The 1,153,433-nt window shown below is 40.1% G+C and overlaps 13 protein-coding genes, 2 long non-coding RNA genes, 1 other non-coding gene and 4 pseudogenes across 27 annotated transcripts; 14 read left to right on the top strand and 6 right to left on the bottom strand.

Moving 5' to 3' along the window:
• The first annotated feature begins 59,606 nt into the window (after window positions 1–59,606).
• Window positions 59,607–60,613, top strand: LOC102953013 (annotated as a pseudogene).
• Window positions 60,614–65,719: 5,106 nt separating this feature from the next.
• LOC107179789 lies at window positions 65,720–66,359 on the bottom strand (annotated as a pseudogene).
• Window positions 66,360–110,790: 44,431 nt separating this feature from the next.
• PIK3CG (phosphatidylinositol-4,5-bisphosphate 3-kinase catalytic subunit gamma) lies at window positions 110,791–143,424 on the top strand. Of its 3 annotated transcripts, none has more exons than XM_042964457.1 (11): window positions 110,791–110,938; window positions 113,077–115,083; window positions 118,718–118,783; window positions 118,889–119,114; window positions 120,887–120,990; window positions 124,955–125,101; window positions 126,654–126,744; window positions 128,002–128,132; window positions 129,122–129,233; window positions 130,945–131,102; window positions 142,869–143,424. In XM_042964457.1, the coding sequence occupies exons 2-11, from the start codon at window positions 113,089–113,091 to the stop codon at window positions 143,145–143,147; spliced, it is 3,309 nt and encodes a 1,102-aa protein (XP_042820391.1). In that variant the 5' UTR covers window positions 110,791–110,938; window positions 113,077–113,088; the 3' UTR covers window positions 143,148–143,424. The 3 variants fall into 3 exon arrangements, with proteins under 3 accessions (XP_042820391.1, XP_015393749.2, XP_042820401.1); XM_015538263.2 differs by lacking the exon at window positions 110,791–110,938 and adding an exon at window positions 110,998–111,132; XM_042964467.1 differs by lacking the exon at window positions 110,791–110,938 and adding an exon at window positions 111,147–111,315.
• A 14,177-nt stretch (window positions 143,425–157,601) lies between these two features.
• Window positions 157,602–181,623, top strand: LOC122233113. 2 transcript variants are annotated; one of them, XR_006210574.1, is made up of 3 exons: window positions 157,602–157,688; window positions 163,158–163,295; window positions 181,264–181,623. It is a non-coding gene; the product is annotated as an uncharacterized LOC122233113 (long non-coding RNA). The 2 variants fall into 2 exon arrangements; XR_006210573.1 differs by lacking the exon at window positions 181,264–181,623 and adding an exon at window positions 168,192–168,393.
• An 80,761-nt stretch (window positions 181,624–262,384) lies between these two features.
• Window positions 262,385–364,086, top strand: PRKAR2B (protein kinase cAMP-dependent type II regulatory subunit beta). Its single transcript, XM_007083971.2, has 11 exons — window positions 262,385–262,828; window positions 289,087–289,122; window positions 327,919–327,971; window positions 335,241–335,324; window positions 345,751–345,857; window positions 348,877–349,030; window positions 353,841–353,942; window positions 355,715–355,789; window positions 358,894–358,959; window positions 359,093–359,231; window positions 362,356–364,086. The coding sequence occupies exons 1-11, from the start codon at window positions 262,522–262,524 to the stop codon at window positions 362,487–362,489; spliced, it is 1,257 nt and encodes a 418-aa protein (XP_007084033.2). The 5' UTR covers window positions 262,385–262,521; the 3' UTR covers window positions 362,490–364,086.
• On the bottom strand, window positions 289,677–291,070 carry LOC102957042 (annotated as a pseudogene).
• Window positions 360,512–374,430, bottom strand: LOC122233088 (basic proline-rich protein-like). 3 transcript variants are annotated; one of them, XR_006210545.1, is made up of 4 exons: window positions 372,865–373,488; window positions 365,853–365,941; window positions 364,638–364,793; window positions 360,512–361,253 (listed from the first exon to the last, which is right to left on the bottom strand). XR_006210545.1 is itself a non-coding variant. In XM_042964428.1 (3 exons), the coding sequence occupies exons 1-3, from the start codon at window positions 373,200–373,202 to the stop codon at window positions 361,111–361,113; spliced, it is 570 nt and encodes a 189-aa protein (XP_042820362.1). In that variant the 5' UTR covers window positions 373,203–373,488; the 3' UTR covers window positions 360,512–361,110. The 3 variants fall into 3 exon arrangements, 1 of the variants encoding a protein (XP_042820362.1); XM_042964428.1 differs by lacking the exon at window positions 364,638–364,793; XR_006210546.1 differs by lacking the exons at window positions 364,638–364,793; window positions 365,853–365,941; window positions 372,865–373,488 and adding an exon at window positions 374,258–374,430.
• On the top strand, window positions 372,128–402,291 carry HBP1 (HMG-box transcription factor 1). Of its 3 annotated transcripts, none has more exons than XM_042964385.1 (11): window positions 372,128–372,513; window positions 380,968–381,151; window positions 383,133–383,361; window positions 386,843–386,981; window positions 387,348–387,459; window positions 387,546–387,658; window positions 389,746–389,902; window positions 390,579–390,723; window positions 397,407–397,724; window positions 399,841–399,982; window positions 401,200–402,291. In XM_042964385.1, the coding sequence occupies exons 1-11, from the start codon at window positions 372,499–372,501 to the stop codon at window positions 401,215–401,217; spliced, it is 1,572 nt and encodes a 523-aa protein (XP_042820319.1). In that variant the 5' UTR covers window positions 372,128–372,498; the 3' UTR covers window positions 401,218–402,291. The 3 variants fall into 3 exon arrangements, with proteins under 3 accessions (XP_042820319.1, XP_042820310.1, XP_042820328.1); XM_042964376.1 differs by lacking the exon at window positions 372,128–372,513 and adding an exon at window positions 372,611–372,671; XM_042964394.1 differs by lacking the exon at window positions 372,128–372,513 and adding an exon at window positions 372,754–372,815.
• An 818-nt stretch (window positions 402,292–403,109) lies between these two features.
• Window positions 403,110–715,611, bottom strand: COG5 (component of oligomeric golgi complex 5). Its single transcript, XM_007083949.3, has 22 exons — window positions 715,499–715,611; window positions 710,610–710,749; window positions 706,687–706,744; window positions 701,337–701,391; window positions 701,166–701,235; window positions 677,902–678,022; window positions 568,285–568,415; window positions 535,458–535,623; window positions 527,312–527,424; window positions 526,979–527,056; window positions 489,427–489,508; window positions 475,492–475,696; window positions 467,095–467,256; window positions 464,806–464,905; window positions 441,828–441,938; window positions 440,020–440,082; window positions 430,749–430,852; window positions 426,289–426,526; window positions 420,250–420,326; window positions 410,643–410,769; window positions 410,111–410,190; window positions 403,110–403,347 (listed from the first exon to the last, which is right to left on the bottom strand). The coding sequence occupies exons 1-22, from the start codon at window positions 715,590–715,592 to the stop codon at window positions 403,230–403,232; spliced, it is 2,493 nt and encodes an 830-aa protein (XP_007084011.2). The 5' UTR covers window positions 715,593–715,611; the 3' UTR covers window positions 403,110–403,229.
• On the top strand, window positions 468,382–470,679 carry LOC122233093. Its single transcript, XR_006210553.1, has 3 exons — window positions 468,382–468,626; window positions 469,320–469,685; window positions 470,619–470,679. It is a non-coding gene; the product is annotated as an uncharacterized LOC122233093 (long non-coding RNA).
• GPR22 (G protein-coupled receptor 22) lies at window positions 628,683–634,802 on the top strand. Its single transcript, XM_042964406.1, has one exon. It carries the CDS (start codon window positions 631,730–631,732, stop codon window positions 633,029–633,031), a length of 1,302 nt encoding a protein of 433 aa, XP_042820340.1. The 5' UTR covers window positions 628,683–631,729; the 3' UTR covers window positions 633,032–634,802.
• On the top strand, window positions 682,154–682,824 carry LOC107179783 (annotated as a pseudogene).
• A 74-nt stretch (window positions 715,612–715,685) lies between the features above and the next one.
• DUS4L (dihydrouridine synthase 4 like) lies at window positions 715,686–731,864 on the top strand. Its single transcript, XM_007083950.3, has 7 exons — window positions 715,686–715,880; window positions 720,694–720,830; window positions 725,051–725,172; window positions 728,307–728,424; window positions 729,477–729,599; window positions 730,376–730,602; window positions 731,387–731,864. The coding sequence occupies exons 2-7, from the start codon at window positions 720,715–720,717 to the stop codon at window positions 731,632–731,634; spliced, it is 954 nt and encodes a 317-aa protein (XP_007084012.1). The 5' UTR covers window positions 715,686–715,880; window positions 720,694–720,714; the 3' UTR covers window positions 731,635–731,864.
• A 2,804-nt stretch (window positions 731,865–734,668) lies between these two features.
• On the top strand, window positions 734,669–789,515 carry LOC102954659 (B cell receptor associated protein 29). Of its 4 annotated transcripts, none has more exons than XM_042964343.1 (8): window positions 734,669–734,754; window positions 735,201–735,309; window positions 738,762–738,862; window positions 743,307–743,457; window positions 744,856–744,991; window positions 750,907–751,015; window positions 782,545–782,645; window positions 788,836–789,515. In XM_042964343.1, exons 2-8 carry the CDS (start codon window positions 735,218–735,220, stop codon window positions 788,869–788,871), a joined length of 726 nt encoding a protein of 241 aa, XP_042820277.1. In that variant the 5' UTR covers window positions 734,669–734,754; window positions 735,201–735,217; the 3' UTR covers window positions 788,872–789,515. The 4 variants fall into 4 exon arrangements, with proteins under 4 accessions (XP_042820277.1, XP_042820267.1, XP_042820260.1 ...); XM_042964333.1 differs by lacking the exon at window positions 734,669–734,754 and adding an exon at window positions 734,838–735,003; XM_042964326.1 differs by lacking the exon at window positions 734,669–734,754 and adding an exon at window positions 734,838–735,076.
• LOC122236835 lies at window positions 754,672–754,803 on the top strand. The gene has a single exon (XR_006215082.1). It is a non-coding gene; the product is annotated as a small nucleolar RNA U109 (small nucleolar RNA).
• A 25,833-nt stretch (window positions 789,516–815,348) lies between the features above and the next one.
• Window positions 815,349–865,954, top strand: SLC26A4 (solute carrier family 26 member 4). Its single transcript, XM_042977389.1, has 20 exons — window positions 815,349–815,512; window positions 817,487–817,626; window positions 825,711–825,821; window positions 827,430–827,614; window positions 828,641–828,805; window positions 836,788–836,940; window positions 837,615–837,697; window positions 842,159–842,306; window positions 843,249–843,362; window positions 847,189–847,266; window positions 847,408–847,503; window positions 848,888–848,994; window positions 851,525–851,594; window positions 853,353–853,445; window positions 854,333–854,428; window positions 855,039–855,269; window positions 859,168–859,222; window positions 860,321–860,466; window positions 862,907–862,990; window positions 865,197–865,954. The coding sequence occupies exons 1-20, from the start codon at window positions 815,349–815,351 to the stop codon at window positions 865,218–865,220; spliced, it is 2,343 nt and encodes a 780-aa protein (XP_042833323.1). The 3' UTR covers window positions 865,221–865,954.
• Window positions 865,955–891,545: 25,591 nt separating this feature from the next.
• CBLL1 (Cbl proto-oncogene like 1) lies at window positions 891,546–911,130 on the top strand. Of its 2 annotated transcripts, none has more exons than XM_007083953.3 (6): window positions 891,546–891,718; window positions 898,025–898,192; window positions 901,446–901,546; window positions 902,197–902,280; window positions 904,955–905,028; window positions 907,569–911,130. In XM_007083953.3, the coding sequence occupies exons 1-6, from the start codon at window positions 891,670–891,672 to the stop codon at window positions 908,602–908,604; spliced, it is 1,512 nt and encodes a 503-aa protein (XP_007084015.1). In that variant the 5' UTR covers window positions 891,546–891,669; the 3' UTR covers window positions 908,605–911,130. The 2 variants fall into 2 exon arrangements, with proteins under 2 accessions (XP_007084015.1, XP_007084017.1); XM_007083955.3 differs by lacking the exon at window positions 891,546–891,718 and adding an exon at window positions 892,105–892,734.
• A 5,187-nt stretch (window positions 911,131–916,317) lies between these two features.
• Window positions 916,318–943,073, bottom strand: SLC26A3 (solute carrier family 26 member 3). The gene is made up of 20 exons (XM_007083958.3): window positions 942,943–943,073; window positions 942,189–942,328; window positions 940,360–940,470; window positions 939,932–940,104; window positions 938,462–938,626; window positions 935,988–936,140; window positions 935,495–935,577; window positions 931,292–931,439; window positions 931,080–931,193; window positions 930,897–930,974; window positions 927,675–927,770; window positions 926,667–926,773; window positions 925,497–925,566; window positions 925,313–925,405; window positions 923,913–924,008; window positions 923,110–923,343; window positions 921,226–921,280; window positions 919,126–919,268; window positions 918,937–919,002; window positions 916,318–916,479 (listed from the first exon to the last, which is right to left on the bottom strand). The coding sequence occupies exons 1-20, from the start codon at window positions 943,071–943,073 to the stop codon at window positions 916,456–916,458; spliced, it is 2,280 nt and encodes a 759-aa protein (XP_007084020.2). The 3' UTR covers window positions 916,318–916,455.
• An 81,326-nt stretch (window positions 943,074–1,024,399) lies between these two features.
• Window positions 1,024,400–1,059,236, top strand: DLD (dihydrolipoamide dehydrogenase). The gene is made up of 14 exons (XM_007083959.3): window positions 1,024,400–1,024,737; window positions 1,026,234–1,026,312; window positions 1,033,674–1,033,753; window positions 1,034,231–1,034,299; window positions 1,034,867–1,034,936; window positions 1,036,576–1,036,676; window positions 1,037,472–1,037,615; window positions 1,038,145–1,038,246; window positions 1,055,294–1,055,484; window positions 1,055,934–1,056,104; window positions 1,056,426–1,056,615; window positions 1,057,271–1,057,408; window positions 1,058,298–1,058,387; window positions 1,058,482–1,059,236. Exons 1-14 carry the CDS (start codon window positions 1,024,699–1,024,701, stop codon window positions 1,058,545–1,058,547), a joined length of 1,530 nt encoding a protein of 509 aa, XP_007084021.1. The 5' UTR covers window positions 1,024,400–1,024,698; the 3' UTR covers window positions 1,058,548–1,059,236.
• A 2,580-nt stretch (window positions 1,059,237–1,061,816) lies between these two features.
• Window positions 1,061,817–1,135,959, bottom strand: LAMB1 (laminin subunit beta 1). Its single transcript, XM_042964278.1, has 33 exons — window positions 1,135,670–1,135,959; window positions 1,134,414–1,134,589; window positions 1,131,962–1,132,097; window positions 1,128,740–1,128,813; window positions 1,121,235–1,121,423; window positions 1,121,083–1,121,146; window positions 1,117,165–1,117,367; window positions 1,114,964–1,115,084; window positions 1,113,312–1,113,500; window positions 1,112,663–1,112,842; window positions 1,112,416–1,112,528; window positions 1,110,850–1,110,929; window positions 1,101,744–1,101,879; window positions 1,100,078–1,100,236; window positions 1,099,110–1,099,237; window positions 1,098,753–1,098,876; window positions 1,097,861–1,098,065; window positions 1,096,539–1,096,682; window positions 1,096,096–1,096,327; window positions 1,091,176–1,091,339; window positions 1,089,919–1,090,143; window positions 1,088,665–1,088,879; window positions 1,087,869–1,087,965; window positions 1,077,213–1,077,582; window positions 1,074,233–1,074,417; window positions 1,072,882–1,073,123; window positions 1,069,577–1,069,780; window positions 1,068,801–1,068,945; window positions 1,066,592–1,066,799; window positions 1,066,240–1,066,381; window positions 1,063,760–1,063,936; window positions 1,062,265–1,062,424; window positions 1,061,817–1,062,111 (listed from the first exon to the last, which is right to left on the bottom strand). The coding sequence occupies exons 1-33, from the start codon at window positions 1,135,704–1,135,706 to the stop codon at window positions 1,061,975–1,061,977; spliced, it is 5,361 nt and encodes a 1,786-aa protein (XP_042820212.1). The 5' UTR covers window positions 1,135,707–1,135,959; the 3' UTR covers window positions 1,061,817–1,061,974.
• Between the last annotated feature and the right edge of the window lie 17,474 nt (window positions 1,135,960–1,153,433).

The raw sequence follows: 1,153,433 nt of genomic DNA, 5'->3' as shown, positions 1-1,153,433 counted from the left end.
GCCTTTAGCAAGCATGCTGCTTCCCCTGCCTAGAGTGCTCTTTCCCCACATATCTTCATGGTTTGGGCCCCTTTATTGACATCTCTGTTCAAATTCATTCCATTATCAGAAAGACTTTCCCTTGACCATTCTACCTAGAAGAATGATCCCCTTTATCCTGATGGATTGTCCTCCATCATCTTATCAACATCTGACAAATTTCATTCTCTCTCTTTCCTCCCATTTCTACCCAAGTAGAAGGTAAACTATATGGCACCTCGTCAGCCATTTTGTCCACTGATGCACATAGTAGGCCCTCAATAAATAGGTCTTAAATTAATACATGCATACTTATTTATACTTATTTTCATGCACATCAACTCTTATAAGCAGAATTAATAAATATTTCTTCATTTTAGGATAAAATTAAGTTCTAATATTCCCCTTTCTCTTCACCCCATCTTATTCTATTAAGCTTCCTTAGCAGGACCACTATGCCCATCCCCACACCACTCCCTGAGAGTCCTTTGTCATGGTCACCCATTATTCTGCAGTGACTGGTGTCATACTTTCCAGCATGCTTGGGAGAAAAGTAGGATGAGAACTACTGGTTCAGAGTTTACTCTCTTATTTTTACCATAACATTTCAGAAATGGTCTACTGCTTCTATCAAGGAAATACAGCTGTTCTCTAGAATTCCATTTTTAAACCACAAAAACATCTTGACTTCCCCCAGCCCAATCACTCAGTGATGATGAATTTATTCAAATCTAAATTAAAAATTAGGAAAAAAAAGTCACATTTATATATAAATGTATTCATATTGGTATATAATGCATGTGTAGACAAAAATTTTCTACTTCTGTAAATGCAGATACATGTTTACCAAACTATCAACTATGCATATATGCTTCCCTTAAAAAAATAAAGCTGTTATTAAAAATTTACTGTAAAAAGCTATAAAAATTAACACCAACTGTTATTGACCCAAATAAAGTGTTTTTAACTTTTTTTTTTAATTGAGAGACAGAGCATGAGCATGAGCATGGGAGGGGCAGAGAGAGGGAGAGACAGAATCTGAGGCAGGCTCCAGGTTCTGAGTTGTCAGCACAGAGCCTGACATGGAGCTCGAACTCACGGAGCACAGGATCATGAGCTGAAGACAGACGCTTAACCGACTGAGCCACCCAGGCGCCCCACCCCCCAAATGAAGTGTTTGGAAATGTAATCTGGGTGTTCCAAAATGCAAAGCTTCAAGGGTGGTGTTCATCTTAGTCTAGAGCCATAACTCCCCTGAAGTTGACCAAAGAAACTTTTTTCTCTTGTGGTTTCCTTAAGTGGAAATAATCAGAGTCCTGGCTACCCTTTCCCCACCTCTGCTTTGTGACTGGGGACCTTTTTATCTCCCCGTTTTTGGCTACATGGACAATGCAAGGAACAGTGAGGACAGTGACCAGGAGGAGCAAATGCACTGGGTTCCACTCAGGGAGGGAATCCAGGTAGATGGAGGGGGGTGAGGGCAGCGTAGGGCTTGATTTGCTCAGAAAAAAAGAGATGATGCTTATGCTTCTCCATGGAGAGGTTGTCCCGAGAGGGGCAAAGTCAGTGCAAATGGAGATTTCCACCGGGGGAGTGGGTGGCAATAAATAGGCATGCAGGGAGAGGAAAATTGCCTCTAATTTTTCTCCTGCTTTAAATTGCGTCCAAGGGCACAGACGACCTGATTTTAGCCTGTTTTCCTTTGCTTTCTGAAGGTAGCACCAAAGGTTAAGCACAGCCAGAGCACAGTCATGTGCACTGGAACACTTACATAATAATAAAAGAGGAGCTATTGAGACATCGATTCTGAGCAGACAGACTTTACTGGAATTGAGTACAGGTGGTCCTGGTGTTGACTTTAATTCATTTCATCAGTCTGCACCTCAAATACACATCTCTGCTTCCTAACTTCCTGTACCCAACTGTGCAGGCAACAGGCCCTCAAGGTGCTAAAGCTTAGGGGCAAGGGAAGGAGGTGGAAATCACTCTAACTGTTCCATTTTTAAAAAACCAAAATGGAGGCTCCTATCTGCAATAAGCCCGTGGATAACACTCCCCACCCTACCCCTCTGGCGGGCAGCGAGGCAGTGCAGCCGCCTTCTCGGTGCTTCCACACTTACCTGGCCAGTGCCCCCTCCAACTTCGCCTCTTCAGGCCTGCTTGCCAAGTGACCGAGGAGAAGGGACAAGAGCGGAAAGTCAAGCCAGACGATCTGAGTCAAAAATCCCAGCTCACCAGTCTCTCACCCTCAGTAGTGCGTTGGAGGTGGCTAGTAGTCCCAGGTGAGAGCCCCTCATGCCTACCTGTCCCTGCTCAGCAGGGAAATCACTAGCATCTGGTGCGGTGGGAGTGTTTATACCAAGATCCACAAACGTGACAAATCAGGGTGCTTGTTCTGGTGTGGGGGTGAGGGTGGGGTGGGGCATTGTTAAACACTTAATCAGCACTTAATTGTCCTCAACCCTAACATTTGATCTAGTGGTCAAATTTAAATGCCCTAATATCTAATTCTGAAGGCACAATCCCGCATTCAAGGTTAGGGCTTTCAGACACATAATGACTCTTTAGTATTTCTGTCTAATATTGAAAAAGTAGCAAAAGACACTCAACTTTTTTTTTTTTTTAACGTTCATTTATTTTTGAGACAGAGCATGAACGGGGGAGGGGCAGAGAGAGAGGGAGACACAGAATTGGAAGCAGGCTCCAGGCTCTGAGCCATCAGCCCAGAGCCCGACACGGGGCTCGAACTCACGGAGCGTGAGATCGTGACCCGAGCTGAAGTCGGAGGCTTAACTGACTGAGCCACCCAGGCGCCCCAAAGACGCTCAACTTTTAACAAGTTTTGTATTTTTGCGCGGCGGGGCACCTGGGTGGCTCAGTCCACTGAGCATCTGACTCTTGGTTTCACCTCAGGTCATGATCTCCTGGTTAGAGAGTCTGAGCCCTGGTTGGGCTCTGCGCTGACCATGCTGAGCCTTCTTGGGATTCTCTCTCTCCATCTCTCTCTGTGTCCCTCCCATGCTCATATCTCTTTCTTTCTCTCTCTTGAAATAAATGAATGAACTTTAAAAAAAAATTTTAAGCTTTTTTTAAAAATGTTTATTTATTTTTGAGAGAGAGACAGAGTGTGAGCGGGGGAGGGGCAGAGAGAGAGGGAGACACAGAATCTGAACTAGGCTCCAGGCTCTGAGCTGTCAGCACAGAGCCCAGCTTGGGGCTGGAACTCACGAATTGCAAGATGGTGACCTAAGCTGAAGTCAGACACTTAACCGACTGAGCCATCCAGGTGCCCCAAAGTTTTGTTTTTTAATTGAAATAGTTTTTATTGATCTGATTATGATCAGATCGATAATCACTGGGAAGATATTAGATAACACAGAACAGGATAAAGAATGTACAAATCTTTAAGCTTACTGCCTTAGAAATAAACACTGCTGATATTTTTTTATGTGGACTTTTCCAGGCAAGTGTGTGTGTGTGTGTGTGTGTGTGTGTGTGTGTAGGTGTATATGTGTGTGTTGTAACTACCTTTTCCTACTGTAATTATTTTTACAGAATGATACTTGTAAAATAATACTTTTTTACTTATTTGTGAATACTTATTTACAAAACAGTATTTGCTCTTCAATACAGATTTCAAACACTATCAGTAAGGTCAAAAGACCCACCCTCAACTCCTCCCTCTTCCCCTTCAAACTCCTATTCCCTAGTATAATCACTGTCCACAGTTTATCGAATATTTTTCTAGAACCTTCCCAGAGAGGGGGTTAGACTTCTTAACTAAAGACAGCATCACATATACTCTTTCACAAACTGGTCTTCACTCAATAAAATAGTACAGATAGATTTCCATGTCAGTTTCATAATAAGAGCATACAGTAGCTTATCCAAGCATTCCCCTATTGGTGCAAATCGTCTATCTCCCAACCTTCCTTCATCTGTTTATTCATTTTCCCTGTTACAAACAACACTGCAGTGACCATCACTGCATCCATACTTCCAGCACCTGCGTGAGAGCTCCCCTTTGTTGCTGTTGATGAGTGAAGAGACAGGGGGATTCATACTAACCAGTGGTCTGGGTTTCCCCTGAGTCAGGCAGTCCCGGTTCCCCTACAGGAGGACAGATGGCAGGCTCCCAGTTAGTGGACAGGTACTTCATCAGGCTGATTCCTCTAAGTTTCATGGTGACAACAGCCAAGGTTGGCAGAACGTTGACCAAAGTTCTCCTGCATTTGATTGTTTTTTCCTTAGCCTCTGCTGTGGACACCTGGTAGCCGCTCAGCTCAGGTCTGTTTATTCATCAGGCCCAACAACTATCCAGGGAGCCCTCTCCTCTCCAAACAAGTCCCTCTTTTCTTTTTCTTTTCTTTTATTTTCTTTCTTTTTTTTTTTTTTTTTCAGCTGTGAGTACCTGCAGTTTGGCCACAGTGCTAGCCATTCCGGACGCACTGTTTGAGGAAGGTCTGGAATCTGTTTGATCCTGTGTTCCTAATGTGGAAAGAGTACCAGTTAATTGCCCTGTTCATTAACTTTACAAGCCATCCCTGCCTTTCATAATTCACTGATTCTGACATTGGAGCTTCCTGGCGTTCCTCGGAAAGAACGTATCTTTGATGTTTTGGTTCTAAGGTTGTTGTTCTAGTTTCTCTGTTGATTTATATATTGGCTCTATCTAATTTTTATCTTCTAGGAGTTTCCCAATTTTTCTGTTCTGCCAATGGCACGTTCTCTTCTTTTGCAATGCTATTATGATCTCATACCTTTTAAAATAATGAGTTTTTCGGGGCGCCTGAGTGGCTCAGTAGGTTGAGCGTCCAACTTCGGCTCAGGTCACAATCTCACAATCCGTGAGTTAGAGCCTCGCGTCAGGCTCTGTGCTGACAGCTCAGAGCCTGGAGCCTGCTTCAGATTCTGTGTGTCCCTCTCTCTCTGCCCCTCCTCTGCTTGTGCTCTGTCTCAAAAATAAATAAAAACATTAAAAAAATTTAAAAAAAATTTTAAAAATGAGTTTTCTATAGTTTGAATAGGGCCTAGAGAGAAAACTGTAGTTGATGAATATTCTCAGTCTGCCATCTTGAATTTGATGCCCTAAAACCTATTCATTTTTTTAAAAAAATTATCTTACAAATACATAAATTGTATATGAATGCTCTCATTGTGAAAGTTTTAAAATATGTAGTTATGTAGACTAAAAGATGTACTTATCCCTTTTGCCACCCATCCTCACTCCCAAATCTTTCTTAGGAAAGTACTACTTTTCTTTCTTTATTTGTTTGTTTGTTTGATGTTTGTTTATTTATAAGAGAGAGAGAGCATATGTGAGGCAGAGGAGGGGCAGAGAGAGGGAGACAGAGGATCTGAATCAGGCTCTGAACTGACAGCAGAGAACCTGATGCAGGGCTCAAGCTCATGAATCCTAAGATCATGGCCTGAGCTGAAGTCAGACACTTAACCCGCTGAACCCAGGTGCCCCAGAAGAGTAGTACTTTCAAAGTTCTGGGCCACCTGGGGAGCTCAGTGGGTTAAGCGTCTGACTTGAGCTCAGGTCATGATCTCATGGTTTGTGAGTTTGAGTCCCCAATCTGGCTCTATACTGACGGCTCAGAGCCTGGAGCCTGCTTCAGACTCTGTGTCTCCCCCTCTCTCTGCCCTCCCATCCTCATGCTCTATGTCTCTCTGTCTCTCAATAATAAATAAATGTTAAAATATTTTTTTAAAGTTCAGTGGGCAGCCTTTTAGTTTTTCTCTGCACAGAGATATAATGCATTTATATGTAGTAAAGGGGAACATACCAGAAGTACTATTCTGTGACAAATTTTTTTCACTGACAGTACTTCCTGCAGGTATTTTCATTCAATGCATTAAGTTTAGCTCATTCTTTTCAACAGTTTTCAACAACAGGCATGGTATTCCATGGGATAAATTTCCCACAATTTGTTAAGCCATGCCTGTATTAATTGGTTATTTTCATTTTGTTACTGAATTAAAACAATGTTACAATGTGCATCCTTACACGTACATCTTTGTGCACATGTAAGTATTCCCACAGGATAAATTTCTAGACAGGTGATGCTGCCTTGGAATTATTCACATTTAAAAAAAAGTTTTTAATGTTTATTTTTGAGAGAGAGAGAAAGAGAATAAGCAGGGGAGGGGCAGAGAGAGAGGGAGACACAGAATCTGAAGCAGGCTCCAGGTTCTGAGCTGTCAGCACAGAGTCCAACGTGGGGCTCGAACTCGCGAACCATGAGATTGTGACCTGTGCTGAAGTCAGATGCTTAACCAACTGAGCCACCCAGGCACACCTAACGTTTAAAATTTTAATGGATCTTACTAAACTGCCTTCCAAAAAGGTCTCACTAACATATACCCCTCCAATAACATGAACATTCACTTCCCTATATCTTGATCATACCCATATTTAAAATTTTTGCCATTCTGAGAGGTAAAATGATCTTTTACAGTTGCATTGCCTGGTTGCTAATGAAATTTATGTCTTATGTTCATTTGCCATTTATAGCTCTTCTCCCTTGAATTATTTTGTTTACGTTCTTTGCTGGTTTTACTACTAATCTTGTCCTTATTCCTTATTGATTATGGGAGCTATTTATATAACCTGGGTAAAATATGTTTTTGTATAAAATGCATGTTAACTGCTTTTTCACAGCTTTACTCTTTAAATTTGTCTTAACAGATTATTATTTGTTTTGTGGGGTTTTGTTTGTTTTTACTACAGTGAACCCATATATGTCAATATGTTGCTTTAAAGCTTTAGTACCTTGCTTGGAAAGTAAGCTGATTAAAAATATCCTCCTATATTTATTTCAAATAAATGTGTATGTATTTTTTAAGCTCCTTTTCTGAAATTTACTTAGGGGTATGGTATGCAGTATGAGTCTAATGTGATCCTTTTTAAAACTGGATAGTGAATTTCATATCACAGTGTATTGAATTGTCAGTTCTCCTCGCGGATTTAAATTTACCCTTTTAAGATAAGCTGAATTCCCATATATGCCCAGGTCAGTTTCTGAATCTCTGTGCTTTTCTTTTGGTCTATTTGTCTCTTCCAGTACCAATACCACACTTGTGTATAACTATCATGTGGTGGGCAGCTGCCAAGGTGCTCCCAATGATTCCTGCCTCCTGGTATTCAGTCTTGTATAGTCCCCTCTTCTCTTATACCAAGGCTGGTCTGTGCAATCAATAGCATATGACAGAGGAGATTGTATGTCACTTCCGTTTTGGATTTCCCTCTCTCCCATCACTTGCACTGGGAAAAACCAGATGCCCTGTCCTATAAGCAGCCTGTAGAGAGGCTGTTATGGCAAAGAACAGAAGCCTCCCACCAACAGGCACATGTGTGAGCTTGGAAATAGATTTTCCAGCCCCTTCAGATAACTGCAGCGCTGACTGACATCTTGATTGCAACTTCAAGAGAGACCCTCAGCCAGCTAAGTCATTCCAGATTACTGATCCTCAGAAACTGCGTGACACAATAAATACCTGTTATTTCATTTTATTTTTTAATGTTTTATTTATTTTTGAGAGAGAGAGAGAGAGAGAGGGAGACATAGTGTAAGAGGGGGAGGGTCAGAGAGAGAGAGAGAGAGAGAGAGAGAATCCAAAACAGGCTCCAGGCTCTGAACTATCAGCACAGAGCCCAACATGGGGCTCAAACTCGGGAACGGTGAGATCATGATCTAAGCCAAAGTCTGATACCCAACAGAGCTACCCAGGCACCCCTCTGTTGTTTTAAAATGCCAGATTTGGAGGCACTTTGTTACACAGCAATAGATAACTAGTACATATTGCTTTATAACACATCTTGGTATTCAATAGAGCAAGTCTTCCACTAAAGCTCATTTTCTCCCAACAGTTTCTTAGCATTATCTTCTCATTTTATGAACTTCAAAATTCACTTTTCAAGTTCCATAAAGAATCCTCTTGGGATTGGGACTGAGACTACATTGATTTTAAGAGATTAAATTTAAGACATCAGACAACTGTAAACATTGAGTCTTCCCATCTAGGAAAATGCATATGTCTCTCCATTTATTCAGGTTTTTTTCATATCTTCCAGAAAAGTTTTATATTTCTCTTCATAAAAGTATTTAATATTTACTTAATTTATTTCTAGGTCTTTTATCTTAATTCCATTGAGATATATTCTTGTCCCATCACTTTTTTAAATTGTTTTTATTGTTGCTGTTTTTTTAAATGATTACAGGAATAGAATTTAGTGATTCATCATTTACATATAACACCCAGTGCTCATCCCAACAAGCGCCTTTCTCAATACCTATCAACCATTTAGCCCTTCCCCCCCACCCAACTCCCCTCCAGCAACCCTCAGTTTGTTCTCTGTATTTAAGAATCTCTTGTGGCTTTTCTCCCTCTCTGTTTTTACATTATTTTTGCTTCCCTTTCCTTATGTTCCTCTGTTTTGTATCTTAAATTCCACATATGAGTGAAATCATATATTTGTCTTTCTCTGACTTATTTTGCTTAGCATAATACATTCTAGTTCCATCCATGTTGTTATAAATGGCAAGATTTCATTCATTTTGATTCCCAGGTAATATTCCATTATGTATATATACCACATCTTCTTTATCCATTCATCAGTTGATGGACATTTGGGCTCTTTCCATATTTCGGCTATTGTCAATAGTGCTGCTATAAACATAGGGGTGCATGTATCCTTTGATTTAGTGTTTTTTGTATTCTTTGAGTAAGTACCCAGTAGTGCAATTGCTAGATAGTAGGGTAGTTCTATTTTTAATTTTTTGAGGAACCTCCATACTGTTTTCCAGAGTGGCTGCACCAGTTTGCATTCCCACCAACAATACATCCTTGCCATCATCTGTTGTTGCCTGAGTTGTTAATGTTAGCCATTCTGACAGGTGTGAGGTGATATCTCATTGTGGTTTTGATTTGTATTTCCCTGACAATGGGTGATGTTGAGCATTTTTTCATGTGTCTGTTAGCCATCTGGATGTCTTCTTTGGAAAAGTGTCTATTCATGTTTTTGCCCATTTATTCACTGGATTATTTGTTTTGGGGTTATTTATTATGATAAGTTCTTTATGTTTGATACTAACCCTTTATCTGATATGTCACTTGCAAATATCTTCCCCCATTCTGTCGGTTGCCTTTTGGTTTTGCTGATTGTGCCCTTGGCTGTGCAGAAGCTTCTTATCTTGATGAGGTCCTAATAGTTCATTTTTGCTTTTGTTTCCCTTGTCTCCAGAGACATGTCAAGTAAGAAGGTGCTGCAGCCAAGGTCAGAGAGGTTGTTGCCTGTTTTCTCCTCTAGGATTTTGATGGCCTCCTGTCTTATGTTTAGGTCTTTCATCCATTTTGAGTTTATTTTTGTTTATGGTGTAAGAAAGTGGCCCAGATTCATTCTTCTGCATGTCCCTGTCCAGTTTTCCCAACACCATTTGTTTTTATTCCATTGGATATTCTTTCCTGCTTAGTCAAAAATTAGTTGGCCATACGTTTGTGGGTCCATTCTAGGTTCTCCATTCTGTTCCATTGATCTATGTGTCTGTTTTTCTGCCAGTACCATACTGTCTTAATGATTACAGCTTTGTAATACAGCTTGAAGTCTGGAATTGTGATGCCTCCAGCTCTGCTTTTCTTTTTCAAATTGCTTTGGTTATTTGGGGTCTTTTCTGGTTCCATGCAAATTTAATGATTGTTCTATCTCTGTGAATAATTCTGGTGTTATTTTGATAGGGATTGCATTGAATATGTAGATTGATTTGGGTAGTATTGACATTTTACCAATATTGTTCTTCTAATCCATGAGCATGGAAAGTTTTTCCATTTTTTTGCATCTTCTTCAATTCCTTTCATAAGCTTTCTATACTTGTCAGTGTACAGATTTTTCATCTCTTTGGTTAGGTTTATTCCTAGGTGTTTTATGATTTTTGGTACAATTGTAAATGGAATCAATTTCTTGATTTCTCTTCCTGGTGTTTCATTATTGGCATATAGAAATGCAACTGATTTCTGTATATTGATTCACATCCTGCAACTTTGCTGAATTCGTGGGTCAATTCTAACAGTTTTTTGGTGGAGTCTTTTGGGTTTTCCAGATAGAGTATCATGTTGTCTGTGAAGAGTGAGAGTTTGACTTCCTCCTTGCCCATTTGGATGCCTTTTATTTCTTTGTGTTGTCTGATTGCAGAGGCTAAGACTTCCAATACTATGTTGAATAACAGTGGTGAGAGTGGACATCCTTGTCATGTTCCTGACTTTAGGGGGAAAGCTCTCAGTTTCCCCATTGAGGATGATATTGACATTGGGTTGTTCATATATGGCTTTTATGATCTCGAGGTATGATCCTTCTATCCCTACTTTCTTGAGGGTTTTTATCAAGAAGGGATGCTGTATTTTGTCAAATGTTTCTCTGCATCTATTGAGAGGATCATGTGGTTCTTATCCTTTCTTTTTTTGATGTGATGAATCACACTGTTTTGCGGATATTGAACCAGCCCTGCATCCCAAGAATAAATCCCACTTGGTCGTGGTGAATGATTCTTTTAATGTATTGTTGGATTCGGTTTGCTAGTATCTTGTTGAGAATTTTTGCACCCATATTCATCAGGGAAATTGGTTTCTGTTCAGTGGGTTCTTTGTCTGATTTTGTAATCAAGGTAATGCTGGCTTCATAGAATGAGTTTGGAAATTTTCCTTCCATTTCTATTTTTTGGAACAGCTTCAAGAGAATAGGTGTTAACTCTTCTTTAAATGTTTGGTAGAACTCCCCTGCAAAGCCATCAAACCCTGGACTCTTGTTTGTTGGGAGATTTTTGACTACTGATTCAATTTCTTTACTGGTTATGGGTCTGTTCAAATTTTCTGTTTCTTCCTGTTTCAGTCTTGGTAGTTTATATGTTTCTAGGAATTTGTCCATTTTTTCCAGATTGCCCATTTGTGGGCATATGATTGCTCATAATATTCCTTTATTATTGTTTGTATTTCTGTGGTATTGGTTGTGATCTCTCCTCTTTCATTAGTGATTTTATTTATTTGGGTCCTCTCCTTTTTCTTTTTGATCAGTCTGGCTAGAGGTTTATCAATTTTATTAACTCTTTCAAAGAACAAGCTCCTGGTTTCATTGATCTGTTCTACTATTTTTTTTTATTTTGATATCATTGGCTTCTGCTCTAATATTTATTATTTCCCTTCTTCTGCTGGTTTGGGGCTTTATTTGCTGTTCTTTTTACAGCTCTTTTAGGTATAAGGTTAGGTTGCATATTTGAGACTTTTCTTCCTTCTTTAGGAAGGCCTGGATTGCTATGTAATTCCTTCTTATGATCACCTTTGCTGCCTCCCAGAGATTTTGGGCTCTCATGTTTCATTTTCATTGGCTTCCACGTACTTTTTAATTTTCTCTTTCATTTCTTGGCTAACCCATTCATTCTTTAGTAGAATGTTATTTAATCTCCAAGTATTCATTATCTTTCCAAATTTTTTCTTGTGGTTGATTTAGAGTTTTATAGCATTATGGTCTGAAAATATGCAAGGTATGATCTCAATCTTTTTGTCCTTGTTGAGAGCTGATTTGTGACCCGTATGTGATCTATTCTGGAGAATGTTCCATGTGCACTCAAGAAGAATGTGTATTCTGCTGCTTTAGGATGATGTGTTCTGAATATATCTGTTAAATCCATCCAGTCCAGTGTGTCATTTAAAGCCATCGTTTCCTTGTTGGTTTTCTATTTAGATGACCTGTCCATTGCTGTAAGTGGGGTTTTGAAGTCTCCTACTATTACGATATTATTATCAATTAGTTTCTTTATGTTTGTGATTAATTGATTCATATATCTGGGTGATTCCACGTAGGGGGAATAAATATTTACAATTGTTAGATCTTCCTGGTGGATGGACCCCTTGATTATTATATAATGCCCCTTTTCATCTCTTATTGCAGGCCTTTCTTTAAAATCTAGTTTGTCTGATATAAGTATGGCTACTGCAGCTTTCTTTTGATGACCATTAGAATGCTAGATGGTTCTCCATCCACTTACTTTCAATCTGCAGGTGTCTTTAGGTATAAAATGAGTCTCTTGTAAACAGCATACATATGGGTCTTATTTTATTATCCATTTTGACACCCTATGTCTTTTGATTGGAGCGTTTAGTCCATTGACATTTAGAGTGAGTACTGAAAGATATGAATTTATTGCCATTATGATGCTTGTAGACTTGGAGTTTCTGGTGGTGTTCTCTGGTCCTTTCTAGTCTTTATTGTTTTTGGTCTTTTTTGTTTTGTTTTGTCTTTTCTCTACTCAAAGGGCCCCACTTAAAATTTCTTGCAGGGTGGGTTTAGTGGTCACAAACTCTTTTAGTTTTTGTTTTTCTGGGAAACCCTTTATCTTTCCTATTTTGAATGACAGGCTTGCTGGAAAAAGAATTCTTGGCTGCATATTTTTCTGATTCAGCATATTGAAATATATCCTGCCACTCCTTTCTGGCCTGCCAAGTTTCTTTGGATAGGTCTGCAGCAAACCTGATTTGTTTTCACTTAAAGGTTAAGGACTTTTTTTTTCCCTTGCTGTTTTCATAATTCTATCCTTATCTGTGTATTTGTGAATTTGACTATAATATGCATTGGTGATGGTTGGTTTTTATTGAATATAATGGGAGTTTGTGCTTCTTAGATTTTGATGTCTGTGTCCTTCCTCAGATTAGGAAAGTTTTCCACTATAATTTGCTCACACAAATCTTCTGTCCTTTTTTCTCTCTCTTCATCTTCCAGGACTCCTATAATTGGATGTTAATCCATTTTAATAAGTCACTGAGTTCTCTAAGTCTTTTATTGTGATCTATTTCCTTTGTTTCCCTTCTTTTTTTCTGCTTCATTATTCTCCATAATTGTATATTTTATATCGCTGATTTGCTGCTCTGCTTCATCCATCCTTGCTGTCATGGCATCCATTCAAGATTGCATCTTAGTTATAGCATTTTTAATTTTGCCCTGACTAGGTTTTACTTCTTTTATCTCCACAAAAAGGGATTCTATGCTTTTTCCAACCCTAGCTAGTATTCTTATTATCGTGATTCTAAATTCTAATTCTGATATCTTGCTTATATTTGTGTTGATTAAGCCCCTGGATGTCATTTCTTTCTGTTCTTTCTTTTGGGGTGAATCCCTTCATTTTGTCATTTTGGAGGAAGAAAAAATTAATAAAATTACAAATTAAAATTAAAACTTTCAAAACAAAACAAAAAAGCCAAATAGAGGAAGCTAGATCCTACTGTGTGTTTTGATCTGATTTTTGAAAGAAGCTTGATTAGAATAGAGGAAAAAAAGGTGGGGGGGGGAAGGAAAAAAGGTAAGAAAAAATTTTAAATTAAAAGATTATATCATAAAACAGAATAAAGTGAAATAGAATAAAAATTTTTAAAAATAAAATAAAAATATTTTTTTCTTTCTGAATCCAAGAAAGGGAAAAAAAGAAAGAAAAAAGAAAACAATTTAAGCAAAAACAGAAGCAAATAAAATGAACAAATAAATGAACCAGCAAACAGAATGAAACCTGAATGAAATTACGTCCAGCCTCCCCTAGAACTGAAACTATGAAGCCCTTTATAGTCCATACAATAAGCAGGTGGAGTGAGTTGTGCTGGTCTTCTAGGGGATGTGCTTGGAGGGCACAGCTGGGTGAGGCTTGGTGTAAGCCCACTAGTTGCCACTGCGTAGCTTACTATGGTGGATCTGAGTGGCGTGCATGCATATCCTTGCACATGTGCGTGTGCAGGAGAGGTGGAAATGGCTTCACCCAGCTCCCTCATCTCTGTCACGGGAACTTTAAGCTCTCACTTACCTGTGATCAAGGACCCCCCCCTTTGTCTCAGGCTTCTGTCTACTCCGCGCCTGTGCCCTGTCCATGTCCAAGCTCTCTGCCTGCCAGGTGGCACCCCCCCTCCAGAGTTTTATCTCAGATGGAGTTATGTTTCAAAATTCCACACTTCAGAGACCCCTGTGGCTTGGACCCATTCTGACTCTCTAGGGGAGGGTCTCACTGAGCAATGGCTGGGTGCTGGCTTGCCCCAGAAAATGTCTGTGTGATTGTGCGGTGACAGAGGTTCACAGATTATGGCGAACCACAACACATAGCCAGCACCAGGTTTCACTGCCCTCTGGTATCTTTGTCCCAATTCCAGCAAATGTGGCTGCTTTCTGGGGTACACTGGGACCTTTGCCTAAGGGAAGGCCATATGACCTCTACCAAATGCACTCCAAACAGGGGGAACTGCTATTCTCCATGTGACACACAGACCCCTCAGACCTCACTGCCTACTCCTGGGGATTTGTCCTACTTCCTCACCAGAGCACCACCAGGCACTGAGCTATGAAACTTCAGACTGTGTTCCACTGTTTATAGAATCCTGATGGTATTAAAACCCTCTCCTTTCTTCCCATCAATGGTTTTAAGGAACAGATTTCTTGTTCAGTCCTTTGCGAGTGTTACTCTCCAGCTACTTTTGGGGGAGTGCTTTTCTTCCGTGATCCCAATGCACTCTCCCCCTTTCTCTTTCTCTGTCCTCTCTCCACAAAAACAGCTCCCTATCCTCTGCAGCTTTTCTTTACCCCAGTTCACCTCTCCACACCACGTACCAGCCGAGTTCTGTGGCTCAAGTTATGCAGATTATTGTGTTAATCCTCAGATCAATTTCCTAGGTATACAAAATGGTTTGGTGCTCATCTACCTGTATTTCTGGGATAAGAGAAGCTCAGATCTCCATGCTGCTCTGCCATCTTAACTCCTCTCCCCATTTTCAAATTGCTTATTGATAATACATAGGAAAATTATTGAGTTTTGTACCTTGATTTTGAATCTTCCTCTTTTACTTTGAACTCTCAGTTCAAGTAGTTCTACTATTGATTCTCTTGAATTTTCTAGGGAGGAAAATATGACCTACAAGTACTGACCATTTGATATGACTCTTCCTTTCCAAGATTTATTCCTCTTCTATTTGTGTCTTATGACACTAAGAGCCCCAAAATAATGTTAATTTGAAGCAGAGACAGTAAACTTGTTGGGCTCTAGCGGAAATGGGTAAGGACATTGTGATTAAGATTGATTCACTGGGGCATTCACTTTCACATGTCCCCCTTTCTGCAAAGAAAGCTTTCATACTCCTCTTATTTTCTAATCTTATAATCTAATAAACTTTTGCCTGCTGCTTATTAAAAAAAAAAAAGATTGATTCACTGCACTTTCCTAGTAGATATCGTTGATCAGGTTGGGGAATTTCCTTTTATTCCTGGCTTACAAATGGTTATTTTTGTTGCTGTTTTTATTACAATTTCATGATTTTTTTTCCAAATTTTTTTTGGCATCTATTCAGATAGTTCTATTATTTTTCCTTTATTATAGTCATAAACTGATAGTGAATCTTCCATGTATAATGGGTTAATCCTATTACATCATGATTTATTGTTCTTTTAATATTCTGCTAGATTCTCTTTTCTGAAATTTTATTTAGGATTTTTTATTTCATAAGTGACAATAGGCTATAGTCTTCTGTGCTATTTATTGCATGGTTTTGCTATTGAGACTACTGTAGTGTGGAATGAGTTAGAAAACTTCTCTACATTTTGTATAATCTGGAAGAGTTTCCACAGTATAAAAATTTTCTTCTTATAGGTATGGGGAATTAAACTATCTGTAAGTATATTTTCAATTTTTTTATTTTTATTTTTTAGTTTAGAGAGAGAGCGAGAGCATGTGAGTGGGGGAAAGGAGGAGAAGGGGAAAGAGAATCTTAAGCAGGCTCCACACTCAGTGCAAAACCCTACACAAGACTCATTCCCATGACCCTGGGATGATGACTGAGCTGAAATCAAGAGTTGGTTGCTCAACCTACTAAGCCACCAGGAGCCCCTCAATTTCTTTTATACTTCTTGTGCTATTTGACTTTTTGGTTCTTCTTCAGTTGATTTCGATTATCCATATTTCTGCTACAAAAGCATTTCATTTTATTTAAATATTCATATAGGTTGCCATACAATGTATTAGATGATCTCTTATAATTTTAGAAATTCCTCTACCCTATAGTTATCTTTTGTCATTCCTAATAATTTATCAGTTATTCCTCTCTTCCTTTTCTTCATCAGACTTGTTGCTGGTTTGTCTATTTTACTGGTCTTTTACAGAACCATACTTGGGTACTGATCAGGATTGCAATCATGGAAGGGTTTTGCTTGTTACTTATTCTTTAAATTATTATTTTCTGCTTTTCTTTTTATTGCTTCCTTCCTGATATATACTTTGGATTTATTTTTTTTTCCCTTAGCCCTAGAGCTGTGTCCTTAATCATTTACTTTCTATCTCTCTTGTTTTTCTAATAATGTATTTCAACTATAAATTTTCCTCTGGGTTGTACTTTGGCTGTATTCCACAGGAAATATTCCACATTCTTGTTTTTTTCACTTCTAAATAGTTTATAATTTCAGTTTTTATTTTCTTTCTTCCAAACATGATTTAATTTTTAATTTCCAGGTCTGTAGTTTGCTTTTACTTCTGTTTTGTTGTTGTTGTTTGCCTATCCTTTGTTGTTGTTGTTGTTAATTTCTAATTGTATTACAATGTCATATGTGATTGTGGCCTATGTGACTTCCTATGTGCTGTTGGACACAGTTCTTCATGTATCTATTAGATTAAGTTTATAAATTATGTTATTCAAAATTTACCTGTTGTCACTTACTTTTGTCTACTTAGCCTGCTAATGTCTAAGGAACATGTTCCATATGAACTTTCATGATTTATTTAAGAAATAAATAAGTTTGCTGGTTTGAACTTTTTTTTAAAAAATTTTTTTAATGTTTATTTTTGAGAGAGATAGAGACAGTGTGTGAGCAGGGGAGGGACAGAGAGGAAGACACAGAATCCAAAGCAGGCTCCAGGCTCTGAGCTGTCAGCATAGAGCCCAACACGGGGCTCAAACTCATGAACCGTGAGATCATGACCTGAGCTGAAGTTGGTCGCCCAACCAGCTGAGCCACCCAGGCGCCCCCAGTTGTTTGAACTTTCTATCAGTATGAAATAACCATTTTATTCTGTAATGCTTTTGCCTTTATTTCTATTTGGTCTTGAATTAGTATTGCCATATATCCTTTTTCAAATTTTTATTTGCCTCATACTTTTTTCTTCTTTATTTTCAAACTGTTCATTTATTTTTAAGTCAAGTCTTAGATTGACAACATGAAAGTATTTAACAAGAGAACCTTTGTTTTTTATAGGTGTATTTAGGCTTTATTTATATGTGAAACTATTAATATTTTTAGGCTTATTGCCACGATATTATTTTATTTTATATTTCATATTCACCATGGTTTCTTGTTTGTTTTGTTTTGTTTTATTCTTCCCTGACATTTTTTTACTTGCTTGCATCTTCTTTCCAACACATTTTTTCCTCTTAATGATTTGAAAGTTGTATATTCTATTTCTGTTCTCCTAAAATCTAAAGCTATGGTTCTAAACTTTACTGTGCACCAGAATCATTGGAAGAGACTTTTAAAACACAGATTGCTAAACCTCACAGCCAGATTCACTAATTCAGGAATTCTAAGGTTAGATCCAAGAATTTACATTTCTAACACCTTCTCAGATGATGTGGTGCTCCTGGTCTGGGGAACTGCACTTTGGTTCTGGAAGTTTCTCTAACTTTGTTAAATTTAACATTGAATTTTTCTTTTTTTTTTCAATGTTTTTATTTATTTTTGAGACCAAGAGAGACAGAGCATGAGCAGGGGAGGGGCAAAGAGTGAGGGAGACACAAAATCTGAAGCAGGCTCCAGGCTCTGAGCTGTCAGCACAGGGCCTGACGTGGGGCTCAAACTCACAAACCGTGAGATCATGACCTGAGCCGAAGTCCAAGTCAGACGCTCAACCGACTGAGCCACCCAGGCGCCCCAACATTGAATTTTTCTATAAATATTTATATTTTGTCTATTTAATTTTTTGTTTTATTTAACAATACATTATTTAATTTTTTAATGTTTATTTATTTTTGAAAGAGATAGAGCACAAGCAGGGGAGAGAAAGGAGACACAGAATCTGAGGCAGGCCTCAAGCTCTGAGCCATCAGCACATTGCCCAATGCAGGGCTCAAACTCAAGAACTGTGAGATCATGACCTGAGCTGAAGTTAGATGCTTAACCCACTGAGCCACCCAGGCACCCCAACAATAAATTATTTAAATTGCTACAATGTATTCCCTTACATTGTTTGAACCTATCACAAGTAGTGAACCTATCATAGATTCACTAATCTTTTACTGGTAAATATTTAGGTTATTTCTAAATTCTTACCATGATAAACAATACTTTAACCAACATTCTAAAACATTCATCTTTGCATATTTGTCCAATTATTTCCTCAGAAAAAATACTTATAAGTAGAGCAAATGGGTCAAAGGTATGCACATTTCATATGAATTAATATGTATTGTGAGATTTCCCACCAAATATATTTGATAAAAGTTGTCAAATTTCCCTCCAAAAAGATTATACCAAATACTTGAGAAAAGAGTGGAGGACATCAGTGAGACCCTTAACAAAGAGATAAAAAACAAATAATCAGAGATTAAAAACACAACAAATGAAATTAAAAATATGCTAGATGGAATAAATAGCAGACTAAAGGAGCAGAAGAATAAATCAGTGACTTGGAGAACAGAGTAATGGAAAGCAATCAAGCTGGGCAGGTGATAGAAAAAAATTATGCAAAAGAAAATAGACTTAGAAAACTTACTGACACCATCAAGCTTAATAACATTTGCATTGGGAGGAGCCAAGATAGTGGAACAGCACAGAAGCTTTTTGTGTGTCTTGCATCCATGAAATACAGTCAGACCAACACTAAATCATCCTATACACCTAGAAAACTGATTGGAGGATTAACACAACAATCTGCACAACCTGAACCACAGAATTCAGCAGGTACGTGGCACAGAGAGCTGAACTTGGGGAGTGAGAAGCCATGAAAGGTAGGGAACCACTTTTGCAGGCTAAGAGAGGATGGAGACTGGGGAGGGAGGAGCATACAGGAACAGCACCCCTCCCCAAAAGCAGCTGGAGAGAAAGAGGAAAATTGGAAACAGCCACAGGGACTAAACTAAAAGGGAGAAAGGAGAAAGGAGAGGGTTTAAATTCCGTTAAGACTGTAAACAAGGGGAGCGCAAAGTCTGCAACTCCAAAGCTCAATACCTGGCGGTGCTCTGGTGGGAAGGGCAAATACCCAGGAACAGAGTGGGGTCCAGGAGGCTCCCGGGCCACACGGGGAAAAGCGGTTCCACTGCTGGAAGGACATTTGGTAGAGACCGTTGAAGCCACCTGGTCCCAGCAGACCCCGGAAGGCAGCCACATTCACTGGTGCTAGGGCAAGGTCATTGAGGGTGAGGCCTGGTGCCAGATGTGTGTTGGGATTTTCCATAATCCCTGAAATGCTGCTGCTACACTGTCTCATGAACTTTTTGGGGGGGCGGGCTGGCACCTGCCCACAGTCTCGGGGCGCCGGCAACAGCAGGGTGTTCCTGGGTGCAGCTGACATTCAGCCATTGCTCATTTGGCCATTGCTCGGTGAGACCCTCCTGCAGAGGGGTGGAACGGGTCAAAGCCGCAGTCCTTCAGAAGTAAGGGGCCGGGGAAAACAGCTGCATCTGAGACAAAACTTGGGAGAGAGGTACTGCCTGGGGCCTCGTCAAGGAGAGTGAAAAAGCAGGAGTGGACAAGAGCTGAAGACAGAGGACCAGTGCGTGATTGCTGATCCGGGAGAACAACCTGGGTAGCTAGCTGGTGCCATTTTCACTGCTCCCGTGCATGTGCATACACACCTATGAGCACCACAACAATCCACCCCAGTAGGCTAGCAGCAAAATCTAGTGGAGAGTGGAGCTGTTACACTGAGCCCTGCCCAACTGGGCCAACTTCGCTCTTCAAGAACACAAGTCTCGGCTTAATTTATAGACTATAAAGAGCTACATAGACTGACTTCTAGGGGAAAATGAAGCAATTTCAGTCCTACTTCAATATGTTAGCAGGTTCATCCATTCAATTTTTTTTCTTTTTTTTCCTTTTTCCTTTTTCTCTTTTACAATTCTTTCCTTTTTCTTGAATACAGAAAGAGAAAAACTTCATTTTTATTTTCAATTTTTATTAAAAATATCTGTCTTTAATTTTATTACTATATTTTTTACTTTTGTGTAAATTTTTTCAAATTCTACTTTACTTCCATCATTTCATTTTAGTCTACTTCAGTGTACTCACGTTTTCAAATTTTCAAACAATTTCCTTTTTTTCTTTCTTTTTCTTTTTTTCTTTCCATCCTTTTCTTTTTCTTGAATGCAGAAAGAGAAAAACTTCATTTTTACTTTTCAATTTCTTTTAAAAATATTTGTATTTAATTTTTATTACTATAGTTTTTGGTTTTATGTAAATTTTTTCAAATTCTATCTTACTCCCATCATTTTATTTTAGTCTACTACAGTGTATTCACCTTTTCAAATTTTCAAACGATTTCTTTTTCTTTTTTCTTTTCTTTTTTCTTTTTTCTCTTTTTTGTTTCTTTTCTTTTTTCTTAAATACAGAAAATGAAAAAAATCATATTTATTTTTAATTTTTATTAAAAATATTTTTCTTTAATTTGTTTTTCTACTATATTCTTTACTTTTCTGTTTATTTTTTAAATTCTATTTTACCCCCATCGTCTCATTTTAGTCTACTTCAGTGTATTCATTTTTTCAAATTCTCAAACAATTTCCTTTTTTCTCCCCCCCTTTTTTCTCTAATGTCACATCATCTATTTGATTTGTGTGTGTGTTTTTAATTTTTAATTTTAATTTTTTTAATTTTAATTTTCTTAATTTCAATTTTTCTACATTATTAATTTCTTTTCTCCCTTCAAAATGACAAAACGAAGGAATTCACCCCAAAATAAAGATCACGAAGAAATGACAGCCAGGGATTTAACCAACACAGACACAAGCAAGATGTCTGAACCAGAATTTAGAATCACGATAATAAGAATACTAGCTGGAGTCAAAAATAGATTAGAATCCCTTTCTGCAGAGATAAAAGAAGTAAAAAATAGCCAGAATGAAATTAAAAATGCTATAACTGAGCTGCAATCACGGATGGATGCAGCAGCGGCAAGGATGGATGAGGCAGAACAGAGAATCAGTGATATAGAGGACAAACTTATAGGGAATAACGAAGCAGAAAAAAAGAGGGAGATTAAGGCAAAAGAGCACGATTTAAGAATTAGAGAAATCAGTGACTCATTAAAAAGGAACAACATCAGAATCATAGGGGTCCCAGAGGAGGAAGAGAGAGAAATAGGGGTAGAAGTGTTATGTGAGCAAATCATAGCAGAAAACTTTCCTAACCTGGGGAAAGACACAGACATCAAAATCCAGGAAGCACAGAGGACCCCCATTAGATTCAACAAAAACCGACAATCAACAAGGCATATCATAGTCAAATTCACAAAATACTCAGGCAAGGAGAGAATCATGAAAGCAGCAAGGGAAAAGAAGTCCCTAACCTACAAGGGAAGACAGATCAGGTTTGCAGCAGACCTATCCACAGAAACTTGGCAGGCCAGAAAGGAGTGGCGGGATATATTCAGTGTGCTGAAACAGAAAAATATGCAGCCAAGAATTCTTTATCCAGCAAGGCTATCATTCAAAATAGAAGGAGAGATAAAAAGTTTCCCAGACAAACAAACATTAAAGGAGTTTGTGACCACTAAACCAGCCCTGCAAGAAATTTTAAGGGGGACTCTCTGAGGGGAGAAAAGATGAAAAAAAAAAAAATATATATATATATATATATAGAAATAATACAATAATACAATATATATACGTATATATATATAATTTATATATATAAGTAAATACCAAAAGCAACAAAATATTAGAAAGGACCAGAGAACATCACCAGAAACTCCAACTCTATAAGCATCATAATGGCAATAAATTCATATCTTTCAGTATTCACTCTAAATGTCAATGGACTCAATGCTCCAATCAAAAGACATAGGATAACAGAATGGATAAGAAAATAAGATCCATCCATATGCTGTTTACAAGAGACCCACTTTAGACCTAAAGACACCTTCAGGTTGAAAATAAGGGGATGGAGAACAATCTATCATGCTAATGGTCAACAAAAGACAGCTGGAATAGCCATACTTATATCAGACAATTTAGACTTTAAAATAAAGACTGTATCAAGAGATGCAGAAGGGCATTATATCATAATCAAGGGGTCTATAGACCAAGAAGACCTAACAATTGTAAACGTTTATGAGCCAAAAGTGGGAATACCCAAATATATACATCAATTAATCACAAACATAAAGAAACTCATCGATAGTAATACCATAATATAAGGAGACTTCAACACCCCACTCACAGCAATGGATAGATCATCTAATCAAAAAATCAACAAGGAAATAATGGCTTTGAATGCCACACTGGACCAGATGGACTTAACAGATATATTCAGAACATTTCATCCTAAAGCAGCAGAACATATATTCTTCTCCAGTGCACATGGAATGTTCTCCAGAATAGACCATATACTGGGACACAAATCAGCCCTAAGTAAGTACAAAAAGATCGAGATCATACCATGCATATTTTCAGACCACAATGCTATGAAACTTGAAATCAACCACAAGAAAAAATTTGGAAAGGTAACAAATACTTGGAGACTAAAGAACATCCTACTAAAGAATGAATGGGGGGCGCCTGGGTGGCTCGGTCGGTTAAGCGTCAGACTTCGGCTCAGGTCATGATCTCATGGCCCGTGAGTTCAAGCCCTGCGTCAGGCTCTGTGCTGACAGCTCAGAGCCTGGATCCTGTTTCAGATTCTGTGTCTCCCTCTCTCTCTGCCCCTCCCCTGTTCATGCTCTGTCTCTCTGTCTCAAAAATAAATAAACGTAAAAAAAAAAATGAATGGGCTAACCAAGCAGTTAGAGAGGAATTAAAAAATATATGGAAGTCAATGAAAATGATAGCACCACAACCCAAAACCTCTGGGATGCAGCAAAGATGGTCATAAGAGGAAAGTATATAGCAATCCAGGTCTTCCTAAAGAAGGAAGAAAGATCTCAGATACACAACCTAACCTTATGCCTTAAGGAGCTGGAAAAGGAACAGCAAATAAAACCCAAAACCAGCAGAAGACAGGAAATAATAAAGATTAGAGCAGAAATTAATGCTATCGAAACCAAAAAAACGGTAGAACAGATCAATGAAATCAGGAGCTGGTTCTTTGAATGAATTAACAAAATTGATAAACCAGTAGCCAGTTTGATCAAGAAGAAAAAGGAAAGGACCCAAATAAGTAAAATCAAGAATGAAAGAGGAGAGATCACAACCAACACAACAGAAATAAAAACAATAATAAGAGAATATTATGAGCAATTATATGCCAATAAAATGGGCAATCTGGAAGAAATGGACAAATTCCTAGAAACATATACACTACCAAAACTGAAACAGGAAAAAATAGAAAATTTGAACAGACCCATAACCAGTAAGGAAATCGAATTAGTAATCAAAAATCTGCCAAAAAACAAGAGTCCAGGACCAGATGGCTTTCCAGGGGAATTCTACCAAACATTTAAGGAAGAGTTAACACCTATTATCTTGAAACTGTTCCAAGAAATAGAAATGGAAGGAAAACTTTCAAACTCTTTCTTTGAAGCCAACATTATTCTGATTCCAAAACCAGAGAGAAACCCCAGTAAAAAGGAGAACTATAGATCAATTTCCCTGATGAACATGGATGCAAAAATCCTCAACAAGATATTAGCCAACCAGATCCAACAATACATAAAAAGAATTATTCACCACAACCAAGTGGGATTTATACCTGGGATGCAGGGTTGGTTCAATATCCTCAAAACAATTAATGTGATTCATCACATCAAAAAAAGAAAGGACAAGAACTATATGATCCTCTCAATAGATGCAGAGAAAGCATTTGACAAAATACAGCATCCCTTCTTGATAAAAACCCTCAAGAAAGTAGGGATGGAAGGATCATACCTCAAGATCATAAAAGCCATATATGAACAACCCAATGCCAATATCATCCTCCATGGGGAAACTGAGAGCTTTCCCCCTAAAGTCAGGAACATGACAAGGATGTCCACTCTCGCCACTGTTATTCAACACAGTATTGGAAGTCTTAGCCTCTGCAATCAGACTACACAAAGAAATAAAAGGCATCCAAATCATCCAGGAGGAGATCAAACTTTCAGTCTTCGCAGATGACATGATACTCTATATGGAAAACCCAAAAGATTCCACCAAAAACTGCTAGAACTGATTCATGAATTCAGCAAAGTTGCAGGATATAAAAAATCAATGCACAGAAATCAGTTGCATTCCTATACACCAACAATGAAGTGACAGTAAGAGAAATCAAGGAATCGATCCCATTGACAGTTGTACAAAAAAACATAAAATACCTAGGAATAAATCTAACCAAAGAGGTGAAAATCTATACAGTTAAAACTATAGAAAGCTTATGAAAGAAATTGAAGAAGACACAAAAAAAAGGAAAAAGATTCCATGCTCCTGGATAGGAAGAACAAATATTGCTAAAATGTCAATACTACCCAAAGCAATCTACATATTCAATGCAATCCCTATCAAAGTAACACCAGCATTCTTCACAGTTAGAACAAATAATCCGAAAATTTGTACAGAACCAGAAAAGACCCTGAACAGCCAAAGCAATCTTGAAAAAGAAAACGAAAGCAGAAGGCATCACAATCCCAGACTTGAAGGTATACTACAAAGCTGTAATCATCAAGACAGTATGGTACTGGCACAAGAACAGACACTCAGATCAATGGAACAGAATAGAGAACCTAGAAATGGACCCACAAACGTATGGCCAACTAATCTTTGACAAAGCAGGAAAGAATATCCAATGGAATAAAGACAGTCTCTTCAGCAAGTGGTGCTGGGAAAACTGGACAGAGACATGCAGAAGAATGAACCTGGGCCACTTTCTTACACCACACACAAAAATAAACTCAAAATGGATAAAAGACCTCAAAGTAAGACAGGAAGCCATCAAAATCCTCAAGGAGAAAGCAGGCAAAAACCTCTTTGATCTTGCCGGCAGCAACTTCTTACTCAATGTGTCTCCGGAGGCAAGGGAGACAAACGCAAAAATGAACTACTGGGACCTCATCAAAATAAAAAGCTTCTGCACAGTGAAGGAAACAATCAACAAAACTAAAAGGCAACTGACAGAATGGGAGAAGATATTTGCAAATGACATATCAGATAAAGGGTTAGTATCCAAAATCTATAAAGAACTTATTAAACTCAACACCCAAAAAACAAATAATCCAGTGAAGAAATGGGTGAAAGACATGAATAGACACTTCTCCAAAGAAGACATCCAGATGGCCAACCAACAGATGAAAAAATGCTCAACATGACTCATCATCAGGGAAATACAAATCAAAACCAAAATGAGATACCACCTTACACCTGTCAGAATGGCTAACATTAACAACTCAGGCAACAACAGATGTTGGCAAGGATGTAGAAAAAGAGGATCTCTTTTGCACTGTTGGTGGCAATGCAAGCTGGTGCAGCCACTCTGGAAAACAGTATGGAGGTTCCTCAAAAAACTAAAAATAGAACTACCCTACGACCCAGCAATTGCACTACTAGGCATTTATCCAAGGGATACAGATGTGCTGTTGTGAAGGGACACATGCACCCCCATATTTATAGCAGCACTACCAACAGTAGCCAAAGTATGGAAAGAGCTCAAAGGTCCTTCGATGGATGAATGGATAAAGAAAATGTGGTACATATATAAAATGGAGTATTACTTGGCAATCAAAAAGAATGAAATCTTGCCATTTGCAACTACGTGGATGGAACTGGAGGGTATTATGCTAAGTGAAATTAGTCAGAGAAAGACAAAAATCATATGACTTCACTCATAGGATTTTAAGAGACAAAATAGATGAACATAAGGGAAGGGAAACAAAAATAATATAAAAACGGGGACAAAACAGAAGAGACTCATAAATATGGAGAACAAACTGAGGGTGGCTGGAGGGGTTGTGGGAGGGGGGATGGGCTAAATGCGTAAAGGGCATTAAGGAATCTACTCCTGAAATCATTGTTTCACTATATGCTAACTAATTTGGATGTAAATTGTAAAAAATAAAAAATAAAATTAAAAAAAATAACATTTGCATTATAGGATCCTAGAAGAAGAGAGACAAAGGGGGCACAAAATTTATTTGAAAAAATAATGGCTGAAATCTTCCTGAATTTGGAGAAGAAAACAGAAATTCAGGAGGCACAGAGATCCCCCCCAAAAATCAACCCAAGTTGTCCATTCCATGATGCATATTAATTAAATGGCAAAAGGTACTGATAAAGAGAGAAATATAAAAGCATCAAGAGAAAAGAAAACTCCATAAGACTATTAGCATGTTTTTTAGCAGAAACTTCATAAGCCAGCAGGGAGTGGCATGGTATATTCAAAGTGCTGAAGTGAAAAAATCCGCAGCTAATAATATTCTATCTAGTAAGGCTTTCGTTCAGAATCGAAGGAGAGATACAGAATTTCTTGGACAAACAAAAGTTAAAGGAATTCATCACTACTAAATCAGACCTACAAGAAATGTTAAAGGGGACTTTTTGAGTAAAAAGGGAAGAAAATAAGTAATACTAAGAAAAGTAGGAAGAACAAAATCAGCAAACATAAATATATCTATAAAAATCAGTCAAGGGATTCACAAAATAAAAGGATGTAACATATGACACCATATACCTAAAACATGGGAGTGGGGGAGAGGAGTAAAGAATAGGTTCAAACTTAAGCACCCATCAACATGATACAGACTACAATATGCAGAAGATCTTATATACAAACCTAATGGTAACCATAAATCAAAACCAGTAATAGATATGCAAAAAATAAGAAATAAACTCAAGTGTACCACTAAACAAAGTCAACTTATTGTGAGAGAAGAGATCAAGGGAAGAAAGGAACAGAGAAGAACTACAAAAACAGCCATAAAACAAGTAATAAAATGGCAATAAATACATATCTTTCAAAAATTACTTTGAATGTAAATGGACTAAATGCTCTCATGAAAAGACAGTATTGGAATAGTTTAAAAACAAGACCCATTTATATGCTGGCTACAAGAGACCCATTTTAGTCCTAAAAACACATGCAGATTGAAAATAAAGGGATGAAGAAGTGTTTATCATGCAAATGGGTGTGAAAAGTAAGCTGGGGTAGTAATATTTATGTCAGACAAAATAAACTTTAAAACAAAGACTGTAACAAGAGACAAAGAAGAACACTGTATAATCATAAAGAGGGCTATCCAACAAGAAGATATAACCATTATAAATATTTATGCACCTAATATGTGAGCACCCAAATACATAAAACAGTTAATAACAAACATAAAGGAACTAACTGATGTAATACAATAACAGTAAGGGACTTTAACCTCCCACTTACACCAATGGACGGATTACCAAACAGAAAATCAACAAGGAAATAGTGGCTTTTTTTAATTTTTTTTATTTTTGAGACAGAGAGAGACAGAGCATGAATGGGGGAGGGGCAGAGAGAGAGGGAGACACAGAATTGGAAGCAGGCTCCAGGCTCTGAGCCATCAGCCCAGAGCCCGACGCGGGGCTCGAACTCACAGACTGTGAGATCGTGACCTGAGCCGAAGTCGGACGCTTAACCGACTGAGCCACCCAGGCGCCCCGGAAATAGTGGCTTTGAATGACACATTGGACCAGATGGATTTAACAAATATATTCAGAATATTTCATCCTAAAACAGCAGAATAGACCTTCTTTTCAAGTGCATATGGGACATTCTCCAGAGTATAGATCACATATTAGGCCACAAAACAAGTCTCAACAAATTCAAAAAGATCAAAGTCATACCATGCATTTTTTTCTGACAACAACACTATGAAACTAGACCTCAACCACAAGAAAAAATCTGGAAAGTGCACAAATAACATGGAGGTTGAAAAAATGCTATTAAACAATGAATGGGTCAACCATGAAATCAAAGAGGAAATAAAAAAGTAAAAACAAAGGAAAATGAAAACACAATGGTCCAACATCTTTGGGATGCAGCAAAAGCTATTCTAAGAGGGAAATTTATAGCAACACAGTCCTATCTCAAGAAGCAAGAAAAATCTAAAAAAAAAAAAAAAACAAAAAACAAAAAACAAAACCAGACTAACCTTACACCTAAAGGAGCTAGAACAAGAAGAATAAACAAAACCCTACAACAGTAGAAGGAAGGAAATAATAAAGATTAGAGTTGAAATAAACAAAATAGAAACTAAAAAAAAGAACAGACCAAGAAAAAGGAATAAAAGGCATTTCAAGTTGGTAAAGAAGTAATACTTTCACTTTTTGCAGATGACATGAAAATATACGTAGAAAACCCAAAAGACTCCAACAAAAAACTACTAGAACTGATAAATGAATTCAATAATGTCACAGGATACAAAATTAATGTACAGAAATCTATTGCATTTATATACTCTAACAGTGAAGCAGCAGAAAAAGAAATTAAGAAAACAATCCCATTTACAATTGCACTAAAAATAATAAAATATCTAGGAATAAACTTAACCAAGCAGGTGAAAGACGTGTACTCTAAAACTATAAAATATTGATGAAAGAAATTGAAGAAATTGACACAAATGGAAAGTATTCCATGCTCATGGATTGAAAGAAAAAATATTGTTAAAATGTCCATAATACCCAAAGCAATCTACAGATTTAATACAATTCCTATCAAAAAATACCAACAGTGTTTTTTCACAGAAACTAGAACAAATAATCCTAAAATTTGTATGCAACCCAAAAGACCCCAAAAAAGCAATCTTGCAGAAGAAAAACAAAAATTGAGGCATCACATTCCAGATTTCAAGTTGTACTGCAAAGGTGTAGTAATGAAAACAGTATGATATTGTCATAAAAATAGACACATAGATCAATAGAACAGAATAGAGACCAGAAATAAACCTGCAATTATATAGTTAATTAATTTTCAACAAAGGAGGCAAGAATATACAATGGGAAAAGGTCTCTTTAACAAATGGTACTGGGAAAACTAGACAGCTACATAGAAAAGGATGAAACTGGACCACTTTCTCACAACATACACAAAAATAAACTGAAAATGGATTAAGGACCTAACCATGAGACCTGAAACCATAAAAATCCTAGAAGAGAGCACAGGCAGTAATTTCTCTGACATTGGCCATAACATCTTTCTAGATATATCTCCTGAGCCAAGGAAAACAAAAGCAAAAGTAAACTACTCAGACTACATCTAAATAAAAGACTTCTGCACAGCAAAGGAAATGATCAACAAAACTAAAAGGCAGCCTACTGAATGGGAGAAGATACTTGCAAATGACATATCCAATAAAGAGTTAGTATCCCTGATAAAACTCAACACCCCAAAACCAAACAATCCAATTAAATTGGCAGAAAACATGAACAGCTATTTCTCCAAAGAATACATACATATGGCCAACAGACAGGTGAAAAGTTGCTCAACATCACTCATCATCAAGGAAATGCAAATCAAAACTATAATGCGAATCATCTCATACCTGTCAAATGGCTATTATCAAAAACACAAGAAACAAGTGTTGGCGAGGATGTGAGGGGAAAAAAACCCTTTGTGCAAAGGATGTGGGAATACAAACTGGTGCAGCCAATGTGGAAAACAGTATGGAAGTTCCTCAAAAAATAAAAAATAGAACTACCTACTATCCAGTAATTGCACTACTGGGTATTTACCCAAAGAATACAAAAACACTAATTTGAAAGGACTTATGCAGCCCTCTGTTTATTTCAGCATTTTTTACAAGTTTTTACAATTATGGAAGCAACCCAGGTGTCCATCAGTAGACGATTGGGTAAAGAAGAGGTTGTATATATACACAAGGGAATATTATTCAGTCATAAAAAAGAATGATATCTTGCCATTTGCAAGGACATAGATAGAGTTAGATGCTAAGCAAAATAAGTCAGAGAAAGACAAATACCATACGATTTCACTCATATGTGAAACAATGCTCATATGATTTCACTCATATGTGAAAACACATGAACAAAGGTTAAGAGAGAGAGAGAGATCAAGGAACAGACTCTTAAATATAGAGAATAAACTTATAGTTACCAGAGGAGAGGTGAGTGGGGCGATGGGTGAAATAGGTGATGGAGATTAAGGAGTGCACTTGTCATGATGAGCACCAGGTGATGTATGGAATTGTTTAATCATGATAGTGTACAGATGAAACTAATATAACACTGTATGTTAACTGAATTAAAATAAATTTAAAAAGTATAATAAAATGAAATTTAATTTAATTTAAAGAGTAAACCAATTTATTCAACTAACAGTGTATGAAAGTGCCAGAGTATCCATTTTTATAAACATTAAAGACTTTAATGAATGTATGTTTTCTCTTAGATTTTTTTATTGCTTTGTTTTTTGCATTTCAACCCTTAAATTTATTTGAAATTTACTTTGGTATCATATGTGAGGAAGATGCTTAACTTTGTTTTTATTGAAATAGCTATCCAGTTATCCCAGCATCAATTACTAAATAATCTACATTGAGCAGTCTTACCCCAGACATGGTATTTATAACACAATATTTATATTCCTGTCAGTTACCATGGTTGACCAAATCACAGTTATCAAGAGCAGGGTCTCATAGAAAACAGGGAATTTCTTGGGAAAACATGGCATAAAAATAAAAATTACAATAAATATATATTCTAGGAAACAGAATCCAATTTTAAACCAAATCAGTTTGGGCTGGTAAAGTATCACTGTTTAACAATATAGGAAGTTGTTCCATAACACATACTGAGTGCCAGGCATTATTCTAATAATTTTTCATTTATTAAATGCCTCATAATAGGCCTATGAGGTAGGCATGGTAGTTATCCCTGTTTTATAGCTGACGAAAATTAAGATGCACAGAGGTTATGTAATGGAAATACACTGATCCATTTTGGGACTATCTGTTTAATTTTATTAATCTTTCAGGCTCTATAGCTCAGTTGTCATTTCCAAAGCTCTAAAATAAACTTGATACCTGGTAGGGTTAGTTTCCTCTCATAACTCTTCTTCAAAAATTCCTAACTAATCTTATATGAATGTTCTTCTAGGTAGATTTTTAAAATAATTTTTAAATGTTTATTTATTTATTTATTTTGAGAGAGAGAGAGCACACCCACTCAGGTGCAGAATCAGGGGAGGGGCAGAGAGAGAGGGAGAGAGAATCTCAAGCAGGCGCCACACTGTCAGGGCAGAGCCCTACATGGGGCTGGATCTCACCAACCATGAGATTATGACCTGAGCCAAAACCAAAAGTTGGACACTTAACCAACTGAGCCACCCAGGCACCCTTAAATAATTTTTTTCAAGTCACAAAAAATCCATTAGAATTATTATGAGATTGGATTAAATTATTATTCCAATTTCCAGTAAATTAATCCATTGACACAATGGAAACTTCCTGTCCCGGTATTATTTTTTCCCTTTGATTAGGTCTTTATTTCCCTCAGTAGAATTTATAGTTTTGTCACATAAGCCCTGCACAATCCTTATTAAGATTGTTCCTAAGTATTTATATACATTCTTTATTCTCTGGCTTATTTCTCATTATACTGTTTAATTAGTTAATGTTAATAGAGAAAAATTATTTTTTTAGTATTTATAGTTTATCTGACCTCTTTTGATGCTTTTATTAGTTTGTGTGTTCTTCTCATTTCCTAGACAATCATATACTCTGTAGATAATTTTATCTTTCCAATAATTATATGTTGTTATTTCTATTTTGCGTTATATTGGATAGAGCTTCAAGAACAATTAAAGTGCTTTTATAAATGGTATGTGGTTCAACCATATTATCCCCAAAAGCCTTCATATACTCAAGAAGGCAAATTCAACTGTTAGTTAAATATTTAAAAAAAAATTAAAATAAATAAATATTTAACGCATGACTACTTTTGCTGGTTTACGTTATCTCCAAGGTATAACACCTGTATTATTATACATTGATCATTACGTTTCTGCACCTTCATTAGGTGTGATCATTTTATGTACATGGTATAAAACTTGTAATGTAAATTTCATATTCCAAATAATCACAGCACTTCTAATGTTTGCATCCTTGTTTTCATGGTAAAGTATTAACTGAACTTAAATGTATCTGATGTCAAATGCTGGCTCATAAACATAATTTTCATATATAATGTTTCTATGGAAAATAGCAGTCTGCTTTTTGACCATCCACTTTATTTTGGTTTCCAAGATCATATTCCAAGCAAAAAGCAGGAGCTATGCATATAAAGTTAGCTCTAGATATTAAAAGGCTTCTATAAACTGTTGGATTTGCAGAGTATGTTGGTATTGGAATAGTGAACTAGGAGCCAAGTTGAAGGATCTTACAAGTAGGAGAGTCACAAATATTTCAAACCATGAAGGCCAAACACAATAATATAGCTAACAAAGAAACTCTCCCAGGACCTATAATGACCATTGTATACATTAAATGTGAACTCAAAAGAGAGTTTACCAAACTGTTCAGACCGTGGTTAGGCAGTTTCTGCAGGTTGCTTAATCAAGGCCATGCAGAGTAAATGGTGCACAAATTGACACTTCCTGATCCCTGGTTTTGTGAGGGTGATTCCTCACCCCCAAATCCTGGAACATATTTTAATTTAATAATCAAATTCTATTAAGGTGGCTTCAACTTAACTCCTTTGTTCTTTACCTTGAGCAATTAGTGTCCCATGTGGCACCCCAAATCCATCCCAAAACCCTCACCTCTCCTTTTGTGCTTTTTTGTGACAGAAACACAAGCAGCTCCTGGTGTAGGAGGTGGAGCTGGAAGCTGGTTTGGAGGGCAGTGCTCCAGGTCAGCTGGAGTTGGCAATCCCCTGCCCAGGCAAAGTGAGTTCTGCCATGGATCCCGATGGACCTCTGAGCTGTGGGCTGTATCATCTCTCTGAAGCACTGATGGACATACACTCTTTGGTTGCCCTCAGCTCTCCCAGACACAAAATAGCAAATAGTATTTATCTCCTAAGAAGGTAGAGAGGATGGCTGCCTATAGCTATGAAGTAAGAGATGCAAGAAAAGCCCCTCTAAATGCCTAAGACTGGCCAATCTCCATGCTGACCTGTTTTCAGTTGTTACTTATACTCTCCACATACAAGGGGTTTACAGAAACTTTAGCAGTGAATTTTGGCCAAAGGGACTATGGTCAAGGGGATCAAAGTTCCTTATTTTATTTCTCTGGTAACCAAGAACGTGTTTCATTCTATGAGCACAGCCATTTACCCTTGGAAAGTGATTCGTTAATGGCAAATGGTCGATGTGCCAAGATCTGTGAAAAGTCTGAAATTATTTCATGGATGCTGGAAGAAGGCACCCGACTTCTAGGCCAGAGACAAAGGACTTTACCACTCAGAGCACAGAAGGCAGCATGAACTTCAGGCGCATGTCAGTTTCCCTGCTCCCCAGCCCTGCAGAGCATCCTGGAGGGATGCTGAACATGCAGATTTGCATTACAGCTGAGAATTCCAAGTTTAACGAACGCTATCTTTTATAATAGGCTGCAAGCAAACCTGTCCAAGTTTTGTCTCCAAGGAGAAATTTTCTTTATTATATCGGGCAGTAAACAAATCTGCCCCCCACTCTGTAGGGAGACAATATCTTATTCTTCTAATACCGTTCACTACACAAAAATCCTTGAAAAGATAATCCATAATAATCATTATGTTATATACCTAAAACTAATACCACGTGATAGGTCAGCTATACTACAATTTGAAAGAAAGAAAGAAAGAAGAAAAAAAGAAAGAAAGAAAGAAAGGAAGGAAGGAAGGAAGGAAGGAAGGAAGGAAGGAAGGAAGAAATGAAAGAAGAGACATAAATACAAATCCTTTGGGGGAAAAAAAAGATAATCCAGAACAAAGACAATCAGTGCCTCTACATGCAAAATGTGAAGAAATGTTAGAGACCTGTCTTAGTCTATTCAAGCTACTATAACAAAAATACCATACTGGTTGGCTTAAACAACAAACATTTATTTCTCATAGTTCTGGAGGCTGGGAAGTTTAAGATCAAGGTGCCAGCAGATTCAGTGTCTGGTAAAGGCCCACTTCCTGGTTCACTGATGGCCATCTTTTCACTGCATTCTTATATGGTGGAAGGGGTGAGGGAGGTCTCTGGGGTCTCATGTATAATTTACTAATTCCATTCATAATGGCTCCATCCTCCTGAATAATCACCTCCTAAAAGCCCACCTCCGAATATCATTGCATTAGGAATTAAGGTTTAAACATGAATTTGGGCGAGGGTGGCACAAGGCTTCAGGCTATAGCAAAACCTAGGAAGAATTGTCTCTGCATGCAACTCTATTTATCAAGCCTTCAGAGAAAATACAAGGAACCTTGATCTTTTATAATGGGCTGAGTCTATCTATATACTCACCGCTGATATCTTATCTCACATTGAATGGTATAAGGAAAAGGAGTATTTTCTCTCTCTTCATAAGAGAGTTTTCAAAAGAGAACCATAGTTTGATTTGGGAGGGAATAAGGTACATGATGCCAGCAATGTACTGTTCTCCTTTTTGCCATTCTCCATCTCAGGGCCTTGCAGCATTATAAGCCCAGCTGTTAACCACATGCAATCACTTGAGCCACAAAGAGTGTGAGAATAAAAATATTAGCATTATTTCCATGGCACTGGAGTCACATGGTTATTATAGAAATAACCAACTTCAGCATATTACAATATTTATTTTGTTCTTGAATGCTGTAACACCCTAGGGGGAAAATTATCTTTATTTGAAAAGGGTTTAAAATGAAAGTAACCATTATATATATATATATATATATATATATATATATATATACACATATATGTTGGGAAATGGTGAAAAATGAATTTGTTGAAATCATGTGGAAGGGAAGAAGGAATCAATTAAAAACAGAAATCTAAAAACAAAGAGAGAGAGAACCACAGTATGGTGATCATACTATGAAAATGGGTATCAGGGATCCACATAAAAAATGTTTCTAGGGGAGCTTGGGTGGCTCAGGTCATGACCTCATGGTCCGTGAGTTGGAGCCCCGCGTCGCCTCTGTGCTGACAGCTCAGAGCCTGGAACCTGCTTCAGATTCTGTGTCTCCCTCTCTCTCTGTCCCTCCCCTGCTTGCACTCTGTCTCTCTCTGTGTGTCTCTCTCAAAAGTAAATAAACATTAAAAAAAATGTTTCTAAAGTTCAAGATATAGTATGTCATCAGCTAATTCCACTTTTGACTGAGGAAATATGGTTCTGAACAATTGTCTTCAATTTTTAACAATTTTGAATTATTATTTGCCTTTGTGATGAAATGGAAATAATAATCAGACTGGGAAGTCAGGGCACATTATTGGATGTCTTCCCAGAATGACTTGGGGCCTTAGTTTCCTCATCAATAAAATGAAAGACCACACAATCTGTGTCAAGTTTTCCTGCTCTCAAATGCTAGTGTACTTGTCAGAGAAGGGAATTTATTTTAAGTTTATTTATTTATTTTGAGAGACAGGAGGTGGGGCAGAGAGAGAGAGGGAGAGAGAAAATCCCAAGCAGGCTCTGTGCTGACAAACCATGAATTCATGACCTGAGCCAAAATCAAGTGTCGGATGCTCAACTGACTGAGCCACCCAGGCACCCCTCAGAGAAAGGAATTTAATTCATTTTAATATATTCCCATTATTAATTGCTGCGTACTCATATGCCTAAATGAACTATGCATACCTGAAAAAATATCATGAAGAAAATCACAACCTAAGTTGGTAAAATCCAGATAAGGTGAATGAATTCACACGAATTCTTAGAGCTTATGTACTTCCTATTTAATGCTGCATGTGCATGTCTTTTTTTGTCAGTATACCTTTAGAGGACTCTCCACCCTGTCCCCAGTACAAAAATCATCCCTTGAGAATCCAATGATTAAGAAAACACAGAACACAAAAGAACGAGTATGAATTCCATAATGCTTTTAAAATTAAAACCTATTTCATTTATTGCATATATTTTAAAAATAGTAAATAATTCACATTATTAATGTGAACACAGTATGTGAGGTGTATATGATCTCAAAGAATCACTGCAGTAACCATTGCCTTTTTCTTCTCACCAACCCCACCACTAAGGGTCTTCAGTCTATATGCCAGGACCTACTCCTCCACAACATGCCATCAGAGACTAATTTTAGAGATAAAGAGACTTCAAGAAATACTTTTATTTTACAGACTGTTAGAAATAGAGTATCAGAAAATTATCAGTAGCAAAACCAAAGGTAGAAGGCTGGTGTCTTGATTTCTTATCTCATTCCTATTCTGGAACATTACCAGTCGTCTCTGGGTAGTAAGTGCTGTTGGTGCCGTACCCGGATCCCATTTACCTGGACAATTCTTTCATCTTTCAACTGCTGTTGAGTATTAGCTGCAAACAGACCGCAGATATATCCCTGGCCTGAGAATTGCCTCCAATTGACCACAGATGTACCCCTGGCCTGAGAATTGCCTCCAATTGCCTTGCATGGAAATGTCTATCAGAGCTATGCTTCACCACCTCACACACACACACACACACACACACACACACACACCTATGGACACCCCACAGGCAATAATGGAATGATATAGGGGCACAAAAGACCCATCTCCCTTGTCTCCAGGCAGGACAACTCTGTGATACCAGTCATGCTCCAGAATTCAGTGGGGTCAGGTTGAGGTTAAACGTTAGCTGAACCTTCATCTTTGCCTAGCTTCTTCCCCTCCCCTATCCTGCTTCCCTTACTTCTCTACAAGCTTCTTCTGAGAGTACTCTGTCAGGTGATTCATTAATCACCTACACAAAATACCCATTTCAGGCTCTGCTTCTAGAGAACATGACCTAAGACACTCTTCTTCAACTTTTCCAGAAATAGAGCTGACAACCCTGCAAAGCATGCCATTCTGTTTTGGGACAGTTTGATCATTAGAAAGTTTTTTGATTATGATTATGATTCTGGCGATTATCTTATCACATCTGCCTCCATAATTTCCACCAATGAATCTATAGAGGATGAGTCTCATTCCTGTTCCACATGACAAGTCCTCATATTTGAAAGGGGAAAAAACATTATGTTCTGCTCAAATCTTGTTTTCTAGGCTGTGAGAAAAAAAGAGTCATTTATTTTTTTTTTAAATCACCAAATGATATTTTAACTCAGGGTAATGTCTCTCTGACAACAAAATCACATGAATCAGAATAATGGAAAATCTACCAGAAGAAAATTTGAAGAAGGCTATGTTCATATCCACTGGTTGGTGGGGTTGGAAGGATTTTGGAGAGACCAACCCAGTACAAGAATGAGGAGAATATCAAATCTCAGGAAACAAACCAAATCAGATATAAACCACTTCAAATCAGACACTGCGTGAGACTGCAGAGATCCCATGGAAGAGAAACCTTCTCAAGAGGACATCTCATAGAAGTAGGTCAGGAAGAAAGTCTAGGACTCAAATGTGTATATGTCAATGCACACAGCACATATATATTTAAGATTTTTAGATAAGGAAAGGTAAATTCTGTCTCAGAGTAAATCTCAAGATTTATTGATGAGATGCCTGCCTGAAATACAACAATAGAAGACCATAGTATGTCTTGTTCAAAGGGAAAATGTTTCATTGAAAGGATAGTATAGGAAAACTGTATCGAGAATGTATATTGGGATACCTGGGTAGCTCAGTCAGTTGAGCATCTGACTCCTGACTTTGGTCATGGTCCCAGGGTCGTGAGATTGAGCACCGCATCAGGCTCCATACTGAGCATGGAGCCTGCTTAAGACTCTGTCCCCTCTCCTGCTCATTCTCTCTCACACACAAAAAAGAGAATGTGTACAGTTTTCCTATCCTATCCTTTCAATGAAACATTTCTTTTTGAACAAGACATACTATATTATTGCTATACTCTAGACATGCATCTCATAAAAGAAAAGAATGCATACATTCCTATGAAAAAGTATACTTGAAGCTTTTGCTTGAACTGGGAAGAGAAATCACTAGGTGGCTTCTCAGAGTCTTCTGAACCCAAGATTCAATAAAGGTTAAATGGTGTGAAAGGGATTCCTGAGAATCATTGAGTCTTAAAGCTACAGGAAAACTTGAAGCCATCAACATTTGAGTTTAAAAAGTTGTAGTCTAAAGCCTAATTCACCTATTTTAATTCTATTAGAAACGTATGAAACCTTTGGAGCACTTCCCTTCTTTTTCTTTGATTTATTCTTAGAGTGTTTTCTTGGAGGTAGAGCAGGCATCAACATCCCTGTTTTATTGACCAGAAAATGGAAGTGATTCCAAAGCGAACGCAAGGCCAGGCAGGATGGAAAGTCCATTCCTGCAGGCATCTGATAATCTTTCTATAACATCACTGTTTATCTCAATGGATCTTGCCAAGATTTTCTAAAATCAAATAAACAAAACAAAAATTAATTTTGATTCTCTTTAAAGCACATATATATATAAGATATATATGATATAAAACAGATATATATATATATATATGATATATCATATATATATGATCTGTATAAGAAACACATTCAAGAAAAAAACTGATAGGGAGTTACAACTCCAAAAAAGACTAGAAGTCAATATTTATTTAAGGCTTTCAGTTATTCAATACCATCTTGTCAGACATTTAATCATGTGACTTGGATCTCCATCCACATGGTTCTGTGCAAATTCATTAGCAGCAAGTAAATAAGAGCTGTGTTTAAATGTGATTTTGAAAAGGCAGTCCTGGCAAGCCAGACCAGCACCAAAATTCCAGGACTGCCTTTGCAAAAGAGCTCTGTACTGGAAATCCAGGATCATATTCTAGCCTGGCTCTGCCACTGAGATATGGGACCTTGGGCAAATCAAGTAAACACCTTGAACCTCAACTTCTTGGTTTCTAAAATTAAAAAGGTTTTCAACTAACTGATCTCTAATGGTTCTTCCAACTTGCAACACCTCTAAGTCATTGCCTGTCAGGAACCTTGACTTACTTGTGATGGCCCTTCCCTCTTCCACAGCCCATGGCCTGGTTTAGTTTATAATCCTCTTGATTTGTGGTGTTTTATAGCCAGGTCACATCAGCAGGAACTTCACATGTATGTTTAGCCTGATTTCAGCAACATTTTTAATCTAATAAGCTTAACCAAGCAATTATTTTTTGATTAGCACAATTTGGGATAAAATTTTTAAAAAGAATATAACTTTATAACTTTTTGACTATACTACTATTTTAGTTTAGCATTATGCTCCTTCTTCCCTCCTCCCCCCTTCACCCATATTCAGCAATGTTAAAATATGCTGTCACACTCATGGGGATTTAATGCCAGGTTTCATATTCTGGCACCCATAAATAGCCACGGTTCCAATCTGAGAAATACATAGATGTATCTCAAGTCTATCTACTGGTTCTTGGCTGGTAGCTTCTCAAATATCTCTATTTCCTCCAACCCTTGACACTCACTACCAAGCAATGGGTAGGTTTCTAGTGAGATTAACTGCTGGTTAATGATATGTTGTGTGCTTGGTTGAAATAAAATAACCTAGATGAAAATAAAGCCCCTTACGATTCTCCACCCCATCCCCTGGTTGCTCCACCACCTGGCTCAGTGGGCCTGAGCTGACAGCCCTCACTGGCCTCTTACAGAGGACCCAGCTGAGTCTCAGCTCCTCACTCTCCTGGGGGCTCCCATGCACCCCAGTAGTTTCCTGATGATGTCTCTGACACCCAGGCCACCATAGTGGCTGGAGCTGTTCTCACTGCACTGACCTAACTCCCCCAAAGACCCCACACACCCATTGTCCACAGTCCCTTTGGGAGCAGAGTGGGTCCCTGATCCACTGGGATCTGTTGACAAAAAACAAAAACAAACAAACAAAAAAAACCAGTATTGGTTTACAAAAAAAAATCTCTGTAATTAAATACATGTTACTAACCTTGAACTTTTAGTTTCTTAAAAGAAAAACAAACCAAAAATAGAGAAAGTATATTCATTTCATGCATTACATCCAGTTCTCCACCAACAAGAATATTCAAGTTTTACTACCCAATTGGATGCTCAAATTAGGACATCTTTCTATGGAAAATTTTCATAATGTCATGACCTAGTATAGTTATTTTTTTCCACATTTTGATTTGCTACCATAAACACAAATAAAAATTAAGTAGTCAGAAATTTTATCACCTCATAATAATTTAAGTAGCCAATGACTGTATAACTTACTCATTTTTATATTTGATATAAGGCTTTCTAAGTATGTAGTAATCTATCATTGTGATTTTTTGGGGGTGGATTTAACAAGTCTCAGTGACAAATTTTTGGCAGGGAGGGACTTCAGATGGGAGGGAAACCCAAGAATGCTTACTTTGCTGCCTTTCTTTATTCACTGTAAATATTTCAGTTAAAAGAAAGTCATATAAGAGCAGGTGGTTGGATCTTTCAGTTTCAAAGAAGAAAGCAGTTTTGCTTTTATCACCCATCCTATCAGTGGCTACCTAACCTTGCTTTCTGATGTTGTGCAGGGAAGGGATAGTTTTAGATACCAAGTTCTTACACATGCTCACTGTTTTCATCCTTTGATCCCTCACCTCTCTGCTGCTTTGTGATGTCAATACACCTCAAAGCCTTGACTCAAATGGTGTCAAAACATAAAGACACACACAGTGTTGAATCAGTTCATGAATCCTCAAAATGAAAGTTATTCTATCCTAGCCATGTGTCCACCAGCCATTTGTGACAGAGTAGTGAATAACAGGGCAGGGAGGTGAATCATGGCCACACTGAGAGTTCCCTTGTCTATTCTATTAGCTATTTCTCTTTTTTTCTTTTAAGTTTATTTATTAACAGAAAGAGAGAGAGAGAGAGAGAGAGAGAGAGAGAGAGAGTGTGAGCAGGGGAGGAGCAGAGAAAGAGGGAGGGAGAGAATCCCAAGCAAGCCCTGTGCTGCCAGCACAGAGTCCCAAGACTGTGAGATCATGACCTGAGCCAAAATCAAGAGTCAGACACTTAACTGACTGAGCCACCCAGGTACCCCTTACCTGTTTCTGAAGAATTGTAGCGATCTGAGTTGAAAGTGTGACCAGAAAGTATTCAGATGGACTTTTTCTCACCTACAACACAACAGGCTATACAGTCAACCACCTTCAAAGTAGTCTGTTTATTTAACAGAGTAAGTACATTTCTAAAATTTATTTCCACCAGTTACAGAAAATAATTAACTTTATTATAGTCACTGCCCATGTTGCCTGTGTCTGATCCTTTTTTCCTTATTTCCTCTTCTCTCATCCCTTTGTTGCACTAAATTGACCTTTCACTCCCTTTGTCCTGCCTTGTCCTCCCTCCCCTACTGCGCATCCCTAAGGGTTTGTCCCAGGGCTGAGTAATAATCCAAGCAAGTTCCTGGGACTCCAAATTTAGGGAGGGGTCAGGAAAGCCTTACACAAAGAACCCAGAAAGATTAAGTGGTTCCTTTAAATTCATCCATATAGTCCAGGTGGATGAAGTAATTGACTGACAAGCATAAACATAAAATGTTAAAGTTCAAATCTCTATGAAACTGTCACTTCTGTAAAAGAAGTACCTTCTTTTCAACAATTTGTTCACTATGCATTTGTTCTGCCAATCTTTCCATTTTTCATGATTTCACCTTTCCATTGTTTTCACGAGCTTGGCTAAACCTCATCACTTAACATATCCAATAAATTGAAGTAAGTTCAATTGTCCATCTTTGTATTTGCTGAGGAAATCCAAGATAAAAGAAGAAATTCAGTAACACCAGAAACCAAACTAAGGAAGTATACTACTAATTAGACTGAAAACCAAAGCGACTTTCTACAAGTTAGATGCAACAATTATAAAGCCAGACACAGGGATACAAACCGCACAGTTTGAGGGCTACACTCCTCTTTCGTGCTAATTCTCTGTCCATGTTTTAGATGCTGACTGGGACCAATGTGGGCTTTTACGAAACTTCAAATATTATTCATGTATGTAAATAACGTTCTGTAAATATAAAAATCAGCAATACTTTTTTGCTAATACCTCACTCTTCCCAAGAAGTGTTCCTATAACAAATAAATGATCCGAGAAGTTTTTATTTTCCTCTCACCCTAAATTGTGGCCTATTATTCTGTGGGACAGTGATCAGTTACTAAGCCAGCAGGGACACTAGACTGTCATAGATGAAACCTGTCACCGCTGCAACTTCAGACTATAGCAACTCTATCAAGGGATAAGGACACATGTGTTTGTTAAGGTATTTTTAAAATATTTTTATTTTTTACATTTATTGATTTATTTTGAGAGAGACAGTGCAGAGCCTGATGCAGGGCTGGAACTCATGAAACCCTTAGATCATGACCTGAGCTGAAACCAAGTGTCAGAAGCTTAACTACCTGAGTTACCCAGGTGCACCTTAAAGGTATTTTTTAAAAGCATCTTTTGACATGGACAGACCTCAACTTGCACAGAATCTGATGGGGCCTGTCGAATGAAAACCAGGTCTCCCTGCCCTGCAGCCTCTTCACATTAATGCCCCCCAATTCCTTTCCATAATGGGCTTTCATGGAGGAGGAGGTAGCATCTATCAGTCAGTACTTTCTAAAAGCAACAAAGGAGTACTCACTGAATTGTGTTTAGGAATAAACCATGCTTAGCTCACTTAACAAACAAATCACACACCAATCTTCATACCATTGCTTTCAAGTGGCATCCAAGTAAAATTGCAGAGTGATTCTGGTGTTAATTAGCTAAGTCCTAGCCAAGTCCACCATCCCCTTTTGCCAGTCCATTCTCTTTTGTTGCCTAGTTCTGAGTAGCCTACCATTCATCCATTCACCAAATATTTGCTGAGCACATATTAGGTGTTGACAGTGTTCTAGACTCCGGGAAGAAAAGAAGCACCAATAAACATCACGGAGCATGCATTCTACTGGGTGACACACAGAATGACCAAAAAACATAATACAAAAGTACATCACATAGTATATGAGAATGTAAAACATGCCATAGAAAGAAACGCAGCAGGGTGAAGGAGAGCTGGGATGCTGGGCAGGGTCTCCAACTTTAAACAAGGAGGCCAGGGGGGCCTCACCAAGAAGTTGACATCTGAGCAAAGATTGAAGGCATGACGTTACTTAAAGGAAGGGCAGTTCAGGCAGAGGGAACACCCAGGGCTGAGGCTAAGAGGCAGGGTGCGTTCTTGGTGTGTTCAAGGAAGAGGAGAGAGAAAAGCCTGGGAGAAGAAGGAACACCAGGGAAGAGGAGGAGGGATGGTCAGGAAAGTCATGGTGGTGGTTCCCAGATCTGGTAGGGCCTCGTAAGGACTTGGACTTTTGCTCCAAATGGAGCGGAGAGCCATTGTAGTGTTTCAGGAGAGGGGGCACTAACCTGGCTGAAGTGTCACACAAATCCTTCTGGCCACTGCCTTGGAAATAGACTGCAGGGATGGAGGCTAGGCAGAGACTGAGGCCATCATCAGGGTGATGGTGGTGGGTGCCAGGTGGTCATGGTGGGTACAGTGAGAAGGCAACAAACTCCAGACACACTCTGAAGGGAGGCTCAGCACAAGTCCCTGTTAGCTGTGAGGGGAAGGAGACTGAGTCTGGGGTGGCCTGACCCAATGAAGGATGGAGCAGTAGGAGAGAGGGTGAGATTGGGGCTGCAGTTTTGGATATGGTGAGTTGGGACATATTAGATATCCAAGTGGGGAAGCTGAGAAAGTCAATGCATATCAGCCTATAGTCCAAAGGAAAGATTCAGGCTGGAGACATAAACTTGATTTGGGTCATACCTAAATCCATGACACTGGCTGAGATCAGCCAAAGTGTAGATGGAGAAGACAAGAGGCTCAAAGTCAAAGCCCTGGGCATTGCAGAAGCTGAGAGAAGAAGAGGTGCCAGCAAAGGACACTGAGAAAAGTGGGCCAGTGAGACAAGCAGAAAACAGCAGAGCATCCTGGAAGCCAAGGGAAGAAAGTTGTTTCCAAAAGGAGAGAGTGATCAACTGTGTCAATTGTCACTAATAAATCATATAAAATGAAGACTAAAATGGGCCATTAGACATCACAACTTGAAGGTCTTTGGTAATCTTGACATGAGAACTTTGGGGAGGGGTACATAAACTCAATGGGATAGAACTTAAGAGAATGGAAAGAGAGGAACTGGAGAAAGTAGGAATAGACAATTCTAGAACCATGCTATGAAAAGCAGCAGAGATAGTAGAGCTTGGGAGAGAGCTCCTGGCAGATGTGGGGTCAAGAAAGTTTTTTAAAATACAATTAATATGAGAGAAATGCGAATATGTTTGTGTGGTGAGAGCAACGACCCAATAGAGAGGAGGAAGTTGATGATATAGGAGAGAGTATGCTTGCCAAACAGCAATTAAGAACCAACTTAGGGTTTATGTTCATGAATTTAAAATGAGAAGAGTCAGCATGGTTATTTTTCTCCAGCCACATTCGGCTTCATGGGATCAAACACCAAGTAGGTGGAGAGCTCGATTTTACCAGGGTTGTGGTTTAACCAAGAAAGTCAACAAAGTGAGAGCTACAAGGAAGCAAGCAAAGGAGCAGTCTTAATGAGATATTAGGGTATTGGCACTAGATATGGAGAGAGGGGAAGGCATTAGGGAAGCATACAAGATAAGATTACAGGTCCTAGTGGTGTTGAAAGATTGCTGGAGATGGAGTATGTTATGGGTTTAATTTGTGTCCTTTCAAAATCTATATATATTTTTTTAATGTTTATTTATTTTTGAGAGAGAGAGCATAAGTGAGGGAGGGGCAAAGAGAGACGGAGACACAGAATCCGAAGAAGGCTCTGGCTCAGAGCCAGATGCAAGGGCTCGAATCCATGTACCATGAGATCATGAGCTGAGCCAAAGTCGGCGCTTAACTGACTGAGCCACCCAGGAGCCCCTCAAAGTCTATATGTTGAAGTCCTAGTACCTCCACACACGACTTTACTTGTAAATACAGCTACTACAGATATAATTAGTTACATTAAGATGAGGTCATATTGGAGTATGGTGGGTCCCTAAATCCAGTATGACCGATGTCTTTATAGAAATGGGAGATTTGGACACAGATACACACATAGGGAGAAGGCCATGTAAAGATGAAGGCAGAGATTGGAGTGATGTGTCTATAAGCCAAGGAACACCAAAGATGGCCAACGAACCACAAGAAGAAGACAGGGAAGAGGCATGGAACAGATTCTCCCTTGCAGCCCTCAGAAGAACTTACCAACCCAACACCTTGATCTTGGACTTCTAGCCTCCAGCACCATATGAGAATACATGCCTCTTGCTTAAGTCCCCCAGTCTATGGTACCCTGTTACATAGTCCTAGCAAACAGGATGCTACAGGGAATGCACTGGGTGGGAGGGAGAGTCAGAGAATGGGACCAGCGCTTTGCAATCACAGATGGAATACAGGATAGGCAATGACAGGGTCTGGTATGACCTTGGGAGTGACAATTCAGCCCACCCAGCCCCCAGACCCACCCCATCTCTAGAGGAGAGGATTGCAGATGGGCTTCCAAATCCTGCCCCAGAGCATCCCCCTGATTTGTTCCCTCACTGGGCTACACAATGAGGCCAATCCAGAGGTCACATTTCTTTTTCCTTCTCATTGATTTTTCCTTCCCCCAGGCTTGGCTTGAAGGACTGTTTCTTGATCAGAAGAAATCAATTCTAAGACATTAATAATTTGAATGCATAGATCAGGTCTAACCCCAAACATTTGTGGAAACTGAGGCAAGAATACCACAGAGGCCCAGAAACCATATGTCTACATATTTAGAAGTTATAAATCAAAGCTAAAGAGTTGCTGAATAAGACATGTTCTGTTCTCCTACCTCATAAATATGCCTTCAGAAGCACCTGGAACACCAGATGCCAAGAATGCTGGGGTACATGGCCCAAAGACTACACTCCGGGTCTGCCCACAGCCTGGCCTCTGCTTGAGGCTTCTTCTGACTACTAGTAGACACTTCAGTTCACACAGCGGTGCTCCATTCACATCCCCTCAAACAGCTGCCCCCTAGCTCCACTGAGGCCTAAGGCTGTCCACAGCTGGGTACCCATTCTAGAGGTCAAACCTGGGGAAAAACCCATACAAAACTTAGGCATCAGCTCAGTGCCATTTGAGTGGAACATTCCAGGGGCCCATGGTCTAGAAGGCTGGTCCTAGGCTGCAGGCTGGCATATTTCCTTGAGCCCACAGACTCCCCATCCCCCCTAAACCACAGACCTCATACTAGACCCTCTGGCCTGGATAGAAAAATGGTACTGCCACTAATTACTTAATTTTTATCTCAGCCACTTCAATGAGTATAATCTCAAAACATGGTCCAGAAGAAGCCTGTGAAAATATAAATTCCTGAATCCCAACCCAGACGTATAATCCAGATTGAGTTTTCAAACAGCTCAGGGTTGGAGCAAAGGATCCTGCTTTTCATACTGAGCCCATCAACTCCATCCTACAAAAGCTGGGCTCCTGAATGAACTGATAAACTGCTCTCTGTTCTAGAGACATTACTATCTCAATAACCCTGTTGGCCCTCCAGAAGCTGAGGCCAGACGTTTCAGGACAGTGTTAGATAAATACTGCATGCATCGTACTCTCCAATTCCAGGAAACCATTACTTAATTTCTGGCAAGTTGCAATGTAATTTGAGTGGGTTGCAGCTTCTTTATACCAGTTTCAATTAGCCAACATCCTGGGAACACCATGGTCTCTTGATGAAGATCCTTGAAATATGCATGGTTTCCCAATGGTAGTGGGGCAACTCTGCTTTTAAATTCCTGTTACCCTTTCCTTTCACCTACTATTCAGCAGCCAGTGGGTACCTTCAGTACTTACCACCCTCAGGATAGGATCATCCAGGCAGAACATAAACCGTGGATTATGAGCTAACTCTATAGCAGAGACCCTGTTCTGCAGGCCATGGCTTTCTATTGTGAGTGGCAGGTGTTTGAAAGAAAAGATTTCTCGTGTTTTTTTTCTTCTAAATACCAAAGGCTTAACTTTAAATCTCAAGGTCCAAACCCCAAGGATTCAGAGACCCTTATACCATAAACCATTTTTGGAAGAAAAATGTAAACGTAGATTAAAATTAGTTAAAAATTTAATAAATGGGGGGAAATCACAGAGGATATGACTAGAATTCATGTGTAAGACACTGAGACGGTCCCCAGCTCTCCATTCCCAATACCCTAAATGGGATGTGGGGGATAGCAAGTTTGATATTCAAATAGAAACCCCAGATCTGTTCATGGAGGGGTCTAAAAGAAAAGGGCCAGAGCTTAGCATCCTAGTGAGATGCAAGCTTCCTAGGGAAACCCTAAGCCCAACATGGCACATGAGTGATAGATGAGCAATGGCAGAAGCAAACAGCCAAGCAGATGGGCCTCAGAGAGCCCACATACCCCAGCAGGGCACAAGAAATGGAACGAAAAGGAACTACATGCTGGGAGAGGGTACTTGGACCAGAAGGGGTCCCTGACAGAGGAGAACACAGAGTATATGAATGTCACAACTGAAGGCCACAAAGGGGCCAGCAGTACCACTGTCCATGGGGCAAGAGGAGACAAGATGCCCAAGACTGAAGGGGACGAATCACACCTCAGCAGAGGCCAGCAGAGACAGAAGGTACCTTAGCCTGAATTTACCTTATTACACTCCACCACCATGAAGAACAAGGAGGAAGGGAGTCTGAGTTCAACCTTGGAGCAACTGTCTCCTTTCTAAGTTTCCATGATCTACCACTGGGAGATTAGAACCAGAAAGCAAAGTTAAATTTCATGACAGAGCAATGATATTACATTTTTGCACATTGGGGTTACACAGTCTGACACCATAACATATGTAAAATACCAAGCCTGCCACAGTACCAACAAATCTCTTGGACCTAGTCTGTTCTGTGTATGCCTGTTTCTAGATAAGTGTGTGACAATTTTTGCCAGCTTCCTTTTGACAGGTCTCTTTCTTGACTCTCGGATTCTTGAATTCAGACTCTGGGCCCCCATGCACCTTGCCTACCCACCCCAGCTAATACGCCAGATCCCCAGCACCACAAGCCTGGCAGCGTGCAAGTAGCCCAGACGGGCCACGCCACCCCACAGTGAATCCCGCCCCTAGGAGAGGGGAAGAGAAGGCACACACCAGTCTGACTGTGGCCCCAGCGGTGGGCTGGGGGCAGACATCAGGTCTGACTGCGGCCCCACCCACCAACTCCAGTTATACACCACAGCACAGGGGAAGTGCCCTGCAAGTCCTCACCACTCCAGGGACTATCCAAAATGACCAAACGGAAGAATTCCCCTCAGAAGAATCTCCAGGAAATAACAACAGCCAATGAACTGATCAAAAAGGATTTAAATAATATAACAGAAAGTGAATTTAGAATAATAGTCATAAAATTAATCGCTGGGCTTGAAAACAGTATAGAGGACAGCAGAGAATCTCTTGCTACAGAGATCAAGGGACTAAGGAACAGTCACGAGGAGCTGAAAAGCACTTTAAACGAAATGCAAAACAAAATGGAAACCACGACGGCTCGGATTGAAGAGGCAGAGGAGAGAATAGGTGAACTAGAAGATAAAGTTATGGAAAAAGAGGAAGCTGAGAGAAAGAGAGATGAAAAAAATCCAGGAGTATGAGGGGAAAATTAGAGAACTAAATGATAAACTAAAAAGAAATAATATATGCATAATTGGTATCCCAGAGGAGGAAGAGAGAGGGAAAGGTGCTGAAGGGGTACTTGAAGAAATTATAGCTGAGAACTTCCCTGAACTGGGGAAGGAAAAAGACATTGAAATCCAAGAGGCACAGAGAACTCCCTTCAGACGTAACTTGAATCGATCTTCTGCATGACATATCATAGTGAAACTGGCAAAATACAAGGTTAAAGAGAAAATTCTGAAAGCAGCAAGGGATAAACGTACCCTCACATATAAAGGGAGACCTATAAGACTCGTGACTGATTTCTCTTTTGAAACTTGGCAGGCCAGAAAGGATTGGCACGAGATCTTCAGTGTGCTAACCAGAAAAAATATGTAGCCGAGAATCCTTTATCCAGCAAGTCTGTCATTTAGAATAGAAGGAGAGATAAAGGTCTTCCCAAACAAACAAAAACTGAAGGAATTTGTCACCACTAAACCAGCCCTACAAGAGATCCTAAGGGGGATCCTGTGAGACAAAGTACCAGAGACATCACTACAAGCATAAAACATACAGACTCTGGGGATACACCCCATTTGAAGCCCCATAGGAGGCGCATCATACCTTACACATCCTCACACATGGTCCTCAAACATTCTCCAGCAAGTTGTGTCATTGTCTTGTCAGGTCTAAGATTAGATTTTAAACTGGATTTTAATTAGTACAAACTGATCAGTTACTCAGATACTATTTCGTGGATGCTGGCAGAAGACACAAAGCTCGTAGGTCAAAAACAAAGGACTTGATCACTTACAGCACAGTAAGAAGCTTGAGTTTATATTTGTGAGTATATATTTGAGTTTCTTTGTCGGTACACTTGCCTAGGTTACAATTGGCCTCAAAACCCATAGGGCAACATGATGGGCTCAGATGGATAATAGTATGCAGTGGGCTTCTATCGTAACTGAGTTTGAGAAAAATATACTTTTATAGCAAACAGTAAGCTCAGCTTATACCTCGGGGTGCTTGTTACCTGATCTCTGCAGGTTACCAGCTACATAAACAACCCTGAGAAACAGCCCAGGTAAAAGAGCATTCAGGGCCTTGTAGACTTGGTACAATAGCATGATGTGTCAGAACAGATGAGGCCCAAAGGGGACTGTCTTTTCCAATGTGCAGAAGAAGAAACTCAGTGACTCAGGCTACAAAGTGCCAAAAACTTCTACGAGCCTAAAGTGCCTGAGTTCCATCCTATTCTGTCATTTAACATTTTTTTAATGTTTATTTATATTTGAGAGAGAGAGAGAGGGATGGTGCATGAGCAGGGGAGGGGCAGAGAGAGAGAGAGAGAGAGAGACAGAATCTGAAGCAGGCTGCAGGCTCTGAGCGGTCAGCACAGAGCCCAATGCAGGGCTCAAACTCACAGAACTGTGAAATCATGACCTGAGCTGAAGTCAGACTCAACTGATTGAGCCACGCAGGCACCCCCTATTTTGCCATTTAGTAGCCACACAGTGTGATGTGGTCAAAACTTAATCCTTCTAAGCCATAGTGTTCTGATCTCTAAAGTGAGAATAAGAGGCACCTGGGTGGCTCAATCGGTTAAGTGTCTCTGCCCCTCCCCAACTCGTGCTTTTTTTCTCTCTCTCTCTTTCTCAATATTAAACATTAAAAATAAATAAATAAAGTGAGAGTAATAACACAGGTCTTGTCTGCCACAAAGGGCTGTTGTTAACATCAAGTAAGCTATCTTATGTGAAATCACCTTATAAACTATAAAACACTACACACATATAAGGAGTTGTTATAATTATCACAAATCCATCACCATCTTCTTTAAACAACTCATATGACACCCACTTCAAATATTTTGTATGGAGAAACATGGGATATAAATGAAAAGCACTCAAAGCACATATTCAGTGACTTCCAACTTCAATTAATTTCCCGTTTTCTTCTATGCTGAACACACCTTGAGAGACCTTCTTTTTATGTTCATCTTTGTGTCTCTGGCACTTAACACAGTCCCAGGCACATAGTAATCATGGGTATGATAATGGAGAACTGGTCTCCAACCTAATTAAATCCCTCAGAAAAGAGAACCAGTTTCAACATAAATCCCCTTTGCAAAATCTCATCAATAATAGATGAGATCATGTCTCAGAAATTCAGAACTTTGGGAACTGGGTGCATTTTTTTTGGTAATTATTTCTCCAGCTCTACTTTTCTGTCACTACAGCTCATGTCAACAGCACACCTAGGTCTGCTTTTCTCTATGCTCTAAATATTTCTGTCCACTTCTTCCCCATGAAGTCCATCATCATCGATTGTTAAAATTGTAAAGACTTGACACATTAAATCAGTGGTCCTCCAATTTTTTTCTCTCGTACCTCCTAAAAGAATTTTGAAAAGTTATGAATCCCCTTGCACATTTTCAGATAGACATCTAAATTTTTTCATCACAAATTTGAATAGCTTCAAAATAGTATTTTCTAGCATGCTACAGATATTGATTTTTTTCATTTTTTTAATGTTTATTTATTTTTGAGAGAGAAAGAAGACAGATCATGAGTGGGGGAGGAGCAGAGAGAGAGGGAGACACAGAATCCAAAGCAGGCTCCAGGCTCTGAGCGCTCAGTACAGAGCCTGATGTTGGGCTCGAACTCGTGAACCATGAGATCATGACGTGAGCCGAAGCCAGATGCTTAACCAACTGAGCCAACGCAGGCACCCCTGATTTTTAAATGAAACTTACATCATAGTTTGCATCCAATAAACTCTAAATGCCAAAGTAATTTGATACCCATCCTTACTCATTTAAAAATCCACAGACAAGCTCTTTTTTGACTATTAGAGAATATATGTCATTCCTTTTTCTCCTTGATCTCATATTTCCCAAAAAAAGAAATGTAATGTAATGCAATAGATTTTTGTATTTGAAAGATTTTAACTGATCACTCTATTAAATTCACTACAATAAAAAAATAATTGTCTTTGGGCTGAAATTTAAACACTGCAATTTTGCATGACCACAAAGTTCTAAGTTTTTTAAAGGTTTCTGGGTTGACTTATCTCAACAATGATTTTGAGTACACAATGGACCAAAGCAACATAAATATGTAATGTATTTTGAGAAATAATTATCAAACATAGCAAGTAAAGTTTTATTTGAAAATCAATAAAAATTAATAAATGAATCTTTTTAAATAAGTTCATGTATCTTTGGCTGTTAGTTATTGTTGAAATGAGACAGAATTCAGCAGCCATTCTTTTCCTATTTTTCACTTTTATAGACATAAGCCCCAAGAAAACTTGTTCTATTAAATCAGTAATGAGGATGTTAGGCATTTTCTCATGGAAATGTCACTCTTTTACTTGGACGCCTTCTTAGTTATAAGTCAAAAAGTGCAGAGTGATCTATTATCAAAAAAATATTTTCATTATCTGATGACAACTTGGTTAGGTCCTCTATTTTCTTGAAAAGGGAGAATTGGAAACTGCCTACCCAAAAAAACAAGCCAGACCAAACTACTATTACCGAGTCTCTAGAGTTCTGCATTTTCTCAGTTTCTAGGAAGTATGAAAAAAAAATTTTACTCAAGACTTATTACGTGACTATTGATTATACTGTTCATCTTTTACTTAGAGGCATCTTGCTCATGGAGCTAAAATATATAAAAGTAGAGTTAAAAACAAAATTGCAAATTGTGCATTTTAGGACTTTTCTCCTTGACTGTGAACAAACACTTACATGCTAATGTCACATTTCATTTTTTTAGGTCATCTCAAAGTGTGTAGTAAAGATATGACAAAAAGTCAGACACAAATGAACATGGGGAAGGAAGGAAAAATAAGATAAAAACAGAGAAGGAGACAAACCATAGTAGACTCTTAAATACAGGGAACAAACTGAGGGTCACTGGTGGGGAGGTAGGTGGGGGGACAGGCTAAATAGGTGAGGGGCATTAAGTAGGGCACTTGTTGGGATGAGCACTGGGTGTCATATGTAAGTGATGAATCACTAAATTCTACTCCTGAACCCAATACTACACTGTATGTTAACGAACTTGAATTTAAATAAATTTTTTAAAAAGAGAGAAAGTCAAATAAGCTAGTTGATTGGGGAGATCATTCATTCACATATTTGTTAATTAGTCATTCATCAATCATCAAAGATGTATTTGCACTTCTAGGCATCAAGCATGAAAAAATGAATTAGATACTTCTGTATATTTGAAAATTTTGATCTAACTGTTGCAATTAATGGGAAGAAATGACACAGACACTGGAGGGTATTTTATATTTGTACATTAATGATTTCTTCCCAACGTTGGTGGAAGTCAATGATGTTTATATAATTAAAGGCAGAATTTCACAGTATATCAACATCTGAAAGGGAGACATTAATACTAATTAAATCAAACTGTTTTTCTAAATCTTGGGTCATTTTATACTAGATTTGCATCTGGGGAAAATTTTGACTTGTCTTTGAACCTAAATAGGTGGTCTACTTTTAAGAGTACAGTTTAAATATTTTATGTAAATTGACAGGAAGGGAAAAGACCCAGTCACTAATAAATACAAGCTTACAAAAGTACACTAAGGATTGTTGAGAACATTATTTAGACTATAATCTGCAACATATTATATTATATTATATTATATTATATTATATTATATTATATTATATTATATTATATTATATTATATTCCTGTTACGTTACCCTCTCTCTGCTCCTCCCCGGCTCGCACTCTGTGTCTCTCAAAAATAAACATTTTAAAACAATTTTTTTTTAAAGGAGGCACCTGGCCGACCCCTGATCTAAAATATTTTTGGTTGGGGACACCTGGGTGGCTCAGCCGGTTAAGCCTCCGACTCTTGGTTTCACCTCAGGTCATGTTGTCACAGTTTGTGACTTAAAGCCCTACGTTGGGCTCTGCACTGATGGTGCACAGCCCGCTTGGGCATCTTTCTCCCTCTCTCTCTCTCTGCCCTGCCCCCTCTCGTGCTGTTTCTGTCTCTCTCAAAATAAATAAATAAACTTAAATTAAAAAAATATATTTCTGGGGGCGCCTGGGTAGCTCAGTCTGTTAAGCGTCCGACATTGGCTCAGGTCGTGATCTCACGGTTCGTGAGTTCGAGCCCGACATCAGGCTCCATGCTGACAGCTCGGAGCCTGGAGCCTGGAGCCTGCTTCTGATTCTGTGTCTCCCTCTCTCTCTGCCCCTCCCCTGCTTGCATTCTGTCTCTCTCAATCTCTCTCTCTCAAAAATAAAATAAAACATTTAAAAAATATTTTTAATATTTCTGGTTATCACACCAGCAAGAAGAGAGCCTTGGTGAGTCTTGCATAGGGAAATAAATAAATAAATAAATAAATAAATAAATAAATAAATAAATGGAGGCACCTGGGTGGTTCAGTCCGTTGAGCATCCAACTTCAGTTCAGGTCATGATCTCACAGTTCGTGGGTTCGAGCCCTGCATCAGGATCTGTGCTGACAGCTCAGAGCCTGGAGCCTGCTTTGGATTCTGTCTCCCTTTCTCTGCCCCTCTCCTGTTCTCACTCCGTCTCCCTCTTTCAAAAATAAATAAACATTAAAAAAATTATATTCCTGTTAAGTTAAACCTAATGTTATGGATTGAATTGGGTACATACCCCTCCCCATCACCCCCACCCCTGTATTCCTGTATCTAAGCCCTAACCTCCAATGTATCTGAAGACAGGGCCTGTGAGGAGGTGATAAAGGCTAAATGAGGTCATAAGGGTGGTGCACTAATCCAATGTGTGTCTTTATAAGAAAAGGAAAAGACACCAGAGTTTTCTGTCTTCACCATGTGAGGACACTCTGAAAAAACAAACTTCTGTTGGTTAAGCCATCCTGTCTGTGGCATTTTGTTATGGCAGTCAGAGCTAACTAATATTCCTAATAAGTACATGGTAGGATTTAATAAATAAGCAGAAAAGTTGTTGATGAGTGACAGCGAGCAGGAGACTGGTAACTGCATAAAAATGATTATGGAGTTCATATTTTGCTAACTTTTGGCAAAAATCAATGAAAATGTTTTTCCTATTAATTTGAATAAATATTCAAGAAAATACAAAACACTAACTTGCCTCTAATACATGTTTCTCAATATAAAAGACAACATTGGTATGTTGGAAGAAATTGTGGGTCTTTTCATTTTGTAATCATGCAAATCATACTATTGAGATGAGACTAATATGCAGATAAATCAGAGTATTCACTGAACCCATCCTCATTACTGAGATGCTAAAATTGCAGAGAGTACAGCTCATAGCAGATTGGCATTTCTCAGGATGCTTTTTACAAATCTTGAACACTTCAAGATAGATAGATAGCTGAAGTACAGAAACCTATCATGAGTTTGTCACCTGAGTGAATAACATGCTGCCATCGTCAATATTTCCAAGAGATGTTCTTTTTGCTCCATTCTCAAGGGAGTCTTTCCTCAAGAACAATATCTTCTTTGCCAGTAGTGAAGACCAAAAAAAAAAGCCATTATCCACCCAGCCCTCACCTAATCCATAATATACTTGAAAGCAACACATCTAAATATATGTCAGCAGCCAGCACACCTGTTTATGGTATCGTTTTAGCCAGTTGAGGATGCTCTGCCAAATTATCATAGACTGTGTGGCTTATACAAGAAGCATTAATTTCTCACAGTCCTGAAGGCCAGGAAGGCCAGATCACAGAAGATCTGGTGTCTGAGGAGGGCCCATCCTTTGCAGATGCCCTGTTTGCAGATGCCCATCCTTTCCTTGTCAGAGAGCAAAGAGGGAACCTGCATATCTCTTCTTACAAGGGCACTTATCCCATTCACGAAGGCTCCATCCTCATGACCTAATTATCTCCCAAATTCCTTGCCTCCTAATACCATCATATTGGGGGTTAAAATGTTAACATATGAATTTTGGGGGGGAGGGGGACACAAACATTCACTCCATAACAGTTATGCTTGGCCTTTAACAGAGATAAGCATAAGCATAGGACAGGGAAAGACATGGTGCCCTATTATGTTTGGATTATTGTTCCATTTTGATTAATGGAAGCTCTCAAATACCTATAGACTAAGTTTCCTTTGCTTGGCATCCCAGAGCTTTCTTCACCAGTGGCAATGTACCATTGTATGATATGAAAAATATGCCTCTTTCTTAAAAGGCAGAATAAGGGAAATTGTAAAAGGAAAGATGGAAAAGGAGAAGCAACGTGAGGCAAGTGTATTTGCAAGCAGATGAGTACAGAAAAAGTGTTTATGTACAGAAACGTAGAATCTGGAAATTGACTCCCTTAAAATTATCTAAATCTGTATACCTCTTTAATGTCTTCATGTACCCCCAAAGCTAAGCAAGCCCCAGTCTGAACTAAATATTCTAAATTGCTGCTATTACTGATAATTATCATTGCCATGCACTAAGAGCCTACTTTAAACTAAGTATTGTATTGGAATCTTCAAATATATCAGCTCGTTAAAATTGGGTCTTTCATTTTTATTAATCCCACTTTATAGGTGAAGAAATTGGGACTCAGAGAAGGTAAGTATAGTTTTCCCAGAATCTCACAGCTAGTAAGTGCCAAAGCCAAATTAAATCCTAGCTCCATCTGAATTTAGACCCTATGTTTCATGATGATCCTATGTGGCTTGTACATGTGTTCTTGATTGACAGCAGCTTTTTATTTTTTTTAATGTTTATTTATTTTTGAGAGGGACAGAGACAGAATGTGAGTGGGTTAGGGGCAGAGAGAGAGAGGGAGACACAGAATCCGAAGCAGGCTCCAGGCTCGGAGCTGTCAGAACAGTGCCTGACGCGGGGCTCGAACTCACGAGCTGTGAGATCATGACCTGAACCGAAGTTGGATGCTCAACCAACTGAGCCACCCAGGCGTCCCTTGATTGACAGCAGCTTAATATGTCTCCCTCCTGGAGAGCTGGTACTCCCCAAAGAATAGTTCTCTAATGGTAGATTTCTAATGATAGAAGACAGTCTTCCTAGTGCTTCCTCAAATCATGAAAAAAATAACATATATATATATTTCTCTTCTCCTGATACACATATGACTCTATTTCTTAAACTTGATGAGGTTGCAATGGGGAATAAAATATGAATAACAAGTAAGTATTTAAATTAAGAAAACTTGAGATTATTCCAAGGTCTTTATATGGCCCACTATTAGAAATTTTCTCCCATGTTTTCATACTTAATTTAGGGACTTTGTGGTCACTAGATTTTTCCCTACAAAATATCTCCCAAAGGACTAATTCTTTACCTTTCCATTTTTAGTGTAAAACTGTGAATGTATCTAAAAATACTTCCATTGATTACACACATAGTTAAAAATTGAAGGCAATGATGATCATAACCCTCATAATAGCAAACCCTAAAAAATATTCTCCTGTTTTCTGCAAAAATAGACAAATTTACAGTACTTAAAAAAAACTGTCTTCTCTTCAAACTACTCCACATGTGCACATGCACAGTTTTCACTAGAACTGTGAGTAATGTGAATCTACATTTGTATTTCATAATGTTGATTAAACTAATATTCATATATCTATTCTTTAAGACAAATTCAAGCTTGTTTCCTTGGGTAGACTTAGGGCCTGTGTTTTTTTAGGCACAAAGACATCTGAGAAGTAGCAAGGCATAGGGTGAATAATCTGGGTCGGTTTCCTACATTACAGAGTTAGCAGAGGAGAGTGAGCTTAATGATCTAACTAGAAACATGGTGTAGCAGTTACTAACACAAAAGAGCATCTCTGGTAAAGCCAGCCACAGCGCACTGCTGAGACACTGCTAATACGGTGGAGAGGGGAACCAAAAAAATCTAAGACCGAGAGAGCAGGAGAGGGAGACTGTGCTAATTCTTAAGGTGTACTCCAGAACAAGAATGAACAAAAATATATGTCTATTTGGTCCACAATGAAATAAAACAATGTCATATATTTATGTTTTGCTTAAAGAACTTTCATGTAAATGGATAACAGCCCATGAAGTGTGTGGGGTAGACACTCTTTTCATGATGAGGCAGAAAAGGAAACCCAGGTACAGAGAGAGTGGGTGAATTGCCCAGTGCCCCTCAGCTGCTTCCTGGCAAAGTAATGACCAGTCCAAGGGAAGACCACCTCTTTCTAGTAATCTCAGGAGCTCTTCACTTCCTCTGTCCTCTCTCTTTTAATGCCTAATATTTGTAATAGCTTCTTCCTCTCACTTCCAGGAACCTCTTTCTCCACCTAGTCAACCCTCCTATATCAACATCTCTCTCATTTCCTCATTTTCAGTGAAGATAGAGACCATAAGAAAGATCCATGCCCCAACAGCATTCTGTTAGTGGTACCAAGGGCTGGGGCCCAGAAGTCCCCACTATGAGAGGCTGAGAATCTACATGACCCCCCATATCAGGCTACAACTATGAACTCTGGTGATGCCCTTTTACCCTACTGCTGGGCTATTTTACTTGCATGGAAATCGTGACCATTTTCTCATAGTTGATAATCTAAAACAGTGACTTTGCTTTGTAAAATGTCAACAAGAATATGAAAAAAATGCATTTGAGAATCTATACAGTTGTAAACAAGGGACTCTTGTTTTCACTGAATGGATTTAAATTCCTTGTTATTTTGATCCTGTGCAAACTTTGCTATTTCAGGATGAAGACATATGTTTATAAGCATATATCAATGAACAAAAATTGTACAAATATTTAAGTTAAAAATTGCAAGTAAGTTAAGTTAACCTCTCCACTTTTTTGTCTATACAAACATTTTTTTTCACATGAGCTCCCTACTTGGACCTGTCTTCCCTGTAACTACCCAAATTTTGCATAATAGGCAGCATTTCTTTGAGTATAGTTCTAAGTGTTCTGCGTGTATTATCCCAGTAAGTTCTCAAAACAACCATCTAAGGCAAATACTTTCATTAATTCCATTCTGCAGATACAGAAACTAAGACAGAGTTTACCATAGTTCCTTAGGGCTCCCAGGTAGGGCAGGCATTTAAAACCAAGCAGCTTGGCTCTAGAACCCACATTCTCAACCATCACACTAAACTCTGATATGGCATGCTTATAAATTTTATCTTGGGGGCTTGTATCACCTGCATACCTACCATATTTTCAACCTCTTTGACTTTAAAGTTGAATGTATTGGGGCACCTGGGTGGCTTAGTCAGCTGAGCATCCGACTTTGGCTCAGGTCATGATCTCACTGCTTGTGTGTTTGAGCCCCACATCAGGCTCTGTGCTGACAGCTCAGAGCCTGGAGCCTGCTTTGAATTCTGTGTCTTCCTCTCTCTCTGCCCCCCCCCCCACTACTCTCTCTCTCTCTCAAAAATAAATAAATATTACCAAAAAATTTTAAGTTGAACATATTAACCTGTAGTGGATTATGGACATAGATGTAAAACATAAAATGATAAAACTTTTACAAATTAAATGGAAGAACATCTTCATGATTAGGTGAAGAAATTTTAGATTTGACACCAAAAGCATGATCCACTAAAGGAAAACTTGATAAATTGCACCTCATCAAAATGTAAAACTTCTGCTCTGTAAAAGACACTGTTAAGAGGATTACAAAGATCAATTATACACTGGGAGAAAATATTTGCAAATCAGGTGTCTGATAAAGGACTTGTTTCTAGAATATATAAAGAAGTCTCAAGATTACTCCTTTCCACCCGTGGATGTCGCTGAGTAAGCATCGTGAAAGTCTCCCCTCCCACTGCCGTCATGTCTAAGTCAGAGTCTCCCAAAGAGCCTGAACAGCTGCGGAAGCTTTTCATCGGAGGTTTGAGCTTTGAAACAACCGATGAGAGTCTGAGGAGCCATTTTGAGCTTCCCCGTAAGTGGGGAACGCTTACGGACTGTGTGGTAATGAGAGATCCAAACACCAAGTGCTCCAGAGGCTGTGGGTTTGTCACCTATGCCACTGTGGAAAGAGGTGGATGCAGCCATGAATGCAAGGCCACACAAGGTGGATGAAGAGTTGAAGAACCAAAGAGGGCTGTCTCGAGAGAAGATTCTTAAAGACCTGGTGCCCACTTAACTGTGAAAAAGATTTTTGTTGGTGGCATTAAAGAAGACACTGAAGAACATCATCTAAGAGATTATTTTGAACAGTATGGGAAAATTGAAGTGATTGAAATCATGACAGACCGAGGCAATGGCAAAAAGAGAGGCTTTGCCTTTGTAACATTTGATGACCATGACTCTGTAGACAAGATTGTCATTCAAAAATACCATACTGTGAATGGCCACAACTGTGAAGTAAGGAAAGCTTTATCTAAGCAAGAGATGGCTAGTGCTTCTTCCAGCCAAAGAGGTGGAAGTGGTTCTGGGAACTTCGGTGGTGGTCGTGGAGGTGGTTTTGGTGGGAATGACAACTTTGGCCGTGGAGGAAACTTCAGTGGGCGAGGTGGCTTTGGTGGCAGTCGAGGTGGTGGTGGATATGGTGGCAGTGGGGATGGCTATAACGGATTTGCTAACGATAGAAGCAACTTTGGAGGTGGTGGAAGCTATAATGATTTTGGCAATTACAACAATCAATCTTCAAATTTTGGACCCATGAAAGGAGGAAATTTTGGAGGCAGAAGCTCTGGCCCCTATGGTGGTGGAGGCCAATACTTTGCCAAACCACGAAACCAAGGTGGCTAAGGCGGTTCCAGCAGCAGCAGTAGCTATGGCAGTGGCAGAAGGTTTTAATTACTGCCAGGACACAAAGCTTAGCAGGAGAGGAGAGCCAGAGAAGTGACAGAAAAGCTACAGGTTACAACAGATTTGTGAACTCAGCCAAGCACAGTGGTGGCAGGGCCTAGCTGCTACAAAGAAGACATGTGTTAGACAATACTCATGTGTATGGGCAAAAAACTCGAGGACTGTATTTGTGACTAATTGTATAACAGGTTATTTTAGTTTCTGTTCTGTGCAAAGTGTAAAGCATTCCAACAAAGGGTTTTAATGTAGATTTTTTTTTGCACCCATGCTGTTGATTGCTAAATGTAATAGTCTGATCATGACGCTGAATAAATGTGTCTTTTTTAAAATGTGCTGTGTAAAGTTAGTCTACTCTGAAGCCATCTTGGTAAACTACCCCAACAGTGTGAAGTTAGAATTCCATCAGGGTGATGCCAGGTTCCATTTGAAATTTATTTGCAACCTGCTTGGGCACAGAAGCCATTGTCTCCACAAACATTGGTGTGGTTGAACTGACAGTTAAAGTGTTGTGACCTGGAGTTCACCGTTAAAAGGGTCACCCAAGCAAAGTCCTGGAGTTTATTTGGTTATTAATATGATTGTTGGCACATCCTATGCAATATATCTAAATTGAATTATGGTATCAGATAAAATTATAGATGGGATTAAAGCTTGTGTATTGTCCATTATCATGTGCAATCAATAAATGATTTAATAGTCTCTTGAAAAAAAAAGAAGTCCCAAAATTCAACAATAAGAAACAAATAATCCAATTCGATCCAATTAGGAAATGCACAAAGACATGAACAAAAATCTAACTGAAAAGTATATACAGAGAGTAAGTAAATACACATGTGAAAAGATGTTCAACATCTTAGCCATTAGGAAAATGCAAATTAAAACCTCAGCAAAAAAAAAAAAAAAAAAAAAAAAAAAAACCTCAGCGAGGTATTATTATACACATATCAGAATGGCTAAAATTAAAAATAGTAATAATACTAAATCCTAGAAGCCAGGCCACTCATGCATTGCTGATGGGAATGTAAAATGGTACAGCTACTTTGGATAGTAATTTGTTAAATTGCTTTTTTTATTATAGTTATTTTAGAGAGAGAGCTCATGTGAGCAGGGGAGAGGGGCTAAGGGATAAAGAGAGAGAAACCCAAGCAGGCTCCCTACTCAGCATGGATCCCAACATGAGGCTTGATCCCACAACCATGAGATCATGACCCAAACCAAAATCAAGACTTGGACACTCAACTGACTGAACCACTCAGGTTCCCCATAATTTGCTAAATTGTTAAAACTAAACATATAATTATCCTATAGCCTACCAGGTGCATCCTTGGGCATATATCCCACAGAAATTAAAACTTATGCTCAAAAACCTGTATGAAAATGTTATACATTTAACTTATACATGTAATTATACATGTAATAAAGTTGCACAGTCTACACATACACACAGAAACACACACACAAAGACACTCACATGTAACACTGGGTAAAATATGAATAAATTCTGTGGATTGTACCAACACCAATTTTCTGGTTGTGATACCATATTATAGTTATACAAAATGTTATCAATGAAAGAAACAGAATGAAACATACATGCTTCTATACATTTTTTATAACTTCTTGTGAATTTATAATTATTTCAAAATAAATCATTAAAAAAAAAGTTGAATAGTCGGGCCCAACTTGATACCTCATTCCAGGAAGAAAAATGGCATAATCAACACTATTTGAATGAAGTTATTTCTACCAGCTGAAATTAACCTAACAGTATGATCGAGTCTGCATTTCACCATCTCAAGCAATACAAACAAACAAACAAACAAGGGGGACTTTAATTGATTTTTTCTGAAATTGACATAGATTCTGTCCACAGCCATCCTCCAACCAACAAGTCTGAAGACCCTACCCGAGAGATTACTGGCAAGACCAGTCCTTGGTGAAGCTATGTTGGGTTCTGGGGATAACTCCTTTTCTAAATTCTCATAAACCACATTTAGTCAAGTTTTCTGATTTCCCCATTTTCTCTTACCTATTGGTTGGTCTTAACTTGCTTTCATTCTTTCATTTATTTGTTCATTAATCACACACGTCCTAAATGTTCATCTTATATGCACTGCCACTCTTCTGTGGGGTCATTTGCCTTTCTGCTATCCCTTGGCTCCAACTTGTTCCTTACTTTTCTGTGAAAACAGAGGAGGGAGCATCTAATTCAATGTAGAGGGACTAGGCATCTTCCCAATGGGGGCATTTAAGTTGGTTTCCCAGGATTTTTCTCTCCCTCCTCCAGAAAACTGAGTGGAAAAGCTTTCTTCATCAAGGCAGCAATTCTGCCAAATTTTTCTCACTCTTTGAAAGATCCACTCTGTTACGTTTGGCTAAGATCCAAGAAATGTAATCTACCTCTAAACCAAAAACAAAAGCCAACTCTTCCTTTCCTGAGGCCCTTTCTTCCAAAATCAACTGAAAAGAAAAAATAAATGAAAACTCTTATCTATGCTCTAAAGCCCTCTATTTTCTACTGAAAACTCCAACAACAGAGATAAAATTCCAACTTCTTCTTACAGTCATGGAATTCTGTATCGGGAATGGATGTTAGAGGCCAGCCTCCTCATTATAGAGAAGAAAAAAAAGAAACAGATTTGGAGGGGTAGTGCAGCAGCCCAAGAGTCAGGCAGCCTAGAGAACACAGATTCTCTCTCAGCCAATGCCCCCTCCACTCTGCCATGTTTGCTAAATATTTTCTTACCAATATTTCTTGGTATGATACCTTAGGATAGTTGCTCTAGGAAGAGGACTAGGAAGTCATCCTCTGAAGAACTATATCAGATTCTCTACTAATGTCTTGTGTTCCAAAGGAACAAGATAGGCTCCTTGAAGGTAACATCTGAGGTTCCTTCTGCTTCTCTTCTCTCTCTCTCCCTCTCCCTCTCTCTTCAAATGCTTGTCAGTGACTGAGTCCCAAGAAGTCAACATTTACAAAATCCCCACTGCCTGACAGAGGGAATCAAAAGGGAAGCCCACCAACTGGTTCCAAGCTCCAGATAAGATCAAGAAAGTTCTCCTCACATTCTCTTCCACATTGCCTTTGGCAGGAACCAAGAGGGGACTGTTAATATTTCTGACAAGATCCCAACCCACCAACTCCCCAACCCTCCCATTTCACACCATTATCTTCCTCGAAACAATCAAGACCAACCCCAGAATACTTATAACTCTTTTTTTTCTGTCAGCACAAGAAGCCCAGAGCTCCTTGTCCCCCATATAGCTCTATGAGCAATGAAAACCCATCTCCCCCCAACACACACACACACACACACACACACACACACACACACACACACACAAACACACATGAGTCCCTATCTCTTTTCTTGCCCTTCTTTTTTTTACTTAGCAATTTTTGATCACCTGACAACTCATATGCTCTACTTGCCTTTCCATCCTCCTCTCCTGGAGTAAAAGCTCTATAAGGACAAGAATTTTCATGTTTTACTCACTGCTCTACCCCTAGTGCTGGCACATTGTACGAGCCCCAAAAATATTTGTTAAACAAATAAATCCGAGACCATTTTTTCTGGTCTGAAGCAAACAATGTGAGGGCCAAAGGTGTCTGAGAAGTTTGAGAGAAAGACAGAGATTATTTGTGACAACCAGAAAACATGAACAGAGGAAGGTTTGAGCCCTAAGGATTTCCAGAAATGGCATCTATCACATGAAAGAAGTGTTACTAAGAGGATATTCAGACTGTATACAGGGCCAGACATGAGCAAATGGTGTGCTTTTTGAAACAAAATAGAAATAATTTGGCACCTACTGTGTGCCAAGCACTGTGTTATTAATTTATCACAAGAACTATACAAAGTGGTAGTGCTATCCCCATGTACAGATGAAGAAACTGAAGCAAAGAGAAGCAACGTAACTGCCTGAGATCCACAGTTAGGAAGGGGGGGAGCCTCCAAATCTGTCTCTCAGGGTCACAAATCCATTCCCTCTCCTCTCTCTGAACTTGTATGTCCCCTCTGCTCCAGGCACCTTCCAAGTATACCTGGTGTCAATCTCTCAAGGGCTCCTCTAAACCCCAGATGATACCAGGATCTATTTGTTCCCAGACATGTGTTAATGAATGCTATCAGGCTTAGAACCTGGATGCTGTCTTCCTCTCTTCACCTTTTTCAGCTCTACTGAAGTATAATTAATAAATATATATTATATATTATATATTATTATTAATTAATTATATAATTAATATATATAAATATATATATAGTGTACAACATGATCTGATATATGTACACATTGTGAAATGTTTGCCACAGTCAAGCTAATTAACACAACCATCCCTCACATAGTTATACTTTGTATGTGTGTGTGTTTAGAGCACTTAAGATCTACTCTCTTAGCAAATCTTAGCAAATTTCAAGTATACAATACAGCATTATTAACTATAGTCACTATGCTATACAGTAGATCCTCAGAAGTCATTCATCTTATAACTGAAAGTTGGTAACCTTTGACCAATATCTCATTTCCCCAGTCTCCAAGCTCCTGGAAACCATTATTCTATTCTTTGCTTCCATGAGTCTAACTTCTTTGTCTTTTTTTTGAAATCCCATATATAAGTGATACCATGCAGTATTTGTCTTTTTCTCACTGGCTTATTTCATTTGGCATCATACCCTCCAAGTTTATCCATGTTGTCATCAAAAATGGCAGAAGTTCCTTATTTTTTAAGGCTGAATAATAGTCTATTACATGTATAAATGCACATATATACACACACATACATACATATACATACACACACGTATACATACGAGAAAAACTACAGAACTCACTAGAAAGTATTTTAATGATTATATTCTTTTCCCCCAAACTAATACAGCTTTTATTGTATATTTTTTTAAGTTTATCTATTTTGAGAGGGGGGGAGGGGCAGAGAGACAGGGAAAGAGAGAATCCCAAGCAAGCTCCATGCTGTCAATGTAGAACCCAATGGGCTCAGACTTACCAAACGTGAGACCAAGACCTGAGCCAAAACTAAGAGTCGGTCACTTCACCGACTGAGCCACCCAGGCACTCCTTATCGCATCTTCAAAATATCACAAGTAAGTCTGAAAAATCATCTGCCTTCTTGCTGTTTCTGTAGCTGGACAACTTAGATCTTCTTCATCAGTCTGCTGAACTGTTCCTTTTTCAGAAACACAGATACCATCCCCAAATTTTCTGATATCCTTCTTTTTAACTGTTGTGGCATGCCTGAATCAAGCAACTGGGTTTCATTCAAGTTCAATGCCATTCCCTTCAAGCATTAACTCATCTTTCTGGGCTCAAGATACTGAACAAGCAATACCTGGCCTCATCTGAACCCTATGGATATATTTTTCACCGAAGGAATTTCAGATTTCAACAAGAGAACCATTCCTGAAGAACAACACTGATGGGGAAGTGAGCAAACACAGACCCCATCTTGTACTGGAAGCCCAGGGTAACACCCTTCATCATGCTCTGTACATGACTATGGATGGTGCACACAGTAGCCAGTTCTTTTCTATTTCTCCATCATTTGTCAATGCAGAGCCTCTTCTTTTTCTCTCCTAGCAGACTGAGTTCTACATTGAGGTGACTGAGGTTCCTTTGCAGGGCTCCTCTGGGGCCCTTCACAGTAACAGTGCATGCCTTTAGAGTGATGTCAACATTTTCTGCAATGTCGACAGTCTGATTGCCGAGAGTAGTCTTCATTCTCGCAGTAGATGCGGCAAAGTGATTACATTATCAACAAAAGAAAAAGTACAGTGAAAAAGGTTTCGGGATGGCTCAGTCAGGACAGCACGTGACTCTTGATCTTAGGGTCATGAGTTCAAGTCCCACACTGGGCATAGAACCTACTTAAAAATATGTAAATATTTTTGGGGTGCCTGGGTGGCTCAGTCGGTTAAGCGTCCAACTTCAGCTCAGGTCATGATATCATGGTTTGTTGGGCTCTGCGCTGACAGCTTGAAACCTGGAGCCTGCTTCAGATTCTGTGTCTCCCTCTCTCTCTGCCCCTCCCCTGCTCATGCTTTGTCTCTGTCTCAAAAATAAACATTAAAAAAATTAATATATATTTTTAAAGATTTTATATCCTATATTTATGTGTGTGTGTGTGTGTGTGTGTGTGTGTGTGTGTAACACCACAGCCTGATTCTAAAGCTCTTTACTACTTTGTCATACCACATTTGATACCAGTTAAGTGCTCACTCTGTACCAACAAAGGGGTTGGTAAGGAGATAATTATGAGAATATAACCTACTGGTACATTTTGTAAAGCGTTTATGAGTAGAATCTGATTAATCATTTGCAAACCTTAGGAGAACAAACAAAAGAAACTTTTAGATAAAAGCAGGAGAGAGATGGTTTTGTAACATGAGGATGATGAAACACTTGGATGAATTTTTACTGGGGTCCTGATCCCTGGAGAAACCTTCAAGGAGAGAATTTACCACATTCATCGTGGATGGTTCTTACCGCCATCGTGGAGTGCTTTTGTTTTTGTTTGTTTATTTTTTTTAATTTTATTTAAATCTAAATTAGTTAACATATAGTGTAATAATGGTTTCAAGAGTAGAATTTAGTGATTCGTCACTTACATATAACACCCAGTGCTCATCTCAACAAGTGCGCTGCTTAATGCCCATCACCCATTTAGCCCATCCCCCCCCAACACCCCGCCAGCAACCCTGAGTTTGTTCTCTGTATTTAAGAGTCTTATCATTTGTCTCCCACTGTTTTTGTTTTATTTTTCCTTCCCTTCCCCTATATTCATCTGTTGTGTATCTTAAATGTGGAGTGTTTTGATCCAGATTAGAGGGTGCCTCACTGCTGCCACCAATGGGGAATCTAGGAGGAAGAATGTCCATACTCTGCATTGGTCCCACTTGACATCAGCTTTTCACAGCTGCAATGCTTGCAACATTAAGGTCACATCTAATGAGTGTGATTATTGTTCATCATGAAATGGTAAATATATCTATAGAATGACATTGATTAAAGGTATTTTTGGGCTTTTAACATTTTAACTGGATGAAATCGTCATAACCTAAGAAACTTAAAATCTAATATGGACCTTTACATTTAGTAGGAGAAGTGGGAAATGGAAGCTCAAAACTAGGATAGTTGTAAGAAAGATGCTTCTTAAAGATCGATGCAATGAGGAAAACAAAATTTCGGTTTCTAGACACCAGTGCTGCAGTTACCCGTTATTTCCCACCTGCCCAGTAGGCGTCAGTGTAAGACAATGTTCCTACAACTGAACAAGCTTTAAAGCAGAAACAAAACAAAAGAGTATGAAGTTATAAAACAGAGAAGATGCAATAAAGATGGGGCTACCCAAATTTCACATGAGCCTTAAAATGTCATCATTTAAAGAGAGATGATCTAAACAAAGTTCCGTCATGACTAAGAGGAGGGACCACAGCACCTCAGAAGACCCCATCTGGCTCTCATATTCCTTGTCAACTCAGCAGGAACTCCTCGAGCATCTCACAAGGCTTCTAGGAGGACTCAGCATTGCTGTAAGAGTCAATCACTATGAACTAGTGTAGTAACCAGAACACTCCCAGGGAACAAAGCAGCATTCGGCCCAGTGCACTCCCTTTGAAAAACAGATATTATCCCCACTTCTCAGAGACAATATTAACATAATATATCACAATAAGGAATATATCATAATAAGGATTACAAAAGTGGAAAGAAGAAGGGAGTTAAAGTTTGTATGTGGGCTTTGCAGAATGTGTTGAGTCAGTCAGGGTTAGCTTCCTGGAAGAGTTGGCCTTTGAACTGTGATGGAAGAGAAGAGAGGCACAAAACCAGGGCTATCCTAGCCTCACCTTTCTGCTTTGCATTCAGTTTTCCTCCTCCAAATACAACCACCCTATACTCTGATAAAGGGTAACCAATAAAGGGAAAGAAAATAAACATGAATTATTTTTAAAATTCACTATATAAAGGTACTTTTGATATTTTAAAGGGAAAATGATAGGAGGTTGGGGGGAGGGTGGCATCTGTTGAGTACCTAATACACACACACACGTTGTGACATACATTCCTTACCAAAATCCTGAATGTAAGTGGTATTACTCTCACTTTTAGATAGAGGATCTAAGACTCATAGACATTATATATCTCACCCAAGATTATGACATCTAATATTTATGAGTAATTACTCTGCACCATATTAAACTAAGTGAATTCACAATGATCCAATGAAGAAATGATTTATTATTCCCATTTTGCAGAGATGGAAGTCTAACAGAAAATAAGTTATTGCTTCCTCAAGATTACAGCGCTCCTAATTAGTTGAAATTCAAATTCATGCATTGGAAGTAGGGTTCTCTGGGAAGCGGACTGCGAAATGGATTAAGGTTGTGGTTGTTTATTAGGGAATACCTTTAGGATTAGCATCTGTGGAAGGAAGGGACCAGAAGTAGGACTGGGAAACACATCTGTGTTGTCCAACACTGGGCCAAATGGCCAAGCTTGTATACACCTGCCTCGGTCAGTCAGTAGATGTGGACATGGCCCTGGGGGAGACCCCAAAGGGCTGATGACTGACAACTGTCTGCGGACACTACTCCCAGGGCTGGGACCACAAGTCCTTCCTGGGAGGGACATCTTGGCAGCACATCCCTCTGCCTGTTGCACTGTGTCCATATGGTACTCCCAGCTCGTCATGTTTTTCTGCTATACCACAATGGTGGGGGGCCAGAAAGGAGGCAGGGCTGTAGTGGTGAGGTTGTAGAATGGTGAGCCTGGGCCCCAGGCTTCATGGGGAGATGGGCACCAAGGTCTCATCCCTTGTAACCCTCAAATAGCATCAGCTAGGAATCAAGAAAGGGGTGGAGACACGGAATGCTGAGTCAACAGCAGGATCAGTCATTAAATGCTTGTTGTTCAGTTGATTGACAACTTCCAGAGGGTCAAGTTAGGGAGGTACCAACCCACGTGCAGACTCAACAGTTGGTCATGCAGACTCAACAGTTGGTCGTGCAGACTCAACAGTTGGTCGAGGCATTTATGCTATTTAGTAACATCTCATCTCCTGCTGCTTGCCACATTCATCCACCCCAGAGGCTGCCCAAGATGGCAAACCCATCTGGGCATGCCAAAGTGCTGGCCTGGTTTCAGTGCACTGTCCTAACCTACCCTAGGTGACAGTAGCATTGAGTGCACTGTCTTCTATGTGGAAATATAGCCAGCTCACAGTATCTCAAGTGGTAAGGACGGCAAAATTCCAGCCTGAGTGGCAACAAATTCTCATACTTCTGCTTGAATTCAGAGAACAGCTGACTTGACAGAAGGCAGAAAGCCGGTGAGCTTACTTCACTCAGTGACAAATAGGCACAAAGCAAAACCAGCTTTCCATGGTGAAATTCTTCTCAAACGTCATCCTGGTTGTGCATGGAAGAGAAAGCCTGAGAGAAGGCAGGACAGCCGTGTACAAGGAAAACACATCACCTGGTTGGTCTGCAAGTGAATCTGCCTGAAGCCTCAGAACTGCCAGTTCTTCCCTGGGCTACAGTCACTGCCCCTCCCCCCCATTGCGTGCCTTGGACCAAGCCAGTCATTGCCCTTGGAACACTGCCTCCCCTTTGCCACAGGTAGCAAAATCCAGCCAAAGCCCTGGTTCAAAATTTCCTCCATGAAACTATCTATCCCCACCCTCCAGCCAAAAGCAATTTCTTTTATAATTCATTTGGTACCTACTACAAAGCGGTGGGAGTTCTAACATTTTAAATTGTGCATAAGAATCACTCAAAGTGCTTGATTAAAAGCCAGGGCCTTTGGCCCTGGGCCCCAGACACTCTGATTCATCAGGAATAGAGAGGTCTGGGAATCTGCCATTTTCCTAGTCAGCTCTGATATTCCTGATTTGCTTGGTCAGCAGAGGATACTTTGAAGAGTACTGGCATTGTGCTTGTAAGATTCTGTCCCTGGGGTGACACAATTGCTACAGAGTTGGTGTCCTCTGAAGGGCATGTTTTAATGCAATTGGAGGACAGAGACCCTGTCTTGTTCATAGCTCTCTCTCCTACAATATCCAGCATAGTGATTCACATATAGTAGGTGCTCAAACATTGTTTAGTGATCAGCTAAGAGTTTTTCTGGTCTCCTGATCGTCTTTTTACTCTTCCAAATGGCTTCAGGTTTGGAGGGAAGCCTGCCTCTCACTCCCATTTCTCATGTATTCCTTCTCGTGCTCCCTCGTGCTTCAAGATCTATCCTGCACCCCTTTGATCTACCCTGCTGTGTCCTCCTTTAGTTGATCTTTTAGCTATTTAACAAAATTTTAACATGATTTTTTATTCTCTCTTTTATCAAAGACCATATTTACTCAAAATTTTAAAACATCCATGTTTACTGGGCATGTTTTAGAAAATACAGTTCACCATTGAACAACGTGGGCTAGAACTGTGTGGGTCCACTTACACAGGAATTTTTTCAATAAATACAGTACAATACTGTAAATGTATTATGGCTCCCTTATAATTTTCTTCACATTTTCTTTTCTCTTGCTTATTTTATTGTAAGAGTACAGAAATAATACATAGAATATACAAAATATGTATTAATAGACTTTCTATTATAAGTAAGGCTTCTGGCCAATAGTAGCCTATTAACAGTTAGGTTCTTGGGGAGTCAAAAGTTATATGCACATTTTCAACTGCATGGGGGTTGGCACCCCTAACCTCTGCACTGTTCAAGGATCAACTGTAAAAGTATTAAGAAGAAAACTTACCTGTAATCTCCATTTCCTATTGAATGCACATTTTCACACATCCTGAAAAGGTTCATTTTTCTGGGGTCTAGGTCAACAGTCTTCTTTATCTTTGGACGTCTCCCTCATTTCTGAGAAAGCTGGGATATTATTACAGATTAAGAAGGGGAGGGGTGACTGGATGGTTCAGTCGGTAGAGCATGCAACTCTTGATCTTGGGGTTGTAGGATCAAGCCCCATGTGAATGTAGAGATTACTTAAAAATAAAATTTTAAAAAAAGGAAGAAGGGGATTTAGGAGAAGAGAGAACCTAAAGTCTATTTTAAGAGAACAAAAGTTGTTCTATGATTAACCCCCACCTATCAAAAGTTAAACAAACATGAAGCTAATAGGCCAACTTTGACCAAGCACACTGCATAGAGGACTGATATTTGGGCAATAGTATTTTAAGGAACACAGTCTTTTCCTGGCTTTCAGAATGTACAACAGGTAGATAATTAACTCAGCACAATGGGTAGAAAGGGTAGATAGAATATACACAATAATGACAACAAAATAGCAAACATATGTTACTCTCTATGTGTTGGGCATTGATATAAGTGCTTCTATGCATTAACTTATCTAACTTCACAATAACCCTTTGAGGTAGGAATTATTATTGCCAACTTTTTACAAATGAGGAAATGAAAGAGTTAGTAACTTGCCCAAGTTCACACAGCTAGTAAGTGGCAGAGTTAGAATTCAAACCTAATCAGGCTCCAGGGTCCATGTTCTTAACTACTAACTGCAAGTCAACTAGTGTTGCCCAACAGTTACAACACATTAGTCATTGAGAGACCTTACGTAACACTGGACTTGAACTTTTGTCCAAGACCCCAAATATTTCAGAGTGTTTACTTGGGAAATAAGTCCACAGTTAAGCCTCAGTTAGACAATTATTCCACTCATAATTACCGTCATCCAGTCTTATCTGACAGATCTTGCATATAGTCTGGTTGAACAGCCACACTTTAAAAAGATGCTTCTTTTATTCCTGGACTTGGTTGCTATTCTGAATTCCTTTATTCTACAAATTTACCAAGCAACTGCTATGTGCCAGGCATTATTCTAGGTTCCTGGCCCAGAAGATAAATGAGCTGTGCTGTTTACCCCCCAGTAGAGGACTCAGCCTCTAGTGGATCCATGGTCATGGATAGACAAAGAGTTAGGGATGGGTGGCATATTTGTACATAAGAAAAACTGCTTAGTAACAGGTGAGCATGGCTCTAAAACTCACACCTTCTGCAACCATGGCATGTCTGAAGTATAAGAAATGCAAATAATCTGAGAGCAGAGCAAGCATTTGGGTTTATGAGAAGAGCCATAGGCATAACCATGGCCAGAGCCAATTATTCACTCAGTGCCACTGTCTCCTGGCCTTCTGAACTGGGTGTTGATGGGGCACTGGTTCCCTGTGTTGATTTGCAAAGCCATCTTCTCTTCCTAGCATCACCTTCTTCTAGCTTCCCTGTCTTCTACAGTGAATAAATATTTTCTCTAATTCACCCAAGTACTAAAGACTTCATGTGCTATCACTGAAATAGCCAAGCAGTATAGCCACTAAACAAAATAAAGATCTCTGCCCATGTGGAACTCACATTCAAATGGGGGAGGCAGGCTGCAAGCAAGAAACACTAAATATGAGGTAAAAAGTAAATGATAGAGTATGTTGAAAGGTGACAGGTGCTATGTGGAAAACAGGTAGAGCAGGGTAAGGGGGATCAAAGGTGCTGAGGTGGGAGGGGAAAGGGTACAACTGTCAAGAGAGGGGTCAGGGTAGGCCTCCCTGAGAGGGTGGTATTTGAGCAAAAATTTGGAGGCAAGGAGGTTTGATACGAGGCCCTCTGGAGAAGAGCCTGACCAACAGAGAGAAGAGCTCCAAGAGAAGCCCCAAGCTGAGAAGGGGGCTATTGAGTTGAGGAACAGTGAGGAGGTGAGTGGGGTTAGAACACACTGAACAAGGGGGAGAATGGTGACAGGTGAGGAGAGAGGTAATGGCACCAGTCACGTGGGCCTCTTCATCCTTGCAAGGACTGGCTCGTGAAACTAAGAGCTATTATAGAATTTTTTGAACAGAGACTTGAAACAGGTTTTAAAGGATCTCTCTGGCTGCTTTAGTGAGAACTGACCATGGGAGGCAGAAGAAAGAAGCAGGGAGACCAGTTAAGAAGCTACTATAGGAACCCAGGCATGAGAAGACAATGGCTCGAACCAGGGTAGTAGTAGAAGTGAGCAGATTCTGTACACTTTTTAAAGGGAGCATGTACTGGTCCAAAGAGATAGTTATGTTGCAGTAACAAGAGACCCCCCAAACCAACAGCTTACAACACTTCATGTCCAGTGTGAGGTGTGAGTCAGCTGTGGCTCTGCTCCTTTTGACTTGGCTTTGGGTCCGGGTCCAGGCTGGCAGAGCAGCCTCTGTCTGGAACATTGTGGATCATTGTGGTAGTGGGAGAAAGTAGATGTGCATACCATACATGGTGGCTCTTAGAGCAACCACCGGAAGTGGTATCCATCAATTCTGCCCACATTTATCTAGTTAAAGCAAGTCATATGATCACTCCTAAACTCAACAAAGTGGGGATATTTAATCCTGCAAGAAGGTGCACAACAGGAAAGGAAACTGGATTATTTGATGACAAGTAATACCATCAGCAACACAGAGCCAACACCTTCCCAACAGATTGGAGGTGGAGCATGAGTGAAAGAAAAGTGTCAAGAGTGACTTGAAGATCTTGGTCTGATCAGCCAGCCACAAGGATGGATTGCCATCAACCCAAATGGCAAAGCTACAGGTGAAGTCGTTTATAGAATATCAGGACTGCAGTTTGGGGCATGTTCAGGTCAAGCTGTCTATCAGATATCCAAGTAGAGATGCCCAGTGAGAAGCTGGATAATATAAGTGTGGATTTAAGGTCAGACATCTGGGCTGGAGAAACAAATTTGGAAAACAGTGCCATGAGGTTGGTATTTAAAGCCATGAGCCCAATGCAACGATAAAGGACATGTAGACAGAGAAAGGTAGGAGACCAAGGGGCACAGCAACATGGAAGGTTCTGGAAGAAGACCAGGAGCCAGGAGGGGAAATTCTGAGAAGAATGGAGCAGTGAGGAAACCCATGAGAGTGTTGTAAGCATTGTCTCCTTTTATCAAAGGAGACAAGAGGGGCTGATTCTATCAAATCCTGTCAAAGATTACAAATTTTACTATTGGATTTAGTGACATGGAGATCATTTGGTGACCTGGAGAAGAGCAGTTTCTGTGGGATGGCAGGAATAAAGCCTGAATAGAAAGGATTTGAGAGAGAATAGGGAAGAAGAATTTAAGTCAGAGAATATGAACTGCACCTTGAGTTTTGCTACGATGAGGAGCAAAGAAATGGGGACTAATGGAAATGGTGGGGTTGAGGGGAATTGTTTTGTTTCTCTTTTCAGATGGAATCTGTAATAGCACAGAAATAAATGCTGATGAGAATGGGTCCAGTAGTGTGTGGAAAATTATACAAAAGAAAGAGGAAAGAATTGCTGGAGTGCTCTTCTTGCCCACAGGAGAGGGGATGATTGGGCTTATCTTCAGACAGGAGCCCAGATACTCCCTCTGGAAGACAGCAGGTTGCAAGTGCTGGTAGATGGGAAGGGGCAGGGGGAGCATATGAAAGTTCTCTTCTTGTGGCTTTTATTTTCTCCACGAAGTCAGAAACAAGCTCATCAGCTGAGAGCGAGGATGGGGAAGAGGAGTTGGAGATTTGAGGAGAAAGGAAAAGGGGTGAGATTATCCCTCCAGATAGAAATCAGAACAGTGGTTACCGCTGGGGGTGCTGATGCGGGAATCAGCTGGGAGGGACTTAGGAAACTTTCTGTGGGGGGTGGGGATCTATAGTATTCTGTATTCGATAGGGGTGTCAGTTACACAATGCGTGCATTTGTCAATGTCATCACACATCATCTGTGCATTTCAGTGAGCATAAATTATACCTCAATTTAACAAGAAGGAGGAAGAGGAGGAGGAGGAGAAGAGGAAGCCAGGAGAGGAGAAAAGTCACCCAGAAGGTGAAAGAGTAAATGGAGGAGAAAAGTATGGCATTAAAGGCTCATTTGAGGTTTATGGTCATTAATTCAATGAACACCACGGTGGTGGTGGTGTATATTCACCTGCCACAATCCACTGCACAGGTGCTGGGCAGGTTTGGATTGACCCAGGGCTGTGGTTTTGCCAAGCAGGTGGTGTAATGTGAGAGAGATATGAAAAGGGTTGTTTGTAGCAATTGACCACAGTGATTATAGTTTTCAAAATAGGATTTTATAGAAAATCCATTATCAGACTGAAATAGACACCGTGGCTATCAAGGTAGAAACGTCCAGGTATTTTAGTGAAAATACTTTCTTGTTGATCTGTCTTGTAATCAGCATCACCTATGCTTTAATCATCTCTGATTGCATCTCATTCTGTTAAATGTATTCATGTGCTCTTTGAAGAGATACTATTCCAGGGAAGAGGGCCTCCTTTGGGAGGACAGGCAGAAATACATTATTCACCATGTGCACATTTTATGGCTCTCCATCATGTGGGCCAATGACTCAGCAATCTTTGCTTTTCTGGGTTATGAGTAGAACACTCCACCATTGCCATCCACCAGGGCTGGCCATGTGGTGGATCAATGAGTAATGGCCCAGAAGCAATGATTACAGAAGTACAACCAAGTTTTTTACTCTTGAAAACATTTCTTGCCTCATGTCTTGGGCAATGTCTAAATGTCACCAGAATTATAGTCTTCCAGTTTAAGGCTTTGATCATAAATTACAATTCCAGTGATCTTGTTATGAGTAAGTTATACTTTACATTTGAAATTTCCCCATCCACTCTTCTGCACTTCCACAATGTTTTGACAGAAGGGTGAAGGGTTGAGAAGCTCCCAACACAAAGAGTTCTGTCTTAGGGCTGACAGCCAGTGTGTGCCCCTCTCTCTGCTGAGGACCCCATTCATGGTCCTGCTGCTCCCATTCAGGGTCTGCAGACATAGCAAGGGCCCTCTCTTGTGCTGCCTTGACCTTGCAATCCAGCACCCTCAATTCCCCTATACCAGCCTATTTGAGACAACTTTACTGAAGGGTCAAGGTAATTTTAAAGGGATTGAGGGAACGAAAAGTTAAGCTGAATGCTAGGTTTGGTTTTCTTCAGAATCCAAAGGCAACAGGAGCCTAAGATGTTAACTCTTCACAACAAGGTTCTTGCTCAGGCTCAGAACCAACCTGTTCACATCCTGAATCCGGAGCCCTCATATCTAAATGTCTCCCTCAAAGAGATTCTTGCCTCTAGTTTTTGGAAGGAAAATCTCCACACCTTCTGGAAAATTGTGCCCCTCACCCAGAGGGATCAATTCTCATCCTAGAATCCATAACCTCTCCCTATTAGAGCACACCCCACATCTGGGCCTTTCAGCAGGGGCTCCAGTAAGACCAGCCACGATGTCTATTGATGCCCCACGTGCCTCGACAACCAGTAATTGGGAGGGAAGGGGCTGTCCAGGGTGGGTTCCTCACATGGGTGAGCTGAGGGTACTCACCTGTTTACTTAACACCTATTGATTCAAAGGTGGACCCATTACACCAGCTCCATCCACACATTCCCCCAGGGACAAACATTAGTGTTCCTGGACGGTCTAAAGCCATACTTACTGCAATCAGTAGTATTCCATAGAATCAGGAAGTCACATTATTATACAGAAGAGAATCCAGTTTTTTTCTTGCTCCCACATTCTTGCTTGGTAGACACATCCTTGGTTAAAAACAGAAGCCCTGATGTAAGTATCTGTGGAGGAGGGTGTGCCCTTATCCTACTCAGCTCCCATCTTGTGTAAAGCCAGGCAGTGGTCTGTTTGACTTATCTCCACACTGATGATTGCCCAGGTCTTCCCCCACTCCCTCCTCACACTGGCTCCCCTCCCCCACCACACTTAAAAGATCCGTGGGGGGGCTGGAAAGGGTTCACAGCACAGCCACACAGAGGAGGCATGAACTTTGGCTGCAGAATCGAGATGGGGACATGAAGCTGGGGAAAAGCATGTAGTGAGGTGACAGGCACAAGCTTTAATGGCACACAGAGTTAGGCCACAAACAGACTTACAGGCCATGCTGTTCCTAGTCCTTTGACAATCTAAGGAAGGAATTCTGAGGCCTGACTTCATCAGACTGCTAGCTCATCAGTGATCCAGAGGCTTTCACAGAAATAAAACTTTGAGGTCTTCGGATTTCCCAATGTTTTTGGGTTTTCTTTGTTTCTGAGTAAGAAAAAAAACAAAACAAAGGAAAATTTTAACAACTATTTGTCCAACATACATAGAGAATAACAATGGCAATTTTCCAGAAATGTTGAGAAGATGGCTGAATAAAATTGAGAAGCAATTGGCAGGAAGTAATTTGGTGGCTAAGCATTAGTACACCATATAGTAAACTACAGATGAAATAACACACCCAGTAATAAAAATATGAAGAGCTACTATAAAGCACCGGGACTTTGACACCAAAATCCTGATTCTATTAAAGTTTATTCACAACTATTTTTTCTAAATCCTAGTTATTAATAATACTCCCTAACATTCGACCAGAAAAATGCTCTCACCTACCTTACTTCACAAAAAGCCTGTAAGCAGAGTGTTATCACCATTTCTATCTGTGAGAAAAGAGCTCAAAGAATTCAGTGGCTTGCCCAAAGTTACACAGTGAAAATGAGATGACTGCCCACATCAAGGGGACCCAGCCTGTTCCTGCCACAGGACTTTTTACCTAGCCATTTCCTTTGCCTGGAATGCTCTTCCCCATGCTTCACGTGGCTGGCCACCCATCGTTCTACTTGTGCTCCAAATGTTGCCTCCTCAGAGGAGTCTTCTCTAACAGCAGGGTCTAAGGTCACCATCCCCCATGCCAGTGGCACTGTATGCCAGGAGGCATCAAACTATATTTGCAGGCCAAATCCGACCCACCTGTTGTTGGTTTGGGGTTGTTTGTTTATTTATCTTTGTAAATCAAGTTTTATTGGAACACAGCCATGCCCACTCATTCAAATATTGGCTATGACTGCTTTCCCACTGCAGCTGCAGACTGGAGTCGTTGAGACCAATCATACAACCTGCTAGCCTGAAACATTTGCCATCTGGCCCTTCACAGAAAAAGTTTGCCAACCTTTGTTCTGTCCTGTCGTTCCACTTATTTTCTTCACAACATTAATCATAACCTGTGTGTCTATATCCTGCATCTAGAATGTAAGTTCCATGCCTGTGGTCTTCACCATTATGTCTCTAGCACCTACATCAGTAGATGATCAATATATCATCCTTTGTTGAGGGACAAGTGGGTTTTGGTGTGTTCTAATTTCACAGTCTCGAGGTGTTTTCTCTTTTAAGTTAGGCTGACCAAAGGAGAAAAATATCTGCTCCCCTTTGTTGTTATATATTTCATTGTCAATCAATAGTGCTCGTTTTGCTTTTAAAATAGGTGTCTGGGGTGCCTGGGTGGCTCAGTTGGCTGGGTGTCCAAATTCGGCTCAGGTCATGATCTCATGGTTCATGTGTTCGAGCCCCGAATTGGGCTCTGTGCTGACAGTGTGGAACCTGCTTGGGATTCTCTCTCTCTCCCTCTCTCTCTGCCCCTCCCCCACTTGTGCACACACACTTTCACTCCTTCATTCAAAAATAAATAATAAAATAAAACTTAAAAAAATAAAATAGGTGTCTGAAAGGCATTGCCACATAATTCATTTCAACATTATATTAACTTATTTAAATTAATTGGTTACTGCTTAATTTTTTTAACTTTTTTTTTTGATGTTTATTTTATTTTTGAGAGACAGAGAGAGAGAGAGAGAACGAGCAGGGGAGGAGCAGAGAGACAGAGGGAGATGCAGCATCTGAAACAGGCTCCAGGCTCTGAGCTGTGAGCACAGAGCCTGACACAGGGCTTGAACTCATAAACCATGAGATTGTGACCTGAGCCGAAGTCAGCGCTTAACCAACTGAGCCACCCAGGCACCCCAGTTACTGCTTAATTTTTAAATTATAATGAATACTGGCATTTTGATCATGATATTAATGCTCATTAATGAAGTTTCAAAATCCACAATCCATTTAATTTATTAACATAATACATCTTTTTCTAATAAAACAAAAGTAGGAAGCATTAACTACTAAAAATTGCACACTGTAACCATTAGAATCTATGTCCTATCTTCTCTCCTTACTAGAAAAGCCCTGAAAGATTTATCATGGAGAATATGAAAGAAAACTATTTTAGTCCTCTAACAAATTCTTATCTGGCTCCTTCCACCATCACCTTTTGACCTCTCTGGCCCAAAAAAACAAAGGGCAATTAGCGGTGGTGAGACAGTAGGTAAATGAGATTTACCAGAAATTTCTTCAGATGAAATACTCAGGAGAAAGATTTTTTTTCTTAAGGTGGGGGTGGGGTGGGGAGAGACTAAGAATTTCTAACCCAGCATTCTCCAGTAAGATCCCCCACCAACATGATCCCAGACATTAATAGATTGGCAACCATGTGTTTTAGCTTGAATCCATGACAGGAGTCCAGTTGCCTCTGAAAACAAAAGAAGATCCAGTACTTGACCTTTAATATCCACTCTGCAACACTGACCTCATCACATACTTTTCTTCCAAATGTCTACTGTGTCATTAAAAAAAATTTTTTTACTGTTTATTTATTTTTTGAGAGAGCACAAGCAGGAAAGGGGCAGAGGGAGAGGGAGACACAGAATCCGAAGCAGGCTCCAGGCTGTCAGCACAGAGCCCGACTCGAGGTTCGAACCCACGAACCATGAAATCATGACCTGAGCTGAAGTCAGACACTTAACCGACTGAGCCACCCAGATGCACCCCCCTCCCCGCACTGTGTAATTTAGATTCTCCAGGATCTTTACTTTTAAACATCAAAGATATCTTCACATTCTAAGCCAGGTGACTGTGTTTTCCTCCTTTTCTACTCATTATCCCCCAAATAACTTAGATTTTTTTGTTCTAAATTCTCCATCAGAATTGTGATGCTTCCCAACGTACATGATCAAAATTCTTAACTTCCAAAACCAATTTTCTCTTTCCTTTGCTGCCCCAAATGTTTCCCTTAAGAACATTTAAAAATAAATGCAGAGGGGAAACATTTTTTGAGGCATTTTATTTTATGTTTGTTGTTCCTATGTCAAGAATACCCATTGTGATAGGTTTATTCAAATAGAAGACTGACTTCCCTTCTAGGAGCTCCTTGTGAAAGAAGTTCCCAGGGTTAGGGAGAAACAATACACAATGCCAGTACTTCTCAAAAGATAGCCCCTGGAAATGCAAATACATCTCTTACATAATTTGCTAATTTAACCTACCCTGACTACCCTATCTCATCTAGTACCCACAATCATTGTCTATTCCTTTGACCTGCTTTATATTCTTCTAGACACGTATCACCAAGTTCTTACCTAACTCACGGATTGCCTCACTTACATTATTTGTCTCCCTCACCAGCCTAGAAGCCCCAGTCTTCTATTCCACTCACTTTTCAAGCTTTGAACGGTATCTACCAAAAAATAGGTGCTCAATAAATATTTGTTGCGTGCAGCAGACGCTTTGGGTTCTCCATCCTAATCACATCCTTTTTATTCTTGTAGTGTTTCTTTGCACCCCTTTAAGTGCTTTTGATTCCAATGATCCCCCTCCCACCAATTCATCTTCACAGCAGTGCTCCCCAGCTACCAGAGCTGTTTTGCCACCGCAGGTAGAGGACCTGAGTCCCTGGCAATTACTCCTCCCCTGGGCAGCCCACAACCAAGGGCTGACTGATAAGCAAAGAGAGCACAGCTCCCCTGCCCAAGGGGCTAGGAGGTGGGGTAGGGGTGGTGGGGGAGAGGGGGAGCGTTGGGGAAGGGAGCCAGTGGTCCTTAGCTCAGTATCTGTTTCTTTTTTTTTTTTTTTTTTAATGTTTATTTTTGAGAGAGACCAAGAGACAGAGCATGAGCAGGGGAGGGGCAGAGAGAGAGGGAGACACAGAATCCCAAGCAGGCTCCAGGCTCTGAGCTGTCAGCACAGAGCCTGACGTGGGCTCAAATCCACCAGCCGTGAGATCATGACCCAAGCCAAAGTTGGACACCTAACCTAATGAGCCACCCAGGTGCCCCACTCAAGTATCTGTTTCTAATGAGCCTAACCTAAGACACTGAATGAATGAGTGTGCTAACATTTTACACAAACTCAAATCATTCCTTGAAAATTTCACAGTAAAAACAAAAATATCAACACATTTCTCTTAATTCTACTCAAAACAGTAATGGATTGATATTTACCACCTGAATCTATGGTAAAAGTAATTACCTGGGGCCTTTAGGAAGGGCTCAACTTTAAAAGTAATTTCCCCGAACAGTAACTCTAAACCATTGGCAAAAAAGAAATGACTGAGTCAGCCCCCATTAACCACACAGAATTACACTTGTTTGTTAATGCTATCATTTGAAAAGCATTGCTCTTAAAAAAAAAACAGAGCTGTAACAAAGAAAAATTTCAAATGCATTTGCTTTGAATGCTGCCTGGTTCTCCTAACTCCCCACCAGTATCTCCATTTCTCAGTCCAAACGTAGGTAGGTTAAGTTTATTTTGCATCTTCAAAATGTCATTCACAAAAATGAGAGCCTCTCTGCCTGATTAATTTTGATCAAACTGCTTCATCTAAATATCTAAAATGCCAGGTTTGCTTTTCAAACGTCCTCTACTGGGCTTCAACTGCCTCCCACAATTCATTTTCCTCTCCTCTCAGGTGGTAAAAGGACACCATGTCAAAGGCCAAATCTGAGCCATTACTGGCAGATCTGGAAGTAGAGAATAGCAGCATTTTTGAGTGCAGGTAAAGATAATTTCCTGAAATCAATCCTAACAAGAAAGACAACCACCTACATTTCCATTTCCCTGCCCTGTGGATCTTGCAGTGAGCAGGTCTTTTCCAGTAATGCTTTTAGGATCATGACTAACATTTAAAGAAATAAAGGATGTCAGTTTTTATAAGCAGTAGCTAGAATTACATGAATACCTCCATTTTTACACATTCTGTTCTCATATGTTTTGTTTCTGTCACCTTGTTACTTTAGCAAATCTTTCTCTGTATCCTTCCTGACACCAAAAGTATACTAAGTCAGAGTTATTCTCAACAAAAATCCACAGTGTCTCATTTGATTGTGTACACATTTCTCCTTACGTCCTGGCTGTAACAATAACACCGCGCACTTTCACAGGATCGCTCTCTGGGGTCAGCTCTGATGAACAGATATTAGACTGTAAGTCTCAAGAGACTTTGTTCACTTAATGGTATTTGCTTACATGGACTTAGTGTGTATGCACGTTCACAATAGGCACTTTTGGTGCCAACACCCAAGACAATAGGGTGTTTCCACAAAAGCCTTGGGCCCACCCATGCTCTCACAAGGGCTCTTCCTCCGCACTTGAGGGGCCCCAACTGGACCTCCAGGGCATTACAGCTGAGCATCTAATCCCAACCACCCCATGAAAATTTCTATGGAGAAAAATATCTATGGAGATAAATAAACGCTAGGAATTTAATGTAGTTACAGAAAGTGCATCTTCTATTTCATGCCAACAACCATGTGCCATGTGCAGTAAACTACGATAACTGTGTATATGTGAACTCAGTTTAGTGTTATCAAAACTGTGCCGAAAAGCTCATTCAGCACCTTCACGGATGCGCCTAACATTTTGCTGCATAGTAATTACGCATAAATGGCAAGCAGTTCTACTAAGTTGCTGAGATTACTTTGGCCAAACCAAGTTTTATAGTTTATGTTTTGGTAAGTTTGTCTGTTGCTATGCATGTGTGGTTTAATAATGTTTCTAGGGGCGCCTGGGTGGCTCAGTCGGTTAAGCGTCTGACTTCAGCTCAGGTCATGATTTCACCGTCCATGAGTTTGAGCCCCGTGTCAGGCTCTGTGCTGACAGCTCAGAGCCTGGAGCCTGCTTTGGGTTCTGTGTCTCCCTCTCTCTCTCTGCCCCTCCCCTGCTCGTGCCCTGTCTCTCTCTCTCAAAAATATATAAACATTTAAAAAAATTAAAAAAAATAATGTTTCTAAATGTCAATTATCAGCAAATTTCCCTAACATCATATAAATCCAAACAATACAAGACATCAGTCCAAAGACTGAACCTCCAGTGGCTGGCGCTCCACGGGCAATAGAGCTCACCCGCTGGTCCTAAAACCAGACATTGTGTTCTTATCTTCAATGTGCCTCTTATCCTCCAGTTTGGTCACCTCCCAGCCATCTTCCTTCCAAAAAGCTGGGCCCCCTACTCTAAAGTCTCCACATGTTGCAAAAGCTCAAAAACAATGTAGCAGAGAACCTAAGGTCACCTCTGTCCCTCAGAGTCTAGTGTTCAGAACTGACACATTATAAACCATACTCCTAAACATCCATGCCCACAGCTAACACCATTCATATTCCAAGGCAATACTTCTTTACATGTCTTGTCCTATGCCCTATGATCTCAGAATGAAAGCTGATTGCAGCTGAGTGACATGACAGTTTATGGGAGGTGTCTTTGCTGACTTTGGAGACACGGTTTTGACTTTGAAACATTTAAGAGAAAACACAAGTTAATTTCTCATATCGTTTCTCTCAAAGTGAATTCAATAGATCCTTGTGTTCACCAAGTAGCATTTCCCAGTGGTGTCAAAGCTTCTCTTTGTGTTCCAACCCCAGAAGGTTTGGTTCCGGGGGACACACAGATTACCACTGTATTTTCAACAGTTGTATACTGGCCCTTAGGAATATATATATAGTAATATTAACAAGTTCATGTTACTCTTAAATTATATACATGTAAGTTTGGATGTGACCTTCACGAAACATGACACCATTTTTAAATATTGCTGCATGACTCTAGACATTGCTTTGAGACGAATAAATCACAATTATATGTGATAGTAATTTATATGACACAGAATGTGACATCGTGTGAACTTTTGGCCCACAAGTCAAAAAGCGTTTCTAAAGCGTAGACTCTGACTGTAAAGAACTTTTAACAATTCTTTTTACAATTTACTTCATTCTTATTTTTCTTGTATGTGTACCATCGAATGGCGCTCTCATTGTGTGCCTGTGACCTCTTCAGAGTTCCAAAACCCTTTGTGGAGACCCACAACATCAAATTTATTTTCATAATATGTTAAAATATTGTCCTAATTACTATACTAATATTTGCACAGATGATGCAAGAGCAGTGATGGATATAACTGCTGGTGCTTTAGCACAAATCAACCAATGGCATGAAATCTAGGAGTGATCACTGTTCTTCACTACTGTCCACTCACATTAAAAAAAAAAGAGAGAGAGAGAGAGGTGCCTGGCTGACTCAGTCGATGCAGCGTGTGATTCTTGATCTCAGGGTTATGAGTTCGAGTCCTACATTGGGTGTAAAGATTCCTTAAAAATAAAATCTTTAAAGAAAGGGCATACCTCAGACCACCACAATAAAGAAAATATCATAATAAAGTGAGTCAAATGAATTTTTTGGTTTGCTAGTGCATATAAAAGTTATGTTTATGCTATACGATAGCCTATTAAGTGTGCAATAGTATTACGTCTAAAAAAACAATGTATACACTATAATATAAAAATTCTTTATCACTAAGAAATGCTATACATCATCTGAGCTTTCAGCAAGTCATAATGTTTTTGCTGGTGGAGGGTCTTGCCTCAATGTCTTTGGCTGCTGACCGAGCAAGGTGGCTGGCAGTTGCTGAGGTGGGGTGGCTGTGGCAATTTCTTAAAATAAGACAACAATGAAGTTTGCCACATGGATCAACTCTTCCTTTCATGAACAATTTCTCTGTAGCACGCAATGCTGTTTGATAGGATTTTACCCACAATAGAACTGCTTTCAAAATTAGAGTCAGTCCTCTCAAACCCTGGTGCTGCCTTTTCCACTAAGTTTATGTAATATTCTAACTCCTTTGTGGTCATTTCAACAATCTTCACAGCATCTTCCTCAGGAGTAGATTCCATTTCAAGAAACCACTTTTCCCTGCTCATGCATCAGAAGCAACTCCTCATCCGCTAAAGTTCCATCATGAGATTGTGGCCATGCAGCCCCATCCTCAGGCTCCATCTTCTCATCCTAGTTCTCCTGCTGTTTCCACCCCATCTTCAGGTCCTTCCTCCACTAAAGTCTCCAACCCCTCAAAGTCATCCATGAGGTTTGGAATCAGCTTCTTCCAAACACCCGTGAATGTTGTGGATGGAGCTACAGTGTATTATGCTAAGAGAAACAAGTCAGTCAGAGAAAGACAAATACCACATGATTTCACTCATATGTGGAATAAGAAACAAAACAGATGAATATATGGGAGGGGGTGTAAAAAGAGAAGAGAGGGAAACAAAAGTCTCATTACGAAAGTCCTAGATGATATCTTCCAATAGAAGCCTGTTTCATCTACACTGAAAATCTGTTGTTTAGCCACCTTCATTAATGATCTCAGCTAGATCTTCCGGAGAGTTACTCCAGCTTCTACATCAGCACCTTCTGTTTCACCCTGCACTTTTATGTTATGGAGGTTCCTTAAACCTCATGAACCAACCTCTGCTAGCTTCAAACGTTTCTTCTGTAGCTTCCTCACCTCTCTCAGCCTTCACAGAATTGAAGAGAATTAAGGTCTTGCCTTGGATTAGGCTTTAGCGCAAGGAAATGCTGTGGCTGGTGTGCTCTTCTACCCAGACCACTCAAACTTTCCCCAGGTCAGCAATAAGGCTCTTTCTCTTTTTTATTATCCATGTACTCACAGGAGTAGTACTGTTAATGCCCTTCAAGAACTTTTCCTTTGCGTTCACAACTTGACTAACTCTTTGGAGCGAGACACCTAGCTTTTGGCCTATCTTGGCTTTCTAGCTTCCCAACTGGGCTTAATCATTTCTAGCTTTTGATTTAAAGCAAGAGATGTGCAACCCTTTCTTTCACTTGAGCACTTAGAGTCCATTGCAGGGTTATTAACTGACCTAAATTCAGTATTGTTGTGTCTCAGGGAATAGGGAGACCCAAGGAGAGGGAAAGAGATGAAGAACAGTCAGTGGAGAAGTCAGAACACATACATTTATCAGTTAAGATCTCCATCTCATGTGGGCGCAATCCGTGGCACCCCAAAACAATTCCAATGGGCGCAATTCGTGGCACCCCCAAACAATTACAGTAGTAACATCAAATATCACGGATCATGGATCACCACAGCAAATATAATATTAATGAAGACGTTTGAAATATTATGAGAATTACCAAAATGTAATACAGAGACACAAAGTAAGCAAATGCTGTTGGAAAAATGGCGCCAATAGACTTGCTCCATGCAGGGTTGCCACACTTATCAGAACGAATTTTACCTCAGCTCTATTAAAGAATATCAAGAACTGTGTCTGTTCTGAAATGGTAGTGAAAATATTAAGCCCTGGCGCCATTAAAAATTTTTTTAATATCATATTATTCCTCAATTCTCTATTAGTAGTAAAGAAACAAACAGTAACAATTCCTAATTCTTTTTTCTAACACACTGCAGAGAAAAGAAGTCCCATGCTGTGGGACTGCACCAAACCTTACCTGCCCATGCTGACAGCAAAGATGGCCTAGCTTATAAACAGATAGAGTGGTCTTCGAAGACCCAGGAGGGCCATTTTAACCGTGTTTCCCTTGCCACACTGTCAGGCCCAAAATTCCAAGACTAGAGACTCATTGGCTTAACATTAAAATAAAAATCTCCCTGAGAGGGGTGAAACATTTGAGGTCTTCTGCCATTTATAACTAGTGGAATTGAGTTTATCAGCTGCTCCCCAAAGATGTGGACTCAGGAACCTTCAAGAGAGTGCTTTTGCTCCCTCTGTCTGGATATCCTGAGAAATTTCACTTGGGGGTCCTCTTGCCTCCCTGGGCACTTCCAGGAAGCTGAGTCTAGGCCCCGTACTCTGTGCACCCACCTCTCTCTTCCCATCAAGCACTGAGGCTGGGGAAGAAATGGGAGGCTGTATGTTTAGTATAGGGTAAAATATTTTCTGCAATTATTTCTGACCTGGACAAGTTGTCTTTTTCACGATGCACTTCATAATCTATTCATTAAGTTATAGGAACAAAATGAATTTTTGTTCTCTTGTCATCTATATCCCTTCCCTGAAGCAATGAGCACAAAACAAAAATTCATGATAACATTCTCTCCAATATCATAATTCACCCATAACATGACTACCATGAACTCCAGTCCTCCATCCAGCCTGCATTCTCAAATAAGGATAGGTTAATTATGGTAACTTCCTAGGAGGAGTGGAGGAATGACATGGAAGGAGGAGCAAGGCTGAACGGGAAGATGGCAGGCAACCCCAGATGAGAAAGCAGGAAGGAAGGTAGACTTCCACCAACAAATCTGGAAATTTCTGCAATCACCATTATAGTCCTGGAAGTCCTAGCCAGGCACAGGACTCATGATGGCCCCCACTGATATGTCAGCTGTAGTGAACCAATATTATCAGGATGGTACTCACAGACCCATGGAATTCTTGGTCAGCTAACCAGGCACTCTCACCCCAGGCATTTCACTGCTCATGAAATAACCCAACCCCATGGTTTGTTACTAATGTTTTTTAGATCATGCTCTTCCTATTCTTTGTGGTAGATATCCACTGTAGATATTACTCATCATGCTTAACTGGAGAAAAGAGAAAGGAAAGATATAGGAATAAAATACATATATGTCTTTAATCTCAAATAATTTCCTACTACAGAGGACATAGGAGGTCAGGTAGCATTAGGTCACCGAGATTTCACACTGGACACCTTGGACTATGGTTGTGGCAGTGTCCAGGAGACAGAACCTGAGGTTGGTTGGATACAGTTTATGAGAAGCAGGAAGGGTCAAAGAGAACCCCCAGGTTGCTGATTTGTGCATCTGGGCAGATGGTGGTGTCATTTAGTAAAACAGGGAGCACAGGAAAAGAGGGGGTTTCCTCTGGGAGAATGATGTATTCAGCTTTGGACCATTGGTTTTGAGATGCCTGTGGGACATCTTAGCAGATTTTGAGGACACAGCTGCGAATCAGAAGCAGCAGCAGCCACCAGCTGTGCCAGGAGTGGCAAAAAACGGCCATTCTTTGTTCTCCGCAGCCAGGGGGAGGCCTGTTCAAGATGGGCCGGCTGATTGGTAATTAAGTACAGCAAAGTGGAGGCATACATCTCCATTTGAGCGGCTGCAGGCCATTAACACACTGTGCAATTCTCTTTACTTAACACTGCACTCAAACAAATAGTACATCTGGAAAGTTAATGCCCATTCCAGAGCCATTAGGGTCTGCAAATCAAAACTTGTCTTTCAGTAACATGCAGGGTGAAACAAAATGGTGTTCAAAGGGGCTAAGTGATTATTCCATGCTACGTGATGCTATTCATGAAACTCATAAGGTGTCTGCTTGTCATTGTTCATTAACCAACCCTCTTTGCTCAATCCATAATCCTAAACCCAGGGTGAGGTTGTGCCAGCATCACCTTTCAGGGGAAATCACAGAGGCAATTTAGCATGATGCTGATTAATAAACTCATAGCAATATAGTGTCTATCACATCATCAACAGCAATTGCCCCCATGTGACACATTGCCTGACAAAAAGGATCTCCTTTTTCCAGAAACTGAAACCCAATGTCAGCTGGAAAATACTTTTGTCCCCTTGATAAGACAGGGATACCCGTATTTCTGTGTTGCAAACCAAACCTAAGCTAATTTGCTCAATCAACAAATTGTCAGATTAGAAGTAAGTCAGGCTATCACTCTACAAACTTGTATCATCATGCATGATGCAGTAGAAATCTCAAACTAAATGTTGCCATATATACGAATTTATTAGTAATCAGGAATAAAACCTGGTTACTCTAAGAGTAGTCCCTGCTCTCTGTCCTAGGCAATATAGTCCAACAGAAACCTTGCAAAAAGAGTTCCCTCTGAGGCAGATGCATTGATGTTCTGACAGCAGAATCAGCAAGCCTTCTAGGTGGCATGGTTCTTCACTAAGCAGGGAATGCAGGACCACATGGATTTCTAGACCTTGGGTCCTAACACCAAATATGTATTGTTGTTGGGCCTGCTATTCGTGATGGTTTATTTATCCAAGGGCCCATCAAATCTAGCTCACCACATATTTTTTAAACTATTAATTTTACCAAGGAAATTATTCCTAACATCTCTTATGCTAATTAACAAGCCCTGTGGTGTAGACTTAGATGTATATATGTATGTATGTATGTATGTATGTATGTATTTTTTTTAATATGAAATTTATTGTCAAATTGGTTTCCATACAACACCCAGTGCTCATCCCAGCAGGTGCTCTCCTCAATGCCCATCACCCACTTTCCCCCCCTCCCCACCCCCCATCAACCCTCAGTTTATTTTCAGTATTTAAGAGTCTCTTATGGTTTGCCTCCTTCCCTCTCTGTAACTAGATGCCTATATTTAAAACTCTAGTGCTAACCTCCTTAGAATGTGGATTCCCAGGTAGAGGGCTCCAAGTACTAATTAAGCAATCTTGCCTAAAAGGTATACTCTTGATTAAAGCCTCTCCAAATGTTAGCTTAAGGCCCTAGGATTTAATGTTAACTTATACCCATATATATCACACACTGAGATATTTTAGAGTAAAAATCACACAGAGACAGTATGACATTCGGGTTTTTATTTTTGTCCTTGCTCTGATGTTAAAAAAAAAACCAAAATTCATAGCATGGGCTATGTTCCAATATCTTTTACCATGTAACAAACTATCTCAAAATGTAGTAGCATCTAATGTACAGTGTGGTGATTATGGTTAATAATACCATATTACATACTTGAAAGTTGCCAAGGGAGTAGATCTTAAGTGTTCTCACCACAAGAAAAGGAATGGTAATTATGCGGTGTGATAGATGTGTTAGCTAACAGCTCTGGTGGTAATCATTTAGCAGCACATAAGTGTACCAAATCAACAGGCTGTACACCTTAGACCTACACCATGTTATATGTCAATTATATCTCAGGAAATTATATCTCAAGGGGAAAAAAAAACCTTAATGGAGTAAAACAACACTAATTACCATTTATTTTGTTCACAAATCTACAGTTTTGTCATGGCTAATTGGGAGTAACTTCACTCTGTTCCACAGTATCTGGGGCCTCAGCTGAAGGACTTGGGAGAACAGCATGAGGAGTCAGGGCTGGAATCATAGGAAGGCTTTCTGGCTCACCTATCTGGTACCTGGACTGGGAAGATTTGGATACAGGCTCAGCTGGCACTGTCGATGTGAGCATCTGTAAGTGGCCTCTCCACTTACAGATGTTTTGGGCTTCTCACAAAAAGGTGGCTGGGTTCCCAGAGGGTGCTCCCCAGAGCGAGTGTCACAAGAGAACCAGAGCATGGCCTTCGCAGGCCTCAGTGCAGAAATCACACAGCCTCACTTCCACGATGTTCTATGGTGACAAACCACCCCAGATTCAAGGGAGTGGAATTAGACCCTGCCTCTAGAAGGGCAGTGGTTGATTGCTGCACAAGATTGTGGGGGATGGGAGGTGTTGGTGTGGTCAACCATTCGAAAAAACAATCTGCTAAAGGCTAGGACTAAAAATGAATAATACATAGTCACTGGTCCTTTATCCTAAAAAAACCCTCATAACTTAATTGTGGAAACAGAAAAATAAACTAATAATTCTAATATAAGATGGTGATAGATCAGAAATCAGCAAACTGTGACTTGCCTCCTGTTTTGTAAATAAATGTATTGGAACATAACCATGCTTATTCATTTACATATGGTCTCTGGCTGCTTTCATGCTACAATGGCGGAGCTGAGTAGTTACAACAGAGGACATATGGCCCACAAAGCCTAAAATATATAATTTCTGGTCCATTAGAGAAAAATCTTGCTAACCCCTGCAGTAGATTCTAGTAAAAAAAAGCTTTGGCAGTGTTGAGGAAGGAAAAATTAAATTTTTATAGGAACTTCAAAGATGTAAAAAAGGTAAAATTTGGGCTAAATTTTATTCAATGATTTATCCCTATTTGCCTTGTCTGAGAACAGATTTAGGGAAGTTTAGAAGGATGTGGAAAGAATAACTAAGGGTTCATCCACTAGTGGTGCTGGGGAAGGGACATTCCAGGCAAAAGGAGCGACATGTATATAACATGTCTAAGGAAATGAAAGGGTGGTATATGTTCAGAGAACTATAAAGAATTCAGTGCACTGGGCCACGTAGTGGACACTCCAGGGCCAGCAAGGAACGAGAAGTCATATGAGACCAAGAAGTATGAAATCTGAAGCATGGAGCCTGAAAACTCTCAGGAGAACAGTGATGAAGACTGGATCCAGGCAGAGCCAGTAAGAATGCAGAAACAGGGTTGTGTCATCATTCCCTCACTTACTCAGCCGTCTCTTCATTTGTGACCTCATCAGAGATGTCTTCTCTAATCAGTGCATCTAAAATGGCAAATCCCTTCTATTACTCTGTGTTCCCTTACCTTGCTTTATTTTTTTCCCTAGCAATTAATACCAGCTACCATTATGTATTTATTTCTCTATGGCCTATTTCCCCCATTAGATATAAGTTCCAGGAGGATGGACTTTATCTGTTTTGTTTGTTGCCATTACCCCAGTGCCCAGCACTTGTACGATAGACTCATCTGTTGAATGAATGAGTGAATGAATGAACAGGGAAATGTCAAGGAGCAGAGTGTCCATAATTCAGGAACACCCTGGATGTGGGAGGTAGGAAGGGGAAAGCATGAGGGTCATTCCAAGATTCCTAGTTCAGGGGCTCCTGGGTGGCTCAGTCGGCTGAGCATCTGCCTCTTGATTTTGGCTCAGGTCATGATCTCGGTGTCATGGGATTGAGCCACATTTGGGGCTCTGTGCTAAGAGTGGAGCATGCTTAAGATTCTCTCTCTCTCCCTCTGCCCCTCTCCCCTTCCTTCTCTCTCTCTCTCTCTCACACACACACACACACACACACACTCACACACACACACACGCGCGCGCGCACACACACACACACACAATTTTAAACAAGCTTTCTGGTTTAGTTAGATGGGTAGATGTTGATGTCATCAGGTAAGGAAGTAGAGCAGGTGTGGTGGAGACTGAGGCATTGGGTAAGGAGACTGCAAGTTTGGTGTTTAGACTGTTGAGTTCAAGGTGCCTCATAAAACCTTTCAGAGTAGCTATTCAGTAGGGATCTAGGAATATGGATATTAAAGGAACTGAGTTTGAAGATTTGAGATCACCTCAGTTTAAATGACAGGTGATACCATGGCAGGATATGAGATTTTGAATAGAAAAACAAAAGGCATAAAGGAAGAAGAGAGCTGGTGACTGTACCTAGGAAGAGAAAACATCCTTTAAGAGGCTGGCAGAGAAAAGGGAACTAAGGAGACTTAGGGGACAGTCAGAGAAGAAGAAAACCAGAGAAGAGCTAGTGCTAGGTGAGCCAAGAGAGCACATTTTCAAGAGAGACAATGGCCAACCAATTCAGATGCAGCAGAAGGTTTGTGATAGAAGGACTGGTGAGGCATTCCCAAGGAGATCTAGAATGTTCCCATGTGACTCTCACTGTTGAGCATTGTTTATCTCTTAGAGAATTTGCTGTAACTCTTATGACTTGCTTCTTTTTAAAAGATTTTTTCTGGGATCCCTGGGTGGCTCAGTTGGTTGAGCATCTGACTTCAACTCAGAGTCATGAGTTCGAGCACCGCATCAGGCTCTGTGCTGATAGCTCAGAGCCTGGATCCTGCTTCAGATTCTGTGTGTGTCTCTCTCTCTGCCCCTCCCCTGTTCACTCTCTGTCCCTCTCTCTCAAAAATAAATAAACATTTAAAATTTTTTTTAAAAAAAGATTTTTTTCTGCCAGCCTCAGAGAAATAAGATTCATAAATCTAAAGACCAAAATGCTACTTCTGCAGCTGACAGCCTATGTTGTCTCTGTGACTAGGCAAATCCATGGTAAAGAGAATGTTAATCCAAATGATGTTAATAATACGACAACTGCAAGTACGTGGGCTAATCATTAGGGTGTCCACTCAATGACTAATGAACTCCCTGTCTTGGGTAATTAATGAAAACAATATGGAGTCATCGTTTTGAGTATGAATCACAGCCACGAATAGATTTGCTTCAGTCGTTAATTGAAGTAAACACAGCATTTCAAGGGAGCCAGCACTGAACTCTTGGCTAAAGGTGGTAAATTTTTCTCTGAATCTCAGCCTATGTTTTTATTCCCTCTCTTTTGTTCTCTCAATATCCACTCTCACCTCGATATGACATCTATTCTCTTCACCCACTGAAACTATTCTCTCCACGTCATGACCAAACACTACCTGATGGAATCCAATGATCTGTCCAGCATCTTTGTCTGCTGTTTCTTACCTGGTTGGTCATTAGTCACCTTCACCCTCTCTGGGAAGGCTCTTTTCCTTTGGTTTCTCTGATATCAGGTTCTCCTATTTCTCTGTGTATTTCCTCTTCTTTGAATGGCTGGATTTCCTTCTTCTGCCCCTAAACCATAGTTGTCTCCTAAAATCCAGTTGTCATTCTTCCAGCTTTCTACTACACTCATCCTTGTCTCTTCCACTTCTCTGCCCTCCTACTGTGTTCTAGCTGGTCTTATAGTTTATATTTCCTGTGAATGTCATCGTTATATGTTGATATATATATCAACAGGTGTAGTTATATACAGAATATTACCTACAATGTATTGGTAAGGATGCTGCCTATTTAAGTCAGTGGCCAGTTTAGATCATCTTTTTATATTAAAGTGAAAGTTGATATTCTGACTTATTATATACACAAAGCATTTTGAGATAGAATATCTGATAATATCCTCTCATCTAAGGATGAGATTGGGCAGAATTTAATTCAGACTGGGGACTAGACTAGTTCAATTAAGAAAACACTAAGTCAGAGGGAAAATTCTATTAAAATCAAATAACTTTAGGGCACAATCTAGGTGCTAATTTACATATATTAGAAAGGCAATTGTATGAAGCCAGTTAAAGCTGCTTCTACAATAGAATTCACTACAGAGGTTAAAAGTTCATTACTGCACACATTTTCTTTAAGAAGAATTTAATTCATTAAATACTACATAAGTTTATTTTGTTACATATTTAAAGTTTATCTTTTGTCTGTACCCTTTAAGACTCTAAACTTTTTAAAATAAGTCTTTTCAAATCTCATGTGTAAATTATACATTTATAGCATCACCAAACCCTCAGTCATTCCTATCAGACACTAGGTTTATCCTGGCAAATCCTCGAGCCAAAGTAAAACATATAATTGTTTAAAGAAATAGAAGGAAGGGTGAAATCAGTCAGTCCCAGTTTAAAATACAATAAGCCCCAAATACAATAAGTGATGTTCAAGATGTTAACCCTTCAAATGAGATCTTTTTCTAGCTTTCCCATTTCTGTCAAAAGTAACATTATTCCCCTCGTGCACAGGCTCCACATCTTAGGGATTCCTTTGCCTCTGCCCACTCCTTTCTTACTTATCTCCAGCTTGTCTGCAACTATTACTCATTCTTCTTATCTCAGGGCTACTATGTGGTCTAGGCCATGAGTCTTTCAACAAAGGGAGTGAAATGCCTTCTCAATGGTTCTCCTGATCCCAACCCCTCACTAGTTTGGTTATTTCTTGTCAGGTAACTCTTTCATATGATTCCACGACAGCCCAAGTTTAAGAGAGCTCAAGGAATTGTTTTAAATAATTTTGAGATAGACTTTTTAAATCATCTGAGACACAACTTTTATGCCTTTATATATGTGCAAGTAAATATACATCAACGTTGTGTTCTTTTGATCAGTTATATATAATTGGAGATAAAATTTGTTTCCATTTTTGCCTGCATCTTTGTGACATCTGGATTTTTAATTTCTGAACACTTCTATTATTGTATTGAAAATTCAATCTTAAGTTGAAGATGGAAAGCAGGTGATATCAGCCACAGAATGGACTATTCGATATACTTCTAGTAATAGAGGCATGAAGATAACTGTCTGGAGAGGTGGAAAAGTAAAAAATATAAGTAGACTCAAGAAGGAGTTAGATACATTTGAGAATTAGGGATCAGTAATGAGTTATCAACACATATTCGGAATTTTATCCACTCTCACCTCATATTATTATGAGGATATTATAGGATATTATCATATGCAGCATAACAAAAGATGCCATAAAAGTTTGCTCTCATGAACTACTGATTGTTTCCTGGACAGTGTGTTTCAAAGTCTCTCTACTGCCTGTCATATAAAAACCAAACTAAGAATCTGGGCTTCAGTTTCTTCAATTATGAAATGGCCATGCTGGTCTTGAAGAGTGGTCTTCAAAATTTTAAGCAGCCCAAATCATAAACCAGATTAAAGTAGAGCCATCAGATGAAAGCATCCACAGGAACCAGATTCTACCACTTCTTCCATGCTCAGAACCCCTGCCCAGTAGCCTCCACAGATAAATAATTGACCTGGAAGATCTCTAAGTTTCTTCCTTGTTGCTAGGATTCACTCCTGAACTTAGATTTCAACATCTTCCATCAAATTGTCTTGCCTTCCTTTACCAGACTCAGATTTCCCCATTCCCCCTCAGGGTTCAGGATACAAGTCCAAATGGCTATGGACAAGATAGAAATTGAGGCAATCCAGAAACCCATCCCTCATCTAAAGGGCTTACATCCAGACTTGCCAGATCTTTCCATTTGTCCAAAGAATCTAGAAATCTGGCTCTTCCTTTTAAAATCTAGAGATTTTGGGGGTGCCTGGATAGCTCAGTCAGTTAGGCATCCGACTTTGGCTCAGGTCATGACCTCACAGTTTGTGATTTTAAGCCCCACATCGGGCTCTGTGCTGGCAGCTCAGAGCCTGGAGCCTGCTTCAAATTATGTGTCTCTGTCTCTCTCTGCCCCCCCCCTTCTCAAGAATAAATAGACATTAAGAAAATAAAAAAGTAAAATCTAGAGTTTCTTTTTAATGTTGGTAACTATGATGGTTAGTTTATGTGTCAATTTGCTAGGCTGTGGTGCCCTGTTGTTTAGTCAAACACTAGTCTAGGTATTGCTGTGAAGGTATTTTGTAGTCAACAATCTATTGACTTTAAGCAAAAGAGAATACCCTTGATAATATGAAAGGGACTCATTCAATCAGTTGAAGACCTTACGAGCAAAAAACTGAAGTTTCCTGGAGAAGAAAGAGTAAGGAATTCTGTCTCAAAAATGTAACATGGCAATTTTACCTGAATTTCCAGTCAGCCAGCCTGCCACACAGATTTTGGGCTTGTCACACACACACACACACACACACACACACACACACACGCGCGCGCGCATGCACGCACATACACGCACACACACGCACACACACACACACACACACACATTCTTGGTTCTGGTTTTGTGAAGAACCCTGACAGCCAACTCAAACTTTTGTGAAACTGAGGCAAAACAAAAGACATGCATGAACCCAGACTATATTTGCAATTTACCAGTATGTGACCCAGTGCCCTACAATCCAGCCCATCTTCTTGGGAGCCCTTGTTTTACCCACTCCTGGTCATGGTTACCACCATGTCCTTTCCCCACCAAGAAAGCCTTTCCCATTTTATATTCCCAGCCAAATCCAATGTTCCCCAAAGGCACTAGGCTCAAGGCTCTTCTCTTTCAGGAAGCTTCCATGATGATCTCTGTGAATTAGTTTTAATTCCATCTACATTTAATGTTCATAGATAGAATGTGCTATGCAATGCCATATTTATGATTTTTTAAATTGTTCTCAAAACATTATTCACCTTGTCTCTCAAATGCTAATAAAGATCTCATCTTTAAAGATTGTCTGCCATTATTCACCAACTTGTACCAAAACCAAGTTGCTCTAGAAATTGGGAGACATGATGAGTTCCAGTCTCAGATCTGTCCCAAGTTAAGGGCATTACCTTGGAAATGTCTCCAAGCATCTCTGTAAAACAGAATAAAGCTAATTAATGGCTAACATTTACCTACTGCTCACCATGATCCAAGTACTATGATCTTCACATACTTTCATTCATTTAATCTTTAAAATTTTATGAGGTAGGTACTATTGTGTAGGATAAACTAAGACATAGAAATATAAAGTAAGTTGCCCAGGGCCAGCTTACAGGCAATGGAACCAGGATTTGGATCCAAGCAGCCTGATTTCTCAGCCCACATTCCCAACCACTACACTAAGGAGACTCAAAATACGTATTGCATAATTCCCAGCAGCTCTAAAATTCTATGATTTTACTTCTTTTTTTAAGTGTTTATTTATTTTTGAGAGAGAGAGAGTGTGTGTGTGAGCAGGGGAGGTACAGAGAGGAGGCAGGGGACAGAGGATCCAAAGCAGGCTCCGCATTGACAGAAGAGAGCCTGATGTGGGCCTCAAACCGATTAACTGTAAGATCATGACCCGAGCTGAAGTTGGATGCTCAACCGACTGAGCTATCCAGGCGCCCCTCTATGATTTTACTTCTAAAATCACCTTCACTCAGTATGTCTTTATTATAAGACACAGTTAGGACTCACTAAATGTTTGTTAAAATGAGTCAACTACTTTTCAGTTAATTTCAGTTTCATTACCCTGATGATGGGTCAGTTGATGTGAGTGTGGTGGACTAGGTTTGACTGAGCTCACAAGTCACTAGTGATAGGTTCTGTTCACAAGGACTGACTTAGCCATCAAATGCCCTGTTTCTACTTCATCCTATTCTTAGACTTACAAGTCCCATTAGGTTCAATTATACTGACTATTATTTATTTCCTGCAAAGTAAGATGAACAAATATCTCCAGAATTAGTTTGTAAAGCTAGACTTTAACTGAAGAAAATGAAAACACTAATTCAAAAAGATACATGCACTTCTATGTTCATTGCAGCATTATTTACAATAGACAAGATATGGAAGCAACCTAAGTGTCCACCAATAGATAAATGGACAAAGAAGATGTGGTATATTAGCACATTACTCAGCCATAAAAAAGGATGAGATCTTGCCATTTGCAATAATATGGATGGACCTATAGGGTATAATGCTAAGGGAAATAAGTCAGGCAAAGACAAATACAATATGATTTCACTCATATGTGCAATTTAGGAAACAAAGCAAACAAACAAAAAAGAGACCAAAAAACAGACTTTTAAATACAGAGAACAAACTGGTGGTTGCCAGAGGGGATGTGGGTGAGCAGTTGGGTGAAACAGATAAGGGAGATTAAGAGTATACTTACACTGAGCATTGAGTAATATATATAATTACTGAATCATTATATTGTACACCCGAAACTAATATAACATTGCTTGTTAGTTATACTTCAATTTTTACAAATAAATAAAAAATTTTAAATCCTTAATCAGCAAAAACAAACAAACAAACAATATATCACATACTACGAATGACTGATCATATGGTTAAGGTCAAAATAGGCAGTTCCAGCTGGTGGTAAAACCACAGAACAAGAGGTGACTGTTTGCCAACAGGAGCAGAAACAATGACCTTGTAAGGTAGAAGTCAACCTAGTTATAGCAGATGCTGTCAATAACCCACTGGTATCCACTTGGCCCGCCCCCAAAGTCTTCAGGAAATGCTTCTCACAATACCAACATCTTTCAGCCTCAGGTACCTGTGTCTCTCTGCCAAAGGGCATGCTCAGCCCAAGCATAACACAGTCCAGAAGTGCCAAAGGATTTATGTGGCCAGGAGCAACCCCCAACCAATGAAGGATAATCAATTTCTTCCCCTATCAGTAGGATGTTTCCAGGGCATGTTTCCTATTTTTTGGTAGGGGGAGCATCCCAAGTGACTGAGCCCTTGTGCCCAGAGGGGTCATGAAAACATCCATTTTTTTCAAGTTTATTTATTTATTTTTGAGAGGGAGAAAGAGAGAGGGAGAGAGAGAGAGAGAGAGAGAGAGAGAGAGAGAGAGAGCGCGCAGAGGGAGGGGCAGAGAGAGAGGAGAGAGGGAATCCCAAGCAGGCTCTGCACCACCAGTGTGAGCCTGACACAGGGCTCAGTCTCACAAACCATGAGATCCATGAGATCATGACCTGAGCCAAAATCAAGAGTCAGCCACTTAACCGACTGTGCCACCAAGGTGCCCCGAAATAGCCTTTACTGACATTTCCCCATTCTCTGTCTCTCCATCTAATTCTATCACTATGCTTATGGGGATCATTTCCCAAACAAACTTCTGGCACCCAAATCCTGGTCTCAGTCTGGAGGCTTTTGTTCAAATCAACATGGTATCACACCCCTGATAGCAGCCATATAATAGTGCTTTGAGTTTGCCATTTGGGAAATCCACCAAAATGTGCAAGGCAATGCTTTGTAAGATTGTGTAAGTACACATGTATACACATGCACACAGAGAAGAAGCAAAATAATGTGGGTCAACATTTCCCAAAATATATTCCAGGGGATAGTATTTTAATAAATTTTGCTTAAAAAATCATGTAATGTCGAATAAATTTTGCACTGGGTTTCTCAAAGGGTAGAGGAGCATATTGTCCATACCATGATTCTGTTGTGCAAAGACAAAAGTGTATCTATTTGCTATAACTGACTTCTCTTGTTCTTGAGCCTCTGCTGTCAGTAACAGGGAAGAATTAAACTTGCCAGTTAAAAGTCCTCCAGTCATGTCAATTTCAAAAAAAAAGTCTCTTGGGTAAATATTTAGTTAACTCAAAGTTCAAACTTTCTATCAGAAGTTTCTTCCCTTCAAAGGATCTCACCAGCTCATGTCCCAAGGTGGTTCAGGGGCATGGAGGCAAGTGCACATTTCCTCATGGCCAAGAAAGTATGGGGAGGGCATGCTGCCCTGTGTTCTACCCTCTGGAGGGTCCCCTATGGCCATGGCTGAGGTGGACACAGCTGTCCAGCAGACCCAACTGGAGAGATTGTGAAAATGAAGATTCCCAGGTCCTTTCTCTGGATGTTTTGATTCAGGGAGAATGGAATAAAACCAGGAGCCTATACATTTAACAAGTTTTCCAGAGGGTTCTGATGTAGCCAGAACAATGTCTGGCATTTGGGAAACACTAGGGTAGCCTGTTCTGTTGCTTACCAAGTTTTGAGCTTCCCGCCATACTGTAAGATAGGGGACTCACAACTTATTGTCTCATACTGAGGCATATGATTTAGCACTCTCATCATCTTTACTCATCACGAGGCATACTGGGGCAGAGGATATAAGGTTTCCAAGTAAATGTTGGCACTGGTGGTAAATATACTGATACTGTAGTTTACGTACGGTAATCAGAATTTTTAAAGCAGAACTGAGGAAATAAAAGGAGGAAAAGATCCTCTGATATTAATTCCTGTTATTTCAATACCAATAAGGAGAGAGTTCTAAGAAAAGCCACACAAAATCCCTGAGAGGAAAGAGGAACAGCTGTATAAAGAAAGACCAAAAAATTACATTATCATTTACTTAATAAAATCTACATCTAAAACTCTGAAAATTATATCTCATTTAAAGACTGCCAGGAAAAGAGATTAGATGTTATTTTTTCTTTAATTTTGTACTTTAAAAAGAGATAAAATGTTATTTCTGTGGTATTTTTATAAGAAGGACATTTATAGCATCACTTTTGAAGTATAGTTAAGTTGAATGTTGTAACTTAATGAATACATAGGATTGGTTTATACCACTTAAAGTTGATAACAACAAAATCTTCCACCCAAAGCAGCTTTACATTTCAAACTCCCTAGAATGAAATTTAATCTTTTAAAATATGTTCCAGAATATTATGTCAGCTTGTTTTCTCAGGGGGGAACCTTCACCTGGTGTAGCAGTCAGAACATGTTTGGTTGGATTTTAGTTACAAGCAACTATGAGATTTCAGTAGCTTGACACACCCATGGTACATTTCTTCCTTCCTTCCTTCCTTCCTTCCTTCCTTCCTTCCTTCCTTCCTTCCTTCCTTCCTTCCTTCCTTCCTTAAGTTTATTTATTTATTTTGAGAGAGAAAGAGCACATAAGTGTATGCAGGAGGGGCAGAGAGAGAGGGACAGAGAGGGGATCTCAAGCAGGCTCCACACTGTCAGCACGGAGCCTGATGTGGGGTTTGAAACAAACCCTGAGATCATGACCTGAGCCAAGATCAATTGGCGGACGCATAGCCAACTGAGCCACCCAGGCACCACTCCCCAACAGTACGTTTCTTGCCCATATAAACGCTCAACATGAGTGAATTGGGGAGCATTGCTGACCCCAGCCTTTCAGGGGCCAGGTTGCCAACGTTGCATCTCAACATGTGTACATGTGCTTCCAAACTCTCCACAGCAGAGAGAAGGAAACACCACAATTTGTGACGTACTTGTGCCCACATTTCATTGGTCAAGCAAACCAGTGATCATCGTAACTTCAAAGGGGATGGGAGAAAATTGTCTTACCACTTGTCTCCTAGGAGAACTAGAAAATTTGTCACCAGCTCTACTGACTATCATTTCTGCTTTGCTTCTTACCTCCCCTGGATGTTGGCATCAGATAACAACCCACACTGTCTATCCCTCTGTTTGCGACTCATACTATCAATCCAACAAACTTATATTATCAATCCAACAGCAACAGAATATTTCACTCTTTTACATCCCTAGTGTATCACATTAGGGTAAAGCCAGAGTATGTATGTAAGTTTTTTTTTTAAAAATAGTTGGTAGCCCCACTGTGGCAGACATGACTAGCGATTCACCAAAGACAGATGACCTTCCCCATCATTACCCCTGGGTAGAGCCATTGCTGAGTTGCAACTAGGCAACAGAGGCTATAGTTCTCAGACCCTTGCAATAGGTGACTGTGTTCTGGCTGATGAAATGCAGATGGAAATGTCATTTTCCACTTTCAGGCCCAGCCCATAAGTCTCCTGTGCCTCTTACCTTTTGGCTGGATGTTGATCCCTGCGGCAATCTAGAAAACGACACGTTGAAGATGCCAGAGCCTCTGTCAACCTGGTCTCCAAATGACTACATGACCCAGACCTTCCATCAATCCCCTACCTTGCTGATGATACATATAAACGTTTTACTAAAAATCGTTTTATTTTTAAAGTTTATAAAAATAAATGTGGATTATGATAGAGAAACTTTAATTCTGATGGGGCGGGATAATACTTGACAGAATACTCTAGAAGTGTGAATTTCAAAAAATGTTTTGGTTGGCCTTGATGACAAGATCAACTAATGTAATTCCTTGGCTATTTACCAATCTCTCCATTCTCTGACGCGTATTCTCTGGATCACTGCACCACCTGATTAGAAGTGAATTCCCCAGTAAGTGCAGAAAGAACTGCATTATTCTAGAGGGTCTGGAGAAGGCAACAGGGAAGACTGCCAGGTTCTGGTTTTGTAAAGGCCTTTACTTATCACTGACCACTCAACATAGGCGATATAATCACATCATCAATGGCTGCCTAACGCTTATGGGCCACATTCTAGGTGTCTCACTACAGAAATAATTCATAACACGTGAACTTAGATATTTGATATTACTTAAATTTATCATGCTCATCAAAGCCGTCACCTCCACTATGTTGCAGCAAACCTAACCGCTATGTTTTGTTTTCACTGGCGCACTAAGATAGACTGCAGTCTCCCGCCAGCCACCCTTGGTGGCGACGTGGGTCACGTAACAGAGTTCTGACCAATGAAATGATGGCACAAGAAATGGGAGCAGTTCTCAGATCCAGTGGAGGCCTCATAGCCCAAAGGGAGGGCAGAACCACTAGCTGCAGGGGGCTGGTCCCTGAGTGAATGCTTAGACAGCGCCCTACCCACCCAACCAGTTTGGGACTCTGAGGAGAGAAAGCAATAAACCCGCCGAGATTTTGTTATGCGATTAGCACGGTTAGGTACCCTAATGAATACATTAAGACTGTTGCATTTGCCTCAGAGAACCACGTGAAAGGTTAAAACTAAAGGGAATGGTATGTAAAGTATACATCAGTAAAGCTGTTAATTTAAAAAAGCAAGTCCAGGGGTCCCTAGAGATGCATTCCAATCTCGCTCCCTACTCCCAACCCCAAACTGTTCTGTTACGTCCGTCCTGCTTGTTTCACAGCTTCTACAGAATGCTGCTTGCTGGGGTGGGGGCTGGGGGGTGCTGTCGGGAATGCCATGACTTGGCCCCGCAGACCACCCTCTCTTGGCCTCTTCGTGCATTCCAGGCTACTTAAGGAAATGTCAGCCTTCTGAACTTTGACCGCCTATACCATGCCCTCTGCCAGAATGCTCTTCCCCCTCACCTCTACCTGCCCAGTGCTACCTGTACTCCCTGCCACTCTTACTGAGACCTTCCTTCTGGAAGGCTCAGGTGGGACAGACAGCATCCCGCTCTGGAACTCCTACAACCCTTCCTCTGGACAGCTCTGAGGGTTCATCTATGTCCCCCACTGTGTGATGACAATAGGTGGACATCTCTGCCTTGCTAGAAGTTGCAAGCTGGCTGCAGACAGGGACTCCCGTCTGCCAGCACACAGATGATATTCAATAATAAATGTTGGATGAATGCATGCCCTGTGAGAGGCAGACATGATGGGCCAGCACTGGCCTCCACCTGGAACACCAAAATTCACATGGAGGCAAGGAGTCTGCCAAGAAAGTGGAGAAAAAAGAAGAGAAATCCAGTTAATTAAGAAAGCATGAGAAGTAGCTCGAATTTTAGACACTTTTTAAGTAAAAATAACTTTAGGTAAATACTACTTTTGAACTATATTGATATATAACACACAGAAAAGTGACCGTCGAGAACATGATTTGATGAATATTCAACAAACTAGTCAGCACGTCATCAAGAAACAGAATGTTATCGGCCATCCAAAAGCCCTTCCCGTCAAGTCAGTAAATACTATTTTAAAAGAAAAGGAAGGAAGAGAGAGGGAGGCGTGCCCAGGCATCCACTTAAAAAGAAAAAGAGAAACCCTGAGACAGTCAGCAGATGGGGGGAGGGGCAGGGTAACTCACGCCCTCATTGAGCCACACCCATCGAGGCTTTTCCAGACCCCTAGAAAATTCTCCTGGGATTAAACGGACGCACAAAATGGGTAACTGCAGAGCAAGAGGGCCGAGCTTTGGAGGCGAAGAACATTCCTCCTAGGCACCCACACGGCGCGATGCCGTCCGGTTCGCCCACCCTGGGCGCCCGGCAGAGATCGCAGCGCTGGGCCCCGGGTAGCCGGGCAGGTGGCGCCGCGCGGACAGGTCCCGTCCGCCTCCTGGGCGACGCAGGGCGGTGACCTCGCTGCGTCCCCAGCCAGAAAAGGGCCCGGCATGGGGGTCAGCGCCCTCGCCCCACTTCCCATTCGCAGTCCGCATTCCTGCGCCCTTTTTCTGAACCTGGAGAGGCAGGGAATTCGCCGGGCTGCCTTCCAACGGGATGTGCCTCCGCCAGACCCCAAGCCGAGAACTCAGAGCTTTAGAAGGAACAAAGTCCCATATCAAGGCCAGAGAAGCAGCTTCCAGTAAAATGTCACTCCAGGCCACAGGACCATTGCTCTGAGAGCTGGCTCCACTCAAGCCGGTCTACTAAGTCTCTGCTAGGCCCTTGAAAAGGAAAAATCTTATGAAGGAAGGAACCATCTTTAGTTTGGAAGCTTCACTCCTTATTGCAGTTTTGTCTCTGTCAGGATCGGTTTGTGTGTAAAGAGGTAGAAAGACAGAGGCATGTGATTAGGTAACAGGTGTGTAGGTAGTTAGATAAAAATTCTAGACAGTCTGCAAGTAATTCTGAAGGTAGGGTCCCAGGGATGGGTCTGGGCATCCATTATATGGGAGGATTTCTTGCTCACAAGGATGTGTGGTACAGGCAGTTTGGGGGGGGGGGGGGGCTCCTTATATTTCAAGTTCTTTTTATTAAGAGAACAACAAAGAGAACTAATAAGCCGGATCAGGCAGAGGGACTATAAAGGGGATGTTTCTAAAGCATTATGGTTCCTTATAATGTTAAACTGGGCTTCATCTCCACTCCACATGCTGCACACCATCTTCCTCCCAAATTTCCTGTTCCGGGGTTTCCAGAAGAGGCCATTGTAGGGTGTTGGGTTAGGTGGTTAGAAGGGAGGGAGGGGATGCCTGGGTCTTGGTTGATCTGGGAGGCTTCAGGAGTATCACCCAATATTCCTGTTGCTAACTGTAAATGCAAGGGAATCCACTGATTTTGAAAAAAGAACTATTCCATACAAACCATCCATTCTATAAATATTTATCAAGGCCCTTGCTTATATGTGCCAAGCACTGTGTTGGGCCCTGGGGAATCTGGTGAAGAGCAGAGCAGTCACTGTCCCCAAGAACTCTCAGTCTGGTGGAGGAGGCAGCCTAGTAAAACAACTATCCTCTCTTGGGAGAAGCAGTATGACAGCTGCCACTGCCCAGCTGTGGGACCTGGGGCAAGGCACTTAACTTCTCTGTGCATTATTTTCATGATCTGTGAATGAGGATAATAGTAGTGCCCCTCCTTGGGATGTTGTGAGGATTAAGTGAATTATACACTATTCACTAATTAAAGTGCTTGCGGCGGGGGGGGGGGGGGGGGGGGGCGGGCGGAGCACCTGGGTGGCTCAGTCTGTTGAGCATCCGACTTAGGCTCAGGTCATGATCTCACTGTTTGTGTGTTTGAGCCCCACATCAGGCTCTGTGCTGACAGCTCAGAGCCTGGAGCCTGCTTCAGATTCTGTGTCTCCCTCTCTCTCTGTCCCTGCCCTGCTCATGCTCTCTCTCTCTCTCTCTCTTTCGCTCTCTCTCTCTCTCGCTCTCTCTCAAAAATGAAGAAACATTAAAAAAAATTAAAGTGCTTGGGATAGTTTAAGTCACATAGAAAGTGCTATGGAAAGGTTTGTTCTTGTTGGTGGTGACAGTATTGTTATTCTTGGGGTGGTTACTGATAGAGAGAAAAGCTTCCCTCACCATGTGCTCTCCTAAAACCAGAAAGCCTTCCCTAAGGAGGTTAGGCAAATGGAGTATTAAAAAAGAGGAATTGGTCAAATGGCTCAGGGGACGAGGGAATGGGGGAAGGAGACGGGAGGAAAGCCTAAGCAGAGGAGACTGAGCAGAGGGAGCAGCATGGGGAGGCACAGAGGCGGGGAGACAGCACCACAAATGCGAGAGCAGAAAGCAGTTTAATTCAAATGGAGAGGTGATTGGGAAGATAAGGCATCCTGTTAAAGTTAGACCACAAGGGGTAGATCACAAAGGATCATGCTTAGCATTATGCTAAGGAGTTGGGATTGTTAAAAATTAATTTACAAAAAAAATCTTCTCTAGAAATTTGTGTAGTCCTTCCTAAGCTGTATCAGCAAAAAAGTGCCCTCGATGGCCAATTTCTGATAATAAGAATGGAAAATGTGTGGAATGTCCCACAGGCACATGGCTCTGCCTGTCGGGTAGATGTTGACTGTGATGATTTCCCATAGCTTCTTTTCTCTAAACCTGGAGTGGCTCCCCTCTACCCACATGGCATGATAATACCCTACCTCCCTAATGGCAGTCAGGGTTCTGACAAACTCTCCTGGTGTCCTCCCCAGCGCCCCTTTGTCTTTACTGTCAGAGCCCTGACATTCTGTTTGGGTAGCCACAGTTCTCTGCCATCCAGGAACTCAGCGGAGAAAATCCTGATTAGTTTAATCCACTCGTGTAATTCTATCCCCTTTCTTAGTGATTGGCTGAGGGACAGGTAAGCATTTGCCATAATTCCGACCAGAGATAAGAGAGAACCCGGGAGTCTTCTGGGAACGTTCTCTCTCTGAAATAGAAACACACAAGCGGCATGCCTCTTCTTCCTCTGTGTGTCGTGTTGGTTGAGTGATACCAAGAATTGTATGTCCTCTAGAACATCCAACACAATGTCTTGCATAGTATAGTTAGATAACTTTACATTCCGTTGAAACATGAAGGTTTACAACAACTTCCTCTGAGATAATTAGGGTGGTTGCTTTCCCTTTGGTAGATTAGAGAGCTGAGAGAGATGAATTAGCATATATTAGGCCCAGAGAATAAGCAGAAATAAACCTAGGTCTCACGATTGCTAGTGTTTCTACAATACCGGGATATTTCTCTTTCAACTTACCAGATACGGAACAAAAGCTTCACGAAGGTTGGTATTTGTGCCCAGACAACAAATCAAGGTATGAAAGTAAATTGTTAGACTAAAATGATTTTTTGCATTTTTGTTCACATTGTATAAGCCCTCTGAGGCTGAACTAAAACATATGAAAAGATGGATTCTAGTGCTTTTTGAAGCCAAGAGATACCCACAGGTCTGCATCAGATAGCTGCCCCACCTAGGAGCAATAACCCAAACCGAGCTTCTCAAACAGTGTGCCCCAGAAGCGTTGGGGGAGGCAGACATTATCTCATCCTTTGAGGAGCCTTTTTGCTTGACCTCAGTGTCAGTCTGTTGGAGCTGCTGTAACAAAGAACTATAGACTGGGTGGCTTATAAACAACCAAAAAGTATTTCCCACTATTCTGAAGGCTAGAAGTCCAAGATCAGTGTACCCTCATGGTCAGGTTCTAGTGAAGGCCCCCTTCCAGGTTGCCATATTCTCACTGTATCCTCACATGGCAGAAAGAGGGCAAGAGAGCTCTCTGGGATTCCTTTTACAAAGGCACGAATCCCCAAAGGCCCCACCTAATACCACTACATTGGGGGGTAGGATTTCAGTATTTGAATTTGCAGGGGGACACAAACATTCAGCCCATTGCACCCAGTGTGCCATACAAATGTTGTTACTATTGACATGTGCCAAGACATGAAATGAATTTGGAAGGCACATGCCAGTCTTCCCATGTCTTTACCGTATCTCCGTATTTCCCACGACTGTTTTCAATAACCCTCTATTTCAGCAAAATGATCTGTTCACTGTCCCCCAAATACTTTCAGGCTTGGGAAATTTCCCTTATGATTCCTCTTACCTTAAATCCTAGGCATCCCTCTGCATGTTGAACTGTTTTTTTTTTAAGTCCCACCCAAAGTGACCTCCTCCATCAAAATATTATATTTTATAATGAACATTACATAATCTGTTTATTGACTATTGACAGATATTACTGTCTTCTTCTTTTTTCATCTGTTCTATCTTATTCCTGTGATGGTCAGAGTGATATAGAAGGTCAACCTGTTTGATTTTTTTTTTTCCCAGTCAAAATGCAATGTATGTCTACCATATGTAAAACACGTGCTAGATGCATGGAGATTCACAGAAGGGGAGAAAAAAGAAGAAAAGAGAAACATATCAATAAAGCAGGTGAATGATGAAGCCTACAAGTCTTCTAACCTAAAAAAATCTGGGGACGAAAGAGGCCCCAACAAGAGGACTCCTCTGCAAGGAGGAAGTATCCACTGAAAGGGTGATATTGGCCATGACTTCTGTCTTGGAACGCTTATGACATATAGTCAAATTTTAGTGGCTATATTAGGATTTGGGGAAGGGCAGGGTATTTTTAATCTCAAACCACCAATAAAGCCTGAACCATTTACAAGTTTAGTCATAGAACAGAAAATATTTGCATAATTGGACTTAGCTGAGTAGTTCCTTCAGCAGCAAGGAGACCCAAGAGTCAGCTGGAATAACTAGTGTGTGTATATGGGAAGTGGTTGGGGAGGTGGGTAATCGGGCTGGGATTTGGCCCCCTGGGTGTGACTGAGTCAGGGTGAGGAAGGTATCTGTTGCATGGTCTGGGGAACAAGGCTGGCCAAGCTTGTGGTCAATCTGTGGTCAGCCCACCTACCCCCATAACAGCTTGGCAAACTCCTTTAGCATGACTCCTTGGTCCCTCATTCAGAATCAACAAAGAGGGCCAGCTCTTAGGCTTCTAAATCTGCCAGCCTCCCAAGGGAGTATTCCTAAGTAGGAATATACTTTGGAAAGCTGATAAGCTCCCTCCAAATATTTGGGAGGCAGTCTTTGAATTAAATGGTTTTCCTGCTTGATGTCAACTATTATAGGTACTCTTTGACTATGTGTAGAAACTGTTTGTAGAAAGCTAAGACCCCAAGGGGTCTGTGTGAAAGGAGACAGATTGGATCAACAATAATTTATTCTGATGTCAAAGGAACTCGGAGAACCTCTCAATTATATACCTCCAAGAAAGCACCATCCTACTGGCTGTTCCTGGGACTCAGCTGGAGTCCATGAGAACACAGACTAGAGGATGAACTCAAGTATAGAAAACCCTGGGAGAGAGGAGACGGAACACTGGTTCGGGATCTGAGTGGGCTTGGGGGTTCTAGAGGAAATTGAGGTCACCTGAAAATACAGAGCTGCTCTAAAAATGATTTAAGATGATTTTTTCTTTTCTTTTTCTTTTTTGAGTTTTTTTTTGTTTGTTTGTTTGTTTTTTGTTTTTTTTTTAATGTTCGTTTATTTTGAGAGGCAGGGAGAGGGGACAGAGGATCTGATGCAGACTATGTGCTGACTGCAGGGAGCCCAACATGGGCTGAAACTCACGAACCATGAAATAATGATCTGAGCTGAAGTCAAACACTTAACCTACTAGACCACACAGGTGCCCCTAGTATGGCTTTTCTATGTATTCTGTACTCCCATGGGACTCAGGAGCCATCTCTTAGTGACTGTCTATCTGATGGGATGACAGTGCTCAACTCCCCAATTTTCCCATGACACCAAAAAACCTTTTATTTTGTCTGCAGCCAATCATGGCTCATAGTAAGTCTCCCTCTACAACACACATGGACACATGCATGCACACGTGCACACACACAACAGTGATATTTTGGACCCTGAATGCTCTGAAAATATACAGAAATGTCTCACCAAGGTAAGGAGGCAAGCTCCCAGAACTTGTCTTTGAAAATATTCAGCTTGCGTAACTCAGGCCCCTGGATCACTAGGTTTCTCTCCCCCATTCCTCAGTTACAGCATATGAACAAGAGTTCATTTGAGTTCCTGCAAAGAAAATTTAATTAAGTGAGCTTTGCAGGACTAATGAGTTTAATTTAACTCTTAAAAATCTGCCTACCAGGCTGTTTCTCTAATATTGTAGCTGTTAGGCCTTTTCTTCTAAGAACTATCTAGAAAGAGTATTTATGTCTCATGTGTTTATGTCTTGTGAATGTGTATTTTAATTTGTTTCAGTCTCTCCTATTTAAAAAAAATTAGTTCAAAGAATAGAATGTGTGTGTGTGTGTGTGTGTGTGTGTGTGTGTGTGTGTGTGTGTGTATGGTAAACATTTTTCACTCCTGTGTTTCACTCTGTGCTATAACAGGAAATGCATTTCTGACACTTTTAAAATGAGCAATCACACGTATAATCAACTTGGTTAAAACTTCCTTCCTGGTAACTGCAACACTTCCTCTGCATCTGGATACGAAGGGAGACCCAGAAAAGCGGAAGAGTTTAGAGGCACACTGGGTAGATTCGAATTTGCTTTGTTTTCAAAAATTAAACAAATGATCCTTCAGCATCATCACCTCCGCTGCTTTATCAGGTATTACTTCCTTCTATTTTTTGCCCTTTGTTGGGTCTGACTCGGAATAGTGACACTTCCGTCTGGGGTAGAATATTTTTATCTGGAACGGTTGTCGGTTCTTGAGATGATACTACCACTGAATGCCTCCGTTTCATTGTCTGGCCAGACCTATACGTGTGGATATCCATAAGGTTCCGGCCATAGCTTTGCAGGTGCATATGTCCTTTTTGTTTGTTTGTTTTTGTTTGGGAGGAAGAGGGAGGGCACAGGAGCTTGTGCCAGCCGGGTTTTACGTTCTCACAAGTGCATGCTTAGCGATTATTGTGCTTAACAGTGTTTCTGATGTCTTCTCATAAGAGGAGAAAGCTTCATAGCCTCAGCCATGAAGGAAAGCAGTGAGTATTTAGCCAGCCTTTTTTTCCTCTGTGTCTTGTATCTTGTAAGACTGTTTGGTAGCACTGAGGCAGAAGTTATTGCTGTGTATTTGTATTTTGCCTCAATATGGAACTATTTTGTTTCAGTTTGTTGTCAATATAAATATATCTTGTGGTTCTCTTCTTTGGTAGTTATTCTACAATGTAGCAACAGACCAAACAGTGAATTAAAAGCTACAAGAGATAGTCCTCTGGAACAGTTGCTTTCTGTATTTGCTGAAGATAACTTCATAATATTTTAAGAGAGGGACTATTGACTTTATAAGTCAGCTTAAAAGTCAAGATTTGAAACTTGTCTTTCTTATCTTTGAATCAAACTCTCCTTTTTGGTATATATCAAATGGTCCACTATGAAGGAAATAAGTAGTTATGAGTCTCACTAACATTAGTCATTTAAGAGAGTAAATGACAATTTTGGAAACAATTTTTGTTTCAGTATTTGATTCTTATGTGGAACATATCTTACAACCTGGGGATACTAGATATTAAAATCAAAACACCTTGTTTGTATTTCAATTTTAATATTTTTAATATTTCAATCATTATTTGAAGTGTTTCCTATTGCATTCTGTCACACTTATACTGAAATGCTTTGTGCGGAGTAGGTACTCACTAAAGACTTGAGGAAAGTGAATTGATGAGAATCAGTTTGTGAATTCTCATTATAGAGATGAAAATATGAGAGCAAAAAGGAAGTTAAGTGATCGATTGGGGTCCAAATAGCAGGTCACTGGAGTCCAGAAATCCACCCTCCCATCTGGTGGCTTCTCCACTATCTAATGCAGGGGCAGATGGAATGAATTGGTACAAAGTTAAAAATATCTGATTGTTCATGCTAGAAGAGTACAGCCTTGGGTGACTCCCCTAAGATACTGCTTTAATGTAGCAATGACAGCCAGAATGTCTACACATTTCGTGATTCAAAAATTCAAGTATCTGCAAAAGTTCTTGCTTGCGACTTCACCAATTCTGATGTTTTTGAATATTATCAATGAAATTACTAACTTTCCTAACTAGAAAGAAAAGAAAGAAAGAAAGAAAGAAAAGAAAAAGACAGACAGGAAGTTGACTAGGGAGGAGATACCTGATCCAGACAGTTTGAAAGTCAAGAATGTGAAGCGTGGTTGGGCGAGGTATCTTGGTCCCAGAGAGAAGTGTAAGAATGAACAAAGATGAAACAAGTTGAGGGTGTGTTGTCACAGTGTGGGGTTTCAGCATCTCACGCTGCACCTTGAAAATTAGAAGTTGATCATTTAACTGGATGATTTTATTCATCTATCCATTTCAGTATGCTTAAGAACAACGCTTACCACCTTGAGCCATTATAAAGTGTCAGGGACTGTGATGGATGAGTGCTTCACATCTCTCTCTCTCTCTCTCTCCTTAAAGTTTCAAACATAAGGTACCTGATTGATGAACCCCCATGTACCTATCGCCCATACCGAACAAGCATATTACCTTTTTTAATCCTCACCTCCACCTTCTGAGGTATCATTAAACCCATCTTACAGGTGGGAAACAGGCGCAGAGATTCTCTAACTAGCTCAAGTCACCCTGATACTAAGTGGTGGGACCAGCATTCCTGGGCCCCACTTCCAAAACCCTTGTATCTTCGGGCGCACATCACTGCCTTCCTCTACCTTCTCCTTCTGCCACCTCGTCGAAGAGTGTTAACAGAAAGTGCCTGTCCCGTGACCAAGCCCTCTGTGTCTCCACTCCCAGGTCGCGCAGGGCATGGAGCTGGACAACTATGAACAGCCCGTGGTTCTGAGAGAGGACAACCGCCGCCGGCGCCGGAGGATGAAGCCGCGCAGCACCACGGCCAGCCTGTCCTCCATGGAGCTCATCCCCATCGAGTTCGTGCTGCCCACCAGCCAGCGCAACAGCAAGACCCCCGAGACGGCGCTGCTGCACGTGGCCGGCCACGGCAACGTGGAGCAGATGAAGGCCCAGGTGTGGCTGCGCGCGCTGGAGACTAGCGTGGCGACTGACTTCTACCGCCGGCTTGGCCCGGACCACTTCCTCCTGCTCTACCAGAAGAAGGGCCAGTGGTACGAGATCTACGACAAGTACCAGGTGGTGCAGACCCTGGACTGCCTGCGATACTGGCAGGTGCTGCACAGGAGCCCGGGCCAGATCCACGTGGTGCAGCGGCACGCGCCCTCGGACGAGACGCTGGCCTTCCAGCGCCAGCTCACCGCCCTGATCGGCTACGACGTCACCGACGTCAGCAACGTGCACGATAACGAGCTCGAGTTCACGCGCCGCCGCCTGGTCACCCCGCGCATGGTCGAGGTGGCCGGCCGCGACCCTAAGCTCTACGCCATGCACCCGTGGGTGACATCGAAGCCCCTCCCGGAGTATCTGTTGAAGAAGATCACCAACAACTGCATCTTCATCGTCATTCACCGCAGCACCACCAGCCAGACCATCAAGGTCTCGGCCGATGACACCCCAGGCGCCATCCTCCAGAGCTTCTTCACCAAGATGGCCAAGAAGAAGTCTCTGATGGATATCCCCGAAAGCCAGAGCGAACAGGATTTTGTGCTGCGCGTCTGCGGCCGGGATGAGTACCTAGTGGGTGAAACGCCCATCAAAAACTTTCAGTGGGTGAGGCAATGCCTCAAGAATGGAGAAGAGATTCACCTGGTGCTTGACACGCCTCCAGACCCAGCCCTGGACGAGGTGAGGAAAGAAGAGTGGCCACTGGTGGATGACTGCACGGGAGTCACTGGCTACCATGAGCAGCTGACCATCCACGGGAAGGACCACGAGAGTGTGTTCACCGTGTCCCTATGGGACTGTGACCGGAAGTTCAGGGTCAAAATCAGAGGCATTGATATCCCTGTCCTGCCCCGGAATGCTGACCTCACAGTTTTTGTGGAGGCAAACATCCAGCATGGACAGCAAGTCCTTTGCCAAAGGAGAACCAGCCCCAAACCCTTCACAGAGGAGGTGCTCTGGAATGTGTGGCTCGAGTTCAGTATCAAAATAAAAGACTTACCCAGAGGGGCTCTACTCAACCTCCAGATCTACTGCAGCAAAGCTCCGGTGCTGGCTGGCAAGACCTCTGCAGAGACTCCCAGTTCCGAGTCTAAAGGCAAAACTCAGCTCCTCTATTACGTGAACCTGCTGCTGATAGACCACCGATTCCTCCTGCGCCACGGGGAGTATGTGCTCCACATGTGGCAGATATCTGGAAAGGGAGAAGACCAAGGGAGCTTCAATGCTGACAAGCTCACGTCTGCGACAAACCCAGACAAGGAGAACTCAATGTCCATCTCCATTCTTCTGGACAATTACTGTCACCCAATAGCCTTGCCTAAGCATCGCCCCACCCCTGACCCCGAAGGGGACCGGGTTCGAGCAGAAATGCCCAACCAGCTTCGGAAGCAACTGGAAGCAATCATAGCCACTGATCCACTTAACCCTCTCACAGCAGAGGACAAAGAATTGCTCTGGCATTTTAGATATGAAAGCCTTAAGCATCCAAAGGCATATCCTAAGCTCTTTAGCTCCGTAAAATGGGGACAGCAAGAAATTGTAGCCAAAACGTACCAATTGTTAGCCAGACGGGAGGTCTGGGATCAAAGTGCTTTGGATGTGGGGTTAACAATGCAACTCCTGGACTGCAATTTTTCGGATGAAAATGTAAGAGCCATTGCAGTGCAGAAACTGGAGAGCTTGGAGGACGATGATGTTCTGCATTACCTCCTACAGCTGGTCCAGGTAGGGATTCTGGTGTTCTCGAGGGAGCACTCTTCTCAAAGAGTTTATTTGCATGTGCACAGGCACCCCATTCAGTTGTCACCAAATGCCCTTTGCCCATATAGTGTCATAGTCAGTCAATGGAGATCTGATGAAGCCACTTCAAACAGTAGTAAACTGTTCCATTTACTTTTTTTACTGTCTTTGAGGGGTTGCCAACAATCATTTTGAGGACATAGTATTTTGCTTTTTAGGAAAACTGGCTCTATAGGAGTAGCTTGTTCTCATTTACTATATTAGTGACAGATGCGATTAGTGGAATGCTCCCTTGTACCAAGGCTCTGAGGCTGCAAGTGATTTGCATGCGTTTCGTGTATTATCACACTGAACTCTCCAAACAGCTATGATGGAGGTCAAATTAACATTTGCATTATATATATATGGAAACCGAGGCTTAGAGAGTCTAAGTAATGTGCTCAAGGTCACATACTTTTAAAAAATCAGACCAGAAATCAAACCCAGGCAGATTGCCTCCAGGCCCTGCTGTTTTCTCTGCCTCCAATTTCCTGCATCAATCCAGGGTGAGGGGGGTACCTGGGTGTATCAGTTGGTTAAGCGTCCGAATTTGGCTCAGGTCATGATCTCGGGGTTCGTGAGTTTAAGCCCTGTGTCCGGCTCTCTGCTGACAGCTCGGAGCCAGGAGCCTGCTTCGGATTCTGTGTCTCCCTCTCTCTCTGTTCCTCCTCTGCTCTCTCACACACACTCTCTGTCTCTCTCTCAAAAATAAATAAACATTAAAAATTAAAAAAAAAAATCCGGGGTCAGGATAGTGTGTCCCAGAGAGAAAAGCTCACCCTCTTTGATCACGCTTATCATAATTCATAGAATAACATCTCCTATCTGGGTGGGACCTCAAAAGCCCCTCTCTTCAGACAGGTCTGGTATAGGATTTCCACTCCTGTTCTCACACCTTTCCAAGTAGTCCAGAAGGACTAAGTGATTTGCCTAAGGTTTACCTAGGAAGTTGAAGAAAAAAGGAGGCACAGTTCTGCACACCAGAGCACTTCTGAGACCGTATTGTGCTGTTTAACAAGGAAGAGGAAGTAAAGGAATTGGAACAGAATGCTATTTTAGAGTGCAGACATGTCCCTCCATTAATTCAACAACATGTACTGTGCACTTCTGGATGCTAGAGAGATCAGTGATCACAACAGAGCCTGTCTCTGTCCCCCTATAGCTTGTGATGCTGTGGGGAAGACTGACATTAAATGCATTAAATGCATACACATACAAACAGATATTTCATAACAAATTGTGCAAGTGCTCTGGGGGAGATCTGCAGGGTATTATGAGAAAATAGGCAGGGGTCCTGGAGATACTTAATTTAGATTGAGGAAACCAGGGACAGTTCTAAGTAAGTGATGTTTGACCTTCTCTTTATTTATTTTTTAATTTTTTTAAATGCTTATTTATTTTTGAGCGGGAGAGAGACAGAGCATGAGCATGGGAGGGACAGAGACACACACACAGAATCAGAAGCAGGCTCCAGGCTCCGAGCTGTCAGCACAGAGCCTGATGCGGGGCTCAAACTCACGAACCATGAAGTCATGACCTGAGCCAAAGTCGGATGCTTAACTCACTGGGCCACCTAGGCACCCCTGACCTGAGCTCTTGAGGATTAGCCACTTTTAGTGTTAGACACTAAACTCTGTAATCATTATTTGTAGTTAGAGGAAGGCCCTGGAGTTTTCTGAGCATTTTGAATATTCTCAACTTTAACTCTGAATCTTTGCCTTCTCATTAAGCAGATACTTGAAACATTACACTTGACCTTTGCCTTCATCTGTTAAATGTATCTAATAGTTTTCTCTGCCCACTAGTTCAGATAGTGACATAAGACAAATGAAAATGAATGAAAATTAATTCACTAATGAATTATTTTTCATTGTCATTTTCACAAGTAAATTTTGCAGAATTGGAAAATGAATCGTGTTCTTCTTGGAAATGTTTTAAATGAAAGAGGTCAATAAGTAATATTAACATTGAATTTGTGGTCATAAATTTGAAAAAGGGTAGTCATTTGTAAAACTATTTGAGACATTTTCAGATATGGCTGAATGACTCATTCCTGATTAAAATGGTCTCCTAGTTGAGATCTGCATTGTGTTTACAGAAGTGAAACACGAATAAGGTTGAAACGACTCACGTTTGAGCTGGAAACTTAGAAAAACAATTCTGAAGTCTGTACCAGTGGCCAAATAAACCACATTCTCAGAATTCAGACCTTAACGGCAGCTACAGGCACCTACCAGCCCACAGCCATGAAAAGCATCTTTGAGGAGCGCCTGGGTGGCTCAGTCAGTTGAGCGTCCAACTTTGGCTCAGGTCATGATCTCATAATCATGGGTTCAAGCCCCACATCGGGCTCTGTGCTGACAGCTCAGAACCTGGAGCCTGCTTCAGATTCTGTGTCTTCCTCTCTCTCTCTCTGCCCCTCTCCTGCTCACACTCTGTCTCTCTCTCTCTCTCTCCCCCAAGAATGAATAAACATTAAAAAAAATGTTTTTTTAAAAGAAAAGAAAAGCATCTTTGGAAGCATGTCAATATTGATCATTTCCAAACTGGAAAACCAGAGTAAGAACTGGAAATTGTCCCAAGAACCACACAGGCCCTAAAAGATAAAGTGGAATGGGAATTTCTCTTGTTCCTTGGGGGAAAAAAAAAGGTAGACCATTTCTATCTGTAAAGAAAATACTGAGATATTTCATTTTAAGCCTCTCTTTATGCACACACACGGTATCAGCCTATAAATCTATCTACACATCTGTTAACAATTTAAACTATATTTGTTAGTCTTGCCATAAAATTGTGAACTATTGCAGACTTACTGTAAATACTAAGAATGTTATAACAAATGTTCCTATACCACCATTCTAAATTATTTTTTTATATTTTATTGGTGCTTTTTCTTCAGTCATAGAGCTGTCTGCCACGCAGGTCAATACCTCTATAACAGCCAAGTGATACAAAAACTACAAACCCTAGGAAGCACATAAAATCAGAGACTTTTCAGAAAAAACTCTCTGTATACACTGCCGCATGGCAGAGGGTAGTGATCACTCTGTGTGGGTGGATCCAGGCCTGCTGTTTACTTGGAGTAAGAGCCCATGAGGTAGCGTGGTGACCTGCCAGCGAGATGTGAAACACACATCTTGAGCTGAAGGGAAGCTATAGAATTTTTACGATCTTCACCTCTAACATATTTTTCTTGTTATATGTTGTGTCTCCACTGTGCGTTTTCTTTCCAACAACCTCTTTTACAGATGTGTTACAGTCATCCCCATATTTCCCCTCTATCGTTCCAATAAGTCAAGTAAGCCCTTAATGGGAGCCAAAGCCTAACCTTTGAAGGTAGCAAAAGAACATAACTGGAGTCAAGAGTTCTGGTTTCTAATCCCAGTCCCTAAGCAAGTGGCTCACTCTGACCCAAAGTGTCCTCAAAAAGAAAGGGTTGAGTGAAGTGACTGGTAAGATTGTCATCAGCCTAGCCAGAAAAGACCCAGTAAGGCAGAGCACTTTTCCTCCATTTCCTTTCTCCCCTGATTAACCAACACAGAAATGCAGTCCTACAAATGCCCCTGTGTTCTTCCTTTAGGCTGTGAAATTTGAACCCTATCATGACAGCGCCCTCGCCAGATTTCTGCTGAAGCGTGGCTTACGAGTAAGTACTTCCACTTTGAGAATAGTGTGACCTTTTAAAAGTTAGCGAGAACTGACTGATAGAGCATTAGTCACAACTGTTCACCCTTCTTGTTCCCACCTTCAGAACAAAAGAATTGGTCACTTCTTGTTTTGGTTCTTGAGAAGCGAGATAGCGCAGTCCAGACACTACCAGCAGAGGTTTGCAGTGATCCTAGAAGCCTACCTGAGGGGCTGTGGCACAGCCATGCTGCATGACTTCACCGACCAAGTGCAAGTGATCGAGATGCTACAGAAGGTCACCCTTGATATTAAATCGCTCTCTGCTGAAAAGTATGATGTCAGTTCCCAAGGTATGGTGCCTCTATTTTCAATGCCATTATCCCTGCGATTCTCCTTCCTTTGGGGAGGCGGGCTGTACCTTCCTAAAGGAAGCCAAGAACACATTTTTCAATCTTCCATCTTTGTGGAGTAAGCAAATTTAAAGTCCTCCTTTTACAAGTTCGTATTTTTTAAAACTATGGATATATGCTAATGATGAATTTATAATAGATGTTGAACTCTTTGAAAAATTTAAAAAGCATGCAGATGTAAGGTGTATAGTTAAGAATGATTGAAGGCCTGAAACTAATATTACACTGTATGCTAACTCACTGGAATCTCAATTAAAAACTTGAAATTAAAAAAACAAAAACAAAAACAAAAACAAACAGAAAAAACAGAACAGTTGCACACACAGGAAGATTAGTTATTTGCAAATATTTACTTTTTTCCTTCCTTTCAATATATGTGTATAATTTTCAAATTTTCAGTCTTTTAAAGAAATGAATTGGGGTGCCAGGGTGGCTCAGTTGGTTAAGTGTCCAACTTCAGCTCAGGTCATGATCTCACATCACAGTTCGTGAGTTTGAGGCCCATGTCGGGCTCTGTGCTGACAGCTCAGAGCCTGGAGCCTGCTTCAGATTCTGTGTCCCCCTCTCTCTCTGCCCCTCCCCCACTCACACTCTGTCTCACTCTCTCTCAGAAAATAAGTAAACATTAAAAAAATTAAAAAAAAAATGAATTATTGAGAAGCTATTTAAATTTGTGTATATATATTTATATATGTCAGTATACTTCTATTTTTTATATATATTTATATAGAGATCAGCATAATTATACACAGACATATATACCTCCTCTCTGATGTCATTTCCAATATGATCTTATCCCTAATAAATCCTGTCCCTGCCCCTAGGAAAATTAATCACTCTTTCTCTGTATTCCCCTAGGCTTTGGTTGATACTATATTAAAATATAGTCATTGACACATCTTTCTGGTCTGGTAAACTGCAAGAGCCTTGAAACTAGGGGATATTTTTTATTCATTTTTATATACATAGACCCAGCACTATGGCTCATAATGGACACATATACTAACATAGTCAGCTAGTATTTTGAATATTCTGAATTTCCACTTTTCCCCTTGAATTCTTTTCCAATACACCAATAATGTTCTCTCCAAAAAAACAATCGTGGTCATAATCATCTTACTTTTATTTTCATTGTAAGTAAGAAAGGGAAACACTTGTACCGGCCTCTAGTATGTTATCCAGGAAGAAATTTTTAACCTATATATTTTGTCTTAGAATTTAGAATTCTAAAGACCTCTTGAGTTTGAGGCTATCACACTGTCTCCACATAACCTGACTTCTTCTTTTGAAAATAATTTATAGAACCCTAACTAAATTGCATTTAATATGGTCTTTGAATGTCTGTTCCCCAAACCAAATGGCAGTTCAAAGTTTCACATCTTGGGAAGAGAACAACAGTATATATTCCTTAGCATTACCTTCAAAATATCCTTCCCTACCTGATTGTCTTGGCCTCCCATATCTTTACTCGCATGCTTCTATCCACTGCTGTAGTATTGTGTACATGGTTGTACTGCTCACAGTAAACCTGACTTATCTCGCCACGTCTTATGGTTAGTTTCTCAAAGACAGAAACCTACACCCTTTGCTCCCACTCCACACCAGACCAAATGTATAGAATGTTATGAATAGACGTGGCCTCAGGAAATGCTATAGATAATGTTGGTGATTATTTGAACTCATGTAACTTTGTGCACTTCTGACAATTACAGTTATTTCACAACTTAAGCAAAAACTTGAAAACCTGCAGAATTCGAATCTCCCAAAAAGCTTTAGAGTCCCATATGATCCTGGACTGAAGGCCGGAGCACTAGTGGTAGGTATCACCTCGATGTCCCCAAGTGGTCTTTATGTCTTGTAACTGTCTGTGCACGCTTCACAGGGCCTTGTGGGTAAAAGCTAATGTTTCTGTAGAGACAGAGAAGCTGGAAAGTCCCTGGACGGGCTTCTGTCAAGCCTTTCTCTAACCACTAGCTCCTCAAAGCCTCAAAACCAGGCAGTCTCCCATCCATTTTGTTTTAAATCAGCTTTCTTAAGGAATCATTTACATACAATAAATTTTGTTCGTTTTAAGTGTGCAGTGCAATGAGTTTTGACAAACGTATGCAATCACATAACCACCGCCATTGTAACCAGGATACAGAACACTTCCATAGAGACGTTATAGGGAAGGTTCTTTCATGTTCCCTTGCAGAGTTAGTCCTTTCCTCTTCCATCCCCTATCCTGAACAACTGATCTGCTTCTGTCATGTCATTTTCTAGAATTTCATCAAGTGGAATCATACAGTATGTAGTTTTTGTTTCTGGATCCTTTTACTTAGCATGGTGCTTTTAAGATCCATCCACATTGCTGTGTGTGCCATCTGTTCCTTTTTATGACTGAGTAGTAGTCCCCTGTGTGGATATACTATGATTTATTTTCCATTCACCTTTTGAGTAAATATTTAACAGTGAGATAGTTGAGTCATGGTACATGTGTGTTTAATTTTATAAGATACTGCTGAACTATTTTTCCAAAGTGTGTAACATTGTATATTCCCACCATCAATGTACATGAGTTCCCACTGTTCCACATCCTTGCCAATACTAATTATCACCAATCTTTTTAATTTTAGCCATTCCAATGGTGAAGTGGCATCTCAATGTTGCATTTCTGTAACGATGTTGAGTATCTTCTCATGTGCTTATTTTCCATCTTCTCTTGAGAAGTTTCTGTTCACGTCTTTCATTCATGTTTAATATGGGTTGCCTTCTTATTTTTGAGTTGTTTACATATTCTAGATACAAACCCTTTATCAGGTATACATTTTACAAATTCCAGTCTGTGGCTTACCTTTTCATTTTCTTAGTAGTATATTTCAGAGAGCAGAAGGGTTTTTAAATTTTTATTAAGTCCAATTCATCACCTTTTGTATAGTTTGCTTTCGTGTATCCTAAGAAACATTTGTGGGGCGCCTAGCCTAGGTGGCTCAGTCGGTTGGGCGTCCAACTTTGCTCAGATGATCTCACAGCTCATGGGTTCAAGCCCCATGTCGGGCTCTGTGCTGACAGCTCAGAGCCTGGAGCCTGCCTCAGATTCTGTGTCTCCCTCTCTCTCTGCCTTTCCCCCACTCACACTCTGTCTCTCTCTTTCTCTGTCTCAAAAATAAATAAACATTAAAAAAAATTTTTTTAAAGAAACATTTACCTAATCCAATAATACTCAACCTGGAGAGACACCCCCAACACACACACACACACACACACACACACACACACACACACACACACACACACCAGGGAACATTTGGTAATGTCTAGAGGTATTTTTTACTGTTACAACTGGGAAAATTCTGCTGGCATCTAGTGAGTAGAGACCAGGGATGCTGCTAAACATCCTACATTGCACAGGACAGCCCCCCAACAACAATGAATAATCTAGCCCAAAATGTCAACAGTGCCAATGTTGAGAAAGACTGCCTAATTCAATGTGACAAATATTTTTTCCTGGAAGTTTCATAGTTTTCACTCTTACATTTCAGTCTTTGATCCAGCTTGGAGTTAATTTTTGGGTATGATGGAAAGTAAAGATCAGGTGTGGTTTTTTTGGTATTGAATATCCAACTTTCCTGGCACCATCTGTTGAAATACCTCGGTGCTTTTGTCAAATATCAACTGCCCGTATATGTGTGGGTCCATATCTAGATTCTCTAGTTCACTTCATTGATCTAAATATCTGTTACCTCATGCTCTTGGTTACACTCAGATAATACACCATTTCACGTGTGCATAAGAATCTTACAACAGTATACTTCTATTAACTTCTTCCTGACCTTTATGCTATTTTTGTCATGCTTTTACCTCCTACATATGTCATAAACCCAATAGTAATTATTATTATTGCCTTAAATAGTTAAAAATATTTAGCAGACTTAATAGATTAAACTTACATATATAAATGTATATATATAATATATATAAATATAAATATATATTTATATAAATATGTCATATATATATATATTTACCCACACATTTGCCACATTTGGGGACTCTTTATTTCTTTGTAAAGGTTTGTGTTTCCATCTGGCATCATTTTCCTTCAGCCTTAAAAATTTCTTATAGTGCAAGTCTTCTGGCAAGAAATTCTTCCAGCTTTTGTTTGTCTGAAAACCTCTTTATTCCACCTTCGTTTTTGAAAGATGTTTTCCCTGAATATAGAATTCTAGGTTGGCTTTTTTTCCTCCCTTTCAGCAGCTTTTTCTTCAGGCTTGCATATTTTCTGTAAGTTTCCTGTCATTCTTACCTCTGATTTCTGTATGTGTCTTTCTTCCCCAGGCTACTTTTAAGATTTTCTTTTTGGTACCATGGTCCTCAGCAATTTGATTAGGATCAGCCTTGGTATAGTTTTCTTTATGTTTCATCTCCTAGGGTATGTTGAGCTTAGATAAACAGCATAGTTGCTCTGTAGTAATGGGCACATGGGAGTACCAGAGCCCTGTAGGAGTGAGGCATGCAGAGGACAGGACCTGTCATTGCCTCTTGAACACCTCCACAGACTCATAGGGTTCCTCGGAACACAGTTTGAGAATCCTTGCTTTTAGGTGTTATAACTTGCTCTCCCATAACATTTGCAGATTTGGTAAGAACGCTTGCTGTACTTTTGCCCAAATCATTGAACATCATCTTCCAACTAGGACTTTGTTTTTTGTTTTTTCAATTTAAATCCAAGTTAATTAACATATGTGTAATAATGGTTTCAGGAATAGAATTTAGTGATTCATCACTTACATATAACACCCCGTGCTCATCCCAACAAGTGCCCTCCTTAATGCCCATCATGCATTTAGCCCATCCCCCCACCCACCTCCCCTCCAGCAACCCTGTTTATTCTCCGTATTTAAGAGTCTCTTGCGGTTTCCCTCCCTCTCTGTTTTTATCTTATTTTTCCTTCCCTTCTCCTATGTTCATCCGCTGTGTTTCTTAAATTCCACATATGAGTGAAATCATATGATATTTGTCTTTCTCTGACTTCTTTCCCTTAGCATAATGCATTCTAGTTCCATCCACATTGTGGCAAATGGCAAGATTTCATTCTTTTTGATTACCAAGTAATATTCCATTATATATAAATCCCACATCTTCTTTATCCATTCAAAAGTCAATGGCTCTTTCTATACTGTGGCTATTGTCAACAGTGCTGCTACAAACATTGGGGTGCATGTGCCCCTACAAATCAGCAATTTTTTATCCCTTGGATAAATACCTAATAGTGTAATTGCTGGGTCGTAGGGTAGCTCTATTTTTATTTTTTTGAGGAAACTTCATCCTATTTTCCAGAGTGGCTATACCAGTTTCCATTCCTATCAACAATGCAAAGTGTTTCCCTTTCTCCACATCCTTGCCAACATCTGTTGTTTCTTGAGTTGTTCATTTTAGTCATTCTGACAGGGGTGTGAGGTGGTATCTCATTGTGGTTTTGATTTGCATTTCCCTAATGATGAGTGATGTTGAGCATCTTTTCATGTGTCTGTTAGCCATCTGGATGTCTTCTTTGGTAAAGTGTCTGTTCATGTCTTCTGCCCATTTCTTCACTGGATTCCTTGTTTTTGGGATGTTGAGTTTGATAAATTCTTTATAGATTTTAGATACTAATCCTTTATCTGATAGGTATTTGCAAATATCTTCTCTTCCAACTAGGACTTTGTACTGGTTGTTTATAATAATATTTTGCAAGAGGATTTACGTGTCCACGATATGTGTTCATTATATGTAGGAAACATGTGACTATTTCCTTACAGATTGAAAAATGTAAAGTGATGGCCTCCAAGAAAAAGCCCCTATGGCTTGAGTTTAAATGTGCCGACCCTACAGCCCTATCAAATGAAACGATTGGCATTATCTTTAAACATGGTGATGATCTGCGCCAAGACATGCTGATTTTACAGGTATGCTACCATTAAGGAATTTTTTTGTTCAATTACCTGAAAAAAGAATTCTGTATTTGATCTAAAAAATGCCTGCTACTGATTTTATTCCCATTCTCCTATTTTGTCCATGTACAGTGATCGAAGATTTTGTAACAGAGAGTTGGCACTGGGGGAACATGGCTGTGGGCCATTAGATATGTGATCTAGTGAGCATCCCAATGCTGTCTATTCCTGAGAAGAAGCATATCCAACTTTCCCATATAGCCAGATATGTCTCCCTCACCTAACCTCTCTTTTATACATCCCATTCCTAGTGTAGTAACATAAAATATAGACGTATGTACCCCCCTGGCATCCACTTTATTCATATTTATAGACATATCTGTGCACCCACAAGTGCTCTCCTTATACACTTCACTTTGATCTACATCCACATCCACAAACTCAAGTGAATGATTTGATAGGAAGGAGACAGAAGAATGACACATAAGTGACTGAAGAAATCGTGCAGTTAAGTAACAAGCATGAATAAGTTACTAGACCAGAAGGTGGACAGTAATCAATGTTAATCATTTTGCATATTTTCTAACATTTCTGGATCAACTTTAGCTTTGCAAACCTGGAAAGTAATCTTCTCCATAGTCCACCGTTGTAGAAGTAACACAATTCCTAATATTTAATGTGGTTTATTTAAAATAGGCAAACCCCATTGATTTAAATGTAGCCTATTAAAAAATTGGTCATGTTTTCAATTCTCTCTGTGTGTTTCTGCTTGTACTTGTTTCTAATACGGAAACAATAATACCTCTTGCTCTCTTTTCAAGAATACTATGTGTATTGTCCCAGAAGTATTAAAAGAAAGAAAGAAAAAGAAATCCTTCAAACCTTTTGAAAGTTTGCTGCCTTTCAAATAAATCCATAGAATCTTCTGATTCTTGGCAGACAAACTCTTCAGAAACACAAAGCATCACTGTGTTCCTCTCCTTTTGAGGGGAACTTTGCACTTGCCCTTTATGTACTTGTTTCCCTGCTGAGGCACACTGCTTGGCAGGTGAGGGCAAGTTAGGTGAGGTCTTGAAGCCTTAGTCTCTTCATGTGCAGAATGGGAATATTAATCATATTCATGTTATAGGGTAAATGCAAAAGATTAACACAAAACAGCACTTGGTAAATTAGCAAGCATTCTCATCAGTGCTAGTGTTGCCTTGGTTTAGCCCCAGAGTGCCTTATGGATAAAAATTTCTAAGAATGTAGGGGAGAACACTTTGTTGTGATGGTAAAATATACATAAGTGGAGTGGAACATTTGAATGCTGAAACACCACTGCAACCTCTCCCCACACGAACTCCGCGTATCCTCTTCCCCAGGGTCCATCTCAGGGACCAAAATTAACAGGCTCCCAGGGAAGGGGAACTTTAGAGCACCAGGTTGATAAATATAGTTGCGACTTACAGACTTTATGCTGACATATATTTTGTGTTACCAGACACAAAATACATGTTGTTTTTTTAAGGGAGAAGAAAAATTATTAAACCAATGTGATGGAAACGTTTTTGTGTTTGATGTCTAGATTCTACGAATCATGGAATCCATTTGGGAGACTGAATCTCTGGATCTGTGCCTCCTGCCATATGGTTGCATTTCAACTGGTGACAAAATAGGTATGTGATTACCTCAGGAGATGAATATACCACTCAGCTCGTTCTAAAAGATCGTAAGTCCTTTTTTTAAAATGTCTAGTTATTTTTGAGAGAGACAGAGACAGAGAGAGACAGAGAATAAGCGGCGGGGTTGGGGGGGGTAGAGAGAATGGGAGACACAGAATCCAAAGCAGACTCCAGGCTCTGAGCTGTCAGCACAGAGCCCAACGCAGGGCTCAAACCCACAAACCGCAAGATCATGACCTGAGCTGAAGTTGGATGCTCAACTGACTGAGCCACCCAGGCACCCCCCTAAGTTGAGCATCTATCTTTTGATTTCAGCCAGGTCATGATCCCAGGGTCATGGGATCGAGCCCCACATGGGGGCTCTGAGCTGAGTGTGGAGCCTGCTTAAGATTCTCTCCCTCTCTCTCTCTCTTTCTCTCTCTTCCCCCCCCCGTCCCTACCCCACTTGTGCACACACACTCTCCCTCTCTCTCAAATAAAAAAATATTGAAAAATAAAATAAGGGATCATAAGTCCTTTAGCGTAGGCATTTAATAAGTGAAAAATTACAATCATAATCCAAATAGAAAAGGAAGAAAATGTTCCAAGGTTGGTGAATGTGACTCTTGATTTAATATGGATCTGTTGAAAATACATGAATGTGTGATTTAAATCCCTGTGACTATACATGGAAATGATTTTCATAAGAACTTGTTCCCTCCTCTTTACTTCTCCACCTCTAAACTGTAACTCGTTTCACTGCACATTAAACCTCTCTCTCACAAATAACGTTTAAAAATAGACGCAAAGATCTGTCACTTATTTTAATATCTTAGAATTCACATTATTGAAACTATTACATACTCTACTCTTAGGTGCTTTTACAGACATTTAACATTTTTGTTTCAATCAGACATATTTTTATTCAAGTTTCCAATCCGAGAACTGTACAAAATCACTTCCATTTGACCCTGTGATTAAAAAAGGAAAAGGCACCGTTTGCCAAGCACATATGCTCAGCACATAAGTGCTTTTACTTATTGCCTTTGAAAGCCAACCTTTCCTCTTTTCATTCAGGGATTGAAAGCATGTCCCACAAAACTTCTGCATCCTCCTCCTTTTCTTTCTCTCTCTCCTAAGAAAACCAAACCAGGGAAAGAGCCGCCTGGTTGAAAAGCCCTCTGCCCTCCTGTCAACAGAGACCCAGCCATTCCTCCTCTGGGTCAGGCCCCAAGCCCCAGTGTCCATCAGCCTTTGTGCATCTTCTCATAGGAATGATCGAGATCGTGAAAGAGGCCACGACAATTGCCAAAATTCAGCAAAGCACCGTGGGCAACACGGGCGCATTTAAAGATGAAGTCCTGAATCACTGGCTCAAAGAGAAATGCCCTATTGAAGAAAAGGTGAGCTCCAGCTTTTCCCGCACTCTGAAGGCTCCTTATGAGCCGTCATTCATGTAGCAATAATGGGTTTGCATTTTCAAAGGATCTACCGATGTCGTGCCTCCTGAGGTTTGGCAAAATACTTTACCTGTGAGGCCGTGGGGGTTTTAAGTGCCTTCCCGTGTGACACAGCATATCTGTGTAAGACGGAAGCTCTCAGTTCAGAATGCCAGTGAGCATTTGTTTGTCCTTTGACTATCAGGCATGCTTTGCATAAAATTTGGTTCTATGAAGTAACTTGGTGGGCACTTTTTACGACCGCCTCCTTTTGATGTTCGGCAGAAAAATCTAGTTACCGTGGATAGGTCCTTTCCTACCTGGGAGATGCCACATATCCTCCAAAGTAATTTCTGATGTACCTCTGCACTCTAAATGGTAAATTAGAGATCCTGAAAACATCAGTTTCACCATCTTTGCGAAGCACACATGCTGAATCCTTCACAAGCTGCGTGGTTAGGCTGGCTGTTTGGCTGCTGTTTCAAGTTCTGCGGTACAGGATTACCACTTCTCATTTGCATGGTTAGCAGCCCTTGGGTAGGAAATATAATTAGCAGCATTTATTAGTCTGTTATATGTGTGGATTTGTGAACCCATGCATACGTGAAGTGGTCACAAGCAAAACATATGTTCTCCACTGAAGGAGAAATTATTATAGGTTCTGTAGCATTGGCAAACGATGACATGGAGAGGAAATGAACCCTTTGATTAAATTACCATTGCTCTTTGACTCTCGTTTCCTCCATGTGCTATTGTGAGTCACTGAATCTTCACCTAGAATGTAAGGAGAGCAAGGAGAAAGTTGGCATGTAGCAGATAGGTTGTTAATGAAATCAGGTGCCATGAACTTGAAACTGGTTCCCAGAATAGTACCTTTTTGGAAGTCGTTTATAACAGATCCACACTGCTCTTTGTAGCTAGAACACAACTAATGTTCAGATGTGTCTAATTAGTTTCAGGCAGCAGTGGAGAGATTTGTTTATTCCTGTGCTGGCTACTGTGTGGCTACCTTTGTTCTTGGAATAGGCGACAGGCACAACGACAATATTATGATCACAGAGACAGGTGAGTTTATTTATTATAATTTGTTTTTACAGTGGTAAAACATACAGGACATAAAATTTACCAACCATATCAACCAGTTTTAAGTGTGTAGTTAAGTGGCATTAAACACATTCACCCTGTGGGGCCCCTGGGTGGCTCAGTCTGTTAAGTGACAGGTGTCGGCTCATGATCTCACAGTTGTGTGGATTCAAGCCCCACATTGGGCTCTCAGCCTGGAGCCTGCTTTGAATCCTCAGTCTCCCTCTCTCTGCCCTTTCCCCACTCATGCATGTGTGTGTGTGTGTGTGTGTGTGTGTGTGTGTGTTCTCTCTCTCTTTCAAAAATAAACATTAAAAAATTTTTTTTAATTTTTTTTTCAATGTTTATTTATTTTTGAGACAGAGAGGGACAGAGCATGAATGGGGGAGGGTCAGAGAGAGGGAGACACAGAATCCGAAACAGGCTCCAGGCTCTGAGCTGTAAGCACAGAGCCCGATGCAGGGCTCGAACTCACGGACCATGAGATCATGACCTGAGCCGAAGTCGGCCGCTTAACCGACTGAGCCACCCAGGCGCCCCCCAAAAAAATTTTTTAATACATTCACATTACTGTGCACCCATCACCACCATCCCCCAGAACTTTCTCATCTTCCCCAACTTAAACACTGGCCCCACTGAACTGGTACTAACTCCCCATTTCCCCTATCCTTCAGCAGAGAGTAATATTTAAAGAGTTTAAGATTGGAGTACACATCTAGAAGTCATTACCATGTAGGAACATAGATGTTGCGATCACCCCAGAGAGGAAGAAGATACCAGAAATGAGACCTAAGAAGGAAAAGCAATTAGCTAGAAAGATAAGTAGGGGCATATCCCAGAAGCTGGTGAAGGAGGGTGTGATCGATAGTGTCAGATGTTACAGGGAAGCAACAAAAAGAACTCCCAGACATCCTTAAATCTGAGATGCTCTGCCTTCCTAACCTACCTCGTGTCACGAGTTCACCGACCACTCTGACCATGGTCAGTATTGGCTGCCGTGCCATGAAAAGTATCTCTAAGAAATTTGGACCAGTTTAAAAGTGGGATCCAGAAAAAGCACCATATTGAGGTAAACTGCTTACTCTCCGTGAGAATCAAAAGACATCACGTATTTATGGACCATACGTATGATACAGGCTATCTAAACAAGAAGAGATGATGGTAATCATGGTAACAACAGTGACAGTGGTAGAAACTGACTCAAAGGAGATTCACAGTGATGTATTTCTATGGTGCTACTCAAAAGGAAAAGGTGAATGCCTTCCCCCACCCCCCCATCCTCCACCCTCACCAAGCAGAGCAAACCATCAGTCTATCCTGAGTCATATAAAGGGCATAAGAGAGTCTCGGGCAAAATGATGACAGATTAGCCAGAGAGTTCTGACTTCTATTTCTAAGAATAATTCTCAGACGAGACGAGAATTTTTTTTAATGGCATTTGGCTGTCATCTGAAGAACACCAGAAGGATATCAAAAACACACTTGGTTCAAAGAGTGCTTTGTGGTTACTACCATACACACCTGCTAAGCTGAAAAATATCACAAGCTGATAAAACAGTATAAAAATAGCTCTCTCGCCCAAGATAGCTCATTTTCAGGCAACTTAAAAAATATCTCAGGAAATAAACAAACCAGAGTGTTGTTACAAGTGCTTATGCCCTCATAATGATGTCAGACATTTTCTTCTCTTAAGGAAATCTATTTCATATTGACTTTGGACACATTCTCGGGAATTACAAAAGTTTTCTGGGCATCAATAAAGAGAGAGTGCCATTTGTGCTAACCCCAGACTTCCTGTTTGTGATGGGAACTTCTGGAAAGAAGACAAGCCTGCACTTCCAGAAATTTCAGGTAACTGGCCTCCTTCTTCATTGCCTCTGCCTCCTCCCAGAGTACCAATCAGATAGTGCCTTCAGGGCACAGCAGCCTTCCCCCTCACTCCACGTTAAGGCTTCTCTGCTTCTGACTACCCTCCCTCCCCTCTGTTCCCTCCATTCCATCCCTGAGTACAAAACGTGGTTTCCCATCTAAAACCAACCAGGAAGCGAGAGAGAGCATTCCGTAATCAAATAGAGAGCAAATAGAGAATGCCAGGATGGCACTGTGCCCAAAAGGGGCTTTCAGGAGGAGCGTCTGGTAAGCAGGTTTAGCCTTTGAATATTTATCAATTCAAGACTGTCTGGAAGATCCAAATTCCACATGTATTTTTTCAGGACTCTCAAACAATTGTGAGCTTCTGATTTTTGCTGCAGGTATGCGTTTATCAGGTTACTACAGAGGGAATTCTGGCCGCACCACTGTATGTAGTCCCCTTTCGGTGAAGGACAGTCTCTTCCATCACTTGATCCTGTCAACTCCACTGCGGGTTGTACAGAAAAGCTCAGGCCTGTCCTGCTCACCTGTAAACAAGCTCCTGCATGGGTCACCCCATCTCCCTGGAAGTGTTCACATCCTACTTTCTTTGTCACTCCTTCCTGGTCTCCATCCACTTTTGACTATCAAATATTTGAAAAACGCAAGGAGTAAAATTTTCACGCTTGCAAATTTAATAACTGTGAAGGAACAGACCTCGAAATTACTACGTAATGACTACATAAAATACTTATTTATAGCCCACACAGACACAAAACAGATCAGTAGAGGCAAAGAGGGATTCCATTATATGCACAAGCGCCTTGGGTCCCCTTTAAAGAGTGCCACCGCCCCCCCCCCCCGCCCTCCCCACTTTAGGCCTGTCTTAAACCCGGTGTGGCTTGCAATTAGGTCAGGAACAAGCCTTTTTTCAGAGTCTCTTCTTGAGTTCCCTGTTATCCTTGGGACATGGCCTGGGCCTTGAAATTGTGTGGAACAGGAACTAGGATGTATGTATTGTTTTGAAACCTGCCTGTTCTTGTTTGTTCTCCCGGCTGATTTCGATTTGATTACAGGACTTACCCGTCCCCCAGCCCCCACAGTTCTAGGAGCCTTGTCAGAGAAACTGAGATCTTTGGGGCCAGATGGTCTTAGGATTTTTTAGTGTGTGTTTCTGGGTAAACTCAACTGGGTTTCAGACTATTTCCAGGGATTTGACACATTTCAGTCCTGTTTTTCTTTAAAGTTAAAAATCACATATGTTGACAACTTCCTGGAACAGAAAAATGGTTCCAAAAATAATAATAATAACCTGGAAGAATTTTACCATTTAAAGAAGTGGGGGTCACTCAATTCTCCTGCAGAGGAGGGGGTTCATCTACCTAGCTTCAAGCACAGCAGCAATCCTGCCACCAGGAGAGGCAGGTGCAAAGGCATCCACCCTCGCTGGCAGGCTCTCCTGCTTTCTGTGCCTTCTCTTCCTTTTTGTCAGCATCGCTCCCCAGAATGACCACCCAGAGTGCCCGTGCCACCCCTAAAATCCCAGCAGCACTTCTTCCTGTAATCTTCTTTGTTGTTAAGTTTCAAAATATTCTTTAATGAAAAGATTTGGGATGTGGGAGGCCAAGGAGACGTTGCTCCCGGCCCCAGGCAGCTTCCACTCCAAGCATGAAACCTTTGCAAGGCGCCTTTGTGCCAACCTGTTGGTCTGGGACCAGTTCTCCGTCCCTGTGACCAAAGCTGCTTTCTTAAAATCACTAGAACCTCTTTTTTTTTTTAAGGGATTTTTTAAAGGGATTATTTGAATGAAATGTGTAGAATGCTTCCCCCAGTGCCTAGAACACAGCAAAAATTTAATACACAGTAGCTTCCGATGTCACATACATCACAAAGGGTCTTCCAACTTTGAAAACTTTTAAGTTGAGAAGCCCTCTTAGAAATGAGATCTCAAGTCCAACGGCAACATATGAAACACAAGAAAGTAGTAGCATTGTTCTGGTTAAAGAGCACGCGGGGGTCCAAGCTCTGCCTGCTTGCCCCCACCCCCCAACCTGCGCCCTTGTCTGCCCCCACCCCCCCACTGGACAACAGGAAAAACAGTGGACATATATACATCTATGTGTACAATTATACAGACACAGGCTTTCTAAAGTTTCCAGCTTGATAAAGATGAGCAGCAGGTTTTTCGTCATTTGACTCAGACCTTGTGACAATTTTTTTTTTTAAACACACTACTAAGCCTTCCGGATGTTTTTCTGTTTTTTAGTTTTATGTTCCCTTTTTGAGATGACATCCTTCAGGCTCTGGGAGTACATCTCTAAACCCTCTAAATAGCAACGTAGGATCTTGTATACTAAAACTGCCACTTTTAGGCAGGCTGTGAAATGTTGTATATATTTACATTTTAAATCAAAGGTGTCCTCATTTCCAGTGAACCGCTAATTTTGAATGGGAAGGTTATTTAATGCATGCATCACATTTAAATAACCTGTTAGGGAGGGTGGATAAAAGCTGACCCACTTTTTGTTAAGGGTGAGGTGAGCCTTCCCCACAAAGATTTAAAAATATATCTAGCTCTTGGCTGGTGGACAGAAGGCCAGAAAATGAAAGAGGAAGGCACTGTTTTATCCCACCCCTTTCTTTTTTCCAAAATACTCAGTTTAGCCCCGGACCATATTAATAAATTATTTCTAGAATAGGGCAGACTTCAGGAGCAAGCTGTAATCAGACAAAAAGACATAAAACCAAGGCATACTCACTACTTGAGTCCAGGAATATCTGTTAGCCTGCGGAGCACGGTCCTATACACCAGGTGCTAAACATGTACATTTCAGTGGTGACGATGTTGATAGATACATTCTCTTTTGAAAACTCTCTCCCTTACTGAAGAGTGAAAAGAGAAAACAATATTTTACCCCAATAATTTATTTTAGAACCACTTTGCTTTAAATGTCACTAAACGGTTTTAGAACATAGATTACATGCAAATACATTTATATCATTAGCAAATGAAATTTGCCTTCCCCTTTATTTTTATATAGGAATGTGGGGGCTTCGTTTCTAATTTTAAAAGTAGTACGTGTTTCTTTTTAAAAAGCCAACAAAATATTAAAAATATCAGAAGGATATTAAGAACCCATTATCCCGCCTTCCAGAAATAACACTGTCAACATTTTAGTGTTTTTCCCTCATTCTATTATTTGGTATTATACAAGGTTATAAATTAACCAGAATTTGGTTAAAAACGGAACTTTACAGATACAGTGTGACTCCCTATAAACTGTTCAGTGGCTTCTCACCTCACTTTGACTAAAATCTAACTAAGCTTTCCCTACAAGGCTCTCCCCACAGTCTCGCATTTGGTCAAGGTCACAGTGGCTTTCCTCCACATCCTCCCCATTCCTGCCTTCTCCCTGGAACACCCTCAGATCTCAGCCTCAATGTCATTCCTCAGAGCAGACCCCCAATGAGGTCCCTCGAGTTATCCTTTGCCTCAGCCCCTGCATGTTGCCTTCACAGCACCTATGACAGCATATCATTATATGTATGAGTCTGTGCAGCAGGACCACACCTGACCTGACTCCCTCATCAGGGGCCTGAGACCTAGTGAGCGCTCAGTGGTTATTTGCTGAGTGGAGGAGAGAAGGTTGGGAGGGGGGGAGGGGGACAGTTCTGGAATTGGTTAGTGGCTGGATGAGGCCAGGCGACCTCCTTGGATTTCCTCCTTCTCCATAATACATTGTATTCTGTGAGTTTATGAAATATCAACTCAGGCATAGATTGACAAGCTCCTGCCACACATATGTTAATAAGCCTTCAAGATACAGGTTAAATATCTACACATCAGAAGAGGAGGTAATCCTAGTTATGAAATCTGATGTGTTTTTTTAAATGTTTATTTGTTTTGAGAGAGAGAATATGTGCAAGCTGGAGAGGGGCAGAGAGAAAGAGAGAGAGAAACTTAAGCAGGCTCCATGCAGTGCAGAGCCTGACATGGGGCTCAATCTCACAATGACGAGATCACTACCTGAGCCAAAATCAAGGAGTCAGACTCTTAACCAACTGAGTCATCCAGGCGCCCATGAAATCTAACATTTTATTAAATTATACAAAAATGTGGGGTGCCTGGGTGGGTGGCTCAGTTGGCTGGGCATCCAACTTTGGCTCAGGTCATGATCTCACAGCTTGTGGGTTTGAACCCTGCGTCAGGCTCTGTGCTGATGGCTCAGAGCCTGGAGCCTGCTTCAGATTCTGTGTCTCCCTCTCTCTCTGCCCTTCCCCCACTCACACTCTGTCTCTCTCTGTCTCAAAAATAAATAAGTGTTAAAAAAATTTTTTTTAATTATACAAAAATGTAAGTGTCACATCACATGGTGCCTGTTTACATTTTTGTGGAGAGTTCCTTAACAATATAAATATACATATTTTTCCCCGATTGGATCAGTAGCTCATGCCAAGAGAACAGGACACACAGTATATACCTATAGTGTACTTTCAATATGGAACAGTTTCCAAGGAGTGTGAACAACTTGGCCTAGTATATAAACAAGTATTTTGAAGATGTTCTTTGGACACAGTAGGCACTAAGCAAATGTATGTTCAATACAGCTGAAGAAACCAGGGGAGCCCAATAACACCTTCACAGGTGCATCGACATAAAGCAGGCAGCTTGATGAGCATACTTAAAAGGAAGGCATTTGCCCCTAGATGTCACTCTTAAGAAACATTTTATAGGAGAGTAGTCTGGGACCTATTCGTTGTGTTATTTTAGTCTTGGGTGCAGCTTTATCAGGCCCTGCCTGGTGCCCACCGCTGGCGGAGCTGTCCTCACCCCAGGGCGTACCCCGGAGCCTTCACCTGCAGGCTCAGCCCTGTGCCCAGTCTCCATGCAGTGTCCTGACCTGGGCTGTTAGGAAACCTTTATTCAAAGTCTATCTCTGCTGCCATCTTGCTCTCATCTTGGATCCCAGGGTCTTTTAACTACTTTTGCCTCAGTTAATCCACCTCTAGGACTGGGGTCCTGCTCCCTCCTGACACTTGCCTTGTTGGAAATGCAAGTAGTCTCCTTCACCCCAGCCACAGGGACCTCCCAGGCCACAGGGACCTGACCATCTGACCACTTCTGAGGACTGTGGCCCCCTCCCCATTATTTCCCATCCCTATTCTCTGACTGCCCTTGTGTGGTAACCCTGCACTGGTCTACACCAGTAGCTATCTATACTTGTAACCTTCCAGGCTGGGCTTTCTCAGCCTCCTGCTCCATCCTGTTATAGTCCCCAGGCCCTGCTCTTCCATATCCAAGATAGCATACCATTTCAACACACACTTCTTAACTACCTGCTACATTTCAGGCCTGTGCCAGGCCCAGAGAAGGCCCAAGTCCTGCTGGAGCAAGGCAAGATGTCTTTACAGTTGAATAGCCTTCCAATATGACTTGTTCACAGATTGATCCTGATTTTAAAGCATTGAATCTTAGCATTCCTTCATCGTGTGTTTGCAGATGCCCAACAGTGTTCCAGACTCTGTTCTGGGCACAGGTGGCCAGGAGCACAGCCCTGACACACTGCAGAAGACACACACACACACACACACACACACACAGAGCTTTGTTCTAAGGATTGCAAAAGTGGTTTGCAGGGGGAGCAATCCTGCCCTGGGGGATGGAAAAGGACTGCCAGTGAAGGGTTCTCATCAGCCCTTGATAAGATCAGTTCCATTTGTTAGGCAGATACAGGGAGGGGAGGAACACCCAAGCAGAAAGAATAACATTAGCAAGGGCATGAAGTGCGTATTTAGTATCAGTATTTAAGAACAAAAAAGTACAGTTGTTTGATATGGTTGGAACACAGGTATTGATGTGAATGTGTCCTGGAGTTTGGGTCAAGAAAGGAGATCTGCATTCCATTTGAAGCAGTGCAAGGGCTGGATTAGGGGGGTTAGAGAGCAAAGCAAAGAAGTCATTTAGAGCTCAATTGGTTAACCACAAATGACTGTAATAGAGGCCTACTATAGGTCAACAGGGAGATGACAAGTTTATCTGTCAAACTGCCCACAATACACTGAATTGATAAAGGATTCACTCTCAGGACCTGCACCCAGGACCACTAACAAGGTCAAGCTCAGCCTTCTAGCCAGGCATGAAGATGCTCAGTACTGTACTATCTGTTGGAAGATACTGTCAGAGAAGGGTCCAGCATCAGCCATTTGTAGGCGTTTGAATCCCCTGGTGAGGTACCTGCCCCAGACGCAGACTTGAAAGATGGCCTTGAATTGGACTGATGTGTTAATCTACCAGCATGCAGGGTCACTCAGTGTCTAAGATATTAGACCCCTGTGACTTTTAAACATTTATGGAGAATAAGCTTCCAACTGTATCTTCTTTCAGTGTTTAGTTTCTTTTAGAGAAGTGTTTTGTCTACCTGAAGAATATTACCGAGGGTGTTACCATGTTACCAAAAGTGTACTCTTTATAGAGATCCTCTTGTGAAATCTCTATCAGGTCATAATATCTAGAAAAGCTGTGTTTCTCCTAACATTTTAAAAAAACTCTTCTGAGCATTGGTTAAATAATGGATTTGATTTTCCTTTTGGCTACAGATATATTTGAAGACCACCCATAGCAAGTAAATAGCATTTGTGATGTATAGCGTTAAACTGGTCTCTGTTCGAAATCCACTGTGATCTTTTCCTTTGTCATTCCTTTCCTTTTTCTACCCAATTCTAATTAATGTTATTTAGACTTTTGTGTATCCAGGTAATCCACCCTCAATCTTTTTCAGAACAGGCTAGTGCGTGCACGCGCATACACACACACACACACACACACACACACACACACACACACACCCCTACATACAATCCATTTAGAATATGTGACTAAAGCAGAACGACCTAATTGTTACCTTTAGGTTTCTAATGAGCTTCCAAGTATCTGAGAAGGGGGCAATACCGCCCTTTCCCTGCTAGACAGAACTAGTCTGAGAATCATTCTTAAGAGGTCCTTAGGGATAAGAATCCTAATTCAAACTCAGCAAACACACAGCCAAGCGTCAGACATACTCTTCTTTCAGATTTCTCGGAAAGTGCTTCCTCCTGCCTTATGAGCTCAGCTAATCGGTGACTCTCTGTTTTGCCAAAATAACTTCTAAAGGCATTGCTTGGCCAATTCATTAATTTTTATACAAAACACAAATAAAATCCTCTTTGACAGAAATACCATTTCTCTCCACCATCTCCTTCCTCCAGCAGACAGCAGCAGCATTAATATTTAGGAAAAGTCAGTGGGTGAGGACGTTGCTTTTCATTGACGGCTATTTGTGAGTTTTCTTCTCTCTCTTCTCTGGGCCCCGGAGTTCCTGTTTTGTAGTCCTGGGGCTACTTCCTCATTTGTGTCAAGATGGACAGTAATATTTCACTTCCACTTTGTTCTCTAGAAGAAAATAGAGGAGTTTGTTTTAAGAAAAAGTAGGCCCATTCCGTATGACCCTGCACAGTCTGAGGCAGCCAGAACTCACCGGCAGTTAAGAAGAAATTAGGAGACTGTGTATAGAAAGTTTTCAGTTTAGTGAACTACGTTGGGCCGGTTAACAAATCAACTCCAAGTTTGGACCCCGAAATGATCATGAAGTCCTTTGTTCCCAAGACTTATGGGAGTGGTAGCTTTGTAAAAACAATCCTCTCTTTTGGTACTAGATGCTCTAATCAAGGCATTTGAATCAACTATGAAATTAAGAGCTGATATACTATCTAGGCTCAATCACTTGATCAGCTACTCACGTATACCATTCCAGCTAACAACATTTCAGTGTTCCCCACATTCACATCCATTAACAAGTACATTACACCAAATCCCTGAAATCAGGTTCTACCTTTGCCCCTTCTTCTCCACTCAATATTATAAAGCCTTCCCCAGGCAGCTGAGAAGGACAGAATGAGGATGTCTGAGGTCAGTGCCAGGCAGGCCTGGCAGAAGGAAAAAACTCTGCTTCCCCAGCCAGTCACTTCTGTGTTCTGTGCTTCCACACCCCCCCAGGTCCCCAGGCCACATCCTCAGTCCCCCCAAACCACAGGCCTCCGGCCCCAAGGCAGCATGGCCAGGGTTCTTTCAGACACCCTGTGGCTGAGCACAAAGGGCAGAAATGAAACTTCTGGGGCTTGAGGGGGTGGAGCAAGCACCCAGCTGTGCCCCTGGGGCAAGAGAACCATCTGCACACACAGCCAGGGTGCTGGCTTCCTACTTCCCACCCACCTCCGCATTGAGAAGTGCGCGTTCAATAATGCAACTTCTCATACTATTAATAATAATTGCCGACCACATACATAGCACTGAAATCTCACCACAACCATATGAAACGGGTATTGTTATTATTCTTCTTATTCTACAGATGAGGAAACTGGGGTCCAGAGAGGTTAAGTGATTTTTCCAATGACAAACAGCTTGTCGGTAATAAAGCCAACATTTGAACCCAGGCAGCAAGGTGTGAACCTGCACTTCTTACCATGGCTCTGTACTATCTCTAAGAAAAAGAGAATAAATCTCTAATTAAATCTCTAAGCCTGCACTGCCAGTCAGAATTTACACATTGTGTCTGACCAGCATAGGGCATGAAAATCTGGGGGGAGGAAAGTTCTTTCTCACAGAAGTGACCCTTGTGTGTAAATATCAGAACTGAATAAATTCGAAGCAGCAGAAATGCTTTATATAGAGGAGATGGCCTTCGAGACTGACACAAGACATTTGTCTTCCTTTACCATGTCCCTGTGTGCTACAGTGACGAGTGAATCCGTGGGTTGCTGCTGAACAAATATGCACCGGAGCACCTACGGATTGGTGTTAGAATAGCTTGGCCGCAGGTCAATTTCCCTTCTCAAAAATTTTCTGTTAAGGAGTTTGACCACACAGTGAGCTCAGAAAGCAAGGGTTGTGCCTGAAGCCCCCAGTGTACAGAAGGATAGAAAATAATTAAAAATCAGAATGTACTCTAATTCAAAATCAAAAGGCATCCCCATCTCTGCCCTTGTGAAAATTGTGTGAGCTAACAAATTAACAAGCCAGTTGCCCGGGGTGAAGTCTGCCCTTTGCCTGTGTAATCACCAAGAAATGAGAGTGACTTTGGTCATTCCAATGGAGGAGCAAAAGATAATGATTTCCGGACATAAGTAAAGTCATTAAGGATGCAAGAACACTAATGCACTGGATCCACAGTAGGAAGAGCCCAGTCTTTTGAGTCTGGGAGTGTCCAGCTCCCTGACAAGTAAGCAGAAAGCAGGTAAAAGTGATCTACCCTCCAGGCAGGGAAAGGAGAGGACTAACACTTATTGAACACTTGCTATGTGCCAGTCTCTGTGCCAGGCATTTTTTATATATATGGTCTCATTTAATGCCAGATCAGTCCATGGGTTTTTCTACTTAGACAGGGTGATGCGTTCATGGTCCAGCCTTGACACACAGAATGATATAGGCATGACTACCATGACCATTGCCGTTATCCTGCCACGTGCAAATGACACACACAAGGTAATGTAAAAGCAAAAAGGAAGAGCGCCTGGGTGGCTCAGTCGGTTAAGCATCTCACTTTTGGTTTCTGCTCAAGCCATGATCTCACATTTCATGAGTTCGAGCCCTGCATTGGGCTCTGCACTGACAGTGAGGAGCCTGCTTGGGACTCTCTCTCTCTCTGCCCCTCCCTTACTCTCTCTCTCTTTCTCTCTCAACACGTAAATTTAAAAACTTAAAAAAAAAAAGAAAACTCACTATCTTAACATTTTGGCCTGTAGACTTCCAATCTTTTTTCCATGTAAATATTTTGTGTTCATTTGCCAACATGGGCTGATGCCACCTATGCTGTTGTTTTATGCCTGCTTTTTAACTCAGACACTTTCACATGCTTGTTCAATATTCTTTCACGGTATCATTCTAGCAGTTACAGAGCAGGCAGTTGTAGGTACTTTCATCAGTACCCAACTGTAGGATATTTAGGTTACCTTCAAGTTCTTGCATTTTTAAACATTCTAACAAATATTCTTATGTATTGGTCACTGCAAAATTATCCAAGTTTTTAAAGGTAAATTTCTAGCATGAAAATTGCTGGGTACAAGGACATAGGCATTTTTTTAAAGTCCAGTTTATTGAGGCATTATTCACCTACAGCAGAACTGGGCCTTTTTGTGGGTACAGTTCTTTGAATTTTGACAAATGCATCAGTCACGTAACCATCACCGCAATGAACTTCTCTAACATTTATTAGCATTCTAAAGCTTTTGATGCATGTTATCAAATTGTCTGCTAGTAAAATTATACCTATTCCCACCTACCATCGGCCTATGAAATGTGAACATTGGGTATTATTCTTCAAAAAAAAATTTTTTTAAGATTTTCCAGCTGGATAGGTGAATGTTTCCATCTCATTCCCTTACATTTCTTTGATTACAAATGAGGTTGCATATTTTTTCATATTTATGCTCTGTTTTTATGCCTTATGGTGTGAAATCACATTTATATCCTTATATCCAGATTTTTTTGAAGTATTCATATCTGTAATCATTAACTTCAGTTTTCTTCAACACACCATCTTTGCCAAGTTACAACATTAAGGTTGGGCTGTCCTCGTGTTGTAAAATTGAGAACCTTGCACTTTCTTCTTTACTTTGGCACAATATGATTGAAATAAGCATGCCTTGCTTAATAAGTGGACTTAACTCACCTGTGGCACCTTGCTCAAAGGCTTTTGGAGAATGCGCCAGGCAAAGCATTCTTTTTTCAATTTTTTTAACTTTTATTTATTTTTGAGATACAGAGCATGAATGGGGGAGGAGCAGAGAGAGATGGAGACACAGAATCCAAAGCAGGGTCCAGGTTCTGCGTGGTCAGCACAGAGCCCAACGCAGGACTCGAACCCATGAACCACGAGATCATGACCTGAGACGAAGTAGGATGCTTAACCGACTGTGCCACCCAGGCGCCCCACGCCAAAGCATTTTTAAAGCCCTCTCGCTCAGTATTCAGAATGTGTGTAGGGGCTCCTGGGTGGCGTAGTCGGTTAAGCATCTGACTCTTGATCTCGGCTCAGGTCAAGATCTCACAGTTTGTAAGTTCAAGCCCTGCATCAGGCTGTGTGCTGATGGCACAGAGCCTGCTTAGAATTGTGTCTCTCCATCCCTCTGCCCCTACCCTGCTTTTATTTAAGTTTTTAAATAAACTTAAAAAAAAGAATTTGTATTACAATTCCCAAGTTTTTTCAACAGTTTGGAGCATCAGTGAAACGCTAATACGTTGGTTTTCTTAGAATAGGGCAAATTGTAAAATAAAGATGAAAACAAAACCTCAAATGCCACATTTCCATCATTTCTCTGGATTCCATTAGCCCTTGGCAAACACGTATGCTTACATGAAGCTCAGTGATCCCAGTATGGTGTTCAAAAACTGACTCATTTCTTTAAAGAGAGTACAGAAATTTCTACTTTCAGTTTCCTAGGAGAGAAACTGATGTAAAAGGTAGAGTAAGAAAAAAGATGAAATGTACCGTATCAACCAGTTTTCCCCGAGCACACCCTGGACATGGGCGATTACACTAATGTGCTTCCTAGGGTATGGAAATAGCATATGTTCTCATCAAACCCTCCATCTGAGAAAGAGGATCTGCCCTGTTGGTGATAGCTTCCTCTCATGGACAGGATAATGCTATGTAAATTCCAGGATCCCTGGGCAGTCATCACCCTACTTAGTTACCTCATCAACATAACTGTACTTTCTTTCCCTTCATCCAGGACGTCTGCGTTAAGGCTTACCTCGCCCTTCGTCATCACACAAACCTGCTGATCATCCTGTTCTCCATGATGCTGATGACAGGAATGCCCCAGTTAACAAGCAAAGAAGATATTGAATATATTCGGGATGCCCTAACAGTGGGGAAAAGTGAGGAGGATGCTAAGAAGTATTTTCTTGATCAGATCGAAGTGTGTAGAGACAAAGGATGGACCGTGCAGTTTAACTGGTTCCTGCATCTTGTTCTGGGCATCAAACAAGGGGAGAAACATTCAGCCTAATTCTTTGGGCTAGAATTAAAAACAAGTTAGTGTTCTAAAGCTTTAAGTCAGCATGTCCATCATTGAACTTGGACTGATGGACAGGACATTATGAAAGCTGGCACTTCAGAAATGCAGCTCTGTTGCTGGAGGAACCCTTTACTGGAGAAAAATACTGGCATGTCGGTTTGTTTAAATAATGTTCAGTTTTAGGCTTGTATGCAGGTTTGTTTTTTGTCATTTGCTTCAGTGATGTTGGAGAACATTCTAAGTTTAAACAAACTATTTCTTCATTGTGCCTGCTGGTTTGACTGTCTTATTACCGAGTGTCTCTGGAAATTGGGAATAATTGGTGACATCTCTTTTCATCTGCGTATACTCTCAATTTGGGTCATTCTTGTGCTCCTCAACCTCTTTAGAGAAAAAGACGTAATCGTTGTAACCTCTGTCTCATTCCCTAAAGGACACTTCCAAACATCCCCCTCCATGTCTGTAGATGCTAGCGATTTGCTAAAAGCAAAGGAAGGCGAGTTGGTCTTTTCAGTGTCTTTTGTAATTAGGTTCTTGTACAGTGTACAGCTGAGATGCACAAACATACAATGGAAAATCTGAACCTTTGTGCCCTGGCACTTCTCTGCTGGTCTGCTTCAGGGTTACGAAGAGGAAGAACAGAGAGGAGACCATTCATCTCAACTCTGCCCAAGAGCAGATTGCCAATTCCAGCTACTACAGCCTTCTCCAGCATGGAAACAGGAAGAAACTAAAGGGACTCATTTTTCACCTTTACATCCTCCTCCCTGCCTCCCTTCTTCCTTAACTGTTACCCTCCCACAACTCTTTACCCAAGTTGTGAAGTCCTCAAGAATGCATCTACCCTAGAATTCAAAACTTAGTTGAAAAGCAATTTCTCCCCTAGGGTTACTGGAATTTTATGTACTTATTTGTAAAAATGTTTGGTGGAGTTTTTTTTTTAAGTATATTATTAAAGAGGACATTCTAGGAAATATGGATTTGTTTTCACACGCCTTAATTTTACATTTTGGTCTAAGAATTTTTATTCTTTTTTTTTAATGGAAGAAGGTATTTGGTATCTGAACAGTATTTCATATTAGCAAGAACACTACTTGCCCTGTTCATCTCTCAGTTTAAAGGACTTTTAAACTCTGACACATTCTTCAGATTTCCTAAAAATTGAAATGGTTTCTTTAAAAATCATGTTCTCTCCTAAATAGCTTGCTATTTATTGGAAGTGTTGTTTAACCTTAGAGAAAGATCATTAAATTATTTATAAAATATTTCTAAATTACCTAGAGTTAATACTTTACCTAGAAATAACTGTTAACCATGTCTATGTTTAAACACAATCAGATATAAATAGGTATTTAAGTTAAAATTTTTCTAAATAGATACCTTTGGTGTAGTCTGAACTTTTTTTTTTTTTTTTGTATATGCAAAAGGCCTTTGAAGGTATGGGTAACACTGCTTCCTTGCCGGCTCAGCCTTTCCCCTGCTTCATAAGGTGTCTAGAAAGAACTCTTCCTTGACAGCTTGTTCTTTCAAAACTACTCCATCCCCTGGTACAGAAGACCATGCCCTGCAACGCATTAATGAATGCATTGATGGAAGGTAGATGTTGTATGACATTTTTACAACTATTCCCCACCATTCTTCTGAACAAGAACAGGAAGGATGATGCTTTCTAATTCAGAAGATGTAGTCATCATTCTTATAAAACATAGCTGAGCTGGGCCTTGCACAGATTCTGCTTTTTATTTGAATTGCTGAAATAATCGTCTTGATAGAAGAGTTAGAGGAATGTATTTATATTTAGCTTGCTGGCACATGGGCATACCTATTTTCAGATGGACAAGTTCTTTTGTTATGCTGACACACATCACATTGGGCCTGATTCTTCTGTATTTCAGTGAAGGTAGAACTTTAACTCTTTAGACTTACAGATAAAAATTACTTTTGTGTGCCTCTTCCATTCATTATTTACAGTGAATCACATGACCCACAGCTTTTAGACCTTTGAAAACGTTGTAGAGTTCGGGTCATCTCCTCCTGGGAGGAGATTTGGGGGAACTACCCACAACTCTGTCTTCACTGCCAGATGAAAACAGAGATTACAGGTCAGATGATTCGGGTAAAAGCAGCTTTTATGTATGTCCAGGACTGGATACATGATTTGCAGAGCCCAGTACAAAATGAAAATGTGGGGCCTGCCATTCAAAAATTATTAAGAAGTTCAAGATAGCAACAGCAGAGCATGAAACCAAGCACAGGAAGTTCTGACCATGAGTCACTGCACAGGTCACAAGCCTGTGAAGCTGGCGCTGTACAGATCTGAATAATGGCTTTGATGCTCAATTTTGCATTTGGACTCCATCTGTATGAGTTCAGATAAAGTGCCCAGATCAAAATGCTGTTTATGTTCTAATTAAAATACCTCATTTCTGTGGCTGTACATTTGGATGTAAAACACTGGCCCATTGATTGAGGACTGGAACAATGGCCACTAAAAGGAGAGCAAAGCAGATGTTCGACACCTAGCCCCATATGACCCCATTTAACTACCTTTAGTGAAAGTATGAGGGAGTGGAGACCTCGTAGATAAAATATAGAAATTCCTAGAGAAGACTCTTGACTTTTAAAAAGGTAACTTTATTAACTATATATATGTATAGGAGATGAATCATTTTTTAAAGAAAGACTAGAAGGGCGCCTGGGTGGCTCAGTCGGTTGGGCATCCAACTTCGGCCCAGTTCATGATCTTGCGGTTTGTGAGTTTGAGCCCCGCGTTGGGCTCTGTGCTGACAGCTCAGAGCTTGGAGCCTGCTTCACATTCTGTCTTTCTCTCTCTGCCCCTCCCCCACTTGTGCTCTGTCTCCCTCTGTCCCTCAAAAATAAATAAACATGAAAAAAAATTAAAGAAAGGTTAGATATGGGAATTCTGTGGGATAATTTGGAGGCTGGGAATCCTAGGTAAATGGAAATTATTTTTTTGATATGGGCCAAAAAATAATTTAGAAAGTATATTTCTGGAGCAAGTTCTGGCATTTGGCAAACCAGGCTCTATTTGCCATGGCTATGAAATAAATTTTCAGTTATATTTTACAACATGAAGAAAAAAGTTCTTGGATTTTTAAGGACTCTGCCATCTTATATCTGTTTTACCCAACCTAATAATTCTGATCAATTAATCTGGTTCTTATCTGTGTGCTTGTCTGCATATTTGCAAGGACTCATATTTAGGACAGATGCCAGGGGAGCCTAAAGCACACACCTTGGCAAAGGTGCTCATTCAGAAAGTCAAGAGATATTTCCTCTTCTGGACAGTCCAGCTCTCCCCACTTGTATTTGCATTTCAATTACAATCATTGAATGTAAATTCAAATTAAAGAATCGACGCCTTATATTCTCTGTACGAATCTTTTAATGTCTGAAAGTCCAGATATTCCTGAAAGTCAGATTCCTTAACAAATCTTTATGGAGTATGGTGCCTGGCTGGCTCAGTCAGTCTGACTTCTGACACGGGCTCAGGTCATGGTCTCACAGTTCGAGTTCAAGCCCCGCATTGGGCTCTGTGCTGATAGCATGGAGCCTGCTTGGGATTTTCTCTCTGCCCTTCCCCCCCTTGCTGTCTCTCCCTCTCTCTCTCTCTCTCAGAATAAATAAATAAACATTAAAAAAAGAAGAAAGAAAAAAAAATCTTTATGGAGTGCCCACCGCCCTACTAGACTGTGTGCTGAGGACTGGGGATTAGAATGTATAACAAATTCGACCCAGCCTCAGTCCTTAAAGGGTTTATAGTTTGCTGGCAATAGCAGACACCTCATAATGGTAGTATCTTGTGGGTCAAATTGTGTCCTCCCAAAAAGATGAAGTCCTCACCCTTGGTCCCTGTAAATGTAATTTTATTTGAATTAGGTTCTATAGATGTAATAGAGTTAAGGTGAGGTCATGATGGTGAGCCCTGATTCAATATGTCTGGCATACTCAAAAGGAAAAAGAATGTGATAGAGGTAGAGATTATAGTGTCTACCAGCCAACGGACACCTGGGGTACCAGATGCCGGAAGAAGCAAGGAAGGGTCCCACCCTAGAAACTTGTAAGGGAGCATGGCCCTGCCAACACTTTCAGATGTCTAGCCTCTAGAACTGTGAAAGAATAAATTTCTACTGTTTTGAGTCACCCAGTGTGTGATATTTTCTTATGACATCCCTAGGAAATTAATAGAGTGTCGACAATCATCAGTTTTGTGGGGGTTTCTTTTTGGAGGAGCAGACAGAGTTTATGTCAGTAAACCTGTTTGATGCTTTCTACTGTTACCAAAAAGACTTAATTGAATGCAAAATATGTGACAAAGTGCTAATATACTTAATATATAAAAAGCTGTAATAATTCAATAAGTAAAAAATGAATACCTTATCAGAAAATGTTGAATTCACCAAAAAAATACATGTGGCCAATAACCATATGACAAGAGCCCCAAATCACTGCTGATGAAGCAAATGCAAATTAAGATAATTTAAGTGTCTTTTCACCATCAGATTAGGAAAGATTGGTAATACTGAGAGTTGGTGATAATTTGGAAGAATACTCTAGCACACTGTTGAAAACAGAGCAAGTTGATAAAATTTATGCATGGCATTTTGTCACATTTTATCAAAATTAAGAAGATATTGGGGTGGCTCAGTCTGTTGAGCATCTGACTTTTTTTTTTTTTTTTTTTTTTTGAGAAAGAGAGAGAGCACACAAACGGGATAGGGTCAGAGAGAAGTAGAGACAGAATTCCAAGCAGGCTCTGCAACATCAGTGAGAGCCCGCTGCAGGGCTTGAACTCACAAACTGTGAGATCATGACCTGAGCCCAGATCAAGAGTTGGACGCTTAACCGACTGCACCACCCAGGCGCCCCAAGCATCTGACTCTTGATATCAGCTCAGGTCGTGATCTTTCAATCATGATCTAGATGCTCCATGCCGAGTGTGGAGCCTGCTTGGGATTCTCTCTCTCTCTCTCTCTCTCTCTCTCTCTCTCTCTCTCTTGCTCATCTCCTCCCCGACTCACACACAGGAGAGTGAGCTGGGTATGGGCAAAGACAGCGAGGAGCCCGATGTGGGGCTTGATCTCAGGAGCTATGAGATCACGACCTAAGCTGAAATCAAGAGTAAGAGGGTTAACTGACTGAGCCACCCCGGAGCCCCAATAAATCAAATTAAAAAAACAACAGAAAAAGAGGATATCTATTCTCCTACCCAGCAAGTTCACATCCAAGAATTTATCCTTTAGAAACTATCGGACAAGTGTGCAAAGACTTACAGACAAAACCAGTTACCAATATTCTTTATAATACAACCCAAAATTGGAAATGGCCTAACAGTCCCTCAATAGGAGATTGGTTAATTAAATCACATTCATACAATGAAGTACAATGAAACCCCTGAAAAGATAAGGTAGATTAAAATGTATTAACATCCACGTAGATCTGACATAATTGAGTGAAACAAGGTGGTTACCAGGCCAGTGTTGCGGTACAGTCATATTCAAGTAAAAATGTAGGCTTATAGCAACATTAAAAGTCTGGGAGAATATATTCACACCAAACTGTCAATCGTGATTTTTTTTACCCTACATTTATTTTTTTTTTTTTCTCTCTCGGGTTTTGGGAAACTTGATGCTATATTTTTGAATTTTTTAAAAAGGGAAAAATAGTATTTTAATTTTGGGAAAACAATACAGTCTACACGATAATCATATCCTTTAGCTTACATCAAGCCTCACTAAAAGCTCAGAAAATTTTGTTTCTCTAAGGGAAAAAAATCCCGTGAAGTCAGCAGTTGTCAAGGAGTGACGGCCAAGCTGTTGTCAGAACTTTCTGGCATACAAATGACCGTGTCAAAGTTTCCTGTCTTACTCAACCCTACCTGATTGTGATCTTTGGTACACTAATGCCAGCCTGATCCATCCCCTAAAATGATAATGCTTTTAGAGAAGAGAGGCCTCCAAGGATGCTGTCTGTTTAGTCAGTAAGGGATGCCTTGCCCGGGCCAGCTCTTGTCAGCTCTGCAAATCTTCTACACTGAGCTCTCTAGCTCACACATGACGTCCCCCTTGGAGGTACAAAGCACCTCATTTTCACTTCTCGGGGAGTGCCAGAATTTTTTCTATGCATTCACTCATTAGTACAAATTAAATCTCACTGCCTGTGGCTTTGGTATGACGTTTTCCTTCTGGGAGCTGGGCTCTGAGTCTGGGTTTATAATGCACCAGTCATTCAATTTGGAGGATGTGATGGAGACAGGGACGTAAAAAGGAACATAGAATTTACCTGCAGCCCCTCTGTATCTCGTAGTGGGTGGCCAGCCCTCTGACAAGTTTTATACGCAGAGAATCAAACTCAGAATTCTTCTGATTACACTTAAATGTTAAAATGGGTCCCTATTCTCTTCAGAGATGTGCCCACCATGACCCTCACCATTTCCATCCACATGCAGGGTTGTGGCTGAACAGAACCTCCCATTACTGGATGTATATGGCAGCCAAAGCCATACTGGTCCCTAGCACCCCCACCCCATGCCTTTCTTTGTACCATCGCCAAACACCTGTTCTACAAAATTACCAGGGCCTCCACTGGGAAAATCCTGGGGCCACAAACCACTGCCAAATCCCTGAGTTCTCCCTGGCTCTCTTTCCCCAATCCATGGCTCTAGAAACCACAAGAGACATTTCACAGTATTTTTAAATTTTTTTTATGTTTATTTATTTATTTAGAGAGAGGGGAGGAGAGAGAGGCAGGGAAGGGCGGGGGCGGGGAGGGAGAGGGAGAAGAAGAGGGAGAGGGAGTGGGAGAGAGAATCCAAGCAGGCTCCACACTGTCAGCATGGAGCCTGATGTAGGGCTTAAACTCATGAACTGTGAGATCATGACCTGAGCTGAAATCAAGAGTCAGTCGCTTAACTGACTGAGCCACCCCAGTGCCCCACTAATTTCTCAATTTTGAAGCAACCCCTTGCTTAGGCAGTAATTGTTTATCATGGCAAAGCACATTCTGTAGGTTTTCAACTGGTAGAGGAGTTTGACTCCTTTAATCTATACAGATTTAAAGGAGTCTGAGACTTGAGATACCCTAGTGGAAAGCCAGGGTGAGTGTGTGTGGCTGTGGATGCAGAGTGGACCATAAGCCAGTAACTGGGGGATAATCCACTTTAAAGTCAGCCAGATGCCACAGTAGCAGTTCAGAGTAGGTGAGGCAGGAAAGAGGGTAGATCAGTGGCTCTGGCATTTGATCATTCCAAATTCAGTACAAACTGTCCACCTGAAAGAGTTGTCTAATCTTGCTAAGCTTCAGCTCTCTCCTCCATAAACTGGGTAGAGAGTGGTACCTCTTTCACAGAACTGCTCTGCAGATTAAATGAAATCGTGAAAGTGAGGGGTGTCTGGGCGGCTCAATCAGTTAAGTGACTGACTTTGGCTCAGGTCATGATCTTGCAGTTCATGAGTTAGAGCCCGCATCAGGCTCTGTGCTGACAGCTCAGAGCCTGGAGCCTGCTTCAGATTCTGTGTCTCCCTCTCTCTTTGTCCCTCCCCTGTTCTCGCTCTGTTTGTCTCTCTCTCTCAAAAATAAACAAACATTAAAAAAATGTTTTTAAATAAATAATGAAAGTGAAGCATTAACTGGAATGTCTGGAGTCTTTGCTCAATAAACAAAAGCCATCATTTCCAAGCTCCTTTTCAAGGAAGGCTGAAGAATCTCAAGAAATCAAAAGTTCTAAGGCATCATCCTTGGAATGACTTCTAGAAGTAAATGATGGAAATCTTAATGACTTTATAAATATGACATCCTCCCAGTATGACTTCAAAGGAGAAATAATTTCCACTCTATGTCAACATCAGATACCAAGGAAATCTTTTAAATAACATCCTTCTCTGACCAGTTAATCTAATCAGTGTACATTATTCGTGGGTTCTGTCTGGGCCTAAGGAAAGTTAGAGGGCCTGGAACCAATTGACAAGGCCACTAACTCCTATTCACTTTCCCCCTCCCCGTGAACTTTATGGAAAGTTAATTTATATAAAATACAATTCAGCCATTTAAATGTATTGTGTGATAAGTTTGACACACGTACACACCCATATATCCATCTATCACCACAGCCAAGATCCAGCACGGCCCCATCACCAAAAAGCTCCCTCAGGCCTGCATGTAGTAAATTTCTTCCCATGTCTTCACTGAAATGCTTTCTGTCACTATAGCTTTGCCTTTTCTAGAACTGCATATAAATGGAATCATGCAATATGTGGTCTTTTGTTCACATAGTATGATATTTTGGAGATTCATCTAGATTGCCTAAATAAAATATAATTTAGGGAGGTTCATTTGCTGGACAGGTTTGCTATGGTTCACTCTAGAGTCAAATGCCAACTTTCACTTTTGTCTGCTGTCTGTGACAATGCATGCCCATGGCTCCTATTCTGTCTTAGATTATTGAGAAAGACCCATTATTACTCTTACCTTGTTGTTTATATAAGATAATAGATGACAAGGAGCCTTCATTTCCTCTGGTTTTGAAATAGTGCAGAGGTAGATTGTAATATTCCCCACTGCTGCCGAAGGGCAAGCAACTAGCAGTGCCAACAGACAGACAAACACAGGAACCCCTGAAGTCATCAGAGAATCTAGAAAAGAGACCTTCTAGAGCAGCGTGTCTCCTAACGTGCACATAAATCACTAGGGATACATATTCTGATTCCATAGTGTAGGACAGGGCCTGGGGTTCTGTCTCTCCAACAAGTTTCCAGGGGAAGCCGATGCTTCTGGTCCCCAAACCACACTTTGCATAACAAGGTTCTATAGGACACAGAGGCAGATTCTGTGGGTTGGTAGGGAATGTCAAAGCAATAAGAAGGCTGAAAATATGTACCAATCTGCACCTGAGAAATACTACCCAAAGACATGAATTTTCATCAATCCATATATGTGTATGTATATATCATCTTTGTTTTTTCTAATGGCATCTCAATTTTCTCATCTGTAAAATGGGAATTAAACTATCTGTGGTAGGTAGACCTCCAGTATGGTCCCCTATGATCTCTGACTCCTGATGTTACACCCTTGTGGGATTCTTTCCCCATGAGTATGAACTGGGTCTAGTGAGTTGCTTCTAACAAATAAAATATAGCAAAGATGATGCAACATCACTTTCAAGATTGGGTTCTAAAAGCCTATGAGTTTCATCATACTGGCATTTCTAGCTTGCTCTTTCCCACCTTTTCAGTTTGATGAAGCCACCCACCATGTTGTGAGCCATTCTCTGGAGAGATCTACATGGCAAGGAATCCAGGGAGGCCTCTGGCCCACGGTAAGAAACGAAGTGAATTCTGCCACCAACCACATAAATGAGCTGGGAAAAGTGTCTTTTCAAGTCAAGTCTTATGAGAGATCCAGAGCCAGAGGACTCAGCTAAGCCATGCCTGGATTCCTGATATGGAGGCCATGAGATAATAAATGTTTCGGTTTTAAGCCACAAAGTTTTAGAGTAATTTATTGTGTAGCAATAGATAACTAATAGATTTCAGAGTTGTTTTAAGGATTAAAAAAGACAAAAGAATTAATATATGTGAATGAACTTAGCACAGTGCCTGGCACAGAGTAGCTGCTTGGCAATGCTAGTTGAATCTAAAAACAGCAGAGTCATAAACATCACCAGGATTTGTAAACAGCAGCTGCATCCACTAATCCAAGAACAATCTATGTATATAAAGTCTGTTACTTTCAGCCTTGTTGGGGAACCTGTAGACCAAAAAGTTTGACATATACATATAAATATAAAGACGTAACTAATACCCATGCATGTTTTACATACATGTGTAGATATCTCACTTTTTAAATATAAGCTTGTTTTTTCATGGATCTTAGAGCTGTGCTCAAGTACCCTAGCAAGGAGGAAGAAGAGGAAGAGAAGGAGGAGGAGGAGGAGGAAGAGGGGGAGAGGGAGAAGGAGGAGGAGGGGGGAGGAGGAAGGTGGAGGAGGGAGCAGAGGGGGAGGGGAAGGAGGAGGGGAGAGGAGGAGGGAAGAGGAGGAGGAAAGAAAGGGAGCTCCCACTGAACTATGTTTTATAAAGTGGCATTCCCACATTTTTCTTCTCATTCTCTCCCTCCTACCTTCCAGTTTATTCAAAGATACAAGTTCAACAGCAATCATCAAACCAAATGGAAACTCTAAGAAGGGAAGTCAGTCCAGGCTGGGAGCTGCCACTCTCTTACCAGCCATTATGGCCCTTCACTGAAACTGGACTTTCAAATTGGTTCAGTATCACCAAAATCTACATGAAAATCACTGATAAACATGTAAAAGCATTTCAAAGTGAGACCAAGTCCATCATATCTATCAGACCTTTATTCAGCATCCGCTGTGTGCCTGGCATTCCGCCCTCCTGGGATCACCCAGGAAACAAAAATAAGTCAAGCACCATCTGGTGGACGGAGCAGGCACAGTCACACTTGACTGTCAGGAAAACCCGTGAGGGAGCATCATAACCAATGGCCACCTGCTCTGTTATAGGCTTGGGAGCAAAGACGAGGATGCAAAGATGACCTCTTAACTAGAGAGGCAAGGCAGGCTGTGACGTGTTGTAATAGGGGTATATGTAAAGAGTGGAGAAAATAGAAAGGCGCCAAAAATTAATTCTGACTAAGGGACCAGAAAAGGCTTTCTAATGAAGGGAACATTTGAGTGTGGTTTTGAGGAATAAATAGGATCTCACCATGTGGGTAAAAGCATTCCAGATGGGGTGAGGGTAGGAGCAGCAGAGACAAAAAGTGAGGTGTAAAAATGTAAGGTACGTCAACAAATGCTAGCTACAGCACCACAACGGAAGTGTCAGCTGGATGGCAAGAGAGTGGGAAGCAAAGGCTAAAATGGGGGAAGATCATAAAAAGCCTTGAAACCAAAAAGAGGTTGGATTTATGACATACATTCTGCATGTAATAGGAAAGCATGATTACCTTTTAAGGACAAGAGCAATCCGCCCATTCATTAGCCAGCACGCTTTAGGTTGCTAGTGACTGCAACCCAATTCAAATTGGCTTCAGTGAAACAGAATGTATTGGTTCACTCAACTGGAAAGAAAAGAGGTACATCTGGCTTCAGGCTCAGCTGGTGCCAAAGAATAAATGATATCATCTCTCAGCACTACCTTCCCCTTCTTGACTCCTTTCTCAAGGGGATTCTCTCCACGCTGTAGCAAAGTTAGTCATCAACAGCTTATGATTTACATCCCAGCGGCTTAGGGCCTTCTGTGAGACAAGAGGGTTTCTCTTCAAGAGTCTGGTGGCTGAAACTTACTGGATAATCTAGATCGCCCATTACCATCATAAATGCCAGGGCCAGGGCAATGTAGTGCCCATGCATCAGCCCAACCCAAACTCTATTCACTGAAGGGGGAGTGAGTCCTCAACAGAAAATCCAAGTGCTGTTTTCAAAAGAAACAGAAATGGGTGCAAATCTGGGGAAAAAAACTGTGCAAAATAAAAAAAGGAATTCTAGAGACAGTCTTTGGGGGCCAATGAAGTAGAGGTGTTCCCCCAGAAGCCAGAAAGGCCCTGCAGTAGGCTAGTCAAGAGATCAAATGGTGTGAACCAGGACAGACATCACAGGCATGACATGAACACAGCAGTTGTTCATAACCTCACAAGGAATATTTAAGGGTCAAGGGAGAAAAGTTTTAAGAAGTGTGGAAATCTTAGGTGTCATCAATGGGGTCCTGTGACACAAAGACAAAACTTAGATTTCATCATGTTTCTACCCATGTGAAATAAGTTCAGGTGACCCTGGCATGTTACATGGCTTATGTGCTGTGAGCACAAACACAGGCTAAGACAGCTTGGGTTGAAGTTAGACAAACGGCATACATACAAATCTACTGGGAAAAAAAAACTCATTCTCATTACCTAGGGACTCATATTTTTCTTCAATTTGCCTTAAAAATAAAATAAATATCTAATTTCATTACAAGGGACATAAAAATCCTTAGCCATATATGTCATATTAGTACTTTCTTATGTATATTCCAAATACAATGCATAAGAGAAGAGCCCAGGGAAGGAGTTCAGAACATGCCACCCCAAAGATACCACTTTGGCATATTGTTTATTTAGAACTGAAAGCACTTAAGAAACAGCAGATGCATGAATGCTCTGGCCTCCCCTTTTCTACACAAGCTTCCATGAGAGAGGTGCCCTCTTTATATCAGGAAGAGAAGCACATCCTTATCACCAGAGACTTGGAATCATCACCGAAATGGACCTCTACAAATATACTAAAATAACTCATCTTCCACTAGCTTCCCTCACCGATATATCTCTTAGGAACTGCCCTACAATTTACTGCCCCCAACCCAAACCCCTTTGCCTTGTCATTTGTTCTCAAATGTATCATCATTTCCCTTAAAAAAATTTTTTTTAATGTTTTATTTATTTTAAGAGAGAGAGAGTAGAACATGAGGAAGGGAGGGGCAGAGATAGAGGGGGAGAGAGAGAATTGCGAGCAGGCTCTGCGCCATCAGAGAAGAGCCCAATGTGGGGCTCGAACTCACAAACCATGAGATCACGACCTGAGCTGAAATCAAGAGTCAGATGCTTAACTGACTGAGCCACCCCGGTGCCCCTCATCTCCTTATCTAAAAGGTATAAAAGCTTTCTGTTCTGGTCACTTCTTTGGGTCCTCATTCTCTTGTGAAGCCCTCCATGTACATGAAAAAATTTAATAAAATGTGTATGCATTTCACCTGTTAATCTGCTTATATCATTTTAATTCCAGGCCCAGCTGGAGACACTCAGAGGACAGAGAATTTTTTCCTCCTTTACACAGGAATCTAAATACTCTTTTCATTAAGAAAGTGCTAGTGGCAGAATGGGGATGGGGAAAGAACACTGTGCTGGAGGTGGGGAGTCCAGGCTCCACTCCAGGGCAAATCAATCAGCCTCCCTGGGCAACAAGATTCTCATCTAGACAAAGAGATAGAGCTGGACTCTGCATAGGGTTCCTTCCATATCTACTATTTGGTGTTTTTGTACCAAAAAGTCCCTCTCTGCCCCGAGCTCTCCCTCCCAGGGACAATCCTGAATCTCCTCAATTCTAGTCCCTGTCTGGTCAGTCTGCTCGGTGTCAGTTCTATAAAGAGCCTCCCTGACACTCCCACCAGAACCCATCACATGAGTGTGAAGCAGCATTTCTGTGCAGATCACCCAACCACACCCAGTGTGAAGAGTGTGACTAAAGCCACACACCCACCTCTTAAATGGCCAGTGTGGGAGGTCAGTATCCTTGTGATACTGCCAAAAGGACATCTACCACAGCACCCAGGCAGTCAGAGATGACAAGACCAAAAACCCGCACCCCCAGACCATGGAAAGAAATGTGGTAAATGCTGATTCTAGCAACGCTGGGTGTTCTATGACAGGCCTTTTAATTGGAAGTAACAGAAAACCACTCTAACTTAGGAACGAGGTGGGGTTTATTTTAAGGATATAAATCTGTCTCAAAAAACCTTGGATCAAGAAGTACATCCAAGCTTCCCAAAGAAACAGGAACTGAAAAACATCAAAAGTCTTTCCAATCTCTCTCCTTCCCTCCCTCCCTCTGCCTTACCTTTCTCCTCTGTGTGCTTGACTGTCTCTCTCTCCCTGCGTACCCCCCTCTCCTCGCCGGGGTGGAGCAGGTCGCTAAATGGCCACGTCTCATCCCCCCTCTCGTAGGAACATCTAATTTAAACCTCCAGCATCTTCATATTCCAATTAAACCACACTGAAGGTTATGATTGGCTCAGCTTGTCCACCTCTAGGCCAATCAGTTGTGATCAGGGAGGCGGGGCCACTTGGTGAAAACATGGCTGCCAGGACCCACCCCCCCACCACGCTGGAAACAGGGGCAGGGTAACACACAAATGTCTGAAGGTCTTTGGCCATGAAAGGCAATATGTAGGTGTAGAAACACTTCCGCCAAGTTTTCTGTGATTTTTCTTACTTGAATATTTCTTTACATATTAAACAATATACAGAAAGACATTCTATGGTATTAACATTTTCTACATAGTCTAATGTACATAAGATCTAACTGGTAAGACACAGCTGCTGAATCTGAACATTACTATCATTTATTAGTAACCATCATAATAACAGGGAAGAAAAGCAATTCAAGCAACTGGAGTTAATCTTCCCTATCTTTCACCCCACAGATGAACCCAGGTCACTTAATTCTCCCCAGCTGAGTATGCAGCTGACATTTAGTGAAAGAAGCATAAAAATGATTTCTGGCTATGTAGGTGTGTTTCATGAAAACACTCTTCTTCAGCAGCTCCTGACTTCAAATGAGAACTCCAAGCATTCGCAGGCACGTTTAGTGCTTAATACATTTAAGAAAACAGAATAGAAGTTATATGGTTTCCCTGGAAACCTTTTTCTAAAGAACCTTGCACATGCACCTTCTCAAGAAGCAGGTGCTGCTGCCTGGGGATTCTTTCCTGCCGGCTGCCCCCTGCTATTCATTAAAAGGTCAAGGTGAGGGCTCTTCAGCTCTATGAGCAATGGTTGGGCTTATTTTGCTTACAGTTATTTAGTATCAAGTCTCTCTTTACTACCTGGTTCTATTAGAAAAATATGCCCAGGTGGCTTTTGGCATATTTTAAAAGCATTTGCAAGCATTAGCTTATCAAAGGGAAATGGAGAAAGTCCCATAGTGTGTATCAGAATGGGTGATGTATCAGTTCCAGGGCCTTTATCAATAGCTGTGACCTTTTAGAGTTTTGGGGTAAGGTTACCAAAAAAAGAACAATCAGGCTTGAAGAATTTTAGGAAATTACAATACCTCGATTCCCAAAGAGCCATGGGAGCTAGGTTGAGCATGATTCCTGCCTAGCTTAAAGGGATATATTATAAGCCACCAGCTTATATAAGTAACCCTTTCTTCCACTGCAACATTTCACCATCCTCCTGTTTCCTCCCCCTCCCATCTCCATAACAACCAGGGCTGTTATCAGAAAGAAATCAGCCTGCCTCTTTGACTTTTGTCTCTAATTTAGGGATGCTTATCTTGGGAGGTCTACTTTATTTCTTCCTTGGGAACTCTTAACATTTTAAGGCATCAGTTCAATATCTGGGTTTCAACATCCTCCCCCATGTCCAACATCAATAGAGCAGATGAAAATCAAACAAATCACACCAGGAAAGGGATATCATTCTAAGATATGGAAGAGACTGCATGATTCTATTTAATAGATCAGGACAGGCAGTGCAATTATAACATTGACCAGTCTTGTATAGGCAAGAGGAAAAAATATTAGCTAGAACAGCACCTACTCTGGACTCCCTGGCAAGGCCTCCAAAACAGCGCCCCCATTTCCACTTGAAGTCATCCTCAGCACTTAAGATGCCGTGAGGTCACGGCCAGAAGTACCCAATCTACTTTCAAGATAATGTACTTTCTCTTTCAATATGACTATCATTTATGTGCCAGACACCTTGTGAAATCTTTGGAATTCAGAATTAATAACACACTATTCCTTCAGAGAAAGGGTAATTAAGTCTCCCACCTGTATTTTCTTCTGGCTCACATTTAGGGCAATATCATGTTCCCTAATTAATCTGAATAAAATATTAGATGTGAGAAACTTTCTTGAATCGCCTGGCCTTCTAAATGTTTTATACCACAAGAGCTCAAGTTCTTCAAATGTTGATCACTGATGAATGATTCTTATCCTTCCTGGCCTTTGCTCTTCTTAGAAGGAAAAAGGAGCTAGAAATCCAAACTGACATGGGCTTTGTGTGAACAAGAACTACCATCAGCTCACCTGCAAAACTCAATAAAGGCTTATCATTTTGTTAGTGGGCCTGCCATTTAAATTCAACCCTCTATTTCTGCAAATAACAAGTGAAATACACTGTTGATTGGTAACTAACACAGCATTTCCTTTTCCTCAAGTTTCCTGGAACTCTCTAAAAATGTTATATTTATCTTATATTTATCAAATATGTAGGGCATATTCTGAATGCTTATAATACTTTGTCTTCACCAAGTACATCAATTGACTTGAGAATATTTTGAAGTTACGCAAATCTGGATATAGAAACTGCAGAATAGAATTAAAGATTTCAGGATGCCTAACTAATTGGACTAAATAATCACATGAATTATATTGGGACAACTAGAATTACTAGAATCTAAATGTACTCAGGTTAAAAGAAAATCCTCCCACGAACTTTCCTGAGACAGCCATAAAATATGCCATGGACACTTGCAGATCTAACATCCAAGAGCCCAACTATTGAAGGGCAACTCTGAAGGTCCATGGTAGGTACTAACTGATCATTTTTTGTAGAAAGGCCAACTTTGAACCCAGCTTTGAGGCTCATGTGAGGACTTGAGGCACTTAGCTAATGAGTCTTCTGACCCATCTTATTCAAATCTCTACAGTTCTTCTGGGTGTACATCAAAAGCATACACAAGTGCAATGTCAGTGCCACTTGTTTATTGCTTTGCATGTTTAGTGGTTATCTGTGCTATGCTTTTGTAGTTAGAAATATGTTTATTCCCATGTGCACCAAAAATTAGTGTGTGTTAGTCATTAGAAATTCTTTAGTGATGGGGCACCTGGGTGGCTCAGTTGATTAAGGGTCCGACTTCAGCTCAGGTCATGATCTCACGGTTCATGGGTTTGAGCCCTGCATCAGGCTCTGTGCTGGCAGCTCAGAGCCTGGAGCCTGCTTCAGATTCTGGGTCTCCCTCTCTCTCTGCCCCTCCCTTGCTCTCTCTCTCTCTCTTTCTCCCTCCCTCTCTCTCTCTAAAATAAATAATTAAAAAAATTCTTTCATGAGGAAATACAGGGAAAATCCCTTTTCTCATGGACTTACACTGCATAGTGAGGGCAGACAATAAACAAATGAGATAATTACAGACTGTAATAAGTGTAATTAAGAAAATAAACTAGGTGATGTGTTAACAGTATTTGCAGGAGGACAACCACACATAGATGGGTCAGGAAAGACCTCCTAAGAAACTGACATCTGAGTCAAAACTAGAAGGAAGAGAATTAGGGTGCTGGTACTTAGTTAATTATTAGCTGTTGCCAGAGAAAATTAAGTACATATAGAAATAGACAATGCTATTGGTATAGACAATACCTGTTCCGGGAGGTATACTTAAGCACCAAAAGCCATCTATGGGATAGATAGGATATGCTTAAATGCCTTTGCATTATGCAACTGCTTTTTTTTTTTAATTTTTTTTTAACGTTTATTTATTTTTGAGACAGAGACAGAGCATGAACGGGGGAGGGGCAGAGAGAGAGGGAGACACAGAACCCAAAGCAGGCTCCAGGCTCTGAGCCGTCAGCCCAGAGCCCGACGCGGGGCTCGAACTCGCGGACCGCGAGATCGTGACCTGAGCTGAAGTCGGACGCTTAACCGACTGAGCCACCCAGGCACCCCAATGCAACTGCTTTTTGATGAGATATTTCAGTCCTCAGGATGAAACAGAGACACTTCTTGGGCTATAATGTGTTATTTCATTAGGACAATCTATTTAGAACAAACAGTATTTTTTATAGCTGTTTTCTGTTGCCAGTATAAGTGTTACTTTAGATCAAAAGTGAATCAGGGGCGCCTGGGTGGCTCAGGCGGTTGGGCGGCCGACTTTGGCTCAGGTCACGATCTCGCGGTCCGTGAGTTGGAGCCCCGCGTCGGGGTCTGTGCTGACAGCTCAGAGCCTGGAGCCTGTTTCAGATTCTGTGTCTCCCTCTCTCTGACCCTCTCCCATTCATGCTTTGTCTCTCTCTGTCTCAAAAATAAATAAACGTTAAAAAAAAAAAATTAAAAAAAAAAGTGAATCAAATGTACAAAATCCAGTTGTATTTCTATACACTTGCAAGGAACAGTCTGAAAATGAAATAAAGAAAAAATTCCATTTACAATAACACACAAAAGAATAAAATACTTAGGAATAAATTTAACTAAGAAGGACAAACTTATACTCTGAAAACTACAAAACATTGTTGAAAGAAATTAAAGGAGATCTAGATAAACATAGACGCATCCATATACATGGATCAGAAGACAGTATTGTTAAGATGGTGATACTCCCCAAACTGATCACAGAATCAACACAATCTTCATCAAAATCCCAGCTGGCTTTGTTGTAGAAATTGACAGGCTGATCCTAATATGGACATGCAAAGGACCCAGAATAACTGAAACAATTTCAAAAAGGAAGAACATGGTTGGAGGATTTCCTGATTTCTAAACTTACCACAAATGTACAGTTAATGAAGACCATGTGTTACTGGCCTAAGGACAGACATATAGATCAACGGACTAGCATTGAGAATCCAGTCTGTGAATGGACAAAGGATCTGAATAGACATTTCTCCAGGGAAAATTTTAAACAGTCAATAAGCACACAAAAAGATGCTTAATAACATTAGCCATCAGGAAATGTAAATCAAACCCACAATGAAAGACCACTTCCCACCCAGTAGGATGGCAATAATCAAAAAGAGAATAATGAGGCTGGTGAGGATGTGGAGAAATTGTAACCCTCATACACTGCTGGTGGGAATGGAAAATGGCTCAGCTGCTTTGGAAAAGTCTGGCGGTTCCTCCAAAGACTGAACATCAAGTTACCATTTGACCCAGCAATTCCACTCAGGTATATACCAAGAGAAATGAAAACCTATATCCATATAAAAACTAATGCCAAATGTTCATAGTAGCATTATTCATAATAAGCAAAAATTAGCAACAACCCACGACTCACCAATTGATGAATGAATGAATTAAAATGTACAATGGAATATTATTCAGCAACAAAAAACAACGAAGTACTGATATATGCTACAACATGGATGAACATTGAAAACACTATGCTAAGTTTATGTCAAAGAAGCCAGTTACAAAAGACCATTTATATTAAATATCCAGATTTGGTAAATCTAAAGAGACAGAAAGAAGATTAATGGTTAGAAACCCTGGGGGTTGGGCTGGAGGCTAGTAGTGGGGGGGGGGGGGCAGGGGGGAGGGAACTAGGGGGGAGGTTAACTGTTAATGGTCATGGGGTTTCTTTCTGAGGTGATGAAAATGTCCTAAGATTGCTTGTGATAATGGTTACACAACTCTGTGAATATACTAAATTGTACACTTTAATGGGTGAATTGTATGGTATGTGAATTATATCTCAATAAAATGTTTATATTAAAAAAAAGTCAGAAAAAAAAAAGAAAAGTAAACCAGAGACAATACCAGGAAACCTTGGTCCTCCTATCAGAAGATCAGAAGAGTCAACAAGAATTTATTAAGGCAACTTACCTACCTTGCTTTTAGGTACAACCTCTGTGTAATAACACTTGATGAAAATCTGTTGTTTTTAAGCCCTCACGTAAAGGAGCATCCATCAGGCACTTCAATAAACCTTTCCAGTTGCAACATCAACTCTAGGAATCAACAGTCTTTTCTAAGACCAACCCCATGTTAGATTGTAGGCCAAGATTAATATCCCTTGAGGAAAAAAGGTTAATATAATAATTACTGTGTTTCCTATTTTTCTGGGTGTTTCTTTCTATTCTAGAACCAAAACCCTGGTGCTAATATACTATGCCTCTGCTTTACTGGTCCCATATCAGGCTTGGTTCCTTACTGCAAAGGCTGAATGGAAGTCTCACATCTTAGTTTAGGACAAGAGTGGTGCTGTATAAATGAGTTACTTTCTCTCTGCTTTCATTTCTCCCTGTTGTTATTTCTAAAATGAGATAATCTGATCCTATCAATTTCATAGGATAGTGTGTGATAAATGAGCTTAAATATAAAAGGAAAAGTATAACCCAATAACAATAGCATCATTTAAAAAACAGTGGTAAGATATTGATTACTCTTTTACAGTTTTGCCAAACCAAATGTCCTTTTGTTTTTTCCGAGGGTGCTTTTAAACACCTTGATTTAAAGTTCTTAAATACTCTTTGCCTGATGCCTTATGTACTTCAGTAGCAGCAGATTTTTAAACACACCACAACCTTATGAAAATCTGAAACACAGCGGCTGAAGACTGTGAGAAAAAGAGCTACAAAGACAATTACAAAGAGCTCTCCAAGAAGGCGGAAAGGAGGAAGCAAAGTGGGACAGGTAAGAAGTAATGAGGCTTTTAATTTGGAGCTCTGCCAGTTTTTCTCTCTTCTACCCAACATATTTAGACCAGGCTGGGACAAAGGTGGGGGTTGTGCCTCGGTGGCACAGTCGGTTGATCATCCAACTCTTGATTTCAGCTCAGGTCATAATCTCATGGTCGTGAGATCGAGTCTAGTGTCAGGTTCTGTGTTGAGCGTGGAGTCTGCTTAGAATTCTCTCTCTCCCTCTGCCCTGCTCATGTGCTCATGCTCTTCCTCTCAAAACAACACCACCACCACCACCAACAACAACAACAAAACCCCAACATATTACTATTAGATTGTCTTCAAAGCTGCCCTAGAGAGTTCTGGCTGGGCTATCTTTCATCTTGAAAGTTCAATAATGAGGGGTGCCTGGGTGGCTCAGTTGGTTGAGCATCCGACTTCAGCTCAGGTCATGACCTCACAGTTTGCGAGTTCCAGTTCCATGTAGGGCTCTGTGCTGACAGCTGGGACCCTGGAGCCTGCTTCAGATTCTGTATCTCCCTCTCTCTCTCTGCCCCTCCCCTGCTTGTGCTCTTTCTCTGTCTTTCAAAAATAAATAAATGTTAAAAAAAATTTTTTTAAAGAAAGTTCAATAATGAAATAATTATGTATTACTTTAATATATATTATTTTAATGCAACAAGAGATTGTCACACTAAGATAGCCTTTTTCCCAGATTATGTTGTGCTTACTATGTGCTTATTTCAGAGTTTTTTGTTGATAAGATCCTAATTTTTCCAAGATAGGGAAATTTTTATCTATTGAAAATTTTGTCAAATGAAAGTTTGTTTTGGCACAATGATTATTAAATACTATATGAAGCACCATGGGGGTTAAGAATATAACTTAGACACAACTCTCAAGGACCTTAGAGTCTAATGAGGTGAAAAAGGGCACAAATAACTTTGACACAAGACAGAGCAGGACAAGTGTCATCCATCTGCATTGGTATTTAGCTGGTGATTTCCAAAGCTTTCCTTCTGTCTTTAATTCTCAAGGACTCCTAAGAATATGAATAAAATGCAAATAATAAACAATCATCTAAATATGAGGTCTTCTAGGGGCACCTGGCTGACTCAGTTGGTGAAGCGTGGACTCTTGATCTCAGGGTCATGAGTTCCAGCCCCATCATGTAGAGATGACTTAAAAATAAAATCTTTATAAAAATAAATAAATACATCAATACATAAACAAACAAATATGAGGTCTTCTGCTCACAGTTCTATATCATTTCATCCAGTGTGATTTCCTGTTAAAAACAACACTCAAGTCTTCTAATGCTCTAGCATTTAGATCTCTTTTCAGTGGGAGATTTACATCCTATAACAGAAAGAACAATGATAAGCTGGAAAAGCAAAGGAAGCTTTCAAAAGTAAGCCAGAGAACCTGATGGAAAACTATTTAATTCTTTATGATTTTAAAAGACCCAGGTGTTTCTAGATTCCCCCAACAGTTGAATTTCCCTGCAGACAGCTTTCATAAAAATACAAGTAACACTAACACCTTAAAATTCACTGACGTTATGCATAAATATTTGAGACATTCAGAGACAAATGCAAAACTCCAACTCCCTTTCTACACCACAGAATTAATGGAGTGTTCTCTTAAAACAAACAATGAGAGTTACAGAAAAACATTTCCTTTTAGGAGATGGTTAAGTGGGGGAGGGGAGAAAAGATCATTTTAAGAACTCAGTCCTCTGGGTGTGAATGCCATCTATTTTCAGCATATGTCATATCCATTATATTTTTCTCTTCTTCCTCTAATGCTTCAACTACTTAACCCTAGTATCATACCCACTATTAAACCGGAAAGTTTAGTCTTTGATTAGGCCAACCAGATAAGCTTGCTGGTGAGCCAAGCAAATCTAGTGAACCTCTTAAATATTTTTTAGGTGCCCTGGTATGGCAAAAATCGCTGATCCCATATGAATCCATGTGTCTTTTACGGCGGGTTGATTCTGCCCCCGAGAAGTTTTGTTTAAGTTCATTTGCTCATATTCAGAATACCAAAGAAGACATGGGTTTATGGTCCAGGATCAAACATCAAAGGAAACAGAGAAAGCACTGTACACATGATATCATTTGGAGGATGTACCAAACCTAGCAGCCATGGTGCCTGCCTCACCACAGTCCAACCTAGGGAGCTCTGCTTTGTTCTAAGAGACTGTGACCTCACCGGACTATAGCTGAATATGAGCCAGTCCATAGCTTGGCTGGTGACCCTTGACGGAGCCTGGTATGGAAAGTTGATGAGTCCTTCTCTTGAAAATGTAAACTAAGAAATGTTGAGAACATAAGAGAATAAGCACCTTACTTTCTCAGTTTCTCATATCCATAATGGGAATGGTAATAAAAGCATTTATAATATAGCAGAAATTAATCAGTAATAAAGCATTTAGGATAAGATCCAGCACTTAATAAGCATGCCATAAACACATCATCATCATCATCATCATCATCATCATCAACAGTTGTCTTCTACTCAAAAACCTTCCATGAGAATGTGTGCAATAATATATGTGTAATAAGCTGAAAAATAAAAGTAATGAGGGATGACTAGCATTACCAGATATGAAAATTAAAAATAAAGCCACTTTAAGGGCACCTGCATGGCCCAGTCAGTTAAGTGTCCGACTTCAGCTCAGGTCATGATCATGCGGATCATGGGTTCCAGCCCCCCATCAGGCTCTCTCACAGAGCCCACTTCGGAGCCTCTGTTCCTCTCCCTCTCTGCCCCTCCCCTGCTGATGCACTCTCTCTCAAAAATAAACATTAAAAAAATATATTTAAAAAATAAAGCCACAATAATAAGGGATTCATGCAGAAAGAGGCAGATATAAATTGTTCCTGAAACTGACCCAAATACATATGGGGATTTAGTGTATGATAAATGTGGCATTTCAAGTTAGCAAAGAAAATATATATTACTCAATTATTAATAAGTGTTTTTGGCACAAGAAGGCAGTTATTTGGAAAAATAAAATAAAATCTCTAACTCACATCTTATATCAAAATAAATTCAAGGTAGGTCAAAGATTTAAATCTAAAAATTGAAAGTAACAGTAGAAAAAATATGGGTATTTTTATAACATTAAGGGATGTCTTTCTAGGATAAAAAAAAAGATTCTGCAGGATTGCTAACTGTAATTAAAAGCAAACGTTTAGGGGGGAAGTTGAAAGCAAATGTTTAGGGCAAAAATATTATGAGGGTCAAAAGCCAAATAGCAAATAGAAATATCTACAACACAAATGAAAGTGTAAGGACTAATTTCCAGAAAATACAAAGAGTTCTTCAAAATCAGTAAGAAAAGAGCTACACTTCCAACAGAAAACTAGACAAAGAATCTACAAATGGTTAATAAATATAGGGAAATATTCAATTTATTTATAATTAAATAAATGTACATTTCAAACAATTAAATATCAATTTACAACTATCAGATTAGCTACTTCACTTATAAAAATCAGTGCTGTTGAGGATATGGGAAAAACAATTTAATTTACTGCTAGTTGGAGCGTAGATTGTGCAGTGGTTTTAAAGGCAATTTGATTATATATTTTCAATTAGAAATGTACATTCCTTTTTACTCAGAAATTCTATTTCTAGATACTTGGACAAAAATCCAAGAGTATGTATAAATATGTTATTGCAGTAATGTTCATAAGAACAAAATACTGGAAAAATCTAAACAGCTATTAATAAGGTACTGGTTAAATAAATCCTGTACACTAGAATACTATACAGCCATTAATAAAACCACGGGTAGATGTGTATATTACATGTACTATCATGAAAAATGTCCAAGATGTATTTTTAGTGGTAAAAAAAAATGACAGAAAAGACTGTTTAATATGAATCCATTTATGTGTTTTAATATCAATATAAATATACATCATATGCCCCATTTATGTGTTCACATGTACATAATATACATACATATTAAAATACATAATGGGGCATACTGTACACATATAAATAATAAATTAGTTATATTATGCATATATCTATAAGTAGTAGTGTGTGTGTAAAAGTGGTGGTGGTGGTGATGTTTGTATACTCTTGAAGAGTGTGTGCCATACCCCAAACTGGTAATGTCTGGAGTATGGAATGGGAAGGGAGGCAATCAGGAAGGAATAGAGACTCTTTTCTCTTTTCTAATGTTTATTTATTTATTTTGAGAAAGTGAGAGAGAGTGGGGGGGTGGGCAGAGAGAGGGAGAGAGAATCCCAAGCAGGCTCCATGCTTTCAGCACAGAGCTGGACTTGGGCTTGATCCCATCAACTGTGATGTCATGACCTGAGCCAAAATCAAGCCAACAGAACCACCCAGCTCTGTTGCCCAGCCAACAGAGCCACCCAGATGCCCCAGGAAAGAAATAGAGAATCTTTTCTTTTTATTCCTATATTACATGTTTCTGTGCTGTTAAAGTATTTTTATAATGTGTGCATTACTTTTATAATTTTTAAAACTCATAGAAATTAACTTCTTTTTTAAAAAGCCATGCTATGGCTCTCTGTAGCCAAAAACAAAGCACAAGTCCTTAGCACACCAAAGGCTGCCATGGTTTATTTCTAACATACCTTTCTTTTCAGCCTCATCTCCTATAATCAGAATTGCCTTGCTTCCCTCTTTTGCCCTCCCCCCCCACGCCCCCTTTGTTGGTAATTTGTCTGTCTGCTCTTAGATCCACTCTCTGCCCTTCTCCCTTCCCTCTACATCACAAGAAACTACATTTCCCAAGCAACTTGAGTGGAGTTGATCAGAGGGAGCCCTGGCAGGATGTGGAAGGCAGGAGTTGGGAAGAAGTCAGAGTATTTCTCCTTTCTCTGCTTCAGATCACCATATCTAACACTGACTGTGTCCCCAGGTGCCATGGGACATATTCTTCTTTCATGGACATATTGTGATTCCAGTTCCCACAAGATGGTCCCAGGTCCCAGGCTCTGGTAACAGCACTCTTTGTCCCACCAGCCCTAGGAGAGGGAGCAGTTCCTGCTGGTGCTAAACTCTGAGCTGCCTCATCACCTCTGCTAGAACGTCCTAACTCTACTATCATCTATGAAACCAGTTCTCTGCATTAAATTTCCTTTCGAAATACCTAAAGGGCTTTGCGTTTTTCTGGATATACAGAGAATGGTGCCCTATGCCCTCTTCCCACAGTAATAAAAAACCACACCATCTGCCCTACCTTTCTTGCACTAAACATACTAAGTACTGCTATGCCTCTGGGCTTTCATTCACATAGCTCCCTCAGTCTGGAATGTCATCCTTTCCCCTTTCAGCCAGACCTCGCTCATCCCCTAAGGCTCAGCCCAAAGTCTGTCTTCTCCAGGAGCTTTCCTCTAATTCTCACACATATTCACCCCCAGTCTGTATTCCAATCTCATCTAGACAGCAAATGGGTAGCTCAATGCCCTTTGTGTCAAGTATTGAATAAAACACCCTAGGGAAACGCTCATCTTAAGTCCATCAACCAACACCTTATTGGTCATTGGGTTATCTTTGTTTCCTACTTTGAAAGGCTGAGAGGTAGTCACGTAATCATAGAGCCTTTTCTGACCACCCTGTATCAATACTTTCCCTTCTTTTCCCAATTCCCATCCTACCTCTACCTCTTTCCAACCACTTAGTGAACTTTCACTTTACATTCTTACTAGAATGTAAAAGTCATGTGAGTAGGAATTTTGTCTGTTTTGTTACCTGCCACATTCTGATCACCTGGAATAGTAACTATATATTGAATGAACAAATAGATGAATGACCATGACCTTTGCTTTGGGTGATGGAAGGCAGGGGAAGGGATGAAAATCATTGGGAGGAAGACACCAATTTTGTCTCTAGACTCATATGACTTTTTCTCTCTAGCTTAGAAAGCTCTGGCCTCACTGGCATTTCTCAGATTCTTGGACCCACTACAATTCACTAAACTGAAGCTCCTTTTCATCTTTAGATGTTAGTTTGAATGTTTCCCATTTTCTCTCCCCCTTGTATGTTTCCTTCCTAATGTTTGATTCTTGATTTCAGCTCAGGTCATGATCTCATGGTCATGGGATCTAGCCCTGCATTGGGCTCTGCTCTAGGTGTGGAGCCTGCTTAAGATTCTTTCTCCCTTCTTTTCTCCCTCTGCTCTCCCTGGCTCACACATGCACATGCACACACTCTCTCTCAAAAAAGATTTTTTTTTGTCATATATTGATTCTCTCTTTAGACTATTAGATCCATTTGGGTTAGGGCCATGTATCCCTAAAATCTATGCCTGGCACATAATAGGTACTCAGTGGAAAAAAATGCAAAGAATGTTGTTGAGTGCACCAGGAACAAACCTTGCTTCAGTTTTAATCAAGGTCTACTAAGTTGAGCACCATTTAATTACTGGGGCCAAACCACAAAATAGAAAATTCCCTAGCAGTCATACTAGGAGGTTTCTACTTACCCCAGTTGTATTCACACTAGAAAGCCCCACCCCCACCCCCACTATTCTATTTGCACAAGTGAGACCCTATTCATCAAATGCCCCTATTTAGGAAGAGTTGTATACTACAGCTGGGATCGTTCTGTCAACCATTGGCTGAATATACACAAATAATGGGGAAAGTACTCTGAAGATACTTAGAAGATGCCCTTGGGCATCTCCCATGTGATCTGCATTTGCATTGATTGCCAAAGACAATTTCAAGCTAATTTTATTAATTTCAAATAAAGACTTGTAATTTTATGTGGGGGACATGGCATTAGCAGGAATTCAACTCCCATTCTTTCATGAAGCCAAAGATTTAGCTTCTATCACTTCTTGGCTTTTTGGCTAAGATTGAGTGTAAAGATGTAGCTTCTGAGACCATATGTATATTCCATTATCAGGTTTTAAGAGAAATGAGAAACACACTGAATTTTTTGCAGCTTAGCCCCATATTCTGAATCTGTTTTTCATTCCCACTTAGCTTGCCTTGTTAAAAAAAAATTATAAGTTAAGATTTCTATGTTTACTAATTTCATCTATTACCGGTACAATCTCCAGAGCTAATAGTGCTGTTCTTCTTCCCCATATTACATGAGCTCAGTAACAATTTATTTGAATATACATGGCAGACATTCAATGCTTAATAAATCTTTAACAAAGTACTGTTATTTGCCAGTCATTTTGTTTTTATGAAGAAAATTGACAATGACATTTTCATGATTTTGTAAATAATGCATTCTTTGCTGGGTAATCAGAATGCCAATAAATTCCCTTTGGATTTTTTAAACTTTTTAATGAGTTCACTTTTGCATTCAGGTGCCTTTTAATACCTCCTTTCTCTTCAGTTTGGTAACAAATGGCTGCACATTCTTGCTCCAGTTCAGCAACCATTCTTTTTAAAGGCAGGGCAAGTCAAAGTAGAGTCCTGTGTGTCCTGCCCCAGCGTGCAGGTGCATTTGCAGAAACCAACCCCCAGGGGTCAGAATTCACAAACTAGAAGTGGCCTCAGGCTTCATTATTAGCTCAAGAACCCTCAGCGCTTTTAATCTGGAGAGTAACCTCTTCTCTGTTGTGAGAGAATTGGGATTTTCCCCAAAGGATCTTTGGCTTCTCTTCACCTCCTGATAGAGGAGTCGGTCCAGATGACAAAGACAGAAGACATGTCAAAATCATCACAAGTAGGCTAATGAACCTTTTGTATATCGCACAAAAATGCTCCTGACTTGACAATTTTGGTAGCTACTTTAAGTCTTTCCTAATCCTTTAACAAGGAAGAACATTCTTTGCTGATGTACCAACTTGGAGCAAATAGACCCTATGTTCACACTGACAGAATTCTTCCTCCTTGTTATGAGACTACTGTATGTATCTTCTTAGAAAAAAACATGTTTTTAATATATTTTTTAAAATTATAATTGATAAACACTTCAGAAAACCATCACAGGAGTACTCACAGGAGTACATTTGTATGTGACATCAGTTACAGAGCGCAGCAAAGGCAAACAGTTGAGAAGGGCTTAATGCTTTAAATGTTCATGGTATCAAAATTTCTCATTATCACTTACTACCTCTTGGTGGGTATTCCTGTTAGAAGGTGAGTTTCTTCTTTATTTAATTTTATTTACTTATTTTGAGAGAGAGAGAGAGAACATGCCAGCAAGCAGGGGAGGGGAAGAGAGAGAGGGAGAAAGAGAATCCCAAGCAGGTTCTGCGCTGTCAGACGCAGGGCTGGATCCCACAAACCATGAGACCATGACCCGAGGGGAAATCAAGAGTTGGACGCTCAACCAACTGAGCCACCCAAGGACCCTGAGAGTTGCTTCTTTAGACTGGAGTAGGAAACCACTCCTTTGGGAGGAAACACAAGTCCCAGAGTGTCCCACATCCCAGGTGACTTCACTTTTGTTCATGGAAGGACAAAAAGTAGGCTGCCATGGGTGGATAACCATCGGGCCAAGGCACCAATGTGAACCCAGGTTTCCTTCCACTACCCTCTCTGGACATTACCAACACTGCAGACCCCTCTGATTGTCTATCCCCTTCCCCATTCTGCTCCTCAAGTCCTATTTCCCACCATTCTCCTTCTTACAGTTACCTATCATGCCTCAGTTGATGGTAAAACAAAACAAAAACAAAACAAAACAAAAACCACCTTTATTATTCTCAATCTAATCAAAGAGGTTCCCTGTCTTCTGTATCCTCTACCTTCCTTGCATGAAGGGAAACTCTGCTCTCCCAGAGACTACTACTTGTCTGCAGTCATCTGGAACAGAGGCTGCTGTGTATTTTCAAGCTCTGCGTATGTGCAGAATTCTCCCGTTTGCACTTCCGGGTCATGAATACTTCCCTCAGTCCCTCACTGTCATTCTCACCTCTGACCTCACTACACATTCGCCTCAAACTCAGGCATGTGTGGCATCACTTTCTTCCAGAGGACTTTCATCTCTGTGCAAAAGACCACCCATAAACCACCTTAGTTTCATAGTACCTTTACCTCTCAAGACATCGCCTTAAGTTTAATTGCTCCCTAGAATTGCTCCACCTCTGAAATCTTAGACTCAAATACCCACCCCCTGACCTCATCCTGTTCTTCCAGAGCATCACAATACTGCCACACCATTCAAGCAAACTGGCACCTCTAGTCCTGAATCTCACCCACTCTCTCTATCCTGTCAAAACCCTCTTTTCTCTACCCCAGACCCCATGCTCAATCTCTTCACTCTTTTACCCCTTGACCTTCTACTACTATTTCTAATGCCTCACCGGTGTGGGCTGCTTACCTTCCCCCAGCTCTTCCTTCTTCTATTTTCAGGTTACCTACTCTTTTAACTGCTACTGATAAGCTGATGCTTCCCAAATATCTATCTCCAGCTGGATATTTTTCCTAAATTCAGGAGGAGGCACATAGCTGCCTGTCTCTCGGATGTTTCCATAAATACTTGCAAACTCAGTTTGTCAAAACTGAGCTAACCATCCCTCCCCAATGGTTAGGATGGAAAAAGTGATCCTCCTCTTATATCCCCATCTTCATGAATGATGCATCATGTACCTGGTCTCTCAAATCTAAAGTTTTCTTTTTTTTTTAAATTTTTTTAATGTTTATTTTTGAAAGAGAGAGAGAGCAGGGAAGGGGCAGAGAGAGAGAGGGAGACACAGAATCCAAAACAGGCTCCAGGCTCTGAGCTGTCAGCACAGAGCCCGATGCAGGGCTCGAACTCATGAACTGTGAGATCATGACCTGAGCTGAAGTTGGATGCTTAACCAACTGAAATACGCAGGTGCCCTCCTAGTCTCTCAAATCTAAAAACCAAGTCACTCTAGACTTCTCTCTCTTCCTTAGCCACATGCATCCTTTTAATCACAACATTCAATCAGTTGTACTTATTCCCGAGTGTCTGTGGAATCCTTCTATCCCAGATCATATGAACCCTATTCATTTCCTACTGGAGTCTGGCATCAGGATTCTTTACCACCTAAGGTGTACCATTAGCTGATGCAGCTCTATTCATCTTGTGTCTCCATGAACTTCTCACTAACCTCCTTGCCTTAACCCCTCCCATACTACCTTGACAATCCAGGTTACACACTGCAGTCAGTAAACTTTCTTTATAAAACAGAAATCTAATCAAGTCTCTCATTCTTAAAATCTTTCATTGGCTAATCCGAGCTTTCAGAATAAAATCCCTATATCCTAAGCATTCATGAATTGGATTCTCTTGGCCCCATCCCTACCATTCCTCTCCCTTCTTTCTACCTCACACCCTATTCTTAGGTCCTCCTGGGCTACATTCAGTTCCCTGCATGTGCCAAACACTCTCATGTTCTGGTGCCTGTATCAGTAATGATGATGCTGGCAGAAATAGAACTCACCTGGGATGGTTCAAATGAAGGCTCCTGAATGAAAGAACCAACTTCAAAGGTATGGGAAGGGTTAAGTGAATCAAGAAAGGAAATTGGATTGCCCATAGACTAGCAATGGTGGGAAGCCATTACCACCCTGGGGCTGAAAAGACAAAGGGAAGAAACAGAGACATCAGAGCTCAGGGAGAGCTGAAGCCAGTGGGGAGAGGATTATCCCTCTGGAAGTATAGTTGTTGGGAGATGCAGTGATCCTCTGGTACGACGTATAACACTTAGCACAGTACTGTTCACACACCATTGTGGCAGCTCTTTCCCCTGTCTGGCTTCTACATTTTCAGAGGACATAGACTTTCCTTGCCTCAGCATGTCCCAAACATACAGAGCACAGTATCTGGCATATACAGAGGGTTCAACAAATGTTTGCTGAATTAATGAGCAAATAAACTGATCCAACTAGTTTCACATTTTTCAAAGTGGAATCTGAAATCAGTGGGTTTACAGGCAATAGTAGAATGGAAGGAAAGTGAGAATTCAAGGCAGAGTCTGGGGAATATGTTTCTTAAGATAAGAAAAGCACCACTGTGTTAGGCTCCTTCTGTCTCCAGGATTAGGTTACCCTGGGGTGCACTTTTCTCTTAGTTCCCCAAAAAAGTGATACTAAATTAAAATGAAAATAACAATTTGCTGAGCCAGCTATTTAATGGCAATAATGAGCAAGAACCCTCTGGGGTGCCTGGCTGGCTCAGTCAATGGAGATTTTTACTCTTGATCTCGGGGTTGTTAGTTGAAGCCTCACATAGGGTGTAGAGATTATATAAAAATAAAATATTTTTTAAAACCTATAATGCAGAAAGTGAGATATGGCATTTTTCTTCTCTGATGCAAGAAATGAAGCATCCATGGGTATCAATGAGATTCTCAAATACAGTAAGACAACTGGAGCCAAGAGAGGGGAAATCAAGTTTAACAAAGAGTGAACAAACCTGTCTTTTCCATACAGGTGATGCATGGAAATGACAGTGGGTTGTCCCATAAGAAACAGAAATAAGTTGGCTCTCTGAGAGTAAATATAAACTAACACTCAATGGAAGAGACTGGAGATAAAGCTGCTACCTCTTAGGACTACAATATTTGACTGTAATGCAATTAGTTTATCTTAATAAATGTGTGACTTTGAAGCTTGGGAAAGGTGTGCCAGCAAGCAATGTCTAGAGCACAGACAAGCAGGGCTGAGCTTGGGAACCTTGAGAAACTCCCAGTTCTGAGAACCTGAGGACCCAAGGACTTTGGACCAAAGTGAATTCGCTAAGATGTGACGGCTATTAGAAGTCAGGCTGATCTCTTCTAGACACATCTGCTATGGGCTGAATCGTGTGCTCCCCAAATTCATATGTTGAAGCTCTAAACCACGTGTGTATCTGAAAATGGAATCTTTAGGGGGTAATTAAGGTTAAATGAGGTCATGGCAGGCCCTAATTCCAATAGAACTGTGGCCTTAAAAGAGGAAAAGAGAGAGAGAGAGAAAGAGTGCGATCTCATGTGAGACACCAGGACAGGACACAGAGAGAAGGCAGCTGTCTGCAAGACAGGAAGACAGCTTTGCCAGGAACCAAATCAGCTGGCAAATCTTGATCTTGGACTTCCCAGTCTCTAGAACCATGAGAAATAGATTTCTCTTACTTAAACCACCCAAGCTGTGATATTTTGTTGTGGAAGCCAGAACAAAAAGAGACAGCACCTGGTATCAACTTGAGCTCTATATATTGAGGTTTTTTTACTCTCAAACAAAGGGCTTTCTCATGCAAAATTCGGAGTTTAAGGCCAAAACTTAAAGTCAGGGGACCCTTGATGGACCACCCTCTGTGATCCTCTATTTTGTCCTCTGTAAAATGGGATTGACAATCCCTGCTCTGCCAGCCTCACATCACTACTGTGATAATCAGGGACATCAGAGCACTCTGCAAACCCAGACGTGCCTCGGGACACTCCAGGATCCCACGATCGACCCTGCCCACCTCCCTGCCCAGAAGGGAGCCACACATTATGAGTATTCGCTCCTGGTTTTCTTGTTTAACCAGAACAAAAGGTTGTTATAATTCCTGCTTGGAATAATTAAATGGGGAAGCATTGAGAAGCAGCAGGAAAATTTCAGGCAACTTATGCAGGGAAAGTCTCAGGTCAACCCAGGAGGGAACCTTGGAAAAACTGAGACAGGGAAAGGAAGAGTAAAACAAATGTGCAGCTTAAAGAAGAAAAAGAGCCAAAAAGCTAAGAGAACTCTGGCTTCTTATCCCAAGGCAACCGTCTGTCCCATGAGCAAATGTCTGTTCCAAGGGGAAGAGGGAGACTTTTTCAGAGGATGGCATCTTCTCTGACTGGGGGAGCGGGGGGAGGGGAGGGAACCTGCATTTTGAGGTGTAAGTAGGACAAATCACTTGTACTGAGTGTGAGTAAAAGCGAAAGCAACCATGAGAGGAGGAAGGCTCACAGCCTGAATTTGAGCTAAAGTAAATTCTGTCAAACATGATTAAATGCACATAACACTCAGAGCAAAAGCAGAGGTTCCCACGTGGGCCAAAACTCCAGTCTCTCACCAGAGGAGCCAAGACACAAGAGTGCTCCCATCACGCACCTGCCCAGGGGCCCTGGATGAAGCAAAGCCGGATGGAGGGTCTGGTGACACGGCAGACTGGGTAACGCCAGAGAAGGTGAAACCAGTGGGGGCATAGGTCAGGGCATTGGAGGCCCATGGGAGGCCAGGGACTGGGGAGGAACATGAGCAAACAGGAAAGTAAAAGTCATCACACATGTGTTCCACACCCCCCACCAGTTCCACTGCTTACAAGTCAGGCTCTCCAATAATGCACTTCACCTTTGGGGACCCCAGTTTGCTCCTCTATAAGATGGGGTCGATACAGCTGGCCCAGCTTGCCTTCCAGGGTTGTTGGAAGAATCAAAAGAGTTGTAAGAGAAAATATTTCATAAACAGAAGCAAAGCATCCACCTAAGCAGGGTTCAGTACAGGTACATCCCCAGAGCCCCTGTCCCCTCCAACAGAAGCATGCTTCCACATTAGGTCAGAGCCCCCCCTGGGACCTCAGCACTGTGCTTGATGGAGCACATGGCTTTCTTCCCGGCGAGCTTGAGCTGAGGCACAGCGTGGCACGTGGCAGCCTGTGGTGCACTTTTCTCTCCATCTTCTCTTTTCTCGGAGCCTTGCCCAGCAAGAGCAAAATATAAAACCTCTAGAGTCCTGCTCTCCCCACCCACTTCCTCCTGCTCAACTCTCTCATCTTCCTGCCTCCCCATCAACGGCGGCTCTCATGGAAAGTGGGCCTGCCAGAGGGTGTGCCGCACACCCCGCTGCCTCTACCTTTGAGTGCAACAATACATTGCTTCTGTCTCCTGCCAGTGTGGGGAATGTGCCTGCCTCAGCCAGGATGGGGCAGGGAGAGCACTGGGGATCGTCCTGTCATAGTCCAGTGAGGCACCCCAGACCCACAGGGAACTTTCAGGGGCCCTCTCTGAGCTCCCTTAGGGGCACATAGGCAGCTGGGTTGTTACACAGGGTTGCAGAGGAGGCTGTAGTGCTGCCTGGCATCTCCTCTGCACCCACCTACATTGTGGCCCCTTGGCACCCCACCCTGGGAAGGCTCTCCCCAGTCCCTGATCCCTATGGGTCCCAATGCCCTGACCTGTGCCTCTCTCAGCCTCACCTTCTCGTGGCCTCTTGCTCTCCCACCTTGAAAACCCAAATATGGGATGCCTGGGTGGTTCAGTTGGTTAAGTATCCGACTTTGGCTCAGGTCATGATCTCACAGTTTGTGAGTTCAAGCCCCATGTGGGGCTCTGTGCTAACAGCTCAGAGCCTGGAGCCTGCTTTGGATTCTCTGTCTCCCTCCCTCTGTCTCTGCTCTTCCCCTGCTCATGCTCTCTCTCTCTGTCTGTCTCAAAATAAACATTAAAAAAAAAACTAAAGAAAATAAAGGAAACCCAAATAGGAGCCCAGGCCTTAGATGAATTCAGTCACATAGGGCTCACTTGGTTTTCTTTCTTCCCCCCCCCCCCCACCCCCTTTCTTGGGAATAAAAACTTCCCTCTGTGTTCACCATCCAGTTTGGCAGCACTGTGTTCATAAGAGTTGACTCACCAACAAGTTTGCTCCTGATGTCCTGGTCTTAAGCCCCATCCCCAGGGCAGGAGATGAGTTCCCATCTACTGGTGAGACGGTTGTGTGCTGGAGAGGAAAAGGGGGCCTGAAGGCCACTCCACAGTAATAGAATGAATGTCCTATTTGAGCTTCACAATCAACAATGCCCTTTCATGCCTACATTATTTTATTGGAACCTGACAACAACCGTATTAGGGGGGTTGTTCAGACTGGAATTATGGAACTCACAAAGGTCAGATAACTTGCCCATCAAACATCCAAGCTGGTTAGAGATGGTCCTGGAGCCTAAGCCCACTTCCTCTAACTACGCCGCTCAGCAGAGTGCCTCTCTGTGGTGTCTGCTGCCTTCCGACCTCCCTCCTACACAAGTACTAGAACACAGGTTACTGCGGGGGTGCAGGCCCTGCTTGCTCCAGGAGTGGCTGCCTGCCCGCAGCCACAAAGCCAAGTGGGCAGGAGGAAAGACAAGAGAGCAAGAATGAAGCCTCAGGATGAATGCCCGTGGGGGCAGAGATCTCTCTACTTTAAGAGTTGGCTGTCCCCCAAATGCACCACAGACTGCATCTTGCTGGCTGTCACAGAGCAGCCTACAGGAAATTTCCTCCCAGGTGAGTGAGAGGAGACTCCAGCTAAGCGCTCGACTTTGTGCATATTGGCACCACCTGGAGAGCTTATTAGGAATACTGATTGCCTGGATGCCCCTAGAGCAATTGAATCAGATATGGCTGAGACAGGGGCCTCGGGATCCGTGTACTTTTACATGTCCCCGCGTGGTTCTGCTGCTCAGGATGATTTAGAACTGTTGGTGTAAGTTCTCAAATGAGCGAGACACAGACCTGGGATGATAAGAAAGGTGCATCACGGAATGGGGGTACACCAAAATTGAACCAGTATCCTGTCACCACTCTTCCTTTCTCTCCTCAAAACATTTATCCCCTTTTTAAAAAAATGTCTGGATCCTGCTTGGGTGTCTCTAAACGTCATGAGAGAGTGCTGGTCTGTTCAAGGCTCTAACTTTCGGCAAACCCACTGCCCTGCCTGGAGTCCCAGTGCCCAAGAAGCACAACACCCGTCACTGTAGAGCCTACAGGTTGCCCAAAGCTACTTGCAACGCATTCCTCCTATTCCAAAGGGCCCCTCGGTGATGGAGAGGAGTGGCAAGAAGCGGTGGCTGGCCAGGCCAGAGAACCATGGCGACATGAGGCACTGTCTGTACTGAGGCTCCAGCTATAGCTCAGCACTTGGCTCAGCTCTGAGCCAAGCTTCTCTCAGACCCATACTGCTTACTGTCTCCCTGAGGCTAAAGCAAGTAGCCCCTGTATCCAATGCTATAGTCGGAAACACCCCCAGAACCTGGGATCCAGCTTAATCATGACTCTTACCACCCCAGGGAGCCCCATGCCCAGACCATATCCAGGAGCCAGGACTAGTAATGGTCTTCCTGCGTGGATGGGGAGTAAGGTATTTAATGCAGGAATATGCACAATTTTCTCATAGCATATATGATACAAAGGGAGAGGATAAATGCTCTTATACCTGTTTCAATAGTCTTCACAACATCCTGTGAGATAATAATTATTATCTGTTTTACAGCTCAGGTAGCCCAAGAAGGACACATACCCAGGACCTAGGAGGCAATAAATGCAAAAGCAATTTTTAAAGTTTATTTATTTATTTTGAGAGAGAGAGAGAGAAACTGGGAGAGGGAGGGAGAGAGAGAATCCCACACAGGCTCCATGCTATCCGTGCAGAGCCCGATGTGGGGCTCGATCTCACAAACCATGAGATCATGACCTGGGCTAAAATCAAGAGCTGGGTGATTAGCCAACTGAGTCAGTCAGGAGCCCCTAAATGCAAAAGCATCTGTATCATGGCCTCAAGCTTGGGGGATGAGGTTGTTGACTGCTCATCAATGGCAAATCCTTACAGAGAAGTAGGTGCTACAGAAATTCCCTGAGGCCTGGTGCTAATTAAGTCCAAGGGGGACCACTATTCAGCTGTAAAAAGAATAAAGTACTGATCAGTGCTAGAACACGGATGACCTTTGAGAACATTATGTTAAGTGAAGAAAGCCAGTCACGAAAGGTCACATATTGTATGATTCCATTTATACAAGATGTCTGGGATAGGCAAATCCATAGAGACAGAATGTATGCTTCTGGTTGCTGGGGCTGAGGCCAGGGGTGAATGCTGAGTAAGTGTGAATGGGTATGGGTCTCTTTCTGGGTGAGAAAAACGTTCTGGAATTAGATAGTGGTGATGATTGAACAGCTTTGGGAATATACGAAAAGCCACTGAATTGTACACTTTTTACAGTATGTGAATTGTATCTCAAAAAAAAAAAAAAATCCAAGGGTGAAGATCTTCAAAATCTGGAAGCTTCCCAGGATTCTCTGAAGCTCCTAGAATAAGTTTCACAAGGTGCCTTAACTAGTAAGGGGCGAAGCCAAATGTACATTTGACAAAATGTAAGCCAAAACCTGTCTGGTTCTGCATAGCCTGGTTCTCATCAGTCCAAGGTCAGGTTCAGTCAGCCCCTTAACTCATCAGCATTGTTTGTTAGTGCAGGCCACCAGCTACTTCCCTCCTGACATCTCCCTCAGGTCCCCTGCCCTGAGGAATCGGGGCTGGGGTCTGCACAAGATGGGACCAGAAGTGCGTACAGGCAACGTGGACCCACAAAGCCTTGTGGGTAGCTGTGAGCTGGGCCGGTGCCACCCTGGAGGGCTTAGGGAAACCTAGAGGCCCAGGGAGAGAGGCAGACAAGGCTTCTGCATGACCCCAGTACCCCGCACAGTGTCCCACCCACACTTCCTGAGCTTCAGCTCATAAACGCTATGAGACACCAGGTCTGGCGTCTGCAGTGGCACCTGCAGCTGAACACCAGAACAATCTGCCTTAGGAACGGCAGCTCCACTCTCCCCTCAGAAACCATCCAGCCTCACCTCCCTGCTTAGCTCAGTCACCTCCAGAGACCCCGGTGCCCAGACACCCATCATTACCCAGAGGCTCATGTTCCTACATTTGGGCCTTCATACTGCCTGTTCAGTCTGTGTGGGCCCCTCTTCCCCAATCATCCTTGAATCTGACCTCTGAATGAAGCCTATGGTGATCACTCTATTTTAAATCACACACACACACACACACACACACACACACACACACACACACACACAGAGGCATGTGCTCCTCGACCTCCATACTTCTCACTCCCAGCTCATCCTTCTCTACCTACCTTGGACATCATTTACTTGGGTATGACTTTTGTCAATTATTTTCCATTTCTCCCAGCTAGAACATAAGCTCCACCAAGTGGAAATCTTTGTTTCATGGGCTGATGTAGCCCAACTGCCCAGAACAGTGCCTGACATGTTGTAATGCTCCATAGCACATGCGGAGTGACAGAATTAGTAAATCTGCATTTTGTTCTGTATGTCCCTGATCTATCAGGCACCCAGCGAACCACCACATGCACCTAATTCCCTGAGCACCCTGGGACGCCAGCTCTGAGCTCAGCACCGGTGCCATAATGTCAGACTTTTCCAAAGTCTCTTTTACCTCTTCCTCTCAACCCAAGCCTGCTCTCTACAGAGAACATCAGCATCACCTAAGAACATCGCCTCCCCTGCTGTCCTCTTACAAAGACGTGATTTTTTTCTCAGCTTAAATGCACCACCCCAGCGTCTCCTTCCCTTTCTAAAGGAGCACGCTGACTCTGTTCCACTGTTTTCCTGCAGCTCCTTCTTTCTTTTCTTTGAAGTGCTTGTTATAAAACAATGAAATTATTGTTTTGTCCTTTGCCTGTTTGTGGACTTTCTCCCTCTCAAATATGAGCTCCACCAGGACTGGAGCACGTGTGTCTTCTTCACTGCCTTGTCACTAGCACTTAGCACACACGATAGCAAAGTAGTGAACATCTGAGGAAGGGAGAGAGAGATGAAGAAGTAAGGGGACGGCGGACATCAATATTTCTCGATATTCAAAGGGCAAGGTACAAGATCTGCTAAAGAGGCTCTGATAATGGAACCTTGGTGTGGAGAAAAGGGGGGTCCTGGTCAGCAGGAAACAGGAATGGCTAGAGCCAAATCCAAGCCTGTAGGCATGCTCTCTCTCACTTGCTTGATTAAGGGAGTCACAGTGGCTAACCCCAGGATCCACCCTGTGAACACAAGGTGGCAGCCAGAGAGCCAACTCTTCCAATCCAAACGGTGATCACGTGGTTTCCCTGATCTTCCAAATAAACCCAAGCAAGTCCATGGAGTGATTTTAGATGCAGCAGCCTTTTCTCCACGTTTAGAATCGCGAATTTGTACTGGGCCCTTGCTAAGCACCAGCCCTCCACTAAAGGCTTAACATGCGTTCCTAGTCTCAGGCTCACCATAACACTGTGAGGTAGCTCTCAGTGGTTCCATTTTACAGACAGGGAGCCTGGCGCGTATGTAGGAAGTGTGCCTTAGTGCCCAGGCAGCCTGGTTCCGAAGCTTCCAGGCTTAACCACTACTTTTTACGGATTCCCTCCACTGCCACTTTCTTAGTAAAACTATTCCCTGTAGTTCAATGGACAAGGATAATACCCCAGCATCTCTGTGCTCAGACCTAAACTATGACTTTATAAACATAAAGCTGGCCCTTGCACTTGTTGGTGCAAGGGAGGTTCTAACTCACAACAGTTAAAGTAGAGATTTAAAAAAAATTTTTTTAACGTTTATTTATTTGACAGAGAGAGAGAGAGTGAGAGACAGAAAGAGAGAGAGAACATGAGCGAGGGAGGGGCAGAGAAAGAGGGAAACACAGAATCCAAAGCAGGCTCCAGGCTCTGAGCTGTCAGCCCAGAGCCCGACCTGGGCTCGAGCTCATGAACTGTGAAATCATGACCTGAGCCAAAGTCAGACACTCAACTGACTGAGCCACCCAGGCACCCCAGTAGAGATTTTTAAAAAGGAAAACAAAGGTATTGTCAACAATTGCCTCTACATTATTTCATTTTTAATTTTCATCATTGGAAACCTGTCCTTTTGCTCCCATTTTGAGAAGAAGGGAAAAGCCACAAAGTGTCAGCAACACAGCGGTCACCAGCTCCTCTCGTGTTCTGGGCCTCTCCTCGGCCACCTGCTGAAGGTGATGAGGATGAGGCATCAGGAAGGAGTTTTCACATTGCCCATATCTCCCAGTGCATCACTCACTTCTCCTTTCCAAAAATAGGACTTTTATTCGGATCTACTTTGTTCTCCTTCAAAGAGAAACTGCATTTGAATAAAAGCATAAGTACCACCTGCAGTGCTTTGGCACATGCACACTGAAGTTATTTCTGAACCAGAGGACTGTGGGTTGGGGCAGGGGGAACAGCCTCCTGCAAAGTTTTACCTAGGATGTTCTGAATTTCCACCTGAGCCACTGTGTGTGACTCCTGTCTACCTTCAATGCAGGCCCTGCGGGAAGGTTTCTGGGATGTGCCAAACTCTTTTCCACGGCTGTTGGAGGCAGGTGCTTATGGGGATCCTGCATCCATTTAACAAACAGAATATGGTTAAAAGAAGCATCTAGAGCAACCCAGAAATGGGGAAAAAAAGGAGCAGGGAGAGACTAACTTAGCACATCTAAGACTTAAGAGCCTGGACAAACTGGTTGATGGAAGAGGTTGCTACAAAACTTCTCCAAGGTATGGGAGCCTCGCATCAGCAAGAACAGGAAATTAAAGGGACATCTTCCCCCTTCCTAAAGCTGAAGCTCTCACCCTTAGGACAAAGGCAGAAGGTGATTAGAACCTGATCTCTTTGCCTTGAACTTGGAAGTCACAGCATCCCCTGCCTGCTCTCTGAAACCTGCCAGGTGCTGCAGGAGAGGGAGTGGTTCCTTGTCTTCTCTCTAGATGACACAGCAGGAGCTGGATGCCACTCTGAGCGAGCCCAGCAACAGAATTATAATGAACCAAGAACCCCAAAGCAAGCAGTCTAAAGCCCAGGCCTATCCTCAAACCACTCTGCCACCTGACAAAAGTCATAGGGCCTGGATATATTCAAAGTAGATTCCTTGTGGAGGAAATCCTCTGACACTCAACCCTTCTCTTTAAAATCTTGATCTTCCATGAAGGAGTGAGCATCCTCAAATATCCAAAACAAGGCTTCTCAGTGTGGTCTCAGGACCATCTATATCTGAATCAGCTGGGGTACCTATTAAAAATTCAGAGTCTTGGGCCCAATCTCAGACCCAAAAACTCAGATTCCCTGAGGGTGGGATTTGCATTTTGCATATTTTAGGGAGTCTGAGGCATACTGGGGTTTGGGTATCACTAGATTTGAGAATTTAAGACTCAAACTCTTTCTCAGAAAAATTTGGCCCACGTGAGATCCCATTTTTAGACCAGTATTTTTTTCCAGCTCCCTCCTTTGTGCTAACAGCAAGGCACTTAGGAAGTTGCAGATTCATGACAAACAAAAGATCTGTACAGAGAACGCAGAATGGTGGCTTCCAGTTCACTTCAATGCCTCTGCCTTGCTAATATCGCCATTCGGAGCTTATTGGTAGTTTGCTCTGAACAAAAGGAGCAGAGAGATAGGGTATGCAGGTGAATTTGAGTTGTGCTTGCAATTGCCATGGAAACAGCAGCCATTATCACTAGATAGGATCCCCTCCCAGGCAATCCTGCCAGTCCATTTTAAACGCCCCTACTTCTGCTTGCTTCATATTGGAAATCCTGCCTTCTTGGGACATCGTTCTAAGGGTTTATAAATGTGTATCCAAAACAGAAGCAAATAGGCAATTGTGCTTTCCTACCACTCCGTTTTCTCCTTAACAGTCTTCCAAAAGCATCTCTGCATAATCCAAACAGGATGGAAATTCTTCTCCTTTCTTGGCACAAATCTCATCTTGCCTCTTGCTTGGAGGGGAACAGGAGGGGCTGAGTTTGGGGCTGCAATAATCCATTTGCCTTCCTCCCTTCCCTTCCTGGTTGATGGGCCTAATAATAAATGCATCAACACCAGGATTTTAATTAAGTTGAAATTTTAAGATCTTGTTTATTTTGTACTGAATGGAGGAGAACTTTTAAAAGGATGAATATGAGGGAAACAATGCCACGTTTTTGTTCTAGAAGCTTAAATGTTAATGTTGAACAGACCACGCACAGTAAGCACTGTATCTTACATTATGAATCAAGCATTTTATCTTTGCCTAAAAATGGTAAAATAACAGCAGCTAGAAGCATATGTGCTTATCACATAGGAAACAAGGCTCAGTGGCTGTGTCCTTTAGCAAGGGGAACTTTCCACATTCCAGAGGCAGGCAGGCCTTCTCCTTTCCAGGCTCAGAAACCTAGTGCTCCCTGAGTATGTTAATCTCCTCAGGGACAGACTCACATCCACTAAATCCCCCAAAACTGAGGGCCAGCTTGTTCATTTGCAACGAGAAGTACATCTCACAGGAACAGGAGCACATATATTACATAACCGGGCCTTTCTTCCCCAGTTGCCAAACTACAGGGGAAGCCAAATAATATAATGGTCAAAATACCATTTGTTCATTTATAATCAGAAAAACAAATTTTTTTAAACCATTATATGGAACGAATACTAAAAGCCCTTGTAGCAGATCCATTTCCAAAGGCAGAACTATAGAGGAAGTCAGATAATAATCAGAGATTGCCTGAAGAGCAGGAAGTCAGAACAAAGAGAGTTGTTCAGATAAATCCAATGCTTAATGGCATCAGGCTAGATAGCCTGATGCTTCCACCTACATGACAGGATGGGTCCAGCCAATGGAAGGGATTAGCCTCTTTCCCCTGGACAATGCTTTGAAGAACCCTGCCAGCTGTCCGAGGTGACTCAATTTTCTAAGCTAATAACCATGCTCCTGATTTCCACATGACTTCTTTAGCTCTGATTAACATCAGTCAGGTTGCTGTCTTGCAGGCTGGGGGGGCAATTGTCTTTTAAATGTATATTCAATGTTCCGTATTCTGTGCCATGTTGTACTGCTGTCATTGTTTAACTCCGTGCCACCTACCTTATTTCAATTTCTTGAGGGCAACCTCTCTGAAGCTCCCGATAGGTTGGCAACGTTTCTGGCTACAACGTTGTATTTCTTCTGATTTGCAAGTGACTCCAACTTGCATTTAGAAGACAGTAATAAGTTGACAATCCATCTCTTCCTTAGCATGGATTTGGTTCAGACTGTGAGCTGAGCTGAGCCACCTCCAAATGCTATTGCAGGGGCATCAGTAGTTGCTTTAGAGATGCTCTCTTCCTTATTGTACTTGTTTGGCTTCTCCCCACCCCTCCCCCATCACCATTAGTCCAGCACCAGCTACTCATTAGGTGAATGCCTGTGTCTTAAACCGAAAGGGCAGAGTGGGGGTGCAGGGGGTGGGGGCAGGTGGGAGGGGTGGGTAGGATAAAGCAGAGGGAGTGCAGACAGGGACATAGGTCCCCTGGGGCCCATCTGAAGGCACAGTAAAGAATCTTTTAAATTCAATTTGTTCTTTTAATTTTTGTGTAATTTGTTGGACTGAACATCAATTGCATGAATGTAATTTTGCACAGAATTTATTCATGTTCAGGTAAATTCTACTAAGCAAAAAGAAAGGGGGAAGAAGCAATTTATATAACCCCTCGGGGCCATTTGCTCTTTTTAGCTACTGGAGGAAAGGGGTCAGGGACTCAAGTTCTTCTAAAGCATTAGCCTGGAATGAAGCTACCACTCCAAAATGAAGGATTAGGTCAGGTCACATGGAATGTAAAAAACAAACAAACAAACAAACAACGCTCAGTTCATGGATTCCAAAGAGATGTGTTGAGCGGGGGCATTAAGGAATGGGAACCCATTTGAGGGGTCCAGGCTCTACCTTTCCCTGCCCTTTGACCCTTTACTTTAAGCACGTGGATCTCACATTGTACAGCAGAGACCACTGACCTTGGCTGCAAGGGGGACACCATTAGGGTTTCCGTATGGAAAGTGTGCACACAGTGTTCAGCATTCACTTCATAGAGATGGCGGACTCTTGGAGTGGCCTTTGCCCTCTCTCTGGGGTACGCGTCGGTGCCTGCAGCAATAAAAAAGGCATGCAGAATTCCAGCCTAGGCTGCTGTCACCCCCAGAAAATTGGGGATCCAACCTGAATGAGGAGAAAAAAGTCTCAACATTTTGTCAAAGAGGAGTCTTAAGATTCTACTGAAAAGCTTGGGGATTGTTGGACATGATCCACTCTCTGTATTGTGAGTGGGTGATGAGCAAGGACGTGACCCCAGGGACCTCTACAGAGCAGGCAGGACAGCTTATCCAGCTCCAGAGTAAACTAGAGAAAGAGAAGATGTGATATGCCTCAGGATCCACCAAAGTTAAAGCCTCAGAATTAAGTAGAGGCAGCCCAGATAAGCAAAAGGGTAATTTACCAATTGTAGACACAAAACATAAAGATCCTAGAATCTTCAACTTTGCCATCCAGAAACACAGTGATGCCGGATTGGATTCAGAATTCCTGCAACGGATGTTAAAAAGAACTGAATTAAATAGATATTTTCTGAACCATTACTAAACTTCTATGGAGGGAGGAAGGAGAAAGTGAGTTCAAGTGCAGAGACTAGGAAATTTTTATCATTTGGATGTACCAGAGTTTTATTTCTTTTTAAAGCATACTGTTGGAACTACCCAAGATATATATAAATGAACACACACAGCAGAAGAAAGATACACTAGCTACTCAGTCTTTCCTTCTTACATATGAAAAGACAGTTTAGGATTGCCAGGCATAGGAAGAAAACCAGCAACAAGAAAGAGAGACCAAGATAAATAACTGGAAAAACAGAATTTAGGAAAGAAAGCAATAAAAATCCTCGGAGCGATTAGCTATTCATAAGCCAAGATTAAGGCACTATACACAAGGAGAAATCAGAAAACAGAAAGAAGAATAATTAGAAATTATTAGTTGATGGGGTGCCTGGGTGGCTCAGTCGGTTAGGCGTCCGACTTCGGCTTAGGTCATGATCTCGCTGTTCCTGAGTTTGAGCCCCACGTCGGGCTCTGTGCTGACAGCTCAGAGCCTGGAGCCTGCTTCAGATTCTGTGTCTCCCTCTCTCTCTGTCCCTCCCCCACTCACACTCTGTCTCTCTCTCTTTCTCAAAAATAAATAAATATTAAAAAAATTTTTTTAAGAAATTATTAGTTGCTGATATAAAAAATGCAATGGAAGAATGGAAAAGTTCAGACAATCTCTCTTTAGACCATAGAACAACAACAACAACAACAACAACAACAACACAGAGATACAGAAAAAGTGAAGGTTGAGACAATTTTATGTTTCATGTATTTTACCACAATTAAAAACAAAAACAAAAAAAAAAAGATGAGACAAGACAAGACTAATTCAGCAAGCCAGCATGCAAACAAATCACATTCCAAGAGAAAACAGAGACCATGCAGAAGAGGAAACTTGCAAAAAAAATAATGAAAATTTTTTAAAGCCAAGAGGTCACAAGTCTACAAGTTGAAAGGAGCTATTAAATGCTCAGTTCAAGAATTTAAAAATATCTGTTCCTACACACATTACTATGAAATTTTAGAACACCAAACATAAAGAGAACATCTTAAAACCTTCCAGAAAGGAAAACCAAATCAGCCACAAAGGAACAAGCCAGACTAACTTCTGATTTCTCATTAGTAACAGCGGGTGCTGGAGAGCAATGGCACTATGCTTTCAAAGGCTGAAGGGAAAATAATTTTTGACCTGTTGTAGTAAGATGATATCTTGAGGTATTAATCTGTATGTTTCCTGTGTGTTTCCTTCCCTCTTTACTTACTTGAATCCCTGGGGCCTTTTTTTCTTCCACTCAGTCCTACTCAGATAGCCATGAGTCACCCACTTTGGAATAGGCAACAAAGAGTATAAAATTAAAAGGAAAAAGCCTTTACACAAAGGATCGGACAGAAAGATGTATCAGCATGCTTGCAGAACTAGGTTTTCTACCTCCAAGATGAGGTAGAGTATTAACTGGAGAAGGAAGAAAAAGGCAGAGGGACCACCTTAGAAGGGAACGAAGATAACTCCAAATTTAGGAGGGGAATGGGGAAGGTGGGGAAAGCTTCTCATCACAGGTATCAGTTGGCTGCCTGGAAACTGATCTGGTGCTGAGCTGTCCACACCAGTTGCCGGCTCTGGTGAGGAGCTCCGTGCTTCTGGTTTAATGGCTGGTCATCACCCCCTGAGTGCCCAGTTTGATGGGACAATCATTAGTATGAGTGGACTATGCACTGACAGTGTATACCTAAGACGTTTTGTGGGGATTTGGTGGCATGAACAGAAAGCACTTTCCTCTGACCAAGACTGTGCAAAACCAATTGAAAATTGCCCTCTTCCAGTTATACTTGAACACTATACCCAACCAAACTATCAAATGCACTGACAGAACTGAGATATTTTGAGACATTTCTCTCAGTTTAACACCATTTTTAGGAAATTTCTTGATCTATTTTAGCACAACAGGGAGGGAACCAAGAAAGAAGAAGATATGGTATTCAGGAAACAGTAGATGCCATAGAAAACAGCAATGAAGGAAAGTTCCAGAATTCCAGAATGATAACTGCAGTGCAGGGCTAGAAAATAAGCCATTCTTTTTTATTTTTTTAAATGTTTATTTAGTTGTGTGTGTGTGTGTGTGTGTGTGTGTGTGTGAGAGAGAGAGAGAGAGAGAGAGAGAGAGAGAGAGAGAACAAGTGGGGGAGGGGCAGAGAGAGAGGGAGACACAGAATCAGAAGCAGGCTCCAGGCTCTGAGCTGTCGGCACAGAGCCTGACATGGGACTCAACCTCACAAACTGTGAGATCATGACCTGAGCCGAAGTCGGACACTCAACCAACTGAGCCACCCAGGTACCCCAAAGTAAGCCATTCTTAAAGGAGCAGAAAGATGGAGCTCTCTGGAACGGAGGCAGATCTTTGAGAGGATGGTCTCTGTTAAAAAGGTATTCTTGATGAAAAAGATGGTGGATGAACTAGTGGTTTATATCCCCCCAAAAATTCATATGTTGAAATCCCATCCCCCAATGTGATGGTATTAGGAGTTGGAACCTTTGGGAGGTAATCAGGGTTAGATAAGGTCATGAGGATGAAGCCCTCATGGATAGGGTTGGTGCCCTATGAGAGTCATGAGAGCTTGCTTCCTCTCTCTCTGTCCTCACCATCTGAGGACACAAGAAGTTGCATTCTGCAACCCAGGAGAGGGTCTTCACCAGAATCCATCCATACTGGCACCTTGATCCTGGATTTCTAGCCTCCAGCCCTGTGGGAACTAAATTTGTATTGTTTGAACACCTAGTGTATAGTGTGCTGTTACAGCAGCCTGGATTGCAGACAGATGGTATGATGGGGTAGATGGTATAATAGAAAGGATCAGCCAAAGCAAGTGCTTTAAGAGGAGAGAGTAATAGAGAGTCGGGGGGGGGAGGCATTTAGAAACTTAAAAATAAAACTATAAGAAAAAGGTATCTAAATATATAGCAAACTCAAATGCATAATGGTTTTAAGAAATTTTTAAATTATAAGAAAAGAAATTCCATTTGACTTTGAGGAAAAGAAATCCTCCTACCGATCCTGAGTTTATATCATTTGGCCCAGTAAAAAACTGAAAGTATTTCAGGCACATAAGCTGGGCCAGCGTTTGCACGGGCCGACTAACACAAAAGCTGCTTTTTTGGCTTCTAAGGAAGACTGGACTGTGATGGCAGAACAGAATGCAAATTGGTAATCGTGATCATGGAAAAAGATAGCTGACAGAAGGGAGGCCGTGGCAAGAGGGGAAAGCCAGAGAAAAGAATGGGGCACCGATATATTCTATTAAGCAGGGAGGCAATAGATAAATGGTAAAGTTGATGACACAGGAAACACAGGTAGAGGTAAATTACCTTCAGTTACAAAGGAAACCAATGGGGGAAAAATACAGGTGAGTCATCCAGCACTGGAAGGACTGAAGGAGCATGTCATTGCAATATGAGAACTAAAACAAATATTTTTACAATGTTGACTGTCTTAGTCAGTGTGAATGGCTATAACAGACTATTGTACGTTGGGGTGGCTTCATAGTTCTGGAGGCTGGGAGATACGAGATTAAGGCATTGGGAGGTCCAGTATTTAGTGAGAGTATTATTCCTGGGTTATAGAGGGCCATGTTTGTGTTGTATCCTTCTGGTGTAGAGAGGGAGAGAAAGAGAGAGGAAGGGAAGAGGGAGGGGAGATGAGAGAGAGAAAGAGAGAAAAAGTTCTCTTGTGTCTCTTCTTATAAGAGCACTAATCTCATCACGAGAGCCCCACTCTTATGACCTAGTCATCTCCCTAAAGGCCCCACCTCCTAAAACTATCACACTTGGGATTAGGGTTTCAACATATAGATTTGGAGGGACATAAATACTTATTCCATAGCACTGACTCCTGAGGCTGGAGAGAAGTGGGGAGACCATTGTGTTTTACTCTAAACTACTCTATGCTCTTTGATTTGTTATTTCAAACACATATTTTTTTAATTAAATGTTTTAGATGCATTTCAGGAATCACCTCCTCCATGAAGCCTTCTCTGACCTTCCCCTACCATAGAATCACTTTCAGTTATGCCCTAGTTGTACTTATACCAGGTGTTATGGCCTGAATTGCATCCCCCAAATGCACATGGGTGGCTGTAACCATTCATGTGACTGTATTTGGTGAAAGGGTCTTTAAGGGGGTGATTAAGATTAAATAAAGTCTTAAGGGTACAATACTGATCCAACAGAAATGGTGTCCTTATAAGAAGAGGAAGATATACCAGAGCTCTATCACATGAGCACACAGCAAAAAGAAAGCCAGTGCTCACCAGAACCCAACCACATTGGTACACTGGTCTCAACTTACAGCTTCCAAAACTGTAAGAAAACTAATTTGTGTTCTTTAAGCCACCCAGTTTACAGTCTTTTGTCATGGGTGCCCAAGGTGACTAGTACACCAGGTTCTACTGCAATTGATTCAATACGTGTCTATCTCCTCTTTTAGATTCTAGACTTCCTGAAAGCAAAGACCCATATTCACATAACTGCCATACATTGAGGGCTAAGTGCCAATCACTGTAAGAGATACAATCTCATTTAATCCTTACAATTTCTCAAGGTTGAAACTATTATCCTCATCTTATAGATTAAGAAACTAAGGTTTGGAGACATTATATGGTTTGTCTAACTTCATTAGAACCCATTTCCACCAGGCTCCACATCACCATACTGCTTTCCTTGTCATCTGTGTTTCCTTGCCTCCTAGCGGTTCCCCACACACAGCTGACTTTAAGAGCATGTTAGTTTCCGGAATAAATGCACTCCAATCACATTAAGAGAAAAGGACGCTTTCTCTTTACAACAATGAAATTCCTTTAAAAATTGTTCTTTAATGTTTACTTATTTTTGAGAGAGAGAGAGAAAGAGCAGGGGAGGGGCAGAGAGAAAGGGAGAGAATTCAAAGCAGGCTCCACAATACAAGTGCAAAGCCCAGCGTGGAGCTCGAATTCACAAACCATGAGATCATGACCTGAGCTGAAGTCAGATGTTCAACCAACTGAGCCACCTGAGGGCTCCTACAATAATGAAATTCCTAAACTTGATGTTCTTGAACATTCCCACATCCTGCAAAAATCAAATCAAATCAAATCAACTGAAAAACTCCTCCTCCATACAGATTTATCTACCTAATTTGCAGAGCTTGGTGCAAAATGAAATTGCAGGGCCTCTCGGTCAAAAGTCATTAAGAATATCAAGAGCTTCCAGGTTGGTGAACACATGGGGGTTCAGGGAGAGCAGCTCAGCCAGAGAGCATGGCTGGCAGCTGCGTGCTCCGCCCCTTCCCACATACCTGGCCCTACGCATCTCTTCCATCTGGTTATTCCTCAGTTAAACTCTTTTATAATAAACTGGTAAACATTTGCCTATCCTGGACACCCACTTTGCTTTATTCACAGAACAACCCACCCCAGGGATCTCTTTGCAGTACTGTGTTGAACTATTCTTTGTTCCTTTTGCAGCTTCAGTGTCCTCCATTGTGTGGCTTATTCAACCAGTTGCTGCTGATGGACATTTGCCCTGTTTCCAGTGTTTTTACTACTCTGAAAGAGTTATAATGGATTATATTAAAAAAAAACCTTTCAAGATGGCAAGAGTGGAGCATTAAAAGAAGGGCAGGGCCCTTCTACACACAAGGCCTTTGGTAACTGTGCAGTCGTATGCTCACGAATCCAGCCCCACCCCATGGCATTTCCTTCTACCTTTCTTTTGAGATCAGTCATAGAACCAGTTTCTAGCCACCCCATATGAAATTGTTATTCCCACAATGACATAGGTTCATATGGGGTAAGAGTAATTTGGGTGGGAGTTCATCACACACCCATTTCTCCTTTGTTTTTCTGTTTCCTGAAATGTTTCATTTGCCTCCCAAGAGCCACCACTTGAGAAAACAAGAATTCTTAACAGACAATGCAGAATTGCATCAGTCAACAACAACAAATATTGGTCGAATGTGATAAACTGGTGATGCATCTTGAGTACGTAGGATCCACATTTTAGTCATTTTCTCCTTTTGAAAGGGCAAATACCTGAAATTCCATGTAAATCTATCACAAAATTAGAAGACATTAATCACAGGAGATTAAAACGTTTGGTCCATTGCCTTACAATCCATTTAATCTTTAAATATATTCAAGAGTTGGCATCAAAGTTGCCAACTCTAGCAGAAATATTCCATATGGAATATTCCATTTTTATCTAGTGGTTGTGGAGCATTAAATCAAGAATTGCAAATCCAATGTGTGTAGGAGCCAGACAAGATCTGTGGGTAAGTGAGATCGGCCAACTGCGGACTCAGGCGGCTAGAGAGCACATCTGGGTCTCTGTTGCAGCTGTCCCCCAATACAGCTGGTCCTAACTTCATATTAATAAGGGCTAATGGGGTCAAATCTTCTGAATTTTCAAGCACAGTTAGAAATGAGTATATCCCAAATTGCATGTGCTAGCAACTAATTTTAATAATTAAAAAAAAATCTATCCTAGTGAAATGAAGATGTCTGGGAACTAGAAATGGTCATGGCTCCTTAGTTTGAGCCCTACATGACAAAAGACTTATTTTATCACACAGAATCCTAAGTTTGGGACTAGAAAACTAAGTTTGGGACTAGAGTTCCATAAACAAATCTGTCATTTATAAGAATGGGTAGCTAGGCTGTTTGAATTACGAATAATAAAATTCCAAAGGCAGTGGTTCACAAATTCACAACTCCAGGGGACATTTGGCAATGTCTGGAGACATTTTTGGTTGTCATAACCAAGAAGAGAGTGGGAATGCTACTGTCATCTCATGAGTAGAGGCTAGGGATGCTGCTAAACATCCCACAACACAAAGAACAGCACACAACAAATACTCATCCAGCCAAACAGCAATAGTGCTGAGGTTGAGAGACCTGCTCTAATGCAATGATTTACCCTCAGAGTGTGGGTCTCAGTCCACAGCTTTACAATGCAGATCCTTGAGGGGAAAGACCTATGCTCTGAAAACTAAAAAAACACTGATGAAAGAAATTGAAGGTGATACAAATGGAAAGGTATTCCATGCTCATGGATCAGAAGAACAAATGTTGTCAAAATGCCCATACTACCTAAAGCAATCTTCAGATTCAATACAATCCCTATCAAAATACCAATGCCTTGGGCCTCTGCATGGCTCAGGCAGGTAAGTATCCTCCTCTTGACCTCATCTTGGGTCATGATCTCACAACTGGTAAGATTGAGTCCCACATTGGGCTCTGTACTGGCAGCATGGATCCTGCTTGGGATTCTCTCCATCCCTCTCTCTCTCTCTGCTCCCCCATCTCAAAATACATAAATAAACTTTAAAAAAATGTTAAAACATGGGGCGCCTGGGTGGCTCAGTGGGTTAAGCGGCCGACTTCAGCTCAGGTCATGATCTCGCAGTCCGTGAGTTCGAGCCCCGCGTCAGGCTCTGGGCTGATGGCTCAGAGCCTGGAGCCTACTTCCGATTCATGTCTCCCTCTCTCTCTGCCCCTCCCCCGTTCATGCTCTGTCTCTCTCTGTCTCAAAAATAAATAAAACATTAAAAAAATTTTTTTTAATGTTAAAACAAACCACCAAAACACCAATAGCATTTTTAACAGAATGAGAAAAAACAATCTTAAATTTTATATAAAAACAAAAAAGATCCTGAATAGCCAAAGCAATCTTGAAAAAGAAGAACAAAGTTGGAGGTATCATAATCCCAGATTTCAAGGTATACTACAAAGCTGTAGTAATCAAAACTGTATGGTACTAGTACAAAAATAGACACAAAGAGCAATAGAACAGAATAGAGAGCCCAGAAATAAACCCACAATTCTAGGGTCAATTAATCTTTGACAAAAGAGGTGAGAATGTGCAATGGGAAAAAGACAGTCTCTTCAATAAATGGTTTTGGGAAAACTGAACAGCTACATGCAAAAGAATGAAACTGGACTGCTTACTTACACCATACACAAAAACAAAACAAAATGGATTAAGGACCTAAATGTGAGACATGAAACTGTGAAAATCCTAGAAGAGAGCACAGGCAGTAATTCCTCTGACATTGGCCATAGAAACATTTGTCTAGATATGTCTCCTGAGGTAAGGGAAACAAAAGCAAAGATAAACTATTGCAACTACATCAAAATAAAAAGTTTCTGCACAGCAAAGGAAACAATCAGCAAAATTAAAAGACAACCTACTGAATGGGAGAAGATATTTGCAAATGACATATCCAATAAAGGGTTAGTACCCAAAATACATAAAAATCTTATACAACTCAACACCTAAAAAACAAATAATCCACTTAAAAAATGGGCAGAAGACATGAACAGACATTTCTCCAAAGAAGACATACAGATGGCCAACAGATACATGAAAAGATACTCAACATCACTCATCATCAGGGCAATGGAAATCAAAACCACAATGAGATATCACCTCATCCCTGGCAGAATGGCTAAAAGCAAAAACATAAGAAACAATAAGTGTTAGTGAGGATGTAGAGAAAAAGGAACTGTTGTGTACTGTTGGTGGGGATGCAAACTGGGGCAGCCACAGTGGAAAACAGTATGGAGGTTCTTCAAAAATTTAAAAATAGAATTACCATATGATCCAGTAATTCCACTGCTGGGTATTTACCAAAAAATATGAAAACACTAATTCAAAGGGATACATGTACCCATTTATTGCAGCAGTATTTATAATAGCCAAGATATGGAAACAGCCAAAGTGTCTGTCCATTGATAGATGAATGGATCAAGAGGTGATTTACACACACACACACACACACACACACACACACACACACACACACACACTGGAATATCACTCTGCCTTATGAATGAATGAAATCTTGCCATTTGCAACGACATGGATGGATCTAAAGGGTATAAGCGAAATAAGTCAGTTGGAGAAAGACAAATACCATATGATTCATATGATTTCACTTATATGTGGAATTTAAGAAACAAAACACCAAACAAAGAAAAAAAAGAGACAAGCCAAAAAACAGACTCTTAAATATAGAGAACAAACGTGGGGTGGGGAAAATGGGTGAAATAGGTGGTAGGGATTAAAAAATACATTTATCCTGGTGAGCACTAAGTAATGCATAGAATTTTTTAATCACTATATTGTACACCTGAAACTCATATAACACTGTATGTTAATTATACTGGAATTAAAATTTAAAAAAACATAATATAGATGCAGATCCTTGGACCCAACCCACACTACTCAATTATAAGCTTTGTGAGTAACACCCAAATATGTGCATTTCAGAAATCTTCCCAGGTGATGTTAATACATGCTAAAATTTGAGAGCCACTGAACTGAAATAACAGATTTTAAAGAACTCATTTGTATCTAGAGAGCTACCATTGTATGCTTAGCAAAGATGCATGTTCAATGATAACAGAGAAAACTTTCACTTTTAAGTTGCAAAATACTGCACAGCCAAAGCAATAGTATCAGAATAATCCTCCCACAATCACAACCTGTTCCAAAAAGATAGGAGTTTATAAAGAAGAACAACTGTCATCACATCCTTACCCTCCAAGCATAGAAGGTAATTTCTTAGATTGCCAAAAGTATTTTTAAAAGTTCATCAAGAAAAACAAAAATTATAAAAATTACAATTTTAAAAGCAGTCTATAGTCCTTAAGCGTTGCAAATTCAAGCATTTGAAATCAGAATACATGACATTAAAGAGAATACATTACAGATATCCCAACTACCACCTTCAACATGCATCATAGCAGCTGGAAACTAGTTTAAACTTTATAAAGCAAAATTTATATTGTAAGTTTGTTTGCCATTTTCCATTAACACTAGAATTATATATTTAAAAAATTTTAACATTTGTTTATTTTTGAGAGAGAGACAGAGAGAGACAGACTGCAAGTGGGGGAAGGGCAGAGAGAGGGAGACACAGAATCAAACAGGCTCCAGGGTCTAAGCTGTCAGCATAGAGCCCCAACGTGGGACTCAAACTCAGGAACAACGAGATCATGACCTGAGCTATAGTTGGACACTTAACCAAATGAGCCACCCAGGTGCCCCAAAAGTATATATTTTAAAGGAAACACTGCCTGGAGCGCTCGCTCTCTCTCTCTCTCTCTCTCTCTCTCTCTCTCTCTCTCTCTCTCTCTCTCTCTCGTAGGATATATTAGAAGCTTCCCTGCTCCAGAAAGGCCAATAGCTACTCTTCTCTTCTCTGACCAGCTAAGTTCCCACTGGTATGAGGTACTGTTATTCACAGAAGTGTGTCCCACCCCTGGAATATGGAGCATACGTAGTTGCCATCATCTCTAGTAGATATAAATGGAAAACTCAGCCCAGAAGCATAAGCACAGATAAGGGGAAATTTGTCCCAGGGCTGATGCAACAAGAATTTCAAGGCTGTAAACTCAGACAGAAGGTCTGAGAGATGTAGCTTCCTGTGCAGTAAAATCATCGCCTCATGTGCTAGTGTAAATTTTTTTCTTATTTGGAGCATAAAAAGCATCTTTGCAGGCTGGCAAGATCATCAAACTCTAGAAAAGTCTCTATAAGATAAAGAGAGACAATGGGGAGCCATTCCACACTCCAGCAAACTTAACCTTGTTTATATCCTTTGTGGTGGCTCTTTTTCATTGCTTTTGAAGAAAACCAAAGTAAAATCGGTCATACCTATAACAAATTGTCATTACTGCCTATCTGTAAACCCAGATGAGTTTCTGTGGTCTGGCCTAACTCAGAGTGGGGAAAAAGGCTGAGAGACACTGCTTACCCTGGGGAAGTGGGTCAATGGGGGCTTGTTTCCAGAAGCAGCACTATTACCAGAAGTCTACAGAGGAAGTAGAATCGTCAATTTCTTTTGACCAGTGAAGAACCCTCAGGAGCTTCTATCTCTTCTCCCAGCCTCACCCTTAATGACATCCTGGTAATCACAAAGGGCCACCCAGCCCTTTATTGGTGTTGGGGACTCTCATGTCCCCTTTCAACGCCTGCCTTGCATATCTTTCAAGGCTTTCTGCCTCCCTCTCCAAAAGATATTCAAAGCTCACTCTACCCAGTTCTTTCAAGTAGAGGAGATTGATGTGATAAACTCCCTAATGTATAAAGAAAGTAATAGGTTACCTCTGTAAGGGCTCAGAATATGTTACCCCCAAATATGCCACTTTGGCTACTGATTATTTTGAATTAAAGGTATTTGAGAAATAGCGGGTATAAGGACACTCTGACCCTCTCTGTGTCCCTGAAAGCAGGAGATAAATCTCCCATGTGAAAATATCCTCCCTGTACCAGGAGGCTAATAGGCATCCTTATCACCAGAAATAGGGAATTTAGGGCCAAGAACACTGTGTAAATAACCTTGTTATATCTTTGCCATTTTACCACACGTAGTCCAAACCTCTTTCTCTTATCGATTCTTCACAAATTTGTTTGTCTAAAAGGCATAAAATCTTTCTGCTTTGGTTACTTCTTTAGTGGGCTCTCACCACATATGTACTTGATTAAATTTGTTTTTCACTCAAGAACCTAGAAAAGTAGAGGGACAATTATTTTTCCTCCCCTACTCCTCCTTCCAGAAATTATTTACATTGTAGATGTTAAGAAAGGTAACACTTAATCCAAAATATTTGATCTCTAAAGGTAAAATTTCAAGGAATAAATCTCCCAAATGGAGGTAATCTTATACCCCTCTCATCATCTTGGCAGTCAGAAAATGTGAGCCATGGAGAGAGGGAAGGAGAGGCTTGTAGGGAGATCTTGTAAAGATAGGTCAGCTGGTGAGTAAACAGTTCTCCCTCTTTCAAATCCATCAAGAAATGGAGATGTATTTTCCCAAACTTGTGCTTGAAAACAGAAAAGTTAGATAGTTTTCTATCGTTATAGAGAGCAAGATGGAGTCACTCATGTCAAGCAGAGACTCATGTCAAGCATTGACATGAGCAGCCAGGGGTGTTGCAGCTGAGACTAGATATTGCCAAAACCAGCACAGGCTGATGATACCCAGAAATGATAACCCAAACCAGAGGAGGTCTGCAAAGGCCCGAGACTAACTAAACTTCTTTAAAAAGGCAGGATTTTTGCAGCAAACTCTCAGACTGTCCAGATGTTGACCCTTTCATGCCTCAACATATCAAAAACGTGACTGCCACCAGATTGATCTCTAACCACAGCAAAGATTCTCCATAACAAGCAGCATGTGCTGAGAGCTGGCTTGGACCAGAATGATGCCTCATCTCATCTGTGCGCTCACGGACTGACCTCATGTGCAGTTTGTTAACTTCTTACCCTTTATTGTATCTTGTTTGTGTTGTGAGTTCATATTGTGCTTTGCTTTGTATGACCTGCATGAAGCCAAGTTACATGTGTCATGAAATGTCACTGAATTTGGAATCCTGAATCTGCTTTACAATTATGTTAGCCTTGCTTTAGGATTGAATGAAGCCAACATCGTGGAAAGACACAACTTGCTTGTGTGCCTTCAGAGCGAGCTGGCAACAACAGCACAAATTCCTTTATCTTCAAAAACAACAATGGCAAATTCCCAAAGAGAGTGCGCCCCCAAACTGTAAAAGCACTCAGTCATACTCAGGTATCTGAGGGGAATGAGGGGAAATAAGAAAGTCTGCACATCACGTGGCCTCTTTCTGAATCAGCTTGTGCATCTACAATGCTGAACTGCTCCTGTGCAGACTCCACAGCGATTGGTGGTCCCATTCACTAACCTCAACTAATAATAAGGATGGTTTATTATGTAACAGCTGTTACATAAGGAAGAGTTTCTGTTGCTGCTGTTATAATAAACATTAAGTTACAGATCTGAGAATGGGGCACTCTTTTGCAAAACCACAAAGAGAATGATCAATGGAAAAGAGCTGTAGCTGAGAGTGAAAGTCTGGTGGAGAACCTGGCTTTCCTGCCCTCCAGGTGGTGGGATCCCAGCTAAGACACAGAAAGCGAGGTCCAAAATTCTTGAGTATTTACAACTGAAGACCTCTCAGGTAGCCAAGTGTTCCCTCAACAGAGAAGGAGAGGAGCCCCGGGTGGTGGCGCGGGGGGAGGGACAGTGAGTCAGAGATGGACTTTAATCTTAACCAAGAGACAAATAAGAAAGCTGCCCCATGAGGTGTAAGAATGAATGCTATATGCCCACCGTTCAGGAAACAGGTGGAGTGAAAAGAAGAATACAGTGATAAAAGAACTATTTTAGAAAGAAAGAGAGGTGCAGCATTTAGGTCACACTTCCTTTTTTTAATGTTTATTTAGTTTTGAGAGAGAGTGAGAGAGAGAGAGAGTATGAATGGGGGACAGGCAAAGAGAGAGAGGGACAGAAAGAATCCTAAGCAGGTTCTGCGCTGTGTGCACAGAGCCTGACACAGGGCTCGAACCCACTAACTGAGAGATCACGACCTGAGCTGAAATCAAGAGTCAGATGCTTAACCGACTAAGCTACCAGATGCCCCTTTAGATCACACTTCTATCACTAATTTGCCAGTTACTGGGATGTAAGCTGTATGTAGGCGGGGGCTTTTTTGCTGGTCTTATTCATGGCAATATACCCAACACCTAGAATGAAGTGTCTCGCATATTGGGCACTCAATAACTACCAAATGAATAAATAAGGGATTATAGTCTTCAAGAAGGCAAACAGCCCTTAGGGACTACTTCATCACTGATTCTTCCCCTACTTGCCTCACAGTGTTGTTGTCCAAGTCAAAGGACCCTGATGAGAGTGGGAAAGACCCCAACCAAGTGGCGGTGATGAGGCACAGGAAGAAAGGCAGGTGCCACCAATGTGCAGATGGGGAACTCAGGAGGCAAGTGGACTAGCCAGAAGGTGAAGCAGAACCTGAGTGAACATGCTGGAGGAGGAAAGAAGAGTTGGTTCCAAGGGCAACAGCAGCAGCAGCAGGCTGAGAAGGGGCGGATTTGTTTAAGCAGAGCAGAGCAGTGGTGTAAGTAGCTTAGTTTTCTTCTGGCTTCTGCCAAGGGGCTCGTGAGGGAGAGCTATGAGCCACAAATGGAAACATGAGGAGAGAGGTGGCTGAGGAAAGTTGTAGAGTTAGGAAGGACTAGTCAAAAAAGAAAGAAAGCTGATGCTGGACTAGCTGTCTGGGCTTCCATAAAAAAAAAGAGGAGGAAAGAGGGCCATAGAGCACAGAACAGAAGAGAACCTCATCCCCAGACCAGACCTCCTGGATTTTTCCATGACAGTCTCAACTTTGAATCATTTTATTGTTTTCACCAAAGATTATCTTAGCCTCGGTTCTCTGCAAAATAGAGCCTTTGGAATTTGTAAGTTGTTTATTTGAGAATGTGATTCCTGGAGCACTAGGGCAGGACAGGTGAAGGAAACAGGGAGGGAGGGAGAAACAATGTAAGGAAGTGAGACTGGGCCAGCCATTGCTAAGGGCAAAACTGGTGCTCCATAATGCTAGGACACCCTGAGGAGCTGATGAAAGACACCCCTAAACTGTCTCCTGAGGAGATAACATAAGGAACTGTCATTAACTCACCCACGCTTCTGGGCTGTGCATGGATAAGCACGGGGTGGTTTCCCACAGGTGTCTCTTACCTCGGCATCAGCAACACCCCAGGCCAAAAGTGAGAGGTTCACTGCATAGGCTCAAGTGCATCTGCACAAGGCCCATCAAAGCCCACAGGAAACCAGTCAGCGCAGCAGTGCCTGGAGTAGGACATGGGGCCAGGAGATGTGGATGTGGGGCACAGTCCCCACCTGGATCCTCTCTGATCTGCAGGTGTCCCACCTCTCGGAAGTCCAGTCCTTCAAGAGTCCCAGTCAAGGTCATAGCTGGTTGCAATCTTTGCAAGGACTTACTACACAAAGGAGAGTGGAATAGCTGCAGCTGGTCCCCAAGCCATTACTAATATTTAAGACTTCCCTCCTTTACCATATAGTTAGATGAGTGGTTTTCAAATTTTGCACATTAGAAACACTGGAGCTGCTTTTTTAAAAAAATTTTTTTGAGAGAGAGAGTGCATGTGCAGGAGGGGCAGAGAGAAGAGACAGAGAGAGACAGAGAATCCAAAGTGGGCTCTGAGCTGATAGCAGAGAGCCCAATGTGGGGCTTGAACCCACACAAAATGAGACCATGACTCAAGGTGAAGTCAGACACCTAGCAGAACAAGCCACCCAAGTGCCCCATTGGAGCTGCTTTTTAAAAAAAATTTTTTTTAAATGTTTATTTATTTTTGAGAGAGAGAGACAGAGACAGAGCATGAGTGGGGAGGGGTAGAGGGAGACAAAGGATCTGAGGCAGGCTCCAGGCTCTGAGCTGTCAGCATAGAGCCCAACGTGGGGCTCAAACCCACAAACCATGAGATCATGACCTGAGCCAAAGTTGGATGCTTAACCAACTGAGCCACCCAGGTGCCTCTGGAGCTGCTTTTTAAAAATCCTGATGCCTAGACTATAGCCCAGACAGTGAATCAGTAATTGTCTAAATTAGAAAATTAACATAGTGACTATAGTTAACAATACTGCATTACATATTTGAAAGTTGTTAAGAGAATAGATCTTAAAAGTTATTATCACAAGAAGAAACTTTTACAACTATGTGTTGTGATGGATGTTCACAAGATTTATTGTGGTGATCATTTGGGGACGTACACAGATATCAAATGATTGTGTTATATGCCTGAAACTAATATAATACGTCAATTATATCTCAACTTTTTAAAAACCACAGTTAGAAAAAAGAAAACTAACATCAATAATAACATTACTTAATCTGCAGGTGTTACTCAAATTTCACCAGTTGCCTGCTACTGTCCTTTTTTTGTTCAGGATCCAATCCAGGGTCAAGCGCATTCAGTTGTCCAGTGTCCCTAGTCTCCTCCAATCTGTAACATTTCCTCAGTCTTTCCTTATCATGACCTTGACGCTTTTACCTTGTGAGTAAATCATTTATTTGGGAATGTGATTCCAGGAATACTGGTTAGTTATTCTACAGAATGTTCCTTGATTTGGATTTTTCTGATATCTCATGATTACACTGAGGTTATACATTTTTTGGCGAGAATGCCTTAGAAGGAATATTGCTTACATGTCTCGTGCATCACCTTGGTTAAGGTGATGTCTTCTAGGTTTCTCTAATGTAAATTTATTATTTTCACACAAATATCCTATTTCTCCTTATACTTTGCCCACTGATTTCAGCATCCATCAATTGTTCTTACCAACACTTACTTAACTGTGGTGTATGTCACATTCTTCATTCCTTCAACATTTATCAATTGGACTTATAATCTAAGCAAGTGCTATGTGATTTGCCTTTAAATAACTACAAAGGTTTAACAGCCCTGGAGAAAGGCGCTGGTTTGAGGCTTAATGAAAGGAATAAGTGAGAAACAGGGGTGCCTGGGTGGCTCAGTCGGCTGAACGTCCGACTCACCTCAGGTCATAATCTCACGGTTTGTGGGTTTGAGCCCCACGTCGGGCTCTGTGCTGACAGCTCGGAGCCTGGAGCCTGCTTCAGATTCTGTGTCTCCCTCTCTCTCTGCCCCTCCCTCATTCATGCTCTCTTTCTCTCTCTCTCTCTTTCTGTCAAAAATAAATAAACATAAAAAAAAATTTTTTTAAGGGATACGTAAGAAACAGAACTGCTGGCATGAGAATGAAATACTTGCCAGTGATGTTCATTTAGGACTAATCATTTCACTTGATATGAGGAGCAGCCAGAGATAAGGCATAAATAAACCATCAGAGTGGAGTGCCTGCTGGCTCAGTCAGTTAAGCGTCCAACTCTTGATTTCAGCTCAGGTAATGATCTCACAGTTTGTGAGTTCAAGCCCTGCATCAGGCTCCACACTGACAGCACAGAGCCTGCTTAGCATTTCCTATCTCCCTCTCTCTCTGCCCCTCCCCTGCCCATGCTCTCTCTCTTTCTCTCAAAATAAATAAATAAAACTTAAAAAAAAAAAACAAACATCAGAGTGAAATATGTAGTCTGGAAGCGCTTTAGGTATGAAACATAACAGAGCAGAGTCTAATATAGTAACAAAACAAAAACAGGTTGGCAAGCAGCCGGTGTGTGATATCTGTGTCAAAAAGGAACATATTTATACAAATGTCCCAAGATGAAGATAAGAAGAGAAGAAAGACATAGGGTTACCAGCTGCAAAGACACAGAACGAAAGCAAAAGAGAGAAAACTGAGCCTGATACACCTCCTCAAACGAAAACAGATAAGCCATCTGAGGTGATGAAAGAAAGAAGAAAGAAAGAAAGAAAGAAAGAAAGAAAGAAAGAAAGGAAGGAAGGAAGGAAGGAAGGAAGGTGGGGCTAGGCAGTAAGGAGAGACTCAGGAAGAAATGAAGAAATAAGAATTCCAGCTTGCAGTTGGAGATCCCCGCAAAGAAACTAGGAAAATTAGCGAGAGGTGGAAAACTCCTGAACCAGGAAAAGGAGAAAGGTAGGTCCTGCAATGCCAACTCCCTCAGGGGGTCTAGAAAGAAAGGGGTCAATGTCAGGGAAGGAATCGAAGAAGGACAAACTCCCTGTAAAGAGCATCTTAGCCCAGAGTCTTTTAGCTACAATGACAACTCCATTCAAACTACCTGGAGCAACAACAGAGACTGTTTGGGCTCCCTTGCCTGGGAAGGTCAGGGGTGGCCAGCCCCCATGACTCCTCGTTCCAAGCCTTTATCTCTGTTTCTCCTCCCCAGCCTGGGATCTCTCAGTTCTTTCTTCTGTGGGTTGGCCGTACTGACTCCCGGCTCAGGTGGGCCCCTCAGTGCAGGCAGGAAAGATGGCTGCATGTATCTCAAAGCTTTCATTGAGCTTTTCAAAGCTTTTCAAAGGCAATGCCTATAAAAAGCTTTTGAGGCATTTACAGTAGTGGAGACGGGCCAAGCATTACTGCTCTCCTAGAAAAATCAGTTACTTAAAGACTGCTTCAGAAAGTGTGCTTCAGAAGAGACAGTGGAAGCCTTCCGCCTGGGTGGCAGGGGCCCTGGAAGGGTCAGAGCCAGCTGCCATTCCCTGGACGCTGCCCTTCATCCCTGCCACCAGTGGCTTAGAGCCCTGTTACTCTTGGCCCCGAGCAATGTGTTGCAAGAGAACACAGATGTACATGTGCCCTCTCTCTCTCCACGATATTTCCACAGCTTTGAACTTGCACCCAATTTGCCCTTGTATTTGTCATCTGTAAATTTCTCTTGGTATTTTCTCTGTCTCCTCCAGGGCGGACGCCTCTCTGACCTCCTTAGGGGCCACTGCATTTTCTACAATGGCCCAGAGGAGCGTTTGGACAGGCACGCTGCCTTCCGCCAAGCATCCAACTCTAGCTGTAGCAATCTGCCCTGAGAAAGACCTTTAAACTTTCATTCAGTGCTGTTTTGTACCCTTTGTCATTTCTGAATATAGACATTAGGCTGAGGCTGAGCATGAGCCGTCCCTTTCCTCAACCTATTTCATTACAAATCACAACCGTCCGACATCTGGAAGCATTTCTCACATTCTAAAGTAACTGTGCTCAGCAACCCTCGAAAATTCTTCTGTATTCTCATCTAATCCCATGTGTTAAAGTTTCAACCTGCTAATTCTCTGTCCTAGCAGAGATTGCTTCCACATTGGTTGTTCTCTAGTTATCTTTTCTCCTCTTTCTCTGTAGTGATAGAACCCTTGACTGGTAGAGGTTCAAATGAACGTTCAACATAAAGACTGCATTGTTCATCTTCCCTTACGGTCCAGTGTGGTCACGAGCAGACCAACTGCATGTGAAGGGAAATGATAGATTCAGCTCCGGAATGTGTTGTAATGGAAGGGGCACACCTGTCATTCCTCCTCCTTTTGCTTGCACTGTGGGCATGGACGTGATGGTGTGCCCTATGGACCATGTCGGCAACGGCAATATCCTAAGTATCACGGAACAATAACATGGAAGAAACTCGGATCCCTGAATGACTTCATGGAGCAAAACCTCCACACCATCTACTTCTTGACTGTAACATGAGAAATAAATTTCTACCTTGTTTACGTCACAGTTAGTTTGGGTCTCTGATGAAAGCCGCAGAACCTATATAACAATAAATACATGTGTTCTCTGTCCCTGAACCTTTAAAAATTTTTTTTTCATTTATCTATTTTTGAGAGACAGAGACAGAGCACAAGTGGGGGAGGGGCAGAGAGAGAAGGAGACAGAATCCAAAGCAGGCTCCAGGCTCTGAGCTGTCAGCACAGAGCCCGACGCAGGGCTTGAACTCACAAACCATGGGATCATGACCCGAGCCAAAGCTAGACGCTCAACCAACTGAGCCACCCAGGCGCCCCTATCCCTGAACCTTTTTAAGGCCAAATCACACTCATTGTTTTGACCCTGTCAAAATAAATCTCTATTTTCCCCTGTCCTTGTGACCTCCCTGTATACTTTCTCCAGGTACCCTCTGTTCTTCATTTCGTGTGACCACCTCCCCCCAACCCGACCTCTGAAAGTTATAAACAATAAAAGGATTAGCTTCCAAACTATATACCCTATTCTTTTTTTTCTCCCTCCTTCCCTTCCTTTCCCTTTCTTTCCTTTCCTCCCTCCTTCCATCTTTCTTTCTCTCCTTCCTTTCCTCCTTCTTGTCAACCTACATAACAAATAGTTACAGTTCTTATACTGTATATCAGGCACTAGGTTGGGCACCATAAGAGGATATTAAAGTGCCAATATGTAACAGAGTTCTTAGCTGCCAGCAATGGAAATCTATACTACTTCATTTCAACTTTTTTTAAGTTTATTTAAGTTTTTTAAGTTTATTTATTTTGAGAGAGAGTGTGGGTGGGGGGAGGGACAGAGAGAGAGAAAGAGAGAGAATCCTAAGCAGGCTCCACATACTGTCAGCACAGAGCCTGACATAGGGCTCAGACTCACGAACCATGAGATCATGACCTGCGCCGAAATCAAGAGTCAGAGGCTTAACCTCCTTAACCTCTGAGTCAGAACCACCCAGGGGCTCCTATACTAGTTCATTACAGAGAAAAAGACTACTTACTAAAGAAAATATTGGGTATCACAAAGTCACCAAGATGACTGGACAGCCAGGATCGTGGTTATGAGGCCAGGAATACCACCCCGAATCACCCTGCGGAACTGGTCTGGAGAGGTACTTCTTGACCTGGACCCAACCCTGGACACCTGTAGGGCTAACGCCACTGGCCCTCAGCACCCACAGTGGTCACCAGCACCACTGCCTCTATTGCCTCACTACCAGAGAGACTTCCTCACCATCCCCTCCTCTGTGTCTTCAGTTTCCAGTTCAAGGTCTGGAGCAGGCCACCTGGGGGTGGTTGGTGCCTGCATCACATGCCCAAGACTTGGCAGCAGGGAAAGTAAAAGGGGAATCATCTCAAATTTTCAACTTGTCAAATGCTAGCAGGCTGTACATCACAGTAAAGCACAAAATGAAGAATGTCCCAACATAGGAAAAAGGTTCCAAAGCTTGGCCACCAAAACTAACAGAAATATGCATGATATCTATCATGGAAGAATTAAATCCAGTCTCCCTATACCTATGGACTGTTGATTTTGAATGAATCAAGAATCTTGTGTTTTTCAGTTCTGTACCTTTTTTGGAGGTAAAACACTAAAGAGAGAAATCCGCCTCACTTCTAGAAGAATATAAGGAGTACTAGAAAGAAATTACCCTTTTTTTTCCCTGCCTCTGGACTGACAGAGATGATCCTCAGTATGCTAGATGTAGTGAAAATTTGTAGGGACTCTGAAGGAGTCCTTGCCTGTGTTTGGGGGATTTTCCCCATTACATAGGTCTGAGTGGATGGGTCTGATCTTTAATTTTACCATGGCTGAAAGACAGGGCTCAGATATGTAAACCAGTCTTAGCCAATCAGATGCTCCTGCCTGAGACTTTAAATCTGGAAAGAGTGACGCAAAGAAGCTGGAACGGTCGAGAATTCATCTGTGCCCTAGGGGGACCGTGGGACATCTAGCATTTAGTGAGAACAGCAGACATGTCCTGATCATGTGTCCTCTGGCATGATTCAGGCTCTGAATCTCACCTGGGTTTTAAGCTTGGCCTTCTTGGAGATTCTGTGACTTAGCCCAAGACCCTCTCAATAAATTGCTTTTTGGCTTAAGTCAGTCAGAATTTCTCTTGCTTGTGATCAAGAATGCTAACCCACACACCCACTACATTTTTATTAGTACATTTTTTCCTTTACAACGCTTTACTTTAATAAGATAGTCACATATAAAGCACTAAAAACCCCTAGGTATTTTTCAGCTTTGACTATCATATTCTTAAAGTTTTTCTTCATCTTCATACTACCTAAAGACTAAAACTGGAAAAACCCTGGGGACTGTCTGATCGATTTCCTCCACTGAGGGAATCTGAGACTCCAAGAGGCTCTTTCTCATTTCAGTGGATGAGTCTTATTTCTATGGACAGTCTCTGATAACTTCTCCAACTAAATCAAAACCATTCCAAATTAAGGGCCTCTCTCTTCTCATGCTGAAAATTTATTTTGGAAATATAATGAGCTACTTCTCTATTATACAAACCACCAAAGGAAATAAGAATACTGGGCTCAGAACCAATCCTGAGGAAACATCCCCAGTCTTGTTTGCTAGTCACCCCAGGTTTGCCACCTGTTTATCAATTTACTTGGTCAAAACCACATTTTCTGAATTTGTTAATGAGCATATCGATGGGAAGGCTAAGGAGGCAGCTGGTAGGGGAGCAGGAGGTAGCTCACACTTCCTTAACAAGCTGGTGCTAAAAATGTGAAAAAGGATATTATAAACCAACGTTAAGAATCCCTGATGGAGAATGGCAGCACCACCAGATAAAGGAACCTGAGTCCCCTCTCTCCCCACCTTCAAAGACTTAGCTCGGGCTGTGATAGGAGCCTAACGTGAACTTTTATTGTGTTAAGTCACTGAGATTTTGGAGGTACATTATCTAGCCTGCTCTTCTTAGTATACTGCCTAATTATAGAAGAATACATTTATACCCATCAAAGAAAGCCTAACAGAAGGAAAGACTCTGACAAGGACAGAAAAGTGTAGCCAGGCTAATATAGAAAGACAAGAGAGTCTCAGAAAATGGTAACCTATCTCCTGGGTGATCCCAGCCTGTCGCCTTGCTGCTCTGGAGGCCCTCCCTGCCAGGCTCCACCATCTTCCCTGAGGAAGACTCTTGGGTTCCAGATCTCTTCCTTGAGGGCGACCCTTTACCTCCTCCAGGCTTTTTCCAGGTTCTTTTGAGGGCTGGCTATTGCTCAGTGTTGACCCCCCGCTGCCTTCAAGTACCAGCCCTTACTTCTCTTTGGCTCAGGTTCATCTCCTTGGCTTCACCCCGTGCCTCATTCTTGGCAGTGGCCTTAGGGCTCCTGGCCTGGCTCCCACCCAACACCCAGAATGCTCCATGCCCCACCTGGCCTGATGCTACAGTTACCCCAGTCACCCTTGGTTAAGTGACCTTCGGTTAGTCCAACATATCTGAATTATTTTCTCTTTTCCATAATTTATTTGAACAGATTAAGTTAGAAGAACACCCATATTTATGCTCTTAGCTGTTCATGTTATCTATATTACATGAAAGAAAAAAAAAGCCCTATATCTCAAGCACCTTACTGTCAACGAATGTGCTAAACATTTGTGTGTTTCATTTTAATCGTTGCCAAAATACCCCTTTGAAGGGAGGTATTGTAGCTGCATGTTTCCAGAAGAAAAAGAAAAAGAGGCTCTCTAAAATCAGGGTATTGCTGAAGGTCCCACAGCTAGTATGAAGTGGGGTTGGGAGTCTGAACTAGGTTTATTTCATCTCAAAGACCATTCATGCCCTTTCCACTCCACAGTGTGAACTCTGACCACCCCATGCTGGGCTATGATGACTCAAACAGGCATACAGAGTTCAAGGTGAGCCTGGGAAAACAAAGTACAAATGTACGAAATCTTTCCTGAACATCAGAATATTTCATATTTCTCTGTGCAACGAGAATAATAGAACAGACAAGTGCCCATCAGTTGCCAGTGATATTAAGGTGATAAGCTGAGCAGCAGCCAAAAATAATCATGGTAAGATTTAACAAGGACAAAACTTCTAAAGGTAAAATACAAATGCACACTTTAAAAATAAACTTACTGGGGCACCCGGGTGGCTCAGTCGGTTGAGCATCCGACTTCAGCTCAGGTCATGATCTCACAGTTTGTGAGTTCAAGCCCTGTGTCGGGCTCTGTGCTGACAGCTAACAGCCTGGGGCCCGCTTTGGATTCTATGTCTCCCTCTCTCTCTGCCCCTCCCCTGCTCACACTCTGTGTGTGTCTCTCTCTCTCGAAAATAAACATTAAAAAATAATAATAATAAAATAAAATAAGCTTACTTAAAAGTATTCTCAGGTTCATAGTGATCTAGCAGAACAACCCTAACATTACATCTTGATGTTGATGATAGTGTTGAATATTGTATTATTATTTTTTAAAGTACAACTCCAGGAGTTTTTATCAAACACCTGGCATGGAGAAACCATGATGGAATCTTTCCACTCTGTTCAGTCTTGGTCGGGCCTTTGTTGGATTAATGGCCAATTTTTGGAGCCTCTCATCACAAGTAATATGTGAAGATCTTGGGCATATTCCAGGGGGCAAAGTAATGAAAGTGATTAGCTTGGGGTAAACACCCATACTAACAAAGCCCAGGCAACCAAATTTATCAGGAAGCAGAAGAGATCAGTGATTAGGATGAAAAAATCAGGAATTTAGGCCACTTTAATAGTATTTTTCAAAGTGTACACCAGAGACATAATGCATTAGCATCAGTGAAATGCATGTAAAAAGTACAGATCCTGGGAAAATCCCAAACCTATTAAACCAAATTTCTTTTGGAGGAGGCGGAGGCCTTCCACCAAGGTTATTCACATTAAAATTGAGAATCTTTGTGCCAGTGATTCTCAGCCTTGGCTGAAGGTTGAAATCACCTGTAGACCCACCCCAGAGATTCTGATTAATCGGTCTGGGTTGGGCCCAGGGCAACAGACTTTTAACAGTGCCTGCAGGTGATTCTAAAATGCTGCCAAAGTTGAGAACCTCCCTCCGTGCCAAGATACGAGGTATGAATACCAAGAAGCAACTGCTCAACTTCCATTGGGCAATGGGCTTAGGAAGTTTGCAGAACACTTTAATTAGATAATGCCTTAACATTCATGATGACTCACCTTTCCAAGACAAATGCATTTTATTTTTTTAATCTTTATTTATTTTTTAGAGAGAAAGATAGCATGTGAGCGGGGGAGGAGCAGAGAGAGAGGGAGACACAGAATCTGAAGCAGGCTCCAGGCTCCGAGCGGTCAGCGCAGAGCCCAACACGGGGCTCAAACTCACTACCCATGAGATCATGACCTGAACTGAAGTCGGACGCTCAACTGACTGAGCCACCCAGGCACCCCAATGCATTTTATTTTTGTAGCAGTGATTTCCCTGCTCTGGTAACCAGGATCTGGGACTCAAAGTCAATGTGAACAAAAGGTACGATTTTCTCTGGCTTTTGTGATTTTCACTGTCCCTTTCATTCTAGTTTCTCTCATGAGTGGCTGTCAGCCATGACAAATAAAAATATTACACAGTGCTTTTGAACAATGATGTATGTCAGAGAATGACCAGGGCCCCTTGGTGCTCAGTGAGGTCTTCCTCTTCTCTGTGGTCATGCATCATCTTCGACTGCAGGTATTAAATCTGGTCATCAGAATTGAAGACAATGAGGCATGCCTGGGTGGCACAGTCGGTCAAGCCTCCGACTTCGTCTCAGGTCATGATCTCACAGTCTGTAGTTCAAGCCCCGTATAGGGCTCTGTGCTGACAGCTTAGAGCCTGGAGCCTGCTTCGGATTCTGTGTCACCCTCTCTCTGCCCCTCCCCTGCTCACGCTCGGTCTCTCTCTCAAAAATAAATAAACATTATGGGCATTGAGGAGGGCACCTACTGGGATGAGCACTGGGTGTTGTATGGAAACTAATTTCACAATAAATTGTATTTAATAAAAATAAATAAATAAACATTAAAAAATTTTTTTAAAAATTGAAGACAATGGATGGAAGATTATTTGCAGATACACTTGATTAGGCCCCAGAGAACAGGTGCTTTTCCAGTTGGGGAAATGTCCTGGTAGTCATCAGGTACAGCAGGCAGCCACTTCGTGGCAGAATTGGGGTGATTACAGCTACAGATATTAATGACTTGTGCCTTAGATTAAATTTCAGTCCGTTCCCAGGGATCTTTGCATTCTGGACCTTATCTGATTGTGTAACAACATTAATTGGCCCCTGAAGGCATTCAACTCAATTTCTGGTACAGGCTCTTCACTTACACTCTTGAAGTTATGTTGTCGATAACTGGCCTCTTTCTCTATACAGCAGAACTTTGCACATTATCTTTCTTTTTAATTGCGGTGAAATACACATAATGCAAGAGGTACTATCTCAACCATTTTTAAGTGCACTGTTCAGTGTTGTTAAGTACATTCACATCATGCAATTAATCTCCAGAATTCTTTTCAAAACTGAAAATTCTTGCAAAACTGAAACCTTACCCATTAAACAACTTCCCATTCTCCCCTCTCCCTTTGCTGTATACTGTCTTTTGAAGATGAGAGTCATCAATTTAATTTACTCTTTAAAAAGTTTCCTAAAATTCACTGGCCTATAAAGTGTTACTCGGTGTTAGCCACATTTGCCAATCCAATCTTATTAAACTAAACTATTTCCTTTCTCCTTTCTAAGTCCAGGTATCACTGGGCTAAGACATCATATACTCCAAAACCAAGTGCATTCTGGGTTTTTTTTTCCATTTTTTTTTAAGTAGGCTTCATGCCCAGCATGGAGTCCAATATGGGGCTTGAACTCATGACTCCAAGATCAAGACCTGAACTGAGATCAAAAGTCATCAAAAGTTGGACACCTAACTAACTGAACCACCCAGGTGCCCCCATTCTGGTTTTTCTTTAGGTAAAATGTCCACTTAACAAAGAATAAAAGTAGAATACTATAAACTGAATTTCTCTTGAGGGAAAATTTTAAATTCTGATAATACCCGTGTCAGATAAATAGTTAACTCTCAAATGTTGGGGGGGAAAAACTGATTCAACAAATTAGATAGTATCTATCAAAATAAAAAATGGGGGTGCCTGTCTGGCTCAGTCAGTTGAGCGTCTAACTTCAGCTCAGGTCATGATCTCACAGTTCGTGGGTTCGAGCCCCACATTGATTGGGCTCTGTGCTAACAGCTCAGAGCCTGGAGCCGGCCTAGGATTCTGTGTCTTCCTCTCTGCCCCTCCCCTGCTCGCACTCTGTCTGTCTCTGTCTCTCAAAAAAATAAAATAAAATGTTAAAAATGAATAAAAAATTAAAAAATAAAAAATGTAGACATCTCTTCACCAGCTATTTAACCATCATTACATATATATTCACAAAAATAAAAAATAACTTAAATATTAATAGGGGACGGGTTAAATACTTACAGTACACTATATAAAAAACAATTATACAACTATTAAAAAAGAATGTGATAGTTCCATGTGTGCTGATATGAGAAGATCTTAAAATATATTATTAAATGAAAAATTCAAGATATATGGAAGGGCATAAACTTTTTGTGAAAAAATCTTACACACACACACACACACACACACATATCTGTTGATGTCTGAAGATATATTCCTCTTCTGGAAGGATTAACAAACAATTGTTAACAATTGCAGTTTGGTGGAAAAAGGCTGGTGGTTATGGAGGGATATGGAAGGGGAGGAATACATCTGTGTTTCATTTACACCTCTCAGTACTATTTGAATTTTTAAAAACATGTGCTTGTATTACTTTAAAATTCTTTAGGGGCCTGGATGGCTCAGTCAGTTGAGCATCCAACTCTTGATCTTGGCTCAGGTCATGATCTCATTGTGAGTCCAAGCCCCACATCAGGCTCTATCTGGGTGGCTCAGGCAGTTAGGCTTCTGACTTTGGCTCAGGTCATGATCTCATGGTTCCTGAGTTTGAGCCCAGCATTGGGCTTTATGCTGACAGCTAAGAGCCTGGAGCCTGCTTCGAATTCTGTGTGTGTGTGTGTGTGTGTGTGTGTGTCCCTCCCCCACTCACTCTCTATCTCTCTCAAAAATAAAATAAATATTAAAAAAATTTTTAAATAAAAAAAATTGTCTTTAAATGTCAACAGTGTTATCTAGCCAATGGAATTACAGGCCATTTAAATTTTACTCTTTATCATTTTCTATGTATACGAAGTACATTTTAAAAATTTCTATCCAGATCGAGAGGAAGATGGCGGCATAGGAGGATGCTGGGCTCACCGCATCCTGCTGATCGCTTAGATTCCACCCACATCTGCCTAATTTACCCCGCTAACCACCAGAAGACTAGCAGAACAGACTCTCCGGAGCCAAGCTTAGACGAGAGGCCCACAGAAGAGGGTAGGAAGGGTGGAGAGGCAGTGCGAGTTACACGCACTGGCGGGAGGGAGCCAGGGCGGTGGAGGGGCAGCCAGCCCATCCGGCAAGGCAGAGCCCCCGAGTCTGGCTTGCAAAAGTGGAGGGGCCGGACAGAGTGTGTTCTGACAGCCAGTGGGACTTAACATCTGGAATGTTATAAGTCAACAGCTCTGCTCAGAGAGCGGGAGGAAGAGTTGTTGAGCCCCGGAGGACAGAGCTCAGCTTGGCGGAGAACAAAGAAGCTGGGAAGCACCTTCTCCCTTGCCCATCCCCTAGACAAAATCCCAAAGGGAACCAGTTCCTGTTACAGAACTTGCTTGCACCGCACAAACACCCAACGCTGTGCTTCTGTGGATCCATCCCTCTGACGGGACTGCCTCCCTCTCAGTGCCGCAAAGCCCCTCCCGAAGCAGACCACCAAAGGCAAAGCGAGCTGAGCCTGCCCCTCCAGCCCCTGTGCACCTTGCGGATCCACCCCTGCCAATACGCCAGATCCCATCGAAGCAGCACCACCAGCCTGGCAGTGTGCAAGTAGCCCAGACAGAGGCCACACCAATCCACAGTGAGTCCTGCCCCTGGGAGAGGGGAAGATAAGGTACACACCAGTTGGACTGTGGCCCCAGTGGTGGGCTGGGGGCAGACATCAAGTCTGACTGCAGCCCCGCCCACCAATGCAAGTTACTCCAGACAGCACAGAGGAAGAGCCCTGCAGTTCCCAGCCACTCCAGGGACTATCCAAAATGACAAAATGGAGGAATTCTCCTCAGAAGAAACTCCAGGAAGTAGCAACAGCTAACAAACTGATCAAAAACCATTTAAGCAATATAGCAGAAAATGAAATTAAAATAATAGTCATAAAATTAATCGCTGGGCTTGAAAAAAGCAGAGAATCTATTACTACAGAGATCAAGGGACTAAGAAACAGTCAGGAGGAGCTAAAAAATGCTATAAATGAGCTGCAAAATAAAATGGAGGCAACCACAGCTCCGATCGAAGAGGCAGAGGAGAGAATAGGTGAATTAGAAGATAAAATTATGGAAAAAGAAGCTGAGAAAAAGAAATATAAAAAAATCCAGGAGTATGAGGGGAGACTCAGAGAACTAAGTGACATAATTAAGCGAAATAATGTACGCATAATTGGGAATCCAGAGGAGGAAGAGAGAGGGAAAGGTGCTGAAGGTGTACTTGAAAAAATCATAGCTGAGAACTTCCCTGAACTGGGGAAGGAAAAAGGCATTGAAATCCAAGAGGCACAGAGAACTCCCTTCAGACATAACTTGAATTGATCTTCTGCACAACATATCATAGTGAAACTGGCAAAATACAAGGATAAAGAGAATTCTGAAAGCAGCTAGGGATAAACATGCTCTAACATATAAAGGGAGACTGATAAGACTCGTGACGGATCTGTCTACTGAAACTTGGCAGGCCAGAAAAGAATGGCAGGAAATCTTCAATGTGATGAACAGAAAAATTATGCAGCCAAGAATCCTTTATCCAGCAAGTCTGTCATTTAGAATAGAAGGAGAGATAAAGGTCTTCCCAAACAAACAAAAACTGAAGGAATTCATCACCACTAAACCAGCCCTACAAGAGATCCTAAGGGGGATCCTGTGAGACAAAGTACCAGAGACATCACTGCAAGCATGAAACCTACAGACATCACAATGACTCTAAACCCATATTTTTCAATAGTAACAGTGAATATAAATGGACTAAATGTTCCAACCAAAAGACACAGGGTATCAGAATGGATAAAAAAACAAGACCCATCTATTTGCTGTATACAAGAGACTGATTTTAGACCTGAGGACACCTTCAGATTGAAAGTGAGGAGATGGAGAACTATCTATCATGCTACTGGAAGTTAAAAGAGAGCTGGAGTAGCCATACTTATATCAGACAAACTAGACTTTAAAGTCTGTAACAAGAGATGAAGAAGAGCATTATATAATAATTACAGGGTCTATCCATCAGGAAGAGCTAACAATTATAAATGTCTATGTGCCGAATACAGGAGCCCCCAAATATATAAAACAATCACAAACATAAGCAACCTGATTGATAAGAATGTGGTAATTGCAGGGGACTTTAACACTCCGCTTACAACATTGGATAGATCACCTACACACAGGATCAATAAAGAAACAAGGGCTCTGAATGATACACTGGATCAGATGGACTTGACACATAAATTGAGAACTCTGCATCCCAAAGCAACAGAATATACTTTCTTCTTGAGTGCACATGGAACCTTCTCCAAGATAGATCACATACTGGGTCACAAAACAGCCCTTCATAAGTATACAAGAATTGAAATCATACCATGCATACTTTCGGACCACAATGCGATGAACCTTGAAATCAACCACAAGAAAAAGTCTGGAAAACTTCCAAAAGCATGGAGGTTAAAGAACACCCTACTAAAGAATGAATGGGTCAACCAGGCAATTAGAGAAGAAATTTTAAAAAATATGGAAACAAATGAAAATGAAAATACAACAATCCAAACGCTTTGGGATGCAGAAAAGGCAGTCCTCAGAGGAAAATACATTGCAATCCAGGCCTATCTCAAGAAACAAGAAAAATCCCAAATACAAAATCTAACAGCACACCTAAAGGAAACAGAAGCAGAGCAGCAAAGACACCCCAAACCCAGCAGAAGAAGAGAAATAATAAAGACCAGAGCAGAAATAAACAATACAGAATCTAAAAAAACTGTAGAGCAGATCAATGAAACCAAGAGTTGGTTTCTTGAAAAAATAAACAAAATTGATAAACCTCTAGCCAGGCTTCTCATAAAGAAAAGGGAGATGACCCAAATAGATAAAATCATGAATGAAAATGGAATTATTACAACCGATCCCTCAGAAATACAAGCAATTATCAGGGAATACTATGAAAAATTATATGCCAACAAACTGGACAACCTGGAAGAAATGGACAAATTCCTAAACACCCACACACTTCCAAAACTCAAACAGGAAGAAATAGAAAGCTTGAACAGACCCATAACCAGTGAAGAACTGAATCAGTCATCAAAAATCTCCCAACAAATAAGAGTCCGAGACCAGATGGCTTCCCTGGGGAATTCTACCAGACATTTAAAGCAGAGATAATACCTATCCTTCTCAAGCTATTCCAAAAAATAGAAAGAGAAGGAAAACTTCCAGACTCATTCTATGAAGCCAGCATTACTTTGATTCCTAAACCAGACAGAGACCCAGTAAAAAAAGAGAACTACAGGCCAATATCCCTGATGAGTATGGATGCAAAAATTCTCAATAAGATACTAGCAAATCGAATTCAAAAGCATATAAAAAGAATTATTCACCATGATCAAGTGGGATTCATTCCTGGGCTGCAGGGCTGGTTTAACATTCGCAAATCAATCAATGTGATACATCACATTAATAAAAGAAAAGATAAGAACCATATGATCCTGTCGATCGATGCAGAAAAAGCATTTGACAAAATTCAGCATCCTTTCTTAATAAAAACCTTCGAGAAAGTCGGGATAGAAGGAACATACTTAAAACATCATAAAAGCCATTTATGAAAAGCCCACAGCTAATATCATCCTCAATGGAGAAAAACTGAGAGCTTTCCCCCTGAGATCAGGAACACAACAGGGATGTCCACTCTCACCGCTGTTGTTTAACATAGTGTTGGAGCTTCTAGCATCAGCAATCAGACAACAAAAGGAAATCAAAGGCATCAAAATTGGCATAGATGAAGTTAAGCTTTCACTTTTTGCAGATGACATGATATTATACATGGAAAACCCGACAGACTGCAACAAAAGTCTGCTAGAACTGATACATAAATTCAGCAAAGTCGCAGGATACAAAATCAATGTACAGAAATCAGTTGCATTCTTAAACACTAACAATGAAGCAACAGAAAGACAAATAAAGAAACGGATCCCATTCACAATGGCACCGAGAAGCATAAAATACCTAGGAATAAACCTGACCAAAGATGTAAAAGATCTGTATGCTGAAAACTATAGAAAGCTTATGAAGGAAATTGAAGAAGATATAAAGAAATGGAAAAACACTCCGTGCTCATGGGTTGGAAGAATATATTGTTCAAATGTCAATACTACCCAAAGCTATCTACACATTCAATGCAATCCCAATCAAAATTGCACCAGCATTCTTCTCAAACCTAGAACAAGCAATCCTAAAATTCATATGGAACCACAAAAGGCCCCCAATAGCCAAAGTAATTTTGAAGAAGAAGACCAAAGCAGGAGGCATCACAATCCCAGACTTTAGCCTCTACTACAAAGCTGTAATCATCAAGGCAGCATGGTATTGGCACAAAAACAGACACATAGGCCAATGGAATAGAATAGAAACCCCGGAACTAGACCCACAAAAGTATGGCCAACTCATTGACAAAGCAGGAAAGAACATCCAATGGAAAACAGACAGTCTCTTTAACAAATGGAGCTGGGAGAACTGGATAGCAACATTCAGAAGGTTGAAACTAGACCACTTTCTTACACCATTCACAAAAACAAACTCAAAATGGATAAAGACCTAAATGTGAGACACAAAACCATCAAAACACTAGAGGAGACAGCAGGAAAAGACCTCTCTGACCTCAGCCGTAGCAATTTCTTACTTGACACATCTCCAAAGGCAAGGGAATTAAAAGCAAAAATGAACTATTGGGACCTCATGAAGATAAAAAGCTTCTGCACAGCAAAGGAAACAATCAACAAAACTAAAAGGCAGCCAACGGAATGGGAAAAGATATTTGCAAATGACATATAGGACAAAGTGCTAGTATCCAAAATCTATAAAGAGCTCACTCCACACCCGAAAAAGAAGCTCACTCCACACCCGAAAAACAAATAATCCAGTGAAGAAATGGGCAGAAAACATGAATAGACACTTCTCTAAAGAAGACATCCAGATGGCCAACAGGCACATGAAAAGATGCTCAACATCTCTCCTCATCAGGGAAATACAAATCAAAACCACACTCAGATATCACCTCACGCCAGTCAGAGTGGCCAAAATGAACACATCAGGAGACTATAGATGCTGGAGAGGATGTGGAGAAACAGGAACCCTCTTGCACTGTTGGTGGGAATGCAAACTGATGCAGCCGCTCTGGAAGACAGTGTGGAGGTTCCTCAAAAAATTAAAAATAGACCTACCCTATGACCCAGCAGTAGCACTGCTAGGAATTTACCCAAGGGATACAGGAGTGGTGATGCATAGGGGCACTTGTACCCCAATGTTTATAGCAGCACTCTCAACAATAGCCAAATTGTGGAAAAAGCCTAAATGTCCATCAACCGATGAATGGATAAAGAAATTGTGGTTTATATACACAATGGAGTACTACGTGACAATGAGAAAGAATGAAATATGGCCTTTTGTAGCAACGTGGATGGAACTGGAGAGTGTGATGCTAAGTGAAATAAGTCATACAGAGAAGGACAGACTCCATATGTTTTCACTTCTATGTGGGTCCTGAGAAACTTAACAGAAGACCATGGGGGAGGGGAAGAAAAAAAGTGGTTAGAGAGGGAGGGAGCCACAACATAAGAGACTCCTAAAAACTGAGAACAAACTGAGGGTTTATGGGGGGTGGGAGGGAGGGGTGAGTGGGTGATGGGTATTGAGGGCACCTGTTGGGTTGAGCATTGGGTGTTGTATGGAAACCAATTTGACAATAAATTTCATAATAAAAATATTTAAAAAAATAATAAAATAATAAAAATCTCTATCCATTTGAAAGGCAAAACAAAATATAAAATTTTATTTCATGTCTTTGATATTTGGGCATATAATTACTTGCACAACTACTTTAAGTTATATAATCTTCCATGGTTTATGTTCCTACAAAAAAAAAAAAAAAAAAACACCAAACCAAACCAAACCAATCAAACAAACAAAAGAAATTGCTTTAGTTTCTTTTCTGACATGAGAATAAATGATATTTACTAAAATTCCCCTCAGTTTTCTCCTTGGTGCTCTGAAAGTGGTCTTTGTAGAAGCTTTGTAGTTCTATGATTTCTTTAAGCCTTAGTGCAGGATTCATCATTTTCTAGAGATTTTGCTTACACAGTTTTGTTCACAGATTGTGTTATTGCATTGAATAAAATATAACATCTACACATCCCTCAGGATCTAAGACACTTGAAGGTCCTGTCTTCTAATAAGATTGCCTCTTTTGCTTTTTGCAGTCCTGGGAGTTCAGCTTTGTTACAAGTGAAAATATTCTGCTTTCCTCAGATCAAAGAGATATAGTCTTATTATCCATACCCTGACACTTTAGAGCAATAGAACAAGACTGTCTTCCCACGTCTGAAAACAAGCTCAAGATTTCTGTATATATGACACACCAAGTTAGCTAAGAAAATGTTTCCTTTTTTCTTTTGTGAAAGGACATGTGATATTAATTTTCTGATTATTAGAAATATTATAATATTTATCTCTGTGCATGAATAAACACATTGCGAAATTATACAAATCAATGCTATAAGTCAACAAAAAAGCTACATTGCTATAAAATCAATTCTTAATGACTTTTCTAAAAAGAAGATGTTTTTGTTTAATATGGATCACTTTGAATTAATTTTTTAATGTTTACTTATTTTTGAGGGGGGGAGGCAGAGAGTGAGGGAGATACAGAATCTGAAGCAGGCTCCAGGCTCTGAGATGTCAGCACAGGGCCCCACGCAGGGCTCAAACTCACCAACCACGAGATCATGACCTAAGCGGAAGTCAGATGCTTAACCAACTGAGCCACCCAGGTGCCCCAAAATGGATCACTTTGAAAGACAGTAAACAAACCCCAAACTCACTTTTGGTTACCAGAATATTAGAGTTACCAAAAAAGTCCAGGCTGCATTATACAATTTTAAATGGCATTCCTGATTGAACTCACCCCTACTATGTCTCAGCATAAAAATGTACTTATTTAGAATTGGGTAATACTCATTGGAAAATAAATTTCTGGCAAAAGTACAAACTATGTGTGGTTCCCATAGAATTAAACAAAAATAGATCTTGTTCAAAATAACAATAAAAAACCCATGGGACTGACTAATAAAAGATGGCTGGCACAATCTGAATTCCATTGCAAGAGCTAAAGAGAACTTTAAAAATTGGTGACACAGTAGAATCATTTATCATTCTTTATAACTATGGCAGCCATCTTGGAACAATTCTGTTAACTGTGCCTTCAATAAGAATTCAGGCTACTAACCACACTGGAAAAAGCAAAGTTTGCTTCTTCTGTATTTTGGGGTTTCAACAAACCAACAGTGAGCTATCCAGACACCACATCTGTTAGGCATTGTGCTGATCACAAAAGGATCATACCTCAGATACAACTTCTTGTTTAATTTGAGGTAATATTTCTAAAATTTCATTCCATGGATCTGTCATTTTTCTTGCTATCTGATTCTCAAATAAGAATATAATCAGAATATATTGTTCTTTAAGCTTTTTCACATCAGGATGAACATTTTGTTAAATGCCATGTGATTTCATTCATATGTGGAATTTAAGAAACAAAGCAAATTTACAAAGTAAAAAAGAGACAAACCAAAAAACAGGCTTTTAAATTAGAGAACAAACTAGTGATTGCCAGAGTGAAGGAGGGGGGATGGGTGAAATAAGTGAAGGGGATTATAAGTACATTTATTGTGATGAGCACTAAGTAATGTATAGAATTGTTGAATCACTATATTGCACACCTGAAACTAATATAACACTACACATTAATTACAGCAGAGTTTAAAAAATAAAATAAATAAAAACTAAAAAACAAAGAAATTATCATATCAGATTTTCAGTTCACTTTGCATACTATAAATAAATATAGCATAGTCCCAAACTCCTTCTAGTGTCATGTAATTTTTACTACATTCAATTAAAACAACTAATTTAAAAAAATAGCCAAATGGTTATGTCATCTTTTTTTAAGTAAACTCTACAACCAACATGGAGCTTGAACTCATGACTCTGAGGTGAAGAGTCACATACTCTACCGACTGAACCAGGCATGTGCCCCTCGAATTTTATACCTTTGTAAGAATTTTTATACTTTTGTAAGAATTTTTATATAATAAATTTAGTGATCGGGAAAAATCCTTTATTTAGAATATGTATCTTAGAAAATATAATCATTTAAAATATAGTGAAGATTCCTGTGTGCCTACTTATTTTCTGGGAAGAGTTTCCTAAGAGATGTTAGAAGGAAAAGGTTCCAGTAAGGAAAGCATGAAATGCAAACCATTTGCATGTATAGAAGTGTTAGTTAGCTGGCTTGCCCTTGAAAATGGCTGAATGGGATTATTCCCCACTCTCCAGTCCTTTCAAAAGAAAAGAAAAAAAAAATCCCTGCAGTTTGTTGTTACCAGATCAAGTGACCAGGTGCACACAAGCCCCAGCAGATTAGGGAGGAATTCTCTACATGGACCTCAGACCTGCTGGTGTGCAGGGCTCCCACCTCCTGACCTCGATGGTCTTGAATGGCCATGGACAAATCACAGAGCCATGGCTGCTATCAGGGAAACAGCCTCTCTAAAAGACTCAAAGTTGCTTGGACATCACCGTAATATGTTTGTAGAATGACACTGTTACCAAGGTGCATGGTGGAAGAGTAGAAAGAACATGGGTTTGGAACTCAAAATCTTGGCTCCACCTTTCCAGCCATGCCATCTCGCACAAGTCATTTTATCTGTCTAAGCCTCAGTTTCTGCATCTATAAAATAAGGATAATAATTATTTCATTTTTTGGAGGGGAGTAAGTGCGGTAACATATTTTAGTGGGTCTTGGATGTAAAAGGCTCTTTTGCAATTATTAGTTATTAATATTTGTATTGTTGTGACTGTTGGTATAATTTCCTTCTCTAATTGTCACACTTAAAATTTATACTCCCTCTGTCGATCCAATATTTTTATTCTTAAGTCTCCCATGGTGCTGAAATGTTGGTTAAGCAACTGTCTCCCCTACCAGGTTGGAAGGGCCTTGACGGCAGAGACCTGGTCATCTTTGTTTTTGTATCTCTCCCTCTCGCCTGGCATTCCCAACACTAGCTGGGAACTAGTTGAACATGCTGAACGTGGCTGAATATACCAGAGCCTACTTAATTAGGCTTACTTGAACCCTTCTTATTTGAAATTACTAAAAATATTCCAGTATTTCAAAAAGCCTAAGTTCACCTCCCAAAATGCTTATGAAATGTATTTCCACATACGCGATCAATGCCAAGACATAATGGCAATGTCGAAGCACACAGCAACACCTTACTGCTGCTTGTGGCTGTTTATCAGGAAACTAGCTTGGTGCATCTATGCACTTGTTCTCATTTGAAGTCTTCCTATGAAATATGTCATATACAAGTATTATCAGCCTCATTATGTATAGGTGAAGAAGCTGACACAAATAAGATTAGTAAATACCTTAGTGGAAGTCTGCTATTTAATCAAGAGTGACACTGGCACAGAACTATCATCTCCTATAATTCACCCCCTTTGAAACAGAACATTTACGTCTCAAGATTAAGCCCTGGTATACAGTTGGGGCCTAACTGGAGAGTTGAATAAATACCTGCCATAATTATTGCTATTGTCCATATAATTTCCTTCCCTGGCTGGAATTTATTTTTTCTTCTTTCTATTCCAAAAACGTGTGTTGATATGTTTCTAATGGCACTTATTGTAGACCACATTCCACCAAAACCAATATGACTTCTAATTTTTCAACATAAAGTACCCAAAGTGTCCTTTACAGAGTAGGGTTGGTATTGTTACAAAGATTAGGTGTCCTGATTGGTACATTTTTCAGGGAAACAGAGAAAAAGCTGTGCAGATTATGCCATGGTTTTGGTAGAGCTCCCTCTGACATTAATCCACAAGCTTGACAAGGGCGCACAGTAAGACAAATAAGTCCATGACATAGAAGGAGGGAATGTTACTAAATAAGAGAGTCTTGTGTTTTCTGGATAAAAGGAAGGAGGAGGGCAGTTTCATACTTAATGTTGCTCTGGTATTTCTTACCATAATCTATTGTAACAGTGTAATAAAAATTTCTCCTGGCTTTCTTTATAAAAATCATCTTGAGAAAAGACAGTGACCCTTCTCAGCGACTGACTCCTATTCTGGGTATGATGTCTCCACCCTCACTAAAATGGGCTTCAGCTTGGAAACTTGTATAACTGTTATAAAGCCACATTAGGCCCAACCCTTGAGGCCAGCAGTGCCAGACAGGACAAGAGGAAATGCCTCCTCCACTCAGCCATTTTCCCTGACACACACAGAGACAAGTAAGATTTCTGAAGGGCTGTAAGGGGGACATCTACCATGTTAGTGGAAACCCATCGGGGCTTGCCTTGCTAAAGGCAGAGAGACAACGAGGTAGGGTTGACAACATTCTCCTTGCCACTTCAAATTCCTTCCCACTAGGCTAGCTGAGTTTTGAAATTCTACCAATAGAGTTTCATCCCTTAGATCCCTAATGAGGGTACTCCTGAGAAAGAGAACACATCAAACCTTTGTTTATTTTCTCTTTCTGTCTCTTCGGAGAAAGGAGTTGATCAAATTCTTTCTTAAAAGCAATCTAATAGAGAATAGGGCTACTAGGTAAGGAGAAAACATAAGAGGGAAAAAATCTCTAGCCAGCTTCTCTTGGGCCAAGCAGAAATGCTAGGTCCCTTTGTCCTGGGAACATCCTCACCATTAGTGGGACAGTAAAGAATCCCAGACCTAGACCTTTAAAGGAATTAGTGTATTAGCTAGACTTAGAGATGAAATGTCATTTTCTGCAAGTCCTCCACAACTAAGTTGTCTTTGGCTCAAGATTCTGATATAACGAGTCATATCCTACAGGCTTTGGGAAGATATCCCTATGAGATATTCAAAATTCTGAGGGTGGTCATTATATCTAAAACAGGAGTGCAAGCCTTCTTGCCAGAAACACTGTAAAACAGACACTGGTTCATCTTCCATAGCACTGTTCAACTCTTCTTGAGAAACTGGATGCTGATAAATTCTTCAGCACTATTTTTCGCTTGCTGGTAGATCAAGGGCTTCAAGGTCAAAGATCTTGGGCTGCCTTACTTCCTCCTGTCTTTATCAGGGCGACCACAGCAGCAGCTATGGTGGTGGTAGGTTTGATAGCCCTCCCTATCTCTGCTCCTCTTTCCCAAATTCTAACTTGAATGTGGTCACCCCTGTCCTTTCAGAGACATCCACGGGAACATTATAGCTCAGGCTGCTGCTTTGCTGTAATGCAAAACTGCATTTTAAGCACTGTAGTAATTTCATAGTGTTTGAAATCAGCACTCAGATGTGTGAGAAAGTTCACAAAAATGAAGGTGAAACCTGCTTTAAAAAAATCTCTATTAACTGTATATACAATACATGCATATATATGACATATAAAACAATATATACTGTATAGTATACTTGAAAGTTGCTAAAGAGTAGATCTTGAACATTCTCACCATACATACACACACAAAATGGTCAGCTGGGCAGGGGGAATGGATGAAGGTGGTCGATAGGTACAAAGTTCCAGTTGTAAGATAAGTAAGTAGAGACGAGGTAATTATACTATAGTTGTACAGTGGCTATAGTCAATGCTGCTGTATGGTATATTTGAAAGTTGCTAAGAAAGTAGATCCTAGAAGTTCTCATCACAAGGCAAAAAAAATTTTGTAATGATATGAAGAGATATTAACTAAACTTATTGTGGTGATCATTTCACAATGTATGTATGTTGAGTCCTTATGTGGACCACCTTTAAACGTACACACTGCTTCCTGAGAGGAAAATACATTGCAATCCAGGCCTATCTCAAGAAACAAGAAAAATCCCAAATACAAAATCTAACAGCACACCTAAAGGAAACAGAAGCAGAGCAGCAAAGACACCCCAAACCCAGCAGAAGAAGAGAAATAATAAAGACCAGAGCAGAAATAAACAATACAGAATCTAAAAAAACTGTAGAGCAGATCAATGAAACCAAGAGTTGGTTTCTTGAAAAAATAAACAAAATTGATAAACCTCAGCCAGGCTTCTCATAAAGAAAAGGGAGATGACCCAAATAGATAAAATCATGAATGAAAATGGAATTATTACAACCGATCCCTCAGAAATACAAGCAATTATCAGGGAATACTATGAAAAATTATATGCCAACAAACTGGACAACCTGGAAGAAATGGACAAATTCCTAAACACCCACACACTTCCAAAACTCAAACAGGAAGAAATAGAAAGCATGAACAGACCCATAACCAGTGAAGAAACTGAATCAGTCATCAAAAATCTCCCAACAAATAAGAGTCCGAGACCAGATGGCTTCCCTGGGGAATTCTACCAGACATTTAAAGCAGAGATAATACCTATCCTTCTCAAGCTATTCCAAAAAATAGAAAGAGAAGGAAAACTTCCAGACTCATTCTATGAAGCCAGCATTACTTTGATTCCTAAACCAGACAGAGACCCAGTAAAAAAAGAGAACTACAGGCCAATATCCCTGATGAGTATGGATGCAAAAATTCTCAATAAGATACTAGCAAATCGAATTCAAAAGCATATAAAAAGAATTATTCACCATGATCAAGTGGGATTCATTCCTGGGCTGCAGGGCTGGTTTAACATTCGCAAATCAATCAATGTGATACATCACATTAATAAAAGAAAAGATAAGAACCATATGATCCTGTCGATCGATGCAGAAAAAGCATTTGACAAAATTCAGCATCCTTTCTTAATAAAAACCTTCGAGAAAGTCAGGATAGAAGGAACATACTTAAACATCATAAAAGCCATTTATGAAAAGCCCACAGCTAATATCATCCTCAATGGGGAAAAACTAAAAGCCTTCTCCCTGAGATCAGGAACACAACAGGGATGTCCACTCTCACCGCTGTTGTTTAACATAGTGTTGGAGCTTCTAGCATCAGCAATTAGACAACAAAAGGAAATCAAAGGCATCAAAATTGGCATAGATGAAGTTAAGCTTTCACTTTTTGCAGATGACATGATATTATACATGGAAAACCCGACAGACTGCAACAAAAGTCTGCTAGAACTGATACATGAATTCAGCAAAGTCGCAGGATACAAAATCAATGTACAGAAATCAGTTGCATTCTTAAACACTAATAATGAAGCAACAGAAAGACAATAAAGAAACGGATCCCATTCACAATGGCACCGAGAAGCATAAAATACCTAGGAATAAACCTGACCAAAGATGTAAAAGATCTGTATGCTGAAAACTATAGAAAGCTTATGAAGGAAATTGAAGAAGATATAAAGAAATGGAAAAACACTCCATGCTCATGGGTTGGAAGAATAAATATTGTTCAAATGTCAATACTACCCAAAGCTATCTACACATTCAATGCAATCCCAATCAAAATTGCACCCGCATTCTTCTCAAACCTAGAACAAGCAATCCTAAAATTCATATGGAACCACAAAAGGCCCCCAATAGCCAAAGTAATTTTGAAGAAGAAGACCAAAGCAGGAGGCATCACAATCCCAGACTTTAGCCTCTACTACAAAGCTGTAATCATCAAGGCAGCATGGTATTGGCACAAAAACAGACACATAGGCCAATGGAATAGAATAGAAACCCCGGAACTAGACCCACAAAAGTATGGCCAACTCATTGACAAAGCAGGAAAGAACATCCAATGGAAAACAGACAGTCTCTTTAACAAATGGAGCTGGGAGAACTGGATAGCAACATTCAGAAGGTTGAAACTAGACCACTTTCTTACACCATTCACAAAAACAAACTCAAAATGGATAAAGACCTAAATGTGAGACACAAAACCATCAAAACACTAGAGGAGACAGCAGGAAAAGACCTCTCTGACCTCAGCCGTAGCAATTTCTTACTTGACACATCTCCAAAGGCAAGGGAATTAAAAGCAAAAATGAACTATTGGGACCTCATGAAGATAAAAAGCTTCTGCACAGCAAAGGAAACAATCAACAAAACTAAAAGGCAGCCAACGGAATGGGAAAAGATATTTGCAAATGACATATAGGACAAAGTGCTAGTATCCAAAATCTATAAAGAGCTCACTCCACACCCGAAAAAGAAGCTCACTCCACACCCGAAAAACAAATAATCCAGTGAAGAAATGGGCAGAAAACATGAATAGACACTTCTCTAAAGAAGACATCCAGATGGCCAACAGGCACATGAAAAGATGCTCAACATCTCTCCTCATCAGGGAAATACAAATCAAAACCACACTCAGATATCACCTCACGCCAGTCAGAGTGGCCAAAATGAACACATCAGGAGACTATAGATGCTGGAGAGGATGTGGAGAAACGGGAACCCTCTTGCACTGTTGGTGGGAATGCAAACTGATGCAGCCGCTCTGGAAGACAGTGTGGAGGTTCCTCAAAAAATTAAAAATAGACCTACCCTATGACCCAGCAGTAGCACTGCTAGGAATTTACCCAAGGGATACAGGAGTGGTGATGCATAGGGGCACTTGTACCCCAATGTTTATAGCAGCACTCTCAACAATAACCAAATTGTGGAAAAAGCCTAAATGTCCATCAACCGATGAATGGATAAAGAAATTGTGGTTTATATACACAATGGAGTACTACGTGACAATGAGAAAGAATGAAATATGGCCCTTTGTAGCAACGTGGATGGAACTGGAGAGTGTGATGCTAAGTGAAATAAGCCATACAGAGAAAGACAGATACCATATGTTTTCACTCTTATGTGGATCCTGAGAAACTTAACAGAAACCAATGGGGGAGGGGAAGGAAATTAAAAAAAAAGAGGTTAGAGTGGGAGAGAGCCAAAGCATAAGAGACTCTTTTTTTTTCTTTTTAAGTTTATTTAGTTTAGAGACAGAGAGAGACAGAGCATGAACGGGGGAGGGGCAGAGAGAGACGGAGACACAGAATCGGAAGCAGACTCCAGGCTCTGTGCCATCAGCCCAGAGCCCACCGGGGCTCGAACTCACGGACCACGAGATCGTGACCTGAGCTGAAGTCGGACGCTTAACTGACTGAGCTACCCAGGTGCCCCCAGAAGAGACTCTTGAAAACTGAGAACTGAGGATTGATGGGGGTTGGGGCGGGGGGAGGGTAGGTGATGGGCATTGAAGAGGGGATCTTTTGGGATGAGCACTGGGTGTTGTATGGAAACCAATTTGACAATAAATTTCATATATTAAAAAAAAAATGTACACACTGCTGTGTGTCAGTTATACCTCAATAAAACCAGAGGGAAATAAGGGTAACTATGTAAGATGATGGATATATTAACCAACTTTATTACAGTAATCATTTTGCAATTCATACATACATCAAATCATCATGTCATACACCTTAAACATATAACGGTACATGTTAATTTTATCTTAATAAAGCTGGGGAAAAAAATCCTTGGCTCTTTATATATAGTCAGGAGTTAAAATAATAATAATGATAATCCAACTGATGCTTGGATAGTAGTCTATGTGAGATGTTTTTGGCTAAAATATTTTGGCCAATACTTATATATAAACTAAGTTGACATGGTTCCCAGGAAGCTGGAGCTTTTTGTCCGGTGCTCAGCCATCAGCTTAAGAACATAGCTCCATTTTCCATGGAACCCCAAAACTGGATGATGCTATGTAGCCTAGTAGTTCTTATTGACACAGTAACCATGGCAACTGGAGAAATTTCTGCAATCCCAGGGCAGGTTTTTCAGAGCTCCTTCTTCCAAGGTCCTCTACCTGTATTCCTACTGAACCCTCTCCCTCACTCACTCAGTTTATCTTACCCTGGTTCTCTAGAAGTAAAGTCACTTTAATTTATTTCCAGCTATCTCAGGAAACTCTAAGTGCTTTGCACACACTTTCTTAGGCAACCAGCAACACCTCTAATAGACCCATTTGGTATGGGTCTATTAGACCCAATGGAAACACAGTTCCATTGTTGCAGCAAAGAAAATTTGGTGCATATAGTCTAAAATGTTTGCATACGAGGAGCTGATGAACCTCTGGTCACAAGAATTCAAAGCCTAATCCATTCAAATACGATTGCCTCATTTCCTTAGAAGCCAAGAGCTTTTGGTGTGCCAGTGTGGTGGGAGTATGTAGAAATGTTACTTAGTAAATGGAAAAAAGTGCTTTAACCTTTCTGACAAAATTCAGCAAGTGTGAGATTGTCACAATTAGAATCGGTTGTCTTTTCCAAATTTAGGTGACCTTTTTTAAGTGCAGCAATTGAAGTCTAATTAAACACAAAGAAGTTAAGATTTCACTCAAGAACCAATTTCTAAATTCAAAAATCCATTCCGTGCCAAGGTTCTGCCTACTTTAAACTGAAAATTAATTAATAGAGGATTTTTAAAACACTGGACATGCACACTGAACTATGTGCTATATTCTCACAATGACTATATTCCATGATGTTATCAGCTACTTTCAGATGTCAAAGAAGTAGAAAAGACTTGAAAAATAAAGTCATTGGTAATGAAGGGTGCAATCATTTTTGCAGTAACAGAACAAGTGATTATTTAGGGACATAAAAATATTCAGTACCAGACCATACCTTCTTTTGTGACTTAAGGGAGGATTGGGGGAATCAACAAGTGGCTGGTTAGCCAATATTAAATTAACAACTTCAGGAACTCCATAGACAGGAGGATTAGCATAACAAGATCTGGGAAGGATCTGGCAAGTTCTTTCCCTCACCTGCTAGAAGCAAATGAAAGAACCCCCTCAAGCCTGGTGTCTCTCTTCACCACAGCTCCTCACACTAGGCTGGTTTCTCAGTTTACTGGTTTAAGAGCAATAATAACAATTCTTGCACCTTTTTTTTTCTTTTTTTTTTTTAAGTACACTTCATGCCCCATGTGGGGGCCCAATGCAGGGCTTGAACTCACGACCCTGAGATCAAGACCCTGAGATCAAGCCCTGAGCTGAGATCAAGAGTTGGACACTCAACCAACGGAGCCACACAGGCGCCCCCGACAATGGTTGCACTTAAAAGTATTTTCAAAACACTTTCCTATCCTTTCTCACTTTTGTCCTCACCCAGCCCATTATCTCCATTTGCCAAATGCAGACGCAACTCAAGCTCTCTGAAATCCGGGCTGCAACCACTGTTCAACAACAGGAGATGCTACGTTGAGATACAATCCAGAATTGGGGGCAGATCAGAGGAAAACATCTGGGCCCCACCCCAAACATGGCCATCGAAGCAACCGCCAGATCAGTGAGTGGTTCTCCTGGGGGCTGGACAATCCACTGGACCTCTGGGTGGGGGTAAAGGACAGAGGGTTCTGTGACATCCTGCCCCTCAAATCTCACCTTCCCAGGCTGAGTCACTGTGTCAGTTGAAACAGAATGTCTACTGCTGTAAACCAGCCCTGGGAGTTATCCCCACATTTCAGCTGCACAGGGTACCTGCAAGCAAGCCCACTGCCAAATATGTATATTACAATCAGTCTAGCTCATACTGTATCTGTTGCAGTACACAGAACCCATTATGAGGTCTGCCATGAAAAACTTACATTCTGGCTTTATTATTTTTTTTCATTAATTTTTTTTAATTTACATCCAAATTATTTAGCATATAGTGCAACAATGATTTCAGGAGTAGATTCCTTAATGCCCCTTACCCATTTAGCCCATCCCTCCTCCCACACCCCCTCCAGTAACCCTCTGTTTGTTCTCCATATATTCTGGCTTTAAAATGTCCAATAGGGATTAGTTCTACCCTTGACCTAAGCTAAAACAAAACACATGAGCACATTTTCTAGATCAAAGAATGCCAAGATAACTATGCAATGGGTTTCAGAGAAATAGATCTCCACTTTGAAATTGAGCCAGAATTCATATCTTACCCTCCTGAAAAAAAAATGTTTCTTTACCAAAACTACATAAGACACTTTAAAATTTTCTTTTGAAAATTCCTAGTTTTTGGTTGCGTGGTGGAATGTGAAACCTACATACCTATTGGAAATATCTATTCCTTTAGTAACCATGTTACTTTGGATAGCTACATATCTCCCAAACAAGAGAACAGTTTTCCTATTTTATGAACAGGTATAGATTTCTGCCTGTCACTGTAGCAGTTTTCACATTATAATTTCAGAACACTTTGAAATGCTGTTATTACCACCATATTTTTACAAAAAAGGAAACCGAAGCATAAAAAGGCTGTCCAGCACTTATAGTCAGTGGTTCCTAACATGTAGGCTGAGAGAGGATCACTGTAAGCCCAGAGATCTTGCAGAGGGCCAGCCAGGTCCTTCCTTTTCCAACCACGTATCTGTGTGAGGCAGGGTTTTCTCCATACATGAACTTCAATAAAAACAACACATGGCAATGGTGTCAATGCAGAAGCAGATTGTTGAATCCAACTGCCTTTTGTCAGGCTAGACATTTAAAGAGATTTGCAAGATGTAAAACAATACCATTCTTCTCACTGGATTTCGCTTGGCAAAATACAGTTATCTGTCATAAAATATGTATTTATGTTAATACGTTATAGGCTTCTATCATTACTTTAAAATGAAATATGAAAGTATTTCTTAAATTTCTCAGTTTTAATTTCTAATATGGCAAACAGCAATAGATATAACTTACATAACCAAAAGCTCTTTGGGGTCCTCAATGAATTTGTAAAGGAATCTTGATACTAAAAAGTTTGAGATCTGGGTGAAAGAATAAAACCTTCGTGGGAAAAGCAAGTCAAATAATATTATCAAAAGAGAATAATAAGGACAAATTTGAAATTAAAATGAAGATCACTATTGTAGTTCACCATTGTAGAATTAAGAAAGAAAAAAAGATATTTTCAATAAAATTAAGAAAGAAGATCACGTTTTAGGCAAAAGATCCACATGCAAGGTCCAAAGAATATGGAAAAATAAAAATTTCACAGAATTTCACAGAAATTTGTTTTTGAAGGGGAGTTTGGGTGTATTTGCACTATGGGCTAATAGCAAAACCATTGGGAAGGAAGAGGGTGTTGTTAGCAATGGAAGTATTATGGATGGTTCAAAATATTTGTAGGTCTAAATCTGTCAGCTAAATTAATGCGAGATCTCAGGCTAAATATGAATCAAGTTTAATTAAAAGACAAGTCAGGATACAACCTAAATGTTGACCAATTGTGAATTGTGATACATCCTTATGGTGCATTTCCAGCCAATTATGTTCTGAAAAGAATATTTAATAACTTGGACACATGTTCACAAATATAAGAAGCAGGCTACCAAACAATATTTGTAAAAATATAAATATAAAGAAAGGTAGGAAGGCTACAAACGAAAATGTTAATGGTTATCTCTGAATGAGGATGAGGGATTATTATTACATTTTTGTTTGTGTTTTATTGTACATTTAAAATTTCCCCAATAATAATAACAACGCTAATAATATTATAATACATTTGTTTTTTTTTTTTTTTTTGTAGAGCTATAGCTATCATTCCTGTTTTCTTTATGCAGCCCCAAGCTGGAGCTGTCTCTCCCCGAGAAGCCACACCCACTGACTCCTCCCAGGTTTTAATAAATAGCCCCAGGAAGTCAGTCTCTTCCTTCCCCTCACAGGGGCCACGGGAGGACTCTGTTCTGCTTTTGAATTCAGCAGCTCCAGCCTGTGCTAATTGATTTGATTCTGGGAGTTTAGAATTTGGTAGTTGGGAGCAGAGTGAACTCTTCCTGAAATAATGAATGCAAATTAATGTGAAAGTATATCCCCAGGATTTCCTGTAAGAATCTTTTATTACAGTGACAGTTAGGAGTTTTTACAAGTACTTATCATAAATAATTTATTGCCTCTGGTGGCAGGCTAGATACCTTACGTGACTGTTACTATGGGAACATCAATGTCCATATACAGTTTAATTCTATTCCCAGAAGCTGAGATGAGAGTCGGCATTATCTTAATGTTACAGATGTGAGAATTTAAGCATTCAAAAGCTAAGTAACTGGCCCAGATTCAACAAGATGAAGCAGAGGAAGAAGAGCTGAAACTGGACTGTTAACACCCAACCCAGGACACTTGTGCCTAGAGCTGGAAGCTTCCACATCATGTGCCCTGTGAGCTTGGTTTGTCATGGGCTCTTCTATATGAGGATTGACACCAGGGGGGCCTACACAAGCTTTGGGTGGGCACCGACAGTCTTGTTACCTGGAAGCACTTTACAGGAGGAAGAAGAGGGTGCCACTCCCAGGCTCTGAATTACCCTTCGAGGTAAAAGTCAACAGAAAGTCAATGCTAAGAGTGCACTAGCCAGTGACTCTCACTTTGCCCATGTAGGAGAAGCCAGGGAAAGCAGCAAGGGAAGGGAAATATGTGAGCATGAAAGAAAAAGTGTTAAGAAACATCTAGACAAGTACAAGGAAGGCTGTTCCATTTTAAATAAATGTGGCACAGGCAAGAAATGCAGGGCATACTTAAATGGAAAGGTGAAGATTTTTCAATTGTCAAAGGGCTGGAGTGACAATGAAGTAACTTTTCTCCTTCCTTCCCCATTGTCACAGGGGAATGATGACCCTTCCCCACGTCATCTTCTCAACTTCTGTTTTTGGTACAGGGAAAAAACATTGGAAAACCCCAGGAAAGCTGTGTAGGGAAGGTCCCCCTTTTATGTGGAGGTTATAGTCTAGGAAAACAAAGTGATAGTCAAATGACCTAACAAAAGAGAATTACAGGAAAACCTTTGGTTGCAAGTAACTTGTTCTGTGAGTGTTCCACAAGATGAGCAAACATTTCTAATAAATTTTAATTCGATAAATGAGCGATGTCTTGCAATACGAGTAGTACGTGATGCTGAATGTTACATGATCACAACTGAGCCAATGGTTCCTGAAACTTGCTTTGCTATACAAGTGCTTTGCATTACAAGCATGTTTCTGAAATGGATTATGCTTACAAACCAAGATTTTACTGTACTTTCTTGCAAAATTGATATAAAAATCTACCTTCTCACTACCCATCGCTTTCTATCCTTTAATACTGTTTAACCATCAGGGGCGCCTGAGTGGCTCAATTGGTTAAGCATCTGACTTCAGCTCAGGTCATGATCTTATGGCTGTGCTGACAGCTTGGAGCCTACAGCCTGCTTTCAATGCTGTGTCTCCCTCTGCCCCTCTCCCAATCACACTCCTCTCTCTCTCAAAAATAAACAATATTTTAAAAATACTGTTTAACAATCATAATAAATAATTCTTTTAATTTTTTTTTAACATTTATTTATTTTTGAGACAGGGAGAGACAGAGCATGAACGGGGGAGGGTCAGAGAGAGGGAGACACAGAATCTGAAACAGGCTCCAGGCTCTGAGCCATTAGCACAGAGCCCGATGCAGGGCTCGAACTCACGGACCGCGAGATCATGACCTGAGCCGAAGTCGGATGCTTAACTGACTGAACCACCCAGGAGCCCCCATAATAAATAATTCTTAATAATGCTTTATATAATAACAAATTATTAATAAAAAATACTCTACTAATTATACCATGAAACTCTTTATTCTGATCTTGATGGAAGAATTATAAGGTGACTCTAAACCAGGAGTCAGCAAATATTTTCTTTGAAGGGCCAGATGGCAAACATTTTAGGCTTTGCAGGCTATACAGGATCTCTTTAAAAATGTAAAAATTATTCTTAGCTCAGCTGTACAAAAATACAATTTGCTGCTCCCATCCTAAGCTATTGCAGCAAATATAAGGGCCTTGAAGGGCAGGAGGGCAGAGCAGACAGGTCATCCATATCCACTTCCGTCATTTTCACAGACTAGTCTGTCTTGTTTCCATTACAATGGGCTCCAGCCCCTCAAACAGTGCCTAGTGGTCATTAGGCCTAAATATGTGATCGCTGATTCAGTAAATGATAGCTGGGCTCTGACAGCTGGAGAGAAGTTGCAATTTGTTGAAAGTCTGCCATTTGGTGTTGATTCTTTCCTCCCAGAATCTTGGTGTTGCAAATTCATAGTAACAGGCCTTTGCTCTCTCCTGGCCAACAAGGGTATTATCAACAATGAAATGACTAAATATTATGACTTATAGTACAATATGTCCTACATGCATGAGCATCTCAATGGAAAACGGTACAAAAAGGGAGTTACACAACACAGGCCTCTTTTACGTGAAAATCATCCTGGATGGAGGAACACCCGTATTTCCTGGTGGGGTGGAAGGAAACTAACAGTTCCTGAGCCAATTTCATGCTAATATGTTTCACACATTATTTAATACAATCCACATATGTCATTAGAAGGTAGAGGATATTACATCTCATGGGTAGAGAACGGAGGCTCAGGGAGCTTGAATAATTTGCTCAAGTTCCAAAAATAAGTATGTCACAAACCAGGATTCAACTCCAAGTCTGTCTGTTCCCCAACTTCAGGCTCCTTCTATTATACCTGCCTACAGTTAGTGGTTGTACTATTTCTAGCTCTACCAACAATTTGCCCTGTGTCCTTTTGAGATGATCAGTTCACCTCATTCATTAAACACAAATGTAAATAGCTACCCATCCCTCAGGGCGTTGAAAGAATTCATGAATGTTACAAAACACCGCACACAGCACTACTTTGCCCTCACTAAATATTTGCTGACTTGGAATTTTGTTGAACATCTGAATTTGCTGTTACCCAGGAGAAAGGAGAGAAGAGTATGTGGAGGAAATGCCTGATTGATCACTACTGAGATGGGGAGGGACAAAAAGCATGACACACAACTCAGTGATTGTGTAGACGGGGGGGGGGGGGGGGGGGGGGCGTATAAGTTCAGCCAAAGCAGGGTGCAAAGCAGGATCCAGAGAATAGGAGAACTTGGGTTTCTAGGAGAACTAACATAAACAGTGCATCAATTTTCAAAGGATTTTTGCTTTTGCTTTTGTTAGCAACAGAGCCTTTCTTCAGAAACCTTATTTTGAAGCCCAATATATAAAACAAATACAGAGCTATTCTTAGCCCTGCTTTCTGGTTTCCATGGTGTCCCCTAAGGAACTTTTACAGAACCCCTAAGGCCCACTCAGGGCAAGGTTTCAAACTTCCTGCTCTTATAGCTGCCTCCTCCCTCAACACCCAGTCAAACATAGTATTTACAATTAATGAAGGGTAGGTGTTCCCTTTATCCTAATAATAGTATAGAGATACTCTGTAGAAGGTTTTCCTGCTGATGGTTATCATGTTCAGAGGTGGAGGTGACTTTAGGCCTGGTTTGATTCAGGCTTTCAACTATGGGGTCAGGAATATGTACCTCTTCGTTTTCTGATACTGTATTCTCCACGAAGACACCATTCCTTTTTTTTTTTCCTGAGAGAGAGACAGAGACAGCATGAATGGGGTAGGGCAGAGTGATATGGAGAGAGAATTCCAAGCAGCTCTGCACTGCCAGCACAGAGCCCAGGGCAGGGCTCAAAACCATGAAGCCGTGAGATCATGACTTGAGCCGAAACCAAGAGTAGGACGCTTACCAACTGAGCCACCCAGGCACCCCCGAAGATGCCACTCTTAAGCATGCTCTTTCTACACATGACAGAGATGGCCACCAGCGGTTTCAGGCTTCTATCATCCCTAGTATCTACAATCTCGGGAGAGAATGACTTTTGATCAATAGTCCAAGACCTCTTGAAGGATTCAACACCATCAGTCATGTGCTCATCCTGGTGCAATTACTATGGTTGGAGTAATTTAGAATTGATTGGCCAGGCCTGGTTCATGCACTCAGCCCTAGAGCCAGGAGGAAGGCCAGTACCACCAGAACATACAGATCAAGAGGGATGGGTGTGAAGGGTGATGCCCCAAAGCGATACTGAGCACAGAAAAATATATGCCCCCTCCAGTGATCACAGACATGACTATGATGGTAAGCAAGCCAAGGAAGGGGAGATTTGAAGCCCATGTTGACTGAAGTGATGATATAAGAAAAAGGCTAAAGTAAAATTCAGGAACAAGCAAAGAGAAAAGACAAGAGAAGTGTCCTGTTAGTGTGGGCCTGCACTTCCGCAGGAGAAGAAAGACTTCTTAGGTTCCTGAAGGAAAGGCAAGTCGATGGTTGAAGCCATCCAGAGGATGATTTGTCATCAGCGTCAGATGAAAAGTGGTCAACAAGTGTCTGCATGAGGATGTTGTGTGGGAATTCAGATTAGGAAGTCACTGGGGAAGACTTCAAGAGGCATTTCTGCAGTGATTCAGTTGCCAAGGGTGAGAGGGCAGAAAAGAGCAAGAATCAAGCTTTAGGAGCAGAGCGATTTCTTATTTATTTTGGACACAGTATCCACAGAGAAAGATTTAGTGTTGACTGGACACAAATAGCACTAAGCCAACCAAAGATAAAGACGCAGCCATGGTAGTGTGGCACAGCAGTTAGATGCTCAAGTTCTGGAATCCAGGTTTAAGTACAGACTCCTCCCCTCATTGGTGGTATGACCTTGACATATTCCATATTCTCTCTGGACCAAGGCTTCCTCATCTGGTAATTAAGCATGATAACAGTTTCTAGTTCAGGGGCTCTTGTGATTCAGGATTGACAAAGATAACATTTGCAGAGAACTTTGTACAGTGCCCAGCACATAAGTGTACATAAATGTTGGCATTCATATTATTTAGAAGGAGAACGGCTGATAGATACAATGCACATATTGTAGAAATGTAGAAAGTGGCATCAAAACACGTAGCCTGAATCAACTGAATGAAAAACTGCATTGTCTCAGAGAAAAAAAGCTGGAAACAGAAGAAGGGAGAGCAGACCACTGCCCAGAAGTGACCAGGATACCTGAATATTTTATTTGAAATAGGTGAGTCATTGCAATATATTTTTTCATTCATTCTTTCCAGAACTCTTTTTAATTAAAAAAAATTAATGTTTATTTTTGAGAGAGACAGTGTGCGAGCAGGGAAGGGCAGAGAGAGAGGGAGACACAGAATCTGAAGCAGGCTCTGAGCTGTCAGCACAGAGCCTGATGAGCTGTTTGAACACATGAATCGTGAGATTGTAACCTGAGCCAAGTCGACACTCAAGCTACTGAGCCACCCAGGTGCCCCCAGAACTTTAAGTTAAGAGCCACTAAGTGTCAGGCATTATGTGCCAGGTGCCGGGAGATAAGGAAGAGGATGAAACTCCCAGCCTTAAAGAGCTCACAGTGTAGGAGAGGGGAGAGAGAAGGCCACAAATGGTATCAACAGCACACTGAGAACTACCTAGGTTTGTTCAGAGCATGTGAGGGCAAGCAGGGCAGTGAGCAGTGAGCTCCACTGGACATTCTGTGGCTCCAGAGGGCATCCAAACATATCTGTATCGTGCGTGCCTGCTGGAGGTATAGCTCGGTCATATATAATCCTAGAAAGTCACATCTAGAAACAAAACTGGCAAATGTCAGTAATTGTTGAAGCTAGGTGATAGGGATTCTATTATTCTCCCTACTTTTAGGTGTCCTTGAAAATTTGCAGCATAGAACGTTTTTCTCTTTTTTTATTGAAATGTAGTAGACACAGTGCTACATAGTTTCAGGTGTACAACAGAATGCCTCCACAAGTCTACACCTTATGTTATGCTATGCTTTGCTCTTATGCTATGCTCACAAGCCTACCTACCATCTGTCACCATACAACCCTATCACCGTATCACTGACTATATTCCCTGTGCTGTACCTTTCATCCTCGTGACTTACTCATTTCATAATTGGAAGCCTGTACCTCCTGCTTCCTTTCACCCATTTTGCCCATCCCCCCACTTCCCTAGAACTTTTTAAAAATGGCATATGAGATTGGAACCGCCACGTGGACCTAAAAAAAAAACCCACCCCTCCCACCAAAAAAAAAAACCAACTGGCATATGAGATATAATGTATCAGAGCCAGAAAAGAGCAGTTAGGCAAAGGAGCACTTGGCAACAGCCATAACCAGGAACTTACAGACTGTGAGACACAAGAGGAAAATTGTGCCTCACTTGATGCGGATGCAGGAGTAAACAGAACAAGGCAAGGGGTGGGAGTATGGGAAAGACAACTTAAGTCAGTGATATTAAGGGGGAACGAACAGAAATGGAAAGACAAATGGGAGCAAAGAGGAAAAACTAATAAAAAACAGGAATTTTGAACTCCCACTTACCAAGAAAAAAAAAAAACGGAAAGTGGGGCACCTGGGTGGCTCAGTTGGTTAAGCCCTAGACTTTGGCTCAGGTCATGATCTCAAGGTTCATGAATTTGAGCCTCGTGTCAGCCTCTGTGCTGACAGCTCAGTGCCTAGAGCCTGCTTCAGATTCTCCCTCTTCCTCTACCCCTCCCTCACTTGCACTCTGTCTCTGTCTCTCTCTCAAAAATAAACACTAAAAAATTTTTTTCTTTTATCCATTGATGGATGAATGGATAAAGAAGATATGGTATAGATATACAATGGAGTATTACTCGGCAATCAAAAAGAATGAAATCTTGCCATTTGCAACTACATGGATGGAACTAGAGGGTATTATGCTAAGTGAAATTTGTCAGTCAGTGAAAGACAAATATCATATGATTTCACTCATATGAAGACTTTAAGATACAAAACAGATGAACATAAAGGAAGGGAAGCAAAAATAATATAAAAACAGGGAGGGGGACAAAACAGAAGAGACTCTTAAATATGGAGAACAAACTGAGGGTTACTGGAGGGGGTATGGGGGGGATGGGCTAAATGGATAGGGGGCATTAAGGAATCTACTCCTAAAATCATTGTTGCACTACATGCTAACTAATTTGGATGTAAAAAAACAAAAAACAAAAAACAAAACAACTCTTAAAAATTTTTTTTCTTTTAAAAAAGGAAAGAAAAAAGAAAATATGATGAAGGCAGGTTGGTGTGAAAGCATTATGATGAAGCTGAATAGCAAAGGTTAATGCACAAGTTGAAAAAAACATATATATATATAGAGAGAGAGAGAGGGAGAGAGAGAGGGAAAGAGAGACACACACAGAGAGAGAGAGAGAGAGAGAGAGAGAGAGAGAGAGAGAGAGAGAGTCAGAGATTAAAAGGGATTAGGATTCTGCTCCAAATGAGGAATCATGAAAGATGAAAGAAGGATGCTCAATGAGGAAACCAAGAATCGAGGGAGAGTCCAGATAAGCTACACAATTTAAGGTGCTGAAGTTTAAAGAAAATTTTCAGTTAGGTGACTTTGGGAAAGATCCATACACTTAAGTTCATTCTTGACAAGTTCATTCATTCATTCATTCATTCATTTCCATAAATAGCTATTAATCTTGTTTTCTGGCAATAAATCAGAAAACAAGATCAACCTTGCTTAGAGCCCAGCAACAAACAATGAAACAAGCAATTATAAATTACAATAAGCTGAGACAGATGCCAACATGGGTAAGTGCACATGGCAGGCCCTCCCAGGTTACCTTCATTTTCATGCAGGGTGTTTCCCCAATCTCTGGGCTTTGTAGGTACAGAAACATGATCTGCTCCAATGCCTAATTCCATCTCTTGGGGATGGACACTCTCTAGCCAGGCTAACTGAAGTGATGACATAGGAAAAAATATAAGCACAAGAAGGTCAATTTACTGACTTACAGTAATAAAAATAAATAGAAAGGATTTGAATATTTGTACTCTCTGAAGTGTATATTCTTTCATAATAGACAGATTACCATCACAAGATTACTCGAAGAGAATGGATCACAGCAAAGGGCCGGGGGGGGGGGGGGGGCGGTGGTAAGCTGGATGATCTTAATGCCCAGTGTCACCAGGCAGTGGTAACCCCATGTGGTCACCTACACTCTTCAGTCAAGACCTGCCTCACAGTAGATATTGGTGTTCATGGGTCAGGGCAACATCCCTCTGGCCACTGCTAGAGGATCTGCCCTATTCTATCTTTCTCAGTATCCCTTTTATAGACTCCCTTACTTTTATGTACACGTTCATTCTCCAGACATGGGATAATATAATTAACTAACTGTAATCTTTCTTACATATAATCAACAATCAAGTCTTGCCCCCACTCCCATGGTGATATGCAGATTATCCAGATTAATATCTGGGCATTAAAATCTGTTGGGATTTTCGTATGTAGGTCTGATTTTACCAACAATGTTTTAATTATTCCTATTTTCATGTTCAAAGTGTAATTTTAACTTTCTTTTGGGGATGTTCTGCCTATTTTCCATTTGTTAGATCTACTCTTAGCCAGTTAAGGTTGGGTTTGGCCAATGAATGGGACATCAGAGATCAGAGGGGAGGAGAAAAATGAGGGTCAGGTATTTGATCCCTCAGCTCTCTCCTTATGGGGTCACTGCAAATAGGCTACTTCTCTAGACCAATGATCACAGGTCTTGTTAGGAAGGTCCTCTCCATTCCTGCGTTTTGGTAATAGCTCTCATCCTTTTCCCCTTTTGGGCCTTGGGGTGGAAACAGTTCCCCAGCATTGCTAGTCCCAAGATAATTCACTGTGCCTTGCTGGTCTCCCTAAATCCTGCCCACACCATTGTAACAATCTCTTTATTAAACTTCCCTAATTTTCTCCTTTGGACATGCCATCTCTTTCCTATTGGGACCCTGATATAGATTGGGGTTGACTGGAAACCCATATATTACCAGTGGGAGTTAAAGGCTGGAGCACAAATATGTAGCCAACTAATTACGTAGTGATAGAGACACAAAGAACTACGAATTTAATCTTTGGGGTTGTGAAAGAACAAATGTTAGGTATTACTTTCCTGAAAAATAAATGAATGAAGTAAATGAGCTTAAAAGAATGAACTTAAATGAGCTTAAAAAGAACCTTAAAGAGTGTCAAGCTTCTAAACAATGCATAAAATTGAGGCAAGTAAGGTTCAGTGGCTCACCCATAATCAAAGTCCCTTACCTACAGAATTGAGAGTAAATTTGGCTTTCTGGTTCCCAGTCCTCCGCTACTCGGTTTCCCTTGGGGATATTATTTCGATTCCTTGAAGAAGAAAGCAACATGGATGTCCTACAGTTTTATTTAATCAAACAAAAATTCCAAGGAAGAGAGAAAGAAGGAGGTAGGTGTGATGATTTCAAAATATGTCCACAATCTCTTTGATAATTCTCCATTCAAGAGGTAAAACTAGATTCCTCTCCTCTTGAGTACACATTGGATTTACTGACTCGCTTCTAATCAACAAACTACGATGGAAGAGATGGTGTATCATTTCCAAGACTAGGTCATAAAAGGAAATGTGACTTCCTCCTTGCTCTCTCCCTTGGACACTTGCTCTGGGGGAAGCCAGCTGCCATGTTGTGTGGCAACTCAAGCAATCCTATGGAGAGGAACTAAGACCAACTGTCAATAGCCCTTCAAGTACACCACCTTGGAAGCAGATTGGCCAGCCCCGGCCCAGCCTTAACATGATTATAGCCCCTAGATAACAGCTTGACTTCAATCCAGATGCAGAACCACCCCTCTAAGCTTCTCCTGAATTCCTAACCTAGAGAAACTATGAAATAATAAATGTTCGTTGTTTTAAACTGCTAAGCTTGAAGGTAATTTGTTATACAGCAATAGTTTACTAATAAAAAAGGAAGAGGAAAGAAGGCAGAAAAAGAGAAAGAAGGGAGAAAGAATAGGCAGAAAAAAACGCTGCTTGTAAAATATTCTCACGTACCACAGCCAAAAATTGTTCAGAGAACAACTACATAAAACATAGAAGGCTGATGATTTGGGGAGTTGCCAAATCAACATATTTGAAGCATAGCATATCATGATTTCTAAATGAATACAAAAAAATTTCATAGTTTAAAATCTTATAACGTGCCAGTCAGGTCAGATCATGGTCTGCATAAGCCCAATATTCTATTTATGATGGTGGAACAAGATTTTGTGGGAGAATATGAGTACTTTTTATGGCATTGATCTCTGAAACCAAGAGAGTGTATCCAACTAATATCAAATAAACATATATGTATGTATATAGAAAGACCTTTTCTTCATTATTGTTTTCTATCATCTTCTTTTTCCTCTAAAACTGCCTCCAAGCACTGAGAGTTGATCCTTCTATCTAAAATTCTTGTGACAGTCTTTGTAGGAAGATCTGGGAGCCTGGAGGCCAACAGAAATTCTGCTAGTTCAATTTTAATATTTGGGGAGGGAATGGCTATCAGAGACTAGTAAGGCCCCATAAAATAACCAAAGTTACAGTCATAACCCATCTCAACAAGCTTTAATCTCATTGAAGATCAGTTGTCTATCTTGTCAATTCTACGGTTTGGGCCTTCACAAAAGACACAAGTTAGGTAGTTATTTAAGTAACCTCTACACCCAACCTGGGCCTTGTACTCCTGACCCGTGAGATCAAGAATCTCATGCTCTTCCGACAGAGCCAGCCAGGTGCCCCCTACACAAGCTCTCCTTGCTACGCGTAAATGCTTCCCTGTGAACCTCTGTTTCGGTGGCTTTATGTTACATCTAATATAGAATGAGCAGTTTTCTAACCCTTCTGCTGAAAGGCCCCTAACTGCTGCTTCTGATACATGGTGGATGTCATTCATCCTAAATGTGGATTATTTCTTTTGTAATCCTTGATTCCTTTTCCATTCAGCTTTCATCTTCTCAGGTTCAACAACAGACAAACATTACAGGAGGAAAGCAAAACTAAAGACGCATGGATATCATGAAAAGTAAAACTGAACACTGCAGTGAGCATAGCACAAGGCCGAGGTGTCCATCACCATCAATGAATGTAACATTGTGTGCCATCTCTACTTTGATAAAAGAAAAAAAAAGAAGTTGAATTTTTTTGAATGGTGTAGTATAAAAGGGAATAATTTGCTTCCAAAAAACAAGGATGTATGGTAAGAGAGTAGCTGTGCTTCATGCTTGGAATCGGAAGAGCAGGGGAGTGAAATGCCTGAACCAGCATATGTAAGATTGAGGAACGACATCAGATCTTGATACAGAATGGCAAGGAGGAGGCCGGCAGACTGGGGCCGGGCAGGGTTGTGGGGGGGAATCTGTCTGTGAGACAAAGGAGGCAGCCAATAGAGTGGGAATCAATCGAGGAGGAGAAGAAATCACTGAAATTAAAGACATGTTGGGGCACCTGGTGGCTCAGTCGGTTAAGCAACCGAGTCTGATTTCGGCTCAGGTGATCTTGAGGTTTGTGAGCTCAAGCCCCTCCTTGGAATCTGCACTGACGGTGTGGAGCCTGCTTGGGATTCTGTGTCTCTCCTTCTCTCTGCCCCTCCCCCCCCCAAATAAATAAACATTAAAAAATCTTTAATAAAAAAAAAAAGACACGAGCAAGCAAGTGGATGAAAGGTGAAGGAGGCACTGACTCAGGCAAGTTTCATGGTGAGACATTCTAACCCACATAAGTCAGATAAGGAGAAAAGGGTCCATGGTTGGATAGACAGCTGCATAGCTAGCTAGCAAAGTGAGAAAGTAAATAAGCAAGTAAGCAAATAAACAAGTGTCTGTAAAAAGAAAAGAGGAAATGAGTAGCAGAGTTTACCTCATGCTGTTTGTTTTCCCCAGAGAAGGAAGTCTGCAATATCTTGTGAGTGACACTGAGACTCCTAGGGGTGACCATCCACACAGTCCAGCTCTGAAAAGAGAGCCTCTTATGATTATGCAAGTCTTAGGGGGTGAAACAGGACTCTGTCTAATGCTCTGGGATTGCACGGTTTATTTTCCTAATGGGAGACTGGATTTTACGTGGCACAGGCAACCGTCTGAGAGCTGGAAAGCATAATAAAGTTCAGGAGGGAAAAGAGAGTTCCTGGAACAGATTGGCTTACCATTACATTTGCAAATAATTCCCCTACTGTCAAAATCAGCCTTTGGCAGATATATTTGGTTTGATTCTGGAGAAAAGGGAAATAATAAAATCCATGACACCAGTGCTTTTGACTATCTCATTTAAGGAAGCTAGCAAAAGAATAGCAGTAATTGGAGGTCCTCAACACTTTTGGATTCAGATTAAAATTTTTCATAATTTCATTGCAAAGGCTATAGTGGTAGCAAGTGACAGAATCATAACTCTGGTCTAAAAATTATGCTACAAATAAGAAGATGATAGAGTTGACTTTCCAGTATGTTCAAACCAGTAACAGGGTGACCAAAAAGGGCCTGAAGAGCTGCCTTTGTCTCAGGAGACAGTCGTCAATACAATGAGGCATAAATCGCTTAAAAATAGAGCCAGCATATGGGTTGCCTTCTAACCGTGTGAAATATATAAAAACGCTAGGAAAATGTGATCAGAATTCCAATACATTATGGATAAAGCTTGAAATAAGGCAAGAATATTCATGCAACCGTCTGCAATATGCATAACAATAGAAACTGAAAATACACCGCATGGGAAAATGCCAATGAAACATTAATAAGCAAAAATTTCTGTGCATAATCAGTGAAAGTAGAGGGTTACTAAAGATTAGAAATCTACTGTTTAGGGAAAAGTAAAGCTGTATAAATAAAGAGGGCAGAATTAGAAATGGTGGAGGCAATCTGTTTTGTGCATCGAAGGATCAAGAGAAAATAATATAAAATGTGATGCCAAATTTCTTCAAAAAAATAACAGCTGCTATCTCTAAATATTGGGAGTGTGGGGCAATTCTAATTTTTTCTTTATGCGTTCTTGTTTTTCAAATAATCTCGTGTATTATTATTTAAAATATTATTTTTAAAAACTGTGCAGCAGATTTAAGTCCACATATTATTATAATGATGACAAGACCAGATGGATTCTGTTTTCATTTTGTAACAAACATGCAGGTCTAGATTCAGTGTAAACAACTACAGAGCAATGGAGACAAAAAAGAAGAAAAACTACAAAAAGAATGACAAAGGAAGAAGTATCTTCATTAGAATTTTAAGAGTTATGTGTTTAAAAGGAGAAAGGATGAAAGACAATACCTGGAAGAGATATTAAATAAAAAGAATATTAGACAGAGTTGCTTTCGTATAGAGTTTAAAACTTTAACAAGTATGTACATCGTATAGCATGTGAAGTGTTTCTATGGAGAAATCTATAGAATCACAGAACTCTAGACTTAAAGAGAACCTTAGACATTATCTAGTATCAATTCCATCATTTTATAGAAAAAGCTGGGATCCACAAAGGCAAAGTGACTCAAACCTAGTTAGAGAGAGTTTGGGATTTGAACACAGGATTAAGCATTTGGGGCTCCTTTTGTCTGGTTTTATTGTAGTTCATGCTGCATGTGAACACTGTAATCTTCCTCCTACAACTTCCAAAAAAGAGAAGGAACATTCATTAGGGGTAGGACATGAAATGATAAATGCATATTTTAAAGGGATATGTTCAACTTTTCTGCAACTGAAAAGGATTGGGTAACTAACCAGTTACTGGAAGAAAGAGAAATTGCTTCTAGACGGAATGGAGAAAATGGGGGTGGGGGCAAAAAGGGATGTCCGTGAACTCAAACTTAGAAAGTATGAGGAAAAGATGGGGCACCTGGCTGGCTTGGTCAGTAGAGCATGCAACTCTTGATCTCAGGGTTGTGAGTTCAAGTCCCATGCTGGGCGTGGAGACTACTTTAAAAAAAAAAAAAAAAAAAAAAAAAAAGACAAGACAAGACAGTATGAGTGAAAGAGACTAACCAATCAAGTGAGACTGGCCTTGAATCAAAGGAATATGGGGTAGCTCTCTATAGAAATTTGATGGCTTATGAAAATAATGATGAAATCCTAGGTGCTTGGGGTCTATGACTGTAGACAGATGGATAATCAGAAATAATTTTTTATGAAGAGCCGAAGAACAAAGTTTTCTGAAAGTCATAAGTGGAGAACAGAAGGTTAACAGAATTCTTTTGTTCGGAGAAATATTGCTTAAATACAAAGTAGGAAGTAGAAAGCAGGTAGAGCAATCAGGAGGTTATGACCAAGGATACTGAACACAAGACACATAAATAAGTTCGATTTTCAAGGAATGATTTGACATAAAATAGTGAGTCCAAGGGGCGACTGGGTGGCTCAGTCAGTTGAGCATCCGACTTCGGCTTAGGTCATGATCTCACGGTTCGTGGGTTCGAGCCCTGCATCTGGCTCTGTGCTGACAGCTCAGAGCCTGGAGCCTGCTTTGGATTCTGTGTCTCCCTCTCTATCTCTGCCCCTCCCTGCTCACGCTTTGTCTCTCTCTCTCTCTCTCTCTCTTTCTCTCCTTCAAAAATAAATAAACATTAAAAAAAGAAATAGTGCATCCAAGCCTTGGGGAAAAAAGTCCTCTCTAAATGAGTAGAAATAAAAATGCACAACAACAACAAAAATGCATGAAGAGTTGAGGATATTTAAATTCAGGTTTCTGTTATATTAACAATAAATCTGAACCATACAAATGAATAGAAATTCATTAACATATAAATATAAAATGTAAATCATGAAAGGAGAAAAGATTGTCTTTCGATAAATGTTATTATGATTGTGAATGTTTCAAGTTTTCTCTCTTTTTATATCAGCTGGAAAAATTGTTTTCAGTTAAAAATATTTATGAAGTTTTATGACTAAATCATTGGCAGCTTCAAAGTTAAAAAAAAAAAAGAAAAAATAGATTGTCAAGTGTTTTTATTATGACTAGCGCTAACCTGTCTGTCCCACTTTCCATGAGAATCAGAGGCTCTGGCAGTTAGATAGTAAAGCTGGCTGGGGAGGACCCCCGCACTGCACACTGTGGAGAGACTGTGTTTTAAAGGAGGTAGTCCTATGGAAAATGGCTACATTTTGCCAACTGCTGTCTCTGGAGCTTTGGCTCTGAGCCAGGGATCTGCATAATGGTATCAGCTGCTCTTGCTCTGGCAGCCCAGCAGCTAACATTCTCTAGCTCTATTTAGTAGCAAAAGATGGGGTGTCTATACCCAATATAAGTAACCGACAGTAAACAAAGAGGATGCATTTCCATTCACCTTCAATTTAATCAGGTCTCCTAGTTTATACTTTCTCTGACCATCCTATATTTCTTCATAATTGCGTAATTTCTTTTCTATTTATTTGTTTAACGTCGGTCTCCCCAACCAGAATATAAAGACGGGAACATTTTACTTCTATCCTAATTGTCCCTTTGTGTAACTGTGACTCTAAGCACGGTGCCTTTGCCCAGAATAGGTGCTATAAATAATGTCGACTCCATGGGAGAATTTACTCTCAGATAGCCACCCCCAGTAACTAAAGGAAATATGTTCCTTAATCTACGGCAAACAGGTAACTTTCCATATTTTTTAGTCCTGGAAGATGGTTGCATTTCAAATATCTTTAAGGCTTATTCTTATTCATTTTGCTTAGTGCAACTCTCAGCATTAATATTTTTGATTCATTGGGCTGTGCTCCAAAAATAGGAAATCAAATCTAAACACATAAATTGGCTCAGGAAGTAGCATCCGGAACATATTATTATTCTTATTGATGATGAACTCTCTTGCCAATAGTTTTCCATCCTCTCTGGATTATCGCATGCCAAAAAAGGCATGCTTCACAGAGCCCTTAGTTCTTTAAGTGGCAGGTTCTATTTAAATACATAGATAAGCCTTGTCAGTCTGTGCTGCTATTAAGCTGTAAAGTCACATTGCAGTAAAAACAATACTTTTGGTAGCTTTCCATGTTCCTTTTAATCCTTTCCCATTTTTTGGAAAGCTTGTGAATTTAGGGCCTGGTTTAAAAGAAATGTCAATGAAAAAAAAATCAAGAACTAAGGAATAGCTAGAAATGACATTACAACATTTACATTATCATACATGCAAGCCTAGAGAAGCAGTGCATTTGATATTCTAATGATGGCATGATCTACTTATACATAGTCCCTGAGAAATCATGGGGAATACCATATGCCCAAATCTTTGCTTAATACTTACATTTTGTAGAGTTTATGTGATTTGTAGCTTGTGTCCAACTTTTTAAGACAACTGGTTTATTCTACTAGCTCCATGGTGAACAACACATTTCCTGAGAAGACAAAATCTTTCATAGTCTTGAAGTACCAAACAGTGCCTGGAAGAAATGATTTTACAAGATTTAACCTTAAGTGCCCTCACTGAGTTACTGTGATTCATTTCAGATGTTATCTTGCTTTTCCCATCAGCAGGGCAATGTCTTAAAAGACTAGGTCGCTAAGCTGCTCTACAAATACATCTTTCCAACTGATACAGTTTATATATATCTTGCTGACTCTGTTTCTGCTACTAAATAGTTGGGAAACCTTGGGAATGTCATTTTTTTAAATCTCCATCTGGCCTCATTTTTCTCATTTACAAAATGAAGGAGTTGAATAAGATCAATGGTTTAAAGTATTTGGCAACAAAACCCTTTCTTCAAATAAAAATATTTTGTCAAAGCCTGAGGTATGGAATAGAATATGGCTCCATTTAGCATAGCTTGAAAATCACTCATCTAACTACTATCTCATGTCAATTTGACTACGAAATATTAGAATTCCCAATAATAGATTCATGGTTCATATTAAAAAATATTCACTGAATGTCTGCAGGTGTTAGTTTCTGCCAGCATTCTGCTGTACTCTATGCAAGCCAGGCCCTTACCCATTTTTTCCAGCAGGTTATTTTCCAGAGGGGGAACCACAAAATTCCACAAATAAAATAAAAAAGTTATAAGTACAAAATGACGCACAAAATAGGGAGTGATTACTTCTGGCCAAGGGATCAAAGAAGTGTTCATTAGAAGGTGGCAGCATTTGACCAAGAGGTAGGATTTTTGACTGGGGAAAATGTTTCCAAGTGGGGCAAACATAGTAAGCGAAGGTTTGGGGGCAGGGAATTGAAATACATGTTAAGAGAAAGGCAAAGTGTGGGGCACCTGGGTGGCTCAGTCGGTTAAGTGTCCAACTTTGGCTCAGGTCATGGTATCACATTTGTGAGTTCGAGCCCCACATCAGGCTCTCTGTCAGCACAGAGCCTGCTTCAGATCCTCTAACCACCCCCTCTGCCCCTGACCCACTCATACTCTGTCTCTTAAAAATAAATAAGTAAATAAACAAACAAATAAACAGAAAGGCAAAGGGTTTCAGCTTGGTTGTGGTATTAATGGTAAGATGGGGACTTTGAATTAGAGCTGGGAAATTCGGCTGGAATTAGATTATCAACATCCTTCAATTTCATGATAATGAGGTTTGTCTTTATTCTTTAGGAAACAAAAGCTATTGGAAGTTTTTTTTGTTTTGTTTTATTCGGGGTTTTCATTTGTTTGTTCATTTTTAGCAGAAACTGACATACAGTTAAGCATCTGACTTGCACTCAGGTCATAATCTCACAGTGCTCAGGTTCGAGCCCTGCTTCAGGCTCTGCGCTGACAGCTTGGACCCTGGAGCCTGCTTTGAATTCTGTGCCTCCCTCTCTCTCTGCCCCTCCCCTGCTCACTTTCTCTCTTTCTCTCCCTTAAAAAAACTGAATAAACATTTTTAAAAATTTTTAAAAAGAAAGTGACATAAACAGCAATGTACCTAGAAAAGATTTCTCAAAATAATGTGTTAACTACAAGTGGGAAAGATTGGAGACAAGGGGGTTAATTAGAAGAGAAAAGTCCAGCAAGAAGTGATGAAAACCCAGCCTCATACAGTGTTATGGACTGAAATGTCTCACCCCAAAATTTGTATGTTGAAGCCCAAATACCTGGTGTGACTGTACTTGGAAATAGAGTTTTGGGTAGGATACTAAGGTTAGATGAGGTCATAAGGGTGGGGTCCTAATCCAATAGGACTGGTGGTCTTATAAGAAAAAGGAGAGGGGCACCTGGGTGGCTCAGTTGGTTAAGCATCCGACTTCAGGTCCTGATCTCACAGTTCATGAATTTGAGCCCCATATTGGGCTCTCTGCTATCAGCACAGAGCTCACTTCAGATCCTCTTTCCCTCTCTCTGCCCCTCCCTCATTGGTTCTCTCTCTCTGAATAAATAAACTTGAAAGAAAGAAAGAAAGAAAGAAAGAAAGAAAGAAAGAAAGAAAGAGGAGAGGCATCAGTCTTTCCAAGTGTACAGGTTGAGGAAAGGCCAGCCACATGAGACTTGGTGAGAAGGGAGCCATCTACAAGCCAGGAAGAGAGCCCTCGGCAGAACTGGAACATGCTGGTATCCTGATCTGACTTCCAGCCTTCAGAACTATGAGGAGCTAGACTTCTATTGTTCAAGCCACGCAGTCCATGCTATTTTGTTATGGTGGCCTGAGCAGACTAAGACAGACAGTGACATTAGGAATGGCAGGGAGAGGACAAATGTCAGCAAGTCACCATGGAAATAGAATCAACAGGATTTGACAAGAATCCACTTGGGAATGTGAGAGGCAGAGGTCAGCAGTGGCTCTGCGTCTAAGTCAGTGACTAGAAGGTGTTATGATGCCATTTGCAGAACCCGAGAACAGAGTGGGAAGAACAACACTGAGGGGAAAGAGCTTAATTTCTGTTTCTGAGAAGTTTGGTGATTGAATTTGAGGTGTTGGCAACATCACCAGGCAGAATCTTTGAGCAGCAGGCAAATGGAGCTATGGGTTTGGCGGTGAAGAGAGATGACTGAACTGAAAATATAAATCATTTTGGAGTCATCTGCAGGGGGACAACACCAAGGGCTGGTAATGAACAAAAACATTTGTGCACAACAAGATCTACATGACCCTGAGTCTACTAAGAATGATGCCTATCTCTATGTTTGCTACCTGGGCCTGACTTACATGTGATTTTTACAAATTCTAGAACCTGTGCTGTAAAAGAGAGTTGGAAATGTAGACGCTCTACCTTTAAAATGGTAAATAAAATGTAGTTTAAACACCCCAATACCCCCTTCTGCTTTGATACATGTGCAATTTGTTTCTGTTGGCAAGAAGTCCAAACAGAATTTACTCAGCCATACAGTTCAACAAACATGATACAATGACCCTGACGCAGGGTAAAGGGTAAACTGTTCTTCAAAGAAAGCATCCATTAGCTCTATTAGCTCTAAAAGGATTGAAGGCAAAAATGGGACATTCTATTCCATTGGGATGAAGATTAGCAAGAGAATTCTACACCTGGGAACCTTGGTTCTTGAATTTCACAAGTGACAATGGAGTAACTACATTGGACAGAGACAACAAGGAGAAGTGGAAAATAACTGAAGGAGAACAAGATTATTATAAAAGAAAGTTTCATAAACATCCCACTAAGTGGGACAACAAATAGGATATTTAGCAAACGAATACTGTGAGGGTCCTTCCTGTAGAAAGTGGCCAACTGTCATAAGCACAACTGATTTCTAAAATTCATAGAACTTGAAGATGCAGGCTTGGGACTCCCCACTAGACAGCCATTAAAAAAGGACTAGAAAATCTTAGCCATGGGTTTATTTCTGAAGCCAGAAATAAAGGAAGAGTTGCATGAAACATGGGGACTCTGATAACTTAATACCTGTTGTAGAAATTCAGAGTCTTTAACAAATATGTGTATATATCATTTCCATTAACTGGAAGCAATGACTTTCGATTATTTAAGCGATTTCTTTCGCTATTTAGTAACATATTTCTAAGTTTTATATATACGTTACTATTTCTGGATTCTCTGATTTCGACATTTCTGTTGACTTCCTGTTATGGAATGTCAGGATTTAGTCCGTGCTCCCACAACACAGATGCAGACACAGACACACATTGTTCCCTTGCTCTTTTTCTGCCTAATTTGTTCAGGCCACACTTTATGGTTGTATCAGTTCTCATTGTTTTCATTGTTATGACTACATAAATCCTGCTCATGGCTGAGCCACTTGGTGTTCTTTGATTTTATTTCCTTTCTTGTTCAACCTTCTGTTATCCCTGGAGTGATTTGTGCTGTTTTCTTTGTCTGGTTTTCTCTGAAACTATCGTGTATTCATTTCCCAAACTCTCTGCCAGAGGTGGTGTTTTCCTCAATATAATCAAACACATGAGATAATTGATCAGTGCCTTTCTCTTACCTTGGGGACTTCCTTCTGTATGTCTTTGATTTCCTGCTTCATTTGGACCCAGCTCATCTCCAGACCTGCTGGATAGCTGCTCCCCCAGGTCCTTGTTCACGACAATCCTAAGAATTCCCTTAGTCTTTCCTCCGCATGCATTGCTCTCCCGCCACAACTTCTTTCTTTTCCCCCTCCTTCCTTCTTTTGACTCCATAAATACTGACTGCCCACTATGTTCTAGGCATTGTTCTCGGTGCTGTTGACAGAGCAGAACTAGTAATAAGGATGTCAGCATTGGATATGCTGAGCTGGGGTACCTTTCCTTTATTTTTATTTTTTCAAGTTTATTTATTTTGAGAGAGAGAGAAAGAGAGAGAGAGAGAGAGAGAGCGAGTGCAGGGGAGAGGCAGAAAGAAAGAGAGAGAATCCCAAGCAACCTCCACACTGTCAGCGCAGAGCCCAACACAGGGCTCAAGCTCACAAACCCATGAATTCATGACCTGAGCTGGAATCCAAACCCAGAGTTGGATGCTTACCCAGCTGAGCCACTCAGACACCCCAGGTATCTTTTAAACCCCTCAAGGCAGTTGGACATAGAAGTATTGAGTTCAGAGACAGGTTAGGCTAGAAGCATACATTTGAGAATCATGCACATATAAATGGTATTTAAAGCTAATGGGCTTGATGAGGTCACCTGCGGAGTCAGGGTGGAGAAGGGAAATATTGGGAGGTTTCAACATTTAGAAACAGGAGGGATGAGGCATATCCAGTAAAGAAGAATGAGTAGATGTGGCCAGGGAGGTAAGAGAAGCAGCAGGAAACAATGGTAAACTGAAGAAAACATCTCCCATGGGCTTCCTCAGCATGGCTGTTTACTTCCTGAACTTCCTCAAGCCAGCAAGGAAACTCTCTGCCCTCAGGGAGGCCCCACTCTCTCTCTCTCTCTACAGGGTCTTTGGCTGATTACATCAAGCCCTGGATAAACTTCTTGACTAACTCAAAATCAACTGCTTTGGGACCTTAATTCATATGCAAAATCCCTTCACTCTTGCCATATTTTATTGGCTAGAAGGAACAAGGAACAAGGACCACTCACACTCAAGGGAGGGGATTCTACAGGGCTTGACTAACAGGGGTGGGGAGAGTCAGGGGTCTCCTAGAGTCTGTTTGCCACTAAGAGGCTCAGTTGAAAGGGAAACATTGATGACTCAGGAGAGTGGTGGCAATTGTAGAAGCAATTTCCTTGCGTTGGTCACAGGGAACAGGATGGAGCACAGGTAAACAGAGTGTGGACGTCTGAGTCAATAGGCAGAAGGTAGAGTATGTGAGTATAGGTGCAAGCAGGCTGGCTGATGTGGAGTTGGGGGCTTATGTTGGTTCCCTTCCCCTTACTGGATCCTCTATATCCCTATTCATCAGGCTATTGCCTTGTTTTCATAAAACTTATTTGAATTCTTGATCAAGGGTAATGGTAGTCTGTATTACATAAAACTTGACATGTCTGAAAATATCCTTATTCTATCTTTAATTTGCTGGATACAGAATTCTGGGTTGGAAATAACTCCTTCAGCACTTGGAAGGTATTGTTCCATTGTGTTCTAGCCTTCAGTGTTGCTGTTAAGAAGTTGGATGATATTCTGAGCTTTTATACTCTTCTGTTTATGTATAACTGTTCTGAAATACCTAAATTTCAGTACTATAGGCCTGGTGAGAGTGTTTTTATTTATTGTCCTATGGGCCTGCTCATGGGCCCCTCCGGTCTAGAAATTCACATCCTTCAATTCTGGGAAAAATTCCGTATGATTTAATGATTTTCTCCATTTATCATTGATTTCTTTCTTGAACTATTATTGGATGTTGAACTTCCTGAGTCAATTCTCTAATTTTCTTATTTTTCTCTTTCATCTTCTAGATTTTTCTTTTATTTTCTGATAAATCCCCTCACTTTAATTTTGAACGTATTATCTTGATTGCATTTTTGCTCTCACGGTTTTAATTTCTAGGAGTTCTTATTCCTTTCAAATATAGAATATTGGCTATGGAGCCCGACTGCCTGGGGTCCTATCCCAATACCATCTGTAGGTTGTGTGATCTTGAACAAATTACTTAGTCTCTCTGTGTCTTGGCTTATTCATCTGCAATGTAATAATATACATACATCATAGGGTTCTCCTGAACATTGAATGAGTTGACAGATACAAAGTGTTCTGAATAGTATCTGACAAATAAATGTTAACAATTATTATTGTTTTTACTGTATATCTGAGGATATTACAATGGTTTTAGGATTTTTCTTCTGTTTACCACAGTCTTTACTTCTCTGAGTTTATTTTTTAGTTCATTTATTTTGGTTATAGTCTTTCATACTTAAAAGTTTTTTTTTGGAAACCTGATGATCCCTACCTGAATTCACGTTTATGAGGTGTGGGGGGTGGTGGTGGGTATTGACTGGTGAACCTCAAAATGGGGTGAAAAGACAGAGAGTTGGGCCCACAAATGTCAGCATCTGTAGGTCTTGCTTCCTGAGCTGGCCAGTCGCCTAAAGAGGAATCCTCCGATTTCCTGCCTGTTAGGTACATTTAGTTCTCAGAATTTTGGGAGTCCAGTGGGGGAAAGAGGCCACTGATCAAAATCAGAATCACCAAATTAGAATCAGTCCCCTTCTTGGTACAGCATCTTATCCCCACAGTCAGCTGTGCAGACCTCAAGTCACACCCTCTACCTCCTGCTGGAATGAAGGAGCACAGTTGATGGTCTACATAGGGCAGGGGAGGGCCAGAGGGTAGACAGTGTTATCAGCTCCTTCTACAAACATTTCATGAGTCCTCACTCCTTATTCCCTTTCAAAGGCACCCAGTGTCTCCAGCTTCTGTGCTCTGTGATACGAATGTTGTCTCACTTCTCACTGGCTTCCTCTCCCTGAGCCCTCGCCCAAGCTTGTGTTCCAGTATTATACAGTTTGCTAAGTCAGTTCCAAAATTTCAGTAGACAACTCTCATCTGCTCTTGTTTCTTTTCCCATTCCTTTCTTAAAAATTAAACAATTAAAAAAATTTTAATTTCTAAAATGCATGTAACCAAGTTTCCCATCTTAACCATTTGTAGTCTATAGTTCAGTAGTGTGACGTCTACTCACATTCTTGTGCAACCAACCTCAGACGCTTTTCATCTTGCAAAACTGAAACTCTTCACCCATTAAACAGCTTCCCACTTCCCCCTCCCCTCAGCTCCCAGCAGCCACCATTCCACTTTCTGTTTCTATGGATCTGACTACACTAGGGACTTAGCATCTAAGTGGATTTATACAGGTTTTGTCTTTTTTGACTGGTTTAATTCACTTAGCACATGGTCCTCAAGGTTCATCTATGTGATAGTATAGGTCAAAATCCCCTTACTTTTTAAGTCTACATAATTTAAAATTGTTTAGTATTATTTTTAATTTTTATTATATTTCTCTTGTTCTTTTGTCCTTATGAGTTTATAATTTTGTTTTTATCTTCCCCATTCCTTTGGCCATGGTTTCAGTGGGGCTTCAGGAAGCAGAGATAAACTTGTGAGCCTGACCTAGCCCTTAATAGGAAATCCATATTCTATTTACGACATGTAACATTTAAGGACATATTCTCTGTGGCTTTTGAGAATCTCTTTAACTGTATAAGACTCCTTCAAGGAGAGCACAAAAATAAAGTTGCATTAAGTCCTCATTTAACCAAAGAAAAACTTATGCTTTGATGTTAAGCAAAAAAGTTTCTCCAGGGAATTGTCTTCTCAGTATGAGCATAAACTCTCTGCTGGGGAATCTAGCATAGTGGATCTCCAAGTGTGGTCCCCAGACCTGCAGCATATGCATCACCTGGGACTTTGACAGAAATACAAACTCTCAGGCCCCACTTCAGACCTACTGAATCTGACAATCTGGGAGTACAAAGCTGCATGTAGAGATCAATCCTTTTATTTAGTCTTATAAGATTTCCAGGCTATGAGGTGGCCATCTGGTAGTAGGTAAATTGTGACGGTTGCCTATCCTACTGTCAGTGCCTATGTTTGGGACTTTTTGTTTCTGAAGAGTCAGGTCTCATCATGTATTTATACTCCCCGACCCCTTTCTTATCCTGCACCCCACTGGCCATACTGACTGAATCAGGAGAGAACCTCTCACTCAAGGCCAGCCAATCCACTGGATGGTCAAGACCAAATCAACTGGATTCCCTCTCTTCAGAATAGGAATTGGAAATACCAAAACCGTAGCCAGTGCTGAACTGCTAAAGGTATACAAAACTGAGAGTGATGGCTACTGCGAGCTCTGTGTAAGCACAGCCCCTGTGTCCCCCAGTTGGTCTTTTTGTCTTGAGTGGGTATATATTTCTTGCACCAATGAGGCATGATCAGAGACATATTAACTGTGGGTAAGAAATGCTGTCTGATTGGTCATAGCTATGATAATCCATTGCAAAGCTTGCCCAAACTATGGCTTGTCTAGGCTGTTGTCTTGTGTTGGCAGCTCCATATAAAAAAATTGATGTCTCTGTCCAGTACCTATTTAATTTTCCATGTGTGAAAACAAATTTGGTAGCATTCTCATTTCATTTCGATGCTGAACTCTCAGAGTTCTTTGGCAATTGCTTTTGCTGCTCTTAGAAACTAGTGAAAATTGCTTTGTAAATCAACCACCAAAGAATCAATTTCAGTGATGTTCTTTTAAAGAATTCAAAGATAAATAGTTCCCATAAGCCACCATCACTGCACTCCAAGGTTCAGAAGGAAATATTCTGAAAATGAAAGCAAAGGAAATCACAGAATATTACCCGAACGGTTATGTGGTAGGGAATAAAAGCCAGAATAGGAGTTTAGAAGTGAACGTTTGTTCTGAGAACAAAATTAACATAATAGGACTACCAGGATCCAGCTTTAATTTTTCAGGTCATGGTTTCTGGTTTAAAAATTGATGCAAATAAAAATGATCAGAGAGCTGTTTGCAAAGACGTTTTAATCCAACATGTCTTCTTTTAATATTATACTATTGTAGAACATCCCAGAATGGGAGAGACCATATAGGTCATCTAATCCAATTATGCATTTCATGCCTGGATCATTTCTATACCCCTAAAGAAATGACAGCCACATGACCCTGGCATTGTGGTTGATGACAGAGGCATCTACCAAGCCTCATATAGTAAATCTAAAAAAACCAAACCAAAACCAACATAACAAAAACTACTTTGAAACACAAAATGTAGGATGCTACTTTGAAATAGGGTTCTTGTAAATGGATAAGGACTGCTCTTTCCTTCTGTCATTCCTGGGGGAAAGAGTGTTATCCACAGTGGCAGCCGCTGGTTATTGTCCCCAGAACTGGTTCTCAGCTTCCGAATGTTTGCTTGGCACATGACTGCTCAAAATAAAGCTCACATTCCCAAGCTTTCCATATAGCTACGTGTTTCAGTCCTATTACTGTGCTACAAATTCTCCCAAAACTTAGAGGTTTAAGTCTTTTTATAATAACAACCTTTTTATTCTACTCCCAGATTCTGTGGCTCAGGAATTTGGGCAGGGCGTCTGTCTACTTCTGGCTACTTCTGTTATGCTGGGATGACTTCTTTGAAAGCAGTAAAAACCCCATCCAGATTCAAGAAGAGCCGAATTAAGACTTCAACTCTTGATGGGGCAGTGGCAAGGTCACACTGTAGAAGAGCACAGGGACTGGAGATATTTTTGGAGTCACCTTTGGAAAATGCATTCCATCATGCCATGGGTGTAGCCATCTTGACTAAGCTCTGGCCAAGAGGGTATAAGAGGAATTGGTGTATTCAACTTACTGGAAGTGTTTGTAGGGGGGTATGCGTGTATCTGTGTGTGTGTGTGTGTGTGTGTGTGTGTGTGTGTGTGTGTGTGTGTAGGTGGGGGAGGGAGTAAAATGCCTTTTCTTTCAAATATGAATGAGATGACTAGAGATGCAGCATTAATTTTAAACCAGAAACTGAGGATTACAGAGCAATGAGCTAGAAGGAGCCTGGGTACCTGAAGTTCATGGAACCACCATACCAGCCCTGAACTGCTTACATTTACATTATAGAGAAATAAGCTTCTATATTGCTTAAGCTACTGTATTTTGCATTTTCTGCCACTTGCAAGCAATGCTAATCTTAATAAAAACATCATAAATGAAGGCAGATGATGCAAATTCATCTTAATTACTGGATCTAGGAAGATAGTGCATATATGGCTTATATAATGCTTACACGGTTAAGAGTTTGACTAATATTGTTCTCTATGAGGATCATGGTATTTTATAAAAGCTTACCACTTAAAATGCTCAACACAATTAGAAGTACTTTACTATGTTTAAAAGTAACCTGCTATTATGAGGTAGATAAGGAACAGAAAGAGAAATACATTCACTCATGAATGCTTACAAGTTGGTTTATAAACAAAGGGTTCATATCAAGGTGAATTTTTATAAAAGGAACTAGTTTGCTATATCTTGATTTCTAGACTTCGAATTTTCTGAGTCATGTATTTACTCTTTTTTTGTGAGTGGAAAGATAAATCAGAATAACTGAACTTGCCCTTGAAATATTTATTTACAATATTATGGCCATTGTAGAAAATGAAGTATGCTTTTTAAAAAACCATTTAATTGGCAAAAAGCATTTTTATTATTCAAAATTATAAACATTTGCAGAATTAAGCCTCATTTCAGAGTCAAGGACTTCTACTTTAAATGTACACCCTTCTAGTTCTATTTCTCTTTATATCAAGTAGCCTATTTTGGAGATATAATTAAAATCACTCAAAGTTAAGGGAAAGGTTTAAAATAAACAATAGGAGCCTCATCAAGCAAAGCTTTTTTTTTTTTTTCTTTAGGACTATCTGCCCTGACCATGACATTTTACTCATAATGTTTCACTATCCTGTTTGAAGGGCATCGACTAACTTTCACAAGGGCCTCACAATAAATGGTGCATTTGTCTTCATAAATAGCAGTAAAATGCATCGAGTGGACAATTTACTACTGTCAGTAAAACAAAACATAAACAGGATGTATGGAGGAAGGCTGGATAAAATGCAGCAAAAGAGAAAGAAAGGTGTCACAAGGATGGGGTATTATTTCTTCGTCCAAAAGACAACCAGTAGCACATATGACTTTAAAGCAAAGACACTGCCAACACTTATTAATGAAACTAGATTCCCGGAGGAAAATAAAATGCGCTACCGAGGTGGAGGCTGAAGTTTCGGGGCAATTCGCGTGGCAGCAGCTCTGCGCGGTTCCTGGTGCTGAAGGACTTGTGGAATTCGGCCGAGAGGCCCGCCCGCACCGGAGCGAGGACAGGTGGACGGCGAGGTGCACCCCAGGGGCCACCTGCGGCCGTGCTGACAGGAGTCCGCGCCCGGCGCGCGCCCAGCAGCGTCGCCCCATCACCCCGCCGCCGCCAGCCGGCGTCTTCCGCACCGCAACCTTCCCAGCGGCGGTGCGCGGCGCCCGCCGGCGGAGGTTGCCATGGTTTCCGGGGGTCACGTGGGCGCGCTCCGACGCCCCCTCCCGCGCGGCGCGGCGCGGCGCGGGCGCGGGCGCGGGCGCGGCGGGGGCGGGGCGGCCCGGGCGGGGGGGAGAGGAGCAGCGGCGGCGGGAGCGGGAGGAGCCGGAGATGCTGCCAGCCCTCCCGGGGCCGCGCTCGCTCAGCCGCCGCCGCCGGACCGAGCAACCGCGCGCCGGGAGCCGCGGGCCGGGCCAGCCGGGCCGCCGGGGCCCAGAGCGCCGCGCTCGCACCGGGTAGCGCCGCTAGTGCCGTCCGCGCTCTCTCGGCGGCCGCGGGGCCGCAGGCTGGTCCGGGGAGGCGGCGAGGGCGGCGCCCAGGCGCCCGCCGCCCGGCAGGCAGGATGAGCATCGAGATCCCCGCGGGACTGACGGAGCTGCTGCAAGGCTTCACGGTGGAGGTGCTGAGGCACCAGCCCGCGGACCTGCTGGAGTTCGCGCTGCAGCACTTCACGCGCCTGCAGCAGGAGAACGAGCGCAAAGGCGCCGCGCGCTTCGGCCATGAGGGCAGGACCTGGGGGGACGCGGGCGCCGCCGCCGGGGGCGGTACCCCCAGCAAGGGGGTCAACTTCGCAGAGGAGCCCATGCACACCGACTCCGAGAACGGGGAGGAGGAGGAGGAGGAGGCCGCGGACGCCGGGGCGTTCAACGGTGAGGACCCGACCCCCTGCGCGCCCCCGCTAGCCCGCGCCGTTCCCCGACTCTGCTCTAGAATCCCGCAACTCTGCCCACCCGCCTCTCCCCGCGTTCTCCACCTAACCTACCTTCCATCTCGCCCACCCCCTCAGCATCCATTTCTGTCTCTCCCACTCGCCCACCTTCCTACTCTGCTTTCGTGTCGTGCCCTCCCCCTCGTCCCCTCCTCGGGAGGTGGGGAGCTGAAAGGTGACGGCTCTCTGCCCAGCTGCCCCCTCTCGTCCTGGGGTCTCTGGCACTGGACGGCCGGTGTGGGGTGGGCATCTGAAAGACAACTTTCACTGTGGTTGGAGAGATTTCGCTGTACGGATACCATTGTGCGTAGAGGAAACCGGCCCACTTGGCATCCTCTTGCAGCCCTTATATTTATTAATGGAGTGTCCAAAGAGAAAAGGCGAGGGGTATTCAATTGGATTGGCTTTGCAGCCGTTGGGACCGCATGTTCCCTGAAAGGAGCATGGAATTGGACTCACTGGGGCAGATCGAAATTTATGGTAATAACTTTGACATTCTTGGAAACGGAGTGATCTGTTGTTTCCCAATTTACCAATACCGCGTTGTGTTATTTTTGGACACACAACAAAGGATCCTGTTTAGCCGGCAACTCATGGGGTCTTTGGAATGAGGAACCGGGCTAATGGTTTACTTTTTATTTAAAACAAATATTCAATGATTTGGTGCCTTTTAAAAAAACAAAGTATGTGAAAAACACTGTAGGAAGTTCTGAAAGCTTGTTGGTTGTCTTTAGAATGAAAAGCCAGTGAGTAATTGTAAGGACTGTGCCAGACACAAGCTGGAAAGAATGAATGGGAAAGAAAAAGGAATTTTCTCAAATAGCTGCTCCTGACAAGTCCCACCCCTTCTGCTTACAACCCTCTTTTCCTAACACACACAGACACACACACACACACTTTTACAGCCTCCTGTATTTACACCACATGCCTAAATCCCGTCTTTATGGCATCCCAAGCTGAAATACCGTGGTGTGGAAGTGTTTTCTCTTTGTGGTGTAAGACAGACATGCATTTCAGCATTGCACCAGTGTGTATTTATTTACACTGCTTGTGGTTTGTGTGTCTGCAGTGTATTCTGTAGAATGAAAACCTTTTAAAGTGTTATTTCCTGGAGTATGTTCCTAGGAAGGTGTTTCTTTCCTTTGCAAATTTGTCCAAATGTGTTATAAAATTAATGTATATTTAGCTTGCCTGAAACAATCACAAATACCCTGGAAATTTGTGTCCTATGAAGACAAGAAGAAAAATCGTTACCTTAACAATTTTAATTTTGGACTTTGTAGTATGGCTAGGGATAAGATGATCATAGTCTTTATTGTTCTTTTTGCATAAGAATTTAATCAAGTGCTTTTCTTGCTAGAAACAAGAGAAAGGTAAAAGAAAGCATATTTTAAATTGAGAAGAAGCCAATAATGGATGACACAGAAAGGGCAGAAGCATTTTCTTTTTTTCTCCTGACACATGCATGCAAGCACACATACATAACACATGCACGCACAAAGGAAAAAAAAAAAAGACTCATTTCCCAGATTGGAGGAAACTAGGAATTAAGGAGGTGGTAAGAAAAAAACCTGCATATGTTTGAGATGATATATTAATATAACTAAAATATTTTCTAGTATGATACTTTTGAAATACTTTGCATTGATGATTCCATTTTCTCCTTATAACAGTGTATATGGTACACAAAACTGATTTTATTACCATTTTGTAATGAATAAGCCATTAACTTCTAAGCAGCAGGGATCATTTTATATGATTTTTTATGTTCTCCAAGGCACCTTTATTGTAAAAATTAATCTGTGTGAGTTTTAATGAATGCTCGTTAACCGATTGCACTATTTATTTCCCACCCCTGCCCTCAAGGACTTTAAGATTACTTTTTGACTACAGCCAAATTCAATTTGATCATTATCTGATAAACACACACACGCATATGTGTATAACAAAAACTTTGGCAGTGGTACTTGCCTCTATTAGGTGCACTAGAATATATCTACTAGAATATCTTCTATTTTAATTAATTCTCCCTTATTATTACTATTTTTAAAGCATCTAAATTGTGTGAGATCTGCAGTTAAAAAAAATATATGTAGACTACCAGGGGTTGACAAACCTTTTTGTAAAGGGCTAGACGGTAAATATTTTAGATGCCCTGAGCAACACAATGTCTCCATTGAATATGTTTTCTTTCTTTCTTTCTTTCTTTCTTTCTTTCTTTCTTTCTTTCTTTCTTTCAACAACAATTTAAATACACATCTGCTCTGGTTGTTGGGGTTGTAGAAAATTGGCCACAGACCAAGGCCATAGTTTGCCTTCCCCTGGCTGGAGTGGGGGAAAAAGTCAAAATAGTACCATTGGGGGGAAGAAAAAACAACAGGAGTGAGCCTATCAGTTTAATGTTTAGTTCCAAAGAATTTCCAAAATATAAAACATCAGGTACCGGGCAATTCTCCTAGCATAGTAAAGAATAAGTACTAGCTGGCGAGTCTTAATTTACTGTGACCCAGCACAAGACCAACTGGGTCGCTCATTCTTAAATTTTAGTATACATCTCAAGGAAGTTTGATTCAGAAATGAATATTACCTGGCACTACTCTAGGAGAGCTTTTGAATAGGTTGGGATCTTTTTTTTTTTTTTAAACAGACCGTCTGGGTCATTCTTATATCCATAGTTCCCTGACCACACTGTGAGAAACACTGATCAACAGATAGCGATGGTAATAATGTCTTTGTCTTACTAACATTTACAGAAGTAGCTACCGCTTATTGGCATTTGCTGTGTGCCAGGCATTATCTGAATACTTTGATTCATTATCCCAGCTTTATGAGAAAGATGAGGCCGCCACTTGCCCAGTGTTTCACAGCTAATGTGTTGCAGAACCAGGGTTGAAACACTGGTGGACCTGGCTCCATCCTTCTCTTAACTCCCAGGTTAAAAGTTAAGAGGAGCTGGGGCCAATATCACGTGAACATCCCTTTTGTGTCAGATTCTACTTGAGACCCTTGATGTGTTTTATCTATAAGGCTCTGATAAATGAACGTGTCCAAGATTACACATGGAACTAGTTAAGTGGCAAAGCCTGGTTTCTTACTCAACATCTATCTGCCCCAAGACCATCAGAGAGTTCTTCCTAAATGAAATTTATACAATGGACTGACTCATGGATCAGGTTTTCCTGGTTATTTTTCCAGTAATGGTGATGAATTTGCATGGATTGGTTCATACCGACTCTCATGAATCCCTTTAGGACAAGTGATGATATTTATGAGAGGTTGGGCACATTTTTGACAGTGAGGTGGCTTCCCATTTGACTCAGGTAGGGATCGAACATATGACTTTGACCTCAGTGTGGTGGTTGAAACAAAGAAGTGAGTCAGAGTCTGGTAGCCTGGCCGTTGATAGCAGTAGGCCAAATGGTCAGATGGGTGAAGGTGGTCTTCTTTCCTGGGGATCTGAAGGATCCCTTTCTCTGCTGGTAGCTCTCCCATTCCCGTCCTGTTTTCTTAATTTTATTACTTGTGTTACTTTCATTTTGCTTTCAATTCTGGATAAAAGGGCAACCTTCAGGTGTTAGAATGATAATGGCATATGGCAATAACCCTTCCAGGGAAGTCTTAAGTCCTTAAAGAAGCTATGATGGAGACTGCCTCCCTCTTCCCCATGCTGCAGAAAGCACCTCAAGCATGACATGTTGCTTCTGAAAGGGTAGCATCCCCAGGCTTAGAATATATTAAAAGGGTTTACAGTAGGCCAAAGAGTTGGATCAGTACCAGCTTGGAGTAGAATCTATGATAATCAATGGTTTCACGTAGGCATCACTGTGAGGTCTTATGTTGCTCAATAATTTCTTCAGTGAAGTTGCTGAAATTATAAAATGAAGTAAATAAAATTCCAAATTATCCCTATAAATTGACAAGTGGTCAGAAGAAAATTAAATTTCTTATGGGTACATGAAGATCAAGCTGGAAAAAAAATAAACTGTATACAAAATATAGAGGACTAATTTTCCATATTTTAGAAGAAAAATCTAGAGTTCAAAGTGGGTACACAAGCCAAAAATATAGAATATCTTATAAAGCAAGCATGTCAAGATATATAAATAGAAATTCACCATGTAAAAACTATGACTTAATCCTCTTAACTCTGGCCTGTGTCAAATCTTTATTGGAGAATCGTATCTACCTATGATTTTTTTTTTACAATTTAAGGGGAATATGGGGAATTTATAAGAGATCCTTAACATCACAGAAAATATTGGAGCACGGAGTGGTGGGACGAGATTAAGAGAACAAATTTATACATACATGTATGGGCTTCCTAAGAACCTTCTGTGAAAGTGTTCTTCACCATGCTCATCCTGGGAGTAAAAAAAACCACTTCCACCTATTGACTTCTTGGCCTAATTGACAGTGGGAACATGTAGAGAGTAATCATAGGTTTAATGAATTGTTGCTTTGGCTGATGTATTAGGCTCACTTTTATCTCTGTGTCCTTATTTAGAGCTTGCTCTCTGTGGCCGCTAGAGATGATTATGAGACAAAGCAGCCAATTGTTAGTTCTTCATCAACCTCTTCAATACATTTAATTCGTTTGAAAATGTTCATGAAAGTCAGACAACACTTACTTTCTTTCACATCTGAAGCCCTGTGCTAAGCATACTGACATATAATCACAGTAGTAGTACTCACCTCATAAGGTTGTTAGAGGATAAATGGATTAATATTTATAAGGTCCTTCAGGACAGTGCACATAGCAAGCATTGTTTTCCATGTAAGACAAATGACCTCATTAACATGAAATCTTACAGGAGTGTAAACTTCTTGCAGAATAGCAATTTCATTGTATTTTGTGGAAATGAATCTAGTGTTTACACTTTTTAGAGAAATGAAGTAGGAAATGAGCTTACGTGGCAGTTCCACTTGGGATTTAATGTGAAGTTATGTTGCGCAGTAATAAAACCCACATCCTTTCAACTCATAATTTGTAGCTAAGAGCTCCAGACTTTTAAATTAATGAGACTTTATTGCCTTTGGCTATTAGAAATTTACATGGTAAGTTTTAAATTTATATGGTAGCTTTAAATCCTCCTGAAATGGAAATTACATCATTCATGACAATGGCTAAAATATTTATGCTATTATTTTAGTTATGAGCAGAAAACAATAATAGAGAAGATTTAAAATTAAAAAATATTTTGAGTTTAGATGGTGATTTTTAGAGTAGAACAGGTAAAACATTATTCATTTTAATAGTAGTAATAAGTGAATGCTTTGGGGATTGAAATTGGGAAATCAAAGTACTTGAAATAGTGTCTTTTCTCAAACTCTTACCCATCTGTTACTTTAGGCTCAGGGAAAAGGGAGGGTGGGAGGGAGAAAGAGCAGAGTAAAATCAGTTGGGATTTGTGTAAGGTTCTTTGACTAATTTGTACTTTGTCTGAAGAGAGCACAAAAGGAAAACACCGGAACAAAAATTGAAGAATACTTTAATTTGTCTCCATGTCTTAAAAATCCAACTGGTCAACCATTATTTAACATAAGAGAGTTCTAAGCTTTCCATTTGAGGTTGCACATAGGGATGTGCTGTGTCTTGGTAGGATGGAGTAAATATTTAATGGTTATTATTATTGAAATATAGTTCCGAATCCCTTGAAATATAGTTGTAAATCCCAGCCCTGTGGGTTCCAGTAAATTTCCAGCTGTCAAGATTTTGTTCCTGGCTGCCTCAAGAAAACCAAATGTGTTTCTTTTTCAACTGTGTAAATACTGACAAGAGACCTTTGAATTCCTCAGTGGGAGGCTTCTTTGTGATCCATTTAGAAAGTCATGTAATGGGAGTACTAGCAGTTAGAGAAGGCCTTTGGTAGAGAGGTTGGGGTTCAGTGAAGGAGATTGAGTGACTGACCACAGAGCCTGAGTGGTGTCCACAGTCATTTGATACCAGAAAGGGGCTGGGACCTGGGGTGACCTGTTAGGAGAAGGAACGTATGCAAATTGGAAGGTAGGATGCTGTACTCATTCTCTGATTTACTCACTGTAGAAATATCGATTGAGTGCCAACTCCTTCCTTTTTTTTTTTTTTTTTTTGTCTTAAAAAAGAAATGATTATTCTCTTAAGTTGACCATCTCTGGACTTCTGAAGAAACAATCCTTTTGTGGGGGCTCATGGGTGGCTCAGTCAGTTAAGCATCCTACTTTGGCTCAGGTCATCAAGTCACAGTTCAGGAGTTTGAGCCCCGCGTCAGGCTCTGCACTGACAGCGTAATAATTTCCTTAACCCCAGTTTGGTTGATTTTGGTCTTCTTTTTCATAGAACTATTCCTTATATTTTATGTGCTATTTATATTAACTTACATGTTATAAATTGTTTCTTCCATCAAGGTGATAGATAAGGTTTAAGAGGCAAGGCTAAAGAGAAGTATTTTTGTACTTTTGTCTTCAGAATTACCAAATTTTTTGTTCTTTGATTTTTTTTTTCACTACAGCGAAATTACCTTTAGACTTTATTTTTATGTCAATTGCTTAAGGATAGGCAATGGGAAATAAAAAAGAGTGCAGTGATTTTTCTCAGTTGGATGAGTTCTAATCACCATGTTCTTATAGCCCTTCCAGTCTTATCAATACCTTTTAGTTATGGTAGAGTTAGTCATAAAAACCCCACTATGATACTCACCACTGTCTTTATCTTATGGGAGCAAGTTTTGTGTTTCGGAAATTCAAAATGACTCAGACTGTTCCATTATGTAATTATTTTGTGGAAAGAATTTGAGCTAAATTTTTCAGGTCATGGCTTATATGAAAACAAAACAATCTAAAAAAAATCGGAACTGTAAACACAGTTGGTGTAACATTTATAAATGTTTCAGCAATAGGCATTGCCATGTGTAACTTAATATGTTTGGAAACTTAAAAAAAATCATTCCAGTTGCTGATGTTTAAAAATGGTTCTGCATTAAAAAAAAAAAAAAAGACAAAAGGTCAAAATATAAACACATGTTCCACATAAAAATGAAGCCAAGAAGATATACTGTATACAGTTATTCCCATATCTGTTTGGCTAGGGACTGACATTGTTTAACTTATATTAGCTGTTCCAAGACAAAATAGCTCATGGGAGTGATATTGAGGTTTTTTGTTTTTGTTTTTGTTTTTGTTTTTTGATAAAAAAGAAGGCAAAAGCTTCCATTTGTTTAGATACATTTCAGTTGAGACCAAAAAACATCTTTCCAAAAAGTTATGCTGAATTAAAAAGTGACTCAGCTGTTTCATTTCAGTTACTAAAGCTAATGTTTGTTAAATGATGCTCTTTTTATTTAATTATAATTGTTAACATTTTTGGCTGCTGAAGTGCCAGACAGCAAGACCATTTATCCATGTGCCATTTAGGCCTCTCCAAAGTAAGTGATGGAGTCAGGATTTGAACTTGACATTGTGAGTTCAGAGCCCATCTCCTTAACCATGGTACACCTAATTTTCAATAACTCTGATAGCAGGAATATGGTTGAAAAGAACCACATACCAAAAAATAAGCTATCTACTTTTAACTCTAGAAATATATAGTCTGGCCAAGTGTTGATCTGTCCCTTTTACAGTTGTTTTCTCTGTGTATCCCATTAAAATTAGCACTTCATATACTTTTACAAACTTGACAAAATATTTACTTTTAGAAATGAACACCTAATATACTAAGCTATTTAATTCTCGAAACTTTTTATTTATTTTTTTATTAATGTTTTTTATTCATTTTTGAGAGAGCAAGAGACAGAGTGCAAGCAGGGGAGGAGCAGAGAGAGAGGGGACACAGGATCTGAAGCAGGCTCCAGGCTTCGAGCTGTCAGCACAGAGCCCAATTGTGGGTCTCCAACCCAAGAACCGTGAGATCATGACCTGAGCCCAAGTTGGACACCCAACCGGCTAAGCCACCCAGGCGCCCCCTAATTCTTAAAACTTCTTTATTATATACCATCACTAGGAGAATGTATTTGAGTATGAACTCCCAACATATGCCTTTATAAATGCTATGCAGATACCAACATATTAACTTATTTTATACATGACAAATCACCCTACGATATAAACTTTGAAAGGGAGAAGTAAAAAGTAATTGTAAACAAGTCCTAATTTTTTTTCTTTAAGCTGAAGGATTGCCTTATGTTCTTCTTGGTGTGCGTGAACTATTTTGGAGACCAAAACTTAACTTGATATAGTCTGTTAATGTATAAGGTGGCTGTGATCAACTTTGCTTTCCTGATTTAAGCTCCTACATTATAAAGGACCTGTAGGTAGTAGGGGCTTGTGTGTGTGTGTGTGTTTGTGTGTGTGTATTTTAATAGACATTCATTAGATAAGTTAATTGTTTGACTCAACGGAAGTGTGGTAAAATAGCGAAGAAAATCCTATCTTATGAGAAGGAAATAAGATCCAGGCTTTTTTTTTTTCTAACTTGTAGTCCTGTCTGCCTCTTGAAGTCCAACATAGATTGTAGAGTACTTGCATTCTTTGTGCAAATTTTGGGGATGTGACAAAGAGAAGCATTCTATTATAGGTCTTTAGTTCAGCATCACTAAATCATGGACGTGTCAGAACTAAAAGAAAATCAAAGTTTAAACAGTTTAAAGAAATGCAGTTTCAAAGAGTATCTCAGGAGGGAAATCTCTGGAGATGACAGTTGGTCAGGAGAGAGACTTTTCAATATCTCCTTTTTTGTAACTGAAAAAATGTTTATGATATACTTATATTACCTATTAAATAAATTTTAACTGTAAAAAGACATGAAAGAAAGGAAATTCTTTTGTTTCTATCCAGTAAGTAGTAAATAAAGCACAGCCTTCAAAAGCAAAACACCAGGGTGCCTAGGTGGCTGTCTGTCATTAAGCATCTGACTTTGGCTCAGGTCATGATCTCATGGTTTAGGAGTTCAAGCCCTGCTTCAGATAAAAAGAAAAAAAAAAAAAAAAAACGTGAGCCCTGCTTCAAGTGAAGCCCGCTTCTCTCTCTCTCTCTCTCTCTCTCTCTCTCTCTCTCTCTCTGCCCCTTGTGAGATTCTCTTTCTCTCTGCCCCTCGCTCACTTGCACCTCCACTCCCAAAATAAATAAAGAAAAGAAAAACACCACCACAACCTTTAGAGGCATACGATACAGCACAAAACTGATATAGCCAAGTATTCTATGAGTTATTTTCTTGGTTCTTAGTGCCCAGTCCTCTTTCCTTAACTTTCTGCCAAATCCCACCCTTTCTCCAGAAGTTAACTTACATTTCACCCCACAAATAATCTTTGCAAGTGCAAGATTCTCTGGTTGACATTAATGCTATCGGAATGGTAGATGAATATGCCTTGCACCTCAGTAAGCTTTGCAGTTGTGAGCTGCCCTTGCCACAGGCAGGCGGGAATATGTAGAAATATGCTCTCTCTCCCCAAAGCTTTCCTGCCCATAGTAGGTGCTCCAGTGTATCTTAAATTAACCTCACTTGAATAGTAAATGTCCATAAATGTGTACTTCTTATGTGATTGAAACTTTCTTAAGGCATGTAGACATTTAAAATCGTCTTCTTTTGGAGCACCTGAGTGGCTCTGTTGGTTGGTTAAGCGTCCGACTTTAGCTCAGGTCATGATCTTGCGGTCCGTGAGTTCGAGCCCCGTGTCCGACTCTGTGCTGACAGCTTAGAGCCTGGAGCCTGTTTCGGATTCTTTGTCTCCTTCTCTCTGCACCTCCCCCACTCGCTCTCTCTCTCTCTCAAAAGTAAATAAACATTAAAAAAATATTTTTTTAAATAGCCTTCTTTATTTTTTTTTAAAGTTTATTTGGGGGAGGGGGGAGGGCAGAGAGAGAGGGAAAGAGGCTCCCAACTCAAGCAGGCCCAATGTAAGGCTCAAACTCAGTAACTGTGAGATCATGACCTGAGCCAAAACTAAGAGTTGGAGGCTTAACAGACTAAACCACTCAGACACCCCTAAGATAGTCTCCTAATAATCCTTTACGTTAATGCACTTTAAAATGTTTTCATTTCATAGCCTGTCTTCCGCTATGAAGGTTTATACTTCATTTAAAGATGAGGCCATATTCTTTCAGGCTGATATTTGGTCACTCTGCAAAATGCAGAGAGCACAGGCATACAGGCTTTTCTTGCCGGTAAGGATTTCTAATAGCTTTCTAATTGAGGACACATTCTGACCCACCCAGACTTCTGTGTCACTGCTTCTGCTTACAGGAGCTTCATGCCAAATCCGAAACTAGTCTGTGGCCCTGAACCTGCTTTGTCCTTTTCTTATCTCTCCCCCCTTCCTCATCATTCCTCCTTCAAGCCTGAATCTTGCCTACCCCCAAAGCTCCTTTGCCCTCCAGCTTTTCCTCAGGCACCAGCACACCCATTCCCTTTCTTTGAGATTCAGATTGACGTGTCTGCCAGCCTGCTTACCAGCCACCTCCACTTACTTGTTCTTTAGGCGCCTCCAAATAATTTTGTCTTAAAATGTTTATTTTCTGCCTCAGTTATTGCCTGCACTACCTTGTCACTTTTCCCCCTCCACTAATGTAATAAACATGGTCAGGAGAGCCCCCTTTGCTTTGCCTCACATTTCTTTTCTTTTTTTTTAATGTTTATTTTTGAAAGAGAAACACAGAGACCGAGCACCAGTGGAGGAGGGGCAGAGAGAGAGGGAGACACAGAATCAGAAGCAGGCTCCAGGCTCTGAGCTGTCAGTACAGAGCCCGACTCAAGCAGGGCTCGAACCCACGAACTGCGAGATCATGGCTTGAGCCTGAGCTGTCAGATGCTTAACCAACTGAGCCACCCAGGCACCTCTCACATTTCTTAAATCCAGTAGTTTATGGAAAACAGATTGCTTTTAGTTGCTGAAAACTTAGTGACATGAAAAATCAGAAACAATGGAAATTAAACAAAAAACATGACTTACTTTGTCATGGAGTTTGGATTTGAATCCAGATGGCTGGCTCTGCCATTAATAACTTTTGGCACCTTGAGCAAGTTCCTTTGCCATCTGTGACTCAGTTTTCTCATCTATGGAATGGGAATAACGATAGTACTCACCAGAGAGGGTTGTTGTAAGAACCAAATGAGTTAACAGTGTTTGGCATACAGTAAAGTATTACATGCACGTTTGTTGGAGGGAGAGTGACAGAACAGGCGACATTTAGAAGTCAGTGAGAACAGGACAGTTTTAAAAATGAAGTTTGATTGGAAATGTGAGAAACTAAAGATCGCTTTCAAAGCAGTATAGTAATAGTACTTTTAGAAAAAAGTTATTAGTGAAAAATATAAAAGTAAAGGCTTTAGATCGTTTAGTGAAGTGTTTCAGACTTTAAAAACCCCATGCTCCTTTAAATCTCAAGCACTTTAATTCTATTTGACATGTAAGGTAAATAGTCCAATCTAAAAAAAAAAAAAAAAAAGTAAAAAAAAGCAATGGCATAAAGCTTTGCTTTATTTTCACACCATCTCCTCCTTTGAGAACCCGTGTTTAACTGGTAGAATAAATAAATTTGTGTAAACTTCTCCCAAGTTTATAGTTTCATTTAAGTTTTCACAAGTCATTTTAAAACATCTTAGGAAAATGTAGGTAAAAGTATTGAAAATATCACTTGATTTAAATGAGGCAGATGCCTGTAGTAAAAATATGAATATGTGCCTAAAATATAAATTAATTGGGAAAAAATAGTTATATTACATTGACAGCTTGTTGCCATTTCCTCATGTCATAATATTTATGAAAGTAAGCTCACGGTGGGACAAATTTCTGCCTTCCTAAGTTTTCCATTAAAATGCGGTTTTATTCTGAAAACCCATAATTCTATACTTGCTCCATTGCACATTGCTAGCTTAATATATTTTTAGGAGAAAAAAAAAGACCGTCTTTTTGGATACGTGGCATTGTTCACAGGTCTTTGATTTCCTATTAGACTGTCACTAATGACAGTTTATCGATAAGGCAATATTAGGACTTTTGATTCATAATAAGTCCTTAAAATAATTTCCTTGTAATCCCTTAAAAAGAATCCCAAAGGCATTTCAGTGTTTGAATTCTAACAAAAACTCATTTGTAAAAAGGGGATTTTATGTAAAATATTTTAAGAGAATGTTTAGCATTAAAAGGGTATGAAGTTTCAGTTAATGAAAGATGAATGAGTTCTGGAGATCAGCTGTGCAGCAGTGATGATAAATACTGTACCGTATTGTATGCTTGAAGTTTGCTGAGAGTATAGATGTTAGGTTAAATTTTGACACACACGGTGGTAAATACGTAGAGGTGATTGAGAAGTTATTTAGCTTGATTGTGGTGATCTTTTCACAATGTATACATACATCAAAACATCAAGTTGTACACCTTAAATATATATACAGTTTTTGTAAGTCAGAGATAATAACGTTAAAAAAATAGAACATGAACTAATCTGGTTGCTCTGATAATGTCAGAACATATTTGAGAGATTTTTTTCTGCCAAAATTAAGTAGAGCGAACATTTTTTCCTTTTTTCAAATTGTGAGAGATTTCCAATGTACCGAAAAGAACAGAGACTAAGTAGGGAACACTCACCTAAGTCATCTTCTAGCTTCAATAAATTTTAACAATTATACACGTGAGGCTTTTTTTTTTCCTGAGGCTTTTTCTTTTAAGAAAACACGTGTGATAGAAGTCCCTTGTGTACTCCTTTCTTATCCCGTTTTCTTAACTATAGATCCCCACAGATCTCCACCACTGTGATAAATTTAGCATTTATATTTTCTATGCATGTTTTTGCACTGTTACTACATAGGCATTTATTCATAGCTTAGAAATAGTGCTATTTTGCATATTTTCAAAGTCTGTATAAATTGCGCCACTTATAAAAGTTTCATTTATGTAAATTATAATTTTCCACTGTATTTTTGAGAATAGTTTTTGAGATGATGTTATGTTGATTTGTGTAGCTTTAGTTCATTTTTTAAAAAAATTGTTTTTAACATTTATTTTTGAGAGACAAAGAGGCAGAGCATGAGCGGGGAAGGTGCAGAGAGAGAGGGATACACAGAATCCGCAACAGGCTCTGAGCTGTCAGCACAGAGCCCAACTCTGGGTTCCAACTCAAGAACGATGAGATCATGACCTGAGGCCAAAGTCAGATGCTTAACGACTGAGTCACCCAGGTGCCCCAAGTTCATTATTTTTTAAATTTTACTTTTACTTTTATTTTTTATTTATACTGCTATGTAGTATACCTTTGTGTAAATAGATGCTTTATCTAGTCTTTGATAAATAACTTTGGGTGTTTCTAATTTGTTGTCATTACAGTGCTGTAGTGAACATTGTGTGTGTATATGTGTGTTATGCACATATACTAGAGTTTTTAAAGGTGGTTTTCAAAGTGTGTTCTGGGACCCCTTGAAGAATCATTCCCCTCCCAATTCTAGACCTTTTCAGGGAGTCTGTGGGGTGAAAACTATAATAATAATAGTGTTCTTTGCTTTTTACCCCCCCCCATTCTGTCGTAAGTGTATAGTAGAGTTTTTCAAAGGGTACATGATGTATGATATAAAACATCTGAAGGTAGAAGCTGATATGAGAACCTAATTGTCCTCTGTTAGATTTGCAAAAATGTAAAACAGAGTCATTCTTTTTACTGAATTTTGTTTTGTTTTGGAAAATAGTTATTTTCCATAAAAATACGTTATTTATAATAACATGTAATTGTTTTGTTGTTGGTAGTTTTAAATATTTTTTAAATTTATCAATTTTAATTTCTAATACAACAATTATCAGTGGATATAACCTATTAAAGCAAATAATTTTTAAGAGTGGAAAGAGGTTTTGAGACCAAAAGGTTTGAGGACTGCTGCTGTAGGTAGATACTTAAGTGTGGAAAGGCTGGTTGTACGGGGTGCACAGCTTTAACCACACCTCAGACTGTTGTGTTTACACCACTTTATTTTTCAGTAGAGGGGAAGAGTTCCTGGTCCTCCACATTCAAGGTAACATATGTTATCAGATTTGAACAAGCTTTGCCAGCAGGATGGATGTTAAAATCTCATTGTGAATTAAATTTGCTTTTTCCTGATTACTAGTAACACTGGGCATCTTTTTATTATGTTCATGGACTATGTTTGTAGTTTCTCTTCTGTGGAAAATTTTTTTATTCTGTGCTATTTTTCTCATCCTGCTAATTGTATTTTTCTTCCTGATTTATAGGAAGATTTCTTTCCTTCTTCCTTCTTTTCCTTCCATTTTTCCTCTTCCTCTTCTCCCTCCTCCTCCTCCCCATCCTCCTCCTCCTCCTCCTCCCCGTCCTCATCCTCCTCTTTCTCCTCATTCTGGTTACTAATCCTTTGTTGGGTAACATGCATTAGAAAAATCTCACAGTCTTGAGCCTGTCTTTTCATGTTGTTTATGGTAATTTTGGTTGAGCACTTTCTTGATTTTAAGCTTCTTAATTCCTAAATTTTAAGTTGAGTTTCATACCTAAGGATTTAATACAGTGATAATTTATTTCTCTGTATGGTTTGGGATGGGAATTTCATTGCATTTTTTAAAATACACATCATAGGGGCACCTAGCTGGCTTGGTCAAAGCGACATGTGGCTCTTAATCTTGGGGTTGTGGGTTCAAGCCCCATATTGGGTGTAGACATTACCTAAAAATAAAATAAAATTTAAAAAAATGCATCATTTATTGACTTTTTTCCCCACTGATTTTTGAATATCAATTTTCTATATATGTGTGAATGGGGGCTCATGGGTGGCTCAGTAGGTTAAGCATCTGACTTCGGCTTAGGTCATGATCTCATGGGTCGTGAGTTCAAGTTCCACATCAGGTGAATTCGAGCTCCACTTTGGGTGAGCTTGAGCCCCGCATAGTGTGAGCATAAGCCCCGCATCTGGTGAACACCCTTGCTTTGGGTAAGCATGACCCCTGCTTCGGGTGAGCCCCACTTCTCTCCCTCTCCCTCTCCCTCCCCCTTCCCCTTGTGGGATTCTCTCTCTCTCTCTCTCTCTCTCTGCCCCTCACTCACTTGCACCCTCTCTCTCTCTCTTAAAAAAATAATAAATAAAAGAAACATATAAACGTGAATGTACTTAACATCTTTATTCTTTTCTGATGGTTTTTCTATTTGTTCATCAATATCTCTGAGTTAATATGACTTTCCATGGTCTTGATGTATGGTAAGTAACTCCCACCTTATCTTTCTTCAGAATTGTTTATTCATAGGTTTTTATTATTCCATATATCTTTTAGGAGAAGCTTTTTAAATTTTGTGAAAAACTTCATTTGGGAGTTTTATTGGAATTGTACTTGATTTATAAAAAATTTTGGAGAGAAAAGACATTTTAATGATATTGAGTCTTACTCTACACGAACATGATACATCTCCATTTATCCAGTTTTCTCCAAAAAGGATTTTCCTATCTCTTCTTAGTTTTATTTCTAAGTAACTTATCACTTTTGTTCTTATAACTAGGATTTTTTGTCTAGTACATATTCTGTCATTACTGAAAATATATAAAAGGAACTGTAAAACTCAATAATGAGAAGCCCCTAATCAAACCGAGTTAAAAGACTTGGCCAGTTTAATAAAGAAGACATCGGGATGGCCAATAAGCACATAGGATGGTGCTTGGGATTTTTAGTTATTAAGGATATGAAAGTTAAAACCACAACACAACGCTGGGGCGCCTGCATGGCTAGGCATCCAACTCTTGGTTTCAGCTCAGGTCATGATCTTGCAGTTTGTGGGTTTGAGCTCCATGTTGGCTCTGTCCTGGCTGCACTGAGCCTGCTTGAGATTCTCTCTCCCTTTCTCTCTCCCTCTCCCTCTCTCTCTCTCTGCTCCTGCCCATGTGCTCACATTCGCACACACTCTCAAAATAAATAAACATTAAAAGCCACAATACACAGAAGAATGGCTACATTGGTAAAGATGTGGAGTAACTAGAAGAACTCTCTTATTTTGCCTGTGAGAATGTAAAATGGTACACCTAGGAAAAATGTGGGGTTTTATAAAGTTAAACATTTCCCACCTATAACCCAGCAATCCACACTAGGCATTTACTCAAGAGAAATAAACACATATGTTCACGAAAAGGATTGTATATAAATATTTATAGACACTATTCAGAATAACCCAAACTGGAAACAACCCAAATGCCCATCAACAAGAGAATGGGTAAACAAATTATGATGTATTTATACAGTGGAATACCATCAACAATAAAAAAAGAACAAACTATTGACCCTTTCAATAGCTAGAATGACTCTCAGGTTTTTAGGTTTTTTTGTTTTGTTGTGTGTGTTTTTGTTTTTTTGTTTTGTTTTGTTTTTAGAGAGACTGTGTGTGCAAGCAGGGGAGAGGGGGAGAGAGAATCTCAAGCAGGCTCCACCCATGCTTAGCGTGAGCCTACCACAGGGCTCCATCTCACAACAGAGAGATCATGACCTGAGCCCAAATCAAGAGTCAGCCGCTAGGGGCGCCTGGGTGGCTCAGTCGGTTAAGCGTCCGATTTTAGCTTGGGTCATGATCTCACAGTTCGTGAGTTCGAGCCCCGTGTTGGGCTCTGTGCTGACAGCTCAGAGCCTGGAGCCTGTTTTGGATTCTGTGTTTCCCTCTCTCTCTGCTCCTCCCCCGCTCATGCTCTGTCTCTCTCTCTCCTTCAATAATAAATACAAAACATTAAAAAAATTTAAAAAAAAAGTCAGCCGCTTAACTGACTGAGCCACCCAGGCGCCCCCTGAACCTCACGTTTATATGAAACAGATGAAATTCAAAGCCAGGCAAAGCTAAACTGTGGTGATAGAAATTCTAATAGTAGCTCCCTATAGGGTAGTGAGGATTGACTGTGTAAAGGGGCTCATGGTGCCTGGAAATGTTTATCTTTTTTTTTTTTTTAAGATTTTACTTTTAAGTACTCTCTACACCCAGTGTGTGGCTCAAACTTACAGTTCCGAGTTAAAGAATTGCACATTATCGACTGAACCAGCTAGGCGAAATGTTTGTATCTTGATTGGAGTGTTGGGTGCATACATGTATACATTTGTCAAAATTCATCAAATTGTGCATTTCCCTGTATGTCAGTTTCATCTTGATTTTTTTTTAATTGGAAACATGGATGCTCTTGAAGTCGTTTTCCACATTTTAATTAAAAAGTGCCAGTGTTTTCTACACTGATTATCTTGTGAATTTTTTCATTATTTCTGTCGGACACTAACATCTGGGTTACGTTTTCATAATTATGAGGCATAAATGGGATTGCTTTTTGCTCCTTGTACAAAAAGCTAAAGGTTAGTTAAGCTCTATTGTTTTTAAGTCTATTTTGTGTTTTCAGCCAATCCTGTATTTTAACTTACAGGTTTCACAATTTTTTTTTCAGTTTATTTTTTTATTTTTGAGAAACAGAGAGAGCAGAGGAGGGGCAGAGAAAGAGGAAGACTAGAGAATCCCAAGCAGGCTTAGCACTGTCAGCACAGAGCCCAATGTGGGGCTTGAACTCATGAACTGTGAGATGATATCCTGAGCCAAAATGAAGAGTCAGACACCTAACCAACTGAGCCACCCAGGTGCCCCCGGGTTTTACACGTTTAATACTTGTATGAATAGCACTTAAATTTGTCCATATAATGGTTAGGTGTCAGGAAGTCCACCTGTTATGTTAACTTCCATTGGCACTATTCATTTGGTATTTGTTGAACCTAATTTATTTCCAACGGTGTTTTAGACATTGGGGATACAGTAGTGAAGCAGACACACAAGGAAGGACCCTCTGCTCACAGAGCTTGCAGACTACTGGGGGAGGAAGCTGACAATAAACACAATACACTCGATGCCTTGAGATAGCACTTTGAGCGCTGGGAGGAGCTCTAGAAAGGAACTGGAGGGGCTGCTTTCCACTGGGTGTTCACCGAGAGGCTTCGGTGGTGACCTCCAAGCCAAATACAGGAATAGCAGGGCCATGTTCACTCTGTGAAGTCATGGGGGAGGGTTTGAATGTAGCTTTTTGTACCTTTATTATTAGACAGCCTTGATCATAATCCCTGATTATTTTCTCAGTTTGTCTTCATTGTATTTTTCTTAATTACCCCTTTCTGAGTCTGGTTTTTGTGTGTGTGTGTGTGTGTGTGTGACTTTATGGTTGTGTGACACTTTGAACTCTTGTAGCTTTGGGTTTTTCCTGGTAACTAGTCTGGATTGTTCACTTTTTTAAAAAATTTTTTTAAAAAGTTTATTTATTTTTAGAGAGAGAGCAAGAGAGAGAAAGAGCATGCATGAGCAAGGGAGGAGCAGAGAGAGAGAGGGAGAGAGAGAATCCCAAGCAGGCTCTGCACTCTCAGTGAAGAGCCCGACACAAGGCTCACACTCATGAACTGTGAGATCATGACCTGAGCTGAAACCAAGAGCTGGGTGCTTAACCAACTAAGCTACCCTGGTGCCCCTAGATTGTTCACTCTTACCAACAGACCATTAGTCTCCACAAAGATCCCCTTTGCATGTATTTAATCAAGTACGTTTAGAAGAGACAGTTTCAGTACACACAGAAGTGGAGATTAAATTTATGTAGTTTTGACAATGGCCTTTCCCTATATCTTCTCTTCTGAGCCCACATTTTAGAATCCTAAAGGTGTTTGGGAACCTTTCTCTCGGCATTGTCAGTGCCTCAGTTCTGTGTGTAAATTTATGAGCTTAGCAGCCTTAGGACTCTCCTAAGGTTATTTTCTGCTCCTAAGAGGACATTTTGGGTAAAGTTGTCATGAATTAAAAAGTTGAGAATCAAGTTCATTCATAAGCAAAAGTAAGTAGGAGTGGTTTCTTTTCCTGGTGTAATAGTTATAGTTTATCATCTTGGTGTTTAAAAATATCAGTTATATTTTGAGGAGTTTGGTGTATGAATAGAAAGAACAAAAATGTACATCTTTTTAGTGGTCCTTCAAGCTGGCACTTTCTAAAAGCTCAAGTGTCTGTCTTTCATCCTCCTCTGCCCTGCCTCCAGCCAAGCTCCATATGTCCAGGTGAGTTGGACACCTGATCTCACATTGTGTAATCAGAAAGGAAGAAGAAAATTGGTTCCCCAAATGCCTGCCCCTCCAACAGTTCCCATCATGTCTGATCACAAGTACTTGGAGGGCACATGGCTCATAATCTGTGTCTCCTGGAGACCCAAGACTGGGAAGCTTTGGAGAGTACCCTCCAAGTGTACCCAGGAGCCCCTTTAAAGGCCTAATCCCAGTGGGTTCGTGGGCACCAGTGTGCTTGGAAACCCAACTCAGAGGCTCACAGGACAGCAGCAAGTAAGAGTATCTCTGAGGATTTGCAAATGTGACCAGGGGCTCATCTCATCATCCTTTGACAAAATATAGAAAATAAGTGGTCCTTCTCAGTGTCAGGAATTAAACATGTGTAAGAAAGTTTGAAATTGTGTCTGTTAGGTTAATTCGCAAAATATTCAGGTTTTGTTGTTTATTTGCTTTTTTGCTGTCAGTCTTAAAAAAGTTAATTCTTGCTCGGTTCAAGGGTAAGGCTGACTTCACTTTTAATTTTTGAAACACAAGCATAAGATAAATTAATTCATTTTGAGCTAAGTGTTTACTGTGTCAAAAATAATTAGCTAACATGGTCTCAATTTACATAATTTCCAGAATCTTTTATTTAGACAGTTAACAGATTCAGAAAGTGTGTATTGCTAGAAAAGGCAGCTAATAGGAGAATAGGGATGCTAATTACTTAGTTGATTCCGAGACTACTCTGTACATCTCATTTCAGGGTATATGAACACTTTTCTGCAAAAGCTCCATTTTGCTAATGTGGCTCCAATATAGACAGTATGATTTTGTGTGTGTGTGTGTGTGTGTGTGTGTGTGTGTGTGTATTTAATGACCATAGACACAACTCAGGGCTCTTTCTTCTTCTTCCTCTTTTTTTTAATGTTTATTTTCGTGTGAGAGAGAGAGAACATGAGGTGCCCGAGTTGGGGAGGGGCAGAGAGAAAGGGAGACACAGAATCCGAAGCAGGCTCCAGGCTCTGTGCTGTCATCACAGAGCCCGACACGGGGCTTGAACCCACAAACTGTGAAATCATGACCTGAGCCGAAGTCGGATGTTTAACCTACTGAGCCACCCAGGTGCCCCAACAATAAATTATTTAAATTGCTACAATGTGTTCCATTACATTGTTTGAACCCATCACCATTAGTGAACCACCCAGGCGCCCCAGAGCTCTTATTTCTTTAACTTGGCGCCTCCTTCACAGTCGTATGCTCAGAGATGTAAACTATGCACTTCTGTCAATCTGGCTTTCGTTTTTTGAAGACCAAACTCATTGGATCATACTTAAAAACTTAAAGAATTTAAGTTTATTTAAAAATCTTCTGTGGAATTTACCTGAATTTTTTGGTTGGGTAGCTGCTTGGCATGGTGTAAATCCTTCAGTCATTTTATTTGAAAATACGACTGGACTTGGTCAAGCTCTTCAGGGACAGGGGCTTTTGTGTGTCCAGTGCCCTGCATCCACATTCCCTAAAGCAGTAAAATGAGTGGGACAAGGAGACTTGTTCTGTTTACTTCGCAGAGTTTATTGATTCCTGCCCTGTGGGTGTTTACTTAGCGCCTTTTGTCTCAAAGCTTTGGCTTTGACCAAGGGCCTTGAAGAGGTGAGGAGATAAGCAGCTGCTGCTGGCACCAGTTGAGCTTGAGTCACAGGTGTGGGAAGCTGTTTTCACTGCCAGGAATAGAGACTCATTCAGGTTACCTCAAATAATAGAGCAATTTTCTTGTAAGGACACTCTGAGATTAAAGAAGGCTCGAATCAGTTATACTTCTGGGTCTCCTGAGAGCAGAGGAATTAAGACTAATCCAGTGGAATATAGTCTGGGAATGGAGGAGATCACTGGTTAGACAAGCTTGTAGATACAGGAACATAGGACTCTTCAGTATTCCACTGGAATGGCAGTTGGGAGAAAGTCAAACCTATATGAATATTGCCATATTTTTCTTTGAGCATTCACTAAGATCATAGAGAATATCCCTTAGAAGTGTTAGGAGTTGGTGATGCGTGGGTAGCTCAGTTGTTTGAGTGTCTGACTCTTGATTTTGGCTCAGGTCATGATCCTGCAGTCATGGGATCGAGCCCTGTGTCGGACTGTGTGCTGAGCCTGTTTGGGATTCTCTCTCTATGGGATTCTCCCCCATTCACATGCACTTGCTCTCTCTCAAAAAAAAAAAAAAATGCTAGGAGTTTTGTAAATCATATTTGCTTGCTTTTTCAGACAGATGATACATTTCCTATTTTTTTCCTTTTGTATTCTTCTAGTCTACAGTATTGTGTGTGTGTGTGTGTGTGTGTAAGTAAATGCACACAGAGCATCCACAGAATAGGAAAATCTGAAGATGGAAACCAGGAGTCTGGGAAAACTTAATTTGACTTGTCATATTTGGAAACATCATCTGTTAACCTTTTCTTTTGTGAGTTTATACTGCTGTCTACTTACTATGTTTCGAAAAATGGTAATATTAAAATTGGTCATAGTAACTCACAGTAAATAAACATCAGTTTCTTATATTTGAATAGGAATTTAGAATTTACAGGCATTTTCAAAGATGTTTTCTTTTTTTAAGTTCTTTGTTTTAGTTTTTTTAATTCTTTTCTGAAGTTCTTAAAAATTTTTTTTAGTGTTTATTCATTTTTGAGAGACAGAGACAGAGTGCGAGTGGGGAAGGGGCAGACAGAGAGGGAGACACAGAATTTGAAGCAGGCTCCAGGCCCTGAGCTGTCAGCACAGTGCCCAATATGGGGCTTGAACCCACAAACCATGAGATCATGGCCTGAACCGAAGTCGGGCGCTTATCCGACTGAGCCACGCAGGCACCCCTCTGAAGTTCTTTTAAAATTCTTTCTTAAAACCCCCTGTGAAAGGAAGCCGGCAGGTCTTATTTTTCATATTTTAGAAGTTGAGAATTGAAGTCAAAGTTACACTATCCATCCCAGGTGTCACGGAAGGTGTTGGGGCGTGGCCCCAGTTAGGGCAGGCCTCCTGACATCCAGTTGGTTACCCTGCCCTTGTGTGGCAGCCCTCGTTGAAAGAGTTAACCGGATATTGGCAGTGTCCTTCCTCACCTCCCTCCTACTCCCCTTCTCTGTACCTAGTTCCTGAGAGAGAACACAGGCACACTGGGCCCAGATGTACATTGCTTTCTTCACAGCAAGACTCCCATCCTGAATCACAACCTTCTTCCTCATTTTGGTAGCTAGACTAAAAAATCTAGAGAGATTGTGGAGATTACTATTAGTTTTTTTTTCTTAATGTTTATTTTTGAGAGAGCACTCATGAGTGGGGAAGGGGCAGAGAAAGAGGGGGACAGAGGATCCAGAGTCTGATGTGGAGCTTGAACTCACAAACCACAAGATCATGACCTGAGCTCCTGAAGTTGGATGCTCAACCCACGGAGCTAGCCAGGCGCCCTGAGGTTGCGATCAGTTGGCCAAAACTGTGCAAGAAACACTTGTGCTTCGTCCCTGCAAACGGGTATGGAAGGATATGGATATAAGGGATTGAGTTCTTGGTAATTGTTGTCAGAACCCAGTGTTTACCTTGACTACTACATATCACTTGCCTGGTGCTCTCATCTCCTTAATTGCCCCGATACCATGTCCCATTCACTATTGGGAGGTAGAAATGATAGTCATATAACTTGTCTACTCACAGTTTAAAAATTGATACAATTTCTAGCAAAAATATAAAGGAGAAATAAAGGAAAGTAATCCATAGTAAGTAAAGTGTATACCAGCAGGTGTGGACTTCAGTATGTATGTGGTCATTTAGTACTGGTGACTCAGATACCTGAAGTGGCATTGCTGCAATGACATGATTTTTTTTTAAATGTTTATTTCTTTATCTTGAGAGAGAGTGTGTGTGTGAGCAGGGGAGAGAGAGAGAGAGAGAGAGAGAGAGAGAGAGAGAGAGAGGGAGAATCCCAAGCAGGCTCCATGCAGTCCGAGTAGAGCCCGATGCAGGGCTGAATCTCACAAACCGTGAGTTCATGACCTGAGCCAAAATCAAGAGTCTGATGATGCTTAACAGACTGAGCTACCCAGGCATCCCAATGACATGATTTTTTGAAATGATGAATGTCTATTAGTAAAATTCCAAAAAAAAAAACCAAAATGCAAACAAATCCTACAAAATCTTTTTGATTTATGGGGGAGTTGTGGCAAATGTAATGTATATTAAAACTGTGTAAAATAATGGTGTTTATATATAAACATTGGAATGATCGAGGTTCTGATGGTTATAAGTTGACTTTTTTTGCCAATCTGAATATCCAGTGGGATACTTGAAAGCAGTGCAGGACAGAGTGGTGAGATTCAGGACTGTTGTTGGTTCTGCATTGTCCACCAGATGCCAAGGACGTCCTCTGAATTACTTTGACAATTGGAAAAAAATGCCTCCACAAAATTAGAATACACTTTCTAGATGGTGATGGCACTTGTGTTGCAAATCTCTGCCTTAAACACTTCAGAAAGATGTAGAAACCTAAGGGATCCCAAGAGAACAAAGACTTCCCAACATTTCAGATCAGAAACTACTAGTGCTGTGATTTCATTGTCTCAAGAGCCTGGAGAGAGCAAGAGGGGAATGTCTACTCTATTTTTGCTGCAAGGCTGAGATAGGTTTTTTTGCCTTCCTCATGTCTTTGTTTGCCTGCACTATCTCTTCTCAGCATTCCTGGGGTGGAAATGTTTTGCACTCTCTCTGTTCTCTGTCCTTGGAGTTTGCCGGGGAGGCTTTCGAAATCTAGACTAGGTTCTGAAGGTGATGTGAAAAAGGGGTTTGAAAGTGTCTAAGAAAACTTTTTCCTTTATGTGGTAAATATACATAACATTCAGTTTACCCGATGAAAGGTTTTTTAATAGAAGTAATTTGTCACTTTGCAAATATATGGTTAAATTATTGTGGTATATACATAATGGTAACTTTATCTCCCTTGATCAGCTGGAAAGATAGAATTTTCTGTAAACTGTAGTATTTTAATCATAGGGCTTGTGAATTGTTTCACAGAATTAATCCTGGGGCGCCTGGGTGGCTCAGTCAGTTAAGCGCCCGACTTCAGCTCAGGTTATGATCTCATGGTTTGTGGGTTCAAGACCTGTGTCGGGCTCTGTGCTGACAGCTCAGAGCCTGGAGCCTGTTTCCAATTCTGTATCTCCCTGTCTCTCTCTCTGTCCCTTCCCTGCTCATGCTCAGTCTCTCCCTCTCAAAAATAAATAAACATTTAAAAAATTTAAACTTTGAAAAAAAAAATTAATCCTTAGTAACAGTGGGAATCCACATGGAAGGAAATATTTACCTATTATTGTGTGATTTCAGGAGTTAGCAGTTTTGCTTTCTCTTTTCTCTGAGGCAGCATTTTGCTGCTAGATGTGCCTTGGTTCACATTCTCCAGCTCTGCCACGGAGTGGCTTTGTGATCTAAAGCAAATGAGTATCTCTGAGCTTTACTGTAAAAATGTCCTCATCAGTAATATGGCCACGCTGATATTTAATACAGTTGTTGCAAGGGTTCCTGTAAAACATTTGACACAGTTTTGTTCTAGTACAAGTTCCTACGCATCCACATTTTTCATGGAGTGTAACCACGGTGCAGATAAAATTTTTGTCTTTTTAATGAATTTTTTTTGAGTTTATTTATTTATTTTGAGAGAGAGCACGAGTGAGTGGGGGAGGGGCAGAGAGAGAGAGAATGGGTGCTGCAGCCCAGAGAGATCATGACCTGAGCTGAAACCAAGGGTCGGACTCTTAACTGACTGAGCCCCTCTGGGTACCCCTTTCTTTGTCTTCTTTTTTAACCTGACCTATTTCCATAGTGTAAACAATTTTTATAATTACTGTTTTGAAGTATTAAAAAGTATTATAGCATATAATGACGTTTGCCACGAAATATACTGTGGACATGATGTCCTTTCTGTGTATAATATGAACCTCAACCTTACCTGCTTATCTCAAGAAATAAAGTTCTTGAAAACCTCACTTCTTGACATAACTGTTAGCAAAAGCAGGAGGAAACAACAGGCCTGAGTTGAGTCTGGGCAGCGGGCCCATCGTAGGCTTCCCAGGTGAGAGATGCACGTCCACAGACCACCCTTTAGTATGCCGTTTTGGAGGCCTTGACCTCCGGGCTGCACAGAAATGATCCGAACTATAAATATTAAATCTGAGAATACCAAAGATATACTGTGCTTCACTTCATAATGATTTCAGTGTAAATAAGCATTTTTCATTTTGTCTTCTCTTTTTTTTTTTCATTGTGAAAGTGATGCTGCTACATAGAAGTCTCCTGTCGACCAAGAAAGAATCCACTGAAGGTTTAAGCAGACAGATATTTATTTGGGCTAATTAGAATTGCAATTCAGGAAGCACAGATTCAGGGAGAAACCCGAATCCTAGGTTGTTGCTGGATCCAAGGAGGTCAAAGGACAGGGTAGAGTTATCAGAGGGCCAAGGGTATAGTTCTCTCAGGTCCTCTGTGCAGCACAGGGATTGAAACTAAATTACCTGGGATTGGTTGGGTCAATATGCAGATAAGGGGTTGAGCTTGTTCAACTGCATTGGCTCCTTTTGAAGTGCAGAGTGAGGTGAATTCTGGTGTCCCGATGAGGAGGAAGTTCACGCCCAGCTGAGGGCTTGCAGCTGGCTGAAAGGGTTTTTTTCCTTAAAGGTCATGGTTTTTCTGATGAGGTTGTGCATAGATTCCTCCTCCTCTGTGGCCCCCCAACTCTGTTTTAAAAAGAGACTCTGTTGGCTAGGCTTGTTTCCTGTATTTTGAAATCTCCTTTTATAAGACATATTGATTTTTCTTTCCCTAGTAGTATTTCTGTTAGATAAATCTCTAAAAGTGGAGACACACACAAACCCTGCATGGTCCTTGATGTGATTGCCAAGTTGTTTCCAAAGATATTATGTAGATTTACATAGAGATCCCTAGTCAAGTAGTTTCAGCCATCCAAAACTTGGGATTTTTTAAAATTTAAAGTGTTTTGTGGGAGACTAATTTAACAGGTGAAATTTTAATTTTAATTTCTTGGCTACTATTGAATTTAAACATTTAATTTTCATATATTTGTGACACTTCCTTTTGCATTATTTATTCTTATTTTTCCTCTATTAACTTATGTAATAATATGTATAATAATATGTAATCATATTGTTTTGTTTTTTTCTTTTAGCTCCGGTAATAAACCGATTCACAAGGCGCGCGTCAGGTAAGCCAGCCTGTATTGTGATTTTACTTATTAATGGTGACATTTCTTAACTAATAATAGTGGTATTGGACAAGAAGGTATGGTGAGAATAATTACTGTGGAGTAATGATTTATTTGTCGGTCATTTTCCCTGAAAACAAAACCATGTGATGTAATCAAGAACTAGGAAATAATTGGAAATGTCCTCTCAGTGTTTAAACTTATAATCAGACGGTGCATTGGAGCTAATGCACCTTTTTTTTTTTTTTAAAGGAAATCCCAGTCTCTTTATTATTGAAAACCATCAACTGGTTGTTGGAAGTAGGAGACTAAGTGAAACCTCATACCTGCCCAAGGGCTTTCTCCTGAGCCCCACCATACAAAGGAACGTCTCAAACCTATGCCTTTTCCTCCCAAACTCCAAAAATTATGGGGATTATTCAAAACTATCTCCAATGAGTAAATTCAGTGGTTAAAGGTTTCTCCTGGGGACCAGTGACAAAGTTAGCCTTATTAATGAAGGCCACAGACCAAGCCAGAAATGCCTAAAGAAGTAAGGATCCTTGAGGGAAAAATCCTAGTGCAGACTCCATACCTAGGCCTTTTCTGTTAGGTTTAATATAATCTAGGCAGACTGTGCAGGTCCACTAAGAGGAAGGATGAAAACACTGCCCGATGGAGACATGTGAGTGGTGGACAGCAGCTGATACTCTGACCCAAGCTTGGAAGGCAAGCATTTCCTCCTCCCATCATCAGAGATCTCTCCCTCCTTCCAGTGAAAGTTGGCCACAGCAGTGGAGGCCTTCCCTGAGGGTTCCTGTCAATTCCCTGAAAGCCTCCTTAAAATCAGAAGCAGCACCCTGCCTAACTGAGGCAGAGCCAAAGGGAAAACATAAATAAAAGGCCCAGGCCTCAGGCAGGGCCTGTGGTTAAGGAAGGGGCAGGACCTCAAAGGTGAGGAAGCACTGACAAGGCAGGGATTCTATTTGTCCTTCTTGCTTTCCTGTCTGGTGCTTCCGTGTTGGTTGGGGCCACAGGCTGCTCCTCAGGGATGTGATCTCCAGCCTTTGATAGCTTCCTGGCCCTTTGATACAGCTCATTCAAGTTGAATTCTTGGATCACATTCTCCTCAGAAGGTGCAAGAGACAGCTCATCCTTTTTTGTCAATCTGTGGCCGCTGCATGACCTCCTTGCTACCTTGGAACAGGATCAGAGTAGGGAGCTGCTTGGCAAGGGGCGACATGCTCACTTTGTACCGTGTACTAACATCAGTGTAGCGTCCAACGTCCACCTTCCCCAAATTTAGCCCTGTACAGTTATACTTGAGGGAGAGGTAAGCATAGATAGGAGCAAACGACTGGCAGTCATTAGACCAATAGGCAAAGAACTCCACAATCTAGGTGACCCTCCTTTTCCACTCCAGCTCTTCATCAATGGTTTTGTCATTGAAGTACTTGATATACTCAGGGCCCATATCCGGCTGGGGTGGAGGGGGGGGGCCTTGCACGTCATCAGGAACACTATGCGAAGTGTGATGTAAAGCAGGCCCATACGAAAATCCAGACGGAAGAAAAGAATTGCATTGGCCACTTTACTAAACATGAAGTTGTTGCCTGTATGTTGCTCCACAGTGATAGATCTGTGGTTCTTCATCATCCTGGTGGCACTGAGGAACATCAGGATCTCTCCTTCTTTCCAGTCAAAGTCACACAGGTTGCCGTCTTCTCATTGCGTGGGGAGACCCCCAATGCACCTTTTTAAATGGAGACCCTCACCCCAGTTTTATTCCTGCTCTTGATCAGTTATTGTCTACATGGTTAGCTGATGTCCCAGCCACAGTTCAGAAGCAGTGATTTAGAAGATGGGTAAAGGACACCCTAGAAACAGTGGTGGATGAGAGTTTTTAAGAAGGGACAGGATAACTCTGAAAATACGGGTGGGAGAACTTGTCATCCTGAGGCCACTTGGAATAGGAGCTAATTGCTTTACATTTGTTAATGCCCCTGAGGCTCTTGCTGTCTTAGAGATATCTTAGGAACCGAATGCCTAGTCACAGTGATAGACCTTCGCCACTCACGAGTGCTTGAATTAGATTCTTGGTACGGTGCACTACCTGCATTGGTAGGGAATACTGGACACAGTTGAGAACATTTCTGTCCAAAATGGTTTAAGTAAAGTGAGTTTGGGCATTGAAGCGGATCAACTATTTGGAAAAGTTACTTCCGTGGAGTGCCTTCTCTGAAGACAAATGACACTGCTAGGTTTGATTTGAGAAAATTACTCTTTCTTTTAAATATGACTAGAATTTTTTTGTTGTTGTTGAAAAACATAAGGTAGACGTTTCAGACACATCAGTTTTGACATTTACATAACACAGATGAGTAATTTATTTCATAAAATCACCTCATTTCCATCTGTGCTGTATTATTAAAGGTGTTTTAAGGTTAAGTTTTATTTTTTATCTGCCGGCAATTACTGGTACAATTTATTCTTATTCTGTAGTGACCAAATCTGTGAGGAAAGAGGCAGGGATTAAGTAGATGTGCTGTGTGGGGATAGTATCTACTTCATTCTCCTGAGCTTTTTGTATGCTGAAGACATACTTATTTTAAATGTTGCAAACAAAGAGCAGATTGTAATGGCTTTTGTGGAGTGAGGAATTAGGCTTTATGTCAGCAAGGCATCAGATGTTATCCCAGAGTAGAGCCATCAAGTGTGAAGGTGCTCCAGGGCAGGGATGTGGTCTTTTATGAGCAGTGGTGGCAAAAGAGAGGAGCAATAAGATGGAATCTGTAGTGTGGTACCTTGTCTTCTTGTAAAATTCTTTCCACAGCCACATAGTTTAGGAATTTTAGATTAAATTGTCCCCTTTTCTGTCTCAAACTGTGTGATATGAGACATTTATATCTGGGCAAGTTGCGTTAGTGTTCGTTGTACAGTATACTTCTCATCAACTGATAAATCAGGGGCTCCAGCATGTAGGTAAATTTTGAAGCACCATTATTTTCGTATCTCTACCACCACTAAGTCTGTGTCCGGTGTATCTTGGGAAGACTTGGTTGGAAATGTAGAGAAGGTGGAATGCCAGCAAAGAAACACTCATTAAAGTCAAACGTTGTGCTTATTCCTAGAATCACGGGCAATAGGAAATGTCAGGAAACAATCTGACTTAAAGAAAAACAAACAGGATGATGTCAAGCTTAAGGGTTGTACTATGTACAGCAATAAGCCTCAAAAGGAGTAAAAATTGTTACCCTAGTAATATAACATGCTGAAACTCATTATGAGAATGAATCTTGACATGGAAGGAAGAGAGGACCAACCAGCTTTTGGAGACCCCCTGTGCTAAGCATTTTATGTACATCTTCAATCTTTCAGGCAAGGAAAATAAAATTATATTTACTACCTTAGATAAAAAGAGCAGTGCTATAAGAAGGAAAAAAAGGAATGGGACCTGTTAATCATCTACATGTCTGTAATTTATTTGACTTTCTAATTTTTTTATAGAAGTTTGTCTAAAACTATTCCAGGAAAGAAGAATATTCGAACAGTCTTAAGCCATCCCGAGGAGGAAATTCTGTAGTTCTCTTTGTTAATTTAGTGGCTCAAAGTAACTTAATTTAGTAGTAGAGATATATGTCAGTTTCTTTTAAAGTATCATTTCCTGAAAATAATAAATGTCTACTTAAAATGTAGAACTTCATACTTGGTCATTAACAATAATTCTTAGGATATCTTTTTCTGATGGAGTTTTATTTCAGAAATAAATTTTCTTTTCAGAAATAAACTATAAAACTTATGTAAGACCTTTAATTTCAAAAAAAATAAGTCAGGTAAAATCAACCAGAAGCTTATGTGATATGAGTTTTTTTCTTATTCACTATTTTTAAATAATAATCACAACAGTAACTCCTGTGTAACATGATATAACATGCTATGGGTATTGCTAGGTAATCAGTCGCTGTTGATTGAGTGAAAACAGAATATGTTACAGTGTATTTCTCAACTTGTGGCTGAGTTCTCTAAATCTTTGAGGTTTTGGCTTTTGCTATTCATACTCCATCTTTCAAAAATGAATATTTCAACCTGAGTAATTGGAATAGAACATTTCTCCTTTTTGTGTCTTTTTCATTTATTATAGTTCATGAGGATGAGGCGATGTTTACGTTAAGAAAGTATTTAACAAATACATCATTTAGGATCATTTTGGGGCGCCTGGGTGGCTCAGTCAGTTGAGTGTCCAGCTTCGGCTCAGGTCATGATCTCGTTCATGAGTATTGAGCTCTGCGTCGGGGTCTGTGCTGACAGCTCAGAGCCTGGAGCCTGCTTCGGATTCTGTGTCTCCCTCTCTCTCTGCTCCTCCCCCGCTCGTGCTCTGTCTCTCTCTCTCTCTCTCTCTCTCTCTCTCTCTCTCAAAAATAAATAAACATTAAAAAAATTATTTAGGATCGTTTTTGCACCTTAAACAACACTGTTTCTGCTCAACTCTCTTCATGTGTTTTTAGTGCCTGCCTACAAACCTGTCAGTTTTTATTTCTATACGTAGAAGGAATCTGTATCACCTAGCAATTTTCTAACAAAATTCCTAGAGTCTTAAGAGCGTGTAGAGGTTTCACGGCTTCATAAGCTGGTTTTCCACTAGGTGCGGGAATGAAAGGAGTACAGTATGGGATGATTAATGGGAACCCAGATGGGTGTTCAATTGGTTCAGTTCTGCAAAACATGACTGGAACTGTCAGGTGTCTTCCAAAATCCAAATGAAACATATCTTTGATATCTTCCTGACAAGCACCCCATAACCTTAATTTTATCATTTTTAAAAATTTTTATTTTTATTGAGATACAGTCGACATATAACGTGTGTGTATTTAAGGTGTACAGTGTGTTGTGGCACATGGGTGGCTTAGTTGGTTGAGTGTCTGGCTCTTGATTTTGGCTCAGGTCATGATCTCAGGAATTGAGTCCACGTCAGGCTGTGCACTGACAGTGTGGAGCTTGCTTGGGATTCTCTCTTCGCTGTCTCTCTGCTCCTCCCCCACTTGTACTTGTGCTCTCTCTCAAAATAAACCAAAACAAAAAAATTAAGGTGTAAGATGTGTTGATTTGATATATTTGTATGATGTAACATGATTACCCATAGCCTTATTTTTAAGCAGTACCCTGTGATCCTAGTTTCGAGCAAAAGAAATCCTACTTTTGTTCTTTTTTTTAACCCATTTCTGCTCTTCATCATCACTTCTTATTGGGACATCTTTTTTTAAGTACACAGAAGTCATACATAATCTATTTTATAATAACATGAGCTATTACGTGATTATATGTAACATACATAAAATTAACATAAAATACACATAATCTATTTTAGAATTTTGATGGCATTAACATTGACTGGAGTATTTTGGAAGATTTTTCTTCTTGGTGGAAAAATGGCAATATACCGTTTATTCTCATTATTAAAAATTAATGGTAGCAGTAGACACAGTCATTTGAAGAGTAAAACTTTACACAGACAGCAGTCCTGTTGCATTGTTGTTCATTTAGTATATTATATGAGAAAGACTCTAGAGTGTGGGATTTCACAGACTTGAGTTCAGATCACCTGTTTACTGTTTGAATTTGCATGTAAATTATTTACCACCTTGAGTTTTACTTTTTTCTTTTCATTTTCTTTCAGTTTGAGATCATAACAGCTATAGCCAGGCTTGTTATGATGGTTAAGCTAGATGGTTTTTATAAAGCGGAGTGTCTAGGCTGTCAAAAATGTTAGCGGTCAACTGTCTTTTCTGCACATAGTTCAAAACAAAACAAAACAATAAAACCCTCGGAGCTGTGCCCTAGCCTGTCATAAATAAGCCTTGGGGCGTCACAGCACTATTGGATATCATTCCTTAATATGGGTCATCTCTTTTTACTGTTTTCACATTATGGCTTTTAAAAAGATTATAATGGTTTTCCTCTGTGGGTTTGTCGCTGAATTGAAGAAAAAAGAAAAAAAAGAAATTTCTCTTTACTCTTGAGATAGTGCCTTGCAGTATGAAGTCAGACCTCTCTCTGATTTTGTTTAACCCCAGGATTTTACTTTGAAAAAAGTCAAGCCTATAGAAGAGTTTGAAGAATAGTTCAGTGAACACTTTTCTCTAGATTTCCCACTTGTTCCTATTTGACCCTTCTCCTTCCTTTCATACACACGCTCATACCCACACTTTGTTTTTTTACTGAACCTTTTAGGAATTATGAATACTTCATGTGTATCTCCTAAGAACAAGGTCATTGTTCTGCATAATACTACACTCAAGGAATTTAACCTTGGTACAATGCTGTTATCTAATATATAGAGTCCAGTGTCCTCAGTTGTCTTGGTATTTCCTCTCTTCCTGTATAAAGGACAACCAAGCTTATGAAGGATTTTATGTTGCTTTTCACTGTCATGACTCCGTTTTTCTGATCTTTTACAAACTGACTCCCTGAAATTTTTGAAATCTGCTTTCTTGCTTTCTTTCTTTCTTTCTTTCTTTCTTTCTTTCTTTTTTTCTTTCTTTTTGCAGTTCTGGAGGTTATCCATACCAATGAAACTGTTCCCTGTATCACCAGTTGTGAAGTCTTAGCTCACATGGGCATGTCTACTGTCTGGTCACAGTGCCCCGTTGGTGACCGTGAAGCGTTTGCATCAAGTACTGCTTTATTTAGTACCGCTTTCACGGATACCGTTGAGCATTACTTGCTCTAATACATAATTATTTCTTATAAGAGAAGTGAAAATGGAACTCCAAATTATGAATTTGGTAATTTTCTTTTCTCATGTAGATAATTAGCCACTTTTCAATTTTTAGCCATCATAAGAGCATTGAATTTTGTAGTGTATTTTTAACAGAGCTAAAGTTTTATAATTTTCTCTATGTTGGCATTTAGAGTAATTCAGAGGTGAAATTAAAGTCTTTAAATTTCACACACCCACTGTGTAAAATGATATATTAAAAACTCAGTAAAATCACCAAAAACAGAAAATGATTAGTCCTCAGGAAAGTAGTGAAATAGCTAAAGTTCAGATCTTTTATTGAATCCAATTCAGGGGACATATGTTTCCTTGATTTAGGGAACATATGCTTCCTTTTGTTTTGTTGTAGAAATACTGTGTGGCTTTGGTGTTCATTGTTTTCTTTCTTTCAAGTTCTGTGATGAGAGCTTTTAACCCCCGTATTTTTTTTTCAAGAGGTCATTCTCATGTTGTCCAACTAATTTGCTGGAGTGGATATATCTACATTAATACTTTATTTTTGAACTGAATTTTGGAAGCTCATTTCAAGCTTGCTAATCACCAACACTACATAATGCATACAAGGAGGATGCTGCTTTAATTAATTCACTAATTCATTCTGCAGACATCTACTGCGTCCCTCCTGTGTGCCAGGCATAGTGGTAGGGATGCAAGAAGAGTATGATGCGGCCCTTCGGAAGTTCACAGCCTAGCAGGGAAGCTGGCTGTGACTGCGGGTGGTGAATACCGTAATAGCCACAAAGGGAAAGGGAGAAAACATACAGTTCTTCCAGGGCACAGCTCACAGAAAGGATGCTGGTCGCTAGAGCTTATAACATGAGTTTCAACAAGAGAACAAGGGGAGTATCTGTGCATTGTCACTAAGAGCTGCCTGTTTTTATCATAAAGTCCTTTTTCCTCGTATGGTGCTCTCTTCTTACCCCGGCAGCAAGTACCTTGTGGCGTGGAGTAAACAGCTGCCTAAGGCTGTGGACAGCAGGGGCTTAAGGCCAGGATTTATTTCTGTGTTTAACTCACCATTCCTTCAAAATTTAGTGTCTCTCTTATCAGAAGAGGCAGTATAGGCTCTGGATTCAGGGGGACCTGGGTTGAAATACCAGCTTTGCTACTCACATATCCACTTATTAAAAGTGTGTGTGTGGTGGTGGGGGTGGGGGGTGCCCGGGTAGCTCAGTCAGTTAATCATCCGACTTCTACTTGGGTCATGATATCATGGTTTGTGGGTTCCAGCCCCGCATCGGGCTCTGTGCTGACAGCTCGGAGCCTGGTGCCTGCCTTGAATTCTGTGTCTCCTTCTCTCTCTAACCCTCCCCCACTTGTGCTCTGTCTCTCTCTCAAAAATAAATAATAAACATTTTTTTGAAAAGTGTGGCGGGGGGAGGAGGGGCAGGGGGCTTCATCCCCTTATTAAGGCTCAGTTTCTCCGGGTATGAAACGGGATAATACACATCTCACAAGATTATCGTAGTGATGAAAACAGTAGATAATCCATGAAAAACACAACACAGTATTCTCTCCAGTTTGGTTTCACAGTATGAGCCTATGGTCCAGATGTGTCTTCTGGATAGACAGGGCTTCCCGGAGTCTGGACTGGATGTGAAGGTAAGTCAGAATAGCTTCTGGACTGCAAAGCTTGACATGGAGAATTCGTTGGAAAGATGACACCTAGGGGCAAGGCTGAAATCAAGAGGCAGACGGTTCAACTGAGGCAGCGGGATGAAACCAGAGGGGCAGCAGTGGGCAAGGGGGAGTGAAATGAGGGGGTGGAAAGTGGACCTAGAGAGTTCTCTGAGATGCCAGAGCACAGCACCCCCCGACCTCCCCCCCCCCCCCCACACACCTGGGCTCTTTGTCTAGGCTTCTCCCTCCAGTGGGGTGGAAGTCCTGTTAAGCCACTTTATGCACCTGTTACCTTCCTGTGCCCAGACCAATGTTGAAATGGATTCTCACCTGTGATGAGTTACGAATAAAACCAAGTGAGCAGTGGAAGTACTGCTCCTGTCTCTTCACAGCCTCTCCCCTGTCCTCCTCCCTGCTCCAGCAGTACTGATTTACTGACACTTCTTAAGCATGCCATGTGCTCGCATACCTTAGCATGCTGTGGTAAAGAGAGCCCGGTGGGATCCATGGGCAGTGTTGAATCTCTGGTTCTTTTTGGTTAGGCCCAGGCATGCCGATAGACATCTCAAGGCCAATGAGAAAGTCTGTATCTCTTGAACTTAATTGCATTTTCTTCAAAATCCTTGCACCCTCCAGGGAAGGGAGAACATGCCGATAGACATCTCAAGGCCAATGAGAAAGTCTGTATCTCTTGAACTTAATTGCATTTTCTTCAAAATCCTCCTTGCACCCTCCAGGGAAGGGAGAAAGGAAGGCAGTAGTAAGAAACATGATCTGCAGTTCAGGGCAGGGGGGCGGGGGCAGGGCAGGGTTTCTTTCTGCTCCCAGGGTGGTCTGTCTTCACACCAGCAGATATAGAGGGACTTGGCAGATGGCTTGGGAAGCCTTTGTAGCCCATTGGGTCTCTCATGTGTCCTGGTTCACTGCAAGCTGCCTTGTAGAACAGACATGAGTAGGTAGAATGCAAAGCATTCTCTGATTGTGATCAGAGGTTAGGTCACTGCTCCCCAAACTCTGTGTGTGGAGGGAGGATGAGTCTCCCTGCCCCCAGTCCATTGCAGGCCAGTACTTTTGTAAAATAGGGTAAACTTGCCACTGCAGCATCAAATGCCATAATAGACCCTAAACACCCCACTCTGTGTTCCCTTCCCTGTGGACTGCTGGCTTCAGGGGCTATGACCTCGGTGAGCTCTGTAGGAGATAGGAGTGTTCTCCCAAAATGTTTTTATGAAGGAAAAGTGCACATTTACTCAAAAATCACTGATTATCAAAACCAAAAACCTTTTTTTTACTCCTTTGGCATTTTGTGAGAACTGCCTGAGTGTGAACAGTGCTCTTTGGAGTGGTGGAATGGTGGGGCCCTGCCCCAGGCCACGGGGACACATGTCGCTGCCTGTACCCGGCACCCGCCTGTTCACCTGTTCATCTGAAACTCCAGAGGCTCCCCTTCTCTGGCTTTCCTATAACTCCTCCCCCAACTATGTCCCCTACCCCTCAGCATTATTTCTTTCTTTCTGGATGTCACCTGTAGGTAGGGTAGGTACTCAATGCTCCTGTTACATGTGTTTACACATGTCATTTGTGTTTACACATCATTTGATGCTGTGGTTTGTTGTTCACAATTAATGAATTGAGAGGAGAGGGCATTTGTAGATGAAGTCGAAGAAAAAGCAGGGTGAGATGTGAGGAAGCGGGAGCCATATGTAGCAGGATGGAAAGATTTGGCCAGACGTGCACAATGAGGTTTAAGATTCCTAAGGGAAGGACCAATATAGGTGTGGTTATGGTTGAGACTGAAGCTCAAAACACTTGAGGATGGGCAAAACTGGAGTAGAAAAAGCACAGAGCCAGATACCAATCAGGAGGGGCGCCTGAACCCGTGAATCTCAGAAGAGCCCCCCACATTGGGCTGGGAGTACCAGTTAGCCGCGTGGATGCCCGCTTGTGGGGGGGGGGCATGAGAGTCCCTTACTGTCTGTTGGGGTTCTGCTTTGTGCAGGGAGTGGGGCTTTCTAAGTGAGGTGGTGTTCTTGGGGGAAGAGCCAGGTTTCAGCTGAGGGGGGATATGTTGGGAATGCTTTGTAAAAGCACTTGAGGGTGTGAGGACAGTGTTGGAAAGGAGGGTGGGAATGGATGGGAGAAATCCCCAGGTCAGCAGTTACTATTGCCAGGCAGTGTACAGTTACCATTGCTAGACATCGGGTACAGCAGCAAATGCTCCCGGACCTGAAGATGGTACAGTCCAATGGGGGAGGCTTAAAGGAGTGTAGAGATGAAACTGGGGAGAAGGTGGTTGTCTGGAGTCTTGCACATTGTGGGTGACCAAGGTAACAGAGCACAGAGGGTGTGGTTGGATCAAGGATCTTCAGGTCGTAATTTATTCGTTATGGATGCTTGTTTAACTAAACTTTCTTTAAGGCTGTCTCCATCAGGTTCCCAATGAGAGCACTTTCACTGTCTGATATTTACCTTAATTACAACAGGTAATATGGTATAGAAGTGAAGAGCTTGGATTTGAGGTCATTCTGTCATTTCTTTCTCTCTCTCTCTCTCTCTTTTTTTTTAAGTAGGCTTCATGCCGAGCACAGAGCTCAACATGGGTATTGAACTCACAACCCTGAGATCAAGACCTGAGCTGAGATCAAGAGTCAGACGCTTAACAGATTGAGCCATCCAGGTGCCCCCGTTCTGTCATTTCTTGCTCAGATATTCAAAGAGGGCCTAGGATGTGTTTGGCACTGGGCCTGAGGTAGACAGACATAGTTTAGGACCTTGGTTGCACCACTTACTAGCAGTGTGACCTTGGGCAACATAAAACACCTTCGTTAAAACTGGGTTGTAATACATGAAGAGAATGCCGGCAAAGCTCTTTCATTTTTTTTTTAAAACACAATGCCTGACTCCTAGTGAGTGCTAAATAAACCTTTAGGTATCATTAGGCTCAATTTATCAAATTTTACTCTAGCAAAAATACTGTAATACTAGTATCCCTGTTGTTTTCTCCTATAATTTATCCCACTTCATTTTAATTGGCCAGAGTACATAATTCTGTGACTCTTCTACAGCCAAATCTCCTACTGCAACCTTAGATTGACATAACATTGTATCAATATTTGGGAGAGATGGGAAAGATTTCTCTCAGATGCAACATTCTTTAGCTTTTTAGTTAAAATCAGAAAAACAACTTTAGTCACCCCTAGATCCTAAGCTGTATTCTTAGACTGTTACTTTGAAAATAAATTGATCTGCCTTTTGAATTTTAACTTTTAATTTTAATCAGCTGTATATAAATGCAGGTTCCCCCACCCCATCGTCAGAAGGGACCAGCTGATTTGAGGAGCTGATTGCTAGAAAGTATTACTGTGAAGTGTGGCGACTGACTCTCTCGGTGCCCAGCCGTGTATTTTATATTAGCTAATCATTTGATCATGTTTTCTGATATTTCAAAAACTAATGACACAACCTAAAACCGGAAAGTGAATCCAGATCTTCTCTTTCTTTTATCATCTTTGGCCTTGAATTGCTAAAACCAGAGAACATTGATTTCATAGTTGTTGTTTTACTAAGACAATATAGCTAAACTGCCAAAAGATTAAAATACAGATTGAAGATATATTGTTTTTAGAATGGTAGAAAAGAGGGGCGCCTGCATGTCTCAGTCAGTTAAGCATCCAACTTTGGCTCAGGTCATGATCTCATGATTGGTGTGTTCAAGCCCTGCATCAGGCTCTGTGCTCAAAGCACAGAGCCTGGAGCCTGCTTCAGATTCTGTGCCTCCCTCTCTCTGTCTCAAAAATAAACATTAAAAATTTTTAAAAAATGATACAAAGGAGGAGCCTTCTGTATGAACAACCAAATAGTTTAAATAACTGTTGTTAGATCTGTTTCAAGGAATTGCCAATATTATCTTTATTGACCTCCATCAGAAAAGGTAGAACTGTCCCTCTCCTTAGGTGTTTTAAAACAGAATTCCAAGTTGTAGATCCCATTCGAAAACAGACGTAGATAGGGGTGCCCGGGTGGTTCAATCTGTTAAGTGCTAATTTTGGCTTAGGTCGTGATCTCGCAGTTTGTGGGTTCGAGCCCCATGTCAGGCTCTTTCTCTCAAAAATAAAATAAACATTAAAAAAATTTAAAAACAGATGTAGATTGTTTAATATGCTTATTGCAGAACATAAAGTAACAGGGTACAGTCGCAAGGTTTTCCAGAAAAGGCATGTGGCTTTATGCTGCAAGGTCTTTTTCAGAGCTGAGTTTCCATCAGCTGCTGGGTGGTGATCTACAGTAAGTACTCTGGTGGCTTTCTAAAAATCACCTGCTACTTTTGGGGCACCTGCCTGGCTCAGTCAGAGGAGCATGCGACTCTTGATCTCAGGGTCGTGAGTTTGAACCCCATGTTGGGGGTAAAGATTACTAAGGAAAATAAACTTTAAAAAAAGTAAATAGGGACGCCTGGGTGGCTCAGTCAGTTGAGCGTCCGACTTTGGCTCAGGTCATGATCTCGCGGTTTGTGAATTTGAGCCCCATGTTGGGCTCTGTGCTGACATCTCAGAGCCTGGAGCCTGCTTCGGATTCCGTGTCTCCATTTCTCTCTGTCCCTCCCCCACTCATTCTCTCTCTCTCTCTCTCTCTCTCTCTCTCTCTCTTTCTCTCTCTCTCAAAAATAAACATCAAAAAAATTTAAAGTGGTGCCTGGGTGGCTCAGTCGGTTAAGCGTCCGACTTTGGCTCAGGTCATGATCTCACAGTCCGTGAGTTCAAGCCCCGCGTCGGGCCCTGTGCTGACAACTCAGAACCTGGAGCTGCTTCGGATTCTGTGTCTCCCTCTCTCTCTGCCCCTCCCCTGCTCATGCTCTGTCTTTCTCACTCTCAAAAATGAATAAATGTTAAAAAATTTTTTAAAGATTAAAAACTAAATAAATAAATAAAAATAAACTGCTACTTTCACATTACCTTTTTATGTGATCATTTCACTTTATTCAAATTTTTTGGCCCTTTTAGAGTGTTGATTTTCTTTCTTCAGTACATTTACATGAAAGGGGCAGTTTATATTTCTTAGACTGATGGGTATTCTTGGAGTTAGAGTAATGGGAATGCTTACAATCCAGAATTACATTTTTACTGATTAAAAAGTAAACCTTAATATTGTATCACATAGGCAATTAGGTTCAGAGTTAAATGAAAGTAAAATTTTTCTGTAGTAAAATCATCTCTTTAGAAGGGAGTCTGGTTGGTGGGACTAAAGTCTCTTGGATGGTTGTTACATAGCTGTAGGAGAGGCACACTGTCTGTCCCACCCTGGAGAGGGTCACATCTACCACATCCCACCCTGGATGGAGTCACACACTGTACAACGTCTCACCCTGGACAGAGTCACAATGTATGTCCCATTCTGGACAGATTCTGAGGCAGCGATCCTTATATGGTTTTGGTTTTTTTCTAATGTTTATTTTTGAGAGAGAGAGAGAGAGAGAGAGAGACAGAGCATGAGCGGGGGAGGGGCAGAGAGAGAGGGAGACACAGAATCCAAAGCAGGCTCCAGGCTCTGAGCTGTCAGCACAGAGCCCAGCGGCGGCTCTCGAACCCACGAACCGCAAGATCATGACCTGAGCTGAAGTCGGACACTCAACCGACTGAGCCACCCAGGCGCCCGAATGATCATTATATGTTTTGAAGGCAGCCTGTGAGTCCTGTTAAAAGCTAAACTGAGGCATATTAAAAATTTTAAGGATTTATTTGAGCAAAAATCGGTTCAAATTGGGCAGCATCCAGTCTAGCAGATAGAAAGGAGCTCTGAGGAGCTGTACAAAATTAAATACTTACAGGCAGAAGTGGAAAAAGGAAGTTATGTGAGGCAAAAAAGTGGGTTATTCCAAGATTACTTTCTTTTAGGGAATGGTGGGGTTTGCCTCACTAGTGCTGATTAGGTGACTTCTGATTGGTTTAAGACTCATTTCTGGGAGAGTTTGGAACTGTAATCAAGTCTCAGTTTGGTGACATGGGGCTTAGCATATGTGACTCCATTCTGGGCCTGTTGTCTTGTTTTTCACAGTCCCAAATGTTTTTCATGAAGTTTCATAATTCCCAGAGCTTTCTTCCCCTCATTTTTGTCCAGGAGTGAATTCCTCTAACAAGGCAAGTGGCTCAAAAGTGTGAATAAGGATCAGTGATTCTGGTTATGAACCTTGGTGGTTTCCTTTGTGAAAGTAGAGGATGATGGTGATGCCAAAAATGTGCGCAGGGTCTGCTGTGTGCCAGTCTCTGTTGCTCAACGTGGCTTTCCCTGCGGTAACCTATGAGAATCACTACCACCAGCTTCAAAAAGTTTTCTTACTGTCTCCTTTTTACACGTGTGGAAACTGAGTCACAAAGCGTTCAACACGCCCAAGGTCATGCTCGTTTTTTTTTTTTTTTTAAATGATACTACTTTATTGTCTAAAGTGGAATCACCTAGGGGCGCCTGGGTGGCTCAGTCAGTTGAGTGTCTGACTTTGGCTCAGGTCATAATCTAGCAGTTCTTGGATTCCAGAGCTGCTGTTGGGCTCTGTGCTGACAGCTCAGAGCCTGGAGCCTGCTTCGGATTCTGTGTCTCCCTCTCTCACTGCCCTTCTCCCGCTCATGCTCTGTCTCTCTTTCTCTCTCTCAAAAATAAACATTAAAAAACTTAAAAAAATTTTTAAAAAGTGGAATCACCTCGTTTTTAATTCTTTTGTTAAATGGGAGTTCTAGCTATGTTTTCCTGGTCTAATTTTCATCCTGAATTTTGAAATTGTATTAAATATTTTATACACTAATTCCAACAAAGTAGAGAAAAAGGAATTGTTTTAGAGCATCTTCTTTTTTAAAAAAATTTATTTATTTACTTAGAGCCACACATGTACATGAGCAGGGGGATAACAGAGAGAGAGAGGGAGAGAGAGAATTCCAAGCAGGATCCACACTGTCAGCACAAACCTGAGCCAAAAGCAAGAGATGCTTAACCGACTGAGCCACCCAGGTGCTCCTGTTAATTTCTAGTGCCAGCATTGTTTTTCTACGCATACTCTTACAGATGAAACATTTAAATCATTATTGTTTAATATCCCAGATAGTCCTACATTTTAATCAGTTCATCATTCAAATTTCCTGTGACTAAAATTACAAAATAATTTACATTCTCATGCTTGTAGCTGTCAATTTGAGCGATTGAGATTTCTTTTCTTTAAGTATCAGAAAAGTTTTATTAGAAAATTCTCACCCTGAACCAGTGTGGCATGTGATGTGGTAGTACCTACCATTTATTAAAACCGACTGCAGGAAATAACACTCTTTCCTGAAGGGATCCTTGTGCAAAATGTATAATAAGCAATTTCTGGTATGACTTGTGCTCTGCCTCTGCCCCTTGACATTCCAATTCAGATTAATTCTGATCTAAATCTGTTATCCCTTTTCCGTTTCTAGTGGAAATCCAAAAATACTACGTTGCCACCCAAATTAATGGATAAGTACCTAGAAATATTGTAAGCCATAATACTATTTGTGTATATGTGGAGCTAAGTGCATTTCTACAAGTGTCTTGCTTGCCATTTAGTCATGTTTATTATTTGCTTTGTTTCTTCCTGGAGAAAGGGAGAAAACCTTTACTATTGGGAAAAATCATTTAATTTATACTGTAATGACTACCATCTACATATCTTTCAGATGACCAGGAATCAGACAAAAGGGCAAGGAAGGAAGGTGTTTCCCCAAGGAAGATGTTATGAACTGAATAAGTCATGTTTGCTTGGTTTGCAGAATTGTGTTAAATACTATGCTCCTTTGCAATTATGGATCCTATCAACAATAAAAAGATCTAGTTATATCTTTTTGTACATGCTGGAAACCTGTGAGACCAGTGCACCATAAAAGCAGAATGTGAGATGTGGTGATTTGTGAGATGTGACTTCGAAGGGAGAAGGTAGACACGGATGGAGGGTCGGGGCAAGAGGTCCTGTTTTGCTAATTTTCTCCATTTTTGTTGGAAATAATTTCTAGCTCTCCTGTATCTTTAGCAACAAGAAGTCAGGATCTTTTTTTTTTTTTTTTTTGGCCTTTTTTAATGATAAGGTTATATTTCCTAGTATATGTTGATAAGTTCAACTATTAAAATTTTTCTAAAACACACTCTTTGTGAATCAGTATCTGCATTTTTATAGCCATGATAAGTGTGCACATATACTTCTTATATCATTTAAAGATTTTTTTATGATAAAATGGTTGCATGCTCATGGTAGAAGTCAAATAGTTACAAAAGGGTATAAAATGAAAGTATTTTGTGCTTTTTTTCTCCCATTTTTCCAATCCTCACCCTGGTCATCACCGTAGTTAAGAGTTTTACTTTCCTGGATGTTTTTATGCACAAGCATATTTAGTTGGAATTACAATGATATCCAACTTTCCATGTGGTCTTTTTCACCCAACAGTATATTTTGGACTACTTTTCATGTCCTTACATCTAGAGGTGCCTCATTCTTTTTTTTTTTTAAACATTTATTTATTATTGAGAGGCAGTGAGAGACAGAGCATGAGCATGGGAGGGGCAGAGAGAGGAGACACAGAATCTGAAGCAGGCACCAGGCTCTAGGCTCCGAGTTGTCAGCACAGAGCCCGACATGGGGCTGGAACCCACGAACTGCTAGACCATGACCTGAGCCGAAGTCAAGTCGATGCTTAACCGACTGAGACACCCAGGCGCCCCGCCTCATTCTTATTTTAATGCCTGAATGGTATTCCATTATATGGATGCATTATAAAAGGCATATAACAAGGGAGTTTAAATTTCAGGCACTTGTAGTTTTGTATAATTGTGCCAGTAAATCTATAGGATGTCTTTCTTTTTTTATGTTTATTTATTTTTGAGAGAGAGCGCGCGCACGCGCGCGCACACACACGTGGGCCCGCACACGTGTGCCAGTGGGGGAGGGGCAGAGAGAGAAGGAGACAGAATCCCAAGCAGATTGCGTGCCGTCCTCGCAGAGCCCAACACCGAGAGCCTGACCTAGAGATACCGACACAGGGCCCGAGCCCCTGAACCATGAAATTCTGACCTGAGCGGAAACCAAGAGTCCGTCACTCAACCGAGCCACCCAGGTGCTCCCGTAGGAGGTATTTCTAAAAGTGAAATTGCTTAGTCAACAGTATGAGCATGTGAAATTTGTAGAGGCATTGTCAAATTGTGCTCTGAAATAGCATACTAATTTATACTCTCATCTTAGGTTTAACATAGAGTGAGAACACTTAGTATTACAGAGTTTTTCAATGTTTATCAACTTCATAGGTCAGTTACGTTTTAGTTGGCAATTTTTTAAATTTATGAGTGAGGCTTAGCATCTTTTCATTACTGTTGACCATTTGTATTTTTTTGTAGTGAAGTGCCTGTTCACTTTTTTTCCCCTTACTGATTTGATAAGTGTTTGAGCTCAGAGGTCAGATGGCTTTGTGTTCAAATTTGGTCTTTGCCACTCACTAGTTGTTTAACCTTGAGAGGGTTATTTCATGTCTTTTAACTTCATTATCTGTAAAATGTGCTGGTAAGTGTACTTAACTCATAGGATATTGTTAAGTGATTAATGAAATAGATTATCAGTGTAAAATGCTTAACACATTTCCCTAAAGTATAGTAAGAATATAGTATGTTTGCTAGCAGCATTATTGCCAAATGCCTTCATAGCACTCATATAATTATTTGGTTTTTCTCTTTTAACATAATGATATGCTGGTATGTTAATAGATTGTCTGATATTGACTTATTCGTATATTCCTAGGATGAACTCTGCTTCATCCTAACATTATTTTGTTCTTGAGATATAATTAACACATACCAACTATTATTTTAGTACAAGTCACAACATACTTTGTAGCACAGAATCAAACTCTGAATTTTAGGTGTATTTCAGAGAACATTGTTGAAAGTGCTTTTCCTGATTTTGGTGAATAATTAGGAATCAGATCTAGGAATGGTCTACTTAGGAACTGTTGGTTAAAGCGGCTGCTAATCCCAACCAGAGACGTTTACCATGATTCAAATGTATCTTCCATGTCTTGGCTCTGATGTCACCTGGGAGAGGCCTTCTTCCCCAGGTAAACAGGTCTCATGTGTCTACTCATGGGAGAACCAAGTCACGTGATAGATTCTCATTCAGGATGACACCCCACTCGTGGAGCATTAACCCCTAAGAGAGTCTGTGCTGAAAAGCATGCAGCTAGAGGGAAACTTGTTGGGTTCACACTTTGACTGCACTGCAGAGGGGCTGAGAGATCTCGGTTTCCTTGTATGTAAAATGGGTAATAACAGTACCTTACTCAAAAAGTTGGTGAGAGGATTACATGACATATTTTAAATCAGAGAATGTTAAGTATACAGTAGGCAGCCACAGTTTGGTTGAATGGGAAGGTTTGTATGAGGGCTAGTAGAAAATAGTTACAGACCTAGGAAGAACAGGGTGGCAGGGCTTAGAGGGGGATCTGTGTGCAGAGACCTGGAGCTTATTCTCATTCATAGGCAAGTTTGAATGTCTATTCTACTTCATCCTGATGTTCTTTTGATAGCCTAAGCCAAATATATCAATGTATCGTTCAAGGTTTTCTCTTCTTGTAACTCCTATACAGGTGGCTTTTATTTATTTAATCACAGCAATTCTATGAGGTAGGACCTAACAGACACATTTTACAGATGAGAAAAATTGCATTGAATAATACTTAGTGATGTACAGGGGTCAAGCAGTTAATAAGTGGCAGGAAAAAAATGGTAGAGCTGGGATGTGCTTTGGTCTGTCTGAGTCCTGTGCTCTTTCCCCACCCTGTAAATTAGTTACTTATGCATAATCACACATAATAATTTATATTTCTGCCTAAAGAGATGAATTAATCTCCCTAACCAGGCTATAGAGTGCAGGGACCCTACTTCATGCTTACAGCATCATGAATACCATGCACAGCTTTACAAATGAATAGTCAATAAGTAAGAATGATGTTGTGTGTGTTAGTTTTGCTCAAGCTGAAGGCATCTTGTATATGGTAAAACAAAAGTTTAATAGTTAAAAAATGGGCTGTTTGTAGGGTGCATGTATCATTTTCATAAAAACGCTAAAGCCATTTAAAAACATACCAACCTGTGCTTCTGAAATCCATGCAACTTACAACTAAAGACCTAAGGCCAGCTTTGTTCTGCCATGACAGCAAAATTTGGTGGAAGACAATAATTTCAGTTTTGCAGACTGCCTTTATTATTTATATTCTCTGATTAGTATCCTAGATCAACAAGCATGGGTCTTTCTGTTAGAGCCACATATGGTCCCTCCCTGACTTAGATTATCATTTCCTTTTGTGAGAATTTCATTGAATAGTCTCTAGAATTTGAACTTGGTATTTTGCAAAAGCTACTTTCTTATCAGTGACTTCTCTATGGTATTACTCTTAGTTTTGGCAATTGGTTGGACCTTTGTTATCTTGTTTTCTTTGTCCTGATCTTTTTAAACTGGGCTTCTTAATTTCTGATGTTTCCTTGCTTGTCAGCAACTGAAAAGCACATGGAATTCAACCGAGTGAAAATGGAAGGTTTACTGAAATAGCGGTGGGGGTGGGGTGCTCACAAAATCATTAAGCCTCCAGGGAGGGCAAGAAGGTAGCTGGGCCTTAAGGGGAGCCAGAACTGTTAGGAATCTGTCCATCTGTATGCTGTGATTCTCTCTTGCTGTAGGCCACTTTCTCCATGTGGTGGGGACAGGAAACACAGCTCCACACTTTACAGCAACAGGCACCAGGAAAGAGACTGACCTGGCATTCTTTGTGATTCAACCCCACATCCTAGGAGAAGGTTCTAATTAATTAGCCCACCCATCTTGGCTTGATCTAGAAGTTGTCCCATTTGCCCCACTGGGATCTGCTATGACACAGGGCTAAGAAGACCTGACCTCACTTGGGACTAATTTCAGCTGACCCATTTTGGATTATTAGAATCCTGTCTGGTAGCTGATTATTAGGTCAGACCGGCTGCCCTGAAGAAGCTGGTGTCTTTCTTGGTCCAAGGCAGCTTCTCTGTTGGCCCCCTGAGCTTCCCCTCCAGCCTGAGGGGACATCTGCAGCGGAACTCTGCATATTTGCAAATCAGAGGTAGTTGCCAATCCCTGAGCCCTGTGTGAGGGAAGCTCAAGTGACTTGTTTCACCACCTGCCTGTGAGACTGCAGGTGACCCACTCGGATGTGTCTTTTTCTGTTGAAAAACATTACCATTTTACCATAGCATGATACTTTACACATAGAATGACAATAACTAACAATACCAGACAAACGTCGCTTCTTTTCAAAAGAATGGAACTATTATCTTGCATATCAGTTCATCTAGCTACTAAAGGAAAAAAGCCCCAAAGAAGAAATAATACCCTATATTTATGCCACAAGTTTTTCAAAGAGATAATGTGGGAGGCTAAAGGTCACTGTAATTTTCTTCTTACAAATGTTTTTTGATGTTATTTTTCTTCAGAACAGTAGAATAGCCAACCACCTGGTTCCCTCCAATTATGCAAAATTACTGAATTTAAAAATCAGGGTTTTTTTCTCCTAGACCTACAAGGGTTTTTAATTTGTGAGGGGACAGCTTTTTTTGTGCAAAAACATTTGTTTTTGAAATGTTTACACTCTGGTAACTTTGGAAGGGATTGGCTTCATATCTCGTTAGTTGTGCTGTCACTTTGCTTAAATTAAAATGCATTTATTGTTCACTGTTTGCAAGGCAGTGTTCTGTGCATACTGTGAGGTTGCTAGAGGTGAAGATTTACTTTTGTAAACCTAGCCCCTGGAGGACCTGGCCACGTACCCATGACCTTGGACCCATTGATGTGGAGTCCAGAGCCAATGATCAAGAAAGAATTCCTGAGACCTTTTCAAAAGCAAACAGGTGTTTTCGTTACACTACGGAGACAGGGCCTGTGGCCAGAAGAACTTCCCTTTTGCTGCTGTATGAAGCTAGTGGTTATATGTTTAGTGCTCAAGGGGGAGGGGGGTATGGGAGTATCAGATCATAAATGTTTCTTTGAATTTATACTCATAAAACTACTTTGGCGAGATTTCTCTGGTGGTTATCACTCAGCTTGATATTAAGTATCGGTGAGATGTACAGGCAATCATACGACGACCGTTTAAGAATGTAGCAACCAGTATGTATTTGAACCTTATCAGTATTATGCAGGCTGTAGGTCTGCCTTACTAGGCTAAAGGTGAACATTTTTCTGCTTCTGTCCCTCATCGCAATGAGCCAGTTGGAGGCCAGCACAGCGGAGTTGGGTCATGGTGAATTCCACTCTGATTCCACTATACACATTCTGCAGAGCAGGAGCTCAAAGGAGCATGTAGACATTCCACTGGAGTTTGTGCCGTCAGTGGGTGAGGGGGAGATGTGAATCTCAGTTCCTGCATGCCTCTGGGTATAAGCATTTCTAGGGTTTAAAGGTATTAATTTTCCATACAACGGCTTCTGAATGTCAGCCAGCAACAACTTGTAGTGCTCAGCAGAAGAAAAAGCAGTCAGTTTTAATGCTAGAGGGAAAGCCCACTGTTGTGGACTTACTGTGGGACAGTATGACCATCTTCAGCAGTGGCCTCATGTCGGATTTTCAAGAATAATATTGACTGTTGGGAGATTTTTGTGTCTTACATTGTATTTAGAATTTAGCCCCGATGAGATTTTGGGGTGATGATGGGGTTCATGGGGTTTGGAGCTGACGTCCAAGAAATAATTCTTTTTTTTTTTAACTTTTATTTATTTTTGAGACAGAGAGAGATAGAGCATGAATGGGGTGGGTCAGAGAGAGAGGGAGACACAGAATCTGAAACAGGCTCCAGGCTCTGAGCTGTCAGCACAGAGCCTGACGCGGGGCTCAAACCCACGAACTGTGAGATCGTGACCTGAGCTGAAGTCGGACGCTTAGCCGACTGAGCCACCCAGGCGCCCCAAGAATTCTTGAAGACATCTTCAGTTCAAAAAAGTAATTTTATTAAAGCATGGGCACAGGACCTGTGGGTAGGAAGAGCTACACCAGCGTTATGAAGAATGATGGTTTTATTCCATGGTTTTATTCCGAGGAACTGGGGAGGTAAAGTCAAATGGGAAGACTTTGATATGCTAAAGAGGACTCCTAAGGCACCTGAGACCTTGCTATTATCATTTTAAGATAGTTTTTCCCTCTGGAAAAGCATTAACATTAAGACAGTAGGGAGTTCCTGGAGAAATGTTTTACTTTGCCTGCCTCAAGTTCTGTCAGTGGGCTGCAGGTTATAAGGAAATTTAATTTTACCTGTCTTTTCCTTCTTGCTTTTGTTCCCCATATCTCAGTGGAAGGATGATGTTGGGGCTCCAGGAAACTGAGTCTATAGGTTTCTGGAGATTAGGCTATTGATAAGATTGCCTGTTTCTTGTAATTCACTAAGATATTTATAAACTGATAGAAACTCATGTCCTACATGACTGTGAGTTCTATCAGTTAACCATTTGTTTACTTTGGTTTGGGGGAGCCAGGAGTGTCTGAGAAATATAACACATATCCCACCTGGGGGGAGGGAGTGTGCTAGCTTGTACTTTGCTCCTAGCCTGCCTTATGCTCCCTCATCAGCCCCCACACAATGTGTGATTCCACTGAAATTAAGACATAAATAAAGGTGCGTTCTGTTTTCTTATACAGAAGGGAGCATTTAATCCTAACTTGTGTGTTTAGGGAAAGTGGCAGGGAGGAGGTGGCATTTGTGGAGAGTTTTGAGGGAAGAGTAGGCTTATGAGAGGTGGGCATGGAAGAAATGAATTTCTAGTTGAGCAAACCACATGAAATGATAGTAGGTTGAAATAATAGTGAATATTCTAATAAGGTTAGAATTTATGGGCTTTGGTAAGAGTTTGGGCTTTATATGTTGTGGGAAACAGATACATCATGCCCAGGAATGGTCAGGTTGGGATCCTGAAGTTTCAAAATGGCTCTATATTATCCTCCTTACCTCTTTCACCTTGGTCATTACCCAGGAACATACTGAGAAGAGGTGGTCTCTTTCTGGGGATAGCCACATGTAATCATCAGATGGCCTTACCAAGATACATGAACTAGGAGGAAGTAGTTAGACCATCAGCCCATTGTTCTGTTATTTTTTTTTCCTACTGATTGATTGATTGATACTTTAACTTAAATACACGTTAACATATAGTATAATAATGGTTTCAGGAGTAGAATTTAGGGATTCATCACTTACATATAACACCCAGTGCTCATCCCAACAAGTGCCCTCCTTAATGCCCATCACCCACTTAGCCCATCCCCACCCAACACCCTCCAGCAACCCTCAGTTTGTTCTCTGTTTTTAAGAGTGTCTTACGGTTTGCCACTATTGTGCTGTTATTGACATATGCATTGTGTATGTTAGAAATCCAGTATGCAGTTTTATAGTTATTTGTTTATGCCATCTTGTCTTTTAAAGTAAAAATTAAGAGAAAAAACAGCAAAAGTGTGTTTATACAGTCTTGTATATTTACTCACATATTAACCATTTCCAACCCTCTTCATTTCTTCCTGCCAATTTGAGTTAGCATCTGATGACATATCCTTTTAGCCTGAAGGACTTCCTTTAGTATTTCTTATAGGGCACATCTGCTAGCAACAAATATTCTCAGTCTTTGTTTACCTGAGAATGAATTCATGTTATCTTCATTTTTAAAGGATAGTTTTGCTGGGTATGGAATTCTTCGTGAAACAATTTCTTTTGGCAGTTTGAATATGGCATCAATGCCTTCTGATCTTTATTGTTTCTGATGAGAGGTTAACTATCATTTTATTATTCCCTGGTATATGATAAATTTTTTTTGCAGTTTTGAGGGTTTTCTTTGTTTTTGATTTTTAAACACTTTACTAAAATGTGTCTAGGTATAGATTTTTTGGTGTGTGTTTATTCTAGGCTAAGTTTCATTGAGATTTTTGGGTAGTTAATGTTTTTCATAAAATTTAGGAATTGGGGGGCTATTATTTCTTCCTATTTTTTTCTGCCCCTTTCTCTCTTATTTTGGACCTGCCATTATGTGTAGGTTAGCATACTTGATGTTGTCTCATAGGTCTCTGAGGCTGTCTTTTATTTATTCATTTTTTTAAGTCTATTTTACAGATTGAGTAATTTCTGTTGCTCTGTCTTCCAAGTTTCTTGGTTCTTTCTCTTGCCAAGTCAAACTTGGTGAGCCCATCTAGTGAATTTTCTGTCTCATTTATTAGGTTTTTCAACTCGAGAATTTCATTTGGTTCTTTTTTTTTTAATGTTTATTTATTTTTGAGAGACAGAGCACAAGTCAGGGAGGGGCAGAGGGAGAGCGAGACACAGAATCCGAAGCAGGCTCCACGCTCCGATCTGTCAGCACAAAGCCCCATGCAGGGCTTGAACTCACAAACTGAGAGATCATGCCTGAGCCAAAGTTGAACGCTTAACCAACTGAACCACCCAGTGCCCCAAACTGTGTACCGGTCTTGAAGCTTACTTAAAAAAATTTTTTTTTACATTTATTCATTTTTTGATAGAAAGCACAAGTGGAGGAGGGGTAGAGAGAGAGAGGGGGAGATGCAAAATCTGAAGCAGGCTCCAGGCTCCGAGCTATCAGCACAGAGCCCGATGCGGGGCTCAAACTCACAAACCGTGAGATCATGACCTGAGCCCAACGCTCAACCTATGCCAGATGCTTAACCTACTGACCTAAGCTGGACGCTTAACTGACTGAGCCACTCAGGTGCCCCTTGAAGCTTACTTTAAAAATAAATAAATAAATAAAACTACTAAGATTTAGTGACCATTTCTTGTATCATTATATACTCCTATAAAATTTAATTTTTAAATGGACTCGTAGTATATCAGTAGTATATATATAGATATCATTAATTTATTGTTTATTATTGAAGTTCAGATTTCTTCTATTTTGATCTGTCATCTCTTCAGATTACTTGAAGAGCACTTGTTGAAGTCGATATGAGCATTTTCAAGACCTAATATTTTCAAACTGACTCTTCCATCCAGCCCTACCCCCAGTTTAGAGTTTCACCAGCAGTATATAAAAGAAGAGCTCATTCTAAAATAGGCATCGTCTCTAAAACTGGATTTTATTGAAAAAAAAAAAAACAAACAAGTAACTTTGCTAATTTTAGATTTTAAATGTGTAATTGCTATTTTATCTTATTTTTGTATTTCTCATTTTGTCTTTGTATACTTTTTCTTTTTAATTAAAAATTAATTTAAATTCATTGTCATTTATCATCTCACAGATCTTGACAGTTTTCTAAAGCTTCCCTTAATAAAATAGAAATGGAAATTTTCTTTTCTTCAGGAGGAAAGTCCTATTAAGGTATTACAAGGATTTATTTCTTTTGGCTTTAAATAATGAATAAGCTAGACTGAATTGCATTTACTTGTGAATATGTATCATAATATATTTTAAGTCTTTGGATATTGATATGTACTGTTTTGTTACAATTTGGTCATATTTTTCTAAAATAACATTGAAATTCTTATTATACTTCTAATAATCACATAGGCTTGAATTGAAGGGTGTTCCCCTAATGCTTACATTTGGTAGTTTTATTACTAAACCTGGAAGCTGGAAATTGACCAAACTCTTTTCCCATAATTCTGGCTATATTTAATCCCAAATTCACATCCTAGAGCCATCTGATCAAATGATTCTGGTCCTGAAAATTTATTTATTATGAGAAGAATCCCTGTAGTGTTTCTATTCCTATAATTTTTTCATAGGTACATGTTAAGCAGCATTAGTCTCAAAAACAGTAAACAAATTAAATTATTCAGAAGCTTTAAGTTGCCCCAGCTCTACTACATCTGAAGGACAGAATTGTGTTTTGGTAAATAAGAGTATATCATTCATTATCAGCTAGCATTTATATTCATGTTACTTTACTGTGATCCAAGGTCTCAGACCAAAACAAAATTCCAAGAACTGAGCTTTTGTGCTCTTGGGAACCTGTTTGTTGACTTTTAATCAAAGTATGAAAATTCTTTTTTGATTTCTCCTTGGCTGTTAATTTCTGAAAACCCATAATATTTATCAAATATAATGCTCAAATCCTCCTTAGACTGTTTCAGCAAAACACAAATATAATTTCTATTATAGTACTATCCTCTACAACAAATGGACCTACTTGTTGTCTGCTACTCAGTAGTTCTGGAGCATATCATTGAAGAATTATGGTGATTAACAGTAAACACACTCAGGGGCACCTGGCTGGCTCAGTTGGTTAAGCATCTGACTCTTGATTTCAGCTTAGGTCACGATCTCATGGTTTGTGGGTTCGAGCCCTGCATCTGGCTCTGTGCTGACCGTGTGGAGCCTGCTTGGGATTCTCTCTCTCCCTCTCTCTCTCTGCTCTCCCCTGCTTGTGCATGTATGCTCTCTCTCAAAAAACAAACAAACAAAAAAACTAAAAAACCAACTTAAAAGTAGTAAATACATACGTGGGCTTTAAAATGTTGATGGTTATCAAAATATTCTCAAAATTATTCTTCAGGCCCTTTTTGTGGTATCTCTTCACCTTATTCTTGGTCATTTATAAGTTTTTATTCTTTCTGTTAAAGAAAATTTACTTGGAATGTATTATTTGGAAAATACCCACGTATTGGGCCCTTTGATTACATACCCTTGCCATTTCTTGGATCTTGCACATTAAGTTTTCTTATATCCTTAACTGATGAAAGGAGCATTAGTAAGTATGGGGGACCACTGTTTCACGTGAGAGGGAGTGGGAGCTCACGTGGTACTCCTCTATTCTCTGAGCTTAGTGTATGAATAGTGGTACTGTGTACAATGTTTAGAAACCTACCATCTTGATGTGATTCTTTTTATAAACCTATTGAATGCCTTGTCTTCTTGTGTCCTACTTCTTATAAACAAGTTAATTATCAAAAGAGGTGATGGTTTCAGGGACTGAATGCATATGTGAAGAGCATGTGGTGAAAAGGAAGTGGGTTGGGGGTAGATCCGATGATTGAATCCACATACTTGATAACTAAAGTTTTAAGATACTTTGGAGCCCATCTCTAGAATAAAAATTCACTTAGCATATGTACATGAGTTCTAACAGGACTTTGTTTTTGCTTAGGAGGCAGTTTTGAAAAAAAATTCATACATTTTTTTGGGAACAGATTAAAGGAGGTTTTGGTTTCCATAGCTTTAATAATAGGAAAATAGCAAATGATGAGCAAATTCTCATTTGTATGAAGCTCTCTATTGCTGGTCATTTCTGTATCTCAGTGACACTGAGCATGATGGTTTATTTGCAAGGTGTGACTTGTTCCTGATTTACAGTCATTTAAAGTAGGTGGTATACAGATGGGGGAGAATAGTTTTTAGAAACAAAAACATAGAAATGAATTTGTAAGTTATGAAGTCCTACTGTAAATATCTCCCTTGTTGAAAGGGCAGCAAAAACAATGAATCAGGGCAATTGAATGAAATGTGTGGTAGCTAAAATGCTTATTTATGTGACAGTAGACTGTTGTATAGTGGAAATAACAGGAAAAAATTTATAGACATTCTTTTAGGATTGGTAATTGTATGTGGGAGATGATTTAGGAACCTATTTGAATGAAGGTTTATGACAGAATTTTACAGAGAACCTGAAGGTGGTCTGGGAAGGGTTGATTCTTAAAGCCATATCCATAACCTTGGGGAGAGGTAAAACAACTAGATTAGGTAGAAACTGTTTCTCTCCAGATACCATATGTTTTCACTCTTACGTGGATCCTGAGAAACTTAACAGAAGTCCGTGGGGGAGGGGAAGGAAAAAAAAAGTTAGGGAGGGAGCCAAACCATAAGAGACTCTTAAAAACTGAGAATAAACTGAGGGTTGATGGGGAGTAGGAGGGAGGGGAGGATGGGTGATGGGCATTGAGGAGGGCACCTGTTGGGATGAGCACTGGGTGTTGTATGGAAACCAATTTGACAATAAATTTCATATTTAAAAAAAAAAACTGTTTCTCTCACTTCAGCAAGACAGGGTTATACAGTTATACATCTTGGCTAAAAGTTCTATAGTAAGATTTTGCCGACATGAACATAGCTGATCTGGGAATTAAATAGTCACTTATGTACTATTTAATGAAGCCTGCCAACATTTCTGCAAGATAGGTGCAACAATATTTATATTGCTGTCTTTGTAGCTGAAATTTAGGCAGTAATGGTAGATTATAATAACTTTTAATATTTTGATGCAAGAAACACTGAAATATTATGTTAAATGACTGTTCAATTAATACTTGGAAGGCAGAATTGTAATGATTCTGTTCAGAGTTTATGAGCCTTAGTGTGTAGATTTTTTTTTAATGTTTATTTATTTATTTTTGAGAGAGAGAGAACACAAGCAGGGATGGGCAGAGAGAGGGGGAGACACAGAATCCAAAGCAGGCTCCAGGCTCTGAGCCGTCAGCACAGCCCCTGACTCAGGGCTCAAACTCAGGAACCATGAGATCATGACTTGAGCTGAAGTCGGACACTTAGCTGACTAAGCCACCCAGGTACCCCTAGTCTGTAGATCTTTAAACTAAGAACTTTTAACCTTGTTTTTAAGTAAACTGTGAAGTTGATTTCAGTACTCTCACCGTTCCCCTTCTAAGCGATAGGATGAGAGAGGAAACCTTGGGCTTAGGGCCAGTAGCTGGTTTCTCTGCTCATTAGGGCTTTTCATAATATTCTGTTTTCTCTCCTCTGAGCATGTGGTGAGATGCAGGTCCCTCTCTCCTGAACTTAGGAATGTCCATGTCACTTGCCCTGTGAACTGTGATTATATATTCCTTCTTGGCAGAAGTGACATGTATCACTTCAGGCAGAAGCTTTAGGAGTGTAGGGGAGGAAAAATTCTCCTGTACCCTCTTTGGGGCTCTGGCTGGGCCTAAGAAACTGACATAGGATTAATAGGAGAACTTACATACATTTCATTGAATGTTTACACATATGTGGGGTCCTTCACAAGAAAACGAAGACCCAGGCAAGTGACTAGAGCAGGAAGCTTTTCTACCTTTGAGGAGACAGTAAGTTTGTAAAGTATTGACAAGACACAAAGGGGTTTGGGCTCTGAGTAGTAAATGGTCAAGAGGTAGCAAGGGTTTTTTTTATGTAAAAAAATTTTTTTACATATTTACTTATTTTTGAGAGAGAGAGAGAGAGAGAGAGAGAGAGAGAGAGAGAGAGAGAGAGAGAGAGGGAGGGAGCACGCAAGCAGGGGAGGAGCAGAGAGAGAGGGAGACACAGAATCTGAAGCAGGCTCCAGGCCCTGAGCTGTCAGCACAGAGCCCATCGCAGGGCTGAACTGAAAAATCCAGAGATCATGATCTGAGCCAAAGTCAGTCTATTAACTGAATGATCCACCCTGGTGTCCCAACAAGGGTTGTTTATACAGCCTTCTTGGCCCTAACTTCCTTGTCTTTCATAAGGATGGGTGTCTCCCTTCCTCCTGGTACAGGAAAGGTATTTTTCACCTGGGAGATTTCAGGGGAAAAGGGCGATGTGGGGGAGGTCAGAGTGATCTTCTTGCTCATGCCGTTTTGTCAGACTTCTTTGGCTAAACGCAGTCCAAATAAGATGCCATGTTTTGGGGTGCTGGGTCTTGAACCAGGAGCCAGTGAGCAGTTTGCCACTGCCTTGGGGACCGGTGACATTCCAAATGGTGGAGGCTCTGTCGGCCTGCAGCCTTCAACAAAGACGACAGGGAGCAAAGTACCCACGGGACATGGATATGGCCATATCCATGGACATATCCTGTGAGTAAGAAGGAAACTTTTGTTTTCAGTCACTCCGTTCTGGGAATGCTTGTTACTGTAGTATAAGCCAGCCTACCCTGGCAGATGCAGTTTCACTAGGTCTAAGATCAAAAGAAAATCATACTTTTCTCACCACTAAAATGCCTATTCATTTCCTCACTCATCTTTGTTCCCATTGACTGTGTGCCAACTACTGTTTTAAGTGCTAGAAATGCCACACCGAACCAAACAGTTTCCTCTTTTCTCCCACTTCTTCCCACTGCCTGTTGACTGCCAGGGGGCTTCTTTCTCTGTGAAGCCTCCTCTGTCCTCCAAGCAGCTGCTCACTCGTTTTCCCCTGTGCTTCTACAGCATTCTTTTCCTCTGCATCATCTCTCAAATTCCACAATTAAAATTTTTAAAAATTTTTTTAAATGTTTATTTATTTTTGAGACAGAGGCAGAGCATGAGCAGGGGAGGGGCAGAGAGAGAGGGAGACACAATTCGAAGCAGGCTCCAGGCTCTGAGCTGTCAGTGCAGAGCCCGATGCAGGGCTTGAACTCACAAGCTGGGAGATTATGACCTGAGCTGAAGTCCAGCGCTTAACCAACAGAGCCACCCAGGCGCCCCCAAAATATTTTTTAATGATAAATAAGAATTCCAATGGAGGGGCGCCTGGGTGGCTCAAGTTGGTTAAGCGTCCGACTCATGAGCTCACGGTTCATGGGTTTGAGCCCTGCATCCAGCTCTGTGCTGACAGTGTGGAGCTGGCTTGGAATTCTCTCTCTCTCCCTCTCTCTGCCCCTCCCATGTGCTCACTCGCTCACTCTCTTGCTCTCTCAAAATAAGTAAAAAATGAACTTAAAAAATTAAAAAAAAAAATTCCGATGGGTTCTTTTGCTTGAACATGATTTGGGATCAAAATGTGAGCTTCTCCATTGTTAGATGTGTCCAAATGCCTTTGCTCTGTGAATTCAAAGTTAGGATCTTCACTGATGTGTCAGAGCAGATGGACACCACCCCTACCAGGGCAGAAATGTGGATGGGGGAGGGGGAGAGTCCGTTGACTGTCACTGTGCCTTTATTTGGCTGGAAATAGTGCATCTTATCCAGGTGCTTTTTTATTATTTTTGTCTCTCCCCCAGAGTCTTTTTAGGCTCCTTTCCCTCATCCCTCCCACCTCCATAATGAAATTTTAATACCACTCATGTACTGTAGATCTGTTTGTGTATTGTGTATATATATGTGCTTTACCCCCCCACACACAAAAAGAGTAGGTTTTTTGTGCTCTCCCCCAACTAATCTTGCTTTTTACTAGTATTTGTAAGGGTAATTTTTTTCCCTTTGTAGGAGGGCATTTCCACTTCAATAAGCTAAGTTCAACCATATTGCAGCAGAACTCTGTTGTCTAATGCACCTGTGCTTTTTATCAGAGCTTTATTTTAAGCTGATTATCATTTAAATACATATGCTAAAATCTTACTGTACTGAGAACACTGGAAAAGTAATGTATTTTACAGGAATCGATTTTTTTCTAGGTTAAATGCCTTTAAACCATGCAGTTTCTCTGTACAGGCCACATTTGCTTTTTCCTTCTTTGACAAATATCTATTGAGGGTGTACTGTGCACAGGGCTCTGTGCCAGGTGCTGAGGCCCAGTGTAGTGGCTCACGGAGTACAGGCCGGCTCCTATATGCTTTGTTAGGCAGCAAGCTAGCACGGGTTATATAAACTAGTCCGATGCAGAGCTGTTTGAACAAATTTGTATACGTTTCCAACAAAGTACAGTGGACACTGGGTGAAAACCCCTGGGAGGTGCTGTAATCCCTTGTGCAGTAGAATAAGAAGGGTACTTGGTCTTTGTCCTGAGTCCCTGGCACAGAGCTCCTCAAACCCTTAGAATCTTCTGAGTGATAGGAATTTATTTGCTACGCAGTGACTCTTGGCTGAGGGGCTTCTCGATAGCTTGAGAATGGGGGCTGGTTGCCAGAAAGAACAAACTTTGGTTAGAAGCTTGGAACTTTTCTGCCCTAACCCCAACCTCTGGGAAGGGGAAGGAGACTGGAGATGGAGTTAATCACCGGCGGCCAGTGATTTAATTAATTGTGCCTGTGTAGTAAAACCCTAGATGACAAGGAGCGCCTGGGTGGCTTCGTTGGTTAAGCATCCAACTCTTGGTTTTGGCTCAGGTCATGATCTCACAGTTTGTGGGATCAAGCCCCACGTTGGGCTCTGTGCTTACAGTAGGGAGCCTGCTTGGGATTCTCTCTCTCTCTCTCTCTCTCTCTCTCTCTCTCTCTCTCACTCAAAATAAACATTAAAGGAAAAAAAAAAAGAAGAAGAAACTGTAGATGACAGGGTTGAGAGCTTCCAGATTGGTGAACACATCAGAGTGCTGGGAGGGTGGCATACCCAGAGAGCATTTGGAGATTCTGCCCCTCCCCCATACCTTGCCCTGTGAATCTCTTCCATTGGCTGTTCTTGAGTTGTTCCCTTTATAATAAACCAGTAAGAGTAAGGAAGGCACTTTCCTGAGTTCTGTGATTCATTCTAGTGAATTATGAAACTAGAGTGGTCATGAGAACCCTCAATTTATAACTGGTTAGTGGCCTGGGAATCGAGATCAGCATCTGAAGTGGGGTTGGTCCTGCAAGACTGAGCCCTTTGACTTGTGGCATCTGACACTAACTTCAGTTAGATAGTATCAATTGAATTGGATTGGTAGATAATCCAGTTGGTATCAGAGAGTTGGAGGAGTGCTGTTGGGAGAAACAACATGTATTTGGTGTCATGATGGGAAAAAAAATCCCTTAACCTTGGCTGTCACTGCAGTTGATCCTTGAATAACACAGGTGTGAACTGTTCAGATCCACTTATACATGGATTTTTTTCAGTAAGCCTGGTATAACATCACAGTACTGTAAATGTATTTTGTGTTCCTTAAGATTTTCTTAATAACATTTTCTTCTTTCTAGCCTTCTTTGTTATAAGAATACAGTTTCTAACACATATAACATACAAATGTGGGTTAATCAACTGTGTATGTTATCAGTAAGGCTTCCAATCAACTGTAGGCTACTTGTAAAGTTTTCAGAGAGTCAAAGTTATATGTGGATTTTTTAGGGGCACTTGGGTGGCTCAGTTGGTTGAGCATCCAACTCTCGATCTTGGTCTCAGGGTTGTGAGTTCAAGTCCTATGTTGGGCTCCGTTCTGGGCATGAAGTCTACTTTAAAAAAAGGTTATATGTGGATTTTCAACAGCATGGGGGTTGTCTTCCCTAACCCCTTCATTGTTCACGGGTTAACTGTGTGCAGACGTGTGTGTGTGTGTGTGTGTGTGTGTGTGTGTGTGTGTGTGTGTGTGTCTTACATGAGAAGATTGAGGGCCAAGCCCCAGAAGGTACAGAGTCAATATAGTTCCCACCTTCCTATTCTGTCCTGCGAACTATGACAGGTGACTGGCTATGTAATACATGCATATCACAGTACAATGTGGGAATCAACTTAAATTCTTAGACCATTCTAGATGTCCAAATAGATAATGTGAATATAGCAGGAAAGCCTCAATATAGGGTTCACTTAAAGAATAAGGCTCTGGCCCTTCCTACTGTGTAATTGCCACACAAAGAAGAGAATATATAGTTTCAGGCTCAATTTCAGATCTCCCAGGAGGGATAAGGTAAATACATTTTCCAGAGAATACAAAACAGCTCATAGTAGCTGGAGGCTTTGGTTTGAGGGTCCTTCAGGTACAGAGCCTTCATCCATTCATTCCTTGTACATATATTTCCTGAGCTTCTAATCTCTGTGCCAGGCCCCTTGGTGAACAGATAAAAGTTCTCATTTCTTTCTGTTTCCATTTCTTAGACAAATGGTGTTAGACATTTTAGCAAAGAAGGACAACTTTTTTTAAACATTTATTGTTGAGAGACAGAGAAAGACAGAGTGTGAGCAAGGGAGGGGCAGACAGAGAGGGAGACACAGAATCCAAAGCAAGTTCCAGGCTCTGAGCTGTCAGCACAGAGCCCAACGGGGGGCTTGAACTCACAAACTGTGAGGTCATGACCTGAACTGAAGTCAGATGCTTAACCAACTGAGCCACCCAGGCACCCCATGAAGGACAACTTTTTATTCATTCATTTATTCTACTTGTGTCGGAGAGTCTATAATGCAGGTAGAATATTAGGAGATACTTAAACAAGGTATCATCTCTGCCCTCAAAGACCTTGCAAGCTTGTTTGTTCATTAATCAGTCATTCATTCAAAAAAGTATGCCTTGAGCCAGGTGGCATGCCAGGTCCATGCTAGGGAACTAGAGAGGGAACAGGAGCGCACACTTAGCTCCTGATGGGCTGTAAGTCCCAGCCTCAAGGGGGAGCAGATAGTAACACCTTTGGGAGAGTACAGAGTGTTAAGTGAAAACTGTGATCTCTGCCCATGGTATTGGGTCAGGGCAAAGGGAGTGCACAATGGGTTTTCCTAAACTAGCTCTAAGGAGGGTGCCTCTTGTCTAACTTTTTAGTTGGGGCTGGAGAGAAAGGATGGCTTGGAAAGGAGTTCCAGTCCCAGGAAACAGCATAAGTAAAGATTTGGGGGATGGAAAACACCATGACAGCGTACAAGACTGCATGTGCTGTGTTTTGATTTGGCTGTAGGAGGAGGGAGATGAACTGTAATGTAGTGAAACAGTTGCACATAAATGCCAAGAACTAAATCCTTGTAATATTGGCACAGTAAATAGTTCAAGGAAATGGGCAGCCAAGAAACAAATAAGCAATGCTGTAGATATCACAAATTAGAAGGGTGTTAAATAACAAATAGTATTGGGACAATTAATAAGCTATTTAGAAATATAGTAGATTCTTACTCATAATTTTTGTCAGAGGTTAGGGGATTGGAATTTAGAGATTAGAGAATTAAGATTGCCCTCTATGCATTAAAATTTAAGATCAACACTAAAGGATTTACCTACTATACCAGCTCATTGAATATGTGATCCCATTAGCAGTGCTGACCACATGGGCCCCATATTTACAAGGGCCCCGAGTTTGGTCTTATGTTCTGTTGTTGCCCTCCTGAAATTCTTAATTTTGGAAAACAGGTCTGTGTTTTCATTTTGCACTGAGTCCTGCTTATTATGTAGCAGTCCTGCTTGTGGGATTGGTCATCTATGAAAACAAGGTTACAGAGCCAAGCTTTAGAAGTAGATGTCCTCATGCTTTTGGAAGAGTTGCAGCCAACAGGATTAAAGTGTGTAGGCCACAAGAGCAGGACCATCTGTATGGTGTCTGTGGAAGCCTCAAGCTGTCCCAGACTGATGCCACTAAACATTCATTTTATTAGACACACTCTCTGCCTCTGGCTCTTTCTCATCGAGCAGCCTTTTAATTGTGATTTGGCTTCTTCCATGGTCTTCCTGCAGGGAGAGAGCTGGTCATGCTGACTCCATACTTGATTCAGGGGTGAGTTACTAAATTGGTGTTCTGGCGATATGCATCAGTGAGGTGTTTTAATGGGAGCTTGCCCCTGAGAGACAGGCCCCCGCTTCTGTTCAGTTTCTGAGATAGAAGGTTGAAGTCCATGCATTAGGCTGGTGAGTTCACCAGAGTCAAGTGCAGAGCAGAATATTAGTTAAGAACAAGGGCTCTGGGGTCAGCCAGACCATGAATGCTGTGATCAGGTATTGGTCCTGTTGAACTAAAATATGTGATCTGGGCCAAGATACATAAACTCTTAGTGCCCTAGCCTTTCATCTGTCAATTGGTGATAGAAAACCTACCTTAGGGTTGTTGTGAGATTGAATGAGAAAATGTACACTAAGTCAGGGTTTCTCACCCACAGCATGTTGACAGCTTGAGCCAGGTGATTGTGGGTTGTGGGGAAGGGGAGCTGCCCCATGCGTTGTGGCTTGTTTATTGGTATCTTTGGCGTCCCTCAGTAGCCTGCAGCTTCCCCCTAAGCACCCCCCAGTTGTGACAATCAGAGTATCTCCAGACATTGCCAGATGTCCTCTGGGGACAGAATTGGTCCTGGTTACAAATCATTCACTCACTGGCCAAGGTGTATATAGAGTAATGCCTGGAGAAAAGAAAGCACATGTTAGGTTTTATAATAATAAGGGCGGTTGGGGTGCCTGGGTGGCTCAGTCGGTTAAGCATCAGACTTAGGCTCAGGTTATGATCTCACAGTTAGTGGATTCGAGCCCTACATCGGGCTCCGTGCTGACAGCTCGGAGCCTGGAGCCTGCTTCGGATTCTGTGTCTCCCTCTCTGTCAGTCCTTCCCCTACTGTCTCTCTCTCTCTCTCTCTCAAAAATAAATAAACATTGGGAAAAAAATTTTTTTAATAATAAGGGCAGTAGTAGTACTAATGATGATAGACTCCTGAGGCCTCTGGAAAGACATTTGTCAGCTGCTCACTGAACCTCTGTTCTTTAAATTTCTCCCGTCTACAGCAGAATAAAGGTCCACATGAATTAAAGGGCAAATGTAAAAAGATCTACTTTTAAAAAAGTGCAAGAGGGGCACCTGGGTGGCTCAGTCGGTTAAGCGTCCGACTTCGGCTCAGGTCATGATCTCGCGGTTCGTGAGTTCAAGCCCCGTGTCGGGCTCTGTGCTGACAGCTCAGAGCCTGGAGCCTGTTTCAGATTCTGTGTCTCCCTCTCTCTCTCTGACCCTCCCCTGTTCATGCTCTCTATCTCAAACATAAATAAACGTTAAAAAAATTTAAAAAAATAAAAATAAAAAAGTGCAAGAGAGGTAAATCTTTAGATTTGTAAATAAAGAAGGAGTTTCTAAGCTCAAAACCAGTGGTATTTTGGGGATGTTTAATGTTGAGTTTAAATCGTATAGAGGAATTTTCTTCCTTGATCTCACTACATTAAAAATAAATAAATATGCCTAGCCTGTGAAAACTTTGTAATTGTAGTTAAAAAGCACACTGGATAAAATGACTGTGAGAAATAGGTCAGTGGTGTTAACAAACTGGTGTAAATCAAAAAGAAAACCAAATGCATACAGAAATTCCTCATATATAAAGACAAAGGTAGAAATATAGTCAGCTTATAAACATTTGAACATAGTTTAAAATGAAAAATAATATTTGTTTGTTTATTTACTTATAAATTTTTATTTATTTATTTTGAGAGAGGAGGAGGGGGCCGAGGGAAAGGAGAGAGAGAATCCCAAGCAGGCTCCATGCTGTCGGTGCAGAGCCCAACATGGTGCTGTATCTCACAAACTGAGATCACGACCTGAGCCAAAATCCAGAGTCAGATACTTAATTGACTGAGCCACACAGGTGCCCCTAAAATTCAAAATAATTTTTAAAATTTTAAATAATTTTTTCATCTAAATTGGCAGGATTTTAAGCAGTAACGTCCAATTCTGTTGTATAGTTTAGAGAAGTCTTACACTTCTTTGTGGGACAGCAGATGGGTACAGTCCCTCTGGAAGGAAGCTTGGTAATAAGTATGCCTTAAAAAATTGTCATACCTGTTAGCCCCCAAAAATTACATTTGGGAATAATTCCCATAGCATAATCTGAAATGTAGACAAATATTTATGCGTGAAGATGTTTATTGCAAGCTTCTTTTATTTATTTTTTTATTTTTTTTAACGTTTATTTAATTTTGAGGCAGAGAGAGAGCATGAACGGGGGAGGGTCAGAGAGAGAGAGAGACACAGAATGTGAAACAGGCTCCAGGTTCTGAGAGGTCAGCACAGAGCCCGACGCGGGGCTCGAACTCACGGACCGCGAGATCATGACCTGAGCCGAAGTCAGCCGCCCAACCGACTGAGCCACCCAGGCGCCCCGCAAGCTTCTTTTAATAGAAGCCAGCTAAGTGTCTAGCATTATGGGAGTGGTTAATGTTAGTTTATGATAATTAGCAGTCTTTAAAACAATTTTTGCAAAATGTTCCTAATGGCATATGCACTTCTTACAGTGTTAAATGAAAAAAGCAAGCTATTAACTGAATATACAGTATGAACTCAACTCAGAATAAAAACTAGAGAGGAATATGAGCACGTTAATCATATTTGCCCTTGGAAGACTGGGTTATGAGTAATTTAGGGTAGATACTTGTAACTGTACAATTAAGTTGATCATCTCATAGCAGACTTAGACTTTTTTTGGTGTCTCTTTGAGGAATTTTTAAATCTTGTGCATTTCTAGTGCTTGGAAATGAAGGTGGAACAGGTGAAGCTATGTTTCTTTGAGTAACAGAAAGTAGAAAGCAATTGTCATTGTCTTAAAGTACTGTTTATCAGTTCGTGGGTTTGAGCTCCGCGTCGGGCTCTGCTGACAGTGCTGAGCCTGGAGCCTGCTTCAGAGTCTGTGTCTCCCTCTCTCTCTGCCCCTCCCCGGCTCATGCTCTGTCTCTCTCTCTCCAAAAAAAAAAGTAAATAAATAAACATTAAAAATTTAAAAAAAAATTTAAAAAAATAAAGTACTGTTTTATATTTTAATCAGTTTTTTATAAATTGAAATAAGAAATTGGTTTTGGGGTGTAGACTGCTTGCCCTGGCTGAAATGAATTAATGTTGTTTTATACCATGGTTCTCTTTTTGTTCATTTCTTTTTTTAAGGTATATTTATTGTAGTATGTTTCTTGATAAAAACATCAAATGTCCATTTTTATTTTTATAGTATGTGCCGAAGCTTATAATCCTGATGAAGAAGAAGATGATGCAGAGTCCAGGGTATGTAATTAATAAGTTAATTTTAAATTATACTCCTGTATTAGATCAGGAATATAATAATAAAAGATATTAACAGGCATATAGATCAACAGAAGGCATAATGCAAGTATTTTGACTGTTTCTTTTTCCTAGTTTTCTCTTGGATGCTTTACTTCTACTTCAAGTTCTATAGAATTACTTTTTTCTAAAAAGAGTCTTTTTGTTTGGGTAAAAGGAAAGATGAACATAAACACCAGTTGTGGTTTCATTTCTTTTTGCAAAAATACGGCCTGGTGATGGAAAATGTTTTTTAGCTATCTTTCTCATAGTGTTAATGCTATTTTTTCTGATAGTATTTCTAGTAAAGAAAAATACAGGGGAAAGCCTTTTTGTTCCTACTAGTTTATAACAACAGAAGCTTATTCTGAAACAAACAAAATCACAGTAAAATTACATCTAATGTGTCAGTTTAAAAGTTCTTACTTTTAAAAATCTATTATGAGTCTTAATAGATTGCTCAGAAACTGATTTCTTGAAGGCTGTAATGTTATTTGTAAGAATTTGTCCAGTTTTGTTTGAAGCAGTTTTTAAGCTATGTCCCTTCACTCCCTTCACCTTTTATTTATTTAGTAAAAAGTAAGCTAAATATAAGAGATTGCTCTGCCTAGAAAATGGAAAGTAATGATTTTCTTTCTTTCCTTCCTTCCTTCCTTCCTTCCTTCCTTCCTTCCTTCCTTCCTTCCTTCCTTCCTTCCTGTCTTTGTTTCATACTTACTTGGCAAAAGCTCCATTTGTTGTTTGGCCTCAAAAAATAAAAATTTATTTCTATAGCTCTGACAATACTTAAATAAGATTGAGTTTTAATATGGAAAAGCAAATAGTATATCCCTAAGTCATTACATCATTAAGCTCCCTGAAATATATGTAAAATCCAGGGGTAGAAAGATCAAGGAGCCTCTGTTACACAGAAGGTCTTGAAGAAAATCCCATCTCATTCTTGTACCTGTGGGGATTCCCAGCACCTGCATGGTGGGAGCTCACGGTTTGCTACCAGAACTCAAATTAATTTGATAATGTCTATAAATTCTGGCCTGAAATTGTGTTTTCTTAGGATTAAGGTATCATTACTAATGTGTGGCATATTGTTAGCACTTCATGTAGGTGGAAAAACCAGGCCCTCCCCGTCGTGTACTTGATTTATGTATCTAGCAGAAACAATAATGGGTGACTTTGAAGAGGACACACATCTTTACCCTTGTTCATAGCTACCATTTGATCTGTGATAGGTAAAGTGGTTGGCTGGGTCACACTCCACTTAATTCCTAACAGTCTTATTTGGGAGGGGTGGTACCAGTTAAGATTCATTTGGCTACATTAAAAAACCCAATCACATTGAGATAAAAATTAAAAATATATATATATTGGGGAAATTTATTGGATATATTCTTGGAAATCTCATAGAATTCCAGAAAGAATTAAAAAACCCAAAAAACGGAAGCCGTAGCTGGTAGACAGGAGCCAGGCCACCTCTGGGGTCTCTCCATAGCAGTGATTCAGGACTTAAGACTACTATTCTGGAAAGGGACTTGGCTACCAATTGCTTTTATGCTGTGTCTCTCAGTTTAAAGACCCAGTTTCCCTGGGAGAGTTTCTCACGGACCCAGCTAGGGGGCCAGGGACAAGAGGTGCAGACTTAGCTACTGGCCACCACTTTTAAGTGAAGGCAGTTCCTAGAGAAGGAGGAATCTCGATGGGTGGGGGTTTATCGCTAGAGTTATCCCCTGTAACACCCTTGATATTACTTTTAACAGTGTATTGGTAATTAACTTGTTATAATTATAAGGCGCTTCAGATTCTCTCCATTAGGAGAGAATGACTGTTCTTTAAATGTGTTACTAAAAACTGCACTGTTTTTCCAGTCTTAGATACTACAAGGCAAACTGCACCATAGTACTTGGAAATGATTATGACAGATTTCAAAATTAATTGGCTCTAAGCAGGTATTGGAAAATGTAAAGAAAATATATAGTATATTTTGATAAGGTACCATTTCATTTGAACGTTTTGTATTATTTCACAGACTATGCAGCAGATCCTTAAATCTCAGATTAGTATAAATGAGTATTTATTCTGATATGAATTCAAAGAAAATTTAAACACTTAAGATTGATGTTGCAAAATCACAAATTAGATTTTACCTTTAATGAATGAAAACACAGGGGTGCCTGGCTGGCTGAGTAGGTAGAGCGTGTGGCTCTTGATCTTGGTTGTGAGTTTGAGCCCCACATTGGGTATAGAGATTACTTTAAAAAAATGAAAATATCGGGGTGCCTGGGTGGCTTAGTTGGTTAAGCTTCCGACTTCGGCTCAGGTCATGATCTCAGAGTTCATGGGTTTGAGCCCCGTGTCGGGCTCTGTGCTCATACCTCAGAGCCTGGAGCCTGCCTCAGATTCTCAGACACTACATTCTGTGTCTCCCTCTCTCTCTCTTCTCTTCCCCTCCCCTGCTTGCACTCTGTCTGTCTCTCTCTCTGTCTCTCTCTCTCAAAATAAATAAACATTAAAAAAATTTTTTTAAATACTTAAAAAAAAAGAAAATATACAAGTTTTATGTACATCTAACATGTAGCCCTTCTGGTAGAGAAGAGCTGGTAAGTTTAAGAGTAGATCATTTCTGGCAGAGCATGCAACTCTTGATTTTGGGGTCACAAGTTCAAACTCCACATTGGGTACAGAGATTACTTAAATAAAAATTTTTAAAGAACAGTGGAACATTTCTTTGCTGTGTTACTCCACAGAATTTGGAGGGTGGGGGGTGCCTTCTGTATATCTGGTGGGGTGCTAGGATGTTCCTTGCTGAGCACCGTGGACAAATCCCTGCCATCTTGGGGCTTAGAGTCTCCTAGCAGAATTAGACAACAAGCCAGTAAATTAATGAACAGTTGCAAAGTGTGAGCACTAAAAGGATAGTGAAGCAGGGTCTAGTAATGAAAACAAAACCAACCCCACTTGACAAGGTCCCTAATTAAATGGAGTGGTTGCAGAAGCCTCTTTGATGTGAGACTGGGGAGAGTCTTGCTCAAAAGCCCTGAAGCCCCTTTTGGGTTGATCTCAGAGTCTCAGCAGGAAGCAGGTGATAGTTCCCAGCCAAGGCAGGTGTGGCCACAGTGGTTCAGGTGAGGCTGGGGGAGGAGGGAGGGAGATTTAATACCCAGTAAATGTGATGGAATCCATCTAGGTGTTCAGATTTAAATTTTTTAAACGTTACCTTCAGCTCTGTGTGGAGAATGGACTGGACAAATAGAAAAATATCTTGTACAGATATCTCTTGCTTTACCAAAATAGATTTGTAGTGTTTTCTTTAAAGAAAACATCTACATAATTTTTTTATGAATTGTTTTTCTGATTATTTAGTTGAAAGACACCCAAGATTTAGATAAGTTGACAAACTTTTTCTGTAAACCTTTTTTTTTTCCTGAAAAATATACTGTTTTCAGATAATAAATATTTTAGGCTTTGGAGGCCATACAGTTTCTGTCAAAGCTACTTGCTCTGCTCTTGTAGCTTGAAAACAGCCATAGACACTACATAAATGGATGAATGTGTCTGTGTTCCGTTAAAACTTTATCTATGGGGGTGCCTGCCTGGCTCAGTCAGTAGAGCACGTGACTCTTGATCTTGGGGTCATGAGTTTGAGCCCCATGTTAGGTGTAGAGCTTATTTAAAGAAAAAACCAAAAAACTGTATTTATGAACACTTGAATTTGAATTGTATCTAATTTTGATGTATCAGGAAGTATGAATTCTTTTGATTTTTACTTATCCCAATCATTCTTAGCTTAGGGGCCATGCAAAACGAATTTGGCCTTCAGGCCATAGTTTGCTGACCCTGGTTTAGAGAATAAATTTTGTAGCCAGCCTCCCTAGGATGAATCATAGCTCTGCAGCTCTGAACTTTCTGACATTGAAGAAATTACTTGGGACAAGTTCATTTTAATATAGGAGATCATACAGTAGTTTTCTTATTCTGTCGGCTTATTTTACCTAGCATGAATTGCTACCTGCTTCATGGGGTCAGTTACTAGGATAAAATGAGTTATTATTTTTAAAGCCCTGAAACCAGTGCCTGGCACATAATAAATGCTATATAATTATTTGGTTTTTTGTTTTATAAATTATTTGTTTAAAAAATAAGATTTTTATCTGGAAATCAGAAATAAATTTTAATTAAAAAATAAAGTGGCTGCTAGTAAGAAGAAGTCACAGTTGGGTGTATTGCTGAAGCCTTAGTTTTCCATATGCAGATCTTACATGTAGGATCACACCAAACCCAAAAGAAAAACAGAGCCTTTAGAAGCAGGAGAGCATCTTTTGAGCAGTTGGTTACAGGGTGGAGGCACCCAGAGTCTCAAAGATTCACCGTATTTCTGACTGCTTTCCAGAGCATAGAGCAGGATTTTAATGCAGGGTCTGTTGTAAAAGATAAAAAAAGACTCTGGGTACAGAGGAGTGATGGTGGGGAGAGGGGACAGAGGGAGAAAGGAAAGCAGTAGACAGTAGCTGTGGTGGCAGGATTAAGAACCAAGATTTAAAAGTGTTAGTTCTTGGGGCATCTGGGTGGCTCAATCTGGTAGGCGTCTGACTTTGGCTTAGGTCACGATCTTGTAGTTCATGGGTTCAAGCCCCACATAGGGCTCTGTGCTGACAGCTCAGAGCCTGGAGTCTGCTTCGAATTCTGTGTCTCCCTCTGTCTCTGCCCCTCCCCTGCTCTCTCTCTCTCTCTCTCTCTCTCAATATAAATAAACATTAAAAAAATTAGAAGTGTTAATTCATAAGAATGGAGGTAGTAGGAGAGAGAGAGAAGGAAACTGCTGTTGTGTGAGGGGTTCCGTACAGAGTGAATGGTTGGGGCAAAAGACTTAAATTCATTACAAGAGTAAATCAAGTGCAAGGTGGTGCTAAGAAAGATTAAAGAAGACAATTTTGGTAATACAGTCACACCTCAGCACTTCATGAAGGAGGTGGTCTCCGTTCCCAAGGGTCCAGGGAACTTCAAGATGGGGTGGAAGGCAGGAAGCTTTTGTAGGACAAGGAATAAGGAACAAGGAAACAAGTATAGAGCCCGGGGTGGCATGGCTTTGGGGGTTGGCTACTGGCCATGCTATGTTTCTGGTGCAGCAGAGTATTTACGGGAACACGAAAGCTATTTAAATTGTGGTTTGCTGACGTTGCTCCCTGGGCAGGAATCCCTCCATCTTGGGCCTAGAAAGTTATTTCAGCAAGGGTGCCATGGTATCCCTGACTTTTTCTCTCTGAGGACAGAGCTTCTCAGCAGGCAGACATTTTATGATTGTTTCAGTGTTGAAGATCTAGTTGGATTTTGTGAAGTGAGAGGTGACTGTTTTATTGTGTTAGCCTTCCTTATTTGAAGTAGGAAGATAGGAATTTTGGCTGGCATGAATTTTTTTAATGCCCAGATTTAAAAAATTTCTTGTGTTGTAAGCAGTGAGTTAGTTGGCATCAGGGTCTGCTTTTTCTGTGTCCATATGTCATCTTAGAATCTAGTTTGAGGTGAAGTTTGCTTATATCTTACCCATATGGGAAAAAATGCAATGACTTCCTCTCCCACTGGCTAATACTCTTTTGAGGAGTATATAAATGCTACACAGACAGGCATACCTTGGAGATACTGTGAGTTCAGTTTCAGACTACCGAAATAAAGCATGTATTACAGCAAAGCCACTCAAATGAACTTTTTGGTTTCCCAGCGCAGAAAGAAGTTATGTTTACACTCTGTTGCAGTCTGTTAAATGTACAGTAGCAGTATGTCTAAAACAACAACATCCTTGTCTTATTTAATTATATACTTTCTTGCAAAAAAATGCTAACCATCATCTGAGCTTTCAGCAGGTCCTAATAACTGATCTCAGACCACCACAACAAATACAGTAATAATGAAAAGGTTTGAAGTATTCCAAGAATTACCAAAATGTAACCGAAAGAGACAAAGTGAGCAAATGCTGTTGGAAAAATGGTGCCAACAGACTTGCTCAACACAGGGTCACCACACACCTTCAATTTGTAAACACACCTGTGAAGCACAATAAGGTGAAAATAAAACGAGGAAGGCCTGAATAACTGTAAATATCCTTTATTCCTCTTGGGCCTATGATTTTCATCAATTTTTAGCCACCTGAGATTGGCCTGAAGCACTGATTCTGATTTCCCATTGTGAGTTTTGGTGTATTCATCGGCACAGAACTCACCCCTGCCTGGTTGTGGCTGTGCTGATGGCAGGGCCAGTGGCAGAAGGGCTGGGACACCTGCTCATCAGCTGCCATAGCCACTCTTGGAGCATTAGAATAGGAAAAGGTGGTGTGTCAGGGTCCAGGATGATGCCATGCCTGCTGTGTTTAGGACTGTCTCTTGCCTCTCTACTCATTTTATAGTTACAAACTACCAGTGTTCACAAAAGAGTGGGCCTTTTGGTTCAAGTTGGTTGAGGCTTCTGCTAGTCAAAAGGGACTCTGGAGAGTTGACAGGCCACACTTCCAGAGGGCATTCTGTTGGTCTTCCCCCTTCTGGAATGACAGTTTAGGAAGAATATACCTCACTGGTTTTCTTTGAGCTCATTCTAAACTGAGCACACCAGGACTGTTGGATTCATTTTTCCTCAAATCCACACTCCCTAGGCATGGCGGCATGCATTGACTTGGTCCCTTGGGAAAATCACTCTTTGGTCCGGGTAGTTAGGTACATTGTGCATAAAAATGTATCTAACATCTAATGCAATATACTTGTAAGAATTAATTAGCTTCTAGAGGCAATCAAGTTTCAAAGGGAAGATCAACATCCTGAAAGACTATTGCACTCAGTGGTAGAGTTGTGAAACAGTATTGAAGGCTATTGAGAGAATATTAAAACAGAATGAAGGCAGCCTGCAGATCTTCAACGTAGCTGTTTTGACCTGCTGCCGTTTTGTGTGTTCCTACTGGCTGGGAGCTTTGGAGTCTTTAGTGATGAGCCAATCACAGACTTTCACCAAATGAATATGCTAATCTGGGGGAAACACTCTTGAAAACCATTCCAGTGCTGAATTGATGAATGTGCACCACTTCCCAGATATCTGCTCTGTTACTTTCCCTTTCTTAGTGATCTGCTAGCTGAGGTCTGGCCACCTAAAGTGAACCTCAACACCGACCATTCTTCCCTCAAACATCCTGCTAGGAAATTTCACCCCTTACGAGTAAGATGAGTAGACTAATTGTTTGTTAATTTGGTATCCTTTTAGATTATACATCCCAAAACTGATGATCAAAGGAATCGATTGCAAGAGGCTTGCAAAGACATTCTGCTATTTAAGAACCTGGATCCGGTAAGACAAATCTCACTAACCAGAAATGGGTTTTTTTTTTTTCCCAGTGTCAGAGTGAAGAACTGGGTAGGGTCTTAGATTTTACCCTCTTTACAAGCTAACATCACCCAGGATGATGTAAAGGCCCCACCGTGGATGCCTGCGTGTACAGTGGGGTTGTGTTCTAGGAGAGCAACCCCAGGCTTCGGAGGTGCTCTGTTGTCACAGCTAGGAGTTCACAGGCCTGCCTGCACCTTGTCTGGGGAAGACATTATCTCATCCCTCGAGGTTACTTGTTACAAACATTCCCCTGAGAAATGGCCCAGATGAAGAGAAGGTAGGACCTTGCATTCTTTGTACAGCCAGTAGGAACGTGCAGGAGGGTGCAGGGCCCGTGGTGGATTGCCTCTCTTACCAGCTAGTAATAGTAATTACATTTTAATGTGTGACTTGTCTGTTATACGTATTTTAAAGGTAACATTTTACTTGGCCTCAAAGGAGGAGGATTTCTTTTTCTTTCTTTCTTTCTTTCTTTCTTTCTTTCTTTCTTTCTTTCTTTCTTTTTTTTTTGGTAAGGATTTCGAAATCTCTGGTCTTTGGTTCTGGGTGATTTTCTAGAATACCCTCTTTCAGTGTTTCGCCCTGAATTCTGACTTAATTGTTCTTTTCCTTCATCACAGATTATGCCTCTTCACTGCTGCGTGGTCCTTTGGGTTGCCATGATCCTGCTGCCATGATCCAAATGTGGGAAATGAGTCAACTCTTGTAGCTTACCTCAACTTTTCTTTGTTGGTCAAACGCAGCATTTTATAGTTTTCAGATTGATGTCCTGAAGAAGAAAGCATTAAATTAACACCTACTCTTTTAAAGATAAGGTCTTCTGAAGGCCATTTTTATAAAGAGGAAGGGACTGCATTATACCAAATCTTCTATACTAGGTCATATGACACCTGCAACATTTTTAAAAAATCCTTTGTTTTGCGGTACTTGGGTGGCTAGGTCGCTTACATGTCTGCCTTCGGCTCAAGTCATGATCTCACAGTTTGTGGGTTCGAGCCCCACATCGGGCTCTCTGCTGTCAGCACGGAGCCCACTTCAGATCCTCTGTCTCCCTCTTTCTCTGCCCCTCCTCCACTTGCACTTGCTGTCTCTCTCTCTCTCTCTCTCTCTCTCTCTCTCAAAAATAAATAAACATTTAAAAAAATTCTTTTTTTCTAGTACCACATATGTGTCTTCACATCCTCCAGGAACACAGATTATACTTTGTGACTTTGGAGATGTTGTTTTAGGACCACACATTACAAGTTCTTGTCCAATTTGACTCAGGTCCTCTAGAATTCTGAGTTTGCAAAACTGTGAGTCTAAAGAATGGGGGTGTTGGTTGTTTAATAATGAAAAATTAAGAAATGAAACTAAGATAGAAAAATATAGGAATTCAGTTTAGAAATGGAAACATTTTCTTGTAGTATTAAATTACAGATAGAATAAGTGACTAACGGGAATTTGTGAAATTTTGATGGGCTTCCAAATAATCACATATTTCATTTATCTAGAATGATAATGATTCTGTGAAATAAAAGATACTTAAACTATGTAATTTCTTTCTTTATTTTTTTAATTTTAATTTATTAATGTTTAATTTTGAGAGAGAGAGTGCAAGCAGGGGAGAGGCAGAGAGAGGGAGACACAGAATCTGAAAGAGGCTTCAGGCTCTGAGCTGTCACCACATGGCCTGACGTGGGGCTCGAACCCACAAACCATGATATAGGTCATGACCTGAGCCGAAGTCGGATGCTCAACCGACTGAGCCACCCAGTCACTCCTAAACTATGTGATTTCTATTGATCGTCCACCAGTGCGAGTCCAAATAATCACCAGTGGAAAGATACAACTTTGTGTGTGTATGGGGGTGGGCATTGGAATTAAACTAATTTAGTATTTAACTCTTGCCCTTCAGGTACATGTGGAAGACAGCTGTAAAATTAATCCTCAGTTTTTCCCTTCAGCTAAACAGATTATTTTTCAACTAGAACTTTACATGGGAGGATTTCAGAGCTCACCGAAAACAGTGCTTCTCACGCTCTGCTGCGCCTGTAAATCATCAGAGGATCTGGTGAAAAATGCAGGGTCTCGTTCAGTAGGTCTGTCATGGAGCCTGAGAGACTGCATTTCTCACCAGCTCCCAGGTGAGGCTGATGCTCCTGGCCCACAGCTATGCTTCCAGGAGCAGGGACTAGGGCCAGATGTAAAAATGCTCTAGTTCAGGTTTTTGGCACTCCCGCCTGTTATTTTGTTTGCATACTTTCCTATTGAATTGAACCCACATTTTAATGCATCAGCAATGACTAGACATTGCTATTCAGGTGCCTGTACACGAAGTGATAAACAGATGGGAGTGAAATAGCTGTTAGGCGTGTTTTCCGGGAATGCTTCCTATTCTGTTCTGTCCTCTAAATTGATTTTTCTTGCCATTTCAGCTTTAACTCTTTTAAAGCCTTGTAAAAAGTGCATTTAAAATAATTAAATTTGGGGTACCTGGGTGGCTCAGTCGGTTAAGCGTCTGACTTCAGCTCAGGTCATGATCCCATGGTTTGTGGGTTCGAGCCCTGTGTCGGGCTCTGTTCTGACAGCTCAGAGCCTAGAGCCCACTTCAGATTCTGTGTCTCCCTCTCTCTCTGCTCCTCCCCCGCTCATGCTCTGTCTCTTTTCCTCTCCCAATAATAAATAAACATTTAAAAAAATTTTAAATACGGGCACCTGGGTGGCTCGGTCGGTTGAGCATCCAACTTTGGCCTAGGTCATGATCTCGCAATTCGTGAGTTCGAGCCCCGTGTCGGGCTTGGTGCTGACAGCTCGGAGCCTGAAGCCTGCTTCCATATTCTGTGTCTCGCTCTCTCTCTGCCCCTCCCCTGCTCATGCTCTGTCTCTCAAAAATAAATAAATGTTTTAAAAAAATCTAAAAAAAATTTTTTAATAAATAGAATAATTAAATTGCATTTAAAATAATTTTTTAAAAGCTACTACTAGTAGATTCTGGCAAGGAGCATCTTTATTTAATTAAAGTGATTATTTTTATAAACAGTAATTTTTTTGTAGCCTTCTTTTGCTTCTTTGATGAAAGTCTTCAATATGTATATATTTTTCAAAGGCCAGTTCATAGGGGAGGGAAAAAAAACAAGAAAAAGCCGCTTCACAAAATTAGCAAATTCATGAATTACCATTATTGAATATTTTATAGGGAAGAAGCAAATGTATTTACATAGTTGCTTCCAAAAGATTTTTTTTTTAATTTGAGCCTGAACTGTCTTGATTTATTTCCCTACTATCTCAGATCTTTCTGGGAATGATGCAAAATATAGATGAGTAAAAATGTATGTTTCTCAACAAATCACCACCTGGAATTAAAAAAACCTCCCCAAACATGACAGTTTGAAGATTTTAGGTTAAGCTTGTGGTCTTGAACAGTGTTCTGGTTTCTCATGATACACATTTTTTTTTACAGTAACCCAAATGCATTTACATTGAATGACATATTTGGCTCCTATAACCTGCTTATAAAACAGTGCCCTTCAGTTTGATGCCGTGCCCACATACTGTGCTCCAAAACCTGTATAAAGTGTTAGATGCCACAGAAATGCATGGTTCTTGTCCTCTTGGAACTTACGATTTGATGGGGGATCCAAATACCCACACCAAGCAATTTGGTAAAACATGGGAAATGCTGTAATGTAGTCAGGACACTGTGAGAGGGTGAGGGTCTCTCAGCCCCCTGAGGTTTCAGGAAGCTGGGGAGGCCACCTGAGCCGAGCCTCAGAAAATGAGTAGAGTAGGAACTTGGCAGGGGAAGAAAAGGGAGTGTTCTCACTGGAGCCTGGAGCAGAGGACACCCAGTGGAGGGAGCATAGGGTGTGTGTGTGTGTGTGTGTGTGTGTGTGTGTGTGTGTATGTGTATGTGTGTGTATGTGCGCGCGCGCACGCGATGTGTCATAAAGGACTGTTCTTGACCTCCACCCTGCAGCGTTGGCTGCCTGTTGAAGGCAGTGGGAAGTCACACTTGAAATACTTTAAGCAGCAAAAGTAGTAATCGAATGTGTGTGACGTCACTGTGGTGGCAGGGTAGAGGGTAGAAAAGTGGGAAAAGGGATTTAGGGAAGAGGGGTGGTTTCATAAAATATTCAGGATTAGCAGAAGCTGGCACTTTTTAGGGACTGGATGATTTGTGACCTGATGCACAGGGTCTAGGATGTCTTCTTCCCAGTGTCTCCGCTGGAATGACCATGAGCTGGTACCTTTTTCTGAAATGGGAAAATTTGGAGGAGAAAAGGGGAGGCAGTAATTACTCACTTATAAGAAGAATGATCTAGGCTTTGTATCTAGCATCTCATCTCAATTCCCTGAAGTTATTGTGTAGCTTGGAAATCTTGCACCTCCTTGGCCTCTGAACGTTTTTTCCTGGGAGTGCTGTGTATGCATACGTTGAGCACAGCATTTGTAATTATGAATCTCTTTGAAGATATCCTTTTCATGAATATTTCAATGCTCGACTCAGTAGGCCATTTTTCTTCTGCAATATTTCTAATTTGAGACAAACTGAAATAATTTTCCTAGGCTCTCTGATAGGTTCTTTCATTAATGGAGAGTAAATTGTTATTTTTGAAGTGAGTCAGAGACCTTTCACCAAGCACAGTCACGGGTCTGTGTTCCAAAGAATAAGCTGTGGATTTCCTACTGTGGTTGTCAGTCACTGGGAAAACCTCTGCATATTAAATATTTCCTAAGTTCTTTTCACTCTGTGCATAATGATGGGGAAAGTGCATTTTGATTGATTAGAACAGACACCTGTCACATTGAGAAGTTCTAGAAGAAATGATTGTTCTGTATTTTACCAGGAATTACTTTTCTATCGGTATGTGAATTCCTAAGCTTTATAATGTTCTAACATGCAGCCCATTCCAAGATGAGCAAAAAAAAAATAATGTATTTCATCTTTCTCTCCCATTTGACATTTAGAGAAAGAGCTAATCAATAAGGCTGATATTCCCTCTCCATTGGGCCTAAAAGACTTGGAATATAAATAGTAAGCAAAACAAAATATTAGTAAACCATTTACTCAAACTTCGTAACTTTGATAGGTGACCATATGTTGCCTGGTTGATGAACTCATTTGGATAAAATGGTCCCTGTGAGGCCAATTAGCACCACATCAAGACAGCACTGTTTTACTGCCACATTGGCTTCATCTTCCACAGGGGCTGCTCTTTCCCACGTAGGTGCCAGCACTCACACAGGAACTGGGGGGTGGGGAGATGAAAACCATTTCCTGCAGACCACCTCTATCATTCCTCCAGAAGCTTTTCTTAGCCCACGTGAAGATGCAGTAGTATGTTCTCTGTTTCAATGGAGAATTTGGCTTTTTTATTAATTAAAAATTTTAGGTGCACCTGGGTGGCTTAGTCTGTTGAGCTTCTGACTTGGGCTCAGGCCATGATCTCACAGTCCGTGGGTTCGAGCCCCGTGCCAGGCTCTGTGCTCACAGCTCAGAGCCTGGAGCCTGCTTCGGATTCTGTGTCTCCCTCTCTCCACCCTTCCCCTGCTCTCTCTCTGTCTCTCAAATCTTGCGGTTCCTGAGATCGAACTGTACATTGGTTTCTGCACTGACAGAACGGAGCCTGCTTGGGGTTCTCTCTCTCTGCCCCTCCCTCACACACTTGCACATATGTACCTCTCTTCCTCTCTCTCAAAATAATAACGTTTATTTAAAAAAAGAATAAAAGAATAGTCAAGGGAAGGAAATCCCCCTTCCACCCCTGCCTTCCAGCAGCCCAGCTTCTCAGGAGCCATGTTCTTTTAGTGTTCTCATGGTATTTCTTTAGGGTTATACTATGTATAGATCAGTACATTGTTTTGTTTTTGTATTTTTCAAGTTTTAATTTAAATTCTCGTTAGTTAATATGGTAAAATTGGTTTCAGGAATAGAATTTAGTAATTCATTACTTACATATGACACTCAGTGCTCATCACAAGTGCCTTCCTTAATGCCCATCAACCATTTAGCTCATCCCTCCCCAACCCCCGCCAACTTCCCTCCAGCAACCCTTAGTTTGTTCTCTATATTTAAGAGTCTCTTATGGTTTGTTTCCCCGCTCCCCGCTCTTTTTTTCCTTCTGTTATTAATATTATTATTATAAGTTTATTTATTTTGAGAGAGAGTAGAAGAGGGACAGAGAGAGAGGGAGACAGAAAATCCCAAGCAGGCTCTACACTGTCAGCACAGAGCCCAGTGTGGGACTTGAACTCATGAGCTATAAGATCATGACTGAGCCAAAACCAAGAGTTGGAAGCTTAACTGACTGAGCCACCCAGGTGCCCCTGTTTTGTTTCTTAAATTCCACATGTGAGTGAAATCATATGGTATTTGTCTTTCTCTGACTGACTTATTTCACTTAGCATAATACTAGCTCCATCCACATCATTGCAAATGGTATGATTTCATTCTTTTTGATGGTGAAGTAATATTCCATTGTGTGTGTGTGTGTGTATACACACACACACACACACACACACACACACACACACACACATACTTACCACATCTTCTTTATCCATTCATTAGTTGATGGACACTTGGGTTCCTTCCATAATTTAGCTATTGTTGATAATGCTGCTGCTATAAACATTGGGTTGCATGTGCTCCTTCAAATTTGTATTTTTGTATCCTTTGGGTAATACCTAGTAGTGCAATTACTGGGTTTTAGGGTAGTTCTATCTTTAACTTTTTGAGGAACCTCCATACTGTTTTCCACAATGGCTGCACCAGTTTGCATTCTCACCAACAGTGTAAGAAGGTTCCTCTTTCTCCACATCCTTGGCAACATTTGTTAATTTTAGCCTTTCTGACAGGTGTCAAGTGGTATCTCATTGTGTTTTGATTTTGTATTTCCCTGATGATGAGTGATGTTGAACATCTTTCTTTGTGTCTGTTAGCCATCTGGATGTCTTTGAAAAACTGTCAGTTCATATCTTATGCCCATTTTTTAACCGTATTATTTGTTTTTTGGGTGTTCAGTTTAATAAGTTCTTTATAGATTTTAGATACTAACTCTTTATCTGATATGCCATTTGCAAATATCTTCTCCCATTCCATAGGCTGCCTTTTAGTTTTGTTGATTGCTTCCTTTGCTGTGCAGAAGCTTTTTATATTGATGAAGTCCCAGTAGATTATTTTTGCTTTTGTTTTCCTTGCCTCTGGCAATGTGTTAGAAAGAAGTTGCTATGGCCAAGGTCAAAGAGGTTTCTGCCTGTGTTCTCTAGGATTTTGATGCAAATATTAAAGACCCACAGCTAATATCATCCTCAATGGGGAAAAACTGAGAGCTTTTCCTCTGTGGTCAAGAACAAGACAGGAATGTTCACTCTCACCATTGTTATTTAACAATGGAAGTCCTAGCCTTGGCATTCAGACAACAAAAAGAAATAAAAGGCATTTAAATCAGCAAGAAAGAGGTCAAACTTTGACTACTCTCAGACACCATGATCCTTTAGGTAGAAAACCCCAAAGACTCCACCAAAAATTACTAGAACTGATATATGAATTCATCAAAGTTGTAGGATATAAAATCAATGTACAGAAATATGTTGCATTTCATTATGCCAATACTGAAGCAGCAGAAAGAGAAATCAAGGAATTGATCCCATTTATAGTTGCACCAAAAACCGTAAGATACCTAGGAATAAACCTAAGCAAAGAGGTTAAAAGATCAGTGTATCGTTTTTAAATTTTGTTGGCAGCAAACTTCCCACAGCGTTCTGCCCAGTTCTTCTTTTTACTGAACAATAATCTATATTTATGGAAGTTCCATATTCTTTTAAAAAATTATTTGTATCACTATTTATAAAAGTTTAAATTGGTAACATTTATATATTATAAAGCCATATCAAGAAAACACATTAACATTTTGCTGTTGTCTGATTTATTAAAATTGTATAACAAAGGAGGACCCACATCATCAAAATAACATTGAAAAAGAAGAGCAAAGTTCAGGACTCACACTTGCCAGTTTCAAAAATTTTACTACAGAGCTCCAATAATAAAAATAATGTGCTACCGGCGTGGGCAGACACATAGAACCAAGGAGTAGAATGGAGAGTCTACAAACAAACCCTATAGTTTTGATTGATACATTTGATCTGATGTCCATTTGATTTTGACAAGAGTGCCAAGACCATTCAATGGGGAAAAGAACAGTCTCTTCAGCAAATGGTGCTGAGACAACTGGACATCCACACACAGAAGAACCAGGTTGGACACCTCCTTTACACTGTACACAAAGATTAAGTCAAAGTGGATCCAAGACCTTAAATGTAAGCTCCCAAACTATAAAAACTCTTCGAAGAAAACACAAGGGTAAGTGTTCATGACCTTGGATTTAGGGAGACACCAAAAACAGGAATATGAAAAGAAAGAAATTGGACTTCATAAAAAATAAAAATTTTGTGCATCAAAGGACATTATCAAAAAAAAATGAAAGACATTCTGCTAAATAGAAAATATTTGCAAATCATATATATAAGGGCATGATCTCCAAAATCTATAAAAAAAACTCTTACAATCCAACAACCAAACAACAACCTAACTTAAAACTGGGCAAAATACCTGAATAGACATTTCTCCAAAAAAGATTTACAAGTGACCAATAAGCACGTGAAAAAATCCTCAACATGGCCAGTCATTGGGGAAATGTCAGTCAAAACCTCAATGAAATACCAGCGCAGCCTCACTAGGGTGGGTAATTTTTTTTCTTTAAGGGAAAATAACAAGTGTTGGTGAGGATGTGGAGAAACAGAAACCCTAGTACATTGCTGGTGGGAAAGAAACTGGTTTAGGCACTGTGGAAAACAGCTTGGCAGTTTCTCAAAAAGTTAAACATAGAATTACCATAGAATTCAGCAGCTCCACTCCTGGGTATAACCCAGAAGAATCAACATAGATATTCAAACAAATACTTGAATATGAATGTTCAATATTCATGCCCAACGTGTCAGCAATCCAAGTGTTCACTGATGGATGAGTGGATAAACATTATGGTATATTTACAGTGGGGTATCATCCATCCATAAGGAGGAATGAAGTATGATAGACCTAGAACAAGGGCAGACCTTGAAAACCTTACTTACGTACACTAAGTGAAATAGTCGATGGATAAGGTCATATGTTGTATGATTGCATTATATGAAATATCCAGATTAGGTGAATCCATGGAGACAGAAAACAAGTAGGTGTTGCCAGGAGCTAGTGGGAGGGGAGAATAGCAAGTGACTGCTTGGTGGGCACAGGGTTTTGGGGAGCAATGAAAATGTTTTGGAACTAAGAAGTGATGGTTGCACAACTTTTTGTGGCCACTGAATTGTTCACTTAACCATGGATAATTTTATGGGAAATTTTACCTCATAAAAACATTTTGTATATATAATTCATCTGAACATTTTGATTGCCATTAGTTTTAATATTTAATGGCTAAAATACACTTTAAGGATGCAATTAAATCAACTGCTTACAGACTCAATCACTGAAGTGCCTCCACTAAATCCCTGGGTACCAGAGAACATAGTTTGAGAAACACTGAGCTCTTTTGTGTATTCTAGGGTCTTCAAATTATTCCTGTATTCTGAGGAAAGATTTCTTCACCTAGTTTATTCTCACTAGCTGAAGTTTATCCTTAAGCCTTGTCAACCATGCTTTAGCAGAATAAAAATTTTATATAGTTTTAATAGTTGTTGAAGAATAGTTTGAGGTTTCTGGCTTCCGTTTTAATAAATCTGTCCTAGCGAGGCGAAAGGTTGCTTCTTGAGGAGAACCTTAGTGACAAAGAAGAGTGATAAAAAATTTGCCACAGTCATTTTTGGTTTTGCTTTTGTTGTTTTTCTGTTCCGTTCTATTTTGGTTTTGGTGCTAAACCAAAAAGGATTGGAGTTAGAATTTGAATTCAGTAAGTTATTTAGGTAATCTCTGTGTAAATTCTAGTGATGACTAATATAGGGAAGTTTTAAAAACAAGGATCTTGGAAACACATTTGCAATAGTTCTTTACTAACCTAGGTATTTTAATTGCCCAGATTATATTTCACAGTTAAGGTATATGGTGGTTTGGTGGTTCATTTTTCAGTATATTAGTGATCTTTGCACTGAAATATTCTGAAGTAGCCAATAATTACTTTCATTCAGGCACTGAATATAAGAGGAAATATATAATCTTATTTGTATGTGGTAAGGAGGACTGTATGTGTGTGTGTGTGTGTGTGTGTGTGTGTGTTTTGTAACACTTAGTGGCAGTGATGGCATTTCGATTTCTTTGAGCTTGTTCACAGAAATATAAAGCTGATTATGGTTAGTCAAGAGAACATATTACAGATAAACATAAGGATTGTATCTTTTCTTTAAAAAAAAATAGGAGCAGATGTCTCAAGTGTTAGATGCCATGTTTGAAAAATTGGTCAAAGAAGGGGAACATGTAATTGATCAAGGCGATGATGGTGACAACTTCTACGTGATCGATCGGTAAGTCTCGCGTAACTTCACTGATGCAATGTAATGAACCTCTCGTGTGAAATCTCAGCGGTTCTCCTAATGACTGGCAAATTAATATTTGATCATTGCTGTTACCTCTTTATTCTTAGTACTACATAACAGGCACCAGAAACCTGCTGTGAATACGTGTGGTGAAATCACCTTAGAGCACGAAGAAGGCATAGTTTATAGAAGAACTGATGATATTGGTTTGTGAAATCTATAAATCCCAGTCGTTTCCTGCGAGCTACCTCATTTATTAACTTCTGCTGGAGAGGACGCCTGTTATAGTTAGGACGGAAGCAGAGCACGGCCTTGGGGGTGTCGAATCCTATAACTCAACCTCTGTTATGTTTTTTAAAAGGTTCTTTTTTTTTTTTTTAATGAACTCTAAAGTAAAACACGCCCATGGTAGGAGAGAGTAGTTAATGCTCTTTCCAGAAATTGTTCTGCATTCTTGTGCATTAAAAGCATTATAGAGAAGTGATTTTAAAGCACTGTAGAGAAATTATTTTATTTCAGTGAGAAGGCATATGTTCGTACCGAAAATGTAATTTCAGAAAACTTAAGTGGTGCTTTACGTGATCAGCGAACCATGTGCTTTAAGTGACAATTAGGTAAGAGCCCTAAACTGTTAATGGCAGAGCAGTCTGAACTGAGTCTTGAGGTCTTCGCTTTTGGAAAGCGATGATAAAGTGTTTATGAGACCATTGGCATCCCCTGCCCCTCCCATTCCAGGTGCAACACAGGACTTCTCCCTGCCAGTTCACTGGGTTGTATTTGCTGCTCTGAGTAGAGTTGTGCTCAACTCAGAACCTTGCAGAAAATCGCAGCCATGTGTCTGCACAGGCCTCGTTTCTTGACTCGGCCCTCCTACATCAGTGATCGAACATGCTCTCCACATCAAGGGTGCTCGCTGACTCCTCCATTCCCTCATCCCTAATGCCTCAGTGACCTGTAGAGCTGTTGGCAAGATGGTAGCCAGGGCTAGGGTGAGCTCTCCGATTTTAGAACAGACCCATTTATCCCATACGTAAATTAAAGTCTTGATCTTCGTGTCATTAACAGCCGTCATCAGTGAAACACCTCAGAAATTCCCTCAGCTTTTAAAGTGTATTTAACTGTAGGGGTATATGAGAAACCCAAATGTGGTTAAAAACTCCCTTACATTTCCCTTTTCGGTTAGCTCCTCATCACCCATTTGTCAGGTGAAAACTCCCAGGCACAGGGAAGTGACGGTAGTCAGTTAAAGTCAGCCAGCCCAGCATCCAGGTCTCTTGGCCACTGTTTGTGGTCTTTCCACAGCTTCACACTGCCTGACCCCTCATGTTATCAGGGAAGAAATCTATATGAAAAGGCAGTACAGATTATAGACTGACGTGATCGCAGGTGACTGATAGTTATTTTACTTCTCATCAGCACATTTGTTGTGTATTTTATTCTGTTCAAAGGAGGAAATGTAGAGAACGTGTTTAGTGCAAGTGTAGATAGTGCCAAGAGAAGAAGTAATCTGTACTTGAAAAACAGTCATGAAACAAATTTTAGAAGGTATCCTTGAAAAGCCATTCTGTCCATGAATGTACAAGCCAGTTAGTCTCTTATTAGTATCTTTGACTAGTTTCTAACGTTTTTTTGTTTTTGCTTTTGTTGTATCCTTATCATTCATAATCCTTTCCTAATCTTCAAAGCTCTCTCTTTTTTGTTTTTGTTAAGGGTTTAACCAACACGATAAAGGCAAAGAACTTCTGCCAGCTGCCCTCCTGGTGTTTCGGCCAGCCTTGAAGCCATGTTCTCTGATAAAATACAGTGTGTGGAAAGACAGTCTTCCACAAGAAGAATGCAGTTATATAGAGAGAGGATCTGTCAAATATGTAGCACAGTGCCATGCAGACTGAGTGTTACTTGCCTAGAATAAGAACCCAAATAAAAGATAAGCACAGAATAAAAAGACCTACAGAAAGACCAGAATCAGATAGTCTGAATTTCTACCACTTTTTGCTTTAGATTGGGGTGTCAGTCTACAATAAAGGGCCAAGTGATGTAAAGAGCTCCAGTAAATTTTTTAGGCTTTGTAGGCCATGTGGTCTCCGTCACAACTACTCAGCTCTGTTGTGGCAGTATATATCAGTGATCAGTAAGCCGTAAACAAACCCGTGCGTCTGTGTTCCAGTAAAACTTGATTCATGAAAGCAGGCAGCCAGTCTGTGGGCCATGCTTTGCTGGCCCCCCCTTAGATTATAAAGGACCCTTGTAAGTGTTGTACAATGGTGCTGACCAAATTGTTAGAGCTGTATGTTTTTTTTTTAAGTTATTTTCTTCTGGACCGCATGGGTGGCTCAGTTGGTTGAGTGTCTGATTCTTGATTTCAGCTCAGGTCATGATCTCACGGTTTGTGAGTTCGAGCCCGGGGTCGGGCTCCATGCTGACAGTGCAGAGCCTGCTTGGGAGTTTCTCTCTGCCCACCGCCCCCTGCCTGCCCCCCTCAAAATAAATCAATATTTTAAAAAAGAAAAGTATTTTCCTCTCATTTCAGAAGTAATACATGTTCATGTGGGAGACAGAACCTCTTTAATTAGGTAGTGAACATTCTAGAATCTTTCACTATTCTTAATGCTCAGAGATAAATACAGACAGCTTTGTTTCATATACATTCCTTCAGAAGGATGCCTACACATACACTATTTGGTTGTAGTCTTCTATTTTCATCATTTATTTTATTATTGTAAACTTTTATTGTTTAGTCTCTTTTTCTACCACAGACCCATGTATGGTCCTTACCCTCATCTAGGTGATGGTGTCTTCCTGCTTGTCTGGCACAGATGTTGTCTCTGGCACAGATGTTGTCTCTGGCACATACTGATGCCCTTTTATTCCTTATCAACCAACAGAGGAGAAAGGGAAGCTGGAAATGGGATTTTTCTTGCACAGGGCTCTTCTCTGAAATTATGTTTGATAGTAATGAGATTTTGCTTGAATTATTTTTACCTCTTACTTTTCATATGTCCAACAGAGGAACGTTTGATATTTATGTGAAATGCGATGGTGTCGGAAGGTGTGTTGGTAACTACGACAATCGTGGGAGTTTCGGTGAACTGGCCTTAATGTACAATACGCCCAGAGCAGCTACGATCACTGCTACCTCTCCGGGTGCTCTGTGGGGTTTGGTGAGTGAAATATTTACGTGACCACGATGTTATTTGTCAATGTTGTTATGACGGAAGCCAGGTAGATGGAATTATTTTAGTTCTAATAGCTGGATTTCTTTGCCATCCTCATCAGCCATCAGGGTATTTGTTATATAGTGGATGCTGAACTGTTGGGTCTGTGCTGAGACTGTGCTGAGTTAAATCTTCACGTTCTTTCCCTGATCAAGTCAGGAGCGTAGCCTCCTGGCCCTGGGAAGGATACTCAGATCCAAAATGCTCTTAAAAACCAGCCACCCAGGCAAATGCACAGAGCCTTCAGTGTTGTGTTCTCAGATAGCTTTCCGTGGTGTTATATTATCGTGCTTCCCAAAGTGTGGCCCCCCCCCACCCAGTAGCATCTGTATCACTTGGGTACTTGCTAGAAATGCAAATTCTGGGGGGGTCCCACTTACCAATTCGGGCCCACTGACTCAGAAGCTCTGGAGATGGGGCCCAGTGATCCGTGCTTGAGCAAACCCACCATGTGACTCTGGCGCCTGAGAGCATTTGAGAATCCTCCATAAACAGATTCTCTTGGTGTGCTATAAATTGGTAACAACTTGGCATTGAAAAGCAGCTGGGTAGAGAGAGAGTACTTGATGTCAGTGCTTCTCACGCACATGAGAATTACTTTGCAGGAGGCGGGGGCAGGGGGTGGTTAAAACAAATCCTTGCTGAGGCCGCACTATAGACTAATTTAATCAGACTCTGTAGAGTTGGGTCCTGGGCTTTTAAAATGAATTTGTTAATAGTGATATTTGTAGAAGGCTTAAAAGTCAGTTTAAAGACACTTGGGTGAGGTGGGAAGGGAGGGTCTTTTCATACGTGGTATCAGGGTGCAGAGTAGCCGATTCTAGAAGACTATTTAAGATGGTGCTTCTCAGACTCCAGTGTGCTTACCTGGGAACATAGTTAAAATGTAGATTCTGGTTCACTAGGTCTGGAATGAGGCCTGTGATTTTGTGTTACTCATAAGCTCCCAGGGCACCCCAGTGCTGCTGTGCCCAGAACACACTATTTAAGTAGCGCTGATTTAAGGGCATGTTTGTGATACTTGTATTTTCCTTTTAAATTGTTGAAAACAGCCCACCCTGTAGTTTCAACACAGATATATTCGCTCAAGAATCCTTTTGTGGAAGGAAGAGAGGTTGAGAAATTGGAAGTCTGTTAGGATCTGGTTCCCAAGGACTATAGCTTTACAGAAGTAGCACATTACTCGGTGACGTCTCAGCATTTAACTGTGAAGCAAATTCAGTTGATAAAAATGTCTTGCTCAAAGAAACAGTACATACTGTATTTCCTCTTATGAGAATCAGGCAGTTATTGTTTACATAGTAAAGATGTGATGGGTCTCATTTTCAGATGTACAAGAAAAATGGGAATTGTTTCACACGGGAGGAAACTCATTGTCATCTGAAGTGTTTCAGGGACTATTAAAGATTTGAACACCCAAAGCCAGCTAAGTAGAAACTCCTGACCAGACCAGGCTAGGTCCATAGGAAGTGTTTGCCTGTCATCAGAATGGTGGGCTGAACCCACAGTCTGCTGTGAGCTGTTTCATTAAGGAAGGCACCAGTTAAAAATGTATTTATTCCAGGGGCACCTGGGAGGCTCCGTCGGTTAAGTGTCCTGGTGCACCTTAAACTATGTATGGAGGTCCAGCATTTCCCAGTGTGTGATACTCAGGCCATCAAGAAGGATCAAGCATTTTCAGAGATTTTTACTCATCTATAGATGTTATTAAAGTGGGCAGTTTGTGATGGTCACCTTTGGGTATGTGCATGACCACAGTGACTTTTTAAAGATTAGGATAGTGAACATATCACTTAATATTTCAAACCTGGTTTTTGAAGAGCAACTTATCAAACTAGCCCCTTTTCAGAGAAAGTCGAGTAGAAAAGATACTTTTCTTTAAGGGCAACGGATTGGAGCTCTGCCATATATGTGCAGGTATAAAGATAAGCACATCCCAAGAGAAAAGTCCTTTGTGGACTCGTCTGACTTTGTAAATAGGACTCTTCGCCTTAGGGGATTAACTGATGTGCATGACCCTGCCCATGATTCGGGAGGCCATGATTGATGTGGCTAGGGTGAAAACTTTTGAAGTGGGCATTTCTGGATTTTAATTATATGTCACAGGGGGTGTGAAGAGGTGGGCCACTAATAAAATTTTTCCCGAGATGTACACTACTTTGTGGTTCGTCTCTAAATCACTAAACTATTTCTAGTCTTCTCTGTTTTGCAATTAACTCTGTCCATTAAACAGTGTTGCAGTTGGTTCCCAAATGATTATGTATCAGAATCACTTGGGGAGCTTTTATGAACTATAGATTATTGAGCCCTACATGCAGACACTGTTTGAGTCATTCAAGTCTGGGATCTGAGAAACCTTTGTTGTTGTTGTTGTTGTTGTTGTTGTTGTTGTTGTTAACACTAGAGCTGATTCTCATGCAGACCCAAGCTTGGAAATTATTTTAGTAAATTTACTAATTACCTTGCAAATTTTTCTCTTTTAAAAAAAGTTATTAGGATTGCAGCTCCAAATTACAGCTCTTGTAAAATTGTAATAAACTAAATGGGGGAACAGGATGTTTGCTTTGCTTTCCTAGAGACTTATGCTCTCCACACTCTCATTTTTTCCCGTCCTACCAGTTCAATTAAATTCAGCCTTACTATGTCAGTGCAGTAATTTAATAATTAATGAACATAACTCCATTTTATTTTATATTAAAATGGTGTAATTGATTATCAGTGAATGACTAATTATGGGGACTCTTTACTATGAACTATTATGAATAATGTTTTGTAGAAATTTTTCAAAGTAGTTTGTAGGAAAACCATTTTTTGAGCTGTTTATTATCTTTAAAATTTTCCCTAGTTCCTTAATTGAGTTCTGTATCTTTGAGGTTAAGTAGTGTAAACAGAGGAATGTTTTAGGGCCCTGAGAATGGTAAACACTGGCATTCAGCTCTGACAGTCAAGAAAGTCATAGTTTCTCTGTGCACATTTTTTTAAAAAAGAAAAACTCTGACACACTGTGGATATGACAGCCTAGCATACATGATTTTTTAAGGTCTCATAGTTGCCTTATGATTAAAAAAATTTTGGGGGTGCCTGGTTGGCTCAGTTGGTTAAGTGTCTGACTCTCATGATCTCACAGGTCATGATCTCACAGTTTGTTGGTTTCAGGCCCGTGTCGGGCTCTGTGCTGACAGCTCAGAGCCTGGATCCTGCTTCAGATTCTGTGTCTCCCTCTCTCTCTGCCCCTCTTCCAGTCTCTCTCTCTCTCTCTCAAAAATAAACAGGGGCGCCTGGGTGGCGCAGTCGGTTAAGCGTCCGACTTCAGCCAGGTCACGATCTCGCGATCCGTGAGTTCGAGCCCCATGTCGGGCTCTGGGCTGATGGCTCGGAGCCTGGAGCCTGTTTCCGATTCTGTGTCTCCCTCTCTCTCTGCCCCTCCCCCGTTCATGCTCTGTCTCTCTCTGTCCCAAAAATAAATAAAAAACGTTGAAAAAAAAATAATTAAAAAAAAAAATAAATAAATAAACAAACATTAAAAAAAAATTTCTAATAGTGTTTTTCATGTATTTTTTTTCTGCAGCCCACATCAAGAAACACATTAGGAAATCTCACAACCAGCGCATGTGTATGTGTGTCTTTGTGTATAACTGAAATAAATCCCTAAATAACACTTTACTAAAAGATGTGCATGCTGAGATTTTCTATTCTTTATTTTTTATAAAAATGCTGGTCATGGATGAAGGGAGTCAAAAGGAACAGACTTCCATTTATAAAATTCATACAACCTGGGATGTCATGTACACCATGGCCACTGTAGCTCATAATACTGCATTGTATATTTGAAAGTTGCTAAGAGGGTAGATCTTAAAAGTTCTCTACTGGAAAAAAAGAATTCGTAACTATGTATGGTGATGAAAGTTAACTAGACTTACTGTGATCATTTCTCAATATATATGAATACCAATCATTGTATTGTACTCCCTAAACAAATTCAGTTTTGTAGGTCACTTATACCTCAATTAAAAAAAATGCTGGTATGTTCCACTGAAATGATTTTGTGACACTCTTGGGCTGTCATCCACAGTAAAAGAACTTGTGCTATCCTGAACTCAGAGACACACAGTGGTGGCTTCTGGAGACGGGGTGGTGTGGGGGGCATGTTGGTCAAAGGGTACAGATTTGCATTTACAAGGTGAATGAGTTCTGGGGATTGAATGAACAACATGATAATTATGGTTAACAACATTGTATTGTTGCTAAGAGAAGTCTTAAATGTGGTCCTTACAAAAAAGAAAAGGGTAATTATTATGTGAGGTGGTATTAACTAACTCTCTGTGGTAATCATTTCACAAGGTATATAAGTGTATCAAATCAACAAGTTATATACCTTAAACTTACGCAGTATTATAGATCCTTTGGATCTCAATAAAGCTTGGAGGAAAACCAAGATGGTCCTATTGCCTTTTTTTAAATGGTGCAATAGTGCCACCTTGTGGTTTGTCCCAATTACACGTTGACCAGATCTGTTCTGAATTAAAGGAAACTCATGTTTCCTTTAAAAAAAATGAAAGTAATATTTTATATGGGTGTATATTTTATGGTTGAAGAAATAAAAAATCTGCAAAGGATAATAATGGTAACCTTTTATTTCAAGGTCTTCAGTTATTGTTTGTTCCTTATAGGGAATAGAATGAAACTACCTCTTCAAACTTTTTTCCTAATAAAATCTGTCTTGTAACTGTATTTGTATCTGCTGTTCTGCCTTTAGGACAGGGTAACCTTCAGGAGAATAATTGTAAAAAATAATGCCAAAAAGAGAAAAATGTATGAAAGCTTTATTGAGTCACTGCCATTCCTTAAATCTTTGGAAGTAAGTATATGTATATGCTTTTGTTTTATTTTGCTTTAAAATGTTTGGAATATTTTGTTCCATAGAAAAGGTTCTTTGAATAAAAATGTATCCACATTTTTAGTTGAAAAAATTAAATTGTGGTGTTTGTATAACTTGGTATTTCTTTTACTACCTATGACTGCATTTGTTTTATTTTGCTTAGTTTTACAAGTAATAGACTTCTGTGAGTATCTATAACATATTTATATGTGGGTTTTATCTAAAAGCAGACCTAATTAGTATTTACCCAAAGAAAACAAAAATAACTTATTCAAAAGGTTACATACATCCCAGTGTTTAAAGCAGCTTTATCTACAATAGCCAAATTATGGAAACAGCCCATGTGTCCATCCACTGATGAATGGATATAGAAGATGTGGGACATATACAATGGAATATTATTCAGCCACAAAAAAGAATGAAATCTTGCCATTTGCAATGATGTGGATGGAGCTAGAGAGAGTATAATGCTAAGTGAAATAAATCAGAAAGACAAATAGCATATGATTTCTCTCATGTGGAATTTAAGAAACAAAACAAATGAGCAGTGGGGGCGGGGGGGAAGTAAAGAGAGAGAGAAACCAAGAAACATACCCTTAACTATATAGTCTCATGAGAACAAGCCGATAGTTACCAGAGGGTGGGGGTATGGGTAAAAATAGGTGACAGGGGTTAAGGAGGACACTTGTGATGAGCATTGAGTGTTGTCTGGAAGTGTTGAGTCACTGTACTGTGCACCTGAAACAAATATTACGCTACATGTTAACTAACTGGAATTTCAATAAAAACTAAAAAAAATAAGAGCAGACTGAAAATAATATATAAATGTAGGCAGTAGCACTAGTTGTGCCTTTACAGGGACAGCTTGTCAAAACGGTGTGTCCTCCCTGGCCTCTCCTTCCCAGTCAACTCTGCTGTTTACTCCTCTTCTCCTTCCTGTTCACATTGGCCTTCCAGGGTCTCTTCTGTTTTCCGGCTACACTTACGCACTTAGTGAGCTTGTCATATCCCCTGGCTGTAAATACTGCCTATATGTTGATGCCTCCTGAAATTGACATCACTAGGCAAGGTCCCTCCCTCAAATGGCCGATATATTTATCCAACTGCATATTTGACCTATGCCCTAAGATGTCTAATAGATATCGCAAACCTAGTGCATCCTCGACCTCCTCCCCCATGCCTTCCCCATCTTACTGCACCTTGGCCAGAAGCCTTGGGATTCATACTGACTCTTGTACTGAAATCTCCTTTGGCTGGGTTGTCAATACATGCCTGGTAGAGGTTCTGGCTGCATGACAGAATGTGTATGAGGCAGCTGTTAATATGTAGCAGCATCTCTTTTAAATGAAAGGAGATCAGGGGCTGGAAATCCAGATGCCTTCAGATTTGGACAAGTAACATAAAGGAGAAAACGAAGCCAGGATGGGATTTGGGTCAAGCTGGACGACAAGTGCTCCAGCTAAAGATCAGCAGCTAGTCTCCCACAGCTTGTAGCTGGTGCCATGTGCAAATGTGGGCCGGGTGTTGTGAGTCTCCTTCCTGATTTTTCAAGAGAAGCTGAAAATTAAGATTTTTATGAGAAATCTATTTTAAAATGCTGGCAGTTCATTAATCCAACACACACACACACACACACACACACACACACACACTGCTGGGTTTATTTGGCTTAAAGGCTACCAGTTTTTAACTTCTGAAATAGGATTACCCAGATCATCTGTGTGATATTATCTTTTTTTTTTTTTTTTAAGGTTTCTGAACGCCTGAAAGTGGTAGACGTCATAGGCACCAAAGTATACAACGATGGAGAACAAATCATTGCTCAGGTATAGTCCTTTTTAGGTAGTTCACCTTAGGGTTATATTCCGAAAGGTTCTTAACCTGTGGCAGATCTTGACCAATTTTTCATATGTGTCTATAATTAGTATGCAGTGATGGATTAAATGATTATTAGTTCCACCAAATGACCTGTTAAAAGTGGTTTAATTTATAGCCATTAAGCTATCTGAATATTTTTATTTATATAATTAAGTCCCGATGAACATGTATTAAATCATCACATGGATTTCTGGATAATTTTATTATTTGTACGTGACATGAAATTCAAATATATCTAAACAATAAGATGTTGTTAATGATCAGAAAAAACAGGTGGGTATTCCTCGAGATAGTAAGGACCCAGTAGGTGCACTGGGAGTTATTGCAGAGTTTTGCACGATGAGTTCATGATGAGACCTCCTGGGGCTGCTCCCTGATAAAATTAATCAAGAAGGGAACACACTGCACCCTGTACTTTTTAGGTTTCCAGGCACTAAATTGGGGCCAATGTGCTGTTTAACCCCTAAAGCTTTTCTAAGATCCCAGTTGTAACCTTGGTTACAATAGAGCTGCGGAGAAGTAGGATTTATGAAAACAGTTGAAGTTCACAGACACAGCTACAGATCTTGTATTAACTTGTATTTCCTAGTTACAGTTTTGAAGTATTGAGTGAATGATTTAAACAGATTTTAAAAGATTCTGTAATATTTGTATCCAGATATTGATACCATATTATAATCTTTATCTAAAATATTGTCTCTTCTGGGGTGCCTGGCTGGTTCAGTCAGTAGACCATGGGACTCTTGATCTCAGGGTCGTGAATTTGGGCCCCACGTTGGGCACGGAGTCTACTTTAAAAAAATAAAAAATAAAGAATACTGTCTCTTGATATATGTGAAACAAGATTCAAGGTCTGTGAGACTTGAGGAAAGAATAATTTTTTAGAAGGAAAATAAGTAAATCGCTCTCTCTCTCCTATCAAACATATGCATGTATACACAGATTAGTCAGGGGTTGGAGAGAAGTGGAGTCAAATTAGAGAACAAGGCGAAGGTTCTACAAAGGTGAAAAATAACAAAGTACAGAGCACTTTTGAAATGACTTTTTTAGCCTTTTATTTTGTAATAATTACAGATTTGTGGTAAGTTGCAAAAGTCAGAGAGGTCTCATGCCCTTCTCCCCCACTGTCTGACGGTGCGTCTTGTATCACTACAGTTCAATGTCACACCTAAGGAACTGACAGTGGTACGATCCATAGACCCTGTTTCACCACTTTTACATCGTTTTGAGCGCAGTTTTCTTTTTTCTTTTCTTTTCTTTTTTCTTTTCTTTTCTTTTCTTTTCTTTTCTTTTCTTTTTCTTTTCTTTTCTTTTTTATTTTAGAGAGAGTGCGTACAAGTTGGGGAGTGGCTCAGAGGGAGAGAGAGAGAGAGAGAGAGAGAGAGAGAGAGAGAGAATGAATATCCCAAGCAGGACCAATGTGGGGCTCGATCCCACCCCTGAGATCATGAACTGAGCCGAAATCAAGAGTTGGAGGCTCAACCAACAGAACCACCCAGGTGCCCCTAGAACACGTTTTTTTTTAAAAAATGCCTAGGGGCACCTGGGTGGCTCTGTAGGTTGAGCGTCTGACTTCGGCTCAGGTCATGATCTCACGGTTTGTAGGTTCGAGCCCTGCGTTGGGTTCTATGCTGACGGCTTGGGGCCTGGAGCCTGCTTTGGATTCTGTGTCTCCCTCTCTCTCTGCCCCTCCCTCGCTCACACTCTGTCTCTCAAAAAATGAATAAACGTTAAAAAAATTAAAAAAAAAAAATGCCTGGCTGGCTCAGTCGGTAGAGTGTGCGATTCTTGATCTTGGGGGTTGTGAGTTCGAGTCCCATACTGAGTGTAGAGATTAGTTAAAAATAAAATGTTAAAAAAAAGTAACACAGTAGTCTCTAGACCTATTTTTATTTAAAATACTTGAAAATTTAACATGAAGCTCTGATGAGAGATTATATATTATACTTAGGGTTTACTAAAGATCTTTGTAGATATTAGTTGTGTTTTAAGTGTTTATAAAACATTCATGTCTATATTACATAAACCTAGACAAAAATGTGTAAGCTGATACTGTATTTCTTACATTTTATGTACTAAGGAATTTCGAAAAACCAAAGTTTCTCTAGAATCACTTTGAGAGGCTCAGAAAAGTCAGGATCTGTTATTTTCTGTATTACACTATTTAAATAGGAAGGTATCATCAGAAATCAATACCCAGTTCACTCAAAACCCAAAAGCAGGAAAAAGCAGGTGTGTAGTTAGAAATGGCAACACTTTCAGAAGCCTTTTTTAGGCTCCCCCACCCCAGGTGGTGTGGAATGTGGCTAAAGACGACAGGGCCAACGTGGATTGCTTCCTGATGAGCCTGGTTGCTTTCTCCTCTTTGAGAGTTTCTCCCCTTTGGGCCACTGGTGCTAATTGCTTGTTATCAGAGGGTGATGCAGGGTGTGCATCTGAGTGCTTCTCCCAGAGCGGTAGGAGCGGCCGGCAGAGCGGGAGGTACTACTAGGAAATGGTGCTGCCATTTCTTTCTCTCTCTCTCTCTCTTTTTTTATGTTTATTTATTTTGAGAGGGTGGGGGAGGGGCATAGAGGGAGGGAGAGAATCCCAAACGGGATCCACATGGTCAGCACAGAGCCTCACAAGAGACTCGATCCCACAAACTGTGAGATTATGATCTGAGCCAGAACCAAGTCGGATGCACACTTAAGTGACTGAGCCACCCAGGCGCCCCCAGTGCTGCCATTTCTGACTGTGGACGTGGTCATCCAGGCTGGAGTTGGGGCCAAATTTTTACTTCAGCATTTGCCATGGTTTTGTTTTGTTTTGTTTTGTTTTGTTTTTTGGCTAGTTTTAGCAAGAAAGGCTGTGGTAGGAAGTTTATTAATTTTACAAATGAGCTCATTACTTGTGGTTGTCGAGGACAGCCTTTCAATTTAGACAGAGTCTGTTCCTATGGAGCTTCACTTGTCCGGCACAATCATCTTCACGTTTCGGGGCTTGAGAGGCAAGGGGATTGTTGTCACCCGAATTTGCATTTTTACCCTCGGTGCTTGTTTCTTTCTTACAGGGAGATCTGGCAGATTCTTTTTTCATTGTAGAATCTGGTGAAGTGAAAATCACTATGAAAAGGAAGGTAAGTGTTGGCAAGTCCCAAACACCCATGGGGAGCAAGGAACACCATAGGTTTCCTTTCTGATGCTTTAGACTAAGGTTAGCTCGGTTTTCATAAGCTGAGTCAAAGCGCATGCTCTTACTTCCCTTGTCAGGGCAAATCCGAGGTGGAAGAGAATGGCGCAGTAGAAATTGCTCGGTGTTCCCGGGGACAGTACTTTGGAGAACTTGCTCTGGTCACTAACAAACCCCGAGCAGCTTCGGCGCACGCCATCGGGACCGTCAAATGTTTAGGTAGGAGTCACAGCACTGTATGTGCTCCTCCGGGTGGAAGCTATTCCGTCTGCCTTTTATGTATTCATGTTGCTGTACTGATGGTCTTACTGGGTTCACACGTTTCACAGTCCCCACTAGAGAGAACAAAGTAAGGACTCATTGCATTATGAAATCGATTTGTGGGAGGCCCTTGTTTTTTTTTTTTAATTAAAATATTAAAAAAATTTTTTTTGATGTTTATTTTTGAGAGAGAGAGAGAGTGTGTGGGGGAGGGATAGAGAGAGAGGAAGACACAGAATCCGAAGCAGGCTCCAGGGGCCTCGAGCCCACAAACCGTAAGATCATGACCTGAGCTGAAGTTTGGTGCTGAGCCACTCAGGCACCCCTAAAATAATTCTTTTTAAAAAAATGGTTTAATTTTGAGAGAGCGAGAGCATGCACCCACGGGGTGGGGGAAGTGGGGGAGAGGGAGGGGAGAGAGAATCCCAAGCAGGTTTCACACTGTCAACTCAGAGCCTGTTGGGGGGCTCGATCTCATAAACTGAGATCATGACCTGAGCCGAAGTCACGAGTCAGATGCTTAACTGACTGAGCCACCCAGGCACCCCGCCCTTAGTTTTTTCTTTAAAATTTTTCACGTACCTATTTTCTCCTGTTTTCTTCTTTCATATAGGTGTGAAATGGCATCTTGTTTTAGTAAAGAATTCTGAGTATGGAGTTTTATGTCTAGTTTTTCAAATAAAGTTTGTGTTCCTCAAAAAAAAAAGCCAGAATAGTATTTTTATAGCATACATTAAGGTCTCTGGGCAAAGCTGGAAGCTCTTTGGGAGTACTTCCTCGTCCTGGTCCCAGGAAACCATGGTTTCAGGTTTGTCAGAATGCAGCAAAATCTTCTTTATTGTTCAACTTCTTATTTCCTAGCAGCAGAGATGCTGTCCTCAAATGGAAGACGTCTGTCTGTATCTGAGATCCATATATGAGAAAGCGCTTACTTTAATGGTGAAAAATGGAATTCAGGAGTCCATGTAGATGACATTTTAAGAAAAATTGATTCAACAGTAATTAGCCACTCTGTGTTCTTATTCACGGTTCAGTAGAATAAACTTGGCTTCAGTGTTCTTTTTTTTATGTTTATTTTGAGAGAGAGAGAGAGACAGAGACAGAGACAGAGTGTAAGTGGGGGGAGGGGCAGAGAGAGAGGGAGACACAGGATCTGAAGCAGGGTCTAGGCTCTGAGCTGTCAGCACAGAGCCCAACGCAGGGCTCGAACTTAACAAACCATGAGTTCATGACCTCAGCCGAAGTCAGATGCTTAACCGACTGAGCCACCCAGGCACCCCAGCTTTAGTGTTCTTAAGATCTGAGGGTCCCTTCAGAATCAACTTCCTAGAGGAAACCCTTTTTAAAGGGCTCAAGTGTTACACCTGGATGAAAAAGAAGGTAGTGAGAAACTGACAGGTAATTTTCCTGAGTATAGACATTAGTGAGAAAGAGTAAAGGTGAAGTGAAGTGAGTGAAATCCCATTATTTTTTTCCTATAACAGATTTATTCACATTAAAGAAAATTTGAGAAATACAGAGAAGTAGGAAAATCCCTTACCACCACTACCAACCCCCAGTGATTTCCACATCCTCATATAATTCCTCATCTTTTTTATTTGCATGGGTTTTCTATTTTTAAAGTGTTGTAAACAGTTGTTTTTCATTTACTGTACCTTACGCTCCTATTTTATTTCTCATTTTATCAAATTGTAACATTCTGTTAGGTAAACATCCACATTATGAGTTAATTGGTCTCCACTGGCGATTTTGGGGGTTTGGGCTCCATATTTTTTCGGGGGGGAGCAGGTTTTGTGTCTGTGCGCACAGACTACTTTTCCATGTATAGGATTTTTCCTTAGAAATGGTTCTCGGGAGTAGGCTTTCTTTTTACAGAGTTCACTGTATACTCCCAGCCCTCTTGACCTGTGCTGATGTACGTGCTACTGGCAGTGCAAGAGTGTCCACTCCCTCCGCTCTTGTGAACAATGTCCCTTGTACCTTTGCAAATTTGAAAGGCAAAAGAAAAAAAAAGTTTTAATAAAAATTTGCACTTCTACAGTAGAGAGTCTGATCATAGTTTCTACGAGTATATTATAAATTGAGTTTTTAAAAATGCATGAGACAGACCAGGAAAGTGACATACAGCATATACTTACAAGTGGAGAAGAGCATTCTGGCTGCTGTTTTGAATTGGCTAGGCGATAGTATAAGAGAGTAAACGTTACACAAGGTAACACCAGGTCTTTACAGCATAGCGTCGTAAGTAAGCCCCGAGAAGGAAGAACAGTAGAAGAAAAAAAGGCCTTGCCACCTTTGAGGAGAGTTCATGTTACTGAGGTGGTGAACTATTTTTTAGGGGGGCCTGGGTGGCTCAGTCGGTTAAGTGTCTGACTCTTAATTTCGGCTCAGGTCAAGATCTCACAGTTTGTGAGTGTGACCCCCACATCGGGCTCTGCACTGACAGCATGGAGCCTTTTGGGATTCTCTGTCTGCCTCTCTCTCTGCCCCTTGCTCTCACTCACTCTCTCAAAAATAAACTTTAAAAAACAACAACAACAGGTTTTTAGAATTACCAGACTTCACCATTATAGTCCCTTGTTTTTTTCTTACCCGAGACCAGGAGCCTCCCAGCAACCTAGCATTGCACAATCCCATTGTCAAGGGAACACTGGCTGTTTATTTTCTGAAGTGGAACATTTTTATCCTTGTGCCCTTTTCTTATATTTGATATTTATCTAAAAATACCATTGCAGCGTCACCTGGGTGGCTAAGTCGGTTAAGAGTCTGACTTTGACTTGGGTCATATCTTACAGTTCATGGGTTCAAGCCCTGCTGACAGCTCAGAGCCTGGAGCCTGCTTCGGATTCTGTGTCTCCCTCTCCCTCTCCCTCTGCCCTTCCCCTGCTCATGCTCCATCTCTCTCCTTCCCTCTCTCTCTCTCCCTCTCCCTCTCTCTCTCTCAAAATAAAACATTAAAAAAAATAAAAATAACCATTGCATTCCTGACACATGCAGAATGGGTATCCTAAATGACTTTGCAATTTTTCAGATTTGCAAAGAATGTTACATTTCTTTTTCTTCTCTCCTCTCCTTCTCTTAGCCATGGATGTGCAAGCATTTGAAAGGCTTTTGGGACCTTGCATGGAAATTATGAAAAGGAACATTGCCACTTACGAAGAACAATTAGTTGCCCTGTTTGGAACTAACATGGATATTGTTGAACCCACTGCATGAAGCAAAAGTATGGAACAAGACCTATAGTGACAAAATTACACAGTAGTGGTTAGTCCACTGAGAATGTGTTTGTGTAGATGCCAAGCATTTTCTGTGATTTCAGGTTTTTTCCTTTTTTTACATTTACAACGTATCAGTAAGCGGAGTAGTGATTTAATACTCTATAGGCTTTAACATCACTTTCTAAAGAATAGATCAAAACAATATTGACATACTGATGAAATGACTTTGTACTCCACAAAATTATGATCTCAGTGAGAGGTTTATTCAAATGATTGTAATATATTGAAAGTATCTGTGTGCAAGAAGATAATTGAAGGGTGTTACCATGGGCAACATGTGTTCATGTGGACTCCCTCGGATTGCTGTGTTAGTGACTATGCCCATGTAAAAGGGAACTTGGCAGTGAACCATGCTCTACAGCATGGCATCACATTCTTTTTACAACTCGCTATATATATAGTAAGTACAATTTTAATCATTTTTGTTTTCAAGTTTTTCTGGCTTGATAAGTTATGTGCTGGCCTTGGACTATGGCATAAAACATCATATGCAATTTTAAAACCTTTTATATTTTTGCAATAAAGTACGTTTTGACTTCTTTGGCCTAACGTCAGTAACCTACATGTTCCAGTGGTTTTAAGGACGGGCAATGTAGTCATTATGATAATAGGGAAGAGTCTTTTTTAGAGGAGAGATCATTAACACAGTTTCCTCATAAAACATATATCTACTTCCTTTTTTCATTGTATAGTTCTCTGTACTCTTAAAAAATTTGAGTTCGACATTTAATGTCACAGTTTTTTTTAAAGCTATTTAAACTTGTCTTATAGAAGCTGAAGATACTACATATGTTAAGGGCGGGGGGGGGAACTGTCCTATACCAAAAATATTTTGGAGTCCTTATCTACATGCCCACAGGATATTTCTCAGTTCTTCACTAGGCATACATAACACAGTCCTCTGCAGACATCTGTTCCCTTGGGTTTCCTTTATGGTGGTAGAAATAAATTTTTATAAACCATACATAAAAGGAATTTCTGCCCAGTCCAGATGTACCATTAGACCTTGCCATTTGCATTAACGTAGACTCAAATGTGCAGGATGAGCTCAGTTGTATAAATTTTCATTGATAATTGATATGCTTATTATTCTGCTATATAAGATGAATTAAATTCCACTCAACCAAAGCAGTATTATTCTTAACGTGATTTCTAGGCCCACGTGACCACAGTGTTTGGAGAGCTTAATTCTAACCAGTTGTTCACTTTTAAATGAGCAATTTCATTTTGGGGAAACAGGTTTTAAAAAAACATATACCTGGGTAAAAATATTCTGTGGCTGTTATAGTGTGGTGTTATTAGAGAATGTTTATGGTCTGATATAATGAAAATATGGCTAAAATAGGTTCATTGGGTCATGTATATGTAAACAATATGTAAAGTATAACTTCAACCCCATTTTAGAACACTGTTTAACGATTTTGCAAACCTTCATGTAGGAAGAGAGCTTACTACATGAAGATGACTTCTTTTCTACTTCAGATTTTATTTTAAAAGTCATGTCTGTTAGACAAGAAAAAAAAAAATGCAAAGAACCCACCCAAATTCCTGGTTCATCATTCTGTATTCTTTATCCACTTTTTCAAGATACCTTGTTGCATAAGCTGATTGTTAACTGTTCATGGAATAGCAAACAAATGCCTGTTTAATAGAGAATTCTGACCAAGGCTGTAAATGCCAGTTACATTATTTTCAGTATTGTTGGTTATATTTAAATTTACCTTATAATAAAGCACACTTTTATAATAAAATGTTTTTAATGAAGTTTTTTTTTTTGTTTTGTTTGTTTGTTTTTCACTAATTTCTTTACTGGTACTTCTGTCGTGCATACTGCACTATGTGAAAGCCTGACTGAGATGTGGCCAATGGGAAAACTGCCCCCCCCCTCCCCACCGCCCCGGGCGTAATGCAACCAGGAAACATGGCTCTTTATAGCAATAGGTTTTTCACAAATTTTAACTATCAGTCATATGTGATATAAACATATAAACAATTATGGTCTGCTGCAGACCATTGGGCCATTTTGGTTAACGAAATAAACCTGGCTAATAGGGAATTTATATGTCAAAGTGTCTAATTAAAATACCTTAAGTTTCACTTGTGGATGTGGATGTCATTATTCAGTCACCAGCCAAGGTATTTTACTACTTGGAAATTCTCTGTTGAAGTTTCATTCAAGGATCCAGCATGTGCAACTAAGAAATACTCTGGAAGAACATTCTGTTAACACAAGTGCTTCTCCCTGTTTGTTTTATGGTGTGTGTTTTCTGCATGTCATGATGAACTAGGGCTTGGTGCATATATTTTTGCAAACGCTACCTGTGATACACGTTGGGTGAATGTATTTGGCTTACTGTTAGAAAGGAGGGGACCATTTAAGGTGTGTAGAAATGTGCAGGGGAGCCACAGGACACGAAGTGAAGGACTCTGGACTTTATTGAAATATGTAAGATTAAGTGCTGAGTCCTTTCTAAAGCATCTTGAAGATACTGATCTAGTTTTCCTAATTTTCTCAAGAAATGTTATATTTTCTTTTAATTTTTTTTAATGTTTATTTATTTTTGAGAGAGAGACAGAGAGAGACAGCACGAGGGAGACACACAGTCCAAAGCAGGCTCCAGGCTCTGAGCTGTCAGCACAGAGCCATACTCGGGGCTCGAACTCACCAGCTGTGAGATCATGACCTGAGTCCACCCATGTTGGACACTTAACCGGCTGAGCCACCCGGGCACCCCAGGAAATGGTATACTTATAACAAGGACTAGATGACCTTTGGCACTTAAAGTTAACCATGTGTAATCCCAGAGGGGTAAGTAATACATCTGGATAAGCCATGGCTTTGTTAAATGACTGAAGAAGGAATTCTAAAATCTAAATAAAATGTTAGTACCTAAGGGAGAAATGGAATTCTTAACACATAAGGGAGAAATAGAATAATCAAGAATGCTGGCTTCTGAAATTAAGAGAGTATGAAGTACATACAGCCTGATGTTGAATATCAGAAAGAATTTTGACCCAAACAGATTGGAATAGGAGACCACCTTACCTCTTCCAGGATGTTTTTAAAGGCAGCAAAACTGGTTGGGCAACTGAAACTCTATGGTTGTTAGTCTTAACAGGTACTTTAAAAAAAAAAAAAAAACAACAAAACCTTAAAAGTATAACGAGTTATGGAAGCATAAACAGTAAAGTATACCAGGTATTTGCAGAAGTCTTGTGTGCCCAACAATAACTATGGGAGCTTAAATCAATTCAGTCTGTGTAAGTGAGGAGAATCAGTGACTTTGCCCAAATCAGTTACCTGGTGAGTCCATAGCGGAACTCCCAGACAGCTGACATCTCTTGGTTTCCTGTGCAATTCTTGGTCTCCTAGGCTTTCCTATATTGAACCTATGGAGAAATTTGCATCAAATTTGCAGCACAGGTGTAGTACGATGCTTGAGAGGAAAACTTTATTTGACCAACAGATCTGGGTTTTTCTGTTCTTTTTTTATGCTGTAAATACATAAAGCCTAAAATTGCTAGGAAATCCTGAAGATGCATGTAACATTTACATTTAGGAAAACATGATGTATGCTGTGGAAGGAACTGTCTGCACCATCAAAAAGTATCCAAAAAAGGACACTTACTAGGTAGGTGGCTTCTCTACATTGTGGTTTAACCACAACCTGAGCATTGCCATCACACCCCCCTCCCCAAACACCCCAAGACATACTGCAAAATGTATATACGTGAAATGTGTTAGTATCAATTAGAACGGAGTTGTTATAGTAAGTAAATGAAATTTTACTCTTAACTGCAAAAACGGAAAATGAGTTTTTTTTTTTTCCAGAGGCCAGCAAAAGCTTAAAGTGTGAGCTGGAAATGGACTCAGATGACAAAAGCAATAACCTAGAAGTGAAACTCTTTTAAGTGTTTTCTGTTCAACATCCAAAAAAAAAAAAAAAAGTTCAAGTAGAACCCTTGAGTTTATGAGCAGTAACTATGGTCAAAAATCTTGGATAAAGTTGCTTCTGATTGCTGGTTTTCCATCTTTGTCCTAATTGGAAACCCACCTAGATCCCGCTGAGGAGCGAGAGGAGAAACATGTCTCCCCAGAACGCCACAGCCTCTGTTAGGCCTCTCCTTTCCAGATGCCTCTATTCTTGAAATGTATACAAATGTCATGTTTTAAAGCCAAGCAATTATTTTAGGAGAGATGCTCACTACAGAGACCTCTTTGGCAAATCTTTTTCTTGTAATTGGTCCTTAAATTAGCTGAACTTAAATAGCTTCCACATGTTTATTACTACAGCATGTTGTGATAGGCTGCGTAACTTGAAGGAACAGAAGTAGATAAGACAAATTTTGTATGCCTACGTGTGACTGGCACGGAGGGAGACGGAATGAGTGGGAATTGCACTTATCTTGTAAGCAGATGAGACCTGCCCTCTTATAATAACGATGCATGTGTAGAGCAAGGACACAGCACACGGAAGCTTGTTCAGTCAGTGTTCAAAACCACGCAGGGCATACAGTGTAACACATAATCTGCTATACTAAGATTTGTGCTACTTGTTTCCTCCTAACTTCTCGTTCCCTGGTTCAGCAGGCATCTACTGATTGAGAGCTCAGACAGCAAGATGCATATGAGATAGTGGCGGGGGAAGGAGGAGGTGATGTACATGTTGGAGGGTGACCAATGGAAGCAAAAATATGAAGTGTGGCACAGTGTGATAAGACTTGTGGTTTTAATTGCTTCTTATCGGGCTTGCCTCTAAAACGAGGTTCTTACGACTGGCAACAAAAAGAAAACACATAGATGAGGGCCTAGGGTAACAGACATGAGGAGAAAATACATGGGAGTTTTGTGTTAGTTCAGATAACAAGAATGATCTAACACATGAGAAGTCATTTGAAAGACAAAAACCTTCATATTTCTGCTTCTAAATTTTATAAATAGGAAGTAGGATTAAGTTGAAATTGTTGTTGCCTTCTCTAAATGTTCACATTCTCATTAAAACCAAATTGGACAACTTAACAAGAACTGAGGGCAACTGAGGCCACAAAGGGTAGTCTCCTGTGTCCTGAAGACACTCAAGTTTATTTTTCTTGACTTGGATCTCCTAAACCCCACACAGGTTCAGCAGTTTTACCTAAATTTCTTGCCTGTACGGCAGCTCATTATCTAAAGTTGCATCCATTCTTTTCTCCTCCCAGTTCCCAAGTCCATTCTTTCCAACATTCCCCGCCTCAGCAATAGCACTGACATACCATCAATACTCACCCACAAGTCCTATGCAGCCTAGAAACCCAACAATCATTTTTTTAAGAAGATTTTAGGTAATCTCTACACCCAACCTGGGGCTTAAACCCACAACGCTGAGATCAAGAATCGCATGCTCTACCGATTGAGCCATGTTGTGTGGTCTCCTCCCAACCAACCTCCCCCCCCCCCCCACCCCGTCCCAGCCAACAATCATTCTTTAGTTCTCCTTTTCTCCTTAGTTCTTCCTCCTAAAGGCGATAGTGTTGAGACATTCACTTACACTGAAGAAAGGTCTTGCTTTATGGTCATCTGAGTATAATTTAAACTCATAGTTGAATCAAGAATTACAAGCACAACAGACATACTACTCCTTTCTAAAATGGCACTCATAGGCTCCCAGGCATTTCCTTACAATTTGAGTGTACCTGAGTACTTGGAATTATAAAATTCTTCTTCTTCTTTTTTTTTTTTTTTTGAGAGAAAGAAAGCTCACATATTGGGGGAGGAGGAAAGAATCTTAAGCAGGCTCCACGCTCAGCATAGAGCCCAACGTGGAACTTGATCCCATGACCCTGGGATCATGACATGAGCCGAAATCAAGAGTTAGATGCTCAACCGACTGAGCTACCCAGGCACCCCTAAAATTAATTTGTTTTAGTGTACAGTGGATATGGAAGGCTATTTCTAAGAGTTTAAATAATCTACCAAGAGAGAAACTATCTGAAAATTTGGGGCACTATTTTAGATCATACATGTGTTCCACTTCCTAGTTTTAGTACAGATGGTCCCATGTGGTTTGACTCACAATTTTTTGACTATATGATGGTGCAAAAGCAATGTGCACTCAGTAGAAACTGTACTTTGAATTCTGATCTTTTCGCAGGCTAGCAGTGTGCAGGGAGATCCTCTCTCATGACCCTGGGTAGGGCAGCCAGCCACAGCTCCCAGTCACCCACATCTGGTTATGAGGGTCCACAAACCATACAGTAACAGCCATTCTGTTTCTCACTTTTAGGACAGTATTCAATAAAATGCATGAGATAGTCAACACTTGATTATAAAATAGCCTTGGTGGGAGGTGATTTTGCTCAACTGTCGATTCATGTAAGTGTTTTGAGCCTTCTAAATGTTCATTTCCTTTTTAACAATTTGAACAGCGATATTCTCAATATGTAAACAATGCCCTGTACTTGCACTTAATCTTTCTTAGTCCAGCAAAGTAGTCATTGGTGTGCCAAATGTAGTCGAATTGAGGCAAATACATTGTTAAATTCTTAAATTAGGTAGTAAAGTAGTACTACTACCTTATAATACTACTTTAGGTAGTAAAGTTATGGTTAAAGGTAGTGAAAAAAAAAAAGATAAATCTTCTTAACAAATCAGCACTTCATGTTTTTTTTTATGAAAACAAGTATTTTACAAACTGCTAGAAATGCATTTTGATTTTAAATGACAACTTCTTGGCATAGTTTATTATGTGTTCTTTAATTGTATCTGTTTTAGTGAAAGAGTAGAATTTACATATATTTTCAAGATCTTACTAGTTTTTTTACTTTGATCTTTATTCTGGGTTATGAGTTGGTTTGTTTTATTAGTCACCAAGAATTAATGATGATGTTCCTGTTAAATATATATGAGGTACTACTGTGGTCATTTAGCTTCCCAGGAAAGTCAAAAGACAGAACTAATTATTCACTTTAAAGGTGTAGAGATTTTTTTTTAAGTAGGCTTCATGCTCAGTGGCGAGCCCAACACTGGGCTTGAACTCATGACCCTGAGATCAAGACCTGAGCTGAGAGATCCAGAGTTGGACATTTAACTGACTGAGTCCTGCAGATGCCCCAGAGCTGTAGAGATTCTAATACTGATATTTAATCAGTTGTGACTGAAATGTCAGAATTTTAGTCCCCAGTGACTTAGACAAAAATGAAAGTATGTGAAAATATTTCAATCTTTGTAGGCTCATCAATTGGCAAAGTGGTCAGCAAATAATAGGAACTAAGTATTTCTGCATGAGTGAATGAAAAAAAAAACTTTACAGGACTATTAAAAGGTACTTATTTATAATAATGTAAAAAATCTTGATCTGAAGTTGAAATTATTCTTCCCATCACTGTGTTCACCGATAAAAACATCTCCAGTAAAGCTTTTGGTAAGAACTTTCAGATAGAAAACCATTTATTTATTTAATTTATTTTGAGAGAGAGACAGAAAGCACGAGCAGGGGAGGGGCAGAGAGAATCCCAAGCAAGCTCAGTTCTGAGCACTGAGCAAAATGCTAGGCTCAGTCTCACAAACCACAAGATCATGACCTGAGCTGAAATCAACAGTCTTAACCAACTGAGCCACTTAACCAACTGAGCCACCCAGGTGCCCCATTGGATAGAAAACCTTTTAAAATAAGGTAAGGTTCAGCTAAAAACAGACCTCATGGTTTATGCAACGAATAGGGGTAAGGAGTGGCTCAGGCTTCTCAAAGCTCGTTTTTGGGGGAAGGAAAGCTGATTTTCAGTTTCCTTGTGGGAGTAAGACATAAATACTTCAAATTTTAATTTTAAACGATTAGGTAAATTCCACGATTTCTCTTTTTGTCAAAAAATGAAATACTGCAGAGGTACAGCAACCCTCCACTGCAAGGAGAAAAAAAGGAAGAAAAAAGAAAAAGGCAGGGTCACAGTCTAGTTCTTTTTTGGATCCCTCTATTATCTCTGAAAGATAATAAGTTCAAACCCTGTCCTTTCTTCTCAGTGAAAAATTTAGGTGTTTTGCTGGCCCTCAATTATTTTTAGGAAAAAAAGTTACTATTTGTGAATACAAGAACATAAATCTTTGATCATAGGGTAGACAGAACTATTTTAAAATAATTTCATTTCAAGGCTTCCAACAGGGAACCCCTAAAAGAACTGTAAAACTTTTTTCACCATGAGAATTATTTGGGATTTCTTGATTCATTGTGGCTTTCAGGCAGATTTAAAAATTCGAGAAATGCAGGGTGCCTGGGTGGCTCAGTTGGTTAAACTTCTGACTTCAGATCAGGTCATGATCTTGTGGTTTGTGATTTGGAGCCCCATATTGGGCTTTGTGCTGAGAGCTCTGAGTCTGGAGCCTGCTTTGGACTCTGTGTCTCCCTCTCTCTGCCCCACCCCCTCCCCTCTTCTTTCTCTCAAGAATAAACATTAAAAAATTAAAAAAAAAAAAAAACTTCAAGAAATGTAGGGGGGGTAGTGTTTAAAGGAATAATCAGTTACGGTTAAGGGCTCTTTTCAGTGGTTTGACTTTATAGATTTCTAACTAATGTAAGTTTTCCTCTTAATTCTAAGCATGCATACAGTGATCTAAAGATATAAAACCTGAAGCATAGCTTAAATGATTAAACACTAAAAGTTCAAAGAAAAAAAAACTTAATAATGCCTTTTGAATGTTAATGGTAAAAACAATTATAGACTCCGTGGACTGTGATGGCCAGCCATGTTTAAAGTGAAGTTGACTATAAAGCCAGGGAAGCCATCCTCCTCTGGTGAGTCAGAGTATTAGTAACTTAAGGAGGAACTCCTAGTGGCAACGAAGTGGAAAGACATTTTTCTTTCATCAATGGGAAGTCGTCTGGAGGAAAACACTGGTTAACAAAAATTTACCAGGGAAACTTGGATGATTCACAAATTAGGTTTAGGTCACACGTTACGCCTCTATTACCTTAACGAGCAAGCTGGTCAACATGGAAAATACCGCTTTGGGTTGCCTCAATTTCTAAGTCAATAGTAATCGTCCACCCCCTTACAGCTTTATAAATTCTCCAGACCCTGAACTTTTCTCTGTTAGTCCCCAAACCTTTCAGTGCCTGGCATACAGCCAGCATTCAACAAATCTTGGGTGAACTGATCAGAGCTGGCAAAGAAACCCTCTCAAGTTGCTCTCCGGGGGGTGGCCAGGAAAGGGTCGTGATAAAGAAATTCTAGTTCTTCCCATTGGAGCCCGATACCACCTTTATTATCCCCATAATGCCTGGGGCTGTGATTTGTGGGTGGCTTGGTCCCTCGCGAGGCTGCACTGCTTCCGCCTGTGCAGTCATCTCCTTCCCCTCGCACTAAAACAATACCTTGGCCTCCTGCCAAACTTTGAGCAGTGAGCGACTCTGCCTGTTTATGGCCCGAAATGGGTGCTGCGAGAGACTGAGGCTCTCCGAGTGCTAGGAGAGGCCCAGAGGAAAAGAGGCCGAAGCTTTAAAACACTCGCTTCCTCCGCCCCCTCCCTTTTGTCCCAGACACCAAAACAAACGAGCTGATACACGTGTCCCTATGACTCTTGTTTACTATCAAGACAGCGCTGTGCACGCCCTTCTGGGATACGTAGTCCAACTAGTTTCTCTCGCCTGCAGTTTCCCAGAAGAACAGAGCAAGGCTGAGACTACGAATCCCACAATCCATTTCGGGGGCAAAGTTTGGCTTAGGTCCCCGAAGTCTCGGCAGCAATCCAATCCGAAGCGCTCACTCTAGTGATTGACACGCCGTCTTCTCCAGTAAACACAACACAAAAGTCAATACAAGCCCGCCTCCCGAGACGGACCACGGTATTACCCAATGGGAAAGGGGAATGTTCGAATGGCAGTTCCGTGGACCAATAAGAGGGCGAAAGAGCGGGGCGAAGGCTCAGCCCCCGGGGGGTTGAGGGAGGGGGAAGACGAAGCTTGAAAGACTTGGTAATGGCGACGGGTTTGGTAAGTAGGAAAGTTTCGGTGGAGGAATGAGAGAGGCGACGGGAGTAGTAAGGCGCGCCAGGGAGACCGGCGGCAGTCGGAGAGGGGATATACAAGCGGCTGGCGGTGTTGTCGTGTCCAGGGCGGCCCGCGCCGAGGCTGCCCTCACTCCGCGGCTGGTTTGTTGTCTTTCAGTTCGGGAAGGGGTGGGGGTGGGGAAGGGAGGGGCAGGATCCCGAGGGGACCGGGCGGCCGGGCGAGCTCTGGTCCGCGCTCCTCTTGTGCGAAGGGCTGCCCTCACAGTGGAAGCAATTAACCGTCCGGTAACTGCCCGCGGCGAACCCACCGGACCGGCACCTCCCGCGAGCTCACCTGGGCTTCGCGGCGGCGCGGCCCGAGGGGGGTCTCTGGGGCGGGGGCTGGGAGGAGTCGGCGAGGTCCGCGCTGTGGGCCCGGTTGCGCGGTGGGTGGCCCGGCCGGGTGCGGAGATGGGGCGGGCCTGGGCGGGGGAAGGGGCCGACGCGGCGCCGGGGCTGCCCAGGAAAGTTTGACTTCAACTCCGCGAGTGTGGGCGGAGGGTCGGAGGTTGGTCCCGAGTGGGTGGCCGGCCGGGGGTGGGGGACCCCAATGAGGCGCCGCCTCCACGGGGGGCCGAGAGGGGCTCGGGCCGAGCTGGGAAGCTCGCGGAGCCGCTGGGCCCCGGGGCTCATTGTTACGCATTTCGAATGAATGGGCTCCGAGGCGCCTGCGCGGTGCGGCTGAGCTGAGGGGAAAAACAAGCCTGGAGTCCAGGCTGCGGTCACATGATGGGGGGAGGGGAGGGGAAGGCCATGAATGGCGAAAGAAGGTGGGGGATGGACTTGGCGTGAACCGGGAGGCGCTGCCTCTGTGACCGAGAGCCCAGGCTTGGCAGGCGTTTCCAGTCTCCGCCTTCCAACCTATGCTGCTGCCCCAGGCAGATTAAAACAAAACAAAAAAGAATCCGGGCGAAATCGACAGTGGGGGCCGGGTTTTTGTAGCTTCCTTAAGCCCTGCACTCTGTCTAGGGGATTTCACTCAAGCTGTGCGTTCTACACTGCCTAAGAGTTCGTTCTTCAGGAGTTTTCACCAAGAATCGTTTTTAAAAGCAGCACTGACGACAAGGCAGTACTCCAGTCTTTAGCTCAGGCTGCCACTTAGGCTAAGACCGGAGGAGGGTGGTAGGGAGTTGGGTCTGCTAGGAAGTGTTGGGAGTCCTACCATCAATTCCCGACGAAGTGCCGTAGATTTATTTCCCACTAACGAGCAGTAACGGATGACTCCCAACAGTGGTTTTGAATTAAAATTGCCTTTTAAGAATTAGAATACTTTTAACATTTGTAAATACTTTTCTGTTGCTTAACTATTGATAATGATCTACACTTGTAATGTATTCCTAGTACTTTCATTCCCCCCTCCCTTTTTTTTTTTTTTTTTTTTTTTTTTTTTTTTTTTTTTTGCTATTGTCTTTTGTTTTAGCTTGCTAACAAGGATGTTGGGGTAGTCTGTTCGGTGTCCTAGACTAAGCTACAGTAGCTTATCCCTCGGTACTTGTGGGTGTGTGGGAGGGTATGTTCCGAGACCCCCTGTGGATGCCTGAAACGAGGGAAAGCACTGAACCCTATACATGCTGTTTTTTCTTATGAGGGTTTATAAATTAGTGAGGTATTAATACTAGCTAATAAGAGAACAAATATAACAATACACTGTTAAAAAAGTTGTGTGAATGTGGTCTTTCTCAAAATACCTTATTGTCCTGTACTCACTCTTCTTGTGATGATGTGAGCTGATAAAATGCCTGTGTGGTGAGATGATGTGAGGTGCATGACCTAGGCATTGTGACTTAGTTTGGCTGCTATTGACCTTCTGACTGTAGGTCAGAAGGAAGATTGTTTCCAGACTCGGTTGACCTTGGGTAACTGAAATCACAAGAGTGAAACCTCGAATAGGGGGAAACTACTGTAATCCATTTTAAATACCTCAGTTCTTCACTTTAGAGATATAAGTTAATTGCAATTACCTTCTCTTCATCCCCGCCCACCTTAGAATTTGAGCTTGGTATGGAAGTCTTTTCCGATTAGGGAAGGACATACAGAAACGCATTCTGCGATATCCTTGCGGGTGGAAAGGATAAAGATTCAGGGAAGAATAGGCATTTGAAAGTAGGAGTCTAATCTCTGTTGGGTCAGTGCCTTTTCTCTCTTTTCTCAGTTCTTTTCGAAAAGAAGGTAGTCACATTCAGTCGTCAGAGTGCTGTTTTCCTCATCCATAAGAATAACTTTGTTCACAGAGCTGTTTTGAGGTTTTTATGAAGTCAGAGGAAGTATGTCAAATGCTCTGTACGTAGTAGATTGGCATTTGTAAAACCTAATTTCCTTCTTGTCCATTCACGGAGATTTAGCTATTTCTGGTCCTTTCCACCTGTCCTGTTTCTAAGATTTTGTGGATATTTATTTACCAAAGGTTACAAAACAAAGGCAATGAGACCCTTCCCATCCCCACCCGATAAAAATTTGTAATATTGGACATGACACTTCAAAGCACAGCTGCTGGAGAATTTTACTCTTCCCTTTTGAGAATCTCTGGTCTAGTTGCCGAGTTAAGTCAAAATACAAGGCAAGCTATGTCAAATCCTATAATACCAGAGCAGTATGCAAAAGCATGAATGAACAATAGGGTTAGCTCTACCAGGAGATATTTGAAAGAGGAGCTTGTTTATCAAAATGAATGTCTAATTGGTGTAATTTATGTGGGGGAGAATTTTTGAGTATGGAGTCTTCTGGTATTCTTTTACTGTATCAGGGGCCTTGCTTCCCCCAAATAGTTTGATGGAGAAAAGTCTGAGACAAAAATTTACATTGGTATAGGGATTTGAATTTTGTTTTCATGTATTTTATTCTTAAAGTTTATTTATTTGTTTATTTTTTGAGAGAGTGCATGTGTGTTCAACCAGGAGAGGGAGCAGAGAGAGAAGGAGAGAGAATCCCAAGCAGGCGCCCTACTGTCGGCACAGAGCCTGACGTGGGGCTCGATCCCATGAACCATGAGGTTATGACCTGAGCTGAAACCAGGAGTCTGACGCTTAACTGACTTAGCCACCCAGGCACCTGTTTTCATGTACATTGTTTAATTCTCCCAGTAGCCCAATGAGATCAGTGTAGGGGCTGGGAGGCCGCCTTTAAGCGGCCAGCCCCACAGTACATGGCAAGCAAGAGGGAACCTGCAGTTTGTTAACTTAGCTCTAGACTCCCATTTACCATGCAGTAGACTTGCAGAAGCACCACTTCCATTATCTCAAGACCAAACTTTCTCTTTTTTAATGTTTATTTTAGAGAGGGGGGAGTGGGGAGGGGCAGAGAGAAAGAGGATCAGAAACAGGCCCTGAGCTGACAGCAGACAGCCTGATGTGGGACTGGAACTCAGGAACTGTGACATGACCTGACCGAAGTCAGTTGACTGAACTTTTGATAGCCTTGAGTCATGAAAGGTGCAGACGCAGGGAATGCAAATTCAGTAATTAATTGGTCCCTTTTGTTATTGATGAGTAGCTCTGTTTTGAAATTGAAATATCCTTTCCCAGCTTCCTGTAAGGAATATTGTGAGGGGATGTTGTTAGAGAGCTAGGACTAGCGGCTAGAGAAATGGTAGAGGTTGCAGAAGGTGTTAGTGTGCTGCACATGGTGAGTGGGGACAGTGCAGGGCCTGCTGATGGGGAGGAGAAAATCCATCCTGGAAGGAGGAGAAAGCCAGAAAGCTGTGCAAAGGGAAGGGGAGCACAAGACGGATGCTCCCTGGGGCCCAGAGCAGCTCTGCTGCACACACTGGAGATGGCTCTGAGGAGATACACGTGTGTAGTGTGACCTCTGAACTTCCTGATCAAGGTAAAATGAGAACATGTTCAAGTTGAAGACTGCAGCTGGGGCTGGCCTGCAGATCACATCCTCATGTGAAGCATAGTGCAGCAGCTGTTCGTAAGGAGTTTGAGTCATCATAAGATAGGTTTAGTTGTGCCGTGTACACTTAGGAAGTTGGAAAAGTTTCTATGAGAAGACTTCAGATCTGCCATCCAAACTTAATATTCGCTGTCCAGAGAACTCAGAATGACTAGTTCCTCTCATGTCTTGGGCATTACTCAGTAAGGAATCTGCACGGATACTACCAGTTTTCTGAGAACTCTTGCAAAGGAAGCTGGGAGCAGGTGGCTGACAGACAAATTAAAAATGTGAATACACTTTTTAATACATTTTCCTTTCAGTATTTGTTATGGATGTTTCTGCATACTCGTATCATGTTTAAGTATCATTTTTTTTTATTATTTAAAACATTTTTTATTTTTGTGAGAGAGAGAGAGAGAGAGACAGCGAATGGGAGAGGGGTAGAGAGAGAGGGAGACAGAGAATCCCAAGCAGGCTCTGTGCTGCCAGCGCAGAGCCCGACGTAGGGCTGGAACCCATGGAACCATGAGATTGTGACCTGAACTGAAACCAGGAGTCAGACACTTAACCGACTGAGCCACCCAGGCGCCCCCAGAATGATTTTTTTTCACAGACTCAGTTTATAGTTCTGATCATGTCAGATCTCTGTTCAAAAATCTTTAGTGGTTCTCCAGTGTCTGATAATCGCTTATAATAATTACTAGCCACTGTGCATTGAGAGTTTGCTCTGTGTTAGGAACTTCTGTAAGCTTTTTACATTTGTTAGCTCACTGAGTTTTTACAGTAACCTATGTAGGTGTTCTTATTATTTCCATTTTACAAATAGGGCATAAAGATTTTAAATAGATTGCCCAGGACACATAGCCAATAAATAGTAAATTTGATACAGAAACTCAGGTAGCCTAATTTCAGAGCCCTTATTACTCTCATGTACAAAAACCAAAGAAACTAATTTTCCTAAACTAGGATTGAAGATTCTGACTCAGTCTACCTTTACAGCCTTAGTATCCATGACCACAAGACACAGAAGGCCGCCCTACCTTCTGGTGATCCTGGATTCTGTGTTGTTTTGATTTCATCCATTACTTGCACCTTCTGCAAGTTTGCTCATGTGAGTTTCTCTCATTGGAAGATTTTCCTTCTTTCCATTTTACCCATTCATAGCCAAGCCCTGCTCTGTAGAACTGTGGTCATTTGCTTATTTCTTTCCACTAAAGCACAGATTATTGAGATTCAAGATAAATTATTCATCATTGAGGTCCAACATTGCAACTCGTATAGTGCCTTGTACATAGTGTGTATTAAATGAATAAATATGTATATTTAAATAAAAAGGAATTTGGCAATCATTTTTAGTCCACTGGTTTTCACAGTGCACCTGATGTTGTTTGGAAAGAAAACAAAAAGCAGCGCACAGGGTTACCCCAGACCAAATAAATCATATTCTCTGGAGGTGGATCCTGGTCATCATTTTGTTTGAAGGACACATAATCACGTGATTGAGAGTCACTGATCAAGCTTAAAGTGTGCTTGATTTTTTCAGTGAGAAGTGGAGGTTCAGAATAATGATTTGGCCAGTTATGCCTGAGAAATCAAATTGTGTTACTAACTGCATCTCTTGTGTAGCCACTAATTTTGTAGGAGATTTTTTGTTGTACCTCAGCAGTTTTGCTGTTAACTATATAATAAGACTGTGATTAATTAGTACATAATAGATTATACTGAGCTGAAAAAGTGTTCACTTCTTGCAAATGTTTTGGGCATCTTATGTTTTTTTAATTAAAAAAATTTTTTTTATGTTTATTCATTTGAGAGGAAGAGACACAGAGTGCGAGCAGGGGAGGGGCAGAGAGAGAGGGAGACATAGAATTGGAAGCAGGCTCCAGACTTGCTGAAGCTGAATAACTAGCTGTCTGGTCTCATGTCGTTATACCATTTTCAGTAACTATTCTTTTTTTTTTTCTTTCTTTTTTTTTTTTAAACTTATTAATGTTTATTTTTGAGAGAGAGAGAGAGAGACAGCGTGAGTGGGGGAGGGGCAGAGAAAGAGGGAGACCGGGAATCCTAAGCAGGCTCCAGGCTCTGAGCTGTCTGCATAGAGCCTGATGCGAGGCTTGAACCCATAAACCGTGAGTTCATGACCTAAGCCGAAGTCAGATGTTTAACTGACTGAGCCACCCAGGCATCCCAGTAACTGTTCTGTTTAAGACATAAGTGCCCGGAGTATGTATAGTGTTGCCTGTGTCGGTCTAGGGATAAAACATTTTGTGAAGAACTCATTTTACATTTCTTCTACTCACTTTGTTTTAGCTCATCCTCACAATTGCTCTAGCAGGAAGGTTGAGCAGCTAGCATTAGTTCTGTTTTCCAGATGAAGATACCAAACTAGTGAGAAGCTCAGTCACTCGGGTCATGTATTTAGTAAGGGTTCAAGCTGGAATCGAAACCCATGATTCTTTACATCTAACCCAGTGCCCTTTTCACTACTCTGTAGAACATCTTAGTGTTGAGTAAGGCTCTAGAGCAGTGCCCAGGATCTGGGTCATCTTTGAGGAGTTCAGGTGGAAAGCACCTGAAGTAGAATGTTAGAAAAAAAGTACAGCAACAGGCAGTTTGGCTACGTGTCAGGAACCTTAAGATGTTTAATTGCCATTCACCTACTAATGTGTCTCTGGAAATCTAAAGTAATCTGATACAAGCAGATATTTTTTTAAAAAAAGAATGTAAACTGTTACTTAAGAATGAAGAAACTGGGAACAGCATGTTCAGCAGTAGGAGGGATAAGGAAATTTTGGTGTATCTTTGTGATGTATATTATATAACTATTTAAAATAGATGTGTAAGAAAAATTAGTGACACAAGAAAATGCTTATAAACTTATGCTAAAGGAAAAGGTGTCAATTATAAATAATACAGAGTATGAAGGAAAATAAAATCTGTGATGATAGGTATATGCATGAAAAATGTTAGCAGTATCTAAATCTGGTTGGTGGGATTAGAAGTCACTGTTCCTTTTTTTTTTTTTTTTTTAATGCCTTGTTTCATTTCTCCCTCTCCCCGCACCCCCCCCCCCCATTAGTGTATTTTATAGTTAGGAAAATTTACTTTGTAGTAAAAAGATTATGAAAAAGCCTTTGTAGAAGAAAATTTGCCAGTGTTACTAGTGTTTCTTGGTGAGTATGTTATGGTTTAGAAAGCTCTGGTATAAATACTAAGCAGTTAACATGTTTTCACAGCATTTTTGATCAGCCTAGGCTGGGGTACCAGACTTTTAGTGACTTTAAATTGCAGTATATTTTATTGTCTTATTGTGAGGAAAAACTTATAGATTTTTGTGTGTGTGTGTATTAGCACATTAGAGCTTTTTTTTTTTTAAATGAGATTTGGAGTAAATCTTTGAAATATCGGGAAATCTTCCTGCTGCTGTCACCCCTGTTAAATAACGAATTTGATCACTGTCCAAATGCAGAGTGTCAAAGGTATAACCACATTTTACTTTCATAGCAAAATTTAGTCGGTGGAAATTATTTAGGTATATTAGCCTGTGTTGTTTTCTTCCTTGTGATCACTTTGTGGGCTTAAGATGTAGATTTACTATTTGCTTAAATTTACCATGATTATTATTCATCTTTCTAGAAATAAGTGATTCGGAAGGATAGGTATCTTTATTATGACTAGGTACCACATTTTCATAAAGAAAACATAGTATTTTGGGGTGCCTGGGTGGCTCAGTTGGTTAAGCGTCTGACTCTTGATTCTGGTTTAGGCCATCCGTGATCTCACAGCTTCATGAGTTCGAGCCCCACATTGGGTTCTGTGCACTGACTGTGTGGAGGCTGCTTGGGATTCTTCCTCTCCCTCCCTTCTTCTGCCCCTCCCCCGCTTGCGGGCTCTCTGGCTCTCTCAAAATAAACAAACAAAAGAAAACAAAACATAGCATTTTCATTTTTTTGAGAAGTATAACATACGGGCATTTTAAAAAATTGTTTCTTAAACGTCCTTCAGAGAATGCCATTTTAAGTGTATTAAATCTGTTTATTTTCAGAGATGAGGAAACCATACAGTTGGCAAATAGAAAAATTGAAATAGAATTTTCAGAAAATGAAAAAGAAATAGAATATTTCTTCAGTCTTTTTTAATTTAATTGAGGAAAGTGTGTTAATTTTCTTTTAAATTTGAAGATACAAGTTGAAAAAGTGGTTTTGTTGGTCTCTCTTTGGGTCTCAGAGTTACCAGATTAAACAAGTAAAAGTATGTATAATGGTGCTAGTATTCTTTTTTAAAGAAAAGACTTTTATAAATTCAGATCCTTTGGGATCTGGGTGTAATTTAGTGCTGACTACATGGTCGTAGCCCAAGAACTCCGGGAATCTGCCTGGTGTGAGGGACTTGAGGGGGATACAGAATGCAATGTATGATTAAGTGAAAGATGCAACATGAGGCGTCTCTGATGGATTTCATCCTTCCGCAATCTCCAGATCACACGACGTGACTTTTTTTTCTATGTTATTTTTATTTGAAGTCGGAGCACCATAACATGGTGTGGGAAGTGAAGACAAATCAGATGCCTAATGCAGTACAGAAACTCCTGCTGGTGATGGACAAGAGACCTTCAGGAATGAATGACTCACTGGAGTTGCTTCAGTGTACTGAGAACTTGCCATCCTCGCCTGGATACAACTCCTGTGATGAGCACATGGAGCTTGGTAAACAAAATTTAAAGCATTGTAGGAATCTGAGATTCATACTTTTATGGTTAGCCAGCTTCTCCACCTGCCTTCAACTGCTTACAAGTCCCTGAAGTTTTTGTAACTTAGGAGTTTTCAGTGTACTCTTGTTATTGCTCGTAAGATATTATTTAAGACCAACGTAACTTTGGGCTGTTTATGGTTATCATAGAGCCTCATTTACAAATTACCAAACGAAACTGCTTTGGTGGGTAAAAGTTGGGCAGATCTGCTGCGGTGGGTAAAAGGTGGGTGTTAAACACCTCCGGGAAATCCTGCATGTGGCTCATGTTCCTTTTGAAACGTCCCTGTGAGCTGGTTGGTTTGTTGCTCTGGTGGGGACATCACAGCAGACGCTTGGAACTCGAAGTCTGACCCTCGCGCTTATCACTGCTGCCAGGCTACACCCGTGAGGTGCGGCCTGCAGAAGTGCACGGGTTTGGTGAGGTAGGATTTGGGATGGTGGTGCTGTGAGGCTGGTGTTGACGAGTAAACAGCTAGTGAGTGACCTGAGCCTGCTGCCCTGTCGTCGTTCTGCGTGGCTTCGGCTGCGTTCAATACGCGGTTTTCTTCTGTGTTCACAAAACCCTTGAGAAGCTGTAACTGTGTCACGTGCTGAGCCAGAGGAGATGCTCTTTGGGAATTGGGAGATCCTCAAGGTCTTGGGACATAAACTGCTTGAACGCCAAGGGGTTGCCGGTGCTGGTGAGCGAGGAACACCAGTTTATTCAGCGGTTGATGCTTCACTGTTACAGTTTAGTGTCGGGAGGAAGTCAGAAGTCAGGGCCCAGGGTTGTCAAAAACTCGTACCACTCCTCGTTACTTCAGTTTGAAAGTAGTTAATTTCCTGAACTGGAAAGACAGATGAGCTCGTGACACACCACAAATAAAGAAGTGATGGTCAAGAACGTTGTCGGCTGCAAGGGAAGGGACATCGCTACATCACCGAGAGAGTTACAGGGGGGTTTCTTAGGTTGCTGCGATCTTTTCCGGCTGCTCAGCGAAAGGGGGAGGGCTTCGAGTCGGTTTTCTGAGTGGATATCCTGAATCAGTACTTCTATATAAGACATCTCAGCTTTAGTAGGCTGTTCTGAGTCGTCTGCCTGAATAGGAATTGTATGCACATATGTTCTTCCTAACAGTTTAGAAGGACTCCCAACACTAGAAGAGTTTCCTGACTGATATATTGAAGGGACCCTGGGACCTGTAGTTTGTTGTAGGTGTGTGTTTCATAAAGAATTTTTTAAGGCCTGCAAGATGCTTTTTCTCCCCTCCTTTTTCTTTTTTTTTAATACAATTTTTTTAGAATTCAGTCTTGGTGTTCACAGCTGTGGCATGTACATGGGCGTGTACATGGGCCTTGGGAACACACTTTTAGGAAAAAATAACCAACAGATATTACTGAGTTTAGAACTCCTCAGTCAAAACAAATAATTTAGCATAAAGTTGAATAAGTAGTACCTAAACCTTATAATATGATGTTAATCTCATCTCTGAAAATTGTTCTCAATATTGCAGTAATTTTCTATAACTGGGTAATGAAGTATATGAATAAGTATATATATGTACACATAAAATGCCTTTTTCCTCCTTAAACATGTTAACATAAAAATGTCTTCGGGGTATATGGATTAATTCCAGGTAAGTTGTAAAAAAAAAAATCAAAACACATACCTCGTTTTTATGGTCTGTGAACAGTTGTGGTAATTACAAGTCATTAATACATTTATATTCATTAAGTCTATTTTTCCATCAGGCTGTGTTGACCCTTGAATGTATAAGGTGTCATTTTTCAATGACATTTTTTAATGAAACTTGTTTCATTCAAGAAAACATTTCAAATTTATACTTCTCACAAAATTTATTAGCCACATTTAAGGACTTCTTTTAGCTGTAATTAGAATATTGTTCCCTGTGTTAGTAATGTCTTTTTTATAACTTTGAGTGTGTTTATTTGCAGATGACCTTCCTGAACTTCAGGCAGTTCAAAGTGATCCTACCCAATCTGCCATATACCAGCTAAGTTCAGATGTTTCACATCAAGAGTATCCAAGACCATCTTGGAACCAGAATACCTCAGACATATCAGAAAATACTTACGGTGAAAATGAGGTGGATTGGCTAACAGAATTAGCAAATATCGCCACCAGTCCCCAAAGTCCACTTATGCAGTGCTCATTCTACAACAGGTGGGAGTGCTGGCTATATTTTTATCGAAAACTTGTATCATTGCAAAGAGTTACTTATTTTTTTTCTAGTTTTAAAAGTAATAATGTTACTAACCATCTGATGAATGGTTTACTTAAATTAGAATTTAAGTAAAGTCCTTGGAATTGAGCTCATTGTTTTATAATGATTGCAGAGATATTTCACCTAATATCATGGTTTCATATTTTGAGAAGTAGATAAAAGTACTATGAGAAGCACCTGGGTGGCTCAGTCGGTTCAGCACCTGACTTCTGTTCAGGTCATGATCAGGCTCATGAGTTCACGCCCCTTGTTGGGCTCTGCACTGACAGTGTGCAGCTTGCTTTGTATCCTCTCTTTCCCTTTCTTTCTGTCTCTCGTTCTCTCTCTCTCAAAAATAAATAAACATTAAGAAAAAAGTGATATGAGTTAAAAAGTTTTAGTAAATGTTTTAAAGTCCTCAAAAAGTAAACTACACCAAGAAATACTTTTATTATATATTTATGGTTAGAGAAATGAAAATTATACTTGTCTAAAGGACCATAATTATAATAAACATTAAAAACAATTTTTTTATGTTTGTTTATTTTTAAGAGAGAGAGAGAGCACAAGCAGGGAAGGAGCAGAGAGAGAGACAGGGAGTGGGGGAATCCATAGCAGGCTCCAGGCTCTGAGCTGTCAGCATAGAGCCTGACTTGGGGCTCGAACTCAGGAACAGTAAGATCATGACCTGAGCCGAAGTTGGACACTTAACTGAGTTGACCCACCCAGGTGCCCCTATAATAAACATTCTATTTAAAAATTTTATCAACCTTGAATTTGGTTCCATTTGATCTAGGTTTATTTTCTTCCACAGTATATGTGAGCTTACGTTATTTACTGGTTTGTGGAAACTAAAATTGCTAATATTAAAATCTTGAATTTAATAAAAGTGGACCCCCATTGGTAAAAACCACTGTTTCGTATACCCAGACCAGAGGACTAGAGTTTCCACAAATGAGTTGCTGTGTTATGAAATTATGGAAGCTTCGAACTAAAATTCCTAGAGAGACCTAAGTGGATAATATTTCACTAGTTATCCCTAAAGTTACAAAGTTATCTATGTAAAACGACCTAGATAAACACAATAGTTTGCAGGGGAGAGAAGTGCCCAGATTTGTACTCACATGGGTAGACAGACCATAGTCTATACAAGATGATGTAGGAATAACTGAATTTTGGTAATGCTTCTAACTTACTGTAATTCTTTGCTAAGACATAAACTTTTCATGTGTGAAGCTCTGGCTTTCTTGTAACCCATTAAATTTTGCTGTGTTTTCTTTTCCCCCCTGTTTGGCAGGATATTGGTCTTGATTAGGGCAAATTCAATGTAGTTAACTAAATTTTTCAGTTTAATTCCATGAAAATTTCCTAGAAAGAAAAAAATAGTCAAAAAGCTAAAAATTTGTTGGCAGTTATAAAAACAGACCCTGATCTTCCCATTGGGCTGTCTTTTTCTAGTTTAGAGATAACACTTCTTTTTTTAGTAGCAAACTTAGAATTAATATAGTTCATGGAAAGTTGAGCAAACCTTTAAGGTAGGTAATCGATATAAATAAAAACATAAGTAAAGAAGGAATATTTTCCTTAAGATATAAATTTATTCTCTGTAGCATTTTCTTTCTCTTTCTTTCTTTCTTTCTTTCTTTCTTTCTTTCTTTCTTTCTTTCTTTCTTTCTTTTCAATGTTTATTTATTTTTGAGAGAGAGAGAGAGACAGAGACAAACAGGGTAGAGCAGGGGAGGGGCAGAGAGAGAGGAAGACACAGAATCCGAAGCAGGCTCCAGGCTCCGAGCTGTCAGCACAGAGCCTGATGCGGGGCTCAAATCCACGAACTGTGAGATCATGACCTGAGCCGAAGTCGGACTTTTAACTGACTGAGCCACCCAGGCACTCCTCTCTGCAGCATTTTCTATGCTTCCCTGCCTCCTAGGGAACAAGACCGAGAGGCTCTCACTGCTGTCTCTCCTGCCTTCTAACACTGTTAGTGGCTGTTCGTGCTCCTTCTTGTAGCGTGTTAAACCGTGTTACTTGTTGAGCTTTGGATGTCTGAAGTTGTCACTGTACAGTACCAAGGGGTTGAGGACAGGTAAAGTTTACATTACCCCTGCATAGATAGAGGGATGGAGAGATGCTGTTGGTATTTTAGACACTTGTGGCATGTTAATTTTTACAGAACATTTAGGCCATATACATTTCAGAACATTGCATTGTTACTTCTCTTTAAATGGTTCAACAGAAGAACTGATAAACCCATTTTCTTTTATTAGTCATGAAGGCAGGATATACTTAAGGAATTTTTAGCAGTTTGGCCATTCTTTAATACTCCATGAAGATATAAATGTTTTAATAAAAGGAAGAACTGGAGCAAAGATGAATCATTAAGTATTTGTCGTTTGAAATCCAAAATTGACTGGAGAATGTGCTAAAACACTTAGAAATTTGAGGGGTTTTTAAGAAGTGATAGTAACATGAAGGCAAAGTATAGTTTTACGGACTCTTATTCCAGAGTAACTTCTGCAAAGATATAATGAAAAAGTGTTAATAAGGGTAAAATAAAAATTGAGGGGCTAACACAGTTTCTCAGGGAGTAAGGGAAGAATCGGAAAGGAAGATATTTCTCCCCCTTTTTAAAAGAGGGTTAGTCCAGACATGCATATACTTTTTTCTGTTAAGCACCAGATTCCTATTTTGCATCTCTGAGAACTGTCCTGATTGGGGACCATTGGGCTGGTTGGTCTCCTAGACCTGCAGTCTTCCTCTCTGCTGCTTCCCAGAGCGCAGTGCACATGCTGGGCGCCCTGACTGGGAGTGCTGCTTTTAGTGTTACTCCTCCTGGGAATAGTTGACTCTTATCAAAGGTGATCCTGTGGGAAGATAACTAGCCTTATGAGTAGATGGTTTTTGACAAGCCTGTATCAGGAAATAGGAAGTAGTGTCCAGTTACAGGAAGTTCCATTTAGGCTGCTTCCTGCTAGAATAAGTTTAAGCATTGTAGCTTCAGGTAGTTCATTGTATCTGCACAGTGACAGGTGGTTGGTAGACGGAGGCTTCGAAGTGTTGGTCACATTAGGCTGAGATGCCGTGTTCATACTGACTGCAGCAAAGTAGAAGAGAGAAGTGGACAGGGAGCCTGCACATTATTTGTTACGTTTGTATGTACTTGCTGATACAAAAATGGGTGAATAGGTGAAAGTAACTTTGAATTTAAAATACATGGATAAATATGAAAAAAAAGAACAGTATTTGAAATGTGTGAAGAGGGCTTGGGTAAGAAACTAAGGAACTGCAGACTACAAATGAAATCTTGATGTCTTTAGTGTTTTCCGTAGGTGTCTTCTATGTGATAACATTGGTATTATGAATATGAAGTTCTTTTCATCAAAAGGAAAGATCTGCTTTAAGGACCTATGCTTTATGGTTAAAACTGCTTCCTTATTTTAGATCATCTCCTGTACACATCATAGCTACTAGCAAAAGTTTACATTCCTATGCGCGCCCTCCACCGGTGTCCTCTTCTAAGAGTGAGCCAGCCTTCCCTCATCATCACTGGAAGGAGGAAACCCCAGTCAGACATGAAAGGGTGAGTTTATTCATGAGATGAAACTGTTAACGAAGTTTGCACAGCAGTGAAATATGTTAACTTTCCTTTTCTGTGAAGTCCTTTTGAAGCACGTGCAGATGGGAAATTGTCTCATCGCTCTGCTGGTGATCTGGATTATATTTTACATACAGCTCTGTTCACTGTTAGCAAAGTTTGTTACCACTGGGAACATGCATTTAACTAAAACTTCCAGAAACTTCAGTTTTCAGAGGCATATTTTTTGCTAAGTTTACAGGTGTTTTAAGTTATCCACTAATGAGGAGAGAGCCTGAAGCCTTGGGATAAAGACAGATATTAACAAAATATGTTACAAAATAAAAAAGTTTCTGATATTTTTCTCCATAGGCAAATAGTGAGTCAGAATCTGGCATTTTCTGCATGTCCTCCCTCTCAGATGATGATGATTTGGGATGGTGCAATTCCTGGCCTTCAACTGCTTGGCACTGTTTTTTGAAAGGTAAAAAAACAACTTGAATTTTTGCAGCTTACTTATGTAGCATGCTAGTCAGATAGCTAATATTTGCTTTTCTACTCAAACTTTAGGCACACGACTGTGCTTTCATAAGGGAAGCAAAAAGGAATGGCAGGATGTTGAAGATTTTGCTAGAACTGAAGGCTGCGTTAATGAAGAAGATCTCCAAGTGGGCACTCACAAGGTTGATTTAAAATTTGTAAAACTTTTCCCAAGTCTTTCGTGAGAAAACATAGGCTTATTATTAATCTTTAGGAGTACCCTCCATTTACTTTCGTCTTTAAGTGACACCTTACGTTTTAGATGGAAGTTTTGTGACTGTGTTATTGCTTAGCTGGATGGAGGGCAGCAGTGTCTTTAGGTTCACCTTTGTAATTATGCTTTCTGAGATGGGAAAATGATGTATTCCTTAGCTCTTTTTATACATTTTACGTTGGGAGAAATGAAATGAATGGGGGTTCCTGGGTGGGTCAGTCGATTAAGTGTCCAATTTCAGCTCAGGTCATGATCTCACAGTTTGTGGGTTTGAGTCCTGTGTCAGGCTCTGTGCTGATAGCTTGCTCAGAGCCTGGAGCCTGCTTTAGATTCTGTGACTCCCTGTCTCTCTGCCCCTCTCCCCTGTCACACTGTACTCTGTCTGTCTGTCTCTCTCTCTCTCAAAAATAAACATTAAAAAAAAATACAATGAACAAATGAACCAAGGCTTTTATCTTATGTAATGTACAAAGTGGTTAATTCCCAAATGGATAATTGAGAGTTGATTATATGAAGTTACTTTTTAAATGATCCCATAAAACATTGGCATTTTTAAGTTGATAAGCAGAAGCACTAGTTAGGATAAATGTCCGTTAGTGCCTTTAAAATCTTAATCTTTGCAATCTTTTAATTTCTCCATCTCCACTGTAGGCAGAGGAATTGGGCATGTGAAGTGTGCTTGTTTAAAATTCCTGTTTTGATCCTGCTGTTGTTACTAACTGTTGAGTCTCTGGTCTTGGAGTCAGGAAACCTGGATTGTCTTTCTGGTTCTTCTAGCAATTGTCTGTGTGACTAATGTTGGGAAGATTGTTGACCCCACTGTGTGTGGGCTCCCTAATCTGAAAATAGATTGGATCAGTTTTGACACCTTGTAGCTCTAGGAATGAGAAGATCCCGTAATGTAGTTACAGATAACATGGCTGTGGCCTCCACCTGCATGTTGGACACCTGCATGAGTCACAGTCAGTTCTTCCTACTCAGCTTATTAGTATAACCAAGCCTGGACTCACCTTTTCTTCCCCTTCCTGGCCTACTTCTTCTCCCTTCTTTTAAAGGTATTGTTAGCCTTCTTGATTGACAGATTGAAAACCAAGAAGTTGAGTGTTCCCCTCCCCACCTTCATACTCAGTGGTCACTTCTCTTTCTTTAGAGGTGTTGTGCAGTCCTCCTTCTCTCTCTCTACCTCTTTCATGCACTAGTGTCATAAGGATTGGACACAATAGCTAGCTGGTGGCATGTCGGTCTCCTTGTTTTTTCTGTGACTTTAAGGGTAGGGATCATGGTTGTTAATGTGTTTTCAGAACCTAGCCCCTGGTGTGTGCCAACTGCTCAATAAAATATCAGTTGGATTAAAATTTAGCCCTTTTCTACCACCATGGCACTTGTCCGTTTAAGACTGTGATGGGTTTCTCTCATCATATCTTCAAATAAATTGAATACTAGAGGCACCTTTTATTCTGCAGACTTTAATCATCTTAAAGTTGACAGTGGTTAGTGAAAATACTTGCATTGACTTCCAGTGCCCTCTCAAAGGAAAGTTTAAGCACTTCACCTGTCCTTTAGACTCCTTTGCTTACTAACTGGCCCTCCTTTTCAGTCTTCTTTGCCGCACCTCTGAACCCCCTGGTATTTTTAGCAAATACTCAGCACTCTCCAGAGAAGGCTGGTTTCGCCTGTTCCTGGCATGAGGCATGTTCTTCTACCTTCTGGGTTTCATTCTTTTAAATCCCCGTTCCAGTGGGAACTGAACCCTGCCTTCTCTCTCTGAGTTAACACCTCCCTGTATCAAGTGCATTAGCATTGTTACATTTCAGTGAAAGTGCTTGTGCCAGTCTGTTTGGCACTGCAGTGATTTATATACGTGCCTTTCTTCACTATTGGGTGGAAAGCAAGGACCCTAAAGACAGGGATCCTGTCTTGTTTATTTTAATTTTTCTACAGACTCTTACACATAATAGGAACTTCATTATGTGTTGAATTAAATATTGTTTGTTCACTCTGTGCATGTATTTTCAGGGCTATGGTTCTGATGGTCTAAAGTTGTTATCACATGAAGAAAGTGTATCATTTGGCGAGTCTGTACTGAAGTTGACTTTTGATCCTGGTACAGTAGAAGATGGCTTACTTACTGTAGAGTGTAAGCTGGACCACCCTTTCTATGTTAAAAATAAAGGTAGGGTGTCAATTTGAATTTATAGTAACTTTTTAAAGAAAACTTCTTAAATCTGGAAAGATGTCTTGTGGTATAATTCTTTGATGATTAAGAAAAAAACTTGAAGGGCAAACTTCTTTCAAACTACACAGAACTACCATAGAAGGGGTTTATAATAACTCCTAATGGTGCTTTAGGGTCTTAGCAGTCGTTAGGTGGGGCTGCACTTCCTCTGGGTATGAACTCGTACATTCAGGTAGCTTACTATATAAGCAGCTCTCTGTTATCTTGGTATCATTTGGGGGAATGTGATATTCTGGTAATTGCACTGAAATCACTTTTCAGAGATTTATTACACTAACACCATGTTAAAAATAATTCAGAGGCTGTTTTGTGGTCTTGGTCATTGACACCGATTATTACTGTCTTGTAAATTGATGGAGGTGTTGATTGATAGAATCTGTATATTAATAAAACGCCGAATCCAACAAGTTTTGGAGAGCTTCGCACTGCTTAAAGGAAATACTTGGGACTTAATTTTGTGGCAAAGATACAGGACATGTTAAAAATCTGCTGAGACTTAAGTAGTAACCTATTTTCAAGGTTCAGAAGTGAAGGGCCTATTGTAGAATAAATAATTAGGGTCCCTTCTGTCAATCCCTATCCTTTATGTAACTGCTGTTTGATTTGATTTTAGGTTGGTCATCGTTTTATCCAAGCCTGACTGTGGTACAGCATGGCATTCCATGTTGTGAGATCCATATTGGTGATGTATGTCTACCTCCCGGACACCCCGATGCCATTAATTTTGATGATTCAGGTGTTTTTGATACATTTAAAAGGTATTATTGGATTCTTTTCCTGTTGTTAACGTTTACCTTTAACCTCTCTAATGGTTGCAAAGTCAGAAATTTAGGAGGCTAAACCTCAAAGGTTTGAAGATTATAAAAGGACTACTTAGAGCAATATGATTAAATGAAAACATATTCGGTAATTGAACTAACAAAGTAATAGTTCCAGGGGAGCTTTACACATAGTCATCACGCAGGAAAACCATGAGTTCATAAACATTTGGTATTAGATTAGAAAAAATACCACATGTTACGTGACCAGGAACTAAACGGATCAACTTTGATAGTTATTCTATATATATAGAAAACTGCTGTATCTGGCTAGCTGTTTTAACCAGTCCTTAAGTCTCTTAGTAGTGTTTTTTTGTACTTAACTGTCCTTTTCTTTCTATAACTGTATCTTTAATAATTCATTTCGACCAAGGGCATTAGTAGCATGAATTAACAAATAGTAAAAATAGCAAAAACACTTGACATTTGGAAAATCTTAAAGAGGGAAGTGAGTTTTTTGGACATCCTCTTGCTAGTATGTGGTAGAACAGAACAAGTACCCCTGTGTCCTGATGCTCGAGGGGGTTGATGAGCTGTCTCAGTTTGTTCTGGTCTCAGCACTGAGAAGCCCGCATTCCTGGAAACCCCGCAGGCCTGGCTCAACCGGGGCAGTTATTCCCCTACTCCCAGAAGGTATCCAGAGAAAGTCTGTTTATAGGTATCTGGAATTTTAAAACTCATTTTCTCTTTAAGATAATTGCTAATGTTTATTTTTAAGAGAGAGAGAGCAAGTGGGGCAGGGGCAGAGAGAGACAGAGACACAGAATCCGAAGCAGGCTCCAAGCTCCTGAGCTGTCAGCACAGAGCCTGACTCGGGTCTCGAACTCACCAGCTGTGAGGTCATGACCTGAGCCGAAGTCAGATGCCCAACCCACTGAGCCACCCCAGAGTCCCTCTTTAAGATAATTATTAAGTTCATAGGCATTAAGAGAATCCAGAGTACCTGCTGGCCTATAGGTTTTATTTATTTCATTAATTTAATGTAATAAAACGTAAGGTTAATATATTTTTATTTTGAAAGGATACGTGAGGCTGTTATTTTAAAAAAGCACCTAGCACAGGCCCTGGCACAGGCTTTATGCTCAGTAAACGTCTGCAGATTGCAATCTAAATGTTATTTGGTTACATCCCTCACACACTCTGTTCTTTTTACAAATTCAAGAGAAATGAGGTGGTTTTGAGGTCTGATACTCTTAAGTACTCTTAGGATGTAGGTCAGCGATACCTCGTATGTTTTGGTGAGAATATTCTAAAGATAGAAAAACTTTGGAAGATAATTTGATCTTTTTTTTTTTTTTTTCCTTATTGAGAGAGAGAGAGGGAGGAACAGAGAGAATCCCAAGCAGGCTCTGTGCTGTCAGTTCAGAGACCGACCAAGAGCTCAATCCCATGAACTGTGAGATCATGACCTGAGCTGATACCAAGACATCAAGGGTCAGACACCTGACCGACCAAGCCACCCAGGTGCCCCTAATATGGCTTTATCTTAGAACACTGAGTATCAACAATTCCATTCCTGTGTGTGTGTGCCCTAGAGAAGTAAATCCTTACAGACACGCAGAAGGGGATGTATAAGTTAGGTCATCGTGGCTGTGTTGCTCAGGATTGTACAACGTGGAAACCAATACAACATTAAGTGGAAAATGAATGAGCCACAGCCATATGTTTTGAAACATGGATCAATTTTAGAAATAATGTTAAGTAAAATTAGCCTCAGAAATACATGGTAGAATTCCATTTTTTGTGTGTGGAATCAGAATTCCATTTTTTGTGTGTGTATTCTTTGGAAATAGATCTAATAAAATTACAAATCTAATTACATTTATATAATTTTTACTTAATGTATATAACATACATTACACAGTTATGCTGGGGATCCCCAAGACAACCCCTGGGTTCAGTGGCATACCAGGAGGACTCATAGGATTCAGTATGTAGTCACACTCCTGCCTAGGATTTCTTCTAGTGAAAGGATATGAAGCAAAATCCTGAAAAGGAAAGGCACGTGGGGTGAAGTGTAGAGGAAGCCGGGCCTCCAGGACTCCTCCCAGCGCAATCGCACAGCACCCTTATTTCTCTCAGCAGTGAGTTGTAACAATAGGGATGAACTGGCATCTGCCGGGGAAGCTGTTACACACTTAGCACTAGGGTTTTTACTGGGAGCTGGTCGCACAGGTTGCCTCTGCCTTGCGTGTACTCAAATTCCAGACTTCCAAAAGGAAAGCAGGTGTTTAGGGCTAGCGATGTTGTTTGTACACACAATTGAGGCACAGTGAGCTACTCTTACCAGGGTGGGAATAAAGAGAACCTTCCTAAAATCGCAATTCCAGATGCTAGTCCAGGGCCAGCCTTTTAAGGATACCCTCAGGATAGCAGTCCGGCCCGCTGTGTTACAGGTGCCACATAACAGAATGTTTACATATTACATGTTGATACAATGGATATATTAACCTAATTAATGCTACTATAGATTAATATAATGCTATTAACACTATAGTGTTTATATGTTCTCTTTATGAATAATGTATTATTTTTATAATAAAATATTGAAAAAAGTAAGGGGATGATAAACCATTCAGGAGAGTGGTTATCTTTGGGGGTGGCAAATGTGGAACTATTTAGAGTAGAAATAGTCTATTTCTTAATTAGGTTGTGGGTTCACTCCTTTGTACACTTTATAACTAACATAAAAGTTAAATACATTTTTTACATACTAAGTTTTGCATAGTGAAAAACCTTTTTTAAGCAAAAACAACACTAACCTACCTAATTCTTTTTCCAAGACGGTAGGTTCTCATCAGTTGGTCATACTGAATAGCAGTCACCCCTAAGATGACCTTGGACATTGGTCTCATTTTCCTGTGGAGTGACTTTCTGCTCCCCATTAAGGAGTGGAAAATGGGCAGTTTCATCCAGGAGAAAAGAGCATGACAGAGTTGAGAAGCATGAAATGGACTGAATTTTCATTGTGGATTAGATTGTGACTTGGCAGGTTAAGGGAAGTGCTGTCTGGTATAAGGAGGGCCAGAAAGGGAAGGAAGGCAGGAAGAAACACTTGTCCAAAAGGGAACCCCAGAATCGGTTCCCAGGACAGTCTGGGGATTTGGGGGCAGCTCCTGGGTCCTGCTGTACAGGGAAGGACATCCGATTAGATTTTACCTTGGTAAGGACCAGAAGTCAGCCATAGATGAGCTTTTAAACACAATTTATAGTTCGTTGGTAGAAAGGAGGCTTTTAAGTGAGAGTATGATTTGAAGAAGCCCATTCCAGACACAATTGAGGCCAGCCTTCTGGGCATCAGGCAGGTTTCAGACTGTCACTTCTGACTTTGTGAATTTAGCATTTCTGTTCAAGTGATAGAATTTAACTCCTGAGTGTCCACTGTGTACCAGGTGCTGTACATGTGTTAACATACTTAATCTTCACAATCCTATGAGATTATAGCCTCACTTTACCGGCGGTGGGGGAGGGGACGGTGCTTAAGGAACCAGAAACAGCCATTTGTATCAGAACCAAGATTCAAGTCTGTATCCTTTCGAGACTCCAAATTTTGTGTTCTATCAATCTCGGCTATTTCTACAGTAATAATAATATATACCCCAACGAATACTTGCTATGTGCCAGCCTCTGCCCTGAGTTTTGTAGACACTGTTCTGTCAGCTCAGCCACACTACATGGCATGTGTTCAGTTCATTTTAGAGATAAGTAGACTGAGGCTAGATGTTTATTTACTCTGTCCAAGTCATACTAGTAGGTGGAAGAGGTGGGGTCTGAACCCAATTAAAATTTTACATTATTATGTTCTGCAGAACTTTTTTCACCTCTTCATTAGTCATCAGATATTTGAATTTGAGAGCCTAGTGTATGTGTTGGGCTTGGGGATTTAGAATCTGTTAAGACATGGGCCTGCTTCTTTGCTTCCAGTCTAGAGAAGGAAATGGATTAGTAAATGTGTACGGTGTGGTGTGTGCTGATTGAGAGATGTGGCCTGGTAGGTGCTCTGGAGCTAGGATGCGTGGATTCAGATCCTAGCTTTGCGGATTTGTTGTGGAAGCTGGGATAAATCAATGAACTTTTCCATGGCTCTGTATAAAAAAAAAAAAAAAAAAAAAAAAAAAAAAAGTCTGTACAAGATCTGTACAAGGATAATGTTGAAGGGAGGATTAAAGTGAGTGTCTATGACTATGGTTAATAGACACAACACTACTGTGGAGTTTTTCTTTTAAGAATAGAAATTAGGGGGCACCTAGGTGGCTTGGTTGGTTAAGCGTCCGACTTCGGCTCAGATCATGATCTCACGGTCCGTGAGTTCGAGCCCCGCGTCGGGCTCTGTGCTGACAGTTCAGAGCCTGGAGCCTGTTTCAGATTCTGTGTCTCCCTCTCTCTCTGCTCCTCCCCTGTTCATGCTCTGTCTCTCTCTGTCTCAAAAATAAATAACGTTAAAAAAAATTAAAAAAAAAAAAAGAATAGAAATTAGGGGGGCACCTGGATGGTTTGGTCGGTTAAGCCTCCAACTCTTGATCTTGACTCAGGTCATGATCTCAGTTTGTGGGATCGAGCCCTGCACGGGGCTCTGCACTGACATCTCAGAGCCTGCTTGGGAATCTCTCTTTTCTCTCTGCCCCTCCCCTGTTTGAGCCCACTCCCTCCCTTCCTCTCCACCACCCCCCCACTTCAAAAATAAATATACTTTAAAAAAATAGAAAAAAGAATAAACATTAGTGAATGTGGGAAAGGGTATTTGAGCTTAAGGAATGGCAGGGAGAAAAAGTGGAGGCATGAAACAAGGCACGTTTCAGGAACTACTGGTAGAGACTTTAAAAAAAAATTTTTTTTAAAGTGTATTATTTATTTTGAGAGAGAGAGAGAGAGTGTGTGAGTGGGGCAGAGAGAGGGAGAAAGAGGATCTCAAACAGGCTCTGTGTTGTCAGCATGGAACCTGACATAGGGCTTGAACTTAGCTAAAACCAAGAGTCAGATGCTCAACTAAGTCACTTGGGCATCCCAAGGAGAAAGAATTGAGTGTGGCAAAGGTAAAGCTTTGTTTTAGACATTCTGTGTAATATTTTAATGCTATAGTCATATCAAAATCTGAATTCTGTGATTGAATATTTCCAACTACTTTTAAGTTGTATCCATAATGGAAATAGAAGAGTTACATTTGTACCACTAGATGGTAGAGTTTTCAGATTTCAGTAATTAGCTTGCTTCTATTTAAATCTTGGTATTTCAAGTTGTAAATAAATACTTCAGTGGAGATTAATAATTTTGTGTCAATTCATTTATAATGTTTGTTTAGTTTTGTTTTTCTAAATTATATATGGGAGGGGATCGAGATAGCAAAAATTGTTTCTTTGACATAATCCTGACTGCTGAATATTGATTAGATGATTTTGGCATCATATTTATTTCATGTAATACCTTTTTTTAAAAAAAACCCACATGTTGTGTGGTTGATAATTGGTAGAAGTCATTTTTATTGTGTGCGGTGACTGGCATGGGCTTCATGCACTTAGTTCTCTCCATCTGTTTCTGGAATAATTCATAATCTCCTATTGCTTTACCTTTAGGTAGATACTGTTTCTGTAGTTAGTATCAACCTGTTTTCATGTATTATCAGAATTTGTTTCAGGGAGAGAAGTAGGGGTTGGATTTAGAATAAAAGGCTTTCTGTTAAGATAAAAAGTAGAAGCAGTAGGCATGAACACAGTTGGAACAAAAAGAAATCTTTTGACCGGTGTAATCTTTAGGCTGTTGTCTACACCAGCTCTACTTCTCAGGTAATATTTTCAGTTAATCTATTGTGTGTTCACCCTGACGTTAGCCAGTGGCAAGGTGGAGGACCATGGTTTTGGTGAGGAAACCTAGGGCTTTGGAGGTGGACAAATCTGGGTCTGGATCTAGTAGCTGCATGGCCTTGGCTGAATAATACTTTTTCTTTCTTAGCTTGTTTCTTTATACAAAGAGAGGATAATGAAGCTTGTGGGGAAGATAAGGTAATATGGATAGCTTATTTCTGTGCCTGTGTAAACTGAACATATACTGAATAGGGCTTTGCCTGATCAATGTGAGGTTTTACTCTTGTTACTAAGCTGTGTTATAATAGATGGATGGCCTTCAGGGGAGATTGATGTATGTTTGATTGTTTTGACCTAAACAACAAAAAATTTTAAGTTCTTTTAGTTGTAGTCAGTCACTCTGGACTGTCCTTCCCCAACACTCGGTCTTGCATAGCAACTAGTCCTAGGCCTTGTTTACGCCTGCCATCCAATTTAGTTTTCTAGCTTTAGGCTTCTGTAGGCCAAGAAATCAGATTATCAAATTTTTCAAGAAGTGAATCTAAAGTAGTAATTAAGTGGGTTGTGGGGGATCTGGAGGAGGTACTTGCTATAAATAAAGTGCGTGGATTTTCTTTTGGGGGGCTTGAAATCTTTAACTTTTATACTCTGTGCAGATTAAAAAAAATAATTAGTGCATATATAAGCTTTCATCTTATAAGCAACTGTCAGTGGTGAAGGTGGTTAAACATCGTACAGGGGAAAAAAAAGTGTTTTCAGTTTTTGTAAATCAGATAATCAAATCGAATTAAAACCATGTTAATTTTTTTTTTTTTTTTTTTTTAGCTATGACTTCACACCTATGGATTCTTCCGCAGTCTACGTGTTAAGCAGTATGGCTCGTCAGCGTCGTGCATCTTTGTCTTGTGGGGGGCCTGGAGGCCAGGACTTTGCAAGATCTGGACTTAGTAAGACCTGTGGCTCATCGGGGTCATCACAGCTCTCTCCCAGTTCTTTGTACGCTAAAGCCGACAAAAACCACAGCTCAGGGACTGCAAGTGCCACTTCTCCTAACAAGTGCAAAAGACCAATGAATGCCTTCATGCTTTTTGCCAAAAAATACAGAGTTGAATATACTCAGATGTATCCAGGGAAAGATAACAGGTAAAAATTCTATTTGTGAATCTAATAGTGAACTCTTCTGTGCAGTTCACAGGAACTGGGAGTTAAGTAAACTTCTTGCTTAGCTTTTTTGATCGAATTCTTGTTTTCTTAGGTTGACTTTCAAAAGTTAGCTTCATGGGTAACTATTTTATGATACCTAGAGGGATAATTCGGTCACCTGGGTGGGTAAGGGTCTGCCTTCTAAAATAACATTGTCATTTGCCTGTTGGAAGACACAGTTCTGACTGTCCTATCTTTATAGAAAAAGTTTCTCGTGTCAGATCCCAAGTGTCCCTCCTCTACACCTGTGTCATACTGTGGAAGATGCAGGCATTGGCGGTTTGTAGTCTTTTTGACACTCATAGTAGTTACTACAAACTGCCAGAGACTAAACATACAGGTGGCATCAGTGATAGCCCATGGATGAAATCCACACTGGTCCTTTCTGCCCTGCTTGTTTGTACTCCTCGCTCATCTGAGTCCTTTAGCGCTCACTTCCTCTCAAAGCATAGAAATGACTTCTTCCAATCTCCTTAGTTTCCTGACCATCAAAACTGCTGTCTCCCATTAACCTTGATGGCATGAGCAAAGTCATGTGATTATCCACATAAAACAATTGAGTTTTTGAATTCGAGTATGAATGTCTCAGCGCAAGATAGAGGGAGAGGGAATTGACAGTTTCAAGTCAGCATAATGTGATATTTGTAGATTCTGTAAAATCCTCTCCACACAACATCTACTTAACATCTATCACCACACCGTTACAGATTTTTCACATAAAGAGAACTTTTAAGAGCTACTCTTCACAACTTTCGAAAGTACCATACAGTATACCTGTGCACTTTACCTCGTCCCCGGGGCCTTCCTTGTTTATAACCGGAAGTTTGTACCTTTTGACCCCCTTCTCGCATTTCGTCCAGCCCCCACCCCTAGCCTCTGGCAACCACTAAACTGTTCCTATGAGCTTATTCATTTTTAAGTATTTACAATTTAAAAAAAACAGAAACTTCTCCAACCAAATGCACTTGTGATTTGGGAATTGATGATACCTAAATATTTTTTACCAGTTTAACTAGTAAATGTGTTGACCATTATGTGGTACCTTTAACCCACAGACTGTAAAAACTGGTTTTTATTCTAAAGGAAGATAATAGTATTTAATCGCATCCACTTACTGGAAAATGTACGTACGTATCTAGTGCATATTTAATTTCTTGTTAAGTCGTGGAGCTGTGGTTACTATTCTTCTGAAGTTCAGATGCCTGCCTCTAGCTTCCCCATCAGTCACTAAAATCCCTCGTATATACTTCACACAGCATGTACCGCCTTTTGTTTTGTGTCATGAAATTAATGGTTAAAAGCTCTTCACAGAAGGAAAATGGTTTCTGTCTGCATGTTCTGGATGAGACTATTTTCTGCTAGGTTTGGGAGCAGATTAACAAATATAAATAGGAAACAGCTTCAGATTAGTCATGAAGTGTTTTATCCAGTTTGACTTCTTTCCCTTTGAGTTAATCCGATTTTCTCAAGTACGAGTATCACCTAGGATTTATGCGGTGTTGTCTTAGGAGGGTAAATGGTAAGCTGTGCAGAGTTAATGCCCACCACATTTTTACTATGGTTGCATGAACGAATGGGACTTTGGTCATAACTGTTTGATGGGTTATGGGTACAAACAGAAAGCAAGAATAGCTTATAATACTTCATGCTGCTGATACTGAACACTGCCTTAATACCTTAGCATCTTTAAGGAACCAATATACTAGGATAGTTCCAATGGTAATTTAAACCATTTCTTTGAAATAATTTAACTTTTCTCTTTAAGCTCTGTAGGACACTGAATATTTAGCCATTTTAGATGCCTCTGGACAATTGGAAAATACTGGCAGTATTCCAGGAGGCTTTATAACTGCCAAGATTATGATGAATGGGCCCATAGGACTTGAGATTTTACTGGAAATGACTACCGTAGTCTTGGCCTTTTCCCTTCTCTCTGTTGGACAAGATTTTTGCCTTCTTTTAACTTTCTATATCTTCCTGAAGTAGCAGCACTTGACATACATGCGTCTTACGAGAAATGCTTGCCTTCAGCATTGTGTCAATATTTATTTTACAGAGCCATAAGTGTGATCCTTGGTGATAGGTGGAAGAAAATGAAGAATGAAGAGAGAAGGATGTATACATTAGAAGCAAAGGCTTTGGCTGAAGAACAAAAACGTTTAAATCCTGACTGTTGGAAAAGGAAAAGAACCAATTCAGTATGTTTCAACAACTAGTTGCTCAAAAAGATCTTGACTTCTCCCCATAAGTATACTGGCATGTTGCAGCAGTTGTTATGACCTTTAAAAGGTGGTGTTGAGGCTGTTTTTCAGCCTTTTTACACTTCACAACCTAATAATGTGTTTATACCACCATGTAAGGCAGGCTGCTTTTTTTAATCACTAAGTGCCATCTACTCTTTTAGTATGGAAAGTAGAACTCTCAGACATGCTTAAGAAGTGTGTTTAGGCAGAAATATTAAGGTGGAAAAATAATTTTGGAATGGTAGTATTTCTAGTTGGGTTGAAAGATGGGTGTTACTAACTCAGTATCACACTATTAGAAATCTCTCTAATCTTGGGGTGGCATGTCTCCACAGCCTTTCTTGATTGGGCAGGGGCTAAGGAGCGTGGGGCACATTAACCTTCATGGGGCCTTCTGACGTTTGCACAGAATTTCTAGATTAAAAACCCCAGGAAGGAGAAGAAATAGAAAAGCCTAGGAAGACTCTTGTAAATGAGTTCATACCATAATCAACCTCAGATGGACTTGATTCTTAGAACATTTCCTTGACTAGACTAGCATCTTTTAAGTTGTATTTTTAGATCAGTTGGTTAAGTGCCCGACTCTTGATTTCGGCGCAGGTCATGATCTCCCGATGTGTGAGATCGAGCCCCACGTTGGGCTCCATGCTGTCAGTGCATACTCTGCCTCTCCCCTGCTCGTACTCTCGCTCCCAAATAAAGTTTAAAAAATAACAAAAACAAAGGGAAGATAGTCCTTTGCAGCAGGAGGGCTGGTCGAGGAGGTCTTCAGTTCATTCTGCCTAGGTCTTTTAATAGTAACATGTAGTTCACACTCACACGTTTTTCAAGAACCTCTTGTAAACAAGTAGATGGTAGTCAGACTCCAGCACAAGAGGGTGGCTGAACTGGGTTTGTGAAGTTCTTCATTACCTTAGACTTCTGTGTGGTAGGACTTAGCCTGGATCCCCTTTCTTTTCTGCTCCTCCTAATCCGTCTCTTCTTGCCGTTGTCATACATTTTCTAGATGCTTAGTCATCGGGTATTAGCAAACTTAAAAAATCATCCCCTTTGAAAAAGTGATATTTTTTAAACAGGAAGCTTATAAACATTCTGTTCTCTTAGTTCTCATTTGTAGAATTACTAGATATCGATTTATACACATTCACCGAGTTCTAATTTTCTCTCCACAGGGCTCACAACAGCATTAAGCCACGACGCTCGTTCTGAAGTCTGTAGTTACATAAACACTGACTGTCCATGGAAGGGCTTAAGAAGATCAAGGTGTCACCATTCATCCTGAATTCGTGTGACCATAAGATACCGATAGCAATGAGTCTTGAAATGATTTAATAATGAGTGAGGATTTGCTTTCTCCATTAGAGCATTAAGTAAGCTAAAACTATCAACATTGTAAACCAAATTGCCTTATTTTTCTTCCAAACTTCGTATATGTCTATCAGGTAATATAGGCTTGAAAATTGATATCCTGTGGTGCTAAAGTACAGTAGAAAGAGAGGAGAGTGTATACATGTTTTATTTTAAATTGTACAAAAGGGGAATTTAAAAATATGTAACTGCTGTTTATACATTGGCTCCTTACTGCTTATTAATCTGTATTGTATACATAACGGGATGAAACAGAGCTGGGAACAGGCCTCTCCCTGAGCAGCCACCACACGCTGGGCCGTGCCAAACACGGGAGCTCTAGTCCGGCCAGTGCCAAGCGGCTGCCGGCACGTGTGGTGGGTGGATAGCGTCGGTGTCCCAACGTGAGAGCCGCCTGCTGCCGCTACCCCGGGCATGCGGAGTCTTGCACCAGGTGGCGGCACCCATCCGTCATTTCCAGCGGAGGCCAAGCCCGGGCCAAGGTCAAGTTAGTTAATAGCATTGGGATATAGTCACTGTAATGGTGCTATTAACAGTTGACATCGTTGTATTTTTTAACTTTGTGTTCTGTATCTCCTCAGCCACATATCTTAAATATCTTCTTTGTCATCGTATCTTTATGGTGGGGGCAGACTTTGCACTTACTGCAGTGCAACACGTGCACTTTACTTTTCCTCCAGCTGTCTGAGGTGAGAGCAAGTCCCTGGGCGAGACGCTGCTTTTGCTCTGAGCTACAATCATGGCTTTTCACGTTACTTACCAAGTGGTGTTTCTGGTTAGGAATCACAGCTGTAAAATCGATTTCAGTTCATTACACCTCTTCATGATGTTGCCCCTAAATTTTGCACACTATATTCTTGTATATTATTTCAAATAAAATGGAAAAAAATTGTTTATCTCTGACTTCTGCTGATTGAACTTGACTGAATTTGAGTGGTCACAATAACAGGTTCAGGGCATGGAAAATATATTCAGAAGTTGCTGATGGGGTTTTTAAGCATTAAAAACAAAATGTTAGTAATAGAGCAAGGATAATAGAAAAACAAGGACCTACATGACCTATTTGTAAGAATCTTTGTAGACTAAAGATTATTTTTAACTCAACATCTTACAAAGTGAAACAGGCCCCACAGTCTTTTAATAAAATAACACACGGAGTATAAAGACAGCATGGCTCTGTCTTTATTAAAGATACACTAGGACATACCTAAACAAGTTAACCCTACGTCTTCACTTTGGGGTATGCCTGTGGTTCCCAGACTTCGTTGCATGTTGGAAGCCACTGGGCATGTTTTCAAAAAATACTCATGCCTGGCTCCTACCCTCAGATGTGTTCCATCTGGGGTACAAATCGGGCATCAGGATTTTCTAAAGCTTCCACCGTGATTCCAGGGCCACACATTGATCTAGTGAGGACGAAGGTAAGTGGGGAGTGGCAGGGTACTTATGTAACTTGATCAGAGCCCTTAAAAAGCAGTGAGGACTTAGGATGTGTGTACACGTGCAGGGGGAATCTTACGTAATGGGAAAGAAATTTCAGCTGGTCTCAGAAAAAGCCTGGAAGGAGGGGGGTGGAAAAAAGAGTTGGATGTCTTTCTGGAAAAATCAAGCCCATGGAGTTCGAAGGTTGGTGATGACAAACCTATTTTGACATTTTATGCTACTTAAGGTAGAAGGGCTAACCAGGTAAGGCAGAAGATCAATAGGAAATATGGAGAGGTCAATTACATTCTTAAAACAGTGGATGGGAGCTGTTCTCTAGAACATGTTATTTAGGTTAGCTGCCAACCTTGAATCGGGTCAGCGTACGACAAAGAGTAAGAAATACTTCAAGTTATTCATGAAGAGCAGACATAGCTTTTTGAAGCAGCTGAACCATTATGGGATAAACTGGTGCAAATTCTTTGCCTTCTCTACTTCTTACTGACTGAACGTAGGCTTCCAAAGCTCCCCTGAAAACAAAAATGAAAACAATGTCAAAAAATGACATAAAAGATAAAACCACTTAGAGGGTACTGATATTTAAAACAAGCCCTTTTCTGGAATTGCTATGCCCAGCTCCACAGGCTAGGTGGCCAACAGCCTTCAAAAATTTACTCTTATTATGGCGAATGTGGAAATAGGAACATTTCTGGGTCCGCATTGTGCTCAGTGGTCACGGGCTCTCTGGTCGCCGATGTTCTCAGTTTCCCTTCTCTGTTAGACTTGAGAAGAGCCTCCTGCAGCTTGCGCTTGTTCACAGAGCTCACAAGGGGGAGCCCCACACCGTGGAAAGGCCCACTGGGGAGCGCTGGGGTCCGGGGCTCTTCCCCACACAGGGAACCCTGGAAGGCATGTTATATTCCTGTATTTGAGGAGAGTATGAACCCACGGGTTGTATAGCTCTTGGGCTCGGATTTTTTGGCAAATTGGGTGATGAGGAGTATGTGGTCCCGGCCAGTTAAAATTTATGATGTTCTCCTGAATTCGATCTGGGAGTCCAGAGGCCAAGTGCAGTGCTCTGCTTGCTCATCTACTCTCTGGTGGCTTTCATACCACAATGGCTGACAGGACTTGTCAAGGCAGAGGCCATATGGCCTGCAAAGCCTAAAATATCTACTCTCTGGACCTTTATGGAGAAAGTTTTCCAATCTCTGAGCCAGATGGTTTAAGTGTTAGATGTTTAATTGGAGCTAAAGAAAATGGTTTAAAATTTTTTATTAGTCTATTTACAAGTATAATAATTTTGTCATAATCGTACTGTTTTCTTGAAGTTTCACATGGAGATTAGAGTGTTTCTATGAAGATATAAGTTAATAATACCATTACTCAGCCCACATACTCAGTCTCAAGTCCCACCTACTCTATGATTCTTAACTGGTTTTTTTGCTCCCAAACACTGAGCAGACTGCCTCTTGCTCAGATGTGTTGATTAGCGCTGGTTCTATAGCGCCCTCCACCCTGCCAGCCACGTCACAGCCCTCGCTGCAATGCATAACTGAGTGCCCAGTCTCTTATTTCCACCGTGACCTCCCTCCTGACTTGTTTCCATCTGTGTTTTGGGCAGCATGATCTGCTTTCTTTCAGGTACCCTTCAAACTTGCCTATCACACAGGCAGTCCCCCAGAATGTACAACGCCGAGAGAGAACCCTAATGAAAACTAGGGGCTCTGGGTGACGATGATGTGTTAAGGTGGGTTCATCGACTAGAACAACGGACCACCCATGGGGGACGATGTTAACGGGGGAGGCTGAGGGTGGATGGGAACTCTCTGAACCCCCTCTACTATTGCTGGGAGCCTAAACCTGCTATCAAAAACGAAGTCTACCAAAAAAGAAAAGAGACTTGGGTGATAAAACTCCCTTAGGGTAGTGTTCTGCTCACCTTCCCCTATTTCAACAAAGGGCCCCATCATCTCCAAAGGTCTCTATCTAAAGTCCTCCTTTAATCCACCTTACAGATTTCCACACCCAAGTCCCTCCTCTCCCCTTTGCTTCTGTTTTGAATCCTGCCAGGTGGGCACCAATTACTGCTGTCGCCTCAGAGGCGGGGTCTCAGCCCCTGCTGGTGGCTCTGATGCACGGTGCCTGTCACTCGATGAATTCACAACCCACTGAGCACCAGCTTCATCATCCACCTCCCCCGACCCTGCCTGTGCTACTACTGGGTTCTAGATAGTTTGCTGTGGCCTAAAAAGACCTTCAAATAATCAGTTTCCATTGTTTGTGTTACCTACACACGTACAGAGCAGTTTCACCCCATTCATGACTCTCACCCCAACCGTGATGTCGACCCGGAGAGAGCCGGGACGTCTGTGCGAGTATCACTGAAAAAAGCGGTCTCTGCCTAACAAGGCAAGGCTGCAAAAGGGCTGGTTTCTCTCCGACCATGCTGACTCTCTCCTTCCTGAGACACCTTTCTCCATCATCTTCTGAATGCTTGGAATGTCCTTCTGTGCTGTCCCTGCAGAGCCCTTTCCTAGGGGCCAGTACTCAGGCCTTCTTTTTGATACAGCCTAACTCCTGGCAGCACAGAAGAAACCACTTGGGAGTCACGAGAATTTGTGGAAAGGTCCAGGACTTCTGCATCAACGGTTGTGGCTTCGTGGGAGCCCGAATCGCAGGCTCTGTTCGGGGTGTGGCCACCGTAGATCAGCTATGCAGAGGGAGCAGCAGGCCCTTCCTTAGGAAGCACAGCTGGTTTATCAGGCTCGGCCCCACTGCCTCACCATGTGATCCGGGCCACCTTTCAAGCCTGTCTGCTCGTCTGCCAACTGGGAAGGACACCTACACCATGCAGCTATGGGAATGGGAAGACAGTGCTGGGAAGCACCTGGCGCTCTTCCAGGAACACGGAGGAACCTTTCTAACAGTGCTCACTGTTCTCCCCACCAGGCTTCCAGACAGCCTGAGGGTCTCCACGTAACCCAGCAGGTTCACACTTCCGTCAGGGCGTCATCACTTTGTACTTGAGTATCTATTATGCTGCAAGTATCTGTTCCATGGTGAGTTTCCCTCTAAAGAACGTAACTTAGTTTGGAGGGTTGGGGCTGTTTTGTTTCTTTGTGCAGCCCCAGGACCTAGTGCTTGACAAATGCATGATCAATGAATTTTAAAAAAATGAATTAGAAATACAGGAAGATAATCCGTAATGAAAAGTAATGACAAGTGTGCAGAAGAAAGTGAATAAAGGAGAAACGTGATTGTAAGATCCTCAAAAGCAGCACAGACATGAAAAATGGAATTTAATGCTCTTAGAAAATAATGTTTTGTGAGATGCCTTAGTTCATGTCAGAGCTGAACCTTAATGAAACTATTTCCTTATGAAAAAACTTACTGCTTTTAGTAATACTTTTCAAGTTGCTATGGCATCCTGGGCAATCACCCCACTCCCAAAACGTAGCCCCTGCAGATTCATACATAGAAGAGAAATCCCCCAAGGGCTCCAACTGTCTTTGAGACAATGGTGTATAAATATCAGTCTAACAAATTAATGCACTGAAATGTGCAGAGACTGCAATCAGTCTGTAGTGAATGAATTAGATCCATTTTATCTAATAAATGAACCAAAAATCCACTTAGCAGTCCCATTTGCATCAAAAGGATAAGACATCATGTAAACTACACAATATGTAGGAGAAAGTTCAGAAATGAGTTTGGTTTTTTGGTATTCATGAAAAACACCATCAGAACTACGGGGAGAAAAACAGATTCAAGCTACCCTCCCACGTAAAATCAGCACAAGATTTTCAAGCAATTATTAAATAACTTCATTCGCTTGAGCACAACCTCAGCTTTCTTGGAAGTCAGGCCAGGCATTATGTAAGAGTTAGTCTCAACTCGCGTTTGTAATCAAAATAAGCAGATGGTTAAAGTTACCCTTATTGAAAGAAAAAAGTCGTTCAGGAATTGCACAATTAGTAGAGGAATGGTTTGTGGTAACACGGCAACACTGCTCAAGTAGAGGTCTTTATGGAACACAAAATTCGTCTCTGTCAGGCATGAATTATCAGTGTACTTCATACTGAAATACATACATGGCTCCCAGATCTACTATGTGCCTTCCCAGGCAGGGAAGTCCCTGCCTCCCCTGGGCTCCATCCTCCCTGTTGGTCCCGTCTCGGGCACCCAGTCCCCAGAACTGAAGGTGCCTAGAGCCGCAGGGATACCGGGAGAAGAGACCGAACGTAACTCTCATCAACAGGGACCCCGCCGTTCTGCAGAAGCGCACAGGAGTCAGAACAGTTCTCAGCCTGCAGGCCCTGAGAGGCAGGAGGGCAAAGGGTTCGGGACGCATCTGGCACTGACAACTGTGTCATAAATGCACAGATAAAAGGTCCGATAGGCAAATAGGGCTCGTAAATGTTTCCGACACTGTAAAACAGGTGTTCAACGCAGACAGAGGAAGAGCAGAGGAGGGCAGGGCTACGAGCGGAAGAGGTGCTGCTGGGCTGCAGGAATCCAGAGTTCTGCAGCACTGAGGAGCCAGTCCTCACTCAACACCCATAGAGCCACAGGCGCTCCCCTGCAGCTGTCACCTATGTCCCTGGGGGTGCACATGTCCGCAGCACCTGCTTGGTGGGGGCAGAGGACGAACAGTTTTCTCCCGCTTACACCACTTGGCCCCAGGAGTCAGTGATTAGTCTGATTTTAAAATGAATGTGACCAATATCCACTCATGCTCTAGAGAAAGCTCTGGTGTCAAAAGGAAGCAGAAAGGAAGGCGGAAGAGAGTTCATTATTTGCCACTTACTGAGCAGCAGTAACTCTCCTCGACTTGGCCTATTTATGACAACTTAACACAGTGTGCCAGGGGGAGTGCAGGGGCACGCGGCAAGGTCTGCCCCAAAAGTCAGAACGAATCTACTGACACTTAAAGAGCAATAGTCACCCTGGGTTTATCCAAAGGGGAAAGGAGTTCACCCAGTGGTGCTTCAGTATGCAGGCACTAAATTAGTTTTGCAGTAACAGATAAGAAAGAACATTCTCTAGGACAAAGCTTCCCTCCTTGCCAGCAGCCTGGACAGTAGCAGGAGCATGGTGTTTTGGAATCCCCCAAGGAGGGCTCAGTTTTCTGCCTGGGGCTTGAAGGTTCTGATATCAGACATGTGCAGAGTGATGGATGGGCCTTATTTAAAAAGCATGACAGTATTTCTGAGCATGATTTTCAGTTGCTAAATATAGGCTTAGCAACAGCACTACCGATGAAATCACTCAGGAGACATTTTAAAGAGAAGCAAAACAAAACAGATTTGTGATGTACCCACAGCAGGACAACTGTCATGGATGAACTCATTCCAACTTGCTAAGAAGACAAAAATGGGCCCTGTTCAATTAACTGAATCCTGGATCCTCTGTTACCCTGTGTGCCACGGCTGAGCGAGTCTTTGAGACTCGGGGGTTAAAATCCACAAAGATGCAGCAAATCTGAGTTAGGCCCAGGCCAAGTCTCTTCCACTCTAGAGTCCCGACTGAGGGCAGCTCTGACGGGCCACAGGAACCCACGGGAGACTCATGTGGCATCCTCACGGGTGAGGAGAGTCACAGACGAGCAAGGAAGAAGAGCGGGCGCCCAGGATAATCTGCTTCCTATTCACATAGGCTCTGGAGGGCCAGGAGCTCCCCGCCCCTGGCTCTGAGCCCCAAATGCCCCTCCCAGAATCCAAGGGGCTCATGTTTCTCATCGGCCCCCCACAGCTGCCTGCCTGGCAGGGTCTCTCACCAGGACGGTGGGTCCCAGTGTCAGCTGTGCTGTGGAACTGCCTTTCCCAGGTCCCAGCCCTGCAGATTTGGAGGTAGCTGAGGGTGTGGCCTGGTCACCAGGCTTTTCCAGTGCTCTGTAAAGGGATCTGCCACGCGAGTGTGGTTGAGAACCACCTTACCGCATTAGCCCCACTCTGGCTCTGGGGAACCCAGCTCCTTACTCTGCACTGAGGCTCAAGCTTGCTCGGTGTGGTGGTCCCCAGACTGACAGTGTTAGGACACCCCAGGAGAGAGGAGAATGTTTCCAGAGCTATTTAAAAAGTACGACTGACTGAGATTTGGAGAATGAGGGTGACAGAGGAGCTGAATGATGTTGCAAAGGTTTTCTAGAGTGGCCAGAAGGTAATGGTGACACCCCAACCGAGACGGAGAGTCTGGGAGAAATGAGCAGATTTGAGACGAAAGAGGATTTATTTTTAACACTTTGGGCTTGAGAACTGTGTGGGACTGTGAGTGATATGATGGCCAGGCTGCTGGCCTGAGGTCCCAGACAATCAAGGTGAGTCACAGGCCTGGGAGCCATGAGGACAGAGGAGATCACTAGACTCGGGGTCTAGGTGAGCTCACCTGGGGACCAAAGCACTCACGGAATGTGAAAGAAAAAGAGCCAGGCACAAGTTGGGGGAGATGATGCCATTTGAAGAGCGGACAGAAGTCAATTCTGCAAATGAAACCGAGGGAGAAAAAAAAACAAAAACGACCAGACAGATTAGAACGGAAGCAGATGACAGAGGTGTCACAGAAACTCTGGAGGGAAGGGCTTCTCTTGGTCTGCTTTGTGTCCTCAGGGCCTGGCACATAGTGAACTGTTCAGTCAGTGTGGCATTTCCAGAAGGAAGTGGCGTTGACTCAACTCTAAAGCTACAGAGCGAGAAGGCAAGCACAGCACCGTTTGGACTTGGTGACTGGAAGGCCTGTGACTTGGGAGAGAGTACTTTCAGGGGAGAACGCTGAGGGAGAGCCGCCTGATGTGTGCGGTTCCTGCGGCCGCTCCGCACCCGGGCGTCTGGGCCAAGGCTGACCGGACGGCCACTGGGTTTGTCCTTGTTTTCTGCTAATAACTGGATCGCGTTCGGTTACTTTTAAAAGTTTACTCATATCTCTGCTCCACCGATTCAGTGACCACAACACATGACAATGAAGCAGAAAATGGGGCTCTAGGGCTTTTCACTGGGGACATGGGTTTTCAAAACCAGGGCGCACAGCTCTTAGGGCTATACCAGTCAGGGGACAGCACAACAGGCGATGTGAAGATGTGGAAGTGAAAGACACAGACAGCAAAGCACGTTGTGCCCAACAGCTGCAACCGCAGGGTGTCCCACACATAAGTGCCTATGCTCGCAGGCGGCCTGCCGCAAGGCGGTGCCACTGAGTGCCCCAAGCACTGCCTGGCCTCCTTCCCCTCTGCAACCCTGCCCCCCCCCCCCCCCCCGAGCTGGAACAGGCAGGTGTCCCAGGGGCGCATGGCCTTACCTGATAAGGAGGAGCCTGTCCTTTTCAGATGGATGGTCATCCAGCCACTGGGAGAAGCGCGCATGGGACCATTCTGCCCTCTGCAGGGTGGGAACACAGGCAGAGACAGGGTGTTCACACAGTGTCCGTCAAGGACAGCAAGTGCTGCTCAAGGATTCCCAATGTGAAATTACCCGAACACCTGCCCGCAGGAAGGCGGCAAGCCTTTGGTGCACCTTCCTGACCTCCAAGGAACCTTTTCGATTTGTCAGTTGAAGGTGGGTCAGCAGAGGAAATGGTGCCTCCATCAAAAAAGCTTTATGAATCAATTACTTGTGTCATTATATTTAAAAGGTGAACTCTGGCTTCCCCAGGGTAATTTCTCCACTGCTGAGAGCGGGCGCTGAGCAGTGGGCAATCTGTCACTGCTAAGGCAGAGATCCATGACTGAGGAATGCAAGAGAAGGCCAGGAACCCATTCAGTGACTGGGGCTCTGTATTTATAGACTTAGAAGGGAGAACTCACAAGAGAGTTCTGGCTTTACTTTATTACCTGAAAAGGGGATTTCAGCTCAGGGGGTGCTCTGGTGAACAAAAACTGAATAATGATGCTGAATGGAATAACATCCCCCAATGCAGGGCTAGTGGCCACATGTTCATTCTTCTGGAAGATCAGCGGTCTAAGAGAAGAAAAAGCAAAAGTTATTTCACTTTGTTCAATACTGAAAGAGGTGATTTGGTAGAAGAATCTTAATAGCACGTTAGAAGAATAGCATAGTAGTTATAATAGCTAAGAGCGGGAGAATGAATAATAGCATTCGTCCTAAACTGGCTAATTCTTAGCCATTCTTAACCACCACCCCCAATTCAGCCTAAAGAGAGAGAGAGAGAGAGAGAGAGAGAGAGAGAGAGACACACACACACACACACACACACACACACACACACACACACACACACCCCTAACCTACACTCTGGCAGGCTGGCCTCCCCTGGCCTATGGGTATAACTTGACTTCAAGGTGGCTCAGCAAATTCCCCTTTTAGAGCTCATCTGATTAATAGTCTGAAATCAAAGCAGCAGTAAAGCCTTCAAACAGTTATAACCAACAGATACTTATCTTGATCAAAACTTCCAGCTTTCACTTTAAATAAAAATCCCTCTTTGGGCTATAACCTAGCATGGGTAAATGCAAACATGGTCTACACAGCTCTCAAAGGGCAATGATACCCCACATGTACTAAATTATTATCTTCTGAACATTCCGTCAAGATTTATGCCAGCTCCCTTCCAAAACACCACACGAATGCACGGGCAAATCTACCCCACCACCAATCACCACCAATCAAAAGGCTGGCAAGAGTAATCAGAAACTTTTATTGACCTCTCATTGGCCGTGGGCTCTGACGGACAGGAGGTGGACAGGCCCCTCTGTAGGGGCTGAATCTCAAGAGGGAAGAGGGCAGTGGCACCTCCCGGCAGAGCAGAAATGATTCCAAAGTGTGTGCAACAGCTCTGTGTCCTGGGCTCTTGCCTCACCCCATCCTAATTACCCCCAATCCACACGGGAGGCCCGCAGGACCCAGAAGACCGGCTTCTTCCTCACATCCATGTCCAGGTTTGATGTCAGAGTCACGAGTGCTCTCAACAGGCAGCCGGTTCTCAATGGATCCAGATTATTATCGGAACGTCCTTGTATTAACTATTCTGAAAATGAAATCTATCTCGGGTAGGGAGTTTTCTAATTTCAAGCATTTTATCAAGTAACATTCTCCTTAATTTCTTTTCCATAGTCATTGTGGAAACGTTTCATTCCGCTTGTGTTGACCATCACCAACAATCCATAAAGTTCCAGCCCAGGCCCTCTGGGGGCCACACTGAGCCCACAGCACACCTGCCGTAAACATCCTCCAGGCCCAAATGCTCTCACGGGGCCCCACGCTGCAGAACTGCACGCAGAGCCAAGCTCCTGAGAAGGTATGAAACGGTCACCGAGGGAAGTTTGGTTTTGTCTGTAGGCATCCCGGTAAGTCCTTGTGTGAATGTCTCCATCTGGGAGGGAGCTCCCAGGTTTGAACACTACCACAGCAACACCTGCCACACGCGGCGTTCACAGTGTGCCAGGCTTCAATATTCCAGCACTTCAAACATTCAGGCAAACAGCCCTATGAGGGAGGTACTGCTCTACCCCCATTCTACAGGTAGGGAAAACTGAGGGGTGGAGAGACCATGTAAAAGCTAGAAAAGGGAAGACTAAGGATTCAAATACAGATATCCTGGCTCTTAGTTTTTCCATGCAGACTCTTTTAGGATATCAACTACAGCAACTACTCAACATGTTTTTAGAGCAGGCAGACTTAGCAGGGAACAGAGAGCCCTGGTAAAAGCACAATTTCAATTGTCAACAACTTCTACAGAAAACCCTGAGAAAACCAATGTTTACAGGACACCATTTGAAGGACACACCATTATTTCTTAAGGGCCCCCACGTTCTCTCTGGGTCAAAGCGGACCTCCAGTCACCTGTGTACTTCAGCCGTATCACACAGTCTCTCACAGCAATATTTTCACCCGGCTTGACCTTATGTTGCTGCAGGGCAATGAGGGGACACTGACTCTGGGCCGGCACGGGGATGAGGCTGTGCCCAGTCCCGCTTCCTGCAGGCTGGAGCCCTACTGTTCCAGCAGCAAAGACAGCTCCCAGCCAAAGTCCCCAGGAGTGGCCGACATTCCCAGAAAGCTCTCTGCAACTCCAAAACCAGCTGGTAGCCACGCGGTCTGCTTTGCTGTGCCAGTGGCAAGGCACAAGCTCCTGTGTGAGCTGTGGGGAGGGGTCCTTGCACTGGGTCATAGGCTCATCCTGCAGGTCTGGCATGCCTGACAGCTGCTGTGAGGGACGCAGGGAGACAGGAGAACGCACGCCTTCCCCTCACTCCCTGCCTCTCTGGTCCTATGAGGCTCTCCCCTTGCCCCGGGAAAGCTCACTCTGCCCGTGCCATCTGATTTTGGCAGGATTCACCTTGAACCCAGGTTCGTGACAGAAGGAGACCCTGGGGGACCAGTCCTGTGTGACAGGCCTTGACATAGGGAAGAGCAGCCATACAGAATCCTTTCTGCCTCTATTACAGGACGACGACCGAGAATTTTGGTCCCCGCGTCTCTCAGTGCTCCATATATGATGTCCCAGGTATAGGTGATTTACAATTCTGTATCAATGAGCACAGAGAATTCTCTTAAAATTCATGTATTTCCTTCCTCCTGAAAATGACAATTACATAGCTGAATGGGATTCTCTTTTACCCCAGGGGGTTTAAAGTCAAATATGAAACGTAGCTACAGCAATTAAATTGCTTTCATGGTTTGAATACTGTTTTTTAATTTCTTCAATCTATTTTTTATTTTTTTTAATGTTTATTTATTTTTGAGAGAGAGACAGAGTTGGGTGGGGGAGGGGCAGAGAGAGAGAGGGAGACACAGAATCTGAAGCAGGCTCCAGGCTCTGAGCTGTCAGCACAGAGGCCGACGCAGGGCTTGAACCCAGGAACTGTGAGATCATGACCTGAGCTGAAGTCGGACGTGCAACTGACTGAGCCACCCAGGTGCCCCCCCTTCAATCTGTTCTTGATGCACACTGAGGACGACACCGGGGTGGAAGGGCATGAGGACAGCACGGAGGGAGGCTCGCAGGTGACCCACTCGGTGGTTGCCGGCTGATGTACCTTTGTAACCAGGCATGGTGAGAACCGGCTCGCACGAGCCCGTCTGTTCATCACCTGTCCCTCTGTGGCTGTGAGTCTCAGCAGTTATTTTTGTGCCAAGACCCAATCTCCCACTCTAGCCACTACAAGGACTGCCACAGTGGATCTGATTCCACACTATGCATCACTGACATAATTACCTGTACACATCAAAGGCAGACATTTTACTCATGGTGCTTGTTTTAAGAGTCTGAACGAACACAGCATGAGAACTTCCCTTCTCCCTGACTCCAGGTGGAATCTGAAACACTGGCAAGTTAAAAAATAAATCACCATCTGAGGTGACATGAGGAACAAAAGGAAATTAATTAAGGTGTTATAAAACGCAGTTACCCCAAATGCCACAGCATCATTCTTAGAGAACACGCTAAACAGAGCAGCACTTTCAAGGTTAAACTTTACAGACAGCAGGCAGTCCTCATTAATCAGAAGTATTAGGTCCCATTAGAAGAAGCAGTCTTTCCAGTAGGGGGTCTCCACCCCGAAAGGACTTCCAGCTGGGGGGCTGCTGGTCATCCGTGGAGGCCAGTGATGAAGTGAAGGGACACTGCTGTTCCCGCATCCACATGCAACATCGGCAGCAGCCCATGCCACCTGCCACCCCTCACTGCAAACTTCCTTTTGCTCAGGGGCCTGGGAAGGTGGCAAGACCACCGAGAACACGCAATGACATCTGGAAACAGCAGAGAAATGAGAGTGGAGGGGAGGGAACACTCTTCCCCCTGCACAGGGCACACAAGGGTCTGGCCTTCTGGAGAGGGGAAGAGGACGGTGGAGGCCTGCAGGAGGGGTCAGGGTGCTGTGGCAGAAGGGGCCATGGGGGTCCCAGGAGAGAACAAAGCAGGAGGCTGAGGGTTGCAGGTGGGTCAAGACTCAAAGTAAAGAGGTTAGAGAACTCTTAGCTTCCTTTCTTAGGATCTAGATGTCATGAACCCCAGCAGCCCAGGCGGGAAAGGAGGCAGGGTTTCAGGAAGACACCCTCCAGAAATAAAAGTGCACATTTGGCTCAACGTTCTTCGGGCATGTCCTAGAAGCCTGTACACAGCAGACGACAGTGAGATGCAGCATTCATAACAAGAGGTCACCACTAAAGCAAGGAGTTTAGATTCACCTGAAACTGACATTTTCCTGGATGATTTGTATATGCATTCGGATGCTATTCTAGAATCAGAGTGAAAACAAATGGGAACTTCTGGAATAAGCTCTGGGGTGTAGTGGTTACAAGCACAGTTGGGGATCAGGCAGCCCGGGGTCTGGAAGGCAGATCTGGAATTCCCACAGGACTTTCAGACAAGCAGCCCCAGCATCAAGGCGTCCTGGGAGTCACTCCTGACTTGTGTCATTGTGAAGGTCAAATGGTGGAGTATCAGTGAAACACTTAGCACACAGCCTGAACACGCAGTCAGTGGTCAAATACGGACCGCAATAAAAACGATAATCAGCGAAATACCCATCCCTCCACATTTACCAGCGTGCTCCCAGCACTGCCAAAGTATTGGCAAACAGCAAACCAAATCCAGCCCAGGATGTGGCTGCCTTCTGGCTACAATGTTGAAATCTGAAACTCAGAGTAAAGAATCCAGAAACCCTGGGGAAGTAGTTACTTCATGGGATGGATTAAGAACCCCAGATTCACATGTGAAAAGAAAAGAACACATTTGGGGGTCCTGGTGCTAAAAATGGAAGCTTTCATTCTACAAACATGTGGGCGTGGAGGGGAGAATTCCAAGCAGCAGGACAAACTGTAGACATAGCAAACTCTCACCACGCCTACAGGTGAAACCAGCTGACGGGAATTCTATACTCCAAGGTTACTGATGGTTTCCTTCTTCTCCAGCCCCTCAGGCCAACAGGTCCCTCATGGCAGCCTGTCTCCTGATGGCTTCTGGCGGAGCACGCCGTGGACATAATCCAGGGGCGACACTGTGCCCTCCAAAGCAAAGGTGTTGGGGCCTGGGTCTGTGTCTCTGAGCTGGTAAAAGCACGAGGTCCCGGTTCTGTCCCTTGCCTCACTAAGATCTGCACTGAGAGTGCTTTCAGGCCCCTGGCCAAGTGGAGCTAGGGTAACCACCCTTGTAAACCCCACTTAGGGGACAATGCCCTGCTGCAGAGGGATGGACAAGGATGTGTCTCGAGTGGAAACACAAATCACCCAAGGGCAAATCCCTAATGTCAGCAGCTTCCTGAGGCGTCATTCTGTCCTGGGGAAGAAAAAATTCCCGCTGCCTGGGAAACTCTAAAGGAGACAGTAAAATGTAAATGTATGCAAGAAGTTTGCTGGCGTAATTCAACAGTCCACTACTGTTACTGTCAAGAAGCAAGCACCCTGCAGCAGATGGCATCCATCACGGGGGAAAATCCATAAGGGCGCGCGCGTGTGTGTGCGGGTGTGTGTGTGTGTTGGGTGAGGGGTGCTGCACTGGGGGTCTGGCTGGCACTGTCACTCTCCCTCGCAAAAAGGCCATTGCACGGGGCCTGCCGCCCTCTCCTGTAGCCACCACCTCTGATTCAGATGTAGGCCAACCTGGCTTTTCGTTGCAAGGCCGCCTATTTTTCTCACCCCGCTCTCCTCCTTACATGATGTTTTACAGTATTTTATATCATTTTTTAGCTTCTTTGTTATTTTTAAGTGGGAATAACACTACAAGAGGGACTTTAAAATATATTTACTGGCTTTTCTAACTACAAATATAGAACCACCAAGGCAAAAACCATGAAAAATATAGAAAACCTCTAAAGGGAAACTCACCAGTGACAATCCATCAAAAAAATGTTGTTTATCCTTCTTGACTTTTCCTCTCCATACATACTTATTATTTTAAAAATAGCAGGGATTATATCATATATACTGTTTACTAGCCTGTTTTTTTTTTCATTTTGTGATGCATTACAAAGTTTTTTCTCATATTATTAGCTACTAACCAACACTGTGAATTGTTAATGGCGGCATATATTTGATCCTATTAGTGTGGCAGATTATTTGGCCAACCTCCACTGACTGCCACTGAACTGGTTCCGACTGAACTGGTGACTCATGGGAGGAGACCCATGAATGAGAGTCAAGGTCAGTCATGTACATGGCCCCTCATCACAACTCCCAGCACAGATGACAGAATTAACAAGAGCGGGCCCTTCCATTCCAATTGCTCAGGACTAATTGTGGAGAAAAGACAGACATCTAACACATGTTTTCAGAGAGGCAAACAGAGGGCTGACATTAGGGATACTGGAACAAAGATTACTCGGTACTGAATCTCTCCTCTCTAGGGAAAGACTGTGTAGGACCCTCCACACAGGTAAGCTTTACTTAAGTCATTCTCTTCCTATGACAACAGTAAAGAAACCAGGGCTTTCCCAACAATGTTTACAGACAGAGGTAAATGGCATGTACTGGTGTCTCTCTTCCCAAAGGATGGGCCCTAAAACATTCTTTGCAGACTAGAGCTAGATTTGAACCCCAGAATATACCATGCTTTCATTTTTATTTCCTGATCCAGTTCATCCTAAAATCTTTCTCAAATGGTCATCCAAGTCCTATCAAACAACTGAGAAAGTGCTAAATTCAAGTCAACAGATTTCGTAGATTCAATGTAACTGCAGGAATAAATTGGTATATAAAAATCTGTGTTAGAAGTTTTCACTAAATTCAAGTTACAGAGCATGCTCCATTGGCAATGGATATATATGTGTGTGTGTATATATACATACACTAATTGTTCTCTTAACATTATGTGCCAAGACCTTGGTGCTAAGGAGTCCTCTGCAAGAGGAAGCTCAGGGGCAGGAGAACTCCAGGAGAGAAGGACACAGATCTTCACAAGTGTAGAAAGGAACAATTCTGCCCCTGCCACTAGCAGCTGAAATTCAAGAGTTGAGGCCCTGTGAGGAAGGTGAGAGACTGCTGATGCAAACTATTAGCAGGTCATGAAACCAATGTAGTGGGATAAAATAACCAAACTAGAAATGTCAGAGAATGAGAAGAGTAATTATTGTTTCACCACACCTATGTGGGTATGCATGTGTGTGTATGGGTCTGAGTGTGTTTGCGTGCAAGTGTATGCCAGATTGCAATATAAAATACCTCTTACTATGAGTCATGGTCAAAGTTTGATGCCCATCCCGACTGACCATTGCCCCATCAGAGAAGCTAGCTATAAAAAACATTTTTTTAAATTATACGTTGATCAATATCAATTTTTTAATCCATAAATTGGTACTAGACGGTGTCACCACTCTAACTTTAAATGCTCCTTTAGAGGTTCGTTTTCTCATGAGAGAATTGGGAGAGTTGCCAGAAAATTCCCATCTTACATGACTGACAACAGAACTGGTTTCATGCGAAACCCTCAGAACTTGTATCCCACACTGTGATACAATTTAAAAGCACATGGGTAAAAGCTATCTTGCCTCAGCCCATAGAAAGATAAACACTATTTTAATTCATACACATGCAATAAACATGCGGCCGGGACTACCAAAAATAATAGCCTCATCTTAATATGGCAAATCCCAAATGACAGCTTTCCCACACTTTTGTCAATAGCTAGGTGGTTAATGACCTCCCGCATACTAGTTGATTCTGTAACTTGGGGCAGTGTCTTATTACCCCTGGAATTGCTGGGTTACCATATAACTCAGTGACTTCACAGGAGTCTTCACAGATTATTTTTATGATACAGGCAGATGACTGGTGGATCAGTGACCTCAGGACCCTTTAATCTTTCGACCTGTCCATGTTTGGTAATGTCAAACCCTAAGACTTCAACAAAATATTTAAATACTTTTTAAAAGGTCTGAGCAGATCCAAAGAAGGTATCTGAAAACACCTGTGATCCCACTTTAAGTTTTTTTAAAACCCAACACTGTAAAAGGCACATTTGAGGAAAATAACTCAGGTTCTTGTTTTGGCATTAAAAAGAAATCTTGGCCAATTACAAATAGGCAAGAAAAAGCACAGGGCTCTCAATCAACAACCTTGGATTCTTACATTTCAAGTGACATCACGCCTGAATTTTCTACTATCAAAAGCGTGGATGGCATAAGACAGTGAAGAAATCATTTAAAGGACATACTTCTTATTGATTACCCTGGTTTCTAGTTCTGAGTCAGTTTTTAGCAAACTGCATGCCTGGAATCTCTTCACTTACCTTTATAAAGAAACATTCAAAGACCATTATGGTCTTGGATATTCCAGACAGTTTTATCAGGTTTCCCCTCTAGAATGCTGTGGTCACAAAATGGGTATTTATGTTTGGTCCCCTCGGCCCACAGGGTTGGTCGTCTTTTTGAACGTATACATTTTCTATGTGTGCTACGATGTTATTCAGCTTATTGAATAAACAGCCATAGCTGTTAAGCTATTCGGTGTTCCTTACAGTCTGAAGTGGTGGGAGGCCTAACTCAGCATCCAGCACTGCAAAGGATTTTCCCATAAATTAGTATATTCTTAGGTAGTAGATTCGAAGTAACTGTTTTTCTTTTTGAACTGGTCTCTAGGAAGTTCAATCATAAATTTGTGCTCAACTGCATTAGCCCATCTTTCTAGTTACTCCCTACATCTTACCACTAAACTCTTTTAATATTCTATTTAATAGTTTTGCTATGGAGTCTAACCTCTGACCTTTTCAGAGGTAGGTTAGATTGAAAATGATATATGAACAAATGAAAACTTCAGAAAAAGATGCCTATATAATTATTAACTGCCTGGTATTACTACTCAATCTATTTCTGTAAGAATGAGGAGTAAAAAAAAAAAATCCTCCCTAGAAAGAACATAATAAAATTTATCAGCTCGGTCTTATGAATTTTAACTAAAAAGTCACACACATGCATGCACACACACACACAATCACTGCACATAATTCTCTATGGGTTTCTGGTTTGAATAATAACTTTTTTTTTTTTTTTTAAAGAAAGGCAGACTGCCACGTGCAGCGCCTCATTTGGATGTGTCTGGAGTCTTGGAAGCTTGACTACCCTACGTTCTCCTACAAATGGACCTTGAGAGCTTGTTTGGAGGTTCCAGCAGGGGAGCGCAGCTACTCGTATACCCTTGACCGAAGAACGGTCCTCCTCTATTGGGGAAGGTCGTCCTCTTCGACCGAGCGCGCAGCTTCAGGAGGGACGCACATGGAGCGGTGAGGGAGGAAGGGGACACCCGCCTAGCCAGCCAGATCAGCCGAATCAACCCTGGCGATCAATGGGGTGACAGATGTCGCAGCCAGATCGCCCTCACATCCTGAATAATAACTTTTAAGATAAACCATATGAAATTGCCATTGCTGTAGGTCATAAAATGGTTGAATATTGGCAATTCCGTATTTTTCAACATGAACAGCGGGAAAGGATTTATCTGTTAATAGAATCTGGATACATCAACAGCAATAAAAGAACTAGGTCTCACCTGAATGACCTCAGCATCCGATAGGACTTTCCTAAATCAGATACTCTTCTGCAGAATGGACTCACAGCCAACTCCATCTGAAACATTAAAAGATACTCCATAGTTTCGTCAGAATATGTCAGAATCCTATTTTGAACTGGGGACACACACACCTGGATCACAGAAAGTTGTAGTTTGCAGTAAACTTAATTTTACCTGGACTGTGAGGAAAAATTTGAAATTCAATAAAATTTAATAAAAGGCAAGAACTTAGATAACTTTTGCATTTACTAAAGAAATGTAACATGACACAATTCCTTCAAGAAAATAGAAGAACATTTTTTTGGTTATGTAAAAGGAGGAGGTTTAGATCTTTTCTCCACTGAAAAATTGGAGAAGGGAAGGTTTTTAGGACTGCATGCCTTACTTTAAGTAGGCATCATGAGCGTTTCTGTATTAAGTATAAATAATGACACTTCTCACCAAGCTGGCCCACGTGATTAAAAGCCCTAACTCTGGAGGAAGCACAACTATGACAAATTCCAAATCTACAATGACTACCGTGTGGCCCCGGACTTCACTTTTTCCAGGTTCCCATCTGTCAAATGGAGACAGCACTAATGCACAGAAGTATACAGATAAAATAGAGAATTCCACAAAGCAATATGAGTGATCATGCAGTAGGTACTTGTTCAATGGCAGCAATTATTACCGGCATTTTTTTTAACTTTCCCCCTTTCACATTATTAGCAAGTTAATTTGCTTCCTGACTCAAGAACTACTGGTTTCACTTTATTTTCCTCCTTTGACAAGACATTTTACTTGTCATTAAAGGGAGATGTAGGCTATTTGTTCTTTATCTAGCAAGTGCAAAGTTTTCGCATATGCGGATCTCAGATAGTAAACCGTTTTTCCTCTCTAGCTACCAACAGAACCCTGGTAAAGAATAGTTTAGAAAATGTCTGAAAAAAATTATGGAGCATCTTCCTTGAAGAAAAACACAGGAATGGAAAGTAGAGCTTCTGTCCTGCTGGTCATCGTTCTAAAATATTGCTCAAATCTTCCCTACTGCAAGACCATGGAGACCTAAACAATCACTCATCTGAGAAATATTTTTGATTCCCTATTAATTGCCAGGCACCAAGTTAGACATTGGAATGAGCAGATAAATTAGACTATCTTGCCTTCAGGGACCTCTTTCAAATTTAGTGAAGATTATCTATCTATCATAAAGGACTGGTGTATACTTTTATTTTAAGAGAGACAAAGTGAATGAGTGGAGGAGGGGCAGAGAGAGAAGAAGAGAGAGAACCCCAAGCAGGCTCTGCACAGTGAGCGTAGAGCCCAACACGGGGCTCGATCTCACAGACTGTGAGATCATGACCTCAGATGAAGTCAAGAGTCAGATGCTTAACCAATTGAGCCACCTAAGCGCCCCATCTTTAAACAATATAATTATTACTCATCAAAATCATAAAAAGCTGTATGTGCATATACATACACATACATATACTGCATATACATATATACATACACATGATTATTACTAAGCAAAATAACAAGTGTGATACCAAATGTATGAACTGACTGTCATGGGGGAAGTGGAGGGCAGCTTCCTGGAGATGGTTCTGAGGGGAACTAGTGGAATTTCTGGGTGGAGCAGGTGAAATTTCTCTCCTAACATATAGAAGACACAGAATATGCCCCCCTATGTCCTAGAGGGAAACCTTAACATGGTTAGAAAACTCTCTAAAATACAGAAAATTAAGTAAATGAAAAGGGAGAAGCTCATGGTTTAAGAAAGTCAGGATTCTTGCCAACAAAGCAAAACAGAGCAGGTTGAAGCCAGTGTTCTCAAACAAGACAGTGGGTCCTTGGGACCTGTTTAGTTTCTTCACTTGATGGAATTACTGGTTTCCTTCAGGATGTGGCATTTATTTTACACTGAGCACAAAGTAAAAGTGCTATTATCATGTATCTCTGATTTGGTAATTCCAATCATATACGTGTGTGTGTTTGTGTGTGTGTGCGCGTGATGGTTTTTACACACTGAGATTACATGAAGTATTTTTCATGAAACATTTTTGTCATTTTTTTCAATTACCCTACTGGGCTCCACCATCTTCAAAGATTAAACCAAAAAACCTTTGCCTTAGCACTTGAGCAGGATGGAATGTTAAAGCAAATTTAAGTAGCTAGGGAAAAATTACAATATAAGAGAATAAGACCTTGAGTTGCTGTGTAATCTATGATGATACAGGAGATTTCTATGCCATGGGACAATTTCAAAATGTTAAATGTTTAAAATAAACAAAGGACCTCTAGGCTACTGAAAACCATTTTCTTCTGCCAGAATTCCATTAAACAATAAAGGCCATGTTTCTAAAGGGCAGGAGTGTTCCTTTTAGAGGAGGTGACTCTGCAATTAGCTGTGGATGCACAAATGGCATGTTCAAACGCCTTTCTCTCCCCCCTCCCTGGTTCGAAGGAGGCGAGCGGTCAGCTGCAGGCACGGTGAACTAATTACAGAGCTGCTCCATACCCACTGCAGACATTTGGTTAACCACAGGGCATCTGTGGATATTCCTACCGCTCTCCTGCCTGACACTGCTCAGGGGAAAAGGCAACTGGAATGGAAATCTTGATAATTTTGTTTTCTTTTCTAAATTTATATTTTCAGGCCAAAAAACTATATATATATATACGTATATATATACACACACACACACACACACATATATATGTATATATGTATATATATGTGTATATGTATATGTGTATGTATATGTATATGCATATGTATATTTAAAAGGCACCAGAAGACCTATAAATAGAAACTGCTAGGAGGACCACTGAGTAAATAATTTAATGCCAATTCCACTAGCCATCCCCTCCCTCAGGGTAGAAAAGATATTGAGGGGCAGAGGGAAGTGTGTTTCAAAGGGCAGTGTAGACAAATCCCTGGAGAGATTCTGAGTCAGCAGACACCAATGGCCTTGAACAAGCTTAGTGTTTTAGAACTGCTGTGTGATTATTGTAGACACAGAGAGCATGTGGTCACAGCAGGGAATTAATTACCTGTAGGAAACCACCTCATGCCCATGACCTGATTCCTAAGGAGGCTGCATGTCGGGTACTTCCCTCACCACGAACCCTCCAGATGGCACTGGGCAACTACTCCCCCTCTCACCTGTGCAACAGTGCCAGAGGGGACAGGTTAGGATTCCTAAAGAAATCTTTAAGACATACCATCATCTGTCTTTGCAAGCAGACTGAATGACAGCTAGGCAGCAGTCCCTAACCTACTCCTATGGGTCTCTTCCTGAGCTTCTTCTTTTTTTTTTTTATGCCAGAAGAGTGGGCACTTTTATCACAAGAACACTTTTAAAACCCAGAGAGGATTTGTGCATTCTTGATTCCAGTGGCCTTGATGGCTTTGTTTCATTTTGAATACAAACTGATAGAACTTTCAATAACGAGGCAGTCAAAAGGCTTTCCAGTCCCCAGCTGATGCCAGTCATGAATACAAATGTCAGGGTAATGCCTTCTAAGTGTTTTGACTCTCTGAGGAAGACACGTCCGATCAAATACAATCCAGAAAGCTGAGGCGCAGCACCGTACAACTGCAGGTGTGGCAAGAAACCAGGTCAAATTAAACCCCCCAACTCGCTGTAATTTTTGTAAACGGGGGTGTAGCTGGATATCACTAGCCAAAGCTACTAGGCACAACGTGATTAACTCTGATAGGGCTTCCTCCCGTCTCTCCTGTGCCCACAGCCCACAGGGTGGGGACTGTATGCAAGCTGGGTGGCAGGATGCTCTGAAGTGGGGACACATGCACAGTCCGGGAGGGAACAAAGGAGTCAGGGAAACAGACCTCACGCTGAGTAGATGCTGCTGCTTCTATATTTAAGAAATGGAAAAGAGAGGCTGTCCTGGAGCCTTAGTTAGTAATGAGGACTAATGAGTTTCACTGATCTTAAGGGAAGGGAGCTGAGAAAACGTTTGGTTTACTGGGCGACATGTCTTAAGGAAGAAGAAATGCCAAATAAAATTGTGAATGATGCGGTTTCTGGAGTCAACCCACCCCCCGCTGCCTTGCATTTGGAGCAGGTGCTGGGTGTGGCAGCAAGGGTCACAGGACAATGCTCTCCATCTTTCAAGACTCATAAGGGAACATCACATAAAAATCAGCAACGAAAAGCCTGCGGCACAGCAGGCAGCGCCCTCATCCTGGCCGTCTCTGCTGTCTCTCTCTGCTCCTGGCCACTCTGATTGCAGTGCTGCCTCCAGGAAAGTGACTCAAGGACCAGCTGGAGCAGAATGCAAATAAACCGGTGGGGGAGGGAGCCCCAGGGAGCCAAGAGGACAGGAACAGAAAAAACAAAATTCTGGAGGAAAGGGGGAAAGAGAACAGACACCCGTTTGAGTAGAGCTCAGGGTGTTTCTAACAAGACTGTGCCCTCAGTCCAGCCAGCGGCCTGGAGCCAGTAAGGGACAAGTAACACACTGCTTATGTACGATCCTTAAGACGGAGTGTTAACCTGTAACAACAAAACAAAGTGTGCAAGGGCATGAGAACGAAGCTGATGAAAGTGGAAAAAGGTCAAAGGAGCAACACGAATGGTAACATTTAACTTCTGTTTCTATGCCTACGCCACTAAAGGCCTATTCCCCAAAGAAGGTTCTTTACTAAGGTCTGGTGGTCTCCAAATCATGTGGAGATGAAAATGACTAATCCTGGCCCAATTCGTATGCAAAGAGTCTGGCTCTTGAAATGTGAGATAATGTACCTGGTCCCTTTTGTGCCTCTATCAGGTACAAGGGAGTGTCTGACAATCACCGCCCCCCCCCCCCCAAGTAGTGCACCACATCTTCTCAGCAAGGGAATAGTGAACCCAGACTTGTCCCCAGATACACACAGGGATAAATAAGGACATTAAAATTTGACTATCTTTATAAGCAGGGGGGATCTGGCAAACTATGAACAATCCATCTGAATAACTATTTAGACTAGTGAAGTTAACAGCTTGGAGAGGCTTGAAAAATGAGTTTGTCTTTGGGGCGCCTGGGTGGCTCAGTCGGTGGGGCGTCCGACTTCGGCTCAGGTCATGATCTCACGGTTCGTGGGTTTGAGCCCCGCATCAGGCTCTGTGCTGACAGTTCAGAGCCTGGAGCCTGCTTCAGATTCTGTGTCTCCCTCTCTCTGTGCCCCATCCCCGCTCATGCTCTGTCTCTCTCTCCCTCAAGAATAAATAAAACATTAAAAAAAATTAAAAAAAAACAAAAGAAAAAAAATGAGTTCACCTTTGACATACTATGTAAATATGAATGATCTGTTTCTGAATCTTTTAACTATATGTTTGAGGGGTTTCTTCTCTGCCTCTGATATTGTTGAAAGGCTTCCAAAAAATCTGTCTAAAGGAAAAAGGAAAAAACCCTTTCTATAAGAGGTGATCATGGTTTGAGAGCCTGGAATGATTTCAAACCTGGCCATACACAAGAAAGGTACTCTGTTCAACAGAAAGAGACCAAATAATCAGACCCTTTATCTAGATGGTCCAGTGTGCATCTAAGTGAATTAGAACATTGTCTTGGAATACTGAGCTGGCCACTAGAGGATTACAGACATGCTGGGAGCTTTTTCTCTTTACATGCCAACAGCCAGCACCTTTACAGTTCATTGCCTATATTATTTTCCAGCAAAATTAATTAATTACTCTTATCAACATTGATCTCGTGGGATAATAAGAAAGCCCTACATTACAGAAAAATGGGACATATTTCTGTAATGTGGAATGAACCACTTCACCTTAACTTTGAAATGTCAAATACGAGTGATGACTCTTTTATTAAATAAAGAAAAAATATCTGGCATGAAAGTATGTCTAAACTCTTCTTTTTTTTTTTTTTTTTACCAATTCAGTTTAAATGAATTTATTTTTCTTTATTAAAGCTTCAACTCTTTAAAGCAGTAAAAGAACACATACTCAGTCTTTCAATAAATAGGTAATATAGAGGCTGAAACATTTCCCCCTTTGTAGCTATGCATCAATTTACCTGAGCAAAATCAGCTGCAAGTCGTACCTTCCCACCTTCGCCAAGAAGTCTTATGAGACTGGCATTGCGAATAAAAAGTTCAATTGCTCTTTGGGCAATAGCTTCCGTGTTGTCAAAGACAAAATCCAAGCATTCAAAGTGGTTAAAGTAGTCACTCATAACTCTAGCAATGAAACCTTGAAGCTCCTTCATGTACAGAGAACAAGGAACATCAGGCTTTCCTGAGCTGGATAATGACCTGCAAAAGGGAGAAAACAGGCAATGCACTAACAGTCAGTATTTAACTTTTGCCTGCCGCTCCCCACCCCTGCCCCGCCAACCCGTCACCTGCTATTTCAGTCCTATGGAATTTTTTCCCTCAATGGTAAAAAAGGTATTGTTTATTTTTCCTAAGAGTTAAAGAGCATAAAACAATGTTTAAATTATAAAAGCCGTTTTAAGATGCTAGGAAGATTACTGAAGAAATCTTAGAATCCATTTACCTAGAGATTATTAAGAATGAAACGGACAATCATCTGTCTTGGATGATTCACACAGTGCCTTATGCACTCTCTGACCTCTCAAGGTCCTTCGCAGCTTTACAAATCTCCATCCACTCATAGTTTTGCCTGGTTAGTGAATAAATCAATAATGAAGCCTGAAATAGCATTTTACACTTTGTAAGGGCAGAAAACACTGCCTGCCCCAAACAAACTCTTGGCAAAGATATTTCTGCTCCTGTGCTATTTAGTCTGATCAGCCGAATAGTAGATTTCTGACTGTGAAGCTGGTTATGTAACAATACACATGGTATGCAATTTTTTCCTCCCAGATGATGAGGTTTGCAAAGGCTTTAATTTGGATCAACAGATGATGCCAGCTGATGCTCCATGAAATACTATTTATAATTTATAAATGTTTATAATTGCTCTTTAAGGAATATATTAAAAGAATGTGAAATATTTATAGGAAAGAAATTATACCCAAATTAGAAATCACCTGATATTAATTAGCTAACCAATGAGATCATTGGCTACAAAGTGCTGAATCTTCTTCAAAAAATGAGTGTTCCCATATTCTGAGAATGACGTAGAAAGAGTGGCAACGGTCTAGAGAACAACAGATATGACTCAAGTGCCCAGAGCAAGAGAATAAGGTGAACTTCATTATCTTCAAAGACAGCAATGAATGGTTATTATCAGAGGATACTAACCAAAGGTCTTCTATTTCTAGAAGTAGACAGAAATAGAGAAACCAGTCTTAAGTTCTGGCAGGAAGAGATTTTGTTTGGTTATAAGACAGAACGTCCTGAGGCGAGGCCACTGGGGGGCACGCTGGAATGCTGCCGCGTGCAGTGTCACACGGTGGAGGGCTGCTCGGGTACGAGTGCAGAGACAGCCTCAGTAAGTGAGGGCAATCTTCACGTGGGGTATGGGTTTGCCAGATTCAGACACTGCAGGGCCTATCTGCATTCAGTTCAAAAGTCAAGGCTGGAAAAAAACAAGGACACCAATCTCTTTCATAGTTTCTTGTGCTTTATCCAAAGCACTGCTGTTATCTTAGTACTCCTCCAGAGGAGTATTTCAAGAATTTTAATCTGGTTAATTGAAATTATTTCCATGAGGATTAGAAAATAAAATACTAAAACAAGTTCCTTAAGCACGTGTCAATGTAAGTAAAATGATCCATCGGACAAAATTTTGAAATAGGTATTATCAGTTCTCAGTGTGGATTAGAAGCCTGACTGAAATTTACTAGAATGCAAAACTGGCTTGGCCATCGCTAAAGCTCAGTTTTCCCAATTACCCCAAAGCTTTTGGTAAGAGATTTTCAACTGATAGAATGCAAGAGTACGTTGTGCAGAAGTTGAAGGGCCTTCACAGTGAGAGCTGCACGCACGAGTCGAGGGTAGACCGAATGCACGCCTGAGAAGTGGCAGACGTTCATCCTCATGTCACCAAGACTTTTGGTGCGTGTGTGTGCTCTGCCCCCGTCAGAGGTGCACATCCATCGCTTCAGGATCTAGAGTCTTCCTACTTTTACTGTCTTCCTTCCCCATGCAAAGCTATAACTGGACAGGAGCCATTTTACACTAAATAAAAGAATTTCAGTCAATGTACTATGTCAATCAGACATTTATGTTTAAAGCTTTATCTAATTTGGAAAGAAAGACACTGGTCCTATTAAATACATTTCAAATACCAGGAAACCAGGTTGAGCATTACTTTTTAAATAGCAGAGGGATTCTGTAACCCACCACACTCCACATAAGGCTGGCTGACAAGGTTAACCTGCTTTATTCCTTGTACCTAAAATAGGTATAGAGGGCTTCAAAGGGCAGATGGTCACTATTATTTTTCCAACTGTGACTCCTGGGGGCTGGCCCTACAATAAAAGTGAATTCTCCTTCTTGAACAATTTAATCTAACCTTACCTTATGTTTCATATAAGCCAAACATTTCATATATGGAATGACATGACAATTACTAATAACAAAGTTCTAGAAAGTGAGAAAATTACTGTCATGGCGCAACAATTTTAAACGCACCATGAAACAGTGTTCCACACTCCTACAAGGACACATGTGGAAAACGACTATCAGTGGACTCTCAAATGTCTGCCATATATAGAGAGAGGGCTGAAATGGAACCATCAAAAGCCATTTGAGAAAACAAATTAAGGACAGTGTCATACACATTAAAATAATGCTTCGTACTCATGGCAACCTATCAGTGGTAATCTGGCTCCCTAGCATTTAAGCAAACTAGTAAGGATGTAGCTATTGGGACAGCCAGCTTTTAATGTCTAATCCGTTATCTACAGGCACTAGCTGTGGCTCGCCAACACAGCTGCTGAAGTATTATCTGATTGCTCTTACAGAATGAGCCTTCATTTTTGTTTCCTTTTCAGAGGCATTGATAATCAGTCTAACTGGAACATTTCAGATCACCTTTGAACAAAATTCATTTCTTTCCAAATACTGCTAAATCAACAGTTTTGTGCTATCTCCAAATATTATAGTCTTTTGCCTATAATCCACTTCACCCTTCTGTGCTTCATGTCATTATTAAAAACAGAGATTGACCTTTTCACCCTTCAAAAGATACTGTGTAGGGGCACCTGGGTGGCTTGGTCACTTCAGCGTCTGACTTCAGCTCAGGTCATGATCCCATGGTTCGTGAGTTCGAGCCCCGCATCAGGCTGTGTGCTGACAGCTTAGAGCCTGGAGCTTGCTTTCGATTCTGTGTCTCCCCCCCTCCCTCTCTTTCTCTCTCTGCCCCTCCCCCGCTCACTCTCTGTCTCTCTCAAAAATTAATAAACATTTAAAAAATTTTAAAAAAATACTCTGCAAATGAAAGAAGTGATTTGAAAAATTAAAGGACAGTGTAGAACTCATACAATTTTCTATAAACAGCTAGACTAGTGGCTGAACATTTAATAAAGTAGATATTTAAACAACATGAATATAAATAGAAATAGGAAAATTCAAAAATAGTAACTATGAACTAGGAATATAAAACACATATCTACATATTAATATTTGAATATTTAGGTCTAGAGCGGTTAAGTTTAAAAAAAAAAATCACGGGGCACCTGGGTGGCTCAGTTGGCTAAACGTCCCACTTCAGCTCAGGTCATGATCTCACAGTTTGTGAGTTCGAGCTCCATGTCCGGCTCTGTGGTGTCAGTTCAGAGCCTGGAGCTGCTTCGGATTCTGTGCCTCCTTCTCTCTCCGCCCCTCCCCCACTCACACTCTCGCTGTCTCTCGAAAAATGAATAAACGTTAAAAAATCACTCTAAGCATGTGCAAATAACTATTCCAAACTCTCTATAAATAATGTCCTGGCCATTTTACTCTCCTTAAAACGATTTCAGTAAACACTGGGTTAGGACTATGATTCTTATTCTCAAGACAACTATGACATAGATAAGAAGTACTCTTGTGAAACAGCTGTGGAATACTACCCAAGCGTTGATGGCCAGGTGTGACACGACCAGATTGAATTGCCACAAAACTCTGAGAAAGGAAAATCATTCTTGCAGGGAGCTGAGATGCAGCGTGCCTTCAAAGCCAGAGCAGGACTCAGACCAGCGTAGTGGCAGAGGAGGGACATTTTATACAAGAAATAACATGCCTACGCCACAGTTCAAGTACAGGGTGCTTGCAAGAAGTAAGGATAAAGATGAACTTGGAAAGAGAAGATGTACCAACTGCCAGAAGTCCTGAATCATGTTGAGTCCCATAGATGTTAATGATTCTATGTTTCAAAGGCAGGAGAGCAATGATGCAAACAAGAATTGAAAAATTTTAATCAGCTAATGGCACTCACAATGGATAAAACAGTGTGAGGCTGGAGGCCATGCCCACCATGAGAGGAACAAGCCCTGTGTGGAAAGAGACTTCGGGAAGAAGGGTGGAGGTGGGTCAATGAAAGACAAATGTAGCAAAGGTTACTGAAATTGTGGTTGGAAGTGCTTACCCAGAAAAATCTTCCTGATGCATGGTGATGATTATGGCCTCTATAGCATCTCCCACGGAAGTCAGTAAGGGGTGCACAGCACTTCCCATAAGAACATGGATCGTCTAAAAAGAAAAAGGAAGGACAGGCAAAATTAAAGACCAACACACAGAAATCTGAGATGGGAGAAGCACTTTGACTCAAAGGTTTTACATCGAATTCCGGCTATATACAGTTTAACTGCAATAACTCAACAGAAGTCTGTTCCTCTCCCAACTGCTGTTGCAAATGATCTTTAAAGCTGAAAATATGTGGAACATGGCACTGAACATTTCAACTCCCCAACTCCTCTCAAATGTTCAAGAAGTTTCATTGTCACATGAGCCCTGAAGAGTGGCCCTTATAAAGATCAAATAAACACACTGTGCCAAGTTTCTGAAAAGAGTGAGGCAAGACCCAGAGGGACTCTTGTCAGTGCAGACACAACCGGAACAACATGGCATGCTCTCCAGCAGAGTGAGCATAATAAATATGTGGTATTTCTTGTAGGGCAGGACAGTTAGGCCTTTCTGGGAGTAGGTTCCTGTTTGGCAGGAGTGCTTTTGGTACTGGGTATCATCTCCCTTCCCAATCTTTATCCTTACTTCTCACAAACATCCTGTACTTGAGCCTCTGGCCTGGGCGTGTTACTTCTTATTTCTGTTGTCACAACTGGGCCGGGCAAGGTGTTTGCCACTGGCATCTAGTGGGTGGAAGACAGAGACACTGCTCAACAGCCTCCACTGCACAGGACAATCTCCCACAACAAAGAACTACCTGGTGTAAAATGTCAATAATGCTCACATTGAAAACTGTTCTACACTGAGGTATAATCACTGGTTACATTATGGAAGACCCTTGGCCTTAGTTATGGGTTTTTAGTGTGAAAATATTAACTGGGCCTCAGTACACACTTAAAATCTAAAATGTAAGTATATTATGTATGCCTCACTGGTGACTACACACAATGAAGATGGATGGCTTTGGCTCATACAAACAATAGAAATAAATCAGAAAAGGTTAAACAGGACCCGTATCTATTAAATTCCTAAATATCATCTCTAGCCCTTAATCTCTGGTAAAAGTAAACAGTACATGGGGATTAAGAGAGACAGGGAGGCAAGGAGAGACAGAGCAAATGCCTGAGCAAGAGCATAGAGCTTGCCCTCAAGGAGTTGACAATCTAGTGACAGCAGATAATTTCTAGCCATAGTAATGCTCTATAGGGTGCTATGGGATCATGGGAGAAACCTCACTTAAGCTGACATGATCTGAAAGACAGAAGGTACTGCCTACACCAAATTTCAGAGGTGGGCTGAGAGAGTACACGTTAAAGGTATGGTTGCCTGGGAAAGATGATGCACTCAACTGCACAGCGTTCAATACAGACAGGGTGTGAGGTGCCTGCCCGTGTGGAAATAGACTCAGCAGATATACTCTGTAGGCTGCTAAGGAGTTGGGAATTTGCCCTGAAGGGAATGGGAAACCAATGATGGGTTTTAAGCAATGAGAAAATGTGGTTTAAAGATCTGAATGCGGGAAAAATCACATTGGATGGCAGACTGGGTAAATAGACTAAAGGCAGTAGTAGTCTCGATGCAAAATGGTGAGTGTCCAAACAAAATCAGAGGCAATAGGAATAGATACGAGGAGACAGGCTGGAGATACTGTGATTAATGATTTGGTGATATTATTAACTGAATGTGTGAGTGCAGAAGCAGCAGGTTGATTTGGGGATGGAGAGAAGAAATGATGAGTTCAGATTTGGACATGAGTTTGAAGGACTTATAGGAAATTCACATGGGCTATCCAGGAAGAACTAAAATATTTACATTTGTAGTTCTTGACACATTTGACTAGATTTGGTAGTCTTTGGCTTCTAAGAGGGAAGATGAAGCCAAAAGAGTCAATGAGATACCAGAGGATGGTTTGCAGAGTAAGGCTAAATGCCATTTTGAGGTCTTTCAGAAGAAGAGGAGTCCTTGAAGGACTAAAAGGGGCAAGACTATTTATTTAGTATAGATTATGTGCTAAGAACTATGGTATATGCCTCACATATTATAGTTCTACTTTAAATTCAATTATTCCTTCCTTTAAGAATATTAAAATCTCTAACTCATAGGTGATGAATCTAAAGTAATTTATAGATGGGGAAACTAAAGTGAAGTTAAGGAGACTGTCCTGAAGTGAGCAAGTAGAAGAGCTGGGATTTCCTACACACAGGTGACTCCACTGAGCTTTTGGTTATGCTTTGCCCACTTAGGGCAGAGAAGTAGGAAGAGATTTTAGAGTATGGTAGAAATGACTGAACAAGAGTTCAAGAAAGAAGACTCTGGTATGAGAGAGTGAAGTGTCTAACTACAGATCCTCCTACAACCAATTATGGAAAACAAACCAACAAAAAACCTACTGTAGAGTCGTAGAGATGGGAAAAAAGCAGGCATTTTTAGAAGGGTGTGGAAATCTAGAGCAAGCAATCAGAGGAGAGTGAGTTTTCCATTTTCTGTGACTTGGCTCAAAGAGTGTCTATCGTCATGATAGTGGCAAGGCTGGGGGGCTAAAACTCTGAAAGTAAAAAAAAAAAAAGAAAACAAATCCTGCAGTCTTTTAGGCCAAAAGAGCAATGGAAAGGGGCCCTGGTTCAACCAGGGCTATTAGAAAGTGAGAGAGGAACCTCAGATGGGAGAGAGCCAGAGAAGAATGGCTAATTCTATATTTAAACTCACCACTAGTCTTCAGCTGACTCATCAATCGTGCCTGGGCAAAGCAAACAAAAAATGGCTGCCAACAAGGCTTCACTGGATTGAGGTCTAAGGCATGGCCAGCTGCAGGTACCCGACAGTGTACAGTTAGAGCCCAGTCAAGCTGATTAATCGCTAAAGTAACATCAACACTCAGGAGCAATGTAAAAAAAAATACTGAGTCTACACAACATTAACATTCACAATATCCAGGATATATTAAAAAATCACTACATATACAAAAAGCTAGAAAATGTTATCAATTTTCAAGGTAAAAGATAATTCACAGCTGCCATCCCTGAGATGATCCAGATTCTACAATTATTAGGCAGGAACCTCGGTGAGGTAAAGAAAGAAATGCTCACAATAAATATTAGGAAACCTCAGCAGAGTGACTGAATGTGTAAAAAAAGAACCAAATGGATATTTTATTATTTATTTTTAAAAAATGTTTATTTATTTTGAGAGAGAGAGAAAGTGCAAGCAGCAGAGGGGCAGAGAGAGAGGGAGACAGACAGTCTCAAGCAGGCTCCATGCTCAGCATGGAGCCCGATGTGGGGCTCAATCCCATGACCTGAGATCATGACCTGAGCCAAAATCAAGAGTTGGATGCTTAACCAATAGAGTCATCCAGGCGCCCCACAAAAATGGATATTGTAAACTAAAAACAAATTGCACTACATGCATGTAGATGTAAATGTACTTCCATAAATAAGAGGTTTCTATATTTTACATAACATGGTGCAAAATTACCTCTATGAAGACTATGAAAACTTAAGGATTTATAGGGTAATCCCCAGAAGAACCACTAAAAAAAAAAAAATCACATGAAGAGGTATATATAAAAATCTAATAAATTAATTAAAATGGAATTCAAAAATTTTTCAAAGAATCCAAAAGAAAAAACAAAAGGAGGAAAAGAAAAAAGTAAAAAAAGCCAAACAAATGGGATAAAAAACAAAACTATATATATCAAAATAAAAACTTGTTAATGATTATATAATGTTAATGGACTAAACACTCCCATTAAAAGACAGAGATTACCAGAACAGACAAAAAGACAACTATATACTGTTTATAGGAGATGTACTTTAAAAATAAAGACACACAGGAATTGAAAATAAGTGGACAGAAGATATACCATGTAAACATTAAGCATAAAAAGGTTGGAGTAGCCAAATTAATATCACATGAAACAAACTGCATGACAGTAAGTATTAGCAAAGCTAAAGAGGGCTATTTCACAATGACGAAAACATCAGTTCATCAGGAAGGCATAACAATTGTAAATATGTATGAGACACAGCTTCAGCAGAAGTAGTAAATAGCTTCAAAATTGAGGTGTCAAGAATTGACAGAATTAAAAGGTCCACAATCATAGTAGAAAACTAACTTCTGTCTTTCAGCAGTTGATAGAACCATTATATAAAATATCAGTAGAGATACAGAATATCTGAACACATCACTAAATATATTCCCACTACCTTGACTTAAGTGATATTTATAGAACAATATAGTCAACAACTGCAGAGTAGACTTTTTTGTCAAACCACATGGTTCATTTACCAACACAGACCACAACACATGCTAGGCCGTAAAACAAGACTCAAAATTTTAAAGAACTGGAATCATACAGAGTATGGTTTCTGATGATAACAGAATTGTATGAAAAAATAAGATATCTAGGAAAACCACAAATAATTGGAATTTAAAAAAAAACACTTTTAAATAACTCATGAATCAAAGAAGAAACTGCAAAGGAAATCTGAAAATATTTCAAACTTAATGAGGATAAAAGCACAACATGTCAAAACCAAAGTTACTTAGAGGGAAATTTACAACTTGTTAAATTTATTTGGGAAGGGAAAAGGTCTAAAAATCAATGGTATAAGGCATATTTTTTTAAAAAAGGCCAAGAAAATCCCAAGTGGAAGTAAATAAAAAAGGCAAAAGCAGAAATCAATGAAAAAGAAAGAGAGAAAATCAAGAAAGTCAACAGTTGGCTCCCTGAAAAGATCAATAAAACTGACAAACCCATAGCTAAACTGATGAAGAAGAAAAGAGAACACAAATATTAATCAAAAAAATTTTTAAAAAGGCTATCACTAGAGGCCCCAAAGACATTAAAAGGACAGTAAGAGAATATCATGTACAGCATTATTCTGACAAATCAGGTAACTTAGATGAATAGACAAATACCTTGAAAGTCACAAAGTATCAAAGCTCATTCAAGAAGAAACGAGTAACTCAAATAGCCTTTTCCCTACTAAACAAGTCAAATTTGTAGTTCTAAACTTCCTACAAAGAAAACTACAGGCCCAGATGGCTTCACTGGTGAATTCTATTAAGCATGTGAGAAGAAAATAACACAAATTCTTTCAGATGACAGAACAGGAGCAAATAGTTCCAAACCTAATTAATGAGGCCAGTTTTGATACCAAAATCAGACAAAGAATTACAAGAAAACTATATACCAATATCTCTTATGATTATAGATGCAAACATTGTTAACAAAAATTAAGCATATCAAATTCAGGAATATATAAAAAGGGTAATACATCATAACTAAGGTGGGTTTGACATTTGAAAATCAACTTCTGTATTGTATTAACAGAATAAAGGTGTAAAACAATATGATTATTTCAATAGATAGAGAAAAAACTATTTGATGAAATGCCATTTATATTTTTTAAAAGTTTCAGTAAACTAGGAATAGAAAGGAACTTGCTTAACCTGATAAAGGCCATCTAACACCATACTTAAAACACTAGAATACAGATGGAATGCTTTCCCCCAAGTCAGGAAAATGCTCACCAAGGTCCACTCTCACCAGTTGTAGTCAACCCTGTACCAGAGTTCCTAGCCAGTGAAACAAGGCATGGAAAACAGGCATCCACCTGTATACGATATGATGGTTTACAAAGAAAATGTTCATTCTGGCTACATGAGGCTTCCCACTTATGGGAAATAGAAAACAGGAACAGTAGAGGATTAACAACTATCAGAGGAAATGGAGAAAGGAGAATAGATTATATCTCACAAATTCTTTACAAAGCAGGGAAGTGTGTCATACATTTTTCAAAGATTTACCTAAAATAGCTAAGATTACAAAAATATAGAAGCCTCAGCAATCTGGATTATTCTCTCATACAGAACATAAACCCACACAGTAAGGGAGAAAGGAAAAACTACCATGTTTAAACTTAGCAATACAATCACTATATGAAACAATCCCAGTAATAAATGGATCAGAATTATTGAGCCAAGGTATTTAACTACTTAACAGCTGAGGTGAGTATAATAAAATGACTCTCATTAATTTTAATTATGCCATCCATGACAAAGTAGATAATTATCAGATGTTAAACCTCAAGCCTAAAATAACATTTAATTTCAGATAAAATCTCAACAAGGTAGAGAAGAAAAAACTGTTATGTACCCTTCTGTGTAATTTTAGCAAGTGAAACATATATTTAGTATTTTCTCTATAAAATAATAAAAGCATATAGGTTTTTGGTTCTTGGGATACAATTATTTATACCTCCTACCATTCTACCCCTAACTCAAAGTAAATTTGTACTAAATCTCCTACAATTTTAGGAAATTCAAGGTTCTCTTTTTTTTTCCTTAAGTGAGAGGGTTTTGTTTTTTACTTAATATGTCATAACAGTTTTTATGATTTAATTTAAAAAGCAACGTCAAAATGGTTTCACTGAGTTCTGTTAACATATGCAATTAAGTCTTTAATTGGCAGGGCCACTTGAACCACCTGCCAGTCTTCTTACCCAGTTCTCAAGGACCACACTGGTGAGTCATCACCAAACTGCCCAGCTACGTGAGCTGTTGGCTCTGGTGAGCAAGCCTCAGAGCAAGGGCTGTAGCCGGAGGTCAGGGCAATCTTGCCTGCACTGGCCTCAACTCTCAGCCTACAGGGACTAACAACAGGAACTACCTTTGTTATATGTTAAAAATGCAGATTCAGAGTACATCCGACACTGAATTACAATCTGAAGAATTTCTAGTTTGACTCTGTCGGGAGACTTTTATGATCAGGCAAAGTGTAGGCACTCTGTCTTAACCTACAGAGTGGACTTTCTCTAACCATGAGTTGTGATCATTAGGGGTCAAAAAATCACTATCAGAATATTTTAAAAAGTAATAGATGAGGGGTGCCTGGGTGGCTCAGCTGGTTAAGTGTCTAACTCTTGATATCAGCTCGGGTTGTGAGATCAAGCCCTGCATCAGGCTCCACACTGAGCGTGGAGCCTGCTTGGGACTGTCTCTCCCTCCCTCTCTCTCTCTCTCTCTCCATTCCCTTCCCCTACTCGTGCTTTCTCTCTCTCAAAATAAATAAATAAACATTAAAAAAAAAAGTAATAGAGGAGCATAGAAAACAAAAGCATGTATCACCCAAAATAAGGAAAATACTGTTCTGTGAAACTTTTGTTTCAATTACAGAAATACAGATGTATATCTTACATACATGCAATTATATAGGTTGTACATATTTATAAATGCTTATATATTGTGTATGGGGTCACAAATTAAAATCGATTTCCTATCTTGGGTAGCAATCAAAATCTGTTTGATAGCTACTTCTAGAAGACAAAGAAAAAATGTGGAACCACAGAAAAGGAGACTGTGAATTCCCTGCCTGGAAGCAAGAATGTTAAGACCTTTTGGGTTTTCCTATTGGTTTGATTTTATGGTATTTTTATGACCATCAGTAACTTGGACAATTCTTTTCTTGGACAACTCTTTTTTTTTTTTTTTTACATTTTTTTAAGTTTTATTTATTTTGAGTGTGTGTGAGAGAGAGAGTAGGGGAGAGGCAGAGACAGAGAGTGGGAGAGAGAGAGAATCCCAAGTAGACTCTGCACTGTTAGCACAGAACCCGATGTGGGACTCAAACTCACAAATTGTGAGATCATGACCTGAGCCGAAATCAGAAGCTTAACTGACTGACCCATCCAGGTGCCCCTTTTTGGACAACTCTTAATAAAAACAATTATTTTAGGATGGTGGCTCTAATAATACTTTATCATAATGAGATGGGCACACTGGGGGAACAGAAAGAATACAGAGAAACATCCAAGTGTGCTTTCACTGTGCTGGGGGAAAAGACTGTCTTCTCCTACCCTCATATATGAATTTAGTGTCCTCAAGTTTTGGGGCCTGTAAAATCCCCATCCATGTCACCTGTGGACAGCATTTTGACCTCAGAAATTACCTTCTCCCTTAGGATTTGTGACAACATCCTCTAAATCTCTTCCTCAGCAAACTGAAGTTTGCTGTTGAACTGTTGTTCAACAGTGTTGTTTCTTTGTAGCTTCTTACTCCCTAAATAAAAGTATTTGTCCTTGGAATTCACTGGTAGTTCCTGTCTCTGTCTCTCTCTCTCTTTTATCTCTATCTAAGCAACCTAAATCTAACCTGACAGTTGACATCTATTACCTTTGTGCAGTTATATTGTACACCTTACAGATGCAGAAACTAAGGCAAGAGTAAACTTATTAACTTGTCTGAGGTCATACAGCTAGTTAAATAGCTGAGATAGGATTCATATACTAGTAGTTTGGCTCCTGAGTCTTTGCTACACAGTGTTACTTAGTAAATACCAAAAACATATTTAGTAAACAAATGAATGATGATGGCAAGCAAACACAACTCTCTGGGTCAGTGAGGTCTGGATTTACCAGCATTAGGACTTTGAGCAAGCTATTCCAAGTTGTATAAAATAGGGACAATAATATATAACTTGAACAGTTGCGATCATATTTCAATATATTGCATGTGACTGGCAAGGAGCAAGTACTAAATACAGGGTATCTATTACTATCATAAAAATGAATGATTTCCTTGTTTAAAGAGTTACCTAGTGTCAGCTACATATGGCTCTGAATCTTGTACGACCATTATTTTTTATTAAACTTCCTGGGTATATTTATGTTAGTATGTTAAAAATGGGAATTTACCCTGATTTCACACCTTTCACATACACATTAGAGTCTCTCAACCTTGGCACTATTGACATTTTGGGACCAGTAATTCCTTGTTGTCAGGGCTCTCTTATGCACTGCAAGATGCTGAACAGCATCCCTGGCACTAGATGCCAAGAGCACTCCACTCCCAGTCATGACAATCAAAAATGTCTCTAAACATGGTTAAATGTTCCCTAGAGGACAAAATCACCCTAGTAGGGACTCAATGCTTTACTGGGATAATAGTAGGCTGTAGTGCCCTGAGATACAGTGAGTACCTGAAGACTCTTGCTTCTCTTGCTTATGATAAAATTATCATAAGTAGAACACAATCTGTAGACACCAACAGGGTCTATTTTTAAGATCTAGAAAATATAAACACACATGTATGCCTTCTCTTTAGGATAATTATCAGCAGCTACTTTTGGTAGAGGATTCTGAATTATTTTTAAAATGTGACACTCTCCCACTCATCCAAACAAATCCTAAACCCCACTGTGATCTGTAGAGTCAAAGATTAAATTCTTTTACCTTTAGGGCTGAGATTATAGTTTGCTCGGCTGCTGGTGGGAATGAGCTCTGACTGGAAACCACCTAGAACAAGGTTTTGATCCAGTTATAGTTGTGCTTAAGTCATTTATTTTTATAAATATTAATTTTGATCATTAACATAATAAAGCTGTTTCTACAGACACATAAAACAGTATCATAACTTCACATTATATCTCCTACATGTTTTAAAAACTTCTTAGTATTTACTAGTTAAGGCAGGCTGAACAATACTTTCCTGTATAAAGCAAACGTACTGTATACTTCAAATAATCAAAAGATTAAGAATGTTAAGAGTTGGCTTTCCTTTATTCACTTTAGACAGGCTTTAGTTATAATACTGTAACTTGAAAAGGTCAGTCTAAAGCCGTATTTACATACTTCTTTAAAAAAATCACTTTTCTCCAGGCTAACTATAATTTTCAACAAGTCTTTCAAATACAAATGTCAGGGGCGCCTGGGTGGCTCAGTTGGTTAAGCGTCCTACTTCAGCTCAGGTCATGATCTCACAGTTCGTGAGTTCAAGCCCCGTGTCTGGCTCTGTGCTGATAGCACGGAGCCTGGAGCCCATCGAGTTCTGTGTGTCTCCCTCTCTCTCTGCCCCTCCCCTGCCCCTGCTCACACTCTGTCTTTCTTCCTCTCAAAAATAAATAAGCATTAAAAAAATAAAAATAAAATACAAATGTCAAACAATTTCTTTTTAGAAATCAATACAAATATTATGAACATTCTGAAAGTATCAAGAAAGGCATTTACATCAGCCTAAATAAATAACATTCTTTCATTGATTGCAGTCTAATTGGAGTAATAATAAAGGGAATGGAAAATACATCATTTATATTTTTTATTTACTTTTGTTTTTTACTTCCTCTTCTGAGGTTTGTTAATAAACCTTTAAAATATATTCTGCTTAATGTGTGACATACACTTTTTTGTAAACTCCTAGTTGATAAAAGGACTTGTTAAAATTCTAAGTAACTGAACAGTCACTGATAATTATTCTAAAATACAATTTAGCATATTAAAGCTCAAATTAAAGGTCATGTTTTCAAGAATGTCATCTAATCTTTAGCCTTCTTCAGGCCCTCTAATTATTTCTCTCTCTACTTGCTAAATATTTTGGAAATGGTTTATAGAGAATAAACACAAGCTACTCAAAAGTCAAAGATTGGATTCAAAGTGTAACTTTCCTGGTAATTATAAATACAGTTCATCTTAGAAATAATATATGGTCACCAACAAATTAAAGTTCATCATAAAAATTACATCAGCAACACAACAGCAAAAAAAAAAAAATCCATCTTCTATTTTCAAGTAGCCATCAGTTATTATACCATAAAAATGCACTGTTTAGGCAGCTCCTTCCCCCTATTTTGGGGCAAAGATAGAATCTTTCCAACATGTTGGAGGGATTAAGAGTTCTCATTCTGTCATTAGCTTTGCTATAATTTACTACCACCCACATGATATCAAATTATGCTTTTTAATAGGTATGAAATAGTATGATTTACCCTTAAATCATTTGCTCAATAAACTTGATTATACCAACCAAGCCTGATGATCTAGAGTTCTTATGCTTTAAACCAAGTATATAAACAAAAAGTCACACAAATGATAAAGGCCAGAGTCAATAACTGTTTAAAAAGAGTTCATTCCACAGCTTATTTCACACTCACCACGTTTTCATTGCATTCTTTTGCAAAAAATTAAATAATAATTCGTTGTCTATTTGAGGCAAACAGAAAGAAGTTGAAATTAAAAGAACTTAATTAAAATAAAATAAAGGTTACCTTTGTTACTGATTGGTGTAACTTATATAGTGAATTCACTACTGCCACATTTCTTCTCTGCCCTTCTGTAAGAGGCCCAATCACCTGACTTGCATCTCCTTGTGTGGACAGCTGTAAGAATTCAACACAAATAGAAATTACCAAAATGGCAGTTCATTTATAACTGGGAAGAAGCTCATGTCCCCTGACCAAAACAAAAAACAAAAAAATGTTAACTGGTAACTTCAGATCGAACATTGGAGACTTTAGGCACAACCAGGAACCTCTACAGAGAGGAAACCCAATCATTGTGCCCAAGAAGAACACCCTCCATCACTTCAGAGCTGATGGACCCCGGAGGCATATGTGACCTAAAAGCCCAGTGTGTGCTGTTATTTTCATACATCAGCATAGCACTCCTAGGACATAAATTCTGGCAGCTGCCAATAGTCTTTCTACTCAAAAACTCAGAAATAAGCCATCAAAAGGAAAAAAAAAAAGTAAATGAAGGGAGGGAAGGAGGAACGAAGAAAAATAAACCTACATCCTATGTACATCTGGCAGCCATCATAATATGCTCTGAAATGGGTGGTGAAGAGAGGGTTTTACTTTCATTTTTATAGATTAAATTCTTTCAAAAAAAAGAAAGATAGTTAAGATTATACTGTATATAGACAGTCAGTACAAGTGGTATTAAGAACTTTTTACTCCTCACCTTTTAAAAATAATTTTTTAATGTTTATATTTATTTTTGAGAGAGAGAGAGAGAGCATGAGCAGGGGAGGGGCAGAGAGAGAGGGAGACACAGAATCTAAAGGAGGCTCCATGCTTGGAGCTATCAGCACAGAGCCCTACACGGGGCTCAAACCCACAAGCCATGAGGTCATCAACTGAGCCAAAGTCAGATACTCAACAGACTGAGCCACTCAGGCACCCCTTCACTCCTCTCCCCTTTAATTTACTTCTGAACATATGAGTTTTAGGACATGTAATGCTTTACAGAGTTAATCTAGAATTCTTACAGCTTGATCTAAGAAAATAATCTACATATAAACTATTTTCATATTGATCAGATTTTCATCCAGTCCTCTGTAATGATGGTTTCTTAAAGGTGAATTAAATCTGAGTAGGACAAATAAAAAATGATCTAAGTAAACTCTGTAAATGTGTATGCAGATCTCAACATACGAAAAACTGGCCTTTTAGGAGAGCTGAAACTAAGAGTATCTTCTGTTAGAGTGAGCCAAATAAAATCTGGGAGAAAGAAATACTATTTTGCTTTCTACTTTCCTATGACGAACACACACACACAAACATTTAAAAAAAATTAAACTCAATGCCCATTTTATCAATTCCTACTTATGATAATAAAATATTTAAAAATACGAAAATTTGCAATTAAAATGAAGGGAATATTCCTTTGTTAATGTTACAACCCATGACAATGGCTACTAAGTCAACATGGGGCTTTTTGACATCAAGTTAAAGAGCTCCAATTTCTTTTGCCATTCCTCATGGACCTGGTCACCAACTTGCAATCAAGTTGAACTCTAAAATTGGACAATAAAGTGGCAGTGGTTAGTGGCATCAGTGGTTATGGCAGACTCAGGGTGTCAGATGCTAAATATATATCCATCTGCAAAGGGCATTTAAAAGTTATGAGTTCCAGCTATACAATTTTTTTTAAAGATTTTATCTTTAAGCAATCTCTAAACCCAACATGGGGCTCGAACTCACATCCCAGAGATCAAGAGTTACATGCTCTTCCGACTGAGCTATCCAAGAGCCCCTAGCTATACAATTTTTAAAAATCCAATCTTGGGGTGCCTTGGTGGCTCAGTCAGTTGGGCGTCCAAAACAAAAATGCATGTTCATATAAAAACATGTATACAAATGTTCATAGCAACATTGTTCCATAGTGTAATAGACCAAAATTGAAAACGCAAACATCATCTAATAAATGGATAAATAAGACGTAGTATATTCATACAAGGAACATTACTAAGCAAAAAAAAAAAAAAAAAAATGAAGCTCTGATACCTGCTAAAACATGGATGAACCTTGCAAACATTTGAACTAAAAGAAGCCAGTCACAAAAGGCCACATATGGAATGATTACATTTACATGAAATACCCAGAGATAAAAAGTAGATTAGTAATAAGGGGATGAGGAAAGAAGGGTAAACATGAAATGACTGCTGATGGGTAGGAGGTTTCTTGTTGGGGTAAGAAAATGTTCTAAATTTGATTGTGAATATACAAAAAACCACTGAATTGTACACTTTAAATGGGTGAATTATATTGTAATAAAACTTTTTTAAAAAGTATAGAAAGAAAAATCCCCAACTTTAAGAGTTATCTGCTAGATGCCCTGAGCCTTGTAAAAATGAAGACTAAGACAAAACAGCTAAGTTAGAGACCTACAAAGTTCTGCAAAGAAAACATTATATTTGGAAGAGCGAAACTCTAATGATATAAAAGAACTAAAGATGAAATATCACTGTGCCAAAAACAAGGAACAAAATTCAAATATCAAAGTGAAAATAGAACACTAGAAGATTGGAAATTTAAGATAATCCACTGCTTATCTTGGTTTCACAGCACAAAATACAGTGAGCCCAACACCTGAGCTCGGTAGATCACTTCGTCCCTCTCGAACACCACTCCTGTCATAATTGTTTTGGGGAAATAATTTCAAATTTACAAAATGTTACAAATATAAGGAGTACTCTTAGACACTTTACCCAGATTTACTTATTAACATTTCATCCCATTTGATTTATTGTTTGTATTTTCTCTAACATACAACATATAATTCTTTTCCTGAATCATACATACATTATATTATAGCCCTTTGCCCCTAAATATTTCAGTGAGTACTTCATAAGATGGACACTTCACTACAAAATCCGAGTTATCAACTTCATAAATTTATGTCAATCCAATACTTTTATGTGGAATGTGCTATGTCTCCAAGGAGATGCGGTTCATTTTAGTGAAGGTGGTGTTAGAGACCAAGATCTGGGTAGTAGGGGTACTTATTCCTGTAGTAACTCTTGATTAATCCAATATTTATACAGATGATCCTTCCAATACGCTGGGTTCTTAGCTCCTTCTCTTCCATTTAAGGTTAAAATAACTATACAGTGAACACTCATATACAGATAACCTATTAACATTCTTTAATTTGCTTTATATCACATATCTATCCTTCAACACATTTGATATTTTTCATTCATTTCAAATAATTTTCAGACATCAACACTCAAGCATGTGGATAATTAGCTAGAATTCAGTATTCACTTACAGCTTTTTTTTTTCCTTTTGAGGAAAAACTTATATATAATGAAATGCGGACCTTAAGTGCACAATTCAATGAGATGTGGTAAATGGTTTTACTTGTGTGATATTATCACTCTAGAAGTTTCCTTCATTCCACTTCCCAGTCAACTCCCACCCTACCCTGGAGAGGCATCCACTATTGTGATTCAATTAGCCTTGGCTTTAAGGAGGACTGCATTCAGAGACCATACGGGAAGGTATTTTTAATGAGCTCCAAAGACAATGTTTCACAGATTATTCAGTCTTTTATGAGCCCCTGCTGCCACTGTGCTGTTCTTCTTGGGATAAAGAATGTACTTTTGCTTATACATACTGTTTTCAAAACCGCTAAAAGTCATACACAATTAAATTTTCCTGACATTTTATTATGAACACTTGAAAGACTTGTACACTGAATACCCATATACTGCTTAGATTCTATAATTAACATTTTATAATACTTGCTTATGCTATCCGTACATAGATCCATTTTGTATTTAGAGAGACACACACACAGTGGGAGTGGGGGAGGGACCGAGACACTTCCAAGCAGGCTCTGCACTGTCAGCCTAGGGCCTGATCCCACAAACCATGAGATCGTGACCTGAGCCAAAATCAAGAGTTGGATGTTTAATAGTTTTGTATTTTTGATGTATCTCAAAATAACTTGTAGACATTAGTATACTTATTACCTCTGACTTTACTGCACTGATTAGTTTTGCCTATTCTGTATCTTTATATAAAGTTTTTTGTGCATGTATGTGTGTGCAAAGTTTCTTTCACTCAGCATAGTTTCTGGTTTTCACTTGTGTTTGTTCCTTTTTATTGCTGTGTAGTATTCCACTGCGTGAACTGATCAGTTTGTTTTATCCATTCTCTTATTGCTCCCAGAATGTCTGGAACAATATAATCCTTGACTCAAATCTAAACAGACTTGCCTCGAAACACTTGCTAGCTGAGTAACTAACTTGTGCCTTTAGCTTCTCCATACGTAACACAGAACAGATACTACAGCTGATAGCAAAGTATGCTCCATTTTTATCTCCAATTTTATGTCTTGTTCTAATTTTCTTCTCACATGTCTTTGCTTGGTCCTTTCTCCTGCCATCAAGCCTCCAAGCTCTACCCTATGTCTGCACTGGCTAAGGATGAAAGGCACATGTTAGGACTGAGGAATCCAAACGAAAAGCCAATGAAGCTGCCTGGAGTTACAGAGTAAATATTGGCTCCTTTTGGTTTGTGGAAAACATGCATTTTACATAGAGAAGGCATTCTCTATTTCTAAATTTTCTACCCATCTTGAGCCATTTTGACTTTCGGTGTTTTAAGCTACTTCCTTCACTTCAACTCCTTAAAACTGACTTTTCACTAATTCAAGTACATGTTCAGCAAGGCCTCTTAATGCAGAAGGTGTTCATTAGGTATCTGTTGAATGACTGAAGGGCCAGAGTAATGGTTTCTTGTTGCCTTTTCAAAGTCTACCTTATTTGAGATGAATACAACTTGTATGGAGGTGCAGAAACACAGCTTTTGGCTGTAAAGCATAAGGAACTAGGGGACCAGAAAGGTGGGAACCATAAGAGAACCACATTCTTAACTATGAGAAGCATACATACTGGTGAATCATGTTACACTATCTAATACAGTCTGGAAAGATGTCAGAAATCAAGAGTTGCATTTGAGTTTTAAAAATCTCTCTCTCACACACACATGCACGCACACATGGAATCCAAAGGCTAAACAAATCCTTAATAACCAAATAGTTCCTATGCACAAATGAGAGGATATATTATTCATTTTTAATTACCTGAAGAAAAATATTTTCAGAAATTATAATTCATACATCTGCTCACTAGGAACATTGTGTGAATTCAGTGCACAAGACACAATGATAAACTATACAGTTAACATGAAGAATGTTTTTATGTATTTGTTAGCTTACAGAAAAAATGACCAAGATTTCCCTAACATCACAGCTGAGGGGTAGAAGTAAAAGAAGTAAAACTGATACTTCATGAGGTGAACTGGATAACAGCTTTAAATTTCTATTCATTGAATCTACTGAAAATTACTCTCGGGGAATTATCAAGTTGGTGACTCAGAAGAATGTCTAAAAAGAATAATAAGATAAATGATTTGTTATGAATTATGAAAGGTAAAGTTACTTTCCAGATGTTATGGAAATACCACTTGTACTTTATTTATAATTTCCATTATTGCTAAAGTAATGTCAAGACTACAGGATAACTCCTTTTTATGTATATTTGTTCATAATTCTTCTAAATATTTCTTGGCAAGCATACATAAAACAAATGAGAAAAAGGTATGTATTAGAATTCTGTAAGTTTAGAGAACAGTGTAAAATGTGTGTACTAATCTAAAATGCTTCCCCAAATGAAAATAAGTCAAAACATTTTTATACTTACATATATACTTATATACTTATGGCAGATATTTTTAACAAAACCTTTGAAAGGTTCTGGGGCACCTGGGTGGCTCAGTCGGCTGAACATCTGACTCTTGGTTTTGGCTCAGGTCATGATCTCCTGATTCATGGGATTGAGCCTTGCATCAGGCTCTGTGCTAACAGCATGGAGCCTGCTTTGGATTCTCTCTGTCCCTTTCTCTACCCCTGCCCTGCTTGCACTTGCATGTGCATGCTCTTGCTCTCAAAATAAATAAATAAACTTAGAAAAAAAAGCTTTGACAGGTTCTGATAAACCTATATTTAGAGAATGATGTCTATACAGTAAAACCTTGGTTTGCAAACATAATTCATTCTGGAAACATGCTTGTAATCCAAAGCACTCATATATCAAAGTGCATTTCAAGCAAGAACCATTGGCTCAGGTGTGATCATGTGACATTCAGCATCATATACTATTCATACTGCAAGACATCACTCATTTTTCAAGTTAAAACTTATTAGAAATGTTTGCCTGTCTTGCAGAACACTTGCAGAACAAGTTACTTGCAATCCAAGGTTTTAACTGTACCTATTTTTCTGAAAGTGGTGACCATGACTGCATTATAATTACCAAATTAATTTTTAATAAGAAGTCTATATTAACTTAAGATCTTCTGATCTAATACATGCTTTCTATCCAATTTGGGGGTACACAGCAAAGAGTACATACAAAAAGGCAAAGTATTATCACTGTTATTATTTTAATGAAAACTATAAAGAGCAAATATCTGGCTCTCAGACTGTCTCCTCCCCTCCCACACATATAGAAGACATCAGTAATCAAGGGGCCCTGTTATGGTCTAACAACACAGTGCTCCAGGCAGCAACTACCAATCTCTTTAGACCTGGGGAGAAACTGATTTGTAATCCCTGATCTATGTAACAGTAGTTGTTTTGGACATATGGTCCAATGATTCTAAGTGTATTCATCCAAATGTTTTCTAGGTCAAGAGATGCTAATGAGCAATATATTCCAACAGCCTTAAAGCTGCTATATCCTTACTTATCCCACTATCAGAAATGTATCTTAAGAAAATAATAAAATTATATGCACAAAGATAATGTTATTTATTAGTCCGAAGCTGAGTTGTAAGGTGTATCATAATTCTTATACCTTCCGGGTAAATTGTTCTTTTTCTCATTTTATGACACGCCCCCCCCCAATCCCTAATAATGGTGTTTTGCTTCAGAATATATTTTGTCTGATGTGGTTACAGTTATTTTCATCAGTTCTTATCTAATTAGTATTGGCCTGAAATATTTTTTCTCCATTCCTTTACTTTCATCCTTTACATGTTCTTATTGATGAGGGATAGAAATAGGAAAATGTTTACCTTTAGCCCAGAAGGCTGACCTATGGCCTGCGTAGTACTGATAAGGATCAAACATGTACTGGTTGCTACATTCTTTTCATTTTATTTTTTTAACATTTAATTATTTTTGAGAAAGAGAGAGAGAGAGAGAAAGAGCACAAGCAGGGAAATGGCAGAGAGAGAGGAGGAGGAGACACAGAATCCGAAGCAGCTCTAGGCTCTGAGCTGTCAGCACACAGCCCGACACGGGGCTGGAACTCACAGACCAGGAGATCATGACCTGAGTTGAAGTCGCATGCTCAACCAACTGAGCCACCCAGGCGCCCCTGGTTGCTACACTCTTTTTTGCTGAAGCAGGCTCCAGGCTCCAAGCTGTTGGCACAGAGCCCAACACGGGGCTCAAACTCATGAACCATGAGATCATGACCTGAGCCGAAGTTGGACACCTGACCAACTGAGCCACCCAGGCACCCCTGGTTGCTACATTCTTAAAGGATCTCATGACTGCCTATACATCCTACTGAGAGTTAATATTGAGCTGAATGATAAGCACCAGAGAAATCTTGCTAAAGTAGTTTTATCAGTAAAGATTCAAAAACAACATTTATGATCTAATACTGTACATCCCCTTCTTCATACAGCACTCCTAGGTCCTGTCCCGGTGCTATAATAAAAGCACCTTTTTCCACCACAAACGTCTCAAGAATTCTTTCTTGACCATTCACTCCTTGGACCCACATTGCGTATGTTTTTACATGGGTCACACAAAAGCTAAATTTAGTTATCGATTCCACCCAAATTGAGAAATGTCAGTGGCCAGTTTAGTTACATTTATTGTGATCAATGATTGAAATTCATCTTACTATGTACTTCTCATAGGATTTTTTGCTTCCTTTTATTCTGTTCATTTCTGAGCCTTTTATTGAACTAACACTTTTCTCTTTTATCAATTTTTCCATCAGTTCACTTAGAAGTTATATATTCTATTTCTACTCTCAGTGGTCATAATTAAATTGTTAAAATTCATATTCAATGTAACTCAAAATATCTCCAGTTTTATAATCTTCCTGAATAATAAAAGCATTTTAGAATGCTTTAAAATTCATTACCCCTTCTCATTTCAAACTTTAATGTGGACTAATATTTTCATTCTATCTAGTTATATATGTCCCAAATTAGTCACTATTACTTCTTGTTTTATGCAATTAAGGCTTGAGTTTACCTACACGTTTACCAATTGCTCCTGCTATGACTTCTTGCATTTCAATCCTTCCTTTTGAGTTAGATTTCCTCCTTTTGTGTACAACCATGAAATGGCTGGCTTCTGTCTCACTCACAGTGAAGGCCAAACTTCCTACTATATTCTTCAAGGGCTGGCGTCATCTAGAGTTAAGGTCACAGAGTTTCAAGGATTATTAGATTGGGTCACAGGAATTCCAGGAGAGTAAGTCTCTAGGTCTCTCAGTATTCTGGAATACAGGCACAGAAGCCAGGCTGAAGAAGCAGGGTCCTTTAGAACTAGAGGCTCTGGGTTGAAGGTGCCACTTTATGTAGAACAGAGTCCAGAACACAAACTCCTTCAACAGCTACAGGACTTCTGTTGGCTTTTAAGCCACTTGTACCTGCCTCCTCAAACCCACTCAGTGTGATCAGTCCCTCTGGGTGCTAATTAAATGATTTCTACAAGTTAAAAACCTGCATATGGTAAAAACTGAAACAGAAGTAACTTAGAAATATAAACTGAAGACCAAATGTTCTCTCTCCACATCTTTAGTCCCACTCTTCAGAGTTATACACTAACAGTTTCTTGCGGTGACCTTCCAGGAAAGAAAGAAAAGAGAGAAAGAAAAAAGAAAAAGCTTAAAACGACATTTATTTTTATTATCTGTTTTACTTACAGGTGGGACTACTAAATGTTCTATTTTCACCTTCTTTTTCCAGCCTGATATCATGTCTTAGGGAGTTTTCCAAATTAGCACATAGAAGTCTTCAAAGCACTACCAATTATTTCCCTCATTACTTTCCTCACTAATTTGGAACTAACCTCTCAAACTATCAATATTTTCTTGAAGCGTTCTCCATAGATTCTTGAGAGAAAAAGGAAAGGGGTTTGAATTCCCCAGAGCTCAATATTCCTTGTCATTACGGTCAATCTTTGAAGGCTATCAGAATGATTACAGTTAGAAATTCAATTTCCCAACTAAACAGGGTTCTCAGCAAAGAGAGTAGTCACATATGTTTTCTTTTACAAAAGTAAAAATACGACATCTACACCCAAGATGTCTTTTACACACTTACACACACACACACACACACACACCCTTTATTTTCTCCAAACTTCCAATGTACAGCATATTATATTTAGTTTTGGTTAGTTTATTTTAGCAAGTTCTTAAATGTTTAAACTGGGGAGAGGTGGGTGGTTGGTGAACTAGGGAAGAAAAACAAGCACTTCTACTTTTCCTGATCTCAGTCCTTTTTCACTTTTTTCCTAAGATTCATTTATTAAATATTTAGAGGTTCACTATAACTTATAAAAGCCTCCATATTCTTTCAAGTCCTAGACTGAACGATTAATCTCCTATAAAGCTAGGATACACCCATGTGCCACCTATACACCTACCTTTACAGTACTTTATAAGTATTTTTAATTGAAATATAAAATCAAGATAGAAATGTTTAAAAACAATCAGTATACATTTTTGCTTTTAATTCCTTTGCCTTTGGAAATGTGTCAAGGAAAACATTGCTGCGGCTAAGGTCAGAGAGGTTTTTTCCTGCTTTCTCCTCTAGGATTTTGGTGGTTTCTTGTCTCACATTCAGGTCCTTTATCCATTTTGAGTTTATTTTTGTGAATGGTGTAAGAAAGTGGTCTAGTTTCATTCTTCTGCATGTTGCTATCCAGTTCTTCCAGCACCATTTGTTAAATAGACTGTCTTTTTTCCATTGGATATTCTTTCCTGCTTTGTCAAAGATTAGTTGGCCATACTTTTGTGGGTCCAATTCTGGAGTCTCTATTCTATTCCATTGGTCTATGTGTCTTTTTGTGCCAATACCATGCTGTCTTGGTGATTACAGCTTTGTAGTAGAGGCTAAAGTCTGGGATTGTGATGCCTCCCGCTTTGGTCTTCTTCTTCAATATTACTTTGGCTTTTTGGGGTCTTTTGTGGTTCCATACAAATTTTAGGATTGCTTGTTCTAGCTTCGAGAAGAATGCTGGTGCAATTTTGATTGGGATTGCACTGCATGTGTCGATTGCTTTGCGTAGTATTGATATTTTAACACTATTTATTCTTCCAATCCATGAGCACAGAATGTTTTTCCATTTCTTTGTATCTTCTTCAATTTCCTTCATAAGCTTTCTATAGTTTTGAGCATACAGATCTTTTACATCTTTGGTTAGATTTATTCCTAGGTATTTTATGATTCTTGGTGCAGTTGTGAATGGAATCAGTTTCTTTGTCTTTCTGTTGCATCATTGTTAGTATATAAGAATGCATCTGACTTCTGTACATTGATTTTGTATCCTGCGATCTCATGAAGATAAAAAGCTTCTGCACTGCAAAGGAAACAATCAACAAAACTAAAAGGCAACCAACGGAATGGGAAAAGATATTTGCAAATGACATATCGGACAAAGGGCTAGTATCCAAAATGTATAAAGAACTCACCAAACTCCACACCCAAAAAACAAATAATCCAGTGAAGAAATGGGCAGTAAACATGAATAGACACTTCTCTGAAGAAGACATCCAGATGGCCAACAGGCATATGAAAAGATGCTCAGCGTCGCTCCTCATCAGGGAAATACAAATCAAAACCACACTGAGATACTACCTCATGCCAGTCAGAGTGGCTAAAATGAACAAGTCAGGAGACTATAGATGCTGGTGAGGATGTGGAGAAACGGGAACCCTCTTGCACTGTTGGTGGGAATGCAAACTGGTGCAGCCGCTCTGGAAAACAGTGTGGAGGTTCCTCAAAAAATTAGAAATAGATCTACTCTATGACCCAGCAAAAGCACTGCTAGGAATTTACCCAAGGGATACAGGAGTGCTGATGTAGAGGGGCACTTGTACCCCAAAGTTTATAGCAGCACTGTCAACAATAGCCAAATTACGGAGAGGCTAAATGTCCATCAACTAAATGAATGGATAAAGAAATTGTGGTTTATATACACAATAGAATGCTATGTGGCAATGAGAAAGAATGAAATATGGCCTTTTGTAGCAACTTGGATGGAACTGGAGAGTGTTATGCTAAGTGAAATAAGTCACACAGAGAAAGACAGATACCATATGTTTTCACTCTTATGTGGATCCTGAGAAACTTAACAGAAGACCATGGGGGAGGAGAAGGAAAAAAAAAAAGTTAGACAGGGAGGGAACCAAACCATAAGAGGCTCTTGAAAGTGAGAACAACCTGAGGGTTGATGGGGAGTGCAAGGGAGGGGAGGGTGGGTGATAGGTATTGAGGAGGGCACCTGTTGGGATGAGCACTGAGTGTTGTATGGAAACCAATTTGACAATAAATTTCATATTAAATAAATAAGTAGGTAAATAAATAAAACCAGTGTACAGATAAATGAATGATTACAAATCAAAAACTCTCGTAAACACAAAAAGTTTAAACATTATCAGCACTCCAAAAACTCAATCATCTCCTTCCTCCTATAAAGTGATTTCTTTATATAATCATTTGGGACATATTATTTCATATATAATAAATATATTTATATTTTGTTCAACATTACGTTTGTGAGATTCATCCATGTAGGACTGTATGTAAGCTGTAGTCTCCTTCTTTTTCAATATCGTACAGCATTCCACTGATGAATATCTCAGAATTTATGTAGTGTTCTCTTGATGGGCATTTGGGTTGTTTCCATTTTGAGGCTCTTACAAAAAATGCTGCTAAACACATCTCATGGTGTACATGTGTAGGTATTTCTATTAGGTTTCCCTTTCATATTTAGATCTAAATTCTACCTAAAATTGATTTTTGTCTTTGGTGAGGGCCAACTTTCTTCTTTTTCCACAAGACTATCAAAATAACTCATCATCACTTACCAAAAAGACCACCCTTTCCCCACTGCTGTCCACTGCCATCTCTGTCGCACAAGAAGTGACAGTATACTTGTGGGGCTGTTTCTCTAACCTTGTGCTAATACATCATCATCACCATTACTGCAGGTTTCTAATGGATCTTGCTATCAGAACAAATATGTCTGCATTGGTAAAAAGCATATTGTTACACTGAACCTACAGATCAGTTTTGGAAGAACTGACATGTTTACAACACTGAGTCGTCCAATCTATGAATAGAGTATGTGCCGTCATTTATTTCTTTAATTTCTCTCAATATGACTTACAGTTTTCAGTGTAGTCTTGCCCATGTTTTCTCAAACTATTCATAGAAACATGTTATTTTCTGATGCCATTATAAATAGTGTTTTTAAAAAATTCTATTTTCTGTTTGTAGCTGGCAAACATAAATAGTTGATTTTTGTATAACTTGAGTGTGAAAGAGTTTGGGACATGCCACTCCAAAATATGCTGCTCTTGTATATTATTTCAGGTTGAAGTCACTGAAAAATAGCAAATACAAGCAGACTGGCTTTCTCTGAACTCGCTGTCATCTGCCCAAAAGCACATCCTCCAAAAGGAACTCAACCATCATAAAGTCCTCTGCCTAAAAGTTTTATCAACCAGAGAAGATTGACTCTTATCACAAACAGGAAGTAGCCATCACACCTACACAAACTTTGTCATAAACGATCATTTCTGCTGACTATTCTTGTAAGGTCCTCATCATCTTTTCTAGAAATCATTCATTCTACCCTAAGTAGCCTATATCCATCCCTCTTTCTTTCCCCCTATTAAGACATTATATAGTTTGTGACAAACAAATACTTGGGAGATTTTCTAGATACTTTTCAGTTATTTCAGAAGGAGGGATTATAGACTTTTTTGAAATATGTGAAATTTTCCCCGAAAAAATTCACACGTCATAATAATATTTGATAATTTCCTGAGATTCACAGATGTCCTGTAATTTCTTCACAGACCTCCTAGATTAACAATTCCTATCCTAAGATACTGAAAAGTGATATAAAGATAAGTGTCCAAGAAGGACAAAAAAGATTTTCTTGATTTCTAACACAGAACGCTTTTCAAATACACCTTTTTAGGTATGTCTTAGAAAATATTCTAAAGTGGCACAACTTCCTACTAACGAGTTGAGTAAAAAGTTGCCCACAAGTGTGCTACATGCTTGATAAATTAAAGGATAATTTAAAAAAACATCAATTTTTCTAAGATGTAAATGAGTTCTTTTGCATTCAAATGCAGCAAACTTCAGTTTGCATCCTAATTTTTAAAGGGAGTGTTTATGTGTCTTTTCCCCTTCCTCTCTCTGATTGTCCCTAGTGTTTGGGGGTTTAGAGTTGTCCTTTCAACCATGCCTCCCTCTCTGCCATAGTCACCACAGCTCTCCATTTCACAATCAGACCTGGGCTGGTGGCTCAGAAATACCATCGCATTGGAATACTGCAGATCCCATTCCTGACTGTGTTTTGACCTTAGTTCCATTTACCAGGCAATCTTGCCTCGTATCCCCCTAGCTGGTACCTATAGCAGCCTTAAGAGGTTAATGTAGGTTTTCTTTGTATCTTATTTGTGAGTAAGGCTATCTTTACTCTATGTGTGTCTGTATGTCTGAGTGTGCTGGGTAGGAAGGAGGGTGCGCTGAGGGAATGAATCAAAGCCTTACCTTGACTAAATGCTGACAACTTTCTCTCCCAGAAACATTTTCAAAAAGAATAATTTTGAAGTATACATTAGGGAATTAAAATACACTCAAATACCCTGGAACAGGGATAAGAATAAAAGCTCTTTTTGATCATTAATATGCTTGAAAAGATGTAAAAGCTCTACAGTGCTAAAACTTCTAATTTGAGTAAAAATGGACCGGGTAATTCAGACTAATCCTGTCAGCAAGAACACCTTGAAAAAGTGAATAATATGTTTTAAAAATCTTCATGGTATCGAAGTGCTAACATGGCAGTGAAAAATTATGAAGCAAGATTCAATTGCCTAATTTCTTTTCAAGTCTCTACTACTTTTATTTCCTGTAGTATGGAAAATTCTATTGTTCAGAGACTGAAGACACACCACATTTTGAAATTAAGGAAAAAATAAATATATTTTGTAACAAAAGAAAGAAAAAACACAAGAGGAAAAATATTTATTTGGATATTATATACTGTAGTAATGAAAAAATGTTTAGGGCAATAAAGACTAGAAAATTTGAATAAGGGGTCAAAATATATATCATCAAATAAAGTACACAGAGAAAGGCTCATGAGTTTTTAAAGTAATAGTAACATTAGTTAAAATCATTAAGTTAATTATGATAGTGATGAATTTCTATTTTCTGGCTAAGAAACTGATATTGGATGCCATAAAAATTTAATATACACATAGGAGAAAATATTTGCCAATCATGTATCATAAGAGGTTATTATCCTAAATATATAAAGAATTCATACAACCCAACAGCAAAAAAGAAAAAATCTGATTAGAGATTAGATCTGAAGAGACATTTTTCTGAGGACAGCACTTAGATGGTCAACAGGATATTAAAAGGTGCTCAACATCACTAATCATCATAGAAATACACATCAAAACCACAATGAGATATCATACCTCATACCTGTTAGAGTGGCTGGTATCAAAAAGACAAAGAATAACAAGTGTTGGTGAGGATGTGGAAGAAAAGGCAACCTTTGGGCACTGTTGTGGCAATATAAATTATGGAAAACTTTCTGGAAGTTTCTCAAAAAATTAAAAATAGAACTATCATATGGATCCTGCAATTCTACTTCTTGGAGTATTTACTCCAAGAAAATAAAATCATTATCTTGAAAAGATATCTGCACTCCTATGTTCATCGTAGCATGATTTACACTCGCCAAGACATAGAAACAACCTAAGTATCCATTCATGAATGGATAAAGAACATGTGAGAGAGAGAGAGAGAGAGAGAGAGAGAGAGAGAGAGAGAGAGAAAGAGATCACATATATATGCAATGCAATACTATTCAGCCATTAAAAAGGAAGGAAATCCTGCCATTTGTAACAACATGGATAGACCTTATGAGCATTATGCTAAGTAAAATAAACAAGACAGAGAATCAATACTGTGTTATCATAGATACAAAGAACAGATTGGTGATTACTAGAGGCAGGGGTGGGGACAAAATGGGTGAAAACAGTCCAAAGAATACAAAATTCCTATTATAAGATAAATAAGTCCTAGAAATATAAAGTAGGGGGACTATAGTTAACAATACTGTATTGTACATTTGAAAGTTGCTAAGAGAATAAATCTTAAAAGTTCTAACCACAGGAGAGGCAAGTGGCTGTGCACCTAAAACTGATATAGTTTACCCTAGAATGGTATGGGTTTGAACTGTGCGGGTCCACTTACACATATATTTTTTTTCTGATAAATACAGTACTGTAAGTGTATCTTCTCTTCCTTATGATTTTCTTAACAACATTTCATTTTCTCTAGTTTACTTTATTCTTAAAGAATATAGTATATGTATATATAACATTCAAAATGTGTTAATTGACTATGTTATTTATTTATATGTTTATGTTTAACATAACATAAACATTGACTTACGTTGTATGACTAAGGATCTGGTCAATTAGGGTAGGTTATTAGTCAGTAGGTTATTAGTAGTTAAGTTTTTTAAGTTTTTAGGGAGTCAAAAGTTATATGCAGATTTTCAACTCCATTTATTATAGCTCAAAATAAATACATATGTAAATAAATACTTGTATATTCTGCTTTAAACATTTTTTTAATGTTTATTTATTTTTGAGAGATAGTGAGAGAGACAGAACATGAGCAGTGGAGGGGCAGAGAGAGAGGGAGACACAGAATCCTAAGCAGGCTCCAGGCTGTGAGCTGTCAGCACAGAGCCCGACGCGGGGCTCGAACTCATGGACCGTGAGATCATGACCTGAGCCGAAGTCGGACACTTAACTGATTGAGCCTCCCAGGTGCCCCTACTTTCTGCTTTTTTTTTAAGTTTATATTTATTTTGAGAGAGAGAGACAGCATGAGTGGGGAGGGGCAGAGAAAGAGGTAGAGAGAATCCAAAGCCGTGCAGAGCCCAATGCAGGGCTCGATCTCATGATTCATGAGACCGTGACCTGAACCAAGATCATGACCTGAGCTGAGATCAAGAGTCGGACCCTTTAACCGACTGAGCCACCCAGGTACCCCTAGATATTTTTAAAAATTTAAAGCACACTGACAAGATTCAAAAAGAAAATTTCATGAGCTTTTTTTTGTTGTTGCTATTGCCATGTTCCTAATTTGACTTTGTGACAGATGGCATGATTAGTCCCAATCCTTCATCCCTCTTTCCATCCACATCCTTTGCAATTTCATATTGCACTGTGGTTGGGTGGTTTTGGTAAGCCAGACCTTGGGGAATAATTTCTCTCTTGTACTTCTGCCTTCCTCATGGGATCAAGCCCAGGAGAGCCTGCTGCAGGCACAGAGACATGCAGAACAGAGTATTTAACTATAGTTGAAGGCAGCCTCGATCAGCTGCCAGCCGGCTGTGAGCAAACCCAACCAAGGTAAAGTCACCTAGCTGCCCCTCAAGTATGAGCAATAAATGCTTACTGAATGCCATTCAGGTGTTGTGGTTGTCTATTATGCAATGTTCTCATTACAACAGATAATAAAGACTTTGCAGACTTTAACCAACAAATTTGCACTTCTCACTTTCTTCTGAAAATACTTCCTAACGATAATAACCATTTCTGACCTTTTCCTAAGTCTTCACTGTGGCCTACTGAATCTTTTTTTAATTAATTAATTAATTTTTTAAATTTACATCCAAGTTAGTTAGCATATGGTGCAACGATTTCAGGAGTAGATTCCTAAATGCCCCTTACCCATTTAGCCCATCCCCCTACAACAACCCCTCCCTCCAGCAACCCTGTGTTTCTTCTCTATATTTAAGATTCTCTTATGTTTTGTCCCCCTCCCTGTTTTTATATTATTTTTGCTTCCCTTCCCTTAGGTTCATCCGTTTTGTGTCTCAAAGTCCTCAGATGAGTGAAGTCATATGATAATATGATATTTGTCTTTCTCTGACTAATTTCACTTAGCATAATACCCTCTGGTTTCATCCATGTAATTGCAAATGGCAAGATTTCATTCTTTTTGATTGCTGAGTAATACTCCATTGTGTGTGTGTGTGTGTGTATACACACACACACACACACACACACACACACACACACCCCACATCTTTATCCATTCAGCCATTGGTGGATATTTGGGCTCTTTCCCTACTTTGGCTATTGACGATAGTGCTGCTATAAACATTGGGGTGCATGCGCCCCTTCGAAACAGCACACCTGTATCCCTTGGATAAATACCTAGTAGTGCAATTGCTTGGTTGTGCCTACTGAAATTTTTTTTTTATTTTTTTAAACATTTATTTATTTTTGAGAGACAGAGCACAAGCGGGGGAGGGGCAGAGAGAGAAGGAGACACAGGATGAAGCAGGCTCCAGGCTCTGAGCAAGCTGTCAGCACACCGCCTGACACATGGCTCAAACCCACGAACTGTGAGATCATGACCTGAGCCGAAGTCGGACGCTTAACTGACTGAGTCACGCAGGTGTCCCCCTGAATTCTAAACCAGCATGACCATTTACTACGGACCTGGCACAGCCTGCAGAAAATCAAGCTCTCACAAGTCTGGGAAGCAAGTCAGAAAGTGATCTCAACGGAAAGAAGGAGTGATCCTAAAATAGTTAAATGCAAGAATGGAGGTAAGAAAGAGTAGAAGGCTGTCTATGAATCGAGAGGGTAGGTAACCTAAAGGGCTCAGTGTGTTTGTATTATAGCTAAAGTGCATTTGGGCCAAAAGAATCTACTGATACGTTTTGTCTATTTGTACATAATATAAAAATTCTCCCAAGTGATTACATATTTTTAAAACTTTTTATTATTTTAATGTTAAGAATATAGAATGTTATCATATGATATTATATGGAGCAGTATCCAGGTAGATGACATTTAAATCTGCATTAAATAATCCTTTTAAAGCTAAAAAAGTTGAACTCATGTTTCTGTATCATCATTTAAATATCACACATGTAGGTTTTCTTCCACTATAGGAATGTCAAGTCTCCAAATTGCTTATGAAATCACACAAAGAATAAAGGGTATATTTACAAAGCGTTTAAAAAAAAAAAACAAAAAACAAAAAAAACAAAAAAAACCCAAAACCCTACTGCCATCTAAAACTACTGACCTCATACACAGCTACTGACCTGCATTAAAGTTGAAACCTCCCCTTAAATGTCATTCCTATTACTGTTTCCATTTAAATGGTCTGCAACCTAATTAAATGCCAATCTACTTTCTCACAGTTTACAACACTTGACATTTACCCCAAGATTCTAGATGTCATTCCCTGAAACCATCAGATAATGGTTACTGTTGGAAAATGTCCTTACAGCTTACCTTTTAAAAGGACTACTTTTTAGTATATCTGCCTCTAATTTTGACATCACAAGTTTACAAGCCTATAAAGGTTTATAAAGGCACAATAACTTCTTTATAGTAATATTTTAATTTAATTTTAATATATAGAGGACAAGGAAAACATTGACTCAAACTTGCGAGGTCTAATGACATTTTCTTCTAAAGGTCACATTTCAGAACCATATAAATTACCAATACATAACCATTAAATAATCAATTTGTTCAGTTCAATCCTAAAATGTGATATATACATCTATAGGTATGTATTTTGAACATAAATTCTACTCAGTAATTTTTTTTTCTGCTTAGTAAATTACTTACAACTTTACAACTACTGTCAGCCAAGACAAATGAATAAGAACTTTTAAAGACAGTCTAAAAACCCAGTGATCTCCTTTTTACAAAAGGGTACCCATGAAGCTGATATTCACATTACATACTAGATTAAATACATACTAGAGGAAGTAAACCCTTCTTGGTTATAACTCACATGTGAGAATTCAAGGTTAAATCCCTGTTTTTTCTAAACTAAATTACTAAACCATCTAAATATCTGCTATGCTCTGAATGTTTGTATCCTTCCCACTCACCCCATTCCTGACTTATATGTTGAAATCTAACACGCAAGGAAGGGGGGCCTTTGGGAGGTGATTATGTCACAAGAGGGATTAGTGCCCTTATAAAAAAGGCTTTAAAAAGCCCCATGCCCTCTTCCCTGTGAGGTTACAATGAAAAGACAGCCATCAGTGAGCTAGCAAAGGTGTCTCACCAGACACCAAATCGGCTAGTGCCTTGATCTTGGACTTTCCAGGCCTCAGAATTGTGAGAAACAAATGAATGTTGTTTATAATTGACATTATTTAAAAAAAAATTTTTTTTAAGTTTATTTTTGACAGCACGTGCGTGCACGCTAGCAGGGGAGGGGCACAGAGAAGGAGAGAGAGACACAGATTCTGAAGCAGGCTCCAGGCTCTGAGCTGTCAGCATAGAGCCCGATGCAGGGCTTGAACTCATGAGCTGTGAGATCATGACCTGAGCCAAAGTCAGACGCTTAACAGACTGAGCCACTCAGGGGCCTCTTTAATTGACATTATTTATCTTGGTTATAAGTCACCCAGTTTGTATCATTTTGTTAGGGATCAAAACACTATCCACTAAGAACACAAGTTAAATAAACTATAGTATATAAATAATATATATCATGCATATATTAGATTTAGATCTCTATGTCATATTGTAAAGTAATTAAGTGAATAAGTAAATAAGTAAATCACAAAAACAATTTCACATTTCTTAAATAAAAAAGAAAGATGTATTTGTGTTGAGATACAATGCAGTTTGAAAGCTTGGTCTAGAGTCAAATCTGAGTTTAAATGCTAGTTTCAACACTTGTTGGCCGGCATTCTACTTTTACCAGTCTGTATCAGGCATGCTATTAACTTTTCTCAGCCTTAATTTCCACATTTTGTAGTGGCAGGTATCGCTACTTCCATTACATAGGATTACTGTGAAGTAAATAAGATAATACATATAAATGGCTTGGCATAATCCAAGCCACTATAAATGTTTAGTAACTGTCGTTATTTTTATGGCCTTTCTCTAACCTCAAGAAATGAATTCTCTGGTACCATGTAAGAGTCATAAAAACGAATCTAAGAATTAGTCCCTACAGAGGTTTAGGTTTATATGACACATAACATTGTGATTAATAACAGAAAACCTTAGAAAAAATAACACATGTGTAATGATAAAACAATTCCAGATTATTATATGCACATATATGTACTATATATGTAGTATATACATACAATTTATTATGTTATACTCTACTGTGTCCTAGAATATTAAAATAAAGAGGTTGAAAACAAATAACATAGCTGTTAAGCACGTGGAAGAATTTATCTAACTACACAGAATGACTGAGATGACCACAAAGATAGTCCACATTAAGGATCAACTTGAGAAATCCTTTTATGAGCTTTCCTCCTGATAGGAATTCAAGCTGTAGTTAAGTATACTAAAACATTCTGATAGCCAACAAACTTGCACAACTGACCTTTAGGGAAATAAATTTAGGATTCAGGAAAGCAGCTCATTCTACATTTTAAGTTGTATATTTTCAAGTCCCCCTTTTTGAAAGCATGTTTGTCTCAAAAATTCTAGCTTTCCTTCATCTCACTACTTGAACATTCCATTAAGGATCTGATTTCTGTCACTTTTCAACCTTGTGGACTTAAATTTTTCATCTATAAAAAGAATCCTCCATTTACAGAAATATCATGCCATATTTCAAGCCAACATTTCCATTTACAGATAAAGTAGATATTCTAATTCAAATTCTGTTTCAAGTCTTTCTCCCACTGAAGACTTAATACTGGCTATTTTCCTCTAAATGTTTTCAGAGAAATAATTCTAAAAGAATAGGAATATGGCAAGATCAAAGAATAAAAAACATCAAACTTAAGATAAAGAAGTAACAGAAATAGTACTACTAGCCAAAAATAAGAGATATATACTAAAATGTTACCTAAGTCCTTAATATTTTAAAAATAAAGCATATGATGCTTTTTGTACTCTTATTAATGTTTAGGTTTTCTTTCTGCACTAAAATCAAAGTTGAAAATGATTTTCTGGTTAGCCTTCAGCATTGTAGGTTTGGCAGGCCTGAGTAATCAGGGTCACAGACTATCTGACCAACAGTATCACAGTCAAATGTCTGTTGATGTATTTTAATTTTGTCAAAGCCTTTACCGTTATCACCTTAACTGAAGTCACATGTTACAATACCACTGCCCCCTGCTGCAGCAGAAATGAAAAGTATTTTCTATACATATGCTGGCTCTTCCTTATCATGCTGTCCTCAGGTGGGACCATCGAATGATTTTTTTTCCTGACATTTTCAGTAACTATAACAAACTCTATTGGATGTAATACTGAATTTCATTTATAGCAACAAATGTTTTTTAAAGCAATGAATATCATAATAAAGCTTCTATTTAAAAAGTTTGAGAGAAAAATTAGTCAACTAATTACCTATAAAGAGCTTCCATGGTCTCTGTAGGACCAGTTTTCAATAAAGTTTTAAAAAGATGCTCCTAAATTGCTTATCAAGGCTATAAGAACAACTGAATGGAAAATAGCACATTAATATGCAAACAAAATCTGGCCATCCGTTGGAACTGAAAGAAGCCTTATGATCGTTACCACCAACCATCATTTTATGCAAATTCTTTCAGTTCAATTTGCTACCAATGTACCCGAAATATCATTCCAGAACCAACTAGAACTACAAGCATATAGGTAAAATCAGATTACTTCATTTTATGATGTTTGATTTGGGAGCAATCAGAGGCTAAACTGAAAACATGGTTGGTCACCTCTGTAAAGACCATAGAGATTCTGGCACATTCCTTAAAATTAATCAATCAACACAGAAGAAAATATATTAAAGCCTTAATATTTGGATTTCAGTTAGCATACATATATACTAGTTAAATATGTGTACTTAACTTTAAAACATTAATGCATAGAATTAGGATCATGATTCAGTAATTTAGCTATTATTTTAAATACAAATAAAATAATCTTTCAAACAAAATTATTTTAGGGTTAAACTTCCACACTCTATGGTTAAAACTTTTCAAAAGTAAATCAACATTTTTTATTACAGTTTTAAGCAGTTCACTTCCTCTGATCATTTTTTTTAACAGTTCAAGTCACTTTCACAATAGGTAACTGCAAGAATGGTATCTGGGTGAGCAGTCACACCAGAGGGGAATTTTGATCAATCTGAGATAATTTATATTTTATATATATATATAATTAGACTATAAGGTAGTACAGGCATTTTTAAAAAATGTTTCAGAGAAAGACCGAGAGACAGTGTGAGTGGGGGAAGGGCAGAGAGAGAGAGAATCCCAAGCAGGCTCCATGCTGTCAGCACAGAGCCCAACGCGGGGCTTGATCCCACGGACTGTGAGATCATGACCTGGGCTGAAACCAAGACTCTGATGCTTAACTGACTGAGCCACCCAGGCACCCCAGTACAGGCATTTGTTTTGTTTCGTTTTGTTTTTAAAACCTTATAAAACTTTCTTGCACTGTAAAAGTATAACAATGGTAGGAGGATCACTTTTTACCAGATCCAACTTTTCTTTGGTTCAAATTCATCAGAAAGTTTCAAAATTTCACTAAAGTAAAAACACCAGTAAATTAATATTCAGTCAATTCAATATTTATACTTAGGCAAGTATAATTAGCAATTTTAAGCAAAATCATTAAAGTTTCCAGAAGGGATATGTATCACTTACAAGCTGCTCCGATTTTACACCGTATAACTGGATGGTCTTTGCCACGTTTTTAGACACAGCTATTGTGAGGTCTGCGTCTACAGCAGCTACATTTAGTTCACTGGAGAAAACAAAAACAGACTTTAATTATTAGCAACATAGTTCATCAACAAAGTAAAGGACAACATATAAACTTAAACCCAATAAGCAATGTGGTGATTCTTTTTATAGACTTCACTGACTGCTTCCAAGAATTGGTTGCATTGTTTCATTTTTCTTTCTAAATTCAGCATTAAGAAAAAGTGCTTTGAGATGGTTTGGTTAATGACCAGTTTCTCATTAATAAAAGCACATCATGTGTGGGTTCAGGCTGTGATTAAGAGAGTAAATTGTGTACAGATTTTTAAAGTAGCACTCTTGTTAATACTGATAAGTGCAATTAGAGACACTGCATATCACAGACATCTGCAAGGAAATGACAGCTTTTGAATGGAAATGATGACCTTGGAAGGACAGAGGCTAAAAATATAAATTACACATGATACATAAAGATGTTCAGTTTCTGTAGAAATTATGCCAATTCATGCTATTTTGTAGAGTAGCTTTTTAAATACATTAAAAGCATAACAAAGATAGAATGTGAAATTTTATTTTATTTATTTATCTTTTATTTGAGAGAGAGAGAGAGAGAGAGAGAGAGAGAGAGAGCCCTAGGGAAAGGGGGAGGAGGGAGAGAGAAAGAGAATCCTAAACAGGCTCCATGCTCAGTGTGGAGCCCAATGCAGGGCTCAACCCCACAACCCTGGGATTTTGAGCCAAAATCAAGAGTCACACACTCAATTGACTTAGTCACCCAGGCACCCCCTAATTTGAAAATTTAAAATTTGGATTCTTTAAGTGTTTCCTTGTCATATTTATTTTCAACTTTAACAATGGATTGAGATGTTTGAGCTGAATGCCAAAAAAAAAAAAAAAAAAAAAAAAAAAAAAAAGTATTTACCAAGACCATGGAAAAATACTAGGAGTTCAAAACTGCACAAAACCCCATATATAGGTAGAAAGCAGGAAAAGATAATTATTGTGTCTGAAGTAGCAAACAAATCTTGGCACTTAACAGATTCTCTTTATGAAGAAAGTGAAAGACTTTGAAACAACACTAGTGTATATTATGTGCCATAAAAATGTACTTTATAAATAGTGAGACATTATTAATGGTGACTTTTAAGTTCTACTGAATACTGGGCATAACCATGCTTCTTCGAGCTCCATGTTGTATTTGATTACAGCATTGTCAAACTGTCCAGAGGAATGGGAGAGATGCCCCTTTAATATTTTCATAAATAGGTCAAAAGATCAGGTTGAATCCAAGACTACTGTTGTCACTACCAAACCAAAAAGATTAACAGAGACCTAACAGAGACCTGAGGGTAAAAACAATCTAGAATTAGGACTTTGGAAAAGTCATGATAATTGTGAAAAGATTTAAGATCAAGATGCAGAGCAATTTAGACACTGCGTAGGTAAGGTACACTTGCAGCTGGATATATGCTTGTGCACATTATACCGGTGGCTTCTTAGTCTTACTCTCACATGCCTCAGAATCGCCACCTTCAAATGTGTAGTCTAACACCATCTAGACAGTTCTATACTTTGATCCTATATTGCCTGAACTACTATTTTATTTCTCAAAATGTTCATCTACAAATGTACAGACCTCCTGTTAGGACAACTTGTTAGCTATGATAGGAGCTGAGACAGTCTTAACTGCAGATGAATCTGGGTAACTGTAAATGTCTAAGGCACCAGTACAATTATATCGTCTGCAAGCATTCAGGTAGCACCTCTACCAGGATACCTCACCTTTTGAGCATTTCAAAAGCTGTCATGTTTACTTAGGAAGCTCAAAATAGCCACACACACAGGTAGGCTAATCAAGATTGTAATATCCTGTGCATGAAGTACTTTATGGACTTAAGATAAAAAACATTAAGCTCTATACTTTAGTTTATCAATTTGTAAAATTATTTTTATGCTATTTTACTGTGTAACACTGGATATTTACTATGGCATAAAAATTAGGTTTACTTTTCATCCTTGACAAGATACAGAATAATTATAAGCTATTTTTAGACTGTATTTAAAGGGTTTTATTAATTGGAATCTTAAGTACTTTCTGTATGTGCACTGATTCACTGCAAACCCCTTGATTTAATTGCAGGACTAATTACTTGAATAATTTGAAGTAAATTAAAACATCACTAACAAATGTGGCAGGCATTTTATAGCATGTCATTACATAAAAATCCGTACCTTGCTATAGTTTTAATTATACCTTCAAGTTCATCTGTAGAAGGAGGATTGCGACCACCAGGGGGAAAAACCAAGTTGATAGGATCAAAGAGTCGAGATAAAGATTTTGATAAATAAGCAGCTTCATAGGGTTGCAGTGAGTCTTTCAAAGCCTTTTCGGGGCTGTGGGAACAAAATGTATTAAAAATGAATTCAGATTATATAAAACTAAATGCTACTGTATTGGAGTGTGAATGCCTTTCTTAAAAATCTATCCTCTATATAAAATGTAACTCTCTATGAACAAAAAGGAAAAATTTTAAAAATTTAAATATTTACAAATACATTTCATGACTAAACATGTGTTAAGAACTAAACATCTTAACCTATACATAAGTCCTACATATAAATGTAATACAATTTATATTGGTATCTACTGTATTTGTACCGTCATTTGAAACTAAGAGAATAACAATGTAAAATCTTTTTAATTCTAATGGGGCTATGACTTTGTGGAGGAAATCCAGATTCTAGAGAGTCTGAAAGCCTCACGAGAGAGCCAGGTGTGTAGAAACCTGCTCCACTCACTTGACCCTTTGTGCCACAGCTGCCATTTCCCAGGGAGCTCACTGAGAGGGAAGTTCACAGGGTCTAGGCTTTTATCAGCCTTCCCATGCCAAACTAACAGAACGAGGACAAAATAAAAAGTGTTTGTCAAAGTCCTACAGTCACATAAATACTCCCAATTGGGGTTCTAAGCTAATTGTTTTATAATATTTCTCACAAACCAGAACGTCCTTCTTTCCTCTTTCATCTTCCCATGTCTTAAATTATTTGCATTTTCATTTAGCAGTCCAACTATTGGGTCTTATATTTTTCCTTTGACAATTATTATCAAATGTCTATAACCATTATTTCCATTTGCTTTCTTATTCCTATAATTAACTCTGCATCTCCTTACATGGCCCTTGTTTATAACCCTTCTACCAGTCCTTCCATTGTCTTTATTTATTTTTTTTTTTTAATTTTTTTTTTTAACGTTTTATTTATTTTTAAGACAGGGAGAGACAGAGCATGAACAGGGGAGGGTCAGAGAGAGGGAGACACAGAATCTGAAACAGGCTCCAGGCTCTGAGCTGTCAGCACAGAGCCCGACGCGGGGCTCGAACTCACGGACCGCGAGATCATGACCTGAGCTGAAGTCGGCCGCTTAACTGACTGAGCCACCCAGGCGCCCCATATTTACTTATTTTTTTAAACAAATCTCCCTTCATTCTAAGTGTTAACCTTGAAAACATCTGACCTGTTCCTTCATGTAATTTAGGAAAACTGGATTTCTCCCTTCCCACCCTTTCTGGCCAACTAACAAGCCCTAGAGGTCACAATGCTCTTGGCTCGTACATCATAATTCCATAGTTATCTCTTAACATTTCTCATTCAACAAGTATTCCCCTCAGCACATATTTGCTGAGAATACCATGTCCCAGGCCCTTGTTAAGTGCTGGGAAGATGTAGATTAAAAGCACTTTACAAGGCAGTGAAGAAATGTGCAGGTAGAGTGCTAACTATAGTGTTTTCTGTAATAGGTGAAGATAGAACACAATGGAACAGGGAGGAACTAGTGTCTAAATCTGCCAGAGGCAATCCTCTATTGAAGTCCACACCATCTACTTAAATGTGTTCTGTTTTTGCTCCTGTCATTTACTGACCTTAAGAAGCCTCTTTCCTCTTCTGCAGACATTTCAGTTCTGAATTATAAGTACTAACACTCTTCCTGGTCTCCGAATTGCAGTGAAGATTCTTGGTGACTACAACGTCGAAACTGATAACTTTCCTGAAACCCATCTTGTATTAGAAGTCTACTTTTATTTTAGCTTTACTATGAAGCTTCCATATTTGAGTCATCCTTTTGAACTGCTCTACTTCTTGCTCTCCAACCTTGAAGACAACTTTTCACACCCTCAACTTTCCCCATCTCCTTCCCTCTATACTATTAAGTCTCTCCGATTTGCCAGATACTTCCTAGATGTGGGAAATATAGTAGTAAAGTCAATTAAAATTCCCTGTCCTCTTACCACTCACTAAATGAGAAGCTTAACGTTGCTAATAAGATACTCAGAAAAATACAAATTTTTAAATGATTTAAATATGGAATATGAGTTATAAGTTTTAAGAGAAAAATAAAGTAAGCCAGAAACAATGTGTTTAGATGACTTTCTCATTTTTTTTCACCCTATATTGTACAGGATAAGGCAAAAGAAGGTTTGCTGAGCACATCTGAAGGAAAAGAGTGAGCAAAGCGATGGAGATTTCCATGCAAAGAAAACAGGAAGTGCAAAGGCCCTGAGGAGGGGCCACACCTGGCTTTGTTGGCTAAAAACTTAGAGAAGCAAGCACCTCAGTGATAGGAGAATGGTACAAGATGAAGTCAAACAGAAAATAGATGGAAAATATCATGCCAGGCTTTTTATGTCAATAAAGGAGCGAGATTTTACTCAAAAGAACTTGCTCTTAGACCTTACTGCAATCAATGCTATGGAACCTTTTCTGACTCTCCTACTCCATCATGATATTCACCAGTCTACCCTCTATCCGCAGCTAACCATTTCAAGGTACTCTCATTAGCATCTTGATTTTTCTAATTCATCTTCCTTTCAAAGCTCTAAGAATATCTTATTTAGACGATTTCTGTACCTGCTGCTACGCTACCCACATTTTGCAGAGAAAAAGAAAATTGTATCTATTATACATTTATGCTAACCCCTTACTTTCAAGAGACCTAAAGCGCAAGGTATTAACTTGAAATTCCGCACTAGCAGCCCCTGCTCTCTATAGGTGACCATTTGCTGCTATTTTATTCTAAGACCAAACCACTGGCAATAGCCTTCATCACCTTGGACTTCCCTAGCTTTTTTCTTTCTTTGTAACTGTATCTATCCTCTGTGATTTTCCTATTATGTCAAAGAATAAAGTAGCTTTACTCCTTTTTCTATCTAAACTTCTTTGAAGAACTGCATCTACTTCCTCCTTTCCCATTCTTTAAAAAACTGCTTTTTAAAAAACTGAAAGATAATTCACATTTGGAAGTCATATTCAACCGTTTTTAAAAATTTTTTTTAAATGTTTATTTATTCTTGAGCGAGAAAGAGAGCACGAGCAGGGGAAGGGCAAAGAGAGACGGAGACACAGAATCTGAAGCAGGCTCCAGGCTCTGAGGTGTTGGCACAGAGCCCGACACAGGGTTTGAACTCACAAACCGTGAGGTCATGACCTCAGCCAAAGTCGGATGCCCAACTGACTGAGCCACATGGGTGTCCCCACATTCAACCATTTTTAAAGTGTACAATTCAAACCAATTTTAAAGTGTACAATTTTTCGGATAGCCACAGATAGGCACAACCATCACCATACTCAGTTTTAGAACATTTTCATCACCTCAAAAAGAAACTATACTCTTCAATTATAGCCCCTTTAACCCCTTACTCCAACCCCAATCCTAACCAACTACTAATACTAGTTTTTATCTCCATAATTTGCTATTCTAGACTTTCATATGAATGGGATCATACAGTGTATGATTTTTGTGACTGGCTTCTTTCACTCAGCAGAATGTCTTCGAGTTTCATCCATGTTGTAGCAGGTATTAGTACTTCGTTCCTTTTTCCTCCCTCCTCCCTCCCTCCCTCCCTCCTTTCTTTCTTTCTTTCTTTCTTTCTTTCTTTCTTTCTTTCTTTCTTTTCTTTCTTTCTTTCTCTTTCTTTCTTCCCCTTCCTTTCCTTCCTTCCTTCCTTCCTTCCTTCCTTCCTTCCTTCCTTCCTTCCTTCCTTCCTTTCTTTCAGAGGTGGAGAGGCCGAGAGAGAAAGGGAGAGAGAGAGAATCCCAAGCAGTGCAGAACCCCACATGGGGCTTGATCTCATGAGTGTGAGATCATGACCTGAGCTGAAGTCAAGAATCAGATGCTTACCCAACTGAGCCACCCAGTCACCCCCTGGCTAGTTCTTTTTAATGTCAATTCAAATCTATTGTTGAATCCCTCTAGTGATTTTTTAAATTTCAATTACTAAATTATTCAATTCCAGCCCTTCTTTTTGATTTTTTTTATAATTTTCATCTTTTTATGGATATTCTCTATTCTCTATGGCAACATTGCCATCATATAGTCCTTTACTTAATCATATTTTCCTTTAGTTCTGTCAACAATTTTCTATGGCTTATGTGAAGTCTTATTATATTAAATCTAATGTTTGGTCACTCTCACAGCCAGTCTCTGGGTCACGCTGTTATGTTCCTTTGTATGCCTCATAATTTTTGTTACAAACTGCACATTTCTGATAATATATTATTGCAACTCTGGGTACTAGATCGCTACACCTCTGAGGCTTGTTATTGTTATTTGCATGTTTAGTGACTGGCTGGATTATTTTTGTGAAGTTTCTTTCTCCCTTACAGTGCAAAACCTTTGATGTTGCACCACAGAGGGGCAGAGCTTTGAGGATGCGCATAGTCACCCAGGGGTAACAGTGGTCTTAACAGAGTTCTGTTTCCTCTCTTTCCCTGACCACACTCAGTGGCCACAGATTGCTCTACTGTTTTTAACAATGCTGTGGACCATAAACTCCTTTCCAAACGAATCCCATCTAATCGTAGCTCCTTTGATAGAATAATTTCTGAGGTCATGTTTGATAATCTGACCTCCAAGAGCTCTTTCCAGTTTTCTTATTCCACAGATCTCTCTTATGAGCTAGCTGGCCTATAGTATAATCTGCATCTTCATTAGAGCCATGAATATCCTCCCCCTGCCCCTCACCACAACCCCCACTGTTTTTGAAAATGTCCTCAAGTTGCAAATAATGTCAGTTACTTTGGAAGGAGATTAGGAGCTAGCTTTTTAGCTGCTTGTTTCTTCCCCCAGGAGAATTTTTGTGCCAGAGTTCTGGAGCTAGAGATGGAGAAAATGGTGAGCTTCTAAGTGACACCTCACTGGAGGAACTTGGCAGGGGTTAGGGGTAAGTGGGCAGCAGCCTGAGGGCCTCTCAGTTTGCCTTTCCTGACATGGAACCACTATTTTAAAAGCCAGGGGAAGATTTATTGGGGCCCCAGTATTTTCAGGGAGTCCAACAAGATAGAGACTGCACTCCTTCAGTGAGGGTAGTTCACTATAAGGAAGCACCCACCTACTGATCTCATCTGCTTGAGACTTAGCCTCAGCTACAGAGAGCTGAGGGAAGAATGAGAAACACTGAGGTTCTGCCCCTCCCAGGAATAAAGCTCTCCTGTTGAAGCTGTGGGGAGAGGGAGCCCTTTGCTCTTGGCTGCTGCAGTCTGGAGAGGAGTCTATGCCTTGCTGAGCAGGGAGGAGGGAGGATGAAGGGAGGAAACATTCTTGTTTCAAACATCACACGCTCTTACAAAATTCTCACTGAATGTTCACAGAATTTTGGGGGGGAAGGGGAGGCAGAGAGGGAGAAAGAGAGAATCATAAGCAGGCTCTGCACTGAGAACAGAGCCCAACGTGGGGCTCAAACCTGCAAATGTGAGATCGCAACCTGAGCCAAAATCAAGAGTGGGACACTTAACCAACTAAGCCACCCAGGTACTCCCATAGATTTTCTTGAGTAGTTGATTTTTCTTTAGTACCCTTTCCAGAGAATTAAAAAAAAACAAAAAAACAAAAAAAACTGTTTGCAGTTTTCACCAGTTTCACCGGGGGTAGGTCAGTGGAGTAGATGGTGCTGTCGCCCCAGAAGTCAATCTTCTCCCATTTTGTCTTTCACCCATTCTAACAATACTTTTGTACCCACCATTCCATACCTAGACCTCAAACAGCCTTACTTTGCCATATCAAGAGGTCAACTTCTCAATAGCGTGTGACACAGTGAACAAGTCCTCCTCCAACTTAAATGAACTCATTCCTTGGGGTTCCTGTCATCTCACCATTTTTCTCTTAGTGTCCCCTTTGCAGGTTGCCACTCTTCTGCTCAACTCTGGAGTGCCTATCTTGGGCCAGGGTTCTTTTTTCTCTTTATATACATCTTTTCCTATAGAATCTCCTCTAATCCCTTGATCTTAAAAATCTACAAAATGATGACTCCCAAATATGATTCACATTCAGCTACCTTTTTAACAACTCCTAACAACTTTATCACTTCAGACTTACTTATCCAAGTATCCTTGATTCTTCTTTTCTTCTCAGATCCAATCTACCAGCAAGTTCTATTGGCCTGCCCTCGAATATCTTGAATCAATCTGACCAATTCTCTCCATCTCTTCCTCTCATCCTAATCCAAGCCATTATCATTCCTTGTCCAGTCAAACAAAATAGCTCCCATTTTCTACTTTTCCTTCTCTGTGGTAACACCTCCCCTCCAAGCTGTCCACATAGAAGCCAGAGTGGTAATTTTAAAAGGTTTATCAATTCACATTATTCCTCTTTTAAAAGCAATGATTTCCACTGTATTTGAATCCATACCATAGCCTGTGGTCCTACATGGTCTTACACTTCCCTTCCTCTCTAACCCCATGTTGTACCCCTCTCCTTCTTGCTCACTGTATTCTAGCTTTCTACTCCTCAATCTCTCCACCTTGATTCTCAAGGACTCTAAATTTGCTGTTCTCTCTGCCTGCAAATATCTTACTCCAAATCTTCCATGGCTGATTCCTTCACATGATGCAGATCTCAGGTCAAATGTCACCTACTCATAGAGCTCGTCCCTGATCACCCTATATATGGCACTCTATCGCATCATCTTATTCTATTTTCTTCACAGCAAATTACCACTACCCAAAATTGAGCATGAATAGTGAATGATAAAAATGCTAACCTGGCTATTTGTGTCCTTACTCTAATTTTTTAGGCCCCTGTCCCATTCATTACCTCTCTCCATTCTTGCATCTCCTATCTCTTTCCCTCTCCACTGGCTACTTCTATTTAGAAACACTGCCAACACTCCCTCTATCATTAAAAACAAAAGACAAGAACTTTCCTTTAGCTCAGTTAACATGGTCAAATTCATGTTTTCTTCTCTACCTTACTTCTCAAAAGAATATTTATAACCCAATGTATCTGTTTCCTTACTACCCTCATGATTTTTTGGCTTTTTAGTATATGGATACCTCCTCCCCTGCACCAACTACTTTATTGAATTTGACCTCCAAAGGGTGACAGTGCGACCCCATTAGTCAAAACACAGAATGTTTTTCCTCTCTGATTTTTTTCTCTCCTTTGAATTTACAGCCTTACTTCCATCCCTTTTTAATTTTAAAGAAAAGCACAAAATACAAAACAAAAATTCTACCTCCAGGAGATAAACCACTATCACCATTTGTTGTATATACTTTCAGGTCTTTTTTGGTACACGAATAAAGACTTAAAAATAAAACTAAGACAAAAATAGCATAATACTATATATTCTATTTTTTATACTTAAAAAAACTTATTTTATATCTTTGTAGATCAACAGATATGAGGTCAGTTTTCTTGTCTCCTCTTCCTTTAGTTCTTATCTAGTCTCCATGTTTAGCATAAATGAATTACTGAAGAAAAGAGTATAGTCTCATTCTATCTTTCCAGCCTAGAGTCCTGCCATTTGTCTTGTTAATGAAAACTTCTACATCCTATATTTCCTCAGTCAGAACTTCTTACTACAGTGGACACAATTTAAGTATTTAGAAAAATAAAAATTGAAAGAGAAACATTTAAATCTACCCAACTTTTTTTTTTACAAGGTGGGTGATAAGAATTTGCTGTTACCTGATCAGTCTTGTCAAAATAAATGATTGTAGTGTTTGAAGAAAATGTACAAGCCAGTTTGCCGTTCAAATAGAAATCTGAAAACAATATAATTCAATTTAGGAGAAAATCTGGCTGGTTTAAACTTACTGAGATGGTATACTGTTTTCCAAAGTGGTGCCTAAATATGATGCCTAAATATGGTGCCTAAATATACTGTACTTTATGAGTGGAGCTAAGAGATTTCAAGTGTAAATGTGACTATACTCAGTTTTTTCTTACCAGACTGAGAAGCTATCTCAGCATACGATTTATTTCCCTCCTGAACATACCAGTTCCTTTTAGATCATGTTGATGCCACTGGTGCATCAATAATGATACTATCTGATGCAATTAGAGGTATATTATCATTTAAAAGACAGTGACCACATCTGCTCGTCTCCTAGCTTCTACCTACCCTACTGGGTGCTATACTTTACATCAGATTCCAGTTAGGAACCAGGCTGCTCAATTAAGGATGAAGCCTGACTTCTCACTGAAGAGTTGCAAAGTCTTCTAAGGTATACATATAAATAATGATCATTACAAATATTTAGAAGATTAGCACATCCTCAATTTCTAGTTTATAATAAAAACAGTAGATAAAATCCTTATCATGACAACAAATAGGTTTGATCAAATAAACGTACTCATAATTTGGCTTCTTTGCTATGAATATGTCTTGTGCATCATCTCCAATGTGTTGTAGGTCAACGCAGACGTCTGCAGTTCCACCTGCATTAAACTTTCCTTGAATATTTTGGCTGTATTGTTGGAGACGCTTCCATAAGTCATTATAAAGACGTAACAATTTAGGGTATTCTCCTTCAAATGCCTGTTTCAAAAACATAGACGCTGCCAAGCAAAACAAGAACATGGATAAGATAAACAATAAAATGTAGCAAATAAATTTTCTTTTGTATATAGTAATGCTACAAACAGCCTATACCATAGGACAAACCAAAGATATATTCTAATGAGGCTTTTCAAAATAAGGCTAGTAAAATTTACTTAAGAAGTAATTTTAATTAATGCTAGTAAAAATTATTTAAAGAATAATTTTCCTCCTAAACTGTTTACTGCATTTGATATATGAAGCATATATTTTGAAATCTAATCTATAAGAAAACAGACCAATCAACAATTATAATTGAAGATTTCAATTTCTTCTCTCTGAAGAATTGAAAAAACCAAGTACCCAGAAAATCAATAAGCATACAGAAAACTCAAACATCCAAAGTTTACTTAGTTGACACTTATAGAATACCTCACCCAAAAGAGCAAAGCACACATTATGCCGTGCACGTCAGTCATTTACCAAGTCAACAATATCTGATGCCATAAAAGAGTCTGAATAAATGTAAAAAGTTTCCAGTTATACAAAGTATGTTCTAGATTAGAAATTAGTAACCAAAAGATATCTTTAAAAATCCTAGATAAATACCCAGAAGTAGAATTGCCAGATCATATGACAGTTCTATTTTTAGTTTTTTTGAGGAACCTAAGATTTTCCACAGTGGCTGCACCAATTTACATTCCCAACAGTGTTACAAAGGTTCCTTTTTCTCCACATCCTAATCACTTGTTATTTCTTGCCTTTTTGATTCTAGCCATTCTGACAGATGTGAGGTGATAGCTCACTGTGGAAATGCATCAGTGCATTTCCCTGATGATTAGTGATGCTGAGCATCTTTTCATGTACCTGTTGGTATGTCTTCTATGGAAAAATGTCTATCCAGGTCCTCTGCCCATGTTTAATCAGATTATTTGTTTTTGGTTTGGGTTTTTTTTGTTTGTTTTTTGGTGCTGAGTTGTATGAGTTCTTTTTAAATATTGGATAGTAACCCCTTACTAGATATATCATTTGTAAATATTCTCTCCTATTCAGACTTTTATAAAACTCAGAGAAACTCTCTTTGAGATTAAAATGCAAGCTTTGGATGGAAAATCTGACCAAAGCCTAAAACATTTAAGTTTTGGAGAATGAGACTTAAAAAAACAAAAACAACCACCTGAGGTTATCCCCTTGTGCAAACTATATATCCATATAATTAGGGTAGAATAATTGTCTGGCTATATCTGGCTATGGTCCCTAGGAGGTTTCTTAGTTGTTTGCTTTTGGTTTTGTTTTTTTTACATAATAACAGCAACACAAAGTTATAGAATCTATCAACGGGGTATGCGTTCTATCCCCCAACCATCCCTTTTAGCAGGAATATAAAGCATACATATTCTCCTCCAACCTAACTAGCTAATCTTGAATCCACTTACAATATGAAGATGACTGCCCCCATTATCTCACAGAAAAAAATAAAGGTCACCAAAAAGAAAAAAAACTCCTTTCAACTTCTTATCCTCCATTTCCCTATAAACGTTTCCAGTTTTCAGCTTTCTTCACAGCAACCAAGTATCCATTCCACTGAGCACACACAACAGTCTGAGAATAATGGTAATAATACCATCAGTAACCATGATTAATAATTAATCATTAATAAACTATCAGTAACATGATTACTGAAAAGAGTTCATGGGTTTTGGGGGGACGTTCTTGCTGTCCTTTAAATATATCCCAATAAGGCTAAAAAACAAATTACTACAAAGCTGTCAAAAGAGTAAAGTAAAAAGTCAAAAGAAAGAGTGCCTCTCCATGTCCTGGACAAACATTTGCATTAAGATTTTCCATTTTACTTTTGATTTTTAGTAATTTCTCCTTTCACTTTCATTCCATTTTAGAACTACATAAAATATTCATATGACTTCAAAGTTAAATCTACACAACCAAGTATATTCAAAGAAGTCTAGCTTTTATCCTTGGTCTCTCCAATGCATTCTTCACACATCCCCTCCCCTACTACTGGTAATCATTTTTCTGGATTTTATGACTTATCCTTCCATTTCTTAAAAAATAAGCAAAACGGTATATTTACACCACTCCCTTTCTTAGGTAAACAATAGCACACTGCACACGTATCTTTTCACTTTTTTTTAACTTAATATATCTTGGAGATATTCTTCAGTCTTTTTTTTTTTTTTTTTTTTTTTTTTTTGCCTCTTCCTCTTCCTTTTTCAAAAGCTACATGGCATTCCAATCTATGGATGCACCACACTTTGTTTAATCCCCTTGTGAGGAACATTTGGGCTATTCCAGTTTTGTTCTATTCCAAATAATGATTCAATGAACAGTCCTGTGAACATCTTTTCATAGTTTTGCTAGTTCATCTATGGAATAGGTCCTTAGAAGTAGAACTGCGGGGTTAAAAAGCAAAGGTTTATCTGTTGTTAGACACTCACGAACTCTCCTCCATAAGGTTTGTATTTGAAGTCACACTGTGTGAGGAGTGACTGTTGCCCCACAGTCTTGTCAACAGAATGTGATTTTAAACTTTTTTGACTTTTTACTAATTTGACAGATGAGAAATGGCATCTCTATGTACTTTCACTTTGCATTTCTCAATTCATAGGGGACACTGAGCATCTTTTCCAAATAAGAGGTATCTACGTTTTTTTTTTTTCTTGAGGGTTATTGGCCTCTGACTTCTCATTTTAGCAGCTTTTTATATTACTATATATCATACATATATTATTTTATATTATATTTTTTTGTAAGTTATAAAATGTTTCTCAAGTTTGTCATCTTTTTATTTTGTGTAAGGTTTTTTCCGTCATGTAAAAACTTTAATATAATCAAACTTTCAATCATTTCATAATTGCTTCTGAATGTTCAGTTAGAAGCTTTCCCTATTCCTAGCTTACTCACTTATGTTTTCTTCCATCCCTTGAGTGATTTCACATTTTATATTTAATTCTTTGATCCATTTGGAATTTACCCAGATATGTGAGGTAAACTGGGGATTTTTTTTCTCTGAGCTCCTTTTATCTCACTCTACCCTTCAATTCTGAGCACTTGATTCATTTCGGTAACTAGTGGGTCACATTTATCCAACCAACAAATCCTTATGGAGGATTTAATTAAATATCTTAGTGTCATGTTTTTTTCCTCCTCTTACCTCAATGAAAACTGCTTCCTATTTTATAACTGATGATACGCTTGTTGCAAAGGACCAAATATATAAGGTATAAGGAAAAAAGTAAAAGTTAATTTGATATTCTATGATAATCATCCCAACATTTTTATGTCATCCTCTCAGGTCCCTGTTTCTCATACATACATATTGTTGTTTGTTTTCTAAAAGTACTTGATATTTGGATCTCATTTAACTTTTAAGCACTTACTGTTTTTTTTAATAAAAGGTACTTTTATTTTTAGTTTTTGTCTTCACATTTCCTCCTATCTCTCAATGCATTTAAATATTAATTTAACACTTTGGGCATCCATTTCAACAGAATGGCAATTATGTAATGAGCACTGTGCTCTGTGACAGGAATGTAATATGGAACAGAGGTACACAGATAAGCTTTTTCTAGAGCCTGGTGGAAGATACTGACAAACAAGGAGGTGAGCCATTATAATACAGCGGGATAAGTACTAAAGGGGACCTAAAAAGTGCTTTACAGGAGCAGACAGAGGGTGTCATACTCATATCTGAACAAGTGTATGGGGAGGGAGACATCAGGGAACACTTCATCTCTAAACTGAGATTGGAACGATGAATGTGAGTTATCCAGGTGAAGGGAAGGATATACACATGTGTTTCAGGTATTTGTAAATACTGAGAAGAAAGAGGGTGATTCCTTCACAAATTAAAGCTCCAGTACAGAGATAAAATATTAGAAAGGAAAAAAAAAATGAGTGAAGAGATAAGAAGGGACCAGAAAAGTCATGTTGGGAAGGTACCCTGGGAGTAAAGGGGAAAGAAGAGTGGAGGCACACCAAGGTTCCATTAAAGAAGCCATATATATTTTAATAAACTCAAGCCTGGCCCAAGCAGAGAAGCTCTGCTGGAGAACAAACTAGCAGAGTTTTTAGTGGTTCATGGGACTGGAGTAAAAATTTTGAAACTTAAGGACCCTCAACCCTAGTGTCCCACAGAAAATTTACTGAGTTATGGAGTTGCAAGGGGAGCTGAGGAACTCGGTCTAAAACTTCAGAGAGTAGAGGTAAAATATCCTTCATATTTGTGGAAACATACCATAGGAAACCAAGACCAGCTGAGGGGAGAGAACACGCCACATAGGTAGTTCTTCCTTCCCAGGAAGACATTCACCAGATTCTGAAGTTTCATGAGGTGAAAGGTTAGAGATTTGTCTGGAAACATCCAAATGGCAGTGCTAGATCAGACTCAATATTTCAGGGCTGAGGAGACAAAGAGCCTCTAACCTCTCAATTAAAAGCCTGGGAGAAGCAAGCTCAAGAAAAAGGAAGAATTAGGGACAGACTGAGTATTATTAAAACTGCAATTACCCCAATCCAACCCAATCCTAGAATGAATTGAAATGATTAGCCTACATATGTGCAACTAGACTGCCAAAGGGGGAGAAAAGAAACTAATAAAAATAATTCAGAATATGTAAATAAAATCTTGTGAATCAGTACGAAAGAATTCTATAGAAATGAATAGAAGCTTTGCAAAAGAGCATATCTACAAGGCATATAAATACATGGAAAAAATGAGTATCATTTATCACTAAAGAAATAAAATTAAAACTGCAACATGATTTGACTAAATGTCCACCAGAATGGTTAAAGGGGAAAAAAAAAAACCAGACAATTCAAACGTCAAGGATATGGGGAAAAGCAGAAGCACGGAAGTGTTGCCAGTGAGAGGTTAATTTGGTACAACATTTGAAAACTCTTTGGCAGTAACTCTTAAAGCTGACCATGTGTAAATTCTATTATGTCCCGTATTCGTTTCCATAGCTGTTGTAACATATTAACACAAATTTGGGGGCTTAAAACAACATAAATGTATTATCCTGCAGACCTGGAGGTCAGAAGTACAAATTTGGTCTAAGCCAAAATCAAGTTCTCTAGCACCTTCTGACTGTTCCTTCTGACTATGTTCCTTCTGACTGTTCTAAAGTTGTTTTTCCCGGACTTTCCCACCTGCCTGTACTGCTTGGCCTGAGGTCCCCAGTTGTGTCACTTTGACTTCTGTTCCAATGATCACACCTCCTCCTCTGACTCTCCTGCCCACCCCCCTCCCCGCCCCCCCGCCCTACCCTTTTGAGCCTCTGTGAATATCGTGGGCCCACCTGGATGATCCAGGACAGTCTTTCCAACTCAAGATTCTTAAATCACATCTGCAAAATCTCTTTTGCCATGTAAGATAAAACATGCAAATCTCTATGAGGCCTGTTATTCTGTCTACTCCACCTATTTTCCGTTCCCAGGTTTATTCCCAATAAAAAAAAGGACAGCATTGTAATAGTAGCATTACTTAAAATAGCTCAAAAATGGGAAACCACCCAAATGCCCACCAATAATATGGTGGATAAATATTTTATAATATATTCACAGAATGGAACATTTGAAGACATTGAGAACAACCTACGGGTGCATGCAACAAGATAGAGGACCTTAGCAACATGCTGAGCAAGAGACATCAGACAGCAAACACTAGAATACAAACCAGCTAATTTTATCTGTATAAAATAATAATTCTTAAAAAATCTATGTCATTAGAAATGAATACTGTTAGGAGAAGGGCAGGCAGAAACTAGGAGACGTTGAGGGGACCTTGTGGTTTAGGTAATACCCTGTTTCTTGATCTGGATGCTGTTCTTGGTTACATAGCTATATTAAGATATGAAAAATTCATTTAGGTGTACAATTATGATACTCACACTTTTTCTTTATGAGTGTTATATGATAAACGATTTTTTTAAAAAAATAACGGGAACCAATGAAAATTTTGTAATCTTCTTAAATTTATTTTTTTTCAGTTTGAGATGTAACTGACTTACAACATTGTGTTAGTTCAAGGTATACAATATAATGATTTGATATATATATACCAATAAAAGATTTTTTATTAGAGAATTACATGATCAAACTTGTCCTTGCAAAGGAAGTCTCCAAAAACTTATTTGATGGCTAAGATTCACCTCCCTCCAGGTTATATAAACTTTCAGAACTTCCTCCTCTCAAACTCTCAACAATGAACTATTCCTCTTTTTGGGCAAACTCCAAGTTTTCGTCTTTATGTACTAAACACAGGGTGTTTAGGATGGTCCCTTGTATTAGCTCATTAGAACTCTACACTGAAAGCATGCTTCAGTTGTAGGGCTCAAAATCCTACAAGGTACTGGGGCACCCGGGTGGCGCAGTTGGATATATGTCCAACTTCGGCTCAGGTCATCATCTCACAGTTCATGGGTTCAAGCCCTGTGTCGGGCTCTGTACTGACAGCTCAGAGACTGGATCCTGCTTCTGATTCTGTGTATCTCTCTCTCTCTCTTTCTGCCCCTCTCCCACTCATACTCTCTCTCTCAAAAATAAATAAACATTAAAACAAAATTTTTTTATTCTACAAGGTACTTTACATGAGGGTGTGAGATGTATCTCCTCAGTGTGTGTGTGTGTGTGTGTGTGTGTGTGTATAAAGTTATACATTAACTTTTAAGAAATCTATCACAATAAAGATCTCATTTAATATTCACATCATTCTAACATTTAAAAAATCTACAATAAAGAAAAGTACTCATAATTCATACAGGTCGCTTATCTCCCTATTTCTCAGGACATCTAGATTCCTGATTTATCACTGTATTTTTAAAAAGGTGAAGAAAATGAATTTTAGCATACATTTCCAGTATTCAAGCTTCTAAATCTTAAAATATAGATATCTCCTCAGTGTTACTCTTACTCACACTTTGTTTTCCAAAGCACTACAGATACATACCATGTAGCTCCCTTAATTGTATGAATCATCTCCCTGAGTTGCTTAAGAGTTTTGAGGGAATAATACTGCACAAAGGGTTTAAATGTTTTTAAAAAGAGTCACTTGCCAGAATATTTCAAACATATTTCAAAAAATAGTTTTTGTTACGTTCTTAAGCTTTTTAAAGAGGACACTGGCATTTATTCTTCCTTGATTCCTTCCTCTTTTCCTGTCTTCCTTCCAGTCAACAAGGATTTACTGATGTCCTACTGTGTGCCAGGTACTTTTTTGGCCATTGAAAATACTGCCATGATCAAAACAGTATTTTGCATCTTATGGAGATTACATTCTAATGGGGGGAAGGAGATCCAGACATGATAAATAAATAATATGTGTATATTAGCAAGGGATAAGAACTATGAAGAAAAATAAAGCAAAGGGAAATGAGACATTCTGGGAAAATCATCAGATAACAAAGAAGAATTATGTTTTAATTTCAAAGAGTTTAAAATGGTAATGTTTATTTTGCTTGTTTCTACTGAGACTTAAAAAAAACATATATATCATAACCCAACAGGTTGGTGAACAACTATTACCTAGAAACTACAACGGAAAAGTAACAGACATAAAGTTTAGAAGTTATTTTGGAAATAACTTTCACCCATAGATAATTAAGGCAGCAGATTTCCTACAGAAGCTATTTTGAATTTTCAAGGTGACAAGTTCAAGCCCCTTTCCTTTTTAATAAAGTAAATTCACTATCTTGGATTATATTTTATTATACCTATAACTTCTTACTAAGCATGAACAACATTTATAAATCAGAAAGAACATGTTGCTAACTAGGAAAATTTCCCTTTAGATATTTTCTGCCAAAATATTACTTACTTAGACAATCTGTTACATTGTGTATAAGCTTCAACTCTGCAGATGGTTGCATTCCTTAATACTGCCTGTCTGTAATGTTAAGAAGTACTACAGTGCACTTTAGGGACTGTATGTGCTATATAAATGGAAGGTGCTTTACAAACAACTTTTGAGTTCTCCCAAAGGAAGTTATTAAAGGAATAATGCTATCAGAAGTAACAAACTATTCTGAATGTGAAGTATTAATGGACTTTTCTGCCTAAAAATACTATACTTCCTTTCAGTAGCTCCTTCGACTGCACAAGCTAGATAGGTCTCATAATGTGAGAACTGAAAACACGTCTCCTGGATTTGGTAATTAAGAGGGTAGATCACTGCTTACTTTTTTTTTTTTTAATTTTTTTTTTTTAACGTTTATTTATTTTTGAGACAGAGAGAGACAGAGCATGAACGGGGGAGGGGCAGAGAGAGAGGGAGACACAGAATCGGAAGCAGGCTCCAGGCTCCGAGCCATCAGCCCAGAGCCCGACGCGGGGCTCGAACTCACGGAGCGCGAGATCGTGACCTGAGCTGAAGTCGGCCGCTCAACCGACTGAGCCACCCAGGCGCCCCTTGCATGATGTCTTTTAACGCATGGTGTTTTAAAAACCACTATTTCATATATTTTGTCTGTTGTTTTCTTGGTGGTTTCAGACAGGAAGTTAATTCTGGTCACGGTTACTCTACCTTGACCAGAAATAGAAGTACCTCATCTAGTTCTGAGAGCAGTGATTAAAAGTAGATTTCAAAATATTATATGTTATGTGTGTGTTTAATGGTTCTGTCATTTACTTCTCTTTGGTCATCTGCTTTCTCATTGCCCTTAACTAAGCATTACAAGCCCCTGGTGTTCTTTTTTTTTTTTCCAGTTAGGGGAAGAAAAGAGGTGGTACTCTTGATTCCGAAGGCTCCTCTCCCTTCCCAGGAAAAACCCCTCTGTCAACTTTACCAGCCCCTTAATTACCCTAACTCCGTAAAACCCTGACCTTGAGACCAAACTGGGGAAAAGGTGCCTTTAGAGCATGAGCCCCCCTTCTCCATTCTCTGGCCACTGAATAAATTATGTGCTTGCCATCAAATACTGTTTTGTTATTTGGCTATTTGGCAAAAGGTACTGAGTAGGGAAAGAACCTATCACTTTGGCAACAACAGCTTATTTCCTACCAGGGGCTTCTAGACTATGGCACCAGAAAGGGAAAGAGACTCCTCTACCCCTGCCTTCCCCAAGACCAGGAAAACTAAAGCAACTAGAATTCATGGGACAGAATACCAGAGAGAAGACAGGTGCACAAAAAGATTAACTACAGAGATCTGCAAATGGCCCATGCTGAGTACTCAGCAAAACACTACTCAGCATATGTGTGTGAGAAAAGTTCCAGAGTCTGGGGGGAAGAAACCATGCAGGATTAGAAAGAATATACCTGTTACTCACACAAGACTGGGAAGAATGCCTGTTCTTGACAGCCAGTCTGGAAAACCTTGTAATTCAGAGTAGGTAGAGTACTAAGAAAAGTATTACCTCAGTAGTGGAAAATAATTAGGACTAGATTAAACACTGCTCAGGTTTTTCTAATAAATCTTAAAAGCAAGATTCAAAAAAACCAAATTGTTTCTAACTAACTTGACGATATCTAAGAACAAGAATATTTAAGGAAGACAAAGTATCCAGTACCAAACAATGTAAAATTCGTATCTGGAACCCAATCAAATACTACATAATATGCAGAAAAGTAGGAAAAAACTATCCACAAGAAAATTCAATCAGATCCAGAAGCAACAGAGATGAATGAATTAACAGATAAGAACATTTCCTTTGTAGCTCAGCCTCTACTCTTAATATCTAATGTGATTTATCGGAATAAAGTTTACACCATTTCTACCAAAAATACGCTAAATCAACCAATAATAAACAATACTGGAAGGTGCAATTGGTTGAAGGTTTGAAATCTGTCCAAGTATGCTAAAGGCTATTTTCTTTGATAAATTCCAGTCACTGAGAGAAGAAATATTCAAAATAGAAACTGAATTTATGCACTACAGAAATAAAATGCTGACTATAACAACTCTAAGACTTCAAAACATTTTTAGGTGACTAAGTACACTTTTAATAAATGCCAAAAAACATACCTTGCAACAGCTTTTTACATTTTTTCTTTGATTTTACCTAAAAACTGAGGTTTTCATGAATTTTGTAATTATGCTTACCTTTTTTGTAGGTGTGTTTATACCTTTGCATTTTCTTACTGCTATATTAGTAAATGTATTCCATTAAACATAAGCAGTTTATAATGTGAAAAGTTAAATATTAAAGAAAACTTCATGGTGATAATTGTTTTCATAAAAACCCACTACTTTCATACATGGTATGAGAAACTATTGAAAGGCTACATTTACATAATAATACATCTGATTATTTGAAAAAACCACCTCCTAAAATAATTCATAAATTTTAAAATTCAAACAAACATGTCAGCCTCAAAATGCTCATTTAGTGGGTAAACTGTTAACAATTACTGAATCAAAGGTATAGATATATAGATGCTTCTTCACTATTCTTAACTGTTCTGTGTTTGGAAAGATAATAAGGTGGCAGGCAGCTAAAATACTGCTTATGGAGAAATATGCAGCATAAACACTCAAATTAGAAAAGGAAGGTTTGAATCAATAATCTAAACTTAACCTTAATAAACAAGAAAATGAGAAAATCAAATCCAAAGCAAAGCCAATATAAATAGTAAAAACAAGAGCAGAAATCAGTGAAAGTGAAAATAGAAAACAGAAAAATCAATGAAACCGAATGTTGGTTTCTGAGAAGATAAATAAAATCAATAAACCTCTAGATGTAATTATTAGGAAAAAAAGAAGAAACTAATGGTATCAGGGATGAGGTATTGAACATCACATCAGATTGCACATACATTCAAAGGGTAATAAAGAAGCATTATATGCAACTTTATGCCAATAAATTAGAAAATTTCAATGAACTGGAAAAGTTCTCTGAAAAGACATAAACTACCAAAGCTTACCCAAGAAGAAATAAATGGAATAATCCCTTATCTAAGAAAGAAGTTGAATTTGTACTTAAAACCTTCCTACAAAGAAAATTCCAGACCCAGATGACTTCCTTGGTAAATTCTACCAAACATTTAAAGAAGAAATAATGCCAATTTTACATAAACTGCTTGAGAAAACTCAAGAGGATGAAATACTTCTTAATTTATTCTCTGAGGTTAGCATTACCCTGATACCCACACTAGAAAAAGACATTAAGAAAACTAAGGATCAATATTAAACACACCCAAATACTTACACTTATTTTTATCAAATTGTATTTCTATATTCTAATAATGAACAGTTGAAAGTAAGCTTTTAAAAACACAATTTACAATAGCATCAAAATGTATGAAATAGTAATACGTTTAAGAAAAGATGTGCTAGACAAGCACACTAAAAACTATATAGCATTGATAAAGAGAAAATATAAAAGACCTAGATCAGTAGGAAGATAGATCACACTCATGGATCAAAAGACATGAACTCATCACAAAATGATCTGTAGATTCATTATGTAATCCTACTCAAAATCTCAGGAAACATTTTTATAGGAACAACAGCTTGATTCTGAAATATATATAAAAATGCAAAGGGCCTAGAGTAACAAAAATTACTTTGATAAATTAGATAAAATAGAAAAAATTACACATTAGTGATTACACAGATATACCAAAAAAAAAAAAAAAAAAAAAAAGGAAAAAACAGACTCCAGAAATAGTCTTACACATATATAACCACGTGATTTTTCTGCAAGAGTGCCAGGTCAGTCAGTAGGCAGAATATGATCTTCCCGATCTATATTCAAAGAAATACCCTTTACCCTTATCTCATACCATATGCAAAAAGTTAACTTCAAAAGAACTTAGTAAACCTTCCAGACAAAAATACAGGGGCAAGTATTTCTGGTCTTGGGTTAGACAAAGATTTCTTAAGTCAAGAAATAAAACAAAACAAAACAAAAACCCCAGAAATTATGAAAGAAAAATGGATAAGTTGGACTTTATCAAAATTAACTTTTATCATGTGGAAGACACTGTTAAGAAAATGAAAAGGCAAATCACAAAGGAAATATATTTGCAAAACATACATCTGAGAAAGGACTTTGAATCTAGAATATATAAAGCTCTCTTAACACTTAATAAGAGAATAAGCAATAACTAAAAAATAAAAATCCAACAATTTTTTTAAAAGCCAATAATTTTGACAGACACGTAAGCAAAGAAGCTATACAGATACCTAATGAGCATGTGAAAATATGGTCATCATTAAGTCTTTAAGCTAGTGGAAGTTAAAACCACAATGAAAATCCACTATGCATTCACAAGGATGACCAATATAAAAAATGACTGATAATATCATGGATTGATAAGGATATAGAGCAACTGGAATTACCAAACATTGTTGATGGGAATGTAAAATGGTACATCCATACTGGAAAATAGCTTAGCAGTCATTTACAAAGTTAAACATATACTTATAAAATGATCAGACAATTACACTCATATATTTACCCAAGAATGAAGACATAGGTCTACAAAAACTTTCTACGTGAACAATAGCAGTAGCTTTATTCATAATAACCCCAAACTGCAACAATCTAGTTGTCTCCCAATTGGGGAATGGATAAACAAATGGTTCTATAATATATATACTGTAATATTAATTAGCAATAAAAGGGACTATTGATATGTACAACAACATGGATGAATCTTACAATAATTATGCTGATATGAAAGAACATAGCCTATATGATACTAGTTTTACAAAAGTCTAGGAAAAGCTTTTACTGACAGACAGCTGATCATCAGTTGCCAGGAGCCAAGAGGTGGGAGTTAGGTGATTACAAAAGTACATGAGGGAAACTTGTGGGGTGATGGAGTGTTTCGTATCTTAATTGTCGTGGTGGGTAAAAGGATAGAAACGACTGTCAAAATGCATAGAATTTTCTTACAATTGGTGACTTTTACTGTATATAAGTTATATCTCAAAAAAGTTGACCGAAATAGATACCTAACACAGGGAGACACACAGCATTCTCTGAATAGTGTAATTTGTAAAAGTAAAGGGAGTCAATCAGTCCTAAATACACACTTTGCGTAAGTTCTATTTGGGCACACACGAATGAAGACCTCCCCTGTGGTGACTGCCTTGCCGCATAGTTCCTCAGAAACAGAAGTAGAGAAGCAAAGTAGTGTGGTTTATTCAACTCTGGCTTGCCGGTGACTAAACAATGTTAACATCTACTAGGTACTTTCATAACATTTGTAAATAAAAATTTACACAGAAACTCCAAAACCCTTTTTACATTCAGTGATTAGGCAGTGCCATTATTTCATGATCAAAAAATATAAATAAATAAATAAACAAACAAACAAACAAACAAATTTTGGGGATCATGTTTGAATAACCAACTTTAAATTCATGATGAAGGTATTTCATCTGTTCACTCATCAAATCCTCATTTTTAATAATAAAATAACTATGAAGTCTTAGCATTTTGGTATCTTTTAGTTAGAAAATAATTCTATAAGCATCAAATAAATTCTTCAACATTAATTGCTTTATACCCTTTACACGGGAAAACTTCAGAGTTCCTCTTTGTTTGAATTATGGAGAATTCACTCATTCTTCTGGAGAATTTTAATCCACATACTAATTATAAAAAATATTAAGAAATTAACTTATTGCTTATAAATCTGAATATATGGCTAGCATAAGAAATGACAATTAGTCAATGAGTTTTACAAACATGTGTTTTATAAGCCAATAAAGCAAAACTTCTAGACATTAAATTTTGAAGTGGAAAATGCTGAAATGAAATTGTACAATAAATAGCATACTTACAATCTGTTGCCACGCGAAACTGAGAAGAAAGTGCTTGAGTAACTGAATTCCAAAAAGTGTACAAAATTTCAGATTGTCCATCCTGTGACCCAAAAAAAGGGATGTATTCATTAATTATTAAAAATTGTAATGGAGCAGGGCCTGGGTGGTTCAGTCAGTTAAGCATCTGACTCTTGGTTTCACTCAGGCCATGATCTCACGGTCCGTGAGTTCGAGCCCCACAGGGGGCTCTGTGCTGACAGCATGGAGCCTGCCTGGGATTCTCTCTCTCCCTCTCTCTCTGCCCCTCCTCTGCTCTCTCTGTCTCTCAAAATAAATAAACTTAAAAAATATTGTAATGGATAAGAAGATATGACATTAAACATTTATTCCAAATGTATTTTTTATTCCAAATGTATTTAAGTGGAATTTTCTAAACCATCTAACTATCAAACAATGGCATTAGTAGGTAACTAAACAGGAACATATATCTGACGCAAATCATGTCTCATGTTCAAGTAGTGAGCCATCATCCTTCTCTGCTACTTACTGGCTATATGAGCCTGGGCAAGTTTCATCATTCTGAGCCTCCTTCTATCTGCTGCCAAACGGTGATGACAACAGTACCTACATTTCATTGCAGTATTATTATAATAAGGGTTAAAAAAGTTTATAAAAGTAAAGTGTTTGGACAGTCCCTGACATATAATAAGCCCACAATGAATTTAGTTATTTATTATTACAATTATATTACCATCCTCCTTATAGATATAGAAGACAACTGTGTGACCATAACAAAATGATGAAGAAAGCAAGCTTAGACCAGGAATGGCCCCCCACCCCAGAAAAGGATTCACCAATTACAAGAGAGTACTGCCTAAAGTATAGATAGATAGTTAAAGAAGTTTTTTTAAGTCACAGGAATTACTACTACTCCGCACAATACTTCACTCAACTTCGAATAAATGTTTTAGAAAGTAATTACTAAAAAGAGAAACATTAGTTCAAGTATAATTTGTTAAAATGAGACAAAGTACTTTAATACTCTTAAAACAGATCACACTTCTAGAAATTTCGCCAAGTACTTTTAAGGTATTTCTATAGGTGTGGTGTATGATATCAAGTTGCCAATATTCTAATTCCGAAGTACAAAAATGCAATTCATATGGTTAGCCCTAATAACAAAAATAAAATATACCTAATATTCAAATATGTCCTACAAAATGAGAAAACTCTTTAATTCTATTTTAGTTTTGTACTTGCAACAAATACAATTCCAGTTTGCAAAGATATAAACTTAAAAAAAGTTACCAAATGAAAAGTACCGATTTCTCACTTTTGTATCTACATACATTTTGGTGTTCAACATTGGTTTCTTTTTTAATGTGAATTTGCTTTGAATTCAACTGTGTACTGTGTATCATAAAAAAAGCAAACCAACTAATTGTTCATTTCTTACATAATGACCAGAAAATATATTCAGATTCCTAAGATTTTATGTAATATGCATATTATGTATGTGTATCATATATTATGCACTTTAAAGTAAATGTTTTTATATAAAAAAACTTTTATAACACAAGACATAAACAGAATGAAGGACATAGGCATGTGATCATCTCAACTGATGCACACTAAAACATGTGACAAAATTCAATAGCCTTTCATGATAAAAATCACTAAAAAACCTAGGAACAGAAAATTACCTCAACATAATAAAGGCCATATATGAAAAGCCCAGACAGAATAGCAAAATGGTGAAAAACTGAAAGCTTTTCCTCTAAAGAAAACCTGATGATTATAGATCTACTTCTACACACATATACGTACCCCTAGGAAAGAAAATTTAGGTCAATCTTACTTAAGAATACAAATACAAGGGGTGCCTGGGTGGGTCAGTCAGTTAAGCATCCGACTTCGGCTCAGGTCATGATCTCACAGTTTATGAGTTCGAGCCCCGTTTTGGGCTCTGTGCTGACAGCTCAGAGCCAGGAGCCTCCTTTGGATTCTGTGTCTCCCTCTCTCTCTGCTCCTCCCTTACTCATACTCTGCCTCTCTCTCAAATAAACATTAAAAAAATTTTTTTTAAATACAAATATGAAATTCTCAGATATGAAAGCAAATTGATTTCAATAGATTATTAAAACAATTATTTGAATTATCTAAATAAGTGGATTGAGGTCTGCAATGCATCATTTAATATTAGGAAATCTATTAATAGCTCAATGTCTCTAATAAGGAAATCTACAGAATAATTTAGCTAAGTGAATTCAAGGCAATTAATACCCTTTAATTTGTTAAAATACTTAATACCCAGTCCTTATTTTTTTAAAAATTCATAGAAAACAATACATAAAATTGTGGTAAAAGACAGATTTACTCTTAACTGTTTTTAAGTGTAGAGCAGTAATAACTGCATCTAGCACTTTTTCATCTTGCCAAACTGAAATGCTATACCGGTTGAATTCCCCTTTCCTCTCTACCCCCAGCCCCTAGCAACCAACAATCGACTTTAATTTTCTAAGCATGTAACTACTTTAGTATACCTCATATTAAGTGGAATCATGGGTCTTTTATGATTGTTTTATTTATATAATGTCCTCAAGTTTTATCCATGTTGTAGCATGTGACAGGGCTTCCTTCTTTTTTAAGGCTGAATAATATTCGTGTGAGTGTGTGAGTGTGTGTGTGTGTGACAGAGATTCTCTTTATTCATCCGTGGATGGACACTAAGATTGCTTCTATCACTTGGCTATTATGAATAAGGCTGCAATGAACACAGGTGAGCAGATACCTCTTCAAGATCCTGTTTTCAGTTTTTCTGGATATACATTTTCAGAAGTCAGATTGCTAGATCATATGGTAATTCTATTTTTAAATTTCTGAGGAACTTTCCGTACTATTTTTCTCAGCAGCTGTACCATTTTACATTTCCATCAATGGTGCACAGGGGTTCCAGTTTCTCCACATCCTCATTAATACTGTTTTCTAATGAGTACAATATGATATCTCATTATTTTGATTTGCATTTCCTGATGATCAGTGATGCAGAACATCTTTTTATATGCTTGTTGGCTATTTGTATGCAATCTTTGGAGAATGTCTATTCAAGTCCCTCACACATTTTTTAAACAGAGTTTTGTTGTTGTGCAGTTGTGGGAATACTTTATATGTTCTGGACATAAATCCCTTATCTGATATATGGCTTACAAGTATTTTCTCCTATTCTGGATGTTGCATTTTCACTCTGTTGATTGTTTCCTTTGTCACACAAGTTTTGAAGTGTGATATAGTCCCACTGGTCTATTTTTGCTTTTGCTGCCTGTGATTTGGGTGTCTTATGCACAAAATCATTGCCAAATCCAATTTTACGAAGCTTCCCCCCTATGTTTTCTTTCAGGGGTTTTATTTAGGTTTTACATTTAGGACTTTAATTCATTTTGAATTAATTTTTGTATATGGTCAAAGGTCAAGGTCCCATTTTTTTTCTTTTGCACATGGATATCCAGTTTTTCTCAGCATGGTTTGTTGAAGAGACTAGTAATGGAAAATTTGTGTGACCCTTTTATTCTGTATTCCACTGTTTGTTTTGTTTTTACCTGAAGTTAATACTGTCACTATTGCTTTCACTTGAGAAATGTTTCTCAATTTGTTTTTATTCTATGCTGTTAGCTTTTGATGTGGCTCTTATAAATAACATGTATTTTATTGTTAAATATAATTTTTGTTTTTTAGTAAGAAAATATAAACCAAGTATGTTTACCTAATAGGTTGTTCTTGCTTTTATCATTTCATTTTATGCTTTCTTTGTATTTCCTTTGTTTTCTGTATTTGTTCTGTGGATTATTTTTGCTTGCTTTTATCTCCCCTAGACTTCTCTTGCATTTCTTTCAGATATGTTGTCATTGCTACAATTAGCCATAAATTCCTTTGAGGGAAATAATCTTAGAATTATTGAAACCGATTTCTAGAAAGAGCAGAACATTTTCAAGGCTTTAGAGAATTGTAAAATAAACAAGAAAATTCTAACTCCTCGACACAGCCTTTTTGTCTGTTTTACCACTGCAATTTCGGCACTGAGAATGTCACCCAGACATAAAAGACACACAATAAATATTTACTGAAAGAGGGATATTGAAATATTTATTGAAAGTCTCATAAGAAGGCTATCTTAGTCCCTTTCCAGAGAGAAAACAAAAGCTCAATAAGATATGGTGACCTGCTTACAATGAAACAGAAAGTAGCAGAACCGAGATTTGATCTAAGGTCTGTTTGATACATTAAAAGTATTATTCTCCCTTAACTTGACTTACAAAGCCATTATGCCTTGGGTTTTCTCAGCCTATTTCTTGTTTCACACCACTGAGGTCAAAGATTCAACCATACTCAAATTCTTTCAGGTTCTTGAAGGCTCTTTTTCAGTCTCTCTTAGTTATCACCTTTTAAAACCTGCACCTTCTTCAGAATTCAGTTTAGGTATCTTATCTCTTGGTTCCCCTAGGTTTGACACACTCTGTTATAAACTTCTATAGCATCCCATATTCCCCATCATAAGAGATTTCACTATGTAAGTAAAGGAACAGAGTAGTGATTAAGAAGAGGAACTCTGGAGCCAGAATAATGAGGTTAAAATTGTGACTCTAACACTGACTGTGACTGTGGATAAGTTACTTAATTTCTCTATACGTCAGTATCCTCATCTACAAAATGGAAACCCATTTCATACATTTATCATGAAGATTAAATGGGTTAATTATGATGAGGTGCTTAAAATAGTCCCTGGCATAGTAGGCATTATATGAATACCTGTAAATATTGCTAAGTCTATTTGTAACACATAATCAAAATAACTAATATGTCTCTTTAGTATCTCCAGTGACTGCCACATAATAGTATCTACTATTGTTGTGGTGGTTAATTTTATGAGTCACCTTGACTGGCTACTGGGTACCCTAGGTACTTGGTCAACATAATTCTGGTTGTCTTTCAGGGTGTTTCTGGATGAGTTTAACAGTTGAATGCGTAGACTCAGTGAATGCCCTCTCTAATGTGGGTGGGCCTCATCCAAACAGTTGAAGGCCTGAGGAGATGAGAAAAGGCTAAGACAGAATTCCTTCTGTCTTTCTTCAAGGTGGAATATCAGGTTGGTTTTTTTTTGTTTTTTTTTTTCTTTTTTCCTGCTTTATGACTCAAACTGAAAGAGTGGCTCTTCCTGGGTCTTGAGCCTGCAGACCTTTGGGCCAGAACTATACTATTGGCTCTCCTCAGTCTTAAGCCTTTGGATTCAGAGTGGACCTACACCATCAGTTCTCCTGGGTCTTCAGCTTACTGACTGAGATGTTAGGACTTACCAGCCTCCAAAATGGTGTTAGTCATGTCTTTATAATGAATTTTTCTCTTTCTGTGTGTGTTTGAGTGTGTCAGTGTGAGTGTGTGAGTGTGTGAGTGTGTGTGTGTGTGTGTGTGTGTGTGTGTGTGTGTGTGTATCTCTTATTGATTCTGTTTCCCTGGACAACACTTATACGACTGTTGGGGGAAAAAAAATCAATCAATTAATCAGTCAATTCTTAGGACTTGTCATACTAAAAACTAGAGTCAGTTACCAAAGATGTATACTAAAAAGCATTAGCAATTGTTGGGACAATAAAGGACAAGAAAAGTGCTTAAAAAAGATGAAAGAAGATGAGGTGGATTCAGAAGAATGGGAAAATTGTAGGAGATAATAATGAAAATGTAGGTTTGAGGACAGGATATTACAACAAAGAGATTTGTATATATGTGTATATATACTTCTGTATATGTATATGATGTACATATATACACATATATTATACAATTCTGCCAAAATATAAAGAGATGTTAATTTTATTTATCAAAGAATTATCAACAATTTTATTGTCAAAGCCACAATATATTAAAAATATAACTACCTGCAAAAAATAGGAAAATATAAAGATACATAAAAAATCATTTTATTGGGGAGTCTGGGTGGCTCAGTCAGTTAAACGTCTGACTTGGGCTCAGGTCATGATCTCACGGTTCTTGGGTTCAAGCCCTGTTCTGGGCTCTGTGCTGACAGCTCAGAGACTGGAACCTGCTTCCAATTCTGTCTCTCCCTCTCTCTCTGCCCCTCCCCCACTTGTAGTCTGCCTCTCTTTCAAAAATAAACATTAAAAAAAATTTTTAAAGCATTTTATTTACACTTTCAAATCGAATTAGCATGTTACATAATTGCTCCTAAGTATGTTGAAACAAAATTAATTCTACTAGATTGCAATAATTCAACTAGACTGCCACTGAAAGGTATTTGATATTAATCTATTTACAACCTACATCCAATACCATCTTACTTTTTTCGTCCATTTGGGCTGCTGTAACAAAAATACCATAAATGGGGTGACTTACAAACACCACAAATGTTTTTCTCACAGTTCTGGAGGCGGGAAGTCCAAGACCAAAGTCCTGGCAGATTTGGTGTCAAAGTGAAGACCTTGTTCCTTACAAATGGCTATGTTTTCACTGTAACCTGACATGGTAGAAGAGAGGAGCTAACTCTCTGGGGTTTCTTTTACTATGAAGGCTCTATCTACCCTCATGACCTAATCACCCCCTAAAGGCACCCCCTGCTAAGAGAATCACCAGAGGGGTAGGATTTCAAATATGACTTTTAGGGGTACACAAACATTCAGACCATAGCACTTTCATTAATTTTAATGCAATCATGTTATCAGATCGATTTTGGGAAATGTTTGCAACTTAAAACAACTCTTGGCCTATTTCTTAGTTATAAATAGAAATAATATTACAATTCTCAAATTTCAAAAAGAATGACAGATCTTTGGCTGAGACCAATAAGCTGAAAATAAAACAAAATTCAGATGTATTTTAAACACATAAATAATAAAAGGGTGCCTGGCCATCTCAGTCAATGATGCATGCGACTCTTAATCTCAGGTTCATGAATTCAAGCCCCATGATGGGCATGGAACCTACTTAAAAAAAAATTAAATATATATATATATTTAATATATATTAATAATATATATAATATAATAATATATTATATACATTATTATTATATTATATATGTTATACATTATATATAATATATTATTATATTATATATATTATATATTATATATATACCAAAAATATATAAAAATATATATAAATATATATAAAAATATATAAAAATACCAAAAATATATATTATATATTATAATTATATACACACACACACACACACACACACATATAATATACAGGAATTCTAAAATATTTATGCTTGGATGAATCTGTTATTTATAATTACAGCTTGGTCTTTGACTGCTTTTGTCATTAATTTTGACCTCATTAAATAAATATACAGGGAGAAACTCAGAATGACAATACTTGAACAAAACTGATTTCAAAGCAGATATTATTCACTTTATCTTTATAACATGGAACCTACCATGGATTTTCTTGCTAAAATGTATTTGATAGAATCTTATTGCACACAGTTATAAGGTCTAAACCTTCAAACAAATGTTCTCGCATTAGTTGTAGTAAAAGGGTATGGGCTCTTGATTTATACCAAGGTATGCCATTTGTTGGCTCTGTAACCTTGGGCAGGTCCTTCATCTTTCTGAGCTTATAAGCTATGTAAGCAACAGGCAAAATAACAATTTATAGAATTTACTTTAATGAAGAGTCAGGATATCTTGGACTAGACTCCAAGGAAGATTGGAATTCACCATACAGATGGCAAGAAGAGATGAGAAGAGAGCATTCCAGAAAGAAGGATGCACAGAGCATAAAGATGTGAAAAGAATTTTTTCTGAAGATTTAAAAATTGTTAAGTAATCTCTATACCCAGGATGGGGCTCAAACTCACAACCGCGAGATCAAGAGTCCCATGCTCTTCCAACTGAGCCAGCCAGGCACCCCAGGAAAAGCATTCTCTATTCTCTGAATGCATTTGGAGCATTCAGGATAAATGGAAGTGGTAAGGATAGAAAGTAAGATAAGAATCAGATCAAGAAGTGTCTTAATTTATCATATAGATACCAGTGAAATATTTAAGGATTTTAATGAGAGCATACCATGATTAAACTTGTGTTTTAGGTAAATCACTCTGATAATAATGAACAGTATGTGGGATGGTGGCAAGCCTGCAGGGAAGATCAGTTATGAATTTGCTGAAAAAATACAGGTGAAAGGGAGTTTACCATGGCAGCAGGAAAAGTGATGGGGCTTGATGAGCAATCAAATATATTTATGAAGGACTAGAACTAGATATATTTCTAGAGGACTAGGAAGATGGGAGATTGATCAAACAAAATGGAATTTTAGAAGGGGCAGCAGGTGAGCAAAGAAAGATTAGCTCATTTAGATTTCTGCTTCTAGAACCTGTGGAGCATCCAAGTGAAGACTATGTAAGCTAGTAAAAAATCTCTTGCTTAAGAACAAGATCTAAGCTGAGGAAATAGACTTAGGTGTTATCAGCATTTGGAGGTTGTAGAAACTGTTAGCATGTGTGAGCTTTTCTACTGATTGCAGGTAGCATAGAAGGAAAAAATGTTGAGGACAGGACCCAGAAGAACAATATTATTTGAAGGCTGGCAGAACAAATAATCCAGAATGGAGAGAAAAGAGTAGGTGCATACAGTTACCAAAAAAAAAAAAAAAAAAAAAAAAAAAGACTGGTCACAAGTTAGTAATTGCTGAAGCTGGATGATTTGCCAGTCACTGTCCTGTACTTTGGCTCTCCACTTTGGTGTATGCTTGAAATTTTACAAATAAAACATTTCAAAAGGAGGGGTAGGTGCAGGAAGAAGAGTCAGTGAAGGATTCTGAAGAGATACAGTATCTGTGAAGGAGGAAAGCATTAAGCAGAAGAAGCAGTTATTACCTTGGAGGAGTGAACTGAGAAGAAGGATTGAGTAGTTGGGTCACCAGAATGAATTTAGGAAGAACTGTTTGAATGCAGAAGCTTGATTTCAGTGTTTGTTTGTTTTATTTTTATTAAAAAAAATTTTTATGCTTATTTATTTTTGGGAGAGAGACAGAGCAGGGGGAGGGGCAGAGAAAGAGGGAGACACAGAATCAGAAATAGGTTCCAGGCTCTGAGCTGGTAGCACAGAGCCCAATGAGGGGCTCGAACTCACGAACCGGAAGATCATGACCTAAGCTGAAGTCGGAAGCTTAACCAACTGAGCCACCCAGGTGCCCCTTGATTTCAGTGGGTTTGAGCGAAACGGAAATAAGAAAGTAGACACACAAAGTAGCTTACTAAACCCAGGCATGAAAGGAAAAAAAAATACTTAGATGGAGATACAGAACGAAGGATTTCATTTTAATTTTGGTTTTAAATGATAGGGCCTTGAGGAAGTAGCCAAGAAAGGCTGCCATGGGAGAAGTCAAGAGAATGTTCTAGAAGAGGGTAAGATGTAGAATATAAAACAAAAGTTGAGAGATAAGTCTGAGGAAAAAAAAAGATACAATCCAACTCAATCTTTGAGACAAAAACAGAGTGATGATCAGTGCACATGCAGAGTTCACAAGTTGGTGTGCTTACTGAGAGAAGGTCAGAAGGAAGCAGAGGGCATTAAGATCAAAAAAGAAGAGAAAGTAAAAGATTTAGCAAAAATTCTGAGTCAGAGATCTCTGTAGAGTGATCATGTTGTGAATAAGAAAACCTACAGACTTGATCAAAGAAACCAAATATATATGAAGTTTAAATTAGTTCTTAATCATCTTCTGGATTCAAAGCATCTTCTGGATTTGGTGAAGCAAATACAAGGCAAAGAAAAAAAAATTCTTCTACTGGAAAATAGCCTTCAGGGAGAAATATTTACTGCGTCGATTAGGAAAGACAGACACAAATTCAACAGGGACTTCAAGATGAACACCACACAGCAAAATGAGAAAGCCTACACAAACAAAACAATTTCAGTTGAAGTCAAAATGTTGGCTTTTATATGCACATTGTTAAGAGAAAAAGAACAATATTTTTGGTACAATCTTTTTGTTTTTACAAATAGGGGATTAGACTAAAGTAGTAGTGGGAGACAGTGAAAAGTAGTCAGATTTCAGATACCTTTTGAAGACGAACAGATAGGACCTGACATAAAATATACAGTTAAACAGAAAGACTATATACAAAACGTTAACAGAGATGATCTCTGGGTGAAAGGATTAAATATGGTGACTTCTTCATTCTTTTTAATGTTTTGGAGGGGTAATTAGATAATCTGACTCATTCTCAACAGAAGAATAAATTCTTGGTGTAAAATATTCAATACTGAAATACATACAGCAAAAAATTGCAAGTTCCTCTTCAAACTCAAATCCCACACTCTGCCCTAGAGAGTATCACTAAACTACAGTGAAAAAGGGTTTTAAAAGCCCTTTCTATACAGTTTATTGCAGTGTTTCTCAACTTTTTTTCTTTATCATCCTCCAAGGAGAAGGCTAAATAACTGCATACAAATATATAATGCATATATTATGCTTATATAAGTATAATGTACTTATTAAATTAAATTTAATTTAGTTACTCACTAATAAGAGAAATTAAATACTAAGGAATAAGATTTTGTAGGGCAGGGTTGAACTCTAGAGGCCACAAGCCATTATAGTATCTAAGGTTTTTTTGTGCCTCCCCATTCCCCATATAACAAAACAAAACAAAACAAAACAGAACTATTTCTTCCTCTTGGGATCAATATTGCCCTCATTGAGAATGCATAGTTTACTGGCATTTAAAATTTCAAATATATCTACTATGAATCGTCCTTTCCTTAAAACTGGTCCCTTGGTTTCTGCTGCCATATTCTCTTTGGTTTCATCTAAGATACTCCTTATTGCCTCCTCTGTTACTGTGTTTCCCAAATTCACTGAATGGAAAATATTTTTTGATATGCACTGGAAAATATGTTTCCTTATTTAAAATTACACCAGTACTACAGTATTAAGATATACATGATATAAAATATATGAAACCGTTTAAAGGATAAGATCTTTTAAACGCATGGGTAGAAATTATAACTATCTTTTGCCATGTTGCACTGCTTATACCACTTAGGAAAATAGGGTTCTATATGAATTTTATAAGGTGAATTTTCTTTGGACTCTGGTCTAGGTACAGGTCTTTTCTCTCTGTAGCCATTTTCATCCATTACCATGGCTTTGACTGCCATGTATGAGCTGATGTCTCTCAAATTTATGTCTCTAGCCCAGGTCTCTCTTCTGAGCTTCAGTTCCACATATAAATTGCCTACCTGACATCTTCATTTGGATATCACATGAACACCTGAATACAGAGCTCATCATCTTTCCTCTTAAATATGCTTCTCAGTTTATGCTCCTAAATGAAATCACTCCTATGAACACCTGAATACAGAGCTCATCATCTTTCCTCTTAAATATGCTTCTCAGTTTATGCTCCTAAATGAAATCACTCCTATCTCTCAGAACCCTTGTCAAACCAGAATGTTTGGTGTCATCTTACCATTTCTAATCTATTACTAAGATGTACCGGTTTTATCACCTAAATAATTCTCAAGTCAGCCCATTTCTCTCCATCTTCACCACCATCAACATTAATCATTGTTACAGGCTGAATTATTTCTCCATAAAATTCTTATGCTGGAGTCCTAAGCATCCCATACCTCAGAATGTGACCATACTGGGAGATAATGCATTTAAAGAATTAAGTTAAATGGGGTCATTAGGATGGACCCTCATCCAATACAACTGGTATCTTTATAAGAAGAGGATATCTGAACACAGGAAGACACAGAAGGAAGACGATCTGAAGACACAGGAAGAGGACGGCCATTTATATGCCAAAATGAGAGGCCTGGAACAAAAAGAGGTCCTTCCCCAAAGGCTCTCAGATGGAACCAACTCTGCCAAACATCACGATATCAGACTTCTAGCCCCCAGGTGTGAGAAAACCAATTTTTGTTGTTGTTGTTAAGCCATTCAGTTTGTGGAACTTTATTACAGCGGTCCTAGGAAACTAATACAACCCTCATTATATCCTTCTGAATTCGGGCAACAGGCCACCTTTCACTAGAGTTGGCTCCCTCTAATCTATACCCCACGGTGCAATTAAGATCAAAATTAAAAACCATATATGAGGGGCACCTGGGTGACCCAGTTGGGTAAGCATCCGATTTTGGCTCAAGTTATGACCTCATGGTTCATGAGTTTGAGGCCCATGTCAGGCTCTGCACTGACCCTGCATAACCTGCTTGGGATTCCCTCCCCCTCCTTCCCTCCCTCCCCCCCACCATTCCCTGCTCACACTCTCTCTTTCAAAATAAATAAATTTCTAAAAATCTGTAAAAAAATTTAAAAACCTACAAGTATGAATCATGTCACTTGGGCTTAAAATAAAAGTTTAAAATCTGTAAAATAGCACATAAATCTCTTCTAGGCACTCTAACCACATTATGAAATGCTCTTCCCCCTCCAGCTACACTGGACTTCTATCGATTCCTGAAAACTATGTTTCATTCTTTTTGCATACTTCTCCCTTTCACTGAGCCAACTTACCAGTAACACCTAAGCTTTTTAAAATTCATTTAAGGAGACCACATTACGTATTTTCATAGACCCTGAAAGTCTTTTTGTAAGCTATCACAAAACCATAAATGATCATTTATACAATTGTTTGCTTAATGTGTATTTCGCTAACTAGTACCTGATTCTGTTCTGTTCATTCTAATAAACAGAATCCTATCCGATCCCTAACACAGTACCTGGAATATGGAATATGGCAGGTACTCAGTAACAATTTAACAAAGAACTTAGACATACTCCATTTTCCTAATATTCTGAAATATTTTACTATAATCTTAACAAAAAGTAATTGTTTGCTAATAAATGTATGCTGTGCTGACACAACTATTTAAAGAGCTACTAAAAACTTCCATTTCATTTCTTCTTCACTTTGAGGAAATAATGAGATTCCATAAAAGATATATATGTTCCTATAGTTAAAGGGCTCCTCTCAATGCAAAAATTTGTTTTCACAGAAATATAATCTAAAATAAATAACTGAAAACTTTTCAGACTCTACCAAAAAACAATTTCATTAGATCTTTTAAAATCAGGTCTCTTTAAAAGTTTTATTATAAAGTTTATTATGTCTTAGACAAATTATACTGTAAGAAAATATATATTTTACTATGGACTTCAGTTGTGGTGTTATTTATGTATCCTTCCCTCCCCCAAAATGTAAACAAATGCCTAAATTCTTTTATAGTCACTTAAATTAGTACCAATATGACTATGAATATCCAAACATTCACATTCATTATTCATTTTTTTCTCACAGACATGTACATATACACAAAAGCATGCCTCTTAACAATATACTTAAACACAGATTAATACTGAAATTCAGATCCTTAAAGATCTTTAGTGTCTGTTGTTAAATAAAAGAGAGAAATATAAATTAAAGTGAAATAATATAATGCTTGCCTTAAAATATCAGATTAACATGCCATGGTTAAATCCTCTCTAGTCAACAGAAATAGTAAATTAAGTAATGTACTATATGAAATTACTTTTCAAGTATCTAGCTCTTATTTTCTATTTCTTTCCCATCTTTGTATCTACTAAAGATTAAGGCAAATATTTGCCTATTTCCTTCTTCCAAAAGCAGAAAAGCAAGAATAGAAAAACTCATGCCAGTGTTATTTTTAAAAACCAAGAGATTCAGTGACATCAGATGGTAGAATAGGAAGACTCATCTCTTCCTCACCCACAAAAACACTGACTTAATAGCAATATATGGTCCAAAAGTCCTCTACTAGTTAAGAAGTACAGTACCAGAAACCAGTTAAGAAGTCACAGTACCACACATGAGATCAAAGCCAAGAACAGAAGCCTTGAAATGGCACAAAAAGTCATTTTGTTTCAATCATGCCAGTTCTTCTCTGAAGCTAACACAGCTCAGAACTGGGAGGAAAATTCCATCTTGCAGCTTCTCCCTTGAGAGGCAAGAGAAAAGTGGAATGTACATGACCCTGTATGTATAACACCCTGAAGAGTCCATTAAAAAAAAAACCCAACTATTAATGGTTCAATATCCATAAATCAATCATTATGATACATCACAATAATAAAAGAAAGGATAAGAACCACATGATACTCTCAGTAGATGCAAAGAAAGCATCTGACAAAATACAGCATCCTTTCTTGATGAAAACCCTCAAGAAAGTAGGGATAGAAGGATCATACCTCAAGATCATAAAAGCCATATATGAAAGACCCACTGCCAAGATCATCCTCAATGGGGAAAATCTGAGAGCTTTCCCCCTAAGGTCAAGAACAAAACAAGGATGTCCACTCTCACCACTATTATTTAACACAGTGTTGGAAGTCCTAGCCTCAGCAACCAGACAACACAAAGAAATAAAACACATGCAAACTGGCATGGAAGTCAAACTCTCACTCTTCACAGATGACATGATACTCTATGTGGAAAACCCAAAAAAAATGCCACCAAAAAACTACTAGAACTGATACATGAATTCAGCAAAGTTGCAGGATATAAAATCAATGTACAGAAATTGGTTACATTTCTTTACACCAGTAATGAAGCAGCAGAAAGAGAAATCAAAGAACTGATCCCATTTACAGCTGCACCCAAAACTATAAAATACCTAGGAATAAACCTAACCAAAGAAGTGAAAAATCTATACACTGAAAACTATAGAAAGCTTATGAAAGACATTGAAGAAGACACAGAAAAAAAGGAAAAACATTCCATGCTCATGGATTGGAAGAATATTGTTAAAACGTCAATACTGCCCAAAGCAATCTACATATTCAATGCAATCCTTATCAAAAAACACCAGCATTCTTCACAGAGCTAGAATAAACATTCCTAAAATGTGAATGAAACCAGAAAAGACCCTGAACAGTCAAAGCAATCCTGAAAAAGAAAACCAAAGCTGGAGGCATCACAATTCTGGACGTCAAGCTGTATTACAAAGCCGTAATCATCAAGACAGTATGGTACTGGCACAAGAACAGTCACATAGATAAATGGGACAGAACAGAGAACCCAGAAATGGACCCACAAACATATGGTCAACTAATCTTTGACAAAGCAGGAAAGAATATCTAACAGAAAAAAGTCTCTTCAGCAAATGGTGCTGGGAAAACTGGACAGTGACATGCAGAAAAATGAAACTGGACCACTTTCTTAGACCATACACAAAAATACACTAAAAATGGATAAAAGACCTAACTGTGAGAAAGGAAGCCATCAAAATCTTAGAGGAGAAAACAGGCAACAACCTCTTTAACCTGGACCAGGTCAAAGAGGCACGGGAAACAAAAGTAAAAATCAACTACTGGGACCTCATCAAGATAAAAAGCTTCTGCACTGCAAAGGAATCACCAACAAAACTAAAAAGCAACCGACAGAATGAGAGAAGATACTTGCAAGTGACATATGGGATAAAGTCTATAAAGAACTTATCAAATTAAACACCCAAAAAACAAATAATCCATTGAAGAAATGGGCAAAAGACATGAAAAGACACTTTTCCAAAGAAGACATCCACATGGCTAACAGACACCACGGAAAGATGCTCAACATCACCCATCATCAGGGAAATACAAATCAAAACTGCAATGAGAGACCACCTCACACCTGTCAGAATGGCTAAAATTAACAGCTCGGGCAACAACAGATATTGGCGAGGATATGGAGAAAGAGGAACTCTTTTGCACTGCTGGTGGGAATGCAAACTGGTGCAGGCCCTACAGAAAACAGTATGGAGATTCCTCAAAAAATTAAAAATAGAACTACCCTATGACCCAGCAACTGTACTAGTAGGTATTTATCCAAAAGATAAATATTGAAGGGTCACAGGCATCATAATGTTTATACCAGCACTTTAACAATAGCCCAAGTATGGAAAGAGCCCAAATGTCCATTGACTGATGAATGAATAAAGATGTGGTGTGTGTGTACACACACAAACACACACACACACACACACACACACACACACACACACACACTGGAATATTACTTGGCAATCAAAAAAAATGAAATTTTTCCATTTGCAACAACATGGATAGAACTAGAGTCTATTACACTAAGAGAAATAAGTCAGTCAGAGAAAGACAAGTGCCATATGACCTCACTCATACGTGGAATTTAAGATACAAAACAGATGAACATAAAGCAAGGGAAGCAAAAATAATATAAAAAGAGGGAGGGAGACAAACCATAAGAAACTCTTAAATACAGAGAACAAACTGAGGGTTGCTGGAGGGGTTCTGGGTGGGGGGAAGGGCTAAACGGGCAAGGAGTATTAAGGAGGCCACTTGCTGGGATGAGCACTGGGTGTTATATGTAAGTCATAAATCACTAAATTCTATTCCTGAAATCATTATTACCCTATATGTTAACTTAGATATAAATTAAATATATATATATATATATATATATATAGTAATTTTTTTCAAAAGGTAATAACAAAACCTGCCAAAAGAAATCATCAAAGTTGCAGAATACAGAACCAACACACAAATACCAGGTACATTTCTACACACTAACAATAAACAACCTGAAGAGGAGATCATGATGGTAATCCCACTTAAAATAGCACCAAAAAAAGAGTAAAATACTTAGGACAAACTTAACCATGGAGGGGAAACAGTGCTGAAAGAAATTAAAGATGACACAAATAAGCAGAAAGTTACCTGGTGTTCCTGGATTAGAAGACTTAATACTGTTAAAACGTCCATACTACCCAAGCAACCTACAGCTTCAATGCAATCACTATCAAAATCCCAAAGAAATTTTTTGCAGAAATGGAAAAAAAACATTTAAAATTCATAAGGAATCTCAAGGGATCCCAAATAGCCCAAACAATCTTTAGAAAGAAAAACAGAACTGGAGGTCTCAGACTTCTTGACTTCAAAACATATTACAAAGCTAGAGCAATCAAAACCAATATGATACTAGCACAAAGACAAACATACAAATAAGTGGAACAGAATAGACAGCCCAGAAATAAATCTTCATCTACACAGTTGTACGATCTCTGACAAGGGAGATCAATGGGGAAAGGATGGTTTCTTAAACCAATGATGTTGAAAAAACTGGATATCCATATGCAAAAGAAAGAAACTGGACCATTTCCTTACACCATATATAAAAATTCAAAACGAAGTAAAGCCCTAAATATAAGACCTAAAGTTACAAAACTTGTAAAAGAAAACATAGGGGGAAAGCTTCATATTATTGGATTTGGTAGACATAACATCAAAATTACAGTCATCAGCAGCAAAACTACGCAGATGGAACTACGTTAAACTTCCAAACTTCTGTGTGACAAAGCAAATAATCAACAGAAAGAAAAGGCAACATACAGAATGGAGAAAATACTTTCTGGCCATATTATCTAATAAGAGATTAAAAACCAACTGGTCCAGTTGGTAAAGCAAGCAACCCTAGATCTTGGGGTTGAGATGTGAAGCTCCACATTAGGCACAGTTTACTTAAAAAAACCAAAACACTCCTACAACAACAAAAAACAAATAACTCTATTAAAACAAAATGTGTAAAGAACTTGACTAGACATTTCAACAAAGATAATACAGTCAACAAGCATATGAAAAGATCAATATCACTAATCATTAGGAAATGGGAAGTGCAAATCAAACATGAGTTATTACCTCATACCTGTTAGGATGGCCATGATCAAAACAAAGAAAATAGTGGCACTTGGGTGGCTCAGTTGGTTAAGTGTCCAACTTCAGCTCAAGTCATGACCTTGAGTTTGTGAGTTCAAGCCCTGCATGGAGTTGTGTGCTGACAGCTCAGAGCCTGAAGTCTGCTTTGTATTCTGTGTCTCCCTCTCTCTCTGCCTCTCCCCCACTCTCATTCTCTCTATCTCAAAAATAAATTAATTAAATAATAAATAAAAATAAATAAAAAACCAAAGAAGATAATAACTGTTGATGAGGGTGTGGAGGAACTGGAGCCCTCATGCACTATTGATGGGAATGTAAGATGGACCAGTCACTATGAAAAATACTATGGACTTTCCTTAAAAAATTAAAAATTATTGTATGTCACATCTTAACTAATTGGATTGCTAAAAAGAAAATAACTACATTTCATTTCAGCATCAGACTGCTATTTGAACAAGGTGCCTGATACATTCAGGCATTTAGCATTTCTTTTTGTAAAAGAATACAGGAGTATATATTATGCATAACTAAAGTAGTCCTGCATAGTTACTTGAGAGAACTGTTAACGTCTTTCATTTGCACTTAAGTAGTTTTAATACCTAAAAATCCCTAATGCAAACTAATATTGCTATACAGAGTTGTGAGGAAGTAAAAGGAAAAAACGAATCGGTTGCTGGTTAGTGAAGCCTATTACTCTGACAGAAAGTTCAGTTCTTCTATAGGAATCTCAATATCAATTTTGCTCACCAAAAACAAACCTATTATGGATGTCTTTCCTTGGATGGGAAGAATCAATACTGTCAAAATGTCAATACTACCCAAAGCAATCTACACATTCAGTGCAATCCCAATCAAAATTGCACCAGCATTCTTCTCAAAGTTAGAACAAACAATCCTAAAATTTCTACGGAATTACAAAAGACCCTGAATAGCTCAAGTAATATTGAAAAAGAAAACCAAAGTGGGAAGCATCACAATCCCAGACTTTTAGCTTCCATTACAAAGCTGTAGTCATCAAGACAGTATAATATTGGCACAAAAACAGACACATGAACCAATGGAATAGAATACAGAACCCAGAATTGGACCCACAAACGTATGGCCAACTAATCTCTGACAAAGCAGGAAAAAGCATCCAATGGAAAAAAGACAGTCTCTATAAGCAAATGGTGCTGGGACAGCAACATGCAGAAGTTTGAAACTAGACCACTTTCTTATACCATACACAAAAATAAACTCAAAATGAATGAAAGACCTAAATGTGAGACAGGAAACTATCAAAACCCTAGAGGAGAAAACCGGCAACAACCTCTTTGACCTCAGCCACAGCAATTTCTTCCTTGACACATCTCCAAAGGCAAGGGAATTAAAAGCAAAAATGAACTATTGGGACCTCATCAAGATAAAAAGCTTCTGCACTGCAAAGGAAACAATCAACAAAACTAAAGGGCAACTGACGGAATGGGCAAAGATATTTGCAAATGACATATTGGATAAAGGGCTAGTATCCAAAATCGATAAAGAACTTAACCAAACTCAACACCCCAAAAACAAATAATCCAGTGAAGCAATGGGCAGAAGACATGAATAGACACTTTTCCAAAGAAGACGTCCACGTGGCTAACAGACACATGAAAAGATGCTCAAGGGCACTCATCATCAGGGAAATACAAATCAAAACCACACTGAGATATCACCTCACGCCAGTCAGAGTGGCTACAATGAACAACTCAGGAAACTACAGATGCTGGTGAGGATGTGGAGAAACGGAAACCCTCTTGCACTGCTGATGGGAATGCAGACTGGTGCAGCTGCTCTGGAAAACAGTATGGAGGTTCCTCAAAAATTTAAAAATAGAACTACCCTACAACCCAGTAATAACACTACTAGGAATTTATCTAGGGGATACAGGAGTGCTGATGCATAGGGGCACATGCACCCCAATGTTTATAGCAGTGCTTTCAACAATAGCCAAATTATAGAAAGAGCTTAAATGTCCATCAATTGATGAATAGATAAAGAAGACGTGGTTTATATATACAATGGAATACTACTTGGCAATGAGAAAGAATGAAATCATGCCATTTGCAGCAATGTGAATGGAACTGGAAGGTATTATGCTGGATGAAGTAAGTCGGTCAGAGAAGGACAGATATCATATGTTTTCACTCATATGTGGATCTTGAGAAACTTAACAGAAGACCAGGGAGGAAGGGAAGGGGAAAATATAGTTACAAACAAAGAGGGAGGAAGGCGAACCGTAAGAGACTCTTAAATACAAACTGAGGGTGGATGGGGGGTGGGGGAGAGGGGAAAATAGGTGATGGGCATTGAGATGGGTACTTGTTGGGATGAGCACTGGGTGTTGTATGTAACGATGAACCACGAGAATCTACCCCAAAACCAAGAGCACACTTTACACACTGTATGTTAGCCAATTTGACCATAAATTAAAAAAAAAAAAAAAAAAAAAAAGAATTCTTCTTTAGGTCTTCCTACAATAAGCTTTCCTTCTTCAGATACTTTAATACTGTACCACTATAAACTATTAAAGGATATTTTCTGTTAGTATTTCCACAGAATATCATAACAAATAAGTCCCTTGAACAGAACAACTATGACTAGAAAGCAAAACCAGTGAGGAAAGAAGTCATCTAAAGGCAAGGACTATGTTACTTTACTGAACTTTTTATCCCAGTGCCCAGCAAAGCATTCAGTTACATTTTGTAAATATGCTCATTTCAGTATCAGATAGTATCTCCTTTCATAGGTCAAACGTGAATTAGAAATTTTATTTAAGCATTCCACAGGAAATGGAGAGCAAAATTTAAAAGAAAAGAGCTAGAGTGACTTTAAGGGTGTTTAAGCACTTTCAAAGCATTCGCATTTTTACTTGACTTCTGCTCACATAGATCTATTCACTACAGCTACTATCAACTGCATGAACAGGATTCTAGCCCATCTGCATGAAAGGTGAAAACAATTTAAATACTCAGCAATGTTCTAATTGTTTAACATAGAAAAAGGGTCTAGCATTACCACTTTGGCCAAAAATGATTAATGTGTCGCACAGAACTTACACATTTTGGGTATTTTAACATTTATTATTATACAAACAAGTAATAATTACATCAGAGAGAGGATAGAAGTATAAAGAGTTTATTCACTCAAATTAGGAAAAAAGTTTGGAGAGAACTTCCCCCCCACCCCGACATTGTTAAATGTGGTTGACAAGAGGTATTACAGATGACCCTAATCAGTACAAAATACAGAGTTGTGTTCATGTCCAGGACTCTCGAAGGCAAGCATTTGATACACAGTATGAAAAAGTTTATAAGCAAATAGTACAGAGAGAAAGACAAAAGAAGAGAGAGAGGGAAAGAACAGCCTAAAAGTTGGAACCACAATGAACGTATCAATCTTAAACTATAGGCAGTCATAGACTAGCTCAATTCTCCAGAGATAGTCATGCAGCTTTCTGATGATTCGGATAGGTCTAATATTTGTTTAAATGTGCAGAAAAGCAATAGGAATGAATTCCTCTGGCATATTTGAACTCTTATTTTCTTTCTTTCTTTCTCCCCCTCCCCCCATCTCTCTCTCTTCTTCCTTCCTTTCTCTTTTCTTTTTCTTTCTTTTCTCTTATTATGTTAGGTCGGCCCCTCCAGGACAATGTTGAGGAGAAGCAAGGATAGTGGGCATCTGGCCTTTTCCATGACTGTAAAGGTAATGCTTTTCACATTTTATCAATGAGAACAATGACTGTTAACAGTTTTATTAGATATCCTTTATCAATTTAAGAAACTTCCTTTCTCTTAGTTGGCTGGCACTTTTTATCATCATTAATTCTTTCTGTACTTCTGAGATAGTTGTATCTTTTTTACTTACTGCTGTGCTTGGTGTGCTAATATTTTAAGATTCTTTAATATTACATGCCTCAGCATTATTGGACTGTAATTTTCCTTTCCTGTAATCCTGAACTGGTTTTGGTATAAAGGTCATTTTAGTCTCATAATGAGTGAGGGAGTTTTCTTCTTCTCTAAGAAAACAACAACAGCAGCAAAACGACCTGTTCCTTGAACTTTTGGTAGAAGTTGCTTGAAAAACCATGAGACTACTGGTTTCTTGGTGGAAAGACTTTGAACTAGCAATTCAATTTCTTTGAAGGTTAAAGGACTATGCATAGTGTCTAATCTTACTTTAAAAATTTTGGAAAAGTTCTATTTTTCTAGAAATGTGTCCGTTTCACCTGCCTTTTAAAATTAGTTGGCATATAATTTTTCATGGTATCTTTTTTCCCTTAAACTTTAATTATGAACGTATAGAAAAATTTTACACTTAGAGGAAAAGTTGCAGGAATAACCCCCACCCCCATTTCTACAGTTCACTCCAATTCACCACTTGATTACCAACATTGAGCCACATTTGCTTTATCACCATCACTCTCTCCCTCTCCTTTCCTCCTTCTCTCTCTCAAACATCTGAGAGTAAGTTGTACACATCAGAGCTCTGTACAACTAAATAATTAAGTGACTTCCTGATATAAAAACATTCTTCTAGATAACCATAATACAGTTATCAAACTTGGGATTTTTAACCTTGTTACATATATATCTAATATACCTTTCATATTCCAATTTCATGAACTGTCCAATGTTTTTTATAGCACTGTTTTTTTTCTGGAACAGGAATTAGACCAGCATCATATATTTTACAGTTAGCTGTCATATGTCTTTACATAAAGTCTTTCATACTATGGAACTACTCTTCAATCTTTGTGTTTTATATCACTGGTATTTTTAAGCAGTGAAGACTAGTTATCTTACAGAATGTCCCAAATTTGGATTTATCTTGTTTCCACATAATTAGACTCAGGTTAGGCATTTTTGTCTTGAATACAACATGAATAATCTGTTCTCAGCATATCATGTATATCTGCAAGGTAATGGGGGTTTTAATTTTGATTATGCAGTTAAAGTGCTGTTTGATTCTTCTACTGTATAGTTACTACCTTTCCTTTTGGAATTAGTAATTACTGGGAGACAGTTTAATATCATGTAAATATATTGCTCCTTATCAAAGTCCCCTTCTCCTAGATTTAGCATCCACTGATGATTATTGTCTGGATCAAATTTGACTATAATAGCTGCAAAACAGTTATCTTTTGGGGACACCTGGGTGGCTCAGTTGGCTAAGCATCTGACTTTGGCTCAGGTCATAATTGGTTTGTGAGGTTGAGCCCCACTGCACTGGTGGTATGGAACCTGCTTGGGATTCTCTCTCTCTCTCTCTCTCTCTCTCTCTCTCTTTCCCCTTCCCCACTTGCTCTCTCTCTCACTCTCTCTCTCTCTCAAAATAAGTAAAAAAATACCAGTTACCTTTTAAATTTCATTGTTCTATCTTCCTTAACTGGCAGTCCATCGTAAGGAAGAGCTTTCCCTTTTCATTTGTCAGTCCATCATCTGTCTGATGGACTGATATATAGACCTCTGAATTTTTATTTTACTCAATAGGTTAAAATCCACTACTGACCTTACTTGTTTTGATGATCAGTTTTGGAGCATTTCTTTACTTTCTAGCACAAGATATTCCATGTTCACCTTCAATTTTCTTAGCTCTAGGCCCAGAACCAGCAATTTAAATAACCCTGATTTTGTTACCTTGTTTTGAGTTGGTGCAATACAAAATACATATTGTATCCTATACAATGTATATATTCTGAATACCAGCCCTTAATCAGATACATGACTTTCAGTGAATTTACAGTTGTGAACCATCAACACAATTCAGTTTTAGAATAATCCTGTCATCACAGAAGCTCCCTCTTTATCATACACACACCAAACCCTGCTCTAGCACCCAGTGACTATCATTTATCTGCCTTCTATCTATAGTTTTGCTTTTACAGAAATTTCATATAAACAAAATCCCACATTTTGAGTTTGACCACTTTCACTTATGTTTTGAAGGTTTATCCATGTAGTGTGATATATAAGTATTTTGTTTCCTCTTATTGTGGGATAGTTCTGCATTGTATAAATATACTACATTTTGTTCATCCATTGACCAGGTGATGGACATTTAGATTTTTTTCCAGTATTTGGTTATTGTGAATAAGGCTGCCAGAAACATCTGTGTATAGACCCTCTTTGTGGACACAGGTTTTCATTTCTCTTGGTAAGTATCTAGGAATGGAACTGTTGAATCATATGGTGAGTGTATACTGAGGAACGGACAAAATGCTTTCCAAAGGCACAACACTATTTGACATTTCCACCAGCAATACATGAGTGTTACAGTTTCTCCACATCTTCACCAACACTTGTTAATGGTAGTCATTTTGATTCCACTGGTTGTGCAGTGGAATCTCACTGTAGTTTGGATTTGCATTTTCCTTATGACTTATCTTGAGGTTTTATGTACATCATTATTATCCACTTGCATATCTTCTTAGTTAACAGTCTATTAATAGCTTTTGCCCCCTTATAATTTCTCCCTTTTGTGGCTCCCCAACCTCCTCCACCGTACCTCTTCCTTATATAACCACTGATGGGTTTCCATCACAATAGAATAGTTGTATTTTCCAGAATTTTATATTCCAAGAAGTCCTTGTTTTGCATGGTACAGTGTTAACAAAAACTCATGCACATACAAAGCAAGGACATAGGTTCGAACCTGCATACATTTTAGTAAATATAATCCCATGTAAAGCAAAGACTGCCTTTACACAGAATTGTAGAATATATCCTTTTCTCTTTGGGGTCGTCCATTCAACATAAATTTGAGATTAATTCATGTTTTCACATGTATCAGTAGTTCATTTCTTTTTGTTGCTGATTATATTCCGTTACGTGGCTTTACCATGGTTTATCCATTAACATGTTATGGATACTTGGGTTATTCAAGGTTATCAGCTATTAAATAAAAAGCTGCTAGCAAACATTGGTATGCAAGTCTTTCGTGGATATACTCTTTCATGTCTCTAGGATTAATACATGGGGGTACACTGAGGAGTCACATACCAAGTGTATGTTTAACTTTTCAAGAATCTGCCAAACTGTCTTCCAAAGTGGTTGTACAAGTTTACGTTTCCCATCAGCAGCATATAAGAATTCCAGTCACTCTATAACCTCACCAGCACCAACACTTGGCACTGCCAGCCTTTAAAATTTTAGGTATGTGCTTATTTGACATCTATCTACCAAGTGTCTGTTTGAACCTTTTGTCCCAGTCTAAAAACTGACAAGTTGCTTTGTGAGTTCTGAGAGTTCTTTTTAGACATAAATCCTTTATTCGATATATGATTTGCAAATATTTTCTCCCAGTCTATACCTTGTCTTGTATTCTCTTAATTAAGTGATTTGCAGAGCAGGAATTCTTCATCTTGATTAAGTCTCAAATATCAGGGTTGGAAAAAATAAAAAATAAACAAAAATAAAAATGAAATAAAATATCAGGGTTGCGGGGTTTTTTTTGTTTTATGGATCAAGCTTGTGGTGTTGCATTGAAGAAATCTTTGCCAATCCCAAGGTCACAAAGTTTTATTTTCTTCCTCCAATCAGTTTTAGAATTTTAAGTCTTACATTTCGGCACCCAAATGTTCCAATGTTATTTGTTAAAAAGACTACTGTGTCACCACTGAATTGTCTTTGAAACTTGTTTTGAAAATCAGTTCTGCATATACACGTGAGTTTATTTTTGGACTTTCTATTCTGCATCAGTGATCTAGGGTCTCTGACTTTACAACAACACCACACTTTCTTGAATAAGGTAGTTTTCTAAGTCCTGAAATCAGATAATGCTAAGTCTTTCAATTCGGCTTTTCGTTTTCAAAGCTGTGTTGGGTATCCCATGGCCTTTGTACTTCTATTTGAATTTTAGATTCAGCCTGTCAATTTCTCCAAAACATCTGTTGGGATTATAGATCTATTTGGCAAGAATGGACGTCTTAACAACAGTGAATCTACCAACCCATAAATAAGGTATCTCTCTTTGTTTAATTAAGTTTTAATTTCAGCAATTTTTACAGTTTTCAGTATACAGATGATATTCATCTTTTAACAGATTTATTCCTAAGTATTTCATATTCTTTGATGCAACTACATATGGAATTATTTTCAATTCTCAATTGTACATTGCCAATATATAGAAATACAATTGACTTTTTTGTATTGATCTATATTCTGTAATCTTGTACTAAGTGACTTACTAGTTCTGGTAGCTTTTTATTATTTATTTAAAGATCCCATCAAATTTTCTACATAGATGATCATGTCATCTGTAAACAGAGACCATTTTACTTTTTCCTTTCCAAATTGGAAATCTTTTATTTCTTCTTCTATTCCACTAGCTAGGACAACATTAAATAGAAGCAGTGAGAACAGAAAGAAAACCTTGCCTTCTCCCTGATTTTAGGAGAGAAGCATTCAGTCCTCATGATTAAGTACGATTTTACCTGTTCCTTGTTCCTAAATGCCTTTTTTCAGGTTGAGAAAGCTCTTTTCTATTCCTAGTTTGCTAAGAGTTCTTATCAGGAACAGATGTTGGATTCTGTCAAATGCTTTTCCTTCATGTACTGAGATAATCATATGGTTTTTCTTTTTTAGTTTGCCAGCTTTCCTTTTCCAATTACAACCTTATATTAAAACCTCATTTAATCCTCCATAATTTTTAACCTCTCACATTTCCCATATTTTTAATTTATGCTGCATTCTGGATAAATTCATCAATTCTGTCAGCCTCCAATTTATTCTTTGACTTTATGCAATATCTGTTTAATCTATCTGCATTTTTATTTCAATGATTTTATTTTAAATTCCTAAATGTTCTGTTTGGTTCTTTTTAAAGAACTGGTCATTTTTTAAGAGTCTTTTGTTTCTCATTTTTTATTCCATTCTGTATTCTTTAAATATATCATAAACAGGTATTTTAGATTCTTTTTCAGATAATTCTAACTTATGAAGTGCATAGTGTCCTTCAGAAGTCTGATAGGAGTCTAAGATCTGTTTTTCATTGCCTTCATTTTTTCCTACTGACTGACTGTCTTTCAATCATAGATTCTTGTTTATTTATACGGTTGGTGCCTTTTTTACTATGAGCTCTTACTTGGCTCACGTTACTATGTGCTCAATTCTGATGGCTAAAACGAAAAATGCTCTTCTCTACAGAGGATGTGCATTTGTTTCTTGTGGGAGTGAGATACTGTTACCAACAGAGAACCATGTTAGTCACCCACACAGGTCTTAGATTAATGCAACTCTGATAGGTTCATTTTAGAGCCCCAGAGCCTACTGGACTGATCCCGTCACTGACATGGGCATCTGACTTGAGGCCAACTCTGGCTTTTCCAATGACTTATAGCTCACAAATCCCCATTAAGTTTCAACTATTTTATCTGCTTCTGTATATGCATAAGTATATCTGTATATGCATCTTTGCCCCTCAGAGATTCTCTTATCTTTTGCAGGCCCAAAAGTGCATTGCATGTTATACCTCTCCAATTTACCTAGAATTTATTTCTATTGTAGTGAGATGACTCTTCAGAAGATTTGGTCCCCAAAATAGTAAAAGCAAAAACCTTCTACCCTTTATGGATGAGAGTATTTACTGATGATATCTGACTTAGACTCTGGCTTATTGCTACTTACTTTTTTAATCAAATTAAGATGTCACAGACAGATGAGTTAAGTAAGCATTTTTCTCAAAACATTAAAATATTTCATGTTTGAATGTCCTAAAATTTTTGAATCTTTAATCTTATCACCAAATCATTTGATATTTCTAAAAGAATAAAACGCATTCTTTTTCACAGTTAAAATTCTCATTAGTACTATAGCTGCTCAAAGCTCTGAACACATTCCAAATTTAGCCTAATACATCCTACACACATGATTACAAGACTTTGTTCGATGATAAAAATTCCTGGCTTAGAAAATGAAAGTATCCTATCTACTTTCTCACATACAAATAAACTGGCTTCATTCTGCAGATGAGAATCTACAACCTGTTTTCCACTGTGTGGATTCTGAATAATCTGTCAATAATTTGCTACACTCACTTTATCAGAATGTTATATACAGTGTTGATGATTATATAGTGACACTAGAACTCTTCACTGCTGTTAAAAGATACCAAAATTGATAGGTATGAATATGCCTTTCAAATTATACAATAGACTGAAAATAAGTTTGTCTTAATAAAGTAAGCAGCAGCAGAATTAGTTATCTTATCAAGGAATAGCTTTCAAAAAGCCTCTACATTTAAATTATATTCCTAAGATTGTTATACCTAATATAATTGGTCCAGTTTTATTTTAAACTCATGATATAAAAATACATCAAAAAGATGTAAAGGTGATATAAATGGGCTGAGTATAGTATGAACTATTCCATATTATAAACCAAAGAGAAACTATCAATTTAACCTTCAATAAATTTCAAAATATAGACTATTACTTATAAATATTTGAACACAAAAATTTTTAAAAAGTGTTCTAGGTAGATTCCAACTTAACTTTGCTAGAAATAATCTTCCTGAGGAAAAAAGCATTAATTTCCAAACAGATACTGTAGAAAGCATATGGCATAATTCTAATACTGTTTCATCTTGAATTATTTACAAATTTTATTTTTAATACATATATTCACAGGTTAGAAAGGCTAAAACCATTAAATTAGAAAGAACTTTCAATACCAAGACACATTCTTCTTAAAAATCTTGGAATTGCAAAAACTAGTAGTGTTAAAAAGAACTGTCTGTTCATAACCTTGTCCTCAAAAAGAGATTACACGAAGGTTTAGAGATTTGGGTCCAGGTATCATTCTTCAACGACCCAAAACACCAGATATATATCATCACCTACTCAAAAGTTTAAACTTCTCTGAAGATTTGAAGGGTCATTATTTGGGGACTCCAATTATCCTAGAAATCCTACACTTTCTACAAAGATTCTGTTGCCAACAATAATTATTTTCATTAGAATAATTATGTCCTTACGTGGTATTATGTAATTAGCAAAAATATTTGTTCATAGCTTTGTAATAAAGAAAAAGACTAAACAAACTATGGTAAATATAGTGATAGTTATGTGCTTTATCTGCAATATGTGATGGATATTTTTGAGGGGTTTTGTTCTGTTTTGTTACTTTTCTCTGGCTCTGGAAATCCCAAGTATTTAAGATCAAGTTATTTTGGGCTTTGCACAAAAGACCGATCTGTTTTGAATATACATGAGTACACTGAATTCCAAGAAGGACTTAAATTTTTTTCATAAACATTGCCGTAAAAGAACAAAGATCAACTAAACTGGAAATTTACATCAAAATTTATATATAAATATGTGTGTTGTATAGGACTACATTTTTAAATAGCCTAAGAATCAAAGATCAATCTTTACTGGTTTTTATTTTTAATTCAGTGAAAAATTTCATGAGTTAATATAATGATTGAATAAGATGAATGGTAACACTGCATGTGCATTTGCTTGCCTGTAAACATTAAGGCCTGATATTAGTTATCCATTCCACCAGTAAATGTAAAGACTTAATAGCTATACAAGAGAGGGGAAGCTGGTGACAGAGTAGGACGACCCTAGGCTCTCCTAGTCCCATGAATACAAATAGATAACTATCAAATCATCCTAAATATCTGAGAAATTGACCTGTAGACTGGCGAAACAAACTCTACAACTAAAGAAGAGAAGAGGCCACTTGAAGAAAGTAGGAAGTGTGGAGACACAGTTTGGGAGAAAAACCAATCGTGGCCACTAAGGTGGAAAGGGAGCCACCACTGTAGAGAAGGGTGAGAGACACTAGCACACAGGAGGAGCATAGAGGGAAAATGAATCCCCAATAACAATTGGTTTGGAAAGCGAGAGGGGCTGAATTTCATGAGTTTTGCGACCAGCAGGACTTAACCTGGAGTACTAAAGATCAGCAGGAATGGCTTGGGGACAGCACAGAGGCACTGGGGCTGCTCTTGGAAAGAAGGCAGGCAAACAACCTGTGAACATACAGCATGGAAACAGCGATCTGAAGAGCACCAGGGGTACGAGTAGGGAGATTATCTGTTCATCTCAAAGCATGTCCTGGAAAGGCAGCATTCATCTCAAAGCATGTCCTAGAAAGGTAGCATTCAGGGAGAGAACCCATCAGGAACAAAGGCAACAGCTGGGACCATTTCCCTCCAGCAACCTCAGCATAAGCACAGAGCCACCTAGGGGAAGCAGCACAATACCCACACTCCCTACCTAACTTGCTTGCACCAAGCCCTGCCCCCATCATGCGCCAGTGGACCTGCTCCTCCCAGTCACACTTGCCTCAGTCCCAGCAGGCCCTCTCCCCCAGAAGACCAGTCCAAACCCCTTAAACACCATGTCTCCCAACCTGGGAATTTTGCAGGGCCTTGCTTCCAGCAGCAGTGCCAACAGGTCTCATTTCAAAAGCAGACCAGAACACAGTTAAAATGCGCCACATTCAGGCCAGGGGCCAAACACAGCCCATAACACACAAAGACAGCCTCTGCAGATGACTGGCATGAAAGAAAAGGCAGCTAGGACACAATAGCTGATCACACAGAGTACACATTGGACACACTCCCAAAAGTACCAAGCCCTAGGAAACAAGAACGCTACACAGCAGGGCACTGTTGGACTTCTTCTTCATGAGGCCATTACCTTCAAGGACAGGAGACATAAGTGACTTTCCTAACACAGAGAAATAGGCACAGAGACTTAAGACAAAAGGAGAAGACAGGGAAATTGAACCCAAATGAAAAATCCAGGACAAGACAATGGCCAGAGATCTAGGAAAAACAGATATAAGTAACATGCCTGATAGAGAATTTAAAGTAAGTATCATAAGGATACTTACTAGACTTGAGATAAGAGTGGAAGACATAAGTGAGACCCTGAACACAGAGATACGGAATACCATAGCAAAGATAAAGGGCTCAATAAATGCAGTGAGAAACACACATGATGGAATGAACAGCATGCTAGAAGAAGCAGAGGAACAAATCAATGACCTAGAAGACAGAGTAATGGAAAGTAATCAAGCTGAACACAGAAAAAAGAATAATGGAAAATAAGAGTAGACTTAGGGAACTCAGTGACTCCAAGATAGTAACATTCACATTATAAGGAGTCCTAGAAGACAACAACAAAGAAAATGAGGCATTAAGTTTATTTAAAGAGACAATAGCTGAAAACTACCCTAATCTAGGGAAGCAAACAAATATCCAGAACCAGCAGGCATAGAGAACCTCCAACAAAATCAACAAAAAGATCCACACCAAGACATATTACAGTTAAAATGGCAAAATATAGTAAAGAAAAAAATTTTAAAGGAAAAGAACAGTTACATAAAAGGGAAACTCCCTAAAGCTACCAGGGGCTTTTCAGCACAAACTTTCCAAGCCAGAAGGGAATGGTGTGATATAGTCAATGTACTGAATGGATAAAACCTGCAGCCAAGAATATTCTATCCAGCAAGGCTATCATTCAGAATACAAAGAGAGATAAAGATTTTGTCAGACAAACAAAAACTCACAGAGTCCATGACTGCTAAACCAGCAAAGCAAAGCAGAAATATTAAAAGGGACTCTAGGGGCACCTGAGTGGCTGAGTTGGTTAGGTATCTGACTATTGATTTTGGCTCAGGTCATGATCTCATGGCTCATGGGATCAAGCTCTGTGCTGGGCTCTGCCCTGACAGAGTGGAGCCTGCTTGGAATTCTCTCTCTCCCTCTCTGCGCCTACTCTACTTCAGTGCTCTCTCTCTCTCTCTCTCTCTCTCTCTCTCTCTCTCTCTCTCAAATAAAAAAAAAAAATGCAAAAAATAATAAAGGAGGTTCTATCAGTAAAAAGGAGAGACCAAAGTGACAGTATGAAGATAGAAAACACAAAAATAAAAATAAATAAACACAAAAGTAAAAATAAATTTGTCAAGTATCAGTCAAGGAGCTCACAAAATACAAGAATGTGAAATACGACAACATATACCTAAAATGTGGGGAGAAGTAAAAGAAGGGTTCAAACTTAAATAACCATCAACTTAATATAGACTGCTATATACAGAATATGTTACATACAAACCCAATGGTAACCACAAATCAAAAAACCACAAATAAATATGCAAAGACTAAAGAGAAAGAAATCCAAAAAATCACTAAAGAAAACAATCAAATTATGAAAGACAAGAAAGGATCAGAGGAAAGTCTCCACAAACAACCACAAAACAGGTAAAAATGGTAATACATACATATGTATCAATAATTACTTTGAATGTAAATGGACTGAATGCTCTCATCAAGACAGAGAGTGACAGAATGGATAAAAAAACAAGACCCATCTATATGCTACCTACACGAAACTCCTTTAGACAGAAAGACGCCTGCAGATTTAAAGGGAGAGGATGGATAAACATCAAGCATGCAAACGGGTGCCAAAAAAAAGATGGAGTAGCAACACCTATGTCAGACAACATAGACTTTAAAATGAAGACTGTAACAAGAGACAAAGACAGTAGATAATCATAAAGCAGTCAATCCCACAAGAAGATAAAACACTGTACATATTTATGCATCCAAATACATAAAACAGTTAATAACATAATTTATAATAATATAATAATAGTAGGGGACTTAAAATTTTTTGTTAATGTTTATTTTTAAGGGAGAGAGAAAGAGACAGAATGCGAGCAGGGGAGGGGCAGAGAGAGGGGGAGACACAGAATCCGAAGCAGGCTCCAGGTGCTGCTGAGCTGTCAGCACAGAGCCCATCACGGTGCTTGAACTCACAAACTGTGAGGTCATGATCTGAGCTAAAGTCAGACGCTCAACTGACTGAGCCACCCAGGTGCCCCATAACAGTAGGGGACTTTAACACTCCCCTTACATCAACAGATTACTTAAACAAAATCAACAAATAAACAATGGCTTTAAATGACAAACTGGACCAGATGGATTTAACAGACATATTCAGAGCATATTGAGAACATCCTCAAGCAGAATACAGATTCTTTTCAAGAGCCCATGGAACCTTCTCCAGAATTGATCACCTATCAGCCCACAAAACTAGCCTCAACAAATTCACAGTCAAGTCATACGAGGCAACTTTTCTGACCACAAAAATAGGAAACTAGAAATCAACCACAAGAAAAAATCTGGAAAGTACACAAATACATTGAGGTTAAATAACAGATTACTACAGAATAAATGGGTCAGCCTGAAAATAAAAGAATAAAAATGTACATGGAAACAAATGAAAATGAAAATACAATGATACAAAACCTCTGAGATGTAGCAAAAGCAGTTCTAAGAGGTAAGTATAAAGCAATGCAGGCCTAACTAAGAAGCAAGAAAAATCTCAAATAAACAGTCTGACCTTACACCTAAAGGAGCTAGGAAAAGACCAGCAAAGAAAATCTAACACCAGTGAAAGGAAGGAAATAATAAAGATTAGAGCAGAAATAAATGATATAGAAACTAAAAAAAAACAACAAAAAAAACAGATCAATGAAAGCAGGAGCTGGTTCTTTGAAAAGTATCAGTAAAATTGATAAACCTCTAGTCAAACTTATCAAGAAAAAAAGATAAATAATTCAAATTTTAAAAATCGTAAATGAGATGGGAGCCTGGGTGGCTCAGTGTGGTAAGCATCCAACTTCTCTACATTTCGGCTCAGGTCATGATCTCACAGTATGTGGAATCGAGCCATGCATTGGGCTATGTGCTGACAGCGTGGAGCCTGCTTGGAATTCTCTCTCTCCTGCACTCTCTGCCCCTCTCCCATTCACACTCTTTCTCAAAATTAATAAATAAACTTAAAAAAAAATCACAAATGAAGGAGGAGAAATAACAACCAACACCATAGAAATACAAACAATTAGAAGAAAATATTATGAAAAACTATATGCCACCAAGGTGGGCAACCTAGAAGAAATGGATAAATTCCTAGAAACATATAAACTACCAAAACTGAAACTGGAAGAAATAGAAAACTTGAACAGACCAATAACCTGCAATCCAACAATAACCTGTAATCCAACAATACATTAAAAAAATCATTCACCACAATCAAGTGTGATTTATTCCTGGGTTGCCAGGATGGTTCAATATTCATAAATCAATGTGACACATCACATCAATAAAAGAAAGTATAAGAATGATATTATCATTTAAATAGATGCAGAAAAAGCACTTGACAAAGTACAACATCCATTCATGATAAAAACCCTTAACAAAGTAGGTTTAGAAGGAACACACCTCAACATAATAAAGGCCATCTGAAAAACCCACTGCTAACATCATCCTCAATGGTAAAAAACTGAGAGCCTTTCCCTGAAGGTCAGGAATATGACAAGGATGTCCACTCTTGTCACTTTTATTCAACACAGTACTGGAAGTCCTACCCATAGTAATCAGACAACGAAAAGATATAAATGGCATCCAAATTGGTAAGGAAGAAGTCAAACTTTCACTACTTTCAGACAACATGATACTATATATATAGGTAACGTAAATACTACCCCACAAAACTGCTAGAACTGATAAATAAACTCTGTAAATTTGAAGGATACAAAATCAATGTACATAAATTTATTGCATTTCTATATACCAATAATGAATCAGCAGAAAGAGAAATTAAGAAAACAATCCCACTTACAATTGCGCCCAAAAGCATAAGAAACCTAGGAATAAATCTAACCAAAGAAGTGAAAGACCTATACTCTGAAAACTATACAACACTGATGAAAGGAACTGAAGAGGACACAAAGAAATGGAAAGATATTCCATGCTCATGGAAGAACAGATATTGTTAAAATACCTATACTACCATAACAATCTATACATTTAATGCAATCCCTATCAAAATACCAACAGCATTTTTCACAGAACTAGAACAATCCTAAAATTTGTATAGAACCACAGAAGACCCCAAATAGTCAAAGCAATCTTGAAAAAGACAGACAAAGCTGGAAGCATCACAATTTTGGACTTCAGGTTATATAACAAAGCTGCAGCAATCAAAACAGTATGGTAGTGACACAAAAACAGATACACAGATCAATAGAAAACAATACAAAACCCAGAAATAAACACACAATTATATGGTCAATCTTCAACAAAGTAGGAAAGAAAATGCAGAGAGAAAAAATAGTTTCTTCAACAAATCTTGCTGGGAAAACTAGACAGCTACATGTAAAAGAATGAAAGCAGACAACTTCCTTACCCATACGCAAAAATAAATTCAAAATGGATTAAAGACCTAAATGTGAGACCTGAAACCACAAAAATCCTACAAGAGACAGAAACAATAACTTCTCTGACATTGGCTGTAGCAACTTTTTCTAGATAGGTTCCCTGAGGCCAGGGAAACAAAAGCAAAAATAAACTATTGGGGACTACATCAAAATAAAAAGCTTCTACACAGGGAAGGAAATATTAAAACTAAAAGGCAACCTAAGAAAGGGAAAAGATATTTGCAAATGACACATCTGGTTGGTATCCAAAATTTACAAAGAACTTATAAAACTCAATACCCAAAAATCAAATAATCCAATTTAAAAATGGACAGAAGATATGAACAGACATTTCTCTAAAGAAGTCATACAAATGGCGAACAGACACATCAAAAGATGCTCATCGTCCTTTACCATCAGGGAAATGCAAATCAAAACTACAATGCACTATCACCTCACACCTGCCAGAAGGGCTAAAACCAACAATGAGAAATATCAGGTGTTGGTGAGGATATGGACAAAAAGGAACCTCGTGCCCTGTTAAAGGGAATACAAACTGATGCAGCCACTCGGGAAAATGTATGGAGGTTCCTCAAAAAGTTAAAAATTGAATTATCCTACAATCCGGCAATCACACTACTGGGTATTTACCCAAGAAAACAAAAAAAACACTAATTCAAAGGGATACATACACCCATCTGTTTACAGCAACATTATTTACAATAGCCAAATTATGGAAGCAGCCCAAATGTCCACTGACTGATGAATGGATAAACAAAATGTGGAGTGTATGGATATACATATAACATATATACATATATATGTGTGTGTATACATATATGTGTATATACATACACATATAATGAAATATTATTCAGCCATAAAAAAGAATGAAATCTTGCCATTTGCAATGACATGAATGGACCTAGGGAGTATAATGGTAAGCAAAATAACACAGTGAAAGACAAATACCACATGGTTTCATTCACGTGTTTAAAAAACAAAACAAAGAAGCAAAGGGGAAAGAGAAAGAGAGAGAGAGAGAGAGAGAGAGAGAGAGAGAGAGAGAGAAACCAAGAAACAGACTCTTAACTCTAGAGAGCAAATTGATGGTTACTACAAATGAGGCGGGTGGGAGGAGGGGATGGGTTAAATAGGTGAAGGGGATTAAGGAGTGTACTTGTTGATGAGCACCACATGATGTATGGAATTGCTGACACACTGTATGTTCACTAAGTGGAATTTTAAAAATTGTAAAAAATTAATTACTATGCAAATTGACAAGAGCATCTTATTATTTCTTTCATACAATTAAAAGCCAAATATGAAGCAGAATAATGTAAGTAGGCATATACCAACATAAGTATATATATACGCAAAAATGAGTTTATACAGCAGGTCTGAGATTGCTATAGTTAAAAATGCCTAATTGCAAGGCTGGTCCTTGGCTGGTACTTGGGACTTGGATTTTAAGAGGGTCCTCATGGTTGTCAGTTAAGAATGCTCGCTATACCTAAACTGTTTGTACCAATAATGTGGTCTACACCAAACAGCTGCTTTTCTTTCAGGAGTCTGGAATTTTGGTACATGCTAGGCTAACTGACTCTTGATGAGAACCCTGAACTCCTATGTGCAAGATGAACTTCCCCAGAGGACATTTTATGCATGCTGTTGCTAGATGAATTAAAGGTATCCTATCTCTCTCCTGTAAAAGAAGACCCTTGGAAGCTTTCAGTTGGTTACCTCTGGACTTCATCCTATATGCCTTTTTCCTATTGCTGATTTTCCTTTCTTGAAGTTGATTTTGGTTCCTATCCTTTCGCTGTAATAAATCATAGCCAGAAGCACAACTATATGCTGAATGCTGTGAATTCTCTAACAAATAACCAAACTTGGGGGTGGTCTTAGAGATCCAAAACATAATATATAAATGCCTAAATTTTGAACTTACAAAGGACACTATACCATAACACTGGAAATTTAGAGAATTTTTTTCTTTGGAACACTTATCTGTCAAGATTAAATGATAAATAGAATAATCCCTCTGTATTATTCCTTATCAAAAACATATCAAGATGAATAAATAAAATGTAGAGTCAGAGATTTCTATGCATGGAAGGAATTCTTATAGCTCATGAGGCCAGTGTATTGGTGGATAACAGAAGGGAGAATTTCAGAATATGAAAAATGAATACAGCAATGTGCTTTATAGGAAAAATTAACAACCGAATGGATCTTACCATTCCATTTTCAGTAAAGACTATAAGACATTATAATAACCACCAATTAAACCTCTTATTTACCCAAAATTTTCATCTTATTCTCTAGTGGAACTTTTAAAAACATTTACAATAAATCATTTATATGATGGAAAATTAGAAATTAGTTTATGCATTTCAGAAATTAGCCTATAAAATGCATTACTGGTAGTATTTACTCAATAAACAAATGTGCTTATACATATACTAAAAAGAAAGTTTGTTGTTGTCGAGAAATCAATTCCTATGGCTATTTGACATGTAGCCAGTCTGTAAGGTAGGAACACAAAGAATGCTGGCTCATTTCTCCCTGCATTCTTCAATAAAGAGATAAAAAATATTTTCATCTAAACATACCTTAACTACTTCTTCAATGAACCAAATATGAGAAACAGGATCTCTCTTCTTGGCTAATATTTTTTGTAGATGTTGTACCTAAAAAAGGCAGAGAGGGGGAGATTGTATACAATTGGGTATTTTCAAATGAAACAAATGTAAAGCTTAGGTACTAGAAATAGCAAGGGAAGGAAAGAGGCATTTTGCTAGAGTTATTCTATCAATATTATAATCAGCTAATGTAGGTATTTTGAATGCTCAGGGATTTTAAGATAGCTGACCAACGTCACACAACTTGGTGCAACAAGGCATTAATCCATAATTAATGTTCTTTCCACTCTCTAAAATTCTTACCTGTCCACAAACAGTACAAATATGATCCACAAGTTTCTCCATATTAGTCCAGAGAGAAGCACGAAAAGCTGCAGTGTTTCCTGGGGTTGGCATAGTTGAGCGTCCCGGTCCCCCTGTTTATGAGTGACAAAGAAGTATGAAAAATAAAACTTTTCAAATAAAAGAAAATATGTTAATACAAAAAGCATATCCAAGCTTAAAAAAAAGTAAGAAGTTCCTACTTTAAGAAATAATTTCTTATGAGGAATATAAAAAAGCATCCTAACCTTTAATGTTTAAGAAAGGAAGGAAAATAAGATCACACACTCGGGCACACCACACACATACACACACACACACACACACACACACACACACACACACACACACGAGATAAAACACAAAACAGAAATTAATGAAAATAGTTTTCTACAAGTGGTGGTGGGAGTGGTAGGAGACAAGGTGAAAGAAACAGGGATAGAAGTAGGAGTCTTTATGAGGCATATAAATGTTTTACCTATTTCAAAATAAATTTAAGTTTAAATAGAATGAAAAAAGCAAACTCTAAAACAAAATGCAAATAAATACAGAAACAAATGAAACCAACTATACATCAAACTCATAATACAACCACAGAGGGGAAAACAATTAATTCAAGTAATGTTTAATTATGGAACCCTAACTTTAGTGAGATAGATTTTAGAGGCAAAAAGAATTTATAGTACTTAGTGGATTTGTTGCTGGATGTGATACTGGTGTAGCCATCCTGAAATTACTTTGAGTTCATTTTGCAAAGTGTAAATGAAGGTTCTCCCCATAAACAGAATAAAGATACAAATATGTAATGAGGATTAGAGGTATTTCTTGACTCTGTCCACTGAAAGGGCAAGGAGACAGTGATTCCTAAATAGAAATGAGTATACCAAGTGCCCAAATTATGACTTGCATGCACCATTCCCCTTCCCCAGTAAAAGAAACCAGGGCTCACTGAAGAAAAGGGTGATTCCACATTTGGAGCAGTGAAAACAGAAGATATGTGTGGTACAACTGTGCCAGAGAGCAAAGAAGTGTTCAAAGACAAATGGAGATTTGTCAAAGGACATAGGACCTTGACTGGAAGGGGTTTCCCCAAAATGAATTAGAGAACTTTTGACCATCCAAAATAATAGGGATGAAAATGGATCATAAAATACTGATTGAAAACAATTTGTGAATTCATAGTGAAAACTGAAATGTTTAAAAAGGACGCACTTACTGTGATGAGCACCAGGTACCGTATGGCAGTTCATTATGAAACTAATATTATATTCTATGTTAACTAAATGGAATTTAAATAAAAATTTAAAAAAAAACAAAAAGGATGGAAATTTCTCTTTACAGAAGAATGTCACTTAATAAATGCAGTGGAGTAATAGAAAAAAAATCATCATTTGGCAACTACTAGTAAAGTAATTAATTGAGGGAAAGATAATCATTGGATACTAAAACACTGCAGGAAATGTTAATGAAAAACAGGATATTCACATGGTCTCAAAGTATGTACCACAAATTACTAATCACAAAGAAAAGAAAGCAATCTTATAAGGAGCTATCTGGCATACACCACAGTAATGAGATGATTTAATTTAGCATCAGCAGTAATGAGACAGACATAATTTTGGTGGTTACAGATACGATGTTAATGGTAAATACACATTACCTTACTAGCTTGTTTACTCTGAATATACCCATAAAGAGACAATCAGATAAATCCAGATAAATTCAAATTATGGGGATCTCCAACCATGTTAATGCCATAAAAGACAAAAAAGGCAATGGGGTTGTTTTGATTAAAGGAGAGTAAAGACACAAGATAACTAACAGAAAAGCATAATCCCTGATTGGTTCAAGCTGGGGGAAAAACTATTATAAAGAATATTTTGGGGAACAAGTGAAAAATGTTGAATATGGATTAAACATTAAATAATATTAATGTATCAATGTTAAATTTCTTGAAAGTGATGTCTAAGAATGTTCTTGTATGTAATACATATACACAGCTATTTGTGCAGATTTAAAATGTTTCAACATAAAAAAAAAAAGGAATCTTAGTCTCAAATTGAAAAGTATCAATTCCAATCCAAATTAAGCTTGAAAGCCATGCAGAAGAGCCCATGAGTGAATAGTTTATCCTGTTTTAAAGAGGGCAAGATGGACGCCTGGGTGGTTCAGTCAGTTAAGCATGGACTCCTGATTTAAACTCCAGTCATGATCTCAAGGTTGGGTCATAATTTCACTGTTGAGTCACAATCATTACAGTTGTGTGAGTGAGCCCTAATGTCAGGGTTGGTGCTGGGTGTGGAGTCTGCTTAGGATTCTCTCTCTCCTGCTCTCTCTGCCCCTCCCCAACACATGCTCACTCTCCTCTCTTTCTCTCTCTCTCTCTCTCTCAAAAAAAAGGGGGGGCAAGAAATCAAGAAAACCAGAGGCTATGTTTATAAGCTGCTTCCTTATAGTTTTTCAACAATTCTAGGTTTTTTGTTTTTTTTTTTTAATTTTTTAAGGTTGGTTTATTTTTGAGAGACAGAGGGCAAGTAGGGGAGGGGCAGAGAGAGAGGGAGACAGAGAATCCGAAGCAGGCTCCAGGCTCTGAGCTGTCAGCACAGGGCCCGATGCGGGGCTCGAACTCACTAACTGTGAGATCACAACCCTCTGAGCCCAAGTTGGTTGCTTAACTGACTGAGCCACCCAGGTGCCCCAATAATTCTAAGTTTAGAAAAGAGTTACATGTACCCTTAGCAAAGAGATGCTATTACTTTTTAGTGTGAGAATATTAGGAAGCAATAAAAGAGAAAAATACCTATGACAGAGATACTGACTTTAAAAATATGAGTAATTTGTGTTTGAAATCTAAGTCTAACTAATTTTTAAAATTATTTGCAGTGTTGTCCTCACTACTAAGGAGAAGTGTACAGAGAATAGAGAGGAAATAAGTTAACAATGTGCAATTATCTCACAAGTCATATAAAGAACACACTCCTCACAATGAAGAAAGGGTATAGAGTACCTTTGTGAACACTGGAAAATACTGATCGAATTCCTGGAATATGCATAGTTCAGTTTTGTTATAATGAATTATGGGACACATCAACCCACTACTTTCTTAAAGTAAATACAGCCAGATATTGGTTCAACTAGTTCCAGAGGCCTCATGTTCCTTACTTACTTAAAGGTAAATAAGGTAGAGAATGACTTATTTAAAATTTTTATCCTCATAAGCTAAATACATCCTATTGAAGACATTAATGTGATAAAAATAATCAACTGAACACAGAAAAGCTATATAAAGAGGAGAGAGAATAATTAAAACAGAAAAATTGATGCCATTATCAGTTAGCTTTAGGAGAATCAAGAACAAAAACAGTGTCATAAACTAGGTTTTATTAAAGTGATAGAAAAAACCAAGAGTTACTTAAAAATACTTAAGAGTGATTTCTAGTTATTGATGGCAGAGTAAAATCATTTTCCTACTCTTTTTCCTGGAAAGCCAATGAAAATAAGAACAAAAAAAAAAAAATACACTTAAACAACAACAATACCACCACCACAAACAAAAACCCACCCCAAACAAGGAATCAACTAAAACTTCAAACTTGAGATTATGTATGCCACATGATGTGGATAAATCAAAATGAAAAAGGAACCAGATAGCTCTCATCTTGGACCATTAGCAAAAACCAAACTACCCTTAAAATCAATTATAAAAATTTAGACGGACTATTCAATGATTCTTTGCTTAGAGCTGAAATGGAGAGACATGAATGAGCCAGGGAAGAAGCTAATAAAATGTTTAATGTTGCAGAATGGCAACAAAGAAAAATGGAAGAAGAAACCATAATAAAATGATATTTACACTTTATAATAGTTAGACCTCTAGTTGGGGGAGGTTATCAAAGGTAACATGAGGTGAAAGAGGAAAGAAAAGCAGAGAAATGAGGTTTCCACATAAAAATTGCTTAAATGGCTTTACCATGATTCACACTAAGCTCTCTAGAATGATCCAAAATTTGAGAAAAATGTATCCCAAAGATAGAAGAAGTAACAAATTGGTGAATACTTACTCTAGACAACAAACTTCATCCAAGTTGTAGACTGTCCTAGTTTCTCCCTACAACCACCCCTATACTATTCTTCAACAAACAGCTGGTATCTTTCAAAGATGAGTAAGAATGAGAAACAGACAATATAGGACCTAACACAAATTGAGAGGGAGGGAAGACGGGGAAAGGAAAGGAACACATGTTGCCAAAGAAATTCCCAAAGGAAACAACAGGAAGGGTTACTTGATCTTCTACTGTCTCAAAGCAATTATAGGGAACATTCTCATTGTAAATATATAACAGACATTAAGACCACATTAGAAATAACAATATAATGATCAAGGACGAAAACACAATCAGAAATGGGAAAATGAACAAATGGACATGATACAAAATGGAATAAAGTACAAAGATATAAAATATAATAATTATGGACAATATATTAGAAATGGAAAACAAAGAAGATGTGACATATATATAAAGTTCCTGAAAAGAACAAATGGAAAAGAAAAATATTCAAATGTACCTATAAAAGAAAACATATTCTAACTCAAAAAAAAAAAAAAAAAAGATACAGAGCATTCAATGCCAAGATACATCCTAAAGAAATTACTAAACTTCAAAGATAAATAAAGACCCATATGGACATTGTTAAAAAATAAAATTCAACTAAATAAAATTTAAAGATCTTACTGGCTTTATTCAACAATTCATCAATCAGGCAGCAGGCAATCTAGCAGATAGAAAGGAACTCTGAGGAGCTATTCAAAATGAGAGACTTTTATAGGCAGAAGGGAACAGGAACAAAGAAGTTATACTAGATAAAAGAGGCAAATTGGTTATGGCAAGGTCACTTTCCTTTAGAGGACAGTAGGACAGATTACCTCACTAGTACTGATTAGGTGATTCCTGACTGACTGACTGACTGACTGACTTAGGATTCAATTTCCAGGAAGGGCTGAAAGGCTGAAACTGTTAATTAAGTTACGTCTCAGTTTGGTGGCATGGGGTTTAGCATAAGTGACTCCATTTTGGGCCAGCTGTCTTACTTTTAACAACATCAAACTAAAAACAAGTAAGTTACAGGGGGTAAAAATCTGAGTTAACAACTTCCATTTCTTGGTTCAACTGTAAGGAGCTTGTACGTTGCCACTCTGTCCTAACAACAAATGAAAAGCCTAAAAGACTGAAAAATTCTTCTTGGACCTGTAAGAGAGGGGAGGACACATGGCAAACCACTTGCCCCCAAGATCAGAGAGACAGGCGAATACGGGAAGTCTCCATGTATCAGAACAGAGCCTTGCTAGCAGAAAACAGTGGGAGCCAGTGCTGGGGAAGGAAAACGTGAAGTGTAACTGATGAATTGCTACAGACTCAAAGTGGTCAATGGTGAAAATTAAAAGCTCCAGGGGTAGTCAGTCAGGGGGGCCCACAATATTGTGAGATTTGCATCCAGAAACCCAAATAGTTTCCCACAGTAAATATGGGAGAAAAATCACCCAGTGCCTCCAGCAGGAGGAGGAAAAAGGAAACCATCTTGAAATATACCAGAGGACTCTATTCTTAACAAGGCCTGCCCTAAGGGGAAGCTGGTTAACCACAACCTAAACTTCTGGAGTGTTATCAGAACCTAACTGACCAGGGAAGGGAAATATCCAACTCCAGTCCCTCTGTGGTCATTCTCTCCCACCCAAGGGAGGAGAAAAAAAAATTAGTACGCTTGTACAGTTCAAGGTACAAAGGCACAGGCTCACTAAAAAACAGAGACCCAATGATAGCCCTTTATTTCCACTGAAGGAAAGACTGTTTTCACTTTTTCACTACTACAAGTAATAGCACAATAAAAAATTCTTGTATCTACGTGACAGGTTCTCTAGGGTATAATTCTTATAAGAGAAATTATAAGATCACAAGGTACATACGGTTTTAACCTCAGAGAACAATTTGATAAAACTGAGTCAAGTGGCTGAACCATTTCATTCTCCTACAATCAGTGTTAACGAGAGTTTCTGCACTCGCCCAACACTTAATTCTTGGGTTTTACCAGTCTCAGGGTTGAGAAACAGTATCCTTGTTTTATCTGTACTTCCCTAATAATTAGTTCGGTCACCCTCTAGAAAGACACTTAACATATTTTCCCGTTTATTAGATGTGTTCTATTAACTGCCTAATCATATTCTTATTTTTTAAGTTCTCTTTTTCTTATTGAATTGTAAACCTTTCCAACACATAATAGGTAACATTTTTCCTTAAGATTATTGAACTTTATATATTTGAGAGGAAAAATCTTATATAGAAAATTTGAAAGCATACTAAAAAAAAATTTCCCTGAATTGTTTGTTAATACGTTATTGACATGATGCCCTATCACCCTTGAATGCTTTAATGTGTACTTCCAAAAAATAAGGACATTCTACTCCATAATCTTAATATGACCAACAAGATCAGCAAATTAATATGAATATTGTCAATGTCACATTTAAAAAACTAAAAATAATAGTGATTATTCTTTAAAAAAATTAATGAAGAATTGATGCTTAAGGTTTCTACGTTAAACCATTTTATCTACTTCTCAACAGATTATAATAAGGCTTTAAAACTCTTTATTCTTTCAACAAAAAGGGTGTACATTAGGAATGACAGCATGTGAATAATTGCTTTAATTTTTTTTTTCTTTTTCTTGACAACACAAGAGGGAATGAGATTAAACTGCTCCTGGAAATTTAAACATGAGATCAAACTTTCTGAGAATAATTGCTGGGAAAAGCTGAGAGTGAAATCTCCTTCGGCAATTTCTTTTCAAAGCTCCCCTTCTGGGATAGTTTTAATACAGGCCTATTCAGAGGCTAGGGCTAACCTTTAAAAATCCCTTTAAGATCCAAGATTCTTTTATCTCTTTTTATCTAGTGCAACTTATTTATGAGTGACATATATTGTGCGTTATTTAAGGCTATGTTTATACAGCAAATATAAAAACCATAATTACTGACTGTAAATATTTTAGTATTAGCCTTGTATGAGGAACTCTGTTATTAGTTCTATATGCATTATTCCATTTATTCTTTAGGACAACTCTGTGATGGTAGAATAGCTTCTCCGATAGAAAAATGGAAAGAGAGAAGCTGGAGACAGTAAGTCTGACAACAACTTTGGGGGATTTTCTGTAGTCTGAAGAAATAAAATGAGGGAAGAAAAAAGAAATGCAGTCAAGATAGAGGTGTCTGTCTTTAAGAGAAGGTACACTAGATGACTGTACGTGACAGGAAAGAGACTTAAAGAAGGGAAAGTGACTACATGGCAGGCAGAGGGGATCTGCTAAAGCAATGCCCTTGGCAGATGGGATCTAACGCAAAAGCAGAGTACTCGGTTTCTGCCAGGAGCAAGGACGGCTCCTCCTTATTAACAGGAGAGAAGAAAGAAGGAAAGAAATGCAGACATGTGTTGGTTGGGTAAGTGAAAGCCACACACAATGTGTACTCTTTCCTATCCCACCTTTGAGGGGTGTGTTAGATCTGAATGCCATCAGCAGCTACATCTTGGCAGGAAAAAGGTCACAAACTGCTATTGTAGGGCTACTCCTCTCTCATACCTTTGTTTAGTAGTTTTCTTTACATTTTGCTGTCATTGTAATGTTCCCAAAGGTTTTATCAGTTTCTACCTCCACAGTTAACCTTTTTGGCTCCTGAACACCAGAATTATTAAAAGGAAAAGCCCAAAAAGCTAAGGAAGAAATTGCATTTCCTTAAAAAATATTTTCTGTCTCAAGAAGTACATGTGAGGATAAGGATTTCAGAAAGAAAAATGTTCCTTTTTTTTTTTTCTTGCATCTGTTTCCTCTGAACTAAGTGAAGCCACAGTTTATAGATTTTTTTTTCTAGAAGTTCTGAATATACCAATTGGCCAATTCAACTCACTGATTAGACAAAAAAAGTTATAAATAAATTCTGAAACATAATTTCTTCTCTCATTTTCTGTCTACTAAAATATGAGTCATTAGACTGCTTTGAAACTTAAGTGTTTCACATACTATTCAAAGGACTTCTTGGTTATAAATAAATAAAGCAGCTAAATATAAACCATAGCCATACCTCTCACAGCTGACTGTGAAGGCTGAGTCAGAACTTTGATGTCTAATGCACTGTTGATATGTTCTTCTAAAGCAGCACAATATCCATCCACAACGCTGGTAATAGTTTCCTTCAAAGTTCCAAGATTATGGAAAACCTGAAGAGCTGTTCCAACTTGAGTTGGATTCTTTAAAAAGGTGGGTGTGGGGGGTGGGAATAGGTATAAAAGGAAAACAAACAAAATCAATATAAATCTACAACTTTAAGTGGTACTTGAGTAGTTACTATTATATTTTTAAATTATCATAGGCAGGAACAAAGGGAGTCCATTTAGAACAAATATTATTTTTAGTCATGATTTCTTCCATAAAAGACAAAATTAAATACTATGTATATTATTTTCCCCTTTTCCCTTTTTCTCATCCTTTAAAGGATAATAACAAGATCAGAAATCTGTTATATTATTAGAGCTTATTTAAAATTTACCACCAATCCCTATCAAGAGAGCCATGCTGGAAATAACAACAACCCTACATCCGTTTGAAGAATATCTGCCGAGTTAACTGAGGGCAGATCCATGCAGACTTACACTATTCATTATATTTCATTCATTCAATTCATTCTAACCAGAAATATTTATACAGTGCTTACTATGTAGGTCTTGGTTCCAGGTGCTAGAAATATAGTTGTAAACAAAACCAATTAAGTCCCTACCGTCATGGAACTTCTATTTACCAAGAAATATATATTTTTTTAATTTTTAAAAAATGTTTATTTTTGAAAGAGAGAGAGAGAGAGAGAACATGCATGCACAAAAGGGGGGTAGGGGTTATATATGCAAAGAAATATATATTTAAAAAAATTTTTTAAATGTTTATTTTTGAGAGAGAGAAAGAGAAAGAGAGAGAGAGAGAGAGAGAGAGAGAGAGAGAGAGAGAATCCAAAGCAGGATCCAGGCTCTGAGCTCTCAGCACAGACCGAACCACAAGATCATGACCTGAGCCGAAGTTGGAAGCTTAACCGAATGAGCCACCCAGGAGCCCCTTTACCAAGAAATATATTAATAATATATCTGTAACAGAGTATCAAGTAGTGATAACTGCTACAAAAAAAAAAATCAATCAGGGAATAAGAATAGAGAATGATGGGGAAATTACAGACAGAAGAAGTCAGAGAAGCCAGTTATAAGTCAGAGGAGTCAATTTTCACTACCTGATACTCTGTTACATGCATCTCTGAGGTGATTTTCAAACCGAGACCTGAATATGATGAGGGAGGGAGTCTGAGGAGGATATGGGGTAAAACAGATCTGAACAGGTATCAACAAAAGTGCTGAGCTAAAATATGCTTGGCAGCTAATCAATCAAACAGCAAGAAGGCCCTGACAGTGGCTAGAGCAGGGTGACTATAGCAGAGAGGAGTAGGCAGTAAAAATACTGTGAGCAGATTGAGTCCATAGTATTATTAACAGGTTGTTGGTTTTGTCACTAAGTACATGAATCATCAAGCCAGAATATGGTTCACATCAACATATATCTCCAGATCCAAATAGCTGAAAGTCCACTTTCATTTATGATTCAGTGCCTGTTATTAGAGGCACTTATATTAAGAGTTAAATTATTTTATTAACTTAATTTCTAAACTGTTAAGTTTAGAAATAAGACAAAAGGTTACTCCTGAAATACACCGGTGTTAATAATAGAACATGCTGTAATAACACACGCACAAACAGGCAAAGTAGAATCAGCTTAAAGAAAATAGCAAGAAACAAGGTTGGTGAATAGCAATACCCATTGTAGACTTTTCCCCGCCACAAGAAAAAGAAGCAAATGGGCATCATTTCAAATATTTTAGTGGAAAAAGCTTAATTTAATCTGTTCATATAGTTATAATAGAATTTAATTCTTTTATACACAGTCAATTCTCTATCAGTGAACTACCAAAGAAAATGGGAGAAAATAAGCTATTCACATAAAATTATTAACTGAAAACATGAGGTATAGCTATGTTTTGGTTATTGTTAGTTCCATTTATTCCATTCTCCCCAGAGTGGTAATATTTTTTTTTTTTATTTTTTAGTAGAGATCAAGATCAAGGGGCACCTGGGTGGCTCAGTCAGTTAAGCATCCAGCTCTTGATTTCGGCTCAGGTCATGCTCTCATGCTTTGTGAGTTCAAGCTCTGCATTGGCTCTGCATTGACAGCGTGGAGCCTGCTTGGAATTCTTTTTCTCCCTCTCTGCCCCTCTCCTGCTTGTGCTAGCGCTCTCTCTCCCTCATCACATAAACAAATGTTTTAAAAAAAGATCAAAATTATGCAGCTGCAAAGAAATTTCCTCTAGCATTACATGAGTGTCTGTGTAATACAAAAACAAGCATTACCTGAGGGACCTCTAAGGAAATTTTCACTTTATAAAGGTAGAATATATATTGTAAAATCGTATTTATTGCCTGTATTATCCTCAAAGAGTCTGAAGAGCATAACTTCTCAATATATGGTAGGGTTTCAGTGTTATCAGCTGAATGTACATTTTAAGATACACTGTATAGCAACTGAAACACATTTAAAGTTATATTTCACTTGAACGATCTGGCTAATAACATGGACCAGTCTTCATCGTTTCCCACTCCAAAAATTATTAACCCCCAAAACTTTTCAAAACAGAAACATATATAGCTTACTATTAAAGAAGCATCTGATGTGGTATTATTTGTAATAATTATAATTTATACTACTTATAATCATTCTAGTTGTAATTTTAAGCCTTCCAATTAATGTGACCACTTTTTCAATTAATGCCAGTTATTCACATTCATAGCTTAATGTAAACATATTGTTTGTTAGTTGGGGCACTACAAAATAATAATTAAGTAAAATTCTTTAACATATATACAAAAGAGTGTGCAAATTATATAAACACAGCTCTAAGAATTATCACAAAGTGCACACATCTTTGTAACTACCACCTGGACCATAAAACCGAGTATCAGCACTTCTGAATCTTTTGTACTGTTCCAAATGCACATCTCCAAATATCATCATTATCATAACTTCTAACACGATTGATTAGTTTTGCCTATTTCTGAATTTTACATAAATGGAACCATAAATAAGCTATTATTTTGTGTCTGCCTCCTTTTAGTCAAAATTTTACTTGTAAAATGCATCCATGTTGTTGCATGTTGCAGTAGTTACCTTGTTTTCACTGCTGTTGATTAGAAATTTACCTTTCTCTAACCAACTAATATCCAACTGGATTACATTTGAGTTATTCCATTTTTTAGGTATTTTAAACAATGCTGCCATCAACATTCTGGTGCACAGCTTTTAGTGAACATACATGCATATGCATTTCTGCTGGGTAAGAGTAGAAATGCTGAATCACTAGGTATTTGTATGCTTGGAATTTGCAGATTCTGCCTATTTCCCAAAGTCATTGTACCAATTTACACTCCAGCAGCAATAAATGAGTTGTGGGTGCTTCACCATCTTACCAAAATTTAGAATTATCATCTTTTAAAGCTATTCTCTGGAATGTTCATGGTGGTTTTAATTTACATTTCTGTGATGACTAAGAAGTTATCCTTTCTTGCATGTAAATTATCCATTTGGACAGCTGCTTTTGTGAAGTACATATTCATCTCTTTTGCCCATTTTTCTCACTGGTTATTTTCATCTTTTACATATTTGTAAAAGTTGTTTACATATTTGGATGTAATCACTTTCATGATTATATGTATTGCAAAGATGTTCTCCCACTCTTAAGAAGTCTTATAAGGAAAAGAAGTTCCTCATTTAAATACAGTCCATTTTATCAACCTATAGTTAGCACTTTTAGTATCCTAAAAATTTTCCATCCCACATTTATGAAGATGTCTTTCATTCATGATTTATCCTCCAGAAACCCTACTGCTTTACCTTTAATATTTAGGTATATAATCCACCTGGAATTACTTCCTGTATAAGAGCCAAGATTAATGTTTTTCTATATGAATACCCAACTGACCCAGCACAATTTGTTTTTAAATGTTTATTTTTGAGAGAGAAAGAGAGGAGCAGAGAGAGAGGGAGACACAGAATACAAAGCAGGCTCCAGGCTCTGAGCTGTCAGTACAGAGCTTGATGCAGGGCTCAAACTCATGATCCCCAAGATCATGACCTGAGCAGAAGTCGGACGCCCAACTGACTGAGCCACCCAGGCGCCCCTGAACCAGCACAATTTATTTGAAAGAACAAACAAGGATAAGACAATCTTTGCCTCCTTGCTCTCAAAGCCTACCTTTGCAGTAAATCAACTTTCCATCTATGTGGGTTTGTTTCTGGACCTTCAATTCTGTGCCATTTGTCTATCTGTATGTCAGTTCACCTATGGAAATTATCGTAGCTCTAGAATAAGTCTGGTGGTCCTCCGTCCCTGTTCTTCAGTTTGGTGTACGGGCTATTCTTGCTTCAGGATGCTTCCGCATAAATCTTATAATGGCACATCGTTTCCATCAAAGAGAAAAACTCCTGAAATTTTGAGACTACAATAAATCTATACGTAAAATCAGAAAGAATGGAAATCTTTATAAGTATGAACTCTCCAATCCGTGAATAAGGGTATTTCTCTTCATTTACTCAGGTTTTCTTTAATTTCTCTTAATAATGTTACAGTTTCTTGAAGAGCTATTATATATCTTTCATTTGAATCATTCCTACACGTTTAATATTTTTTGGATACTTAAGTGGTAATTTAAAAATCTTTTTGGGGGCGCCTGGGTGGCTTGGTCGGTTAAGCGTCCGACTTCAGCTCAGGTCATGATCTCACGGTCCGTGAGTTTGAGCCCCGCGTCGGGCTCTGTGCTGACAGCTCAGAGCCTGGAGCCTGTTTCAGATTCTGTGTCTCCCTCTCTCTCTGCCCCTCCCCTGTTCATGCTCTGTCTCTCTCTGTCTCAAAAATAAATAAACGTTAAAAAAAAAATTAAAAAAAAAATCTTTTTGTTTCTCTGTTGCTGGTATACTGAAAATACAACAGGTTTTTATACATTGAAATTTACCAAAGTTCAGTTATTAATTCTAATAGTTTTTCTGGAGATTGTTTTCAATTTTCTATATACATAATCATGTTATCTCTGAGTATTTTTTATTTCTTCATTTTCCAATCCTTCTACATTTTATTGTTCTCTCTCATTACCCTGGTTAGGATCTTCAGTATGTTACTACATACAAGTGGTACAAGTAATATCTTTGTATCATTCCTAATCTCAAGTAGAAAGCCTTAAATATTTCAATACTGTGATTTTTGCAGATATCATTTACTAAAAAAAATTCTACTAGGTCTGCTAGGACTTTTTAAGTCATAGATTGATGCTGAGTTTTATTAAATTCTTGTTCTGCATATATTGAGATGATCAATTTTTCCCTTTATTGATAACATTACACTGCACTTCTAGACTAAAGTCCTCGTGGTAATAATAAATTATCCTTTTTACCTGTCTCTGAATTACATTTGCTAATACTTTCTTAAGTATTTTTGCAGATTGTCAAGACAGACAGTTAATATCCTTCCTCATAATATCCTTGTTTTGATATCAAATTTATACTGGCCTCATGAAATAATCAAGTAAGTATGCCTTCTTTCCTTTTTTCTCAGTTCTTAGAGTTTGTGCAACACTGGTTGATTTATTAAATGTTTGGATGAATTAACTAGTGAACCTATCTGTGGGGTTTTCTTTGAGGGAAGGTGTATAATGATAAATTCAATCTTGTCAATAGAACTATTCAGATTCTAATTTTCCTAGTGTTATTTTCAATAAGTTGTTTCTCCAGAAATTTCTCCATTTTATCTAAATTTTCAAATCTACTATTATAAAGTTATATTTAGTGTCCTCTTACAAACATATTAGTTTCTGTTAAGTGTATAATTAGGTCAACTTTTTTATTCTTAATACTGGTAATGTGGGTCTTTAAATTTTCCCCCCCTACCCTCTCATCAGTCTTTTTCAGTATTTACCAATTTAAAGTATTAATCTTGTCAAATAACCAACTATCGGATTTGTTGATTCTATTCTGAGATTCTGTTATTCCTGTTTCACAGGTCTTTGGAGTCAGACCTAGATCAGAAGCCACACATGTGCAGTTAGTGGACAAAACCTTAGCAAATTACTTTTCTGAGACTGAGCTTACTCATCTGCACCACCTGCGCCAACCTTACAGGTAAATGAAATTATCCTTGTAACCCATCTAGCACTAAAGATAGAATAGAATAAAGGGCTCAACAAGAATTAGTTGCCTTTACCTTGATCTATTGGAATCATAGTTAATGTGGAAAGAATGTGGGCTGTTATATGCAGATAGTCTTGGGATAAAAACCCAACGTTGCTATATATGTAACTGTGTGACACTGGGCAAATTATCACTCATCAAACCTTATTTTACTTATATAATTAATATTTCCTTCCTCATCAGATTTTAAGATCTCTAAGGGAACACACCAAGTTTGTTTTATTCACTGCAATACGCGTTACATCTATCACAGGTGTTAGGTGTTTAAGAATTATCAGTTGAATAAATAAAATTTTTATCATTTGGGGGCACTTGGGCAGCTCAGTCAGTTGAGTGTCCAACTTTGGCTCAGGTCACGATCTCACGGTTCGTGGGTTTGAGCCCCGTGTCGGGCTCTGTGCTGACAGCTCAGAGCCTGGAGCTTGCTTCAGATTCTGTGTCTCCCTGTCTCTCTGCCCTCCCCTACTAGAGCTCTGTCTCTCAAAAAATAAATTAAAAACATTAAAAAAAATTTTTTTTATCATTTGGCTTGCTAATCTTTGTATGACAAATGAAAAGACTATTGAAATAACACATTTAAAATACCTAGGACTCAGTGTATGAGTAGTACAAAATGCTGGTTCTCAGATCATTTATTAATATTCCAAAAGTTAAAAGAATGCTAACAATAGTCTTTGTTTCAGTTCCCAAGAAATTCTTACTGCTCCATATTTACTCATCATTTAAATGAGTAGTTACCCAATAAATATGAGTAATCCTGAGGAACTCTTTTCTCTCCTGTGTATCTCAACTTCATAAATTTAAAAATGATGAGGATAGATGAATAGAAATTCCCAAAATTATCTGAAGATCTTTTTTATAAAAATGTAGCCAACAAGACCTTAACTCCAAAAACTGTGGTTCAATTGGATCAGAATGACACCTGGTTATTGTATTTTTCAAAGCTCTTTAGATTGTTCTGATATAGTTAGCCTGGCAGCCATCTAGGAACCAACATCTGAGAACCACTGGAATAGATGACTGCCAGACTTCAAAGGATGAGAACCATATATTCATTTGAAGATAGTTTTTTTTTTTATTTTATTTTTAAGAACAACATAATACACAAAGAAATGACAGAGGAAAACTAGAGACTATGTTCAAGGAGCAGTACACAGATTCTACTACCGTGAATGTGATGTGCATAAAAAAAGACAGTAAAAGATAATGTTGAGCTGACAAAAAAGGATCTGGTCACTAGCAACACTGAGTGGCATTCTGTAAAAAATTTATCTTACTTTGATTGTAGTAAAAAAGTTATTGATGTCTTCTAGATAATCACAACTGTTTGAGGAAATGAAATAATCAGCTTTGATGATAGTTGAAAAAAGAGCTTGAACTAGAGAGGTGCAGTGAGAATATAAAGAACAAGACAGATACAAGAGATTCTGAAACACTGGAAACAAACTGGATGCTGACTGACTACAATGGACAAGAGTTAGGGAAGAGCCTAGTCTCTTCAAAGACTCAAGTTTGGAAGACTGAGAAGATGGGAAAAGAAAAAAAGGACAATGAGAAGAAGGAGACCATTTGGGTGAGCGGACGAGCAGGAGAGAGGTGGGCAGGGGAGGATCAGAGGCTGTTGCTAAAAAAGCACTTAGCTGTTAGTCATGCTGAGTCTAAAGTGCCAAACATCTTTGGTGGGAAATGAGAACATTTTTGAAATGGATCATCACAGCAACCTTGCCTGAGTGGCAAACTAACCTGAATACAAAATGAAAACAGTAGTGTTGGAAACTATAAATCACAAAGGAAGTAAATCAAGAATAGAATCAGTGAGAGTGAGAGAACAGACATGGAATGATACAATACTCCAGCCAGGAATGAAATTGGAACATTAGGAAAATTGAAAATGCAATCATTTTGTGTAGCTATGATTCAAGTGAAGAATATTTCCTAAAGATATTGAACATTAATGTCCTTTCTCTACCATCCACTCTCGTCACAGACAAATACTATGTGTTTTGACCACAGGCTTTTCCAAGCCCTTACTAACAATAAATTTCAGGCTTGTAGTTCCCTCATCTGTCAAATGAGGGGGCTGGACTAGATGAACTCTTAGAACACTTTGCACTACTAAAACATAGTAATTTTGTTATCATTCAATGTGGATCATCCACTATACACCGACCATGTGCAAGATGCAGGGGATAAAATAAAAATGAAGCAAGTACTGCACTTTTCGTTATTTACGGTCCGATGGGAGACAGAGACAAGTAAAGCAGCAATTAGAATGCACTATGATAAGTGAGAGGAGAAATGGAAAGTTTAATGAAAACACATACGAGGGGTGATTAACTCAACTGGGGAGGGAAGAGGAATGGAGGAGTCAGAAATGATCCTGAAAGGAAGGAGTCTCAGCTAAGACCTGAAATGAAGCTGTCATGGGAAGGTGTCCAGCGGCATGGAGGTAAGGACGTGTGAAAAGATTTCCAGGAGGAGGGGGAAAGCAAAAAGAAAACTCCTCCAAGCAAAGGAACAGCACATACAAAAGCCTGTGAATAAGAGCATATGATGGAAACTAAGTCCACTAATATGACATCTGATAGGTAAGAGATCTACATAAACACCTGCTACAAATCCAGGTGCCTACAGAAACAGCTCTCAAATTTTAGCGAGATATAAAAGAATTACCTGGGGGAATTTATCAGCCAAATAAGGGGCATATGGGAAGTTTGTGGAATGCTGGTAATGGTTTTAGCTTTTTTTAATTTTAATCCCAATGTTTAGTTATATGTTTGTTCACTTTGTGAAAAAATCAGTGAGCTACACTCTTATAATTTATGCACTTTGCTGTTAGTTGTATTTTAATTTAAAAGTCTATGGTAAATAATAGGAAATGAAAATGATAACAAATTAGAAGAAAAAATGTAAATCAGATACCTTACATACCTAAAACAGTTTATTTGGGGGCAAAGATATTAAATTGAATAAAATAATATACGAATGTTCATATTATTAAATAAACACGAATCTTGTTTAATTTTTTCCCAAGACAATAAAAGCAAGTTTTATGTCTGAATATAAACAATCACAATTGGCTTTTAAAAATAATTAGCTTCTAAGATATTGGCTAATATAAAATACATATTTCAGTTTTGCATGTTGCCATGGACTGGAACGCCTGTGTCCCCTCGCCCAAATTCAGATGAAGCCCTAACACCCAAGGTGGTGGTATTCAGAGATGGGGCTATTGGGTGCTAATTAGAGTTAGATGAGGTCCTGGGGGTAGGACCCTGGCCTGATGGCATTAGTGCTCTTATAAAAGATACCAGAGAGCTTGTACGCTCTGTCTCTGTGCCATGTGAGAGGATTCAGCAAGAAGGCAGCTGTCTGCAAGCCAGGAAGAGACTCCTCACCGGAAACTGAAACCTGCTCAACCCTGATCTTGGACTTTTCATCATCCAGAATTGTGAGAAAATAAATTTCTGTTATTTAAGCTACCTACCCGGCCTATGGCTTTTGTTGTGGCAGCTTGAGCCGCCAAATGTTTATGTTTTACAAATAGATTAAATTTTAGACAGTGTCATGTCTAAAATTAGTGCCCCTTTGCCCCCAACGAATTCATATCCCCCTGAAACGTCAGGCTGTGACCTTATCTGGAGACAGGATCTTTGCTGATGTAATTAGTTACACTGAGATGAAGTCATACTAGATGGCAGTGGGCTCTGAATCCAATGACTGATGTCACACAGAGACACACACAGTGAAAGAGGCCTTGTGACAACAGAGGCAGAGATCAGAGTGATGCCATTACAAGCCACGGAAATTCAGGGATGGACTAGAGCCAGGAGAAGTTAAGAAGAGGCAGGGAGGGATTCTTCCCCAGAGCCTTCAGAGGCAGCATGGCTCTGCCAACACCTTGATTTGGATTCCTAACCATCAGAATTATGAGAAAATAAATTTCTGTTGCTTTAAGCTACGTAGTACGTGGTAATTTGTTACAGCAGCCTTAGGAAATCAATACAAACAGTTAAGGGCAACAGAAAACCATGCAAATGCACAAAAGATATTCCATGCTCATGGAGTGAGAGAAGACTGTTCAACTGTCCATACTATCCAAAGCAATCTACACATTCAGTACAATCCCTATCAAAATGCCAAACAGCATTTTTCACAGAACTGGAATAAACAATACTAAAATTTGTACAGAACCACAAAAAACCCCGAATAGCCAAAACAATCTTGAAAAAGAAGATCACAATCTCAGATTTCAAGCTATACTACAAAGCTGTAGTAACCAAAACAGTATGGTACTGGCACAAAAATAGACACAAAGATCGACAGAACAGAGAACCCTGAAATAAACCCACAATTATTCAGTCAATTCACCTATGATGAAGGAGCCAAAAATATGCAATGGAAAAAAAAAACAGTCTTTTCAAGAAACAGTGCTGGGAATACTATACAGCAACATGAAAGAAAATGAAATTGGATCACTTTCTTACACCATACACAAAAATAAGCTCAAAAAGGATTTTTAAATGTGAGACCTGAAACCATAAAAATCCTCTAAGAGAGCGCACACAGTAATTTCTTTGACATTCGTTATAACAACATTTTTCCAGATCCTCTCCTAAGGCAACAGAAACAAAAGCAAAAATAAACTACTGGTACTATATCAAAATAAAAAGATTCTGGGGGCACCTGGGTGGCTCAGTCAGTTAAGCGTCTGACTTCAGTTCAGGTCATGATCTCAGGGTTTGAGAGTTCGAGCCCCGCATCAGCTCAAAGCCTGGAGCCTGTCTTCAGATTCTGTGTCTCCCTCTCTCTCTGCCCCTCCCTCCCCTGCTCGTGCTGTCTCCCTTTCCCTCTCTCCCTCCCCCTCTCTCTCAAAAATAAATAAATAAAACGTTAAAAAAGTTAAAAAAAAAAAAACCTTCTGCACAGGGAAGGAAACAATCAACAAAACCAAAAGACACCCTACTAAATGGGAGAATATATTTGCAAATGATACATCCAATAAGGGCTAGTATCCAAAATATATAAAGATCTTATACTCAATATACACATACAAAAACAAATAATCCAATTAAACAATGGGCAGAAGACGTGAACACATTTCTCCAAAATTGACATACAGATGGCAACAGATACATGAAAGGACACTCAACACCACTCATCTTCAGGGAAACACAAATCAAAACTACAATGAGATATCACTCACACCTGTCAGAATGGCTAAAAGCAAAAATACAAGCAACAAAAAGTGTTGGTAAGGATGTGGGGATAAAGGGAACCCTTGTGCACTGTTGGTGGGACTGCAACTGCAAACTGGTGCAGTCACTTGGGTTGCTTCCATACATTATCTATTGTAAATAATGTTGCAATAGACACAGGGGTGCATTTATCTTTTCAAATTATGTTAAGTAAATACCCAGTAATAGAATTACTGGGTCATATGGTTATACTATTTTAATTTTTTTTTTATTTTATATATAGAGTGTGTGTGTGTGTGTGTGTGTGTGTGTGTGTGTGTGGTGAGTGGGGGAAGGAGGAAGAGGAAGACAGAGAAAGAGAGACAGAGAAAGAGAGACAGAGAGAGAGAGACAGAGAGAGAGACAGAGAGAGAGAGACAGAGAGAAAGAAAGAGAGAGAGAATCTTAAGCAGGCTCCATGCTGTGCATGGTGCCCAACCCAGGGCTTGATCCCAAGACCCGGGGATCATGGCCTAAACCAAAATCAAAAGTCAGACACTCAACTAAGACACCCAGGCGCCCCTGTATGTTTAATTTTTTGAGGAATCTCCATACTATTTTCCACATTTACAAGAGCCTTCACATTCACTAATTTTATTTTGTCATCAAAACATAGGTAGAACAGGGGTGCCTGGGTGGCTCAGTTGGTTAAGTGTCCAACTTCGGCTCAAGTCGTGATCTCACAGTTTGTGGCTTTGAGCCCCGCATCGGGCTCTGTGCTGACAGCTCAGAGCCTGGAGCCTGCTTCGGATTCTGTGTCTCTGTTTCTCTCTGTACCTCTCCCGCTCATGCTCTGTGTCTGTCTCTCAATAATAAATAAATGTTAAAAAAAAATTAAAAAATCTTTTGCATTGTTGGTGGCAATGCAAGCTGGTGCAGCTACTCTGGAAAACAGTATGGAGGTTTCTCAAAAAACTAAAAATAGAACTACCCTACGACCCAGCAATTGCACTACTAGGCATTTATCCAAGGGATACAGGTGTGCTGTTTCAAAGGGACACATGCACCCCCATGTTTATAGAAGTACTATCAACAATAGCCAAAGTATGGAAAGAGCCCAAAGGTCCATCGATGGATGAATGAAGAAAATGTGGTATGTGTATACACACACACACACACACACACACACACACACACACACACACAATGGAGTATTACTTGGCAATCAAAAAGAATGAAATCTTGCCATTTGCAACTACGTGGATGGAACTGGAGGGTATTATGCTAAGTGAAATTAGAGAAAGACAAAAATCATATGACTTCACTCATATGAGGACTTTAAGAAACAAAACAGATGAACACAAGGGAAGGGAAACAAAAATAATATAAAAACAGGGAGGGGGACAAAACAAAAGAGACTCACAAATATGGAGAACAAACTGAGGGTTGCTGGAGGGGCTGTGGGGGGGGGGATGGGCTAAATGGGTAAGGGGCATTAAGGAATCTACTCCTGAAATCATTGCTTCACTCTATACTAACTAATTTGGATGTAATTTTAAAAAATAAAAAGTAAAGTTAAATTAAAAAATTAAAATTAAAATTAAAAAAAACACAGGTAGAACAAATATTAGTATCTTCATTTTATAGGTAAGGAAACGGAGGCACCAAGAGGGCAAGCCCACAGTGGGCCAGTTTTAGGTCTCGGGCTCTTTCATGCCTATTCTAAACTCTGCCATGGGTCATCCTGTCGCCACCTGACTTCAGAAGGTCTCCAGATATAGCAATTTTGCAGGTGAGAAATACTCTCTGGTAAATTTTAAGAGCTCTCAAAACATACAGACTTAATTTAAGCACATTTGAAAAATACCATGCTAGTAAGAGATAAGCTTCTGCTGAAAAGGTAGCAACGTCTTCTAGACAGTATCTTTTCTCTAAATGAGACAGTCAATTCTAAGAATAATTTTTCTACAAACTGTCACTGTGACCTTCAAGAAATCACTTAACCCAAAAAAAATTTCCCCAACTTCATAGACTGTGATGTAAAATCAGATGAAAGACCATGTAATAGAGAAGAAAGGATAATTTCACAAATAGATCAAGATGAATTTCTACCTCTTCAAAAGCACTTAAGATGGCACAACCATTTCCTTTATTAAACTAAAATTATTTCTCCTACTTTAGAAACAAATAAACACGATGTGACTTTTTCTTTCTTTTCCAACACCTCAGTAGCATTATATGGGAGGAAAATAAAATCTCACAAGAACAGTCAGAAAAGAAGCATAGTTGTTTAAGATCCCTGAAAAACTTGCCCAAACAGGAACACTGTAACCAAAGCAACAGCTGGCACTGAGCTAATGGAAGGGAGATATAGCAGGATTGCTGTAAAGAATGTTCCATGAAGGAGCAAGAAGTATTTCAGCACTCACTAAGCTATAAGCTAATATGAGATGATCTTTGTGAGCACAAATACAGCATTAAGTCAAAAGTTTAGCATGACTTTAAAAGCTTAGTATAACTGGAATCAGAAAAGAGTGACAGAATTTAACTGGAAATAAAATGTAAAAATGACATACATGCACAAAGACCAGAATTCCACTGTGGATGATGGCCTTATATATTTAAAGTCTGAAAGGATCAAATAATCCTTGCATCACAAAGTCAATCACATTTCACTCTTTCCCCTAATAAAGTAACTCTTCAGCAGGTAAATTTTTCTTTAGATTTGATGTAAGCAATGAGCTGAGAAAAGAAAAGGACAAATAGAGAATACAAATTCCGTACACCATTCCACAAAGTGACTCTGTTCATAAGGCCTCAAGTTCTATGATAAAGTCTTAGTTGTTTCCAACTGATTTTAACTAGAAAGACAAGCATGAGATCCAGAAATTATACTTTTACTTAGTGAAGAGGTGTAGGATTATACGGTTTCCTTAAAGTTTAACTAGGAAGCCATTTCATACACAAAACAAAAACTAAGGAACCCCAGAAACACATTCAAAGACGTGGGGAGGGAAAGGGAGATATGAACTTGGCTTCCTCAAAGACACGGAAATTACAGTGAGTAAGATGCAAAGTTGGTTCAAGCAGAACTTCAAAGAACGAGTTTTTCACTATGCAGCTAGTCCTTACTGCTGAATAAAAAAAGAAATAGAAATGAAAATAAAAAGCTTTCTGGAGTTTTATTTTACAGCATAGAAAGGATACAGATTTAAGAATCTTTACCACAAAGCAGGTAATTCTTTAAACCACTCCCTCAGTAGAAGATATATTTATTAAAATAGGGCCGACTTTCAGGTAAATTTAAGACAAGCTCAGTACCTTAATCATACATGGTAACTTAGGATTTAAAAAATCCAAATACCTTGTTTTTCAAGAAAAGTATTGATAAACTCACAAACACCCTATACATAACAAGTATATATTGCCAAAATACTGAAGGCAATTTATAATCTGTGTCCATATGCCCTAATGGGATATATACACTGACACTTTTTCTGGAGCTACAACATGCCTAAAACGCTGAAAGCTTAATGGAGCTCCATGGGAGATTACATGTACTAAAGGAAGAGAGAATCACATTAAATACGTAATTTAAGGGCAAGAATTATATTAGCTACCTTGGTTGTGATTTAGAGCCTACCAGTGGCTTTTCTGATTCAGTAACATGCAGCCCATTAATGCTGGTTATGTACTTCTTGGATGAGCTAATATGATTATTTCAGAACCTGTTAACAATCAACAGTCAACAGTGCATAACCTAAATGAAATTAAAAAACTAAGAAGGACATTTAATACCACAATATGATCTTACCAACCAGAAATCAACTTTATTCTACCCTCTTCTGAAGAAAAGCAGAAAATAAAAGAGCTGTAGAAAGATAAGGAAAAAGGAGAGAAAAAAAAAGAATGAAAGTGAACATAGGTTGGAAGAGCAAGGTTCTTAACAAAATGAAGTGATAACACAGAGACAATGGAGAAATGCCAAAGGATAACTGATATAGAGTAAAAAGGTTATTTAACTTCCAAATTTCGTTACAGAACAAGTCTAAAGAATACATGAATTCATACTTTGGCATTAAAATTTTAAAAATTATTTAAATGATGTCAGCATTTAGAATAACATTCTCTTTTTTATTTTTTTAAATAATCTCTACCCACAACGTGGGCCTCAAACTCATGACCCTGAAATCAAGAGGTGCGTCCTCCACTGAATGAGCCAGCAGGGTGCCCCAGAATAACATTCTCATTGTATTAAATAACAGTAGGTAATATGTCAAGGACACTAAAACATGTTCAATAATAAAATGAAATTTATAAGACAATGAAAGGAATCATGAGACATTAATATGGCAAGCCCAAATGTTATTCTTTTAATTACATTTTTAAGTTAAATGTATAAATATGGCTTATTTTTTAGAGTAATACAACGTAATAATTCTAGTCATTCTGTGCTTTATCAAGGATTTTATGGTAGGCATTACTAGCTATTCCCCCTAATTCATTCCCTCTTTCTTTAACGTAATGTCTCCGATGTTTCTAATGTAAAAACCTAATTTTCTCCCGGGTTGGCAACGTGCACTGCCCCAGGCAATGGCTCATGAGCAGCCAAAGCCAATGTTGACAGTTCTGTTTATCTGCCAGATACTTGCTTTCATAGTCCTCTTGACAGCTGGAGTGACCATGTGACCCAGATCTGGCCAATGAGTCACGAAGACAGGTCTACAGGGGCAATTCTGACAAGGATTTGTACTGCTTTTTGGCTGGCAGCTGACAGTGCCCCATATCCACACGTTAAACATGGGCATAATGCTGAGGGGTGGGAGACCATGATGTGACAAGCAAGAGGACACAAGGATGACAGAATGGGTGAGCTGAATCCTTACTGAACAGCTGAAACAATGTTAGTACCACCCACATCCAGACAAATCCCTATTTTTAAGCCACTGTTAGTCTGGCTTGGTGTCACAGCTCTAGCGGTCTCACTCAGCACCACAATTTATAAAAATACATGAGTCCGTAAGAGTACTTTAAAAAAAATGAAGGAGAACAAACTCATGCCATATTTGCTACCATTGGAGGTGGCTATTATAGCAACTCATTACTTTGTAAATTGATAACGAAAGCATAAAATTTAAATATTTATCCATCATTATAAAAAGAAACTGCAGTTAAGGGTAACCAAATATCCTTAGTTGATGAGTGCAAGTTCTTCTTTACAAATGAATCACAGCTAATAGATACAGAGGAATAACAAAATAGAAAATCACTCTTTCACAATCTCCAATTAAAAATATAAAATCATGTAGACAAAAATCATCAAGAGATGTTAAAACCATTAGGACAAAGATTGACAGGGAACTAAATATTCTCAAGGTGCCAAAATATCTACAAATTTACCATGAAGTAATTCAATCAAGGGAGAAAATAGATCTCTTTCAACAAAAGGTGCTCAAACAACTGAATATCTCTATGGAAAAAAATGAATCTTATACTATATGTAAAACAAAGATAAAATCATAAACTCCTAAAAAAAAAACACAGGAAGAAAGCTTTCTAACTCTAGGGTAGACAGAAATTTCTTATATAATACGCAAACAAAAATATGGATAAATCTTCATCAAAATTTTAAAAATTGTGCTGTTCAAAAGGTATCAATGGGGGACAAAGGCAGCATGAATCTTAATAGCTAAAACATGTAACCAATCCAACCTACAGATAGGTTAACAGAGACCACCATATCCACAGAATGGAATACTACTCAGCATTTAAAGGGCCACTCATGCATGCAAGAACAAAGATGAACCTAAAAATAACACTATGCTAGATGAAAGAAGGTACTGCATGAGACTACATGCTGTATTGTTTCATTTGTATGAAATCTTAGAAAAAGTGAAATCTGTAGACACAGAAAGAAGATCAGGGATTGCCTGGATTTGGGGAGGGGGAAGAAGGCACTGACTGCAAACAGGCATGAGGGAACGGTTTGTGGTGGTAACAGTTTGCTAAAAAACTGAGTTATGAGATGGTTGCACAACTGTATACAATTTACTGAAACCCATCAAACTGTATGCTTAAATGCATGAATGTTATAGTATGTTAACTTACACGTCAGTAACAATGCTAAAAGAAAAAAGGAAAGCCTTAGAATGGGAGAAAATATTTACAATACACATATACAGCAAAAGACTTGTATCCAGAATACATTAAGAATTCTCACACAACAGTGAGGAGAAGAAGAAAGTAAACTTTAAATACCAAGCCACGACCCTATGTATTAGGTATTTGAAAAGCAGGTCACATCAGCAATTAGGAAAAGGCAAAACAAAACTACAATGAGAATCTACTACCCCCACCTACTGAAATGGATAAAATTAAAAAGACTGCCAACATCGAATTTTGGTGAGGACCTGGAAGAATTCTAAGCTAATATGGGAAGGTAAAACGATGAACCACTTTGGAGACTCGCTAGTCTCTTTAAAAAGTAAACATTATTCTTTCCAAACCCCCAAAATTCTTTGCATTTGGTATTCACCCAAGAGAAATGAAAACCTACACTGACACAAAGACTTGTACTTGACCCACGGCAGCTTTATTAACCCTAACCTGAAAATGGAAATAACCCAAATGCTCATCAATAAGTGAACAAATAAATGTCCTTCAATAAACTGGACTACTAATCAGCAAAAAAAAAAAAAAAAAAAAAAAAAAAAAGGACCAAACCATCAATGCATATAACATGGATCAATCTCAAAATAATTATGGTGAACAACAGAACCAGACATGAGAAAGCACAGGTATGACTTCAAACTAGAAGTTTAGAAGATGCAAACTAATCTTATAGTGACCCAAAGTGGTTGCCTGGGTCTTTTCTTCTGAATTACAAAATAAAAATTTCAGTGTTTACTACTATAATAAAAAGCCAGTATTAAATTGCTTAAATTAGATAAAGTCATACAAAGAAGAATCGCCCAAATAAAAAGTTCTGTGTTTTTGAGAAACATAAAACAATTACACAAATTTTAACCAAAGAACAGTGACAGATTCTGTATGAAGGACAATGAAAATTTAGTCAGATGCTAAATCACAGGGGAGAATGAAAATGAAATGCCATTCAGTGAACTGGAAAACTATGGAAAGCTATAATGCCAAAGACCCTAAGGCTGGAAGCAGACAGTTAATTAGACTGAATTAGAGTGAATCTACACTACAAGACAGCAATAGAATTAAATTTCAAAACAAAGCAACCAGTGTTACTGTAGGTTGTTCATGACAAGAGAATATATGAAAGGACAAGAAAATACCATCACTGTATAATATAGAAACAAAAAGAACAATGCTACTTTACATTCAGCATAAAACAAGAACATAGAGCAGTACCATATAACGACTGAAATACTGCAAAAGAGAAAAGGGTGGTGGGTGGAAGGGAGATATTAATGCATCCACCGTAAAGAAAATAAAACTAAAGCAGCAATCAGCATACTTTTTCTTTAAAGGGCTCAACAGTAAATATTTCAGGCTTTCCAGGCCATAGAAGGTCTCAACTGTATGTTCTTCTTTGTTTTTTTCCAACCATATAAAAATAATTCTTAGCACCTGAGCCAAACAAAAAACATACTACCATACTACCAACCCCTGATTTAGAGTGTTTAATTAAGAGCTCAAATTAATTTCCATTCAAATTTAAGGATAAAACAGTAAGCACAAGCTAAATAAGACTAAGCTTTGGGAAAACATTTAGTTGATCAGTTTAAAATATCTTTTTAAGTTCTAAAACACCACATCAGTACAAATTAATAACATTGCTATTATTAACAGTATATCCTTAAAGAGAAACTGTAAGAGTAACTTTTGAAATTATTATTTATACATGTCATTAGCTTATTTACTTAAGTGTAAATATACCCATGCCAGGTTTCCACTAAATTTAAGGAAAGCTAACAGTGATAGGAGCAAACAAACAAATATTTGGAGGGGATATATGGCAAATTATTTATCGAGGCCACCGGTAAAGGAAATACCTGAAACCTTTAGCTCTGTGTAACCTGAAGAGCTCATATTATAATCATTCCTTCAAATTGTTTCTTTTCTAATTGAGGTATCATTGACTTGTTTTTTGTTTTTTTGTTTTTTTTTTTAACATTTATCTATTTTCTGACACAGAGGGAGACGGAGTATAAGCAGGGGAGGGGCAGAGAGAGAGAGGGAGTCAGAGAATCAAAAGCCGCTCCAGGCTCTGAGCTGTCAGCACAGAACCTGACATGATGCTTGAACTCACAAACCACGAGATCATGACCTGAGCTGAAGCCGGATGCTTAACCAACTGAGCTACTGAGGCACCCCAAGGTATCATTGACTTATTATATTAATTTCACATGTACAACATAATGATTGATATTTGTGTACACTGCAGAATGATCACAACAGTAAGTCTTAACGCCATCACCACAGCTGAGAGAATTTTTTCTTGTGATAAGCACTATTAAGATCTACTTACTCTCTCAGCAACTTTCAAACACACAATACAGTGATATTAACCGTAGTTACCATGCTGTACATTACGTATGCAAGGTTCATTTATTTTATTTTTTTAAATATGAATTTAATTTCAAATTTGTTTCCATACAACACCCAGTGCTCATCCCAAAAGGTGCCCTCCTCAACACCCATCACCCACCCTCTCCTCCCTCCCACCCAAAATCGACCCTCAGTTTGTTCTCAGTTTTAAGAGTCTCTTATGCTTGGCTCTCTCCCTCTCTAACCTCTTTTTTTTTTTTTTTTAAGACTCATTTATTTTATAAATTGAAGTTTAAACCTTTGATTCCCTTCACTCATATCACCTACCTCCCTGAAGTTGTTTATTTTGTGTCAAGAAAAATGGTTTGGGAGTACAGTAAGGAAGTTCCTCAACAAGTTAAAAATAGAACTACTATATGATCTAGCAGTTCTACTTCTGGGTATTTATCCGAAGAAAATAAAAACACTAATTTGTCTTTTTTTAAGCTTTTGATTTCATTTTTTGGTTGCTGTGATTGGTTCTTTTTCTTATATTCAGTTTTTTAATATAGAATCCAGTGTTTCACTACTTACATACAACACCCAGAGCTCATCACAACAAGTGCACTCCTTAATTCCCATCACCATCTAGCCCAGCTGCCACCCACCTCCCTCTGTCACTAAGAGTCTCTTGTGGTTTGTTTTCCTCTCTTCTTTTTCCCCTCTTCTTCCCATATGTTCATCTGTTTTGCTTCAATTCCACATGTGTGAAACAAAATGGTACTTGTCTTTCTCCAATTGACTTATTTCACTTAGCATAATATACTCTAGTTCCATCCACATCATTGCAAATGACAAGACTGCATTCTTTTTGATGGCTGAATAATATTCCATTGTGTGCACACGTGCACACACACACCACATCTTCTTTATCCATTCATCAGTCAATGGACATTTGGGTTCTCTCCACAGTGTGGCTACTGTTGATAATGCTGCTATAAACATTGGGGTGCATGTACCCCTTTTATTCTGTATTTTTATATCCTTTGGGTAAATACCTAAGAGTGCAATTGCTGGATCACAGCATAGTTCTATTTTTAGTTTCTTGAGGAATCTCCATACAGTTCTCCATAGTAGCTGCACCAGTTTGCATTCCCACCAAAAGTACATGAGGGTTCCCCTTTCTTGGCATCCTTACCAACACCTGTTGTTTCTTGTGTTGTTGTTAATTTTAGCCATTCTGACAGGTGTCAGGTGGTATCTCAGTGTGGTTTTGATTTGTATTTCCCTGATGATGACTGATGTTGAGCATCTTTCCATGTTTCTGTTAGCCAACTGGATGTCTTCTTTGGAAAACGGTCTATTCATGTTTTCTTCCCATTTTTTAACTGGGCTATTTGTTTTTTGGCTGTTGAGTTTGATAAGTTATTTATAGATTTTGATACTAACCCTTTATCTGTCATTTGCAAATGTCTTTGCCCATTCCGTCGGTTGCCTTTTAGTTTTGCTGATTGTTTCCTTTGCTGTGCAGAAGCTTTTTACCTTGATGAGGTCCCAAGAGTTTATTTTTTATTTTGTCTCCCTGGCTTCTGGAGACATGTCAGGTAAGAAGTTGCTGCGGCCAAGGTCAAAGAGGTTGTTGCCTGTTTTCTCCTCTAGGATTTTGATGGCTTCCTATTTACATTTAAGTCTTTCATCCATTTTGAGTTTATTTTTGTGTATGGTGCAACAAGTAGTCCAGGTTCATTCTTCTGCATGTCACCATCCAATTTTCCCAGCACCATTTGTTGAAGAGACTGCCCTTTTTCTATGGGATGTCCTTTTCTGCTTTGTCAAAGATGAGCAGAGCATACAGTTGTGGGTCTATTTCTGGGTTTTCTGTTATGTCCACCCATCTATGTGTCTGTTTTTGTGCCAGAACCATATTGTCGTGATGACTACAGCTTTGTAATATAGCTTGAAATGCAGAATAGTCAGGACTTCAGTTTTTTCTTTTGCAGGATTGCTTTGGCTATTTGGGGTCTTTTGTGTTTCCATACAAATTTTAGGATTGTTTGTGCTAGCTCTGTGAAAAAGGTGGTGGTATTTTGATAGGGATTACACTAAATGTGTAGATTACTTTGGACAGTATGGACATTTTAATAATGTTTGTTCATCCAATCCATAAGCATGGAATACTTTTCCATTTCTTTGTGTCCTCTTCAATTTCTTTCATAAGTGTTCTATAGTTCATAGTTTTCTATAGTTTCAGTTTATAGATCTTCAATTAGCTTTATTCCTAGGTATCTTACTGTTTTTAATGCAATTGCAAATGGGACTGATTCCTTCATTTCTTTTTCTGCTGCTTTATTAGTGTATAGAAATTTCTGCATGTTGATTTTATATGCTATGACTTTGCTGAACTCATGTATTAGTTCTATCAATTTTTTTGGTGGAGTCTTTCAGGTTTTCTACCTAAAGTATCATGTCATCTGCAAACAGTGAAAGTTTGACTTCTTCCTTGACAATATGGATGCCTTTTATTTCTTTTTGTTGCCTAATGTCTGAGTCTAAAGACTTCTAGTACTATGCTAAATAGTAACGGTGAGAGAGGACGTCCTTGTCTTGTTCCTGACCATAGGGAAAGGCTCACAGATTTTCCTCATTGAAGATATTAGCTGTGGCTCTTTTGTATATGGTCTTTATGATGTTGAGGTATGTTCAATCCATGCCTACTTTATTGAGAGTTTTTATCAAGAATGGATGCTTTATTTTGTCGAATGTTTTTTCTGCATCTATGGAAAGTATCATATGGTTCTTATCTTTTATTAATGTAGTGTATTCATCTTGATTGATTTGTGAATATTCAACCAGTTCTGCAGCCCAGGAATAAACCCCACTTGATCATGGTGAATAATTCTTTTAATGTACTGTTGAATTTGATTTGCTAATATCTTGAGAATTTCTGCATCCATGTTCATCAGGGATACTGGCTTGTAATTTTGTTTACTAGGCTCTCTGGTTTTGGAATTAAGGTAATGCTGGCTTCATAGAATGAGTTTGGAAGTCTTCCTTCTACTCCTATTTTTTGGAACAGCTTGAGAAGAATAGGTATTAACTCTTCTTTAAATGTCTGAGGAAATTCCCTTGGGAAGCCATCTAGCCCAGGACTCTTGCTTGTTGGGAGATTTTTAATTACTGATTCAATTTCTTTGCTGGTTATTGGTCTGTTCAAATATTCTATTTCTTCCCATTTGAGTTTTGGTAGTACAGAAGTATCTAGGAATTTGTCTATTTCTTCCAGATTGCCCAGTTTGTTGGCATATAATTCTTCATGGTATTCTCTTATAATTGTCTCTTTTTGTGGTACTGGTTATAATGTCTCCTTTATCATTCATGATTTTTGTCTATTTAGGTCCTTCCTCTTTTCTTTTTGGTAAGTCTGGCTAGGGATTTATCCATTTTGCTAATTCTTTCAAAGAATCAGCTCTTAGTTTTGTTGATCTGTTCTACTGGGTTTTGTTTGTTTGTTTCTATATCATTTTTGCTCTTATCTTTATTATTTCCCTTCTTCTGCTGGCTTTAGGGTGTATTTGCTATTCCTTTCCTAGCTCCTTTAGGTAAGGTTAGGCTGTGTATTGGGAACCTTTCTTAGTTCTTTATATCAGCCTAAATTGCAATATACTTCCCTCTTAGGACTAACCTTGCTGCATCCCAAAAGGTTTGGACTGTCATGTTTTCATTTTCATTTGCTTCCGTATATTTTTTTATTTCTTCTCTAATTTCCTGGCTAACCCATTAATTCTTTAGTAGAATATTCTTTTACCTCCATGTATTTGAGGGCTTTCCAATTTTTTTTTCTTGCAGTTGACTTCAATCGTTGTGATGTGAAAATATGTATGACATGATCTTGATCTTTTTGTACCACCTGAGGGATGATTTGTGACCTAGTAATATGATCTATTCTGGAGAATGTTCCATGTGCACCTGAGAAGAATGTGTATTCTGCTTTAGGATGAAATGTTCTGAAAATAACTGTTAAGTCCATCTGGTCTAGTGTGTCATTCAAAGCTGTTGTTTCCTTGTTGATTTTCAGCTTAAGTGATCTGTCCATTGTTTTAAGTGAGGTGTTAAATCCCCTACTATTATTGTATTATTATCAATGAGTTTCCTTATGTTTGTTATTAATTGATATATATATATTTGGGCACTTCCAAGTTGGAGCATAAACATTTACAATTTTTAGATCTTCTTGATGGAGAGAACCCTCAATTATGATATAATGCCCTTCTTCATCTCTTATTACAGATTCTGTTTTCAAATCTAGTTTGTCTGATATAAGTATGGCTGGCTACTCCAGCTTTCCCTTGATGTCCCTGAGCATGATAAATGGTTCTCCATCCCTTCAACTTTAATCTGTAGGTGTCTTTAGGTCAAAAATGAGTCTCTTTTAGGCAGCATATAGGTAGATCTTGTTTTTTTCATCCATTCTGATACCCCATGTCTTTTGATTGGAGCATTTAGTCCATTCACATTCAGAGTGATTACTGAAAGATACGAATTTAGTGCCACTGTTACCTGTAGAGTTGGTGTTTCTGGTTATGGTCTCTTGTCCTTTCTAGTCTTTGTTGCTTATGGGTTTTTTTTCCCTCCTCTCAAAGAATACCCCTTAAAATTTCTTGTAGGGCTGGTTTAGTGGCCAGAAACTTCTTTAGTTTTTGTTTGCCTGGGAAGCTCTTTCTCTCTCCTTCTATTTCGAATGACAGTCTTGCTGGATACAGTAATCTTGGCTGCATATTTTTCCTATTCAGCATGATGAATATATCTCGGTACTCCTTTCTGGTCTGCCAAGTTTCTGTGGACAAATCAGGTGCAAACTTGATTTGTCTTCCCTTGTAGAAAAGAACTTTTTTTTTTCCCTTGCTTTCAGGACTTTTTCCTTGCCTGTGTATTTTGTGAGTTTGACTATGATATGTCTTGGTGATGGCTAGCTTTTGTTGAATTTAATGGGAGTTCTCTGTGCTTTCCAGATTTTGATGTGTCTTCCCCATATTAAGGAAGTTTACAGCTATAATTTGCTCACATAAACCTTCTGCCCCTTTTTCTCTATCTTCATCTTCTGGGACTCCTATGATACAAATGTTATTATGTTTTAATAAATCTCTGACTTTCCTAAGTCCTCCTTCCTGATCCCTGAATTTTGTTTCCCTCCTTTTCAGCTTCATTATTCTCCATAATTGTATCTTCTATATTGCTAATTTCTTCCTCTGCCTCATCCATCCTTGTGTTTATGGCCTCCATTTGGGTTTGAATTTCAATTAAAGCATTTTTAATTTCAGCCTGACTAGATTTTTGTCCTTTTATCTCTACAGAAAGGGATTCTCTGGTGTCTTCTAAGCTTTTTTCAAGCCCAGCTAGTATTCTTATAATCACTGTTCTCAATTCTAGTTCAGGCATCTCACTTATATCTGCATTGATTAAATCCTTGGCCATCATTTCTTCCTTTTCTCTCCTTTGAGGTGAATTTCTCCATCTTGTCATTTTAAGTGAAAAAGAAAAAGCAGTAACAATAATAATAGAATGAAATAAAAATTAAAATTAAAAAATAAAACTGAGGCACCTGGGTGGCTCAGTGGGGTAAGCATCTGACTTCAGCTCATGTCATGATTTCATGGTTCATCAGTTGAAGCCCTGCATCAGGCTCTCTGCTGTCAGCACCAAAGACTGCTTTGGATTCTCTGTCCCCATCTCTCTCTGCTCCTCCCCTACTGTGCTCTCTCTCAAAATAAATAAACTTAAAAAAAATATTTTTTTATTCAATTAAAGGAAGGTGGATCCTAGGTGTGTTTTGGTCTGCTTGTCAAGAGAAGCTTGATAGAAAAAAGCAAAAAGAGAAAAAGAAGAGAGAAAAAAAATTTTTTTAAATAAAATAAGTTGCTTTTTCTGTATCCAAGAACAAAAGAACAACAACAAAAACAGAAGCCAACACCAAAAATGAACAAATGAACAACAACAACAACAAAACAACCTAAATGAAGTTAGATCCAGTTTCCCCTAGAGCTGAAAGTTTGCAGCAGTCTGTGGCCAGTGGACTAAACTCCTGGAAGTGATTCCAGCTGGTCTTCTGGGGGAGGGGCCTGCTGCTCAGATTCTAAGGCAGACTTGCCCTAGTGGAGATGTGCCTGGAGGGCATGGCGAGGGGTGGGGGCTGGTGTAACAGCGCCATTCTCCACTTGGTGGTGCTGTTTAGCCTAGTGGGGGTTGATCAGTGTTGGTGGGCTAATGGTGAAAATGGCTTCACCCTGCTCTCGTCTCCAGAGCAGGAAGTTCACGCCCTCACAGACATGCAATAAGTCACCCCTCCGGTGTCTCCTGTTTCTGACAGCTCCCTGCCTTCTCTGTCTGTGTCCGAGCTGTCTGTCTACCAGGCGGCACCTCTCTCTGGGATTTTATCTCAGGTCCGGCTATGTTTCAAAACCCCATACTTCAGACCCCTGCAGTGCAGACCCACAGTGATCTTCTGGGCATCTATATAGACCCACAGTGTCGCAGCTCTGTGGCCAGGGCCTGCTTGTCCCAGGAAATACTCATGCTGCTGGCAAAGCAGCAGCGGTTCAGAGTTTATGGTGAATTGCAACACACAACCAACACCAGGGTTTGCTGTACTTAGCAGGTGTCTTTGTTCCCATACTGGTGAATGTGGTAGCTTGATGGTGCTCACCAGGTCTTTTGCCCACAGAGAGCTGTACCACCTCTACCAAATGCACTCCAAGCAGGGGAAATGCTTCTCCTGTGCAACCCAAGGGATCCTCAAGCCTCAAGGTCCACTCCCAGGTCTCTGCCCTGCTTACTTGCAGGAGGACCACCACGTGCTGACCTCAAACTTCAGACTCCGTTCTCCACTGTAAAAATACTTTGAAGAGAAATACGCACCCTTATGTTCACTGTAGCGTTATTTGCAACAGCCAAGATACGACAGGAATCTAAGTGTCCACTGAGAGGAACACATTAAAAAGATGTGGTATATATATATGATGGAATAGCCATAAAAAAGAATGAAATCTGAGGTGCCTGACTGGCTTAGTCAGAACAGCACTTTGGGTCAGGAGTTCCACCTCCACATTGGGCATAGAGCTTACTTTAACAAAATAAATAAAATAAAAAGCTAAAAAAAAAAAAAAATTCTTGCCATTTTTTACAACATGGATGGACCTTATGTGAAATGTCAGAAACAGAAAAACAAATACCACATGGTTTCACTTATATGTGGAACCTAAAAAAAACAAAACAAAACAGAAACAGTTTTACAGATGCAGGAAACAAACTGTTGGTTACCAGATGAGAGAGGGATTGAGGGGCAGGTGAAGTAGGTGAAGGAGATCAAGAAGTATAAACTCCCAGTTATAAAATAATGAAGTCATGGGGATGTAATGTACAGCATAGGAAATATAGTCAGTAACACTGTAATAACTTTGTATGGTCACAGTAACTACACTTACGGTGACCATTTTATAACATTTAAAAATACTGAATCACTATGATGTACAGATGAAATTAATAGGATATAGTATGTCAATTTAATTTTAAAAATAAATAAAATAATGCTTCAACAAGAGTTGAAAAATTATTGACACTCTATACTTAGCAAATGGAAAAATAACAAAAACTACATTGGGACGAAACATGCAAAAGGTGAGATCTGTCCTACAATTCATGGGACCAGCCAGGAAAACTTCCAGCAGCCAAGGAAAGAAAAGTAGACCTCTGAAAGCAGATATCAGCTTGACAAATTAACTGACACTGAGTCTACTATTGGTGTTTGCCAGGCTCATAAAAAAGAAAAAGATCACAAAAGAAGTGTTGCATACTAAACTACCATAATTAGCTACAAAAAGAGTCACGTTTTCATTGTTCAACTTTGCCAGTGTTTTTGAAGCTTAGGAAATGTTTAACTTCTATAGATCTTGAACACAATGCACTTGAATTGGTACCCTCTCTATGCTAGAAGCATGGAGAATTTTACAAAATTCTTTTTACAAAAGCACAAAGTTCACAATATAAGCACTTACTGTGTGCTATGTAGACATTTATCTACTCAACTTTAATTCTACACTGTCATCTTAGAAAGTCTGTCAAGATCATGCTGTTGTGATCTACTTTTAGCTGTCAACTGGTAAGCACCAGAATCCTGGGCTTGATCAAGGATCAAGGAGGTTTTCTGCTCCAGGGAAAAGACAGGTTCACAGACATTTTCTTCCTAGCACTGACAACAATTACCATAGGGAGATTATACCCAAGTACTGAGCTGTGAAAGAACAGATCACAGAGACCCTCTCCCTGATGACTTTTAAAGACAAGCAAGTACATCTTCCCCCATCCTAGACCCTCAGAAAGTCCTGCACTTGTTTACTGAGAAAGCTTCTAATTCACAAGTTAAAGCCGTCTTTCTAATTAAAATGTCATCGTTTCACTGTGGAGGCCTGGTATCTATGGTGATGCAGGAACTCGTCCAGATCAAAATCTCTGTCACCTATTTTTGAAAGCTAGTTACAGCTTGAGGTAATGAATCTGTTGCAATCCTGAAAATATCATAAGGTTCTCTTTCTTTGTCTGGCTTCTGTCAGTGAAAGATTCTAAGGATCAGTAGCAAAGAGAGAGAAATAGGAGTCAACGAAGAGCTGTAGATGGAGGCCATGTGTAGCCCCACGCTTGTGACAAAGACGGCCACGTGAAGTAAAGAATATTTTTTTGTATTGTGCTGATATGGTATGCTTCACCAGAGGATGCACACCAAGTCATCAATCCTTCCAAACCTTTAGTGAAGAAAATGGTAGTGATACCACTATGCATCTTTTCCATATAGAAATAATACGGCTTTTGTGAGGGCAGTCTACTTCCATATTTTTCATGTAGGAAGACACAACAGTTTCTCAGTATTATCTAAGTAGCCATTTAGTTTAAGCTTCAAAAACAGAAACTTTTAACTACTGTAGTAGAGTCTTTATGATACTACAAAGCTATTTAAAATCTACAAATGAAAACAGCACATTTAAGCAATTAACTAGAAAAAAACAGTAATGATCAAAGCAAAATTATCTATCTTTATGAACATTTTGGTTTTGGAAAAGAAAATGCACTTTCTTTCTTTTAATAAAGTTAAGTTTTACAATTAACTGAGACTGAAAATGGTAGCCATCAACTACATACTCAAAAAAATGTCACCAACATTTTTGAGAAACCCAATGTCAGAAGTTGATTATTAAATGCAATCGGTGACATGTAATTTTTCAAGTTCCTTATTTGTTGAAAATCTCTGTTTCTGTTATAAGCTTATAAACCAGTAAGTGAGCAATATTTCATGAATGCAATAGTACTTCAAATTAAAATGCTGCCATTCTTTTAGTCTATTTACAATAAATATTAATGGTATGTTTAACTATTTCAATGATGTCTGACAAATGGGAGAATAAGATTTGAGAATAAAATAGATATAAGCTGCAGCATCTGTTTTAATGGGAAGTGGAAGGAGTATTCCAGGCATAAAAGGAACATGAAAGCCCTAAAGAAGGCAGGCAGGCAGGCAAGCACGTGAAGGACTAAAAGCAAGTGTGTGACCCTCAAGAGCAGAGAACACAGGGGACACTGGCAGCAAGCATTCGTGTTGAAATGCTGATGACAAGGAAAAGAGCACAAGGGAGAGGATAAAAACAGAAAGGAGAGCTGGAAATACGAGGAGATAAGGTTCCTAAGAAACAGTACCCACACCACAGGTGGTGCAAAAGGTGCCTGTACAAAGTAGAAATTAAGGGCATCTGCTCAAGGTAAACTGTAGAATGGGGTGAGGTGGGGAAGACTGATGGCCTGAAACACTAATGTCAGATAATAGGAAAATAAAGTTGGCCAGAGAAACATAAAAATTCTGAAGAATACAGAAGAACTGGTTTAATTAGTCATCACATGGAGACTTCCCAAAGAAATTTTTAGGCTATAAAAATTCCTTTTTCAATGTAAACTGCTTCACAAATTGTCAAATAATTTAAAATACGATTATTTAACAAAATTAGAATAAACTGCTTGCTCTTAATAAAGCAAGGTGGAAAGCAGGCATTCCAGACTATGTCTCTATCACTTGCTAGCTGTGTAATCTTGAGCTAATTTCCTAACCTTTCCAGGGCTTTGTTTCCTTAACTATCAAAAGTGGATAATTGCATCTTCCTCACACATTTGTTACCGTGACTGAAATAACAAATGTAAAGTGACTAACACAAATCCTGGCAAAGAATATGCATTCAATAAAGGTTAGTTTCTTTCTGAATTCCTGAACTGCCTGCTGACACAGCTGGATGATACCTCTGTCTTGTTGCTTTCTAAAAGGAAAGGAGGGGGGGCTCCAAACAAACTCCTTCCACTGAGACACCCTGCTTCCCAAGAAACATTATCTCAGTAGCATCATTATTGATGAGGGTTTAATCTTCTGAGCTCTGCCAAGCCAGAAAGCTAACACTGTAAAAATAACCCAGAGGACTCAGGTCCGAGAGAGAGACACACACACATGACTGAATTCAAAAATAAATGAGGTTATGAACACCAGTGTCAATTTACACATGAGAAATATTGTATAAATTGCAAAGTGAACCAGAATGTTACTACTGGCAGATCAGTACATTTTCTCCCTTTATGAAAATTATGTACGAAGCCCAATTATATTCAGGTTAGTTACTTTATACTTATGGAATCTAAACAAGACAAACAAGTTGGATGATACCAGCAAACGACAAACTCTGCTAACATAATCCATACAGCCTAACAGGGAGACGATATTCCCATCCATTGAGCAGAATCTGCCCCCCTCCAAACCACACTGAGACATACAAAATTATAGCTCCCTGGTCCCTGTTCTCCTCAGATCCACACAGATCGTTCCACATCTACTTGTGTAGACACACAGTATTTTTATGTATTTTTTTCTTCCTTATCTTTCTAACTTAATCTTATTGATTAGACATAGGCCATTAGCTAAATAACAAGTTATCTATCTACTTTAATCATCTTTTGACTGTGTACAATCCAAATTTAACACTGTTAACATTTAAGGATATTAATTTCCTAAAATTTTATCACTTCTACTTTAATTTTAATATGATTTAAAAACTGATGGAAAGTCAAATTCAACAACTGCACAATGTACACAAAACAATAACATATCTAAAATCAAGTTTAATTAGGAACAATTATCCTAGAAAAGACTTTCCTGCTTTTAAAATATATGAGCTTATGTTAAAAAAATAAACCTTTAAAAGTAGCCATTCCTTTGTTTAATTTTGTTTGTTTTTTAAGTAGCCATTCCTTTGTAACATGTTAAAATCACCCACCCCTACTGCAAAATATTTTTGTTCAACAAACTTTAGTAATGCTTCTTTTCAACCATTTTTGCTTTCATTCCCACAACTCTGAAATATAATAAAATATTAAGGGTTGCATAAATTAAAGATATAAGCATATACACACACATTCATATATAGCAATAGAACTTCACAGGAAAAATTTTAAACAGTAGTTATATATAAAACTTGAAATCTCTGAGGTAGTGACAATATGGACATTAGATGAATACAAAAGGCTTGTGATACTGCACTTTCTGAAAAGTTAATTGCTACCTTTCTCACAACTAAATGAGCCAGGTGACATCAATTTTCTATACAAATAGTCACCTTAAATCAAAGTTGACTTGGAATTCCCTGAATATTTCTTTGAAAAGGTATCTTCTCTAATTTGATGTACACAAGTACCTTATTTTTTAATAGTAGAACTGTGTTATCTTCATAGATCTGAAGTTAGAACAACTGACAGGAGGTAAAACCAAGCTCCAGTATTAGAAGCTGCAATCATGGTGGCTTCTGGGAAAGGAGAGCAGTGACCAGGAGCACAGGGAATTTCCTACTTCTTGCCCTGGGTCTGTATTGCATAGATGTGTTCACACTGTGCTACTTCACTCCTTATGTGTATGTGGCATTTCATTCTGTATGTACAGATCATTTGTTCACTTTTCATTATGCAGATAATAAAAAATTTATTCAAAACGGTAACAGACATTCAGTTACGCTTTTTGAAATATAAATGAAGAATCAGAAGTCAAATAAGTACCTTTCTGACTTAGAGACTACTTAAAGAATCTTTATAAGATTATTTTTGTACAATATAAATGCACAAAACAAATTCCTGGTTTAAAAGATGTGAATAAAAAATAGACACTAATAATTGTATTTGGATCCAATACAAATGGAGAAAACGTCTGGGTGCAATGCAATACAAATGTAGAACGAATGAGATTTACATCTAATTTGCTGATTCAACTACATCGATACCTTTGGGTTTCAGAACATTAAGCATCAGGAAAATGACACCTTCGGAGAAATCTCAAGTCAAATTACTTTTTTTTTTTTCTTAACTATAGCACATTGACTATTAATGGTGCAAGGTTCTGGGGTTAGAGTGGTCTATGTTCCAAACAATACCATGTGTTAGCTGTGTGATCTTGGACAAATTATTTAAGCTCTCAGTTTCCTCATTTGTAAAATGGAAATAGTAATACCTACCTTACTGGGTTGCTGAAAGGCTTAATTACGTAACAGTTCCTCAGACAAAATAAGCATATTCAACAGGTATTAACTCTCTATCTACATATATACATTACAGAAACTATATCTCATATATATTACATACCAGAAATCTTAGTCTATTTTTAGAATGAAATAAATAGGTATTAATACATTTTCCCTGTACTTACTTTAGACCCTATTCTCCAATGCAAGCTGTAGACACAGTTCCTCAGGGATGAGGACACAGATTAGTTTTTTAACCTCAAAATCAAATCTTCATCAATTCTATGACATATTTTTCACATTAAAAAAGTGGTATTACTTTCATTACCTGGGTCTCCACACCCTGTTCCAGTAGGCGCTTAGCTTGATTTTCCACTTCAAGTCGAGCTCTTGCAATAAAAAGTAGATCATTTTCTATTACTTCTATTCCAGAAAGATCGATTCCTTGAGAAAGGTAATCTATTAAAAACATACACACACATCTAAGTATTTCAATATTGAATATCAAGGTATTGAAATATCATGTCTCACTTCTTCAAAATATTATAGATTTGCTGAACACTATTCACTTTCAAAATCTATATTTAAAAAAAAATACAGTTACCCATTTTCTATTTTTTAAATAAAAAAACTTTACTCTGAAGCAAAATGTTCTAAGTTAAGAATGAGTTGGTAAAGCAAGAGTAGAAATTATGATTATAGTAAATTCTAAATAATGTCAACACATTACATAAAAATTAGTGTCAAATTTAATTATAAAGAAACATCCTGATAATCTTAGAAATTTCTCAAGCTGTAAGACAGCTTTAAATGTTTTTCTATAGTAACAAAATATTTGAAACAAATATCCACCATTTGAAAAATTAATAAATCATAAAAATAATTTAGCAAACCAGCACTTACAATGCTGCAGGTTTATATGATTATGCAGACCTAATAGCAACTTACATTGAAGTATTTTCCTAACACTGAATAAAAAAATTTACACAATTAACTCTTTATAGAATCAGACATATTATATTTATAAAATTATATTCTACTTATAGAATTACATATACAGAGCAAGAAGCATGAAAAGATCTCTACCAAGATGTTAATAATAGTTGTCTCCGCATACTTAGAATTTGAGAAAATTATTTATATATTTTTAAAATTTTTTTAACGTTTATTTATTTTTGAGAGAAAGCGTGAGCACGAGTGGGGGAGGGGCGCCAAAGAATCTGAAGCAGGCTCCAGGCTCCAAGCTGTCAGCACAGTGCCCAACTTGGGGTTCAAACTCGTAAACTATGAGATCATGACCTGTGCCGAAGTCAGACGCTTAACCGACTGAGCCACCCAGGCGCCCTTTATTTTTTGACTCAATCTTGTACATATCTAAGGTAACTAAAGTGCTAAAATTTAAGGTCAAGATTTCATTAAGGAGCTTAGACACAGTTCTAAAACTCTATTTTCAATTTTTTAAAGTTTATTTTTGAGAGTGTGCACATGTGCGTGCATGGGGGAGGGGAAGAGAGAGGGGGGGAGAGAATCTCAAGCAGGCTGTGCGCTATCAGTGTGGAGGCAGATGTGGCGCTCAGTCTCAAGAACAGTGAGATCATGACCTGAGCTGACATCAAGAGTCGGACACTTAACTGACTGAGCCACCCAGGCACCCCATAAAACTCTATTTTCTATTTTAACAAAATAAATTATTTCTAAAAAATTGAATTGCTTTAGATAGAGTATTACTTTGTTTTCTAGTTACTCAACAGAATATCAAATGTGTGTTTCACTAAATACTCTTAATTGGAACTGAATTTTAAAGTCTTATTAAAATATATTCCTAGCACCTACAAACTATCATTTTTCACTTAGAGTCATATGTACTACCTAGGACAAATTACATTAAAGCATCCAGTACAATGCTAACTAACCACTTAGCAGCACTCAAATATCTACTGACTGAACACGGCATATACAGTTAGCTCTACACAAGATGACAAAAAGAAATGAAATAAAAGGACAGCTGAATAGTTGTTATTGCTAATCAGACCTCAACCATGAGCATTTTTTTTTAATGTGTATATCTAAAGAAACTTTGGCTTACCACAGTGTATAGGGTCTTAAAAACCTTTAAACATTTATGGGCTTAGGAATCTGACTCCTAATTTACTCACTAGGTGATCACAATCACATGACATAGCTTCATTGAGCCTCAATTTTTTCATCTGTAAAATGCCAACAATATACAAGTCATGCCCTACATAACTTTTAAGACTATCATCAGAATCAAAATAAGCTAATAAATGCCAAAGTACTTTATATATCAATCTAAGGTGTAAATGTAGGGTGGATTATAATTATAAAATGTTTCTACTCTGATTTTTTATTTTTAAAAATTTTCAGAGAATTTTGAGGAAACTCTATTTGACCCCAGTCATGATAATGATCAACGAGGAAATGCTATGTTTACCCTAAAAATTCTTACTAGACAATACACAATCAAACTACAGACATAGAGGGGCACCTAAGCGGCTCAGTCTATTTAATGTCTAACTCAAGGTCATGAGTTTGGCTCAGGTCATGATCTCGCTCAGGTCATGATCTTACAGTTGATAGGATCAAGCCTCACGTCTGTGTTTTAAGCACAGAGCCTACTTGGGATTCTCTCTCTCCCTCTCTCTCTCTGCCCCTCCCCACTCATGCTCGCTGTCTCATATTCTCTCTCTCTCTCTCTCAAAAATAAACAAACATTAAAAACATGAAAAAGTCAATTAAAAATCTACACACATACAAACAATAGAATATAAGTATTATTTTCTTTTCAAGCTGGTTATCAGTGTGCTTTTTTTCTGTTATCTAGGGAAGAAAAATATCATAATTAAGTTAAAAAAAAAAAAAAGGATGGCACAAAAACAGACACATAGACCAATGGAATAGAATAGAAACCCCAGAATAGACCCACAAACGTATGGCCAACTCATCTTTGACAAAGCAGGAAAGAACATCCAATGGAAAACAGACAGTCTCTTTAACAAATGGTGCTGGGAGAACTGGACAGCAACATGCAGAAGAGTGAAACTAGACCACTTTCTCACACCATTCACAAAAATAAACTCAAAATGGATAAAGAACCTGAATGTGAGACAGGAAACCATCAAAACCCTAGAGGAGAAAGCAAGAAAAGACCTCTCTGACCTCAGCCGTAGCAATCTCTTACTCGACACATCCCCAAAGGCAAGGGAATTAAAAGCAAAAATGAACTACTGGGACCTCATGAAGATAAAAAGCTTCTGCACAGCAAAGGAAACAACCAACAAAACTAAAAGGCAACCAACGGAATGGGAAAAGATATTCGCAAATGACATATCAGACAAAGGGCTAGTATCCAAAATCTATAAAGAGCTCACCAAACTCCACACCCGAAAAACAAATAACCCAGTGAAGAAATGGGCAGAAAACATGAATAGACACTTCTCTAAAGAAGACATCCGGATGGCCAACAGGCACATGAAAAGATGCTCAACGTCGCTCCTTATCAGGGAAATACAAATCAAAACCACACTCAGATATCACCTCATGCCAGTCAGAGTGGCCAAAATGAAGAAATCAGGAGACTATAGATGCTGGAGAGGATGTGGAGAAACGGGAACCCTCTTGCACTGTTGGTGGGAATGCAAATTGGTGCAGCCGCTCTGGAAAGCAGTGTGGAGGTTCCTCAGAAAATTAAAAATAGACCTACCCTATGACCCAGCAATAGCACTGCTAGGAATTTACCCAAGGGATACAGGAGCACTGATGCAGAGGGGCACTTGTACCCCAATGTTTATAGCAGCACTCTCGACAATAGCCAAATTATGGAAAGAGCCTAAATGTCCATCAACTGATGAATGGATAAAGAAATTGTGGTTTATATACACAACGGAATACTACGTGGCAATGAGAAAAAATGAAATACGACCTTTTGTAGCAACGTGGATGGAACTGGAGAGTGTGATGCTAAGTGAAGTAAGCCATACAGAGAAAGACAGATACCATATGGTTTCACTCTTATGTGGATCCTGAGAAACGTAACAGAAACCCATGGGGGAGGGGAAGGAAAAAAAAAAAAAGAGGTTAGAGTGGGAGAGAGCCAAAGCATAAGAGACTGTTAAAAACTGAGAACAAACTGAGGGTTGATGGGGGGTGGGAGGGAGGGCAGGGTGGGTGATGGGTATTGAGGAGGGCACCTTTTGGGATGAGCACTGGGTGTTGTATGGAAACCAATTTGACAGTAAATTTCATATATTAAAAAATAAAATAAAATAAATAAATAAATAAATAAAATAAATTGTGGTTTATGTACACAATGGAGTACTACATGGGAATGAGAAAGAACGAAATATGGCCCTTTGTAGCAACATGGATGGAACTGGAGAGTGTGATGCTAAGTGAAATAAGCCATACAGAGAAAGACAGATACCCTATGTTTTCACTCTTATGTGGATCCTGAGAAACTTAACAGAAACCCATGGGGGAGGGGAAGGAAAAAAGAAAAAAAAAAAAAAAAAAAAAAAGAGGTTAGAGTGGGAGAGAGCCAAAGCATAAGAGACTCTTAAAAACTGAGAACAAACTGAGGGCTGATGGGGGGTGGGAGTGAGGGGAGGGTGGGTGATGGGTATTGAGGAGGGCACCTTTTGGGATGAGCACTGGGTGTTGTATGGAAACCAATTTGACAATAAATTTCATATACTGAAAAAAATAAATAAATAAATAAATAAATAAATAAATAAATAAATAAATAAAGGAAAGGACACTATGAGTAAGAGAAGGGCATTATATAATAATCACAGGGTCTATCCACCAGGAAGAGCTAACTATTATAAATGTCTATGCGCCAAATACCCGAGCCCCCAGATATATAAAACAATTACTCATAAACATAAGCAACCTTATTGATAAGAATGTGGTCATTGCAGGGGACTTTAACACCCCACTTACAGAAATGGATAGATCATCTAGACACACAGTCAATAAAGAAACAAGGGCCCTGAATGATACATTGGATCAGATGGACTTGACAGATATATTTAGAACTCTGCATCCCAAAGCAACAGAATATACTTTCTTCTCGAGTGCACATGGAACATTCTCCAAGATAGATCATATACTGGGTCACAAAACAGCCCTTCATAAGTATACAAGAATTGAAATTATACCATGCATACTTTCAGACCACAATGCTATGAAGCTTGAAATCAACCACAGGAAAAAGTCTGGAAAACCTCCAAAAGCATGGAGGTTAAAGAACACCCTACTAACGAATGAGTGGGTCAACCAGGCAATTAGAGAAGAAATTAAAATATATATGGAAACAAATGAAAATGAAAATACAACAATCCAAACGCTTTGGGATGCAGCGAAGGCAGTCCTGAGAGGAAAATACATTGCAATCCAGGCCTATCTCAAGAAACAAGAAAAATCCCAAATACAAAACCTAACAGCACACCTAAAGGAAATAGAAGCAGAACAGCAAAGGCAGCCTAAACCCAGCAGAAGAAGAGAAATAATAAAGATCAGAGCAGAAATAAACAATATAGAATCTAAAAAAACTGTAGAGCAGATCAACGAAACCAAGAGTTGGTTTTTTGAAAAAATAAACAAAATTGACAAACCTCTAGCCAGGCTTCTCAAAAAGAAAAGGGAGATGACCCAAATAGATAAAATCATGAATGAAAATGGAATGATTACAACCAATCCCTCAGAGATACAAACAATTATCAGGGAATACTATGAAAAATTATATGCCAGCAAATTGGACAACCTGGAAGAAATGGACAAATTTCTAAACACCCACACTCTTCCAAAACTCAATCAGGAGGAAATAGAAAGCTTGAACAGACCCATAACCAGCGAAGAAATTGAATCGGTTATCAAAAATCTCCCAACAAATAAGAGTCCAGGACCAGATGGCTTCCCAGGGGAGTTCTACCAGACATTTAAAGCAGAGATAATACCTATCCTTCTCAAGCTATTCCAAGAAATAGAAAGGGAAGGAAAACTTCCAGACTCATTCTATGAAGCCAGTATTACTTTGATTCCTAAACCAGACAGAGACCCAGTAAAAAAAGAGAACTACAGGCCAATATCCCTGATGAATATGGATGCAAAAATTCTTAATAAGATACTAGCAAATCGAATTCAACAGCATATAAAAAGAATTATTCACCATGATCAAGTGGGATTCATTCCTGGGATGCAGGGCTGGTTCAACATTCGCAAATCGATCAACGTGATACATCACATTAACAAAAAAAAAGAGAAGAACCATATGATCCTGTCAATCGATGCAGAAAAGGCCTTTGACAAAATCCAGCACCCTTTCTTAATAAAAACCCTTGAGAAAGTCGGGATAGAAGGAACATACTTAAAGATCATAAAGGCCATTTATGAAAAGCCCACAGCTAACATCATCCTCAACGGGGAAAAACTGAGAGCTTTTTCCCTGAGATCAGGAACACGACAGGGATGCCCACTCTCACCGCTGTTGTTTAACATAGTGCTGGAAGTTCTAGCATCAGCAATCAGACAACAAAAGGAAATCAAAGGCATCAAAATTGGCAAAGATGAAGTCAAGCTTTCGCTTTTTGCAGATGACATGATATTATACATGGAAAATCCGATAGACTCCACCAAAAGTCTGCTAGAACTGATACATGAATTCAGCAAAGTTGCAGGATACAAAATCAATGTGCAGAAATCAGTTGCATTCTTATACACTAACAATGAAGCAACAGAAAGACAAATGAAGAAACTGATCCCATTCACAATTGCACCAAGAAGCATAAAATACCTAGGAATAAATCTAACCAAAGATGTAAAAGATCTGTATGCTGAAAACTATAGAAAGCTTATGCAGGTAATTGAAGAAGATATAAAGAAATGGAAAGACATTCCATGCTCATGGATTGGAAGAATAAATATTGTCAAAATGTCAATACTACCCAAAGCTATCTACACATTCAATGCAATCCCAATCAAAATTGCACCAGCATTCTTCTCGAAACTAGAACAAGCAATCCTAAAATTCATATGGAACCACAAAAGGCCCCGAATAGCCAAAGTAATTTTGAAGAAGAAGACCAAAGCAGGAGGCATCACAATCCCAGAATTTAGCCTCTATTACAAAGCTGTCATCATCAAGACAGCATGGTATTGGCATAAAAACAGACACATAGACCAATGGAATAGAATAGAAACCCCAGAAATAGACCCACAAACGTATGGCCAACTCATCTTTGACAAAGCAGGAAAGAACATCCAATGGAAAAAAGAGAGTCTCTTTAACAAATGGTGCTGGGAGAACTGGACAGCAACATGCAGAAGGCTGAAACTAGACCACTTTCTCACACCATTCACAAAAATAAACTCAAAATGGATAAAGGACCTGAATGTGAGACAGGAAACCATCAAAACCTTAGAGGAGAAAGCAGGAAAAGACCTCTCTGACCTCAGCCATAGCAATCTCTTACTCGGCACATCCCCAAAGGCAAGGGAATTAAAAGCAAAAGTGAATTACTGGGACCTTATGAAGATAAAAAGCTTCTGCACAGCAAAGGAAACAACCAACAAAACTAAAAGGCAGCCAACGGAATGGGAAAAGATATTTGCAAATGACACATCAGACAAAGGGCTAGTATCCAAAATCTATAAAGAGCTCACCAAACTCCACACCCGAAAAACAAATAACCCAGTGAAGAAATGGGCAGAAAACATGAATAGACACTTCTCTAAAGAAGACATCCGGATGGCCAACAGGCACATGAAAAGATGCTCAACGTCGCTCCTTATCAGGGAAATACAAATCAAAACCACACTCAGATACCACCTCACGCCAGTCAGAGTGGCCAAAATGAAGAAATCAGGAGACTATAGATGCTGGAGAGGATGTGGAGAAACGGGAACCCTCTTGCACTGTTGGTGGGAATGCAAATTGGTGCAGCCGCTCTGGAAAGCAGTGTGGAGGTTCCTCAGAAAATTAAAAATAGACCTACCCTATGACCCAGCAATAGCACTGCTAGGAATTTATCCAAGGGATACAGGAGTACTGATGCATAGGGGCACCTGTACCCCAATGTTTATAGCGGCACTCTCGACAATAGCCAAATTATGGAAAGAGCCTAAATGTCCATCAACTGATGAATGGATAAAGAAATTGTGGTTTATATACACAATGGAATACTACGTGGCAATGAGAAAAAATGAAATATGGCCTTGTGTAGCAACATGGATGGAACTGGAGAGTGTGATGCTAAGTGAAATAAGCCATACAGAGAAAGACAGATACCATATGGTTTCACTCTTATGTGGATCCTGAGAAACATAACAGAAACCCATGGGGGAGGGGAAGGAAGGAAAGAAAAAAAAAAAAAAGAGGTTAGAGTGGGAGAGAGCCAAAGCATAAGAGACTGTTAAAAACTGAGAACAAACTGAGGGTTGATGGGGGGTGGGAGGGAGGGCAGGGTGGGTGATGGGTATTGAGGAGGGCACCTTTTGGGATGAGCACTGGGTGTTGTATGGAAACCAATTTGACAGTAAATTTCATATATTAAAAAATAAAAAAAATTAAAAAAATAAAAACATAAATTGTAAAATTAAAAAAAAATAAATAAAAATAAAATAAAATGTAATGTGATATAAAAAAAAAAAAAAAAAGAAAAATGAAAAGCTAGACTACATAAACCCTAAGGTTCCTTCCAGTTACATGTCTCTAGAGACAAAACCAAACGGTGCTTTATTCTTGTGAATGCTGATCTGTCACTCTGGAGACAATTCAAATCATTCATTCAAACCATTTATTTGGGTATCAACATTTGTTAGTCACAAACACCACAGAAATGAATCAGACCTAAATTCTGACCCAAAGTATCAAACTCTATGACAGGAAGAAAAAGCACAAAGTTATAACCACTGAAAGATAAAGATAAAATGTATTATGCCAGGTGTTGTGGGAACAAAAAGAAAAAGTAAATACACTGTATATCTTTGCAAAGTCTACCATCTAGTAGGGGATAAAGAATATAAATTATTAATTCCAACACCTTTTTAAGGTAAACAACACATTATCTAACCACCTCCCTCTCCCACTGCCCCATCCCCTGCTTATCCACACTACATTTAGAGCTGTTCTAAAAAGTAACCAAAATACATACTACATTTGTAATACAAAGGATTCTATTGGCTGGGAGGGAGCAAAAGCCCTATTATTTTCCTGACTGATTACTCCACAAAAGAGGTAAGTGTACAAATGGCGGGGGTTGGGGTGATGGGGGGGGTGGAGACAACAGGTTAAAAAATGTAGCAACACCCCCCATCCACCTACCCAGGAGAATAGAGAAATTACACTAAATTCTCCCCTCCTGATTAACGGTTGCACACAATCACTATCAGTGTTTCAAATCTTTTTACATCTGCTCTTTGTAAAGCACATCTAGGGACTGGAGCCAAGGACAAAAAGATGAAGATGATTCCAATAAAAATAACTATAATTTTTCAACACATAATATGTAGGGGGCATTAAATTGGACACAAAATGTCTTTTTATTATTTTCATGTATGCATACATTTTTTGTGACATTCTAAACAACCTTGCTAAAATTATTAAATTATTAAGAAATTCAGCTGGCTACTAGGCAGCAAAGAACAATTCAAATCTAGGTGTGACTTGAATCTTTTCACTAGATCAATCCAGGACAATCCCAGAAGCCTCAGAATGAAAACCTTACATTCAAAGGATATATAGTATTCCTCCTACAGTCTTCGAATTTGCTCGTTGAAAGGATAAAGATGTAAAAATCACATCAGAACTAACTGTTCATGGAATTAAATTAAGCCAGATTATAACAATGACAGCATTAAAAAAAAAAACTCATATTCTGGTTTAATAAAAAGAGGAAAATTTTAAAAATATATAAAAGGTGCTAAAATGCCAAATTTTGAAATATGCCAGCATTAAACCCAGTTTAACAAGTGAACCTTAATAAATGTGGACTACACAGCCAGAATTCTCTTTCTAGCCATTTAATACTGATACCTATTGGAATTCATGCATGAAAATATGTATGAGGAAACTAAAGTGATCATTTGGATTTAACATATTTATCATCCCTTCACATGTGAGGAAACAATTAGACTAATTTTGAACAGAAAAGAAATGATAATGCTCATCCTTTGTTTAATTAAACTGAGATAAATTTAGCCTAATATTAGAGAAAAAGGAATTCAACCAAAACACCTGACACATAGCAAGAGGATGGGTAATATAAACATAAACAATTTTTTGTCAAATGTACACAACTCTTTGATATTTAAGGTACTAAAAAATAAATTCTAGTTTCCCCTACTATCATTGTCCTGGTCTAAAATACTAAAACTTTAGAACAACCTTCATATGCTTTGACCCCAGGCAGTCACTTGATTTCAGTGACTGATTCGTATATTATTTCCTGGGACTGCCCATTTCTTTTTATTTCTTTGGTTTTAAGATTAACCCAATATCTCAGTGGCATAAAAATTATTTGTTACTAAGTTATATGCTTGTCATTTTAACAGGCTTTCAGTGTTCTAATCGGTACTACCCATGGCTGGCAGAATAAATGTTCTCATGTTCCTCTCCCACTCACGGAATCTATGGCTTCCTGTTAGCTAACAATTTCTCTTTCTATTTTGCAACACAAATCCTCCTTATTGATTCCAAAATCCTTACTGCCTCTTCCTCTACCATCATCCTCCTTTGTTTAAAAGAAACAAAAAGAAGGGTAATTACAGTTTGGTACATGATTCGGTTCTGCATTTACTATTCATAACAATGTTAGCACTAAATTATTGATTTGGAAAAAAAGAGATGGGGGAAGAGTTCATGTGTAAAGCTGGGATGGTGCTCAAAATCAGGAGAAATGAAAGAGGCTAAATCTTCATGCTTCTTTGTAGGAAGCCAAAGAAGCTTTTAACAAATTAACCAGTAGAAATATGGACAGATTAGTTAGAGATATGGATGTAAATACCAAAGGCATCAGCAAAAATGTTAGAATGGCTGTCTCTGGGGAAAAGTAAATGGGGCAGCGGATTGCTGCATTTTAATAACAAATCTTGTACAACTATTTGAGTACGTTATGCACGTAAAATTTTCATAACAAATAAAACTAAATTAAAGAGTAAATGGGAAATAAAGAAAAATAATTTAAAGAATTAAAATAAGGTGGCTAGCCTAAGAGAATAACAGAATTCTTATCCTTTAAATCAATGATTCTGCTTATGGGATAATCTAATAAGATTCCATACAAATACTGTATGACCAAAATATATAGTTTGTAGGCACATAACCCAGAGAAATTCTTATGTATGTACAAATGGAAGACCTGTACAACGTTCCTAACAGCATTGTTAAAAAGAAAACAAAGATGACAACAACCAAAATGACCATCAATGGGAGAAGAGATAAGTATAACATAGCATTCACTCAAAATACTGTAGAGGAGTAAAAATAAATAATGATGGGTATACACATCAATATTGATGTGTACATCAGTACGTATTATTAAGGAAGAAGAAGTTTTAGAAAAATACACACAGCAAGAGGTGATTTATATGAAGACATGCAAGATTATGCAATATATGATTTAGGAACACATACAAACATTAACAACATTTAGAAAAGTTAGGAGAGACAGGGAATACAACATGCTTATAATATTCTAATTCTTAAACTTGGTGGGAAGTATTGGTAGCCTACACAGATTAAAAATGTGGTTTTGCCTTTTATATTTTTCCATCAAATATTAAATAAGTATGAAGCACTGGCACAGATTACGGTATTATAAACAAGGACATCACAACAGTTATAACTGTATTTCATATGTTCAAAAGGAGAAAAGAATGAACATGTTAGTAAAGACATGGATCAGGTAATAAACTGAAGTTCTAGAGATAAAAAGGACAAAGTCTGGATGGGATTAACAGAAGATGCGACACTGTAAGAAAAACAAAAGATACTGTATGTGAAGAGTTTAATGCTTGGATTAGTAACTGGTAACTGGATAAAGTCTTGTATTTTCCTTTTAAAAATATGCTCATGAAAGATTTTTTGGAAACTGGAAAAACATTTCAAAAGGTGGGTAATTATATAACCTCACAACATAGAGGCCACAAGAGCCAAGTGGATCATTGGAATATACATGATCATGTATGAGAAATTTAAGAATCTTCAAATTCTCAAGTAGCACCAAAATAGCATACATCCTCCCCCTGGATGTTTATCTGAGAAACAGCAAAAAAAAGCAAAAACTGACATACAGGAACTGGGCAGCTGGCTATAGTCACTTACCAATGCAAGTGACTCCCTCCTACACACCAACTTTGCAAAGAGCACAATTCAGATATGTGCCTCCGAGAAATTTCAAGCAACCTTCAGATGTTCCTAAAATACTTAAAATCCTGGTTGGGCTTAAAATTGAAAATTAAAGTCTACTATATTCCTTTAAAATCTTATCCTCCTTTTTAAATTTTTAACGTTTATTTATTTTTGAGACAGAGAGAGACAGAGCATGAACAGGGGAGGGGCAGAGAGAGAGGGAGACACAGAATCTGAAGGCTCCAGGCTCTGAGCGGTCAGCACAGAGCCCGACGTGGGGCTCGAACTCACGGACCGTGAGATCGTGACCTGAGCTGAAGTCGGACGCTTAACCGACTGAGCCAACCAGGCGCCCCTTATCCTCCTTTTTAATATGCCCATGAGTTGTTTCTTTTTTAATATGCCCATGAGTTCTTATTTTTATTTGTAATTAACACTTGTTTACCATGTGTTCTTTATTAACTTAATGTTATAAGCATTCACCCCATCCTATTATAGTCCTTATAAATAGCAATTTTTGATACCTGACCAATATTTCACCAAATAAATGAACCAAAAATTATTTAACCATTTACCTAGGATGGAGTAATTATTTATCATAAATACATATAAAATCTGTAATATCTAGAATTATTCCCTTGGGAAATAAAGAAAGAATTGACTCAAAGTTATACTTTTAAGATTATTGATACAAATTATCAAACTAGTTTACAAAATGACTCTACCACTTTGTACATTTTTTTTTTCAGTAACCTACAAGAGTCACTTAACCATAGATAGCACTGGATATTATCTCTGTTTTCAACATTTTATATGCTGCTAGAAGAAGTATGTTCTTATGGATGGTTTGATAGGATTTTTAAATGATGAAGCTAAATAACTATTTTTTTACTAGCTGTATTTCTTTTTGAGAATCTCTAAATAATTTTACTCCCTTATCTTTTTCTTATATTGCCCTGTATTAATTATATATTAGTATTCACTGTTTATCCATCATATTTGCTATGAGTATCTTCCCGGTTTAATTATTTCATTTTTAGTTATTTATATATTACTTCTTAAGGCTATTTTCAGAATACAATCATACAATTATACAATCTAAAAAGTTCTACTTTTGATTCTTCTACATAGCCCTGATTATTTATAAACTTCAGACTAAAGTGTGTCTTTTACAAAAAGCAAAGCAGTGATATATAAAGGATTATCTGGCAAACTGGTGAGTAATAATCTGAAGAGGAAAGCTGTCATTTTAAAATCCGTTGTATAAAAACTGTATCTTTAAATCAAATTAAGTCATATTTTATTTTTAAATCAAGGTAAGGGTTTATCACAAAGGCTCACTTTAATTCATTATGGAACATCAATCTTCTTTGCTACCATATTTTATGTTACATAAAGAACACAATTACTAGAGAATACTGAGCTAAACAAACAAATTTAAATTAAAACCATGCAAACAACAGCCATAAAACACCACCAAACAACATGGATGCAGCAGGGTTACAGTACTGATAGAATTAATTTACCCAATCAACAATTAGATCTGGACTTCTAATTACTGAAGGTACTCAAATCAATAATGACAATAATAATATTATCACAGGATCTTTATTTGCTATTTGCAACCAATCTGAGATAGTCCAGACACACAGACTCTCTCACCCCTATCTCTGTTCATTTTGTTTGGTTGACTGGGTTTTTTTTTTTTTTTTTCCTTTTTTCTTTTTTGGTGGTTGTTTTTTTCTAAGTAAGTTCTATGTAGAACATGGGGCTTGAACTAACAACCCTGAGATCAAGAGTTACATGCTCTAGGGGGCGCCTGGGTTGGCTCAGTCGGTTAAGTGTCAGGCTTTGGCTCAGGCCATGATCTCACGGTTTGTGGGTTCCAGCCCTGTGTCAGGCTCTGTGCTGACAGCTCGGAGCCTGGAGCCTGCTTGGGACTCTGTGTCTCACTTTCTTTCTGCCCCTCTCTCACTCGAGCGCGTGTGCACACACTCTTTATCTCTCTCTCTCACTCAAAAATAAATAAAACATTAAAAAAAAAAAAAGAGTCACATGCTCTATAGACTGAGCCAGCCAGGTGCCTCCTCTCTGTTCATTTAAAAAAAAATTTTTTTTCATTAAAGAAACATTACAAAACACAAAAAGCTAGAGAGAAAGTAGAAATCAAAAATTCCAACGAAACTCCAGCAAAGACAACTACATACAAATTTTGATTTTCATGTTCTTACTCTACACATAAAAAGTGTTTTATTTTTCTATACAACAGATTTTAATCATATTTAAGCAGCTATGTTGAATCTGAGGGCAAAACATGCCTTTAGGAAAAATATTTTAAAGAAAAATATTTTTGTATAATTGCAGAGTAATTTTGGTAATGTATAATATAAATGAAAACATAATAAAATTATAAAGCAAAATTAGAACAAAGTAATGTGTATTTGTACAAAAGTAGAAATGATGACATAAGGAATAAAGGGGCTCCTGGGTGGCTCAGTCTGTTAAGCATCCAGCTCTTGATTTCAGCTCAGGTCATGATCTCACAGTTCATGAGTTCATGTCCCAAATTAGGCTCTGCACTGACAGAGCAGAATCTGCTTGGGATTCTCTTGCTCCCTCTCACTCTGCCCCTCCCCCACTCGTTCTCTCCCTCTCTCTCTCAAAATAAATAAATAAATAAACAAACAAATAAATAAATAAAAACTTAAAAAAAAGAATACAGAAATAACATGGGTAAAATGTAAAAAATTTTAGTGTATGACAACCGTAACATAATAGGAAAAACTAATAAAATCTTCTCAATATTATAAACTCATCATAGAAAAAAATTTTTAAACGAAATATAATACTTATTTCAACGATGGGAGAAATTAGCCAAATGAATCATTAAATAAATTTCACAACTATTAATATATACAATTTCCAATTTTCCTAATAAAAAACAATAAAATCAAAAGAAAAAGAGAATGGAGAAAAATTTGAAAGCAAACACATAAAAGTTACCATTAAAAATATAAAGAATTTAGGGGCGCCTGGGTGGCTCAGTCGGTTTAGCGTCCGAATTCAGCTCAGGTCACATCTCACGGTCCGTGAGTTCGAGCCCCGCGTCGGGCTCTGGGCTGATGGCTCCGACCCTGGAGCCTGCTTCCGATTCTGTGTCTCCCTCTCTCTCTCTGCCCCTCCCCCGTTCATGCTCTGTCTCTCTCTGTCTCAAAAATAAATAAATGTTAAAAAAAAAGAAAAAGAAAAATATAAAGAATTTATAGTTCTCAATTGGTAAATAATCAAAGGATATTAAAAGACAAGTTTATATGAGAATATTAATAATTAAGCCATTGTTTGAAAATTAGACCCTGTTATATTTTAAATTTATCTTTATGTAAAATGAAATAATCCATGATCATGGGAACACTTATAAAGTCAAAAATCTTTTAATTAAAGTCAATATTCTACTAGTATTAGAGATAGCAGGCACATCCTTTCAATTTTTCTTTTTAATCTTTATTTTTGAGAGAGAGACAGAGTGTGAGCAGGGGAGGAGCAGAGAGAGAGGGAGACACAGAATCCAAAGCAGACTCCAGGCCCCGAGCCATCAGCACAGAGCCTGACGCAGGGCTCAAAATCAAGAACCATGAAATTAAGACCTGAGCCAAAGTCGGACACTCAACTGACTGAGTCACCCAGGCGCCCCAGCAGGCACATCCTTTCAAAGGAAGAGTATGATAGGAAACAATCAACTAGGAATGAGAACACCTGAACTTTATTCAATTCTATGACCTGAGAAAAATCACTTAACCTCTCTAAGACTCCTAGAGTAAAGATGAAAAATCCTGTGTTACAAATCTTGCAGGCTTGTATGGATCAAATGAGATAATATGCATGAACAATATTTTGTAAAAAATCAAGAACTACATGCAACTAAGTGACTATTTTTATAAATGGGGTATTAACTGCTAACCTTTTTTTTTCCATGGAGGGAGAGAGAAGGGCCTTAAAAAACAAATACTCTTAAGTTCAGTATTACAAATAATAAAAATAATGTTAAAATTTGTACTTTTCTAACCAAGCCTTAATTGATCTTATTGGTAATATTATGCACAGACTATCATCAGGTTTAAGTGAGCTCTTTGGGCTGAATCTTTGTATTTCCAGTCCAAAGCAGTTCTCAGGGTATGTTGATCTTTCTTGCTCCTCAAAGCTTCATGAAAATTTAGCATCAAACTTTTCCTTTTTCCTCCCCCACCCCCAGCTCTCATTGTTAAGATTGGGAAAAACATCATTTTAAAAAAAGGATTAGTTTTTCTTTCCTAAGGGTTACTGATCTGTTTCAGCTAGCACAAAAACTTGCCTAGTGCCAAAAAAAAAAACCCCAACAGTGTATTTTCTATCTTTCCTCTGGGCACAGTTGTTGTTTCCCCCCCTCCTCCCCCCAAATTTCTAAAACATGGATTTATACAAAACCTCCTTTGTTGCCCTCCAGGAAGATAGGTCAGGTGTTTTAGTTAGTGACTACCTTCCATTAGGTACCTAAGCAGAAGTGTCACTATCCCTCCCTTAACAAATGAAGAAGCACTAGATAAAATAAGCAAGGATATTAAAAACAAACCAACAACAACAAAACCACCACCTCCAAAGACCAAGGGGATCTAATTGACATCTACAGAGCACTCTTCACAACAAAAAGAGAACACATATTCTATTCAACTACACGTGGAATGTTAACTAAGAGCATGTCCTGGGTCATAAAACAAACTGAAAGCACACAAAGTATGCTCTTTGATCATAATGGTATCAAACTAAGAATAACAGAAAAACAACTGTAAATTTTCCAAACATTTGTAAATTAACACATTTCTAAAGGTTGTTTTTTTCTTTTTTTGTTTTTTTTTTTTTAAGTTATCTCCACACCCTACATGGGGCTTGAATTCACAACCCCAAGAACAAGAGTCACATGGTCTACCGACTAAGCCAGCCAAGTGCCCCTAAAGAACACATTTCTAAATGATAACTAGCTCAAAGGATCTCAAAGGAGGTTTTTTTCACAATATATTGAAATGAATGATAATGAAAATACAACAGCAAAATCTTTGGGATTCAACTAAGGCAGCAGTTAATAACACTAAATGTGTGGGTTTTTAAAATTTTTTTTTATTTTTTATTTTTTTTAAATATGAAATTTATTGTCAAATTGGTTTCCATACAACACCCAGTGCTCATCCCAACAGGTACCCTCCTCAATGCCCATCACTCACCCTCCCCTCCCTCGCACGCCCCATCAACCCTCAGTTTGTTCTGTTTTCAAGAGTCTCTTATGGTTTGGCTCCCTCCCTAACTTTTTTCTTTTCCCTTTCCCCTCCCCCATGGTCTTCTGTGAAGTTTCTCAGGATCCACATAAGAGTGAAAACATACGGTATCTGTCTTTCTCTATATGACTTATTTCACTTAGCATCACACTCTCCAGTTCCATCCAAGTTGCTACAAAAGGCCATATTTCATTCTTTCTCATTGCCAAGTAGTATTCCACGGTGTATATAAACCACAATTCCTTTATCCATTCATCAGTTGATGGACATTTAGGCTCTTTCCATAATTTGGCTATTGTTGAGAGTGCTGCTATAAACATTGGGGTACAAGTGCCCCTATGCATCAGCACTCCTGTATCCCTTGGGTAAATTCTTAGCAGTGTTACTGCTGGGTCATAGGGTAGATCTATTTTTAATTTTTTGGAACCTCCACACTGTTTTCCAGAGTGGCTGCACCAGTTTGCATTCCCACCAACAGTGCAAGAGGGTTCCCGTTTCTCCACATCCTCACCAGCACCTATAGTCTCATGGAGGGAGAGAGAAGGGCCTTAAAAAACAAATACTCTTAAGTTCAATATGCTGTATGCTGTATGATGATTTGTTTATTTCAGCCACTCTGACCAGCGTGAGGTGGTATCAGTGTGGTTTTGATTTGTATTTCCCTGATGAGGAGTGACATTGAGCATCTTTTCATGTGCCTGTTGGCCATCCGGATGTCTTCTTTAGAGAAGTGTCTATTCATGTTTTCTGCCCATTTCTTCACTGTTTTCACTTCATTTGTTTTTCAGGTGTGGAGTTTGAGGAGTTCTTTATACATTTTGGATACTGGCCCTTTGTCTGATATGTCATTTGCAAATATCTTTTCCCATTCCTTCAGTTGCCTTTTAGTTTTGTTGATTGTTTCCTTTGCTGTGCAGAAGCTTATTTTCTTCATGAGGTCCCAATAGTCCATTTTTGCTTCTAATTCCCTTGCCTTTGGGGATGTGTCAAGTAAGAAATTGCCGCAGCTGAGGTCAAAGGGGTTTTTTCCTGCTTTCTCTTCTAGGGTTTTGACGCAACCAATCCCTCAGAAATACAAGCAATTAACAGGGAATACTATAAAAAATTATATGCCAACAAACTGGACAACCTGGAAGAAATGGACAAATTCCTAAGCACCCACACACTTCCAAAACTCAAACAGGAAGAAATAGAAAGCATGAACAGACCCATAACCAGTGAAGAAACTGAATCAGTCATCAAAAATCTCCCAACAAATAAGAGTCCGAGACCAGTTGGCTTCCCTGAGGAATTCTACCAGACACTTAAAGCATAATACCTATGCTTCTCAAGCTGTTCCAAAAATTAGAAAGGGAAGGAAAACTTCCAGACTCATTCTATGAAGCCAGCATTACTTTGATTCCCAAACCAGACATAGACCCAGCAAAAAAAGAGAACTACAGGCCACTATCCCTGATGAATATGGATGCAGAAATTCTCAACAAGATACTAGCAAATCAAATTCAACAGCATATAAAAAGAATTATTCACCATGATCAAGTGGGATTCATTCCTGGGCTCCAGGGCTGGTTCAACATTCACAAATATATGTGATACATCGCATTAATAAAAGAAAAGATAAGAACCATATGATCCTGTCGATCGGTGCAGAAAAGGCATTTGACAAAATTCAGCATCCTTTCTTAATAAAAACCCTTGAGAAAGTCGGGATGAAGGAACATACTTAAACATCATAAAAGCCATTTATGAAAAGCCTACAGCTAATATCATCCTCAATGGGGAAAAACTGAGAGCTTTCTCCTTGAGATCAGGAACACAACAGGGATGTCCACTCTCACCAGTGTTGTTTAACATAGTGTTGGAAGTTCTAGCATCAGCAATCAGACAACAAAAGGAAATCAAAGGCATCAAAATTGGCAAAGATGAAGTCAAGGTTTCACTTTTTGCAGATGACATGATATTAGCCATGGAAAACCCGATAGACTCCACCAAAAGTCTGCTAGAAGTGATACATGAATTCAGCAAAGTTGCAGGATACAAAATCAATGTACAGAAATCAGTTGCATTCTTATACACTAACAATGAAGCAACAGAAAGACAAATAAAGAAACTGATCCCATTCACAATTGCACCAAAAAGCATAAAATACCTAGGAATAAATCTAACCAAAGATGTAAAAGATCTGTATGCTGAAAACTATAGAAAGCTTATGAAGGAAATTGAAGAAGATACAAAGAAATGGAAAAACATTCCGTGTTCATGGATTGGAAGAACAGTGTTAAAATATCAATACTACCCAAAGCAATCGACACATTCAATGCAATCCCAATCAAAATTGCGCCAGCATTCTTCTCAAAGCCAGAACAAGCAATCCTAAAATTTATATGGAACCACAAAAGACCCCGAATAGCCAAAGTAATATTGAAGAAGAAGACCAAAGCGGGAGGCATCACAATACCAGACTTTAGCCTCTACTACAAAGCTGTAATCATTAAGACAGCATGGTATTGGCACAAAAACAGACACATAGAGCAATGGAATAGAATAGAGACTCCAGAACTGGACCCACAAAAGTATGGTAAACTGATCTTTGACAAAGCAGGAAAGAATAACCAATGGAAAAAAGACAGTCTCTTTAACAAATGGTGCTGGGAGAACTGGACAGCAACATGCAGAAGAATGAAACTAGACCACTTTCTTACACCATTCACAAAAATAAATTCAAAATTTTTTTTTAATGTGTAATTAGAAAAAAAGAAAGGTCTCAAATCAGTAATGCAAGCTATTGCCACAAGAAACCAGGAAAAAAAGCAAAATAAACAAAAAAGGAGAACAGAATAAACAAGAGAAAATCAATGAAATTGAAAACAAAAATAACAGAATTCAATCAAGCCAGAAGTTAATTCTTTTCAAGTGTCAATAAAATTAACAAAGCCCTAGTAAGACCAACAAAGAAAAAAGGAGAACAAATTACCAGTAATGGGAGTGAAAAAGAACCCACTACAGACCTCACAGCATTGAAAGGGTACTGGAATACTATGAGTAACACTACAACTTAGAACAAACTATCAGAACTCTTAGAAGATGATGTGAACAGATCTCTGCTTAAAAAACTGAATTTGGGCACGCCTGGGTGGCTCAGTCGGTTAAGTGTCTGACTCTTGATTTTGGCTCAGGTCATGATCTCATGTTTTGTGGGATCGAGCCCCCACACTGGGCTCTGCACTAACAATGCAAACTTGATTGGGATTCTCTCTCTCTCCTGCTCTCTGCCCCTTCCCCGTGCTTGCATTTTCTCTCTAGAAATAAACGAATAAACTTTAAAAAAAACTGAATTTGTATTCAGCACATTTTAAATTAGACATCTATAAGCCCAAGTGTTTCACTGTCATTGAAAAAAGAAATAATCCAATTCTACACAAGAATACTTTCTAAAAGAAGACAAAAAAAAAAAAAAAAAAAAACAGTAAGTACTTCTCCCTTAAGAGCACAGACACAAAAATTCTCAAAATATTAGCAAATCTGATTACCCTGATACAAAAGTCAATGACATTTTAAAAATAGTAAAACTGCAGAATAATCTATCTCAAAAGTACAGATGCAAAATCTTTAAAATATTAGCAAACAGAATATATGAATACATAAACAGAAGAACACATCATTATCAAGCACAGTTTCTTCTTAGAATACAAGGAAAATAAATTTTGATAATTTAAAGTTGCCTACTAGAAAACCTAAAGCAACAAATAAAGTAACACACAGACTTTATAGCAAATAAGCCAACAAAATAAAATGTCTCCTAAAAAAATACTCCAAAACAAAGCAGAAAAAAAGGGAAGCAATGCAATGAACAGATGATACATAAACAAAACTGATACAAAACAGATGATACAAAACTGAAAACAATTAGCAAGATGGTAGCATTAAACCGAATCACACCAATAATGAAATGAAATCTAAATTTTGTAAACATTCCAATTATAATGCAGAAATGATAAAACATTAAAAAAAATATCAAACTATATACAGCCTAAAAAAAAACCCACTGAAAACATGAAGACACAGTAAGTTCAAAGTAATGACAGAAACAGATATGTAAAGCTAATACTAATCAAAAACTCCTGGATTGATTACAATTTTTAAAGGAGATTTCAAAGCAAAAAAAAAAAAAAAAGAAGGTATCGTTTTATTCTCATTTCATGGTAGTAAAAAGGCTACATCATCAAAATCATCATATTCCTAAACATTTATGCCCCTAATAAAAGAGATTCAAAATACACAGTGAAGAAACTGATAGAATTGCAAGGAGAAATGATCCATTTGGAAAATACAGTGAGAGATTATACCATTTCTCATTCAAGAGTTGATAGAACAAGAATGATGGATAAATCAAAGCCCTGAAAGACCTGAACAAGATTATCAGCCAACTTGACCCAACTGATATTTAGAGAACATTCCACACAACATCAGAAAACACATTCCTTTCAAGTGTACAAGGATTATTTACCAAATAAGACAACATTCTGGGCCTAAATCAAGTTTCAATAAATTTTAAAAGGACTCAGTTCATACTGCGTATGTGTCTTGAACAGAATGAAATAGTTAGAAGTCAATAACATAATGATGCCTAAAAATTCTAAATACTCAAACTCTAAATTCTAAATATTCAAAACAAAGTAACTTCTTTAAAAAAAATCATCAAAGAGGAAATTAAAAAGAGAAAACATTTTATACTAAATAAAAATGAAAACACCAGCACAGCATTGCAGGATACAGCCAAAGCAATACTTAGATGGAAATTTATGACACTAATGACCTATATCAGAAAAAAAGAAAGTTTTCAAATAGATAAACTTTGCTTCCACCTTAAAAAACTAGGAAAGAACCAACAAAACCCAAAACAAGCAGAATAAGTGAAATAATGAACAAAGCAGAAATCTAAAACTGTAGAGAATATCTAGGAAACCAAAAGCAGATTCTTTTAGAAGATATTAAATACGATTGAAAACCTTAAGCTGTATTGAGTAAGAAAAACAGAAAAGAACACATACAAATTACCAATATCAGGACTGCAAGATGATATCACTAAAGAAACCAAAGATATTAAAAGGTTTAAAAGGAATCTGATGAATAACTTTACACCACAAACAATATAGATGACTTTTAAATATTCATGCTGTCTGAAAGAAGCCAGACCAAAAAAAAAAAAAAAAAAGAGCACATATTGTAGGATTCTATATATAAAATTGTAGAAAGTGCAAACTAGAATGGAGGTCAGTAGTTCCCTGGGGATGAGAGGGCATTTCAGGGAGAGTAGGAGGGAGTCCTGACATGGGAACTTTTGGAGATGAAGAATATGTTATCTTGATTGTGTTGATGGTTTCTCAGCATATAAACATGTCAAAATTTATCAAAATGTACATTTTTTAATTTCTATTTATTTATTTTAAAAGAGAGAGAGGGAAAGCATGAGCCAAGGAGAGGGGTGGAGGGAGACAGAGAGAGAGAGAGAAAGAATCTCAAGCAGGCTCTATGCTCAGCGCAGAGCCCAATGCGGGGCTCAATCCCACAATGCTGGGATCATGACCTGAACCGAAATCTAGTGTCAGAAGCTCACTCTGGAAAACAGTACGGAGGTTTCTCAAAAAATTAAAAATAGAACTACTCTATGACCCAGCAATTGTACTACTAAGTAGTCATCCAAAGGATACTGTTTCGAAGGGGCACATGCACCCCAATGTTTATAGCAGTGCTACTGACAACAGCCAAAGTATGGAAAGAGCCCAAATGTCCAATAACAGATAAATTAATAAAGAAGATGTGGTATACACACACACACACACACAATAAAGTATTACTCACCAATAAAAAAAACTGAAATCTTGCCATATGCAACAACGTGGATGGAACTAGAGTTTATTATGCTAGGCAAAATTAGTCCGAGAAAAACAAATATCATATGACTTCACTCACATGTAGAATTTAAGATACAAAACAAATGAACATAAGTGAAGGGAAGCAAAAATAATATAAAAAGAGGGAGGAAGATAAAACTTAAGAGACTCTTAAATACAGAGAACAGAGGGTTGCTGGAGGAGTTTTTTTTGGGGGGGTGGGGAGGGCCAAATGGGCAAGGGGCATTAAGGAAGACACTTGCTGGGATGAGCATGGGTGTTATGCATAGGGGATGAATCCCTGGATTCTACTCCCGAAATCATTATTGTACTATATGCTAACTAACCTCGATGTAAATTTTAAAAAGTAAATTAAAAAAAAAAAGAGTCGGGTGCTCAACTGAGCCGCTGAGACACCCCATCAAATTGCACAATTTAAACATGTGCATGTTACTGTATAGCAGTTAGACGTCAATAAAGCTGTGGGGTTTTTTTCATGAAGAAAGAGGACAACAGAAATGCATCAAACAGAACTACAGAGCCTATTCAACAACATAATCATTGTCCCTGTTCATATTACTTACGAAATATGTTAAGAAGGATCTGTACAACTTTGATTTTCTCTTTCAGCCACTTAAATGCCTCCTATGTGCTAGTACTATCCATTTATAGACAACAGACAACAATCCCACATTCAAAAACAATTACATTGACAAACTAGAAAACACAACTATAATCTAGGCAGTCCCTGAACCAAAAGGTTTAACAATAAGCTTATACATTAAAAGATTTTATTCTCAGATACCTAAAAACAATTAAATAATTCCTAGTTATAGATACTAGAGAGACTGTTTCTCTCAGATCCTAGCACTCAAAAAGATTAAATGTGTAGTAAATACTAACTGCACTATTTTAACAGGCGTTTTGATACACAAATTTAGGAAATGCCAAGTTGAACACAAAATAAAATAGGTTTCTTTACTATAGTACTCCTCAAAACCACAAATAGGCAGTAGAAAAATCCGAAAGAGGCATATAATACGTAATACTTCCCAAATCTCTTTATCCCGTTTTTGTTCCCTCAAATTGCATAATATATAATAAGAACCAGCACTCATGGAACACACTTAAGAAAATACAGTAATTACACCATACTGTTTAGATGCAGTACTTAAAAGAAACAAAATCCATGTAAATCCACTGATAGAGGTCCTTTGTTTACCCCTCTAAATATCCGGTCAATAAAGAATCTTACTTTTATAGTATAAAGCACTAAGATGTAGTAATATACAAGATGAGGAAGCTCCAGAGCCATGTATCTTGCTCTTGTATGAACAGTATCTAGAGTAGGTAAACATCTGTGATCACAGAATAAATCTCTCTCTCCTCTCCAATCTATGAGATATAGTAACTTTTTGCCATTATTAATTTTTATTCTCTATCTGAATTCTACTAACACAAGAAATACATGGCTATAGGAAAATCATACACCCACAGGACAAAGAGTCCTTACTGTGAAAAAACAACATGGAGGTTATTAATGGTAATTACTAAGGTTTACAAAATTAAAGTTAACTCTAATAATATTTATTCTGTAATCCATACAGATGCAACACACTGAAGAAAAAAGATTACAATCATAATACAACTAGTTATCAGAATAACAACAATTAACATCCATCTCCCTCTCTCCCCCTCCCCCTCTTACGCTCTCTTTCTCTCTCAAAAATAAAAACATTAAAAAACCAGCAAGCAAACAAACATCCATATAGCACTTACTATGTGTTATGGGTTGAAATGTGTCCCCCCCGCCCCCGCCTCCAAATTCATATGTTGAAGCCTTAACTCCCAGCACCTCAGAATGTGGCCTTACGGAGAAATAGAGTAGTTTCATATGTAATTATTTAAAATGGGGCCCCTAATCCAATATGACTGGTGTCCTTATAAAAAGGGGAAATTTGGACACAGTCACCCACCCACACAGAGAGAACGCCATGTGAGGATAGAGAGATTGGGGAGATGCCTCTACAAGCCAAGGAACCACAAAGATTACCAGCAAAACACCATAAGTAAAGGAGACGTAAAGAACAGATTCTTCCCTCACAGCCCAAGAAGAAACCAACCTCACTGGCATCTTGGACTTCCAGGCCCCATTACTGTGATAATAAATTTCTATTGTTTAAACCACCCCGTTTGTAGTGCTTTGTTACAGCAAATCAATACACTATGTGTCCAGTGTTACTAAAAACCTGTACATTAATCATTTTTAATGGATATTAATGTTTATTTATTTTTGACAGAGAGAGAGACAGACAAAGCATGAGACGGGGAGGGACAGAGAGAAAGAGAGGGAGACACAGAATCAGAAGCAGGCTCCAGGCTCTGAGCTGTCAGCACAGAGCCCGACACAGGGCTCGAACTCACGAGCTGTGAGATCATGACCTGAGGCGAAGTCAAGACGCTTAACTGACTGAGCCACCCAGGTGCCCCAGAAACCTGTGCATTAATCATTTAATACAACAAATCTTTAGTCATCCATTCTACTTTACAGACAACAAAACTGATACACAGAGCAGTTAATTATCTTATCCAATTTCACAATTAAGTTGTAAAGACAGGATTTGGGAAATGACACAAACAAGGTTAACAGAACAGTCCTATAAGTGTGGCTGAATATTTCAACTGTCTGGAGGTTCAACATCAAAGTTTGATTCTCTGGCCTTCTAAAGCTTTGTTCTTCTCATGCACTCTCTAAAATCTCATTATTCTTTTCTGCTTGAACTAGCTAAAGTAGATTTAGTTGGCCTCAACTAGGAACCCTGACTGACAGATAAGGAAAGCTCCAGTTAGGAACTGGAGAGCTGGGGAAAGCTGAAGGACTTAGAGAATCTGACAGTGGTCAGAACCCAGAAAAATATCCCAACCATCTCTAACTATTACTTGGTAAATGGGTGCTGAGTTTTGTACTGAGGTAGTGAAGGGCCTACCTGACAAACCTGGTCATAAAAGGTAATTCCTCTCATCTCAAAGTAACTTCATCCATTCTGACCATCAACACCTTAAAACCTCTCTTCAAAAGCAAGACTATATGTACATAGATCACACTGGAGTCCAACTGCAGGGCTGAGGGTAGAGAGCTCAGAGAATAGTGGAGGGGTCCAAGTTAACAGGGAATTCGAGATCGGAGACTATAAATCAAAGTTGACAATGGCCCAAGCTTGATAATTCCTGCCCCTTCTTAGTTTTCATTGCTCCTAATTCACTGCATGTTAACTCTGTGTGAAAACACAGCACGCACAAATTATTTCACAACTTGATAGTTAAATATACTTTGAAACAACACATATATGGATTGATGTGTGTCCCATAAAACAATATAGTAAAGCCTTAACCCCTAGTGCCTGTAAATGTTACCTTATTTGGAAAAAGGTTCTTTGCAGACGTAACCAAGTTAAAAACAAGTTGTATTAAGTTAAGGTGGGCCTTAATCCAATGACTGGGGTCCTTATGAAATGAAGGAAACTGGGACACACAGAAAGGAGAATGTCATATAGAGACACAGAGACCCACAGGGAAGAGGCCATATAAAGAAAGAGGCAAAGATGCATCCATAAACCAAGGAACACCAAAGATTTCCAGCAACCACCAAAAGCTGGAAGAGGCAAGGAAAGATTCTTTCCCCTGGAGCCTTCACAGACAGCACTGGCCTGCCAATACCTTGATTTCAGACTTCTGGCCTCAGAACTGTGAGAGAATAAATCTCCGTTGTTTTAAACCACTCAGTTTGTGGTAATTTGTTACAGTAGCCCTAGGAAACTGATACGTCCTCTCTCTGATACAGTCATTTTTCCCTATCTTCAATCAACCCCTGATTTAGGCCTGAAGCTATAGACCAAATGAGTTAATTGGGAATTAAAGTCAATCAAGGTTGCACATGCACAGCAGCTGCAGGATGAGCCATTTAGTCCATACAACATGTGCTGGCCCATTACCAGCAAGTTCTGTATTCTCTTCGCTTAAGAGCTCTTGAGCTACTGAATACAATCTTCACCAGGAAGGAATTATACTTGTAAAGAGGAGTCAGGAAAGCGGAACCAAAAACTATTTGAGCTTAAAGCAGAGGAATCAGATATTTTGCTAATAAAATTAAAATCATGATGTTGATTCCACATTAGCATTTCTTGCCTACCTGCTCTGTATTACAAAAAAAAATATGCAAGAATTATGCATAACAAACCAATTGTACAATGAAAGATACTAAGTACTAGAATACTCCTAAAGGTACTATTCAAAATTTTACCCTAAAATATATTTATATATATAGAAACATAAATAAAAATTACACAATACAGAATCTTTATGGAACAATCATATTTTAGTTAAACTTTCAGTTCCTCAAAGTGTTAAACAAAGTTACCACACACCCCATCAATTCCACCCTTAATACCAAAGAGGAATGAAAACATAGTCCACATAAAAACTTATGCATGAGGATTCATAGCTGCATTCTCAGAGCCCAAAAGTAGAAACAACCTACATGTCCATCGACTGATGAGTGCATAAACACAGTACATCTATAGATGGAATATTATTTGGCAATAAAAAGGAATGAAGTATTGACACATGATGCATCAGGGATGAACTCTGAAAACATTATGCTAAGTGAAAGAAGCAAGTCACAAACTGTGTTGTGCTATTTATATTAAATATCCAGAATAGGTACGTCCTTAGAGACAGAAAGTACATTAATGGCTGCCTGGGGCTGGGGCACAGCGGGTTTGTGGGGGAGAAGCAGACATAGGAAGTGACTGTTTTAATAAGCACGGAGTTCTTTCGGAAGTAGCGGTGAGGTCGAAGTGGTGTCAAGTGGCATTTTGTTGTAGCTCTGATCTGCATTTCTCTAACGACTGATAATGTTGGTCATCTTTTCGTATGCTTATTGACCACTTGTGTATCTTCCTTCGAAAAATGAAGGAATGAAATTTGAAAAATTTGAAACCTTCCTTTGAATTCAAGCTATTTGTCCATTTTTTAGTTGGGTTGTCTTTTTTTTTTTTTTTTTTTTAATGGTAGGCATTCTTTATAGATTCTGTATACAAGCATCTTGTCAAATACATGACTTACAAATATTATCTCCCATTCTATGGATTGTCTTTTTACTTTCTCAATGGTGTCTTAGCTTTTCACTTTCCTAAAGGTGTCCTTTGATAGACAAAAGTTTTTAATTTTCATGAAATACAACTTTTTTTTTCTTTTGTCACTTATCCTCCTGGTGCCCTAAGAAATCAAAGTTACAAAAATTTACTCCTATGTTTTCTTCTAGGAGTTTTTGGGTTAGCTCTTATATTTAGGTCTATGATACATTTTGAGTGCCTTTTTTGCATGGTTTAAGGAAGAGATGCAAATTCATTTGTTTGCATATGGATATCCACTTGTCCCAGCACCATTTGTTGAAAAAGACTATTCATTCCCCATTGAATGGTCTTCACACCTTAGTAAAAAGTCAATTCACTGTGAGTATGAAAGCTTATTTCTGGACTTTAAATTGTACTCCATTGATCTATATGCCTTATGCCACTAACAGACTATCTTAATTACTGTAACCCTGTAGTAGGTTTTGAAATCAGGAAGTTTCCCCAATTTTGTCCTTTTTCAAGTTTATTTTGATTGTCCTTTTTCAAACTTATTTCAGTTATTCTGTGTTACTTGATTTCAAAATGAATTTTAGGATCATCTTGTCAACTTCTGCAAAAATACCAGTTGGGATTTTGAAAGGATAGCACTGAATCCTTAGATTAGTTTGGGGAGTTTTGTCATCTACAATGCTCCAAAGATATCCATATCCTGATCTTCAATCTGTAAATATGCTACTTTGCATGGTAAAAGGGCTGTGCAAAGGTGTTAAATTAAGCATCTTAAAATGGGGAGATTACCCTGGATTATCTGGATGAGCCCAATGTAATCACAAATGCCTTTAAAGGAGGGAGCCAGAGGTAGTCAGATGTGGTCACATCTACAGGAGAAGGCAATGTGAGAATGGTACCACCAGGAGGAAAAGGTGATGGGCTGCACCGCCATGACCGAAGGAATAAGGAGAGCCTCTAGAAACTGTAAAAGGCAAGGAAACGGAATCTCCTTTTTAGCTTGCACAAGGAACTAGTCCTGCTAACACTTTGATTTTAGTTCCATAACAGGCATTTCAGATTTCTCACCTCCAGAATTGTAAAATAAATTGGTGTTAGGCCGCCAAATTTGTGGGAATTTGTTGTAACAGCCATAGTAAACCAGCACACCTAATACATCCTAAGTGGGTTTGCACATAGTAACAGAGCTCAATACTTGTGTAGCAAAGACTAATAAAAATGAAAGAAACAGGAAAATCTGTAGTTATAGTTAGATATTTCTATGTCTTTTTCTCAATAATTGATAGACCAGGCAGACAGAAAATCAGTAAGGGCATCCATACAAAAAACACAAACATAGCCAAATTTTCCAACTGATAAATGTAGGTTATACATAAAAGGGTATTCACTTCACTATTCTTTCCAGTTTTCCCTAGTTTGAAACTTTTCAAATTAATAAAGTAGAAAAATTTACTTAAGTACAGAGTATATAGTATATGAAAGACTTTTTATTTGAGGCATTATCAAATCTGATGATCTTACCATCAAGGTACTGTTAATTATAAGTAATGTCCTCCCATTATGCCATATTTTAAATAAATGTTGGCCTCCAAACAAAGCCTGAAAATTTATTATCTTGGACAGTAATTTTATGTGGTCTTTTTTTTTTTTAACATTTTATTATAAAAATGTCATTAGAAAACAGAGAATGTTATAATGGGCCCCCTGACTCCTGTGAGTTTCAACAACTCTCTTTACTAATCTTATTTTGTCTATACCCCCACTCCACTGTTTGCTTGTTTTGCTGAAGCACTTCACAGAGAGACTCAGAAATCAAGTTATTTCTCCCATAATATACTTCAGCCTAAGCATTAGATTTTAAGTACAAAAAGAATCATCAAGGAAATATGTCAAGTGAAGAGACCAAAATGTGCTATAAAAATAGCTGCTTTTTAGTTAACTGCAGTTGAAAAATTAAGCCCAAGGAGATTAGACAAAGCACAGCTAGGATAAGATAAAATGCAAGCTGATAAAACATGTCAAGCTAAAAAACATTTTGGCAATTCAAAAGTAAATGATATAACGAACACACAATACACACAATACACACACACACACACACACACACACACACACACACACACACACACAGAGAATTAACAAACTGGAAGTACCTAATCTACTGAGGATACAATCTTAGGGCACTGAAACATGAATATGAGTACAGTCCAGAAGGAGAGTACTTTAATACATTTACTAAAAGGCAATAGTTTCATTTTAACCAAGGATCAACTTCAAAAAAGGTATCAAAACAGCCTTGTAAGAAAGCCACCTCTTGGAAATAAGTCTTTTCTCCTTAAGTAACAATTCAAACAAATCAAAAGAAAAGTAAGGATTTCTAAAGTCCAATTACATTTATATTACATATACTCTGCCTTGTACTATAAAAAGACATAAGGATGCATCATTTTTTTTGCAGTAAAAAAATTCTGCAAAAAAAAAAAAAAAAACTTTCTATTTTTTCTATTCCACATAGTACTGGCAGTCCTAGCTAAGACAATTAGGCAAGAAAAAAGAATAAAAGGCATCTAAATTAGAAAGGAAGAAGTAAAATTATCTCTGCTCACAAACAATATGATCTTATATGTAAAAAAACCTAAAGATTACACACACACACACACACACACACACACTGTAGAATAAACTAATTCAGCCAAGTTGCAAGGATTACAAAACTAACACCAAAAAATCACTGCATTTCTGTACATTAACAATGAACAATCTGAAAATAATTTTTTAAATCCCACTTCTAATAGCTTCAAACAAGAATAAAATACTTAGAAATTAGCTTAACCAAGGATATGAAAGACTTATATTCTGAAAACAACAAAACACTGATGAAAGAAATTAAAAAGGACATAAATAAATGGAAAAACATCCAGTGTTCATTGATTGGAAGAATTAGTATTGCGAAGATATAAATACTACTCTCAGGAATACAGATTTAATGCAATCTCTTTCAAAATCCCAATGTCACATTTGCAGAAATAAAAAAAGTCATCCTAAAATTCATAGGGAATCTTAAGGGACCCTGAATAGCTAAAGCAATCTTGAAAAAGAACAGAGTTGGAGGTCTCACACTTCCTAATTTCAAAACTTATTACAGGGGCGCCTGAATGGCTCAGTCAGTTAAGCGTCCAACTTTGGCTCAGGTCATGATCTCACAGTCTGTGAGTTCAAGCCCTGCATCAGACTCTGTGCTGACAACTCAGAGCCTGGACCCTGCTTTGGATTCTGTGTCTCCTCTCTCTTCTCTCCCCCACTCATTCTCTGTCTCTGCCTCTCTCTCTCTCTCTCTCTCTCTCTCAAAAATAAATAAACATTAAAAAAAAAAGCTTATTACAAAGTTACACTATTCAAAACAGTGTAGTACTGGCATAAAGACAGACATAACAGGCCAGTGGAATAAAACGGAGAGCCCAAAATAAATCTTTGCATATATCGTCAGATGTTTTTTTGACAAGGGTGGAGTGCCAAGAGCATTTAATGGAGAAAGAATATGACTTTTCAATAAATGGAACTTGAAACACTGAATAGCTACATGCAGAATGAAGTTGAGCTCTTACCTTATACCATATACAAAAAAGTTATCTCAAAATGGATTAAAAATCTAAGTGTAACTCTTGGAAGAAAACTAAGAAAAAAGCTTCTTGACATTGGATGTGACAATGATTTCTTGGACATGGCACCAGAAGTAAAAATAGGTAAAACTGGACTACCTCAAAATTAAAAACTTCTGTGCAACAAAGGACACAGTCAACAAACTGAAAAGGCAATCTACAGAATGGGAGAAGGTATTTGCAAATCATATAGCTGAAAATGGGTTACTCTTCAAAATATATAAAGAACTCCTATATCTCAACAACAAAAAAAATAACTCAATCTAAAAATAGGCAAAAGACGAGTAGACATTTCTCCAAAGACAGTGTACAAATGGCCAGCTAGCATATGAAACAATGTTCAACATTATTAATCATTAGAGAAGTGCAATGAGATTATCACCTCACACCTGTCTGGATGGCCACTATCAAAAAATAGTACTATATATTTATTTCATTTATCGAACTGTTCCATAAAATATTCTCATTATCTCCATGAAAGCAGAAATTTGGTTGTTAAATCCCTTGTGCTTAGGGCACTATCTAGGACATAGAGAAACTTCAATAAATACTTTCTTTTTTTTAATTAAAAAAATTTTTTTTAACATTTATTTTTGAGAGACAGAGCACGAGCAGGGGAGGGACAGAGAGAGAGAGAGAGAGAGAGAGAGAGAGACACAGAATCCGAAGTAGGCTCCAGGCTCCAAGCTATCAGCACAGAGCCTGATGTGGGGCTCAAACTCACAAACCACAAAATCATGACCTCAGCCGAAGTCAGATGCTTAACCGACTGAGCCACCCAGGCATCCCAGTAAATACTTTCTTGAATGAATTAATTACCAGAAGATTTATTCTGGTAAGTCTTAATTGTGAACTCTTTGCAGAAATCAGTAAAAGAATTAAAATTTCTAGCAGCTATAAGAAGCAAAGTAGGAGTATGCATGTATGCATATACTCAGTATGGAACAGAGAGGAAAATATGGTAGAAAAGTAGAAAGAGAAGTTTCCCTTATTAATTAGATACACACACACATAATCATACACACACAAAAAGTGAACAAAATATATCTGAGGCCATTATCATGATGGATGATCCTAGAACTGCCTTAACAAGTGCACAGTCTCACAACACACAATTAGAGACTAGACTCACCATGCAAATACTTCATTCAAAGCAGATTTGGAAAAGCAAAAGAGAAAACCCAGAGCTAAATTGAGAAGGCTTTGGCACTAAGGAGGAGAAAAGATTCTACCCACAGGGAACAGAGGAGTATGAAAATGCTACCTTATTTTCTATCTTCCCCAGACTTAGTGAAACCACCTATTTCACAATTTTCCCTGCTCTGTCCTGTTAACCTTCAATTGACCAACTGAATGGATCTTAAGGGGTGTTTTAAACTTAATAAACAGAGTACTGCCAGTCAACACTCCTATTTTCCAAACAAAACTGCTTTCCTCAGAGTTCTAAGTGATAGCTTATAAGAAATTCAACATTATCTTCTTCCTTTTAGTTCTATTCCCTACCCCATCTTCAAGAGCCTATAATGCTTCTAATTCCGAGGCCTTCCAGAATTCCGTGGGGTGACACGCTTCTTCTTGGCTTCCCCTCTGCAGGTCTTTATGTCTCCACTTTCTACACTTTAATAAATCAATCATCTTAAGGCACCTGGGTGACTCAGTTGGTTAAATGTCCAACTTCAGCTCAGATCATGATCTCACAGTTCTTGAGTTCAAGCCCTTCATGGGTATCTCAGCTGTCAGAGTGGAGCCCGCTTCAGATCCCTTCTCCACCACCAACCCTTGCCCCCCCCCCCCCGGCCCTTTCCCTGCTCACATGTTCTCTCTCTCAAAAATAAACATTAAAAAATATCAATAGCCCTTCATCTATTTGCTTTCCATATTCCAAAACTCTGTAATTTCTCTCATCTGCTGTATCTCTTTTTGCATTCTTTGTCCTTGTCAGTTTATATCTTTTTAGCCCTTTATTGTCATTTTAATGAATTTTAAAGAAGTATAAATAAAAGCATGCATTCAACTACTGTATTTAACCAGTAATCCAAAGCTTACCTTTTGGTCAAACTAAAATACTAAATATCCCCCTCTAACCCTAAATTTTTGCACCTTCCCAATTTCTAAACTTCCCAAACAAATCCTATCTCTAATGCTAACTACACACAATATTTTATCTACTCTCCTAAACTGTAAATAATTTATCTATCTTGTGAATTTTCACATCATATTACTTGTATTTCTTCTGGCATTTACTTAGACCATATGTGCTAAATTTTAATGACTAATGCTCAAAAATCTCTCCTACTGCCCAAAGTTATTCACTTAACTAAAACACTTTAAATTCCATCAATCAGGGATTTATTTAGTAAACTAAGTGAACTTTTACAATATAAAATATTCCTCAAAATAAGCTCATATTATATGTTAGTTAAATAAAGTCTCTTCTCCTATACCAAACTATGACCCATGAGCTGAGTAAATGTGGTATCTGATAAATAAGGAAAGGAAATCTTGCACAATTTCAAGGACTAGGTATCAGGCCTCCAGAAAAGGAGTAAGTAGAAAGGATATGGATCGAAGTGCTATGAATAACCCTCAGGTATCCCCCCCCAAAAAATCCTAAGTTTCTAATACTTTTATACATGGACTCAAGATAAACATCAGGCCAAAAGCACATCAACAGTGCTGTCCCCTTCCTTTAACATATATGCCTCAGGCTGAATGTTACCTTCACAAATATGGTCTCACTTATTTAAATTAAATTCACTGGCCCCCACCCTGCAAATGGCAATAAGGAAAGAGAAAACTATAACATATAATCCATCATCAAGACAGAGATGATTTAGAATTACAGACCATTTGGGTAGATGGGAAGCCCAATAATATGCTCTAACAAAGGTGTTTCAGGGAACACAAATATAGTGAGATTTTGAAAGCTGGAGAAAGGAAAACCAGAAACAGAGAAGACGATCCAAACACAAGGTTTGGAGAACGTAATAATATTGCTGACCTTACAATTATACTTTTCAGTTCCTCAATTCATACTTTCTAATCTCTCTCCAATTTTGAGAGTAGTTCTAGTATCTTTAAAAGATGCAATATCAAGAGTTTTCCTTTGTTGCAAGTCCATGAAAAGGGGTTAAGTTATATTTCTCATATTGTACTATCTTTAAATTAAAACAAAAACAAAAACAAAAAGTCTCAGACAACCAACACAATAAGAGAAAATATTTGCCCAAATAATTCCAATGTCCATCAGATGATGAATAAATTAAATTTGGTATTCAAATATAAATATTACTGGGCAATAAAAAAGAATGAAATATTGGTGCACCTGGGTGACTCAGCCAGTTAAGCCTCCAACTCTTGACTTCAGCTCAGGTCATGCATGATCTCATGGTTCGTAAGTTCAAGCCCCACATCAGGCTCTGCACTGACCATGTGGAGACTGCCTGGGATTCTCTCTCTCTCCCTTTCTGCCCCTCCCCGCTCTCTCTCTCTCTCTCAAATAAACATAAAAAAAAAAAAAAAATGAAATACTGATACATGTTACCATACTGCTGAACCCTGAAAGAACACAGTAAGTGAAAGAGTCAGTCACAAAAGATCACATACTGTATTATTCTATTTACGTGAAAAAGAAAGTAGAATAGTGGTTGCATAGGGTGGCATGGTCGGGGTGGGGAAATGGGGAGTGACTGCTAATGGGTACAGAGTTCTAAAATTAAACTGTGGCTACAACTGCACAACTCTGAACATAAATGAGAAATAGTGAACTGTGCCCTTTAAATGGGCAAATTACATGGTATGTTAATTACAGCTTAATAAAGCTGTTAAAAAAAATTACCTCTGGACAAAATGGTATCTCTAATAAAATAAAGTGCTACCAGAAAGGAGAGATCTAAAATGTATCTTGCTAGTAAAAACTGAAAATGTGATTGCCTTTGCTGATAGTTCAAAATTAATTTTTTTGTTAAAGAGACTAGTCTTAGATTCAAGATGGTTTAGAATTTCCTGTCATGTCCATTGGACTTGAAGAACTTTTACCAATTGGCATAATTATGTTCCTATCCACCCCATTCACTATCTGACATTATGTGTCTCATGTGTGCTTTGCCATCTTCTATCTGTGAACTATAAAAGAGATCTCTGAGGGAGGCAGGAAGCAGGGGGAATATTAGACTGATAGGTCTGTAAGAGTCTGCAGATTACATACAAATTAAATATTTCAGATTCAGTAACCTTAACAAAAATGAATTAGGGGACTGCTTCAAATAGTCCTAATGGACTAAATATTACAAGACATGGCTCTATAGAGCACCAACTCCATCACTGTAAATGTAGAAAAACAGGCAATTCATTTATCTCTCTGCTCTTGGTTCTTACTCTTGAAAATGAAGATGACTGATCTTCATTGCCCCTTCCAGTTCTATAAGTCTGTAAATTCTATGCCACCCTTAGTCCGGCCATTGCTACCACAGTCTTCCTATTCTCGGTAAACTGGCTGGTTGCATGCTAGTACAGTTAAATTAATCGTAACTTTTGTATTTAAAATAGAGTCTAAATTATTCAGGTTTATTTTTAATAGAATTTAAATTATTCCAGCCCATCTTATCACCACTTTCAGTGATAATAATTAAAAGTAAAAAGTCAGTATGTAAAACAGCATGGGACAAATAGTTCAGGATTTTAAAGTTACAAGCTCAAAAATAAAATCCGTTAGATACCTGGATTTTCACCACTCACTCCAACTCTACTTTTCAGAATTATTCATACAGCTCCACCCTATTTCATGAAACCTGTTCAGATTCTTCAAACCAGATGGTTTCTTTTTAACCTTCATAGCACATTAATACCTTTTTTAGAATCATCAGCGTATTAAAGTTATTTTTATACTTTTTTTTTAGATTCACTCACCCCAAATATTCAAATACTCTAAACTCTGAATGCCTCCCCTGTAATATTGGAGTTAGCAGCTTAACTTAATATAACTTAATAGAACTGAACTAAAAGTAAATTAAAAATAATAAGAATCAGCAAAAGTACTTCTTTTCGGCTTGTGACATTCATACCCTGAAAATTACTTATAAATCTTACGCTAATAACTAGAAATACAGCTAATAAATATTTGTGGATGAAAAATAAACAGCTAGTAGATCTGCAATTGTTATCTTTGTGCTCAAAACCATATATAGTATATTTCCAAAAATTTAACTGAGACAATAGCATGACCCCTCAAGATCCAGTTTTACATGGTAACCATAAAATACCTAGGATTATTAAACTTTTTATACTTAGGGTGAGATTACATAAATTGTATGCAACTCTCCAGTGCACAACTGCTGTTGGCAAATATGTTTACTAATACTTCCATATGGATTTAGCTGTTCAAACATGAGTTGAAAAACCACCTTAATAAATCAGAGATCAGCCAGCCAGTAATTATACCTTCACTTATTCCATTATTTTAAAATTGCTCTAGTTCACTCTTTAGTACAAACAGAAGCTTCTTGGTATCACAAAATAAGTACTAAATCAACATTAATTATGAAGACTAAAAAGAATGATATGCAGCAGAAGAGTATTTAAATATTTGAATAATGGTCATATTGCCACAACAATCACTGACTCCTTCATCCATTCAATAAATATTTATTGAGTAATTATGTGCTAGGCACCATGCTATGAGACACATCAATAGACAAAAGAGACTTACGTATGGAAATGAGTCCTAAAACTCTCAAGAATAAAAAACAGAGCCACTGTGTATAGCTACACCAACCGTACACTGTATAACAATTGCCACTCATCACACTAGACAAAGAACGGTGCCCACTGAAGCTGTGGCACCACTTACTCTCACCAACCCTTCTAGGAACCTTCCCTCATGTCCATGTAATTGGCAGAGGGAGACGTCATGTTCCTATGATGTGGCCAAATTTGACTCGTTCAAGAACTGTCTTCTAAACCAAGATACACCAGTCATTGTCTCTACCTTCAACCATTCTTGAATTTCTCAAAAACTACCTTAGCGGGGTACCTGGGTGGCTCAGTCGGTTAAGCGGCCGACTTCGGTTCAGGTCATGATCTCGCGGTTCGTGAGTCCAAGCCCCGCGTCGGGCTCTGTGCTGACAGCTCAGAGCCTGGAGCCTGTTTCAGATTCTGTGTCTCCCCCTCTCTCTGACCCTCCCCCGTTCATGCTCTGTCTCTCTCTGTCTCAAAAATAAATGAATGTTAAAAAAAATTAAAAAAAAATACCTTAGCATCCTTAATCTTAAAACAGCACATTCTAAAATATTAAGTGCCAGGACTTTTAAGAAATACCTCGTTTGCCTAAGCTAGCTTAAGCTGATTTCTAGTACTGACACATGAAATCAATTTCAACTAATTTCAATTGTGAAGGAATAACCTCAGTTTTAGAGAGGCTAAATAACCTGTATAAAGTTACACTACAGGGACACCTGGGTGGTTCCGTGGGTTAAACGCCCACTCTGGCTCAGGTCATGATCTCACGGTCCATGAGTTCGAGCCCCACATGGGGCTCTGTGCTGACAGCTCAGAGCCTGTAACGTGCTTTGGATTCTGTCTCTTTCTCTCTCTCTGCCCCACCCCTGCTCATGCTCTCTCAAAAATAAATAAATAAATAAACATTAAAAAGATAATAATAATAAAAATAAAACTACCCTGCAGACCTCGGACTATATATGCCTAATGAGGTCATCTAGAACTGGAAGTTGGTCATCTTGGGCACATAAGTACTATGATAGCTCACCTCCCCTAATGATCTCTGTCTGCCAACTGATAATCACACTCTTCTGCAGTGTAATTTACTATTATCAAGATTTGTCTGTTTGAACAACAGAATATGGCAGACACGATGATATGCACATCTAAGATTTGATTTTTAAAAGACACTGTGGCTTCTACTTTGCATATTGCATGCTCTCATATTTGTTCATTCTCTCCCTCTTACCAATTACTCTGGAAGAAGTCATCTGTCATGTTGTAAGCAGCCCTATGAAGAAGCTCTCATGGTGAGGAACTGAAGCCAACCGCTTGAGTGAGCTCTGAAGTATCCTTCAGCCCCAGTCGAGCCTCCAGATGACTACAGTTTCCGGACAGCTTCTCTGTAATCTCATGAGAGACCCTGAATCAAAATCTCCCCAGCTAACCTGCCTCTAGTTCTGTAATCTTTACAATACTTTACTATTGCTACCATAAATTACAAAATTAGTGGCTCTATACAATAAAACTTACTATCTCACAATTCTGTAGGTGAGAAGTACATTGGATGCAGCTGGTATTTTCTGCTCTGGGTGTCACAAGTTTGAAATTGAGGTGTTGGCTACCTGCATTACTTTGGAGGCTCTGGGAAATAATCTGCTTCCAGAGTCATTCAGGTCTCTGGAAAAACTCAGTTCCCTGCAGTTGTAGGATTGAGGTCCGTTTCCTTGCTGGCTGTCAGCTACCAGAGGCTGCCCACATTCCTTGGCTCATAGCCCCTACCTCCATCTCACACTCTGAACCTCTGTGAACCCCTGACTGCCGCATTTCCAACACATCTCCTCTGATTTCAGCTGGGAGATGCTCTCCACTTTTAAGGGCTCATTTACTAGGCTGAGCCTAGCCAGATAATCCAGAATAATCTCCCTATCTCATGGTTCACAATCTTAATCATATTTGCCAAGTTTCTTTTGCTACATAATGTAATATATTCACAGGTTTTGGGAAACAGAACATGAACAACTTTATGGACTATTATTCTTCCTATCATACCATCAGAAACAGTGTGATTTAATAAATGTCTATTGTTTTAAACTTTTACCTTCCAGGTGTAATTTATTACACAACAGGTAACAAAGATACCAAAAGAAAAGCTACTCTGAAATTATTAACCAGTATAATTATATATAAGGCATTCAACATTTTATATACACACATGCACACCTGTAAGGCATTATGCTAAACATTTTTTCATATATTATCTCATTAAATTCTGTCAATAACCATTTATCATTATCTACAAAACGGAAGTCCTAGTAATTAGTAGAGTTTAGATTAAATGCCAGTTATTTCAAATCCAAGCCATACTTATGAAACCTATTTCCCTTACTCCTTTGTAAACTAAAGTTTCAAGTTATGAAATTTCAAATATCAGATTATTCTAATCATAGTCTTTTTTTTAAATTTTTAAACATTTATTTATTTTTGAGAGACAGAGAGAGAGCACGCGAGCATGGGAGGTGCAGAGAGAGAAGGAGACAAAGAATCCGAAGCAGGGTCCAGGGTCTAGCTGTCAGCAGAGCCCGACATGGGGCTCAAACTCATGAACCCTGAGATCATGACCTAAACCGAAGTCAGAGGCTTAACCAGCTGAGCCACCTAGGCGCCGCTCTAATCATAGTCTTTAAAAATTGGGGCGCCTGGGTGGCTCAGTCGGTTAAGCGTCCGACTTTGGCTCAGGTCATGATCTCGCGCTCCGTGAGTTCGAACCCCACATCGGGCTCTGTGCTGACAGCTCAGAGCCTGGAGCCTGCTTCGGATTCTGTGTCTCCCTGTCTCTGGCCCTCCCCCCGTTCATGCTCTGTCTCTGTCTCAAAATTAAATAAATGTTAAAAAAATTTTTTAAATAATTTTCCACAATTAGTTTTATTCTGACTCCCCTCCCCCACAAAACATGAAATGCTTTATAACTGTACTTGACACTGGAAATTGCTTCTTGAAGTAAATGTGCTTACACTGGTGTTCGCTTGATCTCAGTGCCTATGCTCGCTGAGGTCACCACCTACTTTTCTGGGGGGGAAAGGGGAGCATATCCTAAGACCACTTTTCAATCTTATCTTACCTAAAGTCTCAGCAGCATGTAACACCGCTGACTACTCCAGCCCTGATACACTCTCTTTTCCCTGCTACCATCACACCCTCCCACCTCTCTAGTCATTGCCTCTCAGTCATGTCTGTGCTCTTCTCTTCCTATGTCCATCCCTGACATATCACAGTTTCTCAGGGGTCCATCTGATTTCCACTCCCTTTGGGGGACCCAAATCCACAGCTCTCCATATTCAATTGCCAAGGCAACTTTCAGATCTGCATCTTATGCCCCTTTTTTCTCCTCAATTTCAAACACACATACACAGTTTTTTTGCATACCTACACTTGTGTCCAATAAGTATCTCTAATTCAACATGTCCCCCCACATACTTACAATCATCCTTCATAGCTCCTAAGAGCTATAACTCAGGGAGCATCCCTACTATCCACTTGTCAAGATAGCCCTGCTCCTCTCACCAAGTCTCACTGTTTCTATCTCCCCTTCATAATGATCCTATGACTTTGTTCTAATCCTCAATACCCCAATAATTCTAAACCACCATCAATTCTTGTCTAACAAACTAAGTTTCCCTGCATCTCATTAAGCTCCCAACTTTCCAGCTCATATGACATTGTAGTTAGTATGATCTTTCTACAATGTAAGTTTGACCATGTTACTTACAGGCCTTTTTGGAGTCATCATTGACCTCCTGTAAAACCTAATCCTCTAACATGGCTTGCATCACCATTTACTATCTGGCTCCATCAGCCAACACTTCTCTGTCCTCCTCCTTTGTCTTCCCTACCTCAAACTTCTAGGAAAAGCTGTCTCTTTTATCTGGTACTCTGGCACCGATCTGAACAAACACCACCCATCCCAATCAATCTGGCTAATACCTAAATATCATTTATATCTCAGTTCATTTACTTCCTCTAGAAAGTGTTCCCTGATCATCTCCATCCAGATTACTGCCCTTCTTAGTACCTCATACTCAACCCTTAGTACTATACTTTGTCTATACCACCATGGGGTATTTATTTGTCTGTTTTCCTTACCAAACTACAAACTCGTTATTTATCATCATTTCCCTAGCACCTTACGACCACCAGACACACAGAATGTACTATGACTAACCAAGTGATGAGGTTTTCTCTATGGTGATTTTGATTTTATTTAAAATAATCTCTTGAACAGGGGCACCTGGGTGGCTCAGTTGGTTAAATGTACGACTCTTCATTTCGCCTCAGGTCATGATCTCTGGGTTTGTGGGTTTGAGCTGGTGCAGGGCTCCAACACTGGTAGTGAGGAACTTGCTTGGAATTCTCTCTCTCACTTCCTCTCTCTCTGCCCCTCCCCTGCTCTTGCTCATGCACTCTCTCCCTCTCTCAAAAAATAAATAAATAAATAAACTTAAAAAAAATAAACTTAAAAAAAAAAAACTTCTAAAAAAATCTCCTGAACAACAGTCATGTCTCCACAACATAAAAGAATTACAGCTGAAAATATAAGAGTCAAATCTCTCATACTAATGTGGTACATTCAGAAAATATAAATAAGGAATTTTAAGAATTTCCTGGTTTTTAAAATGACTCTTATGAGTTATTCTACATGGTGCCATTAATGAACATCTGGAAAATATAGAGAACTAATCAAGATAAGACTGGGAAAGTGGGCAGGGCCAGGCTCACACATAGCTAACTGACTCCCTGAACATCAGCAATGCCAACATGTGTTTATACTGTTGTCCCTGCAAATGAACAAATCACTACAAATCAAGTTATCTTTTTTTAATTAAAATTTTTTTTAATGTTTATTTTTGAGAGAGAGCATGAGCAGGGGAGGGACAGAGAGAGAAGAATACACAGAATCCGAAGCAGGCTCTAGGCTCTGAGCATGCTTAACAGACTCAGTCACCCAGGTGCCCCTTTAATTTTTTTTTTAATGTTTATTTTTAAGAGAGAGAGAGAAACAGAGTGTGAGCAAGGGAGGGGCAGAGAGAGAGGGAAACACAGAATCCAAAGCAGGCTCCAGGATCTGAGCTATCAGCACAGAGCCCGATGAGGGCTCAAACCCACCAACCGCAAGATCATGACCTGCACCAAAGTCAGATGCTGAACTGACTGAGCCACCCAGGCACCCCATCAAGTTATCTTCTAAGACAAATAAAAAACAGTCAAAACAGAAAATGTTAAATCATCTCATGTTTTCAGGGAGCAATTTCCCCAGGTAATGCAAATCACTGTGAAAACACTTTTACTGGTCTCCTTTCCAAAGCTAGTGAAAACAAATGTATTTTTAACTTAATTGAAGTATCTTTATTATATCCCATGTTTAAAAAAAGAGAATAGCACAGCACAATTTTGATTCGACTAGTAGAAGAAGAGTTCATCTACGATGCAATGGATTTAAATGTTTGACAGTTATTATGATACCAATAAAGTTCTTTTATCATAGGCTCAAATACCCTCAAATGTAAGCATAAAGTCAAACATGCATTTAAGAACATTAAATTATTATATGAAAACTCCCGGGTCATTCAGAGCACCTTTCTTCAACTTTGAATAATTGTGAGTTATATTTATATATCTAAAACATCCAATTCAAAACTAATTTTAGAGATTTACTTAAATAGATAAAACACTCATTAATGATGCCATTGTATGTCCAACAAGAAGAGGGAGGGAGAGGAAAATTCAAGAGTAAAAGACCATTACAAAACTAATCAAATAAGACAAAAGCAGGCAATTGAAATTCAAGACACAAAGCACTGCCAAATTGTAGTATATAGGACTGCAAAAGAATAATCAAAGGGTAACCACCTAACAAAATATCTACTTAACACAAAGCATCAATAACTGCTCTATGATGTAGCCACTTCTCTTATAAGAGAACAATCTAACATAAATACAGTCCTTGAAAGCTTAAAATGATTTCAAATTTTAATTTAACTCAAAAAATACATAAAATCTAAAAAGTAAAATCTACAGATGGAAGTCTAGTACTGTGTGTTTTACCTCTGGGAATTGCAGGCTGCACCATGATTCTATTCTTACATTACAAATCTGTTGTGTGGGGAGCGGGGGAGGAATAGCTATGTTACAAAAAAAAAAAAAAAAAAAAAAAAAAAGAATAGAACAAGTTGTTGTAAGAACATGTAGTTTTTTTAATGTGTCTTTACTCTTTACAAGTAACCTTATTCCTTAAAGTCCATTTTTTATATAAATGGATTCATCTATATTTAAAACACCTAATGCCCTTCATATTTCTTAGTATGAGAATGATCTAGAAGTCACTGATACTTATATTATTGTTTTTAAAACCCATAATATCATAAGAAAAATGAGGAAGGGATTCTTTTGTATTTTTTCCTTCCCCATCATAAACCAAAACACTAATGCAAACCACTATCAAAGAGAAGAAAAACTGGTTGGGACAGCAGCTGTGTTGAAGCTCAGAAAGGACATGCGTTGGCAGATTTGTGAGGTGATGCCTGCAACACAATGTGCCTAGATTTAGTCTGATTCCTGAAAGAAGAAAAAAAAAAAAACCTTGTACTTGATGTTTTGCCTTTTAGAGAACTATATCACTCCCCAACACAGAACATTTTTCCTTGAGATGTTCAAATTCATTAGTCTTATTATGTTGTCACTGGGGGGAAATTAAGGAAAAAAAACATGGCCAAGATCAACTAACTCTTAAGTATGTATCACAAAAACACCTTTACCTATATATTTTTACTATAGCTTAAAAAAGCAATCTTCTTCCACTTCCAATTGAAACGCAACTGAAAGTACTTAAGATCAACTGTTGTGGTGATTTGATTTTTCTTTTCCTTAAAAATCAACATTTTGAGAGGTCATAAGCCAAACTTAAAATGGCAGAACAGCAAATAAGCACACATTGGTATAGTACAGTTGAAAGAATGAAGAAAAATAATACAGCAAAATGGAAAAAGTTGTAAATGAACTTGGAAGAGGACAAAAACAGGAATCCACATAGTAGCCTTAAAAGAAAGGCGATATATATATATATATACATATATGTACATATATCCTCTCTTGACACACAGTGAAAGGAAGACAAATAATGGAAAGTCTAGACAGGCTTTTAGAAGGACCACATAGGAAGCAAGAAGATGACAAAAGTTCTAAACTCCATTTCATCAGTAAAGTAAAAATTAAGGTCTTCTGGTATAAACTGGAGAGAAGGGAAGGCTGCTTGAAGAAAGTTGTGGTGGCCTATGTCAAGGGTGATTAAACTAAGGCCTATAGACCAAAGATGAAAGCTAAGACTGGTTTTTACATTTTTAGAGTCAGAAAAGAAGATAAAGAAGAATATGCAATATGGACTCTATGTGGCACACAAAGCCCAAAATATTGACTCCCTGGCTCCTTACAGAAAATGTTTCTCACTCCCTGGTCAATATAATAACACCTGTGACAGAAGGGAAATGACTAGAGATTAGAAGACATAAATTTGCAAAGGCATTAATCTGCGTAGCTGTGTGATCTTTCTTCCAGCACTGTTATCTTTTTCTCCAACAGGGTGAAAAAAAAGTAATAGAGGTACTTATGAAAGAAAATTGTCCAGGGCAAATATTTTAAATGCAAAGAATGTGAATTCCAGGACACAAAATATCACTAGCCTATTATTAGACTATAATATAATAAGGCATAAAAAGTAAAACAAAGATTTTAATCACTTTAAAACAGCAGTAAAAAGAACACCAAGATTTAGTGCATAATTAATTACTACAAGAAATTATAGAATAATTAGTTTTTAAAACAAATTTGGAACTTCTGCTTCCAAATTACTCTAGGGTGCAGGACTTACCCTAGCAACTAGAAAAGTGGACAAAACTTATAATACTATTTTCAGATCCTGGACAGCAGGAGAGCAAGGCTGTGACTCCCTAGAAAACAAACGAAGTGAGCTCTAGGATTATTGAGGCTCTCTGCCTAAATACGTGTTCCCTGACAGCATAAGGGAAAACCCTAGCAAGTCATAAATAATGGTCTAGATGAGGTTAAAGGGCAAATCTGAGTTAAAGAAGGCTGAGTAAATGGAAGGGAAGGTAGGTCAAAATAACATTAAAAAACAACCTAAGAACAGAAACACTTCCAAAATTTGTATTTAGGGTTTCTCGAATCTTCAAAAAAATATTGTTACGAGAGCATATGATGAAACTCAAAGAGGCCAAGCAAAGAGCAACCAGAAAGCCTGAAAACTGATCAATTCTGAGTTCACAATGAGAGCACCGTAAGGTGCTCCAGCTTGAAGGCCAACATGAAGAGACACCATTGAGCACAGGAGCACTTGGTACATACCCATGAAGGATCATGCCTTAATGGTAGGGCTGAACTAATCTTACAGTAAGTTTCCTCTGAAGATGCCCCTGTATAGCTTAAAAACAAACCTCAAAGGGATCAAGTTGATCCGCAAGTAACTTGACTGCCTGACAGAACAAAGTGCAACATTCTTTAAAGGACGACAACAATACCCAATACAATGGCTGGTATCCAGTCAAAAATTATTAGAGCAGCACCTGGCTGGCTCAGTCAGTGAAGCATGCGACTCCTGATCTCGGGGTTGTAAATTCCAGTACCATGCTGGGTGTAGGAATTACTTAAAAAAAATCTTCAAAAAAATTATTAGAACTACCAAGATGCAAAAAGATAACGGAATTAAGAGACAAAGACCTTAAAATATCTATTATAACTATGAGCACAGACTTAAAGAAAACATGAACACAATGAGAAGAGAAATGGAAACTCTAAAAATTGATCATATAAAATGTTTAGAGGTGAAAAACAAAATATTTGAACTGAAAAATTCAGTGGAAAGGCTCCAGGTAGATCAGAAACCACAAAAGAAAAGACTGCAGAACCTGAAACCAGAGCAAACCAAAACTACTCAAGCCATAACTACAAAAATAAATGAACTGAGCATCAGTGGTATGTGTATCAATACGAGAAGTCTAAAATGTATGTTATCAGAGTCCCAGGAGGAGAGGGAAGATGTGAGAAAGAAATATTTGAAGAATGAATTTTTTTTTTCAAATTTGATAAGAAAACCAAAACCAACAAGTAACAGCAGCAGCACAGCAGCAACAAAGATCCAAGAATATCTGTGAACCCCAAGCAAAGAAGGAAGGGAAACAACACAAAGAAAACACACCAAAGCACATCATAATGAAACTATGGATAGAATAAATAAAAAGAATATCCTAAAAAGGGACAGAGAAAAAAGACACATTACATAGCAAAGAACAAAGAATGATCCAGACTTCTCACCAGAAAATACACATGCCAGAAAACAACAAAATAGCTTCTAAATGATAGCATAATTCTAAACAAAGCATAATTTGTTGCCAGACATGCTAAACTACAAAAAAAGTCAGAGTTCTTCAAACTGAAGGAAAATACCAGAATCTCCAATGTAAATACATAAATAAGTAAAATAAGTAAGTAAGTAAATAAATAAATAAATAAATAAATTTAAAGTGTGAGACACTGTAAATACAGTTGATCCTTGAACAACACAGGTTTGAACTGGGTTGGGTCCACTTCTGCCAGATTTTTTTTTAAATACAGGACAGTACTACAAATGTATTTTCTCTTACAATGTCCTTAATTTTCTCTTGCTTACTTTAAGAGTACAGTATATATTGGGACATCTGGCTGGCTCAGTCAGTAGAGCTTGCAACTCTTAAATCTCAGGGTTGTGAGTTCAAGCCCCACACTGGGCATGGAGCCCACATAAAAAGAAATAAAAATTTAAGAATACAGTGTATAACATATAGCTGCCAAAATATGTGTCAATTGACTGTGTATGTTATCACTAAGGCTTCCAGTCAACAATAGGCTATTAGTAGTTAGGTTTTGGGGGGAGTTAAAAGTTATACACAGATTTTCAATTGCATGGGGTCAGCACTGTGAACTACTGTTCACAGTCAACTGTAAATGCATAAATTATTATTCTTAAATTTTTATTTAAAAGATGATTGGCTGCTTAAAACAAAAAGTAACAATCTATTATGAGGTTTATAAAGCAGAACTAAACTTTAAAAAAGAAACAGTACAGAAGATGGAAAAAGGACAAAGGAAGTGATAGGATAATAAGGATCTACCATCATAAATGATGTGATCAGGGCGCTTGGGTGGCTCAGTTGGTGAAGTATTCAACTCCTAATTTAGGCTCAGGTCATGATCTCACAGTTTGTGAGACAGAGCCCCAAGTTGTTCTCTGTGCTGATAGCGTGGAGCCTGCTTTGGATTCTCTCTCTACCCACCCCCCGTCTCTGCTCTCTCCCACTCATGCACATGCTTTCTCTCTCTCAAAAGAAATATTTTTAAAACTATTTTTTGAAATAAATGATGTGATCTATAATTTATAAATAGACTATGTAAGTTAAACGTGTATATCATAAAACCTAAAACCATCAATAAAATAAGAAACCGAAAAAACAGAGGTAGCCAGTAGACTATGTACTACTCCGTTTTATTTGTTATTATTCTATTTTATTTATTCATTAATTACTAAAAATCCAAACAAAATGGAACAGTAAAAATCCCAAACAAGTTAGAAAAGGAAGAAAAATGAGCTCATAATACATGGAGCAAACAAAACAAATGCCAAGTGGAGGGTGTAAGCCTAATGATATGGAAAACTATATTGAATGGAAATGCTCTGTACTCCAAATAAAAGACAGATATCAGAATGGGAAAAAAAGCAAAACCAAATTATCACAATCTACAGAAACCAAACCTCTAAAACAAAGATACAGAAGAGTTAAAAATAAAAGATTAAAAAAGTATGTATGATATAAGCCACAAAACAAACCTGTAGTAGCTACACTGAAATCAGACAATGGAGACATCAAAACAAGATTATCAGGAATAAAGACATACATAATACTCTTAAATGTGCGTATATCCAATAAATATACATGATGTAAAAACTGGAAAAAAAAATCAAAGAAGAAACAGACCAATCCAGAATTGTATCTGGGAACTTTACAAGTCCTCTTTCAATAAAAAGTTACTTTCAGTACAAAGCTAATAGAACAAACATAAAATCAGTATGGCGAGAGAAAACGTGAACAATATTATCAGTCAACTTGACCTGTTTGAAATTTATAAAACGCTATGCCCAATAATGGGAGAAAACACATTATTTTCAAAGGTACACAGAACATTCACCAAGATAGACTGTATTTTGTGCCATTAAAGATACCTAAACAAATTTTTTAACTGTAATTTTACAATGTATATTCTCTTAATGATATTAAATGTGAATGAAATCAGTAACAAAAAAAAATTAGAAAACTTACCAAATATTTAGAAATTGAAAAAAATAATTTTAAATTTTTAAATGTTTTTATTTACTTTTGTGTGTGTGTGTGAAAGAGAGAGAGAGAGAGAGAGAGAGAGAGAGAGAGAGAGAGAGAGAGAGAGGAGAGAGAGACACCGCACCAACAGGGGAGGGGCAGAGAAAGAGGAAGAGAGAGAGAACCCCAAGCAGGCTCCACACTGTCAGTGCAGAGTCCGATGCAGGGCTCGAACCCACGAACCGTAAGATCATGACCTGAGCTGAAATTGAGTCAGTGGCTTCACCGACTGAGCCACCCAAGTGCTCCGAAAAAAATTTTTCATGACCCATGTTTCAGCAAAGAAATACAAGGGAAATTAAAGAACATACTAAACTGAGTGATATAAAACATAATCATATTTGTGGGATTCAAGTAAAACTGTACTGAGCCCATATTAGATAAAAAGGCATTTAAATACATTAAAGATACTTTCAACAAAGTAGTAGATGGAAGGAAATACTAAAGGTAAAAGCAGAAATCAGTAAAATAGAAATAATAAGAACATTGTTCACTAAGAACAATGAAACCAAATAGTGGTTATCTCAAGATTAATAAAATTAATATACTTAGGCAAACTGATCAAGAAAAAAAGATATAAATATCCAACATCAGTAATGAAAGGGAGATACAGTGTCAATCCTACACATATTAAAATATAATGAGAAAATGTTAAAAACAAATTAAAGCTAATAAATGTGGCAAATTAAATGATATAAACAAATTATTCAAGCTATACTTATCATCAAAACAGACACGATAAAATAGAAAATCTGAAGCTATCATCTATTAAGTTATTTGAATTTACAAATAAAAGGTTTAAATAACATAAAACCTCCTGGGCTCAAATATTTTCTCTTTGGAATTTACCAAACATTTGAGGAAAGACTAGTCTTGATCTTACACAAATTTGTTTTTAACTAAAAAAAGAGAAAACATTTTTCAATTCACTTTACAAATCCAACACTGTCATGATTCCAAAACCAGACAAAAACATTACAATAAAACAAAATGGCAGATCAACATCTCTCATGAACATGCAGACAAAGACTTTACCAAAATACTTGCAAATAAAATCAAGCAACAGTTTACAGGGTATTCTACCATAACCAACTAGGGTCATGAAATTAAGCTATTATCATGGTAAATAGCGGCCAGGAGAGCTGAGGTTATAGGCAACCAACCAACTCAAGCTCTAAGGAAAAACAGGTGCCTTGAAGGACACACGGGACACGAGCTCCCTGGGAAAACAATACTAGATACTAATAAAAATAATTCAGCTAAAATTGTTAATGAAGTGCTAGAGGCTGAGTGTGTGCTAGCAAGAGATACAGAACCACAAACAAAAAAAGGGAAAGGCATACCTATCCACTGGTTCTTCACAAATCTCAGCAGGTATGCACACAGAAAAAGGAGTAGGTGCAGAGTAAGAGGCCCCGAAAAGCACCCCTCTTGGTCCAAGTATGGCAAGAGGAACAGCCACTGACAGCAAGACATAAAGCCCAACCTGGATCCTTTCAACCTTCTCTCATACAAGGAAGGAGAAAAGGCCTAAAACCATTCATGGCAGTGCAACAAATCCTATCACCCTCTGGTCACTGTTGAAAACCCATTAGAGATAGGAGAAGGAAACAGCAAAAAAACACAAAAAAACAAAAACAAAGCTTTACCCCTGGGGGAGGAAAAAGAATTAGTCTTACAGTTGCTGGGTTGTAGGGTAGTTCTACTTTTAATTTTTTGAGGAGGCTCCACACTGTTTTCCAGAGCGGCTGCACCACAGTTTGCATTCCTATCAGCAGTGCAACAGGGTTCCCTTTTCTCCACACCCTTACCGACATCTGTTGTTTCCTGAGTTATTAATTTTAGCCATTCTGACCAGTGTCAGGTCGTATCTCATTGTGGTTTTGATTTGTATTTCCCTGATGATGAGTGATGTTAAGCATCTTTTCATGTGTCTGTTTGCCATCTGGATGTCTTCTTTGGAAACTACTAGGAATTTATCCAAAGATACAAAAATGCTGATTTGAAGGGGCACAGGCACCCCAATGTTTATAGGAGCAGTATCAACAATACCCAAAGTATGGAAAGAGCCCAAATGCCCAAATTCTATCAACTGATGAATGGATAAAGAAGATGTGGGGTGTGTACGTATATATGTATACACACACACATATACATATATGATGGAATATTACTCAGTGATGAAAAAGAATGAAATCTTGCCATTCACAACAACGTGGAGGGTGTTATGCTAAGTGAAATAAGTCAGTCAGAAAAAGACATTATCATATGATTTCACTCATATGTGGAATTTGAGAAACTTAACAGATGAACATAAGAAAAAGGAAGGAAAAATAAGATAAAAACAGAAAGGGAGGCAAACCATAATAGACTCTTAAACACAGAGAACAAACCCAGGGGGTGAGGGGGGTTGGGTTAAATGGCTGATGGGCATTAAGGAGGGCACTCTTCCGGATGAGCACTGGGTGTTATACGTAAGTGATGAATCACTGGGTTCTACTCCTGAAGCCAAAACTACACTACATGTTAACTAACTTGAGAATAAAAAATAAATAAAAAAAGAATTAGTCCTACAAGTGGAAGTGGGGCAAGGAACACTGAGAAATCCCCTTTCCCCAAACCCAGGACACAGTGGTTGTCCAGTCTATTATGATGGATATGCTGCTACATTCAAAACAATTTTGAATGCAGAATGCCATTTCTGAGTAGAAATGGCAGCAATCCAGGAGGTACAGGCTTGAGTAACCCAAACTGACTGGCAACCACAATTTGTTTCCATAGTTTTCAGCCGCAGAGAGAGATGTTTTTGATCTGCTGATCTCTCAAGTGGCACGTCTGGAGGCTGGGCTACCAGTAAGAGCCCAAGAAACCCAAGATTTAGTAAAAACACTCTAACGTTCATCAAGTGGTGTACTGGTCAGAGCTCTGAGAATGGAGTCGAGCGATCACATCCACTCTCAGTGTTCTGTAGCTGGCACTGGTTGAAAAGCTGCAGCAGTACAATGGATACCATCAGCTTGTATCTGGGCTGAACCATCAGTGAACCAGGCCAACCTATTTATAGGAACTTCTGTGAATCACGGGTCCCACGGAGGCCAGGAACTTTGCTTCAAGTAGTGAGAGATATTTCAGGAGTAACATGAAAGTTTTTCCCAAAAGGGGTCACTTCCACCCCTTCATTCAAAACCAAGACAACACAAAGGCCAGGCTGCCTGCATCTCTAAACAAACCATTTTCATTTGCTCAATTCAGTCTCTTGGGTCCTTCCCTTGTTAACCGTCAAGTCTGAGATAACATACCCCCAAGACGGCAATATCATGCCAGAGAGTCGCAAGGAGTGCACGGTTCAGGTGTTTAGTTTTAAGAAGACCTCGGCAGTAGGCCCTTCCAAAAGAGGTGCACTTGGTAGTTGGGTCAGGCAGGTGGCACTGCTGTACTAAGAAAAGGCCTGCATACCTTAGCCACAAAGTCTTCAACCAAAGCTGTGATTTTCTTTTCTTTCCTCTAGGGATAATCCATTGTTTGTGATGGATCACTCAGGGAGGGGACATGCAGCAGCCCACAAATGGGAAAATCTCCTGTGAACTTACAAGCATTCACAGTGTAAGCATGTAGAAGTAAAAACGGCAATACCAAATATACACTTGGCAGAGGAAGCCAGAACAAGAGTATATTGAACAGGCCCAGAGACTGCACCCACACTCTAGCTTTTCTTGAATTTGACTGCTTTCCCCCCTGTAAGAACATAGACCAAGGGATCTGACATACACACAAAAGGGATTACAGCCATAGCTGCCAGGAGAAGACATTATTTTCTGACCAGGAGCAGGGGCAGGAGAGGGCAGTGGGGTAAGTGGGGGAGGCTAGCCTGCAGAGGAGGGCTGATGTGGTAGGAGGCTCTTTTGTTTGGGTCCTCACTCCAGGGTCAGTGCCACTTCCTCCCTCATCCCTCCCAGCTCCTGCAAGAGCCTGGGTGTCCTTATTGTGCCCTGTGCACCATGCCATCCACCCGCCCCCACCCGCCCTTCGCCAGCTAGCGTGCTTTTCTCCCCACAGAACCAGGTAGAATGGTGCGTGGGCACTCTATCCAACACAGCTATTAAAGTTTGAATTTCCCCCATCCTTGAGGTTCCCAACCACACCAAGCTTCGATCTGAAGCAGCTGAGATTAAAGGGTAAGAGATGAATCAGAGGGCAGAAAACAAGAGGAACTCTGCACCAATAAGCAAGACTTGCATTTATGTTCAAGCTGCCTACTTGGCCTCAACCAATAAAGTTAGAATGTATTCAGTCTACCCATGCTCAGTGCTGACACCTTTCGTTTTCTTTCTGAGGACCCCTGATTCAGCAGCTACTGCCTTTTGCCTCGGGCCTAGCGGTGTACTGCCTTACTGACTTAATAACAATCGTTCCTCCTCCAGCCTAGAGAGTGAGCACCAACCAAAGCACCATTCAGGCAGCTCCATTCAACTTCTCACTACTTAGCCTCTAAATATTCATTAACAGGTAGGTCAGCAGAGGATCTACTAGTTTACCATTTCAACAGGAGCATTTGCTGCTGGATCTCCTATCCCCTAAACCGGCCCACAGGGACACTTGTCTCTTCCTGCAGGAAGCCATGTTTCTGTCAACATCACATCCTTGTTGCCAAAATTGTCAAAAATCGTGAAGGGTTTAGGATTTTACTCTATTTGCAAGCTATATAGTTAGTCTGCTCTTGTCATGGATGCTGGCAAAAGACATTAGATGCCTGGGTTACCAGCTAAGGACTTTATCACATATGACGTAAGTATGAGGATCGTGTCAGTGACAGTTCACCGTCCCACCCAAGTCCCTTGGCAGAGGGGCCTAGGTGAGTACTCTGTACACAGTGGGTTTGCATCACAGCCAAACAACACTGAGTGTAAAAATTTACCGTTTTTATAACAAGCAGAAGCAAGTCTGCTCTTTGCCCTGGGGACTTATTACTGCATCCTTCAAGGTTGCTAGCTTCAAACACAAACGGACCCGATAAAGAAGAGTCAGGTCTTTGCATTCTTGGTAGAGCCAGCAATGCCCAGCATATCCTAGGACCTTCAGCAATGCCAAAGCCCTTGGCAGGGTGCCTTTCCCAACACACTCATATCAAATCTAATACCAGAAGTTCTAAGCAGTAAGGCAAGAAGTAAAAGTCATACATGGTTCAAAAATAAGTAAATTGTCTCTATTTGTAGATGATATTAATTGCCTGCACAGAAAACACCATCAACTTCATTAAAAAAGTCCCCAATAGAAGTTTAGTAAAGTTGCAGGATACAAATTCAATATCCAAAAAAATCCTATTTCTATATACCAAATTTAAAAATTGGAATTTTGTTTCAAAAAGTTAGGTGCTACTTCAATAGCACTAAGAAAGTGAAATCTAAGTGACAAATCTAAGAAAATATGTGTAAGATCTATAAACTAAATACTATAAAATCTTAGTGACAAATCTAAGAAAATATGTGTAAGATCTATAAACTAAATACTATAAAACACTGATAAATTAAATCAAAGATGAATCTAAAAACAGACACCATATCAATAAATTGGAAGACTCAACATTATTAAGATGTCAATTCTCCCCCAGATTGATCCATATATCCTCTGAAGTTTCAATCAAAACCACAGCAGAACTTTTTATAGATAGTATATCCCTAAATGAGAACTACAAGTAGGAGTAACTGAAGATATATTGCTTTATTTTAATAGCACAAAGTCACCAGTGAGCATAGCCTTTACCTATTATTAGTAAACTCTGAAAATGCATTCATTTTCCCAAATGGATACCCCAAGCAGTAACATTGAAATTACTGAATCTATAGTGGAACTCTACCATTCTCTGGCTTTACACATAAACAAAACCATTATGTGTCTAACCAATTCAAGAACAGACCACCAGTTCATAGATGATCATTCCACATCTCCCACTAGATCACAGGACTAATTAACAGCACAGACAAGGGGACTTGCCATAACTTTGTTAAATATATAATCTAGTTCATCACCTGACTTGGTTTCAGGACACAGAAATGAATATGATTCTGCATAACCAACTACAAAGGAGAATTATACAAAGAAAATGAAACAACAGAAGAGAAGCCAATGAGGAAAAAAAAAGCACAAACATGACTGTATAATTCTTTGATGTAAATACAAGAGAAAAACATCAACAAAAATTATCCATAACACTTAAGAATGTAAAGCGGAATATAAGGCAGTGAAAACAGAAAGTCAAAAAACTGAGGGCAGGAGTGGTAATAACTTGGATCAGGCCCCCAAAACAACAAGCCAACATTAGGACAACAAACAGAGATCAAAAAGTAGTAATAGGGGCACCTGGGTGACTCAGTTGGTTGAGCATCCGACTTTTGATTTCGGCTCAGGTCATGATCCCAGGGTCATGGGATGGAGCCCTGCATCAGGCTCTGCACTGAGTGTGGAGCCTAGTTGGGATTCTCTCTCTCCCTCCCTCTCCCTGTGACCTTCCCCCTCTTGTCCATGTGTGCACGTACGCTCTCTCAAAAAAATAAGAAAATTAAGTCCATTAAAATATTTTTTAAGAAAGGTAGTTAAATAGTCACAGGATCCAACATCTAGGTTTGGATGATAAAATGGAAACAAAAACCATGTATTTATTTTGATAATATATGTGATGCTGACAGTTGACTTACAAAATACATAGTGTAAAAAATAAAAATGAAAAAATTTAAATGTCCAACTTAGGTGAAGTAGGGAAGGTTGGGGAAGAACATTTCATGGAGTTTTTCTGTTAGAGTATACAATTCTGATGCATGTACTTCATCGAATCATTACCATCAGTTTTCAATTATTCTCATACCAATAATGAATCACCAATGTTTTTGACTCTCTACTACCTTGGCTACTCCCCACTTGATGGAGGTTTCAGCAGATGGTCCATTTCTATTTTTCTGGTAAAACATTTGTTGTGAAAGAAATTTAAAGTTGAGGAGCCAAATGAAATTTCTGAATTGGCTTTAAACTGAAATAATTAATCCTTTCTTCATTGGGCTTTAGCATCAGAGCGAGCTGAGAGCTCTGTTAAGTATTCATTGAAAAAATACTCTTGAAGCAATACAATTTAAAATGTGATTTTCCAGCCATTAGATACTGCTTTTGTATATACACTTTGCAAACAAGTTTCAAAGAGCTTTTCAGTTGTGGTTAATTTCAATATTTCACCCAGTTATTTTTTTTATTTTTATTTATTTATTTATTTATTTTACTTACAAACTCAGAATCATCAAAAATATAGCATGAGAACCGGACACAAGCTGGATAAGAGTGAGTGGACATGAATAGTGCAGTGTAAATGTGAATAACAAACTACTCTCTCACATTCACAGTTGTTCAAACTTAAGGGAACAAATGTATACAATTAAAAATCAAAGATTCCCATATCGAAAATTTTAGGGATTAAAATTCCTAGGCAATCAAAATACTTATAACAAAAAACAAAAACAGAACTTGGGGAAAGAATTTTAATGGAGACATTTGGGAGTTTGATGCATATATATTGCTTAGTTATCATTTGCAAGGTAAAACTGTTTTTCCAGGTTATTAATTAGCTAATAATTAATCTATGAAATTATTTTATAATATAAAATCTGGTTTTAAATCACCAATTTTTCAAAATTAGTATCCAATATAAATACAAAATGTACAAGTATAAAGCGTACAAGTATAAAAATTTGTTACTATGTAAATAAGAATCTTTATAAATTCTGACATGTAATTTGACACTAATTTTTTCATGAAAATAACATAATCTAATTCTGAATCCAATGGTTTAGATATTTTCATCTTTGTTAAAAACAAAACAAAGGAAGTGAAGATTATCCAGCTAACAAATCAGAGAACCTTGTAATCACCAATTTGTGGTTTTTAAAAGAAAAACTATACTAAGCATTGTGTGCAATAAAAGTAATTGTTGTGATATCTTGTGTATCCTTATTCACAAGTCACTTGCACAGGGAATAAAGAGCAATGTCCAAATCTGAGCTTTTTTGCTGCCATTATTTCTTACAGAGATACCAGAATTTTTTCTACAAAATAGTTTGAGTATAACTTGGAAATACTATATTACAGAGAATTACACAAAACACAGATATAAACTTCAACAGAAAGAATCAAAGCTATATTGTGTCCCAAAGAATGCTTGACTTGCCAAAAGTCATACAGCTAATAAGCAGTGACTGAACCCAGATCATCCAATTCTAAGTCCCAAGTATCTTCAGAATTTTCCAGAGAGAAGGCCAACTATTTGGGGGGGTGGGGGACGGAGGTAGCAGAGTTCTAACGCTGGCACTGCTACTACCTTACCTAGACTTTTTCAAGTCATTAAACTTCTTTGTGCCTTGGTTTCCTCTACTCCATAGGGATATCTTGATGATAAACACAAGCATACTTGAACTCTTTGGCAGAAAAGCACTCTGTGTATTTCACTACGTTAATGATTTCTTTTCCCCACCGCAAGTTTCAATTGATGCTAATATCTTTTCTCTGATTCTAGTTTGAAGCTGTGATATTTGAAGCTTGAAGTAGTATTGTGTGTGTGTGTGTGTGTGTGCGCACGCGTGTGTGCACACATGTGCATGCTATCTTGAACATGGCTGGCATTCTAGTGACATCGTTTTTGGCAACTTTCAAAATGCATGAAAAGTTAAGTAGCACAACATTTTAATACTTCGCATTACCAAAGCCTTGCCTCCCCACATTGTGCATAAAATTTTAGGAATTCACAACAAAATTTTCCACTCTCAACTTCTATACAATTAAAATTCATATACCACTCAGCCAGCCCCCCGTGAAATTTAAACAGTACAAGAAGATTACAAAAATGTATAATGCTTTTTAAACAAGGGAATAATTCCAGTTACAAATTAGAAATTTGGCATACATTTTAAAAAATGAACATAACTAATATTCCTAAAATAATGGAAATAAGTGATTATCAATATCCTAATAATTTAGTCATTTGCAAGGTCTTCTATTTTGTCAACAGATATAGAATCCACTCACTTTATATATTCAAATCTAAAAAAAAACCAAACATTTTTCTCAATACTGAGAATAGGTAACCAAAAATAAGAGAAATCTAATTTTAAAGTAATATTTTAAGTTAATTACTTACACCAATGTTTTTGTTCTTTTGACAACATATCCATTTTAAAATATTTTAATTTTTCAACTTATGAAGACATAAGACAAGGAAGACAAGTTAGGAAGACAAACTAACTTCCTTTTTCCTTTACTGAAATGTTTACCCAGTAACACTAGCATATGGCTACATGTAATATTTAAGGAATAGCAATCCATTAAAAGTGCCCAGGTTAAAAACAGAAATAGCCAGTTGAACTAAAATATTGCAGCGAATGATTAGTATGTATCTACTAAATAAAAGGATTACCGATGGTAAAGACTGAGTAGTAATCTGAAAAGAACCTCACATCACTAAGTCTTTATACAATGAGACTATGATAATATCAGTAGAATTTTTAAAAAATAATTTAAAGTAGAACCACCTTGGACTAATCTCGTTAATATTTTGAATGAATGAATGAGTGAATGAATACCTGAATGAATACTGCAGTCGTAACAATGTTTATTTAACACCTTGAGATGTTCACAACAATTTGAAATACAGAGAAGATGGACTTGAATACAAACAAACTAGTTGAAATTCAACGTGGTTCACAGTAAAGATGCAGTGGCTTTCTATTTGTAGAACAAAGAATCTCAACCAAAAACATATATACGACTCAAATATTCTCCAGAGCAATCATTTAGGCTTCAAAAAGAATATACCCTAAAACCACTTTCTCTCCCCCCTCCACCTCCCTGCATTTTTTTTAATGTTTGGCATAAGTGAACAACAAACCAGAATAGAATACACATTTTTAAAAGACTAATTTACTCATAGTCTATTTAAGATCAGCATACAACCACTTATAAATATAGCCTTTTAAAAAAGCATCCTTATATAAAATGGGGGGGGGGGGAGAGAAATCCCTGCTATCCATATGAAGCACAGTTTAAGCCCAATACAACTGACCAATCAAAATTAGTGAATGCACTGCATCTCTCTGCAGTGGAGAGAGGCGACAAGGTAGGCTGTCACTCTGCAAAAGCTGCCCCGAACAGGCTTTCCTCTGAAAAGCAGTGCCATTCCTTTTTAAAAGACTGAATCCAAATGTTGTCTCTGGAGACAAGAAGCCTTCAGTATGTTCAATTACTTCATTACGTTTTTCAGATGCTTATTGATTCCACAGTAGGAAGAGTGAGAGACTGCAGCAGCCTCTAGGCAGCACTCCACGTTCCATACATTAGCAGGACTGCTGAGACAATGGCACAGTACAGACACATATTTTCATTAAGGGCTTTTCTGAAGAGATGTTTATGACCCTCTTCCCCAAGTCCTCTGCTAACAAGTGAACAAAATGAATCAATCAAAACTGGAAACGCTTCAACTCCATCAGGAATTTATCAAACCTTTAGCGGAGGTAAGATGTGTTCCCTTATTACAGTATACGGCTGCTTTTGAACTGGCATAGTGGGGTAAAATTACTTTGAAAATTGTCAACCTAAATTTTAAGAGTTTATTTGCTTAATTCTATTTATTGCTAAACATGTCTTTTCTAGATCTTTTTCTTTTAGGACATAACATTTTAAATGTAATTTTTTTAGGATGCAATGTTAAATACCAAAAATATTCTTTGTTGATTCACTATGAAGACATCAGCTTTTAAGTCACTTCAGACCTACTAAAATATTCTTAATGTCATCGGTACAGTTTTTGCCAAGTGTTCAAAAATGCTTCTATTTCTTAAAAGAACCAGGTTTACTACTTAGCTATTACTTATTATTCAGTTTTAGGTTAAGATTATTGAGCATGTTCATTGAAAATTATTTGATTTGCAGTTACATTTTGCATTACCTTTTACATTACAACTACATGAACAATTCATCAGTGGAAATGTCTACTATCTTATCATGGAATCTGTTTTAATCAGTTAAAATTCAAACCAGGTGCTAATAATTAAACAAGCTATAATGTTTTCCAGTAGGAAATAGTGTTGAATTTATTGTAAAGACATGAGAGAATGACAGTATATTTAGTGTATGCTAATTGCTCATAATCTCCTAAAACACAGGTTAGCTTCTAAAATGAGGGCAGAAATTAGTTTTAAAAATGCAGCTTTTCTTTCATGGTTGTATTTATAATGTTACCTCTGTTACCAAATAACGTAGTATTTGCAATCTCTGTTAGGAAAAGAAAAAATTTCGTTTAAAGAAACCCTTAAATTTATTTATGAGTTGTGGCTCTAATAATACAGTTTGCTTACTTTGATAACAAATACTGGGTACAGTGCTAAAGTAAACAAAACTAAAGTAACTTTGAGTTAATTGGAAATTATTAGGAACCTTATTTCTTAACCACTTTTTTTCTTTTTCACAAGGGCCCACGGCAGCTAATTCAGTATTTACAAGTGACAATATGAAGAATGCATCTGATCAAGCACCTCCCTAGCTGACTGAACCATAAACTGCAGGATATTCTTCTAACATATGCATTTAAGACAGTAAGGAGTTAAAACCAGAAAAGACAGGTCCACATTACTGCCGGGATACAAGACATCGACAGTAATCATCCTAAGAAGAAGCTCTATAAAATAGACATAAAAAGAAAAACAATTTGACTGCAAAAGCCTAAAAACAAAATGGTGAGCTTTCTTAAAGGGGGAGTTTATACTTTAACATACCAGGATTGTGGAGCTGATTCCTGAAGAAACAATGAGACACGGATTGCCAAAAAGAGAATGCCACACATTAGCAGCAAGCTAAATGAAGCTTTATCCAAGTCTTTTCTGCACTAAATATTCAGATATTCACAGCAGCTGATATTACTACTAAAGGATTTTCCCATCTAAGTTTTATGACTATGTATCCTCTTCTAATGAAAGCAAATCAAATTAAATAGCAGATGGTTTTTATCAAAAGAACATGGACTGGATTTAGAATATAAAGCAAGTTATGTGATCAAGAAATCATTTCAAAATAATGAGGACTGCTATAGAAACAGATTTACATTTATAACAAAAGGATGTCTAAGTACATTTTAGAAGCTAGAAACCGTATGTTTCCTTTTTTGTTTTCACATATTCTGGAAAATAAAGAGACACGATCACATATTCCCTCAAAGGGAAATATAATTCCTACCATTTGAGGAAGTTTCTCTTGGTCGTGACTTTCTAAGGCAAAACAAATACAAATGTTTGTACTGGTCTTTAGAAATCCATCAGCCAACTAAATGTCACAATTCATGCAGTTTGAAGTATTGGAGAGAAAATGAAAGAATTTCTACAAGACATGAAATAAAACACAGCTACTTCACTGTTGTCAGGTAAAAATTCATGTCAAAATCTGTCAATGACATCATGTATCACTTTGTGAAAACCTGCCGTGGTGAGCCAAAGGGCCCATACGGCCACAGCAAACAGGTAGGTCAGAAGATGCATGCACCACGCTGTTTACCGTTTACCAAAGACAACAACCTTGCTCTAGAGGAGATGCACCATAGCTAATTACCGTCTAACTTGGCATGTCTGCTTTATCTAATTCTAAATGTCACTGAGGTGACAAAGATGTTTCATCTGTCAGTTCCAAAAATTTGGCACACTTAGAAGTCTCCATTTTTATAGGATTTCAGTGCTAGCTAAGACTTTCACTTACTGGAGTATATGCCTCTAAGTAATACTTCATACCAAGTTCAAGAGTAATTAATAATGTTATCATTCATGATTCTGAAACATCACCCCTAAAATAATATGCATAAATAAAACTGTATTCTAAAACTTGTCAGAGGTTACATCACGTGAAAGGTTAACATGAATGTGGAAAATTATAATATAGCCTTTATAATTTATGTTCAATTTTGATTTTGTAGTCAAAATGCTGTACTTGAAATGTGAAATATAGTTGGTTGATTTTATATTTTAACTGAATATACTCACTCCTGACCTATTAGCCCAGAAAATCAGATATTATTTTTATAAATTACTCTAAACCTCTATACATTAAAATACAGATTTAAATGAATTAGCAAAAGAGTTGTTTTTCTAATTTTCCTCAAGATTATACACACTGGGTGATTTATACAAAAGGTTTCACAGGGATGTGTAACTTTAAAAGATTCCTCAGAAAATGGGCTTCAGATACTCCCTTTTCCCTAAAATTTCATATTTTACTTTAAAAATCCTGTTTGAACAAATAAAATCAAGAGATATATTCTTTTAAACCACTCCAAAAATGGTTATTTCTTATTAAGATATTAAATTTCAATTCCTCCTTCCACAACATGAGAGGGTGTGGTCACAAAATAAATCATTCACTGGAGTGATTTACAGCTCTTTTACCAAGTTTTGTGGTGTTATATTTTAACATAATGTCCTTTTTCATCCAATTTGTATAACATTAAGTTTGTCCATTATAAAGTTTGGTGAGCATTTTCACTACGAAATATGTAATATTTATCATTTGCCTGCTTCTGTGGGAAATAACCCCAAATATCCCCAAGCACACTGTTGACTCATGAATATGAATTTCAACCAAGAACATGGACAAAATGGTTTTAAACAACTAGTGCTCTGTGCCATTAATCATTTTAAATGAACACTCGTCCTGTTCATTTGAAACCTCACGAGAATAATTACACCTACACTAATTATGCCAGAACATATTAAAATAGCGTTTATTACCCACCTACTCACAACATTTTAAGATGAAATCTTAAAACACCGGGCTAAAATTAGTTTTGCATAGTGGGTAGCTTTATTGTACAAAAATATACTGTATCTCAATAAGCTTGAAAAACCCAAATGAGGACTATCTTTTTAGAATATTAAGAAATTCTGAACAATATAGGAGTATTCCCCACACAGTCATCTTCAAAGGGAGAAGCCAACTTCCTATTACATCGAAACAATGCAACCTTAATGTCTCCTAACTCTACCTTTGCCGTTAACAGTTTAGAAAGTTTAAAGTTAAACCAAGTACACAATAAAAAGATTTTTTTTTTAACAAGGAACACATGCTTTATACGTCATTTAAATTGCCAAATATCAAAGAGTTTATTCTATTTCACTTTCTAGGGAAAACACCAACTGCTCCAAAAGAATGTGTTTTTCTCCCGTTCTGGAAATCAACATGCAGTCTGAATCTAACATTACAGTGCGAGATGACACTGATGACGTCAACACCAATATGTACCAACCACTTTCCTATCCATTAAGCTTTCAAGTGTCTCTCACCGGATTTCTTATGTTAGAAATTGTGTTGGGACTTGGCAGCAACCTCACCGTGTTGGTCCTTTACTGCATGAAATCCAACTTAATCAACTCGGTCAGTAACATTATTACAATGAATCTTCATGTACTTGATGTCATCATTTGTGTGGGATGTATCCCTCTAACTATAGTCATCCTTCTGCTTTCACTGGAGAGTAACACTGCTCTCATCTGCTGTTTCCATGAGGCCTGCGTATCTTTTGCAAGTGTCTCAACAGCAATCAACGTTTTTGCTATCACTCTGGACAGGTATGACATCTCTGTAAAACCTGCAAACCGGATTCTGACAATGGGCAGAGCTGCAATGCTGATGATATCCATTTGGATTTTTTCATTTTTCTCTTTCCTGATTCCCTTTATTGAGGTAAATTTTTTCAGTCTTCAAAGTGGAAATACGTGGGAAAACAAGACACTTTTGTGTGTCAGTACAAATGAATACTACACTGAACTGGGAATGTATTATCACCTGCTAGTACAGATCCCAATATTCTTTTTCACTGTCATAGTGATGTTAATCACATACACCAAAATCCTTCAGGCTCTTAACATTCGAATAGGCACAAGATTTTCAACGGGGCAGAAGAAGAAAGCAAGAAAGAAAAAGACAATTTCTCTAACCACGCAACATGAGACTACAGACATGTCACAAAGCAGTGGTGGGAGAAACATAGTCTTTGGTGTAAGAACTTCGGTCTCTGTAATAATTGCCCTCCGGCGAGCTGTGAAACGACACCGCGAACGACGAGAAAGGCAAAAAAGAGTCTTCAGGATGTCTTTATTGATTATTTCTACATTTCTTCTCTGCTGGACACCAATTTCTGTCTTAAATACCACCATTTTATGTTTAGGCCCAAGTGACCTTTTAGTAAAATTAAGGTTATGTTTTCTAGTCATGGCTTATGGAACAACTATATTTCACCCATTATTATATGCATTCACTAGACAAAAATTTCAAAAGGTCTTGAAAAGTAAAATGAAAAAGAGAGTTGTTTCCATAGTGGAAGCTGATCCTATGCCTAACAATGCTGTAATACACAATTCTTGGATAGATCCTAAGAGAAACAAAAAACTTACCTTTGAAGATAGTGAAATAAGAGAAAAATGTTTAGTACCTCAGGTTGTCACAGACTAGGGAAACATCTAAGTTTCACTAAGCCCACATTCAGAAATTTTAAATTTAAATTGTAAAAAAATGAAATTACTGCCAAATATAAGAAAAAAACATTTTAAGTATTGGTTATGTTGTAAATTTTCAATGTAAATGTCAAGATTAGATTAGGTCATATATATTCAATTTCTTCATTACAATGTATTTGTTGCATGGCAGTTTGTTAAAGTAATATCATGTGTATATTTTGTCAATATTATGTCCATCAGAAGATATTCATGTAAGTCATATTTTCTAAATAATAAATACATAGCCTTAAAACAGTGTATAACTTTAAAACGTAACTGACACAGGTATCTTTGCTTTTCTTTTCTTTTATAAAGTGTATTTGTTTCTAAGCCACAAACTATAGGTAGATTTATATGATGACAAGTGAAATAGCACTTTAACATAAGAACAAAAATTATGGGCTCCAAGCAATCAAAATAATTCAGGATTTTCTGTATCACTCTATTAAGTTTTCTGGTATAGTCTACCTGGTGTAATATTTGATGAATCAAAAATAATGAACTGTATGTGAAACTTCATCCTTTTTCTTGCTTTTTGAATGCAGGAAATTGTAGGATTTATCAGGATTTTAAAATCTGACAACCAAGAAACAATCCTGTACATACACTCTGAGATAGAGAAACGTATTTTCTAAGATCAAGGGCACTATGCCTATAACATACAAATAAAGGGACAATAAAGGGAAGGAAGAAAACTAAAGCACCAGCCTCTTTCTTCCTCACTTTGCTGGAGTCTAAGCCAAATGGTCTGGATTCATACAACAGTAAACAGAACTATTAAAATCTGAATAAACTGGGAAAAAAAACTTTGTATCATTGTAGAGAAGATTCACAAAGCCAACTATTTCTAACTGTAGATACATGGCAACTTTAGAGTAATATGATTTACACAATGTTCCTATACTAGTTCCTATACTATATATAGTAGCTTCCAAATGTTTCAAAATACAATAGTTCTATTTCCACCCTTAAAATCATTAAAGCGACAATAAACCTTGTCAATTTTTTACTCTACACCACTTAATTTAACTTTAATCTTTATTCTGCCCTCTTCAATTCATGCTGGAAAATATAAAATTACTAAAACAGGTTTGGGAATCTCATATCAAATAAATATCTTCCAACTGTTATAATCCAATAATCTGTCAATGAGTGCTAATCATCACTGACTATATCAGGAAAATAGCAATAAATTATTTAAAAATAGGCTAATATAGTAGTTGCTACCTTATAAGTAATTAACTGGACAGTTTTTTATTCTATTTCTTTTACCACTGTATCCATTAAATCAAGCAGCACTTCATCTTTAAATAAAATTTTACATCAGACAATTCAATAATATATAACTTTTATGTAATTAAATGAGATTGAGATTGATCCAATGAAGTTTATGGAATACTTTAACCCTTGGGAAGTGAGCACCATGCAATAGCTTGAATTCAATGAGGTTACATGGGAAATTTAATAAGCGATTTCTTTCTGATAATAATGTTAACGTGTCAAATCATGGCAAAGGTACAGTGTCCTTCTGCCTTGTTTTCTACTTTTATGAAATTAAAGAAATGCTTCAATTTAACAAAATGTACCATAAGAAAGTAAGACATTTTGGGGACCCTAGAGAAATTCTTCATTGTTAAGATATTAAAAAATTTTTCATTCAGTAAACGTATTTGACACAGAATATCTCCTAATATAGCCATTAAAAATTTTTAAACTAATTTTATACTTAAACTTCCAAGCATAAATTATAATTGTTTTCAATTTTATAATCTTAATAAAAATTAGACTATTTTTAGAGTTTTCATATTAAGAGAAACCCTTTGTGTTTTAAATATTTTTAATCTTCAAGTCTATAAGCATGCCAAAGAACGCGGTTAAAGATATTTTTAAATATATTTGTCTAAACTGCTTTCATGCCCTCTTGTTGTCTGTAATAAGAAACCTAACAAAATAAGTAATAAATGGCAAATATTATAATGTTGCCTTCTAAACTGTTATTATTTCTACACTTGACACTAGAGCAGACAATTAACAAGCATTTTTTATCCTCCTGTAATGAACTTTCAGGTATACGAAAGTACATCCACTGATTTACAACAAAGAAAATTCAGACTTACCAAACAACTTCTAAAAGCTTTCTAATGTTAAATAGTATGTAGTATGTAAACCAAAATAATATTTATGTTAAAGGTTCAGCTTTTTTTTTTTTTTTCAACGTTTTTTTATTTATTTTTGGGACAGAGAGAGACAGAGCATGAACGGGGGAGGGGCAGAGAGAGAGGGAGACACAGAATCGGAAACAGGTTCCAGGCTCCGAGCCATCAGCCCAGAGCCTGACGCGGGGCTCGAACTCACGGACCGCGAGATCGTGACCTGGCTGAAGTCGGACGCTTAACCGACTGCGCCACCCAGGCGCCCCAAAGGTTCAGCTTTTGAAAACAAGTCGCAAATATGCTTACAACTACTGACCTTAGCTTAAATGAGAAAATGAGAAGCTTAGACAATTTTTTTCATTAGGTGTTTGTTCTATGAAAAGGTAAAATACTTTTATTTTTCTCATGATGGACCTCATCAAAATGTGTATGTTTTTCACTGCATTTCTAATAATTTTATGGAAAAAAGCATTAATGCCAATTTTTCATGTTAGAATGAAAATTGTAAATGCCAAAGCAATAGAGGTAACAGTGAACTCAACATGGGACCCTTCATAAAATATTTTTCAACCCATATGCCAAAAATCACAGACAGTGGCATCAACTTATATATAGTTAACTGGGTTAATTCTTCAAAACTATCTAAATAAAAACTATTCTTTTAAAAACTAATCAACTATGAGCTCAGTAAGATATGGAACTCTTTTGCTTGCTAGTTTCAGGAGGTTATTATTCTAGCATTAGTCCCAAAAGATGTTCAAACCTATTGTGAAAATGTAAGAATTTACTATTATGTTTTTTAAAAAATGCCATTCATAGTATTTCTGTACTTTTCACCATGGCAAGTCAAATTTTAGGTACGTGGTCTATTTCTGAAGCCCTCCCCACCCCACCCCCCGCCGTGAAATGATAGCAAAATCTAAGTTCCCTGGGCATTAAAAACCAAACTCCTCATTTACCTAAGGTTAGACTGAAAAGTGAAAACCTAAAAGATAAGAAAAAAAGGTGTTTTTCAGGCTTTATTCAACACAGTAATTTGAAAACTATTTTCCCAAGTCAATAAAATGTTGAGTTTCATTACATTTTGATGATACATTTAAATAAGCTTTGTAAATTTGTAATTCAATTAAACTTGGATCCTTACAATGTAGAGGGCATTAGGACAGATACACATACTCATATAAAATAAAGCTATTACCCTGGAAGTTTAATATAGAATCAAGTAGTTAAAAGTCTGGCAATACCTACAAAAAGGCAGAATGCAGTAAATGTTATTTAGAAAAAAGTAAAGTTCTTAACAGACTTAACAAGAAAGGAAATGTGTGGGATTTAAGAACAATACAAATAAAAGCACTGTTGAGGAAAGCTATTGAAGCATATCTGGAAAGACTAAATTGTTCTCTTTACAAGAAAAGTAAAACAGTAGTGAGAAGTTAATCTGATAAGTTAAACTGGAGCCAAAAGCCAGAAAGAGGGCTTTAAATGCCAGCAGAGATACCTGAGCAGGGGAATAATACAATGATAAATGGGCTACAAATCAATCAATTAATCAATCAATCAGCAATATGTAGATATGGTTGATTGGTAAGACACAAAATAGGAAGCTAAGAAAACAAACTGTTGGCTGGAAAAGACACAGAAGATGGGAAGCCACAGCCATCGCAGGGGCAGGTAACAAAAGGCCTGTCAAAAAGTGCTGGCAGTGGCTGTGGAAAGAAAGGAGCACACAGATGTGACAGGCAATTTCACATTTCACAGAATCAATAGGGTATGGTATGTCACTGGTTAATAAAACAACTGGCATAAGAAACTAAAGAATTAAAAATGAAGGCCAAAAAAGGACCATAAGAAACTAGACTCTCCTCAATGATCTAAGAACTTTTAAATTATGTTATGCATAAAGTACATGGATAATGAGGAAAAAAACAAAAACATTTCTGGCAGGACAAAAAAATTCAATTAAGTAAAATAAGTAACATTCAAGAATGTTCTAGTTATGGGGCTCCTAGGTGGCTCAATAGGTTAAGCACCCGACTCTTGATTTTGGCTCACGTCATGATCTCACGTTTGTGGGATCAAGCCCTGCACTGGGCTCTATGCTAGGCGTGGAGACTGCTTGAGAGTCTCTCTGCCCCTCTGCCCCTCCCCCGCCCACATGTGCACATGTGCTCTCTCAAATAAATAAATAAATAAAGGCTTTTTAAAAAAGTTCTGGTTATAACTATTCAAAATAAAAATTTCTAACTAATGTTTTAAAATATCCAGTTCATATTTTGCATATTGGTTTATTCATTTTTCCAATGAATGCATATTTTCTTCTTCAGGAACTTTTTAATTATAAAGTTATAAACAATGGGACAATGCCAAGGTACATAAAGTAGAAAATATAAAAATCATCCTTTGCTCTTTTATTCCTAATTATGAATATCTATCGAAGTCATTATATACATGTCTCCTTCATTCTTTGTTAATGGCTGCACAAAAATAATTTTTTTAATTAAAAAAACATTTAGCAGTATTTCTAAAATGTGACAATGACAAGTATCAAATACATAAACCCTCTTCTATAATAATTTCAAGCTACATTTTTCAAGATTATCTTGAAAAAGGAAGGAAAGGTAACCTGTCAAATTTTGAGACACGTTTTCTAAATGGAGAGAAGAAGCAAGAAAAAAACATAAAATAATGTATTTTTTCTCCCTTTCCACTAAGTAAGAGGAGAAATAAAAAAAAAAAAAACTAAAGAAAACTTCTGGAACTTATTTTCTTTACATCTCAGGAAAGGGTCCTTGTACGTACTCCCATAAGCCTCCTATGGGACAGCAGTGAACTCAAGAAAGCTGAGCGTGAGATGACTAATAATAAATGTTAGGGGAAAATGGAGCTCAGACCATATAAAAGGTGGGGGTGGGGGAGGAGATAATTAAACCTAGACAAGGCAGGAAAAAGATCTAAAATACTCGGAGATGCTCAGCTCTTCGAGAAGTGAAATGTGAATACACAATTGTGGGTTAGAGTTCACAGAAGAAAACTAATTTGAAGACTGACTTTTTGTAAAAGGCATTCAGAACAATGAAAGGATTTTTTTTTTAAAAAGAAACCCTAGTTAACAGACTAGAAAAATTAGTAACATAACAACATATTGCATGAGAAAAAGTAGAATATCAGGACATTACAACTCACAAGTGTTTGGAAAAGAGTGGTACTAAGATGGAGAAATAAATGGAAAACTGGGTTCATCTTAATTTAAAAGCTATCACCTCTTATTAAAGAACATTCACTTTTTGCAGGAGAAAAAGAGCTGAGCAAACTTAAAACACAATTATTTCTCCCCCTGCTCATGATAAAATAATGTGTGGCAATAATCCTAAGTATCCCTACCCTTCTATTCACACTTTTTTTTTAAACAGACCTCTATAAGCTGTATCCTTGGCTTTCAAGCATGACAGCTTTGTACTTCCACCAGCAGGTGGTAAAAAGTGCTGTCATTCCTGTCACTGCCACCAATATCAACTCCTACCACTATCAAACGCTGAAGCATCAGGCAAGATAAAGGAGGAGAGCAGAGTGTATCTGGAATTGAGGTCATTTTCCTCACCCTGCTTACATGAAAGCAGTATGTCATATATTTCTGAGAGGCATTAAGCAAGGTAGACTACCAAAGCACATCCAGCAATTTTTCACGGTGGAAAGTAAAAGGGACAAGGGAACCTTGTTAAGCTTATTGTTAAGATTACAGATAATTGCTTTCCACTCAGACAACTATGGACATACAATACTAGTAATAGATGCAAAACGAACATTTTTTAATTTAACATAAAATTTTTAAAATGTTAATGCTAACCAAATGAGAGTCTTGTCCACATTAGACACAGACTGTAAGAGTAAGAAATACATAAGATTTATATATACAGGAGCCATTAGTATTACATACAATCCCATTGTCATATGCTGTATATTGCACATATTGTATATTGATTGCGTAAAGAAGAACCAATGATATATGTTTCACCCCAATATTGTTAATATCTTAAAACAGGTTAAAATGTAACAAATCAAATTTACGTAGTGTACACTTTAACCGTTTTCCCAATTCTGGAGTCATTCTTTTGCTATTACATTTTTTCCAACTATCACTTCTTACAAGCAACAAAATGCTAGCAAACTGTAGCTACCTAACTGTATAAAACTGTCTTGGGACACCTGGGTGGCTCAGTCAGTTAAATGTCCAACTTTGGCTCAGGTCATGATCTCGTGGTTCGTGAGTTCGAGCCCCACATCGGGCTCTCTGCTATCAGCCCAGAGCCTACTTGGGATCCTCTCTCTCCTTCTCTCTCTCTCCCTTCCCCACTCACACATGTGCACTCTTTCCCTCAAAAATAAACATTAAAAAAATTATTTTAAAAAAAGCTGTCTTTAATCCACATGATACATGTGGATACATGATATAATAATGGTCTATAAACTACTGTAACCTTTAATAATACTTCCCCAATAAGTGCCTGATACATACTAACTGATCAGTAAATATTAGTGAAACTGAAATGAACAATTTTTAAATTTCTGACCCCATGTATCTTGTTTAGGAGAGTATTTTTCAAAATGTATCCCACCTATATCAGAATCTTTTACGGTGTTTGTTTGAAATTCCGATTTCTGGGCTCCACCTTAGACTTTATGAATCAGAATATCTGTGTTTGCAGTTCTCACTGTAAATTTTAATAGGTACTCTCAGGTGATTTGTGTGCTAAAACTTAAGAATGACTACTTTAAACACTTGAAGATGGACTATGTATCAAAGTGACAGATAGTCAAGTAACTGATCAATGAAAATATAGAAGCAGCTCAGAACTCAGACCATAATGCCTTCCTGAAGTAAAAAATGTTAAGCTTACTTCATTTAATAAAATTTTATTTGAATTCTATATATTATAATCTAGCAGGACATTCACTTCCTAAGAAATAAAATTTTATTGATTGATTGATTCGTTCATTCATTCACTCACTCATTCCAGAAGTATTTATTGAGCATTTACTATGTACTAGCTGTAGGGATAAGAACCGATGGAGCTGGGCTTTCAGTGAACTTACAGATGATGGTAAGTGCTAAGGGAAAGTCAAACATGGTAAGGGAGTGAGAGATGAGGGTTTATTTGTGCAGCATGGTCAAGAAAGTGCACTGTTGGCACCCAGTAAATGCTGTTGCTTAAGTGAATGAGCACGGCTGTCCACAATCCTACATTCATTCAGTTAGCTGGCCCTTCGAGAATTGATGACCTGATGACTTAACTGGTCCCCTCTTCCCCAGGCATTTCCTTTTTACTGTATTTAGTTGTTAATCACCCCTATACTATTTTCATGTTAGGAGCAAATTAATTATGGAAATATGAATATCAATGGCTTAGAAAAGTGTCTAGCACAATGTTTGGCGTATACTAGGTATATTGTTACAAGGCTTGCTGACCTATAGCACTGAAAACCGAAATAGGACTGAAATTTATTCTCCCTCCAGAAGTCCACACACTATCCCAGTCCTCAGTGTTCAGTTTTCCCTGTGAGAAACCTTTCAGTAATAATCATAATCATAACCAAACTTACTGAATGCTTAATGTGTTAAATAAATGAGCTGCTGTGTTAATTCTTTAGATTCTCCTCTTATAAATCCTCACACCAATACAATGAGGGAAGTCCTGCTGACACTTTTGCTAGGGATAAGAAAACATGCTCAGAGAAGTAGGTGGCCTGCTCTCCTCCACACTGCTTGTAGGAGGTAAGACAGGGTTGGAGGCAAGGCTATCTTCCTTATGTTTTACTTCCTTAAAAAACTTATCTAGGGAAAACATTGCCTTTAAAAATCATCCACTCAGAAGATAAAATGGTACCAAATATGAAACAGGACACTTAAAGTGCTACTTACTTTTACTTCATTCATACAAAATACCCAGTTAAGTATAAAACTACACAGCTACTGTCTGTTATAACGTTACCTTATTTTGACCTAAAGGCAAATACTATACTTGCATATTTTTCTCATTTCAAAATAAAACTTCTATTAAAATGTAACACTATACATACGGGATTAAGAATTACTTTTAAGGGGCACGTGGCTGGCTCAGTTGATAAAGCATGAAACCCCTGACCTAAAGGTCATGAGTTCAAGCCCCATATTGGGCATGAAGCCTACTTTTTTAAAAATGGCAATAAGTTAATTAATTAATTAAAAATTTAAATTACTTTTAAAATAATTGCAGTGAAAATACTAAAAACTATATTTGGTGCATCTTTTGAACAGATGTCACTCAAGTTAGATGGTTTCAGTCAAACATTTTCCTTTGTTATTATAATTTCCTTTGTGCCATCAACACAATTTAGGGAACATTCAGCTACTGTTTGATAATTTATGACAACTTTAATTTCCTATTCTGTTTTATAACAGTTAAGTGACATTGATAATAAATACTTCAAAATGGTATTGCAAGAAACTCAACCCTAGGAACATTTCTTATTAACCTTTTCACTAAGAATTCTTTCAAACAACATTGATATTATCTTCTGTTATCACTCTTCCTTTCAGCATTTTCACTGACTCACAGAACTAATCATAACATGTTATTGTTAATGAAAATGGACTGCTATGAATACAATTTAAATATATAAAGACAACAGTACAGGTGATCAGATATAGCCACCTTACAGAAAAACATTTGCCAAATAATATATTCCAGATAAACAATGACTGCAGTTTAGAAAATTAATGAATATATGAAATTCACAGGTATATTCATGGGTACAAGAATGTGTGTTTTTTCATTGGAGCAAAGAGCTACAAATTCATTAAGATCCTCAAAAAAGTATATAACCCAAAACTAAAAATCTACTAAGAAGGTAGGAAAGCAAAATTGGTAAATGCTACCTTACATCCTGCCTTATTTGAGGAAGACTGTAAGACAACTTTTAAAAACATACAATTTTAGACACAATTAAATGAAAAAATAATAAAACCAGAGCAATATAGATTAAAAGAATGGAAAAAAATTAAATTAGCTCTGGTATGAAACATACAATGCAAAATGCTTATCATTTAGTCCTGCATTCTTGCAAGAGATGAGTCAAAAACTGTCCCTATATTTTCTCTAAGATCGTATAAAGAGAGAAAAGGGATTGATTACATGACTCTTAGCATCAATTAAATAAAAATCCTCTTACTGTTCAGTGGAAGTGATAAGTATTCCTAATATTGAGACCAAATTGCATTGCCTTTCGTGGATCTTCTCAGAAAGTACATAATGTTTAAACAATGTTTTTACAACTTTTTTTTAAGGTTATCTATTTTTTAGTAACCTCTACACCCAACGTGGGGCTCGAATCCACCACGTTGAGATCAAGAGTCACACGCTCCTCCAGCTGAGCCAGCCAGGCACCCCTTTACAACTTTAAAGACAACTGAAGTGGGGTGCCTGGGGGTCTCGGCCGGTTAAACCTCCAACTCTTGGTTTCGGCTCAAGTCACAATTTCACTGTTCCTGACTTCGAGCTCCACATCGGACTCTGTCCTAACAGTGCAGAGCTTGCTTTGGGATTTTTCTCTGCCCCTCCCGCGCTCACTCAGTGTCTCCCTCTCTCTCTCAAAAATAAATAAAACTTAAAAAAAAAAAAAAAAACTCATAAAAAACAAAAAAAAAGACAACCAAAGTCTCATACAGTCATTGATGTCCTTCAATGCACAATAATGGCCACAATGATCTTATGGAAAATGGAAGAAGTCTAATAAGGCTGATTATAATTTTCCTCATAGTACAATAAAGGCATCAAACTACAAGGAAATTCTGTAAAAAGAACTATATAGGAAACAATAATATAATGCAGTAATATAATTCTGGCTTAATCTAAGGATGGATTCTAGAAAATTCAAGCAGTGAATATCAAGCACTTCGCACACATCTAAGGGGTCAAGCAGACTGGCTGGAAGAAAGAGGTGGCACTTCCAAATGAAAATAAGACAGATGTTCTTAAAAACCAAAAAAGGTCTCCTCTCCTCCCCCTAATCCCCAACTTTCAGACATTCTCTAATCAAGAGAAATGGATAGACTAATTAGCCTTCAGAAAACTGTCTTGAAATATTCTTTCATCAAATTTCTAGAAAAAAAATAACTGGCAGAAAAAAGGTTAAGTGCAAAGACATAAACATGAATAACCATCTGCGCTGAGGGAAAGACCAACATGACAACACTCCACTCTTGCACAGAGGTGGCTGTTGACAAATTCTGAAAAGATAAGTTAAAGAACTGAATTTTCATCAACTGAAGATAAACCTACTTTGCCTGAAATATCTCGTCCTCATTAAAACATCTTCTTCCTATCCATGATTCAAAGGTACAGTAAGTAAGAACAGATATAATAAAAGCCACAAGAGCTGAGTTTTCAGCTACATGATAAAAGACATCATATAAATATTTCGTCACTATTATTAAATACAAAAAATAAGGTATGAGTAGCTTCTACTTTTAAATACAGTATTCTTCTATCAATACTATTCATATGAAATCCAACTAACTTCTCCACTTACATAAATGTTTCTAAAAACTTGGTAACATATGTCACAGGATCTAGCAAGCAGATTCACAAAGTGCCTGAACGAAATTGCCAAGCAGCAAGAACTATAAAATCCTAATTACTATCATAAGCAAGTCTGTTATCTCGGAAGCATTAAAAAAATCATTAAAGCACTTTTAAATGGCCCATTATAATAGCACTTAACCCTCATCTGCCCAAATTTGAACATTTCATAAAAGGTTTGGGTTGTATAAACTTACAAAAGTGGTGGCGATAAGACAAGTTTGTCAACATCAATATCACAAGCAAAATTTAAGTACAATTAAGAGTACAAAGAGCAATGGGGCGCAAAGGAAAGGGAGCACATGTACAGTAATACCCCCTTATCTGTAGTTTTGCTTTCCATGTTTTCAGTCGCTACAGTCAACTGTAGTCCAGAAGCAGATGATCCTCATTTTCCCCTACTGCCAGAAGGCCAGTAGTAGCCTAACAGCACATCACAATGCCCATGTCGTTCACCTCACCATGTAGGCATTTTTATCATCTCTCATCATCACAGGAAGAAGACTGGGTACAGGACAACAAAGTATTTTGAGAGAGACCACATTCACATGATTTTTATTACCATATGTTGTTACAACTGTTCCCTTTTCAAATTATTGTTGTTAACCTCTTACTGTGCCTAATTTATAAATTAAACTTTATCATAGGTATGTATGTATAGGAAAAGGCACGGTGCATATAGGGTTCAGTACTATCTGTGGTGTCGGGCATCCACTGGGGGTCTTGGAATGTATCCCCCTACAGAAAAGGGAGGGGGAGACTACTGTACCTGGAAAAACTACAGAAAGGAAACAGCAATTGAAATGAACTTTGACAGCCTCTGGGCAACAACAGTATATCAGGCAGAGATGCAAGCATGAGCAATTACAGAGAAACAAGAAAACAGAGTCTCCAGACCAGGGAACAATTCAATTTGGCTGGCGCACAGACTATGAATATGTAAGCAGGGAGAGATAAAGCTGGAAAAAAAGGCTATAATCATGTTTTATCAGGCAAAAAAAATTTTAATTTAAACCCAAAGCTCAGTGAAAATCTTTCTAGATTTGACAGTGTGTGATGGCATCTAAATATACACATACTTACACTTTTCAATCATCATAGTGTAAGCCCTCAATACTCAGACCACCATGTCAGCCTTTGACCTGGTCTCTCTACCTCAAGCTCTCACAATTTCCATTTTCCACTTCCTAAAACACAATTCTGTTAATTTTCATCCCCTGATCACAGAATATCTTCCATCAGATACCAGATACTCTTCACGGAGACTTACAATACAACATAGTATTTAAAAGAAAATAACTAAAACCCAGAGGAGAGATGGGGGTGATGGGTAAAATAGGAGATGGGGATTAAGGAGTGCACATGTGATGAGCACTGGGTATTGTATGGAAGTGTTGAGTTACTGTATTATATACCTGAAACTAATATAATACTGTATGTTAACTAGCTAGAATTAAAATAACTTAAAATAAAATTTAAAAAAAATTTTAAAGAAAATAACTAAAATCCAAATAGTAGTAGTAACCACTCAGTATTGTTAAATGTAGAATTAGAGATATCCCACAAAGTTATACAAACACACAGCCTTGAAAAATGTCAACAGAAAATGCAATATGCCCAATTCAATTTTTTTTAATTTGAGAGAGAGAGACAGAATGAGCACAGAGGAGAGGGCAGAGGGAAGGAGAGAGGTGGGGGGGGGGGGGGGGGTAGAGAGAATCTTAAGCAGACTCTGTGCTCAGCATGGAGCCCAAGGCAGGGCTCAGTCCCACAACCCTGGGATCATGACCTGAACCAAAATCAAGAGTCAGATGCTCAACCTACTGAGCTACCCAGGCACCCATTCTTAAATGTTTTTTATTCTCCTCCAGTACTCATCTCTAAATTGAAAACCTTTACAGTAATATTTAAATATCTTGTTATCAGAAAAAAATGCACAATAAATGTACACTGTATGTGATTTTTGAAAAAAAAAAGTATTTTTGTATGTTACAACATAACACAACCACAAATGAAGATGTATACCCAACGTGACCTTTAAAATACCATGCAAATTTGCTCTTTACTTCCATTTCTAAAGAAAGAAAAATAAGAAGAAAGCAATATTTGGGGGATCTATTATATGCTAAGCAAGGTGAAAGGCAATCTAAAAACTCTGACTCATTAAACCTACCCTACAGTCCTTTGAAACCTAACAGTGAAGTTCACTTGTTGAAATTCACACAGTTATCATGACAGATAGAAATGGGATTTAAACCAATGTCTAGATGGTTTCAAAGCCTAAGTTCTTTTAATTTTATAGCAGGAACAGTTAAGATATTTTATGGTATAATTTTATGAGGTTTTAAAATCTCTCAAGTGTTAGTAAAGTGAGTATTACTTTGATGAAGGAAAACTTGATGAATATTTTGTTATTCTGGTTATTACATTACATTACGTAGCCTCTGTGTACCCATTTAACAAGATTTATTCATAAGTCATTTACCCTCAGTAGAAATCTTCTAAACTAATCCTTTTAGTTTTTATTTTTGCTGAACAATTAGCGCACTCTAAAATATCAACTGCATTATTTAGTTGTAGGTGGAAAGTCTCTATTAGGTGACTATTCTTAAGTATCCGCAAACCTGTTAAAGAAAGCAACAAGGGACGCCTGGGTGACTCAGTCAATTAAGCGTCTGACTCTTGATTTAGGCTCAGGTCATGATATCACAGATCAGTGAGACTGAACCCTGCGCTGACAGCTCAGAGCCTACTTGGGATATTCTCTCTCTCTCTCTCTCTCTCTGTCTCTCAAAGTAAATAAACAAACATTAAAAACAAAAGAAACAAGCAAAATACATTCTCTCGATCCTTAACCCTCTGTCAAGCAAGTATCACAGCTGGAGAAAACCCAGAGAGGTTACTTCTCTCCTCTATCTTCCAAGGAAGAGATCATCATCGTAAATAGCCATCCATCCCCAAAAAGTAACTGGATCAAGCTGGAAGATGCAGGTTATCATACAGCACATCCAAATAAAACACCATTTTATTACTCTTGAAACTGTAGGTATGTGTTTAAACCATTTATGCTCTCCACTCCGTCCCAAGATATAACTCTTCCTCAAGTCTCTGCCAAGCAAAGATTTGGATTCTGTAGATCACTCAATCAATGATCTAATACATCTCCCAAGAAATAGCATGACTTCAATTTTCAAACTTCTTTTAGCAATTTAACTTTTTCAAACAAATTATTTTACCAAACCCAAATTTATAAATAAGATAAAAGCAGATTACTCTCAATAAAGTTAAATTAAGGGATCAGTCAAGAAACTCGACAATCCCTACATCCAAATACCTAGGACTCCTCAGAACATAGTTTAAAATAAACATGATTTGGAACCACTAACCGTAATAGGACACTTTATAGAAAACACTCTGCTCATGCATTGAGATCCTATTATTCTTACATCTGTTAGAAATTAAGGTGATGGGTTACCCATGACTCATAACCAGACTCCACCACACATCTGTAATCAGATCTGGGAAAAACAACCTATGTATGTCCCAAAGACCAAGAATGAACTTTATCAATCTGCATAACTCTAAAACAGTCTTAAAGATAAGAAAGATAAGCACAAAGTAGGGTTTAAAACATATGCACCAGCATAGAGCTAAATATATAAATATAGTTAGAATAAAAAGTTTTCTTTAATTCCCAAATTATCTGACTGTAAGAATCTTTAATAGGACTTGAGGCCATTACTTGTTTTTTAAGAGCAACAGGGGGACAAAATGTATCACTAGCCATGATATCAGGAGAGTAGGCGGCATATTTTACAAGCAGGATCCCACTGCAGCTGCCTACTTTAAAACCATCAGTTAACATTGTGTACCTGCATATAAGAAAGTTTTCTGTTCCCTACCAATAAAAAAAATCATATAACTCTGGCACTTTCTTCTTCCATGAGGAAAGACATGATTCATTAAAACACTACGGGTGGGTGGGTGAGTGAGTGGGGGCATATTTTACTTTGTTTTGACTCTAATGTCTTCCTAGAGCAGACTTTTAAAGATCAGTCATTCTCTTTCCTACAGAACAACTTTCCTTTCAGATAATTGATTTGGTACAGATGCTATATGTATTAATTTCTTATTTGCTGCATAACAATTACCACAAACTTAGAGGCTTGAAAACTACTAATTTATTATCTTACAGTTCTGGAGGTTAGAAATCCAAAGTGGAGGACACCTGGGTGGCTCAGTTGGTTAAGCATCTGACTTTTTTTTTTTTTTTAATGTTTATTTTCAAGAGAGAGAGTGTGTGTGGAAGAGGCAGAGAGAGAAAGGGAGACAGAGGATCCAAAGTGGGCTCTGCAATGACAGTGGAGAGCCCAATGTGGGGCTCGAACCCACAAACCACAAAATCATGACCTGAGATGAAGTCAGACGCTTAACCAACTGAGCCACCCAGGCACCCCAAGCATCTGACGCTTGACTTCAGCTCAGGTCATGATCTCATGGTTAATGGGATCAAGACCCACGCTAGGCTCTGTGCTGACTAACATGAAGACTGCTTGAGATTCTCTCTCCCTCTCTCTCTCCCTCTCCCCCCACTTGCACACTTACTCTCTTTCTCTCTCTCCCAAAATAAATATTAGAAGAAAACAAACAAACAAAAAAGAAATCCAAAGTGGGTCCCAGTGGGCTAATAAAATCAAGTTGTTGGCATAGCTGCATCCCTTTCTTGAGGCTCTAGGGGAGAATGTGTTTCTTTGCTCATTCAAGTTGTTGGCAGAATTTAGTTCCTTCTGGTTGTAGGACTGAGGTCGTCCTCACTTCCTTGTTGACTGTCAACTAAGGACAGTTCCCAGCTTCTAGAAGACATTTCCATGTCTTGGCACATGGCCCCCTTCCTTTATTTTCAAAGCCATCGACTCTGGTTAAGTACTTGCATACTTCAAATCTCTGCTGCCTCTTCTGCCATTACTGCATTACTCTGACCACTCTTAGGCCTTCCTGTTCTACTTTTAAGAACTCAGGTATTTAGAATGGACCCACCTGGATAATCCAGAATAATCTTCCAATCTCAAGGTCCATAACCTTAATCACATTTGCAAAGTCCCTTTGCCATGTAAAGTAATACATTCATAGGTTCCAGGGACTAGGAAGTGAACGTCTTTGGAAGCCCATTAAATCTGTGCCTACCACATCATACTTATTTAAGCTACTCTGACTTGAAGTCAGGAACCAAACCACAGAGTGTGTCACTATCCTTTGACTAAACTGTATAAGTTATTAGGCTCAAACACATTAGAATTCCAAATGCTGAGCAACCTTCATTAAACATGACGACTATCAGGGAATCCATCTATTTAAATAGTTATTATCACTAAATCCTTACTTATTTTTAAATGGATAAATATCTAAATATCTGGACAGAACTTACTCAAGGCTGAATAAACTAAATTTCTCACTGTAAAATAGCACTTATTTCAACCTTTGGGCTCCCCTCTTTGTTCGCTTCCTCAATGTCCCACAAATCCTTATCTAGAAGTAAGCCCCTTCTTCTAGAAGACACATAGAGATGCTTTTTTATATCACAGAAACAAGAACAAATTTGTCAAAATAGTATTAAGACCCATGAGTGCAAGGCACAACATCCAGTATCTTGGAATCCCCGTATCAAATATATTCAAAGACTAAAGAAATGGTATTGCTACTTTAAACTAGTTTAGGCAGATCGGAGAGAGGGAAGATGGCGGCGTAGGAGGACGCTGGGCTCACCGCGCGTCCTGCTGATCACTTAGATTCCACCTACACCTGCCTAAATAACCCAGAAAACCGCCAGAGGATTAGCAGAACAGAGTCTCCGGAGCCAAGCGCAGACGAGAGGCCCACGGAAAAGGGTAGGAAGGGTGGCGAGGCGGTGCGCGCTCCACGGACTGGCGGGAGGGAGCCGGGGCGGAGGGGCAGCTCGCCAGCCAAGCAGAGCCCCCGAGTCTGGCTGGCAAAAGCGGAGGGGCCGGACGGACTGTGTTCCGACAGCAAGCGCGACTTAGCGTCTGGGAGGTCATAAGTTAGCAGCTCTGCTCAGAAAGCGGGAAGGCTGGAGGACAAAGGGAGGGAGAGCTGCTGAGCCCCCCGGAAGACAGAGCTCAGCTTGGTAGGGAACAAAGGCGCTCGCCAGCGCCATCTCCCTCGCCCATCCCCCAGCCAAAATCCCAAAGGGAACCGGTTCCTGCCAGGGAACTTGCTCGCTCCACGCAAATACCCAACTCTGTGCTCCTGCGGAGCCAAACCTCCGGCAGCAGATCTGACTCCCTCGCTGCCACAGGGCCCCTCCTGAAGTGGATCACCTAAGAAGAAGCGAGCTAAGCCGGCCCCTCCTGCCCCCGTGCCCTTGCCTACCCACGCCAGCTAATACGCCAGATCCCCAGCACCACAAGCCTGGCAGTGTGCAAGTAGCCCAGACGGGCCACGCCAAACCACAGGGAATCCCGCCCCTAGGAGAGGGGAAGAGAAGGCACACACCAGTCTGACTGTGGCCCCAGCGGTGGGCTGGGGGCAGACATCAGGTCGGACTGCGGCCCCGCCCACCAACTCCAGTAATACACCACAGCACAGGGGAAGCGCCCTGCAGGTCCTCACCACTCCAGGGACTATCCAAAATGACCAAACGGAAGAATTCCCCTCAGAAGAATCTCCAGGAAATAACAACAGCTAATGAACTGATCAAAAAGGATTTAAATAATATAACAGAAAGTGAATTTAGAATAATAGTCATAAAATTAATTGCTGGGCTTGAAAACAGTATAGAGGACAGCAGAGAATCTCTTGCTACAGAGATCAAGGGACTAAGGAACAGTCACGAGGAGCTGAAAAGCTCTTTAAACGAAATGCAAAACAAAATGGAAACGACGACAGCTCGGATTAAAGAGGCAGAGGAGAGAATAGGTGAACTAGAAGATAAAGTTATGGAAAAAGAGGAAGTTGAGAGAAAGAGAGATAAAAAAATCCAGGAGTATGAGGGGAAAATTAGAGAACTAAGTGATACACTAAAAAGAAATAATATACGCATAATTGGTATCCCAGAGGAGGAAGAGAGAGGGAAAGGTGTTGAAGGGGTACTTGAAGAAATTATAGCTGAGAACTTCCCTAAACTGGGGAAGGAAAAAGGCATTGAAATCCAAGAGGCACAGAGAACTCCCTTCAGACGTAACTTGAATCGATCTTCTGCACGACATATCATAGTGAAACTGGCAAAATACAAGGCTAAAGACAAAATTCTGAAAGCAGCAAGGGATAAACGTGCCCTCACATATAAAGGGAGACCTATAAGACTCGTGACTGATCTCTCCTTTGAAACTTGGCAGGCCAGAAAGGCTTGGCACGATATCTACAGTGTGCTAAACAGAAAAAATATGCAGCCGAGAATCCTTTATCCAGCAAGTCTGTCATTTAGAATAGAAGGAGAGATAAAGGTCTTCCCAAACAAACAAAAACTGAAGGAATTTGTCACCACTAAACCAGCCCTACAAGATACCCTAAGGGGGATCCTGTGAGACAAAGTACCAGAGACATCACTACAAGCATAAAACATACAGACATCACAATGACTCTAAACCCATATCTTTCTATAATAACACTGAATGTAAATGGATTAAATGCGCCAACCAAAAGACATAGGGTATCAGAATGGATAAAAAAACAAGACCCATCTATTTGCTGTCTACAAGAGACTCATTTTAGATCTGAGGACACCATTAGATTGAGAGTGAGGGGATGGAGAACTATTTATCATGCTACTGGAAGCCAAAAGAAAGCTGGAGTAGCCATACTTATATCAGACAAACTAGACTTTAAATTAAAGGCTGTAACAAGAGATGAAGAAGGGCATTATATAATAATTACAGGGTCTATCCATCAGGAAGAGCTAACAATTATAAATGTCTATGCACCGAATACCGGAGCCCCCAAATATATAAAACAATTACTCATAAACATAAGCAACCTTATTGATAAGAATGTGGTCATTGCAGGGGACTTTAACACCCCAGTTACAGAAATGGATAGATCATCTAGACACATGGTCAATAAAGAAACAAGGGCCCTGAAGGATACATTGGATCAGATGGACTTGACAGATATATTTAGAACTCTGCATCCCAAAGCAACAGAATATACTTTCTTCTCGAGTGCACATGGAACATTCTCCAAGATAGATCATATACTGGGTCACAAAACAGCCCTTCATAAGTTTACAAGAATTGAAATTATACCATGCATACTTTCAGACCACAATGCTATGAAGCTTGAAATCAACCACAGGAAAAAAAAAAAAAAAAAAAAAAAAAAACAAAAGAAATCAACCACAGGAAAAAGTCTGGAAAACCTCCAAAAGCATGGAGGTTAAAGAACACCCTACTAACGAATGAGTGGGTCAACCAGGCAATTAGAGAAGAAATTAAAAAATATATGGAAACAAACGAAAATGAAAATACAACAATCCAAACGCTTTGGGACGCAGCGAAGGCAGTCCTGAGAGGAAAATACATTGCAATCCAGGCCTATCTCAAGAAACAAGAAAAATCCCAAATACAAAATCTAACAGCACACCTAAAGGAAATAGAAGCAGAACAGCAAAGGCAGCCTAAACCCAGCAGAAGAAGAGAAATAATAAAGATCAGAGCAGAAATAAACAATATAGAATCTAAAAAAAACGGTAGAGCAGATCAACGAAACCAAGAGTTGGTTTTTTGAAAAAATAAACAAAATTGACAAACCTCTAGCCAGGCTTCTCAAAAAGAAAAGGGAGATGACCCAAATAGATAAAATCATGAATGAAAATGGAATTATTACAACCAATCCCTCAGAGATACAAACAATTATCAGGGAATACTATGAAAAATTATATGCCAACAAATTGGACAACCTGGAAGAAATGGACAAATTCCTAAACACCCACACTCTTCCAAAACTCAATCAGGAGGAAATAGAAAGCTTGAACAGACCCATAACCAGCGAAGAAATTGAATCGGTTATCAAAAATCTCCCAACAAGTAAGAGTCCAAGACCAGATGGTTTCCCAGGGGAGTTCTACCAGACGTTTAAAGCAGAGATAATACCTATCCTTCTCAAGCTATTCCAAAAAATAGAAAGGGAAGGAAAACTTCCAGACTCATTCTATGAAGCCAGTATTACTTTCATTCCTAAACCAGACAGAGACCCAGTAAAAAAAGAGAACTACAGGCCAATATCCCTGATGAATATGGATGCAAAAGTTCTCAATAAGATACTAGCAAATCGAATTCAACGGCATATAAAAAGAATTATTCACCATGATCAAGTGGGATTCATTCCTGGGATGCAGGGCTGGTTCAACATTCACAAATCAATCAACGTGCTACATCACATTAACAAAAAAAAAGAGAAGAACCATATGATCCTGTCAATCGATGCAGAAAAGGCCTTTGACAAAATCCAGCACCCTTTCTTAATAAAAACCCTTGAGAAAGTCGGGATAGAAGGAACATACTTAAAGATCATAAAAGCCATTTATGAAAAGCCCACAGCTAACATCATCCTCAACGGGGAAAAACTGAGAGCTTTTTCCCTGAGATCAGGAACACGACAGGGATGCCCACTCTCACCGCTGTTGTTTAACATAGTGCTGGAAGTTCTAGCATCAGCAATCAGACAACAAAAGGAAATCAAAGGCATCAAAATTGGCAAAGATGAAGTCAAGCTTTCGCTTTTTGCAGATGACATGATATTATACATGGAAAATCCGATAGACTCCACCAAAAGTCTGCTAGAACTGATACATGAATTCAGCAAGTTGCAGGATACAAAATCAATGTACAGAAATCAGTTGCATTCTTATACACTAACAATGAAGCAACAGAAAGACAAATAAAGAAACTGATCCCATTCACAATTGCACCAAGAAGCATAAAATACCTAGGAATAAATCTAACCAAAGATGTAAAAGATCTGTATGCTGAAAACTATAGAAAGCTTATGAAGGAAATTGAAGAAGATATAAAGAAATGGAAAGACATTCCCTGCTCATGGATTGGAAGAATAAATATTGTCAAAATGTCAATACTACCCAAAGCTATCTACACATTCAATGCAATCCCAATCAAAATTCCACCAGCATTCTTCTCGAAACTAGAACAAGCAATCCTAAAATTCATATGGAACCACAAAAGGCCCCGAATAGCCAAAGTAATTTTGAAGAAGAAGACCAAAGCAGGAGGCATCACAATCCCAGACTTTAGCCTCTACTACAAAGCTGTCATCATCAAGACAGCATGGTATTGGCACAAAAACAGACACATAGACCAATGGAATAGAATACAAACCCCAGAAATAGACCCACAAACGTATGGCCAACTCATCTTTGACAAAGCAGGAAAGAACATCCAATGGAAAAAAGACAGTCTCTTTAACAAATGGTGCTGGGAGAACTGGACAGCAACATGCAGAAGGTTGAAACTAGACCACTTTCTCACACCATTCACAAAAATAAACTCAAAATGGATAAAGGACCTGAATGTGAGACAGGAAACCATCAAAACCTTAGAGGAGAAAGCAGGAAAAGACCTCTCTGACCTCAGCCATAGCAATCTCTTACTTGACACATCCCCAAAGGCAAGGGAATTAAAAGCAAAAATGAATTACTGGGACCTTATGAAGATAAAAAGCTTCTGCACAGCAAAGGAAACAACCAACAAAACTAAAAGGCAACCAACGGAATGGGAAAAGACATTTGCAAATGACATATCGGACAAAGGGCTAGTATCCAAAACGTGTAAAGAGCTCACCAAACTCCACACCCAAAAAACAAATAACCCAGTGAAGAAATGGGCAGAAAACATGAAAAGACACTTCTCTAAAGAAGACATCCGGATGGCCAACAGGCACATGAAAAGATGTTCAACGTCGCTCCTTATCAGGGAAATACAAATCAAAACCACATTCAGATATCACCTCACGCCAGTCAGAGTGGCCAAAATGAAGAAATCAGGAGACTATAGATGCTGGAGAGGATGTGGAGAAACGGAAACCCTCTTGCACTGTTGGTGGGAATGCAAACTGGTGCAGCCGCTCTGGAAAGCAGTGTGGAGGTTCCTCAGAAAATTAAAAATAGACCTACCCTATGACCCAGCAATAGCACTGCTAGGAATTTATCCAAGGGATACAGGAGTACTGATGCATAGGGGCACTTGTACCCCAATGTTTATAGCAGCACTCTCAGCAATAGCCAAATTATGGAAAGAGCCTAAATGTCCATCAACTGATGAATGGATAAAGAAATTGTGGTTTATATACACAATGGAATACTACGTGGCAATGAGAAAAAATGAAATATGGCCTTTTGTAGCAACGTGGATGGAACTGGAGAGTGTGATGCTAAGTGAAATAAGCCATACAGAGAAAGACAGATACCATATGGTTTCACTCTTATGTGGATCCTGAGAAACGTAACAGAAACCCATGGGGGAGGGGAAGGAAAAAAAAAAAAAAAAGAGGTTAGAGTGGGAGACAGCCAAAGCATAAGAGACTCTTAAAAACTGAGAACAAACTGAGGGTTGATGGGGGGTGGGAGGGAGGGGAGGGTGGGTGATGGGTATTGAGGAGGGCACCTTTTGGGATGAGCACTGGGTGTTGTATGGAAACCAATTTGACAATAAATTTCATATATAAAAAAAAATAAACTAGTTTAGGCAAAGACAAAGAATAATTTCTATCTGCTCTTTTTTTTTTTTTTTTTTTTGAGAGTGCGAATGAGCATGAGCAGGGGGAGGGGCAGAGGAAGAGAGAGACTCTTAAGCAGGATCCACGCCAAGCACAGAGCCCAATGCAGGTCTCGACCTCATGAACTGTGCCAAAATCAAGAGTCGGATGCTTAACTGACTGAGCCACCCAGACATCCTTCTATGTGCTCTTCTAAGTAAAATTTACCTTAGAAAACAAACTGGTAGAATAATGAGCCTATGAACCTGACTTCAGGCTTTAAGTAAAGATTTCCACAATACAGGTCATCTTTTCAAAACAAAGTAGTAACTTTTAATAATACTCCAAAAGGCAAAGTAATGATAAAATGACTGGCCAAAATTTATTGTTCTAAGTTTGGGGGTTACTTAGACTCTCTTAAACATTCTTGCATCCATTCATTATTTGGAATACCCGAGATTTCATATACATAATATTTAGGTCCTGCATTTATCATTACCCCTAATTATACCTAAAAACTAAAAGCAACTAAAAGAATTCTCAACCTACACAGTTTTCTCAAGGTAATTCAAATTTAAAATGCTTGTTCAATTTTATGGACTTTGCATATGAGACACAGGCAAATACTTATTAGTCTAGCTTCCATAACGGCAGAATGAGTTGGTCAGGCATGGTTTCCTGAAGATAATTTCTAAATCTAGATAAGCTAGATTTCAAAACACACTATCTGAGGGCAATGAAAAGCGACCATAGACAGGAACAGACTAGAGAAGGTTTACCTTTGAAATACAGAAATGCAATGGTTAACAATTACAACTTTGGGCTTTTTGTCTCAGGGCACTCAGCACCATTACTCCCACCAACACCCCTAATTCCTGTATCCACAGCTCCTGGAGCAGAAAAATACAGGCTTACAGTCTGGAGGTTGCAGAGGACAGGAATCAGGGCAGACATTTTCACCACAAGTTTCAGGAGAGACATTCTAAAAGCAACAGAGCCACAGAAGGAGCAAGACCCACATCCCTGGCGCACCACTGAAATACACATGCAGAGGCAAGATCCAAAGGGATGCCAAGTAAGACACGCAAATATCAGAGGGGAGTCTGCCCTAAAAGACTGGTAAGATATGTACGTTTACTGCCCTTTTTGGCACCCCCCCAAATAGCACACAGCTCAAGCAGCAGAAAGCTGTGGCCTTATTAATGATTGAAGTGTCAGTGGACAGAGCTTACAGCTGAGAGAGCAGCTGTAAATTTAGGGAAAAAACTCTGAAAGAAAAAAAAAAAACACATAGAGGTGAGGCCCACAATCTTAATACCAACTCTGCCAAAATTCTTCATAACAGCTAACTACAGAGGTACAGGGGATATCCATCAAGCACCAGCATACAAACACAAGAGCCATAAGCTAAAAGACTAAGTAGAGACAAAGACAACCGAGTATGAAGGGAAAGAATCTATAGCTTGAGACAAGTTATCTGCCAGCTAAAACAACAACAAAAAAGCAAACCTCAAAGAACATAACAAAATCTAGAATGACTATAATGTATTATCCACAATATCCACTTTTTCAAGAATTACTTCACATGCAAAGAAATGAATGTATGACCCATACTCATGGGAGAAAAGAAGGCAGTCAATAAAAGTGGACTCAATGAGTGAGCTCATATGTGGGATTTAGTAGTGACTTCAAAGAAGCTAATATTTCACCCGAAATGATTTAACGCATGGTAGACTGTGCTTAGTTCAAGAGGCATGTTGTAATCCCTAGTGGAAGTCCTACAAAAATAATGTAAAACATCCACAGACAAAATAAAATGGAATACAGCCAAGTATTTGATTAACACAAAATAAAGTAGTAAATTACAATAAAGAAAAGCCCAGGATGAAATGGCTTCAGTGGTGAATTCTAGCAACTATTAAAGAATACCAAAACTTCCCAAACTCTTCCAAAACACTGAGGAAGAAGGGACACTGCCTAACTCATTCTATATGTTAGCATTACCCTGATGCCAAAGCCAGACAAAGACAGTACAAGAAAACTATAGGCCGACATCCCTTATAAATATAGATGCCAAAAATCTTCAACAATATACTAGCAAACCAGATTCAGCAGCACATTAAAAGGATTATATACTATGACTAGTGGGATTTAACTTTGTAATGCAAAGATAGTTCAACATACAAAAATCAATCAATATTTGACAAAATACAGCAATCAGTCTTGATAAAAACCTTCAACAAGGTAGGGATAAACAGAACATACCTCAACATCATAAAGGTCATATATGAAAGACCCACAGCCAATACCATCCTCAATGGGGAAAAACTGAGACCCTTTCCCCTATGTTCAGGAACAAGACAAGGATGTCCACTCTCACCATTACTATTTAACGTAGTACTGGAAGTCTTAGCCTTAGCAATCAGACAACAAATAAAAGGCATCCAATTTGGCAAGGAAGAAGTCAAACTTTCACTATTTGCAGACGACATGATTCTCTATGTAGAAAACCCAATAGACTCCACCAAAAAATTGCTAGAATTAATACATGAATTCAGCAAAGTTATAGGATATAAAATCAACATGCAGAGGCGCCGGGGTGGCTCAGTCAGTTAAGCATGTGACTTTGGCTCAGGTCATGATCTTGCAATTTGTGGGTTCGAGCCCCACATCAGGCTCTGTGCTGACAGCTCAGAGCCTGGAGCCTGCCTTGGATTCTGTGTCTCCCGCTCTCTCTTCCCCTCCCTGCTCACACTTTTTCTGTCTCTCAAAAATAAATAAACATTAAAAAAATTTTTTTAAATTAACATGCAGAAATCTGTTGCATTTCTATACACTAATGAAGTCTCAGAAAAAGAGATCAAGGAATCAATCCCACTTGCAACTACACCAAAAACAGTAAGATACCTAGGAATGAAGCTAACTAAAGAGGTAAAGATCTATACTCTGAAAACTATAGAACACTTATAAAAGAAAATCAAGTGGATACAAAGAAATGGAAAAACATTCCATGCTCATGGATCGGAAGAACAAACATTATTTTAAAATGTCTATATTACCCAAAGCAATCTACACATTTAATGCAATCCCTACCAAAACACCACCAGCATTTTTCACAGAGCTACAACAAACAATCCTAAAATTTGTGGAGAACCACAAAAGACCATGAATAGCCAAAGCAATCCTGAAAAATAAAAAACTGAAAGCACCACAATTCCAGAATTCAAGTTTATATTACAAAGCTCTAGTCATCAAGACAGTCTGGTAATGGCACAAAAACAGACACACAGAACAATGGAACAGAAGAGAAAACCCAGAAATGTACCCACAGCTATATGGTTAACTCATCTTCAAAAAAGCAGGAAAGAATATCCAATGGAAAAAAAAGACAAGTCCCTTCAACAAATAGTGCTGGGATAACTGGATGGCGACATGCAGGAGAATAAAACTGGACCACTTTCCACACCATACACAAAATAAATTCAAAATGGATGAAAGACCTGAATGTTAAACAGGAAACCATCAAAATCATAGAGGAGAACACAGGCAGGAACCTCTTTGATCTTGGCCAAGGCAACTTCTTACCAGACATGTCGCCAAAGGCACGGGAAACAAAAGCAACACGAACTCTTGGGACTTCATCAAGATAAAAAGCTTCTGCACAGCAAGGGAAACAATCAATGAAACTAAAATCTTTAAAACAAACTCAACACTCAAAAAACAAATAATCCAGTTAAGAAATGGGAAGAAGAGAGGCACCTGGGTGGCTCAGCTGGTTAAGTGTCTGACTTTGGCTCAGATCATAATCTCACAGTTCAGTTCGTGGATCTGAGCCCCATGTTGGGCTCTGCACTCACAGCTCTGAGCCTGAAGCCTGCTTTGGATTCTCTGTCTCCCTGTCTCTTTGCCCCTTCCCCACTGGCATGCACGCATGCTCTCTCTCTCACAAATAATCACTTAAAAAATATACATATGGGAAGAAGGCATGAATAGACACTTTTCTGAAGAAGACCTCCAGATGGCTAACGGACATGTGAAAAGATGCTCAATATCACTCATCCTCAGGGAAATACAAATCAAAAGCATGATGAGATACCACCTCACACCTATTAGAATGACTAAAATTAACTACACATGAAACGATAGGTGTTGGCAAGGATGCTAAGAAAAGGGAACCCTCTTGTACTACTCGTGGGAATGCCATCTGGTGCAGCCACTCTGGAGAATAGTATAGAGATTCCTCAAGAAAGTAAAAACAGAACTACCCTAAGATCCAGAAATTGAACTATTATTTATCTGAAGGATACAAAAATACAGATTCAAAGGCGTACATGCACCCTAATGTTTATAGCAGCATTATCAACAATAGCCAAACTATTGAGAGAGCCCAAATGTCCCTCAAATGATAAATGTATAAAGAAGATATGGTATATACATGTACAATGGAATATTAGCCATCAAAAAGAATGAAATCTTGCCACTTGCAAGGATGTGGATGGAGCTAGAATGTATTACGCTAGGCGAAATAAGTCAATCAGAGAAAGACAAATACCATGTGATTTCATTCATATGTGGAATTCAAGAAACAAAACAGATAATCATAAGGGAAGATGGCGAGGGGGTGGGTGGTAAAAGAAAGACAGTGAAACAAACCACAAGAGACACTTAATGACAGAGAACAAACTATGGGTTAACAGAGGAAGGTGGGTGGAAGATGAGGTGGATGGTTTATGGGTACTAATGAGGGTACTGGTTGTGATGAGTGCTGAGTGTTTTACGTAAGTGATGAATCAATGAATTCTATTCCTGAAACCAATATTGCACATCACGTTAACTAAAATTTAAATTAAATTTAAGTTTAAAAATAAACATTTAAAATAATAAATTTATAAGTAAAAATTTAAAATTAAAAAATCAAAAATAAATTAATATAATACACTATATTAACATAATGGAGGAAAGAAATCACATTACCATCTCAGTTTGCATAAAAAAGTATTTGACAAAATTCAACATCTTTTTGTGATAAAAACACTTAATTAAGAAGAAATTTTTTTAAAAATCCTTAGCATATTAAAGGCCACATAAGAAAAACCCACAGCCAACATCATACTCAATGATGAAAGACTGACCATTTTTCCCTAAGATCCAGGAAAAAAAAAATGCCTGCTTTCCTCCACTTCTAGTCAACGTTGTACAGGAAGTTCTGGCCTGTGCAATTAGACAAGAAAAAGAAATAAAAGGAATTCAAACTGGAAAGGAAGATATAATATCATTTCTGTTCTTTTATACAGAAAATCCTGAAGAAGACACATGCAGAAAGCTAAAAAATGAACTCAGTAAGGTTGCATGACACAAAATCAGCACACAAAAAGCAGCTGTATTTCTATATACTAGCAATGAACAATTCAAAAAGAAAATTAGAAAAGAATTCCATTTATATTGTATCAAAATGAATAAAATACTTAGGAACAAATTTAATTAAGGAGGTTAAAAGCTTCATACACAGGCAACTACAAAAGATTTCCAACAGAAATTAAAAGCCTAAATAAATGGAAAGAGTTTTGTCTTCATAAATCAGAAAACTTAGTGTTTTAATATGACAACACTACCCAAAGTAATCTAAAGATCTAATGTCATCCCCATCAAAATCCCAATAGTACCTTTTTACAGAAATAGAAAAAAGTCCTAAAATTCACACAGAATTTCAAGGGATCGTGAATAACCAAAACAATTTTCAAAAATAACAAAGCGAATTCAATCTTCTCATTCAAAACTTTCTACAAGGGGCACCTGGGTGGCTCAGTCGGTTAAGCGGCCGACTTCGGCTCAGGTCACGATCTCGCGGTCCGTGGGTTCAAGCCCCGCGTCGGGCTCTGTGCTGACAGCTCAGAGCCTGGAGCCTGTTTCGGATTCTGTGTCTCCCTCTCTCTGTGCCCCTCCCGTGTTCATGCTCTGTCTCTCTCTGTCTCAAAAATAAATAAACGTTAAAAAAAAAAAAAAAAACTTTCTACAAGGCTAAAGTAATCAAAATAATATGGTATTAGCAAAATGACAGACATATACACCAGTGGAACAGAAAAGACAGCCCAGAAATAAACCTTCACATAAGTGGCTGATTAAATTTCAACAAGGATGCCAAGTCCATCCAAAGGAGAAAGGAGAGTGTTTTGGACAAGGGGTGCAGGAAAACTGAACATCACATACAAAAGCATGAAACTAGATCCTACCTTGCACCACATATAAAAATTAACTCAAAATGGATCAAAGATCTAAACTGAAGAATCTAAACATTAAACTCAGAATTTTTAGGGTGAAATCATGTCCTAGATTTGGCAATGATTCTTCTTTTTAATTCAAGTATAACTGACATATAACATTACATCAGTTTCATGTAGTAATTTGACAATCATATGTTACAGAATGTTTATCACAACTATAGTTATTATAATATTGTTGACTATATTCCCTATGCTGTACTTTTCATCCCTGTGAATTATTTATTTTTTAACTGGAATTTTGTACCTCTTAATCCTCTTCACTTATTTTGCCTATCCCTTCATCCTTCTCCCTCTGGTAACTACTTGTTTGTTCAGTTTCTCTTCTTGTTTTTGTTTGTCGGTTTGTTTGTTTTTTAGATTCCACGTGTAAGTGATATCATACCACAGCAACAGTTTCTTAAGTAATACATCAAAAGCACAGGGAACAAAAGAAAAAAAGATAAGTTGGACTTCATCAAAACAAAACCCTCTGCATCAAATGATACTATCAACAGAGTGGAAAGACATCCCATAGAATGGGACAAAATATTTGTTAACCAACTATCTAATAAAAGACTAGTTTCCAAAATATATTTAGAACTCAAGAACACACAAACAAAAAAACCACCCAATCTAAAAACTGGGCAAAGACTTGAAAATACATTTTTCCGAATATGATATACAAATGGCCAATAAGCACATAAAAACATGCTCAACATCATTAGTCATTAGAGAAATACAAATCAAAACCATGAGATACTACTTCACACCCACTAGGGTGACAATTATTTAAGAAAGAAAGAAAGAAAGAAAGAAAGAAAGAAAGAAAGAAAGAAAGAAAGAAAGAGAGAGAGAGAGAGAGAGAGAGAGAGAGAAGAAAGAAAGAAAGAAAGAAAGAAAGAAAGAAAGAAAGAAAGAAAGAGAAAGAGAAAGAGAAAAGGGGAGGGAGGAAAGGAGGGAGAAAGAAAGGAAGTAATAATAAGTGCTACATGATTTCTGAGGTTAGGTCCTGAGAGGCAACTTTTGGCCCCACTTTTTTCCTTGTGATACCTGCACAGGCCAGATGGTGAGGTCCTTGTGGAGAGGACCCTAGGTTACTGGGCCTCAGCCCTGGCTAAATTCACAGCTGGTCACCAGCATCAGCCTTGTGAGTGAGCCATCTGAAGAAGCACATCTTCCTGCCCCATCCAAGCTACCCCCGCTGATGTTCCTGTGGCAGAGATAAGACCTCCCCAAGTCCCCCTCCCAGCCTTGCCCAGATTGCAGACATGTGACTGAAGTAAATGATCTTTACTGTTTCCAAAAAATAAAGAAAAAGAAAATAATAGGTGCTGATAAGTATGTGAAGAAATTGTAACCCTAGTACACTGTTGGTGAGAATGGAAAGTGGACAGCCATTGTAGAATATAGTTGACAGATCCTGAAAATGTTAAACAGAGAATTAGCATATGACCCAGCAATTCAACACCTAGGTATACACCCAACAAAAACCACAAACAGAGACTCAAATAGACACTGGTATACCAATGTTCACAGCAGCATTATTTACAACATTATTTCCACAAAGGTGGAAACAACCCAAGTATCCATCAACAGATGAATAAACAAAACATGGAAAATACATAAAATGCAACATTATTCAACCATAAAGATGAAATGAAGCTCTGATATGTGCTAGAACATAGATGACCCTTGAAAACATTGTGCTACATCAAGTAAGCCAGACTCCAAAGGACAAATACTGTATGGTTCCATCTATATGAACTATCTAGACTATGTAGACTCATAGAGACAGAAAATAGAAAAGAGGTTACTAAGGAGTAGAGGAAAAGGAAAGTGGGGAGTTATTGCTTTGATGACTGTAGAATTTTTAAGATGATGAAAAGGCTCTAGAAATAGTGCTGAAGGTGACACAACACTGTGAATGTACTTAACTCTAAATTGTACACGTGAGAATGGCTTTTTTAAAAAGGACAAAAAGCATGAAAGAAAAACAGGAACAAAAGAAAGATGAAAAATGGAATACATTAGCAATATGGCAAACTTAATCCAACCATATCAACAATTAATGAAAATATAAATGAACTAAACACTCCAAACAAAAGGAGACTGGAATTATGAGAATTCAAAAAACCAAGACCCAAAAATATTCCTTTATATGAAATACACTTTAAATACAAATTCAAAAATAGCTATAGTAATCAAAATATAAATATATGTGGCATAAAGAAATACACAAAGATGGATGGAACAGAACAGAATCTAAAATGCACCTACATATATGGGGTCAACTGATCTTCTACACAAGCCCCAAAGTAATTTAGTAGAAACAGGAAGGTCTTTTCAGTAAATGGTACTGGAACAGCTATTTATCTTTAGGGGAAAAAATGAGCTTCAATGTTTTTCTTAAATCATGTCAAAATTATCTTGACATGGATCACAGACATTAATGCAAAAACTAAAACTATAAAACTTCCAGAAGAAAATGTAGGCAAAACTCTTTGCCATCATAGGATAAGAAAAGACCGTCTTAGATAGGGCTCCAAAAAGTACAAACTACAAAACAAGATACACTGGGCTTCATCAAGATTAAAATTTTCTGCTAAAATACCACCAGGAATTTAAGAATATTTAAAGCAAACCATATATTGGAAGAAAACACACATTATGTGTGTGTGTGTGTGTGTGTGTGTGTGTGCGCATATATACACACACATATATATATGTATGTATATATCTGACATAAGACTTGTATCCAAAATATATAAAGACTTCTCACAACTCATTAAGACAACAGATACCCACTCTAAAACAAAGGTAACAAATGTCCATCAACTGACAAATAAATAAAGAAGATGTGGTGTAAATATACACAATAGAATATTACTCAGCCATCAAAAAGAATGAAATCTTGCCATTTGCAATGACAAGGATAGAGCTAGAGTGCATTATGCTAAGTGAAATAAGTCAGTCAGAGAAAGACAAATACCACATGATTTTTACTCATGTAGAATTCAAGAAACAAAACAGATGAACATATGGGGGGCAAGGAAGAGAGGGAAACAAACCATGAGAGACTCTTAGAGAACTGAGGGTTGATGAAGGGAGGTGGGTGGGTGATGGGTATTAAGGAGGCACTTGTTATGATGAGCACTGAACATTGAATGTTAAGTGATGAATCACTGAATTCTACTCCTGAAATCAATATTGCACTGTGTATTAACTAGAATTTAAATAAAAGTTTGAAAAAGAAAAAAAATACAAAACAAGGGCAAGAGATCTAGACAGACACTTCAAAGATAAGGTAGGGGCACCTGGGTGGCTCAGTTGGTGGAGCATCAGACTTCATCTCAGGTCATGATCTCAGGGTTCACAAGTTCAAGTGCCACATCGGGCTTGCTGCTGTCCGCACAGAGCCCACTTTGGATCCTCTGTCTCCCTCTCTCTGTCCCTCCCCCACTTGCACACATGCACTCTCTCTCTCAAAAATAAATAAAACATTAAAAATTCTAAAAATTAAGGTAAACAAAATGGGAAATAAACACAAAAATACTCAAAATCATTAGTAATCACATAAATGCAAATTCAAATCACAAAGAGATACCGCTACAAATCTATTAGACTGTCTAAAATTAAAAGGACTCATAATGACATCCACTGAAGGATGTAAAGCAAATGGGACTCTCATGCACTGCTAGTGAAAATGCACACTGTACAACCATTCTGGAAAATAGTGTAGCAAATCTTAAGAAGTTAATCATAATACTGATAAGTCAGGAATTCCACTCAAGTATGTACCCAAGAGCCTTGAAAATAAACGTTCATAAGAACTTTATTCACAATAGTCAAAAGACGAAAACCAGCCAAAATACGCATCAAAAGGTGAATGGATAAACATATTGTGGCATATCCATGCAGTGGAATACTACTCATCAAAGGAGTATATATATGACTACAAGTATATGAAATTCAAGAAAGGGCAAAATGAAATCTCTAATAACCAAAAGTTGTGTTGGAAGTGGGCAGACTGACTTAAAGAGGCACCAGACAACTTTTCAGGGTGATGAAAATGTTGTGTATCTTGACTGCAGTGGTGATGGTACCATACACATGTCACAGCCCATCATAGTGTACAGTTCAAATGGGTGCATTTTATTGCATATAAGTCATATACAAAAAGAGTTGATTTTTTATAAATGAATTTAAATCCATCCATTTCTTGATATTTCCCAAATTAGGAATACCCACCCCACTCTCAATTTAATAACTCTGGTGCCCAAGTTCTTCTAGTTCTTCAATTCAAATCCATCATTAGTCCAGCTCCACTTGGAAAGTAAGGGACTATGCTTAAGGCACAACAAAAATGTACTTTAAAAAAAAAAAAAAAAGGAGGAAGAGGATGGAGGGGGTTGCAAAGATTATAAAGAGGGAAAAATGGAAAATGGAGGACATGAAGGGAGAAATAATGAGAGAAGAGAAATGAAAAAAAGGAGATAATCTGATGAGATTATATGATGAACATACAGGTTATAAAAACCATACCAATATAAAGTGTATTAAAATCCAGGAAAGTTAAAAAAAAAAAAAAAGAAAGAAAGAAAGAAAGAAAGAAAGAAAGAAAGAAAGAAAGAAAGAAAGAAAGAAAGAAGTGTGTGAAATGAGAGAACTAGATGAAATGGTAAAGAGATCAGTGTCTGTTTATTTGTTGCAAACAGGCAAGTAGTAGGTCTCAAAGTCAAAGTTTAGATACAGGGATAGTATCTAGTCACCACCTATTCTTTTTGTCAGCATTTATTTGCAAAGAAAACCTTTTCAAAGAGTTTGGAACTTCCCAGTTCACTTCCCTCAAATCTCCTTAGCCCAGGGGAGATCATATGTCTAAACAATTACAAGAAAGAATGAAACTACCATGACCAACTTCCCTGAACTCAGGGTTACTAACATGAAAACACAAAACTTGGAATCTGCCAGGAAGGAAGAAGAGGGGGAGAAAGGATTTGGGAAGACAATCAATAATGAGTAGACACTCATTACACTGAGTATAGATCCATATGTTTTGGAAACCAAATTAAAATGTAAGAGTTAGCATACTGTTTTGAAAAATAAAGATCCTATCCAATCATTCTTTCCTGAAACAGGTGAAGGAGGTGTTCAGGAATGGTTGTTGACAAATTCAGCATTTTCCTCAAACAGCAGCTCTGGATAAACCTGAGAAGTTAAAAAAACCGGATCTCCAGACACGTAAGACCATATAATTTAGACACAGAGATTTTTCAAAACAGATGTTACCAATCCCTCTAAGTGCTATAGAAAAACTTCATGAATCTCCATGTACAACCTCATTCTGAGGATCATGTCATTGTACCTACCAGAATAAATTAGCCATAAGATATATCCCTAGCTAACTAACTTTGCCATTGTGAGTTATTATATGGAATAAACAAACTGGATTTTAGAGAATGGCTTGCCACATAGAATGATATCAGGATTTTTTCCCAAAGTGGAATTATTTTAATATATTGATACATTAATTTTAAGTATTAATATGTAAATGCAGATCACCACTGACCACTGAACATACTCCTACTTGTGATAATAAAACTATATTATCAGCATTATCTTCCATTTAGATACGGTAGAAAACCTATTTCTGATTCACTGCAACAGATTTTGAGTCTGTAACACAGAAATTATAAAAAATGAAACTGCATCCTGTTTTACTGAACAGGTCTCTCAGAGTATCATTCCTGCCTCCCTGCCCTGTTGTTTACATAGTATTAAAATGCAAAACTCTGTAAGTATACCTACAATGAAATTTACATCAAACCCTTTTAACTTAGCCTATAGATAATTTTAATTTACCAAACCAAACACTGATAAAAAGATGTTTCATACAGCTCTAGGATTTTTTCTAGATAAAGTAATGAAATACAATGGTGATAAAAAGAAGAACATCCCACCTAATCTTCCCATCAAATATCAGGCTTTAAGGCTCAAATACAATTCACTAGGAAGTAGGCTAATACCATTTTTAAGAAACAGTCAATAAAATAATCAGTAAAAAAAAAAGTTAATAAAATAATAAACTTGTATTTCTGAGGCACTATTCATATTCATTTAAAATATATTCTGATTTTTAAAACAAAATTATTAATGATATAAATACTGGAACAGAAAAGAGGTTGAGAACTATTGAGCTAAGCATCCAAATGGAAAAAAAAACAAAAAAACAAAAAACCTTAGAACCAAGAAATTTAAAAATTTGACACATTACCAGTCTGAACAATCTTACACTAAATAAATCATTCTCAAACACTCATAAATGTTACAGCAAGAGATGACAAATAGTAAGGTATAATACAGAGCTTCCATAAGCATTAACTGACCATATAGAATAAAACATACACCTAGAAATGCTACTGTAACTTTGAAATGTATGAAAATACTCTTAAGTTTACAAAAAGTAACTTGCTTATTTTGTCTGTATATACTCCAACTTCCTTGATACTGTGTGACAAAAGATAAAACCAATAAAATAGGATCATAGATGCTGTGTGGTATCATCTGTCAAATATAAACTTTGGTAACATTAAATTCCATTAGTTAACAAAAAGAGGGATGTTGTATAATTTTAAGATGCTTATCTCTTCAACAGACAAACCCATACCTAAGCAGAAGTCCATTATTCTGAACATTTGGATTTGAGCACAGCATCACCCCCACCTGGTGGTAGCTGAATCCAGCCAGTCACATATGTAAGTAATTTAGAGACCATCTAAATCTAACTTCTGAAAATGTTTATCATTACAGGTGATTACAATGTAAGGTGAAAAATGTATACTGAATTCTCCATGTTGAAGCTGTCAAAAAACCTATACGTGTATGAAATGCATTTAAGAAGTCACCTGAGACCTAATTTAATACTTAAGTTATATGGAAGACGTACAAATTTTCCTACCAGAAGATAATTTTAATAAGCTTGAAATAATAAAATTTTCCAAAGTTGTCACCAACTACATCATATTGTAGATATCTCAAGAAATATTCACCAGTTCAGTATTTATTGGTCACCTATTATGTGGCAAAGGTTATATAAATACTTGTCTCCCCTGTGCATAAATCAGAAATGTGTACCTGTAAGTACAGTCTTACTAGACTGGGTAAATATCACAGTTACAATAAGAACAGTACTGGATGAAACAAACTTCTATAATCTTTTCCTTCTACATTAAAAATGGGGGCGCCTGGGCAACTCAGTCAGTTGGGCGTCTGACTTCGGCTCAGATCACCTCACAGCCTGAGGGTTCGAACCCCACGTTGGGCTCTGTGCTGACAGCTCGGAGCCTGGAGCCTACTTTGGATTCTGTGTCTCCCTCTCTCTCTGCCCCTGCCCAACTCATGCTCTGTCTCTCTCTGTCTCAAAAATAAACATTAAAAAAAATTTTTTTTTGGTATTAATGTTTCACAGCTTATGTGGTATTAATGTACCACACAATGTGATATTAATGTATCACAGCTTAGCCACAAAATTATGAAACTCAGAAAACAGACCATAAGCAATAAAAATTAATTTCTACCATATCCAACTGTTTAATTACAACTTAATGCTTTCTTATACTTTTTTAAAAATCTTTAAAAGATAACTCAATAAAGCTTTAATACAGATGTCACTAACATGAGTTAACCAACAATCACAACATAAAATACATTCATTATATAAACACGGCATTTATTTATTTATTTATTTTTATTTTTTATCTTTTAGAGATTGAGAGAGTGAGCGTGCAATAGAGAGGAGCAGAGGGAGGAAGACAGAATCTTACACAGGCTCCACACTCAGGGCATGGAGCCCTAAGCAGGACCAGATCCCACAACCTTGGAATCATGACTTGAGCCATAATCAAGAGTTGGACACTCAACCCACTGAGCCACCCAGACGCCCTAAACACGGTGTATCTTAAATATGTTGTATCCTTTTTTTTTTTCTTTTTAAAGGACCCTGAGAGACCTACCAATGGCAGCAATGCCTTTCGTAAAGTAATTAAATGCTGCTATAGAGTTTGAGGAAAGGAGTAGAGCACTAGTGAATAAGGCTTTGGAATCAGATTTTTACAGATATAACAAGTGTGGGACCTTAGGAACCACTAAAATATAAATTCTTATAAAAGGCAGAGGAGTTTATGTTTTGTTCATTGGTGTATGTTTAATATCAAGAATAACACATGGTACACTTAGTAGGCATTCAATAAATACTGGCTTAATGAATTAATGAATTTATCTAAGTCTTATATTGAGAGATTAACTGGAGCTTTTATCTTATTATTTCATGGAAGATGCAGATGAGCCAAAATGAGAAGGCTGTAAAGAGAAAAGACTGGTTTCTTCCATGGATGATGATAACAATAACAATATCATCATCATCATAATCATGTTTTATGCTTAGTTTCATATAAGTGCATAAATTAAACTTCCCAAACAGAAAAACTACATTTACTCATTTTTTTTTTTTTACCAGGTTCCTAACAAGCTACAGGGTTTATGTGTATTGAAACCTAATTGATAAATAAATAAATTATAAGCCATGATTTCACAAAAAAGACTAGAGAGGATCCATGAAATTCTAGTCTGGTTTTTTCATTTGTTTTTTGAGAGAGACAGAGACAGAGACAGAGAGTAGGGAAGGGGCAGAGAGAGAGGGAGAGAAAGAGAATCCCAATCAGGCTCCTCATTGGCAGCGCAGAGCCTGACACAGGGCTTGAACTCATGAACCACGAGATCATGACCTAAGCCGAAATCAAGAGCTGGACACTGAACTGAATGAGCCACCCAGGAGCCCCTGCTTACTTTTTTATGTAAATTTTTTCCCCTTCAATCCCTTTATGTAGGATAAGTAAAAAAACAATTAGGTAGTAAAAAAAATATAACTACCTAGAAAGAGTTATCATAAGACACAATATATAGGGTGTACATATATCATTTTTAAAACTAAAAAACTTTGAAAATATAGACTGGAACAAATGAGGAGACATTATATTTCTGTTTAGAGAGCATTGATACTATAAAAAGATACAAAGTTTATATTAACCCATAAATCTGAAGTATCTAAATACTAACAAGTTCATTTTAGTAAGTGGGATTAGTACAAAATCATTCTAAAATTCAAGAGACCAAATGCATGACTGAATTTTAGGGAACACTCAAACTCCCAATTCATATCTGGAATATAACTGTACTCAGCATTGAGACAGAGTTTTAATTGGAAACAAAAACCTAATCAATTTTATGGTGTCCTACTTGGATAAAACTGTATAAAATAAATAGGGAAAGTCAACAACATGAAGCATAAAAGAAGAAATAAAAACAAGAGTCAAGAGATTGGCAGTGACCAAACAGAGGGTTCCCCATGACCCAAGACTTATTCAGCACTCCAGGTAAAGTAAAGCACATTATTAATGTGAAGATGTAATAAGCATCAGGCTTATCACACTTTGTGATAAATATCTTAATATCTTAACCATACAACCAGCTTCCCTTGACCTAACTCCAATTCTACCAACAAGTTTGTGATTACAAATTTATTTTTCCATTTAATATGTCCAGGGAGAAAATTATATGTGTTCAGCCAAAAGAATAGCACATATCTCATTGCTAATTAATGAAGAGTGTTCTGGATTATAAACCAGTCTATTGTGAACTTGGTTACTTTGAAGGGAAAGATGAGCTTTAATTGGGATTTGCAGAATCAAGAACATTTTAAAAAGACAAGTTGTCTTTACAGTTTGTGAGAGCTCCAATCACCCCTACCCATGTATGAATCCCATGTTCCATTTCTTCCCAAAAGCTGTGAAAAGAATGCCTATCGATGGGAGGAGGAGCAGGAGAAATCATGAATCGTCTCTGCCTCAAACGAAGACTCACAAAAACTGGGCTATTATAGGAACCCCTAAGGACCATCCCTTTTTATTGTTTCTGATCTGTTGTTTGTTCTTCTTATGTATTTTTGTAAGTCAAATTAATACCTCCTTTAAAACAAGTCAGACAATAAAATATCCATAACAATCATTAATTCAACTCTCACTGTTGGCAAAATAAAGTTTCTAAGCCAGAAAAAGTGAGAAAGAAATAAACCCTGAATGGTGGTAACTTCACAAGGTAAATACTGGCTCTTGGTAGTCATGACTCTCAAAAACGTGCAGTAAATCTTAAGATAATAAAGAGATTCATTTTTTTTTAACTTTCAAAAGCAAGGATCGAATACAAATAAGGAGAAATAAAATGTAAGGAATCAAAATGAAAACACAAGTAGAGAGGAACTAGGTTCAAACTTTCTCAACAAGTCCAAGTAAACTAGTATACAAGAAAAGAACCATTTACCTAAATTCAAAATAATATAGATTACATCTTCCATGTTCTCTCTACATTTAAATATTCTAATCCAATAGTATCCAGCAGAATTTTAACATTTGATAACACTAAAGGGAAGAGTACACTAGATTCCTCACCAATGACCTTATAATTGATAGGTCAAGATGTCTATATCATGGGTAGACGACCTCATTAATATTCCCAAGGAGAAACTAGAAAGTGCTAATGTTGAGCACTTTCCGGTTTCACCGCTATAGCTTCAATTCAACATTGAAAAAGTACAAATGCATTCCACAGAATAAGGAAACCTGTTATTCAACCTGATCTCACTGTACTGATATTACAAGAACCTTTTCAATAGTTCTAAACTTAAGTGATTTCAAACACTAATTTTTAAAAAGGTGCCTTCCTCTGCCTCACAATGATAGCTTCCCAAACTGCTCAAAAAATTCTGAAAAGGGCTGCTCGGGTGGCTTAGTCAGTTAGGCCTACGACTTCAGCTCAGGTCATGATCTCAAGATCATGGGATCAAGCTCCACATCAGGCTCTGTGCTGGCAGTGCAGAGCCTGCTTGGGATTCTCTCTCTCCCTCTCTGTCTCTCCCCTGCTAGCTCACTCTCTCAAAATAAACACTTTTTTTTTTAATTCTGAAACGATATCAAGCTTATGAATTATGTAGAGACCCTGCTTTGATGGGCTAACAACAATTTTTAAAAAGTTGGTAACAGTATCAAAAATACGCTTTTAAGTATCTTATTTCACTCATGTTCCAAAAAATGTCACGAATTTGTAGTAAGGCCCATCTAAATTTGCATCTAGTCCAAAGACTCTTCTTGAAGAGAAGCCATAATTCAATATGATACAATTTAATCCTGAAACCTATATTAAGTAGTTTTTAAAACCATTAGATAATAGTCTGCATGAAAAGTTACAAGTATATCTGCACTAAAATCATTCTGCTTATTCTCTGTCAGCAAGACACTAACATAATTTTAATTTCTCTAATGCCTAATGATATTGAGAACCTTATATGCCTAGCTGCCATCCACGTATCTTTTTTTGGTGAAGTGTCTGTACAAATCTTTCGCCTATTTTTTAATCGCATTGTCTGTGTTCCTACCATCGTTCAAGAGTTTGCTATATATTCTGGACACGAGTCCTTGATCAAGTACATATTTTGCATGTATTTTCTCCTTGTCAATGGCTTGCCTTTCCATTTTTCAAGCAGTATCATTCAAAGAACAAAAGTTGTAAATTTTGATAAAATCTAATTTATCAGTTTTTGTGTGTGTGAATTGTGCTTTGAGTGATATATCTAAGAAATCATTTTCTAATTCAAAGTCACAAAAATGTTCTCTTGTGTTTCCTTCTAAGTTTTCTATAGCTTTACGTTTTACATTTAGGGCTGTGATCCATCTTCAGTTAATTTGTTTTATATGAAGTGAGGTAGGAATACAAGTTCACTGTTTTGCATACGGATATCCAATTGTGCCAACACCATCTATTGAAAAGATTACCTCTTCTGTTGTTCATAGGAGTTTGGGTCTATTTCTGGCTCACCTATTTTGTTCCACTGATCTATTTGTCTATTGTTTTGTCTTGTTTACAATAAATTTTTGTAAGAAGTATTCACATCAGGTAGGATTTATTCTCCAACTTTGTCGTCTTTTAAAAACTTTGTCTATCTGGATCCTTTGCATTTCCATATGATTTTTAAAATCAGCTTGTCAATTTCTAAATAAAAGCTTGCTGGAATTCAGATGATAATCATACTGGATTCATGTAGATCAATTTAGGGAAAATGGACATCCTTAATAAACAGTATTAAGTCTTTCATTGCACGGACAGGGTTACTTTATTAATTTAGGTCTTCTTTTAATGTTCACAACATTTTCTAGTTCTCAGTCTATATAGGTCATAGGAATCTTTTGTCAAATTCAACCTAAGTGTTTCATACTTTTGATGCTATTATAAGTGCCATTTTTTGAATTTCAATTTCTAATTGCTTGTTAACAGTAAATTATATGGAAATAAAACTAATTTTTATAATAATCTTGTATCCTGAGATCTTGCTAAACTCCTTTAATAGTTCTAGCAAACTTTTTGTAAACTCAAAACAAGGTACCACTACATACCAATCAGAATGGCTAAAAATAACAAGACTTACTGTAACAAGTGTTGGCATGTGGAGGAAGCAGAATTTTCACACACTACTTGTAGGAATGTAAAATTTTACAACTACTTTGAAAAATTTCTTAAACAGTTAAACACATATGATCTAGCCATTCTGCTCCTATGTATTTATCAAAGAGAACTGAAAGCATACGTCCATACAAAGAGTTCTATATATGAATGTTTATGGCAGCTTGATTTCTAATAGCCAAAAACTAGAAACAACCCAAATTTCCCATCACCAGGTGAATGGATAAACCAACTATGGGATAGCTATACGAGGTAATTCTACTCAGAAATAAAAAGGAATGAGCTATTGATATATACAACAACATACATAAATCTCAAAGTTAAGCTCACTAAAAGAAGCCACAAAAACACAAGCTATGATTTCATTTATATAAAATTCTCTGAAGTGCCAAGTAATCTATAGTGACAGAAAGAAGTTCAATAAATGCCTGAGGAACAACTGCCAAGGGGCATGAGGAAACTTTTGACAGTGATAGTTATGTTCATTACCTTGATACTGGTGATGTTTCCTGTCAAAACTTACCAAATTGCACATTTTCAATGCGTGCAGTTGGTTGTATGTCACTTAGACTTCAATTTAGAAAAAGAAGAGGTACTAGTATAACTGTCCCCAGGTTCCAGAATATACTTTTTAAATTGATACGTAATTCACAAACCATAAAAATCCAGCCTTTTAAAGTCCACAATTCAGAGGCTTTTCTGCATATTGATGAGGTTGTGCAACAACCACTGTTTAATTCCAGGACACTTTCATCACCACAAAGAGAAATCTGTATCCATTAGCAGTCACTCCACATTCCCTCTAGTCCCTCAAAATACAAAGAATTTCCAGATGACAATGAATTTCATCTGGTCTCTGCAATTCAACCCCCAAGACCTTTTAAGAGATTAGTTTTAAGTTAATTTCAATGGCCTGTAAACACTGCTACTCTTCATCATTTTATTCTTTCTAATGAGAATCAGAACCATACTGATACAGACAATAATAATTTCAGAGATGTTCCAATCATAAAATATCACTTAGTATATATGCGTAATTGTAATACTGATTGCCAAGTTATTACTTTCATTAAAATACTAATTCCAAATGTAGAAACTTTATCTTCCTCTTGGCTTCTCCTTATTATCAATGCCAGGGTTGGCCAAGACTGAGCTACAGTGGTGAATGATGAAAAGATGATGCCTTTGCAAATTCTGAATGGTACATAATCAGCAAAGCTTTAAAAAAAATTTAAATTAACAAAACCCATTTTGAGAGAATTCCACCATGAACAATACTTTCTTAACAAATGCTCATCATTTAATATTTATAAAACTTTGGGTAAAGCCAATGCCTCATTGGAAGGATAATGGGTTTATGCTCCACATCGAACCAACTCAGAACATTATGATTGATACTCATGTCTATTTTTTTTAAAAAGAATCCATCACCATTTGTATTACAGCATCTGTTGTTTCTAGAAAAAATGATAATCATAATCAAAGTCTAGCAATTTTTTATAATGGAACAGTGTCAGTGATGACAAATATACATAATAAACCTTGAACTAATTTGTGCCTGTTTTTAATGATTCTATTATCCTACAGATTATTTTTGGAACAAAAAAATTAAATGTGATAAAGCAAAAATAAAAGCTGATACTAGAATTTTTACACTCCTACATTTAGCACATACTGTGGAAAAAAAATACCCAAGCGTTACTAATTGCTTAAAAATTAACTTTTTAATAGACTCTTAACTATTGAGAACAAACTGATGGTTATCAGAGAAGAAGTGGGGGACGCAGGAAGAGGTAATAGGGGATGGGGATTAAGGAGCACTTGTCATGATGAGCAACAAGTGATATACGGATGTTAAATCACTGTACCATATACCCGAAACTAATTTAACACTATGTTAACTGGAATTTAAAAACTTAAAAAAAAATTTAATTTTAATAAACATTAACTTTTTAAACAATGTATTCCAAGCATATTAAATCACAAGTTAACTATATTTCTAATGATGTACCTAAACAATGTATTCAGGCATTGAAAATTGAAATGTTGAAGTATGAAGAATGTTATATTTGTTTTGTAAAAAATATGGAATAAGCATTACAACATGACTATGCAATTGAAATATCAAAGATAGAAGATTTCAAAAATAACATGTAATGCCTATCTTTCTGATATTATTTTCAAAGCATACCACCAACAGTAAGTAGACTCTTGATATCTGAATTGGATATCATCAAAGACCGCTGAACCTACAAAGGTACAAAATCACTAAACACATCCACTTCAGAAAAATTACTGGGTGCCCAATGAAAAGAAGAAAATGACAAAGCCTCATTAAAATGCAGGTGTGAGTTCTACATATACTCAGTACCTATTCAAAAATTTGCCTAAAATATTATGAACTATATCATCATGGACCTTGCAGCTTGTTAACAGTCCAAACCATGAATGTTAAACCCTTGAATGTCAAGAGTCTGTTCTAAATGCCTGAGAAAAGAATGAGCATATGAAGAAATGAATTCAATAAATTTTCTAGGCATAATGCCAACACAGGATCTGTCACCTAAAAAACAGCATTTATTCTACAGAAATGAAAATTAAGTTCACATGAAAACCTGTACACAAATGTTTATAGTAGCTTTATTCATCATTACCAAAAACTAGAAACAACATAAATTTCCTTCAATCTGTCAATCAACCAACTGTGGTACAACCACACAGTGATATTCCAACAAACACCAAGTTACAAACTATGGTATATACAAAAACTTGGATGAATCTCAGGGGTATTATACGGAGTACAAAACACTAGCCTCAAAATGTCACATACTTTACTGTTTTTAATTTTTTTTAATATTTATTCATTTTTTGACAGAAAGTGAGTGGGGGAGGGGCAGAGACAGAGGGAGACACAGAATGTGAAGTAGGCTCCAGGCTCTCAACTGCCAGCACCGAGCTCGATGCAGGGCTTGAACTCAAGGACCATGAGATCATGACATGAGCCGAAGTAGGACGCCCAACCGACTGAGCCACCCAGGCGCCCCTAAAATGTCACATACTTTATAATCCCATTTATTTAACATTCTCCTAAAAAGAAAACTAAACTGATGGAAAACTAATCAATGGTTGCCAAAGGGAGAGGGGGCAGGTATGACTGTAAAGGGATAGCATGAGGGAATTTTGGGGGTGATGGAATTTATTCTATATCATGACTGTGCTGGCGGTTACATGAATCTATACATGTATTAAAATTCACATGCCTGTATACCAAAAAAAAAAAAAAAACAAAGGCCAATTTTACCATACAAGAATTAAAAAACTAAGCCGCATTTCTAAGAAATCAACTAATTTTACTCACTCATTTTGAAAAGTGTGACAAAGTTGTATATGGATAATTATTAAATAAATTTGTTCAATAATATTTGTTACGGGTGACAACACTAGTCAACAAATCAAGTGACTGAAAAATCTTAAAAACTCTACTAACTTTTTAATCAAAAAAGAACTTACCAAGTTCATTAAGACTCTGAGCAGCTTTTGTTATCTCTCTGCTTCCCCCTTGCAGTTGTCCTTGGAGTCTCTTAGTGAGATACAGGATGCGAACTATTCTCCGAAGCAAATCACAGGCAACCTGCACAAATATCACAATGTTGAGTGAGTATAGTCAATCCATTAAGTTTTATTACTATTATCATGTGAATCTTTCCATTCTTTCCATACGCTAAAGATTCATTCATGTCTTTTGTTTCCTATCCATCAGAAACCTAAAAACTCACAAGGCTTAGAAAGCATCATTTTAAAATAAAACTCCCAATTTACCCCATAAGAAGAGAATGGGGAATGAGGTGCCATAAAACTCGGGAACTCTTTTCTGGATCCTTGAGCAGTTTTAGTCTCCAGGCCAGTGGTTCTCAGTCTTCATATTAAATTCAAATTCAAAAAATTCCAAAGCCAAGGCCATAGCCCTGGCCAATTAAATCAGAATCTCTAGAGGTGCATACTGAGCACCTGTATTTTTTTTTTAATGTTTATTTTTGAGAAAAGGAGAGACAGACCATGAGCTGGGGAGAAACGGGGGGTGGGGGGGTGGAGAGACACAGAATTTGAAGCAGGCTCCAGTCTCCAAGCTGTCAGCACAGAGCCCGACGCGGGGCTCAAACTCACGAACTGTGAGATCATGACCTGAGCTGAAGTCAGACACTTAACCAACTGAGCCACCCAGGTGCACCACCTGTATTTTTTTTTTTAAGTTTATTTATTTTGAGAGAGTGAGTGAGCATGAGTGGGTAAGGGGAAGAGAGAGAATCCAAGTAGGCTCATGCTGTCAGCGAGGACGTGGGGCTCCATCCCAAGAACCATGAGATCAGGACCCCAGCCTAAATCAAAAGTCAGACACCTAACAAACTGAGCTACCCAGGCACCCCTCAGTATTTTTAATATCCAATGTGTAACCAAGGTTGATAGCCACTGTGCTAGGACTGCTTAGCTTCCTACTACTGCCTCTTATTGTTTTCATCCTGGTTTCTCTTTTCTAGGTCCATAGGGGAACAAACATAACTTTTCCCAATTTCACCAGATCTTAAAGAATAAGTATGCCCTACTTGAATTTTCTAATGTTTTTTTAAATCACTAATAACAAATTATAAAAGAGAGTTATTAAAACAAAACAAAACAAAAAACTATCATATACATATACATTCACTTACTATTTCTTTTTCATTACCAGACCTAATGCTGGGTCTTTACATAACCAAAAGACTAAGACATGAAATGAAGACCCAAGTATTTCAGGACACTTTATTACAGAAGCTGGCTCCAGAGCAATTGCCCAAGGGAGAGACAGGAGAGGGAAGACTGATGGAATAGTAGATATGTAGTGACCTTTAGCATCAGTAGCGATAATGAAGAGAGACAGTCTATGCTGCCGCATCACCACCATCTTTATGACCCTCAAGCTGGTTGAGAAGAACATCTCCCATCTAAGGAGGAAAATCTTAACTGGAGGCAATAAGAATTAAAAGCACTAGGAAAACAGCTGAGACTCCAGTATAAACACTGTTTTCTGAATGAAACACACACACCCCAGAACCACACACATACCCACACAACATACAGAGACACACAAACATATAATCAAAAGCATAATGCTTACAAACATGTAAGTCAAAGGCAACCAATTATTAAACCTGTTTACCTGAATGCTTTTCTCAGTAACTTTAGTCTAAAGTAATTATAATGATAAAAGAATGCCAAATAAGAATGTCCCTGGGGGCCCCTGGGTAGCTCAGTAAGCCTCCAACATCAGGTCAGGTCATGATCTCACATTTCCTGAGTTCGAGCCCTGTGTTGGGCTCTGTGCTGACAGCACAGAGCCTGCTTGGGATCCTCTGTGCCCACATCTCTCTCAACCCCTCCTGCACTCACTTCTGTGCATGCATGCAGGCACACCTTCTCCCTCAAAGACAAACATTAAAAAAATAAAATGTGTCCCTAGAAACTGGAAGATTTGCGCATCTTTATCTTTTAATTAAATTTTATTTATATTCTGAATAAGTAATATAAGCACATAATTCAAGATGCAAAAGAAAATTTAAAAAGTCACCTTCTTATCTCTATGTCCCAAATATGCACTTACCAAAAACAACCACTTATCAGTTTTTTCTTGCTTGCCAGAAGAGCATTTTTAAATGAACCATCTGGAATGCAGTCCCTAATAATCATTCCTCTGGGATTCCAAATACTTCATGAGGAGAAATACCAGATCTTACTTTAGTCTAATCACCTAGAATCCCCCAGTACCTATCCCATAAAGGATATGCCCTCACACATGAAATCTTTGAGCTTATTTCTAATGCTTTTATTTTTAACCATACTTAATCTGTCACCAACTCTTATTGACCATTCTTCTGTTGCAAAACCCAAAAGTTACATTACCTCTGGTCCTACAAGCATCACCTAATCCAAATCTTTACCACCTTCACCTTCACAATGTGGTCTACCAACTAGCTTTCCAGTCTCTTAACTAAAATCCATCCTGCTAGATTTAGCTTCTTAGAAACAGTTTTCAGCACTCCAGTCCCCTTTTTAATAAACTTCAATGGCTCTCTACTAACAGATTATGTTGAATCTTCTCACAACAGCATTTAATAAAATCCTCAGTCAAGAAGTCTTAGATAATCTATAAGGCATCAACTGTCAGCATTTCCTAATATAGTTGCCTCCACTCCAGACAATTTCCCTTCCTTATTTTTTATGTGGGACTTTTATAATCAAATACAATACCAACATATTATCAGCACTAAAAAGAACTGAGATATCAAGCCATGAAAAGACATAGAGTAATGTCATATCAGTTAAGTGAAAGAAGCTAATCTAAAAAGGCTGTAAGTATTAGTATCATTTCAACTACCTAAAATTCTGTAAAAGGCAAAACTATGGAGAAAAGAAAAAGATCAGTGGCTGCCAAAGTTTAGAAGAATGACTACACAGAGTACACAAGATTTTTAGGGCACTGAAAATGCTCTGTATAAACACTATAATGATGGATATATGTCACTATACATTTATTCAAACTCACTGAATGTACACCAAGAGTGAACCCAGATGTAAATTATGGACTCTGGGAGATAATGATATGTCACTATAGGTTCAACAATTTTAACAAATGTACCAAATGGTACACCATTTAACAAATGGTGATTAAGGTGGAGGCATGCATGTTTAGGGGCAGGGGATATAGGAGATACCTCTATCTTCCTCTTTTTTTTTTTTTTTTTTTAACTGTATTTATTTGAGAGAGTGAGAAAGCATACACAAGCAGAGGAGGGGCAGTGAGAGAGGGAACCCAAGCAGGTTCCGGGCTGTCAGCATAGAGCCTGACAGGGGGCTCAATCTCACCAACTGTGAGATCACGACCTGAGCTGAAATCAAGAGTCAGACACTTAACCAAATGAGCCACCCAGGAGCCCTGTTCCTCTTGCTTTTGCTGTGAACCTGCAACTGCTCTATAAAATAGTCCTTAAAATAAATACAGATATTACAAACACAGAAAACCATACACAGAAATTACAGCTAAATGAACCTGGAACCACCATGCAGATCAGAAGACAGAACCATGGAAACGACTACAGAAGCCCTCTAGGTACCCTATCCCAATCATGACGCCTTCCATCCATTGCCTTCTACTCTCCCATCCCAGCCAAGAGAAATCACTACTCTGGCTTTTAATCACTTCCTTGCTTTTCTTTGTGCTTTTATTACTGAAGTATATTTACCTATACACTAGTTTATATGCTATAGTTTAAACTTGCCCTTTTTTAAAATCTATATAGGTTCCCTCACCATCTTATTTTTTTCTTTGCAATCTGCTAAATATATTCAATCATCTGTCCTATACATTTTCCCACAGACGGGGTTTTGTTGAGAGCAGTTTAACACGTTCTTCTGTCTTCCATATTTCCCGTACATCAGTAGTTGGATGTAGGCAGCTTCATCAAACTCAACCGTAATATCTTAGGCAAAATCATTCCTTACATAGTGGTGCATGTGCAACACATGTAGGATTTTTCTCTGTGTTGTTAGCAGTCAGTGATATTCAATGTGAAAATCCATTAAAACATAGAGATTATTCCAAATCCATCATTTTGTCTTTATTTATTAGCATATAAAATTTCTAACTTTACCCCACCTACTATTTGTTTACCTGGTGGTACTGTTCATACAAAAAAATAAAAATAAATACTTGATTCTTTCTCGTGCTTTATCAGTTTTCAAAATTAGACTGCTTCCCTGCTCTTTGAGGAGGACAGGATCACAACTCCAGCAGAGCTCTGGAGGCCCCACTCCTGCTCCTGCCTCACTGCTGTTCATTCTCGCCAAGGAACAAGTAGGTCAAGAAGCCACGCCACAGCCATGACTTTTAAAGACACCAGGAAGACACCCGGGGAACCAGAGGTGGCAATTTGCCCAATTAGAATTACACTAGGGGTACCTGAGTGGCTTAGTCAGTTGAGAGTCAGACTTCAGCTCAGGTCATGATCTTGCAGTTTGTGAGTTCAAGCCCCTCATCAGGCTCCGTGCTGACAGCTTGGAGCCTGGAGCCTGCTAACCAGGCACAACATGCAATCTTTGGAGAAGTTATCTGCTGACTTCGTCAGAAGGACAAAGGAAAAGAATCTCAAAGTGAAAGGACAGTTTGGATACCTACCAAGACTCAAAATCACTGCAAGAAAAACTCCCTGTGGTAAAGATTCTAAGACTTGAATTATTATTCAAGACTTGAATTATTATTGAAATAATGAGGCAAGTCATTGATTTGCACAGTCCTTCTGAGATTGTTAAACAGATTACCTCCATCAGTATTGAGCCAGGAGTTGAGGCTGAAGTCACTATTGCAGATGCTTAAATCAACTTTTTAATAAATTATCAATTGTTTAAAAAAAAAGATTACTTTCCCTATACCCACCAAAGATGAACAATTAGTGGGGTGTTTGTTTATTTCAGCTATCAATATGAACACAGAGATTTAAACATAATAAAGGATACCAATCCACTGTAGCTTTTATCCTTGCAGAGGCTCGCTTTGTCCCTCTGTGGCCACTGCGAGCCTCTCAGGCTGACCAATTGTACCAATTTGCCTGAGACAGAAGTTTCCCAGAACCCTGGATTTTCTGTGCTAAAACTAGTATAGTTGGTCACCCCAGAGGCTTTGCAAAATCCTTTCATTATGATTCATGTTAGCAGTGGTTGATAGGTTTTTTAAAAAAATTTTTTAATGTTTATTTATTTTTGAGAGGGAGACAGAGTGTGAGTGGGGGAGGAGCAGAGAGACAGGGAGACACAGAATCTGAAGTAGGCTCCAGCCTCTGAGCTGTCAGCACAGAGCCTGATGTGGGGCTCGAACTCACGAACCATGAGATCATGACCTGAGCTGAAGTCGGACGCTTACCGACTGAGCCACCCAGGTGCCCTGGTTGATAGCTTGATACACAGTACAAAAATATTCCAGAATCATTTTATGTATTTCAACCCCACCTGGAATCAAAGATTTATCAAGGAAGCCCTGGTTTCCTTTAGAGGTCAACAGCTTTTCAAGAACACATCCTGGAAACTAAACTTGCTCATTTCTGTGACTTTTCAGCAGACATAGATAGGAAATGTCACAATCAAAACATCACATATTCATTGCTTTATTCCATAATATACATAAAACATTCTCAGATTAATATTATACATATCTATGTACAAAAATATGTACATACATAATGTATATATAAAAATAAAATTAAAATTCCTCATGAATTTATACTGATAATTCCAATTAATGGGGCGCCTGGGTGGTTCAGTCAGTTAAACATCTGACTTCAGCTCAGGTCATGATCTCACAGTTTGTGGGTTTGAGCCCTGCATCAGGCTCTGTGCTGACAGCTCAGAACCTGGAGCCTGCTTCAGATTCTGTGTCTCCCTCTCTCTCTGCCCCTCCCCTGCTCGTGCTCTCTCAAAAAAATAAACAGTAAAAAAAAAAATTTTTTTTTTAAATCAGGAGCACAGGGCATTTGCTTAATCTTCTAACTTACATCTGTACATTATTTCTTCCACACAGATACTTCTAGCTCTCAAAGATGTAAGACATAACAGAATTAGAATAATTTAACATTATCCATTTGCTTTGCTGCACCACATACAGAAAACATTATCTCAATACACAACCAACGATACAAATATGATAGCTGAAGACCGTTCTTAAAACCTGTTTTGCACATGCGCTCCCTACAATTTTTCTTACAATTTTTATTTATCAAAACATACAGCCATGACATACTATACTCCCATTAATAGCCTTCATTTAATATTAGCTCCTATGCTCATCACCTGTCTTACGTTGGTATTTCTCTAGTCATTCTGATTGTCTCAAACACACTATCAGATTCCTAAGGAAAGAGGGGAACAATCTTCCCTGCATTTGTATGTGGATGGCTATCTCTATACTTGAAAATCAGTTTGGCAGGTCTACCAATTACCTATCACTGCACCAAAAACCAGTTCAAAACTTAGTGGTTTAAAATGATTTCTTATGTCTCACAATTCTGTGGGTCAGGAATTTAGGCAGGGTTCAAATGCTGCATGTGGTATCAGCTGGGATTACTCAGTCGCTGCACCCAGCTAGCAATGAGGCTGGTTTGGAGAGTACTAGAAGGCTTCACTCAAATGTCTGACGTCTTAGGCTTCTGTACCTATCGTCTCTGCATGTTTGCCTCCAGCTGCCTCTCAGCACAGTGGTCTCCTGTAGTGGGATGTCTTACTGGCTTTCCCCAAGCAGAAACAGAAGCTGCTGCGCCCCCTGGAGGCTAGATCTAGAACTAACACAAAAACACTCCCACAGCACCGTTTTTTAGTTTTGCTCTAGTAGCTGCTGTTTTTACAGTATTTGGGGACACTGGCATTTTATGTTGCTGTTATCTTCCCTCTTCCTTCCTTCCTGGCATATTCACTTTTTTCGCAGATAATTACACAGCCAGTTAAACAAGTCATCATCTATACAAGTAGATTAAATTTTTAACAGGACCCTACTGAAGTATATGAAAACCATGTACCGATAAAACATAAGCACACAGAGAAAATGTTTGTCAGATGATTTCTTCCTTCTTAGTTTGAACATTTTCTTAAACTTTCTTACTTATATAATTTCAAAGTTAAAAATTTTAATTAAAAACTTTCCAGTGAAAAGCTAATATATGTGTATGACTTAAAAAATTAAAAAGCAAAATGATAAAAAGTTAAAAAAATAAATTGAAAAGATAAAAATGTTATATAATAGGTATGTGAATTATATCTCAACAAAGCTGTCATACTGAAAGTTAAAAAAACTCATTTTCTTATATAATTTTAAAATTTTAAAAATTTAAATACTCTATGTAAGAGATAATAAGCTCTTCAAAATTTCTTTCTGAAAAACTCTGAAGCAGTTCATAAGCTAACAATGTTACTAAAATGAGCTAAGATGGATGATTCTTGGGGTGATAATTAAATTCAACTCATGTATTCATGTATACAGATGAAGTCAGAAGCCTCTGTTTGGAGAAAGAAAAGGCTTCTGTAAAGAGTGAAATGGGGATAAAAAGCAAAGGGAATTAAATGTAAGTAAAAGTACTTTCTCCTAATTGACAGAACAATCATAGTGATTTTATGTTCAAGGCAGAAACAACTTTGTAGCTCTTTCTTTGTTGCTTTCTTATACCACATGCATTTAAATGAATTAGGAGCTCAAGGAATAAAAGGATTAAACAGGAACATTAAAGTTTCCCCAATGTTCAAAACAGAAATGACCCAAGTGAACAGAAAATGGTTAAAACATAATAAGCTTCCAAAGAGGGCTTACATTCCAAAATAGTTTTTATTTATTTATTTTTTATTTTAGAGAGAGAGTGCACAAGGTAGGGGAAGGGGGGAGAAAGATGGGGGGGAGAGAAAGACGGGGGGAGAGAAAGACGGGGGGGGGGAGACGGGGGGGGAAAGGAGGGGGGAAGGGAGGGGGGGGGAGGGAGGGAGGGAGGGAGGGAGAATCCCAAGCAGGCTCCATGTCCAGTGCAGAGCCTGACCTGGGCCCAATCCTATGACCCTGGGATCATGACCAGAGCCAAATTTAAGAGTCATATGCTCAACTGAGCCACCCAGGCGCCCCAGACATCAAAACAGTTCTAAAGACAACAAATTTCTAAGATGAATTTCCTTCCTAAGGTAAGCCTGCATATGAGTTAATCCCAGAAAAATTAAATACTGGAAATAAAGATACCAAAATGTACATAGAGTATTTTTCTTTACTTTCCCTTCCTTTCTTCCTTTGTAATATTTTGGCCAAAGGTATTCAACTTAGTTGTCCCTCTTGTATAGTATTTTTTACAGTAAGGGTGCAGAAAATTAGGGCTAATATTTAATAACAATAATAAAAATAAAGTGTTTATCTCATTTTTTAAATTTTTTATGTTTATTTTTGAGAGAGACAGAGGGCGAGTGGAGGAGGGGCAGAGAGAGAGAGGAGACATAGGATCAGAAGCAGGCTCCAGGCTCTGAGCTGTCTGCACAGAGCCGACGCAGGGCTCGAACTCACGAACTGTTCAGATCATGACTTGAGCCCAAGTCAGCACTTAACCGAATGAGCCATCCAGGCACCCCTAAAGTGTTTATCTCAAACACAAAAAATCCTGACCTCTCATGCTTCTGTAACCATAAAAAATAAAAACATCCGGGGTGCCTGGGTGGCTCAGTCGGTTAAGCGTCCAACTTTGGCTCAGGTCATGATCTCACGGTTCGTGGGTTTGAGGCCTGCATCCAGCTCTGTGCTGACAGCTCAGAGCCAGGAGCCTGCTTCGGATTCTGTGTCTCCCTCTCTCTCTCTGCCTTTCCCCTGCTCACACTCTGTCTCTCTCTCAAAATATAAACATTAAAAAAAAATCTAGATTAAAAGAAATAAAATAAAAAATAAAAACATTATGAAAGAGTTCTGTGTTTTAGAGCTGGAAGAGAATGTACAGATCCACTCTAAACTTTCATCATAAAAAAAATGCACCACCATTACCACCACAACAAAAATGGTAATCACCTGAGGTAAAGGATGGGTTAGCCAACCTTATTGTGGTAATCATCTCACAACATATGCATGTTATCAAACCATCACGTTATACACTTCAAACTTACACAGGGTTATATGTCAATTATATCTCAATAAAACTGGGGTCAAAAGACACTAAAGTTCACTTACTATCATGTGGCTGGGTGATGAAGACTAGCAGTCAGGCCTCCTAACTCCTAGTCCACTACACTTCATCTGTACTTACAAAGCCGAGTTTGTTCTTGATTTTTACCTCCAGCTAGCTTCTGGAACACAGGAACTAGATTATCTAGCTTTTTTATATATTCTACAGAATCAAAAGCAAAGAATACTAAATTTAGAGAACGAAATCTTCTTTCACAGTCTTAACACTGCTGCACACTGGCTCCAGCAAGTAACTTTCAGAACCTCGGTTTATTTGTCCATAAAATGATGAGATATACAACTTTTTTTTTTAATTTTTTAATGTTTATTTATCTTTGAGAGAGAGAGAGAGAGAGCGCGTGCGCAAGGGACAGACAGAGAGAAAGGGAGACACAGAATCTGAAGCAGCTCCAGGCTCTGAACTATCAGCACAGAGCTCGACGCAGGCCCCTAACTCACCAACCGTAAGATTATGACCTGAGCAGAAGTTGGGCACTTAACCGACTGAGCCACCCATGCACCCTGAGATATGTAACTTCTAAACACAATTATTGTAACAGTCAAATGATTCAGAATACTTTAAAGTTTTCATTAATTATAAAATCCTGCATAAACATGAAATTTTCTTTATCACTTATAGCTAGCTAAGAGGCAAACATAAATAGGTTCTTAAAACTTACTGCCCAAAGAGTGTATTAACCACAGGGGAAAAAAAGAAATGCATGATTCTGACAGGTTTAAGATCTGGAGTCAAAAGCAAGGATTTTAATAGAAAAATTAAATTTTAATTCATTGCCTAAAATTACACATATATCTACCATCCTTACATGTTAGTCTTTTCCTTCATAAGAAAAAAAATTTCCCTAAACATACCATGATTTTGAGTCCAAAATGAGAAAGTTATCCTAAAAAGCGATATTTAAATTCCAACTTAACTATGAGGAAGTATTGTTCTAACGTATATTTTAACATTCAAGTAAAACATGAACTCACAGGAGAGAACTCTTAAGAGTGCTCGGGGTACTGGTAGTACCCCTACTCCTTCAGGAAAGTAGCTTGGGCAGGTCCTTACACAACGTTCACCAAATTTCAGGTCACATGACCTTGTGACTTTAGCCGTAACTGATTAGATTCAGGGAAACGGTGTTAGGTCAATAGAAACCACATCAGGTCTGTCACTAGTGGCATTGTTGTGAACGAGAACTGCCCAAAATTATTATTGGCAGTCACCGTTCACTTTAGGAAAGTGGCAATAAGCAGAAACCCTGAGACAAAAGCAGCTAGAGTGAGAAGAAACAATGAGCCAGTGAAAAGGAGGATGAGAGTTAACCCACAGTGGCAGCAAGAAAAAAGTAGCAGATAGAGAGCTGCAAACGCACAGAGCCTGAGTCACAGAAATGTGTAAATGTTAGCATGCTATTATAGGCAAAGCCATATCTCACTGTGCACGCAGGCCCCACCATGCCAGGATTCCTCTGGCTGTTAGGACAGGTTCCCATGCATCCTCACTGCCCCACATGCTCTAAGTAGCTATCACTGAAATAACCTTAAAGTATCTCTTCTCTATATGAAAAAGACTAACACATCCACACTCTTTTCACATGCTCTATTTTTCAAGTTGTTACAGGACAGATGTAGCAGTACATTAAAAAAATTTTTTTTAGTACCATACATGTTTTGTTCAGTAACATATGCTATGTACTTAGAAAAAATATTACAGCTGGAGCACAGACTAAGGAAAAAATCATTTTACTCATTTCTTAAATATTTAAATGTCTGGTATATAAATAACACTATGCTAAGGCTAGAGATTCAAATATTAACACATATATCACAGCCCTTAAGGAGCTCAGTCTTGCAGAAGAGTATGAGGAAAGTAAAAGGTATGCAGAAAAAAACTATAATGGAAGTATGCATAGGATACTAAAGGAACAAAAAAATGAGAAATATTCTGCCTTGCCAGAAGAAAGGCAGGAGAGGTCCTCACAAAAGAATGACACATCAGTGAGAATGTAGTGAATGACAAGAATATTCTGAGTTAGAGAAGAAAGAAAATGTGCAAAGGAATGAATGAGAAAAATTCTAGCAAAAGGCAAAACTGATGAAGGCAAGCATGAAGGGGCTTACATGCCATATTAAGGATTGACACTTCATTCTATTTCTTGTTAAGAAACCAGTGAATAATTTTATCAGGAGAATAAAATAATCTGATATTTGTTTTGTTTCTTAAAGTTTACTTATTTTTAAAGAATGCGAGCAGGGGGGCGCGAGGGGGGCGCGAGGGGGGCGCGAGGGGGGCGCGAGGGGGGCGCGAGGGGGGCGCGAGGGGGGCGCGAGGGGGCGCGAGGGGGCGCGAGGGGGCGCGAGGGGGCACGAGGGGGCACGAGGGGGCACGAGGGGGCACGAGGGGGCACGAGGGGGCACAAGGGGGCACAAGGGGGCACAAGGGGGCACAAGGGGGCACAAGGGGGCACAAGGGGGCACAAGGGGGCACACCGACTGAGCCACCCAGGTGCCCCTGATGTTTGCTTTATTAAAAAAGATGAGGAGCACCTGGGGAGCTCAGTGGGTTAAACATCCAACTTCAGCTCAGGTCATGATCTCATGGTTCATGAGTTCAAGACTCACATCGGGCTCTGTGCTGAAAGTGCAGAGCCTGCTTGGGATTCACGCATGCGTGCTCGCTCTCTCTCTCTCTCTCTCTCTGCCCCTTCCCTGCTCTTTCTCTCTCTCAAAATAAAAAAAAAAAAAAAAAGATGAAACATGGGAGTTTTCTATTTTCAGTATGGCAGACTCGATTGTTAGCTTACCACTGAAAACAACTAAAAATGTTATATGCCATGTAAAAATGTCTGAAAAGCATCTTAAAATGAGACTACAAATAGGAATACCAAGTTAAAGTGAAGCACAGGAGAATCCAGAGAGAAAAGAAGCAAATCTGCTTTTAATCTGAGAACATTTGCTAATCTTAGAAAACTACAACCTACAAGTGGTAGAGGGGCAGAGAGAGAGGGAGACAGAGACAGAATGTGAAGCAGGCTCCAGGCCCTGAGCTGTCAGCACAGAGCCCAACGCAGGGCTCCAACTCACAAATTATGAGATCACGACCTGAGCCAAAGTCGGATGCTTAACCAACTGAGCCACCCAGGCACCCCCATATCTTCTTTATATATTCACCAATTGATGGACATTTTCAGGATACGGACAGCCATATCCTGGCTATCGCAAATAATGTTACTAAAAACACAGGAGTGCAGGTATCCCTCTGAATTAACATTTTTGTATTCTTTGGGTAAATACCCAGTAGTGCAATTGCTGAATTGTAGGGTTAATTCTATTTTTAATTTCTTAAGAATTCTCCATACTGTTTTCAACAGTGGCTGTACCTGTTTGCATTCCCACCAACACTGATGGTTACCAGAGGGGGTGGAGGTGGGAGGATGGGTTAAACAGACCATGGGGATTAACGAGTGCACTTGTTGTGATGAGCACCAGTTAATGTATGGAGTTGTTCAATCACTATAATTTATACCTGAAACTAAACTGTATAAAAATAAATAAGATGATTTAAAAAATGGCCAATAGGCACAATAAAAGATGCTCAATATCTTTAGTCAGTAGGGAAATTCAAATCAAAACAAGGTACCACTCCATACCCAATCAGATGGCTATATTAAAAAGAAAAGAAGTATTGGCAAGAAATAAAGAAATTGAAACTTTCATACATTGCTGGTAAGAATGGAAAATGGTACAGCTGCTTTGGAAAACAGTCTGGCATTCTTCAAAAAAAGTCTCTTTTTCCAGAGACTGAGATATAATTGACATATATTACTGTATAAGTTTAAGTTTGTACCATATTAATTTCATACATCAAAATGTTAAACAGAATTAGCGTATGACCTAGCATAAATATTCTCAAGTAAACACCCAAGATACTTGAAAAATTTCCACACAAAAACTTGTACAAAAATATTCATAACAGCTGTTACTCATCAGGGTCAAAAAGCGGAAATAACCCAAATATTCATCAAGCAACAGGAAAACAAATTGAATGGATAAACAAAAATGCAGTATATCCATACAATGTAGTATTATTTGGTCATAAAAAGGAAAGAAGTATTGAAACATACTACAAGAGGAACCTTGAAAGCATTATGCTGAATGAAAGAAGCCAGACAAAAAAAATGCCACACAATGTATGATACATTTGTATGAAATGTCCACCACAGGCAACTCCATAGAGACATACGGCATATTAGAAAGTTGGTGGGGGAATAAATAAGAGGGAGTGACTACTAATGGGCATCAAGTTTTTCTTTGGGGTAATGAAAATCTTTTGACGTTAGATGTGCTGATTGCACAACCCTGTGACTACAGTAAAAACTACTCATTTTACGCTTAAAAATACAGTTTAAAGTGGTAAATTTTATAGCATATGACCTACAACTCAGTTTTTAAAACTGAAAGTAACTTCTAACATGATGGGATGACAGGCTGGATTTACACTCCCATGGTGAACAACTAGAAAGCTGAACAAAATGCATGAAATCGTTTTCAGACACTGAACAGACAGCACAGAACTATCATCCCCAGGATTAACAAAATGAATGAACTTGGGACAGATGGCTGGCTCAGTCGGTGCAGCATGTGACTCTTGATCCAGAGGTTGTGGGTTTGAACCCCATGTTGGATACAGAAATTACTTAAAAATAAAATCTTTTAGGGGTACCTTGGTGGTTCAGTCAGTTGAGTGTCTGACTTCAGGTCAGGTCATGATCTCATGGTTCATGAGTTGGAGACCCACATCGGGATTGCTGCTGTCAGCCTGTCAGTACAGAGCCCGCTTTGGAGCCTCTGTCCTCCTCCCCGCCCTTTCCCAGCTCACCCTCTCTCTCAAAAGAAGAAAAAAGAAAATGGTTTAGAAAAAGAAAAAAAGAAGAAGAAAATGAACTTAACTACCCTAGTTTACTGCTGAGAGACAATTTTCAGGCCCCAGTAAAGGGAAAGGAAAGAGAAACAACATGACGGTCTCTCTACAATGAGAAAACAGAGATGTGACTTCAGGAGAACCAAAAAGGCTAGAGTTTATGGACAGAAACTGGACAGGAAGGAGAGGTTGTGGATATCTGCAGAAGGACGGACTCAAGCACCAACATGTACATATGTAGGAGGAAACTCAGGGAAAGAATTACTGAAACACTTCACAGAGCCCACAGCATTAAGACCTAGCAGTGAATAATTAGGGCTAACATATAAACTAGTCCCGGACTAAAAGCTGCTCTGGACCTGCTCTAACAAAGAATTAAAACCAGTTCTCACTTACCAGGCAAGTGCATAAGTGAAAAAATAAAACCCATAACAAGAAGAAAGGTCAGTCAATAATGACTGATGAAGAAATAATGAAGACTGAAATACTAAAATACCTATTCTAAATATACCTATATGTTCAGGGCACCTTGGTGGCTGAGTCCTGATTTCAGCTCAGGTCATGATTTCATGGTCCTGAGATCAAGCCCCATGTCAGGCTCTGAGCTGGGTGAGAAGCCTGCTTAAGATTCTCTCTCCCCCACTATCTCTCAGAATGAATAAATATTAAAAAAAATATTTTAATATACTCTGTATGTTCAAAAGAAAACTTCATTATAGAAAGGAAAGATATAAAAAGACAAAAACATTAGAGATTAAAAAATACATTATGTAAAATAGAAAACACAGGATGGAAGTAACAACAGATTAGACATTTCAGAAAAACGTAAACTTAGAAATAATTTCAGGTATATTAAATACAAAAACATATGACACAGAGCAATATAGAAGATCTTCATGACCCCAGGGTAGGGAATGTTCTCTTAATCAAGACAGAAAAACACTAACCCTAAAAGAAAAAAATGGTAAATTTTACTTCTATCCATCCAGATATTATCAATAAAGAAAAAAAAACCACAAAGGGATATTTGAAACATACAATAGAGGACACATCTCAGGTATTCAGCCTCTTTAGTAATTAATTCCCTGAAAAATGCACCGAAATATTGGCAAAAATTAGCAAGTCTGACAACAATAAATGTTGGCAATGATACAAACTAATACCAACTCTATACTGTCAGTGTGCAGGACAGAATTATGTGGGAAAATAGTTGGACTTTACATAATAAAGCTAAAGATAAAAAATCCTATAGCCCTAGCAATCCCATTCCTAGGATATACCTAGGCCAACAAGCATATGGAAAGATGCTCAACATCACTCATCATAGGAGAAATACAAATCAAAACCACTGAGAGATATCACCTCTTACCCACTAGCATGGCTGATATCAAAAGAACAGAAAATAACAAGCGCTGACAAAGATGTAGAAAAGTTGGAAACCCTGGGCACTACTGGTGGGAATGCAGAATGGTTTCAGCCACTAATGAAAACAGTATGGAGGATCCAAAAAATTTCAAAATAGAATTACCCATATGATCTGGTATCTCCCAAGCAACTCAAAGCAGGATGGATCTCAAGAGATATTTGCACACCCATGTTCACTGCAGCACTCTTCATAACAGCCAAGAGGGGAAGCAACCCTAATGTTGCTTCAATGGATTCATGAAAAAAGAAAATGTGGTATATCCATACAATAGAATATTATGCAGTCTTAAAGAAGGAAATCCTTCTTTAGTACGTGTACTCAAATACAGGTGAACCTCAAGGATATTATGCTAAATGAAATAAACCAAAAGGACAAATACTATATGCTCTGCTTATATGAAATAGCTAAATAGTCAAAATCATAGAGACAGAAAGCAGAAAGGTAGGTGCCAATAAGGAAGACAGGAGGGAGAAAGAGAAATTCACACTTAGGGCATAAAGAGTTTCAGTTTTGTAAGATGAGAAAGTTCTGGAGGTCTGTTACACAACAATATGAATATGGTTAGCAGTACACTTAAAAATGATTAAGATGGGGTGCCTGGGTGGCTTGGCCAATTAAGTGTCCAACTCTTGATTTCAGCTCAGGTCATGATCACCTGGTCATGAGATGGGGTCCCATGTCGGGCTCTGTACTGACAGCATGGAGCCTGCTTGGCATTCTTTCTCTCCCCCTCTCTCTGCCCCTCCCCTGCTCGCACTTTCTCTATCAAAATAAATGAACTTAAAGAAAAAATGTTTCCTGGACAGCAACTCTAACTTACCTGCAAAAATTAAAGATAATTTCAGACAAAAAAAAAAAAAAAAAAAGTAACTATAGTTTATATATAGCTTAGTGAAAAGCTTGAGTAAGATTTAGAAAGAAGCAATATTAGGAAGACAAATGTACAGTTACACATCAAATTTGGAGAGTTAGGGGGTAGGAAGTGGAGAAAATTTAGTTCCACACTTAGGTGAATTATAGCTCAATAAAGCTATAAAAAACTATGAGTCTGGGGTAAGGTACTGAGAAAGCTGGAAAATCAGGGGAGGTGTAAAACAGAAAATGGAATTTAAGAGTTTAAGATTTCATAGGTGAACTGTACAGTCATGGGGGTCGATGAAGATCATAACTGGAGTTAAGAAAGTCAAAGAAGAGTGAGGACAGAATGATGGATAGATGGGTGGATTACTATCGGTACTAAAGCTAGAAACTATCATGTAAAGGCTTTCACTGAAAAGATAACTGAGCCAGGTCTGTCTTTAGTGAAGGAGGCTGACAGATATAAGTAATATGTAAGAAGGACAAGGGGAAATGGCTTGAGGTAATCCTTTTAATGCACACTTTCATTGCCATTCTCTGGATATGCCCTGCATGCCTCCACCTCCCATGCATTTGTTATATTCTTCTTTCTGACTATAATTCCTTACTCTCATCTTAGCCTACTCAAATCCTATCCTTTAAAACTCTCATCAATCCATTCATTCTTAAAGATTTACTTCAAAGCTGTCAACAACCTACTGCTCCTAAGCCCATCTCAAATACCATTTCTTAAGCATTAAACACATCATAAAGCAATCCAACTGCATATAATTTCTTTGTACTCTAAATACTTGTTTCTTTATTTTGGCATTTATGTAATTAGTATTTTATTAGGTCATTGTGTAGGGTTATCTTATTTCCTTTAACCATGATGTAAACTTTTTGAAAAGTACTTCCTCACCCTTCTTTGTATTCTCTGCCATAACTAACACAGTATCTCTCACATGAGATGTTCCCATGGCTTACTGGAAGATCAGGGCTCCTCAGTTATCAATCCATCATTATCTTATTTATGTTCTTTCAAACAATATTGCCATTAAGTCATACTATGTCTACTAACAATATAAAAAGAACATATTTTTTAAAAAAACCTTCTTTATGCAATTTTCAAACACCTGTTCTATATAAAATGGCAATGAACAGAAAAATAGAATTTTTAAAAAATATAATTTAGTATAGTAACAAAACCAAATTTTTTTTAATGTTTGTTTTTGAGAGAGACAGAGAGGCAGAGACAGAGCATGAGTAGGGGAGAGGCAGAGAGAGAGGGAGACACAGAATCCAAAGCAGGCTCCAGGCTGTGACCTGCCAGCACAGAACCCAATACAGGGCTCAAACCTATGAACTGTGAGATCATGACCTGAGCCAAAGTCGAAAACTTAACTGACTGAGCCACCCAGGTGCCCCTATTTTTTTTTTATGTCTATTTTTGAGAACGAGAAAGAAAATGCAGGGGAAGGGCAGAGAGAGGAGACACAGGATCTGAAGCAGGCTCTACACAGATAGCAGACAGCCCGATGTGGGGCTTGAACTCACGGAAACGCGACATCATGACCTGAGCCAAACCCAGATGCTTAACCGACTGAGCCACCCAGGCTCCCCACAAAAACAAATATTTAAAGATAAGTTTAACAAAACTGAAACCAAAATGTGAGGCTGAAATTAAACAAGACCTACGTACATGTAGATATACCATATTCATAACATGGAAGATGCAATATTGTTAATACATCAATTCTCCCCAAACTAACCTACAGATATAATACATTTCCAGTCAAAATCCTAGCCATCTTTTTAGGGGCACTTGGGTGGTTCAGTTGGTTAAGTGTCAGAGTCTTGACATCAGCTCAAGTCATGATCTCATGGTTCATGAGATGAGCCCCACATTGGGGACTCGCTGACAGCATGGAGCTTGCTTGGGATTCTGTGTCTCCCTTTCTCTCTGCCCTTCCCCTGCTCTTTCTCTCTCTCTCTCAAAAATAAATAAACTTAAGAAAATATATTTAAAAATATCCTAAACAGGGGCGCCTGGGCGGCTCAGTTGGTTAAGCATTCGACTTCGGCTCAGGTCATGATCTCATAGTCTGCAGGTTCGAGCCCCATGTCGGGCTCTGTGCTGACAGCCCAGAGCCTGGAGCCTGCTTCAAACTCTGTGTCTCCCTCTCTCTCTGCCCCTCCTCCACTCTCACTCTGTCTCTCAAAAATAAACATTAAAAATAACTTAAAAATTTTAAAAATCATAAACAGCTTTTTAGTAGAAATTGATGAGCTCATTCTAAAGTTCAGATGGGATTGCAGATACTAAAATGGTATCCTTTTTTCAAGATCATTTGGCTGATAGAAGACTTACTAAAAAGCTTCAGTGATCAAGATAGTGTACAATTAATATAAAGGCAAAAAACTAGATCAACTGAGGAGAGTAAAGAGTCCAGAAATAATCCCACACATACAAAGTCAATTAAGTATTATGAAGGCAACAAAAAAACTGAACAGGGAAAGAAAAGCTGTTTTCAAGAAATGGTGCCAGCAATCCATAAAAGAAAATTTGATAATTTGGACCTGATCAAAATTTATAATTTTTCTGTTTCAAAAGACACCACTTAAAAATAAAAGTCAAGTCATAGCCTGGTAGAAATATTTATAAGTCATACACTGGGGAAAAAAAATATTGGCAAATCACATATGGTATCATAATATATAAAAGAAAAGCTCCTAACTGGGTATTTTTCCAAAGAAAACAAAACACTACTTCAAATATATTCACCCCATGTTCACTGGAGCATCATTTTCAATAGCCAAGTGTCCATCGATAGATGAATAAAGAAGAGGTAGTGTGCATACATACACACACAGATATTATGCAGCCATAAAAAGGAATGAGATCCTGACATTGGTAACAAGTTGGATAGACCTAGAGGGTAGTATGTTAAGTGAAATAATTCAAACAGAGAAAGACAAGTATCATATGATTTCAATTATATGTGGAATCTAAAAAACCAAATGAAGAAACAGAAAAATCAGAAAGAGACCCATAAATACAGAGAAAACACTGATGGTTGCCAAAGAAGAGAGGGCTGGGGGTATGGGCAAAATGGGTACACGGGAGTGGGAGGTACAGGCTTCCTGTAATGGACTAAGTCACAGGGATGAAAGGTACAGCATAGAGAATATAGTTAGTGGTACTGTAATAGCATTGTATTGTGACAGATGGCAGCTGCCCTTGTAGTGAGCACAGCATAATGTATAGAGTTGTTGAATCACTATGTTGTACACCTGAAAGTAATGAAACATTGTGCATCAACTATTCTTCAACAAAAAAAAACTGTAACTTAACAAGATAAACAATCCAATTTTAAAATGCCTAAAAGATATTATAGACTGAATAAATTAAAGTTATACTAATGACTAATAAGCACATGAAAAGATACCCAAATCATCATTTAAGAAATGTAAACTAAAATTATAATGAAATACCACTGTATTCGTGGGCTACTAGAAAGCCCATAATCAAAGAAGAGAAAATAACAAGTGTTGGTAAGGATGTGTAGACACTGGAGGATGCCTGGGTGGCTCAGTTAGTTAAGCGCCTGACTTGGACTCAAGTCATGATCTTATGGTTCCTAAGTTCGATCCCCACATGGGACTCTCTGCTGTCAGCACAGAGCCTACTTCAGATCCTCTGTCCCCTTGTCTCTCTGCTCCTCACCCACTCACATGTGCTCTCACTCTCCAAAAATAAACAAACAGTAAAAAAATAATTTAAAAAAAGGATGTGTCGACACTGGAACCCTCATATATTGCTGATGGGAATATAAAATAGTATAGGCACTTTGGAAAACAACATGACAGTTCTTTAAAAAATTAAACTTACCATACAACCCATCAATTCCATTTTTAGAAACCTACCTAAGAGAAATGAAAGCACAGGTCCACACAAATACACGTAAGCAAATGTTCATAGTAGCATTATTCAAAAGCCAGTAATGAGAAACAATCCAAATATCCATCAACTGGTGAGTAGATAAAGAAAATGTGCTAGCTCCATAAAATAGAACAGAATTCGGCAATTAAAAAAAAAGAATGGAGGGGTGCCTGGGTGGCTCAGTCGGTTAAGTGGCCGACTTCGGCTCAGGTCATGATCTCGCTGTCCGTGAGTTCGAGCCCCACGTCAGGCTCTGTGCTGACAGCTCAGAGCCTGAAGCCTGCTTCAGATTCTGTGTCTCCCTCTGACCCTCCCCTGTTCATGCTCTGTCTCTCCCTGTCTCAAAAATAAATAAAACGTTAAAGAAAAAAAAAAAAGAATGGGGACACCTGGGTGGCTCAGTCGGTGGGGCATCCGACTTTGGCTCAGGTCATGATCTCACGGTTCATGAGTTTGAGCCCCGCATTGGGCTCTGTGCTGACAGCTTGGAGCCTAGAGCCTACTTCAGATTGTGTCTCTCTCTCTCTCTCTCTCTGCCCCTCCCAGCTTACACTCTCTCTCTGAAAAATAGACATTAAAAAAAATTAAAAAAAAAAAAAAAAAAAAAGAATGAACTACTGACATTCTATGACACAGACGTACCTCAAAGGCATTATGCAAAGTGAATGAAGCCAGACACAAAAGACTATATCTTATATAATTCCATTTAGATGAAATGACCAGAAAAGGCAAATCAATAGAGACATAAAATAGATTAGCAACACCGTAGAACTGGGGGGTGGGAATAAGTACTGACAGCTGCAATAGACTTAAAATCTCGTCTTTTACAACAACATGGATGGAGCTAGAGTATAATGTTTAGAGAACTAAGTCAGAGAAAGACAAATGCCATGTGATTTCACTCATACGTGGAATATAAGAAACAAGCAAAGGGAAAAAAAGAGAGAGGCAAACCAAGAACTAACTATAACTGTTAACTATAGAGAACAAACTGATGGCTACCAGAGGGGAGGAGGGTAGGGGGGTGGGAGAAATAGGTGATGGGGATTAAAGAGTACACTTAACATGATGGGTGGGGAAAAAAAACAAAATGATAAAAAAAAAAAAAAATTCATGTGTTGAAATCCTAACCCCTCGGTGTGATAATATTAGCAAGTGAGGCCTTTGAGAGGTGATTAGGTCATGAAAGTGAACCCCTCATGAATGGGATTAGTGTCCTCATAAAAGGGACCCCAGAGATCTCTCTAGCCTTGTCTGCCATTTGAGGATACAATAGAAAATGACTATGTAATCATGATGAGTAACATATTTAATTGTTGAATCACTCAACTGTACACCTGAAACTAATAGAACACTGTATGTTAACTATACTAAAATTAAAATTAAAGACAATTTAAAAAATTGAAAAAGAGGGGCGCCTGGGTGGCTCAGTCGGTTGAGCATCCGGCTTCAACTCAGGTCATGATCTTGTGGTTTGCGGGTTCGAGCCCCGTGTCGGGCTCTGTGCTGACAGCTTGGAGCCTGGAGCCTGCTTGGGATTCTGTGTCTCCTCCTCTCTCTGCCCCTCCCATCCTCATGCTCTCTCTCTGTCTCTCAATAATAAATAAACATTAAAATTAAAAAAAAAAAAAAAAAAACTAAAAAATTGAAAAAGAAAAGAAAAGGACTATCTGCAGCCCAAAAGAGGGCCCTGTCCAGGACATGAGCAGCCTGGTACCCTGATTCAGACGTCCAGCCTCTAGAACTGTGAGAAAGAAATTTCTACAGTTCATAAACCACCCAGTCTATGATATTCCATTACAGTAGTCCAAATGAAAGAAGACAATGGCAAACAGGAGGGATCTTTCTGTGGTGGTGGAAATCTTCTAAAACTGCACTGTGGTATGACTGGCACATTCTATAAATTAGCAGACATTAAAACAGTTATTTTAACAGTATTCCATATGTCCAAAAGGTTAAGCAGATTAATGGAAAGTATAGAAAAGATCCAAATCAAACTTCTTGAGATTAAAACAAAAATGTCTGAAATGAAAAATACACTGAATGAGATTAGGGGTCGATCAAACAGTACAGAAGAAACAATCAGTGAACGTGAAGACAAAGCAATGGAAATTATCCAAAACAAAACACATGGGGTAAACATGAGTGGGAAAAAATGAACAGAGAATCCAGTTGTCTGTGAGACATCCCAAAGATACCTAATAGATTTGTAACTGTAATCCAGAAGGAAAGGGGAGGAATAGAAAAAATATCTGGGGGGGCGCCTGGGTGGCTCAGTCAATTAAGCGGCCGACTTCGGCTCAGGTCATGATCTCTCGGTCCGTGAGTTCGAGTCCCGCGTCGGGCTCTGTGCTGACAGCTCAGAGCCTGGAGCCTGTTTCAGATTCTGTGTCTCCCTCTCTCTGACCCTCCCCTGTTCATGCTCTGTCTCTCCCTGTCTCAAAAATAAATAAGTGTTAAAAAAAAATTAAAAAAAAAAAAAAAAGAAAAAATGTCTGGAAAAATAATGGCCATAAAAATAACAAAATTCTGGTCCAAAACTGAATTTCTCCTATAATACATAAGCACTCCTATTAGAACAACTTATAGGTATGGGTTCCTTACATTTGGCATAAATGCTGGGTTTCTTTCTGCTCTCTACTGAAAAAATAGTTGTGAATATTAATAAATTAGTAAATGATTATACACTGTAGTATTAAGAATGAAAATAATTCACTTGAATAGGTTTTTATTTTTTAAATTGCCTATCTTATTTTAAAGCTCTTTAGTATTTCTCCCCTTTTCTCTCATATTCCCCTATTTCCTCAGAACTCGTTCTCTTGAAATGTGTTCACTTATATAAACAAAATCAATAATACAGAGTATTAAAAACTGAAAAGTGACAACCCACCTGAAGTCTTGCAAGTTGTGCAGTGCGGGCTACTATTTTATTGTACGGCTCCACAATTTTTGCTTTCATCCTAAAGGAAAAATAAAGAGAGGAGTAACAATAAAATCATCTTCAAATATCAATGGTTAAACTTCTTTCCCTTCCACTTGTTTACAAAATGAGCAACAGTACCTATCAACAGCTCCCTGTAAAGCGCCAATTCTTGTCTGCATCATCTGAAGAACGCCTAGGAAAACACAATAATTTCCATTACTTTACAAAGTTCCAAGGGCTCCAATAGGGCAAAAGAATTATATTAGAAGAAAAAAATTCATACATACATACAGAAAAATTTCAATTTTTCCTGCCACCATCATAACCTAAGCAACCAATCAGTATCTTTTACCTGTACTATTGTTAAAGCCTCTAACTATTCCCCCCCTTCGAATCCTTGTTCCACTAAATAAGTGTGACAAGGAATGCAGAGTGACTGTTTAAGGAGCATAGGGTTTTCCACTTGGGGTGATGAAAAAGTTCTGAAACTACACAGTAATGGCTGCACAACATCGTAAATGTAATTAATGCTGCTAAATTACATACTTTAAAATGGTGAAGTTTCGTGTTAATGTGCATTTTATCTATAACTACAAAAGAAGAAGACTAAGTGATCTTTAAAGGTGCAAATTGTATACAATATTCCCTGTTAAAACTTTTCCTTGGTCTCCCCTTTTCTCCCATGTCAAAACTGAAGTCCACAGCTTGGTTTACAAAGCCCTGTACTATCTGGAAATGGTGTACTTTCTCTCCAACATCCAACCCCACCCTCAAGGTCCTACTGGATAAACACCTACTGTTTGTCAAACCTCGCCCTAACAGGCACAAGTACTAAAAGATCCCCCATCTAACTTAGATTCTCTCGTTATTTTCTTCTACAGCATACATTTCCTTCATGGCACTAATCACATTAGGTAATTATATATCCAGCTGTATATCTGTTTGATGTTTTACTAACTATAAATTCCTGGGCATTAGGGAAAGTATACTTTTCATTCAGTACTGCATGACCTGAGCCTAATGCAGACTACTTCCGATGGCAATATTTGTTAAATTAATTATAAACTAGATAAATAATACACATGGACAGCAAGGACAGCATTGCCTTTAACTCTCAATATACACAAAGTAATAAAGAACTTTTTAACAAAACTGTAGAAATATTTTCATGAAGAAGGATCTTAAATTTTACTACTTTATGGACCTAAAAATAAGCTTTTCAATATTACAGTTTTAATTATTTTGAACTCCATTCTTTAAAACTCAGTTTCTACGTTTAGTTTTAAAACATAATATTCTAAATAAACCTAGGTACAGAATGCTGTCATGTATTAGATGAAGTAATACTAGAATAAGCATTACCAGCATACAAATATGCTTTAATATGGTTCAGTCCAACAGAATCCCATCTGGACCCGAGGATTCTCATTTTTCCGCTGGTTTTCTGTCTTACTGATCTTAAACCTCCAGGAATAAGCTGCCCTTGTTATCAACACTTCCTTATTCTCTCCACCACCCACTCTCCAACAGACTTTCATAATACTCGACCAAAACACATCTTATCAAGGTCACCAGAAATCTCCAACATGCCAAATTCTATTGTCAGTTCTGTCTTTATCTTGTCCCAATTCTCAGAAATTCACAACAGTTTTTTTTTTAATGTTTTATTTATTGTAGAGAGAGACAGAGTATGAGCGAGGGAGGGGCAGAGAGAGAGCGGGACACAGAATCCGAAGCAGGTTCCAGGCTCTGAGCTGTAAGCACAGAGCCCAACGCGGGGCTCGAACTCACAAGCAGTGAGATCATGACCTGAGCCAAAGTCGGATGCTTAACCGACTGAGCCACCCAGGCGCCCCAGAAATTCACAACACAGTTAAACCACTCCCTCCCTAAAACATTTCTTTTCTCTAGGCTTCCAAGTCATCACACTCCCTAGGTTTCTTCTTATTACATTAGCTGCTCCTACTCCTCCTCTGTTTGAGTTCTACTCCAAGATTTAATCCTCATTTTCTCTTCTCTATCTACATATCTCTTAGGAAATTCACCCAACCCCAATGTTTTAAATACTATCTATTCAATAAAATACCGATTTTATACACACATATCCATACATATGTACAAATGTCTACAGAGATTTTCTATCTGCGTGTGTGTGCACACATATATATGTATACAGATGTATACATGCATATACATACACAAATATATACATGCAAATATACACACACATATACACAGTTATGTGTGTATACACACACACACACACACACACACACACACACACCTGGCCCCTCAACTTTCTTATGTCAAATTTAAGACGTCCAAGATAACTTCTGCCCTCCCCACCCTATCAAAGTCACAATCTTCTCCATTCTAACCCAGCTCAGTTACCCATACCATCATCCATCCAATTTTTCAGACTAAAAAATAAGGAATCAAACTTGGTGACTTCTTTCCCTCAGCCCTTTCATCTCCCATCAATAAATTCTATCAGCTCTGCCCCCATTTTATCCCACCCACTTCCCTGTCTTTCCATCTACCACTCTAATCCAATGCACCATCAACTCTACTCTTCTAGCATCTTCTAAATTGGTACCCCTGATTTTACTGTTACTTTCCTATAGAACCACCAGAGAAAACTTTTATAGCATTAATCTCATTACATCATGTCCCTAATAAAAACCCTCCAATGGTTTACTACTGCACTTAAAACGAAAATCAAAATTCCTTTCTAAGAACCTCACGTACGATTCTCTTCCCCACTCATTAAACTCCACTCATATGGGCCTTCTCTCTGCCCCTTGTACATCCCAAGCTCATTCCTACCTCCCCATTTATTCCTCTCTCAACTTTCAACACTCTTCTCCCCAGATTTGTATGTGGTGGTTGTTTCTATCATTCAAGGCTCGGTTCAAACATCATACTCTCAAAAGGGCCTTCCCTGACCATCCTTTTTTTTTTTTTTTTTTTTTAACGTTTATTTATTTTTGAGACAGAGAGAGACAGAGCATGAACAGGGGAGGGGCAGAGAGAGAGGGAGACACAGAATCTGAAACAGGCTCCAGGCTCTGAGCTGTCAGCACAGAGCCTGACGCGGGGCTCGAACCCATGGACCGTGAGATCATGATCTGAGCCGAAGTCGGACGCTTAACCGACCAAGCCACCCAGGCGCCCCCTGACCATCCTAATAAGGGACTCCCCTTCCTCCATACCATCATCCATTTATTTTCTTTGTAGGACTTACAATTATCTGAATTTGTCTATTTTCTTTGTCTGCTTCTCCATATTAGAACATAAGTCCCATAAGAACAGTGACTTTGTCTGTTCACAGGTGCCTGGTACCTAAACAAGTTCTAAATTACTGTTTGAGTGGACAAATGAATGAGGGAATGAGGGTATCTCTTTTTAATAAAATAGGGTTAATTAAATATACTTCTAAATTCCATAAGAACAAAGACTCTGTCAGAGCTGTCTGGAACCTAGCAAATTCTCAACTAATATTTCAATGAATAAATGAGGGGCACCTGAGTGGCTTAGCTGGTTAAGCAGCCGACTTCAGCTCAGGTCATGATCTCATGGTTTGTGAGTTCAAGCCCCGCATCAGGTTCTGAGCTGTCAAGCTCAGAGCCTAGTGCCTGCTTCAGGTTCTATGTCTCCCTCTCTCTCTGCCCCTCCCCTGCTCATGCTTTGTCTTGGTCTCTCAAAAAAATGAATAAATGCTAAAAAAACAAAACAAAAAAAAGTTTAATAAAAAAATAAATGATTAAATGAATGAAAAATGAATAAGAGGGGACTTTTAATAAAATAGGTTCAATAAATGTAATTCCAAACTACTTAGGTGGCAAAAATCTTCAATATTTGGGGGAAAAATTAGATGAAGTAGAAGTTGGTATAACACTTGTTTTCCAAAACATATCACACTTTTCAGCATCTCAACATTCTAATAGGTGTTTAGAAATACACATCATGCCAAAATGAATACTAATTCAGACTTTGACGTTTTATGTTCAAATAATCTGGAGAAGATTCTTAGATTATCACAGGAACTCCGAGAAGGCTGCCTTTGTACTTCAAACACTCATCTAATGGACAGTCATTCTAACTCAGTCTAACAGTATATTTTAAATGCTATAATCGCTGAAAAGCTTTTTGGGGAAAACAAGCACATTATGGACCAAAATGCATATAAGAATATAAGAAAAAGAAATACTTCTGCTGACAGGATTCATCTACACCTATATAGACTCACAATCAGTGTACTACCATGCCATTCTTACGGGTTTTACAAATGAAAAAAATCATTTACCACTTATTTTTTAAAAATCACCATTAATACAGGATATTATTTATTTGCTTCCAGAAACACCTAAAATGAGATTAAAAATAATTTCTAATAGTAAGTGGTCAGTACTTAGAGCTTCTTAGCTTTCCCAAGAACATAGTCTGATATCTATCTTAAATATTCAAGCAACAAACTATTATTCCCCCAAATACTAAGTTCTTCATCATGACGTCTGGGAAACAATGTACCTACTGACAGTAAGTGAATACCTCTGAGTTCATAAGCAGCACTGGGGGAAGCATTAAATATTGTATCACAAAAAAACATATCCTTCCTCCTCAAGAGTTCAATCAACATAGGGAAAATCACCTAGTTTTCTTTTGATGTGCAATGATTAATAATACTAATCACGAGTGACAATGTAAAACGTGATTATTAACATTCCATACTTTGTGCACCTGGGACTCTTGATCTTGGGATCGTGAGTTTGAGTTTTATGCTAAATGTGGAGATTACTTAAATAAACAAATTTAAGGAAAATTCCATATTTATAAGATGTAGTTTAATTCAATCAAGAGAGGAGGAAAATTCACAAAAGACTTGGCCAATCAAAAATAGTAAGACTTATAAAAATAAAAATTCCCTGTTATTATTATTCTATTATGCTTGCACTGAAAAGAGTTTCAAAGAAAGCCAAATATAAGGAAAGCATTCAAGCCTACTTCTACTATTACTTACTCTGGTGGTATTGATGTTTTTGTTAATTAACAATTTTCTAACTGTGAATTTTATTAGAGGCACTAAATATGTGCCAGGAATTGTTCTAAGCATTTTTCTAACTCACTTCATCCTCAAAATAACACCATGTAGGTACATATTAATACTCCTCCTTTACGGATAAAAGTGAAGCACACAAAGGTGAAATAACTTGTCCATGGTCACACATTTATTAAGTGCCAAAGCAAGGTTTTGAACTCAGTTTAACTCCGAGGTCAGCAAAGTTTTATTAAAGTTTTGTTGGAACACGCCACATTCATTTTCATATTATCTGGCTGCTCTCACTCCAGAAGAGCAGAGTTCAGTAGTTGCAACAGAGGGGGTATGGCCTGCAAAGTCTCAAACATTTACTATCTGACCCTTAACAATAAAAGTTTGCTAACCCCTGGTCTAGCTCAATCTAATTTATAGTACTTAATGGAAACATACCTTCCAAAGACTCAATCCCAGTTGCTTGTGCTAATAAATCTTCATGTCTTGCAACAACCTGAAAATCAAGAATTTGCTCTAAGTATTAGGTATTTTTCTTTGTAACCACAATGTAGAATTAAAGGTCTCCCTTCATATAGGAAGGCCCAAACACTAACCCAAAAGAATAAAATACAGATTAAAAGGAGTGTTTGAAAGGAGTTATTAGCAGACACACAAACATGCTTATAGTTTGATACAAAGCCAAAAAGACACAACCTTTTCACCAGTCCTTTTCTTTCCTAATGGGAAGTACAAATAGAGCTGTGCCAAAATTGAAAAACAAAACAAAACAAAACCTATTCTTGCCATGCTATTATATGCTTCCCTGTAAAGAATGTTTTCAAACATTAGGTTCTCTTAGTTTCGGTTGTTTTTTTTTTAAGGTTCTCTTAATTCTTGAACTTAATTCAGCATCATCAAGACCACATTCTTTTTTTAATTAAAAAAAAATTTTTTTTTAATGTTTATTCACTTTTCAAGAGACAGAGAAAGACATAGTGCGAGCCAGGGAGGGGCAGAGAGAGAGAGGGAAACACAGAATCTGAATCTGAGCTGTCAGCACAGAGCCTGACACAGGGCTTGAACTCACAGACCGCAAGATCATGACCTGAGCTAAAGTCGGTTGCTTAACCGACTGAGCCACCCAGGTGCCCCAAGACCACATTCTAATCGGAAAAGATAACGTGGAGTCACTACCCACCTATCCCTGAACATTTCTCTGCTTTCAGTTTCCGAAGGTCACAGAAAACCCTCTTCCTTGCACATGACTGATATTTTTATGAAATTTAAGGCAGTGTGAACCATCACATGAAAAAACCAAAAAGGTTAAGAGTTAAAAGCCACATGCAAGAGATTCCTAGAAACATTAAGAAATCCTTCATCTCTAGAATAATGCAAGAATCCTTACCATTTTGTACCTTTTCAATTCCAATGAATAAGAAGATCCATAAGAAGGCTGTAAACTGAAGCTCCTAGTCAGCAAAAATTCATTCACTGGAACCCGTATATTGTCCTCCATTTTGTCCTGCTTCAGTTATCACTGTTTTCTATCATGTCCCTTTCTATCACATGCTTCTGAAATTACTTTCGGTCTCCTACATCTCTTAAGATTGCCAGAATATGTCTGAATTTTCCCCCAGTCCACTGATAGGGCCATCAATGTGTCGTCCATCCTAACAAGACTAATTTTAATTCTCCACTCTTCTTTTTCCTGTGTGAAAAATACTATACTTTCAGAAACTCCTCTGCCGCCAGCTGGATGAATTTCCAAGAGAGCTGAGAGACAGAAAAGAAAGGAAAGCTACTTTCCTGTTACTGTTTCAGCTAGTAATAAGCAAGGTCCTGAGACCTGAGAATTTAGAGACATTTGGAATAGCCACATCAATCATTCCAAAATTTCATCACCAGATACCTACAGGTGGAATTTTAGCACTGGCATGGGAGTGCCAGGCCTTTGCATTGCATCTATGAAGGTAGATCCTTCAACTCAGTCCACCGGCTGATTTCATAATCGTCTAATTCTCCGTATTAAACATTTTCCTGCTTTACATAACTAGAGTGGTTTCTGTGTCCTATCCTAAGCCCCAACGAGTACGTACTTCACCACATCTACTGTTAATCATCTCAGTGGTATTTTAAATTTTTTTATGGGTTTAGTTAGAATTATCCCAATTTTGCTTCTGCAGAAAAACAATTACAGCAGGTTCAGATGTCATACTAGTATTCTACTTCATATCCCAAACTACTATCAGTGTAACCTGCCCCCTCTAAGAGATGTTAAATACATTTTTAGTTTTTTGTTGATTCCTGCAGAGAAGGTACTACATGCAAGGAACAAAGAAAATACCAACCATATTACTCAGCCACAAGAAGAATGAAATCTTGCCATTTGCAACTATGTGGATGCAGCCAGACAGTATTATGCCAAGCGAACCAAGTCAGTCAGAGAAAGACAAATACCATATGATGTCACTCATATGTGGAATTTAAGGAACAAAATAGATGAACATGGGGGGAGAGGGGGAAGAGAGGCAAACCAGGAAACAGACTCTTAACTAGAGAGGAAAAAACTGAGACTTCCTGGAAGGGAAGAGGGTGGGGGGATGGGCTAAACAGGTGATGGGTATTAATGAGTGTACCTGTGATGAGCACTGGGTGTTGTAACTGATGAATCACTAAATTCTACACCTGAAACTAATATTACACTGTATGTTAACTAATTGGAATTTAAATAAAAATTTGGGAAAAAAAGTACCAACCACAAAAAAGAAGAATTTCAGGCACTCTTACAAAAAGCCATCCCTGAGAACTCTAGGCGGAGTTAAGTGCATTCTCCCCTGCTTTTATGAAAGCTTTGTACTACTCGAAACAAAACAGGCATCATTTGCCTGTTACTGTTTCTGTCTGTATCTGCTACTGGTCTGTGAGTCTTTGGAGAGCTGAGAAATATGTTCACTTTTCTGTCTCCACAGCTTAATGCAAATCCTGACAATTTAAAGTGTTTTATAGGGGCGCCTGGGTGGCTCAGTTGGTTAAGTGGCCGACTTCGGCTCAGGTCATGATCTCGCGGTCTGTGAGTTCGAGCCCCGAGTCAGGCTCTGTGCTGATAGCTCAGAGCCTGGAGCCTGCTTCTGTTTCTGTGTCTCCCTCTCTCTCTCTGCCCCTCCCCCATTTGCACTCTGTCTCTCTCTGCCTTTCAAAAATGAATAAATGTTTTAAAAAAGTGTTTTATAAATATTTGTCAATAAATTTTGAACTCCAATTATATAATCAAAGTTAAAATGACCTTAAAAGTCATCTCAGTCCTGAGTAGTCCTAACTACTCTTAATTGATAAAGTACAACACAAAAAATTTAAGTGAACATGTTTCATGCTACACGAGATCTAAGTTTCCTGGTAAACAGTCCATTTATTCACGTACTTGTTCATTCATTTAAATATTTATTAAGTGCCTACTCAACAAACAAAAACCAACAACTAGGCAGTATACCATAAACCCCCTATAAAAATTACAGAATTGTAAAAGAGAAAGGAACCTTCAAGATCTACTAGAATCTCTTCCTCCTTATTCATTCCAACCCATTTAATAGATTTTCTTTTTAAAAGAAAAACTCACGGGGCACCTTGGCAGCTCAGTTGGCTGAGCATCTGACTCCAGCTCAGGTCATGATCTCTCATGGGTTAGAGCCCTGTGTCAGGCTCTGTGCTGAGAGCTCAGAGCCTGGAGCCTGCTTCAGATTCTGCGTCTGTCTGTCTGTCTGTCTCTCTCTCTCTCTCTCTCTCTCTCTCTCTCTCTCTCTGCGCCCCTTCCCAACTCACGCTCTGTGTCTCTCTCTCAAAAATAAACATTAAAAAAAAAATTTTTTTTTAAAGCAAAACTCAAAGACATTAAGTGATCTAAAAGGGAACCTATCTCCTGAGATTAGAACCTATCTCCTAATTCCCCATTTTGTGTTTTATCTACCAGAAGTTTATCACCTTTCTGTAATTTCAGCATAATGGTACACTTTGTGTTCATAAAGTGGGAACTGTCTATGTGAACACCCAATTTTTCCTACTCACACTGTTCTACTCCCATAATTCCATTTTCTATTATTTTTATCAAATGCTTCCTATTTTTGCCCACCTATATTCATTGCACATCAGTTAAGGTGGTGAAAACAAAGTAGGAACAAAAGCTTTTGGAGAGGGGGATATGTTGGTTTTTCAACTAACAAAAAGTAGTTTACAGAAAACTTTTCAAACACATGCTTCAAAAAAGAAGCCACACTGGTTACGTCATACATCTGTTCATTTAAATATGCAGTTAGATTAAATAATAAAAAGATTACAAAATGATAAATTATCACTTTTGGCTGAATGATCCAGAAGATTGGAAATACCTGTAAGTGTAGTTCTTTATCCAACTGACTAATTCCTTGGGCAAGTTTTGCTAGTTGTTCAGCAATTACAGCTTGATGAATAGACTGGGAAGTATAAGTCTTCACATCAAAGTCTTCATTTAAAAAATCACTGTAACACTCTAGGGGAAAAAATAAGGAAAAGTCTTTATTAATTATACCGCACTAAAGCACGGATATTAGACAACAGAACAATTACACCCACAGATAACATACACCAAGAACTGGTGTAAACGCTTCTGTTGTAAATGAGGAGGGGGAAGCAACAACAGAAGAGAGTGGAAATACTGGTGGAGAGCATACTGTGCCATACAATGACCTCAGCACTTTAAACATGTTAACTCATTCAATCCTCACACAACCCTGTTGGAACCATCATTTCCCTCATTTCACAGACGAAGAGACAGGTAAAGAAGGGGCATGCAACTTGTCCAACTTGTCTGAGATTTGTATCCGGGCAGTCTAGTTGCACAGCCCACACTCTGAACCACGACATTACACTGCTAAAAGTTAACTTTTATCAGGGAGTTGGAAGGAAAATATGAAGTAGAAGATTAAAAATTAACTACAAACTACAGCCTTTAATGCAAGAAAACAAGGTCACCAACAACGACAACAGGAAAATTTACCACATTTGATATTTATGGCCTCCGATATCTCTAAACCTATGCACAAATATTATCATAATACAGTGGATCTGGAATTTTAATAGAAATTGGCAAATACAAACTTACAGTTATCACTGAAATTAAGGATTTATGAGCAAAATAAGTAAATGGAAAAAGAGACTATATTCAAAACAAATGCTTCATCAACAGGAAAAAGAAGTGATACTAGATGTTAAGAAGATATCTTTCTGTAGTGAAACTCAAAACTGGAAATAATTAGGAGTTAAAAATAATTATGTAGAAGTAAGCTCAGTGTAGATATAAAACTGCTGTCTTCCACTCATATAGTGGATATAAGACTACCCTGACAGAGATTATAAAATTAGCCAAAAGAACAGAGTCCTTACAAGAAAGCTTCAATTGTCTATTTCCACTCTAACGTATGCTCCATGAGGGCAAGGGCTTTGTTTTGTTTACTACCACATCCTTAGAGTCTGAACAATGCGTGATACGTGGTTGGATTCTGGTAGAAGGAATGACTTTATATTTCAGTTGGAAGTATTATTCTGCAAAATGCAAAGACTCTTTCTTGACTACTCTCAAAGAAAAGCTGCTACTTTTGCCTTAATTCTGGGAACCCCATTTCCTTCCAGTTTGCCAAGTAGTTTTCGGAATTAAGGATCCTGCTAGGCAGCAAAGTGGAGAAAGCTACTCCGATAAAGAGTGACGGTTTAGAGTCAACAAATGCCACAGCGTATTTTGAGAAATAAGGGGAATGCTGACTTCAGTGTGTCTCGAGCACATGGTGGGAAAGAATGAGAGAGTCAAGGTTCCAAAGGAAGGTTGGGGGCAGTTAAAAAAGACTGGTAACATCTCTAAAATGTTCAGACCATATCCCATTGAGGTAAAAGATAAGAAAGAGCACTGTCAGCTCTGTTTTAGTTTCCAGCAGCAGTATGGAGGGTGATTGAAAGGGATTAGTCACACAGCAGTGTACTGGAGCTGGCTCAGACCGGCCCCTTTAAGAGCCAATTATTAAATTTTCAGGAATTGTGTGAGCCAGCAGACATCACAGGTATCTGAAAACTGACCATGGTGAGAGTATTTATACCATGGAAATTGGCATACACTACAAAACCAGGGCTTCCCCTCTTTTACCAGAAAGCTGGTTTACCAGCTCACTCGTGTATTACATGAGTAACACATGCTCTATTAGAGTTACAGAGGCCAGTAAGATGCTGTGTTAACAGCCCAAGAGACATGATGAAGGCCTAAGACAATGGCAATAAAAACGTCAATAAAGTGACTAATTTGACAAATATTCAGACACTATAATGTGTGAGACTTAGTGACAAGCTGAAGACGGGTGATTAGGTAGAGCAAGAAGTAAAAGGATGATTCCCAAGATTCTCAGCCAAGTAACTGACATACGGAATTCAGCTGTGCATTAAGCTGGACCACTAGCCATCTTTGTGTAAAGACAAAAATGAACATAATACTGCCTTCAAGGAACTCACAATCTATATGGGAAACAAGCACAAATCTAACCACATACAATTAATGTGAAGATTAAAGGGGTTAAAAAAAAAAGTACTTTCACTTTTTCACATATAGCACCTGAACTATTTGTTCATATTTAACTTTTTGTATGTAAAACTAGTCATGCCTGTTCACCATCAAGATAGAAATGTCCAGTAGACAATAATTCTATAGCTGAGAAATAAGAATCATGTGTATTTGTATGCATCCATATTAATTCTGAAACCATGAAAAAAAAAACCCAGATGGTTTAGAATAAATTTTAGAATGCACAAAAAAAGGGAAATGGAGAAGACTGAGTTAGAAGCCAGGAAAACACCAAAAATTTGGAAGTAGATGGAGAAAATGAAAGCAATCAAAGGGACTAAGGAGCATTCAAAGAGAAAGAAAAACAAGGAAGAATGGCAAAGGATGGTTTAGAGAGAGTGGAAAGTAGTGTCAAAGACCTTAAAAACATAAAATACAGCAAAAGCTGAGTACTGGCCACTGGACTTGTCCTTCAGGAGAAAAGTCATATAATGCTTCTCTTTTATAGCTATCTCATTCCTACAGGAAACACCCCAGAAATTATTCAAACTATGCATCTGCTCACCAATCCTATCAATCTTATCCTCTACCACTGGCAGATTCTTTACATAATCAAGCACTGTTATGGACAGAAAATGTTTAATGTTTTAGTAATGTTGAAGAGAATGGATGGAGTGAACCACTGAATTAGGAGCACATTGAAGAAGACAAGCAACTAAATGAACCTGGAAAAAAGAACCCTTAAAGAATTAGGAATTTTTTTTAAAGCATAGAACTCACAAGTCACATGACAAGTATTTAAAGAAAAGAGTCAAACCCTTTTTAAAAGTTTAAGTAAGATAGGACCAAAGTGTCCATTTGCTATATTCACAAGGAGGTAATCAGAGACCTTGGCAAAGAGATTTCAATGGCATAGAATGAGGGTGACTGGGTCTTTGAAGAGACAGGAAAAAAAATCCAGAGCACAGGAAGGAGGACTGTCCTCAGAAGCAGAAATTCCACTTGTACTGTAATTGGAAATACAAGGGGAAAAGAAAGGACAGTTACAAGGTTAGGTTTAATGGCAAGAAATGGAGGAAGCTCACATCTGATGGATGATCTTTCGTTCAGGGAAGTTTAAAGACATTTGTTGAACTTGAAAGAAGAGGTTTGAAAGGGTAAGATTTAAATAATCACTGTGGAAGATGGAAAAAATAACTAAATAGGACAATACAGAAGGCAAAATTAAGGACTATTTACCCTTTAAAAACTGATTACAATTCCAGAATGCATCCTACTGAAATATATACCTATGCCTGATATGTGTTGTTTCTTCCACTTCTTCACCTGGCGAAGTTCTATTTATACTTCAAAACCAATTCCATCTAGAAAGCCTTTCTTGACACTCCCCTAACCACTCCCAGTTATCCTCCTCTTCTGCATTGTTTGACTTTGTACACAATTCTGCTACCCTAAAAACACTACATTATAATGCTTAACTTTATAGCTTTACAAGATTATTTCCCCTACTAAAATGGTAAGCTGCTTGAGGGGGGGAACTGCACGTATGTTAGAAGTTCAAAACGTGGTTGAACGGAATTTAAGATACAATGATATATTGGACAGAGATCCTAACCTAGAGAATCTAACACATCCTAATTCAGAAAACCACCTCCTTAGTAAGTTTTGACAAAAGTATATAAATTTTCAGAAGTAATTAAGGACAATAATAAAATATACAACACGCAGAGAAAAACAATAATTTAGGCTGTTCATTCGTTTATAACCTACTTTGGCTTATTGTGATGTTCAATTAAAAATACTTATTTTGCACCTACTGTATGAAAGGTACTGTTTCTAACACGGTGGAATATAAAAAGTGGTTCTACAATGCTGTAGAAGAGGATAAGTATACAAATTATTTTAATACAGGGTAGAACGTGAAGGCCATTAGGGAAGAAAATTAAGAACAGATGAGGAAGGGTCTTAGACATTTGAATTTTATTCTAAAGAGTAAGAAACTTGCGGCGTGTTAACTGAATTAAAACAATTTAATGTGCCTCTCAAACGCACTATATTTATTTCCCGGGGTCTTCTCCTGTCCAAAACTATCAATGAATTTCTATATTCAATACATATGGTTAATCCCAGCCTGAACTAATGCTCTGAACTCTCCCCCGTGTATGGTTATGGACAAATGCCTTGTAAAAAAACAAACAAGCCTGCAAGTGAGCCACCTGTGTCATCCAAGAATTTGTTAAAGGATGCTTCCGACACTACTTAAAAAGGAGGCCCTCTGACATTAAAAGCTGTCCTCTATCTGTTCTAGGTCTTTCACTTTTCCTGGGATCCAACGCTTCCTCCTTTCATCAAGAATTGCGGCAGCAGCCAGTAGCTATCAACCTGGGTCACCGGAGTACGGCAGGGTCCCAGGACTTCAGGGAAACCTCGGGCTCATGAAGGGTAGAGTTGAAATGAGAAGCAACCAGAAACCAGGAGTCCCTTGGACACCCGGAAGGGAAGGGGACAGCAAGTCTGTGGAAACACAGGTTTGCGAGGCTATACCACCCAGACGCCAGGGGGCCGGGCGGGGGGGAGTGGTCACGTCGAGACCGGAAAACTTTCTGCAAAGCGACGGGTTGAGTCCACCACCCGGGCCCAGATGCGGAGCAGGACAGTCCCCTAGCCCCACCACCCAGCGAGACCCAGACTCCTTACCGTCCTGCAAAAGCTCCCGGACTGTCGCTGCCGCCGCCCCAGAGCTCAGAACCCCTTGGCCAGCCACAGCGACGCCGCCGTCACTACCTTCCATGTTGGCAGGTGCCGGGGTGATGGCGTCAGCTGCCGGCCCGCCCCTCCCAGGTGATGACGCACAACGTCTGCGCCGCCCGCTCCGCCCGGCCCGCGGCTCTTGGCTGGCTTGGAGAATCAGCTAAGCGGCCGCAGCTGGACGAACACCGGCTGGGAGCAGCGTGGGTTCCGGAGCTGGCGGGCACCCAAGGCCCGGCGCGCGAGGGAAGCCGAGGCCGCGGGGTTGGCGCTGCGCGCCTTCTCTCGTCGCACTCCTGGGGCTGGCATCGTTCCCCCGGTTGAAGAAAAGGTGGGCTCCGGAACCTTGCTGTAGCGTGTGCAAGTATTTAACCTAACAACCGGGGCCTCTCGGTGGAGGCTGGACAGAAGAGCGGAGGTTTCTGGGAGTTTCTCTTGCACTCCACAAGCACAGCTGGGGGAGTTAGTAACTCCCTAGCCTTATGTGTCACACGGCTTGGCGCGCTGTCCTGGGGTAAAGGCTGGAGGGAAAGCTTAGGAAGGAAACTTGCCTGAAATGAGTAGTGAGGAGTTAGGAAGAGCCAAAGGTCGGTGAAGAAGGAAGACTGAGCCAAGAAAAGACAGACTCCGTTTCTGCCCTCCCGTGAACTTAAGCTTTTTCTTCCTCTTCCTCTTCGTTTCAGCCACATGCTATGAGTGATACCAAACTTTTTCCTGTTGCAAACTGATAGATTTTCCAAATCTTAACTATCAGTATTGAAGTTGTCAGATTAAGTTAATTCCCGTTATCTTCTCTGCTAATATATCTGCATTATTCATTTAGATTTCTCCCAAGATGAATACTGATAATAGGCCAACCACACTTGTGCAAGAAGGTTATGCATTTCTACATAAAAAGACGAATATAACTTTCTCTGTACACAGGGAACCAGTTTTTCCTAATTCCAGAGCTACATGATTCTCTCGATTCTAACAGTATTTCAAAAAGGTGCTATAACAATACTTTGTGCGTTTAATACTCATAACCACCCAGGTGAGCAAGTCTCTTAATATACTGCCTTATGTTTTCTCTTTGTCTCAGGTTTTTCCCTGATGTTTTTCGTCTCAGTCACGGTCTGACTAGAATTGTTGGTTCTGAATGGAGGTCACATGAATTGTCAAGGGCAGGGTGCTCAGACTCACATTAAATTTCATTATCCGTAATACACAAAATTTTTAAGTATTCTTTAATGTTGATGAATAAGTATTCTCTTTGAATTATGAGTTCTTTTTCTTTCCTTGGCTTTTATGTTGGAAGATTCTAGAAAAGTTACATAATACTCGTTCATTAAGGGAAGAGTTTTGAGTCCCACCTATACACACCTGCATGAGTTTACAAACAAGACCCAATTCCTATGCTGTCCCAAAGGAGCTCATAAGTAAAGCAGAAACACCTGTGAACAATTGTACCGGGTGCTTTGTAGTTTATGGATTTGTTTATTGAGATAACTACACATTGAAATCACCTGGAGAGCTTTAAAAACCCACTTACACCTGCATCCTAAGCCCAGAGATTCACATCTAATTGATCTGGGGTATGGTATGAGCATCCTGATTCTTAAAAGCTCCACCAGATAGGAGCATCTGGGTGGCTCACTTGGTTAACCTTCTGACTTCAGGTCTGGTCATGACCTTACAGTTCATGAGTTCAAGCCCTACTCGGGCTCTGTGCTGACAGCTCAGTGCCTGGAGCCTGCTTCGGATTCTGTGTCTCTCCCTCTGCCCCTCCCCTGCTTGTGCCCTCTCTCTCTCTCTCTCTCTTTCTCAAAAATAAATAAACATTAAAGAAATTTTTTAAAAACCTCCCCAGATTACTCTAATGTACAACCAAGGTTGAAAACTACTGGTTTATTCATTCAGCAAGTAGTGAAGGAGGTCTTTGTGCCATGTGCTGGAACTACCAAGTATGAGTGAGAATGAAATTGTTCTTGCTAAAGACTTTAGCTCCTATTAGATGGTTTTTAGGCTTTACTTTTCTGTGGTGTTTAAGATGCTTATCCCCACCCTCCTTAATACTCTCCCCTCTCTTCAGTTTTTGACTATCACTTTTCAGGTTTATTCTTGCCAGCTCCAGAATTCATCTCTCTGTCTCCTTTTGCATTATTCTTTTTATCTTTTACTTAAATGTTGGTGCTTCTAAGGATTTCTTGCAAGATACGACACCCTCAAGTATTTTGTCTATGTTTTTAGTTTTAACTTATCACCTAAAGGTTTACGACCCTCAGTCTATATCCCTAGCTTTTTCCTGAGCTATATCTGTATAAAGTTTTGAGACATCACCATCTGGAAATCCCATGAGCACCTCAAGTTCAGTGTGCCCAAATATGAACTCGTGTTTGCCTGCTAAAACCTATTCCTCCTTCTGGTTTTCTGTCTCATTAATTGGAATTGCCATCCATCTAGCCTCAAAAGCCAAATTGTTCATCCTAGAATTGTCTCATACTATGTAACATTCACTGTCCTGAAGTGATTTCCACCTCCTAACTATCTTGCCAGTTTATTTTTATTTCTAAATAGCTCCTGAGTGTGTTCTCTTTACTTATTCCTAGAGTCCCAGGTCAGACATTCATTATGCATTTGGCCTGGTTTACTACAATAGCCTCCTTTCTCATATTTTGCCAAAAGCCCTACCCCATCTGGTGAAATCTTTCTAAATCAGAAATCATGTCATTTTCCTGTTAAAATGTTTCATTGACAAATAATACAAGGAGAGACGTACAGCCTGTAAAAAAATAATTGCTGTGTATGGAAGTATCTCATGCACATATTAACATGTTGAGCACATACGAAAAATCACCTGTGGAGGTGGAAAAATGGTTTAGAAACAAGACCCTACAGTATAAAATCAAAAAATATTAATATAAGGGAATATAAGGCCCATGATTATCTAAACCTCACTTCCTCTCTAGTCTGATCAAATAACACGACTACTAATGGTTCACTGAAAACATCAAGCATTTTCAAGCCTCTGTGGTTCTATGTGTGTTGCTCTCTATAACAGGACAATCCCCCATCTCCCACATATGTCAGCTCAAGTTTTCCCTCTGCCACTGTTGGTGACTCCCCTGCTTTCTCTAGACAATTATTCCCACAACAGTTAAATTGTGTCTAAGCGTATGTATCAGAACTGTTATTTTGTGTAAGTATGTCATACATTTTTAAGGACACAGGAAATGTATTTTCATTTATTTTCCCAGCACATAGCAGGAGCTTAATATTTGTTAAATGAATCAATACACGTCCATGCCCTCAAAAACTGGAGAAGAAACTGACGTGTTAATACTATGCTCTATAAAAGTAATTACAAGTGCTGGGGCCCCTGGGTGGCTCAGTTGGTTAAGGATCCAACTCTTGATTTTGGCTCAGTTCATGGTCTCACAGTTCATGAAATAAATCCCCAGGTCAGACTCTGCACTGACAGCATAGTGTCTGCTTGAGATTCTCTCTCTCCATCTCACTCTGCCCCTCGCTCACGCTCTCTCTCTCTCTAAAAATAAATAAAAAGTAATTATAAGTGCCTATGATAACAGGAGAGCCTAGGGTGCAGTGGGTAAGTAAGATCAACTCTATCTGGGATTCAGAGGAGATTATCAGAGTTATCAAGATGGGAGACTGTAAGTACATAGACTGGGCAGTGAAGATATGCTCAAGATTTAATTGAAAGTACTACCTGGTTGACACACTTGTGGGAGATGAAGAAGCAAAGGATGATAAGCCCCAGGTTTCTGACTTGAATGAGCAGGGGTGGCATAACCTGGATATGAAATGCAAGAGAGAAGATGTTCATAAAAAGGAACTGCCTTTTTGTTGCTTATGTTTTACCTGTGTATGTGGGCCTACATTCTAATCATAATTTTTATTTTTAAAAAAGAGATAAGCTAGTAACTTTGTTAAGTCAGACTCAGCAGTGATCAGTAAAAGTAGTTTATTTTAACTATACATTCTACCTCAAGAAATTGAGGGGCACCTGGGTGGCTCAGTCAGTTGAGCATCTGACTTTGGTTCAGGTCATGATCTCGCAGTTTGTGGGTTCAAGCCCTGTATTGGACTCTGTGCTGACAGCTCAGAGCCTGGAGCCTGCTTCTGATTCAGTGTCTCCCTTGCTTTCTGCCCTTCCCCCCCACCTCCTGCTCGCTCTCTCTCTCTCTCTCTCTCTCTCTCTCTCACACACACACACAAAAATAAATACACATTAAAAAAAACTGAAATTATTTAGATTATAACAATATTTTCTGGATTAGCTATATTTTCTGGTTGAGCAATTAGACCTTCCTAAAGTTTGCCCATATCTGTTGCTAAGTAATTAAGGCCAGAAACTGAAATATGGAAAGCATCCAACACTATATAATGATAGGATTTTAGATATAACAACTTTAGAAACACTTATGAACTACCTAATTTAATCACTTGTACCTCTTTGGGTATAAAAGTGATTTACTATGGAATTATCTGATTATAATTGAAATTTTGGCTAGATGATACCACATTTAATTTTTTTTTAGTAAAGGTTGGTTTGCCTTCTGATTCAGAATAGGATTTGTGAATAAGAATAAACCTCAAACAGACCAGTAAATCTTTTGAAACACTACTTAAAGTTGTTCAGTTAATGCCATTTAGCCTTCCCGTATAAAACAAGGTATTTCAAAGTGCCAGGCATATACATATGAAATTATTCAAATTAAATTTTTTTCTGGTTTGTAATACCAAACAAAGCAACATGGGAAATTTAAAATGTTACACGAAAAACCATGGTATCCTAAGAAAAACCCTTGTATTTTTCCACATCTTGAGCATTTATTAATTTGAGCAGAAAATGTTACTTTAGTGTGTTAAGTATAGAACTTGAAATTGTTAGTGTTTGACACGAACAAGCATAATTTGTACTGAATATATAAACGTGATGATTTCATAGTGTACTAAAAACTGTCAGTGACTTACAGAGACAGGATTCTGTAGTATCCTATTTGATAGTGTGAAAAGAAGCTAAAAAGATTCCTGAGCCCACAAGCCTGACGAAAAATATATATTCTTGGCAGTTGAAATTGTTAAAATGATGGGAATTCATCTAATGAAAGTAATTTTTCTCTATGCAAACTGTCTTTCAGATTTGAGACAAATCTATATTCATGAAGAGTGACTGCATACGAAACACAATATGTCAAGAAAGAAAAAAAGATCCAATAGAAATGTTTCATTCTGGGCAGCTGGTGAAAGTCTGTGCTCCAATGGTTCGGTATTCAAAGTAAGTATTATTAAATGGTTAAAGAACTAAGATTTGATTTCCTTCTTATGCTCTGACTTTTAAAGTTAAGACCACCCCACCACATTAGGATCATCAAACACCTAGCTTTGAAATCATGATCTAGGCTTGGGTGCTGGTGTTATCGTTTACCTGTTATGTGTGGGGCCCCAAGTAAACAATTAACCCCTTCAAACCTCACTTTTTATATCTATAGATAAAGATAGTGCTTGTAACTCCCACCTATAAACATATAGTGAATATTAGATAAAAGAATATTAAGTAAATACAAACATTCATACAGAGGTTTTTGTTTGAATATAAGACTTTATGTCTGAGACAAATCCCTACAACTACATTGCTGGGCTCATGGGGTAACTATATGTTTAGTTTTTTAAGAAACTGCCAAATTTTCCAGAGTGTCTATCCTGTTTCACACTTCCACCAACAGCGTATGAGGGATCTAGTTTTTCCTCATCCTCACCAACTTTTAATAATCCTCACCATACTTTTTATTTTAGCCATCTGATAGGTGTGTAGTGATATCTCACTATGGTTTTAATATCCATTTCCCTTACAGGTAGTGATGTTGAAAATGTTTTCCTGTGTTGACTTACCATCTGTATATTGGTAAAGAAATGTTTCTTTATGTCTTTGGCCAATGGTCTGATAGGATTGTTTGCTTTTTTACTACTGAGTCAGTCTTTAAAATATTTTTCAATTGTGGTAAATTCAACTTAAAATTTACCATTTTAAACATTTATAAGTTTACAATTCAGTGATATTAAATGCATACACATTGTCATAAAACTCTTCATTTAAAAAAACTGAAACTCTACATCCAGTAAACAATAGCTCTTTATTTCCCCCACCCGCCCTGCCCCCATCCCCTGGCAACCATCATTCTACTTTATCTCTCTTTGAATTTGACTACTCTAGGTACCTCGTATAAGTGGAATCATACAATAGTTCTTTTTCTGAGACTGGCTTATCTCACTTAGCATAATATCCTAAAGGTTCATCTATGTTGGCATATATCAGAATTTCGTTCTTTTTTTAAGAATGAATGCAATTCCATTGTATGCATATACTATATTTTATATATGCATTGATGCATGCTTGGGTTGCTTCCATCTTTTGACTATTGCAAATAATATTGCTATGAACATGGATGTATAAATATGTCTTTCAGTTCTTTTGGGTATATGCCCAGAAGAGAGTGCTGGATCATATGACAATTCTATTTTCAGTTTTTTAAGGAACTGCTGTATTGTTTTTCATTTTTACATTCCCACCAGCAGTATATAAGAATTCTGATTCCTCAACATCCTCACCAATTCTTATATCGTTTATTTATTTTTACTGTAGCCATCCTAATGGATATGAAGTGGTATCCTACCATAGTTTTATATTTCCCTAATGATGTTTAGCACTTTTTCATGTGATTATTGGCCATATATATATATATATATATATCTTCTTTGGAGAAATGTCTACTCAAGCCTTTTGTCCATTTTTCTATCAGGTTTTTGTTGTTGAGTTTTCGTTTACTACTGAGGTTTGAGAGTTATCTATATATTCTAGATACTGTTACTGTGTCAGATATGTGATTTGCAAATATTTTCTTCCAGTATGTAGCTTGTCTTTTCATCCTCTTAACAGAGTCTTTTGCAGAGCAAAAGTTTTTTTTTTAATAATTTAGTCTAATTTATCAGTTTTCCCTTTTGAAAATTGTGCTTTTGATGTCAAATGTAAGAAAACTTTGTGTAGCTCTTGATACTAAAGATTTTCTCCTAGTTTTTTCCCCCAGAGTCTTGTTTTTTTGTTTTACATTTAAAGTCCATAATCAATTTTTACTTAATTTTTTATAAGTGTGAGGCTTAGGTTGAGGGTTGTTTTGTTGAGTTTTTTGGGGTATTTTTTGTTTTGTTTCTTTACCTGTGGATGTCTAATTGCTTCAGCAACATTTAGTGAAAGGCTTTCTTTCCAGTATTAAATTTTTTTTGCATCTTTGTCAAAAATCATTTGGGCGGGAGCATCTGGGTGGCTCAGTCATTTGAGCCTCCTTCTCTTGATTTTGGCTCAGGTCATCATCCCAGGGTTGTGAAATCAAGCCCCGTGTCCGCTTCCACGCTGAGCATGAGATAGAGCCTGCTTAGGATTCTCTCTCTCTCTCCTCTCTTGCTCTCTCAAATTTGAAAAAAAAAAAAAGTCATGTGTTTTTTATCCGCATTCCCTATTCTATTCTATGATCTATGTGTCTGTTTCTCCACCAATACTACACAATCTTGATTACTGTAGCCATTTAATTAATAAAAGTTGGGTAGACTGATTCCTCCATTTATATGTCTTCCTCAATATTGTTTTAGCTAATCTAGTTCCTTTGCCTTTCCAAGTAAATTCCAATATGATCTTGTCTTTATCTACAAAATATCTTGCTGGAATTCCCAGAAGAATTTTTTTAATTTTTTTTTCTTGTTTATTTATTTTTGAGAAAAAGACCGAGCATGAGCAGGGGAGGGGCAGAGAGAGAGAGAGAGAGAGAGAGGGAGACACAGAATCCAAAGCAGGCTCCAGGCTCTGAGCTGTCAGCAGAGCCCAATACGGGACTTGAACTCACAAACTGCGAAATTACGACCTGAGCCAAAGTCAGATGCTTAATCGACTGAGCCACCCAGGTGCCCCTGCCTTGTTCTTGATCAAGAGGATATTTGTTCTATTTTTCACCTTTAAGTATGCTAGCAGTAGGAGGTTTTGTGGATGCTCTTTATCAAGTTGAGAAAGTGCCTTTCTATTCCTGTTTTCCTGAGGGCTTTTTTTTAATCATGAATATTATTTTGTCAAATGCTTTTTCTGCATTGATTGATATAATCATGTGATTTTTCTTTTAGCCTTTTAATGTGATAGATTATATAGATTGATTCTGAATATTGAACCTTCTGTTTTAACTTTTTTTCTTTCCCCGACATCACTATAGCAGGAAAGGAATAAGAAAGCACTACCTCATTACTGTGGTATGAAAGTAGAAGTCCAGATTCCCTATTTGGTCTCCTTTGACACTCTGGGGACAAAGTGTCATTATTGCTGAGGTTGAGGGGTGGTGTCAGAGTTCCAGCTCACCGTGGAGGGGGGAGCTTGATAACTGCTCTGCTACGTTGAAAGGCATAGCCCCTTCACTAAGCATCCTTTGATACTACTTGAGACTGGGAAGGGAGAAAGTTAAAGTTACCTGCCAGAAAGTATTAAAGTCCAGCTCCCTACCTGGCCTTCTCTGACACACTATGGAAGGAGGGGCGTTGGAGCATCTTACTGCACAGCCTTGGAGAGGTAAAAGTCTAAGCTCTCCGCTCAACCTTTGCTTCTAGAGGTGGGGCCCCGGCTTTGTCTCTGGTGTTTGGCTGGGGTAGAGCCATCATTCTCTAAAATTGTTCTGTCTTGCTAGGCTTCCCCATTTCCTAGTCCTTTGGTTAGAGAGAGCTGACTTTTGTGGGGCTCTTTTTGTCTGCACTCGTTGGTATTTCCAGGTTGCCAGCTTCTTCAAGTCCAAATCTGGGATATTTGAGGCCAAAAGGAAACCCAGAGAACTTACCACTGTTTTTCCTCAGATCCCATGGTTATTAGCCTGTCTGCTGTCTTCTTTCCACCTTTCGGAGTTTTCTAATATTTGTTTTATATATAATATACTGAGCAGTGTTAAAAAAAATTTCAACTGAGTAAATTTGAAACTCTCACTGGCTTTATTAAGCAGTTCATGAATCAGACAGCATCTCACTTAACAAGTAGGAGGTGCTCCGTGGAGTTGTACTAAATGGGAGGTTTTTACGGGAAGGAGGGTGGAACAAGAAGTTATTAGCAAAAGAAGAGAAAGGTTTGGTTCAGGCCAATCTTTGAGTGGGAAAGGGAACAACAGCATTGTTTGTTTGTTTGTTTGTTTATCATAGAGATTACCTTACTATTGCTGATCAAGCAATTTCAGGTTAACTTTTAAAAGGTCACATTCCTGGGATACGTTGAAACTGTAAGTTTTGGTTTGCTGTCATGGGGGGCAAATGACTCCAACTTCGGCTTTCTTTTTCACAGCAAGAATAGGGAAAAGTATATCTATTCTATCCTTTAAAGGCAGAACTTTCTTCTAATAAATATTTAATAATTAAATTAAATTTGGGCGTACATATGATTATGGTGTTTTCAAAATGCCTAATTATAGTCTTGTATGCTCACAGGTTGGCTTTTAGAACACTAGTAAGAAGATACAGTTGTGATCTGTGTTATACCCCAATGATAGTTGCTGCTGATTTTGTCAGATCTATAAAAGCCAGAGACAGCGAATTTACTACAAACCAAGGTATGTGGGGGCGCCTGGGTGGTTCAGTCGGTTAAGCGTCCGACTTCAGCTCAGGTCACGATCTCGCGTTCCGTGAGTTCGAGCCCCGCGTCGGGCTCTGGGCTGATGGCTCAGAGCCTGGAGCCTGCTTCTGGTTCTGTGTCTCCCTTTCTCTCTGCCCCTCCCCGTTCATACTCTGTCTCTCTCTGTCTCAAAAATAAATATACGTTAAAAAAAAAAAATTAAAAAAAAAAAACCAAGGTATGTGAAACCCAGAGTTTGCTGACTTTATAAGACTTAAAAAGTAAAACTTGTCTAATCAGAAACAACACAATTCAGAGATTTTATTTTTAAATCTTTTAGTTTTTTAAGTATGTTTTTATTCAGTGTCTTGTAAACTATGGACAATATATCTAAGTGTGAGGTCAGCCTTCCTTAGGGCCCCATTCTCTCAATTGAGCTATTAGGTTCCTATTTCACTGCCTCCAGTCTTGCCCCATTCCAAACTATCCTCCAAATAGCCCAAAGTGACCTTTGTAGAATGTAAATTTGATCACATCTCTATCCTGCTTAAAATCCTTCTTAGACCTCTCAGTGGCCTAAAGCAGTGGTTCTCAAAGGGTAATGGCCCACACCAGCAGCATCAGCATCATTTGGAAACTTGTTAGAAATAGAAATTTCCAGGGTACCTGGGTGGTTCAGTCTACTGAGCTTTCAGCTCTTGGTGTCAGCTCAGGTCTTGATCTCAGGGTCATGAGTTCAAGCTCCAGCGTGGAGCCTACTTAAAGAAAGAGAGAGAGAGAGAGAGAGAGAAGAAAAGAAAAAAAAGAAAAGGAAGGAAAGAAAGAAGAATAAAGAAAGAAAGAAAAGAAAAGCCCCAGGCCCACTGAATCAGAAATTCTGGGTATGTGGTCCAGCAATCTTTTTTAAAAAGCCCTCCAGGTGATCCTGAGTAAAGATTAACAACCAGTGGCCTAAAGAGTAAAATTCCAGTGCCTGTCAGGGTGTTTGGCCCTATTGGTAGAGTATGGACTCCTGATCTCAGGGTGGTGAGTCTGAGCCCCAGGTTAGGTGGGTAGAGATTACTTTAAAAAAAAATCCTGACACCTGTGAATAATGTATAACGTTCCACATGATCCAGCCTCTGAATACACCTTTGCAACTTTATGTTCCATTAGTTTCTCTCCACATCCCACCAACTTTATTCTTCAAAAATACTAACTTAAGTCCCTGAATATGCCCCATCCTCTCATACTTCTCTACCTAGAATATCCTTTTCTCAGCCATGCCTGTCCCCCAGATCCAGAGCTGTCTGGCAAACGACACTACATGCTTCTTAATCCAGCTCTCAAAGTTTTTGGCCAAGCAGCTTGCCTGATCACCCTCCACTCTTGTCCTCTGTTAAATACAGACTTTGTGTTGTACTTAATCCTACTGTATTACAATTTCCTCTTTGTAGGCCTGTATCTCATCCACTAGACTATGGGCTCCATGAAGTCTGAAATTATCTCTCATTGATTTGTATCCTTAGCTTCTAGCCCTGTGTTGAAAATATATTAGACCAATAAACAATTATTAAATTGAAATTCTATAACTCTCTCTGAGTTATAAAAAGAAAAACATCCTATATCCTCAGGGAAAAGCAAATTCTCCTATCTTGTAATAGTCCTGTAAATCAGTGAATTGCCATAGAAATTCCAAATCAGTGGGCGGCGCCTGCGTGGATCAGTCAGTTAGGTCCCCACTCATGCTCTGTCTCTCTCTGTATCTCAAAAATAAATGTTAAAAAAAAAAAATTCCAAATCAGTGGAACAAGGGTGACGCTCAGAAATCTGCATTTTGTCAAACACTCAGTGAATCTCATATAGGTAGTCCTCAAAAGAACTTTAGAAAAATTAAAATACATTTATGCAGAGTTTATAACACTAACCCAAAAAAAGATGATAAAAATATGTCCTTTAAAACCTAGGAAAAGATCTAACACATTTGCTATATTAAAACGTAAACTTTTATATGTAAGAAAGGAGCATGCACGTACTCAGACAAACCAAAACCTGGGGAAGATATTTATAATTTTTACAATAGATACTCATAATTTTGGAGCTGATTTCTTTTGTTTTATAAAAGAATAATTGAAAAATGAGGAACAAAAGGGGCACCTTGGTGGCTCAGTCAGTTCAGTTAAGCATCCAACTTCAGCTCAGGTCATGATCTCGTGGTTTGTGAGTTCGAGCCCTGCATCGGACTTTGTGCTGACAGCTCAGAGCCTGGAGCCTCCTTTGGATTCTTTGTCTCCCTCTCTCTGTGCCCCTCCCCCACTCATGATGTCTCTCTCTCTCTCATAAATAAATAAACCAAAAAAAATTTTTTAAAGAAAATGAGGAACAATGAAAAGAAAAATGACGCGTAGAAAAATAGACAAAGGCTATGGAGAAAGAGCCTACAAATAAAAATACACACTGTTGGATATACAATGTAGACTATGTTTGTAAGGAAACAAGAACTTTCATCCATAGCATTGTGCATCTATATTGTTAAACTCTTTTGAAAGAAAACTTTGTAATGTCTATCAAAATGTTAGATGCCTATCCAGCAGTTACATTCATGGGAATTTACCCAATGAATATACTCAGAGTAGCATGTATGTAATAGGTTCTCATCATAGCATTGTTTGCAAAAGCCACAAATGAAAAACAATCTAGAAGAACACTGTATGGTTCATCCATACAGAAGAATATGCTACTAAAAAGAAAATAGGTCTAAGTACAGCTCCCAGATACATTAGGGGATTAAAAAAAAGTAGGCATAGAAATGTGTATAGCATGTTCACGTTTGTTTAAATTTTACAGGTATACATAAAATTGTTCTGGAATACAATTAACTAATTCTCACCTTTGGAAATGGGATGTTTGTCAAGAGTGTTATAGTTTTCATTTTATCAAATTTTATACTGTTTGAATTTGTACTAAATGTAAATTACTTTTAATTTAAAATGTTTAAAATTAGTTTAATGCTCTCTTGTTTCAACAGATGCTTTTTAGGCTAAATGTAGTTACGTTATTCCGTACAAACATGAAGAGTTTGGTGGTGTGTGTGTGTGTGCGTGCGTGTGCACATTTCTGTGAATTTTAATGTTGAGCTATTTGTTTTATCAGGTGATTGCCCATTGATTGTTCAGTTTGCTGCTAATGATGCAAGACTTTTATCTGATGCTGCTCGTATAGTCTGCCCTTACGCGAATGGAATAGACATTAACTGTGGTTGCCCTCAGAGGTAAAGCTCAAAGAAGTTGGAAGAATTTTCAAAAAAAATTAGAAAAAAACTATGTGAACATGGTAAACTATGTCTCCAATTTTCCAAGAATTAGAAAGTAAAGAAAATAGAGTTAAAGCACTTGAGCTCCAAATAAGAAGAAAAAATAAAGGAAGATAATTTAGGAACATATATATGCAAAGGTATTTTCTGATGCCTTAAACAATATATAGACCTTTGATAAGTTTTGTCTCACCTCACACTAGAATTTTTTCTATGTGTAGGTCTGCCTCGAACATCATCCATAAGTAGTTATATAAGACTTGACCATTTATGGTCCTCCCTAACATGAATTTTTACTGCCATGTCAAACAAGAAACTATGATTCTATGATTTGAGAGATGACCACTTGTTTTCTCCTAATTAATTTGCTCTGTAAGAATACCTTTTTATAATTACCTTTCCTTTCTATACCATAGTTATTTGGTTGAGTCTAACTGGGTATTGATGCGATGCTTAATTTGACAACAATATCCCTGTGTTCTTGGCACTGTATTAGACTATCTGTCAATAATTCAAAATATGTCCAAAGAATAAAATCAAGGTTTTAAGTACATCATAATCCAAACCAGATTAGACATATTTGTATACTCATTAGGAGAGTTAAATAAGCTGTTTAGTGGTACTGGAATGCTGTCAGCCAAAAATATCTTTCTATTATTAAGATTAATAAAATGTCTTGTTATGTATAATAAACATCAAATTTGGAATTTTAAAAATCTGAAGTAATTGCAATTAATTACAAATACCTAAGTCTGTTTTGGTTGAATGAATTTTAATTTAATTTTCTCACTTGCCAATGAAAACCATTTTTCCTAAGTACTTTTTGATCTGGGAACATGCTTTCCTTATCTCATATTGATCCACTTTAAAATGTTGGATCTATGAATTATAAAAATCTGATTCCATTCCAGGTTGCTAAGGTAGAGAAATAGATGCATTTACAGTGCTTTTAGAATTCTGTCTTCTCTTCCAGCTATTTACAGTTCATTTGATGTGTCTGCTTTATAAAGGTGGGCAATGGCAGAAGGTTATGGAGCTTGCTTAATAAACAAGCCAGAGGTTGTTCGAGATATGGTGAAACAAGTAAGAAATCAAGTGGAAAATCCCAGATTTTCAGTATCTATTAAAATAAGGTAAAGACAATATTTCAAACTATTAACAAGATAGTCCATTACTTAGAAAATAAAAATATATTCCTTTTGTCTAAGAGTATAGGGGTATCCATCCTTAATAAATTGGTAGTTTATGTATGGAAGTGTTGAAACAGGGCATTTAGTAAATGAATGTGTACCTTAATTTTTATTTATAAAGAGAACAACTTCCTTTTTGTATTTTTTAATAGAAAATAAAACTTCCCTTTATTATTAAAAACTTTCCCTTAGAAGAAACCGTCAATTTTTTTCACATACTGCTTAATTAATAATGCTAAGAAACATTCCTGGTACCAAGAATAGAAAAAACAGTAATAATATTTGCACGAAAATTTCACAATGAAAAGAAAATAAGGCAGGAATCAGTCTTTTGGTGAAAAGTTAAGAACATTTCATAATAATGTATTCTATTCTCCCACTTGTGGTTTGGAGCATACACAGCAGATATTAGGGTACCATCTTCCAATTCCTCCATGACAGTCTTGGATGACTTTTTCAGTTATCAAAGCTAAAAGGGGGAAGGAGTAGGTAAGGTAAAATTTATTTGTCATCCTATTGTTGCCAATAGTGAAATAGCTAAATTTGAGGTCTAAAGTGGGAACTGATCTCTGAACAAAGCCTTTCTAATAGTAGCAGGTAGTGATAATATAACAAAGCTAACTAAATAATGTATCAGATGAAATCTTTTATCTAGCGTATTAGTTTTAGCATTAAGATTTGTGTGCTGTGAATAGACTGATTTAATTTTGAAATTATAGGATCCATGATGACCTTACAAGAACTGTAGATCTTTGTCGAAAGGCTGAGGCAACAGGAGTTTCTTGGATTACAGTCCATGGAAGAACTGTTGAAGAAAGACATCAGCCAGTTCACTATGAGGCCATTAAAATAATTAAGGAAAATATGTCTATACCTGTAATTGCTAATGGAGATATCAGAAGCTTAAAAGAAGCAGAAAATGTGTGGCATATTACTGGGACAGATGGTAAGAAATAAGTACCTGAGCTTTTTGTCTTTTAATTACAAAAAAAAAAAAGTAGGCGTAGGAGAGTAATGTTAATGTGAGTTTTCATTATTTGTCTTTAAAATGGAGCCGTATTAGCAGAATCGCACAGCAGAAGCATGCTGGACCCATAAAATGGAGCCATATTTTCCTGTTGTACTGATTTACGCTAAATCATTTATTAACTCTTCTACTTAGAAACAGTAGATTGTTTTAACTGGGGTAAATTAAGTCAGTTACTTTTCTGCCACCATCATATCCAATGAGTGACCAGTTAAGGCTATCTGGAAGATACCCTATTAATAAAATAGAACATCTGGAATCGAAATGAGAATTAGTGAACACTAAGTTGTTATAGGAGCCAAAGGCACATACAATGACATAGTTTTATTACCCCCTTAAATTATTGGCATACCAAGGCCTGTGATAACTATTGCTAGACAGGAGAATGCAGATAAACCTAACTTTAAGCATACCCAATTTATGACAATCCGGATTAACCACCCCCCCAAAAAAAAAACCCTACAGACTAATCGTTTAATATAAAAGTCTTAAAAAAGATTTTATTTCTTATAAGCACGTTCAAACGTTCTTGACTTACAAACATATAAAATTGTTTTATAATTTAATTAGACTAATATACGGGTATTGAGAAACCTTGTAATAATACTTTATTTTTCAGTATTCTCAGTTTGTTTCATTAGGTTTGACCTCATAACCATGAGTTCTTCATGTGTGGACAAATGTGATGTGCTTTAATTCATAGGTGTGATGGTTGCAAGAGGACTCTTAGCAAACCCGGCCATGTTTGCTGGATATGAAGAAACCCCACTGAAATGCATCTGGGACTGGGTTGACATTGCTCTTGAACTTGGAACTCCTTATATGTGTTTCCATCAACATTTAATGTACATGATGGAAAAGATAACCTCAAGGCAGGAAAAAAGAGTATTTAACGCTTTGTCAAGCACATCAGCAGTCTTAGATTACCTTACAGACCATTATGGGATTTGATTGGACTTCCTAAATTGAAATAATTTATATATATTAAAATAATATATACTAAGTCAGTCTTAGACCCATCCTAAGAGAGTGTGATTCGATAGATCTATAGGGTGGAACCAAAACTTAATTTTAAAGAAGACCCCAGGTTCAGACATCCTAGTCATCCTTTCAACCACTGACAAATAATTGCTCTGAATCCTATCATGAATTAAAAAAAAAACTCAGAATTTTTTTTCCTGCAGGAATTGTGTTTTTAACATTTTTAAATAAATAAAACTTTTTATTTTAATACTAAAAGTATGACTCCTATAGTGTCTATAAATTAACATGAAGTATATTTTAGTGGAAATAATAAGTGCAAAGAAGTGACAGAACAAATACCAACTTCTATATAAAATGAAAAGAAGTAATAAATTCAGTATAGAATTACTTTCAAATTGGAGGGGCATCTGGGTGGCTCAGTCAATCAAGCGTCCAGCTTCGGCTCAGGTCATGATCTCACAGCTCTTGAGTTTGAGCCCTGTGTAGGGCTCTGTGTTGACAGCTCAGAGCCTGGAGCCTGCTTGGGATTCTGTGTGTCTCTCTCTCTGTCCTCCCTCACTCATGCTCTCTCTCTCTCTTTCTCTCTCAATAAATAAATATTAAAAAACAAAACTCAAATTGGAAAATCAAACTGGAACTTCCTAATTCATGAAAGACGCACTGGTATTGTTTTTAAATTGTGTAATTGAGTTTAATTACATGTGATGTTTTCTATAATTTAAAACTAAGATCCATGAAACTCTTTAAATGACATTAACTTTGTTACATTTCAAGTCTTCTAGATCCTTAGAAGATAGAGAGCTTGGTAAATACACCTGCACTTAACATGATAAAATTAGTTTTAGTCCCCCACATCTTATGTATAAAAAATTTGGTAACCAATCTGGAAATGATTATATATTTGAAATATTTCTTAGAGAATTTAAAAGTTTTTTAAGTTTATTTGAGAGCATGTGTGTGCACACCCATGGGGGAGGACAGAGAGAGGGAGGGAGAAAATCCCAAGCAGGCTCCTTGCTCTCAGCACAGAGCCCCACACGGGACTCAGTCTCACCAACCCTGACATCAAGACCTGAGCCGAAATCAAGAGTCAACTCTTAACCAACTGAGCCAACCAGATGCCCCAAGAATTTAATTTTTAGTTTAAAAACCTAATTTTCATACGGTTTGGGGGGGGGGGGTACTTATTTCTTTATGATGTTATTTTTATGCCCCCAGCAGATGATAATAATTTTTATTTTTTTGTAATAATTTAAAATTTTTTTAATGTTTATTTATTGGGGGCTGGGGGGGCAGAGAGAGGGAGACACAGAATCCAAAGTAGGTTCCAGGCTCTGAGCTGTCAGCATAGAGCCCATACCCGGCTGGAACCCACTAACTGGGAGATCATGACCTGAGCCAACGTCTTAGGATTAACCAACTGAGCCACCCAGGCACCCCTGTAATAGTTTTAATTTTTAAGTTCCATTGTGTGGTAGTGTTACTAATAGAATTTTGTTATTGGTGAATGTGCTACTGTAAGAATTAAGTTTCTCAGGTTAAAATAAAATAGTTCCATAATTAAGATATTGGTCTATACACAAACATGAAAATTTGGTAACTGTGTCTATCTAAGACTGCTTAGTTCAAGACTTTGAGAATATTAAATGAATCCATTTTAAAATAAGCACTGTGTTGCCATATTTTGGGGGACACATTCTATGCTTTCCTTTTTTCAGTTAACATCTTTTTTAAGATAATTGGCTTTTTTATTTGATGTAAGTAGTATATAAGGAAATGGGGAGCTATAGTCTAAGTTAGTAATTTTTATGTTTACAAATTAAAGTTAGTTATACTAGTGGTGTGAGCACAGGAGCATAGAATAAGGTGCACAGGCTTTCAAAGGAACCAGTGTGGAAGAGCATCGAGTTCTAAACTCGATTGATGTAAAAAAACAAAACAAAGCCCTTCCCTATAGTTAATTGACTGTTCAGTCTTTTTCTTTTCCGTGTGATCAAGTATACTTGTGATAAGAAAAAGCACCCACTTAAATGTATTTTTAGGGGCGCCTGGGTGGCCCAGCCGTTGGCTTCCAAGGACTCTCAACTCTCCTCCCCTCCCCACCAAGGTGTGGGCAGTGTGGAGTCTGCTTGGGATTCTCTCTTTGCCCCTCCTCCACTAGTGTGTGCAGCCCTCCCTCAAAATAAATAAACATTTAAAAATTTTAAAAAGTAAGTGTATTTTTATATTCTGTAATTATCTATTTACATCATTTAATAGTCCCAAAATAATTCTGTCCAGAAGGATAATACTGTCAATTCCTGATGTCAATAATGAAAACGGTTAATAATTGTTATTCACGGAATTTGGAAACCTGGAAAATAGTAACTGAAGGAATGCACCCACACACTGTTTTCTATTCCTATCAGTCCCAAATATCTCCCTAGAGTCTCTTCCCAGCCTATGGACAAGAGCAGGAAAATATGTTTCGAAGCTGCATTTTCTTCCACGTTCTCAGAAAAAAATACTGCACAACCACCCAATCCTGGCCCTCCCATTTAACTAGAGCTTAATTCCGGACAATAAAACTATTTCTACCCCAAAAGAGACAGAACAGGAAAGGAATGCCTTTCAAAACACGTTCACTGAATTGCATCACGCCATCAAACCCTGCCGCCCCGGAGCCATTCCTTCGTGGACCCCACGAAGCCCTTTCAGAAAACGTCGATTAACCGCGACCCCTCCCAACCAAACCACACTTTATTAGAAATTTAAGGTCGGCTCTCAAGAAGTTGACTCGGGAACCCCAAGCATGCGCCCGAAAAGTGTGAGTCACCCTCCAACTCCACCATCAATTACAAAACAATTATTGCTAATCGTCGTCCTCGCGCCGCCAGCGACGCCGGGGGGTGCGGGCCCCCAGGTTCGGGGCTGGGGGGGCTGGGCTCCGGAGCCGGCCGAGCGGGGGCGGGGGCAGACGAGGAGGGGGTGGGGCGCTCTCCCCGGCCCCGCTCCCCTCCCCCCCAACCTCCGCCCCGCCGCGGCGTCTGACGTCCCGCGCGTCGGTGGCGCGGAGCAGCGCGGGGAGCCAGGCGGGCCGCAGGCGGGGTAAGGCCGGACGGGCTTCCGGGGGGCCGCGGTCCCCGCGGCGGGGAGGAGCGCCAGGCCGCGCGGGGTCGCGCAGCGCCCTCCGCGGTTGGACCACGGGAGCAGGCCGTGCCCGCGGCGCGTTCGCGGAGAAGGAGGGCGCCTAGGCGCGGGCGTTAGTGGAGGGTGGCGTTAGGCTTCTGTCGCTGCGAGGGTGGCGGGCCAGCACGTCCTCTGTGCGGTGCAGGCCGGTTCCGCACAGCTCGCAGGGGAAGTGGAGACGCGGACCTGTGGGCCCACCCTTGACCCCTGCCCTGCCCCTCCCACTGGGGGTTAAGGCCAGGTGCCACGGGTTAGAGGAGGGACCGGCCCCGTCTGCCCCCCTGGACGAAAACATTACGCCCCAGGGCTTTAATCAAGTTTTTCTCTAAAAGGCAGTAAAGTAAAATAAGTGTTTCTCTATTTAGGTGTGAAGAGGAAAAAAATGACACTCCAGTGGGTGGCAGTTGCAACCTTTCTTTATGCTGAAATAGGACTTATTTTAATCTTCTGTCTTCCTTTTATTCCTCCTCAGAGGTAGGAAACCTGCAAATTGTTGCGATAAGTTACAATAAGTACAATAAGCATATGATTAGCTACTTTAGACTGTTACGAGTGATATGAGAAAAGTTTCCTTAGGATTAAAAAGTTTTGAACGCTGATTATATTCAAGGTGCTCTTTAAACTCACAAATTTTAGGTAATATCTAATGATGTTAAAAATCACGTTATATAAATATTATTATGTGTACAAACGAATTAACTTTGTCTCCGCTTGCTTCTAAAAGGAAAAGGGCCCAGTCCTCTTGACTCTCTTGGTTACAGATACAATATAGCAGTGGTTGTGCTCTTAATACCTGTCATCAGACTTAACCTTTTTTATTGCCCTGACTTGGAACAGTGAACTCAAAAAAGGGAAATGGATAAATGTTTACAGCACCAAATGGGTGCAGAAATGTTTCATTCGGGCAGTGGAACGAAAAACAATGTAGAGACTTATGCCAGTAAATGATTCTTCGTTTTGGCCTTATGCAACCCAAAAATAGTTTCATTAATGTTTTACTGCTTTTTTCCGTAGACAGAATTAATATATATTTAAAGTGCTGAATATGGAACGTACCATAACCATACATACATTAGCCTTAATTCGTTAGTAAGGAACTTTGAAAGGTCTGTAAGTAGAGGGTCCAGGTGGTCTTTACAACTCTTAACTTGCTTCTTTTTATAAGAAATTTTTTTTTAACGTTTTTATTTATTTTTGAGACAGAGAGAGACAGAGCATGAACAGGGGAGGGGCAGAGAGAGAGGGAGACACAGAATCTGAAACAGGCTCCAGGCTCTGAGCTGTCAGCACAGAGCCCGATGCGGGGCTCCAACTCACGGCCCGTGAGATCATGACCTGAGCTGAAGTCGGACGCTCAACCGACCAAGCCACCCAGGCGCCCCATTAACTTGCTTCTTACCTACCTAGATTTCTACTCCTGTTCTTGCCTATGAGCTATGCCATCACTTTTTTCTTCCTTACTAAAGAAAAAAAATTGAATCACACTGTAGGAAGGAGCATTAGAGATCATTTTATCCAACCCACTTATTCTTATATAGGGAAAGTAGTCTAAGGTCATCTAGCTGATCTGTGGCTGACTCTAGACAAGAATCTGGCTTTCAGCTTGGTGCTTTTTCTACTCTACTGCTTATCCTGTTGGTTTGAAATTTCTACAACACCCTGTTAGCTTTTTGGTGGTAGGTCCAACAAGAGAGTCCTGTATTCAAAAGAAAGAAAGATGTTATTTATAAATAAGGCTTAAGCATTTCCAAAAATATATATATATTTTTGTCCATTAATGTTTTTTCCATGAAAATGATCCATAGTGGGGTGCCTGGGTGGCTCAGTCAGTTAAGAGTCCGACTTCAGTTCAGGTCATGATCTCAGGGTTTGTGAGTTCCAGCCGCGAGTCGGGCTCTGTGCTGACAGCTCAGAGCCTGAAGCCTGCTTTGGATTCTGTGTCTCATTCTCTCTCTGCACCCTCCCCACCCCCCAACTTGTGCTCTGTCTCTCAAAAATAAATAAATATAAAAAAAATCCATAGAATATGGATATTTTTCTTCCTGCCAAATATAATTATTTTCCTGTCTTTTTCAAGTAGCTCTTGGATAGATGTGTATGTAAGTACACAGATTATATACTCATGTACAAATATACATAAGAAAATATATGTGTACACAACTCATTTACAATATACACACAGTCCTTACTGTGTGTATCCACATCTTTTATGCATGTATCACCATAGTTGTCAAAGAGAAGGATTCAATTTTATTTAATTTAGGCTATCATTTTCTCACTGAACCCACTGGTTAAAGACACATGCTTAGAAGTCAGACTGCCTGAGTGTGTATTTCAGCTCTGCATGTTACTGTATGACCCTATGCAAATTATTTACCATCTCTGGCCAGTTTCCCCATCTGTCAAATAGAGGTAATACTGGTATCCACCTCATATAGTGGTCGTGGTGATAAAATGAGCTAAAATACATACAAGTGCTTAGAACCATAGTATGGTAAGGACTCAAAATATAATAGCTATTATCAGTTTTCCTTGAAGTGAGTCTCAGTAGAGACTGCTAGTTGCTCCCTGTAGGAGTTCTCTTTTGTGTTCCTTTCTATACTGGCCCCTAAAATGTGAATTTACAGTGGGTCTTAGATGAAGGTATTGCCACTTACGTTCTTTTTCTAAAAATATAAAATTTTTTGTAATGAAAAATTTGAATAGTGTCTCTGGCATTGGAAGCATAGAGACAGAAGGACCTCCTTCACCTATGTCAGTCTCCCTCTCCTTGCAACTTCGAGTTACTACTTAGGGTTGTTCTCAAAAGTTATTAGCCAATAATTTGTCATAATCTTGAAGTAAAACTTTTTTTTAGGTTGTTAGTGTTTGAACCTTATTTAGGTGCTTATTACTTTCATATGTCTCCTTTGGACTTCGTTCATCTGTTATTCATTTAAAATGCCCTTGTACAGGGACACCTGGGGGGCTCAGTCAGCTAAGCATCTGACTCTTGGTTTCGGGAGTTCGAGCACCACGTCAGGCTCTGTGCTGACAGTATGGAACCTGTTAGGGATTCTCTCTCTCTTTCCCTCTCTTTCTCTGCCCCTCCCCTGCTCGAGCTTCCTCCCTGCCTCTCAAAATGAATAAACTTTAAAAAATAAAATAAATAAAATGCCCTGTACAAAGTTTGTTACCTTCCCAATTGTGTGGTGGATTGGTTTCATCTTTGTCATTTATAATCCATACTTTCTTACCTCTGTGTCTTTGTGCCATTCAATCCATCTAGACTTTTTTCCCACCATTTTGTTTCCCGTGTTCACATCTTGATCTGAGTGGTAATCATGAGTATATACATATGTAAAACTTCATTAATCTATTAATCTATTTCAACTTCTTTGCACTTTATGTATGTAACATCTCAATGACATTTTTAGTTCCCTTGTAAAAATAGAGAATTCTTTTACTTGGAGTAGATGTTAGAAGTATACTATGTAAAAATAAACAATGCAGAGTTGGACCCCTTCCTCCTGAAATGCTGCTGATTATTAGACCAATAGGCCTTTGTTATTTCTGAGTTATTATCCTGATTAGCGAAAAGATACAAAGTGATAACTTCTATCAGCAATATAGCATATTACTATAAGAATTCCTTTTTAAGGTTTTGATCATGTATCTTTACTTTAAAAGCTAGCTATTTTCACTTCAGAAGATTTAAGCCACCAGACAGAAGACAATGTCAGATTATCATTAAACTTGAGTTGTTTCACGAGACACTCTTATGTCATATGAGAGAATTGGTAAATCTCTGATATGACATGAAAAATTAAATTTCTGTAATTCTTTTCACTCACTATACAGTTACCAAAATGTTAATTGAATATTTGCAAAGCATTTCAGAATCTTTTGATTTTTTTTATACCTAATGTAATTGTATTACTTTACAGATGGCAGAAAATTTTTTCATTTAATGTCTGGGGTAAAATTGCAACTTTCTGGAACAAGGCTTTCCTTACTATTATAGTCCTATTGATTGTTCTATTTCTAGGTAAGTACTGAATTCCACTTTTGACTAAGCTTAACTCTAAGGGTTTTTTTAGTTAATGAATTCACTGGGTTTTTAATTAACTAAGTTAATGTTGCTATTGATATATAGTGGGTTGTACAGGGGCCATCCTGGGTTAACTGCCATATATGTCACTGTTTTATGAAGAAATGTTTCCCATGTTCCATACCACCAACCTCTGAAATGAATTCCTTCTTATAAAATGAGGAACAGCTGGTGTGAGAAGGTATGAGTAGATGACTGTATCAGGATGTGAATGGGTTCATGCATTATTTCAAAATGTCAGTATTTGTTCCATGGTATGCTATTGTTATCAAGAAAATCTCCAGTCAGGGGCTCCTGGATGGCTCAGTCGGTTGAGCGTCCAACTTCAACTCAGGTCATGATCTCATAGTCTGTGAGTTTAAGCCCTGCGTCGGGCTCTATGCTGACAGCTTGGAGCCTGGAGCCTGCTTCGGATTCTTTGTCTCTCTCTCTCTGCCCCTTCCCCACTCGTGCTCTGTCTCTGTCTCTCAAATATAAATAAATGTTAAAAAAAAAAAAAGAAAGAAAGAAAATCTCCAGCTACGTAAGAAGTAACATTAAACAAGTAAAGGACAGGGCCGCGTAGGTGGCTCAGTCGGCTTAGTGTCTGATTTCAGCTCAGGTCATGATCTCACAGTTCCTGAGTTCAAGCCCTGCATCAACCTCTCGGCTCTCAGCACAGAGCCTGCTTCAGATCCTCTGTCTCCCTCTCTCTTCCTCTCTATTTCTCAAAAATAAACATTAAAAAAATGAATAAAAAAACAACAACCACAAAAAACAAGCAAAGGAAAGTAAGGAAAACAGGTCCCAACTCTGCCACCAGCTAACTGTTTGCCTTTTGGCACGTCATCTCTCTGAGTCTCATTTATCCATTTGTAGAACAGAGAGAGAAAAGGCAACTATTTCTGCAGCTCCTACTGGCTCTGGTATCGTGATCTTTTAACTGTAAAGTTATCACAAGAATTTCTACTAAAAGCTGCCACATATCCATATAAGGAAGGAGAATGGTACTCTAAGGTTCTTTTGGTTACATATATCAGAAATGAACAGACCTCACTTGAGCAAGAAAGGGGAACTTAGAATAAAATGCAGGGTTGTTTTAGAGCAGCTCAGGGAAGGAAGGAAGCCAGATTCCAGGGAGGGATTAGTCCTAGGAACTCAAGTGTCTCTTTCGTGCCCTGCATTATTCTGTGGGTCTACTTCATTCTTCCTTATCTCCATGGACTCTGATGCTCTATTCCCAAACCAGAAAGTGGGCACCACATAGCTGCCAAATGTCATCACTCCAGAAATATGCAAGGATTAATTAGGCACTTCTGAGTCTGAATTTCAGTTATAAGGAATAAGGATAGGAGTCACAAAGCACAGAACCATGACCACTGACTAGACCCTACATCCATGGGTAGGATGGGTAATTAATTCTCAGAGAATAGGGACATCAAGGATGGTTAATGCAGGAGCTTTGACCATAGATGGTAAAGGCAGGTAGATCAGGACTTACCCTTTAAACCTCAGTGTTTCCATCTCAGAATAGGGTAATCACACCTGCTTCACTGAGGTGTTTAAAGGTTTAAATGTATTAGCGTATGTTAAGTACACAGTCCAGTGTTCTTAGCCACTAGAATGACAAAAGTATAATGTAAAACCAGTAGATTGCTCAAGTATAATTTATTACTTTACTTTCAATTTTATCTCACTTTTCCTGTTGTTTGTTTCTCTAATAAGGTAATCATTACCAGGTTTCATGTTCCTAGAGCCTGTATTAACTGAATGTGTTTATGTGTGTTTTAAGGGGTGGGAATAGGCAGAAAGGAAGCAGGAAACCCTGGAATATGTTTAGTGTCAGCAGAAATGCATCCCAGGTTTTGAAAGTTTCCACAAGTGATCCAAACAAGGCTATCTCCACGTGGTTTATAGAAAATTGACTACGTATTACACCCTGCCCCTATCGTGGCCCTTACTTCATTTTTCACACACAGTCTCCTTTTCTACAGGTGATTTTATTCTACAGGTGGGTTTGTAGGACCATTTGTATTTATAAACTTCTTTGATATTATTGATTAATTTTCAGCATTTCTGCATAATAGATCCAGAAATATTATTTTCATTTAAAAGCCAAAGAAGCTTTGAGGCGCCTGGGTGGCTCAGTCGGTTGAGCGTCTGATTCTTGATTTCAGCTCAGGTCATGACCTCATGGTTTGTGGGTTCAAGACCCACGTTGGGCTCCACACTGGCAGGGCAGAGCCTGCTTAGGATTCTCCCTATCTCGCTTGTTCTCTTCCCCTCTGCTGCTTGCTCTTTTTCAAACTAAATAAATAAACTTAAAAAAAAAAAAGCCAAAGGGGGTGCCTGGGTGGCTCAGTCGGTTAAGCGTCCAACTTAGGCTCAGGTCATGATCTCACAGTTCATGAGTTCGAGCCCCACATCCGGCTCTGTGCTGACAGCTCAAAGCCTGGAGCCTGCTTCAGAGACTGTATCTCCCTCTCTCTCTGCCCCTCCCCTGCTCACACTCTATCTCTCTCGCTTTCACTTACAAAAATGAATAAACATTAAAAAAATGTTTTTTAATAAAAAAACTATTTTTTATTTAATAAAATACTATTTGGTGGGTTTTTTAGTTATTTTGTAGTGGTTGTTGGTATGTTCTTTGTATATTATTGCGACAGTCTGAGGAATGAAAAGGGGAAATGGCCATTAAGACCAAGAAAAAAATTGTTTTAAGTTTATTTATTTTGAGAGAGGGAGCACACACGGGGAAGGAGCAAAGAGAGAGGGAGAGAGAGAATCCCAAACAGGTTCCATGCCCAGCACAGAACCTGACATAGGGCTCAGTCTCACAAACCATGAGATCATGATCTGAGCCAAAATCAAGAGTTAGATGCTTAACTGACCGAGCCACCCAGGCACCCTAAGAAAATTTCTTAAGGATAATTTAAGAGACTATTTTGTACACTTCTATGCAAATAAATCTGAAAGCCTACACGAAGTGGGTAATTTTGTAGAGAAATATAACTTGTCAGATGAATGCTAGGAGATACAGAAAATTTAAGCAGACCAATTTTCCATAGAAGAATTATAGAAAGTTATAAAAAAGCTACCTCCTTCAGAGAAGAATAAAACCAGATAATTTTGTAAGAAATTCTACCACTTTCAAAAAGCAGATGTTATTAATTCTGCTTAAACTGTTCCAGAATTTGAAGGAAAAAACTTTAAATTTTATGAAGCTAGAGAAAGGCAAACTCTATAATTGAAAATAAACTAAAACAAAAGTATATATACGGGTATATATATGTATATATGGGTATATATATGTATATATATGTATAGGTATATATATGTGTGCGTATATACACACACATATATATACCCATATATATAATGTCAGTGTAGCCAAATATTTCTAAAATCTCAGTGAAGTCATATTAATATTACTAGTATTAACAAGTTATAATATATTTTTTTTAAGTTTATCTGAGAGAGAGAGTGCAGGGGAGGGGCAGAGAAAGAGGGAGACAGAGGATCCCAAGTGGGCTCCATGCTGACAACGGAGAGCCTGATGCGGGGCTCGAACTCTCAACCTGTGAGATCATGACCTGAGCCAAAGTCAGACACTTAACCGCCTGAGACACCCAGGTACCTTGATGAGTAATAATATATTAATAATATCAATGTTACTTTAATAATATTAATTTAAGTGACTTAATATTACTTTAATAATTACCATAATGATTTGATGATATTAAAGAAATAATAGATATAATAAAATGCTAATACAGAATGGAAAATAGGATAGTCTCTTGCCATTGATTGCAATGGAAGATGACCTATATACTATCGTCAACAGGTTGAATTTTATTCAGCCTATTAGGGATAGAGTGAAGGATAACAGTTTGCAGTGTAGCTGGAGATGAGAGACAGTACAATGATAATAAGTCCCAGATGAATAGTAAAAACAAAAACAAAAACAAAAAAACTTGTTACAAAGTTTGCCACTAGCATCCATTTACAGAACATCTCTTTTGAGCATGTGTCCTCCCAGGTGTTGTAGAGGAAAAGACGAAAAGAGAACCTGTCCAAAAAGTCCATTATTTAAAAGTTCAGTTATTTTCAAACTTGTTTCCTTCTTTTTTTTTTTTTTTTAATTTTATTTTAGAAAGAGAGAGAAGGGAGCACGGGCAGAGAGAGAGGGAGAGATAGAATCTTAAGCAGGCTCCACGCTCAGCTTGGAACCCAACATGGGGCTAGACCATGTAGTCCTGCGATCATGACCTGAGCCGAAATCACGGGTCAAATGCTTAACCAAATGAGCCACCCAGGCACCCCAAAACTGCTTTCCATTTTAATAGCAATTTTATATTATTAAAAACTAAAAGTAATGTTTTTTTTTCTTTTTCTCTAATAGATGCTGTGAGAGAAGTAAGGAAATACTCCTCTATACCTGCCATTGAAAAAGGCTTAAGCAGTAAACCTGGTGCCTATGAACATGCACAAATGAAACTTTTTAGGTCTCAAAGGAATCTTTACATTTCTGGATTTTCATTATTTTTCTGGCTGTAAGTTTTTAAAAAGCACAATTTTAGAACAGGATTTATGTTTCTCTAACTCATTTTTCCTACTCACAGATCTTTTTTTCTACACTGTTTAGTATACTGACATCTCCATAAAAGAAAGCCGATGATATACCCAAATAACCAACAGCCATTATGACTTGTAGGCTAGATGGGTGCAGAAGGCCCTTCATGATCTGGCCCCTTGTCTCATACTGTTCTCTGACATTTACATCACTTCTACCCACACTGCCCGTCACTGTTCTTTCATTCATTCTTGCAACAAATATTTATTGAGTACCTAACTTCTTCCTGCTTCAAGGTCTTCACACCTGCTTTTCCTTCTCCCAGAACTCCCTGCTCTTCCCTGGCTAATTTCTGTTCATCCTTCAGCCCCTTTCACAGAGAAGCCGTTTGTGTGACCATCATTGCCCCCAAAGCAGGTAGTTTCTGCTGTGTGCTCTTTTGAGTATCATTCATGTTTGCAATTAAATACCGTTGTAACTCTTGCCTCACCAACTAGAACCCAAACTCCTTGAAAGACTTTGTCTCATTTGCTGCTATGTCCCCAGTGCATAGCATAGTGTTTAACACTTAGCAGTTCCTAATACCTACTAGCAAAGGAAATACCTGTTGGATGAATATTTGAAGATATTAATTTCTAACAATGGAAGTTACCCATAAACAAATGTGAATGACCAGTTTTTAGGCTTGGCCAACCTCACACAATGCTCTTTAAATAGCAGATTTTGAGGTGGTAGGGGAAAAAAAGAACCAAAAGAGCAAAAACGACTTCACTTACTGATCTGCCACACTGTCTAAAATTCTGTTTCGGGACTTACTGACCTGCCGCACTGTCTAAAATTCTGTTTCGGGACGTCTGGGTGGCTCAGTCAGTTAAGTGTCCGACTTCGGCTCAGGTCATGATCTCAAAGTTTGTGAGTTCAAGCCCCACACCAGACTCTGTGCTAACAGCTCGGAGCCTGGAGCCTGCTTCAGATTCTGTGTCTCATTCTCTCTCTGCCCCTCCCCCACTTGTGCTCTGTCTCTCTAAAATAAATAAAAATGTAAAATAAAATTCTGTTTCTACTCCTCATGGCCTCTAAAAAGAAGGTAATGAACAAGTACTGCTGAACTGATCTTCCAGGTGCTAGTCTTGTAACAGACTACAAAGGAATGAGACACAGCCTTGTTCTGACAGAAAGACTTGGATTTACAAAGAGAGAGAGAAAGGAAAGAAGGAAGGAAGGAAGGAAAAGAAAGAAACATGTCCTCCTTAAACATCTCCCTCCACCATATCCATACCTAAAGGAGAATCATTTGACAATGACTTTTTATCTTAAATTGCAATTCCTAATGACTAATCTAGTTATACATTAATCTGATTTGTTTTGTTTTGTTTAGTGTGTTGAGACGTCTGGTTACCCTTATTACTCAGCTGGCTATAGAACTGTCAAACAAAGGAGTACTTAAAACTCAAGCAGAAAATACTAATGAGGCTGCCAAAAAATTCATGGAAGAGAATGAAAGACTAAAACAGGTATGTATTTTAAGTTTGCTTTTTTAAAACGTGTGTAAACGGGGACACCTGGGTGGCTCAGTCAGTTGAGCATCCGACTTTGGACGTAATGATCTCACGTTATGTGAGCTTGAGCCCCGCGTCAGGCTCTGTGCTGACAGCTCAGAGCTTGGGGCCTGCTTTGGATTCTGTGTCTCCCTCTCTCTCTGCCCCTCCCTTGCTCACACTCTGCCTCTGTCACTCTTAAAAATAAATAAACATAAAAAAAAATTTTAATATGTGTAAATGTTGTTGGTTTTCCCAAGGTATATTATTTTTCAGTATCAAAAAGAGCATTTTTATAATTTGTAAGCAAAAATTACCATAAATAGCAATACTGTTCTATAAAATGATTGTTTCAAAAGTGTCTTATTATCCTTTAGATTTGTTTGTTCTCAGTTTCCCTCTATTGTAGATTAACACCATTGAACCTGTTTCCTATAATCGAAAAAAAAAATATTCTGGGAATATGGTTTTTAATTCCTTTATTACCATTAATTTTAGTTTATAACCTAAAGCAAATCTTTATAAGTCTCTATGTTGCCATTTCCTTTTCAGTTAAATTATTTTTTAAGCCATTTTTAAAATTTGTTTTGTTTTAAATGTTCATTACGTAGGAAGCAGAGGAAAGTAGTTTATGCTAAGATTGATCACTGCATATAGTATTTTTTTTTAATGTTTACTTATTTTTTGAGAGACAGAGACAGAGCATGAGCTGGGGAGGGGACAGAGAGAGGGAGTCACAGATTCTGAAACAGGTCCAGGCTCCGAGCTGTCAGCATAGAGCCCGACGTGGGGCTCAAACTCATGAACCACAAGATCATGACCTGAGCTGAAGTCGGACACCTAACCGACTGAGCCACCCAGGTGCCCCTGCATATAGTATTTAAAATCTTTAATTTGGCCATGCTGCTGATACTACTACTTTGAGAACCCTATGTTGTAATTGCCCTGCCATTCAGGGAGAGTGTATATTAGGTACTAATATTTTCGCTATTAAATAAAATAAATGAATAAATAAATGATAGCTACAAAATTATTTGAGGTATTTTTTTTTGTTAAGTGTAAAATTTAGGAGTCAGATCTCATAGCTTGAATGTTTGTAGTTCATCTTAAGCTCTGTAAGTTTTGTTAATTGTATTTCTTAGAAAAAAGTGCCAATGGAGCCATTCAGAAGTGAAACAAATTTTCTTGAAAAAAAAAGCATTCCTAAAATAATCCAACAAGATGATTTTCCTATTGTAAATTAATGAAATGCAAATAGTCAATTATGTATTATACCAAGTTATATTTATGTAAAAAGTGTTGATTTAACAGTAGAGAATTAAAATACTTAATCTTAAAGCCTAGCCTCCTATAGAAAGAACTATAAGAACCACCTTGTATCTATTCTAAACGAACAAGCCAATACATAATACGACACAAGGCTTTCCAGAACCTATAGGTAAGGCAGAACTCACTGCAAAAAAAACTGTGTTTGATGCTACAGTATAATGATCACCTATTTAGAACCCATGTTTTATTTCTAGTGCTGTCTGCCTTATTTTTCACTACAGACAAAAGGTAAAGAAAGACCTTTTTTCATATAAAACAGCACTGAAGGAGGTTTCTTTGGGGCAGGGGGTTGAAACCAGCATCTTTTAAGGAAACTTTTAGAGAATGAGCACCAGTTTTTTTTACTTTGTTTTATTCTGTTTTGAAAAGGCATTGGTCCATAGGTGTCTTGTAAATTTCCCTTTGTAGTAAATATAGTTCTGGGAAATCAAGCTCTTGGTATTTCTGTATTCAAAAGCAAACAATAAGTCATTTTTGCTTTTTTAGAATGTTTCAGTAGCAAAATCAGCCTTATTTTGTATCTCAATATTACTTGCTTCATTTTCCATCCTTTGATCTCACTTCACAGTGGCAAAAATAAAAACAAAACCCTCAAAGCTTTGATTAATACATGATGGCTAAACTCAAAAGCACACAGCCTTGTATTTGTAAACTTACTGTGTACCTATCTTGATTTAAAATTGTGCCCATCATGTTAGAGTTATGAGTTCTAACTACCAACAGAACACTGCCTTTTTCCTCTCACTCTTTAGTTGTTTTACTCTTCAGCTCTAAGAAAATGGAAAGCATTTTTGTGTAGTTTGGGTTCTAGTATGTTGAAATACACCATAATTAACATCCTTAAAGTAGTCTTGTCCTTCAAAAAAAAGTAACCTTTCTCAAACCATTTTTGGAACTCTTGTTTTGGAATTGTTTTCACAATGAGTTACCTTTGCAAGGAAATTTACTTAATGACTACAGATTCTTTGATTCTCCCACAATTTCTCCCTTTTCTTTTTTTTTGTTTTTGTTTTTTTTTGTTTGTTTGTTTGCTTATTTGTTTTTTGTTTTCCTCTCCTTTGATTCCATGCTGTCCTGGTTTCCTGCTTCCTGTGTATCTTGACCCAGTCAATGGCCCTAGATCATCTGATATGTACAGATTTGCTGAGCTAAACCTAGTACATGTGAGGGAGAAAATTTGTGAGTTGTACATCAATACTGTCAGTGCCCAGAGTGTAACTAATTGACCAAGAAAAGCCAGAGGTCAAAATATGAAAGATAACTTCTGTTTTAAGATACTTCGTGTAGATTTTGAAATACTAGCTCAGAAAAGATAAAATTAGTGAAACAATTCTTTATTCCGTGTCAGAGACACCTTATCGAATGGAAGGCACTTTATCCTGAGATCCAAGACACTTAGGTACCAGTCCTAACTCTACCAATAATTAGCATTGTGGTCTGGAGCAAGCCACCTTGTATGTTCTGAGCTTCAGGGTTATAAATAGCAGCTAGCATTCTGCTGGGTACTGCTTCATATGCTTCACAGGAACATGTCAATTCTCGCAACAACCCCACGAGGTTGGTGCTGTTATTATCTGCATTTTATACACGAGGAAGCGGAAGCATAGTGTTAAATGACTTGCACAAAACCATTCAGCTAATAAACCACAAAAGCAAGATTTGAATCCAGGCAGAGTGGCTCTAGAATCCACACCCTTAACCACATTGTTTTGTGACTTTTTGTTACTCTCTTATAAAATGACTTGCAGATGGTGCCTGAGACCCCTTTCTGTTCTGACATTCAGTTCATTAAGTGAAACAGTTATGAAAGACCAATGAACTTTTAATTTAACTGCTTTAAAATGACAACAGTGATGGAGTTTTATTTCTTACTAGTTTTTTGTCCAGCCCTTGCCAAGGTGGTATAAGGTAGGTGGACAGTGAGCACATGCAGGATTGTAGCCAGTGGCTAGCTATTGAATTTCAGTTCCAGGGCTCTTGGTCTTTCTCCAGCATCAAGTCACACATAATAAATTTAGACAAGTTTGCAGGTGCAATAATGAAAGCTTATTTACAAGACCAACACAAATCCACCTTTTCCAAGTCAATGGCATAATAATTCAAGCAGTCAGTGTAAACATTCCTGCAACTCAGTGGTTCTCTTCCAATTTGGGTAATCACTGAAGACTGTGTGAACTGAAATCAGTGAAATAACAGCTAGGATTATTTTGAACTTGAAGTGGCAACAAATTTATAGAGATTTGAAAAAATTCTTGTTTCTGCTCTTTAAAAAAATTTTTTTTAATTTTGAAGATAGGCAGTTCCTTAAGTATATACTTTAGTTTTTTGTCTCCTAACAATATTAGAGCTTTTGTTCTTTCTTCTGAGCTGCCTAATATCTGTTATAACACAATGATACTGTATTTGATCTTGTGCTACCATTTTTATGTTCTTGTCTCATCCACTCCATTAGATTGAAGTTAGGTGAGAGCAGAGTCCATGTTTTTCTTACATTTTTATCCCTTATATCATCTAGTTGTAAAAATTGTATTTGCATGTGGCCCATGCTCAGTAGAACTTGGTGAGTTTCGTTTATTGCTTACATGAGAAAAGGAATCACCTTGCAGTAGAAATTCTTTTCTGTCACTTTGTCTAAAATTGTCCTAAGCTGGGGCGCCGGGGTGGTGCAGTCAGTTAAACGTCCGACTCTTGATCTCAACTCAGGTTGTGATCTTTAGTTTTGTGAGTTCGAGCCCCGCCTTGGGCTTTGTGCTGACAGCTCGGAGCCCGAAGCCTCCTTCAGATTCTGTGTCTCCCTCCCTTTCTGCCCCTCCCTTTCTCACACTCTCTCTCTCTCTCAAAAAAAAAAAAAAAAAAAAAAAAAAAAAATACTACCGCTAATGTCATCCTCAATGGATAAAAACTGAGAGCTTTCCTGACCTTAGGGATGTCCACTCTCACTTCTGTTATTCAACGTAGTATTGGAAGCCTTAGCCTCAGCAATCAGACAACATAAAAGAAATAAAAGACATCCAAACTTTTGCACTCCTGGTGGGAATGCAAACTGGTGCAGCCATTCTGGAAGACAGTATGGAGGCTCCTCAAAAAATTAAAAATAGAACTACCCTACGACCCAGCAATTGCACTACTAGGTATTTATCCACGGGATACAGGTATGCTATTTCGAAGGGGCACATGCACCCCAGTGTTTATAGCAGCACTGTCAACAATAGCCACACTGTAGAGAGAACCCAAATGTCCAGATGAATGGATAAAGAAGATGTGGTATATATTTACAATGGAGTATTTCTCAGCAATCAGAAAGAATGCAATCTTGCCATTTCCACCTATGTGGGTGGAACTAGAGGGTATTATGCTAAGCGAAATTAGTCAGAGAAAGACAGATATCATATGACTTCACTCATATGAGGACTTTAAGACACAGAACAGATGAACATAAGGGAAGGGAAGCAAAAATAATATAAAAACAGGGAGGGGGACAAAACATAAGAGACTCTTAAATACAGAGAACAAACAGGGTTGCTGGAAGGAGGGGTTGTGGGATGGGCTAAATGGGTAAGGGGCATTAAGGAATCTACTCCTGAAATCATTGTTGTACCATATGCTAACTAACTTGGAAGTAAATTAAAAAATAAATAAATTATTAAAAAATAAACATTAAAAAAAATTGTCCTAAGCTGCTTTTTTACCTGACTGTGGAAGCTGTCAGTATCAAGTTACTGCCACTTTAAATAACCCATGCCAATGTGTAAGTATTTTATTTTTCAACCATTAACCTAATTTACCTTTCGTGGTAACTTAATTTTTTCTTTTAATTTCTTTAAGATAATTCAGCTTCTTAATTCTATTGACAATGATGGTTTCCTTCTAGATATACAGAATTCTGAAATATTTTAATATTCAGATCTTAATTTTTCTTGCCTAAAAAAGAAAATCTACAACCAGATAATAAACATTTTAAAAACCAGCATAGATTTCAAAATAGAGCATTGTAAAAGATTAATAAAAGTAATTTGGGGACTGTTCAATGACTATTCAAAATTTGGTAAAATTTTCCAGGCATAGAGCTGGCCTTGTCATCTTACGCTTATCCATCCTGACATTATACTCTTTTTTCTTTTTTTTTTTTTTTTTTTTACAGATGGGTCTACATAAAAATAGTCTGAGTAGACAGCTCTGTAATTGGAACATAATGGTTTACCAATTAATATACTCAGAACTGGTTTTTTTCCCTTAGATTTACATCACACACATAATGGAAGAAAAGGCATCACATTATTTACCTAAGTACTTTTTGAAAATATAATTTAATTATAGCCCAACCAGAAATCCTTATTTTCATTTCAGAGATTCAACCTTAGTAAGAAGAAATATTTTTTTGTTTTTTTGCCAAATATCAAGTTTCTGCAAAAGTATATCGTATAAAATTATAAAATACTTAAAGGATAAAGAATAAAATAAAGACCAATAATTTTAAATACGTTATTCAGCCTATGTCCTGAAATAATACCTCATTGTTGCCATATAAGCTTACTTCTTTCTATAACTCTCTTTTCTGATAGCTCTTGAAAAACTATGTCAATGAAGAGGAACACATTTTGGAAGCAGAAAATAAAAAACTAATAGAAGACCAGGAAAAACTGAAAACTGAATTAAAGAAGACTTCAGATGGTAACTTTGTGCGCATGTGTAAAAGTGGAAAGAGTAGGATGATATCTTATGCTGTTAAACTTCACTGTTTTTCCTAAAACAAAACTAATGGCTCAGTGTTCTTCTGAAGAAAAGACTAAGAGTGACCTATTTATAAGTTCCTGCTCAAATATGAAGATAAAACATGGTTTCAGCCAAGAGAAACATACTCTGTTATACAGAAAAACATGTAGGTGTTTCAGATCTGTGTTGTAAATACAGATGTTCCTGCCTTAGTGAAAGAGCTCTGTTCTGGAAAAGTTGCTTGTCAATACATTTTTGGAAAATGAGTCACATTTTTCCATTATAGTATGTTGCTCCTTTGAAAGAAGCAATCACAAGAGGACAGTTTTGGTTACAGGAAAATCTATTGCTTATCTCATACCCTGATATTTCCTACCTGCCAGATATAAGGAAAGCATTCCTTGAAAAGAGATGGATAGTATAGAGTCATCAGCAATCTGGGATGCCAGCTGCCAGTTTGAATGGCTTGTTCCAAAATACATTGCAGTCAGGACTTGGGAAGGCAGCTGTTTCTGCTGTTTTTTGGTCTTTGAAAAATAATTTTGACAGTATTTTTTTTTTCTTTGTCAAAGAAAAAATTGTTATTTCTTGTAGCCACATAACATAGAGAAGTAGGTACCCCAAGTCCAATGTCATCCCAGGAAACTCTGAATAAAAATTTGTGGCTTGACCCCTGGGCAGCATGCTTGCATATAACAGATATTCGTTGATGTTGTCCAGACAATGGGGGACCTCTCAGCCAGCCAGAGTTAAAATAATGATCAGTGCATAGACCTTCTCTGATCTCAAATCTCTTCCACTACTTTATGTGGGAGGTAAATTAAAAAAATGTTCAGTGACTGAATGAAGGACCTGCTTTATACCATTTGTAAGTTTATATTTTTTTAAAAAGATCTTGGCTTAGTAAAAGTTTTTTTTATAATATAACTTGCTTTTATTGATTGTACGTTTACAATATTTGGATAGAGTTTACTTTATCAAGATGTATTTGAATTTGATATGAAAAGCCCAGAGATAAAAGCTTATTCTGTAAAAACAAAACAAAACCAAAATCCATAGGATATTTCATATGATATAAAATTCTTTAATCACTTTCCTACTTCTTATTTAAAGTGAAAAAAGATTTCTTTAGAGGCAGTAAGTTAAAAAATCAGTTACTCTTCTAGACAAAGGTAATGTATTATGTGGTTGGTATAGTATAGCTCCAAATTCCTTGTTGGTGTTGTTCTCTCTTCTGTCATTACAAAAGATTTGGAACATGATCAAGAAGTTTTAACATTTATATGAATATAAATGTAGTAATCACCTACCATCTGTATTAGACATTTAAGAAGAGAAGCAGTATTCTTTTTTTTTTTTTTTTTTACCCAGCATAAAATATTGCTGCTGCTAATCCTTTTGAAGAAGGCAAGGAACTATTTCCAAAATACCTTTAATTAGAGTAAAAAAAATTGTTTCAAAATCTTGCTTTTTTTCATACCCGCCCTGGCATAATGTAAAAAGGGTGGTACAAAAGTAAAAGACAGACAATAGGGTATTTGCTCTGCTACACCTCTCTTTGGCGAGTTTAGTTTCTTTTTCCTTTTCCTTTGAAAATCCCAACTCTGAGATATTTTGAACTTTGCGTAAGTCTGCATAAGTCTGAGTTATAACTCTACACCTAATATTATTTTAAAGTAATGTGAAGAAACACGGGACTTCTTCAACAGACAATTCAGATGTTTGAAGCAGCTGAACTCTGATAATATAGGCGTTGTGTTTATAATCTGATAGCAAGAGATACCAGCAGAATTCTGTGTTTAAAGTGTAGACTGCAAACCTACTTTCAAAGTAATCGGAGTCGAGGTCAAAGCAGATTTTACCTGCTTGAGCACGTCCTGTTAGGTTTCTGCAAGATGTGTAATATTTTATGAACACATTTTATCTACCCAAAATTATTATTTTACACACAGTATTAATGACCTTGAGAAGATCAAAGTTCCATTTCTGAAAGAGATATATCTTTGGCTATGGTCTCTTGACGTATTCCAGTTGAATTCATTAAAGCAAGAGCTAAGAAATTACATAAATTAATAGTGCAAGATTCAGATGAATTCACTAGCACAATGCTTTGTACCAGGTACCATTCAAACATAGCCATTGATTTCTCACATTGAGGGTATTAAGGCTGACAGTGCTTAAGAAATGTTTCAGAGAGTTCTTTTTTTATATTTGAAAATTGAGTAGAAAAGCAATGTGGTTTGTCTTTTGATGGAGGCAAATAGAGTATTTTCAATGTGAATTTTCTTATCCTTGGTGTTTGTTTAATCCAAGTGAAACATTTTCTCCAAAGTATACTAGTGGAGATAAAGCGTAAATATAAGTGTTTATTTAAACTGGTTAGCCTCTGGGGCGCCTGGGTGGCTCAGTCGGTTAAGTGGCCGACTTCGGCTCAGGTCATGATCTCGCGGTCCGTGAGTTCGAGCCCCGCGTCGGGCTCTGTGCTGACTGCTCAGAGCCTGGAGCCTGTTTCAGATTCTGTGTCTCCCTCTCTCTCTGACCCTACCCCGTTCATGCTCTGTCTCTCTCTGTCTCAAAAATAAATACACGTTAAAAAAAAAATTAAACTCGTTAGCCTCAAGTTGGAAAAGTGGTGTTCCAAAAGCAGTGGTAAGAATATTCTATTAGTAGTGCCAAACACTCCATCAGTTTTTTTTTGTTTGTTTGTTTGTTTGTTTTTTTAATTTTTTTTCAACATTTTTTATTTATTTTTGGGACAGAGAGAGACAGAGCATGAACGGGGGAGGGGCAGAGAGAGAGGGAGACACAGAATCGGAAACAGGCTCCAGGCTCCGAGCCATCAGCCCAGAGCCTGACGCGGGGCTCGAACTCATGGACCGCGAGATCGTGACCTGGCTGAAGTCGGACGCTTAACCGACTGCGCCACCCAGGCGCCCCTCCATCAGTTTTTAATCACCAGCTCAGATTTGGGCCGGAGTTAGTAAATTGTCTGTGCTTCAGTGCAGTAACATGGCCCTAGTCATCCAAAAGAGAGCATGCATGTCCCAAAGCACCTAATTTATATTCAGGACTAACTTAGTCAGGTGTAAGGACCTGACCTGTCATTTTTAATGATCTGTTTAACAATAACTCTGATATCCCAGTATGTGGAGTAATTGGGAAAGGGCACTGCCATGAAAAATGAGAACTTAAGCTTTGAAGAATTTACAAAGCTCTCAAAATTAGAAAGAAAAAAAAACAAGCTCTCATAATAAAAATAGATCTTGTATGTGATGGAAAACTTTATGATGTCTGAGGAGATTGACTTCAAAAGAGTTTCCCAAGATAGCTACTGGTTTTTATTCTTACAAATAAATACCTTCTTGGCATTTATTCTTATTAATAAACACCTTGTCGGTATGTATTCTTATAACAAGATGAAACATGCTGTTCAATCATTGCATACATTCAGGCAATGGTAAATGTTAGATAATGATTTTAAAAGCGGTTGAGTTTTGGGGCACCTGGCTGGCTCAGTCAGTAAAGCATGTGACTCTTGACAGCAGGGTCATGAGTTCAAGCCCACATTGGGCATAGAGCTTACTTTAAAAAAAGAAAGTGATTTTCCACAAAAGTTTCACGTGGAAATGTCTCCTCATTCCTTTATGAGCAGGACTGAATTCCTAGCATGCTGCATTTTAAAAGGAGTGCTCAGAGCCACCAATCTTACAGTAGAGATTGAATAGTAGCCTGTATCTCCTGCATAAAGGGAAAAAAAGAAGAAAAGACAAAAAAGTGATTAGAGCAAATTTTTTGACCCTGGCTTTATCCTCCCTCCCTCCTCCTTCCTTCCCTCCTTCTTTTCTTCCTTCCTCTTTCATTCCATCAAAAAATTTTTTAAAGAACTTTTCAATTATTTATTGTGAGATCGTTTAACATAAAATAAGACATAAGCTTTTTTTTTTTTCAACCTTTTTTTTTATTAACATTCATTTTTGAGAGACAGAGCATGACAGGGAAGGGGCAGAGAGAGGGAGACACAGAATCTGAAGCAGGCTCCAGGCTCCGAGCTGTCAGCACAGAGCCCAAGGCGGGGCTCGAACTCACGAACTGTGGGATCATGACCTGAGCCAAAGTCGGACGCTCAACCGACTGAGCCACCCAGATCCCCCAAGACGTAAGCTTTTTATACAGATTTAAAACTGAGGGCTTTCCACTTCCTTACAGATGAATTATTTGAGCCATCTATCTATCTAAAAATAAGTTGTCAAAGTCCAACATAAGCATGTTTTACAGTTGAAAATTTTTGTGAGCATCAACTGTCTTTAATTTGCAGCTATATCAGAGGCACCATCTAATTTTAAAGTTAATACTTTAAAAAATTGTTAGTTTTGGTCATATTTTTTGCTTTATTTTACTGAGTTTTTATGATTTGAATGAGAAATTCAAACTTTTCTCCTCTCCTTACACATCTGGAAGTTTCTGCCTCTTTGCCATCTCCTTCCCTTCTCTTAATAACTGAAGAAAAGTCCATATTAAAAAATAATGGTACAGTTTGTATGATGGGTGTGACAATAGGCAATATGTAACTAATAGTACATTAAGTAAGCAAAAAAAAAAAAAAAAAAGTGTACCAAACTATTAATAGCAGTTATCTTTGGCATATACAAAGAATTTTTTTTTCTGCAGTTGAAATTATTTTCTGTAATGAATTTCTTTTACTTGTATAGTGGAAAGGGTCAAAAAAAACCCAAAACTGTTTTTCCCAAATATCCAGGTAATCTAAGGCATTCAGTTTTTAGCTTAAATTATCTAATCGATTGACTCTATTCTCTACTTTGGGAATAGATACTACATATTAGGAGTTGTGTAACCTTTACTAAGTGACCTGGGTCACAGTACAAAACCTGAAAATACATGAGATCATTCTGGTCAAGTCACTGACCCTTTTTAGGCCACAGTTTTCTCTTCTGTTAGGGAACAGGCTTGTTAACCTTTAATGTCTGTGTTATCTCCAAATAATGTAATTAAGCAAAAGTGACCATCAAGAACTGTTTTCATTGTGGCTTTTTGACCCTTCAAATTGTATTTATTTTTCATTCGAGAAAGCTTTTCACCGTAAGTTACCTTTCTCCCAAACTGAAGTTCAGCAGGTGGTTAATTAAGCCATACTCCTCACAGGAGAAAAATGCTTCGTGTAGGCTTAGAATCATTAGGACAGGGCCTGGCATGTTTTATACACCCATTAGCTCATAGCCCAAGTGTGTTGTATGGAAAGGAGCTACAAATCTTAACCCTCTTGGGTGGGACATAACTATTTCTCACTAGGTTATAGTGTGGCTGTTTGTTTAGAACATCTCCTAGAACACGGATATGGAATAATCAAACTGCTGGAAAGGAGAAATGATTTAAGTAAAGAAAGCATTACATTCTTTTCGTTATAAATATTAAGGAAATAAAAAATGAGAGTAGATCTTTAGAGCTTTTCTCTCCGAGCATCTTTCCTTAGGGAATTATAACACAAAGTAGTCTCTATAAGGCTTAAACGGGGTACTGAATTTTTTTTCTTTTTTTCTTTTATCAGAATGTCCATATACATAAATCCTAAAAGTCAAAAGTACTACAAGCCTTACAGTGAAAAACAGCACTTCCCTGAGACCCATCTCCAGAAACAGCTACATTCAACTCATTTAGCGATTTCTTCTGATATTCACCTCCAGATTTCTAAATGCAATGTTTAGGTAGCTATTTTTTGATCTTTCGGTGTGTGGAATTTTATCTTTGACTCTCTTACGCGGAAGAGAAGCACTCAGCCCTTACATCTTTCCCAATTCCTTAGACACACGTCCATCCCCCATCACTCCCATATAAGCATATCATAATTTTTATTACATTATTATGATTATATATCTATCATTCATCATCGTCATGAGGACCCCTTTGCCTTTTTCCTGTGTTGATACCCACTTTCCTGGATTCCATGCCTTCCATTTTTTATGTTCTCTCTCCTTTTGGTAGAACATATCATCTAGTAGAGTACATGAAAGATAAACAATTTGAAGCCATGAATGTCTGAAAATAATTATTTTCTGAAATAACTATCATTATTTTAGCCTCACCCTTGGTTGAAAAATGTTGAACCTCAGAAATTTGAATGCAGTGCTCCATTACCTTCTTGATTCTGTTGTTTCTGTTGACATGGCCAGAGTCATCCCAGTCTTTTTATATATGGCCTATTTCATTTTGTTTTGCCTTCTGGAAACTTGTGGAATCTTTCTCTCCCCAGGGTTATAAAATTTCATCATGAGAGAGATTTTAGGAGACAGAACCAACAAGATTTGGGGAATGAGAGAAACTAGGAATTTAAGACAACCCCTTGTTTCTAATTTGGTTGACTAGGTAGGTAGTACTATTAACCTAGATCAAAACCAAAAGAGATGTGGGGTTCTTTCTTTTATTTGGAGAGAGGGAAAGCAGATAAGTTTGGTTATAAATGGGTATCCTAGTGAAAATGCCCGAAGAACAGTTGGAAATACAAATTGGAAGCTGGGAGGAAAGGTCCTCTCAAGCTAGAATCTAAGCCATCATACATATGGATAACTCTGATAGTTAAATCAAGGAGTTAACGGGAATGTCAAGTAAGACTGTATTGAGTGAGAAGGAAGAGGTCTGAACACAGAACGCTGGTACATCCAACTTTTGAGGATTAAGCTGAGAATAGTCATCAGAGGAATCATCAGAGGTTCTACCTGATAACAATTCACTTCCGACCATTTAATTCTCAGTCATTTAACTAGTAGTAAAGATTCCCTGGATTCCAGTCAGATACCTCTGCTTTGCAGTGTGTGTTAATAATATTAAGCCTACTGATGGCCACGAAGATATTACTAATACAAATTCTAAGTGTATTCTTCTAAAATTTTTAAATATCTTTGAAAGATATTTTGAAATTGCAAGAAGGAACAGAGTGTATGAGAAGTGTATGGCTAATGTGAGTTGGCAGAAGTTAGGATATATGAGGAATCTGAAGCTTGGGAAGCAGAGGCTCTTGTTCAGCCATGCTCCCTCCTCTCTCCCAGGACTACCTCACAGATTTCCACAGTTTCATCTTTTCTTCCAAATTTGAAAACTTCTTCTCAGTTATTGACAAGAGATTGCTGTTGAGGTCAATTTTATATTCCCAACACTTCTGAAGGTTTGTATTTCAGGAAATCTTCAAATGATTTCCCCAGAACTCCCTTTGCCCTCTACACTAGATTCATAGGATATTCTTCTGCTTCATAGAATGTCCTCACAACCTACATGAACCAAATATTCAACAGTTTTTATAGGATCACTTCCCAGGATTTGAGATTCTGCAGTTGGCCACATGTTCCTAAGGGTTACATATTAAGAGGATTTTAGCAAGATGGAGTTTTTGCTCAGTTTCATCTATGAACTTTTACTCATACCTGCCGCCTACAAAGTATTGTGCTGGATGCTGTGAGGGACACCAAGGTGGATACATTGTTATCCCAGTCTTCAAGGATATCTAGTGAGAAAGGTAGATAACTGGTAACAAGAAGGTGAGGCAAGGGGATAACAGAACTGAGGGGAGTTTAACACAAAGGGCTGTTGTAGCACAGAGGAGAGAGTGCTTCATTCTCACTGGCAGAGGTGAGGAAAAATGCATGGGGGAGTATGTCATTTGAGCTTGGTCTCAAAGATGAGTGGGATTTCAGAAGCAGAGATGAGCTGTGTCTTCCCCTAGCCTCAGGAATGCACACAATCCAAGGATGAGAGGCCACGGTGCCTGAGCAGATGGTTTATGGCCAGGCTTGTGGCAAGAGTAATGAGGCTGGCAAGGAATCTGAGATAAGGTCTGGGGGCCGTGAGTACCATGCTTACAGATCCAACATTTGTTCTCAAGTAGGCATAGAGGCAGCAGCAGAGTTTTAGCAAGACAATGTAGAGCCAGAAATAGTCTTGTACCAAATACTTTGTAGACAAAGATTTAGATAGGGAAGAAAGAATAAAATAACTCTTAAATGTGTAAGTGTTTTTTTTTAAAGAATTCTCTTGCACAGTTTGTTTAAAGATGCCAAAAGTGTGTAATATTTGGAAGTGCGGAGTTTAAAGTTACTCAGGCTTTGTTTGAGACCAGCTTTTGTGTATTAGCCTCTCTGTGACCTTCGGGAAGGTACTTACTCTAAGCTGTAGTTCTTCATGGAGTCACTGCATATAAAGCACACAACCCAGTGCCTGGTCTGTGTTCAAATCACTAGGCTTTACCATTATTACTGTTGTTTTTGTTATTATTTCTGTCAGAAGAGTTTCCAAGTGAAATAGGGAATGACTGAAGCAAAAAAGAAAAGTTTATTCCTTAATTTTCAACCTAAAAAATTTTGTGAAACCTAATTTAAAGCATTTTACTCAAGTTAAAGGATAATTTTTCTGACTCTTACTTTCCAAATTCATGTAATATTGCCTTTCTGATATATCATAATGAAAAGGCAATCAAATTGAAGATAAAATCTTTTATGAGCTTCTAAACTGAAAAGGAGTAAAAGACCTTTCAGAGCCTGATCAGTGCTATAACATGCGATGGTAGATGTTTGAGCTGTTCATTTACTAATCAGATCTGAGGTTGGTTTACAAAACCAAAGTAAATTAATAGCACCGTTCTTTTCTGTGGGTATCTTGGAAAGATATCACTTGGGCCCACGTATTTTAAATACCCAGTATTTCTGAGTGATGAACACCAAGGAGATGGATTTCTTTTTGCTTCCGAAGCTGGAGCAAGAGTTTTGCATTAGAGGGTAGTCTGATGAGGGCATCTCCATGTGAAAATCCACCCGGAGTCTCAGATCAACCTCCAAAATTAAATTTGTCATCTTCTCCAAATTATCCCTCTTCAGGTTCCTGGATCAGAGCAATCGGGAAGGAAAATAATCTGGAAAATTAAAGGAAGAAAAAAACCTTTTCTTCCTAAAATTAAATCTCCTTGAAACACTCCTTTTCTGGAAAGGATAGCCTTTGTTCTTTCTATAAGGAAAATTGATAGAGTTAAAATAGGAAACTTTTTAGGAGACTTCTTAAAATTTTCGGTATGATTTGGGCCCTCCTCTCATGTTCTGAAACTTTATTTTATAGTTCTTCTGAGTAAATTTATGGTTTAAGAGAAACTGATAAAACTTGCAAGTGTTGTTTTAGGACAAGGGCTGGCAAACTATGGGCCAAATCCTGCCTGCTGCCTTGCTTTTATAAATTAAATTGTACTGGAACAAAGCCACGCTTATTCGTACACATATTTTCTATGACTACAGAGTTGAGTAGACTAGACAGAGTCTACATGGCACAGAAAAAAATATTTACTATCTGGCCCTTTATAGAAATAGTTTGGCAACCTGTCCTTAAGGTCTTCAAATAAAGAAGAGTACCTTTTCCAGTGTAAATGAGACAAAAAACTGATGCAGAAAAAAAATTGTTTCTGCTGTCAATATTGTTATAAAATTTGGTGTGCATCTCAATGCTAGTTGAATATTAATGAGATAATTTAAGAAAGTACAGATACATATGTATAGTAAAGCTAGTTCTCTGTTTATAGTCAAAGCAAATTGTTGACTCCTTCAACTCTCCTATATGATGGGTTAACATTTCTTCTAGATTTCATGCATTGCTTCTGCTTACACATGAAATTGCTTTATAAAGCGTACCCTTTCCATAGCAGTTTGTATAATCTCTACTTACACAGTGCCTTGCCTACAATGTACATCCTGCTTTTTAAGTGGAAAGCCAGCATATTAATATCGTTTATAATTATCCTTTGCTAACTAACAGATCCATAATTGTTTTCTTAAACATATTAGCACCTAACTAAGATTAATGGAGGAAGTCTTTATGCACGTACTGATGTTCCTTTTGCCAACAGCACATGCAGTGGGGCTGATTTGATTTATGAAATTAGAAAGTCTATTTATCAGTTCCCTGGTCCAGAGGACCAGTAATCTTCATAAGTATTAACATGCCCTAAGTCCATGTATTTTCTAAAACACGAAAACACTTTTCCATGAACCTCATTAATATTCCCAGTAGCCCAGAATGTATGGGCAGGCAGTAGTATATGCAAAGTAATCATTCATTTCCTCTTTGTTCTTTGCAGGAGAAAAATGGATCTATATTTGGCTTTATTTATTAATGTTTACTGTATGATATAATTAGTTGTGCAGCTTTGTTTCCATTCCAAAAATGTCTTAATCCTCCTCTTGCAGAGTGAGCAGTCTTTTAAATCATGTCCCCATGTAGTCTTTATACCTTTAGTGTGCCTTCATCATATTGCCACCAGAGTAGTTTTTTGGCACTGGAGATCAGATTTTATGCCTCTGAACTATTTAAAACTCTTTCTTGGTTCCTACCACCTTTATAGCTCTCCAGGATGGCACACATAATCTTCTGTGATCTGGCTCCCACCATCATCTCCAGCGTTGTCCCCCCAGGCTTGTCCAATCTAAATTTTATACTCCTACTTCATTAAATATCGTAGTTGATAGGTCTCCTTACAGTGGTGTGTCATTACTTTTCACCTTTGCCCAAGCCTGTGGGTCTCCGTCCTTCTTCCTTCATTCCCACTGGTAGCTGTGCTCATCCTTCAGCTCCAACGTTGCCATGTCTAAGAAGCCTCCCTGAGACGCCTTTGCAACTGGATCGAGTGGCCACCTTGTGGGCTTCCGTATTGCTGCATAGTTGCTTATTTAACAGCATGCTCTGTAGAAATTATATTTTTATTCGTTTACCTTTCTTACTAGATTCTGAGTGCTGTGAAGAAACAGGGTACGTCTAAATCAACTCTGTCTGCAGCATGCATCATGTGTTCCAAACACTGACTTTGGTGCCCTCTCTTCCCCCCTTATCCAGTTTAGCTTATCCTAATTCTGTTCTTGCTAACTACTCATCTCCTTCATCTCCTTACTCCTTCACTGCTCTCTGCTCCCTGGTCCCTCAAGGACTTAACCCTGGTAATAAGCAAATATTCACCTGTTTGGCACCTGCACCCAAACATATCAGCATTGCTGAAGGAACCAACTTCTTGCTTTAAATAAATGGTCACTAAATTCTAAGGGGCCCTCGACACTACTTGGCAGTCCTATTACATTTATATAAAATCTCCTTTCCACTCTCCCAAAACTATCAGATCTCCTCTCACTTTGAAATTCTAAGTTCACCCCATTTCATTAGCACAAAGAATTAATCAGACAAAAACTTCATCTTCTCACCATCAAACTGCTATCCTTCTGCAGCTGGGCTTAAGCTTTATGCCTGTCCTTGGGTTCTAGTACATTCAGTTTCCATCCCTCATGTAGTGCTAGGGATCCCAATCTCAAGGGCTTTGTTTCTGCTGTTATTCAAGCACCAATTCGTGTCATCCTACAAGCATCCTCTGGGATATCCTACCAAAAAAAATAAAAACAGAAACTTCCCTTCATCTCATATTCCTCCAGTTACTGCCCCATTTTTCTTGCTCTACTCATAACTCAATTTCTTATTTTCCTTTGAACTTTTTATTCAGGCATAATTTCAAACTCACAGGGAAGATGCAAGAATAGATGGGCACATTCCTCTATACCCCACACTCAGTTACCCAATGGCAACACTTCACATTTGCATCATCCTTTTCTCTCACTCTCTTGGTAGCATTCTCTCACTCGTTTGGATATTTTCCAAACGTTGATTTTCTAATTCCCTTATTCCTTCTACATTTGTGAGATGCCACCCTGTTATAAGGAGGAATCTTCCTTTATCCTCTAGGTATTTGTTTAATACATTTGGTGGGTCACAACCCATTATGAGCATTATGCTTTTTGTTCAGATTGTCTCTGATTTTGGCAGACTGTCTCAAGTTGGGCCTCGTGTCATCTTGTCATGTCCCCATGACGTAAGCACTTTCTTTCTGGTATTAAAAGAAATATTCCAAGCTCACCTTATACTTTTCCTCCTCCAGCCCTTGAATCAACCATTTCTCCAATGAGCCTTGGTTCCTCTAAGTGGAGAATGGTATTTGGAAAATAAGATCTGGATCATGGATGTGCCCGTTACTACTGGGGTGTCATTACTTAGAGGTTCTCTCAGGCAGACAGAATTGATAGAAGCTTAAATTCCACCTCTTTAAGAAAGGGATTCTTCCTGACTGCCCAGTCTAATGTGACTGTACAAGCAGTCACTGTGCCATCCCTCTGTCTTAACTTCTGCATGACACTTAGCGCTTCATCGATCTGTGTATTGTGTGTCTTCCTCCCAGATTAGAAAATGGGTTTTGTGAGAACAGAGACCCTAGCTATCTTTTCCCTGTATCCTCAGCATTCACAAAAATGCCTCATGCCTAGTGAGTTTTTGAAGGAACAGATGCGTGGGTAACTCCCTTGTCTTGGGACAGTTTCATCTCTGTAACAACTTCATCTTTTATGTCACAAACAACCGGAATCTCAGCAGTTAGAGACAAAAAGAAACATCGTCTTTGTTCCTATTTTTTTTTTTAACATTTATTTATTATTGAGAGACAGAGAGAGACAGAGCATGAGCATGGGAGGGGCAGAGAGAGAAGGAGACACAGAATCCAAAGCAAGCTCCAGGCTCCAAGCTGTCAGCACAGAGACCGACACAGGGCTTGAACCCATAAATCACGAGATCATGACCTGAGATGAAGTCGGACGCTCAACCGACTGAGCCACCCAGGTACCCCATTTATTCCTCCTATTCTTGATGAAACAGGAAAGATTTGCCATCACTGTTAAGGAGCTTAATGCTCACTGCCCTTCTATATTTATTGTACATAATGACCCTGATACATGATTGCATAGCAACTCTTCTTATGAACCCGAATTCTAAATATTTAATGTATTAAGCCCATGTTTCTTTACTAGAATATCTGTTTTTCCATTACTCGCCTTCTCCATGCTCACTAAGTTTTTAAAATATCATCACTTGGTACTTGCCATTTGTTTTTTTTAATACATACTATAATACATAATACATAATTGAAAAACATCAAAAGATTTGATAATGAATAATGAATGTTCTATCCGATTCTGTATGCATCGTGTTTTGTTGTGTTGTATTCCCATTGTACTTTTTTTTAAATATATTTTTAAAATTTTATTCATTTTTGAGAGGCAGGGAGCGGAGAGAAAGAATCCAGAACAGGGTCTGCACCATCAGCATGGAGCCCAACACAGGGCTCAAACCCACAGTCTGTGAGATCACGACCTGAACTGAAATCAAGAGTTGGACGTTTAACCAACTGAGCCACCCAGATGCCCCCTAAATAAATTTTTTATGTTAAAACAATTTAGATTTGGAGTACCTGGGTGGCTCAATCAACTGAGTGTCAGACTCTTGGTTTTGGCTCACAGTTTGTGGGTTTGAACCCCACGTCGGGCTCTGCGCTGACAATGCAGAACTTGCTTGGGATTCTCTCTCCCTCCCTCTTTCTCTGCAGCCCCCCTCCAAAATAAGTAAATAAACTTTTAAAAACAATAGTTTAGATTTACAAAAAAAAAAAGTGTAGAGAATTCCCATATACCCCACGCTCAGTTTCCTCTATTATTGATGGTATATGTTAATGTGGTACATACATAGAATTAATGAACCAGTACTGATACAATGTTTCTCTGTTGGCATTTATCTGATGTTTTTCTCATGATTAGACTAGGGTTATGGGATTTGAGGTGGAAGTCACAGAAGTAAAGTGCCATTTTCATCACATTACATTAAGAATACATACCAACATGATTTATCACTGTTGGTGTTGACCTTGATCACCTGGCTTTGGTGGTATTTGTCAGGGTTCTCTACTGTAAAGTCACCCTTTTTATTCCCTCTATCTATAGTGTATTTTTTGGAAGGAAGTCACTGTTCATAGCCCACCCTTAAGAAACGGCTACCTTCCTTGAGGGTGGAGTATCTACATATATTTGGAATTCTCCTGCACAGATTTGTGTTTACCCTTATTTGTTAATTTCTTCTTTTATTTATGCCAGTATGGAGTTAGGGGTATTCATTTTATACTTTGGAATGTAATTTAACACTGCTTTATTATTTATTTTTATTGCTCAAGTTCTAGCTCTCTGGCCATTGAGAGCTCTTTTATTTGGCTTCCGCATCCCTTTGACATATCCCCATCCATTATTGTGGATTTGTTTTGTCTTGGGTTTGTTTTTTGAGTACTTCCTTGTTATTGGACACTACAAGATGCTCCAGGCTGATCTTGCAATATCCAGCCTCATTTTTAGAGTCAGTGTTTTAGGTTGTTTGTTTCTTTTAATTGAACTGGATTCTGTAATACTGTTTGGTTTTTGTTTTTAATTTTCAGTTAGCATGAGATATTTGTAACATGATTATATTTTTATCAAAATATTTTTAAATGGTCTGTTTGCTTTGTGACTCCAGCTCTCTTGAAGATTTTTTTAATTGAAGTATAGTGGACACACAATGTCACATTGGTTTCACGTGTACAGCATAGTGATTCGACAACTCTGTACCTTATGCTGTGTTACCACAAGTGTAGCTACCACTGATCAGTTCACCATACAGTACTATTACAGTACCAGTGACTATATTTCCTATGCCGTGTTTTTCATCCCCGTGACTTACTCATTCCATCATTGGAATGAATGTTTTGTTTTCTTTTATTAAAGATAGAATTGTTTTTAGTTGGAACCAAGATTCCGGTCAGGTGAATAAAGTGGCACCTCATTGTTTACCTGACATTTATCACAATCTCAGGAAATGAACTGGTTCCACACAAGTGAATTTTTCAGATGCTTAAAGCTTAGACTTCCTTCAAAGAACATATTTTAAGCACCTTCCATGTGCTAAGCACTGTGCTAGGTGCTCAGAACAGAGATAAGACACTGCTCTGTTTCTTGAGCAGGCCACACTCTAGGGGAAATAGCTGCACCCCAGCATGGTGGGTGCTATGCTGAAGGTGAGCTCAGGGTGAAGTAGAGCCAACAGTGGAGATTAAGGACAGTTTCTTTTCTTTTATTTTTTTAACGTTTATTTATTTTTGAGAGAAAGAGAGTGCACAAGCGGGGGAAGGGCAGAAAGAGAGGGGAACAGAGCATCTGAAGCAGCTTCTGTGCTGACAGCAGACAGCCCGATGTGGGGCTCAAACTCACGAACCTCTAAATCCTGACCTGAGCCAAAGTCAGATGCTTAACCAACTAAGGACAATTTCTTGACATTTTGAAGGATACATGTTAGTTAGCCAGAGGAAATGGGAGCAAATGAGTGAGGCAGGGAGGTGAAGGGAGATGAGCACGGATGTTTGAACAAAATGAGCAGCATGTAACTAAAAGACTATGGCACTTTTGAAATACAAGTTGCCCAGTGTGACTGGAGCATAAAATAAGATGTCAGCAGTGGTGAGGGGAACAGTAGGCCTAGGATCCATCATGAAGGCCCTCATGTTTATGTGTTTACAACCGGGGGGCACTGTTGGAGGGTTCTTAGGCAGAGGAGCAATCACTTTGACAATACTGTGGCCAGTGAATGCGAGTAGCCAGGGAACTAAGTGAGGAATCCATTTCAGGAATCTAAACTAGAGATGAGGGGGGCACCTGGGTGGCACAGTCTGTTAAGCATCCAACTCTTGGTTTCCCCATGTGCTGACAGCTCAGGGTCTGCCTGGGGTTCTTTCCCTGTCCCTCTCTCTGCACCTCCCCTGCCCACGTGCTCTTCTCAAAGAAATAAATATTAGAAGAAATAATACACCAAAGATGAGGGCAGTGGTAATGGAGATAGAGTGGATGGACTGATGAGCTATAAAGAAAGTAGAATCAAAAAGCTTAGCAGATGTAAGTAAGCTTAAAAGAGAGTGGGTGACAATTGAAGTGATGAATAAAACAGACCTGACCTACATATATCTGACAATATAGGCATGTACGAAAAAAAAAAAGTAACTAATAAAATTTAAACCACTGGAGCGCCTGGGTGGCTCAGTCGGTTAAGCATCTAATTCTTGGTTTCAGCTCAGGTCATCATCTCATGATTCGTGAGATCAAGCCCCCAGCAGGCTGTGTGCTGAGGGCACAGAGCCTACTTGGGATTCTCTCTTTCTCCCTCTGCCCATCCCTCACACACTTGTGCGCTCTCTCGCTCTCTCTCTCTCTCTCAGAATAAATAAACTTAAAAGCACACACACACAGTTTATGTTTCTTACTGAACCAAAGTTTGTGTGTCTGGTTTCCTAGTATCTTGCAGGCATTATAGTAGATTAACGGTCCAGTCATTGATCACTGGTAAAAGAATAGTACCTGTGAAAATTAAGTATTAAATAACTCTAATATATCACACTCTCAAGGTCTCAGAAATAAAACCAAGTAAACTGAAAAGAAACCAACACTGAATGTGTGGAAAATTTTCAAATTAAAAATGGTTTCCTCTGGTGCAATCCTTGTTACTGTTGTACAACAGCCAACTTTAGCTGTTCTGTTAATGCCTCTAAAAATTGTTTTCGATTTCCTGGCAGAGCTTAGCTAGTAGTTCCTGTTAATCTCAGGTAAAAATCATAGTGATACATCTACACAGTGTATTTGTCTCACCAGCTTCTCCCACTCTGCAAATAGCTCCATAAATGTAAGTTTAGCATTTTGTAAAACCACAAATATTTTTGGCCTACTTACTGGTCCTTTCACACAAATATTTTACACAAGCATTTTGGCTTACTACATGTCACTATAACATTAATTGGGGTTATTCTCTATATTAATAACAAATGCATATGCCTCAGAAAGTTCCTAGTGACTAGGACATAACCACGTTTCTAACTGAATCTGGCCAGTATTCTCATGAAATATCTCCACATTTCCAGAAAGCCACCAGCAAGTGATAGCAACTCATTTTTGCAGATGAGAAAATTGAAATAGTGACTTAGCTGTATCACCTCAAGCTTCCTTGTTTAATAATGTCTTTCCTATAAATGCTGCTTCCAGAATAAAATAGTTCAAGATGAAATAAGCAAATGCAAATGTCAGGTAACAAGTTTATATAATCCCTTAGTCACGAAGGCAGTTCCAGAAGGAGGTAGAAGGCATCCAAAACAGAATATTGTAATTTTTATAAAACAAGAGATAGAGAAAGGACTGGGAAACAGTCCAGAAGGATCCTAGACAATAACAGCCTCTCTTAATTGGAGTGAATTAAATAAGACAGTTTATTAATATTAATAAGACAGCTTATTTACATCTACTGAAATACAAAACAACATAGGAAACACAGTTCATGCCTTGGCTTGATAAGTGCCAAAAAAAACAGGATTTGCCTGCATTTGATTTGTCATACCTTCATCCCTGTAGTGATCAGGAGAAACTTCTAGATAGGCTGCAAAGTGGTTTTTCAGCTTCTTTTACAGATGTGTAGGACCACCTGATTGATTCTGTCTCCTAAAAATTCATGAGAAAAATGATCTCTTTAGGTAACTAATGAGTTGATGTCTAAGATTTATTGAATTTCCTGAGTAATTTACTCATGTAAGAAATTTAAGTACAAATCATTTTTTTTCAATATATGAAGTTTATTGTCATATTGGTTTCCATACAACACCCAGTGCTCATCCCAAAAGGTGCCCTCCTCAATACCCATCACCTACCCTCCCCTCCCTCCCACCCCCCATCAACCCTCAGTTTGTTTTCAGTTTTTAAGAGTCTCTTATGCTTTGGCTCTCTTCCACTCTAACCTCTTTTTTTTTTTTTTCCTTCCCCTCCCCCATGGGTTTCTGTTAAGTTTCTCAGGATCCACATAAGAGTGAAACCATATGGTATCTGTCTTTCTCTGTATGGCTTATTTCACTTAGCATCACACTCTCCAGTTCCATCCACGTTGCTGCAAAGGGCCATATTTCATTCTTTCTCATTGCCACATAGTACTCCGTTGTGTATATAAACCACAATTTCTTTATCCATTCATCAGTGGATGGACATTTAGGCTCTTTCCATAATTTGGCTATTGTTGAGAGTGCTGCTATAAACATTGGGGTACAAGTGCCCCTATGCATCAGAAGTACAAATCATTTTTAACATTAAGACTAACTCCTATTCAATACAAGTTCCTGGCCAACATTCTTGGTTTTTAAGAATAATTGACAGACAGTACTGTATTAGTTTCAGATGTATAATACAATAAACTGATACTTATATGCATTATTAAATGTCACCACAATAAGTCTAGGTACCATCTACCACCATACAAAGTTGTTACAGTATTATTGACTGTATTCCCTATGCTGTACATTAATCCCCATGTCTTCTTTATAACTGGAAGATTGTACCTCTTAATCCCCTTCAATTATTTTGTCCATCTCCCCCACATCCCCATCCCTCTGGCAACCCTCAGTATGTTCTCTGTATCTGTTTTTGTTTTGTTTGTTCATTTGCTTTTTAGATTCTACCTGTAAATGAAATTATATGGTATTTTTCTTTTTATGTCTAATTTGTTTTACTTAGCATAATACCCTCTAGATCCATCTGTGTTATCACACATGGCTACATTTCATTCTTATAACTGTGTAATGTTCCATTGTGTGTGTGTGTGTGTGTGTGTGTGTGTGTATACATACCACATTTTCTTTATCCATTAGTCTATTGATGGACATTAGGTTGCTTCCAAATTTGGGCTATTATAAATAATGCTGCCATGAACATAAGGGTGCATATGTCTTTTCAAAATAGTGTTTTCATTTTCTTTGGCTAAATACCTAAAAGTGGAATTACTAGATCATATGGTAGTTCTATGTATAGTTTTTTCTTGGAGGCTTTAATGTTTTCTATATATAGTATCATATCATCTGCAAATAGTGACAGTTTTACTTTTCATTTCCAATTGGAATGCCATTTCTTGGGGCACCTGGGCGGCTCAATCATTTGAGTGACTCTTGATTTCAGCTCAGGTCATGATCCCAGGGTGGTGGGATTGAGCCCGGTATCAGGCTTCTCACTGAGTATGGAGTCTGCTTAAGATCTCTCTCTTCCCCTCTGTCACTCTCCCCCAGTCGTGTTTTCTCTCTCTCTAAGAAAGAAAGAAAGAGAGGGAAGGAAAGAAAGAAAAGAACAAGAAGAAAAGGAAGGAAGAGAGAGAGAGTGGGAGTGAGAAAGGAAGGAAGGAAGGAGGGAAGAGAGAGAGGACAAAAGGAGGGAAGGGAAGGAGGAAAGAAGAGAGGAAGGGAGAAAGAAATGGGTTTCTGCTTAATTGTTGTGGCCAGGATTTCCAATATTATGTTGAATAAAAGTGGTGAGAGTGGGCATCCTTGTCATGTTCCTGATCTTAGAAGGAAACAGCTTTTCACTGTTGAGTGTGATGTTAGCTCTGGGTTTGTCATGTATGATCTTTATTATGTTGAGATACATTTTCTTTGTATCCACTTTGTTGAAAGTTTCATCATAAATGGATGCTGAATTTTGTCAAATGCTTTTTTCCCATATTTTGAGATGATAATATGATTTTTAGCCTTCATTTTGTTAATGTGGTGTATCACATTGATTGATTTCAGGTATTGAACCATCCTTGCATCCCTAGAATAAATCCTACTGGATCATGGTGTCTGATCATTTAAAGTATTGATGCAGTTTGCTAATATTTTGTTGAGTATTTTTCCACCTGTACTTACTAAGAATATTAGCCTATAGTTTTCTTTTTTTGTAGTGTCTTTGATTTTGGTATCAGGGTAATACTAGCCTCATAGGATGAATTTGGTAGTTTTCTGTCCTCTTCATTTTTATGTTATGTTATTTTGGAATAGTTTGAGGAGGATTAGGGATTAACTCTTCTTTAAATGTTTGATGGAAATCATGTGTGAGGCTGTCTGGTCCTGGATTTTAGTTTGTTGGGAGTTTTATTACTCTAATTTTACTACTAGTAATTGGTCTATTCAGATTTTCTATTTGTTTCTGATTCGGTCATGGAAGATTATATGTTTATAAAAATTTATCCATTTCTTCTAGGCTGGCCAATTTGTTGACACATAATTTTTAATAGTATTCTTTTATAGTCCTTGGTATTTCTGTAGTATTGATTGTAACTTTTCTTTCATTTCTGGTTTTATTTGAATCTTCTCTCACTTTTTCTTGATGAATCTGGGTACAGGTTATTAATTCTGTTTATCTTTTCAAAGAACCAGCTCTTAGTTTCATAGATCTTTTCTATTGTTTATTTAGTCTCTCTTTCACAAATTGCACTCTAATATTTATTATTTCCTTCCTTCTACTAATTTTGGGCAGTGTTTGTTCTGCTTTTTCTAGTTCTCTTAGGTGTAAGATTCGATTGTTTATTTGAGATTTTTCTTGTTTTTTTTTTTTTTTGAGGTAGGCCTGTATCACTATAAACTTCCCTGTTAGAATTGCTTTTGCTGCATCCTATAGATCTTAGAACACTGTATTTCCCTTTTTATTTGTCTCAAAGTATTTTTTTATTTCCTCTTTGATTTTTTTTATTGACCTGTTAGTAGTTTAGTGGCATATTATTTAACTTCCATTTGTTTGTGTTTTTTCCAGGTTTTTTTCTTGTAATGGAGTTCTACTTTCATACCATTGTGGTCAGAAAAGTTTCTTTATTTTTTTTTTTAATTTTATTTATTTTTGAGACAGTGAGCCAGCAGGGGAAGAGCAGAGAGAAAGGGAGACACAGAATGCAAAACAAGCTCCAGGCTCTGAGATGTCAGCACAGAGTCCAATGTGGGGCTCGAACTCACAGACCATGAGATCATGACCTGAGCCAAAGTCAGACACCCAACCGACTGAGTCACCCAGGCACCCAAGAAAAGATTCTTGATACGATTTCAGTCTTTTTTTTTTTAGTATATGAAATTTATTGTCAAATTGGTTTCCATACAACACCCAGTGCTCATCCCAAAAGATGCCCTCTTCAATACCCATCACCTCCCCTCCCCTCCCTCCCACCCCCCATCAACCCTCAGTTTGTTCTCAGTTTTTAAGAGTCTCTTATGCTTTGGCTCTCTCCCACTCTAACCTCTTTGTTGTTGTTTTTTTTCCCCTTCCCCTCCCCCATGGGTTTCTGTTAAGTTTCTCAGGATCCACATAAGAGTGAAACCATATGGTATCTGTCTTTCTCTGTATGGCTTATTTCACTTAGCATCACACTCTCCAGTTCCATCCACATTGCTACAAAGGGCCATATTTCATTCTTTCTCATTGCCACGTAGTACTCCGTTGTGTATATAAACCACAATTTCTTTATCCATTCATCAGTTGATGGACATTTAGGCTCTTTCCATAATTTGGCTATTGTTGAGAGTGCTGCTATAAACATTGGGGTACAAGTGCCCCTATGCATCAGTACTCCTGTATCCCTTGGGTAAATTCCTAGCAGTGCTACTGCTGGGTCATAGGGTAGGTCTATTTTTAATTTTGGGGGGAACCTCCACACTGTTTTCCAGAGCGGCTGCACCAGTTTGCATTCCCACCAACAGTGCAAGAGGGTTCCCGTTTTCCACATCCTCTCCAGCATCTAGTGTCTCCTTATATGTTCATTTTGGCCACTCTGACTGGCATGAGGTGATGTCTGAGTGTGGCTTTGATTTGTATTTCCCTGATGAGGAGCGCTGTTGAGCATCTTTTCATGTGCCTGTTGGCCATCTGGATGTCTTCTTTAGAGAAGTGTCTGTTCATGTGTTCTGCCCATTTCTCCACTGGATTATTTGTTTTTCAGGTGTGGAGTTTGGTGAGCTCTTTATAGATTTTGGATACTAGCCCTTTGTCTGATATGTCATTTGCAAATATCTTTTCCCATTCCGTTGGTTGCCTTTTAGTTTTGTTGATTGTTTCCTTTGCTGTGCAGAAGCTTTTTATCTTCCAATAGTTCATTTTTGCTTTTAATTCCCTTGCCTTTGGAGTTGTGTCAAATAAGAAATTGCTGCAGCTGAGGTCAGAGAGGTCTTTTCCTGCTTTCTCCTCTAGGGTTTTGATGGTTTCCTGTCTCACATTCAAGTCCTTTATCCATTTTAAGTTTATTTTTGTGAATGGTGTGAGAAAGTGGTCTAGTTTCACTCTTCTGCATGTTGCTGTCCAGTTCTCCCAGCACCATTTGTTAAAGAGACTGTCTGTTTTCCATTGGATGTTCTTTCCTGCTTTGTCAAAGATTAGTTGGCCATACGTTTGTGGGTGTAGTTCTGGGGTTTCTATTCTATTCCATTGGTCTATGTGTCTGTTTTTGTGCCAATACCATGCTGTTTTGATGATGACAGCTTTGTAGTAGAGGCTAAAGTCTGGGATTGTGATGCCTCCTGCTTTGGTCTTCTTCTTCAAAATTACTTTGGCTATTCGGGGCCTTTTGTGGTTCCATATGAATTTTAGGATTGCTTGTTCTAGTTTCGAGAAGAATGCTGGTGCCATTTTGATTGGGATTGCATTGAATGTGTAGATAGCTTTGGGTAGTATTGACATTTTGACAATATTTATTCTTCCAATCCATGAGCAGGGAATGTCTTTCCATTTCTTTATATCTTCTTCAATTACCTTCATAAGCTTTCTATAGTTTTCAGCATACAGATCTTTTACATCTTTGGTTAGATTTATTCCTAGGTATTTTATGCTTCTTGGTGCAATTGTGAATGGGATCAGTTTCTTTATTTGTCTTTCTGTTGCTTCATTGTTAGTGTATAAGAATGCAACTGATTTCTGTACATTGATTTTGTATCCTGCAACTTGCTGAATTCATGTATCAGTTCTAGCAGACTTTTGGTGGAGTCTATCGGATTTTCCATGTATAATATCATGTCATCTGCAAAAAGCGAAAGCTTGACTTCATCTTTGCCAATTTTGATGCCTTTGATTTCCTTTTGTTGTCTGATTGCTGATGCTAGAACTTCCAGCACTATGTTAAACAACAGCGGTGAGAGTGGACATCCCTGTCATGTTCCTGATCTCAGGAGGAAAGCTCTCAGTTTTTCCCCATTGAGGATGATATTAGCTGTGGGCTTTTCATAAATGGCTTTTATGTTGTTTAAGTATGTTCCTTCATCCTGACTTTCTCGAGGGTTTTTATTAAGAAAGGATGCTGAATTTTGTCAAATGCTTTTTCTGCATCGATTAACAGGATCATATGGTTCTTATCTTTTCTTTTATTAATGTGATGTATCACATTGATTGATTTGCAAATGTTGAACCAGCCCTGCATCCCAGGAATGAATCCCACTTGATCATGGTGAATAATTCTTTTTATAAGCTGTTGAATTTGATTTGCTAGTATCTTATTGAGAATTTTTGCATCCATATTCATCAGGGATATTGGCCTGTAGTTCTCTTTTTTTACTGGGTCTCTGTCTGGTTTAGGAATCAAAGTAATACTGGCTTCATAGAATGAGTCTGGAAGTTTTCCTTCCCTTTCTATTTTTTGGAATAGCTTGAGAAGGATAGGTATTATCTCTGCTTTAAATGTCTGGTAGAATTCCCCAGGGAAGCCATCTGGTCCTGGACTCTTATTTGTTGGGAGATTTTTGATGACTGATTCAATTTCTTCGCTGGTTATGGGTCTGTTCAAGGTTTCTGTTTCCTCCAGTTTGAGTTTGGGAGGTGTGTGGGTGTTTAGGAATTTGTCCATTTCTTCCAGGTTGTCCAGTTTGTTGGCATATAATTTTTCATAGTATTCCCTGATAATTGCTTGTGTTTCTGAGGGATTGGTTGTAATAATTCCATTTTCATTCATGATTTTATCTATTTGGGTCATCACCCTTTTCTTTTTGAGAAGCCTGGCTAGAGGTTTATCAATTTTGTTTATTTTTTCAAGAAACCAACTCTTGGTTTCATTGATCTGCTCTACAGTTTTTTTAGATTCTATATTGTTTATGTCTGCTCTGATCTTTATTATTTCTCTTCTTCTGCTGGGTTTGGGGTGTCTTTGCTGCTCTGCTTCTATTTCCTTTAGGTGTGCTATTAGATTTTATATTTGGGATTTTTCTTGTTTCTTGAGATAGGCCTGGATTGCAATATATTTTCCTCTCAGGACTGCCTTCGCTGCATCCCAAAGCGTTTGGATTGTTGTATTTTCATTTTCATTTGTTTCCATATATTTTTTAATTTCTTCTCTAATTGCCTGGTTGACCCATTCATTCTTTAGTAGGGTGTTCTTTAACCTCCACGCTTTCGGAGGTTTTCCAGACTTTTTCCTGTGGTTGATTTCAAGCTTCATAGCATTGTGGTCCAAAAGTATGCATGGTATGATCTCAATTCTTGTATACTTATGAAGGTCTGTTTTGTGACCCAGAGTGTGATCTATCTTGGAGAATGTTCCATGTGCACTCGAGAAGAAAGTATATTCTGTTGCTTTGGGATGCAGAGTTCTAAATATATCTGTCAAGTCCATCTGATCCAATGTATCCTTCAGGGCCCTTGTTTCTTTATTGACCATGTGTCTAAATGATCTATCCATTGTTGTAAGTGGGGTATTAAAGTCCCCCTGCAATTACCACATTCTTGTCAATAAGGTTGCTTATGTTTGTGAGTAATTGTTTTATATATTTGGGGGCTCCCATATTCGGCGCATAGACATTTATAATTGTTAGTTCTTCTTGATGGATAGACCCTGTAATTATTATATAATGCCCTTCTTCATCTCTTGTTAGATACGATTTCAGTCTTGTTTAATTTATTGAGACTTATTTTGTGGCCTAACATGTGATCTGTCCTGGAGGGTGTTTTGTGTATACTTGAAAATAATGTGTATTCTGCTGTTTTTAGATGGAATGCTCTGTATATATTAAGTTCATCTGATCTAATGTGTTATTTAAAGCCAATATTTCCTTATTAATTTTCTGTCTGGGTGATCTATCCATTGATGTAAGTGGATGCTAAAGTCCCCTACTAGTGTTAGTTTCAGTTTCTCTCTTTGCATTTGTTAATATTTGCTTTATATATCTTGGTGCTTCTATGTTAGGTGCATAAATATTTAGAAATATTATAATTCCTTCTCTAATTGATCCCTTTATCTTTATGCAATACTCTCTCTTATTACAGCCTTTGTTTTAAGTCTAGTTTGTCTGATAGAAGTATTGCTTAGCCCAGCTTTCTTTTCAAAAATAAACATTAAAAATAATTTTAAGTAATTATTGTTTTCATTTTTTTTTTGAAAGAGACAGACAGAGACAGAGAACGTGAAGAGGGGAGGAGCAGAGAGATAGGGAGACACAGGAATCAGAAGCAGGCCAGGCTCTGAGCTGTCAGCACAGAGCCTGAGACGAGGCTAGAACTCACAAACCGCGAGATCATGACCTGAGCCAAAGTCAGACGCTCAACCGACTAAGCCACCCAGGAGCCCCAGCTTACTTACTGCCATTTTAAAAATTGTTTAACGGTTGTTTTGTAGTTCTCTATTCCTTTCTTGTTGCTCTTTTCCCTTGTGATATGGTAACTTTTTTAGTGTTATGTTTGGATTCCTTTCTCTTTATTTTTTGTGTATCTAATAAAGGTTTTTGATTTGTGGTTACCATGAGATTCATATATAACAACCTGTTATATAGCAGTTTATTTTAAATTGATGAGCACTTAAGCTTGAACGAATTCTAAAAACACTACATTTTTACTGTCCCCACTCCTGACGTTTTATGTTTTTTACATCATGTTGTACATCTTTTTGTTTTGTATATCCTTAACTAATTATAGATATAGCTTATTTACTACTTTTGTCTTTTAACCTTCTTACCAGCTTTATACATGGCTGAACCTTCACCATACGTTTGCCTTTACCAGGGAGATTTTTTTTTCTTTCGTATATATTTTTTTATTTCTAGTTATGGCCTTTTCTTTTCCTCTTAAAGAAGACCTTTTGATATTTTTTTGTAAAGGCTGGTTTAGTAGTGGTAAACCTTTAACTTTTGTTTGGTTGGAAAACTTTTTATCTCGCCTTCAATTCTGAATGATAACATTGCCGATTAGAGTATTCTTGGTTATAAGTTTTTTCGTTTCAGCGCTGTGAATATATTGTGCCACTCCCTGCCAGCCTGTAAAGTTTCTGTTGAAAAATTAGCTCATTGCCCTCCCTCGCTCTCTCTGCCCCTTCCCCCACTCAAGCTCTGTCTCTGTCTCTCTCAAAAATAAATAAACATTAAAAAAAATTTTTTTTAAAGCGGGGTCGGGGGGGGGGTGCTCCTGGGTGGCTCAGTCAGGCATCCGACTTCAGCTCAGGTCATGATCTCGTGGTCTGTGGGTTTGAGCCCCATGTCGTGTCGGACTCTGTGCTGACAGCTCAGAGCCTGGAGCCTGCTTCAGATTCTGTGTCTCCCTCTCTCTCTGCCCCTCTCCCGCTCAAGCTCTGTCTCTGTCTCTCTCAAAAATAAATAAACTTTAAAAAAAATCTAAAAAAAACATTAGCTAATTGCCTCATGGGGATTCCCTTATATGCAACTAATTGCTTTTCTCTTGCTACTTTTAAGATTTTTTAGTTTTTGACATTGTAATTATAATTTGTCTTGGTGTAGATCTCTTCTGAGTTCATCTGTTTAGGAGCCTTGCTTTTTAGACCTGGGCATGTATTTCCTTCCTTAGCTTAGGGAATTTTTCAGCAGTGATTTCTTTAAATATGTTTTATGCCCCTTTCTCTTTCCCTTCTCCTTCTAGAACCCCTGTAATGTAAATGTGAATACTCGATGTTGTCCCAGTGGTCCCTTAAAGTGCCTTTATTTTTAAATTCCTTTTTTTTCTTTTCCTTCCTTCCTTCCTTCCTTCCTTCCTTCCTTCCTTCCTTCCTTCCTTCCCTTCTTTCTCTTTCTGTTCAGTTTGGGTGACTTTCACTACCCAGATCACTGATCTGTTCTTCTGTATCATCAAATCTTCAGTTTATCCCCTCTAGTGTATTTTTTTATTCTGTTATTGTATTCTTTATATTTGATTGGTACTTTCTTATATTTTCTCTTTGTTGAAGGTCTTACTGTGTGTTCATCTAGTCTTCTCCCAAATTTGATGATCATCTTTGTGGCCATTATTTTGAACTCTTTATCACTTTTATTGCTTAATTCCCTTTCATTTAGTTCTTTTCTCTGAGGTTTGCCTTGCTCTTTTGTTTGGAACACATTTCTGTGTCTTTTCATTTGGCCTAGCTCTGTATTTGTTTTTAGGTGTCCAGTAGTTCAGCTACAGTTCCCAATCTTTTTTTTTATTTTTATTTTTTAAGTTTTTATTTAAATTCTAGTCAGTTAGCATACAGTGAAATATAAGTTTCAGGTGTAGAATCCAGCGATTCAACACTACAATACCCAGTGCCCATCACGACACACATTTCCCAGTGTTAAAGGAGTGGCCTTATGTAGGAGATATCCTGTGGAGCCAAGAAGCCTAATCTCCTCTGGTCACCAGAAGCAGGTCTCCCGTGTGGGCTGCATGTGCCCTCCTGATGTGACAGGGCAGAACGGTTGTGGGCACACTCGTAAGTGGGTCTGGCTCCCAGTCCAGCTGGCTATACACCTGGCCTTGACTGCTACAAATGTGCTAGTAGTCAAGACACCAGCGGTAGGCACCCTCTGGCATTTGCAGTATGCAGGGATGATTCCCACATGGCATCCGCCGGGGCCGGAATCAGTACAGCAGAACAAGACAGCAAAAATGGCTGCCACCAGTGTCTTAAGTCCCCAAGCAGACGCCTAGCTGCCTTTTGTCTCTCCAGCAGGCGCTCCAAGATTAGTAAGTGGGTCCCCTTCACCTGTAGTCTATGTAATTTTGATCCAGTGTTTTTGTGTTTATTTTGGGGTCAAGTAAGTCTACATGTGAACTCTAAGAGTGGGTTTTTTTTTCCCTCTGCAATTCTAGTTTTCCTAGGCGTATTCCTTATTGCTTTTCAAAGCCAGGTGTTTTGGAGGCCCATCTCTTCTGTGCAGGATCTAAGGGTTTGGGTACCTGATGTGGAACTCAAATCTCTTGCCCCTCATGGAAAAGTTCAATGCTTTTGTGATCCTTCTGTATCATAGAATGCCATTCCTAGAATGTGGTTTTCAGGGTGCCTGAGTAGCTCAGTCTTTTGAGCTTCCGACTTCGCTCAGGTCATGATCTCACAGTTGGTGAGTTTAAGCCCCACTTCGGGCTCTCTGCTGTTATCCCCGAAGCTGTCAGTGCAGAGCCCGCTTCGGATCCTCTGGCCCCCTCTCTCTCTGTCCCTCCCTGCTCGCATGTGTTCTCTTTCCCTCTCTTTCTGTCTCAAAAATAAATAAAATATTAAAAATATATACATTAAAAAAAAGAATATGGTTCTTTCCTTAGTGAGACTGTATCTCTGCTTCTTCTCAGTACTATCCCCTGTTGTAGAGGCTCTGTTCATCCTGTTCATCCAAGGCCCCCTTCAGAGGGGATTAGTCCACATGTGGCTATAGATTTACTGTCCACGGGAGAAGGTAAGCTCAGGGTCTTCCTTTCCTACCATCTTGGACCCTCTTGGACCCGTCTTGGACCATCATTGTAGGCTAGTAAGACTAGAATTGTAGATTCTACAACTTAAGTTATAGAATCTTCTTTGCTTTTTATACACCAGAAATCCAGGCTTTTAAACATTTATGGTAAGGTCTTGAAGTTAACACTGTGTTTCATATTTTCAAGTAGGTTCTAGGAAATGCCTTATAGAACCCAAATTAAAGACTAATATGAAAACCTTCATGTTGTGACTGTGGTTCCAGTGAAATCTAACCACTATCAAAGATCTCTCTTCCATACCTAACCTCTACCCTTACCAAGTGACAACATTAAATTTGTTAAATTTAGCCTTTAATGCCTAACTTAGTTATGGATCTATAAAAATAACATGAAAGAAATTATAATGTAGAGCTATCCCATATGGCTACCCACTAGCTACACATGGCTGTTTAAATCAAAATTTAATTAAAATTAAGTATAATTGAAAATTAAATTCTTCAGTTGCACTAGCCACATTTAAAGTGCTTAATAGCCACATATAGCTAGTGGCTGCCATATTAGCACAGATGTTCTACATCTGTATTGTCCACTAAATGTTCTACAACACAAGAAGTTTAATTTGACAACATTGTCTTAGAAAGTGCCAATACAAAAGCCACTTTAGTTGAAAGTGACTTATATACTTATATATAAAAATGCCCATATGATGGCTTTTCAAGAGGAAGAGGAAACAGATTGTTTATAAATAGAATCTATAATTTCATTCAACTGTGCCAGAAAAATGACTCTTACATTTATAAATCCCACTTTCTTTTACTTAAACTTCTACCCTAAAATGTTTACAAATTCAGAACTTCTAAAGACTACATATGCAGAATCGTATGTAGAGTAGAGTTAGTTCAGGATTCCCAGAATTTATCCAGTCCATCTTGTGCTACTCTTCCTTTCTACACATTTACTCATTATCTTCTCTACAATGTGCTAAGTTAGTGTGTGTGTGTGTGTGTGTGTGTGTGTTTAACTTCTATCTTAGAAGTTAACTGCTTATTTTTAACTTATTTTTAACTGCTGTCTTACACTATACCTCCTTGGTAGACAGAGGCTAATATAGATCCATTTTTGTGTATCATCTTGAGGTAAAGCCTTTAAGTGTCCCACACCCCTAAATTTTTCAATTTTATATAAGAAAGTGATTGTCTTTGCTTTTAAGGAAAATGGGCTGTTCGTCCCTTAGTAAGTATAATAAAATATCCCCCTCTCAGTTTTTTCAAAAGCAGTCCATTCTAATAAATTCTGTACTATAATGCTTGAGTCTAGGATGAATCAGGAAACAGGGTAAGACTGGAACATCTTATGCAAGAAACTAGGGTACTCAACAAATGATAGGGACATAGTGAGAGAACATAAGAGCCAGCTTGACAGCCTTCCCACTAGCCACATCTGGCTAGTGCAGTTATGAATTATAAACTGTTGAAAACATAACCTATGTGTTCATACTTAGGATGGATGGATGGATGGATGGATGGATGGATGGATGGGTGGATGGATAATGGAAGGCCCTTCTTTAGAGTAGAATGCTGACTGGTAAATGTGGATGAGATGGTGAAGTTGGAAAATCACCAGTGTGCTACCATCACAATAAAGGTTGGTTTAGGCAAGAATTTTCAATGGGTGCTAACTATGAGGGGATAGTTTTCATAAGGAGCAAGATACTTACATAGTCTTTTCTTCCCACACACTGCTTCTTAGTTTACAAAGAAGAAAATAAGTATAAATAGAAAAACCAGTGAGAGGCAGATGGGTCTCTGGATGTGATACCTTGAGAGACAGTCCGCATCATTTGTATGTAAGTTAAGATGCATAACCTGAATTTAATCATGAGGAAACATCAGACAAAACCAAAATGAAAAACATTCCATTTAAGAAAAAAGTGGCCTGAGGGTGTCTTGGTGGCTCAGTCAGTCAAGCATCTAACTTCAGCTCAGGTCACGATCTCATGGTTTGTGAGTTCGAGCCCCGTGTCAGGGTCTCTGCTGTCAACACAGAGCCTACTTCAGATCCTCTGTCTCCCCTCTCCCTTTGTCCCTCCCCAGTGCGCTCTGTCTCTTTCAAAAAAAAAAAAAAAAGTGGCCTTTATTTAAAATGTCAGTGTTACGAAAGGGAAGAAGAATGCAGGGGGAAGGCTGAGGAACTATTCTAGATTAAAGGAAACCAAAGAAACGTGACAACTTAATGCTAATCTTTGATCTAGGGCTGGATCTAGACTCAAAAAAAAATAGTAAAAAACCCATAATTGGGACAGTAGCCAAGATTGGAATATGAATGGCAGATTAGATAAAAAGTACTGATGTTAAATTTCCTAATTTGCTAACTATGCTCTGATTATGTTACAGAATAGCTTTGTTCTTAAGAAATACACAATGAAGTATATATTTTTTTATTTTTATTTTTAAAATTTTTTTAATGTTTATTTATTTTTGAAGGAGAGAGAGACAGAGCATGAGCGGGGGAGGAGCAGAGAGAGAGGGAAACACAGAATCTGAAGCAGGTTCCAGGCTCCAAGCTGTTAGCACAGAGCCTGATGTAGGGCTCAAACTCACAAACTGAGATCATGACCTGAGCCAAAGTCAGACACTTAACCGACTGAGCCACCCAGGTGCCCCAAAAAATACACAATGAAGTATTAAGGAGTAAAGGGGCATGATGTCTATAACTTACTCTTAAATGATTCAAGAAAAACAGTTGTGCATGTGTGGTGAGAGAATACAGTAACAAATGTATTGCATCTTAACAGTTGGTGAACTTGAGTAAGAGCTACAAAGGAGTTTTCTAATTTTTTTTTTTTAACGTTTTATTTATTTTTGAGACAGAGACAGAGCATGAACGGGGGAGGGGCAGAGAGAGAGGGAGACACAGAATCGGAAGCAGGCTCCAGGCTCTGAGCCATCAGCCCAGAGCCCGACGCGGGGCTCGAACTCACGGACCGTGAGATTGTGACCTGAGCCGAAGTCGGATGCCCAACCGACTGAGCCACCCAGGCGCCCCAGGAGTTTTCTATTTAAGTCTTGCAACTTTTCTGTAAACTTAAAAATATTTCAAAGTAAAAATTTTTAAATTCTATTCCATGTTTTCTAGCCCTTTCTAAGGCACAGAATGATGTGATGACAATGAAAATGCAATCAGAGCGACTTTCAAAAGAATACGATCGACTTCTGAAAGAACACTCAGAACTTCAGGTGGGTGATATCTACTTTATGGACCTAAGTTTTTTGAAATAGTAATCACTAAATCAACCATTTGGGTCATCTGCCCTTCCCAAATCAAGAGGATGTATTCAATCCTGGCTTTAAAAAAAAATTTTTTTAACATTTATTCATTTTTGAGAGATGGCCAAGAGACAGAGCATATAAGTAGGGGAGGGGCAGAGAGAGAGGGAGACACAGAATCCAAAGCAGGTTCCAGGCTCCAAGCTATCAGCACAGAGCCTGATGCGGGGCTTGAACCCATGAACCATGAGATCATGACCTGAGCCAAAGTTGGACACTCAACTGACTGAGCCACCCAGGTGCCCCTGTCCTGCCTTTTTAAAAATGATGAATGAATCCAGATTTTTACCAAGGGGGTGAAGATGAGGATATCGCCTGAAAACACAAGACAGTCATTACATAGAGAATTACTGACATGCTAACTGATTGCATTCTAGTTTTAGTGGAATTGTAAGCACAAGAACTGAGCCACAAAAATGGCAGCATCGAAAAACAAGCTGGTTCTATAAACATTCAGTTTTGCTGTTGGCAATGTTTGCTCTATTCGTGCCAAAATAAGGTAAAAATTGAAGGCTCATCTTCACGACTACTCGCTACTCCTTCTATCCCAGTGTTTTGTTTAAACATCTGAGGTCAAAACCTATGGCATTCAAATCCGTGATTTACCTCCAATGTGGATTTAAAAGATAGAAATGGAAAAAACCTTTTTGTTGTTAAAGTCAGAGAGTCCAGGGCAATAGTTCTTTTTCTCTTCCCCTCCAGTCCAGCAAGAGTCTGTGCCCTGAACTCATCCAGGCTAAGCTTGCCTGTCCCTTCCCTCTTGGTTTGCCAGGCCCTACTCTGAACTGATTTCCCAGCCACTCTCTGACTGCATGTCAGAGAGTTCAGGGGAGACGCCATTCCTGAGGCAGCCCTGGTCCTTCCTGTCCCTCCTGCTTTCAGGATGGGCTTATCCTAAGAATTTGGCAGCTTTTTGTACCTTTCAATCAGGTCTTTTTTTTTTTTTTTTTTTTTGAGAGATAGCACAAGCAGGGGAGGGGCAGAGAGAGAAGGAGAGACAGAATCCCAACTAGGCTCCACACCCTCAGCACAGAGCCCGATATGGGGGCTCAAACTCAAGAACCGTGAGATCCTGACCTGAGCCGAGATCAAGAGTCGGACACTTAACCACCTGCACCACCCAGGTGCCCCTCAATCGGGGCTTTTTAGCAATTACAGCTGTGCAGTTTCTTCACTGTAGAAGAACCCCTGGTCCCAGGACTCACTTCACTGCCTCTTCATGGTCATTGAATCTCCAGGGTCCATCACTCTGCCTGGCAAAAGGCAAGCAGGTGCTATACCCATAGGCCTTAGAGTCAGACAGACCTGGAATGACTCTAACTCTCATACTACATGATCCCAAGCATGTTAGGATACACCTCTGCAGCTTACTTTTCTTCACTTATGAAACCAGGATAATAGTAACACCTGGCCCAATGGGTTGTGGCAAGAATTAAATAGAATGTGTAGGGTACTTAGCACTGTGCCTGGCTGATAGGAGACGCTCAAGAAATGATACTTATTATAAGTATCATCATCAGTATACATTACTCTGTAGAAGTTTTGCTGAAACTGACTTATTCTCAACCAGCCACTTTGGCCTTGATTTAGAGCCAATCAAGAAGGAAACCAGAGCACATTTACCATCTGGTATCCCTAATTGAGTTGCATGTTTGATTTAACTAACTTTTGACATTAGGGTATTCCAGAGAAGGGTATCCCCTGTGTGCTTCAAACCCAGGATACGGAGAGCCCAGCTCACATGGCCTAAAGTAGATGGTTAGATTCTCAACAAGACCACCTTTTCCCCATCTCTAAAACACGGGTCCTGAAAATTGCTGACTTCACCATGGCATGATGAGTATTTCTTCAGGGCATCCTTCAAGATCTGCCATGGAAAATGAAAGAACACTTCAGAAGCCTTTTGCCTAGAAATAGAACTTTTTTTTCCCCTCCCATTTGTAAGGTCAAAAGGATGCATATCCCCACCATTGGACTTTGCCAGAATTTCAGAAATGTTTAGATCCCTGAATGGAGAAAAGAGAAGCAGGAATATTCTCTCATTTTGTTATGGCCAGTGGTGATTGCTGAATGTCCCCATCGTGGTAACAGCTCATGCTTCTCTTAATCCCTGAAGAGTATATGTGACAACCCATTTTCTTTCCCCTCCCCAAATTCCTTCTTCTTGGAGCTGATATATTCTTGTTAACAGATGTTAAATAGTTTCTCTAATTCCTTCCCAAGAAAGTAGTTTTTATTCCCATTTCTTTGAAAAATGACCCATCCTGGATATGCCAGGTGCCATGCTGAGAGTTAGGCCTTGTGCACTAGTGCATTTAAGGTCTTGATCCAGTTTCTTCTTTTATTTTTGAAATATTTAATGAATGACATTTAGTGAGGATATGCTCTAGACCAAGCACTTAGTTAATGGGTTCATATATTATTCTGTTTACTTTAATCACAGCCCACTAAATTAAAATATTTTAATACCCTATCTTGTGGGTGAGGAAAACAAGTCCCAGAGATGTTGTATAATGTACCTAAAGTCACTGAACTAGAAATTGATAGGATTCAAAGTTGAATTCAAAATCATGAAACCTTGGGGCATCGGGGTGGCTGTCAGTTCAGCATCCAGCTCTTGGTTTTGGCTCAGATCATGGCCTCATGGTTCATGTCAGGCTCTGTGCTGACAGCATGGAGCCTGCTTGGGATTCTCTTTCTCTCCCTCTCTCTCTCTCTCTCTGCCCCTACCCTGATTGCACTCTCTCTCTCTCAAAATAAATAAACTTTAAAAAAATAAAATCCAAAACCCAGTAATTTTTCTCCAGTTGCCCCATCATTAAGAACTCCCTGTGTTGGTCACTAGACTCTGCTCTTGGATCTGTTGTCTTCCCACTTCCACTCTACTCAATCTCAGAGAGCCACATTTCCCAAGCTCCCATGCTGTCTTCTGGGCAGGTTCAGCAGTGGGAGGCACTAGCAGGGGACTGAAGGCAGGAGGGGCAGTGCCGGGGACTTCCCACCGCTCTGTTTCAGGAGCATCTGCAGCAGCAGCACCATCTTTTCCCATGGTCCTGGTACCTACTGGGCAGCTGCCACATGGTGGCCCTAGCTCCTGGGCTCCAGAACTGGCTCTCCCCGCTTGTCCCTCTAGCCCAAGAATGGTGGTTTTGTGCTAATCCCTGAGGTGTCTTACCACACTGTTCCAATGCATCTACTCTTTCACCACCTGTAAAACCAGCTTCCCATAATAAATACCTGTTTGAATTTAAAAAAGAAAGAACGCTCTCAGCCCCATACTTTGGCAGTTCTGTAAACCCCGGGGGGATGACTTGGCATCCAGCACCTTGACTTCTTCGTTTCTTAAATGAGGGTTATAATACTTGAGCATTAAACCAGACCCTGTCTAAGGCACTTTAAATGTTTTTAAACAAGAAAAGCTCTATAGCCCTACAAGACACTAGTAGTTGCCTCTTGATTGGACACGTTTTTTTTCCCCACTCACCCTCCATTGTCCGGTATGAGAACTTGTAGAAGATTCTGAGATTTAAGTGTCATTAAATGACTCCCATTTTCTTTAAAGTGACTCTTACACTTTTATATTTACCTTCTTAACGCTACTTGAGAAGCAAAATGATTGCTGTAGGCCATCTATAGTAAAAAGCTGTATCAAATTGTCATTTGTGAATTATACTTCTGTTGTCAAACCAACCTTAATAATTGAATTATATCTTCAAGTTCTTGGGAAATTTAGCCTTCTCAGTATTACACAGTTGATTTACTTTAAATAAAATAATCATAAAATGACTTAAACTATTATAGAAATAAAAGTGGAAGGGGGAAAGCTGGTTTCCTTACCATAAACAGATTCCACTTTGCATAATTTAAATCCATTTTAAATCTGGTCTCCTCCCTGATACAAATACTAAATAAATATTAGAAAATAATCTCGTCAATACAAAGTCTTTGCCTTTCCTTGTTTGCCGTGTCTCTCTTCTAGAAAAGGAAAAGCAAAACTAACTAAGGATTATGGGCAACACAAACCCATCAGCATCTGGCAGTTTTCAAATTTCATTTTGGAGAGTCACCCTCACTTAAGGAACTTGTCCTGAATAACAGCTCCATTAAAGCTGTGACTTTTATCTTTATGTCCACTTTAATTTTGGATAAACACAAGATTATCTCCTTTTTTTAAATTGAAGTATAATTAGCATACAGTGTTATATTCGTCTTAGATATATAATGATTCAACAATCTGTACAGTTTTCGGTGCTCATCACAAGTGTACTCTTAATCCCTTCACCTCTTTCACCCGTCCCTCACCCGCTTCCCCTCTGGCAATTGTTCTCTGTATTTAAGACTCTGTATTTTTGTTTGTCTCTTTTTTACTTTGTTCATTTGTTTTGTTTCTCAAATTCCACATATGAGTGAAATCATATGGTATTTGTCTTTCCCTGTCTGTCTTATTTTGCTTAGTATTACACTCTAGATCTACCCATGTTGTAGGAAATGGCAAGATTCCCTTCTTTTTTATGGCTGAGTAATACACACACACACACACACACACACACACACACACACACACACACATGACATCTTCTTTACCCTTTCATCTGTGGATGGACATTTGGGTTGTTTATGTATCTTAGCTATTGTAAATAATACAGTAAACATGGGGGTGCATACATCTTTCTGAATTAGTGTTTTTGTTCTTTGGGTAAATACCCAGTAATGGAATACTAGGTCATAAAGTACTTCTATTTTTAGTTTTTTTGAGGAGCCTCTGTACTGTTTTCAGAGTACCAGTTTATTTTTCTACCAACAGTGCATGGGGTCTCTTTTAACTCTACTTCCTTGACAACACTTGTTATTTATTGTAGTTTTTATTTTAATCATTCCGACAGGTGTAAAGTGATATCTCATAGTGGTTTTGATTTGCATTTCCCTGATAATGAGTGATGTTGAGCATCTTTTCATGTGTCTGTTGGCCATTTGTAGGTCTTTGGAAAAATGTTCAGGTTCTCCACCCATTTTTAATCAGGTTATTTAGTTTTTTTGGTATTGAGTTTAGTTTTATTGGTGTTGAAGTTTGGTGTTATTTTTGAGAGACAGACAGCCCATGAGTAGGGGAGGGGCAGAGAGAGAGGGGAACAGAGGATCTGAAGCCAGCTCTGGGCTGATAGCAGAGAGCCCAACGCGGGGCTCAAACTCACAAACCATGAGATCATGACCTGAGCCAAAGTCTGACGCTAAACCGACTGAGCCACCCAGGTGCCCCGCATAAGTTCTTTATATATTTTAGTTATTAACCTCTTATCAGATACATCATTTGCAAATATCTTCTCCCATTCAGTAGTTAAAGCTGTGATTTTTATCTGAAGTGGTAAGATATATATAAACATGTGAAAGTGGTACCTTATCATTCAAAATACTTCCTCTAATCCTGATTTGGTTGCGTAATGTTAATGTTACTAAAGTTGCTCTGAAAGCATTAATACTCAGCCTGAACAAGAGCTAGATGAACTTCTCATGTACGAGCAATAATGCTACAACTCCATTTGATGAGGTTTTTTTTTCCTCAGTGTAGACTTTGCTTTCTTGAGTGCAAATGATTTCTAAAGGTTAATTTCGATCCCATTTTCTTCCAGTTTTAAATGATATTTTATAGTTATCTCTGATCAGCAAAGAGTATAATTTGAGAACTCAATTCTATGGGCAAATATCTGCATAACAAACACACACACACACAAAAGGCCATCCCATCTGGGGTTTTTGTTTCCCCTCATTCTTTCCTTGCCAAAAATCTTAATTGAGTTGGTAAGAGGGGAATTTTAGAAATTTTGTTTTCCTGGTATAACCTGTGAAACAAAACCAAAGTAGATTAAGGCAAGGAAACAAATGAATTGATCAAGAATGTTATTTTTCCCCCTTTTTCAAGTAAAACCCACAAACTTTGTAGTTTAAGTTTGAAATGTTCTCAATCCCTATTTTCATATTTGATTATTCTCATAATTAATAACCATACACAGAAAAGAGAATTTTTTAAAAAACTCCTTGTCATATCAATGAATCTGTTTTTCACTCTTGGCTGTAGCTACTTGAGTCATTTTTTTTCTTGCAGAATCGCTTGGGGAAAGACAGTAAGAAAGGCCTGTGAACTTTGAAAGACGATGGCGACACACCATGTGAAGATGACAAATTTGTTATCGTGTTGGCCTGTAGAACAATTTAAAATTCAGTTCAGTAAAAGGTACCATTTATGACCAGCCAATAATTTTGTTAATGCCACATATATAGCCTGTTATCCTAACGGTGTTGTCACAATAGTTGATGATGTTTCAGATACATCGTCAAGTCTATATTCCAGCTCTTCTGTAAAATATAAGCATGTTTAGCACCCTAGTAAGATATTGAGAGGAACACTGGTTATATGGTGACTGTTTACTAATAAAAAGAAAAATTTATAGCCAGTTACTTCCCAAATTGATTTTTAAGTTGATGAAATCATTAATAGCCTTAAAAGCTGTGATGTGTTTTCAGTAATAATAATCTATTTAATCAGATGACGATAATGCTGATGTATTTGAAAATAGTATTCAGTATCAGCAGATTTGTTCATAGATTAAATAAGGACAAATGATCAGAATTAGCCATTATATATATGGGGAAGAGTCATGAAGAGCAAAAAAATAAAAACAATGACCTTAGTTGTTGTTCTTTTTTATAAGTCTGATGATACTATAGTTTACTCTTGTAAAACAGCTATATTGATAATTATATTTTTGTTACTGTGCTTCTATATCTGTTGGACTGTTTCCGTTGACATTTGTGTTAATACCACATAATAAGTAGGCATTATACCTTTTTAAAATTCATCTGATAATGAAGTTTACATCTATTTGCATAACTGCCATACACTGAACTTAAAATTATTTTACGACAATGTGGAATTCTTGACTTAGAAAGCTAATGTAGAGCATATCCAAAGAGCAATGTTTCCCATCGCTGTGAGAGTTACTAAGTATACAAATATTACCTCAAATATACATACACTGGGGTCACAGTTTCTCTGAGATATATCTGTATTCTGAAAGCTAAATATTAAGTACCATTTTTCCATTCATATTCCTTTAGAATCTCCTTTAGAACATGATAACGACTGTAGTTATATTAAAATGATTTAGGTTGTTCCAGTGTTTAGACATGAAAATCATCTTCCTTGTCTCATAAAGACCTAAATATAAATAATGGAATGGAAAATAATGACTGGAGTTTTTACTTTCCTGATACTTATTTCATCCTTTGTTGTTTATTATCATTTTAGCACCAACTTCATGCATACTTAATTTTTTTCATTGTAACATAGGTGAAATGAGCGAATACATTAGAATTTTATTTCAGATAGAAGTCAGGAGCTACTGCTGGAACACAGACATGTAGGAGACATTTACCAGGAGTGAGCGATGGACTTAGACCAGATGGTCTGACAGCACCATGAGTAACAGAGAAGGGGATGCTTCAGTGGGAGGGAGCTGAATAAATGACAATTCAGAGTATCACCTTGGAAATGGCAGAGTGGGTAAATATGAAGGTACCGAGCATTTGTGACCTGGCTTCCACACAGGAATCAAGGCAAATGACAAAATAACAGAGAAGTAGGAAATACACAGCTGTAGAATTGGCAAAACTGAAATTGAATCCCAACCTTACCACTAATTTAGCTGTGTGATTTTAAACAAATTATTCAAACTCGCTAGACTTCCATTTCCTCAACTCCACAATGGGAATAATAATGTTTTAGGTCAGGATTACATAGTAATTTTTCAGGCTTTAAAGCAAGAAAAGCCTGGGCACCCTTTGAAGAGCATGAGGATTTGGAAGATTGCCAGAAAGCACTTAAAGTGTACATTTCAGTAATCTTAACAACCCTCTCAATTTTAGAAACCTGCACCCTGAGGCCTTAAAAGTTTGAGCAATTTCCCCAAAGTAGCATGGATAGTTAGATTCAGGGCCAGGATCTGAGTCTAATCCAGTTCCCCAAATACTATTCTAGCGTTTATACACAAATTGATTAAAATTTGCTAAACAAAATATTGCCGTTAGTATTAGCCAGGATTTGAACCAGGAAGTTTGGCTCCAGAGTCACCGTAATGAACTGCTTCTCAAGCTATGCTTGTTAGTTCCTATTACTCTCCTTACCACCCATGGAGTTTAACAAATTCTATTGTTATAAACAAACAGTATTCCGTGGAGGTTCTGGACTGCAGGAAGTAGTGCTTAAGAAGTTCTAAGCAAGCACCCTAGACTTTGGCGTGAGTCATCCTGGTTGCTTGCCTGGCTCTATCTTGGGCTTAGTACTAGTAACTGCATTACTCTGAACGCCAGTCTAGAGCCTAGAGTTTAAGTACCTGATGCCACCAGCCTGCCTGGACCTCTAAAGACCCATGCTTCCGATTCCAGTGCTGGTCTCTGCTTGCTTAAAGTGATACTCCCGCTTCCTCCTGGGACCTCCCACCCACAACTGATTGCACGCATCTGCCCCTGTTGTCGTGCTCTATCTCTGTGCGTTGGTCTGGTTCTGCATTCCCATTCCATTGTCCACCGTCTTCTGGCCGTGCCCGCCCCCCAGCTATGCCCCACCACAGCTGGACAGCCTGTGCCCAGCACTACTAACAAGGCCCCCGGGATGCACCTTGCATTCAGACACCCACTTTATACTGTATAAATATAACAGTCCTCATAAACACTGAGTTTAATATCTAGAATGAATATGTCTAAAGTCCAGGAAGCTCTTCTGAACTTTTATATCCTTCGGCCTACCTTTTCTAGAATTCTTGAAACTCCACTTAGAAAAATTCAATTTTCTTTTTTTTTGTTTGTTTGTTTGGCATTTCTTTCTCTAATCAGTTTACTAAACATTTTATTATATCGCATCGGTGCTATCTTAGTTGCTAAACAAATATGACCTTATTAGTGTTCCTCCCTATAGCCAAAGTGATTTCTAGCACTGCAGAACTGAAAAACAGCCCCCCAGAAATTATCCATGTCCTAACCCCTGGAAGCTGGAAAGACTCTCTTCTATGGCAAAAGTGAGTATTACTTACATGGTGAACAATGTGATTAAAGATCTTGAGGAGAGATTGTCCTGAATATCTGGGTGGGCCCTAAATACAGCCACAGATATCCTAACAAGAAAGAGACAAGGAAACTATTACCACACAGAGGAGAAGTCACTGCCACCACACAGGCAGAGTTTGAAGTGCTACAGCCACCAGAGCTGGAAGAGGCAAGGAACACATGTTCCCCAGAGCCTCCTGAAGGAACATGACCCTGCAGACACCAGTGATTTTGGACTTCTGGTTTCCAGAACTATGAGACAATAAAATTTATGTTCAGCCACCAAGTTTGTGGTAACTTGTTACAACAGCCGTAGGAAACTAATGCAGGAACAGACAGCACAAATCTGTCCTGTGCTGGACTGAATTTCACAACGTGTGGGAAATAGACACCGTTTTACACCACTTCGTTTCCCCAGTAGCTATTTGGGTCAATCAAAGATTGCCATGGCCACCCACTCTTTCTGTTCTTCTTCTCCAACAATTTTATTTCCTGTTGTTTCCACTACCACACCAAGCCCCTCTTTCCTCCCCTGGACCACTCTGGCAGATCCTACTGGTCTCCCTGCATTCTCTTACTGCTCTCCTACTGCATGCTCTTGTAAATCATGTCCTTCCCTGCTTAAAGTCTTCCAGTCCCTTCCCATCACATGGAAGACTGGACTCGTGAGACTCGCCAGGCTCCCCATTCCCTTCCAACCACACCTGCATTCTGATTCTTCTTACGACAAGCCGAGTTCTGTTCTTTCAGGGCTTTTGCATACACCGTACATCCTGCATTCCAACCCTATCTGTCTCAGCCTGATTTTATTTTCATCATAGCTCTTATCACCGTCTGAAATTATTTCACTTTTGGTTTGGTTTTGTCTCCTGCACAGTGACAAACATAGTTCCTGTGCACCACGGAACAGTGTTTCTCAACAGGGAGCAGGAAAGATGTTACCAGGGACATTTAGCAGTTTCAAGATATTGGTTGTCACAACTCGGGGAATGCTCCTGTTAAGTCGAGGCCTGGGATGCTGCTGAGCCCACTCCACAGTGCACAGGATGGCCAACATGCATACACAAAAGTACCTGACCCAAAGCGTCATGTTACCAAGGCTGAGATGCCCGCCAATAGATGCTTGTGGCAGGGAGCATTGCTTGTGCCCCAGTGTCCATTCTTTCATCCCGATATTTTTACACACAGCCACCAAGCATGGACGATATTTTCCAGCCTCCTTGTAGGTAGAAATAGGAATGTCATGTGATAGCAATCTCTTCTTTTTTTTTCCTTCCTCTTCCCTGCTACATGAAACACAGCTGTCGCCATCTTAGAGCATGAGCTTGAGGCCACGCAAGCTAAAGTGACAAGGGAGAAGGATGTTGTGTCCCTGACATGTGTCCCTGAATACCACACCTCCCCTGAGTTGCGGCTCAATAAATAGTGGGATAAATGAATCACATCAGGTATTTTCAACGTGTTGTCCTCTCTTGAAGGCCTAGTCATGGATAAAAAGCCAAAATTTGGGGTGCCTGGATGGCTCAGTTGGTTAAGCGTCTGACTTCAGCTCCCATCTTGGTCTCATGGCTTGTAAGTTGAAGCCCCACATCGGGCTCTGCGCTGACGGCTCAGCCTGTTTCAGACTTTGTGTCTCCCTCTCTCTCTGCCCCTCCCCTTCTCGTACTCTGTCTCTCAAAAATAAGTAAACATTAAAAAACAAATTAAAAAAAAAAGTCAAAAGTTGTTTGTCATAAACAGCACAAAACCATGAGCTTTTTTCTTTCTCTTTCCTACTTGCCTTTTAGGTTAGCATCATGATGTTAAATCATATTCTCTACTTGCTCTGCATGTTCAGCTTTTTATATTTACCTTAATCATCATCACCAGCAACATGCAGTGTGTCCCCCACAACATGTGTGTGTCCCACTCCACAACAGTTTACCAGAGAAGCAGACCTCTGGCCTCTTCTCTCTTGTCTCTGCTGTGGCTCTTGCCACAAGGTGAACAAGCAGCACATAAACACAAGAGCATTCTGTTACATCATGTACACACACGTAGTGCCCAAGAGCTTGGACTATAATTATGGAAACTGGGAAGGGTCTAAGTTCCTACAGAACTTGAGTGTGCGTGCTCCTTTTCCTACATTTGAGCAAAGAGCCTAGCTGAAGTTTGGGCTTTGCACCACCAGCCCCCTGCCCCCAAACTAGATGCCTTCCTGGTTAGCCGGATTGCTCCAGAAAGTGTATTGCTTCTCCAGAAATCTTTGTTCTCCCTGAAGCACCACCTGTGGTAAAGAATTTCCCTCTCACTTCTTCCAAGGGTTGCCGATTTCCTGGAACACGAAGAACTTCAACCGCCAGTTCTTAGTCAATGACTTTCTGAAATAACCCTCCACAGGGGGTTTGTTCACTTCCTGAAAAAGTGTTTGCATTTAAGTTTGCTTATTTTCTCTTGAAACCAGATAGATGGCAAATAGAGAAAGCATAAGCATTCCAGTTAGCAGTTTGGTTAATGGTCTTAACAAACGCGTATAAATGTTGACAAAAATGAAATTATACCATACATACTATTCTGTGACTTGCTTTAATCCCCTCTCCCCCACATCAGCAAGTATTCTTCTACAACAGGACTCTCCAATCGGACCTTTAGTAGGTCACATAAACAACACCAGAGGAGGCAGGGATTTTTCAAGCCACATGAAGTCATCCTCAGATGCCCAGTCCACCACTTCTACCACTGCAGATCGCTGACTTGGGGCACCTGGCTGGCTCAGTTGGTACAGCACACGACTCTTGAACTCGAGGTCCTGAGTTTGAGCCCCACGGCGGGGGTAGAGTTCACTTAAAAAGAGAGAATTACTGACCCAGGCAACGAGTGTCAGTGGTGGGACCATGCCCTAAGCACCCAGTGTGAGGGCCTGACATGGGGATGACACCCATCGTCCATGACACAGAGCATTTAACTTACCACTGTTGTTGGTCACTTCATGAGCATGTATACTGGTGGAAGATTAGAGCATCATGACTGCGTGCATGGACTACCTGGGATCAAATTCATCTCCTTTGTTCCCACTTGGACTCTCAATCTCTCCACCTTTAAAGTGACAACAAGACTCTGCCTCCTGGACTTGCAGAGAGAACTAAGGGAGATGATGCACAGAATGAACTTTTTCTGGCAATAAGCTACTCTGAACATCATACAAAAACTTGTACCCAGAGGTAAATTGCCTGGCTGGTTCAGTCGGTTGACCGTCCGACTTTGGCTCAGGTCATGATCGCATGATCCATAAGTTTGAGCCCTGAGTCAGGCTCTACACTGACAGTGCAGAGCCTGCTTGAGATTCTCTCTCTCCCCCTCTCTCTGCCTCTGGCCCACTTGTGCTCTCCCTCTCTCCCTCTCAAAATAAATAAAGCATTAAAAAAAAAAAAAGCAAATGCCCTTGCTCTACATATGACAATGTGCCATGGGGCAGTGTAGAATGATGCCTTGTCCTAAAAACTGGAGGCAGCCATCCTCCTGCTGCCCCAGACAAAGCATGCTGCCCATCTGCTGAGGAATGCAATAAATGTTTGTTTATTTGGATTGAATTCCTTTCAGTTCTAATGCTTCAGATTCTCTCCAGATGACTCTTCCCACTCCTTCTCTTTAGAGTGTGCCCTGTTATCTTAAGATCATGACAGAACCAGCTACAGTTTTGACCAACTCTCTTAAAACATTAGTAAGCCCCTCTTCCTGGGCACTAACATATTTCCCTTCAGATCCCATTGGCGGATTTGATGTGGAAGGCCCTGGTGTGGGGGCTTTATTAGCCACCTGAACCTTAACTGCAGTTCTTTCTTTTCCCACTAATTAAAGTGTGTGTGTGTGTGTGTGTGTGTGTGTGTGTGAGAGAGAGAGAGAGAGAGAGAGAGAGAGAGGTTTTTGAGTCTTCTTAAAAAGAAAAAGACCTGGGCACCTTTGTGCCTTAGTTCGTGAAGTGTCTGACTCTTGATTTCAGTTCAGGTCATGATCTTGCAGGTTCATGAGTTTGAGCCCTGCATCAGGCTCCACACTGATGGTGTGGAGCCTGTTTGGGATTCTCCCTGTCTCTCTCGCTCTCTTCCCCTCCCCCCACTCTCTCTCAAACTTTTTTTTAAAATTTTTTTTAATGTTTATTTATTTTTGAGACAGAGAGAGACAGAGCATGAACAGGGGAGGGGCAGAGAGAGAGGGAGACACAGAATCTGAAACAGGCTCCAGGCTCTGAGCTGTCAGCACAGAGCCCAATGCAGGGCTCGAACTCACGGACCATGAGATCATGACCTGAGCCGAAGTCGGACGCTTAACCGACCAAGCCACCCAGGCACTCCAAAATAAACTCTTTTTTTAATGTTTATTTATTTTTGAAAGAAAAGCAGAGAGAGAGGGGGGACAGAAAATCCCAAGCAGGCTCCGTATTGTCAGCACAGAGCCCAACATGGGGCTTGAACTTAGGAACCTTGAGATCATGACCTGAGCTGAAATCAAGAGTTGGACGCTTAACCAGCTAAGCCACCCAGGCGCCCCATAAATAAACTTTTTAAAATAAATAAGTAATAAAAAGACAAAGACACAGGTAAATCTAGGATTTGAGGGGGGGGTGCCTGGAGCTGATACAATTTGGAATATTCTCTGTAAGAAAAAGAATATAAAATCAGAGACAAATTAGGTTGAAAATGAGAATTTATTCAGATGGAGAACAGAAATCACAACAAATTGCTTGAACCTTGGAAATCCAGACCCCCCTTCTTCTAAGGTCTCTGGGTGATTTATCCAGAATGCTTCCTGGATGCACCCCAGTTCCTACCTAGAAACATTATGTAATGTGAGCATTCTGAGGACTCCTATGTACCTTAAAAGACCCAGAAGTTAAACTTCATTAACTCCGTGTAAATCTACCTCTAGGTAAGAAGTGGGAGGGCAAATTTAATGTAATCAGTTTACTGAAAACTTCAAAGAGAAATATGAAGACTTCATAAAGGAATGTAAATCACAATCACTTATTTTATAGTAGACATGTTAGTTTCCTGTTACCGCTGTAACACATCACCACAAATTAAGTGACTTACAGCCACACAAATGTACTATCTACAATTTGGGGGGTTAGAAGTCTGAGATGAGTGTGATGGGACTAAACTCAGCATCAGCAAAGCTGCTCCGTTCTTGGGGGAGTCTACAGGAGAATCTGTTTCCTTGCCTTCTCCAAATTTGCATGGCTTTGTTGCCTGTATCCTTAGCTCATGGTCCCCTTCCTCCACCTTCAAAGCCAGCAATGTCTTTGAGACTTTCAGTCAGTCTCTCTCATACCACATTACTCTGACATTGACCTTCTGCCTCCTTCTTTCTATTTAAGAACCTTTGTGACTAAAGGTGCCTGGCTGGCCCAGTCTGTAGAATGTGCGACTCTTGATCTCTGGGTTGTGAGTTCAAGCCCCGCATTGGGTGTGGAGCCTACTTAAGAAAAAAAGAGAGAGAGAGGAGAGCCCTTGTATTGTGTCCACCCAGGTAATCCAGGATAATTCCTTCATCATAAAGTCAATTGATTTGCTAATTTAATTTCATCTGCTACCTTAATTCCTCTTTGCCACATGACTTTACATATTTACTGTTTCTGGGGATTAGAATATAGGAAATTATTTGAGTGCCTAGTCCTTTTTTTTGCTTAAAGTTATCTCTGTGCCCAACATGGAGCTCAAACTCATGACCCCAATATCAAGAGTTGTATGCTCTACCGACTGAGCCAGTCAGGTGCCCCGTGAGTGCCAAGTACTTTTGAAAATATTTTTTGCAATCAGATTCTCATAACTTTTTATTGGTTCTCAATTTGGATAATTTTTTTTCTTTTTTTTTTTTTCAAAGTCCATTTATTTATTTTGAGAGCGCAGGAGCTGGGGAGGGGAAGAGAGAGAGAGACAGAGAGAGAAAACCCAGAACAGGACCCGCACTGTCAACGTGGAGCCCCACACAGGGCTTGAACCCACGAACATCAAGATCATGACCTGAGCTGAAACCAAGAGTCAGACACCTAACCGACTGAGCCACCCAAGTGCCCTAAGAATTTTTATTTTTAGTTAGATGATCCATGAGGGAAGCCAAAACACAATTGTACATTTCAGAATTGAAAGGAAGCTGGAACTCTAAGCTCGGCATGCCCAAATGCTGCCTTTGGTTTTCCTCCAATTGAAGGCAACTGCAAAATTCTCCAAACACTAGAAAATATCAGATGTAGGATTTTCACCTAAAGAAAGCAGAATTGCAAAAAGATAGCTATCGAACACATGCTTTTACTCTCTCCTCAACTGCACTGAAACTGTAGTAGAGGGGGGCTTTTTAAGGCATAAACCTACAGGGATAAAGTGAGCACTCGAAGAAACTTTTTAAAAGCTACAGAACCGATGAGCAACTAAGGCTGCCTTACCAGAACTGATGAAGAGTGGTTTCCTCAGAGGGAAGAGCTGAGAACAGATTCTACCTAAACTGCCTAATAATCAAGGCTCAGGAAATTGGCCAGCTCCTTCTGACAAAGGACGGCAGGTCTCTAGATGCCCCCCTCTTCTTGCACACTCCTTGGTGATTACCCTCCCTCGCCCCAGCAGAACACAGTTTTCATCTTTAAAGAGGAGCCAGCAGAATGTCTTTGTAATACACAGAAAACAGAGGAGTTAGTAAATGATGTATGCATGCTAACTTGCAGAACTTGCTCGACCCAGATTGATAGCAGCCAATGTCTTCCAGGCAGAAGACCAAGTCTTTCTCTAGATGGGAATCTATCCAGCCCAAGATAAAGACCTAATAATGTTGACAAGGGTGACAACATTAGGGATTCCCCACCAAACAGCCATCCAGCTCGCCCTACAGGATATCACACACACTCAGAGCTCCCAGGGTGCTCTGGAGACCCCAACTTTTAAGTAAGGGCAGGCAATCAAGCACAAGAAGATCTGAGCCCCTAATATGAAAACATAGAGACCAAAAAACAGAAAAAGAAACAACAAAAAACCTATGTTGAAAATAGAAACTGTGCAGGAAGAAGAAATGTACATTTAAAAAATAACAGGGGCACCAGGGTGACTTGGTTAAGTGCCCAACTTCAGCTCAGGTCATGATCTCACAGCTTGTGAGTTCAAGGCCCACATCGGGCCTCTGTGCTGACAGGTCAGAGCCTGGAGCCTGCTTCAGATTCTGTGTCTCCCTCTCTCTGCCCCTCCCCCATTCACACTCTGTCTGTCTGTCTCTCAAAAAATTAATAAACATTTTTAAAAAATTTAAATAACAACTAAATCCTTAATGTCTTCAGAGGAAAGCCATGGGTTCTTATTTCAGTACACCTGTGAAATCAGAATTGGAAGCTATCAAAAATTCTTTGAGAAAGTAAATAAAAGTCCTTAGGGAAAAGTAGAAAGAGGGCCCACCAAATTCCTAGCACAGTGCCCAAAAATAGACCCACACCACGGAACTTAGTTCAAAGAGAAGATTCTACAAATTTCCAGCGAAAAAGCACAACACACCATTTACAAGAAAACCATAGGTCCAAAATGGTTAACTTAGGTTAAGTCCCAAGTCTGTAAACTAAGACTTAATACCTAGCCTAACTACCGTTTCAAACCCCAGAAATGTAGCCTTTAACCAGTTAACATGGGAATTGCACATCAGCACGAGGAAATTTACTGATAGGCCCCCTCATGTCCCCTTAGGAGGGCAACCTTGCCTAAAACAATGGATTCTTTGCTAATTTCCTTTTATCTGCTCCCTCTCTAACTTTGAAAACCTTTCCTTTCCTGTAGCCCCTTGGATCTCCCTTCTACTTGCTAAGATGGGATACTGCCCAAATCGTGAATCAATAAAGTCAACTAGATCTTCAGAATTTACTGTCTAATTTTTGTTATTTAACAGCATAAAGGTTAAGCGATTTCAGATTTCTCCAAAGGAACTCTGGGAGACGGAAGACAATGAAGCAATGCTTTCAAAATTGTGAGGGAAAATCATTTCCAACCCAGAATCCTGAACTCAATCATGTTATAAATCAAGTATGAGCAAAGAATAAAGACATTTTCGGGCTTGCAAGTTCTCAAAAATTTTCCCTCCCACACACCCTTCGTCAGGAAGCTGGTGGATAGAGGATGTGCTCCATCTAAAGGATGAATAAACCAACAGAGAGGAAGTTAGGAGGCAGGAAAAGATGTACGCAGGGGACAGGCAGAGGGAATGCACAGGATGATGGGGAAGGCAGATTTCTGACTGTGAAGCAGTTCAGATGACCGTGGGAGAGGCTTTTTCAAGATGAAGTTAATCAAATACTTGACGTGATGTGCATATTGAAAGAAGACTTCCATTATGCTGGAGGAGGGTTGGGGTTACACAGTGATGTGCATTAGTGGTCATAGCAAACCAAACAAATAACGCAAGATAAAGAAACAAACAAAAAACCAAGACAACTGAAACTAAGGGAACGCTGGGGTAGGGAGGGGGGGGAAGTCCCAGGAAATAAAAAGCTTACCACATAGCTCCTTTGTGAATAGAAAATAGAATTCTAATAATGTGAATATCACTATGATTCAAACCAAAAGTATGACCCCATCTCAGGAGGTGGAGAAACGTAGTATGCAGGGGTTTGGCAGTAGTGGGAACACAGGAAAGAGCTAACTCCTCATCCCATCTGGTAAGAAAACTGAAAAAAATAAATGGAAATGCATGCATATGATGTAGAGATGTGGACGTACACATCAAAGAATCAGTTACGGGATCTGAAAAGTGGTCGCCTTTGGGAAAGGGAACCTGGCAGAAAGGACTGAGGATTTCTATTTATCTTATTCCCCTGTAAACTAGGTGATTCCTCCCATTGTAACACAGATACAATTAAAAACACTTTTTTAAAAGAAAGCAATATTACTGAATGCACAATCCTATTCTACTTTTATGGAAATACTTAAATTCAGATTAGTGACATTGTTTGTAATACATTACGAGCTCTTTAGAAGAAAAAAAACCTTTATTTAGATTTCTTTATAGTGGTCCTCAGCCCATATTAGCATTTCCATTTGTCCCCAACGTAATTATATTAACATTACATTAGCATATGACTTTGCTTTTTCCAGAACTCTAATTAAGATTTTAAATAAGATGTATACCAGTGGGAATCTCTCATTCACCCACGTTGAACACCTTTCCTATTTGATTATAATTCCACTTACTAATTCCTTCTGGCTTTTGTCTTCCAAACGATTTTTGATTTTTATGACCTGAATGCAATTTGAACTGGTCCCCCAAATGGTTTACAAGGCCCAGGTGTAAGATAAATTGGCAAACTAAATAGAAAAGTAGACAACCATTGGGTAGCGACGAAGGTTACCCCAGCTGATCTGTTTGTTAAAAGGACTGTGCTATGAATTTTTTTCCAATTCATCCTAAGTATTTTTTAGGCGCCTACTCGACACTGAGCATTGTGCTAATAATAACAGCCAACATTTGCTGAGTACTCACCATGTGCTAGGTTCTAATTGCCTTACCTACTCCTCATTTAATTATTGCAGGAACCCTATGAAGTAAATACCATTATTATCCCCAATTTGCCAGCAAGGAAAATGACACATGGAGAGATGAAGTATGTTTCCAGAATTCCCTAGCAAATGGGACTCAAATCCAGAATCCAGTGCTGAGTCAGTGCTGTGTATCCTTTCCCATTGGACAGCAATGGTCACCATGGAGGAGACCACAAAACCAAAGAAGAAAAACAAAGAAACTAACCATTGAATACTTTAGTGTGGTCTAGAAACTTCTCTCACTGTACTTAATTATCACAACAATGTGATAAATGATTATTACTTCCTTATACTTGTGCAATTGGTTAGGAAACTTGCCCAGAATCTCAGAGATAACCTTCAGCCCACAAGAAACTTATTTCTACTGGGAGTTCAACACACACACACACACACACACACACACACACACACACACACACATACACACACAGAAGGAATTGGCACGACTACAAGATGATGTCAAATGTTGCTCAGAATAAAAGTATAGTGAGATCTCCAAGGAAGAAGAAGCATTCAACCCAAGGCAGATGCTGGTGAGGCTTCCTAGAGAAGGCTTAATGTGTTGATTTGGGGGAGACAGAGGAGGAGTGAACGGCATTGCCCCTGATTTTTGTTCTTTGCTGTAGCTGCAGTTTTCCTCTTTTTGTAAATGTTTATTACTTTACAATATATTGCCCTCCTTTTATGGGAGTTTCAAAGCAGAAACAAATGCCTAGGTTTAGGCAACAGAATGGTGGAAAGAGTCAAATGTGGGAACTCTAGAGGAGGGAGGTTGTTGTCTGCAAGTTAGAGAAAGGGAAGGAGGGGAGATATTGGGAAGCAAAGAGATGAAAGGAAGGAAACATGTAATTTAGGAAGGAGAGTGCTTTTCTCTAAGGGAAGTCTATTTTGAGATAGGACCTGGATTCAAGCCTTCATGGGCCAGACCACTGACCAGTATGCTCTTAGAGAGGCTTTCATAAATAAGATGCTGCTACTTGCCTTTTTTTTTCTTGTTTTTTTTTTCTTGGTTGTTGTTGTTGTTGTTGTTGTTGTTGTTGTTTTAAAGAATGTCAGAGGGGTAGGTGAGAAGAAAGAAGAATAGTCTCTTAGCCAAGACTTTTGCCAGTTGCCTCAGATCAGCAACACACCGTCTCAATCCAGGAAAGTCTTGTTACTATTTAGCATTTGGGACAGAGCCAGTGGGGACGCTCACAAATATGGGTTCCATCTACTTGAAAATAATTGCCTTTACATCTTGTGACATCTTCCATGGACTCTGTGGTGAAAATCAATTATAATCCCTTTTGGTGGGAGAAACTAAATTAGAAAGAAAAATGATTAGAAACAGAAGGCAGCTTGATGCTTGTGATGCCAGATTTGTTCAACATGTGATTCAAAAGCTGAGGAGAAGTTTTTCTGGCCGTTCTCCCAATTAGCAACCTTTAGCTTACTTAAAAGCCAAAATCCATGACTCAAAAGAGCGTGCTAGGAAGAAATTTTTGACGGATAAAATTAGCTATTCCTGGCAACATCAAATAACATATATACATACATTCACGTACCTTTTTTTGAAATGAAGCTCAAAATATACCAAGACCTAACTCAAACTACTCTCCAGACTCCAAAACTCAATCATAATAGCTAACGTTTATCAAGGGCTTACTATGTGCCAGGAATTGCATTTAATTCTCACATCAACATTATGAGTTAGGTACTATTCACATATAATCCTAAAGATCATATGGAATCTGAATAGCAGATTGAGACAAGCACCCTTCAGTGTGGTAAGTGCATGCATATTAAGAGTGCTAAAACCTGGGTAGGAAAAACATTGACCCTGGCCTTCGGCTACTAGGGAAGCCTCCACAAAGGGGGCAAGGAAACCAAGACAGAAGCTAGGGATGGTCAAGAGGGGAAGGAGTCCCAAGCCGAGGAAGAAACAAGCCTCCAAGGCAGAGAGAGCTCAATCAGTACCATGGGTGCATAGAAGAAGGCAATGGAGAGTCATTTGGAGAAATTTTAAGCTAAGGATGAACCTGACCAGATTTACATTTTTACAACTGTTTTTGGCTAGTTTGAAGAATAACTTGTGAATAGAGCAAGAAGAGAAACAGGGAGAACCATTAGGGGGCTATTGCCCTGGGGATAATCCCGGCCTAAACCCAGGCAATAGCAGTGGAGATAGAGAGAAGTGGATGAACTGGAGAGTTATTTAAAAAGTAGGCTTGAGTGGCTCCTGGGTGGCACAGTCAGTTAAGCGTCCAACTCTTGACTCCAACTCAGGTCATGATTTCACAGTTCATGAGTTCGAGCCCCGCATTAGGCTCTGTGCTGACAGCATAGAGCCTGCTTGGGATTCTATCTCTCTCTCTCTCTCTCTCCCTGTCCCCTGATGACTTTCTGTCTCTCTCTCAAAATAAATAAATAAATAAACTTTAAAAAATGTTTAAAAAGTAGACTTGACAATAGGGTGACATCAGAGGCAACAAAGAAGACAGAATCAAGGAAGTCTCCTAAGTTCCTGCCTTGAGCAACTAGATGGATGGGATGCCATTTACCAAGATGGAAAATTCAGGAAGAGCAGCGTATTCAAGAATGGCATTGAAAGAAGGTAATTAGTTCCATTTTGACTGTGTCGAAGTACTCATGCAACATACAAATTCATAGGGAGATCATTTTTTATGAAAGAATAACTCACATGAATTATTTTAATCACCCAGTTCCCCTAATATGTTTTTCCCTAATATATTTTTAAAAGATTGATTCACAAAATTTTTATATATATTCACCTTTTCGATAGAACTTATTCATCTGGTAATCCACAACTAATAAGGTTTTTAAATACACACACACACACACACACACACACACACACACACACACACAATTTATCTTACCACTAGGACATTTCAAACAGCATATTATTTCTTTTTAAAATGATTGACAAACTACCATGTTGATACAATTTTTAAAAACCTCAAGAAGTTCAAAATAGTGTACAATAAAAAGTCTCTTCATGAGTATGAACTTATGTTTAACTAAACAGAGATACAGATGGTTACATATAAAAGTACTCTAGATATGTTTATATAAATAATATTTTTATAATATAAAAAATGTTACATATTACTTCATCATACATACATATATTTCTTTGCTCCATCAACAATGACATCCCAGCAGCAATAAGCACACCTATTGCTTACATCTTATTTTCTAATAGTGTTCCCCAATAAAAGGAACTGGGCAAGGTTCCTTAGAGAAATGGCAGATTTAAGGACCGATACAGGAAATATACAAGATCAGCCTAGACAGGCACCTGACTGGCTCAATCGATAAAGTACGTGACTCTTGATCTTGGGGTTGTGAATTTGAACCCCATGTTGGGTGTACAGATTACTTAAAAATAAAATCTTAAAAAAAAAAAAAAAAAAAAAGCCTGGAGCGTCTTGCAATTCCAGAAAGCAAGGAAGTGCTCCAAAAACATAAAACCACCCTGCATCAGTGGGGACATGTCAGAGGGGCACAAGGAGCCAAATGAAAGAGCTTTCAAGGCCAAAGCTGGAATAATTTGATCAACAAAATAAAGTAGTATTAGATTCTAATACAAAGTATAAAATAGTCATGATCCCATACAGACATAAATAAATAACTGAATACATGAATAAATGAGGGGGTGACGCAAATCTCTCTTACAAAAGAATTCCAAGTAATCTATCTATGTAGATACTCCACCCTCAAGGAAATGGGGGTTAACTCCTTAAGTGTGGGCTACATATAGTGACTTCTTTCCAAAGAGTGCAGTGATAGAGAGAGGGTAGGGTGAGACAGAGTCACTTGAAAGTGGAGAAACCTAACAAACACTAACTTATCCAGCTGATCAAGGTCAACACTGTATCAACAATGATAAGTTATATTGATACTGTCTATCCTTGATGTGATATGATAAAAATGGCTCCTGGCCTGCATGGTTTTCCTCCCAAAAAATCATAACACCAGTCTAAGTATGAGAAAAATCAGATAAATTCCAGTTCAGAAGCATCCTACGAAATACTTAGGCCATACTTCTCAAAACTGTCAAGGTCATCAAAAACAAAGGAAGTCTGAGAAACTGTCAAAGCCAAGAGGAGCCCAAGAAGATAAGAAGACTAAAGGTAATGTGGTATCCTGGAACAGAAAATGAATGTTTGGTAAAAACCAAGGAAATCTGAACTAACTATTGACTTTAGTTAAATAACGTATCAATATTGGCTTTTTAATTGCAGCAGATATACTCTACAAATTTAGGGTGCTAATAGGAAAAACTGGCCAGGGGAAATATGAGAACTTCCCATACTATCCTTTCCATTTTTTTGTAAATCAGAAACTTTTCTAAAAATAAAATGTATTTTTAAAAAGTCTCTTGCTTCCATCAGAACCTAGTTTCTGATGAAACTCTTGAGACATTCTCTATGCTTATATGCAGAGATATTGTCAATTCACCCCTCACTATTCTTTCTCCACTTTGCTCTGTGCCCAGAGGACTGACCTTGTGAGCAACGAACAAGCCGTCTGGCTCCTTAGCTGTCTGGCTTCTTCCAGTAGGCTTTGGACAACAGAAAAACGGAGGGGTGGGGAAGATCCAACCAGCAGAAGATGAGAGGTAGGAAAGGGAGAAGTCCGGATATTTACTCCCCCTGCTCCTTCCCTGTTGGGCCTGGAACTAGCAGTGCTTCCATGCCTCTATCAAGGGCCCCAGTTCTTACTGGGCAGGCCCTCTCCAGGCTCTGGGTTGTGCTCGAAGCTCCCGCCCCCTCTTCCCTTGGGCTGGGATTGCTGACAGTTGTCTTCTCAGACAGTAGACAGCTGACAGGTCCCCAGGCTAGCCCTGAAATGTTTCACCATTGCCTGGTTGGTTTCCCTGACCTGCCTACACTTTTATATATAGTCTCTTTATTAACTCTATCATAGTGTCTTATCTTTTTCTTGCTAAGGCTCTGATTAATATCCTATGCAAATGTATATTCCATTCGTTTATACAACCATGAGCATGCTATACGCACTTTTTGAACTTTGTCTTTTTTGCATCTATAGTACATTTTGGGTTTCCTTCCATGTCCATGTATATTGACCCACTTTGTTACTATCCCATAGTATTTTATTGTCTGTGTTTATCATGCTTTAAAATATTATATCAAAAGAGAAGAGTTAAAAGCTGAAACTTAGCACAGGAACCATGAAGACTGGGATGGGGGAAGAAGATAGGACTAGAAATTCTATATATAGGGATGAGGAGAGCTGACGTTGCCAAAGCCCTGGAGAGCTTAATTTAAGAAGGTGGAAGTTAGGGGGGCGCCTGAGTGGGTCAGTCGGTTAAGTGTCTGACTCTTGATTTCGGCTCAGGTCATGATCTCATGATTCGTGGGATCGAGCCCTGCGGAGGACTCTGTGCAGACATATCGAAGCCTGCTTGGAATTCTCTCTCTCCCTCTCTCTTGGCCCCTCCGCTACCAGCCCTCTTGTGCTCTCTCTCAAAATAAATGAATAAACACTAAAAAAAAAAAATTTAAAAAAAAAGGTGAAATTAAGAAGGTGGGCTTTGGAGCCAAACTGTTTAGGTTTATATATTCCAGCTCAGCCAAACTGGGTGACCTTGGACAAATTACTTAACTTTTCTGTGTGTAATTACCTATGAAATGGGAATGATAATATCCACCTCAAGGTAATCCTTACGCTCAAAAGCAGTTACTTGTCAAGTCAGCTTTCAAGTCAGAACACACTGGGTAATTTTGTGCAACCAGTGGAAACGTCGCCATGATTTTCCATCCTGGTCTCTCTTCCTGGTCCAGTCCTCTGTTTCCTTCTCTTCACCCTCCCTCAGCTTCCTCTCCTGCGCATTGCACCAATCTGTCCCTTTAGGGGTGATAGGCTTTCTCTCCCCGTTGACATTTAAGATTTGCTTTTTTTTTTTAATGTTTATTTATTTTGAGAGAGAGACAGAGTGTAAGTGGGGGAGGGGCAGAGAGGAGAGGGAGACACAGAATCCGAAGCAGCTCCAGGCTCTGAGCTGTCAGCACAGAGCCCAATATGGGACTCAAACCTACAAACCGTGAGATCATCTGAGCTGAAGTCGGACGCTTACCGACTGAGCCACCCAGGCGCCCCTAAGATTTGCTTTTAAATGAAGAATTCATAGATTCTAGGATGGTGGTGTCACTAATTTAGAATTCAATAGAGGAGGGATAAATGATTTTAAAAAGCACCTTCTTAATAAAGCAAAGTAGCTATCAGCCAGCCAAAAAGAAAAAAGGAAAAAAGAAAGAGAAAGATAAACTGTCTCAGATGATAGGCTGTTGTTTTCCACCAAAAGCAATTGGTGTCATTGTCCAGATCAATTTCTGCTCAGCTCTGTACGAGTTACCTTAACGACTGAGGAAAACTTACTGAGCGCGAGGCACCACCAGTCCCCCAAAAATTAAGTTATTAATCGTATGTGCAATGACTAGAAACAATTGAATAAATTCTAAATATTAACTTTTCCCCCTTTATACATGTCATTTAAAACACAGCTACCAAAGAAATAAGAGTACAAACATAGCTACCAACAAAACTTTATTCAGAAAATAGTTCTCCAAAGACTACCCCCCAACCCTCACCTCCGCCTGAGTTCAAGGATTATCTGCATTTTACAGAAGAAAAGAGGCCTTTCATTCTCCTTTATGACCTCTCAAGGGTTTGGTGCTGGCCTTTTTATCTGTGCACCTCCTACCCCCTCCCTAAACGCCTGGTTTTAATTGCTCCATACCTATGGAGGGTTCCCAGTTTGCTATCTCTAGATCTGCCTTATCTCGACTTCAGCCACAATGCCTTCCTTTTCGTTTCTCAAGCACAGCGTGCTCTTTCCTGACTCAGGGTTTTTGCATTTGTGGTTCCCTTTTCCAGGAAGGCTGTCTCCTCACAATTCAGATCTCTCCACCCCATTCAAAGCAATCCTCCTGCTCTTGGTTCATTGCATTTTCCCCACCAGGAATTCCACGTGACATCATTCTGTTTATTACTCCCATAGATTTCATCATAACGGAAGATTACCTGATTTACTGATTCGCTTACAGTCACTGTCCCCCACGGGAGTCTTAAGTCCTTTGAGGGCAGGAACTTTGTCAAACCTGCTCACTGCTGTTTCCCTAACACTTAAGATGGGGTCTAATACAAGTAGGGGGTTCAATAAATACTCACTGAATGAATAAAGAAGTGTATGGATGAATGAATGAATGAATGAATGAATGAATGAAGTACCTAAACATCCAACTCATGACAACAGTGCACATCACCATTTACTTGAAACATTCCACAAGTTTCCCTTTTCTCCCTCCACTGACAAACCACAGATATGCAAGGTTAACTTTAAAAGCTAAACACATTTAGGAGCACCTGGGTGGCTCAGTTGGTTAAGCGTCTGTCTTCGGCTCATGTCATGATCTCATGGTTTGTGGGTTCAAGCCCCATGTCAGGCTCTGTGCTGACAGCTCGGATCCTGGAGCCTGCTTTGGATTCTGTGTCTCCCGCTCATTCTGCCCCTCCCCTGCTTGTGCTCTTTCTCTCTCACAAATAAATAAACAAACAAACAAAAATTAAAAGCTAAATACATTTAAATAATAAGAAACTCAAATTGTTTTAGCTTAGAAAACTATGCTATTATTTCATGCTAGTGAGAGACAAATTTCCAAACCACATGCCAAATTTGGAGTCATATTCAAGAATGTGGTGCTTCCTCTACTGAGACATTATTGAACTATATACAAATGAATTTTTATTAACATTGAGAGTTGTTTTAAATTGGAATGCACAGCCACACAGTTTTAGAAAGAATCCTTTTTAGCGATTTTTTTAAAGGATGGATTCTCAGTTTTTTAAGTTATTTTCATTCCTACCTGACAATTTCTCAATATTCCATCATTAAAGATCAAGCAATCAATAACTTAACAAGTATTTCTTCAGTAACTATTACATTGCCATGATTTGCCAAGGTATTGTGTAGCGATACAAAGAAGACTGGTATTATATAATCTTATTTACAGATAGGGAAAAAAAAGATAAGCAGGAAATAATCAGAAAGGTTGACAGTGATTATCTAGGTAATGAGATAAGAAGTGATCGCTATTTGCTAATTTAATGTATTTTTTAACTTGTCCACTTACAGGCATGTCTTATTTTTTAATACCACAGAAGACATATAAGATATTTTTTCTGTCTTCAAAGAGCGTATCTTATATCTGGAGAGGGAAAAAAGTAACATACAGGAAACAGAGAACAATTGAATATGACATTATATGGTTACTGAAAAGAAGCCCAATCAGTTGTTCAGAAAAGGTGAGAGAAAGTTGAAGTTCTTTTTGTGTATAAAAATGGCAGAAATTTAGCGTCTATTGTCTTGAGAAAGTTAGCAAGTAAAAGGAAAATAAAAGCTCTGGATTAGAGTTGATTTTCCCAGCCAAAATGACCACTCTCCCAAGGGAGCTGATTTTTCAGAGTTTCTACTGATCATCAACACCAGCCTAAAACGTGAACAATGTTTCTGTTTGAAATATAGACAACAGTGATTTCCAAATGCTGCCTCCAAACAGAAGTGACTCCATTTGGTTCTACCGAAAAAAATAATGAATAGGCTACACACATTACTATTCAAAGGTAGATGATGATAAACATCGGAATCTAGGTTGCTTTTGAAAACAGAGTTTTTGGGCATTGTTTGCACATTTCCATTAGTTTGTAGTTCTTGTATTAGGGAACTTTTAAGTTGTCCGCAAAGAAGGAAGTAAAAATTTATACCACAAATCTGCCCTCTAGACCAGAGAAGAGTAAAAAAAAAACAAAACAAAACAAAAAAAAGCCCCCCACCCCAAATTGCTGTTAATTGAACTCTAGCATACCATCAGTTGGAAGATGAGTCCTGATAACATGTGGAAAATGTGCATTTTAGAATCAGTGAAATAGTGTATACATTTTGTGACCATATGTTATCTGCTGCATCCCACAGATAGGAGACCTGTGTCCATGCTTCTTTATCATTATGGCCATGGCCAGCACTAATAAATGCTGAATAAATCCTTGAATGAATGCATGTGTAGATTCAATAATGGGGTTTGTCTTACACTCCAAATGCCTAAATGATAAATAAGAAATGCATTAAACTTTTTTTTGATGTTTATTTCGTTTTGAGAGAGAGAGAGAGAGAGAGAGAGAGAGCGAGCAGGGGAGGGGCAGAGAGAGGAATCTGAAGCAGGCTCCAGGCTATGAGCTGACAGCACAGAGCCCAACGCAGGGTTTGAACTCATGAACTGCAAGATCGTGACCTGAGCCGCAGTCGGCCGCTCAACCGACTGAGCCACCCAGGCACCCTGAAATGCGTTTTAAATCAGCATTAACGGCTAAATAAGTGCTGGAAAGTAACAATAACATTGACATTTATTTTGAAGTGACACATTATCTCTTTGGAAAGAAGTTCTAGAAACGATTAAATTCTGATAAATAAGAACCACCCACCTCTATGTGAACCAGGTGAAACTTGATTTGTAAAGCCTACGTGAGTAATTTGAGGTGTTTAATGTAACAAGTAAATTGGACAGGGAGAGCAAGCTGTTATCACATCCTACTCTTCTCTGTTTTTAAAAGACAGCCAAATTCAGACCTATGAGAAATGCAATTCTCTACTTTTATAGAAATCTGTAAAGGAGAGGCTATTCTGTCCATGCACCATTTGTTTCTTCCTTAGAAAAGGGATTTAACAGAAGAAAGTAATATCTTTATCCAGGTATATGCAACACTTATTATGGTGTGATGATTATGTTTAATTTATTTTTGTTTTGTTTTTTATTTAATAATTTTTGTTTTGTTTTTTATTTATTTATAGGGGGAGGGTGGTGTAGAGGGACAGAGACAATCTTAAGCAGGCTCCACACTCAGTGCAGAGCCTGACACACGGGGCTCTTGATCTCATGACCCCGGCATCATGACCTGAGCCCAAATCAAGAGTCAGACGCTTAACCTACTGAGCCACCCAGGCGCCCCTGTGTGATTATTAAACCAAATTCTTACATAGAAAGATGCAGTTCAAAGAATAAATCTCTTCTCTAAAGAAGGTTACTAAACCCTTGTCTTCTAGTGTTACTTGATAGTCTATTTTCTCCTCTATCCTTCTGAAACCTCTACCCCACTTTGTTGTTCCTTTGAATCACTACCACCACTGCCAAAACCACCACTAAGCTCTGATACAAGTGGTCCACAGAGCTGACTGTCCCAGACTAAAAGTGTTCAAAATAGCAAGTAACTGGGAGCAGAAATTCTGGGATGCCATATGGGCTATATTTATATTTGTGTAAAATCTCCAAATTAATTCAATTAAGAATTGTGAATCATCTAGGTGAGTTACTGTGGAAACAATGATATGAGTTGATGCTTTGAAATTCTAGGCACCCTAGAAGATATTGGTGACATAGACTTAAGTCTTTAAAGAAGTTGTAGACCAGGGACGTCAGAGTGGCTCAGTGGGTTAAGCGTCTGACTTCGGTTCAGCTCATGATCTCACAGTTCATGGGTTCAAGCCCGCATCCAGCTCTGTGCTGACAGCTCAGAGCCTGGAGCCTTCTTCGGATTCTGTGTCTCCCTTGCTCTCTGCCCCTTCCCTGCTCACACTCTGTCTCTCTCTCCCTCAAAATAAATAAACATTAAAAATAAATAAATAAATAAATAAATAAATAAATAAATAAATAAATAAAAGAAATGTGTTTGGGTTCTAAGTATATCTGTTTAGAAAACATTATAAAAGGTAATAATGGTTGAGGGAGGCATAGTGCTTGCCTTCAAGAAGTTTTGGCCTGAAAAAAAAAAAAGTTTTGGTCTAGTGAGGGAGATAAGACTTGTATGAAAACAGAATTATGATACTATACTAAGGTAGATAGTGAAAGACATCTTAAGAGAAAATCAGATAAGGGGCCAAGAGAATTCAGAAAAGGGACTGGATTAATTCTGACTGAAAGCATCAAGGAATGTTCATGCAGAAGACAGTGTTTTACCTGGTGCTTAAAGCTATGTGTGAGGGTGTATAGAATGGAAACAGTCAGAATCTACTTGAAGATAAATACTTGCCTCTGTGTCAGTGTAGTTGAGTTACACATCCAATAATATGTTACTTACAGAAAATGCCTGCGCACTCTCTCTCTCTCTGTATATACACACGTATATACATATATATGGGGAGAGATTTTTAGTACATGTTTAGTATGTGTGGCAAGTTATTAATAGATGTATATTTTGAATATCATACAGAACCTAAGAGGGACAGCAAACCCTATCATAGGATGTTTAATATCCCTGGCCTCCATCCACTAAATCTCAGTAGCATGCCCCCAGGCGTGACAACAAAAATGTCTCCAGACATTGCCAAATGTTCCCTGAGGGGTAAAATAGCCCTTAGTTAAGAACCACTGTTATATACAGTTGGTCCTTGAACAACATGAGTGTTAAGTGTTTCCAGCCGCGTGGAATCAAAAATCCTCCAGTAACTTTTGATTTCTCAGAAACTTAACTGCTGACAGCCTACTCTTGATTGGAAGCCTTACCTACGGGCAACATGAATGTCTATGGACACATATTTTGTGTGATTTATGTAGTATATACTGCATTCTTACAATAAAGTAAGGTAGAGAAAAGAAAATGTTATTAGGAAAATCATAAAGAAGAGATAACACATTTACAGTACAGTACTGTACTTATGAGGAAAAAATCCACTTATAGGTAGGTGGTCCTGTGCATTTCAAACCTCTGTTGTTCAAGGATCAACTATATAAGCAAAACCTCCCTTGCAAATGGATAGAACTCTCAAGTTCACGACCTGGATTTTTATTTTTGGTTCCCTTCTGCAATGGTTCTTACCTTTATTTTATTCTATTTTAAGTAATTTAAGTAATCTTAAGTAATTAAGTAATCTTAAATAAATCTTATTTATTTTCGGTAATCTCTACACCCAGGGTGGGACTTGAACTCAGGACCCTGAGATTCAGAGTTGCATGTTCTTCTGACTGAGCCAGCCAGGTGTCCTTTAACCTTATTTAAGGGTCAAGTAAGTTTCTGAAATCTGTTGAAAGCTGTTGACTCATTCATTTATTAGGAAAAATGCACATGCTCAGACCTCGTAGGATACAATTACAGGGAATTTACACTAGGGTTCTCCCAAGAGGAGTTCTGTTTCCTGGAGCTTAAAGAATTGTCATTGTCTGTATTTTCCAGCTAGGTAGGTAACTGCAGGCTGGTGTCCAGAAGGTCCATAGTTTTGGAGTCTCTTCTGCATTTACTCCAGAATACTGATGATAGGGCGAGAATCCACCTGTTTGCTAAACTCTCCCATCTTTCATCTACACCTGCATTAGTCAGTTTTAGCAAGATTCATTCCAGCAGAAGACAGAAGCCTGCTGAGGTAGGGTAGATCCTATTCCCCTCACTTCTTTCTAGTCTCCATTCCTGTCTAGTCCAGCTGATTCCTTCCCTGATTGCCCAGATGACTGAGAAGAAAGATAGAACCGAACAGTTGACAGGGTGAGAAAGTGAGCCACCTGGACACCTGATTTTGATTGTGAAATGTAACGCACACGGGCACACACAGAGAGAAAAGAGTGTACACAATGTATCTAAAATGTATGATTAAGTTGTGAACCCTCTACAACCATCAGCCACTCACTACTTCTGAAGAAACACTTTCTAGAAATACAGAGCATTTATTAAATACAAAACTGGCCACTGCTCCTTTCCTCCTCTCCACCCCAGGGCAGTAGGAGAGCTGTGTGCCAGACTGTGGTGCTTCTTGATTCACACAACGTAGGAGCCAAGGTCAAGGCTCCCAGCAGTCCTGTTTTCCACGCAGGGCTCTGCTCTCCTGTAACAAGTTTCCCTATCCCGCCCCTGACCTCGCAGCCCGCGTTAGTAATTGGGAGGTGAGTGAGGATCCTGGTGACAACCAGTAGGATTCTTGGCCTCCCACTTCGGGAAAAGGAAAGAACAGGGCAGGAGGAGTAGCATTTCTTTCCCGGTAGGATAGATAGGTGGGGAAAGACCGCTGCCTTTGTGTTCCTCTTTTCGACTAAGGTGTCTCTGTTGCTCCATAAATAAAAAACGTCTCCCTGCCTTCTGTGAGCGCTATAAAGGCACCGGAGCGGCTGTCCCGGGGGCATTGCGGGCGGGGCACCAGCCGAAACAGGTGAGCTGGCCTGACTCGGCTCTGGCTCCACTCCCGGGAGGCAGCGCTAGCTGCGGAAGGGACTAGCGTGGGGGCACGGAGCGGGCGGGCAGGGGGCAGTACAGCCTTCTTTCTGAGAAGCTGAGAGCGAGAAGGGAGCTAGGAAAACAGGCAAGAGGTCTGCCCCACCTCCCTAAAGTTCTGCCCCCGGGAGAACGGCGACCTGCTGCTGGAATTTGCCTGCAGTGCACGCAGCCTCAGGACCCGGGGAACGTGGCCTAGGGTTTCCACGCCCGGCCCGGGGGCCAGTGCTTCTCTCCAGGTGCGCGCCTGGGGACGTGCCCTGGGTCGGGTGCGACCAGAGAGGAGCGCTCACAGAGTCCCCTTCCAGCCCCGCACACGCTTCGGATCCAGCCCGGGTTTGGGGAGATTTCAGGACGCGGACAGCGCCCTGGCTGCCCGCGGGTGAGGACTGGGTCGGGCTCCGGAAGACCCCAAGGCCGGCCTCACTTCCTTCAGAGTCTGCGAGCCCCGGGCGGCAGGTGCAAGCGACGGGACCCGAAGGTCCTCACGTGCCCCCCTGCAGGCGGGTGGTGCGCGCCCGGGGGTGGCGGCCCGGAGCGCCCAGGACGGCAGAGCGCGGACCGGGCGCTCCGGGATCGGCTGCAACAGGTGGGGCCGGGCGACAGCTAACGGGCGGTCGCCTTTTCCAGTCCCTTCCTCTTCGCCTCCTCTCCCTCCTTCCCCGCTCCATCTCGTCCCTCCTCTTCGCCATCCGCCTCGCAGGTCATGGAAGCGCCCGGCAGCAGATTGGAGCCGCCACCGCTCCCCGAGTACAGCTGCAGCTACGTGGTGTCGCGGCCGGTCTACAGCGAGCTCGCCTTCCAGCAGCAGTACGAGCGGCGCCTGCAGGAGCGCAAGACGCTGCGGGAGAGTCTGGCCAAGGGCTGCAGGTAGCGGCCGCGGCGGGCCGGGCGTGTGGGCGCGCGGACCGGGCGTGGGATGTCGCGCAGCCCTGCCGGGTTGCCCCGGCTTCTACCGTCCGCATTGCTGTCCTTCCTGGTCGCAGGGCGGCTCCATCATTCTCAGCCCGAATGGACCCTAGTCCCGGAAACTCCTCTCTGGGGAGAGTGTGTTCCGAGAGCTCCATCTCTCTCTCTCTCTCTCTCTCTCTCTCTCTCTCTCCCTCCGTCCTCTCTTTCCTCTCTTGGAGACACCTGAAGTGCGCTTGGGGGTACACAGGGTTCCTATGGTCTTCTTGTGAAGGCCAGGCTGAGAACAGTGAAGAAAGGGGCTCGATTAAAAAGAGATGATGGGTAAAGCCATCACCTGACCAGGAGTCCTTGAAAGCCCCAAGCTCAAGCTCCTCTAGGCAGGATGCCACTCGGAGACACGGAAGGAACCCAGGAGAGCACAGCGTGCTCCAAGTTCTTTCCTGTCAGGCAGTGGGACCCCCAGGGAGACCTCCATCACTTTCTAAACCCAAACAGGCCATCCATAATTAGATATCACCAACAAAAACTAGAACTGTCAGCTACTGCCAGATTCTCTTTCTTTTTAAAAATCTTTTATTACAGGGGTGCCTGGGTGTCTCAGTCCGTTGAGCATCCGACTTCGGCTCAGGTCATGATATTACAGTTTGTGGGTTCGAGCCCCACATCAGGCTCTGTGCTGACAGCTTGCTCAGAGCCTGCAGCCTGCTTCAGATTCTGTTGTCTCCCTCTCTCTCTGCCCCTCCCCCGCACCTGCTCTGTCTCTCTCTGTCTCTCAAAAATAAATGTTAAAAAAATTAAAAAAAAATTATTACAGAACATAAGCACATATAAAAGTAGACAAAGTAGTATAATGAAGCCCCCCCTTCCTTTTTTTACCCACCACCCAGCTTCAACAACCAAGCTCTATTTCCACCCACTTGCCTCCACTCCATTTTTTTTGAAGCTGATCCCACAGAGTGTATCTTTTTGTCTGTATATATTTCAGTATATATCTCTAAAGACTCTTTAGAAAAAATAACCACAATTCCCTTATCACACCTAAAAAATGATTCCTTAATATGGAGAACATCAAAATTTCCAATTGTCTCATAAATATAATTGAAATAATTTAGTTGAATGAAGAGTCTAATAATGTCCATACGCTCTTTTATTTTTTTTTAATATATGAAATTTATTGTCAAATAGGTTTCCATACAATGCCCAGTGCTCATCCCAACAGGTGCCCTCCTCAACACCCATCACCCACCCTCCCCTCCCTCCCACCCCCCATCAGCTCTCAGTTTGTTCTCAGTTTTTAAGAGTCTCTTATGCTTTGGTTCTCTCCCACTCTAATCTCTCTCTCTCTTTTTTTTTTCCTTCCCCTCCCCCATGGGTTCCTGTTAAGTGTCCATACACTCTTAATATTTGTTTTCTTTTGTCTATGGCATGCTGAATTAAAAAAAAATACTAAGTAGCGAGGTACAGCAAAATGTATACATTTATCATGTTAAGATTTTTGTATACACTGGCTCTGAGCTTGCATCGCCAAAATAAACAGAGCATGTTTGTTTTTCTTTAAAGACAAACAAGTAGTAGAAGGCGCCTGGGTTAGAAGTCTGAAAATTAATCTCCACTTAGAGACTCCACATTGATCTATCTGTGGCTGGTCTAGAAAATGGGCCCTTGTGTAGGGATATTTTCTCAGAGGATTACAAAGGTGGGAGAGGGGAGGGGACACTTAATCCTGTGTTTTCTAGCACAGTGCATTTAAAAGAGTAGATAGAGTTCTTGGCAAAAGCATGGTAAGCGCTTGAGGCTTAGTATTTTCCATGCAAGTCTTACTCTTTTTCTAAACGGTTGTAAAGATCAGCGGGGTCCAGCTCAAACGTTGTGCTTTGCCGTTGGTAATGGCAGAGATGGGACTAGAAACTCCATTTTCTTGCCCTTTGACAGTTGTTCGAGAAAGAGAGGCCTGGCTGTGTTGAAGAATCTCTTGCCCATACTGGACTGGCTCCCCAAGTACCGAATCAAGGAATGGCTGCTTAGTGACATCATCTCGGGAGTTAGTACTGGCCTGGTGGGCACCCTGCAAGGTAAGTGTTGGTGAATTGGCTCCCATGTGATCGAGAGTTACAGTCTCCAGCAGCAGTTCGTAACTCCCTCCTGACTCCCAGGGGTCTGTACCCAATGTTTGCTTACCCTTCGAGATCTTCGTCTTTCCTCTAGAGCCCCTTAGTGGATAGATTTGCTTCTTTTCTCCTCTTCCTTAGAGGCCTCTTCCTGGGAAACCCTGCTGCTTCTCTAGCCACATGGCTTCAACTAGAGTCCTAGCATCTAAGCAGTAGCTTCCCAATCTCTATTGACCACAACTCACAGTAAGAAATATACATTACATTGTGATCTGCACACACACATATCTCAAGTTTTGTGAAATAGTTATTTACTCCCACCACAAGTGATGTGTTCTGATAGTTTTTATTCTGTCCTGTTCTATTCTGCTTATATTTTTTAAATGATGATTGCAGTCCATTAAATTATTTTGCATCCCACACATGGGCCTTGACCTGCAATTTGAAAGTGGCTTAAGGGGGGCATCTGGGTGGCTCAGTCAGTTAAGCGTCCGGCTTCAGCTCAGCATCTCACGGTTTGTGGGTTCGACCCCTGCATCAGGCTCTGTGCTAACAGCTCAGAGCCTGGAGTCTGCATCGGATTCTGTGTCTCCCTCTCTCTCTGGCCGTCCCCCACTTGTGCTCTTTCTCTCTTTCTCTCAAAAATAAGTAAAACATTAAACAAAATTTTTTAATGGCTTAAGGGAAAGTGAAGGAAGTGTTTTAGCCTGGAGTGTTATATATAAACATTCTTTCTGTCCTCCTTCCTTTTTTTAATCCATCACCTTATTTTAATCTCTGGCAAAATGTCTCAACAGAGGTGTTTTGTTTTGTTTTTAAACTGGCTTCATACTATATTTCCATGAACATCTTGGAAATCTGTTGCATAGTTGGTGAATAGCAGTATGGGCATTCTTCTCGGCCCCCATCCCCGTTGCCTTGCTTCTGCTATCCCCCCAACTCTACAAAGTCCTGGACCATGGAAACAGAAGTATCATTTATTTATTATAATTTTTTAGGGCACCTCATATGCTCCAGGTCCTAGGTATGCTGACATGAATGAGGTGTACCACCTGCTTTCAAGGAGCTCATGGTCCAATAGGAAAGTGGATAATAACCATCCAATAAGAGCTGTGACAAGGACAACAAGGCCTAAGAAGTGACCATGCACAGAGGCTCACAACCCAGCCTTAGGGGATTGGGAATGGCTTCCTAGAGGTTGAGCTGTCAGAGTAGAACTTATGGGAAGGTTAAATCTGAGATTGCCGAATAATGGGAAGTAGAATGGGATAGGGATGTGTGTAGAAAGATGGCTTGAAAATGGACTATTTCAGAAGTTAGTAATAGTCGTTGAGCAATGTCATGAACCAACCTTTGCCCATAAAGCTCTCAAGATTACTCAGAGCAAGACAGGTAGATTTCCACAGAGGAGGATGTTCTGTGTCCCTCATGTGGAGCCCCGTCCTGACCAACCATGTTTTCAATCACAAAGGAGGATGGAAGAGGAGGTAGGGCTGGGCAGTACATAGTTAGGTGATGCCACGTGAGCATGTGCACTGTGGACTCTCAACAGCTGTGACGGAGCAATTCTGTGTGACTCCTGGGGGACAGGGACAATCAAGTTAATGTTTGTGTAGCTGGTTCCTGGCACGGAGGCTGGCACAAAATAGATGGCAACATTTGGTAAAGGAGGACTGAATTGCATTTCTGATAATGAATCATCTTTATATACAAAAAATGGTATTTCAACTTCCATATCTCCCAAATTTTCATAGATAAGTATCTTGTAAGAATTAACCCTACTTTTAATTTTGTCTATCAAGTACCAGACACTAGGCTGGCTTTGGCCAATTATCTTATTTAATCCTCACAAAAACTATTAACTCCTTTTCCATAGACGAGAAATCCATTAAATCTTTTTTATTTTTATAAAATTATCATAGTAAGGTGAGATTTTTGGGAGGCTAACCTGGTTCATTCATGCATTCATTCATCCTTCACTTAATGACATTTAAAAACCAATTCCGGATGCCAGGTGTTCAGCCATGAGGATTAAATGGTTTATTGACAGGCACAGATACTGACTTCATGGAGTTCCTTTTGAATGTAGACAGAGGGATTAATTAAATAAATAAAAAGATAAAAAGAAAAGTAATTACAGATTGCGATAGATTTAATCCATTGTGTTGGACTCTGTAATATGGATTACTTTGAAGAGGGAGTGTTTATTTCTTTATTTTGAGAGAGAGAGAGAGAACAAGTGGAGAAGAGGGACAGAGGGAGAGAGAGAATCTTAAGCATGCTCCCCACTCAGACGCGGGGCCTGATCCCATGACCCTGAGATTCTGACCTGAGCTGAAATCAAGAGTTGGATACTTTACCAACTCAGCCACCCAGGCACCGTTGGAGTGTTTGTTTTAGATAGAATGGTCAAGGAAGTCCTTACTGATTAGGTGAAATTCAGTCAGAGACCCAGAGGATGAAGACACTGCCGTGACAAGAGCAGAAGGGGGAGTTTACCAAACAAAGGCCCAAGGCCAAAAGGAGTTCAGTATTTTCAAGAATTCTAGTGTGGGTGGGTGCCGTGAGGGGTGGCGGCTGGTGAACTGAATGAGATAAGGTTGGGCAGGGCTGGGATTAGGATGAGACAGTGAGGCACTGACTCTCAGAAGGCTTCCTTAAGTATTGTGCCTCAGGCACCTGGCTTGCCTCACCCCTCCCAGCCTGGAGGACAGGTGTGTCAGCTGGAACCAGATCGGCAGGAGATGGAGAGATCCACACAGATTTGAAATATATTTTGGAGCAGCAGTCGCTGATGTCTACTGACGGATTTAGTGTGATGAAAATCACAGGTGGCTCCAAGGTTGTTGGCTTGAGCAACTGGGTAGATGGTTATGTCACTTATTACAATGGCAAAGGCTGGCTGAGGAGCAGTTTGGGATGGAAAGGGAAGAGTGTCCTTTTGGACATGCTAAATTTGGGATGTAGGTGAGATCTCTAAGTGGAAATGCTAAATATTGAGTTGGAGCTACTTCAAGTGTGAAGAGCAGAGGAGACGTCTGAGCTAGACAGAAAAATCAGGAAAGCATCGCTGTAGAGGTGATCTTTAAAATAGAGGCGGGGCACCTGGGTGGCTCAGTGGGTTTAACCTCCATCTCTTAATTTCTTGATTTCAGCTTGGGTCATGGTCTCACGGTTTGTGGGGTTCAGGCTCTGTGCTGACTGCTGCAGGGGTGGGGAGCCTGCTTGGGATTCTCTCTCTCTCTCTCTCTCTGCCTCTCTCTCTCTCTCTCTCAAAATAAATAGATAAATCAACTTTAAAAAAATATAAAAGAGTGGGAATGCCTGAGACAACCCAGGGAGAAGGGGCAGATGGAAGAGAAGATGGCTGGACCATCCAGAGGTCAGAAAGATAAGGGGGGTGGGGCCACAAGGAAACATAAGGAGGCTCAGGAGGTTGGAGAGAAAGAATTGGAGAGATGTGGGGTCAGAAGCCAAGAGGGGAGGTTGTTTTTAAAAGGACAGAGGGGCAGGGGCACCTGGGTGGCTCAGTCAGTTGAGCGTCCAACTTCGGCTCAGGTCATGATCTCATGATTCGTGGGTTCGAGCCCCACATCGGGCTCTGTGCTGACAGCCCGGAGCCTGGAGCCTGCTTTGGATTCTGTGTCTCCCTCTCTCTCTGCCCTTCCCCCACTTGTGCTCTGTCTTTCTCTGTCTCTCAAAAATGAATAAACGTTAAAAAAAAAAAAAAGACAGAGGGACAATAGTGTCAAATACTCTTCAGGGGAGAGCTTAAAGGTGGGACAAAGGCAATGCTTTTAAGAAGGTTTGCTGTGACCCAGAGTAGAAAAATAGCTGCAACTCTAGAGAGGTAAAGAGATGGAGGTAGAATGAGGGAAGATTTCATTTTCTTTTCCTTGAAGAGATACTAGAACATATTTGGGAACTAGTGGGAATATCCTTGTAGAGAAAGGCATTGATGGCCCAACAGGTGGAGGAGAAACTGAAAGTGGTGAGAAGGGGTGAATGTGAATGGGGCTCAAGGACAGAAGTAGGAGGGTTGCTCCTTAAAGACAAGGGGGAGATCTCCTCCATTTTTAAAGGAAGAAAGAAAAAATGGTGCAAGTATAGAGGGGTTTGAAATTATGGTGAAAAGCAAATTCAGAACATCTCTTTACGGATTCTGTGTTTTGGGTGGAGTCTGAGATTCATGTCTGAACCATGTCTGTGTGCAGAAGGGGGAGGGCAGCAGTTTGAGGAAACTTTGGGAGGTTTGAGTCTTGCTCAGAACAAGGATGTGGAGTTGGGCCGCCAGGCAGTCCGGAGTCCCCACGTGGGGCTCCTGTTCACATATCTCCCTGGAGATGGGTCAGCAAATTATCTGGTCTCTGGTCCAGCTTCTCTAGCCACTCAAATGCTCAAATGTCTCCCAAAAGGTGGATGTTTGGATTCAACCAGACTGGGGTTTTACGAGACAAGAAAAGGGAAGGTGAGAGAGAGAAGCAAGGGAGTTCGGAGTGTTTGCAAAATTACATGGACAGGAGGCAAGAGAAGACAGGAGGGCACCAAAGAGAGGGAGAGAGTGGATTTTGAAGCCTCATGAGGACACAGATGAGGACACAGAAATGTTGCAACAACGATTCTGGAGTAGGTGAGCTGAAAGCCTAAGATGTTTTTTGGGAGAGAGAACTCAAAACAAATTTCAGAGGGGGTGCCATTGTATCTAGTGGTGGCTCGGTCCGTGACACATCACTGGCTGGATGGCCGAGGAGTGGGAGAGTAACTCATCAGAGAGGTCAGGCTCAACTTACTGAGAAACCGCTTGTTGAGAAGGATAATGGGATCTTTTTGACTTTTGTTATAAAAAAAATTCTCACCAGCCAGCAAAAGATCAATGCAGGCATTTTAGGGCTACCTTCATTCCCAACTATGGGGAGACTGCTCTCCAGTTTCTACTTTGCCTTCTAGACGCTTGCAAACATTTGTTAGTACCACCATTGTCGGCATAGGCCACCATCCTGCACATGAGGGCCGCCAGCACAGAGATTCCACAGCTTAAACCGATGGCTTCGATTTCTTTAGAAATGGTGTGATTTCAAAATTGTTGCACCAAATTCCTTTGTAATAAAGCTGATTACAATATATTTGGGTAGCGGTTGTCCCTAAGTAGGACACTGTATGAAAACAGAAAAAGTCCCTATTTTGTCAGGCCTGTAAACACTGCAGAGCCCAGTGTAGGGAAGTGAAGCTTGAGAAAGACTTGGAAAAAGTCATAGAAAGTAGGTTGTTTTTATCTCCTGCTCCTTCTTCCCTTTGTGGAGCCACCATTCTACTCCATTTTCTTGGGATGAGTGATTATTGCCATTTCTTGCTGTAATTCATGTATTAAAATGATTGCATACAGATTATTCTAGAATGCAAATTCTGTAAGGGCAGAGACTTTCTTTTGTCCACTCCCAGACCTAGAATAGTGCTGGCACATGGTAGGTACATAATCAATAGTTGTTGAATGAATGCGTGAATGTTTATTGTAGGAAACTAGAAAATACATATAAAGAACATGAAAAAAATACCTCTTCCACAAACTGTAAGTCTCCTTTGATCCTACCATGTAGAAAACCCATTAATATTTAATAAATGTCCTACTAGACACACAAATGCATATCTATGTAAAAGAATAAAGAAATGCCAGAATGATAAGCACTACATTCTGGATAGTGGTTGCCTTCAAGGGATAGAGGGAGGAAGGAGGATGTGATGGAGGAAAAGTATATAGAGTTGTAACTTTACTGGCGATTTCTCCCTTCCTTCCTTCCTTCCTTCCTTCCTTCCTTCCTTCCTTCCTTCCTTTTTCTCTTTCTTTCTTTCTTTCTTTCTTTCTTTCTTTCTTTCTTTCTTTCTTTCTTTCTTTCTCTCAAGATTTTAAGTAATCTCTGCACCCAATGTGGGGCTCAAACCCGCAACCCTGAGATCAAGAGTCATTCCCTGTACCAGCTGAGCCAGCCAGGTGCCCCACTAGCAATTTATTTCTTAAGCCAGATGGTGAATACATGGGTATTTATTATATTATATAGTCTTTGAATATCGAAATGACTTAGTATATTATTTAAAATCTTTTGAGAATTTTTTTGTGCATGCAACATGCATGTTTACTTTTATAAAAGGGGGAGCAGGCATGCTTACCGTGATTTTAAATCCTGCTTTTTCTTCGCTTTTTCTTTGTTCTTTACATATCTCCATGTTAGGAAATGTATTTCTACATATCACATCAATTTCATGTGATAGAATTACAGTATGCAAAGTATAATTTAGTTAACTTTTCCATTTTGAGACATTCATTCAGTAGCTAACGCGGGGCAGTTGTGAGCCAGGATATTTAGGTTGTTTTCGACTTTTGTTTTTTTAACTGCTCTAAATGTAATCCTTTGTTAAGGGCCCAGGGATCAAAGGGCTTGATTTTCTCTCACTGTAAGTGAGTGAAATGTGAGAAAGTAATTTAAGTAAGATGTGCTGACTACCTAAGAAGTACTTAACCAGGGAAAAGAACTCATCATCATGGTCTTCCAATTCCCATGTACACAGAAAAGTTGAGGTTTCTCCATATCGCAATACATGGGCCCAGAGGCTTCTTGGGACAGACAGCTTAGCGGAGGAAACCTCGCAGAGTTTTCTTGCCTGCTGCTGTGTACAACTGCCATATTTTTCTTTGTTTTGACCTAACTTCTGTTAACAAGAAAGGTGGAAAGGGCAGTGCAACAATGCTTATGTCCCTCTGAACACAGAGAAACACTGCATTCACACAAAATATCTATGTGCAAAATTGCTCTGAGCCTTTGGACCGAATTGATGAAATTACAAAATTTTTTTATTTTAGTTAAATCCAAGTTAGTTAACATATAGTGTAATAATGTTTCAGGAGTAGAATTCAGTGATTCATCACTTACATACAATACCCAGGGCTCATCCCAACAAATGCCCTCGTTAAGGCCCATCACCCATTTAGCCCTTCCCCCCACCCAACAACCCTCCGGCAACCCTCTGTTTGTTCTCTAAATTAAAGAGTCTCTTATGGCTTGTTTCCCTCTCTGTTTTTATCTTATTTTTCCTTCCCTTCCCCAATGTTCATCTGTTTTGTGCCTTAAATTACACATATGAGTAAAATCATATGATATTTGTCTTTCTCTGACTGACTTATTTCGCTTAGCCTAATACATTCTAGTTCCCTCCATGCTGTTGCAAATGGTAAGATTTCATTCTTTTTGATTGCCAAGTAATTCTCTCTCTCTCTCTCTCTCTCTATATATATATATATATATATATATACACACACACACACACCACATCTTCTTTATCCATTCATCAGTCAAGGGACCTTTGGGCTCTTTCTATAAGTTGGCTCTTGTTGATAGTGCTGATATAAACATTGGGGTGCACGTGCCCCTTTGAATCAGCACTTTTGTGTCTTTTGGATAAACACCTAGTAGTGCAATTGCTGGACCGTTGGGTAGTTCTATTTTTAATATTTTGAGGAACCTCCATACTGTTTTCCAGAGGGCCTGCACCGGTTTGCATTCCCACCAGCTGCGCAAAAGGGGACCAACAGCGCTAAAGGGTTCCCCTTTCTCCGCATCCTCACCAACATCTGTTGTTTCCCGATTTGTTCATTGTAGCCACCCTGACTGGCGTGAGGTGGTATCTCAGTGTGGTTTTGATTTGTATTTCCCTGAATGAATTGATAAAAATTTTAACCAACTGCTTTGACTTCTTTTTTCCACTCGTCTGATCACTGGGTAATTTGGATTACCTGTCAATTCAATTTATTTACACAGGCGATGTGTGGACACCATCATCATTTCAGCTGATTTAGACCGTGTTCTGCATCCTTGCATAGCCTCAGACTGTAGGAGGCCTCCTTGCATAGCCTCAGACTGTAGGAGGCCTCAGACATAAGGAGACCACTCTGGGCAAGCTGCAAAGTGGGCCTATCTTTGAAAAGGTCTTTCTTTGCACAGTAGAAATAATACCATAACTTTTGTTGGTGAATTTAATCATTTTGGATGTACTTTCAGGCATGGCGTATGCTCTCCTGGCTGCCGTTCCTGTCGGATATGGTCTCTACTCTGCTTTTTTCCCTATCCTAACATATTTTATCTTTGGAACATCAAGACACATCTCAGTTGGTAATTATAAGCATATACTACAATTATATTTATTCACGTTTAACATGTTTCGGCTCTAGTATGTGTATTATGCTTCCATATCTTTGTTAATAATGTTTTCCGGGAAAATAGGCCTTCAGTGCTTTGCCTGCTTTTCCTATTCAATGACGCAGTGGTTCTTAGCTTTCAAAGTACCATCTCTTCAGTATTACGTTTATACTTAACTTTTTTTTTTTTTTATAAAGAGGAGAAAATTGAGAGATTGGTCAAAATGGCAGCCTACCTTCAAATTCTAGCATATTTTCATTTTCTTAATGTAATAAATTTGACTCCATATTTAGAAAGTGTTCTCTTCCAAAATAGAAAATGACAAGGAAAAAATATCTTCAAGAGGTCTTCAAACCTCCTGTTTTACTAGACTAACTTGTCATTTACTAAATAATGTTCATCAAATCCATATTCATCATTTCATTAAAAACTATACTCATTTTAAGTCACTAATACTGGAAGACCAGCAAAGTTGTGCCAAAACTATTTAGAAACTAAGCTTGGCTTCCCTTCTTGGTATGGCTCAAAATAGGCTTATTTTCTGCTGTTCCTAAAATTTGAATTCTCTTTTGCTAGAATGTTCTAGTAAATGAATGTCTTAATGCTATTTTGTGACTTTGACATTTATACTTGAGATAATTTTGCGCCTACATCCATCTGCTGGCTAGACATGTCTACCTGGACAGTCCTCTTGAAACATATACAACCATCTATTGTATCTCCAACCCATATCCTTGTCCTTAGTTGTATTGTCCCCAGTGTCTATCATATTGCCTTGTCTATGGAAGGAGATCAGGAAGAGGTTATTGATTGAGAACACTTCCTCACCTGGGAGAATCTATCAGTATCAAATGCTTGACAGTGTGAGGAACATAGAAGCTGTTTTTTTTTCTCTTTGGTATTCTATCCATTTAGACACTCCAGGTTACTGGATTTTGGTACTGAGCCCTCCCAACTGTTAAAGCCTTCCATGATGAAAGGATAGGACATCATCATGGATAAAAACATCAGGAGTGAATGGGAGAAAAGGAATACTTTTAAAACATAGAATCTTCTAGACTGGCATTTGATATGAAAAAAATAATTTGTTTTGAAAAGAGAAAAAGAGAAACAATGTACTCTCTTTGCTGTTTCTTTACCCTAATTGGGACCCTGTGATAATGGATCAAGGTACTCAGCTCCGCAGGGATCAGGACACCGGATGCTCTAGGGAATGAGCTTATATGGAATAAGATGAAACAAATAAGGATCCAGCTTGTTGACCACGTCTGCCAGGAAACTCCCCCACCCCTACCCCAGTTCACACGAAGACCGCACAAAGACTGGTTAGACAACCCCCCTGAGTATTCACAAAGCATCCGGAATGCTATTTTACAATTGCCTATCTACATGTCTCTCTTGCTCATTTCTGGGGCACGAATGCCTTGAAGCGTGTGTTTTGGGGCTTCTTTTGTGAAGAAGCAATATTTTCCCAACCACAGCTAATAATTTCACACATTTTTCTAATCCTATGTAGACATATTGTTGAACCTAAACATGTATGATGAATAATTACTAACTGATAGAGCCTTTCTTCCCCAGGGCCTTTCCCTGTGGTCAGTTTAATGGTGGGATCTGTTGTTCTGAGCATGGCCCCCGACGAACACTTTCGCATATCCAGCAGTAATGGCACTGCGTTCAATGCCACCGTGATAGACTCTGAGGCTAGAGACGCAACAAGAGTATTGATTGCAAGCACCCTTACTCTTCTGGTTGGCATCATACAGGTAATGGGATGACAAGTAAAATGTAAATTGGCATGATTTTTATTTGAAATTACTGAGTGTAAAGCATGTGGACTTAAAGATTCATTTAAAAGCACAACAGAGCGATTTATTGGACCCCCCCCCTAAGTTATTTTTTAACTTCTACTGTTTTAGGTCAGATGCTGAAATAGTCAGCAAGACCCCCTGATTAGGGCTCAGGTATTATCAAAGTTAGAGACAGAAAAAAAATCAGAAGAACATGTGTGATTCTATTTTTTTTAATTAAAAAAATTTTTTTAATATTTATTTTTGAGAGAGAGAGAGAGGCAAAGAGAGGGGGACAGAGAATCCAAAGCGGGTTCTGAGCTGTCAGCACAGAGCCCAACATGGTGCTCAAGCTCACGAACCACGAGATCATGACCTGAGCCCAAGTCAGAAGCTCAACTGACTGAACCACCCAGGTGCCCCATGTGTGATTGTAATGAGAATGAGGGAAGGGAAGTATACAGAATGCACAAAGGAGCAAAAAGTGTCCTAGTGAACAGAGCCATGGGATCTGAAAGTCAGAGGAATAAGTCCTATGATTTTTGCTTTTACACATTATATATCCAGAAACACTTCAAGGTTCATGTTACACAGTTTTCAAATTTTAGGGTAGAGGAGGGGCATTGGGAAATCCAGATTTGCTTCCTACAAGTATTTGTGTGTTATCAGCAGGTTACCAGAGTTTTAACTGGTGTTGAGTTTATTTTTATTTTTTTTTAATGTTTATTTATTTGTGTGTGAGAGAGAAACAGAGCGTGAGTGGGGAGGGGCAGAGAGACAGACACAGAATTGGAAGCAGGCTCCAAGCTCTGAGATGTCAGCTCAGAGCCTAATGTGGGGCTCGAACTCACGACCGTGAGATCATGACCTAAGTGGACGTCGGATGCTCAACCAACTGAGCCACCCAGACACCCCAAATGGTGTTGGGTTTAATTTGTTAATAGTTCAAGAGAATTGGTCCTTCTTCCAGGCAAACTTTAACTTCTTTCCTTCTCATACTAGTTGATATTTGGAGCTTTGCAGATCGGATTCATAGTGAGGTACTTGGCAGATCCTTTGGTTGGCGGATTCACAACAGCTGCTGCCTTCCAAGTGCTCGTCTCACAGCTGAAGATCGTTCTCAACGTTTCGACCAAAAACTATAATGGCGTTCTCTCCATTATCTATGTAAGTGTGGCTTTTTACTCCGGAGATGGCTCACGGAGAAAAATCTGTTCTTTTCCTCTGTACCCTGAGTCTGGAGAGCATATGTTCCTCCATGCCATACTTTGGGAAGCCATTGAAAACATTCTTCTCTGAAAGAAAGCAATAGAATCAGGAGTAACATTGAAGACGGCAGATTTTACAAAGCATCGTTCTCAACTGGTCAAAATGGTTCCACAAGTGTCACTGCACTTAAAAATATGAAGGAAAATAAAGTGGTATAGTGAAGTGAAGTCTGGTGTGGGATGTCACAGACTTGAGTTCCAGTTTCCAAGTGGCCTCTGATAAGTTGAGTGGCTGTAGACACATCATGGGGGATAGTGGCTGAAAGCTCATGTTTAGAGCTTGATCCTGGATTAATATCCTGACTCTTGTATATATTAATTATATGAGCAAATCACCATACCTCAGTTTCCTTCTCTGCCAAATAGAATTAGTAACAATATCTGTATTCATAATTAAGTTAAATAAGGGTGTAAGAGAAGCACTTGGCCCAGAGGCTGACACATTAACAAGTACTCAAAAAAAGTAGTTAGGTTGAAATTATTATTTCACATTTCAAGGCTTCTTTTTTTATTTGTAAAATGAAATGACTGGAGCTGTAGCTCTAAAGCCCTTTTTAACTGTGAGAGTCCATAAAATGCATAATGTAAATGTCTCAGCAATTATAGATGAAAAGGAACATCAGAATCGGAGGTGATCAACATGCAAAAGAGATGCAAAAGAAGGATGTAGATCACACTAATTAGATTTGAAAAAGTTCTTGGATCTAAATCTGTGTTCTATATAAAGCATGCTATTGATGCTTGAAAAATGATAATGATAGTAACATGATGTCATTCTAGCTTGGGGAGGATGATACTATGCCAAATAAATGTGCTAGCCTTGAGAATGGGGTTTCAGTCCTTTACTGACCCACGTATTAGCTTCTAAAACAATGTAAGGCCATGCGTTCATATGCAAAAAATTAGTGATGTGGTCAGGAATTTGCTCAATTTCACAGCAGTGTCATAATCCCATGTTCTCTATACATTCAACCAATACTGCCGAGTGCCTATTATAAGCCGGGTACTGTGCTAAGCAGTGGGAGTAGGTAGAGGAGATAGTATAACCCAGTGATTAATCAGGGACTATTGGGGGTGCCTGGGTGGCTCAGTCGGTTGGGGGTTGGGCGGCTGACTTCGGCTCAGGTCATGATCTCACAGCTCTTGAGCTCAAGCCCCGCGTCGGGCTCTGTGCTGACAGCTCAGAACCTGGAGCCTGCTTCAGATTCTGTGTCTCCCTCTCTCTCTACCCCTCCCATGCGCTCTCTCTCTCTCTCTCTCTTTCAAAAATAAATAAACATTAAACAAATTTTTAAAAAAACCAGGGACTTTGAACTTCAGTAGACTTGAGCTGGAATCTTGGTTCCACTGCCTACTTACTACCCACGATTACTACCCATGATTTGGGGCATGTTAAATTTAACATCCTATACACCTCAGTGTCCTCAGATGTAAAATGGGAATAATAATAGTAGCTGCCTCTTAGTGTTGTGAGGAATAAAGGAAAATCTGTGTAAAACACTTAGCACAATACCTGGCTCTTAGGAAGAGTTCAGTAAATTATTATTATTATTATTATTACCAATATTGTTGTTGTTATTACTGTTATCATTATTTTTATGGTGATTAGACCTCCTGTAGCTTAGTGTTCGCTTCTCAAGGACCCAGACTGTTAACACAGGCTGTTTTTTGTTACACAGGATTATTTTTGTCATTGTTGCTTTTTTTGCAACCAGGTCCTTGGTTCATTTTGAAAGCTTCTGAGTCCCTTTCTCTGACAGGCTCCCTCGCATTTGCAGTCCCTGGCACATCTTGCTTTTCCTTGCGTTCCCACATTTCCTGCCTGCTGTTCATTCATTTATTCCTTCATTGTCATTCATACAGTTCATCTATTCAATAAATATTTATTGACCACCTCCTATGTGCTAGGAACTAGTTTCTCCCTATACGAATCCACTGACCCCTGAATCCACCAAGAGACCCCTTACTAAGTGTACTCACTTCTTCGTGAACATTGCTTGGCCTGCCTCCACACAGATCACAGGAGGCTCAGGCTGACGGTTAACCTGGTTCCCTGGCCACTGGGGGACCTCGCCAACAGGAGAATGAAATAGTTCTTCCTGTCTCCTAGGACTATGTTTTACGTTTTATTTTTTAAGTTTTTATTTTAATTCCAGTGTAGTTAACACACAGTGTTTTATTAGTTTCAGGTGTACAATGTAGTGATTCAATAATCTATACATGGCCCCGTGCTCATCATGACAAGTGCACTCCTTAGTCCCCAGCTCCTATTTTACCCATCCCCCCACCCGCATCCCCTCTTGTAACCATAAGTTTGTTCTGTACAGCTAAGAATGTGTTTCTTGGTTTGTCTCTCTCTTTTTTTACCTTTGCTCATCTGTTTTGTTTCTTAAATTCCACATATGAGGGAAATCATGGTATTTGTCTTTCTCTAACGTATTTTGCTCAGCATTATTCTCTCTAGCTCCATTCATGTCATTGCAAATGGCAAGATTTCATTCTTTTTAATGGCTGAGTAACAATCCATTGTATGTATATATACCAACTCTTCTTTATCCATTCATCAGTCCATGGACACTTGGGCTGCTTCCATAATTTGGCTATTGTAAATAATGCGACTATAAACACAGGGTGCATGTATCCCTTTGAATTAGTGTTTTTGTGGGGGGTTTTGGGTAAATACCCAGTAGTGTGATTACTGTATCATAGGGTAATACTATTTTTAACTTTCAGGGGAAACTCCATATTGTTTTCCACAGTGGCTGCACCATTTTGCATTACAACCAACAGTGCATGAGAGTTCCTTTTTCTCCACATCCTTGCCAACATTTGTTGTTTCTTCTTTGATCTTAGTCATTCTAACAGGTGTGAGGTGATATCTCACTGTGGTTTTGATTTGCATTTCCCTGATGATGAGTGATATTGAGCATCTTAATATGTATCTTCTTTGGAGAAATGTCTGTTCATGTCTTCTGCCCATTTTTAAATTAAATTTTTAAGTTCTGCTCATATTTTAAATTTATATATTTTGGGTACTAATGCTTTATTGGATATGTCATTTGCAAATATCTTCTCATTTAGTAGGTTGTCTTTCATTTCTGTTGATTGTTTCATTTGCTGTGCAGAAACTTTTTTTTTTTTTTGTAGTCCCAATACTTTATTTTTGCTTTTATTTCCCTCACTTCAGGAGACATTTAGAAAAATGTGGCTATGGCTGATGTCAGAAATTACTGCCTGTGTTCTCTTCTAGTACTTTTATGGTTTCAAGTCTCCCATTTAGGTCTTTCATCCATTTTGAATTTATTTTTGTATATGGTATAAGAAAGAGGCCCAGTTTCATTTTTTGCATGTTGCTGTCCGGTTTTCCAAACACCATTTGTTGAAGAGACTGTTTTTCTCATCGTAGATTCCTTTCTACTTAGACAAAGATTAATTGATCGTTTAATTGTGGGTTTATTTCTGGGTTTTCTATTCTGTTCCACTGCTCTATGTGTCTGTTTTTATTCCAGTACCATGCTGGTACTTGAACCCACGACCCTGAGATCAAGACCTGAGCTGAGATCAAAAGTCAGATGCTTCACTGAGCCATCCAGGTGCCCCAGTACCATGTTGTCTTGATTACTATAGTTTTGTAGTATAAAGTCCCGGTACTGTGATACCTATAGTTTTTTCTTCCTTTTTCAAGATTGCCTTGGCTATTCAGGGTCTTTTGTGGTTCCATACAAATTTTAGGATTGTTTTGTTCCAGTTCTGTGAAAAATACTGTTGGTATTTTGTTAGGGATTGCATTAAATGTATATATATGGCTTTGGGTAGTACAGACATTTTAACAGTATTCGTTCTTCCAACCCACAAACATGGTACGTCTTTCCATTTCTTTGTGTCTTTCCTAGGACTACGTTTAAGATGAAGCTTGTTGCAAATGACCCCACTTTGAGACATGGACAAAAGTACCAAGACATACTAGAATAAGGTCAAAAATTGTTTTTAAACCAGACATGATTATTATGTGACTTATGTTCTGTTGAACATTATTCTTGAAGTCTCAGGTTAGAGTATATCATAGAATTTTGAGAGAATTCCTCCAGGCCAGTCAAGTTGGATGAATATATCTCAATCTTCCCTGTGTGATCATGTCTCTAAGCTTGCTCTTCTGAAAAGAAAGGATCAGCAGATTTGGAAAGGGTTGCATAACAGTTGAATGAACCACTCAGTACCTGAACAGACAATTTCACTTATGACATTACTGGCAGCAATCATTTGTGAAAGAACCCTTCAACAAATGCAGAGTAGTCATGGATTCCGTCCAGGAAAATTTGGAAGATTGTTGTAAGATAATTTCCTTGGCATGTAGTAACTTAACATCCCTTTTGTTATAAGGTTGTACTTTGGATTGTTTCCCTTCCCCAACTCCTCCCAAGAAATAAGATGATTAATTCAAAGAATTGGAGGAGGAAATATTGGGACAGTATGAAAAACTAAAACTTTAATTAGCAAATGCCAGAGACACTGAATATAGGATGCAGAAGGGGGAATGAAAGGATGCTGGTGGAATTCAGAATTAATAATACTTCTCATCCCACTATGCAGCTACTCAATTGTGTAAGCAAATCACATAGCACATTTAAGAGTGAGTATATTGGGGCTCCTGGGTGGCTCAGTCAGTTGAGCAGCTGAATCTTGATTTCAGCTTAGGTCAGGATCTCACAGTTCATGGGATGGAGCCCTGCCTCAGGCTCTCCACTAACAGCATGGAGCCTGCACAGAGCCTGCTTAGGATTCTCTTTCTCCCTCTCTTTCTGCCCCTCCCCTGCTTGCATACATTCTCTCTCTCTCTCTTTCTCTCTCAAAATAAATAAACTTTGAACAACTGTATATATATAAAAAAAAGAGTATGTTTTCCTACCATTCACTTTGAAAGGCTTGTCTCAATAGACAAAGGAAGAGTTTCTGCTTGCTTACTAAAGTGATACCTACCTCCTCCTTTATTCCTCTAATGAGGAGAAAGACCACACTGAAAAGTTCTGCCCAGATGATGAGGGTGTTGAAAGCCACCATTAAGCTTGAGCAGATTCACTATTCTGAATCTGTTCCATTTTATAAAAATCAAGCCATTATAATAAGGAAAGAACACTTGAAGCTCTAAGGGTTGATCTACATATGAGCAAAAGTTGTTTCTGGTAGGAGGAAATACCTGACTACAAGGGGGTGATTATGACGGGTTTGTTATATTTATAAAGATGAATTAAAAATAAATTTCGCACCAAAAGTTAACTGACAAACTTCTTCATATGTAATATCAAGTATATATTTTTTTCTTCTGGCTTCATACCCCAAGGTAATGCTAGGCAAAGAAGGAAGAAATTATCTAAGTGAAATGGTCCTAAAATTCTCAGAGCATGGTAGGAAAATAGTATAATATTTTCCATCATGGAAAGATTATTATTATGATTTGAACTATTCAGAATATTAGGTTGAAAGATGGATTTATATGTGTATCCACCTTTTAAACAAATTTAATAAGTATTTCCATAGTAATCTAAATTAGAGTTAATTTTTAGTACTTTCTTAGAGTCTCGTTTCTATTGTCTTTGAATACAATCTGACTACTTCAGTTTATTTGGGTGAATTTTATTTCCATGTAGACTAAACTTTTTATTGAAGAATTTTTTGGAAGAAATAACTCATATATATGCAACTCATATTTATATGCTTGTTTAACGCAATTGTATAATATAAACTGATTTTGTTTTTTGTGACTCGTATTACATTTTTAATACACTAGAAGTGCTTTTTATTCAAAGATCTAAGTGACTCTCATAGATTAAATGGGAATCCAAGAGTGATAATTTTTGTAAGGTGAAAATGTTTCTATGACTGGGGTAGTTATCTGATTGTTTTTAAGTTTGAATTTTCCCCTCTTGAGTTGAAAGTAAACCTTTATTGTGTAGACAGTTAAGTGAAATATTGTATCTAGCTTATGAATTAATGAGGCTTGTCATCAGAAAATTGATGATGTGGAACTTGAGAAACTTAACAGGTGATCATAGGGGAAGGGAAGGAAAAATAAGATATAAACAGAGAAAGAGGCAAACCATAGGAGACTCGTAAATACAGAGAACAAACAGAGGGTTGCTGGAGGGGAGATAGGTGGAGGGGATGGGCTGAATGGGTGATGGGCATTAAGGAGGGCACTTGTTGGGATGAGCACTGGGTGTTATACGTCAGTGATGAATCACTGGGTTCTACTCCTGAAGCCAAGACTACACTGTATGTTAGCTAACTTGAGAATAAAAAAAGAAGAAGAAAGAAAGTTGATGATGTGAAGGGCCAGACGCAATACCATCATGACTCTGAGGCATGTAGGACTGTTAGCTCCTAGGACAGATGCCCTAAATTCCTGAGTTATTGTGTCTGCTTGTGGTACTCCTCCATTTTCTCTTTTTCACCGGGCTATCACTGGCTTCATCGTTTGCTATCAGTGTATCTGCCTCTAGCAATTTTCACTGACTCTGGAAGGCAGTGTAAATTTGTTGGTATTGGGTTTAAAGCAAGAGCAAAAATACTCTGAGTGAAAGTCCAAGGGGCTTCCTGCTTGAACTCTCATTCAAGGACTTGGTGGACGTATTTTGCCGGCATGAAAGCGTCTCCCCTCATTTCCTTACTCTTGAATGTTCTCCTGAGAGTTGGAGTTCCTAGCAAAATGACTGTTAGATCACTTAATGTTTATTATACATAATTGTTACTGGATTGTCATTATAATTATTTTAAATATAGCTTACCTATAAAATTAAGTAACAAATACGTTATAAATGATCAGATGCTCCATTCCTTTATTTTCATATAAAATATACCTATAAAAGGACCATTCGAAAAGAGTAACCTTCACTGAGAGATTATTTGTCTCAAAGAATTAAAGAATACCTTCCTAAGTCATGCCTTCTATAAAACTGAAGCTGCCGGAACAAAGGTATTAGTGTTCTTCCCTGGGATTCTCCCTTGCTAATCTTCCTTGATTCCCAGAAACCTCCTATTTACAAAACAAAACTAGCTTTTTCTTGGAGTTAACTAGCTTTTTCTTGAGGTGGCTTATCTGTGCACTTGGAAAGAGTTGTGTTTTTAAAGTCATTTCAGTTCAAGTTTCAACTAAGTACCAAATTAATTTCCAAAAAAATTATATTTGAACTATATATCAATTCAGTAGCTTTTCTTTGCCATGAAGAATGGATCAATCCCTATGTATCTACATATGAAGTATTCAGGTATTTTTATTACCACCCATATAATTCAGGTTTGGGAAGAGTTTTAGCTAAAATACTGGCTAATTGGGACTTTTGGGTTTATCAGTTTTTAGTCTAAATAATACCACATCAACATTGTGAAATTAGGTCACTTAATAGCCCCTGTAAAACCACTTTAAGATATAAACTTTAAAAACTTTTCTGCAAGTGGGGCACCTGGGTGGCTCAGTCGGTTAAGCGTCTGACTCTGGATTTTGGCTCAGGTCATGATCTCACAGTTTGTAAGTTCGAGCCCTGCATGGAGCCTGTTTGGGATTTTCTCTCTCTCTCTCTCTCTCTCTCTCTCTCTCTCTCTCAAAATAAGTCAATAAACATTAAAACTTTTATGCAAATAAAATTCAACATATAATGATTTTTTTCTTTCAAAACATCTCATTTTATTGTAAAAAATGCAAATGGTTTTACCACTCCAATTAACCATCACTAATAACTTGGTACATATATATCAAATACTGGCTGTTTTTAATGGTCTCTGTGTTAGCCAACACATTTTTATGATTTTATGTGAAATTCTTAAGTGCTTTCGATGATGATATGATTTTTCACATGGGAAGAATATAAAATTATTTTCTTTTTACAGACTCTGATTGAGATTTTTCAAAATATTGGCCACACCAATCTTGCTGATTTTATTGCTGGATTACTCACCATTATCATCTGTATGGCAGTTAAGGAAGTAAATGATCGATTTAAGCACAAAATTCCAGTCCCTATTCCTATAGAAGTAATTGTGGTAAGTAAAACATGTAATTAGAAAATTCAGCATTAATCGGTTTGACAAGAAAGAAGTTGTAACATATATATGATATTGTAATATGTATATCTATATATCTACATATCAAGTAATATATGTATATATGACAATGGAATATTACTGAGTCATGAAAAAGAATGAGATCCTGCCATTTGCAACAACATGGATGGAGCTAGAGAGTATAAGCTAAGTGAAATAAGTCAGTCAGAGAAAGACAAATACTATGTGGAATTTAAGAAACAAAACAAATGAACAAAGAAAAAACAAACAAACAAAAAAAACCCCTGGAATCTTAAATACAGAGAACAAACTGATGGTTGCCAGAAGGGAGGTGGGGGGGGGATGGGTAAAATCGATAAAGGGGAAAACAAGAGCACTCTTATCTTGACGAGCACAATGTAAAGTATAGAAAAGTTGAACCATGATATTGTACACCTGAAACTAATGTAACACCATATGTTAATTATACTTGGATAAAAGAAAGAAAGAAAGAAAGAAAGAAAGAAAGAAAGAAAGAAAGAAAGAAGGAAAGAAAGAAGGAAAGAAAGAAGCCAACAGGGAAGACTTCCCAATGAGGAGACAAAAAATAAAAATAAAAAAGGAGTTGTTAAAACATGGAGTTTTTTTAAAAATCTCTTTTGTTTTATTTCCAGACAATAATTGCTACAGCCATTTCATATGGAGCCAACCTGGAAAAAAATTACAATGCTGGCATTGTTAAATCCATCCCACGGGGGTGAGTGCGGACTTCCTCTTAGGCAATACTAATATATTAAGTCAGAATTTTCTATTTAAAGGAAACCTTTTATTATAAGCCTCATTTCATTGGTGCTCCCTCAATAGTCTTCTTTGTGTGTGATCTTAAAGAAACACCCAGTTGTGCAAACTGTCAGTGTGTGTGTCGATAAAGTTTAAGCCATTTGTTTCAAAGCAGCTCCCATACCCTCTGTCCTTTTCTTCATTTTCTTAAAATATGGCAGGACATGTACAGTTACCACCAGACTCCTGATTTAAGCTCATATGTAGAATTGCAATATGATATAAATAGAATCATGGTTAGTAACGTTTATTACACTGAGAACAATCTGTTTAAGGAATAAGGGACATCTGGTTTAACTTCTCTACCATTTAGTTTAATCAATCTTAAATAATAATTATGTCACTTGTTCCCATGAATAAAACTCATTATCTTCAAGGGAAGGTTTATATATGTTTGGTAGTTCGGTGAGTTAGAAGAGTAAAGAGCAGATTTCCTTTGTCCACTTCTGTCACCGTCTAGATGGGTGACAGAGGGCAGGGGGCGGGGGCTCCTATAAAAAAAGGGCAATGACCACTGCTGAATTCTTAACTCGAACTTATTCTGCTATGCCAACAAGATCTCTCAGAAGATGCACTGAATGGCCCAGTACACTTTGCTGTAATTTTATCATATGGCATTAAAAAGGAGGCCCAAAGGTTTATTAGATTGGAAACACTAACTTCTAGCAATTATGACCAGTCTTACTGTTAGATAGGCAACAAGTACTAGTTTCCTTTTCTTATTATTTATTTTGAGAGAGAGAAAGAGTGAGCGAGAGAAAGAGAATGAGAACGAGTGGGGGAGGGGCAGAGAAAGGGGGGGGGACAGAGGATCCGTGGGGCTCGAACTCACAAACCTCGAGATCAGGACCTGAGCCGAAATCAAGAGTTGGACACTTGGGGCGCCTGGGTGGCTCAGTCGGTTAAGCGTCCGACTTCGGCTCAGGTCATGATCTCACGGTCCGTGAGTTCGAGCCCCGCGTCGGGCTCTGTGCTGACAGCTCAGAGCCTGGAGCCTGTTTCAGATTCTGTGTCTCCCTCTCTCTCTGACCCTCGCCCATTCATGCTCTGTCTCTCTCTGTCTCAAAAATAAATGAAAACGTTAAAAAAAATTAAAAAAAAGAGTTGGACGCTTAATCGACTGAGCCACCCAGGTGCTCCCCACCACCCATTTTTTTTTTTTAAATTACTTTCCAAAGGTGTTTCATCAAGTGATTCTTATGACCAATGTTTTGGTAATGAATCCTGATGCTGGAAGACATTTTGTGATAAAAGATGTAATGTGGCTATTTGCGGTCTTACAATATTTTCATGATTTGAGTGGTTATAAAACAACTACATAAGACATATATTTTATGGATCCTTTTTGTCAGGCTTCCTAAGATGTAACACTTAGAGGCGGTCCACAGCAAATGCCCTGTGCCATAAATGCATGTTCCATGAATAGGTTTGAGGAACTCATTTTTGCTGCCCTCAGTCCTCCTTTCTGGCCCTGTCCAGGGCTTTCCTGACTGCTGTCCTCCTGAAGTGGATCTCTCTAACCCCCTTGACCCTTGGGTTGAGTCATGTTGACTCCTCTGACAGACCACCTGGTGTAGTTTGCTGCAGCCCAACAGGGCCACCGAAGGGGGCAGGAGCTAGGGGAAAGACTACTCAAGAAGTCAGTAGAAGATGTCCAACCAGGGCCCCAAGTGAGTGACTTGGGGCAGAAAATTGCCACTGCTAAGATCCTGTAAGGCACTACAAAAGCATGGCAGGTGCATGGCAGATTTAGGGTCTCGCCACATTTACTGAGTACCCACTATGTTCGTAGGTACTAATTACTTACACATACCATACTTCCTTTACTCCTTCCAATAACCTTATGAGAAGAGTATATAGTTCCCATTTGATAGCTAAAGAAACTGGGACTTTGTAGGTTTAAATAATATGCCCAAAGTCAGAGAGTTACTTACAGAGTGATGGAGCCAGCATTCGGGTTCTTTGATTTCAAGTCCCTGAACATTGTGACCTTGGGGAATCAAGGACCTGGTAGAAGGATCTGGAATTGGAGAAGTAGGCAGCCAGGCAGGCAGTGCGCATCAGGTTGCAATCAAAACGGAACTCTTTGCAGGACTGGAAAGTTATCCCAACAGACCTAATTACCTGAAGGAGGGTTGGTTGGGTCTCAGGAACGAGTCAGAAGCCTGGTTTTAAAAAGTAAGGTCCAAGCTTATGTCTAGACAAGTGGAGGTGTGGTGCCGGGTCACTCAAGGGCTGGATCAGGGTTTCAAACATCCCATATTTCTACATATGATATCCATTCCCAAGCCTACATGTGGGTCAGGATGGGATGTGGGAGAAAAGGAGTCTGGAAGTAACCTCGCCTGTAGGGAGAAAAAAAGCCTACAGAGGCAGAGAACCAGACAGATCTTGGTACAAAGGAAATCAACATTACCTGGACCCTTCTAAATGACCTTGAGCAAGTCATTTCACTTTTCTGAGCCTCAGTTCCCTTATCAACAAAAGGAGAGAAGTAGATTCAAAAATTTCTAGGATATTAGATTACGATACTAATTTGGATAATATTAGGATATTAGCTAGCTCTAAATTTCTATGGTTTTCTATAACAATCTTATTTCTGTTTTAGCACTTCCCTCTAAATTAGAGGGGGGGAAATGTAGTTCCCTATTAAAGGAAACTCAGGGGTCACCTGGGTGGCTCAGTCGGTTAAGTGTCCAACTTTGGCTCAGGTCATGATCTCACAGCTCTTGGGTTTGAGCACTGCATTGGGCTCTGTGCTGACCACTCAGAGCCTGGTGCCTGCTTCAGATTCTGTGTCTCGCTCTCTCTGCCCCTCCCCTGCTCACACTCTGTGTGTGTCTCTCTCAAAAATAAATAAACATTAAAAAAATGTTTTTAAAGGAAACTCAGACATAAGTGAGCTAGGTGAGGGAGATTTTTTTAGTGGGTTTTGTTTGTTTGTTTGTTTTGAAGGTTTTTGGCTTAGGGACTTCTGGATATATACTCTATGGATAGTCATCAAGATATAGGTACATGAAAGTCATTCTCCCAATATTCATATTTGGGGACAACTGTATCATTATAAACTTATAGCTTTCTTTCTTTGTTTTTTCTTTCTTTCTTTCTTTCTTTCTTTCTTTCTTTCTTTCTTTCTTTCTTTCCTACCTTCCTACCTTCCTTCTTTTCAAATAGGCTTTTACGCCCAACATGGGGCTTGAACTCATGATCCTAAGATTAAGAGTCACATGCTCTATGGATTGAGCCAGCCAGGCGCCCCTAAGTTTATTTCTTTACATGGTTTGTAGAATAGCTCTAGTTTGTCAAACAGTAGTCATTCAACCCCACAGTCATTGAGAAGTCTTAGTCATTGTGATGATGGATCATTCTGATAACTACATAAATTTAATCTTTTCTGGACTCAAGAAGATTTTAAATATCATAGCTCTTAAGATATGGAAAATCTTTTTTTATTTTTAATTTTTTAAATTAAAAAAAATTTTAATGTTTATTTTTGAGAGAGAGAGACAGCATGAACAGGGAAGGGCAAAGAGAAAGAGGGAGACAGAATCTGAAACAAGCTCCAGGCTCTGAGCTGTCACCACAGAGCCTGGTGTAGGGCTTGAACCCATGAACTGTGAGATCATGACCTGAGCCAAAGTTGGATCCTCAACTGACTGAGCCACCCAAGTGCCCCTTTAATTTTCCTTTTTTTAAGAGAGCAGGGGGGAAGGGTAGAGGGAGAGAGAGAGAGAGAGAAAGAGAAAGAGAGAGGGATGGAGGGAGGGAGAGAATCTTAGACAGGCTTCATGCTCAGTGCAGAGCCCTATCTATATGGGGCTCAATTCCATAACCCTGGGATCATTCCCTGAGCCGAAATCAAGAGTTGGACACTTAACTGACTGAGACACCCAGGCATCCCAAGATATGGATTTTCTACGTAGGTCTTTCAGCATCTTATATTGTTTGTCTCTTTAATAGACCTGACATCTCTTCGTATGGGGAAAATCTTATTTTATGGTCAGACTATCTTTTAAATTCAAAGACCTTTAAGATAAAAGTGTGTAAGGGGAAACACTAATGTGTGAAATGGCATGGCATGGCATTGTGTGATATTATAGGATCCATAATGACAGGCTTATTCATGTCAGAGGTCTGGATAAGGCAGCGTTTGTAAGCTCTCAAAGAGGGGCAGAGAAGTCAGCCAGTGAGATAGCACCAGCTTCTAACTAAAAATTGTAAAAGCAATGCCACCACTTACTTGTCTCCTGCTTTTTGTCCTTAGGATCCAGCCCTTTTGCGTCTGACTTGGGGGTTGGGTGGATATAGCATCTGGCGAGGTAGGAACAGAGAATTATGGTCAAATGCTCACTGCAGTTTTCGTTTAAAAACTCTCTAGGTTTTTGCCTCCTGTACTTCCACCTGTGAGCTTGTTTTCTGAGATGTTGACTGCATCGTTTTCCATCGCCGTGGTGGCCTATGCTATTGCAGTGTCTGTAGGAAAAGTATACGCCATCAAGTATGATTACACCATCGACGGGAACCAGGTATGGTCCCCCGTGTGCTGAATCACTTTTGTAGGGCTGAAGACAAGAAAAAAGCATAAACAGGGTAGATTCTGTTGTCTGCTAAAGAAGGGATTGGTCCCTCTCACTAGCCCTTATCAAGCTAGGGTTTCCCTCTTAAGCATGCGAATTCGAAATTAATTGGAAACAGGCATGTTGTATCTCTTTCCTTTTTAAGAAGTTGAAGTAACCCGAACTTTAAGAGTTAATTTAGTCAGGTCATAAATAACATTCAAAGCTAACGTGTTGGGTCAGCCTAAGATTTCTTCATGCAGTCTGGGCTCCCCTGGTATATTTTATTTAATGGCACCTATAGTATGGCAAAACAATGCAACAAACCCCATCGATGGGAGTTGTGACCACCTTAAATTGAGGTGGCTCATTGCAATTAATACACACAAACCTTTTTTGTAGGCATATGCTACGTTCATTGCAAAATGAGCCGGTTTTAGATTGCTCACAAATCTGTCAGTGTGGTTTGTTTTTGAAAACACAGCATAGCAGTCACAGCAGCTCAATGATTAGTGGTCAGGCAGAATCATGGCCATCCTAGTCATAATATGCTTCCCAGCAAACATCCAACCACAGAAGAAATGCTTTATGTGCGAACAGAACAATGCTTTCTGCGAGAGCTACAGATAAACCACTCGCTGGGAAGGGAAGTCAGCATTTTAACCAGTGACTATTCCTTAGCAACCTTAAAAATGATTGAGAGCCGTGAGGCCTCTCTTAGACTCTGTGGAGCCCCAAGTCCTGAATGCCTTTCAAGACCTCCAAGCACCTTTAACGGTAAAGATTAAATTGGGGCTACCAGACAGGGTGGTCTGGGGAGTTTGCTTTCTTATTATTCTTCCTTACACGGTTGGCGAGGGTCTTGCAAAGATTGTATGTGTTCGCATCACTGCCACCCGGTCTCTGCCTTAGGAATTCATTGCCTTTGGGATCAGCAACATCTTCTCGGGATTCTTCTCTTGTTTTGTGGCCACCACAGCCTTGTCCCGCACCGCCGTCCAGGAGAGCACAGGGGGAAAGACACAGGTATGGAACAGCGGCGTGGTGGCTTGTGTCTCCTGCAAGGGATGAGCCGGGGAAGTGGCTCTCAGGAAGGCTGGCAGGAGAAGTCAGCAAGGGGATTACCTTGGATACATAGGTTTGTGCCTCCTTGATCCGGCTCCCCGCCCAAATCTTCTTCACATTTATGGTTCCCTAAAGCACAAATTCTCAAATTAATCTCTTTGTGTCACTGCTCAGCTGGCAGAGAGCTATACTTACCTGCTTGTCCAGGGACAAAAACAACTGACAAGGAATCAGTAATGAAAAATACTGATTTTTATCTATTTGTTATCTGGGGATAAAGAAGGCCTAGTGAAAGCACGTCATGGCTTAGGAGGTATTATATTTTCAGGAAAATCAAAAGTGTCTGTCTACATTTCCTTTACAAGGATCAGGAACTTCCTCCAGAGGCCTTTGGGCCCACAGAACAAGTTTGTTGGCCAAGAGTATTGTTGTCGTAACATTTCGGCATTTCTTCTGGAGTACGACTTGTGTTCCTGAAGTTCGGAACGTGGGTTTAAGTTGTCGCCTTCACAAAGTGACCCCAAATCCCTGAATAACCCTGCCTTCCATAGGCCAGAAAGCTCAGGAGCCGTTCTCAAAGGCTCTCTTTTCTAGCAGGAAATGGGGTCAGAGAAGCCCAAATAAGTGGATGGGGGCATGGGATAGGCTCAGGGGTGGTGTTTCTGCCATGCCTGGAGGGCTTTCCCCTCCCCACACACAGCTATTATTTAAGAGTAAAAAGTGTAATGAGGCTATAAAGGAGAACAACAAATCCAAAGGCAGTACCCTTAACACACACGGTCTTCAGACAGGGTTTTATAAAAGAGATGGGCTGAGAAAATTAGTGACTCCCTGCAGTGGCCCAGGGGGAGCTTTGTCCCCCCCAGGCACACATGATGCTCCCTTTCCATTTATAATGGATCTCTGTGCCGGGTTTGGAAGAATGAGCCTCTACCAGTTTCTTGGCTCCAGCGGAACAAAATTTAATTTTAATTTTCAGAATTTTGCTTTTTTTTTTTTAAAAAATGTTTATTTATATTTGAGAGAGTGTAAGTGGGGCAGGGCAAAGAGAGGATCTGAAGTGGGCTCTGTGCTGACAGTAGTGAGCTGGAGGTGGGGCTCGAACTCATGAGCTGTGAGGTCAACCTGAGTCGAAGTCGGACGCTCAACCGACTTAGCCACCCGGTGCCCCTAAAATTTTGCTTTTAATAATTGAGTTTCCTTTTTCGGGGGCTTGGGGATGCAAACACTTCTCGCTCTGAGGGAGCAGGTAAGACAGCGCAGCCCTTGCCAAGAGGCAGAGCCGTGCTCTGAGGTCCCCTGGGAAGAGGCTGGAGGGGACTCCAGAGCTGCCCCCGTGTTCAGGCGGCTGTCAGCATGCGGGTCCCTGCGGCTTTCACCTGAGCTGGGGCATTGACAGACTCCCGTGGCAACATGCGGGTGCGGGCAGGTCCCCAAGTGGTGAGGTCCACTCTCCTGCTGTTGCCCTCCAGCCTCCGAGGAGGCACGGCCAGCCGCCCCAGGAAGAATGCCCGTGTAAAGTGATGCCTTGGCAGAGGTCTGGGGGTAATGGTGTTCTGGTAAGCTGACACCTGCCATCACACACTGGCAGGTATTATATTTAGGAATGAAGGATGCCAGGATTTCAGTAGTGAAGAACGAAGCAAGCACAGACGTGACTTGCTCTTTAATTACTGAAATGTATACTAAGTTCAGGGTTAAAAGTCTAATAGCCTGGACTACAATCCAGGGACTCACAAACACACACACTGGCAGCTCTTCCCTCGTTGTGTGGCTTCTCATGTTTTCTCTGATGTTGGGACCTCAGTTTTCAGCATCTATAAAATGGGAGGATTAATCGTATCCCCCTCATAGGGATGTTGTGAGGATTTAAAAACAAACACACGCCACGTTTGTAAGGTGCTGGCACATACCTGTAAACGCTTAGTGTTCCCGTCATTAACTCCTCACGATAGGAAAAGCATCGTGGTACCTGTGATGCATATACTGTGCCCTGACGCAAAAGAAACACCCCGGCGAATACTTACTGAGTGAAGGAATGGAATAATGAGGGTTAGTGACCGCTAACTGTCTGCAGCACATCCTCAGATTGTAGAAGAGCTGAACATTGCAACCTGTTGTTTCTTTCACCCCCATCGGACTCCTGCTGACTCACTAAAAAGTAATTCTGATTGCAAACTTCCCTCAGCTCCGATTACCTTCTCACTTGTAACAGAATTAATTAATTTTCTAGCAACTGAATGTGCTCATAGATATAAAATGTACAGCACCTCCCACAAACCAGCCTGATAGAGTGAGTGCATGTAATGGACCCCTCGCAGATTTTAATATAGCGACCAAAATTTGTCCCGGTCCCCATAATTGGCAGCTTAGTGTTGCATATATTTGGCGAGTGGGTGGCCATTCCCCTCGACATGGGCTGTCATCTCTGTCCCCAGATCTCCCTTTCCTTTAGCAATTCACAGAGCTCTACTACATCCATGGCAAGGTGCAAGTGGCTCATGATAGACAACAATGTTGGCTAAGCGATTGTATGGAAGAAAGGAAGGAAGGGAGGGAAGAAGGGAGGACATCAGCTGCTCTGCTTAGAGAGGTGAGGGAAAACCACGAAGGCATGGGCATCCTGGAGCCGTGGTGCTAACGGGCAGCAAAGAGTCTAACAGAGGGCTCTGAATGTGCAAAGCATCCGGATGTGCACAGCCCATCATTTGCATGATGTTGCCTCAGGCTGAGGTAACCACGGTGGGAACCTGAATGATCAGTCTGCCAGGTGGAAAGATGGTGGCTATGAAATTTCCTGTGGTTTTCAGATCTCCTACGTATGTTGGCTTTATCTGTCTCTTTCAGCTCACACCTCCAGTACCAGGCAGACCCCTGCGCCCGGTACAATCTTCCCTGTTGCTTCTTCTCTCGTGGCTTTGCTTCTGGTGCCCTGTCTCCTTTTCTCCTTTGTTTCAGAGCTTCTGGTCTTCACCTCGGCCAGGTGCCAGCTGTCTCAGCAGAGAGTTCATTGGTCAGCTAACCAAACCAGAGAATAGCCCCACCCCCTCAGCCTCTCTCCTAACTATTTATGGATCTTAGGAGAGCTTTGTTTTGCCAGCGAAGGTAAAGTTTCTGAAGGTCCTTTAACCCCTGCTGTTGCCCCGTCATCACTTGGGCTGCTGGGGGGCAAAACTCTTGAGCCTGCGCCCAGGGACTGTTGGAGGAGGCAGGGGGTATGGTCCCACTTCTCATTATGCTCCTGTAGCATTTTGAATTTGCAGAAGGGCCGGTACACTTATTTTCTCTGAGACTTCTGTGCAAATTGATGCCGTCCGTATGATGTGTTATCAGAATAACTGCTATTATGACTACTGGTTCAGTAATGAGGAGGAATTAGATATGTGCCTTGGGAATTTATTGCCCAAGAACATTCACGATCTGTTGTTGTGGCAGGGGAGAGGTCCATGTTTCCCGCTATGGCAAATAATTACAAGTGTGGCCTCCCCACCTGACACCAAGGCTATAGGTCTGTAATACATCCAGTCCCAGCCGGCTTTCCCTTAGCAAGCTCAGGCTTCATGTTTTCTTTAATTTCCCTGCCAGAGCTACCATATATACGTTTCCCGTTTTTCCTTCAGTTGTGTAGAGTTGTAAGAAATAATTCTCATTTGTCTCAACAGTACTGAGCAGAAGGGGGGAGGCAGGGAGGTGCACCCACGGCCAGGCTCTCCTGCACACATCCAGCAAGCTGGAAGACACGAGGGAGAGGGATGGACCCCGTTCATGGGAGGTGTGTGTCTTTCAGATTGCCGGCGTCATCTCGGCTGGGATTGTGATGGTCGCCATTGTTGCCCTGGGGAAGCTGCTGGAACCCTTGCAGAAGGTATAACCCTGCTTCCCAACAGCCCAATTGCATAATTTCTCTTCACTGCTCTGTCATCAGAGAAATAACAGGAGATTTACAAATCCTCACATGGAAGACCATTCCCCTGAATAACACAGCCTTCCCTGTCCCTCTTGACAGTCGGTCTTGGCAGCTGTTGTAATCGCCAACCTGAAAGGGATGTTTATGCAGGTGTGTGACATTCCTCGTCTGTGGAGACAGAATAAGATCGATGCCGTAAGTCACTGGCTGCCCATTTTTGTCTGAAATGTTTGTTTCTTATGTGCTTCCTGCCGCATCACTATGTCCCCTTCTCTCCTCAATCTCACCTGCACTGTGGGACTCCCAGAGCGGAAATTAGAATTGGATGGATAAGCCAAAGCCTGCCAGGTGAATCAAGCTTTGGGAAGGTCCTGTATCCCTGGGAAGATGTATTTCCATCTAGGAAGAATCCCACATAAACACATTAAACACCAGACCAAATAAACACATTAAAAAAATAATAAAAAGAAATGAGCTTTCTAAAAAATAATAATAAAAATGAAAAAATAAAAATAAATAAAAATAATAAAAATAAACTCCTCTGTAATATAGAAGGACAAACGAAACTCAAACAAAGCAAAACCAAAATACAAAACCCTTACTGAGTTTAACTCTGACCAAAGTAACCTTCAGAACTGTTCTGAGGAACCATAAAAGCCAGAAGCTAACTGGGTGCCTGGGTGGCTCAGTCGGTTGAAACTCCAACTCTTTTTTTTAATGTTTATTTATTTTTGAGAGAGAGAGAGAGAGCACAAGTGGGGTTGGGGCAGAGAGAGAGAAAGAGAGAGGGAGACACAGAATCCAAGCGGGCTCCAGGCTCTGAGCTGTCAGCACAGAGCCTGACACAGAACTTGAACTCCCAGACCGTGAGATCATGACCTGAGCCGAAGATGGATGCTTAACCAACTGAGCCACCCAGGCACCCTGAGCCTCCAACTCTTGATTTCGGCTCAGGTCATGATCTCAACGGTTTGTGGGATACAGCCCCACGCTGGGCTCTGCCTTGACAGCACTGAGGCTGCTTGGGGTTCTCTCCCTGTCTCTCTGCCCCTACCCTGTTTGTGCTCTCTCTCTCTCTCTCTCAAAATAAATAAATAAACATTTTCTAAAAATTAAAAAAATAAATAAAATCTTTAAGAAATGTGGGAACATAAAATAATGCTATGCAGTCATATTTGCTTGTACTTGCAAAAACTACTGGTGAAAAGTGTGCACATGTACATGCACACAGATACATGGAAATGTGAACACAAGTGAGGGTGTTGGACAGGTGAAGAGGGGAGAGGGTCGGAAGCAAGGTTTTCTACTGTACACCTTTTTAATATTACTTCCATTTTGAGCCACGTTAATACATTCCCTATTCAAAACTTAAATTAAAAACAAAACATTGAAATGGGACAATTGGTCTTTGTTGGAAACATCAGTTTCTACTTCCATTGAAACATGAAATGAAGTAAGAATATTTTTAAAAAGTGGAATTTGTTCATGGACAATTGATCTTCTTGTTTTTACAGGTAGTGTCTCACCTGATGGTCCCTGACAGATTAACGAGGTTCTTTCCATTTCTGTTTTGTCCTAGGTTATCTGGGTGTTTACGTGCATAGCGTCCATCATTCTGGGGCTGGACCTCGGTTTACTAGCTGGGCTCATGTTTGGATTACTGACTGTGGTCCTGAGAGTTCAATTGTGAGTAATGTAAGACCCAGATTTCCCAAAAAGAAGACAACATGCCCTGAGATTTCTTTCTTTTTTTTTTTTAATTTATTTATTTGAGAAAGAGTACAAGCGGGGGAGGGCCAGAGAGAAAGGGAGAGAGAGGCTCCCAGGCTCCGATCCGACAGCACGGAGCCTGATGTGGGGCTCAAAGTCACGAACTGTGACATCATGACCTGAGCAGAAGCCAAGAGTCGGATGCTTAACCGACTGAGCCACCCTGGCTCCCTACACCCTGAGATTTCTTATACCATTTTAATAAAATATAGGGAAACCACTCCCTTTCATAATAGTTACTATGTATTGAGGGCTTCTATGAATTAAGCCTATAGTGCTTGGCACACATGATCATATTTAGTCTTTGGGACAATCCCATGAATAGGTTTTTTAATTCTCATTCTACAGAAAAGAAAATCAAAGCTCCGAAAGGTTAAGAACCTTCCCCAAGATCACACAGCTAGTAAGTTGCAGAGTCAGGGCTTGAACCCGGATGTATCTCACCCCTAAATCTGTGCATTTAGTCACATGCTCTACTGCTGCCTTCTCCTTCTGGTCACAGTAAGAATAAAAGATGCGTGACTCAGTAAGGACTGACGTGGCTCTGTGGTTCCTTCTGCAAATGAGATGCAGTCTGTGGGGCACATACTGGCTTGGGACAAGATAGCCACAAAGTGTATTACAGCTCATTTTCTCCTGAAGCTAATAACTCAGAACAGGAGATTTTAAAAGCATTGACTGTAACCCGATTTCATTCAGTCTGCCAAAGAAAACATGTACCCAAGAAACCACATGATTATATGAAATAGATGTAATTAGGTCATATACAGAGTGAAAAGAGCAAAGACATGGCTTGATGTCATGGAAAACAATCTGTGAGAGAGCCGGAAGGTGTATGGTTTTTTTTGGTTTTGTTTTCACTCTTTTTTTTTTTAATGTTTATTTTTGAGAGAGAGAGAGAGAGAGAGAGAGAGAGAGAGAGAGAGAGAGAAAACGCACAAGTTGGGGAGGGGCAAAGAGAGAAAGAGGGAGACAGAGAATCCAAAGCAGGCTCCAGGCTCTGAGCTGTCAGCATAGGGTCCGATGTGGGGCTCTCAAACTCTTGAACCATGAGATCATGACCTGAGCCAAAGTTGGACACTTAACCGACTGAGCCACCAGGCACCCTTTGTTTTGACTCTTAAGAGGCTTTTGGTATGTGCTCTTCTGTGTTTATGAAATTGTCTGAACAGAGAGGCAAACAGAGCCAGGTTTCTTCCTCAAAACTTCTGTGATCTTTCCAGAGTTCTGGCCTCTTCTCTGCCTGTGCTTGGGCCATGAAGGTTAAAAGAATCTGGAAAAACATCAGCTGAGACACCTTCAGCTTAGCATAAGCCCACCCTTGTTGTTCCACTGGCCAATTCTCCTTCTCCTACTTCTTCCCTACCCTGGCACGTTGGAGTCTTCCCCAAAGCTTATGTTCACTGCCTCAGCACTCTTAACTGGTTCCCCAAGGGCCCAGGAGAGTTCACAAGCTCCCAAAGTACCCAATTTGCTGCTGGGAAGTAACTCAGAACCTGTCCTTGGAAGATGTTTCTTCTCATGGTCTGTATGCCACAGTGTGTGCTTTGCCTTGCGTGGGTGTGGTTGGGAGAGAAAAGTTTGTAGAGAGAGGCTCTATAGCTTATGAACACTCTGAAAATTTGGCACAGCCCAGTAAGCTGAGGAGAAAGCAGTGGTACGTTTTGGCCACTGATTTGGTAACTAGGCTTTTCGCCAACCAAAAATTGTATCCTCCGCAATATTTCATTTCCAGTAATTATACGGCTGATCCAGAGGGCACACAAACAGACACTCTTTCTTCGGGAATTATGTTTAGCACCTGTCCCTAGTCACACCTGAAGAATCACGGAAGTTATTTGATGGTACCAGGAACAGGAAGTGAACAGTCTGGTTGATGGGAAGGATGTACTGCTGGCTCTCCCAGGCTCCCATTTCTAGAAATTGAGACTAATCTGATCACTGCAGACTCGCCATATTTCATCAGACAGTTGTTCTAACTCCCGAGTAAGTTCCAGGCACTGTGCCAGGCACTGAGGACCCCTGGGTTAAAGATAACCTAACCTAACCTTACCTCCAGGGCCTTTTTGGCCTTATCTGAACCTCAGCTTACTCAACCATAAAAATGAGGACAGTACTGCTGACCTTCCAGAAGTTTGGCGGCTCCTAGATAAAACTTAACATGTGTGAAAGCTCTTTGCTTGGCCTCTAAAGTGTTGTACACAGGGGAGTGGGATGTTCATGACTTCTCTCAGCCCTCAGGAAAATCCTCCTTCTCCAAGGACCCACGCAAACACCAGCTGTTCATTTCAGAATTAGCTGCAGGAAGATGTGATCGCTAACAAGGACACACAATGCAATAAAGAGCCAAGAATGATGGGCTCTTTCGGATCTGTGATGTCTTGTCATTTTTTATTCCAAAGTATGCCTGTTCCACAAAATCCTGACCTAATTTTTCTTCTTTTAGTCCCTCATGGAACAGCCTTGGAAGCATTCCTAGCACAGACATTTACAAAAGTACCAAGAATTACAAAAATGTAAGTGCCTTTGTGAGACAGTTGCTGCCCTTGGGTTGCTAGCCTGGATTTTCAGGGGGTAGCATATTTCTCTTTCAGTGTGTTAGGTACAAGGTAGCTAAAGGGGGAGGCTTCTTCCAGGAAAGTTTAGAAGTTCACTGGGGGTGTCATGAAAACTTTGACCTAATGTGCTCTCTGCTATCCATGGTTTGTATGAATTGTGTCCATGCTAGTTTGAATGTTTGTTTGTTTTTTAATGTTTATTTATTTTTGAGAGAGAGCATGGGAAGGGGCGGGGGATGGGGACAGGGGCACAGAGGATCTGAAGCCAGCTTTGTGCTGACAGCAGAAAGCCCAATGTGGGACTCAAACTCATGAACCCATGAGATCATGGCCTGAGCTGGAGTTGGACGCTTAACTGACTGAGCCACCCAGGCACCCCTGAATGTCCTTTTAATGTAAAACCATTGTAAAAGGAATTTTAAAAAATAAGCAGTTTGATTATTTCCAGAAGTTGCATCAAAATTCTATTTCTCTGCTATGTAATCCTTACCCCCCATGAAATCATCTGAAATCCCTGTAAGATTATCTTCATTTAATGCTAACACAAGACTTTTAAGCTCTCTGATTAGACATTTTGCTCCAATCTTGGAATTGGAAGAAATGACATATAATATTGGAAGTGAAAACATAAAGAAAAGACACATCCCACTTATTGGCTTGTGTTCCTTGAAGTAGCTTAGCGGTCACCAGGGGAAACGGCGATGAAAAAGCAGAGAAAGAAAATCAAGAAAAAAACCAATTTAGCGTAAAAAAATGTTGGACACAGAATCTGGAATTCCATTAGCTGCTACTTAATTTATTTCCACATCTTTCTCGGCACTGCCAAGAGCTAAACAATGATGGTAGAGAATCTTTTGGCTCAGGGAATCATGGGCTGAGTTTGGGGGTTTGCAGTTCCAGGCTCCACTTTGGGGAGACTCTGTCCACATCACTCAGCCTCCCAACACCTGTTTTCTCACCTCAGGGGCTCGGACTGAAATTGCTATGATTCCTAAAGACTAGAAAAGTCTAGGATTTCACAAGATCTACTTTTGGTCTGGCCACCATGTGCCAGGGTGAGAGCAAGCAACCGACATTGTTGGCCTCCATTCTTGCACATCCCCTCAGTTTAGTACCTTTTTTCTTGTTCCTTCTTTTTTTCTAAGTTTATATATTTATTTTGAGAGAGAGAGAGCAAGAGGGGGAGGGGCAAAAAGAGAGGGAAAGAGAGAGAGAGAGTCCCAAGCAGGCTCCCTGGCACAGAGCCTGATGCAGGGCTCGAACTCACAAACAATGAGATCATGACCTAAGCCGAAATCAAGAGTTGGATGCTTAACCCACTGAGCCACCTTGGTGCTCCAACACTCCTTTTTTTTTTTTTTTTTTTTTTTAAAGAATTTTAGCCAAAGAACAAATTGGGGTTCCGTGGTATGAACCTGAGGCAAATCACGTCCTCATTCTCAGCCTCAGTTTCCCCATCTGGAAATCAGAGTGTTGAATAATTGCTTACGAAGGCCCTTCCTAACTTGATCTTCTATGGGACTGTAAAGTTCCAGTAGTTTGAATAACCTATTGCCTCCTAAGTGGAGACAGACCCTGTTCAGGGAGAAGTGAGTGCTGTCGTCCAGCCCCTCAGAGTAATTGTAACTTGGCTCCTAGCCGAAAAGCCAGAAATTTAATTAAATATTTGAAGGCTGAAATTATTTAACTTCACACATTTTGTTTTCTTAATGCCAGATTGAAGAACCTGAAGGAGTGAAGATTCTTAGATTTTCCAGTCCCATTTTTTACGGCAACGTTGATGGTTTTAAAAAATGTATCAAGTCCACAGTGAGTATTTTATCCCTAGAAATTTGGTTTATAACCTCCTTTGAGACTTCATTCATTCTACGGGTATTTATTGCCTCAAACTGGACAAGACCCTACACCCTATTCCGTTTGTATGGGGCTTTAAGAATTATAACATCCAAGTAACTTACAATCTGTTTGGCAACAGGTAAGGACCCAGAAATACCATACGTTAAAATCCAGGTAGCAATAACTATGGAAGACCAAAACAGTAGTTTAGACAGCAAATGTGAAGAGTTCAGAGAAGGGAGAAATCCATGTGAGTTGGGCTAATCACATAAGATTATGTCAGGTGTTTGGAAACTATGTGAGCTGAGAGTCAGAGGTAAGGACGTGTATTTGGGCAGGGAGGGTGTTTGCCCAGTTGGAGTAAAGAGTAGAAAGTGTAAGTGGAATATGTAAGCCAGAAATTCTGGCCTAGAATGGCATGCCAAGCTTTGAAGCTGAGGTTTGCCCCTATATCAGTGTTTTTCTTAAGTGAGTTCCAGAGCAAACTGGTTCAAGGGAATGGTCATAGATTTTGCAATAGCAAAAGGGCTCTGTGATGTCAAGGAAATTTGTTAACACAGACTTAAAGCTAAAGAGGTTATTCTGTGTGGTTTTTTTTTTTTTTTTTTTGCTTTGTTTGTTTGTTTGTTTGTTTGTATTTTACTCTTTTAGAGCCTTTAATATGAGACTGTCTTCCCTGAGTCTCTGGCTAGGTGGGGTAGGGGTGATACTGGAGACCTCCACTAGACCTCAGAATTTCTTTTTTGGCAGGATGTCTCAAGGAATAATACCACTTGGGAAATCGCCTTTCCAGATAACAATTACCGTTAATGAGCATTAGGAACCAGATGTTTTAAGTAACTTGACATTTCTTTCCAAAGGTTGGATTTGATGCCATTAGAGTGTATAATAAGAGACTGAAAGCACTGAGGACAATACAGAAACTCATCAAAAAAGGACAATTAAGGGCAACAAAGGTGAGGCGACATCTTTCTTTTTCTTGTTAAATCCCTTTCCTTCTCATGTGAAAATGAAAGCAGTTAGACAGTTGAAAGTTAGATTTATTCGCTTTGGTACCCAGATGTGTTCAGGCAGTTGACAATGTATGTTGGACGACAGTTATTCTTGTAGACAAGAGGGAATGGGAGAGAATTAAAAAATCAGCAGAACTCTCTGGAAACACAGAGTGTGATACTTTTTCCCATAGAGAAATAAACCTTATTTTTACTGAAGGGAACAAAATAAATGCTAATTCAATGCCAGAAAAATGCTCACAACAGAAGGCAGCTAAGTTCATAAACTTTTAGATCTATTACCTTTTATTCAGACTCTCCTGCCTATGTATCTCTTGGCCAAGTTCCACAATCTTCCAGAAATCAAGAGTTTCCTGGCTCCTCTGCTCTTCCATTTTTCTTCTTAGGGAACATCACAGTTTGGACTGAGGTAAATCTCATTCCTTAAGAGTTCATCCCTTTGATGTTTTGCTCGCCAAGGAAAAGTGTATAGGACTTTTAAGTAATTTGAGATGCATTATTGCAAGGTGTCCCTGTCATTGGCAACTAAGTTGGCAGTGTTTTCTTTGTTTAGAATGGCATTATAAGGGATGCTGGTTCATCAAATGATGCTTTTGAGCCTGATGAAGATGTTGAAGACCCAGAAGACCTTGATATCCCAACCAAGGAAATAGAGATTCAAGTGGATTGGAACTCTGAGCTTCCGGTCAAAGTGAATGTTCCCAAAGTGCCAATCCACAGCCTCGTGCTTGATTGTGGAGCTGTGTCTTTCTTGGATGTTGTTGGAGTGAGATCATTGCGAATGGTAAGGTTTTGGTGCTTTGAATGACAGATTTGGAGCTTTGGCCATAGTACCATGATACGGGGTACCTGGTCTTGCAAAAGGGTGATTGTCGGATCTGTAATTTTTCTAGAGGAATGCTTTTGCAACACAGTGTAGTATTTTAAAGCATAGACTGTGAGGCCAGACATGTGGTTGAATCCCGGCTCTCCCACTTACTCACAGTGTGTCCATGGACAGGTTGCTTAATCTGTCTGTACCTCAATTTCTTAATCTGCAATATGGGAGTAATGATGGTACCTACTTCATGGGGTTGTTATGAAGATTAAATAGGTTTATATATATGGACATATTATATATGTAGCTAATAAAAAAGCTAATATATAATATATATATGCTATGTATATATAAAGAAAGAATGTTTAGAAGTATCTCAGCAAATATTAATATTTATTAGGTTTTATTTTTTTGAGTATAGAAAATGGAATATTTAAAAGAAGAAAAAATGGGGGCTCCTGGGTCATGGGACCAACTTCAGCTCAGGTCATGATCTCACAGTTCATGAGTTTGAGCCCCGCGTCAGCCTCTGTGCTGACAGCTCAGAGCCTAGAGCCTGCCTCTGATTCCATGTCTCCCTCTCTCTCTGCCCTTCCCCCGCTCACACTCTGTCTGTCTCTCTCTCTCAAAAATAAATAAACATTAAAAAAATAAAATAAAGACAACCATGTGAAGTGCTCCAAAACAGACTAATTAGGGTCAACTTGACTGCAAGTGTCAAGTTTAGGTGAAGCTGCAGGTTGTAGTAAGAGGGTCGGAGACAAAAGCAGGGTCAAGGTACTGACAATCAGATGTAATAACATGGAAATGACCCCAATAGGTGAAGGGGATTAAGAGTACACTTCTCTTGATGAGCACTGAGGCATATATGGAACTGCTGAATCCCTATTTTGTACACCTGGAACTGATATGTTAACTACACTGGAATTAAAATTTAAAAATGTTTAAAGTCTATTTAAAAACTTTGGAAATGAAACCCTTACTGAGGTTTAGCCTAGTTAGGGCTTCCTGGCTACCTCTGCAAGGGCAGGAAATGATTCCACGGGGTGGATAGTAGGCAGGTTAGGCAGAAAAAGTGATTATACTTGACAGAAGAGTTCAAGAATATGCTGACAGTTGCAGGGCGCCTGGTGGCTCAGTTGAGCATCTGACTCTTGATTTTGGCTCAGGTTGTGATTCCCAGGGTCGTGGGATCAAGCTCCACATTGGGCTCCATGCTGAGTGTGGAGCCTACTTGGGATTCTCTTTCTGTCCCCACTGTCCCTCTTCCTTGCTTGTGCTCTCTCTAAACACACACACACACACACACACACACACACTGACAGGTTCTATTCCAGTTCTTTTAGAAAACGTGGCTATTATAATGCTCATTTGAGAACATAAATGAAAACATAAATCTTATTCTTTACTGTGCACTTTACTCTCGTCTTTGGTTCAGATCCATTGTAGATTGTATTGGGCAAAGGGTTTAATGAATTACTTTTGGGGAGAGTACTAACTTATCTAATACCAGGATATTTCCCACACCCACACCTATTTATTTATATCTCCAAACAGAGGTCTTGATTTTTTTCCCTTAAAATGTGAAGTTCTCTTTTATTATTGCCCATAGTTCTCATGTCTTGATTTTTTGTTTTTAATTTTTACATTTTTACTGAAATATAATTAACATACAGTATAACATTAGTTTCAGATGAATAATATAATGATTCAACAAATTCTATACATTATTTAGTGCTCACCACAATAAGGGTACTCTTAATTTCCTTTATTCACCCTTCTCCCCTCTGGCAACCCACCAGTTTGTTCTCTGCATTTAAGACTCTGGGGTTTTTTTGTTTCTTGGCTCATTTGCTTTGTTTCTTAAATTCCACGTATGAGTGAAATCGTATGGTATTTGTCTTTCTCTGACTTATTTCACTTAGCATTATGAGTGATGTTGAGCATCTTTTCACGTGGCTCTTTGTCCATCTATGTTGTTGCAAATGGCAAGATCTCATTTTTTTTTATGGCTGAGTAATATTCTAGTGTGTGTGTGTGTGTGTGTGTGTGTGTGTACACCGCTTCTTTACCCATTCATCTATTGATGGACCCTTGGGTTGCTTCCATATCTTGGCTATTGTAAATAATGTTCAATAAACAGAGGGGTGCGTATATCTTTTTGAACAAGTGTTTTCATTTTCTTTGGGTAAATACCCAGTAGTGGAATTATCAGATCATTTGTTATTTCTATTTTTCATTTTTTTAGGAACCTCTATACTGTTTTTCACAGTAGCTGCCTGCACCAATTTATATCACCATCAACAGTACACAAGGGTTCCTTTTCCTCCACAGTTTTTTCAATGCTTGTTAATTTTTGTCTTTTTGATATTAACCATTCTGACAGGTGGAAGGTGATATCTCATTGTGGTTTTGATTTGCATTTCCCATGATGAGTGATGTTGAGCATCTTTTCATGTGTCTGTTGGCCATTTGTAGGTCTTCTTTGGAAAAACATCTATTCCGGTCCTCTGCCCATTTTCAATCAGATTATTTGGGGTTTTGGGTATTGAGTTGTATAAGTTCTTTCTCTATTTTGGATATTAACCCTTTATTGGGTGTATTATTTATGAATATCTTCTCCCGTTGAGTAGGTTGCTGGGTTTTGAGTTTTTCTGTGTGTATGGTGTAAGGTAGGATCCAGTTTCATTCTTTTGCATGTAGCTGTCCAGTTTTCCCAACAACATTTGTTGAAGAGACTGTCTTTTCCCCATTGTATATTCTTGCCTCTTTTGCCATAGGTTAACTGACCACATAAGTGTGTGGGTAACCTGGGTGGTTGAGTTGGTTAAGCGTCCGACTTCAGCTCAGGTCATGATCTCGCGGTCTGTGGGTTCGAGCCCCGCGTCGGGCTCTGTGCTGACAGCTCAGAACCTGGAGCCTGTTTCAGATTCTGTGTCTCCCTCTTCTCTCTGCCCCTCCCCCACTTGCACTCTGTCTCTCTCTCTCTCTCTCTCTCAAAAATAAACAAACATTAAAAAAAATGACCATTTAAGTGTGGGGTTATTTCTGGGCTCTATCTTGTATTCTTCTATATGAATACATATACAAATTTCTTCTATATGAATGAAATAGGCATTCATCTATATGCCTATTTTTGTGCCTGTACCATACTGTTTTGATTACTAGAGATTCGTAGCATATCTCAAAATCCTGGATTATGATACCTCCAGCTTTGTTCTTATTTCCCAATATTGCCTTTGCCTGTATCTTGAGTTTTTTAATTAAATTTTTTATTTTGAGATAATTGTGGATTCACATGGAGTTTTAAGAAATAATGCAGAGAGATCCTATGAAACCCTTATCCAGTTTCTCCCCCTGGGAACATCTTGCAATGCCATAGAACAGAAATCACAATTAGGATATTCACATTGATACAGTCAAAATACAGAGACCTTTTTAGGTCAGTTTTACATTTGGAATCCAATGGCCACATATCCATACGCCTGTATCTTCCATTGCAAGATACAAATGTATGCTCTTGTCTCTAATCAGCAGGGACTATGTTAGGAAGCTTCCTGTATGCCCCTCTTTCCTTTCTTCCGCAAACATTCTTTAATCGCCTCTGTGCTGTTGAGCCCTGTGCTGTTGTGCACTGGATTTACCACCTCTTGAGATGGTCTTTTCATCCCTAATCATACCATCACTGTAGGTTGAAAACTTCTGTGGTTTTCTAATAATGAACTTTCCTCCAGTAATCAACTTTCCTTAAAGTCCTGATTAACCATGAAAGTGTTCAAGTTTCTCCTGAACGAGTAATTGAATGCTACTGAATTATGGGCAGATGAAGTCACTCATTGTTACAAATTCTTTTTTAAATTTTTAGATTGTCAAAGAATTTCAAAGAATTGATGTAAATGTGTACTTTGCATCGCTTCAAGGTAAATGCATGCACAAACATATCTACCTATAAGACTTTCTGCTGAGCCCTTTCTTCTACCTTGGGAGTGTGGGTACATGATGTCCAAAGAGCCTTTTTTTCAAACTATTTTTTATTGTGGTAAAAGATGTATAGCATAAAATTTGCCATTTTGGTCATGCTCATGTGGACAATTAAGTCAGTGGCACTAAGTACAGTCACAGTGTTGCACAGCCATTACAGCTATCAATTTCCAAAATTTTTCAGTGCCACAAACAAAAACTCTACCCATTATGCAATTACTCGGAGGGCCTTTCTGAAATCTGGAAAAATATTACTTCCAATCTGTGCAGTAGAGCTGGTAATCCGTGGAAATGTATGTCCTGATAACAGTACAGGGCAAATGGAGAGAATTTACCATGGGGATGACTTAGGTTCTTTAGAAGCAGAGGCTCCTCTAGGGTCTGAGTCTGTGTCTCTCTATGTACGAGTGTATGTGTATAGGAAAATGCTAGTGCTCAGACTGAGTTCTCTAGAAATAGGCCCTGAGATAAAGATTCTTGGGCAAGTGACTTATTGAGAGTATACATGAGAAATTCATGCAGGACTGCTGGAGGCAGCATAGGGCAGGGAAAGAGGCTGGACAAAGGCATTGTTTTAGAAGTCTACCTTAGCCTGAGTTTGAAAGGAACACAAAGCAGGAAAAGCATCAGAAGTTTACCCTTCCTTGAGGTAAGGGGGCCAGCATTTTTACCCTCATATCAGTCAGTAAAAGGCTGTAGGCCACCCAAGGTTGGGGTGTAAACCAGTGACCAAGGAAAGTTCTTCAGAGAATGGCACAGCTGTGAGTCATTAACAGCCAGGCTCATCATGGCAGCCTGAGGACGGGTACCCTGGCAAAACCACGTGCTTGTGAGTCGAGACTGTCTCCCACAACCAGTTATGGCATAACCATTCCCTGTGCTTCTGGAAAAGAAACTCAGTCAGTTTAGAGCAGGGTCACATTTTGAAAATGAGGGGAACAAAATGAAAAGGAGCGGCTGACAAAATTTAGTATTGGTTGATGTTACGAACATGTGTTGTTTTGCTAGAGACTGAACGTCATCTCTTTCTTTTGAAGATCATATGATAGAAAAACTGGAGAAATGTGGTTTCTTTAATGATAACATTAGAAAGGACATATTCTTTTTGACGGTCCATGATGCTGTCCTCCATCTACAGAACCAGGTTAAATCCCAAGAGGTTCAAGATTCCATTTTAGAAACGGTAAACATTTAAGCTTTCTACATAAGTATCTTTCCTAAACTATGAGGATTTCTGTAAAGAGCAAAAGATTTTCACAAATCGACACTTGAATCACAGTCTAGTAGGATTTGGGGCCATCTGCCTGATTTCTCAGGGCCTCAGTTTTTTCATCAGTAAAATGGGAGTAAAAACATTTACCTCACGGGGTTAATAGGATGACTAAATAAGATAGTTTATAGGAAAGCACCTGGTAGTACCTGGTGCATACTTATTTTACAACGTGTGAGCTTACTAATAAAAGTAGGCATTCACTGTAATAATGTCTTTTTAGAATATAGGTGGCGAATCTTGGATTTTCTGTGATATGGGTATACAAATGCACAATTGTATATATAATTTAAATTTTCAGCCATCTGGAAAACCTCAGTGATAAATGTCTTTAAATAGAATCCTTTAGGTCATAAGTGATCTTTGAAAAAGAAAAAAAGAAAAGTCATGAGTCAGCCCAGAGTTAATAATTTCCCAGAAAATAGAATAGACCCTGGTTTCCCATGAGCTTCCTTATTTTGTCAACTATCCTGACACATACCCCGGACAGCCAAGCATTCCAGGCTGGGTCACTAGGCTGAGTCACTGGGCCTGGCCCAAGAACCTCTTCTCTCATGGACCCTCTGACAGTGAATTTGAAAAATTAAAACAAACACTTATAAAATAGCAACAATAGTAATTATTCCAGTGACACAATGTACTATATTTTTAATTGCTTCCTTCTTTTCTAAAATTCAGATGAGCAAGTTTTTATTGTATATTGGAAGTTAATGTTTGAAGTAAAACTAGCTTAGAAAACAATAGTGCATTATTTTTTTTAGCTCTTGTTAGTGGAGAGGCCTCTTAATGCTGGGGGGTGGGGGGTGGATATTAGCACTAAATACCAAGGTATGGATCTTACATACAAAAAAAAAAGGTAGTAAAATCACAAATCTCAAAAAAAAAAAAAGAAGAAAAGGAAAGCAAGCTACATGCAAGATGCTCATCTTAGAAAACTCATAAACTTTCCTCCACTTTCTAACTTAAAATCCTCTAACTCACAGGTAACAAAACCAAAGCAGGATCATCCAAAACATCTAAAAAACAAACAAACAAAACAAAACAAAAAAAGCACCTCACTTAAAAGTATCTAGACCTGAGGTGTCAAATTCTTTCTCAACCTGAAAATGGTTATTTTGTTATTTGTTTATACCCTACTTCTGATTCAAGCTCTCAGGCCAGGAGTATCACAGAAACCACTAACCAAGCATGCCCCTCCCAGGGCTAGACTCCATCTTGTCTGCCGTCAGGGAGGCACTGAGAGTGGCTGAGGTGGATTTTTTGACCCTGAACAAATGTTAGACTGCAAATAAATGAGTGCTTCTATCATACATCTACCAGGTCACTGGATAGGAGGATGAGCGCTACTGGTGACCCATTATATCAGGAACCTTCTACTTCTATGTGACTTCAGTGTCTAGCACAAAGTCCCATATGTGGTAGATGTCTAGCAAATGATGATAAATTCTTGCCTGTGGTACTTTCCTTTCCTTCAGGAAGTGTAACTTGCATATTATGGAGATTGCGGATGCAGTGATATGACCCTCTCCCTGTCCCTTTATTTGACCATCACAGGGATTATCCCAGGATAGCCTCAACTTGTGGTTACACCCAGCCTCTAACTTTCCCATTATGTCATGACCATCCGCAACAGAGGACAACAAGTCCCTGATGCATTTCTGCACGAGCAAAGAGAATTGGGTTATTTATGTCTGAGGTGGAAAGTAGCTGAAAAGCACTTTGAAACATCACTCTTGCCTGGGTACGCGTTTGGAGTTGCTTTAGAAATATCCTTCTTCACACATAAAACAAAGCCCAAATTGCTATTGGTTTCCTCTGTGTGGAAGGTTAAATTGCACGTTACTGCTAAAAAGCAGAACTTTCCCCCAAAACCAACTGGGTCCATACACTCTGGTCTTCCACCTCCAGTAAAATCTCCATCCAGTTCAGCGGGGGACTGTTCATTGTCATCAGTCACAAGCCCTCCGCTGGGCATTCGCTGTATACTTGAGGGTGTACTAAGTGCTCTCAGCTCAGCCATTGAAAGAAAAACACGACTGAGTCCTGAGTCATTTAGGCAGACAGGGTGACTCTTAAGAGGTACACACTTCAGAGTTTGGAGAAGAGAGCTGAAAAGGAGGTGAGACAGTGGAGAACGGTGCCAGTTCACACTTGAATGTGAAAAAATAGTATGGGGAAAAATTCTAAGGTGGGAAATGCAGAAGAACAGAAAGCTGTGAAGGATTTTGTGGTATGTAGATCATAGATGAGAAACACCAGCGAAGCCTCAGATAATTTTCTGTGGGGTAGCAGGTGGGCTGATGGGCTGATGTCATTATCGTTCCAATAAATATTCTCTGTTCTCTTGGTCAAGATTACGCTCATCCAAGACTGTAAAGATCCTCTTGAATTAATGGAAGCAGAGCTGATTGAAGAAGAACTTGATGTCCAGGATGAGGTATGGTCATTAGTTTCTTTCAAAGAAAATAATTTGGATTAAATCTTGAATCAACAGAATAACACAAATAGTGACTACGTCTGATTAAAACAATTCAGGGAAAATAATTAAGAAAAAATACCAGAAGGATGGCTTCATAGAAAGGGGAAAATGGTGGAAAACAAGAATTATCCCTTGGGGGCATTAAGTACTTAGGGACCCTTTGCCCCAGGTATGTAGGCATGATCAGTGACTAGAAGCAGCCAGCACACTGGTCCTGGTTTTCTACCTAAGCCTCCCCATACATCCTCTTCCTTTCCTACCTGAGGCCAGGGAGTTTCATAAGCTTCAAGAGAAGTATGTGAGGCACAGGACCCTTTCTTTATCTGACTGACAATGGTAAAGAGGACACTCCATTCAAGACTGATGCCATGTATTTCTCATGCTCTTGGGACATCAGACTCTTCCTAAGAACCTTGACCGAAGCGTAGTATCTGACTGAACTCTATGGTTCCACCATCAAGTAAGATGGGGCCCACAAAGGAAGAGCATAGAAACTTTAAGGTTGAAAGATGTCTTGGAATATCAAGACATCCACATACTAGCCCTGTGCAGAGATCTCTCCTAGTCCATCCCCAAGGATGTTGACTTAGCTTTTGTGTGAACATTTCCAGATATTGGCAACTGGTAGCTTTTCAAGGGAGTTTGTTACATGGTTGGATGTCTCCAAGTGTTAGTTTTGCTTACAAAACTAGATGCAGCCTTTCTTTAGTAACTACCCAGTGGACTGAGATCTGCCTTCTGTAGCAACACAAACCCTCCCACTGAACAGCCCTTATATATTTGACGGTAGCTCTCATGTTCCATCAGACTCTACTTCAGGCTAGATTCCTCCAGTTCCCTTTATTCCTCAGGCACAAAATTTGTCAATGCTTCTCTAGTCAAAAAGGGGACATAAGATCCCAGATGGAGTCAGGTCAGCATGGAGATTATGCAACCACAATCTACCTTGATCTTGTCAAGATATGTCTATTACTGTGACTTTAAAATGTGTTTATTTTCATTGCAGCCACATCAAAATCTTGGCTACTATTGAGCAAGGGGCCAACAACAAACTTGGGCATTTTACACAAACTATGGCCCAGCTAGGCTCCCCATTTATATTTATGTAATTGAGTTTTGACCCTAAAGCAGGGTTACACATATTTTTGCCAGACTACATCTTGTTGGTTCTAGTTTGTGGATACAGTTTCGAATTCTGAACTCCTCACCTGCATACGATCTCTCCATCCTACTGGCGTCATATGCAAATCTGATCAGCTTGCCTTCTCTGCCTTATTCCAGATCTTGATAAACATGTTGTTCTCAACATTCGAACCCCTATGGTAAAATCAGGTAGTGTGGAGGACAGGCGGAGATTTTTGTGGAGAAAATATATTGCTAGGGTGAAAATCAGAGGTCCTACCTCCTTAGTCCACCAGCTTAGTGAGTCTAAGAATGTCATTCTTAGCCCAACATGGGGCTTGAACTCATGACCCTGAGATCAAGACCTTGGCTGAAATCAAGTCAGATGCTTAACTGACTGAGCCACCCAGGTGCCTGGGGATGTCATTCTTGAGCTTAGAAGTACTTCCGGCTTTAGCAGTTTGTGATTATGGTTATAAGGCTGACTTAGTGGAGTAAACACTCATCAAAATTGGAAGTTAGGAAGTTGCCACATTACAGAAGTTTTTTTGGATTGCCCTATAAACTAACGGCATCTTTATTCAGGTAATGGATTCAGGTAGGGTACCTATAGCTAGCAAAGGAGTACAGTGGAGTGGTTTTAAAAGTATGAGCTTTAGAACGAGACAGATTTGTGTGCTAGTCCCAAATCTGCTACTCACCGGCTGTGTAGCCCAGGGAAAATTACTTGCCGAGTCTTCATTTTAGTTCCTTCATGTGAAATAGAAACAGTATAACAGAGTTGTACAAATTAAAGGATGCATGCAAAGGAATACTAGTCTCTTGTACATAGTAAGTGCTCAATAAACAGTACTTACTGTTTCTAAAGAAATCCAAGTGGAGAGTAATGAGGTACAAAATTAAGTTTTTACCCCATGCACACCTAGGATGAGTAGACGTGAGTAACCCAAACTATGAAATCCTGTTTGTAAAACACAGAGATAATGTAGACCAAAGGAGAATTCATTTGTATGAACGTTTCACTTCCCCTTTGTTTCCACAGGCTATGCGTAGCCTTGCTTCCTGAAAGTGGGCTCAGGAGGTTGCTATAAGCCGGGACTGCAAGGCAGAATTTACCCACCAACGTAATTCTATGCAAACATTTTCTGCATGGACTACTTCTTTGGACTTGAGACACTCATTCTCTTTCCATTCGATTTTTTTTTTTTAAATCTTTTTTTTTTTTTAACTTCTTAGCCAATGAAAGAGAACGACTAAGATTTATTTTTAAGGCTTGATTTATAAAGTAAATAGCTTACCTCTACAATGCGCAAAACGGTGAAGATTATCCAGGTGATTTAGCAATGTCCAGGATCTGCTGATGTTATGCTGCTGTTCCTTCATATCAGATTTGCTAACAGTGCTCTAGTGGGGACTGGTGTACCCCTGTGTAGTCGGGGTAAGTGTGCCCCAACAGTCTCTGTGGGCAGGTGAGTCGGGAAGGATTATCCTAAGAAAAAATCAATTTCTGACTGACCTCGATTCCCATGAGCTGCATCGATCACAGTGTATGGTGGCACTGAATAAATGAAGAAGTTTAATCATTAATGCATTCGTCAATAAAGGTCTTCAAAAACCACTTTTAGTGAATACATCAACAAAGTTTTTAAAACGCAAATTTAGTACTCAATAATCAGTGTTATTATATGTGACCAGACTTTAAAAAAAAGGGTCACTTAAAAGGTTCAGAAACAGGTTGATCTATTTTAGGGGCGCCTGGGTGGCTCAGTCGGCTAAGCATCTGACTTCGGCTCAGGTCATGATCTCACAGTTCGTGGGTTTGAGCCCTGTGTCGGGCTCTGTGCTGACAGCTCAGAGCCTGGAGCCTGCTTCGGATTCTGTGTCTCCCTCACTCTCTGCCCCTCCCCCGCTCACGCTCTGTCTCTGTCTCAAGAATAAATAAACATTAAAAAAAATAATAATAAAAGTTTCAGAAACAGGCTGATCTATTTTTAGAAACACTGATTCAGAGAAGTGAAGCAATGAGATTATTGTGGCTTGTAGAAATCATATTTGATATGATAATAATCATGGATCACAGTTAAGATCAAATACAATGTATGACAGATTATCTCTAGCTTAAACATGCAGCTTTAATTTACCTGAGTTTATAGAAATGATCACTGTGTACAGGTCTATAGAGGTATGTTCTACTTAAAATCTAATGCAAAAATTGTGTTATTTTGGACAAAAAAACCCTAATTTTGATACATTTATAAGACTGAGTTGATATTTTTCTCTAAAATTTTAGCAAGATGTAAAGCAAGTGATCTTTAACAGAATTCTGACCACTTTTCCAAACACAAACAAAAATAAATAAATAAAAAGTGAACAGCCTGATTATAAATCTATGTTTAAAATGAGTTTTTAAAGGGGCGCCTGGGTGGCTCAGTCGGTTGAGCGTCCGACTTCAGCTCAGGTCTGATCTCACAGTCTGTGGGTTCGAGCCCCGCGTCAGGCTCTGTGCTGACAGCTCAGAGCCTGGAGCCTGTTTCCAATCCTGTGTCTCCCTCTCTCTCTGCCCCTCCCCCAGTCTCACTTTGTCTTACTCTGTCTCTCAAAAATAAATAAATATAAAACAAATTTTAAATGAGTTTTTAAAGATGGAGCATTCTAAATGAGCTCAATATCAAAAGAAAAAAAAACTTGTTTGGACTATATACATAGAAAATATATAGTTTTTTAAAAAGTTTATATATTTATTTTTGAGAGAGAGGGAGAGAGAGTGTGTGAGAGCGAGTGAGGGAGGGGCAAAGAGAGAGGGAGAGAGAGAATCCCAAGCAGGCTCTGCTCTGTCAGCACAAAGCCCAATGTGGGGCTCGAACTCACGAAACCGTGAGATCATGACCTGAGCCGAAACCAAGAGTCGGACACTTAACCGACTGAGCCACCCAGACATCCAGAAAATACATAGGTTCGTAAAAATCCGTATTTTAAACCAGAACATTTTGCGTCTTTTATTTTTAATCTTTTCTGAGTGCCAACAATTTTCTAGGTATTATATATAATACATAGGCTTTAGTCCCAAGGACTATTACCATACATTTCACACTGGAATGAATGAAGTTGTACTTAAATTTGAGGGGAAAAGAAATAGTCAGGTCCCCAACTGAGACGGTGTTTTGCCTGGTTGAGAGTTACATTGTACCTCTGGCACAAAACGTGTGAAATTCTCAAATGTGTTTGGCTCTTCAAAGGCAGTATGTCTTCTCCCCGTTTTTCTTCTTAAATACAATCAGAAACAAGTTATCTACTTCGGAAGAATTATTTTCAGTGATCACACCACACTGGTTACCTAAAGGTGGCCCCATCATCTCCCCTAACTCCCACACGTTCTGCTTCTGTGTATTGGAATTCAAGTGAGTTGCAATGGATTGGGATGTTGCAATATTCTTTCACGCTCATGGGTTGTACTGTCCTCCGCTGATTTAGAATGATGTCTCTTTTGGGAATACCCTAAACAGGATTATAATATTATCTCATTTCCACATCAATACCTGCCTATAAAAGTGACAAATCTTATAAGATTGAATATAACAGTCTTGCAAAAAATGGATGAATGTCTCTGTTTGATTGAGGAAATATGCACTGCCCTTTTGCTCATTAGTTGAAGGACATACCAGACTTAAATTTTACAATAAGGCTAGAGTTTTGTAAAATCTTGGGTCCCACTCGTAAGACCACAGTCTATCTGACTTGTTTCCCAAGGACACTCTAGGGATGCTGTCTTTTCTGTGCATGTTGTGAATAGTAACCATACTTTTAAATTTGTGTTGTCAATGAAAATTTTACTTGAAATTAAGGTTGTCTTTTGTTATTTTTTTTTTAACCTATAGGATAAGATTCCAGTGTTGTATGTGAATGTCTATAACAAATAAAAAAATCAAATTGTGTACATTTGGAAATATTTGCACATATTTTTTATTAAATGTAAAGTTGCCTTTGAAACTACTCTGATGTGTCCTTTCTGAACAAAACTATTACATCTTATAAAAATGCTACCTTTTAAGTTTGCCATTACTTTTATCACCCCTCATTTTGATGTATTCTTTATAGCTCCAGTTCTATTTGTTTATGTGCAGTGTCTTTTAGTAAAGACTTACCAATGCAATAAACAATGTCATAAATAACCTCAGTTAATTCTTGTAATTCTTACCCAAGTGATTCTTATTTTGTGCAATGTTGATTATTTTAAGCAAACTTTTCACGTTTCTACAACATATGTATCAAAAGGATACAAAGTATAATGTACCCCTTGGAATTTACACAAAGCAAGGACACCGGTATAATCACCACCCAGGTCCATAACCAGCAGCCCAGAAACCCTCTCACGCCCCTTCCCAGTAACTGCCCTAAGGGCTAACTACTAACACTTGTGTGGTGTCTGTCCAATTGGATGGGGGGCCCCCAAATGTCAGGTGACAATCATGCTCAGCCTGCGGCCTGAGCACTGAAAGGATTCACCCAAGGCAGCCCAAAGGAAATAGAAGTTTATGGAATACACCACAAGGGAGTGGTGGGCAGGACAGCAGGGGGGAGGCTGTCTGCAAGGAGGGAGTGGGTGGGGGGTGTTTTGAAAGGGGGAAGGTGACAAAGTATGCTGACTTATGGAACTTTCCCTTTTTTGGTACCTGTGCCTGGTTGTAAGTAGCCCATTGGTCAGTTAGGAATTAAGGGTATTTCCGAGTGGGTCACCCGATTGTCCTGTCTGTTCAGCCAGGTAGTCGCTGTGGCCCTCTCTGCATTCTATTACTGCTCAAACCTGTTTGCCTAAAAGCCTCTACAACTTGTTTTTTGAACTTCAAGCAAATCAAACAAGGAATCAAACAAGCTGATTTCTTTTTTTCCCCTTCTCTTTTGTGTCTCCCCCTATTCGACATTATGAGCGATTCATCCATGTCACTGCGTATAGCAATCATTCATTCATTCTCACTGCTGTGTTCTGTTGTCTGAATTTACTACCACTTATTTATCCATCCTACTGTTTGTGGACGTGTGTGTCATCATTTTTTGGCTCTCATAGATATTCTCGTTCATTTTTGTGTGTGTGTGTGAACATGCACGCACAATTCAGTGAAGTATATGCCCGGGGATGGGGTGGCGGGGCCGTGTATGCATGTTTTGCTTCAGTAGATACTGCAGTGGACTCATCTAACATCTACAGCAGACTGTTTCCCAAAGCCTTGCACCAATGCATGCTTGTATCAGCCGGGACATTAAGAGTTCCAGTTGCCACATGCTTTTGTCAACACTTGGTTTGTGTCTTCTCCACATTTGCATGTTGCTGATGACTAAAGAAGTTGAATGCCTTCTCAGATGTTTATTATTATTTAAATATCCCCTTTTGTGAATCATCAGCCCAAGCCCTTTGCCAATTTCTCTTTTCAATCATCTGCCTTTTTCGAATGGCCTTGTAAGAGTTTACATAGGGAGGATACAAATCCTTTCTTTTTTTAAAATTTTATTTACTTATTTATTTTTTAATTTACATCCAAGTTAGTTAGCATATAGTGCAATAATGATTTCAGGAGAAGATTCCAGTGATTCATCCCCTATGTATAACACCCAGTGCTCATCCCAACAAATATCTTTCTTAATGCCCCTTGCCCATTTAGCCCAGCCCCCCAACCACAACCCCTCCAGCAACCCTGTTTGTTCTCTGTATTTAAGAGTCTCTTATGCTTTGTCCCCCTCTTTGTTTATATATATATATATTTGCTTCCCTTCCCTATGTTCATCTGTTTTGTATCTTAAATTCCACATATGAGTGAAGTCATACGATGTTTGTCTTTCTCTAATTTCGTGTAGCATAATACCCTCGAGTTCCATCCATGCTGTTGCAAATGGCAAGATTTCATTCTTTTTGGTTGCCGAGTAATATTCCATTGTGTGTGTGTGTGTGTGTGTGTGTGTGTGTGTGTGTATACCACACCTTTTTTATCCATTCATCTGTCAGTGGACATTGGGCTCTTTCCATACTTTGGCTATTGTCGCTAGAGCTGCTGTAAACATTGGGGTGCATGTGCCCCTTTGAAACAGCACACCTAGAACACAAACTCTTTGTTGTGTAGGGGCCAAGGGCAGGCCGCTTCAGAATGGGCCACTTTGGCATGAAGATTATCTTTGAGTTAAAAGCAATCAAAACCCAGAAGATTCGGGAGAAGCTCCTTTACCTGCCCCACAACAGCCCAAAAAGAATTGAGATAGAAGACCTACTCTAGGAAGAGAGGTATCACCAGGGATAATTGTATTATGATATGAACTAGGTAGGGTAGACAGTGAGAAACTTAGCAGCTGTTTGATCAACTGTATGTCCCATTGTTTCTGAGTGGCCCCGCAAACACTTCACAAACATTTACTCTTTTTCATCTTCCTGTGAATTGTATTCTGTCCCCTTGAAGCACCAGACCCCCTACCCAGTTCTCCTTAGTTCGGAATGTCATAGGTACCTCTTTTTGCCTCTCCGTGTCTGTGTGGACTCCCTGTATGTACGAAGTTGATGATTTGTCTTGCATCGATTCGATTCTTAGTTCAGCTGGAAGGATCTGGAAGGGCGGAGGAAACTCGTTCTTCCTAGCAGGCAGAAATATGTAGTGCATATATCTTATTCCATTTGATGGCAGCATAAAGGACAAAGCTGGACTTTGCTGTGGCTCATAGTCTCCAGGCAGGATTCCTAAAGCATGCAGATTCGAGTATCCCTACAGCTCCCTCAAGGACTTCCTTTAATGTTTTACCACTCTAGCTTTGCTCTGGTGTGACTTCCCTCTGATAACTGTAAACCCTCCCCCCACCAAGATATGTTAGCAATCATCCTTCAAATACATGGCCCACTGGTACACATTTGAAGGGTCTCTTGACTAGTGACTTACTAGGCAGTATTAAATAACCTTATCTTAGCAGCTAGCCCCTTAAGGTCCTGGAAGCCTTGCTTCCAAATTCCTTAGTGGCTTACACTATCCCTAACCCCCACTAACTAAGGTATATAATCAGTCACTCCTCACAATCCCAGTGCAGCTCTTTCTGCCCACAGGCCCTGTCCCTGTGCTACGATAAAAACACCTTTTTGCACTGAAAACGCCTCAAGAATTCCTTCTCGACAATTCGCTTGCGGCCCCACAATGTATTCTGTGGATCGGCTTTTCATTCTTAATCGTGCCTTTTAATTAAAAAAAATTTTTTTTACATGTTTATTTTTGAGAGAGACAGAGACAGAGCACAAGCAGGGGAGGGGCAGAGAGAGAGAGGGGGGGAGACACAGAATCTGAAGCAGGCTCCAGGCTCTGAGCTGTCAGCACAGAGTCGGATGTGAGGCTTGAACTCATGAACCGTGAGATCATGACCTGAGCTGAAGTCGGACAGTTAACCGACTGAGCCACCCAGATGCCCCAATATGCCTTTTTAATTTTAATGTAGTTCAACTTATCATTTTTCCCCCTTAATAGTTAACTTTTTTTTTTTTTTGAATATAGCTTAGGAACTCTGTGCCTAAGATAATGAAAATATTTTCCTATATTTTCCAATAAAACCTTTGACTTCTTACATTTAGATGGACACTATATCTGGAGTTGGATTTTTGTATATGGCGTGAGGCAAGGAGTGAAGAGTGCCAGGTGCACAGCAGGTGCCTGATCGACACTGTTGGAAGGCTGAATTCAGCTGCGGTGGTGCTGAACAAGGCCAGTATGGTTTGGGACCGGCAGTCGGATTAGTGTGCAGCTGTTCAGAGTTTCCTGGGCTTGCAGGCCTATTTCTGGGGCCCACCACAGCTCCCCTCCCCATTTGCCCGCTCACCCTCCAGGTCCCCAGAAAAGGGGCTGGGTATTCACGTGGACGCACACAGAGGTTCCAGGAGCGGAAGGCCCTCCTAGACTCCATACTCATTTTGAATCTGCCCACTTCATCCTTTTCTTCAGGGACACCTTTGGGCCTGGACACACAGGAACTGCCTCTGCATCGGATCTAGCTTAAAGGCCATCCGCAATGCACTGTTTTAGATCAAGTGCTCCAGTGTTCTGAGTACCCCCTGCCCAACTCAAACAAACAAAGAAACAAAAACAAAAAAAAAAACAAAAACAAAAAACAAAAAAACCAAACCCAAACAAAACACTTTTTGAAATAATTATAGATTCACACGAATTTGCAAGTAAATGTGTGGCCAGGTTCCCGTGTACCCTTCACCCAGCCTCCCCCAGTGTTCACATCTTGCCTAATATAGTAAGTATAATATAAAACTCATGACATTGACACTGGGACAAACCATAGAGTTTATTCACATTCCACCAGTTATACATACTCATTTGTGTGTGTGTGTGTGTGTGTGTGTGTGTGTGTACCTCTATGCAACTTTATCCCCTGTATAGCTTCATGTAACCACCATCACTATTGAGATGTTTAACTGTATCTTCAGGACAAGACCCCTTCTGAGGGCCCATTTTAGAAAGCACTCCAATCGCAGATACACCTCTTCACGTTACACCACCCTCAGACTTAAGGCGGAACAAGAGCATCCTGAGTCATTGTTTTTTTATTTTATTTTATTATTTTTTATTTTGTTTATTTTTTAATGTTCATTTTTGAGAGAGTGAGAGACAAAACCTGAGTGGGGGAGGGGCAGAGAGAGAGAGAGGGAGACACAGAATCCAAAGCAGGCTCCAGGCTCCGAGCTGTCAGCACAGAGCCTCACCTGGGGCTCAACCCATGAACGGTGAGATCTCGACCTGAGCCGAAGTCAGACACTTAACCGACTGGGCCACCCAGGCGCCCCCTGAATCCTTGTTTAGAAGGGGTATCTCTGATAATTGCACTTCCCACAGCCCAGAGAAGTTGGCCCCCTCATATTCTATTTTAGAATTTGTTTGCATTTTTTTTTTTCATTTTTACTCATTACCGCCCCCAGTCATGGAAGTCTACACCTTCCTGACAGCAGGAGCATCTGCAGGTCAGCTTTAGATGTCAAAGAATGGTACAAATCCCTGACCAACCAGTGCGACAAGTTGGTGGGGACTGACTCTTCGGGAGGGAGACCAGGTATGGCTTGTCTTTGTGCAGGCTGCCATACGCTCGGTGGCTTAAACAACAAACATGGATTTCTCAGAGTTCTGGAAGCTAGAAGTCTGAGATCAGCGAGCCAGCATGGGCAGGTTCTCGGTGAGCGCCCTCTTCCTGGTTTACAGAGGGTTGCCATCTTGCTCTGTCCTCACCCGGCTAGCTCTCTGGCCTCTTCTTGTAAGGACGCTGATCCCATGGTGAGGCCTCAACTCTCCTGGCTTAATTATCTCCCAAAGGCCCACTTCCAAATACCATCACTTTGGGATTATGGTTTCAACACATGAATCTGTGGGAGATGCGCTGGGTTCACTGCAGCTCTCTTCAGAACGCCTGTGAACTAGGTGGCACTGTCACATAGCTGAAGACGGGTTCTGAGCCCTTCGTGTTGATCAAAGCAGCCAACCCCATCCATTCCAGGTGAATTCACTTCCTCACTCATCAGTCAATGGGTGGTGAGTCTCGAGCAGCAGAATCCTGGAACGCATTCCCTCGACTCTGTGCCATACATAAAAGGAGGCCTGAGCGTTCCTCTATACCCCGGCACAGAAGTGTTCAAGTGCACACGAGACATCTGCACCATCAGAACATGCCCGTGAGCCTGTGACCTTTCTCCACTAAACATAAGGGAAGAAAGCGGTGGGCAGTGAGGGTGGGGTGGGGCGGGGAACTGGGCCCGGTTATGAGGGGCCTTGTATAGCACATTAAGGAGCTTGGATTTTTATCCTCTGCTCTGGTAAGAGATAAAGGCCAAATGGCTGGGTCACATTACCTAGCTAATCCAATCAGCTGACCTGGACACCTAGAGATAAATTCCGAAGGTGAAATTAAAGTAGAGGTGAATGCAGCTTTGTTGTTTAGTTTCCAAGGAGAGAGTAACAGATGAAAGCAGACGCATTAATTAGCTTTTGTGACTTAAAAAGCTTGTTCAGGGATGTGATTTTTAGTTCTCTCGTTTATCCTGAAGGCAACTCGAGCATTCTGTTATCAATAATGACTAAATGTAATCATAAAAGTCATGCCTCATTACTTTTATGATTAGGAAAACATGTGCCATATTAAAACGTTTAAGGCAGAAGCGGATACTGATTGGAGACTGTGGAGTCAACGTTCCTTACAAACGTGTTGCCGTTTCTGTGTGGGAGTCACTGTCTTTTCTGGCGTTGCTCGCTTGTTAAAAAGGAAAAAAAAAAAAAAAGAACTTCTGGTCTCTAAAACAAAGGGAGAAGTGTTGGCTTCATATTTCTGTTTAAACCACTTATTAAACGTCCCTGACAAAATACAAGGTCTGGCAAAGCGCTCTGTGCCTGCTGCCACTTCTTCCCAGAAAGCTCGAGGCTCTGACCCTTTGGGAGTGATGTTTTTTTGCTCTTCTCTCCCTTACCTTCTCTTTTCCGTATTGGGAGGTTGGCCTAACCAGAGACACAGCCAACCATACAGTGAGGAAGCTCAGGATAAAAATCTAAAGTCTATAGTCGGGGAAGAAACAAGACGGAGACCAAATCTGCCTACTTAAGTAGTTGAGGGTAGTTTCTTTTTTTGGTTTCATTTGCCTTTTTATCAGGACACTAGTCTTCCCATTAGTTCCTTATTCATCCATTCACGCATTCATTCATGCATTCATCAAGTGTTTACTGTGCACCTATGTTGTGACGTGCACAGAACTAGAAGCTGGGTAGATAGTGATGGTGAACCAAACAGAACAGACGCAATTTCTCCCCTCACGGAGAGAGGGTCAATACACAAGTAAACATATGGTGTCAAATATATGGTGACTACTTGTGGTAGAAGCTTGGAGGCAACAAATGGAGGGACTTCTGCAATGGAGAAGAACAGGGGTGGGAAGGCTGTGCACTCCCTGAGGAGTAACGTGTAAGGAAAGAATGAGTGTGTGTGGATCTGTGGGGAAACCATCCCAGCAGAGGAACAGCCTAAGAGTCCAGAGGCGGGAATGATTTCAACAGAGAAGATGGCTGTCTGGAATTGAGAGGTCAGCAGGACTGAGAGGACTGCTAATGTAGGGTCCTAACCCTTCAAGAAGCTGTAATGGGAAAGCACTTAAAGGTTTTAAACTGGGGGATGGTCAGTTTTGTGTTTCCGGAAGATTACTCTGAGAGATATATTGACTCGTTTCTATGTGCAGCTATATCTGAAGGGATCCACAAGGATCTGGTCATTCGGGTTACCGATAGGCAGAGAAACTAGGTGGCTGAGGGACAAGGGTGTGAGGCAGTTTTACTGCAGACCTTTTATTAACTTCTGAGTTTGACAGTATCATATATATCCCAAGACCGGGAGCAGGAACAGGAAGGCTACTGCAGATGTCCAGAATAAATTTCAGACACACTTCAAGAAACTCGGTGATCAGACTGTGGGAGTGAAGAAGGGGGAGGCATTAAGATAATCCCTGCAACTAAGTGGATGGTGATGATAAATGATATTGGAGAGAGGTGAAGAGGGACAGTTTGGGGGCACGGACAGTTGCAGAATTTCTATTAGGAGAGGCTTAGGGGTGGTTAGCGAATTGGAAGCAGGGGCTGGAAGAGATTTGTCTGCAACATGCATTTGCGTAGCCTTTATATCATCAGGATAAGTTCGATTATCCAGCCGTAACCTAAACAACACACACAACATGCACACACCTCAGAACTTAAAACAGCAAAAAAACTCGGTGATTTATATAACAGAGATTTTTTTGTTTTCGTTTTTGTTTTTTTCCTTGCTCCAAGTTTGCTACAGGTCCAAATGACTCTCTGGGCAATTTTCCTGCACGTGATGGCTCAGCATTCCAGGCTGCTTTGATCTTAGGGATCTGTATCTCAACACATGATAACTTTGGGACAAAGAAAGGGGAAAAAAAAAAAAAGAAAAAGAGAAAGAAAAACAGCAAAGAGAAATTGTGCACCTGTTCCTAAATATTTCCACCCACATGCGAGATGTGTAATTTCCCCTCATATTCCGGTGGCCAGAGTAACTGCCATCACCCAGTCTCCCTTCAAAGAGATGGATAAATATAATTCTCCCAAATGTCTAGGAAAGCAAGGAGAGCTAGAAGTACACTTATTGGTAAAGCACTAGTGCTGTCACTATGATACTTTACATAAGAATGAAAAAACTTCTGGGGCACCTGGGTGGCTCAGTTGGTTGAGCGTCTGACCTCAGCTTAGGTCATGATCTTGCACTCTGTGAGTTCGAGCCCCGCGCCGGGCTCTGTGCTGACAGCTCAGAGCCTGGAGCCTGTTTCCGATTCTGCGTCTCCCTCTCTCTCTCTGCCCCTCCCCCGCTCATGCTCTCTCTCTCTCTCTCTCTCTCTCCCCGTCAAAAATAAATAAACATTAAAAAATAAAAAAAAAGAATGAAAAAACTTCCAAAGTTTGTATCAAAGAATGGGGTACATTAAAAAAGGGGCTCCTGGCTGGCTCAGTTGGTAGAGCATGTGAGTCTTGATCTCGGGGTCATGAGTTTGAGCCCTATTGTGGGTGTAGACATTACTTTAAAAAAAAGGAATGGGGTACAGGTTATGAAGAGAGTCGAAACATGGGCCATCAATGAGCACGTTCCCCCTCCCTCCCTGTCAGTGCTGTGTTGTGTGTGTGTGTGTGTGTGTGTGTTTGTGTGTGTGTGTGTAGGGATGACTGAAAAATTCCGATATTGGACACATTAAATTCAAGATGCCTCTATCCAAGTGGGTGTCAAATAAGCAGCTAAAAGAAAATGTCAGAGGACAGATCTGGGCTAGGGATGGAATTTGGGGAGATTTTGGGGTGCCTGGGTGGCTCACTCAGTGGGATGTCTGGCTCTTGATTCCTGCTCAGGTCATGATCTCATGGTTCATGAGTTTGAGCCCCGCATCGGCTCTGTGCTAATGGGGCAGAGCCTGCTTGGGATTCTGTCTCCCTCTCTCTCTGCCCCTCCCTGCTTGCTCTGTATCTCCCTCTCAAAAGAAACAAAAATAAACAAACGAAAAAGAGTTTGGGAGATTTAAAAAATATCTATGTATATTTGGGTCTGAGAGTGGGAAGTCCAGGACAGGGGTCTAGGCTGGTGTGGTTGGGGAGAAGATGATCTAAGGAGGATGCAGAGGACAATTCAGACAGTTGTGGACAGAACCCTGCCGCCGACCAAAATTAAAGAGGGGTCTGAAAAGGAGACAAGAAACAACTGCAGAAGGGAAGAATCAAGAGTGACGTTGTTACACCTAAGGGGAAAGGGCTTGAAAGGGTACGTGTCTTTCTTCTGAACTTGTCAGAGCAAAATCCTCCGACCAGGGCGATGGATCCCTACCCCTTCCGTATCTCCACTCCTGTCTCTCCGTTGAATTAGAGCTGTTAGCACTTAACGTGCTTTAGTGGCTTTTCATTGTGTGTTTACATGGTGGACGGGGGCAAGGGATCTTTGTGGGGTCTTGTATTAAGGGCACTATTCCTATTCGTGAGGGCTCTGCCCTCAGACCTTCTCGCCTCCCAAAGGTCCCATCTCCTAACACCATCACCTTGGGGGTTAGGATTTCAACATATGAATTTGGGGGGGGGACATGAACATTCAGATTATAGCAGCGCTTCACGTCACACTGCCCTGCTGTTTCCTTCGCAGCATTTACAATTCAACACTTGATCTTAGAAAAGGCCAAGCAATGCTACAGCATTTACAATTCTAATTATTAATTAGATGTATAATGTATACTGTGAGTCCCCAGCCCCAACACAAAGCAAGCTACTGGAAGATATAGGAAAGCTTAGCTGGGGGAAGGGATGTGGATTGGCAAGCGTAAGTGGTGGTTATTTCCTTCCAAAGTATCACATTTTCACCAATTGTATGATAGTGTCTTGATAAGAGAGTTGTCGATATGATGAAAATAACATTTGAGCAAGCAGTCTGAAATTCAGATTGTGAAGCAAGCAGAGGAGTTAGTCAAAGTTTGGCACCTCAAAGTCATGGGCTCACCATCCCCCTCGACATGGCCCCGGGACAGACAACTATGATGTTACAACCTGGGTACCCCCTTGAGACAGGACCTCGTCTATCTGTACATCACAGGGCCTAGAATGGTGCCAAACACATAGTAGGTGCTCAATAATTACTGAAGTTGTATTTACACAATCTTACATAAATTATTTTATTTATGCTATAATATGTATAATTATATAACATACATTATTTCATTATTTATACAATAAATAAACAAAGTTGCAAGTATTGTGGATAGCTTAGTTAGATTCAGGCTGAAAACTCCCCGGTGATTTTGACATGAAGTTCACTGATAATCTCAGAGGGAGCATTTGCAGTCAGGTGTTGGCAAAATGGCCACAGTGCAGGGAAGGAACAGTAAGTGGAACCGGGGAGACTGCTCTTTCTAGAGGCTGGCAGCAAAGGGAAGAAAACAAGACAGTAAAACAAGAGTTTTTGTTTTGTTTTAAAAGGTAGAGACTTTAATGGGGCGCCTGGGTGGCTCAGTCGGTTAAGCGTCCGACTTCGGCTCAGGTCATGATCTCGCGGTCCGTGGCTTTGAGCCCCGTGTCAGGCTCTGTGCTGACAGTTCAGAGCCTGGAGCCTGTTTCGGATCCTGTCTCCCTCTCTCTCTGACCCTCCCCCATTCATGCTCTGTCTGGATCTGTCTCAAAAAATAAACGTTAAAAAAAAAATTTAAAAAAAGGTAGAGACTTTAACATCTTTTGTATATGTAGAGAACAGAGCCAGCAAAGAAAGAACTGAGGGGGCTTAGAAATGACAGCTGATGGTGTGTGGACAAGAGGAGATCTGGCATGTATAGAACCAGGAATTCCCTTTCCCTTGGGACAGAAACGAAGGACGGGTTGGGGGCCCGCCAGTGGCCTCTATCATCTTTCCAAACACAAAGAGCTGAAGCGTGACCTTTCCAAACTGCTCTTTTCAACTTGCCCTCTTCCCCAATTTAATTTGGTTCCACATTTGTTTACAGACCCTCTTCACTTCTGCCCACTTATGCGTCATCTGTCAACTCCTCCCTGTTCTGGATCCACCTGCAGCCCCGAGGTTTTCCACCGGCCTAGTGTATTACCATGGCCAGTTGTCTGGGATTGTCCTGCTCTTTGATACCCAAATGACAAACTCTCGCATCCCGTGGAACTGTAGGGATTCCAGGCTTTTATCTGCTGTCTCTGAGTACAGGTGAGGATCCTCATGGAGTGCCCTCACATCTCACAAACTCTTAGCACCCTACTTCTGTAGCTCAGTTCCAACTGGTCTAAAAATTCCAAAGATGGACAAACCTCTCCCTTTTTTCCCCAAAATATAACTAAGAAATCTGAAACATTTTATTTGAAGGCTTAGGGATAACAGAAAAGAATGACAAGAAAGTAAAAAAGTGTTGTAACTCAAATGTCCAGGCCATTTTGTTCTTGCTGTACCTTGAGGTCATTTTCTCAGATGTCAGAAAAGCAGATCTCATTGCAAAAGCACTACTGATATTCCTTATCACATAGAAAAATCTGCTAAAACCCCATTTGAACACTTCCGTACTTCCAACCAAGTTTCTGTCCCCATGTCATTTCTGTCGTTTCCCTTCTCTGTCCTTGCAGAAGGTCCCTCCCACAGCGCAAAGTCTCTGGCCTTCCGCAGGGTCCTCCGATCATGCCACCTCAGCAGAACAAGAGTTGGAGGAACAGAGGTCTGCAAAACAAAAGCCCCAGTTGTTACCTAAACCTGACCAAGCGTCACTCCGCTGTACCTGGAAACAGAATAGGAGGGTTTTTCAAAGTTTCTCTGCTGATCCCCAGCATCAGAATCTCCTGCGGTCAGGGAATCAAACCAAAACGATTTGACTTGTACTGGTTTTAGACAATTGCTTCAGGACATTATTATGAGTCAAACACTTAGTTTGGGGGCCAAACTGCATTTACATCTATATATGTACATCGCCTTATCACCACTACAGTTTTATTGGTCTCCTCACGGGACTTCCGAACTTACGAAATAGTGTTATGTGGGAGATTTTATTTCCCTGTGGTTGGTGCCACCTAGTGGACATCATCTCCTAAACAGCTTAGAGTCTAGGATTTTTATCTACCTGGCAAAGGTAGTGATGAAGATGAAGGTGGCTAACGCCAAGTTTTGTTTTGTTTTTGTTTTTTGTTTTTTGAATGTAGGGCTCCACATCCGGTGCAGAGCCCAATGCAGGCTTGAACTCACAATCCTGAGATCAAGACCTGAGCTGAGATCAAGAGTCAGAAGCTTAACTGAGCCACCTGGGAGGCCCAAACACTCTCGGTAAGTTTTCTATTATTTGTTAGGCATGGTGTTAGAGGTGATGCTAATCTATTTAAATTCATCGGCTCATTTAATCTCCAAAACAAAACTAAGAGGAGGGAACAACTATTCCCATTTTGCAAAATACAGAAACTGAGACAAGGAAAACTTGAGAGTTGCCTCTCAGGAAGTAAATGGCAGAGCTACAATTCCCGAGTCCAAGCCCTTAACAACTGAGCCAAAACACCGAGTAAATTCTATTAATGAGAGATTTCAGTACAATGTGTGTATATATTGGGAGGTGATGTTGATGGTGTGGGGTAGCACCTAGGAGGTGGCTGAAGACTTAGGTACGTAGTACTTCGTTAGGTACTAACACATTCCAAGGAAGTAGCTCAGTTGTCCCTTGAGGCATTAAGAAGGGGCCAAAGAAACGTCCCGCATAGGCCACTGGGCAGACAGGATTCATTCTTCTGTGTCCTAAATTCCTCTGGTGTCCACGATGCAGGCAGACCAAGCCATCATTTTTATTGCCTTTCATCATGAGAGAGAAGCAAATATTCACAGCAAGTGGGACAACTAAAGTAGGGTGAAGAATGATGGATAGTCTCCCTCCCCACACATCAAATCAGAAAGCTCAGACGCTGACAACCTGGTGTCTTTATTCCTGACAAGGGAAGAGTGTATCACTCTCTAGCATCTCAGTGAGAAGTCCGATGCACTCATGAGGACTTTTTCTGTGGAGCGGACCTTATGGTGCTGTCAGGGCTTTTCTGTGTAACTTGGAAAAGTTAGGTCATTCCCAGATGTCTTAGTCAGCTGGGGCTGCCATGATAAAATACTATGGCTTACACAGCAGAATTCATTTTCTCACAGTTCTGGACGCTAGAGGTCCGAGAACTGGGTGCAGGTTGGTTGGGTTCCGGTGAGAGCTCTCTTTCCGGCTCACAGAGCCTTTCCTGAGTGCGTGTACCAGGAGAGAAAGAGAGCAAGTTCTCTGCTGTCTCTTCATATAAGGGTACTAATCCCATCACCAGGGCCCTACCCGCAGGACCTCAATCTAATCCTAACTACCCTTCAAAGGCCCCACCTCCAAACACCATCGCACTGGAGGATAGGAGTTCAGTATGACTTTGGAGAGGGCACAGATATTCAGTCCATAACATTCTGCCACTGGACCACCAAAATCCACATCCTTGTCACATGCAAAATACATTTATTCCATCCCAACAACTCTCAAGTCCTGCCTCATTCTGTCAGCTCTGAAGTCTAAAGCCCAGAGTTGCATCCAAATATCATCTAGATCACGTAGGCGTGAGCCTCTAGATAGGATTCATCCTGAGGTGATATTCCCCTCTGGCTGTGAACATGGGAAACCAGACAAGTCACGCGCTTCCAAAACACAATGGGGGACGGGCAGAGGACAGACATTCCCATTTCCAGAGGGAGAAACAGGAGAGAAGGAAGGGGTGATGGGTCTCAAGCAAGCCCAAAACTTAGCCAGGCAAACTCCATTAGCTCTTAAAGCTGGAGAATAATCCGGGCGCCTGGGTGGCTCAGTCGGTTAAGTGGCCGACTTCGGCTCAGGTCATGATCTCATGGTCGGTGAGTTCGAGCCCTGCGTTGGGCTCTGTGCTGACCGCTCAGAGCCTGGAGCCTGTTTCAGATTCTGTGTCTCCCTCTCTCTCTGACCCTCCCATGTTCATGCTCTGTCTCTCTCTGTCTCAAAAATAAGTAAGTGTTAAAAAAAAAAAAAAAAAAAAAAAAAAAAAAAAAAAAAAGAAAGCTGGAGAATAATCCACTTTGGCTCAATGCTCTGCCCGCCCTCCAGGTCCACTGAGGTGGCAGTGCCACCGTATCACCGCCCCCCCTCCCCCCCCCCCCATGGAGCAGCCCTGCCCACGTGGCTCTCCGTGACTGCACTGTCCATGCAGCACTGCTGAGCGGTCCCGCCCTTTGAAAACGAGGCCTCGCCTGTGGAGTAGCAGCCTTAATGATCTCTGAAATCCCGTGCGGTCCTTCTTCCCTGTTCTTGAAGGACAGCACACACATCCACGGCCAAATGGCTCCATGGTCTCGTGCTGTAAATCCAAGAAGCCCGACAGTCACCCCTCATTCCATCTTGTCTTCTCCCTTCCCTTCCGCTCACGCCAGCAGAGCCTCTGCTGGTACAATCCCATCTCTACGTGTGGCTTCTGTTGAGACAGCTAAGTCCATGAACTGTTGTACCGATGATCTGTATCTAACGGCTGTTCAGCCGCACCTTTAGTGATCACTTCAAAACCAGTTCTCATTTTACGCAACACGGACAGGCTGAGAGCTTCCCAAATCTTCCTTTTCCGGTTCCCTTTTGCCTAACGACTCCATCTCTCTCATTTTGCACGTCACTAGGAGCAGTCAGGAAGAAGTGAGCTGCTCCTTTCATAGCTGCTTGGGGATCTCCTGAGCTAAATACCCGGTCTCATCACTTGCAAGTTCCACCTTCTATGAAACACCCAACCACAGTCTAGCCAAACTGTCACTTTACAAAGGATTGCCTTTTCTCCTGTAAACATATTCCTCCAATAACACGTTCATTTGTCTGCGACCTCACCAGAACTGCCCTTAGCGTCCATGTGTCTACTGTGCACTTCAAAGTTCTTCTAAAGCTGCCAAAGCCACTTCTGCCCGTTTAGGTATCTGTTACAGCAGCACCCACGTCCTGATACCTAAATCTACACTCGTCAGCTGGGGCTGCCGTAACAAAATACGGCAGACTGGCTGGCTTAAACAACAGAAATTTATTTCCTCACTGGTCTGGAAGTCTGAGATCAGCATGCCAGCATGGTCAGGCCCTGGTGAGAGCCCTCTTCCTGGCTTCCCTCTCACTGTGGGCTCACGTCGCCTTTCACTGGTGTGTGTGTGACGAGGGAAGGAACACACTCTCTGGGGACTCTTCTTGTAAGGATACTGATCCCATCATAAGGGCCCCACTCTCATGACCTCATCTAACCTAATCACCTCCCAAAGGCTTTACCTCCAAACACCAACACACTGGGGGGTTAGAGCTTCAACATTTGAATCTGGGGTGGGGAATACAAACATTCAGTCCCTAACACCAGATATTATTTTAATTGCTTTTATTGCTTACATTTGTTTTTATTGCAAATGAGTCTGTCTCATTTTTTTCTAACTTTTCATTATATAGTATTTTAAACACCAGAAAAGTTGAAAGAACACAACAGTATATCACTGCTTAGATTCATTAATTACCACATTTGCCATATCTATACGTCTACATGCCTACCTAGCTACATACTTCTTTTCAAAGTAACTTGTGGACATCATGGTATCCTATCCCTGTCAGCATACATCTCCTAACCAAAACATCATTATTACACTTAAGAAAATAATTCCCTTATGTCATCTTTCAGCCAAGTCATATTGAAATTTCCCCAATATCTTTTATACCTGTTCCCCTCTGAATTTGGATCAAATGAAGACTTAAAAAAATTTTTTTTTAAAATTTAAATCCCAGTTAGTTAACATATAGTGTAATAATGGCTTCAGGAGTAGAATTAGTGATTCATCACTTACATAGAACACCCAGTGCTCATCACAAGTGTCTTCCTTAATGCCCATCACCTATTTAATCGCTCCACCCACCGCCCCTCTAGCAACCCTCAGTTGGTTCTCTGTATTAAGAGTTTTATGGTTTGCTTCCCTCTCTGTTTTTGTCTTATTTTTCCTTCTCTTCCCCTTGTTCATCTGTTTTTTTTTCTTAAATTCCACATATGATTGAAATCATATGATATTTGTCTTTCTCTGACTTATTTTGCTTAGCATAATACATTCTAGTTCCACTGGATCAAATGAAGCTTTAAGCATTGCATTTAGTTGGTTCAGCTCTTTAGTCTCATTAATCTGAAAGCCCTCCTACACATTTTCCCCCCATGACACTGACTTTTTGAAGAGACAATGTGATAATAGCTTTGTGACCATGTTAACTCTTTGGGATATACAAAAATATTTGCCAGTGAAATGGGGGAAATGCTGTTACAAAAATACAATGCATACTTAACTGGCCTCAGATTTAATTTAGGCTTCTCACCTGAGTAGAATCTGAAAGCTTATCAGTTGAGATGCCTGGGTGGCTCAGTCAAGTCTCTGACTTTTGGTTTCAGCTCAGCTCATGATCTCCTGGTTCATGGATTCGAGCCCTGCTTAGGGCTCTGTGCTGGCAGTGCAGAGCCTGCTTGAGATTCTCTCTCTCCTCCTCTCTCTCTCTGCCCCTCCCCTGCTCGTGCACACACTCTCTCTCCCACTCTAAATAAATAAACACTAAAAAAAAAAAGCTTATCAGTTGCAGAAACTGACATATTATTACATGGTGAGAATACTGGAAAACACATAATTCTAGAACTCTGCCTAAATTTACCATAGTTTTAAACCAATGTTCGTTGATGGTTCGGCTTATCAAAATGTGGATGAAAATTTTTAAAAATCCAACCTAAAAAAATTCTCAGTGCAGAAAAATATGAAGTTGCCAGAATCACTCAAAATCAGTCTACCCATAAATAACTGTTATTGCTACTAGGTAAACAGCACGTGTAGCTATCTATACATCTCTACAGGGAGATAGGTAGCAATACTTTTATAAAAATAACATGGTACTCTATATTCAATGCAGGGCCTGTGTGACCGTTCCTTGCCCTATCAGCACAGGGGTTTTGACCCTACCAGGCTGCATATCCCGGGCTCCTACGTTGGCTAACATCTGGCTGGGGTCAATTAATGAAAGACTGTTGGGAGACTAGAGGGCACAAGAAAGAGGGAAGTGAGGGCTCTATTCTTGACAGTGGCTGTGTTTTTTCTAGCTCTCTACGATTCAGGTAACGCTGCTTTCTCCCCTTGTCCCCTCAGCCTACCCTCGGTGGCTTCTGGCTCTTGTACTAATCACCAGATTATCTCATTGGTCGTATTTAGCTTCTTAGATTTTCCTTTACCTGTATAATCAATTCCTTGCACTAAATTCCCTCACTGAAAATACTCAAAGCAGTTTCTGGTTAGACCCTGACTGCTCTATGATAGATGCCATTTTTAATGAAAATATTCTAATTTTAATGAATTTTACTTGAATTTGATGCAACAAAAGAACATGAAGTAGAAAACTTTTTCCTTTAACGTGAAGGGTGTTGTGTTCTAAAAGCTTTTTCTACGTTAAGAAAGGAAATTCTGAAAAGCTGTCAGAAGTTGGAGTTGTTAGGCTTCATATTTTTAACTACTTTCCAATTTTAGACAGTTAAAGTAGACAATTCATGAAAACTAGTATTCACATGCTTTCTGTGACCTCTTCACAATTTTTCAGTTATGTTTATTTTGCTCAGGTTTATAACATTCGTATTCTATTCTGTAACCATAATTTCCATAGTTGCTCAGTATTGGTGAAGATACATATTCAAATCATTAATTCCTATTTCACTTGGAATTGGGTTTCACACAGGCAAGTAGGCTTATTTACTTTGTTCACTGATAGATTCCTTTTTTTTAATTAAAGAGTTTACTTTTAAGTCATCTCGACATCCAGTGTGGGGCTCAAATCCCCAACCTCAAGATCAAGCGTCACACGCTCCGCTGACTGAGCCAGCCAGGTGCCCCATGTTCACTGATATATTCAAAGCAGCTAGAAGAGCGTCTGACCCAAATAAATACTTGTTGAATAAATTATTTACCAAAATTATTCACTTTCTTAGTTTTAATTTCCCTCCTAATTGGCCGGACTTCATGGTTGTATATGTTGATATGTATAAACACACACACATAGTTTGTCACTCAGGAAAAACTCAGGCATGTAGTGCTGTTTGAGTTTCTTCATGTTTGAAGACCTAGGCTGTTGTCTTCTGGCATTAGTGTTCTCTGTTCATTTTATTGAATGAACTCTGAATACAGTCATAGTAAGCTGTTACTAATTCTTGACAATCCTACTGGTCAGTGCCCTCCTATCATACTTATTTTATACTGTAAGCTTTTATCTAGTTGTTTGCCACATTTGTGTGCAGAACTTCTAAATGTTTGTTTTTTGTTTTTTGTTTTTTTTGACAGGGCCACACTATCTTTGATGATATTCTTTGGTAAGTCAAAAAATATTTCGTAAGTGCCTTCTGCTAAATACTGTGTATTATGTGCAAATATAGATAACCAATGGACCCTATCCTCAAGGAGCCTGTCCCTGGAGGGTAGATAAAATATGCCTGCTGCTATAGTATGAAGCAGAGTGAGGTCTTAGGAGAAACACAGTTCCTGGATGTTTTGAAGAGACGGTAATTACCAAGAGGAATGAAGGAAATGAACACTTAGAGAAGGCCTGTTGTCTGGCGAGTAAAGGCAACATAAAGAGCCTTCATAGATGTTATCTCCTTTGATCTTCAAAACAATTCTGCAAGAAAAATGATCATTATCCCCATTTCGGTGACACCGACATTGAGGTTAAGTAGTTGTCCAGTATCACACAGGGAGAGTTGAGATTTGGACCCAATTCTGCCTGATTCCAAAGCTCATTCACTTTCTGTACTATATATATTACCTGTGGCAAGAATGTCAGAGAAGGCTTGATGAAGAAAGTGGCATACGAGCAAGAACCTTGATGGGTAGGTAGGTTTTAAGGTAGGAGTAAGAATTCTAAATCTACGCCCGGCGTTTTCCTCAACTGAGGTATAAGTGGGTGTTAAATCTACTGTCATGAAATTGTTTTTGTTCACGGGGAGGCCCAGTTCTGAGGAGGTAGCTATTACCAGTTACAGGAAAGAAATTCCCAATAGCCTTGTTCTTGAGCTTCCCGGCATTCTTTGGTCTTGGATATCTATCTTCTTCCTCCTCACCCCTCTGCACAGCCACACAAGAATTAAGTCCTCCTGGGGTTAAGATTTATCCTTCCTCTCAGACGTTTCTAGAATAGCATAAATTCTTCAAAACACCACGGGAGCTATAAAGCAGTGGTTTCCAACTTAAATTCCAAGTCATTAGTGCACTTTTAGACATTTTAGTGAGTCATAACCAGCATTTTTTTTTTTAAAGGGACAGAAGAGAAAACAAACAGCACAGGGAACTGCATATAGTTACTTATAACATTTACATGTGAGATATGCAGGTGAGTTTGTTTATGTACTGTGCTATGATGTAAAGTACATTTCTGATAGTGACAGACTCTTGTTTAAACAGTAACAGGGCCTATTTACAAACCATGTACACCAGGGAAACCTGAAATCCTTTTCTAACTGGGATGGAGTGGCAGCTGGGCTTAGGGTCAGGGAACCCTGAGATGACAGCTTTCTCAAGTCTAGGAAAGTTATCACAGACTGCTTGCTTAAAAACATGGCACAGCTATCAAGCAGTGTTAATATCCTAAGCATTCTTTCAAGAGTAAGTTGAACAGAAATGTAGAGGACAAGAGGCAATTATCTCTTAGCAGAGGCTCTGGAGGGAGGAGTTGGTCCATCTAGCTCAAAGGTTACCGAGTACAAAATGTGCCTTCTCAGAAGAGAGAGGCTGCAGGACTTCTTTAGATTAAAGTACTCCTCTCTGAATGGGTATATATATTTCCAGAATGACAGTGGGGAAATGCCTTCAATCAGCAATATTTAGTCCTTGTTAGTCTTTACTTCCTTCCTATTCCCTGAATCTGTCTCTTGCTCAGTTTTTGATGGTGTTTGGAAAGCCAGCTGCCATATTTGATAAGGCTTGCCTGGGGTAATATGGTATTTAGGGTTCAGTTCCAAGAGCCTGTAGGGAGAGGAGGAAGCTGGGACTGTGTGGGGCTAGAATTAAGGTTACTAACCCGATTTAATTAAACTGCTTCCAATATAGAGAAGTCAGAGTCTTAGCTAAACATCAGTTTTGCTTTGTGTGTGTATCAGTATGCTGATAGGTGCAAATTTGCCCTAGGAACTCTATCTCCGAAACCTATCGCCAACCATTTTAATAGGTAATAATAAAATTGTAGCTAACATTTAATATTCATTTAATAATGTGTCAGCTGGTATGCTAAGTATTGTCTCATTTACTCTTTACTATCACCTCAAGAAGCAATGACTCTAGCTAACTACCCCGGTAATAAGAACTACTATTTCGTGACGGCCTACTGTGTGCCAGGAGGTACTAAGTGCTCCGGATAGGTCAAAACATTTAGTTTTCACAACTCGAAAGATAGGTGTTATCATCATTCCCATTCCACAAAGGGAGGAAATCAGCCACAAAGATTAGGTAATCTGCGTAAAGTCTCACAGCTGGGAAATGACGGCTCTGGACTTAGAACCCCCGGTTGTTAACGCTCAAGTTCATCTAGCCAATCACTATATTCTACTGCCTTTCCCGTCTACTTCTGCTGATCCAACTTGTTGATGTATAGTGGACACTATCCTGATCAGTTCTTCTCTTACTAACAGTCCATTCATACTTACTAGCAATTTGGACATCACAGGAGTCTCTGGCTGGCTACTTGGTCAACTGTTCTCTCTCTTTAAGATTTTGTTTTTAAGGAATCTCTACGCCCAATATGGGTCTCAAACCTACAACTTTGAGATCAAGAGCTGCATGCTCCACCGAGCAAGCCAGCCAGGCGCCCTAGTGAACTGTTCTTCTCTTACAGGCAATAGTATTGATTCACTCCCCTGCCCACCCCGCCCCCCAAAAAAATTTAAGTTCTGCTCATTGTTTTCAAATGTATCTTGCTGAACTATGTTGCTTATATGAATGATATACCATGTTAGGTTTTATGTGCCTTTTTTTTTTTCAATTAAAAAAAATTAAGTAAACGCCACACCACAGGTGGGACTTGAACTCATGACCCCAAGATCAAGAGTCACATGCTCCACCAACTGAGCCAGCCAGCCTAGGTGTGCTTTCTTAACTGTTACTCTGGAATCTTCTCAAGGTTCTGCATAAGCACACCTAATTTTCTTTTTCAGTACTCTCAAATGAGGACCAACAACACAAGTCAACCTGATCGCTGTCCTCTACAGAAGTTACAATAATTCTCTATCTGTGCTCTCGCTCTCACCTGTTTCATATGCCTTATTGCTGTCCTACTCTCCAAATCCTCCTCATTCATCAAGGCTCAGCTTAAATCCCTCCAGAGTCTACCTAACTACCCTTGGTCCTACTGCTCATTATTTTCTCTGAATGTATGCAGCACTGCATTCCCTCAAAACACTTAAATTATATGTGTTTTTAATTATTTCTATAAATGCTAGCCAGTGTAGTCATTGTAGGGACTTTTATTTAATACAGTTCTTGCCCTTTGCAGTGTTAGGCACAACAGGGTGGTATTACTGAAAGAGCATTAAGGAGACATCCTGACCTGCTATTGAGGAGTCTCAGACAAGCTCCTGGGAAACAAGCTCTCTGCTACCCACTGTACTTTTCTCTTAGCATAAACTAAGTGCTATATAAATGACAGGCTATTAAAACATCTTAAAAACATCAGCTTATAAATGATGGGCTGGCAGACAGTTTGTCCGTAAGATGAATATCCGCACCTCAGTGCTTTAGATCACCCATTACTATGATGTTTTGTTTTTATAAACCTTAGGGCAACACGATGCTACAAAATGAATATGAATGTCGGCTTTTTTTGTTGTTTCAAATCATGCTAATTTTATTTTTATTTAATGTTCTCCATTTTATAAAAGTTGATTAAGTAACAATCAACATAATGATAGATTATTACATAGAAGGCACATGGAGGGGATACTAATAAGAATGTCGACTTTTAGGGGTGTTTGGGTGGCTCAGTTGAGCCTCTTGGTTTCGGCTCAGGTCACGAACTTGCGGTTTTGTGGGTTCAAGTCCTGCGGTTGGGCTCTCAGCTGGCAGCACGAAGCCTACTTGGGATTCTCTCTCTCTTCCTCCCCCACTCACGCTGTCTCTCTCAAAATAAATAAATAAGTAAACTTAAAAAAAAAAAAAAGAATGTCAGCTTTTAAAGAAATTGTGACTGGTTATAGCACAGAGATCACCAGCAATGGATACCAGAGGGCAGTAATAAAAATGTAAGTACAGTTTCACTTATCGGTTTATGTGAAGAGATAAATTTGTCACACTGCTACTGCTCTGGTAAAATGAGGCAGCTACAGCTAAGGGGGTAATGAATATAGAACACAGATGCTGCAAGCAATGCATGAAAGCAACACATGTCAAATAATTCGACAGATCTTTACCTAACATTTTATCAACAGGAAATCTAATAAAAGAGTGTCCTGTCAGTAAATTTTCATAACTTCATGCACCATAAGAATGCAGACACAACTTCTGATTTACAGACTAAACTATGTAAAATATACTTTGAAGCCTCTTTTTTGCTCTAATTCTTAAATATGCTTTTTTTGCTCTAATTCTTTAAACATGAGCATCAGCAGACACGAATAATATCATTATGAACCTGGATTTGCATTAATCTGAAGTATGGCTGACAGGCTAAATATGAGAGAAAAAAATAAAAAGAGCGCTTCCTAGGTGAAAACTACCTTCTTCTATACCTCAAATAGGTGAGAAATGACCCATCGTATCAGCACTGTATTTAGAGAAGTGGGAAGGTATGGTTAAGCTTCCTTCCTCCAAACCTCCAAAACAAAAAATAAGCCCAGCAATTGAAAGCATCTTGGAAACCACTTACTAATACAGAAATCTACATGTAAACAAAAGCAGGGGTGATTCTGATTCACAATGGTCCTTGGTTGTAATTGTACCTAAAAACTTGTTCATAAAGCTTCAGGTGTAGCGGGGCAGTCTTTTTAAAGACCCCAGTACAACACGCCCCAGATCAGCACAGAGCACTCATAGTGCTGATCTTTATGACTCCAAGCTGTTACTGCCTAACTACAGATACAACGCATCGCTGCACATACTTAATCCAGAATTCGGCACCGTGACATCTGTCAGAGGGCAATATAGTAATCTCCTATTGATCCAGGAACTCTGGCACCGAAAGCGTGAACAACCCAAGGTACTGATGTCGTCACCAGGGGACGACAGGAATAGAACCCAAATCCCTAGGCTCCCAAGCTCGTGTTTTCTACTAATTGTGCTCCTTTCTACTCATCCGAGAGCATCAAGTGTAGAGGGCTGGAGAAGGGAGTGGACACAAATGAGCCAAGTCGGCGAGGTGGAGACCGCACTGAAGGTCCCCAGGAACCACTCTGTGGTACTTTCCTTTGTTTTGGTTGAGGACGATGAAGGCAGCCGCAGCCACAACCCCCGGGGACCAAGAACTGGAACTAGGTACTGCCTGTTGTGCTAACTCTCTCTTCCTCATTTTAGGCCTTTCCTTTTCAACCTCTCCCTTCCGGCCAGCCCTGCCGCTCCCTCCACCTCACGCCGCGTCCGTCCCGTCCCCCGGCTCCGCGTCGCACTTTACAGCCGGTGTCCCCCGGGGAAGCGGCAGCTGCGGGGCACTCACCCGCCACCCGGCCCTAAGCCCAGTCCTTAGGTGGTCGGGGGGGCTCCCAGCCCCACAACCGTTTGCTCTAAAACAAAACAAAACACACAAACGAGTGCTAGTCAAGCATTTTGTGTTTCAACGATCAGAAACTTAGTTAGTGGGAACGGGGGTATATACCAAGTTGGCTCTGCGTAGCTGGTCAGGACAAAGCAAAATTTAGACAATACGCAGAGAGCCTTTCTCTTCTCTCGTAGCTCGACCATGCCCTGGGCAACCTCCCACTGGAGGACGCCTTTCGGAGCGCGCGTGTTTACACTTTCCCTACCCTGGGTGCAGGAGACCAGCGCTCGCGCACTCCGGGGGATTCCAAACCGTTACTCCGCCCGCCGGGGTGGGGCCAGCCCAACGGCCGAGCCTGCGCAGTGAGTCTGGCCGGCCCCGGGGCCCCAGCGCACTACAAGTCCCAGAAGGCAGCGCTCCCCGGGGGCGGGCGGCCGCCTTACCTGCCGCGAGCTTATGCCTCCGGCTGCTACCGCTCTCCCCCTCCCCCGTTCCCGTCGGTCGCCTTTCCACAGTTAAAGGCTACTTTCTCGTGAAGCACGTGAGGAAGAGTCTCAGTAACCTCGAACTGGAAGCTCTTCGCGTGTCCTTTCTCTCCCCGAACTATGCCTGACTCCCTCACCGGAGTTGGGTAGTAGACGAGAGAAGGAAGCTTTCGGAGGCCAAAGCCGAGGCAACTTGGTCGCACTTCCGCCTCCCGGGCTCCGGAAGGTAGCGCGCACGCGCTCTCTGCGACTCCGGCGCGGTTGACTTCCGCTCCCACTGTGCCCTGCGAGCCGAATCATGGATCACACTGGTAAGGAGGCGGAGGCAGTGGGGGTCCCGGTTCCATGCCCCCTTGGCCGGCCTGGGACTTGCTGCCCAGCGGGCAGAGAGGGGATACGCTCGCCCTACAGCACTGGGGTCTGGCGGTGAGAAGGAAATCTCACAGACCCCTCCCTGTGCCCGGCAAGGGCCTGCTGCGTCCCGGCCTACCCTCCGGTGCGGTACCTACCGCCTCGGTGCCGGCAACAGTCACTTCTCTGGTTCTGCTGAGCTCCCAGCCCAGACGGTGGGAGGCGGGGGCCTCGTGGGGAGGAGAGAGCTCTGCTCCTTTTTTCCTCGTCCCGGGTGCTCTGCTCTCAGTTTGGGGGACTGGCGGGTAGATTCAGTTTTGGAGTCGGGGAAGCCTTGTTACGCTGGGTGTCGAAGCGCGGGAGTGGGTTAGAGACTTCCTGCTGTCTCAGTCAGTTTTGGGCGGGTGCTGCGGTGGTCACTGCCGGTCGTTATTGTCTCTCCGGTCCTTCACGGATTAGAGGTGGGAGAAGGGAGTCGGATATGGTTTTCGGAATCATACTCGGAGCGGCTTTTCTGCCTGAGCCCAAAGCATGCCCCGCGCTACGGCTGTGGTCCTTACCCATCATTTGGGGGCGTTTACAAAGGAGAGCTTAAAATCAAGATATTCTCGTCTCTATGTCCAAGTAAGAATGACTCCGCTCTTCGTTACGTCTTGTTTGGCTTTTTCTTCTTTGTGGTTTTTGGATATTGAATGAGAGTGCACTTGGAGTTAGTGTTCCGTATAGTTATGTCAGCCATATCATAAGTAGGAAAAAAAGGATATTTCTTGTATTAAGCATTGGTTAGGGTGTTCTCAGTCATCAAATACCTACTTAGTTTTCTACATATAGATGTAAAATTATATCTATATGGTTTTAGTGAGTGTTAGTCAATGTAATATATGCCAGATACCTGTAGGTCTGGAGATGGAATGGTGCAATGGTAAGCAAGACGGTCTGAATCCCTGACCTCATGGAGATTACATTCTGTTAGGGAAGACACCATAAACAGGGCTTTTGTTTTTGTTTGTTTGGTTTTTAAAACCTAAAATTACAGATCATGATGAGTGCTTTGAAGAAAATAAACGGGTCCTGTGGTAAAGACTAATAGGAGGAGGCTTCAGAGAGAGTGGTCAGGGAAGGTCTTTCTGTAAAAGTAGAACTTATAAGTTGAGATCTGATGCATGAGAAGAATCCAGTCATGGAACTGATCAGGAGGAAAGCATTTCTAGCAAATACAAAGACTCTGAGGAAGGAAAACTTAAAGAAGATCAGTTAGCTGCAGCTTAGTTAGCAAGACGGAAGGAACCCTGAGATTGAAAAGGAAGGCAGGAGTCAGGTCCTACAAGACTTTGAAGTCCATGATAAAGATTTGATTCTAAGTGCTGTGCGAAGCCATTGAACAGAAGTGGAGGAGGAACATAATTTCTTTTAAAAATACAATAGCTTGTTCATGGAGATGGTGTAAAAGAGGGAGACAAAAATAATAGAAAATAGATGATTTAGGAGGTGATCGCAGTAGACCAGAAGAGAGACTCGACTTAGTTAAGTTGGCTTGGTTTAGTAGAAGGGGAGTGGACAAATTCAGTATTTTGGTGGTAGAACTCAAATATGAGCTTTGTGAGAGAAAGGAGAGATGCCTGGGTTTCTGGTTTGATCACCTAGGTAGTGCCCATTACTGATTTGGGGAAAACACACTTTTTAAAAAAGGGGTAGAGGTGAGACCTGGGAATTTGGGAACAAAATTTTGGGCTGCCAAGTATGAGCTGTGTATTGGGACATACAAGGGAAGTTGTCAGGTGGAAATCAGAGGAAAGATGTGGGTGAAAAATACATACTTGAGATTTAGTACCAGAGAGTTAATATTTTAAGGATGGATGAGATCACTCAAGGAACGAGAATACAGAGGGCCAAGAATCAGGCTGTAAGAATCTCTAGTATTTGGAAATTTTGTAGAATTGAAACTCTGGGACCTTGGTGTTAGAGTAACAAATGTGCAACTTTAGCAAAATACTTCTCATTAGAGCCTATTACTAGAATTGGTAGTTAAGCCTGTTCCACAGTTTACAGGATGTTATGTTAAGAAGTTGTAGTATCGCTGGGTGTGTGTCTTGAGTATTTATTATCCTAGTTCTCTAAGTTAAAATATTGCCAGAGAAAGTAAGAGTCATCCTGACATGAAAATATTCACAAATGAGCTGACCATTTAAAAAAATTAGTTCCTACTCAGATATCCCTGCTAGATATTTTCTATTCTTTTTTTTTTTTTTTTTTTTTTAAGATTTTGTCTCTGAGTAATGTCTACACCCAACATGGGGCTCAAGCTTACAATGTAGATCAAGAGTCACATGCTGTACTGACAGCCCTTTGTCTCTTCGTTTAATTTCTTTATAAGTCATTATCTTTGCTTCATATCAGGAAACAGTGTCAAATACTGTATATTGATTGTGATTACAAACCTTGCAAAAGATTCAGGTTTTTTTTGGAATTCATAAACATGAATTTGATAACTATTTGAATCACAAATAAAATCCTTGGCCAATGAGGAAATTCCAGTCAGCCAGTTGATTGAGGATGTTATGACAGGGTAGGTATTTTAAGAGAAAGATTTTAATGTCAAAGGATTAAGAGAGGCTGGCTCTTGGGGAAATTGATAAAACCCTTGAATATTATGCAAAAGTGACTGATTTTATGATCATGCTGAAAAGTCAAACATAAAATGAAGGCTATCCTCTAGGGTTCTAATAGAATTTTGCCAGAAAAACTACTCCAGGAAACGCCCAGTTAGCACTCGATTCATTCTTTGGTCATTTTAAGAATTAGCACTTAGTTGTAACTGCAATCTAAATTTTATAAAATATTTCTTGGTTCCTTTAATTCAGGATAAAATTCTAAATAAATCTTTAAAAAACTATAGTATAAAAGTGTTACTCCTTTTTAAAGTGGATTCACCTTAAATGGCCAGTTATAGGGGCTCCTGGCTGGCCCAGTTGGTAGAGCCTGCGACTCAGTCTTGGGGTTGTAAGTTCGAGCCCCATGTGGGATGTAGATTACTTACAGTCTTTAAAAAATAAAAATAAATGACTAGTTATGTCTTCAGTTCTCTTTTTTTGTGTAACAATATCCATGGGCTTTATGTTTTTAATTGACATATTCAAAAAGAAATTGTGCTGTATTTTCTGATTTTTTAATTAAAAAAAAAAAAAGACAAACCCAGAATGATATCACTATTGAATGCTGTACTTTGTTTATGGACTTGCAATCTGAGAGGTAGGTGGCAAGGTGTTAAAGGGCAGAGGACTCCTGAAAGTCGTGGTAGGCTAAGCAAGCAACTGTTGTGATCTCAACTGCTCAAGGTGGAGGGAAAGGATTTGCAGTGATGAAGTGTTGGTATTTTGGTCATTCACCTAGTTGTAAAACCATTGAGTCCTAATATCAGAAGGAAAGCATTGAACTGTCAACTGTCTACATCAGCTTGCTTTGTTCATTTATTGAAAAATCAGGAATACATTTTGAGCAAAAAAAAAGATTCTGTCATATCCATCCTTTGGCTATTACATTGCTTGTAGGTACTTTTACATAAGTAACTAGAAGAAAGCAGATGAAATACATTACTCAGCTTGGTTTAATACATTTGGTGAAGTGCTGAAAGTTGATCCAGTTGGGTTTATCCTAACTCAAGATTTTAGCTACCCATATGCTTCCTTTCCATGAATTTTTTCTTTGAGGATTAGCTATTGTAAAAGTAATAGTAGAAAGTAGACTGAAAGATATTTAAATTAATCATTAAGAATTAAATTATTATTTTGAATTAAAATTATTTTGAATTAAAAAAATAATTGTTCAGGAAGAGTGCAAACTGATGTGAATTTAACATGTGTCTGTAAACCTAGTAGCATTGGAGAGGAGGTCATTAGTACTAGGTTACTGCTTTCAGATTTGGCTTTACTGAATGTAATGTGGACAGTGGGCCTATCAATCTTGGTTGCACTATCTCCTGCAGGGACAGTTCATTCAGTATGTCATATTTAAAATGTTACTATTTTTGAAAATTATTTTATTTGCATTTCCTATTTTGGGACATTTCCCTTTGTGCCTTTGGTGGGTAAAAGTGAATATTTTCTGTATTATAATATTCTGTCATAGACTTAAAAAAAAAGGAGACTATTAACCTTCAAATGGAGTCAGTTCTATGAAATAATCCTGTTACTCATGGGAAATGAGTTAATAGCTAATAACAAGGAGGGCCTTAGAAAGTGTCCCTTGTTTAGATCTAGTTGAATTACAGAAACCTTGCATCCTTCTAAACTCTATTTTTCCATTACGATGCAGCTTAGAATAACACACTCACATGTATATATCTATAAAGGTTATAGCCCAAATACATCATGGTGTGCTTCTGCTACTACATAGTGTAATAATCTTTACTATTCCTGAATACTTTTTAGAAAAGCTATTTTACACTTAAGGGAATAATCACTTTCCTTAAAACTAATTTCATTTTCAATGCATTACTTTTTAATTTTTTTATTTATTTAAAAAAATTTTTTTAACGTTTTTATTTATTTTTGAGACAGAGAGAGACAGAGCATGAACAGGGGAGGGGCAGAGAGAGAGGGAGACACAGAATCGGAAGCAGGCTCCAGGCTCTGAGCCATCAGCCCAGAGCCCGACGCGGGGCTCGAACTCACGGACCGCGAGATCGTGACCTGAGCTGAAGTCGGACGCTTAACCGACTAAGCCACCCAGGCGCCCCTGCATTACTTTTTTAATTTTGCTATTGTCACTGTTAGTTTTTTGTTTGTTTTATTGATTGTCCTGATGTAGATTCACTTTTCTAACTTAACAAGTGTTTTGTGTGCTTGTTGGAGATGTGGATGGTTTTCTTTCTTTTCCTCCTCCTTCCTTTTATTTATTTTTTTTTTTTTAAAATCTCTTATAGCTCAAGATAGAAGTTCTTGGGCTTATAAAGGTTTTATGTTTTTGTAAACTCTTCTGGAATCATGGAAATTTTTATTGTCTACTTTTAGAGAGAGGTTCTGTAGTTTTTGCCAACTCTTTAAAGGGTTCCATCTCAAAAAACATTGCTTTAAGGGTTTATCTAGTATAGAGAAAATTAATGCTTAAACATATATAATATAATACTTAAAATCAGAGCCCAGATATTCAGCCCTTGATAATGTTGGATATGTTACTTTAATACCTGTAGCAGAATAATCTTCAAAAAGGAAAACTGAAAGAAATTACAACTTTTTTTTTTTTCTGACGTAGACAATGAGTTACAAGGCACTAATAGTTCTGGATCATTGGGTGGTCTTGATGTTCGAAGACGAATTCCTATAAAGCTCATCTCCAAACAAGGGAACAAAGCCAAAACTGCACCTCGAACTCCAAGGACTATAAACAGGATGCCTGCAAAGGCTCCACCTGGTGATGAAGGTAATTTGTTTAAACTGACAGATCCAAAAGTCTATTGTATCTGATTCCACCAAATATTCCATGTGGTCTTATTTATTTAAGATCTTTTTATCTTACTGTTTCATTTTTCATGCACTTTTCTCTTGCTGTATAATATTTTTGGTTTTTCTTTTGTTATTGAAAGTAACACTGCCTATCATTAAAAAAAAAACCTAAATAACATTTCAGAGAGCAAAATATTAAAAGTGAAATTTGTCTCCCTACCATGACAATCCCGTACCAAAATAATTTCTTTTACAACTTTTTTATAGTAACTTTTTAATATATAACTGCCCTTTTTTCATGTAAGATGCAATTAAAATTTTGCCTTATCAGTGTGTACAGTTGTAGTCATTTAAGAAAATAGGCTTAGGTATTTCATTTATAGATATACTATAATGTATCGAGAATTTTTCTGATTTTTTTTTTTGCTGTTAAAAACAATGCTGCAGGAAATATCCTTGTACATATAGCTTAGCATGTATGCTTGGTGTCAAATTTAAACTTTGCATGAATTTGGGTATTTTACAGCTTGATGGTATCCATCTGTACATCTTAGAATTTAACAGATATTGTCAAATGGCTCTGAAAAAAAACATCCATTTATATTCCCACACACTAATATTGGGACTATTAACCTTTAAAAATTTTCATTTTGATACACATTTCTTTAATTATGAATGGAGTTATGTGGATATCTTTACATAGTATCGGTTATTTCTTTTGCCTAGGGTCTACCTGTTCATATCTTTTAACCATTTTTTTCTGTATTGTAGTCTTTCTCTTGATTTTTCTGAGTTCTTTACAAATTATTAAATTGGCTCTTTGTCACATATTGTGTATATTCACCATTTGCCTTTTGCACTTTATATATCCAATTTTTATTGTGGTGAAGTTTGAAGATTTTGTGTCATCAGATATCCAATCCAGTCTTCTGTTATGACTTCTGGGTTTTATAAAATTCTTAGAAGGGCCTTTTTTCTATTTCATGAACAGAAAATAATTTTCCCATTTTACCCGTTAGTACAGGGTCAGCAAACTATGGCCTGTGGACCAAATCCAGCCCTGTTTTTGTAAAGTTTTTTTGGAACACAGCCATGCCCATTCATTTAAGTACTGTTTATGACTGCTTTCACACTATAATGGCATAGTTGAGTAATTGCAAGAGACCATATGGCCTACACAGCCTAAAATATTTACTAATCTAGCTTTCTACAGAAAAAGTTAGCTGATCCCTGCTGTGGGACATTTATGGATGTGTATTTGGTTATTTAAAAAGAAAAAAGTGGAGTCTGGCTCTATTTATTTTTTCTCTAAAACAGCTAGCTATTTGTCTTAACCATTGAATAATCTGTCTTTTCTGTGCTGAATAAGAATCCCACTATTATCCTACATTAAAGGCCTAAAGTATTTATGTCAATTTCTAGATTTTCCCTTCTATTCCAGCAATCTATCTATTTTTTTTTTTTGGAATCAAAATGTTTTAATTATACCTCATTTTATGGTTCCTTTTATTGTAGGGTATCTCTCCAAGTTCATTTGAAGTCACATGTTCTAAATCGTGGTGGTAGTAACTTAGGGCGATTGCTGCACTCTTCATAACGTAGGGTGCCCTTTCTTTGATCTTTTTGTTTCTTTTAATAATTTTTAAAAAGTACACAGTAATGTGTAAGTACATTCTTGTTATCAGAATCCAAACAAGGCAAAAAAGCTAAAATCCCCCTTCTTTCTTTTTCCTCTCAGATATCCCCTCATTCCCTCCCCTCTCATCCCCTAAGCTTACACCCCTTTCTAGAGGGAACTACTATTACCAATTTCTCTTTTAAGAGAACAAACTGAGGCTGGAGATAACTTTTGATTACTTTTGATTCAACTAATTCAGGTAAAAAATAATAAGTTATTGGTGTTTTTTCTAGGCAGATCAAAATAGGGAGATGTGGGTACTAATATGGTATTATACAATTATACATGTATACTTTAATGGTGGGAGTGCAGGTTGAACAACTTTGAAAAATGATTACTGTGCTCCTCATTTTGTTGGCTGTTGTTCAACACAATAACTCAGCATTTTAGATAAGAAGAACTGATCTTCCTTATTTTGAATTTTAGATGACAGAAGCTTTTTATAAGGTATAAATGGGCCATACAAGAGGCGAGGGTCACTCATTTGTAACTTTTAAGAATACTCCTTGAACTGTATACTTTGTATTGGAGATGATTAGTGCACTGGGAAAGTCTTGCTTCCCTGTATTTGTGTGTATGTCCATATGTACATCCATACACAGGTACTGTAATTTAGCCACGTGGGTAAAGTTAAAACTTGTGCGCTTGGTCTACACTGTTGACCAGTTCTAGGGCCTAAAGAGTCATGAGAAGCCTGGCATTTTGGAGGGATAGATTTGCCTTCTCACCTTTACTTTAGGTAATTGGATTCTACCAAGAATTACCATTGGACTGTCCATTGGTTTTCTCTTCTTTTGTATGAGATGAGATGCTTACCATCAAGGTCAGAGAAATTGAGCCCATATGATCTTCATAATTTTATTGATACATATAGTGGAGAGGAGGATACTTGTGACTAGATATGATATGGCTTCTGCTGTTTGGGTGATCAACCAGAGAGAGATTTTAATTGAAAAGATGAAGTATGAATATGTTCTTATTTCTAAAATCAGTTTCAGTTTTAAGACTGAAGGAGAGGATACCTAATTTGCTTAGTTGTAAGAAGAAAAACCTGCAGAATTCTTTATATTTTCATTGTATGCTTTTGGCAATAAAATCAGCCTCTTGCAGCATGATACCACTTTTGTAGGTAGATTACAGTAAGTGATCAGTATCTTAAAAGTTTGTGCGGCAAGTGTGACGATGGTAATTAGTAAAGGTTTATACTAGAGAGAGTTTGGTGAATTAATAAGAGCACTTGAATGGGAGTGAAGTGTTCTGAAGTCTGTTCCTGGCTCTCCCACTTAATCTATGTATTGAGTTACTATACGTCTCCATACTGCAGTATTCCCAATTATAAAATAAGAGAGTTGGAGTAGATGGTTGCCAAGATCATTTCTAGCTGATGTTATAATGACTTAAACTAGTCTTGATTATCTTGTCCTTAGAAGAGCTTTGAAAGTCATCAGATGGGCTTTTGGGTGAACAGGTCTGTGGTGCCATGTACATGTACTTCCAAAATGAAATTTAGGATTTGAAAAGTTTCTTTTCTCAGAACACTTTCTTTTCTCAGAAGGATTTGATTATAATGAAGAAGAACGGTATGACTGTAAAGGTGGCGAACTGTTTGGAAATCAGCGAAGATTTCCTGGACACCTTTTTTGGGACTTCCAGGTAAAACTAAAAATAAAAAAATTTATTAGAACAGCAAAATATTTTATTATATAAAAAAATATTTTCTTTAATGTTTATTTATTTTTGAGAGAGAGACAGAGACAGAGAGTGGAGGGGTGGGGGCAGAGAGAGAAAGAGACACAGAATCTGAAGGAGGCTCCAGGCTTCGAGCTGTCAGTACAAAGCCCGACACGGGGCTCGAACTCACAGACCACAAGATCACGACCTGAGCCAAAGTCAGGTGCTCAACTGACCGAGCCACCCAGGTGCCCCAGAACAGCAAAATACTTTAAGTACTTTGTTAGAATAATCAGAATACTTAAAGAATGGTATGAACTTTTATTACAGGTATTACGCTTTTTTTAAGCACACTCAAATCATCTGTTTATTAATGCCCTATTTCCACTATTTTCAAAAATAATTTGAAATAATTTTCAGTAAAGTCAAGTAAAATCAATAACCGTAAACAGAAAAAAGAAACTAATGGGGGCACAGCTAATCATGTGGAATATGTGGGAATTATGCCAAGAAACCTTTATTTCTAATTGTATTAACAACTTTTATAAAATACTAACCAATTCATTGCAAAAATTATAAGTACAATTTTTAGAGATGCTTAAAAAGAAAATTTTAATTATATCATTCAACAGATAAACATCTTAGGTGAAAAGGATGATACGCCAGTTCATTTCTGTGACAAGTGTGGATTGCCTATTAAAATCTATGGGCGAATGGTAAGTATAACTAAATTAAATGTTTTAGTAAATGTAAACTTTTGTGTAGAGATGAGATTCTGAAATTTAAGTAGGTGGGTTTATCACTGTTTAATGACTAAGTTTGTGACATTTTAATTAAGTATGGAATAGACAAGGGAAATTTGGGGATACCATGCATTTAATATAATTATCTTGACAAATTCTTGAATTGCTTGAAAATTAACTAACTTCTGAAAACGAATTTCTTTGGACTGTTTGATACATGTTAGTGGATATTTATTCTGGTTTATTAAGGAAAAATTGTTTTCTTGTTAAACAACAAAGTCAGTTACTTATTTCCGAAGGCTATAATTTTTAATGTAAAACTAATAATACTAATAATTCAAATAGAATTGAATTCTAATCATTAAAAACAATTATAACTCTAGTTGTAATTTTATAGTAATTTTGACATATCCTCCTTTAAAAGATAGTTTTGTATTTGTATTTGAAAAAAATTGAATTCAGTAACGTCTGCCTGGTAGAGGGCATGGATCGGGCCCTCTTGCTTTGCTGTGTAGCGTAGCTAAATAAGAGTAATGGACTATGAGTTTTAAAATGGTCTAACATCATTTTACTGTGTCCTTCTGATTTATTTTTAGATTTTTATAAGTTCATTAACTGCCAGGGAAGAATGCTACTTACATTAAATGTAGGAGGTGTTTGTTATTTCACTGCTTGACACAGTTTCAGGAGGAACAGGATAAGATAGAACATGGTTATGGTATTCTTCTTTGGGAGTTTTCTTTTAATTATTTTTTTTACTTTTTACTTTATAAATTTTTATTGAAGTATGGTTGATCTATAATATTAAATTAGTTTTGGGTGTACAACATAGTGATACAACAATTATGTACATTACACTGTGCTCACCGTGATAAGTGTGGTTACCGTCTTTCAGCATACAAAGTTACTACAATATAATCGACTGTATTTTCTATGCTGTACTTTTCATCCCTGTGACTTCTCTGTTTTATAACTGGAAGTTTGTACCTCTTAATCACCTTCACTTTTGCCTCCCGCCCTAGTATGTTCTCTGTATTTATGACTGTTTCTCTTTTTGTTGTTGTTGTGTTTGTTTTGTTTCTTGGGTTCCACATATAAGTGAAATCATATGGTATTTGTCTTTCTCTGCCTGACTGACTTTACTTAGCATAACACCCTCTATGTTCATCCATGTCATAAATGGCAAGATTTCATTCTTTTTTATGGCTAAGTAATATTTCATCGTGTATATGTACCGCATCTTTTTTTTCTTGGCTATTATAATATGCTGCAATAATGGTGCATATACTTTTTTTGAATTAGTGTTTTTGTTTTCCTCAGGTAAATTCCCAGAAGTGGAATTAACTGAATTGTATGGTACTTCAATTTTTAGTTTTGAGGAACTTCCATACTGTTTTCCATAGTGGCTGCAGCAATTTACATTCCAACCAACAGTGCGTGAGGGTTCTTTTTTTCCCTCACATCTTGGCCAACATGTTTCTCTTGTCTTTTTGATACTAACCATTCAGACGGATGTGAGGTGATACTTCATTGTGGTTTTGATTTGCTTTTCTCTGATTGGTGATACTGAGCGTCTTTTCATGTACCTGTTGGCCACCTGTATGTCTTCTTTGGAAAAATGTTTATTCAGGTCCTCTGCCCATTTTTTAATCTGATTATTTGGGCATGGGGGGTTTTGGTGTTGAATTGTATGAGTTCTTTATATATCTTAGGTATTAAGCCCTAATTGAATATATCATTTGCAAATATCTTCTCCCATTCAGTAGGTTGTCTTTTCATTTTGTTAATGGTTTCCATTGCTTTTGTTTTTCCTTGCCTGAGGAGACATCTGGAAAAATGTTATTAAGTTTACTAAGAGATTGCTGCGTATGTTTTCTTTTAGGAATTTTATGGTTTCAAGTCATACATGTAGGTCCTTAATCCATTTTGAGTTTATTTTGTGTTGGGTGTGAGAAAGTGGTCCAGTTCCAGTTCATTCTTTTGCATGTAGCTCTTCAGTTTTCTCAACACCATTTACTGAAGAGACTGCCTTTTCTGTATTGTTTATTCTTACCTCCTTTGTCATAGATTAATTGACTGTATATGCATGGGTTTATTTCTGGGCTCTCAATTCAGTTTCATTAATCTGTGTCTGTTTTTGTGCCAGTACCATACTGTTTTGATCACTATAGCTTTATAGTATAGTTTGAAAGCTGGGATTGTGGTACCTCTAGCTTTGTTCTTTCTTAAGATTGCTTTGACTATCTGGAGTCTTTTGTGGTTCCATATAAACGTTAGGATTTTGTGTTCTGTGAAAAACTGCAATGAATCTGTAGATTGCTTTGGATAGTGTGGGCTTCTTCAGGAGCTTTACCTCTATAGGAACCACGGATGAAATTCATAGCATTTATACTTGGAGAAATGTAAGCAGATGCATACGTATATATTTATTGGGGAAAGGCCAAATATTTCATTATATCTCAAAGGGCTCTGTTACTGAAAAAAGGTTAACTGTTGCTTTTCTGTAATTAGTACTTAATAAATGTTTATCATAGTGAGCAATTCTCAGGTGCCTTTTATGTCCAGGTTACTGTGCTTACAGTTATTTTTTATGGAAATAGTTTAAGTTGTTCTAGTATGCTTAACTGTAATATGTCTCTGTTCACAGATTCCGTGCAAGCATGTGTTTTGCTATGACTGTGCAATTTTACATGAAAAAAAAGGAGATAAGATGTGTCCAGGGTAAGGTTATTAGTAGATTTATTTTTATTTTTATTTTTTTTAACATTTTTATTTATTTTTGAGAGACAGAGCACGAGCACGAGCGGGAAAGGGGCAGAGAGAGAAGGAGACACAGAATCTGAAGCAGGCTCCAGGTTCTGAGCTGTCAGCACAGAGCCTGAAGCGGGGCTTGAACCCACAAACTGCGAGATCATGACCTGAGCTGAAGTCGGACACTCAACCGACTGAGCCACCGAGGCGCCCCATTAGTAGATTTTTAAATAATAAAAGTTTGTGATGTAATGAATTGTAATCTAGGTTAAAGATCAGAGTATGATGTAAGTCAGCAGCAGGATATCAAATATGTAGACATGGCTAACCTTTCTTTGTGAGCCTAGAGTTGGCCTTAGCCTTCTCCTTAGGATAAGGCTAGGTAGCTATTATCTGAGTGTTCACATTAGCCCAAACAAGTACATGTGTCATCACAAAATTAGTGTTATAAACCAAAACGGTTGTTTTGTTTTGTTTCTCTGATGGGACACTAGAGAGGTAGTATCAAGCAGCGATTGGAATTACAATTCCTGGCTTCAGATCCCTAGTCTGCCGCTTATTAGCTGTGTGACAGATTGTTTCTTCATCTGTAAAATGGAGTTAATAAATAGCATCTACGTCTCTGTGTTGTTAGAACTAAACTAGTAGGTCCATACATCTATATTTATAGTACCTAGCATATAATAAGTACTAGGTAAGTATAAGCTCTTATGTACTACCTGCAAATCTTATTATTTATGTCTTGAGTATATCTTAGGGCACCATCATGGTATTGGCTCAGACAAGTTATAAAGATCTAGAGGTATTGGTTGATACTGATCCAGTTCGGTATGGTCTTGAAAGATCCAGGATAACTTTTTATACCAGTTTAGAACCCCTGATAGAAGACTTGAGAAAGCTTTGAGACCAACTTCCTTGGAACAGTTGTAGACTTCTGAGATTCCTTATGACCTGTGTCAGAAGCTATCCCAAGATTTGTAGTATGGGTTGATAACACAATTATGGACACTTATAAGGGATGATTTCTTTTTATGGTGTAGGAAGATTGGCGTCACGGAGAGAGAGAGAGAGAGAGAGGATGATTCAATAAGTGTTCTAATGGTAATATGGAAAAGGGAATTTAGTTTTCAAGATATTGAAAGTAACTCCAGTAAGCACCTCACTGGTCGGCACTTAGCTATTTGAGAACATAAGCCTATCTGGCTCAACTGACTCAGATCAGGAAGTGAAGAAATGGCAACCCAAGTTGATACAAATATTATATACTGTTGCTTTTAAACACCACCCAAAAGAAAGTGTCTTACATTCCTGTTACCGTGGAGACCTTTCTGAGTTTACAGCATATTAGAAGCAAACAAATGAGAACTGTGCCAAATGGCCACTAAAGGGAAGCCTGCTAGTCTCAAGGAGTGCCAGCCTTACAGCAAGGGTGAAAATAGAGACACAGCTCAAACTCAGGAATATAGAGCCATTTAACAGAGTCTCAGATGACCTGATACACATATTCCGTGATAATAGCCTATATCCATGCATATGTAGTGATTCCTTGCTTAACTAGTGATTCGGTTCTGCCACTTTCATTGTTTTCAGTTATCCCAAGGATATTCTTTTAAGTAGGGCAAAGTAGATAAAAAACAAAAACAAAAAAACATTGTTAGAGTACATATTTTAACCCATATTGCAGATGAAGAAATAAACAGAAAGATTAAGTGACTTCTCCAAGATTACAGAGCCAGCACTTGGTCCCCGTTCTTCTGATTCCTGGTTCAGTCCTCTTTCCACTATTTCAAAAGACTCTAAAGGCAAGTGTGGATTAAATATAGTGAGTGAGAAAGAGTTATAATTTTGACCCTGAGTCATTAAGAAAATGCTGAGTTAAATTTAGTGCTTACAGTTTAGAAAGGAGGGGGTCATACTTTTTTGTAGTAAAATTGTCTGATAATTCTTCCCTAAGGGACTCCTGATAGTCAGGGTTTGAATTTAAATAGTTTACGTTGCTTAATGTCAAGAACCCTGTCGATGAGGATGATCTTACACATTTTTGCAGTCCTTGCAGCGTCTTTTACTTCATATTGTTTGCTCAGCAAATCCTTGTTGCTCTGTAAATACTGTACAAGTTTGAATTCCATGACTATGACAGACCTTTGGTTCATCCTTTCTGGCTGTTTTTGCAAATGGATGCAAAGCATAGAGTTTGTTTGAGACAATCAGATAATTCTGTGTCTTAGGAACAATAGGTCTTTTCTTAAAACATACTCTTGTTTGATAAACAACTTTTAATTTTTACTTGTATGGAGAGTTCCAAGGTCGGTAGAAGGGTGGATGCTTAATGTGAAGCCAACAGACCACAGAGTGGCAGTGATTAAAGGTTCACTTATGGTCCCTGCAACTTGTAATTGTGAACTTTGCAGTTCCCACAACAGATTTCAAGAACAGGCATATCTGTGAGAGTTTGTGCAGTATTTTTCTGGTCTGCTTTTAGTAAATCGTTTTTTCCCCTTCTCGTTCAGCTGTAGTGATCCCGTTCAGCGGATCGAGCAGTGTACGCGAGGTTCTCTCTTCATGTGTAGCATTGTTCAAGGGTGCAAGAGAACCTACCTGTCTCAGAGAGACTTACAGGCGCATATCAACCACCGCCACATGAGAGCTGGAAAACCTGTTCCCCGTGCTTCACTTGAAAACGTCCATCCTCCTATCGCCCCACCACCAGCTGAAATCCCTGATCGTTTTATAATGCCACCAGACAAGCACCACATGAGCCATATTCCGCCAAAGCAGCACATCATGATGCCGCCACCTCCGTTGCAGCACGTGCCACACGAGCACTATAACCAGCCACACGAGGATATCCGTGCTCCGCCAGCAGAATTGGCCATGGCTCCACCTCCTCCTCGTTCGGTCAGTCAGGAAACCTTTCGTATTTCAACAAGAAAACACAGCAATTTAATAACTGTCCCTATTCAGGATGACTCCAATTCAGGTGCTAGAGAACCACCACCTCCTGCCCCAGCACCTGCTCACCACCATCCTGAATATCAGGGCCAACCAGTGGTGTCGCACCCTCATCATATTATGCCTCCACAGCAACATTACGCACCCCCCCCACCTCCTCCACCACCAATAAGCCATCCAATGCCACATCCTCCCCAGGCCACAGGGACTCCTCACTTGGTTTATAGCCAAGCTCCACCTCCACCAATGACCTCTGCTCCACCACCAATAACCCCTCCCCCTGGACATATTATTGCCCAGATGCCACCTTATATGAATCATCCTCCTCCAGGACCTCCCCCGCCTCAGCACGGCGGCCCACCTGTAACTGCACCCCCTCCTCACCATTATAATCCTAACTCTCTACCCCAGTTCACTGAAGATCAAGGAACTCTGAGCCCTCCATTTACACAACCAGGAGGAATGAGTCCTGGTATATGGCCTGCACCAAGAGGGCCACCTCCTCCTCCACGAATGCAGGGTCCGCCTTCTCAAACCCCACTTCCTGGACCACATCATCCAGATCAGACAAGATATAGACCGTATTACCAATGATTAATAGTGCTTTGAACTGAAGATATGATGAGGAGGGAAAAAAACAACAAAAACTTATGTATAGTCAATCTTTTAATTAAGCTTTGACTGTTCTGGGAAGGAGAAGCTCCTCTTCCTGAGGTGACCGTAAAACACGTAGGGTCTTGTCTCTTAAAAATGGTTTTAAATCTTGACCTTAGGATCGATTTCAAGTACTATACTGTAGTGCAGATAAGTGGCTCAGTTGAGCACAGCGATATTTTAACAACTTTGTTCCCCTAGTGTGGTAAATTGACCCAGAGGTGACCATTTGTAAAGAATTTGGGAAGACTTTTTCATTGTTCCACTTTCAAAAATAGTGCTTTTGTTCAATCCAGTGTTCAGTTTTTCTTGTGATACATTTTGTTAACCTGTGTAAAAGGATTAAATTTCAAAATGGTTGTAAAAATGCTATTTTTATGTGAATTTAAGTGCAGCCACATACTGTTTTTTAAAAACCATATGTTTTACCACTAATTTCCCAAAGTTACAATAAAATCCTAAAAGTAAAAATCTACTAGAATTTACTGTAAGGCAGACTGTTAAGTGGTAGAGAATTATTTCACATTTTAGGCACTGAAAGTTTGAGGTATATTAAGTATATAATGCACTTCACTTGGATGCCTTTTCATTTTTAGGCAGCCTCAGGAGCACCAAAATACATTGGAATTCCAGTACTAAGATATATTGATGTTCATAACATTAAAAGGCATTAGGAATTCTTTGGGAAGATCTGGCCAAAGTAATTGACTCTACAGGCTCCAAGCTATTGGGGGATACTGTTACTCATTAACGTTTTTTCCTGAATGGTTGGAATCACATGATGCACCACATTTACTAATCTTACGTAACATTATTTTATAGAACTGTTTAAATTGTGTTCTCTAGATAAAGTGTTCTACTCTGCTCATTGTCTCAAACTAAGTATTTAGGGCTGAATAGACTTTATGTAATTCCTCATTTCGTGGTGGAGTTGGATCCTGTGCTCTAGGTGGGTTCTTGTTTATTGGGTTTTTAAAGTACAATTTGAACGCCGTAGAGGAATATTGTATTAATGAGGGACATTCTTGTAATCACAGACTTGCATTGCTCAGGTTTCATTACCGTGTGATAAGGTTTTTTTTTCTCTAACTTGAAATTTTAAGACTATAATTTCCTGTTCCTTTTATGGGTTAAGCAGTATGGAACTGGGAACATTTTAAAATGGAGTCACCAGTGAAGACTACCAGATGATTTTGTTTGTATTGGAGAAAAGTAACGACTAAATTGTGATTTTCAGAGCTTTATAACGTGCCTTTAGAGTCAGCATTTGCATTATAGGGGCTTGCTACAGTCCAGCTAAGATGACCACTTACATTTTATATGGAACTCATGTGTATAAATCAACATTCTTAGGGTATGGTCCTATATCCTTTGAGTAAACCCCTGTGAAGTATTTCCTCCCCCCTAAAATGGTGCATAATATAAAAATGAAAAACGTAGTATGCAGATGTCATTTATTAAATAGTTTGTAGTGCGTACATTTAGAACATTTCTTTTTGACAAAGGGTGAGCTGATGGCTAATTTACCATTGGATTCTGTCAGACACAGGCAAAACAGTTTCTCATCTTGGATAATGAGATGCAGAGTCGTCTCTGAACTTAGAGCTGAAGTTAGAGATAGGCGAAATGATTATTTCAACCTTGACCGGCCGGAAATAACTAAGACGCTTTTTTCTTTTTTTTTTTTTTTTTAAGTTGAGTGATTTTTTCACATCTAGCAATTTGAGAGTCCAGTGTTAATGCAATATATCTAGTGAGAAATTCTTGTTATTAGGAGCATGGGAGTGAAATAAGAAATAGTATGAACTGGTGGTGGTGAGTGCTTCTATCATATTACTGTAGGTACTTGGACTGGTGCAAACTTGATTCCTTTTCATGCCCCTATTTAGGAGCTGTTAAAATATTACTGTTAAAAATCCAATACCATTCTTTGTTTCTTGTGATAAGAAAATAGCCAAATTCCTTTTAGGGCTTCTCAACTGTTTATGAGGAGCGCTCCTGTTTTTATTGAAATTCACTAGAGTCGAATGTGGTATGAAACCACTTAGCCTATGTATTGGACAAAATAATTAGTATCATGATAAACTTCCACATGTTTAAGAGAATTCTCGTAGACTTTTTAAAAAATGATTTATTTTCAGTTAGGTTTAAAAAATACGTGTTATGCAGGGAGGCAGATCAGATGAATGTGTTGTAGCAGACAAAATTTTTAAATGGCGTTAGACTTGAATTCATCCAGTTATTGTTTGAATGAGGGTTGGTGGGTAGAAGGATAACAAAATTACTGTTAGTGTTTATTTCCTCAAGGAAAAAGATGTGAATCCCAGCCTTATTTCAGGGAAGCCTTTGAAGCTATGATGGACATAAGTCTAAATTAAATGTATGTATGTTTCATTATATTGCTCTTAAGACTACTGAGGTGGCAGTTTAATTCTTAAAAACAATAAAATGGAAGCATAAATACTATTTTGCCTAGGTGGATTTTTACCTACTGATGACACATTTGGGAGAATGCAAAATTTTCTGTGTGTCTGTGTCGGTACAACTTTTATAGTAAAATTAGCTTCACTTTTGTTGAGATTGAAACCAGCAAGTCGAATGTTAGTGTTTCTTCAGTGGCGTGCCCGTTCACAATATAACCTAGTATTTGGGAAATATCAGTTGCAAAAACCATAAGAAACTATATCTGTTTTGCCCTGTAAAAATCATTTGCTCAAAATCATTGTGTAAATACTAACTAGATACCACTGACGTAAATGGAAAAGACATTTGAACGTATTTTTAAACTCACAATTAAGTGACTTTATGAGGTATACAGAGCTGCTGACTTCTGTTCTAACATACTGGAAGGGTATCATACCTCTTTTTTTGAAAAGTTCTATAGTCCTTCCTATGTCATGAAAATTTTGGAAAGGTCCTATGTTATAAGTACAGTTGACCCTGAACAACGTGAGAATTCGGGGTGCTGGCCCCCCTGCACAGATGAAAATCCATGTATAACTTTTGACTCACTGAAAACTTTAATAATAGCCCGATAATGTAGTTGATTAGTATATCTTATATATATTTATATGTATCCTACGCTGTATTCTTACCATGAAGCTAGAAAAGGTGTTACTAAAAGTTCTAATGAAGAGAAAATACAGTTCTGTGTAGAAAAACACTCCGTGTATAAGTAAGTGGACCCATGCAATTCAAACCCCTGTTGTTCAAGGGTCAGCTGTACATGGAAAAAAATCACAAGTACCAAGAACAAAAAATATACTTTTCTAATTATTAGATTAGCCACCAAATATTGATGTCAATTGAGGAAGTTTTACATAATCATACTCTATTTTGACCAAAGTAGATTTGTGTTTCTTCACTGGTTTGTAACTAATCTGTTAAATTTTGGCCTAGAAACTAAGTAGCATTTACTTATTACAATATATGCACGGTCTAATAAAGCAATATTGGATATACTTCACTTCGAGGGGACAGAGAGATAAGCCAGTGAAAATACTTGATAGTGATACTAATAAAAACATTTGGATTTTCAAACATTTTTTGTTTTGATTCATGCCCCTTCAGTTTTCTACCATTGAGGGGAAAAGTGCTAAGACAATTCCGAGGGCAGGATTTTAGTGTTAAAAGCTTAATTTTCCCATCTCCCTATCTTTAAGAATTAAGACTTTTTAGGCAGTACAGAATCCCACAACTGAAATGAACAATGCTAGGTCATGGGTTTAGGTCTCACACTTGGGCAGGACCATGTCTTAAAAAATTTGGTATTTTGAAATGTTAATCGATTCTGGTACTCCGAATACTCCGTTTCTATTCCAAGTAGTTGTAAGCACTAACTTCATGTTGCATTAAGCCCATTTCTATTAATCTTCCTTTAAAATTGTTCTTTTGCCTTCAGAGTGAAAGATTCTGCTCCCTTTTACTTTTCTTCCCAAGTGTTAACTTTGAAAACTTAAAATCTTTTGTTTTACAATTGGCACTTCAGTTACGTAAGTAATAAATCTCTTGGGGGAAGCGTAATATGTTAATGCTATGAATAAAGCTATAGATCCCCTTGCAATGAATATTTCCCTTCCAGAAATAAGTAGTTATAATTTTGGTGTATGTTATCAGTAATCAGTTACAGAGCTGATAACTAAGTAGGCTCCATGCTCTGGTTTAGCATCCTAATTCATGGGAAATGGGAGTACTTCATGACCGACACCTCATAAACATGAGCACATACCATATGGGATATAAATCATTCACTCATGCACTCATTCGTTCAGGTATGTGCCAGCATTCTAAGCACCTGGGGTTCACAAGTCTTTAGAGATAGACGATCAACAAATTTCATTAAGTTACCTAACATGTTAGGAGTACGATAAAATCCTATGGCATGAAGGAAAAATAAGGATAATGGGGTGGAAGGAGGTTCGCAGTTTTAATTAGGTCTGGGTAGAATCCACTGAAGAGATGACATTTGACCCACGATTTGAAGTGGGTGAGAGTTAGCCACGTAGGTAACCGGGGGCAGACTTTTCTAAGCATAGTCTGTAGAAGTCTTAAAATGGGGGCTGCACCCGGCATATTTGGGGACCAGCAAGGAAATGGGAATGGAATGAGTGAGATGAGCAGGAAGAGGAGGTCAGAGGTAATAACAGAGGGAATGAGATCACAGGCTTTCTGGGCCATCGTAAACTTTGACCTTACTCTGATCTGGGAAGCCATCCTGGGATTCTGAGCAAAGGTGTGGAATGATCTGGCTCTTTTTAGGAGGATTATTCTGGCTGTGTGTTTGGAACAGATGAAGAAGGTAAAGATAGACCAGTCAGAGGGCTTTAATAATTTACACAAGAGATGATGGTGGTACTTGTGGAAGGATAAATATGTAAGATAATAAATATATATTATAATGTAATAAATTTATGTACATCAACTAAGCACTTACTATATGTGAGATATGGGTATCCACTGATGAACAAAATAGATATGGTCACTGACCTATAGAAGCTTACATTTTAACTCTTCTAGGAATTGTTCTTGGTAGTCATTCCTAAATTTTCCTCAAAAAACTTCTTAAATTCTTTTCCAAAGGATAGTGGCCAGAAAAGGAATTACATTGGAAAATGGATTACAAAAGTACACATACATGTACAGCCATAATGCGAGCGTAACATTAAGTTTATTTGATTCCGGACATTCCTGTTTCCTAAAAGCTCTTCTGGGTACATTTTCAATGTACAGTACTGAATTACCGACTTTGAAACAAATCTGTAGAACACAGCTATATTGTTCCTGAGTTTAGTCCTGCCTTAGGCTAGATCGGTGTTTAGACAGGTGTTCATTTATTTTGTGAGGTAATATTTCCTAATGATTAAGAGCCTGGCTCTGGAGTTGGACCATCTAGACTGAATTTGGGCTCTGCCACCTGCAACTACATAACAGACTAATTACTTATCCTCCTTGGACCTTGATTTATTTTGTTTTTCCCCAAAATAGGGTTAAACCTAGTACCTACCTTATGCGGTCTATTTGGAGAATGAAAGGAATTGATTCTAGATATATTTTAAGGGTAGAGACAGTAGAATATCCTGACAGATTTTTCAACCTGAGCAGCTAGAAGGATGGAGTTGGCGTTAGCTGGGGTGGAAAAGATGCTGGGAAAGCAGATTAGGGGGAGAAGGTCAGTAGATCAGTTTTGACATGTCCAGGTGAAGATGGCAGAAAATGAATTAAAAGGTTCCTGTTGTCTGTCCTTTATGCAGTGTAAAGCCAAGCTTGCATTTAAAACCTCTCATTTGCATCACTAAGTGGTAAGCTACTGCATTTAGATAAGAATGTGTAGCATTCTTAATTATTGGCAAAAAATTTTAAGGATAAACTGGCACGTTATTAGCTTCAAGCTTTCTTAATTTCAGTAATGTGTCTGTTTCTTCCCAAGCTGTTCTGTCTCCTGGTTGCAGTACTGGGTATCTTCTCCCCTTCAGTCTTGCTCTGACTTATGTCGCTTTTATTTTTATCTTCCAACATGATCTCTTGGCCTCTTCCTAAATCAGGGATCAGATTTTTGTACCAATTTCCAATAATTGCTTTTAGGCAGGCAAATAGAGGCTGAGTGCCACGTATACCCAGAGCATATCCACCTTAGAGGCCTAGGGAGAAAAAACATTTAAGGGTGGGGATAAGGGAACCTCTAAGATGTTAAGGTTGAATAGGCTGAAATGGGGGCGCCATGCTTGGAGTGCTCCATGGCTGTTTGGTTAGCGAGAAGGGTGTAAAGAGTACCTTTACTTGGGAAGATGCAGACATCAGCCACGATCCCGTGTGGGGCTTTGGCCCCACCCCCAAATGATGGATGAAATGGGCTTATGTTTCCAATTCCTATTCCCTGACCTCTACAGAGAAAGAGCTCTTAATCTGACATTCATGGAGTATCCTATACAAATGCATCATATATAAATCATGTCTAAAATGTGTGTGTGTTTCCCTAAAGTCTGCAGGGCGCAGGAAGCTCTATAAGGTATGCATGACTCAGAAATTTAAGAAACGTGCCTTCAAAGAGTGCTTACGTTCCAGTTTTTAAGACTAGCTATGTAAATAAACTTTGTTTTACCTTACTGTAATTGGTTTAAGTCTAATAGACAAGCCCTTTCAGTAAAGACTTAAGTAATAAAGAGTGGGAGGGAGCTTTGACAATAAACCTTCAGAGGCGAGATCTAGAACAATTGGGATTTCCCCATTGACAAAGTTATTTTTTACAAAGTTACAAAATTATCTGTTACATAAAATAAATACAAATTTGTACCGAGAACAATGCCAGCAAAACAGAGAAGCATGTATGCGGAATCTTATTCTCTAGCCAAATTGAGCTCTAGAGTGATTATTCTGCCCTGTGTGTTACAAATAATGACCAACAGTGAAGAAAAAGTCAAACTGGGTCCTACCATCTTTTCTTTTCTCTAAGACTGGAAAGAACTGTTTACCCATCATGTTTTCTGTTCGTTTTTCACCTTCTTGCCTTTTCATTTTATATCTTCATTAGCTTATACAATTTGCATACTATGAGGTGGAAGAAAAGGACTTGCCTCCAAAGCTTATTATAGTTACAGATATGACATTAGAAGGATTGTGTCAAAGTCTGGATAGGAGGTTGTTGAATGCGTTAAAAAGCTATAGTGATAATCACAAACTCTGGGCAAAATTAAGGATCACTGCAGAGGTTTTAGACGATTCTCATGTGGCAGGTTTCCAGCCAGACCTCTACCAAGGGGACCCACAACAAGCATATTCCAGAAAGCTAACAAATTTAACAAAACAAGACATATCCACTGTACAATGGAATTTTTTTAAATGGAGATATATCAGTATGAACTGTATACAGTTCTGTATAAACTGTATACAGCATGAACTGTATACAGTATGAACTGTATATAGTATGAATTTATACAATATGAACTGTATAAATTACGAGATTCAAAGCAGTGGTGTAAATACAGTGCAAAACATATGCATGAAGGTATAGTGACCTGGAGGGAAATCTGTCAGTGCTATAAAAATACATATAAACAAAAAATTGTCTTCCTTTGAGAAATCTACAAGATAAAAAATTGAGAGTATTTACAAAATTTTATACTAGATAGGTGAAAAATATATGATGCTAGAACAATCTCGTTCCAAAGTCTGAAACATAATTCTGCTGAGTAAAAATATTCCTCATACAATGTATGAACTTATCAATAACTTTCTGGGTATAAGGTTGTTCTTTATGTGACAGTCAGATGAGGGTCCTTCCGAGTTGTGTGTTGATTAGAATTTTGTTTCAACTGGTACCTGGAAGAAGATAGAAAGTTCTTGTTTTAAAAGATTTGTTAATTTCTAACCCTTTCAATAATCCTATCTTGTATTTACAGTCCATTTTATTAAAATTAAGACCTAGAATTTATCAGAGTCATTGACAAATTTTTCATCTTGATTTTTTAAAATTTAAAATGTTTTTATTTATTTTTGAAAGAGACAGACAGAGTGTGATCGGGGGAGGTGGAAAGAGAGAGGGAGTCACAGAATCTGAAGCAGGCTCCAGGCTCCAAACTGTCAGTACAGAGCCCGATGTGGGGCTTGAACCCATGAACTGTGAGATCATGACCTGAGCTGAAGTAGGACATTTAACCGACTGAGCTACCCAGGTGCCCCTCGTCTTGAATTTTAATGATCATGTACCTTCCATTGCAACTTGGTTCATATAGACCCATGGGATACCATGTTGTGATATGTGTATCTTTCAAAGGCCTGATTTAATTTAATCATCAATATAATGGTTGTAGCAATATATTTCCTTCACAACTGTTTCAGAGGCCACACAAGCCCCAAGGGGCTATGTGTACTGGCTTTCAGCTTTTCTGTGAATCACCACTGATGACCTTATTTATCTTCCTCTAAGTGAGTAGGTAGGGAATTGGTGTTAAATTTTTTGTTTGTTAGTTTTAATATGGGAAACAGGTACAGGATGGTACTGACCACATTCTGCTAGACAGTTAGTTCTGAAGCTTTGATCAGGTTGCAGGTTGGGGCGCCTGGGTGGCTCAGTCAGTTAAGCAGCCAACTTTGGCTCAAGTCATAATCCCATGGTTTGTGACTTTGAGCCCCTCGCCAGACTGTGCTGACAGCTCGGAGCCTGGAGCCTGCTTCAGATTCTGTACCACCCCCACCACCCCACCCTCTCTGGCTCTCACTCTCTGTCCCTCCCCTGCTCGCACTCTGTCTCTCAAAACTGAATAAATGGTAAAAAAAAAAAAAAAAAAAAAAAAAAAAAATTAAGATAAATAAATAAATAACAAGTAAAACTTGGTAACAGTTCTGAATCCAGCCATTGGGGAGAGGATTTCTAGTAAGGCTCTCCTTGTAGGGGGCTCAGGCAAAGTGCCACATGTGGATTTCTCTAGAATGCAGCCATGAGAAACATGGCTGGTTAGAAACATGACTGGTGCTCTTGGACGCTGGGCTCTGGGCTCTCACTGAGACCTATCTAGCTCCTGGGATGGCTTTTTCATAGAACCTTTTTCTGTTTGACATAATTTTTTTTTTTTTTTTTTTTTTGAGAGAGAGAGAGAAAGCACACATGTGAGTAGGGGAGGGGCAAAGAGAGTCTCAAGCAGACTTCATGCTGTCAGCACAGAGCCTGAAGTGGGGCTCAATTTCATGAACCACGAAGTCATGACCTGAACCAAAATCGAGATTTGGATGCTTACCCGACTGAGCCACCCAGGCGCCCCTATTTGACATAACTTTTAATAATGGTCTCGGGTTATTTTATGAAATATACTTCTTCATTTCTAATGTAAATTCCTTTTTTTCTTTTCTTCTTAATCCTTTGTTCAAATAAGACAAACACCACCAGCCACCTCCCATACTTGAAGAGAATCATTAGATTCTTTCTTAGGACCCTAATTCCATTAGTCTTTCACCAAAGGATAGAGCCAGTATGGCCTGGTGAGTAGAGCCCAGGTCTTGGCATCGGACAGATCTGGGTTCAAATACTGTTGCTGTCACTTTGGTGTGTGACCTTAAGCAAATTAGTTAAGCTCTCTGAGCCCTTCCTAATTTTCTCATTTATGAAATGAAGATGTCTTCTTTGCGTATTGTTGTAAGATATGAGATATTGAATGTAAACTACCAGGTACCTGACCTGGAGCAGATACGCATTTTGACTTGTGATTCTGGTTTTACCAAACTGGAGACATTTCCTTAAAGGACTGAATATTCTAGAAATGAATGTTCTAAAATGAAATAGAACTATTCAGTTAAGTGATTTGACAAATCTTCCTAATAAGGAAGGAGAGGAACCTCACTTTCATTGCTGCACTGGGCCCTGTGCTAGGGACTTCCTGGGTGCATCTGGGAGTCAGGAAGTGGGTATTGGCTTCTCAGCACCCTCACTAATTCATCTGTAAGTGGAAACAGCATCCCTTTCTCTGCCCCAAGCCTAGAGTAAGATTTTAGTTGTAAGTACTTTAAAAACAAAGAGATCTCTCTCTATATGATCAATATTGCACTAAGATCTAATATCATTATTTTCTATCCTTTTTTGTCCTGTCTGAGTTTATTCCTACCCACCCCCCACCCCCCCACCAGGTCCCTGTGAAAACTGGCATTGTTTCCATTTTCTAGGGAAGAAGCACAGGGGCTCAAACTAGTGCCGGACTTTCTGCAGCATGCTGGAAGAGGCCTTACTGCTTTTCAGCTTTGCTGTTGTGTTGTCCAGACAAAGCTACACTTGTTGAAGAATCTTACCCGACATTCTCGATTACGTAATCCTCCATTTGTATTTATGGTAAAATCAAATTTCGGTTGTTTTTCCTGAGAAAACCAGAACGGAATTATGGATTAGGAACATTTTTTTTTTTTAAGGTCGAAAAAGAAAGGCAAATGTAATCACAGATGGTTTTTATACAAACAAGAAAACCACCAGAGAGCTGGTACCTGACTGGAACTAAACTTTGAAGCACTGTAATCCTTCTTCATCAGAATGTGCAAAACAGCATCATGGATTGTTAAGAAGAAGATGGAGTCCTTGACTTCATCATCAAAAAATTCACACTGTACAAGCTTCTCGATGAAATCATCTAAAGAGAGGAAAGGAAGAATCACAGGAAGAAGCACCTGTGTGGCCACGGGCTTCTTCCTGAGACGGCAGATTTGAACTTCCACTCGCCAAGGTGCAGTTCATTTGTATTCGGTTAGGTGTTTGGGGATGGCAATGGTGTGATACCAGTGTGCCATTAGTTTAGTGTTTTCTGGAACAAAAGGATACTTTTTTATTATTTATTTATTTATTTATAGCTTTATTTTTGAGAGAGAGAAAGGGAGAGAGAGAGGGAGACACAGAATCCGGAACAGGCTCTAGGCTCTGAGCGGTCAGCACAGAGCCCAACGTGGGGCTCGAACTCACAGACCGTGAGATCTTGACCCGAGCTGAAGTTGGATGCTTAATTCACTGAGCCAGGTGCCCCGAAAGGATACCTTTCTGGTAAAAGTATACATTGAATGCCCCATTGTTAAAAGAATGAAGGAAAAGATTGAAATGAGGAAGGCTTTTGGTACTTCTCAGAAGAAAAGCAATCTGTTTTTGCTCTAGTTGGGAGCCTAGTGGATTCTCTCCCTGGCTAATGACGAGAACAGTGAGTGTGGCTTATAAAAAATTGGGGTTCTGCCAAAATAGAACATATGCTCATAGACCAGTGACATGCTCTTGTTCTGGATTGCTGGACCTGTTACTTACCATAGTCTTGTTTCCTTAAAGCTGCTGTGTTCCATCAGAAAACACCTTCCGTGGCACCCTGCATTAACTCTCGAGTTATCTTTGAGAAACCCCCTTCCCGTAGGCACTAACCAGCACTTGTTTGTACAGATCCCTCAACCAAAGATTACCTCATGTGAACTATGTGCAGAGCCCTGGCTGGGTAATGGGGAGGATGAAGAGATAACTTAGACAGACATATGAAACTCACCATCAAGGAAGGTAGAACTTGTATATACACCTATAGTAATGAACGGAAAAGTGTTGTGGAAGAATAAAGACAGGAAACGATCAGAGTTTTTTCTTGAACGTTTTCTTGGTTCTTCAAATCATGACCCGCGCATAGTAGGTCCCTGGGGTTTTGTTGAACGAGCAAGACAGGTACAGAAAACGTGCTATGGAAACTCAGAGAGAGGAAAGATGGTTTCTTCTTGATGGGCGTCTGGGAAAACCTGACAGAGCAGATACCATTGCCAAGAATGCCCAGGGTTTGGAGAAAGATGGAGGAGGGAAGCTACAAAGGCGTGGAGGTGGGCAAGTCTGTTCACAGGCAAGCTTCCGACACTGGCAAGACTTAGTAGTGCCTGCAGGGGGAGGAGACAGGAGCACAGTGTGGTCTCCAGAGCCTGGATGGGACTGTGTGGTGTGCAACGGGCAGGAAGGTGATGATCTTAGTTCAGGGCTAAGAGAGGGATGCCAGGCAGCTGAGGCAGCAGGACAAGACACTTTCAAAGAGATCTGTGATGATGGGGAAGGAGTATAATTGTTTAGTAGATTAAAGGGTTACTGAGCTCAACGGAGTATTTTTAATTATAAGCAAGCCTCGAAACTAGAACATATCTATAGATTTTACGGGCAGGAGCCAGTAGAGAGGAAAAACAGAAGATGCCAATTTCATGCCTCCCTCGGGACCCGGGCACTTGTCCCCTCTCCTTAAAATGCTTTCCCCCAAACTAGTGTATTATGGGCTGAGGAATCAGGGGAGGGGAGGAAGAGAGAAAGCAAGCCTGCTTTCTCAGGAAGATGAGGGTTAAAAGTGGTTGTATCTTCACTCTTCTGCTGCCTATTGAAATAGGCCTCACCTTGTAAAGTGGATTTAATTACATATCAATACATCTAAAATATGAAGAGGCTATTTCTGTGGGGATTTCTGTTGGTTTGGCTACACGTTGGATTTCCTTCTTGATCTATAAACAAGCTCTATACTTTGGAGAGGCTGTCTACCTTGACAGTTCGCCATGAGCCTGAAGTGATTGTCAGAACAAAAAAACCAAACAACTTACCGTCACTTCCAACAATATACACATCTACGTTGATCCTGATAAATTCTTGCAAAAGCTGTTAGAAAGAAAATAGATCTTCCTTAGGGAACAGCGTTACTTGCGAGAAATATAAAGAAAACTCTCATAATTATACCTTATGGGGGATGTGTTGCTTAAAGAACCTTTTACATTTTGAAAAACGACGATACTGTAAAGAGAAACTAAAGTTAAAAGCGAGACTCTGACAGAAGGAAATAAAACCGAAGGAAGGAACTCTCCTCCTCAGGAACAAGTTAAAAATCACCATTCTTGCGGGGAAGGACAACAGGGAAATCTTCTGCTTCAACTCACAAGATGAACTCTGATTTAACTTGAAAGCTGTTTCTTTTATGGGATGACCTTGGCCAGAGTTTTCTAGCTACACAGAATTAGAAAAAACCAAAGCCCTAATGACATCATTGTCCCTGCCCACAGTGACTAGATGTATCTAACACCAATGAATCGTCATGTTTTCCAGGTCTCTAGGCTAAGAATAAATACCAGTAGTGATGTAAGGTCATATAAAGGTAAGAAAAGTCGCTTGTACTATTGATCAGTTTAGATGATCAATAAATTATTGTCATCATCAGTGAACACCGAACTTCTACTAGGTTCTGAGTTAACAATTAGGGCTTTAAAAAATCACAACACAGAGTCCCTGTTCTTTCTGCTAAACTGCTGGGATTTTGTGTGTGAGTGTGTGTGTGTGTGTGTGTGGGTGTGTGTGGTTTCTCCTTGAAAGCTAAAACAAGCCAACACAAAGACGGAGAAAGAAAATAAAAGGCAAGCAGTTGTGAGAGTTCTGTGATGTTAAGATTTTTCTTTTTTCAAGCTTGAGGGAAACAAAATTGATTCCATTTTCTAATTTTGTATCCAGTTCACCCATGTTTAATAGATCTTATCTTAGCTCAGCTTTTATATAGGCAGATTTCTGGGAAAAAAACAAGAAAAAGAGTGGTAAATGTGGAATTTCTTAAATTTTCTTTACTTCTGTTTGTGCATCTCCTTTGGAAACTAATTTATTTTGAAATGCTGACAGAACCATGGAAAGAGAACAGAGTACAACTGGAAGGTTCCAGTCCTATTTTTAAATCACATGTGACATCATTTCTTTCACATAGCTACTTTTTTGGCAGAGTGGTGGGGGCGGCGGGGAGCAGATTTTATACAGCCAACTCAAGTTTCTTCGGTGTATAATGGGTAAAGACAAAAACGAAAGGATCCACGATTCTACTTTGGTCCAAGACCTTCTCAAATATTCTGTATTTCAGGACAACTTAGATCCAGTGCCCAAAAGGGTCGGAAGGTCCTGCAGAACTAGAATTTGGTAGGAATGTCTAGTGACAGTTTCAGCATACATTAGACATGTAGGTGTGGTTGTCTTCAAAATTATATGCCACTCTCCTGGGAAATGCTCTTTGAAAGACTTCACTAAACATGCCCCACCCCACTCCCTCTCTCTCCATGGAATATCCTGAGATGTAAATCCTGACGATTTACTTCTACTTAAGTGTGTATTACCTAAAGGAGCATCTTTCTACAAATAGAACTTTTTACCTTTGGTTACTGAATTTTTTTCCCATTTTTAAAAAAGTTTTTTTTTTGATGTTTATTTATTTTTGAAAGAGAGAAAGAGACAGAGTGCAGGTGGGGGAGAGGCAGAGAGAGAGAGAGAGAGAGAGAGAGAGAGAGAGAGAATCCGAAGTAGGCTCCAGGCTCTGAGCTGTCAGCACAGAGCCCAAAAAAATCACAAGCCGTGAGATGATCTCACGGCTCGTGAGTTCCAGCCCCGAAATCGGCCACTTAACTGACTGAGCCACCCAGGCGCCAGTGATTGGTTGTTTTTATTAGGAAAAAAGAAATTACCGTTTTGAGACCTCTCATTGAAGAGATGTCAAGAAATGACACAGCTGAAAAGTCGAGAATGAGGCTATGCAGGCTGATTTTAGGGACCATAGTGTTGAGAGGAAGGTCGGCATTCCAGTCTATCTCGAAAGGCAGGTCAGTGGTATTGATTGGTTGATCCAGTCCTTCTATCTGATTGTTGTCCAGCTCCTCGTCGGAATCTTTAAAGCCATCATTGGTACATATAATCCCTTTCTGCGAGAGAAGACAATAATATGTATGATAACTCTGACCAAGAAAAACAGTGCATATGTCAAAAATAACCAGTGGGTTTCTGAGGCACAGATTCAAAGTTAGGTCAAGCAATGACCTTTTCTCTGGAGAATAAACACATTCCCAGAAAAACAACAGTTTTAAGGAGACCCTCAAAGAAGCCATTTAAAGATATGACATCAATTGACACATGACAGACCTTGTTACTTAGCATTTCATTTAAAGAAATGGAGCCAACACCTTGAACTACTACGTTTTATATACCTTCAGCTATAACACCCAGAAATGTGGTCAAGAAACTTACTGGTTTCATTTCCAGGAAGTAGATCTGATTCTCACGGGACTAAAGAAGCCCTTAGGAGAATTAAGGAGGCCTAGAGGGTTTTTGAGAAAATGCTCTAATTTGGTCAAATTGTCAGGTGTATACATACACAGTCAATGCTGGGCTAAGGTTCTGTTGGTTCCAGGAATCAGTGCATAGCTGAAATGATAACCCACGTGCCGTTAAATATAAAAAAAAAACTTTCTCCCATTAAAAAAAAGACATTTACTGGTGTCACTTGCAGCAAGCCTTTTTTCTGCAGTTTTCGGATTTTCTTCAAAGCTTTGTTGCGCTTGCGTAGAATTCGTAGTGGATTAAAGCCAACCTGAAAAATCCATTGCTGTGTTACAAGAGTGCTGGATATTATACTGCTGAATATTATAGCGCAGAATTCTAATAACTGTAAGTGGGATGGGTTGGGGTTGGGGCACGTAATAAAGATACTTGTAATAAAATTTTAAAATGGTTCAAACGACGTCAGTGATGACATTGTGTCCAACTCTGGTCTGCTCAGGCTGTGTGCTGTTATCAACATGCAAAAACCTCTGTGCTGCCCCGGGTTTGTTATAAATTATCCATCAGTAGGTCTAAACTCTATTTAAATATGTGTGTGTGTGTTTGGCTTATGCAACCCTTGGGGGATTTTATTTACTTTCTATTTGTTGGATATGGTGACACTTAATTAGTACTCTGCTTCTATGTAATTTTGATTCTATTAAACTTTATATGATTGTATTTTATGATATCTATCATTTTATGATTTTATAATTTTAGCATTAGATCTGAGGGCAACCTTCGTTTCCTCTTTTTCAAAGTAAATGTGTTCTGTGGCCATATTTAGCTCCAGAGTCATAGGGAAGAAGAATCACATTATGTAATAAAAAAAAATCCTTGACAAAAAAATGTAGTTAGATGGAAGATAAGATTAAGTGAAAAGGACAATATAAAAAGCCATATGAGCAATATAATAGCATCTTTGAAAAAAAAATAGCTGGGTAGGAAAATATTTGATGCACACCAAATGAATAATAATAGGGCTTAAGGCAGAAGCTCTATGCAAAGTACAGAGCAGACCAAAAGGCAGGTTAGAGAATAAGTGCTGATCTTTTGTTTCTTAACCTTAAAGTCTGCTTCTCTGTCATCTTCTCTTCAGCCCATCAGGGACATTCAGCTGTCCTTTGGTGTTAAATATTCATGTAAGTTATATTTACTCATTTCCATTTAGATCATAAATATTCACTTGCTATCCTGAATATCTTCAATGACAGTCAAATAATAAGTACTCTCTTGTTTCTGAAGTTGGTGCCTAAGGAAAATCTGTAGGTTACTGTCTAGGAAAACCCAGCAACCCCAAATCCTGTGATACGTCCTTTCATTCTATAGCAAAATTGGATAAAAGTTGGCTCTGTATTGAATCTCATCCAAAGGGCCTTATTTCCCAACATATGCATGGGCCCCTTACAAGGTAGTTTCACCTGCTCTGGAACACGGGACAGAAAAATACTAACACAATCTGGCGTCAACATATGTGAAATCATTAACCCTCTGTTGGCAGAACAAACATTTCACTCCTAGATATTCAGTGGAGTTACAAAAAGTATATATATATGTAACAACTTCAAACCTTACAGCATCGATAAGTTTCTGCTTAAAGAAATGAATGTTTGCAAAGTAGATGGGAGATGGACACCTGAAGATCTTCACCCCTTCTGGTTCATACATCTGTAAGGCAGAGAAGTACTATGAGATGATGCCCATTGGGTTCATATTGATATCTTTCATCAAGTCAAAGTCAAAAATGAATCTTCCTTACGTCAGAGTAATCTTTTTTATTCTTATAGACGTTGCTCCTTCCAACATTCGCCAGTGTGCTGCATTTTGGACTGTAGGGGAAAATCAACACCAAGTGAATCACTCGTGCGTGTTTGTTAACACGGACCTTTCCCAGCCTATCAAAGACGGCTCACTTTCAAAATTTAAAAGGCTGGGGATTCATCATGCCATTAGGCACCCTGGAGGGCAAACAACTCGTTGCCCTCCCACGCCTCCTAGAACAGGGCCTCCCACTTACCACCTCCCACTCTACAAAGTGCTTCCATATGCTTTTGCTGTTTGGATCCCGAATATCACAGTTATTCAGTGAAATAGACAGATGCGGTTACCCATTTGTAGTGATAAGGACATGGTAAAGCATAATGTTTTGCCTGTGACCACTTGGTTTGTCTCTATGATTGATGGGTCCCCAAGAAATGAGTGAAAACATAAATGAATAAGAGAGTGCAGGAACATTTCAACATAAATGTATTTCACCAGTCAGGTATTAACGTTAACTATACCACCTTCTGTTCTAGAACTCTTAAAGCAACCAAGAAGCCTGTTTTTCTGTCACACCATGTCACCTAACACAGGCTGAGTGACCACATGGTGGTGACACTGTATGGCAGAGATGTAAGAATCAGGAAGATGTTTGGACTGGACGTTAAGAATCAAGAATGCTAACTAGCTTTTGTGTCCTTTTCAGACAAGAGGCGACTTGGAGAAGTTCTCTAGTCCGGCTCCCTGTTTTTCAGGTGGAAGCACAATCTAGCAACCCCTCAAGAGGAACAGCCCTCCACTAGACGTGGAGAATCCCACAGTCTTTGTGGGAACACATTTCCATGTCCAGCAAGGCTAGGGCAAAGACATGAAACCTGCTCAGAGGATAATGACTCTCGGTTTACAGCTGGGCAAACAGGCTCCATGATTTATATGATTTCTTTGAATTTGTGGCAAACCCATTGGCCCGCCAACAGCTGGTGGGACCTGGGCTGACGTTCTGGGGTCACCTTGAGGTGAGTGACGTGAGGAAGAACAGACTGGCCCATCTTGATAGATAAGCATGCCTGTTAACCAAACTATATTCCCCTTAATCAGTGACAAGTATTTTTCCCCTTCCAAGGGCAGGTTGAAGTCTGCAAGGATGCAGAGCATGACAAACACTCACAACTGGGTCCTGAACACAATGGTCAGGAGCTGGAATGCCACGCTGGCCGCCAGGCCCAACCCGAGTCCCAGGACAATGGCAAAGATGAAGGTCATGATCCATATCAGCTGTAAAGAGAAGACAACGCATGCAGCACAATTTAGTCCGACTCAAGTCCAGTGTCTTAGGTCCGGAGCTCTGAGAAAGCATGAGCTTCTAAAGTCAAAGCAGAGGCTGGACGTGTGCAGGACAAGGGACCTGCCTCGAGAGGTCATTTCTGTGGGTTCATTCGGAGCCGCAGAAACGCATGCAAATATTTTTACAAGTCCGAAGAGAGTGGGTCCATTTCTAATCCCATCCCTGAGCCAGTTAAGGAAAGGACTGAGCCTAACACCGTGGAAACAGGACCTGTTGGTTACAGTCAGCAAACTAATGGGCAGCAAATTAATTTCTTACTTGTGGCCTGCTGTTTTAATCAATGGCTACTATCTGTACAAGAATCACAGCTTGCCCAAAGGGTGTTAAGATCCCCAACAATTATCTATCAGGAACTAAAGTAAACCAAGTGTAGCTGATTACTTTATTCCTGTTAAGTACCATAGGAGATGTAAACAACCTTTTTATGCCCCAGACTTTGATCCTGATAAAATTATGGACTCTGCTTCTCCTCCTCGCAAGGCAGGCCAAGTGCGAGGGGAGCCTTTCTAGAGTATTTCCAAGAGGAATGTTCAGAATTTAAATTCCTCCCAGATCCTCTGGAAACGAACGTGTGATCTAATGAAGAACAGGAGTACTAGTGTTTCATGGGCATTTCCTACTTGCAAGTGGCTCATTCTTTTAAATTAAAATCCCTGAGGATGATCGTTAGCGTATGCAGTTTAAAAGCAGCAAGTGAAATAAGCTCAGATATTTGAACAGACGTAGGGAAACAACATTGCACTTAGCTTACACTACGAACACGCACTTCCCATCAGCATCAGGACGGCGTCCCGATTCCTCCCTCTTTCAAATGTCGTTGCCTCTACTCACACAATCATATTTATCCTTTTGCCACAGTCTTCGTATTTCTGTGAACTGCATCAGCATTCCCTTCAGGTTCCCAAGTGCTAACGCTGCCAGGACAGACTGCAAAAAAACATTGAACAGCAGATGTACTGAAAGATAATCAAAGAAGCCATGCAAAGCAAAGGTGAAGGCTGTAGATAAGTTGTGTCCTTTAAAGGGCCTCGAAGCCTATCACAGAACACACCCTTTTCCGGTATACAGTGCCATCAAGATGCACCAGGTCTGAGACTCTGACCTGTTCCCAGTCATGGCTTTGTCTCCACCATAGTGTCGGCTGCAGGCTATGGATGGGATGAAAGCACTTACTAGCCTGTCCTTTGGGACAGAGCCAGGCAGCTCTTAAGACCTACACCTTGAAGAATTTTTCCCAAAGATAACCTGTTTGGTGATGGGGAGGCAGGTTGCTTTTTGTTAAAAACAAAAAACAAAAAACCTTGGGAAGCTTGGCACACCTGGAATCGTAATTCAAGCCTTTGATGATGATCAGCATTCAGCCATTTGTTAAGAGGAAGCTGAGGTTAGCCGAGATTTGAGGCACCCTCTATGGCACAGCATAAGCCATGTCTGTCTTGTTCCCTGCTATATCCCTGGGACCGCCAGGACTGGTAAACAAATGCATATAGGATGGGTTTTGATACTTATTCGGTGAGTGAGTGGATATGCTAATGAATTAATATTTCCCAATATTAGCCAGCCCTAACCACTCATTAACACGGCCTCTTTTAAGGAACCCTGATGTTGATACAACTTGATTAGTAGATTCACGAAGAATGATCTGGGTGGTAAACTCTCCTCTAACCCCAGCAACACCTGGGGCTTCTGCTTCTCCACGTGCCAAAATGAAATCATTTGTCTTGCAGGAATTAGGATAGTTCTGGTAGAAAAAAAAAATGCGGACTAGGCAACTATGTTCTCTTCCTTATTTGGATTTTAACACAATGGTAGGAACATGCTCCCAACACCCACCCCCCATCCCCAATTCAAGCTGTTCGTTCTGAATGGACGATGGCATTTGTGTATCGACCGCTGTTATGCTGTCACGGCGCAGTGCGTGAAGAAGAGCCCGACAGCTTTTATTTTCCCATCTCAAAGATAGTTTGACTGGTCTAGGTGTTTTTTGATTTTCACAAGTAACATTCAGAACTTAATATCTAACCAGTGAATTTTACTCACTGTGAGAACAGAGGCCATTGTTTAGGGCTCTAAATAATGGCCTTGGTGGCATGAAAGGGAAATTGCCAGCTAAAAAAATGGTGAAAACCAAATAGAGCCTGTAATCTAGTTAGCAGTATGGTTTTGTACTGGTTTTGGTAATGTACTGTGGCTACATAAGATGTCACCACCGCGGTGACTGGGCGAGGGGTCTGCCGGACTCTGTACAATGTGCTCTCCCCCCTCACCTGGTCAGTATTCCACAGAGAAACAATTTTTAAAAAATTTTCATTGAGATACCTACACAACAGAGCCCTTTCAAAAAATAAAGATTACAAAGCACTGAGAAGCCATAGAAAGGAAAAGGGGGATAATCTTAGAGGGAACCAGGCATCCATACTGCAGTTGATATAAAGCATTAAACACGGATGAAAGGCTTCGAAGTCCGCTGATCCTTAATCAGCACTCAAGAGACATTTATCATTAGCTACTGGCATATTTCCTATGACACGGAGAAGCAAGCCAGCTGTTCCAAGCAAACAGATGTTGCACGCACAATGGCAGAACGTGTCACATGGATCCTTTGTAGCAGGGCCTTTGATTCAGGTCCTCGGTGTGCTTTATTCATGAGAGAGAGAGGATTTTAAATGGCAATTACTTCTTGAGGTTCTCTATCTCGATGTGCGTGAGGTAGAGCCCAAGCGTATTCACGGGAAAAGCACAGTAAGGCAGAATTCTCAGTGGGGAGGGGGGCTGTATGCACACTTGTTTCTATTGAGATCTACATTCTTCTATTTCTTTGAGGGACTTCTTGATTCCTTTGGAAATCAGCTCGTGGAGAAGGCACCTTTTCGGCCAATAGTACTCTGCAATGCTTGAAGACAGATTTGGCCAGTGGGGCTCTTTGGCACAATCACACTGTTCGTCCAGAAACCTGGGACCATCGTCACTTTCCAGCCACCAACCAACAAGGAAAAAGGCCTAGATACCAACCAATAAACACTGGGGGCCCGTGTCCTACCTCTATGCCCTTTGTAGTCAGAAGTGTAATCTAATGTTTATAGAGTAACAACAATACGACGGTAATAATAACAATAATAATGGCTGCCATTCATTACCTGCTTGCCCCGTGCCAGGCCCCGGGCTAAGTCCTTAATGTACAATATTTCATTTCGTTTTCACAGTGACTCTGTGACGTGGGTAACTGTTTCCCTCCCTATTTTACAAACGGAGCACTTGAGGTTCAGAGAGGTTAAGTAATTTGCCCCAAAGCACACAGAAAGTGCCAGGGCCAGGATGAGAAAAGTAGGCCTACAGGACTTGAGCGCCAGGGCTCCGTGGAGCACCTCAAAATTATATGACCACCACGAAGAGCAACGCATTTACCATTGTTTGTCTCCTAGAGATCCTCTGTTTCCCAGGGCCCGCTGCTGTTTTTAAAAATCCGGGTGCTATCGCAGGTTGCAAAGCATGAACCTAAACCCTCAAAGATGACAGCAGAGATGGACGAAGGAGCACGAGGGTGAGGATGGGAGGCCTGTGTGTGGCACTCGCTTCCATCCCGCAGTCACACGGCGCCGGGCTTGGAGTCCAGACTAACTCCGGGAGCTGCCGGGCGGATCCCTAAGGACGGTTGTGTGGCTGGTAGCACCACTCCCGGAAGCTGATAGCGGCCCGCTACCTCGGCCTTTAGGAAGATCTTCACTCCCGTCAATGCACATGGAGGCTGCGGTGCCAGCGTGTCTTCCCGTCCAAACATTAGTTATGTTCAGGGCTACGGACACGCCGGAGGGTAGAGTAGATAAGGTAGCTGGGGCATTTTGCATTCCTAACATTCATAAAATGCCGCCAGTGGAAAAAAATAAGTATTTTTGGCCCACGAGTATTGATTAGGAAGAGTGCTTGAGAGTCTGCAGCGAGCTCATTTTCCCATTCAGTTTGTGCTTCCAGAGCTGAAGAACCAGGGTCTTGGATTCCTCCCGCAAAGCGGAGAGACAGAGAGAGAGAGAGTACCCAAAGGCAGACAGGTGTTACCTTTTGCAGTGGCTCCAGAAGAAATCCAATAGATACAATGACAATCAGAACGATGATAGCAGAGAGAAGCCCAGCAATCTGTTAACGACGAAAAGATGCTCATCATGGAATTGCCTTCTCCCCTGGCTTGGATTTCCCCGGCACAATCGCCAGGGAGCCCTGGCAGCAAAGACCCTGAAATACCTGCGTTTTGCCTCCAGTGCTCTCCTGCACCCCCGATCTGGAGAGGGCAGTACTCGCGGCAAAGCCTTTGAATGATCCACTGAATATGTTACTCAATCCCAAGGCTATTAACTCCTGGCAGGAGAATGAAGAGGAGAATCTTCTTTAGAGGTGGCACCGTCGAATATTACTTAGAGTGGCCAAAGGACCCCCAGCATAGGTTGTAAACTTACCTGATTGCCATCAATCGGGTAATCGTACTTGAGGGAATAGACGCTGGCCACTGAGAAGGCCACCACAAAGCCAACGATCGCGATGCCGAAGCTATCCCCGATGGTCTCCTGGAAAATCTGCATGTCGGGTGCGCTGGGGGACTGAAATCTGAAAAGGAAATTGAGCCGAGTTTGAATGTCACCAACCTACTAATAAGCCTTCAGTGGCATCCATTTGCCCTCAGGAAAAGCCCGAGTTCTTTAGCAAGGTCCCCATCCCTCCCTTTCCCCCCCCAACTCCTGCTCAATCACTATCATTTCCCAGAATTTATGCTCCAGCAATACCAAGCTTTTTTGTTTGTTTCTCAAAGGCATCACCTGTACTCTTAACTTGGAAGCTTCGAATTTGCTGTTCCTTCTGCCCGTACCATTCCCCTCATCCCCCTCCCTCCCTCCTTCCAGAAAGTCCTCCCTCACCACCAAGGTCAGGGTTAGTTGACATTCTCCAGGCTTCTCCAGCTCTGGATGCTTCCCTTCCTTATCCCTCCCTCCCACCCCCCACCCCCAACTCCCTACCCCGACACAAAGCAGGGACTATGACAACTTCATTATTCTATCACCAGGACTGAGCATTCTTCATGGCGTACATCATGGCGTACGTCAATAATCGTCTGGCGAATCAGTGAATGAATGCAGTCCAGGCTGAGTTTTGTCTCACTGTGGAGTATGGCCAGCAAGAATTTAGCAGCACCGCAAACTTTGGAATCTGTTATCTTACTGTTGAAAAGCAATGCTGCCCGATTTTGATACAAGAATGTCAATCCAGTTCCATGATAACGGTGCATCTGATATTTTGCTAGTATAGCCACGCCATAAGGTACACTTTGTATCCCTCTAAGCTTCATGCAACATGTCTTAGATCCCACTGGTATTGTTAACCTGGATTGAAAAGCATCACCCATAATCCCTCCAACAGTCATCCATGGATGAAGGTCTTTGAACGAACACAGTTCAAGACAAGGGAAGCGAGAAAATCTCCCCTCCATTGATAGCAATACCTTTCATGAAAAGCTGTGCGCAAACACATGGGCCTCGGACTCTGCCCTAGGTTCCACAGAACTGCTAGAGCCAGCGATAGCCCCGATGGAGAAGGGCATTTATAGTGACGTAGTGGCCAGGGAAACGTTCAACTCAGAGAAGAGCCGTCTGTGTTTGTACCTCATGAATTTAGAACAGTTCAGTGATACTTACTAATTGTATTATAAAAGGTACAAGTATCTCCAAGTCAACACCAATTTACTGACATGCTCAACTCCTGTCAATATCTGTTTCTGACCTAAATCTTAATGAAAGTAGGTTTATTGGATCCATTGGACAATTTCCTACTTGCTGTTCATATTTTGTGAGTATCTGTGCTAATATACTTTCAACCTTAATCTTTAAAGAAATTAAAAAAAAAATTTTTTTTTTTAACATTTATTTTTGAGACAGACAGAGCATGAACGGGGGAGGGGCAGAGAGAGAGGGAGACATAGAATCGGAAGCAGGCTCCAGGCTCTGGGCCATCAGCCCAGAGCCCGATGCGGGGCTCTAACTCACGGACCACAAGATCGTGACCTGAGCTGAAGTCGGACGCTCAACCGACTGACAGAGACCGACGCGGGGCTCGAACTCACGAGCTGTGAGATCATGGCCATGAGATGAGCCGAAGTTGGATGCTCAACCGACTGAACCACCCAGGTGCCCCAGCTTTAATCTTGAAGAAGTACCATGACCACAAATTCTGCAGCTACCATGAATCAGAAAGTTAGCTTGGAATATTGTTTTCTACAAAACAAACCCCAAATCCATGATACAATGAAGATTTGTGTTTTATACCAAAATAACCAGAGGCCTGCTATTATTCTTGTGTCCTGGCCTCTGAATACCTTAGACAGAGTGGTGTGGTGGAGATTTACAGTCTGAAAACTTGGATTCAGTTCCTGGCTCTGCTACGTACCCTTGCCTGAGCCAGTTTCCTCGTTTGTAAAGGGAAGATAATAATGCTTGTTTTATTTACTTCATAATTTTGGGGGGGGTGTCAGGTAAAATAATGAATACTGTTAGAACTATTAGAATACTAATAGAACATGAATACTATTTACACACTGTAAGGTACGAAGTGCCTGTTAGCTATTATTATAAGATCCCTCTGGAATCAGAGTATGTCCTCTGTGTCTCCTTTACTGCTTCGATAATCACTTTCTTTCAGTCAGTGGGTGTGACTTCACAAAATCATTTCTGGGGTGTCATACTTATTAACAGCAGCTGAGCAATAATTAATAATCATTGTATTCCAGGTGTATTCTTTTTGCAGTTATCAGAAATTTAAAATGCCCACTCGGGGTCCTGGATGGCTTAGTCAGTTGAGCTTTTGACCCTTGATCCCAGGGTTATGGGGTCAAGCCCTGAGTTGGACTCTGCACTGAGCATGGAGTCTGCTTAAGATTCTCTCTCTCTCTATCGCTTCTTCTGCCCCCTCCTCTGCTCACGCATGAGCTCTTTCTCTTAAAAAAAAAATTAAAAAAATTAAATGCCCACTCAATTATCACCCAGAAAAAAATGGAGTGTAAAGAGCCCAGCACCTAATTTAAGTGCTAAATTAGCAACAGTTAGTAGTCATGCAGGGTGAGCGCTTACTCTAGGCCAGGCACTTAGGCATGTCACATGTATTAACACACTTAATCCTTACAAGAAGCCAATGTGAGAGCTACTATTTTTAGCCCTGTGTTTTCAGCCAAGGACACTGAGGCATAGAGTTTAGTCATTTGCCCAAGATCAAAAAATAACTCAAGTAAATCCGAGGCACTCTGCCTCGAGAACAGCCGAGCTTGCCTACCAGGCTACACTGTCTCCCTAAATGCGAGTTATTCCTTCCCCCACCCCACAAACACTATGGAGAGAGGTCCACCGACATTCAAGGTTTATTCACTAAGAAAAGCCTCTAAGACTGTAAATAAGTGTTCTTAAGTTTATCTTTTATTTCCCAAATCCTATGAAAAGATCCTCTTTAATTTTTCTATTTTAATTTTATTTTAATTTTATTCTATTCTATTTTAATTTTAATCTATCATCTATCTACCTACCTACCTATCATCTATTATCTGTCATCTATCTATCTGTCATCTAGCTAGATAGCTGTCATCTGTCTATGTAATTCATGTCTTCTAAAACTTTTAAATAAAGTATAACCACTTGCAAGTTGCAGAGTGAAGAGAAACCCTAGAAATGGTCTTTCAGTTTCAGACTAATTCCTGCTTAAAAATCTTTTAAATTAAAAGTGGTGTTTGAAATTCATTAAGTGTAACAGATGACTCTCCGGTGATAAAAATATTTTTGCTTTAAAATACACATACTTGCTTTTTTTTTTAAAAAAAATGGTTATTTTAAAGTTCACAAAGCATATGAATGCTGATTCCTGGAATTCTCAAAAACTCTTTAGGCATGGGGAGGGAGGGAAGTCTTTTTTTTTTTTTTTTTTTTTTTTTTTTTTTTTTTTTTTTTAACAGGAACACAATTTGTCCTTGGGAAGCAAATCGAAAGACATTGAGGCTATGGTCAGAGGGCAGAGAGAAGAAAGCCCAAAACTGGATCCCTCTTCTCAATCCGATAAATGCAATGCAATCAATACATTTTCAATGTCCTGGCATGAACTGGACCTCCCGTCCTGATCTGCAGTGTTAACTGTTGCTCTGGCCTTGTTTTGAATTTGATCACGAGGAAGGACAGAGTGTGCCCTATCTGGATTGCTCAAGCAGTGTGCCACAGGTATTCCTTCTGTGTCTCTTTTGAACTGTTGGAACTTGGCCCCAGTAACCTCAAACAAAACACTACATATTGTTTATAGTAATTTATGGACAAGGAAATCTGGCTTCATTTGGTTCCTTTTTTGGGAGGAAAAGCAGGTTTGATTTTCCTATTTTTTTACTTTGCTCTACTTTTACCTGCGTATGAATCCCTGCTCATCTGGCGTGTGCATTCTTCCACGAGGACAGACTTTCTGACATTAAGAACTGCAGAGCCTCTGCGGCTCCTTCCTAGAAGGAGAGTATCGTGCCTTCCTCATCCTCCCAAGAGGTAGGGAGGGTTCTGAGCTGGATTAGTGCATTGCAGCTTGCGGCCCTCCATAGCTACTGCCCACTCTCTAATCAGTGCTTGGAGACTGATCATAAAAGACACACTTACCCTCTTTTCATCTCCCCAACCACAGCCACCTCAAACCTGTTTTTGAAGTCAAAGCCATAGGACACACCTGTTGCGATCACAGTCTGCAAAGTTGCAAATTGCCCAAGTTAGAAATATGAGATAATGACTAACAGTCTGCTTAGATAAGAATCTCAAGCCCAGGCTTTGCTACTTTTTACAAAAGTCCTGAAGCAATTCTAACGTGTCACCAGTGTTAAGAACCACAGCTCTGATTCCTGTGGGTCTGTCACCCTCTCTGAGACCTTGCTCTCTGAGCCGGCCACGTCTTACATGGAGAGAACGAACCCAAAATCATAAAAGGAAGTCATTTAATTCTGCATGAAGAGAACGCCGTACTAAAGATTACACCCAGAAAATGCAGAGATGGCATCTGTCCCACTAACACCTCCTGATCTGCAAATGCCAAAGGGCTTTCAACAGAACAACAGGAGACTAATGAATTCTGGAAGAAAGTCTGAAGATGATCAGTTACCATGATGAGTTCAATTGGGATGGGCACCGGAAGTTTGGCTTTGTAGCGCTGATTTATTTCTTTAACCACAAATACAATCAGCAGAATAATCAAGGATGTCACAAGGTCTGCAATATTAGTCTTCTCTATTTGTGTGAATATGGAATTCAGTACCTAAAATCATAAAAGCGAAAGACAGCCAAGTGCTATACTTTTTCTTTCTTATTAAAAACCTTTTTTATTCTTACTTTTTTGCGAACTTTTTAAAAATTTGAGTGCAGTGGACACACGATGTTAGTTTCAGGTGTACAATACAGTGATTCGGCCTCTCCAGACGTTATGTTGTGCACGTCACAGGCATAGCTCCCATCTGTCACCATGCAACTCTATTACAAGATCACTGACTGCATTCCCTATGCTGTGCCTTTATTTCCGTGACACATTCATTTTATAACTCGACTGTATCTCCCTCTCCCCTTTACCAACGCTGCCCAAACCCCCAGCCCCACCCCTCTGGCAACCATCAATTTCTTTTCTGTCTTTATAGGTCTGATCCTGCTTTTTGTTTGTTTGTTCATTGGTTTTGCTTCCCTCCGGCCAAATGTTATATTAATGTACAGTGTGGATGCAACATTTGATTATTTCCAAACAGCTTTACAAGAAACATTGAGGCAAAAAGGCAGACATAGATGGCATAGCAATCCTCTGTTCTGCTCATGGTAACCATGAATCAGTAATTGTAGCTACTAGCATGGAGGTAGGAGAAAGGTAGGTTAGCATAGTATTGGCACCACACTGGCTTAGGGATGCTTTTGGCATTTTTGCTGGGAAGCTCTTTGGCCGGTGTCCAAATTTTTCACATTTTCACAACTGGTCTCTCTGCTTTTCGGTCTCGTTGGCCATTATTCCACAATCATCATCATTGCTCTATCCAGGGAATAACCTCTGGTCCCCAAAAGTTTTCTTAGCATGTGTCTCCTTAATTCCTGGCCTTTTTTTTTTTTTTTTTTTTTTTTTTTTTTTTTTTTTAAAGGTCAAAGCCCTTCACATTTCTTGGTTTACTGTCTGTGTCACTTTTGGGAATTCGTTTCCTAGCTAATTGTGCACTGTGCATAATCTTAATTTTTTTTTTTTTTAGTTTTATTTATTTATTTTGAGAGGGAGAGAGAGAGTTTGTGTGTGTGCACATGAGCAGGGGAGGGACAGAGAGAGAGAGGGAGAGACAGAGGATTCCAAGCAGGCTTCTCATTGTCAGCCTGCCTTGGGGCTTGAACTCATGAACCGTGAGGTCATGATCTGAGCCAAAATGAAGAGCCACTTAACTGACTGAGCCACCCAAGAGCCCTTGCATAATCTTAATTTTTGAGGCCATTTGGATTCCACATCCATGGGATCCATATAGCTCAAGCAGGCCCAAAATAGATCTCAAATTGTTTCTCGAACATTCCACTTCTAGAATAGCTCTCGATGGGAGTGAGAGAGTGTTGGTTCCAATATGGAGCAAATTCTGTCTCAACTCCCAATAACTAATAAGCCCAACTAATAAGCCCAAAGTTAATCAAAGCAAGGGCATAACAAAGATCAGAGTGGAAATAAATGAAATAGAACTAAAAGGACAATAGAAAAGATCGATGTAACCAAAAGCTGATTTTTTGGAAAAGATAAATAAAACAGGCAAGCATTTAGCTAGACTCAGCAAGACAAAAAGAGAGAACTTAAATAAAATCAGAAGGGCTAAGAGGCGCCTGAGTGGCACAGTCAGTTAAGTGTCCAACTCTTGATTTCCGCTCAGGTCATGATCTATGGTCGTGAGATAGAGCCCTATGTGGGATTCCACCTTGATCTGGGAGCCTGCTTAAGATTCTCTCTCTCTCCCTATTTCTCTGCCCCTCCTCTGCTCTCTCTCTCTCTCTCAAAAAAAAAATAAAATAAAATAAATTGGGCTTTAAATAATCAGAAGCACTAAGGACACAGTCATTCGACAGTACATCCTCAGGTAGAAGAAAGAGCGACTGCCCTATTTACACATTAGTTAATGTCCTTTTGCTTTATAAACAGGGATGCATCGAAGAGTCAGAACCTCAATTTTAAAAGAACAAGACCTGCCTTTGAGAAACAGCGAAACGTTAACGTTCAATTAGCACATTTCTTTCAAAATAAAATTTTGAGGAAAGTTTTAAATCTTGGGACAAAATAGGAAAGCCTTTAATAAGGCACTTCAAGTTTTTCTTTTAAATAATACTCAAGAGTCAAATCTCAGAGCACTCGTACTTAATTTCCTTTGTTCACGTTGACCAGATGGTAGACGTGGTTGATATTCAGTGTTCTCCCCTTTGCCACTAATTTTTTCTTAATGTGACTAAGTATCACCACCCATTGACTTCTTGGAAGTTGTAGGCAAGCCCCACGACGAAGGCATTACCGGAAAGTTCTCCCAGACACATGATAGTAAATTTCACAGACTTCGATACTTTTTAGGCCAAAGGGCTACTCACTTTGAAAATTGAAAATGGATCAGTGTGTGCAGGAACATTCAGCTGAAGCATAAACTTGAGCTGGGAAACCAAAACGTGCACAGCAGCAGCTGTGGTGAAGCCACTGATTAGGGACTCCGATAGATAGATCACCACGAACCCAATCTGTAGAACTCCCATGAGCAACTGGGAAGAGAAGGGCAAAGGCCTTTGTTAGTGTAGATTACCGACACAGCTCAACAAACTAAGGCACCAGCCGCTGAAATGATTCAAAATGTAAAGGTTCAGCCTGTATGCCTGTGTCTTGAAGCAGGTGTCCTTGTCTCCTGGAACACCTTGGGTTCAGGGTGCCTCCCTCCCCTTCCTTCCCGTATCCTACCCGCAAGGTAGATCATGACATAGTGTTCACATAGCGTGTGAGTCTAGTATACCCCAAGAAGTAGCAGGCTTATTCCTCCCCGCTCCACCTTTTAAGATGCCGTACCTTTAGAAGACTCACCCAACATACCTTCCATAGCAAGAGCTTATCTAGAATCAGCCCTCATAAATTTTCCCATGGAATTTTAAGTGACTTTCTAGCTGCTATGGCATTCATGGGTGAGCATCCATTCATGTTCCTTCCAACAAGTTACTTTCATAGGAAGGACACAACTGTGTATTAAACCTCAGAAGTGCTCGGTTTTAACCAGGGGCACAGTTGTTAATTCCCCCAAAGCATCAGTATTTTGCAGTAACAGGAATGGACAGATTCTCCTTCCTTTGGATATCTGGATGGCCTTTCCATTCGCATCTTGGAATGCAGCCGGATCTGTGGGCATGCAAAGGCACTAGATGCAGAAACGTATTTAAAAGAACCGGCCGTGTTGTCTGTCAGTTGGACACACGGCTGATGTCCTTGTTTAAATTGACTTTTTTTTTTTCTTGAAAGAATGGCCTTAGCCAATAATATCACTAATCACAAACATAGGCAACATCTTGAGGAATCCATGACATTTTCACTATTCCCTAGCAATGGTGTCAGGGGCATGAATGAGGCTTTAGCCCCTCCATAATCCTCTACAGCTTTCCCGAAAGTCTGATGTGGACAGTTCAAAGTGCTAAACCCCAAACCTTTCCAGCTAGATTACAGTCCCTGAGGAATTAGAACGAGAAAAGTTCCAAAGATGCCAGTGTCACTATTACTTGCAAATAGTTATATTTAGTGACTATATTAATTTCAGGTATTTTACTGCATTAAGCATTTCTCTCCTCGCCACTGGTGCCTCCCTGTTCCCACCTTTCTTTCTCTCTAGACCCACATTCACTCATCTTTGCAAGGTGGATCTTCTCTTCTGCTTCTGGTTGGGGGGAGGGACCCTTCTTATTTCTCGAAAGAGGGATACAGTCCAAAGGGAAGAGTGGAGGGGTGGCAGGAAGGAGAAAGAACGGAAAGATGTGCACCAGGCAGGGCAAGCAGAATGGGGAGGGCAGATCACACGAGAACGTGCTCACCTGAATGATTCCAGAAAGGATTGTAACCGTGGCAGCCACCATCACCTTATACTCATCTGCTGATGAATCATTACTCATCGAGCTATTAGAGAGTTCCAGAGCAGCTGTACTCTCCGACGGGGTTAATCTCACAACTACTGCTCCCACCATCATACTCAGAACTGGAAACGGACCTAATTAGCAGAGGATGCATTGTAGTCAATACACGCCTCCCTAAGGCACAATTATCTTTCAACCATAATGTAGCGGATAAAAAGAGCGCTCCCTGTAGCTCTGGCCTCCTTCCCCAGCCCCCAGTCCCAATTCTTACAAGAAACCGTGACTGCCGTCCTGGGTTATGCACAATTGGAAATTAATCCCGTGCGTGGCTAATGGAGTCAACAAAGAAAAAGCAGTGTGAGCATTAATTAGCCGAAGAATTCACTTACCCACAGATATGTGTTTAGAAGTGCCCAAGAAAAAGTAGATTATAACTGGGAAAAAGGCTGCATACAGTCCGTAGCTTGGGGGGATGGTGACCAGCAGAGCAAATGCTAAACCTGTAAATACACAAGCATCAGGGTCTTTACTTCATGCAAGGGGAATCATAGAAGTCTTCATTAAGTCCTTCAAGTGTTTCAGACTGAACCTTAAAAATAAGTTACTTGATTAGCTCAAAGTGATTGACGATGTAAATGTAGGAGCTCAAACTATAATACTCTTAGAAGAAAATATAGGCGTAAGTCTTCCTAACCTTGGATGAGGCAATGGTTTTCTTATAAATGACACCTACAGCGTGAGCAACAAATTGAAAACAGATAAAATTGAGCTCTGTCAAAATTAAATGTGTGCTTCAAAGGATGCCATCAAGAAAGTGAAATGACAATCCACAGAATGGGAGAAATTATTTGCAAACCATATCTTGGATAAGAGTCTAATATCCAGAATATATAAATAGCTCTTGCAACTCAACAATACAAAAAATAACCTAATTTTAAAATGTGCAGAAGATTCATTTCTCCACGGATATACAAATTGCCAGTAAGCCCGTGTAAAGATGTTCGACATCATTAACCGTCAGGGAAATCAAAATCAAAAGTAAATGAGATACCATTTCAGACTCACTCGGATAGCTAAAACAAGAAAGGCAGATACTAGCTAGTGTCCACAAGGCTGTGGAGAAATTTGAACCCTTGTATGTGGCTAGTGGGTTACCATGTGGCAGCAATTACTCTCCTAGGGATATACCGAAAAGAATTGACACATAGGTTCACACAAAAACTGGCACACAACTGTTCATAACAACATTATTCATAATAGCCAAAAAATGAAGACAACCCAAATGTCCATCAACTGATGAATGGATAAACAAATATGGTATACCCATACCATAGGATGACAGTCATCATGGAAAGAGGGGAATTACCCTCACATGCTACCACCTGGATGAACCTTGAAAACATTGTGTTAAGTGGAAGAGGCCAGATACAAAAAATTCTGTGATTATGTTTATATGAAATGCCCAGAATAGGCAAATCAATAGAGACAGAAAGTTGTTACCAGGGAGATGGATGGATGGATGGATGGATGGAAAGTGACTACTAATGGACAAGAAGGTTTGGGGATGGTGCTGGTGATAAAAACGTTCTGAAATTGCATAATGATGATGGTTGCACAACCTTGTGAATATACACAAAGAACACTGAATTTTATACATTAAAAGGATGACTTTTATGATATATGAACTACGTGTCAATGTTACTTTATTTTTTGTAAATGTTTTTATTCACCGTTGAGAGAGAGAGAGAGAGGGAACGAGGGAGAGAGAGAGAGAGAGAGAAACAGAGTGTGAGCAGGGGTGGGGCAGAGAGAGAGGGAGACACAGAATCCGAAGCAGGCTCCAGGCTCTGAGCTGTCAGCAACACAGCCCAATGTGGGGCTTGAACTCACGAACCGTGAGGTCATGACCTGAGCCAAGTTGGACACTTAAGCGACTGAGCCACCCAGGCACCCCAATTACATCTCAATTTTTTTTAAATCTTTTTTTATTTTTATTTTTTACATTTTATTTATTTTTGAGAGACAGAGCACGAGCAGGGGAGGGACAGAGAGAGAGGGAGACATAGAATCCAAAGCAGGCTCCGGGCTCTGGGCTGTCAGCACAGAGCCTGATGCAGGGCTCGAACTCACAAACCGTGAGATCATGACCTGAGCCGAAGTCAGACACTTAACCAACTGAGGCACCCAGGCGCTCCACATCTCAATTTAAAAAAGTTACCTTGCAGTACAGCTACCAGCCCTGTGCTGATTCCGGAAACAATGTCACTGAGTAGCCATTCCTTTATCCGGTAGGCTGGTAACCAAGATGCTATGGGGAACAAAGACAGGGCGATTCTCTTGGCCTTTTGTGTGGAACAGCTGAAAACATTGAAAACCATACTCAGTTAATTATTATCAAATTTTAACGTTGGGACTTAATTGTAGAAGAAAATTGATAAAGGTGATACCATATTCAAGAATGAACGACCACGTTCACTACCTTTCCCACTAACATTCGCCTGCTTATCCATATGGACTGCCTCCTGGTCACTACCAAAGGATTTTTTTCCTTTCTTTCCTTCTTTCCTTTTCTCCCTCTTTCTTTCTTTCTTTCTTTCTTTCTTTCTTTCTTTCTTCTCCCTCCCTCTCTCTCTCTCTCTCTTTCTTTCTCTCTTTCTTTCAAAACATGCTGATTCTCTTTGGCCATAATAGAGCTTATGTGTCATCCTCAGCTTGGATTTTACAACGTTTCAGTGGAGAATTTTCCTCCGCCCTCATTTATTTGTCCTCTGATAGGGAAGTTGGGGTTGAGAGCTGAGACGATGTTCATTTTAGAGATTCCCTTTCCAGCTCTGACAGGGAGTAGGAGGTTTGGACACCAAAGATAAAAAGACTCTGGAGGCTATGGGCTAAAGCCAGAAAGGAGAGCTGGAGAAGTTAAGGAGAAGGTGTCTCACTTATTCCTCATACCAGTACCTTAAAAAGTATCTTACCTACAACACACTTTGAGATGATCCAGAAAGGTCTTGTGATGCCTCTGCTTCTTCTTATGTTCTTCCCCAAAAGCATTCGCAGAATACACTGGCCTGGCTACAATGTACTGATTCCCAATGGGTTCGATCATTTTGCTTGCTCTGACGACCGTGGTAAGTGGGAGACCTTTGGAACTGTGTGGCAAACTGTTCTTGCCTTCAGCAGGTTCAAATGCCTGAAACCAAACAGGGCTTGCTTCTTAAATAACTCGGAGATAATGTGATGCAATTTACAGATGAGTGATCTCCGAACTGAATGTTACCACCTTTTGAGATCAAAAGAGACAGGATTAAGGGACCTAGATTGTGTTTTGCGACAGTGATATCACTTTTTACTCCAGTGAGCTGGACGCAGCTCCTTTGGGTAAGTAAACAAGGGCTTTTATTATTTATTTTTAAAAGATCACCAAAAAGCAATAAAAATGGACTCAGTTTACTAATCAGTGAGTGCATTTTTGTTGTTTTTTTTTTATTATTTGTTAGGTGTGATCTTATCAAGAAAAGGAATTTAATTTTTTTTCCTTAGGAACGTTTCCAAGGTTGTGGCATTAGAGTCCTGGGACAGCTGAGATTTAAAGTCTATTCATTGCCCCTTACCTTCCTGTCAAGGCTATTCCATTTTATACATCTGAATTTTTGTAATACCTATGAAATGCTTGAACTTTGGGAAATTCAAGGATATTGCCCATTTATTTTTCTATTGTTTCTAGGAGAGTTTTTCCGACAAGTAGCTGAGGAAACTATTGCACAAAGCAAGTATTACTTGCTTACTTCATTGACCAGTGAGATCTTTTTAAGAGATTTTGGCCAACTTTGTCAACCTCTCTGAGCCTCATCTATATCATTGAGCTTATAATACTCAAGGTTCAGGGCACCTGGGTGGCTCAGTCAGTTAAGCGTCTGACTTCAGCTCAGGTCATGATCTCACGGTTCGTGGGTTTGAGACCTGCATTGGGCTCTGTGAGGACAGCCAGGAGCCTGCTTTGGATTTTGTGTCTCCCTCTCTCTCTCTGCCCCTCCCCAGCTTCCACCTTGTCTCTCTCTCTCAAAAATAAGTACGTTAGAAGTTTTTTAAAAATAATACTCAAGTTTCAAGGTAACTTTGAAGATTATATGAGAATGTTTTTACAACATCTGGAGCATCTGGCATGGCGCCTGGCACACTACAGACTTTCGCTAAGTGATAGTTCATATCCTAGCTATTTGCATTTTCTGCCTAAGATGTTTGTATTTTTCACTGTTGTTGTTGTTCTTATCTCAATCAATTTTGCAAAATCTTTTTAATGCACCTGACCTATTTGGCCCTCACACTCCTTTAAGGCGCTTCTTGTTCTTATTGTCCTCTTCCTACTAATGAGAAAATAATAGCATGCTTCTCACCACAAAAATCCAAGTACTCTTCCTCGGGTAAGAGAGCTAGCGGAGGGTCAAAAACACAGCTTCCGTTTTCAGATTTCTTTGCTGTGTCTTCTACAGCATGTGCAGCTTCTCTATTGTCCAACGTGGAGATGAGTGAGGACCTTTGCAACTACCATTAGCATTTCCCCCTGTAACCTTGTTTCTGTGTCACTACCCACAATCCCCAGAATTTTGTTCCCTGACCTCAATCACAGTTATTAATTGAATCATTTCAAACTAGATCGTACCTTGTGGCATGGAGCTCTCTCACTGCTCAAGGGATTTCCAGCATGTTTGCGGAGCTCAAGTTACAACCGGGAATCAGACGGGGCCGCAATTTCCGTTCCACCTGTCTTGTCTTTGACCACCCATTTCTCTCCCCCATCCTATTCCCTAGTGTCCTCTAAAGTCCTCTCTATTGATCTTCTCTGACCACTGTGGAGTGCTTCTGCCTCATCTTCTGGCTTGACCTCCAGAATTTGGGGTATTTTTGAGCTTTGTTGTGACTGTTAGACCTCCTCTGTTCTTCTTTCTGAGACTTCTCCCCTCCAAACGAGCTGCTTGTTTTCCTGGCCTCTTCTCTATCCGCCCCCCCTCCACCCCATCCCTCCACCCCAGGCCCCAAGTGTCAAATCTCACCAATTACACACTACTCCTCATTGTCAGAAGAATGTTCAAGAAGTGGAATTGGCTCACTTATTGCTATGCATGGCACGGATTTTTGTCCTTCTGTGCCAATTACCGACAATACAGCTGGGGCGTTAACACTTCACAGCTAATCCCCATCAATGACTCTTGACACCTTAGATCTCTTGCAAACGCTGTCTGGAGTGTCTTTCAAGGACAGCTTTCATCCTGTGAGGTATCCCACCTAACCACCCTTAGGATGGAGAAGACGCCAGCACTGTGCCCTTATTTCATATGTCAGATGCTGCCGTGGACAGAAAAGAGAGATTCCACTATTTTGTCACTTTACTCCTATTTTCACCAAGTTGTCCAGAAAAAGTCATCAACTCTTTCTTAAGAAAGTACTTCTTTTTCTTCCTTTTGCTTCTGTATGTTTTTTCTCTGCTAAGACACGGTTTGATTTTTTTTTTTCCAGTTACATCGATGGTGGAAATAACTTCGTTTCTCTTTGCTTCCTTCCCGGAGGATGACCATGGCTGGTTCTTGAGTGGGTTCCGTCATACCTCCAGCTGGATCAAGGGCCTGGACCCCGCCATCCTGCCCCACATTGGAAAGTTCCTCCTCACCCCAAGCACCTACTACAAGGGGAAGCGCTCAAGGGTAGGCATCAGGGCAGCTAAAGAAATCTTTCCAGAATTTAGAGAAAGAGACCTTGAGGTCTCTTTCACATTCCAGTCTTGTGGTTTGTTCTTTTGCTGCCATCCTTGCTTCCAAAGCTGCTGCCTCCTGGTCCACACGTAGCACACAATGTGAGCCACTGAATCAACCACCGTGATGGCAATTCTGCCCGGAGAAGGTCCAGATAGTCATAAATTACTGTCATTCTCCATTTCATCGTTTCTGGGATTCTTTAGTATGACCTACATTAGTTAGGAATTTGAAAACAATTTTCTTAACTTTTTTTTTTGTTTGTTTTTTTACCTGAACAAATTACCTTGCCTCGGAAATTCTTGGAAAAAAATTTTTCTTGGTTCCTAGAATTACAATTCCGGTCTCGTCTCCAGGATTACACCCATATTAATATATGCCTTTTCATGTTCTGATTTATCGTCATCCCTCACATTTCTCTCTGGGTTTCCTAGGGTGTCAGTGGCTTTTAGGGGATTGAAATTTTTTCTTAGGTATCTTTCCTCCTAATAATTTTAGAACTCAAAGCCTTGTTTGTACACATTTCCACTTTTATTTCCTTTCCGATGATGTGTTATTTTAAATTTTTTGGCCTTTGTGACATATATGTCATATACGTAGACTCACATATATGCATATGTATAGACCTACTTGGTTCTGAGGCTCAGTCATACACACTCGTCTTTCTCGGCTTTTTTTTTTTTTTTTTTTTTTTTTTTTTTTCTGAGCAGGAATTTAATCCTGGATTTGATTTCTGAGGTTCAGTTTTTTAAATTGAACTATTCTGGTTTATGAATAACTTTTTGATATTTCTAGTGATTAAGGATGATCATGTGCATTACCCCCCCAACCCCACCCTGCACCCAGTTCCGCCCATCTCCACCCTGCAGCCAGGCACTGAGTGTCACCGCCTGCCTTCCAGTTACCGAGCACCTCCGCGCTGCCTGCCCCCTCCGCTGAGAGGTGTCTAATGGCCTTGACTTTTCCACTCCTCAGCATTTATCTATCCAAGTGTTCTAGTCTCTCCGAGCGCTGCCCTTTCGGCTAGGAAACAGCTCATTTGAACCCAGATGCTCCTAAAACAGTGCTAGTATTTCTCTTTAATTGGTGGTGATTTGTTTTTTTAATTCTTTTAATGTTTATTTATTTTTGAGACAGAGAGAGACAGAGCATGAACAGGGGAGGGGCAGAGAGACAGGGAGACACAGAATCCGAAACAGGCTCCAGGCTCTGAGCGGTCAGCACAGAGCCCGACGTGGGGCTCGAACTCACGGACCGTGAGATCATGACCTGAGCCGAAGTCGGACGCTCAACCGACTGAGCCACCCAAGGGCCCCTAATTGGTGGTGATTTGAAAGCAGGAGGCAGGCAGGTATGCAGAGTATTTGCCAGCCCCCCCCCCCCCAGTCATGGTAGATACCCGTACCACTATTGCCCAGGGTGGATGCTCAATGATCCCATCCTTCAGTAGGATCTCTGGGTACCCCTGCGCCAGTCAGGAAAAACCAGGGGAAGCAGCCCTGTTTCATGAATTGCCCCTTGGACAATGGGAAATACAGTGGTGTCTTGAGAGCTATACTTATGGGAGGAGGGAGATATAGAAGAACAGGCAGAATAATTGATTCAGTGAGCAACTTAGGAGGAGCCGCAATCTACAGCTGAAGACGAACCAGAAATCAAGGGTACCTAAAGCCCCCCATTCTGGCTGGTGTCAAACCAGATGGAAGCAGGGAGAGGGTGGCACTGGAACTGGAGAAGGCCAGATGGTGATTAGGAGTAACTGGGCTGGGGGTGGTGGGTGGGAGGGCGGATCCGTGCTGAGAGGAGAGGTCAGAAGGGGTCATGGGCTGAGGCAGGCAATAATTTCTGGTTAAATGCTGTGACTCCTGTGTGTTTCAGTCACTTTTGAAACACGGCAGGGTAATTAATTAAGCTATATTATAAATCTGAATCTAGAACTATTTCATTAGGAGAAACAGATGGGTCCATTATCACTTAGAACGTGAAAAACACTCCTGTTTTCCCCTATGTCTTAGTGATGATCTTTCGAAAGCTATCAGCATCTCACAGACACTTCCAGATTGTTTTTGAGGCCAGAGTTTTTCCCTGCAGAGAGGAGATAAAGTGACATAGAAAGCAATTAGGGGTGATGGATCACGGTGAGGGTACCAAGGATGTGGAGCAGTTTCCCCAGAGAGTCCCAAGCAAGGCAAGATGCCCAAAAGAAAAGATTTTGGAATTTTTGTTTTTTGCCAAAATAATATGGATAATTCATACACCTCTTGCTCACTCATAGTGAGTCTTGCATTGCTGACTCGAGAAATTTGTTTCTGTGACTTACTTAATTTATAATGGTCTTTCGGTTTTTATATTTTTATTTTTTAAAGTTTATTTGTTTAAGTAATCTCTACACCCAACATGGGGCTCAAACTCGTGACCCCAAGGTCAAGAGTCCCATGCTTTCCCGACTAAGCCAGCCAGCCACCCCTACAGTGGCCTTTTAACATCTTCTAGGAACCTAACTTTAGCTTCATATTAGTTCAGGCACTAAACATTATTAACAATCATTTTTAGTCACAATTATTATTATTGGCCATCCTGCTGAAAATGAAGTCAAACCCAAGGCAATTAGGAGGTGCAGTAGGAGACAGTGAGATCTGGCAGCTAAATACACCTGGCTTCGCCGCTGCTTAACCCTGTTGCTAGGGGCAAGCCCTCCAAGCTTCTGTTTACCTAGTGGTGGAAGAGGACGCCATTACCTTCCCTGTAAGGCTGTTGTCAGGATTGCAAGTAGGGCTGTCGTCAACACACTTCTTAGCTTTAATTGCATTGTTAATGGCCTCACGACAGAGTTTATATTGACTGGGTAGACAAGTTGTAAATTGGGTTTAACAAAAGTCTACCGGAACCTGTCTGAAAACGTTAGTGCTACCAACTTTTCTATGACTTCATGTCTGCTTTGCATTTATCCCGAGTGACCAGTTGTCCATTCTCACTGGTTTTATGTTAACATATTTGAAAGCACGCACCGATCTAAGCTTCATAGCACGGCGTGCAAGGCCCTTTACGTATCGGCTCTGGCCTGTCTCACTGGGTTCTCAACTTCTCCTCCTCCTCCCATATTTACCATACCTTCCATGCCTTCATGCATGTCGTTTCTTTTATGTGTGTTCTTCTCTTCCAACCCCTGGTGAATTCCTACTCATCCTTAAAAATAGTCAGCTGTCCCTGAACATTGATTTGTCCCTTCACTTCCCTCAACGAGCATTTATCGGCCTATTGTTTGTCAGGAACTCTGTCCCTAATGTAGTTGTGTAAGATAAGAAGATGTGGAAAGGCCTTCATGGAATCCCTGAGAAAGAGTTAATCATTTCCTTCTTGTACATACCTTGTATGTATTGCTCTACCATAGTGTACTACACTGTCATGATTTGTTTACAAGTTTCTCTCCCTAGTTAGCCTCATTTTCCCGGCGGCAGGGACTAAATCTTACTCATTTTTTCCCTTTGCATAGATTATAACATAGAGTAATTGCCCCAAAAGGTTTGTTTACATAAACCAGACTGGGGACAAAAGATAAAGAAATGGTAAATGACGGTAGTGGTAAATTCCAAAGTTTATATGCATTTACAGGCGGAATGCCCAGAATGATTGGCACGGATAGCAAGTTGTAAGAAGAAGGGCCATGAATGTGGGTTGGAATTGAGGAAGGTTTCATGAAGGAACTGTGGGTCCTGAGTTAAACCTGAAAGAACAGATAAGTTCGGGAGAGATGATGGGAAAGCAACAGGATATGAGCAAACCATGTTCAAAGGATAGTGACCCAAAAACTGGAACAGAAGAACTTCTTTGTTGGCCGTACAACTAAGTTGTTAGAGAAATGTTAAAATATGCCATAACAAGGAGTTTCAGACTCAGTAGGTGAGAGAAGAATGAAGAGGATCCCTGCACTTTCTATAAAGGCTTTAGTTTTTCCAAGCACTTTTACTTTTTGCCCTTGAATATTTATCCTAAGAAGTAGGCACAGAAGGTAGACATTGTTATTGCCAATTCACAGCTGGAGAAATTGAGATCTGAGGAGATACCTGTCACAGCTAGTAAGTGACAGAGCCAGGACAAGAAGCCAGGACTTGTGAGTGATTCTCTCAGAAACACACCCTCTGCTGCCATGTTGCCGTGGGGCACCCAATTGCCCTAACTCCGAAGAGAGACAAGGCCAGAGAACAGAGTTCCAGGTGGGGACCTTGAGCCTAGAGCCCCTCCCCCCATGTCTCTACTCTCAGTATCACATGCACAAAATACGGGCCATTCTCACTCTGTGAACCGTTTTGTGTCTTGGTTGAATATGAGCTATTTAGTAGATACTGATACATTGGTTAATTTATGTACATACTCATTTATTTATCCAGATGGAAGACGCTAGGTATGTATTTACTCGCTGTAAAAGACTTGTTTCTGAAATCAAATAGTTGTCTCCTAAATTCTCAATAGGGACCATCTTTTTGTGGCTAACTTTCACTACATTGTTTCTCTGAATGACAATTTCACTTGGGAAAAGAGAATTATTTAGTCACATGATTTAATACTTAGTCTCTCACTTGCATATTTAAAGCCTGTTGGGTTACCTTTTCTTGGCATTTTAAAGAAAGAAAGAAATTTTATCTCATTAGGGCTGGTAATCCATAGGATAAGTACCCATGCACAGTTCATTACTCATGGCATATGGTGTTCTACTACTTTCCAGTAACAATTTCCTTCTCTCTCTCTCTCCCTTTTTTTCTCTCTCTCTCCTACTTGCTTCATTCCCTTTTCTCCTCCCTCTGCTTCCCTTCTTGGACTTTCTGGGGATGTCTAGCAGATAAATCCCTCACCTCTGTACCAAAAGGTCTTTCTCAACACCTTCTAACAGCTGATTCTATCTCCTAGAAAAACCATTCCTAAAAGCTTGCTTTCTTTCCCAAACTTCAGAATAGATGATTTACCTATGAAGTCAGATTTGGGTCTGGAGTGAAAAGAATTATGTGAATAATTAAGGCAAAAACCTCTACTATTGTTGAAAAGGCTATTTAAAGCTTAACAATGCAGACAACGATTTATTTGGTTAAATCAAAGTCTACTCAAATATTTACTTCACAACGCTAGAGCTCTGGGCATACATTTTAAACCTATTGTTAGTGGAATCATTCGTTCCTGTTCATGCAACCCTAACTTCTAAATAGGTTTTGACAAGAAGACATACCATATTCAAGAAATAGCAGACCTGTTGGAGTAAAATGATCGTAAGTTTGGTTCCTACCTGGGACACACTCAGTGAGTCACTTCAGCGACAGCAGAAAATTTCTGAGATAAGTTGTCAGGTTCTCAGAAGTGTCCATCCACTTAGGTCTATAGGCTCTGAATGCATCCATATGTATGGAGATGTCTATATGTAGGTTATGTAAGGCAGTGGGGAAATTACCGTTCTGTCAGCTTTAATAATTAACTTTCATTAACTTTTACAACAATGGAAAGACTCCAATGTGGTCTTGACCTTTGAGACTCCGATCAGCAGAAGGGATGGTGACAACAGTTTCCTCAAGTTCCTTGTGAGATTATACCACTCATTGCACTGTGTGCATGTGTGTGTGTGTGTGCGCGCATGAGAGAGAGAGAGAGAGAGAGAGAGAGAGTTTTATTGGTTTGCAGAAATTTACACAGAGAGGTGCACATGTAAGTTAAAAACAAATCTCTGCAAGTGTTACCTCCTTGACATTTGACCTGTCAGTCTAGAAGGGAGGTCCTAGTGACTTTCAAATTTCTAACCCCAGCCCTCCAGACCCACATATTTAATTGCCTACTCATCATCTCCACTTGGATGCCCCGTAGGCATGTCAAACTTGACACATCCAAACCTGGACACTTGATTTTTTTCTCCCCAATCCGCTTCATCTCTAATCTTCCCCCTCCCAGTAAAGAGCACCCCCTGAACTCACGTCAGAAACCTGTTGCAAACACTCTTCTCTTGCACTCTCCCCACCCCCAGCCAATCTATCATCATCAAGGCCTGATGAATCGACTTCCAATATGTATCACAGAGCTATCATTTTCCATCTCCACATGTCTCCCTAACTTGAACCACCACCCTCTCTCGCTAGAGCCCCACGCTGCCCTTGCTTCCTCTCGGTCCTCTCAAGTCTCTTTGCCACCCATAGTTGTGATCTCTTTCTGCTAGACTCTTCGAGGAGCTAATAATTATCCTTAAGATGAAAGGCCTCCAAAGTCTTGCATGATACCCCCCCTGCTCACCTCTCCAACATCATCTGGTCTTGCTCTCTCCATTGTTTTCTCCACTCCAGCCACAGTGGCGTCTTTTAGTCCCCTGAATTTTCCACCTCCTTCTAGATATTGTTTCCTTTGCTTAAAAGCTCTTCTTTCCTGCCTCTCTGGCTTTACTTAGCTTCAGTTTCTCAGAGAGAGCCCATTTGATCCCGGAATCTAAAGCAGCTACTCTAGTGGTATTCTTCCGTAGCTTCCTGTACTTTTCTAACATAGCATCATAATTTTAAGATAAATGTTTTTCGACTTCTTGTAATGGTTGCCTCCCTCATTAGAAAGAAAGCTCCATACAAGCAGGGACCTTGGACTGTCTTATTCACTACTGTGAATAAGTAGCTAGAATAAACCTATCACAGAACTGGTGGAATGACAGTTAAATGGATGAATTATATTCCACACAACACAATTCCAAAAGAATTTGGACGAGTCACTAGAGTTTGTTCTAAATTAATGTCACCTGTATTTTTTAAAATCTTTTTAATGTTTATTTATTTTTGAGAGAGAGACAGAATGTGAGCGGGGGTGGGGCAGAGAGAGAGGGACACGCAGAACTTGAGGCAGGCTCCAGGCTCTGAGCTGTCAGCACAGAGCTCAACACGGGGCTCGAACCCACAAACCTTGCGATCATGACCTGAGCTGAAGTCGGATGCCCAACTGACTGAGCCACGCAGGCGCCCCAATGTAACCTGTATTTTTAAACTTGGCTCAACCAGATACTAACTGTGTAATTGAGTTAGATATGGGATCATTTAGAGCATATAATAGTGCTTTTGAACTATTGTGCATTGATCAAACTGTGTTCTTAGGTTTGGTTGCTAAAAGAATTAGAAAATAGTGCATGTAAAGATAGGGTCTCAGAACCATGAATCAGACTAAAAATGATTTATTTTGGAACAAACAATAGTTTGGTGAGGGTGACAGGATACAAGTTGAACAAAGATGAATCAAAAGAATTCCTACATACTAACAATAACTAAACAGAAAATGTAAAGAAAGAAACGTGTCACCGGTAACAGCAACAAAAGCTATTAGGACAGGTAGGAATAAATTTTACCCAAAGACACATAAGACTTTTATAGAGAAAATTGCAAAGCATTACTAGGGACCAAAGGAAACTTGAGAAAAATGTACAGCCATCTATCTTCATGAATGCAAAGGCTCAATATCAAAGATAAATTAACCTATTACAAATTACTCTGTTACATTAAATGTTACTGCAATACCAGTGTAAAAGTTTTCCCCCCATAGAACTTGGGGAACTTGTCCTGAAACTTGTATGGAAGCAAAAAAAGGGCCAAGAGAGTCAAAACTATTCTGGTGAGGAAAAAATGGGAAGACTCACTCTGTCAGGTATAAAGACGTATTACAAAGCTTTGTTAATTCACGCTCTCGTTGTGCTATGGGACACAAATGGAATAGAATGGAAGGCCAGAAACATATATTAAAACTTAATATACGATGGAGGCTGCATTATAGCAGAGAAGAGGTGAACTGCTCCAGGATGGCTATCCACGTGCAACAAGTACAGTTTAGACCCCAATTTCACACCATACACACAAAAATTTTTTACATTGATGAAAGACCTAAATGTAAAAAGCAAAATTTTTAAACTTTCAGAAAAAAAAAAGAATACCATCGAAATCTTGGGATAACATATTTTCTTAAACAAGTCACAAAACTGTGCACATCGTAAAGGAATTTGGTATCAATAAACCCTACTTTGTTTGAATTAAAAATGAAATTCACTGTAACAAAAGTGAAGACAAGCTGTTAGACTGGACAAGATATTTGCCCCAGTTAAGTCTTCAGAAAGATTCATGTCCAGAATATACAAAGAACTTCTACGAGTCAACAAGACAAAAGGCAAAATCTCCATATGAACTGTCAATTTCCGGGGCACCTGAACTGCCAGTTAATATATGAAAAGATGTTCACCAGTAATCTGGAAAAGTAAATCAAAACCACGGTGAGGTACATTTCACACCTTTCATTCGGAGGGGTGGAACTAGATTTGGTGGAGCCTGAAGTTTATATAATTTGTGGAGTTCATTTTAAGAAAAAGAATACAAAATTACAAATACGAAATGAGCTGTGGGGCTTTAAAGGGCCCCCGGAAAATGAAAGGCTCTGAAAGTTAAGCTCCATTTACTTCGTGGTAAATCTCTTTTGCCTGCAATGCCTGAAAATGCCAAGGGTACCAGGATGTGGAACAATAGGAACTCTTACACTGCTGTTGTGCATATAAACCGGGGCAATCACTTCAGAGAGCAGTTTGGCACTGTCTTGTCCAGTTGAGGGCACACGTATTCTGAGACTTGGCGGTTCTCTGAAGTACATATCCTTCAGAAATGTTGCCAAGTGTTCGGAAATGTTCATAGCAGCAATGTTTTAATGGTGGTGGGGTGGATATCCTAAGTGTCCAATTATAAGATGATGGATAAAGAAATTATTCTTTGTTCATAAAATGGAATTGCATACAGTGATGAAAATTAATGTATTAGAGCTGCACATAACACAAATTCATCTGGTAAGCAGAAATCGAGTGAAAAATGTTATGAAGTAAGTGCAACATGATTCTGTTCGTATGAAGCTAAAAAAACTTGAAAAATACATACGATTCAGAGACACATAGCAACTGTCTAAAAGCAAGCAATGGAATGATAAGAAATTAAGGATTGAGGTTACTCTTGTGGTGAGTCCGAGGAAATTTACCGGGGAGGACCTACTGACAGGGCTTCAACTGCATCTGTAACATTGTTAACATTTCTTTTTCCTACTGCAGATTTCTTTTGTGTTAAAATTTGAGGTATGAGTTTCCTAGGGTGATCATAACAAAGTACCATCAACTAAGTGGCTTGGAACAACAGAAATTTATTCTCCCACGGTTTCGGAGGCCAGAAATCCAAAAGCAAGGTGTCACAGGGCTCAGTCCCCTGAGAGACCCTGGGTGGAATCCTTCCTTGCCTCCTCCTAGCTTCTGGGGGTGGCCACAAGCCTGTGTTCTGTGGCTGGCAGCTGCGTAGTCCTGATTCCTGCCTCTGGCAGCGCTTGGTGCTCTCACTGTGTCTCTGTCTTCCCTTCTTTTTATAAGGAGACTAGTCATTTTAGATTAAGGGCCCATCCTACTTCAGTATGACCTCATTTTTACTGATGACAGTGGCCTTATTTCCAAATAAGGTCATTCTCAAGTACCTAGTTAGGACTTTAACATATCTTTGGGGCGGGGGGAACAATTCAAGCCACTCAAGGTGTAATTTACATGCAGCGAAATATATAAATCTTAAACATATGTTTTGTGAGTTTTGACAAATACCCACTTGTGTTAGGTTCTATTGATCCTGTAACAAATAACCACAAATTTAGTAGCTTAAGACAGCACAAATTTATTATCTTATAGTTCTGTAGAACTCACTGGACTAAAATCAAGGTGTTGATTGAGCTGTGTTCTTTCTGTGGGCTCTAGAGGAGAATCTACCTCCTTGCCTTTTCTAGTTTCTCCAGACATTCCACATACTTTGGATCTTAACCCCTTCCTCCATATTCAAAGCCAGCAGTGTTAACATTTCTGTGCCCTTACTTTTGTTGCCATTTTCTCTTTCTGACTATAGGTGGGAAAGATTCTCTACTTTTAAGGGCTCATATGATTAGATTGAGCCCACTCAAATAGTGTCCTCATCTCAAGGCCCTTAACGTCAATCATATTCCTAATTCCCAAAGTCCTTTGTGCCACTTAAGATAACATATTCACAGGTTTGGAGCATTAGGATATGGATGTCCTTGGGGGCCATATTCTGCCTGCCATCCCATGTAACACCCATGCCATCAAAGTATGGAACATTTCAGTCCCCCAGAAAATGTCTTCATGCCTCTTCTCAGTCAATCTCAGCCACCCCCAGGGGCAACCTCTGTTCTGATTTCTATCGCCTTTGATTAGTTTGGTCTGTTCTAGAACTTCATGTAAATGGGGCATACAGTATGTTCTCTTTTCTGTGTAGCTTCTGTCTCACCGCATAATATTAAAAAAATTTTTTTTTAATGTTCATTTATTTTTGAGAGAGAGACAGAGTGCAAGCAGGGGAAGGGTAGAGAGAGAGGGAGACACAGAATCCCAAGCAGGCTTCAGGCTGTGAGCTGTCAGCACAGAGCCCAACGTGGGGCTCGAACCCATGAACCCTGAGATCATGACCCGAGCTGAAGTCAGATGCTCAACCGACTGAGCCACCCAGGTGCCCCTCACTGTGTGATATTTTTGAGGTTCACCTATGTTGCTACACGTATTAGCTGCCCATTTTTAAATTGTTGAATAGTATTCCATTGGATGAATGCACCAAAATTTGTTTGTACATTCTCTTGTTGATGGACATTTGGGTTGTTTCCAATCTGGGGTGATTGTAAACTTTCTTGTACAAGTCTTTTTTGGACACGTGTTTTAATTTCTATTGGATAATGACTTAGAAGCATTGCTGGGTCATGGCATAGGAATATATTAACTTTATGTGAAACTACCAACTTGTTTTACAAAAGTAGTTTTACCAGTTTAACTTCCCACCATCCATGTATGACAATTCCATTTACTCCTCATCTTCACCAACATTTCGTATCATTGATCTGTGCAATTTTAGCCATTAGATGAGTGCCTGTTTTATTCCTTTTTTTTTTTTTAAAGCAAAATGTTTTTCCTCAAACAACAAAATAAGAAATATTCCTCAAAAGGTTAGCTCAAGTTTCAAGGGTGTAAAGCTTTGGGAGGATACGTTAGCTAACTGTTTTTAATGCCATTGTATGATTATAACTTAGAAGCACTCTTAAAAAATTAGCAGCTATTGAGCCTTAACAAATGTTACTGATTTACACATATCCTAGGAAATAAATCTTTTCTTCATAATCTTTTCATCATCACAATTGACATGATGCCTTGAATTAAATACTTCTCTTGGATTTTCAACATTTTCCCATTTCCTGAACATGGAATAAATAAATAAATAAATAAATAAATAAACATGTGTCTTATTTATTTATCTTTCTATCCCTGGCACAGTGTTGGAAATATCACCGGTGCTCTAAAAGGCTTTTGAGTGACTAACACAAATAAATACGCATATTGATTTAAAGCATGAATATGAAAGACCAGCGTTATCTATCCCTCTTTTAATAGAAAACAGACTTTCAAATTTGCACTAAAATCATTTGATAACAGCTAAAAATTTGGGTTGAGATAAATCCTTTTTATCCCATTCTTCATTTATGGTGGAAGAATCTGCTTAATTGAAGAAGAAAATGAGCACTTATAAAAAAGAGAAGTCGAAGACATTTGATGTTCATGTTCTAAACCACGAAGTTTCCATCCACAAAGTTGTTTCAGATGCGGTATCATGTGACTCATAACACTTTCGAGATGGGTGTTTTTATTTTAGTAGCCTGGTATCACCCTCTTCTACAACATGGCGTGGCCTACGAAATGTACTGAATTCTATTAGAAGAGCCTCCGGATAAAATTTTCATGAATCAAACCCAAGTTGAATGTAACAGAAATGCCTGTCTGGGTTAGAATTCAGAAACCCCATTAGCGCTCCGTAAAAACATGTGTGTGAGTGTGCAAGTGTGAATTTTTCAGTGGCCATAGTTCTCATCGGATTCCCAAAAGCCAAGAAATATGAAAATTATAGAGCAGAACTAATAGATTTAATATCGCGGCTACACTGACGTGTCAAACATATCCATTTGTATATAACGATTAGTGGACTCATTTAAATATTTATTCATTTAAATAACTCATTTGATAACTGTATTAAATAACTATTTAAGTAACCTGATTTTTCTTCAGAGTTGACCATTTAAGTGTTTGGCTGAGTACATGAAAACAAATTTCCTGGCAAAATGAAGGTGCATCCCCAGATGTCATTGACAAAATGGGCAGAAATTACACCAGGAGGCAGATCTCTCAGTCGGGAAGAGAACTAGAAAACTTCAACTCTCCTAGATTAACTGTTAGGTCTTGACTTTCAGTCATTACTGATTTTTCTAATAGAGTCCAGGGTGTTTTTTCACAGATTCAATTTGCCCATGCAGAGCATCTTTCTCTGTTTCCTTCAGGATTTAGGCAATAAGACAGTTATTTGTTTGTTTATTCCTAAAGACAGACCCCCAAACGATTCCTATCCATCAAAGAAAATAATTCCCAGTTTAATATGAATCTCTATTAATCCCTCTTAGTGTCGAGACCAGACACTGAATGGAAACTCGAATTTCAGAATGGAGAAAAAAGATTCCAACAAACCAGCAATCAGCAATCGGAAGCAAATCAGGAGTGTGCGGGTGGCTAAGTTGGTTAAGCGACTGAATGGATTTAGGCTCAGGTCATGATCTCATGATCTCACAGTTGTGAGATTGGCCTTGAGCTTGGCGTGGAGCCTGCTTAAGATTCTCTCTCTCCCTCTGCACCTGCCCTCATGTGCCCATGTACTCAAAAGATAGCCCATGCTCTCTCTCAAAAAAAAAAAAAAAAAAAGAAGAAGAAGAAGCAAATTAAACCTTTTGATGTCTTTTATTTTGGTTCAACTTGAGACTTGGTTTAGAAAAAAGCACACTGGGAAGAGGAGATGCAATCCCGTAGAGTACAGTCGGGTGGAAGCCTTTAGAGCAGAGTGACCTCGTGGAGGCCAAGTCATCCTGGGTGAATCCAGGGGTGGGCGTGGTGCACAGAGGGAGTGGGAGGTGATGCCGAAACATTTGCAGGAAGTACATTTTGTCCAAACTTGAAGACGGTCACCTGGGGCTCACAACTCTGATTCCAAGCTTAAGTCACATTTCCTTTATTGTTTATTGTCACTCCAGTTTGTTTTATTATGTGTGGTGGTGTGATAAGACTTCTTAATAGCAATATTGGACTGAAGGATTACCTTTTATATGTTTGAAGATAATATTATAACCTTCTGACCTCACCATTCTGGGCTCCCCTCCCATCCCCCATCTTCATTGCAGAGGTGGGACTCCCAGTACAACAATGGGCGTTATTGCCAACATTCCTTAACGGTTTGGAAGGAAGCCAACTTCATCTTGGGAGGATTGTAAAGAGTTGGCAGGGTTTCGCACCAGTTTCATCATGGTAGAATTTTCTAGTAAACAGTAAAGGTTTCCAACAAGAAACGGTAAGAGTCACCAAGACTCCGGACATCTGGACACTCATAAGACTGAATGGATCTATTTTTATTTTATGCCAAAACAAAGGGGTCCTTTTTGGCCATTTTCTTAGTTCCTGATGTCACATGTTACACTTTTTGCTTATTTTCTGGAATTCTTATCCTTTTGTCCATGATCGTAAGTTCTCTTTATTCTTCTATCTCTGAGAGCTGTCACCTTCTGGCTTGTTCTTCTATCGGCCATCACCTCTGGTTGCCTCGGCTTTGTTTTGTTCCTCCGCTTTTTTTTTTTTTTAATGTTTATTTATTTTTGAGAGAGAGAGACAGAGAAGCAGAGTGTGAGTGAGGGAGGGGCAGAGAGAGACAGAGACACAGTCTGAAGCAGGCCTCAGGCTCTGAGCTGTCAGCACAGAGCCCAATGCGGGGCTCAAACTCACAAACCATGAGATCATGACCTGAGCTGAAGTCGGATGCTTAACCGACTGAGCCACCCAGGTGCCCCTGTTCGTCTGCTTTTCTAACTCTACATTCACTCTTTTAGAGGAATTCATTCTCTTTACAGTCATGGTTCCAAAATCAGCATCTATCTCTCTCTCTACTCATTCAGGTGTAAATCTCATTCTTCTAGTTGCCTACAAGAATGTTCCCTTTAAGCCACCCTGCAGCTTCTCAAACTAAGAACATTTCAAATTACTGTTACCATGGGTCCATACTAGCACAGTTCAGGGTACTCCTCAAGCAAAGTTTTCCCACAGTCAAGCCCTTTTCCTTCTCACCCATGAGTCCTTTCTGTAAATTCTCATTGATTCAAGTTGAGTAAAAAACAGCAGGTAAGTGGATGAAGCCCCAAATGTGCTACTCAGTCCCCAAGAATTTGCATCAATATCTCTCTCTATCATATTATTTCATTTTCTTTTCTACTTTTCCTTAATTTGACTCAAATCAATCCATTTGTCTATTGTCCTTTCCATGTTCACTTTCTACTTTTACAAGTTACACATGCACATTGTAAAAAAAAAAAAATAGAGAGAGTTACATCGTATGGAAATGCACAGAATAAAAATGAACGTCCCCTTCCACCACTTCAACTGTGTTTTTCAACAAACAAAGCTAATCAAGAGAGAGCATAGAATTTTCCATTATATCAATAGATTTAGATAAGAAGAGAAATTATAATAATCTTTTACCTTCTGTATCTGTTTAAATAGCACTGACCTTTGAAGATTTTTAAAGGATTTGGTGGGTGCAAGACAAAAATTCTATTTTTCCTCTGGATGTGCTCATAGGACAGGTAGACATTGCTACCTCTGCAAATGCTGAACAGAGGAACTGGAAGCAAATAGCGGCTAAAATAAGCAAAGCAGATAAGCCTTGTATAGGAGTTTCCCAGAAGAACCAACCACGGCTGGGTAAAAGCAGATACCATCTGGTGTAACCAGGTACTTATGCCCTCGGGTTCTGTCTTCTTTCTTCTTCCCCACCTCCCCCTCTGCTGGTGTGTGAGGCAGAGCGGTGGGCTCACCTCCCCTCACTTGACATAGATCATTTCCCAGGAACCATCTGTCTCCAGAGCCCCAGGCACAACCATTCCTAGGAGTGCTCAACAGTGCCCTCCGAGCCTCACTGATCATCTTGACAAAATTCTTCATAGGCCCTCTCAAATAAATATCATCCGTACAGTTGGTTTTTTGGACTGCGTTGGCCATTGATTTATGTACACATTGAAAAGTGTATTGAAAAGTGTATTATTGAATAGTACACAGGCATATAATTTTGAATTGATCAGATGTGAATGGCTGTGGTCATTTCTAAAAATATATGTATAGATAGATAGCATCAGGCATTTGGTTACAAACAGACATAACTCTGCTACTGAAGCATTGTTCTTATGAGGAAATCAGATTTGATTGACAATCTTTTGATTTATTAGACCTTTTTGAGGAATGCAACCCATTGTAATTTTAAGAACTGCTTGTTCTAGTGTTATTACTATTTATAATCACTGGATATTTGTTGAATTCATTATGAAGAGATTGAATAGGCAAGTATAGCCAGCTTTATCGCAATCTTTACCATGTAATCGAAATTGTAGAAATAGAGGGAAAGAACATATAAATCATGGGCACTTGGGTATGAAAGGGAAGAAAAATTGACTCCCTTTATTGAAAAGGGAGGAGTTTTCTTGACAAATTCACTAATGCTAATTACAGTTAGTGCTGTTTTGCTCTATCTCCAAAAAAATTAAAAACAGGATTCCCATCGACTTTTCTCTTTTGTGCCAGTAAACATTAAAAAATATTTTATCGTGGGGTGCCTGGGTGGTTCAGTTGGTTGAGTGCTTGAGCGTCCAACTCTTGATTTCAGCTCAGGTCATGATCTCACGGTTGGTGGGATCAAGCCCTGCATCTGGGCTCTGTGCAGAGAGTGGAGCCCGCTTGGGATTCTCTCTCTCTTTCCCTCTCTCTCTGCCCTTCCCTTGCTTGTGCTCTCTCTCTCTTTTTCTCTAAATAAATAAATAAACTAAAAAAATTTTTTTTACCGCCACACTCTGTGATGGAAGCTAACCTAGCAAGGAAAGGCAGCCAAGATCAGAGGACAGGCTGTTATCTTTAGAGACATAATCGTTAGCTCAAAGTTCATTACCTTACATTTAATTTAAGTGAGTTATCAGCCCCCAAATGTTATCTTCTACTTCAAACATTTATAGAGCCCTGAAAAATCTTCAAATTGTGTTAAGTCCCATTGGCTTGTCTTTCACTCTTCGAAACAATGTTGTCATAAATAAACTTGTGACCGTCTAGTCCCTCTTCTTGATATTAAGGTATTTGGTGAGACCAGACTCAGCAATTAAGGCTAAGACCCCTTGGTTAACCCTTTCCTGTCTGCAGATATTCATTTTTGTCTTTATCCTTTCTTTCCTGTTAGTTTGAGGTAACTCATTTCCTCATATTCAAGTTCTTAGATATTCCCCCCTGTGTTTATAAAAGGAAAAGTTTGACACCCAAGAGTATGAATTGGACATTCCCATATCTATTGTGAGTTTCAGGGTGTGCATTGCAAAACCTCCAGTTCATGTAACAAAAATCAGCATCTTCTTGCTCTTGATGTAATTTTCTAACAAGTTTGCTTCGCTTTGTCTTTTATCATCCATCCATTCATCCATCCATCCAGCTTATTTTACAGCATTAGGAAAAAATATTGTTTAAAATGCAAATTAAATTATATAAATGATTGCCTTCCTTCCTCTTCTCCTCTTCCTCCTCCTCTTCCTCCTCCCCTTCCCCTTCTTCTTCTTCTTCTTCTTCTCCTCCTCCTCCTCCTCCTTCCCCTCTTCCCTCTCCTCCTTTTTCTCCTCCTCCTCCTTCTTCTTCTTCTTCTTCTTCTTCTTCTTCTTCATTTTCTTCTTCTCCTTATCCTTCCTCTTCTAGGAAAATCTAAAGGATTAGTGATACATGAATTTCCTTGATTAAAATTCATGGCCCTTACAGGGCCAGGGAATGATTTTGCTTCTATTTTTCTTGCTGAGAAGATTTCAGATGTGGTGGTGAGTTATTTTGGACCATGTGGATATAGGCAACAGCTCTAGGGAAGTAGAACAAGGTAGAAGAGCCAAGGTTTCTGACACCCTAAAGACTCTCTGCCAGCCCCCATAAGATATCTTTGATTTTGTGTTGAACAATATCATCTTCTGTTACAGTCTTACAGCTTGTCCAGGTAAAGAAGTTAGACTCTTGAATCCATACTTCTCAAGGCTTCTCAAAAAAGTTTTTTTACTGTTGGGTTTTTAGCTAATAAGGAGGCTTTGTCACAACTAAAATTAGTATTAAAACTAATGGCCATTCTCCACCCCACTCCCAATTTTTTGCAATGATTCCAATTTTAAATCATCTGTGTCACTGTCCCTTTAGTGCATATGAACTTGTAAAACTCTGTATTCCCACTTTTTTGTTGGGAAAATACTATATTGTTACTGAAGTAGATAGCTTTTGGCTGCAAATAACCCCAAAATAAATCCCCAAATCAAATAGGTTTCAACATAAAGAAAAAGTAATGGCTCATGCTATTGAAAAGCTCAGAGGTAGGCTGTAGGTAAAGTTTGGTCTGGTTTCATTTCTTTGAGAATTTCTTGGCTGTGCTGTCGTTGGTAATTTCCATCATCAGGTTGGATTTTCCTTGGGAGAATGGATGTAGAGACTATCCAATTCCAGTGGTGTTTTAACTGGATCCCTGATGGCCCAGCTATCTTTCCAAGTGCCCTTCCAGCTGGTGTGACCACATGATCAGATCTGGCCGACCAGGTAAGGGCAGAAGGGTTGGAAACAGTTTTTAAGCCTGACTTTTAGAGATAGAGTCCTCCTTCCACCTTTTTCTTCTTCTCATTGGATTTTGGATGTGGCAGTGAGTCATCTTGAATCATGTAGATGAAGGCAACACTTCTGAAGACAAACCACCTTGAATCCTACAGATTAAGGTGGAATAAGAGGAAACAATTCTGAATTCCTGACCCTGTGGAACCACCATGCCAGCCTTGAATTACTTATCCCTCAACTGTAAAATGGGGGAGAAAATACTCCTATTTTGTTTAAACAAGTTTGAATCTCTGTAGAACAGCCAAGAAGGACACTTGGGGTCTCTGAGACCCTTTTAGTAGATCCCTGAGGTCAAGTCTATTATAATAATACGCTTGTAAGCTAAATAATGGTCCCTTAAAGATATCCACATTCTAATTCTTGGAACCAGTGAACACATTACTTGAAATGCAAAAGGGACTTTGCAAATGTGATTAAGGATCTTGAGATGGGAGTTTACTTTCGATTATCTGGGTGGCCCAGTGTCATCACAGGGACCTTATAAGGTGGAGACAGGACAGCTGAGTCAGAGAAGCAGCTAATGATGCTGCTTTGCTGTTTTTAAATTTTTATTTAAATGCTAGTTAACATACAGTGCAGTATTGGTTTCAGGAGTAGAATTCAGTGATTCATCACTTACATACAACACCTGGTGCTCATCACAAGTGCCTCCTTAATACTCATCACACATCTAGCCCACCTCCCATCCACCCATAACCCTCACTTTGTTCTCCATCTTTAAGCATCTCTTATGGTTTGTTTTCCTCTCTCTTTTATCCCCCTTCCCATATATTCATCTGTTTTGTTTGTTAAATTCCACATATGGATGAAAAGATATGGTGTTTGTCTTTCTCTAACTGACGTATTTTGCGTGGCATAATACACTGTAACTCCATCCATGTTGTTGCAAGATTTCATTCATTTCAATGATTGAGTAATATTCCATTGTATATATGTCACATCTTCTTTATGGATGGACATTTGGACTCTCTCCATAGTTTGGCTATTATTGTAATGCTGTTATAAACATCAGGGTGCATGTACTCCTTTGAAGCTGTATTTTTGTATCTTTTCGGCAAATACCTAGTAGTGCAGTTGCTGAATCATAGGGTAGCTCTATTTTTAACTTTTTGAGGAACTTCCATACTGTTCTCCAGAGCGGCTGCACCAGTTTGCTTTCCCACCAACAGTGCAAGAGGGTTCCCCTTTCTCCACGTCCTCGCCAACACCTGTGTCTTCTTGTGTTGCTAATTTTAGTCATTCTGACAGATGTGAGGCGGTATCTCATCATGGTTTTGATTTGTATTTCCCTGATACTGAGTGATGTTGAGCATTTTCTCATGTGTCGGTTGGCCATCTGGATGTCTTCTCTGGAGAAGTGTCTATTCATGTCTTTTGCCCGTTTCTTTACTGGATTATTTGTTTTTTGGGTGTTGAGTTTCATAAGTTCTTTATAGATTTTGAATATTAACCATTTATAAGATATGTTATTTGCAACTCTTTTCTCCCATTCCATAGGCTACCTTTTAGTTTTGTTGTTTGTTTCCTTTGCTGTGCAGAAGATTTTTATCTTGATGAAGTACCAATAGTTCATTTTTGCTTTTGTTTCCCTTGCCTCCAGTGATGTGTCTAGTAAGAAGGTGCTCTGGCTGAGGTCAAAGAAGTTGCTGCCTGCATTCCCCTCTAGGATTTTGATGGTTTCCTGTCTCATGTTTAAGTCTTTCATCCATTTTGAGTTTATTTTTGTGTATGGTGTAAGAAAGTGGTCCAAGTTCATTCTTCAGCATGTTGTTGTCCAGTTTTCCCAACACCATTTATTAAAGAGACTTTTTTCCATTGGATATTCTCTCCTGCTTTGTCAAAGATTAGTTGACCATATAGTTGTGGGTCCATTTCTGCATTTTCTGTTCTGTTCCGTTGATCTATGTGTCTGTTTTTGTGCCAGTACCAGACTGTCTTGATGACTACAGCTTTGTAATATAGTTAGAAATCTGGAATTGTGATGCCTCCAGCTTTGGGTTGCTTTGACTATCTGGGGTCTTTTGTGGTTCCATACAGGTTTTAGGATTGTTTGTTCTAGCTTTGTGAATAATGCAGGTGGTGTTTTGATAGAGATTGCATTAAATGTGTAGATTGCTTTGGGTAATATAGACATTTTAACAGTGTTTTTTCTTCCATTCCATGAGCATGGAATGTTTTTCCATTTCTTTGTGTCCTCTTCAAGTTCTTTCATATACGTTCTATAGTTTTCAGACTACAGATCTTTCACTTTTCTTGTTAGGTTTAGTCCTACATATCTCATTGTGTTTGGTGCATTTGCAAGTGGGATTGATTCCTTGATTTCTTTTTCTGTGACTTAATTTTTGGTGTATAGAAATGCAACAGATTTCTGTACATTGATTTTATATTCTGCAACTTTGCCGAATTGATGTATTAGTTCTAGAAATTTTTTGGTGGAGTCTTTTGGGTTTCCTACATGGAGTATCATGTAGTCTGCAAATAGTGAAATTTGACTTCTTCCTTGCTGAACTGGATGCCTTTTATCTCTTTTTATTGTCTGATTGCTGAGGCTAAGACTTCCAGTACTATGTTAAATGTAATGGTGAGAGAGGACAACCCTGTCTTATTCCTAACCATAGAGGAAAAGCTTTTCCCCATTGAGGATGATATTAGCTGTGGGTCTTTCATATATGGCCTTTCTGGTGTTGAGGTATGTTCCATGTATCCCTACTTTGTTGAGAGTTTTTAATCAAAAATGGATGCTCTATTTTGTCAACTGGTTTTTCTGCATCTATTGACAGGATTATATGATTCTTATCCTTTCTTTATTAACGTGTATCATGGTGATTAGTTTGTGAATATTGAACCATCCCTGCAGCCCAGGAATAAATCTCACTTGATCGTGCTGAATAATTCTTTTAATGTATGGTTGGATTCAATTTGCTGGTGTCTTATTGAGAATTTTTGCTTCCATGTGCACCAGGGATATTGGCCTATAATTCTCCTTTTTAGTGGGGTCTTTGTCTGGTTTTGGAATCAAGGTGACTGGCCTTGTAGAAGGAGTTTGCAGTTGTCCTTCCATTTCTATTTTTTGGAACAGTTTGAGAAGAATAGGTATTAACTCCTCTTTAAATGTCAGTAGAATTCCCCTGGGAAGCCATCTGGCCCTGGACTTTTGTTTGTTGGGAGATTTAAAACAAGCTTTTTAAAAAATATATTTACTTTTGAGAGACAGCAACAGAACATGAGCAGGGGAAACACAGAGACAGAGAGGGAGACACAGAATCCAAAGCAGGCTCCAGGCTCCGCACTGTCAGCTCAGAGCCCGATGCAGGGCTTGAACCCACAAACCCTGAGATCATGACCTGAGCTGAAGTCGGACACTCACCTGACTGAGCCATCCAGGTGCCCCGTTGGGAGATTTTTGATTACTGATTCCGTTTCTTTGCTGGTTATGTGTCTGTTCAAATTTTCCTATTTTTTCCTGTTTCAGTTTTGGTAGTTTATATGTTTCTAGGAATTTGTCTATTGCTTCCAGCTTGCCCATTTTATTGGCATATAATTGCTCATAATATTCTCTCATTATTGTTTGTATTTCTGCAGTGTTGGCTGTGATCTCTCCTCTTTCATTCGTGATTTTATTTATTTATCACAACAGCTTGAGCATATCAAACATGAGAATCCTGTTGTCTTTTACTAAGCTAGATATTAAGAAGTTTGTAAAAATATAAAAACCAATACCGCTTCTCTCACTAATTTTTGTTTTGTTTGGGAAATTTTAGTTATTTTTCATTTAAAATACTTCTTTATATTAACATATGAGAGGTCTCTTTGTTTTCATTTTAAATGAGTTAATAGTTTTTAAATTCTCAGTTTTAATTTCTAGTACAGTAAATACTGATAAATATAACCCACATAAATGAAAGCTATTTCTGGTTTTCAATAATTTTTAAGGATGCAAACGATCTTAGATCAGGAAATCTGAGAACCGTTAATACACCCTAAATCACGTAGTACCAAAACTGACTGTTGCAATTTCAGGTCACAAATCCACTCCCTACGCTCTACAGAAGAAAGAGAGGGCTTTCCTCCCCAAACATCAAATATATGCGCCAGCTTTCACTCTGATTGAACCAAACTTAGGATCTCTGCCCACTCTTGTACCAATCACTGGGACAAGGGGAGAGATGACTCTGATTCAGTACTCAGGGCCCAAGCCCGGAGCTGGGGTTGGGCTCGATCCCACTTACACTGTGTGGCTGCTACATCGTCGGAGAAGGGGACATACGGATGCCGGGGCGTCAGCCAACAATAGTTAATGTACAAAATAGTAATAATGATGATTGTAAACACACAGCATTTCTTGTCAGGCTGTTCTAAGTCCTCAGTTAATTCTCACAGCCACTGAATGAGAAAGGTATTATTATTTATCGTGATATGGGATATACCCTCTGCCACCATGTCAGCTCAGAAATATGCTCGAGGAGGGGCGCCTGGGAGGCTCAGTCGGTTGAGTGGCCGACTTTGGCTCAGGTCATGATCTTGCGGTTCGTGGGTTTGAGCCCTGCGTGGGGCTTCTGTGGTGACAGCTCAGAGCCGGGAGCCTGCTTCGGATTCTGCGTCTCCCTCTCTCCATCTCTCTCTCAAAAATAAACGAACATTAAAAAATAAATAAAAAATGAAAAAAAGAAACATGCTTGAGGAGTGTTCAAACGCTTGACTTTCCTAAGATTTTGACCGAAGCTTAACTGTTAACGTAAGGCCAGGAGTAGAGTGAGAGAGTTTACGGCAGAGGCTTTGGGATAGGACCGATGTTCTCACACTGTGCTCAGATTTTGACTGAGAAAATACTAGTGCTTTTAATCTATAACCTGTATGATATCCTTTATAACTCCCCTGCCCCATGGTATTTGTTAGTGGGGAAGAGTTATATTTTACTCTGCTTAAATAGTATAATTGAAGTCAACAATGTGAACAGTCTCTTTAGAGTTAAATACTCTGTTTCTTTCGGGACCGTGCTCAAGTTTGTCAGCTTCTGGCGCCCTCTTCCAGAAAGTGCTAAGTGTTTTGGGGAAAGGGTGGGAGGAGTGTGATTGGAGCCTCTGTGGTGGAGGACTGTAAGAGCCTCAGAACCACATCCTGGACTGGCCTTGGCTGAGGGTGACTGGACCGGCCCCTAGGTATTCTGTGGGTGTCTGCGGCTGAAGTGGGAGGGTGGTCTTCTCATTGGTTTGGTTAAGTCCCCCTTCTCTTCATGAACACCTCACCCCCATCTTGGTCTTTTTGCTTTTTTAATGTTTTAATTTATTTTTGAAGGAGAGAAAGACAGAATTCAAGTTGGGGAGGAGCAGAGAGAGAGGGAGACACAGAATCCGAAGCAGGCTCCAGGCTCTGAGCTGTCAGCACAGAGCCCAATGCGGGGCTCGAACCCACGAACTGCCAGATCATGACCTGAGCCTAAGCCGGATGCTTAACTGACTGAGCCACCCAGGTGCTCCCCACCTTGGTCTGTAGTCGGCCTGAGGACACGATGGACATGATCACTGTTGGCAAAGTCCTCAACCAGACTCTAAACTCATGTTCCTGTCACACACTCCTGCCCTCCGACCCCAAATATCCCACATGGGAGCAGAAGTCCTTAGGAGAACTGAAGGGAGGCCCTCCTCCTGCCTAACCATGCTGCATTCTGAATTTACTCCAACATGGCTGCCTCCACGTTGGTGCAGGGCAGTTCATGAGGTGGTTCCTTCCCAGAGTCCTTGGCAGAAAGCAGAGCAGAAGCCCCTCAGATTTAGGCTTTCTCTTCACCTTATCTTCTACTACTATTCTCTCAAGGACATTAATACACAGAAGGAAGATTGGGACGCATGTGTCTCCCTGCCTCTCTGATTCCACTCTTTTCTCCATAGACCATTGAGAGGAGAAAGAGCAGGCTTTTCTCTATAGAGACCTCTCCTTCGTGGAAGTCTGTGATCAAGTCCTTCAGTCATGGTTCTTGATGTGGCGAAGGAGGACCTAGGAGAATTTAGAAAAATCCTTTTCTCTATTGACAAAACCCGACTTTCAAACCTGTTTTCTTGCTAAGGAATTGAAAATCTGATTTTGGATGTTAGAAGCTGAATATTCTCTCTCTCTCTCTCTCTCTCTCTCTCTGTCTCGTGTGCATGCATGTTCTCGCTCTCTCTCTGCATTCCTGTTATAATAATCCCAAACTCATACTCCTACCACTCCTGGATATGCCTTGGGTGCTCTGAATGGAAGATTGTATACATCTGAGAGAAAAGAATACAACATGAAAATATGTACGTGGGGGGAAAAGGTACAGCCGTACACCTAGTAAGTTTACCCCAAGACATGGACAAACCCAGATTGGATCCTGGGTCCGCTACCCATTACTTATGTACCTCTGGGCAGGTTAACATCTCTAAATTTTGGCTTCTTCGTCTGTTATTCAGAGAAAACAATAGTATCTACTTCATAGATTGGTTGTTAAGGTAAAATGAGGTAAGCTACATAAAGCACTTAGCAGAGTTCCTGCCACCTACTAGGTGTTCCATAAATGACAATTATATATTTATTGTGAGCACATATGTTTTTTACATGCCTGCAAATCCCATTTACATACTCACTTGGTCTAGCACTTGCCCTGTGAACAGACATGCTCCTGTGGCTCAGGCTACACCTTGTTCTCAAACTAGCCGTGTTAGTCTATGTTCAGGATGAAGTGGACCTCAGTTCGTACTGTGAGAAAATGTTACTCAGTGACTGGTTAAGCCACTTTGTTAGCACTTTGCTTTTCGGTCAGTTCTTTCCAATTCTTACAGACAGTGCAAAATGAGACTTCTGAGTCTACAGGGACATCTTTACCAGGTGGAAAAGTGGTCACTCCCCTTCTTGAATGATGGAAAAGTGAGACTGGAAAGAAAGGAAGGAAAGAAAGGAGAGAGGAAAAGAGGGAGGGAGGAAGGGGGAAGCAAGAGAGGGAGTCCCAAGCAGCATCATTATAATCTTTTTTTAACTAAAAAAATTTTTGTCTATGTTTATTCATTTTTGAGAGACAGAGCACAAGTGGGGGAGGGGCAGAGAAGAGAGAGAGGGAGACACAGAATCCAAAGACGGCTCCAGGCTCTGAGCTGTCAGCACAGAGCCTGACGCAGGGCTCGAACCCACGAACTGCGAGATCATGACCTCAGCTGATGTTGGACGTTTAACCGACTGAGCCACCCAGGCGCCCCTATTATAATCTTTGATACTAATTTGGCTGACCAGTAGAAGACTGCTGTCACCCTTAAGTAGAAACGTCCTACACATAATGGGAAGGCAGTCTGGTTATTGTGGGAGTCTTTAATGGACAATTCAGATTTTTACATACTTTATTCAATTAACAGATTCCCTAAGCTTCTGTAAAACAGGAATGAAATTACGATTCTGCGACTAATATGGACCTGTTCTGTAGCTCACAGAAAAGTGTTTTAGACGCACAATGCATACCTATAAAGAGACAATGTAGGCAATCACCTATATCAGCGTTTGGCACACTTTTTCTGTAAAAGGATAGATGGTTAATATTTTAGGCTTCGTGGGTGATCCGGACTCTACTGCAAATGCTCAGCCCTGCTGTTGTAGCTGAAAGCAGATATAGATGGTACGCAAACGAATGAGCATGGCTGTGTCCCACTAAAACTATGAATACAAACATTGGAGTTTCATATAATTTTCACTAGTCGTGAAGTACATTTCTCCTCTGATTTTTTTTTCAACCAGTTAAAAATGTGGGCAAAAAGGCAGTGGGCTACATTTAGCCCCAGGTCTGTAGTTTGCTGACCCCTGATATACAATGTCATTTTGGAAACACTGAGGGCTCTTTCTACTTGCTTCCACCAAAACCCTGCAAGTCCACAGTGGGTATTTGAGTCCTTTAGCTTAGGATTTCTTATTTTTGTTTTTGTTCTCAGGAGATACAAATTCCCAATTGCCCAGTGCAATGGTTCCACTTAGCAGCCTTTACGGTTGCATTGTAATAAAGTTCTGATTCTTGGTCGACTATAGTGGGCAGAATATAGGAAGACTGTTACATGTTCTCAGGAGGAAAGAGGAGCCATCGGAGTGTGGGTAAGAGGAAAAGGTGGATTAAGGGGAAGCTTCGGATGGCATGAAAGCCCCCCCTTGTTCAACATTTGGCCCAGCATCATGGTGGCTTGAACAGACTTTAGAGAAGGAATTGATCGAGTGTGGAAGGCCTGAAGGTGATGTCAGTAATGATCGTTTGAAGAGAAAATCTAGGCTATCGGCATCAACTTCACAGGGCTTTGAGAAAGCCAGTCTAAAGACATGTTGGACAACACCTGCCAGTGCCTGCTTCCCAATGGACTCTCTCCACGTGGGCATTGTCTTTTGATGTAAGCAGAAAACTCCAGTTAGGAAGCCATGGACAACACCTGCCAGTGCTAACTTCCCAATTGACTTTCTCCACGTGGACACTGTATTTTGATAGAAGCAGAAAACTCCAGTTAGGAAGCCATGGATGGAAAAGATAACAGGGTTACCTTCCCCAATTGGTCAGATGAAGGGCTTGCCCTCAGTCACAAAATTCTCGAATGCACCCACCCACGCATTATTTCACTAGACTTGTTCTTTCCGGCATGGGAGCTACTAGCCAGGTGAGGCTACTGGGCACTTAAAATGTGTCTAAATTGGTAAGTGCTGTTAGGTATAAAAGACACACTGGATTTTAAAGACTGAACAGAAAAAATAATGTGAGCTATCTCACAGATAATTGTAAAATATGGATTTTATGTTGAAATGACCCCAATACATGGGGTTAAATAAAATGCATTAAAATTAATTGCACCTGTTTCTTTTTACTTTCTAAACTATGGTGATTAGAAAATAAAGTTACACGTGTGGTTTGCATTGGGTTTCTGTTGGAGGGTGCTGAACCAGACTTTGGTAGCAGAGTGCCATGAAAAAGTACTGGAGGGAAGTCAGAGGCCTGGGTCTTACTCTTCCCTTTGTTTCTTACTTGTTTTATGACTTTGGGTAAGCCACCTATTTAAAAAAAATTTTTTTTAACCCTTATTTTTGAGAGACAGAGCACGAACGGGGGAGGAACAGAGAGGAGGAAACAGAATCTGAAGCAGCTCCAGGCTCCGAGCTGTCAGCACAGAGCCTGACACGGGGCTCAAACTCATGAACCACAAGATCATGACCTGAGCTGAAGTCAGACACTTAACCGACTGAGCCACCCAGGCACCCAGACTGGTAAGTCACCTATTTTAATCTTCAAAATCTGAGCATGGAACTAGATGATCCTGAAAGCCTCATCTAGATGGAAAAAAAATTATTCGGGCTAAGAGTATTCTTATCGTCTCTCTCTAGAGAAGCCTTTGCATCGAAACGAGGAGCAGCAGTAGTAGAATTAACTACAACTAATCTCAAACATTATTATTTTTATTATTTCACACAATGGAAAGCTAACATTCTTCTTCTACTTATCTCCTGGGCTTTAAATATAAAACTATGAACCATTTATAAAATTTATCACGTAATATTCTAAAAAAAAGGTAAGAAAATGCCATTTGATAATGACAGTGTCAGTGTAACTATAATTAATTTGTCTGAGGCTCTCTGGACTTTGCTTTGCCACATTCTGTCACCTCTCCTGTCTTCTGGCTCCTGAAATGGGCAGAGACCTGGCTGAGAGGTCAGTAGGAGCTTCATTGTTAGAGCCTTATCCAGCCATAGCTTCTAGTGGGTTCTGGATCTCCCTGAGACCACTGGCTTGAAATTGTCTCTGCTTTTCTTTCACCCGGGCTGAAATCACACCATTCTGTGGATGCGTTTAATCACACACCCTGTGTTAGTATTATGCATCTTCGAAGAAATAGATATAAAGAGGAGAGGTCCTTCTCTCAGGGACAGAACTCAGAAACAGTAAATGAAAGGATTCTTTGGGTCTTAAACCCCACAACAATTTTTCTTGTCACTTTGATTCAGTGGACTCCTAAATAGGTCTAAACATTACTGTAACCCATGATTTTTTGTTTATTATGTTAAATCCACATATTGCATATTTTTCTATTTATTCATTTTTGTTGGATGCATGATAGCCATAGCCTTTGGAAGGTATGTCTGAATTCAAACTATATTTTGGTTCCTTGGAAAGGGTGGACCTCATTTATATTTTTCAAACTGAGTTTTTTATTTTCAAATAGCTTCAGATTTACAGAAAAATTGCAAAGTTAGTACAGAGAGTTCCCATATACCTGACACGCAGGTCCTCTAGGATTAACGTCTTAACTTAGTGTGGTACATTTGTTTTGATTCATAAACAATATTAGTACATTATTAGTTCAAGTCTGTACTCTCCTCAGAGTTCTGTAGTTTTACCTAATGTCCTTCTTCTGTTCCAGTGTCCCACCCAGGATACCACATGACATTTGCTTATCATGTCTCTTTAGATTCTTCTCTTGGATTGTGGTGGTTTCTCAGACTTTCCACTTATGTATTTGTTTGTTTATTGAATCTTTGTGGGCTTTTTCTCTTTTTTATTTGTATTATTTTTTAAAGATTTTATTTTTATTTATTTATTTAATTTTTTTTTTTTTTAGTGTTTATTTTTGAGAGAGACTGAGAAAGACAGAGTGTGAGTGAGGGAGGGGCAGAGAGAGAGGGAGACACAGAATCTGAAGCAGGCTCCAGGCTCTGAGCTGTCAGCCCGGAGCCTGACACGGGACTCGAACCCACGAACTCAACTGCAAGATCATGACCTGAGCCGAAGTCGGATGCTCCACCACCTGAGCTGGCCAGGCTCCCCGCTTCTGTCTCTTTTTAAATCGAGCTATAATTAACATACAATGTTATATCAATGACTGTATGAGTTAGGATGCTTTAGAGAAACTGAACCAATTGAATATATGTACACACACATACACACACACACACAAAGAGATTTATTTTAAGGAATTGGCTGATGTGACTGGGGAGGCTGGCAAGTCTGAAGTCCAAAATCTGTTGAACAGCCTGGCAAGCTAAAATATCAGGCAGGAGAGGCGCCTGGCTGGCTCAGTAGAGCGTCTGACTCTTGATTTCGGTTCAGGTCATGATCCCAGGGTCATGGACTCAAGCCCTGCATCAGGTTTCGTGCTGAGCGTGGAGCTTGTTTAAGATTCTCTCTCACTCTCTCTCTCTCCCTTCTCTCTTCTCTCTCATTCTCTCTCAGTCTCTCTCCCTTTGCCCCTCTCCCCTGCTCACACTCTCTCTCTAAAAACAAACCAAACAACCCCCTCCAAAAATCAGATAGGAGTTGATGTTTCAGCTTTGAGGCAGAATTTCTTCTTTTCTGGGAAACCTTTTAAGGCCCTCAACTGATTGGAGGAGGCCCTGTCCACATTATAACCTCCTTTATTAAAGACGAGTCAACTGATCGTGGATGTTGACCATATCTCAATACAGCAACACCCATATTGGTGTTCGATTAAATAACTGAGTATTTCAGTCTAGCCAAATTGATACAGAAAACTAAGCATCACCATGACCCTCACAGTTTTGAGGTGTATTGGTCAGATATTTTGTACAATGTTCCTCAGTTGGGATTTGACTGTGTTTTCTCATGATTAGAGTGGGGTTATATATTTTTGGATGAACTGGATTTTATGGGTCAATGGACTGAGGAGTGACTGTGGCTGGGTTGTTTGGAAATAGGGTCCTTAGAAATACAATCCTGGCCCGGGCCCTGGAATATACATACATTCCTGCTCTGGTCTACCATTTGTATTCTGCTGGGATGTTCAATTTGACCTGCTGACTGTTATTATTTAAACTTAAAAAAAAAAAAACAACTATTATTATCAACACTATAACGAGTTGCAAAAATAGTACAAGAATTCTTATAGACACTTTACCCAGCTTCCTCTAAAGTTAATGTCTTACATGACCACGTAAACTGTACAAGACTGGTAACTAACTCAGTACAAGACTAAACCATAAACCTATTCAGATTTCACTAATGTTTCTACTATTGTCCTTTTACTGTTCCTGGATGTGGTCAGGAAGGCACTCATTTTGTTGTCATGTCTCCTCAGTTTTCTTCAATCTGTGAGTTTCTCAGTCTTTCATGACCTTGACGCTTTTGGAGAGTTCTGGTTGATTATTTTGTAGAATGTCCCTTGGTTTGGTGTGTCTGATATTTTCTGATGTTTCTGTGATTTTATGCTTAAACTGAAATTAGGTGTTATTGGAAACCATACCACAGAAGTGATATTCTTTCTTAGTGTATCATATCAGGCCACACAATATAGCTATCTCTGACCAATGATATGTTAACCTTGATCGCTTGGTTAAGATGGTGTCTCCCAGTTTTCACCTCTGTATGGTTACTATTTTTGCCTTTTTTTAGTTAACAATTTCTTTTGCTGGGGAGAAGATAATTTGAGACTATGCAAATATCTTAAATTTTTTAAAATTTTCACCCACTGATTTTAGCATCCACTGGTGGATCTTGCCTACAGCCCTTATTACTCTGGTGTTCAAATGGTGATTTTCTTTTCCCCCTCATTCCTTCTATATTACTAATTGGAATATTCTGTAAGAAAGAGTTGGTCTTTCTCCTCCATTTATTTATTTATCCAATTGTTTATTTATATCACTATAGACTCACCTGCTTTTATTTTATTCTTTGGGTTATACCCTGATTAAAAAAATTTTTTTTAATGTTTAATTATTTTTGAGAGAGAGAGAGAGAGAGACAGAGTGTGAGTGGGGGAGGGGCAGAGAGAGAGAGGGAGTCTGAATCAGGCTCCAGGCTCTGAGCTGTCAGCACAGAGCCCGACATGGGGTTCGAACTGTGAGATCATGACCTGAGCCGAAGCTGGACGCTTAACTGACTGAGCCATCCAGGTGCCCTTACACTGATATATTTTAATTCTAGTACAAATTTGAAATAGAGGGTTTTAATGAGTCTTTGAGTGAGAAGATTTCCTCATGTGTTATTATGTATCTTAATTTTCCTGAAAGGAACTAACATAAAATCTAAATCTCAGAAATGTAAGTAAGGAGTAGACAGTCTCGTGAAGTGGTTTTCAGAACAAGGCTTCTGGAATCACACTGCTCAGGTAAAGTTACCCTCTCTGGTTTACCTTTCTCACCTATAAAATGAAGATGTAAGCAATATGTACCTAAAAGGATATTTTAGGGGATAAAATCTGATACTGTATGTAGAATGTTTAGAATAGTATCTGAGTTTATGGCATTTGCTCAAAAAATTAGTTTGTATTACCAAGAATAAATAACTAAAGGCAGATTAACCCCATTTGTCATGATCGAGCCAGAGATAGTAAAGTAAGGGATTACTCGAAATCACATTTTAGGCTGGTCCTACATTTTGCTTCTGTTTTGCTTCCTTCCTTTATGTGCTCAGTAAATACCAAACTCAGTATTTGTCCTAAGAATTATTCTTTAAGTTTTCTGAAATAGATCTTGAGCAGTTGGTAAAATCGTGGAATTAGAAACAAGCAAGCATTATCTTCCACGCCCAACCCCCCTCTGTGTCCATCCCTCATCCCTGAGGCTCCCTCAACCCTGTGAGCAAAATATACCAACCCTGTGAGTGATATACCAAAACCTGGGTATAGAGCCAGACATACTACCCTCTCCTGTCACTCCATCCCCTGCCAATTTGGCATATTTCGCTGTTACTCCTCTGGCCAGTCAACGAATATTGATATGCACCAGCCTCTATATTCAATCCCTTTATTCTCTTGTGGGATCACTCACATGTCATTTTACGATGCCATTGTTCCTCAGCATAACGAGAAATCTGGGGTCTGCACAACAAAACATTTGACGAATATCCTTTCGCTAACCTTCCTCGCGCTCCAGCCCCTCCCACTTCAGCCTCTTGGACTTCTTGCTGTTCCTTGAACTCACCAAGCTTTTCGCTGCCTTAGAGCCTGTGCATCTATGGTCTCCTCTGCCTGGAATAATTGTCCCCCCACGTCCCCGGCCCTGCCCCACCAACTCCTCACTTACCAGTTACTCATTCTTCGAATCTCAGCTTATGTTGCTTCCACAAGAGGCTTTTGCTGATCTCCACACCTTTATTCTTTCTCATTGACCCTTGCTCTTTTCTTGCCTAACCCTTATAACACTGTGTTATTATGTATTTCTTCATATGTGCCTTTTTTTTCTTTTTTATGCTTGACTCCCTCCCAGAATGTAGGCTCCACGAGGGGCAGAGCCACATTTGTTTTGTGTTGTGGCTGTACTTCTTATGTCTAGTACAGCATCTGGCACATAATCACAATCAATAAGTGCTTTGTTGAATACATTAAACAGCCAACATCTGCAAGATGAGAGTGTTTAATTCAATGTATTCCCCGACCTTTCATCAAACATTTGTTGACTGCCTATTATTGCCGGGAATAAGAAATGACTAGGTCACATCCCCTGCCCTTTTGGAGGTCCCAATCTGTTGGGACAGGGTAGTAGGCTGAATGTTGACCCTCAGAATGTTAAATCCAAGTCCCCGGAACCTGTAAATATTACCTTATTTGAAAAAGAAAAAAAAAGGTCTTTGCAGATATGATTAAGGATCTTGAGATGGGGAGATTATCATGGATTATCTGGGGGGCCCTAAGTGTCATGACATGCGTTCTTGTAAAAGGGAAGCAGAGGGAGATTGTACAATTCACAAGGAGGGAACGGTGATGTGAAGGTGGGAGGCAGAGATTGGGGTGATGTGGCTGCAAACCAAGGAATGCCGGCAGCCACCAGAAGCTGGAAGAGTCAAGGAACACATACATCCCTATCGCCTCTGGCATGTGCGTGGTTTTGCTGACACCTTGATCTTACCTGGTGACGGACTTTGGATTTCTAGCCCCCAGAACTAATAGAGAATACATTTCTATTGTTTGGCGGGGGCTGTAGTAATTTGTTACAGTGGCCACAGGAAACTAGCACAGAGGATGATACAAATAAACAAATCCTTGCAAAAACAGTATCACATATTGAGGTAAGAAACAAGGTAGTGTAGAGGCACCTGGGTGGCTCCCTCCAGTTAAGCTGCTGACTTCAGCTCAGGTCATGATCTCACCATTGGTGGATTTGAGCACCGCGTGGGGCTCTGTGCTGATAGCTGGGAGCCTGGAGCCTGCTTCAGATTCTGTGTCTCCCTCTCTCCCTGTCCCTCTCCCACTCATGCTCTGTCTGTCCTCTCTCTCAAAAATAAATAAACATTAAAAAATTAAAAAAAAAAAAAGAACAAAGGTGGTGTATGCTTGCAGAGGAAAGAGCTGTCTGGGAAAGTGTCGCAAGGGAAGGGACGTTGACGCAGGATTTAAAAGATAAGCAACTGTTTTCCAGGCGGTGGCCAAGGCTGGTACATGGGGAGGCCATGTTGGGGGAAGCAGCAGTGTGTGTAAAGACATGGGGCCCCCGGAGCATGGCAGGTTCAGGGAACTGGAACATCTGGGTTGAGCTGGTAGATGAAGAATGGGGGGAATTAAGAAGAGAGAGAATCCAACTGTGACCAGACTTTGAACGGCCTTGCCTGTTCTTACCCCTTCTTCTGTAACTGACAGGAAACTGATGAAAATATGGGGATGACTGACTTGTGGCAAAAGAGGTTCCACAGCAACATGAATAGCGGACCAGCTCAGAGTCTACGAGGGAAAACAAACAGGGGAGCAAATAATGGTAGGCTGTGGCAGAATCCTGTGAGAGATGAGAGACTAAAGCAGTAAGAACAGAAATAGAAACATGGGGATATTTGGGAGACAGCGTCTTCGTTTACAAGCTGACAGACCCCGGAGATACCACTGACTGTGGAGCGTAAGAGAGGGAGGACTTATGGGTGCACTGAGGATTTTAGCTGGTGAGGCAGAGAAATATCACTTACAGAATTGTATAGGGGAATGGTCTAGAGAGTTAGTTCTGTTGAATTTCAGGTGCCTGAGGGATGGCCAAGTAGAGACTTCAGGAAGGTGGTGAGAAACATGGGTTGAGTCTAGAGGCGCAGATCTGGAGGTCATCAACAAGAGATGGGATTTGAAGGCATGAAAGGGAATGAACAGGCAGAGACAAGAGAAAAGGATCGAGGTCAGAGCCCTATATGGTACTAGTTAATTGAATGGGAGAAGAAATACAAACTGTGTGATGTACCGAAAGGGCTGTAGACATGAGTGAGTATTCTGGAGTCCCGGAGGTGTTGATGATTTCTGTAAATTGCCTTTTTTCGAAAGACTTTTGGGCGTCTTAGAAACTCGAGTTGTCCCCAGGCTAACAAACTGGGAACTTGGTCAGCAGCCTGTATGTCTATGCCTGCCGGCTTCCTGGGATCTGGCCTGAGGATAAGGCTGTGTAATTTGGTTAACCTGGACTCCTATAAAAACCGAACTTTTGGCCAAATCATTAAACAATTAATCCAGCGAGCACTTAATGATCTGATCGAATTGGTCCATAGGCTGACCATAATGAAAAGAAAAATCCCCCTCTGTCACAACAATTGAACCAATTCATCATGTAGACATTTCTTGAGATAAGCGTTTAATTTTTCAGTCATTAACAGGCTTCCGGTCATATTGGCAATTGCTCTCAAGCTATACACGTCATGTTTAAATTAATGAGGTCAGGCCTCAGTAACCTCATGTACCTTCGTTGCCTTTTCTGAGTGTTACTGGCAGACCTGAGGCATGAGCAAGGGAGGGGGAAAGAAGGAGGGAAAACAAGGCACGGAAAGAGGTAGGAGAGGAAGAGAAAAGGAGAGAAGAAAGCAAGGAGAGAGGAGAAGAACAGAGAAACAGAAAAGGAAGCGGTTTATCTGAATTTGCTCCTAAAGGATAGAATGAAATATTTCTAGTGACCACAGGATCAAGGCAGCAGTGAGGTGTAGCAGGAAGCATGCAATGGGGGCCAGACAAACCTGGGCTGTGAGCCTCGGCTCTGCCATTCTAGTTGTGTGACCTTGAGCCAGGTAACCTCTCTCCCTCTCTCTCCCTCTCTCCCTCTCTCTCTCTCTCTCTCTCTCTCTCTCCCTCTCTTTCTCCCTCTCTTTCTCCCTGAGCTTCATTTCCCTCATCCTGAGAGGTGGTTTGGCACAGAGTTGAAGAGCCAAGTTTCTGGACCTGTGTTTAAATCCTGATTCTTCCCTGGAGCAGCTGCATGACCTTGGGCAGGTCACTTAACCTCTTAATGACTATGTCCTTCTGTTCTAGAGCATGCATAATAACAGAATCTGCTTTATCTAATTGTTGTGACTCTTAAACGAGTTAATACTTGTAAAGCAAGTGAAGACTGTGCTTGATGATGTTAGCCATTAGCTATAAAATTGTATCAGTTAGATTGTAAAATATTTGTAAAAGCTCCCAGCCCAGGGCTTGACTTACGGAGGCAGGCGCTCAGAAACTATGAATCATTTTCCCTTGTTTCAACTCCTCAGATGCCCCAGATGGGAGAAGAATGGCGACTTCTAACTTCTCTTCTCTATCTCCATCAGGGCACATCCAAATCCACTTGGACCAGGCTCTTTGGATCCTCCATCCATAGCCTGGTCTCACTTGGCCCTGGGCCAAACCTGCGTGCTCCCAGATGGAGCACCGCCTGGGAGGAGGGTTTTAGTGGGTTGCTTTTTTCCCAAAGAAATCTGAAGAGTAGTCTAAGGTCTTCATGGTTAACTTTGCAACAGCATCCAAAGCTCAAAACTTTTGGAATTTAGAGGTGGTATATGCATAGTATGTTGATGAAAATGACAACCCGGAAGAGAGATCTAAGAGGATGGAAATTAAAGTCAATACCAGTAAAGCCCAATAATTGGACGGTCACTGCAGTGTCCACACTTTTGAGTGTGGTTTGGGTGGAGAACATGGAGTGAAAGAGTGAGGCAAGTGTTTTTGCCCCTTTCCCCTTAACTAACAGGGGGCGGGTATATACCAAACATGCTTGGGTGTGTACACACACACACACACACACACATACACACAGACACACTCTTCCTTTTCATACACTTCATTAGCTGCCTGGAACCAAAGCTTGATAATTAAAAAAAGCAAAATTTTAGCACAATTCTTGCAAGCCCAAAGTCAAATATTGGGCAGGCATAAATCCCGAGTGGAGAGACATCCATGAATGAATACGGAGAGCTCTGGCCGGCGATTTTGCTCCCGCAAAGAGCAGAGCACGAAAGACGCCTCCTTCCACTTCTTGCAGCTTCCAGATCACCTCTACCCTCCCGTGATTTCCCACTTGCCTCTCCTGCCCGGCTCAGGGGATGGTAAGAAGCCAAGACAGATCCCCTCTGGTGCCGGCCAATGTAGATGATGCTATGTAAATAGTTAAAGGAGGGATGAGCCCATGGTGCAGGTGTCTCACTACCTGACGTGGGCACATTCACACTCAGTAAGGGTATAAGTTGCACAATTTTCATGCCCTTCTCCTTGCCTCATTTTTCTCATGTCGAAAATAGTGATAGCCATAGAACCTACTGTACAGGGTCGCTGGGGAGATGAGACAAGATGGTGAAATGAGACAAAGTGGTGCGCCCAGGCTCTGTCTCCAGTTTAGCAGCCAATATATACATAGTTGCTATTGTATTCATCTGAAAACTTTGTGTCCACCCTAGAATGGAGGGACATGTTTTCCACTGTGCAAGGAGAAATCAAGTTTGGCGTGAATGCAGCAATGTGTGAATCACATTGCTTTTATCAGAATCTGGTTATCTTTTGAAAGGGTGTACCGTGCGTGTTCTGAGTTATCGTTCATGAATTGCTATCAAGGTCACATGTCAAGTGGCTTGGGATTACTGATGAAATGTTACTACTAACCATCTACCTCTTCCACCTTATATGTGGAAGCCTGAGCTTCCCAAAGGGATGTGAAGACTCCTGAAGAGCATTTTCCAGAGATAATCCAGGGAGGAGGGCTGCTGACACCTGCCAAGTCCAGACTCTGGTGTGGGAGATGGTGGGGTGTCATGCAATCGCTCCTGTATTTTTACCACCCAGCTTGTCCTGTGACGACTTTCGCCAAGGGAGCATCTCTCCTCTCTTAAAGTTGGCTTCTGCTTCTCTCCAGGTGATATCCCAAGGTCACCTGGGAGAGGGAGGTCAGTGGTGGGGGTGGGGGGAGGGCTGGGAGGAAGCAAAGATAGTCTTGTCTTTTGGGCTTGACCCCAGCAGGGCACATCAGCTTCTACTCGTGATCCTGACACCACATTTAGAGATAAGATCTAATCGGAGGGTAAATAAAAGAAAAAGATGCTTGCAGGAGGTGTGGGGGAGCAAAGAGGGGAAATTCAGGTGATATGTAGTGGCACCAGGTGTAGATTGCTGCCCATCTGGAGCCAGCAGGTGCATTTTTTATTTGAACAGAGTTCCACTGGGATTGAACTAATGATTCAACGTCAAGCATGCTTCTTGCACATCTCCCATATTTCTGTACCCTGACTCCTTCTTTGGTCTCATCGAATTGATGAGTCAGCATGGGCACTTCACTTGCAGGGAAGGGATGGGTGTTGCCTTGAAAAATGAAAGTAGGGGACACCTCTGTGTCCCAGCACACTCTCCTAATTTTTTTTTTAATGTTTATTTATTTCTGAGAGAGAGACAGAGCCCGAGCAGGGGAGGGGAGGAGAGAGAGGAAATTGCAGGATCAGAAGCAGGCCCTGGGCTCAGAGCCTGAAGCGGGGCTCAAACTCACAAACAGTGAGATCATGACCTGAGCTGAAGTCCGATGCTTACCTGACTGAACCACCCAGGTACCCCTCCTAGCACACTGTCCCAAAGGCACCGGGGAGGAAACTGGTTGTGATGGGGAGGGGGTACTTTGGAGAGCCTCCCCTGACCCTGCTCTACTCTCCGCAGTGACAATCTGCATCCTGTACTGGGCTCCCTGACCTTCACTCTGTCTTACTCACTCTTACTCGCAAGTGCATAGGAACACCTCAATTCCTTTTTGTCGAATGAATGAAAGAACTTGGGTTTTGAGGCTCTGTGGATTAAAACTGCATGTTGTGTGTGTGTGCTCACCAGAAAGCCTGGGAAGAGTGAGGTTTATAGTTGAAAATATATTTTTCCCCCACAAGTAAAGTCTTAGAAGACCAGAGAGGAGGTAAGGCATTTTTTCCCCAAACCTTTCTCTCAGGGAGGTCGTGGAAGATTTGGCCCTAACTGGTCTTTAGAGGATTAATAAAGGGCAAAGATCCATATCACAGACTCACATCAGGTACATTCCTTATGAAGCACAGGCTGAACCGGCCAAGAATGCGGTAAGCCCCACCCTGAACCAACACCACAGAGACTCTGAGACTGTAACAGACGTATGGTGAGGGAGTGTGTAATTTATCTCTAAAGCTTTTATTCGTAAGTAATCTCTGCATCCAACTCAGGGCTTGAACTTACAACCCTGAGATCAAGAGCCGTATGCTCTGGGGGCGCCCGGGTGGCTCAGTCGGTTAAGCGTCTGACTCTTGGTTTTGGCTCAGGTCATGGTCTCAAGGTCATGATTTCAAGGTCATGAGGTTGAGCCCCGTGTTGGGGGACCTCCCCCTCCCTGTGACGCACTGGGTGTGGAGCCTGCTTAAGATTCTCTCTCTCTCTCTCTCTCTCTCTCTCTCTGCCCCTCTCCCACCTCAGAAAAAAAAAAAAAAAAAAAGGAGTCATTGCTCTACTGACTGAGCCAGCCATGTCCCGGACAGCTCCCCTCCACCACCAGCACCAGCACCAGCACCCCCCTTCCAGCATAAATCAACCACCAACCTAGACTCAAACTTAGGAGCAGGAGGAAAACACCCAGAAGGAAAGGGGAAGGTTCACATGACACAAAGGACAGGAATGTAGAAGCTGGTGACTAAATTTTAATCACCGTACCTTCTGATGTACGAGGACAGTAGTGAGAGTGCCCAAGGGTTGGAGACAGGACACCTATTATCTAGCGATGACACTCAGAGTTTATTGAGGGCAGGGGAGGCCTCCTCTTTCTAGATGTCCTGAGATCTGCTGCTCTGCAGCAGGAAAATACTGGATTGTAAACCCTAGGACATGACCCGTCACCATGCACGTATGTACCGCGAAGGCAAACGCCTTATATGGGTGAAGCCTCGTGTTGAGGGAGTACCAGGTACGTATGTTGCTCACGTGCTCAGGACATTTCACCAAATTGCAGACTCCAATAAATAATTCTCCCGAGCCTGCAGTTATTGCTTCCTGGGTCATTTTGAAGTCTGATTTAGGGCATGCCAAAGGGAACATTGGCCCTGAAACCATTAACCGCCACCCACACACTCTAGCTGAAATGCTTCCCTTCTTGGCGTAATCTGAAATTGTTCTTCCTGATTAAAGCAAAGGGCTTTCTAAAGCCTCCATTAAAAATTTTTTTATACCCATTAACACCCATTAGCTCTGGTTAGTTTATCAGATTTCTGCACCTGACTAGGACCCACAGGGTAGGGTAAGCAGTGAGGCAAGAGGGAGTGGGGGCCGGGAGTGGGGGAGGGTACGGAGGACGAGAGGGTTCTCACTGCACCCACACCACGGCTTGATGAGGGAGGCAGGGCAGTGCTGACTCCATTTTATAGTCGGGATGTTGCGGTTCAGGGAGATAAGCCCCTCGCCTGACGCAGGGCAATGGTCCTTCCATCAGGTTGCCTCCACCCGGGACTTGCTGGGTTTGTGTTGAGAATTTTGGAGACACGCCAGGTGGGTGCACATAGTTCAGGGAATGTTAGCTCCCCCTCACGCCATGCGGCTCCTGAGTTCTGACCTCTCCCGTGCCAGTGACACCAGCTGAGAAAACACACACGTCCTGTCCAGAGGGGAAACAGGGAAGTGGCTGAAACTGTAAATGACATGAAACTATCGAGTATCCATGCAACACGTATTGATCGATCATCTATGATGTTCCAGGCACCGTTCTAGGCCCTGGGGATATAACTGTATGTAAAAGAGCAAAAAAAACCCCTCTCTTCCCCTTGTGCTTATATTCTAACAAAGAGAAGCCTGCCATGAACCACACAGATAGGGCACATACTCAGTAGGGCAGGTGGAAATAAACACGACTGAGGGAAGGGAAAGGCAGAGTCCGGTGGCGGCGGGGGGTGCTGATGGACAGATTGCTGCATCGGGTGGTCGGGGATGAACTTCTTGATATGATGAACTTTGAGCAGGTGTCCCGGGCGTTACAGGAGTGAGCCATGAGGCTGTGGGCGAGGACTGTCCCAGGCAGAGAGGATATCGGGTGCGAAGGGTCCAGTGCATGCACCGAATCACGTGTGTTAAGAAAACCCCGGGGGAGAAATATTATTTGGTGGTTCCTGCGGACACGGTTTTTGATTAATGGAGATAAATACTTAATTAATTAATATATAAACCTACCATTTAAACATTTGGCCTATAATTACCCAAGAAGAAATCAATATTTGAATCTTGGACTATGGTTTAAGTAGGAAATTACCTTTTTAAATCACCTCTTCATTAGGAAAAGCTTTAACTGATTAATTAATAATTCACTGACTGGGAGAAGGTCTTGCATAACGTATTGATCAAACCTGATTCATATTTGAGAAGTGTTTGAGTTCGCGCTTTGGGGTAGCATGGGGTAAAGGTATTGGGGCACACCCCGATGTTCTGGTCACAGTGGACACGACCTGGTTCCACAAACCCCATGGAATCACCCCAGAAGCGTCTCGACACAGAGAAGAAACGTACTTACAAATACTCTTCACACAACCTGGGTTTCAGTGCAGTTCAACATACGTCCTCACGTGGCCGAGGGGTGGGGGAGCTTTCTGAGGTCTCTTTTATAAAAGACTGTCCACTCTCATGACCTAATTACCTCCCCAAGGCTCCACGTCTAATTACCATCCCATGGGGATTAGAATTGGACCCATGAATTTTAGGGGACATAAACATGTGGTCTATAGCACCCACTTTGTGCTAGGAACCGAATGAGGTGCTGGGGATACAACGGTGAACAAAGCAACGACAGAACCTGCTTTCGCGGGGCTTCCACTCCCAGGGAAATACAGGTGATAAACAAGTCAATAAGCAGAGAGTAAAAAGGGAAAGGTTAGTGAAGCAAACCAGTGGGGCATGGTGACAGCCTAACAGCAGGCATTCGATGTGGTTCCAGAAAATCAAGGAGAGCTTCTCAGAGGAGGTGACATTTAAGCAGAGATCCGCAGCATCCGAAGGAGACACTCAGGGAAGCAGCCGCTGAGGGAAGAGCGGGCACAGAGGGGCGGCAGTGGGAAGGCAGCCACGTCCAAGGTTGTGGGAGGCCAGCGTGCACAGTGTGGCGAGTCTGTGAGGAACAACATGATTGGCCACCAATCAACTGTTTCGTACAGGACACCCAAGTCAGCAGTGTTCCTTTGTTGTATGGACCACATGGATGCAAATTATGTTGCAGGAGCCAAGAATGGGGTTTGCCTCAGGGCGCCCGGGTGGGTTAGTTGGTTAAGTGTCCAACTTTGGTTCAGGTCATGATCTCGTGGTTTGTGGGTCTGAGCCCCGCATCAGGCTCCGTGCTGTCAGAATACATTCCCTCTCTCTGCCCTTCCCCTGCTTGCTCTCTCTCTCTCAAAAAATAAATAACCATTAAAAAAAAAGAATGGGGTTTGCCTTTACCTTATGAAGAAGGCGTATCACTTATTTAAAACATCTTTTTAATGTTTATTTATTTTTGAGAGAGAGACAGAATGTGAGGCGGGGAGGGGCAGAGAGAGAGGGAGACACAGAATCTGAAACAGGTCCCAGGCTCAGAGCTGTCAGCACAGAGCCCGATGTGGGACTTGAACTCACAAACCATGAGATCATGACCTGAGCCAAAGTCAGACACTTAACCGACTGAGCCACCCAGGCAGCCCAGGTTATTGCTTATTTTTAAAGTCAGCTTAATTGGGATGTAATTTACATACCTTCCCTAGGTCCTAAATTGTGTCTCTGGAGTTGCCATCCAGTATGAGGTGCCCTAAATATCAAATGACTACGATTGTGGTCCCCCTCACCTTTCACTTAGTGCTACACTAAGCTCATTTGGGCAGGGTGGAATTTAATAAATACAGTAGATATCAAACCACTGTAACCCATCTGAGGGACGCAGCAGTAACTGGGCCATATTTTCTGAATAATGAATAAGGAAATATGATTTGATAAATGGTTCGGGGGGGGGAATTCTGTGTATTTTATTATAACATTTACTTACTATTTGAAGAGCAATCAGAATTTCTGGGACATTTTGGTGACTTTTGAGGACAACGAGACAGGATATTTAAAATCAGCAGGATGGTCCTGGAAAATCCACGATGCAAGCTTGCCCAGCGGATCAGTGTTAGAGCCACTCGTCTTGCCACCGTCATAACAGAGGTGGGGCTAGAGGCAGTGGACCTAACTTCAGAGTTACGGTCATGTACTTACAGGCTCTGGAGTCAAAGGAACTTGGGTCCCAACCTTGTTCTGCCTCCTCTAACGGTGTGATATTGAGTACCTTTCTTCACCTTTTGGAGCCTCCCTTTCTTCACCGGGGTTAACATGGTCATGAAGTGAGGTAGTATTTGTAGTGCTTAGTGCGGTATATGATACAGGCAAGACCTCAGTTGATGATACTGATTATTATTATTGTTTTCTTCTTTTTGTAAATATATAGGGAGAAGGGAAGGTGAAATTTAAGACTGGCTGATTTTTTTTTTTTAACGTTTATTTACTTTTGAGACAGAGAGAGGCAGAGCATGAGCAGGGGAGGGGCAGAGAGAGAGGGAGACACAGAATCTGAAACAGGCTCCAGACTCCGAGCTGTCAGCACAGAGCCCGACGCGGGGCTCGAACTCACAGACCGCAAGATCATGACCTGAGCCGAAGTTGGACGCTTAACCGACCAAGCTATCCAGGCGCCCCAAGACTGGCTGATTTTTGTACCAAAGGTACAGAAGAATTTGGGGCACCTAGGTGGTTCATTCAGTTGACCATCTGACTTCTGCTCAGGTCATGATCTCGCGGTTGGTGAGTTCGAGCCCCATGTCGGGCTCTGTGCTGACAGCTCAGAGCCTGGAGCCTGCTTCGGATTTTGTGTCTCCCTGTCTCTCTGCCCCTCCCCTGCTCATGCTTTGTCCCTCTCTCTCAAAAAATAAATAAATGTTAAAAAAAAATTAAACACACACACACACACAACAGTTTTAGAGGAATTCTTTTGTACAATGAGAGCTTCCAAATTTTCAACTTTTTTCCCTAACTTGACAGCTAAAGATGTCTGGAAATTGCCCACTATATTGCTTTTCTGTTTTTGCTGTGCAAATTGCCACAAACTTAGTGGCTTGAAACAACATAAATTTATTATCGTACAGTTTTGTAAGTCAAAAGTCCTGGGCAAAAATCAAGATGTTGACAAGGCTTCGTTTGTTTGTTGTTGTTTTCCTGGAGGTTCTAGGGAAGCAACTCCTTTCTTGTCTTTTCCAGCTTCTTAAGCCTGCCCGCTTTCCTTGACTCATGGTTCCCTTCTCCATCTTCAAAGCCAGAAGAGTCCTCTCATATCACGTCTCTCTGACCCACTTTTCTGCCTTCTTCATCCACTTTTAAGGACTCGTGCAATTAAACTGGGCCCCTCTGGGGAATCCAGGATCATCTCCTCTCAAGCTCCTTGACCTTAATCACGTCAGTAAAGTCCCTCTGCCACGTAAGGTCACATATTCACAGGTTCATGGGATTAAGATGTAAATATAGGGGGCATTATTCTGCCTACCATAGTAGTAAATTCAAAATACAATCAGACAGATAACTAAATAAGAGAAGAGAGGATATAGAGAGAGAATGTATCTATAGCCTATATATTAGCTCCCAAATCAGCAGAATACCCAAGTACCTATAATTAACTATTTTTAACTCAATTAGTCTTATTACAGAATTTTTCCAACATGAGTAATTTTCTTATATTTACTATCCAAATAACCCAATCATTGAAATACTTAAAAATGTAACCACTTGAAATAATGCTTCAAAGACAAACCCGTTGGCCACTCAAACTGTACCAAATTCAACGATGTGTTTTTTTTTTTTAATTCCTTGTAATGGAATTACACTCGAGGAGTCTCGGCGGACTGCAGCTAGAGAATGGAATCCCCCAGCTGACAGATGTGGAGAAGGCTCAGTTGGAGTAGTTGATGAGGAATGAGCCACGCTTGCTTTTATTCTCGGCATATTAGATTGTTTTTCTTTTTTCAACGGCTTTAGCAGAGCTTGGGAGAAGTTCCTAGTTCCTGTGACAGTCATAGCAACCTGATTCATGGAAAAAACAAAGAGGCAGGGAGGTGGGGGGGGGCAGTTGTGGAAAGAGGCACATGTGCATAAACTCATGATTAGTTCCGTGCTTTTGGGAAAAATCATCCAGAAACACATATTATTTTCCTCACGTACCATTCTTTACTACTGTAATAAACACATATGGATGTCATTGTCCATTCCTCCTGCCAATCTGTGCCTCGAATCATCTTTCCCAGAGTGACGCGTTCGAATTCATATTTTTCCCAATATTCCCCATGACAGGAACCTATATTTGCAGCATGACCGGCTGGAGGGGGTGTGCAGTCTGTGGTTAGAGAAGGAAGGAAAGATCACAGGTACCTTAAATGAGGGTAGGTAAAACCTCTATGGTAGAAAAAGGTTTACTATAAGAAATAAATGTTCTCTTCCACTTACTTTGCCTACTGTTTACCACCAATGGCAGATCAGATCTCTGTCTTTGACCTTGCCCAGGGTCCCTGGGGATTGTGATCGCTTGGATTAATAGCTGGTGGAGACAAACGCAACTTTCTGCCAGTGAAACTTGAAGGCTTAAACATGAGCTCACCGGATAAAAATATTTCCCAATAACACGGGGCTCTTCGAAGCAGTAGCCAGCCCCCAGCTCTCAGGCCATGCTTGGTAAGGCGCTGTTCCAGAGACCCAAGAATGGTAGTGCCGAAGGCACCATTGTGTGACAACGGAAGCTCAAACGGAGACCAGTTCTGGTGGCTTCTGGTTTTTCTCACCTAATGGCTTCCTTGGCCTATCACAGCTGGCAGTGAGCCTTGCACAAGCGGACGACAGTAATAAAATGAGAACATGGGAGCGAGACTAGCTGCTCTTCATTTCACTCCAGAATCACGCCACAAGGCCCCAGGCACTGGGCTGCTTGATTTTGCCAACTTTCAAATCACTTCCCCAATCCAGAGCTCCAGCCTCTCCAGCGTGGGCAGGGCGGCATGGCGGGTGTGGACCAAATGGACTTTAACATGGGTGGGGTCCATGTCCAGAGGTTTGATATTACTCACTTAAATGATATTAAACTGGAAGTAGGGTTTGGAAAATTGGGAGGGGAGCCTGGGAAGGGAGAGAGAGCATAAGAATGCAGACTCCAGAAAATAGAGGCACAGCCCTGAATCTGTGCACTTGACTTCAAATAGGTTCTGTTTATAAAGAACATGCACTGATGCTTTATGTGCCCGAGTCACAGGCTCAGTCACTCAACAAATATTTACTGAGCACCAATTTAGGGTCGGGCTCTGTTCCAAGGACTAGAGAACAAGACAGATGGAATCTGGGGGGAAGCTTATATTCTAGTGAAGGGAGACAGATCACAAAAAAGTAAAGAAATAACGGGATCAAGTGATAGACTGGAGAAGGAGAAACTTGAGCTGACATCCGAGTGTCAGGAAGGAACCAATTGTGGGAAATGCTGGTAAAGACACCGCAGGAAGAGAGAAGGGTGAGTACAAAGAAAAAGCCAGGTGTAGGGCGCCTGGGTGGCTGTTTAAGCTGTTTAAGCTTGTTAGCGTCTGACTTCAGCTCAGGTCACCATCTCACAGCTTGTGGGTTTGAGCCCCGGGTCGGGCTCTGTGCCGACAGCTCGGAGCCTGGAGCCTGCTTCGGTTTCTGTGTCTCCATTTCTCTCTGTTCCTCCCCCACTCATGTTCTCTCTCTCTCTCTCTCTCTCTCTCTCTCTCTCTCTCTCTCTCTCTCTCTCTCTTTCTCTCTCTCAAAAATAAACATTAAAAAAATTAAAGGATTGCCTGGGTGACTCAGTCGGTTAAGCGTCCGACTTCGGCTCAGGTATGGTCTCACAGTCTGTGAGTTCAAGCCCTGCATCTGGCCCTGTGCTGACAGCTCAGAGCCTGGAGCCTGCTTCAGATTCTGTGTCTCCCTCTCTCTGCCACTCCCTCGCTTGCACTCTGTCTCTCTCTGTCTCTCAAAAATAAATAAATGTTATGGGGCGCCTGGGTGGCTCAGTCGGTTGAGCGGCCGACTTCGGCTCAGGTCATGATCTCGCGGTCCGTGAGTTCGAGCCCCGCGTCGGGCTCTGTGCTCACAGCTCAGAGCCTGGAGCCTGTTTCAGATTCTGTGTCTCCTCTCTCTGACTCTCCCCCATTCATGCTCTGTCTCTCTATCTCAAAAATAAATAAACGTTAAAAAAAAATTAAAAAAAAATAAATAAATGTTAAAAAATTGTTTTTTTTAAGAAAAAGCCAGGTGGTCTTGAGCAACAACAAAAAAAGGGCCAGTGGGCTGGGAATCTTTTCTCCTGAGACTTGGATTTGCTTTGTTTAATTTTTTTTTAATTGTGGTAAAGTATACATAAAAAGATTTAGCACTAACCTTTTTTTTTTAAGTTTATTGATTTATTTTGAGAGAGAGAGAGAGAGAATGAGAGCAAGTGAGGGAGGGGCAGAGAGAGAGGGTGAGAGACAGAGAATCCCAAGCAGTCTCCGCAAGTGAGCACAGAGATCATGAACCACGAGATCATGACCTGAACCAAAATCAAGAGTCTGAAACTCAGACTGAGTGACCCAGGCGCCCCTAACCATTTTTACGTATACAATTCAGTGGCATTAAATACGTTCCGTCATTGTGTGGCCATTGTCATCATCCAGCTCCAGCATCCTCTCTCTCATCATTTCAAATGGAAACTGCCCATCGAACACTAACTCCCGTCCCCTGGTCCCCCAGCCCCTGGCAACCAATGTTCTAGTTTCTGTCTCTATGGATTTGACTTCTCTAGGTACCTCACATATATGGAATTATATACATTTGCCTTTTGTGTCTGGCCTGTTTTACTTGGCATCACGTTCTCAGGGTTCATCTATGTTGTAGCACGTGTCAGAACTTGCTTTTTATGGCTGCATAATATTCCACTGTGTAGTTATACCACATTTTGTCTGTCCACTCATGTGTTGATGGACACTTGGGCCGTTTCCACCTTTTGGCTATTGTGAATTATGCTATGAACACTGGTATTGAGACTCATTTCTTTGTGAAGCTTTTCCTTTTTATTTTTTAATTTTTTTTACTTTATTTATGTTAAGTTTTTTTTTTTTTTAATTTACATCCAAATTAGTTAGCATATAGTGAAGCAATGATTTCAGGAGTAGATTCCTTAATGCCCCCTACCCATTTAGCCCATCCCGCCTCCCACAACCCCTCCCGTAACCCTCAGTTTGTTCTCCATATTTATGAGTCTCTAATGTTTTGTCCCCCTCCCTATTTTTATATTATTTTTGTTTCCCTTCCCTTATGTTTATCTGTTCTGTCTCTTAAAGTCCTCATATGAGTGAAGTCATATGATTTTTGTCTTTCTCTGACGGACTCATTTCACTTAGCATAATACCCTCCAGTTCCATCCACGTAGTTGCAAATGGCAAGATTTCATTCTTTTGGATTGGCGAGTAATACTCCATTGTATATATATACCACATCTTCTGTATCCATTCATCCATTGATGGACATTTGAGCTCCTTCCATACTTTGGCTATTGTTGATAGTGCTGCTATAAACATGGGGGTGCATGTGTCCCTTCAAAACAGCACACCTGTATCCCTTGGATAAATGCCTAGTAGTGAGTTGCCGGGTCGTAGGGTAGTTCTATTTTTAATTTTTTGAGGAACCTCCATACTGTTTTCCAGAGTGGCTGCACCAGCTTGCATTCCCGTATTTTTAAATTTTAATTGTAATTTTTTTATTTATTAGAGACAGGGTGGTACAAGTGGAGGAGAATCTTAAGCAGACTCCATGCTCAGTGCAGAGAACAAAATGAGGCGCATTCTCACAGGTATGAGCTCATGACCTGAGCAGGAATCAAGGTTCGGATGTTTAACTGCTTAACCAACTGAGCCACCCAGGTGCCCCAAGACTCAGTTTTAAATGAGGGCACCCACAGTCTAATTTAACTCTTGAGATGGATGGATATGTGATTAAAACACATGTGGACAGTGTTGAAAAAAAAATAAAAACAAAGTGGCAAAATGACTTCACTGATAGTGTATGTTCCCCACCTCTGAGATTTTTATTTACATGGTTATTTTACCTATTTTTGTTTATTAATTGACTTCGTGTTATGCGTTTCTAAATATTGATTGGGAGTAATTATGAAGGATATCTATTGAGTCTGGGGACTGCCTTTTAAAATCACTGTATTTATTTTCTTTCCTGAAGTATTCAATGTAAAGTATACAAAAAAAATAATTTTTTAACTGCATAATGTGAAAAAGCATGCATATATGACGTGGTCTCTGAATTGCCCCAAAATGACGCCAGAATATTCCAGAGGAGGGGATGCCTTTTACTCTAATAGAACAACAACAAAAAACCCAGCTTTCATGTGGCTGTGCCTGTATCCACAAAACTGAATGCAAGCTGATTCAATATGCCATCAGCCATGTTTCTCTCAAGGTCATTGCAACTTTTTTCAGATAGTGGGACTGAAATTCCCTTAAGTCCCATTTTACCCACAATGATGGGAGCAGTGATTTTGACATTTTGAAATCTTAGCTAGTTTAACTTAGTTAGTCAGATAATTCAATTAGAGCTGAAGACATTCATCTAGGGAAAAGTCTCCCCACTCTTACATAACCCTGGTTTAATTTTTAAAAATTTTTTAAAATTCACAAATCCTCCATCATACAGAAAGATTGAGCCATGTTACTCAAAGCATGTGTGCACTGTAAGCTTTTGTGAGATCACACTAATGAATCACCAAGTTTTCTAGATCCAAAAATCACTTGTATCCCTGGCATCCTTTGCTGTGAAGGACTATGTAAGAATCACCCTCGGGGAGCCTGGATGGCTCAGTCGGTTGAGTGTCCGACTTCGGCTCAGGTCATGATCTCACGGTTCGTGGGTTCAAGCCCTGTGTCGGGCTCTGTGCTGACAGCTCAGAGCCTGGATCCTACTTCAGATTCTGTGTCTCCCTCTCTCTGCCCCTCCTCCATTCATACTCCGTCTCTCTCTCTCTCTCTCTCTCTCTCTCTCTCTCTCAAAAATAAATAAACATTAAAAAAATTAAAAAAAAGAAAGAATCACCCTCAGCTACTGTGATCCTATCACATCTACTCTACCAAGGATTTCCAGACATCAACGAATAGGACTGTCCTCAGTGGTAAAGGACCTGCTGCGGGGGGGGGGGGGGGCGGGGAGGGAAGTGGGGGAGTGGGGAGGAGGGCTTGTTGAAAAGGTATCATTTTGCAAAGATTGCTGCCATTGGTTCTGTGGGCAGGCATGATGGGGAATGCAGGGAACGGGTGGTGAACTGGAAAGGCATGTTGCACTAAGTTTGAATTACTGTTTATTTTTTTTAATGTTTATTCATTTTTGAGAGAGAGAGAGAGAGTGTGTGCACACGCAAGGCAGTGAGGGGCAGAGAAAGGAGGTTAGAGAGTCTGAAGCTGACAGCATAGATCCTGACATGGGGCTCGAGCTCACAAACCATGAGCTCATGACCCGAGCCGAAGCTGGACGCTCACCCGACTGAGCCACCTTGAATTACTGTTTCTTTCTTTCTTTTTTCCATAAGGACAGAAACGGGTTTTTCCCTTTGCCTTTTCCCACCAGTGCCGAAGACACAAGTATCTGTAGCAAGAACAACTCCTGGCACCTCACCAGAGCTTTCCTGACCCTGGACATCATTCCTTCTCAGGGTTTCTTCTAACTGGAGAGTCAGAGAGCCAAGCTGCTCCAGGTGCCTGGCATTCCTCTCCTGCTCCGAAATTCCCATACCAACCTAAAATGCCATCAGAACACCAGCCTCGAATTAACCAGAATGTCAACACACTTCCAATCAATGCTGTGAAATCTGCAGACATCTTTGTGCCAGGAGACCTGAAGGATGTCTGTTTCTCGTGATTCACCTCCGTGGTGTTTATACCATTGAGAAAATTAGCTGTAGCCAAGTTTAACTGGGCAGGATCTAAACAAATTAATTCCTTGCAACCCTGGTCAGTTTCTTCCTGCCTGTATCTATGTTTCCCTCAAATGTAAAAGGGATTTACAGCCCAGGAAAAATCTCTGTGATAGATGCAACCTGGGAAAGGTGGATATACCCTATGACATAGACAGAATGAAAGACTGTGGTTCGCAAAATGACCGTAAAAGCTAAATAAATATCCCCGGTCTAACACTATAAAGAAGAGACTCTCTGGCAAGACCCTCAAGTACATAGCTCAGACTTCAATTTTTTTTAATGTTTATTTATTTTTGAGAGACAGAGAGAGAGGGAGGCACAGAATTGGAAGCAGGCTCCACGCTCCGAGCTGTCAGCACAGAGCCCAATGAGGGGCTCGAACTCACGAACCGGGAGATCACGACCCGAGCTGAAGTTGGATGCTTAACTGACTGAGCCACCCAGGCACCCCAACATAGCTCAGACTTCAAAAATCTGATCTTCCCTGCCGGTCCCTTTCCCACCTCTATTACCCTGGCCTCTACCCCCAAACTTAGAACCTTATCATACCCTCATTCCCAGAGTAAAGACCAAACTCCTTAGCAGGCATAAAACATAACAGGCTTTCCCTTGATCTAGATTCTGTGTGCCTTTCCAGCTCTGGCATTGGACATCTCCCTCTCCCACCCCATGCTCCAGGCACACTGAAGTTCCCAGTCCTTCGAAAGCGCCATGCTGTCCCTCAGCCCAGATTAGGCTTTTGCGTATATTGGCTTCTCTGCCTCAGTGCCCTTTCCTGCCTGCTTTTCACCCAGTTGTAGAAAACATTCAGCACGTTTTGACCCCCAGCCTCTGAACCTTCTTCCCATGTGTGAAGACGTTCCTCATCTTATAAACCCTATTGGGAAATAGAACCTTTAACACGTGTCTTCTTTTACAGAAGTCAGAAAGACCCCATACGCAATTTGCCGACTACCCTGGCACATAAGATGTGGGCAGGGAGCCCAATCTTGGTGCATCAGCTTGCACCTACCTGGGATGTGGATTCTGGAAGCAATGCCACCCAGAGGCGGGGCAGGGAAGACTCCCTCCTGGCCGTGGTGGGGGCGATGGCAGCAGCCTGCAGTTTCCCGGGGCCGTCTCCAATGCCACACCACCAACAGCCTCATATCACCTCGGCACTGCTTTTCCCAATGGTTCTGTGGCCTTCCTAGAGACTGTGTGGCCAGCTGACGGCTCTGCGGTTTCCGGCTCCGGTCTATTTCTGTTGCTCTTAGTTAAAACTCTGACAGTTCCGCTGACCAGCGTCGATTGGTTCCTCAAGACCGCTCTTAGTTATGACTCTGTCTAGAAGCAGCACCCATCCCTGGCCACCAGTCTTCTCTGGACTCCCATGGAAGTCTGGTCTACCGTGGCTCAGCACTGGTGAGGCTGTGTCCTGACCTGCCGCTCGACTCCCTGCCCCCTCTTCTAGACTATAATTCCCTGAGGCCAGAGGACAGGTTTTGCCCCTCTCTGTCCCCAGAATGCAGCACAGTGTCTAACATGATATGCGGTAGTAGCAGCAGCTGCACTTCTGGAAGCAATCGCGATAATAACGTAACTAACATTCATGGAGCATCTGCTCTGTGCCAAGAGATACGCTATCTTGTCAGGCACAAGACAAAGAGTTTTATTTAATGAATAAATGAATGGATACCAAGCGATGCTCCCGAGATGTTTTTGAAGAGTGTGGCTCAGGCAACCCCAAGGAAACACTGGGACGATGCCTTCCCATCAGTGAATACACCTTCTTGGCTCTCTTCTCTCTTTCTCTGGGTACGTCTCTGGTGTTCCACGCTTGTCCTCAGCTAGAAGCTATTTAACATCTAGAAAGTTGATTAGCCATGGTTACGCTGTTAGTCGCAAGTGCCTTTGTCTTTCAGAGAGGCTTCTCATATCATGAAAAGGTTTCAGAAGAAAGAGTCTTTATTGTGCAATGCCTCATAGTAGACCACACTTTTTTTTTTTAACTATATATTTGGGGAGAACGCAACTGGGGGAGGGGCAGAGAGAGGGGGACAGAGGATCCGAAGCGAGCTCTGTGTTGACAGGCGGACAGCAGAGAGCCCGATGCAGGGCTCCAGCTCATGAGCTGTGAGATCATGACCTGAGCCGAAGTCAGACGCTCCACTGACTGAGCCACCCAGGCGCCCCTGAGCACAGTTGTTTTTATGGTGTGGGTACAGGAGCTGGGGCTGGAGAGAGAGAATGGCTATGTACCTGTGTGAAGGGTTGGGGAAGCCGTTCCCACCCTGGTGAAGAATTTCAATCTGAGATTGAATCAGAGGATATCAAATGGGAAGTCTCACGCATGTGCCCTCAGAAAAACATAACTTAAGGGGCTCCTGGATGGCTCAGTCAGTTAAGCATCTGACTGGCTCAGGTCATGATCTCACGGCTCTTGAGTTCAAGCCCCATGTCGGGCTCTGTGCTGACAGCTTAGAGCCTGGAGCCTGCTTTGGATTCTGTGTCTCCCTCTCTCTCTGCTCCTTGTTCATGCCCTCTCTCTCTCTCTCTCTCTCAAAAAAATAAATAAATAAACATTAAAATTTTTTTAAAATAAATAAAAAAAGGAAAACGTAACTTGACTGAGAGACTGATTTCCTGTAAATGCTTGATTTATACAAAATTGAAAATATTGGAATTTTCTTAAATGATAGGGAGTTAATCAGAGATTGCCTCTTACTGACCTTGGAAAGATTTTGCTTGTGGTTTCCAGGACCTGAACAAGAAATGACCCAGCTCGGGCTGGGCTTACAAAATGAGCTAAATTGAGTTTTGTTTGTGTGACTGGACCAGTTCTACCTGCCCAGGGAATTTTCAAAGCTGGTGTCCTCTTGTTTTGACTTCAACAGACTCTAACCGAACTCCCTTGCGATTTCCGCGAGTAAATAGAGCCCACCCCAAACATGCGGCTGACCTGTTTGTAGCTTGCTGCTGTTTGTGTGTCCCAAATGGCAATCCCCCTGCTATTTCTGATTAAACTCATCTCTTTGAGCTTGCCTCAGCTTACCTCTTTATTTAAGTGGACACACCCCGGTCCATTTTTTTCTCAAAGGGTAATCCTCTTCTGGGGTCTTCCTCAGCCCCACAGAGATTTTTTTCCAGTGCCTTGGCCATGTCATCTTCCTGGGGGCAGGCTCACGATGAGAAGGAGGACAGGAGCCTGTAGACAATCCTGTTTACTCTTCTTTTTCCATCCCCCAGTTCCCTGCCTCCTGGCTGAGCGAACATAGAAATGACTCACCGTCTCTGAAAGGCTGCTAGCCGTGTTCTGGACCCCCTTGCTGTCCAGCACTGGAACCATATCTCACCTTAACAGAAAGTCAGGTGAGCAGAGGGCTCTAGGGTCAGATGTGAACCCACCCTAAAATCACAAGCAAACTGGCAACCAGAAAGCAGGACAAGGATGCGGCAGGGCTGTGACAGAGGGTGGCCCAGGTCCGACTCTTCCTCAGGTCCTCAGGTCGGACTTTCTGCCAGGCTGTCCTGTGAGGTCGGGAAGAGGTGGTTGGAGGGGGCTGGTGACTTGTTTCAAAACAAACAAGGTCCTCGAAGCCTTTGAACAGCTAAAGGAACAGAACGCTGCATGAAGATGTACTCTTCTCTCTCCTCCGAACTGAGTTGATCACAAGGGAGGCTGGCCTTGGCCGGAAAAATGGTGGTCAGATATGGATCAGTGGCCCGAGTGTCTTCTGCATGGGCCTTCATGTCCCGAGGCCACAGGGAAATATGAATTTTTAAACTAGTTCGCTGTGGTAAGTGGCTCACCATGTCTCTGACTCTATGTTTCCTGTCTCTGGGCCAAAAGCTTCACAAGTGTGGCTGTGGGGAGATTTGACCAGGTATTTGACCTCAGCAATGAGTCTCTTCCTAACTCTCTACTTTGGAATCCAATCCACGTAGAGAGCCCTTTGAATGTGGGGTCATGTACGTACACATGGACCACGGTGCCTGTGAGTCCTTTACCCGTCATTCTCGCAACACAAGCAGCTTGGAGCCCCGTGATCTCCTGCAGAGCATCTAAATGAGACTGATTCATCAGGAGGACCTCAATTCACATCCCCCAATTTGGGATAAATTGACCTCAATTATCAAGACTAGTTTACCTGCACTGTACAGATCAGCCGCTGACCTATTTTATGTTACACGGAGTGTTTTAAACCTTTGTGCGTTTCTCCAGATGTACGCTAAGATTCTTAAGGTCAAAGCCTTTAAAATAAATATTAAAATTTAAGAGCTTTGAGGATTATTATTATTTCTTCTGCCATGCCCCCTAGGTAGAAGATTCCAGTTCTTCTCACCATCTGCCCGGCTCCAATCCTAGTTCAAGTCACTGCCAGCTACTTCTCAAACACAGAGAAAGTCCGCAGACACACCTCTCCCACCTCTACTCTTACCCTGCTCCCCTCCCAGCAGCGAGAGGTATGTTTATTTTTTTATTTAGTTTTTCTTTTAATGTGCAATTTATTGTCAAATTGGTTTCCATACAACACCCAGTGCTCATCCCAACAGGTGCCCTCCTCAATGCCCATCACCCACCCTCCTCTCTCTCCCACCCCCCAACAACCCTCAGTTTATTCTCAGTTTTTAAGAGTCTCTTATGGTTTGGCTCCCTCCCTCTCTTTTTTTTTTTTTTTTCCTTCCCCATGAGAGGTATGTTTAAAAGTAAATCATGTCACATTCCTCTCTGGTTCAAAACTCTCCCAACCCTTCCCCTTACAACTAGAACAAAACCCATGCTCCAATGGGCCTACCAGATCCACCTGACAGGGGCACCTGGGTGGCTCAGTCGGTTAAGTGTCCAACTCTTGATCTCGCTCAGGTCATGATCTCACGGTTCATGAGTTCAAGCCCCTCGTTGGGCTCTGAGCTGACAGTGTGGAGCCTGCTTGGGATTCTCTCTCTCTCCTTGTCTCTCCGTTCCTCCCCAACGTGTGCGCTCTCTCTCTCTCTCAAAATAAATAAATAAACTTGAAAAAAAAAAAAATATCCACACCTGACCAGGCTCCTGACCAGCTCTTCCAGCTAACCCACAGCTCCCCCTGACGCCCACCTCTCCAGTCCCTGCAGCCTTCCTTCTGTCCCCAAATACACACCAAGCTTGGTCTCCCTCTGGGCCTTTGCACTTGCTGCCCTTCCTGCCATTTGCAGTTTCCTGACATCTCTGCCTGGCTGCTCCACCTCATGAGGACCTCAATTCACATCTCTTAGAGGGACTTAAAAGACCATTCTAGGTAAATTGGCAGCCCCTGCCCACCTCTGCCACTCTATCCCATACCCCACTGTAGCAGTTGTAGGCACTTCAAGTGAAATTATTTCAGAAGTGTTTTAAAAAATATTTTTAAATATTTATTTTTGAGAGAGAGAGAGACAGAGAGAGAGAGGCAGAGCGTGAATAGGGGAGGGGCAGAGAGAAAGGGAGACATGGAATCCGAAGCAGGCTCCAGATTCTGAGCTGTCAGCACAGAGCCCGACTCGGGGCTGAAACTCATGAATCGCGAGATCATGACCTGAGCTGAATTGGAGGCTTAACTGACTGAGCCACCCAGACGCCCCAAAAGTTTTTTTTTTTTTAATTTTATTTAAATGCAAGTTAGTTAACATATAGTGAAATAATGGTTTCAGGAGTAGAATTTAGTGATTCATCACTTACATATAACACCCAGTGCTCGTCCCAACACATGTCCTCCTCAATGCCCCCCACCCATTAGCCCATCCCCCACCCACCTCCCCTCCAGCAACCCTCAGTTTGTTCTCTGTTCTCAAGAGTCTCTAACAGTTTGTCTCCCTCTCTGTTTTTATCTTATTTTTCCTTCCCTTCCCCTGTGTTCATCTGTTCTGTTTCTTAAATTCCACATATGAATGAAATCATATGATATCTGTCTTTCTCTGACTGACTTATTTCACTTAGCATAATACCCTCCAGTTTCATCCATGTAGTTGCAAATGGCAAGATTTCATTCTTTGTGATTGCCGAGTAATACTTCATTGTATACATATATCACATCTTCTTTATCTATTCATCCATCGAGGGACATTTGTGTTCTTTCCATACTTTGGCTATTGTCGATAGCGCTGCTATAAACATGGGGGTGAATGTGCCCCTTTGAAAACAGCACACCTATATCCCTTGGACAAATACCTAGTAGTGCAATTGCTGGGTAGTAGGGTAGCTCTATTTTTAATTTTTTGAGGAAGCTCCACACTGTTTTCCGGAGGGCCTGCGCTGGTTTGCATTCCCACCAGCAGTGCAAGAGGTTTCCTCTTTCTCTGCACCCTCACCAACATCTGTTGTTTCCGAAGTTGTTCATCTGAGCCACTCTGACAGGTGTGAGGTGGTAGCTCATTGTGGTTTTGATTGGTATTTCCTAAAAGTTTGGTTTATGTGTTTGTTGCTGGCCCGCCTTCCTACCCAACACTAGAGTATCAGCTCCTCAGAGGCAGGGACTCCTCAGACTCAGATTCTCTTAGCCACTGCTCTCCTACCAGTACCTGGAACAGTGCCTAGCCTGCCAAGTATTTATTAACTGTCTGACCGTGTAACAAATTTAATATTTAATAAAATGTATCCAATAAGTGAGCGAACTAATGATCATGAGACAGCATGGATGACTCTCAAATGCACCGTGTTGAATGAAAAAAGCCAGACTCAAAAGCCTACATACTGTGAAATGCCACTTACATGGCATTCTGGAACAGGGAAAACTATTGGGACAAAAAAAAAAAAAAGATCAGTGCTTACCAGTGGTTGGGGTTGGGGTTGGCGTGGTGGGGGTTGACTACAAAGTCACAAGGGAGCGCTGTATCTTGATTTTGATGGCAGTTACACAGGTGCGTGTTGTTAAAACCATATGAAAATCATTTACCACACAGGATTAATTTTTTATCTGTAAATTACACCTCGGTTAATTTGATTTTATTTAATAGCCTGGCAAAATTCTTCGGTCACCCTAAGTAAGAATCCTTTAATTTTATTTTTTAATTTTTAGTTTTTTATTACTTTTTTATTGAGCTCTAATTGACATAGAACTTTATATTAGTTCAGGTATACAACACGAGTATTCAATATTTGTACATATTGCAAGAGGATCGGCACAATAAGTGTAGTTAACATCCATCACGTGTAGTTATAAAGATTCCTCTTCTTGTGATGAGAACTTTTAAGATCTGCTCTCTTAGCAACTTTTAAGTATGTAATACGGTTTCAATGTGGTTCACCATTCTATATCTTATATACATGCACATGACTTACTTATCTTATAACTGCAAGTTTGTACCTTTTCATTCCCCTCACCCATTTTGCCCGCCCTCATGCTTGGGGAAACACCAGTCATGCTCTGTATCTATGAGCGTGGTTTTTTATTGTTAGATCCCATGCATAAATGAAACCATTTAGTATTTGCCTTTCTCTGTTTGACTTATTTCACTTAGCATGATGCCCTTGAGCTCCATCCATGCCGTTGCCAATGGCAAACTTCCCCTTTTTTACGGCTGAATAGTTTTCCATTTTGTGTGTACGTGTCCGTACCACGGCTTCTTTATCCATTCTTCTGTTGACGGACACGTAGGTCGTTTCCACATCTTGGCTATTGTAAGTAATGCTGTGAGGAACATTGGAGGTGCAGATATCGCTTCCAATGAGTGTTTCCATTTTCTTCAGATAAATACCCGAAAGTGGAATTGCTGAATCAGAGGGTAGTTCTATTTTTAATTTTTTGAGGAACCTCTGTATTGTTTTCCAGAGTGGCTGCACCAGTTTAGGCGGAATAAACATTTCACGGTTTGCAGAAAGTCTCTTCTATTGAACGTTCGGTGAACAATCACCGTGTGTATACATCCTGCTCTCAAGTACCTTGGGAGCAGCATGGTGTCATGGAAAAGCATTAGGTGGATAGTAGATATCCATCAGATGGACTTCAGTTTGAACTGTGGCTTTCCCACAACAGCACAATAATCACTGTGTGTTTTGGTTAGGATTTCTTAGTTGTAAGTTATCAAAACCAGCTCTGGCCTAGCCTGCCCACCCCTGACTACACCAATAGCTGGAAAGCAGAAAGACACAGCTTCTCAACTCATACTGGGAGGCAGATACCTGGGATTATGCACCCACCAAGACTACATGCAGTGGGAGATATGTGGTTCCCCCAAAGAGGACAAGTCTGCTCTCAGGATTCCGGGCAACAGTAAGCAACGTCCAGTATATTGTGTAACCTTACTAAAACTCTCTGAACCTCAGTCCCCTCATATTTAATACCTACCTCTCAGAATTACAAGAATTAAACAAAATAGGGGTGCCTGGGGGACTCAGTCGATGAAGCATCTGACTCTTGGTATCGGGTCAGGTCTTGATCTCGTGGTTCGTGAGTTCCGGCCCGGCAAGACCCTCTGAGCTGATGGTGCAGAGCCTGCTTGGGAATGTTTCTTTCCTTCTCTCTGCCCCTCACCTGCTCATGCTCTCTCTCTCTCTCTCTATCAAAATAAATAAACTTAAAATATTTAAGAATTAAACAAAATAGCTCATCTAATGAAAATTTAGAATGCTTAGAGCATAAATATTATTTTATAAAATTTCTCTTTTCCTTTTCCTTTTGGCCTCTAGATCTGAAACTTGTACATCTAGCTTTCCTAAAGTCAGGTAGAAAGCTTAATAATTTACCTAGTTCCCCAAGCCAGAAATCAGGGAGTGAGCTTCAGTCTATTTTGCCGTTGGTTTCACCTCCTAAATACAGGCTATCCATTTCCTCCGGACTATTACATCAGCCTTGTAACTGGCTCGCCCTCCTCCCCCCTCTCCCTCCCTGAGGCGCTATAGCATGATGGTACTATGCCGTGGACTCTGGAGCCAAACTGTCTGGGTCTAAATCTTGGCTTTGTTCTTCAATAGTCATACAACCTCAATTGACTCGCATAATCTCTGTGTGCCTGTTTCCTCATGTGTAAATTGGGGATGATAATAGTTCCTACTTCAAAAAGTTATAATAGGGATTAATTGAGTTACTCTATGTAAGCACTTAGAGCAGTGCTTAGGTTGTGGGAAGTGTTTTACAATGCAGGCTTCTTAAATAAATCTGCCTCCTCACCTCTTCCAGGCTTACCTTCCTAAAATTTGTCAATAGGATTGGAACTTTTATCAAATGCCCATTCTTACTACTCTGGCGCTGGCAGCGCTAAGACAAACGCTCGTAAGAAGTAGCAATTTCAGGCACCTGGGTGGTTCAGTCGGTTAGGTGTTCGACTCTTGATTTCGGCTCAGGTCGTGATCCCAGGGTCGTGGAATGGAGTCCTGTGTCAGGCTCGGCTCTGAGCATGGAGACTGCTTGGGATTCTCTCTCTCTCTTCCCCTGCCCCTCCCCTGCTCTCTCTTTCTCAAAAAAAACAAAAAAACAAAACAAAAGAAAAAAAAAAACCAAAAAAAAGTAAAATAAATTTTTTAAAAAAGAATTGCCTTCTACAATTCATAAGACAATAACTATCAGTTAAAAAAATTAACTACTCGTTTTGTTGAAAAAAGAAGTACTATATGGCAGATGGTAAAAAAAAACTTAAATAATATGAGAGTATCTATTCACATGTAGATATCCTTTTCATCTTTCTTCTTCCCCTAGAGACAATTGTTGTTGTTGTTTTTTTTAACGTTTTATTTATTTTTGAGACAGGGAGAGACAGAGCATGAACAGGGGAAGGTCAGAGAGAGGGAGACACAGAATCTGAAACAGGCTCCAGGCTCTGAGCTGTCAGCACAGAGCCCGACGCGGGGCTCGAACTCACGGACCGTGAGATCATGAGCTGCGCCGAAGTCGGCCGCTTAACTAACTGAGACACCCAGGCACCCCTAGAGACAACTGTTAACAGTGTCTTGAGTATCTTGAAATTTTTTGTACCTATATGTAGATAGATATATACTTTATAGAACGAGGAACAAACTCCATTTCTATAGAAATAAGAACAAACATCGTTCTTCATCTTGCCGTTTTTACTTACTAGCTTGTTTTGACTCCCTTGACATCAGCAGGCACCTTCAACAAAGATTTACCACCTCGGCTTAGCATGGCGCAGTCTGGACGCCCCAGCCCCACTGTGGACGTTTGGACGGTTGCAATTACATACAACACCACAGAGAAGATCTCTGAACATTCATCTTCGTGCACCTGTAGAAATATATTGAACTGGATACTTTAACCGTTAAAACAGGCAGAGATATCCAGAGACTTCTCCCAACCCGAAGAGATTCATTGCATGGGGGTGGGGAGGGTTGTAACTTGCTCCTTGCCTGGGAGGAGTTCCCAGGACTACAAAACAGAAGGCAAACATCACAGGGCCATAAAGTTGAAGGACGTAGTTGTCACGGTTGCCAAGAGATATTGGTGCTTCCACTGTTCCATTTGATATGGTGAGGGAGCATCTGTGTTCTAGAAACAGCACTGGTTTTAGCTCTGCAGGAAAATCCCTTTACTGAGAGCTTTGTAAAAACAGAACAAAACAAAATTCTAGACTAGGTTCCTTGTAATAAATGTCCAAGGAGCCTCCCCTGAGCTCTGTTAGTCTGCTGGTTTGCTGTGGCTCTGGGAATGCTCACAAGGCAGTACCTCATAATGCCTAGGAAAGACAAAACCAATAGAGGTGTCTTCTCAGTAATAAGGCGTGACCTTCCGTTTCTAATTCATTCTCCAGTGCTGCCCATGCATACTCTTTCCCTGGTCTGCTACATTTTATTTTAATTCAGCACATATCTACTGGGTATACACCGTGTGCCAGACACAGTACTAGGCTCTGGGGAAAGAAGTCTTGATAACAAGATAGAGTTGCCACCCTGCTACCCTCCTAGACTTTGCAGTCTCCTGGGAAGGGAGGAGATGCTGAGGTGAGGAGTAAATAGGCTTTTATTCACTCACGCATTTATGTAAACTCAATAAGTGATTCCTACGGGCAAGGCACCACGTTAGGGAGTTAGAAGATGAAAAGCCGCATAAGACGGTCAGGTCCCAGACTTCTTCAAACTTACGGTTTAGTGAGTAAGACAGAGAGAAAGCAAACGCCGCAAATAAGATAATTATAAGTTGTCACAAATTCTAGAAAGAAAATCGGGTTTTGAGACAGAGTGCAATAGGTGATTGTACTTTAATAAGAGTGGGCCAGGGGCACCTGGGTGGCTCAGTCGGTTGGGCAACCGACTTCGGCTCAGGTCATGATCTCTCAGTCCGTGAGTTCGAGCCCCGCATCGGGCTCTGTGCTGACAGCTCAGAGCCTGGAGCCTGTGTCAGATTCTGTGTCTCCCTCTTTCTCTGACCCTCCCCTGTTCATGCTCTCTCTTTGTCTCAAAAATAAATAAACGTAAAAAAAAAAAATTAAAAAAAAAAAATAAGAGTGGGCCAGAGAAACTGCCTTTGGGAAAGTGTCATTTTAAGCCAAGACTTGAAGAGCCAGCTCTGGGAATAGTGGAGGGAAAGAGACTTCCAGTCAGAGACCACAGCCTATGCAAAGGCCTTGGGCAGGAATGAGCCGGGCATGTTGCATGTGGAGGAAATGAAAGGAAGCCAGGGTCAGGGAGTGGTGAATGAATGGGAGAGAGGCGTGAATGAAGTGTGGGGAGTTCATGGTGGTGTCATTCAAGGCCATGCTAAACAGCTTGACCCTGATTTTATTCCAAGCACACTGGGAAGCCAGAGCAGGATTTTTATGCCGAGGAATAACCTGATCTAATTTGTGTTTGAAGAAAGTCACTCTTGGAGCTGGTTTGTGAGTGAAGTGAAGAGGGGGCAAGAATGGAGGCAGAGAAAACATTAGGAGGCTTTTATAGTATGCCAGGTAAGAGGTGAGATAGCATGGCTTAAAGTGGGGCTGGCTGGTGGGGGAATTGGAGTTACAGTTGGGGCTAGAGTCATCAAGTCAGAAGGCTGGTATTGCCATTCCCTGAGACAGATGAGATTTACAGGAGGAACAGCAGAGCCAAGAGGGAGGTGAGGGTGGGTAGGGAATAAAAGTGGAAGCTTCTTATGGCGTGTTTTGGGGACATCCCGCAGGAGGTGTTAAATAGGTAGAACATACTTTGATGGGGACAATGGTAGATAGATCATGGTTTGAGAACTGCTGGACACTTTGGTTCCTTAATGTGCTTGTGCAAGTAGAAATGTCCACCATATGATAAAGGACCTGATTCTAGAGCTCGGGAGAGAGTCCGGAGCAAGAATTCTAGATAGCAGGTGAAGTCAGACCCGTGAAGAATTCAAGAGAAGGGGACGAGGGATTTGTCGGCTGCATCCCTGCATTGTCCCTGCTGACCCCAGCCAGCCACCAGTCTCCTATTTTTCTCCTCCTATCATACTACATGTGCCACAGTGTACATATGTTGAGATTTCTCCTAAATCTCTCCAAAAGTCTTCGCTCTCAATGTTAGAGCCAAGCACGGTATTAATGAGAATCCTGGAATGAAAGAAATGCCTTCAAGTTACTTGGTGGAAAGTGACACGAACTCCTTGAGTGAAATATAGACCTCTTTGGAAACAGAGTCCATTTGCCATTGTAAAGTTTCCTTATGTATGTATTTATTGATTATTAAGGATTTTTCACAATAACGAGACCTAGCCAAGCAGGTACGATGACTGGGTATCACTGCAAATATTTTGCGATTGTGAGATCTAATTTCAATTCTGAGTTATCAGTTGTGCCTAACCTGTAATGTTTTTATTACCTTGATAAGCATGAACAGGATTAACCTCGAGAATTACTTTAGAATATTATCAGATTTTTTTCCACTTAATATTTTTGATTCATCCACAGCTTGATTTTTTTGGGGATGCCAAATAGAACAAGGTTTAAACTCTTGCCTGTACATTTAATTTCTTTGCCTCCAATATATAATAAAATATTTCATTGACATGACTATTGTTCATCATACCAACTTGAATGACTGTCAGCTTAAGAATATATGTATTTCCAACTTAAAAATGTTTTTTTTTCCAGAAAGATTTCAGGCAAGTTATTTATATTCAGAATGTTTAATAATCAGTACTATGCGAGTCCTAATCAGTCAGGAAGGTCATCGGGCATATGTTATGGATACAACCTGCCTCTGTGTCCTGGCTGAATATTCCCCTGACTTTAGCATAGCATTCCACTAGAACCTGTTGATTTCTATTTTAAGGCAGCAATTTCAAACTTGAAAACTTAGAAGAGCCAAGGAAATGATAGGCATAAAAGAAGGGGGCTGAGTGCAAGGCAAATATAAACTGGGGAGGTCTGGTCAGGCTTTAAAGCTCAACAATCATTACCCACAGAGGACAGGAACTCCTCAGCGCCAGCCAATAGTTGCCCTTAGAAAAGCAGATTGGAAAGAATCTCAAAGTTTGGATTTGGGGATTATGGGCTGGGTGTGGGCCAAGGGCTGACAGTTGGCTCATTTGTGTTCTAAGCCCCTTCTTCAGCTTTCACTGGAAAAAGTGCAGAAATTTCTCATTTGTTTTGAGTACCCTTTGGTCAGGATTGACTCAGAAGAAGAAAAAAAAGTTTAGGATTCTTCTTTGAAAAACATTATTGTCTTTTCCATAATAAGCCTTTGTGTATTTAGGTGTATACAAGGAGAATCATAGGTGAATTACGCTGTTGGATGAATGTTTATTGATCCTATTTTAAGGAAATATGAACTTTATAGTAAACATAAAACTACGTTGTGTTACACCTTACGTAACTTATAATCTTTGGCCTTTTCCTCACTCTTGGCTTTTGTTCACTACTTGCAGAACTGGATTTTTTTTCCTAATTAAATAAAGTCAAACATAAATGTAAAGGGGTAGAAGTGATTCTGGATGTCACATCTGTTTCCTCTTGCTTCCCAGTTGGAACCACTCCAAGTTAATCTTATTTAAAGTTTTTTGTTTTTTGTTTTTTGTTTTTTTTTCTGGAAAGCAGAAGAGGGAGGAATGGGAGAAGGAAAGAAAATAAGTGGAAGCAGTGTGGATAGGTGGAGTCTATAACCTCATAAAAGCTAAAAAGGTAATTCTGAAAAACTAAAGATGCTAGATATTTAGCTCTTATCTTGCATCGCTTAATTCAGTAAATATTTATTGAGTATCTATTATATACCAGGCACTGTTCTAGGTTCTGAGGATTGAGCAGACCAGGCCCTGCCCTCTTACAGTTTCCATCCTAGTGGAGTTGATAATGGCAGAGTAAAAAGAAATAAGCGACATGATTGCAGAGAGTGATGAGTGATGGGTGACGTGTCAAAGAGAAGGTGAGGAGGCCCCTTGTCTGTGTCAGCTCAGGCTGCCATAACAAAATACCACAGAACAGGTGGTTTAAACAACAGAAATTTAGGGGCACCTGGGTGGTTCAGTCAGCTGAGCATCTGACTTCGGCTTGGGTCATGATCTCATGGCTCATGAGTTTGAGCCCCACATCGGGCTCGCTGCCATCAACACAGAGCCTGCTTGGGATCTTCTGTCCCCTCCTTCCCCCCCCCCCGCCCCCGTCTCTCTGCCCCTTCCCCCTTGCACTCTGTCTCTCACTCAAAAATAAATAAATCTTAAAAAAAATAAACAACCGAAATTTATTTCCTCACAGCTCTCTGGAGGCTAGAGGCCCAACGTTCCCATTCCCAGAGAGACAAATAGGAAAGAAGGAAGGAGTGATGGGTTCCAAGCAAGTCCAAAGCTTAGCAAGTCACATTCCTTAGATCTTAAGGCTCGAGAACAATATTCTTTGGTTCAGTGCTCCGCCCTGCAGTCCCACTGGGGTGGTATTATTACTCCCACGGCTCTGCAGAATCTTCCTATCCCTGCAACCCAGCAGGGATCTCTGCTAGGCTCTCTGACAGGACCTCACTCTCTGGAAGGAGGAAGCAGCCACGTCCCTGGTCCCTGTGGTGGGAACAGCAGCTCAGATGATCTTGGAATCACCTTCGGTTTTATTCTTCCCTTATCTTGAAGAATAACGTAAGTTTGCAGCCCTCCTTTCCTCCGTCCTATTTTCTCTGTTTTCTTTACTCACACCTGGCAGAGTTTCTTTTAGAACAATCTCATCTCTATTCCTAGCTTCTGCTGAGATGGATAATTAGACTCATGGTTCCCGTTCATGTTAATCTTATCAAATGGTTGTTCAGCCACATCCTTAGTATTTTCTTTTTTTTAAGAACATGATTTCTCATTTTTTCCAACATGAATAGGCTGAGAATCTTCCAAATCTTCAAGTTCTGTTTCTTTTTTGCTTAACAGTTGCATTATTCAGAATTTAGCTAAACTACTCTGTAATACTGCTCGTTGGCATCCATTCTGTGTGGCCAAACCTCATGCAGGGGCTTTAACCTACCCTAGTCCCTCCCTGAGCACAGGTCCTAGGTAACAGCCTGCAGAGTCACACAGCAGTGTAGGTTCCTGATAGGACTCTCCCAGTGACTTTGTGTTCATCACTCTCCTCACACCCTAGGGCCTTCCCCTTATTCACATCTTAGATAAGATCCCCCCCATCCAAGCTTACCAAAACCTACATGTTTTTGGTATGAATCGATCAATCTGGTCTTGGCCCAGGAACTTTAAAGCACTCTACCCGAGGACCCTAATAAAGGCATGTGTCTCAGGTACTGCTGTGGTCTCTACTACCTGTATCCTGCCTTGACCTACCCATGTGGCCCTTCAAGATGTTCTGTGTACCTCCTTCAGGACCTGTAAACAATAAACTTACCTATTTTGCTATCCCTTTCAGTATTTACTTGAATTGTGGCTCACCTTCTGACACCCAAGGGCTCTGGTTAACAAATGTTGATTAGGGGTGCCTGGGTGGTTCGGTCGGTTAAGTGTCTGGCTTCAGCTTAGGTCATGATCTCACAGTACATGGGTTCGAGCCCTGCATCGGGCTCTGTGCTGATAGCTCAGAGCCCGGAGTCTGCTTCGGATTCCGTGTCTCCCTTTCTCTCTGCCCCTCCCTCACTCACTCTCTGTCTCTGTCTCTCTCTCTCAAAAATAAATAAACATTAAAAACCCCAAGTGCTAATTAAAGAAAGTCACAACATCCTTCTTCAACTCATCTTTCTCCTTTTGGATCTCACTATTAGCAGTCAGGAGGCACAAAGCTGCTTCTTCAACATTTCGCTTAGAAATCCCCTCATCTAACTGTCCAATTTCACCACTCACAAATGTCACCCTCCATGAAACACTGGAGCACATTTCGGCCAAGTTCTTTGCCATTTGATAACGAAGACTTCCTTTCCTCCAGTTTCCAATAACGTGTTCCTCATTTCTGTCTGAGACCTCTCCAGAAATGTTCTCAATGCCCACATGTCTAGCACGCACCTGAAAACTCTTCCATCCACTACCCATTGCCCAATTATAGAGCTGCTTGCATATATTTAGGTATTTGTTACAACAGCACCTTACTCTTGGTACCAAAGTCTTTATTGGTCTGCTTGGGCTGCCATAATAAACTACCATAGACTGGGGGGCTTAAACAACAGAGATGTATTTTCTCATAGTTCAGATCAAGTTTCCAGTGCGGTTGGGTCCTGGTGAAAGCTCTCTTCCTGACTTGTAGCTGGCCACTTTCCCTCTGTGTCCTCCCAAGGTGAGGAGAGAGAGAGAGGGAGAAAAAGAGAGCAAGCTCTCTGGTGTATCTTCTTGTAAGGGCACCAATCCCTTCATGATGGCTCTGTCCTCACGACCTCATCCATAGTGTCTCTCTAGAGTGGTGATCAAGGAAGACTTAGCATTTGTACTGAGACCTAATGGATGAAAAAGAACCAGGATTTTCTTCTGATCTGTTTGCTGTTGTATTCCCAACGCCTGGAACAGTGCTTGGCAGAGATTTGAATGTATTATGAACGAGCATAAGAATGAATAAATGAATGAAGCCAGCAACCTAAGTGGAGCTGGGGAAAGAGTATTTCAGGCGGACGGATCAGCCCAATGCAAAGATCGCACGGTAGGCAAGGTCTTGGCATGCTTGTGGATCAGAAAGGTCAGTGTGGCTGGAGAACATAGAATGGGGGAATCGTGGAACGAGATTAGCATGGAGAGGGAGGCAGTATTATTGGATGTTGCTTGGTGATCTGTACTTAAATATGCTGTGACATTAAGGGATGGAATCTGGAACAAGAATATCTGGATTCAAATCCCTGCTCCATCACTTACTACCTGTCGGACCTCGGGCAAGTTAGTGAACCTCCCTGAGCCTCAACTTCCTTGTGTATAATATGGGAAAGATAACAATACAAAATGTATTAAATATAAATATTGATATTATTTTATATTTAAATAGAAATACTGTATTAATATAATACAAATATAATTATTATATTAAATATAAAGAATAATAAATAATAACAACATAATCAGCTTGTTTTAAAGATTAAATAAGTTCATTCTGAAATGAGCTTAGGGGCTCCTGGGTGGCTCAGTCAGTTAAGCATCCGACTTTGGCTCAGATCGTGATCTTAGAGATCGTGAGTTCAAGCCCTGGCTTGTGCTGACAGCTCGGAGCCTGGAGCCTGCTTCAGATGCTGTGTTTCCCTCTCTCTCTCTCTCTGCTCCTCCCTCACTCATGCTCTGTCTCTCAAAAATAAATCTACGTTAAAAAAAATTTTTTAAAAAATTAAAAAATAAAATGAGCTTAAAAAGTCCCAATTAATAACTTTGGATATGTGGCATGTTTCGTGATGTTTGTATTTTGGTAGGAGGTTCCTGTGTTTCTGACCATTTATTTTCTGTCCTTTGTGAGTTACCTTTTTTGTCACAGTTGTTACTCACCAACCGTTCCACTGGAATGTTCCGTTTTTTGTTTTCTGACTTTCCTTTGAATATTATGAATATTAAAACTTTGTCATGGGCATTGCAAATATTTTTCCTAGCTTTTAATTTGCTTTTTAATGGTGTTTATGGCATTTATCTCATTTAGAAATTCCAAAGGTTCATGTATTCAATCTATTCTTGTATTATTTTAGTTTCTTAATCACACAAAGCACAAGAATACTTTCACATATTCCACCTATATTTCTTCTAATACTTTTAAAATTTTTATATCTGAATCTTTGTTCTAATGGATTTTTTTAAAAGAGTGATATAGGAGTATTATCACTGTTAGCATTTTGATGAATACCTTTTAATGCACACATACATACTTCTAGAATATGCATACAATTTTACATCTATTTTATAATATATATTATATATAATATATAGGAGTATGATCAGAGGCAAGCTAAACAGCCCTATTGGCGCTGATTACCATCCCTATACTACCCACCCTCTAAATAAGGAAAGGGCTGGAAATAAGGAAAGAGCTTTTTTAAAATGCTTGTTTGTTTGTTTATGAGAGAGAGAGAGTGCAAGCGAGCAGGGGAGGGGTAGACAGAGGGAGAGAGAGAATCCCAAGAAGGCTCCACACTGTCAGTGCAGAACCCGACAGAGGGCTCGAACTCTCAAACTGTGAGATCGTGACCTGAGCTGAAGTCAGACACTTAACCGACTGAGCCGCCCAGCCGCCCCAAGACCCACCTCTTATCCCCGGCTAGATACTAGCTGGGTAGCCACACGTAGTGCCCTCTATGTGGTGCTGCTATGGGTGGAGAGTCAGCTGAACATTTTCAGCTTCCTGAATGTCCTCTGAGGGTAAGGAATTTTCCGCGTCACAGAGACTGGTGGCTAATTCTTGTTTAGAGATCTCCGAAGGCAGAGGGCTCTTTGGAGTAGTCCCTTGGGCAGGGCCAGAAAAGATTGTGGTGTAGTGTGGCTGGGAAAAAAAGGTCGGGTGGCATTCTCATCCCCGTATCCTGTGGTTCTTGGAGAGCACTCGTTGAATGCGCATATGTAGCCCCTCACTCCTCCATCATATCTGTTGCTTCTCCCATGCTTCCTGGTAGGTGAAAACGATCACCACAAACCACCACTGGAAGTGTTCCAAGTCTGGAAACTGAAGGTCATTGCTGTCTTCCTCTCTTTTATCCCTTATCTCTAGTCAGCCACTAGCCCTTTGGTTGTGTATTTTTATAATTTCCTCAATCCCTTTTTTTCTCTCCACCTCAAGCATGTGCCAGTTGTTGCTTGGGTTACTTCAAGAGGTCTTGTAGGGTGGGGAAAGCCCAGGATATCAATGTCAAATACAAAGGTGTAACTATTAGGAATCTTTCTGTTGCAAGTGATAGAATTTCTAACTCAAACTGGTTTAAGCAAAAAAGGGAGTGTATTAACTCCTATGGCTGAGAAGTCCCTTGAACTAAATACAGGCATGGCTTCATCCAAGACTCAAAAAAAAAAAAAAATCACCAAGAAGACTAAAAAAAAAAAAAAATCACCAAGATGTCATTTTTCTCCTTTTATTAGCTGTAAGTCCTTAGTGCTTGCTTCATATTAGAGCCTTGCATGGGAGCAAGACAGTTGCAATGTCTCCAGTTCCTCTATTTAGCTGGTTGGACATTTAGAAGGAACAAAAGCATGTTTCCCTTTCTAATTGTGTCCAAAGTCCCTGAACCAATCACTGTGGCCCTGAGAATGTGTTATGCTGATTGGCCAGACTTGAGTTACATGCTCTATTTCTAGCCTTTGGAGCAGAGATGTCCAAAAAATATACAATGGGAGTCACAAATGTAAAACACAGATGTAAGCCACACACATAACTTTATTTATTAGAAATTTTTTTAAACTTTATTTATTTTGAGAGAGAGAGAAAGAGTGAGCTGGGGAGGGGCAGAGAGGATCCAAGCAGGATCTCTGCCAGAGCAGAACCCGATGCGGGGCTTGAACTCACAAACTGTGGGTGATGACCCGAGTCAAAATCAAGGGTCAGATGCTTAACCAACTGAGCCACCCAGGTGCACCCACACATGTAATTTTAAATGTTAGTAGCCACATTTTAAAAGTAAAAAGAAACAGAAGAAATGAAACTTAATAGTGTATATCCAAACTATTATAATTTAATAAATATAAGATACTACTAATGAATTATTTTACCCACTTTTTTTTTATACTAAGTCTTTAAAATTAGCATTTTAGCAAGACTTCGAAGTGATGATAGTGTGTTTTTAGGGGGTTGGGGGGAAAGTATCTCTGAAACAAACTTTGAGAAACACTGTCCTACAGCCTCTTTACTTTCTCCTATGCTCCCTGAATCACACTGATAGTGGTGGGAGTACTGAGTGATCTGAAATATATTTGAGTAATTTAGAACTGAACGCAGCGTTGTTACTTGTTAGATCAAGGATGACACCGAACACTGGTTGCATACTGCTGCCACCTGTTGGTCATAACATATATTGCAGCCAATAAACAACAGGACTGGTTTTGGTCATTTGTGAGCCCTTGACATTTCTGGCAACACACCTCTCCATCTGTATCTTGAGATGACTTTCCTTTGGAATTTCCATTCATACCAGAGCCCAGAAAGCCTTAATGGTTTATATTATGGATTCTCAGACTTACATTTCCCAGGATGATTTTTTTCAATCTACGGCAGCACACAGATTTCTCCCTTAAAACCCTTGTTATCCATATAGGTCAGTGATTTATTGTAATTACTGTTGTTTTCTGCTTCTGCAGGTTGCTTCTCTCATTCTTCTTGTACACCTCGTGAAGGCAGTGACCAGAGCAAGTTTCTTAACATCTCTAAGCCTTAGTTCTTTTAGCTGTAAAATGTAGCAGAAGATTAAATTGCATGCTGTTTGTCAAGCATTGGCGTGGTGACTAACATATATAAAGAACTCTGTAAGGACTACTGTTCACGATACATCTTAAATGGAAATTTGAACAGCGACTTGATATTTGATGTCAGCGAGTTAATTTTTATGTTCTATTCTTTTAATCTTTTTGTTGAAAGAATCCTTATCCTTTAGAGACACATATTGAAATAGCTACAGAATGAAATGATTTGACTCCGGGTTTTGATTTAAAACAAAACAGGAGAAGGGAAGTGGAGGGTGATATACGTGAAAAAATATTGGTGATGAACTTTGAGAATTTTGAAGCTGGTGATGGATAGATGGGATTCGGTATGTGATTTTTGTCTCTTTTGTATGTGTTTGAAATTGTTCATGGAAATTGAATGAAAAGAATAACAAGTTTTTCTGTTGCTCACAGCATTGTATACAGTGCTAGATGTACTGCGGCTACTACTACTTGATTTGGTGATTAATTGCTATCATGGGATAGAATTATGGCATTTTTAGGAGAGAGTTACTGTCTTGTTAAAAGATGGATTTAGGCCAGCAGACACATGAAACGATGGTCAGCACCACTCATCATCAGGGAAATGCAAATCAAAACTACAATGAGATAACACCTCACACCTGGCAGAATGGCTAAAATCAATACAAGAAACAACAGGTGTTGGTGGGGATGTGGAGAAAGGAGAACCTTCTTGTACTGTTGGTGGGAAAGTGAGGGCAGCCGCTCTGGAAAACAGTATGGAGGCTCCTCAGAAAGTTAAAAATAGAAGTACCCTACAATCCAGAAATTGCACTACTAAGTATTCACCCAAAGGATACAAGAATACTGATTCAAAGAGACACATGCACTCTGATATTTATAGAAGCATTATCAACAATGGCCAAACTATGGAAAGAGCCCAAATGTCCATGGACTGATGAATGAATAAAGAAGATGTGATATACCTATCTCTATCACCTGTATCTGTATCTGTATCTGTATCTGTATCTCTATCAAATCTCTAATGGAATATTACTCAGCCATCAAAAAGAATGAAATCTTGCCATTTGCAACGACATAGATGCAGCTAGAGAGTATTATGCTAAGTGAAATAAGTCAGAGAAAGACAAATACCATATGATGTCACTCATGTGGAATTGAAGAAGGGAAATGGATGAACACAGAGGGGAAAAAAGAGGCAAACCAGAAAACAGACTCTTAACAATAGAGAACAAACTGAAGGTTGCTGGAGGAGAGGTCAGTGGGGGATGGGTTGGATGGATGACGGGCATGAAGGAGGGCACTTGTTACGATGAGCACTGGGTGCTGTATGAAAGTGATGAATCACTGAATTCTACACCTGAAACTAATACTACACTGCCTGTTAACTAACCGGAATTTAAATCAAAGCTTGAAATAAACACAAAATCCCAAAACAAAAAAAGATGAACTTAAAAGAACTGGCAGCCCATGGTTCCAGAAAAATGTTAGGTGGGTGCATGTTTTGACTTAACAATTAATGTATTCAGTATTCAGAAAAATCGTGATACGTTGTAACACCATCAGCACAGGGAAATTTGGCAGTTTTTTAAGAGATGCAGGAAGAATGGATGGCAGAGATGACGCTGAGCATCTTTCTTCTTGATTCTAGTAAGTAAATGAAGAAAATACCTACTTGGCCTGTGGATAGTAATCAAAAAGATGCCTGATTTGTGCAGATGAGAATGACGTTCTTGAGCACAGTGTATCAGAAAACCCGCTTAATCGCAGGGACAAGCTACATTTCCACAGTAGTCGAATTTCCACAGACACTCTCCATTTAATCCCATTACATCAAGTTCATTCATTAACCCGCCCCTCTGTCCCTGTTCACACAGTCATGTCAAGAACAAGGTCCTCCCTGTTCAATACATTTTCTAACATGTCACCACGGTTTTCTCCCACATTATTTCTAGCTCTATTAATCCTTGGATAGAGCAAAAATCCTCTCACCTCACTGTGTATTTATCCTTGTATCCTAAGTGTTTGGCCATTTAGAATCTTTTTCTTTCAATTTCTTAATGGCTAGGATGAACTCACTCCTTAACTGGAAACGTTAAATGAAATACGCTGAATGAGATGATGGGTATTTCCGACTCATCTCCCTTCAAATACCATTTCCACTTGAAGGGGTTTAAATTCTGTGAGAACAAAAACTATGAAGAGGAAATCTTTCATAAGCTGGCAGACGATGGCCTTGAGAGATACACTCCAGTTCTCCAATGGCTCTTATCTCAGCCTCAGTGAGAGAGAAACAGGGACAGAGACAGAGAGAGGCACAAAGAGAGGGAGAGAGGGAGAGAGGATGATGTCTAAGCAGCTACAGAGTGGAGAAGCATGAGGAATTTTTCAATTGGTTGAACAGATCAACAATACAATTGTGTGGGTCAAATCCATAATAGTGGTTAGAAGTAGAGAAGTCTTTAATGAAAAGAGTGACGGACTTGCAATCAGGAACCCTGGATATGAGTCCTGCCTTAATCACTTCATAGATCTCTGAGTTTAGACAAGTAGCTTCATCTCTCTAGAGCAGAAAGTTATTTTCAGATATGATGATACCGGGGTGCCTGGGTGGCTCAGTTGGTTGAGCGTCTGACTCTTGAATTCGGCTGAGGTCATGATCCCACGGTCGTGGGATCAATCCCCACTGGTTGTGGAGCCTCTTAAGATTTTCTGTCTCCTTCTCTCTCTGCCCCTTCCCCCCACTCTTAAAAAAACAACAAACAACCCCTGATATGATATTAGTAATATCCATGTCAGGGGCGCTATGTAGACCAGTGTTAGTGTGTGTGTCTGGCAGAATTTTATAAACAGTAAAATGCCAGTCACCCAGCCACTCTTAGACACCCTTAAAGATTCATGCTTTGAATCATGCTTTGAATTCATGGCCACCCACCTTCATCCATTGTATGGAAAACAGACCTGTAGAAACGCAAGTCGAGTGACTCAAAATGTATTTTGCACGGGAATTCAACAAATCTTCTTGATAAGTGTCCCAACAAGTTATAGCAGTGTGATAACAATTTCCCTTTCCAAGGACCTCCTATGTACCAGGTGCATTATTTAAATTTTTAAAAATCCTTTTAACCAGCTTCGATGTAAACATTCTTCTTCTTTTTTTTTTTTTTAAATATAATTTCTTGTCAAGTTGGCTAACATACAGTGTATACAGTGTGCCCTTGGGTTTTGGGGTAGATTCCCTTGATTCATCACTGCATCATTCTATTTCACAGATAAGGAAACAATTTAGAGAGATTAGCAAATTTGCTGGAGGGCACAAGCAAAATGAATTACGGAAGGATTCATGACCCTAAAGCCTACGCCATTTTCCCTCCACCACGCTGTAAATTATTGTGATTTTTTTTTTTTTGCCCTTTATTCCTATTTGCCCAGTTGTCTCCATGCCTCAGATATCACAGGCTCCTTGGTTTTCCTCTCTGTCGACATCCTGCCCACCTTCAAAGACCTATTGAAGTAATTATATCTTGCCAGAAGACTTCCCTCGGGTGCTCAGCCCATTCTGATCCTTCCACGTCCAAATTTCTGTAGCTCTTACCTTTTCTGCTTACTTCCATGTCGTCATAATGGTTTTGGAGTGTCTATTCTGTGCAAGTCACTATTCTAGGCTTGGGGGTCTATCAGCAAACAAAACAGAAATCTCAACGCTGAGGGAGCTTAGATCCCTGTGGCAGCCGTAAACTTTACGAAATAAACGGGAAACGATTATACAGTGTCCTAGAAGATGGTAAGGGCTGTGGGACAAAGTAAAGCCAGAGAACAGAGAATGAGTGTGAGGGCAGAAAGAGTGTTGATTAGGGGTGTCAGGACAAGCCTCGCCGAGAAAGTGACTTCCGAGTAAAGACTTTGGAGTAAAGGCATTGCCTGATCTCAACTAGATTGTCAGCTTTCTGAGATCAGGGGCGTTTATGACAACGCGCCTGTCTTCCTTTCAGTGTCCTGCACAAAATTCTGCACTTTGTTAGGTGCCCAACAAACAACACTTGGTCCTTGCTGACTTATTAATTCTGAGCACCAGTGGCCTAATATCTTCGTATTTAGGAGCATTTTGAAGCAGGAACGGTGGACTATTTTCTGTGTACCTACACACTGTTTACTAGGTGGTAACTCATTATTTCCTACTCAATCAACCACGAAAGCTTAGGTTAGCATTTGAATACAATTTTATCGTTGCTGTTTAAGCATCATCTACGTAAATAAAATTACTCAGGAGAAAAAGGCAGATGATTAAGAAATGAAGTACAGTTATTTCCTCTATAAAACCACAACATCTCCAAAGGAGAGGGCTGTATAGCAGCAACTCTGAGACCATTTGAGGTGTTTCGTCTCGCAACAGACGGGCGAAAGAAAGTGCCAAGGAACCCTGTTCCTTACCAGTTAGTACCACGATGTAGCAGAGAATTGCCGCTTACTGACTTCATGACCTTAGCGTTGTTATTTAAACGCTCTGTGCTTCCGTTACTGTCTCTAAAAACTGAGATTAGTAACACCTGTCTTGCAGTGTCATGCGACTTAAAAGAAAAGTTCATTTGAAGTGTCTTGTACACAGTAGTTTTTCAATACGTGGTTGTGTACCAGTCATGATTCTGGATGGCAGGCCATCTCAGAAATAACATCCGGCTCGCTTTTGCAAAAAGGAATTTATAGGCGAGCTGATAAGCACGGAACCAATGTAGAGTTTCGAGAGGGAGGCCGGGAGCTAGACAGCCCTAGATGAGATTTTCCCTAGGAAGGGCCGGAATAGGACACCGCCATTGCCACTACCGACCGCCAATACTGGAGTCACTGCACCTGCCAGCAGAGTGAATCCCAAATTGTGTCTTTGAGCCACCCCTCTTAACTCAAGTCCTGGTGGGAGCATTGGATTGGCTTAAGTTCTGTGTCTGCTGCACCTGCTGGAGGCCAGGAGACACAGGGGCGGCCACTAGGGCTTCCTAGTAGGGTCTGGTCTCACCCTGTGGTGGGTCCTTCAAACATAAAAAGGGGATTCCAATAAACAACAGCCCCACAGCAAGAAACATCTACTATAAAGATAGCTACTGTATTATGTGGGGACTCTGCAACTTAGTGGAATAGCTTTACAGCTGGAGGGCAGCTTGTGGCCCTTCATTTTAAAGTTTGGGAAACCAAGGCCCGAAGACATGACTTCTACTAAATTACACGGAAAGTGAAGAGCAGTTAGGTCTAGAACTTAGGTCTCCTAATTGTCAGTCCAGTATACCTCACAATATTCCTTCCAACTTGTCCAACTCGTTCAGATCCCCTATTAGACCACCGTAGCCCTTCTCAGAATCACACTTCTCAGTTTTATAACGAAAGTATTGCTGCAGGATTTTTTTTTTTTTTTTTACCTCAATACCCGGGATTCATTGTCTCGCCACTTCGAAGAATGAAGAGGGGGACACAAAATGAGTGGCAGGCAAAAGTTTACTAGAGTATAAGATCAGAAAGGAAGAATAGTATGAAAGCCCTCTTTACCAAGAGGGAACATTTTAAAGCGAATGTCCACCTACTATATTATAGGCAAGAGGTCCTTGTTTTATAAGGTCTGGTCATGCCCCACCCCTGTTCCCTTCCCCTCCTTACTTCTCAGGTCCTACGCTCATTGGCTTGATACCTCTAGGTGCTGGTGAGCTAGAGAGCAGAGAGGTGAGCTGTCTCTTCCTGATTGGATCATTTCCATTATATGAGGGTTGGTCTATGGCCATATCAGTCCTTGTGAGCTATACATTTTATGGTCTACTACTTATTTTTAGTTAGGTCTTTTGTCAAATTCCTGAGGGAAACCTGAGGGGGAGTAGGTGGGGTCTGTTACTTTTTTTTTTTTTTAATTTTTAAATTTTTATTTATTTTTGAGAGAGAGACAGTGTGAGCAGGGGAGGGGCAGAAAGAGAGGGAGACACAGAATCTGAAGCAGGCTCCAGGTTCTGAGCTGTTGGCACAGAGCCCGTCGTGGGACTCAAGCTCACGAACCTTGAGGTCATGACCTTAGCTGAAGTCGAAGTCGCTTGCTTAACCGACTGAGTCACCCAGGCGCCCTAGGTCTGTTACATTCTTAAGAGGGACCTTAAGCCTGGGGGGTTTTGCTGTGGTCAGACACTCTTCCCCACCCAGTGACCTTAGGCCCTAATCTTTCCTTCTCCTCCCACTGAATCCTATCTTCTTGTATCATACTGAGTGCTCAGAGCCTGGAGCCTGCTTTGGATTCTGTGTCTCTCTCTGTCCTTCCTCCACTCATGCTGTCTCTCTCTCAAAATAAATAAATTAAAAAAAAGAAAAGAAAAGTGTGGCCCTTTGAGAATGCATCTATGCTACAAGTGTCCATCACTGTCCATATGCCAGCAAACTTTCAAATCCGTGTCTAGAGTTTTTAAGCTCTAGACATTTGTTTCCAGTAACTATTGAAGATCTCAAATGGATTGTCCAGCTGGCATCTGAAATTCAAAGAAGTTGTCTCATTATCTTCTCCCCAAAGTCATCCTTCTTTCCATGTTGCCTATTTCTGTAATGGTTTCACTACCCACCCAGCCATCTAAGCCAGAAATTTTGGAGCCATCTTCAGTGTTTCTCTCACTCTCATTCTCACATTCGGAGTTGATAGAAGTTGGTGATTATTGCCAACCTTACTGGTGGCTCACCTGTATCCTTTTAGCATTCACTTTTCCTCTGTATAGTCATCTACAAGCCTTCTTAGAGACTCTGCTAGAGAGACTTCTCTGGCTGCTGGTGCTCACTCGGCTCACCTATGGGGAAACCCAGAAGTGCCAGGGAGTTAAAGTCCCTGGGAGCAATCCTCAACTAATGACTGATGGAAGTTGATGGATGTATTTTGAATAGGAAAACTGAAGCACGTTCTAGATTATCTCCCAGAGGTCTCCAGTGAGTCTGAATACCAATTGTTCACACTGGTAATCTACTCGTTAATGTATCTGAAAGCATTCCCATCCCTTTTTCATCCTCTACCAATGCTTGCTTGGATCAGTTCTCAAATAAACTCATTGCACTCAACTGCTTATTTCTGGGACTGCTTCTAGGGCTGGTCAACTAAAACAGTGACCCATTAAAGGAGTTGGGAATGGCTACACAATTTTCACTAGGGATGACTGGATATTTGGAAATATTCACTAATCATAAATATAAGGGAGAAAATATGCATGTTTAAATAAGAAATTGGATAGTTGAAACTGAGGTGCTGACAGGATCACCCAGGGGGACATGCTCTGTAGACAACTGAAAATATGGAATTAGAGATTAGAGAAGTACAGACTGGAGATAAGTGTCTAGGAGTTATCAGTGTACGTAGGCAGGTGCTAAAGCCATGAAAATGGCTAAGATGACCAAAATGCTTATTTACAGAGTAAAGGACAGGGAAAATGGATGTTGGAGGACAACTAGCAGCCTGTATAACAAACACTAACTAGATAGCATTCTCTTCTCCCCTAAAGCCGAGTATAGCTAGGTAAGGAATCATTTTTAATTGGTGTTTAAATCCACAGACCCCAGCACGGTGCCTGGGCAGTAAACTTACAAGAAATGTAGAATTAAGTTTTATTCACACTATATAGTTATCACAAAGCATGAATCAGATCTTAGAGCTCTGTGCTCAATCTTGAAGACAGTTTTTCATTGTCTCTTATAAAAACCTAAAATCTTATCCCCCACCCAACCCATCCTAATTTGCTCTAACAGAGGAGGAAGATAGTGTTTTCTGTTTTGCCAGTTAGCTTAGAGTAGGCTGCTGGTGATGCCAAAGTCTGTGGTTCCATCCCTTATATAGTATTTGATTTGAGGAGAGAAATTATAAAGCAGTCATCTTTCCTCTGCGCGACCTCGGGGATAGTTAACCTCTCAGGCCTCATCCGATGAAGTGGTAAAACTCATCATCTTTCATATACTTGCTGTGAAGTGAGACGATGCCTGGAAAGTGCTGAGATTCCTCAGCTTAGCACAATCAAGGACCCGTCAAGCCTTACTTTCTGCAGCTTGCACCAAGCAAACGATAGCCTTGTTAATTTAGCTCGTCTTCCAAGTATAAGATCACATTACGAGCCCCCACGTTTACCTATCACCGGTAAAATGGTACGGCACTCCCTCCCTGCCACAAAGCACTAGGCGCCTTACGACAGTGTGCGACCCCGCGCCTGACAGGAACGCCTAGTCCCATGGGCTCTGACCGCTCCAGCCAATCGCGCTGCTGCCGACCCATGACGTAAGCTGCTCTTGTGCATGCGCAGGGCGGGGAGACCTTGGCGAGGCGGCAGAGGAGCTTAGCGGAGGTGAAAGCATTGGCGGAGAGGAAAGTTGAGCGGTAAAATGCAGAGCTGGAGTCGTGTGTATTGCTCCTTGGCCAAGGTGAGGGCCGGCTGGGTGGGGTCGTGCGGAACCAGAGGCACAGAAGGGCCTGCTGACGGAGTCCGGACGCGGCCTAACTGGTGGGGCGAGAGAGGCCGGCGGTCGGGCCGGGACCACCCGCGGCCCCGCCCCTGAGCAGGCTCTGCCCGGGCCGCGACCGGAGCAAAGACCCGGGCGGCGGAGAGGCCCCGCCTGTTGTGTGACGGCCAGCAGTTACTCACTGTCCACTCCCAAGCCTGGGCCCTGGGCACACAGGCTTCTCCACCTTGGCAGAGGAAGTAGAAATAGCACTTGCCCCGTCTGGTCTGGCTTTTCATACGTTCTGCGTTTTATCTCGAATCCTCATCTCAGCCCTAGAGTGGCAGTGGGCAGGTAACCTTGCGGCTGCTCCTTGAAACAGCCAGACGCAGTCAGCCCCGGCAGGTAACCCTAAGAATTCCTCAGAGGCCTCTTCATTGTTTGCAGCTTTAAGGTAGTGTCCATTGCCTTCCCTCCTAGAGGCTTGCAGCAGGTTATCTTTCGTTACGACAGCTCTCCCATTTCATCTCCGTGTCGAATACAGCCAGATTGTACGTATGTGGGATCGTAGCTGAGTACTGTGCTGATGGATACCTTGAAGATCATATGCTGGTCAAACTCCTTTGTGTCTAGGATGAGTAATCTGTGTTCCTGAGAGTTAATGTAATATGCTAGGAGTTACATTTTTAGTTAGTGGGGGAGCAGGGATTAAAAGTCAGGACTGACGTTTGGTTGGTCTGCTCCACTTTGGCCTACCGTCCTGACCTCAGGTGCCTTGAGTTACCTTGGAGTAGAGACCATGACTGCATTAGTGTGGGTTTCATCACTGCCTCCCGTTTGCCTGCTGTGATAGGAGCTATTTGCTTTGTTTCTTTGTGCCTCCCTGTTCTTAGCGTAGGAGAGAGTAGACGTCCATAGAGATTTTTATGGAGGTTGTGATGCAGTCTGTGAAACCTGAGTAGCTGTTGAATGTCAGTAACTGCGTTTTCCAAAGTGACATTGTCTAATTTGTGTTCCTAGTTAACTGTTCAGGAGCATCTTCATAGGTTGTACGTGGTAGTTTGAGTTAGGAAACAGCAGTTACAAGTAGGATTGTCATAATACAGATTATTGGGTACTTAAGTTAGAACTCTAAGAACTTTAACCGTGACATTAAAATGATCCCTGGCGCCAGAAATGAGCCGTGCTTTCTGAAACTTTAAGAAAACTTCACGCCACTGAATAACACTTTTTGTTGGGCTAACTATGACACAGTTTATTGAATATTCATAATGAAAAGATAGTGTGGTGAGCTGTGGTGGAGAGTTTAATTGTTATGAAAGAGGAGAAATTGATGTGTAATCTCTATGTGGCAATGGAAGATATATTAATAATAATAAGTGATAAAGTTTGCTCCATTTATTACATTTTCATGGACCTTCAGTAGTTCACTGTTTTGAATTCACATTTTACATCATATGAACAATTTTCTTTTCCAGAGAGGCCATTTCAGTCGAATATCTCATGGCTTACAGGGAGTTTCTGCAGTTCCTCTGAGAACTTACGCTGATCAACCAAGTAAGTACTTAGTAAAACAGTTTTTCCTCACATTATTTCATAGTTCCTTTGTGTTTAAATGTAAAAGTAAGTGAATATTAGAGTTTCTGGTAATAAAATAGTGGGTCATAAAATAGTGGGTCATAGAATTAGAGTAACCGGTAATAAAATAGTGGCTCATAGAATTCGTTTGTTCATCTGTGTATTCACTTAAATGTTTATTGAGCACCTAGTGTCTCCAGGCAGTGAACAAGGCAAAGCCCTGTACTTTTGGAACTAATAGTCTGGTGACAAAAGACAAACAATACTGAAGTAATAGGTAAATATTTTGGGTAGTGATTGAAAATTAAAGTGGGCAACGGAGAGGAACAAAGACTATTTTAGATAGGCTGTCAGGACTTTTCTAAGGAAATGATGTCTGAGTGAAGGGAGGGAGTGAGGTTATTTCAGGCAGACAGAAACAACTATGACAAGGGTGTGAGGTGAGAACTAGCTTGTGAGGTTTAAGGCATTGCAGAAAAGGCCGGTGTGGCTGGAGGATGTAAAATCAGAGAGGTAGGCGGGGATCAGTTCATGGTGGGAGGGTTTTGGAAGCCAGGTGAAGGAGTTTGGATTTTATTCCCAAGTGTGGTGGGAAAGCCAATGAAGGGTTTTGAGCAGGGGATGATTTTTGAATGTTTACATTGAAAAAGTTAGGGGCGCCTGGGTGGCTCAGTCAGTTAAGCGTCCGACTTCGGCTCAGGTCATGATCTCGTGGCTTGTTAGTTCGAGCTCTATGTGGGGCTCTGTGCTGACAGCTCAGAGCCTGGAGCCTGCTTCAGATTCATATTCATTCATTCTCTCTCTCTCTCTCTCTCTCTCTCTCTCTCTCTCTCTCCCTCTTCCCTGCTCACACTCTGTCCCTATCTCTCAAAAATAAATAAACATCAAAAAAAAAAAAAAGAAAAAGTTAATTCTGTCCACTGGGTGAGGTTAAGTGTGGTGGTTATTTGACATGGTTTAGAATGGTAAGATGACTTTTTGACATCCTGAGCGAAGATTTTGATGGGCTTGTCAAAAACATATTATAGGACAGAAGGATATACCCTGAAAGGAAGCTATGAAAGCTATGGATTATGGATATTTTCCTCTTTTTTAAAAAATATTTTTGAAGCTTCTGTAAATGACACATATTTTGTTTTTCAGCTACTTAAAACAGGAAGTTAATAGGCTTGTTTTTTTTGTTTTTGGTTCTGGTTTTTTAATTTTTCTATGGTACCATCCAGTATGGTACCTGGTACAAAGTAAGTAACCAGCAACAACAACAGTAATAGTAACTGATTCACTGAGGGCTTACTGTGTCTCAAGCAGTCTTTAATCCTTGTTGCCATCTTGTAAGATATGTGCTTCCATTTTCCCCATTTTATAACTGGAGGAACTGAGTGAAAAGAGGTTCAGCTAAGAAATGACAGAATTGGGAAAATTCTTCTGACCCTAGAGCCTACATTTTTTTTTTTTTAACCTTTTTAATGTTTGTTTATTTTTGAGAGACAGCACGTGCAAGCGGGGGAAGAGCAGAGAAAGAGGGAGACAGAATCCGAAGCAGGCTCTAGGCTCTGTGCTGTGTGCAGCACAGAGCCTGACACGGAGGTCAAACCCACGAACCATGAGATATGACCTGGGCCGAAGTGAGACGCTTAACCGACTGAGCCACTCAGGCGCTCCTAGGGCCTACGTTTTTAATTTCTGTTCTGTTTGGTCAGTTTCTGTTGAGTATTTGTTGATGAGAGCACCTGGAGGAGTTCAAAATTTCTTATAATACAGTCCCTGTTACAACATCTGGAAGATGTTTGAATAACTGTATGAACCAAATTCATCAAGATTTGAAGAGTGATGTGTGTTATTGTGGTAGGACCTTCTGTTTCATGACAGGAGTGGACTCACAGCACTTAATCACTCACATTAGCTACATTCATTCCTCAGTTCAACAACTATGGGATATATACTATGTGCTAGTGACTGGGATGATGCAGTGAACAAGTCAGACAAGATGCAGCTTTTTAAAAAAATTTTTTTATTAAAAAAATTTTTTTTTAATGTTTATTTTTGAAAGAGATGGAGACAGAGCATGAATGGAGGAGGGGCAGAGAGAGAGGGAGACACAGAATCCGAAGCAGGCTTCAGGCTCTGAGCTGTCAGCACAGCCTGTCACAGGGCTCAAACTCACGAACCACGAGATCATGATTTTAGCTGAAGTTGGACGCTTAACCGACTGAGCCACCCAGGTGCCCCCAAGATGCAGCTTTTATAGAGTTTATAGTCCATTTGGGCAAGACAAGCATCCATCCAATAATTGTGATAAGCGGAGAGCCTGGATGGCTCAGTCAGTTAGAGGAGTCCGGCTTCAGCTCAGGTGTGAGGTCGGGCTCTGTGCTGACAGCTCGGAGCCTGAAGCCTGCTTCGGATTTTGTGTGTCTCCCTCTCTCTCTGCCCTCCCCTGTTTGCACTCTGTCTCTCTCTCTCTCAAAAATAAACAAACATTAAAAAAAAAAATTGTGGTAAAGACCCCATAGGCTAAATATAAGGGAGCTATGAAATCTGTATCCCGATGGAGAATGGTCACAGAATTCTTTCTAAGGAAACGATGTTGATATCTGAAAAGGGTTGGGGTGGGAGTGGGTATGGGAGGAGGTGTTCCAGGTAGAAGGAGCAGCATGTGGGAGTATTTTGATGTGAGAAGGAGCACAGTGCCTTTAAGGAGCTTGAAAAGGGCCAGTGTGGCTGAAGTGTGTTGAAGATTGAGAGTTGACCTCTGCAGATAATGAAAGACCCTAACTCTTTATTTTAACGACAGTTGGAAGTCATTGGGAGTGTTTTAAGCAGAGGCCTGATACGATTTGTTTTTTGTTTTTTTTTTTTAAAGTTTATTTTTGAGAGACAGCACAGATGCGCATGCCAACAGGGGAAGAGGGGAGAGGGAGAGAGAGAAACCCATGCTGTTAGTGCCAGGCCGATTCTGGGCTTGATCTCTTGAATCATGAGATCATAACCTGAGCCGAAATCAGACATTTAACCGACTGAGCCACCCAGTGCCCTGATATGATTTGTTTTTAAAGATCATTCTTGCTGCAGATTGGAGTTTTTATTGTAATGCTTTTTGCTTTTTCTCTCTTATTAGACTAGAAGAACCAGGGCTGTGTCATTATAGGTATCCAAAGACCTTAGAATAGTGTCTAATGCTCAATAAATGTTTGTTGAATGAAAAAGAAAAGACCAATGAAGAAGGAGAGAGTAATGTCTGGGTCGGGTTTTAGTGGGAGAGAACACTGGAGTAGCATTGGTGTTACGAAGATTGGAGGTTGTGAGATTGGGAGGTGGATCTGAGGAGGGAAGAAACATCCGTCGAGTGCCTTGTATGCACCTAGCATCATCCCAGGATGTTGACCTGCATTGTTATCTTTGACCTCAAACCCTGGGATGTAGGTATTACTGTCACTATTATTCCTATGTTACATCAAAACTAGAGAGATTAAATATTTGCCCAAGAATTTACGAAGGGGTAGAGCTCATGTTTGAACACCAGTTTTTCTTTTCTTTTCTTTTTTCTTTTCTTTTCTTTTCTTTTCTTTTCTTTCTTTCTTTCTTTCTTTCTTTCTTTCTTTCTTTCTTTCAATTTCAAATCTTTTTTTCTTTTACTATATTTCTCCTTTATGGATTAAGGAGGTTGTAGGGTAATGATCAGAAAGTAAAGAATTCTTATAGAATTCAGGATTTTAGAGGCTGGGCAGTTTTGGGTGATGACAAGTATAGGATGTTACTATGAAAGGGTCACTAAAATAGACTGGAGATTAAGGCCGTTGATAATTTAAAAAGGACCCCTCTACCCCCCAAAACAAATAAACCTTGCCAACTGGCTCTTATACTCATTTAGTGAATTTGGTAATTAATAATTCCTGCCTTATGATATGTTTTTTCTTACCCCTTTTTTTATTTTTAAAAATAATCTTGATTTATGTATATTTTGAAACATGCGTGTTTTCCCTAACTGTAGTGTCAGGTTACTGAAGGTAGTGATTTCCTCTTGGGTAGGTGTTCATAAATACTTGTTGCTTTCGTTATGTTAATGAAGGAGCTTTTTGTCATTTTAGTTGGAGTTCCTGATTGCCCTGGAGATGATGGGGTCATCTGAGTGTTCTGCATGGCATTAGGACAGAAAGGTATAGGAGTGAATGGAGGCTTATGAATGGAAAGAACCTGCTTTGAACCCTGGCTGCATCACTTACTAGTTGTGCAACCTTATGCAGGTTGTCTAGTCACTCTCAGCCTTAGTTTCTTCCTGTGAAATGGAGGTCTGATAATTGTGTCATAGAGACATAAGGAGGCTTAAATGAGACGACATGAAATACTCAGCTCACTGCCTGGCACAGAATAAATTACCAAAATGGTAGATGTTATTGCAAACTGACTCCTTAAAATACGTCTTGCACTTTGTTGATGATTATCATTTATTTGTAACTCAACACCTGTATTTCAGTGGTAGCCTTGATGACACGGTATACTTATTTTCCTCACAGTGATATAGTAAGTAACATTCGTAGAACACTTTTTCCTGCTTTTTCTCCTTCAGTTCATTTCATGGCATTAACTGCCATGTCTGTTGAAGTCCATCACACCTAATTGTATCCCAGTATTTTTTAAAGCATCAGCCTGATAACTTTCTCCTGATATTTCACTGCCACCTAAAATGCAGATTGCTATGTAGCTGTCTTCTGCCGTACTTCTAACTTAGTCATCTTTCTCCCATGATACTGATTTGTGTGTCCTGTTTGGTTTTTCTTTTTCACTCTTAAAGGCTAGAGCTAATTTTGTAAAATTAACCATCAAGTGTTCCTTAGTGTGTTTCATTTAATTATTTGTCTGTATCCTGGTTTTTAAAAGTGTATGTGGGAATCAAATTGAGAAATGCTTTTGGACAAGGAGGTGGTGAGTCAGAATTGTGTGTTGTAAACTCTTCACCTGCGTGCAGCCTTTGTATAGGTGAGAGCCAACTGGTTTGTCTTTGCAACCTTTCGTTATGAAAAGTCGCAAATGTCGGAAAAGTAAGAATTTTCCAGTGAACATTCATAGATACTTCCACTAACATTTTACTGTACTTAAACTGTCATGTATCTGTTCATCCATTTAGCCACCCATCAGTCCACCTTACTTTTTTGACACATTTAAAAGTAAATCGCAGACATCCCCTAAATACTGGCTTGTTTTTGAAGGTTTGTTACTGGATCACACCCTCCTATAGTCTCAGCTGACTGATCTTCAGAGAATTTTCCTTTTTCCCTTCTTTTTTGTTCTCCCTAGCACTTTAGTGGTGTTCTGATGGAACGGTACATCTAATATCTTCAGTGAGGGGTGATTGGTTTTAAATTTTTGGTATTTTGTATAGTTAAAAAAAAATCTAAGAGCACGATGGGAAATGAAACTAAAATTTTTGGCTATTTTGTGTTTAAATTTATTTAATTAACATATACTTTAATCAGAAAAGATGTTAAAAATTCAGCAAAGAAACCTGTTTTTTGTAGCTTGTGTTTCATTACTGTGAATTAAAAATTAGAATCCAAATTAAAGAATATTGTTTAGGCCATCATTTGGTTCAAAACTTGAAAATAGATATACACTTTATTATGTACTTAATTCTGAACATGAATCAGGGAACCAGACAGCGTAGCCAAAGAGCACAAGTGGATCGATGAAACTTGAAACGATCCTTTTTTCATGTATTGGACTAGCTATATATTTTTTTCATGTACTGAGTAATCCTAATTATCATTTGATATAACCAAGGAGAATCAGTACTTTTATTTATTCAGTAGGAAGGATTCTTAGGTTTTGTGGGTTGGATAACTTCTTAGTTATCTTTCAACACAGGGGTTCTGTGTTTCTTTTCAGTCCTGCAGAAGTTTTTTGATGATACTAGCACTGCCATCCCTTGGTGGGGTGGGTGTTTTCTTGAGGAGGGATGATCAGAAATTAAAACTGCCATCTTCAGAGGTCAGAATATAGCTACCATATAGCAAATATTTATTATGTATGCTCCAAGTATTGTGCTAAGCTATTTACATATTTTGTATCATGCCCCTATGAAGTAGGTTTTTTTGTAGCCTTTATTTTGCAGTTAGAGAAACTGAAGGTGAAGTGAAACAGGTTAAATTACTCTCCTAAGGTTAGATGTCTAATAATTATAAAGCTTGATTATTGCTCTTAGGATTTTAGTTTATGATAGTTGAAATTGAGGAATAGAATACCGTTGAATAATGGGATGACCATTGGAAATAGAGACAAAAAGCTTACATTTTGTCTCTGCCAGTCACTTGCTATATGACCTTGGGCAAGTTAACTGACCTCTCTGAACCTAGTGTTTCTTATCTGTGAAATGTCAGTTACATGCCAGCCTTACCGTCTTCATAAGAAGTTCGAGAATCAAACAGGATAATAGATGTGAAAATGTGTTATAAACTGCTAAATGCTTGGGGTTGTAAGGATAGTAGAGGCGGAGGAGAAGGGAGACTGTCTCCTAACTCTTTCAAGCCAGTGTATTTTTATTTGAAGTTGGCTTGAGAACAGTGGGAATAATTGGACTTCTTTTCCATTTGCATTATAATTATTATATTACTAAGGCTGCTGATCAAAGTTAATTTCCTTTTCTATCTTCATATGGTAAATGTCCAGAGTGGTTCACTTAATGTTCTGGTTAGCCTGTTATTATAAACTATATGAAATTTATCAGCATTCAAATAAAGTCCAAAACGTGTTTGCCATCTATTACAGGGAAGCTGGTTTTTCTCCCTGTATCTCAAGTACAGTACCTGGAATCATATCATTCTTAAATTTATTGACAGCTCTAAGGATGTACAAAATTTAATCCTAACATTAGTCATTTAAGGTAGTGTTTCTTTTATGTGTTGTTTCTTTTATGACAGAAAAATTAAGTCACTTGGTTACACAGCTAATAAATGTTAGAGCTGAGATTTGAAGACAAGTATGTCAGATTCCAAAGTTCTCTCCCTCATGCAGATGTGTCTTCTAGTGTCACTAAAAGCCTGTCTTGTTGTTATTAAGTAAAACGGTGTGGAATTTAGCAAGGTCAGTGGATACAGTGGATATAGAACTCTCTTGTATTTCCATATGTCATAATGAACAAATAGAATATGAAATTTAAAAATGCCAGTTTTAGTTAACATCAAAGAATGTTAAGTACCTAGGAATAAAATAGTACTGGGTAGAAAATTCTGGTTCCTTGTACTTTCTTGGAGGTTTAAAGTATCAGATTTTTTGTTTGTTTTTTTAATGTACTATTTTTGGTCCATATTAAGCAATTTACTGTTTATATCAATTTGCTTTTATTGTAGTTGATGCTGATGTAACAGTGATAGGATCTGGTCCCGGAGGATATGTTGCCGCTATTAAAGCTGCCCAGTTGGGCTTCAAGGTAAAGTTTAGACTAAACGAGGTGTGGATTTATTTTTATTTGGAAGGACTTGATCATATTCACAAAATACTTTGCACCTAAATAACAGTGGTAAATAATGTCTTTATAAGTTCTATTCAGGCCTGAGACGAGTGAAGAGTGTTACTCAGTTGTGGTAGTCTCATGAAATAGCAGAGTCCATTATTCCCAACTCCCCACACTGCTTCGCACGTTTGGCTACTAACTTCACTTTGGAAGCAACAGTAATAGAACTAAAAGCATGTGTTTGGTAACGTTAAACAAAAATGTCTTAGAATAATTCACATTTGGGTTAGCCTGCATTTAGTATTACTCAGATGATAAATTTTAAAGGACTCTATTTCATTCTCACAAATGCAAACTTATTTTGTACAAGAATTAGGACAGATACATGGGAATTTTAGTGAACTGAAACTCTGCAGGTTATGTGCCGTTAAATAATATTTTCTTTGGTTGTAGACAGTCTGCGTTGAGAAAAATGAAACGCTTGGTGGAACGTGCTTGAACGTCGGTTGTATCCCTTCTAAGGTGAACGTGTGTTTCGTACAGTGCAAAGGCTTCTGTCATTAGCCACCAGCTAGAAGGATATGTTAAGACTAGAATATTAGACTAATACAGTTACTAAAAAATAAACAACCCAAGGTTGATAAAAAACATGTTATCCTTGGTAAAGCTTAAGCAGTGCTTTCAGCGGTTTGCCATACATTCCTGAAATTGCTTCTTTGTTTTGGAATCCCTAGCCTTTCCATTCAAACAGACTCTCATGTTCCATTTTTCTCTTTAGTTCTCCTTTACCAACGAAACAGATCATAGGCAGTAAATTCTTTTAGGTGCTTTTGGATGTAGACAGGACTGCCCTTTTCACCTGCCCCCTGAAGAGGGTACCTATTCCTTTGCTTTTAAAGAAAGTAAAGGTGTTTTGTTTTTCAGTCCTGCTGTTGAACATTGTGTCATTATTTGACTTAGATTAATTACATAAGAACAGAAACTGAATTGTTGTAGTCCTTTGTACTATTGCATGCAGGGGATGTCATTTCTTAAGTGCTTTTTTATCATATATAGTCTTATTAACATTTCATCATTTTGTCTATTTAGGCTTTATTAAATAACTCTCATTATTACCATATGGCCCATGGAAAAGATTTTGCATCTAGGGGAATTGAAAGTAAGTATACCTTTCATATTTAGCAATATTACCAGCCATACTTGACTCTTCCAGTTAAAGACTTCTGTATGTCTAATGAGTAATACTTGTTTCATTGAGGAAAGAGTAAAAAAAGATATTAAAAATAGAGATTTACTTAAGGCTTAAATCCAGATTTCTACTATGACATCTTCTGTTCCTTTGACAACTTTTGTGTGAAGTCTGCTGTGTGTGTATGTGTGTGTGTATGTGTATGAAGAGTCCGTTTCAATTTCCCTGAAACCTGGAGATCTCGAGGTGGGGAGTTGGCACTGGATTCCTGAGTGCTCTAGGCAGGGAAGGAAGGAAGGAAGGAAGGAAGGAAGGAAGGAAGGAAGGAAGGAAGGAAGGATGGACAGACTGCTTAGGTTGTTGGTAGTGTGGCAAGAACAAAGGAGAGAATGGGGAATGTAACCCAGTGTAAAAGGAGGGCATTTCATTTTAATTTGGTAAATCTTGTCTCCCACCATTCTTTTTGGGCTGTTTTCATTTCATCCTTTTTCACCAATTGTTGACAGATTCATCCAGAAGGGTAGTCTGTTCTAGAAAGAGCTTAAACATACCAGTGGGTATGGAGGGGTAATCATTTTTCTTTCATTTGTTTGTTGTAGTAGTTTCTGAAAGAATGGGCTGTAGTAGGCAATCCAGTGGGTATAGAGGTGATATGTACACATTAAAGCAAACATATCAAAGTAGATGAAAGGTAGAATCAAAACCCACTTTCCTGACTCAGGAAAGAAGAAACAGGGTTTAGTCAAGAGACTTGCATCGTAGGCCAAGCTTCCTCTTCTAGTTCTATGACCTACGTAAATCAGATCTCTCAGGGTCTCTGTTTACTCATCTCTGAGATATGGGTTGATTGCATGTGCAGATTGCTAAGATCTCCCTCTTTTGAAGTTCTGTTGAGTTGAGCTGCTTTGTTGTTGCTTTAGAGTTAGGAGTTAAATGAGGGATATTTTTTTTTTTTAAGTTTATTTATTTTGAGAGAGAGAGTACACGCAAGTGGTAGAGAATCAGAGACAGAAAGAGGGAGAGCATTGCAAGCAGTCTCTGCAGTGTGGAGCCTGATGCGGGGCTCGAACCCACAAACCATGAGATCATGACCTGAGCTGAAGTCGGACGCTTAACCAACTGAGCAACCCAGGCGACCCAAATGAGGGATTAAATCCAGTTGATTGAACTCTTTTATGTTAAGTTTCTATATTTAAAGTTTTCAGATGAGTATTTTTGTTTTTGTTTTGTGAAGTTGTTCCTATTTAAAATTTCAGCTGATGTTTTACTTTGCCATCTCTATTTAATTCTGTCCAGATTTATAATCATCATCATGTGTTCGGAGAATGAGTGTGTTGCCACGTGGGATGTAATGTGTATTTTGGACTGCATTTTTCCCAAAGGTGGACTTTTTACTGTGTTTGATAAGTTTTATTGACCGTGATGTGTTGCTGTTGGCCTGTTTGCGAGCTACAATTATTATAGCAGTTACTACATGAGAAGTTTTAACACTGCCTTTTTTACAGTTCTGTAAGCATTAAGCTGAAATTTTCCAGACCTGATTAGTGAAAAATATCACATTGCGTCAAGAATTTAGCTAAGGACTAAAGATTTATTTAACAAATTACAGTGTCTGAAGTTCGCTTGAATTTAGAGAAGATGATGGAGCAGAAGAGTACAGCGGTAAAAGCTTTAACTGGTGGAATTGCCCACTTATTCAAACAGAATAAGGTCAGTGTTTTAATGTTCAGATGCCTACTTTATCTTATGTTCATATGAAACATTCTGTTGATAGAGTGATGCCCTTAGAACTTAATGCTTGGGGGTATTATATATATTTTTTTAATATTTATTTTTGAGAGAGAGTGAGAGACAGAGTATGAGTGGGGGAGGGGCAGAGGGAGAAGGGGGACACAGAACCCGAAGCAGGCTCCAGGCTCTGAGCTGTCAGCACAGAGCCTGACATGGGGCTTGAACCCACAAACCATGAGATCATGACCTGAACAGAAGTTGGCTATTTAACTGACTGAGCCACACAGGCACCCCTATCTCTTTTTTTTCCTGCTGGGGATATTAATTTAAAACTGTGTGCTAACCTGAAATAGATTCCCTGACGTATATAACAATTTTTTTGCTGCTCTACACGTAACCTTATTAAGTAAGGAAGTATTTTGTACTGGGTGTATTATTTAATAGAGTGCTTTTATTTTCCTCCCCATTAATCATGTTTTTTTATTTTTATTTAAAAAAATTTTTTTTAATGTTTATTTTTGAGAGAGACAGAGACAGAGTGTGAGCAGGGCAGGGGCAGAGAGAAAGGGAGACAGAAACCAGAGCAGGCTCCAGGCTCTCTGAGAAAGCTGTCAGCACAAAGCCTGATGTGGAGCTCGAACTCACAAACCGTGAGATCATGACCTGAGCCGAAGTTGGATCCTCAACCAACTGAGGCACCCAGGCGCCCCATGTTTTTTTAATTGCAAACATCATTTTAAACTTTGTCAATGTATAAATATTATTTTATTAAAGGTTGTTCACGTAAATGGATATGGAAAGATAACGGGCAAAAATCAGGTCACTGCTATGAAAGCCGATGGCAGCACTCAAGTTATTGATACAAAGAACATTCTTATAGCTACAGGGTCAGAAGTTACTCCTTTTCCTGGAATCACGGTATGCTTTTTACAACTGTTATAACCTTCCTTCAGGAAGACCTTTTATAAACTACTTTATTCATGCTATTTATGCACTTTGAATGAAAAATTTCTAACTGAAATACCATATGTTGACACTCAGCTTTGGGAAGCTATCTCTATTTTGCAGTGATTTTGACCAGAAATAGAACATTTCATATTAAGATAGACTTGGGTTCATTTTGTAGTTAAAATGGACCATTTTGTTTTGAAATATTGAATGATGAAATTTCAAGTGAGCATTTTTAATGGGATTTGTTAAAATGGACTGTAAGGGATGGGGGAGAGGGGAAAGTGGGTGATGGGCACTGAGGAGGGCACTAGTTGGGATGAGCGCTGGATGTTGTATGGAAGCCAGTCTGACAATAAATTATATTAAAAAGAATTGAATGTAAGGATAGAAGTCATAGATACCTCAGAACAGATGAATGTCTTAGTATTTTTTGTGAGCTCATTTATAAGGCAGTAGGTTTTTCCAAATCATTTTGATTGTATATATTTTGTTATAGATTGATGAAGATACAATAGTGTCGTCTACAGGTGCTTTATCTTTAAAAAAAGTTCCAGAAAAGATGGTTGTCATTGGTGCAGGAGTAATAGGTGTAGAATTGGTAAGTAACGCCTTTTCTTCTCTTACTGCCTTCATGGAGTTGGAAGGAACTTAATGGTCTCCTGTTTGATTCTTTTTACAACATTGTAGGCAGATCAACATTGAGTTTTGCTTAAACACTTCTAGTATTACTAGAATTACTAATTTTTAAGACAACCAATTTATATAATCGTTAGTCATTAGAACATTCTCTTTTATTTTGAAATCTGCTTCCCTGTATCTTCTACCCTTTCTGTTTCCTAGGATGGATGTTTAAAAAATCTGACAGCCCTTCAGTCCTTCAGAAGACAGTTCTCATCTTGAGCAAATTAGCTTTCAGATATGACTTCTGTGGTCTGGCTCTTCCCTCTCCATCCTTATCTTGATCCCTCTTAACTTTTGTCAGACTGCTTGCAATTCTCCTGAGAACCTTGCTGTTTCATGCTTTTCTGCCTTCCTCGTTCTCCCTTCCTGTCCATCTGGTGACTTTTCTGTATTACCAGCAACCTCTTCTCTCCATTTTCAGGTATCCTTTCCCAGGGCTGCTGGATCTTGATAGCACAAAGAACTGCTTCACTTGTGAAATCACAAATTCAGACGTTGTGTTCTCTAACCATAACCTCCTTTCCTCTCTTACTCAGGTTTTCTCAGCACACAGGTGGTTTATCAGGTGCTCTAGTCCTTGGGTCCCTCTGTGTCTTTGCTCTCTGCACGTCCTGTCTTGACTGCTTTCCTGATCCACTTAGATTCCATAGTCCATCACCTTAGCCACTCTTCTTGAGTCCCTTGCCTCCTTGTTCCCTCATCCCTGCTGGCAGAGCTCTAGTCCTGAGGAAATTCAGCTGTCTGCTCTTTGTTTTTTTAAATTGTAGTCGACCTACAGTGTGACGTTAGTTTCAGGTGTACAACCTAGTGACTCCTCAGTTCTGTATATCATGCTGTGCTCACCACAGATGCAGCCCCACCTCACACCATAAGACACTATGACAGTACTGTTGTTACTTCCTGTGCTGTACCGTTTATCCCCAGGACTTACTCATTCTGTAACTGGAAGCCTGTACCTCCCACTCTGTCACTTTTTGCCCATTCTGCCACTCCCCTCCGCTCCCTTCTGGCAACCACCAGTTCTGTGTATTTATGGGTCTTTTTCTGTGTTGTTTTGTTGTGTTTAGTTCTTTTTTTGTTTGTTTGTTTTGATTCCACATACAAGTGAAATCATATGGTATTTGCAATATGCTATGAAAAATGTTGCTAAAGCTTATGTCTGATAGATTGCTACCTGTTTTCTGCTAGGAATTTTATAGTTTCAGGTCTTACATTAGGTCTTTAATCCATTTTGAGTTTATTTTTGTGTATGGTATAGAAAAGTGGTCCAGTTTCATTCTTTGACATGTGACTGTTCAGTTTTCCTGACACCATTTATTAAAGAGACTGTCTTTTCCCTATTGCATAAGTTTTCTTTCTTTATTATAGACCATATAAACATAGGTTTATTTCTGGGCTTCCTAGTTTGTTCATTGGTCTGTGTGTCTCTCTTGTGCCATTAATACACTTTTTCGATTATTGTATTTTTGTAGTATATCTTGAAATCTGGGATTGTGTTACTTCCAGCTTTGTTTTTATTTCTCAAGATTGCTTTGGCTGTTATGGGTCTTTTGTGGTTCCGTACAAATTTTAAGATTATTTGTTTTAGTTCTGTGAAAATTACTTTTGGTATTTTGGTAGGATCGCATTGAGCCTTTGGATTGCTTTGGAGAGTATGGACATTTTAACAATCTTAATTCTTCCAGTCTGAGCATGGTATGTCTTTCATCAGTGTTTGAAAGTTTTTAGAGTATATGTCTTTCACCTGCTCAGTTAAGTTTATTCCTAGGTATTTCATTCTTTTTGGTGCAATTGTAAATGCAATTATTTTCTTAATTTCTTTCTGCCACTTAGTTATTAGTGTATAGAAGTGTAACCAATTTGTATATGTTGGTTTTGTATATGCTGCATCTTCACTGAATCCATTTATTCTGATGGTTTTTGGGTGGAGTCTTGAGGGTTTTCTGTGTGTAGTGTTCTGTCATCCTCAGATGTGAGTTTTACTTCTTTCTTACCAGTTTGGATGCCTTTTATTTCTTGTCTGGTTGCTGTGGCTGGGGTGAAGGTGGTGGGAGTGGCCATCTTGTCCTGTTCCTGATCTTAGTGGAAAAGCTCTTAGGTTTTTACTGTTGAGTATGATGTTATCTGTGGATTTGTCATATATGGCCTTTATCACGTTGAGGTATTTTCCTTCTGAACTTACTTTGTTAAGAGTTTTTATCGTGTTGAATTTTGGCCGAATTTTTTTCTGCATGTGTTGAGATGATCATACCAATTTTCATCCTTCATTCATTTTGTTAATGTGGCGTGTCACATTGATTGATTGGAGGATACTGAACTGTCTCCAGAATAGATCTAACTTCATCATGATGAATCCTTTTTTTTTGTTTTTAATTTTTATTATTTTTATTTTTTTTCATGTTTATTTTTTGAGAGAGAGCACAAGTTGGGGGGGAGAGAGAGAGGGGGGCTTGGGGGAGACACAGAATCTGAAGCAGGCTCCAGGCTCTGAGCTGTCAGCACAGAGCCTAACGCGGGGCTCGAACTCACGGACCGTGAGATCATACCTGAGCTGAAGTCGGATGCTTAACCAACTGAGCCACCCAGGTGCCCCTGATTTTAATCTTCAATTTGGTGAGACCTTTTTGGTGGCATATCCTGGAGAATGTTCCATGTGCACTTGAAAAGAAGGTGTTTTCTGTTGCTTTTGGATGGAATGTTGTGAATGTTCTGTTAGGTCCATCTAGTCTGATGTCTTGTTCAAAGACACGGTTTCCTTATTGACTTTCTGCTTGATTTTCTCCATTGATGCAAGTTGGGTGTCCCCTGCTGTTACTGTGTTACGTCATTTCCTCTGTGTATGTCTGTTTTTATGTTCATACATTTAGGTGCTCCAATATTGGTTGCATAGATACTTATAATTGTTATGTTCTCTTGTTGGATTGATCCCTTTGTCATTATGCAGTGCCCTTGTCTCTTGTTACAGTCTTTATATTTTATTTATTTTTAATTTTTTTTTTTATTTTAAAGTATGTTTTGTATAATGTAAGTATTGATACCCTGGCTTTTTTTGGATACCATTTGCATGGAATATCTTTTTCCATCCCTTCCCTTTTGGTCTGTATTTTCTGAAGCAAGTCTCTTGTAGGCAGCATATAGATGGATCTTGTTTTTTTATCCGTTCCATCAGCCATGTCTTTTGATTGGAGCATTTATTTACATTTAAAGTAATTATTGATAGGTATGTACTTAGTGCCTTTTGTTACTTGTTTCCTCATTGTTTTTGTAGTTCTCTTGCTCTTTTTCCTTGTGATTGAGGACTTTCTTTGGTGTTATGCTTGGCTTTCTCTCTCAATTTTTGTGTGTCTATTACAGGTTTTTGCTTTGTGGTTACCATGAGGTTCATAGATAACATCCTAAGTATATAGGATTCTAAGTAACATAATGATACTTATAATGATACTGTATAACTTATAATAAGTATATAGCAGTCTGTATTAAGTTGATGGTCACTTAAGTTTGAGCACCTTCTAAAAGGACTGTATTTTTACTGCCCACTTCTATGTTTTATGTATGTGTTGTTATATTTTACATTTTCTAATTGAGTTCCCTTAACTAATATTTTATTTATAAATGTGCTGCTTTTTAGTCTTTTAACTTTCTTTGTAAGTGATTGAACTACTACCTCTACTATGTTTGTTTTTATGAGTGAAATTTTTTTGGGTCATGCTTTCTTCTCGGTACGGTCTTTTTGCTTAAAGAAGTCCTTTTACCATTTCTTGTAAGGCCGGTTCATTGGTGATGAACTGCTTTAACTTATGTTTGTCTGGGAAACTCTTTGTCTTGCCTTTAGTTCCAAATGGCAACCTTGCTGGGTAGAGTATACTTGGTTGTAGGTTTCGTCTTTTTAGCACTTTGAATATATCCAGCCATTCCCTTCTGGCCTACAGGGTTTCTTCTGAACAATTAGCTGATAGCCTCATGGGGGTTTCCCTGCTGTGTAACTAGTTGCTTTTCTGTTGCTGCTTTTAAGGTTCTCTCTTTATCTTTAATTTCTGACATTTTAATGATTATGTGTCTTAGTGTGGACTTCTTTGGGTTCATTTTTGTTTAGGGCTCTCTTGCTTCCTGGACATGGATGTCTGTTTAGAGAAATTTGCAGCTATTATTTCTTCAAATAAGTTTTCTGCCCTTTGCTCTTTCTTCTCCCGGACCCCTATAATGTAAATTTTTTTCCGCTTGATGTTGTCCCAGGGGTCCTTTAACCTGTCATTTATTTTTTTGCTGTTCAGCTTCGGTGCTTTCTACTATCTGGTCTTCCAGATCACTGAACTGGTCTCCTGCATCCTCTAATCTGCCATTGATTCCCTTTAGTGTATTTTTCACTTCAGTTAATGTGTTCTTCAACTCTGATTGGTTCTTTTTCATATTTTCTATCACTTTGTTGAGGTCCTTACTGAGTTCATCCACTCTTCTTTGTAGTCCTTTGGGCGCCTTTATGGCCATTACTTTGAACTTTTTATCACGTAGATTGCTTGTCTGTTTTCTTTAGTTTGTTTTCTGCTGTTTCCTTTTGTTCTTTTGATTGGAGCATATTCCTCTGTTTCCTCATTTTATCTGACTTCCTGTGTTTGTGTGAATTAGGTGAAAGGGCTACCTCTCCCATTCTTGAAGGAGTGGCCTTGTATAGGAATTTCCCCTGTGTAGACTCCATGTTCCTGATGGCTTTGGCTTTCTGGCTGGAGCTGGAGCGGGCACAGGCTGGGGCATCTTGGGCTGTTTTGTGCCAGGGCCACCCTAATAGGACAGCTGGAGCTGAATCAGATGTGGTCTGGCAGGTCCTGGGGTTCTCTGTGTTGGGCTACCCTGGTGGGATGGCTGGAGCTGGGGTGGGTGCCAGCTGCAGCACTCCACAGGGGGCTCCCTGGCCGGATCGGTGAGAATGCCTGGGGTGCTTTGCACCCAAGTTGCCTTGGCAGGACAGCTGGAGATGGAGTTGTAGTGGGCACAGGCTGGGGGGTTTCATGTGTTGTGCTGGGGCAGCCCTAGTTGGACAGCTGGAGCTATGGTAGGTGTGGGCCAGGAGCCCAGGGCCACTGAGTCAGCAGTCCGTTTAGAACGCCTGGACCCTGCTCCTGTCTGCACTACCAAGGTGAAGGGAGAGCGTAAACAGTGGTGCCTCTTAGCGTCTCCATCTCTGGGGGGCTTTCCAGCAGTCCCCACCGTCTGGCCCATGCTGTATGGTTAGTAAATGAGTTTTCTCCACTTCTATAGTCTTTCTGCTCTTTAAAAGATTGTTGTGTTTTTTGTTGTGACCCTGGGTGGGTGAATTTGCACGTGGCTCCTCAGTCCTGTCTCTCCCTACTGCAGTTTTAATGTTGGGGTCAGTTTCCTGTCATTACCGTGTCTCAGGCTCTCCTCTTGTCCTCTGTGTGGTCCTTCTACCCTATGTTGTACGGAAGCTGTTCAGTCTATTCTCAGCTCTTCAGGAGGGATTGCCGTATGTGCGGGTATGGATTTCTTGTGTCTGTGGGAGGTAAATTCAAGGTCTTCCTGTGCTGCCATCTTGGACATTTCAGGACTTTTATATCTAAGTGCCAACTAGCACCTCTACTTGTAGGTCCCACAGACACTCATTTCAGTACATTTATAACTTAACTCTTCCCTCCCCCTTTTCCCTCTTTTCACCCTCCAAAAAACCAAACAAAACCCGTTTCTTTGTTAGTATTTCTCATCTTAGTGAGTCATACCACCGCACATCTAGTGGCTTGAGCAGGAAGTTTGGGAAGGACACGACTTCTCTGATGCCATTGTGCCTCATACTGAGTCACTGGGTCCTAATGTGATACTGTGAGACCTAGATGTCATGGATGTAGCCGCCTTTTCACACATCTGCTTATCCTTGTTCAGGCCAGTGTCGTTTCTAATCTAATCTCCCATAGGGGCTGAAGTCCTTTATAACGCAAATGTAATCCTGTCCCTGCCCTGCTAAAAATCCTTCACTAGCTATAGTCATTAGGATAAATCCAAAATCTTTACTGTTATTGAAAGGCTAGCATGATGTGGCACTGGCTCACGTCTCTAGCCTCATTTCTGGGCACTCTGTCTCTCAAACTACGTTCCATGTAGAGCGAAATACCAGTTTCTGAACCAGCTGCACTCTTTGTTTTATCTGTAGGCCTTCTGTTCAGAACATGTATTCCTTCTCCTGGTCCCTGCACTCTCAGAGCCTTCCTCCACTGCCCTACATGCCCTTAAGTGCTCTCACTGAGTGTTCCCTTGCACCCTGTGCTTGTTACAGAATTGATCTCAGTTCACTGATACTACTGGTTCACTTGTGTCTCTTTTGTTAAGTCATAAACTGCATGAAGGCGGAGGTTGTGGCTGCACTTCTGTGCATCTTCACGCAGCACAGTGGCTGGTATGAAATAAGTCGTCATATGTTAGCTTTTATTATTGCTGAGTAAACATTTGCTAATATAATAAATACTTTTCAAAAGTCACCTTACAAGTTACTTTTTTAGCGAAGACTTCCTTTTTTCTGAGAAAGTGCAAGTCTTTCTGTCTTTGAGTCTTAGTATGGTATGTCTGCGTTTGTATCGCCTACTAATTGACAGTATATTGCATTTATTTGTTTATGTCTGTCTTTACTACGAGACTGTAAGCTCCTTGAAGGCAAAGACTGAGTGTCATTCATATTTGAATCTCTGTTGCTTTCCTTAATGCTTCTTACCTAGGTCTTGTAGGTACCGGATCCATTATTTTGTTGTCATCCTTCTGATCCACTCTGGTCTGTCAGGGTCACTTGTAAATGGTGTTTAGAACTAAGCATAATAGGGGCGTCTGTGTGGTTCAGTTGGTTAACCGTCTGTCCGACTCTTTATTTCAGCTCTGGTCATGATCTCACATGGGATCAAGCCCCATGTCGGGCTCTGCACTGAGAGTGGAGTCTGCTTGGGATTCTCTCTGTCCATCTTTCTCTATCAAAATAAACTTAAAAAAAAAATCAAAACTAAGCATTATATTCTGGATAATGGAGAAAACTTCTTTTGATATGTACTTTTAATGTAATGTACTTCTTTTCTTCGTCCTTTAAGATTGGTTGAGTTATTTTTCTTTTTTAAAGACTATCGAGTTTGTAGTCAGTTGAAAACTTCACATCTTTTGCTTGAGGAATTCTGATTTTTTAAACCAAAATAAATAAACCTCAATAAAGGATTATGAACCTTTATCTTTGCTTTAATGTTCACTTGTACCCTTATTCCAGTCCTTTCCTCTTTCTTGATTCTTGCATCCTTACACTTACCTGCTTTTTCTTGCCATGGGTAAATAGATCTGGGAAGACTGTTGACTGAGGCATGCGGTCTATCATCTGATTTGTCTAAATTGGTTAATGAATCCATCTCTGGTGTCATTCATGTCAGTATGAAGTATAGAGAGCCATCTGACGGTACACTTTTTAAGCTGCTTATAAAGGTATTTGAATCTCCATTGATCTGTCACATCTATAGGATATGAGATTTTTTTTTGTTTTTTGACAACTTTGCTGATGATGAAAATATCCTGCATTATTATCCACTCCAGAAAAGCCTTCAGAAAATTATTGACATGACCTGTTTGGAACACTTGGGGTAGTATCTAATGATTTTCAAACCAGCTGTTCAATAATGTCTTCTAGTATTTAGTGGGGATTGACCTCTGAAATAAATTTCAGAATCTATTTTCCAGAATATTTTCTTTTCACTTTGCAAAATTTTAGGCAATGTATTGCCTGTCTGGCACCCTTTGTGACATTTCCCTTATGCCGATTAAGTTCCCAGAGTTTACTGACAGTGTCTCTGTTATCACATTATGATCTGATTTGACTAGAGAGTTAACTTAAAAAAATTGACTAGTTTCTTAGTATTTCCTCTATTCACTCCACTTTGAAAATTGTTCTCATGGGTGGATAAAACGAGCAAGAAGAAAATAATATAGATTTACTTTCTTTTGTTGGTAAGTATAATATCTGAAGCAATACTTCTGTCTTTCATTTCAGTACTTTGGGGTATTTTTACAAGTCTTGGGTCTTTTCAAACATCTTCATGTTTTAGGTGTCACTATATTGAATGTTTTCACAGATGTCTTTTTTTTTTTAATTTAAACTTATTAGAAGTAACTTACTGTGTAGTCTTATTTACCTTTTTATCATAAAGATTACTCACGTGACTATATATGTTTTACTATATACGTATAATATATAGACTTTTACATATGTCTATATGTATATAATATGTAGACTATATTACCTTTTCCCGTTCCAGTTTAGTATCAAGTTTTAGAATCAGATACAAATTTGAATTTCAGCTCTGCCTTACGGGATTATTGTTGGGACTTAGTAAAGTAGTAACCTGTAATACACTTAATCCAGTACCAAACATCCAATAAGCTCTAATGTCTAATAACTGGTAGATACTATTGGAGTTTTCCCATCTCTAAGGATTTTGAAATTCTTAGATTTTCCTGAAGAGTAAGGCATTTGTCTAGCTAGCTGTGGTCACTGTCCCCTACTTTGAATTATAGACTTCAAGATGATGTGTATTATTTCCCATGGTTCTTCCTATTTCTTTTTGCTGTTGTGGGAAATGTCAGGATTTTGTTCATTTTTTTGTGGCTGAATAGTATTCCTTTATGGATATATATCACACGTGTTGTTATTTTAATTTTCTTTTTGTTGAAGTATAATTGACATAGTATTAGTTTCAGGTGTACAGCATTGATTTGACATACTCTTACTGTTTCTTACTTTCTGATTTAGGTTTAAAGAAGTGTTTTTTTTTAACACCTTTATTGCGATACAGTCTTGTGTATCCTTTACCCATTGAAAGTGTACAATTCAGTGGTTTTTTAGGATGTTCACATAGTTGTGCACTTGTCACCACTGTCTTAATTCCAGAGCATTTTCGTCACCTCAGAAAGAAACCTTGTGTCCATTGGCAGTGACTCTACATTCCTCCCTTCTCCCCGGCGCTGGAAACTGCTAACCTACTTTCTCTGACCCTGAAATTGCCTGTTTGGGACTTTCCGTATAAATGGGATTCATGGCATTTAAATCTGTGGCTTCTTCACTTAGCATAATGTTCTCAAGGTTTATATATACTTGATAACTCTTTTTTTGTTTTAATGTTTATTTTGGAGACACACACAGAGTGCAAGTTGGGGAGGGACAGAGAGGGAGAGAGAGAGGGAGGGGCACAGCATCGAAAGCAGGCTCCAGGCTCTAGGCTCTAGGCTCTGAGCTGTCAGCACAGAGCACAATGCAGGGCTCAAACCCACGAACTGCAAGATCATGACTTGAGCTGAAGTCGGGACACTCAACTGACTGAGCCACCCGGGCGCCCCATACTTGATAACTCTTTATAGCCAAGTATTCCATCCTGTGGCCCTAGCACGTTTTGTTTATCCATTCATCAGTTGATGGACATAGGGCTTGTTTCCACTTTGACGCTACGTGTTTCACTGCTGTGCCTGTCTGTGTACAGGTTCTTATCTGGACGCGTGTTTTCACTTCTCTTGCACATGTACCTGGCGGTGGAGTCGTTGGGTCAAGCGGTAATTCAGTGTTTAGCCTTCCAAGGAGCTGTGCTGTGGAGCGCGGCCGCCCTGTCGTGCAGTCGCTGGCAGCGTGAGCTGCTCTGCCTCCTTATCGCTATTTCGGCGCTGCTTTCTTGACTCGAGCCACTCTAACAGGTGTGCTCTGGGGTCTCGGGTTTTCATTTGCATTTCCCTAGTGGCTTGTAACATCGAGCATCTTTTTATGTGCTTACTTGCCATCTCTGCATTGTCTTTCCTGGCATTTAAATGTTTTTCTTTTTTTCAATTTGTTTTATTGAATTTTGAGACATCTTTGTGCAAAGAATATAAATTCTTTATCATATAGCTGTCTTACAAATATTTTTTCTCAGTCTGCCTTTTCTGTATTCTTAATATTAGCTTTTAGAGAGAAGTTTTAAATTTTGACGTCTCTTTTATCTTTCATCTTTTTTTTTCTTTCATGGATTGTGCTTGTGGTGGTGTGTGAGCCTCACTCAGGGTTACAAAGATTCTTTCCTGTGTTTTCTTCCATAAGTTTTATTTATTTATTTATTATTTTTTAATATGAAATTTATTGTCAAATTGGTTTCCATACAACACCCAGTGCTCATCGCAACAGGTGCTCTCCTCAACACCCATCGCCCACCCTCCCCTCCCTCCCACCCCCCATCAACCGTCAGTTCTCAGTTTTTAAGAGTCTCTTATGCTTTGGCTCCCTCCCTCTCTAACCTCTTCTTTTTTTTCTTCCCCTCCCCCGTGGGTTTCTGTTAAGTTTCTCAGGATCCACATAAGAGTGAAAACATGGTATCTGTCTTTCCCTGTATGGCTTATTTCACTTAGCATAACACTCTCCAGTTCCATCCACGTTGCTACAAAGGGCCATACTTCATTCTTTCTCATTGCCACATAGTACTCCATTGTGTATATAAACCACAATTTCTTTATCCATTCATCAGTTGATGGACATTTAGGCTCTTTCCATAATTTGGCCATTGTGGAGAGTGCTGCTATAAACATTGGGGTACAAGTGCCCCTGTACATCAGCACTCCTGTATCCCTTGGGTAAATTCCTAGCAGTGCTATTGCTGGGTCATAGGGTAGATCTATTTTTAATGTTTTGGGGAACCTCCACACTGTTTTCCAGAGCGGCTGCACCAGTTTGCATTCCCACCAACAGTGCAAGAGGGTTCCCGTTTCCACATCCTCTCCAGCATCTGTAGTCTCCTGATTTGTTCATTTTAGCCACTCTGACTGGCGTGAGGTGATATCCGAGTGTGGTTTTGATTTGTATTTCCCTGATGAGGAGCGATGTTGAGCATCTTTTCATGTGCCTGTTGGCCATCTGGATGTCTTCTTTAGAGAAGTGTCTATTCATGTTTTCTGCCCATTTCTTCACTGGGTTATTTGTTTTTTGGGTGTGGAGTTTGGTGAGCTCTTTATGGATTTTGGATACTAGCCCTTTGTCCGATATGTCATTTGCAAATGTCTTTTCCCATTCCGTTGGTTGCCTTTTAGTTTTGTTGATTGTTTCCTTTGCTGTGCAGAAGCTTTTTATCTTGATGAGGTCCTAATAGTTCATTTTTGCTTTTAATTCCCTTGCCTTTGGAGATGTGTCAAGTAAGAAATTGCTGCGGCTGAGGTCAGAGAGGTCTTTTCCTGCTTTCTCCTCTAGGGTTTTGATGGTTTCCTGTCTCACATTCAGGTCCTTTATCCATTTTGAGTTTATTTTTGTGAATGGTGTGAGAAAGTGGTCTAGTTTCAACCTTCTGCATGTTGCTGTCCAGTTCTCCCAGCACCATTTGTTAAAGAGACTTTTTTCCATTGGATGTTCTTTCCTGCTTTGTCAAAGAGGAGTTGGCCATACGTTTGTGGGTCTAGTTCTGGGGTTTCTATTCTATTCCATTGGTCTGTGTGTCTGTTTTTGTGCCAATACCATGCTGTCTTGATGATTACAGCTTTGTAGTAGAGGCTAAAGTCTGGGATTGTGATGCCTCCTGCTTTGGTCTTCTTCTTCAAAATTACTTTGGCTATTCGGGGCCTTTTGTGGTTCCATATGAATTTTAGGATTGCTTGTTCTAGTTTCGAGAAGAATGCTGGTGCCATTTTGATTGGGATTGCATTGAATGTGTAGATAGCTTTGGGTAGTATTGACATTTTGACAATATTTATTCTTCCAATCCATGAGCAGGGAATGTCTTTCCATTTCTTTATATCTTCTTCAATTACCTTCATAAGCTTTCTATAGTTTTCAGCATACAGATCTTTTACATCTTTGGTTAGATTTATTCCTAGGTATTTTATGCTTCTTGGTGCAATTGTGAATGGGATCCGTTTCTTTATTTGTCTTTCTGTTGCTTCATTGTTAGTGTATAAGAATGCAACTGATTTCTGTACATTGATTTTGTATCCTGCAACTTTGCTGAATTCATGTATCAGTTCTAGCAGACTTTTGGTGGAGTCTGTCGGATTTTCCATGTATAATATCATGTCATCTGCAAAAAGCGAAAGCTTGACTTCATCTTTGCCAATTTGGATGCCTTTGATTTCCTTTTGTTGTCTGATTGCTGATGCTAGAACTTCCAGCACTATGTTAAACAACAGCGGTGAGAGTGGGCATCCCTGTCGTGTTCCTGATCTCAGGGAAAAAGCTCTCAGTTTTTCCCCATTGAGGATGATGTTAGCTGTGGGCTTTTCATAAATGGCTTTTATGATATTTAAGTATGTTCCTTCTATCCCGGCTTTCTCGAGGGTTTTTATTAAGAAAGGATGCTGAATTTTGTCAAATGCTTTTTCTGCATTGATTGACAGGATCATATGGTTCTTTTCTTTGATTAATGAGATGTATCACATTGATTGATTTGTGAATATTGAACCAGCCTGGCAGCCCAGGAATGAATCCCACTTGATCATGGTGAATAATTCTTTTTATATGCTGTTGAATTCGATTTGCTAGTATCTTGTTGAGAATTTTTGCATCCATATTCATCAGGGATATTGGCCTGTAGTTCTCTTTTTTTTGCTGGGTCTCTGGTTTAGGAATCAAAGTAATGCTGGCTTCATAGAATGAGTCTGGAAGTTTTCCTTCCCTTTCAATTTTTTGGAAAAGCTTGAGAAGGATGGGTATTATCTCTGCTTTAAATGTCTGATAGAACTCCCCAGGGAAGCCATCTGGTCATGGACTCTTAACTTGTTGGGAGATTTTTGATAACTGATTTCAATTTGTTTGCTGGTTATGGGTCTGTTCAAGTTTTCTGTTTCTTCTTGTTTGAGTTTTGGAAGTGTGTGGGTGCTTAGGAATTTGTCCATTTCTTCCAGGTTGTCCAGTTTGTTGGCATATAATTTTTCATAGTATTCCCTGATAATTGCTTGTATTTCTGAGGGATTGGTTGTAATAATTCCATTTTCATTCATGATTTTATCTATTTGGGTCATCTCCCTTTTCTTTTTGAGAAGCCTGGCTGGAGGTTTATCAATTTTGTTTAGTTTTTCAAGAAACCAACTCTTGGTTTCATTGATCTGCCCTACAGTTGTTTTAGAGTCTATATTGTTTATTTCTGCTCTGATCTTTATTATTTCTCTTCTTCTGCTGGGTTTGGAGTGTCTTTGCTGTTCTGCTTCTATTTCCTTTAGGTGTGCTGTTAGATTTTGTATTTGGGATTTTTCTTGTTTCTGGATTGCAATGTATTTTCCTCTCAGGACTGCCTTTGCTGCATCCCAAAGCGTTTGGATTGTTGTATTTTCATTTGTTTCCATATATTTTTAAATTTCTTCTCTAATTGCCTAGTTGACCCATTCATGGGTTGACCCATGCTTTTGGAGGTTTTCCAGACTTTTTCCTGTGGTTGATTTCAAGTTTCATAGCATTGTGGTCTGAAAGTGTGCATGGTATGATCTTAGTTCTTTTATACTTATGAAGGGCTGTTTTGTGACCCAGTATGTGATCTATCTTGGAGAATGTTCCATGTGCACTCGAGAAGAAAGTATATTCTGTTGCTTTGGGATGCAGAATTCTACATATATCTGTCAAGTCCATCTGATCCAATGTATCGTTCAGGCCCTTGTTTCTTTATTGATCCTGTGTCTAGATGATCTATCCATTGCTCTAAGTGGAGTGTTAAAGTCCCCTGCAGTTACCACAGTCTTATCAATAAGGCTGCTTATGTTTGTGATTAATCGTTTTATATATTTTGGGGCTCCCATACTCGGCACATAGACATTTATAATTGTTAGCTCTTCCTGTTGGATAGACACTCTAATTATTATATAATGCCCTTCCTCATCTCTTGTTTCAGCCTTTAATTTAAAATCTAGTTTGATATAAGTATGGCTACTCCAGCTTTCTTTTGACTTCCAGTAGCATGATAGATAGTTCTCCATCCCCTCACTTTCAATCTGAAGGTGTCCTCAGGTCTAAAATGAGTCTCTTGTAGACAGCGAATAGATGTGTCTTGTTTTTTTATCCATTCTAATACCCTGTGTCTTTTGGTTAGAGCATTTAGTCCGTTTACATTCAGTGTTATTATTGAAAGATACGAGTTTAGAGTCATTGTGATGTCTGTAGGTTTCATGCTTGTAGTGATGTCTCTGGTACTTTGTGGTCCTTGCAACATTTTACTCACAGAATCCCCCTTAGGATTTTGTAGGGCTGGTTTAGTGGTGATGAATTCCTTCAGTTTTTGTTTGGGAATACCTTTATCTCTCCTTCTGCTCTGAATGACAGACTTGCTGGATAAAGGATTCTCGGCTGTCTATTTTTTCTGTTCATCACATTGAAGATTTCCTGCCATTCCTTTCTGGCCTGCCAAGTTTCAGTAGATAGGTCTGCCACTAGTCTTATGGGTCTCCCTTTATAAGTTAGAGCCTGTTTATCCCTAGCTGCTTTCAGAATTTTCTCTTTATCCTTGTATTTTGTCAGTTTCACTATGATATGTCATGCAGAAGATTGATTCAAGTTATGTCTGAAGGGAGTTCTCTGTGCCTCTTGGATTTCAAAGCCTTTTTCCTTCCTTGGATCAGGGAAGTTCTTTGTTATGATTCGTTCACGTACACCTTCAACCCCTTTCTCTCTCTTTTCCTCTTCTGGAATTTCTATTATACGGATATTGTTTCGTTTGATGCATCACTTAGTTTTCTAATTCTCCCCTCATACTCCTGGATTTTTTTATCTTTTTCTCAGCTTCCTCTTTTTCCATAATTTTATTTTCTAATTCACCTGTTCTCTTCTCTGCCTCTTCAATCCATGCTGTGGTCACCTCCATTTTATTTTGCACCTCATTTATAGCATTTTTTTAGCTCCTCATGACAGTTTCTTAGTCCCCTGATCTCTGTAGCAATAGGTTCTCTGCTGTCCTCTATGCTTTTTTTCAAGCCCAGCGATTAGTTTTATGACTATTATTCTAAATTCTTGTTCTGTTATATTGCTTAAATCGTTTTTGATCAATTTGTTAGCTGTCGCAACTTCCTGGAGTTTCTTTTGAGGAGAGTTCTTCCGTTTCATCATTTTGGGTAGTCCCTAGGGTGGCTTCAAATTGCAGGGCACTTCCCCTGTGCTGTCTGGAGTAACTTGTGTTGGCGGGCAGGGCCGCAGTCAGACCCGATATCTGCCCCCAGCCCACCGCTGGGACCACAGTCAAACTGGTGTGTACCTTCTCTTCCCCTCTCCCAGGGGCAGGACTCACTGTGGAGTGGTGTGGCCCCTGTCTGGGCTACTTGCACACTGTCAGGCTTGTGGTGCTCCTTCAGTGGGATCCGGCATATTAGCCAGGGTGGATCCGCAAGGTGCACAGGGGTGGGAGGGGCAGGCTTAGCTCGCTTTGCTGTCGGTGGTCCCCTGTGGGAGGGGCCCTGCATCACCTGGAGGGAGGCAGACCCACTGGAGGGATGGATCCACAGAAGCACAGCGTTGGGTGTTTGTGAGGTGCAAGCAAGTTCGGTGATGGTGACTGGTTCCCTTTGGGATTTCAGGTGGGGGATGGGAGAGAGAGATGGCGCTTCCCAGCGCCTTTGTTCCCTGCTGAGCTGAGCTCTGCCTTCCAGGGCTCAACACCTCTCCCTCCCATTGTCCTCTCACCCTCCTGCTCTCTGCTCTCCAAGAGTAGAGCTGTTCACTTTTAACATTCCAGATGTTAAGTCCTGCTGGCTCTCAGAACTCACACAGTCCAGCCCCTCCGCTTTTGCAAGCCAGACTTCGGGGGCCCTGCCTTGCTGGGCGGGCTGCCCCTCCACTGCCCCGGCTCCCTCCCGCCAGTCCGCGTCACCTTTCCGCCCTTCCTAACAACCTTCCGTGGGCCTCTTGTCTACACTTGAGAGGTCTGGAGAGTCCATTTTGCTAGTCTTCTGGCGGTTTTCTGGGTTTTTTAGGCCGATGTGGGTGGAATATAAGCTATCAGCAGGAGGAGGTGAGCCCAGCGTCCTCCTATGCTGCCATCTTCCGTTTCAATCTTCCATAAGTTTTATAATCTTGGGCTTTACCTTAAGGTCCATGCTTCATTTTGGCTTAATTTTTGTATATGCTTGTGGTTGAATTTTTAGTGTTACTGTATTGGCTTTAGTTAACTCAGCTTTCCAAAAACTCCTGAAACTTTTAAAAATGAATGCATAAACCTAATTGAAAGGTAAAACCTCTTAATGGTGAATTTTAAATTACCAGGTGATTTTGATACAAATTCTTGCAGAGGATATGTTCATAGTTTTTCATATTTTATTTAATGTAAAATTATATTCATCTTGCCTATTTCACAAATAGGTATTCAAAGTGATAATTGCTAAAATAAAACCAGCGTTCTGTTTAAATTATAATTTGAATAAAAAAGTAAACATGTCTCTATTGAGAAAGTAAAATAGGAAACCAGTTTAATAGTTTACAAACATTGGTAATTAGTAGCAACAAGAGGCTTTTTCTTCTCCCTCAGGACCTCCTTTCCCACTTGTTCCCCTCCTTCTGGACCAACCAGTTCCGGTATAGCTCTTTCCCTCTCTTCTTCAAGTCTTTGTGCACACGTCACTCCCAGTGAAGCTTTCCCCAATGACCCCATGGTTTAAAATTGCAGGCTTACTCCTCCAGTAGTCCTGGTTTTGTTTCCTCATTTATTTCTCTCAGAGCACATTATTATCCTCTGAATTTTACTTCATATGCCTCCCCTACCAGAGTTTAAGATCCCTAGGGGCAACGTGTTGTTCACTGATGTGTGCCTAGATTATAGTAGGTGCTCAATTAATGTTGAAGGAATGAATAGTATATGAAATATGTTTACCACAGGTTAATTTGAGGTTAATTTTAAACCTCAGAGCTTCTAATAGGAATGTATTAATAAAAGAAAATATCTGACAATAAGTTAAAATGCTTTGGTAAATATCTACTATAGAAACTTTAATTTTTTTTTTTTATGACTTTTAAAAACTATTCTCTACAGGGTTCAGTTTGGCAAAGACTTGGTGCCGATGTGACTGCAGTTGAGTTTTTAGGTCATGTTGGTGGAATTGGAATTGACATGGAGATATCTAAAAACTTTCAACGCATCCTTCAAAAACAAGGATTTAAATTTAAATTGAATACAAAAGTTACTGGTGCTACCAAGAAGTCAGATGGAAAAATTGATGTTTCGTAAGTATGCTACATTTGGTTTTGATATGATATCCTTAAGAAAAACACTCCTTTTGCAGAATCGGATTTGGTTAGAACTTAGGGCCATCTTACTGCTTAGTATAACTCCATATTGCTTATTAAATCAGTCCATTGAAATTCATGGTTAAGTTGATGCTAGGAAAATTAACCCAGTGTTCTCACTGTAATGTGATTTCTCATAGTATACATTCAGAAATATTTAAACTCTCAATGTTCAGTGAAACTCAGTATTTTTAGATCTATGTGGAAATCCATAATATTAGATTGCTTACTATTGATAGACCTCCAGGGGATATGTACAGTTTTTCATTGCCTGACTCCTGTTAGAATTGTTGGCAACACTTGAGAAATGTCTGGTCTTAATTCTAAGGTCTGTGAGTTTTTTATGTTGATGTGTGTTTAATAGTCATACACTGTTCATTGTCTAGTATTGAAGGCGCTTCTGGTGGTAAAGCTGAAGTCATCACGTGTGATGTGCTCTTGGTTTGCATTGGCCGACGACCCTTTACTCAGAATTTGGGACTAGAAGAGCTTGGAATTGAACTAGATCCTAGAGGTAGAATTCCAGTCAATACCAGATTCCAAACTAAAATTCCAAAGTAAGTTGGATAGTTAATTGCATTTTCAAAAATGTTTTAATTTATTTCAAACACTGTTGAAAATCTGACTTTTGCCACGCTTAAAACACGCCATTGGCTTTGGGGAAGAATGGTAAACTTCTATGTGAAAACAAAACTAACGGAAGTTTTTCATTACCCAAAGACTAGAACCTGAACTCACAGATCTATGAAGAGCTGTATTTTATATACTTATCGGTTATTTAATAACTAGAGACTTTTATTTTTATTACCACGGCATGACTGAAGATGAGTATCTGTGGTGGCCGAAGTTCACCATGTTTCTTTTCATCTGTGCGGTAGCATCTATGCTATTGGTGATGTGGTTGCTGGTCCGATGCTGGCTCACAAAGCGGAGGATGAAGGCATTATCTGTGTTGAAGGAATGGCTGGTGGCGCTGTGCACATTGACTACAACTGTGTCCCATCGGTGATTTACACGCACCCTGAAGTTGCTTGGGTTGGCAAATCAGAAGAACAGTTGAAGGAAGAGGTAATTATCTTTTTTTTTTTTTAAGTTTGTTTATTCTGAGAGAGGTTGCAAAGCGAGTGGGAGAGGGGCAGAGAGAGGGGGTGAGAGAGAGAGAGAGAGAGAGAGAGAGAAAATCCCAAGCAGCCTCCGCACTATCAGCAAGAAGCCCGATGCGGGGCTTGAGCTCACACCATGAGATCATGACCTGAGCCAAAGGTGGACGCTTAACCAACTGAGCCACCTAGGAGCCCCAAAAGAAGAGGTTATTCTGAATGCGAGGGTAGTTGTACTGTATAGCGTATGAACTGTGTTAATGACCCTGGTGGCTGAGAATCATTTTATTATTGCATTAATGCATTTTGAAATTATGTAGAAGTTATAGCTTCTATACTTTTCCCTTTGTTAGTAGCATAGAGGAGATCATTCACTTGCCTGTATTCAAATAGTAATTCCAGAGCTTTTTAATTTCCCTTGAAATATCCCCAAGTAGACTGGCATTTGCTTATGTTTGTACCCAAACTGTATCTCATTAGCAAGAGGCTTTGGTCTTGCCTTCAACACACTCTGAAGAATTGCCTTCTTGGGGCTTATTTTCTGAACAAATGACGGATGACTTCACCAATGGGAATGCGTTGTTTCAGAGTTGACATAGGTTGTCCTTTTCTGTCTCTCCCAGGGCATCGAGTACAAAGTCGGCAAGTTCCCCTTTGCTGCCAACAGCAGGGCAAAGACCAATGCCGACACAGATGGCCTGGTGAAGATTCTGGGACAGAAATCCACAGACAGGGTACTGGGAGCACATATTCTCGGGCCAGTGAGTATTCTAGACCCCACATCCCATCGTGATTTCTGGAAAGTGTTGCTGTGTAGATGAATTTAAAACCACCTGCTGTTTACATCCTGAGTTTTTTATTTACCGGCAAACATTTGTGTGTGGTTTCTGATAAGGCAGCACTCAGTCTTGGCCGTCACATCATCAGCTTTCCATACCGCAACTAAGGTTATCCTTTTAAAACCTACACCAGGCCCTGGGCCTAACACTCTCCAGTGGCCCTTTTCAGCTTTGGGCTGTTATATCCAAGGCCCCACTAAATCTGGTCCTGTCTGCCTTTGACCTCATGTCTTCTCACTGTTGCCTTTTGCTCATTGATTCCCTGTCTTGTGGGCCTTCTCTCAGGTTGTTAGCAGGCCGGTGTTGCCAGGTTAGAGCCCTTGGGCTTGGAGAACCTGTTGTCTGGAGAGCTGGGCCTCCCGGGCTTTGCATGAGTGGCTCCTACAAGGTCTCAGCTCATGTGGTGCCTCTAAGAGAAGCCTTTCCTACCACTGAATCTGAAATATGGCCTCCCCCAAGGTATCCAATGTAATCATGATGATAGGCCCCTCGAGCGCTTACTCTGGAATACGTTTTTCTGAATACATTCAGTAACTTTAGTTTTCCCAATTCTGGGAGGTAGGAGTCACTGTTCCCATTTCTGAAGTGAATAAATGGAATGAAGCACACAGCATGAGCACTTAAGGTAGTAAGTGGTAGGGTTTGAATCCAGGCCAGCCGGCTCCAGAGCCTAGGCCCTTAACTTCTGTGCCACCTTTTCTGTGAAGCTTTTCCTGACTGAGGCTTTGGTTAACTGCTGTAACAGCAAATCTTGTTAGCTTGTAGTTTTTGCCTTGGGGCATAAATGACTTCTTGGTTTATTATTTTCAAGGGTGCTGGTGAGATGATAAATGAAGCTGCTCTTGCTTTGGAGTATGGAGCATCCTGTGAAGATATAGCTAGAGTCTGCCACGCGCACCCGGTAATTACCAACAGTGTACGGAATAATGCCTACCTAGATTTTCGTCTCACCTGCAAATAATTTGCTTTGTAATTTCAAATTTCTTCCTTTACAGACCTTATCAGAAGCATTTAGAGAAGCAAACCTGGCTGCATCATTTGGCAAATCAATCAACTTTTAAAATAGAAGATTCTATTTTTCTGAAATCTCCTGGGAGCTTTTGTAGAGGTCACATTTCTGAACAGGAAATGCTCACAGCTCCAAGAATTTCTAGGACTGAATTATGAAACTTTTGGAAGGTTTTAGTAAGTTTGGATGGAATGGAATAATCTCATCTATTTTAAATAAATTTAATATTTTGTTTCAGCACATTAATATTGGAGGAAGAAGCTACTTATAGTAGCTTCCTGGAACATTTTCTTCAACCCATATTTTCATGCTGTTTCTGAAAAATTCACCTTCACTAAATTTATGTTATGTAGCTTTTAATCTCTGCTATTGTAAAGTTGGATTTACTTACATGGATGGAGCTGGAGGTAGGGTATGTGAACCAGCTGTGTTTGATGCAAGGTGATCAAGTTATTTTAAACTTGGTTTTCATATTGGAAACAGAGTTAGTCATTAGAATAAGGTTGAAATATGTATAAACCAAACCAATGTAAATAAATGGTCTCTCACTTGTTTTATTTAATCCCCAAATTCTTACGGTTTAGAGGTAGAATGTTTAAATTTTTAAGGACCCATTGAGGTCTACAGTCTGTAGTTAGTTATCCAAATTAAGGAGATACATCTGTGAAATTCAAATATTAAATGAGGACTCATGTATTACAGCAGGGAATGAAAATCCAGAAATAAACAGTCTTAAATATACATTTACTGGTTGTTTTGAATGGATATCAAGATGGTCCTAGTTCTTCTCTGACTACCGCTAGTGTGTATTCTTATTTCTCTTTGTTGTTCCTTTTAGAGGCCCGGATGTATCTTTTTACCACACTGGGGGACAACTGTAAAGTCATTACCTTTACGTCTGTTAGTGATTCCAGCTCTATGTGGAACATAGACTTTTGGAGACATAGCATATTTAGTCTGCTGTCTTCTATGGATTTCCAGTGTGTCCTTGGCTGGGTAAATGACTATTTCTTTGTATTTGTTGACTTAATGTTTAAAATGGCCATTGCTTGGGGCGCCTGGCTGGCTTAGTCCATAGAGCATGCGACTCTCGACCTCATGGTTGTGAATTCGAGCCCCACACTGGGTGTAGAGGTTACTTAAAATCTTTGAAGGAAAAAGTAAAATGGCCATTTCTCAAATAATTAAATGTTAAATGGGCTTTTGCATATTTTAGCTAAATTTAAGTATCATTTCAGATTAAGTACTTCTTAAATTTAGGTAAGTGTATTCTGAAAAGGAAAAGAAACTATCTTGAAGTAGAAGAAATACGTAAACTAGATACTTGATTGCAATTTAAAGATCATAGTCTAAGGAAAATTTAGAATGTAATCTGTCAGCAGAAAGCTGTGTGGAGTAAGATACCGTCAGTATCTTGTTACTGAAAATGCTCAGTAGTCTTCGGGTTTTAGTGGCATCACACACATAATGGGTCCCATCTCCCTTTTTCTTCCTATGTCCAGCAGTCGTAGATTGTGGTGTGGTCATTATGAATGTGACATTGTAAAGGCTCTGGGTTGTTACCTACCTCTGAAAACTAGGGAATTTTTCTTCAGTAGGCAGTTAACTTGGCTAAACTCCCGACTCCAAGTTTGTTGTCTTTGCTGGGGGCACACACAGGCCAACCAGAGGTTGGGCAGATTATATGTGCAGTTGGGTGGCCCTCCCCATCGTGCCGTGCTCTTCTGGGGTTCCTTCCTCCTATTTCAGTTCTCCTCATTGCCCCAAATTCAGTCCTTCCGATCCTGTAACCAGAAAAACTTGGCTTCTGCCCAAGTTGCCACTTCCTGGGACCTACCCTCAAGTGAAAAGCCGTTAAAAATGGGAATTAGACCCAGTGCTGTTCTTGGTCACCTCCCTTGTACCTTCTGCCTGCTTCTGGTTGTTTTCCCAGACCTGTACTTTTTAAAAATATGTATATATTTTGTCCAGAGTTTGCATTTGATATTAGGAGGGTTGTCCTGATATGTGCTACTTTGCCATTATTGGAAATGACCTCTTGTGCTTTAAAATCTGAAATCCCAATCTTATGTGAAGTGCCAGCTTATTTAAACTTCAAAACCTGTCCCCTCCTCTAGGGAAAAAGTTTCTAATTAGGGAAGAGTGAAATAGAATTTAATTTGAATTCCTAGCTGTAGAAACAAAATGGTTACATATATCTAGGTGGGAACAAAGTTGTGGGTGTAAAACGAATTTTAAATATTCACTTATTTATTAAGTTCTCAATATTTTCTTGGCTTGTGAAGGGTGTGACTCAGTTGTCCAAATCACTGAGCTGATTAAAATGAGTGATTTCATAGTGAGTCTTTAAACTGAAAAGGAATGAATAGTAAACAAAGTACTTAAAATTAAGGAAAGAGAACAGTTGCTCTAGTAGATGATGAGGTGAAACTACTTTGCTAGGTATTGGGATCTCTACCTAAAGAATTTGGGATCTCTACCTAAAGAAAACTGACATCATTGCCTTGAGGGAGGAAGTTGCCTTATTGTTTGAATTAGGTCCGTTTAGCTTCTGTTCGGGCCTAGCTTCAAACGCAGCTGTGTTGTGTGTGGGGGTGGCTGGTAGTGGTACACGGCCATGGCCTTGCTGTAACGAGAATGTGTGAGAAAACCACTTGGGGCCTGTTGTTACCCAGCTAGCTCGGCTGTGACGTTGACACAGGTCTGGCGGTACTCCCGCTATTTTCTTTAGTGTGTGGAATGGTCATCCTGTGATTGTTTTGGCCTCACCTGCAGATTGCCGTGGAGAATCTTTAGTCTGTGAAATCTAATAAAGAATATAAAGGTGAGCAGTTCCAGCACCCCTTTGTACTGTGCCCTGCTCAGCTGGCGGGAACAATGTTTATATCCAGCTGCATGCAGTTTAAACCCTCCCCTCACCATCTACAGTAGGGCCGGGATTGCTAACCCTTAAAAGCCACAATTTACCCTCCTCATTCTCTAAAAATTGCCTTCTGTTCTCTTTCCCAGACCAAGGAGTATTTAGAGGAGTTTCGGAGATTGGATTTCCTGAGCAGCCATTGAAATGGTGAAGGTGGTTCAGGCTGTAGCCTTTCTCCTCCCCTCCACTTGGGAGTCCCACGGGGAGGTGATTTCGGGGGCAGATTTGTGGAGGATATTGATGTAGCAGACAGATTACAGCCTGTTTACAGACAAAACAGAAATCGGGGTCCCAGAGGCAAGTGGCTTGTTTATAAATCCATCTGTACATTGAAAATGTTTTTGGTTAAAGGGATTCCTGAACGCTAAATCAGTAAAACAATGTAAGAAGAATACTCAATATAGATTTATACAAAAGCACTGTACTTTATTTAACTCCATACAAAATGTGGTGATTAAAAACATTAAATAGGTAATCAGTTTTAGTTTTGAAGATCATTGTCAGTTTTTAAAATGTAGCTGTTTTACTTTGGTCACCTCAGCCACCTTGCAGCCCTTTGTTACAAGCAGGTGCTGTAAACAGCAACTTTCTGGCTTATATCCTTGAGGAGCGAACGGACTTCTCCTTCCAGTCTTACTAATTCTTGAGCTTTATCTTCTAAATATTTTTGATTGTCCTCGTATTTTCTTTCTAAATCTGTGGGAGAGAAAAAGAAAAAAGTCTGAGCAATTTATTCTCGGTTGACCTCAATCTAACAATGGTCGTTTGATTTCTGCCTTTTAAATAGAAGAAACTTTACGGGTGTCCTTATTGTTAAATACGTCCCGAAAGCACGAGCCTAAGCCCTACCTTTCAGGAGCTGCAGCTTGCTGTTTGCTTGAGCCAAAAGTGTTTTTGCTTCATTTTGTAGCATTTCAGCTTTTCTTCTGGCATCAGCTGACTCTTCAGTTTTTTGGGCAATTAATTTTTCTACTTTCTTATACTTTTCATCAACTTCACCATCCAGAGCCTGTAGTTCCATCGAGACACAAAGAGGTGATAAATGTAATCTCGGACATTAAGAGCCTAGTGTAATTGGCGCGAGCTTGGAACCGTACTCGGGCGTTGAGCTATTCAGTGTAAATATGTTGAAAATAAATGTAACACCAACATGAGTTTTTAAACTCACGTTTGGAGTTGTAAGCAGGTCTCTAGGGCTAAGCCTTTAGGTTAGCACTTTTCTGGAGATGTTATAGGACAGTTATATGGAGGTAGAGAAGTATATTTTTCTCTAAAGTAGATTTGCTGAGATCCAATCATTTAGATCTCAGACAAGGGCCATCTGGATCTGGACCCGGGTGCGTAGAGAGTTAAGGAAGGAGAGGGGAGACTAGCATGCACACAGGGCACAGGGGTGGGCGAGGAGCTGTGAAACTGAAAAGGCACTGCAAGTGCAGCTTTTGGGGAACACGGTTCCAACAACAGCCATTTGATAGAGGGATTTCATTTCAGGGTTTTGTTCTTACTGTAATCAAGTGCTATATTTTTGCAAAAATGCTCTGTAAAGACTGCTTGAGAGATTTATGCTCTCAGAGCTGCAAGAAAGTACAAACCATGGCAGAACACTTTTCTCACTGTTCGGTTCTCTTCCCTAACCAGATGTCAGGGGTTGAATGCTCCCCTCAGAAGTTTAAAAGTTCCTTTGGAGAGAGACATTTGCCCACTAAACATGTTTCAGTGATAACTTGGCTTCTAATGACAAATGGGAATCCTAGGAGACCTTCTCTGCAAAATACAGCACCTTCCAGTGAGAAGAAGGGGTGAGGTTTAGTTCCCTGCCAGCTGTTCTGGTATGAACCCCTTAAGCTTTTTCTACCCTGCTTTTAAAGGCCAGGTAATTATGCCATAAAGTACAAGCTCAGTACGCCGGTTTTAAGACTTCTGCCCCTGGGGCGCCTGCATGGCTCAGTCGGTTGATTTCAGCTCAGGTCATGATCTCACAGTTTGTGATACTGAGCCCTGTGTCAGGCCCTGCACTGACGGTGTGGAGCTTGCTTGGGATTCTCTCTCTCTAAATCAAACAGTTAAATAAAAGACTCCCCCCTGCCCCCAAGTTACTTTCATTTTTCTGCACCCTTATCCAAGTTTGGATATGAGGGCTTAGGTCACGCTTACTGGACACTTCCATATCCACTCCCACCCTTTCCATCTGTGTCTCTAAAGACTGTTTCAAAACCGGTCACTTGGGATGTTTCTGATAAGTAACTCTTAGGTCCACATCCCTTACTAATCCCAGGGAAGGCGGTTGAGGAGGCTCATTGCTCCTTTACAAAACACAGCTGTGAAGTCACAAGGATTTACTTACCTTCTTGACATCATCTGCACTTTGTTTCACGGTGTATACTACTTTCTCAATATATTCTGCCTCCCCAGAGTTCTGGGCAGCCTTCCGTTTCAGTTCTTCCACATTCCTCTCAAGCTCGCTGATGCGCTGGGAGGCGTTGAGCAAGTTCTCCTCCGAAGCCGCTGTTTCCGACTCAATCTACAAGTACAATGTCAGTCACCCAGCAAGCCATCAGTAAGCGGTAGGACATGCTATGAATACGAGTTTACAGGAAGATTAAAAGGCCACTCTGCCATTTCACTTTAGACCAAAAGGAAAATATAATTTCAGGAAAGCTTATATAAAGTGCCCATCTTTATTCTTAATTCTGATGATCTAGGCTGAAATGTAAAATTCTTCACTGAACCACCCCCAGACAGCTTGATGTGTTGAGAAAGCATTTTAAGGACACCTGCAAACTTTGGCAAAACAATGTTCACAAATAAGCAGATGTGAGGAAAAGGATTGCCACATAAATTTCCAAATTACTGTGGGTGGGAAAATGAGTACTCCCAAGTCACCTTTAGTTTTTCCTGTCAGCCCTAAATATTAAACTCCAAGGGGTACCCGGGTGGCTCAGTCAGTTGAGTGTCTGACTCCGCTTAGGTCATGATCTCACAGTTCATGAGTTTGAGCCCACCCCCCCCCCCCCCCCCCCCCCCCCCCCCGAACTCTCTGCTGTCAGTACAGAGCCTGCTTTGGATCCTCTGTCCCCCTCTTTCTGCCCCTCCCCTGCTCCCACGTGTGCTGTCACAAAATAAACATTAAAATATATTAAACTCTAGTGGAGGTCATGGGTCTTCAGCAACTACCTGAAAAGTTGAGTGTTTTCAGGTAAGGCAGACCAGGAATGTTTCTGAAAACTGAAAAGTTACTATAGGACCGTGAGAGGTCACGTAGTCTGGGGAAGTGACAGCTGGAACCTATAAATACTCAAAGTCATTTAGGAAAATCTATTTGGGTAACTGGTGAGGGTCCACATTCAAAGAATAATCAATGAACATCAATTTTTAACAGCTAGCCCAAGTAAGTAGTCTGACCCATGACTGAAGAACCAATTTCATGGAACACCATAGAATTAGGTCTGAATAATAACAGTGTCATAACTAAACTAAGGAGTCACTGTGGATACATGGTAAAATTTGTAGGTATTTCATGCTAAATGATTCTTAACCTAAAAGCTCACCTATTAATTAACATAAACGTATTCTTATAGTTCTTAGAGGATAAGCTCTATAGTTTTAAAGGAGTGAATAGTTTTTGACAACCTTTCATTAATAGCATAGAGTTGCTTTTTCTTTCTTATTCTTAACCTAAAGTGCTTCCTGTCCCCCAGGGACCCCAGAAAAACAAAACCAGTTTTCACTTACATCATCAAGCCAAATATCCCACGTATGATTTGATTAAATCCTATATTTCCCATTTGGCTTTTCCAAACGTAATTTTTTTTTTTTATCAAGTCACCTAAATTAAAGTTCAGTAAAATGATAACAGCACAGTGAGAAATTTGAAAAACCCTAGAGATAGAAAAGTCAGAATAATCAAAGAGAACATAGTCTGGTGGGAAAGTGTCATATTTTTTTTCTACATTTGAACAAGTGGCCTGAAGAAAGGGCCTTTTGTTTACTCAAAATTAAGAAGGAAATGTGGCTGAAGGAACTGTCAAGTCTCAAGAACAATAGAGTAGGGGAAGACAAGTTTGTATCAACCAATGGTAAGAAAAGCAGGTTGAAAAACCACCTCCTAGGTTTTAAACATTATGGGTTGTTGGCTTGAGAAGGGCTAATAGCATCTAATTTCAAAATATATTCTGAGAAGATGTGTAAGGATCACCTGAGTCCACTTTTTCCTCCATCCATTAAAAAAAAAATTTTTTTAATGTTTATTTAGAGGGAGAGAGAGAGAAAGAGTGTGAGATAGGGAGAGACAAAATCCGAAGCAGGCTCCAGGCTCTGAGCTGTCAGCACAGAGCTTGATGTGGGGCTCAAACCCACGGATTATGAGATCATGACCTGAGCTGATATCAGATGCTTAACTGACTAAGCCATTCAGATGCCCCCCCACCTCATCAATTTTGAGATCCTGGTCTTAAGTATGTAGGTTACTTTTGGGCTGCTTTACAGCAGAATGAGTTTTCTAAAACTAAATTTGGAAATTAATACTATCCTTCATACTACTAAATAGAGTCCTTGAACAGGAGACAAAAATATACACTATCTTCCTTAGGCTTTTTGTAGGGGTGAACGTAAAGGGGGCCCTCATGTTCCAGTGTCTTCAGGGTCTTCCCCCCCCCCCCCCCCCCCGAAAACACTTTTAGCATCTGTGCTGAGGGAGTAGTTCAGATTTATGTAAATTAGAGGAATCCTTTAGTGTTTAGTTGTAATGGTTTTCATGTAACTGTCAAATGCACTTTTGATAGGGTTTATGTGCCTGTTTTCTCCCACGTACAGCAAGGATCTTACCGAAGTCAGCAGGTTCTGGGTTCCCTGGATGTCTTCATCTGCTTGTTTAATTGCTTTCTCTGCTGCAATCTGGGCCTTTTCTGCTTCCTCCAGAGCCTCCTTGACCATGTCTGCAGTGACTTTAACATCAGTTGCACTTTTGCTGAGGAAAAGAATGAGACAATCTATGTGAAAAAGTACTTCCTCTCGGGGCATTTAAAAATACCTTTCTTTCCAAGAACAGCCTTTTTGGAATCAATCAGAGGGACTCATACAGGTCACACTTAGAAATTTCACTGGTTGAAGAAATCCCTTTTACTCCCTGCTAGATACACAAAATAAACCCCCTAAATGCCACAACGTCTTCAGATACCTGGCTCTTTTAGCTTCTTCTAGCAACATCTCCGCTCTGGCAATGTCAGCAGCACTTTGCTGTAGAATAACCTCTACTTGAGAAAGGCTTTCAACTCGCTCCCGAATGTCTTCTGTCAAGTTCTGTAACTGCTCTGGGGTGCTGGGCATTTCCATTTTCAGCACTTCGTTAGCAACTGCTTCAATGCTGTCCAAATCAGCACTATCCTCTGTCAAAAGCAAAGATGTCCCCATAAAGAGGTGAAAGTCACAGATGGTTAACTCAGTCACTTCTGGTCACCCACCAGGTGAAGAGCATTCTGGGGCGACATCAAGGCATACACATAGTCTAAGAACTTATAGTCTTGTTGAGTAGTTACACATGGAAAAGTTAACTACTAGAATTTGCCCGTAGGCTGAGAAAGTCAGGAAAGTCTTCATGGAGGATGAGGAACTGATCAGGTTTTGAAGGATAATAGGATTTGGAAGGAGAGAAAGGGACATCTTTGGATGGAGAGACTGTATGGGCTGAGCATGTCATGTGGAAAGTCAGAGTGAATGGTCCCGATTACAGAAAAGAGTGGACCCCAGGATGTACATCTGGGACTTGATTCTAAAAGGCAATGAAAACTTTTAGTTGGGGTTGGAAGAATAGCTAGGAGACTATTATAAATGCAGATGTAAGGAACTCATATTCCTTGTACAAATGATCTGGATTGTGGAAATTACCAAAAAGGAAAATCTAGTCAGAGAAGCAAGAGAATCAGATTGTGTATTATCAAAGAAGCCAAAGGATTTCAAATGTCAAATGTGAAAGGTGGTTGAAAAAATGCTTAAGAGGTTAAGCTTTAAATAGGTCACTGATTTTCACTGTTAATACAAAAATGGACCCCCTAAGGATTTGAGCACAGGAAAATATTTGATCAAGCGATGGCTTCCACAGGATGTTTCATAAGATACCCGTAGGATATCACTGGCTCCTTTCTTATTCCCCATTTTCCTGCTAACAGAATACTGATTTTGTTCAGGCACCTACCTCTAAGGTAAGGTAAACCTAGCAACTCAAGAGTTAAATGGAGATTGGCATGCCAATTAGGGTAATCCCATTCTGTTTGCCAGTGACATTTCTGCATCGGCATGGGATGCATTTCTGGCCAGTGAGATTATGGAGAGGACTGCTCACGGCTTCTGGGGAAGATTTCCTCCCTTTAAAAAAGGTACAATGGGAATAGGTGGGGTCTCCTTCCATTAGATATTATTGAGTATTTATGTGAAGTCTGAAATTTTGGCAGCCACCTTGTAACCAGGAGGAGCCGGCCTGACAGCAAGCCTGATATTCTTACTCCCTGGGTCCCAGAACCATGGAGCTATCCTACTACTGAACTTGTTATGTGATATAATATGCATCTCTATTAAGTCCATTTCACTTAAAAGTTTTGTGTAACTAGAAGCCAAAACCTTCCTTATTGGTAACACTTAGATGGTTGACCAGAAACATGCGCTGAACCACCAATTCTAGAGATTTTCTTCCTCTAGATACAACACTAAGGGATAGAGCTGACCATAAATACAAGATCCTGTAAATGACAGGATTACAACGCTTTGCAGGCAATGTCAAAATAAGCCACTATTCTAAGGATCTAGTGACATTCTATGTAATCTAGAACAGATTCCAAATTCAGTTCTCACACTATGGGTTTGACTTCCCGATTTCCTACTTGGGTTTCCCATCTGTGTCTGCACAACATCAGAGATTCTTACGTGCACATAAGCTTAAGAAATGCCAACATTTCTTAACATGAACTTTTTTTTTGTTTTGGTTTGGGAAATGTTACTTTTTATTCCCAAGCAGAAATTGATTTTATCTAAAACGCAGACCTGAATTCTGGTCTCTCAAACACAGACTCTTAGAAAACAGTTTTTAGGGGTGCTGTGGCTCAGCCAGGTAGGTGTCCAACTTTAGCTCAGGTCACGGTCTCATGGTTTGGGTTGTGGGTTCCAGCCCTGCGCTGGGTTCTCAGCACAGAGCCTGCTTCAGATCCTCTGTCCCCACCTCTCTCTCTGCCCCTCCCCTGCTCGTGCACCCGCGCTCTTTCTCTCTCTCAAAAATAAACATTTTTTAAAAATGGCTTATAGAAGCCTGACAAAAGTTAAAAAAAGTAAATAAAACCAGTTTTTATATTCCAAGATAGGAAGAAATATCTAAAAGTAAAATGAAAATAACTCCTTACGGGTCAAAAAGTTTCGGATTTGCTTGATCAGATTTCTCAGGTCCTCATTGCTCTTGTCCACTTTTTCTTTGGTGGCATTGGTTTTCTGCAGAACATCCTGAGCATTTTGTTTTGCCTCGTCTGCCCTCAGTTTCGCTTCAGAGACCTAAATAGGAGGAATAAATTACCCAGGGAACAGCTTCACTCTTTCTAAAGCAGACCAGAATACTATAAATGGTCCAGAAAATGATGCTGAGAAACTATGCATTTGGAATCCGGGCTTTTAGAAACAAATGGCTTTTCATTCAACCGCAGTGTATCCCCATAGAGGCTGGAAGTACTCAGTATACAGATTGCTACATGATAGTCTTCTACAGACAGGGCTAGGGTATAAACATTTGTTCTAATGTGTTTAACTCCTCCAGAACATCTGGTGGCCTATAAAATATTTTTTGGGGGGTATCAATATAAATATTTCAGTTAACTTTGTCACTTTGGAAAAATCAATGCTCAGTTCGTTGCTCAGGATGAGATTTTTACAGCACAGCTGAATGTATTCAGAAGCCTGGCCCCCTGGTCAGTAAATCTCAGATTACGGTGAGGAGGAGAAAGCACGTTCCTAAATCATCTCTGAACAAAACCGCCTCGTGTATTTCCCTGACCTCACAAAAACTTGAACTTTCCTATTTGATGGTGACACTCGCTTTTGATTTTACCATTTAGAACCGATTTCTCCCCTCCCGATCCTCCTCCAGTCGGTCACTGCGAGCAAATGCCAGGGCCGTCGGCCTAATTACCATCTTGGAGAGCTGCTCCACCTCGGCCAGGGCGCTCAGGACATCGCGGTCAAAGTCCATGGCTTTCTGCCAGGCACTGTGGGCGACCGTGACCAGGCCGCCGCAGCCGGGTCCCCCACACTTCTTCTCTCCTTCGTCAGTCCTGCAGTTCGGGCCGCCACACTCGGTCTCGGAACAAGAGGCCCCCGGAGGCGTCCCACAGGTCTGCAACGAGCCAAGAGGCAGGCACGGGCCTTCAGAGAGGGAGTCTGCAACAGCTGTGCAGGGCCTGGGTGGCCCGGGGGGCCCCAGAGAGCATGTAGGTGGTCCTCAGCAAGGGTGCTGGAGAACACAGTGTTCAGGATGGAGAGAGGAGCCGAGAGCTCAGGAATCATGGCCAGGGGAGCCATGAAAACTTAGGACGCTTCGTCAATACCTCCTGCCCTGATGAACTGGAATAGCATATGGGCGCTATGTGGGGTGCAAATGTTATCTGCTGGGTCAAGTTGAAATCTGCCCAACATGGGAGCCAAAGAATGCTTCCCCTTGATCCTAGACCATTGGATTGACACAAACAAGCAAGAGGTATTGACAAACTTCTTTAGACCTGGCATCTGGTCTGTTCTGGTTAATAGGGTGACATAAAAGGCCCATTATCTGGCCTTTTAGTACCTTCAAATCTTGGGAAGACAGGCTCACTGTGCATAAAACAGCCAAGAATAGGTCAGGTACTGTCAGGAAGAAGGAAAGCAGACAGAGGAGAGACTACTGACGGCTGCAGCTGTAGTTGGGGAAGGATGTCCTTGCTGTCTGGTGGGGTTTGAGCAGGGCAAGTGGGAGAACATTCCAGACGTGAGAGGAAAACAGAAAATAGTAGGGGCAAAGGTGGATTTCACTTTTACAAAAAGCAACCCCCCATAATCCTCTGGCTACTGCATGCACATGCACACTGATAAATTACAAGTCTGCTGTGTGATGGGAAAGGCTGAGCAGGGAGCAAACTGCAGAACCGTCCTCTCATATTGAAAAGAGGCAGTGAGAAGCAGGTAATGCTCCCAAACAAGGAAGGTATTCTTTTTAAGAAATAAAGTAGGTTTTGAATAAATAGTCAACTCCTTAGACTAATAATTTTCTGGTACTTATAATCCCATTAGATCTCAAATTAACAAATAGTTTTGGGGCACCTGGATGGTTCCGTCAGTTAAGCGTCCTACCTACTTCAGCTCAGGTCATGATCTCACGGTCTGTGAGTTCGAGCCCCGCATCGGGAGCCTGCTTCAGATTCTGTATTTCTCTCTCTCTCTGCACCACCCCCCCCCCCCCCCCGCTTGTGCTCTCTCTCTCTCTCAAAAATACTTAAAAAAAATAGTCTTTCATGTAGCTGGCTTACAGAACATAAAAAGCTTCAGAAAACAGTTTATTCTGCATTGCCGTAGGAGAACATGAGCCGTAATCAAGAAGAGAAGCAGAAGGCCTCAGGGAGGCCTTCTAAAAACAACCTGACGACACCCTAGGAGATCTGTTCTATTTCAACCCTGCAAGCAGGAAAAAAACCAGATGCAAAAACAAAGAACTGAAGGTACTCAAAAAACACAAAGGGACAAAAACCTCTCTACCCAAGAAATACCAGTATGGAACCTGTAAAGGGAGATCTCATAGAATTAAATACCTGCAGTGAGCGAACAGAAGCCAGCTCATCCCTGGGCAGTTCACCCAATGGAAAAGCAGGTACCAGGAAGGGCCCCCAATCGTATGGCCTGATCAGGCAAGGGACCCTTCACGCCCTCCCTTCCTAGACACCTGTTGCAACAAGCAAACCTCCTTTAGCATGATAGCTGCTTTCATTTTAGTTTGTGGAGATTTTATCTGTGATTACTGGTTTTTACTAGAATTTGTAATGTAGCACTCAATCCTGGAAGGAAAGAGAGAATTGGCATTTCACGCCTATATGTAGTGACTTTGTCCCCTGTGAAGTCTACACGTTGCTCTGGGCCTCGATTTTTCTAATAAGCCACGACAGGAGTGATCCGCCTTACTCCCTCTTTCCACTAAATGCTATGATGCTTAATAATCTATCACCTTGTAGGCATCAATTACGTTGGGCACAATACAGTCATGACAGTGTGTTTTTGCCAATTTCAGAGACAGCGAGATGGGGGGAAGGTGAGGAGGCCAGGAGGGAGGGGACTTGCACTAAAACCAAATCGTAAGGAAGCCTGAACCGTTCATGGTCTTCTGTGTACCACCTGCCTTCTGCTTTCTACTGTTCCTAAGCTAAGAGAGCACAAGCCTGAGTCTATAAACAATACGCTCCAAATTCTCCCAATAGGTATCCTTCTGTGAAAAACGGTAAGGAAGCAAGAGGAAGAAAACAGGCAGAGTTTGGCTTTTTTTGGCCCTCTGCCAGATTTTCATTAAACTCACTCCTCAATTTCATTTGGCTCCAGAGTTACTTTTTAAAAGCTTCTGGGAAATGAATCTACTTTCGAGGTTGGTCTCAAGGTTAATCTTCACCAGGTAAAGTTACTGGAACAAAGGAACATTTTTAATTTACACCCAGGGAAAACATTCTTTTGCTCCTTTAATTTTTTTTGAAGAAGCCCCACCACCCCCCCCCGCCCCCAAATATTCTTGAATGGCTCCACTGTGAAGGAGTTTGCATTTGGAATCAGAACTACGTGAAAAAGGGAGCACCTGGGTGGCTCAGTTGGTTAAGTGTCTGACCTCGGCTCAGGTCATGATCTCGCAGCTCGTGAGTTCAAGCCCCATGTCGGGTTCTGTGCTGACAGCTCAGAGCCTGGAGCCTGCTTCGGATTCTGTGTCTCCCTCCCTCTCTGCCCCTCCCCCGCTGTCTCTTGAAAATGAATAAACCTTAAAAAAAATAATAAAGAACTATGTGGAAAAAAAGAATGTCTACAGTTTAAAAAAGGTTAAAATCTGAATAAGAAGTCACCGATTCAATTTAACAGTCTGGTCTCCCATCCAAGTACTAACCGGGCCCGACCCTGCTTAGCCTCGGAGATCAGACGAGATCGGGTGGGTTCAGGGTGGTATGGCCGTAGATTCAATTTAACAGTCTGGGAAAGGAGTCTTGATTCTTTGTATCACAGAGCAACCGGCTAGCTGGACGTGGGGGAAGGTTGGAAAGGCACCCACTCTTGTTTTTATCTGGCTTGAAGGTGGATACCCATAGGGGGTCCAGAGACCTGAGGCCAGGTTCACTCCCGGTGGTTCATTTGCAAAATGAACAGTACGACTGACAACACAGGGTGGGTTTCCTTCCTAATTTGCATCAGAGCCTGGAGACCAGACCCTCAAAACCTTACCATCTCGGCAACGGCTGAAAGGTCTAGACTCTGTAGTTTGCCTGCCAGTTCATCCAGAAGGCGGGCCTGTTCCTCTTGTTTTTCCCTGAACTGGGATTCTCGTTCCAACAACAACTCTTCTACTCTGTCCCGAGTGAGAGTCGACTGGTCCACAGTGCTGTTGGAATCTGTGGTGGAGGCGTTCACCCTCTCCTCTGCCTCTAGAGACATCTGGAAATACTTGGTGATGCTATCCAAGGCGCCTAGGGCATCAAATGAAATGGCCCGCGGTTAAACCTCTCGTCCTCGTGCCCGTAAGGGATGCCCGTATCTGGTGTCTTCCAGCCCTCAGTTTACTGTGTGGTTTTGTTTTAAAACTCAAGGACCAAAATCTTTACGAAGACCTGGAACTTTCCTCTCCTGAGCCATGGCTACACTTTGTCCTATTAACAGCTATTTCTGGCCAAACATCTGGATGACAAATCAAGTCAATCATGCAGATGTCTGCATACAGGCAACTTTCCAGTTCTTTCTCAATAGCTAGTGGTGTCAGGCAGCCTGCAGATCACACATCCAGATGTATTTTAATCTTTTCTTGGTCATTTGACTATTTCGATCCACTCAAATGACTAGTATTACATATGTAAAACAGCATGGCATGTTTTGGCTTTAAGGACCTAGCCAGAAAAATAAATGATCGTGCGTACAATAGGATGGTCAGTGCTATCTAACACTGCAGAAACTGTTCCCTGAACAGGCAACATTCTTGAATATAAAAGAATTTGCTGAAGTACCAATTTAATTTCCTAACTATTCAGGAGAGCCCATTTCCAAGAAAAGACAAGGAGGTTAAACCATTCACTGAAAAAAGCCTGGAAAGGGATGCCATTCTCACACACGATGACTGCTGCTCACTCCATGGCGTCTCCCTTTGTCTCTCTGTGCCCCGGCTCCCACATTTGTAAATGGGGACTGTAATCCTTACTTGTGCCAGAGACTCAATGAGAAAAAGCTTTAAAATTACTAGAAAGCGGGGCACCTGGGTGGCTCAGTCGGTTGAGCGGCCGACTTCCGCTCAGGTCATGATCTCACGGTCCGTGAGTTCGAGCCCCACGTCGGGCTCTGTGCTGACCGCTCAGAGCCTGGAGCCTGTTTCGGATTCTGTGTCTCCCTGTCTCTCTGCCCCTCCCCTGTTCATGCTCTGTCTCTCTCTGTCTCAAAAATAAATAAATGCTAAAAAAAAAAAAATTAAAATAAAATAAAATTACTAGAAAGCATTAACTTTTACTCGCAAAGTGCTGTAGTAAAAGGTTAGACAGAGGGGGTTAAATCCTGTTGTCCAGGATTGCACATTGGCACAAAAAATGCTCACCCCGAATATCTGAGTTTTTGATAAATTCCAACTGCTCAGCAAGCTCTTTCACTGTGTTGTCTAGGCTTTCTGCTTCTGTCTGTAGAGAATCTAGTTCTCTGGCCGTGCTGTTGCTTTGGGAAGCTGTGTCAGACAATTTCACTTCTACTTGAGCCATCTTGTCTGTAACATCTTTGGTTAATTTCCTGTAAAGAGAAGGGTAAGTTTCCAGAAGTAAAAGCAACCAAAGGGAATTCTGAAGTCTCATTTTTTTTTTTTTAACATTTTCTACAAATACTGTCCCCATTACTCTGTAACTTCAAACCAACTCAGTACTTTGTTAACTATTTGCTTCCAAGTACTAGTTTTATTCTCTTCAACATTAGGAAGCTGTACCAAATCCACCAATTTTCCTTTCTTCGAAGACCTGGAAGAAAAGCCTAGAAGCGCCAATCAGCAGTGTTGTGGTGGATGCATCGGAAGAGGGATTCCGAACACCTGCTGTCTTCTGAGCAAAGATCCAGAGCATGGAGTTCCTGCCCCCTATGTGGGCAGGCTCCAAGCCCACACAACCCCACAGCTCGAAAGACCTAACTGACGCCAGTGTAGAATTGTGCCTCCCAGCCACCTGCCAAAAAGGCTCTTCTCCAAACCTCAGGGATCCCCTTCAAGATGAGACATGCAGAGAGGAAGCCCCACAGCCACCAGGAAGACAAAGAGCCACCCACATAAGCCCTCCGTACATTCCGCCTTAGCAAGGTCCCATCAAAGGAGCCTCCTCGTCCACCGACAAGCAACCCTTTTATCTTCCGTAAGAAAGAAAGTAGTTATCTCCCAGAATGGACTTGGAAACACATTTAGCTTTCACAATATTTCATTTGGAATCTAAACCCAACTGCATTCTCTTCCGTTTGTCACATCTCCAAAGCTGTATCTGAGGCATCTATTTGGATATTACTTATATATACAGTGTGTGTGTGTGTGTGTGTGTGTACATAGATAATCACAAAGAACGTAATGTTTGAGAAGACCTTAGCTCTGGGCTTTACTGGGTCACCTAATTGAATATAACTGTCTCCTCAGGGAGGTAAGAGTCAGTATAAAACATGGGGAAGATGTACAAAGGCCAAAAGGCTGGGGGCCGTTAGAAAAATGCTATTTAAAGCGGAGATAAAAATCATGACCCGACTCAAAGGAAAAGTGCTTAAAAGGATTTGTAGGCTAAATTGCATTTTATAAACTCAACCTTCTTTTCCTGAGGCAATTATAATATAGTTTCTTTTCTCAGTGCTCTTTTATTCATGTGTTGGTTCTCAGCAGGCTTTCATTTCTTCCCAGGTCTCCTACAATGTTACAATTTTTAAAGGAATCAAATCTAACATTGTATATTTTTTAATAACAGCCACTTTGGATCCTAAGACCTGTGTCCTTGGATGTTGTGTTGACACAAGATTAATCAAACCAGTTTCTCCGAGCGATTACAATCTACCCGATTAGATGAATAGTGAGGGTAGAAACAGAGCCATTTCAGGAATGTAACCTCTCTTCTGGCAGGCTCTCAAAGGACACCCAGATTGTTTTGTTCTCCCTTAGGTGCAGGAGACCAAGGCCAAGAATCAGGTCCTAAGTGGCCTGCACTCGGCCGACAGCCTTCTCAAGCTTGTCGCTACGTGTTAGGAGGCTGAGGGCACCACCGTCTCTTTAATGAGGTAAAATCCCTCACTGAATGCATTATCGCCCTGCAGCAGACATTTCCGAACGTTCTGTGTCCCGGACACAAGACCTCCAGCCTGGAATCAAGGACCCGTTACTTGAAACCTAGGAGGTCTAGGAAGGACCCCCCACAAGGTGCCTAAGCGCATGTCTGCTGTTCCCTTGCTGCTGTTTACAGCGCAGAGGTGAAAAGTCCATCTGTCTTCTCAGGCTGATTCAAGTCCCATGACACAGAAAATCTTACTATGGTTCTGTCATAACTTAGAGTCACCTCAGTGTACAAGGATTTAGCTACGAAAGAGTTCCCCTTGGGGCGCCTGGGGGGGCTCAGCTGGTTGAGTGTCCAGCCAGCTCAGGTCATGATCTCACAGTTCGTGGATTTGAGCCCCGCATCGGGCTCTATGACAGATCAGAGCCTGGAGCCTGGTTCAGATTCTGTGTCTCCCTCTCTCTCTGCCCCTCCCCCGCTGGTGTGCTGTCTCTCGCTCTCTCAAAAATAAACGTTAAAAAAGAAAGAAAGAAAAGAAAAGAAAAGAAAAGAAAAGAAAAGAAAAGAGTTCCCCCGTTTGGTGGGCCCGTTGTGGAAAAGCAGTTGCGATGTCTGGGAGCAGGAAACATGCAGAAAAACGATCCCCCAGAAGTTCAGCACGACTCAGTTCTCTCTGCTCTCACTGGCAAAATCAACACTATGCAGAGAGAGCGTTACCCAGAGACGGGCTAAGAAGAGAATTTTTCACTGTAGAGAATTTGTTACAATTAAATGAAGGAAGCACTGCCCTAGTGAAGCTGCGCAGATCGCTTGGAAATCGGGGGTAACCCATCTCCTCAGGAGGAGAAAACCTCCCCTTGTATGCATCGTGCGTTTGGCAATGACGCGGTCACTTCACAGATCAGTCTTCTGCAAGGTACAGACAATGTACTGTCCTTCCCTGGTCCACAGGAGAGGAGACAGACGCGGGCGTAAGTGAGTCATGCAAGTTCTCAAGCCAGCGAGTAACCAAACTACGGCTCCGTTACGGATCCTTGGTCTCCGAACTCAAAGCTCCTGCCGTTCTACTCCCTTGGAGCGCTGGCTACAAAGGGGGGCAGTGGCTCTAACACGCTTTGTCAATGTTCACTCACCCCATGCCCAGAGTAAAGGCTGCCGGGAAGCCAGTGCCCAGCATCTGTTTTCACTCACGGGACTAACCACACCTTCCAATGGAGGCACCCAGCGGGCATGTCTGCCCTTTATTCCCCAAGTGGAAACACTACCGTGGGCGCCTTCTCTGGCTCAGGAAGTACTTACTCTGCTTCCTCAAAGAGATCCCCGATGTTCTTCAGCGGCTCCGTGGCTGGGCTCTGGGCCAGGATGTCTCTGATCTCATTGACTTTCTTCTCCACCGAGTCCACAGTCTCCCGGTAAGGCCCAATCACGCCGCTGATCTTCAGGGCCTTGGCTTTCTCCAGGAACTTCTGGGTCCGATTGGTCAACTCGGCGACGATCACATCCCACACGGCAAAGCACTGGTGGCAGGGAGTGCAGTCGGGGAAGACCCCCGAGTACCCGCGTGTGCATTTGTCACAGCGCGGGCCCTCGACACCCTCCACGCAGACGCACCGGCCGGTGGACTGGTCACACTGTGGTGTCTCGATGCCCCTGGGGTCACAGTCACAGGCTGGGAGGGAAAGAGCAGTGCTGCATGATCCCCTAGATCACAAACCTCAGCGACAAGACCTGGCATTCAGAATCCTCAGTCATGTTACAATGGGAAGGCGTCAGCCGGGCAGTTTACCAACGGCTCTGGTGGAGACTAGACCAGCCTCCTGGAGCACGTGTTACCCTGACACCCGCTAACCCCTTTACAGCGACAGTATTGATTTTTCTCCAGTCGACACTCATGGTACCCAGCAGCGCAGAAATGGTTTACGTGCCTGTCACCGAACTCTCACGATAACCCGACGGGACGGGGGACCTGCCCCAAGTCTCACACCAAGGAAACGGCCGGGCCTGGATTCCAGTTGAGCACATTACAACTCCCGTCTGCTCTTAACCTCTAGCCTGCCTCTGTCTCCCTCTTACTCTGACTCCCCCCCCCACCCCCCCGGATGCCAGCAGCACAGGCAATTCTGGTGGCATCCTGACGACATGAACACCTGCTAACACACCTCGCCTTACCTGGTCACAGAACTGGTGACTACGCAATGAAATGCAATGAACCTGATAACGAGCAAACTCAATTGAGAAAAAAGTCCTAGGAATCCTAAGTATCTAGTTTAAAGGCTTTCCACTAAGTGTAACGTGTGGATATCTGCTGTTGTGATGACCAGCCCGCCCCAGCACTGAGACCGCAGGCTCGTGAAATGTCAGAAGTCAGAGAAGGGACCTGGGAACCAGTCAGCCCCAACTGCTCACTGGCCCAGTAGGGCCGGCATCTCAGCCAGAACCAAATGGGAAAGGGTAACGTTGGTGATCTTGGCTAATGGAGCTTGGCTGACATTACTTATCACGGTGCATGTGCTACTGACCCCTGGCTTAGAGCCCCAAATCTCAGGGGGCCAACTTATTTCTGTATCAACACCTGATGCTTGCAGTATTTGTATACTGTCTAAAAAAACACAAGGCCTGTACAAAGATCTCTGGCCTTAAATCTCTCTGGGAAAAGGTAAGGGATTAAGAAAAAAAGAAAAAAAACGACCCCCAAAAGTCCCCCAAAACAAATATATTATTTCCCTAAATAGACTGAAGACTCCAAGAGCAGGAGTACATCTTAAATTTTATTTAATTTTAACAATTTTTTTAATGTTTATTTTTGAGAGAGAGTGAGTGGGGAAGGGGCAGAGAGAGGGAGGGAGACACAGAATCCAAAGCAGGCTCCAGGCTCTGAGCCATCAGCACAGAGCCTGATGCGGGCCTTGAGCCCACAAACCATGAGATCATGACCTGAGCCAAAGTCAGACGCTTAACCCACTGAGCCACCCAGGTGCCCCCAATTTTTTTCATGTTTATTTTTGAGAGAGACCAAGCACGAGTGGGGGAGGAGCAGAGAGAAAGGGAGACACAGAATCCGAAGCGGGCTCCAGGCTCCGAGCTGTCAGCACTGAGCCCGATGTGGGGCTCAAACTCACGGACCACGAGATCATGACCTGAACCAAAGTCGGACGCTTAACTGACTGAGCCACCCGGGCGCCCAAGGCAGGAGTACATCTTAGACCATTTTTTCCATCCTCTGCACCAAGCCCAGGATTAACCTGCAACTGGAGTTCAACAGTCTCTGCCAACCGAGGCTCTAACCTCATTTTCCGTACAGGCACGCAAGGGACATTTACACCCCCACCCCCATGAAAACAAAATCATCCTACTAAAAATGCGATGTCAACTGTGGCAAAACACAACACATTCATACTCTCAGATACTGTGATCTATTTGGGTCCGTAGCTGAAATTGGTCCCTGCAAGACTTTCTCATCAAACATCGTCCACAACCAGTTTCACGGATGGTCCTGAGATTTGCTCGCTGACCTCCATGCTCTAAACCCAGAGAGATGCGTTTGTGGCCCATTTTTCTGATCCCCCCCCCCCCCGCCCCGCCTTCTGCCTTTTATCATCATTTATCTTTCACGGCCTTTGTTGGCCAATGCCACTCCACGTCCTTGAGCGGCAAGCCTGAGCAGTGCAGCGGTCAGCGTGCCTGGCTGCGAGTCCTGCCTTCTCCACACCACAGCTATGCAACTCCGGGTGCTGAGGAAACAGGAGTCACGGCCTCCACATGGGTACGATGGATCCCACCTACCACACAGGATCGCTTTCAGGATTTCATTAACAGCCTAATTCCAAAGCGCTTAGAGGAATATCTAGCTCATTGCAAGCACTCAAACATTTTTATCATCATCACTTTCTGTGTTCCGTGCAAGTGTCTGGGCGTTTCCTGCCCAGAGTGTTGCCTGACCGCATTTCCACTGCGGGCGGGGGAGGAAAAGAAAACCTGTCACGGCCTTGTGTTTATCTTTGTATATTTGCCAATAACATGAGTTTTTCAAAGATTTAAACTATGGAATATTCTAGTCCTCAACCTTTGGGATTTAAAACATAGCATTCCATTAGTGCCTTGGGTTCTCAAAACTAAACTTTTTTTTTTTTTCCATTAAGTATATTGTTTCTTTCCAGGCATTTCAGGCATGTTTCATTTTTCCTGTTTTTTTGGGGGAACATGCCCATGAGTCAGGGAGCAGCCTGAATGAGCTATGAATAACTTTACATGTGTTCCCTACACCATTATTTCCAGGAGATGTTCCCGGAGAGAAGGATTCCATGATCAGTAAATTCAGGAAAAATCATCCTGTTGAAGATTCCAAACAGCAGCGTATTGAAGATTCAGAGTAATTCTACAGGAGAAGCCTTGTTTCATGTTTTTACCCAGTTGTATCCCAAACACATTTGACCATCGAGTCTTCTAGTGGAATACCAGGTGACACCCCAGAGAAACAACGGGGAAGGTGTGGGAAACCACAGCCTTCACAGTTTCGGAGATCAGAAGAATGGAAAGAAATTGAATAATGAAGAGTTTACATTCTTTAAGTTTTAGGAATGGATTTCCATGTCATTTTGGTAAGATTCAGCCATCTTTCAGAAAGCTGAAAGTTACGTGGGTCATCTAAGTCCTAGCCTGTCAAACTTGGCTGTACATCAGAATCACCTGGAGGGTTCACAAAAACGCAGACTGCTCCCCCAACTCCCCAGACCCAGATTCAGAATCAGTGGGTCTGGGATGGGACCTGAGAATTTGTGTTTCTAATGGATGTCAGGTGCTGCTGACACTGAGGGTGACTGGATCCCATTTTGAGGAGGACGGATGGTGTTACTTTGCTACCTATTCTAGCTTTCTTTTTGTATGTGAATGTGTGCTTGTAGGGGTGAGAGGAAGACAGAGGGAGGGAGGGAGAAGAAAGAGAGAGAGGGGGGGGGGTGGGGGGTGGGTGGTGACAAAGGGGGAGAGAATGGGGAAGGGAGGGGCAGGGAGGAAGGAGGCGGGAGAGAGCAAGAGCGTGTGTGTGTGTGTGTGTGTGTGTGTGTGTGTGTGTGTGTGTGATGTGTTCATCCTTCAAAGGGTGGAGCCGGGGCAGAGTCATGACCTTGGAAGCTGACCGATGTAGGCTGACGCACAAACCTAGTGACCTGTGTAAGAAGAGGAATACATGACACCATCTGTAAAAATGGGATTGCTCCTGCCCCGCTCATCCCAATGGGCAGACCCATGGGGGCCCTAGGTGGCCCAGTAGACCTGTGTCTGCTTGGTCATCTCTCCCAGGCGTGGGACACCTGAGGCAGATGGCGCTTACGCTTTCACTTTGCTTTGAAAATTCCTTCTTTCCCATAGATAGTGCAAAGGCACACATTCATTCAGTCCTAAAGAGGTTTTTACTGGTTTCATGCTTGGGGCAAGGGATGGGTGCACATGTTGCATTTAGTTTTTAATTTCTCTAATAATTTTTTATTTACTTCAGTGATAAAGGCACTTCTTGCTCTCATTCTGTCGTGGGCATCTTTGAGGGACAGACCCTGGCCCCAAACTGTAGGATTTAAAATGCAAGTGCAGGGTGCAGCTGAGCTTGGGTGGCTCAGCTGGTGAAGCATCAGACTTAGGCTCAGGCCACGATCGCACGGCTCATGAGCTAGAGCCCTGTGTCGGGCTCTGTGCTGACACCTCGGAGCCTGGAGCCTGCTTCTGATGCTGTGTCTCCCTCTCTCTCTGCCCCTCCCCCTCTCACGCTTTGTCTCCCTCTCAAAAATAAACAAACGTTAAAAAAAAATTAAATAAAAATAAATAAATAAAAGGCAAGTGCAGGGGTGCCTGGGTGGCTCAGTCAGTTACGCATCTGACTCTTGATCTTAGCTTGGGTCTTGATCTCAGGGTTGTGGGTTCAAGCCCCCTAGCAATGAGGGCACCATGCCCAGCGTGCAGCCTACTTAAAAAAAAAAAAATAAAGTCAAATAAAATAAAAATAAAAGGCAAATGCACTCCCCTGAGGGCTTTCCTCTTTCTCTGGGGATAGGGCCATAGTCCAGGCCAGCCCTCTAAGGAGTGGAGTGACAGGACCAGTTTAGCTGAACTGACCAATATTCCTTTCCTCTGATTGGAAAGAGTCAAATTTCACAGATGGAGTTCACAGACTGCAGTTTCATTACTGAGAACTTCAACCCCGGAAAGGCACCCGAAGACTACATGCATCAGGTTTTCATTTCAAACCGAAGCAGGGAAACCACTAAGCTCCTGTGGACGCGTGCTTCCCTCCCTGACTCCTGGGGACGCATGCGAGGCAAGCACTACAAAGCCCACATTTACAACCTCGTAAAAGGACCTACCCTAAGAGCACGTCCCGCTGAAGCAGCAAGGTTGGTTCTCACCTGTCCACTGACAACTTCACGGACACCGAAATTGCGAAGGAGACCCTCCAATCCTGGCTCACGTACGCTGGGGTCTAAGACTCCCACACTAACCAGGCAGGCGATCTCTGACGAGGGCCAAGGGTTGTGTCCTCTCTTCAGAGGAAGGGCTCGGGGCGCGGGTGGACCTATAGCTCAGCACTGCTCTAACAAATGGGATTCTCTGGCAGAGGACCAAAAACTTTCTCTTGGAAAGAAGAAGAAAGTGGTTAGCAGAAGTTGTGGCCTCACCTTTAAGGTGAACAAATCACGGAGATGAAGACTAGCATTTTAAAAACGAGATGGGGGGGCGCCTGGGTGGCTCAGTCGGTTAAGCGTCCAACTTCGGCTCAGGTCATGATCTTGCGGTCTGTGAGTTCGAGCCCCACGTCGGGCTCTGTGCTGACAGCTCAGAGCCTGGAGCCTGTTTCGGATTGTGTGTCTCCCTCTCTCTCTGCCCCTCCCCTGTTCATGCTCTGTCTCTGTCTCAAAAATAAATGAACGTTAAAAAAAAAAAAATTAAAAAAAAAAAAACCAAAAACCAAGATGGTCATCAGGGTGCCTGGGTGGCTCAGGCAGTTGAGGGTCTGACTCCTGGTTTTGGCTCAGGTCATGATCTCACAGTTTGTGAGTTCAAGTCCCGAGCTGGGCTCTGTGCTGACAATGTAGCACCTGTTTGGGATTCTCTGTCTCCCTCTCTCTCTGCCCCTCCACTGCCTGCTCTCTCTCTCTCAAAATAAATAAACATTAAAAATAAAATAAAACAAGACTGTCATCAATTTTGATGAGCCATAAGAATTCCACCTTCCTCTGTAAATACATTCTCGGTTATGTGGTCAGTAGGTCTCCTCTGTTTTTCCCAAGTTTTCTCCTCATTTAAAAATGTGATCTCTAAGAGATAGGTAAATGACCTATAATGCACCCATTTTATAGATCTTGAGGCCTGGAGGAACACACTGGCAGGTCAATGTCAGAACAGGAAACCTCAGTCTCTTTATCAGTAGGTATAACTATCTTCTCCGGGGCCCTCCAGCAACTGAGCAAAGTCTGTCCCCAGTGGCCTAGCGTTCAAGGCTTTCACAGTCTGGTAAAACCGAATCTCCCCATGGGTCCCCATGGATGGTTTCCTGAGGGCACCCCCGCCCCCCACAGCCTCGCTGCTACATTCTTGTCCTTGAACCAGGACATGAACTCCTCTCTCTAAATATCTTTCATCAGGAATCACAGGCCCAGGCAAAGAACAGGGACACTGGGTCACGTGGACCTGACTTCAGAGCCCAGATCTGCCCTCACCTGTGCTTTGTCTCTGGGCAACTCACTTAACCTCTCTGCACCTAAGATTTCTCAGCTGTGAAGTGGAGGTTACATGTGTCCTCACAGATTCTCTGCTGTCAGGATAGAACCAAGAGCAGGTACAGAATGTCCCCACAAGCACTCCACACACCGCAGATTCTCTGCGGATGGCCATCAGCGCGAACCTTCTCCCCGGCCCCTTGCTGAAGGGCTCCAGATCCTGCGGCTCTTGCCTCCTCTGACAGGTGGAAAGGTCCGTACCGCTTTCCTCCTGCCTCTTGCGTCAGGTTACTCTACGTGCGCCATTTCCTCAGGCGGCCTGCCAGCGCCTGGCGCTTCTCTGCTGCGTCCACTCCCCACCGGACGGCCATGCTCAGTACTGTGTTCATATCCAGCCTTCTTCCTAAAACTTAAATCTGCCTTGGGACACAGAAAGTGTGACATCCTGGGGTGCCCGGAGGCTCAGTTGGTTGAGCGTCCGACTTGGGCTCAGATCATCGTCTCGCAGTTCATGAGTTCGAGCCCCACACTGGGCTCGCTGCCGTCAGCACAGAGCCTGCTTCAGATCCCGTCCCCCTCTCTGCACCTCCCCACTTGCGCTTTCTCAAAAATAATCATTAAAAAAAAAAAAAAGCAAAGAAAAGCAAAGAAAATGCTCTATCCTAAATTCAGGCAACGGGGTTATTTTCTTCTGTCTCGCACCCTGCCTCAAAGTAACACGGGGCTCCAGGATTTGCTATAATGCCGAAAGGTTTGCTGATTCTTTACCCAGGAACTTCCATTTCACCACAAGGGACATCTAAACATTTTAGTCTCTTAAATGTGATTTCGCTTTAAATTCTCCGCCTCCTCGGCCCCACCTGTTTTTCGGTCTTGCTAACGTAACTTCGGTTTGGGGATGAAAATTGGGCAATAGCGACTTTACCTGCAGAAAGGAGCTGGCTGGCTGGTCAAAGGGTTGGCAGGCTTTCTGTCTCAAGGCCCGGATAGTAAATATTTAGGCTTTGCAGGCCGTATGGTCTCTGTCACGACTACGCAACTCTGGCTCTGTAGCACGAAGGCAGCCGCAGACGTACATAAACAATCGCGCGCAGGCAGGGGGCTGGGTTTGCTGACTGAGCCCTGGTTCGCCCACCCTCCAGGAGACACAGGCTGTGCTGAGGATCATGGAAGACGAGGCTTCCCTCTACTAACAAGAGTATTTGTGGTTCTCTAAAGAATCAAATTAAGTCTGATTTCCCAAGTCACACAGCAAATAAAGTACAAGGTGGGTAATTATAAATGAATCCCAGCCTAAGAGCACAAGTGTTCTAAAAACTCATGCCTGAGCAAAGGAATGCACTCAATTTTTCTATTAAAAACACTTTGAAATGAGAAGCAAGCATGATGGGAACATGGCCACTACCCAGAACCTCTCACCTATGCCCGACATTTCCAATTTGCGCTGGTTTAAGAGACACTGGCCTTTTCCAACAGCCAGAAGCCCTCCCTTCGCGATCTATGAATCAACAGAATGATTCCACATGTGACCCTTTGACTCCTGAGGGGGCACAATGTGGCGCTCCAAGCTGAGGCTTTCTCCAGCACATTTGCTGGTGGGTGGACGAGATTCTCTCCGTCCCCAGCACAGTGGTGGGCTTGTTCAGACTCGGACGACTGGCCAAGAGCCCCAACCCGCCTGGACAATAGGAACATTCAACAAGTTATAAGTTTGAGGCTCAACTCATTTGTCTTTTACACAACCACATTTTTTTCCATAAGGGGAAAACTTAGCTATGACCTGGGTCTTCCTATAAGCACGCTGTTTACAAAGTGGCACCAGAAAGTCAAAATGTGTGCCCTGCTCCAACTGAAAGATTTGAAATTGAAGACTCTTTGGCAGTTAATTACCTAATTTGAGAAAAGCGGTCACATATTTTCCCCCCACGGTTCCATCTAATTTTAGTCGATACCTATTCCTGTCCCTACTCATTGTTGGACCCCGTCCCTTCTAGAACTTGTCCACCCCCTATTTCTATTTGTGAGGATAATCTAGTCCATCCAAAGCCCAAACTCCAGGTGCTGCTAAATTTTTGCCCCTGTCTCATCCGATCACACTAGTCCTGCCGCACTGCCATCTTGGACACACGAGGCCCTGTGATGCGGTGACCAGCCCCTCCCCGCCCCCAGCCACTGTTAAGTAACGTCTTTCTTTCTCTCTCTCTCTGGAAGCTTTACAGATTAGGAGCTGTTTGGGTCCCAACACTTTCGAGATTGACCTCTCTGCTGGATAAAACAAAGTAACTGGTGGATGCAGATGTCACGGACTTCACTCTTTGCAAAATTTCTAAAACAGGATCTAACTTTTGACCTGAATAAGAGAACACTGTTCCTATAAGCCACGATTCCTCTGGCAGATGGAGAGCTAAAAGTTTAAAGATGAAAGGGTGAGGAGTAAAGTTCTGCACACCAAGTGAACAATTCTCTGATTGACTCTAGCTCCGGGTAACAGGCTTTTCGTGCGCACGAAGCTTAGAGCCAAAGGTCAGCAAGCTATTTTGCCCATGACCCACGCCGGGAGAATCAGGCTCTAAGCTATGATAAAACCATTACCTGGAGAAAATCAAGCCCTGGGGGCATTACGAGATTGAGGGATCTGAGAGAAGAGTGATTATGGCCCTGGAGAAACCGTATTTTAAACAGGATTTCACTTGAGGGAGACAACCTAGAGCAAGTAGCTCACTGAATGTCACGGACCTTCTAAAGGCAGTGAGAAAATCAGATCCCATGAGGAACCGACATCTGGACTGAAGAATGATGCGTGGAGAAGGCCTTGTCCATCCACACTGCAAGGATCATCTCTTCTGTGGAACAGACCTTAAACTATGATGTTGGTACGAACCCTTCTGACCAAGCCTCAGTTGAAAAACAAATCATCTGATATTTGTTCGGGTCGGTTCTCCCCCCTTGTTAAGGAACAGATGGGCAGACTCTGAAGGAACACTTAGTATCTCGGTTTCTGACCTTGGATAGGAGATACTCAGGGAACCACTAACTTGAACATCTGTATCATCTCTTGTGATAGTCGCATCCAAAAAACAAAAAGGTCACTTTTTATTTAGAGTCCAATAGGGACCTAGAATTTCAGACGTGTAACAAGGAAAATATATCCAAGACCAGTGAAGAAACTGAGGAGATAGTTTCCATACTTGTAAGTGTGGAACATGGGGAAGAAAACCCAAGTAGGAAAGAAAAAATAGGAAAACAGAATAGAAACAGTCCATTAAAATCCTTTCCACAAATGCTCTCCCTTTAAGATCTGAAAACATTTGAAAATATCTGGCAGGTCCAAACCGAAATTGCAACAGCATGAAAATTAAGCAACCCTTACGATTCACATGATTTCAACAAGTTTTTGTTCTCAAGAAAATGTCAAGTCTTCCCTCGTACTCAGTTTTATCATAAGCCTACGTGAAAATCTGGCTTTTGTTCACATGTAACAGACCTAGAGTGCCTGTCACCTATTCTTTTGTTGTGCGTAAAGATGTGAGGACGTTGCCCTCTGCTTCCCACTGGTGGGGACATCACACGGGGGGCACACGCACCGGTGGCTTTCGCTGTCAGCAGAGTGCACTTGACGCATTGGAATTGGACGAATTTACCAGAGCAGGCATTTAACTCTGTGTGTGCTGGTAAGGAAGCTGGCCATAGATACTGCTCAGAGGGGGGAAAGTCAGTCTGCGGAAATACATGGTTAATATGAGCCCGTTTTGGTTAAAAGCATCTAAAAAAGCCATTCTGTGTGTCTTCATGGTGTGTGCACGGCTTTGTGCAGAGACAAAGGTTACCCCCTGGGGAATGCAGGCCTGCTTTTACTACCTACGCTCTCAATAGGGCTATGTTCGTTAGATTTTTATTTTTATTCTTATTTTTTAAAATAATTTTTTGGGAGAGGGCAAGTGGGGGAGAGGAGACAGAGGGGGATCTGAAGCGGGGTCTGTGCTGACAGGCTGAAAGCAGCGAGCCTGACGCAGGGCTCGAACTCACGAACCCTGAGATCGTGACCCGAGCCGACGTCGGACGCTCAACCGACTGAGCCACCCAGGCACCCCAGTCATTTCTCAAACAACGAGCGCGAGTTTCTTTTGTAACAAAGCACAGAAATAAATGCACTGGTGTTCTACTTTAGAGTTGACAAAAAGCTCGGGGAGACACCTGTCTGCTCCCTCCGCCCTGATCCAACGCCAACCGAGAATGCCCGCGGCCTCACCTCGGCACTCCACGTTGGGGTCTCCCCAGAAGAGCTCCTGGCACTCGCTGCAGGTGCGGCCTCCGAACCCGGGCATGCACTGGCACTGCCCCGTGAACTGCGGCCAGAAAACACACCTCGGTCACACGGGCTGCTGGGCGGGAGGCAGCGTGTGTTTTCTTCTTTGGCTGCCGGTTAGGGCAGGTGGGACTGGACTGTTAGCCTGAAAAGACCCCTACATCCTGACGGGAGAAGCGAATCTCACTTTTCTCCTGGGTGCTCAGGCCCCCATGCCAGCATCTCCTCCCTGCTGTTCTGTACCACGGGCTGGAAAGGCCCAGAGCACGTTAGGCTTTATTTACAGGTTTCTTCACAAACCGCTAAAGACCTAGGCCACCCTGAGAGAGTCACCTGCCGCGGGGAGCCCTTCATTCTCAGGGTGCCTCAGGAAACAACAGCACCTTTTGCAGTGCCGGAAACAGCCGCTGGCTTCCTTTCAGGCGGGACAGCTAAGAAAAGGGTCTGATTCAGCAGCCTGGTATGGAGGAGATATAGCACACCCTTGTCCGTGCTCATGGGGGTCCACATCACAGCGGGGGCCCTGGACTGAAAGGTCATCCCCGACGAGCCACCAAGTGAGAGCTGATATTCAGTCTGCGCTGTGTTTGCCAAGCCGTGTGCTCCGAGGTGAGGCTGCAAGCGTGAGGAGGGGGTGCCCTTCTCTAACTTGGGCCAAGCCACCCGACGGGCAGGACTCCTACAGGTGAGACCCTTTCCTTCTGCCATGACAGCCTCACCCCCGGCCACAGCGCCTCACCTCATTGCAAGATGGCCCAAAGGAATGAGCAGGATCACAGCTGCACGGGTCACACCCGGTCCCGCTGGCCAGCTGCCAGGTGTTGGGCGCACAGCGGTCACAGTTCTGCCCGACCACATTAGGAAGACACGAGCACTGACCGGTGGTTTTGTCACACTGGCAGTCAGAGCCGTTGCAGTGGTCCTGCACGGTGCCCAGGTAATTGCAGACACATTCTGTAAAGGAACAGCGGGATCAGATTTACTCACATGCATCAAGTTCCTAAAATTCACAAAACACCCATTGCGATGCAAAAGTTCGCTACCTTCTCATGGCTAAGATTTTCCCTCTCCAGATTTTGGCCTGGAGATGCAAACAAGTAAGGAAAGGAATGGAGGGATTAAAAACAAAAAACAAAACCAAAAAAAACCCCCAAACACTAAAACTGCTGTTCTTTCGCAGTTCTTATGACACAGACCTTTCCGACATATCCCAGGTGAATGGGCACCATGACACATTTTGCCTAACAGCATTTCTGAAATACTCAGACTTAACAAGCTGCTGGCAAATCATTTGAAAATTGAGGATTTAACTGGAAATAACAAGAAGTCTGCTGTGGGACTTGAGATATCTAGTGATTTCAAATTCTTGGCAGGGAGCAGCGGTAATGAACGTGTCAGACAAAGCAGGTAGAAGCCCTCTAAGATGGTGGGGGAATCCAGTCCCAGTGGCCCTTGACATTCCACGCATGTTGGCATCTACACTATGGGGCCCCGGGCTGTGCAGCAGCAGCAGAGGAAGAAATGCTGGCTGATTCCTGATAAGAGAGGAAGGAGATGTTCTGGAGACACTTCAGAGATGTCCCTTCCTTCCCCTTAAGCGGGAAGGCTCTCCCCATCAATGACACGAGGAAAGGTACGGACCCCAGTAGGTATTTAGGACCTAGGAGCCCCAGCCCATCGGCAAGTTCACAGGCAGAATATAAAATCAATACACTCTACTGGGTGGCACTTATTGTGGTGACACAGCTACACAGTTTTCTTTCCGGTTCCCTCCCTCAGGCAATGAGTTACATCTTGGGACTTCAGTCTTGCCAGAAAATGAGGATGTTAAAAAAAAAAAAAAAAAAAGTCAATCTCATCTTTCTTTTGTCAGAGGAAAAACTCTAAAAGGGTTTTCCCAAACGAAACAAACACCTCAAGATGTCATTATCCCCCGATGACGAAGAAGAAGGCAGAAGTCCTTCTAAGCGGGCAAGATGAATCCGTATCTTACTTCGACAGTCCTGGCGGAGCGCGTCCCCATAGTACCCGAGTCGGCAGAGCTGGCACTGGTCCCCTTCCGTGTGGTACAGGCACTTAAGGCACCTTCCGGTCTCCCTGTCACAGGCTTCCGGGTGTGTCGTGTCAATGTTGCCATGACACTCACAAGGCTGACAGGAGCCCCCCACGTCCGAGGGATTGCCAAAGAAGCCTGAGGCACAGTCGTCACATCTGGAGCCTGGTGACCAAGCACAACCCCTTCAGCTTGCTGACTGAAAAGTCCAGCCACCCCTCACCCCGCCGACATTCCTGCACCCCCCCCCCCCCCCAGGCAGTGCTGTGTTCCTCCCAGAGCCCGGGATGACCCTGTCTTTAGGAGGGACAAGATGCCAGGGGCAAGAAGAATTTTGTAGTCTGCAACATGGCGGCACCCTGGCTCAGAGGCCACAGCGGGGACATGGCCAGCTGCAAGAGTTGTAACAGGACATTTCAGCTTCTCATTCCATAGGTGGAGCTGATTCGGAGCTAAATCACCACCTAACAGCGTAAAGCTTCACTGATCTTAGCTCCTAATGCAAACATTACGTTAATGGAAAAAAATCACCGCTCCTGCGTGAGCAACCTGCAAAATGGGGTGCCTCATGATGACCGATTTCCCTAAGAAATCCTGAAATCCTGACACGTGTGCCAATATTTCTCCGCTAAGAATAAGGGTAACTAGTATCTGAAACCGTGGCATCAAGGGTGAAATGAAAGGGAGCTTATTTTCACAATGAACTGTCCTCCTTGAGTGTTGACAGATCATGGTGAGTATAATAAACCACAAAGAACACATCTAGCTTTGACCAATTCCATTATCTGGGGGCCATCTGGGGATGGCAGTTGTCTTCCTTCCGCCCACTGTCTGGCCACTTCACCACTACCTTGAGACCCTTCTGCCAGGACCTGGATAAGGGAGTGGAAAAGTAAAATGTAAGATAATCTTCCTACTGCTTAGTAAGGTAAAACTATTCCGAGGGATTCACTCATGGATTTAAGTGAACTTGCTATCCTGTTTTGTATTATAACATCATCACGGAGACTCGAGAATTCTCTTCTCCACATGCCCAACAGGAAAAGAGCATCTTTTGTGTTTCACCTTCCCTTCAGGTGTAACTAAGGATCGTAAAAATGAAACTCAATTGGTTCCCTCTTCATCTTTTTTCTTTACCAACAACCAGACTCATAAATATGACACATCCTTTCCTCCAAAAGTCTGTACCTTACTTACCAACGTATCCGGGATTACAGACACAGGCAAGCTGTAAAGTAACAGGATCTTGATAGCAGCTATTGGCGAACTGGCGTCCACTGTCGGGACCATCTGGGCAAGGACAAGGGCGGCAGTGATCTCCTGACCCAATGATGGGATCGCCATAGTAACCGGCCAAGCACCTGCATCAGTCACAGAGGAGAGAGGGCCATGAATCACAGTTGTAAGAAACCTGTTACAAGAAGGAGTCTTAGAAACTGTGTTCTCTGCTTGGGGAACGTTCACTCCCCATTCCTCATGTTTTGACTTGGGAGAAGTTTCCATTAGGGTGCTGGTTCTCCAACAGTAACACCAATCAGAATCCCTTGGAGGGCTTGCTAAAACGGTTTGCAAGCTCATCCCTTCATTTCTAACTCAGTAAGTTCCACGTGATGCTGATGCTGCTGGTCTGGGGATAACATCTGCAGAGTCACTGCAGTAGGACCCTAACTCACTTCCCCCTCCCCCCCACCCCCAGAAGAAGAGATACATCTCCTCACGTGACCCTATTGTCCTACCAGCTGCCTGCCTTCCAGAGCATTCTGCCTTGCATTAAAGGGTCTGGAGAAGGGGGTGGGTGCAGGGTGGGAAGACAGCATGTGATCGTCTGTCGATGCCCCGGAGGTGTGAGGAATCAGTTAGCAAGCCCATGGTGGAATGTTCTGCAATCCAGCCTTTACCAGTAACAAAGCTGATAAGGATGCGCTCCAGCAGCAGGACTCTTGAGCCTTCCAGGTGGTTTCTTTTTTTTTTTTTTTTTTTTTTCAGTTTTTAAAAAAAAATTTTTTAACATTTATTCATTTTTGAGAGACAGAGAGCACAAGTGGGGGAGTGGGAGAGGGACAGGGAGACACAGAATCCAAAGCAGGCTCCAGGCTTTGAGCTGTCAGCACAGAGCCCGATGCGGGGCTCGAGCTCACAAACTGCAAGATCATCACCTGAGCTGAACTCGGACGCTTAACCAACTGAGCCACCCAGGCGCCCCTGTCAGGTGGTTTCAAACAAGAGACGCACAAGGGATGTCATTTATCAACTCCCAACTCCTCTCCTTACAGATCAGGAATCCATGGAGCTTAAATGACTCGCAAGGCCTACACAGCCAGTTACTGATAAGCCAGGATCTGAATTCAGCCTCCTGACTTGTCTGAAGCAAGAATTCTTCTATGTGATGCTGCTTCTCTACATGAGTGATTAATTGGGTTACTTTTTCACTTCCTGTAACGTAAAAGGTTGAAGGAACTTTGGAGATCATCTAACCCAACCTGGTTACAGTACTCGCCGACGGCGGGACACTCAGAGAGGTGAGCTAACTCCCCCAGGGTCATGGAGCAGGTTAGAAGCAGAGCTGAGCCTGGAACTCAGGTCTAAACATTGCCAATTCATTTTGTTTTCCATGGCTTGTTTTTGTTTTGCTCTTTTCCTTTTGAGACAGAATTTTTTTTTTTTTTTAAATGGGGCAGAGGGAGGGAGATGAGGAAATAGAAGGCAAAGCTGTTTAGTGGAAATTAACCTTCTATTTAATTAGACACAGACACGATACAAGAACATGTTCCCAGATTATGTGCTGGAAAAGTCAGCAGAGGTGAAGCAATTTTGCATGACAGCTCTGAAAAAGTTTTCTATGAGGCTTTTCTAGGTGAAATACATCCAACTACCTCATGATAGAAACTGAGTGTTCATTTCCTGCCTCTCCCACCACTTCCCCCCTTGGGAGTGAGCTGAACCAAGGGCTACTTCTTAAATTCACAGGATTGAAACTCTGATCTTCTTGGAATGAAGAAAAGAGAAAAGAGAAAAGCAAAGAAAAAAGAAAGATGAGAAGTTGGTTTACAGAATCCCAGATATTTTAATAAAGCTTTGTCATCCAAACGCAGGGCTAAAAATTTTCCCCCTCCCACACCCTCATTTTCCTAAAAGAAACAAAACGCTTTACAAATAAAACCCAAAACAGTCCCAAATATCAAGTAGGCTCTTCTCACAGATGCTCGTCCCACTTCATTGCCCAGCATGCTGGATTTCACACCCGCAGGGCGGGTAACCACCTGTGTTCCCCACCCCACTCTCTTGTCCTTTTTAAAGTTTTTTTTTTTTAATTTTTAAAAATGTTTTTTTTTTAATTTTTGAGACAGAGAGAGACAGAGCATGAGCAGGGGAGGAGCAGAGAGAGAGGGAGACACAGAATGTGAAGCAGGCTCCAGGCTCTGAGCTGTCAGCACAGAGCCTGATGCGGGGCTCGAACTCATGGACCGTGAGATCATGACCTGAGCCGAAGTCGGACGCTTAACCAACTGAGCCACCCAGGCTCCCCTTTAAAGTTTATTTTTGAGTGACAAAGAGAGAGAGAGAGAGAGAGAGAGAGCAGGAGAGGGCAGAGAGAAGGAGAGAAAGAATCCTAAGCAGGCTCCGCACTGTCAGCATAGAGCCTAAGGCGGGGCTTGATCCCACAAACCCCAAGATCATTACCTGAGCTGAAATCAAGTCAGACACTTAGCTGACTTATCCACCCAGGCCCCCCTTGTCCTTTTGAATCTAAGTTTCTCATCTGTCGGTCTTTCTCAAACTTATTCTCCATCTTCCAAAGAACAAGAATGAAAAACTTAATGCAAAAAACCAACACCATCAATATATTAATTTCTTCCTTTCAAGACTTGTATAACTGTCTCCTTGTTATCTTCTTACAAGGCACTTTTGTACTTGGAAGGAGTAACTTTTATTTGAAGGAGTTTACTGGAACCTCCAAATTCTTGACTACCAACTACTCTAGCACAGAGCCGGGAACCGTGTATTTGCTTCCAGGCACGTCTTTCCACCATAAGTCAATCACGTATTCACTTTCCATGGACAATTTCTCTCTCATCCGATGAGCAATTTTCCCACTGACTGAAGCATTTGTTGCTATTTTAAAAACAAAAGTCCCAGATAGTGTGGATGGACGTTAAAAGACAGAAAATCTATTGGGGTAAAAGGTGAAGACTATTTACTCCAGAAAAATCAGGTTCTCATAGCACATCTGCCTTTATTTAGTGATGAACAGTGTAAACCAGCATGTGATTTTTCCACGTGGATTATTTCGCATCTACCGAGCTTGGCTGTACCGTTAGTAGGGGTACGTTCTAGGTAGGTCCTCTTTTACTATACCCAGTGGGGTATGCTTTAGAGTCATAAAAATTACTCAATTCATTTGCTACCTGGAGAACAGGTATACTTATGCACATTTTCTACAGTCTCCCAGAACCTGTAGCTGCATAATGTGTTTCAAACCAAAAAGCTGTCTAAAATTTGATTAATCCTATTCAGATTTGGTTTCTACCTTGACCCAATTTAGGCATTAACATTTCAGAATTCGGGTCCTGGGCAAGAATCTGCTGAGACAGGATTTCCGTCCAGGTCTGTGCTGACCTCTAGGATGGCACCCCAGGAGGGCAGCTCACGTTGGTTTTGTTCTCTGCTGCCTCTGCAGTGCCAGCACAATGCCCAGCGCATAGAAGGAATCAACTACGGGCTAGCTAAAGGACTGAGTTCCTAGGAAATACTGAGGTGGTCAGAAATGAAACCTTCTGGAGTCTGCTGGAGCTTTTGCCTGGTGTTGGTCTAAGATGCTGTTTGCTCAGCCAAAAATGATCTCATTCTCTTCGCTTTCAAGAGGCCGGGAACCCTACGCCCCAGCAATTGCACTACTAGGTATTTATCCAAAGGGTGCAAAAATGCTGATTTGAAGGGGCACATGCACCCCAATGTTTACAGCAGCGTATGGACAATAGCCAAAGTATGGAAACGGCACAAATGTCCATCAATTGACGAATGGATAAAGATGTGGTACTTATATACAATGGAATATTAGTTGGCCATCAAAAAGAATGAAATGAAATCTTGCCATTTGCAATAATGTGGATGGATCTACAGTGTCGAAATAAGTTAGTCAGAGAAAAATAAACATATGCTTTCACTCATATGTGGAATCTAAGAAACACAACAGGTGAACGTATGGGAAGTGAAGCAAAACTAAGATAAAAACAGAGGGAGACAAACCATAAGAGAGTCTTGAATACAGAGAACAAAGTGAAGGCTACTGGAAGGGAGGTCGATAGGGGTATGGGCTAAATAGGTGATGTGTATTGAGGAAGGCACTTGTTGGGATGAGCACAGGGTGTTATATGTCAGTGATGAACCACTAAATTTCATTCCTGAAATCATTATTATACTACGTTAACTAACTTGGTTAAAAAAAAACTGGATTTGGGGTGCCTGGGTTCCAGCCCTGTGTCGGGCTCTGTGCTGACAGCTCAGAGCCTGGAGCCTGCTTTGGAATCTGTGTCTCCCTCTCTCTCTACCCCTCCACCACTTGCTCTCTCTCTCAAAAATGAACATTAAAAAACTTTTTTTAATAAAAATTAAAAAAGGGGATTTTGTGAAGTTTTGGATTACTAAAAATCCGCTGAGTTGATCACTCCAAAAATGCTCATGCAGCAATAATCTTATATGTACATCCAGCAGTGGTTATAATTTCTGATGATGACACAATAAAAACTTTTTGTGATTTGCATCGTAAGATAATGTGAAATGTTAGACCTTCACGTTTACTCTTTTCTGGTTATACGTGTTCTAGACATCTATACTCCTCTAGAGATATTAAAAATTTAAATTAAAAAAAAAAAGGGGCGCCTGGGTGGCTCAGTCAGTTAAGCGTCCGACTTCAGCTCAGGTCACGATCTCGCGGTCCATGAGTTCAAGCCCCGCATCAGGCTCTGTGCTGACGGCTCAGAGCCTGGAGCCTGTTTCGGATTCTGTGTCTCCCTCTCTCTCTGACCCTCCCCCATTCATGCTCTGTCTCTCTCTGTCTCAAAAATAAATAAACATTAAAAAAAAAAAAAACTAAAAAAAGAGGCGGTGAGGACGTACCTTTCACAGTTGTGCCCCGTGGTGTAGTCCTGGCAGCCCAAGCACGCCCCGGTGGCAGAGTCACAGTCGTCGGCGTGGCCGTTACACTGGCAGGGCTGGCAGCTGGGGAAGCCCCAGTAGCCGGGCAAGCACCGGTCACACTGCCGAGCATACACCCCCTGGAAGCAGTGGCACTGGCCAGTGATGGGGTCGCAGAAAGCGTTGACGGACCCTTGCAGGTGGCACTCACAAGCTGAAGGAACAGGCGAGGGTGGAACCGCCTTGAGAAACTCCTTAAATGCAAACACACCCCCAAACAGAAGCATCCCCGTGCCCGGTTCAGAACGCTCATGACTCAGGCGATGGGTTTTGCGGAGGGAAGCCCTGCCTTCCAAAGCCACAAAGCCCAGCTCGGTATTTCCCAGGTCATCTCAACGGATACGTGACAATTCTGATTAACGTACGTTTGCAGCCACTGGGGCCAAAGCCGAAGGTGCCCGGGGCGCATCTGTCGCAGGTTCTTCCAACCACGTTGGGCCGGCACTGGCACTGGCCTCCATTGGGATCGCAGACGGAACTTAAGGAGCCCTGGGGGTCACATTCACAAGCTGCAGGGGAGAGAGAGGTCAGAACCTGAGACACGGAGCAGCCAACCCCAGGAGAGAGAGAGGAGCGTGGCATGGGGCGCCTGGGTGGCTCAGTCGGTTGAGCGTCTGACTTCGGCTCAGGTCATGATGTCGTGTTATGTGAGTTCGAGCCTGACGTCGGGCTCTGTGCTGATGGCTCAGAGCCTGGAGCCTGCTTTGGGTTCTGTGTCTCCCTCTCTCTCTGCCCTCCGCCCCCCCCCCACACACACTCTCTCTCTCAAAAATGAATAAAGATTTTAAAACATTATATATATATAAAAAAAGCAATGCATGTAGCCAGTCACACTGGCTGTGAACTGGACCACCCCTTTCCTTGGGCTTGCCCTGATCCTTCCCCTTCACCACCTTGGCTTATTCAGAATTCCCATTTCAAACAATGTCATCCCTATGATGAGCAGGCGGGAACCAACAGGAGACGGAGTTGGCAGATAAAAGCAGTTTTTCTCGGAAGGAGGTCATTAAGGTTTTTCTCCCCTTGCCTTCAAAGGTCAAATAAGCACAGGACCGTAGACAAAAGCCAGTGACCTTTGGGAGCGGTATGACCTTTCAGGGAGAAAAGCAAACTTCAGTAGTATGATGCTCCCTGATTCCATCCCAAGTCCCCACCTGCCTACAGAAATGCAGTGTCCTCATGGCTTTGCCCCTCGTCACCGTGTGTATTTCCTGAATATTGATTGCATCTATCACTAAAATAGTGGTGCTCTATCACTGAAATATTCCTTTGTTTTTTTTTTTCTTTAAAGTTTATTTATTTTGAGAGAGAGAGAGAGAGACACGGGAGGGGCAGAGAGAGCGGGAGAGAGAAAGAATCCCAAGCAGGCTCCACACCGTCAGCACAGAACCCGACGTGGGGCTCGAACTCACAAACCAGGAGACCCTAACCTGTGCCGAAACCAAGGGTCAGATGCTCAACCGACTGAGCCACCCAGGTGCCCCACCACTAAAATATTCTCAAAAAAAAAAAAAAAAAAAAAAAAAAAAAAGAAAGAAAAAAAAGAGAAAAGACAAATCACAGTTGAGACACTACTTCCTTTGTGCTTGCCACCTGCCTGCCACAGAACTAGAGGGCATGCCTTCCAACACACCTCGCGGTGCCAAGTACTCCTAGCTGTCAAGAAAGAGGGGTTGGGGATACCTACCCAGGCCTGTCTGGTGTAACAGGGCAGAAATGCTGAAGATTATGTTTCTGCACACGTCGGTCATTGGTGTTTTCACAACGCTTCTGCTGTTCTCCAGACATCTGTATCTCTGAAAGGTTTCCCAGGCACTGTTGGTGACCACCCCGTCCCCTGATCCTCCCACAGTGAAGATATCCAGTGATTTACAAAACGGCATGAGAACAAGCTGCGGAGAAAGAGGAACAGCAGAGCGTTCTTACGGTGGTGTCTGTGTCGTCAACTGAAAAGAGCCAACACGTGAAAGCCCCAAATGCTTTTTTGACTCCGGCAATGAAAACACTCGGACTCATTCAATACAGTAAATACCTCTTCGCTCGTAAATAGTCTTGCCAGAAAAAAATTTAGAGATACCTTACAGAGCCTGATGGCTTTTGCAATGCCATTTTTAAGATACTTTTTATTTTCATCAACAATCAGCTTGAGTAAATCCTTTCCAGATGGCAGAGTTTTTATTAAAATCAGGGGCGCCTGGGTGGCTCAGTTGGTTGAGCATCAGACTCTTGATTTCAGCTCAGGTCATGATCCCAGGATCGTGGGATCAAGACGGGAGCTGGACTCTGTGCTGGGCGTGGAGCCTAGTTAAGATTCATTCATTCACTCTCTCTCTCTTTCTCTCCCCGCACCCCCACTCCTCCTCCCCTGCTCGTGTGTGATCTTTCTCTCTCTCAAAAAAACAAACATAAAATAACATAAAGTAAAATAAATAAGCAAAGTGGCATTGGAGGCAAGAAAGAATGACTGTACCTAAGCTCTCCATGTTACCCCTCCATCAAATCCTCTGGGGGAATAGATGAACCCTCTCTGCCCAGCCTTTCCCCCATGACCTTCACGTCAGAAATGACCTTCCACTTACGGAGTCGATAAGCGTGTAGGGACTCTCCAGGTCGCTGTCAGAGGACGTGTACTGAGGCAGCTCTAACCTCACCGTGTAATTCACACCCTTCTCAAAGCACACGGGGCGCGGAAGGACGACATACCTGCCCCAAAACGAGAGGGAAAAATAACAACAGAAAGTCAGCTTTTAAGTGTCCAATCCATCAATCCATCAGTCGAAGATCTACATAGATCCTTGCCAAGGAAGAAAGGCAATTGCCCATGTTTGGCTGTGGCTCGGAAATGCTAACTGGACAACACACAAGGCAAGATACCAGGGACAAAAAAACAATTTGCATATTCATTCTCCTGAGCTGCAAACCAGTGTCACACTGACCTTGAGCCAGGCGATAAGGACACCACCTGGTTGTCATCATCGGGAATGGTATTACCGCATCGGCTGCTGGTTGGGATCTTTCCAGGTCGCTGCACCACGATGACAGCTTTTTCCCAGCGGTCGGGGAGCTAGAAGAAGCAGCAAGCCATCAAAGGAGCATCCACACTGGCCGCTGCTGCCTGTCTGTTTACAAAGACCTCTCCCAATCGGTCATTTGCCAAGTTTAAATGAAAAACACTTGCTTGCATTTCCTTTCCCTCTTTACCATTTCCTCTGCTCTTGTCTTAGCTCCAGCCCTAATCTCGTCTCACCAGGATGAGACACAGCCTCCCGACGCTCCCCGCCTTTCCCAGTCCTCTTTCCAGCTGTGTCTGGAAACACAGCTCAGATCAGGACAATCCCCTGCTCAAACCCCTATTAATATAGTGTCCAAGCCCATTTGCTGATCCTAGCATCCTTGCCAATCCTATGCCCTTATCTAGCTGCGTTTCCACACTCTCAAAGCTCTCCCCCTGGCCACACCGTTCCTCACTTCCTTTTATGTCAAAATTCCATCTCTGTCTTAAGGCCTAGAACCGATTCTTTATGGGACGTGTTGGCACCCGCTGGCACAGCTGGGCCGCTGTGAGCCTGTCTTCCAGGACTGTCTGCCTCTCTGGTCTTGCACCTTCCACTTTCAGCCTTTTGCTAAAGGTGGGGTATGTATCCAAGCCTGGGCTACGCAGGCTGTGACGTCAAGGAGGGGGTCTCACACATCACCACCTCAGGCGTCAGCAAGGCTGAGCGCCTAACGACGAATCACTAAAAGTTTGCGAAGCTTAATTCGAGAAAAATGTACATTCTCACTTCCACGGGGGTATGAAGTCAGAGGGGTTCCTCTACGCTAATGCAACCTCCACATTTCACAAAAACCGTGTCCATTAGAAGAAGAGATTTCTACCACCCCCGATAGTCCACGGAAGGTTTACCTGTGGCTCATAGCGAATTAAGATGTCATACTCCATGGAATATGGTATGTTGTCAATGAAAAACTCCAAATAAGCCCCTTCAGGCACTCGGACGAAGCCGGCTCCCGTCCAGGAAGGAATCCGGTCTTGAACGTACTGCCGCTCCACGATGCTGATCCCCTGCGGACGGGGGGGGGCAGTAGTTAGGCTTTACTTGAAATGGAATTCAAATAAATACGACAGTTAAAGAAATCTGAAGTCACCCAAAGGTCCAAACCATAGGCATTACACCCATCTCTTGCAGTCACGTTTTTCAGTAGAGTGTGTAAGTTTTTGACATATAAAGAGGAATCGGTTTCCCTTTGGTTTTGTGGTTGAGGTAGTCTTGGAACACTGGAGATGAGGCTCCGAGGGCCTGGAAGACACCTTCTATGATATAATCAGGAATGAGCCTAAAGGAAGGAGGGGGAATGTCCCAAATGCTTTCATAAGCAAGCCGAGGAGTGACGAGCCATTTCCCAGATTTTCTACAAGGCTCGTCCAGTATCCAGTGGATGTATTTGCCTTTCTCACTGGCATTCGTTTCAAGCTCCAAGTACAAGCGAAGAAACTTCATATCATCACGAGGGCTCACCGCAGAGGAGTTCATTCTGACGGTCACCGAGACTAAAAATCGATCAGTTTCTGTTACCCCAAGCACCCATCTGAGTGTGTTCACAGGATCACGTAGAACCACTGTGATCAGTTGCCTCCAAAGACAAAGTGCTTCATTCTCTCTATGCATAGGCGTTCAGCTCTCCCTCCAACAGTTGGAACCTGTGTTACCCTGCCCTCGGATCTACTCTGGGCTTGTGACTTCTGACCAAGAGAATTTGAGAAAGGGACCTCTGAAACTTCGGAGCCCAGTCTTTAAGAGACCTGGCAGTGTCTCTCTCTTTCCTCCTCCTTGACGCCAGACCCCATGTAATAAGTCTCATGGTCTTGAATCCACCATGCTGTGAGGAAGTTCAAGGCAGCTTCTTGGGGGTGGGGTCATGTGGAAAAAAAGGCCCAGCTAGCCTACAGCTGTTCTGGCCACCCCAGCTGAAGTGCCAGACGTACATTCAAGCCACTGAATTTTGGGATGGCTAATGACAGCAACAGAAAGCAATGTCTTCTCTGAGTATTTGCTATACTAGATCAACAAGAACTTTGGAGCATAAGTAGAGGAGTGGACCAATGAAAAACAACTACTCACCCCTCCCTGCCAAAAAACCTACCAGAAGCATTATTAATGATGTTCCAAAGTCTCTGTGAGTTACAGATTTACTTGGCTTGAAATAGGACTGTGCTTGGAGTTCCTGGGTGGCTCAGTCAGTTAAGCGTCTGACTCTTGGTTTTGGCTCAGGTCATGATCTCATGGTTCGTGGATTCAAGCCCTGCCTCGGGCTCTATGCTGACAGTGTAGAGCATGTTTTGGATTCTCTTTCTCTCTGCCCCTCCCCTGCTCGTGGCCGTCCCCCACCCCCAAAATAAATCAATAAGCTTAAAAATAAATAGAACAGCTTCCAAGAAGGCATGGTCCTGATCCCACCACTGACAAGAGCTGTAAAAATACTTTTTATACGGACTCCTTATGAACTGTGCATATGCCATTACTGCTCCCCAAACATGGCTTTTCCCATCTGCCCAGCACCCCCCTACTTACAGGCCCAAAGTTGGCTTCTTCTGCTTCGTAGATGTAGTGATCCAAGGTGGTGAAGTAGTAACCAGACTCCACTTCGTTGCACTGACGCCCGATCACGTGCGGTCGGCATGCGCACTGGCCCGATTCAGGGGAACAGCTGCAAAGGGGGGCAAAGCCAAGTCAGCTGTGCCACCCCATCTGCAGATGAACCCACCAGACACGCGTCTACATTTCCCACTAACATCAAATGGGTGAAATGTTCAGGTAGCGTTTACTTATTTCCTTCAGAAAGTAAGTACGTGCAAAAAAAAATTTACTGCCTACGAATTAATTGCAAACTCTGGAGCTCAGGCTCCCCATGAGCTGGTTCTTTTGGTTTCATCTTGCTCGCCTTTCTTCACTGTGCTCCATTCACACCTTATTGAGGTTTTCTGTAGGTATCACCAATGTGTTTGCTTGGTATCTTGTATCTTATGCCTGATTTCTCTTTCCTGGGCCTCAGACACAAATATCCGACTCCCAGAAGGATGGTTCCAACGTAGCTGTCCCAGCGGCTAATGACAGATCACAAAGGGCAACACTCCATCCCTCCCCTGTCCTCTACTGGGGAGAGGACACCACCAGCCACGAGGTCAACCAAGTCAGAAACCTAGAAGCTCTTCTCTCAAGTCTTTCATAACTAAGGAGGAGCCCGATTATGTGATTTCTTGGTCTAGGATCTTGCGCTTTGTCTCGCTCTTCACACCAGCTGGGCTATGCCTTTCTGCGCTCTCTCACTCACGGTAAAATCGGTCTTCCCATCAGTGTTCTTGTTGCCAGTCTTCCAACTTCCCAAACTAAACCACCACCACCCGCAAAGCTGCCCAAATGACCTTCCTAAGATGCACTGACCACATCACTTCCTGCTGGCCCTTCCATAGCCTGGCCCTTGTCTTTCCAGCCCCACCACTCCCCTTGCTTCTCCAACCATATGAATGATTTCTGCAACGCACAGGGTGATTCATGACCCCTTCTCTTGGCTTACGTTGTTCCAGTAGCCGAGAATACCCTCGTGTCTTATCCACCCAGCAGAGAGCCACCTATTTTTCAAAGATTCAGCTCACAAAGGACTCCTGCTGTCACATCTCCTGACCATCACTCTCCACCCCAGAGAATGAACCACCTTCTCCTTCCTGCCACCACCTCCCTGCAGGAGAAACGATGTAGTCACAACACGTACAACAAAGCATGTCACGTAGTAACTGGTCATTAAAGCAAGAACCGGTCTTCAAATCCTACCTGCCTTTCCAAGCCCAGTTCGTCTCTGTCATGGCGTCTGCTTTGGTCCCCCGCTATTCTCACATGGTGCTTTCTCTACCTGCACCGTCAAGACAGTTATCACTTTCTCTCTTGACACTTTCTCTCTAGATCCGTCTGAGCCTCTACCAGATGGCAGATTGCTTGAAAGGCGGAACCATGCCTCCTTCACCTCGGTCACGCCCCTGTCCCCCTCCTGGGACCTGGCGCAGCCCTCTGCAGACCAATCACACTCAAACACTGGTTGAACAAACAGAATGCGTAGGGATAGGCATTCTGAATACAAAATATGAACAAATAAAATAGATTTAATGTAAATGATAGAACTTTTTTTTTTTGAGAGAGAGAGAAATAAAGTGTAAGCAGGGGAGAGGGCCAAAGAGAGAGGGAGAGAGAAAGAATCCCAAGCAGGCTCCACACTCAGCGTGGAGCACGACACGGGCTTACTCCCCTGACCCTGGGAAATCAAGAGTCAGACACTCAACTGACCGAGCCACACAGGCACCCCAAACTTTTTTTTTTTTTTTAATTTGACATGTTGTTTCAAATAAAGCCCTCTGGATAGACTAGAACATATTTGGTTTGTTCTCAGGCTATGTCTCCTTTCTCTTGTGCACAAGGTAAAACCAAATTATAGGTGGCCATTTTTTACTTTGTTGAAGTCAAGATGGGGTTTGGAATTGTTACTTTAAACCCACTCCCAGAGTTCAAATTTTTTCCTCATCCCAAAGTTCATTTTATTTAATTAATTTTTTAAATGATTATTTTTGAGAGAAAGTGCATGCGTGCAAGTGGGGGAGGGGAAGAGAGAGAGACAGACAGAATCCTAAGCAGGTTCCGCGTTGTCATCACAGAGCCGGATGCGGGACCTGATGCCACCAACCATGAGATCGTGACCTGGGTTGCTATCAAGTCAAATGCTCAACTGACTGAGCCACCTAGGTGCCTCCCAAAGTGCATTTTAAACCAAGTACCTAAGGCAAGTTACAACTCATGGGAAGACGGAACGCTTCCAGGCTTATTACCAATGTCCCCAACGGCCCTGCCATGGTCCCCCGCAAAGTCTTCTTCCTGCAGATCACATGAATGGCTTCTAACCCAGAGGCATGAGTACTTACCCTCCTGTAGCCAATTCCCAGAGGAGGAATGCTTGCTGTAGTTGGGACCTAGCCATCTTCTGGCACAGTCCACCAACAGAGTCATTTTCAAAAACTTAGGCATCGGGCATTACGTCATACGGACAAGAGAAAATCCTTCCTTCCTGAGGGAATGAATGTGTAAAACAGGAACCGCCAAAGAAGAAAACAACTCGATTCCTCACCTGCCATCACCAGAGAACAAGCAAATGACGGTGAAGGATAAAGACGAGCAGACGCAGGATTCCTAATTCTGAAGACGAAACCACTCACGAGAACCCGGTCACATGGAAGGAGTTCCCGTAACATCTGCCCTGGCGATCACGTGCCTCTGTGCCCACAGACGTGAAGCGTGGTCTCCGACAGGCCTGGTTCCACTGGACACTTACTCCTCTAGTGAATGCATTCCTGTGGCTCCACCTGCCTCTATGCACCTAGGTTCTGGCCCTCACTCAGCTCTGCTCGACTCGTCCATTTCCAGCCACGAAGGGGACCACGGCCATCCCGCTGTCATCTCTAACTCACCTCGTCACCTCTCACACTGACTTACCCTCAGCTCTGCTCTTACTGCCACATTTAAAATTCTTCTGACTTGGGGCGAGACAGACCTTCCTTGTCCTTCATCCTCGATATCCAAGTCTTATTTCGAGAGGTCTTTCAGCTCAGAAGTGTCATCTTGCTGTCACTGCCACAACCACCGTCCAGCATGTCATCGTGCCATACCTGTCCCTCTACCAGCCTCCCACAACTCCTGATGCCTCTGCCTGGTTTCCAGCAGCCTCCACAACCATCCTCTGAAGACCACTGCTACTCTTTCTGGTGGCCACCCTTTGTTTTCCGGTGAGCCAGACCCCTCACCTTCTTTCACAAGTACTTATGGAGCCAATACTGGCCCTGGTGCCAACACCCTCACATTTTCGCCCGCTGTCACTTTTCCTCTGAATCCATCTATACCTCCTTGGCGAGTCTATTATTTCTGAAGGATATGGAGAAGGAAAAATGGGAGGAAAATAGTTTTTGCCCTGAAGAACTACCAGTCGAACTGGGGGGGGGGCAGGGGATAAACTGTAAAGTAAGGGACCACTGCAGCAAAGCAAAATGCACTGAGTACCTACACAGAGCTACAGTGAAGATATAGGCTGCAGAGGAAGCCACCCTTCACCTGGTTGAGGGTGCATCCATAGAGGAGGCTTCTATGAGGAGCATCATAGAAGCCATGCTCTGAAGGTGGCAGGGGATCCTGACAGGCAAAGAGAGGACAGGAATGACAGGCTGAAAGAGGGGGAATGTGAGCGGAGACGGTCACGGTCAGACCAGGTCTTGAGCATATGTTACACTCACTCTATCTCCGGACCTTTGCCTGTCTTCCCCCTCCCAGCTGGAAGGTCCTCCTGCCCACCCATCACACCTCTCAAACCTCTCTCAGCTTTCCAAAATGAAGCTCAAATCCTGCCTCCTCCATAGTGAGACAAAAGATTACATGTAATCATCCTTCTTGTGTTCAAGTAAAAACCCTATCAGGCAGAAATGGTACACTTGACCCCCATACCACGAAATTTCCCTATAACTAGATACAGGTTCCATTTGCTGCATCAGTAAGGTAGAATAATGATGGACGGCAAAATAAGTCAGCCCCCGTGGCAGGCAGAAATAACGGCCCCCCCCAAGAATAATAACTGATCATTATCCCCCAAATCCGCTGATAGGTGATTTCATATGGCACCAGGGGGGTTGCCGATGTGACTGAGGTTAAGGATCTTGAGATGGGGAGATTATCCAGAGTTGCTGAATCTAATCACATGATTTCTTAAAAGTGGAAAAGGCAGGCAGAGAAGTGGGTCAGAGAGATGGGACTTGAGGAGGATCTGACCCACCGTTGTTGGCTTTGAAGATGGGAGTTGTGAGTCAAGGGATGTGGACAGCCTCGAGGAGCTGGGAATGGCCCCTAGCTGACAGCCAGCAGGGTATCAGGAATCTCCTCCTATAGCTGAAACAAACTGAATTCTGCCAACAACTCCAATGAGCAGGAAACAGATTCTCCCCTAGGGCCTTCAGACATAAACACAGCCCTACCAACATCTTGATTTTATTCCAGAAAGGCTGGCCGTGTCTGACATACAGAACTGTAAGATAATAAACTTATGTTGTCTTAGGCCACGAAGTTGCAGTAATTTACGATGCCAGCAAAAGAAAACTAATACAAGACCAATTTTTTTTTTCCAGTGGCTAAAGGCCTAGATTATTAAAAACAGATTTCCCATAAATGTAGAAATTAGCCACTTGTTTACAAAAATTCTACTGGAAGGGAAATTCTATTTCATTTAAATAGCGATGAGCAGAGACAATACTGTTTAGTTTCAACTTTTCTCTATTACTAAGAAATTAGGCACAAAAAACGGGAAAACATCATCATTCGTAAGAACCACCACTCTATTCAACACTGGTATCTCTTCCATAATTCTGATTCCACACTGATCAGCAGTCAGCAGTCCAGGGTCCAGCAGTCCAGGCCTTCTCTCCCAGCCTCCTAACCAATGAGGATAGTTTCTTAAATGTGTTCTATAATCTCTTTACATCCAGCCACCACAGTAATTAACAACTGGTGAGATACCATTATCACTCAATACACGGGTGAAAACACGGATTAACTTCTGCTCTGGTTTCAAAGTATAATGAATTTCAGCTCCTCACTTATTGGGCATCCACAAGGCCCCCGATGCTGAGTATGGAGAAGGATGAGAAAACAAACAAGACACAATCCTTTGTGTGGTGCCTGGGTGCCTCAGTTGGTTAAGCGTCCAATTCTTGATTTTGGCTCAGGTCATGATCTCATGGTTCGGGAGATTGAGCCCACGGGGCTCGGCACTGAGCGTGGAGCCTGCTTGAGATCCTCACTCTCCCTCTTTCTCTGCCCCTCCCCCACTCGCACATGCACACTCTCTCTCTCAAAAAAAAAAAAAAAAAAAAAAGACCCAATCTCTGTCTAGAGACCTTTAAAATACAAATAGCGATAACACAGAGCAGAATTCACTAAGTGCTGAAAGCAGTACAGAAGTAATGTGTTGTTGAAACATCCAAGGAAGGTTGGGGTCATCAGTTCAGGAAGCAGAAATCTTCAAAAGAGTGGTGGGCTTCAAGCCAGACACCAAAGCTCTAAATTTAACCGAGGCAATAAATTTTAAAGGATGCTATAAAATCGTTTCTATTTTTCAATGTTTTCCAACACTTGCAAGTAGCATTTACCTAGCAACCATTCCTATTTATTAAAGCAGGTTATTTACTAGGCAAAGCTTCGTTAGCCTGGCTTAACCCACATTGCTTAAAATGGGTCTTCTCTAAAATATTCCACAATTCAGATTACCTGTCAACATGATCGACCTGGATTGCTAAAATTTTATTCCACACAAACAAAACCATTTGACTCATTACACAAAACATTTTTCCACTTGACATGGTTTTCACGTTTAATTCTGCTCCTGGCCAAAGTACCTGAGGAACGTTTGGGGTCACAACCAGAGACTGCCTGTCCAAAAGAGTGCATAATTTGTTTTTATCTCATAAATATCTTCTGTTTCTCAAATTCTTTTTCTTGATCAACGTTTATTCCATTACCTACCATGTACCTATGGCAGAGCAAAGGAATATTACCAGGTAGAAGATATTTATGCATGGCTGCAATAAAACAATCACCCAGCAAGTATCTCTCCTCAGTGCCCACTATGCACCAAGCATTCTTCTAGCAGAATTGGTGTTTCCCAAGACTTAATTGGATCTTCTATCACTGTATGGGGCTCCTAGAGAAAGTCCTCATGGGGAAAGTCCTCATGGGGGCAAACTTCGAAAAGGATCGCTACGAAACACTGCAGAGTCACAGAGGTAGAGAAATATTTAAAGGTTCTTATTTTTGGGGTGCCTGGGTGGCTCAGTCAGTGAAACATCCGACTTTGGCTCAGGTCATGATCTCAAAAGTTCGTGAGTTCGAGCCCTGCATTAGGCTCTGTGCTGACAGCTCAGAGCCTGCAGTCTGCTTTAGATTCTGTGTCTCCTCTGTCTCTCTCTGCCCTTCCCCCACTGACACTCAGTCTCTCTCGCTCCCTCTCTCAAAAATAAAACGTTAAAAAAAAAAAGGCTCTTATTTTTTTTTCATCAGTGATGCCAAAAAAATAGGGTATCTCATCAATCATGCTAGGAAGATCAAATTACCTGCTTTAAAATCTTCCCTAAAATTTTTTACTTCATAAACTCTCTTGATTAGAGTGTCTGAGTTCTATAAATTCTTGCAGGAGAGACAAAGGAACAGGTCAGGGGCCATGTGTGGGCAGTTTAGAGACAGGAAATGTGTGTGCAATAGAGAAACAGAGGAAGGGAGTGTAAGTAACAGAAACCATTTAGGGTAAAGGCACATAGGACACTCCTGAATTCATGACATCATTTGGAGAACAATGTAGGCCACTTTCATCTAATCAAGAAGGATTTTAGGAATGATGACAGCTTTGAATTGAGCAATCAATTACTAAAGGAATCAGCAGGTGTTCTGGGAGTCACAAAGGAGAGTCGGAGAGTGATTCCAGAAGCAGACTAGCAGTTTTTCTTCCCTGCTTTTATGGAACTGTCCTTGCTTCCTCCCCTCTGGAGGTTTTCTAAGAACAGAAATTCACACTGGAGTCCCAGAGGCTACATGCTGTACTGAGTTTACTGCAGCGTCTGGAATGGAACCAACCCAAATGCAGACGCCAAACAGAACATGTTCTTGCTGCCTAAAATCCCATTCCTTCCCAGCAGACTACGACGGTGTTGGGAAACAGTCTTGTAAGACAGTCAGTTTGGGGAGTACACGGAGCTTGCTTGATGACTTCAGCTTGCTCTCTCAGGGGAGATTCAGGCCACAAGGAAACATCTGCCTATCCCCTTAGACGCCACTTAACACTGTCTCTACCAGATGTTCTTAGTCCGACCCTCTTACAGAGGCCAACATTCTCTTTGACTCAAAGGTGGTTCATGTAACTCCTACAAATCTACATCTTGCCAAATGTGTACAGGGATTAATTTTTGGTAGAGCTTGCACCTCATCTGTTCAAGGGATACCAACGTGTCTTGATAACTAAAAGTGACTGCATGCAATTTTCGTTAATAGACTCAGAGGTTGGAAAAAAAATTAAAACCAGAAAGAAGAAGAAAATGAAAAGATTCTTAACACAAATCAAAACGGGAGTTCTTTGGGGCCCCTGGGTGGCTCAGTCAGTTAAGCATCTGACTTCCGCTCAGGTCAGGATCTCATGATCCATGAGTTCGAGCCCCACATTGGGCTCTGTGCTGACAGCTCGGGGCCTGGAGCCTGCTTCGGATTCTGTGTCTCCCTCTCTCTCTGCCCTTCCCCTGCTTGTGCTCTCTCTCGCTTCCAAAAATAAACATTAAAAAAAAATTTTTAATGGGACTTCAATTTCTGTGCATTTTTTTTTTAATTAGTTAATTTTTTACAGTAGGCTCCATACCCAACATGGGGCTCAAATTCATGACCCTGAGATCAGGAGTCACACATTCTACCAACAGAGCCAGCCAAGTGCCCCTCACTTTCCATCTTTTAGGTTGGTGAAAAAGGAGTATACCAACTGCTGGTGGGGCTGGGGAAAAATGTGCTTTTGTAACCAGGTGGCTGGAAAAATATTAGCACAATCTGGAGAATAATCTAACAATCTCTATAAAAATAAAAAACACACATGTACTTGACTTAGCCGTTCCATTGCTGGGAACCTCATCTATACAAAACAAAAACAAAAACAAAAACAAAAACAAAAACAGGAGATAAGTTGTGGCAATTTCCCATGACAGAATACCAAGAAAAAAAGAAGAGGTAGATGAATACATGCTGTTAAAAAGAAAGAGGCACATGAATACATGTTGAAATGTATTTTTTTAAATCTAACATGTTATTTAAAAAGAAATGAGAGGTGCACCAAAAACCAACCGATACTTAGGAATAAACCTAACCAAAGAGGTGAAAAATCTATACACTGAAAACTATAGAAAGCTTATGAAAGAAATTGAAGAAAACACACACACAAAAAAAATGGAAAAATATTCCATGCTCCTGGATTGGAAGAACAAACGTTGTGAAAATGTCGATACTATGCAAAGTAATCTACATATTCAACGCAACACCTATCAAAGTAACACCAGCTTTCTTCACAGAGCTAGAACAACCGATCCTAAAATTTGTAGGGAACTAAGAAGAAATGAAAGGATGACAAGATATTGTCATTTTTAATAGGTATTCTGATCTCTATTATTAGTTTCTCGACTATGAGAAACTCCTAACAGTGGCACTTGCAGCCGCGGATGGGGGGTGGGGGAGGGGAAGGGCAGGACATCTGCCTTAGCTGTTGGAACGTTTTTCTTTTAAACGATGGGCATACATTGTTTCCAAAATTTTAAAAACACTGTAAAGTACAAAACTAACCACAACGCTATTAAAAGCCAAGAAACAGAAATGTACTTGAGGGCTTCAAAGCTAACTTGGGACAACCGATCTTTGCAAACACTAAGACCCCAGGTGAAAGCGATGGTCGGCCCCTCACAGTCAAGGGGAACGCACTTCGCCTCCTTCAGAGACACCGAGCATCCCACGGCTCCTAGAGGTCAGGAGGGCTTACTACTGAGGGGACTGAGCACCAGAGCGAAAGTGTAGCTTCACTCACCTGTTGTTTAAAGCCCCTCCAAGGTCACAGTCACAAGGTCGACATCCATCCAAATCATTGCTCAAGCCCCAGTGCTCCGGCTGCAGAATAAAAGATTTAACATCGAAAGGTGGGTTCCCATAATTACACAATAGACTCAACAAGGAACAAGTTATGGCATGTCTGGGTTGATCCACCAAATGCACTTTTGTACCGTGAAAGCACAAAGCCTACAAGGGGAAGGAGTATAAACATTCTGAATTCAAGAAACCCAAGCTGCAGGTTGCTGGGGCCATCATCATGTAACGCCAGATCAGAACAGCTGCTTTTCCAAGCCAACAGCCTTTGTCCAGTTATTAATATGAGCAAGCAGCTAAGAGGCCAATCTTGTTCATTAGAAGTACTCTGGCAGTAAGAGACTTTTGGCAACCACTTGGCAGGCCTTTAAATTTTCCATAAGTTCAGCCTGTCAAAAACCTCATAAGCAAAGCTCTTCAAGGATTTATCTGCGTCCAAATGGCATAAAGCAAGTATTTTCACAACTGAAACGGGAGAAAATCACTGAATCCTGAAAGCACTGGAGATGGAAATAAAAAGAAATGGAACAGAATCCATGTAGGGGAGAAGAGCTCTCTGCACCTTAATAAATATCTATTTCCTAATGAACACATAAAAACCAGGTCCATTGATTTAAATCAGACTTCCAGAAATTTACTTTAAGCATCTGGATATAGGCGAATGTGCCTATAGGTCATAAACATAATTTGGGGTCAGTGGAACCCCTCTCACAAATTATAAAGGGATTCATAACAACGTTATAAAACATGGAATAATTTAAAAAATTACTCTCGGAATTACTCTACCCAGAATCACCACAGTGAACTTTTTAGTGTATTTCCTCCCAGATTTTGTTTTTCTTGATGAATTTTTTTCCTACATAGTCAAGGTACTACTCACATCCTATATATGTATTTTTTAATACCAGCATAAGCATTTCCTCACGTTACTGTCATTTTCAATGGCAGCTGAGTATCACACTGTATACAAACCCCCAAATTTAGTTTACTATTTTCCCCACCGTTGCTTCCATGGTTTTTGGCTATGATTAGTACAAGATGCAATGAGTCTTCTGGCGAATACATTTCTGTCCAATTTTCTGCTCATTTCATTAGGAAAGATTCCCAGAAGGGGGATTACCGGGTCAAAGGGTACGTGCATTTCTACAGGCTACTGATAACATATTTCTAAAATGCTTTCTTTGCCAAGTATGAACCACTGTGCATTTCCATCAGCAGCTTAGAGGACCAGCCCCTCATTATGTCCTAATAGTTAGCATCCCCATTTTTAAAAACTCGTTAGTTCTGTCTATAAAAATGGGATGTCGCTGTGGTTTTTATAATTCTAACAGCGACAGTGAATATCTTGTTAAAATCAATTCATTGGCAATTCTTCTGTGAATGGCTTGTGTCTTTTAACATTTATATATAAGGGTGATTGATGGTAGGGTCTGCAGTAGCGAAAGGCATTCTCCACTAAAACCTGCCACCTTCACGAACTCCTCATCCCATGTAATCAGGATTTACCTACCAGACACTGGTCACAATGCTGTCCTGTCACCAGACGCTTACAGTAGCAGTAACCAGTCTCAGAATCACAAGGATTCCCGCCAGGAATCGTTCCCAGAGGATTGCAGGCACAAGCTTAATTAAAGATAAAATAAAGCAAAGAAACACAAACCAAGTGAGCGCCAAGAGGTGGTCTGGATTTAGAACTGCAAAGTCAAACGGGAACAGCGTCCACGAGAACACCCCAACTTTTTCACAAACGCGCTTACATTTACAACCAAATGGATCTTCAGCACTTAAGCCGTAGAAGCCCTCTTTGCAAAGTTCACAATGTTCTCCTTCCACGTGTAATTTACACCGACACTGGCCGGCAATGAGGCCAGCAGAAAAATCGGTGTAACTGTCACAGATTCCCCCATTCTGAGATCCAGCTGGGTCACAGGTACACCCTAAGAAGAACAAAAAGCACCAGGTAACAATGTGAGTGTTTGTATAAACACACGTTCCCGTCGGCCCCTTGGAAGGTCACAGAAATAGACTAAAGAAGAGAGGGTGCCAGGCAGCTTCTGCTGCCAGCATCCTATGTAGCAGTTAAAATAAAGCGGAGTCTCATGCTCATACCAGGAGTCCCGAGAGGATGGTGGTCACCAGCCTATTCAAACTGAAAGGTGGCTCAGCTGATTACGTGTCCGACTTCAGCTCAGGTTATGATTTGACAGCTCGTGAGTTCAAGCCCCACACTGGGCTCTGTGCTGACAGCTCAGAGCCTGGAGCCTGCTTCAGATTCTGTGTCTCCCTCTCTCTCTCTGCCCCTCCCCTGCTCACGCTCTGTCCCTCTCTCTCAAAAATGAATAAACATCAAAAAAAAAAAATCAAATTGAAAGAGGACGGAAAACGTCATGAAATTGCCCTACGTACGTTCACAGAGGTGAGGGTCTCGGACGTCTCTCTCCGGGTGCTGGAAGTAAAACGGCTTGCACTGTTCACAGTTGCGTCCCATGGTGTTGTGCTGACAGTCATCACACACCCCTCCGCTGACATTTCCGGTGGCCAAGTACACGGCCATGTCAAAGTGGCACGAGCTCGAATGTTCATTGCAGTTACACTCTGTGTGACAAGGCCAATGTCAAGTAAAGCCTTTTTTATATCTACTTACCAATGGAGGAGGGAGTGCCAGGAAGAAACTCATTTTGGAAAGCAGGGATGAAGTTCAGGCAGCTAACACTTAGGGGCCCATGGAAAAGGACATGTCCGCCTGACATCATGCTGGAAGCCTTCCAAGGGTAAGCTTTATGAAATAACTGAACAATCTGCCCGTTTTGGAAGAGAACGGGCTTCGAAGCAAAGAGAGGAAAACTTGGGGGAAAGGATTGCCCCTGGTAGCCACGATGTGGAGGACGCCTCTGGGTGCCACTCAGGGTGGGAACACACCCCTCCAGAGGACCTTCTAGGATACTTCTGGGAAAGCCTGGCTGGGCCGCCAGCTCTGGGGAGTGTGGTGTCAAGGTGATGCTCTTCCTTCCCATTCCCACCAGCTCACGCGAGCAGGCTCTTCAGTGAGAATTAAGGTCTGTGCAACAGCCATCTGGCCGGCCTTCTGACCCTCTGCTGGCCCACTGGGCAGCCCTCTTGGTCCAACCCGGCTGTCACATCATCTCACTCTCTGCTCTGTGACCCACATGGACTCCTCTGTCTTCTCACAACGAAGCCTAACTTCGATTGGCCCTCACAGGGCTCTACACTCTGGCCTCATCCTCTCCCTCCTGCAACACAACCTCCCGTACGGAGGGGCTGTGAGGTATCCACCGACAGACTCTGGGTGCCTAGCAGGGAACTGCCCTTGACACACCTGTTGAATTAAATGTCGGAATCATCTCCCAGGGCAGACTCGGCGTTGGTCCTAAGAAGAACGTCCTTGGGGCTTTAGGCTTTGCTCGGTTCTCCTTATCTGAACTCCTTCCTGCTTCCCCCTCCCTCTCTCCCTCCCCCCCCCACCTCCCTTTCTTCTTCTTACCTCAACAATCTCAGCTATCATCAAAGGGTTGTACTTAATAACAATCCTTGACCACTCCAGCCCTCACTGGTTTCTGAACTTCTAGAACAGGCCTCAGTGGGGGAAGGGGCAGGCATTGCAATCACTGTGGGGGGCGGGGAGGTGTTTCAAACTACACGTCTGCCCAGAGAATGCCACCGGGCTGGCCAGCTGGCCAGACGTATGCCATGGGCTGCAGCCAGACTGGCACAGAGACAGGGCCAACAACTCTTACACCTTAGTGATCTACCGTGCCGTATTTTTCTCTCATTTTTCTCTCGCGCTCCTCTTGCCTTTGAGACAGGCACAGTGTCAGGGACAACATCTCCAACTTCTAAGTCTGCCAAGCCCCTGGCTACTGCTCTGAATGCTAATGTATTGATTGAACTGAGTGGATATTGGTTTCCTAAGAGTATCTGGGTGACGCTGGCAAAAGGGTACTAACTTTTCTTCCTTTTGCAAAAGTCACGTACTCTTATAGTAGCTCTAATCAGAAAATGGGTCCTGGAGTCTGGACATCCCTCTGACGGAGACTTACTTTTACAGGCATTGCTGTTTCGACCTTCCGCGGGTCTCCAAGGTAAATCGTGGTAGAAATCCATGCACAGTTCACAGTTTAAGCCCTTGGTATTATGCCTGCACATGCAGTGCCCATGAACCTTGAAAGTTACACAAACAGGAAGGAGCAAAGTTAGAGATGCAACCTGATGGCCAGGTTTTCTCCACAATCAGTGGAAGCAATAAACCCCTTTCCTACTAATCCGCATCTCTAGCTCAGCGCAATGAATATTTGTTTTAATTCTGTCCCTCCCTGAAGGGAGTTCTGTCTTTTTGGTGGCTTGAACTCCCATCTCTAGGAACAGTTCCTATTATATAATGGATACTCAATATATATGTCACTGAAGTAGGGATCAAAGAACCCAGATGAACAAAATCGGTCACTTAAAAATTAGAAAACAAAACAAAACAAAAAAACAAAAAAAGCCCCACAAAACACAAAAACTAGGTACTTAAGAGTTAAAAAAAAAAATCTATGTCAAAAAGAAACTTATTATAAGAGAAATCAACAAAAGTTATAATGCAGAACTAAATGTATGCATACCACTGGAAACCAACTCACATTACTGCAAATTTTACCACTAAGTCACAGAACAGAATGGGTTTTTCTGCTTCTTTTGTTTTGTTTTTGACTTCAGGCAAAGCACTTCATTTTTTTTCCCCAACCGAAATGAGATTCAAAATATTAATCATTTGCCACATTCACATTTGCTTTTTTTCTTTAAGAAAGGAAATCTAAAATCTTGGGGGAAAAATATAAATTATTTTGCTTTGTGAAGGGCCTAGGATGCACTCTTTTGCACTGTGTCTCTGGCAAGATATGCCTAAGCCCCTGAGGCACGTAAATGATAAATTCTTTCAGTCTACCAAATATGCATGTACTTAGGCACCTCACCTTAACACTAGTTTCTACAGAATGGAATTCAGGAACAGGACAGACAGGTCCGCCCTGGACTCACCTTGACAAGAGTGCAGTGAGCAAAAGACTAAAATCATCTCATTACAAGCTAGTTTTCTGCAGACTGAAAAACAGACCCAAAGCACATGCCACAGGACCCTACAGTGTCTGAATTAACAGCATAATGTACGGAGACCCGTGACAGTGACGGGCCTGTAGGACTTAGCTACATGCCAGGCTTGTTATCCTGCAAAGTAAACATTATCTACCTAGCATTCCCTGAAAGATGTAGCAAGAGATTACAAGGACAGGTCCTCCCTTGAGGCCCCATTGAAAATGCCACTTTATCTACGTAGCAAATATTCTAACTGGAGCGAATGAAGGCGGAAGTTTCAGGCAGCTGAATACACTCAATCCTGGACCTTCTTTGATGAGGACTAATGATCTTTGAAAAAGCAAACGGCAAGTAAGGAAGCCTTACACTCTTCAACGAGGGAGGCCCAATGTCTAATGGAAGGAATCCTGGGGCAGAGTCCAGGAGGGTAAGATTTGAATTTCCATCTGCCATTTACTTAGGGCCCTTTGGTGAACTATTTAATCCCTGCTCTCTTCTTATAAGGATAATTGGCTGAATAAATCCTGTTTAGCTGTAAAATCCTGTGGGTCTATAAGAATTAGCAGTTTACTTAGAGACTGGTAAAATAACTCCGACTTTCTCCATTTGGCAAATCATCCAAACCCCCAATTTTTAGAAGTACGTAGTTTGACAACACGTATATTTGGCATAAAAGTGGGAAAAGAATGAAACTAGAAGAAATATATAAAGAAACAAAGCCCATTGGATTCCGAAATCATATTTCGTGGTTCCAGGTTCAAATGTCCAGGTTTTCCGAACTGGGATCACTTTATGCCTTGTAGCATAAAGATGGGGGTGTTTGTGGTGTCTAATCTTCCCTAAAGGAAAAGAAGATGCACTGGCTACGTAGAAAGCTTTTTCCTCCTTACTGACTACAAAAAAATATCTATTGTAGTAGCAGCTTGCTGCAACAATTTCCCCAAACTAGTTCTTCGCCCATGAAATGAAAAGCTTTTATATTCTCACAGTCTAAGAACGTTAACAAAGAGAAAACCATCAACCACCAGTAATGGCGGAAAGAGCTCCAAGTCAGTCTGGAAAAGTAAAACCCCTAGAAATTGTGCAAGGTTTAAGGTAAGACGAGATTCAAATTGCTTTCCGGAATCATCTGTATGAAGGAGAAAGCCCCCCCACAGCACTCACTCACCATTCCTTCTACTTCTTCATTGATTCCATCCACAGGGGCGCATTCGCTGGCATGACCGTAGCAGAAGCAATTTCCTCGAACCACCATATCATAAACTGCATAGTAATACTTTTCCCTGATTTCCATCCGGGAATCCAAAAGGTTATCTCCCAAAGTGTGGAGCTTCACAAACTTGATTCTCAAGTTGGTGATTTTTAAGAGATCTACAAAGGTCACCAAGAAGATGAAAAGTCTGATCACACAAGCAAGACTTGTTTTGCAATTATACAACACCTCTTCTCTTTATAGAAAGGCACGGCAGATAAAAATGCCGAAGTAAAGGAAAGGTTACCCCCTTGTTTGATCTAGATGACCATGCTAGTAAAGTTTAACAAGTATATCAAGACTGTGAGTCTCTGGAAGAAAGAAGGTTTGCTGCCTCCTTACTAGTTTAGTAAGAATATCTATTCTGCGACGGATGTGCTTGCAGACTGTTTCAGGAAAAAGCGCAAAAGCAGAGAAATTTAGAGAAATTTAAGAACACGGCTGCAGGACTGCAAGAACCCACTGGCACAGAGTAATCTGAACCATCGCAATTCCACGCGGTGCCCACAGCAACTAGGGTCGGTCTCAAAATCAGAGAGTTCTATTCAGGTAGGAGGGGGTTGAGCGGCACACTCCAATTGTCTTCATTATTGTAAGATAGAACGAAACATTTTTGTGTTTATTTTTGGAGAGGAAAATACTCTCTGAAATTTCCCACCACAAAGATGAAATCCAAGTTGCTAAAATAGATTTAACACTATGGAATAACTACTATCCAGGGACAGAAGGTCTCCACCAAATTTCTACACAACGTCACAGTCTCCCACTTTTTTGTCCTAGTTTGCCATCCACAGCGAGGCATAGGGATAAAGGAGCTCAGTATCAGGAGGTTGGGCAAGTTTTTGTTTTTTCCCCCCTAAATGTAAGTTACTTGTAGATCAATTTCTCAGATCTTTTCTTCTCTCTCCTGGGTCTATAGATGAATGCTTACTACAGAAGCTGGCTAGCAATTACATTCTATTAGTAACCTGATAAGCCAGAAGCCATTCAACCTTCTCTACCAATGCTTTCATCAATTACTAAGTGGACCCTAAAACACCGATGAGTCCATCAGTCCTCCTATGCCCTGTGTAGCCTGAGGTTTCTCCCAAGCTTTACTTTCATTTGGGCTGATACATTCTCATCAGTTACAACAGGGAACAACCGAACACGGGGTGTTGGCCCCACGCGTCAGATATATTCAAAGCCCTGATACAATTTTAACTACTGAAAATCTATGCAGAGCTTACAATGAAGACTATAGAAATAGCCGTGGGTTGAAAGAGAAAGTCCATGAGTCCATGCATTAAACTTAGGCTCTTTGTAAAAATCAAACACAAAACAGAGAAACCGTGGTACGACTTAGCTGAATGGAATTTATGAATGCCAACGTTTCCTCCTGCACAGAACGAGCACAAGCGCCTATTGACAAGAGGCCAGACAACAAAGCTGGAGAGCAGCTGGAGTATTTAGAAGCCCTTGAACTGATCTTTGTGGAAGGCCTCAGAAGAGCAAATATGCTCCTTCCACTCTCTCCTACCACAGTTAACAACAACTAAGCCTTGTATATTGACCGCTGTTGTATACTGAGGCAAAACCACTTGTGAAGAGAGTCTCTGAGCTCTCCACAATAGGGACGATGAAAGAGACGTTGTTCCCGCGAGTACAAGGTCAATCGAAAACGTGATCAGTTAAAATGGACGCCTCTTGAATTTTTCTGAGGCCATTTAACAATGAAAAACAAGGAACTATGATGGCAGCCAATTTTCCAAGTCCCACAAATTTCACCCAACAAGGAGCAGACCACGAGTTCCTCTAGGGCCCCATGAGGTGTTTGTCCTGGAGACCATGTGGACGTTTCTCACAACTGGATTTGGAGAGCAGGAAGGGCAGGCCTCACAGAGCTCACTCCGAAATGCCAGAACTGGATGTGCCATTAAATATTTGTTTCACAATAGAATGAATGAGTGAATTACAATCCAGAGACAGTCTGGGCCACACGTAAAATTAATTTAAGTGGGGAAATAGCACTTGTCTGGCAATATTTCCTGGACGCTTTCCCTTCTACTCTTTCATGCTTCATGCTGGGAGGTTCCATGGCACCGTGGTTCCAAACAAGGCCATCCTCAGTGAGGAAGGAGCACCAAGAATCGGTCCTGCCTCTCTGCTCGGCGGACTACACCTTATCCGCAGGAGAGAGAGTCTCATCCCTTCACTCTGAGGAAGGGGACTGGGTCCACGGTGAGACCCAGGCCGTGGCTGATGGCACCGTCATCAACAGCAGCTTCTTTGACTCACTGAACACTTTCCGTGTGTCAGGCACGTTGGAAAGTCGTTTACAGAACTCCTTTTCCCTCCATAATGACCCTCAGGTCACCATTACTATCTCCACTGACAGATGAAAAAACAGAGGCTAAAAAAAACCCAACTATAACCAGGTTTAAGCAGGTTATTTGCCCCACGTCACAGAGCTAGGATATGCTAGAAATGGGATTTAAACCCAGGTCTGTCGGACTCTGAACTCTTTTAAGTAGTTCACATTTTGCCTCTGAAGATGATCGAAATGTAATTTTTTAACAGCAGAAGTATGGTTGTTAAATGCTGGAAAGAACTCTAAATTTAGAATCCTAACGTATGGCTTCAGGACCTGCCTGACACTAAATGGTCATGTCACCACATGCATGTTATTCTAACTCTCTGAGTCTCAGTTTGCTTATCTGTTAAATGGAAATGACAACCGCCACCTTACTCAGCATATGGAGCATGGCTGAGACTTCGGATTCTCCCCCAGAACTCTCTTTTCTTCCTTTGATAGTAAGAACCTTAGGCAAGAGTGTGAGAGGGCACATGGCCGCCTACCTAGAGAGGTTTCCCAGTGTGCCTTGAGGTAGGGTCATGTGGCTAATTTTGGCCAATGGGATATGGATAGGGGCCACGTACAGTTTCCATGTTGCTTGCCCCTCTCTTCCTCCCATCTTTTAGGTTGGGACAATAACGTGGTAGGGTTCGTCCAGCCCCAACCATGTGGATAATGACTCTAAGACAGAAGGGAACTGGGTTGCTAAGGTCGCCAGATTTAGCAATAAAAATACAAGATGCTCAGTTAAATTTGAATTTCAGATAAATAGTTAATAGTGTTTTTAGTAAAGTCTATCCCAAATATGTCACATGGGACATAGTTACACCAACCCAAGTATTACATGGGATATCCTTGTAGTAGTCACAAGCATTACGTGGGATACGGTTATACTAAAAAATAACTTGCTATTTATCTTCAATTCAGATTTAACTGGGCGTCATCCTGTATTTTATACAAGTAGGTCTACTTGTATCATCCCTCTGGATGATTTCCTAAGAGAGAAATAAACTTCTATGTTATTTGACCACTGTATTTTTGGGGGGACCCTTTGTTACAACAGCTTAATCTATACCCTAGTTTATATGTATTTTATATATACATATACGTGCATATGTACATGTATGTACATTCTATATATATATACATACATATATACATATACGTGTATATGTATATATAGAGAGTACACATATATAATATATAGTATAGTATATAATATAGTGTGTGTGTGTATATATATATATAATATATATTATACTGAGCAATAAAATAAATAAGGTATTATGACGAGCATAATTGTTTGAGTACTTAGGACATAAACCTTTTTGATTCCTGCCAATTTCAAGAGCCTCTGATTGGGTACTGCGAAGAAAAAAAGGAAATAAAGACGGTGGATTTAGCACTGAATATTTAGATTCTGTGTAGCAGTGCTCTGGGTAAGAGTTCTTCCGTGATTGCGGTGTTCCATCAAAGCTGTTATGTGAAAACAAGCTTACTCTGTATCCTCGGACTATAAGGATCCTCTATTCTGAACGCGGGATCTAAAGCACGAAATATCACCTAAAAATAGACAGAAGAGTAATGGGTATTTTTGCAATGATCAAAAAGGATTTGTAAATAGAATGTAAAACAAAAACAGCAAACAGACCTCTCCTTCCGTCGAGGGTTCAATGTCAGAATAGCGGGAATCACAGATTATATCATCCACTTTTTTCATGGGGCCAGTTGAAATGCCTGGAAATGAGCCCTCACAGTCATAGGCAAAGTATCTGTACACACCCCAGGTTTTCCCGAAGTCAGACGATCGTTCTATCAGCATCGCGGCCGGACGGAATGTCTAAAGGCAGGGCAGAAAAGGCTCATTTGATGTTTTGCATTGGTGATCTGCATTTCTCAAGAAATCTCAGACAAAGGTATCACTCCACTGTGCAGCACAAATGCTGACAGCGTGGGGTTGGTATTTCAGACTGTGGCTGGATTTCAAATACTTCAGGCTGTTCCATGGAGACTCCTCCTGTAGGAAAGGGTCTAGCCTTGAAATGTTGCGCTTTCTCCCACCCTGAGAGAGATTAGTAAACTGTTTCTCTTTAGGAGTGGATTATAACCAGGACCCTACAGTAAACAAGCTTTGGTCTAGTCAGTCACCACCCATAATTGGATTGGCTAGTTTGAGCGTTTGGTCTTCATTCATTCAGCAGTTGCACACAGACACCTGCTCACTACCGCGCGGTGGTCCACATGCTGTAGACGGCCCAATGAAGTGTAGATATAGGTATAAATCATTTACAACACGAAACACCAGAGTACAGCCTCATGCAGTGCGCTCAGGGAAAACGAGAGGAAGGAATGACTAACTCAAGAAGCTGGGGAAACCTATAATTCCACTCCTGGCTATTCCATCACCCCAAGAACTGAAAACAGGGACTCAGATGGGTGCTTGTACACGAATGTTCGTAGCAGCACAATTTACAATGGCCAAAAGGCAGAAACAACCCAAGTATCCATCAAAGATGAATGGATAAGCCAAACATGGTATACACATACGAAAGGATATTACTCAGCCGTAAAAAAGAAATTCTAGTCCTTCCTACGTCATGGATAAACCCTAAAGACATTTCACTAAGTGAAAGAAGCCAGACAAAAGGAAAGACAGTATAGGATTCCACTTACAAGGAAATGTCTTGAATAGGAAAGCACATAGAGACAACAAGTAAGTTAAAGGTTACCGGCGGGGGGGAGGGGCCAACGGGGAGTTATTGCTTAATAGAGTAGAGTAGAGTAGGGTAGAGTTTGTATCTGGGGTGATGAAAATGTTCTGGAAACAGATAGTGGAAGTGGTTGCACAACACTGTGCAACATATACACCTAATGCTACTGAATTGGATACTTAAAAATGGTTAAAATGGCAAATTTTGTGTTAGGTACATTTTACCACCTACACACACACACACACACACACACACACACACACACACACACACACACACAAGCCAGGGAATGCTTCAGAGAGAAGACGGCATCAGACTGGATCCTAAAAGGGTAGGTGTTTTCCAGGCAGGGAGTGAAGGTGGCTACACATGACAGAAGAGGTTGACTAGGGCAGGGAAGTAAGGAATTTGCTCGCCACGCTAAGGGGTTTCCTTTATTTTTACACCATGAAAGGGGAACACCAGAAGACTTAAGTGGGCAGAATGAAATGATCAGACTACACGTCAGAAAAATAACCCCGTGGCACAGCTATCAGACATGGAAAAACAAAACAAAACCAAACAAAAAACAAGAGACAAGGAAACCAACTGAGAGACAGAAAAAAAAGACGAAGGTCTTAACTCAAGCATTACAGTATGGGTGGATGGAAAGGATGCAATCAACCGTCTGAAAACTTAGTGAATTTAGCCAAATATAAAGAATTGCACTTGGCGATCAATTTGGTTTCAGTGGAAAGGGACGGAGAGGAAAGAACCACGGGTGCTTGAGTTTGAGTAGCGGGGGCAACTGTGGTTAAGAGCAAAGCCACAGAAGAGAAAGAAGCCATTTGGTTTTGGACTAGCTACATGTGAGGGGACACCCACTGGACAGACAACTGGAAACCGTGGTCTGGCACCCAGCTGCGTGAACGGAGCTTGAACCGTGGATCTGGAAATCACTGTTGGCATAAAACACTTGACACCTCCAAATATAGAGGGTAGAATGTCCTCCCAGAGAGCAAAGGGCAAGATGAAGGAGCTGCAATCATTGCTCCAGAAAATGCATCCACACAGGACTAGACAAAGAAGGAGAGTGGTGCCTGGAGCTTTAATTCCATTATGTCATAACCTTCTGTTATGGGCCGAACGGCGGCCCCCCCAACTTCTTATGTTGAAGACCTAACCCCCAAGATCTCAGAATGTGATTATATTTGGAGACAGGCTCTCTGAAGGATTAATTAAAGTAAAATGAGGGGCGCCTGGGTGGCTCAGTCGGTTAGCCGTCCGACTTTGGCTCAGGTCATGATCTCACAGCTCGTGAGTTCAAGCCCCGCATTGGACTCTGTGCGGACAGCTCAGAGCCTGGAGCCTGCTTCTCATTCTGTGTCTCCCTCTCTCTCTCTGCCCCTCCCCCGCTCGTGCTCTGTCTCTCAAAAATGAATAAATGTAAAAAAAAATATTAAAAAAAAAAAAAGTAAAATGAGGGCTTAGAGTCCACCCAAATCCCATGTGACTGGTGTCCTTCTAAGGAGAAGGAATTAGGAGATGGAAATGTACAAGACAAGACCATGTGAAGATAAAGACAGCCATCTACACACCAAGGAAAGACTGAGGCCACAGGAGAAACCAACTCTGCCCACAGTTCAGTCTTAGACATCAAGCCTCCAGAGCCATGAGACAATACATTTCTGTTGTTTAAGCCACTGAGTCTGTGGTGCTTTGTTATGGCCACCCTCGGAGACTAATATACCCTCACGACACACTTTTCCTACAGTAGAGGAAAGAGGCTCAGACACCTTAACTGACCTGCTACCTAAAGGCAGAGCTTAGATCCCAGTCCACGTTGAACTTGGCCCAAACCCATCTTTCTGCCTCACTGGCTCATAGCATAATAGCAGGCTGACAAATGGAAGTCAGAGAGGAAAGAGTAAAAAGACAAGAATCCTGGAAACAGGCAGGACAGAGATTTCGGAGGGTGTGGTGGAGGGGGTGAGCTGGAAATAAGAGATGAAGCAGAATGAGCACTACCATTGGGCACAGGCCTCGATGCCACAGAAGGGGGTACGTGCACCTGGGAGATGGATGGCACGTTATGGCGGAGGGAGAACAGGCCAGGTGAGCCGGCTGAACAAACCCATCCCGGACACATGCTCACCTCCGAGTTAAAACCAATGTTGGAGAGAAATCGGGGTGATCACTAATGGTGAAACTCGTATATCCCCAGACATACTTTGCCTTCCTTAATAATCCTGATGGTCTTCTTCACTGATAAAAGGAGACAAGGGTGGGGCGCCTGCGTGGCTCAGCTGGATAAGCGTCCGACTTCAGCTCAGGTCATGATCTCCCGGTTCGTGAGTTTGAGCCCTGTGTCGGGCTCTGTGCTGACAGCTCAGAGCCTGGTGCCTGCTTTGGATTCTGTGTCTCCCTCTGTCTCTGCCCCTCCCTAGCTCATGCTCTGTCTCTCTCTCTCTCCTTCAAAAATAAATAAACGTTAAAAAAACAAAAAGGAGACAAGGGTTAAGAAAATGAAAGGTCACGTTTTGACAGACTCTTTGACTTACTTACTAGGTACTTGAATTTTTACTTTTTTACTTATTCAGGAATAGAAGAAAAGGATACTTTATTAAACTCCAGAGCATGAGATGAAGAATTTGAAAGTAAGGGGGGAAAAAAAACCCTAATCACTAAGTCAGCCAAGACAAACTCACCATGAGACCTGCCTCCTGGGTGGTGACATCTGGGGACAGACTAGCCTAATGTCTCTGTGTCACAAGGGAGCAGAGAGGAAAAGCCTTACAGGCAGTTCTGGCTGTGCTTTCTCTCCCTCCCTTCTGGAAACTCCTGAGTCCCAAAGGGTCACTGAAGAATTATCCAATTTCCTGTGGATTTCCAGAGCTGTTGGAAACCAGGACAACACTTCTATGTAGAGAATGGAGGCCCTTCCCACTCTTCCCTGAGTCTCCAACGTGCTCAGGACTTATACTGGTGCATGGCCACCTCTGATTTTTTTAATGTTTGTTTATTTTAATTTTTTATAATTTTTTTAATGTTTATTTATTTTTGAGAGAGAAAGAGAGAGAGAAGGAGACAGAGTTTGAGCAGGGGAGGTGCAGAGAGAAGGGAAGACACAGAATCCGAAGCAGGCTCCAGGCTCTGAGCTGTCAGCCCAGAGCCCGACATGGGGCTTGAACTCACGAAATGGGAGATCGTGACCTGAGCTGAAGTCCGACGCTTAACTGACTGAGCCACCCAGGTGCCCCTTTAATTTTTTTTTTAACGTTATTTATTTTTGAGAGAGAGAGCGAGTGCGAGCGGGGTAGAGGCAGAGAGAGAGAAGACAGAGGATCCCAAACAGGCTTTGTGCTGACAGCAGTGAGCCCGACCCGGGGCTCGAACTCACTAACCGCGAGATCATGACCTGAGCCAAAGTCAGGTGCTCAACCAACTGAGGCACCCAAGCGCCCTGCCACCTCTGAACGTCTACTAAGCAGAAGTGCTACGATTCTGGAAACATCTGGCTGCCTACAAAAGCAAACCATGTATATGTTACATGAGCTTCACTAGCCCATGAAAACCCAGTCCACTTAGCAAGCAGCCATCTCCACGGCCACTCCACGGGTGGTGTTCTTCACAACTCCCAACCCCCCCCCCACCCCCGTCTCGCCACTGTCACTCTATCACCACCCTCCCGCTTGCTCAGCTTGGACATCCAAGTGATCTTGGATTCACCCCATTCCTGCTCTCCCTTCCACTGCTCTGCTTCTCATCTTCCCCCGATTCGGGGCTGAACTTTTTTTTTTTTTTAATTTTTAATGTTTATTTATTTTTGAGAGAGGGAGAGGGAGGCAGAGTGCAAGCAGGGGATGGACAGAGAGGGAGACACAGATTCTGAAGCAGGCTCCAGGCTCCGAACTGTCCGCACAGAGCCCGACGCGGGGCTCCAACTCATGAGCCGTGAGATCATGACGCTTAACCAGCCAAAGTTGGACGCTTAACCCACTGAGCCACCCAGGCGCCCCCGTGGCTGAACCTTTGATCCCAGAGGGTCCAACTGACGACTCCCATGGAAAGTGGGCAATGATTCTCAAAGGCATTATCAGTGGCAGGTAACAGAGCTGGCAGCAAGGGCATATACGTGATTTGCAAAAGCTTTTCTGGTAATACTTCCAGGACGTCTGGGTTGCTGGGGTGGTTCCCTCCTACTTGAGAATCAGGCCCGGCTCTGCATTAACACCAGCACCCTCTCAGGTGAGCCCCCCGTTAGCACAGACCTCAACAAGGGCCTCCCCACGCACCGTCAGTTCTCACTGTCCCACGCCCTCCTCTGTATTTCGCCTTGGCCATCTTCCTGAAATCCAGTCTCATTTCCTTGTCAGTGGCTCCCTGTTTCCTATATAATTAACACCCCTCAGCCAGGAGCCGGGGACTTTCTGATTGTATGTAACCTTACTTCCCTTTCCCCCTCACTGCCCTGAGCTCAAGGCTAATCTACGCTGAACAAACTCTGCCTGAACTGTCCACCACCAGAGCTTTGCTCTCAGACGGTTTCCTCTGCCAAGAACGGCTTTTCTTCCACCTCCTCCCACTGAGATCCTGCTCACCCTTCCTGGCCCAGGTCACACACAGTCCCAGACCGCTCCTGATGAAGCTTTCTGCTTTATCCCAGGCTAAGATTACTCTCCCCGTCCTCGGTGCTCCTACCGCACATCGTCTGAACTTCTGCTGGAGCTCTTAGCACATTCGTGATGTAAGCTATCTGCAAGTGTCGTTCACCCCCCGGGGCAGTTTCTTACAAACAGAAGACAGTTGAATTCCTTTATGCATGTATTCATTCAGTAAATATTTGTAGAGCAATCACTACCTGCCAAGCATCAGCAGAGAGAAGAGCGATCATATTCCCATTATGTGCCAGGTGGCAAGATTATGCCTATTCCAGAGCAGAGGGCAAGGTCACACGGCCCTCGAATGTAGGTGACCTTATTCTTCCCACTCTCCCTTCCAAAGAGGAAGCCAAAGTTCTGGCCACATGTGCCAATAAGGGGCAGGATGGGGATTTATCTCCAAGTCTGTCCAACCCCATAGATGTTGCTTTTTGCACAGGATCTAAAGCCCAGAGGTTGAATTCTCTCTCACTAACTACAGTCTGACAACCTGTACCTATTCTTCTCGTCTGAGTTCAGTCCCCCTGCCTCCTGTTTTATCTTCAGCATTTGTGTGCAGAATTTCATCGATGGCCCACTGTACTCAGCTGGATGAGTAATGACAGAGTGTGTACCCAAAGGACTTGGATGTAAGCAAACTCAGAACTTCCCACGTATGTGAACAGACGCCCTTTCCAAAGGAAAAGCTAGGACCATCAACACGAATAATGATAGTTTTGTGTATTTTTAGGTGTCACATAACATGAAGGCAACATCCTCATGCGTGGTTGAGTTTTGCTTCTAACCACCAAGCAGAGGGCATGGTCAATGACGGGAGGGGGCATAGTGTCGAGTTGCCTAGGGAAAGCCCCCTACCCTCTCCGCCAGTATCCGATGTCACAGTATAAACCTTCCTCCCCAGCAGCAACAGCACTTCTGGGCGGGGGACTGAGGAGAGGGGCTCAGGCCTGGGAACCAGCAGTCTACATCCTTCCTGTCATATTCGGACTTCCACGCCCACCTGTGCTCTTGGCCTCCCAGGCTTTGGTGGAGGACACGGTGGGACTTTCGTGGCTACCTGCCCACATGCTAAATCTTTCCCTGGCACCTTTTGCTAACCTGACGGGGTACAGATAAGGCCCCCAACTCCAACCCAAGCCCACTCAAAAGTGATTTTAATCTGAGAAGCCATAAGTAAATTATGGGTTTTATGTGCATCAACATGTACTTTAAGCCATGTGAAGTCGGTCATTTCCAGGCAGCTGCTTATGAAGAAACAAAGGGACTTTGTACAGAGAAATTCCCTAGCCCTGGAGTCATTTTACATCTCTAAAAGAAAAAGGATGCGAAAAATGCACATTTAAGAAGGCATACACATTTCTTAAGGAACTGTAAAACTGTTCCCACAAATTTTGCAAAACCTTGAAAACTAAAGATAATATACTTCCTTTTCAGTTACCAAGCTCAGCATTAAAACATCAACACAAGGGATCAGGGATTTACTCTCCAGATGTTTTATTGTGGTTTGGGAGAGAGTCAAAGCTGCCTCTCTCCGTGGGGAAATAAAACGAGATCTAATTAAAAGTTTACAGTTGAATTACCTTAGAATAGTGGCTCTCTCTCTCCTTCTTGCCACGAAGATTGAGTATTTGTTAAACATGGTTATTCACGTCCATCTTTAAAAAGCTGATCAATTATCCCAATTTATGGCAACAATAATATTTAAGTTCCCACTGAGGCCAACTCACAACAGACATCCCATACCGAAAAGGGAATTACACAGCGCTCTCAACGTGTCATTTGCAAGAAAGTTATGAATTCCTTACCTTGAAAGTCATTATGAGATGAGTAAAATGGAATTCTGCTTCCAGATCCAGTTGGATAGTTACGTTTTCCACGCCTATAGGAGATTTTTTCAAAATTCAAAAAGGAAATAGTAAGGAAAACAGGAACATCTGTGAACGGTCGGGAGTATTTTTCTTGAATTCTCTTTACGCCCCGCACAGAACCCCTCTCGGCGCTCTGACAGTGAGGCTGAAGACAAGACCCCTTGGTCTTGGCTTAGGCGGGGAGGCCCGGGCCAGAATGAACTTTCAGTTTTCCTCAACTCATTCTGGAGCTCCACATATGGACTCTGCTCACCGGAACAAGACACCTGGCGGGAAGCCTGGAGTTGCTGTCAAGACAGACAGCTTCTGCTTAGGACAAAGTAAAACATCTTCCCAAATCTAAGCCAAGGGACTCTCCAAGGGGGAAGGAAGGGGTCCGCTTCCTGTGCACAGCAGGGGTTCAGTTTGCAGCCTAAAGCAGGGGACTTAATCCTCCTGGCGGGGTGGGGTGGGGGGACACAAATATTCCTTTTTTTATGCAGCAGCAAAGAAAATCAGAGCCTACCGCGTCTGTTACTTATACTCCCATTTAGAAAGAGGTATCCCTGATGGGGAAGCCTTTGGATGCATCGCCACAACCGAAAAACAATGCCAGAGACAAAGAATCAGCCAAATAAATAAACTAGCCCAGAACAAATACTAGCGTCTTCCCTTTCAGGGGAAAGCCTGAACAAACAAATGAGCCTTTGCGCCATCCCCTGAGTCCCCTGAGGGTCGGTCAGTCCCGCCACACAGAAAAGACCACTGGAATTCCAGAGATAGAAAGGACCCCCTCTCTCATCTTGGGCCCTCAAGCCCACCTGTTTGCTAAAGGAGAGCATTTCCCCCGTTTCCTGTGCTTGAGAGCACTTTGGGGGTCCACCTTCTAGAGCCTAAGAAGTCTTAACTGCAGGAAGACAGGAATGTGTCAGAATGAATCATGTCACAGGCTGGTGTAGTTTCAGGAAATCAGTAGGACTTTTGAAATAAACTCTCCCACTGGAAAACCGCCAAGGCAATTGTGGGGGGTGGGGGGGTGGTCACTGAAACGGATATGAGTTAGTTGGAATGTTAAAGAAAAACATTATAATCATACTAACTAACCTTATCTAACTTATTAAAAAGAACAGTCTTATAAACCTACTCTGGACATTTCTGAGTGAAATGTTAGCTAAGCAACTACGCAGCTCTTCTCTCCCAGGCTTTTAAAAACCTGCAAGATTTGTTCAAAATGAAGAGATAACAAAAGATAATGTAAAGTACCAACAGGACCAGTACCATTTCTGCAATGGAAGAAAATATGCTACAATGGGTACACTAAAAGCACATTCCACTTTAGATTTATAACCTGATAAAAGCAGTAAAGTTTGTGTGTGTGTGTGTGTGTGTGTGTGTGCGTGCGCGCGCGCGCGCGCGCGTGCGCGCACACGAGCGCCCGCGCATGTGTGTTTCAATATGGGAAGAAAAATCCACAAAGAAACCAGATCATTCTTCTACAGAGTATTTGACTTCTGTCCGACCTAGAAATAGATCGTTAGGAAGGGTAAGTGAAAAGTAGCTGTACACGCCAACCCTGTTTCTATGCCTGAGCACCAATAATTTAATGCCACCAGGACACTGGACAAAACCCACAGAAAATGGATAAACTCGCATCCATAAAGAACATCCCCAACGGTGAGTTATCAGACAACACGGAGGGGACAGTACTCATCAGTCTGACTTTCGGAAGACCAAACTCCAGCCCAACATCATCTGATCTCTTGTGACAGACAACACAAGCCCCTCTACTTGAAGATCCCTTCCTTCTGACATTTGGGACTCTCTCGTCCAACAAATTCAAAGTTGCAGAAATTGATGAAGGCCTGACATAACCAAGAAAAACCGTTCTCTAGAATGACAGCACATGATGAACAACTTTACTGTCTATCAACTTGATACTAATGTTGAGGCATCCTTTTTTTTACTTTTAATTTTTTTAGAGGCATCCTTCTAATTGTCTTTTCATTTCACTGGAAGAATGTGGGCAGTCAGGACATGCTCCCGCTCCCTGTTTGGAATAAGCTCTATGCTATTTCAGAAGTCCTCTGTGACTTAGGTACAGATTTATAGAACCTTCTCCTTCACACTGAACCAAGATAACCTCCTAAAAGAATTGATAAGGCTCTAATCTACATGCTTTCTAAGGACCAGCCTGTCTCAGTCTGGTAACCGATGCAGTCCCATGGCTGACCAATAATCAATCCTCCCTAGAAACCAACAGTTTTCTAGAAAGCATGTATAACTTCATAATTAATGACAAAGAAGTCTATTAAGGGAGTTCCTCTTTACAGAATGTTAAATGACGGCAAACATCTGAAAATGTCCCAGGTGTAGGGCATATAATAAAAAGATCTTGCACAGTCGATGCTTTCTATGACCATCCCTAGGTTCACTTCTTTGACAGCCAAAATTCTCATACTCTTTTGAAAGATCTAATGATCCACTGTTAATTAAGAGACACAAGAACTCTACCTTTATTTCCTAAAGTTCAGTCTTCAAGTTTGAAACAAATGCAAAACTAATTTGGGCTTAGTTTCCCAGTGAAGTAACATCAAGTTTAATGAATTTACTAAACCCAAACCCAAAAGGCAAAGGAAGGAAAAAGGGCTGAATTCCCATACTCACTAAAGGAATTGAGTTGGGGTCATATCCATGTTGACAGAATCATTGAAAATTTAGATTTAGTGATGCTTCACAGTACTATTACTGAATTTTCTCGAGATAGAAGGAAGGTGTTGGTAGAAGTGGGGGCTGATTCTGCCCTTTCTTTTGGGGTCGATCCCAAAGAAAGATGCTCTATTTTGGGGAAGATTAAGGGCCTGAAATAGCGCAGGGTCTCCCCCCACCCCGGCCCCATCCTCCCGATACACCCTGCCCCCGTAAAGGCTCCCCTCAGGGGAAGGACCAGGAAATATCCCTTTGGTCCAGCATGAAAGACTGCTTTCTTATAGAAAGTGCATGCTTCAGGAAGGAGGATCAGATTTTACCATGAGAAGTTAGTGCTTCAGGCAGTAAATCTGCCAAAGACCATAATTACAGGGCAGAGAAATCAATCGAGATTACAAATACCCAGGAGCCTGCGAGCCCCTTCCAGGTGACCAATCTCACTCTATAGAACTTGTTCCCACACCAACCACATACCATTTTCGGACTGCCACCAAATCTTAAGGCGGTTTGGAGCAAATGTAGTGACCACATTTTCAATGAGATGACTGTCAGGATTGAGGGTCTCATGATAAGGATCTTGTGAATTGCATATGAAGCATTTTTTGTCCTCCTGAAAGCAAAGTTAGTTTCATGAGTGTAGGAAGCAATCACACACACACACACACACACACACACACACACACACACACACCAAAAATCAAGCCCACAATACAAAAATCAAACCTGCTTGCTTCAAGAACAATGAATGTGTCCAAATTACTTACATGCCATATAATATGCCTTCCACTTTTTAACTCATGGAGTATGAATTACTCCTGAAAACTTCCTCCACTCTTGTAAATTCAAGGTCAAAAGTAAAAGAAGGCATTGTTTCCACAAGCTAGTACTTGAATCAAAATGAAATTTCTAGGCCTAAGCCTTCATCTCAATGAATAATAGCTAGAGAAGCTTACACTTAAAGCGAGATGTGGAAGAGGTATTAGAAAATTTTTGCTGACATGCTTTAAAGCAAACTGAAAAATGAAAGGAAAAAAAAAACAACTCACGCAGCCTGATTTTCTAAAACCAACATAATGCAGAGGCCAAGTGTTAGGCGAATGTATTTAAGAAGCTTTGGGAAATACAGAACCAGTTTCCTGAACCTCTGTGCTGCCCCAGCAGTGAATCAAGGGTGGCAGCTTGTAGGGGACATCTACAAACTACTCAGGATATTGGGGAAGTGGGTACCTGCCGGGGTGAACCCACTATAAACAGACCAACTCACACAAGGCCAACATGCACTAAGACGGGCACCCACAGAGGTCCACATACACCTCACAAACAACATTTAAGCAGGGGTGATATTGTGAGGAGGACAATACCCACGGACTAGACTCTTAAGTTTGTATTTATTTAGCTATTAGTTATCACCTTCCTCCCCAAAGGATTTAGGGACTAGTAAGATGTACTAAGACAAAGAGAGAGAACAGAAGTCAGGAATGCAATGGGACCAAATACTGGACAAAATACTTAAGATTCCTGCCTCAGTTTTCAGACCCATTAAATGCTTGAGAAAAGCGCACACCCAGGCCCTTTCTCTCGGCTCTGGTATCTACAGAGAGCACTCCACGCTTTCACGGCTAATCACGTAAACCAGAGAGTTTAGCTCTGGCTGGTCTGTAAGACAAACAGTTCAATTCTCATTCTGGTCAAAGCCGGTCTCAGAATCTGGTGACTCATTTACAGGATGTCCTCGCCTCTGAGGTGAATGTTAACATAATATTTTAGGTAAAATTTACATGCTAATATTAGAAAAGGTAACATCAACGGCCTTCATTAACTTGTAGTCAAGAAAACTAATACTGGAGAACAATTACCAGAACTTAAAAAAAAAAAAGGTTAATTATAGCCACCCTTCTAATCAGGAGGAAACAGTCTAGACATCTCTGTATAAACCTGGAAGCAAATGAGCGGAATCCACTTGACCACATTCCTCTGGTTTAATTTATCAGGTCTACAGAATGGGCTCCCTTTCTGCTTTGGAAAAGTGACTCCATTTTAAGGCATCTGTGGTGCAAACCATAGGACATCATCCTTTTCCCAAAGGGCAGGTGTACAGGTAGGCGGATGGGCCAAAATTATAGCAATTGACTCTGGCCCTTGCCCTGCATGTGAGACTAGGCCGCCTTTGGCTTGCTTTCGAGGCCAGAAATATCCGCATACTTAAAAAAAAAAAAAAAATCAAGGAAAAGGCTTCTGATTCTAGGTAGCTTATGCTTTGTCTTCTTTTAAAATTAGTTTGGACTTTTTAAAAATAGGACTTTAGAAATCTAAGATCTAGGCCTACTTTTAGAAAGGACACCCTGAAATTTCATTTTGGTCCTCCTCTACCAGGGTGCCATGGCAACCAGGGCATTTGAAAAAGTATCTACTGGAGGATAGATGGGAACAGCACCACACCAGAAAATATTAGGTTCAGTGGCTAGAGTGACCTCACAAGACATCTGTCAGTGCTACAATACCCCTCCCGCAAGCACAAGACTTAGGAAAAACCCAAGATCACTACTCAGTCTAAGAAAGAGATGATGGACTATCTCTTATGCACATTTCCAAGGAGGACAGATCACAAAACAACAACAGTGGAGACTTCTGGAGGCCTGGTGTCAGGATCCCGGGCAGGGGCCAGGTCCGGGCGGTCCTGACTTTCCATATAGGGACTATGCGGGCGGTGGAGGCGGCAGGAAATGTATGGCGGATGCAACTGTGCAAACGGAGATGGAGCAAAAAAAGGGCGAGCAACCCATCTAATCCCGGGACTCCCCGACTGGCCGCGCTTCCTATCTGGATAGCTGGCAGGATGTGGAGTCCCCAGCGCCCAGCCCCTCTGGTCTGGACTGGAGGAGGCGCGCGCGCGCGCAAAGCCTAGGGCTGGGATCTCTGCCCTCACCTGGAGGTGGCTGACAATACAGTAGGGCTCAGGCTTGTGCAGCCCGCACGTCGAGGTCACCGAGAGCTTTTGTGCTCGGCCGATGAGAAGGTCGCCAGTGGCAGGGTAGCAGCTGCCCTCCGCGCAGCCGTAGCTGAATTCGGGTTCTTGAGCGCGCACTTGGGCTCCGCACAGGGCTGTGGAAAGGGCAGGCGACAGGGGAGGTGGGGAGGAGGGCACAAGCCGGGAGCGAGCCCAAGCGAAATGAACAAGCAGGGGCGGGAAGAGAGTAGGTTCAGAAGAAAGCAGAATGCACAGAATAGAGGCACAATGGAAAGATGAGCGCGGGAGAAGCCAGGACGTGGAGAGGGTTTGGAAAGAGACACGATGTCAAATTTGTCCAGCAGCCCATATCATTCCCGGGAGACCCTCATCCGTCCCGGGCAAGCAGCTCTGGTCACAAAAGGTAGATGTGCAGACCAGCCACCTTGACGTGCCTGTGCCTGGACCTGTGTGCGGGGAGGCGACAGGCGAACCGCCTATGTGCATGCGAGTAGGTGGGTGAGTGTATACACCTCGTGCGTGCGGCAGCCTGTGCACCCTCAGTGTGAAACCGTGAGTGTGCGTGCCAGATCTGTGAGTGTGGGGTCACGGATGTGTGTGCGTGCACGCTTGGGGGTCCCGGGCGCTCGGTTGGGGGCGAGGTGGTGGGACTTGCAGGGGACGCCGCTTTCCCGAGCAAGGGGTGAGTGAACAGTCCCTGTGGCTTTGGAGTGGCTTCAACGCTTCGTCATTCCAGGGAAGCACCCGGCCCAGCTGTTTCTGGCGCCATCCGGGGGCAAACAGCGATGGTTAATTGAAGCCACATGGCCCCAGTCAGTTCCCAGGACTAAGCCTGTGCTCAGCTTGGTCACTTGGCTGGGAAAAGGGCTCCAGGGGAGTCCCCCGCGGCGAGCCCCCCAGCCCATCCCAGGCAGCCTGTCCCCCGCCCCCCGCAGTGGAGAGACCCACGGTGAACACGCCAAAGGTGCAAAGCCCGAGCAGGGGCCGCGGATCCCCAGTTCTGGGCACCCAGCCTCGGGGATGCGGGTCCGCGGCAATCCTCGCGCGCAGTCCTCAGCCGCCACGGAGGGCGCTGGCGTTTAATCCCGGGGCGCGATTCCCACCCCAGCCCCTCTCCCGCCCCCCCCCCCCCAGGCTCCCGCGAAGCCGGGTCCAACGGCTTGTGGGGTTTCTTCCCAAGCCCACTCCTCTCCCCACCGCCGCGGCGCAATTACCTAAGAAACTGAAAGCGAACACCTGGAGCAGCCCCATGGCCGGTCCCTGCACAGCCGAGGGGACACGGCGAAGGAGGGTAGAACGCACCCGCCGAGCCGCCTGCCCGCTTTCCCCGTCTTCCCTTCTGGAGAGGTGGAGGAAAGAAACACAAAAAGAGAGAGCAACTGTTCAGAGAGAGGAGAGGGGCCCTTCCATTTCCTGCCGCTCCCACGGAAGCGGGGGGTCGGAGGGGAAAAAGCGCTCAGCCACTATGTCCTCCTGCCCGGGCGGTGCGAGCGCTCTCCCCGCAGCCCCGAGCCCAAAGAAGGGAATTAGAAAGTTTAGCCTTGGGAGGAACCGGGGGAGGCGCCTCCGCTCATGCGCACACGCAGAGTAGGGGCTGAGGGGGCGGGCGGCCACCGCCGGGGGGAGGGGGTGAGGTCCGGGTCCCACCCTCCCGGGGCGCCTCTTTTGTTTTAAGGCCGCGCCTGCGGTGGCCGCGGGCGTCAGGCTCTCCCGGTCTCCGGCGGGGCCACCCCGGGGTGCGCATCGCCTGCCGGAGCGCGGGGGGGCGGGAGGCGTCTGGGCTGGTGGCGGAGGTAGGTGTCGGGATCGCGGCGAGACACCCCCACCCCCTCCCCGGCGGGACCTACCGCGCACTCGGGCGTTTACATTTGCAAGGGGTGAGTCACGAAAGGGTACCCGGGGCCACAAACTCCCGCCCCGAGCGCCCGGGAAAGGCGGGTTAACCCTTTAGAAAGAGGGTCGACCTGTCAGGTTTGTTGCCTTACAAAGAAGGGAATCCGGGATCGCGAAGCTTGGGCTGGACGCGACGTCTCTAATGTCACCACGCGAGGCGACGAAACTGCTATTCCCTAGGCTTCCTTTGCGCGCACATTTATTCTGGACCTGCCACCCAGGTGGCCACGGCATCGAATTGCCCGTTTAATTCTGTTTTAAAAAAATCTACTTACCTAAATCCAGACGATGGCTCTAATTAAGGTCGTTTCTCCATCGACACTATTGCTGGTGAAGCGTGTTTCCCATCTCACCGTGACAGGGTTGATTCAACCACGAATGAGACCCCCTTCAGGGTCTCCACAAAGCGCCACCTGGGCAATTCCAGAGAGGAACTCTATGGGGAGAGAGGGCTTCTAATGGCCTTGTGCGCGACCTGTCTGGTTGAATAAGGGGTAAACAGAGCTCGCCCACGTCCTGGGGGCTGGGGAGGGGGGCGGGAAGAGAGGCAGGCGGCGGGACTGCCGCCCTTCCAGTGAACTGGCCCAATTCTGCTGCCTTAGCAGTGGATGGATGGAGTCAAAGCTGGGGTTTGCGCAAAAGTGCCCTGAATAAGGGGAGTACAGTTAGTTGGTAGTCCCCGCAGGAGATTTTGCTTGCTTTTAATTACCCCAGGGAGAAGGGTTTAGTTGGTCAGCTTTTAACTTAGCTGCAATGAAACAGGACCCAGGGAAAGTTTAATCATTAGACCACAAAGTAAAGCTGCTTTATGGGTTTATAAACCTCCTTTCTGCTGAGGAAGGCAGGAGCCTCAGGTCTTGGTGATGCATTAATTATTCACTAAATCAGCACTTGCCCTGTTGCAGCCTCTGGAGATTTTTTTGCCTCCAGCTAACGTCCAGGGTCCTTGGTGCTGGCTGGGCAGCCCTGAAAACACAAGAGAAAGCGGGTGCTGTTGTGAGGGTTTAATTTTGCAACGGAGGGTCTTCAGAGCTTAATTAAAAAACATTCAGAGGCAAATGCTTTTCCCCTTGTTGAGCTCTTAATACCCTGGGTCAAAGTTGCTTATTAGTTTTTTATCCGTACGTACTGCAAGCATCATTCACTTCTGCCTCTTTCACAAGACCTCCCTGCTACTCAGTGGTGATCATTTTCCCTGGTCAGTGTCTTCTCATAGATTGCAAAGAGTTACCTACAGCCCTGAGGCTCTCACCTCATTCTCAGGAGTAAACATTACTGAGACAGTTAAGAGATTTGTTGAGTGGTTTGTTTGGGGGTTGTTTTTTTTTTTTCTTTTTTGTTTTTTTAACATGTGTGTGCAGGGGCTAGTGTATATAACACACCTTCACCATCTGACCACTCCATTGCTGAATTTGTCTCCATTCCCTGTCCTGGAACGTACTTTTGTCCTGGAAGCATGTGTCTTCCTCTGACCGGCTAAGCACAATGCTCTCACATGCAAACCTGCTCCATTTCCCCATCTTAAGGGAAGAAAACCAAAACCCTTCTTTATGCTATATACTCTCTACTCCTTTATTCCGTTTGACTTCTTAGCCCAGGTGCTTGAAAGGATAGTTCGCACTTGTGTTTCCAATCGGTTTCTCCTTCATCCCATTATAACAGAACTCCCATCTCCGCCACTGGTCTCAGTGATGACTGCTGGCCCTCCAACTGCCAAGTGCAATGGCCGTTTTCCCTAGTGGAACTCTCTGTGGTCTATCTCCCATGACCACGCGCTTCTTTTATTTTTTATTTTTATTTTTTAACATTTGTTTATTATTGAGAGACAGAGACAGAGCATGAGCAGGGGAGGGGCCGAGAGACGGGGAGACACAGAATCTGAGCTGTCAGCACAGAGCCTGACGCAGGGCTCGAACTCACAAACCGCGAGATCATGACCTGAGCCGAAGTCGGACGCTTAACCAACTGAGCCACCCAGGCACCCCGACCACGGCCTTCTTGAGACTTTTCTTCCTTGACTTCCAGGACACCATTCCAAAATTTCCCCATAGGACTGACTCGCTCTCTCCCATTTCTCTTTCCTCTCTCTTTCCCTTAAACATAGGGTGCTCCCAAAGGTTTTGTCTCCAGCTTCTCTTCCTTCTATAACCATTCTCATCTGTGACCAGCCTCTCCACCACCTTCACCTTGGTCCTCCCTACATCTGTAACTCTAGCTTCTACCTTGTTTGGAATTTACATCCAGTTTCTAACAGCCTACTGAATATCTCTGCTTTGATGGCCCATAAGTACGTGTGCTGCAAAACCTAAGTCACCTCCCCATCCATCCCTCCTGGAACAAAATGTGTTCTTCTGTTTCCAATTTCTGTTATTGGCCCCATGATCCACCTCTGAGCTCAAGACGAGCCTGGGAACAAGACTCGCTATATGATTTGCAGGGCCCAGTGAAAAAGGAAAAGGAGCACGGGGACGCTTTGTTCAAAAATTAATGATTTCAAGATGGTGACAGAGCAGTAAACCTAGCCCGGGACCCTTCAGAGACTGTACACATCCTCCTTAAAACCAGCCCAGCTTGGGACTCATATTGGACATTAACATCTCCTTACCTCTTCCTATCACTAGCTCCTGTCATTTCTATCTTACCAGCAACCAGCCACCACGTTCCCTTCGCTCCAACCTCATCACCCTGCCTTAGTTCAGTCTGCCCTCGCCATCTGGTCTGAACCCTGCAGGAGCCTCCCTGGCTGCCGTTTTGATTCCAAACTCTCCCTTTCCGCTGGTCTAATCCTCCCTAACATCACCAGAGGGATTTCTGAGGCACCCCTTTGATCATGTCGTTCCCTTGTTCAAAAGCCTTCAATGGCTTCCCTCTGCCCATGTGAGCTTCCTGAAGTTCCCAACACAGGGCATGCTTTATACTGTGCCTCTCTGTCCCATGGACCCTCCTTGAGCTCATCAGTGTAGTGAACTACCACGCATCTTTGAAGCATCCACTTAAATAGACTTCGTCTCTACCCCCTCTCCACCCCCAACTCTGTCCACCAGCACCTTGTAAAAGCCTGTTCCGGCGTAAATGACATAACGCTGTAACTATTTGTTTATGCCCTTATCTCCACTAGACAGTGAGTCCAGGCCAAGTATTGAGCAACACCGATTTATGCACAAACGTTGCCTAATATGACATGGGCACGTTGTAGGTGCTCAATAAATGTTTCTTGAGTGGAAGTAAATAAAGACTGGACTCTAGGTTCTAAAAACTTCTTTAAATCTTAAATGTCCACTTTCTATCCAACATGAGTTTCTAGTCAAGTAGCAAAAGAAATATCACCAGACTGGAGTTCATTTTAGGAACACTTCCAAATTTTGCTCATGAACCAATTCTTCCTCTCTGATGTTACAAATGTAGGAGGCATGAATCACTCTTGCTAGTAAAGCTCATTGAGGCTTTACTCCTGCTGACACCACCCCTACCCTCTTATTCATTCCACACATGTACCCCCCTGTCACTACCTGCTTCAGCACAAGGCAGTCTTTTACTGGAAAGTTCTGCAGCATCTTGAATAGCAGATGTGACTGCAAACTGTTGGCCGTTCAGTCTCAAAGAATGTACAACAGTTGTCTCCCCGAGGCCTTGATTATTTGCTTGGAAAAACAAAGCAAAAACTGCTTTCAAGGTTATCGTCACAGTCTTAAAATGCCACTTATGGGTCTCGTTTTAAGTCCTGGATTGACAGCGTAATGACAAGGAGGTCACATTCTGGGCTTTGACCTTTAGGTTCTAAAACCTGGCTGTCTACCTAACTCTGCTCTCATGAAAAATACTAGATTTGGGCTGTTTTGAAAATTAGATTGAAGGGTACTTTGTGAGAATCAGTAATGAGCTCAAGAAGTTCCATGACCAGGAAAATTTAGAACAAATGTCACGTGGCACTTTCTCCATCTAGTACCTCTCATAATATGCGGGACAGTAATTTGTAATTTTGTGTCAAATGCCCTTGCCCTCAGGGGCTCTCTGAGGGCAGGCACTGTGTTTTATTGAAATTTGTATTCTCATCCAAGGGCAGAGTTTTCGGTGTACAGAGTCACTAAGTATCTGCTTGTTGGATGAATGACTAAAACTGAATAACCGTTCCTTATGACCATTAAGGGAGCCCATAGGAATACCATCACCTTCTAGAATATGGAAGGCCTGAATCAGGCAGGGCGTCACAGCATTTTCAGTCTCAGACTATACAATAGAAGCTGCTATTTGGGCTTGTATTAACATCCCTTTGTCTGGGAACAGTCCCCAGACTCTCTTGGGGGGACTAGTCCTTTGATGTTGTCAGCCCAACAGAATTTGGATGGGGCTAATCCCTCCATGGGCTCCAGGCTAATCAGTACCCCTTTCTCTTCTTCTTCCCAGTGTTTGGTTCGGGGAACCCAAACCCAGTGTTGGGGATGGGTATACAACTCAAGTTTTCCAGTGAGGTGACTTCTGGGATTTTTGTGGGAGAGAAAAAGCGCTCTCTCCCTGGACTTGAAGTTATATGGATGGAGCTGGTGGCGGCTGGAGACTGGGGCTGACCACAGAGAAGAGCAGAACTGGGGGAAGCAATAGGGAAGATCCTTAAGTACCACCTTAGAATATCTTGATCCAGCTATGCCTAAAGCCAGCGGACATTCCCCGAGCCAATACATTTTTCTGGACATGTAGCGTCAGACTTACGAAGCTTTGTTGTTTGTAGCCTGAGATCTGGGACGTTTTTGTTTTCAATTGCAACATGACCTACTTTATCACGATCCAAGCAGACCCTTATCAATACGATCTTAAAAACAGCCCTCTGTCTATTCTTAAAGAGCTCAGAAGGTCACAAATGAGTACCCGAGTCTATATTTGAATGTTTTAAGGTAGTCACCAAAATAAGTATAAGAAGGTCACATCCATGCTTTTTACAGACTCTCTCAAGGCTGCATACCCATCGAACTTCACCTCCAGCAAGGGGGCCAAGAAGACACTTTAGATCCCAGCAGGGGTAGGGTGGCACTTTCTACCCAGAGATGCCTGTGAATTCCAAACGTCTTTCAAAGTTGTTTGTCTATATTTAACAAGAATGCCGTAGAAACATTCTAAGTGGGACACATTTTCAGCTATTTATTCTTTGTTTATGGATTTTAGCATCTGGTTGCTATCCTGGCACTTTAAAAATGAGTAGGAGAGAGATTAATGTTTGAGGTAAGGCTAAAGAGCCTTAGCAAAGCTCTTAAATTTTTTTTTCAAATTAGATTCATAGCAGGATTAACCTCGATGTAGTCAATTAAACATTTTTAGACTTGAATACTAGTCATGAACTAGTTTCATTTTTCTGGCATATCATATCTTTACCTTCATTCAAGAGTGTCCTGTGTAAGAAGGAGGGGCAGTAAGAATGTGAAAAACACAAGGGGCGCCTGCATGGCTCAGTCGGTTAAACATCCAACTTCGGCTCAGGTCATAATCTCATCATTTGTGTGTCCGAGCTCCGCATCGGGCTCTGAGCTGACAGCTCAGAGCCTGGAGCCTGCTTCGGATTAAGTGCCTCCCTCTCTCTCTGACCCTCCCCCTGTTTGCGCTCTGTCTCTCTCAGTCTCTCAAAACTGAATAAAAGTTAAAAAAATAAATTAAAAAAAAAAGAATGAAAAACAAAACTACTTGCCGTTCACATAGAATACAGTTTAAGACCTTTAAAAGTAAAGGTTTTTGTTTCTCTGGTCAGCTTTTGTCAACTTTGATAGTTACATTCACAAACATTTGTATAACTGGGAGTTTAAGAAATTATCACAACTATTTGCTCTATAAATACTTAAAAAAAATTTTCAGATGAGCTATGTGCTTGGACAAAATACATCGACATCCAAAATTTGAGGCCTGCTTTTTGTTTTAAAACGGTTGCTTGCTTGAAAATCACAAACATCCAATTGAGTAGAAGCTAGCACTGAGAGTTTGATAGTTGCATTTTAGAAACACTTTTAATTAAACTCAGTTCACCTCTTATGGAAATCTGCCTAAAACTGTATTATTTTTTCATGTTTATTTTCAGGGGAGAGAGACAGAGCCTGAGCAGGAGAGGGGCGGACAGAGGGAGACACAGAATCCGAAGCAGGCTCCAGGCTCTGAGCTGTCAGCACAGAGCCCAACACGGGGCTCGAACTCACGAACCAAGAGATCATGACCAGAGCCGAAGTTGGATGCTTAATGGACTGAGCCACCCAGGTGCCCCCTAAAATTACATTTTAAAGACTCTTCTGAAAATTTTATTTCAGTTGGTGTTACTTCCCTTGGCTTTGTAAGGATGCTGAAATTTGGTCAATAGCCCGAGGAGGAGAAAAGGGCATTCTGTATTTTTTTTTTTTTAACTCTTCCTTTACACTTTTTTAATCCAGATTCTGTCTTTCTCCATTTGAAATGTCCAGTTCACTTCCCAGTAAGTCCCTAAAGTCCTCACCACATTTCCCTAGGAGTCCCCAGTCACATGCCTGGCATACAGTAGGTACTTAGGAAATGCTTAGGGAATGAAAAAGCATTTATTTAACCTCTATTTTGAGCCCAATAAGGTTCAGTCAGTATCTTTGTACCAGAGGCTTGAAGGGATAGTTTAACCTACTCTCTTGCTGCAACCCTATCGCATAGTTCTAGGTTATTAATTATTACCTAGGGTGATCTGGGAAACTAGATTTAATTAGCAAGTTAAATGCTCTACCCATGGCTTGTACTCGGAGGGGATCCTGATTCCCAATCCGGTCTTTTCCCTGAGAAGATGGAACCTTTGATCGGAGGACGTGTCAGAAGTGATGGAAATGCTAGTTCAGAAGCCATCACCTCTGTCGTGTAGCACAGCCTTGCCTCATTATCCCCCACCACGATGCCCTTGGCCTTCTAGAAGAATTGACTGTACAACTGCGGTCCCTCTAGAATAAGCCCGATCTTCCGGAAAGAGTATTTATTTCATCAAGGCCGTCGCGCTTGAGGCTGCCAAGGCTGGTAATCAGACTTGTGAAGGGCAGCCCACCCAGAGGCGAGTGGCTGCATTTTTATCCCATCAGAAACAAGCCAGCACTCGGCCTCACTCCAGGGTTAGGTGCTATTTCACGTATCAGGCTGTTTGCCAGACAAAGAAGTTGGAGGATGTGTTTGCCCTTTCCGAGATGGCTAAATGGGATGCTGCTATTAACCTCTGAGTAAATGGTTTCTCTGTGATCCTATCTGGAAAACATGGAATACGGGGCTGATAATTCAGTCATCTACTCAGGACTTTTTCGTCCAAGTGCTGACCATCGCTGGTCGGTGGCCTTCGACTTTGGAAGCTCCAGTTGTCTACCTGGTTAGTACCTTAAGCCTTAGCAGCAACCTCTGTCTCATTCTTTAACATTTCTTGAGTAGTTTCTATGTGCCAATCACTGCTATGTACTAATGGTATATGTTCTACATTTAGAGAAGGCCAAGGCTGTCTTAAATACGTATACTATTAGCAAGAAGAGTAACAAGCGTTAAAGTCTAAGATGAAGAACGAACACCACAATGTTCTATTTCTATACACATATACATGTATGCATACATGAATAGGCAAAGTTCTAGAAAGTTCTAGGAAGAGGCGTAGCAAGATGGTGGGTACTTTCAGGGAAGGTACGGGCATTATGTTTGGGATGGGGGTTAAATAACGTTTTAACTTTTTGAATGATAATCTAATGTCTGTAGCTGGTATAATCAGACCAAAAAATTGTAACCCTAGGTTTTTGTTTGTTTGTTTTAGATATAAATGTCTGTTTTACTTTGAATACAGCATATGCTGAATTTGGGCTAAGTCTGGGTTTTTACCTTAAAATGCAAATTCAAAGAAAGACCTAGGAAATTAAAATCCATTCTTTCTAGTCACCAATGAATTTACTAAATGAGACAACATGGCTCTTAACAAATTGGGACCATGTAAGTCACATTTCTATGCCTCGGTTTCCTCATCTGTAAAACAGGTACAAAGGTCACGTGCCTTAGCACACAATACAGGCTCTTCGAAATGTGGCCCCTTGTAATTACTCCCAATTCTGCATTCTGAGCTAGCAGCCTCTCACCCCCCAACAAGCTGTAGCCTGAATATACTCACCATTCGCAAAAGCTAAACCCTGGTTTTTGGCTCATCCAGTTCCTTCTGCCTGGAATGCCTTCTCGGTCTTCTCTGCCAAGACAGCTTCTACTTATGTTCAAAGTCCAGCTCTGATGGTACTTTGCACGTGGAACCTTCTCAGTTTCCACTGCCCAGATGCAATACTTGGACAGACACCTCTTGGAAAAGAGCTTTCTAGATTGTTCTGGACCAGCTGTGCCACACACGAGGCCAGGCGCCTCATCTCTTGCACTGTATCCCTAGCACCAGCACAGAGCACATCGCTGGTATCCGACGAATGTCCACCAAGCAGATTGTTAGCGTAGGAGATTTTCTGTGTTTGCTAAATTGCGAGTGCATGGAGAGCATCCGAATTTGCCCAGCACTGAGCACAGAGCTCATCAGGTATTTGTTGAACGTGTTCATTCAATAAATGCCTGGATCTACGCCCAGTGTGCTTTCCGGGGAGAAATAATTCACAGGTAATTCTTCAGCCAGAATGAGTCATACCCAATATACATTAGTACTATGTATATATAGCACCATACTTTTCACCGTTTCTGTTGACAGAATGGTAAGTCAACGTCCCCAGGTCTCACCGTGTCATCTGTAACGAGGTTCATAAGGGCACCAACAGAACTGATTGCTAGAAAGGTAAAAGCGTGCCTTTCCGGAGGGCAATCTGAAATATTAAATTATATATAACTTTGACTCAGGGAAAATATGCCAAATCATGCAGATAAAGAGGTTTACACTGTTGTTTTTAAATAAGAGAAAAACTGGAAATGACCAACCCCCTATTGATGATCATTTAGGTTAATTATGCTAGACCCCTGTAATGGAATACTAGACATTTCCCTAAAAAGATGCAGTCCCATTTTTAGGGCATAACTGGGAGAAAGTAGGCTCCAATTATGAAAAATAAATGTAATATATGTACATTATATTTCTTGAGGGATTAAAAAGGGAAACCATACAGGAATTGCCTACAGACAGCCCCAAATTTTAAATGATAGTTTCCCCTTATTTTAGGGTTTTCTCCGTAATGAACATGTCAAGGCTTTGTTCTAAAAATCATTTCAGAATTAGGAGAGTTTCCTGTGATCGCCTGCTCCAAAGTGAACTTTTATGTGCAGAAGTGAAGTTCACTTTAATAAACTCTGTAACCTTGATCAAAGTATTGCAATGTTCACATCCCTGAGAAAAAAGTCTGTCTTCTGCACAGTCAAAACAGAAGAGAAACAAATCAATCTTGCTGCTATCCCTTAAAAGATGCAGGTATTTGATACAAACTTGAGTCTGAGTAGAGTAGAAACAGTTATGGTCAATTTGCGTTTGCAATGTTAAGAGTAGCCAGGATTAAAATTCTTCTTAACTGCCTCCTTTGCTGTTAGGCTCCAAACAAAATATGGTAAACTGTGTTCACCGTTGAGAGTGGATTTTTTTTTTTTTCTGACAAAGACACATGTTTATAAATGTTTAAATCCTTCAGGTTGTCTGCATGTTGGAGCTGCCCTCCCAAGTGGATGGAGAGGAAAAATGGAATTTGTTATGGAGGAATTTTAGTATACCCATCTCTGTATATCTGCTGTATAGAATGCATGATGGTATGGTCTGAAGAGCTAAGAAAAGAACTGGGATCTTAAAAAGGAAAAATTGCCACTTCAAACATATCCTATCTAAATACATTCACTTTTTTATATTGGTCTGTAATAAAGTTTAGACTTCTTTCCAGATGAAAACAATTGTTCTTTTAATCCCCAATACGTGACCTTCTCCATTAGTATTTTGCTTTCCTAGGTGAGTCCTCATGCAGTATGGCCAACACAAAGCTAAACGTCAGTGTCGTAAAGATCCCCAAGTGTTTATCTTTAGATATGGGATGTTTATACAGCCTTTCCAAGCTTTGAGCTTCTTCCCATGGTACGAATCTCTGGAATCCTCAAACACTAGTTTGGCTGTTAGATTTTTCAGGCTCCATGAAACTTCCATTCCTGTTCCTTTCTAGAAAGTTCACAGTATAGTGATGCTTTTAATAGGCTCCATTGGGAGTCAAGGAAAAAAACAACAACTTGGGTTAAATATTCACTTTCACAGAGCTAAGAGTCTAGGTAGGAGTTTGGTTATTACAGAGTCCTGGAAATTGGTTGCATGTCCTATAGATGGACTATAGTAGTTGGGTTTGTTTTTCTACATGACCAAATGAATTTTGTTGAATACACACATATTGTAATAAGTTGTAGAAATAATACAACTTACTACTTAAAATCTGGCCTACCTCGTTATTTGTAAGGTACATTGTTGCCCTATTTTTAAAAACTACGTGGAAGGTTTGAGGACTGAAAAGAATTCTGTTGAATATGTTTGGTGACAACCATATGCTCCTTTAGTTGGCTGTTCTTAAAAGACCTACTAGTCCCACAAGAGGATACATGTTTGTTCACTAACATTAAGGATACAGTATTTCAAGGTACCTGGGTGGCTCAGTGGTTAAGCGTCCAACTCTTGGCTTCGGCTCAGGTCATAATCTCATGGTTTGTGGGTTTAAGTCCTGTGCTGGGCTCTGTGCTGGGAGCACGGAGCCTGCTTGTGATTCTGTGTCTCTCCCTCTCTGCCCCTCCCCTGCTTGTGCTCTCTCTAAATAAACTTAAAAAAAATGATAAAATATTTCTATTTGGTGACCCATTTTGACTTTTGTTTTCTTTCTAGCAGAGTCACTTTCGGTGAAATAATTTCTAAGGCCATTTATATAAAAAGTTGTAGTCAATTTTAAGAAAATGTTCTACTGTATTTGATGGACTGTTTAATAGAGCCTAAGACCAGTTAAAAGAACAAGTGGTCTTGAAAGAGAGGGTCCAGGGACGCCTGGGTGGCTTAGTAGGTTGAGTGTCTGACTTTGGCTCAAGTCACCATGTCAACGCTCGTGGATCTGAACCCCACATCGGGCTCTGTGCTAACAGCTCAGAGCCTGGAGCCTGTTTTTGGATTCTGTATCTCCTTCTCTCTCCACCCCTCCCCAGACCCCCTCCCCCGCCCCCTCTCAAAAAAAAAAAAAAAAAAAAGAGGGTTCAATAGAATGAGTATTGTCCTGGGATAGGTTTTCTATCACGGCTGCCTTAACATTTCTGTCAACTAGCTATGTGACCCCAGCTAAAGTAACCTCAGTACTCTTCTGAAAATGAGGGGAGAGGGGGAGGGAATTCTTTAAATCTCTTGCATTTTGGCTTTCCTAAACCTTTTTCCTGAAGGAGAGGCAAGGTTGGAGAGAAGATCACATGCCACAGCCCCAGAGAGATGTCTGTAGCTAGCATCTCTAAGGGTTTGCCCAGTTCCATGTAGTACTTTTTGGACAGTCCTTTACAGGGAATACCTTCCACTGGTAGATTTTAATTTTTCTTTTTCACTGTAAATGTTTTGTGATCTATTTCCAAGTCTTCCCTGCAAGCAAGTAACCATACTAATGACTAGATTTTAATTCTTGGGAGGGAGAGCAAGAGAACTTTGCAGTAAACTTAGTCTATTACCAGCTGGTAAATGGGAGATAAAGTGTAGCCAGCCCTCTATTTCCTAGACTTCCGTGTTTGTCAAAGAAGTATGGACGTATGTCACGTTAGACATGGCTATGAATCAAACAGCTAACCTTTAAAAACAAAAAGCACGTAATTTATATGAACATGAAGAAAACCATCTTCAAAATCCTGTGCATTCTGATTAATATGTTTAATTAGAGGCTGTGATAAACCTGTTTTGTGTCAAAGTTTGTTCAGTTAGCAGGCTGAGTCAGACAGGTTGGTAGGGCACAAGGAGCCCTCTAGAATGGCCACTCAGAGCATTTAACGAGTAAAACTAAAGATTATATGTAGTTTCAAGCTCTTTCCCAGAAGAGAAAAGCTAGATGCTGATAGATGAGCAGGTGTTAAGAGAAGTCATCCTTCATCTGCTTTATGTTGGAGGGAGAGGGAAAAAAATGCTCACTCGCGCGCTCTCTTGCTCTCTTTCTCTCTCTCAAGAGAAGAAACAGAACCTTGAGGGAAGGAAACAGGAGAGAACAAACGGAGCAGTCTTCTGGTAAATTGTAAGCAGGCATCTCTGTTCCTAAAAGCTTTAATGCTTATAATGGAAAGAGCCTGTGAAAACTTTGGTCACCAAAGTTTGTCACTTCTCTGAAGCAGGAGATTCAGGGCTGGCAAAGAACTTTCAGTGAGGAATATAAAGTGATGAAAAAAAACTTCTGTTCAGGTTTATTTTGCGGGAGGGGTGGGGATTGTTGGCAAGGGAGGAAGAAGAATGGGTACGTATGTGTGAGGGTTTGCACACAGGAGGGTTTGATTCAACTAGTTTGTTGAATGGCTAAGGATTACTGAGGAACCTAAGAATTGTAGCTGTCTTTACATAAACTTTGCATAAATCTTAAATATACATAAATATATAAACCTTTATGTTGTATAAATATATGTTTTATGAACACATAAAAATGTTTTCAAATGTGTTAAGGCTTTCTGCTTAGCCACTTAGCAGTCACTTTTTCTATACAAAGCCTAATTGAATGCAACGCAAAGCTGTCCTTCATTTTGGCTCAGGAAGCTCTGCCTGGGAATTGTAGCTGTCGCCTGTCTGTGAGGCCATGACCTTCATTTGGGAGTGGTGCACTCCAATTTATGGCCCTGTGGCTTGGAAAATATCAACAATCTTGTAAACAAACATCCATGGCCAAGGAAAGGCGAGAGTGTCCAAATGCAGGGGGAAGAACCAGATTTGAGAGGAAAGAGCAGGGACCTTGCTTGGGGGGGGGGGGGGGGAAAGAGTTTTTCCGGCGGAGACTTTTTCCAGAGAAAGGAGGGGATTTTCAATAGCTGCTATAGGGTGTCAGTTACAGAGAGCGGGAGGGATGGGAGAAAAGGATTTCTTTTGTCCTATGCATGTACTCAATTCCCAGTGGACATTTTCCCCCTCTAAATATGGAGTTAAAGACTTGCATTGTTCTCAGTTACATTTTTAGAGGGGCCAACCCACATGGTAAGCCAGTTTCATGTTGCAGCGGAAAACATTTTCATTCAGGGATGGTCCGAGGACTGTCTGATTTGCAACAATTGGGAGTCGATTTATGGAATACGTAAGTGCACAAATATTTAGCATGTTTCACTCTGTGCTAAGTTCTATAAAGGCTATAGAAGTGGCTGAACATATGTTCTGTGTCCTCACGGAACTTGCTATCTGGTTAGATAAGGCTTATCAGCGAACGGGCAGTGTAAGAGGACATTTCAGAGAAAGTGTTTTCAGCTAGGCCAGAGAAGAGAAGGACTTTGGCTGAAGGGAGGTTTTCCTCACGGAAAAATCAGATTTGGCAGACCGACAACAATGGGACTTTCAAGAAAGCCAGCGCTCACTCTAGGAGCCACTAGAAAGAAGTAGGGGAGATGTAACATACATGGGGTGATTGACCAGAAGTAGGTCCTGAAGGATTTCAGGAATACCTTTCTCTTCTCGTAGCCCTTTCCCTTGTGAGTGACCGTGGGAGGCAGATCAGGTATAGTCATTAGCATTTCACAGCTGCAGGAAATAAGGACATGAAATTCAGAGAGGCTGTGAATCGTGAGAAGTCACGTAGGGGACAGGCCAGAATTTAGTCCACTGTCCCCATGCTGTAGGACAGAGAGGGGACTGTTGTAGCAGTCAGGGGAGGGTTTGGACTCCGCGAGTGTCCCAGAGATCCTAAAGGGATGTTGGTTCAGCTGTTTCACAGAGACCAAGGTCCTAGTGACATCACAGGAGAGGTTTGCTTTTCTATCTGGTACAAGTTCAAGCTGGCAGGTAGCCCACAGGAGCCAGGCATAGACAGCTGTACTGCACATGGTCATTGTGTCTCCCCTAAGCCCCAGGAGGCTGGTCTACATGGGCAGCATCAGTCTGATATCTTGGTTTCGCAAACAGGAAGCACTAACGAGAGACTGGCTGTGACTGGGGAGGGCGGCATCAGGTCTTTATGCCCCAACATCCTCTGCAAGGTGGTCATGACTGGCTGTCTCCCTTTACCAAGGGTCATGGAACCTGGTGAGCGGCCTTCCTACACACGCTCTCTGATTCCCAGTTGTTACCGTCTTTCCTCACCCACGGCCAAGTGTGCTGATGACCCCCGTCTCATGCTGTCCTTTTATAGTTTTCCTCCACTCTGACCACATCTTTGTCCACCATTCCCTGATGAAACGGTACCCGCTTGTACCCTCTGCATCATGCCGGAACCCTGACTGCTAGTCAATTAGGGACTTAAGTTTCTTTTGCTTTTTTTCCCACCAGTATGATCCTCATCTACAGGGTTATACCTGGCTCACCATATTCCAACCCACTTGAAGGGGAAAAAGAAATGGAGACTGTATTAGTTTCCTGTTGCTGCTAGAACCAGTTACCACAAACATAGTAGCTTAAAAGGGCATGTTTAGCTTACATTTTTATAGGTTAGACGTCTGGTACACATCTCACTGGGCTAAAATCAAAGTGTGGTGTGCATAGCTGTGCTCTTTTCTGGAGGCAGTGGAGAAGAATCCCTTTCCTTGCTTTTTCCAGCTTCTAAGGTCCACTTACATTCACCATGGTGCCTGTCCTCCATCTTGAAGGACAGCAACATCAGCCCAAACCCTCCTAATGCTGACATCTCACCGAATTCCTTTTCTGCCTCCCTCTTCCGCCTCCCTCTTCCACTTTTAAGGACTCTTACGATTACATTGGACCCACCTGGATAATCCAGGCTAATTGCCAGATTTCAGGGTCAGCTGTCAGTACCGCAACTCCATCTGCAGCCCTAATTTCCCTCTGCCATATGATGTAACAGTTACAGGCTAAGGAGATTAGGACGTGGACACATTTTGAGGGCCACTATTCTGCCTACCGCAGCGGGTGAACAACTTCCTTTTAAGGTTGTGTCCTTGAGGTCGCATACAACACTCTCCCCTACTATCCTCCTGGCCAGAATTCAGTCACATGGTCACACTGAACTGCAAGGGAGGTTGAGAAGTACGGTTTCTCGAACTAGGCAGCCGTGGACCAGTTAAAACGTGGAGGAGTCCTATTACCCAAAGAATGAAGGGAGAGAAGGGATATTGAATAGCAATTTCTAGCCTGTTCCCCCTCGGGCTTGTTTGGTCTTGGCAAGATCTGCTTTTGGTTTCCCCTCACTTCCTTTTGCATCTTGGTGCTTTGGGCTAATTGCAAGTAACTATTGGCCCTGAGCTGCCCTTCACCTGAGATCGGTTTCTAATTTAGGAGAAGATAGAGTGGTTTCCTTAATGGACCACAGCAGCTGCCTCATGTGGTCTGTGTCCTGATCTTTCATAATGATTTTTTTTTTAATTTTTTTAATTTAATTTTTTATTTTTTTAAATTTACATCCAAATTAGTTAGCATATACTGAAACAATGATTTCAGGAGTAGATTCCTTAGTGCCCCTTGCCCATGTAGCCCACCCCCCTCCCACAACCCCTCCAGCCACCCTCAGTTTGGTCTCCATATTTATGAGTCTCTTCTGTTTTGTCCCGCTCCCTGTTTTTATATTATTTTGGTTTGCCTTCCCTTATGTTCATCTGTTTTGTCTCAAAGTCTTCATATGAGTGAAGTCATATGATTTGTGTCTTTCTCTGACTAATTTCACTTAACATAATACCCTCCGGTTCCATCCACGTAGTTGCAAATGGCAAGATTTCATTCTTTTTGATTGCCAAGTAATACTCCATTGTGTGTGTGTGTGTGTGTGTGTGTGTGTATACACACACACCACATCTTCTTTATCCATTCATCCATCGATGGACATTTGGGCTCTTTCCATACTTTGGCTGTTGTTGATAGTGCTGCTATAAACATTGGGGTGCGTGTGTCCCTTTGAAACAGCACACGTGTATCCCTTGGATAAATGCCTAGTAGTGCAATTGCTGGGTCGTAGGGAAGTTCTATTTTTAGTTTTTTGAGGAACTTCCATACTGTTTTCCAGAGTGGTTGCACCAGATTGCATTCCCATTCCGTAATGATTTTCTGCTGAGACTAGCTGGTTTACAAATGTTTCTGACCTCTGACCCACACCGTGTGTGACCTACCCAGTGCGCTGTCCACCATCTTGCTCTCCCTTCCACATTCAGAGTCTTAGATCCTGTCTGCTGCCCTGTTATTGGGTCTTGCCGGTCCCAGTCTCTATAAGCCCGGCCACTAATCTCGGTCTCAGTCTTGGCTGTCTCCTGCCCTTCACTCAACCCTGCTCTGAGATGCACAGAATTCATCTAGACTTCTCTCTACTGGTCCCTCACACACCTCAGGAGACTTCCCAGTGCTGGGTAGATGTAGCGTTCAGTCAACTCAAGTATAGGAAACAATTAGAAAAATTGTAACCAAGGCAAAGAAAATGTATATCATGTTGGGGTGGCTCAGTCAGTTGAGCATCCAACTTCGGCTCAGGTCATGATCTCGCGGTTTGTGAGTTTGAGCCCCACATCGGGCTCTGCGCTGACAGTGTGGACCCTGCTTGGGATTCTCTCTCTCTTCTCTCTCTCTGCCCCTCCCCCTCTCTCACAGCCCCCCCCATCTCAAAATAAATAAATAAACTTAAAAAAAAAAAAAAGAAAATGTATTCATGCGGATGCCAGACAGAGCCATTCCTGCTTCCGTGAAAGCTGATGGAGCCTTCTCCTATGCAGTATACATGGATCTAAAACCAACAGAGAGTGAAAGTCTGTGTGACACTGTTCACAGTTACATCCAAATGACTCGCAGGCCAAATGTTGCTTCCTATACCTGACTTTGGGTTCTGGTCTCTAAGGAAGTACGTTCTTACTAGACGACACAATAGTTGCACCATTCAATTGGAAAACACGCCAATACCCAGCTATTTCTGGGTCCTCATGCTAGAGGATAAACAGGCTAAAAAAGGGGGGAATTATGCTTTGGATTGGGGTACTTGATCTCAACTCTTAAAGGGCTGCTGTTACACA

This window comes from Panthera tigris, chromosome A2 (genome assembly GCF_018350195.1).
Source record: "Panthera tigris isolate Pti1 chromosome A2, P.tigris_Pti1_mat1.1, whole genome shotgun sequence".
NCBI lineage: Eukaryota > Metazoa > Chordata > Mammalia > Carnivora > Felidae > Panthera > Panthera tigris.
The sequence above is the reverse complement of the archived record's forward strand: the minus strand, read 5'-3'. Positions and strand labels throughout refer to the sequence as shown.

Excerpts from the sequence above, each read along its gene's own strand:
- PIK3CG (XM_015538263.2), top strand. The coding sequence starts at position 111,061 with ATGCCTCCGTTTCATTGTCTGGCCAGACCTATACGTGTGGATATCCAT. Across the intron at positions 111,133-113,076 it reads TTCCGGCCATAGCTTTGCAG|GTCGCGCAGGGCATGGAGCT; the intron begins GTGCATATGTCC and ends CTCCACTCCCAG. Across the intron at positions 115,084-118,717 it reads ACCTCCTACAGCTGGTCCAG|GCTGTGAAATTTGAACCCTA; the intron begins GTAGGGATTCTG and ends TTCTTCCTTTAG.
- PRKAR2B (XM_007083971.2), top strand. The coding sequence starts at position 262,522 with ATGAGCATCGAGATCCCCGCGGGACTGACGGAGCTGCTGCAAGGCTTC. Across the intron at positions 349,031-353,840 it reads CGGGTGCTCTGTGGGGTTTG|GACAGGGTAACCTTCAGGAG; the intron begins GTGAGTGAAATA and ends TTCTGCCTTTAG. Across the intron at positions 353,943-355,714 it reads CATTCCTTAAATCTTTGGAA|GTTTCTGAACGCCTGAAAGT; the intron begins GTAAGTATATGT and ends TTTTTTTTTAAG.
- HBP1 (XM_042964385.1), top strand. Across the intron at positions 383,362-386,842 it reads CAGTGCTCATTCTACAACAG|ATCATCTCCTGTACACATCA; the intron begins GTGGGAGTGCTG and ends TCCTTATTTTAG. Across the intron at positions 387,659-389,745 it reads TCCAAGTGGGCACTCACAAG|GGCTATGGTTCTGATGGTCT; the intron begins GTTGATTTAAAA and ends ATGTATTTTCAG.
- LOC122233088 (XM_042964428.1), bottom strand. The coding sequence starts at position 373,202 with ATGAGCCCCGGGGCCCAGCGGCTCCGCGAGCTTCCCAGCTCGGCCCGA. Across the intron at positions 365,942-372,864 it reads CGCGCCGCCGCGAAGCCCAG|GTTCAATATAGGAAAGCCTA; the intron begins GTGAGCTCGCGG and ends ATTTCTCCATAG. Across the intron at positions 361,254-365,852 it reads TTCCGCTATGGACTCACCAG|GTACAAGGGACATTGTTCAC; the intron begins GTAACTGATTTG and ends AAATTTGCAAAG.
- GPR22 (XM_042964406.1), top strand. The coding sequence starts at position 631,730 with ATGTGTTTTTCTCCCGTTCTGGAAATCAACATGCAGTCTGAATCTAAC.
- COG5 (XM_007083949.3), bottom strand. The coding sequence starts at position 715,592 with ATGGAAGGTAGTGACGGCGGCGTCGCTGTGGCTGGCCAAGGGGTTCTG. Across the intron at positions 535,624-568,284 it reads AACAGGGTGTGGAGACCCAG|AATCCAACTCAAGTTGGAAC; the intron begins GTAATGAAAGTA and ends ACCTTTTTAAAG. Across the intron at positions 430,853-440,019 it reads CTATAATCTCAGCCCTAAAG|ACGATCCATGTTCTTATGGG; the intron begins GTAAAAGAATTT and ends TTTTCTTTTTAG.
- DUS4L (XM_007083950.3), top strand. The coding sequence starts at position 720,715 with ATGAAGAGTGACTGCATACGAAACACAATATGTCAAGAAAGAAAAAAA. Across the intron at positions 725,173-728,306 it reads CGAATTTACTACAAACCAAG|GTGATTGCCCATTGATTGTT; the intron begins GTATGTGGGGGC and ends TTGTTTTATCAG. Across the intron at positions 729,600-730,375 it reads TCAGTATCTATTAAAATAAG|GATCCATGATGACCTTACAA; the intron begins GTAAAGACAATA and ends TTGAAATTATAG.
- LOC102954659 (XM_042964343.1), top strand. The coding sequence starts at position 735,218 with ATGACACTCCAGTGGGTGGCAGTTGCAACCTTTCTTTATGCTGAAATA. Across the intron at positions 743,458-744,855 it reads TTTTCATTATTTTTCTGGCT|TGTGTTGAGACGTCTGGTTA; the intron begins GTAAGTTTTTAA and ends TGTTTTGTTTAG. Across the intron at positions 782,646-788,835 it reads AAGAACACTCAGAACTTCAG|AATCGCTTGGGGAAAGACAG; the intron begins GTGGGTGATATC and ends TTTTTCTTGCAG.
- SLC26A4 (XM_042977389.1), top strand. The coding sequence starts at position 815,349 with ATGGAAGCGCCCGGCAGCAGATTGGAGCCGCCACCGCTCCCCGAGTAC. Across the intron at positions 847,504-848,887 it reads GACAGAATAAGATCGATGCC|GTTATCTGGGTGTTTACGTG; the intron begins GTAAGTCACTGG and ends GTTTTGTCCTAG. Across the intron at positions 862,991-865,196 it reads AACTTGATGTCCAGGATGAG|GCTATGCGTAGCCTTGCTTC; the intron begins GTATGGTCATTA and ends TTGTTTCCACAG.
- CBLL1 (XM_007083953.3), top strand. The coding sequence starts at position 891,670 with ATGAAGGCAGCCGCAGCCACAACCCCCGGGGACCAAGAACTGGAACTA. Across the intron at positions 901,547-902,196 it reads ACCTTTTTTGGGACTTCCAG|ATAAACATCTTAGGTGAAAA; the intron begins GTAAAACTAAAA and ends ATCATTCAACAG. Across the intron at positions 905,029-907,568 it reads GGAGATAAGATGTGTCCAGG|CTGTAGTGATCCCGTTCAGC; the intron begins GTAAGGTTATTA and ends CTTCTCGTTCAG.
- SLC26A3 (XM_007083958.3), bottom strand. The coding sequence starts at position 943,073 with ATGATCGAACCCATTGGGAATCAGTACATTGTAGCCAGGCCAGTGTAT. Across the intron at positions 931,440-935,494 it reads GTTGGGGAGATGAAAAGAGG|ATTTCAGTCCCCCAGCGCAC; the intron begins GTAAGTGTGTCT and ends TTTCCTTTTCAG. Across the intron at positions 926,774-927,674 it reads AAAAGGATAAATATGATTGT|CTGATATGGATCATGACCTT; the intron begins GTGAGTAGAGGC and ends TTCTCTTTACAG.
- DLD (XM_007083959.3), top strand. The coding sequence starts at position 1,024,699 with ATGCAGAGCTGGAGTCGTGTGTATTGCTCCTTGGCCAAG. Across the intron at positions 1,033,754-1,034,230 it reads CTGCCCAGTTGGGCTTCAAG|ACAGTCTGCGTTGAGAAAAA; the intron begins GTAAAGTTTAGA and ends CTTTGGTTGTAG. Across the intron at positions 1,037,616-1,038,144 it reads CTCCTTTTCCTGGAATCACG|ATTGATGAAGATACAATAGT; the intron begins GTATGCTTTTTA and ends ATTTTGTTATAG.
- LAMB1 (XM_042964278.1), bottom strand. The coding sequence starts at position 1,135,706 with ATGGGGCTGCTCCAGGTGTTCGCTTTCAGTTTCTTAG. Across the intron at positions 1,113,501-1,114,963 it reads AAACAGCAATGCCTGTAAAA|AGTGTAACTGCAATGAACAT; the intron begins GTAAGTCTCCGT and ends CTTGTCACACAG. Across the intron at positions 1,096,683-1,097,860 it reads GTTACACCAGACAGGCCTGG|CTTGTGAATGTGACCCCCAG; the intron begins GTAGGTATCCCC and ends TCTCCCCTGCAG.